We start from the raw sequence: 1,077,277 nt of genomic DNA, 5'->3' as shown, positions 1-1,077,277 counted from the left end.
AGTAAAACGTTTTATATACTATTTGGATATCCTTTTGGACACAAGAGGGCAGTATAGCCCTATGTTTGCTTTTTTGTTGAACCAAATAGCACTAAATAGCCTGTTTTTAACTTTTTCATACTTCTTATATTGCAAAAACAGAATAAAATAGGTTTAGTTCTAATATTTGTATATTTTTATATAAAAATAAATGGTGTATAATTACATTTTTAGAAGTTATGAGATGTTTCCTGCTTCCTTTTTGACATTAATTTAATCCCTCGCCATAGCAAAACCGTTTGAGATATTCAATATCCGTTTACAATTTAGCATCATTAATATATTTTTATCATGTTGAAAAAGTCTGGTGGGAATAAAATAAACCTTTTAGGAGGAGTAACTAAAAACTCAGAGGCTGATTTAACAAACGATCCATATTCAGACCAAAATATCTGACTTCCTGTTGGTTGCAGCTAATGCCTGTAAATTAGAAAGTTGTCCGGCATGATGAGACCAATATACGTACTGATTTTTGTAATTGTGGGTAAAACTAACCCCCCCACTTTTGTCAAAAACATTTTGAAAGTGACACACTTCCTGCTGCCAGTTGGTGGCGCTATAACTTTGACTCACAATAGTCACATCCATCTGATCGGCCTCTAACCACGAACACACTGCTGAAGTTTCATCAAGATCAGTTAATGTGTGCAGAAGTTATAACACTTCGTGTTTCTCTTTTCTCGCCATAAATTCGTTTCCTTGCCACGGCCAAACCGTTTGAGATATCAAAAATCCGTCTGCAATTTAGCATCCTCAATGTCTTGACTTCATGCACACCGAGTTTGGTGGCGATTTAATTAATTCTCTAGGAGAAGTGTTTCAAATTCCACAGCAAGCGTTCTCCAAACAACCCATAATTGCCGACTTCCTGTTGGGCTGGCGTAAAATTTAGAGCACGAAAGTTGTTCGGCCCGATGAGATCTATATGTGTACCGAGTTTCATATCATTACATGCAAGTGTGTTTGATTTATGGACAAGTGTTCGGATCCCGTTCCAGGGGGCGCTGTTGAGCCCCCCTGCCACGCCCGGGTACCAGCTTCAGCCCGGCCCTGATGGCCGCAGGTTCTGACCTGTGTGCAAAGTTTCAAGAGTTTTCGAGCACGTTAAAGGCCCCAAAAGCCCCTGAAACCTTGAAAAACAGGAATTTTAAAGAAATCTCACTCAAAAGACAAATCCCCCCACCCCTCACACACACAGAGACGTAGAGGCAGAGAGAGAGAGGGAGAGAATTCTCCAAAAAATCACATTCAAACCAAAATATCTCTCTTCCTGTTGGTCACAGCTTATGACTATAAATTAGAAAGTTGTCCGGCTTGATGAGAACAATACACATAACGATTTTTGTGACTCTACTTAAAACTAAGCCCCCATTTTTGACTAAAGGTGGCGCTACTGAGCCCCTCACCACGCCCGTTTCTGAAACTTTGCACATGTCTACTGGATAATAAATGTGATGTGTCTGTCGAATTTCATGCATTTTCAAGCATGTGAAGAGTCTCAAAAGCATCCGAAAAGAATATTAAAGTTTGATGCGTTGCCACGGCAACAGTATCTAAGATATCAATAATCCTTTCACAGGTCTACATCTGCCGTGTGTTTACATTATACACATAAAGTTTGAAGCAAATCGGGTAAAAATAAGAGGGAGATTTCAAAGCATTTTGAAAGTGACACACTTCCTGTTGCCAGTTGGTGGCGCTATAACTTTGACTCACAAATGTCACATCCATGTGATCGGCCTCTTACAACTAACACACTGCTGAAGTTTCATCAAGATCAGTTAATGTATGCAGAAGTTATAACACACTTCCTGTTTGAATTATTCGCCATAAATTCGTTTCCTTGCCACGGCCAAACCGTTCGAGATATCAAAAATCCGTCCGCAATTTAGCATCCTCAATGTCTTGACTTCTTGCCGACCGAGTTTGGAGGCGAATGGATGAATTTCCTAGGAGGAGTACATCAAATTCCACAGCATGCGTTTCCAAACAACCCATAATAGCTGACTTCCTGTTGGTCTGGCGTAAAACTTAGAGCACGAAAGTTGTTCGGCCCGATGAGATCTATATGTGTACCGAGTTTCATATTATTACATGCAAGCGTGTCTGATTTATGGACAAGTGTTCGGATCCAGTTCCAGGGGGCACTGTCGAGGCCCCCTGCCACGCCCGGGTACCAGCTTCGGTCCGGCCCTGATGGCCGCGGGTTCTGACCTGTGTGCAAAATTTCAAGAGTTTTCGAGCATGTTAAGGGCCCCAAAAGTGCCCGAAAGGTTGACAAAATAATAATAATAATAATAAATATAGCTGCGAGCAGCGATTACGGGCCCAAGCCGGTGGCACCGCAACCCCGATGCCTTTAGTTACCTAAAGGCACCGGGGTGGCGGTGCCGCCGGCTTTGGCCCTTCATCGCTGCTCGCAGCTATATTTATATATATATATATATATATATATATATATCTTTAATGTATTTTTATCATGTTGAAAAAGTTTGGTGTGAATAAAATAAACCACTTAGGAGGAGTAACTAAAAACTCAGAGTCTGACATATCCAAAAAATCCACATTCAAACCAAAATATCTGACTTCCTGTTGCTCGGAGCTAATGACTGTAAATTAGAAAGTTGTCCGGCTCGATGAGACCAATATGCGTACTGATTTTTGTAACTGTGGGTAAAAGTAACCCCCCCACTTTTGTCAAAAGCATTTTGAAAGTGACACACTTCCTGCTACCAGTTGGTGGCGCTATAACTTTGACTCAAAATAGTTACATCCATCTGACCGGCCTCTTACCATGAACACACTGCTGAAGTTTCATCAAGATCAGTTAATGTATGCAGAAGTTATAACACTTCGTGTTTCTCTTTTCTCGCCATAAATTCGTTTCCTCGCCACGGCCAAACCGTTCGAGATATCTAAAATCCGTCCGCAATTTAGAATCCTCAATGTCTTGACTTCATGCTGACCGAGTTTGGTGGGGATCGGATGAATTCTCTAGGATGAGTGTTTCAAATTCCACAGCATGTGTTTTTCAAACAACCCATAATAGCAGACTTCCTGTTGGGCGGAGCTAATAATTTAGAGTGCGGAAGTTGTTCGGCCCGATGAGATCTATATGTGTACCGAGTTTCATATTAATTCATGCAAGCGTGTTTGATATATGGACCAAGTTTTCAGACCGTGTTCAAGGGGGCGCTGTTGAGCCCCCCTGCCACGCCCGTGTACCAGCTTCAGCCCGGTCCTGATGACCGTGGGTTCTGACCTGTGTGAAAAGTTTCAAGTGTTTTTGAGCACGTTAAGTGCGCCAAAAGCCCCTAAAACCTTGAAAAACAAAGATTAAATGGAATAGACAACCCCCCCCCCCACACACACACAGACACACACAGACACACAGAGAGAGAGAGAAAATTCTTCAGAAAATCCACATTCAAACCAAAATATCTGACTTCCTGTTGGTTGGAGCTTATAAGTGTAAATTAGAAAGTTGTCCGGCTCGATGAGAACAATATACATACCGATTTTTGCGATTCTAGGAAAAACTAAGCCCCTATTTTTGACTAAAGGTGGCGCTACTGAGCCCCTCACCACGCCCATTTCTGAAACTTTGAACATGTCTACTGGCTAATAAATGTGATGTGTCTGTCGAGTTTCATGCATTTTCAAGCATGTGAAGAGTCTCAAAAGCATCCGAAAAGAACATTAAAGTTTGATGCGTTGCCACGGCAACAGTATCTAAGATATCAATAATCCTTTCACAGGTCTACATCTGCCAGGTGTCTACATTATACACATAAAGTTTGAAGCAAATCGGATAAAAATAAGAGGGTGATTTCAAAGCATTTTGATAGTGACACACTTCCTGCTGCCAGTTGGTGGCGCTATAACTTTGAGTCACAATAGTCACATCCATGTGATCGGCCTCTTACAACGAACACACTGCTGAAGTTTCATCAAGATCAGTTTATGTATGCTGAAGTTATAACACACTTCCTGTTTCCATTATTCGCCCTAAATTCGTTTCCTCGCCACGGCCAAACCGTTCGAGATATCAAAAATCTGTCCGCAATTTAGCATCCTCAATGTCTTGACTTCATACACACCGAGTTTCGAGGGGATTGGATGATTTCTCTAGGAGGAGTACATTAAATTCCACAGCATGCGTTTCCAAACAACCCATAATAGCCGACTTCCTGTTGGGCTGGCGTAAAACTTAGAGCACGAAAGTTGTTCGGCCCGATGAGATCTATATGTGTGCCGAGTTTCATATTATTACATACAAGTGTGTTTGATTTATGGACAAGTGTTCGGATCCCGTTCCAGGGGGCGCTGTCGAGCCCCCCTGCCACGCCCGGGTACCAGCTTCGGTCCGGCCCTGATGGCCGCGGGTTCTGACATGTATGCAAAGTTTCAAGAGTTTTTGAGCATGTTAAGGGCCCCAAAAGTGCCCGAAAGGTTGACAAAATAATAATAATAATAATAAATATAGCTGCAAGCAGCAATACGGGGCCAAGCCCTGCAAGGCACAGCAAGCAGACAAAATACAGCAATCTACAAGTACTGTAAGCACAGCAGCGCAGCAAGCATTTAAGCAACAACAGCAGTGCGGAGCCAGAAGAACAAAAAGAGCAGAAATTGAATATACATGTAAATGTACACCAAGCACAGCAGTGCAGCGAGCATTTAAGCACCAACAGCAGTGCAGAGCCAGAAGGAATTGAAACGACAACTTTATACAAAATTTTAAAGTTGTCCCACACAGGACTCGAACCCACAACCATATTGGTTAAGGATTCATGACACTTGGTTTAGCTCATTGCGCCACTCAGAGGATGTACAATCACAGACTGCAGAGGAGAGGCTTCAGTGTAAGAATGAGCACACAAAAGCAAGTTAACCAGATTAGCATGCTAAGCTAACTTAATGCTAATGTAGCTTATGATGTGGTACATCCAATCCTGGCAAAATAGATATCCTCAGATTCGACATGATGCAAGGAATCGATAGACACCAATTTTATGATTTTGTGACAAACTGTTCACAAGTTACAGCCTCTGAACCAATTATGGGTCGACCTCATTAAGTTTGCGACATCATAACTTTTTTTTTTCCAGTATAGCAAAAAAATCGGGGACAGTACTTTTATGCGGCTCAGTCCGAAGATCATTTGAGTACATGTTTGGACAAAATTAGACCAATTTTGAAGGAGGAGTAGCGAAAAAAATGTTTTACATTCGCTCCAATATGGCGGCCAGTCACATTGTTGAAAAATAACATATGAGATATCGTTGAAATCGGCATAAGCCAAGGAATATATTGACATAAAGAAATCAAATTTCAAGCAATGTTAGCAAAAGTTATAAGCGTTTTTTCAAAAAACAATGATATCTCTGGAACACTAGGTGGCGCTGTGATCAGACTTCTCATGTACCTTCGGGCCATGCTAATGACGATCCATACCAAATTTGGTGAAGAAATTTCAAATAGTTTAAAAGATATTGCAAATTATGACAAAATTCAAAATGGCGGACACGTGGTACATCCCATCATGGCAAAATCGATATCCTCAGATTTGTCATGACCCAAGGAATCGATAGACACCAATTTTATAATTTTCTGACAAACCGTTCACAAGTTATTGGCCAAAATATGCATTTTCCATATCTCATGACCCGTAGGTGGCGCTGTTCCCAACTTTGGCATGGAACCTCAGATCATGCTTCCGATGAAGTGTACCAATTTTTGTTTCGATTGATCAAAGTTTGGCCAAACTATAGCTTCTGAACCAATTTTGGGTCGACCTCGTTAAGTTTGCGACATCATAACTTTTTTTTTTCCAGTATAGCAAAAAAATCGGGGACAGTACTTTTATGCGGCTCAGTCCGAAGATCATTTGAGCACATGTTTGGACAAAATTAGACCAATTTTGAAGGAGGAGTAGCAAAAAAACTGCATACTGTACTTTTCAAAATGGCCACTACTGTAATGGGTGGAGTCTTAATGTAAGATATTGGTTCTGATCAGCATAATGAGATGAATCAGGTGTACTAAGTTTCATTTTTCTAGATCAAAGGGTTCAAAAGTTATAACCATTTCAATGTTGAATTTTTGAACTGCTGGTGGCGCTATAGAGTTGGTCCTAGAGACACCAAATTTGGTCCAATTACTATTCATGGCCATCTCTACAAGTGTGCCAAATTTCATCATTTTCCTATGTACGGTTCATAGGGCTGCCATAGACTTCCACTGGGAAGAAGAAGAATTGTTATTCTGACAATAACAATTGCTAATATAGCTGCAAGCAGCAATACGGGGCCAAGCCCTGCAAGGCAGAGCAAGCAACAGCCGCTGTAGCGCAATGCGGAGCCAGAAGAGCAAAACATCAGAAATTTAATGTACATCAAGCACAGTAAGCACATCAATTACAGCAGCACAGCTAGCATTTAAGCACCAACAGCAGTGCAGAGCCGGAAGGAATTTAAATTATTATTTTATACACAATTTCAAAGTCGCCCCACACTGGTCTCGAACCCACGACCACAATGGTTCGGGATTCATGACGCATGGTTGAACCACTTGCGCCACCCAGAGGACATGTTTTACAAAGCTGCAGAGGAGAGGCTTCAGTGTGTGAATGAGCACACAAAATCATGTTAACGAGATTAGCATGCTAAGCTAACTTAATGCTAATATAGCTTATGATGTGGTACATCCAATGCTGGCAAAATAGATATCCTCAGATTCGACATGACGCAAGGAATCGATAGACACCAATTTTATGATTTTGTGACAAACTGTTCACAAGTTACAGCCTCTGAACCAATTATGGGTTGACCTCATTAAGTTTGCGACATCATAACTTTTTTTTTCCAGTATAGCAAAAAAATCGGGGACAGTACTTTTATGCGGCTCAGTCCGAAGATCATTTGAGTACATGTTTGGACAAAATTAGACCAATTTTGAAGGAGGAGTAGCGAAAAAACTGTTTTACATTCACTCCAATATGGCGGCCAGTCACATTGTTGATAAATAACATATGAGATATCGTTGAAATCGGCATAAGCCAAGGAATATATTGACATAAAGAAATCAAATTTCAAGCAATGTTAGCAAAAGTTATAAGCGTTTTTTCAAAAAACAATGATATCTCTGGAACACTAGGTGGCGCTGTGATCAAATTTCTCAGGTACCTTCGGGCCATGCTAATGATGATCCATACCAAATTTGGTGAAGAAATTTCAAATAGTTTAAAAGATATTGCAAATTATGACATCATTCAAAATGGCGGACACGTGGTACATCCCATCATGGCAAAATCGATATCCACGGATTTGTCATGACCCAAGGAATCGATAGACACCAAGTTTATAATTTTCTGACAAACTGTTCATAAGTTATTGGCCAAAATATGCATTTTCCATATCTCATGACCCGTAGGTGGCGCTGTTCCCAACTTTGGCATGGAACCTCAGATCATGCTTCCGATGAAGTGTACCAATTTTCGTTTCGATTGATCAAAGTTTGGCCGAGCTATAGCTTCTGAACCAATTTTGGGTCGACCTCGTTAAGTTTGCGACGTCATAACTTTTGATCAGAGAAGAATAAAAAAAATCGGGGACAGTACTTTTATGCGGCTCAGTCCGAAGATCATTTGAGTACATGTTTGGACAAAATTAGACCAATTTTGAAGGAGGAGTAGCAAAAAAACTGCATACTGTACTTTTCAAAATGGCCACTACTGTAATGGGCGGAGTCTTAATGTAAGATATTGGTTCTAATCAGCATGATGAGATGAATCAGGTGTACTAAGTTTCATTTTTCTAGATCAAAGGGTTCAAAAGTTATAACCATTTCAATGTTGAATTTTTGAACTGCTGGTGGCGCTATAGAGTTGGACCTAGAGACTCAAAAATTGCTACAATTACTTTTCATTACCATCACTACAAGTGTGCCAAATTTCATCATTTTCCTATGTATGGTTCATAGGGCTGCCATAGACTTCAAGAGGAGGAAGAAGAATAATAATAATAAATATAGCTGCAAGCAGCAATACGGGGCCAAGCCCTGCAAGGCAGAGCAAGCAACAGCCGCTGTAGCGCAATGCGGAGCCAGAAGAGCAAAACATCAGAAATTTAATGTACATCAAGCACAGTAAGCACATCAATTACAGCAGCACAGCTAGCATTTAAGCACCAACAGCAGTGCAGAGCCGGAAGGAATTTAAATTATTATTTTATACACAATTTCAAAGTCGCCCCACACTGGTCTCGAACCCACGACCACAATGGTTCGGGATTCATGACGCATGGTTGAACCACTTGCGCCACCCAGAGGACATGTTTTACAAAGCTGCAGAGGAGAGGCTTCAGTGTGTGAATGAGCACACAAAATCATGTTAACGAGATTAGCATGCTAAGCTAACTTAATGCTAATATAGCTTATGATGTGGTACATCCAATGCTGGCAAAATAGATATCCTCAGATTCGACATGACGCAAGGAATCGATAGACACCAATTTTATGATTTTGTGACAAACTGTTCACAAGTTACAGCCTCTGAACCAATTATGGGTCGACCTCGTTAAGTTTGCGACATCATAACTTTTTTTTTCCAGTAGAGCAAAAAAATCGGGGACAGTACTTTTATGTGGCTCAGTCCGAAGATCATTTGAGTACATATTTGGACAAAATTAGACCAATTTTGAAGGAGGAGTAGCGAAAAAACTGTTTTACATTCGCTCCAATATGGCGGCCAGTCACATTGTTGAAAAATAACATATGAGATATCGTTGAAATCGGCATAAGCCAAGGAATATATTGACATAAAGAAATCAAATTTCAAGCAATGTTGGCAAAAGTTATAAGTGTTTTTTCAAAAAACAATGATATCTCTGGAACACTAGGTGGCGCTGTGATCAAACTTCTCATGTACCTTCGGGCCATGCTAATGATGATCCATACCAAATTTGGTGAAGAAATTTCAAATAGTTTAAAAGATATTGCAAATTATGACATCATTCAAAATGGCGGACACGTGGTACATCCCATCATGGCAAAATCGATATCCACGGATTTGTCATGACCCAAGGAATCGATAGACACCAAGTTTATAATTTTCTGACAAACTGTTCATAAGTTATTGGCCAAAATATGCATTTTCCATATCTCATGACCCGTAGGTGGCGCTGTTCCCAACTTTGGCATGGAACCTCAGATCATGCTTCCGATGAAGTGTACCAATTTTCGTTTCGATTGATCAAAGTTTGGCCGAGCTATAGCTTCTGAACCAATTTTGGGTCGACCTCGTTAAGTTTGCGACGTCATAACTTTTGATCAGAGAAGAATAAAAAAAATCGGGGACAGTACTTTTATGCGGCTCAGTCCGAAGATCATTTGAGTACATGTTTGGACAAAATTAGACCAATTTTGAAGGAGGAGTAGCAAAAAAACTGCATACTGTACTTTTCAAAATGGCCACTACTGTAATGGGCGGAGTCTTAATGTAAGATATTGGTTCTAATCAGCATGATGAGATGAATCAGGTGTACTAAGTTTCATTTTTCTAGATCAAAGGGTTCAAAAGTTATAACCATTTCAATGTTGAATTTTTGAACTGCTGGTGGCGCTATAGAGTTGGACCTAGAGACTCAAAAATTGCTACAATTACTTTTCATTACCATCACTACAAGTGTGCCAAATTTCATCATTTTCCTATGTATGGTTCATAGGGCTGCCATAGACTTCAAGAGGAGGAAGAAGAATAATAATAATAAATATAGCTGCAAGCAGCAATACGGGGCCAAGCCCTGCAAGGCAGAGCAAGCAACAGCCGCTGTAGCGCAATGCGGAGCCAGAAGAGCAAAACATCAGAAATTTAATGTACATCAAGCACAGTAAGCACATCAATTACAGCAGCACAGCTAGCATTTAAGCACCAACAGCAGTGCAGAGCCGGAAGGAATTTAAATTATTATTTTATACACAATTTCAAAGTCGCCCCACACTGGTCTCGAACCCACGACCACAATGGTTCGGGATTCATGACGCATGGTTGAACCACTTGCGCCACCCAGAGGACATGTTTTACAAAGCTGCAGAGGAGAGGCTTCAGTGTGTGAATGAGCACACAAAATCATGTTAACGAGATTAGCATGCTAAGCTAACTTAATGCTAATATAGCTTATGATGTGGTACATCCAATGCTGGCAAAATAGATATCCTCAGATTCGACATGACGCAAGGAATCGATAGACACCAATTTTATGATTTTGTGACAAACTGTTCACAAGTTACAGCCTCTGAACCAATTATGGGTTGACCTCATTAAGTTTGCGACATCATAACTTTTTTTTTCCAGTATAGCAAAAAAATCGGGGACAGTACTTTTATGCGGCTCAGTCCGAAGATCATTTGAGTACATGTTTGGACAAAATTAGACCAATTTTGAAGGAGGAGTAGCGAAAAAACTGTTTTACATTCACTCCAATATGGCGGCCAGTCACATTGTTGATAAATAACATATGAGATATCGTTGAAATCGGCATAAGCCAAGGAATATATTGACATAAAGAAATCAAATTTCAAGCAATGTTAGCAAAAGTTATAAGCGTTTTTTCAAAAAACAATGATATCTCTGGAACACTAGGTGGCGCTGTGATCAAATTTCTCAGGTACCTTCGGGCCATGCTAATGATGATCCATACCAAATTTGGTGAAGAAATTTCAAATAGTTTAAAAGATATTGCAAATTATGACATCATTCAAAATGGCGGACACGTGGTACATCCCATCATGGCAAAATCGATATCCACGGATTTGTCATGACCCAAGGAATCGATAGACACCAAGTTTATAATTTTCTGACAAACTGTTCATAAGTTATTGGCCAAAATATGCATTTTCCATATCTCATGACCCGTAGGTGGCGCTGTTCCCAACTTTGGCATGGAACCTCAGATCATGCTTCCGATGAAGTGTACCAATTTTCGTTTCGATTGATCAAAGTTTGGCCGAGCTATAGCTTCTGAACCAATTTTGGGTCGACCTCGTTAAGTTTGCGACGTCATAACTTTTGATCAGAGAAGAATAAAAAAAATCGGGGACAGTACTTTTATGCGGCTCAGTCCGAAGATCATTTGAGTACATGTTTGGACAAAATTAGACCAATTTTGAAGGAGGAGTAGCAAAAAAACTGCATACTGTACTTTTCAAAATGGCCACTACTGTAATGGGCGGAGTCTTAATGTAAGATATTGGTTCTAATCAGCATGATGAGATGAATCAGGTGTACTAAGTTTCATTTTTCTAGATCAAAGGGTTCAAAAGTTATAACCATTTCAATGTTGAATTTTTGAACTGCTGGTGGCGCTATAGAGTTGGACCTAGAGACTCAAAAATTGCTACAATTACTTTTCATTACCATCACTACAAGTGTGCCAAATTTCATCATTTTCCTATGTATGGTTCATAGGGCTGCCATAGACTTCAAGAGGAGGAAGAATAATAATAATAATAATAAATATAGCTGCAAGCAGCAATACGGGGCCAAGCCCTGCAAGGCAGAGCAAGCAACAGCCGCTGTAGCGCAATGCGGAGCCAGAAGAGCAAAACATCAGAAATTTAATGTACATCAAGCACAGTAAGCACATCAATTACAGCAGCACAGCTAGCATTTAAGCACCAACAGCAGTGCAGAGCCGGAAGGAATTTAAATTATTATTTTATACACAATTTCAAAGTCGCCCCACACTGGTCTCGAACCCACGACCACAATGGTTCGGGATTCATGACGCATGGTTGAACCACTTGCGCCACCCAGAGGACATGTTTTACAAAGCTGCAGAGGAGAGGCTTCAGTGTGTGAATGAGCACACAAAATCATGTTAACGAGATTAGCATGCTAAGCTAACTTAATGCTAATATAGCTTATGATGTGGTACATCCAATGCTGGCAAAATAGATATCCTCAGATTCGACATGACGCAAGGAATCGATAGACACCAATTTTATGATTTTGTGACAAACTGTTCACAAGTTACAGCCTCTGAACCAATTATGGGTTGACCTCATTAAGTTTGCGACATCATAACTTTTTTTTTCCAGTATAGCAAAAAAATCGGGGACAGTACTTTTATGCGGCTCAGTCCGAAGATCATTTGAGTACATGTTTGGACAAAATTAGACCAATTTTGAAGGAGGAGTAGCGAAAAAACTGTTTTACATTCACTCCAATATGGCGGCCAGTCACATTGTTGATAAATAACATATGAGATATCGTTGAAATCGGCATAAGCCAAGGAATATATTGACATAAAGAAATCAAATTTCAAGCAATGTTAGCAAAAGTTATAAGCGTTTTTTCAAAAAACAATGATATCTCTGGAACACTAGGTGGCGCTGTGATCAAATTTCTCAGGTACCTTCGGGCCATGCTAATGATGATCCATACCAAATTTGGTGAAGAAATTTCAAATAGTTTAAAAGATATTGCAAATTATGACATCATTCAAAATGGCGGACACGTGGTACATCCCATCATGGCAAAATCGATATCCACGGATTTGTCATGACCCAAGGAATCGATAGACACCAAGTTTATAATTTTCTGACAAACTGTTCATAAGTTATTGGCCAAAATATGCATTTTCTATATCTCATGACCCGTAGGTGGCGCTGTTCCCAACTTTGGCATGGAACCTCAGATCATGCTTCCGATGAAGTGTACCAATTTTCGTTTCGATTGATCAAAGTTTGGCCGAGCTATAGCTTCTGAACCAATTTTGGGTCGACCTCGTTAAGTTTGCGACGTCATAACTTTTGATCAGAGAAGAATAAAAAAAATCGGGGACAGTACTTTTATGCGGCTCAGTCCGAAGATCATTTGAGTACATGTTTGGACAAAATTAGACCAATTTTGAAGGAGGAGTAGCAAAAAAACTGCATACTGTACTTTTCAAAATGGCCACTACTGTAATGGGCGGAGTCTTAATGTAAGATATTGGTTCTAATCAGCATGATGAGATGAATCAGGTGTACTAAGTTTCATTTTTCTAGATCAAAGGGTTCAAAAGTTATAACCATTTCAATGTTGAATTTTTGAACTGCTGGTGGCGCTATAGAGTTGGACCTAGAGACTCAAAAATTGCTACAATTACTTTTCATTACCATCACTACAAGTGTGCCAAATTTCATCATTTTCCTATGTATGGTTCATAGGGCTGCCATAGACTTCAAGAGGAGGAAGAAGAATAATAATAATAATAATAAAAATAGCTGCAAGCAGCAATACGGGGCCAAGCCCTGCAAGGCAGAGCAAGCAACAGCCGCTGTAGCGCAATGCGGAGCCAGAAGAGCAAAACATCAGAAATTTAATGTACATCAAGCACAGTAAGCACATCAATTACAGCAGCACAGCTATCATTTAAGCACCAACAGCAGTGCAGAGCCGGAAGGAATTTAAATTATTATTTTATACACAATTTCAAAGTCGCCCCACACTGGTCTCGAACCCACGACCACAATGGTTCGGGATTCATGACGCATGGTTGAACCACTTGCGCCACCCAGAGGACATGTTTTACAAAGCTGCAGAGGAGAGGCTTCAGTGTGTGAATGAGCACACAAAATCATGTTAACGAGATTAGCATGCTAAGCTAACTTAATGCTAATATAGCTTATGATGTGGTACATCCAATGCTGGCAAAATAGATATCCTCAGATTCGACATGACGCAAGGAATCGATAGACACCAATTTTATGATTTTGTGACAAACTGTTCACAAGTTACAGCCTCTGAACCAATTATGGGTTGACCTCATTAAGTTTGCGACATCATAACTTTTTTTTTCCAGTATAGCAAAAAAATCGGGGACAGTACTTTTATGCGGCTCAGTCCGAAGATCATTTGAGTACATGTTTGGACAAAATTAGACCAATTTTGAAGGAGGAGTAGCGAAAAAACTGTTTTACATTCACTCCAATATGGCGGCCAGTCACATTGTTGATAAATAACATATGAGATATCGTTGAAATCGGCATAAGCCAAGGAATATATTGACATAAAGAAATCAAATTTCAAGCAATGTTAGCAAAAGTTATAAGCGTTTTTTCAAAAAACAATGATATCTCTGGAACACTAGGTGGCGCTGTGATCAAATTTCTCAGGTACCTTCGGGCCATGCTAATGATGATCCATACCAAATTTGGTGAAGAAATTTCAAATAGTTTAAAAGATATTGCAAATTATGACATCATTCAAAATGGCGGACACGTGGTACATCCCATCATGGCAAAATCGATATCCACGGATTTGTCATGACCCAAGGAATCGATAGACACCAAGTTTATAATTTTCTGACAAACTGTTCATAAGTTATTGGCCAAAATATGCATTTTCCATATCTCATGACCCGTAGGTGGCGCTGTTCCCAACTTTGGCATGGAACCTCAGATCATGCTTCCGATGAAGTGTACCAATTTTCGTTTCGATTGATCAAAGTTTGGCCGAGCTATAGCTTCTGAACCAATTTTGGGTCGACCTCGTTAAGTTTGCGACGTCATAACTTTTGATCAGAGAAGAATAAAAAAAATCGGGGACAGTACTTTTATGCGGCTCAGTCCGAAGATCATTTGAGTACATGTTTGGACAAAATTAGACCAATTTTGAAGGAGGAGTAGCAAAAAAACTGCATACTGTACTTTTCAAAATGGCCACTACTGTAATGGGCGGAGTCTTAATGTAAGATATTGGTTCTAATCAGCATGATGAGATGAATCAGGTGTACTAAGTTTCATTTTTCTAGATCAAAGGGTTCAAAAGTTATAACCATTTCAATGTTGAATTTTTGAACTGCTGGTGGCGCTATAGAGTTGGACCTAGAGACTCAAAAATTGCTACAATTACTTTTCATTACCATCACTACAAGTGTGCCAAATTTCATCATTTTCCTATGTATGGTTCATAGGGCTGCCATAGACTTCAAGAGGAGGAAGAAGAATAATAATAATAATAATAATAAGAAAACTAACAGATACAATAGGTGCCATAGCCCCTTCGGGGCTTGGCCCCTAATAATAAGAAAACTAACAGATACAATAGGTGCCATAGCCCCTTCGGGGCTTGGCCCCTAATAAATATAGCTGCAAGCAGCAATACGGGGCCAAGCCCTGCAAGGCACAGCAAGCAGACAAAATACAGCAATCTACAAGTACTGTAAGCACAGCAGCGCAGCAAGCATTTAAGCAACAACAGCAGTGCGGAGCCAGAAGAACAAAAAGAGCAGAAATTGAATATACATGTAAATGTACACCAAGCACAGCAGTGCAGCGAGCATTTAAGCACCAACAGCAGTGCAGAGCCAGAAGGAATTGAAACGACAACTTTATACAAAATTTTAAAGTTGTCCCACACAGGACTCGAACCCACAACCATATTGGTTAAGGATTCATGACACTTGGTTTAGCTCATTGCGCCACTCAGAGGATGTACAATCACAGACTGCAGAGGAGAGGCTTCAGTGTAAGAATGAGCACACAAAAGCAAGTTAACCAGATTAGCATGCTAAGCTAACTTAATGCTAATGTAGCTTATGATGTGGTACATCCAATCCTGGCAAAATAGATATCCTCAGATTCGACATGATGCAAGGAATCGATAGACACCAATTTTATGATTTTGTGACAAACTGTTCACAAGTTACAGCCTCTGAACCAATTATGGGTCGACCTCATTAAGTTTGCGACATCATAACTTTTTTTTTTCCAGTATAGCAAAAAAATCGGGGACAGTACTTTTATGCGGCTCAGTCCGAAGATCATTTGAGTACATGTTTGGACAAAATTAGACCAATTTTGAAGGAGGAGTAGCGAAAAAAATGTTTTACATTCGCTCCAATATGGCGGCCAGTCACATTGTTGAAAAATAACATATGAGATATCGTTGAAATCGGCATAAGCCAAGGAATATATTGACATAAAGAAATCAAATTTCAAGCAATGTTAGCAAAAGTTATAAGCGTTTTTTCAAAAAACAATGATATCTCTGGAACACTAGGTGGCGCTGTGATCAGACTTCTCATGTACCTTCGGGCCATGCTAATGACGATCCATACCAAATTTGGTGAAGAAATTTCAAATAGTTTAAAAGATATTGCAAATTATGACAAAATTCAAAATGGCGGACACGTGGTACATCCCATCATGGCAAAATCGATATCCTCAGATTTGTCATGACCCAAGGAATCGATAGACACCAATTTTATAATTTTCTGACAAACCGTTCACAAGTTATTGGCCAAAATATGCATTTTCCATATCTCATGACCCGTAGGTGGCGCTGTTCCCAACTTTGGCATGGAACCTCAGATCATGCTTCCGATGAAGTGTACCAATTTTTGTTTTCGATTGATCAAAGTTTGGCCGAGATACAGCCGCTGAACCAATTTTAGGTCGACCTTGTTAACTTTGTGACGTCATAACTTTTGATCAGAGAAGAATAAAATGAATCGGGGACAGTACTTTTATGCGGCTCAGTCCGAAGATCATTTGAGCACATGTTTGGACAAAATTAGACCAATTTTGAAGGAGGAGTAGCAAAAAAACTGCATACTGTACTTTTCAAAATGGCCACTACTGTAATGGGTGGAGTCTTAATGTAAGATATTGGTTCTGATCAGCATAATGAGATGAATCAGGTGTACTAAGTTTCATTTTTCTAGATCAAAGGGTTCAAAAGTTATAACCATTTCAATGTTGAATTTTTGAACTGCTGGTGGCGCTATAGAGTTGGTCCTAGAGACTCAAAAATTGCTACATTTACTATTCATGGCCATCACTACAAGTGTGCCAAATTTCATCATTTTCCTATGTACGGTTCATAGGGCTGCCATAGACTTCCACTGGGAAGAAGAAGAATTGTTATTCTGACAATAACAATTGCTAATATAGCTGCAAGCAGCAATACGGGGCCAAGCCCTGCAAGGCAGAGCAAGCAACAGCCGCTGTAGCGCAATGCGGAGCCAGAAGAGCAAAACATCAGAAATTTAATGTACATCAAGCACAGTAAGCACATCAATTACAGCAGCACAGCTAGCATTTAAGCACCAACAGCAGTGCAGAGCCGGAAGGAATTTAAATTATTATTTTATACACAATTTCAAAGTCGCCCCACACTGGTCTCGAACCCACGACCACAATGGTTCGGGATTCATGACGCATGGTTGAACCACTTGCGCCACCCAGAGGACATGTTTTACAAAGCTGCAGAGGAGAGGCTTCAGTGTGTGAATGAGCACACAAAATCATGTTAACGAGATTAGCATGCTAAGCTAACTTAATGCTAATATAGCTTATGATGTGGTACATCCAATGCTGGCAAAATAGATATCCTCAGATTCGACATGACGCAAGGAATCGATAGACACCAATTTTATGATTTTGTGACAAACTGTTCACAAGTTACAGCCTCTGAACCAATTATGGGTTGACCTCATTAAGTTTGCGACATCATAACTTTTTTTTTCCAGTATAGCAAAAAAATCGGGGACAGTACTTTTATGCGGCTCAGTCCGAAGATCATTTGAGTACATGTTTGGACAAAATTAGACCAATTTTGAAGGAGGAGTAGCGAAAAAACTGTTTTACATTCACTCCAATATGGCGGCCAGTCACATTGTTGATAAATAACATATGAGATATCGTTGAAATCGGCATAAGCCAAGGAATATATTGACATAAAGAAATCAAATTTCAAGCAATGTTAGCAAAAGTTATAAGCGTTTTTTCAAAAAACAATGATATCTCTGGAACACTAGGTGGCGCTGTGATCAAATTTCTCAGGTACCTTCGGGCCATGCTAATGATGATCCATACCAAATTTGGTGAAGAAATTTCAAATAGTTTAAAAGATATTGCAAATTATGACATCATTCAAAATGGCGGACACGTGGTACATCCCATCATGGCAAAATCGATATCCACGGATTTGTCATGACCCAAGGAATCGATAGACACCAAGTTTATAATTTTCTGACAAACTGTTCATAAGTTATTGGCCAAAATATGCATTTTCCATATCTCATGACCCGTAGGTGGCGCTGTTCCCAACTTTGGCATGGAACCTCAGATCATGCTTCCGATGAAGTGTACCAATTTTCGTTTCGATTGATCAAAGTTTGGCCGAGCTATAGCTTCTGAACCAATTTTGGGTCGACCTCGTTAAGTTTGCGACGTCATAACTTTTGATCAGAGAAGAATAAAAAAAATCGGGGACAGTACTTTTATGCGGCTCAGTCCGAAGATCATTTGAGTACATGTTTGGACAAAATTAGACCAATTTTGAAGGAGGAGTAGCAAAAAAACTGCATACTGTACTTTTCAAAATGGCCACTACTGTAATGGGCGGAGTCTTAATGTAAGATATTGGTTCTAATCAGCATGATGAGATGAATCAGGTGTACTAAGTTTCATTTTTCTAGATCAAAGGGTTCAAAAGTTATAACCATTTCAATGTTGAATTTTTGAACTGCTGGTGGCGCTATAGAGTTGGACCTAGAGACTCAAAAATTGCTACAATTACTTTTCATTACCATCACTACAAGTGTGCCAAATTTCATCATTTTCCTATGTATGGTTCATAGGGCTGCCATAGACTTCAAGAGGAGGAAGAAGAATAATAATAATAATAATAATAAGAAAACTAACAGATACAATAGGTGCCATAGCCCCTTCGGGGCTTGGCCCCTAATAATAATAAGAAAACTAACAGATACAATAGGTGCCATAGCCCCTTCGGGGCTTGGCCCCTAATAATAATAATCCTACCGAAAACAATAGGGCCTTCGCCCTTTCAGGGCTTGGGCCCTAAATATATATATATATACATATATATACATATATATGTATGTGTGTGTATGTATATATATATATATATATATATATATATATATATATATATAGCTGCGAGCAGCGATTACGGGCCCAAGCCGGTGGCACCGCAACCCCGGTGCCTTTAGTTACCTAAAGGCACCGGGGTGGCGGTACCGCCGGCTTTGGCCCTCCATCGCTGCTCGCAGCTATATTTATATATATATATATATATATATATATATATATATATATATATATATATATATATATATATATATATATATATATATATATATATATACATACACACACATACATATATATGTATATATATATATATATATATATATTATTGTTCAAAAGTTTGGGGTCAGTAAGATTTTTAATGTTTTTAGGAGAAGTCTCTTCTGCTCACCAAGGCTGCATTTATTGATTAAAAATACAAACAAAAACAGTAATATTGTGAAATATTATTCCAATTTAAAACAGCTGTTTTCAATTTTTAAATATTTTACATAGTAATTCATTTCTGTGATCAAAGTTGAGTTTTCAGCATCATTACTCCACTCTTCAGTGTCACATGATCCTTCAGAAATCATACTAATATGATGATTGATGCTCAATAAATATTCATTATTATTTTCAATGTTGAAAACAGTTGTGTACAGATTTTTTTTTTTTTCAAAATGCTTTGATGAATGTAAAGTTCAAAAGAACAGCATATATTTCAAATATATATATTTTTAACATTATAAATGTCTTTACTGTAACTGTTGATCAGTTTAACTCATCCTTCATAAATAAAAGTACTGATTTATTTTATTTATTTCCCCAAAAAATAAAATTTTAATTATTACTAACCCAAAACTTTTGAGCGGTAGTGTTTAACGTTACAAAAGCTTTAGATTTCAGATAAATGCTGTTCTTTTGAACTTTCTATTCATCAAAGACTGTACACAACTGTTTTCGACATTTAAAATAATAATGAATGTTTCTTGAGTATCAATCATCATATTAGAATAATTTCTGAAGGATCATGTGACAGTGACGACTGGAGTAATGATGCTGAAAACTCAGCTTTGATCACAGGAATAAATAACAGTTTAAAATATATTAAAATAGAAAGCAGCTGTTTTAAATTGGAATAATATTTTACAATATTACTGTTTTTGTTTGTATTTTTAATCAAATAAATGCAGCCTTGGTGAGCAGAAGAAACTTCTCTGGTATGTGCGCGCCACAGACTGCACGCACGTCCGCTTAGAGTTCCGCCTTTTGCCGTCCGTCAATATTACGTTATTAGAAAAATATTTTTTTAGAGAATCGATTTTTTGACATTTGTGAATCGATTCAGAATCGTCCACGTCCGCATCGCGATGCATCTAAGAATAATTTTTTTCTCCCACCCCTAGATTTCATACAACAGGTTAATAAACAGTTACAATTAAGTCACTTACATTTTAGATGCAATGTTGACTGTTTTTGTTCTGTTTCAGCAGCGAAAATAGTTAAACAAAGATCACGGCAGAACCATCACGCATCACGTGTTTTCTCATAACTGAACGATTCAGCATTTTTAACGAATCAGTTGACTCAAAGATTGAATGATCAATCCATAAACATCTGTCTTAATCATGATCGACTCATTCGAACGAATCGTTTGAACGAATGAATCAATGACTCGCTTATTAAGATGGATGCCTGGCGACACCTAATGGCGGTTTAGTGTTGTTTAAAAGCATCATTCTTTCCCACATGTGTGTGATTTGTGTGTGCAACATTATCATTATTTTTCTTACACTATTATATTAGCGATTTAAAAGCACCCACTCGTGTCACACGTCGATTAACCGGTGGGAAAATATCCTCAGACACATACCTAATACATGTATATTTAAATACAATATTGGCCTACCTGGTAAAAAGTTTTATATACTATTTTGATGTCCTTTTGGACACAAGAGGGCAGTATAGCCCTATGTTTGCTTTTTTGTTGAACCAAATAGCACTAAATAGCCTGTTTTAACTTTTTCATTCTTCTTGAATTGCAAAAACAGAATAAAATGGGTTTAGTTGTGATATTTGTATACTTTTATATAGAAATAAATGGTATATAATTACATTTTTAGAAGATTTTTAGTGTTTCCTTTTTGGACATTATTTAATCCCTCGCCATAGCAAAACCATTTGAGATATTTATTATCCATTCACAATTTAGCATATTTAATGTAGTTTCATCATGTTGAAAAAGTTTGGTACGAATAAAATAAATAGTTTAAGAGGAGTGGCTAAAAATTCAGAGGCTGATTTTGCAAAAAAATCCACATTCAGACCAAAATATCTGACTTCCTGATGGCCAGAGCTATTGAATGTAAATTAGAAAGTTGTCCGGCTTGATGAGAACAATATACAAACTATTTTTTCTTTACTGTAGTTAAAACTAACCCCCCCACTTTTGTCAAAAGCATGTTGAAAGTGACACACTTCCTGCTGCCAGTTGGTGGCGCTATAACTTTGACTCACAATAGCTACATCCATCTGATCGGCCTCTTACCACGAACACACTGCTGAAGTTTCATCAAGATCAGTTAATGTATGCAGAAGTTATTCCACTTCCGTGTTTCTCTTTTCTCGCCATAAATTCGATTCCTCGCCACAGCCAAACCGTTCGAGATATCAAAAATCCGTCCGCAATTTAGCATCCTCAATGTCTTGACTACATCCACACCGAGTTTGAAGGGGGCACGGTGAATTTTCTAGGAGGAGTATTTCACATTCCACAGCAAGCGTTTTCCAAACAACCCATAATAGCCGACTTCCTGTTGGGCTGGCGTAAAACTTGACTGGGGTAAAGTTGTTCGGCCCGATGAGATCTATATGTGTACCGAGTTTCATATTAATTCATGCGAGCGTGTTTGATATATGGATCAAGTTTTAGAACCCCGTTCAAGGGGGCGCTGTTGAGCCCCCCAGCCACGCCCGGGTCCCAGCTTCAGCCCGGCCCTGATGGCCGTGGGTTCTGACCTGTGTGCAAAGTTTCAAGAGTTTTTGAGCACGTTAAGGACCCCAAAAGCCCCTGAAACCTTGATTAACAATATAAAAGCAATAGTCAAATCCCCCCCTCCCCTCACACACACACAGACACAGAGAGGGAGAGAAAATTCTTCAGAAAATCCACATTCAAACCAAAATATCTCTCTTCCTGTTGGTCAGAGATGGTTCATGTAAATTAGAAAGTTGTCCGTCTTGATGAGAACAATACACATACCAAGTTTTGTTGCTGTTGATAAAACTAACACCCCCACTTATGACTAAAGGTGGCGCTACTGAGCCCCTCACCACGCCCGTTTCTGAAACTTTGCACATGTCTACTGGATAATAAATGTGATGTGTCTGTCGAGTTTCATGCAATTTCAAGTATGTTAAGAGTCTCAAAAGCATAAAAAAAGAATATTAAAGTTTGATGCGTTGCCACGGCAACAGTATCTAAGATATCAATAATCCTTTCACAGGTTTACATCTGCCGTGTGTCTACATTGTACACATAAAGTTTGAAGCAAATCTGGTAAAAATAAGACAGTGATTTCAAAGCATTTTAATAGTGATGTACTTCCTGCTGCCTGTTGGTGGCGCTATAACTTTGACTCACAATAGTCACATCTGTGCGATCGGCCTCTTACAACGAACACACTGCTGAAGTTTCATCAAGATCAGTTAATGTATGCAGAAGTTATAACACACTTCCTGTTTCATTTTTTCGCCATAAATTCGTTTCCTCGCCACGGCCAAACCGTTCGAGATATCAAAAATCCGTCCGCAATTTAGCGTCCTCAATGTCTTGACTTCATGCACACCGAGTTTGGAGGCGAATCGATGAATTCCCTAGGAGGAGTACATTAAATTCCACAGCATGCGTTTCCAAACAACCCTAAATAGCCGACTTCCTGTTGGGCTGGCGTAAAACTTAGAGCACGAAAGTTGTTCGGCCCGATGAGTTCTATATGTGTACCGAGTTTCATATTATTACATGCAAGCGTGTCTGATTTATGGACAAGTGTTCGGATCCCGTTCCAGGGGGCGCTGTCGAGCCCCCCTGCCACGCCCGGGTACCAGCTTCAGTCCGGCCCTGATGGCCGCGGGTTCTGACCTGTGTGCAAAATTTCAAGAGTTTTCGAGCATGTTAAGGGCCCCAAAAGTGGCCGAAAGGTTGACAAAATAATAATAATAATAATAATAATAATAATAATAATAATCCTACCGAAAACAATAGGGCCTTCGCCCTTTCAGGGCTTGGGCCCTAATAATCCTACCGAAAACAATAGGGCCTTCGCCCTTTCAGGGCCTGGGCCCTAATAATCCTAACGAAAACAATAGGGCCTTCGCCCTTTCAGGGCTTGGGCCCTAATAATAATAATCCTTACGAAAACAATAGGGCCTTCGCCCTTTCAGGGCTTGGGCCCTAATAATAAATATAGCTGCGAGCAGCGATTACGGGCCCAAGCCGGTGGCACCGCAACCCCGATGCCTTTAGTTACCTAAAGGCACCGGGGTGGCGGTGCCGCCGGCTTGGGCCCTCCATCGCTGCTCGCAGCTATATTTATATATATATATATATATATATATATACAGTATATATATAACAAAAGATATATACATTATATATATATCAGACAAGTAATATTCTCTGTCTTGTCACTTCACAAAAAAATGGTACAAATTGTACTACTGACTATTTAAACAGAGCAGTGTAATTTTGATAAGTTAGGTTGACTATTTTATAATTATATTTTATTAGGGCTATAATGAACAGGCTGCGATGTCAAGATTGCAATGCTGGTGTGTGTGTGTGTGTGTGTGTGTGTGTGTGTGTGTGTGTGTCGTGGGCGTGATTTAACAGTGGAGACATAAAAATATACTTTATGGTGCTAACTTTAAAATTGAAATAAAATGCTCACGGCTGCACGGGCATTCATTCCTACTTCCATAGGAATTCATTGAAAAAGCTCGCTCTGCTCCCAACCATAATCAATGTCAGTGCGGACGAACATATTTTACTTTCGTTTTTAAGTTAGCGATTAAAAAGCCCCCAGCGGTGTCACACGTCGATTAACCGGTGGTAAAATTATATTCTCACTGTCACATACATAGTATAGGCCGCCTACCTGAAAGAGAGTTTAGCTTGCCCGACCATAGTAGCCTGATTAGAATGTCAATGACAAAAAAATAACTTGGGAATCACTAAAACGAGAGATTATTCTAATTATATTACATTAATTTTAAGTTGCAATCAACAGTTGATAATAAATGTATTACTGATCAATGGTAACAAGGTTGCGCTGCTGAGGCTCGTGCAGCTTCTCCAGTTGAAACGTAAACAACTGAGCGCAGCACACAAAAAAGAAACCCAGTTAACAACATACTGACTATAAAAATTACAAATATGGAGTTTTTATATATTTTATAACATATGATAAGAGCAACCTCACTTGACGAGTAGGCTGTGTTTCCTGAATACAATCACGATTGAAACTGCGACATTGATTTCATCAACAGGTTAATAAACAGTTACAATTAAGTCACTTACATTTAAGATGCAATATTGACTGTTTTTGTTCTGTTTCAGCAGCAAAAATAGATAAACCAAGATCACAGCAGAACCATCGCGCATCTCACAGCAACTTGTTTTCTCATTTCTGAATGATTCAGCATTTTGAACGAATCGGTTGACTCAAAGATTCAATGACCAATCCATAAACATCTGTCTCAATCATGAATGACTCAGTCATTCGAACGAATTGTTTGAACGAATTAATTAATGACTCGCTCATTAAGACGATCGCCTGGCGACACCTAATGGCGGTTTAGTGTTATGTTTAAAAGTATCATTCTTTCCAACGTGTGTGCACCATTATCAATGTCTGTGCGGACGTCTTTACTTTCACTTTTATATTAGCGATTTAAAAGCACCCGCTCGTGTCACACATCGATTAACCAATGGGAAAATATCCTCACAGTCATATACCTAATAAATTTATATTTAAATACAATAGGCCTACCTAGTAAAACGTTTTATATACTATTTGGATATCCTTTTGGACACAAGAGGGCAGTATAGCCCTATGTTTGCTTTTTTGTTGAACCAAATAGCACTAAATAGCCTGTTCATAACTTTTTCATACTTCTTGAATTGCAAAAACAGAATAAAATGGGTTTAGTTCTAATATTTGTATAATTTTATATAAAAATAAATGGTGTATAATTACATTTTTAGAAGTTATGAGATGTTTCCTGCTTCCTTTTTGACATTAATTTAATCCCTCGCCATAGCAAAACCGTTTGAGATATTCAATATCCGTTCACAATTTAGCATCTTTAATGTATTTTCATCATGTTGAAAAAGTTTGGTGGGAATAAAATAAATATTTTAAGAGGAGTGGCTAAAAATTCAGAGGCTGATTTTGCAAAAAAATCCACATTCAGACCAAAATATCTGACTTCCTCAAGGCCGGAGCTAATGAATGTAAATTAGAAAGTTGTCCGGCTTGATGAGAACAATATACAAACTATTTTTTTTTACTGTAGTTAAAACTAACCCCCCCACTTTTGTCAAAAGCATGTTGAAAGTGACACACTTCCTGCTGCCAGTTGGTGGCGCTATAACTTTGACTCACAATAGTTACATCCATCTGATCGGCCTCTTACCACGAACACACTGGTGAAGTTTCATCAAGATCAGTTAATGTATGCAGAAGTTATACCACTTCGTGTCTCTCTTTTCTCGCCATAAATTCGTTTCCTCGCCACGGCCAAACCGTTCGAGATATCAAAAATCCGTCCACAATTTAGCATCCTCAATGTCTTGACTTCATGCACACCGAGTTTGGTAGGGATGGGATGAATTTTCTAGGAGGAGTATTTCACATTCCACAGCAAGCGTTTTCCAAACAACCCATAATAGCCGACTTCCTTTTGGGCTGGCGTGAAACTTGACAGAGGGAAAGTTGTTCGGCCCGATGAGATCTATATGTGTACCGAGTTTCATATTAATTCATGCAAGCGTGTTTGATATATGGACCAAGTTTTCAGACCCCGTTCAAGGGGGCGCAGTTGAGCCCCCCTGCCACGCCCGTTTCTGAAACTTTTCACATGTCTACTGGCTAATAAATGTGATGTATCTGTCGAGTTTCATCCAGTTTCAAGCATGCTAAGAGTCTCAAACGCATCCGAAAAGAATATTAAAGTTTGATGCGTTGCCACGGCAACAGTATCTAAGATATCAATAATCCTTTCACAGGTCTACATCTGCCTCGTGTTTACATTATACACATAAAGTTTGAAGCAAATCGGGTAAAAATAAGAGGGTGATTTCAAAGCATTTTGAAAGTGACACACTTCCTGCTGCCAGTTGGTGGCGCTATAACTTTGACTCACAATAGTCACATCTATGTGATCGGCCTCTTACAACGAACACACTGCTGAAGTTTAATCAAGATCAGTTAATGTATGCTGAAGTTACAATACACTTCCTGTGTCCTTTATTCGCCATAAATTAGTTTCCTCGCCACGGCCAAACCGTTCGAGATATCAAAAATCTGTCCGCAATTTAGCATCCTCAATGTCTTGACTTCATGCTGACCGAGTTTGGAGGTGATTGGATGAATTCCCTAGGAGGAGTACATCAAATTCCACAGCACACGTTTCCAAACATCCCATAATAGCCGACTTCCTGTTGGGCTGGCGTAAAACTTAGAGCACGAAAGTTGTTCAGCCCAATGAGATCTATATGTGTACCGAGTTTCATATTATTACATGCAAACGTGTTTGATTTATGGACCAAGTTTTCGGACCCCGTTCCAGGGGGCGCTGTCGAGCCCCCCTGTCACACCCGTGTCCCAGCTTCAGCCCGGCCCTGATGGCCGCGGGTTCTGACATGTGTGTAAAGTTTCAAGAGTTTTTGAGCATGTTAAGGGCCCCAAAAGTGCCCGAAAGTTTGACAAAATAATAATAATAAATATAGCTGCGAGCAGCGATTACGGGCCCAAGCCGGTGGCACCGCAACCCCGATGCCTTTAGTTACCTAAAGGCACCGGGGTGGCGGTGCCGCCAGCTTGGGCCCTCCATCGCTGCTCGCAGCTATATTTATATATATATATATATATATATATATACAGTATATATATAACAAAAGATATATACATTATATATATATCAGACAAGTAATATTCTCTGTCTTGTCACTTCACAAAAAAATGGTACAAATTGTACTACTGACTATTTAAACAGAGCAGTGTAATTTTGATAAGTTAGGTTGACTATTTTATAATTATATTTTATTAGGGCTATAATGAACAGGCTGCGATGTCAAGATTGCAATGCTGGTGTGTGTGTGTGTGTGTGTGTGTGTGTGTGTGTGTGTGTGTGTGTGTGTGTGTGTCGTGGGCGTGATTGAACAGTGGAGACATAAAAATATACTTTATGGTGCTAACTTTAAAATTGAAATAAAATGCTCACGGCTGCACGGGCATTCATTCCTACTTCCATAGGAATTCATTGAAAAAGCTCGCTCTGCTCCCAACCATAATCAATGTCAGTGCGGACGAACATATTTTACTTTCGTTTTTAAGTTAGCGATTCAAAAGCCCCCAGCGGTGTCACACGTCGATTAACCGGTGGTAAAATTATATTCTCACTGTCACATACATAGTATAGGCCGCCTACCTGAAAGAGAGTTTAGCTTGCCCGACCATAGTAGCCTGATTAGAACGTCAATGACAAAAAAATAACTTGGGAATCACTAAAACGAGAGATTATTCTAATTATATTACATTAATTTTAAGTTGCAATCAACAGTTGATAATAAATGTATTACTGATCAATGGTAACAAGGTTGCGCTGCTGAGGCTCGTGCAGCTTCTCCAGGAGAAACGTTAACAACTGAGCGCAGCACACAAAAAAGAAACCCAGTTAACAACATACTGACTATAAAAATTACAAATATGGAGTTTTTATATATTTTATAACATATGATAAGAGCAACCTCACTTGACGAGTAGGCTGTGTTTCCTGAATACAATCACGATTGAAACTGCGACACTGATTTCATCAACAGGTTAATAAACAGTTACAATTAAGTCACTTACATTTAAGATGCAATATTGACTGTTTTTGTTCTGTTTCAGCAGCAAAAATAGTTAAACCAAGATCACAGCAAAACCATCGCGCATCTCACAGCAACTTGTTTTCTCATTTCTGAATGATTCAGCATTTTGAACGAATCGGTTGACTCAAAGATTCAATGACCAATCCATAAACATCTGTCTCAATCATGAATGACTCAGTCATTCGAACGAATCGTTTGAACGAATTAATTAATGACTCGCTCATTAAGACGATCGCCTGGCGACACCTAATGGCGGTTTAGTGTTATGTTTAAAAGTATCATTCTTTCCAACGTGTGTGCACCATTATCAATGTCTGTGCGGACGTCTTTACTTTCACTTTTATATTAGCGATTTAAAAGCACCCGCTCGTGTCACACATCGATTAACCAATGGGAAAATATCCTCACAGTCATATACCTAATAAATTTATATTTAAATACAATAGGCCTACCTAGTAAAACGTTTTATATACTATTTGGATATCCTTTTGGACACAAGAGGGCAGTATAGCCCTATGTTTGCTTTTTTGTTGAACCAAATAGCACTAAATAGCCTGTTCATAACTTTTTCATACTTCTTGAATTGCAAAAACAGAATAAAATGGGTTTAGTTCTAATATTTGTATAATTTTATATAAAAATAAATGGTGTATAATTACATTTTTAGAAGTTATGAGATGTTTCCTGCTTCCTTTTTGACATTAATTTAATCCCTCGCCATAGCAAAACCGTTTGAGATATTCAATATCCGTTCACAATTTAGCATCTTTAATGTATTTTCATCATGTTGAAAAAGTTTGGTGGGAATAAAATAAATATTTTAAGAGGAGTGGCTAAAAATTCGGAGGCTGATTTTGCAAAAAAATCCACATTCAGACCAAAATATCTGACTTCCTCATGGCCGGAGCTAATGAATGTAAATTAGAAAGTTGTCCGGCTTGATGAGAACAATATACAAACTATTTTTTTTTACTGTAGTTAAAACTAACCCCCCCACTTTTGTCAAAAGCATGTTGAAAGTGACACACTTCCTGCTGGCAGTTGGTGGCGCTATAACTTTGACTCACAATAGTTACATCCATCTGATCGGCCTCTTACCACGAACACACTGGTGAAGTTTCATCAAGATCAGTTAATGTATGCAGAAGTTATACCACTTCGTGTTTCTCTTTTCTCGCCATAAATTCGTTTCCTCGCCACGGCCAAACCGTTCGAGATATCAAAAATCCGTCCGCAATTTAGCATCCTCAATGTCTTGACTTCATGCACACCGAGTTTGGTGAGGATTGGATGAATTCTCTAGGAGGAGTACTTCGCATTCCACAGCGAGCGTTTTCCAAACAACCCATAATAGCCAACTTCCTGTTGGGCTGGCGTAAAACTTGACTGGGGGAAAGTTGTTCGGCCCAATGAGATCTATATGTGTACCGAGTTTCATATTAATTCATGCAAGCGTGTTTGATCTATGGACCAAGTTTTGGGACCCCGTTCAAGGGGGCGCTGTTGACTTTTCGGTTCTGACTTTTGTGCAAAGTTTCAAGAGTTTTTGAGCACGTTAAGGACCCCAAAAGCCCCTGAAACCTTGATTAACAATATAAAAGCAATAGTCAAATCCCCCCCTCCCCTCACACACACAGAGACACAGAGAGAGGGAGAGAAAATTCTTCAGAAAATCCACATTCAAACCAAAATATCTCTCTTCCTGTTGGTTGGAGATAGTTAATGTAAATTAGAAAGTTGTCCGTCTTGATGAGATCAATACACATACCAAGTTTTGTTGCTGTTGATAAAACTAACCCCCCCACTTATGACTAAAGGTGGCGCTACTGAGCCCCTCACCACGCCCGTTTCTGAAACTTTGCACATGTCTACGGGCTAATAAATGTGATGTGTCTGTCGAGTTTCATCCAATTTCAAGTATGTTAAGAGTCTCAAAAGCATCAAAAAAGAATATTAAAGTTTGAAGCGTTGCCATGGCAACAGTATTAAAGATATAAAAAATCCTTTCACAGGTCTACATCTGCCGTGTGTCTACATTATACACATAAAATTTGAAGCAAATCGGGTAAAAATAAGAGGGTGATTTCAAAGCATTTTGAAAGTGACACACTTCCTGCTGCCAGTTGGTGGCGCTATAATTTTGACTCACAATAGTCACATCCATGTGATCGGCTTTTTACCACGAACACACTGCTGAAGTTTTATCAAGATCAGTTAATGTATGCAGGAGTTATAACACACTTCCTGTTTTCATTATTCGCCATAAATTCGTTTCCTCGCCACGGCCAAACCGTTCGAGATATCAAAAATCCGTCCGCAATTTAGCATCCTCAATGTCTTGACTTCATGCTGACCGAGTTTGGAGGCGATTGGATCAATTCCCTAGGAGGAGTACATTAAATTCCACAGCATGCGTTTCCAAACAACCCATAATAGCCGACTTCCTGTTGGGCTGGCGTAAAACTTAGAGCACGAAAGTTGTTCGGCCCGATGAGATCTATATGTGTTCTGAGTTTCATATTATTACATGCAAGTGTGTTTGATTTATGGACAAGTGTTCGGATCCCGTTCCAGGGGGCGCTGTCGAACCCCCCTGCCACGCCCGGGTACCAGCTTCAGCCCGGCCCTGATGGCCGCGGGTTCTGACCCGTGTGCAAAGTTTCAAGAGTTTTCGAGCATGTTAAGGGCCCCAAGGGCCCAAGCCGGTGGCACCGCCACCCTGGTGCCTTTAGTTACACTAAAGCCACCGGGGTGGCGGTATCACCGGCTTGGGCCCTCCATCGCTGCTCGCAGCTATATTTATATATATATATATATATATATATATATATATATATATATATTTATTATTATTATTATTATTTTGTCAAGGTTCCGGTGTCCAAGGTGTCCAAGGTTAACATGCTCGAAAACTCTTGAAACTTATACTTATCCGAAAAGAATATTAAAGTTTGATGCGTTGCCACGGCAACAGTATCTAAGATATCAATAATCCTTTCACAGGTCTACATCTGCCGTGTGTCTACATTATACACATAAAGTTTTAAGCAAATCGGGTAAAAATAAGAAAGTGATTTCAAAGCATTTTGAAAGTGACACACTTCCTGTTGCCAGTTGGTGGTGCTATAACTTTGACTCACAAAGGTCACATCCATGTGATCGGCCTCTTACAACGAACACACTGCTGAAGTTTCAGCAAGATCAGATAATGTATGCAGAAGTTATAACACACTTCCTGTGTCCCATTATTCGCCATAAATTCGTTTCCTCGCCACGGCCAAACCGTTCGAGATATCAAAAATCTGTTTGCAAGAATTCATCCTCAATGTCTTGACTTCATTCACACCGAGTTTGGCGGCGATCGGATGAATTCCCTAGAAGGAGTATTTCACATTCCATTGTATGCGTTTTCCAAACAATGTATAATAATAGACTTCCTGTTGGGCTTTTGTAAAACTTAGAGCACGAAAGTTGTGCGGCCCGATGAGATCTATATGTGTACTGAGTTTCATATTATTACATGCAAGCGTGTTTGATATATGGACCAAGATTTCGGACCCCATTCCAGGGGGCGCTGTCGAGCCCCCCTGCCACGCCCGGGTACCAGCTTCAGTCCGGCCGCGGGTTCTGACCTGTGTGCAAAGTTTCAAGAGTTTTTGAGCATGTTAAGGGCCCCAAAAGTGGCAAAAAGTCAAAAAGAAAAATAATGAATAAAAAAAAAATAAAAAAAAATAATAATCCTTACGAAAACAATAGGGCCTCCGCCCTTTCAGGGCTTGGGCCCTAATAATAATCCTACCGAAAACAATAGGGCCTTCGCCCTTTCAGGGCTTGGGCCCTAATAATAATAATAAATAATCCTACCGGAAACAATAGGGCCTTCGCCCTTTCAGGGCTTGGGCCCTAATAATAATAATCCTTACGAAAACAATAGGGCCTTCGCCCTTTCAGGGCTTGGGCCCTAATAAATAATCCTACCGAAAACAATAGGGCTCTTCGCCCTTTCAGGGCTTGGGCCCTAATAAATAATCCTACCGAAAACAATAGGGCCTTCGCCCTTTCAGGGCTTGGGCCCTAATAATAATCCTAACGAAAACAATAGGGCCTTCGCCCTTTCAGGGCTTGGGCCCTAATAATAATAATAAACGGAGCAATTCCAAGAGGGTCCTCACACCATCGGTGCTCGGGCCCTAATAAACGGAGCAATTCCAAGAGGGTCCTCACACCATCGGTGCTCGGGCCCTAATTAAAAGAGCAGCTAACACTCTTGGGGAAATCCCTGGTAGAAGAACTGAAGGGGCATTTGGGCCAAGCCTCAGCAACACAATCCCCAACAACTCAAGCACCGTTCCAGCCACATTGGCGTCCTCACTCCGACCGTGACCCCCGTCGCCAACGTTTGGGGTCAGCCCCCCCCGACCAACAGCGCTACCAATGGGATGCTCAAGGCCGTGCCATCTGTCATGATTGTGGAGAAGGGGGACATATACAGCGTTTTTGTCCAAGGAGACGTCCAGCTCAGTCGGGTTTTCGATACCCCCGGTCACAGCAGGGCCAGTGAACCGGGAGGGGCCCTTAACCACGTCCCTACAAAGGCCCTCTATGGTGGGTAAGTGCCCAGAGTTTGAAGTGTTGGTCCAGGGGCGACGGATCCCATGCATAATAGACACTGGCTCTCAAGTTACACTCTTTAGCCAAGCCTTGTTCCAGCGTCATTTTAGCGACGAATGTATGCAAGATCCCAGCCAAATATCTTGGTTGGCTTTGAGAGCTGCTAATGGACTTCAAATTCCTTATGTGGGCTATGCAGTACTGAATTTTAACATTGGGGGTTTGGAAGTGCATGAGAAGGGGGTGGTTATCGTACGAGATGACTGCATAAACACAGAATATGGACTTTTAGGTATGAATGTGGTGGCAGACTGTTGGGCGGGCATTTTCCAGGGTAGACACCCTGGTATTGCAGCTTTTAAATCTGTGTTCTCCCCTTTTGCAGAGAAAGCCTGGGATGCAGCCTTCGCCGCCTGCCAAAGAGTAAACAGCTCCATGCCTGAGGTAGAGTTCCAAGGTGTGGCTAAACTCCAGCGACAACCACCTGTAGTGTTACCCCCTGGAAGTGAGATGATCGTCTGGGCCCATGTCCCACAAGCTACCAACCAGCCTAATTGTGCTGTCCTAGTTGAAGATTTGGATCACCATGGGCAGGAGTGGTGTGTTGCCAGATCATTGAGCTGGGTGCAAGGTGGGAAGGTTCCCCTCCGTGTCTGCAATCCTAATCCATTCCCCCTAGAGTTGCCACAACGGCGCCCCCTTGCTTCGGTGACCCAGATAGACCCAAGAGACGTAAAGGGACGTTCCAGACTCGTGCTACGAAACATCGAACCCCAGTTGGTTGAAGTTGATGTTATGCACGTAGAACAGACACAGACTGAAGATCACCCAGCCCTTGCGTTGTGCGGTGAGGACCTGACTAGGGGCCAGCAAGCCCAACTGGCAGCCCTACTGCGGAAGTGGTCTCACGTGTTTGCGGCCCATGAAGACGACTTTGGGAAGACTGCGGTTGTCACACACCAGATCCCCACAGGCACAGCTCCACCGATTCGAGAAAGGTACCGTCCGGTTCCTCCTAACCTTTACCCCGACTTGAGGGCGCTACTACAAGGTATGTTAGAGAATGGCATTGTAAAAGAGAGTTCAAGTCCATGGGCTGCCTCGGTTGTTCTGGCAAAGAAAAAGGATGGGACATGGAGGTTCTGCGTAGATTATCGGAGGCTTAATGCAGTGACTCACAAAGACTCTTTCCCATTGCCACGTATAGAAGAGTCTCTTACCAGCCTCACCAGGGCCCAGTGGTATTCGACTCTGGATCTGGCAAGCGGGTATTGGCAGGTGGAAGTGTCACCTGCAGACCAAGAAAAGACTGCCTTTACCACTCCCTTTGGTCTATACCAGTTCGAACGTATGCCTTTTGGCCTCTGTAATGCTCCAGCCACGTTTCAGAGGCTAATGCAACGCTGCCTGGGTGCTCAGGTTTACGATTCTCTTCTCATTTACCTTGATGACATCATTGTATACTCGCCCAACTTCAACACCCACTTACAGCATCTTGAGCAGGTTTTTCGTTGCCTCCAGGAGCATGGCCTAAAGCTGCAACCTCGTAAATGCCATCTGTTCCAGAAAAAGGTGACCTATCTGGGACATGTAGTCAGCGGCCAGGGGGTAGCAACAGACCCAGAGAAAACTGCAGTCATCCGCGACTGGGCTACACCAACAACAGTGAAACAAGTGCGTTCATTCTTGGGGTTCGCAGGATATTACCGGAGATTTATCCCTGCTTTCTCAAAGGTAGCTGCCCCCCTCAACCAGCTCCTGCAGGGAAATGCCCATCGCCCCTCTTCAACCATCCAATGGACCCCCGAGTGCCAGGTCGCTTTTGAGTCACTTAAACAGGCCCTCCTCAGTGCCCTGATACTGGCCTATGCTGATTTTCAACTTCCATTTAGACTATACACAGACACAAGCCTGAATGGCCTTGGAGCTGTCCTTGCCCAAGTCCAAGAGGGCAGGAAGAGGGTTATAGCCTATGCCAGCCGTAGCCTCCATCCCCCAGAGCGCAGTGACCAAAACTATAGCTCCTTCAAGTTAGAGCTGCTGGCCTTGAAGTGGGCCATCACTGAGAAATTTAAGGACTATTTGTGGGGAGCTCAGGTTACGGTATACACTGACAACAACCCTTTAGTCCATCTGGAGACTGCAAAATTGGGGGCGACGGAGCAGAGATGGGTGGCCCAGCTAGCAAATAATTCCTACGAAATCCGCTACCGACCAGGAACTGCTAATAGGAATGCCGATGTGCTTTCTCGAATACCAGGAGAGACAGCAGCCATTGCGGTACATGCAGCACGGAGCACCACATCCCCGCAGTCTGCCGAGAGGGTAGGACGATGGGAGCGCCAGCAGAAGATGGACCCTGACCTGCAGCAGCTGCACATCTGGAAAACACAAGGTGAGCCCCCAATAATAAATGACCTTTCTGCTTTGTCTCTACAGCTCCGTTGCTTGCTGAGGGAGTGGGACCGGCTGGAATTCCATAATGGGGCAATTGTTAGACTTGTCACTGAGCCAGACACTGGAGCTCCAGTGCGACAAATCATTGTGCCAGTAGCTCAAGCCCGACAAGTGTGGGAAGAATATCACAAAGCCGCAGGTCATGCAGGTGGCGACAAAATTGTCTCGCTACTGCGAAGGAGATTCTACTGGGTGGGGATGAGCACAAATGCTAGAACGTGGGCGGCCGAATGTCTTAATTGTGTGGTGGGCAAACGGGGAGGATCACAAAAAGCACCCTTGTGCCCCATTTCTGCCAGTTACCCCTTTGAAGTTGTGGCAATAGACTATCTGTCCCTTGGGAGGCCTTCTGACACTTTTCAATATATCCTTGTGATTACAGATTTGTTCTCCCGCTACGCATTGGCAGTGCCCACCAGAGATCAATCTGCTCCCACTACTGCCAAGGCTTTATGGACAGCACTCATCCTCCCATTTGGCTGCCCAGAGCATATTCTTAGTGACCAAGGGGGAGCTTTTGAGTCCGACCTGATGTATCAGCTTTGTGCTGTGTATGGTTGCAAGAAAAGTCGCACTACTCCATACCACCCACAGGGAAATGGAGTTTGCGAACGGTTCAACCGTACTCTCCTTTCCCTCCTGAGCACCATGGATGCAGACTCGCATGCTAAATGGCCCAGTCAGTTGCCGACCCTTTTGCAAGCCTACAACAACACTACTCACTCAAGCACCGGGATGACTCCTCATTATGTGCTTTTTGGCCGCCATGCTAGACTGCCCGTGGATGTGCTCCATGAAGTCGCACCGCCACAGTACCGGGATGATGTGGAAGGTTGGGTTCGGAAGCACCATCGAACTCTCCTTCAAGCTTATGCCACTGTACGCAACAGCGTTGAACGTCGTCAGCAGTGGAACCAAACTAGCTACGACAAGCATGCTAGAACCTTGCCACTTTTACCGGGGGAAAGGGTACTGTTAAGGAACTTCCGCCGTAGAGCCAAAGGAAAACTAGCTCCACATTGGCTCCCTACACCCTTTGTAGTTGTGGCCCAGCCACGCAAAGATCAACCCGTCTTTACCATTCGGCCCGAGACGAAAGAGGGTCCCATTCGAACAATTCACCGCAATAACTTCCGGCCTTGCCCTGGGGACCAACAAGCGTACAGCCGCAATGAAGAGGGTTGTTCTAGTGAAAGTCAGTGCCCCAACCAACGCAGCCTCGGACAATACCACTGGCCCTTTACTCCTCTAGCTCCACTCCCTCTTACCCCCCAACACCAAACTGACCCTCCAGGACAACACCCCTGGCCCTTCACTCCTCTAGCTTCACTCCCTTTTGCCCCCCAACACCAGTCTGACCCTCCAAGTCCTCGCTGTGAGCCAATGGACTTGGCCGCTAGTATTTCCCTTCCTTATGCATCAGCCACACAAACTCCTGAAGCCCCTGGGCTTGACCCAGAAATTTTGCCTCTTGCTGAGCTTGACCCTGTAATATTACCTCCTGTAGTTATGAGTCACGACCCAGCCCTAGAGTTTGCTGCAGTCATCGACGATCAGGACTCTCGTCGATATTCCCTGCGTGCTACCCGTGGCAAAACACCTGCGCGCTACGTACTCTAACTGTTTGGACACTCCATGGCATTGGCCGTTTGACTCTTATGGACTATGTTCGGGGCGACCATTATTAAAGGCTGGGGGAAAATGTAACGGGAGGGTAACACTGACTGTCTGACAACTTGTGAGGGTGGGTTAATGTCTACCAGGTGTACATGTGTATTTGCAAGTCTGTGGTTGCAGGTGTGTCCAATGTTACTGATGAGCCAGTGGTACAACGCGATTGGTAGATCCACTGAATATAAGAACCAGCATGCAGTCCTTTGGTGCGTTCCTTGACCGTGAGAGAGACCGCAACGAGACAAGCTCGACTGCCTTTGTGCCGATGTGTTGGATATTCGACTCCACGCAGTGACAACGAAACGCGATTGACTCCTGGCAGCGAGAGGTCAACGAGAATAATCAACGCGCGCTATTCATTCATATTGAGGGAAGTGGGAATTCTTATCGTTTACGATAGAGTGGGCACTGACGTGTATTTATTTGGGACTGATTGGCCTTCCATTGTTTCACAGCTCGGCTCTACAGTTCCGGTTTCTCCCACTGGCCACCGTATCCTGGAAATCGTAGGAGCTGGGATTTTCGTGTGTGTGTCGCTGTCATCACCTCACCTTTAGTGCCTCCTTCCCTTTGCACTTACGAGCGCCAAGTGGGCGGGGTCGTGAGTGACTAGACTGTTAACTGTGTTCGATGAAACTCTGCTTTATGCATAATATAATTGTGATGTTTTGCTTACGTAAACTTCTCTCGGTCTAGGGGTATATTGGCTGCTCGTCTGGGTTTTATCAATTGTTTATAGGCTATGTGAATTAGTTTTAGGGCTTTTGTACTGATCAAACCAATTTAGTTATACTATTATTCCTTAATGTGTGGGGTTTATTTTGAAGTGTTACACTGGTTTTAAACTTGCTATTTGTCCTTGCTGTGTAAATCTCACGTGTGACTGTGTGCTGTTACATATGACTTTATTGGCGTGATTTGTGTGTTAGCCCTCCTCAGTCACTGTTTAACCAGGGCGCCAGATTGTGTCGTTATTCCTAGCCCTTGAATTGAAGCAGTTACATCTAATGCTCTCGCTCTCTTGATTATGCATAAAAGTGTTTAGTTTTTTTTAAATTGTTGTATAAATAAATTTCGTATTTTTATAAGACTTTTGGTGTAATTCTGTTACTTGTGTATAACAAGGGTAAAACCTCCTGCGTGTGTCTGAACTATCACTTTACACCAGCACATCTAGCGAACCTGGGTCGCAGACCTATCAGCCAGGCGGGACTTAAGAGCAACTAAGGTACACGAACACGGGTATTTTTAAAACCGCAGCTTTTTCTATGCGGTTTGGCCGTTCATCCAAACGCAGTATCAGGTCACTGAAACCGAACCTTTTTGAAAAACTCCTGCCAGGGTCCTGCTAATAACTGTGCTAACAAGGCTTGTAATATGTATACAGATACATGCACAGTTCTCCCATTATAATGCAGAACAGAGGTGTCAGAATGCAGTACTACGCAGGTCACTGCTTATGAAAACATGTTGTTAGCCTACTGGAACTGGCAATAACCTTTTTTTCAGGCTTCTGATTGGCCAACATGGCTTTACGGTTAGGGTTATATCACCACCTGTTGTTTTGGCATGCTCTTGACAGTGCTTCATAAACCGTGCTTATCTGGACGCGATTTATTTTTTTTTTAACAAAGGAGGAAAAACTCATCATCATCATCTTCTTCCGCTTATCCAGGGCCGGGTCGGGGGGGCAGCAGTCTAAGCAGAGACTGCTGCCGGGGGGATACCAAGGCGTTCCCAGGCCAGCCGGAAGACATAATCCCTCCAGCGTGTCCTAGGTCTTCCCCGGGGTCTCCTCCCGGTGGGACATGTCCGGAAGATCTTCCCGGTAAGGCGTCCAGGAGGCATCCGCAACAGATGCCCGAGCCACCTCAGCTGGCCTGATGTGGAGGAGCAGCGGCTCTACTCTGACCTCCTCCCGAGTGACCAAGCTCCTCACCCTATCTCTAAGGGAGCACCCAGCCACCCTGTGGAGAAAGCTCATTTCGGCCGCCTGTGGCCACCCACAGCTCATGACCATAGGTGAGAGTAGAAATGTAGATTGACCGGTAAATTGAGAGCATTGCCTTGCAGCTCAGCTCTTTCTTCACCACGACAGACCGGTACATCGACCGCATTACTGCAGAAGCTGCACCAATCCGTCTGTCAAGGGCAGCCCTGCCGGAGTCCAACATGCACCAGGAACAAGTCTGACTTACTGCCGGCAATGCGAACCAAGCTCCTGCTTCGGTCGTACAGGGACTGGACAGCCCTTAGCAAAGGGCCCCAGACCCCATACTCCCAGAGCGCCCTCCACAGGACGCCGCAAGGGACACAGTCGAATGCCTTCTCCAAATCCACTAAGCACATGTGGATTGGTTGGGCAAACTCCCATGAACCCTCCAGCACCCTGGAGAGGGTATAGAGCTGGTCCAGTGTTCCACGACCGGGACGAAAACTGCACTGTTCCTCCTGAATCCGGGGTTCTACTATCGTCCGTATTCTCCTCTCCAGTACCCTGGCATAGACTTTCCCGGTAGTTGGAACACACCCTCCGGTCCCCATTCTTAGAAAGAGGGACCACCACCCCGGTCTGCCAGCCCAAAGGTACTGTCCCTGTCTGCCACGCGATGCTGCAGAGGCGTGTCAGCGGAGGAAAAACTCAATTTATAAAAATACCTGTGTACATGTGGACTAGGCCTAATATACCCCCGCGCTTTTCTCGTCTTCTACCGGGTTTTTGTCGATGTACTGCGCTGGGCTATCAGAGCAGAAAAGCTGATGGTACAGACAACAACACACGAGGGGGATACAGGAGTGGGTTACTCCAGTCCAAACTAGACAGCTCTTTGAAGGTATGTTGAATTTTTTGAAGAGTTTGGTGATTATAAGTCAGCGAAGTTTAAAAGTTTGGATTTGAAAGCAATAATACAAACAACAAAGCACACACACTACGACACAGATGGCCTGCCACAAACACCGGTGCCATCTTGTCAAATCACAGCTGGGGTAAGGGGTAGAATGTAAAGTTTGTACAGTATAAAAATCATTATGTATATGGAGAGTCCTCACATGCGTGTGTGTGCTGAACTGAATTTTGAGGATTATTAGACCACAGAGGGTTTGTCAGTTCTAGTGTTTAAAGCAGTCACATACATACATGTGACTGCCTAAAAAGAGGCATTCGACAGCAGCCTAAAATTGCAAGGATTCTGAACAATTACAAACAAGCACCCAGTACATATCACATCCTGGTATTAATGAAAGAAATACCCATCCTCAGCATCCCAAGTGGTGTGTTTTTCTTTATTTGATGCCACACTTTGCATAGATTAAAGCAGTTCCATGCCAGCACAGACACAATGGCTATCTAACAACGTGGTTACTCTCATCTGATGAACATCTGTTTCTCAATTAAAAAGGGCCCAATTTATAATCACATCATACAACAACACACACAAACAAGCTAAATATATTGCAGTACACACACACACACACACACACACACACACACAGAAACATCTACATATATATGAAAGAAATTAAATGTGATATCAAAATGTATTTTATTACAGTACAGTAAGTGGGTAAAATCTATCTATTCAATTTGTTACCGTTAGGTATCATGAAGTAACCTTTTTACTAATCACCTTTATATACAAATTGAATATATAGATAGATATGTATGTATGTATGTATGTATATTAGAGGTTTACCATCTGTTATAATGATATGTTAAAGAATGAGAGTTCGAAGTGCTAATCTTCTGAATTGTTAGCAGTTTTCTTGTTCTTGCTATCAATTAAGTTGATTTTGTATTACAGTTATGTGAGAAGTTTTTCTACACAAGAATCTTTCTTTGTTCTTTGTCTTAACACATTCATTATTATATTAATTTTATTGTACAGGCATCCACAGTCATGAAATGTGTTTTCAACATGTGTCTTGAGGTAAGATGAGGACTGGTGTACCACAAGGCTCAAGTGAATGTAAGACAGTGAAGAAAAATGTGGCAGTGGGTTTAAAAATTTAAAAGTGAGAGATGGAGAGAGAAATAGAGAAGAAATGATGCGAGGGTAGAGGGCAGTGAGCTGGATTCAATGCCATCTGACAGGTCCAGCTGGGTGACTGGCTGCCCCAGAGCCCTGCAAACCAGGCAATATGGCGCCCAATTACCGATGCCCATGTGACCATAGCATGGCATCATCAGAAGCTTATACCCCCCTCCCCCAAACACATGCCATCTGTGCAGATAAGGAACAACCCCAACGCACTCATATGTACTCAAGACATAAACACACACTAATAAACACTGTGCTGTAAACCCAGAATTATGCAAGGAAAAAAAATATGATGGCACTATAAAAAGGAAATAATTGTACTTCTCTAGAACTATATTTGTATTCCAACACTGATCACACACATTCTAATAGAAAATATAAGATGAAAAAGAATCACCTCTCCATCTTCTGAAATGAACAAATGCATTTAAATTTGTTTTCATAGTACTTTATTATTATTCAGTATGCTGAAAATTCTTAAGTTCTTGCATTTATTTACATGTTCTCCTTGTACTCCTTTTCTCTGCAGTGCCACCCTGCCACAGTGAACAGATGCTGTGGAATTTTGATAAGCTATGCCAATCTGTGCCAGCCTCCATGACAGGCACTGCTGGGGTGTGGCTGGCATGCAGAAATTGGTACAGTGAACACAGTCACTGCATGACGCATATAATAGGGTAAAAAAAAATGCAGCATGTGTGTAAAAAAGAGCAGCATGTAAAAAAGAGACCACCCACATTTGATTTAAAAGTGGAGCATGAATGTTGGTCTTTAAAGATTTTGTTTAAGGTTTATGTGTGTAAATGCATTGTTTACCAAATCTGTTTTAGAAGTATGCTTCAAATCATCGAGTATCAAAAAAGTAAATTGAGGTTCCTGAAATCTGAATCATTGCAAGATTAAAACGTAAGGGGAAAAAATCTATAGAAAAACGGATAATGTCTTGGCAGAAAATCACTTCAACGTTTTACATGTAAACGGGCATTTCCTTCAACCCTAAAACAAAATGCAATGCGTCATTTAAAACGTGTAAAACCCTTTGAAAAAATAATCATTACAGAAAATTCATATTCCTTTAAATTAACAGGGTACATTGGGTCATATAACTATTTTACGGACTATTCTTAGAGTGGAGTGTGTCTTAATATTTATTTGCCATTCTAAAATTAATCTGACGCAATCAATGGTTAAAAGTAAATTTAGCTTCCAGTAAAGTAATGTTATCTCACTGTCATCTCATTACATTAACTACATTTAGTATAAGTTAAATTGCTTAATGATAGGCCTAATTGCTTTATTAATATGTTTCCGTTTTCGCCGTAAAGCTGTATTTAAATATTATATAAATATTTATTTTGTCAATATGTTACAATTGCCCTTGTGTCTGGTGTTTCTTTTCGTTTTCCATTTTAATACTTTTGCCCCTTATAATATGTGTGTGTGTGTGTGTGTGTGTACATATTATATATATATATATATATATATATATATATATATATATATATATATATATATATATATTTTTTTTTTTTTTTGCCAAATCCTGTTTACCTGCGTTACGTTATTACTGGTCTAAAAAAATCAAATGAGTTAATGTACAGTCCTGCATGTCTATTCCAACTGTTACGCTGTGCATTCCCGGTGGTTATAGGCCGTGCTGTTTCCAGTTGCTAGCATATAGTTGAACCCTTCTTCCCTATAAAATATGAAATAATGAACAGATGCTGCTGAATTAGGAAAGAAACACCGCCTCCACCCAGCAGCGCAGCTTTGGCCAGGCTTGGCACACGGCGCAGCTGGCATCGCTGTGGTGGGTTGCCCCGCTGGCCGTGCGCACTGACGCTAAGACATTTAGCGAATTGGCAAGCGCGTGTCTCCTGAGTCTCTGGGTTCCGTGCCAGCCCGTGGCCTCTGGACGCCGCTTAAGATCACCTCGGCTGTGGTCGAGTTTAAGGAGGGAGCGCCTTTTGTCCTTGTTGGCTTTTACCCTCTGGGCTCGAAACATCAATGCCAGAATCATAAGAAAAATAATCACTTTGAACTCACAGGTATCTTGAATGAACATTACCTGACTTCGGCCTAAAATAAAAAATAGAAACAGAGAAAATAAAAATGTAAAACGTGTTTTGTAAACTGATTGAATAGGCTATACAGTATGTGAACCTTTTCATTCATATAGTTGTTTTGAAACGTTGCTCTGGGTTTTTATGGAACCTAGAATAGTTTCATTTTTCCTCTGCTAATGGATGACACTTGGAACTAATAGACTGTTAAAAAACAATGTAACAAAAAAAAAAAAAAAACTTACATTATTACAATTTACATTTAGCCAACTGGAGCACACAAGACTGCAGCGAATGGGTCTAAATAAAACAATAGTTAACTGTTTGCGGCAAAAAGCCACTCAACTGTCATTTTAAGAGTGTAGGCATATTGCAAATGTAGTACTAAAAGACTGCCTTGAAAAGTAGTTACCAGGTATTCCATAGCAAAAAATAACTGTCCGTCTAAATTTGTTAATTGATAGCAACAACCTACAAACCAAAGGAAAAAGTTTAATATAGCAATTTAATATAGTGTAGCCTACATACCTGTTATTATACCTATTCCGATATATTTTCATTAATTAATAATATTTTAAGAAGTTATCCACAATGCAATAATCATGCTACAATATGCTATATGAAAGTAGTCATAAGGTAACAATAACAACGACACGGAGCTTTAATGAATAAAACATTCGCTGCATGCGTCACTTAAACTATTTATTTGTGCACATAATAATCGCTTTAATTTTATATTTGTGATTGCTAAAAATGTGACGTAATTTCGACCGAATAGTAGGCCTAGCCTAATAATAATAATAATAATAATAATAATAACAATTATCGTGTTTTAAATCAAAAAGATAATGAATTTAATATCTTCATGCAATCTAAATTCTAAACATGGGAGAAGTAGGGTAATGTAATAATTATCACAAAGTTGAATGCAGTTGCGTATTAGTTTATTTATAAAGTGAACAGATCATGGTGTACTAGGCTACTCCATCTTGCTTAAAAAAAAACGAATTAATATTTTTTGTCAGACTTGGAAAATAATACTGCGTAGGTTAATAATAATAAAATGCTTCACAGACTGAAATTGAATGGAAATAGGACATATAACTCCAGTAGAATGCAAAACAAATGGACATAAATATGTCGATATAGGCTATTTAAGCCATTGAGGAATGTTAACGCTTTTGAATAAGCAAATCTTTATAGGTATTTTAGTTGATGTGAAATGTCTACAATGCTCACACTGAGATTGAACACATTCCAGTAATTGTAAATTATTATTTTTATGCAAATAAATATATGATTATTTAAACCATCCAATAACCTCATGACTTTTTCAGTAGTAGTGTTAGTAGCAATTGTTTTGCTCTTCCATGGCGTCAATATTTGAAATGTATAACATGCCACAGGAAAGTTGCCTTATTTCTCTCTCTCTCTCTCTCTCTCTCTCTCTCTCTCTCACACACACACACACACACACACCTTACATTCACTTTAAAGATAATCAAAATGGTATCTTTGTTGAAAAAAAAAGAAAAATGTTGAACACGTTTATAAGGATACTAACTATAACCAAGATACGACAAATCAAGTTTAATTTAGTTACCCAAATGTTCACAATCTGATTTTTATTTAATATCCACAAATAATGGTATGTTCTAATTTAATTAGTCTTCCAACAGCTTGCAATTTTATATTACCCTAGCACTATTGTAAAATCAGACAGATTGGACTACCATCAGAATTTTAATTTGGATGTGATATCGTGAAATTGCACCTGTCGACTACAATATATTAGACTGAATTTTGTAAACCTTAAAATTCCATTAAAACATAATGAATGAGATTCATTTTTCGTTCTCATTTTTGTTATCACTGAAATTGTCCTCTTCTATACAGTAACCGGTGTACTCACATGTTTGTTTATTCTTAGTATATTCTTACAATTTCTGTCTGACCAATTCCCAATGGGAAATGACAGCCCCAGATAATTCTGGAACAATATGCTTTATTTGTTAGATCAAGAAACAGACTTCATTTAACAATTTAGTTCATTTAACATTTTTTCTTCTTCTTGTCATTCCATTAGAGACTCGTTACGGTTCAAACATTTGAATCAATCATAAATAGCACTACCACTTTGTAAAATGTTTTTTTTTTTAGCAGTTGGATTCATGTCCTGACTTCTTTTATATACATTTTGTCATTATGGAATTACGGTAAAAAACAAAATTACTGTCCAGTAATGTAAAAAAAAGAAGAAAAAAAAAACTGGTTTAAGAGTACAGTAGCGTAAAGTAAATTAATTCATGTTTAGAATGTGGAATTGTCTTTTTCTTTTCCTCTGTCCCCTCCCTCTCCTCCCAAATAGGCATTAGCAGGGAAAAATCACCTAATTGTGGAAAAAGGCGTTAAGTTCTTCAAATGGCGCCCGATCGTGGTGCACGTTTACATCATGAAACGGTGGAAGGTTCTCCGAGTGCGCGCTGCCACTGCGAGCACCTGATGGGGCGTAAGCAAGACCATGAGCAGTGGAGGAACGTGAGCCATGCAGACTGGTGTAATGCATAGAATATTGATAACCTCTTTCCGCCTCTGGTGAGAGTGGCTCCTGTTGTCTCAGTGCAAAGTTACCATTTACACACACCGGAGGGCTGTGGTGGCCCTCGTAATCTGGACTGTTATATTCTGGGGACGTTCCTTCGGTGTACAGTGCCTCATAGGCCGAACAGAAAGAGTGATTTCGGAGGCTATGTGCATTGGACCCGGGCTGACAATGTGTACTTGATATACGGGAGCATTGATATGGATATGCGTGCATGGAGAATGAGGGGGTGGGCAAGTGAAAGCGCGCTCCCTCTTGACATTGTTCCGTTAAAAAATTCCTTGAGTTAAGTTGGAGGCACCCAGCCACCAGATTGGTCGTGGGTTGGGAGAGGCCTTTGCACAGTGTCTGTACATACGAAACCACGTCTGGTCTCTTCCCATTCCGCAGGATTTCTGACAGCGCCCAAATGTAGTTTTTCGCCAACCGTAATGTTTCAATTTTAGAGAGTTTTTGAGTTTTTGAATAGCATGGTACTACCTTGCGTAGATTGTCAAGTGCTGAATTTAGATCGTGCATGCGCGTGCGTTCTCTTGCGTTCGCTTTTTGGCGCCTTACTTTTGAGCGCTCTAACCTAGCCGGCGTCATTTTGCGTTTTTTTGGCCCACGTTTTTTAGGTCTGTCTCCGTCCCCCTCATCTCCACAATCATCTTCATCAACATCCTCATCATCGTCTTCCTCCCCTGCAATTTCCGACTGAGCCCGGCTGCTCCCGCCTTTCACATCGTCCAAGTCCTCGTCGCCTAGGCGACAGCGCTCCTGCTCTTCGTCCTTGGTTTTGGAGCACTCGCTCCCGCTATCATCCACCCAGCCCCCGAACTTCTCCATGTCCGGAAGCAGTGAAGGTTCGTTGAATAATCTTGTCAACATGGCGGAGCCACTGAAACATAGACAACGAGTAAACAAATGTTTTAATAATTAAACCGTGACGTGGAAATTGTGTACAACACAAATGTTGTTTTAAATATTAATAGGCTAACAACCTTAGCACCCCATACAGTGGAAATGTTAATGCGCTCTGCTATCACTGAAGTAAATAAGGGTTGTTTTCGAATATAGTTTCTGTTAGCTATACCATTTTGATGAAACGAACGATTTTAAAAATGAAGAGCAACAATTTAATTGGAATGGGTAAAAGGCCTACAGTAGGCTATGTGTAGGCTAAATAAAAATCTAGCGTCATATATCTGTGGGATACGACTTCCTAAAGAGGTATTTTAATTTAGCGAGAGCGACATACGTCGCCAGACGGTCTCACTCCCCAATTCCCAATTTCTGTAGTCCTGTTTGGCCCCTCGCAGCAGGTCCTCACACGAGGTGGGGTGGGGGGCTCGGGGTAGGCTACTCGTTTTGAGCAGCGAGCATTGTGCTCACTTCGCCCTTTCCTTTCCATCTTCATTCTGGCGGCATTCCAGCACATCAAAAACATGAACAAACTCAACGAAAACCATTTAAAACGGCGAATAATAAAAAAGGAAAATTAACGAAAGAAAAGCTGTGACTGTAGAGTCAATTTAATATTCAATTGTAATACGATCTCATGTATGACCACAATAGCCAATTCCTGGCTCATTTTGATGAGGGCGGGGTCCCAAAAACACAACCCATGTCCAGGTTCTAAAACTGCCGTCGGTCTCCCTCCTGTCCCCTCTTTTCCATTCCCATATTTTATAAAACCATAGTTGATAAAGAAAAAAAAAAAATCTTTCCAAGATAGTTAGCTAATTTAACTTGCGAACATATAATAGTATATTTTTTATTGCAATGAAAAAATGTCACACAATTTAAACTGTCAAAAAGAAAAAGTTGACAGGTAGAGTCAAGTGTCTTTGTTGTGAAAACGACTTCTGATGAACAAGATTTTGTTTTTAAATAATTGGTATAGGCATGTACTACTATGCAAATTATTATGTAATATTATTCGTATTAACTGCTGATTGTTAATAAAATACTGACATTAACTCTACTCACTGATAACCCACAAGAAAGCCGGCATTATAAGTAATATCTCAGCAAAAGTCACTGAAAATGTAACAAACAATTTTCACAGCATACTAGGCCTACGAGAAACAACACTATCTACAAAGGATTGTCGTAATGTCTCGTCAAATATATCTAAAAAACCTGGATTCGTGTAAACTGTGTAGCCGTTATCTATAACACCTGCTTCTGACGTCAAATCAGATTTATGGCTCACATATATAACATTCCACGGCTGCTTTAATTAAAACGTACCATTCTCTGAGAAAAGGTAGCTATCGCAGATGATAAAAAAAATCTAAATTAGACGAATGCATAAAAGTAATTCCACCAGCATCAGTAGTTGGAATATTTTCTTTTAAATATTTATATATAAAAAAATCATAAATAATTATTTGTTATGATTATATATTCTATCACGTCTGAAAAACTCACCTAGTTTCTGTTGCTCTACGGGTGAAGGCGCGTACGTCTACATCATCTTCATGCTTCCCTATTATGCTAAGAAGACTAAGAAAAAGAGAGGCGCGATTGTCTGTGATCCGGTATGTGTTATCCCTTTCCCGGACTGCAGCGAGGCGGTGTGGCATCCCTAGCAGGAAGGGTTACATACCTGCTCTGATGCCAGGCCATATGGTGGGCACGTCACTGGCAGGAGCCATCACATGAGAGCGGGTGATTGACACGCGCTCGCATTCGTAGAGATTGCCTTCCCGAGGGATGAGGAGCCCACCATCTGTCGCTGCCGCTGCACACGCACCTCACTAAAGTGTAACAAGCTTTCATAGAAACTACACCCAAGTGCACACATATATTCAGATATACATGAGGTGAGGGAATGCAGTGGAAATAAACAGTAGGTTTTATTTTTATAAATTCATTTTAATTATGTATTAATGAACCATTTAAAATTTCTCTCTCTCTCTCTCTCTCTCTCTCTCTCTCTCTCTCTCTCTCTCTCTCTCTCTCTCTGTATATGTATGTGTGTGCGCACTCGTTGCTGTTGCACAGAAAGGTTTTCGCGGTACACAATCTTTTATAAACCATAAATGCTATGTGGTTCTGAAAATATGGTTATAGTGCCACCTGGTGGCAATTATTTTGAACTGCATGAAGGCTGGGTGTTGGAAACATTACAGAATCTGTAACTAACGTCAATATGGAAAAGGTGATAATCCACATTATTAGGGGTCCAGGAACCATGTTGTAGCTATCTGTTCTTTGTGTATTTATTATTATTATTATTATTTGTAGTAGTATGGGTTCAAGTTTTTTTTTTTTTTTTTAACTATGTTTTTGTTAAGATTTTTATTAGGGGTTCATGCATAAAGCTTTTAATAAATCTTTCAAGTCTAATCTTTTATCTAACAGTTTCCATAAGTTTGAATGACTGAATAACTTTCTAAATAAATGCACAGAAAAATTGCCAAACATGGTTAAATATATACTGCTGTCAATTCAGATAATCAGATATAGTATAAAATATGCTTATTTGACATGCTTATTTCGAGGACAGTGCTCCGAGTTCGAAATTTCACCCAAACCCAGAACACTTTTAAGATAATATGTAGTATTATATTTCTATGAAGACACACTTATTTAGTGTTGTGGTATTAATAATAAAAACAACACTTATCAGTCACGTCTCTACCAACCTAAAGTTTCAGGAGTGACAACCACATTTTAATAAGCGTGAATTTCCTACATTATCATTCTGTGTGTGTGAAACATGACTCGTACCCAAAACTATTATAATTTACACTGTGGTAACCATAGCAATGTTCTGGCATCTCTTGTGTTTGGTATCTGTATTTTTGACCAAAGTAATATTACAGTGACCAAAGACATGTTTTGTTTATCTTTGGAAGGCTGCTTCGCAGATTTTGTGTTACCATGTTCACTTATTACAAGCGTCTTTGGGCTTCACAGCTAACCATAAAGGTTATTTTGATAAACATGACACAATATAACATTACGATTCCATGAAAAAAGAGTTTTTACTGTTATAAAACAAGTATTTGTGAGCATTAGGAACTGAAGGTGTCAGAGTAAATAGGAAACACACACGATCATTGTCATCGGTAAACACAGCCAGTTATGAAACTGCCGTGTTGTTATCAAGGCTTGTGCAGCTGCTCTGGAGAAACTGCACTGACTGAGCCAGCTGACTGCTTTCGAACTGCTCTTGTGACACTCTAATGGCATACATTGTTTCACCTATCCATTGGCCTCACTGTAAAAAATGATCGTAATTTTAACGGTAAAAGACTGTAAAAATGCTACAGTGAAAAACTGTTAATTGGTTAACAGAAAGTTTCTGTACTATATACGGTAAATAACTGTGATAGATCTAACGGTACATTTAATGTAATTTTACTGTAACATACCGTTAAATTTACAGTTTTTGAAAGTGAAAAAACAACTCATTGTATAATTTACAGTGAAAAACCGTAAATTGACATTCCCACAATTCCCTGTGACACTTCACATTTGATGTATTTTTGTTGAAATAACTATGTTTGTTTCTTCATAGTTTTCTTCGTTTTTTCTAATCAGTTATGTACATTAGGGGTTTATGTTACATTTAATGTTGTTAAATTAATGTTTATTGCATTTTTAAAATTTCATGTGTTACCATGATGGTGTTTAATGTTTGTGTGAATGACACTGTGCAGCTTCTATATATATTAGTATTAACTTTCTTGTGGAAGAACTGCTTGTGATGAGCTTTGATTGATCATGTGACTCTCATCACTGCTGTGATTGGTGGTTATCAGTGTACAAAACAGATATTAATACTTCAATAGGACGGTAAATTAACTTTATATCATATTACTGAAATTTACTGTTATATTTACTGGATTATACTGTAAAATTGACATGTTGTTCAGAATAGCACGTACATTTTACAGTTTAAACCAGTAAATATAACAGAACTCCAGTGTGTTATATGCTGGTTTAAACTGTAAAATGTACATGTTATTCGGTAAAAGCAATTACTGTTTTGTTGTATATTTTACGGAATTGTTCTGGTAACCCCAGCTGCCAGTTTTTTTCCGTAAAAACTACGGAATTTTTTTTACAGTGCTGTTTACACCTGGTCACTTCATGCATTTTTACTGATTGGATAATTATCTGATTTATGTTCTATTTACACAAACAAATCTCCGCAAATTATGTTTTATTATCAAAGTTCAGGACGTTCGATAATCAACTCAATTTGCTCAGGGTGTATTTATACAGCCAACTTACCTCTGTCTGATTACTGTAATTCTTTATATGTTGGACTGGATCAGTCATCTCTTCATCGTTTACAGTTAGTCCAAAATGCAGCAGCTCGGCTCCTAACTGGGACTAAAAAGCGTGAGCACATTACTCTGGTTTTAGTCTCGTTCCACTGGCTTCCTGTCCATTTCAGGATTGATTTTAAGATTTTATTGCTTGTTTTTAAGAGTTTGAATGGGTTGGCACCTTCTTATTTATCAGAACTTTTACACGTCCGCACTCCTGTCAAAGCACTGAGGTCGTCCAATCAGATGTTCTGAGATGTTCCGAGATGTTCCGAGATCCAGGTTGAAAAATAAAGGTGACTGAGCCTTCGCAGTGGCTGGCCCTAATCTTTGGAATAGTCTACAGGTTCATATAAGAACAGCTAGGACTGCTGAAATGTTTAAGTCATTGCTTAAGACCCACCTGTATTCTTTAGCTTTTATTTCGAGTTAAGTTTTGCGACTGAGACATTTACTTTGTTTGTTTTCTGTTTAATTGTTTATTTGTGTGGATTTGTCATTGTTAAGCACTTTGGTCAACTGTGGTTGTTTTTAAATGTGCTATATAAATAAATTTGAACTTGAACTTGAACTTGAACTGTCCCACAACAGTTTTCCAGCAATTGGCCCCGCCCGACTGCTAACATGTCTGAGATTGAGCTCTTCCTGTCTGATGACGAGAGTCCTGCTTATCCCCGGATCCTCCGCCGCAATCTGCCGGCCCCAGGACCACTTTTTCACCTGACACCAGCGCCAAGCCCCAGGCCACCGAGGACTACCCTCACACCCTCCATTGAGACATCCACTTTCCTCCCCGTCGTCCTCCTATCTTTCAACCTTCCCAATGATACCCTCCATTGAAAAGTTGACAGTACTTGGATTGAAACAAATGCTGATTAACACATGCAGTTCTACCAGAAAGACTTGGGAGAAAATGGATTATTGCACATTGTCCGTATAAAATTAATATCCACACACAATGGACATATCAACTATTATACCATGTCCGTGTCTATGTCTATCTCTATGTTTATTTTTATGTTTATTTTTACAAATATGGATGATTATCTCACTGAATATTTGGTCCTCATTATCTAATGATGTAATTTTGAGAGAATAACAGATGTCTCTAACTTGTCTTATAGAGTGATTAAATGGTTCACTTTTTTATGCTTGACTTTACCAGATTATGTTGTTATTTTATATACGGTAAAGATATGTATTGGATTTGTGATTCCATACACTCACATTAAAAGTAAGATTGTAATGTGTTTCTGATGTTAATGTATATATGATATGTGATTATATGTATATATGATGGATTCACGGACATGGTATAATAGTTGATATGTCCATTGTGTGTGGATATTAATTTGATACGGACAATGTGCAATAATCATATTCATAGTCATGATGTTATATATTTATATTTTGATATATTGACATGTATTCCTGTATGTATATATATGTGGTTATTGTTTGTGGTTGTTTTTGTTTTTTTTGATGAGTATGTTATGTATACATGGGCATGGTGCAATATTGGATGTAAATGTATTTTTTTTTAAATGAATCTGGTAATGTGGTGATGTAATCACATGACACGGAGACTAGAAAAGGGCAACTGTATTGTATTTCCTGTTAGTCTGAGGAAGGGCCGTAAAGGCCTGAAACGTCACACTTTAAATACATTTTGTGAATGGGAGCTCTCCGGTGTGCGGATCTTTACTTTGTGACTCTGCATTCTATATGAGATTCAGCACCCGTACCTGACTGGGATGTGCGTGATTATACTGCTCCTCACATCACAATGCCCGCTGGCTTCTCCTTAGCCTCCCAATCTTTACCTTTACATTTCCCTCCTGCAATCTCCAACCCTCTCCCCTTTCCGTTGCCTCCAGTTCTTGCAGCAGATGTCCGCTAACAGCGCAGGCACTTTTCACTGCAACACTGCAGCCAGTCCTACAGAACTCCGTCACCTCAGAGCCACCCACAGTGGCAAACAATATCCGAGCTCAGATTCTCACATGTGCAGACATCGATCTATCCTCCCTACTTTCTCTGGTTCCCCTTACTGTATCCAGCTGTCAAACAGACTGCAGGGATTTTTTAGTCATGCTAAAAAAATCCAACTCCCTATTCATCCCGCATCCTATCATTTCCAGAATTCTTCATTGCGTTCAGCAATTACACAGAGATAATCTGTTCAGCCTTCCCCCATAGGTGGCATAAACTGATCTATCTGGCCGTAATACCAGAGCTCATGCTATCACATGGAGGAAGCCATTTTTATACCTATCACAACGTGATATCGCCTTCTGGTCTGTTTGGCAACGCTGTCAGTACTGTCAGTACGTCGACAGGTTTCAGGAGGCGATATCGGGTTCTTCCATTCGGCCTAGCTCTCGCACCTTCACCAAGTGCATGGATGTAGCTGAGGCTTCAGGGCACTGGCTTATTCTGGCCCAGTCGCAGGAGCTGGCAGTTCGGCATTGAGATGTCGTCCTTGGCCAAATTCAGAGCTTGGGGTTGAGGCTCAACACAAAGAAAAGCGTGTTGGCAACCGCCCAAAGAACTACGTTTCTGGACTTGACTACGACTTGCGCGCAGATGCCTTCATTCCCTATCTATGTGGAAGAAGCCTTGGTTCCTGTCCCAAGGTCCAGTGCTGGGAGCACCATGTCGCCGGAAAGCCATTTCGACAGACGCATCCCTCACGGGCTGGAGTGCGGTCATGGACTGCCGATTTACAAGAGGTCTGTGGCAGGATCTTCATTACTCTTGGCATATAAATTGCCTAGAAATGTTCGCAGCCTTCCGGGCTCTGAGGAGCTTCCTCCCAGACCTCAAGGGTCACCACGTTCTTGGGAGAAAAGACAACATGTAGGTGGTGTCCTATTTGTATCATCAGGGGGGGCTGAGATCACGCCCTCTATGCAGACTGGCGCATCAGATCCTCCTGTGGTCCCAGGGGAGACTGTTGTCTCTCAGAGCAACATACATCCCAGGGGATCAGAATTGGGGGGTAGACATCCTGTCGAGACCCCAAGGTGGTGGAGTCGATTTGGATCCACTGTGGATTTCTCTCACGCATCTGGGCCCCTGCATTTCCTGATTGCTCTGCTCCTTCTGGAGAGGGTCAGTCGACTCCAGTCCCATTGTGGCCGGCCCGAGTATGGTTCTCAGACATAGTATCGCTCCTGTAGGGCCCTCCATGGGAGATTCCCATCAGGAGGGAACTGCTTTCTCAGGCAGAGGGCTCAATATTCCACCCTCATCCAGAGCTGTGTAAACAATATATAACTTAACTTAAGACTTATATAACTTAAAATATATTTAAATATATATGTATAATTCTTTCATTTTATTATTAATATGTTAAATAAATAAAAAATAACAAAGCACCACCTCTCTTGAACGTATTTTGTGATTGTTTTCGAAACAGCCCAAGCCATTTCTCATCGCGCTGTGTTAAATTCAGACTGAACGGCTGCTCAAAACATCTCTCAGTTGGATAAAGAAAACCAGTGTTGCTAATTCAATTTTGATGGATGACGATTGAAATGAAGATAAAGACGATAACTGTGAGATACAGAAGTCATACATTGGGCATGAGTGAGTCCATTACTATTCATGCGCAAGCAAACCATGTGTGTGCTCTTGGCTCACTGATAGCTATAACATCATATTTTTGCATGAACACAGTTCAATATATTTGCATAGTTGTCAAAATTAATGTACTGTGAGTGTTTTATAACTGATGCTCTTCGAAGAAGTGTGTTTTGGAGAAGTTTGTGAGGATCAGTGGTGTTTATGTAGGCTACACTTGGGCATCAGATACCCCAAAACACAGACATGATTGCTTGTTCTGACAGAGGAACTGTTCACTGATGACATCGACCTGTCTTCAGATCACTGAGTTTCCACACATTCAGAATGTTTTTATTTTTCATTTTAGATTTTGGTGTGTTTAATAATTCTGAATGGATCCATGTAATAGCTATATGCAGTCCTTTGATATCTCCCTGTTGTCTTGTATAATATAATAGGTTGACTTGTGCGTATTTGTTAAAGTTACTGTATAACTGAGTAAGTACTTTTAAGTTGTAAAGAATGCCTGCAGTGACATTTTTGCAAAGTATGTATTGATTAGGAGAGGAGGGGGGCCTTGGAGTAAAAAAGGGTTGAGAAACACTGCTCTAAGCTGTTTCTCCCAGAACCCTCCAATCAAAGCATTCCATCTTTTGTGTGTAGAACCCTCTTCCCTCTCAGAGGTGACATACCTGAGCTCTTAGGGCGGGCACTCGGTTTCGAACTTTACTGAAAAAATGCTTTTGATTGGTAGCACTTCACTATAAAACACAAGTTGCCAGCTCAGGGTGCTGACCCACCAAAGACTGTCCGATTAGAGACGAAAACCAAGATGCACTTGCTTTCTTGGAATAACCCATTTATTGTCACCATTCAACAGACTGGTTTGTATTGTTGTGGTTGTGGTTTTCTATCAAATAAACAGTAACATAAACATGAATATACATAATAATAATAATAATGATACATTACAACAAATAAACATATGGGCAGTAATACAGCACAATAAAATAAGATTAATAATTAAACTTGAACATTATTAGAAAAATCTAAAAGCAAATTTAAGGTAGACTGTAAATTCTATATTATATGCAACGCACAGCTGTAATGTATGGCGCCACTCTGTCTGGGTTATGAGAGTGCATGCGCGTAGCAAATTGTTTACAACAATTCTCCCATTAAATATAGAAAAAATACAGCAAACTTCGCTTCAAACAATAATGTAACATGTAATAATAAAGCAAGTGTAACTCTAGTGCGGACTTTAATCTTTAATAATAAAGATATGTATTCAAACATACGAACTAGAGAGTTACAGGCATGAATACACGTGGTCAAGGTTTCTGGACGCTGATTGGCTCAGGCAAGGTGCTGTGTGTGCGTGTGCCTCAAATACAGAGGGAGATATTTTAGAGAGAAAGGTTAGTGACAGCAAACAATAGCCTTTTTTACAGCCGCCCCCAGATTTACGTAAGGAAATATGTACACATTCAAAAGGCTTCTATTCTACTGTGGGTTAACAATTACTTTAATCAGGAATGGCAGGTAATTGTATAAGGCGTGCAACTGGCCGTTTTTTCTCCCACCTGAACCTTGGCTGTCCTTACACTAGTGTCAACTCCAGGGAATACTTCTGACACCTTTCCCACGGGCCAGAAAGCTCTGTGTAGTTGAGGATCGATGATCAACACCATAGTGCCAATCTGGATGTCTAGAGTATCTTTTTGCCATTTTTAGCTCACCATTGGCAGCCTTTTGAATAGCCGTGGAATAGCCGTGGACTCGATTAGCTCCTTGAGAGTCTTAAACTGACTGAAATCAGAGGATTTGAAGCACACAAGAGGACTGGAACCAGTCTTGGGAAGTTCATTATTGTCTATATCAACTGGACTGGGGCATAATCTGTCAGCGCTCGTAGGTCCTGACTACGAGCATTGCGAGTTACAATCGCTTTACTCGCTCCGTTCCCGCTTGTCACTCTTTGAGGAGGGTGTTCAGGCTCGCGTTCCTCGCAGTACTGGCCCTGTTGTTGCCGAGGCAGCATGGAAGCTGGTATTGCGTTCCATTTTAGATCTTCGTCTGTTGAATTGTGCAGTCATGAAACTCAAGTTCTAGATGCTCACACTCAAACAGATCATGACCCAAATCAGATCTGAAGACTGGTTTGTCACAATAGATTTAAAAGATGCTTACTTCCATGTCTCCATCCTCCCTCAACACAGGAAGTTCCTGAGGTTTCCTTTTGGGGTTAAGAATACCATTATCGGGTGCTTCCATTCGATCTAGCTCTATCACCCTGCATGTTCACAAAGTGCGTAGATGCAGCTCTGGCCTCGCTCAGACTGCAGTGCATACGCATTCTGAACTACATCGACGACTGGCTAATTCTGGCGGAATCAGAACAGTTAGTGGCCTGGCATCAAGATGTCATCCTCACTCACATAAGAAATTGGGGTTGAGACTCAATGCCAAGAAGAGTGTGCTTTCTCCACTACAGAGAACCACTTTCCTTGGTGTGGTATGGGATTCAGTCACGATGCGAGCCACATTATCGCCCGTTCATGTAGCTGCTATCCTCACAGCCACAAAAGAGTTGAAGCTAGGCCAGTCACGCACTGTGAAACAGTTCGAGAAACTGTTGGGCCTCATGGCAGCAGCGTCCAATGTGATACCCTTTGGCCTACTGTACATGAGACCCTTGCAGTGGTGGCTCAGAACCAGAGGGTTCTCCCCGAGGGGAAACCCACTTCGTATGATCAAGATCATGCGGCGGTGTCTCCGCGCCTTGGTTATATGAAGGAAATACTGGTTCCTATCCCAGGGTCCAGTGTTGGGAGCTTTTTGCCATCGAGTTGCTATCTCGACAGATGCTTCCCTCACCGGCTGGGGAGCAGTAATGGAAGGCCGCTCAGCCCAGGGCCTATGGAGGAGTCATCATCTTTCTTGGCACATAAACTGCCTGGAGATGATGGCAGTCTTCAATGCGTTGAGACATTTCCTCCCAGACCTGAGGGACCATCATGTGCTTAGCAGGGGTTCTGCGTTCTCGTCCACTATGCAAACTGGCGCACCAGATTCTCTTGTGGTCCCTAGGGAAGCTGCTCTCCCTGAAAGCAGTTTATTTCCAGGGCATCAGAATGTAGGAGCAAACATCCTGTTGAGGCAGGGGCTGAGGCCCGGGGAATGGAGGCTCCACACCGAGGTGGTGGACCACATTTGGGGGGTTTATGGCCAGGCACAAGTGGATCTCTTCGCGTCTCAGGATACGACGCACGGTCCACTTTGGTTCTCCCTCACACACCCAGCTCCCTTGGGGCTGGACGTTGTGGTACTGACATGGCCGAGGCTATGTCTGTACGTCTTTCCCCGATTACTCTGCTCCCAGGAGTTCTGGAGAAGGTCCGCCGGGACGGAATAATTCTACTACTAGTAGAACCGTACTGGCCGAGCTGACTGGTTCTCGGACCTGGTGTCTCTCCTCGACGGCTCTCGATTCCAGTCAGGAGGGACCTTCGGTCTCAAGTGGAAGGGGTGACCCTTCACCCCAGCCCAGAGATTTGGAACCTGTTGGTTTGGCCTGCCAAACTCATTGACTTTGGTCTCTCAACTGAGGTTGTGGAGACCATACTTCACTCCAGAGCTCCCTCTACGAGGAAACTATGTATTAAGTGATGGGTTTTCACTTCATATTGCGGATCTCGGACAGTGGGGCCCAGTTTACTGCCCAATTGGTACAGTGCTGGAGTTACTGCGGGTTCGTTTTTTCCGCATGGTTATCCCCTTCCACACTGAAGGTTTTTGTGGCGGCCTTAGTGCCTATCATGTCCCTTTTGGTGGTATTGGTGGTGCTTTTAGACCAGGACAGGAGTATGGCGGCTTAGAAGCCTTTTTATATATGTAGATATCCCTGTAGGATGTGGTATGCGACAGGCTGGTCCTCTCCGCTCACATTCGTAAGGTTTTACAACTTCGACCTGGGCGCGTCCCCAGGTTCTCAGGTGCTCTTGTCTTAGTTTTGCAGTATTCACACAGACAGGCTCTGGTTCGTATGGCGTTTTGGTATTCTCGTCCAAAACGCCATACGAACAGGCTGGCTGGTCCTCTCCGCTCACATTCGTAAGGTTTTACAACTTCGACCTGGGCGCGTCCCCAGGTTCTCAGGTGCTCTTGTCTTAGTTTTGCAGTATTCACACAGACAGGCTCTGGTTCGTATGGCGTTTTGGTATTCTCGTTCCCAAAGCGGCATTGACGCATCGCAAGTTCCCTCGAAAGGGAACATCTCAGGTTACGACTGTAACCCTAGTTCCCTAAGAAGGGAACGAGATCATGCGTCACTTTGTCATACTTACATACCTACATCCCTGTGATCGACTTGCTTTTCGAAGCTAACGCGGTTCTATTCCGGATGTGCTTTATCCTTTCCTGGTTGTGACGTCACCCGCCCGTGACGCCCACTCTCGCCATTGGACTAGTTGACACAAGTGCTTCAGACGCAATCACGCAGGAGCGTTCCCAAAGCGTCACTGACGCATCGTCTTGTTCCCTTCTCAGGGAACTAGGGTTACAGTCGTAACTTGAGACGTTTTTCATATCAGTTATGCATTCCGTTAATTTTGTGAATTGGCAAGTTTTGTCAGGGCGTGAAGAAATATAGAGCTGAGTATCATCAGCATAACAGTGAAAACTAATGCCATGCTTCCTAATGATATCTCCTAAGGGTAGCGTGTACAGAGTGAACAGCAACGGTCCTAGCACTGAGCCTTGTGGTACGCCATACTAAACGTTTGATCGATAAGACATCTCTTCATTTACTGCTACAAACCGGTCAGATAAGTATGATTTAAACCATGCTAATGCAATTCCACTTATGCCAACATAATTTTCGAGTCTATTTAAAAGAATGTTGTGGTCAGTAGTATCAAATGCAGCACTAAGATTGAGCAACACTAATAGAGAGATACAACCACAATCGGATGAAAAGGACAAATCATTTGTGACTCTAATGAGAGCTGTCTCAGTACTATGGTACGGTCTAAATCCTGACTGAAAATCCTAACAGATATCATTTCTTTCTAAAAAACATAGTTGTGAGGATACTGCCTTTTCTAGTATCTTTGACAGAAAAGGTAGATTCGAGATCGGCCTGTAATTGACTAATTCTGTATGATCAAGTTGCGTTTTTTTAACAAGCGGTTTAATCATAGCCAGCTTAAAAGTTTTTGGTACATATCCTAATGAGAAAGATGAATTAATGATATTAAGAAGAGGATCTATGACCTCTGGAAGCATCTCTTTTTAAATAGCTTAGTTGGTATAGGGTCTAACATACATGTTGTCGATTTAGATGATTTAATGTGTTTAGTAAATTCTTCCTCTCCTATAGCAATGAATGAATAAAATTTTTCCTAAAGGAGACTACAATGCACTGCCTGATGTGATACTGTAGTAGAGGGTTGCATAGTTATAATTTTCTCCCTGATATTATCAATCTTGTAAATAAAGAAGTTCATAAAGTCATTACTGCTGTGCTGCTTGGAAACGTCTGGGCTTGAAGCTTTATTCTTCGTTAATTTAGCCACTGTTTCAAATAAATACCTAGGGTTTTGTTTATTTTCTTCTAATTGAAAAATAAGCAGATCTAGCAGTTTTTAAGGCCTCTCTGTACGCAATCGTGCTCTTTCCATGAAATGCGAAAAAAAATGTTTTACTCTTCTTTTGTTTTCTTCCAGTTGCGCTCCATTTTTCTGGCTGCTCTCTTAAAAGGGCCTGAGTTTGCTCGGTGTACCATGGCGTAGGACTATTTTCTTTAATCTTTGTAGTAACTTCAGTAATATAAGGACTGAATCACGCACTATAACCGTACTTAGTATTTTATTGCCTTACTAGCGTAACAGAGCATCCATATGACAGGTTATCACTTCCTCTATATGGTCATCAATGTGATCAACCCCTCAGAACCCACATGATCCTGAAGGTCAACTGCACCTCTTGTGGTGTGGAGTGGAACTGCCGGTAACTATAACATAAATATCAGGATACCACAATCTTCTTTAAGCGCAAAGGAGCAACTATGTCTAAAGTGCTGGAAAAGAGAGAGTCAAAAGTTTCTGTCGCAATATCAAATTCTTCTAAGCTATCTGGGATGCCGTGGAGATGAAATTGATCAGGAATATTATTAATAAAGCAATCTTTAGTGGCAGAAGTGATAGGTCTAACATATTTGTAACACGGAATCGGGTTTGCAACCTTGGCTAGATGGAGTATACACAAGACTAGATAATGATCTGAGATGTCATCGCTCTGCTGTAGAATTTCAACGGCATCAACATAGATTCCATGTGATAATATAAGATCTAGAGTATGATTACGACAATGAGTAGGTCCTGACACGTGTTGTCTAACTCCAATAGAGATCAGAATGTCTTTAAATGCCAATCCCAATGCATCTTTTTCGTTATGTACATGTATATTAAAATCATCAACAATTAGGACTTTATCTGCACCCAGTACTAACTCTGATAGAAAATCAGCAAATTCTTTGATAAAGTCTGTATGGTGCTCTGGTGGCCTGTATACAGTAGACAAATCACAAACTTAATGTATCATTTACACTAGATAGTGTTACTTTAAGCACTAACACTTCAAAAGAATTATATTTAAAACAAGACTTTTCAGTAATTCTGAAGATATTACTATAAATTACAGCAACACCTCCCCCTTTGCCTTTCAGACGAGGCACATGTTTATACCAGTTATCTTGCTGGTTGGACTCATTTAAAGTAATGTAGTCGTCTGGTATTAGCCAGGTTTCTGTCAAACACAGCACATCTAAGTTATCTGTAATAATGTCATTAACAATAAGTGCTTTTGAAGGGATTGAATATTCAGCAACCCAAGCTTTATCATTTGTTCATCTGTATTATATCCGTTTTTAATTTGTTGAACATCAATTAAATTTGTACCCTTAAATAGGTTTGGGAGTTTTTTGTATTGGGGAATTCGGGGAACAGACACAGTCTCTATATGATGATATCTAGGTGAAAAAGTCTCTATGTGAGTTCTCTGACCTCAGTGACATGAGACAGCTAGCAGACGGTCGGTTTAGCCAGTCTGTCTCTGCTTCCTGACCTGAGCCCCAATTCATGTTTGAGCTCTAAGACTATGTGCCATATTACTAGAAAAAAGAGCAGCACCATCCCAGGAGGGATGAATACCATCTCTTTTCAACAAGTCAGGTCTGCCCCAAAAACTTTTCCAATTGTCTATGCATTCTATATTATTTTGTGGACACCACTTAGACAGCCAGCCACTGAGTGAGGACAGTCTACTAAGTATCTCATCACTCCGGCAAACAGGAAGGGGGCCAAAGCAAATTACAGTGCCTGACATTGCACTTGCGAGTACACACTGGGTTGTTCCTGTATGTTTAGGTCTCTCCAGAGGAAACGCAGGAGTGGTTTGTCTTCTGGAAGCAATCTAATTTGGTGGAACATCCCCTTGATGTCGCTGCTGACTGCCACTGAATGTTCCCTAAATCTGAGTAGCACTGCAAGTAGGGATGGCCCCAACATTGGTCCTGGGAGCAGAAGCTCATTCAAGTTTTGTCCGTGATATTGGAACAAGCATTTGAAGACTATCATGTTTTTCCCATTGTGCTGCACTATGTGATGTGGGATGTACCAGTGTTACGGAATTATATGTAATTTCGTATAAATGTTTTGAGTTTGTATATTGTTTGTATTTTCTGTCATTGTTATTTCTCTGTGTGTGTTTATTTTGATGTTTGTTCCAAGCAGGATATCCTCTGATCAGCTGCGAGATGGCTCCACCCCTTTACGTGGGTTTAAAACAGTGCTTCCGCTCTCAGAAGGCGAGTTGTTGCGATTCCGGGCCGGTCGCACTTCTCCTGTCTCCTCTCCAGCCCTCAGACCACTGTAGAAATTGATTTAGATTATGTTGTCTTTTATTTTCAGTGGTGTTTTGTAGGGGTGACCTGCCCTTTTCTTTTGAAATCACGTTTGTTCTGTTTTGTTAGTGTATTGAGGATAATTAGTTGGATTTTGATTTGGATACTTTGAGGGAAGTTAGTTTGATATTTTATTTATTATCTGTTTTGTTTGTTATTTTGGGCCTTGGGTCTTCCTGAAGATTATTACACCTACTGGTTTTTTTGTTACTCTGAAAACACACAATTTTAAAAATGTTTATTTTCCCCATCTTAATAAAACGTTTATCGTTTTTCTTGAATTTTGTAGTCTTTTGAATCTTTTGGGTCTGACGATGTCACGTTAACCGTCTGTTTCTGCACTACATTACCCAGGATCCTCTTTGGCACACCTGCACTCACTCTCCGGATTACTAATCACCCGCACCTGTTCCCAATCAGTAACCTCATCAAGCTCTATAAAACACTCACCATTGCCCTAGTTCATGGTCAAGTCTCCAACAGGAATGGACCATATTCCGTTGTCTCCTTAGCCTCTGACGCATCAAGACTCCAAGCTGTAATGTATACTTACCTGAAACACTAACCTCTATGTCATTGTTGTGCCATCTTCAGAAATCCTGCCTGATTCCTTGCTGCCTGTGATCCTGTGTTCCCTCAAGTTTCCAGTGTTTCATCCGAGTTTGCTTGCTGTCGATCGCATCTGAAAGAGAAGAGACAAATATTAATGAACTTTGGTTGCTTGACATCAACTTATCCGAAGTGAAAGTGCTTACCTGCTTCTCACCCCACATCGAGTTATCCTCACAGAATCTGCACTTGAATTCTATGAATACTCACCTTGCACTCTTGTCATTTGTAAATAAAGCTGTGTTTGGATTCACTTACCTCTGTCTCCTGGTCTGTATCCTGACAGAAGACTTGACCACATACCGTTATGGATCCTACACAGCCCGCAGACCGTGCTTCCGCGAACCCCAATGAATACACTATGTTCAACCAGAATGGTAAGCAGGCCTTTGTGGGAACCCGCCAAGCTGTGTTCCGGGGGATCCGTGGAGGTCACAGGGGAGGAGATGGGTGATATGGGGCCAGACACTTTCTCCAGCACCAACATCTCCGCGTCCAACCAGATCTTTACGTCAAGTCCGATCCTCATCTCATCAGTACAGTAAAACCAGAACCTGAGCCAGTCATCTGCACAATCAAACTTATCTCCATGGATGATGACTTCTCTGATCTCCCTCCTCTCATCAGCCCAGCCGAGCCAGAGCCTGTTATCTGCCCAGCCAAATCTGAGCACATCGTCTGCCTAGCCGAGCCACCATTTCCTACAACGCCCCTTCGCCGATGTAAGAGGAAGAGGACCCGCCAGGCTCGCCTGACTCAGGAGGACGTACCCAGAGTCCTCGCCCTGTCAGCCCTGCCTCGATGCCACGCCATGTCCGAGGCACTTCACGCCAGTCCAGCCGAGCCTGCACTTCACGCCAGTCCAGCCGAGCCTGCACTTCATGCCAGTCCAGCCGAGCCTGCGACTGAGAGCGTCATGCCCGCCGAGCCTGCGACTGAGAGCGTCATGCCCGCTGAGCCTGAGACTGAGAGCGTCATGCACGCCGAGCCTGAGAGCGTCATGCCCCCAGAGCCAGAGCCAGTCATCGGCCCAGATGTTCCGAGTCCAGTTCCGAGTCCAGTTCCGAGTCCAGTTCCGAGTCCAGTTCCGGAGCAAGAGCCAGAGCCAGTCTTCGAGCAAGAGCCAGAGCCAGTCTTCGAGCAAGAGCCAGAGCCAGTCTTCGAGCAAGAGCCAGAGCCAGTCTTCGAGCATGAGCCAGAGCCAGTTTTCCCAAAGGCGTTTACTTCGCCGCTGGTCCCGTCCAGCCCAGAGCTTCCTTCGCCGCTAGTCTCGTCCAGCTTAAAACCCTCTTCGCCGCTGGTCCTGCCCAGCCTGGAGCCCTCTTCGCCGCTGATCCTGTCCAGCCCGGAGCCCTCTTCGCCGCTGGTCTTGTCCAGCTCAGAGCCGCCTTCGTCGCTGGTCCTGTCCAGCCCAGAGCTGCTTTCGCCCCCTGCCTCATCCAGCCATGTGTCAAAACCTGACAATTTCCCCATTAAAATTTGGGGGGGGCGCAGTATACCTGCTAGGGGGACCGCGGAGGTCTCTCCAACGGGGTTCCCAGTGTCACCATGTCCACCAGAAAAAACATCTCCGCCATGGCCACCCGAAGGGTCCTCACCGCCATGGCCACCCGAAGGGTCCTCACCGCCATGGCCACCCGAAGGGTCCTCACCACCATGGCCACCCGAAGGGTCACCACCGCCCTGGACGCCCGAGGGTCCGACAGCTCCGCCCTGGCCACGCCCACAGCCTGTTCCGCCCTGGCCTCCTGACCAGCCTGCTCCGCCTGGACCGTCCTGGAGTCCAGGATGCCCACCCTCCCACCCCTTTGGATGTTATACGGCGCGAGGACGCGCCTTCGGGGAGGGGGGGGGGGGTACTGTCACGTTTACCGTCTGTTTCTGCACTACATTACCCAGGATCCTCTTTGGCACACCTGCACTCACTCTCCGGATTACTAATCACCCGCACCTGTTCCCAATCAGTAACCTCATCAAGCTCTATAAAACACTCACCATTGCCCTAGTTCATGGTTAAGTCTCCAACAGGAACGGACCATATTCCGTTGTCTCCTTAGCCTCTGACGCATCAAGACTCCAAGCTGTAATGTATACTTACCTGAAACACTAACCTCTATGTCATTGTTGTGCCATCTTCAGAAATCCTGCCTGATTCCTTGCAGCCTGTGATCCTGTGTTCCCTCAAGTTTCCAGTGTTTCATCCGAGTTTGCTTGCTGTCGATCGCATCTGAAAGAGAAGAGACAAATATTAATGAACTTTGGTTGCTTGACATCAACTTATCCGAAGTGAAAGTGCTTACCTGCTTCTCACCCCACATCGAGTTATCCTCACAGAATCTGCACTTGAATTCTATGAATACTCACCTTGCACTCTTGTCATTTGTAAATAAAGCTGTGTTTGGATTCACTTACCTCTGTCTCCTGGTCTGTATCCTGACAGACGACTGGACGTGGGAGTCATGTCTATATTTTTGTTTAGATTAAACCTAGAAGAATCGTAAGAAATGGGGGCTCGTCCACTTCTTTTGATTCATTTTTGTTTGTTAGGCCATATTTTGTTCACTCGTTTGAATATATATATATATATATATATATATATATATATATATATATAATATTATTATTATTATTTATTTATTTTTATTTTTTCTCCTCGTCTCTGGGAAAAAATATATTTAGGATATCTTACTGGTGAGTACACTTTTTGCTAAATGCATTTATTGTTGTTTCTGATTGGCAGTTTTTACTTGTGCAAGGGAGTTGGAAATAGTTATATAATGGAGTTTAGCATTGAAGCGTTTAGACTTTCACCTACTTTGCAAGCATTGGAGAAATGTTGTAAATCTGACTTGCTTTTGGTAGCTGATTTTAATGATATACCTGTTCCAAGAGCTGGGACAAACCAAGCAATTCGAGAAGCGTTGTGTGATAGGTTAGTGAGGATCGGAGTTTTTGAATGTGATGAATCCAGTCCAGAGTTACGAAATGCCGAAGCAGGTGTGCAGGATACGGAAGCCACTTTTGGTTGTGGCTAATCCACTTGTAGGTTTGAACACAGAGGATCTTTAATTGGCAGTTAGGCTTAAAGAACTCGATTTAGAAGTTAAACGGCAGGAGCATAGCACACAGCTTTTGAAGATGAAGCAGTACGAGCTGGAAAACCAAGGTGCGCGTAGTTTGCCGGTGAGTACTTTTAAATTTCCTGTATCACCTGATAGGCCTATTGTTAATGTTGATTCTCATGTGTCACCTACTGTAAATTCAAATGAATTTGACATTAGCAGACAAATTCGACTAGTCCCTACGTTTAGAGAAACTGAGGTTGACTCTTATTTTAATGTGTTTGAACGTATAGCTGCGGCCTTGCATTGGCCTTGGGAAATCTGGCCGCTTTTACTTAAGTGCAAGTTGGTTGGGAAAGCACAGGAGGTATGTGTATGAAGCAGGGGCGTAGCCAGAATTTTAATTTTGGGGGGTCCCATATTAAAATTAGTATAAATATATATATATAAAAAAAAAAAAAAAAATATATATATATATATATATATATATATATATATATATATATATATATATATATATATAGCTTAACACCTATCTTAACACCTGTACACATTTAAAACAGCATATTTACTTCACCGTTTCAGCAGAACAAACATAACAGCCTACAACATAGCTCGGTGATTATTACCTTTTACATGAGTCTACGAGGGCGATTATAAAAAGTGTCAATGATGTCATCATACTCAGTCCAGAAAATCCACCAATTTACGTTTGAAAAACAGCAGGGAAAGATTTAAAAGCAAATACAGCATAAAATTACAGCATTTTTACTTCACTGTTTTCAGCAGCATAACAGCATACAACCTAGCTCAGTGGCTATAATTCAAACCATGGGATTACCTTTTACATGACAAGGCAGAGTCTACGGGGGCGATTATTAAAAATGTCAATGATATCATCATAGTCCAAAGAATCCACAGGTTCTGTTCAAAAGACAGCAGGGAAAGATTATTTAAACGCGAAGTTGTCATGTGTGATCTCAAAGATGATTTGACTCTTCCAACTGTTGAGAAAAGTCTTTCGACACTACAAGAAGTCATTGGCAGTGTGACCATTATCTTTTAGAGTCTATTTATGTTTGGGAAGACATCAGAGGGGCAGGTGTCCAAAACCTCCATGAGGGAAGAGAAAGAGTGGCCATCGTCTATTTTCCTGCACAGAAGTTGAAAGAAAATGCTTAGTTCGGCTTCTTCAAATGAAACGCCATAGTGTTCGCAGGGCATCCTCAGTAGCTCGCCTTTTGAAAAAAAATCAGAGCCGGGCAAACACGCAGCTGCTGCACGCATTAATCCGCATTGATCCTCTTGAAAGCGGCTGTTCAGTTCAGTGATTTGTCGGTCTAAAATATCAATCCATAGTTTGTTGAGATCAGTATTGTCCTTTATGGCAGTGGATTTGCCTAAACTACATGAAACCAGAGACTCTTTCAGTCAGACCAGTAGCTTTCTTACTCTGGTGCTGGTGACATCCCAGTTGGAAATGGAATTCCTTTCCATCAGTTCATCCGTCAACTTTAAAACTTTGTCGAAATAATTTTGCACATTTTCTCGGAACTGTACATACATATCCCTTAGTTCCCTTTCGTGGTCACTCCGAGTTACGTCGGATGACGACGAATGGGGTTTCGCTTAGAAAGCCTCTCACCTTCAAGTATACAAAACGAGCCAATGGCAATGAAATGCCATGGGTCTGCGGAATTTGCATAGCGTAAGTCCGCCCCACGTCGTGGGTATATAAGGAAGTACGCTGGCAACATGCAGATATGTTTCCGCTTCGGAGCCGAGAGTTCTCTTCACTCCTACAAGCCATTCTGAATCATCTTCATTCTACGAGACGAGCGGCTCTTCAGTGTGTTTGTGTGATGGCGCGTTCCAGCGAGATCGCATTGCCTGCTGCTGTTTTGTGCAGTGATCTGCCGACAGTGAGTGTGTTTCTCCCTGGGCGCTTTAGCACTCTGCTGAGCTTTTTTCCTCTCTAAAAGAGCTGCACGCGGCACGTCTTTTTCAAGACAGTTCGCCCGTGTATTTACTGGATGTGGGCGCGTGATTCATCTGCCTAACGGTCACGAGCGCTGTTTCGCGTGTTGGGCTTAATCACGCTCGGCAGCGCTCGTGGATGAGTCATGTTTTCATTGCGGGAACATGACCATCGCGATGTTTATAGATCGAGACTCAATGATCTCAGTGTGGGTAGAGTCCTCTCTGCCACACCCCAATCTATCTCTTCCTAAAAAACGGGATACTTTGGCTGGTGGCCAGGGTGATCTGAGGGTTACAGTGTGGTACAATAAATAAATAAAAAACACGCCCCCTCCACATCGCAAACCGTGGGGCTTCCGTGTGTGCCTGGTTCCTCTTGGGGACCCAGTGTTTCATTCGGGGCTCCAGCAGATGGTGTCATATCACTCACAGCATCACAAGGCGGGCTTGATTCCTCTGGAAATGAGGATTCGACTACGTTGCCTCCCTTAGGAGTGTCGGCGTTAGTCGAGTCAGATACAGAGCTGATGGCCATGCTTTCCCGGGCAGCTGAAAGCATCGTTTGGAGTGGCGCCGCCCTCCCCCCGAGCGCTGTAGGCTTTCCCGGATGTGCATCAGGACGCTTCCGGCCCGCGGGAGTCCACGTGACTTTTCGCGGCCCGCAGGCGTCCTCCGCCTTCGCTGCCCTTGATCGTGAGGCGATCTTGGTCTGTATGTTCTCTGTCACTATTGTGACACAGGCATGCAGTCCTGTGTGTCGCCTTCGAGGCAGTGCTGACTCAGGAGTTCTGTCAGAACTGGCCGCAGTGGAACGCTAGTCCTTCCCTGGCCAACACTGACAGAACGCGGAAACTCGACCATGCCCCCTTGCTGAGATGCTATGCCTCCCATGCCCGGCCTGGTCGTTCCGCCGCGCACACTACTGACCTCGCTCTCGGGTGACATCGGTACCTGCGTGATCCTGGGCCAGGTGGTGTCCACTAGAGTGGTCCAGACATGGGCTTAGCCAGGTTGATGTGAGGGGGTCTGAGAATTCATTTTCTCAGCTCCCCCAGGTCCCAGGCTGGGCTCTTCGGCGGGGTGGCTTCGGCCACCAGAAGCAGACTCAGGTTCGTCTGCACTGATGGTCATCCATCCGTGTGGTCTCCTTAGTCTGCTTCCCGCCAAGGCCACCTCCATGTGGCTCCTCCCCTCGGGCCTTCACCGGCCCTGGGCAGGAGGAGGTCGCAGGAGGGCGGCGCTGCCCGTCTCCGCCCCTTAGACTGCCACGCCAGCCTAAGCAGCACTCTTGAGACGGGCAGCTTGGTCGGCGGTGTGGTTGAGGACTGCGCCCAACAGTCTTCGATCACTCCACAAGCGGACTGAGGCTTCTGCACTGACGGTTTTCCGTCCGTGTGGTCCCTTAGTCTGCTTCCCACCGACGCCGCCTCCATACGGCTCCTCCCCTCGGGCCTTTGTTGGGGTGCCAATCAAGGAAATGACTTCTCAAAGATCTCAGATGCCAGAAAGATTAGACTTTATTTCACAAGCAAAGTCTGAACGCCCTTCTGCAGAAAGACGCTCCCAAGCAGTGTCCAGCTCTAACGTATATACCTTCTCCTTGCTCCAAAGATGGTAATACATGATGGTAATACATTCTATAGGTATTTTGAGAAATAGTTTTGTACCATGTGACATTACTGAAATAGAATTCTCTGCTGCAACAGCACAGCTCTTAGGCTTCCAAAGTCAATTCAAAGTCAAAAGACACACAGAAAGGAGATAATAGTGTACAAAAATACAGTTAAATTACTTATTTTCTAAATAATAAAATCTTCAACATTCCCCTCTCTGGGGCTTACTTAAGCCCCACTTTCATTTCCCTTTTCCAGAGTGTAGTTTCAAAATCCAGTCCCCTCAGTTATACTACCTAGTGACTAAATTAAGTCACCCATTCTTATTTCCAATGACTGAAATTATGCCACCACACTCCGAGGAGCAATCGAGCCAAACATCTTTCTCCATACATTTTCTTTCTTTCAGTTGTTTCTTTTTCTTTTTCTTTCACTGGAGAAAGTAAAAGACTTGAATCCTCCCTAATTAAACATCAAACATTGTTATAAGCGTGAGCGTGTATTTTGTTCAGCCTTGCCTGTGGTTGTCACAGTTATGTAGAACACATCAAACATAAAACCATGCATTATACTATCCAAAGTTTTTTTCTTGAGGTGTAGACTTTCTCTTCGACCCAGACACTTTGCGCATCGTAGAGGGTCACCCTTTTTGGGCCAGAGGTTAGGCTAGCACATACACCCAGGGTCTGGCTCATCAATAATCTTCTTCGTCCTCATTTGAGGTACTTGAATCATTGTCCAATGCTTGTAAAATCCAATTTGTTTTTTCAGGGCAATCCTGACACTTTAGCACCTCCATTTGCTTAACCGTGGTTTTGACTACTAATGATCGTAATATTGGAAGTACACAACAGAATAATAATCCTCCTATTAATATTGCAACACCTAAAAACATTCCTAATTTTGCAAACCATGCTCCTATTGCACCAAAGCTTAAATCAAACCAGTCCCACATTTGGCTATCTCTTCCTGCATTTGCTTTAACTTCTGCCCTTAATCCTTTTATCTTAAGCATAGCTTCAGTAAATGTTCCTCCTGGAGCGGTATTATTTGGTATAAAAGTACAGCACTGATCTCCAAACATAACGCATACTCCTCCTTTGTCTGCCAATAACCAATTAAGGGCTTGTCTGTTTTGCCATGTCATTTTACTTGTTTCACGTAGTTGTTCTCCTAGTGCAGATAATGCATCATCTGTGTAATTAATAAATCTCTGCTGATTATAGTAAATATAATTGATCCACTCAACATTTTTGTTTTGCGTGATCCATATAAATATTGATTCAAACCCTGATTTAACTTCATCTCTAGCTTTAAATTCATTAGGGATACCTCTAGGTTGACCTATTGAATCTAAACTTATATTAGGATCTGGTTGATAAGCTCTCTTACTTCTGTTCTTGTCTTCCTTTACATTTTGTTCTGGTTCCCACTGTGCAATAGTAATTTCTTGAATTAATCTTACCTTAGCACATATTCCTTTCCATTTTTGCGGCAAGGATGCTAGAAGCCGCCCTTTTCCACAAGCCCAAAAGAAATCTGCTACTACCAATGTTTGATCTTCATATAGCTCTATTGACGGTAATGCTATAGTTTGGTTTTTACATTCTTGCTCTGGATTTATCTATTTTCCTTTTCTAGTTCCTAGTGCTTGAAGTTCTGGAGCTCTTACAGGTATATTTGAATGCCAAGCATTTGTTTTGTCTAGGTTCCATATCGTATCACACTTTCCATCAAATTCTCCTAAATTATGAATTCCTGTAGACTTGTTAAAGCACTCATATTCTTGGGTGTAGTCTATACTGTACCATTTTGGGATTTCTACTTTTCCTTTTTCTACTTTAATATTTGAATTTACATCCCAATATTGACACCAGGTTCCCCAATGTGGTCTATTGAATTGTTCATGTAATACAGAATTTCCTGAAAAAGCTAAACACTCAGCTGAGCAGTAAGGTCTAAAATAGTCATTTGTATGACAAAAGTGACTATTAAACTCAGCACATTTTACATAGTCATGTGGATTTGGAACTACTATTACCTTATTCAAGGGGGATTTAGAGCACATTAAGCAATTGCTCATGCCTATTTCTCTTGCTGTAAACGTTGCCCATTTATACCAATCATTATTCTGTGCTGTTTCCCATAAAATATCTCCTTCATTAACTCTCTCAATTTTTTCATCTTCAATATTTTTACGTTGTTTTGATAGCTTTTGCTCTTCAGTCACTGCTTGTTCTGTTGAGGTTGAGTTGTCACTAGTTATTGAGTTGTCACTGATTGTTGAGGGCTGAGAAGTCAATTGTAGGGAAGTCTGGGTGGTGTTGACAATAGTTTGAACTGGAAAGGAGGTTTGGGTGCTGATGCTTAAACCTTGAGCTTGCAGTATCAGATACAGTAAGCATGTGAGGATCATTATCAGACGCATTATCAGACTCATTTCTTTCAGTCTGATGATTTTCTCTGCCTTGCTTACCGACTTGCTGTTGTGAGCTTTCAGTATTCTGCACCCTTTCGTCCTGTCTCTCCGTTTCACATGTATTTTCTTCTCTTTCCTGTCTTTGTTTTGGAACTCTTGTGCAGTGGTTCAGATGATACCAGGTGGTCTTTCCTTCCACCTGGACTGCTGTCGGAGTAGCTGTCACTACTTTGTAGGGACCCTCTCTCCTGGGCTCGTTCCACTTTCTCCTGAACACCCTCAGATACACTAGATCACCTGGAACTACCGGACAATGTGTCTCTGTCTCCTCACTGGGCTGTTTTCTCGATTCCTGTAAATATATAGCTTTATGTATTGCAGTTAGTTTTTTCATATAGGATCTTAATTCCAGTTGCAATTGTTCCAACGGCGGTCCTTTGTAAGGACCTCTGCAATACGGCACAGGCATGGGTCGACCCGTAAGCATCTCATGCGGTGTTAGATGAGTAATTCTATTAGTTTGCATGCGATAGCTCATTAGTGCAATTGGTAAAGCATCAACCCAATTAAGTTTAGTACTTTCACATATTTTATTGAGTTTGGTCTTGAGGGTACCATTCATTTTCTCAACTATCCCTTGCGATTGAGGCCTATAAACGCAGCCTAATCTTTGTTTTATTCTTAATTGCTGCAATACTTGTTTTACAGTCTTTTGAATGAATGCTGATCCATTATCAGAACTTATTTCTGATGGTATTCCAAATCTTGGGATTACTTCTCTTGTCAAAAATGTAATCACTGTTCCGGATCCCTCATCCGCTGATGGTACTGCCTCTACCCATCTGCTAAATCTAGCTATTATTACAAGCATGTACTGTTTGCCTTGTACTCGCTTTATCATGTCCACATAATCCATTACCAAGTGTCTGAATGGTCCTTCTGGTACTGGTATGTGGCCTATTGGTGTCGCTGTTCCTTTCCTAACATTGTTTTTGGCACAAATTTCACATGTGGACAGAAAATTGTCTGCCATTGCATACAAATATGGAGACCAATATCCCTGCTGTTTAATCTTCCTAATCACTTCCCCTCTCGCACAATGGTCAAAACCATGCGCATCTGCCATGAGAATATTTAAAAATGCAGTTGGTGCCACAATTTGTCCTTCATGTGAACGCCAAATATCTTGTGCATCTTTTTTGGCCCCTCTCTGATGCCACATTGAATGTTCATAAGGGCCTGCTTCTTGTTGAATTCGAACAATATCTTCCAGTTGAGGTTGTGGTTCTATAAGAACTACTGGATTTAATATTGCTACTTGACATCCTGATGCTTTTTTAGCTTCTAAATCTGCTATGTTGTTACCTTTAATGACAAAGTCATTTCCTTTTTTATGAGCCTGACATTTGATGATTGCCAATCGTTTTGGTAACATCATAGCAGAAATTTGACCTATTTGTTCTGCATGTTGGATTGGAGATCCATCACTCTTTTTGAAACCTCTCTCTTTCCATACTGCACCAAACAAATGACATACACCATGAGCATATGCAGAATCTGTAAAAATATTTGCTGTTAGTCCCTTTGCTAATTGACACGCAGTTGTGAGAGCTTTTAATTCTGCTAACTGAGCAGAACAAGGCTGTACACAATGTTGGGATATTACTGGTACAAATGGTCTTTTCTTACCACTGAATATCCTGTATGATTTCCCAGGTAATCTTTAAAACTGGAACCATCTACAAAGTAAATTACTTCTACTTCAGTTATTGGTGTAGATTTAAGATCTGGTCTTAATCTGATGAATGCCAATGAATTGGCCACACAATCATGTTGCTCCCCTTCATAGTCCAAAGGAATTAACTCTGCTGGATTCACTGTATCACATCGTTTAATGGTAACATCTGGATACGTAAGCAATGATGAATATGCTAGAATACGAGCTTGAGTTAACACAAATTTTCCTTATTCGATTAATTCTACAATCTTATGGTGCACATAAATAGTTACTGGGTACCCCATAGTTATTGTAGATGCTTTTTCATATGCATAGTACACTGCTGCAAGGCCTTGTTGGTAGCATGGTGGGTAGCCTTGAGCTACATTGTCCAGTTTGGTGCTATAATAAGCTATGGGCTGTTTTTTCCTGCCACTGCAAGTCTCTTGCATCAGAACAGCTGAGGCATAGCCATCAGTCCTGTTTGATACATATAAATGAAAATTTCTAGAATAATCGGGATTAGCAATTACAGGTGCCCTTTGCAATTCCTTTTTTATAGATTCAAATGCTATCATAGCATCTGTATTCCATTTCAATGGATTATTTAAATTTTGTAGTCCTGCTTGCTTCATGATTTCTCTTAATGGAGCAGTTTTTATTGCATAATCTTCTATCCAATCTGCACTGAAGCCAGTCATTCCTAGAAAAGTCATCATTTGTTTTACTGTTTGTGACAATGGTGCCTTACTTATGCCTTCTAAATGGTTTGGAGCTATCGCTTTTGTTCCATATGAAATTAATCTACCCAAATATTCAACCTGTGGCTGACAATATTGTAGCTTAGTTTTAGATGCTTTGTGACCTCCTTGGGCTAATTTTGTTAGTACCTTTATTGAATCTTTATGGCACTGCTCTTGCATTGTTGAACATATCATTAAATCATCTACATATTGCAGCAAAGTGCTGTCTATCACAAGGTCTTCCAAATCAGCTTTAAGAACCTGATTAAAAATATGTGGAGAGTGTTTATATCCCTGCGGCATTCTCGTGTAAGTATATTTTTTATTAGCATATGAAAATGCAAATAAATATCTACTTTTTTCTTCCACGGGTATACTAAAGAAGGCATTACATAAGTCAATTACTGTGAAATATTTTGCATCAGGAGGTACATTTGTTAACAGCGTATGTGGGTTTGGAACATCAGCTGGCCAATCTTCTGCTATTTCATTAATTGCTCGCAAATCATGTACAAGGCGCCATTTTGATTTATTTGCTTTAATTACAGGCAAAATTGGAGTGTTACAGTAACTATTTGTTTCGATTAGCACTCCTGCTTTTACCAATCCTTCAATTGTATCTTTAATGCCTGCTTCTGCTTCAGGCCTCAAAGGGTACTGTGATTTACGAGGCAGGCGTACACCTGGCTTGAGTTGTATTGTTATTGGGCTAGCTGACTTTACCAATCCCACATCGGTGTCATGTTGAGACCATAACTCAGTTGGTACTTGTTGCTCAACTTCCTTAAATAGTTCATCATCAATAGTCTCTATCGATTTGTTGGTTGTTATCATTTGTTTTTGTATTTTTTGATTAATGACAATCTCCTGAGGAGACCCCATTAATTTTGTTGTATACAAAATTTTAATGAAATTCTTGTCAACAGAATGAAAAATTGACGGATTTATTGTTGGCTCCCACTGGCATTGTTCTGCTTTTTTCATCATTGGTCCTAAATCTTTTGTCTCCCAATTTTTTCCTGCATACAAGGACACATGTGGTACAGAATCTGGTACATTAAACCAATTATTTATAAATTCATTTTCTGTTATACTCATTGCTGCTCCCTGTTTACCAATTATAATGTCTTTTACGTTTAGTTAAATTTTTTGGTTTTCAGTTTTCTCTTGCCATGCTTTTTCTATCTTTTCATCTCTTTCGGGGTCATATATCATAGTGCAATGAAATTCTGATTTTGGAAACTGTGCTTCAAAAATTTGTGCTTCAATGAACTTTCCCCATGTATTAATTATTTGTCTCACCTCATCTTCTATTTGTCCTATCCAGTATACATTTGCTTTTGGTTCAGAGATCATCATTTGAGTTTTTATTCCCTGCAGGTCTATATACACTCCTTCTGGAGAACACCAAATTTGTAGACCTAATTTACATAATGCATCTCTTCCTAACAAATTAACAGGAGTCTGATTTGATACGAGGACAGGTAGTGTCACACTTTTATTTTTAGTTTGTAGGCAAACTGGAGCAGTCATAGGAATTAGCTGCATTTGTCCCGAGAATCCTATTGTCTTTGCAAATTTTCCAGACAAGGGGAGATGTGAGGCATAATTTGAATTTACACATGTATAAACTGCTCCTGTATCGACTAACATGGGTGTAGTTTTACCTTCTATTTTAATTTTTAACATTGGTTCTTGATCAGCATTAGTTGTCAAAATTGGCAGCTGATTATCCCCTATAGGATTCTCTGGGCACCCCTAATATCCCTGATTTGGACCTCCCCAAGAGTTTACTGGGCCTTGACTCGGACCCCGAAAAGGGCGCTGCCAACTCCCCCCCCCCCTCCCACCCCTCGGTGACTGTGGCCATGGATTAATGGGGCAGTTGACTTTATATTGTCCAGGCTGTCCACACCTCCAGCACACGTTTAGAGGGATATTATTAAGCTTGCCTTTTTCTCTTTGTATCCCTTGTGGTGGATATCTTGCCCATCCCATTGGCTGTGGAGCATAGACATTGACAGTGGGTGCAGGGATCTGTTGTACATTCGGAGGTATTGCTACAGGCGGGGGTAGCTGCATAGCTGTCTGTGGAGCCATAGGAGCCATTACTGTCATTTGATCTGACTCTTCTCTTTTTACAGTAGCTTGAATCTTTTTCTTATTATTGCTTGTCAGTTGCTCAAGCTGTAACTGAGTCAGTTTTCTTTGTAGCTCTTTTTCTTGAGTCTTTAGTTTTTGTTCATTTTTTCTGTATTGTTCTACAGCATGAGTCACATGATCACAAAACTCCTTGTGTGTTTTGGAGTTTAGACCGACCACATCCTCCAGCTTGCTCTTTACTGTTTGTGGCATAGCTTCTACCACAGCATTTCTGAAAAGTGTAGCCATTAATGGGTCTCCTTCTGGATTCCCTTCAGTCTCTTGTTTCCATCTTTTTAATTGTCTCTGTATATATTCAATTGGGCTTTCTGTATCTCCCAGTTGATCCCCCTTTAATGATTTGGGGTCTATTCTGGTTGGATACTCATCTCGCAGTGCCTGCCATACTGCTGGACGGAATGCATCAAAAACCGTCCCATCCATGTAATAAGAGTCAACAGCTCTGTCTAAATCGGACGCTTGGAGGATTTCTTCCATTTTTGATCCTCCTATGATTTTTGCCAGAAGTGCTTTAATGTCCCCCACAGATAACAATTTGCCCATTGTTTCTTCTTCAAAAACTCTGATCCACTTTCCAGCCCCCTCATGAATGTTTGGGAGGCGAGTGACTAACCCCTCAAGGTCCTGTGAGGCCCAGGGCACATATTGACCCTCTGTACGCTTAATTAGAATTGGGAGTTGTTTTGCCATCGGTCTAAGCCTTCCTTTTTCTCTTCCCTGTGTCCACCTTTCCTCATCAAATGATAACTCCTGTTCACTTCCTACATTTAAACTATCCAATAGTCTACTTCTACTTTTGACTAATTTATCGTTATCGTCTATTAATTGTTCTGTTTCTTTAATTCTTTTATCTATTTCATCCTCAATTATTTGTGCTACCGCATCAATCTCCTCCTCTTCCTTTTCTATTTGCTTTCCCTCATATTGTGTTTTTATTTTTTCTAATGCTGTCCGTGCCTGTTTATAGCAATCTAAGGGCAAGCTTTGCTTAGATGCTTTATGTTGAGTCATTTTTTGTCTTACATATTGTTTTGTTCCGTTTTCTTTTTCTAATTCCACTTTCATTTCTCCTAAAACTTCTACTATTCCCTTAAGTATTGGAAATTGACCTTCTGGTATTACTTTTGAAGGTGGTTTGGCAAAGATTTCCTCTTTTTTCTTTGTTTCTTTGTCTGTCTCTTTTATTATTTTCCTTGCCTGCTTTATACTTTTCAATAAATCTTCTCCCTCTTGTTTGAACAGTGCCAGCACTGCCTGTTCTTTTTCTCGTTTAGCTTCTCTATTTTTTTCTTTTTAGGCTTTTATTCTTTATCTTATGATTTTTTATCAAAGTTTCCATTTCTTCGCATAATGTTACGTCAAATGTTCCTTCTTTTGGCCATTTTGTCATCATATCTTGAGTTCTCTTTTGCCATTTAATTGACATTTTATCAATTAATTCCTTACACAAAGGGTATTTTAACCCCAGCATTTCCACTGGAGAGGCCATAATTCTCCTCTAGTCAATTTATTTTAAGAAGCAAATTCCAAGTTCCAAATCTTTTTTTTTTTTTCTTTTTTTTTCCTCAACGGGAACTCAATATACTGTTTAATTTAATTTTCCTCTATCCTTTTCTTTAACTTGTATTTGAATGTTTACTCATATACAAATTTTTCTCTATTTCTTTAATTCTTATTCAAATATTACCAATCATTGATAACAACCACTTTTTTATTTAGATTATAGTCTATTATCATCTATTACACTTTGCATAAACAGAACAACTAATTATTTAGCACCACTGATTTGGATATCTTATATACTTTATATTAATCTATTTTTGCAAAGCTAGTTTTCTCAATTAATTTTTCTCACATTCACAATTTTTCACCATTCACATCATTCATAAAAGTCCTTTATTATTGAATGGGGACAATTTTATTCATTCATATATGTTCCTGGGGCTTATTACTTTTATCCCTCAGGACTCATACACGCATTCCTTATCTCTGCTCAAGTGAATAGTTCTCTTCCCCACCTCCATTGACTGTCAGTGAGGGGTCACAGTTCACAAGAAACAGAGCTTATTTTTAACCACAAGCATCCAGAGCCCACTCACACACAAATATTTACTCCCTGTCAACTTCCTCAAAACAGTGAAAAAACAATACACTATAAGATTCACTCCTTTGATACAATAATACTTTTTTAAAACTATACTATTCCATAGGATTTGAGTAACCTGAGCAGTCCCTCGCTTCATGCATTCGAGGCGGTAACCGTTACACTAACCCTATACACTTTTAAAACCTCTATTTTTTCCAGCTTCACCCGAGCAGATTTTCGTTAAAACTTTGTTTAACAAAACGGTAACCGTGAGCTAACCATCTGTGCACATGCTATACTTATCAAAGTAAACACAGATAAACCACTGATATCCTTTATCAGTAAATACAAATCCTTGCGTACGTACGACAAAACCTTTGCGCTAAATCAGCAGTACCAGTATCTCAAACAATCCACATAGAATTATTTAAGTACTGGTAAAGTGTATTGGAGCTCCCCTGCGCTTTTTACCATATCATTTGATATCCTCAAGGCCTTCTTATTAGAAATCACACTGCATGCAATAATTTCTGGAGTCTGAGATTTTCTTTTCACAAAAACTTTTCTTTTGAGTTCGTTAAATTTAAAGAAGCTTTTTTAAGTGTCTCACTGTAACGGACAAATGTCTGGGCGAACCACACAAACTTTAAGCAAAAACTGCTTACCTTGGCCAAGAATAGAGTTTGTGCCGCTCGTCCCAACACAGCCCGCCACGATTCGTCACCAGCTCCTAATCGAGCCCCACGTTGGGCGCCAAAAATGTTGGGGTGCCAATCAAGGAAATGACTTCTCTAAGATCTCAGATGCCAGAAAGATTAGACTTTATTTCACAAGCAAAGTCTGAACGCCCTTCTGCAGAAAGACGCTCCCAAGCAGTGTCCAGCTCTAACGTATATAACTTCTCCTTGCTCCAAAGATGGTAATACATGATGGTAATACATTCTATAGGTATTTTGAGAAATAGTTTTGTACCATGTGACATTACTGAAATAGAATTCTCTGCTGCAACAGCACAGCTCTCAGGCTTCCAAAGTCAATTCAAAGTCAAAAGACACACAGAAAGGAGATAATAGTGTACAAAAATACAGTTAAATTACTTATTTTCTAAATAATAAAATCTTCAACACCTTCAACGGCCCAAGCACGAGGACGTCGCTGGAGGCTGGCACCGCCTGTCTCTGCCCCTTAGCCGGCTAACACCTGGCTAAGCAGCACTCCTGAGACGGGCAGCTTGGAGTTAGGGCTCAGTTCTTTCAGAAGCTGGTAGCAGGACCACTCCTTCCCCCGGTGGAGGGCTGGGGGAGAATCTCGTTCAAAAAGAACTGATGCTCTTTCTCTGAGCCCCAAGAGGCTGTGGATGACAGCACGCGCCGCCCACAGGCCACGCTCCTCTCATCCCCCTCTGTCGCCAGACACCTGCCAGAGCACGCCCCCGCGGGACGCTGGTCCTCCCCTGGCCTCCTCTGGCAGGACGCGGCTAATGACCGTGCCCCCGCACAGGGCCGCTATGCCATCCTCGCCTGGGCCGGTCATTCCGCCTTGCTGCACCAACGACGGTACGTCTGTGGTTCGAATGACCCTGCTGGCGCAGTTTCTGGGAGCCTCGCTAGAGCTCCCCAGACTGTCCCGGTTTCTGGGAGCCTCGCTAGAGCTCCCCAGACTGTCCCGCTGGGTCGCGAGAACCATCAGGCTCGGCTACGCGATTCAGTTCGCGCGGTCTCATCACTGCTTCAGGGGAGTCCGCTTCACTATGGTTGGTGGCAATGCCCCTTTCATGAGAGCGGAGGTCGCCACCCTACTGGCAAAGGGTGCGATCGAGACTGTCCCTCCAGCTGAAATGAAGTCCGGCTTCTACAGCCCTTACTTCATTGTACCAAAGAAATCCGGTGGGTTAAGGCCAATCCTCGACCTGCGCATCTTGAACCGCTCCCTTCACAGGCTGCCGTTCAAGATGCTCACGGCCAAACGCATCCTCCAATGCGTGCGGCCGCAGGATTGGTTTGCAGCGATCGACCTGAAGGACGCCTACTTCCATGTCTCCATCTTATCTCGACACGGACCGTTCCTGCGGTTTGCTTTCGAGGGGCGGGCATACCAGTACGCGGTTCTCCCATTCGGGCTAGCCCTGTCTCCTCACGTCTTCACGAAGGTCGTCGAGGCAGCCCTTGTTCCTCTACGGGAACATGGGGTTCGCATCCTGAATTAAATCAACGACTGGCTGATCCTAGCTCACTCTCGAGATCAGGATTGCGAACACAGGGACCTAGTGCTCCGGCACCTAGCTCGTCTGGGCCTTCGGGTCAACTGGGAGAAGAGCAAACTCTGCCCCGTGCAGAGGATCTCTTTTCTCGGTATGGAAATCGACTTGGTCGCCATGTGTGCGCAGCTTACGAGCGAGCGCGCGCGCACGCGCAGTCACTGCTGACTTGCCTTCGTCAGTTCGAGGGCAAGAGTGCGGTTCCACTGAAACTTTTTCAGAGGCTCCTGAGGCATATGGCATCCGCAGCCGCAGTAACGTCGCTCGGATTGCTTCATATGAGACCGCTTCAGCTTTGGCTTCGCGATCGAGTCCCGAGGTGGGCATGGCAACACGGCACGCTCTGAGTCCCAGTGACTCCGACCTGCCGTCAGACCTTCACCCCGTGGAAGAACCTCAGTTTTCTTCGGGCCGGAGTGCCCTTAGAACGAGTTTCCAGGCATGTTGTTGTATCAACAGATGCCTCCACCACGGGCTGGGGGGCCATGTGCAATGGACATGCTGCCGCGGGCTCCTGGAAAGGACCCCAGCGCCTTTGGCATGTCAATTGCCTTGAGTTGTACCTCTTGGCTGTACCTCTCGCCCTGCACCGCTTCTGTGCGTTGCTCAGGGGTCAACACGTATTAGTCCGATCAGACAATACCGCAACAGTAGCGTACATCAACCATCAAGGTGGTCTACGCTCCCGCCGTATGTCACAACTCACTTGCCACCTCCTCTTTTGGAGTCAGAAGCATCTGAGGTCGCTTCGAGCCATTTATATCCCGGGAGACCTGAACCAGGTGGCCGACGAGCTGTCTCGGCTTCGGCCTCTCGCTGGAGAATGGAGACTCCATCCCCAGTCGGTCCAGCTGATTTGGGATCAGTTCGGGGTCGCACAGGTAGATCTGTTTGCCTCCCACGACTCGTCCCACTGCGACCTGTATTATTCCCTGACCGAGGGCACGCTCGGCACGGATGCACTGGCGCACAGCTGGCCGCGGGGCCTACGCAAGTATGCGTTTCCCCCAGTGAGCCTCCTTGCGCAGACTTTGCGCAAGATCAGGGAGGACGAGGAGCAGGTCATTTTGGTTGCCCCGTATTGGCACAACCGCACCTGGTTCTCAGAACTAGTTCTCCTCGCAACAGCACCTCCCTGGCCAATTCCCCTGAAGAAGGACCTGCTTTCTCAGGGACGGGGCACCCTATGGCACCCTCGTCCCGATCTTTGGAACCTCCACGTGTGGTTCCTGGACGGGACGAGGCAGGTTTGAGTACCCTACCACCAGCGGTGGTGGCTACCATCACTTCCGCTAGAGCATCGTCCATGAGACATGCCTACGCGTTGGTGGAACCTCTTCGTCAACTGGTGTTCTTCTAAAAATCAAGAACCCACGAAATGCCCGATCAGTGTCGTGCTTTCCTTCCTGCAAGAAGGGTTGGAGCGAAGGCTGTCTCCCTCCACCCTGAAAGTGTATGTTGCCGCCATTGCCGTACATCACGACGCAGTTGATGGTAAGTCTCTGGGAAAGCACGACCTGATCATCAGGTTCCTGAGGGAAGCGAGGAGACTGAATCCTCCTCGTCCTCCCCTCGTACCCTCTTGGGACCTCTCAGTGGTTTTAACTGCCCTGCAGAGTGCTCCCTTTGAACCTCTGCAATCAGTGGAGCTTAAGTTCCTGTCAATGAAGACAGCGCTCCTGGTTGCATTGGCCTCCATCAAGAGGGTAGGGGACCTGCAGGCATTTTCGGTTGACGAAGCGTGCCTGGAATTCGGACCGGCTAACTCTCACGTGATCCTGAAACCCCGGCCTGGATATGTGCCCAAGGTTCCCACCACTCCCCTTCGAGACCAGGTGGTGAACCTGCAAGCGCTGCCCTTGGAGGAGGCAGACCCAGCCTTGGCACTGCTCTGTCCAGTATGCGCCCTCCGTGCTTACGTAGACAGAACGCGGTGTTTCAGGACCTCAGACCAGCTCTTTGTCTGTTATGGTGGGAAGCTGAAGGGAAAGGCTCTCTCCAAGCAAAGGTTGTCCCACTGGATAGTGGACGCCATTGCTTTGGCATACCAGCAGCAAGGTCGACCATGCCCCCTTGGTGTGACGGCCCACTCCACTCGGAGTGTGGCATCATCTTGGGCTCTAGCGCATGGCGCCTCGCTAATAGACATTTGTAGAGCTGCAGGCTGGGCGACACCTAACACATTCGCGAGATTCTATAATTTCCGAGTGGAGCCAGTTTCTGCTCATGTACTCGCTTCAACTAGCCGGTACTAGATTCTGCTCAGGTGTCTTCGCTTGCTCGCCATTCCTCTCCACGGACGGGATACGTGCGATATTTCCTCAGGTGAGCCTAATAAGCCCTGAGTCTCCTCCAGCACTGTCGACGTCAACGCCAGAGTTATGCCACTGGCAGCTTTTGCGCTTGGCTAGGTGCCTCCATGTGCATGGTTCCCCCTCTGGGCAACCCCCACATGCGTATTCCACTGTAAGCCTCTCTGAGCATGTGTCTTTCCCTTGGCAAGCCACCTTGCCACCCCTGGGGTTGAAATATTCCACCTGCGGCTGGACACCCCAGTGATTCTCCACATGTAGCCCTTCAGGGTCATAAGTGTATTCCAAGTCCGACGTAACTCGGAGTGAAAACGAAAGGGAACGTCTCGGTTACGTATGTAACCCTCGTTCCCTGAGTAGGGAAAGGAGACATTACGTCTCCCTGCCACTTCCGCTGTACCGCTGGGAACGCCTGAGTTCAGTCTCGGCTCCTCAGCGAAGACATATCTGCATGTTGCCAGCGTACTTCCTTATATACCCACGACGTGGGGTGGACTTACGCTATGCAAATTCCGCAGACCCATGGCATTTCATTGCCATTGGCTCGTTTTGTATACTCGAAGGTGAGAGGCTTTCTAAGCGAAACCCTATTCGTCGTCATCCGACATAACGTCTCCGTTCCCTACTCAGGGAACGAGGGTTACATACGTAACCGAGACGATTTTTGATCAGCGATAGGCAGTCAGTGACTGATATTGTACTGTTCTGTAAACCCCTGGTAGCAACATCACTGGTCTCAAATAATTTCCCAAATGTCACCAACAGAAATACAATTTTTTTTGTCTGAATTTGATGCATGAGTGAATCCGCTTCCAGTTTTGTTTGGCCACTTGTTTCGGAGAACTCCGCCAGCGTTTCTAAAATTACATCAAATAACGTCAGTACTTTGCCGATGGCGTCAGATTTGCTATTCTACATATTACACCCTTAAAAGATATAGAATACAGCAGTAAATAATACTTAAAGACATAAAACTTAAAGAATTCACAACATACACCGTCGAGCGCCATCATAACTATGTCAAACCTATGGGCGGCAGTGTAGGGAGAAGGATAAAGCCATGCAAGCCAATCAGAATCCTCAGAATCGGATAACACATCCTGTGGATAACACAGCTACATCCTGTTCCTTCCTCTGCTCCTCGATATAGTAGAGCAGTTGTATTTGCAAATGCAAACAGGCCAAAAGCGTTTGCACAAAAGTAAAAGAGTACCACCTTAACAGCACCCATGATCAGTAGCCAAACAAACTGTAAACATAGGGCGCTCACATGACATTAAGCATTTTCTGGCGCATAATGTGACGTTTGAGAACCTAAAACCCCATTTCTCCCAGCTGACACGGCAACACATAACCGGCGTTATCAGAAACCTCCACTTTGGCCGGAGTTTTTAAGAAATAATCGCTTTCTGTGATAAAAACGGGGTTTTCGTGTAAATGAGAGGCAGGGCAATATCTGCGTCTTCCCTTCGTGTAAACGGGGCCTAAGTGGTTTAGTGCTTCACCAAAGATTAATTTGCCCATCACTAGATGTAGGCTGTGTTGATGAAGGAGTGCAGGTGCAGGGAATCAGTATCTAGTGATGATCAGCAGCAGGTGTGGTAATGGCTGACTGAGTGCAAGTGGGGACCAGAAGGGATGCTGGGAAGTATAGTGCAGACAGGTTACAGAGTTGGTGACTGACCCCGGATTTCCACCAAATGCGGAACGGCTGCGGATCCGCTCCGGAACGGCGGCGGAGTCAATAGGTTTCCATTAAATTCAATATGTGTATTTTCACTGACTGCGGAATGGCTGCGTTCTGACTCCGTCCCAGTTCCGGCGATCCACAGCTATCCGGAGCAGATACGCAGAGCTTCTATTTTTGCTCCACAGCAATTGAGCACTTATATCGCGCGATCATACGTGAATTCGCGAGATCTCGTGGGGTCCTCGTGACTTCAGCTGTCAGTCATGGCCGCAGCCGTTCCACAACAAATCCGGACCTGGTAGGTATTGAAGGACGGCGGAGCACGGAGCCGACACACAGCAAAGCCGATCTGCAGCCGTTCCGCATTTGGTGGAAATCCGGGGTGAGCTGGTGACTGTGACAAATACAGTATTCTGACATAAATTGCTATATTTTACAAATGCATTGGTGTATCATTACGAGACTCAGTTTGCCATCAGCACCATGCCCTGAAGGTACTCAAAACATTTCATGACAAGTATGAAAGTTATCATTACATTTAAAAAAAATGCTAATTTTGAATTTGAGTGGCAGCATTTGTTTACAGCGTGAATGCCATGAAAAACAAACAAAACACATCTAAAACGGGAAAGAGCTTTGCACACACACTATATATCATAGACTGTACAACTAGATTTGACAAGAAATCTGAAGTATATTTTTATAGACTGCCAAAAGCTACAGAACAGAGCAGCAAATGGATAACGGCAATTCATAAAAACAACTGAACTCCACAAAAAAAGGTGGATTTGTACTTCTACCAAAAAGACTCGGGAGGATTCTCGTATGAATAGATTTTATTTTGTAAAATTATTTTCAATAATTTGAAATCAGACATTCACATTCAGACATTCACTCCAGCAACCCACATGCTGGGTATCGAATGATGTTGGGACTGCTGCAGGCTCGGGGACATCGAGTTCAGTGGCGGAGGGTCCGTGCATCAATGCACAGAGTTGACACTGCAGGGATTGTATCAAGAATGTCAGAGTTGCAGTGTGTGGTACGCAGGACATACTCTGTCCCAGGCCCCAGATCACTGATGCATATCGACACAAACCACAAACTTATAAGGTTGGTTGTGTTTTTCAAACAAATATATTGCAGTAGCCGGCTAGTTCAATATAAAAGTAAGGTTATGGATGTTTATACACTTTTTTCACTTCCTCTATTAAGATTCAATATGGTGATATTCGGAGGAATTGATGGCTTCTCCAGGAAAGTACTGATAATTATTTGATGCAGGCCTTTTTTTGCAGTATATCTTAACAGTAGCATAACAATTACTTAACCCCTTAACTTGCACCCCCTTTTTCACATAGACATGAAAATAAAGTAGCCTATCTAAACTTAAATGGTTGAAATTCAAGCATTCTTTGGAATATAGACATATGGTTGGTCTTGTTTTTAAGAAGACATTTGGCAGATAATTGTAGAAGTGGAATAAATTATGAAAGTGAAAAATAAATAAACGTATGAAAATATACAATGTAAAAATATAATTTTTATAATAAAATATATATTTTACAAAACATGTTTGACTCTAAAACTGAAAATCAAAGCCAAATATCTGAACAAATTTGAGGTTGATATCTCAAAAAATTTGCTTTCAGTGAGATTTTTTTTGGGCGCAGTACCAACGTTTTTCACTAGATGACATCCACGCTCCATTACTGATCATATATGGGTGCCTCCATTGCCATATATGGTTTGTGCAATCTGAACCATATATTTCCATAATTTTCATACAATTTATGAAGTAGACATCCTATTCGGAAGTAGTATGGGCAGTCTGGAAGTATTTGATTTGAACTTAACCTCTAATAAACGCATAACGTATGTGCGTTATAGCTCACCGCATCACAAATGGAGAATATATATATTTTTTCTTTACATTTAAAACATTTTCAGACATGTTTTTCTCCAAAAATTAAACTCTTGACATGAAAACAAACTGAAGTTTCTACCAATCTTTCATGATTTCAAAATAAAGGTCTGAACTTGCCCTATGAGTATGAAAATATTCTTGTTGCAAATTGATAAATTACTGCTCTGTAATTTGTTTTGAAAATCAGACTAGAGATTGTAAGCTTTTCAAATGATCTTAAGGGGTTAAAGAGTATATATAACTTAATCAAACTTAGAAAATTAAAAGGTTTGATTTTGTGTATGATGAGTTGTTCTGTATTATTCCTGTAGATAATGTATCTTGGTGTTGCCAATAACAACAAGGCCTCCACTACCCTTGCCTTCTTCAGTGAAGCTGTTGAGAGATGTGGCTTACCACAAAGGTCAGTCTTGTAGTTAAATTTATATATTTTACTCTTAACTATACCACTCTGATTGTCCTTCATTTAAATGGCCTCTTATATTAGCTGAAAGTTGCAGTCTTAAATTCTGGCACATTTACTTCTCAAGGGTTCGTGGTGACCATGGTGTGGAAAATGTTGATGTGGCCCGCCTCATGTTCTCCATCCGGGGATCCGGGATTGCAGGGAAAAGTGTACATAATCAAAGGTAACCATTGGATGTGGTTTTGGCGTAAGTGACGTGTTCTCCATTACGCATACAGAGCTGTCAGAATATGACGCATTTTTCCACCCGTGCAGCATCTCCGAGTGCATTCACACCGAGTGCAGTGTCTTCATTGTTCATCTGTGTATTTAAGTTCCCTTCATGTCCTGTGTCATTGTCGGTGATTGTTTGTGTTTGTGTACGTTATATGTGCCTCACATGCTGTTTCGTTCTTGGATTATACTACCGTTGTATGAATAAATCTTTGTTACTTTGTACCTGTTGCCTCATCGTCCTCATTGAAGTCCCAGCGTGACAGAATCACCGACCAACCAAAATGGATGAACGTGGCAATGTTCATCTCCGTGGCTCAGGAAAATCAAAACTTTTTAGAGTTTTCGAGGGAGTTCTTCTGGCTTACCCTCACCAGCTCTCTCGATAACAACACTCTGAGAACCCTGTTCCAGCTCGGGGCTAATTTCCATCACCCCATTAACCTACCAGACACCACAGGGCTGGAATGGATGGAATCCTTGATCCGGTGTCTGGAGAGTGTTGGGTCCCGGTCTGGAACCAAACCCGTCCCAGAGAATCTTCACGTCCTGTCTACCGAGCCTGAGCTTCAAGTCATGTCTACCAAGTCTGAGAATCTTCACATCATATCTGTCGAGCCTGAGGGGTTAAACTTAATTGACTTTGATATCGATCCTGAGTTTCTTCACGTTATGTCTACCCAGCCTGAGTTTCTTCACGTCATGTCTACCGAGCCTGAGAATCTCCACGTCATGTCTACCGAGCCTGAGCTTCACGTCATGTCTACCGAGCCTGAGCTTCACGTCATGTCTACCCAGCCTGAGAATCTTCACGCCATGTCTACCGAGCCTGAGCTTCACGTCATGTCTACCCAGCCTGAGAATCTCCACGTCATGTCTACCGAGCCTGAGAATCTTCACGTCATGTCTACCGAGCCTGAGCCTCACGTCATGTCTACCCAGCCTGAGAATCTTCACGTCATGTCTACCGAGCCTGAACTGCACGACATGTCTAACGAGCCTGAGAATCTTCATGTTATGTCTACCAGGCCTGAGAATCTTCACGTTATATCTACCGAACCTGAGTTTCTTCACGTCTTGTCTACTGAGCCTGAGAATCCTCACGTCACGTTTGCCGAGCCTGAGCTTCTTCACGTCATATCTGCCGATCCTGAGCATCTTCACGTCATGTCTGCCGAGTCTGAGAATCTTCACGTCAGTCCTGCCGAGCCTGCGCTTCCCGTCATGCCCGCCGAGCCAGAGACTGTTCACGTCATGCCCACTGAGCCAGAGACTGTTCACGTCATGCCCGCTGAACCAGAGACTGTTCACACCTGGTCAGCTGCGCCTGAGCCCTCGTCTTCAACCAAGATAGCTGCCACGCCGCCTGAACCCTCTAAGTCTGTCCTCGAGACTAAGCCCATTATTCTGCCCAAGAAAATTTCCCCCGCACGAAGGGACGTCTCCGCCATTGCCGCCCGAAGGGAAGTCTCCGCCATGGTTGTCTGCTCAGCCTGACCCACCCTGGCCTCCTGTTCACCTGACCCGCCCTGGCCGCCTGCTCAGCCTAACCAGCCCTAGTCTCCAGTACTGCCGGTACCGTCCTGGAGTCTTCAGTCAATGTTCACCCGGCCCACCCCCCTGTAGAAGACCCCAGGACTGTTTGTGTTTGTGCACGTTATATGTGCCTCACATGCTGTTTCATTCTTGGATTATACTACCGTTGTGTGAATAAATCTTTGTTACTTTGTACCTGTTGCCTCATCGTCCTCATTGAAGTCCCAGCGTGACAGCATCGTGGCTTATCTTGCTAATATTGACCATACCTCGTTTAACTATGTTTATGCATCTGTATAAGATATTCTATAGTTATTATACTTCAATACCATAATGAGGATGCTGTATAATGTATTTTTTATATTTTTTTATATTTAAGTTGTTTATATGCTCTGTTATATTCTGTTTGCTTGTTTCTTATTTTGCTAAACACACTTTGAGAGAGCTGTTGAAATTGTCTAATTGGTAATGTACTGTTTATTACAACATGCATGTTTAACATTTAGTTATTTACTTCTGTTTATTTGTTTATTGCAGAAACTACCTCCAATGCATAATTAATATGTTTATATAGTGAAACCCTGCACATAAATAAAAGGTGGAAAAGATATGATGACTCCTACTCCCTGATCAGAGTACTGAAGTGGTTAAGAACATTAAAGAACCGGCATTCATTGGGGCAATCCCCAACAAATGGTCATTCAACCCGGATCTTGACTGTTTCAGAATGTCATCAGATGGCAAACCAGCATCACTTCCCCATGCTGATGTTCAAGCAAGACAGTCACGTCGACGTCAGACCCCCAAGCGTCTTGATGATTACATCCTTGACTTACATCACCGACCTGCCCTTTCCTCCAGTCCTGTTCAGAGGAGCAGAGAGGAGCAGCAGCCGCAGTGTACACTAGTCAAGCAGATGCAGCCTCCAGCCAAGGTGGACATCGAGACACGCCAAGTCCGAGTCAAGCGGACATACTGAATATGGACTCATTGACAAAACTCATGGAATCCATGAATGAGAGGGAGAAAGAGGAGACAGCCGAAACGAGATGATGGAACACATCAAATCATTCTTGAGGGAAGAAGAGGAAAATGAGGACAATGATCCAGAGCAGGCTATTACATCAGCACCACAGTCTTCTCCGACACCTTCTGCTTCATCAAGCCCTCCGCCTATACACTCACATGACACAGTGTCACATATCGGCAAACAGGCTACTGTACATCAGTGAGACATGAGGAAAAGAACAATAGGACAGGTGCTGTTCCTAGAGCAGAGGTAGAGAGTCGCAACTTTGGATTAACTCCACTCCATCCAAACCAATCAAGAACTACAGGTTTACTATATTCTCCTATCTCCTCTGGCACAGTATCTCTAGTCTCTCATCTGTCACTACCACCACTATCTGAGCCAGTTCCATCTCATTCTGCCAGATTTCTGCCCCTTCACGAACAAACTGTAGTTAATAAGGCTGAACGATCATTTCAGCCCCTTGAGCAGCAGCTGATTTCACCAGTACCAGTTTATCAGCATCCAATGACACCTTACGGCTATCTTGCAGAACCACATTCGCAGATACAGCCAGTGAATGCATCTACTTCATTCAGTTATGTCCCTCCTTATGAGAAAATGTCAACATTACTCTCTCAAAACATGATTACTGGTTTACTCCCTTCAGTGAGCCCTGCTGCAGTTGTCGCTCCTCCACAGCTGATACCAGCACAGACTGCAGCTCCACCAGGTGGTAACATACCTCAGCGGTCATTGTATATCCCCCCTAAATCTAAAATTCCAGATTTCACAAGTGACAGTGAAAGGGAATTTGCTAACATGAAGCTGACATTGGACAATTTGCTTGAGCCTTACCAGAACTAACAGATAAATATAAATATTATGTCCTGTTGGAACATCTTAAACTGCCTGAAACTCAGATGATCGCGCAGTCTTGCCAGCATCCCCTATATCCATATTCAGCAGCTATGCAAGCACTTCAATTACAGTATGGTCAGCCACATCAACTGGCTCAAAGTTAGATAGCAGCCATCCTCACATCACCAGATGTCAAGCCCAATGATAGCCACAGCTTTCAGAACTTAACTTTGCGATTTCATCACCTGGTCAGCATGCTGCTGTCACTAGAGGGACCCAGAGGGATGGAGCTTAATTGCTGCTCATGTAAACCGCCTACTCAGCAAGCTGCCAAAGTATCTACGGGATGGCTTCATCGAGTTCCTTCAACAACAGCTCAACTCCATAAGTCTCAACCCCTATAATTTGCAGGACTTCGCTGGATGGCTACAAATCAAGGCACTGCAGCAAAGACTGTCTATTCGGTTAGTACAGCGCTACCAGCACGAGAAATTTCCAGGGGTCGGAAAAGAGAAACCTCCATATAAAACAAAGGGACCAGGTCTAGTCGTTTATCACGGTGCATCCCCTGCCGAGACTGTGCTTTCTACCCATCCCAAAGATTTCAAGCAGAAGAAACCATTCAAGGTACACTGTCTCTTTTGCAACAGTAAAGAGCACTACATTACACGTTGTGATAGCATCAAAGAGCAGTGCTTCACCGTAAAGCCCGTGATGATCCAACAAACAGTACATCAAGCACATCAGAGAGTCGCATTTACCTCACCCCTGCTAGTGCAACCTGCAGAGTGCTTCTCAAAGTGGTACCAGTGTTTCTACACAGCAAGTTCAGGTCAGTGGAGACTTACGCTGTACTGGATGATGGAGCACATAGAACCATGATCTTGCCAATAGCCGTCCACAAGCTGCAGTTGGAGGGTGAACCTGAAACACTGGCTCTACGCACAGTAAGATCCAACATCACTCCCCTTTCCGGGTCCAAGATTAACCTAGAAATCTCTCCAAAGAGTGAACTGAAGAGATGCTTCCAGATACTTTCCTTCACTTTTTCGGGCTGGACCTGGTAGAGCAATCCTATCCAGTGCAGAGATTTCAGAAACGGTACGTTCACCTCAGAGAGCTTCCGTTACAGTCATTCCATAATGTGCGTCCACTGGTACTGATTGGATCAGACAATGTCCATCTTCTCACAGCAGATAGGCCAGTCTGCCAAGGACCTAAAGCGGGTCCAGTTGCAGTGCACACAGCTCTGGGGTGGGGCTGTGTGCACTGCAACACAGCCACATTGTCTGATCACCACATTGTCTGATCCAATCAGTACCAGTGGACGCACATTATGGAATGACTGTAACGGAAGCTCTCTGAGGTGAATGTACCGTTTCTGAAATCTCTGCACTGGATAGGATTGCTCTACCATGTCCAGCCCAAAGAAGTGAAGGCCCCAAGTATCTGGAAGCATCTCTTCGAGGCAAGAGGCAATCAAGAGGCAATTAAACTTCTTGAATGCCGAACGCAAAGGATTGAGGTTGAAGAAGTTCAACGTTATGCCACCCCGCTGCTCCGCAGACCTGGTGCTCCAAAACTCATAAGCACGATGCAATCAGTTATGCCAAGTCTGAGGAGCACAGAAAGGAAACTTCAGAGAGACCCAGAGAAAGCTGTTGTATACTCTGGTGAGATCAATAAGCTCATTAGGGCAGGCTATGTTACTATGCTCCAACCTGAAGAAGTTACCAAGTCAGAGGAATCTTGGTACATTCCCCACCACCTGGTGTGCCACAATAATAAACCAAGACTGGTCTTCAATTGCTCATTCAGGTATCATGGTCTGTCTCTGAATGATCAGCTTCTGCCAGGGCCTGCACTCGGCCCATCATTGTTGGGGGTCCTTTTGAGATTCAGACAACACCACGTGGCTGTAAGTGCAGACATTCGTGGAATGTTCCATCAGGTTCGCCTGTTGCCTGAGGACAGACCTCTACTCTGCTTCATCTGGCGAGATTTACACTGTGAGAACTGCCCAGACGTTTATGAATGGCAGGTCTTGCCATTTGGTACAACCAGCAGCCTATGTTGTGCCATTTTTGCTGTGCAACAGCATGCTCGGAATAACCAAGAGACTTACCCAGGTGCTCTACAAACAGTGCAACAGAGTTTTTATGTGGACAACTATCTGGCAAGCTTTCCAACCGCATCCGAGGCCAAGCTAACAAGCAATCAACTGCACAATCTCCTGTCAGAGGGTGGATTTGAAGTAAGGTCTTTGGATGCAGAACAATGGCTTGGGCAGAACAGGACTGATCCAATGGAGCCAACATTGGGTCTCAGGTGGAACTGTGCTGCTGATACATTAGGATACCACTATCGTTCCCTTGAACATGCCGCACTAACCATGAGAACAGCAAATCAAGTGCTAGCAACTCAGTATGATCCCTTGGGGTTCATTGTGCCTTTCACCACATGAGCAAAAGTGCTCATTCAACAGCTATGGTCCAAAAAAAAGAAAATGCGATGACCCAAACTTACCCCCAGATCTTCATGCTGCCTGGAACACATGGGAAAGTGAGTTACAGCATCTGAGTGCCATAACCATTCCTCGCTGTTACTCATCAGTTCCTAATGATGTACAATGGAAGTATGACCTCCATGTGTTTTGCGATGCTTCCGAGAGGGCGAATGGGGCAGTAGCTTACTTAGTAGAGTACACAGAAGATGTCATCCATACTTTCTTTGTTATTGCTAGATCGCGAGTTGCTCCCAAGAGGCAACAGTCCATGCCTCTCTTTTGGAACTCTGTGCAGCATTAGCGGGAGCACAGCTAGCCTAGCTTTTGAAAGATGAGATCACTCTCACTATCCAGCAGAAAAATCTCCGGACAGATTCTACAACTGTGCTGGAGTGGCTTCAGTCAGACTCTTGTAGATTCAAAGTCTTTGTCGGAACACGAGTCTCAGAAATACAGGAGTTGACAGAGCACAGTGCTTGGCGGTATGTGGACACGCAGCAGAACCCAGTGGACGATATCACAAGAGGTAAACCACTCTCAAGTTTTACTGTGCCTGGTCGCTGGAGTCAGGGACAATCATTTCTAAAGCTGAGTTCCGATCACTGGCCAAAGAGACCTGAACAGGCAAGGTCAGAAGAGTTACCTGAATTGAAAAGTCTCACTATCTGCTGCCTAACTACTACGCAACCAGATCAAACCCTTCCGCAGGCCATTCAGTTCAGCACATGGAAAGAGTTAGTGGAGGCAACTCGACTATCATGTCAAAAAGCGACAGATGATTCAGCAAAAACCCAGCTCATTGATCATCGCGAAGCAGAATTGACCCTATTGAGAGAGTGTCAAGCTCAGAGCTTTCATGAGCAAATAGCAGCCCTCAAAACGCTAAAACTTATACCAAACCACAGTCGACTAATGTGTCGACTAATGTACTAAGAGTCGGAGGACGATTACGGAGACTGGAAAGCCCAAATGTTGAGCAAATTCATCCGATAGTGCTAGATCCACAGCATCCAGCAACAAAGCTTCTCAGCAATTAAAGACTTTGACGAGCGCTTGTTGCACCCAGGTACAGAACGAGTGTATGCAGAAATATGGAGGCAATACTGGATTTTGCGGGGACGTCAAGCTATTAAACACCACCAGCTTAACTGTTCATCCTGTCAAAGATGGCGAGCTCAGCCTAAAGTGCCACAAATGGCAGATTTGCCACCAGAGCAGCTGAGGCTTCTCTGTCCCCCATTTTATTCTACAGGAGTGGACTGTTTTGGCCCGTATCATGTCAAAATAGGCAGAAGGATTGAGAAACGTTGGGGTGTCATTTTCAAATCACCACAAGAGCTGTCCACATAGAGCTTCTCAACTCCATGGATGTGGATGCTTTCTTGCTTGCTCTTCAGCGATTCATAGCCAGACGTGGCAGACCAAAGGAGATCAGGTCAGATTGTAGCACAAACTTTCGTGGTGCCGATCGAGAACTGCGAGAAGCCTTTGCAGCTATAGACTCCCAATTAAGAGAGCAGTTAGCCGATTACCAGATCCTCTTCAAGTTCAATCCGCCTAATGCTCCTCATTTTGGTGGTGTCTGGGAGCGAGAGGTCCGCTCCATTAAAGATGCTCTCCAAGTGGCAGTTGGAAGTCAGTCTATCTCTGAAGATGCCCTGTCTACTGTCTTAGTAGAGGTAGAGGGCATTTTAAATTCAAACCCCCTCAGATACGTCTCAGCAGACGTTGTAGACCTCGAGGCCATTACACCAAACCTTCTCCTCATGGGCCGGCGGGATGCATCTCTTCCACAGGTGGCGTATGCCTCAGGAGAAATGGGGCGGCGCAGATGGCGCCATTGTCAAAATCTTGTGGACCAATTCTGGACTCAATTTACAAGGAACGACTTACCTACGCTCCAGACATGCCAGAAATGGCACAAACCATCAGACACTATGACAGTAGGCTCAGTAGTCTTGATAGTTGATCCACAACTTCCCAGAGCTCAGTGGCCTATCGGTAAAGTGGTAAGACTGTTGTCCGTAAGGATGGATGTGTGAGAACAGCAGATGTTCTTGTCAAGGGTAAGGTGTACACCAGACCAGTTGCTCGCCTTATTCTGTTGCCAGCCTTAGAGGACAACAAAGTCTCTTAAAGAATTCTCGGGCGGCTGTTGTGAATTCTTTACGTTTTATGTCTTTAAGTATTATTTACTGCTGTATTCTATATCTTTTAAGGGTGTAATATGTAGAATACTTAATACATATGGAAAGTATTTAGTACGCAATTTTATTGAATCCGTTACACATACAGAGCTGTCAGAATATGACACATTTTTCCACCCGTGCAGCATCTCTGAGTGCAGGACAATATTTATTGATGAAGTGAGTTTATTTCCTGACTTTATATTTGTAATACTGGATGTTTATACTGCTGAGATTATCTCTAACACTAAGCCTGTAAGTTGCGGGTGTTTCGTGATCTTTAGTCGCGGGTGTTTCGCGATTTTTATGTATATTAGTTCGTCATGTGAAACGCACGTGAAAGTGCCGCTAGCATTATCTTGATAATATTGGCCATACCTTGTTTAACCCCCTGGGGTCGGCTATCGCGCCGGCGCAATTGTCTTGCTTTTTTTCTTGTCAGTGCATAAGAGACTCAAATAACTCTGATGTATTATACATCATTCAAAACTGTTAAGTGTCTTCTTTTATTCGTGTACACTAATAATAAAAACAAAATGTTTGCTGCGTTCAAAATCGCATACTTCCCTACTATATAGTAGGGGAAAAGCAGTAGGCGAGCGAAAAAGTATGTATGAATCCTTAGTATTCATAAAAGAGTAGGCGAGAATTACCTGGGTGACGAACTAATTCTCGCGAGATTCGGAAGTACGTATACTTAAAGTGCGTTCGAATATGCCTACTGACCTACTACTATTAGGAGAAAACAGTATGTGAAAGGAGTAGTATGTTCGAAACATCAGTATTCACAAAAGAGTAAGCGAGAAGTTCCCGGATGATCTACTACTTCTGGCCAGATTTTCGAGTGCTCAACCGATGGATACTTTTCTATCCCAGGAGGCCACGCGAGAGGATACGTCATAATCGAACATCGCGGAGATCAGCAACACGGGTGCTTTCAAATGTGAGTAAACACAGTTCCTTGTGTTGAAATCGCACGTGTTGAACTAATGTAGAGTAACCTATTGAATTGTTGAAGGTGTAAAGGAGTTAGACAGTATAGTATAGTTTTTGCTGTAAAAACACGTTTTATTATGTATAGCTACAGGGGAGCTCCAGTAAGCACACTTACGTCTCCAAAGTGGATTGACATAAACCATATACACCTTAAAGACGCTCATTTTAAATGTCTATTTACATCTGACAGGAAAATCTTCTATAAGTATTGCAGATGAGCACATTACAACATGAAATAGACATCTGAGTGATGAATGTGTGCTATTATGTAAGAGAATTCCCTGTTGTCAACAATGTTTACATTAGACAAATGTGATGTGAGTAAAGTAAATAAACAAATCTATAAAGTAACTAAACATAAGTTATATATTTTATTTGTCCATTTGTACTGTTGATAAATTGAGGAACATTTATGTTGGACAAAAAGTGAGTTAACACATCAGCAACAACCTCAACATGTAAATGTAGTATTGAGCTCATAAATCACAGAGGTAACCTGAATCTTGTCTGGATGTTACAGGGACAGATGAACAGATGTGTGTTTATCCGGTGGAGAGTGGCTGAAGAAGGCTTTGAGTACTAATATACTACAGAAATGAATAACAACATATTGTTGTAGTTTATTTTAATTATTGTAATTTCAAACAGAGCTATTATGACACTTTTCTGATTCTTGATGTTGATCTTTTGTGGTGGAGCAGGACCTGCAAGGAAAGATGAATGATAGTGGCATTTTTTGGGGAAAAAGGGATCTAAAATATAAAGTAAGATCATTTTGTTACTTCTAATACAATAAAATGACATTGTGCTGTTAAAATGACTGCTTTTGTATTATGTTTGTGTATTTTTTTAGGATCTGAAATCTCTGCAGACTGGTGTGAGCACTGAGGATGGAGAGCCCAGAGCTGAATCCTGGAGATGGTGCCATGGATGAGTCCCTCCATCACTCCACCTGCCCTTATGAGACACTCCATCACTCCACCTGCTCTTATTGCCTCTGATTGTGAAGCACAGCGCAGCACGCAACAACTTCCAGCACAAAGGCACGGGTCACCTCTGGTGATCAGAATAAATTGTTGAGATGGCAGTAGGATGTGGGGTTCACCGCCTGTAAATACATGATTGTACTATGTACTATAAAATACATGTTGTTGACTTGTACTGTATATGCATTTGTTTATTGATGGTTACTTTTATTTGTTCTTTTACTAATTTATTCATGTTTCTTATTGTTGTCAGTAAATAAAATATAATTATTTAATTAATGCATTAATTCATTGCTTGACTGAAAATTTAAATGTTTTCACTGTATTCATCTAGAGTGTATTCATGCATAGCTCTGTCATATGACAAAACAAATTACATTTTGCTTGTTTTATTAAATTATATAATTTTCAGTAAAACAAAGGTAATATAATTAAGTATTGGCCAGCATTTATCATTATTATTGTAAGTTTTGGGGTGGGCTAGCAATACTATTTGTTCTGGGGTAATATACATTTTTAAGGAGTGATACTTACAGTTTTTCGAATATAAAATCAACAGTTTTCTCCAAACGCTTTGGAAAACCATTCTAGGTAGGGCTGTCGAGTTACTGATGTTGTGAGGTGTTAGTGCACCTGTCACTCATATAAAAAAAATGTATTGCCAAACTTAGTTACATACAAAATCAGGGAAAAATACCATGGTTGTATATTTAACAATGAATGAATAAAATAACAAATATAATGGGTTTGCATAAATCATAATATGATATTTTATGCACAGGGAAAAAAAGAACAATGACAAGGTTAAATAACTAAATATTTCATCATAATACATACAAAAAAAAAATATTTTTGTTGTTGTTGTTATTTGTTATTTATAAATTCAACAAGAAAAATAGGGAAACATAAAGGAGATTTAAGCTACTTTTGGCTGTGGGTGAAAAATTGTGGATAAAATAAAGAAATTAACAACATATTCAAGAGATGACGATATTGGGTTTTCGTAATAAAAATAATATTGTTAAGGATAAAACTGGGTCACATTTGTAGGGTTTAAAATATAAGAAATCAACCATAAATGTATTCACAAAATAAATGGCTAGCTGTTTCTTCAACAAGACACAAAATGAGCCAGTTTCGTCAATATCACGATATTTACAGATAGATGAACTAAACCAGTCGCTCATATCTTTTAAGTAAAAAAATAAATAAAAATCTTTTAAGTTAACTTTGCGCTTTTGATAACGTCGTAGGTGACATGATAACGTCAACATGGCGGATGATGTACTGCTCGCATTCATACTTAACGAGATCTGGCTATAAAGTACCTGCTCTTTTAGCGCTCGTTAAGTAAGTACTTATTGAAATTAAGTACCTACTCAGTGAGTATGCAGTTTCAAACGCAGCCATTGTGTTTTTCGTAAAATAAAGAAAATAAACATGATGCGCGTTCTCCCGTCTCTCTCAATGTGAAGTTCATTCTGAAACGCGTCAGAAAATGATCTGTAACTCAGTGAATGCTTGTCACTGTGACATGAAACATATGTCTTTACAAAGCTTGAAGTCTCCATTTTTAAATGATTTAAATCATATCAAAAACAAATATTCTCTGTTTAAGTAATCCATATGAAAGCAACGACATGTACAGTTTCTCCAGTCCGAGCTCATTAGCTTTAATGTCACACCAACGCGCGCACGAGCGATTGACATGCAAATGATCCACGCGGAGGAACACAGAGCTGTAAACGCCCATTACCTCAAAAACAAAGAATCTGAGACTTCAGTATTCCTCTGTTTTTCTTCGAGTTTGTGGTGTTTACCTTGGATTTACCTCAGAAGAATACATTTTCTCTAGTGTAGTGTTACTGAAGTGTTCCTTTTTAACGATTTATAGGCTGCCTGCTATCTACGCTATTGTTATTATTGTATGCAGCCCAACACATATATGCCTACAAGGCACAACAAACTTGGTGTTCATTATTTATATATATATATATATATATATATATATATGTATGTATGTATGTATTTTGTAAATTTCATCATTTTAACCAGAAAAATCTAAAATGTATTCCCAAAATCGTGCAGCCCTATAGTTTCTCTTGATATCAGCATGTTCACAGGTGTTTATTTATTTATTATTATTTTTTACAGGGACCAGATGCCACTGGATGAGTCCTGCTGACTTCAACATTCACATGAGTCTCTGTACATGAACATGGTAAAATGAAAAATCAAACACCTTGGAAATGACAGGTACTATGTTTCAGGAATGACACAAAGGTGTGTGACTGTTCAAGTCTCTGTCTTTAGATCAGTGTGTTTACTAATGTGCTTTTTTGTCATTTGTTGTGTATCTTTGGATTATGTTGTGTTGTAAATAAATCCAAACAATCTAAAAGCCATTCTTTTAGAGATTTCTCCTCATTCTTTGTGCAATGTTCCTCATAATGACAGGGCCTGATAGCACCTGATACGGCAATTAGGGGAGGGTCTTTGTCTTTCTCAGGTGTGAAACACATCAATATTCATGATGATTCATGCCTCCTCCATAAAGCTATTCAAATTTTAAATCATTATATTTTTTTATCTGAATGAGTACACAGGATGATTTTCACATAGTTTTGGAGAAAATATTCTAGGCTACGTGATACCATTTTCAAAAGTCTTGTGAAGAAATAATCAGTATGGGTTTCATGACCTTATTTCAGTGACAATTTTTTATTTATTTTTCACAAACCACGCATAAACGTCATTATCTCAAAACTACAAACTTTTACATACATGCTGCTGACATATTATTTTAGCAGAGTTTGTGCTGAATACAGTGTAAATAGACTTTAGCCATGCAAATGTCACAAGTAACAGAAATAAGCACAAATGTCAGAGCATGTCAGAACACCTCCAGGGCCCAGAAAACACCTCAGACCCCAGAGGGTTAATGTTATTGTTGCATAAACTTCACAATGCAGTTGAACTGTTGCTAGATATATGGTGAATATTATAATATTTAGACCTGTGTTTACTATACTGTGTTTGTGGATATCTGCTCAAATGTAGATATGTATAATATGGTAACCATAATATTTTGGAGCGTGCTCTGCGTTTGAATGTTTCATATTTTGGAGCCCGCTGTGCGTTTGAATGTATCATATTTTGGAGCGCGCTCTGCGTTTGAATGTATCAAATTTTGGAGCACGCTGTGCGTTTGAATGTATCATATTTTGGAGCGCGCTGTGCGTTTGAATGTATCATATTTTGGAGCGCGCTGTGCATTTGAATGTATCATATTTTGGAGCGCTGTGCGTTTGAATGTATCATATTTTGGAGCGCGCTCGCGTTTGAAAAGCAAAACGCACCAAACATTAGGCTTCATGTTTTTATTATAATCTCATTTCATATCATCATAACGAATGGAAACATTTGAAGTAACATATGATAATCAATATATTTTTCTCTAGCGTAGTTGTTACTGAAATCTTTTGGAAGATTTATAGGCTGCTATAGGTTATTGTTATTATTATTTTATGCAGCGCTGCGCATAGCCTATGCCTACAAGGCACAACAAACCTGGTGTTCATTTTATTATATATTGTTGGAAACATTTGTGTGTGTGTGTGTGTGTATTCTGTGAATTTTAAAAAGCAATTTTAACCAGAAAAATCTAAAATCTATTCCCAAAATCATGCAGGCCTATAGTTTCTCTTGATATCAGTATGTTCCCTTTTTTTTTTTCTTTTTTTTTTTCAGGGACCAGATGTCCTGCTGACTTCAGCATTCACATGAGTCTCTGTACATGAACATGGTAAAGTGAAAATCAAACACCTTGGAAATGAAAGGTATGTTCAATGTTTTTTACGAATGGCACAAAGGTCTCTGTCTTTGGATAATTGTTTTGTTTTTGTGTGTATCTTATGTTGTGTTGTAAATAAATCCAAACAATCAAAAAAACATTATTTTTTAAATCTTCTCATTCTTTGTGCAAGGTTGCTCAGAATGACAGGGCCTGATAGCTCCTAATAGGGCCATTAGTCTTTGGGTTTTTGTCTTTCTCAGGTGTGAAAAGCCATCAATATTCAGGATGTGATCACGCCTCCTCGCATAAAGCTTTCTTACACAAAACACGTCTTACAAATTTTAAATCAATATATTGTCTTATCTGAATGAGCAGTCAGGGTGATTTTCACAATTTTTGGAGCAAATATTCTAGGCTACATGATACAATTTTCAAAAGTCTTGTGAAGAAATAATCAGTATGGGTTTCATGACCTTATTTCAGTGACAATTTTTTTTTTGTATTTTCACAAACCACGCATAAATGTCATTATCTCAAAACTACAAACTTTTACATACATGCTGCTGATATATTATTGCAGCACAGTTTGTGCTGAATACAGTGTAATCAGACTTTAGCCATGAAAATGTCACAAGTAACAGAAATAAGCACAAATGTCAGAGCATGTCAGAACACCTCCAGGGCCCAGAAAACACCTCAGACCCCAGAGGGTTAAGTCACCATCCTTTCACTATCATCTGGTTCCCGCTGTTGTCCCATCACTCTGCCTTTACTTGAATAAACTATTTCACCTTACCATCTGTCTGTTCCCTTCTGTGAGTGTGACAGTATTGTAGTTAATGGCAATTTCATGTTTTGTTTAATTTTGGCACCACTTAGTGGCACAGTTCCACTGCTTTTTTGTGTGTCCTCAGAATAAACCGTCTAGGAGGAGTTCATGACGGAAAATTTCATGACGGAAAATGATGCCATAGGGTGCAGTCGAAGTGTCGTGAGCCGAGGAATCAGAGGAAAATTTGTTTCTAGCCCTTATGGTTCAATTTATTAGCATGTACTTTTTTCTGTAACTACATGCTCTGGATGCTGTTTTTTTTTTTTTTTTTTTTTTGATGTACTGTAGTGTTTATTGAATGCTTTGTAGTATTTATATATTGCCTGATGTGTGTATGATCTGAAAGCTTTGTTTAACTTGGAGAACAGGTGAAATGGTTTGTAATTATTATTTTTTTGCCAGAAGAGTCAGTGGTTTTGTGAATGTAGTTTGAAGATTTGGCTTTGTATTTAATGTCACCGAAAGAGGGAAAAAGCCAGAAGTGAAGGAAGAACAGAGGGAGGGGAAAAAAGAAAAGGATGGGGATATGTCCAGGGAAAAGGAGAGTATGTAAAACCCAGCTCAGAGAAAGGAGGGAGGTGACAGGAGAAGAGAAAGGAGGAGTGAGAGCATAGGAGAGTGGAGAGCGAGAGAAGAATTGTGAGGTGGACATGGGTCTGTGTATCGTGCTGTTGATCTGTTTCTTGCAGGCAGAGCTGCCCAAAGTGTGGGCTCAGGAGCAGAGAGGTAAGACATTATTGAACACTTACAGAGATATACTGGATTAACATGTAAGACATGCTCATTTTCATTGATGTAAACATCATGACTCTGAAACATAAAAGTATTTAAACAGTTAATTTTTTTTGTGTAATTCCAAACCAAAAATCCAAACAATTAAATGACAAGTATATATGTTATAGATAACAATAGGCAAATATTTTAACTGATCTTGTTTGTTTATCTATTCTTAACCCTGTTGTTCTGTTGAGATTGACTGTTATGTTTTGGATCCCAGAGATCCCAGTGATGTATGTATAAACATAATAGCTGTAAATTCTAAATTAATCTCTTATTTGCACATCAAATTTGTTAAAAAAACAGACCTAATAAAATTCCAGTAGACTATTTATTTATTGATTGATAGATAAATAAACCCTCGGTTGTATCATAAATTAGGCATGTATTTTAAATACACACATAAATACATACATACATGAATACATGATTGTTATCCAGTACAGTAATGTTGCTTCTGTTTAAGGTTACTTTGACTCAAAAGCAAAAGCAAAAGCAAGCACACACACACATGCAAAAAAATATAACAGAAATAAAAGTTGTAAACAAACAAACAAACAAATATTATTAATATTATTATTAACTGTAATTTTAATGTTATTATTTACATTTATTTGTATGTATAAATATGTTAATTTTATATAAAATATAAATTAATAAATATATGTGAAACACAATTTGTACTGTATATAAAAGAAATGTATTGCATTTTTTTTTAAACATGCACAATTTATTCATGCATTAATTTATTCACAGATTTGCACAATCTTGTTTCAATGTCAATATACGATAACTGGAGTTATTGGAGAATTGTTTGGATCTCAAATTTAGAATGAAAGGATATTTTGTTTAAACAGGCAATCTTGTAACTAGCGCTAGCAACATGAAGGTCATGAGATTCCCAGGGAATGTGTGAACTGAAAATAAAAGCTTTAATGCGACAGAAGTTGCATTAAGTAATTGTAAATGTATTAATAGTAAATGTATTTAAATGCCACTAGAATCAACAAATTGAACTAAAAAACAAGATTCTGGACCATGTTTTCCATTAGTTGATAAATCATACAGTCCCACCCTTGGTTGAGGGTTAATTTCGTGTCTTTCAAGCTTACCTCTTTGTCTGTTGAACAGTAGTGTGTGTTTTTCTGTGCACGTAGACTTAAGTGTAGTGGTTCTTAGTTCCGGTCCAGGTGCCCCACCACTGTTAAAATATAGAAAATGTGCAGATAGGAGGGGCACCATGATCAGAATTAAGAACCTTTGCCTTGGTGCATGTGCACATGCTTGATCAGATGCTGTGTGTAGGCTGAAGGTCAGTTTTCTGCTTTATTGTATACATCTCAATGTTTTTCTCTCTAAGAAGCAGAGAATATGAACCCATGCATTGAATGCTGGGGTTTGTGTCTGAGGGCTGGCTCTACTACTGGAGAATATATTTAACAGATGTCTATCAGAGAACGGGGAAAGAGCAGCACAATGTTTCTGGGTCATGCGAAATGGGGTTTTATCAACAGTGCGCCCACTAAGTCCTATAAGGCTAAGGTTGGGAGTTTTCATTTTTCATTTAGGCATCCACAGAAAAAGATCAAAGTCATGTAACCCATATGCATATGTGCACGGTACATAAAGAATAATCCTACATAACAGCTTGGCCTGTTTTATACGTTACCCTTATATTCTTTCTCTCTCTCTCTTTTGACGGCACACACCCAATGTGTATTTCTGTCCTCCTTGGAGATACTGTATTTTTAGCAGGCCTGGTTCTTCTTTCTGCCAGGCAGCGCTGCTCTACTTTCACTGGCCTCTCGGTCCCTCCCACACTTCTCTTCTCTCTGGTCCCTCTGATAGTATATGTACATTATATACTAAGCGTGAGATCCAGTGAAATTTGTAACAGACAGCTAATTAACAGATGAGGATATGTCCTGGTTAACAGAAGAGCAACAGTGAGCTAGCTTATGAAATTATGTGAGAGTAAAAGAATGCAAAAGGAGTTTGGGACTCAGAAAGAAAGAAAAAAAGAAAGAAAGAACAGAAACCGTGTTTACGCTTTTAGTGGGAAATCATAATCCCCAATAACGTATTGTCTCTGGATTTGAATGGCTTAACGTGGTCATATGATGCGATTTCTTGTTTTCCTTTTTCTTTAGTGTGTTATGTAGCTGTTTGTGCCTGTATTCCTGCAGAATTACAAAGCTCAAAGTCTCAAACCCAAAGATATATTCTTTGTAAAAGTTAAGGCTCAGCCACGCCTTCCTAAAACGCTTAATTCAAACATGCCCCCTCAAATCTACGTCAGTATGTGGGGGCAGAGGTTCACAACACCGCCCAAATGTGTATGCAAAGAAAGAAGACGTAACTTTTATTCTCGCTGTATTATTGTTGCCGCTGGCGCCACCGTGTCATGGAGACGCTGTGTTTTTCGTTGCAAAAGTCAAACTACTTTGTTTGGCCTTCCAAAAGAAGATACAATTAGAAAACCGTGGTTAATCTTTATTTACAACACTGTTCCAGAACAGTACAACCAAAATATTCGACTATGTGCTGTGCACTTTTCGGAGGACTGTTTACAGAACCTGGGAGAGTACAAGGCCAGCTGTGCACAAAGGCTGATTCTAAAAAAGTGGGGCAATTCCATCTTTGCAAGTACAGGCTGGCGCTTCTGACTCACAGACACAGCCTGTAAGTATGTTTTCATATTTTAAGAATTTGCTACTGACTATTCAAACACGAGTTTTGAGCAGTATAGAGTAGCGCTGGTTTGCCGTTTCTACGATCACAAATGCAGACATGGTTTTATGTTTACATAGTGTTCTCACCCCCAGTAGCACGATGCGTAAAAAGACAGGAAGTCATTATAATCAATAATTATGTCCCCAATGAAATAAATCCTTACCAATCTGATACATTCTGGTCCAGTCACGCTGGCATAGTTGATCGATCAGCTTGTCATCTGCATTTTCCGGAACAGATTTGCACTCAAATTGATAAGGTAGTACCTGTTGCTTTGGGAGCTGACGTTCCAAATATGGTAAGGGACGTGACATTGTCAATTAGATCACTGGCCAATTAGAGCACATGCACTTTTCAGAATGATGAGCTTTGTAAAAATCAAAGTGTTTCAGAAAGGCAGGGCATAGAGGAGTAATAATAATGTACAGTATGTCTAAAATAATGACTTTTTTTAAAACCTAAAACCACGTAAACACATTGCATTTAACCAAATACACAAAATAATGTTCTATCATGATAACTCTCAGAGTGATTGGCATGGTAATGGGTATGACAATGTTGTATGCTTGGTCTTGGCGGAATAGATCTGCTACGCTGCTGCTGCTTTTATTGCTGTTGCTGCGGCAGAACAAGTACGGGACTTGCTACTGCCAATACATACACGCCTCGCTGCTGTGAGCAAGTAAGACATGCTGCTGCTTTATAATATAGCGTACATGAATTACCCCTCAACAGAGCAGGTGACATGATATTTGACAATACAATACAAGCAAAGTGTACTGTACATCAGAAAATCCCCCACCCCCAGCAGATCTACCGCCAGATATGTACTGCTGCTGCTCCAAAGAGCCATAGGAAAGTGTGTATGCTATCTATGTGTGCCTGGCCCTTTAGCTGAGTATGAGAAATGGGGCATATGCTTGGTAGTGGTGGACTAGATCTGCATATGCAAGATCCCCCAAGCAGATAGACATGTGGGCTGCCATGAGGTGCATATAAGGTGCGTGAAGCATCTCGTAGTGTACCCCTAAGTGTACTAGTGTACTCCTACTTTTTTTGTATTTTTTTTGTATTTTTTTTCAATGGATGTCCCTATTGACTTACCAGTGTGGTGTTCTACATATGTGCTTACATACCAGTGTATATGCATGCCACTAAACTAAGTAGTTTGGGCCCCAAGGCTTGGCTCTAGTGGCCTATTAGACTATGTGTGCCTGGGCCTGCTTTGCCAAATGGCTTAACTCTATTGGCCTGTGACTGTGCCTGGGCTACCACGCCGAATGGCTTAACTCAAGTGGCTTATGACTATGTGTGCCTGAGCTGAAAGTATGACTAACATGTATTTAGCTGACCGAGCCAGAACATGCACGAGTAAATGAAAACATCAGCCTTGAAAAGTGTTGTTGGAAGTTGGTAAATAAAGTAATAAGCCCCAGTTAAATGCTATGTTTTCTCATGAACATTTTCTCATGTCCACTATGCTTAGTCGCAGTAACCTTATGTAAAAGGCTTGCTGCTGCTGTATTTTAACACATATGTCTGCTGATGTATGCTAGTATTTTACTTCTGCGTTGAATGCAAGATTGTAAAACACCTTTCTTAAACAAATATGGCATGTTTGATATTTCGTAGATTAAGCAAAGGTTAATTTAAATGTGAATGCCCATCCCGGTTCTGGACCCAGAGTTTAGTGATGGTGCTTAATGCAGATGCTGTATAGCAGTCACCACCAAGAGAATATAAATTTATCGCGAACATTAGATTTACAAGTCATTATTTTACAATATTCGGAAAAGAACTCAATAATTGAGCTCATATTCTATTATATCTACTTATATCTCATATTCTATATCATTACTACTTGGCATTTCATATCTGTCCCATGCAATGGTTATGTCAACAACACAATTTGGAGTGAATCCCACACTGTAAAACATTTCAAGTCTGTTAAATTTAGAAACGAAAGTTCACCTGCTGCCTTAAAAACATGAGTTAACTCAACTTAAATATATTCTTTGTTTCAACTCAAAACGTTGTGTTTTACAAGTTATCTAGCTAATGAACATTCGTTGTTTCAGCTTTATTCTCTGAGTTTACACAACTTACTGTTACATTGTCAAATGTTGTTTCAACTTGATTCTCCAAGTTAAGACAACTTACTAGGTTACATTATTGAAAACTCATAATCAACATAAATCGTCTGCTCAAAAATATTTTTATTGTAAAAAGTTCAATGTTGCATAAACTTAACATTGGTTTTATGATACAATTCATGTTAGGAAAACAGGTTCTAAGTAAGGGATTATTAGGGGCCAAGCCCCGAAGGGGCTGAGGCACCTATTGTATCTGTTAGTTTTCTTATTATTATTAGGGGCCAAGCCCCGAAGGGGCTGAGGCACCTATTGTATCTGTCAGTTTTCTTATTAGGGGCCAAGCCCCGAAGGGGATAGCCCCTATTGTATCTGTTAGTTAGGGGCCAAGCCCCGAAGGGGCTGAGGCACCTATTGTATCTGTTAGTTTTCTTATTATTAGGGGCCAAGCCCCGAAGGGGCTGTGGCACCTATTGTATCCGTTAGTTTTCTTATTAGGGGCCAAGCCCCGAAGGGGCTGTGGCACCTATTGTATCCGTTAGTTTTCTTATTATTAGGGGCCAAGCCCCGAAGGGGCTGTGGCACCTATTGTATCCGTTAGTTTTCTTATTATTATTAGGGGCCAAGCCCCGAAGGGGCTGTGGCACCTATTGTATCCGTTGGTTTTCTTATTATTATTATTAGGGGCCAAGCCCCGAAGGGGCTGTGGCACCTATTGTATCTGTTAGTTTTCTTATTATTGTTAGGGGCCAAGCCCCGAAGGGGCTGTGGCACCTATTGTATCTGTTAGTTTTCTTATTAGGGGCCAAGCCCCGAAGGGGCTGTGGCACCTATTGTATCTGTTAGTTTTCTTATTAGGGGCCAAGCCCCGAAGGGGCTGTGGCACCTATTGTATCCGTTAGTTTTCTTATTATTATTAGGGGCCAAGCCCAAGGGGCTAGTTAGGGGCCAAGCCCAAGGGGCTAGGCACCTATTGTATCCGTTAGTTTTCTTATTAGGGGCCAAGCCCAAGGGGCTAGGCACCTATTGTATCCGTTAGTTTTCTTATTAGGGGCCAAGCCCCGAAGGGGCAAGGCACCTATTGTATCTGTTAGTTTTCTTATTCTTCTTCTTCTTCTTCTTCTTCTTCTTCTTCCGCCAATGGAAGTCTATGGCAGCCCTATGAACCGTACATAGGAAAATGATGAAATTTGGCACAGTTGTAGAGATGGCCATGAATAGTAATTGGACCAAATTTGGTGTCTCTATGACCAACTCTATAGCGCCACCACCAGTTCAAAAATTCAACATTGAAATGGTTATAACTTTTGAACCCTTTGATCTAGAGAAATAAAACTTAGTACACTTGATTCCGCTCATCATGTTGATCAAAATCAATAGCTTACATTAAGACTCCGCCCATTACAGTAGTAGCCATTTTGTAAAGTACAGTATTCCATTTTTTCGCTACTCCTCCTTCAAAATTTGTCCAATTTTGTCCAAAATTTGCTCAAATGATCTTTGGACTGAGCCGCATAGAAATGACTGAACAGATTTTTTTATTCATCTTTGTTCAAAAGTTATGATGTCGCAAACTTAATGAGGTTGACCCAAAATTGGTGTAGAGGCTGTATCTCGGCCAAAGTTTGATCAATCGAAAGAAAAATTGGTACACTTGATTGGAAGCATGGTTTGAGGGTCCGTGCCAAAGTTGGGAACAGCGCCACCTACGGGTCATGAGATATGGAAAATAGCTATTTTGGTCAATAACTTTTGAACAGTTTGTCAGAAAATCATAAATGTGGTATCTATGGATTCCTTGGGTCATGCCGAATCCATGGATACCGATTTTGCCAGGATTGGATGTACCACGTGTCCGCCATTTTGAATTTTGTCATAATTTGCAATAACTTTTAAACTATTTGACATATCTTCACAAAATTTAGTATGGATCATCGACACAATGTCCTGAAGGTACATGAGAAGATTGAGCACAGCGCCACCTAGTGTTCCAGAGATATAAGGTCTTTTGTAAAAACGCTTATAACTTTTGTAAATATTGTTCAAATTTTTATTTCTTTATGTCATTACATTCTTTGGCTTATGCCGATTCCGTCGATATCTCATTTTTCATTTTCCAACAATGTGACTATCCGCCATATTGGAACAAATGAAAAACAGTTTTTTTACTACTCCTCCTTCAAATCTTGCTAAATTTTGTCCAAAATTTGATCATATGTTCTTTGGACTGAGCTGCACAGAAATGACTGAACAGATTTTTGATATTCGCTACCGTTCCCGAGATATTCATCTCCGAATTTGACCTAGCCTGTGTTTGTTGCCTTATGCCAGTTACCTTAGCATAATAATTGGTTAGCATGCTAACCAGATGCCATTCTTTCTAATGTGGCTCTTCAGCTATCAGGATAACCATAAGCTACATTAGCATTAAGCTAGCTTAGCATGCTAATCTCGTTAACATGATTTTGTGTGCTTATTCTTACACTGAAGCCTCTCCTCTGCAGCTTTGTAAAACAAGTCCTCTGGGTGGCGCAATCTGTTCAACCATGTGTCATGAATCCCGAACCATTCCGGTCGTGGGTTCGAGACCAGTGTGGGGCGACTTTGAAATTGTGTATAAAATTGTCATTTGAACTCCTTTATTATCTAGGTAAGAGCTGTACTAATGTTTCTAACACTGGGATTAGAAATAAGTGTTTTTTTTTTCTACATTCTGTGTTCATTCTCATCAGAACTTCTGTTCATTTTGATTTTATCCTATCTGTACCTCTGAACCCATCTGTTCATGTACATTCAATTTCTGCTGTTTTTGCTCTTCTGGCTCCGCATTGCGCTACAGCCCTACTGTGCTACAGTGGCTTGGCCCCTGTATTGCTGCTTGCAGCTATATTTATTAGGGGCCAAGCCCCGAAGGGGCAAGGCACCTATTGTATCTGTTAGTTTTTAGGGGCCAAGCCCCGAAGGGGCAAGGCACCTATTGTATCTGTTAGTTTTCTTATTATTATTATTATTATTATTATTCCGCCAATGGAAGTCTATGGCAGCCCTATGAACCGTACATAGGAAAATTATGAAATTTGGCACACTTGTAGTGATGGCCATGAATAGTAAAGGTAGCAATTTTTGAGTCTCTAGGACCAACTCTATAGCGCCACCAGCAGTTCAAAAATTCAACATTGAAATGGTTATAACTTTTGAACCCTTTGATCTAGAAAAATGAAACTTAGTACACCTGATTCATCTCATTATGCTGATCAGAAACAATATCTTACATTAAGACTCCGCCCATTACAGTAGTAGCCATTTTGTAAAGTACAGTATTCCGTTTTTTCGCTACTCCTCCTTCAAAATTTGTCCAATTTTGTCCAAAATTTGCTCAAATGATCTGTGGACTGAGCCGCATAGAAATAACTGAACAGATTTTTTTTATTCATCTTTGTTCAAAAGTTATGATGTCGCAAACTTAATGAGGTTGACCCAAAATTGGTGTAGAGGCTGTATCTCGGCCAAAGTTTGATCAATCGAAAGAAAAATTGGTACACTTGATTGGAAGCATGGTTTGAGGGTCCGTGCCAAAGTTGGGAACAGCGCCACCTACGGGTCATGAGATATGGAAAATAGCTATTTTGGTCAATAACTTTTGAACAGTTTGTCAGAAAATCATAAATGTGGTATCTATGGATTCCTTGGGTCATGCCGAATCCATGGATACTGATTTTGCCAGGATGGGATGTACCACGTGTCCGCCATTTTGAATTTTGTCATAATTTGCAATAACTTTTAAACTATTTGACATATCTTCACAAAATTTAGTATGGATCATCGACACAATGTCCTGAAGGTACATGAGAAGATTGAGCACGGCGCCACCTAGTGTTCCAGAGATATAAGGTCTTTTGTAAAAACGCTTATAACTTTTGTAAATATTGTTCAAATTTTTATTTCTTTATGTCATTACATTCTTTGGCTTATGCCGATTCCGTCGATATCTCATTTTTCATTTTCCAACAATGTGACTATCCGCCATATTGGAACAAATGAAAAACAGTTTTTTTACTACTCCTTCTTCAAATCTTGCTAAATTTTGTCCAAAATTTGATCATATGTTCTTTGGACTGAGCTGCACAGAAATGACTGAACAGATTTTTGATATTTGCTACCGTTCCCGAGATATTCATCTCCGAATTTGACCTAGCCTGTGTTTGTTGCCTTATGCCAGTTACCTTAGCATAATAATTGGTTAGCATGCTAACCAGATGCCATTCTTTCTAATGTGGCTCTTCAGCTATCAGGATAACCATAAGCTACATTAGCATTAAGCTAGCTTAGCATGCTAATCTCGTTAACATGATTTTGTGTGCTTATTCTTACACTGAAGCCTCTCCTCTGCAGCTTTGTAAAACAAGTCCTCTGGGTGGCGCAATCTGTTCAACCATGCGTCATGAATCCCGAACCATTCCGGTCTTGGGTTCGAGACCAGTGTGGGGCGACTTTGAAATTGTGTATAAAATTGTCATTTGAACTCCTTTATTATCTAGGTAAGAGCTGTACTAATGTTTCTAACACTGGGATTAGAAATAAGTGTTTTTTTTTTCTACATTCTGTGTTCATTCTCATCAGAACTTCTGTTCATTTTGATTTTATCCTATCTGTACCTCTGAACCCATCTGTTCATGTACATTCTATTTCTGCTGTTTTTGCTCTTCTGGCTCCGCATTGCGCTACAGCCCTACTGTGCTACAGTGGCTTGGCCCCTGTATTGCTGCTTGCAGCTATATTTAGGGGCCAAGCCCCGAAGGGGCAAGGCACCTATTGTATCTGTTAGTTTTCTTCTTCTTCTTCTTCTTCTTCTTCTTCTTCCGCCAATGGAAGTCTATGGCAGCCCTATGAACCGTACATAGGAAAATGATGAAATTTGGCACAGTTGTAGAGATGGCCATGAATAGTAATTGGACCAAATTTGGTGTCTCTAGGGTCAACTCTATAGCGCCACCACCAGTTCAAAAATTCAACATTGAAATGATTATAACTTTTGAACCATTTGATCTAGAAAAATAAAAGTTAGTACACCTGATTCCTCTCATCATGCTGATCAAAACCAATATAGTCCATTAAGACTCCGCCCATTACAGTAGTAGCCATTTTGAAAAGTACAGTATTCAGTTTTTTCGCTACTCCTCCTTCAAAATTTCTCCAATTTTGTCCAAAATTTGCTCAAATGATCTTTGGACTGAGCCGCACAGAAATGACTGAACAGATTTTTTTTTATTCATCTTTGTTCAAAAGTTATGGTGTCACAAACTTGACGAGGTCCACCCAAAATTGTCTAAGAGGCTGTATCTCGGCCAAAGTTTGATCAATCGAAACAAAAATTGGTACACTTCATCAGAAGCTTGGTCTGAGGTTCCATGCCAAAGTTGGGAACAGCGCCACCTACGGGTTATGAGATATGAAAAATTGCTATTTTGGCCAATAACTTTTGGACAGTTTGTCAGAAAATCATAAATGTGGTATCTATGGATTCCTTGCATCATGCCAAATCCGTGGATACCAATTTTGCCAGGATGGGATCTACCACGTGTCCGCCATTTTGAATTTTGTTATAATTTGCAATAACTTTTAAACTATTTGACATATCTTCACAAAAATTAGCATTGATCATCGACACAATGTCCTGAAGGTACATGAGAAGATTGAACACAGCGCCACCTAGTGTTCCATAGATATAAGGTCTTTTGCAAAAACGCTTATAACTTTTGAAAACATTGTTCAAATTTTGATTTCTTTACGTCATTATGTTCCTTGTCTTATGCCGATTCCGTTGATATCTCATTTGTCATTTTCCAACAATGTGACTATCTGCCATATTGGAACAAATGAAAAACAGTTTTTTCGCTACTCCTCCTTCAAATCTTGCTCAATTTTGTCCAAAATGTGATCAGATGATCTTCGGACTGAGCCGCACAGAAATGACTGAACAGATTTCTGATATTCACTACCGTTCCCGAGATATTCATCTTCAAAGTTGACCTAGCCTGTGTTTTTTGCCTTATGCTAGTTAACTTAGCATAATAATTGGTTAGCATGCTAACCAGATGCCATTCTTTCTAATGTGGCTCTTCAGCTATCAGGATAACCATAAGGTACATTAGCATTAAGCTAGCTTAGCATGCTAATCTCGTTAACATGATTTTGTGTGCTTATTCTTACACTGAAGCCTCTGCTCTGAAGCTTTGTAAAACAAGTCCTCTGGGTGGCGCAATCTGTTCAACCATGCGTCATGAATCCCGAACCATTCCGGTCGTGGGTTCGAGACCAGTGTGGGGCAACTATAAAATTGTCATTTGAACTCCTTTATCATCTGGGTAAAAGCTGTACTAATGTTTCTAACACTGGGATTAGAAATGTGTTTTTTCTACATTCTGTGTTTGTTCTCATCAGAACTTTTGTTCATTTTGATTTCATCCTATCTGTACCTCTGAACCCATCTGTTCTTCATGTACATTCTATTTCTGCTGTTTTTGCTCTTCTGGCTCCGCATTGCGCTACAGCCCTACTGTGCTACAGCGGCTTGGCCCCTGTATTGCTGCTTGCAGCTATATTTAGGGGCCAAGCCCCGAAGGGGCAAGGCACCTATTGTATCTGTTAGTTTTCTTATTATTAGGGGCCAAGCCCCGAAGGGGCTATGGCACCTATTGTATCTGTTAGTTTTCTTATTATTATTAGGGGCCAAGCCCCGAAGGGGCTATGGCACCTATTGTATCTGTTAGTTTTCTTATTATTATTATTATTATTATTCTTCTTCCTCCTCTTGAAGTCTATGGCAGCCCTATGAACCATACATAGGAAAATGATGAAATTTGGCACACTTGTAGTGATGGTAATGAAAAGTAATTGTAGCAATTTTTGAGTCTCTAGGTCCAACTCTATAGCGCCACCAGCAGTTCAAAAATTCAACATTGAAATGGTTATAACTTTTGAACCCTTTGATCTAGAAAAATGAAACTTAGTACACCTGATTCATCTCATCATGCTGATTAGAACCAATATCTTACATTAAGACTCCGCCCATTACAGTAGTGGCCATTTTGAAAAGTACAGTATGCAGTTTTTTTGCTACTCCTCCTTCAAAATTGGTCTAATTTTGTCCAAACATGTACTCAAATGATCTTCGGACTGAGCCGCATAAAAGTACTGTCCCCGATTTTTTTTATTCTTCTCTGATCAAAAGTTATGACGTCGCAAACTTAACGAGGTCGACCCAAAATTGGTTCAGAAGCTATAGCTCGGCCAAACTTTGATCAATCGAAACGAAAATTGGTACACTTCATCGGAAGCATGATCTGAGGTTCCATGCCAAAGTTGGGAACAGCGCCACCTACGGGTCATGAGATATGGAAAATGCATATTTTGGCCAATAACTTATGAACAGTTTGTCAGAAAATTATAAACTTGGTGTCTATCGATTCCTTGGGTCATGACAAATCCGTGGATATCGATTTTGCCATGATGGGATGTACCACGTGTCCGCCATTTTGAATGATGTCATAATTTGCAATATCTTTTAAACTATTTGAAATTTCTTCACCAAATTTGGTATGGATCATCATTAGCATGGCCCGAAGGTACCTGAGAAATTTGATCACAGCGCCACCTAGTGTTCCAGAGATATCATTGTTTTTTGAAAAAACGCTTATAACTTTTGCTAACATTGCTTGAAATTTGATTTCTTTATGTCAATATATTCCTTGGCTTATGCCGATTTCAACGATATCTCATATGTTATTTATCAACAATGTGACTGGCCGCCATATTGGAGTGAATGTAAAACAGTTTTTTCGCTACTCCTCCTTCAAAATTGGTCTAATTTTGTCCAAACATGTACTCAAATGATCTTCGGACTGAGCCGCATAAAAGTACTGTCCCCGATTTTTTTGCTATACTGGAAAAAAAAAGTTATGATGTCGCAAACTTAATGAGGTCAACCCATAATTGGTTCAGAGGCTGTAACTTGTGAACAGTTTGTCACAAAATCATAAAATTGGTGTCTATCGATTCCTTGCGTCATGTCGAATCTGAGGATATCTATTTTGCCAGCATTGGATGTACCACATCATAAGCTATATTAGCATTAAGTTAGCTTAGCATGCTAATCTCGTTAACATGATTTTGTGTGCTCATTCACACACTGAAGCCTCTCCTCTGCAGCTTTGTAAAACATGTCCTCTGGGTGGCGCAAGTGGTTCAACCATGCGTCATGAATCCCGAACCATTGTGGTCGTGGGTTCGAGACCAGTGTGGGGCGACTTTGAAATTGTGTATAAAATAATAATTTAAATTCCTTCCGGCTCTGCACTGCTGTTGGTGCTTAAATGCTAGCTGTGCTGCTGTAATTGATGTGCTTACTGTGCTTGATGTACATTAAATTTCTGATGTTTTGCTCTTCTGGCTCCGCATTGCGCTACAGCGGCTGTTGCTTGCTCTGCCTTGCAGGGCTTGGCCCCGTATTGCTGCTTGCAGCTATATTTTTCTTATTATTATTATTATTATTATTCTTCTTCCTCCTCTTGAAGTCTATGGCAGCCCTATGAACCATACATAGGAAAATGATGAAATTTGGCACACTTGTAGTGATGGTAATGAAAAGTAATTGTAGCAATTTTTGAGTCTCTAGGTCCAACTCTATAGCGCCACCAGCAGTTCAAAAATTCAACATTGAAATGGTTATAACTTTTGAACCCTTTGATCTAGAAAAATGAAACTTAGTACACCTGATTCATCTCATCATGCTGATTAGAACCAATATCTTACATTAAGACTCCGCCCATTACAGTAGTGGCCATTTTGAAAAGTACAGTATGCAGTTTTTTTGCTACTCCTCCTTCAAAATTGGTCTAATTTTGTCCAAACATGTACTCAAATGATCTTCGGACTGAGCCGCATAAAAGTACTGTCCCCGATTTTTTTTATTCTTCTCTGATCAAAAGTTATGACGTCGCAAACTTAACGAGGTCGACCCAAAATTGGTTCAGAAGCTATAGCTCGGCCAAACTTTGATCAATCGAAACGAAAATTGGTACACTTCATCGGAAGCATGATCTGAGGTTCCATGCCAAAGTTGGGAACAGCGCCACCTACGGGTCATGAGATATGGAAAATGCATATTTTGGCCAATAACTTATGAACAGTTTGTCAGAAAATTATAAACTTGGTGTCTATCGATTCCTTGGGTCATGACAAATCCGTGGATATCGATTTTGCCATAATGGGATGTACCACGTGTCCGCCATTTTGAATGATGTCATAATTTGCAATATCTTTTAAACTATTTGAAATTTCTTCACCAAATTTGGTATGGATCATCATTAGCATGGCCCGAAGGTACATGAGAAGTTTGATCACAGCGCCACCTAGTGTTCCAGAGATATCATTGTTTTTTGAAAAAACACTTATAACTTTTGCCAACATTGCTTGAAATTTGATTTCTTTATGTCAATATATTCCTTGGCTTATGCCGATTTCAACGATATCTCATATGTTATTTTTCAACAATGTGACTGGCCGCCATATTGGAGCGAATGTAAAACAGTTTTTTCGCTACTCCTCCTTCAAAATTGGTCTAATTTTGTCCAAATATGTACTCAAATGATCTTCGGACTGAGCCGCATAAAAGTACTGTCCCCGATTTTTTTGCTCTACTGGAAAAAAAAAGTTATGATGTCGCAAACTTAATGAGGTCAACCCATAATTGGTTCAGAGGCTGTAACTTGTGAACAGTTTGTCACAAAATCATAAAATTGGTGTCTATCGATTCCTTGCGTCATGTCGAATCTGAGGATATCTATTTTGCCAGCATTGGATGTACCACATCATAAGCTATATTAGCATTAAGTTAGCTTAGCATGCTAATCTCGTTAACATGATTTTGTGTGCTCATTCACACACTGAAGCCTCTCCTCTGCAGCTTTGTAAAACATGTCCTCTGGGTGGCGCAAGTGGTTCAACCATGCGTCATGAATCCCGAACCATTGTGGTCGTGGGTTCGAGACCAGTGTGGGGCGACTTTGAAATTGTGTATAAAATAATAATTTAAATTCCTTCCGGCTCTGCACTGCTGTTGGTGCTTAAATGCTAGCTGTGCTGCTGTAATTGATGTGCTTACTGTGCTTGATGTACATTAAATTTCTGATGTTTTGCTCTTCTGGCTCCGCATTGCGCTACAGCGGCTGTTGCTTGCTCTGCCTTGCAGGGCTTGGCCCCGTATTGCTGCTTGCAGCTATTTAGGGGCCAAGCCCCGAAGGGGCTATGGCACCTATTGTATCTGTTAGTTTTCTTATTAGGGGCCAAGCCCCGAAGGGGCTATGGCACCTATTGTATCTGTTAGTTTTCTTATTAGGGGCTATGGCACCTATTGTATCTGTTAGTTTTCTTATTATTAGGGGCCAAGCCCCGAAGGGGCTATGGCACCTATTGTATCTGTTAGTTTTCTTATTATTATTAGGGGCCAAGCCCCGAAGGGGCTATGGCACCTATTGTATCTGTTAGTTTTCTTATTAGGGGCCAAGCCCCGAAGGGGCTATGGCACCTATTGTATCTGTTAGTTTTCTTATTATTATTATTATTATTATTCTTCTTCCTCCTCTTGAAGTCTATGGCAGCCCTATGAACCATACATAGGAAAATGATGAAATTTGGCACACTTGTAGTGATGGTAATGAAAAGTAATTGTAGCAATTTTTGAGTCTCTAGGTCCAACTCTATAGCGCCACCAGCAGTTCAAAAATTCAACATTGAAATGGTTATAACTTTTGAACCCTTTGATCTAGAAAAATGAAACTTAGTACACCTGATTCATCTCATCATGCTGATTAGAACCAATATCTTACATTAAGACTCCGCCCATTACAGTAGTGGCCATTTTGAAAAGTACAGTATGCAGTTTTTTTGCTACTCCTCCTTCAAAATTGGTCTAATTTTGTCCAAACATGTACTCAAATGATCTTCGGACTGAGCCGCATAAAAGTACTGTCCCCGATTTTTTTTATTCTTCTCTGATCAAAAGTTATGACGTCGCAAACTTAACGAGGTCGACCCAAAATTGGTTCAGAAGCTATAGCTCGGCCAAACTTTGATCAATCGAAACGAAAATTGGTACACTTCATCGGAAGCATGATCTGAGGTTCCATGCCAAAGTTGGGAACAGCGCCACCTACGGGTCATGAGATATGGAAAATGCATATTTTGGCCAATAACTTATGAACAGTTTGTCAGAAAATTATAAACTTGGTGTCTATCGATTCCTTGGGTCATGACAAATCCGTGGATATCGATTTTGCCATGATGGGATGTACCACGTGTCCGCCATTTTGAATGATGTCATAATTTGCAATATCTTTTAAACTATTTGAAATTTCTTCACCAAATTTGGTATGGATCATCATTAGCATGGCCCGAAGGTACATGAGAAGTTTGATCACAGCGCCACCTAGTGTTCCAGAGATATCATTGTTTTTTGAAAAAACACTTATAACTTTTGCCAACATTGCTTGAAATTTGATTTCTTTATGTCAATATATTCCTTGGCTTATGCCGATTTCAACGATATCTCATATGTTATTTTTCAACAATGTGACTGGCCGCCATATTGGAGCGAATGTAAAACAGTTTTTTCGCTACTCCTCCTTCAAAATTGGTCTAATTTTGTCCAAATATGTACTCAAATGATCTTCGGACTGAGCCACATAAAAGTACTGTCCCCGATTTTTTTGCTCTACTGGAAAAAAAAAGTTATGATGTCGCAAACTTAACGAGGTCGACCCATAATTGGTTCAGAGGCTGTAACTTGTGAACAGTTTGTCACAAAATCATAAAATTGGTGTCTATCGATTCCTTGCGTCATGTCGAATCTGAGGATATCTATTTTGCCAGCATTGGATGTACCACATCATAAGCTATATTAGCATTAAGTTAGCTTAGCATGCTAATCTCGTTAACATGATTTTGTGTGCTCATTCACACACTGAAGCCTCTCCTCTGCAGCTTTGTAAAACATGTCCTCTGGGTGGCGCAAGTGGTTCAACCATGCGTCATGAATCCCGAACCATTGTGGTCGTGGGTTCGAGACCAGTGTGGGGCGACTTTGAAATTGTGTATAAAATAATAATTTAAATTCCTTCCGGCTCTGCACTGCTGTTGGTGCTTAAATGCTAGCTGTGCTGCTGTAATTGATGTGCTTACTGTGCTTGATGTACATTCAATTTCTGATGTTTTGCTCTTCTGGCTCCGCATTGCGCTACAGCGGCTGTTGCTTGCTCTGCCTTGCAGGGCTTGGCCCCGTATTGCTGCTTGCAGCTATATTTAGGGGCCAAGCCCCGAAGGGGCTATGGCACCTATTGTATCTGTTAGTTTTCTTATTATTATTATTATTATTATTCTTCTTCCTCCTCTTGAAGTCTATGGCAGCCCTATGAACCATACATAGGAAAATGATGAAATTTGGCACACTTGTAGTGATGGTAATGAAAAGTAATTGTAGCAATTTTTGAGTCTCTAGGTCCAACTCTATAGCGCCACCAGCAGTTCAAAAATTCAACATTGAAATGGTTATAACTTTTGAACCCTTTGATCTAGAAAAATGAAACTTAGTACACCTGATTCATCTCATCATGCTGATTAGAACCAATATCTTACATTAAGACTCCGCCCATTACAGTAGTGGCCATTTTGAAAAGTACAGTATGCAGTTTTTTTGCTACTCCTCCTTCAAAATTGGTCTAATTTTGTCCAAACATGTACTCAAATGATCTTCGGACTGAGCCGCATAAAAGTACTGTCCCCGATTTTTTTTATTCTTCTCTGATCAAAAGTTATGACGTCGCAAACTTAACGAGGTCGACCCAAAATTGGTTCAGAAGCTATAGCTCGGCCAAACTTTGATCAATCGAAACGAAAATTGGTACACTTCATCGGAAGCATGATCTGAGGTTCCATGCCAAAGTTGGGAACAGCGCCACCTACGGGTCATGAGATATGGAAAATGCATATTTTGGCCAATAACTTATGAACAGTTTGTCAGAAAATTATAAACTTGGTGTCTATCGATTCCTTGGGTCATGACAAATCCGTGGATATCGATTTTGCCATGATGGGATGTACCACGTGTCCGCCATTTTGAATGATGTCATAATTTGCAATATCTTTTAAACTATTTGAAATTTCTTCACCAAATTTGGTATGGATCATCATTAGCATGGCCCGAAGGTACCTGAGAAATTTGATCACAGCGCCACCTAGTGTTCCAGAGATATCATTGTTTTTTGAAAAAACGCTTATAACTTTTGCTAACATTGCTTGAAATTTGATTTCTTTATGTCAATATATTCCTTGGCTTATGCCGATTTCAACGATATCTCATATGTTATTTATCAACAATGTGACTGGCCGCCATATTGGAGTGAATGTAAAACAGTTTTTTCGCTACTCCTCCTTCAAAATTGGTCTAATTTTGTCCAAACATGTACTCAAATGATCTTCGGACTGAGCCGCATAAAAGTACTGTCCCCGATTTTTTTGCTATACTGGAAAAAAAAAGTTATGATGTCGCAAACTTAATGAGGTCAACCCATAATTGGTTCAGAGGCTGTAACTTGTGAACAGTTTGTCACAAAATCATAAAATTGGTGTCTATCGATTCCTTGCGTCATGTCGAATCTGAGGATATCTATTTTGCCAGCATTGGATGTACCACATCATAAGCTATATTAGCATTAAGTTAGCTTAGCATGCTAATCTCGTTAACATGATTTTGTGTGCTCATTCACACACTGAAGCCTCTCCTCTGCAGCTTTGTAAAACATGTCCTCTGGGTGGCGCAAGTGGTTCAACCATGCGTCATGAATCCCGAACCATTGTGGTCGTGGGTTCGAGACCAGTGTGGGGCGACTTTGAAATTGTGTATAAAATAATAATTTAAATTCCTTCCGGCTCTGCACTGCTGTTGGTGCTTAAATGCTAGCTGTGCTGCTGTAATTGATGTGCTTACTGTGCTTGATGTACATTAAATTTCTGATGTTTTGCTCTTCTGGCTCCGCATTGCGCTACAGCGGCTGTTGCTTGCTCTGCCTTGCAGGGCTTGGCCCCGTATTGCTGCTTGCAGCTATATTTATTATTATTATTATTATTCTTCTTCCTCCTCTTGAAGTCTATGGCAGCCCTATGAACCATACATAGGAAAATGATGAAATTTGGCACACTTGTAGTGATGGTAATGAAAAGTAATTGTAGCAATTTTTGAGTCTCTAGGTCCAACTCTATAGCGCCACCAGCAGTTCAAAAATTCAACATTGAAATGGTTATAACTTTTGAACCCTTTGATCTAGAAAAATGAAACTTAGTACACCTGATTCATCTCATCATGCTGATTAGAACCAATATCTTACATTAAGACTCCGCCCATTACAGTAGTGGCCATTTTGAAAAGTACAGTATGCAGTTTTTTTGCTACTCCTCCTTCAAAATTGGTCTAATTTTGTCCAAACATGTACTCAAATGATCTTCGGACTGAGCCGCATAAAAGTACTGTCCCCGATTTTTTTTATTCTTCTCTGATCAAAAGTTATGACGTCGCAAACTTAACGAGGTCGACCCAAAATTGGTTCAGAAGCTATAGCTCGGCCAAACTTTGATCAATCGAAACGAAAATTGGTACACTTCATCGGAAGCATGATCTGAGGTTCCATGCCAAAGTTGGGAACAGCGCCACCTACGGGTCATGAGATATGGAAAATGCATATTTTGGCCAATAACTTATGAACAGTTTGTCAGAAAATTATAAACTTGGTGTCTATCGATTCCTTGGGTCATGACAAATCCGTGGATATCGATTTTGCCATGATGGGATGTACCACGTGTCCGCCATTTTGAATGATGTCATAATTTGCAATATCTTTTAAACTATTTGAAATTTCTTCACCAAATTTGGTATGGATCATCATTAGCATGGCCCGAAGGTACCTGAGAAATTTGATCACAGCGCCACCTAGTGTTCCAGAGATATCATTGTTTTTTGAAAAAACGCTTATAACTTTTGCTAACATTGCTTGAAATTTGATTTCTTTATGTCAATATATTCCTTGGCTTATGCCGATTTCAACGATATCTCATATGTTATTTATCAACAATGTGACTGGCCGCCATATTGGAGTGAATGTAAAACAGTTTTTTCGCTACTCCTCCTTCAAAATTGGTCTAATTTTGTCCAAACATGTACTCAAATGATCTTCGGACTGAGCCGCATAAAAGTACTGTCCCCGATTTTTTTGCTATACTGGAAAAAAAAAGTTATGATGTCGCAAACTTAATGAGGTCAACCCATAATTGGTTCAGAGGCTGTAACTTGTGAACAGTTTGTCACAAAATCATAAAATTGGTGTCTATCGATTCCTTGCGTCATGTCGAATCTGAGGATATCTATTTTGCCAGCATTGGATGTACCACATCATAAGCTATATTAGCATTAAGTTAGCTTAGCATGCTAATCTCGTTAACATGATTTTGTGTGCTCATTCACACACTGAAGCCTCTCCTCTGCAGCTTTGTAAAACATGTCCTCTGGGTGGCGCAAGTGGTTCAACCATGCGTCATGAATCCCGAACCATTGTGGTCGTGGGTTCGAGACCAGTGTGGGGCGACTTTGAAATTGTGTATAAAATAATAATTTAAATTCCTTCCGGCTCTGCACTGCTGTTGGTGCTTAAATGCTAGCTGTGCTGCTGTAATTGATGTGCTTACTGTGCTTGATGTACATTAAATTTCTGATGTTTTGCTCTTCTGGCTCCGCATTGCGCTACAGCGGCTGTTGCTTGCTCTGCCTTGCAGGGCTTGGCCCCGTATTGCTGCTTGCAGCTATTTAGGGGCCAAGCCCCGAAGGGGCTATGGCACCTATTGTATCTGTTAGTTTTCTTATTATTATTAGGGGCCAAGCCCCGAAGGGGCTATGGCACCTATTGTATCTGTTAGTTTTCTTATTATTATTAGGGGCCAAGCCCCGAAGGGGCTATGGCACCTATTGTATCTGTTAGTTTTCTTATTATTAGGGGCCAAGCCCCGAAGGGGCTATGGCACCTATTGTATCTGTTAGTTTTCTTATTAGGGGCCAAGCCCCGAAGGGGCTATGACACCTATTGTATCTGTTAGTTTTCTTATTATTATTAGGGGCCAAGCCCCGAAGGGGCTATGGCACCTATTGTATCTGTTAGTTTTCTTATTATTATTATTATTAGGGGCCAAGCCCCGAAGGGGCTATGGCACCTATTGTATCTGTTAGTTTTCTTATTAGGGGCCAAGCCCCGAAGGGGCTATGGCACCTATTGTATCTGTTAGTTTTCTTATTATTATTAGGGGCCAAGCCCCGAAGGGGCTATGGCACCTATTGTATCTGTTAGTTTTCTTATTATTAGGGGCCAAGCCCCGAAGGGGCTATGGCACCTATTGTATCTGTTAGTTTTCTTATTATTATTAGGGGCCAAGCCCCGAAGGGGCTATGGCACCTATTGTATCTGTTAGTTTTCTTATTATTATTAGGGGCCAAGCCCCGAAGGGGCTATGGCACCTATTGTATCTGTTAGTTTTCTTATTAGGGGCCAAGCCCCGAAGGGGCTATGGCACCTATTGTATCTGTTAGTTTTCTTATTATTAGGGGCCAAGCCCCGAAGGGGCTATGGCACCTATTGTATCTGTTAGTTTTCTTATTAGGGGCCAAGCCCCGAAGGGGCTATGGCACCTATTGTATCTGTTAGTTTTCTTATTATTATTATTATTATTATTCTTCTTCCTCCTCTTGAAGTCTATGGCAGCCCTATGAACCATACATAGGAAAATGATGAAATTTGGCACACTTGTAGTGATGGTAATGAAAAGTAATTGTAGCAATTTTTGAGTCTCTAGGTCCAACTCTATAGCGCCACCAGCAGTTCAAAAATTCAACATTGAAATGGTTATAACTTTTGAACCCTTTGATCTAGAAAAATGAAACTTAGTACACCTGATTCATCTCATCATGCTGATTAGAACCAATATCTTACATTAAGACTCCGCCCATTACAGTAGTGGCCATTTTGAAAAGTACAGTATGCAGTTTTTTTGCTACTCCTCCTTCAAAATTGGTCTAATTTTGTCCAAACATGTACTCAAATGATCTTCGGACTGAGCCGCATAAAAGTACTGTCCCCGATTTTTTTTATTCTTCTCTGATCAAAAGTTATGACGTCGCAAACTTAACGAGGTCGACCCAAAATTGGTTCAGAAGCTATAGCTCGGCCAAACTTTGATCAATCGAAACGAAAATTGGTACACTTCATCGGAAGCATGATCTGAGGTTCCATGCCAAAGTTGGGAACAGCGCCACCTACGGGTCATGAGATATGGAAAATGCATATTTTGGCCAATAACTTATGAACAGTTTGTCAGAAAATTATAAACTTGGTGTCTATCGATTCCTTGGGTCATGACAAATCCGTGGATATCGATTTTGCCATGATGGGATGTACCACGTGTCCGCCATTTTGAATGATGTCATAATTTGCAATATCTTTTAAACTATTTGAAATTTCTTCACCAAATTTGGTATGGATCATCATTAGCATGGCCCGAAGGTACCTGAGAAATTTGATCACAGCGCCACCTAGTGTTCCAGAGATATCATTGTTTTTTGAAAAAACGCTTATAACTTTTGCTAACATTGCTTGAAATTTGATTTCTTTATGTCAATATATTCCTTGGCTTATGCCGATTTCAACGATATCTCATATGTTATTTATCAACAATGTGACTGGCCGCCATATTGGAGTGAATGTAAAACAGTTTTTTCGCTACTCCTCCTTCAAAATTGGTCTAATTTTGTCCAAACATGTACTCAAATGATCTTCGGACTGAGCCGCATAAAAGTACTGTCCCCGATTTTTTTGCTATACTGGAAAAAAAAAGTTATGATGTCGCAAACTTAATGAGGTCAACCCATAATTGGTTCAGAGGCTGTAACTTGTGAACAGTTTGTCACAAAATCATAAAATTGGTGTCTATCGATTCCTTGCGTCATGTCGAATCTGAGGATATCTATTTTGCCAGCATTGGATGTACCACATCATAAGCTATATTAGCATTAAGTTAGCTTAGCATGCTAATCTCGTTAACATGATTTTGTGTGCTCATTCACACACTGAAGCCTCTCCTCTGCAGCTTTGTAAAACATGTCCTCTGGGTGGCGCAAGTGGTTCAACCATGCGTCATGAATCCCGAACCATTGTGGTCGTGGGTTCGAGACCAGTGTGGGGCGACTTTGAAATTGTGTATAAAATAATAATTTAAATTCCTTCCGGCTCTGCACTGCTGTTGGTGCTTAAATGCTAGCTGTGCTGCTGTAATTGATGTGCTTACTGTGCTTGATGTACATTAAATTTCTGATGTTTTGCTCTTCTGGCTCCGCATTGCGCTACAGCGGCTGTTGCTTGCTCTGCCTTGCAGGGCTTGGCCCCGTATTGCTGCTTGCAGCTATATTTATTATTATTATTATTATTCTTCTTCCTCCTCTTGAAGTCTATGGCAGCCCTATGAACCATACATAGGAAAATGATGAAATTTGGCACACTTGTAGTGATGGTAATGAAAAGTAATTGTAGCAATTTTTGAGTCTCTAGGTCCAACTCTATAGCGCCACCAGCAGTTCAAAAATTCAACATTGAAATGGTTATAACTTTTGAACCCTTTGATCTAGAAAAATGAAACTTAGTACACCTGATTCATCTCATCATGCTGATTAGAACCAATATCTTACATTAAGACTCCGCCCATTACAGTAGTGGCCATTTTGAAAAGTACAGTATGCAGTTTTTTTGCTACTCCTCCTTCAAAATTGGTCTAATTTTGTCCAAACATGTACTCAAATGATCTTCGGACTGAGCCGCATAAAAGTACTGTCCCCGATTTTTTTTATTCTTCTCTGATCAAAAGTTATGACGTCGCAAACTTAACGAGGTCGACCCAAAATTGGTTCAGAAGCTATAGCTCGGCCAAACTTTGATCAATCGAAACGAAAATTGGTACACTTCATCGGAAGCATGATCTGAGGTTCCATGCCAAAGTTGGGAACAGCGCCACCTACGGGTCATGAGATATGGAAAATGCATATTTTGGCCAATAACTTATGAACAGTTTGTCAGAAAATTATAAACTTGGTGTCTATCGATTCCTTGGGTCATGACAAATCCGTGGATATCGATTTTGCCATGATGGGATGTACCACGTGTCCGCCATTTTGAATGATGTCATAATTTGCAATATCTTTTAAACTATTTGAAATTTCTTCACCAAATTTGGTATGGATCATCATTAGCATGGCCCGAAGGTACCTGAGAAATTTGATCACAGCGCCACCTAGTGTTCCAGAGATATCATTGTTTTTTGAAAAAACGCTTATAACTTTTGCTAACATTGCTTGAAATTTGATTTCTTTATGTCAATATATTCCTTGGCTTATGCCGATTTCAACGATATCTCATATGTTATTTATCAACAATGTGACTGGCCGCCATATTGGAGTGAATGTAAAACAGTTTTTTCGCTACTCCTCCTTCAAAATTGGTCTAATTTTGTCCAAACATGTACTCAAATGATCTTCGGACTGAGCCGCATAAAAGTACTGTCCCCGATTTTTTTGCTATACTGGAAAAAAAAAGTTATGATGTCGCAAACTTAATGAGGTCAACCCATAATTGGTTCAGAGGCTGTAACTTGTGAACAGTTTGTCACAAAATCATAAAATTGGTGTCTATCGATTCCTTGCGTCATGTCGAATCTGAGGATATCTATTTTGCCAGCATTGGATGTACCACATCATAAGCTATATTAGCATTAAGTTAGCTTAGCATGCTAATCTCGTTAACATGATTTTGTGTGCTCATTCACACACTGAAGCCTCTCCTCTGCAGCTTTGTAAAACATGTCCTCTGGGTGGCGCAAGTGGTTCAACCATGCGTCATGAATCCCGAACCATTGTGGTCGTGGGTTCGAGACCAGTGTGGGGCGACTTTGAAATTGTGTATAAAATAATAATTTAAATTCCTTCCGGCTTTGCACTGCTGTTGGTGCTTAAATGCTAGCTGTGCTGCTGTAATTGATGTGCTTACTGTGCTTGATGTACATTAAATTTCTGATGTTTTGCTCTTCTGGCTCCGCATTGCGCTACAGCGGCTGTTGCTTGCTCTGCCTTGCAGGGCTTGGCCCCGTATTGCTGCTTGCAGCTATATTTATTATTATTATTATTCTTCTTCCTCCTCTTGAAGTCTATGGCAGCCCTATGAACCATACATAGGAAAATGATGAAATTTGGCACACTTGTAGTGATGGTAATGAAAAGTAATTGTAGCAATTTTTGAGTCTCTAGGTCCAACTCTATAGCGCCACCAGCAGTTCAAAAATTCAACATTGAAATGGTTATAACTTTTGAACCCTTTGATCTAGAAAAATGAAACTTAGTACACCTGATTCATCTCATCATGCTGATTAGAACCAATATCTTACATTAAGACTCCGCCCATTACAGTAGTGGCCATTTTGAAAAGTACAGTATGCAGTTTTTTTGCTACTCCTCCTTCAAAATTGGTCTAATTTTGTCCAAACATGTACTCAAATGATCTTCGGACTGAGCCGCATAAAAGTACTGTCCCCGATTTTTTTTATTCTTCTCTGATCAAAAGTTATGACGTCGCAAACTTAACGAGGTCGACCCAAAATTGGTTCAGAAGCTATAGCTCGGCCAAACTTTGATCAATCGAAACGAAAATTGGTACACTTCATCGGAAGCATGATCTGAGGTTCCATGCCAAAGTTGGGAACAGCGCCACCTACGGGTCATGAGATATGGAAAATGCATATTTTGGCCAATAACTTATGAACAGTTTGTCAGAAAATTATAAACTTGGTGTCTATCGATTCCTTGGGTCATGACAAATCCGTGGATATCGATTTTGCCATGATGGGATGTACCACGTGTCCGCCATTTTGAATGATGTCATAATTTGCAATATCTTTTAAACTATTTGAAATTTCTTCACCAAATTTGGTATGGATCATCATTAGCATGGCCCGAAGGTACCTGAGAAATTTGATCACAGCGCCACCTAGTGTTCCAGAGATATCATTGTTTTTTGAAAAAACGCTTATAACTTTTGCTAACATTGCTTGAAATTTGATTTCTTTATGTCAATATATTCCTTGGCTTATGCCGATTTCAACGATATCTCATATGTTATTTATCAACAATGTGACTGGCCGCCATATTGGAGCGAATGTAAAACAGTTTTTTCGCTACTCCTCCTTCAAAATTGGTCTAATTTTGTCCAAACATGTACTCAAATGATCTTCGGACTGAGCCGCATAAAAGTACTGTCCCCGATTTTTTTGCTATACTGGAAAAAAAAAGTTATGATGTCGCAAACTTAATGAGGTCAACCCATAATTGGTTCAGAGGCTGTAACTTGTGAACAGTTTGTCACAAAATCATAAAATTGGTGTCTATCGATTCCTTGCGTCATGTCGAATCTGAGGATATCTATTTTGCCAGCATTGGATGTACCACATCATAAGCTATATTAGCATTAAGTTAGCTTAGCATGCTAATCTCGTTAACATGATTTTGTGTGCTCATTCACACACTGAAGCCTCTCCTCTGCAGCTTTGTAAAACATGTCCTCTGGGTGGCGCAAGTGGTTCAACCATGCGTCATGAATCCCGAACCATTGTGGTCGTGGGTTCGAGACCAGTGTGGGGCGACTTTGAAATTGTGTATAAAATAATAATTTAAATTCCTTCCGGCTCTGCACTGCTGTTGGTGCTTAAATGCTAGCTGTGCTGCTGTAATTGATGTGCTTACTGTGCTTGATGTACATTAAATTTCTGATGTTTTGCTCTTCTGGCTCCGCATTGCGCTACAGCGGCTGTTGCTTGCTCTGCCTTGCAGGGCTTGGCCCCGTATTGCTGCTTGCAGCTATATTAGCAATTGTTATTGTCAGAATAACAATTCTTCTTCTTCCCAGTGGAAGTCTATGGCAGCCCTATGAACCGTACATAGGAAAATGATGAAATTTGGCACACTTGTAGTGATGGCCATGAATAGTAAATGTAGCAATTTTTGAGTCTCTAGGACCAACTCTATAGCGCCACCAGCAGTTCAAAAATTCAACATTGAAATGGTTATAACTTTTGAACCCTTTGATCTAGAAAAATGAAACTTAGTACACCTGATTCATCTCATTATGCTGATCAGAACCAATATCTTACATTAAGACTCCACCCATTACAGTAGTGGCCATTTTGAAAAGTACAGTATGCAGTTTTTTTGCTACTCCTCCTTCAAAATTGGTCTAATTTTGTCCAAACATGTGCTCAAATGATCTTCGGACTGAGCCGCATAAAAGTACTGTCCCCAATTTTTTTTATTCTTCTCTGATCAAAAGTTATGACGTCACAAAGTTAACAAGGTCGACCTAAAATTGGTTCAGCGGCTGTATCTCGGCCAAACTTTGATCAATCGAAAACGAAAATTGGTACGCTTCATCGGAAGCATGATCTGAGGTTCCATGCCAAAGTTGGGAACAGCGCCACCTACGGGTCATGAGATATGGAAAATGCATATTTTGGCCAATAACTTGTGAACGGTTTGTCAGAAAATTATAAACTTGGTGTATATCGATTCCTTGGGTCATGATGAATCCGTGGATATTGATTTTGCCATGATGGGATGTAGCACGTGTCTGCCATTTTGAATTTTGTCATAATTTGCAATATCTTTTAAACTATTTGAAATTTCTTCACCAAATTTGGTATGGATCGTCATTAGCATGGCCCTAAGGTACCTGAGAAGTTTGATCACAGCGCCACCTAGTGTTCCAGAGATATCATTGTTTTTTGAAAAAACGCTTATAACTTTTGCTAACATTGCTTGAAATTTGATTTCTTTATGTCAATATATTCCTTGGCTTATGCCGATTTCAACGATATCTCATATGTTATTTTTCAACAATGTGACTGGCCGCCATATTGGAGTGAATGTAAAACAGTTTTTTCACTACTCCTCCTTCAAAATTGGTCTAATTTTGTCCAAACTTGTGCTCAAATGATCTTCGGACTGAGCCGCATAAAAGTACTGTTCCCGATTTTTTTGCTATACTGGAAAAAAAAAAGTTATGATGTCGCAAACTTAATGAGGTCGACCCATAATTGGTTCAGAGGCTGTAACTTGTGAACAGTTTGTCACAAAATCATAAAATTGGTGTCTATCGATTCCTTGCGTCATGTCGAATCCGAGGATATCTATTTTGCCAGGATTGGATGTACCATGTTATAAGCTACATTAGCATTAAGATAGCTTAGCATGCTAATCTGGTTAACTTGCTTTTGTGTGCTCATTCTTACACTGAAGCCTCTCCTCTGAAGTTTGTGATTGTACGTCCTCTGAGTGGTGCAATCTGCTAAACCATGAATCTAAAATCTTGAGCCATTCTGGTTGTGGGTTCGAGTCCCATGTGGGATGACTTTAAAGTTGTCATTTAAATTCCTTCCGGCTCTGCACTGCTGTTGGTGCTTAAATGCTCGCTGTGCTTCATTTACATTTATATTTAATTTCTGCTCTTTTTGTTCTTGCGGCTCTGCACTGCTGTTGGTGCTTAAATGCTTGCTGCGCTGCTGTGCTTGATGTACATTTACATGTATATTCAATTTCTGCTCTTTTTGTTCTTCTGGCTCCGCACTGCTGTTGGTGCTTAAATGCTTGCTGTGTTGCTGTAATTGATGTGCTTACAGAACTTGCTGTGCTTGATGTACATTAAATTTCTGATGTTTTGCTCTTCTGGCTCCGCATTGCGCTACAGCGGCTTTTGCTTGCTGTGCCTTGCAGGGCTTGGCCCCGTATTGCTGCTTGCAGCTATATTTATTATTATTATTATTATTCTTCTTCCTCCTCTTGAAGTCTATGGCAGCCCTATGAACCATACATAGGAAAATGATGAAATTTGGCACACTTGTAGTGATGGTAATGAAAAGTAATTGTAGCAATTTTTGAGTCTCTAGGTCCAACTCTATAGCGCCACCAGCAGTTCAAAAATTCAACATTGAAATGGTTATAACTTTTGAACCCTTTGATCTAGAAAAATGAAACTTAGTACACCTGATTCATCTCATCATGCTGATTAGAACCAATATCTTACATTAAGACTCCGCCCATTACAGTAGTGGCCATTTTGAAAAGTACAGTATGCAGTTTTTTTGCTACTCCTCCTTCAAAATTGGTCTAATTTTGTCCAAACATGTACTCAAATGATCTTCGGACTGAGCCGCATAAAAGTACTGTCCCCGATTTTTTTTATTCTTCTCTGATCAAAAGTTATGACGTCGCAAACTTAACGAGGTCGACCCAAAATTGGTTCAGAAGCTATAGCTCGGCCAAACTTTGATCAATCGAAACGAAAATTGGTACACTTCATCGGAAGCATGATCTGAGGTTCCATGCCAAAGTTGGGAACAGCGCCACCTACGGGTCATGAGATATGGAAAATGCATATTTTGGCCAATAACTTATGAACAGTTTGTCAGAAAATTATAAACTTGGTGTCTATCGATTCCTTGGGTCATGACAAATCCGTGGATATCGATTTTGCCATAATGGGATGTACCACGTGTCCGCCATTTTGAATGATGTCATAATTTGCAATATCTTTTAAACTATTTGAAATTTCTTCACCAAATTTGGTATGGATCATCATTAGCATGGCCCGAAGGTACCTGAGAAATTTGATCACAGCGCCACCTAGTGTTCCAGAGATATCATTGTTTTTTGAAAAAACGCTTATAACTTTTGCTAACATTGCTTGAAATTTGATTTCTTTATGTCAATATATTCCTTGGCTTATGCCGATTTCAACGATATCTCATATGTTATTTATCAACAATGTGACTGGCCGCCATATTGGAGTGAATGTAAAACAGTTTTTTCGCTACTCCTCCTTCAAAATTGGTCTAATTTTGTCCAAACATGTGCTCAAATGATCTTCGGACTGAGCCGCATAAAAGTACTGTCCCCGATTTTTTTGCTATACTGGAAAAAAAAAGTTATGATGTCGCAAACTTAATGAGGTCGACCCATAATTGGTTCAGAGGCTGTAACTTGTGAACAGTTTGTCACAAAATCATAAAATTGGTGTCTATCGATTCATTGCGTCATGTCGAATCCGAGGATATCTATTTTGCCAGGATTGGATGTACCATGTTATAAGCTACATTAGCATTAAGATAGCTTAGCATGCTAATCTGGTTAACTTGCTTTTGTGTGCTCATTCTTACACTGAAGCCTCTCCTCTGAAGGTTGTGATTGTACGTCCTCTGAGTGGTGCAATCTGCTAAACCATGAATCTAAAATCCTGAGCCATTCTGGTCGTGGGTTCGAGTCCCATGTGGGATGACTTTAAAGTTGTCATTTAAATTCCTTCCGGCTCTGCACTGCTGTTGGTGCTTAAATGCTCGCTGTGCTTCATTTACATTTATATTTAATTTCTGCTGTTTTTGTTCTTGCGGCTCTGCACTGCTGTTGGTGCTTAAATGCTTGCTGCGCTGCTGTGCTTGATGTACATTTACATGTATATTCAATTTCTGCTCTTTTTGTTCTTCTGGCTCCGCACTGCTGTTGGTGCTTAAATGCTTGCTGTGTTGCTGTAATTGATGTGCTTACAGAACTTGCTGTGCTTGATGTACATTAAATTTCTGATGTTTTGCTCTTCTGGCTCCGCATTGCGCTACAGCGGCTTTTGCTTGCTGTGCCTTGCAGGGCTTGGCCCCGTATTGCTGCTTGCAGCTATATTTATTATTATTATTCTTCTTCCTCCTCTTGAAGTCTATGGCAGCCCTATGAACCATACATAGGAAAATGATGAAATTTGGCACACTTGTAGTGATGGTAATGAAAAGTAATTGTAGCAATTTTTGAGTCTCTAGGTCCAACTCTATAGCGCCACCAGCAGTTCAAAAATTCAACATTGAAATGGTTATAACTTTTGAACCCTTTGATCTAGAAAAATGAAACTTAGTACACCTGATTCATCTCATCATGCTGATTAGAACCAATATCTTACATTAAGACTCCGCCCATTACAGTAGTGGCCATTTTGAAAAGTACAGTATGCAGTTTTTTTGCTACTCCTCCTTCAAAATTGGTCTAATTTTGTCCAAACATGTACTCAAATGATCTTCGGACTGAGCCGCATAAAAGTACTGTCCCCGATTTTTTTTATTCTTCTCTGATCAAAAGTTATGACGTCGCAAACTTAACGAGGTCGACCCAAAATTGGTTCAGAAGCTATAGCTCGGCCAAACTTTGATCAATCGAAACGAAAATTGGTACACTTCATCGGAAGCATGATCTGAGGTTCCATGCCAAAGTTGGGAACAGCGCCACCTACGGGTCATGAGATATGGAAAATGCATATTTTGGCCAATAACTTATGAACAGTTTGTCAGAAAATTATAAACTTGGTGTCTATCGATTCCTTGGGTCATGACAAATCCGTGGATATCGATTTTGCCATGATGGGATGTACCACGTGTCCGCCATTTTGAATGATGTCATAATTTGCAATATCTTTTAAACTATTTGAAATTTCTTCACCAAATTTGGTATGGATCATCATTAGCATGGCCCGAAGGTACCTGAGAAATTTGATCACAGCGCCACCTAGTGTTCCAGAGATATCATTGTTTTTTGAAAAAACGCTTATAACTTTTGCTAACATTGCTTGAAATTTGATTTCTTTATGTCAATATATTCCTTGGCTTATGCCGATTTCAACGATATCTCATATGTTATTTATCAACAATGTGACTGGCCGCCATATTGGAGCGAATGTAAAACAGTTTTTTCGCTACTCCTCCTTCAAAATTGGTCTAATTTTGTCCAAACATGTACTCAAATGATCTTCGGACTGAGCCGCATAAAAGTACTGTCCCCGATTTTTTTGCTATACTGGAAAAAAAAAGTTATGATGTCGCAAACTTAATGAGGTCAACCCATAATTGGTTCAGAGGCTGTAACTTGTGAACAGTTTGTCACAAAATCATAAAATTGGTGTCTATCGATTCCTTGCGTCATGTCGAATCTGAGGATATCTATTTTGCCAGCATTGGATGTACCACATCATAAGCTATATTAGCATTAAGTTAGCTTAGCATGCTAATCTCGTTAACATGATTTTGTGTGCTCATTCACACACTGAAGCCTCTCCTCTGCAGCTTTGTAAAACATGTCCTCTGGGTGGCGCAAGTGGTTCAACCATGCGTCATGAATCCCGAACCATTGTGGTCGTGGGTTCGAGACCAGTGTGGGGCGACTTTGAAATTGTGTATAAAATAATAATTTAAATTCCTTCCGGCTCTGCACTGCTGTTGGTGCTTAAATGCTAGCTGTGCTGCTGTAATTGATGTGCTTACTGTGCTTGATGTACATTAAATTTCTGATGTTTTGCTCTTCTGGCTCCGCATTGCGCTACAGCGGCTGTTGCTTGCTCTGCCTTGCAGGGCTTGGCCCCGTATTGCTGCTTGCAGCTATATTAGCAATTGTTATTGTCAGAATAACAATTCTTCTTCTTCCCAGTGGAAGTCTATGGCAGCCCTATGAACCGTACATAGGAAAATGATGAAATTTGGCACACTTGTAGTGATGGCCATGAATAGTAAATGTAGCAATTTTTGAGTCTCTAGGACCAACTCTATAGCGCCACCAGCAGTTCAAAAATTCAACATTGAAATGGTTATAACTTTTGAACCCTTTGATCTAGAAAAATGAAACTTAGTACACCTGATTCATCTCATTATGCTGATCAGAACCAATATCTTACATTAAGACTCCACCCATTACAGTAGTGGCCATTTTGAAAAGTACAGTATGCAGTTTTTTTGCTACTCCTCCTTCAAAATTGGTCTAATTTTGTCCAAACATGTGCTCAAATGATCTTCGGACTGAGCCGCATAAAAGTACTGTCCCCAATTTTTTTTATTCTTCTCTGATCAAAAGTTATGACGTCACAAAGTTAACAAGGTCGACCTAAAATTGGTTCAGCGGCTGTATCTCGGCCAAACTTTGATCAATCGAAAACGAAAATTGGTACGCTTCATCGGAAGCATGATCTGAGGTTCCATGCCAAAGTTGGGAACAGCGCCACCTACGGGTCATGAGATATGGAAAATGCATATTTTGGCCAATAACTTGTGAACGGTTTGTCAGAAAATTATAAACTTGGTGTATATCGATTCCTTGGGTCATGATGAATCCGTGGATATTGATTTTGCCATGATGGGATGTAGCACGTGTCTGCCATTTTGAATTTTGTCATAATTTGCAATATCTTTTAAACTATTTGAAATTTCTTCACCAAATTTGGTATGGATCGTCATTAGCATGGCCCTAAGGTACCTGAGAAGTTTGATCACAGCGCCACCTAGTGTTCCAGAGATATCATTGTTTTTTGAAAAAACGCTTATAACTTTTGCTAACATTGCTTGAAATTTGATTTCTTTATGTCAATATATTCCTTGGCTTATGCCGATTTCAACGATATCTCATATGTTATTTTTCAACAATGTGACTGGCCGCCATATTGGAGTGAATGTAAAACAGTTTTTTCACTACTCCTCCTTCAAAATTGGTCTAATTTTGTCCAAACTTGTGCTCAAATGATCTTCGGACTGAGCCGCATAAAAGTACTGTTCCCGATTTTTTTGCTATACTGGAAAAAAAAAAGTTATGATGTCGCAAACTTAATGAGGTCGACCCATAATTGGTTCAGAGGCTGTAACTTGTGAACAGTTTGTCACAAAATCATAAAATTGGTGTCTATCGATTCCTTGCGTCATGTCGAATCCGAGGATATCTATTTTGCCAGGATTGGATGTACCATGTTATAAGCTACATTAGCATTAAGATAGCTTAGCATGCTAATCTGGTTAACTTGCTTTTGTGTGCTCATTCTTACACTGAAGCCTCTCCTCTGAAGTTTGTGATTGTACGTCCTCTGAGTGGTGCAATCTGCTAAACCATGAATCTAAAATCTTGAGCCATTCTGGTTGTGGGTTCGAGTCCCATGTGGGATGACTTTAAAGTTGTCATTTAAATTCCTTCCGGCTCTGCACTGCTGTTGGTGCTTAAATGCTCGCTGTGCTTCATTTACATTTATATTTAATTTCTGCTCTTTTTGTTCTTGCGGCTCTGCACTGCTGTTGGTGCTTAAATGCTTGCTGCGCTGCTGTGCTTGATGTACATTTACATGTATATTCAATTTCTGCTCTTTTTGTTCTTCTGGCTCCGCACTGCTGTTGGTGCTTAAATGCTTGCTGTGTTGCTGTAATTGATGTGCTTACAGAACTTGCTGTGCTTGATGTACATTAAATTTCTGATGTTTTGCTCTTCTGGCTCCGCATTGCGCTACAGCGGCTTTTGCTTGCTGTGCCTTGCAGGGCTTGGCCCCGTATTGCTGCTTGCAGCTATATTTATTATTATTATTATTATTCTTCTTCCTCCTCTTGAAGTCTATGGCAGCCCTATGAACCATACATAGGAAAATGATGAAATTTGGCACACTTGTAGTGATGGTAATGAAAAGTAATTGTAGCAATTTTTGAGTCTCTAGGTCCAACTCTATAGCGCCACCAGCAGTTCAAAAATTCAACATTGAAATGGTTATAACTTTTGAACCCTTTGATCTAGAAAAATGAAACTTAGTACACCTGATTCATCTCATCATGCTGATTAGAACCAATATCTTACATTAAGACTCCGCCCATTACAGTAGTGGCCATTTTGAAAAGTACAGTATGCAGTTTTTTTGCTACTCCTCCTTCAAAATTGGTCTAATTTTGTCCAAACATGTACTCAAATGATCTTCGGACTGAGCCGCATAAAAGTACTGTCCCCGATTTTTTTTATTCTTCTCTGATCAAAAGTTATGACGTCGCAAACTTAACGAGGTCGACCCAAAATTGGTTCAGAAGCTATAGCTCGGCCAAACTTTGATCAATCGAAACGAAAATTGGTACACTTCATCGGAAGCATGATCTGAGGTTCCATGCCAAAGTTGGGAACAGCGCCACCTACGGGTCATGAGATATGGAAAATGCATATTTTGGCCAATAACTTATGAACAGTTTGTCAGAAAATTATAAACTTGGTGTCTATCGATTCCTTGGGTCATGACAAATCCGTGGATATCGATTTTGCCATAATGGGATGTACCACGTGTCCGCCATTTTGAATGATGTCATAATTTGCAATATCTTTTAAACTATTTGAAATTTCTTCACCAAATTTGGTATGGATCATCATTAGCATGGCCCGAAGGTACCTGAGAAATTTGATCACAGCGCCACCTAGTGTTCCAGAGATATCATTGTTTTTTGAAAAAACGCTTATAACTTTTGCTAACATTGCTTGAAATTTGATTTCTTTATGTCAATATATTCCTTGGCTTATGCCGATTTCAACGATATCTCATATGTTATTTATCAACAATGTGACTGGCCGCCATATTGGAGTGAATGTAAAACAGTTTTTTCGCTACTCCTCCTTCAAAATTGGTCTAATTTTGTCCAAACATGTGCTCAAATGATCTTCGGACTGAGCCGCATAAAAGTACTGTCCCCGATTTTTTTGCTATACTGGAAAAAAAAAGTTATGATGTCGCAAACTTAATGAGGTCGACCCATAATTGGTTCAGAGGCTGTAACTTGTGAACAGTTTGTCACAAAATCATAAAATTGGTGTCTATCGATTCATTGCGTCATGTCGAATCCGAGGATATCTATTTTGCCAGGATTGGATGTACCATGTTATAAGCTACATTAGCATTAAGATAGCTTAGCATGCTAATCTGGTTAACTTGCTTTTGTGTGCTCATTCTTACACTGAAGCCTCTCCTCTGAAGGTTGTGATTGTACGTCCTCTGAGTGGTGCAATCTGCTAAACCATGAATCTAAAATCCTGAGCCATTCTGGTCGTGGGTTCGAGTCCCATGTGGGATGACTTTAAAGTTGTCATTTAAATTCCTTCCGGCTCTGCACTGCTGTTGGTGCTTAAATGCTCGCTGTGCTTCATTTACATTTATATTTAATTTCTGCTGTTTTTGTTCTTGCGGCTCTGCACTGCTGTTGGTGCTTAAATGCTTGCTGCGCTGCTGTGCTTGATGTACATTTACATGTATATTCAATTTCTGCTCTTTTTGTTCTTCTGGCTCCGCACTGCTGTTGGTGCTTAAATGCTTGCTGTGTTGCTGTAATTGATGTGCTTACAGAACTTGCTGTGCTTGATGTACATTAAATTTCTGATGTTTTGCTCTTCTGGCTCCGCATTGCGCTACAGCGGCTTTTGCTTGCTGTGCCTTGCAGGGCTTGGCCCCGTATTGCTGCTTGCAGCTATATTTATTATTATTATTCTTCTTCCTCCTCTTGAAGTCTATGGCAGCCCTATGAACCATACATAGGAAAATGATGAAATTTGGCACACTTGTAGTGATGGTAATGAAAAGTAATTGTAGCAATTTTTGAGTCTCTAGGTCCAACTCTATAGCGCCACCAGCAGTTCAAAAATTCAACATTGAAATGGTTATAACTTTTGAACCCTTTGATCTAGAAAAATGAAACTTAGTACACCTGATTCATCTCATCATGCTGATTAGAACCAATATCTTACATTAAGACTCCGCCCATTACAGTAGTGGCCATTTTGAAAAGTACAGTATGCAGTTTTTTTGCTACTCCTCCTTCAAAATTGGTCTAATTTTGTCCAAACATGTACTCAAATGATCTTCGGACTGAGCCGCATAAAAGTACTGTCCCCGATTTTTTTTATTCTTCTCTGATCAAAAGTTATGACGTCGCAAACTTAACGAGGTCGACCCAAAATTGGTTCAGAAGCTATAGCTCGGCCAAACTTTGATCAATCGAAACGAAAATTGGTACACTTCATCGGAAGCATGATCTGAGGTTCCATGCCAAAGTTGGGAACAGCGCCACCTACGGGTCATGAGATATGGAAAATGCATATTTTGGCCAATAACTTATGAACAGTTTGTCAGAAAATTATAAACTTGGTGTCTATCGATTCCTTGGGTCATGACAAATCCGTGGATATCGATTTTGCCATAATGGGATGTACCACGTGTCCGCCATTTTGAATGATGTCATAATTTGCAATATCTTTTAAACTATTTGAAATTTCTTCACCAAATTTGGTATGGATCATCATTAGCATGGCCCGAAGGTACATGAGAAGTTTGATCACAGCGCCACCTAGTGTTCCAGAGATATCATTGTTTTTTGAAAAAACACTTATAACTTTTGCCAACATTGCTTGAAATTTGATTTCTTTATGTCAATATATTCCTTGGCTTATGCCGATTTCAACGATATCTCATATGTTATTTTTCAACAATGTGACTGGCCGCCATATTGGAGCGAATGTAAAACAGTTTTTTCGCTACTCCTCCTTCAAAATTGGTCTAATTTTGTCCAAATATGTACTCAAATGATCTTCGGACTGAGCCGCATAAAAGTACTGTCCCCGATTTTTTTGCTCTACTGGAAAAAAAAAGTTATGATGTCGCAAACTTAACGAGGTCGACCCATAATTGGTTCAGAGGCTGTAACTTGTGAACAGTTTGTCACAAAATCATAAAATTGGTCTCTATCGATTCCTTGCGTCATGTCGAATCCGAGGATATCTTTTTTGCCAGCATTGGATGTACCACATCATAAGCTATATTAGCATTAAGTTAGCTTAGCATGCTAATCTCGTTAACATGATTTTGTGTGCTCATTCACACACTGAAGCCTCTCCTCTGCAGCTTTGTAAAACATGTCCTCTGGGTGGCGCAAGTGGTTCAACCATGCGTCATGAATCCCGAACCATTGTGGTCGTGGGTTCGAGACCAGTGTGGGGCGACTTTGAAATTGTGTATAAAATAATAATTTAAATTCCTTCCGGCTCTGCACTGCTGTTGGTGCTTAAATGCTAGCTGTGCTGCTGTAATTGATGTGCTTACTGTGCTTGATGTACATTAAATTTCTGATGTTTTGCTCTTCTGGCTCCGCATTGCGCTACAGCGGCTGTTGCTTGCTCTGCCTTGCAGGGCTTGGCCCCGTATTGCTGCTTGCAGCTATATTTATTATTATTATTCTTCTTCCTCCTCTTGAAGTCTATGGCAGCCCTATGAACCATACATAGGAAAATGATGAAATTTGGCACACTTGTAGTGATGGTAATGAAAAGTAATTGTAGCAATTTTTGAGTCTCTAGGTCCAACTCTATAGCGCCACCAGCAGTTCAAAAATTCAACATTGAAATGGTTATAACTTTTGAACCCTTTGATCTAGAAAAATGAAACTTAGTACACCTGATTCATCTCATCATGCTGATTAGAACCAATATCTTACATTAAGACTCCGCCCATTACAGTAGTGGCCATTTTGAAAAGTACAGTATGCAGTTTTTTTGCTACTCCTCCTTCAAAATTGGTCTAATTTTGTCCAAACATGTACTCAAATGATCTTCGGACTGAGCCGCATAAAAGTACTGTCCCCGATTTTTTTTATTCTTCTCTGATCAAAAGTTATGACGTCGCAAACTTAACGAGGTCGACCCAAAATTGGTTCAGAAGCTATAGCTCGGCCAAACTTTGATCAATCGAAACGAAAATTGGTACACTTCATCGGAAGCATGATCTGAGGTTCCATGCCAAAGTTGGGAACAGCGCCACCTACGGGTCATGAGATATGGAAAATGCATATTTTGGCCAATAACTTATGAACAGTTTGTCAGAAAATTATAAACTTGGTGTCTATCGATTCCTTGGGTCATGACAAATCCGTGGATATCGATTTTGCCATAATGGGATGTACCACGTGTCCGCCATTTTGAATGATGTCATAATTTGCAATATCTTTTAAACTATTTGAAATTTCTTCACCAAATTTGGTATGGATCATCATTAGCATGGCCCGAAGGTACATGAGAAGTTTGATCACAGCGCCACCTAGTGTTCCAGAGATATCATTGTTTTTTGAAAAAACACTTATAACTTTTGCCAACATTGCTTGAAATTTGATTTCTTTATGTCAATATATTCCTTGGCTTATGCCGATTTCAACGATATCTCATATGTTATTTTTCAACAATGTGACTGGCCGCCATATTGGAGCGAATGTAAAACAGTTTTTTCGCTACTCCTCCTTCAAAATTGGTCTAATTTTGTCCAAATATGTACTCAAATGATCTTCGGACTGAGCCGCATAAAAGTACTGTCCCCGATTTTTTTGCTCTACTGGAAAAAAAAAGTTATGATGTCGCAAACTTAACGAGGTCGACCCATAATTGGTTCAGAGGCTGTAACTTGTGAACAGTTTGTCACAAAATCATAAAATTGGTCTCTATCGATTCCTTGCGTCATGTCGAATCCGAGGATATCTTTTTTGCCAGGATTGGATGTACCACGTCATCATAAGCCATAAGCTACATCAGCATTAAGATAGCTTAGCATGCTAATCTGGTTAACTTGCTTTTGTGTGCTCATTCTTACACTGAAGCCTCTCATCTGAAGTTTGTGATTGTACATCCTCTGAGTGGTGCAGTCTGCTAAACCATGTGCTTCTAATCCTGAGCCGTTCTGGTTGTAGGTTCGAACCCTGTGTTGGATGAGTATAAAAATTGTGTTGATTCCTGTTTTGTTCAGGCATTTTTCTAATCTATTGCGCTAATGCTGCTTGTTTTGATTTCATCCATAAGTACTTCTGAACCTATCTGTTCTTCATGTACATTCTATTTCTGCTCTTTTTGCTCTTCTGGCTCCACATTGGCTAACCATAAGTTACATTAGCATTAAGATATCTTAGCATGCTTAACTGGTTGAGATGCTAAGTAATTCTTTTGTGTGCTTATTGTGTGCTCATTCTTAATCTGAAGCCTCTCCTCTGCAGCTTAAGCGTAAAATGCTAAACCATGTGCCATGAGCCCAAACCATTGTGTTACAGACATAGTGTCTTTCTGAAAAGTAACTCATTAGAATATGATATGTGGCACATTCATATAAAGATTAACGCTTGACTTGATTTATTGAACTTTGGCATCTTGGTAAAAATGTAAAAAAAAAACAGTTTTCCCAATGGTACTACTAGATGAGTAACAGTCACATCACCCAGAGGTTGTGAGTTCGAGTCCTGTCCAACTTCATAAAATGGTTTCTGTATTTTCCAGTTAAGTATTTTTTTAATCTTTCTTCTGGGATTAGAAACATTGTTTATTCTATGTTGAGTCTCACCTGAAGTCTTGAGTATTCAGAAAGTTTTGTGATCAAAAATGATTTCTATAGCAGTCCTTGACAATCTACTATTCTTGCAATGTAAGCATTTTCTTCATATTAATACTTTTTGCCTTTATGTGTTCATTCTCATGTCAATTTCCTTTTATGCATTGTGTGTAGTGAGCTAGAGAGTAGAAGGGTGTGATTTGATGTTGTCATGGTCTAAGTAAACCTATTTTTTTTTAATTAAGCTGGCTTTTATAAATTAAGTTAACTACATAAACTATTATACATGCATTTGTTTGGTTTAAAGCTTTAAGTATTGTTAAAGTTAAAATTAACATTCAGGTTGGACAACGTTTTAACTATTGTCCTGAAGACACTTACTAATTTTAGTATTTCAAAACAATAAAAACAACTGTTAAATAATAGCATACTACAAATTAAATGAAAATTATGTAAATGCTCTATCCACTAAGCTGTTTTATGATGCACTTTTTGTAAAAGACACCAAGTTTGTGTAGAATCAATTCATATACTAAATATAGTCTATATCCATTTAGTACAAGTAGAAAATCACTGACAGTAAAGTGAAGTAAATGGCTACAGAGACAAAGTATATTTCAATCATTTTATTAAAAAGAATCTTTATTACATATTTATCTTGAACATGTGCCTTAATACCCCAGTGAGCAAGCCAAAAGGCGACAGTGGCAAGAAAAACTCCCTTAGTAGGGTGGAACATCTTGGATCAAAGGGTGGAGCATAATAGTAGGGTGGAACATCTTGGATCAAAGGGTGGAGCATAATCAGCAGAGTGGTAAAGGAAGAAACCTTGGGAGGAACCAGACTCAGCCGGGGCAGGCCATCCTCTTTTGGCTGGCACATATTAAGTAACTGTACATAGGCCAAATATAATACAAGCCATCCATTCAACATTGTTACTGTGGAGATGTATTCAGTAGTAAAATAAATTAATTGACTGCCTGCATACGTTTAAAGTTCTTTCAGAACATTTTCTGAATTGATAGTTGACAAGACTGTTGTTGTCACTATTGCTAGAGGGGAAAAGCAATAAAGTTATCAAAAATCACAAAATTATATGTTTTCAGTAACACGTTTGAATATATTCATTGTATATTACCTTTTTTAATCAGTTGTATAATTTACAGAAGTTCATGCAGTAGAAAATCTTGCGATTGGTATATGGGAGGAAGTTATGACTTGTGCGTTTCAGATATCTGCAAAGTTTACATGCGTTTAACAAACTGCTTGGTGAAAGTAAAAGGTTTACACAAAAAACATAGCCATCAATGTAGAAAATGTCTGTTAGCTTACCTTTTTTCAGTAGTGAGAAATTGTTTATGGAGTTTATGGACCTCAGAATATCAACAGTGGTTTTTGAGTTGTTGCACAAATCTGAAAGTAGATTAACTAGGGCTTGAATGAAAGCGTTTCAATTTCAATTTTGCAGACATGCAATGAAATATACCTTTTTTATCAGCTGTGGGCTTCTTTATAGGAGTTCATGGATCAGAAAATCTTGTGATGAGTACATGGAGGAAGTTATGACTTCAGTGTGTTTCAGAAATCTGAAAATATTACATTCATTAAATGCTCCAAGTGAAGTCTTCACATAAAATATTTTGCAGCTAACATAGACATTGTATGTTAACTTACATTTTTGTTGGTAGTGGACATTTGTACAAGGGTTTGTGGACTTCAGAATATCAACAGTGGTTATTGAGTTGCTGCACAAATCTGAAAGTGTACCATTAGTAGATTAATCAGTGCTTGTATAAAAGTCAACAACTTAAATTTACTTCAATAAAATGTACCGTTTTATCAGTTGTGAACTTCTTTATAAAAGTTAATGAAGCAGATAATCTTGAGATGGGTATATGGAGGAAGTTATCTGCAAAGATGACAAGCATTGAACAAACTGCTTGGTGAAAGTAAAGGGTTAACAAACATTTTCTTCTTAATGGCAATGTTTTTGTTAGCTTACCTTTTTGTCAGTAGTGAAAATTTGTATAAGAGTTTATGGACCTCAGAATATCAACAGTGGTTATTGAGTTGTTGCACAAATCTGAAAGTGTACCAATAGTAGATTAATCAGGGTTTGAATGAAAGCGTTTCAATTTAAATTATGCAGACATACAATGAAATATACCTTTTTATCAGCTGTGGACTTCTTTATAGGAGTTCATGGAGCAGATAATCTTGTGATGGGTATATGGGAAATTATGACTTCAGTGAATTTCAGAAATCTGCAAATATTACATTCATTCAACAAAGTGCAATAAGTGAAGTCTTCGCATTAAACATTTTGCAACTAACATAGACATGGTCTGTTAGTTTGTATATGGGGACATTTGACATTTGTATAGGGGTTTGTGGACTTCAAAATAACAACAGTAGTTATTGAGTTGCTGCACAAATCTGAAAGTGTACCATTAGTAGATTAATCAGTGCTTGTATAAATGTCCACAACTTAAATTTTCTTCAATCAAACCTACCATCTTAATAGTTGTACGATTCTTTATAAAAGTTAATGGTGCAGATAATCTTGTGATGGATATATGGAGAAAGTTAGGACTTTGGTGAATTTCAGAAATCTGAAAACATTACATTCATTGAACAAAGTGCAATAAGTGAAGTCTTTACATTAAAAACATTTCGCAACTAACATACACATGGTCTGTTAGCTTACCGTCATTTGTATAGGGATATGTGGACTTCAAAATATCAACAGTAGTTATTGAGTTTCTGTACAAACTTGAAAGTGTACAATTAGTAGATTAATCAGTGCTTGTATAAATGTCAACAACTTAAATGTACTTCAATAAAACTTACTGTTATATCACTTGTGCACTTCTTTATAAAAGTTCATGGAGCAGAGAATTTTGTGGAGCAGAGAATCTTGTGATGGGTATATGGAGGACGTTATGACTTCAGTGTTTCAGAAATCTAAAAAAATACATTTGTTGAACTGCTGAAGTGAAGACTTAACAATATTTTGCTACTAATGTAGACACTATGTTAGCTTACCTTTTTGTCAGTAGTGGACATTGCAGTCTATAAATCTGAAATTATATTGTTAGTTGATGTAGTGCCTTAAATATTTTCTTTTTAAACTATTAAAATGTACATAATCATGTCAACTTACCTTTTTATGTGAAGTTTTCTAGATCTTTTTTAGATGTTTTCTTGAAATCCTATTAACTTAATTGCATTTTATAAGACAACTGTAGGAATGCAGGCAGTCTTTGTGGATGCTTCCTATGCTGATTGGAAGCATCCAGTGTTGTTTGGATGGCTTAGACTAGGGCAGAAATTAGATCAAAAACAATTTTTCAACTAAAAACCAGAGACATTGTCTTAAAAAGATCAAGACAAATCAGATACACAAATTGAACAAATGAAATGCATAAACAACAAAAACCTTGACTGGATGTAGCTTTGGAGCTCCAGAAAGAAGAGCAATTATGGGAGGTGCTGGGTTGTGCCCGATGAACAATGGATAGAACTTGGTATGGAATGGTCAGGACTGTATGGACCTTGAAATCTCAAGATGTGTGTCACATGGTATGGACAAAAAAAGAATAGACAGTGCAGTTATATACATTTCTTAGTTCAGCGTGCTGCATAAATCAGACATATTACCTTACATGACCAAACCTTTCTTGATAAAATACTAGTGGACTTGCAGAAATTACAACAGAAATAATTTTCTGAACACTTTAACTGTCATCGTCCCGTATGCAGATATACACTGTCCCGTTTACTCTAAAAAGTAGGATATGCATATTATCCCCTAATATATAATATTATCTTTTATATTGCCTTTTTTTTATTACATCACATATTTTAGTAGTTATCATAAATTAGGTATCATTTGAAAGCTTATGATCTCAGAATTCATCCTGTGAAAACGGTTTTGAAATTGGACATTGTGTTACCATAGAAATGGTACTCTAAATTATTTTATCAGGCTCCTCCACTTTTGGGCGTCATGTTTCATAATTTATGATAAAAATATTTTCTAATCTTGAGAAAACACATTGTCAGAAAGGTCTGAGCCTCAAGGTTCCATATTTTGTGACAGAAGTGATATTTGGACAGAAATTTATTAATTTGTTATGGTAGAATGCATACAGTTAAATTCAATGGAATTCAATGACACCCAGTGGCTATTTTTGGTAATACGCGTAAACATCTCATGGGAACTTAAATTTTTTTGATATCCAACTTCAAATTTGGAACACAACTTGGTTACATATGGCTTTGATTTATAGTAATTGTTTTGTAAAACATTTAGTAATATATATATATATATATATTATATAAAAGAAAAATATTTAATAATATTTGATTTAATGTAAAATTAAACTTCAATAACTGCTTTCATTTCAGTAATAATCTGCTATTTTCTCCCTTTAAGACCAACTTGGGTCTATACTCCAAAACATTCTTGAATTACAACCACTTAAGCTTGAATAGTGCATTTTAATGTCCATTCTCAAAAAGGGGGGTGACAGGTAAGGGGTTAAGGCGAGACACTAAAGGGGAATAGGGTAAAATTTTAAAATAATAGATATCACCATGAAACTTCCTCAGTTGATTACTTAAAGTATATAAAAAAATGTATTACAAGTTTTAGAAATTTGTATGTTTAATTATGCAAATTAGGCATCATGTCACTAAATATGCACGATTTTGTATATATTTTCAGTAGATAGATCTGAACATATGATAAAGCCAGGTGCAAAATTATTTTTTCATTTGGTTTACACAAAAGATGAAAATAAAAACTTAGAGGGATTTCAGGATGCTTTCATTAACTAGGGAATCAAAATATACTGTCCATGGCCATAAAAAAAATAAATTTTCGCCATATTTTTTTATTAAAATGTCACATAAATCAGGCCAGGAATGATTTATTAACAAATCCCTCTGAAAATATCTTCAGAATACTGCTAAGTGTATAACTGGAAAGTTTGGTGTACATAGGTGCTACATAAGCGGAGAGGTTTCTACTGGAGAATGACAATAAAATACAAAAACTAATTTTGAGAAAACGGCAGTTAAAGATTTAATAGTTCTAAATGAGATTTCTTCGTTAGCTTTAAATCCCCCTTTGGACATTCACGATTGATTACTGATAGAAAGAAAATGCCCATATTTGGTTTACATGGCATTGTGCAGGAGACTCAAAGCTTTACAACTATCCCGGTCATGACAGACTTCAGTGAACAGACAGATCTCAGCATGTCATGTTGGAATACTAACTTCCTGGTAAATTCGGGAGAAACTTACTGCCGCAAGTAAACAAAATGTAATAAAATAAACATCTTCATTTTCAATGTTTTCTTTATAGCAGCTTGAAATAATACTTATTGAATTAGTAAACTAGCCCAAAATCTCAAAACTGACCACTGCATGAAAAATCGATGTTTTTGTCTGCTGTGTCTCACCTTAATGATATGATTTGAAATAAATGGTCTAATAACGTACCGTTTTCACTTGTGAACTTGAACAGACCTCCATGGACCTCAGATTAATTGTAGCATGGTAGGGGCACATAAAAGAAAAATGCAGTTATACAGTCTTCATTATGTGCCAGAAATGTCAATTACTTTACTGAAACTAGTAGCAATTGTTATTGTCAGAATAACAATTCTTCTTCTTCCCAATGGAAGTCTATGGCAGCCCTATGAACCGTAAATAGGAAAATGATGAAATTTGGCACACTTGTAGTGATGGCCATGATTAGTAAATGTAGCAATTTTTGAGTCACTAGGACCAACTCTATAGCGCCACCAGCAGTTCAAAAATTCAACATTGAAATGGTTATAACTTTTGAACCCTTTGATCTAGAAAAATGAAACTTAGTACACCTGATTCATCTCATCATGCTGATCAGAACCAATATCTTACATTAAGACTCCGCCCATTACAGTAGTGGCCATTTTGAAAAGTACAGTATGCAGTTTTTTTGCTACTCCTCCTTCAAAATTGGTCTAATTTTGTCCAAACATGTGCTCAAATGATCTTCGGACTGAGCCGCATAAAAGTACTGTCCCCGATTTTTTTTATTCTTCTCTGATCAAAAGTTATGACGTCGCAAAGTTAACAAGGTCGACCTAAAATTGGTTCAGCGGCTGTATCTCGGCCAAACTTTGATCAATCGAAACGAAAATTGGTACACTTCATCGGAAGCATGATCTGAGGTTCCATGCCAAAGTTGGGAACAGCGCCACCTACGGGTCATGAGATATGGAAAATGCATATTTTGGCCAATAACTTGTGAACGGTTTGTCAGAAAATTATAAACTTGGTGTCTATCGATTCCTTGGGTCATGATGAATCCGTGGATATTGATTTTGCCATGATGGGATGTACCACGTGTCCGCCATTTTGAATTTTGTCATAATTTGCAATATCTTTTAAACTATTTGAAATTTCTTCACCAAATTTGGTATGGATCGTCATTAGCATGGCCCGAAGGTACCTGAGAAGTTTGATCACAGCGCCACCTAGTGTTCCAGAGATATCATTGTTTTTTGAAAAAACGCTTATAACTTTTGCTAACATTGCTTGAAATTTGATTTCTTTATGGCAATATATTCCTTGGCTTATGCCGATTTCAACGATATCTCATATGTTATTTTTCAACAATGTTACTGGCCGCCATATTGGAGTGAATGTAAAACAGTTTTTTCGCTACTCCTCCTTCAAAATTGGTCTAATTTTGTCCAAACATGTGCTCAAATGATCTTCGGACTGAGCCGCATAAAAGTACTGTCCCCGATTTTTTTGCTATACTGGAAAAAAAAAAGTTATGATGTCGCAAACTTAATGAGGTCGACCCATAATTGGTTCAAAGGCTGTAACTTGTGAACAGTTTGTCACAAAATCATAAAATTGGTGTCTATCGATTCCTTGCGTCATGTCGAATCCGAGGATATCTATTTTGCCAGGATTGGATGTACCATGTTATAAGCTACATTAGCATTAAGATAGCTTAGCATGCTAATCTGGTTAACTTGCTTTTGTGTGCTCATTCTTACACTGAAGCCTCTCCTCTGAAGGTTGTGATTATACGTCCTCTGAGTGGTGCAATCTGCTAAACCATGAATCTAAAATCCTGAGCCATTCTGGTTGTGGGTTCGAGTCCCATGTGGGATGACTTTAAAGTTGTCATTTAAATTCCTTCCGGCTCTGCACTGCTGTTGGTGCTTAAATGCTCGCTGTGCTTCATTTACATTTATATTTAATTTCTGCTGTTTTTGTTCTTGCGGCTCTGCACTGCTGTTGGTGCTTAAATGCTTGCTGCGCTGCTGTGCTTGATGTACATTTACATGTATATTCAATTTCTGCTCTTTTTGTTCTTCTGGCTCCGCACTGCTGTTGGTGCTTAAATGCTTGCTGTGTTGCTGTAATTGATGTGCTTACAGAACTTGCTGTGCTTGATGTACATTAAATTTCTGATGTTTTGCTCTTTTGGCTCCGCATTGCGCTACAGCGGCTTTTGCTTGCTGTGCCTTGCAGGGCTTGGCCCCGTATTGCTGCTTGCAGCTATATTTATTATTATTATTATTATTCTTCCGCCAATGGAAGTCTATGGCAGCCCTATGAACCGTACATAGGAAAATGATGAAATTTGGCACAGTTGTAGAGATGGCCATGAATAGTAATTGGACCAAATTTGGTGTCTCTATGACCAACTCTATAGCGCCACCACCAGTTCAAAAATTCAACATTGAAATGGTTATAACTTTTGAACCCTTTGATCTAGAGAAATATAACTTAGTACACTTGATTCCGCTCATCATGCTGATCAAAATCAATAGCTTACATTAAGACTCCGCCCATTACAGTAGTAGCCATTTTGTAAAGTACAGTATTCCGTTTTTTCGCTACTCCTCCTTCAAAATTTGTCCAATTTTGTCCAAAATTTGCTCAAATGGTCTTTCGACTGAGCCGCACAGAAACGACTGAACAGATTTTTTTTATTCAAGTTTGTTCAAAAGTTATGGTGTCACAAAGTTAACGAGGTCGACCCAAAATTGGTTCAGAGGCTGTATCTCAGCCAAAAATTGATCAATCGAAACGAAAATTGATACGCTTCATCGTAAGTATGCCCTGAGGTTCCATGCCAAAGTTGGGAACAGCGCCACCTACGGGTCATGAGATATGGAAAATGGCTATTTTGGCCAATAACTTTTGAACAGTTTGTCAGAAAATCATAAATGTGGTATCTATGGATTCCTTGGGTCATGCTGAATCCATGGATACTGATTTTGCCAGGATTCAAAGAACCACTTGTCCGCCATTTTGATTTTTGTCATAAATTGCAATATCTTATAAAGTATTTGACATATCGGCACCAAAATTGGTAAGGATCATCATTAGCATGGCCTGAAGGTACCTGAGAACTTTGACCACAGCGCCACCTAGTGTTCCAGAGGTATAAGGTGTTTTGCAAATATGCTTATAACTTTTGAAAACATAGGTTAAAATTGGATTTCTTTATGTCATTACGTTCCTTGGATTATGCAGATTCCGACGATATCTCATTCGTCATTTTCCAACAATGTGACTATCCGCCATATTGAAGCAAATGGTAAACAGTTTTTTCGCTACTCCTCCTTCAAATCTTGCTCAATTTTGCCCAAAGTTTGCTCAGATGATCTTGGGACCAAGCCGCACAGAAATGACTGAACAGATTTTTGATATTCGCTACCGTTCCCGAGATATTCGTCTCCAAAGTTGACCTAGCCTGTGTTTGTTGCCTTATGCTAGTTAGCTTAGCATAATAATTGGTTAGCATGCTAACCAGATGCCATTCTTTCTAATGTGGCTCTTCAGCTATCAGGATAACCATAAGCTACATTAGCATTAAGCTAGCTTAGCATGCTAATCTCGTTAACATGATTTTGTGTGCTCATTCATACACTGAAGCCTCTCCTCAGCAGCTGTGTAACTCACGTCCTCTGAGTGGCGCAAGTTGCTAAACCACATGTCAAGAGTCCCGAACCGTTCCGGTCGTGGGTTCGAATCCTGTGTGGGACAACTTTAAAATTGTGTATAAAGTTGTCATTTAAATTCCTTCTGGCTCTGCACTGCTGTTGGTGCTTAAATGCTATTGTGCTTGATGTACATTTACATGTATATTCAATTTGTGCTGTTTTTGTTCTTGCGGCTCCGCACTGCTATAGTAAGAATACTTTGGTTATTAAAGTTTCTTATAAAGTTTTGAAAGCAGAGTATTTTTAGCTACTTTTTGAACCCAGGGAACCATTGGAGGGCTTGGCCCCTTTGAGGCTGCTTGCAGCTTTAATTAGGGGCCAAGCCCCGAAGGGGCTATGGCACCTATTGTATCTGTTAGTTTTCTTATTATTAGGGGCCAAGCCCCGAAGGGGCTATGGCACCTATTGTATCTGTTAGTTTTCTTATTATTATTAGGGGCCAAGCCCCGAAGGGGCTATGGCACCTATTGTATCTGTTAGTTTTCTTATTATTATTATTATTATTATTCTTCTTCCTCCTCTTGAAGTCTATGGCAGCCCTATGAACCATACATAGGAAAATGATGAAATTTGGCACACTTGTAGTGATGGTAATGAAAAGTAATTGTAGCAATTTTTGAGTCTCTAGGTCCAACTCTATAGCGCCACCAGCAGTTCAAAAATTCAACATTGAAATGGTTATAACTTTTGAACCCTTTGATCTAGAAAAATGAAACTTAGTACACCTGATTCATCTCATCATGCTGATTAGAACCAATATCTTACATTAAGACTCCGCCCATTACAGTAGTGGCCATTTTGAAAAGTACAGTATGCAGTTTTTTTGCTACTCCTCCTTCAAAATTGGTCTAATTTTGTCCAAACATGTACTCAAATGATCTTCGGACTGAGCCGCATAAAAGTACTGTCCCCGATTTTTTTTATTCTTCTCTGATCAAAAGTTATGACGTCGCAAACTTAACGAGGTCGACCCAAAATTGGTTCAGAAGCTATAGCTCGGCCAAACTTTGATCAATCGAAACGAAAATTGGTACACTTCATCGGAAGCATGATCTGAGGTTCCATGCCAAAGTTGGGAACAGCGCCACCTACGGGTCATGAGATATGGAAAATGCATATTTTGGCCAATAACTTATGAACAGTTTGTCAGAAAATTATAAACTTGGTGTCTATCGATTCCTTGGGTCATGACAAATCCGTGGATATCGATTTTGCCATGATGGGATGTACCACGTGTCCGCCATTTTGAATGATGTCATAATTTGCAATATCTTTTAAACTATTTGAAATTTCTTCACCAAATTTGGTATGGATCATCATTAGCATGGCCCGAAGGTACCTGAGAAATTTGATCACAGCGCCACCTAGTGTTCCAGAGATATCATTGTTTTTTGAAAAAACGCTTATAACTTTTGCTAACATTGCTTGAAATTTGATTTCTTTATGTCAATATATTCCTTGGCTTATGCCGATTTCAACGATATCTCATATGTTATTTATCAACAATGTGACTGGCCGCCATATTGGAGTGAATGTAAAACAGTTTTTTCGCTACTCCTCCTTCAAAATTGGTCTAATTTTGTCCAAACATGTACTCAAATGATCTTCGGACTGAGCCGCATAAAAGTACTGTCCCCGATTTTTTTGCTATACTCGAAAAAAAAAGTTATGATGTCGCAAACTTAATGAGGTCAACCCATAATTGGTTCAGAGGCTGTAACTTGTGAACAGTTTGTCACAAAATCATAAAATTGGTGTCTATCAATTCCTTGCGTCATGTCGAATCTGAGGATATCTATTTTGCCAGCATTGGATGTACCACATCATAAGCTATATTAGCATTAAGTTAGCTTAGCATGCTAATCTCGTTAACATGATTTTGTGTGCTCATTCACACACTGAAGCCTCTCCTCTGCAGCTTTGTAAAACATGTCCTCTGGGTGGCGCAAGTGGTTCAACCATGCGTCATGAATCCCGAACCATTGTGGTCGTGGGTTCGAGACCAGTGTGGGGCGACTTTGAAATTGTGTATAAAATAATAATTTAAATTCCTTCCGGCTCTGCACTGCTGTTGGTGCTTAAATGCTAGCTGTGCTGCTGTAATTGATGTGCTTACTGTGCTTGATGTACATTAAATTTCTGATGTTTTGCTCTTCTGGCTCCGCATTGCGCTACAGCGGCTGTTGCTTGCTCTGCCTTGCAGGGCTTGGCCCCGTATTGCTGCTTGCAGCTATATTTATTATTATTATTCTTCTTCCTCCTCTTGAAGTCTATGGCAGCCCTATGAACCATACATAGGAAAATGATGAAATTTGGCACACCTGTAGTGATGGTAATGAAAAGTAATTGTAGCAATTTTTGAGTCTCTAGGTCCAACTCTATAGCGCCACCAGCAGTTCAAAAATTCAACATTGAAATGGTTATAACTTTTGAACCCTTTGATCTAGAAAAATGAAACTTAGTACACCTGATTCATCTCATCATGCTGATTAGAACCAATATCTTACATTAAGACTCCGCCCATTACAGTAGTGGCCATTTTGAAAAGTACAGTATGCAGTTTTTTTGCTACTCCTCCTTCAAAATTGGTCTAATTTTGTCCAAACATGTACTCAAATGATCTTCGGACTGAGCCGCATAAAAGTACTGTCCCCGATTTTTTTTATTCTTCTCTGATCAAAAGTTATGACGTCGCAAACTTAACGAGGTCGACCCAAAATTGGTTCAGAAGCTATAGCTCGGCCAAACTTTGATCAATCGAAACGAAAATTGGTACACTTCATCGGAAGCATGATCTGAGGTTCCATGCCAAAGTTGGGAACAGCGCCACCTACGGGTCATGAGATATGGAAAATGCATATTTTGGCCAATAACTTATGAACAGTTTGTCAGAAAATTATAAACTTGGTGTCTATCGATTCCTTGGGTCATGACAAATCCGTGGATATCGATTTTGCCATGATGGGATGTACCACGTGTCCGCCATTTTGAATGATGTCATAATTTGCAATATCTTTTAAACTATTTGAAATTTCTTCACCAAATTTGGTATGGATCATCATTAGCATGGCCCGAAGGTACCTGAGAAATTTGATCACAGCGCCACCTAGTGTTCCAGAGATATCATTGTTTTTTGAAAAAACGCTTATAACTTTTGCTAACATTGCTTGAAATTTGATTTCTTTATGTCAATATATTCCTTGGCTTATGCCGATTTCAACGATATCTCATATGTTATTTATCAACAATGTGACTGGCCGCCATATTGGAGTGAATGTAAAACAGTTTTTTCGCTACTCCTCCTTCAAAATTGGTCTAATTTTGTCCAAACATGTACTCAAATGATCTTCGGACTGAGCCGCATAAAAGTACTGTCCCCGATTTTTTTGCTATACTGGAAAAAAAAAGTTATGATGTCGCAAACTTAATGAGGTCAACCCATAATTGGTTCAGAGGCTGTAACTTGTGAACAGTTTGTCACAAAATCATAAAATTGGTGTCTATCGATTCCTTGCGTCATGTCGAATCTGAGGATATCTATTTTGCCAGCATTGGATGTACCACATCATAAGCTATATTAGCATTAAGTTAGCTTAGCATGCTAATCTCGTTAACATGATTTTGTGTGCTCATTCACACACTGAAGCCTCTCCTCTGCAGCTTTGTAAAACATGTCCTCTGGGTGGCGCAAGTGGTTCAACCATGCGTCATGAATCCCGAACCATTGTGGTCGTGGGTTCGAGACCAGTGTGGGGCGACTTTGAAATTGTGTATAAAATAATAATTTAAATTCCTTCCGGCTCTGCACTGCTGTTGGTGCTTAAATGCTAGCTGTGCTGCTGTAATTGATGTGCTTACTGTGCTTGATGTACATTAAATTTCTGATGTTTTGCTCTTCTGGCTCCGCATTGCACTACAGCGGCTGTTGCTTGCTCTGCCTTGCAGGGCTTGGCCCCGTATTGCTGCTTGCAGCTATATTTATTATTATTATTATTCTTCTTCCTCCTCTTGAAGTCTATGGCAGCCCTATGAACCATACATAGGAAAATGATGAAATTTGGCACACTTGTAGTGATGGTAATGAAAAGTAATTGTAGCAATTTTTGAGTCTCTAGGACCAACTCTATAGCGCCACCAGCAGTTCAAAAATCCAACATTGAAATGGTTATAACTTTTGAACCCTTTGATCTAGAAAAATGAAACTTAGTACACCTGATTTATCTCATCATGCTGATCAGAACCAATATCTTACATCAAGACTCCGCCCATTACAGTAGTGGCCATTTTGAAAAGTACAGTATGCAGTTTTTTTGCTACTCCTCCTTCAAAATTGGTCTAATTTTGTCCAAACATGTACTCAAATGATCTTCGGACTGAGCCGCATAAAAGTACTGTCCCCGATTTTTTTGCTATATTGGAAAAAAAAAAGTTATGATGTCGCAAACTTAACGAGGTCGACCCAAAATTGGTTCAGAAGCTATAGCTCGGCCAAACTTTGATCAATCGAAACGAAAATTGGTACACTTCATCGGAAGCATGATCTGAGGTTCCATGCCAAAGTTGGGAACAGCGCCACCTACGGGTCATGAGATATGGAAAATGCATATTTTGGCCAATAACTTATGAACAGTTTGTCAGAAAATTATAAACTTGGTGTCTATCGATTCCTTGGGTCATGACAAATCCGTGGATATCGATTTTGCCATGATGGGATGTACCACGTGTCCGCCATTTTGAATGATGTCATAATTTGCAATATCTTTTAAACTATTTGAAATTTCTTCACCAAATTTGGTATGGATCATCATTAGCATGGCCCGAAGGTACCTGAGAAATTTGATCACAGCGCCACCTAGTGTTCCAGAGATATCATTGTTTTTTGAAAAAACGCTTATAACTTTTGCTAACATTGCTTGAAATTTGATTTCTTTATGTCAATATATTCCTTGGCTTATGCCGATTTCAACGATATCTCATATGTTATTTATCAACAATGTGACTGGCCGCCATATTGGAGTGAATGTAAAACAGTTTTTTCGCTACTCCTCCTTCAAAATTGGTCTAATTTTGTCCAAACATGTACTCAAATGATCTTCGGACTGAGCCGCATAAAAGTACTGTCCCCGATTTTTTTGCTATACTGGAAAAAAAAAGTTATGATGTCGCAAACTTAATGAGGTCAACCCATAATTGGTTCAGAGGCTGTAACTTGTGAACAGTTTGTCACAAAATCATAAAATTGGTGTCTATCGATTCCTTGCGTCATGTCGAATCTGAGGATATCTATTTTGCCAGCATTGGATGTACCACATCATAAGCTATATTAGCATTAAGTTAGCTTAGCATGCTAATCTCGTTAACATGATTTTGTGTGCTCATTCACACACTGAAGCCTCTCCTCTGCAGCTTTGTAAAACATGTCCTCTGGGTGGCGCAAGTGGTTCAACCATGCGTCATGAATCCCGAACCATTGTGGTCGTGGGTTCGAGACCAGTGTGGGGCGACTTTGAAATTGTGTATAAAATAATAATTTAAATTCCTTCCGGCTCTGCACTGCTGTTGGTGCTTAAATGCTAGCTGTGCTGCTGTAATTGATGTGCTTACTGTGCTTGATGTACATTAAATTTCTGATGTTTTGCTCTTCTGGCTCCGCATTGCGCTACAGCGGCTGTTGCTTGCTCTGCCTTGCAGGGCTTGGCCCCGTATTGCTGCTTGCAGCTATATTTAGGGGCCAAGCCCCGAAGGGGCTATGGCACCTATTGTATCTGTTAGTTTTCTTATTAGGGGCCAAGCCCCGAAGGGGCTATGGCACCTATTGTATCTGTTAGTTTTCTTATTAGGGGCCAAGCCCCGAAGGGGCTATGGCACCTATTGTATCTGTTAGTTTTCTTATTAGGGGCCAAGCCCCGAAGGGGCTATGGCACCTATTGTATCTGTTAGTTTTCTTATTATTATTATTATTATTATTCTTCTTCCTCCTCTTGAAGTCTATGGCAGCCCTATGAACCATACATAGGAAAATGATGAAATTTGGCACACTTGTAGTGATGGTAATGAAAAGTAATTGTAGCAATTTTTGAGTCTCTAGGTCCAACTCTATAGCGCCACCAGCAGTTCAAAAATTCAACATTGAAATGGTTATAACTTTTGAACCCTTTGATCTAGAAAAATGAAACTTAGTACACCTGATTCATCTCATCATGCTGATTAGAACCAATATCTTACATTAAGACTCCGCCCATTACAGTAGTGGCCATTTTGAAAAGTACAGTATGCAGTTTTTTTGCTACTCCTCCTTCAAAATTGGTCTAATTTTGTCCAAACATGTACTCAAATGATCTTCGGACTGAGCCGCATAAAAGTACTGTCCCCGATTTTTTTTATTCTTCTCTGATCAAAAGTTATGACGTCGCAAACTTAACGAGGTCGACCCAAAATTGGTTCAGAAGCTATAGCTCGGCCAAACTTTGATCAATCGAAACGAAAATTGGTACACTTCATCGGAAGCATGATCTGAGGTTCCATGCCAAAGTTGGGAACAGCGCCACCTACGGGTCATGAGATATGGAAAATGCATATTTTGGCCAATAACTTATGAACAGTTTGTCAGAAAATTATAAACTTGGTGTCTATCGATTCCTTGGGTCATGACAAATCCGTGGATATCGATTTTGCCATGATGGGATGTACCACGTGTCCGCCATTTTGAATGATGTCATAATTTGCAATATCTTTTAAACTATTTGAAATTTCTTCACCAAATTTGGTATGGATCATCATTAGCATGGCCCGAAGGTACCTGAGAAATTTGATCACAGCGCCACCTAGTGTTCCAGAGATATCATTGTTTTTTGAAAAAACGCTTATAACTTTTGCTAACATTGCTTGAAATTTGATTTCTTTATGTCAATATATTCCTTGGCTTATGCCGATTTCAACGATATCTCATATGTTATTTATCAACAATGTGACTGGCCGCCATATTGGAGTGAATGTAAAACAGTTTTTTCGCTACTCCTCCTTCAAAATTGGTCTAATTTTGTCCAAACATGTACTCAAATGATCTTCGGACTGAGCCGCATAAAAGTACTGTCCCCGATTTTTTTGCTATACTGGAAAAAAAAAGTTATGATGTCGCAAACTTAATGAGGTCAACCCATAATTGGTTCAGAGGCTGTAACTTGTGAACAGTTTGTCACAAAATCATAAAATTGGTGTCTATCGATTCCTTGCGTCATGTCGAATCTGAGGATATCTATTTTGCCAGCATTGGATGTACCACATCATAAGCTATATTAGCATTAAGTTAGCTTAGCATGCTAATCTCGTTAACATGATTTTGTGTGCTCATTCACACACTGAAGCCTCTCCTCTGCAGCTTTGTAAAACATGTCCTCTGGGTGGCGCAAGTGGTTCAACCATGCGTCATGAATCCCGAACCATTGTGGTCGTGGGTTCGAGACCAGTGTGGGGCGACTTTGAAATTGTGTATAAAATAATAATTTAAATTCCTTCCGGCTCTGCACTGCTGTTGGTGCTTAAATGCTAGCTGTGCTGCTGTAATTGATGTGCTTACTGTGCTTGATGTACATTAAATTTCTGATGTTTTGCTCTTCTGGCTCCGCATTGCGCTACAGCGGCTGTTGCTTGCTCTGCCTTGCAGGGCTTGGCCCCGTATTGCTGCTTGCAGCTATATTTATTATTATTATTCTTCTTCCTCCTCTTGAAGTCTATGGCAGCCCTATGAACCATACATAGGAAAATGATGAAATTTGGCACACTTGTAGTGATGGTAATGAAAAGTAATTGTAGCAATTTTTGAGTCTCTAGGTCCAACTCTATAGCGCCACCAGCAGTTCAAAAATTCAACATTGAAATGGTTATAACTTTTGAACCCTTTGATCTAGAAAAATGAAACTTAGTACACCTGATTCATCTCATCATGCTGATTAGAACCAATATCTTACATTAAGACTCCGCCCATTACAGTAGTGGCCATTTTGAAAAGTACAGTATGCAGTTTTTTTGCTACTCCTCCTTCAAAATTGGTCTAATTTTGTCCAAACATGTACTCAAATGATCTTCGGACTGAGCCGCATAAAAGTACTGTCCCCGATTTTTTTTATTCTTCTCTGATCAAAAGTTATGACGTCGCAAACTTAACGAGGTCGACCCAAAATTGGTTCAGAAGCTATAGCTCGGCCAAACTTTGATCAATCGAAACGAAAATTGGTACACTTCATCGGAAGCATGATCTGAGGTTCCATGCCAAAGTTGGGAACAGCGCCACCTACGGGTCATGAGATATGGAAAATGCATATTTTGGCCAATAACTTATGAACAGTTTGTCAGAAAATTATAAACTTGGTGTCTATCGATTCCTTGGGTCATGACAAATCCGTGGATATCGATTTTGCCATGATGGGATGTACCACGTGTCCGCCATTTTGAATGATGTCATAATTTGCAATATCTTTTAAACTATTTGAAATTTCTTCACCAAATTTGGTATGGATCATCATTAGCATGGCCCGAAGGTACCTGAGAAATTTGATCACAGCGCCACCTAGTGTTCCAGAGATATCATTGTTTTTTGAAAAAACGCTTATAACTTTTGCTAACATTGCTTGAAATTTGATTTCTTTATGTCAATATATTCCTTGGCTTATGCCGATTTCAACGATATCTCATATGTTATTTATCAACAATGTGACTGGCCGCCATATTGGAGTGAATGTAAAACAGTTTTTTCGCTACTCCTCCTTCAAAATTGGTCTAATTTTGTCCAAACATGTACTCAAATGATCTTCGGACTGAGCCGCATAAAAGTACTGTCCCCGATTTTTTTGCTATACTGGAAAAAAAAAGTTATGATGTCGCAAACTTAATGAGGTCAACCCATAATTGGTTCAGAGGCTGTAACTTGTGAACAGTTTGTCACAAAATCATAAAATTGGTGTCTATCGATTCCTTGCGTCATGTCGAATCTGAGGATATCTATTTTGCCAGCATTGGATGTACCACATCATAAGCTATATTAGCATTAAGTTAGCTTAGCATGCTAATCTCGTTAACATGATTTTGTGTGCTCATTCACACACTGAAGCCTCTCCTCTGCAGCTTTGTAAAACATGTCCTCTGGGTGGCGCAAGTGGTTCAACCATGCGTCATGAATCCCGAACCATTGTGGTCGTGGGTTCGAGACCAGTGTGGGGCGACTTTGAAATTGTGTATAAAATAATAATTTAAATTCCTTCCGGCTCTGCACTGCTGTTGGTGCTTAAATGCTAGCTGTGCTGCTGTAATTGATGTGCTTACTGTGCTTGATGTACATTAAATTTCTGATGTTTTGCTCTTCTGGCTCCGCATTGCGCTACAGCGGCTGTTGCTTGCTCTGCCTTGCAGGGCTTGGCCCCGTATTGCTGCTTGCAGCTATATTTATTATTATTATTATTATTCTTCTTCCTCCTCTTGAAGTCTATGGCAGCCCTATGAACCATACATAGGAAAATGATGAAATTTGGCACACTTGTAGTGATGGTAATGAAAAGTAATTGTAGCAATTTTTGAGTCTCTAGGTCCAACTCTATAGCGCCACCAGCAGTTCAAAAATTCAACATTGAAATGGTTATAACTTTTGAACCCTTTGATCTAGAAAAATGAAACTTAGTACACCTGATTCATCTCATCATGCTGATTAGAACCAATATCTTACATTAAGACTCCGCCCATTACAGTAGTGGCCATTTTGAAAAGTACAGTATGCAGTTTTTTTGCTACTCCTCCTTCAAAATTGGTCTAATTTTGTCCAAACATGTACTCAAATGATCTTCGGACTGAGCCGCATAAAAGTACTGTCCCCGATTTTTTTTATTCTTCTCTGATCAAAAGTTATGACGTCGCAAACTTAACGAGGTCGACCCAAAATTGGTTCAGAAGCTATAGCTCGGCCAAACTTTGATCAATCGAAACGAAAATTGGTACACTTCATCGGAAGCATGATCTGAGGTTCCATGCCAAAGTTGGGAACAGCGCCACCTACGGGTCATGAGATATGGAAAATGCATATTTTGGCCAATAACTTATGAACAGTTTGTCAGAAAATTATAAACTTGGTGTCTATCGATTCCTTGGGTCATGACAAATCCGTGGATATCGATTTTGCCATAATGGGATGTACCACGTGTCCGCCATTTTGAATGATGTCATAATTTGCAATATCTTTTAAACTATTTGAAATTTCTTCACCAAATTTGGTATGGATCATCATTAGCATGGCCCGAAGGTACATGAGAAGTTTGATCACAGCGCCACCTAGTGTTCCAGAGATATCATTGTTTTTTGAAAAAACACTTATAACTTTTGCCAACATTGCTTGAAATTTGATTTCTTTATGTCAATATATTCCTTGGCTTATGCCGATTTCAACGATATCTCATATGTTATTTTTCAACAATGTGACTGGCCGCCATATTGGAGCGAATGTAAAACAGTTTTTTCGCTACTCCTCCTTCAAAATTGGTCTAATTTTGTCCAAATATGTACTCAAATGATCTTCGGACTGAGCCGCATAAAAGTACTGTCCCCGATTTTTTTGCTCTACTGGAAAAAAAAAGTTATGATGTCGCAAACTTAATGAGGTCAACCCATAATTGGTTCAGAGGCTGTAACTTGTGAACAGTTTGTCACAAAATCATAAAATTGGTGTCTATCGATTCCTTGCGTCATGTCGAATCTGAGGATATCTATTTTGCCAGCATTGGATGTACCACATCATAAGCTATATTAGCATTAAGTTAGCTTAGCATGCTAATCTCGTTAACATGATTTTGTGTGCTCATTCACACACTGAAGCCTCTCCTCTGCAGCTTTGTAAAACATGTCCTCTGGGTGGCGCAAGTGGTTCAACCATGCGTCATGAATCCCGAACCATTGTGGTCGTGGGTTCGAGACCAGTGTGGGGCGACTTTGAAATTGTGTATAAAATAATAATTTAAATTCCTTCCGGCTCTGCACTGCTGTTGGTGCTTAAATGCTAGCTGTGCTGCTGTAATTGATGTGCTTACTGTGCTTGATGTACATTAAATTTCTGATGTTTTGCTCTTCTGGCTCCGCATTGCGCTACAGCGGCTGTTGCTTGCTCTGCCTTGCAGGGCTTGGCCCCGTATTGCTGCTTGCAGCTATTTAGGGGCCAAGCCCCGAAGGGGCTATGGCACCTATTGTATCTGTTAGTTTTCTTATTAGGGGCCAAGCCCCGAAGGGGCTATGGCACCTATTGTATCTGTTAGTTTTCTTATTAGGGGCCAAGCCCCGAAGGGGCTATGGCACCTATTGTATCTGTTAGTTTTCTTATTATTAGGGGCCAAGCCCCGAAGGGGCTATGGCACCTATTGTATCTGTTAGTTTTCTTATTATTAGGGGCCAAGCCCCGAAGGGGCTATGGCACCTATTGTATCTGTTAGTTTTCTTATTAGGGGCCAAGCCCCGAAGGGGCTATGGCACCTATTGTATCTGTTAGTTTTCTTATTATTATTATTAGGGGCCAAGCCCCGAAGGGGCTATGGCACCTATTGTATCTGTTAGTTTTCTTATTATTATTAGGGGCCAAGCCCCGAAGGGGCTATGGCACCTATTGTATCTGTTAGTTTTTAGGGGCCAAGCCCCGAAGGGGCTATGGCACCTATTGTATCTGTTAGTTTTCTTATTATTAGGGGCCAAGCCCCGAAGGGGCTATGGCACCTATTGTATCTGTTAGTTTTCTTATTATTATTATTAGGGGCCAAGCCCCGAAGGGGCTATGGCACCTATTGTATCTGTTAGTTTTCTTATTAGGGGCCAAGCCCCGAAGGGGCTATGGCACCTATTGTATCTGTTAGTTTTCTTATTAGGGGCCAAGCCCCGAAGGGGCTATGGCACCTATTGTATCTGTTAGTTTTCTTATTATTAGGGGCCAAGCCCCGAAGGGGCTATGGCACCTATTGTATCTGTTAGTTTTCTTCTTATTATTAGGGGCCAAGCCCCGAAGGGGCTATGGCACCTATTGTATCTGTTAGTTTTCTTATTATTATTAGGGGCCAAGCCCCGAAGGGGCTATGGCACCTATTGTATCTGTTAGTTTTCTTATTATTATTATTATTATTATTCTTCTTCCTCCTCTTGAAGTCTATGGCAGCCCTATGAACCATACATAGGAAAATGATGAAATTTGGCACACTTGTAGTGATGGTAATGAAAAGTAATTGTAGCAATTTTTGAGTCTCTAGGTCCAACTCTATAGCGCCACCAGCAGTTCAAAAATTCAACATTGAAATGGTTATAACTTTTGAACCCTTTGATCTAGAAAAATGAAACTTAGTACACCTGATTCATCTCATCATGCTGATTAGAACCAATATCTTACATTAAGACTCCGCCCATTACAGTAGTGGCCATTTTGAAAAGTACAGTATGCAGTTTTTTTGCTACTCCTCCTTCAAAATTGGTCTAATTTTGTCCAAACATGTACTCAAATGATCTTCGGACTGAGCCGCATAAAAGTACTGTCCCCGATTTTTTTTATTCTTCTCTGATCAAAAGTTATGACGTCGCAAACTTAACGAGGTCGACCCAAAATTGGTTCAGAAGCTATAGCTCGGCCAAACTTTGATCAATCGAAACGAAAATTGGTACACTTCATCGGAAGCATGATCTGAGGTTCCATGCCAAAGTTGGGAACAGCGCCACCTACGGGTCATGAGATATGGAAAATGCATATTTTGGCCAATAACTTATGAACAGTTTGTCAGAAAATTATAAACTTGGTGTCTATCGATTCCTTGGGTCATGACAAATCCGTGGATATCGATTTTGCCATAATGGGATGTACCACGTGTCCACCATTTTGAATGATGTCATAATTTGCAATATCTTTTAAACTATTTGAAATTTCTTCACCAAATTTGGTATGGATCATCATTAGCATGGCCCGAAGGTACATGAGAAGTTTGATCACAGCGCCACCTAGTGTTCCAGAGATATCATTGTTTTTTGAAAAAACACTTATAACTTTTGCCAACATTGCTTGAAATTTGATTTCTTTATGTCAATATATTCCTTGGCTTATGCCGATTTCAACGATATCTCATATGTTATTTATCAACAATGTGACTGGCCGCCATATTGGAGTGAATGTAAAACAGTTTTTTCGCTACTCCTCCTTCAAAATTGGTCTAATTTTGTCCAAACATGTACTCAAATGATCTTCGGACTGAGCCGCATAAAAGTACTGTCCCCGATTTTTTTGCTATACTGGAAAAAAAAAGTTATGATGTCGCAAACTTAATGAGGTCGACCCATAATTGGTTCAGAGGCTGTAACTTGTGAACAGTTTGTCACAAAATCATAAAATTGGTGTCTATCGATTCCTTGCGTCATGTCGAATCTGAGGATATCTATTTTGCCAGCATTGGATGTACCACATCATAAGCTATATTAGCATTAAGTTAGCTTAGCATGCTAATCTCGTTAACATGATTTTGTGTGCTCATTCACACACTGAAGCCTCTCCTCTGCAGCTTTGTAAAACATGTCCTCTGGGTGGCGCAAGTGGTTCAACCATGCGTCATGAATCCCGAACCATTGTGGTCGTGGGTTCGAGACCAGTGTGGGGCGACTTTGAAATTGTGTATAAAATAATAATTTAAATTCCTTCCGGCTCTGCACTGCTGTTGGTGCTTAAATGCTAGCTGTGCTGCTGTAATTGATGTGCTTACTGTGCTTGATGTACATTAAATTTCTGATGTTTTGCTCTTCTGGCTCCGCATTGCGCTACAGCGGCTGTTGCTTGCTCTGCCTTGCAGGGCTTGGCCCCGTATTGCTGCTTGCAGCTATATTTATTATTATTATTCTTCTTCCTCCTCTTGAAGTCTATGGCAGCCCTATGAACCATACATAGGAAAATGATGAAATTTGGCACACTTGTAGTGATGGTAATGAAAAGTAATTGTAGCAATTTTTGAGTCTCTAGGTCCAACTCTATAGCGCCACCAGCAGTTCAAAAATTCAACATTGAAATGGTTATAACTTTTGAACCCTTTGATCTAGAAAAATGAAACTTAGTACACCTGATTCATCTCATCATGCTGATTAGAACCAATATCTTACATTAAGACTCCGCCCATTACAGTAGTGGCCATTTTGAAAAGTACAGTATGCAGTTTTTTTGCTACTCCTCCTTCAAAATTGGTCTAATTTTGTCCAAACATGTACTCAAATGATCTTCGGACTGAGCCGCATAAAAGTACTGTCCCCGATTTTTTTTATTCTTCTCTGATCAAAAGTTATGACGTCGCAAACTTAACGAGGTCGACCCAAAATTGGTTCAGAAGCTATAGCTCGGCCAAACTTTGATCAATCGAAACGAAAATTGGTACACTTCATCGGAAGCATGATCTGAGGTTCCATGCCAAAGTTGGGAACAGCGCCACCTACGGGTCATGAGATATGGAAAATGCATATTTTGGCCAATAACTTATGAACAGTTTGTCAGAAAATTATAAACTTGGTGTCTATCGATTCCTTGGGTCATGACAAATCCGTGGATATCGATTTTGCCATGATGGGATGTACCACGTGTCCGCCATTTTGAATGATGTCATAATTTGCAATATCTTTTAAACTATTTGAAATTTCTTCACCAAATTTGGTATGGATCATCATTAGCATGGCCCGAAGGTACCTGAGAAATTTGATCACAGCGCCACCTAGTGTTCCAGAGATATCATTGTTTTTTGAAAAAACGCTTATAACTTTTGCTAACATTGCTTGAAATTTGATTTCTTTATGTCAATATATTCCTTGGCTTATGCCGATTTCAACGATATCTCATATGTTATTTATCAACAATGTGACTGGCCGCCATATTGGAGTGAATGTAAAACAGTTTTTTCGCTACTCCTCCTTCAAAATTGGTCTAATTTTGTCCAAACATGTACTCAAATGATCTTCGGACTGAGCCGCATAAAAGTACTGTCCCCGATTTTTTTGCTATACTGGAAAAAAAAAGTTATGATGTCGCAAACTTAATGAGGTCAACCCATAATTGGTTCAGAGGCTGTAACTTGTGAACAGTTTGTCACAAAATCATAAAATTGGTGTCTATCGATTCCTTGCGTCATGTCGAATCTGAGGATATCTATTTTGCCAGCATTGGATGTACCACATCATAAGCTATATTAGCATTAAGTTAGCTTAGCATGCTAATCTCGTTAACATGATTTTGTGTGCTCATTCACACACTGAAGCCTCTCCTCTGCAGCTTTGTAAAACATGTCCTCTGGGTGGCGCAAGTGGTTCAACCATGCGTCATGAATCCCGAACCATTGTGGTCGTGGGTTCGAGACCAGTGTGGGGCGACTTTGAAATTGTGTATAAAATAATAATTTAAATTCCTTCCGGCTCTGCACTGCTGTTGGTGCTTAAATGCTAGCTGTGCTGCTGTAATTGATGTGCTTACTGTGCTTGATGTACATTAAATTTCTGATGTTTTGCTCTTCTGGCTCCGCATTGCGCTACAGCGGCTGTTGCTTGCTCTGCCTTGCAGGGCTTGGCCCCGTATTGCTGCTTGCAGCTATTTAGGGGCCAAGCCCCGAAGGGGCTATGGCACCTATTGTATCTGTTAGTTTTCTTATTATTAGGGGCCAAGCCCCGAAGGGGCTATGGCACCTATTGTATCTGTTAGTTTTTAGGGGCCAAGCCCCGAAGGGGCTATGGCACCTATTGTATCTGTTAGTTTTCTTATTAGGGGCCAAGCCCCGAAGGGGCTATGGCACCTATTGTATCTGTTAGTTTTCTTATTATTATTAGGGGCCAAGCCCCGAAGGGGCTATGGCACCTATTGTATCTGTTAGTTTTCTTATTATTATTAGGGGCCAAGCCCCGAAGGGGCTATGGCACCTATTGTATCTGTTAGTTTTCTTATTATTATTAGGGGCCAAGCCCCGAAGGGGCTATGGCACCTATTGTATCTGTTAGTTTTCTTATTATTATTATTAGGGGCCAAGCCCCGAAGGGGCTATGGCACCTATTGTATCTGTTAGTTTTCTTATTATTAGGGGCCAAGCCCCGAAGGGGCTATGGCACCTATTGTATCTGTTAGTTTTCTTATTATTAGGGGCCAAGCCCCGAAGGGGCTATGGCACCTATTGTATCTGTTAGTTTTCTTATTATTATTATTATTATTATTCTTCTTCCTCCTCTTGAAGTCTATGGCAGCCCTATGAACCATACATAGGAAAATGATGAAATTTGGCACACTTGTAGTGATGGTAATGAAAAGTAATTGTAGCAATTTTTGAGTCTCTAGGTCCAACTCTATAGCGCCACCAGCAGTTCAAAAATTCAACATTGAAATGGTTATAACTTTTGAACCCTTTGATCTAGAAAAATGAAACTTAGTACACCTGATTCATCTCATCATGCTGATTAGAACCAATATCTTACATTAAGACTCCGCCCATTACAGTAGTGGCCATTTTGAAAAGTACAGTATGCAGTTTTTTTGCTACTCCTCCTTCAAAATTGGTCTAATTTTGTCCAAACATGTACTCAAATGATCTTCGGACTGAGCCGCATAAAAGTACTGTCCCCGATTTTTTTTATTCTTCTCTGATCAAAAGTTATGACGTCGCAAACTTAACGAGGTCGACCCAAAATTGGTTCAGAAGCTATAGCTCGGCCAAACTTTGATCAATCGAAACGAAAATTGGTACACTTCATCGGAAGCATGATCTGAGGTTCCATGCCAAAGTTGGGAACAGCGCCACCTACGGGTCATGAGATATGGAAAATGCATATTTTGGCCAATAACTTATGAACAGTTTGTCAGAAAATTATAAACTTGGTGTCTATCGATTCCTTGGGTCATGACAAATCCGTGGATATCGATTTTGCCATGATGGGATGTACCACGTGTCCGCCATTTTGAATGATGTCATAATTTGCAATATCTTTTAAACTATTTGAAATTTCTTCACCAAATTTGGTATGGATCATCATTAGCATGGCCCGAAGGTACCTGAGAAATTTGATCACAGCGCCACCTAGTGTTCCAGAGATATCATTGTTTTTTGAAAAAACGCTTATAACTTTTGCTAACATTGCTTGAAATTTGATTTCTTTATGTCAATATATTCCTTGGCTTATGCCGATTTCAACGATATCTCATATGTTATTTATCAACAATGTGACTGGCCGCCATATTGGAGTGAATGTAAAACAGTTTTTTCGCTACTCCTCCTTCAAAATTGGTCTAATTTTGTCCAAACATGTACTCAAATGATCTTCGGACTGAGCCGCATAAAAGTACTGTCCCCGATTTTTTTGCTATACTGGAAAAAAAAAGTTATGATGTCGCAAACTTAATGAGGTCAACCCATAATTGGTTCAGAGGCTGTAACTTGTGAACAGTTTGTCACAAAATCATAAAATTGGTGTCTATCGATTCCTTGCGTCATGTCGAATCTGAGGATATCTATTTTGCCAGCATTGGATGTACCACATCATAAGCTATATTAGCATTAAGTTAGCTTAGCATGCTAATCTCGTTAACATGATTTTGTGTGCTCATTCACACACTGAAGCCTCTCCTCTGCAGCTTTGTAAAACATGTCCTCTGGGTGGCGCAAGTGGTTCAACCATGCGTCATGAATCCCGAACCATTGTGGTCGTGGGTTCGAGACCAGTGTGGGGCGACTTTGAAATTGTGTATAAAATAATAATTTAAATTCCTTCCGGCTCTGCACTGCTGTTGGTGCTTAAATGCTAGCTGTGCTGCTGTAATTGATGTGCTTACTGTGCTTGATGTACATTAAATTTCTGATGTTTTGCTCTTCTGGCTCCGCATTGCGCTACAGCGGCTGTTGCTTGCTCTGCCTTGCAGGGCTTGGCCCCGTATTGCTGCTTGCAGCTATATTTATTATTATTATTCTTCTTCCTCCTCTTGAAGTCTATGGCAGCCCTATGAACCATACATAGGAAAATGATGAAATTTGGCACACTTGTAGTGATGGTAATGAAAAGTAATTGTAGCAATTTTTGAGTCTCTAGGTCCAACTCTATAGCGCCACCAGCAGTTCAAAAATTCAACATTGAAATGGTTATAACTTTTGAACCCTTTGATCTAGAAAAATGAAACTTAGTACACCTGATTCATCTCATCATGCTGATTAGAACCAATATCTTACATTAAGACTCCGCCCATTACAGTAGTGGCCATTTTGAAAAGTACAGTATGCAGTTTTTTTGCTACTCCTCCTTCAAAATTGGTCTAATTTTGTCCAAACATGTACTCAAATGATCTTCGGACTGAGCCGCATAAAAGTACTGTCCCCGATTTTTTTTATTCTTCTCTGATCAAAAGTTATGACGTCGCAAACTTAACGAGGTCGACCCAAAATTGGTTCAGAAGCTATAGCTCGGCCAAACTTTGATCAATCGAAACGAAAATTGGTACACTTCATCGGAAGCATGATCTGAGGTTCCATGCCAAAGTTGGGAACAGCGCCACCTACGGGTCATGAGATATGGAAAATGCATATTTTGGCCAATAACTTATGAACAGTTTGTCAGAAAATTATAAACTTGGTGTCTATCGATTCCTTGGGTCATGACAAATCCGTGGATATCGATTTTGCCATGATGGGATGTACCACGTGTCCGCCATTTTGAATGATGTCATAATTTGCAATATCTTTTAAACTATTTGAAATTTCTTCACCAAATTTGGTATGGATCATCATTAGCATGGCCCGAAGGTACCTGAGAAATTTGATCACAGCGCCACCTAGTGTTCCAGAGATATCATTGTTTTTTGAAAAAACGCTTATAACTTTTGCTAACATTGCTTGAAATTTGATTTCTTTATGTCAATATATTCCTTGGCTTATGCCGATTTCAACGATATCTCATATGTTATTTATCAACAATGTGACTGGCCGCCATATTGGAGTGAATGTAAAACAGTTTTTTCGCTACTCCTCCTTCAAAATTGGTCTAATTTTGTCCAAACATGTACTCAAATGATCTTCGGACTGAGCCGCATAAAAGTACTGTCCCCGATTTTTTTGCTATACTGGAAAAAAAAAGTTATGATGTCGCAAACTTAATGAGGTCAACCCATAATTGGTTCAGAGGCTGTAACTTGTGAACAGTTTGTCACAAAATCATAAAATTGGTGTCTATCGATTCCTTGCGTCATGTCGAATCTGAGGATATCTATTTTGCCAGCATTGGATGTACCACATCATAAGCTATATTAGCATTAAGTTAGCTTAGCATGCTAATCTCGTTAACATGATTTTGTGTGCTCATTCACACACTGAAGCCTCTCCTCTGCAGCTTTGTAAAACATGTCCTCTGGGTGGCGCAAGTGGTTCAACCATGCGTCATGAATCCCGAACCATTGTGGTCGTGGGTTCGAGACCAGTGTGGGGCGACTTTGAAATTGTGTATAAAATAATAATTTAAATTCCTTCCGGCTCTGCACTGCTGTTGGTGCTTAAATGCTAGCTGTGCTGCTGTAATTGATGTGCTTACTGTGCTTGATGTACATTAAATTTCTGATGTTTTGCTCTTCTGGCTCCGCATTGCGCTACAGCGGCTGTTGCTTGCTCTGCCTTGCAGGGCTTGGCCCCGTATTGCTGCTTGCAGCTATTTAGGGGCCAAGCCCCGAAGGGGCTATGGCACCTATTGTATCTGTTAGTTTTCTTATTATTAGGGGCCAAGCCCCGAAGGGGCTATGGCACCTATTGTATCTGTTAGTTTTTAGGGGCCAAGCCCCGAAGGGGCTATGGCACCTATTGTATCTGTTAGTTTTCTTATTAGGGGCCAAGCCCCGAAGGGGCTATGGCACCTATTGTATCTGTTAGTTTTCTTATTATTATTAGGGGCCAAGCCCCGAAGGGGCTATGGCACCTATTGTATCTGTTAGTTTTCTTATTATTATTAGGGGCCAAGCCCCGAAGGGGCTATGGCACCTATTGTATCTGTTAGTTTTCTTATTATTATTAGGGGCCAAGCCCCGAAGGGGCTATGGCACCTATTGTATCTGTTAGTTTTCTTATTATTATTATTAGGGGCCAAGCCCCGAAGGGGCTATGGCACCTATTGTATCTGTTAGTTTTCTTATTATTAGGGGCCAAGCCCCGAAGGGGCTATGGCACCTATTGTATCTGTTAGTTTTCTTATTATTAGGGGCCAAGCCCCGAAGGGGCTATGGCACCTATTGTATCTGTTAGTTTTCTTATTATTATTATTATTATTATTCTTCTTCCTCCTCTTGAAGTCTATGGCAGCCCTATGAACCATACATAGGAAAATGATGAAATTTGGCACACTTGTAGTGATGGTAATGAAAAGTAATTGTAGCAATTTTTGAGTCTCTAGGTCCAACTCTATAGCGCCACCAGCAGTTCAAAAATTCAACATTGAAATGGTTATAACTTTTGAACCCTTTGATCTAGAAAAATGAAACTTAGTACACCTGATTCATCTCATCATGCTGATTAGAACCAATATCTTACATTAAGACTCCGCCCATTACAGTAGTGGCCATTTTGAAAAGTACAGTATGCAGTTTTTTTGCTACTCCTCCTTCAAAATTGGTCTAATTTTGTCCAAACATGTACTCAAATGATCTTCGGACTGAGCCGCATAAAAGTACTGTCCCCGATTTTTTTTATTCTTCTCTGATCAAAAGTTATGACGTCGCAAACTTAACGAGGTCGACCCAAAATTGGTTCAGAAGCTATAGCTCGGCCAAACTTTGATCAATCGAAACGAAAATTGGTACACTTCATCGGAAGCATGATCTGAGGTTCCATGCCAAAGTTGGGAACAGCGCCACCTACGGGTCATGAGATATGGAAAATGCATATTTTGGCCAATAACTTATGAACAGTTTGTCAGAAAATTATAAACTTGGTGTCTATCGATTCCTTGGGTCATGACAAATCCGTGGATATCGATTTTGCCATGATGGGATGTACCACGTGTCCGCCATTTTGAATGATGTCATAATTTGCAATATCTTTTAAACTATTTGAAATTTCTTCACCAAATTTGGTATGGATCATCATTAGCATGGCCCGAAGGTACCTGAGAAATTTGATCACAGCGCCACCTAGTGTTCCAGAGATATCATTGTTTTTTGAAAAAACGCTTATAACTTTTGCTAACATTGCTTGAAATTTGATTTCTTTATGTCAATATATTCCTTGGCTTATGCCGATTTCAACGATATCTCATATGTTATTTATCAACAATGTGACTGGCCGCCATATTGGAGTGAATGTAAAACAGTTTTTTCGCTACTCCTCCTTCAAAATTGGTCTAATTTTGTCCAAACATGTACTCAAATGATCTTCGGACTGAGCCGCATAAAAGTACTGTCCCCGATTTTTTTGCTATACTGGAAAAAAAAAGTTATGATGTCGCAAACTTAATGAGGTCAACCCATAATTGGTTCAGAGGCTGTAACTTGTGAACAGTTTGTCACAAAATCATAAAATTGGTGTCTATCGATTCCTTGCGTCATGTCGAATCTGAGGATATCTATTTTGCCAGCATTGGATGTACCACATCATAAGCTATATTAGCATTAAGTTAGCTTAGCATGCTAATCTCGTTAACATGATTTTGTGTGCTCATTCACACACTGAAGCCTCTCCTCTGCAGCTTTGTAAAACATGTCCTCTGGGTGGCGCAAGTGGTTCAACCATGCGTCATGAATCCCGAACCATTGTGGTCGTGGGTTCGAGACCAGTGTGGGGCGACTTTGAAATTGTGTATAAAATAATAATTTAAATTCCTTCCGGCTCTGCACTGCTGTTGGTGCTTAAATGCTAGCTGTGCTGCTGTAATTGATGTGCTTACTGTGCTTGATGTACATTAAATTTCTGATGTTTTGCTCTTCTGGCTCCGCATTGCGCTACAGCGGCTGTTGCTTGCTCTGCCTTGCAGGGCTTGGCCCCGTATTGCTGCTTGCAGCTATTTAGGGGCCAAGCCCCGAAGGGGCTATGGCACCTATTGTATCTGTTAGTTTTCTTATTAGGGGCCAAGCCCCGAAGGGGCTATGGCACCTATTGTATCTGTTAGTTTTCTTATTATTATTAGGGGCCAAGCCCCGAAGGGGCTATGGCACCTATTGTATCTGTTAGTTTTCTTATTATTAGGGGCCAAGCCCCGAAGGGGCAAGGCACCTATTGTATCTGTTAGTTTTTCTTATTAGGGGCCAAGCCCCGAAGGGGCAAGGCACCTATTGTATCTGTTAGTTTTCTTATTATTATTATTCTTCTTCTTCTTCTTCTTCTTCTTCTTCCGCCAATGGAAGTCTATGGCAGCCCTATGAACCGTACATAGGAAAATGATGAAATTTGGCACAGTTGTAGAGATAGCCATGAATAGTAATTGGACCAAATTTGGTGTCTCTAGGACCAACTCTATAGCGCCACCACCAGTTCAAAAATTCAACATTGAAATGGTTATAACTTTTGAACCCTTTGATCTAGAGAAATAAAACTTAGTACACTTGATTCATCTCATCATGGTGATCAAAATCAATAGCTTACATTAAGACTCCGCCCATTACAGTAGTAGCCATTTTGTAAAGTACAGTATTCCGTTTTTTCGCTACTCCTCCTTCAAAATTTGTCCAATTTTGTCCAAAATTTGCTCAAATGATCTTTGGACTGAGCCGCATAGAAATGACTGAACAGATTTTTTTTATTCATCTTTGTTCAAAAGTTATGATGTCGCAAACTTAATGAGGTTGACCCAAAATTGGTGTAGAGGCTGTATCTCGGCCAAAGTTTGATCAATCGAAACAAAAATTGATACACTTGATTGGAAGCATTGTTTGAGGGTCCGTGCCAAAGTTGGGAACAGCGCCACCTACGGGTCATGAGATATGGAAAATAGCTATTTTGGTCAATAACTTTTGAACAGTTTGTCAGAAAATCATAAATGTGGTATCTATGGATTCCTTGGGTCATGCCAAATCCATGCATACCGATTTTGCCAGGATGGGATGTACCACGTGTCCGCCATTTTGAATTTTGTCATAATTTGCAATAACTTTTAAACTATTTGACATATCTTCACAAAATTTAGTATGGATCATCGACACAATGTCCTGAAAGTACATGAGAAGATTGAGCACAGCGCCACCTAGTGTTCCAGAGATATAAGGTCTTTTGTAAAAACGCTTATAACTTTTGTAAATATTGTTCAAATTTTGATTTCTTTATGTCATTACATTCTTTGGCTTATGCCGATTCCGTCGATATCTCATTTGTCATTTTCCAACAATGTGACTATCCGCCATATTGGAACAAATGAAAAACAGTTTTTTCGCTACTCCTCCTTCAAATCTTACTCAATTTTGTCCAAAATTTGATCAGATGTTCTTTGGACTGAGCTGCACAGAAATGACTGAACAGATTTTTGATATTCGCTACCGTTCCTGAGATATTCATCTCCGAATTTGACCTAGCCTGTGTATGTTGCCTTATGCCAGTTACCTTAGCATAATAATTGGTTAGCATGCTAACCAGATGCCATTCTTTCTAATGTGGCTCTAGAGCTATCAGGATAACCATAAGCTACATTAGCATTAAGCTAGCTTAGCATGCTAATCTCGTTAACATGTTTTTGTGTGCTTATTCTTACACTGAAGCCTCTCCTCTGCAGCTTTGAAATTTACGTCCTCTGAGTGGCGCAAGTTGTTAAACCATGTGTCATGAATCCCGAACCATTACGGTCGTGGGTTCGATTCCTGTGTGGCACATGTCCAGACTGAAGAGGTACTGTGGCCTTAAGTGGTGGAAAAGTTGTTTTAGTTCCACACATGATGTGTATCTGAGAAAGGATCTCCATAAATATAACATGCAGCAAATTTATATAAAACATCTTCATATTGAGTTCATTTTCACTTGTACTACTAAAACAGCTGTTTTTTTTTTTTTTCAAATTTAGCACACTTGTAGTGATTGTAATGAATAGCAATTGGACCAATTTTAGAGTCTCTAGGACCACCTCTATAGCGCCACCACCAGTTCAAAAATTCAAGGAAGGGCAGGAGAGGGGCAGAGGGGGCAGGAGAGGGGCAGGGGTCAGGAGAGGGGCAGGGATCAGGAGAGGGGCAGGGAGGGGAGTGATGGGGAGAGTTGCTGCTGCTTCAGGGCTTGGCCCCTGTATTGCTGCTTGCAGCTATATTTAGGGGCCAAGCCCCGAAGGGGCTATGGCACCTATTGTATCTGTTAGTTTTCTTATTATTATTATTATTATTATTCTTCTTCCTCCTCTTGAAGTCTATGGCAGCCCTATGAACCATACATAGGAAAATGATGAAATTTGGCACACTTGTAGTGATGGTAATGAAAAGTAATTGTAGCAATTTTTGAGTCTCTAGGTCCAACTCTATAGCGCCACCAGCAGTTCAAAAATTCAACATTGAAATGGTTATAACTTTTGAACCCTTTGATCTAGAAAAATGAAACTTAGTACACCTGATTCATCTCATCATGCTGATTAGAACCAATATCTTACATTAAGACTCCGCCCATTACAGTAGTGGCCATTTTGAAAAGTACAGTATGCAGTTTTTTTGCTACTCCTCCTTCAAAATTGGTCTAATTTTGTCCAAACATGTACTCAAATGATCTTCGGACTGAGCCGCATAAAAGTACTGTCCCCGATTTTTTTTATTCTTCTCTGATCAAAAGTTATGACGTCGCAAACTTAACGAGGTCGACCCAAAATTGGTTCAGAAGCTATAGCTCGGCCAAACTTTGATCAATCGAAACGAAAATTGGTACACTTCATCGGAAGCATGATCTGAGGTTCCATGCCAAAGTTGGGAACAGCGCCACCTACGGGTCATGAGATATGGAAAATGCATATTTTGGCCAATAACTTATGAACAGTTTGTCAGAAAATTATAAACTTGGTGTCTATCGATTCCTTGGGTCATGACAAATCCGTGGATATCGATTTTGCCATAATGGGATGTACCACGTGTCCGCCATTTTGAATGATGTCATAATTTGCAATATCTTTTAAACTATTTGAAATTTCTTCACCAAATTTGGTATGGATCATCATTAGCATGGCCCGAAGGTACATGAGAAGTTTGATCACAGCGCCACCTAGTGTTCCAGAGATATCATTGTTTTTTGAAAAAACACTTATAACTTTTGCCAACATTGCTTGAAATTTGATTTCTTTATGTCAATATATTCCTTGGCTTATGCCGATTTCAACGATATCTCATATGTTATTTTTCAACAATGTGACTGGCCGCCATATTGGAGCGAATGTAAAACAGTTTTTTCGCTACTCCTCCTTCAAAATTGGTCTAATTTTGTCCAAATATGTACTCAAATGATCTTCGGACTGAGCCGCATAAAAGTACTGTCCCCGATTTTTTTGCTCTACTGGAAAAAAAAAGTTATGATGTCGCAAACTTAATGAGGTCAACCCATAATTGGTTCAGAGGCTGTAACTTGTGAACAGTTTGTCACAAAATCATAAAATTGGTGTCTATCGATTCCTTGCGTCATGTCGAATCTGAGGATATCTATTTTGCCAGCATTGGATGTACCACATCATAAGCTATATTAGCATTAAGTTAGCTTAGCATGCTAATCTCGTTAACATGATTTTGTGTGCTCATTCACACACTGAAGCCTCTCCTCTGCAGCTTTGTAAAACATGTCCTCTGGGTGGCGCAAGTGGTTCAACCATGCGTCATGAATCCCGAACCATTGTGGTCGTGGGTTCGAGACCAGTGTGGGGCGACTTTGAAATTGTGTATAAAATAATAATTTAAATTCCTTCCGGCTCTGCACTGCTGTTGGTGCTTAAATGCTAGCTGTGCTGCTGTAATTGATGTGCTTACTGTGCTTGATGTACATTAAATTTCTGATGTTTTGCTCTTCTGGCTCCGCATTGCGCTACAGCGGCTGTTGCTTGCTCTGCCTTGCAGGGCTTGGCCCCGTATTGCTGCTTGCAGCTATTTAGGGGCCAAGCCCCGAAGGGGCTATGGCACCTATTGTATCTGTTAGTTTTCTTATTAGGGGCCAAGCCCCGAAGGGGCTATGGCACCTATTGTATCTGTTAGTTTTCTTATTATTATTATTAGGGGCCAAGCCCCGAAGGGGCTATGGCACCTATTGTATCTGTTAGTTTTCTTATTATTAGGGGCCAAGCCCCGAAGGGGCTATGGCACCTATTGTATCTGTTAGTTTTCTTATTATTAGGGGCCAAGCCCCGAAGGGGCTATGGCACCTATTGTATCTGTTAGTTTTCTTATTAGGGGCCAAGCCCCGAAGGGGCTATGGCACCTATTGTATCTGTTAGTTTTCTTATTATTATTAGGGGCCAAGCCCCGAAGGGGCTATGGCACCTATTGTATCTGTTAGTTTTCTTATTAGGGGCCAAGCCCCGAAGGGGCTATGGCACCTATTGTATCTGTTAGTTTTCTTATTAGGGGCCAAGCCCCGAAGGGGCTATGGCACCTATTGTATCTGTTAGTTTTCTTATTATTATTAGGGGCCAAGCCCCGAAGGGGCTATGGCACCTATTGTATCTGTTAGTTTTCTTATTATTATTAGGGGCCAAGCCCCGAAGGGGCTATGGCACCTATTGTATCTGTTAGTTTTCTTATTATTAGGGGCCAAGCCCCGAAGGGGCTATGGCACCTATTGTATCTGTTAGTTTTCTTATTATTATTATTATTATTATTCTTCTTCCTCCTCTTGAAGTCTATGGCAGCCCTATGAACCATACATAGGAAAATGATGAAATTTGGCACACTTGTAGTGATGGTAATGAAAAGTAATTGTAGCAATTTTTGAGTCTCTAGGACCAACTCTATAGCGCCACCAGCAGTTCAAAAATCCAACATTGAAATGGTTATAACTTTTGAACCCTTTGATCTAGAAAAATGAAACTTAGTACACCTGATTTATCTCATCATGCTGATCAGAACCAATATCTTACATCAAGACTCCGCCCATTACAGTAGTGGCCATTTTGAAAAGTACAGTATGCAGTTTTTTTGCTACTCCTCCTTCAAAATTGGTCTAATTTTGTCCAAACATGTACTCAAATGATCTTCGGACTGAGCCGCATAAAAGTACTGTCCCCGATTTTTTTGCTATATTGGAAAAAAAAAAGTTATGATGTCGCAAACTTAACGAGGTCGACCCAAAATTGGTTCAGAAGCTATAGCTCGGCCAAACTTTGATCAATCGAAACGAAAATTGGTACACTTCATCGGAAGCATGATCTGAGGTTCCATGCCAAAGTTGGGAACAGCGCCACCTACGGGTCATGAGATATGGAAAATGCATATTTTGGCCAATAACTTATGAACAGTTTGTCAGAAAATTATAAACTTGGTGTCTATCGATTCCTTGGGTCATGACAAATCCGTGGATATCGATTTTGCCATGATGGGATGTACCACGTGTCCGCCATTTTGAATGATGTCATAATTTGCAATATCTTTTAAACTATTTGAAATTTCTTCACCAAATTTGGTATGGATCATCATTAGCATGGCCCGAAGGTACCTGAGAAATTTGATCACAGCGCCACCTAGTGTTCCAGAGATATCATTGTTTTTTGAAAAAACGCTTATAACTTTTGCTAACATTGCTTGAAATTTGATTTCTTTATGTCAATATATTCCTTGGCTTATGCCGATTTCAACGATATCTCATATGTTATTTATCAACAATGTGACTGGCCGCCATATTGGAGTGAATGTAAAACAGTTTTTTCGCTACTCCTCCTTCAAAATTGGTCTAATTTTGTCCAAACATGTACTCAAATGATCTTCGGACTGAGCCGCATAAAAGTACTGTCCCCGATTTTTTTGCTATACTGGAAAAAAAAAGTTATGATGTCGCAAACTTAATGAGGTCAACCCATAATTGGTTCAGAGGCTGTAACTTGTGAACAGTTTGTCACAAAATCATAAAATTGGTGTCTATCGATTCCTTGCGTCATGTCGAATCTGAGGATATCTATTTTGCCAGCATTGGATGTACCACATCATAAGCTATATTAGCATTAAGTTAGCTTAGCATGCTAATCTCGTTAACATGATTTTGTGTGCTCATTCACACACTGAAGCCTCTCCTCTGCAGCTTTGTAAAACATGTCCTCTGGGTGGCGCAAGTGGTTCAACCATGCGTCATGAATCCCGAACCATTGTGGTCGTGGGTTCGAGACCAGTGTGGGGCGACTTTGAAATTGTGTATAAAATAATAATTTAAATTCCTTCCGGCTCTGCACTGCTGTTGGTGCTTAAATGCTAGCTGTGCTGCTGTAATTGATGTGCTTACTGTGCTTGATGTACATTAAATTTCTGATGTTTTGCTCTTCTGGCTCCGCATTGCGCTACAGCGGCTGTTGCTTGCTCTGCCTTGCAGGGCTTGGCCCCGTATTGCTGCTTGCAGCTATATTTAGGGGCCAAGCCCCGAAGGGGCTATGGCACCTATTGTATCTGTTAGTTTTCTTATTATTATTATTATTATTATTCTTCTTCCTCCTCTTGAAGTCTATGGCAGCCCTATGAACCATACATAGGAAAATGATGAAATTTGGCACACTTGTAGTGATGGTAATGAAAAGTAATTGTAGCAATTTTTGAGTCTCTAGGTCCAACTCTATAGCGCCACCAGCAGTTCAAAAATTCAACATTGAAATGGTTATAACTTTTGAACCCTTTGATCTAGAAAAATGAAACTTAGTACACCTGATTCATCTCATCATGCTGATTAGAACCAATATCTTACATTAAGACTCCGCCCATTACAGTAGTGGCCATTTTGAAAAGTACAGTATGCAGTTTTTTTGCTACTCCTCCTTCAAAATTGGTCTAATTTTGTCCAAACATGTACTCAAATGATCTTCGGACTGAGCCGCATAAAAGTACTGTCCCCGATTTTTTTTATTCTTCTCTGATCAAAAGTTATGACGTCGCAAACTTAACGAGGTCGACCCAAAATTGGTTCAGAAGCTATAGCTCGGCCAAACTTTGATCAATCGAAACGAAAATTGGTACACTTCATCGGAAGCATGATCTGAGGTTCCATGCCAAAGTTGGGAACAGCGCCACCTACGGGTCATGAGATATGGAAAATGCATATTTTGGCCAATAACTTATGAACAGTTTGTCAGAAAATTATAAACTTGGTGTCTATCGATTCCTTGGGTCATGACAAATCCGTGGATATCGATTTTGCCATGATGGGATGTACCACGTGTCCGCCATTTTGAATGATGTCATAATTTGCAATATCTTTTAAACTATTTGAAATTTCTTCACCAAATTTGGTATGGATCATCATTAGCATGGCCCGAAGGTACCTGAGAAATTTGATCACAGCGCCACCTAGTGTTCCAGAGATATCATTGTTTTTTGAAAAAACGCTTATAACTTTTGCTAACATTGCTTGAAATTTGATTTCTTTATGTCAATATATTCCTTGGCTTATGCCGATTTCAACGATATCTCATATGTTATTTATCAACAATGTGACTGGCCGCCATATTGGAGTGAATGTAAAACAGTTTTTTCGCTACTCCTCCTTCAAAATTGGTCTAATTTTGTCCAAACATGTACTCAAATGATCTTCGGACTGAGCCGCATAAAAGTACTGTCCCCGATTTTTTTGCTATACTGGAAAAAAAAAGTTATGATGTCGCAAACTTAATGAGGTCAACCCATAATTGGTTCAGAGGCTGTAACTTGTGAACAGTTTGTCACAAAATCATAAAATTGGTGTCTATCGATTCCTTGCGTCATGTCGAATCTGAGGATATCTATTTTGCCAGCATTGGATGTACCACATCATAAGCTATATTAGCATTAAGTTAGCTTAGCATGCTAATCTCGTTAACATGATTTTGTGTGCTCATTCACACACTGAAGCCTCTCCTCTGCAGCTTTGTAAAACATGTCCTCTGGGTGGCGCAAGTGGTTCAACCATGCGTCATGAATCCCGAACCATTGTGGTCGTGGGTTCGAGACCAGTGTGGGGCGACTTTGAAATTGTGTATAAAATAATAATTTAAATTCCTTCCGGCTCTGCACTGCTGTTGGTGCTTAAATGCTAGCTGTGCTGCTGTAATTGATGTGCTTACTGTGCTTGATGTACATTAAATTTCTGATGTTTTGCTCTTCTGGCTCCGCATTGCGCTACAGCGGCTGTTGCTTGCTCTGCCTTGCAGGGCTTGGCCCCGTATTGCTGCTTGCAGCTATATTAGCAATTGTTATTGTCAGAATAACAATTCTTCTTCTTCCCAATGGAAGTCTATGGCAGCCCTATGAACCGTAAATAGGAAAATGATGAAATTTGGCACACTTGTAGTGATGGCCATGATTAGTAAATGTAGCAATTTTTGAGTCACTAGGACCAACTCTATAGCGCCACCAGCAGTTCAAAAATTCAACATTGAAATGGTTATAACTTTTGAACCCTTTGATCTAGAAAAATGAAACTTAGTACACCTGATTCATCTCATCATGCTGATCAGAACCAATATCTTACATTAAGACTCCGCCCATTACAGTAGTGGCCATTTTGAAAAGTACAGTATGCAGTTTTTTTGCTACTCCTCCTTCAAAATTGGTCTAATTTTGTCCAAACATGTGCTCAAATGATCTTCGGACTGAGCCGCATAAAAGTACTGTCCCCGATTTTTTTTATTCTTCTCTGATCAAAAGTTATGACGTCGCAAAGTTAACAAGGTCGACCTAAAATTGGTTCAGCGGCTGTATCTCGGCCAAACTTTGATCAATCGAAACGAAAATTGGTACACTTCATCGGAAGCATGATCTGAGGTTCCATGCCAAAGTTGGGAACAGCGCCACCTACGGGTCATGAGATATGGAAAATGCATATTTTGGCCAATAACTTGTGAACGGTTTGTCAGAAAATTATAAACTTGGTGTCTATCGATTCCTTGGGTCATGATGAATCCGTGGATATTGATGTTGCCATGATGGGATGTACCACGTGTCCGCCATTTTGAATTTTGTCATAATTTGCAATATCTTTTAAACTATTTGAAATTTCTTCACCAAATTTGGTATGGATCGTCATTAGCATGGCCCGAAGGTACCTGAGAAGTTTGATCACAGCGCCACCTAGTGTTCCAGAGATATCATTGTTTTTTGAAAAAACGCTTATAACTTTTGCTAACATTGCTTGAAATTTGATTTCTTTATGGCAATATATTCCTTGGCTTATGCCGATTTCAACGATATCTCATATGTTATTTTTCAACAATGTTACTGGCCGCCATATTGGAGTGAATGTAAAACAGTTTTTTCGCTACTCCTCCTTCAAAATTGGTCTAATTTTGTCCAAACATGTGCTCAAATGATCTTCGGACTGAGCCGCATAAAAGTACTGTCCCCGATTTTTTTGCTATACTGGAAAAAAAAAAGTTATGATGTCGCAAACTTAATGAGGTCGACCCATAATTGGTTCAGAGGCTGTAACTTGTGAACAGTTTGTCACAAAATCATAAAATTGGTGTCTATCGATTCCTTGCGTCATGTCGAATCCGAGGATATCTATTTTGCCAGGATTGGATGTACCATGTTATAAGCTACATTAGCATTAAGATAGCTTAGCATGCTAATCTGGTTAACTTGCTTTTGTGTGCTCATTCTTACACTGAAGCCTCTCCTCTGAAGGTTGTGATTATACGTCCTCTGAGTGGTGCAATCTGCTAAACCATGAATCTAAAATCCTGAGCCATTCTGGTTGTGGGTTCGAGTCCCATGTGGGATGACTTTAAAGTTGTCATTTAAATTCCTTCCGGCTCTGCACTGCTGTTGGTGCTTAAATGCTCGCTGTGCTTCATTTACATTTATATTTAATTTCTGCTGTTTTTGTTCTTGCGGCTCTGCACTGCTGTTGGTGCTTAAATACTTGCTGCGCTGCTGTGCTTGATGTACATTTACATGTATATTCAATTTCTGCTCTTTTTGTTCTTCTGGCTCCGCACTGCTGTTGGTGCTTAAATGCTTGCTGTGTTGCTGTAATTGATGTGCTTACAGAACTTGCTGTGCTTGATGTACATTAAATTTCTGATGTTTTGCTCTTTTGGCTCCGCATTGCGCTACAGCGGCTTTTGCTTGCTGTGCCTTGCAGGGCTTGGCCCCGTATTGCTGCTTGCAGCTATATTTAGGGGCCAAGCCCCGAAGGGGCAAGGCACCTATTGTATCTGTTAGTTTTCTTATTATTATTATTCTTCTTCTTCTTCTTCTTCTTCTTCTTCCGCCAATGGAAGTCTATGGCAGCCCTATGAACCGTACATAGGAAAATGATGAAATTTGGCACAGTTGTAGAGATAGCCATGAATAGTAATTGGACCAAATTTGGTGTCTCTAGGACCAACTCTATAGCGCCACCACCAGTTCAAAAATTCAACATTGAAATGGTTATAACTTTTGAACCCTTTGATCTAGAGAAATAAAACTTAGTACACTTGATTCATCTCATCATGGTGATCAAAATCAATAGCTTACATTAAGACTCCGCCCATTACAGTAGTAGCCATTTTGTAAAGTACAGTATTCCGTTTTTTCGCTACTCCTCCTTCAAAATTTGTCCAATTTTGTCCAAAATTTGCTCAAATGATCTTTGGACTGAGCCGCATAGAAATGACTGAACAGATTTTTTTTATTCATCTTTGTTCAAAAGTTATGATGTCGCAAACTTAATGAGGTTGACCCAAAATTGGTGTAGAGGCTGTATCTCGGCCAAAGTTTGATCAATCGAAACAAAAATTGATACACTTGATTGGAAGCATTGTTTGAGGGTCCGTGCCAAAGTTGGGAACAGCGCCACCTACGGGTCATGAGATATGGAAAATAGCTATTTTGGTCAATAACTTTTGAACAGTTTGTCAGAAAATCATAAATGTGGTATCTATGGATTCCTTGGGTCATGCCAAATCCATGCATACCGATTTTGCCAGGATGGGATGTACCACGTGTCCGCCATTTTGAATTTTGTCATAATTTGCAATAACTTTTAAACTATTTGACATATCTTCACAAAATTTAGTATGGATCATCGACACAATGTCCTGAAAGTACATGAGAAGATTGAGCACAGCGCCACCTAGTGTTCCAGAGATATAAGGTCTTTTGTAAAAACGCTTATAACTTTTGTAAATATTGTTCAAATTTTGATTTCTTTATGTCATTACATTCTTTGGCTTATGCCGATTCCGTCGATATCTCATTTGTCATTTTCCAACAATGTGACTATCCGCCATATTGGAACAAATGAAAAACAGTTTTTTCGCTACTCCTCCTTCAAATCTTACTCAATTTTGTCCAAAATTTGATCAGATGTTCTTTGGACTGAGCTGCACAGAAATGACTGAACAGATTTTTGATATTCGCTACCGTTCCTGAGATATTCATCTCCGAATTTGACCTAGCCTGTGTATGTTGCCTTATGCCAGTTACCTTAGCATAATAATTGGTTAGCATGCTAACCAGATGCCATTCTTTCTAATGTGGCTCTAGAGCTATCAGGATAACCATAAGCTACATTAGCATTAAGCTAGCTTAGCATGCTAATCTCGTTAACATGTTTTTGTGTGCTTATTCTTACACTGAAGCCTCTCCTCTGCAGCTTTGAAATTTACGTCCTCTGAGTGGCGCAAGTTGTTAAACCATGTGTCATGAATCCCGAACCATTACGGTCGTGGGTTCGATTCCTGTGTGGCACATGTCCAGACTGAAGAGGTACTGTGGCCTTAAGTGGTGGAAAAGTTGTTTTAGTTCCACACATGATGTGTATCTGAGAAAGGATCTCCATAAATATAACATGCAGCAAATTTATATAAAACATCTTCATATTGAGTTCATTTTCACTTGTACTACTAAAACAGCTGTTTTTTTTTTTTTTCAAATTTAGCACACTTGTAGTGATTGTAATGAATAGCAATTGGACCAATTTTAGAGTCTCTAGGACCACCTCTATAGCGCCACCACCAGTTCAAAAATTCAAGGAAGGGCAGGAGAGGGGCAGAGGGGGCAGGAGAGGGGCAGGGGTCAGGAGAGGGGCAGGGATCAGGAGAGGGGCAGGGAGGGGAGTGATGGGGAGAGTTGCTGCTGCTTCAGGGCTTGGCCCCTGTATTGCTGCTTGCAGCTATATTAGCAATTGTTATTGTCAGAATAACAATTACTTCTTCTTCCGCCAATGGAAGTCTATGGCAGCCCTATGAACCGTACATAGGAAAATGATGAAATTTGGTACACTTCTAGTGATGGTAATCAATAGGAATTGGACCAATTTTTGAGTCTCTAGGACCAACTCTATAGCACCACCACCAGTTCAAATATTCAACATTAAAATTGTTATAACTTTTGAACCCTTTGATCTAGAGACATGAAACTTAGTACACCTGATTCCTCTCTTCATTGTGATCACAACCAATACCTTACATTAAGACTCCGCCCATTACAGTAGTAGCCATTTTGAAAAGTACAGTATTCAGTTTTTTCGCTACTCCTCCTTCAAATTTTGTCCAATTTTGTCCAAACATGTGCTCAAATGATCTACGGACTGAGCCGCATAGAAATGACTGAACAGAATTTTTTGCTATACTGAAAAAAAAAAAGTTATGATGTCGCAAACTTAACGAGGTCGACCCAAAATTGGCTAAGAGGCTGTATCTCGGCCAAAAATTGATCAATCGAAACGAAAATTTGTACACTTCATCGGAAGTATGCTCTGAGGGTCCATGCCAACGTTGGGAACAGCGCCACCTATGGGTCATGAGATATGGAAAATGGCTATTTTGGCCAATAACTTGTGAACAGTTTGTCAGAAAATCAAAAATGTGGTATCTATGGATTCCTTGCATCATGCCGAATCCGTCGATACCGATTTTGCTAGGATGGGATGTACGATGTGTCCGCCATTTTTATTTTTGTCATAAATTGCATTATCTTATAAAGTATTTGACATATCGGCACAAAAATTGGTAAGGATCATCATTAGCCTGGCCTGAAGGTACTTGAGAAGTTTGAACACAGCGCCACCTAGTGTTCCAGAGGTATAAGGTGTTTTGCAAGAACGCTTATAACTTTTGAAAACATTGTTTAAATTTTGATTGCTTTATGTTATTATATTCCTTGGTTTATGCCGACTCCGTCGATATCTCATTTGTCATTTTCCAAAAATGTGACTATCCGCCATATTGGAACAAATGAAAAACTGTTTTTTCGCTACTCCTCCTTCAAATCTTGCTCAATTTTGTCCAAAATTTGATCAGATGTTCTTTGGACCAAGCCGCACAGAAATGACTGAACAGATTTTTGATATTCACTACCGTTCCCGAGATATTCATCTCTGAAGTTGACCTAGCCTGTCTTTGTTGCCTTATGCTAGTTAGCTTAGCATAATAATTGGTTAGCATGCTAACCAGATGCCATTCTTTCTAATGTGGCTTGTCAACTATCAGGTTAACCATAAGCTACATTAGCATTAAGCTAGCTTAGCATGCTAATCTCGTTTACTTGATTTTGTGTGCTCATTCATACACTGAACCCTCTCCTCTGCTGCTTTGAAATTCACGTCCTCTGAGTGGCGCAATCTGCTAAACCATGTATGTCGACTCCCGAACCATTCTGGTCGTGGTTTCGAGTCCCATGTGGGACGTCTTTAAAATTGTGTATAAAGTTGTCATTTAAATTCCTTCCGGCTCTGCACTGCTGTTGGTGCTTAAATGCTCGCTGTGCTTCATTTACATGTACATTTAATTTCTAATGTTTTGTTCTTCCGGCTCCGCACTGCTGTTGGTGCTTAAATGCTTGCGCGCTGCAGTGCTTACAGTACTTGCTGTGCTTGATGTACACGGTGTGCTGGCTGTGCTTGCTGTGCACCATACTTGTTCTGCTTGCGGTGCGTTTAAGGGCTTGGCCCCTGTATTGCTGCTTGCAGCTATATTAGCAATTGTTATTGTCAGAATAACAATTTTCTTCTTCTTCCGCCAATGGAAGTCTATGGCAGCCCTATGAACCGTACATAGGAAAATGATGAAATTTCGCACACTTGTAGTGATGCTAATGAAAAGTAATTGTAGCAATTTTTGAGTGTCTAGGACCAACGCTATAGCGCCACCAGCAGTTCAAAAATTCAACATTGAAATGGTTATAACTTTTGAACCCTTTGATCTAGAAAAATGAAACTTAGTACACCTGATTCATCTCATCATGCTGATCAGAACCAATATCTTACATTAAGACTCCACCCATTACAGTAGAGGCAATTTCGAAAAGTACAGTATTCAGTTTTTTCGCTACTCCTCCTTCAAAATTGGTCTAATTTTGTCCAAACATATGCTCAAATGATCTTTGAACTGAGCCGGACAGAAATGACTAAACAGAATTTTTTGCTATTCTGGAAAAAAAAAAGTTATGATGTCGCAAAGTTAACGAGGTCGACCCAAAATTGGTTCAGAGGCTGTATCTCAGCCAAAAATTCATCAATCGAAACGAAAATTGGTACAGTTCATCAGAAGCATGACCTGAGGTTCCATGCCAAAGTTGGAAACAGCGCCACCTACGGGTAATGAGATATGAAAAATTGCTATTTTGGCCAATAACCTTTGAACAGTTTGTCAGAAAATCATGAATGTGGTATCTATGGATTCCTTGCATCATGCCGAATCCGTGGATACCGAATTATCCAAGATCGGATGAACCACATGTCCGCCATTTTTAATTTTGTCATAATTTGCAATAATTTTTAAACTATTTGATATATCTTCGCAAAATTTAGTATGGATGATCGACACAATGCCCTGAAGGTACATGAGAAGACTGAACACAGCGCCACCTAGTGTTCCAGAGATATTAGCTCTTTTGCAAAAACACTTATAACTTTTGAAAACATTGTTCAAATTTTGATTTATTTACATCATTATGTTCCTTGGCTTATGCTGATTCCGTTGGTATCTCATTTGTCATTTTCCAACAATGTGCCTATCCGCCATATTGGAACAAATGAAAAACAGTTTTTTCGCTACTCCTCCTTCAAATCTTGCTCAATTTTGTCCAATATTTGATCAGTTGTTCTTTGGACTGTGCCGCACAGAAATGACTGAACAGATTTTTGATATTTGCTACCGTTCCCGAGATATTCATCTCTGAAGTTGACCTAGCCTGTGTTTGTTGCCTTATGCTAGTTAGCTTAGCATAATAATTGGTTAGCATGCAAACCAGATGCCATTCTTTCTAATGTTCAGCTTCAGCTATCAGGTTAATCATAAGCTACATTAGCATTAAGCTAGCTTAGCATGCTAATCTGGTTAACATGCTTTTTGTCCTTAATCTTACTCTGAAGCCTCTCCTCTGCCGGTTTTGTCCTCTGAGTGGCGCAAGTTGCTAAACCACATGTCATGATTCCCGAACCATTCCGGTCGTGGGTTCGAGTCCTGTGTGGAACAACATAAAAATTTTGTATAAAGTTGTCATTTCAATTCCTTCCGGCTTTGCACTGCTTTTGGTGCTTAAATGCTTGCTGCGCTGCTGTGCTTGATGTACATTTACATGTATATTCAATTTCTGCTCTTTTTGTTCTTCTGGCTCCGCACTGCTGTTGGTGCTTAAATATATGCTGCGCTGCAGTGCTTACAGTACTTGTTGTGCTTCATGTACATGATGTGCTGGCTGTGCTTGCTGTGCGCCATACTTGTTCTGCTTGCGGTGCGTTTAAGGGCTTGGCCCCTGTATTGCTGCTTGCAGCTATATTTATTATTATTATTATTCTTCTTCCTCCTCTTGAAGTCTATGGCAGCCCTATGAACCATACATAGGAAAATGATGAAATTTGGCACACTTGTAGTGATGGTAATGAAAAGTAATTGTAGCAATTTTTGAGTCTCTAGGTCCAACTCTATAGCGCCACCAGCAGTTCAAAAATTCAACATTGAAATGGTTATAACTTTTGAACCCTTTGATCTAGAAAAATGAAACTTAGTACACCTGATTCATCTCATCATGCTGATTAGAACCAATATCTTACATTAAGACTCCGCCCATTACAGTAGTGGCCATTTTGAAAAGTACAGTATGCAGTTTTTTTGCTACTCCTCCTTCAAAATTGGTCTAATTTTGTCCAAACATGTACTCAAATGATCTTCGGACTGAGCCGCATAAAAGTACTGTCCCCGATTTTTTTTATTCTTCTCTGATCAAAAGTTATGACGTCGCAAACTTAACGAGGTCGACCCAAAATTGGTTCAGAAGCTATAGCTCGGCCAAACTTTGATCAATCGAAACGAAAATTGGTACACTTCATCGGAAGCATGATCTGAGGTTCCATGCCAAAGTTGGGAACAGCGCCACCTACGGGTCATGAGATATGGAAAATGCATATTTTGGCCAATAACTTATGAACAGTTTGTCAGAAAATTATAAACTTGGTGTCTATCGATTCCTTGGGTCATGACAAATCCGTGGATATCGATTTTGCCATGATGGGATGTACCACGTGTCCGCCATTTTGAATGATGTCATAATTTGCAATATCTTTTAAACTATTTGAAATTTCTTCACCAAATTTGGTATGGATCATCATTAGCATGGCCCGAAGGTACCTGAGAAATTTGATCACAGCGCCACCTAGTGTTCCAGAGATATCATTGTTTTTTGAAAAAACGCTTATAACTTTTGCTAACATTGCTTGAAATTTGATTTCTTTATGTCAATATATTCCTTGGCTTATGCCGATTTCAACGATATCTCATATGTTATTTATCAACAATGTGACTGGCCGCCATATTGGAGTGAATGTAAAACAGTTTTTTCGCTACTCCTCCTTCAAAATTGGTCTAATTTTGTCCAAACATGTACTCAAATGATCTTCGGACTGAGCCGCATAAAAGTACTGTCCCCGATTTTTTTGCTATACTGGAAAAAAAAAGTTATGATGTCGCAAACTTAATGAGGTCAACCCATAATTGGTTCAGAGGCTGTAACTTGTGAACAGTTTGTCACAAAATCATAAAATTGGTGTCTATCGATTCCTTGCGTCATGTCGAATCTGAGGATATCTATTTTGCCAGCATTGGATGTACCACATCATAAGCTATATTAGCATTAAGTTAGCTTAGCATGCTAATCTCGTTAACATGATTTTGTGTGCTCATTCACACACTGAAGCCTCTCCTCTGCAGCTTTGTAAAACATGTCCTCTGGGTGGCGCAAGTGGTTCAACCATGCGTCATGAATCCCGAACCATTGTGGTCGTGGGTTCGAGACCAGTGTGGGGCGACTTTGAAATTGTGTATAAAATAATAATTTAAATTCCTTCCGGCTCTGCACTGCTGTTGGTGCTTAAATGCTAGCTGTGCTGCTGTAATTGATGTGCTTACTGTGCTTGATGTACATTAAATTTCTGATGTTTTGCTCTTCTGGCTCCGCATTGCGCTACAGCGGCTGTTGCTTGCTCTGCCTTGCAGGGCTTGGCCCCGTATTGCTGCTTGCAGCTATTTAGGGGCCAAGCCCCGAAGGGGCTGAGGCACCTATTGTATCTGTTAGTTTTCTTATTATTATTATTATTAGGGGCCAAGCCCCGAAGGGGCTGAGGCACCTATTGTATCTGTTAGTTTTCTTATTATTAGGGGCCAAGCCCCGAAGGGGCTATGGCACCTATTGTATCTGTTAGTTTTCTTATTATTATTAGGGGCCAAGCCCCGAAGGGGCTATGGCACCTATTGTATCTGTTAGTTTTCTTATTATTATTAGGGGCCAAGCCCCGAAGGGGCTATGGCACCTATTGTATCTGTTAGTTTTCTTATTATTAGGGGCCAAGCCCCGAAGGGGCTATGGCACCTATTGTATCTGTTAGTTTTTAGGGGCCAAGCCCCGAAGGGGCTATGGCACCTATTGTATCTGTTAGTTTTCTTATTATTATTAGGGGCCAAGCCCCGAAGGGGCTATGGCACCTATTGTATCTGTTAGTTTTCTTATTATTAGGGGCCAAGCCCCGAAGGGGCTATGGCACCTATTGTATCTGTTAGTTTTCTTATTATTATTAGGGGCCAAGCCCCGAAGGGGCTATGGCACCTATTGTATCTGTTAGTTTTCTTATTATTATTATTATTATTATTCTTCTTCCTCCTCTTGAAGTCTATGGCAGCCCTATGAACCATACATAGGAAAATGATGAAATTTGGCACACTTGTAGTGATGGTAATGAAAAGTAATTGTAGCAATTTTTGAGTCTCTAGGTCCAACTCTATAGCGCCACCAGCAGTTCAAAAATTCAACATTGAAATGGTTATAACTTTTGAACCCTTTGATCTAGAAAAATGAAACTTAGTACACCTGATTCATCTCATCATGCTGATTAGAACCAATATCTTACATTAAGACTCCGCCCATTACAGTAGTGGCCATTTTGAAAAGTACAGTATGCAGTTTTTTTGCTACTCCTCCTTCAAAATTGGTCTAATTTTGTCCAAACATGTACTCAAATGATCTTCGGACTGAGCCGCATAAAAGTACTGTCCCCGATTTTTTTTATTCTTCTCTGATCAAAAGTTATGACGTCGCAAACTTAACGAGGTCGACCCAAAATTGGTTCAGAAGCTATAGCTCGGCCAAACTTTGATCAATCGAAACGAAAATTGGTACACTTCATCGGAAGCATGATCTGAGGTTCCATGCCAAAGTTGGGAACAGCGCCACCTACGGGTCATGAGATATGGAAAATGCATATTTTGGCCAATAACTTATGAACAGTTTGTCAGAAAATTATAAACTTGGTGTCTATCGATTCCTTGGGTCATGACAAATCCGTGGATATCGATTTTGCCATGATGGGATGTACCACGTGTCCGCCATTTTGAATGATGTCATAATTTGCAATATCTTTTAAACTATTTGAAATTTCTTCACCAAATTTGGTATGGATCATCATTAGCATGGCCCGAAGGTACCTGAGAAATTTGATCACAGCGCCACCTAGTGTTCCAGAGATATCATTGTTTTTTGAAAAAACGCTTATAACTTTTGCTAACATTGCTTGAAATTTGATTTCTTTATGTCAATATATTCCTTGGCTTATGCCGATTTCAACGATATCTCATATGTTATTTATCAACAATGTGACTGGCCGCCATATTGGAGTGAATGTAAAACAGTTTTTTCGCTACTCCTCCTTCAAAATTGGTCTAATTTTGTCCAAACATGTACTCAAATGATCTTCGGACTGAGCCGCATAAAAGTACTGTCCCCGATTTTTTTGCTATACTGGAAAAAAAAAGTTATGATGTCGCAAACTTAATGAGGTCAACCCATAATTGGTTCAGAGGCTGTAACTTGTGAACAGTTTGTCACAAAATCATAAAATTGGTGTCTATCGATTCCTTGCGTCATGTCGAATCTGAGGATATCTATTTTGCCAGCATTGGATGTACCACATCATAAGCTATATTAGCATTAAGTTAGCTTAGCATGCTAATCTCGTTAACATGATTTTGTGTGCTCATTCACACACTGAAGCCTCTCCTCTGCAGCTTTGTAAAACATGTCCTCTGGGTGGCGCAAGTGGTTCAACCATGCGTCATGAATCCCGAACCATTGTGGTCGTGGGTTCGAGACCAGTGTGGGGCGACTTTGAAATTGTGTATAAAATAATAATTTAAATTCCTTCCGGCTCTGCACTGCTGTTGGTGCTTAAATGCTAGCTGTGCTGCTGTAATTGATGTGCTTACTGTGCTTGATGTACATTAAATTTCTGATGTTTTGCTCTTCTGGCTCCGCATTGCGCTACAGCGGCTGTTGCTTGCTCTGCCTTGCAGGGCTTGGCCCCGTATTGCTGCTTGCAGCTATATTTATTATTATTATTATTATTCTTCTTCCTCCTCTTGAAGTCTATGGCAGCCCTATGAACCATACATAGGAAAATGATGAAATTTGGCACACTTGTAGTGATGGTAATGAAAAGTAATTGTAGCAATTTTTGAGTCTCTAGGTCCAACTCTATAGCGCCACCAGCAGTTCAAAAATTCAACATTGAAATGGTTATAACTTTTGAACCCTTTGATCTAGAAAAATGAAACTTAGTACACCTGATTCATCTCATCATGCTGATTAGAACCAATATCTTACATTAAGACTCCGCCCATTACAGTAGTGGCCATTTTGAAAAGTACAGTATGCAGTTTTTTTGCTACTCCTCCTTCAAAATTGGTCTAATTTTGTCCAAACATGTACTCAAATGATCTTCGGACTGAGCCGCATAAAAGTACTGTCCCCGATTTTTTTTATTCTTCTCTGATCAAAAGTTATGACGTCGCAAACTTAACGAGGTCGACCCAAAATTGGTTCAGAAGCTATAGCTCGGCCAAACTTTGATCAATCGAAACGAAAATTGGTACACTTCATCGGAAGCATGATCTGAGGTTCCATGCCAAAGTTGGGAACAGCGCCACCTACGGGTCATGAGATATGGAAAATGCATATTTTGGCCAATAACTTATGAACAGTTTGTCAGAAAATTATAAACTTGGTGTCTATCGATTCCTTGGGTCATGACAAATCCGTGGATATCGATTTTGCCATAATGGGATGTACCACGTGTCCGCCATTTTGAATGATGTCATAATTTGCAATATCTTTTAAACTATTTGAAATTTCTTCACCAAATTTGGTATGGATCATCATTAGCATGGCCCGAAGGTACATGAGAAGTTTGATCACAGCGCCACCTAGTGTTCCAGAGATATCATTGTTTTTTGAAAAAACACTTATAACTTTTGCCAACATTGCTTGAAATTTGATTTCTTTATGTCAATATATTCCTTGGCTTATGCCGATTTCAACGATATCTCATATGTTATTTTTCAACAATGTGACTGGCCGCCATATTGGAGCGAATGTAAAACAGTTTTTTCGCTACTCCTCCTTCAAAATTGGTCTAATTTTGTCCAAATATGTACTCAAATGATCTTCGGACTGAGCCGCATAAAAGTACTGTCCCCGATTTTTTTGCTCTACTGGAAAAAAAAAGTTATGATGTCGCAAACTTAACGAGGTCGACCCATAATTGGTTCAGAGGCTGTAACTTGTGAACAGTTTGTCACAAAATCATAAAATTGGTCTCTATCGATTCCTTGCGTCATGTCGAATCCGAGGATATCTTTTTTGCCAGCATTGGATGTACCACATCATAAGCTATATTAGCATTAAGTTAGCTTAGCATGCTAATCTCGTTAACATGATTTTGTGTGCTCATTCACACACTGAAGCCTCTCCTCTGCAGCTTTGTAAAACATGTCCTCTGGGTGGCGCAAGTGGTTCAACCATGCGTCATGAATCCCGAACCATTGTGGTCGTGGGTTCGAGACCAGTGTGGGGCGACTTTGAAATTGTGTATAAAATAATAATTTAAATTCCTTCCGGCTCTGCACTGCTGTTGGTGCTTAAATGCTAGCTGTGCTGCTGTAATTGATGTGCTTACTGTGCTTGATGTACATTAAATTTCTGATGTTTTGCTCTTCTGGCTCCGCATTGCGCTACAGCGGCTGTTGCTTGCTCTGCCTTGCAGGGCTTGGCCCCGTATTGCTGCTTGCAGCTATATTAGCAATTGTTATTGTCAGAATAACAATTCTTCTTCTTCCCAGTGGAAGTCTATGGCAGCCCTATGAACCGTACATAGGAAAATGATGAAATTTGGCACTCTTGTAGTGATGGCCATGAATAGTAAATGTAGCAATTTTTGAGTCTTTAGGACCAACTCTATAGCGCCACCAGCAGTTAAAAAATTCAACATTGAAATGGTTATAACTTTTGAACCCTTTGATCTAGAAAAATGAAACTTAGTACACCTGATTCATCTCATCATGCTGATCAGAACCAATATCTTACATTAAGACTCCGCCCATTACAGTAGTGGCCATTTTGAAAAGTACAGTATGCAGTTTTTTTGCTACTCCTCCTTCAAAATTGGTCTAATTTTGTCCAAACATGTGCTCAAATGATCTTCGGACTGAGCCGCATAAAAGTACTGTCCCCGATTTTTTTTATTCTTCTCTGATCAAAAGTTATGACGTCGCAAAGTTAACAAGGTCGACCTAAAATTGGTTCAGCGGCTGTATCTCGGCCAAACTTTGATCAATCGAAACGAAAATTGGTACACTTCATCGGAAGCATGATCTGAGGTTCCATGCCAAAGTTGGGAACAGCGCCACCTACGGGTCATGAGATATGGAAAATGCATATTTTGGCCAATAACTTGTGAACGGTTTGTCAGAAAATTATAAATTTGGTGTCTATCGATTCCTTGGGTCATGATGAATCTGTGGATATTGATTTTGCCATGATGGGATGTACCACGTGTCCGCCATTTTGAATTTTGTCATAATTTGCAATATCTTTTAAACTATTTGAAATTTCTTCACCAAATTTGGTATGGATCGTCATTAGCATGGCCCAAAGGTACCTGAGAAGTTTGATCACAGCTCCACCTAGTGTTCCAGAGATATCATTGTTTTTTGAAAAAACGCTTATAACTTTTGCTAACATTGCTTGAAATTTGATTTCTTTATGTCAATATATTCCTTGGCTTATGCCGATTTCAACGATATCTCATATGTTATTTTTCAACAATGTGACTGGCCGCCATATTGGAGTGAATGTAAAACAGTTTTTTCGCTACTCCTCCTTCAAAATTGGTCTAATTTTGTCCAAACATGTGCTCAAATGATCTTCGGACTGAGCCGCATAAAAGTACTGTCCCCGATTTTTTTGCTATACTGGAAAAAAAAAGTTATGATGTCGCAAACTTAATGAGGTCGACCCATAATTGGTTCAGAGGCTGTAACTTGTGAACAGTTTGTCACAAAATCATAAAATTGGTGTCTATCGATTCATTGCGTCATGTCGAATCCGAGGATATCTATTTTGCCAGGATTGGATGTACCATGTTATAAGCTACATTAGCATTAAGATAGCTTAGCATGCTAATCTGGTTAACTTGCTTTTGTGTGCTCATTCTTACACTGAAGCCTCTCCTCTGAAGGTTGTGATTGTACGTCCTCTGAGTGGTGCAATCTGCTAAACCATGAATCTAAAATCCTGAGCCATTCTGGTCGTGGGTTCGAGTCCCATGTGGGATGACTTTAAAGTTGTCATTTAAATTCCTTCCGGCTCTGCACTGCTGTTGGTGCTTAAATGCTCGCTGTGCTTCATTTACATTTATATTTAATTTCTGCTGTTTTTGTTCTTGCGGCTCTGCACTGCTGTTGGTGCTTAAATGCTTGCTGCGCTGCTGTGCTTGATGTACATTTACATGTATATTCAATTTCTGCTCTTTTTGTTCTTCTGGCTCCGCACTGCTGTTGGTGCTTAAATGCTTGCTGTGTTGCTGTAATTGATGTGCTTACAGAACTTGCTGTGCTTGATGTACATTAAATTTCTGATGTTTTGCTCTTCTGGCTCCGCATTGCGCTACAGCGGCTTTTGCTTGCTGTGCCTTGCAGGGCTTGGCCCCGTATTGCTGCTTGCAGCTATATTTATTATTATTATTCTTCTTCCTCCTCTTGAAGTCTATGGCAGCCCTATGAACCATACATAGGAAAATGATGAAATTTGGCACACTTGTAGTGATGGTAATGAAAAGTAATTGTAGCAATTTTTGAGTCTCTAGGTCCAACTCTATAGCGCCACCAGCAGTTCAAAAATTCAACATTGAAATGGTTATAACTTTTGAACCCTTTGATCTAGAAAAATGAAACTTAGTACACCTGATTCATCTCATCATGCTGATTAGAACCAATATCTTACATTAAGACTCCGCCCATTACAGTAGTGGCCATTTTGAAAAGTACAGTATGCAGTTTTTTTGCTACTCCTCCTTCAAAATTGGTCTAATTTTGTCCAAACATGTACTCAAATGATCTTCGGACTGAGCCGCATAAAAGTACTGTCCCCGATTTTTTTTATTCTTCTCTGATCAAAAGTTATGACGTCGCAAACTTAACGAGGTCGACCCAAAATTGGTTCAGAAGCTATAGCTCGGCCAAACTTTGATCAATCGAAACGAAAATTGGTACACTTCATCGGAAGCATGATCTGAGGTTCCATGCCAAAGTTGGGAACAGCGCCACCTACGGGTCATGAGATATGGAAAATGCATATTTTGGCCAATAACTTATGAACAGTTTGTCAGAAAATTATAAACTTGGTGTCTATCGATTCCTTGGGTCATGACAAATCCGTGGATATCGATTTTGCCATGATGGGATGTACCACGTGTCCGCCATTTTGAATGATGTCATAATTTGCAATATCTTTTAAACTATTTGAAATTTCTTCACCAAATTTGGTATGGATCATCATTAGCATGGCCCGAAGGTACCTGAGAAATTTGATCACAGCGCCACCTAGTGTTCCAGAGATATCATTGTTTTTTGAAAAAACGCTTATAACTTTTGCTAACATTGCTTGAAATTTGATTTCTTTATGTCAATATATTCCTTGGCTTATGCCGATTTCAACGATATCTCATATGTTATTTATCAACAATGTGACTGGCCGCCATATTGGAGTGAATGTAAAACAGTTTTTTCGCTACTCCTCCTTCAAAATTGGTCTAATTTTGTCCAAACATGTACTCAAATGATCTTCGGACTGAGCCGCATAAAAGTACTGTCCCCGATTTTTTTGCTATACTGGAAAAAAAAAGTTATGATGTCGCAAACTTAATGAGGTCAACCCATAATTGGTTCAGAGGCTGTAACTTGTGAACAGTTTGTCACAAAATCATAAAATTGGTGTCTATCGATTCCTTGCGTCATGTCGAATCTGAGGATATCTATTTTGCCAGCATTGGATGTACCACATCATAAGCTATATTAGCATTAAGTTAGCTTAGCATGCTAATCTCGTTAACATGATTTTGTGTGCTCATTCACACACTGAAGCCTCTCCTCTGCAGCTTTGTAAAACATGTCCTCTGGGTGGCGCAAGTGGTTCAACCATGCGTCATGAATCCCGAACCATTGTGGTCGTGGGTTCGAGACCAGTGTGGGGCGACTTTGAAATTGTGTATAAAATAATAATTTAAATTCCTTCCGGCTCTGCACTGCTGTTGGTGCTTAAATGCTAGCTGTGCTGCTGTAATTGATGTGCTTACTGTGCTTGATGTACATTAAATTTCTGATGTTTTGCTCTTCTGGCTCCGCATTGCGCTACAGCGGCTGTTGCTTGCTCTGCCTTGCAGGGCTTGGCCCCGTATTGCTGCTTGCAGCTATATTTATTATTATTATTATTATTCTTCTTCCTCCTCTTGAAGTCTATGGCAGCCCTATGAACCATACATAGGAAAATGATGAAATTTGGCACACTTGTAGTGATGGTAATGAAAAGTAATTGTAGCAATTTTTGAGTCTCTAGGTCCAACTCTATAGCGCCACCAGCAGTTCAAAAATTCAACATTGAAATGGTTATAACTTTTGAACCCTTTGATCTAGAAAAATGAAACTTAGTACACCTGATTCATCTCATCATGCTGATTAGAACCAATATCTTACATTAAGACTCCGCCCATTACAGTAGTGGCCATTTTGAAAAGTACAGTATGCAGTTTTTTTGCTACTCCTCCTTCAAAATTGGTCTAATTTTGTCCAAACATGTACTCAAATGATCTTCGGACTGAGCCGCATAAAAGTACTGTCCCCGATTTTTTTTATTCTTCTCTGATCAAAAGTTATGACGTCGCAAACTTAACGAGGTCGACCCAAAATTGGTTCAGAAGCTATAGCTCGGCCAAACTTTGATCAATCGAAACGAAAATTGGTACACTTCATCGGAAGCATGATCTGAGGTTCCATGCCAAAGTTGGGAACAGCGCCACCTACGGGTCATGAGATATGGAAAATGCATATTTTGGCCAATAACTTATGAACAGTTTGTCAGAAAATTATAAACTTGGTGTCTATCGATTCCTTGGGTCATGACAAATCCGTGGATATCGATTTTGCCATGATGGGATGTACCACGTGTCCGCCATTTTGAATGATGTCATAATTTGCAATATCTTTTAAACTATTTGAAATTTCTTCACCAAATTTGGTATGGATCATCATTAGCATGGCCCGAAGGTACCTGAGAAATTTGATCACAGCGCCACCTAGTGTTCCAGAGATATCATTGTTTTTTGAAAAAACGCTTATAACTTTTGCTAACATTGCTTGAAATTTGATTTCTTTATGTCAATATATTCCTTGGCTTATGCCGATTTCAACGATATCTCATATGTTATTTATCAACAATGTGACTGGCCGCCATATTGGAGTGAATGTAAAACAGTTTTTTCGCTACTCCTCCTTCAAAATTGGTCTAATTTTGTCCAAACATGTACTCAAATGATCTTCGGACTGAGCCGCATAAAAGTACTGTCCCCGATTTTTTTGCTATACTGGAAAAAAAAAGTTATGATGTCGCAAACTTAATGAGGTCAACCCATAATTGGTTCAGAGGCTGTAACTTGTGAACAGTTTGTCACAAAATCATAAAATTGGTGTCTATCGATTCCTTGCGTCATGTCGAATCTGAGGATATCTATTTTGCCAGCATTGGATGTACCACATCATAAGCTATATTAGCATTAAGTTAGCTTAGCATGCTAATCTCGTTAACATGATTTTGTGTGCTCATTCACACACTGAAGCCTCTCCTCTGCAGCTTTGTAAAACATGTCCTCTGGGTGGCGCAAGTGGTTCAACCATGCGTCATGAATCCCGAACCATTGTGGTCGTGGGTTCGAGACCAGTGTGGGGCGACTTTGAAATTGTGTATAAAATAATAATTTAAATTCCTTCCGGCTCTGCACTGCTGTTGGTGCTTAAATGCTAGCTGTGCTGCTGTAATTGATGTGCTTACTGTGCTTGATGTACATTAAATTTCTGATGTTTTGCTCTTCTGGCTCCGCATTGCGCTACAGCGGCTGTTGCTTGCTCTGCCTTGCAGGGCTTGGCCCCGTATTGCTGCTTGCAGCTATATTTAGGGGCCAAGCCCCGAAGGGGCTATGGCACCTATTGTATCTGTTAGTTTTCTTATTAGGGGCCAAGCCCCGAAGGGGCTATGGCACCTATTGTATCTGTTAGTTTTCTTATTATTATTATTATTATTATTCTTCTTCCTCCTCTTGAAGTCTATGGCAGCCCTATGAACCATACATAGGAAAATGATGAAATTTGGCACACTTGTAGTGATGGTAATGAAAAGTAATTGTAGCAATTTTTGAGTCTCTAGGTCCAACTCTATAGCGCCACCAGCAGTTCAAAAATTCAACATTGAAATGGTTATAACTTTTGAACCCTTTGATCTAGAAAAATGAAACTTAGTACACCTGATTCATCTCATCATGCTGATTAGAACCAATATCTTACATTAAGACTCCGCCCATTACAGTAGTGGCCATTTTGAAAAGTACAGTATGCAGTTTTTTTGCTACTCCTCCTTCAAAATTGGTCTAATTTTGTCCAAACATGTACTCAAATGATCTTCGGACTGAGCCGCATAAAAGTACTGTCCCCGATTTTTTTTATTCTTCTCTGATCAAAAGTTATGACGTCGCAAACTTAACGAGGTCGACCCAAAATTGGTTCAGAAGCTATAGCTCGGCCAAACTTTGATCAATCGAAACGAAAATTGGTACACTTCATCGGAAGCATGATCTGAGGTTCCATGCCAAAGTTGGGAACAGCGCCACCTACGGGTCATGAGATATGGAAAATGCATATTTTGGCCAATAACTTATGAACAGTTTGTCAGAAAATTATAAACTTGGTGTCTATCGATTCCTTGGGTCATGACAAATCCGTGGATATCGATTTTGCCATGATGGGATGTACCACGTGTCCGCCATTTTGAATGATGTCATAATTTGCAATATCTTTTAAACTATTTGAAATTTCTTCACCAAATTTGGTATGGATCATCATTAGCATGGCCCGAAGGTACCTGAGAAATTTGATCACAGCGCCACCTAGTGTTCCAGAGATATCATTGTTTTTTGAAAAAACGCTTATAACTTTTGCTAACATTGCTTGAAATTTGATTTCTTTATGTCAATATATTCCTTGGCTTATGCCGATTTCAACGATATCTCATATGTTATTTATCAACAATGTGACTGGCCGCCATATTGGAGTGAATGTAAAACAGTTTTTTCGCTACTCCTCCTTCAAAATTGGTCTAATTTTGTCCAAACATGTACTCAAATGATCTTCGGACTGAGCCGCATAAAAGTACTGTCCCCGATTTTTTTGCTATACTGGAAAAAAAAAGTTATGATGTCGCAAACTTAATGAGGTCAACCCATAATTGGTTCAGAGGCTGTAACTTGTGAACAGTTTGTCACAAAATCATAAAATTGGTGTCTATCGATTCCTTGCGTCATGTCGAATCTGAGGATATCTATTTTGCCAGCATTGGATGTACCACATCATAAGCTATATTAGCATTAAGTTAACTTAGCATGCTAATCTCGTTAACATGATTTTGTGTGCTCATTCACACACTGAAGCCTCTCCTCTGCAGCTTTGTAAAACATGTCCTCTGGGTGGCGCAAGTGGTTCAACCATGCGTCATGAATCCCGAACCATTGTGGTCGTGGGTTCGAGACCAGTGTGGGGCGACTTTGAAATTGTGTATAAAATAATAATTTAAATTCCTTCCGGCTCTGCACTGCTGTTGGTGCTTAAATGCTAGCTGTGCTGCTGTAATTGATGTGCTTGATGTACATTAAATTTCTGATGTTTTGCTCTTCTGGCTCCGCATTGCGCTACAGCGGCTGTTGCTTGCTCTGCCTTGCAGGGCTTGGCCCCGTATTGCTGCTTGCAGCTATATTTATTATTATTATTATTATTCTTCTTCCTCCTCTTGAAGTCTATGGCAGCCCTATGAACCATACATAGGAAAATGATGAAATTTGGCACACTTGTAGTGATGGTAATGAAAAGTAATTGTAGCAATTTTTGAGTCTCTAGGTCCAACTCTATAGCGCCACCAGCAGTTCAAAAATTCAACATTGAAATGGTTATAACTTTTGAACCCTTTGATCTAGAAAAATGAAACTTAGTACACCTGATTCATCTCATCATGCTGATTAGAACCAATATCTTACATTAAGACTCCGCCCATTACAGTAGTGGCCATTTTGAAAAGTACAGTATGCAGTTTTTTTGCTACTCCTCCTTCAAAATTGGTCTAATTTTGTCCAAACATGTACTCAAATGATCTTCGGACTGAGCCGCATAAAAGTACTGTCCCCGATTTTTTTTATTCTTCTCTGATCAAAAGTTATGACGTCGCAAACTTAACGAGGTCGACCCAAAATTGGTTCAGAAGCTATAGCTCGGCCAAACTTTGATCAATCGAAACGAAAATTGGTACACTTCATCGGAAGCATGATCTGAGGTTCCATGCCAAAGTTGGGAACAGCGCCACCTACGGGTCATGAGATATGGAAAATGCATATTTTGGCCAATAACTTATGAACAGTTTGTCAGAAAATTATAAACTTGGTGTCTATCGATTCCTTGGGTCATGACAAATCCGTGGATATCGATTTTGCCATGATGGGATGTACCACGTGTCCGCCATTTTGAATGATGTCATAATTTGCAATATCTTTTAAACTATTTGAAATTTCTTCACCAAATTTGGTATGGATCATCATTAGCATGGCCCGAAGGTACCTGAGAAATTTGATCACAGCGCCACCTAGTGTTCCAGAGATATCATTGTTTTTTGAAAAAACGCTTATAACTTTTGCTAACATTGCTTGAAATTTGATTTCTTTATGTCAATATATTCCTTGGCTTATGCCGATTTCAACGATATCTCATATGTTATTTATCAACAATGTGACTGGCCGCCATATTGGAGTGAATGTAAAACAGTTTTTTCGCTACTCCTCCTTCAAAATTGGTCTAATTTTGTCCAAACATGTACTCAAATGATCTTCGGACTGAGCCGCATAAAAGTACTGTCCCCGATTTTTTTGCTATACTGGAAAAAAAAAGTTATGATGTCGCAAACTTAATGAGGTCAACCCATAATTGGTTCAGAGGCTGTAACTTGTGAACAGTTTGTCACAAAATCATAAAATTGGTGTCTATCGATTCCTTGCGTCATGTCGAATCTGAGGATATCTATTTTGCCAGCATTGGATGTACCACATCATAAGCTATATTAGCATTAAGTTAGCTTAGCATGCTAATCTCGTTAACATGATTTTGTGTGCTCATTCACACACTGAAGCCTCTCCTCTGCAGCTTTGTAAAACATGTCCTCTGGGTGGCGCAAGTGGTTCAACCATGCGTCATGAATCCCGAACCATTGTGGTCGTGGGTTCGAGACCAGTGTGGGGCGACTTTGAAATTGTGTATAAAATAATAATTTAAATTCCTTCCGGCTCTGCACTGCTGTTGGTGCTTAAATGCTAGCTGTGCTGCTGTAATTGATGTGCTTACTGTGTTTGATGTACATTAAATTTCTGATGTTTTGCTCTTCTGGCTCCGCATTGCGCTACAGCGGCTGTTGCTTGCTCTGCCTTGCAGGGCTTGGCCCCGTATTGCTGCTTGCAGCTATATTAGCAATTGTTATTGTCAGAATAACAATTCTTCTTCTTCCCAGTGGAAGTCTATGGCAGCCCTATGAACCGTACATAGGAAAATGATGAAATTTGGCACACTTGTAGTGATGGCCATGAATAGTAAATGTAGCAATTTTTGAGTCTCTAGGACCAACTCTATAGCGCCACCAGCAGTTCAAAAATTCAACATTGAAATGGTTATAACTTTTGAACCCTTTGATCTAGAAAAATGAAACTTAGTACACCTGATTCATCTCATCATGCTGATCAGAACCAATATCTTACATTAAGACTCCGCCCATTACAGTACTGGCCATTTTGAAAAGTACAGTATGCAGTTTTTTTGCTACTCCTCCTTCAAAATTGGTCTAATTTTGTACAAACATGTGCTCAAATGATCTTCGGACTGAGCCGCATAAAAGTACTGTCCCCGATTTTTTTTATTCTTCTCTGATCAAAAGTTATGACGTCGCAAAGTTAACAAGGTCGACCTAAAATTGGTTCAGCGGCTGTATCTCGGCCAAACTTTGATCAATCGAAACGAAAATTGGTACACTTCATCGGAAGCATGATCTGAGGTTCCATGCCAAAGTTGGGAACAGCGCCACCTACGGGTCATGAGATATGGAAAATGCATATTTTGGCCAATAACTTGTGAACGGTTTGTCAGAAAATTATAAACTTGGTATCTATCGATTCCTTGGGTCATGATGAATCCGTGGATATTGATTTTGCCATGATGGGATGTACCACGTGTCCGCCATTTTGAATTTTGTCATAATTTGCAATATCTTTTAAACTATTTGAAATTTCTTCACCAAATTTGGTATGGATCGTCATTAGCATGGCCCGAAGGTACCTGAGAAGTTTGATCACAGCGCCACCTAGTGTTCCAGAGATATCATTGTTTTTTTTAAAAACGCTTATAACTTTTGCTAACATTGCTTGAAATTTGATTTCTTTATGTCAATATATTCCTTGGCTTATGCCGATTTCAACGATATCTCATATGTTATTTTTCAACAATGTGACTGGCCGCCATATTGGAGTGAATGTAAAACAGTTTTTTCGCTACTCCTCCTTCAAAATTGGTCTAATTTTGTCCAAACATGTGCTCAAATGATCTTCGGACTGAGCCGCATAAAAGTACTGTCCCCGATTTTTTTGCTATACTGGAAAAAAAAAAGTTATGATGTCGCAAACTTAATGAGGTCGACCCATAATTGGTTCAGAGGCTGTAACTTGTGAACAGTTTGTCACAAAATCATAAAATTGGTGTCTATCGATTCCTTGCGTCATGTCGAATCCGAGGATATCTATTTTGCCAGGATTGGATGTACCATGTTATAAGCTACATTAGCATTAAGATAGCTTAGCATGCTAATCTGGTTAACTTGCTTTTGTGTGCTCATTCTTACACTGAAGCCTCTCCTCTGAAGGTTGTGATTGTACGTCCTCTGAGTGGTGCAATCTGCTAAACCATGAATCTAAAATCCTGAGCCATTCTGGTCGTGGGTTCGAGTCCCATGTGGGATGACTTTAAAGTTGTCATTTAAATTCCTTCCGGCTCTGCACTGCTGTTGGTGCTTAAATGCTCGCTGTGCTTCATTTACATTTATATTTAATTTCTGCTGTTTTTGTTCTTGCGGCTCTGCACTGCTGTTGGTGCTTAAATGCTTGCTGTGTTGCTGTAATTGATGTGCTTACAGAACTTGCTGTGCTTGATGTACATTAAATTTCTGATGTTTTGCTCTTCTGGCTCCGCATTGCGCTACAGCGGCTTTTGCTTGCTGTGCCTTGCAGGGCTTGGCCCCGTATTGCTGCTTGCAGCTATATTAGCAATTGTTATTGTCAGAATAACAATTCTTCTTCTTCCCAGTGGAAGTCTATGGCAGCCCTATGAACCGTACATAGGAAAATGATGAAATTTGGCACACTTGTAGAGATGGCCATGAATAGTAATTGGACCAAATTTGGTGTCTCTAGGACCAACTCTATAGCGCCACCAGCAGTTCAAAAATTCAACATTGAAATGGTTATAACTTTTGAACCCTTTGATCTAGAAAAATGAAACTTAGTACACCTGATTCATCTCATTATGCTGATCAGAACCAATATCTTACATTAAGACTCCACCCATTACAGTAGTGGCCATTTTGAAAAGTACAGTATGCAGTTTTTTTGCTACTCCTCCTTCAAAATTGGTCTAATTTTGTCCAAACATGTGCTCAAATGATCTTCGGACTGAGCCGCATAAAAGTACTGTCCCCGATTTTTTTGCTATACTGGAAAAAAAAAAGTTATGATGTCGCAAACTTAACGAGGTCGACCCAAAATTGGTTCAGAAGCTATAGTTTGGCCAAACTTTGATCAATCGAAACAAAAATTGGTACACTTCATCGGAAGCATGATCTGAGGTTCCATGCCAAAGTTGGGAACAGCGCCACCTACGGGTCATGAGATATGGAAAATGCATATTTTGGCCAATAACTTGTGAACGGTTTGTCAGAAAATTATAAAATTGGTGTCTATCGATTCCTTGGGTCATGACAAATCTGAGGATATCGATTTTGCCATGATGGGATGTACCACGTGTCCGCCATTTTGAATTTTGTCATAATTTGCAATATCTTTTAAACTATTTGAAATTTCTTCACCAAATTTGGTATGGATCGTCATTAGCATGGCCCGAAGGTACATGAGAAGTCTGATCACAGCGCCACCTAGTGTTCCAGAGATATCATTGTTTTTTGAAAAAACGCTTATAACTTTTGCTAACATTGCTTGAAATTTGATTTCTTTATGTCAATATATTCCTTGGCTTATGCCGATTTCAACGATATCTCATATGTTATTTTTCAACAATGTGACTGGCCGCCATATTGGAGCGAATGTAAAACAGTTTTTTCGCTACTCCTCCTTCAAAATTGGTCTAATTTTGTCCAAACATGTACTCAAATGATCTTCGGACTGAGCCGCATAAAAGTACTGTCCCCGATTTTTTTGCTATACTGGAAAAAAAAAAGTTATGATGTCGCAAACTTAATGAGGTCGACCCATAATTGGTTCAGAGGCTGTAACTTGTGAACAGTTTGTCACAAAATCATAAAATTGGTGTCTATCGATTCCTTGCATCATGTCGAATCTGAGGATATCTATTTTGCCAGGATTGGATGTACCACATCATAAGCTACATTAGCATTAAGTTAGCTTAGCATGCTAATCTGGTTAACTTGCTTTTGTGTGCTCATTCTTACACTGAAGCCTCTCCTCTGCAGTCTGTGATTGTACATCCTCTGAGTGGCGCAATGAGCTAAACCAAGTGTCATGAATCCTTAACCAATATGGTTGTGGGTTCGAGTCCTGTGTGGGACAACTTTAAAATTTTGTATAAAGTTGTCATTTCAATTCCTTCTGGCTCTGCACTGCTGTTGGTGCTTAAATGCTCGCTGCACTGCTGTGCTTGGTGTACATTTACATGTATATTCAATTTCTGCTCTTTTTGTTCTTCTGGCTCCGCACTGCTGTTGTTGCTTAAATGCTTGCTGCGCTGCTGTGCTTACAGTACTTGTAGATTGCTGTATTTTGTCTGCTTGCTGTGCCTTGCAGGGCTTGGCCCCGTATTGCTGCTTGCAGCTATATTTAGGGGCCAAGCCCCGAAGGGGCTATGGCACCTATTGTATCTGTTAGTTTTCTTATTAGGGGCCAAGCCCCGAAGGGGCTATGGCACCTATTGTATCTGTTAGTTTTCTTATTTAGGGGCCAAGCCCCGAAGGGGCTATGGCACCTATTGTATCTGTTAGTTTTCTTATTATTATTAGGGGCCAAGCCCCGAAGGGGCTATGGCACCTATTGTATCTGTTAGTTTTCTTATTATTATTATTATTATTATTCTTCTTCCTCCTCTTGAAGTCTATGGCAGCCCTATGAACCATACATAGGAAAATGATGAAATTTGGCACACTTGTAGTGATGGTAATGAAAAGTAATTGTAGCAATTTTTGAGTCTCTAGGTCCAACTCTATAGCGCCACCAGCAGTTCAAAAATTCAACATTGAAATGGTTATAACTTTTGAACCCTTTGATCTAGAAAAATGAAACTTAGTACACCTGATTCATCTCATCATGCTGATTAGAACCAATATCTTACATTAAGACTCCGCCCATTACAGTAGTGGCCATTTTGAAAAGTACAGTATGCAGTTTTTTTGCTACTCCTCCTTCAAAATTGGTCTAATTTTGTCCAAACATGTACTCAAATGATCTTCGGACTGAGCCGCATAAAAGTACTGTCCCCGATTTTTTTTATTCTTCTCTGATCAAAAGTTATGACGTCGCAAACTTAACGAGGTCGACCCAAAATTGGTTCAGAAGCTATAGCTCGGCCAAACTTTGATCAATCGAAACGAAAATTGGTACACTTCATCGGAAGCATGATCTGAGGTTCCATGCCAAAGTTGGGAACAGCGCCACCTACGGGTCATGAGATATGGAAAATGCATATTTTGGCCAATAACTTATGAACAGTTTGTCAGAAAATTATAAACTTGGTGTCTATCGATTCCTTGGGTCATGACAAATCCGTGGATATCGATTTTGCCATGATGGGATGTACCACGTGTCCGCCATTTTGAATGATGTCATAATTTGCAATATCTTTTAAACTATTTGAAATTTCTTCACCAAATTTGGTATGGATCATCATTAGCATGGCCCGAAGGTACCTGAGAAATTTGATCACAGCGCCACCTAGTGTTCCAGAGATATCATTGTTTTTTGAAAAAACGCTTATAACTTTTGCTAACATTGCTTGAAATTTGATTTCTTTATGTCAATATATTCCTTGGCTTATGCCGATTTCAACGATATCTCATATGTTATTTATCAACAATGTGACTGGCCGCCATATTGGAGTGAATGTAAAACAGTTTTTTCGCTACTCCTCCTTCAAAATTGGTCTAATTTTGTCCAAACATGTACTCAAATGATCTTCGGACTGAGCCGCATAAAAGTACTGTCCCCGATTTTTTTGCTATACTGGAAAAAAAAAGTTATGATGTCACAAACTTAATGAGGTCAACCCATAATTGGTTCAGAGGCTGTAACTTGTGAACAGTTTGTCACAAAATCATAAAATTGGTGTCTATCGATTCCTTGCGTCATGTCGAATCTGAGGATATCTATTTTGCCAGCATTGGATGTACCACATCATAAGCTATATTAGCATTAAGTTAGCTTAGCATGCTAATCTCGTTAACATGATTTTGTGTGCTCATTCACACACTGAAGCCTCTCCTCTGCAGCTTTGTAAAACATGTCCTCTGGGTGGCGCAAGTGGTTCAACCATGCGTCATGAATCCCGAACCATTGTGGTCGTGGGTTCGAGACCAGTGTGGGGCGACTTTGAAATTGTGTATAAAATAATAATTTAAATTCCTTCCGGCTCTGCACTGCTGTTGGTGCTTAAATGCTAGCTGTGCTGCTGTAATTGATGTGCTTACTGTGCTTGATGTACATTAAATTTCTGATGTTTTGCTCTTCTGGCTCCGCATTGCGCTACAGCGGCTGTTGCTTGCTCTGCCTTGCAGGGCTTGGCCCCGTATTGCTGCTTGCAGCTATATTTATTATTATTATTATTATTCTTCTTCCTCCTCTTGAAGTCTATGGCAGCCCTATGAACCATACATAGGAAAATGATGAAATTTGGCACACTTGTAGTGATGGTAATGAAAAGTAATTGTAGCAATTTTTGAGTCTCTAGGTCCAACTCTATAGCGCCACCAGCAGTTCAAAAATTCAACATTGAAATGGTTATAACTTTTGAACCCTTTGATCTAGAAAAATGAAACTTAGTACACCTGATTCATCTCATCATGCTGATTAGAACCAATATCTTACATTAAGACTCCGCCCATTACAGTAGTGGCCATTTTGAAAAGTACAGTATGCAGTTTTTTTGCTACTCCTCCTTCAAAATTGGTCTAATTTTGTCCAAACATGTACTCAAATGATCTTCGGACTGAGCCGCATAAAAGTACTGTCCCCGATTTTTTTTATTCTTCTCTGATCAAAAGTTATGACGTCGCAAACTTAACGAGGTCGACCCAAAATTGGTTCAGAAGCTATAGCTCGGCCAAACTTTGATCAATCGAAACGAAAATTGGTACACTTCATCGGAAGCATGATCTGAGGTTCCATGCCAAAGTTGGGAACAGCGCCACCTACGGGTCATGAGATATGGAAAATGCATATTTTGGCCAATAACTTATGAACAGTTTGTCAGAAAATTATAAACTTGGTGTCTATCGATTCCTTGGGTCATGACAAATCCGTGGATATCGATTTTGCCATGATGGGATGTACCACGTGTCCGCCATTTTGAATGATGTCATAATTTGCAATATCTTTTAAACTATTTGAAATTTCTTCACCAAATTTGGTATGGATCATCATTAGCATGGCCCGAAGGTACCTGAGAAATTTGATCACAGCGCCACCTAGTGTTCCAGAGATATCATTGTTTTTTGAAAAAACGCTTATAACTTTTGCTAACATTGCTTGAAATTTGATTTCTTTATGTCAATATATTCCTTGGCTTATGCCGATTTCAACGATATCTCATATGTTATTTATCAACAATGTGACTGGCCGCCATATTGGAGTGAATGTAAAACAGTTTTTTCGCTACTCCTCCTTCAAAATTGGTCTAATTTTGTCCAAACATGTACTCAAATGATCTTCGGACTGAGCCGCATAAAAGTACTGTCCCCGATTTTTTTGCTATACTGGAAAAAAAAAGTTATGATGTCGCAAACTTAATGAGGTCAACCCATAATTGGTTCAGAGGCTGTAACTTGTGAACAGTTTGTCACAAAATCATAAAATTGGTGTCTATCGATTCCTTGCGTCATGTCGAATCTGAGGATATCTATTTTGCCAGCATTGGATGTACCACATCATAAGCTATATTAGCATTAAGTTAGCTTAGCATGCTAATCTCGTTAACATGATTTTGTGTGCTCATTCACACACTGAAGCCTCTCCTCTGCAGCTTTGTAAAACATGTCCTCTGGGTGGCGCAAGTGGTTCAACCATGCGTCATGAATCCCGAACCATTGTGGTCGTGGGTTCGAGACCAGTGTGGGGCGACTTTGAAATTGTGTATAAAATAATAATTTAAATTCCTTCCGGCTCTGCACTGCTGTTGGTGCTTAAATGCTAGCTGTGCTGCTGTAATTGATGTGCTTACTGTGCTTGATGTACATTAAATTTCTGATGTTTTGCTCTTCTGGCTCCGCATTGCGCTACAGCGGCTGTTGCTTGCTCTGCCTTGCAGGGCTTGGCCCCGTATTGCTGCTTGCAGCTATATTTATTATTATTATTCTTCTTCCTCCTCTTGAAGTCTATGGCAGCCCTATGAACCATACATAGGAAAATGATGAAATTTGGCACACTTGTAGTGATGGTAATGAAAAGTAATTGTAGCAATTTTTGAGTCTCTAGGTCCAACTCTATAGCGCCACCAGCAGTTCAAAAATTCAACATTGAAATGGTTATAACTTTTGAACCCTTTGATCTAGAAAAATGAAACTTAGTACACCTGATTCATCTCATCATGCTGATTAGAACCAATATCTTACATTAAGACTCCGCCCATTACAGTAGTGGCCATTTTGAAAAGTACAGTATGCAGTTTTTTTGCTACTCCTCCTTCAAAATTGGTCTAATTTTGTCCAAACATGTACTCAAATGATCTTCGGACTGAGCCGCATAAAAGTACTGTCCCCGATTTTTTTTATTCTTCTCTGATCAAAAGTTATGACGTCGCAAACTTAACGAGGTCGACCCAAAATTGGTTCAGAAGCTATAGCTCGGCCAAACTTTGATCAATCGAAACGAAAATTGGTACACTTCATCGGAAGCATGATCTGAGGTTCCATGCCAAAGTTGGGAACAGCGCCACCTACGGGTCATGAGATATGGAAAATGCATATTTTGGCCAATAACTTATGAACAGTTTGTCAGAAAATTATAAACTTGGTGTCTATCGATTCCTTGGGTCATGACAAATCCGTGGATATCGATTTTGCCATGATGGGATGTACCACGTGTCCGCCATTTTGAATGATGTCATAATTTGCAATATCTTTTAAACTATTTGAAATTTCTTCACCAAATTTGGTATGGATCATCATTAGCATGGCCCGAAGGTACCTGAGAAATTTGATCACAGCGCCACCTAGTGTTCCAGAGATATCATTGTTTTTTGAAAAAACGCTTATAACTTTTGCTAACATTGCTTGAAATTTGATTTCTTTATGTCAATATATTCCTTGGCTTATGCCGATTTCAACGATATCTCATATGTTATTTATCAACAATGTGACTGGCCGCCATATTGGAGTGAATGTAAAACAGTTTTTTCGCTACTCCTCCTTCAAAATTGGTCTAATTTTGTCCAAACATGTACTCAAATGATCTTCGGACTGAGCCGCATAAAAGTACTGTCCCCGATTTTTTTGCTATACTCGAAAAAAAAAGTTATGATGTCGCAAACTTAATGAGGTCAACCCATAATTGGTTCAGAGGCTGTAACTTGTGAACAGTTTGTCACAAAATCATAAAATTGGTGTCTATCAATTCCTTGCGTCATGTCGAATCTGAGGATATCTATTTTGCCAGCATTGGATGTACCACATCATAAGCTATATTAGCATTAAGTTAGCTTAGCATGCTAATCTCGTTAACATGATTTTGTGTGCTCATTCACACACTGAAGCCTCTCCTCTGCAGCTTTGTAAAACATGTCCTCTGGGTGGCGCAAGTGGTTCAACCATGCGTCATGAATCCCGAACCATTGTGGTCGTGGGTTCGAGACCAGTGTGGGGCGACTTTGAAATTGTGTATAAAATAATAATTTAAATTCCTTCCGGCTCTGCACTGCTGTTGGTGCTTAAATGCTAGCTGTGCTGCTGTAATTGATGTGCTTACTGTGCTTGATGTACATTAAATTTCTGATGTTTTGCTCTTCTGGCTCCGCATTGCGCTACAGCGGCTGTTGCTTGCTCTGCCTTGCAGGGCTTGGCCCCGTATTGCTGCTTGCAGCTATATTTAGGGGCCAAGCCCCGAAGGGGCAAGGCACCTATTGTATCTGTTAGTTTTCTTATTATTATTATTCTTCTTCTTCTTCTTCTTCTTCTTCTTCCGCCAATGGAAGTCTATGGCAGCCCTATGAACCGTACATAGGAAAATGATGAAATTTGGCACAGTTGTAGAGATAGCCATGAATAGTAATTGGACCAAATTTGGTGTCTCTAGGACCAACTCTATAGCGCCACCACCAGTTCAAAAATTCAACATTGAAATGGTTATAACTTTTGAACCCTTTGATCTAGAGAAATAAAACTTAGTACACTTGATTCATCTCATCATGGTGATCAAAATCAATAGCTTACATTAAGACTCCGCCCATTACAGTAGTAGCCATTTTGTAAAGTACAGTATTCCGTTTTTTCGCTACTCCTCCTTCAAAATTTGTCCAATTTTGTCCAAAATTTGCTCAAATGATCTTTGGACTGAGCCGCATAGAAATGACTGAACAGATTTTTTTTATTCATCTTTGTTCAAAAGTTATGATGTCGCAAACTTAATGAGGTTGACCCAAAATTGGTGTAGAGGCTGTATCTCGGCCAAAGTTTGATCAATCGAAACAAAAATTGATACACTTGATTGGAAGCATTGTTTGAGGGTCCGTGCCAAAGTTGGGAACAGCGCCACCTACGGGTCATGAGATATGGAAAATAGCTATTTTGGTCAATAACTTTTGAACAGTTTGTCAGAAAATCATAAATGTGGTATCTATGGATTCCTTGGGTCATGCCAAATCCATGCATACCGATTTTGCCAGGATGGGATGTACCACGTGTCCGCCATTTTGAATTTTGTCATAATTTGCAATAACTTTTAAACTATTTGACATATCTTCACAAAATTTAGTATGGATCATCGACACAATGTCCTGAAAGTACATGAGAAGATTGAGCACAGCGCCACCTAGTGTTCCAGAGATATAAGGTCTTTTGTAAAAACGCTTATAACTTTTGTAAATATTGTTCAAATTTTGATTTCTTTATGTCATTACATTCTTTGGCTTATGCCGATTCCGTCGATATCTCATTTGTCATTTTCCAACAATGTGACTATCCGCCATATTGGAACAAATGAAAAACAGTTTTTTCGCTACTCCTCCTTCAAATCTTACTCAATTTTGTCCAAAATTTGATCAGATGTTCTTTGGACTGAGCTGCACAGAAATGACTGAACAGATTTTTGATATTCGCTACCGTTCCTGAGATATTCATCTCCGAATTTGACCTAGCCTGTGTATGTTGCCTTATGCCAGTTACCTTAGCATAATAATTGGTTAGCATGCTAACCAGATGCCATTCTTTCTAATGTGGCTCTAGAGCTATCAGGATAACCATAAGCTACATTAGCATTAAGCTAGCTTAGCATGCTAATCTCGTTAACATGTTTTTGTGTGCTTATTCTTACACTGAAGCCTCTCCTCTGCAGCTTTGAAATTTACGTCCTCTGAGTGGCGCAAGTTGTTAAACCATGTGTCATGAATCCCGAACCATTACGGTCGTGGGTTCGATTCCTGTGTGGCACATGTCCAGACTGAAGAGGTACTGTGGCCTTAAGTGGTGGAAAAGTTGTTTTAGTTCCACACATGATGTGTATCTGAGAAAGGATCTCCATAAATATAACATGCAGCAAATTTATATAAAACATCTTCATATTGAGTTCATTTTCACTTGTACTACTAAAACAGCTGTTTTTTTTTTTTTTCAAATTTAGCACACTTGTAGTGATTGTAATGAATAGCAATTGGACCAATTTTAGAGTCTCTAGGACCACCTCTATAGCGCCACCACCAGTTCAAAAATTCAAGGAAGGGCAGGAGAGGGGCAGAGGGGGCAGGAGAGGGGCAGGGGTCAGGAGAGGGGCAGGGATCAGGAGAGGGGCAGGGAGGGGAGTGATGGGGAGAGTTGCTGCTGCTTCAGGGCTTGGCCCCTGTATTGCTGCTTGCAGCTATATTAGCAATTGTTATTGTCAGAATAACAATTCTTCTTCTTCCCAGTGGAAGTCTATGGCAGCCCTATGAACCGTACATAGGAAAATGATGAAATTTGGCACACTTGTAGTGATGGCCATGAATAGTAAATGTAGCAATTTTTGAGTCTCTAGGACCAACTCTATAGCGCCACCAGCAGTTCAAAAATTCAACATTGAAATGGTTATAACTTTTGAACCCTTTGATCTAGAAAAATGAAACTTAGTACACCTGATTCATCTCATTATGCTGATCAGAACCAATATCTTACATTAAGACTCCACCCATTACAGTAGTGGCCATTTTGAAAAGTACAGTATGCAGTTTTTTTGCTACTCCTCCTTCAAAATTGGTCTAATTTTGTCCAAACATGTGCTCAAATGATCTTCGGACTGAGCCGCATAAAAGTACTGTCCCCGATTTTTTTTATTCTTCTCTGATCAAAAGTTATGACGTCACAAAGTTAACAAGGTCGACCTAAAATTGGTTCAGCGGCTGTATCTCGGCCAAACTTTGATCAATCGAAAACGAAAATTGGTACGCTTCATCGGAAGCATGATCTGAGGTTCCATGCCAAAGTTGGGAACAGCGCCACCTACGGGTCATGAGATATGGAAAATGCATATTTTGGCCAATAACTTGTGAACGGTTTGTCAGAAAATTATAAACTTGGTGTATATCGATTCCTTGGGTCATGATGAATCCGTGGATATTGATTTTGCCATGATGGGATGTAGCACGTGTCTGCCATTTTGAATTTTGTCATAATTTGCAATATCTTTTAAACTATTTGAAATTTCTTCACCAAATTTGGTATGGATCGTCATTAGCATGGCCCTAAGGTACCTGAGAAGTTTGATCACAGCGCCACCTAGTGTTCCAGAGATATCATTGTTTTTTGAAAAAACGCTTATAACTTTTGCTAACATTGCTTGAAATTTGATTTCTTTATGTCAATATATTCCTTGGCTTATGCCGATTTCAACGATATCTCATATGTTATTTTTCAACAATGTGACTGGCCGCCATATTGGAGTGAATGTAAAACAGTTTTTTCACTACTCCTCCTTCAAAATTGGTCTAATTTTGTCCAAACTTGTGCTCAAATGATCTTCGGACTGAGCCGCATAAAAGTACTGTTCCCGATTTTTTTGCTATACTGGAAAAAAAAAAGTTATGATGTCGCAAACTTAATGAGGTCGACCCATAATTGGTTCAGAGGCTGTAACTTGTGAACAGTTTGTCACAAAATCATAAAATTGGTGTCTATCGATTCCTTGCGTCATGTCGAATCCGAGGATATCTATTTTGCCAGGATTGGATGTACCATGTTATAAGCTACATTAGCATTAAGATAGCTTAGCATGCTAATCTGGTTAACTTGCTTTTGTGTGCTCATTCTTACACTGAAGCCTCTCCTCTGAAGTTTGTGATTGTACGTCCTCTGAGTGGTGCAATCTGCTAAACCATGAATCTAAAATCTTGAGCCATTCTGGTTGTGGGTTCGAGTCCCATGTGGGATGACTTTAAAGTTGTCATTTAAATTCCTTCCGGCTCTGCACTGCTGTTGGTGCTTAAATGCTCGCTGTGCTTCATTTACATTTATATTTAATTTCTGCTCTTTTTGTTCTTGCGGCTCTGCACTGCTGTTGGTGCTTAAATGCTTGCTGCGCTGCTGTGCTTGATGTACATTTACATGTATATTCAATTTCTGCTCTTTTTGTTCTTCTGGCTCCGCACTGCTGTTGGTGCTTAAATGCTTGCTGTGTTGCTGTAATTGATGTGCTTACAGAACTTGCTGTGCTTGATGTACATTCAATTTCTGATGTTTTGCTCTTCTGGCTCCGCATTGCGCTACAGCGGCTTTTGCTTGCTGTGCCTTGCAGGGCTTGGCCCCGTATTGCTGCTTGCAGCTATATTTATTATTATTCTTCTTCTTCTTCTTCTTCTTCTTCTTCCGCCAATGGAAGTCTATGGCAGCCCTATGAACCGTACATAGGAAAATGATGAAATTTGGCACAGTTGTAGAGATAGCCATGAATAGTAATTGGACCAAATTTGGTGTCTCTAGGACCAACTCTATAGCGCCACCACCAGTTCAAAAATTCAACATTGAAATGGTTATAACTTTTGAACCCTTTGATCTAGAGAAATAAAACTTAGTACACTTGATTCATCTCATCATGGTGATCAAAATCAATAGCTTACATTAAGACTCCGCCCATTACAGTAGTAGCCATTTTGTAAAGTACAGTATTCCGTTTTTTCGCTACTCCTCCTTCAAAATTTGTCCAATTTTGTCCAAAATTTGCTCAAATGATCTTTGGACTGAGCCGCATAGAAATGACTGAACAGATTTTTTTTATTCATCTTTGTTCAAAAGTTATGATGTCGCAAACTTAATGAGGTTGACCCAAAATTGGTGTAGAGGCTGTATCTCGGCCAAAGTTTGATCAATCGAAACAAAAATTGATACACTTGATTGGAAGCATTGTTTGAGGGTCCGTGCCAAAGTTGGGAACAGCGCCACCTACGGGTCATGAGATATGGAAAATAGCTATTTTGGTCAATAACTTTTGAACAGTTTGTCAGAAAATCATAAATGTGGTATCTATGGATTCCTTGGGTCATGCCAAATCCATGCATACCGATTTTGCCAGGATGGGATGTACCACGTGTCCGCCATTTTGAATTTTGTCATAATTTGCAATAACTTTTAAACTATTTGACATATCTTCACAAAATTTAGTATGGATCATCGACACAATGTCCTGAAAGTACATGAGAAGATTGAGCACAGCGCCACCTAGTGTTCCAGAGATATAAGGTCTTTTGTAAAAACGCTTATAACTTTTGTAAATATTGTTCAAATTTTGATTTCTTTATGTCATTACATTCTTTGGCTTATGCCGATTCCGTCGATATCTCATTTGTCATTTTCCAACAATGTGACTATCCGCCATATTGGAACAAATGAAAAACAGTTTTTTCGCTACTCCTCCTTCAAATCTTACTCAATTTTGTCCAAAATTTGATCAGATGTTCTTTGGACTGAGCTGCACAGAAATGACTGAACAGATTTTTGATATTCGCTACCGTTCCTGAGATATTCATCTCCGAATTTGACCTAGCCTGTGTATGTTGCCTTATGCCAGTTACCTTAGCATAATAATTGGTTAGCATGCTAACCAGATGCCATTCTTTCTAATGTGGCTCTAGAGCTATCAGGATAACCATAAGCTACATTAGCATTAAGCTAGCTTAGCATGCTAATCTCGTTAACATGTTTTTGTGTGCTTATTCTTACACTGAAGCCTCTCCTCTGCAGCTTTGAAATTTACGTCCTCTGAGTGGCGCAAGTTGTTAAACCATGTGTCATGAATCCCGAACCATTACGGTCGTGGGTTCGATTCCTGTGTGGCACATGTCCAGACTGAAGAGGTACTGTGGCCTTAAGTGGTGGAAAAGTTGTTTTAGTTCCACACATGATGTGTATCTGAGAAAGGATCTCCATAAATATAACATGCAGCAAATTTATATAAAACATCTTCATATTGAGTTCATTTTCACTTGTACTACTAAAACAGCTGTTTTTTTTTTTTTTTAAATTTAGCACACTTGTAGTGATTGTAATGAATAGCAATTGGACCAATTTTAGAGTCTCTAGGACCACCTCTATAGCGCCACCACCAGTTCAAAAATTCAAGGAAGGGCAGGAGAGGGGCAGAGGGGGCAGGAGAGGGGCAGGGGTCAGGAGAGGGGCAGGGATCAGGAGAGGGGCAGGGAGGGGAGTGATGGGGAGAGTTGCTGCTGCTTCAGGGCTTGGCCCCTGTATTGCTGCTTGCAGCTATATTTATTATTATTATTATTATTCTTCTTCCTCCTCTTGAAGTCTATGGCAGCCCTATGAACCATACATAGGAAAATGATGAAATTTGGCACACTTGTAGTGATGGTAATGAAAAGTAATTGTAGCAATTTTTGAGTCTCTAGGTCCAACTCTATAGCGCCACCAGCAGTTCAAAAATTCAACATTGAAATGGTTATAACTTTTGAACCCTTTGATCTAGAAAAATGAAACTTAGTACACCTGATTCATCTCATCATGCTGATTAGAACCAATATCTTACATTAAGACTCCGCCCATTACAGTAGTGGCCATTTTGAAAAGTACAGTATGCAGTTTTTTTGCTACTCCTCCTTCAAAATTGGTCTAATTTTGTCCAAACATGTACTCAAATGATCTTCGGACTGAGCCGCATAAAAGTACTGTCCCCGATTTTTTTTATTCTTCTCTGATCAAAAGTTATGACGTCGCAAACTTAACGAGGTCGACCCAAAATTGGTTCAGAAGCTATAGCTCGGCCAAACTTTGATCAATCGAAACGAAAATTGGTACACTTCATCGGAAGCATGATCTGAGGTTCCATGCCAAAGTTGGGAACAGCGCCACCTACGGGTCATGAGATATGGAAAATGCATATTTTGGCCAATAACTTATGAACAGTTTGTCAGAAAATTATAAACTTGGTGTCTATCGATTCCTTGGGTCATGACAAATCCGTGGATATCGATTTTGCCATGATGGGATGTACCACGTGTCCGCCATTTTGAATGATGTCATAATTTGCAATATCTTTTAAACTATTTGAAATTTCTTCACCAAATTTGGTATGGATCATCATTAGCATGGCCCGAAGGTACCTGAGAAATTTGATCACAGCGCCACCTAGTGTTCCAGAGATATCATTGTTTTTTGAAAAAACGCTTATAACTTTTGCTAACATTGCTTGAAATTTGATTTCTTTATGTCAATATATTCCTTGGCTTATGCCGATTTCAACGATATCTCATATGTTATTTATCAACAATGTGACTGGCCGCCATATTGGAGTGAATGTAAAACAGTTTTTTCGCTACTCCTCCTTCAAAATTGGTCTAATTTTGTCCAAACATGTACTCAAATGATCTTCGGACTGAGCCGCATAAAAGTACTGTCCCCGATTTTTTTGCTATACTGGAAAAAAAAAGTTATGATGTCGCAAACTTAATGAGGTCAACCCATAATTGGTTCAGAGGCTGTAACTTGTGAACAGTTTGTCACAAAATCATAAAATTGGTGTCTATCGATTCCTTGCGTCATGTCGAATCTGAGGATATCTATTTTGCCAGCATTGGATGTACCACATCATAAGCTATATTAGCATTAAGTTAGCTTAGCATGCTAATCTCGTTAACATGATTTTGTGTGCTCATTCACACACTGAAGCCTCTCCTCTGCAGCTTTGTAAAACATGTCCTCTGGGTGGCGCAAGTGGTTCAACCATGCGTCATGAATCCCGAACCATTGTGGTCGTGGGTTCGAGACCAGTGTGGGGCGACTTTGAAATTGTGTATAAAATAATAATTTAAATTCCTTCCGGCTCTGCACTGCTGTTGGTGCTTAAATGCTAGCTGTGCTGCTGTAATTGATGTGCTTACTGTGCTTGATGTACATTAAATTTCTGATGTTTTGCTCTTCTGGCTCCGCATTGCGCTACAGCGGCTGTTGCTTGCTCTGCCTTGCAGGGCTTGGCCCCGTATTGCTGCTTGCAGCTATATTTATTATTATTATTATTATTCTTCTTCCTCCTCTTGAAGTCTATGGCAGCCCTATGAACCATACATAGGAAAATGATGAAATTTGGCACACTTGTAGTGATGGTAATGAAAAGTAATTGTAGCAATTTTTGAGTCTCTAGGTCCAACTCTATAGCGCCACCAGCAGTTCAAAAATTCAACATTGAAATGGTTATAACTTTTGAACCCTTTGATCTAGAAAAATGAAACTTAGTACACCTGATTCATCTCATCATGCTGATTAGAACCAATATCTTACATTAAGACTCCGCCCATTACAGTAGTGGCCATTTTGAAAAGTACAGTATGCAGTTTTTTTGCTACTCCTCCTTCAAAATTGGTCTAATTTTGTCCAAACATGTACTCAAATGATCTTCGGACTGAGCCGCATAAAAGTACTGTCCCCGATTTTTTTTATTCTTCTCTGATCAAAAGTTATGACGTCGCAAACTTAACGAGGTCGACCCAAAATTGGTTCAGAAGCTATAGCTCGGCCAAACTTTGATCAATCGAAACGAAAATTGGTACACTTCATCGGAAGCATGATCTGAGGTTCCATGCCAAAGTTGGGAACAGCGCCACCTACGGGTCATGAGATATGGAAAATGCATATTTTGGCCAATAACTTATGAACAGTTTGTCAGAAAATTATAAACTTGGTGTCTATCGATTCCTTGGGTCATGACAAATCCGTGGATATCGATTTTGCCATGATGGGATGTACCACGTGTCCGCCATTTTGAATGATGTCATAATTTGCAATATCTTTTAAACTATTTGAAATTTCTTCACCAAATTTGGTATGGATCATCATTAGCATGGCCCGAAGGTACCTGAGAAATTTGATCACAGCGCCACCTAGTGTTCCAGAGATATCATTGTTTTTTGAAAAAACGCTTATAACTTTTGCTAACATTGCTTGAAATTTGATTTCTTTATGTCAATATATTCCTTGGCTTATGCCGATTTCAACGATATCTCATATGTTATTTATCAACAATGTGACTGGCCGCCATATTGGAGTGAATGTAAAACAGTTTTTTCGCTACTCCTCCTTCAAAATTGGTCTAATTTTGTCCAAACATGTACTCAAATGATCTTCGGACTGAGCCGCATAAAAGTACTGTCCCCGATTTTTTTGCTATACTGGAAAAAAAAAGTTATGATGTCGCAAACTTAATGAGGTCGACCCATAATTGGTTCAGAGGCTGTAACTTGTGAACAGTTTGTCACAAAATCATAAAATTGGTGTCTATCGATTCCTTGCGTCATGTCGAATCTGAGGATATCTATTTTGCCAGCATTGGATGTACCACATCATAAGCTATATTAGCATTAAGTTAGCTTAGCATGCTAATCTCGTTAACATGATTTTGTGTGCTCATTCACACACTGAAGCCTCTCCTCTGCAGCTTTGTAAAACATGTCCTCTGGGTGGCGCAAGTGGTTCAACCATGCGTCATGAATCCCGAACCATTGTGGTCGTGGGTTCGAGACCAGTGTGGGGCGACTTTGAAATTGTGTATAAAATAATAATTTAAATTCCTTCCGGCTCTGCACTGCTGTTGGTGCTTAAATGCTAGCTGTGCTGCTGTAATTGATGTGCTTACTGTGCTTGATGTACATTAAATTTCTGATGTTTTGCTCTTCTGGCTCCGCATTGCGCTACAGCGGCTGTTGCTTGCTCTGCCTTGCAGGGCTTGGCCCCGTATTGCTGCTTGCAGCTATATTAGCAATTGTTATTGTCAGAATAACAATTCTTCTTCTTCCCAGTGGAAGTCTATGGCAGCCCTATGAACCGTACATAGGAAAATGATGAAATTTGGCACTCTTGTAGTGATGGCCATGAATAGTAAATGTAGCAATTTTTGAGTCTTTAGGACCAACTCTATAGCGCCACCAGCAGTTCAAAAATTCAACATTGAAATGGTTATAACTTTTGAACCCTTTGATCTAGAAAAATGAAACTTAGTACACCTGATTCATCTCATCATGCTGATCAGAACCAATATCTTACATTAAGACTCCGCCCATTACAGTAGTGGCCATTTTGAAAAGTACAGTATGCAGTTTTTTTGCTACTCCTCCTTCAAAATTGGTCTAATTTTGTCCAAACATGTGCTCAAATGATCTTCGGACTGAGCCGCATAAAAGTACTGTCCCCGATTTTTTTTATTCTTCTCTGATCAAAAGTTATGACGTCGCAAAGTTAACAAGGTCGACCTAAAATTGGTTCAGCGGCTGTATCTCGGCCAAACTTTGATCAATCGAAACGAAAATTGGTACACTTCATCGGAAGCATGATCTGAGGTTCCATGCCAAAGTTGGGAACAGCGCCACCTACGGGTCATGAGATATGGAAAATGCATATTTTGGCCAATAACTTGTGAACGGTTTGTCAGAAAATTATAAACTTGGTGTCTATCGATTCCTTGGGTCATGATGAATCCGTGGATATTGATTTTGCCATGATGGGATGTACCACGTGTCCGCCATTTTGAATTTTGTCATAATTTGCAATATCTTTTAAACTATTTGAAATTTCTTCACCAAATTTGGTATGGATCGTCATTAGCATGGCCCGAAGGTACCTGAGAAGTTTGATCACAGCTCCACCTAGTGTTCCAGAGATATCATTGTTTTTTGAAAAAACGCTTATAACTTTTGCTAACATTGCTTGAAATTTGATTTCTTTATGTCAATATATTCCTTGGCTTATGCCGATTTCAACGATATCTCATATGTTATTTTTCAACAATGTGACTGGCCGCCATATTGGAGTGAATGTAAAACAGTTTTTTCGCTACTCCTCCTTCAAAATTGGTCTAATTTTGTCCAAACATGTGCTCAAATGATCTTCGGACTGAGCCGCATAAAAGTACTGTCCCCGATTTTTTTGCTATACTGGAAAAAAAAAGTTATGATGTCGCAAACTTAATGAGGTCGACCCATAATTGGTTCAGAGGCTGTAACTTGTGAACAGTTTGTCAAAAAATCATAAAATTGGTGTCTATCGATTCATTGCGTCATGTCGAATCCGAGGATATCTATTTTGCCAGGATTGGATGTACCATGTTATAAGCTACATTAGCATTAAGATAGCTTAGCATGCTAATCTGGTTAACTTGCTTTTGTGTGCTCATTCTTACACTGAAGCCTCTCCTCTGAAGGTTGTGATTGTACGTCCTCTGAGTGGTGCAATCTGCTAAACCATGAATCTAAAATCCTGAGCCATTCTGGTCGTGGGTTCGAGTCCCATGTGGGATGACTTTAAAGTTGTCATTTAAATTCCTTCCGGCTCTGCACTGCTGTTGGTGCTTAAATGCTCGCTGTGCTTCATTTACATTTATATTTAATTTCTGCTGTTTTTGTTCTTGCGGCTCTGCACTGCTGTTGGAGCTTAAATGCTTGCTGCGCTGCTGTGCTTGATGTACATTTACATGTATATTCAATTTCTGCTCTTTTTGTTCTTCTGGCTCCGCACTGCTGTTGGTGCTTAAATGCTTGCTGTGTTGCTGTAATTGATGTGCTTACAGAACTTGCTGTGCTTGATGTACATTAAATTTCTGATGTTTTGCTCTTCTGGCTCCGCATTGCGCTACAGCGGCTTTTGCTTGCTGTGCCTTGCAGGGCTTGGCCCCGTATTGCTGCTTGCAGCTATATTTAGGGGCCAAGCCCCGAAGGGGCAAGGCACCTATTGTATCTGTTAGTTTTCTTATTAGGGGCCAAGCCCCGAAGGGGCAAGGCACCTATTGTATCTGTTAGTTTTTAGGGGCCAAGCCCCGAAGGGGCAAGGCACCTATTGTATCTGTTAGTTTTCTTATTATTATTATTCTTCTTCTTCTTCTTCTTCTTCTTCTTCCGCCAATGGAAGTCTATGGCAGCCCTATGAACCGTACATAGGAAAATGATGAAATTTGGCACAGTTGTAGAGATAGCCATGAATAGTAATTGGACCAAATTTGGTGTCTCTAGGACCAACTCTATAGCGCCACCACCAGTTCAAAAATTCAACATTGAAATGGTTATAACTTTTGAACCCTTTGATCTAGAGAAATAAAACTTAGTACACTTGATTCATCTCATCATGGTGATCAAAATCAATAGCTTACATTAAGACTCCGCCCATTACAGTAGTAGCCATTTTGTAAAGTACAGTATTCCGTTTTTTCGCTACTCCTCCTTCAAAATTTGTCCAATTTTGTCCAAAATTTGCTCAAATGATCTTTGGACTGAGCCGCATAGAAATGACTGAACAGATTTTTTTTATTCATCTTTGTTCAAAAGTTATGATGTCGCAAACTTAATGAGGTTGACCCAAAATTGGTGTAGAGGCTGTATCTCGGCCAAAGTTTGATCAATCGAAACAAAAATTGATACACTTGATTGGAAGCATTGTTTGAGGGTCCGTGCCAAAGTTGGGAACAGCGCCACCTACGGGTCATGAGATATGGAAAATAGCTATTTTGGTCAATAACTTTTGAACAGTTTGTCAGAAAATCATAAATGTGGTATCTATGGATTCCTTGGGTCATGCCAAATCCATGCATACCGATTTTGCCAGGATGGGATGTACCACGTGTCCGCCATTTTGAATTTTGTCATAATTTGCAATAACTTTTAAACTATTTGACATATCTTCACAAAATTTAGTATGGATCATCGACACAATGTCCTGAAAGTACATGAGAAGATTGAGCACAGCGCCACCTAGTGTTCCAGAGATATAAGGTCTTTTGTAAAAACGCTTATAACTTTTGTAAATATTGTTCAAATTTTGATTTCTTTATGTCATTACATTCTTTGGCTTATGCCGATTCCGTCGATATCTCATTTGTCATTTTCCAACAATGTGACTATCCGCCATATTGGAACAAATGAAAAACAGTTTTTTCGCTACTCCTCCTTCAAATCTTACTCAATTTTGTCCAAAATTTGATCAGATGTTCTTTGGACTGAGCTGCACAGAAATGACTGAACAGATTTTTGATATTCGCTACCGTTCCTGAGATATTCATCTCCGAATTTGACCTAGCCTGTGTATGTTGCCTTATGCCAGTTACCTTAGCATAATAATTGGTTAGCATGCTAACCAGATGCCATTCTTTCTAATGTGGCTCTAGAGCTATCAGGATAACCATAAGCTACATTAGCATTAAGCTAGCTTAGCATGCTAATCTCGTTAACATGTTTTTGTGTGCTTATTCTTACACTGAAGCCTCTCCTCTGCAGCTTTGAAATTTACGTCCTCTGAGTGGCGCAAGTTGTTAAACCATGTGTCATGAATCCCGAACCATTACGGTCGTGGGTTCGATTCCTGTGTGGCACATGTCCAGACTGAAGAGGTACTGTGGCCTTAAGTGGTGGAAAAGTTGTTTTAGTTCCACACATGATGTGTATCTGAGAAAGGATCTCCATAAATATAACATGCAGCAAATTTATATAAAACATCTTCATATTGAGTTCATTTTCACTTGTACTACTAAAACAGCTGTTTTTTTTTTTTTTCAAATTTAGCACACTTGTAGTGATTGTAATGAATAGCAATTGGACCAATTTTAGAGTCTCTAGGACCACCTCTATAGCGCCACCACCAGTTCAAAAATTCAAGGAAGGGCAGGAGAGGGGCAGAGGGGGCAGGAGAGGGGCAGGGGTCAGGAGAGGGGCAGGGATCAGGAGAGGGGCAGGGAGGGGAGTGATGGGGAGAGTTGCTGCTGCTTCAGGGCTTGGCCCCTGTATTGCTGCTTGCAGCTATATTCTTATTATTATTATTCTTCTTCTTCTTCTTCTTCTTCTTCTTCCGCCAATGGAAGTCTATGGCAGCCCTATGAACCGTACATAGGAAAATGATGAAATTTGGCACAGTTGTAGAGATAGCCATGAATAGTAATTGGACCAAATTTGGTGTCTCTAGGACCAACTCTATAGCGCCACCACCAGTTCAAAAATTCAACATTGAAATGGTTATAACTTTTGAACCCTTTGATCTAGAGAAATAAAACTTAGTACACTTGATTCATCTCATCATGGTGATCAAAATCAATAGCTTACATTAAGACTCCGCCCATTACAGTAGTAGCCATTTTGTAAAGTACAGTATTCCGTTTTTTCGCTACTCCTCCTTCAAAATTTGTCCAATTTTGTCCAAAATTTGCTCAAATGATCTTTGGACTGAGCCGCATAGAAATGACTGAACAGATTTTTTTTATTCATCTTTGTTCAAAAGTTATGATGTCGCAAACTTAATGAGGTTGACCCAAAATTGGTGTAGAGGCTGTATCTCGGCCAAAGTTTGATCAATCGAAACAAAAATTGATACACTTGATTGGAAGCATTGTTTGAGGGTCCGTGCCAAAGTTGGGAACAGCGCCACCTACGGGTCATGAGATATGGAAAATAGCTATTTTGGTCAATAACTTTTGAACAGTTTGTCAGAAAATCATAAATGTGGTATCTATGGATTCCTTGGGTCATGCCAAATCCATGCATACCGATTTTGCCAGGATGGGATGTACCACGTGTCCGCCATTTTGAATTTTGTCATAATTTGCAATAACTTTTAAACTATTTGACATATCTTCACAAAATTTAGTATGGATCATCGACACAATGTCCTGAAAGTACATGAGAAGATTGAGCACAGCGCCACCTAGTGTTCCAGAGATATAAGGTCTTTTGTAAAAACGCTTATAACTTTTGTAAATATTGTTCAAATTTTGATTTCTTTATGTCATTACATTCTTTGGCTTATGCCGATTCCGTCGATATCTCATTTGTCATTTTCCAACAATGTGACTATCCGCCATATTGGAACAAATGAAAAACAGTTTTTTCGCTACTCCTCCTTCAAATCTTACTCAATTTTGTCCAAAATTTGATCAGATGTTCTTTGGACTGAGCTGCACAGAAATGACTGAACAGATTTTTGATATTCGCTACCGTTCCTGAGATATTCATCTCCGAATTTGACCTAGCCTGTGTATGTTGCCTTATGCCAGTTACCTTAGCATAATAATTGGTTAGCATGCTAACCAGATGCCATTCTTTCTAATGTGGCTCTAGAGCTATCAGGATAACCATAAGCTACATTAGCATTAAGCTAGCTTAGCATGCTAATCTCGTTAACATGTTTTTGTGTGCTTATTCTTACACTGAAGCCTCTCCTCTGCAGCTTTGAAATTTACGTCCTCTGAGTGGCGCAAGTTGTTAAACCATGTGTCATGAATCCCGAACCATTACGGTCGTGGGTTCGATTCCTGTGTGGCACATGTCCAGACTGAAGAGGTACTGTGGCCTTAAGTGGTGGAAAAGTTGTTTTAGTTCCACACATGATGTGTATCTGAGAAAGGATCTCCATAAATATAACATGCAGCAAATTTATATAAAACATCTTCATATTGAGTTCATTTTCACTTGTACTACTAAAACAGCTGTTTTTTTTTTTTTTCAAATTTAGCACACTTGTAGTGATTGTAATGAATAGCAATTGGACCAATTTTAGAGTCTCTAGGACCACCTCTATAGCGCCACCACCAGTTCAAAAATTCAAGGAAGGGCAGGAGAGGGGCAGAGGGGGCAGGAGAGGGGCAGGGGTCAGGAGAGGGGCAGGGATCAGGAGAGGGGCAGGGAGGGGAGTGATGGGGAGAGTTGCTGCTGCTTCAGGGCTTGGCCCCTGTATTGCTGCTTGCAGCTATATTTATTATTATTATTATTCTTCTTCTTCCGCCAATGGAAGTCTATGGCAGCCCTATGAACCGTACATAGGAAAATGATGAAATTTGGCACAGTTGTAGAGATGGCCATGAATAGTAATTGGACCAAATTTGGTGTCTCTATGACCAACTCTATAGCGCCACCACCAGTTCAAAAATTCAACATTGAAATGGTTATAACTTTTGAACCCTTTGATCTAGAGAAATATAACTTAGTACACTTGATTCCGCTCATCATGCTGATCAAAATCAATAGCTTACATTAAGACTCCGCCCATTACAGTAGTAGCCATTTTGTAAAGTACAGTATTCCGTTTTTTCGCTACTCCTCCTTCAAAATTTGTCCAATTTTGTCCAAAATTTGCTCAAATGATCTTTGGACTGAGCCGCATAGAAATGACTGAACAGATTTTTTTATTCATCTTTGTTCAAAAGTTATGATGTCGCAAACTTAATGAGGTTGACCCAAAATTGGTGTAGAGGCTGTATCTCGGCCAAAGTTTGATCAATCGAAAGAAAAATTGGTACACTTGATTGGAAGCATGGTTTGAGGGTCCATGCCAAAGTTGGGAACAGCGCCACCTACGGGTCATGAGATATGGAAAATAGCTATTTTGGTCAATAACTTTTGAACAGTTTGTCAGAAAATCATAAATGTGGTATCTATGGATTCCTTGGGTCATGCCGAATCCATGGATACCGATTTTGCCAGGATGGGATGTACCACGTGTCCGCCATTTTGAATTTTGTCATAATTTGCAATAACTTTTAAACTATTTGACATATCTTCACAAAATTTAGTATGGATCATCGACACAATGTCCTGAAGGTACATGAGAAGATTGAGCACAGCGCCACCTAGTGTTCCAGAGATATAAGGTCTTTTGTAAAAACGCTTATAACTTTTGTAAATATTGTTCAAATTTTTATTTCTTTATGTCATTACATTCTTTGGCTTATGCCGATTCCGTCGATATCTCATTTTTCATTTTCCAACAATGTGACTATCCGCCATATTGGAACAAATGAAAAACAGTTTTTTTACTACTCCTCCTTCAAATCTTGCTAAATTTTGTCCAAAATTTGATCATATGTTCTTTGGACTGAGCTGCACAGAAATGACTGAACAGATTTTTGATATTCGCTACCGTTCCCGAGATATTCATCTCCGAATTTGACCTAGCCTGTGTTTGTTGCCTTATGCCAGTTACCTTAGCATAATAATTGGTTAGCATGCTAACCAGATGCCATTCTTTCTAATGTGGCTCTTCAGCTATCAGGATAACCATAAGCTACATTAGCATTAAGCTAGCTTAGCATGCTAATCTCGTTAACATGATTTTGTCTGCTTATTCTTACACTGAAGCCTCTCCTCTGCAGCTTTGTAAAACAAGTCCTCTGGGTGGCGCAATCTGTTCAACCATGCGTCATGAATCCCGAACCATTCCGGTCGTGGGTTCGAGACCAGTGTGGGGCGACTTTGAAATTGTGTATAAAATTGTCATTTGAACTCCTTTATTATCTAGGTAAGAGCTGTACTAATGTTTCTAACACTGGGATTAGAAATAAGTGTTGTTTTTTTCTACATTCTGTGTTCATTCTCATCAGAACTTCTGTTCATTTTGATTTTATCCTATCTGTACCTCTGAACCCATCTGTTCATGTACATTCTATTTCTGCTGTTTTTGCTCTTCTGGCTCCGCATTGCGCTACAGCCCTACTGTGCTACAGTGGCTTGGCCCCTGTATTGCTGCTTGCAGCTATATTTAGGGGCCAAGCCCCGAAGGGGCAAGGCACCTATTGTATCTGTTAGTTTTCTTATTCTTCTTCTTCTTCTTCTTCTTCTTCTTCTTCTTCTTCCGCCAATGGAAGTCTATGGCAGCCCTATGAACCGTACATAGGAAAATGATGAAATTTGGCACAGTTGTAGAGATGGCCATGAATAGTAATTGGACCAAATTTGGTGTCTCTATGACCAACTCTATAGCGCCACCACCAGTTCAAAAATTCAACATTGAAATGGTTATAACTTTTGAACCCTTTGATCTAGAGAAATAAAACTTAGTACACTTGATTCCGCTCATCATGCTGATCAAAATCAATAGCTTACATTAAGACTCCGCCCATTACAGTAGTAGCCATTTTGTAAAATACAGTATTCCGTTTTTTCGCTACTCCTCCTTCAAAATTTGTCCAATTTTGTCCAAAATTTGCTCAAATGATCTTTGGACTGAGCCGCATAGAAATGACTGAACAGATTTTTTTTATTCATCTTTGTTCAAAAGTTATGATGTCGCAAACTTAATGAGGTTGACCCAAAATTGGTGTAGAGGCTGTATCTCGGCCAAAGTTTGATCAATCGAAAGAAAAATTGGTACACTTGATTGGAAGCATGGTTTGAGGGTCCGTGCCAAAGTTGGGAACAGCGCCACCTACGGGTCATGAGATATGGAAAATAGCTATTTTGGTCAATAACTTTTGAACAGTTTGTCAGAAAATCATAAATGTGGTATCTATGGATTCCTTGGGTCATGCCGAATCCATGGATACCGATTTTGCCAGGATGGGATGTACCACGTGTCCGCCATTTTGAATTTTGTCATAATTTGCAATAACTTTTAAACTATTTGACATATCTTCACAAAATTTAGTATGGATCATCGACACAATGTCCTGAAGGTACATGAGAAGATTGAGCACAGCGCCACCTAGTGTTCCAGAGATATAAGGTCTTTTGTAAAAACGCTTATAACTTTTGTAAATATTGTTCAAATTTTTATTTCTTTATGTCATTACATTCTTTGGCTTATGCCGATTCCGTCGATATCTCATTTTTCATTTTCCAACAATGTGACTATCCGCCATATTGGAACAAATGAAAAACAGTTTTTTTACTACTCCTCCTTCAAATCTTGCTAAATTTTGTCCAAAATTTGATCATATGTTCTTTGGACTGAGCTGCACAGAAATGACTGAACAGATTTGTGATATTCGCTACCGTTCCCGAGATATTCATCTCCGAATTTGACCTAGCCTGTGTTTGTTGCCTTATGCCAGTTACCTTAGCATAATAATTGGTTAGCATGCTAACCAGATGCCATTCTTTCTAATGTGGCTCTTCAGCTATCAGGATAACCATAAGCTACATTAGCATTAAGCTAGCTTAGCATGCTAATCTCGTTAACATGATTTTGTGTGCTTATTCTTACACTGAAGCCTCTCCTCTGCAGTTTGGTAAAACATGTCCTCTGGGTGGCGCAAGCGGTTCAACCATGCGTCATGAATCCCGAACCATTCTGGTCGTGGGTTCGAGACCAGTGTGGGGTGACTTTGAAATTGTGTATAAAATAGTCATTTAAATTCCTTCTGGCTCTGCACTGCTGTTGGTGCTTAAATGCTATTGTGCTTGATGTACATTTACATGTATATTCAATTTGTGCTGTTTTTGTTCTTGCGGCTCCGCACTGCTATAGTAAGAATACTTTGGTTATTAAAGTTTCTTATAAAGTTTTGAAAGCAGAGTATTTTTAGCTACTTTTTGAACCCAGGGAACCATTGGAGGGCTTGGCCCCTTTGAGGCTGCTTGCAGCTTTAATTAGGGCCCGAGCACCGATGGTGTGAGGACCCTCTTGGAATTGCTCTGTTTATTATTATTATTATTATTATTATTAGGGCCCGAGCACCGATGGTGTGAGGACCCTCTTGGAATTGCTCTGTTTATTATTAGGGCCCGAGCACCGATGGTGTGAGGACCCTCTTGGAATTGCTCTGTTTATTATTATTATTATTATTATTATTATTATTATTATTCTTCTCCGCATTTAATTGCATTTTTGAGGGCCTAAACATGCTCGAAAACTCACAAAACTTTGCACACGCGTCAGAACTGGCGAAAATTTACATCTGATATAGGTTTCAGAATTGGACGGGGCAAAATGGCCCGATAGCGCCACCTATAAAAGTTCAACGGAGTGCGCCTCCCGCAACGTTCCACGTACGTGCACGAAATTCGGTACATACATGTAATGACCTAATACCTACAAAAAAGTCTCTTGGAGCATAGCCCTAAACCCAACAGGAAGTCAGCCATTTTGAACTTCCTCTCAGATTTTTGTGCAGTTTTTGCCATTTTCAGGCCTCGTACTTTAACGAACTCCTCCTACAGTTTTAATCTGATCATCTTCAAATTTGGTGAGTGTAATCTTAAGGCCTTTGCGACGTTAAATTGCGAAGATCTTGAGTTTTCGTCGAAGGGCGGGTCCTCGGCGGCCTGACAAATTTTGATGTTTCGCCATGAAACAGGAAGTTGCTGTAACTCAGGCATGGAATGTCCAATCTGCCCCAAACTTCACACGTTTGATAAGAGTTCTGTCCTGAACACATGACCATGCTCATATTCAGTTATAGCCATAGCGCCACCTACTGGCAACAGGAAGTGACATGTTTAACACTGTTATGGACTCCTAATAACATATAAAAAAGTGCCAGCAAGTGCTAAACATGCTAACAACATACTAGAAGCATGCTAAAACATGCTAGCAAACTCTTAGCTAAGTGCTAAAGCATGCTATTATTGCAATTAAATAGGAATTTGCTGTAACTCAGGCATGGAATGTCCAATCTGCCCCAAACTTCACACTTTTGATAAGCGTTCTGTCCTGAACACATCTACATGAGAATATTCAGTTATAGTAATAGCGCCACCTACTGGTAACAGGAAGTGTCATGTTTAACACGTTGATGCCATTCTAGCAACATGTTAAAAATGCCATTGACTTCTAAACATGCTAGAAACATGTTAAAACATGCTAGCAATACTTAGCTAAGTGCTAAAGCATGCTAATTCAATGAACAATGTTGTTGTTACTCAAGAAGGCAATGTCCAATCTGCGCCAAACTTCACACTTTTAATAAACGTTCTGTCCTGAACACATGACCATGCTCATATTCAGTTACAGTCATAGTGCCACCTGCTGGGAACAGGAAGTGACATGTTAAACACTGTTGTGGACATATAAAAACATATAAAAAAAGTGCCAGCAAGTGCTAAACATGCTAACAACATACTAGAAACATGCTAAAACATGCTAGCAAACACTTAGCTAAGTGCTAAAGCATGCTATTGCTGCAATTAAATAGGAATTTGCTGTAACACAGGCATGGAATGTCCAATCTGCCCCAAACTTCACACGTTTGATAAGAGTCATGGCCTGAACACATCTACATGAGAATATTCAGTTATAGTAATAGCGCCACCTGCTGTCAACAGGAAGTGACATGTTTAACAGTGTTGTGGTCTCCTAATAACATATAAAAAAGAGCCAGCAAGTGCTAAGCAGGTTAGCAACATACTAGAAACATGCTAGCAAACACTTAGCTAAGTGCTAAAGCATGCTATTACTGCAATTAAATAGGAATTTGCTGTAACTCAGGCATGGAATGTCCAATCTGCCCCAAACTTCACACGTTTGATAAGAATCATGGCCTGAACACATGTCTATGCTCAAATTCAGTTATAGTAATAGCGCCACCTACTGGCAACAGGAAGTGACATGTTTAACACGTTGATGCCGTTCTAGCAACATGTTAAAAATGCCATTGAGTTCTAAACATGCTAGAAACATGTTAAAACATGCTAGCAATACTTAGCTAACTGCTAAAGCATGCTAATTCAATGAAACAGGACTTTGTTGTTACTCAAGAAGGCAATGTACAATCTACCCCAAACTTCACACGTTTGATAAGAGTTATCTCTTGAACACATGTCCATGCTAATATTTAGTTATAGTCATAGCGCCACCTGCTGGCAACAGGAAGTGACGTTTCACACTGTTCTTGACTCCTAATAACATAAAAAAATGCCAGTAGGTGCTAAACATCCTACCAACATACTAGAGACATGCTAAAACATACTAGCAAACACTTAGCTAAGTGCTAAAGAATGATATTACTGCAATTAAATATGAATTTGCTGTAACTCAGGCATGGAATGTCCAATCTGCCCCAAACTTCACACTTTTGATAAGCGTTCTGTCCTGGACACATGACCATGCTTATATTCAGTTACAGTCATAGCGCCACCTGCTGGCAACAGGAAGTGACATGTTTAACACTGTTATGGACTCCTAATAACATATAAAAAAGTGCCAGCAAGTGTTAAACATGCTAACAACATACTAGAAACATGCTAAAACATGCTAGCAAACTCTTAGCTAAGTGCTAAATCATGCTATTATTGCAATTAAATAGGAATTTGCTGTAACTCAGGCATGGAATGTCCAGTCTGCCCCAAACTTCACACTTTTGATAAGAGTCATGGCCTGAACACATCTACATGAGAATGTTCAGTTATAGTAATAGCGCCACCTACTGGCAACAGGAAGTGACATGTTTAACACGTTTATGCCGTTCTAGCAACATGTTAAAAATGCCATTGAGTTCTAAACATGCTAGAAACATGTTAAAACATGCTAACAATGCTTACCTAAGTGCTAAAGAATGCTAATTCAATGAAACATGACTTTGTTGTTGCTCAAGAAGGCAATGTCCAATTTGCACCAAACTTCACACGTTTGATAAGAGTTCTGTCCTGAACACACATCCATGCTCATATTCAGTTATAGTCATAACGCCACCTACTGGCAACAGAAACTGACATGGTTAACACAGTAATGCAGTACTAACCACATAATTATTGTGTACTAAGCATGCTAGAAACAGACTAAACATGCTAGCAACACTTAGCTGAGTCATGAAGCATGCTATTATCACCATTATACAAAACATTTTGTAACTGACTTTGACATACTCTTACTATATATACCTCCTTAAATGTACATTTCCCAACCATGCTCTGTCTTCCTAAAGCCACCGAGTGTTGATGGCACGGGTGCGAGGGCCCTTTCATCGCTGCTTGCAGCTTTAATCTTATTATTATTATTCTTCCCAGTGGAAGTCTATGGCAGCCCTATGAACCGTAAGTAGGAAAATGATGAAATTTGGCACACTTGTACATATGGTCATGACAAGTAATTGGACCAATTTTGGAGTCTCTAGGATCAACTCTATAGCGCCACCACCAGTTCAAAAATTCAACATTCAAAGGGTTATAAATTTTGAACCATTTGATCTAGAAAAATGAAACTTAGTACACTTGATTCCTCTCGTCATGGTGATCAAGACCAATATAGTCCATTAAGACTCCGCCCATTACAGTAGTGGCCATTTTGAAAAGTACAGTATTAAGTTTTTTCGCTACTCCTCTTTCAAAATTTGACCAAATTTGACAAAAATTTACTCAAAGGATCTTTGGACTGAACAAATGACTGAACAGATTTTTTTTATTCAAGTTTGTTCAAAAGTTATGGTGTCACAAAGTTAACGAGGTCGACCCAAAATTGGTTCAGAGGCTGTATCTCAGCCAAAAATTGATCAATCAAAACGAAAATTGATACGCTTCATCGGAAGTATGCCATGAGGTTCCATGCCAAAGTTGGGAACAGTGCCACCTACGGGTCATGAGATATGGAAAATGGCTATTTTGGCCAATAACTTTTGAACAGTTTGTCAGAAAATCATAAATGTGGTATCTATGGATTCCTTGGGTCATGCTGAATCCATGGATACTGATTTTGCCAGGATTCAAAGAACCACTTGTCCGCCATTTTGATTTTTGTCATAAATTGCAATATCTTATAAAGTATTTGACATATCGGCACCAAAATTGGTAAGGATCATCATTAGCATGGCCTGGAGGTACCTGAGAACTTTGAACACAGCGCCACCTAGTGTTCCAGAGGTATAAGGTGTTTTGCAAATATGCTTATAACTTTTGAAAACATAGGTTAAAATTGGATTTCTTTATGTCATTACGTTCCTTGGATTATGCAGATTCCGACGATATCTCATTTGTCATTTTCCAACAATGTGACTGTCCGCCATATTCAAGCAAATGGTAAACAGTTTTTTCGCTACTCCTCCTTCAAATCTTGCTCAATTTTGCCCAAAGTTTGCTCAGATGATCTTTGGACCAAGCCGCATAGAAATGACTGAACAGATTTTTGATATTCGCTACCGTTCCCGAGATATTCGTCTCCAAAGTTGACCTAGCCTGTGTTTGTTGCCTTATGCTAGTTAGCTTAGCATAATAATTGGTTAGCATGCTAACCAGATGCCATTCTTTCTAATGTGGCTCTTCAGCTATCAGGATAACCATAAGCTACATTAGCATTAAGCTAGTTTAGCATGCTAATCTCGTTAACATGATTTTGTGTGCTCATTCATACACTGAAGCCATCTGAGATTGGATGTACCACGTGTCCGCCATTTTGAATTTTGTCATAATTTGCAATAACTTTTTAACTATTTGACATATCTTCACAAAATTTAGTATGGATCATCGACACAATGTCCTGAAGGTACATGAGAAGATTGAACACAGCGCCACCTAGTGTTCCATAGATATAAGGTCTTTTGCAAAAACGCTTATAACTTTTGAAAACATTGTTCAAATTTTGATTTCTTTACGTCATTATGTTCCTTGGCTTATGCCGATTCCGTTGATATCTCATTTGTCATTTTCCAACAATGTGACTATCCGCCATATTGGAACAAATGAAAAACAGTTTTTTCACTACTCCTCCTTCAAATCTTGCTCAATTTTGTCCAAAATTTGATCAGATGATCTTTGGACTGAGCCGCACAGAAATGACTGAACAGATTTCTGATATTCGCTACCGTTCCCGAGATATTCATCTTCAAAGTTGATCTAGCATGTGTTTTTTGCCTTATGCTAGTTCACTTAGCATAATAATTTGTTAACATGCTAACCAGATGCCATTCTTTCTAATGTGGCTCTTCAGCTATCAGGATAACCATAAGGTACATTAGCATTAAGCTAGCTTAGCATGCTAATCTCGTTAACATGATTTTGTGTGCTTATTCTTACACTGAAGCCTCTCCTCTGAAGCTTTGTAAAACAAGTCCTCTGGGTGGCGCAATCTCTTCAACCATGTGTCATGAATCACGAACCATTCCGGTCGTGGGTTCGAGACCAGTGTGGGGCGACTTGGAAATTGTGTATAAAATTGTCATTTGAACTCCTTTATCATCTGGGTAAAAGCTGTACTAATGTTTCTAACACTGGGATTAGAAATGTGTTTTTTTCTACATTCTGTGTTTGTTCTCATCAGAACTTTTGTTCATTTTGATTTCATCCTATCTGTACCTCTGAACCCATCTGTTCTTCATGTACATTCTATTTCTGCTGTTTTTGCTCTTCTGGCTCCGCATTGCGCTACAGCCCTACTGTGCTACAGCGGCTTGGCCCCGTATTGCTGCTTGCAGCTATATTTAGGGGCCAAGCCCCGAAGGGGCTGTGGCACCTATTGTATCTGTTAGTTTTCTTATTATTAGGGGCCAAGCCCCGAAGGGGCTGTGGCACCTATTGTATCTGTTAGTTTTCTTATTAGGGGCCAAGCCCCGAAGGGGCTGAGGCACCTATTGTATCTGTTAGTTTTTAGGGGCCAAGCCCCGAAGGGGCTGAGGCACCTATTGTATCTGTTAGTTTTCTTATTATTAGTGGTGCTTGCTGAAAGCAAGGCATCACTATTGTTATTGCTCATACTTATTTTTAGTGGTGCTTGCTGAAAGCAAGGCATCACTATTGTTCTCTTGCATACTTATTATTATTATACTTCTTATTATTCTGGACAAAGTTTGGCGCGTAACTCGCCCCGCACCGTTTGTCTCAGACCCCTGAGTGAGGTGTCAAATCGACCGGCTCATTGAGGAGAGGTGTGGTATGACTTTTATAAGCGATCGGGGGTGCGGTGTTCACCCCAGGGGCGAAAAAGCGGCCAAAAAAGTCCCATTGACTTAACATTGCGACGAACTTTGACCACACGTAGCTCTGAGCGAGGATTTCGCAGTAACGTGTGATTTGCCACATTTGAAGAGGCTGACAGGCTCTGTAAGAACATACCTCACAATGGGGTAAAAGTTGCACCCCTGGGGGGCAGGAGATGCCCAAAGTTGCCCCATTGACTTACTATGGGGAAGGAACGTCCTGTGAAACACACATGCTTTTCCTACTATGGTAAATTGCATAGGGACTTTGTATTGAACATAGCTCTGGATCACAGTGTCATAGAGACAAGGGGGAGGGCTCATTTTACTCAGATGACCAATCAGTCTCTCAGGATCATTGTGAAGCTATCAAGCCACGCCCTAGCATCCATTTAGAGCCCCTTAGCAACAAGTTCCATAGACTTCCATTGAAAGAGTTCAAAGAGATATCTCCGGACTGAATTGTCATAGAAACATGGGGGTGGTCTCATTTGACTCGGGGCAGCAACAGCCAATCATGAATCACCTCAACACTTCCAAGCCCCTCCCTAGCAACCATTGTCGAGCACCTTAGCAACCAAAATCCAAAGAGGGATATCTTCCATTCTGAATGTCACAGAGGCATGGGAGTTGGTTTATATCATTCATAGTGACAAGAAGCCTTTGGAGTTTCATGATTGGCAGCTGACAAGCCACTCCCTAGCAACCAAACAGAGTACCCTAGCAACCAAAATCCAAAGAGGGATATCTTCCATTCTGAATGTCGCAGAGGCATGGGAGTTGGTTTATATCATTCATAGTGACAAGAAGCCTTTGGAGTTTCATGATTGGGAGCTGACAAAAGCCACTCCCTAGCAACCAAACAGAGTACCCTAGCAACCAAAATCCAAAGAGGCATATCTTCCATTCTGAATGTCGCAGAGGCATGGGAGTTGGTTTATATCATTCATAGTGACAAGAAGCCTTTGGAGTTTCATCATTGGCAGCTGCCAAGCCACTCGCTAGCAACCAAATAGAGTACCCTAGCAACCGTTTAGCAAAATGTATATCTCTGCATCAGAACATCGTATAGAGATGGGGGTTGGCTCATTAGTTTCAGTTGGAAAACAGTCTGTAAATATCACCATGGTAACTGTGTATTCACACCCTAGCAACCATTTAGAGCCACCTAGCAACCATATTGCAACATATAGAAGCCATATTTCAGCTCCACAACATCGTACAGACATGGTTGTTGGCTCGTATGCAATCATGTACAACACCCTAGCAACCGAGTGGCGAGTTTTGCCACTGCAAGCACCACTTCACATTTTCTTCAGGAAATGTACATTCTAGTTAGTGGTGCTTTTTTGAAAGCATCACTATTGTTATTGCTCATACTTATTATTTTTCTTATTATTATTCTTCCACACAAAAGTTTGGCGCGAAACTCGCCCCGCACCGTTTGTCACAGACCCCTGAGTGAGGCGTCAAATCGAGCGGCTCATTGAGGAGAGGTGTGCTATGACTTTTCTAAGCGATCGGGTGTACGATGTTCGCATAGCGGACGAAAAAGCGGCCAAAAAAGTCCCATTGACTTTACATTGGGAGTTCTAAAAATATTTGAATCCCAACCGACGTTTTCACACACACCACTCCAAAGGGCCTGACACCCCTGCGTCTCTCCCTCTCTCTCTCCCTCAGAGGATTTATATTATCAAGCAGCCAATAAGTAATGGCCTAAAATCTTCATAGCCACACCCTAGCAACCAGTTTCAGCACCCTAGCAACCACTAAGAGCTCCCTAGCAACCACCCTAAACCAAAAAAAAACATTTTTTTATTTTTTTTATATTTTTTAAAGCAATTTTACTCTCGTGGCCTTGCGATATCGCTCCATGCTTGTGCCTATTCGGGCATAGAAGGCACTCGTTATTAAAGATTTTAAGAACTCTATAAAAACTCCATAGTAACCATATTTGACAACTACCAACCACCTAGTAACACCATAGCAACTAACAAAAACACCTTAGCAACCACCCTGAACACCCTAGCAACGTCTAGAAATGCTCTAGTAACCACAAAAAACTCTAGCAAGCACCCAGAACACCCTAGCAACTGCCTAGCAACCACCTAGAACACCTAGCAACTGCCTAGCAACCACCCAGAACACCTAGCAACCACCCAGAACACCCTAGCAACTGCCTAGCAATGCCCTAGCATCCACCCAGAATACCATAGCAACTGCCTAGCAACACCATAGCAACCACCCAGAACACCCTAGCAACGCCCTAGCAACGCCCTAGCAACCACCAATAATACTCTAGCAACTGCCTAGCAACCACCAAGAATACCCTAGCAACTGCCTAGCAACCACCCAGAACACCTTAGCAACTGCCTAGCAACACCATAGCAACCACCCAGAACACCCTAGCAACCACCTGGCAACAGCATCTTGTTAAAAACATGCTGGCAACATGCTAATCAAGCTAGCATCATGCTAGCAACATGCTAATCAAGCTAGCATCATGCTAGCAACATGCTAATCATGCTAGAATCATGCTAGCAACATGCTAATCAAGCTAGCATCATGCTAGCAACATGCTAATCATGCTAGCATTATGCTACCAACATGCTAATAAAGCTAGCATCATGCTAACAACATGCTAATCAAGCTAGCATAATGCTAGCATCATGCTAATCAAGCTAACATCATGCTAATCATGCTAGCATTATGCTAGCAACATGCTAATCAAGCTAGCATCATGCTAGCAACATGCTAATCAAGCTAGCATAATGCTAACAACATGTTAATAATGTTAGCATCTAGCTAAAAACATGCTAGCAAAATGCTAATCATGCTAGCATCTTGTTAAAAGCATGCTAGCAACATGCTAATCATGCTAGCATCTTGTTAAAAGCATGCTAGCAACATGCTAATCATGCTAGCATCCTCCAACCAACATGCTAATCATGCTAACAACATGCTAATCCTGCTAGCATCATTCTAACAACATGTTAATCATAGTAAATCATGCTGGAATGTGGTAAATCGTAGTAAATCATCTTAGAAACATGGTAAATCGTGGTAAATAATGCTAAAACGTGGTATATCACGGTATCACAACATGTTAATTGTGTTAGCATCTGCCCAGTGGCGAGTTTTGCCACTGCAAGCACCACTTCACATTTTCTTCAGGAAATGTACATTCTAGTTAGTGGTGCTTGCTGAAAGCAAGGCATCACTATTGTTATTGCTCATACTTATTAGTGGTGCTTTTTTAAAAGCATCACTATTGTTATTGCTCATACTTATTATTCTTCTTCTTATTATTCTGGACAAAGTTTGGCGCGTAATGCGCCCCGCATCGTTTGTCTCAGACCCCTGAGTGAGGTGTCAAATCGACCGCCTCATTGAGGAGAGGTGTGCTATGACTTTTCTAAGCGATCGGGTGTACGATGTTCGCACAGCGGACGAAAAAGCGGCCAAAAAAGTCCCATTGACTTTACATGGGGAGTTCTAAAAATATTTGAATCCCAACCGACGTTTTCACACACACAGACTCCAAAGGGCCTGACACCCCTGCGTCTCTCCCTCTCTCTCTCCCTCAGAGGATTTATATTATCAAGCAGCCAATAAGTTATGGCCTAAAATCTTCATAGCCACACCCTAGCAACCAGTTTCAGCACCCTAGCAACCACTAAGAGCTCCCTAGCAACCACCCTAAACCAAAAAAAAACATTTTTTTATTTTTTTTATATTTTTTAAAGCAATTTTACTCTCGTGGCCTTGCGATATCGCTCCATGCTTGTGCCTATTCGGCCATAGGCACGAGGCCGCAGGCCGAGTGCCGTACAGAAGGCACTCGTTATTAAAGATTTTAAGAACTCTATAAAAACTCCATAGTAACCATATTTGACAACTACCAACCACCTAGTAACACCATAGCAACTAACAAAAACACCTTAGCAACCACCCTGAACACCCTACCAACGTCTAGAAATGCTCTAGTAACCACAAAAAACTCTAGCAAGCACCCAGAACACCCTAGCAACCACCTAGCAACGCCCTAGCAACCACCAAGAATACCCTAGCAACTGCCTAGCAACCACCAATAATACCCTAGCAACTGCCTAGCAACCACCCAGAACACCTTAGCAACTGCTTAGCAACACCATAGCAACCACCCAGAATACCATAGCAACTGCCTAGCAACACCCTAGCATCCACCCAGAATACCATAGCAACTGCCTAGCAACACCATAGCAACCACCCAGAACACCCTAGCAACCACCTAGCAACGCCCTAGCAACAACCAAGAATACCCTAGCAACTGCCTAGCAACCACCCAGAACACCTTAGCAACTGCCTAGCAACACCATAGCAACCACCCAGAACACCCTAGCAACCACCTGGCAACATGCTTATCATGCTAGCATCATGCTAGCAACATGCTTATCATGCTAGCATCATGCTAGCATCATGCTAATCAAGCTAGCATCATGCTAATCAAGCTAGCATCATGCTAGCAACATGCTAATCAAGCTAGCATCATGCTAGCAACATGCTAATCATGCTAGCATCATGCTAGCAACATGCTAAACAAGCTAGCATCATGCTACCAACATGCTAATAAAGCTAGCATCATGCTAGCAACATGCTAATCAAGCTAGCATAATGTTAGCATCATGCTAGCAACATGCTAATCATGCTATCATCATGCTTGCAACATGCTAATCAAGCTAGCATCATGCTAATCAAGCTAGCATCATGCTAGCAACATGCTAATCAAGCTAGCATCATGCTAGCAACATGCTAATCATGCTAGCATCATGCTAGCAACATGCTAATCAAGCTAGCATCATGCTAGCAACATGCTAATCATGCTAGCATCATGCTACCAACATGCTAATCAAGCTAGCATAATGCTAGCATCATGCTAGCAACATGCTAATCATGCTAGCATTATGCTAGCAACATGCTAATCAAGCTAGCATAATGCTAGCAACATGCTAATCATGTTAGCATCTAGCTAAAAACATGCTATCAAAATGCTAATCATGCTAGCATCTTGTTAAAAGCATGCTAGCAACATGCTAATCATGCTAGCATCATCCAACCAACATGCTAATCATGCTAACAACATGCTAATCCTGCTAGCATCATTCTAACGACATGTTAATCATAGAAAATCATGCTGGAATGTGGTAAATCGTAGTAAATCATCTTAGAAACATGGTAAATCGTGGTAAATAATGCTAAAACGTGGTATATCATGGTATCACAACATGTTAATTGTGTTAGCATCTGCCCAGTGGTGAGTTTTGCCACTGCAAGCACCACTTCACATTTTCTTCAGGAAATGTACATTCTAGTTATTAGTGGTGCTTGCTGAAAGCAAGGCATCACTATTGTTCTCTTGCATACTTATTATTATTATTCTTCTTATTATTCTGGACAAAGTTTGGCGCGTAACTCGCCCCGCACCATTTGTCTCAGACCCCTGAGTGAGGTGTCAAATCGACCGGCTCATTGAGGAGAGGTGTGGTATGACTTTTATAAGCGATCGGGGGTGCGGTGTTCACCCCAGGGGCGAAAAAGCGGCCAAAAAAGTCCCATTGACTTAACATTGCGACGAACTTTGACCACACGTAGCTCTGAGCGAGGATTTCGCAGTAACGTGTGATTTGCCACATTTGAAGAGGCTGACAGGCTCTGTAAGAACATACCTCACAATGGGGTAAAAGTTGCACCCCTGGGGGGCAGGAGATGCCCAAAGTTGCCCCATTGACTTACTATGGGGAAGGAACGTCCTGTGAAACACACATGCTTTTCCTACTATGGTAAATTGCATAGGGACTTTGTATTGAACATAGCTCTGGATCACAGTGTCATAGAGACAAGGGGGAGGGCTCATTTTACTCAGATGACCAATCAGTCTCTCAGGATCATTGTGAAGCTATCAAGCCACGCCCTAGCAACCATTTAGAGCCCCTTAGCAACAAGTTCCATAGACTTCCATTGAAAGAGTTCAAAGAGATATCTCCGGACTGAATTGTCATAGAAACATGGGGGTGGTCTCATTTGACTCGGGGCAGCAAACAGCCAATCATGAATCACCTCAACACTTCCAAGCCCCTCCCTAGCAACCATTGTCGAGCACCTTAGCAACCAAAATCCAAAGAGGGATATCTTCCATTCTGAATGTCACAGAGGCATGGGAGTTGGTTTATATCATTCATAGTGACAAGAAGCCTTTGGAGTTTCATGATTGGCAGCTGACAAGCCACTCCCTAGCAACCAAACAGAGTACCCTAGCAACCAAAATCCAAAGAGGGATATCTTCCATTCTGAATGTCGCAGAGGCATGGGAGTTGGTTTATATCATTCATAGTGACAAGAAGCCTTTGGAGTTTCATGATTGGGAGCTGACAAGCCACTCCCTAGCAACCAAACAGAGTACCCTAGCAACCAAAATCCAAAGAGGCATATCTTCCATTCTGAATGTCGCAGAGGCATGGGAGTTGGTTTATATCATTCATAGTGACAAGAAGCCTTTGGAGTTTCATCATTGGCAGCTGCCAAGCCACTCGCTAGCAACCAAATAGAGTACCCTAGCAACCGTTTAGCAAAATGTATATCTCTGCATCAGAACATCGTATAGAGATGGGGGTTGGCTCATTAGTTTCAGTTGGAAAACAGTCTGTAAATATCACCATGGTAACTGTGTATTCACACCCTAGCAACCATTTAGAGCCACCTAGCAACCATATTGCAACATATAGAAGCCATATTTCAGCTCCACAACATCGTACAGACATGGTTGTTGGCTTGTATGCAATCATGTACAACACCCTAGCAACCGAGTGGCGAGTTTTGCCACTGCAAGCACCACTTCACATTTTCTTCAGGAAATGTACATTCTAGTTATTATTCTTCTTTTTATTATTATTCCACACAAAGTTTGGCGCGTAACTCGTCCCGCACCGTTTGTCACAGATCCATGAATGAGGTGTCAAATCGACCGGCTCATTGAGGAGAGGTGTGCTATGACTTTTATAAGCGATCGGGGGTGCGGTGTTCGCCCCAGGGGCGAAAGAGCGTCCGAAAAATCCCATAGACTTAACATTGCGACAAACTTTGACGAGTCATAACTCCGAGCGACGATTTCGCAGAAACGTGTGATTTGCCACATTTGAAGAGGCTGACAGGCTCTGTAAGAACATACCTCACAATGGGGTAAAAGTTGCACCCCTGGGGGGCAGGAGATGCCCAAAGTTGCCCCTTTGACTTACTATGGGGAAGGAACGTCCCGTGAAACACACATGCTTTTCCTACTATGGTAAATTGCATAGGGACTTTGTATTGAACGTAGCTCTGGATCACAGTGTCATAGAGACAAGGGGGACGGCTCATTTTACTCAGACGACCAATCAGTCTCTCAGGATCATTGTGAAGCTATCAAGCCACGCCCTAGCAACTATTTAGAGCCCCTTAGCAACAAGTTCCATAGACTTCCATTGAAAGAGTTCAAAGAGATATCTCCAGACTGAATTGTCATAGAAACATGGGGGTGGTCTCATTTGACTTGGGGCAGCAAACAGCCAATCATGAATCACCTCAACACTTCCAAGCCTCTCCCTAGCAACCATTGTCGAGCACCTTAGCAACCACAATCCAAAGAGGGATATCTTCCATTCTGAATGTCACAGAGGCATGGGAGTTGGTTTATATCATTCATAGTGACAAGAAGCCTTTGGAACTGCATCATTGGCAGCTGCTAAGTAACTCCATAGCAACCAAACAGAGTACCCTAGCAACCAAAATCCAAAGAGGCATATCTTCCATTCTGAATGTCACAGAGGCATGGGAGTTGGATTATATAATTCATACTGACAAGAAGCCTTTGGAATTTCATCATTGACAGCTGAGAAGCCACTCCCTAGAAACCAAACAGAGTACCCTAGCAACCAAAATCCAAAGAGGCATATCTTCCATTCTGAATGTCGCAGAGGCATGGGAGTTGGTTTATATCATTCAAAGTGTCAAGAAGCCTTTGCAGTTTCATTATTGGCAGCTGTCAAGCAACTCCATAACAACCAAAAAGAGTACCCTAGCAACCGTTTAGCAAAACGTATATCTCTGCATCAAAACATAGTATAGACATGGGACTTGGCTCTTTTGACTAAATCATGGTAAACTATGGTAAATCATCCTAGAATCATAGTAAATCATACTAAAACATGGTAAATCATGGTATACTATAGTAAATCATAGTAAACTATGGTAAATCGTGGTAAATCATGGTAAACTATGGTAAATCATGCTAGAATCATAGTAAATCATACTTGAACATGGTAAATCATGGTATACTATAGTAAATCATGGTAAACTATGGTAAATCATGGTAAACTATGGTAAATCATGGTAAACTATGATAAATCATGCTAGAATCAGTAAATCATACTTGAACATGGTATATCATGGTATACTATAGTAAATCATGGTAAACTATGGTAAATCGTGGTAAATCATGGTAAACTATGGTAAATCATGGTAAACTATGGTAAATCATGCTAGAATCAGTAAATCATACTTCAACATGGTAAATCATGGTATACTATAGTAAATCGTGGTAAACTATGGTAAATCATGGTAAACTATGGTAAATCATGCTATAATCAGTAAATCATACTTGAACATGGTAAATCATGGTATACTATAGTAAATCATGGTAAACTATAGTAAATTGTGGTAAATCATGGTAAACTATGGTAAATCATGGTAAACTATGGTAAATCATGTTAGAATCAGTAAATCATACTTGAACATGGTAAATCATGGTATACTATAGTAAATCATGGTAAACTATAGTAAATCGTGGTAAATCATGGTAAACTATGGCAAATCATGCTAGAATCATAGTAAATCATACTTGAACATGGTAAATCATGGTATACTATAGTAAATCTGGTAAACTATGGTAAATTGTGGTAAATCATGGTAAACTATGGTAAATCATGGTAAACCATGCTAGCAACGTGGTAAAACAAGCTAGCATCATGCTAGCTACATGCTAATCATGCTAACATGATGCTAGCATGATGCTAATAATTCTAGCATGATGCTAGCAACATGCTAATAATGCTAGCATGATACTAGCTACATGCTAATCATGCTAGCTTCTTGCTACAAACATGCTAGCAAACATGCTATTCATGTTAGCATCTTGTTAAAAAATGCTAGCATCATGCTAACAACATGCTAATCATGCTAGCTACATTCACGTTAGCTTTTGCTAAAAACATGCTAGCATGATGCTAACAACATGCTAATCATATTAGCATCATGCTAGCAACATGCTAGCATTATGTTAGTCACATGCTTATAATGCTAGCATGATGATCATTTTGTTATAATCTTGCTAAAAAATAGCTAAACGCACTTTAGAAACCGAGTGGCGAGTTTTGCCACTGCAAGCACCACTTCACATTTTCTTCAGGAAATGTACATTCTAGTTCTTTGTATTATTCTTCCACACAAAAGTTTGGCGCGTAACTCGTCCCGCACCGTTTGTCTCAGACCCCTGAGTGAGGTGTCAAATCGACCGGCTCATTGAGGAGAGGTGTGCTATGACTTTTATAAGCGATCGGGGGTGCGATGTTTGCCCCAGGGGCGAAAAAGCGGCCAAAAAAGTCCCATAGACTTAACATTGCGACAAACTTTGACGACTCCTAGCTCAGAGCGAGGATTTCACATAAACTTGTGATTTGCCACATTTGAAGAGGCTGACAGGCTCTGTAAGAACATACCTCACAATGGGGTAAAAGTTGCCCCCCTGGGGGGCAGAAGCTGCCCAAAGTTGCCCCATTGACTTACTATGGGGAAGGAACGTCCTGTGAAACACACATGCTTTTCCTACTATGGTAAATTGCATAGGGATTTTGTATTGAACATAGCTCCTGATCACAGTGTCATAGAGACAAGGGGGCGGGCTCATTTTACTCAGACGACCAATCAGTCTCTCAGGATCATTGTGAAGCTATCAAGCCACGCCCTAGCAACCATTTAGAGCCCCTTAGCAACAAGTTCCATAGACTTCCATTGAAAGAGTTCAAAGAGATATCTCTGGACTGAATTGTCATAGAAACATGGGGGTGGTCTCATTTGACTTGGGGCAGCAAACAGCCAATCATGAATCACCTCAACACTTCCTAGCCCCTCCCTAGCAACCATTGTCGAACACCTTAGCAACCAAAATCCAAAGAGGGATATCTTACATTATGAATGTCAGAGAGGCATGGGAGTTGGTTTATATCATTCATAGTGACAAGAAGCTTTCGCAGTTTCATCATTGGCATCTGCCAAGCCACTCCATAGCAACCAAACAGAGTACCTTAGCAACCAAAATCCAAAGAGGGATATCTGCCATTCTGAATGTCACAGAGAAATGGGAGTTGGTTTATATCATTCATAGTGACAAGAAGCCTTTGCAGATTCATCATTGGCAACTGCCAAGCCACTCCCTAGCAACCAAACAGAGTACCCTAGCAACCGTTTAGCAAAACGAATATCTCTGTATCAGAACATCGTATAGAGATTGGAGTTGGTTTATATCATTCATACTGACAAGCAGCCTTTGGAGTTTCATGATTGGCAGCTGCCAAGCCACTCCCTAGCAACCAACAGAGTACCCTAGCAACCAAAATACAAAGAGGGATATCTTCCATTCTGAATGTCACAGAGGCATGGGAGTTGGTTTATATAATTCATAATGACAAGAAGCCTTTGCAGTTTCATCATTGGCAGCTGCCAAGCCACTCCCTAGCAACCAAACAGAGTACCCTAGCAACCAAAATCCAAAGAGGGATATCTTCCATTCTGAATGTCACAGAGGCATGGGAGTTGGTTTATATCATTCATAGTGACAAGAAGCCTTTGGAATTGCATCATTGGCAGCTGCCAAGTAACTCCATAGCAACCAAACAGAGTACCCTAGCAACCAAAATCCAAAGAGGCATATCTTCCATTCTGAATGTCACAGAGGCATGGGAGTTGGATTATATCATTCATACTGACAAGAAGCCTTTGGAATTTCATCATTGACAGCTGACAAGCCACTCCCTAGCAACCAAACAGAGTACCCTAGCAACCAAAATCCAAAGAGGCATATCTTCCATTCTGAATGTCGCAGAGACATGGGAGTTGGTTTATATCATTCATAGTGACAAGAAGCCTTTGGAGTTTCATGATTGGCAGCTGACAAGCCACTCGCTAGCAACCAAATAGAGTACCCTAGCAACCGTTTAGCAAAACGTATATCTCTGCATCAGAACATCGTATAGAGATGGGAGTTGGTTTATATCATTCATAGTGACAAGAAGCCTTTGCAGTTTCATCATTAGCAGCTGACAAGAAACTCCATAGCAACCAAACAGAGTACCCTAGCAACCATTTTACAAGACCTACATCTCTGCATCAGAATATTGTATAGAGATGGGGGTTGGCTCATTAGTTTCAGTTGTAAAACAGTCTGTAAATATCACCATGGTAACTGTGTATTCACACCCTAGCAACCATTTAGAGCCACCTAGCAACCATATTGCAACATATAGAAGCCATATTTCAGCTCCACAACATCGTACAGGCATGGTTGTTGGCTCGTATGCAATCATGTACAACACCCTACCAACCGAGTGGCGAGTTTTGCCACTGCAAGCACCACTTCACATTTTCTTCAGGAAATGTACATTCTAGTTATTATTATTATTCTTCCCAGTGGAAGTCTATGGCAGCCCTATGAACCGTAAGTAGGAAAATGATGAAATTTGGCACACTTGTACATATGGTCATGACAAGTAATTGGACCAATTTTGGAGTCTCTAGGATCAACTCTATAGCGCCACCACCAGTTCAAAAATTCAACATTCAAAGGGTTATAAATTTTGAACCATTTGATCTAGAAAAATGAAACTTAGTACACTTGATTCCTCTCGTCATGGTGATCAAGACCAATATAGTCCATTAAGACTCCGCCCATTACAGTAGTGGCCATTTTGAAAAGTACAGTATTAAGTTTTTTCGCTACTCCTCTTTCAAAATTTGACCAAATTTGACAAAAATTTACTCAAATGATCTTTGGACTGAGACGCACAGAAATGACTGAACATATTTTTTTTATTCAAGTTTGTTCAAAAGTTATGGTGTCACAAAGTTAACGAGGTCGACCCAAAATTGGTTCAGAGGCTGTATCTCAGCCAAAAATTGATCAATCGAAATGAAAATTGATACGCTTCATCGGAAGTATGCCCTGAGGTTCCATGCCAAAGTTGGGAACAGCGCCACCTACGGGTCATGAGATATGGAAAATGGCTATTTTGGCCAATAGCTTTTGAACAGTTTGTCAGAAAATCATAAATGTGGTATCTATGGATTCCTTGGGTCATGCTGAATCCATGGATACTGATTTTGCCAGGATTCAAAGAACCACTTGTCCGCCATTTTGATTTTTGTCATAAATTGCAATATCTTATTAAGTATTTGACATATCGGCACCAAAATTGGTAAGGATCATCATTAGCATGGCCTGAAGGTACCTGAGAACTTTGAACACAGCGCCACCTAGTGTTCCAGAGGTATAAGGTGTTTTGCAAATATGCTTATAACTTTTGAAAACATAGGTTAAAATTTGATTTCTTTATGTCATTACGTTCCTTGGATTATGCAGATTCCGACGATATCTCATTTGTCATTTTCCAACAATGTGGCTGTCCGCCATATTGAAGCAAATGGTAAACAGTTTTTTCGCTACTCCTCCTTCAAATCTTGCTCAATTTTGCCCAAAGTTTGCTCAGATGATCTTTGGACCAAGCCGCACAGAAATGACCGAACAGATTTTTGATATTCGCTACCGTTCCCGAGATATTCGTCTCCAAAGTTGACCTAGCCTGTGTTTGTTGCCTTGTGCTAGTTAGCTTAGCATAATAATTGGTTAGCATGCTAACCAGATGCCATTCTTTCTAATGTGGCTCTTCAGCTATCAGGATAACCATAAGCTACATTAGCATTAAGCTAGCTTAGCATGCTAATCTCGTTAACATGATTTTGTGTGCTCATTCATACACTGAAGCCTCTCCTCTGCAGTTTGGTAAAACATGTCCTCTGGGTGGCGCAAGCGGTTCAACCATGCGTCATGAATCCCGAACCATTCTGGTCGTGGGTTCGAGACCAGTGTGGGGTGACTTTGAAATTGTGTATAAAATAGTCATTTAAATTCCTTCTGGCTCTGCACTGCTGTTGGTGCTTAAATGCTATTGTGCTTGATGTACATTTACATGTATATTCAATTTGTGCTGTTTTTGTTCTTGCGGCTCCGCACTGCTATAGTAAGAATACTTTGGTTATTAAAGTTTCTTATAAAGTTTTGAAAGCAGAGTATTTTTAGCTACTTTTTGAACCCAGGGAACCATTGGAGGGCTTGGCCCCTTTGAGGCTGCTTGCAGCTTTAATCTTATTATTATTATTATTCCGCAAATGGGAGTCTATGGCAGCCCTATGAACCGTACATAGGAAAATGATGAAATTTGGCACACTTGTAGTGATGGCCATGAATAGTAAATGTAGCAATTTTTGAGTCTCTAGGACCAACTCTATAGCGCCACCAGCAGTTAAAAAATTCAACATTGAAATGGTTATAACTTTTGAACCCTTTGATCTAGGAAAATGAAACTTAGTACACCTGATTCATCTCATCATGCTGATCAGAACCAATATCTTACATTAAGACTCCACCCATTACAGTAGTGGCCATTTTGAAAAGTACAGTATGCAGTTTTTTTGCTACTCCTCCTTCAAAATTGGTCTAATTTTGTCCAAACATGTGCTCAAATGATCTTCGGACTGAGCCGCATAAAAGTACTGTCCCCGATTTTTTTGCTATACTGGAAAAAAAAAAGTTATGATGTCGCAAACTTAACGAGGTCGACCCAAAATTGGTTCAGAAGCTATAGTTCGGCCAAACTTTGATCAATCGAAACGAAAATTGGTACGTTTCATCGGAAGCATGATCTGATGTACCATGCCAAAGTTGGGAACAGCACCACCTACAGGTCATGAGATATGGAAAATGCATATTTTGGCCAATAACTTGTGAACGATTTGTCAGAAAATTATAAACTTGGTGTCTATCGATTCCTTGGGTCATGACGAATCCGTGGATATCGATTTTGCCATGATGGGATGTACCACGTGTCCGCCATTTTGAATTATGTCATAATTTGCAATATCTTTTAAACTATTTGAAATTTCTAGACCAAATTTGGTATGGATCATCATTAGCATGGCTCGAAAGTACCTGAGAAGTTTGATCACAGCGTCACCTAGTGTTCCAGAGATATCATTGTTTTTTGAAAAAACGCTTATAACTTTTGCTAACATTGCTTGAAATTTGATTTCTTTATGTCAATATATTCCTTGGCTTATGCTGATTTCAACGATATCTCATATATATTTTTCAACAATGTGACTGGCCGCCATATTTGAGCGAATGTAAAACAGTTTTTTCGCTACTCCTCCTTCAAAATTGGTCTAATTTTGTCCAAACATGTACTCAAATGATCTTCGGACTGAGCCGCATAAAAGTACTGTCCCCGATTTTTTTGCTATACTGGAAAAAAAAAAGTTATGATGTCGCAAACTTAATGAGGTCGACCCATAATTGGTTCAGAGGCTGTAACTTGTGAACAGTTTGTCACAAAATCATAAAATTGGTGTCTATCGATTCCTTGCATCATGTCGAATCTGAGGATATCTATTTTGCCAGGATTGGATGTACCACATCATAAGCTACATTAGCATTAAGTTAGCTTAGCATGCTAATCTGGTTAACTTGCTTTTGTGTGCTCATTCTTACACTGAAGCCTCTCCTCTGCAGTCTGTGATTGTACATCCTCTGAGTGGTGCAATGTGCTAAACCAAGTGTCATGAATCCTTAACCAATATGGTTGTGGGTTCGAGTCCTGTGTGGGACAACTTTAAAATTTTGTATAAAGTTGTCATTTCAATTCCTTCTGGCTCTGCACTGCTGTTGGTGCTTAAATGCTCGCTGCACTGCTGTGCTTGGTGTACATTTACATGTATATTCAATTTCTGCTCTTTTTGTTCTTCTGGCTCCGCACTGCTGTTGTTGCTTAAATGCTTGCTGCGCTGCTGTGCTTACAGTACTTGTAGATTGCTGTATTTTGTCTGCTTGCTGTGCCTTGCAGGGCTTGGCCCCGTATTGCTGCTTGCAGCTATATTTATTATTCTTCTTCTTCTTCTTCTTCTTCCGCCAATGGAAGTCTATGGCAGCCCTATGAACCGTACATAGGAAAATGATGAAATTTGGCACACTTGTAGTGATGGCCATGAATAGTAAATGTAGCAATTTTTGAGTCTCTAGGACCAACTCTATAGCGCCACCAGCAGTTCAAAAATTCAACATTGAAATGGTTATAACTTTTGAATCCTTTGATCTAGAAAAATGAAACTTAGTACACCTGATTCATCTCATCATGCTGATCAGAACCAATATCTTACATTAAGACTCCGCCCATTACAGTAGTGGCCATTTTGAAAAGTACATTATGCAGTTTTTTTGCTACTCCTCCTTCAAAATTGGTCTAATTTTGTCCAAACATGTGCTCAAATGATCTTCGGACTGAGCCGCATAAAAGTACTGTCCCCGATTTTTTTTATTCTTATCTGATCAAAAGTTATGACGTCACAAAGTTAACAAGGTCGACCTAAAATTGGTTCAGCGGCTGTATCTCGGCCAAACTTTGATCAATCGAAACGAAAATTGGTACGCTTCATCGGAAGCATGATCTGAGGTTCCATGCCAAAGTTGGGAACAGCGCCACCTACGGGTCATGAGATATGGAAAATGCATATTTTGGCCAATAACTTGTGAACGGTTTGTCAGAAAATTATAAACTTGGTGTCTATTGATTCCTTGGGTCATGATGAATCCGTGGATATTGATTTTGCCATGATGGGATGTACCACGTGTCCGCCATTTTGAATTTTGTCATAATTTGCAATATCTTTTAAACTATTTGAAATTTCTTCACCAAATTTGGTATGGATCGTCATTAGCATGGCCCGAAGGTACCTGAGAAGTTTGATCACAGCGCCACCTAGTGTTCCAGAGATATCATTGTTTTTTGAAAAAACGCTTATAACTTTTGCTAACATTGCTTGAAATTTGATTTCTTTATGTCAATATATTCCTTGACTTATGCCGATTTCAACGATATCTCATATGTTATTTTTCAACAATGTGACTGGCCACCATATTGGAGTGATTGTAAAACAGTTTTTTCACTACTCCTCCTTCAAAATTGGTCTAATTTTGTCCAAACTTGTGCTCAAATGATCTTCGGACTGAGCCGCATAAAAGTACTGTCCCCGATTTTTTTGCTATACTGAAAAAAAAAAAGTTATGATGTCGCAAACTTAATGAGGTCGACCCATAATTGGTTCAGAGGCTGTAACTTGTGAACAGTTTGTCACAAAATCATAAAATTGGTGTCTATCGATTCCTTGCGTTATGTCGAATCCGAGGATATCTATTTTGCCAGGATTGGATGTACCATGTTATAAGCTACATTAGTATTAAGATAGCTTAGCATGCTAATCTGGTTAACTTGGTTTTGTGTGCTCATTCTTACACTGAAGCCTCTCCTCTGAAGTTTGTGATTGTACGTCCTCTGAGTGGTGCAATCTGCTAAACCATGAATCTAAAATCTTGAGCCATTCTGGTCGTGGGTTCGAGTCCCATGTGAGATGACTTTAAAGTTGTCATTTAAATTCCTTCCGGCTCTGCACTGCTGTTGGTGCTTAAATGCTCGCTGTGCTTCATTTACATTTATATTTAATTTCTGCTGTTTTTGTTCTTGCGGCTCTGCACTGCTGTTGGTGCTTAAATGCTTGCTGCGCTGCTGTGCTTGATGTACATTTACATGTATATTCAATTTCTGCTCTTTTTGTTCTTCTGGCTCCGCACTGCTGTTGGTGCTTAAATGCTTGCTGTGTTGCTGTAATTGATGTGCTTACAGAACTTGCTGTGCTTGATGTACATTAAATTTCTGATGTTTTGCTCTTCTGGCTCCGCATTGCGCTACAGCGGCTTTTGCTTGCTGTGCCTTGCAGGGCTTGGCCCCGTATTGCTGCTTGCAGCTATATTTAGGGGCCAAGCCCCGAAGGGGCAAGGCACCTATTGTATCTGTTAGTTTTCTTATTATTCTTCTTCTTCTTCTTCTTCTTCTTCTTCTTCCGCCAATGGAAGTCTATGGCAGCCCTATGAACCGTACATAGGAAAATGATGAAATTTGGCACAGTTGTAGAGATGGCCATGAATAGTAATTGGACCAAATTTGGTGTCTCTATGACCAACTCTATAGCGCCACCACCAGTTCAAAAATTCAACATTGAAATGGTTATAACTTTTGAACCCTTTGATCTAGAGAAATAAAACTTAGTACACTTGATTCCGCTCATCATGCTGATCAAAATCAATAGCTTACATTAAGACTCCGCCCATTACAGTAGTAGCCATTTTGAAAAGTACAGTATTCCGTTTTTTCGCTACTCCTCCTTCAAAATTTGTCCAATTTTGTCCAAAATTTGCTCAAATGATCTTTGGACTGAGCCGCATAGAAATGACTGAACAGATTTTTTTTATTCATCTTTGTTCAAAAGTTATGATGTCGCAAACTTAATGAGGTTGACCCAAAATTGGTGTAGAGGCTGTATCTCGGCCAAAGTTTGATCAATCGAAAGAAAAATTGGTACACTTGATTGGAAGCATGGTTTGAGGGTCCGTGCCAAAGTTGGGAACAGCGCCACCTATGGGTCATGAGATATGGAAAATGGCTATTTTGGCCAATAACTTTTGAACAGTTTGTCAGAAAATCATAAATGTGGTATCTATGGATTCCTTGGGTCATGGATACTGATTTTGCCAGGATTCAATGAACCACTTGTCCACCATTTTGATTTTTGTCATAAATTGCAATATCTTATTAAGTATTTGACATATCGGCACCAAAATTGGTAAGGATCATCATTAGCATGGCCTGAGTACCTGAGAACTTTGAACACAGCGCCACCTAGTGTTCCAGAGGTATAAGGTGTTTTGCAAATATGCTTATAACTTTTGAAAACATAGGTTCAAATTTGATTTATTTATGTCATTACGTTCTTTGGATTATGCAGATTCCGACGATATCTCATTTGTCATTTTCCAACAATGTGACTGTCCGCCATATTGAAGCAAATGGTAAACAGTTTTTTCGCTACTCCTCCTTCAAATCTTGCTCAATTTTGCCCAAAGTTTGCTCAGATGATCTTGGGACCAAGCCGCACAGAAATGACTGAACAGATTTTTGATATTCGCTACCGTTCCCGAGATATTCGTCTCCAAAGTTGACCTAGCCTGTGTTTGTTGCCTTATGCTAGTTAGCTTAGCATAATAATTGGTTAGCATGCTAACCAGATGCCATTCTTTCTAATGTGGCTCTTCAGCTATCAGGATAACCATAAGCTACATTAGCATTAAGCTAGCTTAGCATGCTAATCTCGTTAACATGATTTTGTGTGCTCATTCATACACTGAAGCCTCTCCTCAGCAGCTGTGTAACTCACGTCCTCTGAGTGGCGCAAGTTGCTAAACCACATGTCAAGAGTCCCGAACCATTCCGGTCGTGGGTTCGAATCCTGTGTGGAACAGCTTTAAAATTGTGTGAATACTTTGGTTATTAAAGTTTCTTATAAAGTTTTGAAAGCAAAGTATTTTTAGCTACTTTTTGAACCCAGGGAACCATTGGAGGGCTTGGCCCCTTTGAGGCTGCTTGCAGCTTTAATTAGGGGTTCAAGCACGAAGTGCTGAAACCCTATTGTAATTGTGCTGATTTTTATTAGGGGTTCAAGCACGAAGTGCTGAAACCCTATTGGAATTGTACTGATTAGGGGTTCAAGCACGAAGTGTTGAAACCCTATTGTAATTGTGCTGATTTTTATTATTATTATTAGGGGTTCAAGCACGAAGTGCTGAAACCCTATTGTAATTGCTCTGATTTTTATCAGGGGTTCAAGCACGAAGTGCTGAAACCCTATTGGAATTGTACTGATTTTTATTAGGGGTTCAAGCACGAAGTGCTGAAACCCTATTGTAATTGTACCGATTTTTATTAGGGGTTCAAGCACGAAGTGCTGAAACCCTATTGTAATTGTGCTGATTTTTATTATTTTTCTTCTGCCGTAAAACGCATCGTGCAGCCTAAACCGTAAGAGCTGGAGACTTGAAACTTTGTCAAATGGTAGTACAAAAATCGAGGAGAGGTTCAGAGAGTATGACTCCGATTGGCCCATAGGTGGCGCTATAGCGACCAAAAGCGCGAAACTGCTCATAACTCCTAGACCATATGTCGTAGACTCAAGTGTCTTATATCATTGGAAAGCTGGAACCCTGAAGAACAAAAGGTATATCTCCGATTTCATTTCCGGTATGCAAATTTTTCCGCCATTTTGAATTTTGTCAAAAACCTACTTTTGCGAACTAGTCCTAGGTTTTTCGCCCGATCGGAACCAAACCAGTGCAGAAATGTTCTCTGGAGTCTGAATATCAATAATTATCGAAAAAAAGTTGAAATTTCGATTCACGGTCGCTAGGGGGCGCAAAACTAATGTTGTGGGAGGAGCCTATTTTACTAAAATGGCTATAACTCAAGATGTAAATGAGGTATCTTCACCAAACTTGGTACACATGTGTATGAGTTCAATCTGGGGTCACAGTAAAAAAATCGCGACGATTGGCCTCATGGTGGCGCTATAAAATGAAAAAAACATAAAACAGGCTATAACCACCTGACCGTTAGTCCGATTGACTTGAAAATTGGTATGCAGTGTCTTGGTCCAAGGTGCCATGTATGTGTATGAGGACATTGGCGTATCTCAAAAAACATGGCCGCCATCGGCCAATGAAGTTTGAGCACCTATTAGACAAGGTTAACGGAGGCCGATTGGAACGAAACTCAATGGGCATGTTCGGCTCATGGCCCTAGAGGTCTGTAAGAATTTTGAAAGAAATCGGCCACTAGTTGGCGCTAACGAGTTTTATGGCTCTGTAATCACGTGGTGTTACACTTATCATCACAAAATGCATATCATTTGATAGATCTGCTTATGCTGAACAACTTTGACTCTAGAACCATTGCTGTCAATCAAACAGTTTATTAATTATTCACGAATATGTTAAAAACCTACTTTTGCGAACTAGTCCCTGGTTTTTTGCCCGATCGGAACCAAACGAGTCTAGGACAATTCTCTGGACACTCTAGATCAATAATTATCAAAAAAAAGTTGAACTTTTGCATTTGGATGGCTGTAATAGGGTCATTTATAAAATGGGCGTGGCAAGATACACTAAAAAGCCTATAAATCCTAAATGAAAACTCAGAACTTCACAAAAATTGGTGAGCATATGTGACATAACATCATTAACAAGCATGCCAAATTTTTTGGAGATCGGACCAAAGGTGGCGCTATAACTGTTAAAAAGCTTTAAAACCATATATTTCTTATGGTACATTGCCTGTATTGGCTGTAAATGGTGTTTTCCATCTATTATGTCAGTGGTTAAATGCTTGCTAAATAAAACATAATAACTTTTGATGCTTTTGTGCTTAAAAACCCTTAAAGGCCTTAATAGCTTGAACCCCGATAAATGCTGCTTGCAGCTTTAATTAGGGGTTCAAGCACGAAGTGCTGAAACCCTATTGTAATTGTACTGATTTTTATTATTAGGGGTTCAAGCACGAAGTGCTGAACACCTATTGTAATTGTACTGATTTTTATTAGGGGTTCAAGCACGAAGTGCTGAAACCCTATTGTAATTGTGCTGATTTTTATTAGGGGTTCAAGCACGAAGTGCTGAAACCCTATTGTAATTGTGCTGATTTTTATTATTAGGGGTTCAAGCACGAAGTGCTGAAACCCTATTGTAATTGTGCTGATTTTTATTATTTTTCTTCTGCTGTAAAACGCATCGTGCAGCCTAAACCGTAAGAGCTGGAGACTTGAAACTTTGTCAAATGGTAGTACAAAAATCGAGGAGAGGTTCAGAGAGTATGACTCCGATTGGCCCATAGGTGGCGCTATAGCAACCAAAAGCGCGAAACTGTTCATAACTCCTAGACCTTATGTCGTAGACTCAAGTGTCTTATATCATTGGAAAGCTGGATGCCTGACGAACAAAACGTATATCTCCGATTTCATTTCCGCCATGATAGATTTTCCGCCATTTTGAATTTTGTCAAAAACCTACTTTTGCGAACTAGTCCCTGGTTTTTTGCCCGATTGGAACCAAACCAGTGCAGAAATGTTCTCTGGAGTCTGAATATCAATAATTATCGAAAAAAAGTGGAAATTTCGATTCACGGTCGCTAAGGGGCGCCAAAACGTACGTTGTGGGAGGGGCCTATTTTACTAAAATGGCTATAACTCCCGATGTAAATGAGGTATCTTCACCAAACTTGGTACACATGTGTATGAGTTCAATCTGGGGTCACAGTAAAAAAATCGCGACGATTGGCCTCATGGTGGCGCTATAAAGTGAAAAAAACATAAAACAGGCTATAACCACCTGACCGTTAGTCCGATTGACTTGAAAATTGGTATGCAGTGTCTTGGTCCAAGGTGCCATGTATGTGTATGAGGACATTGGCGTATCTCAAAAAACATGGCCGCCATCGGCCAATGAAGTTTGAGCACCTATTAGACAAGGTTAACGGAGGCCGATCGGAACGAAACTCAATGGGCATGTTCGGCTCATGGCCCTAGAGGTCTGTAAGAATTTTGAAAGAAATCGGCCACTAGTTGGCGCTAATGAGTTTTATGGCTCTGTAATCACGTGGTGTTACACTTATCATCACAAAATGCATATCATTTGATAGATCTGCTTATGCTGAACAACTTTGCCTCTAGAACCATTGCTGTCAATCAAACAGTTTATTAATTATTCACGAATATGTTAAAAACCTACTTTTGCGAACTAGTCCCTGGTTTTTTGCCCGATCGGAACCAAACGAGTCTAGGACAATTCTCTGGACTCTCTAGATCAATAATTATCAAAAAAAATTGAACTTTTGCATTTTTCGCATGGGTATAATTGTGTCATAAAGAAAATGGACGTGGCAAAATGCAATCAAAAGCCTATAAATTCTAAACAAAAACTCAGAACATCACGATAATTGGTCAGCATATGTGTCGTACCATGCTAAAGAAGCATGGAAATTTTTATGGAGATCGGACCAAAGGTGGCGCTATAACTGTTAAAAAGCTTTAAAACCATATATTTCCTATGGTAAATTGCCTGTATTGCCTGTGAATGGTCTTTTCCATCTATAATCATAATGTTCATATAATAATGTTCAAAACCAGTGCAGTGCAATTCTCTGGACTCTCTAGATCAATAATTATCAGAAAAAGTATGACTTCTTCATTTGGATGGCTATAATAGTGTCACTTCAATATGTGGCCATTACCAAGTGTCCCCAAAAGCCTATATCTCTTTAATGAATGTTCAAACCTTCTTAAAAACAAGTCAGAACATGTGAAATATCTCTCTGAACATGCATGAAAATTTTCAGACAGATCTGACAAAATTTGCCTCTATAACAGTTAAAAAGGTGAAAATGATATGAATTAATGGCATGTTAAGCCAATAAGTGGTATTTTACTGCCCCCTGCTGTTTAAAATAGTCATTTTGTCATATTGGTATTGGTATCAGCCATGGTAAATCATGATAAACTATGGTAAGTGTGTGTGTGTGTGTGTGTGTGTGTGTGTGTGTGTGTGTGTGTGTGTGTGTGTGTGTGTGTGTGTGTGTAAGCATGCATTGAATTAACATGGAAAAACTGGTTTGCTTTAGTGCAGAAAACTGGTTTAAAGTGAAAGTGAGCCAATAAGTGGTCTTCTAGTGCCCTCTGCTGGCCATTCTACTTAATAATGAAATATTTTACATGTGCTTTTGCATTCATACTTGGACACACACTAAAAATCACGTATATAACTAACTATTATAACACAATAATATTTTGTCAGTGTTCACCTCATTTGCACTGACACTCCACATAATTGCTAGTAATGTGGTTAATCATGCTAGAAACATTGTAAATCATAGTAAATAATACTGAAATGAGGTGTATCAAGGTAAATCATGCTAGAATCCTAATAAATCATTCTGGAACATGGTATATGATAGTAAATCATGCTAGAATCATATTAAATAATTCTTGAATGTGGCAAATCGTTGTGGGAGGAGCCTATTTTACTCAAATGGCTATAACTCAAGAAGTAAATGAGATATCTTCACCAAAATCAGTACACATGTGTATGGGTTCAATTTGAGGTCACAATAAACAATTTTATGGAGATCGGACCATAGGTGGCGCTATAACTGTTAAAAAGCTTTAAAACCATATATATCCCATGGCAATTTGCCTGTATTGGCTGTAAATGGTCTTTTCCATCTATTATGTCAGTGGTTACATGCTTGCTAAATAAATCTTAATGACTTTTGATGCTTTTGTGCTTAAATGCCTTAAAGGCCTTAACTGCTTGAACCCCGATAAATGCTGCTTGCAGCTTTAATTAGGGGTTCAAGCACGAAGTGCTGAAACCCTATTGTAATCGTCCTGATTTTTATTATTATTATTTTTCCGCCATAAAACGCATCGTGCAGCCCAAACCGTAAGACCTAGAGACTTGAAACTTTGCCAGATGGTAGTACTATTGCTCGCTACTCAGATACACGGACTCAGCCCAATCGGCCCATAGGTGGCGCTATAGCAATCAAAAGCGCAAAACTGCTCAGAACTCCCAGACCGTAAGGCGTAGCTTCAAGTGTCTTATATCATTGAAATCCAGAGCTCCTGAAGAAAAAAACGTATATCTCCGATTTCATTTCCGCCATGATAGATTTTTCGCCATTTTGAATTTTGTCAAAAACCTACTTTTGCGAACTAGTCCCTGGTTTTTCGCCCGATCGGAACCAAACCAGTGCGGAATTGTTCTCTGGAGTCTGAAGATCAATAATTATCGAAAAAAAGTTGAAATTTCGATTAATGGTCGCTAGGGGGTGCAAAATTAACGTTGTGGGAGGAGCCTATTTTACTAAAATGGCTATAACTCAAGAAGTAATTAAGTAAACTTCACCAAACTTGGAACACATGTGTAAGAGGTCAATCTGAGGTCATAGTAAAAAAATTGCGTCGATTGGCCACATGGTGGCGCTATAAAACAAATAAAAACATATAGACAACTGACCGTTTTTCCGAATGACTTGAAATTTGGTATGCAGTGTCTTGGCCCAAGGGGCCATGTATGTCTAAAAGGATATTGGCGTATCTCGAAAAACATGGCTGCCATTGGCCAATGAGGTTTGAGCATCGTTAACGAAGTCCGATCGGAGCGAAACTCGATGGGCATGTTCGGCTCAAGCCCCTAGAGGTCTGTAAGAATTTTGAAAGAAATCGGCCACTAGTTGGCGCTAACGAGTTTTAAGGCTCTGTAATCACGTGGTGTTACACTTATCATCACAAAATGCATATCATTTGATAGATCTGCTCATGCTGAACAACTTTGCCTCAAGAACCATCACTGTCAATCAAACTGTTCATTAAATATTCATGAATATGTTAAAAACCTACTTTTGCGAACTAGTCCCTGGTTTTTCGCCCGATCAGAACCAGACCAGTCTAGGACAATTCTCTGGACTCTCTAGATCAATAATTATCGAAAAAAAGTTGAACTTTTGCATTTTTCGCATGGGTATAATTGGGTCATAAAGAAAATGGGCGTGGCAAAATGCACTCAAAAGCCTATAAATCCTAAACGAAAACTCAGAACTTCACGAAAATTGGTGAGCATATGTGCCACAACATCATTAACAAGCATGCAAAATATCATGGAGATCGGACTATAGGTGGCGCTATAACTGTTAAAAAGCTTGCCTGTATTGGCTGTAAATGGACTTTTCCATCTATTATTTCAGTGGTTAAAAGCTTTCTAAACAAATCTTAATGTCTTAAATGCTTATGTGCTTAAAGGCCTTAAATGCTTGAACCCCGATAAATGCTGCTTGCAGCTTTAATTATTATTATTATTATTATTCCGCCGTAAAACGCATCGTGCAGCCCAAACCGTAAGAGCTGGAACTTTGAAACTTTGACAGATGGTAGTACAAAAATCGAGGAAAGGTTCAGAGATTATGACCCCGATTGGCCCATAGGTGGCGCTATAACAACCAAAAGCGCGAAACTGCTCATAACTCCTAGACCGTATGTCGTAGACTCAAGTGTCTTATATCATTGGAAAGCTGGACGCCTGACGAACAAAACGTATATCTCCGATTTCATTTCCGCCATGGTAGATTTTCCGCCATTTTGAATTTTGTCAAAAATCTACTTTTGCGAACTAGTCCCTGGTTTTTTGCCCGATTGGAACCAAACTAGTGCAGAAATGTTCTCTGGAGACTGAATATCAATAATTATCGAAAAAAAGTGGAAATTTCGATTCACGGTCGCTAAGGGGCGCCAAAACGTACGTTGTGGGAGGGGCCTATTTTACTAAAATGGCTATAACTCCCGATGTAAATGAGGTATCTTCACCAAACTTGGTACACATGTGTATGAGCTTACTCTGGGGTCACAGTAAAAAAATCGCGACGATTGGCCTCATGGTGGCGCTATAAAATGAAAAAAACATAAAACAGGCTATAACCACCTGACCGTTAGTCCGATTGACTTGAAAATTGGTATGCAGTGTCTTGGTCCAAGGTGCCATGTATGTGTATGAGGACATTGGCGTATCTCAAAAAACATGGCCGCCATCGGCCAACGAAGTTTGAGCACCTATTAGACAAAGTTAACGGAGGCCGATCGGAACGAAACTCAATGGGCATGTTCGGCTCATGGCCCTAAAGGTCTGTAAGAATTTTGAAAGAAATCGGCCACTAGTTGGCGCTAACGAGTTTTACGGCTCTGTAATCACGTGGTGTTACAAATATCCACACAATATGCATATCATTTGATAGATCTCCTCATCCTGAACAACTTTGCCTCAAGAACCATTGCTGTCAATCAAACTGTTCATTAATTATTCATTAATATGTTAAAAACCTACTTTTGCGAACTAGTCCTAGGTTTTTTGCCCGATCGGAACCAGACCAGTCTAGGACAATTCTCTGGACTCTCTAGATCAATAATTATCAAAAAAAAGTTGAACTTTTGCATTTGGATGGCTGTAATAGGGTAATTTATAAAATGGGCGTGTCAAAATACATTAAAAAGCCTATAAATCCTAAATAAAAACTCAGAACTTCACAAAAATTGGTCAGCATATGTGACATAACATCATTAACAAGCATGAAAAATTCTATGGAGATCGGACGATAGGTGGCGCTATAACTGTTAAAAAGCTTTAAAATCATATATTTCCTATGGTAAACTGCCTGTATTGGCTGTAAATGGTCTTTTCCATCTCTGATCATATAATTTTCATATCATAATGTTCAAAACTAGTGCAATACAATTCTCTGGACTCACTAGATCAATAATTGTCAGAAAAAGTTGAACTACTTCATTTGGATAGCTATAATAGGTTCACTTCAAAATCTGGCCTTTACCAAGTGTCCCCGAAAGCCTATATCTCTTTAATCAATGCTCAGACCTTCTTAAAAACAAGTCAGAACGTGTGAAATATCACCCTGAACAAGCATGAAAATTTTCAGACAGATCGGACAAAATTTGCCTCTATAACAGTTAAAAAGGTGAAAATGATATGAATTAATGGCATGTTAAGCCAATAAGTGGTATTTTACTGCCCCCTGCTGTTTAAAATAGTCATTTTCTCATATTGGTATTGGTATCAGCCATGGTAAATCATGATAAATGATGGTGTGTGTGTGTGTGTGTGTGTGTGTGTGTGTGTGTGTGTGTGTGTGTGTGTGTGTGTGTGTGTGTGTGTGTGAGTGTGTGTGTGTGTGTGTGGTACAAATATAACAAAGGTTTTATTTTCCAACATGAAAACAAACATAACAGAGTGCTAGTGCACAAACAATAACCGACAATGATAATGGATGAGAGGGGAACTTAAATACACAGATCAAGACAAGGACAACAGGTGACGGTTATGATGATGAGGAGCAGGTGATGATGAGGAGGGTGATGAGGAGCAGGTGCAGGTGATGACGACAGATGGTGAATGTGATGAAGACAGAAGGTGAATGTGATGAAGGTGAATGTGACACCAATATCACTGAAACATTTGTGTGTGTGTGTGTGTGTGTGTGTGTGTGTGTGTGTGTGTAGCATTATTGTGTGTAGCATATGTAGCAAGTATGCATTATTGAGTTAACATGGAAACACTGGTTTGCTTTAGTGCAGAAAACTGGTCAAAATCATGAGGTTTAAAGTGAAAGTGAGCCAATAAGTGGTCTTCTACTGCCCTCTGCTGGCCATTCTACTTATTAATTAAATTTTTCCACATGTGCTTGCATTTATACTTGAATACACACTAAAAATCACTTATATAGCAATAACTATTATAACACAATCATATTTTGTCAGTGTTAATCACTTTATTTGCACTGACACTTCAAATAATTGCTAGTAATGTGGTAAATCATGGTAAATCATGGTTAACTATGCTGTGTGTGTGTGTGTGTGTGTGTGTGTGTGTGTGTGTGTGTGTGTAAGCATGCATTGAGTTAACATGGATAAACTGGTTTGCTTTAGTGCAGAAAACTGGTTTAAAGTGAAAGTGAGCCAATAAGTGGTCTTCTACTGCCCTCTGCTGGCCATTCTACTTATTAATGAAATATTTCAACATGTGCTTGCATTCATACTTGAATACACACTAAAAAAATCACTTATATAGCAATAACTATTATAACACAATCATATTTTGTCAGTGTTAATCACTTTATTTGCACTGACACTTCAAATAATTGCTAGTAATGTGATAAATCAGGCTAGAAACATGGTAAATCAAAGTAAATAATACTAGATTGTCGTTTATCTCCTGGTAAATAATACTAGAACGTGGTATATCATGGTAAATCATGGTTAACTATGCTGTGTGTGTGTGTGTGTGTGTGTGTGTGTGTGTGTGTGTGTGTGTGTGTGTAAGCATGCATTGAGTTAACATGGAAAAACTGGTTTGCTTTAGTGCAGAAAACTGGTTTAAAGTGAAAGTGAGACAATAAGTGGTCTTCTAGTGCCCTCTGCTGGCCATTCTACTTAATAATGAAATATTTTACATGTGCTTTTGCATTCATACTTGGACACACACTAAAAATCACGTATATAACTAACTATTATAACACAATAATATTTTGTCAGTGTTCATCACCTCATTTGCACTGACACTTCACATAATTGCTAGTAATGTGGTTAATCATGCTAGAAACATTGTAAATCATAGTAAATAATACTGAAATGAGGTGTATCAAGGTAAATCATGCTAGAATCCTAATAAATCATTCTGGAACATGGTATATGATAGTAAATCATGCTAGAATCATATTAAATAATTCTAGAATGTGGCAAATCGTTGTGGGAGGAGCCTATTTTACTCAAATGGCTATAACTCAAGAAGTAAATGAGATATCTTCACCAAACTCAGTACACATGTGTATGGGTTCAATTTGAGGTCACAGTAAACAATTTTATGGAGATCGGACCATAGGTGGCGCTATAACTGTTAAAAAGCTTTAAAACCATATATATCCCATGGCAAATTGCCTGTATTGGCTGTAAATGGTCTTTTCCATCTATTATGTCAGTGGTTACATGCTTGCTAAATAAATCTTAATAACTTTTGATGCTTTTGTGCTTAAATGCCTTAAAGGCCTTAACTGCTTGAACCCCGATAAATGCTGCTTGCAGCTTTAATTTTTATTATTATTATTATTATTATTATTTTCCCCTAAAACGCATTGTGCAGACCAAACCGTAAGAGCTGGAACCTTGAAACTTGGCCAAATGGTAGTCCTCAATTTGGGGAGAACCTATAAAAGTATGACCCCGATTGGCCCATAGGTGGCGCTATAGCAACCAAAAGCGCAAAACTGCTCATAACTACTAGACCGTATGACGTAGACTCAAGTGTCTTATATCATTGGAAAGCTGGACGCCTGACGAACAAAACGTATATCTCCGATTTCATTTCCGCCATGATAGATTTTCCGCCATTTTGAATTTTGTCAAAAACATACTTTTGCGAACTAGTCCTAGGTTTTTCGCCCGATCGGAACCAAACCAGTGCAGAAATGTTCTGTAGAGTCTGAATATCAAAAACTATCGAAAAAAAGTTGAAATTTCGATTCACGGACGCTAAGGGCCGCCAAAACGTACGTTGTGGGCGGGGCCTATTTTACTAAAATGGCTATAACTCCAGAAGTAAATGAGGTATCTTCACCAAACTTGGTACACATGTGTAAGAGGTCAATCTGAGGTCACAGTAAAAAAACCGCGGCGATTGGCCACATGGTGGCGCTATAACATGAAAAAAACATAAAACAGGCTATAACCACCTGACCGTTAGTCCGATTGACTTGAAAATTGGTATGCAGTGTCTTGGTCCAAGGTGCCATGTATGTGTATGAGGACATTGGCGTATCTCAAAAAACATGGCCGCCATCGGCCAATGAAATTTGAGCACCTATTAGACAAGGTTAACGGAGGCCGATCGGAACGAAACTCGATGGGCATGTTCGACTCAACGCCCTAGAGGTCTGTAAGAATTTTGAAAGAAATCGGCCACTAGTTGGCGCTAACGAGTTTTTCGGCTCTGTAATCACGTGGTGTTACAAATATCCACATAATATGCATATCATTTGATAGATCTCCTCATCCTGAACAACTTTGCCTCAAGAACCATTGCTGTCAATCAAACCGTTCATTAAATATTCGCAAACATGTTAAAAACCTACTTTTGCGAACTAGTCCTAGGTTTTTTGCCCGATCGGAACCAGACCAGTCTAGGACAATTCTCTGGACTCTCTAGATCAAAAACTATCAAAAAAAAGTTGAAATTTTGCATTTGGATGGCTCTAATAGGGTCATTTAAAAAAAGGGCGTGGCAAAATACATTAAAAATCCTATAAATCCTAAATGAAAACTCAGAACTTCACAAAAATCGGTGAGCATATGTGACATAACTTCATTAACAAGCATGCCAAATTTTATGGAGATCGGACCATAGGTGGCGCTATAACTGTTAAAAAGCTTTAAAACCATATATTTCCTATGGTAAATTGCCTGTATTGGCTGTAAATGGATTTTTTCATCTATTATTTCAGTGATTAAAAGCTTTGTAAATAAATCTTAATGTCTTAAATGTTTATGTGCTTAAAGGCCTTAACTGCTTGAACCCCGATAAATGCTGCTTGCAGCTTTAATTATTAGGGGTTCAAGCACGAAGTGCTGAAACCCTATTGTAATTGTACTGATTTTTATTATTAGGGGTTCAAGCACGAAGTGCTGAAACCCTATTGTAATTGTGCTGATTTTTATTATTATTATTATTAGGGGTTCAAGCACGAAGTGCTGAAACCCTATTGTAATTGTGCTGATTTTTATTAGGGGTTCAAGCACGAAGTGCTGAAACCCTATTGTAATTGTACTGATTTTTATTATTATTATTATTATTAGTGGTGCTTGCTGAAAGCAAGGCATCACTATTGTTATTGCTCATACTTATTATTAGTGGTGCTTGCTGAAAGCAAGGCATCACTATTGTTATTGCTCATACTTATTAGTGGTGCTTGCTGAAAGCAAGGCATCACTATTGTTCTCTTGCATACTTATTATTATTATTAGTGGTGCTTGCTGAAAGCAAGGCATCACTATTGTTATTGCTCATACTTATTATTATTATTCTTCTTTTTATTATTCCACACAAAGTTTGGCGCGTAACTCGTCCCGCACCGTTTGTCACAGATCCATGAATGAGGTGTCAAATCGACCGGCTCATTAAGGAGAGGTGTGCTATGACTTTTATAAGCGATCGGGGGTGCGGTGTTCGCCCCAGGGGCGAAAAAGCGTCCGAAAAATCCCATAGACTTAACATTGCGACAAACTTTGACGAGTCATAACTCTGAGCGACGATTTCGCAGAAACGTGTGATTTGCCACATTTGAAGAGGCTGACAGGCTCTGTAAGAACATACCTCACAATGGGGTAAAAGTTGCACCCCTGGGGGGCAGGAGATGCCCAAAGTTGCCCCTTTGACTTACTATGGGGAAGGAACGTCCCGTGAAACACACATGCTTTTCCTACTATGGTAAATTGCATAGGGACTTTGTATTGAACGTAGCTCTGGATCACAGTGTCATAGAGACAAGGGGGAGGGCTCATTTTACTCAGACGACCAATCAGTCTCTCAGGATCATTGTGAAGCTATCAAGCCACGCCCTAGCAACCATTTAGAGCCCCTTAGCAACAAGTTCCATAGACCTCCATTGAAAGAGTTCAAAGAGATATCTCCAGACTGAATTGTCATAGAAACATGGGGGTGGTCTCATTTGACTCGGGGAAGCAAACAGCCAATCATGAATCACCTAAACACTTCCAAGCCCCTCCCTAGCAACCATTGTCGAGCACCTTAGCAACCAAAATCCAAAGAGGGATATCTTCCATTCTGAATGTCACAGAGGCATGGGAGTTGGTTTATATCATTTATACTGACAAGAAGCCTTTGGAGTTTCATGATTGGCAGCTGACAAGCCACTCCCTAGCAACCAAACAGAGTACCCTAGCAACCAAAATCCAAAGAGGGTTATCTTCCATTCTGAATGTCGCAGAGGCATGGGAGTTGGTTTATATCATTCATACTGACAAGCAGCCTTTGGAGTTTCATGATTGGCAGCTGACAAGCCACTCCCTAGCAACCAAAGAGAGTACCCTAGCAACCAAAATCCAAAGAGGGATATCTTCCATTCTGAATGTCACAGAGGCATGGGAGTTGGTTTATATCATTCATAGTGACAAGAAGCCTTTGGAATTTCATCATTGGCAGCTGCCAAGTAACTCCATAGCAACCAAAAAGAGTACCCTAGCAACCGTTTAGCAAAACGTATATCTCTGCATCAAAACATAGTATAGAGATGGGACTTGGCTCTTTTGACTAAATCATGGTAAACTATGGTAAATCATCCTAGAATCATAGTAAATCATACTAAACCATGGTAAATCATGGTATACTATAGTAAATCATAGTAAACTATGGTAAATCGTGGTAAATCATGGTAAACTATGGTAAATCATGCTAGAATCATAGTAAATCATACTTGAACATGGTAAATCATGGTATACTATAGTAAATCATGGTAAACTATGGTAAATCATGGTAAACTATGGTAAATCATGGTAAACTATGATAAATCATGGTAAACTATGATAAATCATGCTAAAATCAGTAAATCATACTTGAACATGGTATATCATGGTATACTATAGTAAATCATGGTAAACTATGGTAAATCGTGGTAAATCATGGTAAACTATGGTAAATCATGGTAAACTATGGTAAATCATGCTAGAATCAGTAAATCATACTTCAACATGGTAAATCATGGTATACTATAGTAAATCATGGTAAACTATGGTAAATCATGGTAAACTATGGTAAATCATGGTAAACTATGATAAATCATGCTAGAATCAGTAAATCATACTTGAACATGGTAAATCATGGTATACTATAGTAAATCGTGGTAAATCGTGGTAAACTATGGTAAATCATGGTAAACTATGGTAAATCGTGGTAAATCATGGTAAACTATGGTAAATCATGCTAGAATCAGTAAATCATACTTCAACATGGTAAATCATGGTATACTATAGTAAATCATGGTAAACTATGGTAAATCATGGTAAACTATGGTAAATCATGGTAAACTATGATAAATCATGCTAGAATCAGTAAATCATACTTCAACATGGTAAATCATGGTATACTATAGTAAATCGTGGTAAATCGTGGTAAACTATGGTAAATCATGGTAAACTATGGTAAATCATGCTAGAATCATAGTAAATCATACTTGAACATGGTAAATCATGGTATACTATAGTAAATCATGGTAAATCATGGTAAACTATGGTAAATCATGGTAAACTATGATAAATCATGCTAAAATCAGTAAATCATACTTGAACATGGTATATCATGGTATACTATAGTAAATCATGGTAAACTATCGTAAATCGTGGTAAATCATGGTAAACTATGGTAAATCATGGTAAACTATGGTAAATCATGCTAGAATCAGTAAATCATACTTGAACATGGTAAATCATGGTATACTATAGTAAATCATGGTAAACTATAGTAAATTGTGGTAAATCATGTTAAACTATGGTAAATCATGGTAAACTATGGTAAATCATGCTAGAATCAGTAAATCATACTTGAACATGGTAAATCATGGTATACTATAGTAAATCGTGGTAAATCATGGTAGAATCATAGTAAATCATACTTGAACATGGTAAATCATGGTATACTATAGTAAATCTGGTAAACTATGGTAAATTGTGGTAAATCATGGTAAACTATGGTAAATCATGGTAAACCATGCTAGCAACATGGTAAAACAAGCTAGCATCATGCTAGCTACATGCTAATCATGCTAACATGATGCTAGCATGATGCTAATAATGCTAGCATGATGCTAGCAACATGCTAATAATGCTAGCATGATACTAGCTACATGCTAATCATGCTAGCTTCTTGCTACAAACATGCTAGCAAACGTGCTATTCATGTTAGCATCTTGTTAAAAAATGCTAGCATCATGCTAACAACATGCTAATCATGCTAGCTACATTCACGTTAGCTTTTGCTAAAAACATGCTAGCATGATGCTAGCAACATGCTAATCATATTAGCACCATGATAGCAACATGCTAGCATTATGTTAGTCACATGCTTATAATGCTAGCATGATGATAATTTTGTTAGAATCTTGCTAAAAACTAGCTAAACGCACTTTAGCAACCGAGTGGCGAGTTTTGCCACTGCAAGCACCACTTCACATTTTCTTCAGGAAATGTACATTCTAGTTCTTCTTATTATTCTGGACAAAGTTTGGCGCGTAACTCGCCCCGCACCGTTTGTCTCAGACCCCTGAGTGAGGTGTCAAATCGACCGGCTCATTGAGGAGAGGTGTGGTATGACTTTTCTAAGCGATCAGGTGTACGATGTTCGCACAGCGGACGAAAAAGCGGCCAAAAAAGTCCCATTGACTTTACATTGGGAGTTCTAAAAATATTTGAATCCCAACCGACGTTTTCACACACACACCACTCCAAAGGGCCTGACACCCCTGCGTCTCTCCCTCTCTCTCTCCCTCAGAGGATTTATATTATCAAGCAGCCAATAAGTAATGGCCTAAAATCTTCATAGCCACACCCTAGCAACCAGTTACAGCACCCTAGCAACCACTAAGAGCTCCCTAGCAACCACCCTAAAACAAAAAAAAAATATTTTTTAATTTTTTTTTATTTTTTAAAGCAATTTTACTCTCATGGCATTGCGATATCGCTCCATGCTTGAGCCTATTCGGCCATAGGCACGAGGCCGCAGGCCGAGTGCCGTACTGAAGGCACTCGTTATTAAAGATTTTAAGAACTCTATAAAAACTCCATAGTAACCATATTTGACAACTACCAACCACCTAGTAACACCATAGCAACTAACAAAAATACCTTAGCAACCACCCTGAACACCCTAGCAACGTCTAGAAATGCTCTAGTAACCACCAAAAACCTCTAGCAACCACCCAGAACACCCTAGCAACTGCCTAGCAACCACCCAGAACACCTAGCAACCACGTAGAACACCTAGCAACTGCCTAGCAACCACCCAGAACACCTAGCAACCACGTAGAACACCCTAGCAACTGCCTAGCAACGCCCTAGCATCCACCCAGAATACCATAGCAACTGCCTAGCAACCCCATAGCAACCACCCAGAACACCCTAGCAACTGCCTAGCAACGCCCTAGCAACCATCCAGAATACCCTAGCAACTGCCTAGCAACGCCCTAGCAACCATCCAGAATACCCTAGCAACCGCCTAGCAACACCATAGCAACCACCCAGAACACCCTAGCAACCGCCTAGCAACTGCCTAGCAACCACTAAGAATACCCTAGCAACCACCCAGAATACCCTAGCAACCGCCTAGCAACACAATAGCAACCACCCAGAATACCCTAGCAACCGCCTAGCAACACCATAACAACCACCCAGAACACCCTAGCAACTGCCTAGCAATGCCCTAGCAACCATCCAGAATACCCTAGCAACCACCTAGCAACATCATAGCAACCACCCAGAATACCCTAGCAACTGCCTAGCAACGCCCTAGCAACCATCCAGAATACCCTAGCAACACCATAGCAACCACCCAGAATACCCTAGCAACTGCCTAGCAACGCCCTAGCAACTACCCAGAATACCCTAGCAACCGCCTAGCAACACCATAGCAACCACCCAGAACACCCTAGCAACCGCCTAGCAACTGCCTAGCAACCACTAAGAATACCCTAGCAACCACCCAGAATACCCTAGCAACCGCCTAGCAACACCATAGCAACCACCCAGAATACCCTAGCAACTGCCTAGCAACCGCCTAGCAACCACCCAGAATACCCAAGCAAACGCCTAGCAACACCATAGCAACCACCCAGAACACCATAGCAACCACCCAGAACAACATGAATAAGCCATATCTCAGCACCAGAACATCGTACAGACATGGTTGTTGGCTCGTATGCAATCATGTATAACACCCTAGCAACCGAGTGGCGAGTTTTGCCACTGCAAGCACCACTTCACATTTTCTTCAGGAAATGTACATTCTAGTTATTATTATTCTTCTTTTTATTATTATTCCACACAAAGTTTGGCGCGTAACTCGTCCCGCACCGTTTGTCACAGATCCATGAATGAGGTGTCAAATCGACCGGCTCATTGAGGAGAGGTGTGCTATGACTTTTATAAGCGATCGGGGGTGCGGTGTTCGCCCCAGGGGCGAAAGAGCGTCCGAAAAATCCCATAGACTTAACATTGCGACAAACTTTGACGAGTCATAACTCCGAGCGACGATTTCGCAGAAACGTGTGATTTGCCACATTTGAAGAGGCTGACAGGCTCTGTAAGAACATACCTCACAATGGGGTAAAAGTTGCACCCCTGGGGGGCAGGAGATGCCCAAAGTTGCCCCTTTGACTTACTATGGGGAAGGAACGTCCCGTGAAACACACATGCTTTTCCTACTATGGTAAATTGCATAGGGACTTTGTATTGAACGTAGCTCTGGATCACAGTGTCATAGAGACAAGGGGGACGGCTCATTTTACTCAGACGACCAATCAGTCTCTCAGGATCATTGTGAAGCTATCAAGCCACGCCCTAGCAACTATTTAGAGCCCCTTAGCAACAAGTTCCATAGACTTCCATTGAAAGAGTTCAAAGAGATATCTCCAGACTGAATTGTCATAGAAACATGGGGGTGGTCTCATTTGACTTGGGGCAGCAAACAGCCAATCATGAATCACCTCAACACTTCCAAGCCTCTCCCTAGCAACCATTGTCGAGCACCTTAGCAACCACAATCCAAAGAGGGATATCTTCCATTCTGAATGTCACAGAGGCATGGGAGTTGGTTTATATCATTCATAGTGACAAGAAGCCTTTGGAACTGCATCATTGGCAGCTGCTAAGTAACTCCATAGCAACCAAACAGAGTACCCTAGCAACCAAAATCCAAAGAGGCATATCTTCCATTCTGAATGTCACAGAGGCATGGGAGTTGGATTATATAATTCATACTGACAAGAAGCCTTTGGAATTTCATCATTGACAGCTGAGAAGCCACTCCCTAGAAACCAAACAGAGTACCCTAGCAACCAAAATCCAAAGAGGCATATCTTCCATTCTGAATGTCGCAGAGGCATGGGAGTTGGTTTATATCATTCAAAGTGTCAAGAAGCCTTTGCAGTTTCATTATTGGCAGCTGTCAAGCAACTCCATAACAACCAAAAAGAGTACCCTAGCAACCGTTTAGCAAAACGTATATCTCTGCATCAAAACATAGTATAGACATGGGACTTGGCTCTTTTGACTAAATCATGGTAAACTATGGTAAATCATCCTAGAATCATAGTAAATCATACTAAAACATGGTAAATCATGGTATACTATAGTAAATCATAGTAAACTATGGTAAATCGTGGTAAATCATGGTAAACTATGGTAAATCATGCTAGAATCATAGTAAATCATACTTGAACATGGTAAATCATGGTATACTATAGTAAATCATGGTAAACTATGGTAAATCATGGTAAACTATGGTAAATCATGGTAAACTATGATAAATCATGCTAGAATCAGTAAATCATACTTGAACATGGTATATCATGGTATACTATAGTAAATCATGGTAAACTATGGTAAATCGTGGTAAATCATGGTAAACTATGGTAAATCATGGTAAACTATGGTAAATCATGCTAGAATCAGTAAATCATACTTCAACATGGTAAATCATGGTATACTATAGTAAATCGTGGTAAACTATGGTAAATCATGGTAAACTATGGTAAATCATGCTATAATCAGTAAATCATACTTGAACATGGTAAATCATGGTATACTATAGTAAATCATGGTAAACTATAGTAAATTGTGGTAAATCATGGTAAACTATGGTAAATCATGGTAAACTATGGTAAATCATGTTAGAATCAGTAAATCATACTTGAACATGGTAAATCATGGTATACTATAGTAAATCATGGTAAACTATAGTAAATCGTGGTAAATCATGGTAAACTATGGCAAATCATGCTAGAATCATAGTAAATCATACTTGAACATGGTAAATCATGGTATACTATAGTAAATCTGGTAAACTATGGTAAATTGTGGTAAATCATGGTAAACTATGGTAAATCATGGTAAACCATGCTAGCAACGTGGTAAAACAAGCTAGCATCATGCTAGCTACATGCTAATCATGCTAACATGATGCTAGCATGATGCTAATAATTCTAGCATGATGCTAGCAACATGCTAATAATGCTAGCATGATACTAGCTACATGCTAATCATGCTAGCTTCTTGCTACAAACATGCTAGCAAACATGCTATTCATGTTAGCATCTTGTTAAAAAATGCTAGCATCATGCTAACAACATGCTAATCATGCTAGCTACATTCACGTTAGCTTTTGCTAAAAACATGCTAGCATGATGCTAACAACATGCTAATCATATTAGCATCATGCTAGCAACATGCTAGCATTATGTTAGTCACATGCTTATAATGCTAGCATGATGATCATTTTGTTATAATCTTGCTAAAAAATAGCTAAACGCACTTTAGCAACCGAGTGGCGAGTTTTGCCACTGCAAGCACCACTTCACATTTTCTTCAGGAAATGTACATTCTAGTTATTATTATTATTCTCCCCTAAAACGCATCGTGCAGCCCAAACCGTAAATGCTGGAACCTTGAAACTTGGCCAAATGGTAGTACTCAATTTGGGGAGAACCTATCAAAGTATGACCCCGATTGGCCCATAGGTGGCGCTATAGAAACCAAAAGCGCGAAACTGCTCATAACTCCTAGACCATATGTCGTAGACTCAAGTGTCTTATATCATTGGAAAGGTGGGAACCTGAAGGTCAAAACGTATATCTCCGATTTCATTAACTATATGCAAATTGTCCGCCATTTTGAATGTAGTCAAAAACCTACTTTTGCGAACTAGTCCCTGGTTTTTTGTCCAATCGGATCCAAACCAGTGCAGAAATGTTCTCTGGAGTCTGATTACCAATAATTATCGAAAAAATATCGAAATTTCGATTCCTGGTCGCTAGGGGTTGATAAATTAATGTTGTGGGAGGAGCCTATTTTACTAAAATGGCTATAACTCAAGAAGTAAATGAGATATCTTTACCAAACTTGGTACACATGTGTATGAGTTCATTCTGGGGTCACGGTAAAAAAATCGCGACGATTTATCACTAGGTGGCGCTATAATGTGAAAAAAACATGAAAAGGGCTATGACCACGTGACCGTTAGTCCGATTGACTTGAAAATTGGTATGCAGTGTCTTGGTCCAAGGTGCCATGTAGGTCTATGAGGACATTGGCGTATCTCGAAAAACATGGCCGCCATCGACCAATGAAATTTGAGCACCTATTAGACAAGGTTAACGGAGGCCGATCGGAACGAAACTCGATGGGCATGTTCGACTCATGGCCCTAGAGCTCTGTAAGAGTTTTGAAAGAAATCGGCAACTAGTTGGCGCTAACGAGTTTTTTGGCTTGCTAAATAAAACTTAACCTGTTAACCGTTGCCAGAGCGCGGACGCACTGAAGCGGTTTTATTTATATATAGTTCAAAGTTACTATCAGATTTAATGTTATACCTTGACAAACTATACATCATTAAAAAGATATAAGACTCAAGTTTCAGAATTTGACCACTATTGTATTCTGAGAAACTTATAGCGACAGTTATTTCTTAATTTGTGTCAGGAGTTATGAAATGAAAAAATTAGTCGATACCTTTGATATGAATTATGCGCGTCAGCCGCTTTCATTCATAAAAAAACTCCCGTGCCGTCGTCATGACAGCGATACACAAAACAACGTGCCTCAGGGCTTTAGCTCAAAAATGTGCAGATTTGGAGAAATATTGATATATTCTCATAGGTTTACATCAGATTTCTATAGACAGGAATAATATTTATTGAATTTATACCCAAATGCGTCGATGTAATCATTATGAGCGTTTGCATAACTCTGATACTGTGTTTTCAATTCATACCAATAGCCTGAGGGCGCCCTCGCCTCCCTGTGCACAGTATTAGAACATGAAGAAGTGCCATAATCATGTGACAATCCAGGAAGCCTCGAACACAAACAAAGCTAACGAGATCGCGCTGTAACTATGGCTGTAACATGCAGTTTTGAAGACAATAAACATGTTTGCTATGATATTTGAGTTACCTGTGTTTTTCAATCCATGCCAGGTATTTCCATAATAATAGATTATATTTATAATGTAATGCTAATCTATATAGAATCGTTGTGCAGAACACTATCCAATAGTATATTTTCTGTCTGATTTTTTATCTGAAGCCAAATTAGATCACAAAAAAATATTTAAAATACTCGATTTGCTTTATAAAGTAAGTTTATAAGCACAAACATGGTTTTAATCTCATAAATTGTCGTGTATTGATGGTGTGCTAAGCTAACATGCTAGCTAGCCCTAGGTGCACCTGCCACCTAGAAGTTATATTTTTATTATTTTTTGAATGCTTACTGAAATGTTTCTTTATTCAAGAAATGCATTTGATACAGTTTAAAATGTAAGGGTGAACTTTAGGAAAGAAATTAGTGACTGAAACCATATGAATAGCCTGTGAATAGCCAGTCGTTAGTAACTATAATGCAGACAAAAGAAATGCATATTTAGAGCCATAACCGGGCTGGAGAGGTGTGAATGTGTGCAGGGGGAGACTGAGACTGAATGGGGCTCGTTTGCACCACAAAACAATAAAGACAATATACTGGATAGATGGTTAGAAGATGACAATAAACATCAGTAGCATTTTAGCGTCAAATCAAAATAAAGTCACATGACATGGTCTTGAAAAACATTTCACTAAATACAGAGTTTTGGACTTATTATCTTAAGATTTTAAACATAAAATGTTTAGACATGTGGCATTAGCTGTAGTGCATTTCTAGATTGCTCCAGTGCCAACTTCAATTTTTTTTTCATGAGGATGTTTCATAAAAAATAATTTCTAATAACTTTACAAAACTTTGAAGCTATTTATAACAATTTTTGTCATTATGACAATAATTAATTCTACATTTACAATAAACTGCCAGATGTCAGCTTTCAAATGAGATCATACTTGTGCTTTTAGTACAAAGGGTTCATGAACTGTATCTGTTTCAGTTTGGGTATGTCATTTCTTGGGATTTTTCAAAAGTGGGGTTGCAGCTTAACAGGTTAATAACTTTTGATGCTTTTGTGCTTAAAGGCCTTAAAGGCCTTAAAGGCCTTAACTGCTTGAACCCCGATAAATGCTGCTTGCAGCTTTAATTATTATTATTAGGGGTTCAAGCACGAAGTGCTGAAACCCTATTGTAATTGTGCTGATTTTTAGGGGTTCAAGCACGAAGTGCTGAAACCCTATTGTAATTGTGCTGATTTTTATTATTATTATTATTATTCCGCCGTAAAACGCATCGTGCAGCCCAAACCGTAAGAGCTGGAACTTTGAAACTTTGACAGATGGTAGTACAAAAATCGAGGAAAGGTTCAGAGATTATGACCCCGATTGGCCCATAGGTGGCGCTATAACAACCAAAAGCGCGAAACTGCTCATAACTCCTAGACCGTATGTCGTAGACTCAAGTGTCTTATATCATTGGAAAGCTGGACGCCTGACGAACAAAACGTATATCTCCGATTTCATTTCCGTTATGATAGATTTTCCGCCATTTTGAATTTTGTCAAAAATCTACTTTTGCGAACTAGTCCCTGGTTTTTTGCCCGATTGGAACCAAACTAGTGCAGAAATGTTCTCTGGAGACTGAATATCAATAATTATCGAAAAAAAGTGGAAATTTCGATTCACGGTCGCTAAGGGGCGCCAAAACGTACGTTGTGGGAGGGGCCTATTTTACTAAAATGGCTATAACTCCCGATGTAAATGAGGTATCTTCACCAAACTTGGTACACATGTGTATGAGCTTACTCTGGGGTCACAGTAAAAAAATCGCGACGATTGGCCTCATGGTGGCGCTATAAAATGAATAAAACATAAAACAGGCTATAACCACCTGACCGTTAGTCCGATTGACTTGAAAATTGGTATGCAGTGTCTTGGTCCAAGGTGCCATGTATGTGTATGAGGACATTGGCGTATCTCAAAAAACATGGCCGCCATCGGCCAACGAAGTTTGAGCACCTATTAGACAAGGTTAACGGAGGCCGATCGGAACGAAACTCAATGGGCATGTTCGGCTCATGGCCCTAAAGGTCTGTAAGAATTTTGAAAGAAATCGGCCACTAGTTGGCGCTAACGAGTTTTACGGCTCTGTAATCACGTGGTGTTACAAATATCCACACAATATGCATATCATTTGATAGATCTCCTCATCCTGAACAACTTTGCCTCAAGAACCATTGCTGTCAATCAAACTGTTCATTAATTATTCATTAATATGTTAAAAACCTACTTTTTTGCCCGATCGGAACCAGACCAGTCTAGGACAATTCTCTGGACTCTCTAGATCAATAATTATCAAAAAAAAGTTGAACTTTTGCATTTGGATGGCTGTAATAGGGTAATTTATAAAATGGGCGTGTCAAAATACATTAAAAAGCCTATAAATCCTAAATAAAAACTCAGAACTTCACAAAAATTGGTCAGCATATGTGACATAACATCATTAACAAGCATGAAAAATTCTATGGAGATCGGACGATAGGTGGCGCTATAACTGTTAAAAAGCTTTAAAATCATATATTTCCTATGGTAAACTGCCTGTATTGGCTGTAAATGGTCTTTTCTATCTCTGATCATATAATTTTCATATCATACTGTTCAAAACTAGTGCAATACAATTCTCTGGACTCACTAGATCAATAATTGTCAGAAAAAGTTGAACTACTTCATTTGGATAGCTATAATAGCTATAATAGGTTCACTTCAAAATCTGGCCTTTACCAAGTGTCCCCGAAAGCCTATATCTCTTTAATCAATGCTCAGACCTTCTTAAAAACAAGTCAGAACGTGTGAAAATATCACCCTGAACAAGCATGAAAATTTTCAGACAGATCGGACAAAATTTGCCTCTATAACAGTTAAAAAGGTGAAAATGATATGAATTAATGGCATGTTAAGCCAATAAGTGGTATTTTACTGCCCCCTGCTGTTTAAAATAGTCATTTTCTCATATTGGTATTGGTATCAGCCATGGTAAATCATGATAAATGATGGTGTGTGTGTGTGTGTGTGTGTGTGTGTGTGTGTGTGTGTGTGTGGTACAAATATAACAAAGGTTTTATTTTCCAACATGAAAACAAACATAACAGAGTGCTAGTGCACAAACAATAACCGACAATGATAATGGATGAGAGGGGAACTTAAATACACAGATCAAGACAAGGACAACAGGTGACGGTTATGATGATGAGGAGCAGGTGATGATGAGGAGGGTGATGAGGAGCAGGTGCAGGTGATGACGACAGATGGTGAATGTGATGAAGACAGAAGGTGAATGTGATGAAGGTGAATGTGACACCAATATCACTGAAACATTTGTGTGTGTGTGTGTGTGTGTGTGTGTGTGTGTGTGTGTGTGTGTGTGTAGCATTATTGTGTGTAGCATATGTAGCAAGTATGCATTATTGAGTTAACATGGAAACACTGGTTTGCTTTAGTGCAGAAAACTGGTCAAAATCATGAGGTTTAAAGTGAAAGTGAGCCAATAAGTGGTCTTCTACTGCCCTCTGCTGGCCATTCTACTTATTAATGAAATATTTCAACATGTGCTTGCATTCATACTTGAATACACACTAAAAAATCACTTATATAGCAATAACTATTATAACACAATCATATTTTGTCAGTGTTAATCACTTTATTTGCACTGACACTTCAAATAATTGCTAGTAATGTGATAAATCAGGCTAGAAACATGGTAAATCAAAGTAAATAATACTAGATTGTCGTTTATCTCCTGGTAAATAATACTAGAACGTGGTATATCATGGTAAATCATGGTTAACTATGCTGTGTGTGTGTGTGTGTGTGTGTGTGTGTGTAAGCATGCATTGAGTTAACATGGAAAAACTGGTTTGCTTTAGTGCAGAAAACTGGTTTAAAGTGAAAGTGAGCCAATAAGTGGTCTTCTAGTGCCCTCTGCTGGCCATTCTACTTAATAATGAAATATTTTACATGTGCTTTTGCATTCATACTTGGACACACACTAAAAATCACGTATATAACTAACTATTATAACACAATAATATTTTGTCAGTGTTCATCACCTCATTTGCACTGACACTTCACATAATTGCTAGTAATGTGGTTAATCATGCTAGAAACATTGTAAATCATAGTAAATAATACTGAAATGAGGTGTATCAAGGTAAATCATGCTAGAATCCTAATAAATCATTCTGGAACATGGTATATGATAGTAAATCATGCTAGAATCATATTAAATAATTCTAGAATGTGGCAAATCGTTGTGGGAGGAGCCTATTTTACTCAAATGGCTATAACTCAAGAAGTAAATGAGATATCTTCACCAAACTCAGTACACATGTGTATGGGTTCAATTTGAGGTCACAGTAAACAATTTTATGGAGATCGGACCATAGGTGGCGCTATAACTGTTAAAAAGCTTTAAAACCATATATATCCCATGGCAAATTGCCTGTATTGGCTGTAAATGGTCTTTTCCATCTATTATGTCAGTGGTTACATGCTTGCTAAATAAATCTTAATAACTTTTGATGCTTTTGTGCTTAAATGCCTTAAAGGCCTTAACTGCTTGAACCCCGATAAATGCTGCTTGCAGCTTTAATTAGGGGTTCAAGCATGAAATGCTGAAACCCTATTGTAATTGTGCTGATTTTTATTATTAGGGGTTCAAGCACGAAGTGCTGAAACCCTATTGTAATTGTGCTGATTTTTATTATTTTTCTTCTGCCGTAAAACGCATCGTGCAGCCTAAACCGTAAGAGCTGGAGACTTGAAACTTTGTCAAATGGTAGTACAAAAATCGAGGAGAGGTTCAGAGAGTATGACTCCGATTGGCCCATAGGTGGCGCTATAGCAACCAAAAGCGCGAAACTGTTCATAACTCCTAGACCTTATGTCGTAGACTCAAGTGTCTTATATCATTGGAAAGCTGGATGCCTGACGAACAAAACGTATATCTCCGATTTCATTTCCGCCATGATAGATTTTCCGCCATTTTGAATTTTGTCAAAAACCTACTTTTGCGAACTAGTCCCTGGTTTTTTGCCCGATTGGAACCAAACCAGTGCAGAAATGTTCTCTGGAGTCTGAATATCAATAATTATCGAAAAAAAGTGGAAATTTCGATTCACGGTCGCTAAGGGGCGCCAAAACGTACGTTGTGGGAGGGGCCTATTTTACTAAAATGGCTATAACTCCCGATGTAAATGAGGTATCTTCACCAAACTTGGTACACATGTGTATGAGTTCAATCTGGGGTCACAGTAAAAAAATCGCGACGATTGGCCTCATGGTGGCGCTATAAAATGAAAAAAACATAAAACAGGCTATAACCACCTGACCGTTAGTCCGATTGACTTGAAAATTGGTATGCAGTGTCTTGGTCCAAGGTGCCATGTATGTGTATGAGGACATTGGCGTATCTCAAAAAACATGGCCGCCATCGGCCAATTAAGTTTGAGCACCTATTAGACAAGGTTAACGGAGGCCGATCGGAACGAAACTCAATGGGCATGTTCGGCTCATGGCCCTAGAGGTCTGTAAGAATTTTGAAAGAAATCGGCCACTAGTTGGCGCTAATGAGTTTTATGGCTCTGTAATCACGTGGTGTTACACTTATCATCACAAAATGCATATCATTTGATAGATCTGCTTATGCTGAACAACTTTGCCTCTAGAACCATTGCTGTCAATCAAACAGTTTATTAATTATTCACGAATATGTTAAAAACCTACTTTTGCGAACTAGTCCCTGGTTTTTTGCCCGATCGGAACCAAACGAGTCTAGGACAATTCTCTGGACTCTCTAGATCAATAATTATCAAAAAAAGTTGAACTTTTGCATTTTTCGCATGGGTATAATTGTGTCATAAAGAAAATGGACGTGGCAAAATGCAATCAAAAGCCTATAAATTCTAAACAAAAACTCAGAACATCACGATAATTGGTCAGCATATGTGTCGTACCATGCTAAAGAAGCATGGAAATTTTTATGGAGATCGGACCAAAGGTGGCGCTATAACTGTTAAAAAGCTTTAAAACCATATATTTCCTATGGTAAATTGCCTGTATTGCCTGTGAATGGTCTTTTCCATCTATAATCATAATGTTCATATAATAATGTTCAAAACCAGTGCAGTGCAATTCTCTGGACTCTCTAGATCAATAATTATCAGAAAAAGTATGACTTCTTCATTTGGATGGCTATAATAGTGTCACTTCAATATGTGGCCATTACCAAGTGTCCCCAAAAGCCTATATCTCTTTAATGAATGTTCAAACCTTCTTAAAAACAAGTCAGAACATGTGAAATATCTCTCTGAACATGCATGAAAATTTTCAGACAGATCTGACAAAATTTGCCTCTATAACAGTTAAAAAGGTGAAAATGATATGAATTAATGGCATGTTAAGCCAATAAGTGGTATTTTACTGCCCCCTGCTGTTTAAAATAGTCATTTTGTCATATTGGTATTGGTATCAGCCATGGTAAATCATGATAAACTATGGTAAGTGTGTGTGTGTGTGTGTGTGTGTGTGTGTGTGTGTGTGTGTGTGTGTGTGTGTGTAAGCATGCATTGAATTAACATGGAAAAACTGGTTTGCTTTAGTGCAGAAAACTGGTTTAAAGTGAAAGTGAGCCAATAAGTGGTCTTCTAGTGCCCTCTGCTGGCCATTCTACTTAATAATGAAATATTTTACATGTGCTTTTGCATTCATACTTGGACACACACTAAAAATCACGTATATAACTAACTATTATAACACAATAATATTTTGTCAGTGTTCATCACCTCATTTGCACTGACACTTCACATAATTGCTAGTAATGTGGTTAATCATGCTAGAAACATTGTAAATCATAGTAAATAATACTGAAATGAGGTGTATCAAGGTAAATCATGCTAGAATCCTAATAAATCATTCTGGAACATGGTATATGATAGTAAATCATGCTAGAATCATATTAAATAATTCTTGAATGTGGCAAATTGTTGTGGGAGGAGCCTATTTTACTCAAATGGCTATAACTCAAGAAGTAAATGAGATATCTTCACCAAAATCAGTACACATGTGTATGGGTTCAATTTGAGGTCACAATAAACAATTTTATGGAGATCGGACCATAGGTGGCGCTATAACTGTTAAAAAGCTTTAAAACCATATATATCCCATGGCAATTTGCCTGTATTGGCTGTAAATGGTCTTTTCCATCTATTATGTCAGTGGTTACATGCTTGCTAAATAAATCTTAATGACTTTTGATGCTTTTGTGCTTAAATGCCTTAAAGGCCTTAACTGCTTGAACCCCGATAAATGCTGCTTGCAGCTTTAATTAGGGGTTCAAGCATGAAATGCTGAAACCCTATTGTAATTGTGCTGATTTTTATTATTATTATTATTATTCCGCCGTAAAACGCATCGTGCAGCCTAAACTGTAAGTGCTAGAGACTTGAAACTTGGCCAGAAGGTAGTACAAAAATCGAGGAGAGGTTCAGAGAATATGAGCTAGATTGGCCAATAGGTGGCGCTACAGTGCAAAAAACAAAAAAATTGCATATTTTTGCTTAAATCTCATCAACCCTTTGTCACAGACTCAAGTGTCTTATATCTTTGGAATCCTTGGGTCAAGCCGAACAAAAAAGGCCTCAAGGATTTCATTTCCGGTATGCAAATTTTTCCGCCATTTTGGATTTTGTCCAAAACCTACTTTTGCGAACTAGTCCCTGGTTTCTTGCCCGATCGGAACCAAACCAGTGCAGAAATATTCACAGGAGTCTGATTATCAATAATTATCGAAAAAAAGTTAAAATTTCGATCCACGGTTGCTAAGGGGCATCAAAACGTTCTCAGGAGGCGGAGCTAATTATACGAAAATGGCTATAACTCGTGAACGAAATGAGATATTTTCACCAAACTCGGTACACATATGTATGAGCTCAAGTTGAGGTCACAGTAAAAAAATTCGCGGTGATTGGCCTCATGGTGGCGCTATAATATGAAAAAAACATAAAACAGGCTATAACCACCTGACCGTTAGTCCGATTGACTTGAAAATCGGTATGCAGTGTCTTGGTCCAAGGTGCCATGTATGTCTATGAGGACATTGGTGTATCTCAAAAAACATGGCCGCTATCGGCCAATGAAGTTTGAGCACCTATTAGACAAGGTTAACGGAGGCCGATCGGAACGAAACTCAGTGGGCATGTTCGGCTCAAGCCCCTAGAGGTCTGTAAGAATTTTGAAAGAAATCGGCCACTAGTTGGCGCTAACGAGTTTTATGGCTCTGTAATCACGTGGTGTTACACTTATTGTCACAAAATGCATATCATTTGATAGACCTCCTCATCTTGAACAACTTTGCCTCAAGAACTATTGCTGTCAATCAAACAGTTCATTAAATATTCATGAATATGTTAAAAACCTACTTTTGCGAACTAGTCCTAGGTTTTTCGCCCGATCAGAACCAAACCAGTCTAGGACAATTCTCTGGACTCTCTAGATCAATAATTATCAAAAAAAAGTTGAACTTTTACATTTGGGTGGCTGTAACAGGGTCATTTAGAAAATGGGCGTGGCAAAATACACTAAAAAGCCTATAAATCCTAAATGAAAACTCAGAACTTCACAAAAATTGGTGAGCATATGTACAATAACATCATTAACAAGCATGAACAATGTTATGGACATCGGATGATAGGTGGCGCTATAACTGTTAAAAAGCTTTAAAACCATGTATTTCCTATGGTAAAATGCCTGTATTGGCTGTAAATTGACTTTTCCATCTATTATTTCAGTGGTTAAAAGATTTCTAAATAAATTTTAATGTCTTAAATGCTTATGTGCTTAAAGGCCTTAAATGCTTGAACCCCGATAAATGCTGCTTGCAGCTTTAATTATTATTATTATTCCGCCGTAAAACGCATCGTGCAGCCTAAACCGTAAGTGCTAGAGACTTGAAACTTGGCCAGAAGGTAGTACAAAAATCGAGGAGAGGTTCAGAGAATATGAGCTAGATTGGCCAATAGGTGGCGCTACAGTGCAAAAAACAAAAAAATTTCATATTTTTGCTTAAATCTCATCAACCCTTTGTCACAGACTCAAGTGTCTTATATCTTTGGAATCCTTGGGTCAAGCCGAACAAAAAAGGCCTCAAGGATTTCATTTCCGGTATGCAAATTTTTCCGCCATTTTGGATTTTGTCCAAAACCTACTTTTGCGAACTAGTCCCTGGTTTTTCGCCCGATCGGAACCAAACCAGTGCAGAAATATTCACAGGAGTCTGAATATCAATAATTATCGAAAAAAAGTTAAAATTTCGATCCACGGTTGCTAAGGGGCATCAAAACGTTCGCAGGAGGCGGAGCTAATTATACAAAAATGGCTATAACTCGTGAACGAAATGAGATATTTTCACCAAACTCGGTACACATATGTATGAGCTCAAGTTGAGGTCACAGTAAAAAAATCGCGGTGATTGGCCTCATGGTGGCGCTATAATATGAAAAAAACATAAAACAGGCTATAACCACCTGACCGTTAGTCCGATTGACTTGAAAATTGGTATGCAGTGTCTTGGTCCAAGGTGCCATGTATGTCTATGAGGACATTGGTGTATCTCAAAAAACATGGCCGCTATCGGCCAATGAAGTTTGAGCACCTATTAGACAAGGTTAACGGAGGCCGATCGGAACAAAACTCAGTGGGCATGTTCGGCTCAAGCCCCTAGAGGTCTGTAAGAATTTTGAAAGAAATCGGCCACTAGTTGGCGCTAACGAGTTTTATGGCTCTGTAATCACGTGGTGTTACACTTATCGTCACAAAATGCATATCATATGATAGATCTGCTCATGCTGAACAACTTTGCCTCTAGAACCATTGCTGTCAATCAAACAGTTCATTAAATATTCATGAATATGTTAAAAACCTACTTTTGCAAACTAGTCCTAGGTTTTTTGCCCGATCGGAACCAGACCAGTCTAGGACAATTCTCTGGACTCTCTAGATCAATAATTATCAAAAAAAAGTTGAACTTTTGCATTTGGATGGCTGTAATAGGGTAATTTATAAAATGGGCGTGTCAAAATACATTAAAAAGCCTATAAATCCTAAATAAAAACTCAGAACTTCACAAAAATTGGTCAGCATATGTGACATAACATCATTAACAAGCATGAAAAATTCTATGGAGATCGGACGATAGGTGGCGCTATAACTGTTAAAAAGCTTTAAAATCATATATTTCCTATGGTAAACTGCCTGTATTGGCTGTAAATGGTCTTTTCCATCTCTGATCATATAATTTTCATATCATAATGTTAAAAAACTAGTGCAATACAATTCTCTGGACTCACTAGATCAATAATTGTCAGAAAGTTGAACTACTTCATTTGGATAGCTATAATAGGTTCACTTCAAAATCTGGCCTTTACCAAGTGTCCCCGAAAGCCTATATCTCTTTAATCAATGCTCAGACCTTCTTAAAAACAAGTCAGAACGTGTGAAATATCACCCTGAACAAGCATGAAAATTTTCAGACAGATCGGACAAAATTTGCCTCTATAACAGTTAAAAAGGTGAAAATGATATGAATTAATGGCATGTTAAGCCAATAAGTGGTATTTTACTGCCCCCTGCTGTTTAAAATAGTCATTTTCTCATATTGGTATTGGTATCAGCCATGGTAAATCATGATAAATGATGGTGTGTGTGTGTGTGTGTGTGTGTGTGTGTGTGTGTGTGTGTGTGTGTGTGTGTGTGTGTGGTACAAATATAACAAAGGTTTTATTTTCCAACATGAAAACAAACATAACAGAGTGCTAGTGCACAAACAATAACCGACAATGATAATGGATGAGAGGGGAACTTAAATACACAGATCAAGACAAGGACAACAGGTGACGGTTATGATGATGAGGAGCAGGTGATGATGAGGAGGGTGATGAGGAGCAGGTGCAGGTGATGACGACAGATGGTGAATGTGATGAAGACAGAAGGTGAATGTGATGAAGGTGAATGTGACACCAATATCACTGAAACATTTGTGTGTGTGTGTGTGTGTGTGTGTGTGTGTGTGTGTGTGTGTGTGTGTGTGTGTAGCATTATTGTGTGTAGCATATGTAGCAAGTATGCATTATTGAGTTAACATGGAAACACTGGTTTGCTTTAGTGCAGAAAACTGGTCAAAATCATGAGGTTTAAAGTGAAAGTGAGCCAATAAGTGGTCTTCTACTGCCCTCTGCTGGCCATTCTACTTATTAATTAAATTTTTCCACATGTGCTTGCATTTATACTTGAATACACACTAAAAATCACTTATATAGCAATAACTATTATAACACAATCATATTTTGTCAGTGTTAATCACTTTATTTGCACTGACACTTCAAATAATTGCTAGTAATGTGGTAAATCATGGTTAACTATGCTGTGTGTGTGTGTGTGTGTGTGTGTGTGTGTGTGTGTAAGCATGCATTGAGTTAACATGGATAAATTGGTTTGCTTTAGTGCAGAAAACTGGTTTAAAGTGAAAGTGAGCCAATAAGTGGTCTTCTACTGCCCTCTGCAGGCCATTCTACTTATTAATGAAATATTTCAACATGTGCTTGCATTCATACTTGAATACACACTAAAAAAATCACTTATATAGCAATAACCATTATAACACAATCATATTTTGTCAGTGTTAATCACTTTATTTGCACTGACACTTCAAATAATTGCTAGTAATAATGTGATAAATCAGGCTAGAAACATGGTAAATCAAAGTAAATAATACTAGATTGTCGTTTATCTCCTGGTAAATAATACTAGAACGTGGTATATCATGGTAAATCATGGTTAACTATGCTGTGTGTGTGTGTGTGTGTGTGTGTGTGTGTGTGTGTGTGTGTGTGTGTAAGCATGCATTGAGTTAACATGGAAAAACTGGTTTGCTTTAGTGCAGAAAACTGGTTTAAAGTGAAAGTGAGCCAATAAGTGGTCTTCTAGTGCCCTCTGCTGGCCATTCTACTTAATAATGAAATATTTTACATGTGCTTTTGCATTCATACTTGGACACACACACAAAAATCACGTATATAACTAACTATTATAACACAATAATATTTTGTCAGTGTTCATCACCTCATTTGCACTGACACTTCACATAATTGCTAGTAATGTGGTTAATCATGCTAGAAACATTGTAAATCATAGTAAATAATACTGAAATGAGGTGTATCAAGGTAAATCATGCTAGAATCCTAATAAATCATTCTGGAACATGGTATATGATAGTAAATCATGCTAGAATCATATTAAATAATTCTAGAATGTGGCAAATCGTTGTGGGAGGAGCCTATTTTACTCAAATGGCTATAACTCAAGAAGTAAATGAGATATCTTCACCAAACTCAGTACACATGTGTATGGGTTCAATTTGAGGTCACAGTAAACAATTTTATGGAGATCGGACCATAGGTGGCGCTATAACTGTTAAAAAGCTTTAAAACCATATATATCCCATGGCAAATTGCCTGTATTGGCTGTAAATGGTCTTTTCCATCTATTATGTCAGTGGTTACATGCTTCCTAAATAAATCTTAATAACTTTTGATGCTTTTGTGCTTAAATGCCTTAAAGGCCTTAACTGCTTGAACCCCGATAAATGCTGCTTGCAGCTTTAATTATTATTATTATTCCGCCGTAAAACGCATCGTGCAGCCCAAACCGTAAGAGCTGGAACTTTGAAACTTTGACAGATGGTAGTACAAAAATCGAGGAAAGGTTCAGAGATTATGACCCCGATTGGCCCATAGGTGGCGCTATAACAACCAAAAGCGCAAAACTGCTCATAACTCCTAGACCGTATGTCGTAGACTCAAGTGTCTTATATCATTGGAAAGTTGGACGCCTGACGAACAAAACGTATATCTCCGATTTCATTTCCGCCATGATAGATTTTCCGCCATTTTGAATTTTGTCAAAAATCTACTTTTGCGAACTAGTCCCTGGTTTTTTGCCCGATTGGAACCAAACTAGTGCAGAAATGTTCTCTGGAGACTGAATATCAATAATTATCGAAAAAAAGTGGAAATTTCGATTCACGGTCGCTAAGGGGCGCCAAAACGTACGTTGTGGGAGGGGCCTATTTTACTAAAATGGCTATAACTCCCGATGTAAATGAGGTATCTTCACCAAACTTGGTACACATGTGTATGAGCTTACTCTGGGGTCACAGTAAAAAAATCGCGACGATTGGCCTCATGGTGGCGCTATAAAATGAAAAAAACATAAAACAGGCTATAACCACCTGACCGTTAGTCCGATTGACTTGAAAATTGGTATGCAGTGTCTTGGTCCAAGGTGCCATGTATGTGTATGAGGACATTGGCGTATCTCAAAAAACATGGCCGCCATCGGCCAACGAAGTTTGAGCACCTATTAGACAAGGTTAACGGAGGCCGATCGGAACGAAACTCAATGCGCATGTTCGGCTCATGGCCCTAAAGGTCTGTAAGAATTTTGAAAGAAATCGGCCACTAGTTGGCGCTAACGAGTTTTACGGCTCTGTAATCACGTGGTGTTACAAATATCCACACAATATGCATATCATTTGATAGATCTCCTCATCCTGAACAACTTTGCCTCAAGAACCATTGCTGTCAATCAAACTGTTCATTAATTATTCATTAATATGTTAAAAACCTACTTTTGCGAACTAGTCCTAGGTTTTTTGCCCGATCGGAACCAGACCAGTCTAGGACAATTCTCTGGACTCTCTAGATCAATAATTATCAAAAAAAAGTTGAACTTTTGCATTTGGATGGCTGTAATAGGGTAATTTATAAAATGGGCGTGTCAAAATACATTAAAAAGCCTATAAATCCTAAATAAAAACTCAGAACTTCACAAAAATTGGTCAGCATATGTGACATAACATCATTAACAAGCATGAAAAATTCTATGGAGATCGGACGATAGGTGGCGCTATAACTGTTAAAAAGCTTTAAAATCATATATTTCCTATGGTAAACTGCCTGTATTGGCTGTAAATGGTCTTTTCCATCTCTGATCATATAATTTTCATATCATAATGTTCAAAACTAGTGCAATACAATTCTCTGGACTCACTAGATCAATAATTGTCAGAAAAAGTTGAACTACTTCATTTGGATAGCTATAATAGGTTCACTTCAAAATCTGGCCTTTACCAAGTGTCCCCGAAAGCCTATATCTCTTTAATCAATGCTCAGACCTTCTTAAAAACAAGTCAGAACGTGTGAAATATCACCCTGAACAAGCATGAAAATTTTCAGACAGATCGGACAAAATTTGCCTCTATAACAGTTAAAAAGGTGAAAATGATATGAATTAATGGCATGTTAAGCCAATAAGTGGTATTTTACTGCCCCCTGCTGTTTAAAATAGTCATTTTCTCATATTGGTATTGGTATCAGCCATGGTAAATCATGATAAATGATGGTGTGTGTGTGTGTGTGTGTGTGTGTGTGTGTGTGTGTGTGTGTGTGGTACAAATATAACAAAGGTTTTATTTTCCAACATGAAAACAAACATAACAGAGTGCTAGTGCACAAACAATAACCGACAATGATAATGGATGAGAGGGGAACTTAAATACACAGATCAAGACAAGGACAACAGGTGACGGTTATGATGATGAGGAGCAGGTGATGATGAGGAGGGTGATGAGGAGCAGGTGCAGGTGATGACGACAGATGGTGAATGTGATGAAGACAGAAGGTGAATGTGATGAAGGTGAATGTGACACCAATATCACTGAAACATTTGTGTGTGTGTGTGTGTGTGTGTGTGTGTGTGTGTGTGTGTGGCATTATTGTGTGTAGCATATGTAGCAAGTATGCATTATTGAGTTAACATGGAAACACTGGTTTGCTTTAGTGCAGAAAACTGGTCAAAATCATGAGGTTTAAAGTGAAAGTGAGCCAATAAGTGGTCTTCTAGTGCCCTCTGCTGGCCATTCTACTTATTAATTAAATATTTCCACATGTGCTTGCATTTATACTTGAATACACACTAAAAATATATAGCAATAACTATTATAACACAATCATATTTTGTCAGTGTTAATCACTTTATTTGCACTGACACTTCAAATAATTGCTAGTAATGTGATAAATCAGGCTAGAAACATGGTAAATCAAAGTAAATAATACTAGATTGTCGTTTATCTCCTGGTAAATAATACTAGAACGTGGTATATCATGGTAAATCATGGTTAACTATGCTGTGTGTGTGTGTGTGTGTGTGTGTGTGTGTGTGTGTGTGTGTGTAAGCATGCATTGAGTTAACATGGAAAAACTGGTTTGCTTTAGTGCAGAAAACTGGTTTAAAGTGAAAGTGAGCCAATAAGTGGTCTTCTAGTGCCCTCTGCTGGCCATTCTACTTAATAATGAAATATTTTACATGTGCTTTTGCATTCATACTTGGACACACACTAAAAATCACGTATATAACTAACTATTATAACACAATAATATTTTGTCAGTGTTCATCACCTCATTTGCACTGACACTTCACATAATTGCTAGTAATGTGGTTAATCATGCTAGAAACATTGTAAATCATAGTAAATAATACTGAAATGAGGTGTATCAAGGTAAATCATGCTAGAATCCTAATAAATCATTCTGGAACATGGTATATGATAGTAAATCATGCTAGAATCATATTAAATAATTCTTGAATGTGGCAAATCGTTGTGGGAGGAGCCTATTTTACTCAAATGGCTATAACTCAAGAAGTAAATGAGATATCTTCACCAAAATCAGTACACATGTGTATGGGTTCAATTTGAGGTCACAATAAACAATTTTATGGAGATCGGACCATAGGTGGCGCTATAACTGTTAAAAAGCTTTAAAACCATATATATCCCATGGCAATTTGCCTGTATTGGCTGTAAATGGTCTTTTCCATCTATTATGTCAGTGGTTACATGCTTGCTAAAAAAATCTTAATGACTTTTGATGCATTTGTGCTTAAATGCCTTAAAGGCCTAAACTGCTTGAACCCCGATAAATGCTGCTTGCAGCTTTAATTATTATTATTCCGCCGTAAAACGCATCGTGCAGCCCAAACCGTAAGAGCTGGAACTTTGAAACTTTGACAGATGGTAGTACAAAAATCGAGGAAAGGTTCAGAGATTATGACCCCGATTGGCCCATAGGTGGCGCTATAGCAACCAAAAGCGCGAAACTGTTCTTAACTCCTAGACCTTATGTCGTAGACTCAAGTGTCTTATATCATTGGAAAGCTGGACGCCTGACGAACAAAACGTATATCTCCGATTTCATTTCCGCCATGATAGATTTTCCGCCATTTTGAATTTTGTCAAAAACCTACTTTTGCGAACTAGTCCCTGGTTTTTTGCCCGATTGGAACCAAACCAGTGCAGAAATGTTCTCTGGAGTCTGAATATCAATAATTATCGAAAAAAAGTGGAAATTTCGATTCACGGTCGCTAAGGGGCGCCAAAACGTACGTTGTGGGAGGGGCCTATTTTACTAAAATGGCTATAACTCCCGATGTAAATGAGGTATCTTCACCAAACTTGGTACACATGTGTATGAGTTCAATCTGGGGTCACAGTAAAAAAATCGCGATGATTGGCCTCATGGTGGCGCTATAAAATGAAAAAAACATAAAACAGGCTATAACCACCTGACCGTTAGTCCGATTGACTTGAAAATTGGTATGCAGTGTCTTGGTCCAAGGTGCCATGTATGTGTATGAGGACATTGGCGTATCTCAAAAAACATGGCCGTCATCGGCCAATGAAGTTTGAGCACCTATTAGACAAGGTTAACGGAGGCCGATCGGAACGAAACTCAATGGGCATGTTCGGCTCATGGCCCTAGAGGTCTGTAAGAATTTTGAAAGAAATCGGCCACTAGTTGGCGCTAATGAGTTTTATGGCTCTGTAATCACGTGGTGTTACACTTATCATCACAAAATGCATATCATTTGATAGATCTGCTTATGCTGAACAACTTTGCCTCTAGAACCATTGCTGTCAATCAAACAGTTTATTAATTATTCACGAATATGTTAAAAACCTACTTTTGCAAACTAGTCCCTGGTTTTTTGCCCGATCGGAACCAAACGAGTCTAGGACAATTCTCTGGACTCTCTAGATTAATAATTATCAAAAAAAGTTGAACTTTTGCATTTTTCGCATGGGTATAATTGTGTCATAAAGAAAATGGACGTGACAAAATGCAATCAAAAGCCTATAAATTCTAAACAAAAACTCAGAACATCACGATAATTGGTCAGCATATGTGTCGTACCATGCTAAAGAAGCATGGAAATTTTTATGGAGATCGGACCAAAGGTGGCGCTATAACTGTTAAAAAGCTTTAAAACCATATATTTCCTATGGTAAATTGCCTGTATTGCCTGTGAATGGTCTTTTCCATCTATAATCATAATGTTCATATAATAATGTTCAAAACCAGTGCAGTGCAATTCTCTGGACTCTCTAGATCAATAATTATCAGAAAATGTATGACTTCTTCATTTGGATGGCTATAATAGTGTCACTTCAATATGTGGCCATTACCAAGTGTCCCCAAAAGCCTATATCTCTTTAATGAATGTTCAAACCTTCTTAAAAACAAGTCAGAACATGTGAAATATCTCTCTGAACATGCATGAAAATTTTCAGACAGATCTGACAAAATTTGCCTCTATAACAGTTAAAAAGGTGAAAATGATATGAATTAATGGCATGTTAAGCCAATAAGTGGTATTTTACTGCCCCCTGCTGTTTAAAATAGTCATTTTGTCATATTGGTATTGGTATCAGCCATGGTAAATCATGATAAACTATGGTAAGTGTGTGTGTGTGTGTGTGTAAGCATGCATTGAATTAACATGGAAAAACTGGTTTGCTTTAGTGCAGAAAACTGGTTTAAAGTGAAAGTGAGCCAATAAGTGGTCTTCTAGTGCCCTCTGCTGGCCATTCTACTTAATAATGAAATATTTTACATGTGCTTTTGCATTCATACTTGGACACACACTAAAAATCACGTATATAACTAACTATTATAACACAATAATATTTTGTCAGTGTTCATCACCTCATTTGCACTGACACTTCACATAATTGCTAGTAATGTGGTTAATCATGCTAGAAACATTGTAAATCATAGTAAATAATACTGAAATGAGGTGTATCAAGGTAAATCATGCTAGAATCCTAATAAATCATTCTGGAACATGGTATATGATAGTAAATCATGCTAGAATCATATTAAATAATTCTTGAATGTGGCAAATCGTTGTGGGAGGAGCCTATTTTACTCAAATGGCTATAACTCAAGAAGTAAATGAGATATCTTCACCAAAATCAGTACACATGTGTATGGGTTCAATTTGAGGTCACAATAAACAATTTTATGGAGATCGGACCATAGGTGGCGCTATAACTGTTAAAAAGCTTTAAAACCATATATATCCCATGGCAATTTGCCTGTATTGGCTGTAAATGGTCTTTTCCATCTATTATGTCAGTGGTTACATGCTTGCTAAATAAATCTTAATGACTTTTGATGCTTTTGTGCTTAAATGCCTTAAAGGCCTTAACTGCTTGAACCCCGATAAATGCTGCTTGCAGCTTTAATTATTATTAGGGGTTCAAGCACGAAGTGCTGAAACCCTATTGTAATTGTACTGATTTTTAGGGGTTCAAGCATGAAATGCTGAAACCCTATTGTAATTGTAAGGATTCGTGCAGGACAAACCGTAAGGCCTAGAGACTTGAAACCTGGCCAGATGGTAGGCCTCAATGTGGGGACAACCTGTCAGAGTATGACCCCGATTGGCCCATAGGTGGCGCTACAGCAACCAAAAGTTCAAAATCGCTCATAACTCTTAGACCGTTTGTCCCAGGATCAAGTGTCTTATATCGTTGGAATCCTTGGCTCGAGGCGGACAAAATGGCTATCTCCGATTTGGATGTAGGCAGGGAAACATTTCTGCTATGTCGAATTTTGTCCAAAACCTACTTTTGCGAACTAGTCCCTGGTTTTTCGCCCGATCGGAACCAAACCAGTCAAGGACAATTCTCTGGACTCTCTAGATCAATAATTATCAAAAAAAAGTTGAACTTTGGCATTTGGGTGGCTGTAACAGGGTCATTTAGAAAAGTGGCGTGGCAAAATACACTCAAAAGCCTATAAATCCCAAAGGAAAACTCAGAACTTCACCAAAATTGATGAGCATATGTGTCAGAACACGGTGAGGAAGCATGCAGAGTTTCATGGAGATCGGACCATAGGTGGCGCTATAACTGGCAAAAAGCCTTCATTCTTATTAGGGGTTCAAGCATGAAATGCTGAAACCCTATTGTAATTGTAAGGATTCGTAAAACGCATCGTGCAGGACAAACCGTAAGGCCTAGAGACTTGAAACCTGGCCAGATGGTAGGCCTCAATGTGGGGACAACCTATCAGAGTATGACCCCGATTGGCCCATAGGTGGCGCTACAGCAACCAAAAGTTCAAAATCGCTCATAACTCTTAGACCGTTTGTCCCAGGATCAAGTGTCTTATATCGTTGGAATCCTTGGCTCGAGGCGGACAAAATGGCTATCTCCGATTTGGATGTAGGCAGGGAAACATTTCTGCTATGTCGAATTTTGTCCATAACCTACTTTTGCGAACTAGTCCCTGGTTTTTCGCCCGATCGGAACCAAACCAGTCTAGGACAATTCTCTGGACTCTCTAGATCAATAATTATCAAAAAAAAGTTGAACTTTGGCATTTGGGTGGCTGTAACAGGGTCATTTAGAAAAGGGGCGTGGCAAAATACACTCAAAAGCCTATAAATCCCAAAGGAAAACTCAGAACTTCACACAAATTGATGAGCATATGTGTCAGAACACGGTGAGGAGGCATGCAGAGTTTCATGGAGATCGGACCGTAGGTGGCGCAATAACTGGCAAAAAGCCTTCATTCTTATTAGGGGTTCAAGCATGAAACGCTGAAACCCTATTGTAATTGTAAGGATTCGTAAAACGCATCGTGCAGGACAAACCGTAACGCCTAGAGACGTGAAACCTGGCCAGATGGTAGGCCTCAATTTGGGGACAACCTATCAGAGTATGACCCTACAGCAACCAAAAGTTCAAAATTGCTCATAACTCTTAGAACGTTTGTCCCAGGATCAAGTGCCCCATATCGTTGGAATACTTGGCTCAAGGCGGACAAAATGGCTATCTCCGATTTGCTCACCCTTCAGGCGCCAATTTCGAGTAAATTGCATTTTTTTGAAAAACCTATTTTTGCGAACTTCTCCTAGGTTTTTGGCCCGATCGGAACCAAACCACTGCAAGAATATTCTCTGGAGTCTGACAATCAATAATCATCCAAAAAATTCAAAATTTCAATTAACGATCTATAAGGGGAACCAAAATATTTGATGGCAGCAGGGCCACTTTTACTAAAACGGTTATAAATTGTGAACGGAAAGAGATTTTTTTTGCTAAACTAGGAATACATCTTCCTGAGCTCAATCTGAGATCACTTGGGGAAAAAAATCGCAACAATTGGCCACTTGGTGGCACTATAAAACGGTTATAACTTGTGAACGGAAAGAGATATTTTCGCAAATCTTGGGACACATGCTCATGAGCTCATTCTGAGGTCACGTGAAAAAAAATCATGACAATTGGCCACTTGGTGGTGCTATAAAATGGTTATAACTTGTGAGCGGAAAGAGATATTTTCGTTAAACTTGGGATACATGTTCATAAGCTCAATCTGAGTTGACATGAAAAAAATCGTGACAATTGGCCACTTGGTGGCGCTATAACTGTGAAAAAAATCATGAAAATAGCTATAAGCGGACTCAACCATTAGTCTACTGAAAATTGGCACGCAGTGTCTTTGTCCAGGGTGCCATGATAGTCTATGAGAACATTGGTGTATCTCAAAAAACTCAGTATGTCATTGGCACAATGCCTTGAAGGAGCCTTAGAAGTTTCAAGCCAGTGTTTTTTCACAGGAGTGACCCCCTAAGACTCCTGAATCCTTGCCGACTCCAACAATAAACTCCAAACATGCCAGGTTTCGCCTTATGGTTTTTGTAAGTGTCATTTAAAACTTTAAAAAATTGTGGTTATCTTCAACGCCGTTAGTCCGATCGAGACAACAACAACAACAAAAAAAAAAAAGGAAATTTGAAAACATAGGTAAATAGCTAAACAATAACGCCAAAATGTTAAAATCTAAAACAGACAAGTACTTTTGATATGAAAAAGTCTCACCTTTCAAATCTAGTCATTTTTTAGAGACATTTAAACAATAAATACCGTTTTGTGACTCTTTAATGTGTCTGACAGATCGCTGTAGACTCGAGGCTCAGTTAAAGCTGCTAGTGAACCAATCATCTCTTCCTTCTAGTTAATTTATAGCATTAAAATAAACATGAATGAACATAAAAGAAATGTTGTTTTAAAGTGCTAAGACGTCAGTACACTTTGTTTTTCAAATTTAAATCCTCCAATGTTAATCTACTAACTCTCCAAAATGGCGGATTATGATTAGTCAGATCGCCTGTCAATCAAACTCCCTGCGAAGGGTCAATTGAGAATGCCCGTGCGCACAATCCTGATCTAATCGACAACTTTGCAGTTGCACATAGGAAAGTTCCCGCTATAATGTAAGAGAGCATCTTTTGTATGTATTTGGACCTAGGCCTAACAATGTGTTATGGTGCGCTGTCACCAGTGTTTTTTTGGTTTTTTTTGGTGAGCGTAGGCTACTCCTGATTTTGTTAGTCACCTGATCTCTTATATGCTGTGTATGATCATATCCTGCCCTATTCATGGTAGCCTACTCTCGGACATTGCGTCATCAATATCATCAATTGCGTCATCAAGGGGCCCGCCTTGATAATCCTACTTAAGGGCCCGGTGTTGGCTCGTTACGCCACTGAATATAATTGTCTAAACTCCTTATCAAAATTACATATTTACAACAAATTTGACACATATATATGGGCACACTTTGAGTACTACTAATGAAAGTGGTGGAGATCAGGCAAGACTAAGAAGACTCAGGCAAAAAGGTGCTATAACTGTAAAAACGCTATAAAACCATATTTTTCCTATGGTAAACTGCCTGTATTGGCTGTAAATTGACTTTTTCATCTATGATGGCAGTTGTTAAATGCTTGCTAAATAAAAATGTCTTTTGATGCTTGTGTGCTTAAAGGCCTTAACTGCTTGAACCCCGATAAATGCTGCTTGCAGCTTTAATTAGGGGTTCAAGCACGAAGTGCTGAAACCCTATTGTAATTGTACTGATTAGGGGTTCAAGCACGAAGTGCTGAAACCCTATTGTAATTGCCCTGATTTTTATTAGGGGTTCAAGCACGAAGTGCTGAAACCCTATTGTAATTGCCCTGATTTTTATTAGGGGTTCAAGCATGAAATGCTGAAACCCTATTGTAATTGTAAGGATTCGTAAAACGCATCGTGCAGGACAAACCGTAAGGCCTAGAGACTTGAAACCTGGCCAGATGGTAGGCCTCAATTTGGGGACAACCTATCAGAGTATGACCCCGATTGGCCCATAGGTGGCGCTACAGCAACCAAAAGTTCAAAATCGCTCATAACTCTTAGACCGTTTGTCCCAGAATCAAGTGTCTTATATCGTTGGAATCCTTGGCTCAAGGCGGACAAAATGGCTATCTCCGATTTGGATGTAGGCAGGGAAAAATTTCTGCTATGTCGAATTTTGTCCAAAACCTACTTTTGCGAACTAGTCCCTGGTTTTTCGCCCGATCGGAACCAAACCAGTCTAGGACAATTCTCTGGACTCTCTAGATCAATAATTATCGAAAAAAAGTTGAACTTTGGCATTTGGGTGGCTGTAACAGGGTCATTTAGAAAAGGGGCGTGGCAAAATACACTAAAAAGCCTATAAATCCCAAATGAAAACTCAGAACTTCACCAAAATTGATGAGCACATGTGTCCGAACATGGTGAGGAAGCATGCAGAGTTTCATGGAGATCGGACCATAGGTGGCGCTATAACTGGCAAAAAGCCTTCATTCTTATTAGGGGTTCAAGCATGAAATGCTGAAACCCTATTGTAATTGTAAGGATTCGTAAAACGCATCGTGCAGGACAAACCGTAAGGCCTAGAGACTTGAAACCTGGCCAGATGGTAGGCCTCAATTTGGGGACAACCTATCAGAGTATGACCCCGATTGGCCCATAGGTGGCGCTACAGCAACCAAAAGTTCAAAATCGCTCATAACTCTTAGACCGTTTGTCCCAGAATCAAGTGTCTTATATCGTTGGAATCCTTGGCTCAAGCCGGACAAAATGGCTATCTCCAATTTGGATGTAGGCAGGGAAAAATTTCTGCTATGTCGAATTTTGTCCAAAACCTACTTTTGCGAACTAGTCCCTGGTTTTTCGCCCGATCGGAACCAAACCAGTCTAGGACAATTCTCTGGACTCTCTAGATCAATAATTATCGAAAAAAAGTTGAACTTTGGCATTTGGGTGGCTGTAACAGGGTCATTTAGAAAAGGGGCGTGGCAAAATACACTCAAAAGCCTATAAATCCCAAATGAAAACTCAGAACTTCACCAAAATTGATGAGCACATGTGTCCGAACATGGTGAGGAAGCATGCAGAGTTTCATGGAGATCGGACCATAGGTGGCGCTATAACTGGCAAAAAGCCTTCATTCTTATTAGGGGTTCAAGCATGAAATGCTGAAACCCTATTGTAATTGTAAGGATTCGTAAAACGCATCATGCAGGACAAACCGTAAGGCCTAGAGACTTGAAACCTGGCCAGATGGTAGGCCTCAATTTGGGGACAACCTATCAGAGTATGACCCCGATTGGCCCATAGGTGGCGCTACAGCAACCAAAAGTTCAAAATCGCTCATAACTCTTAGACCGTTTGTCCCAGAATCAAGTGTCTTATATCGTTGGAATCCTTGGCTCAAGGCGGACAAAATGGCTATCTCCGATTTGGATGTAGGCAGGGAAAAATTTCTGCTATGTCGAATTTTGTCCAAAACCTACTTTTGCGAACTAGTCCCTGGTTTTTCGCCCGATCGGAACCAAACCAGTCTAGGACAATTCTCTGGACTCTCTAGATCAATAATTATCGAAAAAAAGTTGAACTTTGGCATTTGGGTGGCTGTAACAGGGTCATTTAGAAAAGGGGCGTGGCAAAATACACTCAAAAGCCTATAAATCCCAAATGAAAACTCAGAACTTCACCAAAATTGATGAGCACATGTGTCCGAACATGGTGAGGAAGCATGCAGAGTTTCATGGAGATCGGACCATAGGTGGCGCTATAACTGGCAAAAAGCCTTCATTCTTATTAGGGGTTCAAGCATGAAATGCTGAAACCCTATTGTAATTGTAAGGATTCGTAAAACGCATCGTGCAGGACAAACCGTAAGGCCTAGAGACTTGAAACCTGGCCAGATGGTAGGCCTCAATTTGGGGACAACCTATCAGAGTATGACCCCGATTGGCCCATAGGTGGCGCTACAGCAACCAAAAGTTCAAAATCGCTCATAACTCTTAGACCGTTTGTCCCAGAATCAAGTGTCTTATATCGTTGGAATCCTTGGCTCAAGGCGGACAAAATGGCTATCTCCGATTTGGATGTAGGCAGGGAAAAATTTCTGCTATGTCGAATTTTGTCCAAAACCTACTTTTGCGAACTAGTCCCTGGTTTTTCGCCCGATCGGAACCAAACCAGTCTAGGACAATTCTCTGGACTCTCTAGATCAATAATTATCGAAAAAAAGTTGAACTTTGGCATTTGGGTGGCTGTAACAGGGTCATTTAGAAAAGGGGCGTGGCAAAATACACTCAAAAGCCTATAAATCCCAAATGAAAACTCAGAACTTCACCAAAATTGATGAGCACATGTGTCCGAACATGGTGAGGAAGCATGCAGAGTTTCATGGAGATCGGACCATAGGTGGCGCTATAACTGGCAAAAAGCCTTCATTCTTATTAGGGGTTCAAGCATGAAATGCTGAAACCCTATTGTAATTGTAAGGATTCGTAAAACGCATCGTGCAGGACAAACCGTAAGGCCTAGAGACTTGAAACCTGGCCAGATGGTAGGCCTCAATTTGGGGACAACCTATCAGAGTATGACCCCGATTGGCCCATAGGTGGCGCTACAGCAACCAAAAGTTCAAAATCGCTCATAACTCTTAGACCGTTTGTCCCAGAATCAAGTGTCTTATATCGTTGGAATCCTTGGCTCAAGGCGGACAAAATGGCTATCTCCGATTTGGATGTAGGCAGGGAAAAATTTCTGCTATGTCGAATTTTGTCCAAAACCTACTTTTGCGAACTAGTCCCTGGTTTTTCGCCCGATCGGAACCAAACCAGTCTAGGACAATTCTCTGGACTCTCTAGATCAATAATTATCGAAAAAAAGTTGAACTTTGGCATTTGGGTGGCTGTAACAGGGTCATTTAGAAAAGGGGCGTGGCAAAATACACTCAAAAGCCTATAAATCCCAAATGAAAACTCAGAACTTCACCAAAATTGATGAGCACATGTGTCCGAACATGGTGAGGAAGCATGCAGAGTTTCATGGAGATCGGACCATAGGTGGCGCTATAACTGGCAAAAAGCCTTCATTCTTATTAGGGGTTCAAGCATGAAATGCTGAAACCCTATTGTAATTGTAAGGATTCGTAAAACGCATCGTGCAGGACAAACCGTAAGGCCTAGAGACTTGAAACCTGGCCAGATGGTAGGCCTCAATTTGGGGACAACCTATCAGAGTATGACCCCGATTGGCCCATAGGTGGCGCTACAGCAACCAAAAGTTCAAAATCGCTCATAACTCTTAGACCGTTTGTCCCAGAATCAAGTGTCTTATATCGTTGGAATCCTTGGCTCAAGGCGGACAAAATGGCTATCTCCGATTTGGATGTAGGCAGGGAAAAATTTCTGCTATGTCGAATTTTGTCCAAAACCTACTTTTGCGAACTAGTCCCTGGTTTTTCGCCCGATCGGAACCAAACCAGTCTAGGACAATTCTCTGGACTCTCTAGATCAATAATTATCGAAAAAAAGTTGAACTTTGGCATTTGGGTGGCTGTAACAGGGTCATTTAGAAAAGGGGCGTGGCAAAATACACTCAAAAGCCTATAAATCCCAAATGAAAACTCAGAACTTCACCAAAATTGATGAGCACATGTGTCCGAACATGGTGAGGAAGCATGCAGAGTTTCATGGAGATCGGACCATAGGTGGCGCTATAACTGGCAAAAAGCCTTCATTCTTATTAGGGGTTCAAGCATGAAATGCTGAAACCCTATTGTAATTGTAAGGATTCGTAAAACGCATCGTGCAGGACAAACCGTAAGGCCTAGAGACTTGAAACCTGGCCAGATGGTAGGCCTCAATTTGGGGACAACCTATCAGAGTATGACCCCGATTGGCCCATAGGTGGCGCTACAGCAACCAAAAGTTCAAAATCGCTCATAACTCTTAGACCGTTTGTCCCAGAATCAAGTGTCTTATATCGTTGGAATCCTTGGCTCAAGGCGGACAAAATGGCTATCTCCGATTTGGATGTAGGCAGGGAAAAATTTCTGCTATGTCGAATTTTGTCCAAAACCTACTTTTGCGAACTAGTCCCTGGTTTTTCGCCCGATCGGAACCAAACCAGTCTAGGACAATTCTCTGGACTCTCTAGATCAATAATTATCGAAAAAAAGTTGAACTTTGGCATTTGGGTGGCTGTAACAGGGTCATTTAGAAAAGGGGCGTGGCAAAATACACTCAAAAGCCTATAAATCCCAAATGAAAACTCAGAACTTCACCAAAATTGATGAGCACATGTGTCCGAACATGGTGAGGAAGCATGCAGAGTTTCATGGAGATCGGACCATAGGTGGCGCTATAACTGGCAAAAAGCCTTCATTCTTATTAGGGGTTCAAGCATGAAATGCTGAAACCCTATTGTAATTGTAAGGATTCGTAAAACGCATCGTGCAGGACAAACCGTAAGGCCTAGAGACTTGAAACCTGGCCAGATGGTAGGCCTCAATTTGGGGACAACCTATCAGAGTATGACCCCGATTGGCCCATAGGTGGCGCTACAGCAACCAAAAGTTCAAAATCGCTCATAACTCTTAGACCGTTTGTCCCAGAATCAAGTGTCTTATATCGTTGGAATCCTTGGCTCAAGGCGGACAAAATGGCTATCTCCGATTTGGATGTAGGCAGGGAAAAATTTCTGCTATGTCGAATTTTGTCCAAAACCTACTTTTGCGAACTAGTCCCTGGTTTTTCGCCCGATCGGAACCAAACCAGTCTAGGACAATTCTCTGGACTCTCTAGATCAATAATTATCGAAAAAAAGTTGAACTTTGGCATTTGGGTGGCTGTAACAGGGTCATTTAGAAAAGGGGCGTGGCAAAATACACTCAAAAGCCTATAAATCCCAAATGAAAACTCAGAACTTCACCAAAATTGATGAGCACATGTGTCCGAACATGGTGAGGAAGCATGCAGAGTTTCATGGAGATCGGACCATAGGTGGCGCTATAACTGGCAAAAAGCCTTCATTCTTATTAGGGGTTCAAGCATGAAATGCTGAAACCCTATTGTAATTGTAAGGATTCGTAAAACGCATCGTGCAGGACAAACCGTAAGGCCTAGAGACTTGAAACCTGGCCAGATGGTAGGCCTCAATTTGGGGACAACCTATCAGAGTATGACCCCGATTGGCCCATAGGTGGCGCTACAGCAACCAAAAGTTCAAAATCGCTCATAACTCTTAGACCGTTTGTCCCAGAATCAAGTGTCTTATATCGTTGGAATCCTTGGCTCAAGGCGGACAAAATGGCTATCTTCGATTTGGATGTAGGCAGGGAAAAATTTCTGCTATGTCGAATTTTGTCCAAAACCTACTTTTGCGAACTAGTCCCTGGTTTTTCGCCCGATCGGAACCAAACCAGTCTAGGACAATTCTCTGGACTCTCTAGATCAATAATTATCGAAAAAAAGTTGAACTTTGGCATTTGGGTGGCTGTAACAGGGTCATTTAGAAAAGGGGCGTGGCAAAATACACTCAAAAGCCTATAAATCCCAAATGAAAACTCAGAACTTCACCAAAATTGATGAGCACATGTGTCCGAACATGGTGAGGAAGCATGCAGAGTTTCATGGAGATCGGACCATAGGTGGCGCTATAACTGGCAAAAAGCCTTCATTCTTATTAGGGGTTCAAGCATGAAATGCTGAAACCCTATTGTAATTGTAAGGATTCGTAAAACGCATCGTGCAGGACAAACCGTAAGGCCTAGAGACTTGAAACCTGGCCAGATGGTAGGCCTCAATTTGGGGACAACCTATCAGAGTATGACCCCGATTGGCCCATAGGTGGCGCTACAGCAACCAAAAGTTCAAAATCGCTCATAACTCTTAGACCGTTTGTCCCAGAATCAAGTGTCTTATATCGTTGGAATCCTTGGCTCAAGGCGGACAAAATGGCTATCTCCGATTTGGATGTAGGCAGGGAAAAATTTCTGCTATGTCGAATTTTGTCCAAAACCTACTTTTGCGAACTAGTCCCTGGTTTTTCGCCCGATCGGAACCAAACCAGTCTAGGACAATTCTCTGGACTCTCTAGATCAATAATTATCGAAAAAAAGTTGAACTTTGGCATTTGGGTGGCTGTAACAGGGTCATTTAGAAAAGGGGCGTGGCAAAATACACTCAAAAGCCTATAAATCCCAAATGAAAACTCAGAACTTCACCAAAATTGATGAGCACATGTGTCCGAACATGGTGAGGAAGCATGCAGAGTTTCATGGAGATCGGACCATAGGTGGCGCTATAACTGGCAAAAAGCCTTCATTCTTATTAGGGGTTCAAGCATGAAATGCTGAAACCCTATTGTAATTGTAAGGATTCGTAAAACGCATCGTGCAGGACAAACCGTAAGGCCTAGAGACTTGAAACCTGGCCAGATGGTAGGCCTCAATTTGGGGACAACCTATCAGAGTATGACCCCGATTGGCCCATAGGTGGCGCTACAGCAACCAAAAGTTCAAAATCGCTCATAACTCTTAGACCGTTTGTCCCAGAATCAAGTGTCTTATATCGTTGGAATCCTTGGCTCAAGGCGGACAAAATGGCTATCTCCGATTTGGATGTAGGCAGGGAAAAATTTCTGCTATGTCGAATTTTGTCCAAAACCTACTTTTGCGAACTAGTCCCTGGTTTTTCGCCCGATCGGAACCAAACCAGTCTAGGACAATTCTCTGGACTCTCTAGATCAATAATTATCGAAAAAAAGTTGAACTTTGGCATTTGGGTGGCTGTAACAGGGTCATTTAGAAAAGGGGCGTGGCAAAATACACTCAAAAGCCTATAAATCCCAAATGAAAACTCAGAACTTCACCAAAATTGATGAGCACATGTGTCCGAACATGGTGAGGAAGCATGCAGAGTTTCATGGAGATCGGACCATAGGTGGCGCTATAACTGGCAAAAAGCCTTCATTCTTATTAGGGGTTCAAGCATGAAATGCTGAAACCCTATTGTAATTGTAAGGATTCGTAAAACGCATCGTGCAGGACAAACCGTAAGGCCTAGAGACTTGAAACCTGGCCAGATGGTAGGCCTCAATTTGGGGACAACCTATCAGAGTATGACCCCGATTGGCCCATAGGTGGCGCTACAGCAACCAAAAGTTCAAAATCGCTCATAACTCTTAGACCGTTTGTCCCAGAATCAAGTGTCTTATATCGTTGGAATCCTTGGCTCAAGGCGGACAAAATGGCTATCTCCGATTTGGATGTAGGCAGGGAAAAATTTCTGCTATGTCGAATTTTGTCCAAAACCTACTTTTGCGAACTAGTCCCTGGTTTTTCGCCCGATCGGAACCAAACCAGTCTAGGACAATTCTCTGGACTCTCTAGATCAATAATTATCGAAAAAAAGTTGAACTTTGGCATTTGGGTGGCTGTAACAGGGTCATTTAGAAAAGGGGCGTGGCAAAATACACTCAAAAGCCTATAAATCCCAAATGAAAACTCAGAACTTCACCAAAATTGATGAGCACATGTGTCCGAACATGGTGAGGAAGCATGCAGAGTTTCATGGAGATCGGACCATAGGTGGCGCTATAACTGGCAAAAAGCCTTCATTCTTATTAGGGGTTCAAGCATGAAATGCTGAAACCCTATTGTAATTGTAAGGATTCGTAAAACGCATCGTGCAGGACAAACCGTAAGGCCTAGAGACTTGAAACCTGGCCAGATGGTAGGCCTCAATTTGGGGACAACCTATCAGAGTATGACCCCGATTGGCCCATAGGTGGCGCTACAGCAACCAAAAGTTCAAAATCGCTCATAACTCTTAGACCGTTTGTCCCAGAATCAAGTGTCTTATATCGTTGGAATCCTTGGCTCAAGGCGGACAAAATGGCTATCTCCGATTTGGATGTAGGCAGGGAAAAAATTCTGCTATGTCGAATTTTGTCCAAAACCTACTTTTGCGAACTAGTCCCTGGTTTTTCGCCCGATCGGAACCAAACCAGTCTAGGACAATTCTCTGGACTCTCTAGATCAATAATTATCGAAAAAAAGTTGAACTTTGGCATTTGGGTGGCTGTAACAGGGTCATTTAGAAAAGGGGCGTGGCAAAATACACTCAAAAGCCTATAAATCCCAAATGAAAACTCAGAACTTCACCAAAATTGATGAGCACATGTGTCCGAACATGGTGAGGAAGCATGCAGAGTTTCATGGAGATCGGACCATAGGTGGCGCTATAACTGGCAAAAAGCCTTCATTCTTATTAGGGGTTCAAGCATGAAATGCTGAAACCCTATTGTAATTGTAAGGATTCGTAAAACGCATCGTGCAGGACAAACCGTAAGGCCTAGAGACTTGAAACCTGGCCAGATGGTAGGCCTCAATTTGGGGACAACCTATCAGAGTATGACCCCGATTGGCCCATAGGTGGCGCTACAGCAACCAAAAGTTCAAAATCGCTCATAACTCTTAGACCGTTTGTCCCAGAATCAAGTGTCTTATATCGTTGGAATCCTTGGCTCAAGGCGGACAAAATGGCTATCTCCGATTTGGATGTAGGCAGGGAAAAATTTCTGCTATGTCGAATTTTGTCCAAAACCTACTTTTGCGAACTAGTCCCTGGTTTTTCGCCCGATCGGAACCAAACCAGTCTAGGACAATTCTCTGGACTCTCTAGATCAATAATTATCGAAAAAAAGTTGAACTTTGGCATTTGGGTGGCTGTAACAGGGTCATTTAGAAAAGGGGCGTGGCAAAATACACTCAAAAGCCTATAAATCCCAAATGAAAACTCAGAACTTCACCAAAATTGATGAGCACATGTGTCCGAACATGGTGAGGAAGCATGCAGAGTTTCATGGAGATCGGACCATAGGTGGCGCTATAACTGGCAAAAAGCCTTCATTCTTATTAGGGGTTCAAGCATGAAATGCTGAAACCCTATTGTAATTGTAAGGATTCGTAAAACGCATCGTGCAGGACAAACCGTAAGGCCTAGAGACTTGAAACCTGGCCAGATGGTAGGCCTCAATTTGGGGACAACCTATCAGAGTATGACCCCGATTGGCCCATAGGTGGCGCTACAGCAACCAAAAGTTCAAAATCGCTCATAACTCTTAGACCGTTTGTCCCAGAATCAAGTGTCTTATATCGTTGGAATCCTTGGCTCAAGGCGGACAAAATGGCTATCTCCGATTTGGATGTAGGCAGGGAAAAATTTCTGCTATGTCGAATTTTGTCCAAAACCTACTTTTGCGAACTAGTCCCTGGTTTTTCGCCCGATCGGAACCAAACCAGTCTAGGACAATTCTCTGGACTCTCTAGATCAATAATTATCGAAAAAAAGTTGAACTTTGGCATTTGGGTGGCTGTAACAGGGTCATTTAGAAAAGGGGCGTGGCAAAATACACTCAAAAGCCTATAAATCCCAAATGAAAACTCAGAACTTCACCAAAATTGATGAGCACATGTGTCCGAACATGGTGAGGAAGCATGCAGAGTTTCATGGAGATCGGACCATAGGTGGCGCTATAACTGGCAAAAAGCCTTCATTCTTATTAGGGGTTCAAGCATGAAATGCTGAAACCCTATTGTAATTGTAAGGATTCGTAAAACGCATCGTGCAGGACAAACCGTAAGGCCTAGAGACTTGAAACCTGGCCAGATGGTAGGCCTCAATTTGGGGACAACCTATCAGAGTATGACCCCGATTGGCCCATAGGTGGCGCTACAGCAACCAAAAGTTCAAAATCGCTCATAACTCTTAGACCGTTTGTCCCAGAATCAAGTGTCTTATATCGTTGGAATCCTTGGCTCAAGGCGGACAAAATGGCTATCTCCGATTTGGATGTAGGCAGGGAAAAATTTCTGCTATGTCGAATTTTGTCCAAAACCTACTTTTGCGAACTAGTCCCTGGTTTTTCGCCCGATCGGAACCAAACCAGTCTAGGACAATTCTCTGGACTCTCTAGATCAATAATTATCGAAAAAAAGTTGAACTTTAGCATTTGGGTGGCTGTAACAGGGTCATTTAGAAAAGGGGCGTGGCAAAATACACTCAAAAGCCTATAAATCCCAAATGAAAACTCAGAACTTCACCAAAATTGATGAGCACATGTGTCCGAACATGGTGAGGAAGCATGCAGAGTTTCATGGAGATCGGACCATAGGTGGCGCTATAACTGGCAAAAAGCCTTCATTCTTATTAGGGGTTCAAGCATGAAATGCTGAAACCCTATTGTAATTGTAAGGATTCGTAAAACGCATCGTGCAGGACAAACCGTAAGGCCTAGAGACTTGAAACCTGGCCAGATGGTAGGCCTCAATTTGGGGACAACCTATCAGAGTATGACCCCGATTGGCCCATAGGTGGCGCTACAGCAACCAAAAGTTCAAAATCGCTCATAACTCTTAGACCGTTTGTCCCAGAATCAAGTGTCTTATATCGTTGGAATCCTTGGCTCAAGCCGGACAAAATGGCTATCTCCGATTTGGATGTAGGCAGGGAAAAATTTCTGCTATGTCGAATTTTGTCCAAAACCTACTTTTGCGAACTAGTCCCTGGTTTTTCGCCCGATCGGAACCAAACCAGTCTAGGACAATTCTCTGGACTCTCTAGATCAATAATTATCGAAAAAAAGTTGAACTTTGGCATTTGGGTGGCTGTAACAGGGTCATTTAGAAAAGGGGCGTGGCAAAATACACTCAAAAGCCTATAAATCCCAAATGAAAACTCAGAACTTCACCAAAATTGATGAGCACATGTGTCCGAACATGGTGAGGAAGCATGCAGAGTTTCATGGAGATCGGACCATAGGTGGCGCTATAACTGGCAAAAAGCCTTCATTCTTATTAGGGGTTCAAGCATGAAATGCTGAAACCCTATTGTAATTGTAAGGATTCGTAAAACGCATCGTGCAGGACAAACCGTAAGGCCTAGAGACTTGAAACCTGGCCAGATGGTAGGCCTCAATTTGGGGACAACCTATCAGAGTATGACCCCGATTGGCCCATAGGTGGCGCTACAGCAACCAAAAGTTCAAAATCGCTCATAACTCTTAGACCGTTTGTCCCAGAATCAAGTGTCTTATATCGTTGGAATCCTTGGCTCAAGGCGGACAAAATGACTATCTCCGATTTGGATGTAGGCAGGGAAAAAATTCTGCTATGTCGAATTTTGTCCAAAACCTACTTTTGCGAACTAGTCCCTGGTTTTTCGCCCGATCGGAACCAAACCAGTCTAGGACAATTCTCTGGACTCTCTAGATCAATAATTATCGAAAAAAAGTTGAACTTTGGCATTTGGGTGGCTGTAACAGGGTCATTTAGAAAAGGGGCGTGGCAAAATACACTCAAAAGCCTATAAATCCCAAATGAAAACTCAGAACTTCACCAAAATTGATGAGCACATGTGTCCGAACATGGTGAGGAAGCATGCAGAGTTTCATGGAGATCGGACCATAGGTGGCGCTATAACTGGCAAAAAGCCTTCATTCTTATTAGGGGTTCAAGCATGAAATGCTGAAACCCTATTGTAATTGTAAGGATTCGTAAAACGCATCGTGCAGGACAAACCGTAAGGCCTAGAGACTTGAAACCTGGCCAGATGGTAGGCCTCAATTTGGGGACAACCTATCAGAGTATGACCCCGATTGGCCCATAGGTGGCGCTACAGCAACCAAAAGTTCAAAATCGCTCATAACTCTTAGACCGTTTGTCCCAGAATCAAGTGTCTTATATCGTTGGAATCCTTGGCTCAAGGCGGACAAAATGGCTATCTCCGATTTGGATGTAGGCAGGGAAAAATTTCTGCTATGTCGAATTTTGTCCAAAACCTACTTTTGCGAACTAGTCCCTGGTTTTTCGCCCGATCGGAACCAAACCAGTCTAGGACAATTCTCTGGACTCTCTAGATCAATAATTATCGAAAAAAAGTTGAACTTTGGCATTTGGGTGGCTGTAACAGGGTCATTTAGAAAAGGGGCGTGGCAAAATACACTCAAAAGCCTATAAATCCCAAATGAAAACTCAGAACTTCACCAAAATTGATGAGCACATGTGTCCGAACATGGTGAGGAAGCATGCAGAGTTTCATGGAGATCGGACCATAGGTGGCGCTATAACTGGCAAAAAGCCTTCATTCTTATTAGGGGTTCAAGCATGAAATGCTGAAACCCTATTGTAATTGTAAGGATTCGTAAAACGCATCGTGCAGGACAAACCGTAAGGCCTAGAGACTTGAAACCTGGCCAGATGGTAGGCCTCAATTTGGGGACAACCTATCAGAGTATGACCCCGATTGGCCCATAGGTGGCGCTACAGCAACCAAAAGTTCAAAATCGCTCATAACTCTTAGACCGTTTGTCCCAGAATCAAGTGTCTTATATCGTTGGAATCCTTGGCTCAAGGCGGACAAAATGGCTATCTCCGATTTGGATGTAGGCAGGGAAAAATTTCTGCTATGTCGAATTTTGTCCAAAACCTACTTTTGCGAACTAGTCCCTGGTTTTTCGCCCGATCGGAACCAAACCAGTCTAGGACAATTCTCTGGACTCTCTAGATCAATAATTATCGAAAAAAAGTTGAACTTTGGCATTTGGGTGGCTGTAACAGGGTCATTTAGAAAAGGGGCGTGGCAAAATACACTCAAAAGCCTATAAATCCCAAATGAAAACTCAGAACTTCACCAAAATTGATGAGCACATGTGTCCGAACATGGTGAGGAAGCATGCAGAGTTTCATGGAGATCGGACCATAGGTGGCGCTATAACTGGCAAAAAGCCTTCATTCTTATTAGGGGTTCAAGCATGAAATGCTGAAACCCTATTGTAATTGTAAGGATTCGTAAAACGCATCGTGCAGGACAAACCGTAAGGCCTAGAGACTTGAAACCTGGCCAGATGGTAGGCCTCAATTTGGGGACAACCTATCAGAGTATGACCCCGATTGGCCCATAGGTGGCGCTACAGCAACCAAAAGTTCAAAATCGCTCATAACTCTTAGACCGTTTGTCCCAGAATCAAGTGTCTTATATCGTTGGAATCCTTGGCTCAAGGCGGACAAAATGGCTATCTCCGATTTGGATGTAGGCAGGGAAAAATTTCTGCTATGTCGAATTTTGTCCAAAACCTACTTTTGCGAACTAGTCCCTGGTTTTTCGCCCGATCGGAACCAAACCAGTCTAGGACAATTCTCTGGACTCTCTAGATCAATAATTATCGAAAAAAAGTTGAACTTTGGCATTTGGGTGGCTGTAACAGGGTCATTTAGAAAAGGGGCGTGGCAAAATACACTCAAAAGCCTATAAATCCCAAATGAAAACTCAGAACTTCACCAAAATTGATGAGCACATGTGTCCGAACATGGTGAGGAAGCATGCAGAGTTTCATGGAGATCGGACCATAGGTGGCGCTATAACTGGCAAAAAGCCTTCATTCTTATTAGGGGTTCAAGCATGAAATGCTGAAACCCTATTGTAATTGTAAGGATTCGTAAAACGCATCGTGCAGGACAAACCGTAAGGCCTAGAGACTTGAAACCTGGCCAGATGGTAGGCCTCAATTTGGGGACAACCTATCAGAGTATGACCCCGATTGGCCCATAGGTGGCGCTACAGCAACCAAAAGTTCAAAATCGCTCATAACTCTTAGACCGTTTGTCCCAGAATCAAGTGTCTTATATCGTTGGAATCCTTGGCTCAAGGCGGACAAAATGGCTATCTCCGATGGCGCCAATTTCGAGTAAATTGCATTTTTTTGAAAAACCTATTTTTGCAAACTTCTCCTAGGTTTTTGGCCCGATCGGAACCAAACCACTGCAAGAATGTTCTCTGGAGTCTGACAATCAATAATCATCCAAAAAATTCTAAATTTCAATTAACGGTCGATAAGGGGAACCAAAATATTTGATGGCACCAGGGCCACTTTTACTAAAACGGTTATAAATTGTGAACGGAAAGGAATTTTTTTGCTAAACTTGGGATACATCTTCCGGACCTCAACCTGAGATCACTTGAAAAAAATCGCAACAATTGGCCACTTGGTGGCACTATAAAACAGTTATAACTTGTGAACGGAAAGAGATATTTTCACAAAACTTGGGACACATGTTCATGAGCTCATTCTGAGGTCATGTGAAAAAAAATCATGACAATTGGCCACTTGGTGGCACTATAAAATGGTTATAACTTGTGAGCGGAAAGAGATATTTTCGCTAAACTTGGGACACATGTTCATAAGCTCAATCTGAGTTGGCATGAAAAAAATCGTGACAATTGGCCACTTGGTGGCGCTATAACAGTGAAAAAAATCATGAAAATAGCTATAAGCGCACCCAACTGTTAGTCTACTGAAAATTGGCACGCAGTGTCTTTGTCCAGGGTGCCATAATAGTCTATGAGAACATTGGTGTATCTAAAAAAACTCAGTATACGTCATTGGCACAATGCCTTGAAGGAGCCTTAGAAGTTTCAAGCCAGTGTTTTTTCACAGTAGTGACCTCCTAAGACTCCTGAATCCTTGCCGAGTCCAACAATACCAAACATGCCAGGTTTCGCCTTATGGTTTTTGTAAGTGTCATTTAGAGCTTTAAAAAATTGTTTATCTTCAAAGCCGTTAGTCCGATCGAGACAACAACAAAAAAACAAAGGAAATTTGAAAACATAGGTAAATAGCTAAACAATAACGCCAAAATGTTAAACTTATGATAGGAACTGACAAAAAAAATTCACCCATGGATCATTTTGATGCTCTCACATGTTTGAAACGAACAATGATGGATTGTGATGAAATTTGTTTTGAATTGGGAGTGGCGAATCCCCGTCCATACTGTCATTGACCATTCGCAAAGACTTTACTTACTGTTGCTATGTCTGACAAGCGACACCACTCTCACGCCACACCAAGTTCTCACGCAGTGAAAAATACATTGCAGATCAGAGAGGAGACTGCGTGCTGACAGACAAGTACTTTTGATATGAAACAAATGGCGCTTTTCCACTACACAGTACCAGCTCGCCTCGGCTCGACTCGACTCGGCTTTGTTTGGTTTTCCACTGTGTAAAAGTTGTGCCTGTACCTGCTTCCAGGTACTTTTTTTCGTACCACCTCCGGTAAGGTTCTAAGCAAGCTGAGGCGATACTAAAATGTGACGTGAAAACACGGCAGACTGCTGATTGGTCAGAGAGAATCGTCACTATTCACGCGCCAGACGGAGTATCCTGAATAAAAAACAGCAAAAACAAAAACATCCAAAAACAGCATACACTTGATTTCCTCCATTGTCCTGTGTGTGTGGCAGCGGATGTATCTCGCGTAGAAGATTAAGTCACGGCAGTTTCCTGCGGCGTCGCTATGACGACCAGGTACTATTGTGGAGGTACTATCTGCAATGGAAAACGGAGCGAAAAGCAAGCCGAGTCGAGTTGAGCTGGTACTGGTAATGGAAAAGCGCCAAAAGTCTCACCTTTCAAATGTAGTCATTTTTTAGAGACATTTAAACAATAAATACCGTTTTGTGACTCTTTAATGTGTCTGACAGATCGCTGTAGACTCAAGGCTCAGTTAAAGCTGCTCGTGAACCGATCATCTCTTCCTTCTAGTTAATTTATAGCATTAAAATAAACATGAATGAACATAAAAGGAATGTTGTTTTAAAGTGCTAAGACGTCAGTACACTTTGTTTTTCAAATTTAAATCCTCCAAAGTTAATCTACTAACTCTCCTGACTGCTTTGTGGGACAAAATGGAGGATTATGATTAGTCAGATCGCCTGTCAATCAAACTCCCTGCGAAGGGTCAATTGAGAATGCCCGTGCGCACAATCCTGATCTAATCGACAACTTTGCAGTTGCACATAGGAAAGCCCGGAAAATCCCGCCATAATGTAAGAAAGCATCTTTTTTACGTATTTGGACCTAGGCCTAACAATGTGTTATGGTGCGCTGTCACCAGTGTTTTTTTATTGTTTTTTTTTGGTGAGCGTAGGCTCCTCCTGATTTTGTTAGTCATCTCATCTCTTATATGCTGTGTATGATCATATCCTGCCCTATTCATGGTAGCCTACTCGCGGACATTGCGTCATCAATGTCATCAATTGCGTCATCAAGGGGCCCGCCTTGATAATCCTACTTAAGGGCCGGTGTTGGCTCGTTACGCCACTGAATATAATTGTCTAAACTCCTTATCAAAATGACATATTTACAACAAATTTGACACATATATATATATAGGCACACTTTGAGTACTACTAATAAAAGTGGTGGAGATCAGGCAAGACTGTAAGAAGACTCAGGCAAAAAGGTGCTATAACTAAAATATATAAAATAAAATAAAATATATACTGTAAAAACGCTTTAAAACCATAGATTTCCTATGGCAAACTGCATGTATTGGCTGTAAATTGACTTTTTCATCTATGATGGCAGTTGTTAAATGCTTGCTAAATAAAACGTAATGTCTTTTGATGCTTGTGTGATTAAAGGCCTTAAAGGCCTTAACTGCTTGAACCCCGATAAATGCTGCTTGCAGCTTTAATTAGGGGTTCAAGCACGAAGTGCTGAAACCCTATTGTAATTGTACTGATTTTTATTATTATTAGGGGTTCAAGCACGAAGTGCTGAAACCCTATTGTAATTGTACTGATTTTTATTATTATTATTAGGGGTTCAAGCATGAAATGCTGAAACCCTATTGTAATTGTGCTGATTTTTAGGGGTTCAAGCATGAAATGCTGAAACCCTATTGTAATTGTGCTGATTTTTATTATTATTATTATTATTCCGCCGTAAAACGCATCGTGCAGCCTAAACCGTAAGTGCTAGTGACTTGAAACTTGGCCAGAAGGTAGTACAAAAATCGAGGAGAGGTTCAGAGAATATGAGCTAGATTGGCCAATAGGTGGCGCTACAGTGCAAAAAACAAAAAAATTGCATATTTTTGCTTAAATCTCATCAACCCTTTATCACAGACTCAAGTGTCTTATATCTTTGGAATCCTTGGGTCAAGCCGAACAAAAAAGGCCTCAAGGATTTCATTTCCGGTATGCAAATTTTTCCGCCATTTTGGATTTTGTCCAAAACCTACTTTTGCGAACTAGTCCCTGGTTTTTCGCCCGATCGGAACCAAACCAGTGCAGAAATATTCACAGGAGTCTGAATATCAATAATTATCGAAAAAAAGTTAAAATTTCGATCCACGGTTGCTAAGGGGCATCAAAACGTTCGCAGGAGGCGGAGCTAATTATACAAAAATGGCTATAACTCGTGAACGAAATGAGATATTTTCACCAAACTCGGTACACATATGTATGAGCTCAAGTTGAGGTCACAGTAAAAAAATCGCGGTGATTGGCCTCATGGTGGCGCTATAATATGAAAAAAACATAAAACAGGCTATAACCACCTGACCGTTAGTCCGATTGACTTGAAAATTGGTATGCAGTGTCTTGGTCCAAGGTGCCATGTATGTCTATGAGGACATTGGTGTATCTCAAAAAACATGGCCGCTATCGGCCAATGAAGTTTGAGCACCTATTAGACAAGGTTAACGGAGGCCGATCGGAACAAAACTCAGTGGGCATGTTCGGCTCAAGCCCCTAGAGGTCTGTAAGAATTTTGAAAGAAATCGGCCACTAGTTGGCGCTAACGAGTTTTATGGCTCTGTAATCACGTGGTGTTACACTTATCGTCACAAAATGCATATCATATGATAGATCTGCTCATGCTGAACAACTTTGCCTCTAGAACCATTGCTGTCAATCAAACAGTTCATTAAATATTCATGAATATGTTAAAAACCTACTTTTGCGAACTAGTCCTAGGTTTTTTGCCCGATCGGAACCAGACCAGTCTAGGACAATTCTCTGGACTCTCTAGATCAATAATTATCAAAAAAAAGTTGAACTTTTGCATTTGGATGGCTGTAATAGGGTAATTTATAAAATGGGCGTGTCAAAATACATTAAAAAGCCTATAAATCCTAAATAAAAACTCAGAACTTCACAAAAATTGGTCAGCATATGTGACATAACATCATTAACAAGCATGAAAAATTCTATGGAGATCGGACGATAGGTGGCGCTATAACTGTTAAAAAGCTTTAAAATCATATATTTCCTATGGTAAACTGCCTGTATTGGCTGTAAATGGTCTTTTCCATCTCTGATCATATAATTTTCATATCATAATGTTCAAAACTAGTGCAATACAATTCTCTGGACTCACTAGATCAATAATTGTCAGAAAAAGTTGAACTACTTCATTTGGATAGCTATAATAGGTTCACTTCAAAATCTGGCCTTTACCAAGTGTCCCCGAAAGCCTATATCTCTTTAATCAATGCTCAGACCTTCTTAAAAACAAGTCAGAACGTGTGAAATATCACCCTGAACAAGCATGAAAATTTTCAGACAGATCGGACAAAATTTGCCTCTATAACAGTTAAAAAGGTGAAAATGATATGAATTAATGGCATGTTAAGCCAATAAGTGGTATTTTACTGCCCCCTGCTGTTTAAAATAGTCATTTTCTCATATTGGTATTGGTATCAGCCATGGTAAATCATGATAAATGATGGTGTGTGTGTGTGTGTGTGTGTGTGTGTGTGTGTGTGTGTGTGTGTGTGTGTGTGTGTGTGTGTGTGTGTGTGTGTGTGTGTGGTACAAATATAACAAAGGTTTTATTTTCCAACATGAAAACAAACATAACAGAGTGCTAGTGCACAAACAATAACCGACAATGATAATGGATGAGAGGGGAACTTAAATACACAGATCAAGACAAGGACAACAGGTGACGGTTATGATGATGAGGAGCAGGTGATGATGAGGAGGGTGATGAGGAGCAGGTGCAGGTGATGACGACAGATGGTGAATGTGATGAAGACAGAAGGTGAATGTGATGAAGGTGAATGTGACACCAATATCACTGAAACATTTGTGTGTGTGTGTGTGTGTGTGTGTGTGTGTGTGTGTGTGTGTGTGTGTGTGTGTGTGTGTGTGTGTAGCATTATTGTGTGTAGCATATGTAGCAAGTATGCATTATTGAGTTAACATGGAAACACTGGTTTGCTTTAGTGCAGAAAACTGGTCAAAATCATGAGGTTTAAAGTGAAAGTGAGCCAATAAGTGGTCTTCTACTGCCGTCTGCTGGCCATTCTACTTATTAATTAAATTTTTCCACATGTGCTTGCATTTATACTTGAATACACACTAAAAATCACTTATATAGCAATAACTATTATAACACAATCATATTTTGTCAGTGTTAATCACTTTATTTGCACTGACACTTCAAATAATTGCTAGTAATGTGGTAAATCATGGTAAATCATGGTTAACTATGCTGTGTGTGTGTGTGTGTGTGTGTGTGTGTGTGTGTGTGTGTGTGTGTGTGTGTGTGTAAGCATGCATTGAGTTAACATGGATAAACTGGTTTGCTTTAGTGCAGAAAACTGGTTTAAAGTGAAAGTGAGCCAATAAGTGGTCTTCTACTGCCCTCTGCTGGCCATTCTACTTATTAATGAAATATTTCAACATGTGCTTGCATTCATACTTGAATACACACTAAAAAAATCACTTATATAGCAATAACTATTATAACACAATCATATTTTGTCAGTGTTAATCACTTTATTTGCACTGACACTTCAAATAATTGCTAGTAATGTGATAAATCAGGCTAGAAACATGGTAAATCAAAGTAAATAATACTAGATTGTCGTTTATCTCCTGGTAAATAATACTAGAACGTGGTATATCATGGTAAATCATGGTTAACTATGCTGTGTGTGTATGTGTGTGTGTGTGTGTGTGTGTGTGTGTGTGTGTGTGTGTGTGTGTGTGTGTGTGTGTGTGTGTGTAAGCATGCATTGAGTTAACATGGAAAAACTGGTTTGCTTTAGTGCAGAAAACTGGTTTAAAGTGAAAGTGAGCCAATAAGTGGTCTTCTAGTGCCCTCTGCTGGCCATTCTACTTAATAATGAAATATTTTACATGTGCTTTTGCATTCATACTTGGACACACACTAAAAATCACGTATATAACTAACTATTATAACACAATAATATTTTGTCAGTGTTCATCACCTCATTTGCACTGACACTTCACATAATTGCTAGTAATGTGGTTAATCATGCTAGAAACATTGTAAATCATAGTAAATAATACTGAAATGAGGTGTATCAAGGTAAATCATGCTAGAATCCTAATAAATCATTCTGGAACATGGTATATGATAGTAAATCATGCTAGAATCATATTAAATAATTCTAGAATGTGGCAAATCGTTGTGGGAGGAGCCTATTTTACTCAAATGGCTATAACTCAAGAAGTAAATGAGATATCTTCACCAAACTCAGTACACATGTGTATGGGTTCAATTTGAGGTCACAGTAAACAATTTTATGGAGATCGGACCATAGGTGGCGCTATAACTGTTAAAAAGCTTTAAAACCATATATATCCCATGGCAAATTGCCTGTATTGGCTGTAAATGGTCTTTTCCATCTATTATGTCAGTGGTTACATGATTGCTAAATAAATCTTAATAACTTTTGATGCTTTTGTGCTTAAATGCCTTAAAGGCCTTAACTGCTTGAACCCCGATAAATGCTGCTTGCAGCTTTAATTATTATTATTATTATTATTCCGCCGTAAAACGCATCGTGCAGCCTAAACCGTAAGTGCTAGAGACTTGAAACTTGGCCAGAAGGTAGTACAAAAATCGAGGAGAGGTTCAGAGAATATGAGCTAGATTGGCCAATAGGTGGCGCTACAGGGCAAAAAACAAAAAAATTGCATATTTTTGCTTAAATCTCATCAACCCTTTGTCACAGACTCAAGTGTCTTATATCTTTGGAATCCTTGGGTCAAGCCGAACAAAAAAGGCCTCAAGGATTTCATTTCCGGTATGCAAATTTTTCCGCCATTTTGGATTTTGTCCAAAACCTACTTTTGCGAACTAGTCCCTGGTTTTTCGCCCGATCGGAACCAAACTAGTGCAGAAATATTCACAGGAGTCTGAATATCAATAATTATCGAAAAAAAGTTAAAATTTCGATCCACGGTTGCTAAGGGGCATCAAAACGTTCGCAGGAGGCGGAGCTAATTATACAAAAATGGCTATAACTCGTGAACGAAATGAGATATTTTCACCAAACTCGGTACACATATGTATGAGCTCAAGTTGAGGTCACAGTAAAAAAATCGCGGTGATTGGCCTCATGGTGGCGCTATAATATGAAAAAAACATAAAACAGGCTATAACCACCTGACCGTTAGTCCGATTGACTTGAAAATTGGTATGCAGTGTCTTGGTCCAAGGTGCCATGTATGTCTATGAGGACATTGGTGTATCTCAAAAAACATGGCCGCTATCGGCCAATGAAGTTTGAGCACCTATTAGACAAGGTTAACGGAGGCCGATCGGAACAAAACTCAGTGGGCATGTTCGGCTCAAGCCCCTAGAGGTCTGTAAGAATTTTGAAAGAAATCGGCCACTAGTTGGCGCTAACGAGTTTTATGGCTCTGTAATCACGTGGTGTTACACTTATCGTCACAAAATGCATATCATATGATAGATCTGCTCATGCTGAACAACTTTGCCTCCAGAACCATTGCTGTCAATCAAACAGTTCATTAAATATTCATGAATATGTTAAAAACCTACTTTTGCGAACTAGTCCTAGGTTTTTTGCCCGATCGGAACCAGACCAGTCTAGGACAATTCTCTGGACTCTCTAGATCAATAATTATCAAAAAAAAGTTGAACTTTTGCATTTGGATGGCTGTAATAGGGTAATTTATAAAATGGGCGTGTCAAAATACATTAAAAAGCCTATAAATCCTAAATAAAAACTCAGAACTTCACAAAAATTGGTCAGCATATGTGACATAACATCATTAACAAGCATGAAAAATTCTATGGAGATCGGACGATAGGTGGCGCTATAACTGTTAAAAAGCTTTAAAATCATATATTTCCTATGGTAAACTGCCTGTATTGGCTGTAAATGGTCTTTTCCATCTCTGATCATATAATTTTCATATCATAATGTTAAAAAACTAGTGCAATACAATTCTCTGGACTCACTAGATCAATAATTGTCAGAAAGTTGAACTACTTCATTTGGATAGCTATAATAGGTTCACTTCAAAATCTGGCCTTTACCAAGTGTCCCCGAAAGCCTATATCTCTTTAATCAATGCTCAGACCTTCTTAAAAACAAGTCAGAACGTGTGAAATATCACCCTGAACAAGCATGAAAATTTTCAGACAGATCGGACAAAATTTGCCTCTATAACAGTTAAAAAGGTGAAAATGATATGAATTAATGGCATGTTAAGCCAATAAGTGGTATTTTACTGCCCCCTGCTGTTTAAAATAGTCATTTTCTCATATTGGTATTGGTATCAGCCATGGTAAATCATGATAAATGATGTGTGTGTGTGTGTGTGTGTGTGTGTGTGTGTGTGTGTGTGTGTGTGTGTGTGTGTGTGTGTGTGTGTGTGTGGTACAAATATAACAAAGGTTTTATTTTCCAACATGAAAACAAACATAACAGAGTGCTAGTGCACAAACAATAACCGACAATGATAATGGATGAGAGGGGAACTTAAATACACAGATCAAGACAAGGACAACAGGTGACGGTTATGATGATGAGGAGCAGGTGATGATGAGGAGGGTGATGAGGAGCAGGTGCAGGTGATGACGACAGATGGTGAATGTGATGAAGACAGAAGGTGAATGTGATGAAGGTGAATGTGACACCAATATCACTGAAACATTTGTGTGTGTGTGTGTGTGTGTGTGTGTGTGTGTGTGTGTAAGCATGCATTGAGTTAACATGGAAAAACTGGTTTGCTTTAGTGCAGAAAACTGGTTTAAAGTGAAAGTGAGCCAATAAGTGGTCTTCTAGTGCCCTCTGCTGGCCATTCTACTTAATAATGAAATATTTTACATGTGCTTTTGCATTCATACTTGGACACACACACAAAAATCACGTATATAACTAACTATTATAACACAATAATATTTTGTCAGTGTTCATCACCTCATTTGCACTGACACTTCACATAATTGCTAGTAATGTGGTTAATCATGCTAGAAACATTGTAAATCATAGTAAATAATACTGAAATGAGGTGTATCAAGGTAAATCATGCTAGAATCCTAATAAATCATTCTGGAACATGGTATATGATAGTAAATCATGCTAGAATCATATTAAATAATTCTAGAATGTGGCAAATCGTTGTGGGAGGAGCCTATTTTACTCAAATGGCTATAACTCAAGAAGTAAATGAGATATCTTCACCAAACTCAGTACACATGTGTATGGGTTCAATTTGAGGTCACAGTAAACAATTTTATGGAGATCGGACCATAGGTGGCGCTATAACTGTTAAAAAGCTTTAAAACCATATATATCCCATGGCAAATTGCCTGTATTGGCTGTAAATGGTCTTTTCCATCTATTATGTCAGTGGTTACATGCTTCCTAAATAAATCTTAATAACTTTTGATGCTTTTGTGCTTAAATGCCTTAAAGGCCTTAACTGCTTGAACCCCGATAAATGCTGCTTGCAGCTTTAATTAGGGGTTCAAGCACGAAGTGCTGAAACCCTATTGTAATTGCTCTGATTTTTAGGGGTTCAAGCACGAAGTGCTGAAACCCTATTGTAATTGTACTGATTTTTATTATTATTATTATTATTATTATTATTATTAGGGGTTCAAGCACGAAGTGCTGAAACCCTATTGTAATTGTACTGATTTTTATTATTATTATTTTTCTTCTGCCGTAAAACGCATCGTGCAGCCCAAACCGTAAGTGCTAGAGACTTGAAACTTTGCCAGATGGTAGTACAAAAATCGAGGAGAGGTTATCAAAATATGACCCCGATTGGCCCATAGGTGGCGCTACAGTACAAAAAACAAAAAAAAATCATATTTTTGCTTAAATCTCATTAACCGTTTGTCACAGACTCAAGTGTCTTATATCATTGGAATCCTTGGGTCAAGCCGAACAAAAAAGGCCTCAAGGATTTCATTTCCGGTATGCAAATTTTCCGCCATTTTGAATTATGTCCAAAACCTACTTTTGCGAACTAGTCCCTGGTTTTGTGTCCGATTGGAACCAAACCAGTGCAGAAATGTTCTCTGGAGTCAGAATATCAATAATTATCGAAAAAAAGTTGAAATTTCGATTGACGGTCGCTAAGGGGCGCCAAAATGTTTAAAGAAGGCGGAGCCTATTTTACTAAAATGGCTATAACTCCAGAAGTAAATGAGGTATCTTCACCAAACTCGGTACACCTGTGTAAGAGGTCAATCTGAGGTCATAGTAAAAAGATTGCGGCGATTGGCCACATGGTGGCGCTATAACATTAAAAAAACATAAATCAGGCTGTAACCACCTGACCGTTAGTCCGATTGACTTGAAAATTGGTATGCAGTGTCTTGGTCCAAGCTGTCATGTATATCTATGAGGACATTGGTGTATCTCAAAAAACATGGCCGCCATCGGCCAATGAAGTTTGAGCACCTATTAGACAAGGTTAATGGAGGCCGATCGGAACAAAACTCGGTGGGCATGTTCGACTCATGGCCCTAGAGGTCTGTAAGAATTTTGAAAGAAATCGGCCACTAGTTGGCGCTAACGAGTTTTATGGCTCTGTAATCACGTGGTGTTACACTTATCATCACAAAATGCATATCATTTGATAGACCTGCTCATGCTGAACAACTTTGCCTCTAGAACCATTGCTGTCAATCAAACAGTTTATTAATTATTCACGAATATGTTAAAAACCTACTTTTGCGAACTAGTCCCTGGTTTTTCGCCCGATCGGAACCAGACCAGTCTAGGACAATTCTCTGGACTCTCTAGATCAATAATTATCAAAAAAAAGTTAAAATTTTGCTTTTGGTTGGCTATAAGAGGATCATTTATAAAATAGGCGTGTCCAAATACACTCAAACGTCTATAAAGCCTAAATAAAAACTCAGAACTTCACAAAAATTGATGGGCATATGTGAAATAACATGCTAAAGAAGCATGGAAATTTTTATGGAGATCGGACCATAGGTGGCGCTATAACTGTTAAAAAGCTTTGAAAACCATATATTTCCTATGGTAAATTTCCTGTATTGGCTGTAAATGGACTTTTCCATCTATTTTTTCAGTGGTTAAAAGCTTTCTAAATAAATCTTAATGTCTTAAATGCTTATGTGCTTAAAGGCCTTAAATGCTTGAACCCCGATAAATGCTGCTTGCAGCTTTAATTATTATTATTATTATTATTATTCTGCCGTAAAACGCATCGTGCAGCCCAAACCGTAAGGGCTAGAGCATTGAAACTTTGCCAGATGGTAGTACAAAAATCGAGGAGAGGTTCAGAGATTATGACCCCGATTGGCCCATAGGTGGCGCTATAGCAACCAAAAGCGCGAAACTGCTCATAACTCCTAGACCGTATGTCGCAGCCTCAAGTGTCTTATATCATTGGAAAGCTGGACGCCTGACGAACAAAACGTATATCTCCGATTTTATTTCCGTCATGATAGATTTTCCGCCATTTTGAATTTTGTCAAAAATCTACTTTTGCGAACTAGTCCGTGGTTTTTCGTCCGATCGGAACCAAACCAGTGCAGAAATGTTCTCTGGAGTCTGAAGATCAATAATTATCGAAAAAAAGTTGAAATTTCGATTCACGGTCGCTAGGGGGCGCAAAATAAACGTTGTGGGAGGAGCCTATTTTACTAAAATGGTTATAACTCAAAAAGTAAATGAGATAGATTAACCAATCTCGGTACATTTGTGTATGGGTTCAGTCTGGGGTCACAGTAAAAAAATCGCGACGATTGAACACTAGGTGGCGCTATAACATGAAAAAAACATGAAAAGGGCTATAACCACCTGACCGTTAGTCCGATTGACTTGAAAATTGGTATGCAGTGTCTTGGCCCAAGGTGCCATGTATGTCTATGAGGACATTGGTGTATCTCAAAAAACATGGCCGCCATTGGCCAATAAAGTTGAGCACCTATTAGACAAGGTTAACGGAGACCGATCGGAACGAAACTCGATGGGCATGTTCGACTCATGGCCCTGGAGGTCTGTAAGAATTTTAAAAGAAATCGGCCACTAGTTGGCGCTAACGAGTTTTATGGCTCTGTAATCACGTGGTGTTACACATATCATCACAAAATGCATATCATTTGATAGATCTGCTCATGCTGAACAACTTTGCCTCTAGAACCACTAATGTCAATCAAACCATTCAGTAAATATTCGTAATTATGTTAAAAACCTACTTTTGCGAACTAGTCCTAGGTTTTTCGCCCGATCGGAACCAGACCAGTCTAGGACAATTCTCTGGACTCTCTAGATCAATAATTATCCAAAAAAAGTTGAACTTTTGCATTTGGATGGCTGTAATAGGATCATTTATAAAATGGGCGTGGCAAAATACATTAAAAAGCCTATAAATCCTAAATAAAAACCCAGAACTTCACAAAAATTGGTGAACTTATGTGACATAACATCATTAACAAGCATGCAAAATTTCATGGAGATCGGACCATAGTTGGCGCTATAACTGTTAAAAGGCTTTAAAACTATATATTTCCTATGGTAAACTGCCTGTATTGGCTGTAAATGGTCTTTTCCATCTCTGATCATATAATTTTCATATCATAATGTTAAAAACTAGTGCAATACAATTCTCTGGACTCACTAGAACAATAATTGTCAGAAAAAGTTGAACTACTTCATTTGGATTGCTATAATAGGTTCACTTCAAAATGTGGCCTTTACCAATTGTCCCTGAAAGCCTATATCTCTTTAAAGAATGTTCAAACCTTCTTAAAAACAAGTCAGAACATGTGAAATATCACTCTGAACATGCATGAAAATTTTCAGACAGATCTGACAAAATTTGCCTCTATAACAGTTAAAAAGGTGAAAATGATATGAATATAATGGCATATTAAGCCAATAAGTGGTTTTTTACTGCCCCCTGCTGTTTAAAATAGTCATGTTGTCATATTGTTCTATAATTCATATTTAGACTTTATAAAATCACTATTTTAACATTTACAATTACATTTAGTCAAAATCCATCTGTTAAAGTATTAGTATTGACAGTTTGATCACATTATATATTTCAAATGTCTGTATCTACAACATAATGTGTGTGTGTAGTCTTAGGTTTCTGAATAAATTCTGAATCATCTGATTAATAGCTTACAAAGACTTTGTGAAATGTTTATAGACCATTGAAATATATTTTCATAATGACATATCCCAATAGCATTGAAAAAACAACAACATTTGTCTTGTGTGTGTGTGTGTGTGTGTGTGTGTGTGTGTGTGTGTGTGTGTAAACATGCATTATGGAGTTAAAATGGAAAAACTGGTTTGATTTAGTACAGAAAAATGGTGAAAATCATGAAGTTTAAAGTGAAAGTGAGCCAATAAGTGGTCTTCTACTGCCCTCTGCTGGCCATTCTACGTATTAATGAAGTCTACTCACATATGCTTTGGCATTCATTATACACTAAAAATCACTTATATAACAATAAGACACTAAAAAATAACGTATATAACAATTACTATTGTAGCACAATCATATTTTGTCAGAGTTTATCACTCATAAATCATATTTTGTCAGAGTATACAATCACAGTAAACAATGGTAAATCCTACTAGAATGTAGTATATCATGGTAAATCATGCTAGAATATGGCAAATCAGGCTAGAATCATAGTAAATAATACTAGAATGTGGTAAATTGTTGTGGGAGGAGCCTATTTTACTAAAATGGCTATAACTCAAGAAGTAAATGAGATATTTTCACCAAACTCAGTACACATGTGTATGGTTTCAATTTGAGGTCACAGTAAACATTTTTATGGAGATCGGACCATAGGTGGCGCTATAACTGTTAAAAAGCTTTAAAACCATATATATCCCATGGTAAACTGCCTGTATTGGCTGTAAATGGTCTTCTCCATCTATTATGTCCGTGGTTACATGCTTGCTAAATAAATCTTAATAACTTTTGATGCTTTTGTGCTTAAATGCCTAAAAGGCTTTAACTGCTTGAACCCCGATAAATGCTGCTTGCAGCTTTAATTATTATTATTATTTTCCCCTAAAACGCATCGTGCAGCCCAAACCGTAAATGCTGGAGACTTGAAACTCAGCCAAATGGTAGTCCTCAATTTGGGGAGAACCTATCAAAGTATGACCCCGATTGGCCAATAGGTGGCGCTATAGCAAGCAAAAGTATGAAATCAGCCATAACTCCTAGACGGTTTGTCATAGAATCAAGTGTCTTATATCACTGTAATCCGTGGCTCAAGACGGTCAAAACGTATATCTCCGATTTCATTTCCGCCTGGGAAAATTTTCCGCCATTTTGAATTTTCTCAAAAACCTACTTTTGCGAACTAGTCCTAGGTTTTTCGTCCGATTGGAACCAAACCAGTGCAGAAATGTTCTCTGGAGCCTGATTATCAATAATTATCGAAAAAAAGTTGATATTTCGATTCACGGACGATAGGGGGCGCCAAAACGTACGTTGTAGGATGAGCCTATTTTACTAAAACGGCTATAACTCGAGAAATAAATGAGTTATCTTCACCAAACTCGGTACACTTATGTAAGAGCTCAATATGAGGTCACAGTAAAAAAATCGCGATGATTGAGCACTAGGTGGCGCTATAACATTAAAAAAACATAAAAAGGGTTATGATCACCTGACCGTTAGTCCGATTGACTTAAAAATTGGTATGCAGTGTCTTGGTCCAAGGCCCCATGTATGTCTATGAGGACATTGGCGTATCTCAAAAAACATGGCTGCCGTCGGCCAATAAAATTTGAGCACCTATAAGGCAAGGTTAACGGAGGCCGATCAGAACGAAACTCAATGGGCATGTTCGACTCATGGCCCTAGAGGTCTGTAAGAATTTTGAAAGAAATCGGCCACTAGTTGGCGCTAACGAGGTTTACGCCCTCTGTAATCACGTGGCTTTGCACACATCAACACAATAAGCATATCCTTTGATAGATCTCCTCATGATGAACAACTTTGCCTCAAGAACCATTGCTGTCAATCAAACCGTTCATGAAATATTAATAATTATGTTAAAAACCTACTTTTGCGAACTAGTCCCTGGTTTTTCGGCCGATCGGAACCAAACCAGTCTAGGACAATTCTCTGGACTCTCTAGATCAATAATTATTGAAAAAAAGTTGAACTTTTGCATTTGGGTGGCTGTAATAGGGTCATTTATAAAATGGGCGTGGCAAAATACATTAAAAAGCCTATAAATCCTAAATAAAAACTCAGAACTTCACAAAAATTGGTGAACTTATGTAAAATAACATCATTAACAAGCATGCCACATTTTATGGAGATCGGACAATAGGTGGCGCTATAACTGTTAAACAGATTTAAAACCATATATTTCCTATGGTAAATTGCATGTATTGGCTGTAAATGGACTTTTCCATCTCTGATCATATCATTTTCATATCATAATGTTAAAAACTAGTGCAATACAATTCTCTGGACTCACTAGAACAATAATTGTCAAAAAAAGTTGAACTACTTCATTTGGATAGCTATAATAGGTTCACTTCAAAATGTGGCCTTTACCAAGTGTCCCCGAAAGCCTATATCTCTTTAATGAATGTTCAAACCTTCTTAAAAACAAGTCAGAACATGTGAAATATAACTCTGAACATGCATGAAAATTTTCAGACAGATCGGACAAAATTTGCCTCTATAACAGTTAAAAAGGTGAAAATGATATGAATATAATGGCATATTAAGCCAATAAGTGGTATTTTACTGCCCCCTGCTGTTTAAAATAGTCATTTTGTCATATTGTTCTATAATTTATATTTAGACTTTATAAAATCACTATTTTAACATTTACAATTACATTTAGTCAAAATCTATCTGTTAAAGTATTAGTATTGGTAGTTTGATCACATCATACAGTTCAAATGTCTGTATCTACAACATAATGTGTGTGTGTGTAGTCTTAGGTTTCTGAATAAATTCTGAATCATCTGATTAATAGCTTACAAAGACTTTGTGAAAATGTTTATAGACCATTCAAATATATTTTCATAATGACATATCCCAATAGCATTGAAAAAACAACAACATTTGTCTTTGTGTGTGTGTGTGTGTGTGTGTGTGTGTGTGTGTAAACATGCATTATGGAGTTAAAATGGAAAAACTGGATTGTTTTAGTGCAGAAAAATGGTGAAAATCAAGAAGTTTAAAGTGAAAGTGTGCCAATATGTGGTCTTCTACTGCTCTCTGCTGGCCATTCTACTTATTAATGAAGTCTACTCACATATGCTTTTACATTCATTAGACACTAAAAATCACTTATATAACAATAAGAAACTAAAAAGTCACTTATATAACAATTACTATTGTAGCACAATCATGCTAGAATCATAGTAAATAATACTAGAATGTGGTAAATTGTTGTGGGAGGAGCCTATTTAACTAAAATGGCTATAAGTCAAGAAGTAAATGAGATATCTTCACCAAACTCAGTACACATGTGTATGGGTTCAATTTGAGGTCACAGTAAACAATTTTATGGAGATCGGACGATAGGTGGCGCTATAACTGTTAAAAAGCTTTAAAACCATATATTTCCTATGGTACATTGCCTGTATTGGCTGTAAATGGTCTTTTTCATCTATTATGTCAGTGGTTAGATGCTTGCTAAATAAAACTAATAACTTTTGATGCTTTTGTGCTTAAAGGCCTTAAAGGCCTTAACTGCTTGAACCCCGATAAATGCTGCTTGCAGCTTTAATTATTATTATTATTATTATTTTCCCCTAAAACGCATCGTGCAGACCAAACCGTAAGAGCTGGAACCTTGAAACTTGACCAAATGGTAGTCCTCAATTTGGGGAGAACCTATCAAAGTATGACCCCGATTGGCCCATAGGTGGCGCTATAGCAACCAAAAGCGCGAAACTGCTCATAACTACTAGACCGTATGACGTAGACTCAAGTGTCTTATATCATTGGAAAGCTGGACGCCTGACGAACAAAACGTATATCTCCGATTTCATTTCCTCCATGATAGATTGTCCGCCATTTTGAATTTTGTCAAAAACATACTTTTGCGAACTAGTCCTAGGTTTTTCGCCCGATCGGAACCAAACCAGTGCAGAAATGTTCTCTAGAGTCTGATTATCAAAAACTATCGAAAAAAAGTTGAAATTTCGACTCACGGACGGTAAGGGGCGCCAAAACGTACGTTGTGGGAGGGGCCTATTTTACTAAAATGGCTATAACTCCAGAAGTAAATGAGGTATCTTCACCAAACTTGGTACACATGTGTAAGAGGTCAATCTGAGGTCACAGTAAAAAAACCGCGGCAATTGGCCACATGGTGGCGCTATAACATGAAAAAAACATAAAACAGGCTATAACCACCTGACCATTAGTCCGATTGACTTGAAAATTGGCATGCAGTGTCTTGGTCCAAGGTGCCATGTATGTGTATGAGGACATTGGCGTATCTCGAAAAACATGGCCGCCATCGGCCAATGAATTTTGAGCACCTATTAGACAAGGTTAACGGAGGCCGATCGGAACGAAACTCGATGGGCATGTTCGACTCAAGGCCATAGAGGTCTGTAACAATTTTGAAAGAAATCGGCCACTAGTTGGCGCTAACGAGTTTTACAGCTCTGTAATCACGTGGTGTTACAAATATCCACACAATATGCATATCATTTGATAGATCTCCTCATCCTGAACAACTTTGCCTCAAGGACCATTGCTGTCAATCAAACCGTTCATTAAATATTCGCAAACATGTTAAAAACCTACTTTTGCGAACTAGTCCTAGGTTTTTCGCACGATTGGAACCAGACCAGTCTAGGACAATTCTCTGGACTCTCTAGATCAAAAACTATCAAAAAAAAGTTGAACTTTTGCATTTGGATGGCTGTAATAGGGTCATTTATAAAATGGGCGTAGCAAAATACACTAAAAAGCCTATAAATCCTAAATGAAAACTCAGAACCTCACAAAAATTGGTGAGCATATGTGACATAACATCATTAACAAGCATGCCAAATTTTATGGAGATCGGACTATAGGTGGCGCTATAACTGTTAAAAAGCTTTAAAACCATATATTTCCTATGGTACATTGCCTGTATTGGCTGTAAATGGTCTTTTCCATCTATTATGTCAGTGGTTACATGCTTGCTAAATAAAACCTGATAACTTTTGATGCTTTTGTGCTTAAAAACCCTTAAAGGCCTTAATAGCTTGAACCCCGATAAATGCTGCTTGCAGCTTTATTAGGGGTTCAAGCACGAAGTGCTGAAACCCTATTGTAATTGCTCTGATTTTTATTATTATTATTTTTCTTCTGCCGTAAAACGCATCGTGCAGCCCAAACCGTAAGTGCTAGAGACTTGAAACTTTGCCAGATGGTAGTACAAAAATCGAGGAGAGGTTATCAAAATATGACCCCGATTGGCCCATAGGTGGCGCTACAGTACAAAAAACAAAAAAAAATCATATTTTTGCTTAAATCTCATTAACCGTTTGTCACAGACTCAAGTGTCTTATATCATTGGAATCCTTGGGTCAAGCCGAACAAAAAAGGCCTCAAGGATTTCATTTCCGGTATGCAAATTTTCCGCCATTTTGAATTATGTCCAAAACCTACTTTTGCGAACTAGTCCCTGGTTTTGTGTCCGATTGGAACCAAACCAGTGCAGAAATGTTCTCTGGAGTCAGAATATCAATAATTATCGAAAAAAAGTTGAAATTTCGATTGACGGTCGCTAAGGGGCGCCAAAATGTTTAAAGAAGACGGAGCCTATTTTACTAAAATGGCTATAACTCCAGAAGTAAATGAGGTATCTTCACCAAACTCGGTACACCTGTGTAAGAGGTCAATCTGAGGTCATAGTAAAAAGATTGCGGCGATTGGCCACATGGTGGCGCTATAACATTAAAAAAACATAAATCAGGCTGTAACCACCTGACCGTTAGTCCGATTGACTTGAAAATTGGTATGCAGTGTCTTGGTCCAAGCTGTCATGTATATCTATGAGGACATTGGTGTATCTCAAAAAACATGGCCGCCATCGGCCAATGAAGTTTGAGCACCTATTAGACAAGGTTAACGGAGGCCGATCGGAACAAAACTCGGTGGGCATGTTCGACTCATGGCCCTAGAGGTCTGTAAGAATTTTGAAAGAAATCGGCCACTAGTTGGCGCTAACGAGTTTTATGGCTCTGTAATCACGTGGTGTTACACTTATCATCACAAAATGCATATCATTTGATAGACCTGCTCATGCTGAACAACTTTGCCTCTAGAACCATTGCTGTCAATCAAACAGTTTATTAATTATTCACGAATATGTTAAAAACCTACTTTTGCGAACTAGTCCCTGGTTTTTCGCCCGATCGGAACCAGACCAGTCTAGGACAATTCTCTGGACTCTCTAGATCAATAATTATCAAAAAAAAGTTAAAATTTTGCTTTTGGTTGGCTATAAGAGGATCATTTATAAAATAGGCGTGTCCAAATACACTCAAACGTCTATAAAGCCTAAATAAAAACTCAGAACTTCACAAAAATTGATGGGCATATGTGAAATAACATGCTAAAGAAGCATGGAAATTTTTATGGAGATCGGACCATAGGTGGCGCTATAACTGTTAAAAAGCTTTGAAAACCATATATTTCCTATGGTAAATTTCCTGTATTGGCTGTAAATGGACTTTTCCATCTATTTTTTCAGTGGTTAAAAGCTTTCTAAATAAATCTTAATGTCTTAAATGCTTATGTGCTTAAAGGCCTTAAATGCTTGAACCCCGATAAATGCTGCTTGCAGCTTTAATTATTATTATTATTATTATTATTATTATTATTATTATTATTATTCTGCCGTAAAACGCATCGTGCAGCCCAAACCGTAAGGGCTAGAGCTTTGAAACTTTGCCAGATGGTAGTACAAAAATCGAGGAGAGGTTCAGAGATTATGACCCCGATTGGCCCATAGGTGGCGCTATAGCGACCAAAAGCGCGAAACTGCTCATAACTCCTAGACCGTATGTCGCAGCCTCAAGTGTCTTATATCATTGGAAAGCTGGACGCCTGACGAACAAAACGTATATCTCCGATTTTATTTCCGTCATGATAGATTTTCCGCCATTTTGAATTTTGTCGAAAATCTACTTTTGCGAACTAGTCCCTGGTTTTTCGCCCGATCGGAACCAAACCAGTGCAGAATTGTTCTCTGGAGTCTGAAGATCAATAATTATCGAAAAAAAGTTGAAATTTCGATTCACAGTCGCTAGGGGGTGCAAAATTAACGTTGTGGGAGGAGCCTATTTTACTAAAATGGCTATAACTCCAGAAGTAATTCAGTAAACTTCACCAAACTTGGTATACATGTGTAGGAGGTCAGTCTGAGGTCACAGTAAAAAAATCGCGGCGATCGGCCACATGGTGGCGCTATAACATGACAAAAACATAAAACAGGCTATAACCACCTGACCGTTAGTCCGATTGACTTGAAAATTGGTATGCAGTGTCTTGGTCCAAGGTGCCATGTATGTCTATGAGGACATTGGTGTATCTCAAAAAACATGGCCGCCATTGGCCAATAAATTTGAGCACCTATTAGACAAGGTTAACAGAGGCCGATCGGAACGAAACTCGATGGGCATGTTCGACTCATGGCCCTGGAGGTCTGTAAGAATTTTAAAAGAAATCGGCCACTAGTTGGCGCTAACGAGTTTTATGGCTCTGTAATCACGTGGTGTTACACATATCATCACAATATGCATATCATTTGATAGATCTGCTCATGCTGAACAACTTTGCCTCAAGAACCATTGCTGTCAATCAAACCGTTCATTAAATATTTGTGAATATGTTAAAAACCTGCTTTTGCGAACTAGTCCTAGGTTTTTCGCCCGATCGGAACCAAACCAGTCTAGGACAATTCTCTGGACTCTCTAGATCAATAATTATCAAAAAAAAGTTGAACTTTTGCATTTGGATTGCTATAATAGGTTCACTTCAAAATGTGGCCTTTACCAATTGTCCCTGAAAGCCTATATCTCTTTAAAGAATGTTCAAACCTTCTTAAAAACAAGTCAGAACATGTGAAATATCACTCTGAACATGCATGAAAATTTTCAGACAGATCTGACAAAATTTGCCTCTATAACAGTTAAAAAGGTGAAAATGATATGAATATAATGGCATATTAAGCCAATAAGTGGTTTTTTACTGCCCCCTGCTGTTTAAAATAGTCATGTTGTCATATTGTTCTATAATTCATATTTAGACTTTATAAAATCACTATTTTAACATTTACAATTACATTTAGTCAAAATCCATCTGTTAAAGTATTAGTATTGACAGTTTGATCACATTATATATTTCAAATGTCTGTATCTACAACATAATGTGTGTGTGTAGTCTTAGGTTTCTGAATAAATTCTGAATCATCTGATTAATAGCTTACAAAGACTTTGTGAAATGTTTATAGACCATTGAAATATATTTTCATAATGACATATCCCAATAGCATTGAAAAAACAACAACATTTGTCTTTGTGTGTGTGTGTGTGTGTGTGTGTGTGTGTGTGTGTGTGTGTGTGTGTGTGTGTGTGTGTGTGTGTGTGTAAACATGCATTATGGAGTTAAAATGGAAAAACTGGTTTGATTTAGTACAGAAAAATGGTGAAAATCATGAAGTTTAAAGTCAAAGTGAGCCAATAAGTGGTCTTCTACTGCCCTCTGCTGGCCATTCTACGTATTAATGAAGTCTACTCACATATGCTTTGGCATTCATTATACACTAAAAATCACTTATATAACAATAAGACACTAAAAAATAACGTATATAACAATTACTATTGTAGCACAATCATATTTTGTCAGAGTTTATCACTCATAAATCATATTTTGTCAGAGTATACAATCACAGTAAACAATGGTAAATCCTACTAGAATGTAGTATATCATGGTAAATCATGCTAGAATATGGCAAATCAGGCTAGAATCATAGTAAATAATACTAGAATGTGGTAAATTGTTGTGGGAGGAGCCTATTTTACTAAAATGGCTATAACTCAAGAAGTAAATGAGATATTTTCACCAAACTCAGTACACATGTGTATGGTTTCAATTTGAGGTCACAGTAAACATTTTTATGGAGATCGGACCATAGGTAGCGCTATAACTGTTAAAAAGCTTTAAAACCATATATATCCCATGGTAAACTGCCTGTATTGGCTGTAAATGGTCTTCTCCATCTATTATGTCCGTGGTTACATGCTTGCTAAATAAATCTTAATAACTTTTGATGCTTTTGTGCTTAAATGCCTAAAAGGCTTTAACTGCTTGAACCCCGATAAATGCTGCTTGCAGCTTTAATTATTATTATTATTTTTCTTCTGCCGTAAAACGCATCGTGCAGCCCAAACCGTAAGTGCTAGAGACTTGAAACTTTGCCAGATGGTAGTACAAAAATCGAGGAGAGGTTATCAAAATATGACCCCGATTGGCCCATAGGTGGCGCTACAGTACAAAAAACAAAAAAAAATCATATTTTTGCTTAAATCTCATTAACCGTTTGTCACAGACTCAAGTGTCTTATATCATTGGAATCCTTGGGTCAAGCCGAACAAAAAAGGCCTCAAGGATTTCATTTCCGGTATGCAAATTTTCCGCCATTTTGAATTATGTCCAAAACCTACTTTTGCGAACTAGTCCCTGGTTTTGTGTCCGATTGGAACCAAACCAGTGCAGAAATGTTCTCTGGAGTCAGACTATCAATAATTATCGAAAAAAAGTTGAAATTTCGATTGACGGTCGCTAAGGGGCGCCAAAATGTTTAAAGAAGGCGGAGCCTATTTTACTAAAATGGCTATAACTCCAGAAGTAAATGAGGTATCTTCACCAAACTCGGTACACTTGTGTAAGAGGTCAATCTGAGGTCATAGTAAAAAGATTGCGGCGATTGGCCACATGGTGGCGCTATAACATGAAAAAAACATAAATCAGGCTGTAACCACCTGACCGTTAGTCCGATTGACTTGAAAATTGGTATGCAGTGTCTTGGTCCAAGCTGTCATGTATATCTATGAGGACATTGGTGTATCTCAAAAAACATGGCCGCCATCGGCCAATGAAGTTTGAGCACCTATTAGACAAGGTTAATGGAGGCCGATCGGAACAAAACTCGGTGGGCATGTTCGACTCATGGCCCTAGAGGTCTGTAAGAATTTTGAAAGAAATCGGCCACTAGTTGGCGCTAACGAGTTTTATGGCTCTGTAATCACGTGGTGTTACACTTATCATCACAAAATGCATATCATTTGATAGACCTGCTCATGCTGAACAACTTTGCCTCTAGAACCATTGCTGTCAATCAAACAGTTTATTAATTATTCACGAATATGTTAAAAACCTACTTTTGCGAACTAGTCCCTGGTTTTTCGCCCGATCGGAACCAGACCAGTCTAGGACAATTCTCTGGACTCTCTAGATCAATAATTATCAAAAAAAAGTTAAAATTTTGCTTTTGGTTGGCTATAAGAGGATCATTTATAAAATAGGCGTGTCCAAATACACTCAAACGTCTATAAAGCCTAAATAAAAACTCAGAACTTCACAAAAATTGATGGGCATATGTGAAATAACATGCTAAAGAAGCATGGAAATTTTTATGGAGATCGGACCATAGGTGGCGCTATAACTGTTAAAAAGCTTTGAAAACCATATATTTCCTATGGTAAATTTCCTGTATTGGCTGTAAATGGACTTTTCCATCTATTTTTTCAGTGGTTACATGCTAAATAAAACCTGATAACTTTTGATGCTTTTGTGCTTAAAACCCCTTAAAGGCCTTAATAGCTTGAACCCCGATAAATGCTGCTTGCAGCTTTAATTTTTATTATTATTATTAGGGGTTCAAGCATGAAATGCTGAAACCCTATTGTAATTGTAAGGATTCGTAAAACGCATCGTGCAGGACAAACCGTAAGGCCTAGAGACTTGAAACCTGGCCAGATGGTAGGCCTCAATGTGGGGACAACCTATCAGAGTATGACCCCGATTGGCCCATAGGTGGCGCTACAGCAACCAAAAGTTCAAAATCGCTCATAACTCTTAGACCGTTTGTCCCAGGATCAAGTGTCTTATATCGTTGGAATCCTTGGCTCGAGGCGGACAAAATGGCTATCTCCGATTTGGATGTAGGCAGGGAAACATTTCTGCTATGTCGAATTTTGTCCAAAACCTACTTTTGCGAACTAGTCCCTGGTTTTTCGCCCGATCCGAAACAAACCAGTCTAGGACAATTCTCTGGACTCTCTAGATCAATAATTATCAAAAAAAAAGTTGAACTTTGGCATTTGGGTGGCTGTAACAGGGTCATTTAGAAAAGGGGCGTGGCAAAATACACTAAAAAGCCTATAAATCCCAAAGGAAAACTCAGAACTTCACCAAAATTGATGAGCATATGTGTCAGAACACGGTGAGGAAGCATGCAGAGTTTCATGGAGATCGGACCATAGGTGGCGCTATAACTGGCAAAAAGCCTTCATTCTTATTAGGGGTTCAAGCATGAAATGCTGAAACCCTATTGTAATTGTAAGGATTCGTAAAACGCATCGTGCAGGACAAACCGTAAGGCCTAGAGACTTGAAACCTGGCCAGATGGTAGGCTTCAATGTGGGGACAACCTATCAGAGTATGACCCCGATTGGCCCATAGGTGGCGCTACAGCAACCAAAAGTTCAAAATCGCTCATAACTCTTAGACCGTTTGTCCCAGGATCAAGTGTCTTATATCGTTGGAATCCTTGGCTCGAGGCGGACAAAATGGCTATCTCCGATTTGGATGTAGGCAGGGAAACATTTCTGCTATGTCGAATTTTGTCAAAAACCTACTTTTGCGAACTAGTCCCTGGTTTTTCGCCCGATCGGAACCAAACCAGTCTAGGACAGTTCTCTGGACTCTCTAGATCAATAATTATCGAAAAAAAGTGGAACTTTTGCATTTGCATGGCTGTAGCAGGGTAATTTAGGAAAGGGGTGGGACAAAAAAACACTCAAAAGCCTATACAACCTAAGGGAAAACCCCAAACTTCACAAAAATCGATGAGCAGATGTGTCATAGCATGGTGAAGAAGCATGCCAAGTTTCGTGAAGATCGGACAAGAGGTGGCGCTATAACTGTCCAAAACGTCTCTTCTTATTAGGGGTTCAAGCACGAAGTGCTGAAACCCTATTGTAATTGTGCTGATTTTTATTATTATTATTAGGGGTTCAAGCATGAAATGCTGAAACCCTATTGTAATTGTAAGGATTCGTAAAACGCATCGTGCAGGACAAACCGTAAGGCCTAGAGACTTGAAACCTGGCCAGATGGTAGGCCTCAATGTGGGGACAACCTATCAGAGTATGACCCCGATTGGCCCATAGGTGGCGCTACAGCAACCAAAAGTTCAAAATCGCTCATAACTCTTAGACCGTTTGTCCCAGGATCAAGTGTCTTATATCGTTGGAATCCTTGGCTCGAGGCGGACAAAATGGCTATCTCCGATTTGGATGTAGGCAGGGAAACATTTCTGCTATGTCGAATTTTGTCCAAAACCTACTTTTGCGAACTAGTCCCTGGTTTTTCGCCCGATCCGAACCAAACCAGTCTAGGACAATTCTCTGGACTCTCTAGATCAATAATTATCAAAAAAAAGTTGAACTTTGGCATTTGGGTGGCTGTAACGGGGTCATTTAGAAAAGGGGCGTGGCAAAATACACTCAAAAGCCTATAAATCCCAAAGGAAAACTCAGAACTTGACCAAAATTGATGAGCATATGTGTCAGAACACGGTGAGGAAGCATGCAGAGTTTCATGGAGATCGGACCATAGGTGGCGCTATAACTGGCAAAAAGCCTTCATTCTTATTAGGGGTTCAAGCATGAAATGCTGAAACCCTATTGTAATTGTAAGGATTCGTAAAACGCATCGTGCAGGACAAACCGTAAGGCCTAGAGACTTGAAACCTGGCCAGATGGTAGGCCTCAATGTGGGGACAACCTATCAGAGTATGACCCCGATTGGCCCATAGGTGGCGCTACAGCAACCAAAAGTTCAAAATCGCTCATAACTCTTAGACCGTTTGTCCCAGGATCAAGTGTCTTATATCGTTGGAATCCTTGGCTCGAGGCGGACAAAATGGCTATCTCCGATTTGGATGTAGGCAGGGAAACATTTCTGCTATGTCGAATTTTGTCAAAAACCTACTTTTGCGAACTAGTCCCTGGTTTTTCGCCCGATCGGAACCAAACCAGTCTAGGACAGTTCTCTGGACTCTCTAGATCAATAATTATCGAAAAAAAGTGGAACTTTTGCATTTGCATGGCTGTAGCAGGGTAATTTAGGAAAGGGGTGGGACAAAAAAACACTCAAAAGCCTATACAACCTAAGGGAAAACCCCAAACTTCACAAAAATCGATGAGCAGATGTGTCATAGCATGGTGAAGAAGCATGCCAAGTTTCGTGAAGATCGGACAAGAGGTGGCGCTATAACTGTCCAAAACGTCTCTTCTTATTAGGGGTTCAAGCACGAAGTGCTGAAACCCTATTGTAATTGTGCTGATTTTTATTATTATTATTAGGGGTTCAAGCATGAAATGCTGAAACCCTATTGTAATTGTAAGGATTCGTAAAACGCATCGTGCAGGACAAACCGTAAGGCCTAGAGACTTGAAACCTGGCCAGATGGTAGGCCTCAATGTGGGGACAACCTATCAGAGTATGACCCCGATTGGCCCATAGGTGGCGCTACAGCAACCAAAAGTTCAAAATCGCTCATAACTCTTAGACCGTTTGTCCCAGGATCAAGTGTCTTATATCGTTGGAATCCTTGGCTCGAGGCGGACAAAATGGCTATCTCCGATTTGGATGTAGGCAGGGAAACATTTCTGCTATGTCGAATTTTGTCCAAAACCTACTTTTGCGAACTAGTCCCTGGTTTTTCGCCCGATCCGAACCAAACCAGTCTAGGACAATTCTCTGGACTCTCTAGATCAATAATTATCAAAAAAAAGTTGAACTTTGGCATTTGGGTGGCTGTAACGGGGTCATTTAGAAAAGGGGCGTGGCAAAATACACTCAAAAGCCTATAAATCCCAAAGGAAAACTCAGAACTTGACCAAAATTGATGAGCATATGTGTCAGAACACGGTGAGGAAGCATGCAGAGTTTCATGGAGATCGGACCATAGGTGGCGCTATAACTGGCAAAAAGCCTTCATTCTTATTAGGGGTTCAAGCATGAAATGCTGAAACCCTATTGTAATTGTAAGGATTCGTAAAACGCATCGTGCAGGACAAACCGTAAGGCCTAGAGACTTGAAACCTGGCCAGATGGTAGGCCTCAATGTGGGGACAACCTATCAGAGTATGACCCCGATTGGCCCATAGGTGGCGCTACAGCAACCAAAAGTTCAAAATCGCTCATAACTCTTAGACCGTTTGTCCCAGGATCAAGTGTCTTATATCGTTGGAATCCTTGGCTCGAGGCGGACAAAATGGCTATCTCCGATTTGCTCGTCCTTCTGGCGCCAATTTCGAGTAAATTGCATTTTTTTGAAAAACCTATTTTTGCAAACTTCTCCTAGGTTTTTCGCCTGATCGGAACCAAACCACTGCATGAGTATTCTCTGGAGTCTGTCAATCAATAATCATCCAAAAAATTCAAAATTTCAATTAACGGTCGATAAGGGGAACCAAAATATTTGATGGCACCAGGGCCACTTTTACTAAAACGGTTATAAATTGTGAACAGAAAGAGATTTTTTTGCTAAACTTGGGATACATCTTCCTGAGCTCAACCTGAGATCACTTGAGAAAAATCGCAACAATTGGCCACTTGGTGGCACTATTAAATGGTTATAACTTGTGAACGGAATGAGATATTTTCGCAAAACTTGGGACACATGTTCATGAGCTCATTCTGAGGTCACGTGAAAAAAAGTCATGACAATTGGCCACTTGGTGGCACTATAAAATGGTTATAACTTGTGAGCGGAAAGAGATATTTTCGCTAAACTTGGCACACATGTTCATAAGCTCAATCTGAGTTGACATGAAAAAAATCGTGACAATTGGCCACTTGGTGGCGCTATAACAGTGAAAAAAATCATGAAAATAGCTATAAGCGCACCCAACTGTTAGTCTACTGAAAATTGGCACGCAGTGTCTTTGTCCAAGGGTGCCATGATAGTCTATGAGAACATTGGTGTATCTCAAAAAACTCAGTATACGTCATTGGCACAATGCCTTGAAGGAGCCTTAGAAGTTTCAAGCCAGTGTTTTTTTACAGGAGTGACCTCCTAAGACTCCTGAATCCTTGCAGAGTCCAACAATACCAAACATGCCAGGTTTCGCCTTATGGTTTTTGTAAGTGTCATTTAGAGCTTTAAAAAATTGTGTTTATCTTCAAAGCCGTTAGTCCGATCGAGACAACAACAAAAAAACACAGGAAATTTGAAAACATAGGTAAATAGCTAAACAATAACGCCAAAATGTTAAAATTATGATAGGAACTGACAAAAAAATGAATTAAATCCAATCAATTTCACCCATGGATCATTTTGATGCTCTCACATGTTTGAAACAAACAATGATGGATTGTCATGAAATTTGTTTTGAATTGGGACTGGCGAATTCCCGTCCATACTGTCAATGACCATTCGCAAAGACCCGCCCACTTTAGTTACTGTTGCTATGTCTGTCAAGCGACGCCACTCTCACACCACACCAAGTTCTCACGCAGTGAAAAATACATTGCGGATCAGAGAGGAGACTGCGCGCTGACAGACAAGTACTTTTGATATGAAACAAATGGCGCTTTTCCACTACAGCCAGCTCGGCTCAGCTCGGCTCGACTTGACTCGGCTTTGTTTGGTTTTCCACTGTGTAAAAGTTGTACCTGTACCTGCTTCCAGGTACTTTTTTTCGTACCACCTCCGGCGAGGTTCTAAGTGAGCTGGGGCAAGCTGAGGCGATACTAAAATGTGACGTGAAAACACGGCAGACTGCTGATTGGTCAGAGAGAATTGTCACTATTCACTGCGTCATCATTGCACGCGCCAGACGGAGTATCCTGAATAAAAAACAGCAAAAACAAAAACATCCAAAAACAGCATACACTCGATTTCCTCCATTGTCCATTGTGTGTGGCAGCGGATGTATCTCGCGTAGAAGATTAAGTCACGGCAGTTTCCTGCGGCGTCGCTATGACGACCAGGTACTATTGTGGAGGTACTATCTGCAATGGAAAACGGAGCGAAAAGCGAGCCGAGTCGAGTCGAGTCGAGTCGAGTCGAGTCGAGACAAGTTGAGTTGAGCTGGTACTGGTAATGGAAAAGCGCCAAAAGTCTCACCTTTCAAATGTAGTCATTTTTAGAGACATTTAAACAAAAAAATACCGTTTTGTGACTCTTTAATGTGTCTGACAGATCGCTGTAGACTCAAGGCTCAGTTAAAGCTGCTCGTGAACCGATCATCTCTTCCTTCTAGTTCATTTATAGCATTAAAATAAACATGAATGAACATAAAAGGAATGTTGTTTTAAAGTGCTAAGACGTCAGTACACTTTGTTTTTCAAATTTAAATCCTCCAAAGTTAATCTACTAACTCTCCTGACTGCTTTGTGGGACAAAATGGCGGATTATGATTAGTCAGATCACCTGTAAATCAAACTCCCTGCGAAGGGTCAATTGAGAATGCTCGTGCGCACAATCCTGATCTAATCGACAACTTTGCAGTTGCACATAGGAAAGCCCGGAAAATCCCGCTATAATGTAAGAGAGCATCTTTTTTTATGTATTTGGACCTAGGCCTAACAATGTGTTATGGTGCGCTGTCACCAGTGTTTTTTTTTTTGTTTTTTTTTGGTGAGCGTAGGCTCCTCCTGATTTTGTTAGTCATCTCATCTCTTATATGCTGTGTATGATCATATCCTGCCCTATTCATGGTAGCCTACTCGCGGACATTGCGTCATCAATGTCATCAATTGCGTCATCAAGGGGCCCGCCTTGATAATCCTACTTAAGGGCCCGGTGTTGGCTCGTTACACCACTGAATATAATTGTCTAAACTCCTTATCAAAATTACATATTTACAACAAATTTGACACATATATATGGGCACACTTTGAGTACTACTAATAAAAGTGGTGGAGATCAGGCAAGACTGTAAGAAGACTCAGGCAAAAAGGTGCTATAACTGTAAAAACGCTTTAAAACCATATATTTCCTATGGTAAACTGCCTGTATTGGCTGTAAATTGACTTTTTCATCTATGATGGCAGTTGTTAAATGCTTGCTAAATAAAACGTAATGTCTTTTGATGCTTGTGTGCTTAAAGGCCTTAACTGCTTGAACCCCGATAAATGCTGCTTGCAGCTTTAATTTTTAGGGGTTCAAGCACGAAGTGCTGAAACCCTATTGTAATTGTACTGATTTTTAGGGGTTCAAGCACGAAGTGCTGAAACCCTATTGTATTTGTAAGGATTTTTATTATTAGGGGTTCAAGCACGAAGTGCTGAAACCCTATTGTAATCGTCCTGATTTTTATTAGGGGTTCAAGCACGAAGTGCTGAAACCCTATTGTAATTGTGCTGATTTTTATTAGGGGTTCAAGCACGAAGTGCTGAAACCCTATTGTAATTGTACTGATTTTTATTATTATTATTTTTCTTCTGCCGTAAAACGCATCGTGCAGCCCAAACCGTAAGTGCTAGAGACTTGAAACTTTGCCAGATGGTAGTACAAAAATCGAGGAGAGGTTATCAAAATATGACCCCGATTGGCCCATAGGTGGCGCTACAGTGCAAAAAACAAAAAAAAATCATATTTTTGCTTAAATCTCATTAACCGTTTGTCACAGACTCAAGTGTCTTATATCATTGGAATCCTTGGGTCAAGCCGAACAAAAAAGGCCTCAAGGATTTCATTTCCGGTATGCAAATTTTCCGCCATTTTGAATTATGTCCAAAACCTACTTTTGCGAACTAGTCCCTGGTTTTGTGTCCGATCGGAACCAAACCAGTGCAGAAATGTTCTCTGGAGTCAGAATATCAATAATTATCGAAAAAAAGTTGAAATTTCGATTGACGGTCACTAAGGGGCGCCAAAACGTACATTGTGGGAGGGGCCTGTTTTACTAAAATGGCTATAACTCCCGATGTAAATGAGGTATCTTCACCAAACTTGGTACACATGTGTATGAGTTCAATCTGGGGTCACAGTAAAAAAATCGCGACGATTGGCCTCATGGTGGCGCTATAAAATGAAAAAAACATAAAACAGGCTATAACCACCTGACCGTTAGTCCGATTGACTTGAAAATTGGTATGCAGTGTCTTGGTCCAAGGTGCCATGTATGTGTATGAGGACATTGGCGTATCTCAAAAAACATGGCCGCCATCGGCCAATGAAGTTTGAGCACCTATTAGACAAGGTTAACGGAGGCCGATCGGAACGAAACTCAATGGGCATGTTCGGCTCATGGCCCTAGAGGTCTGTAAGAATTTTGAAAGAAATCGGCCACTAGTTGGCGCTAATGAGTTTTATGGCTCTGTAATCACGTGGTGTTACACTTATCATCACAAAATGCATATCATTTGATAGATCTGCTTATGCTGAACAACTTTGCCTCTAGAACCATTGCTGTCAATCAAACAGTTTATTAATTATTCACGAATATGTTAAAAACCTACTTTTGCAAACTAGTCCCTGGTTTTTTGCCCGATCGGAACCAAACGAGTCTAGGACAATTCTCTGGACTCTCTAGATCAATAATTATCAAAAAAAGTTGAACTTTTGCATTTTTCGCATGGGTATAATTGTGTCATAAAGAAAATGGACGTGGCAAAATGCAATCAAAAGCCTATAAATTCTAAACAAAAACTCAGAACATCACGATAATTGGTCAGCATATGTGTCGTACCATGCTAAAGAAGCATGGAAATTTTTATGGAGATCGGACCAAAGGTGGCGCTATAACTGTTAAAAAGCTTTAAAACCATATATTTCCTATGGTAAATTGCCTGTATTGCCTGTGAATGGTCTTTTCCATCTATAATCATAATGTTCATATAATAATGTTCAAAACCAGTGCAGTGCAATTCTCTGGACTCTCTAGATCAATAATTATCAGAAAAAGTATGACTTCTTCATTTGGATGGCTATAATAGTGTCACTTCAATATGTGGCCATTACCAAGTGTCCCCAAAAGCCTATATCTCTTTAATGAATGTTCAAACCTTCTTAAAAACAAGTCAGAACATGTGAAATATCTCTCTGAACATGCATGAAAATTTTCAGACAGATCTGACAAAATTTGCCTCTATAACAGTTAAAAAGGTGAAAATGATATGAATTAATGGCATGTTAAGCCAATAAGTGGTATTTTACTGCCCCCTGCTGTTTAAAATAGTCATTTTGTCATATTGGTATTGGTATCAGCCATGGTAAATCATGATAAACTATGGTAAGTGTGTGTGTGTGTGTGTGTGTGTGTGTGTGTGTGTGTGTGTGTGTGTGTGTGTGTGTGTGTAAGCATGCATTGAATTAACATGGAAAAACTGGTTTGCTTTAGTGCAGAAAACTGGTTTAAAGTGAAAGTGAGCCAATAAGTGGTCTTCTAGTGCCCTCTGCTGGCCATTCTACTTAATAATGAAATATTTTACATGTGCTTTTGCATTCATACTTGGACACACACTAAAAATCACGTATATAACTAACTATTATAACACAATAATATTTTGTCAGTGTTCATCACCTCATTTGCACTGACACTTCACATAATTGCTAGTAATGTGGTTAATCATGCTAGAAACATTGTAAATCATAGTAAATAATACTGAAATGAGGTGTATCAAGGTAAATCATGCTAGAATCCTAATAAATCATTCTGGAACATGGTATATGATAGTAAATCATGCTAGAATCATATTAAATAATTCTTGAATGTGGCAAATCGTTGTGGGAGGAGCCTATTTTACTCAAATGGCTATAACTCAAGAAGTAAATGAGATATCTTCACCAAAATCAGTACACATGTGTATGGGTTCAATTTGAGGTCACAATAAACAATTTTATGGAGATCGGACCATAGGTGGCGCTATAACTGTTAAAAAGCTTTAAAACCATATATATCCCATGGCAATTTGCCTGTATTGGCTGTAAATGGTCTTTTCCATCTATTATGTCAGTGGTTACATGCTTGCTAAATAAATCTTAATGACTTTTGATGCTTTTGTGCTTAAATGCCTTAAAGGCCTTAACTGCTTGAACCCCGATAAATGCTGCTTGCAGCTTTAATTATTATTATTATTATTATTATTCCGCCGTAAAACGCATCGTGCAGCCCAAACCGTAAGAGCTGGAACTTTGAAACTTTGACAGATGGTAGTACAAAAATCGAGGAAAGGTTCAGAGATTATGACCCCGATTGGCCCATAGGTGGCGCTATAACAACCAAAAGCGCGAAACTGCTCATAACTCCTAGACCGTATGTCGTAGACTCAAGTGTCTTATATCATTGGAAAGCTGGACGCCTGACGAACAAAACGTATATCTCCGATTTCATTTCCGCCATGATAGATTTTCCGCCATTTTGAATTTTGTCAAAAATCTACTTTTGCGAACTAGTCCCTGGTTTTTTGCCCGATTGGAACCAAACTAGTGCAGAAATGTTCTCTGGAGACTGAATATCAATAATTATCGAAAAAAAGTGGAAATTTCGATTCACGGTCGCTAAGGGGCGCCAAAACGTACGTTGTGGGAGGGGCCTATTTTACTAAAATGGCTATAACTCCCGATGTAAATGAGGTATCTTCACCAAACTTGGTACACATGTGTATGAGCTTACTCTGGGGTCACAGTAAAAAAATCGCGACGATTGGCCTCATGGTGGCGCTATAAAATGAAAAAAACATAAAACAGGCTATAACCACCTGACCGTTAGTCCGATTGACTTGAAAATTGGTATGCAGTGTCTTGGTCCAAGGTGCCATGTATGTTTATGAGGACATTGGCGTATCTCAAAAAACATGGCCGCCATCGGCCAACGAAGTTTGAGCACCTATTAGACAAGGTTAACGGAGGCCGATCGGAACGAAACTCAATGCGCATGTTCGGCTCATGGCCTTTAAGGTCTGTAAGAATTTTGAAAGAAATCGGCCACTAGTTGGCGCTAACGAGTTTTACGGCTCTGTAATCACGTGGTGTTACAAATATCCACACAATATGCATATCATTTGATAGATCTCCTCATCCTGAACAACTTTGCCTCAAGAACCATTGCTGTCAATCAAACTGTTCATTAATTATTCATTAATATGTTAAAAACCTACTTTTGCGAACTAGTCCTAGGTTTTTTGCCCGATCGGAACCAGACCAGTCTAGGACAATTCTCTGGACTCTCTAGATCAATAATTATCAAAAAAAAGTTGAACTTTTGCATTTGGATGGCTGTAATAGGGTAATTTATAAAATGGGCGTGTCAGAATACATTAAAAATCTATAAATCCTAAATAAAAACTCAGAACTTCACAAAAATTGGTCAGCATATGTGACATAACATCATTAACAAGCATGAAAAATTCTATGGAGATCGGACGATAGGTGGCGCTATAACTGTTAAAAAGCTTTAAAATCATATATTTCCTATGGTAAACTGCCTGTATTGGCTGTAAATGGTCTTTTCCATCTCTGATCATATAATTTTTATATCATAATGTTCAAAACTAGTGCAATACAATTCTCTGGACTCACTAGATCAATAATTGTCAGAAAAAGTTGAACTACTTCATTTGGATAGCTATAATAGGTTCACTTCAAAATCTGGCCTTTACCAAGTGTCCCCGAAAGCCTATATCTCTTTAATCAATGCTCAGACCTTCTTAAAAACAAGTCAGAACGTGTGAAATATCACCCTGAACAAGCATGAAAATTTTCAGACAGATCGGACAAAATTTGCCTCTATAACAGTTAAAAAGGTGAAAATGATATGAATTAATGGCATGTTAAGCCAATAAGTGGTATTTTACTGCCCCCTGCTGTTTAAAATAGTCATTTTCTCATATTGGTATTGGTATCAGCCATGGTAAATCATGATAAATGATGGTGTGTGTGTGTGTGTGTGTGTGTGTGTGTGTGTGTGTGGTACAAATATAACAAAGGTTTTATTTTCCAACATGAAAACAAACATAACAGAGTGCTAGTGCACAAACAATAACCGACAATGATAATGGATGAGAGGGGAACTTAAATACACAGATCAAGACAAGGACAACAGGTGACGGTTATGATGATGAGGAGCAGGTGATGATGAGGAGGGTGATGAGGAGCAGGTGCAGGTGATGACGACAGATGGTGAATGTGATGAAGACAGAAGGTGAATGTGATGAAGGTGAATGTGACACCAATATCACTGAAACATTTGTGTGTGTGTGTGTGTGTGTGTGTGTGTGTGTGTGTGTGTGGCATTATTGTGTGTAGCATATGTAGCAAGTATGCATTATTGAGTTAACATGGAAACACTGGTTTGCTTTAGTGCAGAAAACTGGTCAAAATCATGAGGTTTAAAGTGAAAGTGAGCCAATAAGTGGTCTTCTAGTGCCCTCTGCTGGCCATTCTACTTATTAATTAAATATTTCCACATGTGCTTGCATTTATACTTGAATACACACTAAAAATATATAGCAATAACTATTATAACACAATCATATTTTGTCAGTGTTAATCACTTTATTTGCACTGACACTTCAAATAATTGCTAGTAATGTGATAAATCAGGCTAGAAACATGGTAAATCAAAGTAAATAATACTAGATTGTCGTTTATCTCCTGGTAAATAATACTAGAACGTGGTATATCATGGTAAATCATGGTTAACTATGCTGTGTGTGTGTGTGTGTGTGTGTGTGTGTGTGTGTGTGTGTGTGTGTGTGTGTGTGTGTGTGTGTGTAAGCATGCATTGAGTTAACATGGAAAAACTGGTTTGCTTTAGTGCAGAAAACTGGTTTAAAGTGAAAGTGAGCCAATAAGTGGTCTTCTAGTGCCCTCTGCTGGCCATTCTACTTAATAATGAAATATTTTACATGTGCTTTTGCATTCATACTTGGACACACACTAAAAATCACGTATATAACTAACTATTATAACACAATAATATTTTGTCAGTGTTCATCACCTCATTTGCACTGACACTTCACATAATTGCTAGTAATGTGGTTAATCATGCTAGAAACATTGTAAATCATAGTAAATAATACTGAAATGAGGTGTATCAAGGTAAATCATGCTAGAATCCTAATAAATCATTCTGGAACATGGTATATGATAGTAAATCATGCTAGAATCATATTAAATAATTCTTGAATGTGGCAAATCGTTGTGGGAGGAGCCTATTTTACTCAAATGGCTATAACTCAAGAAGTAAATGAGATATCTTCACCAAAATCAGTACACATGTGTATGGGTTCAATTTGAGGTCACAATAAACAATTTTATGGAGATCGGACCATAGGTGGCGCTATAACTGTTAAAAAGCTTTAAAACCATATATATCCCATGGCAATTTGCCTGTATTGGCTGTAAATGGTCTTTTCCATCTATTATGTCAGTGGTTACATGCTTGCTAAATAAATCTTAATGACTTTTGATGCTTTTGTGCTTAAATGCCTTAAAGGCCTTAACTGCTTGAACCCCGATAAATGCTGCTTGCAGCTTTAATTATTATTATTTTTCCGCCATAAAACGCATCGTGCAGCCCAAACCGTAAGACCTAGAGACTTGAAACTTTGCCAGATGGTAGTACTATTGCTCGCTACTCAGATACACGGACTCAGCCCAATCGGCCCATAGGTGGCGCTATAGCAATCAAAAGCGCAAAACTGCTCAGAACTCCCAGATCGTAAGGCGTAGCTTCAAGTGTCTTATATCATTGAAATCCAGAGCTTCTGAAGAAAAAAACGTATATCTCCGATTTCATTTCCGCCATGATAGATTTTTCGCCATTTTGAATTTTGTCAAAAACCTACTTTTGCGAACTAGTCCCTGGTTTTTCGCCCGATCGGAACCAAACCAGTGCGGAATTGTTCTCTGGAGTCTGAAGATCAATAATTATCGAAAAAAAGTTGAAATTTCGATTAATGGTCGCTAGGGGGTGCAAAATTAACGTTGTGGGAGGAGCCTATTTTACTAAAATGGCTATAACTCAAGAAGTAATTAAGTAAACTTCACCAAACTTGGTACACATGTGTAAGAGGTCAATCTGAGGTCACAGTAAAAAAATTGCGTCGATTGGCCACATGGTGGCGCTATAAAACAAATAAAAACATATAGACAACTGACCGTTTTTCCGAATGACTTGAAATTTGGTATGCAGTGTCTTGGCCCAAGGGGCCATGTATGTCTAAAAGGATATTGGCGTATCTCAAAAAACATGGCCGCCATTGGCCAATGAGGTTTGAGCACCGTTAACGACGTCCGATCGGAGCGAAACTCGATGGGCATGTTCGGCTCAAGCCCCTAGAGGTCTGTAAGAATTTTGAAAGAAATCGGCCACTAGTTGGCGCTAACGAGTTTTAAGGCTCTGTAATCACGTGGTGTTACACTTATCATCACAAAATGCATATCATCTGATAGATCTGCTCATGCTGAACAACTTTGCCTCAAGAACCATCACTGTCAATCAAACTGTTCATTAAATATTCATGAATATGTTAAAAACCTACTTTTGCGAACTAGTCCCTGGTTTTTCGCCCGATCAGAACCAGACCAGTCTAGGACAATTCTCTGGACTCTCTAGATCAATAATTATCGAAAAAAAGTTGAACTTTTGCATTTTTCGCATGGGTATAATTGGGTCATAAAGAAAATGGGCGTGGCAAAATGCACTCAGAAGCCTATAAATCCTAAACGAAAACTCAGAACTTCACGAAAATGGGTGAGCATATGTGCCATAACATTCTAAACAAGCATGCAAAATTTCATGTAGATCGGACCATAGGTGGCGCTATAACTGGCAAAAAGTTTTAAAACTACATATTTCCTATGGTAAATTGCCTATATTGGCTGTAAATGGATTTTTCCATCTATAATTTCAGTGGTTAAAAGCTTGTTAAATAAAACGTAATGTCTTAAATGCTTATGTGCTTAAAGGCCTTAAATGCTTGAACCCCGATAAATGCTGCTTGCAGCTTTAATTATTATTATTATTCTTCTCCGCTAAAACGCATCGTGCAGACCAAACCATAAGTGCTAGAGACTTGAAACTTGGCCACAAGGTAGTACAAAAATCGAGGAGAGGTTATCAAAGTATGAGCCCGATTGGCCTATAGGTGGCGCTATAGCGCAAAAAACAAAAAAAATCCACTATTTTGCTCATATCTCAATAACCATTTGTCCCAGCTTCAAGTGTCATACATCATTGGAATCCTTGGCTCAAGCCGAACAAAAAATATAGGAGGTATTTCATTTCCGGTATGCAAATTTTTCCGCCATATTGGATTTTGTTCAAAACCTACTTTTGCAAACTAGTCCCTGGTTTTTCGCCCGATCGGAACCAAACCAGTGCAGAAATATTCTCTGGAGTCTGAATATCAATAATTATCGAAAAAAAGTTAAAATTTCGATACATGGTTGCTATGAGGTGTCAAAACGTTCGCAGGAGGCGGAGCTAATTTTACTAAAATGGCTATAACTCGGGAACGCAATGAGATATTTTCACCAAACTCGGTACACATATGTATGAGCTCAATCTGAGGTCACAGTAAAAAAATCGCGACGATTGAACACTAGATGGCGCTATAACATGAAAAAAACATGAAAAGGGCTATAACCACCTGACCGTTAGTCCGATTGACTTGAAAATTGGTATGCAGTCTCTTGGTCCAAGGTGCCATGTAAATCTATGAGGACATTGGCGTATCTTGAAAAACATGGCCGCCATTGGCCAATGAAGTTGAGCACCTATTAGACAAGGTTAACGGAGACCGATCGAAACGAAACTCGATGGGCATGTTCAACTCATGGTTCTAGAGGTCTGTAAGAATGTTGAAAGAAATCGGCCACTAGTTGGCGCTAACGAGTTTTATGACTCTGTAATCACGTGGTGTTACACTCATCCACACAATATGCATATCATTGATAGATCTCCTCATGGAGAACAACTTTGCCTCAAGAACCATTGCTGTCAATCAAACCATTCATTAAATATTCGGAATTATGTTAAAAACCTACTTTTGCGAACTAGTCCCTGGTTTTTCGCCCGATCAGAACCAGACCATTCTAGGACAATTCTCTGGACTCTCTAGATCAATAATTATCAAAAAGAAGTTGAAATTTTGCTTTTGGTTGGCTATAAGAGGGTCATTTAGAAAATAGGCATGTCCTAATACACTCAAACGTCTATAAATCCTAAATAAAAAGTCAGAATTTCACAAAAATTAATGAGCATATGTGACATAACATGCTAAAGAAGCATGGACATTTTTATGGAGATCGGACCATAGGTGGCGCTATAACTGTTAAAATGCTTTAAAACCATATATTTCCTATGGTAAATTGCCTGTATTGGCTGTAAATGGTGTTTTCCATCTGTGCTCATATAATGTTCATATAATAATGTTCAAAACCAGTGCAGTGCAATTATCTGTACTCAATAATTATCAGAAAAATTATAACTTCTTCATTTGGATTAATAATTAATAATTAATAATAGGGTCACTTCAAAATGTAGCCTTGACCAAGTGTCCACAAAAGCCTATATCTCTAATATGAATGATCAGACCTTAAAAACAAGTCAGAACAAGCATGAAAAAGACAGATCGGACAAAATTTGCCTCTATAACAGTTAATAAAAAAGGTGAATATGAATAACATAGCATATTAAGCCAATAAGTGGTATTTTACTGCCCCCTGCTGTCATTTCATCATACTACTCCCTAATATTGTTCTATAATTCATATTTAGACTTTATAAAATCATTATTTTAACATTTACAATCACATTTTGTCAAAATTAATCTATTGTTGTATTACTATTGACAACTGAGTCACAAGTGAATACTGAAACCGAAAGTAAAACGGCATTTACGCCACGTCCCCGAATACAAATTCACTCATAACTCGAAAACGGAAAGTCGTTGCGCGCTCAAATTTTGATGGTAAGGTCCTCTCCAGGCTCTTGATCGAAACGTGTTGTCGCGGGCCTGAATGATAGTCTCATTCAACAGGGCTCCTCGAGCACTATCTATGCTCTGAGTTTCAGAATTTTTCGCGTTCTGGTTACCGAGATATAAGTGAAAAACCAAATTCCCATTCATTCACTCATTCATTCAAACACTTCAATTGTAAAATGTAAGCTATAATACCACTTTTGTCCACTTGAGGGAGCAGCAAGATTACATATGATCTTTTCATTAGCTTTCAGTATTGGGAAACAAACAAATGCTTTAAAAAGCTTTTTTATTATGATAGGGCTGTAGCTATCGATTATTTTAGTAATCGAGTATTCTATTCAAGTAATCGGATAAAAAAATGTGGTAAAAAATAGATTCAAGTTAACAACAGCCTTTAAAATGACTTAAAATACAAATATATAATAACAAGCAATAATGATTGGTTCAAGTAAAGTATCAAAGTAAGTAATTATATGGGTTTTATTGAACAACACTGTTAAAATATACCCATGTAAAATAAATTATATAAACTAATATAAACATAACTTATGTACATGAATAACAAATGCCTGCAGAGGGCACCAGCGGCCTGGTTGTTGTTACACTAAGGCATTATCAAATCCTTGTTTATTGGCCAAACAACATTAAATTCAAATGTCAACTTAACCTTTAATATTTGGCCACTTCTGTACGATAGAAATGCTACAGCCACTGTAATTTCTTGAACAAGAACATGTGCACATCAAAACATGCAAACTCAGAGTGAGAGTTTAAACTTTTATTTTGAAATCGCGATGTTTAAACTTTTATTTTGAAACCGAGATGAACAGCAATTTGAGAAACCGAGAAGCAGTTTGAGAATCCCGAGACGCGCTCCACAAATATAAATGATAACAGTACAATTATGAAACACAAACTGCGTCTGACTTGCGTTCCCAAATGCACGTTATTGGAAACGTAAACAAACAGCACTGCAGAGACTGAGTTTGCTTGGAGCAGCGTTTACTGTGGACGGAGCTGAGGTAATTTTAACATGTACTCTGCACTCATGTAATTAAAGAGCAACTTGCAGGTTAGAAGACCCAACAAGTCAATTTATAGAAAAATAATGTAGGAACTAGATTTTCTTAAAAAAAAAAATTATAAATACGTTACAGTGGCTTCTGGAGTCGTTTTTGTGAGAAAATTTTACTTCCGCATCTGAAAATGGGCGTGACGGGCGAGAGTCGTGACGTAGCACGAGGGAGAGCGGTCGATTCAAACAACAGGGAAAAATGGATTGCAATGACATTTCGGACGCTGAGGAAATTGTTGACGGACCACAGCCATACAATTATGAGCCTGCTAGGCTGCCAAGAGAGCAGGGACAGGCCAGGATCAATGTTAGACAGAACATATTGGAACTTACAATAACAGAAACTAAGCTTTGATCAGGCTTTTGTCATGCTCATTAATATCCGCCCAGACTAACGTTACGTGATATAACTTAGAGGTTTCTCATCGAGAGACAGAGAGATATTTATTCTTAGTGGAAAATGCCAAACTTCCATGGTTGCAGTTAGTGTTACTACAGTAAAGCCATGGTGAATGTTGCTGATCTGTGGACACTGGATAGTTCGTTCATTCATTGCACAATGTTTATTCCTGGTTTCCACGTCAGCGCTGTTTGATCCGTTAATAACGGAGAAATGTGAATATTTCTCACTAGATCTCGCAGCGATGTTATTACTTCAGTGGCGAATTCAAATGCTTTATTTACTGGATCTCGCAGTTACAGTGTTGCTTGATCAGGCTCGCGCTGCACTGGTCCAAACTGATAAACGGTCCACACAAACACAATAACGAGTAGCTCAGTTTCGTTCCGCTTACATTGCGTTTGCCAGTTGATGTTGTGCTCGCGCCTACATCCGGCGGGAGAACCCGAAGATGCGTGCACTGAAAGAGCTCAGGTTACAAATTACAATGGATGTGAATGAAGAAACCGAGTTCTCCGACGAGCATGCCTATGATGGCCCACAGGCATATAATTATGAGCATATAATACAAACGGCCGAGTGTGCGGTGACAGACGCGGCAGTGAAGTCTGCTCTCTTCACCTGAACAAAACGCACCCAAGAACGAAAAGCCTTGTTTTTCCTAGAAGGAAAATGATGGACACGATGTCCTGACAGGCTGGATTTTGTGCAACCAGCCCAAACACAATAATTTACCATTATGGCTTCTCTAAAACTCGATCTAAAACTTTCTCTGTCGCTCACTACTGCTCTAACTACTACACCCACAATGAGAGCGCTGGCTGAACGCGAGCTCATATTTACCTCGGCATACGTCATATGACGCGTTGCTATAGGGGGAAAGGCGTATTCCAGAGCCTAGCACATTTTCATCAAAATCTCTACAACCAATTAGATTTCATTAGTAATTTCTACATATGTGTTTTTAAAAAACCTCTTCAGACAGTATCAAGTATTAATTCAGTTATAAATTTAACCTGCAAGTTGCTCTTTAAAGCATCTTCTCTGTGAAAAAACAAACAAACAAAAAAACAGAGGATATATTTATTTAACTGAATCACAGCCTTTGTGATTTCACAATAGCACTATGCTATATAATGACTGTGTAAATGGTTTTAAATACATCGCGTTGTCTTAGAAAACTGTGTAATTCTGCGGTTGATGGATTCTCGTTTGTGGAATGCACCACTTCCGGTAAATTGCAATCTAGGATTAAAAAAAAAAAGTACTTGACTTTAAAGGGGTCATATAATGCCATTTTTGTACAAGCTAATATGATTCTTTAGGGTCTAAATTAAAAGTTTGTAATATACTTCAATTAAAAATTCTCATTAGTATTGTAAGATAACACTCATTTTACCTGGTCAAAAACAGCTCTGTTTTCAGCACGCCATTTAAGTGCATGTGTCTTTAAATGATAACGAGCTTTGCTCACCCCGCCCCTCTGTTCTGTTTGACACCGTTTCTAACACAATAACCATAACGCGCTGTTCATTAACGTGGGATTATGAATTATATTGAGAACGTCGTACATAGAAAACATGTCGTAATGTACTCTGAGTGTAAACAGCCGCATTCACCGTGAAGCGTGCAGCAAGCGATTTGCAAAGATTAATATAAAGATTTAGCCTGGCAAGCCAGACTACATCAAGATGTTTAGTCTGGCAACTCACCATAGACACGCTCACTCCGAGGGGCGGGATAAACGGCTGTCTTTCAAATTCCCTCTGCACGCAATAGGACAGCGCTTCAACCAACCAGAGCGTTTTCCCAACAGCGGAGCTAGTTGATAGATTCATTCAACTTTTGCCATATCTGGCCGGCAAAACGACGAACACATCTTCCTTTTTTAAAGAATGTTCTTTGCTCTTTTCTTAAAGAAAAACTTAACTCCAAGTCCTCCAGAGTCGCGGACAAAGCCGATTCGAAAGACTGTTCTCCAGCAGCCGTCATTCTTTGTTTTCAAGTCGCAGGCAGGTAACCGTCGAAACTCTGTCGTCATATGTTAAGCCCGCCCCGCCTACTCTATAAGCGACGTGATTGGCCTGACCCAATTTAGGTTTTTGCAGCTAGAAGGTCTATTGAGAGTTGCTAGACCCACCTGGCTGCAAAATACATTTTGCTGCCGCTAGGGTGCGTCTAGATTTCTAGGCTAATGAAGATTAATATAAAGGTTAATAAAACGTTACACTCACTTCTTCTTCTGGAGGTACAGCAGGAACACGAATAGTTGGTACCAATCCTATTTTCAGGAGCAGCTTCTTAGCAAAACCAGTTTTACTGACCCTCCTTTGTAAAGCTGTCTGGTGTGAAATGATTTGCGCAAACATGAAAGCATGGACGTTGATCGTGGGGAATCCCTGCGTCAATGCTTTGGGAATATTACATCAAAACATCAAAATGACTTAGACGCCATTCTTCTCCAGCATATCAATGCACTATGATGATAGACAGCTCACTCACGGTCTGTGTTGAAACGCTGCTGTCAATCACAACCGTGGGAGGGGCGTCAATTTTGTGACGTCACAAAATCAAACGGCTTGATTTCAGAAAGTGTAGAACATATAAGGAGATTTAAAAAAAAAACACTGGATGGATTTTTATCATTTTATGATGGTTGTGTACAGGCACTGCCAACGCACATTTCAGTACAATCAACTTGTAAAAGTGCATGTACCAGTAGGCCTATATGACCCCTTTAATCGAGGAATCGTTACAGCCCTATACTGGTAATATAGTTTTATATTATTAGATCACAAAGAAATGCCTATAGACAAATAAATATACTTTCTCAATAACATATCCCAAAAACAAATTTGTATTTGTGTGTGTATGTTTGTGTGTGTGTGTGTGTGTGTGTGTGTGTGTGTAAGCATGCATTATTGAGTTAACATGGAAAAACTGGTTTGCTTTAGTGCAGAAAACTGGTTAAAATCATGAAGTTTAAAGTGAAACTGAGCCAATAAGTGGTCTTCTACTGCCCTCTGCTGGCCATTCTACTTATTAATGAAGTCTTTTCACATGTGATTTTGCATCATTCATATTTAGACACTTAAAAATCACTTATATAACAATAACTATTATAACACAATCATATCAGTGTTTATCACTTCATTTGCACTGACACTTCACATAATTGCTAGTAATGTGGTAAATCATGGTAAATCACGCTGGAAACATGGTAAATCATAGTAAATAATACTAGAATGTGGTGTATCAAGGTAAATCATGCTAGAATCCTGGTAAATCATTCTAGAACGTGGTATATCATGGTAAATCATGCTAGAACATTGTCTTTTCCATCTATGATGTCAGTGGTTACAAGCTTGCTAAATATAACTTTGTAACTTTTGATGCTTTTGTGCTTAAAGTCCTTAACGGCCTTAACTGCTTGAACCCCGATAAATGCTGCTTGCAGCTTTAATTATTATTATTATTTTTCTTCTGCCGTAAAACGCATCGTGCAGCCCAAACCGTAAGTGCTAGAGACTTGAAACTTTGCCAGATGGTAGTACAAAAATCGAGGAGAGGTTATCAAAATATGACCCCGATTGGCCCATAGGTGGCGCTACAGTGCAAAAAACAAAAAAAAATCATATTTTTGCTTAAATCTCATTAACCGTTTGTCACAGACTCAAGTGTCTTATATCATTGGAATCCTTGGGTCAAGCCGAACAAAAAAGGCCTCAAGGATTTCATTTCCGGTATGCAAATTTTCCGCCATTTTGAATTATGTCCAAAACCTACTTTTGCGAACTAGTCCCTGGTTTTGTGTCCGATCGGAACCAAACCAGTGCAGAAATGTTCTCTGGAGTCAGAATATCAATAATTATCGAAAAAAAGTTGAAATTTCGATTGACGGTCACTAAGGGGCGCCAAAATGTTTGAAGAAGGCGGTGCCTATTTTACTAAAATGGCTATAACTCCAGAAGTAAATGAGGTATCTTCACCAAACTCGGTACACCTGTTTAAGAGGTCAATCTGAGGTCATAGTATAAAGATTGCGGCGATTGGCCACATGGTGGCGCTATAACATGAAAAAAACATAAATCAGGCTGTAACCACCTGACCGTTAGTCCGATTGACTTGAAAATTGGTATGCAGTGTCTTGGTCCAAGCTGTCATGTATATCTATGAGGACATTGGTGTATCTCAAAAAACATGGCCGCCATCGGCCAATGAAGTTTGAGCACCTATTAGACAAGGTTAACGGAGGCCGATCGGAACGAAACTCGATGGGCATGTTCGACTCATGGCCCTAGAGGTCTGTAAGAATTTTGAAAGAAATCGGCCACTAGTTGGCGCTAACGAGTTTTATGGCTCTGTAATCACGTGGTGTTACACTTATCGTCACAAAGTGCATATCATTTGATAGACCTGCTCATGCTGAACAACTTTGCCTCTAGAACCATTGCTGTCAATCAAACAGTTCATTAAATATTCATGAATATGTTCAAAACCTACTTTTGCAAACTAGTCCCTGGTTTTTCGCCCGATCGGAACCAGACCAGTCTAGGACAATTCGCTGGACTCTCTAGATCAATAATTATCAAAAAAAAGTTGAACTTTTGTATTTGTATGGCTGTAATAGGGTCATTTATAAAATGGGCGTGGCAAAATACACTAAAAAGCCTATAAATCCTAAATGAAAACTCAGAACTTCACAAAAATTGGTGAGCATATGTGACATAACATCACAAACAAGCATGCACAATTTTATGGAGATTGGACCAAAGGTGGCGCTATAACAGTTAAAAGGCTTTAAAACCATATATTTCCTATGGTAAACTGCCTGTATTGGCTGTAAATGGTCTTTTCCATCTCTGATCATATAATTTTCATATCATAATGAACTACTTCATTTGGATAGCTATAATAGGTTCACTTCAAAATGTAGCCTTTACCAAGTGTCCCCGAAAGCCTATATCTCTTTAATGAATGTTCAAACCTTCATAAAAACAAGTCAGAACATGTGAAATATCACTCTGAACATGCATGAACATTTTCAGACAGATCTGACAAAATTTGCCTCTATAACAGTTGAAAAGGTGAAAATGATATGATTATAATGGCATGTTAAGCCAATAAGTGGTATTTTACTGCCCCCTGCTGTTCAAAATAGTCATTTTGTCATATTGTTCTATAATTTATATTTAGACTTTATAAAATCACTATTTTAACATTTACAATTACATTTAGTCAAAATCCATCTGTTAAAGTATTAGTATTGACAGTTTGATCACATCATACAGTTCAAATGTCTGTATCTACAACATAATGTGTGTGTGTAGTCTTAGGTTTCTGAATAAATTCTGAATCATCTGATTAATAGCTTGCAAAGACTTTGTGAAATGTTTATAGACCACTCAAATATATTTTCATAATGACATATCCCAATAGCATTGAAAAAACAACAACAACATTTGTCTTTGTGTGTGTGTGTGTGTGTGTGTGTGTGTGTGTGTATGTAAACATGCATTATGGAGTTAAAATGGAAAAACTGGTTTGCTTTAGTGCAGAAAAATGGTGAAAATCAAGAAGTTTAAAGTGAAAGTGAGCCAATATGTGGTCTTCTACTGCCCTCTGCTGGCCATTCTACTCATTAATGAAGTCTACTCACATATGCTTTTGCATTCATTAGACACTAAAAATCACTTATATAACAATAAAACACAAAAAATCACTTATATAACAATTACTATTGTAGCACAAACATATTTTGTCAGAGTTTATCACTTCATTTTTACTGATACTTCACATAATTGCTAGCAATGTGGTAAATCATGGTAAATCACACTTAAAACATGGTAAATCATAATAAATAATACTAGAATGTGGTGTATCAAGGTAAATCACACTACAATCCTGGTACATCATTCTAGAACATGGCATATCATGGTACATCATGCTAGAACATGGTAAATCATGGTAAACTATGCTAGAACTGTGATAAAACAGAGAGAGGTCCAGAGACGAAAAGCAGGTAATGTTCTCTTTTAATTGAAACAAGATAACGCCGTGCAGGCTGATAACAGAAAGTCACTTCTCAGACAATGAAACAAAGACTTAGTTCGTTGCTTCTCTCAGAATATGAATAAACAGAGGATGCTGTAGATCAACTCATTGAATGAAGAAACTGAGGATACTGTCGATCTGGCCACTCCTGGGCAGCGAGGACTGGGAAGCAGGTGAGCAGTGGAACCCTCTGCTATTCTCCATGGAGAACACTGGGTACAGCACAGAATAGGTAACTCACAGCAAATGATAACAGTTGCACAGTTAACAGCAGGACCCGACAGGACTGGACAGGACAGGACTTAGGTTTCTTTTCAGAGCTATAACAATCGACGTGCATCACAGTCAAACAATAATCCGACAACACAAACAAGAAAGAGAAAGCTAGATATAGCGAAGACAAAAGAGAAAGATTGAGAACAGGTGTGTAAGAGGGATGTGAATGAGAACCAGCTGATAGAGATGAGGTGATGCGTTAATGAGTGTGTGCGTAAATGTGTGAGAGAGGAGGTAGTGAGACGTAAAACAGCCAGCAGAGGGAGACAAAGGAAAGAAAAAGAGAAGGACAGAACCAGGATCATGACAAGAACAGGGTAAATCATGGTAAGCCATGATAAATCAGGATAAACTATGGTAAATCATGTTAGAATGTGGTATATCATGGTAAATCATGCTAGAACATGGTAAATCATGGTAAACTACGCTAGAACAGGGTAAATCATGGTAAACTATGATAAATCATGATAAACTATGATAAATTATAATAAACTATGGTAAACCATGCTAGAATCACAGTAAACAATGTTAAATCATACTAGAATGTAGTATATCATGGTAAATCATGCTAGAATATGGCAAATCATGCTAGAATCACAGTAAATAATACTAGAATGTGGTAAATTGTTGTGGGAGGATCCTATTTTACTAAAATGGCTATAACTCAAGAAGTAAATGAGATATCTTCAAAATGAGATATCTTCACCAAACTCAGTACACATGTGTATGGGTTCAATTTGAAGTCACAGTAAACAATTTTATGGAGATCTGACCATAGGTGGCGCTATAACTGTTAAAAAGCTTTAAAACCATATATATCCCATGGTAAACTGTCTGTATTGGCTGTAAATGGTCTTTTCCATCTATTATGTCAGTGGTTATATGCTTGCTAAATAAATCTTAATAACTTTTGATGCTTTTGTGCTTAAATGCCTTAAAGGCCTTAACTGCTTGAACCCCGATAAATGCTGCTTGCAGCTTTAATTAGGGGTTCAAGCACGAAGTGCTGAAACCCTATTGTAATTGCCCTGATTTTTATTATTATTATTATTCTTCCCTAAAACGCATCGTGCAGCCAAAACCGTAAGGCCTAGAGACGTGATACTTGGTCAAATGGTAGTAGTATTGCTCGCTACTCAGATACACGGACTTAGCCAAATCGGCCCATAGGTGGCGCTACAGCGACCAAAAGCGCGAAACTGCTCATAACTCCTAGACTGTATGTCGTAGACTCAAGTGTCTTATATCAATGTAATCAAGACCTCATGGCAAACAAAACGTATATCTCCGATTTCATTTCCGGTATGCAAATTTTTCCGCCATTTTGAATTTTGTCAAAAGCCTACTTTTGCGAACTAGTCCTAGGTTTTTTGCCCGATCGGAACCAAACCAGTGCAGAAATGTTCTCTGGAGTTTGAATATCAATAATTATCGAAAAAAAGTTGAAATTTCGATTCACGGTCGCTAAGGGGCGCCAAATTGTATGTTGTGGGAGGAGCCTATTTTACTAAAACGGCCATAACTCCAGAAGTAAATGAGGTATCTTCACCAAACTCGGTACAATTATTTAAGAGGTCAATCTGAGGTCACAGTAAAAAAATCGTGGCGATTGGCCACATGGTGGCGCTATAACATGAAAAAAACATAAAACTGGCTATAACCACCTGACCATTAGTCCGATTGACTTGAAAATTGGTATGCAGTGTCTTGGTCCAAGGTGTCATGTATGTCTATGAGGACATTGGTGTATCTCAAAAAACATGGCCGCCATCGGCCAATGAAGTTTGAGCACCTATTAGACAAGGTTAACGGAGGCCGATCGGAACGAAACTCGATGGGCATGTTCGACTCATGGCCCTAGAGGTCTGTAAAAATTTTGAAAGAAATCGGCCACTAGTTGGCGCTAACGAGTTTTATGGCTCTGTAATCACATGGTGTTACACTTATTGTCACAAAATGCATATCATTTGATAGATCTGCTCATGCTGAACAACTTTGCCTCTATAACCATTGCTGTCAATCAAACCGTTCATTAAATATTCGCAAACATGTTAAAAACCTACTTTTGCGAACTAGTCCTAGGTTTTTCGCCCGATCTGAACCAGACCAGTCTAGGACAATTCTCTGGACTCTCTAGATCAATAATTATCAAAAAAAAGTTGAACTTTTGCATTTGAGTGGCTGTAATAGGGTCATTTATAAAATGGGCGTTGCAAAATACACTCAAAAGCCTATAAATCCTAAATGAAAACTCAGAACTTCACAAAAATTGGTGAGCATATGTGACATATCATCATTAACAAGCATGCAAAAAAATTTGGAGATCGGACCAAATGTGGCGCTATAACAGTTAAAAGGCTTTAAAACCATATGTTTCCTATGGTAAACTGCCTGTATTGGCTGTAAATGGTCTGATCTGTAAAATGGTCTGTAAATCTCTGATCATATAATTTTCATATCATAATGTTCAAAACTAGTGCAATACAATTCTCTGTACTCACTAGATCAATAATTGTCAGAAAAAGTTGAACTACTTCATTTGGTTAGCTATAATAGGTTCACTTCAAAATGTGGCCTTTACCAAGTGTCCCCGAAAGCCTATATCTCTTTAATAAAAACAAGTCAGAACTTAAGAAGTTCTGCTCTTAAGAAGCATGAAGAATTTCAGACAGATCGGACAAAATTTGCCTCTATAACAGTTAAAAAGGTAAAAATGATATAACATGGCATATTAAGTCAATAAGTGGTATTGTACTGCCCCCTGCTGTCATTTCATCATACTACTCCCTAATATTGTTATATAATTCATATTTAGACTTTATGAAATCATTATTTTAACATTTACAATCACATTTTGTCAAAACTCATCTATTGAAGTATTACTATTGACAATTCTGTCAAATTAAGGAATGGAATCCTGAAACGAAAGTAAAAACGGAGGCCGCCATTTAGGCCACGCCCCCCCAGTACAAATTCACTCATAACTCGAAAACGGAAAGACGCTGCACGCTCAAATTTTGATGGTAAGGACCTCTCTTGATCGAAACGTATCGCCGCGGGCCTTGGGCCTTCCAGAGATAAAAGCCCTGAAATATATGCCTTTGAACGATCAGAACTCCCGGTCCCAATCGCCCAAAAACACCGCGATGGTCTCATTCAACAAGACTCCTCAAGCACTATCTATGCTCTGAGTTTCAGAATTTTTCGCCTTTTGGTTCCGGAGATATAAGTGATAAACCAAATTCCCATTCATTCATTCATTAATTCAATCAATCACTTCAACTGTTGCACCACTAGAAACACACCACTGTTGTCCACTGGAGGGAGCAGCAGGATTACACATGATCTTTTTATTCGCTTTCAGTATTGGGAAACAAACAAATGCTTTAAAAAGCAATCTTTTTTATTATGATGTTTTTTATTTTATTATGATATTTGTATATATTTTATTTTTTATTTTTTATTATGATTATTATGAAGTTTTATATTATTAGATAAAGAAATGCCTATAGACAATTAAATATTATTATTATTATTATTATTACGGACTGGTAATACAGATCACAAAGAAATATGTGAAATGGTTAGACCATTAAAAGATATTTTCACAATATCACATCCTAAAAACATGGAAAACATATTTATCTTTGTGTGTGTGTGTGTGTGTGTGTGTGTGTGTGTGTGTGTGTGTGTGTGTGTGTGTGTGTGTGGATGTGTGTGTGGATGTGTTTGTGTTTGTGTGTGTCTGTGTGTGTAAGCATGCTTAATGGAAAGAACATGGAGAAACTGCTTTGTTTTACTGGTGGATAAAAAAGTCTTTCAAATGAAAGTGAGTCAATTAGTGGTCTTCTACTGCCCTCTGCAGGACATTCTACTTAATAAAATATTTTCACCTGTGCTTTTGCATTAATTTTTGTATAAAGTATATAATTACTTGCAAGAAAATCACCTATTATAACACAATCATGTTTTGTCAAAGTTTATCACTTCATTTGTACTGAGCTCTCAGTTTGAACAATTCTGCCCCTCAATCTGAAAATGGTGTTATACAGAGGAGATTTGCAATTATCATTTTGTTACCTATCTTTTATTTTAAATATCTACATCTACAACAAAATGTGTGTGCATGTGTGTGTTCAAGCATGGTTAGTGTATTAAGTATTATTGTTTAAGTATTATTGTTTTCATTTACATTTTAACCACCAGATGAAGACCACTCATTGGTTCATTCTGCTCACTAAAATATTATTTTTCATTTTTTTTCCATTTGAAATATTGTTTAAACTTAATAAAATCATTAAAATAACATTTCAAATCATATTTTGTCTGTTTATAAATCCCACAGACTCACATTGGCTGCAATACTAATGTTTTTGTAAGACACAGACCTGATAGTCTAATCTGTGTGTATTGTGCATATATTATTGATATTATTACTATTGCAAATCATGTTATTGTAACTCATATCTTAATAGAATATTATTTGTAATTTTAATTCTTTATTTCTTAATTGATTTTTTTATGATTACTACAGATATTATCACCAAAGATATCAACTACACCTTCACTTTTAGTATTGATACGCTGCACACACAGCACAATCACACACTCACTAATGCATTCAAATAAATGTAATCTTAATGTGCTACTTTATTTGTACATGATTAGAGTGAACAGAAATCTAAGACTATTTTTCTTCTTTTGTTAAAGCCATTTCAGACTACAAGTAAGCATTATATTACTAATCATCTATTTTAAAGGTGCCATACAATTGAAAACTGTATTTATCTTGGCATAGTTGAATGATAAGAGTTCTGGACATGGAACTGACATACCGTGAGCCTCAAACACCATTGTTTCCTCCTTCATGTGTAAATCTCCTGTTTGCAAAAGACCGCTGAAAAATGAGTGAATCCCAGCATAACACTGACTGTGACGTTGGAGTCAGGATCATTAATATTTATACCCCCCAAATTTGCAAATACCAGCCCATGTTCTAGGCCAGGCAGTGTTAACGTGGACCTGCACAGCTGAATCATCAGAAGATCTGCAGGTATTGTGAAGAAGCAAGCAAGGACAATAGTGAAAATGGCAGATCATGGATATAAATGTTATGTTCGAGGCTGTGCTGCAGATTTGAGAACTTTTCATTCCCTTCCCACAAAACTGTCAACAGGCATGGTTGATGTTTACAACAGGATACCTCACCATTTTAATTCAAAGCTGTTAGTTTGCTCTGCCCATTTTACCACAGACAGTTTTTCTAACCTGGGAGTGGGACAATATCAAGCAGGTTTCGCTCATCGTTTGATACTGAAGAAGGGGGCAGTTCCAACTAATGTTATATTTCCATTACAACCCCTACCGCAAGCAGAAAGTAACATTAGTGATTTTATCCACTACTTGACTGTTGAAGACATTTCTGTTTCAGAGATATCAGAGAACAATTTAAAATATATCAATGCATTCTACAGCACCTTTAAAATAATTATTTAAAATGGAGATCAGGCCATATAATCACAAAAACAGGAAAAGGGCTATAACCACCTGACCATTAGTTCGATTGACTTTAAAATTGGCATGCAGTGTCTTGGTCCAAGGTGCCATGTATGTCTATGCCGCCATCGGTTTTTAGCCCGATCGGAAATATACCAGTGCAGTACAATTTTCTGGAAGCTCTAGATCAATAATTATATAAAAAACTTAAACTTTACCCATTGGGTAGCCATAACAGGATCATTTAGAAAATGGTTATGGCAAAAAACACTCAAAAGCCTGTAAATCCTAAACAAAAACTCAGACAACTCACTAAACTGCCTTATGTGCTTAAAGACCCTAAATGCTTGAACCCCGCTAAATGCTGCTTGCAGCTTTAATTATTATTATTATTTTTCTTCTGCCGTAAAACGCATCGTGCAGCCCAAACCGTAAGTGCTAGAGACTTGAAACTTTGTCCAGATGGTAGTACAAAAATCGAGGAGAGGTTATCAAAATATGACCCCGATTGGCCCATAGGTGGCGCTACAGTGCAAAAAACAAAAAAAAATCATATTTTTGCTTAAATCTCATTAACCGTTTGTCACAGGCTCAAGTGTCTTATATCATTGGAATCCTTGGGTCAAGCCGATCAAAAAAGGCCTCAAGGATTTCATTTCCGGTATGCAAATTTTCCGCCATTTTGAATTATGTCCAAAACCTACTTTTGCGAACTAGTCCCTGGTTTTGTGTCCGATCGGAACCAAACCAGTGCAGAAATGTTCTCTGGATTCAGAATATCAATAATTATCGAAAAAAAATTGAAATTTCGATTGACGGTCGCTAAGGGGCGCCAAAATGTTTGAAGAAGGCGGAGCCTATTTTACTAAACTGGCTATAACTCCAGAAGTAAATGAGGTATCTTCACCAAACTCGGTACACCTGTGTAAGAGGTCAATCTGAGGTCATAGTATAAAGATTGCGGCGATTGGCCACATGGTGGCGCTATAACATGAAAAAAACATAAATCAGGCTGTAACCACCTGACCGTTAGTCCGATTGACTTGAAAATTGGTATGCAGTGTCTTGGACCAAGCTGTCATGTATATCTATGAGGACATTGGTGTATCTCAAAAAACATGGCCGCCATCGGCCAATGAAGTTTGAGCACCTATTAGACAAGGTTAACGGAGGCCGATCGGAACAAAACTCGGTGGGCATGTTCGACTCATGGCCCTAGAGGTCTGTAAGAATTTTGAAAGAAATCGGCCACTAGTTGGCGCTAACGAGTTTTATGGCTCTGTAATCACGTGGTGTTACACTTATCATCACAAAATGCATATCATTTGATAGACCTGCTCATGCTGAACAACTTTGCCTCTAGAACCATTGCTGTCAATCAAACAGTTTATTAATTATTCACGAATATGTTAAAAACCTACTTTTGCGAACTAGTCCCTGGTTTTTCGCCCGATCGGAACCAGACCAGTCTAGGACAATTCTCTGGACTCTCTAGATCAATAATTATCAAAAAAAAAGTTAAAATTTTGCTTTTGGTTGGCTATAAGAGGATCATTTATAAAATAGGCGTGTCCAAATACACTCAAACGTCTATAAAGCCTAAATAAAAATTCTGAACTTCACAAAAATTGATGGGCATATGTGAAATAACATGCTAAAGAAGCATCGAAATTTTTATGGAGATCGGACCATAGGTGGCGCTATAACTTTTAAAAAGCTTTGAAAACCATATATTTCCTATGGTAAATTTCCTGTATTGGCTGTAAATGGACTTTTCCATCTATTATTTCAGTGGTTAAAAGCTTTCTAAATAAATCTTAATGTCTTAAATGCTTATGTGCTTAAAGGCCTTAAATGCTTGAACCCCGATAAATGCTGCTTGCAGCTTTAATTATTATTATTATTTTCCCCTAAAACGCATTGTGCAGACCAAACCGTAAGAGCTGGAACCTTAAAACTTGGCCAAATGGTAGTCCTCAATTTGGGGAGAACCTGTCAAAGTATGACCCCGATTGGCCCATAGGTGGCGCTATAGCGACCAAAAGCGTGAAACTGGTCATAACTCCTAGACCGTATGTCGTAGACTCAAGTGTCTTATATCATTGGAAAGCTGGACGCCTGATGGTCAAAACGTATATCTCCGATTTCATTTACGGTATGCAAATTTTCCGCCATTTCGAATTATGTCAAAAACCTACTTTTGCGAACTAGTCCCTGATTTTGTGTCCGATCGGAACCAAACCAGTGCAGAAATGTTGTCTGGAGTCTGAATATCAATAATTATCGAAAAAATGTTGAGATTTCGATTCACGGTCGCTAAGGGGCGCCAAAACGTTTGAAGAAGGCGGAGCCTATTAGATCTGCTCATGCTGAACAACTTTGCCTCTAGAACCATTGCTGTCAATCAAACAGTTTATTAATTATTCACGAATGTGTTAAAAACCTACTTTTGCGAACTAGTCCCTGGTTTTTCGCCCGATCGGAACCAAATGAGTCTAGGACAATTCTCTGGACTCTCTAGATCAATAATTATCAAAAAAAAGTTGAACTTTTGCATTTTTCGCATGGGTATAATTGGGTCATAAAGAAAATGGGCGTGGCAAAATGCAATCAAAAGCCTATAAATCCTAAACAAAAACTCAGAACATCACGAAAATTGGTGAGCATATGTGGCATAACATTCTAAACAAGCATGCGAAATTTCATGTAGATCGGACGATAGGTGGCGCTATAACTGTTAAAAAGCTTTGAAAACCATATATTTCCTATGGTTAATTGCCTGTATTGGCTGTAAATTGACTTTTCAATCTATTATTTCCGTGGTTAAAAGCTTTCTAAATAAATCTTAATGTCTTAAATGTTAATGTGCTTAAAGGCCTTAAATGCTTGAACCCCGATAATTGCTGCTTGCAGCTTTAATTATTATTATTATTATCCAGCTTGGTGAAGAGTAGCCATTCAAAGGTCCTTTTCATAAAAACTTGACATTTGGCTGCTGGTGATATTTTTCTTACCTCTAAAAGGAATGACTGGCTGCCTGACAGAAAACTTCAAGGTTGTATTTCTCTTTTAAAGATTATTTATGATAAACTTTGATTTGTTTGAAATGTCTTTGCCAGTTAGTACAGGTACTGGTCTTTTCCATACATTTAAAGTAAATGGGGAAGAGGGCTGTGACCTTCAAATATGACAAATGAGTCAAGTCAAGTCATCTTCATTTATATAGCGCTTTTAACAATGTTGATTGTTCCAAAGCGGCTTTACAGAGATACAAGGATAGTTTAAAGTAACAGAGATTGTTTTGGCTTTATAGCAGTTCTTAAATAAAGTTATTTTCCAGCTAAAGTTAATATGATTGATTCACTTCCATCACAACGATCATTAGTTATTAACTTAGGGGCCGCTAACACAACACCGTTTTAACGGGAAACTCTACACAGACTTTAAACGCGAAACCTGTGAGAACGCTGATGGTGTGCACATGCGTGTTACGAGTTCAGTCTATTGGTATGCGCGTTTGAATATACACTCACCTAAAGGATTATTAGGAACACCATACTAATACTGTGTTTGACCCCCCTTCGCCTTCAGAACTGCCTTAATTCTACGTGGCATTGATTCAACAAGGTGCTGAAAGCATTCTTTAGAAATGTTGGCCCATATTGATAGGATAGCATCTTGCAGTTGATGGAGATTTGTGGGATGCACATCCAGGGCACGAAGCTCCCGTTCCACCACATCCCAAAGATGCTCTATTGGGTTGAGATCTGGTGACTGTGGGAGCCATTTTAGTACAGTGAACTCATTGTCATGTTCAAGAAACCAATTTGAAATGATTCGAGCTTTGTGACATGGTGCATTATCCTGCTGGAAGTAGCCATCAGAGGATGGGTACATGGTGGTCATAAAGGGATGGACATGGTCAGAAACAATGCTCAGGTAGGCCGTGGCATTTAAACGATGCCCAATTGGCACTAAGGGGCCTAAAGTGTGCCAAGAAAACATCCCCCACACCATTACACCACCACCACCAGCCTGCACAGTGGTAACAAGGCATGATGGATCCATGTTCTCATTCTGTTTACGCCAAATTCTGACTCTACCATCTGAATGTCTCAACAGAAATCGAGACTCATCAGACCAGGCAACAACTGTCCAATTTTGGTGAGCTCATGCAAATTGTAGCCTCTTTTTCCTATTTGTAGTGGAGATGAGTGGTACCTGGTGGGGTCTTCTGCTGTTGTAGCCCATCCGCCTCAAGGTTGTGCATGTTGGGGCTTCACAAATGCTTTGCTGCATACCTCGGTTGTAACGAGTGGTTATTTCAGTCAAAGTTGCTCTTCTATCAGCTTGAATCAGTCGGCCCATTCTCCTCTGACCTCTAGCATCAACAAGGCATTTTCGCCCACAGGACTGCCGCATACTGGATGTTTTTCCCTTTTCACACCATTCTTTGTAAACCCTAGAAATGGTTGTGCGTGAAAATCCCAGTAACTGAGCAGATTGTGAAATACTCAGACCGGCCCGTCTGGCACCAACAACCATGCCACGCTCAAAATTGCTTAAATCACCTTTCTTTCCAATTCTGACATTCAGTTTGGAGTTCAGGAGATTGTCTTGACCAGGACCACACCCCTAAATGCATTGAAGCAACTGCCATGTGATTGGTTGATTAGATAATTGCATTAATGAGAAATTGAACAGGTGTTCCTAATAATCCTTTAGGTGAGTGTATGTGCGCAGGTTTGTAATTCCCTACAAACCAAGCCTTAAAAAACTACTTGTCTGGCCTTAACATTTTGATACAGAATTTTAGCACTTCGGGTAGATACGCGAACTGAATTTTCCCGACAACGCTTTATCTGTAGAGTAGTAAAGGGATCCTCCATAAGGAGAAACTAGTTGGCACTTTAGCACCCCGCTATGACATCGGGTCCAAGCGCAGGTCCTTCATCAGATCTGGATACAGCCTGGATCCAGCAGGCTGCGGGAAATCCTCGGGATAAACAAAAACACTAAAATTAGCGTAGATGCCATTCTTCTTATGATGTAACGTGTAATGAGTACATCAGGATTTATGGGAAGTGTTCCCGGTTCCGGCTGACCTGATCTATGCAGCCTAACATTGAATTATAGAAGTCTATAATGTGTTATGTGTATGCTAGGTCAAAGAGATGTGTTTTTAGTCTAGCTTTGAACTGACAGAGTGTGTCTGCTTCCCAGACAATGGTAGGAAGACTGTTCCAAAGTTTTGGTGCTAAATAGGAGAAGGATCTACCGCCAGCAGTTTATTTTGATATTCTAGGTATTATCAACTGGCCGGAATTTTGAGATCGCAATAGACGTGAAGGACTGTAATGCATTAAGAGCTCGCTCAAGTACTGCGGAGCTAAACCATTTAGTGCTTTGTAAGTAATCAGCAATATTTTAAAATTTATACGATGTTTAATAGGGAGCCAATGCAGTGTTGACAGAACAGGGCTAATATGGTCATACTTCCTGGTTCTGGTAAGAACTCGAGCTGCTGCGTTTTGGACCAGCTGTAGTTTGTTTATTAAGCGTGCAGGGCAACCACCCAGTAGAGCATTACAATAATCTAGCCTTGAGGTCATGAATGCATGAACTAATTGTTCTGCATTTGGCAATGAGAGCATATGGCGTAATTTAGATACATTTTTAAGATGGAAAAATGCGGTTTTACAGATACTAGACACGTGACTTTCAAATGAAAGATTGGTATCAAAGAACACACCCAAGTTCCTAACCGACGACGAAGACTTAACAGAGCAGCCATCAAGTGTTAGACAGTATTCTAGGTTATTACCTGAGGAAGTGTTTTGTCCAATAATTAGAATCTTTTTCAGAATTTAGTAGTAGGAAATTACTAGTCATCCAATTTTTTATATCATGTATTCCGTTAATTTTGTGAATTGGTAGTTTTCGTTAGGTTGTGAAGAAATATAGAGCTGAGTATCATCGGCATAACAGTGAAGGCTAATTCGATGCTTCCTAATGATATCTCCTAAGGGTAGCATGAACAGAGTGAACAGCATGGTCCTAGTACTGAGCCTTGTGGTACGCCATACTGAACTTGTGATCGATAAGACATCTCTTCATTTACTGCTATAAATCAATCAATCAGTCAAAAAAAAAAAAAAAAAAAAACATGCTAATGCAATGGTTTAAATGACAAAAAAACACCCCCCAAAAAATTCCACCTGTTGCTGATTGGATGGAGGCAGATCTGAATGTGAGCCTGCATTCAATTTTAAGAAAAGGGTGGGATTTAGATTAAGAATGAAGAAACATTAAGAATAATTTTTTGAAAGAATGAAACTTATGCACACATGAATTGTTTACGATAAGATCAATAACATGCATTAAGGGAAATTTTCATTTCATGCCAACTTTAACTCGGTCTGAAGACAACATTCATGTTTAAGCTAAGGTAACATGCTATTTGGTTTTGTTTTTATGTCAGGTGTAATATATGGGAAGTCAGAAAAGGCTGATGGAGGTCCATCAGACATCCAGAGAACAAGAAGAGACCAGCAAGATCCCAGCAGACGCACTCAGAACCGAACTGGACAAGAGCCAATCAATGGGCTGTCCATTGACACGCTCCCTGACAACATGACACGAGTGGTGGTGAGTAAACTATTGTATTACTTTTGTAACTTTTGGACACTTGACTTTTTTCGGTTTTGAAATGTCTTAGTATCACATTCATTACTGATTCATACCATTCTGCCTCAGATTCTTTAAGCACTATTCAGACTGTCAGTCCAAATCAGATTTTTGTGCAGATCCTATTGGAAGCCAATCATATTTAGCAAGTGTGCAACGTTAAAAAAGAAGAAGAAAAAAAATCACATGAAAATCTGTTTCACATGTGGTTTGAAATACTTTTCAAATCACGTTTCTGAAAATCGGATTCAGTCTGATCCCTCTGATCAGAATCTGTGTAGCTTTTCTGCTTAAGTCACTTTCTTACACCACATAAAATGTAAACATGTCAGACGTTGTTGTAGGAAACATGATGGAAATCATTGCAGACAAAAGGTTGTTGCAGTGTCAAGCAGGAATACTGCTAGTTGGCCTGGTTTAAACATTTCGAATTTTAAGATGAGTGGAGACAGCAGCAGGGGATAAAGCTATGCATGTCAAGTCAAGTCAAGTCACCTTCATTAACATAGCACTTTTTACAATACAGATTGTTTCAAAGCATTTTTACAGTGATAATAGGAAATTAACGTAACAAAGATTGTTTTGGCTGTACAGCAGCTCTCGAAGAAAGTCCAGTTTAAGTACGTTTTTTATTGATTCACTTCGGTTTTAAAGATCATTAGTTATTAACTTAGGGGCCACTTACACGACACTAAATATTACAAGTTTCCGTGGATCCATGTGAACGGGAATCAACCTGGCACCATGGAAGGGGGAGGCTGAGGAGGCCTTTGCTTAGTCTAGTTGGCACGGTCTCTGCTGACACTTCAGGGCTGTGTCTAAGCACAAATCCTTCATCTGGTCTGGATACGGCACGGATCCAGCAGACTACGGTAAACCTTGGGATAAACAGAGAGACTATTATTAACGTAGATGCCATTCTTCTTCATGTAATGAGTATATCAGGTGTTATGGGAAGGGTTCCAGGTTCTGGCTGACCTAATTTATGCAGCCTAACAATCATTTTAAATGATTTTAAATGCCAGGTTAAACAGTGTTTTAAGTCTAGATTTAAACTGACTGAGTGTGTCTGCTTCTCGGACAAAGCTAGGAAGACTGTTCCACAGTTTAGGTGCAAAATAAGAAAAGGATTTTTATATTCTAGGTATTATCAAATGGCCAGAATTTTGAGGTTGTGTTTCGCCAGTGTTTTGACGGCTATGATAGGTGGGTCTGTTAGCTTTGCCTGCAGATTAGCACTGTTTTCCTCAGCCTTCCTCAGAGGAATGTGCCAGGGAGGGGCTGTTGCGAGGAGCATGATTTCTGGGAACCAGGTCCGGTTGGGCCAGTAGGGCACAAATTGCAAGACGTGCTCCTCGTCCTCCATGATTTTGCAGTGTCTGTGCGAGTAGGCTCACTGGGGCAAACGTATACTTCTGTAGGCCCCCGGGCCAGCTGCGTGCCACTGCATCCGTGCCGAGGGTCCCCTCGGTCAGGGGGTAAAACAACTGGCAGTGGGATGTGTCCGGAGAGGCAAACAGGTCTACCTGTACAGCTCCGAAGCGTATCCAGATCAGCTGGACTGCCTGGGGATGGAGTCTCTACTCTTCTGGAAGCATGGGCTGTCGTGAGAGCTCATTAGCAGCACGATTGAGTGCGCCCAGAATATGAATGGCCTCATATTCTGACTCCATAGGAAAAGATGGCAGGCGAGTTGCGACATGCGTTGGGAGCTTGATGACTGATGTACGTACGGACCAGTACGTGCTTGCCAAGTAGCAGCTGTTTGAAGTGCCCCAGGTCAAGCCATACTGCCAGCAACTCGAGGCAGTTGATGTGCCAATGTAGTCAGGGTCCCGTCCAAACACCCGAAGCTTCATGCCCATTGTACGTGGCACCCCAGGTGTGTTTCTGCGATAACATTTTGAACGGGAGCTTGTGAAGGGCCTGATTAAAAACTTGCAGGTCCAAGATTGGCCAGAACCCTGACTTCATATCAGCTGAAGGGACCGACTCTATCGCATCTTTAGCCAGTAGGACTGCAATTTCTTCCCATAAGACAGGAGCATCCCTGTTCAGAATGGAGGTGAAGTGAATGCCCCTGAACTTGGGGGGACACCGGGCAAACTGAATCGCATAGCCGAGTCTGAGGGTCCGAGTGAGCCAGCGAAACGGCCTCACTAACCAGGCTCCCAGAGACCGTACAAGCGGGATCAGAGGAACCACAGACAGTGTACCGAAGTGGGGCAGCGAGGTGGAGAGCAGGGACCCAACCCGGAAAGCACATCATTCCGAAGTGGGGTCTGAGTGTGCGGTGCAACACTTGCCTAGCTCCACAGGTGGGCAGGGGGCGCGTAAGAAGGCATAGTGTCCTCGAACCAGACCCCGCTGCCTGCTGGCATAGCAGCAAGGCATAGGGTTACACGGTGTCATCCGCACCCTCTTGGGACCCAGAGATAGAGGAAACGTCTCGGTTACCAATGTAACCCTCGTTCCCTGAAGGAGGGAACGGAGACTTAGTCGATCGTACCGACTGATGGGATCACACCAGGGAGCCAGATGTCTTCGATATAGTATACAAATCAAGCCAAATGAGCTTTGGCAGGTGCGCAATCCACGCCCCGCCCTGCAACGCGGGTATAACAGGGAAGTGGATGCACCCACCATTCTTTTCGCTTCGGAGCCGATCGGTTGTTATGTCGATATCTCTGAAAGTGTACTTTAATAACAAGCAATTATTGTGAGAATACACATATGGCCTGGGCGAATACGGGCGGGACAACATATGGACAAAAATAGTTCCGGCTAACGGGGGAACCATGAGCGGCAACTGCTGTTGCCAAGGGAAAACACAAGCCTAAGCGGTGACGGGGTGAGAGGCTCAGCAGGCTCCACCTGCGACTGAGCTACAGAAGGCTGTTGGGCACCACCCACTGTAGCGTCGCCGAACAACCCCATCTGGGAAATTGGGGAGTCCAGGATCCGAACCTTGTCCGCATCCTCCATATCAACCAGACCGAGCCAATGATCGTGCTGCTGAACCACCAGAGTGGACATTGCCAGACCGATCGCGCAGGTTGCCACACTTGTGCTCTGAAGAGCCAAGTCGGTTGCCTTACAGAGCTCACCCATGAGCTGACAGTCTGGCCTACCCTTTTGCACGTCCTGGAGTGTTTTAGCCTGAAAAAGCTGTAACAAGGCTAAGGCGTGCATAGAGGTGACGGCTTGCCCACAGGCTCCATAAGCCGCGTCTGACAAAGCAGACAACGACTCCAGAGCCTGTGAGGGGCAACACGGTTCTCCAGAGCCGGATGTAGCATACGACTGTGGATCTGACTCAGGCCATGCTGTACAACCCAGGGGGGACAGCGTGGGGGAATCGTCCCCGACAGTATACAGCTCACCCTCAAATGTAGTGGTCGGCATCCTATCCCCCTGGTGAATTTCCAATGGAACGTCTAATTCACCCATTACAGATGAATCAGTGAGCTCAACACTAGAATCCAAAGGTATCGATGTGAAGGAGTTGTGATGAGTCCATGGGGAATAATCTCTGGGCGAAGCCTCAAACACAACTCTGCGATCTCCGCAAAATCAGGGACTCTACATTCGCGAGCGAACAAGAGTCTAGATCTCAACATCGAGAAAATATGCACCATCCACAAAAGCTGCCTCAGCGTGTTGTATGCCCAAACACGCGACACAGAGGGCTAGGGAACGACCACATCCAGCAGTGCACAGGTGGAAAGACATCCTTCTTCCGGAGAAGAAAGATGAAAAACTCACCCGTGTTTACTTCCTTGGAATAACGCCCTTCACCAGTGCTGGAGCACACAGGGATGTCCGCGGCGGGAAACCCCGTCAGTGAAGCACTCACTTTCCTTGCCCTTAAACCGACCATCAGCCAACAAACACAAAGGTTGCTGTGAGAACAGCAGTTAAGAGATTCAGAAGCTCGCGATCACCGCTGCCACACGCTGTAACGTCAGCACTGGGAGAGCTTCCAACAGAAGTGCCGACACACACAGGTTTGTTATTAAAGTACACTTTCAGAGATATCGACATAACAACCGATCGGCTCCGAAGCGAAAAGAATGGTGGGTGCATCCACTTCCCTGTTATACCCGCGTTGCAGGGCGGGGCGTGGATTGCGCACCTGCCAAAGCTCATTTGGCTTGATTTGTATACTATATCGAAGACATCTGGCTGCCTGGCGTGATCCCATCAGTTGGTACGATCGACTAAGTCGAACGTTACCCGACTGAAAGGGAACTGCTCTTTTATTGTACTTTGAACTGTACTTTGGAATTTGGCGGAACAGAAACAAAATTTAACAGAAGATTCTCCACCCGGCCTCCATTCTCCAGTGGTGCAGTCACCATCTCCCGAATAGCTGCTCCCTCCATCTCTGGTTCTCCCGTCTCAGGGCCTCTTGCTCTTAAGATTGAATGGTTTGGCAGGGGCCTGGACGGGCTGTGCAGCCTTCCTGCAACCGGCTCCAAGCTGTGGCCTAGGTGGAGGCTGATGCTGAGGCTGTGCAGGAGTGGAGGAAGCTGCAGGAAGGCTGCGCAGCCCGTCCAGGCCCCTGCCAAACCCTTCTTTGTGCAGCTGAGAAATGCTGGGTAAAATTCTCAACTGCATCACAGAAGAGGCCGGCCTGGGAGATCGGGAGTCGAGAAAACAATATTCATCAGTCTCCCTCATATCTGTCAGGTTCAGACAGAGATGGCGTTCCTGGACCACCAAAGTGGACATCATCTGACCCAGGCAGCGCAGTGATTTACAGCGCATGTAGGGTGAGTTACATCGCTGTGTGCAGCTCCTGCAGAATTAGGTCAGAACTACCCTCGTGAAACTCCTTAAGTGCCTTGGCTTGATACAGTTGCAGGAGAGCCATGGCATGCAGGGCGGAGGAGGCCTGTCCAGTGTAGTAAGTAAGTAAGTAAAATTTATTTATATAGCACTTTTCACAGATAAAAATCACAAAGTGCTTCACAATAAAATATAATACAGTAACAAATTCAAAATACAAGAATATTAAATATAAATAGAAAACATAACAAACAACCATAAAAAAAACCCTTGACTAACTAAAAGCCTGCTTGAAGAGCAGAGTCTTCAGTTGCTTTTTGAAAGAATCAACAGAGTTCGCACAACGCAGAAAGAGAGGCAAAGCATTCCACAGCATTCCTCTGCAGTGGCTCTGCAAGCCTTGGCCATAAGAATGGACGAGAACTTACAGGCCTTGGATTACCCCACCAGGCGGCAGCACTTTTTGGACATAGTTGCACTGCACACTCCACCAGGGGGATCTCCACGTACCCCTTGTCCACCCCACCATTGAGAGCAGTGAGGGGAGGAGGCACCAGACCGGTTTCGGGCAGAAAATGGTGCTGTCCATGATCTGGTAACCTCTTCATGCACCTCTGGGAAGGCACTGGGTTGGGACACTGAGAACCAGCATGGACCACCCTGGAGATACCAATCATTCAGCCCTGAGCATTCGGGACACGGTGGAGTCCTCCACTCGAGCCCGACACTTTCGGGCGGCCTGGGAAAGCATAGCTGTCAGCTCTGGGTCAGACTCGGAGGACTCTGTCTCACCCTCCGATGCAACGATCGACATCCGATCTTCCGCCGGAGCCCTGAATGAAACGCTTGGTCCTCCATGGGAAGAACCAGTATACTCACCCGGAAGCTCCACAGCTTGCTGTGCGCTAGAAGAGTAGGCTGCCCACGGAGATTGGCTCAGCGGGCAATGACCCACTGTAATCCTCAGGTCACCCTGGCTATTCACTGAAGTAGCCCTCTTCTGATTAACAGAAGAGGAACAGGTGAGGGGACTCAACCTTGTCTAAGGTAGTCGAGTCTCGGCCGCAGTGGGTACATGACTCATCCGCAAAAGCCACTTCAGCATGCTTTAAGCCCAGACACATAAGGCAGCGAGAGTGACTGTCAGACAGAGCCAGGTAATGACCGCATCTAGAAACACACAGGTGGAATGACATCTTTAAAAAGAAGCAGTGTCACAGCTGTGCTTGCTCTTTTAGGGAAATAGGCTCTTTTCAGTGCTGAAGCGCACAGGGGAAATGGTCACAGCTTGCAGGATTTAGTGCAGCCTGCAGTGTGCAATAAGCTCTTTAAGGCTGTATTAGAACAACAGGAAATGATCATTGAAGTTGCAACCTCCGCTGCAGCTCCGTCACAACAATACCAGATGCAGAGCTTCTTCCGTAGAGCACTCGTAGAGGTGACTGCTTTGAGCAAAACTAAACAAACGCTCGGCTCAGAAGCTGAATGAGCATTGCACATGCTCTTCCTTGCATACCCACTTTGTGGGGCAGAGTTTGCGATGCAAATCTTGCATGCCAATGTCCATTGGCTAGTTTAGTTTACACTCGCAGGTGATTGGGCTCTCAGGCGAGATCCAAAATCGTAATGTCGAACGTGACTGACTGAAAGGGAACAACTGCTGCTTGAACTGTGCTTACAAAAGGCAGTGGTGCGTTTTGATACATTTGAAACCCTGTCCTCTGGAACAATATAATCATTATTATTTACATCAATAGCCCCTTTCGGGGCATGTTTTCTGACATGTTACAGGTTTAGGCAGCCATACATTTACATGTTCAATAAACCATTGTTTGGGGTCATTTTTGCCCTGATTTTTTTGCCCATATATTATGTTTCTCAATTTCATTATCAGGTAACAAAGTCAGCAATAATTCATGTGCTTCAATATGCAATACAAATAAATAAATGTTTTAACCTTTTAACTTTACCAAAACTAACTTTAGCTGGACAATAACATTATTCTAGAGCTGCTGTAAAGCCAAAACAATATGTGTTCATTTAATTTCCTGTTATCACTGTAAAGCTGCGTTGAAACAGTCTATATGGTTAAAATTGCTATATAAATGAAGGTGACTTGACTTGACTTCAGTGGCCATTAAACATATTTTCGTTGCAACAATATACCTTTTTATCTGGTGCCGAATCAAGCGATGTCCCAGCAGCAGTCATTCCAATATGAATCCAATGAGAACTGAAAATGAAATCCAATACGACTCCAACAGGAACAGGTACTGAGCTGAAGAATTTACGTTCAATGAAGCCTCTGTCTCAACTAAATGGAGTCCATGTGAAGTTTATGCTTACAGTCCATTGAAGCAGAGTTTTGTCTTAATGTTATGGCTTTCCATTAAGCTGTTGCCATTGATAACAGGAGTGTGCAAGTATTTAACCCGTACAAACAGAGTCCATGCATTCAGATGTTGATGCAAACAATACCTTTCTTTATTTCATTCCAATAAATAAACATTGCCTCAAATCCACTTCCTGTGGCTTCTCATTCCTTCATGTCCATAAACATGTTTTACAAACATATTTTACAGACACAGCATACATCAATATTGTCAATAATCCACATTGTTTCTTGCACGCTACCCTCTAGCACGTTTTAGCATGGTCAAAAACTGTGCTACCCCATTACCAATGCACACCTTCTTGTCACCCAGGTGCTCTAATAATACTATGTAACAGCACCACAAAGTGTAATGTTACATTACAATAAATGGCTGCTACAAGTGATGCTTCGCTTCTCAAGCACCACTAATATTGTAACTTTGTAATGTAACACCACTTTTTTGAATGCAAGTCTACAGGATGGTGGCTAGGGTGCTATAACTGGTTGCTAAGGCATGGCAATGACATTTTTATGTCACTAATTATTGGCTGCTTGCTAGGCCAAGATAAATGAGCCCACCCTAATCACTATGACATTCTGATCCAGAGATTTGATCTCACAACATTTTTGCCTAAGTCTATGGAATTTTTTGTCCAGTTCACATGCCAAATCGCTTGTAAGCTGGCCTAAAAACGGAATCCAATGTCGTGGTCGAAGTATTCTGCGTGTATGTTTTTTTCTGCCGCTTCTGGCGCTTACTAATTTTCTATCTTAACAGCTGATCATAAAATTAGTTGTGATTTAATTTAGATCATTGATTATTCTGGGTATCCCATAATTTCAAATATTCGTTCATCAGTGGACCCGGTGTTGCTTTGAGACTGAACGTCGGCCGGATCGCGAGCTCACAGACACAAATTAGCTGATTAGTTCTGATTTAGTCAGAGGATGCAGTGCAATCTATTTTACATTTAAGTGGCCGCTCTCTGCTGACTCATAACAAAAAGTGTGTTTTTTATAGTCGCAAAACTGCAACTTGCTAAGTCAGTGATAATCAGAAATCAGAAGGTCTCCTGAATGATGTGCTACCTGCTCAATTCATTTTGTGCCTTCAGTTTGATCTATCCTGGACAGAGATTTGAGGTAACACCAGAATAAATTAAGATCAACATTTATTTTTTTTGCCAGGCAGGATTAAACATCAAATTAAAAAGAATACACAGTACACAACTGATCAGCATTTAATAGAAACACAATTCAAAATGTAATATCAAAATATTTTTAAAGAGTCAGCATACCTGGCAATAGCGACACACAGCAACAGTGTGGGAAGTTCTGTTTACAGATGCTTCCTTGAGTGGTTTGCCAATTCCCTTTATATACCCAAATGGAACAAAAGCACAATAAACATCTAGCACCCAAATATTTATATAGCCTTTGTTGGACCTTTTCTGTTGGACCAAATGGTCACAACTGATTTTTGGGCAAATGTTGTGCAAGATTTGCATCGCGAACTCTGCCCCACGAAGTGGGTATGCAAGGAAGAGCACGTGCAATGCTCATTCAGCTTCGGAGCCGACCGTTTGTTTAGTTTTGCTCAAAGCAGTCACCTCTACGAGTGCTCTACGGAAGAAGCTCTGCATCTGGTATTGTTGTGACGGCGCTGCAGCGGAGTTTGCAACTTCAGTGATCATTTCCTGCTGTTCTAATACAGCCTTAAAGAGCTTATTGCACACTGCAGGCTGCACTAAGACAAATGTTTTTTAAAAATCTTTATTGGGGCATCTCCTGCAGCAGAAGAATGGGTATTGTTTTCTTTGTTCTGACTGTTCTGCTGATGCTGGAATGAAACCCTTTTACCATTCGCACCCAACTCTCACGCATTCACCGTGAGACTCGCGCGATTGACACTTTTCACACGCTCTCACGCCTATGGCGAGTAGATAGTGCCACGGATAACCTACCGAAGTCGACAGTCGTGTACTTTTACGTGACAGAAGGGGTACGACGCACCACAGACGCGTGACACCAACGTGTGACTCCAACGTCGCACCACAGACGCGTGACACCAACGTGTGACTCCAACGCCGCACCACAGACACGTGACACCAACGTGTGACTCCAACGTCGCACCACAATAAATTAATATCTATTTTTCCCCCTAGCTTTTCTTATCTTTCCTTTGTTATCTTTTTTAATCAATCATTCTTTTCTTGTGTTCTGATGACATTGAAAATATCATTGATACAAATTTTGTATTGTATACAAAGTTGTGTATGACATTAATGTCATCTCTGAATGGTTTACGAACATAATATATATATTTTTTAAATAATTCACTCACTTTCTACTGGATATGAGGACTATGCAAATTATACACCATCAAAGTCACAACTTTTTGCACAATTATTAACAACAACTTTAAAGTTGAACAGCTAAATTCATTAATTGTAATCTATAAACATAATATTCTGGAATGTGTCATTCTGAGTTTTTACTTTTGAAGGTGGTAATAATTTTAATTAACACAGTTGACCATAATGGGCGAATACCATAGGCGTCGATTTCGGTGGGGACGGTGGGTACGTGTACCCACCAGATTTCGTCATGAGTCATTTTGTACCCACCACTTTTAACTTCCGTCCATATTAATTTGACTTTTGGTTCGATTTTTTTGACCGTTTTCAGTGGTTATGAGGAGCAATATGAGAGAGAAATTTGGTAGGCCTAATCATTGTCTGACCCAACAAAAAAACATTATAATATTCATTTTATTTTTCGTGTTCGCATTTATGAGGGAAAAAACAACGTGTCAGTTCTCGGTTACGGACGTGAGCGCTCTGAAAGCGGCACTAAAAGACTGCTTTAAAACTTTCACAGAGACCTCAAACAGAACAGCTGCCTTTCTTTAAATTGAATTTCGTTTTGTATTAATTATATCTTAATTTTAATCAATGTTTCATGAACCAATTGCCTGGATTTAATAAATAAGAAGTAAATATAGCAGAATCACGACATGGAGGCGCCGGCGAGTGAACTGGAGTTCGTCTCATAAATGAACCGAAACTCAGCGTATAATGCACATTCACATTCACAGCGTATTTAGACACATTTAGACGCATTCATAATCATTACTTTTACCGGTTCTTTGTGGCAAGCTTTATGCGTGCGGTCGTGCGCTTGAGTGCGGCTATATTACGTAAACACTCATTATCCTGTAGGCTATATAAGTAATTAAATTAATATAAAGGGGCGATTTGTCCACGAATGACTTAAATGAACAACTAGCCTACTAGTCGACTAGAAAAAAAACTTTTAGTCGGAAGCAGCCCTTATTCCACATATTTTCGAACCAGGCAACAGGACATCTGGGTTGAGCGATACCCAGATGTGGAATGAACGAGCGGAGCGGAATATCCAGAAATGCGCTCTCCACTCACGAGCTCTGATCGGAATAAACCCGAACCTCACTGTCTGCTGAACTTGCGCAAAAACATCAAAATATAACCAGCTTTTTAAAATGTTTTTTAAAACTAAACACTATTTTAGCACAAATTATGAGCTTATTGGCGATTTTTTTATAATTATTGACAAAATTAGAATAGTCTATAGTAAAAGTTTTTTTTTTTTTTTTTTTTTTTAAGTTTTGGGTGGGCCTGTTGAAAAGTCTTTCAAAACATAACCTGCGCGAAAGAGAGAAAAAAAAATGAAAGGGTCATTGTACCCAGCACTTCTGAAAATGCACTTCCGAATGCATCTCTGTCCCCAGCACATTTCAAACCAAACTGACGCCCATGGCAATATGCAACTATTCACGATATTGTTTTCAGGAGAAGGTGACAAGAAAGTATTTTAATAGCCTATTATTTTCAAGAAATCAACAATGAAAAAATATAAGACAGTCTTTTAGTCACAAAATGTAAAACAATGTAGGTTCATGTTCAAATGTTCAAAACTAAGGCTGTCAGTGTCGACTATTTTAAATAAGTTGACTATTGACTATTTTATTTTAAACTGTTTCACAATTTATAATTAATACAATTTTATACAAACGCTGAGTTTCGGTTAGGATGAGATGCGCTCCAGTTCACGTGCAATGCAAGTGACCGCGCGGGCGCCTCCATATCATGATAATATTGTCTGCTATTTGCTTCTTATTTATTAAATCCAGGCAATTGGTTGATGACAAATTGCTTAAAATTAAGATACAATTTATAGAAAACGAAATTCACTTTAAAGAAAGGCTTCCTAAAAAACAAAACTCTTACTCATTTTTGTTATGGTAAGAATGATGGAAGACCAGGGTGGGATGCAGTTGACAGTCTTTAATAAATAAGGAAATGGTCCTCAATGAGTAATTAGAACACAAATCACAGGCATAAATCAGAGCCAGAACAAAAAACTGCCAGAAGACTGGATCTTAGGTAAACAACATAAACTTCCACGAGGGTAGAGACCAGGGGCTCGTTCTTCGTACGTTGCTTATTACATCCGAGATCAAATGACACATCCAAGATTTCATCGTGCTAATCATGATCCGGCTAATTGGGTTCTTCGAACTCACCTGTTGTTTATGATTAGTATAGCTGGATTGAGTTATCTGAGATAATTGCGCGTTCATGCGCTGGCTTAAAAGGGGATATGTATCGATAGTAGAAACATTGATCAGCAACGCTGCTATTGGCTGCTCAGCGTGGCCAAAGAGCGCGCTCAGTTTTTCTCCTCAGCCGAGCAAGAACTAAAAGTTTATTCGGAATTGTAATGTTTAATCAAAACGCCAGGGAACACCTCAAAGTCTGCAAAGGCCAGGATAGAGGGCTGGCAAAAAGTAGTAGACAATTTAAATCCGTTAGAAGTGGCCATGTTAGATGTTTTTATTACTTAATATCACCTATATTTTTGTATTTTAATAATTGCATAATTACTTTGTTCATTGTAATGTCAGAGTCACCACACTAGAACATGGGAGCAAATAAAAGTGAAGTACAAACATATTCTACATAATGGTAATTTTTAGTTATAGTAGGCCTATAGTCTCTTTTATAAAAGGCACTGTTAAATTAATGGTTGTCTGTTTATAAAAGCAACCAAGAAAAAGGCTGAGAAAAAATATCTTAGTAGCCTACACTGTAAAATAATTTTTGCTGCATTAAATTAAGGCCGTATAGTCATTTCAACTGTTAAATCTTGATATGAATTGCTTTGACTTGTGAAAGTGAAAACTGATAAACTTATGTTAATGTAAAAATATGAGTTATTGATCACATTTTTCCCCAGTGTAGTTCATTGTAATGACATTGTGTTTTCCTCTTTTGTGCACTTTTACAAAATACACCAACACTTGTATCTGTTCCCAAGAAAGTGGTGGCTGAAATATGTGCAGTAAGTGGACATTTTATAACTTTCCAAAGGAAAGAAAGTATAAGACTTTGTAATGTCCATTTGTTTCCATTGCACTGGACAGTGAATAAACCCTCTCAGATAACTGTCATATGGAGGAACTAGCCTACCTGCAAGTGCATAAATAACTTTACTTAATTTATACTTGAATGCTTTATGGCTGCAACATAAATTGCAAGATTCCACATCTACAGAAAGGCCTACAGAAGAGTCTGCACAGACAGAGCAGACATAGGCCTAAAGGTGGGCAGTGTATAGACAAATTTTCCTTTTTATTTGTTGCATGAGGCATGTGTCTAATATCTCTTTTTGCAGGCACTTGACCACTGGCTTTTCTTTACAAAGAACAATTGAAATAAAACTCAAGGAACTAAGCATAGGCTATTTGTCTTTTATTAAACATTTAATGAAAAGTGTTTTTTTGGCAGTGTTGTGTAGTATGGCACATGCAACAATGTCACAGGCCCTGTCAGGTGTGCAACCCCTCAGTCTTTTCAGACACTGAAATCTTCCCTTTAGTTAGCCAGTTAATTTCATTGTGCCCTTGTCCTGGCTATGCTGCATTGTAACTGGTTTGGGTCAGGGAATGGGGGCATAAAACACCTGTCTGCAGGCAGGAACATGTCATAATCACCTATGAAAAAATGCAGTTCTGTTAGGATCAGCATAAGTGTATGTAATACAGTGAGCTTGATATTTAATTGTGGAACTTTCCTTACCACTTTCAAATAATGTGCATGAATGTGAATTTCTGAAAATTCTTAAGTCATGCACAGATCCTGGCCATTTTACTTTCACATTTGTGATATGGAAGATTTGTCAACTGCCTTTTTTATTTGATATAATATTATTAATCTGGAATATTAAGATTAAGAATCACAATAGTAACTGGGCTGCACATTTACATTGTGAACCCCCTTTCTGTTCACATAATCCCCTTCATTGAGGCCTTGATGGCAGTCTATGGTCTATAAACCTGAGTGACATATACTGTAATCAGCATGGTCATGATTGCATGATCTTCATAAAAAAAAATATGATAGCCTAAAAAAAAAAAAAAAAAAAAAAAAAAAAAAAAAAAAAAAAAACACACTGCTTAAAAAAAACTGCTTTACAACATTGGGTCTTAAGTGGCTTGGAAATGCCACAAAAAAACATAAAACTGTTTTGTAAACCTAAAAACGACAGACAGCACTTTCCATCAAGTTCTCCCCATCTCCAATAGTGTAAAGGAAAGAGCCACTCGCAAATAATCTTAGGGCACAGTGTGTGCTGTAGTTAAAGCCCGACTCTGACAAGTCGAAAATAAATGTGCGTTTCCAACAAATTAATAATGTAAACGACAATCTCACGAGTCACGAGAAAAAAAATATATATCTCAGAAAGTGCACTATCGCGCTGCGCTGGACTTCCCGTATCAGCTCCGCTTGTGAAGCCGCGATCTAATCCTGTTTACATGAAATAAGCCTGCTCGCGAGCAGGTTTAAGTTTGCGCACCTGTTGCTATGACAGCAAGTCCAGGATGAGCTTCGAAGAACCAAACAATCCAAGATCATGCCAAATCGTCAACAATCAAATCCAGCTAACTGAGTTAGCGACGTACGAAGAACGGGCCCCAGGGACCCCGAGATGCTTTCAACCAGTCAGGAAGAGTGTAGACAGCAGAGAGGGTAACAGCCGTGAGCGGGCGCTGAACAGGTACTCTGCAAACAGGCACAGCTGGATAATACACAGTCTGTAGGCAGTCTAACTCACAGTAGAATAAATGGTATCACTTTCCACAGACAGGACAAGACAGGAGCATAGACGTATCTCGCGTGAGATCATTGAATAATCCGACAACAAGACAGGGCTAGGAAGAGGGAATAAGAAGCTGAGACAATCAAGAGAAAAAAGGAACAGGTGAGGAGATGGGAACAAAAGGGGAAACAGCTGTAAGAGATAATGAGCGGAGGAGAGAATGTGTGTGCGTAATAGTGTGTGCGAGAGAGTGTGTGACCACAAGAGGGAGACAGAGAAAGAGGAAAAGAACCAGGATCATGACAATCTTACTCATGCTGAAACCAAATGCACTTATTTAATGGCTACAACATGTCTAAAGACTCTCTATTTGTACAAATTTCTGCACATTCAATTAATTCTGAATTTTGCACACATAAATTCAAACTAAGGCATTTATTTGTGCATAAAACATCTGCAACATTTATCAAGTTCACGGATAATTGTGCCTGCATTTATAAATCATTATGATACTAAAATCATAATAAAGTAGGCTAGCCTACTATACAAAAAATCAGATGTTTAATTACACGTTAAGAATTTTCCTCCCATAGAAAACCATTATAAGAACGCTTAATGTGGCTTAATGCAGATTAGAATGTCCCCTTATTATGTCGAAATAACGACTTATTATGTCTAAATAACAGATATTATATCGAAATAACGACTTATTATGTCTAAATAACAGATATTATATCGAAATGACGTATTATGTCGAAATAACGAGATATTATGTCGAAAATAACGACTTATGTCGAAATAACGAGATATTATGTTGAAATAAGGACTTGATGAAAACATGTTAAATAACTTTTACACACTAACGTAACAGCCAATATAGTTAGGCTACATCGGTTTTTGAACGGTAAGATTTTTTTTTAAGTCTCTTCTGCTCACCAAGGCTTCATTTATTTGATTCAAAATACAGCAAAAACAATAATATTGTGAAATATTTATTCAATTTAAACTGTTTCACAATTTATAATTTATACAATTTAAACTTTTCTATTTTAATATATTTTAAAATGCAATTTATTTCTGTGCTGGCAAATTTCAGATAGTTGCTGTTGTTTTGAACTTTCTATTAATCAAATAATCGTAAAAACAAAATTGTACACAATTGTTTTTAACATTGATAATATCATAAATGTTTCTTGAGCATAAAATCATCATATTACAATGATTCCTGAAGGATCATGATGTGACATTAAAGACTGGAGTAATGATGCTGAAAATTCAGCTTTGATCGCAGGAATAAATGACATTTTAAAATATATTCAAATAGAAAACAGTTATTTTAAGTTGTATAAATAGCCTATTTCACAATATTACTGTTTAAAATATCTTACCGTTCAAAAACTTTTGACTGTATAGCCTATAGTGTATCAAACATTGAATAAACTTAGTTATTAAGCACCAGTGGCCCTTTTTGAGAAATGAGTTTACTAATTACTGTAAAAGCAATAGCCTATAACAAGTACATCTACTAATGCAAACTTTGAAATGTTTTAAAGGCGAAATACAGAGGGACGACGTGTGTATCAGGCGTCTTATTAGGCGACGTACAGAGGGACGACGTGTGTATCAGGCGTCTTATTAGGCGACGTACAGAGGGACGATGTGTGTATCAGACGTCTTATTAGGCAATGTACCAAGTTCAGACGTCATGATTTTTAAAAACATTTTTCACATATGCTGTCGCCACGTCGCCGTCAGTTACATTCCTACTGAGACGTCGCCGTAACGTCGCCGCCGGTCTGTCGTCTGCCGTCTATTAATCCCATTCAAAAATAGACACGGACTGACGGCGACGGAAGGGTAGACTGCTCCTTCTCCTTCTTCAGGGTAGTCTTAGAAAAGGCATTATCTACTCGCCATATCACGCCACACATCCATTTTCTCACGCACAGAAAAATTGCAAAGCAAAGAGGACACGGAGACCGACAAACTAGACACAGCAGGTTACTTATGATATAAAAAAATCTCAGCTCTCAGATTCTGTCAATTTTATTACGAAATTCAAACAATAAATACCGTTTTGGCGCTTGTAAATGTGACGTGACAGATCCCTAGCGGCACGTGAACCGATCATCTCTACTAGCTAATAGTAAAAAAACACAAATGAACAATGTTGAAAGATACAGTACAACTTACCGAAATGTATATTCCTCATACATGATATTGATCAATCAGTGTTTTTCATCTGCGGAAAGGGGTCAATAAAACAGCTGGAGAACAATTATGTCACATAACATTTACCTCAGGAAAGCCATTTAATGACCATAATATGGGCTATAGCACATTAGTTGGCTAGAAAAAAAGAGCTATAGAGAGCTTGCTAAATATGTGTACTATATTACGTATTTATTATATTTTTATTTTACTTTTACTAAAGTTGTTATTATAATTAAAAAAAACGCATTATATTTAATTTGAGTTATTTTTTACCTTAAAGTGAGACATGGCAGGCAAAAACATAGCCTAGTTTTTTTTTTTTTTACTGGTCAATTTTGAGATTTTTGGATATTTGTCTTCAATAACATCTTCTTTCAGACTTGTGGTGAAAAAAAGTCCGAAATACACATTTAGGTCTTTATTTTACTACACTTTGTCTGTTTGCGTCTCTAGATTTCTTAGCCTACATCAAGATGTTAGGTCTGGCAACTCACCATAGACACGACTCAATCCGAGGGGCGGGATAAACGGCTGTCTTTCAAATTCCCTCTGCACGCAATAGGACAGCGCTTCAACCAACCAGATCGTTTTCCCAGCGAGCTAACGTTAGTTGATAGATTCAACTTTTGCCATATCTGGCCGGCAAAACTACAAACACATCTTCCTTTTTTAAGAATGACTTAAGTGCCGTTCTTTGCTCTTTTCTCAAAGAAAAACTTAACTCCAAGTACTCCAGAGATCGGCCAAAGCCGATTCGAAAGACTGTTTGCCAGCAGCAGCAGCCATTCTTTGTTTTCAAGAAGCAGGGAACCGTTGCAACTCTGTCGTCATTATGTTAAGCCCGCCCCGCCTACTCTATAGACGATGTGATTGGCCTGACCTAATTTTGTTTTTTCCATCTTGAAAGTCAACGGATAGTTGCTAGACTACCCTGGCTGCAAAATAAACTTTGCTGCCGCTAGGGTGCGTCTAGATTTCTAGGCTATAGATTTCTCATAAATTCAACAAAAGTTGGCGTTCTTAATCAACATGCTGCTCCGCGATCGCTGTCTGCACCATCATTACATGCACCGCTGGAAAGCTCTCTCTCTCCTGTACAATGCTGTCGTATCCAAATATGGTCATTTCCTTTTTATCAGCAACCAATCGTGAAAGTAAAAGGGCTGAATGCGCAATCTCATTGGTTGATGATAAATCTTTAAAGCCTGTTTTCTCAAAATGACATTTCTCTCATACTCCAAGTCCGAAATCTCCACTTCAGTAGCACCTATATACACCAAACTTTCCAGTCTTGTACCTAGTTATATTATGAAGACATTTACAGAAGGATTTGTAAATATATTATTCCTAGCCTGATTTATATAACATTTTATTCCAAAAAACATGGCGAAAATCATTTTTTTAAGGCTATTGACAGTATATTCTGATTTACAGGATAACAAAAGTAGATAACCATAAATCCCTCTGTAATTTTTTTCCCATCTAATATGTGAACACAATGAAAAAAATTGTTTTAACCTGGCTTTATCCAATACTCAGAATATATGAATATATATATAAATATATGCAAATTAGCACATATTTAATTAGATATTGCCTAATTTGCATATTTAAACATTAAATTACAGAAAACTTGTAATAATTTTTTTTCTCATCTTATTGTAGGTAATCAACTGGGAAAGTTTCATGGTGATATCTGCTAGTTAAAAAATTTACCCTATTCACCTGTAGTGTCTCGCCTTAAATAATACTACCAGCTGATAGGGCTCTCTGTATGTTTACAGCATTAGGTGAGTTTTTTTTTTTTTTTTTTTTTTTTAAGAAAAATTAACGCCTATCTTGTGTACCTAATATTTATCCAAATGAGTCAATATTAAATCAAATCACAAGAATTTAATTTAATTGAAATCGTGAAATTTGTGTCAAGCAATAATAAAAAAAACGTACCTTACCAGAAATTGTACCATGTAAACTTTGTAACATGTTGTCACTAAACCTAATAAAATTCAGTTTAGTTACTAAAATGTTTTGACAATCACAATACACTTATGACAAAAATCTGTTGTCACTTTTGTCTGAGTGTTTGGTTTATTTTATGTTCATTGAAGATAGTTAAGTTGCTGCAAGTAGATCCTTTATTCTCTGTTTCAACCTGTGTGTGACATTATTATTATTCTCTTTTTTTTATTAAACATAAAATATTGTTATTCCTTTACAGTACATTTTAAAAATCTAGTCTTAATAATAAGTTTTAATAATTTTTTTTTATTTTATTATTTATATAGCGCCTTTCCAGTGCTCAAGGACGCTTTAAAATGTACATACAACAAGGAAAGGATAACACCAATATGGTAGACAATGATGACACAAAATAGTAAGTAGGTTAGAGTAACAAGAATACAGAAAAGTAGAAGAGCATTATATAGACAGGGCAGCATACAGCAGCATAGAATCAAGCACAACAAAATACAGAACACAACTTAAGAATTATAACATTCAGAAAATAAGTGAGTTTTGAGTTATGATTTGAATTCAGATATTATTAACACAACAGAGTTATCGGGGGAGAGAATTCCAGGATAATATTGGATTCATAGACAATTGGAAAAGATTTTGGGGCAGACCTGACTTGTTAAAAAGAGATTGTATTCATCACTCCTGGGATGGTGCCGCTCTTCTCTCTAGTAATATGGTACATAGTCTTAGTGTCACATATCTACCTAGTCACCATCCTCTGCATCATTTCCAGAAGTCCAGAAGTCAGATAAATCCCATCACATAGAGACTTTATCAATTGATAAAGCTTGGGTTGCTGAATATTCTATCCCTATATCTTCAGAAACACTTATCGTTAATGATATGATTACAGATCATAAACTATATGTGCTGTGTTTGACAGAAACCTGGCTAAAACCAGACGATTACATTACTTTAAATGAGTCCATCCCCCAAGATTATTGTTATAAACATGAGCCTTGTCTGAAAGGCAAAGGGGGAGGTGTTGCTGTAACTTACACCTAAAAGTGAACTAACTACAGTTCACTAAGTGAACTAACTACCAAAACTCCCATCAGGTGACAGAATGGAGAAAAAAACTCAGTCCCAGGCTCAGTCGGGGGCCAGTTCTCCTCTGGCCAACGAGCAAACAGTGTATGATTATAATCCAGGCAGCATTACAGGTCAGAAGTCAGATTGGTCGTGTCGATGAGGCCTTCACAGGGCTGATGAGGCTGGTACTTCAGGGATGCGTCATGGATGGGTCCAGGTGCAGGTCCACCATCTGATCTGGATACGGGCGGGATCCGGCTGACTTCAGGAAACAGGGGAGGGACTGGTTGACACTTCAGGACTGCGTTGTCATCATGTCCAGGTGCAGGTCCTTCATCAAATCTGGATACGGCCTGGATCCGGTGGACTGCGGTAAACCTAGGATAAACAGAGAGACTAATATTAGCGTAGACGCCATCCTTCTTATGATGTAACAAGTACATCAGGATTTATGGGGAGTCTTCCAACGTTGAGGGCAGGACCAGCGGTGAGGGCTTTGTGCTGGGCAGATCCAGCGATGAGGGCTTTGTGCTGGGCAGATCCAGCGATGAGGGCTTTGTGCTGGGCAGATCCAGCGATGAGGGCTTTGTGCTGGGCGGGACCAGCGAAGAGGGCTTTATGCTGGACGGGACCAGCGAGGAAGAGGGCTTAGGAAACTTTGGCTCTGGCTCGGGGAGAACGACACTCACAGACTCGAGCGGGCAGGCGACTGGCTCTGGCTCTGGCTCTGGCTCTGGCTCTGGCGGGCAGGCGACTGGCTCTGGCTCTGGCGGACAGGCGACTGGCTCTGGCGGGCAGGCGACTGAAGGGCTGGCAGGATAAGCGGGATCTGGATCTGATGGGCCGATGAGAGGAGGGAGAACGGAGAAATCATTATCTCTGGAGATAAGCTCGGTGGGAGTGACTGGTTTGACGAGATGAGTGGTGTTGGTTGAAAACGCACTCTCAGGAATAAAGCTGTCCCAGCAAACAGATATCGCCTCCCTCCAGTCTAGCCCTGAAAGATCAGGGAGTGGACGTGGGTCAACGTACTCAGCCCCGATCCGGTAACAGGCAATGATAATATGATCGCTCAGACCACAGTCAGCCACCAAAGAACAAAATCCTAAAGTGAACTAAAAAAGATCGCGGCTGTCCTGAGCCAACGCCGCGATCAGGTTCCAACACATCCTGAACTCTGAAGTTGGAAATTACTTCGTGTTTTGGGTCTGGTCTTCTGTCAGGGATCACAGAGGATGCAGACAAGATGGTAGGGTTAATGGTTTTATTTGCAGGAAGTGCGGAGATGCAGACAGATGGTGAGTAACAGTAACACAGAATAACAGTGGATGCTTAGCTGGTTGGTAATGTCTTTCTCTTTGCAAAAGATCTCGGGCTGAAGGCAGAACAGGATGACAGGCAGGACGGAACGGAGAGGATGAATGGCAGGTAGGAATCCAGGTAAGTGTTCGGGAGTCTGTGGGTCATGTTAAGACGGGTATAGACGAGACCAGACACTGAATGAAGGGAGACTGAGAGTATATATGGGGAGTGCTGGTGATAGGACACAGGTGACGGTAATAATGATGATGGCTGAATGTGTCCAGGTGTGCCAAGGAGGATGATGGGAAGTGTAGTGCACACACAGATGAAGACAGAAGAACGTGACCGTGACAATTACCTTTTGTTTTACTTATTTGAAAATTAGACATTTGTACCAGTCGTACTGAGACATTTCAAATGATACCAAACATGGGTAATACTGTATGATAATTATTCACATTAAACCATATAAATTCTTGGGTGAATTTTGGTGATCTCAGCATGAGGGATGGGGGAAGAGGGGAATAAATGTAGATTAGGATTCCTTAGGTGAGACTTGCGTCTCGAATGATGGTGCTAGTTTCACAAGAGAGAGTTCAAATGTTAATTTCCAGAAATGTCCTTTGTCCTCTCAGGGGGTGGTCGATCCTCAAGGAGACTGCCTGGCATTTATCTCATTTCTCAAGTCTTACAATTCCACTAATGCCAACATAATTTTGCGGTCGAGAAAGAATGTTGCGGTCGATAGTGTCAAATGCAGCATTAAGATCGAGGAACACTAATAGAGAGATACAATCACGATCGGATGATGAGAGCAAATAATTTGTGACTCTAATGAGAGCTGTCTCAGTACTATGGTACGGTCTAAATCCTGATTGAAAATCCTCACAGATAGCATTTCTTTCTAAAAAGGAACATAGTTGTGAAGATACAGCCTTTTCTAGTATCTTTGACAGAAAAGGTAGATTCAAGATCGGCCTATAATTGACTAATTCTGTAGGATCAAGTTGCGTTTTTTTAACAAGCGGTTTAATCATAGCCAGCTTAAAGGGTTAGTTCACCCAGAAATGAAAATTCTGTCAGTAATTACTCACACTCATGTTGTTCCAACCCCGTAAGACCTTCGTTCATCTTCGGAACACAAATTAAGATATTTTTGATTAAATCTGAGAGCTGGATCACTCCTCCATAGGCTTCTAAGGCATTATAACTTGCTGGCCCAGAAAATGTATTAAAGACATCGTTAATATAGTCCAAGTGACTACAGTGGCTCAATCTTAAGTTTATAAAGCAACGAGAATACTTTTTGTGCGCAAAAAAACAAACAAAAATAACGACTTTATTCCACTATTCATTTCCTTCTCTCTGGGCCTCGAGTTTTTTCACGTAGTATAACTGTGCAACGCATCTGTGTTGTACGTCACACGTAGGCTCACTATTGGCCGAACGCTGGTCATGTGTGTGATGCATGTGACGTACAACACAGAAGTGCTGGCAGTCTTTAATACATTTTCTGGGCCAGCAAGTTATAATGCCTTAGAAGCCTATGGAGGAGTGATCCAGCTCTCAGATTTAATCAAAAATATCTTAATTTGTGTTCCGAAGATGAACGAAGGTCTTACGGGGTTGGAACAACATGAGGGTGAGTAATTACTGACAGAATTTTCATTTTTGGGTGAACTAACCCTTTAAAAGTTTTTGGTACATATCCTAATGACAAAGATAAATTAATGATATTAAGAAGAGGATCTATGACCTCTGGAAGTTTAGAAAATTCTTCCTCTCCTCTAGTAATGAATGAATCTAATTTTTCCTTAGGGAGACTACAATACACTCCCTGATGCAATACTGTAGTAGACAGTTGCACAGTTATAATTTTCTCCCTGATATTATCAATCTTATAAGTGAAGAAGTTCATAAAGTCATTACTGCTGTGCTGCTTGGAAACTTCTGGGCTTGAAGCTTTATTTTTCGTTAGTTTAGCCACTGTTTCAAATAAATACCTAGGGTTTTGTTTATTTTCTTCTAATAGGGTTGAAAAATAAGCAGATCTAGCAGCTTTTAAGACCTCTCTGTATGCAGTCGAGCTCTCTTTCCATGAAATGTGAAATACCTCTAGTTTTGTTTTCTTCCAGTTGCGCTCCATTTTTCTGGCTGCTCTCTTAAGGCCCTGAGTGTGATCGTTGTACCACGGCGTTGGACTATTTTCTTTAATCTTCTTTAAGCGCAACGGAGCAACTGTCTTTAAGTCTTTAATATCTAAAGTGCTGGAAAAGAGAGAGTTAAAAGTTTCTGTCGCAATATCGAGTTCTTCTAAGCTATCTGGGATGCTGAGATGTTGAAACTGATCATGAAGATTATTAATAAAGCAATCTTTAGTGGCAGAAGTGATAGGTCTAACATATTTGTAACATGGAGTCGGCTTTGCAGATTTGGCTAAATTAAGTTTACACAAGACTAGATAATGATCTGAGATGTCATAGCTCTGCTGCAGAATTTCAACGGCATCAACATTGATTCCATGTGACAATATTAGATCTAAAGTATGATTGTGACAATGAGTAGGTCCTGACACGTGTTGTCTAACTCCAATAGAGTTCAGAATGTCTTTAAATGCCAATCCCAATGCATCTTTTTCATTATCTACATGTATATTAAAATCACCAACAATAAGGACTTTATCTGCAGCCAGTACTAACTCTGATAGAAAGTCAGCAAATTCTTTGATAAAGTCTGTATGGTGCCCCTGGTGGCCTGTATACAATAGCCAGTACAAATCTAATTTGTGGTTTATCATTTACACTATATATTGTTACATTAAGCACCAACACTTCAAAAGACTTATATTTGAAACTAGACTTACACTAGAAACTAGAAAATATTACTATAAATTACAGCAACACCTCCCCCTTTGCCTTTCAGATGAGGTTCATGTTTATAACCGTAATCTTGGGGGGTGGACTTATTTAAAGTCATGTAATCGTTTGGTTTTAGCCAGGTTTCTGTCAAACACAGCACATGTAGGTTTTAGTCTGTAATCATATCATTAACAATAAGTGCTTTTGAAGTAAGGGATCGAATATTCAGCAACCTAAGCTTTATCATTTTCTCATTTGTATTATATTTGTTTTTTATTTGTTGAACATCAATTAAATTTTTACCCTTAGATGGGTTTGGAAGTTTTTTGTATGTCCTAATTTGGGGAACAGACACAGGGCCCTATCTTGCACCCAGCACAATTGACTTTGTACACCGACGCATGTATCATTCCTATTTTGCACCCGCGCACAGCGGACTTTTCCCTCCACAGACGCACATCAGTAAATTAGGGAATGAACTTGCACTCCCGGGGGTGGTTCAGCGAAAAGAGTGTTCCGGCGCAAACGTTCCCTGATGCTATTTTGCAGGTTTAGAAAACAATTCCGCCACTGACCAGGAAAAACCTAGTCTAAAGTCAGTGGCCCATTGCGCATGTTATTCAAATGCTATTTTATGGGCGCATGCTTGGCCATAATGTAGCGTGTGCACAACGCGCATACACTTTGATTCTCTCATCTACACAGAAGCAGCAGTTTTCATTTTTGCTAATCATAGGCTACATTATTACAAGGAAAAATATCAACACACAAGGGAAATCATTGTTGTGTCCATGAAGATGTGAAAAAATAGGCATAAATCTAGTTTACACATTTACCCAAATTATCATATGCCTGTTTAACCGAAGCTAATTTGGGTGGGTTTCTCCCATCCCCAATGTCACTTCTCTGTCTTTTACGGCCCTGACGAGAACGTTGGTCTCCTCGGCTGTGAACCGCTCCTGGCATGCGCCTGGCAAATCCGCCGTTATAATAGCAATCCGCCATGGAACAAGCGCGCCTGCTCTTAAAGGGAATGTGAGATGACGCTCTGATTGGTTTATTTCACGTTATGCCCAAACCACACCTATGAATAATGAAGCTACTTCAGCTTCAGCTCCAACCCATTTTAGATTTGCATAGGGAGCAAGAGTCATTTATCCCGCCAGTATAATAGCAACAGCGCCCAAGATCCACCCACAAAGTTACTTGCGTTTCATGTTTGATACTTGCGTTTCAGATCGTTAAAATAGGGCCCACAGTCTCTATATAATGATATCTAGGTGAAAGAGTATATAGTATAAAACTTCCAAAGAATTATATTTATAACTAGACCCCTTAGTAATACTGAAGATTTTGCTATATATTACAGCAATACCTCCCCCTTTTCCTTTCAGACGAGGCTTGTTTTTATAACCGTCATCTTGGGGGATGGACTCATTTAAGGTTATGTAAATGTCTGGTTTTAGCCAGGTTTCTGTCAAAAACAGCACATCTAGGTTATGATCTGTAATCATATCATTTACAAAGAGTGATTTTGTAGAAAGAGATCTAATATTCAACAAACCATGCTTTATAATTTTTTTAATCGGTGTTATATCTGTTTTTTATTTGTTGAACATCAATACAATTTTTACCATTAAATGGGTTTGAGAGTTTTTTGTATTTACAAATTCAGGAAACAGTTTTTATATGATGATATCTAGGTGAAAGAGTCACTATGTGTAGGGATTTATCTGACGTGAGACAGCTAGCAGACGGTCGGTTTAGCCAGTCTGTCTGCTTCCTGACCTGGGCCCCAGTTTGTCATGTTTGAGCTGTGCCATATTACTAGAGAGTGGCACCATCTCTTTTTAACAGGTCAGGTCTGCCCCAAAAACTTTTCCAATTGTCTATGAACCCTATATTATTCTATGGACACCACTTAGAGAGCCAGCCATTGAGTGAGGACAGTTTACTAAGTATCTCATCACTCCGGCAAACAGGAAGGGGGCCAGAGCAAATTACAGTGTCTGACATCGTACTGTACTGGATACTGTACATGTAGCAGGCAGTGCAAGTGACAATAACAGGAGAAGACATGACTCACCGTCTTTTTTGATTGATCCAACTCACCACAGTCGTTTGATGGACTCATAAATGGCATCAGTGAAAAAGATGGCAAGCACAGATGGCAGGTTAACAGGCTAGCGAAATGCTAGCTATAATGATTTAGTTAAAAGCTAGCGATGTCAGATTAATGTGACAGGCAATATTAGACAATATCTGATATATGGTGATGAGTAAGTTATATTTAGCAATATAAACAACAAGGAATGATAGTAAATAGAGATTCAAAACAGAAAGCTAAATGGAGCTTACAGATGCAAACCACTCAACAGCAAGGCAGACAGGAGCAATCGATCAAGACCTAACCAAGTCTGTGCAATGTTCATGTGCTAAGATATGGCTTCTTCATTTTGCTATACAGTTGCTTGGGTGCTCTGAATGGTTGCTAGGCTGTGGCTACACAGTTAGCATGGTGATACTTACAGACTGATTTCCCGTCTGAATTTACCCCATTCATGGGTCTACGACAAATGGTGCGGGACAAGTTATACTCTGAAATTTTGTCCAGAAAAAGATTAAGAAGATTAATAAATATTTTTAATAGACTCATTTATAACATTTTTATAAATTTATAAATAGGCATTTTATAAATGAAATATTTTGTTAGAACCTCAAGTAAATTACATGTTTGTTTGTTCGTTTGTTTGTTTGTTTTTTTGTTTTTTTTTGTTTAGTTGTCTAATGGTTAGAATTATGGGAGAACCGTGATCTCTATTTAAGAAAATCCAGATGATCAAGAATAGCATTTAGCAAATCATAAATCATTTAGGACATTGTTATATTTTTACTGGAAAACAAGAGAAAAATATTAATAACGAAAATTATTTGCAGTGCATTGTCCTTATTTGATTCTTTTGACCTCTTCTTCCTAATCCTGTTCATTTTTTTTTAATAACTATTCAATAATCATCCCTTTTTGAACATTTTATGGGCATATTATTCACATATTCTCTCTATTTGTCTCTAAGGAGGACTCTCAGAGGTACTACTCCTGGCACAGTTTTGGTCCTGGTGACAAACATACACAGGAACTGTGGGTGAATCTTGATTCAGTGGATCAAGGACCTGTAAGAGTGCACACTATCCTGTCCAACACACACCGGCAGGCATCGGTGAGACAACCACACATATATTCCTATATTTTTATGGAAATAAGCACTTGGCTCACATGGGCCAATAAAACTCATCTTATTCTAGCTTGTAATTATGTTGTTACTTGGCATTTTAACTCCCTGCCTACATTTCCTTTTTTTTCTCTCTCTCTCTATCTCCTCCTCTATATTTCGCTTTGCTAGCGGGTGGCACTTACCTTTAACTTCCCTTTCTATGGACACCAAGTGAGGCAAATCACCATAGCAACCGGAGGTATTGTATATAGACTCTGTTCACCCATCTCCTCTATAAGGCAATTTAGAGCACGTCAGACTGGTTTGTGTTTGCCTTAGCCTTAGCAAACAGGCACAACTGAGAAAGTGGCACACCAGAGATGTTTCTGTGAGCTCTTTTGTCTCATTCAAGACTGATAATTTCTTCCTTCTTGATGTTTAGCTCATTTAACTAAATGGAGGTTACAGGGGGTTTTTTTTAACAATTGCTAGGACCCATTTCTCAATACTTGGGTCACTTTTTCCAAACTCTTCACACAGTTTTCCTAACCAACTTTTAGCTTGGCACAACAGTTAATTTCACATTCAGTTAATGTTCAACCTCAAAACACTTAACACTACCAAAGGTTGTCACCCAACAGACACACTTTGCACTAATAAAACAATGACCTAAAAACATTAACAACGTAGAATTACACAGTGTTGTTTTTGTAAAAATTTAAAAAAGCTCTCTACTGTTTAGAATTCACTGCAGTAGCCTATAAGTTATGTTACAGTACAAAACGATTCCTACATTTTTCCCTTTTGTATAGATAATATTAAAATTCTTAAATTATCCAGTTTACCCCACATATACTGGTGTTGTGTTCAATGAATAAGTGACCTAAGTACTGATAAATTGGTCCTACCTATTGTTAAATAATAATAATGGGCTCTATACCAACCCCTTCCCAAATTAGTTTCAGATATTGTTACAGTACTAAAAACTAAAACTACCAAAACACTTCATGCATGCCTCAAATCAAGTCATTCTTCCATAACACTAGCAAAGGTTGTCACCCAACAAGCACACTTTGCCACAATCGCTGTCTCACGTGTTTGGGCGTTAGGCACGCTGAGATACCTTTCGTGGATGAGTCATGCACCCACTGTGGGAAGATGACCATCTCGGAGTTGCGGTCAAGACTCCAATACCTCCAAAGAGGTGGAGTCCTCACCCCTCTTGTTCTCCGCTGCCAGTAGAGCTGCCCGAGGAACGTGCTGGAGCTTGACCATCTCAAAAGTGTGTACCAGTCGTATCCCACAAGGCTCCCCCTGACAAAATGAATGTCGATCGCTGCATCGGAGGGTGAGCCTGAGTTAGACCTGGAGATGATGACTATGCTTGCCCGGGCCGCCCACAGGGTCGGGCTCATGTGGAATCAACCATCGTGTCCCGAGCCCTCGAGGTTGGATGATTGTTTTCTTGGGGTGGCTTGCGCTGGTTCTCAGCGTCACGCCCCGGTTCCTTTCTTACCGGAGATGCACTCACTAGGTCCTTGATGACACCTTTTACTGCCCGAAACAGACCTAGTGGCTCAGCTAGGGGTTACACGCAGATTTTCCCAGAGGAACGGGCCGTTGCTATGCAACTGTGCCCTAACTCCACCTCACGGGGGAATCCGTGTCTCCCTTCCCCAGCCTGTAAGCACCTTATCGGAACGAGAATAAAAGGTACCCTTTCAACAGACACTCCTTGTTCTGAGTCTGTCCTCCAAGGATGATACATAACAGATATACCAGAGTCTCAGGCCAGCGAAGGTTAGACATAACAGATACACTGTTCTAAGACTCTGGTTCGGCCAGAGAGAGGCAACAACAGATTCCATGATCTGAGTCTACAGCTTGTGAGGCAGCAACAGATATAACCACGTTCTGAGCCTCCAGTCTGAGGACAATAACAAACACTACATTCAGAGTTTTCATCCAGCAAGACAGTAAAGACTACAGCACGTCCCGAGTGTCCATACCAGACAAAAGCGGATTGACCAAGTTCTGAGTGTCTGGCCCAGAGAGGCAGAATAACACAGAGACATTTCCAACACGGTCAAGCTCCAGAGAGCAAACCTTCACTTCAAGGTACCTTCAGCTACGTGTTCCGATTAAGGACCTTCTGCACCTACTTCAGGGTTTCATCTGCATGTTCAAGATTTTAGGACCCTTTGGTGCACCAGGAGATCAGCATCCCACAGAGCTTTGTGTTCAAGGCTGTTGAAACAGATTCCAGCTCCTTTCCCCACTGCATTGTCACCCTGCACAACCAGTGGAAAACGTTAACCCCATTGGACTGCTCACTCAACCATGAGGAACATAAATATCACTTTACCAAACCTCTTTCCAGAGACTTTGGCATTGTTGTATTGTAAGTCTGATATCCACAGAAGATGAAGATGAAGATAAATCCAAGGTTTTTTAAACAAGTACTAACAAAAGAGCCAACAATGCGAGACAGTGTGCTACGCACAAACAATACTGGACCAAGAAGTGAACACAAGGAGGAACTTAAATACACAGTGATGATGATGTGCAGGTGCAGGTGATGGCTGATTGAGTGCAGTGGGTAATCATTAGGAATACTGGGAAATGTAGTGCCGTTGAGGTGTGTACAGGGCTATTCAATTGGCGGCCCGCCAATCATCTCCATGCGGCCCGACGGCACCAACCTCCCGCCTCTTTTCCTGACGGTGCGGCTAATTCAGTTTGATACTCGCTCCGATTGACCTGAGAAACGTTTTACGTGCGAATATTTCAGCAGTTATTATATGTGTCCCGAATTTATGTCGACTGAACCAGCGATAGGCTACCAATCATTCGTGAATGAATCATTCTTTTGGTTCGATTCTAAACGCGCTTGCATAACGGTCTAAAACTATTCGGATTCATTCGGACCGCTCCGTCATCATCTGAAGCGGTTTCTCGTTCAGTACAGTATAACAACAAATAGCGCTGTTTTCAGTTGTTTCACTAGTTGTTTCAACACGGCCCAGCACGGAGTTGCGTTTACTCCTGGTCCCGAACACTATTAAACTGCGTTGCGACAACCAGTGGGAAGCGTTTCAGTTCAACAGAAACCTCTCTGTTACAAACCACAGATCACTCGATGATTTAATTAGTATTAAATCGGATGAAACAGCCTCAACATTCCCAACAAGTCTGATGAGGAAAGCAGGAGAAACATTGTGGCATGAACGAAATTAGAAAACTTTAAATCCCTTAATCACCCTTACAAACATTTACCATGAATGTACTGTAGTAATTTACCATGGTTGGGCAGAAATGTGCAATATTTATATTGAATACTATGTAGTAAACATATATATATAATATATATATATATATATATATATATATATATATATATATATATATATATATATATATATATATATATATACTATAATATCATATAGTATAATAGTAAATATAGTGATTTATATTGCGTTAGTTTTATTAGGTGGGTAGAGGAATATATAATTAATGCTTGTTATGAAATGATGTCAGTTTCTTTGTAAAGGTGTGTATAGTTTTTAACTTGTGTTTAGGCATTTTTTATACAGTGGGAGTGAGTAGCCTGTGGTTAACAAGTCTCACTGTCAGAATACTTTCATTTAAGCATAACAATTATAAATAAAATAATTATTATTTCTCACCAACAGCTATAAGTTTGTATAAATAATTTATTTGTTCCAAGGAAAATAGTTGTACACAGCTGTAAATTATCAAGTTTTTTATTTATTATGGTTTTATATATTTGCATAGGCTACTGTTGGGTACCACATTTCCAAGTAAATAGAGGTAATATAACTGATGCTAGTTAATAACAAATAATCTTTCATATATTTTTTTGATGCATAAGGTTCTTCACTTTATTAGTTTCAGAGAAACAACAGTTTATCTTTCCATAAGATAGTGTAACTGTTCCATAACCACACTCAACTTAATCAATTGTATTTTATGCATCTTATGCACTTTATTCCTTTATCATTCATAGTATTCATTTAGTAGTTGTGTTAGTTATTCTTGTTTATCTTTTGTTAATACAATATATTTTATTACACTTGTGTCTTCCTTGTGCTGATAATACAGAAGAGGAACAGACTCAGGCTCAGGTGAGATTGCCAACTACAAGTTAGCAATCTCGGCAATTTTTCAGATAAATCAGATGACCAACTCCCTCCACTTTACATTCATTCTAAATGATTGAACGGCCTCCTGTTGGGAGTGTTCTTGTACTGCAAAGGTGAAAGACCTTGACTGATGCTCCAAACTAAGAGAGGGGGAAGGTGGTCATCTGATGTACTCGTAACCACACTTTAAGGCCCCGTTTACACGAAGGGAAGACGCAGATATTTCCCTGTGGTTTGGCCTCTCATTTACACGAAAACCCTGTTTTTATCACAGAAAACGATTATTTCTAAAAACTAAAAAAAGTGGAGATTTCTGATTAAATACAGAAACGGTTATGTGTTGCCATGTCAACTGGGAGAAATGGGGTTTTAGGTTCTCAAACGTCACATTATGCACCAGAAAATGCTTAATGCCTTGTTGTTGTCGATTCTGAGGATTCTGATTGGCTTGCATGGCTTTATCCTTCTCCCTACACTGCCGCCCATAGGTTTGCCATAGTTATGATGGCGCTCAACGGCGTATTTATGCGGGTTGATGTAAATGACAACTATTTTGAAAACGATGTTGTGTGCACAATGTTATTATTGAAAATGGAGGGGGGGAAATATTCATTTCTCTAAATACCCGGCTATGTGTAAATGTGGCCTAAGTGACGAGTGATCCAAAAATCACAACGTTAGCGGTGACGTGAGTACTAATCACTACATTACTTAGCGTTGTAGCGTTTATGGTAACAATCGTAATTAGGTCATATATGAAATATTAGCTCGAGCAGTAAGGAAATTTGGGGAAATATTAAAATCATAACTCATAGTCATAATTCATAAATTTCACATATGCTATTACATTACCTGCTAATTATCAAAAATATTTCGTTCTATAACTGGTCTCTCATCAGTCATTCGACCAGCGAATGCTTTGATTATACCAGTTAAGAAGGAATATTTATATTATCAAACCTCAGACAAATTCTCTCCTGGCCGTGGATGCAAATTGCTGGGTTTATGAATTAAAATAAAGAGCTAGTAGCCAGATCTTATCGCAATTTCATTGACAATTACATTGGTGGGATTGTAACACAGAGTCAGTCAAAGTATAAAAGATTTATTTAATCAAAAATTACACACAAAGGATTATATGCATATAGGAAGTAATATAGGCTGATCTACGTACGTAAAATTACACAAGACCCACGAACGTTTAAACAAACAAACATAAAACATGACTTGATCAGAATGAAAATAGGAAGAAAGTGAGGGAAAAAGTATGGTAATTTACAAACAGAACCTTTTAAGAGACAACTGTGAAAGCCGCTTCGAGAGAGATCATTTGATACTTGCGATTCTGTTCCTTTGTCTGTGTGAAGCTGGGCTTCGGGACCACGTGCGTATCTTGGCTGGACCGTGTCTCATCGATTTGTAGGCTTGCGTTTCGCGTGAAGTTCTTAAAAGTTTACTGAATGTAACATTACCGAGAGGTACGGAGGTCTCTTCCCGGTGCGGGAAGGGCGAGAAAACTTGGTTACAGGACGAGACTGGATTTTTACATCCGCGGTTCGTTTGGATGAAGGCCCTGTGCCTTCTCTCGCTCCGCTGCTCGTGTTGCAGGGAGGGGTGAGAGTGCAGAGTTCAGAGTTCGGAGTCACGAGGGTGAGAGTGCATGAGAGCAGAGAGAGAGGCGTCTGCTTGTGTTGTGGTTTTAAAGCAGCGCGGGGTAACGCCCTGTTTGATGACGGGACCCAATGAAATCTTTCGGTTCTGAGGCGGGATCATTTCATTGTTTGTTAAGGAACGCCTCTTCTGATCGTACACAGAAAAATGCATTAAAACTTTAATACCACATTATGTCTAGGAATAAACATTTGTGCGGAATATAGTTTCTATTTCTGTATCAGGAAGCTCATTACGATCAGTAGGATATCACATCCGACATCCATATCAGTTAATGAAACAGATACATCTCAAATGTATAAACACACGTGTCCATTACATCTGCAGAAGGGCATAAATATCTCAATTTATCCCATCACATCCCATAAACAAGAAAACTACATAAAAACATTTTGATAATGATTCATGCGTGTGTGTAACTTGTGTTTTAGGAGTTTCAGAGTGGTTTGGTGTGTGTGTGATTCAGAGCGGGTTTTCTGTTGAGATCGGAATGCCAGTAATGTCTTTGAAGCTCACACTGTGGAAAGGGGGAAGTCGTAAAAGGGGGTTCAGTTACAGACTTTGCCAAGTCTGTGGGAATTAGAAAGTGTTTTCACTTTTAATTAGTATATAAATTAAAAGTCAATTTTTACCCATCGAGCCATAGTCGCTACAGCGTCCTTGGATGGGTGAAAGTAAAATCACTACATATATTACTGTAAAAATGGTTCTGAACTAAAGGTTAAAGGTGCTCTAAGCGATTTCATGCGTTTTTTAGGCCAAAACATTTTTTGTCACATGCAGCAAACATCTCCTCACTATCCGCTAGCTACCTTTCTCCTGAACACACTGTAAAAAAACGCGGTCTCTGCAGACACCACAGGCTCCACAAATGGCAACAAAAACAAACTGGGCTAACCCCCACCACAAAACATAACAAACTGTTCCAGCCAATAACGACAAAAAGGATTTGGGGTGGGGTTTGGGGAGTTAGTGCACGGATGAGGAGGAGGGAGGGTCTAGCTAGCCTCCGTTTTGTTTGACAATACTTTAAACGTCAACAAGAAGTGACATCACCCAACATCACTTAGAGCACCTTTAACAGTTTTGAAAAAGTATGTAAATGTGAAAATTGGTCTGTAGGTACATTAGTTTTGGTGGTGGTGAGAAAATAATTAATGTAATTTGAAAGATGTAGTCACTGAATGTATTTTGTGCCTAAGGCTGCCACGATATATTGTAGTACCACGCTACTGACAAGTCAACTGCAGAGGAATGCAAGTAACCACAGCAACCGCGATATTTGCGTGTTTTATTTTTTCATAAGGCTATAACCCTTCTTGTTTTGAACTTTGTGCATGTGTATTGAATGCTAAATAAGTTAATAATAACAAGACTGTTTATGGTGATTTGTACAGAGGCTTCATGGATTTGCACTTAAGCCTAAACAGACAGTGAATGAGAGAGATCGACTGAGCGTGTGCGATTACCTGCATCTGTCTTTGAGGTCAAGTCATATATCCATGAAAAAGTTGCCGTGTCCAATATTTGTTGTATCATCCTTTTAACGTTTAATGGTATTTACCATGAATGGCGTCAGTGCTGGACAGCATTCCACAGCACGAGGAAGCCGCGGGAAAAAATAATATCAGCGAGTCACGCATTGAATCAACGCCATTGGTCTCTATTAAGTGAAGCATCAGCTTCAGCGTTACCCATGCGACACATTGCTGGTCAGCTGAGCCCTGAAAAGTGGAGCTCAAAGTTAAAAATAATTACCATCTTGTTTCATTACATCTATCTTTTAATGAATCAGCGTTTTTGAACGTGTTCGTTGAATGAATGGTTTAATGACTCACTCAAAGACAGTCCGTTGCCGTAACAATGTAACTGCGCGCTGAGTGACAGCCTTTCAATGCGCAAAGACGCTGTTTAGTTTTGGTTACATTGGTTACTGAAAATGTCCTCATTTTTGTGCATGGTGACCACATCGTAACACTTATTTATATAGCAACAAATAAATCAAAATAAATCAAAATAAATAAATAAGTGGGTGTAGTGGTATTGCATTGTATTGTGCATTGTTTATTTGTGGTTTTATGTTTACTCATTAGGATACTTGTGTACACTTTGTACAGCACTTTGGCCAACAGCTGTTGTTTTTAAATGTGCTCTATAAATAAATATGACTGACTGACTGACTATGACAGGGTTCACGTGCCAATCCCATAGCACAATTGATAGGACGTTGATAAATGTAGAGGCTGAAAACAATCATCATTTGAATATCACGCCCCTAAAAATTCATGGTTTAGATGCCTCGCCCCTAGAGTTTACGAGAACAGGAAGTAATCTCATGAAAGAGAAATTGAGCTTACTCTACAAACACCCTTTAACCTCGTAATTGCAAACAATTACATTAATTTATATGTATATTAACCCTCTGGAGTCTGAGGTGTTTTCTGGGGCCTTGAGGTGTTCTGACATGCTCTGACATTTGTGCTTATTCCTGTTACTTGTAACATTTTCATGGCTAAAGTCTGATTACACTGTATTCAGCACAAACTCTGCTACAATAATATAGGTGCAGCATGAATGTAAAAGTTTCTAGTTTTGAAAAAATTACGTTTAGCATTGGTTTGTGAAAAAACAAAAAAAAAATTGTCACTGAAATAAGGCCTTATAACCCATATTGATTATTTGTTCAGAAGACTTTTGAAAATTGTATCACGTAGCCTAGAATTTGTGCCCTAACCCTGCCCACAAACAATGTATTGATTTAAAATTTGTTTTTGACAAATTTAGAAAAATTGATTTTGACATGTTTTGTGTAAGAAAGCTTTATGCGAATAGGTCGTGAATCAGCATGAATATTGATGTGTTTCACAAAGACCCTCCCATAATGGCCCTATCAGGTAGGACTGTGAGGGAACCAGAACAAAGAATGAGGAGAGTTTAGAATGGCTTTTTGATTGTTTGGATTTATTTATAACACAACATAATCCAAAGATACACAACAAAGGTCAAAAAGGCACATTATTGAGCACAATGATGTAAACAGAGAGACTCGAACAGTCACACACCTTTGTGCCATTCCTAAAACAGTGAATGTTTAAGTCAGCAGGACTCATCGGTGGCATCTGGTCCTTTAAAAAAAAAAAAAAAAAAAAAAAAACTGTGAACATGCTGATATCAGGAGCAAGGCTGCACGATTTGGGGAAGAAAATATAATTGTGATTTTTTTCTGGTTAATATTACGATTGAAAATTCACAAAATATATATATATATATATATATATATATATATATATATATATATATATATATATAAAGAACACCAGGTTTGTTGTGCCTTGTATGCATATACTTGTAGGGCTGCATAAAATAATAGTTACGATAATAATAATTTTTACATTACAGAAACCGTCCTGGTTGCGTATGCATATGTCCCCCCCGAAGGAGGGAACTGAGGACGTAGTCGACGTTGACTGAATGGGGATCACGCCCAGTGAGCCTGTCTTCTTCGTACTACTATTTCATCAAGCCAATTCAACATTGGCGTGCGTGATTACACGCTCTGCCCCGCTGCACGGGTATAAACACGGACGTGGACGCACGCACCAGTTGCTTTTTCACTGAGGAGCTGATCGGCCCCCGGAGTCAGCGGTGGTCCAGCAGTAGTGGCGAGGGGACTACATCCTCCGTTCCCTCCTTCAGGGAATGGTGGGTTACATACGCAACCAGGACATTCCCTTTCAGTCGAGAACGTCAGACGTAGTCAACGTCGACTGAATGGGGATCTATTGAAAGCGCCACTAGTATTGCCACCTTCCAGTACCTAGAGTGCCCCCAACTCTCGAATATCTGTCAGCGAAGCACACTGTGTAAACACCTAGGCGGGAGCACCACTCACTTCAGAGGAGCTCACCACGCAAGTGGACACGTGCATCTCGGGATTTAACACCAAGATGAAGGCAGCCACCTTTATCAGTGGGCCAACGTCACATGGAAACAGCCTTCCCTTTCTGCTGATTTCCTTAACAGAGCTGGTCTGAGGTCCTAAGGCTTGCATTCTGTGCACGTATAACCACAATGAAGTGGACGGACAGAGAAGCCAAGACTGGGTCAGCGCTTGCAGGTTCACCACCTGGTCCCACCTTTTAGGGAGAGGTAGGAACCTTGGGCACACATCCAGGCCGGGGTCTCAGCTAGTGAGAGTTAGCCGGCCTGAATTCCAGGCACAACTCGTTGACCGAAAGCGAGCAAGTCCCTACCCTCTAGTAGAGACCTTGCAAGCAGGAGAACTGTTTCTTTAAAAACAGAATTCTTAACTCATTCCTACCTGCAGTGGCTCAGGGGCTGTCTCTGCAGTGCAGTAGCACCAGAGATAAGGCCCAAGAGGATAAAGAGGGGCACAAGGCTTTTAGTTACCTTGCTCCCTCAGGAACCTGCCGATCAGGACGTGCTTCCCAGCTACTGCATCATGATGTGCGTCAAAGAAAAAATAGAGGCAACATCATTTTGAGGGTGGAGGACACCGCCCTCACTCCAACCCATCTTGCAGGAAAGAGAGCACTGAAATGACCGAATGCTTTCAGGATCTCCTCACGGAGAGAAGACTCACTCAACGAATAGATTCCACTTCTATTCTACGTAAGCAACACTTCCTCTTAGGGGATGCTCTCGCAGAAGTGATGGTGACCACCACATATTCCTGCGATAACCACCTGAACCTCCGCATCCACTTTTAGGACCAACCTGGACTTCTCTAGGGGTCTGAACGCGGGTGCCATCATGCCCTGTCCCTAAAATGTATTCAGGGGAAGTCAGGAAGGGCTGTCGAGGGGAACTAGGTCTGGTTGGGCCAAAAAAGGGGCAACTATCAAGACCTGTTCCACTCTTGACCTAGCACTTTACGTGCAAGCGACATGCGACAGGACCATTGCTCAACACCAGGTGTGAAGATCACTGAGCTTCAGGAGCATTTCTGCTCAACACCTGAGTCTGATGAGAATCACTGACTTTAGCGGACACCAAGCGATAATGAATCGACTAGTCGCTTTTTAGAAGGCTCACTGGGGTACGCATTTCTGCGGGGCCCCAGGACCAGCCAGAGCTAATGTCTGACCAAGGGACAGACCTGCCCAGCCGGATGCCTGGGGATGGAGTCTCCACTCTCCCTGGCCATAGGCTATCGTGGGGCTGGTGGGCGGCACGATTGAGCAGGTCGAAGGTAATAGTGGAATGAAGCGACCTCAGAAGCTTCTGACTCCAAGGAGGAGGTGACGGGCGAGTTGTGACATGCGAGGGAAGCTCAGCGCAACGGTCGCTATGTGTCTTTTAGAGCAGTACCAGCTCGCTGAGCAGCAGTGGCTCAAAGCGAGGTGAACTGCAACAACTCGATGTAATGGATACCAATGCAGTCGGAGGTCGCCCAGGCCTCCGTTAAAGCATGCCCTTTGTACGTGGCCCCTCAGTCTGTGTTAATGGACCTCGTTCTCTGGGCTTTGACCAGGAGAAACAAAAGGACTGAATACAGACTGAGGCTTTGGCTGCAGGCTGCAGGCCGCAGGCCGGGGTGATCTGTTGTCACACAACAAGTGGTCTTCATATGGAGGAAGCCATGTGGCTGCATCTACCATATGCCCCAGGAGCCTCTGAATTTTTCTCACTTCTGTGTAGCACCGACCAGACACTTCGTCTTCTTGAAGAGGCATGTTGGATCGAGTCCATCTCCTTACTGGAAAAGAGATACTCAGCCCGTGGGCGAGATTACTCTCTCCCAGTGGACCTGAAGACCCAACTGGCTATGGAGCACTTGAAGGGTAGGACTCTGTACTTGATACTTCGAACCCTCGAACGCACACACAGGATGGCCCGTGGTGCAGAAGGGCTAGAGATCTGAAGTACATGTCATTCAAGTCGAACGCTGCAGACCAAACTTGGGGGCGAGACGCCTGACTGTGTAGTAATTTGGATGGGGGCTTTCGAAAAAGGGCTCGTTTCAAGTGACACAGGGCCAAGATGGTCACGACCCACCTCGTACTAGGTACATGAAGGACGAGTTCCTTAAAAACTGGCCATCATATCGGCTGGAGGGAGTGGCACTATCGTGTCCTTCGCAAGTAATACAACGACATGCGCATCACTGAGTTTTCAGGAGCACGTCTGCTCAACACTTAGTGTGATAATTATCACTGAACTTGAGCAGGCGCCGGCGATCATTAATCGCATAGCCGAGTCTGATAGTCACAAACTGGTCCAGACCGGTTGGGAAGTTCTTTCGCCTCTACAAACCAGGCCCAGGAGACCACAGACATACCTGAGGTGGGGCAGTGAGGTGGAAGACAGAGATGTGAGTGTGCAGTGCAACACTTACCTGTCTCCACTGGACGGCAGTGGATGCGTGAGAAGGCGGATGACCGGGTCCTCGAACTGCACCAAGCTGCCGGGCTGGCGACCAAGAGGGGGCTGAGGGGTGCAAGGGTCACACACTGCCAGACTGGCCCTCTTGGGACCCAGGAATAGAGAAGTTTGCTCTTTTTCTGAAAATGTGGGTATCGCTGGCCCCGTTTTCACAGGAGCCAGCAGCGGAACAGACCCACACAAAACAAAAAACTCCAACCAGCCTCCACCGGCTGGAGGGAGTAGATCGGTGGCCATTCCAAGAGCAACTTCTCCATCCCTGGGTGGCCCATCCAAGTTCAACGTTTCCGGCGACGGGCAGGCGGAGAATCTGCCCCTGGCGGACGGGTGAAGACAGCAACGGGCCACTGGGGCAGGATGTGTCGGATGACCTCCGTCTGCACCTGGGTGGCAGAGAGCTGTTGGGCGCTTCACAGCTCTCCACCACAGGAAATGGGACCGTCACCAGTGCCAGAGCACACAGGGAATGTCAACGGCAACACTGAATCAGTGAACTGAAACAGTGAAGCACTCGCTTCTCGCCCTCTAACCAACCGTCAAACACACAAACAAATAGAAATTTGTTGCTGTTAAAACAGCAGTTGAGAGCTCAAGAAGCTCGCGATCACCGCTGCAACACTGGGAGGTCTTCCCGCCAGAACACCGACACACTCGCTTGCTGTGTAAACAGTAGTAACTTCAGAGACATCCGATCAGCTCCGAAGCGAAAGGCAACTGGTGCGTGCATCCACGTCCGTGTTTATACCCGCGGTGTGGAGTGTGTAATCACGCACGCCAATGTTGAATTGGCTTGATTAAATAGTATTACGAAGAAGACAGGCTCACTAGGCGTGATCCCCATTCAGTCGACGTCAACTACCGTAAAAACTACTACACGCCTGGGGTGGATACAGGTTTGGATAAATAAAGGCCAGTCTCAAATAGAGGCCCGGTCTGTTTTTTAGTTTGTATTTAATCTTCTAAAACCCGTCAGATTGTCGGTTTAAGCCAGTTCTATGGAGCAGATTGCGCACACAAGAGAGCCCTGCGCATCTGGACAGGAGCTGTTAGCACAAGCAAGGCAGGCAGAGTTAGCGGAGGCCGGAGAGGGAGAAGTGGAGGAGAGCGACGAGGAGGAGGAATTTGCCAATGAACTTGTAGTTGAGGATCGCAGTGATGATGATAGTAATGAATAGGGTCCTTTTGAATCACATGATTGCAGTTGTTTTACAGGGTGTTTACAGGTTCATTCTTTCTTGTTGATGTGTTTCTGGCAACTAGTTCATAGGCTCGATGGATATTACCGGTAACTTGTATTGTTCAGCCCATGGCTGTAACATCGTTTCGTCCAATAATCTAAAGGGGGTCGCACACCGTACGAGAAGCGCAGCGCCGCGTCGCGTCTATGACAACTCAAGGTATCGCACACCGGACACGCACTTTGTCAGTTTATGGCCAGCAATATAGTTATGTTTAAGGATATTATGGAATTAAGATCATGTCTGTAGGCTACTATGTTATGATTGTACTGTACAATTAAATACAATTGTTGCTTAGTCTGCAGTCTGAATTCATCAACTTTACCTCAGAGTGTCCGTTAACTGAATGAATTGAGAATATCACCTGCAAATCCGATAACATCAGCAATTTTCATTCAAGCAGCTGATTTCTGTTAATGAATGTAAAACTGAATGTATATTGCAGCACAGGGTGAAGTCAGTATATACATTAACGATGATTTGAGACAATGTACACTCATAGAGAATAATGTGTTCGAATTTTGAAGACGTGGCGCTGCGCTTTTCGTCTGGTGTGCGACCCCCTTTAGACATACGGAAATATAGTAGGCTAATTCTTACATTAACTGATCTGTCAAACACAAACACAGATTTGGTAACCTCCTACTGTCATGCTCATCTCAACACTAAATTAAAGGCCTGTCTCATATAGACGCTTGTCTCAAATACAAGCCGGTGCAGTTCGGTGATTTGGGAAAATAAAAGCCCGGGCTATTATTTGAAGTTTTACGGTATGTCTGACGTTCTCAACTTAAAGAGAACTATTTGTTTTACACAAATTCAGGCTTTCTTCCCCCCCAAAAAAATAGTTTTCTATAAAGAAAAAAATAATATTATTGTTATTAACTATAAATCATTAAAAAGGAACACTTCAGTAAACTACACTAGAGAAAAACTATGGACTATCATATGTTACTTCAAATGTTTTCAGACGTTATGAAATGAGATTGGAGTAAAAACTCCATTTTGCTTTTCAAACGCACAGCGCGAGTGATCCAAACTTACAGCGTGTGCAGAGAACATTTACTGAAGCGATCGAGCCGCTCCAAACTATGAAACATTATTGTTACCACATTATAATAAATATCTATGTTTGAGCAGATATCCACGAACACAGTATTTCATAGTAAACACCAGCCCATACATTATAATATTCATCATGTTAGTGTAAACACTCATACTAGCCTACTTTTATATCATGCTGTGTTTTATATTAAAGAGCATATAAACATTCTCACTGTTACACACCTCAACAGCACAACACTTCCCAGCATCCCTCATGTTTCCCACCTGCACACTATCGGCCATCACCTGATCACCTGCACGTCATCTATCACCATGGACACTTATGATCATCACAGCTGTCTGTCATTGTCTTATCATCATTTGTGTATTTAGTTTCTGCTTGTCTTCAGTGTCCGGTATTGTTTGTGACTCAGAAGAGTAGCCTGTGTATTTTGTTCTCTGTTCTCTGGTTGTCAGATGTGTGATCTGAATGGCAGTTCATGCGTGAATGTTAATGTTAAGGCCAATTATATACCCAAGTCAATGCATTATTCTATCCTTTTTGTATTAGTGTTTAAAATATTTAATTTACAACTAATTATATTGACTTGTATCTTAATTAAGTTGGCTTGAGAGAGCCAACTTACTGAAATCCTATTTAAACTTATTATTATTATTAAGTTGGCTTGAGAGAGCCAACATATTGAAATCCTATTTAAACTTATTATTAAGTTGGCTTGAGAGAGCCAACATATTGAAATCCTATTTAAACTTATTATTATTAAGTTGGCTTGAGAGAGCCAACATATTGAAATCCTATTTAAACTTATTAAGTTGGCTTGAGAGAGCCAACTTACTGAAATCCTATTTAAACTTATTAAGTTGGCTTGAGAGAGCCAACATATTGAAATCCTATTTAAACTTATTATTATTATTAAGTTGGCTTGAGAGAGCCAACTTACTGATATTGCACTTAAACTTATTAAGTTGGCTTGAGAGAGCCAACTTACTGAAATCCTATTTAAACTTATTATTAATGGTGCTTGCCAAAGGCAAGGCATCATTAGTGTTCTCTTGCATACTTATTATTATTAGTGGTGCTTTTTTGAAAGCATCACTATTGTTATTGCTCATACTTATTATTAGTGGTGCTTTTTTGAAAGCATCACTATTATTATTGCTCATACTTATTAATGGTGCTTGCCAAAGGCAAGGCATCATTAGTGTTCTCTTGCATACTTATTATTAGTGGTGCTTGCTGAAAGCAAGGCATCACTATTGTTATTGCTCATACTTATTAGTGGTGCTTTTTTGAAAGCATCACTATTGTTATTGCTCATACTTATTAGTGGTGCTTGCTGAAAGCAAGGCATCACTATTGTTATTGCTCATACTTATTATTAGTGGTGCTTGCTGAAAGCAAGGCATCACTATTGTTATTGCTCATACTTATTATTATTAGTGGTGCTTTTTTGAAAGCATCACTATTGTTATTGCTCATACTTATTATTAGTGGTGCTTGCTGAAAGCAAGGCATCACTAGTGTTCTCTTGCATACTTATTATTAGTGGTGCTTGCTGAAAGCAAGGCATCACTATTGTTATTGCTCATACTTATTTTTAGTGGTGCTTGCTGAAAGCAAGGCATCACTATTGTTATTGCTCATACTTATTATTAAGTTGGCTTGAGAGAGCCAACTTACTGAAATCCTATTTAAACTTATTATTATTATTAAGTTGGCTTGAGAGAGCCAACATATTGAAATCCTATTTAAACTTATTATTAAGTTGGCTTGAGAGAGCCAACATATTGAAATCCTATTTAAACTTATTATTATTAAGTTGGCTTGAGAGAGCCAACATATTGAAATCCTATTTAAACTTATTAAGTTGGCTTGAGAGAGCCAACTTACTGAAATCCTATTTAAACTTATTAAGTTGGCTTGAGAGAGCCAACATATTGAAATCCTATTTAAACTTATTATTATTATTAAGTTGGCTTGAGAGAGCCAACTTACTGATATTGCACTTAAACTTATTAAGTTGGCTTGAGAGAGCCAACTTACTGAAATCCTATTTAAACTTATTATTAATGGTGCTTGCCAAAGGCAAGGCATCATTAGTGTTCTCTTGCATACTTATTATTATTAGTGGTGCTTTTTTGAAAGCATCACTATTGTTATTGCTCATACTTATTATTAGTGGTGCTTTTTTGAAAGCATCACTATTATTATTGCTCATACTTATTAATGGTGCTTGCCAAAGGCAAGGCATCATTAGTGTTCTCTTGCATACTTATTATTAGTGGTGCTTGCTGAAAGCAAGGCATCACTATTGTTATTGCTCATACTTATTAGTGGTGCTTTTTTGAAAGCATCACTATTGTTATTGCTCATACTTATTATTAGTGGTGCTTGCTGAAAGCAAGGCATCACTATTGTTATTGCTCATACTTATTATTATTAGTGGTGCTTTTTTGAAAGCATCACTATTGTTATTGCTCATACTTATTATTAGTGGTGCTTGCTGAAAGCAAGGCATCACTAGTGTTCTCTTGCATACTTATTATTAGTGGTGCTTGCTGAAAGCAAGGCATCACTATTGTTATTGCTCATACTTATTTTTAGTGGTGCTTGCTGAAAGCAAGGCATCACTATTGTTATTGCTCATACTTATTATTAAGTTGGCTTGAGAGAGCCAACTTACTGAAATCCTATTTAAACTTATTATTATTAAGTTGGCTTGAGAGAGCCAACATATTGAAATCCTATTTAAACTTATTAAGTTGGCTTGAGAGAGCCAACATATTGAAATCCTATTTAAACTTATTATTATTAAGTTGGCTTGAGAGAGCCAACTTACTGAAATCCTATTTAAACTTATTATTAGTGGTGCTTGCTGAAAGCAAGGCATCACTATTGTTATTGCTCATACTTATTAGTGGTGCTTTTTTAAAAGCATCACTATTGTTATTGCTCATACTTATTATTATTAGTGGTGCTTGCTGAAAGCAAGGCATCACTATTGTTATTGCTCATACTTATTATTATTAGTGGTGCTTGCTGAAAGCAAGGCATCACTATTGTTATTGCTCATACTTATTAGTGGTGCTTGCTGAAAGCAAGGCATCACTATTGTTATTGCTCATACTTATTAGTGGTGCTTGCTGAAAGTAAGGCATCACTATTGTTATTGCTCATACTTATTATTATTAGTGGTGCTTGCTGAAAGCAAGGCATCACTATTGTTATTGCTCATACTTATTATTATTAGTGGTGCTTGCTGAAAGCAAGGCATCACTATTGTTCTCTTGCATACTTATTAGTGGTGCTTGCTGAAAGCAAGGCATCACTATTGTTCTCTTGCATACTTATTATTATTATTCTTCTTATTATTCTGGACAAAGTTTGGCGCGTAACTCGCCCCGCACCGTTTGTCTCAGACCCCTGAGTGAGGTGTCAAATCGACCGGCTCATTGAGGAGAGGTGTGGTATGACTTTTATAAGCGATCGGGGGTGCGGTGTTCACCCCAGGGGCGAAAAAGCGGCCAAAAAAGTCCCATTGACTTAACATTGCGACGAACTTTGACCACACGTAGCTCTGAGCGAGGATTTCGCAGTAACGTGTGATTTGCCACATTTGAAGAGGCTGACAGGCTCTGTAAGAACATACCTCACAATGGGGTAAAAGTTGCACCCCTGGGGGGCAGGAGATGCCCAAAGTTGCCCCATTGACTTACTATGGGGAAGGAACGTCCTGTGAAACACACATGCTTTTCCTACTATGGTAAATTGCATAGGGACTTTGTATTGAACATAGCTCTGGATCACAGTGTCATAGAGACAAGGGGGAGGGCTCATTTTACTCAGATGACCAATCAGTCTCTCAGGATCATTGTGAAGCTATCAAGCCACGCCCTAGCAACCATTTAGAGCCCCTTAGCAACAAGTTCCATAGACTTCCATTGAAAGAGTTCAAAGAGATATCTCCGGACTGAATTGTCATAGAAACATGGGGGTGGTCTCATTTGACTCGGGGCAGCAAACAGCCAATCATGAATCACCTCAACACTTCCAAGCCCCTCCCTAGCAACCATTGTCGAGCACCTTAGCAACCAAAATCCAAAGAGGGATATCTTCCATTCTGAATGTCACAGAGGCATGGAAGTTGGTTTATATCATTCATAGTGACAAGAAGCCTTTGGAGTTTCATGATTGGCAGCTGACAAGCCACTCCCTAGCAACCAAACAGAGTACCCTAGCAACCAAAATCCAAAGAGGGATATCTTCCATTCTGAATGTCGCAGAGGCATGGGAGTTGGTTTATATCATTCATAGTGACAAGAAGCCTTTGGAGTTTCATGATTGGGAGCTGACAAGCCACTCCCTAGCAACCAAACAGAGTACCCTAGCAACCAAAATCCAAAGAGGCATATCTTCCATTCTGAATGTCGCAGAGGCATGGGAGTTGGTTTATATCATTCATAGTGACAAGAAGCCTTTGGAGTTTCATCATTGGCAGCTGCCAAGCCACTCGCTAGCAACCAAATAGAGTACCCTAGCAACCGTTTAGCAAAATGTATATCTCTGCATCAGAACATCGTATAGAGATGGGGGTTGGCTCATTAGTTTCAGTTGGAAAACAGTCTGTAAATATCACCATGGTAACTGTGTATTCACACCCTAGCAACCATTTAGAGCCACCTAGCAACCATATTGCAACATATAGAAGCCATATTTCAGCTCCACAACATCGTACAGACATGGTTGTTGGCTTGTATGCAATCATGTACAACACCCTAGCAACCGAGTGGCGAGTTTTGCCACTGCAAGCACCACTTCACATTTTCTTCAGGAAATGTACATTCTAGTTATTATTATTCTTCTTATTATTCTGGACAAAGTTTGGCGCGTAACTCGCCCCGCACCATTTGTCTCAGACCCCTGAGTGAGGTGTCAAATCGACCGGCTCATTGAGGAGAGGTGTGGTATGACTTTTATAAGCGATCGGGGGTGCGGTGTTCACCCCAGGGGCGAAAAAGCGGCCAAAAAAGTCCCATTGACTTAACATTGCGACGAACTTTGACCACACGTAGCTCTGAGCGAGGATTTCGCAGTAACGTGTGATTTGCCACATTTGAAGAGGCTGACAGGCTCTGTAAGAACATACCTCACAATGGGGTAAAAGTTGCACCCCTGGGGGGCAGGAGATGCCCAAAGTTGCCCCATTGACTTACTATGGGGAAGGAACGTCCTGTGAAACACACATGCTTTTCCTACTATGGTAAATTGCATAGGGACTTTGTATTGAACATAGCTCTGGATCACAGTGTCATAGAGACAAGGGGGAGGGCTCATTTTACTCAGATGACCAATCAGTCTCTCAGGATCATTGTGAAGCTATCAAGCCACGCCCTAGCAACCATTTAGAGCCCCTTAGCAACAAGTTCCATAGACTTCCATTGAAAGAGTTCAAAGAGATATCTCCGGACTGAATTGTCATAGAAACATGGGGGTGGTCTCATTTGACTCGGGGCAGCAAACAGCCAATCATGAATCACCTCAACACTTCCAAGCCCCTCCCTAGCAACCATTGTCGAGCACCTTAGCAACCAAAATCCAAAGAGGGATATCTTCCATTCTGAATGTCACAGAGGCATGGGAGTTGGTTTATATCATTCATAGTGACAAGAAGCCTTTGGAGTTTCATGATTGGCAGCTGACAAGCCACTCCCTAGCAACCAAACAGAGTACCCTAGCAACCAAAATCCAAAGAGGGATATCTTCCATTCTGAATGTCGCAGAGGCATGGGAGTTGGTTTATATCATTCATAGTGACAAGAAGCCTTTGGAGTTTCATGATTGGGAGCTGACAAGCCACTCCCTAGCAACCAAACAGAGTACCCTAGCAACCAAAATCCAAAGAGGCATATCTTCCATTCTGAATGTCGCAGAGGCATGGGAGTTGGTTTATATCATTCATAGTGACAAGAAGCCTTTGGAGTTTCATCATTGGCAGCTGCCAAGCCACTCGCTAGCAACCAAATAGAGTACCCTAGCAACCGTTTAGCAAAATGTATATCTCTGCATCAGAACATCGTATAGAGATGGGGGTTGGCTCATTAGTTTCAGTTGGAAAACAGTCTGTAAATATCACCATGGTAACTGTGTATTCACACCCTAGCAACCATTTAGAGCCACCTAGCAACCATATTGCAACATATAGAAGCCATATTTCAGCTCCACAACATCGTACAGACATGGTTGTTGGCTTGTATGCAATCATGTACAACACCCTAGCAACCGAGTGGCGAGTTTTGCCACTGCAAGCACCACTTCACATTTTCTTCAGGAAATGTACATTCTAGTTATTCTTCTTATTATTCTGGACAAAGTTTGGCGCGTAACTCGCCCCGCACCATTTGTCTCAGACCCCTGAGTGAGGTGTCAAATCGACCGGCTCATTGAGGAGAGGTGTGGTATGACTTTTATAAGCGATCGGGGGTGCGGTGTTCACCCCAGGGGCGAAAAAGCGGCCAAAAAAGTCCCATTGACTTAACATTGCGACGAACTTTGACCACACGTAGCTCTGAGCGAGGATTTCGCAGTAACGTGTGATTTGCCACATTTGAAGAGGCTGACAGGCTCTGTAAGAACATACCTCACAATGGGGTAAAAGTTGCACCCCTGGGGGGCAGGAGATGCCCAAAGTTGCCCCATTGACTTACTATGGGGAAGGAACGTCCTGTGAAACACACATGCTTTTCCTACTATGGTAAATTGCATAGGGACTTTGTATTGAACATAGCTCTGGATCACAGTGTCATAGAGACAAGGGGGAGGGCTCATTTTACTCAGATGACCAATCAGTCTCTCAGGATCATTGTGAAGCTATCAAGCCACGCCCTAGCAACCATTTAGAGCCCCTTAGCAACAAGTTCCATAGACTTCCATTGAAAGAGTTCAAAGAGATATCTCCGGACTGAATTGTCATAGAAACATGGGGGTGGTCTCATTTGACTCGGGGCAGCAAACAGCCAATCATGAATCACCTCAACACTTCCAAGCCCCTCCCTAGCAACCATTGTCGAGCACCTTAGCAACCAAAATCCAAAGAGGGATATCTTCCATTCTGAATGTCACAGAGGCATGGGAGTTGGTTTATATCATTCATAGTGACAAGAAGCCTTTGGAGTTTCATGATTGGCAGCTGACAAGCCACTCCCTAGCAACCAAACAGAGTACCCTAGCAACCAAAATCCAAAGAGGGATATCTTCCATTCTGAATGTCGCAGAGGCATGGGAGTTGGTTTATATCATTCATAGTGACAAGAAGCCTTTGGAGTTTCATGATTGGGAGCTGACAAGCCACTCCCTAGCAACCAAACAGAGTACCCTAGCAACCAAAATCCAAAGAGGCATATCTTCCATTCTGAATGTCGCAGAGGCATGGGAGTTGGTTTATATCATTCATAGTGACAAGAAGCCTTTGGAGTTTCATCATTGGCAGCTGCCAAGCCACTCGCTAGCAACCAAATAGAGTACCCTAGCAACCGTTTAGCAAAATGTATATCTCTGCATCAGAACATCGTATAGAGATGGGGGTTGGCTCATTAGTTTCAGTTGGAAAACAGTCTGTAAATATCACCATGGTAACTGTGTATTCACACCCTAGCAACCATTTAGAGCCACCTAGCAACCATATTGCAACATATAGAAGCCATATTTCAGCTCCACAACATCGTACAGACATGGTTGTTGGCTTGTATGCAATCATGTACAACACCCTAGCAACCGAGTGGCGAGTTTTGCCACTGCAAGCACCACTTCACATTTTCTTCAGGAAATGTACATTCTAGTTATTATTCTTTTTTTTATTATTCTGGACAAAGTTTGGCGCGAAACTCGCCCCGCACCGTTTGTCACAGACCCCTGAGTGAGGCGTCAAATCGAGCGGCTCATTGAGGAGAGGTGTGCTATGACTTTTCTAAGCGATCGGGTGTACGATGTTCGCACATCGGACGAAAAAGCGGCCAAAAAAGTCCCATTGACTTTACATTGGGAGTTCTAAAAATATTTGAATCCCAACCGACGTTTTCACACACACAGACTCCAAAGGGCCTGACACCCCTGCATCTCTCCCTCTCTCTCTCCCTCAGAGGATTTATATTATCAAGCAGCCAATAAGTTTTGGCCTAAAATCTTCATAGCCACACCCTAGCAACCAGTTTCAGCACCCTAGCAACCACTATGAGCTCCCTAGCAACTACCCTAAACCAAAAAAAAACATTTTTTTATTTTTTTTATATTTTTTAAAGCAATTTTACTCTCGTGGCCTTGCGATATCGCTCAATGCTTGTGCCTATTCGGCCATAGGCACGAGGCCGCAGGCCGAGTGCCGTACAGAAGGCACTCGTTATTAAAGATTTTAAGAACTCTCTAAAAACTCCAAAGTAACCATCTTTGACAACTACCAACCACCTAGTAACACCATAGCAACTAACAAAAACACCTTAGCAACCACCCTGAACACCATAGCAACGTCTAGAAATGCTCTAGTAACCACAAAAAACTCTAGCAAGCACCCAGAACACCCTAGCAACTGACTAGCAACCACCTAGAACACCTAGCAACTGCCTAGCAACCACCCAAAACACCTAGCAACCACCCAGAACACCCTAGCAACTGCCTAGCAATGCCCTAGCATCCACCCAGAATACCATAGCAACTGCCTAGCAACACCATAGCAACCACCCAGAACACCCTAGCAACCACCTAGCAACGCCCTAGCAACCACCAAGAATACCCTAGCAACTGCCTAGCAACCACCAAGAATACCCTAGCAACTGCCTAGCAACCACCCAGAACACCTTAGCAACTGCCTAGCAACACCATAGCAACCACCCAGAACACCCTAGCAACCAGTTTCAGCACCCTAGCAACCACTAAGAGCTCCCTAGCAACCACCCTAAACCAAAAAAAAACATTTTTTTATTTTTTTTATATTTTTTAAAGCAATTTTACTCTCGTGGCCTTGCGATATCGCTCCATGCTTGTGCCTATTCGGCCATAGGCACGAGGCCGCAGGCCGAGTGCCGTACTGAAGGCACTCGTTATTAAAGATTTTAAGAACTCTATAAAAACTCCATAGTAACCATATTTGACAACTACCAACCACCTAGTAACACCATAGCAACTAACAAAAACACCCTAGCAACCACCCTGAACACCCTACCAACGTCTAGAAATGCTCTAGTAACCACAAAAAACTCTAGCAAGCACCCAGAACACCCTAGCAACTGCCTAGCAACCACCTAGAACACCTAGCAACTGCCTAGCAACCACCCAGAACACCTAGCAACCACCCAGAACACCCTAGCAACTGCCTAGCAATGCCCTAGCATCCACCCAGAATACCATAGCAACTGCCTAGCAACACCATAGCAACCACCCAGAACACCCTAGCAACCACCTAGCAATGCCCTAGCAACCACCAAGAATACCCTAGCAACTGCCTAGCAACCACCAAGAATACCCTAGCAACTGCCTAGCAACCACCCAGAACACCTTAGCAACTGCCTAGCAACACCATAGCAACCACCCAGAACACCCTAGCAACCACCTGGCAACAGCATCTTGCTAAAAACAAGCTGGCAACATGCTAGCAACATGCTAATCAAGCTAGCATCATGCTAGCAACATGCTAATCATGCTAGCAACATGCTAATCAAGCTAGCATCATGCTAGCAACATGCTAATCATATTAGCATTATGCTACCAACATGCTAATAAAGCTAGCATAATGCTAACAACATGCTAATCAAGCTAGCATAATGCTAGCATCATGCTAATCAAGCTAGCATCATGATAGCAACATGCTAATCATGCTAGCATTATGCTAGCAACATGCTAATCAAGCTAGCATCATGCTAGCAACATGCTAATCATGCTAGCAACATGCTAATCAAGCTAGCATAATGCTAATCAAGCTAGCATAATGCTAACAACATGCTAATCATGTTAGTATCTAGCTAAAAACATGCTAGCAAAATGCTAATCATGCTAGCATCTTATTAAAAGCATGCTAGCAACATGCTAATCATGCTAGCATCTTGTTAAAAGCATGCTAGCAACATGCTAATCATGCTAGCATCATCCAACCAACATGCCTATAATGCTAACAACATGCTAATCCTGCTAGCATCATTCTAACAACATGTTAATCATAGTAAATCATGCTGGAATGTGGTAAATCGTAGTAAATCATCTTAGAAACATGGTAAATCGTGGTAAATAATGCTAAAACGTGGTATATCATGGTATCACAACATGGTAATTGTGTTAGCATCTGCCCAGTGGCGAGTTTTGCCACTGCAAGCACCACTTCACATTTTCTTCAGGAAATGTACATTCTAGTTAAGTTGGCTTGAGAAAGCCAACATATTGAAATCCTATTTAAACTTATTAGTGGTGCTTGCTGAAAGCAAGGCATCACTATTGTTCTCTTGCATACTTATTATTATTATTCTTCTTATTATTCTGGACAAAGTTTGGCGCGTAACTCGCCCCGCACCATTTGTCTCAGACCCCTGAGTGAGGTGTCAAATCGACCGGCTCATTGAGGAGAGGTGTGGTATGACTTTTATAAGCGATCGGGGGTGCGGTGTTCACCCCAGGGGCGAAAAAGCGGCCAAAAAAGTCCCATTGACTTAACATTGCGACGAACTTTGACCACACGTAGCTCTGAGCGAGGATTTCGCAGTAACGTGTGATTTGCCACATTTGAAGAGGCTGACAGGCTCTGTAAGAACATACCTCACAATGGGGTAAAAGTTGCACCCCTGGGGGGCAGGAGATGCCCAAAGTTGCCCCATTGACTTACTATGGGGAAGGAACGTCCTGTGAAACACACATGCTTTTCCTACTATGGTAAATTGCATAGGGACTTTGTATTGAACATAGCTCTGGATCACAGTGTCATAGAGACAAGGGGGAGGGCTCATTTTACTCAGATGACCAATCAGTCTCTCAGGATCATTGTGAAGCTATCAAGCCACGCCCTAGCAACCATTTAGAGCCCCTTAGCAACAAGTTCCATAGACTTCCATTGAAAGAGTTCAAAGAGATATCTCCGGACTGAATTGTCATAGAAACATGGGGGTGGTCTCATTTGACTCGGGGCAGCAAACAGCCAATCATGAATCACCTCAACACTTCCAAGCCCCTCCCTAGCAACCATTGTCGAGCACCTTAGCAACCAAAATCCAAAGAGGGATATCTTCCATTCTGAATGTCACAGAGGCATGGGAGTTGGTTTATATCATTCATAGTGACAAGAAGCCTTTGGAGTTTCATGATTGGCAGCTGACAAGCCACTCCCTAGCAACCAAACAGAGTACCCTAGCAACCAAAATCCAAAGAGGGATATCTTCCATTCTGAATGTCGCAGAGGCATGGGAGTTGGTTTATATCATTCATAGTGACAAGAAGCCTTTGGAGTTTCATGATTGGGAGCTGACAAGCCACTCCCTAGCAACCAAACAGAGTACCCTAGCAACCAAAATCCAAAGAGGCATATCTTCCATTCTGAATGTCGCAGAGGCATGGGAGTTGGTTTATATCATTCATAGTGACAAGAAGCCTTTGGAGTTTCATCATTGGCAGCTGCCAAGCCACTCGCTAGCAACCAAATAGAGTACCCTAGCAACCGTTTAGCAAAATGTATATCTCTGCATCAGAACATCGTATAGAGATGGGGGTTGGCTCATTAGTTTCAGTTGGAAAACAGTCTGTAAATATCACCATGGTAACTGTGTATTCACACCCTAGCAACCATTTAGAGCCACCTAGCAACCATATTGCAACATATAGAAGCCATATTTCAGCTCCACAACATCGTACAGACATGGTTGTTGGCTTGTATGCAATCATGTACAACACCCTAGCAACCGAGTGGCGAGTTTTGCCACTGCAAGCACCACTTCACATTTTCTTCAGGAAATGTACATTCTAGTTATTATTATTCTTCTGACCCTAAAAAAATCTATATCAAACTCCTCCTAGAGCTTTAACTCTACATACTCCAAACTCGGCTCGGACACTCAGACTGATCTGACTCGGTATGCTATATCTTTTCAGACTGATCGGACTTACGGTTTTCCTAAAAATGACGATCAAAACTCGAAAAAACTCATTCAAAAACTCCATTGACTTACATTGGGGAGTTCTAAAAAATTCAAACCGACAAAAATTTAAATCTAAACACCTTGAAGACTAAACCAAACTGCCGTTCTATATACTATATGAGCCATTGAGACTAATTTAAACTAAAAAACTCTAAACTATAAACACTTATAAACTAATTAACTTATAAACTCATGAATTCATAAACTTATGAACTCAAACTCATAAAATTAATAAACTCTGAACTCTTAATCTCATTTAAACTTATAAACTCTAAACTGATTTAAACTTATAAACTCAAAACTCAAGAACTCATACACTTATAAACTCATCAATTTATACACTTATAAACTCTAAACTCAGACACACACACTGAGTTTATGAGTGAGTGTGTGAGCGAGTTAGAGTGTGTGTGTGTGTGTGTGTGTGTGTCTATCTAACTTATTTATCTATCTGTCAAACTTCAAACTACTGTAAACTACTGTAAACTTCAAACCAATATAAACTTCTTAAGTTTAAATCTTCCAGCTCCCAAGCAACTCCATAGCAACCAAACTCAAGTACCCTAGCAACCGTTTTGTAAGACCTATATCTCTGTATCAGAACATCGTATAGAGATGAGGTTTGGCTCTTTTGACTCATGCTAGCAAACAGCACTTCCAACATACTACACATGCTAGCAGTGAATAGCTACATGCTAGTAGTGATTAGTTAAGTGTTAAATCATGCCAAGATCATGCTAAGAACTCTATAAAAACTCCATAGTAACCATCTGTGACAACTACCAGCCACCTAGTAACACCATATCAACCGCCCTGAATACCTTAGCAACCGCCTAGCAACCACCCAGAACAGCCTAGCAACCACCCATAACACCCTAGCAACCACCTAGCAACCACCCTAGCAACCACCCAAAAGACCCTAGCAACCGCCTAGCAACCACCCAAAAGACCCTAGCAACCACCCAAAATACCCTAGCAACCGCCTAGCAACCACCCAAAAGACCCTAGCAACCACCGAAATATCCTAGCAACTGCCTAGCAACCATCCAAAAGACCCTAGCAACTACCCAAAATATCCTAGCAACTGCCTAGCAACTACCCAAAAGACCCTAGCAACCACCCAGAACACCCTAGCAACCACCCAGAACACCCTAGCAACCACCCAAAAGACCCTAGCAACCACCCAAAACACCCTAGCAACGCCTAGCAACCACCCAAAAGACCCTAGCAACCACCGAGAACACCCTAGCAACCACCCAAAATACCCTAGCAACCACCCAAAAGACCCTAGCAACCACCCAAAACACCCTAGCAACCGCCTAGCAACCACCCAAAAGACCCTAGCAACCACCCAAAATATCCTAGCAACCACCCAAACCACCCTAGAAACCGCCTAGCAACCACCCAAAAGACCCTAGCAACCACCCAAAACATCCTAGCAACCACCTAGCAACCACCCAAAAGACCCTAGCAACCACCTAGCAACCACCCAAAAGACCCTAGCAACCACCTAAAATATCCTAGCAACCGCCTAGCAACCACCCAAAAGACCCTAGCAACCATCAGAAATATCCTAGCAACCGCCTAGCAACCACCCAGAATACCCTAGCAACCACCCAAAACAGCCTAGCAACCACCCAGAAAACCCTAGCAACCGCCTAGCAACCACCCAGAATACCCTAGCAACCACCCAAAATACCCTAGCAACCACCCAGAACACCCTAGCAACCGCCCAAAATACCATAGCAACACCATAGCAACCACCCATAACATCCTAGCAACTGCCTAGCAAAAAACGTTCTGCTCCAAACTTTTCTCAAGCCAACTTAAAGTTTGTCTCGACGAACTTTCGCATCTAGTTATTATTATTCTTCTGACCCTAAAAAATTCTATATCAAACTCGTCCTAGAGCTTTAACTCTACATACTCCAAACTCGGCTCAGACACTCAAACTGATCTGACTCGAGTTGCTATATCTTTTCAGACTGATCGGACTTACGGTTTTCCTAAAAATGACGATCAAAACTCGGAAAAACTCATTCAAAAACTCCCATTGACTTACATTGGGGAGTTCTAAAAAATTCAAACCGACGAAAATTTAAATCTAAACACCTTGAAGACTAAACCAAACTGCCGTTCTATATACTATATGAGCCATTGAGACTCATTTAAACTAATGCACTCTAAACTCATACACTTATAAACTAATTAACTTATAAACTCATGAATTCATAGACTTATGAACTCTTAAACTCATAAATTAATAAACTCTGAACTCTTAAACTCATTTAAACTTATAAACTCTAAACTCATTTAAACTTATAAACTCAAAAACTCATACACTTATAAACTCATCAATTGATACACTTATAAACTCTAAACTCATAAACTCTTGAGTGTGCGTGTGTGTCTGCTTGTGTGTGTGTATGTGCGTGTGTATGTGTGTGAGAGAGAGAGTGTGTGTGTGTGTGTGTGTGTGTATGTGCGTGTGTATGTGTGTGAGAGAGAGAGTGTGTGTGTGTGAGATAGTGAGCATGTCTGTGAGTGTGTGTGTGTGTGAGAGAGAGTGTGTGTGTGTATGTGTGTGTGTGTGTGTGTGTGAGAGAGAGAGTGTGTGTGTCTATGTGTGTGTGTGTGTGTGTGTGAGAGTGTGTGTGTGAGTGTATGTCCATGAGTGTGTGTGTGTGTGTGTGTGTGTGTGAGAGATAGTGAGCATGTCTGTGTGTGTGTGTGTGTGTGTGTGTGTGTGTGTGTGTGTGTGTGTGTGTGTGTGTGTGCATGTGTGAGTGTATGTCCATGAGTGAGTGAGTGAGTGAGTGAGTGAGTGTGTGTGTGTGTGTGTGCATGTGTGAGTGTATGGCCCTGTCCCATTTCTCCCCCCTTAAAACTTCCACTTGGTTTTGAGTGCCCTTGAAAGTAAGTCCCCTCAACGAGGGGAAGTGGAGTTGAAGATCTTTCCCTATGAAATGGGACACCACTATATGCAAATTAGCGCGGCAAGCGAGGGAAACCTCACTACGTCACGCGCAGGAAACCTCACTACGTCACGCGCAGCGTCGTCTACTACTACTATTTTCATTCAGAAAAATGCCGGTTCCAGCTGTTGTGTTGCCTGTTGTGTGGGCTGTGTTCGTTTATCTACGTCTGATGAATCAACAGAGAAGACATGTGGAATATAGAAGACGCATTCGCCGTCTTCTTTGCCTTGAGGATTTATTTCAGGTATGTCCGATTTGTTTAAATATTTTGACGTTATACGTTTACCTCAGAAAAAAAAAAAAAAAAAAAGTTTACCTCAGCTGTTGATGATTTAACGCTAGCCCAAATAGAATTAACTTACCTGTTGTTTGTGTCGATAAAATAACACGACCTACACATTCAGGTCGTATAACGTTAGTTAAATCCAGGGGTGCGGGAGGTGGTTTTAGGTTGGGGGTGCTGATACAATAAAAATGTATCTTATTCATACACTTTTGAGTGGCTGCCGACGATTTTTTTCTATGAACACAATATTACATAAGTTAACACTCTGCGTGTATGTTTAAAAAAAAACGTAATTTAACATAAATAACACTTTTTAAATAGCCCACTTAAAGTGTTTATTACAAATAAAAGACTAAATGCTAAAAATGTTATTGTTGTAAATGTCACCAATCTACACTGACTGTGGAATGTGTAATGCAAAACATGTTTTTATTAGGCTACTTGTTGTTCATTGTTTTCCAGAGTGACCGTCCAGTGACATACTGCAGTTTGAATACCCTTGTGCCCATCCTACGCCTGTGGTTTGATGTGGAGTTAGAGATAAAACATGACTTCAGGTTAAATAGGCAGGCCATGCATGCCCTGCAGCGCCTGATGCAGAGAGAGCAGGACCATGGATGGGGCAATGAATTGGAAGTCCTGATATATGTCTATTGGCTTGCCCATGGACTTTCCTATTGTGTGGTGTCGCGAGTTTTCAGTGTGCCCAAATCCACTGTTCACAGAATTATTCACAAGGTGGCACAGTTCATTTGGGACAATCTACATAGAGCCATCGTCTTTCCGAAGCCTGCAGACCTGGACACTGTGGCTGATGGATTTGCCCAGTGTTCTGGAACGCCCGTCCTCAACAAAGCCGTAGGTGCTATTGATGGCTGTCACATAAGAATTAAGCCCCCATCAGTTCATCGCCTGGACTATTTAAATCACAAAGGGTTTTACTCCATAAACATGCAAGCCATCTGTGACTCTGCTGGAAAGTTCCTGGATATTTTTGTAGGCTATCCTGGTTCCGTACACGACACACGCATTTTGAAAAACAGTTCTTTTTATCTGGCCAGAAATTATCCACCCAATGGATACTTTATCCTGGGAGATGGCGAATATCCTTGTTTGGAGACACCAATCTGCCTCATCACTCCATACAGGGAACCTGTGAATGGCCCAGTGCAAAGGAAATTCAATTACCACCAATCAAGGGCACGTTCGATTGTAGAGAGGGCCTTTGGAATCATGAAGACTCGTTGGAGGTCCACACTTTTCAGGGCCCTGGAGGTCAGTCCTACGTTTGCACCCCAGGTCATCGCATCCTGTGCTTTCCTGCACAATGTTTGTATTGACAATGGAGATGTCCTGGAACCTGACAATGATGTGGCAGTGGACATCCTGGACCCAGAACCTCCCCTACAAGAAGCTCCTGAGGCACATGAGACACCAGGGAATGCCACAAGGGACAGACTTGCTGCCTTGATCAGCGCACAAGCCCCTCATTAGACAATTCTGATGAAAATTGTAAATAGTTCAACTCTCTGAGTGTTTTTTTTTACATGCCCATGTTCTTTTGGGTTGTTCTAGTGCAGTGGTTCCCAAACCTGTCCTGAAGGACCCCCAACACTGCACGTTTTCTTTGTCTCCCTCATCAAACACACCTGATTCAACTCATCAGCTCATTAACCCATGTGATAATGAGCTGATGAGTTGAATCAGGTGTGTTTGATGAGGGAGACAAAGAAAACGTGCAGTGTTGGGGGTATGCCAGGACAGGTTTGGGAACCACTGTGTGTGTACATATGGTTCATTTTAACTTTAGTTCTATTAAACTTAATTATATTTTGAAAACATGTTGGTGATGGTTTCTTTTATAATGATCTAGACATGCAAAAAAATATTGAACATTTTAATGACATCTTAACACAGCATAACTATTGTTGGGGCATTTTGTCCACAAACACAACATAATAACTATTGTTGGGGCATTTTGTCCACAAACACAACATAATAACTATTGTTGGTGCATTTTGTCCACAAACGCAACATAACTATTGTTGGGGCATTTTGTCCACAAACACAACATAACTATTGTTGGGGCATTTTGTCCACAAGTTTTTCAAAGAGGGTTAAAAACCTCTCAGTTTGGGCCTCCGTTTCTTTGTGCCTTTCCTGCTCCTTAACAGATTCTGCTTGAAGAAAATCCAGAATGAGATTATTTCCTCTCTTCCTCTTAGAGGAGCTCGGAGTAGCTGGAGTGGTGGGTGGACGAGTAGTAGCTGGAGTTGTGGGACAAGTGGTGGTTGGTGTAGTGGGACGAACTGGGGTGGTGGGATGAAGAGTAGATACGGGCTCAGAGATGTCTTCCTCAAGGGGTTCGTGTTCAGGTGCGACAATGGCCTGGGGGGGGGGGGGGGAAATGGGGGGTACAAGTATTGCAAGTATTGCACCATAGGCTATTTTTGAAAATGTGATAGTTCCTACTAGGGCTGGGTAAAAAATATAGATTTCTCGATTTTAATCGATTCTCATTTTTACGAAACGATATCGATTCTTAAATCCCAAGTAGAGCCCGACCGATAAAGGATTTTGAAGGCCGATACCGATAAAAATATTTGTTGGTTTTAAAATCCGATATTCCGATATATCGGCTGATATATATATATATATATATATATATATTTTTTTTTTTTTTTTTTTTCAGAAATGCGCAACAAAACATTAACAGATTTCCCTAACATTAGTTATTTGTAGTTATTTATGAGTTTTAACTAAAATAATATGATATGATATTGCATTTTAAAAAGAAACTTGTTTCTTTTATTGTCACAACAGAACAGAGGAACATCAAAATATAATTAGTCCCTACATTGCCTTGTAAACTACCTTATAATTGCAATGTCAGCTTGCTTATCCCTTTACCTGCACTTTTTAAATTCTTTCCATCAAGCTACATCAAACCATTTTCAATTATCAGTTGCTGCCTGCCTTCTTAAACCTACTATTTAGCGATCTAAATCCATTATGTGACTCGTTAATGCTGCGGCTGAACGACAGTCTGCAACGTGTTTACTATTACTACTGTCTCTTTAAGAGCTGCGCGCAACGTGTCTAATATACACGCATTTGACAAGCAGATTTTCTCTCAATTTTCTCAAGTTTGCTTTCACTTTAGACATCACCGAATTTGTTTATGTAAACCTTGTGTGTATTTGACAGTATTAGCACAATAAGACTCGAAAGATAACTTAGTCCAGTATCCAGGCGCTGGTAGACAGGCTTTTAGTGCATATGAGCTTCACATGATGTACGCGCTGAGAAACACATGTTAGAACAGTGCATCAGCACGCGAATTAAATGTTTAACTGACAAGGCATCAAAGCACATGCAAATTATGAACTTTTGTGAACTGCAGTGTCCCTTTCCGCTGTGTTAACATTTTATGTGAATATACGTCGCGTTGTTCAGAATGATGGGCGCCAGAATAGCAACTGATAGAATGCGCGATACTACGATATTTCTTCAAAAGCAGATCGTGGAGACATTTTAATTGTCCACGATCAAAAATCGTCATATCGCACACCCCTACCAATTGGCTCTAATCCCAAGAATCGATTAGTCATCCTGTTTTCAGTTGATGAATGAATGGAACATTGTTGCGTGCATCCCATCCAATAAATCGCAATAATCTTTGTGCTTTGTTATTATTGATATGAAACAAAGTTTCAGATTTCAAATTGCGTCTAGTTTCTTATGAAATTCAAAAACATAATTACCGTTTTGGCGCTGTGGCGTGAATAATAAATAAGTGTATTTTAAGTGTTTGTATACAAATCAGTTAATTTTTACCTTCAATATTATAGTAGGCTAATGAAGCCTATAGGCTACAACTGACTCCCATAGTTTACAATAATAGAAAGAGATTTGTTTTCCTTGAGAAAATTTGCAATGTATTGTACCTGATATACAAAATAATCAATATTGAATCGAATCGAATCGTAAACAAAATCGAATCGAATTGCAAGCTTGTGAATCGAAATCGAATCGAATTGTGAAATTTGTGTCAATACCCAGCCCTAGTTCCTACTAGTATCAACTTACCATTAGCAATAATGTGGGGTCCTCTGCCGGCTTGAAAGAGGCCACAATCACAGGAGGATCTATAGCTGGCCTTCCCCCCAAAACGGCATGCATCGCCTCGAAGTATCGCCAGTTGGATACCGTTTTTTCTCCACTTTCTGTTCCTGAGCCTGTCTTTGGTGTTTTCAGGTCCTACAATAAAAAAGAAAAGAAAAAGAGAAACAGAAACAGCAGTTGTGAGAGGGGTGGCCAAAAGGGTGGCCAAGCCGGTATTTTCCTTACAAATGCTCTATAAAGGCATATGTCTTTTGGAATGCAGTTGGCCTGTATATTAAAAATAAAAATATGAAAACCATCAACAAAAGGCTTTCAATTTCAAATACTCACACGCACTTTGTGCAGAGCGCTCTCACATGCGGCTGTGAGCAACTCCGTCTACGCGGTTAAATGTACTTGAATCTCAAAATGCTTTTATGGCACGAAAATGTAAACAGTCAGTTATATCTTAAGTTATTAAACAGACAGGACAAACCACATTTTATATTTCAAAAGAGACCTGTGCATTAGTGTGAATGCAGCTTTTCGTGTCTAAACTGAGAAAGAATAATCACTTACAGTTCTTGAATGCAAAAACGTTTAGACAGCCTACTCTTAAATACTGAAAGCAGTCTTTGTTTATTGCTTGTAATGTTTTTTTCCCCTCTTTGTTATTGATAGCTTTTATGTTTTGAAGCTATTCGTTTATATAGCCTATTTAAAATTCTTAACATGTTATTGTATTAATTTATTTTTTTAATGTGTAATTATTTTTCAAAAGTAGCCTACTTATAACTACATATGTAACTAAATAAATATTTTAAGTTTTATTAATAAGATTAATTAATAAGAAAAAAAGTTGATCGGCTCATGAGGTGCCTAAAGATTCTCATCCATATTTTACAAGATTTATTGCTTGTCTTTGTTGAATAATAGAAAAGATAAAGAGCTTAAAAAATAACCGCATATTAAATCGCAATCGCAATATTGGTAAAAATAATTGAAATTAGATTATTTTCCAAAATCGTTCAGCCCTAGTGTAAAGGATGTAAGATGTAGGTGATGAAGACATGCAACAGATCTCGATCCAAAGAATTACCTTGTAACGCTTCTTTAGATTCTCCCACTTCTTGCCTGCCTTCTCTCCTGTAATCCTTCCTTCCAGGCCCAGGTCTTTCACTGCTTTCCTAAAAAACATACAAATATGAGAATAGCTGTCAAAATGCATTGTAGCTGCCTGGGGGCTAGAACATTATCAGACATTGATATTGTTATCAGTTATTGAATTGTACAATCTGGTCACTCACTCCCATAACAGTTTGGAGGCAAATTTTTTTTTGGTAAACTTCTCCTCATTCTCAGTCCAGAACCTGATGAGGCCAAAGGTCTGCTCGACAGTCCCTGAAATAAGAGACCAGTTGCCGCTAAGTAAATTGCAAGTTAACAGGAGAGAACTAAACAGATTTTTGGTCAATACAATCTGATGAGTGTGAATACATGCACATAACTATCCCAGTTATGATCAGGATATAAGCATCCATAAAAATATGCTAGAAATCTAATAAAGTAAGCAAATGTAAAATAACACAGCATAGTTTATTATAGATAGATTAATGCTTATTAAAGCTAAAGTTATTCATTCAAGAGCTGGGAGTAATTTTCTTTTCGCCTTTAGGCTAGTTGTTTTATTCACATTAAAGGTGTAATCATTAGCAGGTTTATTAGACGCTGCCACTTTAAGACCGAATGCAGATCTAATAATACACATTTTCTCCCAACTATTCCACAACTAACTCCCATTTAAGACATACACTGTGTTAAAGTGAATCTCCAAACCTGTCATTTAGCCATATTTTTGTCTGTATTTGATCGTTTAGACGCGCACATGAAACCCAAAGAATAGTTTGCTTGTCTAGTTGCAGTCCGTTTCCGAACGCGCCGCCGCCCTCAACGTACATCTCTTGCGCGGATAATTGTGCTTAGCTCTTTTTACAATCAAACACCTCCCGCAATTTAGAATCAGCAGACACTGCATTTTACAACAATCACTGATTGTGCTCAGAGCTGTTTGGGTTTAACGTTAGGGAGAAGTGACAGCGCGCTGTGAAGAAAAAGATGAAGCACTAGACGAACGCAGCTATTTTTTAATAGTTTTACCTCACATCTTCTTTTTATAATCCTTGGAAGCCAAAATCGAAAATAAAATTAGATGAACTACCCAAATCAGATGTATATTTGATGGGCAGACTCTCTCGAAGCACTCGGCAGATATCGTGAACATCGTCAGATAGATAGCTTCGCGAAATATTTTCTAATATTAGTGTTCAAAACTTAACAGTCCATTGGATGTTCATCAAACTAACATATTCCAACATATTTAGAAATTTAAACATGCTTATTTGCGAAAATATACTTACAATTCAATTGTTCCTTTCCAGCGGTGTCCGCCATCTTGTGTAAAAAAATTTACCGGCTTGCTGAGGCCGCAAGGTATCCTGGGTAATTTCATCTTCCACTTCGTTTTAAGCCTGCATCGAACCAGGCGGGAAGGAAGTCTACCGGAAGTTGAAGTCGGCCGGGTGCCGACATCTTGTAGCAGAACTTCACTTGCGTTAGCATCCCATTGACTCCCATTCATTTTGGCGTCACTTTGACAGCGAATAACTTTACATCTGAGGCGTTTAAAGACTCCATTTGTCCATTATTTATTTCTAAAGATACACGACAATGTATAAAATGCTCCATTACCTTGTAGCTTATGTTATGGACCCGTAGAAGCAGTTTTTGTAAAAGTAGGCTAACGATTGCGTCATAACCACGCGACTCTCTGTCGTACACTAGAGAGATTACCGTATAGACGGGAGGAGAAGCTCGCAGGCAATCGGGGGGACGTGGAGGCAAAATGACAATATAATTAATCAGAATACCTAGCAAAAGTTTCTCCTGCTCAAAGCTTATGGACAGCTCCTACTCACACTCTCCGTCTCTGCAAGATTCGGAAGGGAATGATTCAGATTTCTCTTGGCACAGCTACTAGAAGACAGACGGGTTGCTCACGTGGTCCGTGTAACGCTTTGCTCGGTTTGAGTCTGCGCGTCAGGAAAGGAAGTGCTAAGAAATCGCTGAAAATGTGCTTCACTTGTCTCAATTGAGTTCCAATGGGGTCGCTGTGTCCATTTCTTTTACTGTCTATGCATCGAACCGCACTATGTTTTGAGGGTTGATTTTAAGGGGAGAATAGCACTCCCCCTTGCTCTTTAGAGTATTGGGACACCCTACCCCTACACGAGAACGCGCAAAAACAAGGGTTAGGGCAGAAATCTAGGGTAAGGGGAGGTATTGGGACAGGGCCTAAGTCTGTGAGTGAGTGTATGTGCGTGAGTGTGTGTGTGTGCATGTGTGAGTGTATGTCCGTGAGTGTGTGTGTGTGTGTGTGTGTGTGTGTGTGCGTGTGTGAGTGTATGTCCGTGAGTGAGTGTATGTGCGTGAGTGTGTGTGTGTGTGTGTGTGAGAGAGAGAGTTAGCGAGGGTGTGTGCGTGTGTGTGTGTGAGACAGTGTGTGTGTCTATGTGTGTGAGCGTGTCTGTGTATGTGTGAGAGCGAGTTAGTGTGTGTGTGTGAGACAGTGAGCATGTCTGTGTGTGTGTGAGAGTTAGTGAGGGTGTGTGTGTGTGAGTTAGTGAGAGTGTGTGTGTCTGTGTGTGAGTGAGTGTATGTGAGTGAGTGTGTGTGTGTGTGTGTGTGTGTGAGAGAGTGTGTGTGTGTGTGTGTGTGTGTGTGTGAGAGAGAGAGAGAGAGAGTGTGTGTGTGTGTGTGTGTCTGTGTGTGAGCGTGTCTGTGTATGTGTGAGAGCGAGTTAGTGTGAGTGTGTGCATGTGAGTGTATGTGTGTGTGTGAGTGTGTGTGTGTGTGAGAGAGAGTGTGTGTGTGTGTGTGTGTGTGTGTGTGTGTGTGTGTGTGTTAATGAGCTTGTCTGTGTGTGTGTGTGTGTGTGTGAGTGAGTTAGTGAGTGAGTGTGTGAGAGAGATAGTGAGAGTCTGTGCATGCGTGCTTGTGTGTGTGTGTATGTCGAAAATTTAAATCTAAACACCTTGAAGACTAAACCAAACTGCCGTTCTATATACTATATGAGCCATTGAGACTCATTTAAACTAATGAACTCTAAACTCAAAACGTGTGTGTGTGTGTGTGTGTGTTAATGAGCTTGTCTGTGTGTGTGTGTGTGAGTGAGTTAGTGAGTGTGTGTGAGAGAGAGATAGTGTGTGTGTGTGAGAGAGAGTGAGAGTCTGTGCGTGCGTGCTTGTGTGTGTGTATGTCGAAAATTTAAATCTAAACACCTTGAAGACTAAACCAAACTGCCGTTCTATATACTATATGAGCCATTGAGACTCATTTAAACTAATGAACTCTAAACTCATACACTTATCAACTAATTAACTTATAAACTCATGAATTCATAGACTTATGAACTCTTAAACTCATAAATTAATCAACTCTGAACTCTTAAACTCATTTAAACGTATAAACTCTAAACTCATTTAAACTTATAAACTCAATACTCAAAAACTCATACACTTATAAACTCATCAATTTATACACTTATAAACTCTAAACTCATAAACTCTTGAGTGTGCGTGTGTGTCTGAGTGAGTGTGTGAGCGAGTTAGTGTGTGTGTGTGTGTGTGTGTGTGTGTGTGTGTGTGCGTGTGTGTGTGTATCTATCTAACTTATTTATCTATCTATCTGTCATAAACTTCAAACTACTGTAAACTACTTTAAACTTCAAACCACTTTAAACTTCTTACGTTTAAAGCTCCCAAGCAACTCCATAGCAACCAAACTTGAGTACCCTAGCAACCGTTTTGCAAGACCTATATCTCTGTATCAGAACATCGTATAGAGATGAGGTTTGGCTCTTTTGACTCATGCTAGCAAACAGCACTTCCAACATGCTACACATGCTAGCAGTGAATAGCTACATGCTAATAGCGATTAGTTAAGTGTTAAATCATTCTAAGAACTCTATAAAAACTCCATAGTAACCATCTGTGACAACTACCAACCACCTAGTAACACCATATCAACCGCCCTGAATACCTTAGCAACCGCCTAGCAACCACCTAGAATACCTTAGCAACCACCTAGCAACACCAAAGCAACCACCCAGAATACCCTAGCAACCGCCTAGCAACACCATAGCAACCACCCAGAATACCCTAGCAACTGCCTAGCAACACCATAGCAACCACCCAGAACACCCTAGCAACCCCCTAGAAACACCATAGCAACCACCCAGAACACCCTAGCAACCGCCTAGCAACACCATAGCAACCACCAAAACACCCTAGCAACCGCCTAGCAACAGCATAGCAACCACCCAGAACAACCTAGCAACCGCCTAGCAACAGCATAGCAACCACCCAGAACACCCTAGCAACCGCCTAGCAACCACCCAGAACACCTTAGCAACTCACTAGAAAACCCCCAACAACTTTTTAACTTTAAACTACTTTAAACTAAATTAAACTTTAAGCTAATTTAAACTTCAAACTAATTTAAACTTTAAACTACATTAAACTTTAAACTAATTAAAACCTTAAGCTAATTTAAACTTCAAACTAATTTAAACTTTAAACTAATTTAAACTTTAAACTAATTTAAATTTCAAACTACTTTAAACTCCAAACTATTTTAAACTTCTTCAAACTTTCTGGTCCGGCTTTCTCAAGCCAACTTAAAGTTTGTCTCGACGAACTTTTTAATCTAGTTTATTATTCATATTATTACTTTTTTTAAACTTACTGTGCAAGGGCGACCATATAGACACTGACAGCCGTCATTTACCCTGCCATACCCAGCTGATGCAAAACGTGAATTTATATCTACACAGAAGAAAGCCTTGTCTAGGCTCTTCCCTGGTATGGGTCGTGTCGAGCCATAAGTCTGGTTGTTTGATAAGAAAAATATGAAATGTAGTAGTTGCAATAAACGCATTAAGAATCCGTACAACTACAGCAGTGGAGGACATTTATTCTGCTGTGCGGAACTGATGATGAATCATCGAAACAATGAAAATCAGAGGAAAGGGGCGTTTCATTCCCGCCTACGTGTAGAAATCGAATATTCAAGCTGTTTATGTTTTTTTTTTAACCTGAGAACGAAAAATCAAAAGCGGAATACTTTAAAAAAAAAAAAAAAAAAAAACGAAAAAGGAACTGTTTTCTCGTTTTTCTACTTTCAATATTAAATCAAAAAACGAATGAACATGGACCCACACCTTGTTTATTTTCTTTATTTTACAAAAGCACAATATGGACACATACAATAGAAGACATCTTACAGATTATTATTATTACATCTTACATCCTGTATGACCATAAATGACGGAGTAATTTAAGTCTGTTGTGCTCCTATGTGAAGAAAATCAAACAAAACGCACTGGTGCGTTTGTCGACCCCTAAGGGTTAAATTCTGGTAAATAAAATGAAACTACTTCAAACATTATAAACACTATAGCCTTGGCTATTTTCCCCTCAATCAACAACAAATAAAAAATCACTATAAAAAACATACAAACATCAAGCCAGAATGAATTTATTTAAAAGTGAAACTGTACGGCACTGGGCTCACCTCTCTCATTCGGCTTATATCCAAATATGTTTCTATATTTGCCACTTAACATTTGGTTGCAAGTTATTCATTATGTAAACAAGGATTTGTACTTCACTTGTGTTCCAAAACAGCATCCTTCACACGCGCAAAAATGTGCTTGGTTGGGCATTGAGCACGATGATTTTACAGCAGACCATTTTATTTGAGCAGAGTAACTTTTATGTTTGGTTGACTGCATTTTAGTTTAATGATGAATGGCTGAAATGTCAAGTCAAGTCAAGTCATCTTCATTTATATAGCGCTTTTAACAATGTAGATTGTTCCAAAGCGGCTTTACAGAGATACAAGGATAGTTAAAGTAACAGAGATTGTTTTGGCTTTATAGCCGTTCTTGAATAAAGTTATTTTCCAGCTAAAGTAAATTTGATTGATTCACTTCGGTCGCAACGATCATTAGTTATTAACTTAGGGGCCGCTAACACAACACCATTTTAACAGGAAACTCTACACAGACTTTAAACGTGAAACCTGTGAGAACGCTGATGGCGTGCACATGCGTATTACGAGTTCAGTCTATTGGTATGCGCAAAGGTATGCGCAAAATGTCAAGTTAGCAACACTAGAATATATTTGGGGTGCAACGGTTCAAATAGCTCACGGTTCGGTTTGTATCACGGTTTTAGGTTCAAGGTTTCGATATGGTTCGGTACGTGCTATGTTAACGGAAAAAAAGGACTACTGTCAGATAAAAAGAAAGTAAATAAGAACAAATAATCTAACTACAAGCAACAGCACAAATAAATACAATAGAGCAAAGTACTAAAAAAAGAAAAATTAACTAGAAAATGAATAAAGTAATCAAATGTAAAATAACATTGCATATTTGACTATAAATTAAAGATTAATCCTTATTAAAGTTACAAAAGCTATTCAAGTGATTCCTTGTCTTTTGTGGTTTGATTAACATTAAAAACACAGACAGCAGGAATATTAGGGTACTGTCCCTTTAAGGCATAATGCACAGATTCAGTGCACTGATTCTGTTACACATGCATTGTCTTTCTCGACCGTACAGTATAAGTTCACTTAAGGCATAACAGACTGTCTGATAGGATACTCATCAAGACAGATATGTTGACTGTGTGATAATTTTTGTACTCTGTACTCTGCTGGCACCCAGCCCAAGAGAGCAGGAGATGGCTGATGAGGGTGAAGATGATGTACAACCAAAACCCTCACAACCCCCCTGCCCGGCATATGAGTTGTTGAGTGTTATGGAACGCACTTCAGGCTTCAGCTGCCATGGGAGCGCGTGAGGGAAGAGACCGCTTGTGGCAGACTTGACAAACGGTTTCTTTCTGGCCATAACGCTCCAGCTCCCTTGAGCCTTCCATTCCAGCCCGATCTACACAATGTGATCGAAAAGGCATAGAAGAACCCGTATTCAGCGCGCATCCATCGCCATCAGTGAGCGAACTACGCTGATGCTGAGAGGATGCGCGAACACAGGTATGTGTCGATGCCCCCAATTGACGAGATGTTCGCAAACTATCTCGCAACTGGAGAGGCACCGACACTGAGTGCTCCGGCCCTGCCTTCTAAGCCACATAAGATAACATCATGCTTAAATGGCAGGGCAAACAATGGCTGTGTTGCAAGCATACCAGGCTGATCTGCTGAAAGATTTGGACCAAGGTCAGGGTCTTTCCCCTGACGCAGTGGACGAGCTGCGCCGCACCACAGATTAGCTCTCCGGGCCACCAAACAAACAGCCGCCAGGGGTTGGACATTCAATGGCGGCAAAGGTGGCCACGGAGAGGCATCTGTGGTTGAACTTGGCTGACATCGGGGAGAAAGAAAAAGCTCTTCTTCTCGTTGCACCAGTGTTGCCTTCTGAACTTTTCGGCACCTCCGTTGAGGTGGTGGCCATCTTGGACCCCAGTCTCTATGAGGAGGGCTCAAGTAATGACATCTAGACTTTTCAAAGCCAGGTGGCTATTTCAGTAATTAATTCTTCAGAATGGAGCCAGAGAACAGTCAGACAAGTAAACACTGTCTGGATGATAGCATAATATGGTTTGTTAAAAATAACAATGCGTAAAACAGACAGAGTCCGGTTAATGTATGTTTCTGTCAATGGATACGCATTCTGGCTTCCCAATATGTTACAACAGCGATGATAAAAAAAAAAAAAAGTAGACAAAACATTCACTCTTTGTAAACTCAATATGAGTGCCGTATGCTCTAATGTGACCAGCCTTTTACATCGTCATCACCCAGGTGTTGATAGCGCGCAAGTGCAGCTGAGACCTAAACAGCACACATTACTATATGTTTAAACTAAACTAATTTAAGCCTTGCTAGTTTAAACATTTAAGCGCAAAAATACGCAAAAGGGAACTTGCACATTTGCTGTGAGAAGATTTGTGTGTGCACTCATCTGAAGCGTGCACACAGAAATCCAGACAGTGTGCAATATTGAGATCTCTTTCAAGTCTTGCGCTTGAACAGACAAATTCACACAAAAAATGTCAACATGCCCGTCTTGGCGAGCATCCTAGCAAACAAAGTAGGTTATGTCTTGAGTTAATTTAAACAGTCGAGAAAGACATCGCATTTGTATCAGTATTTTGGATTTGTGCATTGTCTTGAAGTGACAGCTGGCTAATATTCTTATAAATATAATAATATTCTATAAAAACATAATATAATATGTTTTTAATTAAAAAAAATTAAAAATATATATATATTTTTTTTGTTTTTTAATTTATACAGTTATGCATTTGATTACTAAAATTTCTGTACCTGAAAACTACTGTTAGATACCTAAATAACCTGAAAAGCACTGTTTATTTTATTTGTATATTTGCTATATTGTATTTATTTGTGCTGTTGCTTGTAGTTTGATTATTTATTTTAATTTTCTTTATTTTTATTTGACATTAGTCCTTTTTTCCCTGAACATTGCACATACCAAACCGCACTGAAACCGTGCCCCTAAAACTGTGACAAAAACTAAACCGTGAGTAATTTGAATCGTCACATCCCTAGTTCATAATCATCCAGTTTGAACACGGTGTTTTTTTGTTTTTGTTTTTTTTTCAGATTTTCCCTAACAGTGTTATTTAAATATACTATTCTTTGCTCCTTTTAACAATTGGCTTCAAAGCTATGGATCCTTCACTGGAAACCAAAAATAACTAATTTGCGCTCAATGTTTACTCTTTGAATTCTTGAATCTGTTAACAATACAAGTCGACATCATTGTGACTATGAATTCTTACATCTGGAAACAATACAAGTCAACACCACTGAGACAGTGGTTGCTCTATGTCTCTATGTGTGCAGTATGAATGTAATCCAGACATACTACATTCGCCATGCTGTCATCATCATGTGACCTACCAGTGTCAGTTGTGTTGCTTCACAAATCCTCTCCCATGTCCATTGTATGCATACTTCAGAATATCGCTGGAAGTAGTAGGTCATCTAGGTACTTTTTGCCTACTCTTCTATGAGTATTGTGAATTCGAACATAATTCTTTTGTCACATACTGTAGTATGTGATTTCAGATGCAGCCTTTGACAAGTTTTGCTAAGAAGTATTTCCTAAGGTGAAATTTGCCTATCCAATAGGAGCAAACTGGGAACGGCCTTAGATGGCAACATGCCCATTGCATTATGGATGTTGAAGTTTTCCTACCTATTTGGCAAAAGGGAAGATATCTTCCACTCTGTTTTCCCTAGTCAGGTAGCATAGATTTAAACATTTCTTTCACCTTTCTATTGCACAGGCAGCCAAGATTATTGAAAGCCCATTTTGCCAGTGGTGAATTAATGAAAATAAAAATCATTTTTCTGATGGGATGATTTTTTGCAGTGTAAATATTCCTGTTTTCGCATAGCACCATTCTGCTTGAATTAATTTCAATAACTTTTGTCATATTAATATTCAACTGAAAGGGTTATGTTCCATCCTAAATGCAATAAAGGGATCTTTTAATGCACAAAATATTTATCCAAATTAATATACCTTTTTGTGTAACATCTAAAACAAAATATATTTTATTTTTCTTTCTTGAAATTTTGTATCTTATGCCTGAACTCTTTATATTTTTATAGGGTTTATTTTCACTGGAGAGATAACACACCGCATGCTGACAGCGACGCAGTATATTGCTCCACTCATGGCAAACTTCGACCCGAGTTTTTCTAAAAACTCCACTGTACGGTATCTGGACAATGGTGAGTTCAGTTTAATGGAAGGAATATATGTGAGATTAGGTTTAGTGCATCTCAAATCAAAGTGTTATTCATATAGATCAGTCATATAGATTCAGAATGACTTGAATATGAGAAATAATAACAACATTTTTTATTTTTTATTTTTTTATTTTTGTGAATCATTTTGTTAATATTACCCACAATCCCTTAAATAAAGAAAAATAAAAGTTTGAGGCACTTTTTATAACTTTAAATATGTTGGAAAAATATACATTGAGTAAAATGAATATTAAGGCAATGAATTTAGTTAGATGCTAACAAAGGAGTAAGTGGTTGTCATGTCTACCCAGCTAACATGTGTATAATATGTGACTGTTACGTAACTGTAAAGTCACCTGATGACCAAACTTTCATCATGGCAACGTAACAAGTCGTGTTGTCACAACTGTAAAAGTGAAATTACTGTATTAGTTGCCACAACGTAACTTTGTGATCAGTTAATAATTGCGATATTATTCAAAATGATTAAAATGTACAATATTAACCAATAATATAGTTTGTGGCAATCATAACCAAGAATAAATGGTAATGATAGTTTGGATTTGATGAAGCAAGTTAGCAATACATGCTGGACTGTTGTCAAAAGACACAACTGACTTCCAAAGGATATCACTTATTTTAGCCTGCAAAAATTATTTTAATAATTTAATATACTTCTGTCTGTGGCCCGAGATGTTGAGATCAACTCCAGATCAGTTTGAAGAATGGATGAATGGATTGATGGATATAACAAATAAAATGGTCTTCATTTTAAATTAACAGCAATATAATTAATCATGTCTGTTTACTTTACATATATTTTCAATATCATTAGGATATATAAATGTCACGGGTCAATGACAGAAGAGAGGAAATCATAATACTTGGATAAAAATGCAGCAGTCCCTCTTTTACTCAACACAATAAAATAAAAAAATCTCTGCCACAGGAAGACCCAGGAAAAACCACAGGAGCAATACACACCAACCATTCAATAGGCAACACCAAAGAACTGAACTAAACTGAGTATAAAAAAAATGAGGCACTAATCTAGACACACTAATCAATTAACTAATCAGAAACTATGTTGACAAACAAGGGCATACTCAGAAACGACAACCAAGTAAAATGAACTTCACACAGGGGAAAGTAGGAACAAAAACAAAGATGAATCTTGACAATACTTAAGCTGGACTACAACACTATATTCTTCTAGATCTGTTGTACAGCAAAACAAACTTTGTTGCATTATTTTCCTGTTAACAAGTCAGTCAAGTCAAGTCACCTTCATTTATATAGCACTTTTAACAGTATAGATTGTTTCAAAGCAGCTTTACACTGAAAATAGGAAATTACAGTAACAGAGATTGTTTTGGCTTTACAGCAGCTCTAGAATAAAGTTATTGTCCATCTAAAGTTAGTTTTGATTGATTGATTGACTTCCGTTGCAAAGATCATTAGTTATTAACTTAGGGGCCGCTAACACGGCACCGTTCTAACAGAAAACACTCAACGCGCTCTGGCCCGTTCATCCGCACATGCCTGGTGGCTCGAGAACGCAAACCCTGAAACAGATTCCAAGGTGCAAGCCTTGAAAATTTTTGAAAAAATTATATATCTCTTCGCAAACCTCAAAAACACAAACCCGTGAAAATGCAGACGGTGCACATCATGTATTTATTTAGTCTATAGGTATGAGCGTTTGAATACATATGTGTGCAGACGTGTAGTCCTTCTTTACAAACCAACCCTCAACAAAACACTTGTCTGGCCTTAAAAATTTATAATAAAGAATTATTTATCGCTTCCGTGTAGCCACGTGAACTGGAATTATCCCGACAACGTTTTATCTGTACAGAGGTAAAGGAAAGGGAAGGAGGCCTTCACAGGGGAGTGACTAGTTGACACTTCAGGACTGCGTTTTTGTCGTGACCACGCACAGGTCCTTCATCAGATCTGGATACAGCCTGGATCCAGCGGACTGCGGTAAACCTCGGGATAAACAGAGAGAATATTAGCGGAGACGCCATCCTTCTTACGATGTAACAAGTACATCAGGATTTATGGGAAGTGTTCCCGGTTCCGACTGACCTAAACTATGCAGCCTAACATTTAATTATAGAAGTCTATAATGTGTTATGTGTATGCTAGGTCAAAGAGATGTGTTTTTAGTCTAGAATTTAACTGACAGAATGTGTCTGCTTCCCGTACAATGTTAGGAAGTTTTGGTGCTAAATGGGAAAAGGATCTACACCAGCAGTTGATTTTGATATTCTAGGTATTATCAACTGGCCGGAATTTTGAGATTGCAATAGACGTGAAGGACTATAATGCGTTAAGAGCTCGCTCAAGTACTGGGGAGCTAAACCATTTAGTGCTTTGTAAGTAATCAGCAATATTTTAAAATATATACGATGTTTAATAGGGAGCCAATGCAGTGTTGACAGAACCGGGCTGATATGGTCATACTTCCTGGTTCTGGTAAGAACTCTAGCAGCTGTAGTTTGTTTATTAAGAGTGCAGGGCAACCACCCACAATAGCATTACAATAATCTAGCCTTGATGTCATGAACTAATTGTCCCGCATTTGTCATTGAGAGCATATGACGTAGTTTAGATATATTTTTTAAGATGGAAAAATGCGGTTTTACATATACTAGACATGTGACTTTCAAATGAAAGATTGGTATCAAAGATCACACCCAGGTTCCTAACCGACGACGAAGACTTGACAGAGCAGCCATCAAGTGTTAGACAGTATTCTAGGTTATTACGTGAGGGAGTTTTTATTAAATAGTAGGAAATTACTAGTCATCCAGTTTTTTTTATCAGCTATGCATTCTGTTAATTTTGTGAATTGGTAAGTTTCGTCAGGGCATTAAGAAATAATGGAGCTGAGTATCATCATCATGAAAAGTAATGCCTTGCTTCCTAATGATATCTCCTAAGGGTGGCATGTACAGAGTGAACAGCAAAGGTCCTAGCACTGAGCCTTGTGGTATGCCATACTGAACTTTTGATCGATAAGACATCACTAAGATCGAGTAAAACTAATAGAGAGATACAACCACGATCGGATGATAAGAGCAAATCATTTAGCCAGCAGCCATATCACCCTGTAGCCCAAGACTGGTTGCCCATTGAAGCCAAGCAGGGTTGAGCCTGGTCAGTACCTGGATGGGAGACCTCCTGGGAAACTAGGTTGCTGCTGGAGAGGTGTTAGTGAGGCCAGCAGGGGGTGCTCACCCTGTGGTCTGTGTGGGTCCTAACGCCCCAGTAAAGTGATGGGGACACTATACTGTTAAAGAGCACCGTCCTTTAGATGAGACGTTAAACCAAGGTCCTAACTCTCTGTGGTCAGTAAAAATCCCAGGATGTCCTTCGGAAAAAGAGTAGGGGTTTAACCCCATCATCCTGGCCAAATTTGCCCATTGGCCTCTGTCCATCATGGCCCCCTAATCATCCCCATATATATATATATATATATATATATATATATATATACTGATTGGCTATATCACTCTGTCTCCTCTCCACCAATAAGCTGGTGTGTGGTGGGCGTTCTGGCGCAATATGGTTGCCGTCACATCATCCAGGTGGATGCTACACATTGGTGGATTTGAGTACCTAGAAAAGCGATATATAAATGTAAAAGCATTACATTTGTGATTCTAATGAGAGCTGTCTCAGTATTATGGTTACTATAAAAATACATTTTTCATTAATTTAGCCACTGTTTCAAATAAATACCTAGGGTTTTGTTTATTTTCTTCTAATAGGCTTGAAAAATAAGCAGATCTAGCTTAATTAAACATTAACGCCAAATGTGCTGTAAGAAGAAGAATAGCAAAAACATGTTGGACTTACCTAATAGCCAGCCATCACCATACTCTCCATCCTTCATTTCACAAAAGTGTGCTATTCCAAAAAATTTACGCATCGTGAACGGACCCTGGGTATTTAGCCACAACATTGGTAATTAGGGATGAAAAGAACCAGAGGACAAAAAATAAAGGGTTGCAAGAAGTTGTGATGCACCAGATATTGCGTGACTCCTTCTAGTTGAGGGTTCCAAGACGTCTTTTTAAATATTTTCTCCCTCGTGTTAATTTAGAATAATTTTCGTCAACGACATTTTTTCACAGACGAAAACCAGGTGGGTAGAGTATCCAAAACCTGTAGAAGTAAAAAGTAAAAGTACAAGTACTTATAGAAATATTTACTCAAAGTAAAAGTAATAATCTTAATAGTTACTTGAGTAAGAGTAAAAAAGTATCCAATGAAAAAACTACTCAAGTAGCTAGTTACTAGTTACTTCGGATATATAGTTAAAACTCTTCACATGTGCTCGTACTAATAACTGCTACTGAATATCTGAACACAAACAACGATCAAATGCACATTGACGGATCTTCTTCCGTCTGTTCTTCAAAATGTAATCAAATGTAAATTTTTGCAGGCGTGTGTAAACTGGTTAATACGGTGATGCATTGCTGCCACATACATATTATTTTTTTCCCCTCAATTATGTCGTAATAACGAGATCGTATGTCGTTTTAACGACATCTTTTCTCGTAATAACGACATCTTATGTCGTTTTAACGACATCTTTTCTCGTAATAACGAGATCTTATGTCGTTAAAACGACATATTTTTCACAAGATCTTATGTCGTTAAAACGACATATTTTTCTCGTAATAACGAGATGTTATGTCGTCAAAACGACATCTTTTTTTGCACTTATAAGGACATGTGTAGTCATGTACAAAATATGCCTTTATCCACATAAAATGTACAGCCTATCGCGCCTTTATTACACGTTCAAAAAGCTTAAGAAAATAGTAGCAGCCCCCAATCATGCAAAATTAATCAATGAGGCCCTTTTTTGAAAATATATTTTAAATAGGCCTATAAATTTTTTTATATATAATATATATAAGATTTATTTTTGTTAATAGGCTATATCTTCATTCATTACCTAGAGATATAATTAACCAAAAAGTAGTCAAAACACATCTAACAGAAAATTTTACAACATTGTGTTCTTATTTTGTTTAATTAACGAAATGTCAATCTTCATCTTTATAACAGAAGATACAATACAATACAAAAATCTTCAAGATACAGCCTACAATCTTCACATGTATAACGGATTGTCACCTTATAAACAGTCCTTTGTGTGGTGGAATAAGCATATATAAGTATATGGTTAGTACCGGTATCTTAATTTAAATTTTATTTTATTATTTTATTAGTTCATTAATTATGCTAACTCAACTAATTAAATGTGAAGAGCTGGATACTAATTACTAATGAAATAATGTCAAATATTAAATGTAGGCTATTGATTAGAGTTGCCATAGACTAAAGGATTTTTCTAGACTAGAAGGACTAATCGCACGTTTATATTCAATCCTGGGTGCATGTAGGCTATAGCCTATATTCCGCGCTCAAGCGCATGCATAAAACTTGCCGCAAAGCGCCGGCAAAAGTAGGCTAATGATATAATAAATGTATCTGAAAAAAATAACGAAGCATTTTAATTGTTTATTAATGAACTAGTCTTTTCTAAATCAGTGTAGGCTGCCTGCATATCTCCATCTCCGCTGTAATGTAGCCTAGATACGCCTTTCATACGGACAGGATTACATAATCAGATGGTACCGTATTTGCTTTCGATTGGATTTTTTTTCGTTGGTGGACATTTTTTTTTTAATAAACTTTATAGTTATATTTCTCATGTCTGTGAGGCTTGTCTATACACTGTTTTTCAGTTCATTTTTGAGGCGCGCTCCAATTCACAGAGATCATGAAAGTGCGCCCTGTTTGTTTTCTTTTATTTTTCAAAAGCACACCGTTTTCTTGTTGTTGTGAGTTTACACAAATAAAAGTAGTTGCGACTAATGTATTATTATTTTCTGTATGACCAGAAATGATGGAGTATTTTAAGTTGTTTCCACTGTTGATAGGAAAATGCGAGTGATGGCACCGGCGCCTCCATCCATGTCATAGTGCGCGCTCCACACTCCGCACAAACACTTGGATATGCGCTTCATAATAGCAAACATTTATCTAGGTTAACGTTAGAGCGAGCGGCCATGCCAGACGCATAATCCTCTTCATGTTTAACTAATCAAATTCTGTTGAATTTTATTGCGCCAGTTTGAAAAGGGCGGCTGAAACACTTAGCCTATACAGATAAACGCCCAACACTGGTGTTTTTCTTTAAACAAATTCGTTTAGGCTTTAAAATAAATATTGTTTATGGGCTAATTAATGCCACAATAATTTGTTTATTTTATTGGCTACTTGTATTTTTCATTTTTTTTTTTCATTGAATACCATTGAATATTTGCATTGAATGCATTGAATATTTGCTGTGCACCGCAATGCCATCCTCCCATAGAAAGACACGTTAAGAGCCACCTATTTTCTTTATAATAAAGGGTTTCTATGGAAGGAAAACGCTTAACGTATAATTAAATGCATTGCGTTCATATTCTTTATCACTGAAGCTTTTTCTTTATTATAAGGGTGTATTATTCCATTAAAAAGGACTGTTTATATAAGGTGACAATCCGTTATACATCTTGAAGATTTTTGTATTGTATTGTATCTTCTGTTATAAAGACAAAGATTGACATTTCGTTAAACAAAATAAGAACACAATGCTGTAAAAAATAAACAACTTATGTTATGTTTGATGTGTTTTGACTACTTTTTGTTTAATTATATCTCTAGGTAATGAAGATATAGCCTATTAACAAAAATAAATCTTATTAGGCCTATATAATATATCATATAAAAAAAAAAAAAAAACATATATAAAATATAAAAAAGCCTATATAAAATATATTTTCAAAAAAGGGCCTCATTGATTAATTTTGCATGATTGGGGGCTGCTACTATTTGCTTAAGCGTTTTGAACGTGTGATAAAGGCGCGATAGGCTGTCAATTTTGTGGATAAAGGCATATTTTGTACATGACTACACATGTCCGTATAAGGGCAAAAAAAGATGTCGTTTTAACTACATAACATCTCGTTATTACGAGAAAAGATGTCGTTAAAACGACATAAGATCTCATTATTACGAGAAAAAATGTCGTTAAAACGACATAAGATCTCGTTGTTACGACATAATAGGGGGGGAAACAATAATATGTATGTGGCAGCAATGCGTCACCGTAGGTTTACTACACTGCAAAATTTTTCGTTGTGAATTTACAATAAATAATTGGATAAATTTTGCATGACTTTCACAGTAAGGATTACAGCAATATACTGTGAAATATACTCACAGCAATTTACTGTAATTTTATATCTGTGATATTACAATGCATTGTCGTAAAAGCACAACTGTATACTGTAACTTCACAGCTTCAATGACAAAGCAATTACTGTGATATTACAGTACATTACTGGGGAACTACAATATTTTGCTGTACATCATTACAACAAGGCCCTGTACTTTTACAGTGTGTACTGTGAAAGTAATGTACAAGTTGACAATTTACTGTGAATTTACAATGTATACTGTGGAAGTCATGCTAAAATTGCCCAGTAACTTACTGTAAAAGTAATGTAGATGAAGCTTCCATTTACTGTGAATTTACAATCATTGTACAATTAACCCCCTCCCCCCAACAAACAACTCTGAGGTACAGTCAATGTTAGCCCAATGGCATATTTATTGACAAATACATATTTTCCATGTACAGCAGATGCCAAGAACTTCAAGAAATCTTAAAATGCAGAAAAATTGTGCAAACTTGCAACACAACAACCTGTCTCTCAATTCAACTAGCTGTGTCACAATAACAGTAATAAAGCCATCTTAAAATGCAGAGAAATTGTGCAAACTTGCAATTCAACTGTCTCACAATTCAACTGCTGTGTCACAATAACAGTAATAAATGTTGGAAAATTACAAAAAGAACAAGGCTACTCAAAACTGAGCCTGACAACTACCACTGTAAAAAAAACTATGATGCCCACTCAAAGTCAACAAGTTTCCTCAAAAGGGTGCTCACATGAGGGTTCATTGTTGTCCGCTTCTTGGTCTTTGAGCCTCTATCAGGATTGATGCCCAGGAAGCACCTGTTAATAAAGCAAAGATAGTTTCAGTTTTAAATAGACTTACAGTATGTATTGCAGACAGCATTTATCAAGGTGTGCTTTTTGCTGTGCTTTTCCCCCACATCAAACCCTAATAGATTTATAATCAAAACTTGTTAGATCTTACTCTCACCATAATTTTTTTTAGCCATTTTTAGCCAATGTGCCTCAGGTTAGGTTTGCCTGAGGCAAAGTGGTTGATTTTCTACTATGAGAGGCCATATCAACGTGCGCTGCCACTGAAATACATCTTCACGCAATTGACCAGTTGGTAAATTAAAACCAAACCCTGTTGAAAGTATGACAAACACATCCTTTTCAATTAAGGGCCTAAGAGCATTTTGTTCTGCTTTTAAAGAAAATTTCATCTACTTCATTCAATACATTCGCATTTCGCAATAGACGTTTCGAAATCATCATCACATAGCCTGCCCCAAAACAAAATAAATAGCTGTGATTGGACCGGCAGGTATTTGTCAGCATAACGTGTAGAAACCCAGACTGATCTGCAGAGCGAAATTGAATGAGTTCGCGAGATCAGGATGGTCTCACCAGGCTAGCCTCAGGTACCTCGTTTGTCAGCATTTTAGACCTCAAGACAATCATTGAGTTGGAAGCCTGTACTATAATGTGAATTACAAGATTAAATGTGATCTTTATAAAATACCTTTGAATGAACTCCAGCGTCGACGATCCAGCGGCAGGATACTCAATGTTGAAGACATAATAGCTGCTGAAGAAAGCAGCTAATCCGTGTAAAAAGAAAGGGTGTGGGCCAATCACGACACGTCCCTCGATGGATATAAGCCATCCAGAGGGCTTCATCATGTCACCTGAAATGAACAGATACAACATTATGTGTTATGAGCACTTTGCAATCTGCTTAAGATACAAAGGGCTATACAAATGTAATTCTTATTATAATTATTTATTATTATTTATTGTGGTCATGTAGACTTCTAGAATGATAACAAAATAATGAGTTAAAAATGTCGATACTAGATCAAACTAACATTACCTTGAATGATCAAGCAGGGGGTGCTGGGGAGTTCTGTAGTATTGACGTCCACAGCAGTGGCACATAGCTGTAACATAGTTAACACACAATAGCATGGATTTAGGATAAAGGATAAATATTGTTCATTGGTCAGAGGTAGTAAATCATGCAAGGTAAATGTTGATTATGTAATCACTCATTTTGCATTTTAACTATTTGAATAAAAAAATCTTACATCAACTTCAAGCATCAAACTCTCTTTCGGCTCTTTGAAGTACAACATTAGGAGCAGCAGGATGCAGGCAGCCTTGTCAGAGTCTGGATCAAAGCAGGCCAGAACATCACGGATCTTGGGGTTGTCCAGTGTTGCACAGTAATCCAGGATGGTCTGTCCTCGTCGACTAATTGCCTCCTGTAGCTTCTGAAGGACATTGACGTCCGTCAGGAGGCCAAAGTGTGAGAATAGGCATTTCTGAGAGAAGAGAAATGGCCATTCCTGTTTGATCTCAGACATCGCTGCAGCAGGCACTTTGTTAAGGTATTTCCGCAGGATGACGTATGTCTTTTCCATCATTGGTTCTGCTCTCTCTGCCCCACTCATTCCTTCCTCTGTGTATACAGACATACAAATGTATTGTTAGTACCCAAGTAACAATTTGGTCTTGTAGCCGCCCAACACACACAGTGTTCAGATCTTGACCAATTACTAAAGTCTAAACAAAATGACCCAAAAAGACAGTAGATGGCATGCCTGAGTAGATGTTCAGCAGATCCCTCTTCATATTCTTCAACGTTGCCTCGGTCTCCCCCTCTGGCAAATCTGCTGGGCCCCACCTGACACACCTAGGAGTGGGCATCACAGGGTAACAATACTATCGGGGACGGTTATAGCTCAGAAGTTGGAGCAAGTCGTCTCATGACTGAAGGGTCAGCAGTTTGATTCCTTGTTGTGACTGTCTAAATAGACCCATCACACAGAAGTTATGTTACAGTGTAATAGAAAAAATGTTGTAAACACTATTATCAAACTAATTAAAGGGATATTCCACCATTTGGGGAATTAAGCTCATTTTCCACCACCCCTCGAGTAAAACAATTGATTTTTACCTTTCTCCCGTTCATCCAGCAGTTCCCTGAGTCTGGCGATACCACGTATAGCTCCAGCCTAGCATAGATCATTGGATCAGATTAGACCATTAGCATCTCGCCCTCAAAGTGACTAAGATTTCTGGAATTTTTCCTATTTAAAAGTTGTCTCTTCTCAAGTTAGAACGTGCAATAAAACTAACGGAAAATGAAACGTGGCAATTTTCTAGGCTGATCTGACATGGAACTATACTCTCATTCTGGCGTAATAATGTTGCAAACGTACCATGGGCGCAGTGATATCACGCAGCACCTGAAAGTAGTCCCCGTTGCATTCTACTAACTTGAGAAGAGACAACTTTTAAATAGGAAAAATTCCAGAAATCTTAGTCACTTTGAGGGCGAGATGCTAATGGTCTAATCTGATCCAATGATCTATGCTAGGCTGGAGCTATACGTGGTATCGCCAGACTCAGGGAACTGCTGGATGAACGGGAGAAAGGTAAAAATCAATTGTTTTACTCGAGGGGTGGTGGAAAATGAGCTTAATTCCCCAAATGGTGGAATATTTCTTTAAGGTCAAGGTATTTAGTGTACCACAACCATGCATGCCAGAGAGCCACTATGAACAATATCAGCGCCCTGGCTCAGCTAAATCCTAAATGGAACAAGGCCATAATCACAGTTAATTGCACGTGTTTACTACACTATTAACATCGCAACATGCTTGCTGTGAAAAGGGTCCATGTCAAAGTGTCAATAAAATAGTCAAGAGAAAAGTATGTTTTGTCCTGTTTCAAGGTTATTCATGGTCATATACAATGCTTTCGAACAAACATTGACAGACTTTACATGTATATTGCCACATACCCATATTGGTCAACAGGACCTCTTGCCAGTCTGGCCTCTCCTGCCATTCCCGTGCGCGGTCTTCTTTCTCTGCGGCGTTGAGCAAGAGTATTATTCCTATTTTTGTACTCCACTCTCGTTTTTACTTGTTGCAGAAGAGAGTGGCATCCGTCTCCAGCAGTATCACCGTGCTTGCCAATGTCGCCAAATGATTTTGGATGGCTCCTGAAAATGTGGGTGGGATAAATAGAAAACATGTCACCATTGTGGCACTTACGACAGAAGCGTACAGCTAATGTAAGGATTACTTAAAGGAAAGAACCACGCTTAAAAAAAACATCAGGCTGAACAAGACCAAAAAAAAAAAACCCATCAGGCTGAACAAGACCTTCATAAAAACATGTGAATTAGTATGGTTTTCTTGAATATACTAGCACTGTTTAAACAAACCATGTTTACAAAGTCTTCACTTTTGCACCCTTGTTACATCATAGGTGCAGGGAATGAATCAGTGAAAGTTACAAACAGTTGAAGGGGGTGGGGCTGGGGATTAACTGACAGCTAATATTGATAATAGCCCCATCCCTACCTGACAATGTTTCTCACAACGCTGTGGCACATGGCTCTGGTTGGGTTGCGGTCGTGCTGCATCATTTGGTCCACGAGCACGACCACGAAGGCCTTTCTCTCGTCTGGCAATGGTCTTTCTTCTTTTTCCACTCTAAGTCGAATGGCTGATGACACCTGGTCCCAGTTGAGACGAAAGTCAACATGCCATGGTACGCCAGGCTGTGAAGCGCTTGACGTGCTTGGAGGGCTGGGCAACAGCTGATTTGGAGGCTGGAATGTTGTGTTTGGAGAACATGGAGTTGGGGAACTTGGAGCACTTGGATCAGGAGCAGAGACCAAATCCATATTAAGAGTAACAAGTCCTAGAAGGCACAAAAACTATTTATTAATTAAGATAGGGCAAGATGTAGGGCTATGGGTCAATAGACTGTGTGCTTAACTGTAGTCCTGCTCCAGTACTTCCTGGAGGAAGCTCACACATTGGTTTCTTGTCAGCACTATTGGATGAAGCAATTCGAATTTATTCACGCAAGTGCCATTTGTTCGAATCTGACATAATGGGTTAGGAGAACGCAGAAGTGTCCATTGACTCATGTTAAAAGATTGCTCTGATAATGTCACTTAAAAAAACAATAGTTAAAATAACAGGCCAATACACTATTGGAATTACAAACTCATCATAACAGGGTCTGATTGTTTTTCACTGCTATTGTTATTAAGTTTGGAAATGCATGCAAGTAATAAGCATCAGCTGCATTCACTTCTATGCATTTCCAGATGTGAAAACAACAGCAGTGAAAAACAGCCCAGTTTTGATGAGCTTGTAATTCCAATTATAATTTTTTATGCCTATTATACATTTCCCCAACCCATTACGTCACACTGAACAAATGCCACACACATGAATAAGGTCTATAAGCTGTGCTGCACACCTGAGATTAATCACTTCATCCAATAGTATTTGACAGGTAACCAATTTGTGAGCTTGGGACTACATACAAAGTATATTGTCTACCAGTTGTGCCAATGTTCTAAGGCCCTAGTTCAGTGACATGAAAGAGTGAAAAGTGTTATGGGTGAACAGATGAATTTACCATCCTTGAAGCCCTTCATTAACTTCCGACTTTGGATAGGTTTGAGGTATTTCACCAGATCCCTCTCCTCCACCAAGGTCAGATCTTCAATAGACTCGACCCCAAGCTCATCCAGCATGGTGGTAAGAAGGTCATCAGGGAGACCAGGCAAGTATGACCACACTGCTTCCTTGACCTAGTCTCATTAAGTAGTGAATCATGAAACACTAATTTCTCATTTTTGCCATCCCTACACTGTATGCATATTTCCTACTATAGTCTGTTCAATCAACAAAGCAAATTAAAGACAAAATCAACTTTATTCAAGGCTACCAAAAAAACAACAAAAAAAAACAAACAAACTTTGTTTGCTATGACTAGCCTGCTCTACTACTCACGTCTCTCCTCACATATCCTGTATCCTCACTTTCCTCCCTGCTCATACTGCCTCTGGAAAAGAATGGTGGAGAGCAATAAGGGACTGATCATACACATTGTATGCTGAAAGAGGATAGTAGTCTAGTAGATCTTCCTGCTTAATGCACACATAATTGTCTTGGGACACTCCTAGGTCACAGTACACACCTGTGTCACATAACTTTACAAAAGTATGTTTCTCTGAGACAAAATAGACCGAATAATGAACAACAATAACTAGCATAATCTTCCCCACAAGAAGCCCTTCATCACTGTTCTCTAGTAAAATGTACATTCCCCTTCTGTAATCTGTGCCTTTGACTGTAACATAGTTACAAGCCTGTGCCAACTGTAACTGGAATGGACAACTGGCTACAGATGCCCTGATTCTGTCATTGTAATCGTCAACATGAAAATCAGTCCCCTTTTCTGCTTGTACAAGTGGAGGGAACAAGTTTCCTGCACTCAAGTACGCTTGTAGAAGTTGGTGCCTCTCTGCTAGAGTTTTGCACAAATTCTTAAAATTGTGCAATTTTCTGGCACACTGTTTAAAAAATGTATGTTTGCTCTCAAATCGGAGTGTCCATAGGCGAATAAGTGGGCCAAAGTGAATGATGAGAGATGGATAGTGGCACAGATAATGGTGCTTTGGTCTGAGGGGGGCATTGGGGAAAAGCCTTGTCCTGTTGTCTATGTACTCCTCTATGAGGACTTTAAGATACGCAACCTGGCCCTCTGTAATGACCGGTGCACAGATGAGCTCAACAATCTCCCTCAGCTGCAAAATGATTTGCCACACCTCATTTTCGCACGGATCTTTAATCCTGTCACCCACCATGAGTGGGAGAAGTCTAAGCAAACACCAGTTCTGAACTGCATGCCCACTGAGCTTGTCACTGCTGGGAGAGAGGTCTGCTGGTTTGTCCTTACCATCATTAACGTCATATCTGAACTGGTTCTTACACCTGTTTAACTGCAGGTATGTAAAATGATTATCCTCAACTAAATGGCGAATATATAATGGAAGGTCATAAGCTATGACTCCCTCAAATAAGTCATGGCCTAGACATGGTGGTAGGCCAGGCTGGCAAACATGGAAATGTGAAAGCTGATTGAAAGGAGAGTCAAACTTGATGCCACATACAGAGTCAGTGGCAGTAGTTTCCTGCTCTTGCAAATTACTTGCGTATGATTGGGCTGTTCTTTTGGTACCACACAATATAGGATTAGTCAGGAAATCACCTCTACACACCTCACAGTAACGACAAAAATAAGTAGACCGACTGAAGTTCTCCAAGAATCCCCCAATACAATGGGATCCCAGGTTGTCTCCTGCAATGGCAACCAAAGAGCCCTTTAGTACAATGCCATCAGATGTGACTACACCTCTCTGCTCCAGAATTTTGAGGTCCTCAATCAGGGGAGCAAAAACTTTATTTACCCCAAAATACTTAAAGTCATGTTCCCTACATAACAGAACAAGTTGCATCTGATCAATAGAAGATCTATTGTGAGGCAAAATGTCAGTCAGAGTTAGGTAAACTGCTAAAACCTTGTGCTTTTTTTTCCCTGAGCCCAGGGGGTTGACAACCTCAAAGGCATCTTGGTACAGTATTAAACCAAGTGAAGAAGGGTCAGCTTTCAACATTGGATTACTTTGAAAGCCTTCTCCATCCTTGACATCCTGATAGACAGCATCAGTAGATGGCTGCAAACGTGTCATGGTATACTGTTTGCGTAGAGACTCATTTTTGAAAAGTGTCACCAATGTCTCACGTATAGGAACATACTGAGCAAAACATTCTTTGTCATTTTCATCATTGCCCAAGAGCAAAGGAACAGGATGAACATAGTTAAAACACTCTTTAAAAGCAGCCTTCCTCTTTGCATCTGTACTGAGCATTCCCCTGTTATAGAGTGTGAGTAGATCATCTCTGTTCATTTCCTCAGTGATGCTGCTTATAGTGGCCTGAGGGATTCCGAGTTCTTTTAGCTTCTCACTCAGAATGTTTAGGGAATTGGACAGGCCAAGTTCATGAGCACTTTGAAAGCCATCAATAATGGTTTGAATTGTGCTTGCTGGTAAGAGTAGCTTAGATTGCAATTTCAGGTAGAAAAGTGTAAGGTTCTGTAAAAATAGGTTTTCGTCGACAGCTAATGGCATTTGTGGTTCATTATGTTCCTCGGCAGCCTCTGAATATGACTGACTGGGTCCTGGCAACGGCTCTGTAACAATAGACTTGTCTAAAACAAGGTCATCTAAAACTGAACCCTCTGCACACCTATGTTTTCTGGAAATATGTGAAGCAAAAGTCATCACGTGTGTGAACGTGCAATCACAACCTCTAAATGGACATCTAGTTACCATTCCTCCCCTTATGTGCGTCTTCAAATGCTTAATAAGAGAGGCCATAGTGTCACACTTAAATGCACAAGCCTCAAACAGACATTTCAAGGGTGTGTCAGGTGGTAGAGCTGATGTGTCAGGTGGTAGAGCTGATGTGTCAGGTGGTAGAGCTGATGTGCCAGGCAGTATAGGCCCAGCAGCCTGCAGGTAGGACCTATGCTGCCTATACATATGAATTTGCAGTCCTGTGTGTTTTCTGTACCTCCGTGAGCAGTCAGGGACCCCACACTGGTAGTGATAATTGGGGGCATTGCTATGCAGTTTTGTGTGCTGAACATAGTTACACACATTCTCAGACACATGCTCACAGCCAACAAATTTACAGTTGAACATTGTGGTGCATTTTAACTAGTCACCTACCTAATCTATTTCTCCTCACTCTTAAGGCCCTTTCACACTGGACGCGATTTTTACGCACGAATAATTCGCGCGATGGTTTTATTTTTTGATCAGCTGTTTGTGTAATGAGTGCTTTCACACCGAACGCGAATGTGCTGCGGCGAAAAAACGATTTATTTTTTTTTCGTTTCGATGTCTATTTTTTTTTCCCTTTTGCGGCGACAGAAAAGACTTCAGCCAAACACATACTACAAGGACAATGATTGTGTGGCGTAGCATTGCCAACCAACTCGGTTATCACGACTGTGAGTATGTTGTGTGATAGTTTTAGTTGTTGTATAGTCCTGTGCTGTGTAGGCTAGCAGGCTAAACTACATTTGGGATAGAAAGCTAATCATCAAAGACAGAGATAGAGACCGTGTTTACGCGGCTCATGTGATGGGTTTTGACGCGAACTATTCGCACACGAACTATTCGCTTTTTCGTTACGCATCCAGTGTGAAAGGGCCTTTAGCCTGACACTGAACAGGATGGTTAACCTCACCCTCTGATGACCTGGAAAGAAAAGAAAAGAAAAAGGAGAAATTACACAAAGACAGGAGGACTAGCCGAGGTTAGGCTGTTCCAGGCGGGTTACATGAGCGCGAGCGCCCGGTGATCGCCTGGATCTCACACAACCCGAAAACGTCAGATCAAACGTTTGAAATAGGCGCTCTCTTTATAAATAAACCACAGATTTGAGCTTTAAACAACTACATTCTCGACTGAACAACTCTTAAAACTACATTTCGTGACACAATAACACAGTAGTAGCCTATTTTTAATTTCGCGGCCTTATTGCAAGATGGCTGCTGTGTGTTGCAAGATGGCTGCCAACGGGTTTCGAAACTTTCGCCTCTGACGCGTGTAAATTTCGCTTCAAACTTTTGTTTTTACGCGCGTCAATTTTGCTCTTAACGCGCGAATTAACACAAAGTGGTCAAGCGTATAACTAAACGCGGCCGGCGCGAATTTGACGCGCTATTCGCGTCCGGTGTGAACGCATAGTAAGGTGAACGACCATGCCGTCTTCCCTCTCGTTCTCTGTGGGAGTCACGTACGATCTCGCGAGAATAAGCAAGTTGAAGCTGAGAATCTATCGATTACGGCAAAATCAGAACCATTTATGTGTACTGCACAATCGCGGAGATATTAATAGAAACATTTAGTAAACACCGAGTGAACGCGGCCGCGCGCCATCCGACCTAAGGTGAACGACCATGTTGTCTTCCCGCTTGTTCTCTGTGGGAATCACGTACGATCTCGCGAGAATAAGCACGTTGAAGCTGAGAATCTATCGATTACGGCAAAATCAAAACCATATGTGTGCTGCACAATTTGACCCTTCGCAGAGACCCGCCCCCCTTAGTTACTGTCGCTATGCCCGACAAGCTACGCTGCTCTCACGCCACACCATGTTCTCACGCAGTGAAAAATACATCGCGGAGCAGAGAGGAGACTGACAACACGCTGACAGACAGGACGGACCAGGTTACTTTTCGGTTACTTTTGATATTAGACATAATAAACAAAGTCTCACCTTTCAAATGTGGTCATTTTTTAAAAGAAATTTAAACGATACATACCGTTTTGTGGCTCTTAAATGTGTCTGACAGATCGCTGTAGAGCAGGGATAGGCAACTCCGGTCCTGGAGGGCCACTGTCCTGCAGAGTTTAGCTCCAACCCTAATTAAACACACCTGAACAAGGCAATCAGTGTTTTCAGGATTACTAGATAGATACAGGCAGGTGAGTTTTTATCAGGGCTGAAGCTAAACTCTGCAGGACAGTGGCCCTCCAGGACCGGAGTTGCCTATCCCTGCTGTAGAGCATCAGTTAAAGCTGCTCGTGAACCGATCATCTCTTCCTTCTAGTTAATATATAGCATCAAATAAACATGAATGAACATAAGAAGGAATGTTGTTTTAACCGCGGAAAGGCGTCAGTACATTCCGTTTTTCAAGTTCAAATTCTCCCATGTTAATCTGCTATCTCTCCTGACTGCTTTGTCGGACAAAATGGCGGATGGCGGATTATGATAGGTTAGATCGCCTGTCAATCAAGCTCCCTGCGAAGGGTCAATTGCGGAGATATTAATAGAAACATTTAGTAAACATCGAGTTGACGCGCCCGCGCGTCATCCGACCTCAGGGAGTTAAACACAGACGAGCTAGACTCGTTAGACCCTTATCTGACCTGACTGACGATCATAGAAAAATTTGACGAAACAACAAAGTACTGCGGATGTAAATGACGTAACAATGTGGTTGTTGCAGGCAGGGTTAACTGTCTGCTTATGGACTTTTTCGACTTGGTGTCAAACTTACCTCTAAAAACTCACTGCTGCTTATCAGGGTACTGCAGAGTTGCAAACATATGCACTGTCCAGGCTGCCACTGGTGAAATTTCGCGGGGGTCGTTGTCGTGCTGGCGATGGGTGAAACCAGAGCCATAGAGAGAAAGAGTTGCGACACTCTTTGATGTCGCCGCTATGGCTGTCACGTGGTTCATGTAAGCCGCAATAGTTCCAAAACACACGCTGGCTGTCATGTTCTTCTATGGGACAGACAGCAGCGATTGCATTATTGAACGGTAAATATAAAATAAAACACACACCCAAGTACTTTTTCAGCTGTTATTGCATTATTGCATTTTGTTAATGTCAGTTTTGCATTTGGAGATAAGTTTTAGGCTATATTTTTGGAGGGAAAAGCATAGTGTTCATGTTCGCATGGGTAGTAGCACTGGCTTTAGCGGCTCTAACTTAACTTTTCCATATCATTCATCTGATGATGGACGTCTCATGATATTTATTTTAGCACAACTGGGCTGTATTAGGCTATTGATTCCCGTGATTTTGCTTATAAATTTTGATTCAGCCATTACACCTTCGTGATCACGCAAAGAGGTCTGCCGTGGCCGTCCGTTCAGAGTTCGCTTAAATATTTTTTATTAAACAATGACAGACAACAAAAATGTGTGCTTGTGTGTGAACAAGAAAAACAAAAACCAGGGGCAGGTGATCCATGAAACAGACAGGACTGGTGATCCCATAACAATCCTAGAGGTCCAGCATTGTTCTCACAAGCCGCTTCACTCAAGACAATAAAACATAATGAAAAGTTAGTATATCCCAAAAAATTAAATTAAATAAAAGTTGCTATAAAGGTGGTAGCGATTCATTACCGAACTCTTACTGTCACAGTGACAGCTGACGAAGTCGCGCTAGCTAACTAGCTAGCGCAGTGCTTGAAAATTGGTTGAAACATCCAACATAAAATATAAATAATTACGCTGTGCATGTACAAATGAAGACCAGTATAAGCATCGCAAAGGGCCTCTGATACAATATAGACAGTTGACAATTCAAAAGAGGTCGATATCTCAACAACTTAACTCTGGAACAACTCGACGCGCTGCAATGTAAGTGAATGGTGTCCAACGCCAAAATGACAGTGTTTGGAACTATTCCGATATTCTAATCCCGGAAGTAGGCGGTTAAAAGCGCCGCCATTGTTTACAACGGAGGTCTATGGGAGTGTCGCAACTCTTTCTCTCTATGGCTCTGGGTGAAACCATTGTGAGTGAGGGGGAGGGGATTCTAAATCGGCTATTTCTGTTTGAGTACTTTGAGAGGAGTTTGGTGCGGGTCTCCCTGGCCTTCAACGTGTAGGCTATGAACAAAATATACTTAAAAAAATATTATATAAATGGGGTGGCAACATGGGTGGCAAGACTGTATCCCAGGGGTGGCAGCTGCCACCCCGTAGATCCGCCACTGGATGTTGAGCGCGCTTACCGCGCGCCTACATTTGAAATAACTAAATTTTGGTCGGCAGGAAAAATGGTCCAACCGTTCGGTTTGTAATGCGTAAGTTACCGAACCAAAAGCCTCATACCGAACGGTTCAATACGAATACGTGTACCGTTACACCCCTACAGAAATGTGCACACATAAATAGTAATGTTTGTCCCATCATTGGTTTTATAAACTTTACAAACACCAGATCTGTCGAGAATGAGGAGATGTCGTCACGACACAGCGCCCCGCCCTCAGAGACCGCGTCATCCTCCCCTTTCCGCCATTTTGGGAGGATACCCGCCAGCGCCGTTCATTGTTTGTATTGGTAACTTAGTAGAGGATGTTGTCGCACTATTTTAGAATGCCTGGAAAACACTGATGTGTAAAAAAACTGCTCCAGTGTCTCACACGATTGTCGTGGAAACCGTAGCAACCATGTGTTACAGTTTTTTCGTATTTTAAATTTTAAAAGTAAAAAAAAAAAAAAAAAAAATGTTTGGCATTGGTAGTAAGTTTCTCCCTGTAAGGACCCTTTTCTTTTGCCGCATTCATCTCCATTTCTTCTTAATTTTCTCGTAATTTCTATTATAATTCCTCGAGCCGTCTTTCCTGCTCCGTCTCTGTATTGCTCTTGCACTGTTGCCCCTGGCAACCGATAGCGTATCCTCCCAAAATGGTGGACGGGCTCAATTCGTCACGTGACCGCAAGCTACCTATGAGTATGTCCTCATTCTCAATAGCGAAACTCTCGTCATTACTAACATTACTATTAGCAAATGCTGTGAGAGAACTTTCAACAATTCCGGGCACTTGCTAACAAAATGTGAACTGTGTCATGCGATAAACGTTTATTTGAAAGTAAATAATTATCATATTAAAATAACATGGGTGTAAGTGCTGCAAACATGCATGCTGCTCACCTTCTCCATTCAGCCCGGAAGAGGGACACGATGGCGCCTTCAGTTCAAAACAGTTCGGTTATGTCATGTGACTTCCCAGGGCATATTTCAATACAATATTTCACTGTAATAATACTGTTTAATGCTGTGAAATCCTTAATTTTGTTCACTGTGTTGCTGTGATATTACAGACCTTGTTGTGATATAACAGCAGGTTTTAGATTACAAGATTTTACTGTAAAATAAGAGTTAAATGCTGTAAAATCCAAGGATACTGAAATTTTTACAGGTATTCATTGGGATATTACAGGGAAACTTAATTACAACAAGTTACTGTAAAATAATACTGTTAATTATTGTGAAATGCTGGTAATTTTTAACAGTGTATGTCTAAGCAAAGGCATTTGTTTGACATAGTAACCCCCCCCCCCCCCCCCCAGTAGCCAAGTGGTAATCTGTTTGGTTGTAAAATGTATTACAGAATTGAAATCGAATGTAGCTCTACACTGTAAAAAATATTTTTGCAATTTAGTTATTTCAACTTATTTTTGTGAGTAGAGATAACTAGATTGTCCAGACAACAATACATTTTAAGTTTTCTTGTCCTCAACTAGACTGAAAGTTGAATGAACAACTTAAATTGTTATTTTAACTTAAAAATGTATGTTTAAACAACTGCACTAGATTTTCTGTTGAATTAACAAGTATAATTGTTATTTTAACTTATAAATGTAAGTTAAAACAACTGCACTAAATTTTCTGCTGGTTTTACTTCAATTATACTCTAATGAAGTATAAATGATTTTAATAGAAGTGAATTTACTTTTTAAACTGAACTTAGTAAACTAAACTTAATTTATCTATATATCTTGCTGTCTGGTAGACTGCATTAAAACCTAAACTTCAATTTTATTTTAGTGTGTAACGATAGCCTACATTAAAAACATTACTGTTATTTAAAATTATGAGCACAAATTAATTAAATTACACAAAAAAATTTGTCTAGCTGTTTCAGTTTTTATTCATGGTCAGAATCGAGCGGATTTGAGCGATTCATGAAAATGAACCTCTCAAGATGATTCGGTGAATCATTTTTTTCTCTCTGAGAATTTTCGAGAAGCCAAGCCCGCGGAAACCGGATGATTTTCCCTGTTGGACCATACGTGTCTTCAGAAGGAGTGATACAGAGTAAGTGAAAGTGGATGCAAGTTTTTAGTTCGTTTTAGAATTATATTATCCATTTCAAGTCAGAGTGTTTTTGCACATCGCTGATTTTTTTTTTTTTTTACTTCCTTGTGTTCAAGCTTCAGTCAAGTTAAAAGCTGCTCGTTCACCAACTGGACCAAACCGGATTTTTTTTTTTTTTTTTTTTTTACGTCAGTTTCTCAGTTGCAGAGCGCCAGATATAGGTAAGTTTTCACCAAAATATTTGAATTAAAAAAAGTAACTGTCAAATTGAATCGATATGGGTGATATAAATATCAAGTAATACGCCTGTGGTTTGAAATGTCACGGTTTTCATATAGGCTACTAAGTTATTCAGTGTTTGGATTTTGCCGGCCTCGCGCCATTTCGTTCATGTTTTAAGAAATATTGATAATAGGGTGAATTACTCACGATGTTGTCACGAATTTAATATTATTGAGTGTATTTCTGCACATAGAAGATTCGCTCATTGTACTTTCTCGTGTTGACTCACAGGTTCAGTCAAGTACTTTGACTAAAAGCTTGTTCATCAACCGGAATTTTTTTACCTCAGTCACTTCAATTCAACTCAGTTGCAGAGCGCCAGATATAGGTAAGTTTTGACCACAATCTTTGAATTACAAAAGTAAATGTCAAATTGAATCGATATGGGTGATGTACAATTAATACGTCTGTGGTTTGGATGTTTTCATTATTACTATTCTTCGGAGTTTGGATCTTGTGCCATGTCGTCGCGCATGTTCATGTTTTAAGGAATCTTGATAATAGGGTGAATTAGTAACGATGTTGTCACGAATTTAAGATTATTGAGTGTATTTCGAATCAGAGTGTTTTGCACATAGAAGATTATCTCATTGTATTTCCTCGTGTTGACTCACAGGTTCCGTCAAGTTGACTAAAAGCTTGTTCACCAACCGGATTTTTTACTTCAGTCACTACATAACAGTTGCACCAGATACAGGTGAGTTTTCACTGTAATCTTTGGGAATTCTTAAAATTAACTATCAATTTGAATTGATGTGGGTAAAATAAGTAACTTATTATATCTGTACTTTTAAATTTGACTGTTTTTATTCATATGGGAAATGGTTGTGATTGACACACACTGCATGTTTCAGTGGTGCGTGTTTGAGTCACTTCCCAGATAGCACACGTACGTCGGGCCGACGTTGGCCCGATGCACAAAGTTCCATCGGCACGATGTCGCTCAGAGATCGTTTGCTCATCGGCAATATGTCGCCTCGACGTCGGCCTTTGATCGCAAATGATCTCCGGCCGATGTTTGAACGATGCAAAGCTGTAAATCTTTTGGCAGCTCTGCATGGGTTTTATAGGACCTTTATTTATATAGGTCGGACCTTTCGGGCTACTCCTTACATTAGACACCATGCGCTGCTTTCATTGACGCACGCACTTACGAACACACGCATGCACGCACACGCACACACACACACATACAGAGCGGAGATCGCGCTGCAACACTCACTCAGCAGCACATAAACTGTAGTCAACATTGCCCCGAGACTTAAATTGATAAAATAGCTTTGATACTGAACACATGCAACTTTCATCCCTCTTAATGGCCATATTCAAGAAAAAAAGTGGAGTAGTTTTACACTTCCATCTTACCTCGCACTCTTTCAACGTTAAACTGCTGGAATACATGCTCTGCTTCTGTGAACAGTAAACACCGCCTTCTATGATTTGATTGGCTATCTATTTGGATGGTCGCTGTAAGGTAGACCAGCCTAAAATGTAACTTTTAAACCTTTTTGCCATCCTAAAAACAGAGCAGAGCAAGAATTTCCAATATTGAATTTCCAGTTTGGCCATTTCTAACTATTGACATACTATTGTTATTATTGACGTATAATTATACACTGCAAAAAATGTTTTTCTTACTTAGTATTTTTGTGTTGTTTCTAAAGCTAAATTATCTGCCAGTGGGGTAAGAAAAATAATCTTGTTTTCCAATAGAATAAAGATTATTTTTCATTCCCCACTGGCAAATAATTTAGATTGTTTTAAGCAAAAATTACTTAAATTACTTTCTGTTTATCTGAAAACAAAATAGAATTTCTTATGTCATTTTACTTCTCTAGTAAATGCTTCTTGATTTAAGAATTTTTAGATATTTGGACTGGAAACAACACAAAAATACTTAGTAAGAAAAGCATTTTTTTGCAGTGTAGGACTTGTCCCCCTCAATGTCTATGAACATATATACAGCCCTGGAGTTACTTGACTATCCAATATGAAAAAAGTAGGCTCTACTGACATTGAAAAATATCAATAACTGTCTCTAGTATAATGAACAGACACAATTCAAGTTAAGACATTTTAATGACACCAGAAAGAACTCGAGGAGAAAAGGGATCAAAAGGGTTCCTCAGCAACAATGTAGAGAAGGATTCTTCCTGGCAACCTGTAACAGAGTGAAAAATATTGAGAAAAAGCAGTTAGGACTAAAGCTAAGAATTGTCATTACACTGGATAATATAATTAAAAATCTAACAATCAAAGGTACATCAGCTGGCAAACCATTTAATAGTTTAATAGGTTTAATAGTTTATTTAAAGGGAATGATTGTGGTGGGTAGTTTGCTCAAACTATGGCAGCGATACAGCGAATAGTTGTTCTAAAAGACGGCGCCGTCCGCGGAGTGCTTTCAAAGGCCAGTGAAAGCATACTTTCAGTTAAGTTGTAAGTAGATGCTAACTGTTTCTCATGAAGAACGTTTAGGGAAACACGTATTAACGATAAGGTACAGCTTAAGGTATAACTTAGGAACGACGTAGCGTTATGAGGGTTTCGGGAAATCCAGCCATTATCATAATTAATAACGTGTTTCCTGAAACGTTCTTAGTGTTGCGCTTTTATTGAGCAGGTCATGCAATAACATAAATTAGTTATTTACACCAATAATGTGATGCGGATGCTGGGCAATCTGGTGAGTTTTGGAGGTGGAGCATTGAAGAGAGGGGTGTGTTTGTTTGGGTTCATTCCAAATATCAACTATGTCCAACAGCGTTTTTGAAATATCGCTTACCCCATCTTAATATCTGGCAGTTTTGTGTCCATCTATAGTTGCCATCAGTTGAAATCTTCATGAGTGTTTGCATCATCTGAAATCTTCACAAGTGAGGCTGGATCCACACTGGATCTCGCTGTAATCTCTAGTGAACTTGCTGAGCATCCTGAGATAGAAACAGGGAAGCAACAGGAGAAAGATTAGCATAGCTGCAGTTCATATTATTTCAGGCAAAAGATGATCATGTGCACTTTTTACTATTTCATCACATATTAACTGTAAAACAAGATTATGAGATGTGTTAATTGAATGCTTGGCTAAAGAGTTGTGTCTTTAGTCTAGATTTAAATTGGGAGAGTGTGTCTGAGCCCCGAACATTATCAGGAAGGTTATTTATGAAAGTAAAAAAGTAGCAAAACTCGAGAGCATAAAGATGTGAATTTGAGAACTTGTCCCCTGTAAAATACAAGTCCAAAGTTTAATTTAGAGATTTGCACTCGCAGAACGTGACTTAATGCATAGACAGTGATATTAAAATAAATAAATGATAATTCTGTAAAACCATAATAATTAAAAATAGACTACTATGTACAGTTAAGCGTTTTCCTCACATAGAAAACTGGTAGAAAACCACTTTATGAGGTTTTTTAACATTAATATGAGTTCCCCTAGCCTGCCTATGGTCCCCCAGTGGTTAGAAATTGTGATAGGTGTAAACCAAGCCCTGGGTATCCTGCTACGCCTTTGAGAAAATGAAAGCCGGTAATAATCATAAATGTTTCTTGAGCGTCAAATCATCATATTAGAATGATTTCTGAAGGATCATACAGGGCTCCAGACTAACTTTTTTTATTAGGAGTGCTGTAGCCCCTGACTTAAAATTTTAGGAGCGCAAGCAGAAAATTTAGGGGCACACCTTCACATTTCCCCCTAAATAACTATTACAGACAAATGCTTTGATAATAAATAGACTTAGCGTACAGAAATTATGGTGCAGTTTTATCACAGGGCTCCAGACTAACATCTGAGGGCAGCGGCACTAAGTTCTACAGAAAGTGTTTGGTAGCACTGTGGGATGACAAAGCACTGAGCTTAATTTGAGGTGTATAGATAAAGTTCAATTTAATTATTATCATTCATAATGTCTTAATATTAATTCAAAAGCAAAATGAGTGACAAAATAGATATTAGGGAGTGAAAATAGCCAATAAGCTCCCTCAGCAGCTATGTTTACAATGGTAATTTAGTCTTTCTTTTTTTTTTTTTTTTAAATAAGTGTTTTCCTACTTCTAAAAACTTTCAGTTTTATAAATAGAGACAATCTTTAAAAGGTTTAAAAGGATGAACAAAAATGTTTTGGTCAACACATTAAAAATAACATTTAAATATGATATAGTTTTGAAGTGCTGGAAAAAGATGTGTAGGCTACTTTTATAACCACAGTATACCATTATAGTTATGCCTGGTTCAGATTACACAATTTTTTTGTATGTTACGATAGTCACTGTGTCAGATTACACGATTTTGACTCCTAAAAATCTTGTCATGTCCTGGACAAGAAACATTGTCAGACTACACGTTGCTTTACGAACAATCATCGCGAGCCGTCAGCCGTCTCACACACACATTCACTCGCACATGTACACACGCACTCACTCACTCACACACACACACACACTAGGGGTGGGCGATATGACCTAAAATTAATATCACGGTATTTTTCATCTTTTGAACGGTGACGGTATAATATCACGGTATAACTTTTTTTTTTCACCAATAAAGAAATTTTCATTGATTTACTCCTTGATATTTATTCCTTTATAAGCAGTTATATATTACTGTATTCTAAATATAATTAGCCTATGTTTTATCCACAACTTTAAATGCTTTAATTTAGGCTATTTTGTAACAGCGCCACAGTTTAGCGCACCACGTAGAACACTCGGGAACCGCACCTGTGGCTGGCTGCACTGCTGCTTCGTGCTCAGTAAGGAATATAGGTAGTAATCTCTATGTGTCTGTCTGTCCGTTTGCATTTTGATTATTTCGAGAACCGTTCATCCAATCGACTTCACAAGGGAGTGCAGTGTCTCATTTGGTGCAATATAGACAGACACGCGAGACGCGACACGTTCAGAATTAATAGTAAACTACAGAACAGCGCGAGCGGGAAGCGGCGCACCTCACGCGAGCAGGGCGGCTATATTCTCCGAGAACGGACACTGCACTAGTGATATAAAACGCACACAGTCTGTTAATTAAGCAATACTTTTAAGGTAGTCTAATATTTTTCTGACTAACAAATTACTGACACAGTAAAGGGTAGATTTAAATAAAGAAAAACGAAATTTAAATAAAGAAAAACGAAATTTAAATAAAGAAAAAAACGAAATTTAAATACAGAAAAAATGAAATTTAAATAAAGAAAAACGAAATTTAAATAAAGATTAAAGCTGCAAGCAGCATTTATCGGGGTTCAAGCAGTTAAGGCCTTTAAGCACACAAGCATCAAAAGACATTACGTTTTATTTAGCAAGCATTTAACAACTGCCATCATAGATGAAAAAGTCAATTTACAGCCAATACATGCAGTTTGCCATAGGAAATATATGGTTTTAAAGCGTTTTTACAGTTATAGCACCTTTTTGCCTGAGTCTTCTTACAGTCTTGCCTGATCTCCACCACTTTTATTAGTAGTACTCAAAGTGTGCCTATATATATGTGTCAAATTTGTTGTAAATATGTAATTTTGATTAGGAGTTTAGACAATTATATTCAGTGGCGTAACGAGCCAACACCGGGCCCTTAAGTAGGATTATCAAGGCGGGCCCCTTGATGACGCAATTGATGACATTGATGACGCAATGTCCGCGAGTAGGCTACCATGAATAGGGCAGGATATGATCATATACAGCATATAAGAGATGAGATGACTAACAAAATCAGGAGGAGCCTACGCTCACCAAAAAAAAAAACAATAAAAAAACACTGGTGACAGCGCACCATAACACATTGTTAGGCCTAGGTCCAAATACATAAAAAAGATGCTCTCATACATTATAGTGGGATTTTCCGGGCTTTCCTATGTGCAACTGCAAAGTTGTCGATTAGATCAGGATTGTGCGCACGGGCATTCTCAATTGACCCTTCGCAGGGAGTTTGATTGACAGGCGATCTGACTAATCATAATCCGCCATTTTGTCCCACAAAGCAGTCAGGAGAGTTAGTAGATTAACTTTGGAGGATTTAAATTTGAAAAACAAAGTGTACTGACGTCTTAGCACTTTAAAACAACATTCCTTTTATGTTCATTCATGTTTATTTTAATGCTATAAATTAACTAGAAGGAAGAGATGATCGGTTCACGAGCAGCTTTAACTGAGCCTTGAGTCTACAGCGATCTGTCAGACACATTAAACAGTCACAAAACGGTATTTATTGTTTAAATGTCTCTAAAAAATGACTACATTTGAAAGGTGAGACTTTTGGTGCTTTTCCATTACCAGTACCAGCTCAACTCGACTCGACTCGACTCGGCCCGGCTCGCTTTTCGCTCCGTTTTCCATTGCAGATAGTACCTCCACAATAGTACCTGGTCGTCATAGCGTGTGACTTAATCTTCTACGCGATATACATCCGCTGCCACACACAATGGACAATGGAGGAAATCGAGTGTATGCTGTTTTTGGATGTTTTTGTTTTTGCTGTTTTTTATTCAGGATACTCCGTCTGGCGCGTGCAATGATGACGCAGTGAATAGTGACGATTCTCTCTGACCAATCAGCAGTCTGCCGTGTTTTCACGTTACATTTTAGTATCGCCTCAGCTTGCCCCAGCTCGCTTAAAACCTCGCCGGAAGTGGTACGAAAAAAAGTACCTGGAAGCAGGTACAGGTACAACTTTTACACAGTGGAAAACCAAACAAAGCCGAGCCGAGCCGAGCTGGTACTGTGTAGTGGAAAAGTGCCATTTGTTTCATATCAAAAGTACTTGTCTGTCAGCGCGCTGTCTCCTCTCTGATCCGCAATGTATTTTTCACTGCGTGAGAACTTGGTGTGGTGTGAGAGTGGCGTCGCTTGTCAGACATAGCAACAGTAACTAAAGTGGGCGGGTCTTTGCGAATGGTCATTGACAGTATGGACGGGGATTCGCCAGTCCCAATTCAAAACAAATTTCATGACAATCCATCATTGTTTGTTTCAAACATGTGAGAGCATCAAAATGATCCATGGGTGAAATTGATTGGATTTAATTCATTTTTTTGTCAGTTCCTATCATAATTTTAACATTTTGGCGTTATTGTTTAGCTATTTACCTATGTTTTCAAATTTCCTTTGTTTTTTTATTGTTGTCTCGATCGGACTAACGGCTTTGAAGATAAACACAATTTTTTAAAGCTCTAAATGACACTTACAAAAACCATAAGGCAAAACCTGGCATGTTTGGTATTGTTGGACTCGGCAATGATTCAGGAGTCTTAGGAGGTCACTCCTGTGAAAAAACACTGGCTTGAAACTTCTAAGGCTCCTTCAAGGCATTGTGCCAATGACATATACTGAGTTTTTTGAGATACACTAATGTTCTCATAGACTATCATGGCACCCTGGACAAAGACACTGCGTGCCAATTTTCAGTAGAGTAACATTTGGGTGCGCTTATAGCTATTTTCATGATTTTTTTTCACTGTTATAGCGCCACCAAGTGGTCAATTGTCACGATTTTTTTCATGTCAACTCAGATTGAGCTTATGAACATGTGTCCCAAGTTTAGCAAAAATATCTCTTTCCGCTCACAAGTTATACCCATTTTATAGTGCCACCAAGTGGCCAATTGTCATGATTTTTTTTTCACATGACCTCAGAATGAGCTCATGAACATGTGTCCCAAGTTTTGCGAAAATCTCTTTCCGTTCACAAGTTATAACTGTTTTGTAGTGCCACCAAGTGGCCAATTGTTGCGATTTTTTTCAAGTGATCTCAGGTTGAGCTCAGGAAGATGTACCCCAAGTTTAGCAAAAAAATTCCTTCCCGTTCACAATTTATAACCGTTTTAGTAAAAGTGGCCCTGGTGCCATCAAATATTTTGGTTCCCCTTATCGACCGTTAATTGAAATTTAGAATTGTTTGGATGATTATTGATTGTCAGACTCCAGAGAATATTCTTGCAGTGGTTTGGTTCCGATCGGGCCAAAAACATAGGAGAAGTTCCCAAAAATAGGTTTTTCCAAAAAATGCAATTTACTCGAAATTGGCGCCTGAAGGGCAAGCAAATCGGAGATAGCCATTTTGTCCGCCTTGAGCCAAGGATTCCAACGATATAAGACACTTGATCCTGGGACAAACGGTCTAAGATTTTGAACTTTTGGTTGCTGTAGCGCCACCTATGGGCCAATCGGGGTCATACTCTGATAGGTTGTCCCCAAATTGAGGCCTACCATCTGGCCAGGTTTCAAGTCTCTAGGCCTTACGGTTTGTCCTGCACGATGCGTTTTACAAATCCTCACAATTACAATAGGGTTTCAGCATTTCATGCTTGAACCCCTAATAAGAATGAAGGCTTTTTGCCAGTTATAGCGCCACCTATGGTCCGATCTCCATGAAACTCTGCATGCTTCCTCCCCATGCTCGGACACATATGCTCGTCAATTTTGGTGAAGTTCTGAGTTTTCCTTTGGGATTTATAGGCTTTTTAGTGTATTTTGCCACGCCCCTTTTCTAAATGACCCTGTTACAGCCACCCAAATGCAAAAGTTCAACTTTTTTTCGATAATTATTGATCTAGAGAGTCCAGAGAATTGTCCTAGACTGGTTTGGTTCCGATCGGGCGAAAAACCAGGGACTAGTTCGCAAAAGTAGGTTTTGGACAAAATTCGACATAGCAGAAATTTTTCCCTGCCTCCATCCAAATCGGAGATAGCCATTTTGTCCGCCTTGAGCCAAGGATTCCAACGATATAAGACACTTGATCCTGGGACAAACGGTCTAAGAGTTATGAGCGATTTTGAACTTTTGGTTGCTGTAGCGCCACCTATGGGCCAATCGGGGTCATACTCTGATAGGTTGTCCCCAAATTGAGGCCTACCATCTGGCCAGGTTTCAAGTCTCTAGGCCTTACGGTTTGTCCTGCACGATGCGTTTTACAAATCCTCACAATTACAATAGGGTTTCAGCATTTCATGCTTGAACCCCTAAAAAACGAAATTTAAATAGGCCTAAAGAAACACTAAATTTAAATAAAGAAAAAACAAAATTTAAATAAAGAAAAACGAAATTTAAATAAAGAAAAAAACGAAATTTAAATACAGAAAAAATGAAATTTAAATAAAGAAAAACGGAATTTAAATAAAGAAAAACGAAATTTAAATAAAGAAAAAACAAAATTTAAATAAAGAAAAACGAAATTTAAATAAAGAAAAAACGAAATTAAGTTTGCCTAAATTAAAAACGAGATTAATTTAGATTGATAATAACGGGTAAAAAGTCTAATACATTTTGTTTATTCTATTTTCCACAATGTCAAAGCAACAGCAGCAATACAAGCTCAGGCATGCACTTCGGTTCATACAAACTCCGCTGTTCTGCGCTCTAGCCAGAGAACACTCTTGTTGCAGGAACACTCAGGCGTCGGTTCTATTTCTAGCTTGCACGCGTTTTCCGCGTGGCTCGAGCCGCGCCTGAGACGCGTGTCTCACGCAGGCAGTGTGCAAACTCCAACCTTTTAACATGGGAGCCGAAATAAAAACAGACACCCAACGCAGCTGAGACTCTCACGCCAGCAGCCAGTGTGTCGCCGGCCTTATTCAAGCGCGAATGAGAACCGTTTCGCGGGGGATCCCAGGTGTCAATAAAACAAAAACATTTTTTCGTTGTTGTTTTATAAATGCTCTGACAATTGTTTAATAAATGTTCAATCAAAATGCAAAACATCGCGTCTTTTTTTTTTTTTTTTTTTTTTTTTTTTTTAGTCGACTAATCGTTGTGCAGGACAGGACTTTGGTCGACTAAGCCTTTCTTTGGTTGACTACAGCCCTAATGTAAATGCAGCCGTTCAAGGAACATAATTGATTTATTACGGTATTGACGGTATTAGAAAATCCATGTCGTGGCGCAATGTCACACCGGTGATGACTATGACACCGGTGTACCGCCCACCCCTAACACACACACACACGCTCTCACTCACTCACTCACTCACACACACACACACACACACACTCACTCTCGCTTGCGCACGCACACACACACACACACACTCACTGGCGCACACACTCTCTCACTCACGCTCGCTCGCTCACTCACTCACTCACTCACTTGCGCGCGCGCGCACACACACACTCATTCACTCTTGACGGAACCCGTCATGGAGGACCGTTAAAAAATTAAAAAACTTTTTGTCGTGATGTCGTAAAGCATCGTACGCGACGTCGGTTGTCGCCCACTATCACACTATACGAGATGAAATTTACTGGTCGCACATGTGCGACTGGATGTAAAATTCAGTCGCACACACTCAAATTTTGGTCGCAAAATGCGACCATTTGGTCGCAGTCTGGAGCCCTGTCATATGAAGCTGTGATGCTGAAAATTCAGTTTTGATCACAGGAATTAATTACATTTTACAATATATTCACATAGAAAACAGTTATTTAAAATTTGTTATATTATTTCACAATATTATTGTTTTGAATGCTGTCTTGGTGAACATAAGAGACTTCTTTCAAAACATAATTTTTTTACCAACACAATTAGTGTATGTTTGACATTAGTGTATGTTTGAAGTTTTACTTACTAATCATATGGTTCATAGCGCCTTAGAGATGATGATCCGAGATGATGATCCGCCCAACTCTGCTACGGTGGAGGCCAGGGCATCAACATTGAAGGATCTAGAAACACAACAAACCATTTGTCACAGAGCCAACAATATTATTATATAATGCCAGGTTTATTACAAGTAAGAAGCTATAGCTAAGCTATATTATTATATATTATATTATATTAAGCTATATTATATATAAGCTACAGCAGAAGTGAAATGCTTTTCTGAGATGAGTTTCTGAATCTATTTGACCTGCATCTGGGCATGGAGTACCTACGGCCTGAGGGAAGTAGCTTGAACTGGCAGGACAAAGGATGACTAGGGTCAGCTGCCCTCTTTGCCACTCTGTTGGAGTAAATGTGTGAGAGAGGGGGAAAGATTGCCTGCAATCTTGCTACACGTCCTAACAATACTCTCTAATCGATTTTTTGTTTTTTTGTAGACAAGGAACCAAACCAGCAGATAAAACAGAAGGTTAAAACAGACTCAATAAAACAAGAATAAAACATTCTCATCAAAGTGGGGTCAATGTTAAAATTCCTGTCTACGGTAAAAATGCATTTGCTGCTGGGCTTTGGCACAAACAGCATCAGTGTGTGATTCAAAACATAGCTTACTATCAATTATTGTGCCAAGGTACTTGTATTCTTGTATCTCAATAGGTTGGCCATCAATGATAGTGAGGGGAAAAGGGGGGGCTCTGTTTCCTAAAATCAATAATTAATTCTTTAGTTTTGGATTTCCTACCTGTATTTCCTACTTCTCCGGCAGCAGCTTTCTTCAGAAATGTTGAAGTCGTGGAGCTGTAATTCCCTCTGTTATGGGTTATTTTGTTGCTGCTGAAATCACAGAACATTTTTTTTATCAATATTTGTTTACCATTGAGCTAGTTTCAACCAATTTCCTCACTCCATGTAAGTGACGTCACCGATTAGGCCTATACGTTTATGTTTACGTTTGTGTAAAATAAATTAGCTCACTTCCAGGTAAAACCTTTACAAAAACCTCTCATATACACATAATAGGCGATTAAAAGCCCAAACTTTCATAAACAAAAGCTCAACCGAGTTAACATTAACTTAGCTTAACTTAACGTAGCTGCTAACTTACCTCTTCTGAAAACGGTTGAGATGCTAACGGACTTTTTCCGAAGACACAAAACCATGTCTATAAAAGTAATTATTCAACATAAGCGTATCAATTACAAGTAAGAGAAGTGTCAAGAACAGTTGTGTGTATTATCCGTGTGATATTAGAGATTAATATCACCTGAAAGCAGTGAAAACAACAGCGAGAGAGAGGGAGATTTCCTGCTTACCAGTCGCAGTGGTCCCGCGGCGTTTCCATGGCAACTCTGCGCCGCGGCCGCTCCAGTGTTTGAAAGGGACTTGAAAGTTCACGCGCACAACGCGACATCGGCCTCCCGTATAGTGGGCCGACCTAAAGCCGACGTAACGGAGCTGGGAAATAGAGCACTGACTGACAAGAGATCTGTCTACACCAGGCCGACGCCTTTGCGATGTTATAGGGAGGAAGGCCGACGCTCGATGTTGGGCCAACGTCGGCCCGACGTACGTGTGCTATCTGGGTTGTAATTTGAGAACACATTTCAACCATCTTCCTAAATTCATCATGTGAATCGTTTATAAACCTGTAGTCTGAAGTTTTAGGCATTTGAAAGCAAAAATATTAAAGGGTTAGTTCACCCAAAAATGAAAATTCTGTCATGCATTAATCATTTCTTGTAAAATAATTCAGTAATTACTCATCCTCATGTTGTTCCAACCCCATAACCCCTAATTTCCACCAACTGCGGAATGGCTGCGGATCCGCTCCGGAACGGCGGTGGAGTCGATAGGTTTCCATTAAAGTCAATGTGTGTATTTTCACTGAATGCGGAACGGCTGCGTTCCAACTCCGGCGATCCGCAGCCCTCCGGAGCAGATACGCAGAGCTTCTATTTTTGCCGGATGCCGGAGAGCTCCGCAACAATTCAGCACTTATATCGCGCGATCATATACGTGAATCTCGTGGGTCCTTGTGACCTCAGCTGTCAGTCATGGCCGCAGCCATTCCGCAACAAATCCGGACCTGGTGGGTATTGAAGGATGATGGAGCACAGAGCCGACACGCAGCGGAGCCGATCCGCAGCCGTTCCGCAGTTGGTGAAAATCCGGGTTAAGACTTTCGTTCATCTTTGGAGCACAAATTAAGATATTTTTTGATTAAATCTGTGAGCTGTCTCACTCATCCATAGGCTTCTAGGCAATTTCATTCTGCCGGTCCAGAAAAGTTAGTACAAACATTGTTAAAATAGTCCAAGTGACTACAGTGGCTCAACCTTAAGTTTATCAAGCGACGAGAATACTTTTTGTGCGCAAAAAACAAACAAAAATAATGACTTTATTCAACTCTTCATTTTCTTCCATGTGGGCCTCTGACGTGAGTTCACGAGAGCGCCACGATGCATGCGCGAGAACTGAGAAGATGACGCAGATGGGTCTCAATGTAGTGTTTTAAATGGTTCTAAAGTGTGCATTTCCTGGATGTCCAAATCGTGAGAAACCAAGAAGAAAACGTAAAAGTGCCTTACCAGTGCAGCAAAATTAATGGCTTACCTTTCACACTTTCCCATCAAATGATCGCGAGCGTCATCTTCTCAGTTCTCGCACATGCGTTGTGGCGCTCTCGTGAGCTCATTCAGAGGCCCACACAAAATAAAATGAATAGTTGAAAATGGTCTGGGGGTTTTTTTGTACAAAAAGTATTCTCGTCGCTTGATAAACTTAAGGTTGAGCCACTGTAGTCACTTGGACTATTGTGTTAATGACTGTTATATTGTCTGTTTTGAAATGTAAATAATATAGTCCTTAAATTTATTTATTTATTTTTGTATGGTATCTAATTATTTTATTTTTTATTTGGTTTCATTTGTGTTATGGTAACAGAGGTCTTTTATTTTGACGTTCGCCCGCGTGAGCGGATATAATGCGCATATGGTCCAAACATTTCAGTATGGAACGAGACCCAAACGTACATGGTTGTGGTATCAAAGGTTTACGGTTTGCAAGGAGTTTAAAAGGATTTAGCTCCTGGTTTAAATGGAGAACAAGGTACGGTTATAGACTTCCTGCTATCTTCCCAGCTAACACAGTTACGTTGTGAAGACGTAACCGGACCGGACCATATTCGTCGTAGCGACGTACCACATAACGTTCCAGCGACGTAACTTTGTGATTCCCATAATCGTCGTGGCGACGTTATAGTGGTACGTCGCAAGAACGTGATGAGGACGTCTCAATGACCAAACTGGCATGTTGCGAGGACGTAACATCAAAGGGCCATATTCGTCGTAGCGACGTACCACATAACGTTCCAGCAACGTAACTTTGTGATTCCCATAATCGTCGTGGCGACGTTATAACTGCACGTCGCTATAACGTGACGAGTACGTCTCGATGACCAAACGGGCATGTTACGAGGACGTTTCCTCAAAGGACCACATTAGTCACAGCGACGTGCCAAATAATGTTCCAGCGACGTAACTTTGTGATTCCTGTATTCGTCGTGGCGACGTTATAGTGGTACGTCGCTGGAACGTGGCTGGTACTTCCTAACGACCAAAATACAACGTCCACATTTATTTTTAATATACTTCTCACCTTTAGTCCTGGGAATTAAGATGTGCTTGATCCATAACTTCGAAATCCACATAGAACTGATAAACTCAAACATTTCATTCTCTGCTGTAAAACCTTATAAATTCTAATAGGGAATTGTGTACTATCGTTTCCAGTTAATACATTTAGGGATCAATACATATATGTAATGGAAACCAACCCCTATTAAATTCTAAATAGAAAATGGCCCAAAACCCACACTGTATTCATTTATTAATCAGAATTTATTCAGTGCTACTTTGTACAATTACTAAGCCAATACATTTTGAACATTAACGAATTTTTAACCATGCAAAGTGTTAACAAGTTATGAGTGCAGAAATGTAACATCAATTAATTAATCAAAAAACATAATCAATGAATAATGTAACCAACTATTAAAACGTATTCTTTTTATTGAAAAAAGTGTTGTATCATCAGGGGTGTAGTTAAATAATAATCAATACTCTTATTGATACTACTTTTTATAATTTGGTGGAAAAACAATAAAGACCTTAAAAAAAAAAAGATTCAGCAGTTTCTTTATTATTAATTTTATTTGCAGAAATAGGTTAAATTGTTTCCTGAGTGTCCTGTGAGGCTCCTGCTACAAATGTCTGGTGGTAATGTGCTTCATTGCTTCACTACCAGTAGCTAAACCTGAACAATGCAAATATTTACAAAGATCTATAGTCCTTGAGCTTCTCTGAAGCTAACAAATAAAAAATTATTGTTAGTAAAGAGTAAAGATATGTAAAAAATTAAAATAATTCTCTCCAGTATTATTTCACCCACCCAAATATACATCCAGAGTTTTTTGTTCAAGAAAATTAGTATGATGACTTTCTCAGAGAGAATCTGAGACCTCTCTTTCCTGACTGTGTCCCAGCTCGGCCAGCTGTGGTAAACGCTCCTTCAGACAGTGTTGAGGAGGCAGAGGGAGATGATGGAGAGCTGTGGGAGAAGAGGAGGAGTGTCTTTCTTACCCCACCAGCGGAGGGCAGGGTCTTCTGAGGCACGGATAGGCGGAGGGTCTCGCTCTATATATTCACTGGAAGCTGAAAAATAAATTGTACCATGCTATTGTAGTCAGGTTTATAGCTTTTTGTTAGAAAGGTATAAGAAAATTGTCTAACTTACGTGTTCCTCCTCCTCTTCCTTATCCCGGGCTGCACTGTCACCTCATCGTCCTTCTAGGCAGCTAAAACAGAGGAGAACTTTATTAATGTTGCTAATCTACAGCTTTTAATGCTTTTGAAAGTAATTTATGCTCACCAAGGCTGCATTTATTTGATCGAAAATACAGTAAAAACTGTAATATTGTGAACTTTTATTACAATTTAAATAACTGTTTTCTATGTGGATATATGTTAAAATGTAATTTATTCCTTGTGATCAAAGCATTTTCAGCATAATTGTGTGAATATATAGTGAAGATCAGTCTTCAATGTCACATGATCCTTCAGAAATCATTCTAATATGATGATTTGATGCTCAAAAAACATTACATTCTAACATTTCTAATACTATCCAGTCAAGTAAGTGACGTCATCGATTAACAGCAAATACATTTATCAGTTGGTTAAATTAATTAGCCAACTTCCAATCACCCATTCAACTGCCAGCAAATCCTTTACAAAACTAACAAAAAAATATCACCTACACATAAAGATGTGATTAAAAGCCCAAACTTTTATAAACAAGAGCTTAGGTTAGCCTGACAGTTAACGTTAGGCTACCTCTTCAGAACACGGTTGAGATGCTAACGGAGTTTTTCGAAGACACTAAACTATTTCTATGAAGTAACGTAAAATTTTCAATAGATGTGTGTCAATAACACGTAAGAAAAATGTCAGGAACAGTAGTGTGCATTATTTGTGTGATTTTTAGATTAAACTCACCTGAAAGTAGTGAAAACAACAGCGAGAAATGGATTTCTGCTTTTTGTCAGTTGCAGAGGTCCTGCGCCGTTTCCATGGCAACCGCTCCAGTGTTTGAAAGCGACTCGCATGTTAAGTTCAACGCGCACGCCCATATCAGCCAAGCAGCATTTACATAAATAAACATCTAACACATTATGCTACATTAATAAAAATCTCATGAATTTAAAACTCATTTTGAAGCTCGACCCGCTCATATGTGCAAAATGCCGCCACTCCACGTGAAGTGTCACTTTTATTTAAGATTTTGTATTGTTGTTTTTACTAACACTCAACCTCCTTAATAATAATAATAATAATAAAAAATACATATAATATTTTAATATATATATATATATATATATATATATATATATATATATATAACGTTGTATAACTACTACGATAGTACTTGTAATGCAATTTTCTGGAAAATTATCTGCGGACCAGATGGGAAAAAAATGGAACTTTACCACGACGTCCTCACAACGTTCTCCATGGGATAAACTAGCGACGTCTTTTGAGGACGTGCCCACAACGTTTCTGGAACGTTACCCAAGATTCTAAAAAATGGAACTTTACCACGACGTCCTCACAACGTTCTCCATGGGATAAACTAGCGACGTCTTTTGAGGACGTGCCCACAACGTTTCTGGAACGTTAGCCAAGATTCTAAAAAATGGAACTTTACCACGACGTCCTCACAACGTTGTCATAAAGTAATGTCACGCTGACCAAATGACGACTAACTGACGACGTCGTCACAACGTACTGTGTTAGCTGGGTTTGTTTTGTTTTGATTTATTTTCTTTGTATTAAAATTAATTGTTGGTTGTTTTGTATAATGTCTAGGTATGTTTAAGTCATTAATCTTTACTTATGTGGTTTTGATGTATGTCTATTTCAAGGTTTATTCATTTTGGTATTTTGTTTTCTTTTGTACAAGCTTTTACGTTGATTCTCAACGAGTCATGTCGTCCAACGGTGATCGAATCTGTGATGACGGACATTCAAATAAAGTGTGTGGGAATCATCAGTAAACGAGTTCAACCTTTCTTAAACCAGGCAGCTACATATTGTAACAATTTTTTTAATAACTTTTCTGGGCTGGCAGACATCGATTACCCAGCAGTCTATGAAGGAGTGAGCCAGCTCTCAGATTTCATCAAAAATATCTTAATTTGTGTTCCAAAGATGAATGAAAGTCTTACGGGGTTGGAACAACACCTTTAATGCTTTTCAGAGTTTCTTTTTGAAAGGAATGTTGTGAACAGGATGTTTCATGTGTTGGTATGTTGTGGAAGTGGCATTTTAGAGTGTTTAGTTTAATTGATGAATTTGTTGAAGCTTGAGAGCATAAATAATTGGTAACTTAGTTGATATTAAAATGGCATTTAAGCCAATTCATAGGTCTTTAATGTGTTTAACAATGTTTAAACGCTTTCTTTTGGAACAAAGGATGTTTCTATATTGAATGCTGTGGGTTGATCTTGTTTAATGTTATTTAACAAATTAATCCACAAGACATGCATTGAGACCGGTGTAAAACACCTTTCCATGAGGTTGTTTTCTGCAATTTCATTGCAAAAAAAAATTGTATTGTATATAACACCTGATGTACTCGTTACATCATACGTACTCGCTCAAGAAGAATGGCATCTATGCTAATGTTAGTCTTTCTGTTTATTCCAAGGTTTACTGAAGTCAGCCGGATCTGGGCCGTATCCAGATCAGGTGGTGGACCTGCGCCTGGACTCATCCACAACACATCCCTGAAGTGCCAGCCTCATCAGCCCTGTGAAGGCCTCATCGACACTACAGCCATCAGCACTGATCCTCAACAAACTCGTCTACATACCGGCGTGACTCCGACTTCCAATCAGATGGAACTGGATAAATATTCTGAATGTTCTGATCCAATCTGACTTCTGATCTGTAATGCTGCCTGAATCATTATCATACACTGTTCGTTCTTTGGCCAGAGGAGAACTGAGCGACTGAGCCTGGGTTCTCCCAAGGGTTTTTTCTCCATTCTGTGACATGTCACCTGATGGAGTTTTGGTTCCTTGCCACTGTTGCCTTGGCTTTTGGCTTGCTTAGTTGTGGACATTTAATATTCAACAATATTATTGATCTGCCTTACTTAAGGTGGAAGATGACGCAATTTTCTTCTAGAAACAAACTTTGTTGTATTATTTATGTTATCACTGTAAAGCTGCTTTGATACAATCTGTATTGTAAAAAGTGCTATATAAATAAAGGTGACTTAACTATTGTAAATTGTATCAGTGATTATTTTACAAATTAATGTTCTAGTAGTAATTAATTATTTGGTACTGCTGCAGGTTTCAAAACACTACTTTAGTTGGCTGAACTTATTGGATGTAGTTTAGAAAACTTAACTTTAGTTTGCTGAACTTATTGGATGTAGTTTAGAAAACTTAACTTTAGTTGACTTAACTTAAATTCGAAGTTAACTTAACTAAATTAAATCAGTTCATTGAACTTCATAACTTGTCAGGTATACTTTTCCAAATTTGTCAAGTACACTTTTATAAATAAGTTAGTTTAACTTAAAAATATCCATGCAAAAAGATAACAAAAAAGAATGAGTTAAGTCAACAAAATAATTTTTTACAGTGTACCTGTGGAATCGATCACAGACAGCATATGCAGATGTTCAACTAATAAAGATCTTCATCATTGGCAAACAATAGGATGCATCTGCAGATTTTCTTTTAATTGACTGTAGGTCCATGGCCACTTCATCCAACGCTCTTAATTCCCTTTTATGACTCCTGTTACGAGTGCTAAATCGCTTCAAACGATTCAGTGCATACAGGAAACTGAACAAATCATTCAAACTGATTTGCGAACCAATTCATACAGTGTTGACAACTTGTTTGATCAAGTCTTTGAACAGAATTGACTCAAAAGAGTGATTAATTTGTGAACAGGGCATCGCTCATGCCCCAGAAAAAGAGAAAGCGCGTGCTTGGAATAAACTACGCGTTTCTTAACATGCATTGCATTAAAATAAAGTAACGAGAGGAATGTCGCCCAATTAAAGTAAAAGTACCCACATTTAAATATACAAATTTTCCCCAAAAAAATACTCAAGTAAATGTAATGAAATAAATGCACTTTGTTACTACCCACCTCTGACGAAAACGAGACCATAACTGAATTTTTTTAAAAAATAAAAAAACTGTTTTGAATGACAAAAACTATGACAAAATCTATTGACATTTTCGTCAACGGATAAGAACTAGACGTAAATGTTACTTAGTGATGATTTGGGAAGAGATCCATTCAGAACTGATGTCCTGCATTTGTGGTAGATGTGCACATTTGAATTGTTATTGCTGATCTACCTGGCGGGACTTGAGTTGGCATGCGCTTGATGCATGTCTCATTAAACATTCAAAAATGTAAATGTCTGGGAGAAAGAGAAGAGCAGACATATGGATAGATCAGAATAAGAGTGACAACACAAAAGATAGCTCTATTTGGTACGGTTTTATGTGCGCACACACCCAAATGCAGCCATGCACATAGAAAGCTATACAGCGCATGAGTACTGAATTAAGCTCTCTTTATTTGAGCTTTACATCTGAATGGACAAATACACACAACATTATGTCTAAATGTCCGTTTTGGAGAGTATTCACGTAAACACAGTCGGTTATGTCTTTACAGAATGTAAACAGTTGTGAGAATCAGTGCAATTGGATCCGCACATTTGGTCTTAAAGTGATAGTGCGTAATAAACCTAATGCCGTCTGTGCCCTTAATATTAATCAAACAACAAAAGAAAAGAGAAAAGCATTTACTTCTCTTTAATAGCTTTAATTTGGATTAATTATATTTAATTTAGTGCTGTCAATTGATTAAAAAAAATAACTAGATTAATCACAATTTTTTTTCTGTGATTAATTGCGATTTAAGTTTTTAAAATATTTAAAAATGTAATAATTTCACAGTTAATCTCCAAATTAACGTAGAAGCAACATAAAGACACTATATTTTAAAAACTTGTTTAATGGCATCTTTTTATGAATGAAGGCCAGTATCACTTATACTGCTACTGATGTCTCAATGATGTCTCCCACAATTTTAAACATTAATTATAGCCATTCAACATTACAGTGTTGAAAGTGTTTTTCAATACACTGTATTTTTTATTAGGCATTAAAAAAAAAACAAAAAAAAAAAATTTTACTTTAAGTGAACTTATTTAATCCTCACATAAACCCATAATAAATATCATATTTAGGCTACCTGTGCCCTGTGAAATATACAGAAAATGAATAAAGTTACAGATGTGGCCATAAAGAATGCCATCACAGCAGAGCCGGATTATCCATAAGGGCACTTGGGCCAGTGCCCAGGGGCACCAACCATTCATAACCACTAGGGGGGCACCACATGACACAAGCTTTAAAAATATTTTTCGTAAATTGTTATATTATTAACTTGAAATTCTTGAAAGACCATACATAACTCGTTTATGAACACTAATTTAACAATAATAATAATAATAAATTATAAATAAATAAAGATAACATGACCACTATCACTCCCCTCCCTCCCCAATCTGTCAGAGTTGAGTCGGGGCTTTGAGCTATAGTGCCCAGGGGCACCACACTGTCTTAATACGGCCCTGCATCACAGTGAAAGGGATTCAACGACCTGCAAGAAGCGGCCCGTAGTGAAGTCTTCTTGCACATGACGTACATTACCAGTAGGGGGCAGACATGTTTCTTTTTCAGTGTACTGAAGCCAATAAAATGCAACAGATGCGTTAACCTCTTTCGCATATTGACAGCGACAGAGCTCATAAACATGTGAGAACCACATTTTTGAGTATATTGTTTATAAACAGCTCAAATATAAATAAAATATTGATTCAGTTATTAATGGTTTTTACATGCTTGTCATGGACGTTTTAGTGTAAAACAGTGTTAAAAAATTTTTTTTGTGAACTTATACGTGCAAATATCCCGTCCCATTTTAGCAACCTTATTCCCACATTGTGGAATCACACTGTGAATTGTCCCAGACACAAATTTCAAGTCAAGTCAAGTTATATATCACAAGAAAGCTCTCATTCTAAGGAATTTGCCGATGTAGTTTATTTCATTGTTTATTTTCATTGTTATTTCATCTTTAAAAGAATTGCTTAGTGAAATTGGATCAAACTAAGATAACAGAGAAAAGTATCTATCACATTCCAGCTCCGATGACGGCTTCAGTCAGCCACAAACAGCCACAAAATCTATATCACTTTTAGCTTAGGATGTTATCTTTCAAATGAGACCATTTTCACGTTTCTGTGAGCTTTCGTTGGTAATAAAAACCTTTTCGAATGAACTGAGAGAAAACGCGCTCTGAGCGGAAAGACACTGAATCTCCAAACCAGCTTCACAGTGCGCTAGCCTTTTCAGAGGACATGTATTTGTTATATATATATATTTATTTTTTTATTTATTTTTTTATTAGATATAAAGAAACACAAGTTAACAAATATTAAATTATCAACATGAAAACATGAAACGGAACATACATCAGAGGAGAGGAGAAGAAAGGAAGAAGAAGAAAAAAAAAAGAAAAAAAAAAGAGAACCCAGATAACAATTACAATAATAATAATACAATAAAAGCTAAGCAAATAAATGAAGGAGATACAATCAATTAGAGCATGTTAGGATAATACAATGCGACAAAATTTGAAGGGGGATTTTAAAGAGAGCACAACAAGACAATGTTTTCCTTGCTTTGTTCTTCTTTGAAACAGAAAGCGTTTGAAGGTATTGATGGAATTCATTGAGAAAAAGTTTGAATAATGGCTTATGATTGGAAAATTTACATTTATGAATATGAAATTTTGCTAGGAGAAGTAAAAGATTTATAAAGTAAAATTCTTTCTCAAAGTTTTTCTCCGTATTAATAAAAACAAATATAACATGTTTCCAAAATAAGGAAAAATGAGGGTACACAAAATCAATAATATACCTGCAAAAGCTCTTCCAAAACATTTTGGTATAGTTACAGTCCCAAAACAAGTGTACAGTAGTTTCATCTTGTGCATTACAGAAATCACATTTTATATCAATGTCAGGTTTAAACTTTTTTAGGTAACTTTTCACTGGATAGAATCTATGAATTAATTTAAATGAGACTTCTCTGACTTTATTTACAATAAGGTATTTATGTGGCAATAACCAAACTTTCCTCCAGTCCACAATATCCACAAAATTGCTCCAATAGGTAATTACATAAGGTTTGGTAATAATATATTTTTGAAAGAGAGCACGAATGGACCTATTGCTAGAATATGGAACTAAACAAATCTTGCCCACCATTGTTTGAGTGGGATCAAATATAGGTGGTGTGGTAAACAAAGTCCTATCCAAACCTCTAAACAATGTAATAACACCTGTGGGAATAGCATCGAAAACGATGGCAAATTCTCTAGGCGTGACAGGAAAATTAAATTTTTCCAGGAATTCGCCATATGTATATAGACACCCATCATCATTAAAAAGGTCACGTACTAATGTAATATTGTTATCATGCCAGTTTTGAAAAAAATAAGGACTTATTTTTATAAAGAATATTATGATTGTTCCATATGAAATATGAATGTGGGGAAACGTTGTGTTTATAAATAAGAGACCAAGCCAGAAGCATTTGTTTGTGGAATGAAGAGAGCTTTCCAGGTATTTTTTCAATGTTATAATTGCACAACGAAAGAAACTGAAGACCACCCAGCTGGGAAAATAAATAATTTGGGATAAAGTTCCAAATTGAAGAGGGGCATTTTAATAAGTGTTTCATCCAATTAATTTTAAAAGTGTAATTTAACGTTTTAAAATCTAGAAAATTTAGACCTCCATTTTCATACGTGTTCATTACAACAGTTTTTTTAATATAGTGGGTACGATTCCTCCACACAAAATTGAATAAAAGATTGTCTATCATTTTACAAGTTTTATTGTCCAAATATAGAGCTATTGCTGCATATGATAATCTAGATAACCCTTCAGCTTTAGTAAGCAAGACCCTGCCTTTTAAAGAAATATTTCTTTGGAGCCACTGGTTGAGTTTTTTACGGGTTTTGTCAATAGCAGGAATAACATTTTCAGAACATCGTGTAGCTTGATTCTTGGTTATTACAACTCCTAAATATGTGACTTTTTCTCTGACAGGAATATTACAAATGGATGAACTATCATACTCTGTAATAGGTAATAACTCACACTTAGATATATTAAGGAATAAACCAGAAGCTTTAGAGAATGCATCAATTACCCCTAGAGCTATTGCAACTTGATCACTATTTTTTAAGAAGAGAGTGGTGTCATCAGCCAACTGGCTGATGATCACCTCCCTGCCTGCAATTGAGACACCTACAAGGTTGCTTTGCTTAATATGGTCTACTAAGAGTTGAGCTGCTAATAAAAACAAATAGGGAGATATAGGACAACCTTGACGTATACCCCTTTTGACATCAAATCTAGAGGAAGTCCCATGTTTTAATTTAATTGAACTGTTGGCATTACAATATAAAGTTCTAACTGCATCACAAAAAAAAAGGGCCAAAACCAAATCTTTCCAGACTAAGAAAAATAAATTTGTGTTCAAGAGTATCAAATGCTTTGTAGAAATCCAAAAATAAAATGTAACTTTGATCCGAAATCAGATGAGAATAATCAAGAACATCTAAAACTAATCTAATATTATTGGAAATATGTCTGTTCTTCATGAAACCAGATTGTGTTTGATCAATAATCGAATCTAGGACGGTCTTAATTCTCTCAGCAAAAATACACGCAAGTATTTTATAGTCGTTGTTTAGAAGGCAAATAGGACGCCAATTATCAATAACTAATAAATCCTTTTTTGGTTTCGGTATCAAAGTAATAAGACCCTGATTTAAGCTTGGTGGAAGCTGGCCAACAGAAATACTTTCATTAAATACGTTAAATAAAAACGGCGCCAGTTTTGGGGCAAAGCACTTATAAAATTCTCCAGTAAGCCCATCCGTCCCAGGAGATTTGTTATTTTTTAATCAATCAATTGAATCTGTTATTTCTTTAATACTTAGAGGTTTGTCACAAAGATCTTTATCTTCTGGTAGTATACTCTTAGGTTTATCTAGAGAGGCAAAAAAGGAGGATGCTGATTGTTCAGAGTAATTAGAGGTATAAAGCTTACTATAGAACTTTGAGCAGAATTTAGAAATCAACTTCGAATCAGAGGTAACGGTGCCATTAATACTGATTTGGTGTATAGTATTGTAATTAGCACGTTGTTTTTCCAAGCGGAAAAAATAAGCAGAATTCTGCTCCCCCTCCTCGAGCCATTTCTTTCTGGAGCGAATAAAAGCGCCCTCAGCTTTTTTTTTTACAGATCTCATCTAATTTGTTCTGCAAATCTGCCAGATTTAATTGATCTTCATTTGTAAGTGTATCTAATCCCTTTTCCATAATAGAAGAAATGCTTGAAATAACAGTATCCTCCTCTGCCCTTCCAGCCCGGATATAGGAACTACCAAAAGACCATAAAAATTTTGAGGATTCGTACTTAAATAACTCCCAATTATTCGAATAAGAATTTTCTGAAATAGCTTTCTTTAGATAGCAATCAAGTAAGCGATTAATTTCTACCTTGACAGTTTCAATTTTTAAATACGAGTTATTGAGCTTCCAATAAGACGTTCTGATTCCCTTGTCTAGTGCGAAAAAATGTATTTGTATCATAATTGCTTTATGGTCCGTCAAAGGAGTTGGGTGAACAGAAACTGAGATATCTTCTTTATTTAAGTCCTTTGATATCAACCAGAAATCAATGCGCGAGCAGCTACTAAGATTCTTGTTGGACCAAGTGAATCCTGAATCATCTGGAAATTTTTCCCTCCAAATATCTATTAAATCGTATCTATCCAAAAACAGATTTAGTTGCTTAGTTGTCGAAGAATCCTTACCAGGGGGCCAGCGATCAATTTGGTTATTAAGAGTGATGTTAAAATCCCCTCCAACAATAACATATGCACTAGGAAATTTAGACAACCAGTGTTTCATTCTACTTTCTATCAAGTTAAGTAGTCGTGAATTTTCTGCATTGGAGTTGTAGCCGTACATATTAATAACTAAAATCGTAATATTAATAACAGATATAACATGAATAAGAAAATGACCATTACAATCCCCTTCAGAATGTAAAACATTGCCATTAAAACGATTCAACCGAGTAATAACACCAGCTGAACGTTCAGAACCATCGGAAAACCATACATCACTCCCCCATTGCGATCTCCAAAATTTGCTATCCTCAGGAATAGAATGCGATTCTTGTACAAAACAAAAGTCGGTTTTAAATTGCTTGAAAAACAAAAAAAGAGCTTTACGCTTTAAGATATGTCTCAATCCTCTGACATTTAAAGATAAAATCGAAAAAGACATTAACAACAAACTTGAAAAATCAAAAAGAAAAACCCAATGTCACCTTTGTAACGGAAAGTAAGTATCCTTGAGAGAAACCGAACACGGCGCATCAACACCAGCAGTGACAAATGAAGTCAATTAACTGCTGAGCAAACAAGACCTTAAGTGATCTTTACCTAACTGAAAAGTCCCAAAAGCACCCAGACGGGCAACATACGATACGGGTATTAACAAATTAAGACATAATGTCCTCGCCACCTATTGCATTCCGCTGATCCTCCTCGATCTGTTGTAGACGAAGTTCGACGCCACCGATGAAGGCACGCGCCCCGATAAAGTACGCCGATTTCCCTTCACTACGTGCCTTTTGAATGGCAGGCCATAATTTAGCTCTGATCTCCTTAACAGCCTGCGGAAGATCTTCAGCAAATCTGAGGCCCTTTTCGCGTAAAAATGAGTTGTTCTTCGCCGCGGCCCAGACTGCATCCCGATATGATCTCGATAGAAAGCGAAGTATGATGCCTCTTGGTTTTGTCACACCCGGTTGCCTCTTTCCTAGTCGATGTACGATGTCAATTGCCTCCGCCAATTTATTCTGATCTTGAGGAAGTATGGCTTGGCAGATCTGAATGGTCTCGATCTTAACATCCACAATCGATTCCGGAATTCCATAAAGTTTCAAGTTCCACCTTCTTCAGTAATTTTCCAGCTCTGTGACTCTGACTTTAAGATGAACAACCTCTTTTTCTTCTTTCTTCATGCATTTCTCCACATGTTCAACCCTTTTTTTCACATCCTTTATTTCTCTGCAGGCGAAGTCGATTGTCATCTTTAGACCCTCTATTTTCACAGTATTTTCACCTACCATTTTTTCAATGGCGTCCGATCTCGTGTTGATCAGTGATGAGAGGGTATCAACAATGTCCGAGTTAGATGGAGAGCCCGCACAATCATCTCTCAGAAGAGCTTTTTTAGATGCAGGAGGCTTGCATGGTGTAGCCGGGTACGAGGGAAAATCATCTTCAGAGGCCAACAAGGACAGCTGGCCTACCAAGTTAGTGTAGTCATGACAGCTGGACACGAGAGGGTTTGCTGAACCTGTTGCAACTGCCTGTTTAGCTGCCTTCATCACTCTCTTTTTATCCCGTGTAGACATATGGGTAATCGATTGATCACATCCAGACTCTGCTCAGGATCTAAATACAGTCAGTCACTTAGCTTTTGTATTTTTTGCACACGCGCTCGGTAAAACAGGAGCGGTTAGGTCGCCATCTTGGAAAAACCATGTATTTGTTATACAGATCTAACCGGATCTAAGCTTCGACGTCACACGTCAATCACATCAGGCGGACCACTGACAGGCTGAGATGGGCTGAGATACTTACACCATAGACATAATGACTCTGTTGACTGAAGTTTCCGCGAGTTTGCGTGTGGAAATATAGTTTATGGACTGTTTTGATTTCTACAACTGCATCTAGAAAGGTAAAAGCATCGATGGCATTGATAAAAGCGATCTTTGGAAGTGGAACTGAAGCTAAACGGATGATTTGGAGAAAGGAGCGCACAGTTTCGAGACGTGCAGTTTGGAGAGAGCTCTCTACGTTTGGTATGTAATGTCATACTGTATTAAAGCATTTACAATGTTTACACATTTTTTGATAGAGTTATAATTAGTTTGAAATGTGAAAGCACAACCACCAATCAGATAAACTATTTGACAAGAAATGGCAATCTTTTTTGGATATGACAAGGATGCTTGTACAGTAGTTTCCTTGTAGAATTCCAATAGAATGGTAATTTCAGTAAATCTACATTTTGATATTGTGAAATTTATATTATTACAGTGCAAAAATTGTGTATAAACAGTGATTTCTTTGTTTCAGGTTCTGTTGAAGATTGAGCAGCAGCTGGCACAGTTGGCACAGCTGGCATCACATCTCCAGGAGGCAGGCCGGTGATGCTGAGGTGATGCACAACACAGGTGACAAACATGATGCACATATAATGAATGATATAAATCTGGAGGACGTGGATCCTGTTCTGGATTGTAATAAACCACACAGATTTTAGGCCTACAATTTGTAAAATTATAAGTCTTGTATCTTCTGAAAGAATAAAACTGATCAAAATCATAAAGCGCCTATTTTGTGTTTGTTTGTTGTTTGTTTATATGGCACAGACAACATATTCTATAATATTTATCACATTCAGCATTGTTTTATGTAATTTCAAAGGGTTTTCTGTAAAATGACACTGGAATATTGCATGTATCCATTGTATATGGATATGGGCAGAGATTTAGATTTGGGTAGGTGGAAATTACATAAAAAAAGGTCCTCCCTTCAGATTAATTTTAACCTATTTCAATTTTTTTATTATACAGAAAAAAATATTTGTTTTTCAATGTTTGCTGACATCTAGAGGAAACAGCCAAAACTGTCTGCATGGTGCTAAAGCACACAGGGCCTGAGTTATACACTTTCAAAAATGAATTTAAAATTAAAAAATCAAAAAGCGCCTCTTTTTGGGGGGATTTATTACAGCTCAGACAACATAAACTTATATGTTTATGACTTTTAGCACTGTTTTATGAAACTTCAAAGGGTTTACTGTACAATGACACCAGAATTGTCTATTTTGACAAATCCATGTGGAAATGGGATTCTTTTCAATTTGGGTAGGCCAAATCCACACCAGCAGTGACAAGGCGGAAATCCTCAAAAATGGTCCCGGTTCTTAATTAATGTCTGTCTTTGCCACAGACATTACCTGTTCAGACATGTTATGCTTTTTATCCCAAATCATTCACTAATTTATTTTATACAGTATAGGTAGCAGAAGCTTCTGCCAAAAAAGTCAGATATTTTAACAATATTGTTTGTTCATTGGCCACTTAAAAGTACAATCTGTATTTATTTATTTTTCCAGGGATTAAAAAATAAAAAAATCCACCTGTTCACTCCGAGCAGAATCAGTAGCCTATTTGAACGTTTCTGTTCCTGCGTTCCTTCTGTATTATTAACGTTCCGAAACCTGTTTGATTACCTTCAACCTTTCTTTTCTTTTTTTTAACGCAGTGCCAGCTTCTATGGATATACAGTGAGGAAAATAAGTATTTGAACACCCTGCTATTTTGCAAGTTCTCCCACTTGGAAATCATGGAGGGGTCTGAAATTGTCATCGTAGGTGCATGTCCACTGTGAGAGACATAATCTAAATAAAAAAATCCAGAAATCACAATATATGATTTTTTAACTATTTATTTGTATGATACAGCTGCAAATAAGTATTTGAACACCTGTCTATCAGCTAGAATTCTGACCCTCAAAGACCTGTTAGTCTGCCTTTAAAATGTCCACCTCCACTCCATTTATTATCCTAAATTAGATGCACCTGTTTGAGGTCGTTAGCTGCATAAAGACACCTGTCCACCCCATACAATCAGTAAGAATCCAACTACTAACATGGCCAAGACCAAAGAGCTGTCCAAAGACACTAGAGACAAAATTGTACACCTCCACAAGGCTGGAAAGGGCTACGGGGAAATTGCCAAGCAGCTTGGTGAAAAAAGGTCCACTGTTGGAGCAATCATTAGAAAATGGAAGAAGCTAAACATGACTGTCAATCTCCCTCGGACTGGGGCTCCATGCAAGATCTCACCTCGTGGGGTCTCAATGATCCTAAGAAAGGTGAGAAATCAGCCCAGAACTACATGGGAGGAGCTGGTCAATGACCTGAAAAGAGCTGGGACCACCGTTTCCAAGGTTACTGTTGGTAATACACTAAGACGTCATGGTTTGAAATCATGCATGGCACGGAAGGTTCCCCTGCTTAAACCAGCACATGTCAAGGCTCGTCTTAAGTTTGCCAATGACCATTTGGATGATCCATAGGAGTCATGGGAGAAAGTCATGTGGTCAGATGAGACCAAAATAGAACTTTTTGGTCATAATTCCACTAAACGTGTTTGGAGGAAGAAGAATGATGAGTACCATCCCAAGAACACCATCCCTACTGTGAAGCATGGGGGTGGTAGCATCATGCTTTGGGGGTGTTTTTCTGCACATGGGACAGGGCGACTGCACTGTATTAAGGAGAGGATGACCGGGGCCATGTATTGCTAGATTTTGGGGAACAACCTCCTTCCCTCAGTTAGAGCATTGAAGATGGGTCGAGGCTGGGTCTTCCAACATGACAATGACCCGAAGCACACAGCCAGGATAACCAAGGAGTGGCTCTGTAAGAAGCATATCAAGGTTCTGGCGTGGCCTAGCCAGTCTCCAGACCTAAACCCAATAGAGAATCTTTGGAGGGAGCTCAAACTCCGTGTTTCTCAGCGACAGCCCGGAAACCTGACTGATCTAGAGAAGATCTGTGTGGAGGAGTGGGCCCTCCTGCAGTGTGTGCAAACCTGGTGAAAAACTACAGGAAACGTTTGACCTCTGTAATTGCAAACAAAGGCTACTGTACCAAATATTAACATTGATTTTCTCAGGTGTTCAAATACTTATTTGCAGCTGTATCATACAAATAAATAGTTTTAAAAAATCATACATTGTGATTTCTGGATTTTTTTTTTTTTAGATTATGTCTCTCACAGTGGACATGCACCTACGATGACAATTTCAGACCCCTCCATGATTTCTAAGTGGGAGAACTTGCAAAATAGCAGGGTGTTCAAATACTTATTTTCCTCACTGTATATTTAAGGCGAGAAACAGGTTTATTTATTTAAAATAAAACTAAATAAGATGAAAAACAAATTAATTTAACTTGTTAATTTAATTTATGGTCATACAGATAAAAGCAAGACATAATTCATACATTTACAAAAGATATTCAGATTTTGTAAAATAACAAAAACAAACTGGATGTCTATTGTCTCTGTTTCCTTTATAGATCTTTGGAGAGTGCCACAATTAACTGAAACTCAGCACTTTTTCTTACGTTTTTTAATGTGTAATTTAAGTGAAATAGGCTATATTTCAGCCTTTTTTAGAAAAATCTTTCTAATATTCATTTTCCCAGCAAAACATAAAATAAATAGAAATAAAAAGGTTTAAGTTTAATGCAATGAACACAAAAATATGACAAAATTCACGTCAAAGCTTTTATTTTTTGAAAGTGGTCATATGTAGGCCTACACTACATGCAGATTTATTTATTTATTTATTTATTTATTTTTTGTGGCATTACACTGCAGTTTTTAGCTACTACATTCCAGTGTGTCCACCCTGATTCTTAACCACAACTGGAAGAACTTTAAACAGCCTATATGTATTTGTTGCATAATATAGCCTATTTATGTATTTGTTGCAAATACTGAAGCCTGGGTATTCTATCTTTTTAATGATGTATAGTTTGTCAAGGCAATAACATTAAATCTAACAGTAACTTTGAACTAATTTAAACAAGTGTGTCCTCTTGAGGTTAACAGAAGAAGGGGCTAGTTTTTGTTTGATGTGTGTGAATGTCGATATTTTCTCACCTTTTATTCACTAGGCATTCAGTGTATTTTAAGATTAACCGGTTTTGCCAGTTTTCCCAAACCAGAATATGGGGGGTTGCTACTTTAGCCTACATTTGCAATTGAAATTTTCACAACTGAGTTTAGGCTGTAACTTTTACGTGTTACCTTGTATATTTATTGTTATCATATTATATTATCATATTATTCATCAACATATAGAAATACTACGAATACAATGAAGAAAGTGTTTAAGATAACGCGGAAGTCTCTGCCTAATATTTCAGCCTGATCTCAAGGCAGTTTGTGCCATAGTCACGAAATGTAGTTTGTTGATTTGTGTTCACGAACACGAATTTCTTCTTTTTTTCGTTTCACTCAGAAGAACAATTTATTAATGTATTTTTCCTTCATCTACTAAGCGCCCCTTCAGTCTTTTCGTAGTTTTCAGTTATGCGACCTGTGCGGTGGCCTGGAGGGCAAAACAATGGGCCGAAATGGCCGATTGACTTCTCCATAAAGACGCAGCACAAGCCGGTCAATTTCGTTCTGTTTCAAGCCACAAATATTTGGATCACCTCTCAAGAGATGAAAAATTAAGATATAATCACAAATATTTAATATCACTTGATATTGTAACAGATTATTAATGTCAATTAATAGATAGGCCTACATAAAATGTTTTGTGTTTGGGCAACCGTCATATTCTGGCTATACAGATAAAACAATATTAGAACCATTTATTAATTATTTTAATGATTGTATGCACTAGAAAATGAATACTTGATGAATAAATGATATTAACATTAACTATAACCGATCTAGCGCGAGTTAAAGCACTAACTTAATGTCTATTGCGATCATCAAATTCCGGCCAGTTGATAATACCTAGAATATCAAAATTGACTGCTGACGGTAGATCCTTTTCCTATTTAGCACCAAAATTCTGGAACAGTCTTCCTAACATTGTCCGGTAAGCAGACACACTCTGTCAGATCAAATCTAGACTAAAAACACATATCTTTGGCCTAGTATACACATAACACATTATAGTCTTCTACAATTCAATGTTAGGCTGCATAGTTTAGGTCAGCCGAAACCGGGAACACTTCCCATAAATCCTGTTGTACTTGTTATATCATAAGAAGGATGGCGTCTACCAGTGGTGTAGTCTAGTTTTTTGTAGTGAGTATACTGTAATATACCCCCCCAACAGGTTTTATCAGTTGTCAATAAACATTATAGGCACAAATACAAATTTACTTTTAGAAATGGTGTTTTTGAAAAAAAAATGGTGTTATTGTTTTGGCAAGTTTAGGCTACTCTTTAAATTAAAACATGTATGAAAACTTGTGTGATATTCCCTTAAAATAACGTTTTAATAGATTTTATTATTATTATTATTATTATTTTAAAATTCATTTCTTTGAGTTAGACCGAACTTTTATTTTGGTGGGTTGTAGACATTTGAGTTTCTGTGTGTTTTAATAAACTATTATTATTATTATTAGGCCTACTTGAAGTATACTCTACTGTGCAATAGTAATATATTTCTGTTATAATTTCTTCAAGTTATACCGAACTTTTATTTTGACAGGTTGTCGTAAAGACATTACAGTTTCTATGTGTTTGTATATGAAACGAATGAATGACTTTTATCAAATGAAATGGTGAAATTCTCGTGAAGTGACTCTCATAGCAGCTCTGCGATGAAGTGCACATGTAGTAGCTCATGTCTCAATACAGTGAAACGCTGAAAACACCACGAGCGTGATCACGCGTGCTTCGCGTGTGTGTGTGTGTGTTTGTGTGTAGTGGAGCACACATTGAGTGCTCATTCATTCCCAGAGACGCGTAGAACAATTGCAGTCTCTTTTAACTTTAATATTCACAGACACTAGTCCATATCGAGATTTGATTCATTGTACAGCCCTACTTTTGATTTATTCATTCAAAAATAGCCAAATTCGGTGACGTTCTGCTTAGCAAGCTCCATTTGTGACTGGATTCCGCGATTCGGTGTCGCTTCGCAAACACAGACGGGGTGAATTTATGAATGAAAGTGAAAGTTCTGACACAAAACGAAGTTGTTACGCATCCTCACGATTTTTTAAGTGGGTATAGGGAAATCCATGGCCTTTTCTAGTGGGTATACGGCGTATACCTGCGTATCACGTAGACTACACCACTGGCGTCTACGTTAAATATGAGTCTCTCTGTTTATCCCGAGGTTTACCGCAGTCCGCCGGATCCAGGCTGTATCCAGAACTGATGAAGGACCTGCGCCTGGACACGACGACAACGCAGTCCTGAAGTGTCATCTAGGCTCTTCCCTGTGAAGGCCTCCTTTCCTTCCCTTTACCTCTCTACAGATAAAACGTTGTCATTTTATCTGTAGAGTCACCACGTGGCTACGCGAACGCGATAAATAATTCTGTATTATACATTTTTAAGGCCAGACAAGTAGTTTGTTGAGGGTTGATTTGTAAAAAAAGACTACACACCTGCAAACATTAAAACGCGCATGGACTGAACACGTGATGCGCATGTGCGCGATGTCGGTGTTTGCGCAGAGATTACTGATAATCGTTTGCACCTTGGAACCTATTTCCGGGAGTGCATTCTTGAGCCACCAGGCACTGTTTTGTGCGGATGGGCGGCCGGAGCGTGTTGAGGGTTTTCTGTTAGAACGGTGTCATGTCAGCGGCCCCTAAGTTAATAACTAATGATCTTCGCAACAGAAGTGAATCAGTCAATCAAAACTAACTTTAGCTGGACAATAACTTTATCCTAGAGCTGCTGTAAAGCCAAAACAATCTCTGTTACTGTAATTTCCTATTATCACTGTAAAGCTGCTTTGAAACAATTCATATTGTTAAAAGCGCTATATAAATGAAGGTGACTTGACTTGACTCACAAACACTCCCGTTAAAATCACGGAAGCTGACGACACTGCGACATGAATCTACATCTAATCTGCACCTTGTTGTTTATGATGGGAGAATCCCCGAGTTTCAGTCAGAATTCAGACAGAGACACTGAACAAAACTCTGCGATTTAGTGATGACTAATCTAAACGCCTCTGATTGGCTAATCACATTCAACAGAAATGTGCGTGATTGGTTATAATGCTCAACGCTGCGAAATGAAACCTGACGGAATGCCGCAGTCGGATGGATCGAATGAACATTAAAGTCCCCGTGAACCAGAAGTTGCAACTGACTTTATTTCAGTGTTGTGACTTATTTCCGAGAGAAACGTTAATGTTAAGGACATTAAGCCGAAGCCCAATCCATCAAACTGACATCAGAGCAGAGGGGAGGAGCATTTTCAGATTTTGATTAAAGATCACAAAACCACTTTTTTTGTGTGTGTGGATTGACTTGCAGGGATGAATTGTTCACCACAAAACTCACAATTTGCGCTAATAAAGTAAATATGGTCAATTTTGATTTCATGTGTACTTTAAGTATTGCTTTAAAGTTTGTTTAACTAATATTATCACTTTCTGGGTTTATTAATTTTTCCAAAACTTTTCCAGGCCTGGAAATTGCTATTTTAAAATTCCATGACTTTTCCAGGTTTTTTATGACCGTATATTGCTTCAGCATTGGATACTGATATGTTTTAGGCATATCATTTCATCAAGTTTCGTGGACATTTTATAAAACATGGTTCTTTATTTTTATTAAAATGGCTTATGTCTGCTATAGGCTCATTTTGTAAATGTAAGCAACTAATTTAAGATGCACAAATTGGGCGCCGGTGCGGTGAGACGTACATGCTCGGCCAGATTTGGCTCGAAGTCGTGCATCTTTGGATGCAGAGCCATGCGGAGCCATGCGGCTCTTACAAAAAAAGCACACCGCCGAGCGAAATGGTAGGTGTGTTCGACATCGGCTGCGGCTGGATGTAACCGGTCGGCGAGAGTAGCTGTGTGCAGGCGGGGAGGAGCTGCAAATGGAGACGTGAAGTCGGACACTTTCTGTTTCCCGTAGTGACCGCTCACGTGGTGTTTGCATACTTTACCACAGCTTAAGTGAAATTAATGCAATATTTGCCAAATAATAGAGTTGGGGTACTCGAACTCGGACTCGGACTCGAGTCCGGACTCGAGTCGAATTTTTAATGAACTCGGACTTGTCACGCACTCGGATGAATTTGTACTCGGACTTGACACGGACTCGGACATTTTAGACTCGGAAAATTTGCCGAGTACAGTCGAGTCCGGGCACTGGAGGACACAATATTTTTCAAAAACGAAACGAAACGAAACTGCTTACATTGTGTTGTGTCAGTGTTGAGCATTGTAGCCAATCACAGACATGTATATTAAGCGCATGAACACAGTGGCCAATCAGAGGCGTTTTGAGTCACCATGCGGAGAAGTCGCTCAAAACGTATGTTCAGAATCAGCGCGAGTTTATCCTTTCGCAAATCTCCTCATAAACAACAAAGTCTTGACGCGATATAAATAAGAGATTCGCTGTGCAGTGCGGACAACTTCAGTGTTCATGACGAGAGTTTCAGTGAGAGTGCAGAACGCGGTAAGTAAGTGATGGCTTAAAGTGAGCGCTATTGACAATCTAAATAATATATTTTTTTCATGCTTGTAGAGGACCAGTGGTTACGTTCACACTGTAAATTCAAAAGAGTGATAACTGCATTTAAATGTGGGAGAGAATCCGCAGAATTTTAGTCCTGTGAGTCATGAAATTGCGATGATTGACACAGTAACCATAGCAACATGAGAACGTGATAACCAAAGCAACATTTTGGCGTCTAATAATGTTATGATTTTTGTTACATTGATTTAGCCTACACTTTAGTCATAAGTTTACATACACCTTGCAGAATCTCCAAAATGTAATATTTATTTATTTTTTAATGAGGATGATCATAAAAACATTGTTTCTATTTATTACTGCCCTGAAAAATCTTTTTCACATAATGGATGTTTAATAGCCTAGTCCACAAGAAAAAATACAAACACAAAATACAAGACAAATTACATAGGCTTGATTTTAATATTGTTTCATTACCTGAATGATCAAATGGTTCATGAGGAAAAATCTCCAGCTCCTGCACATTCTTTGCTTTTCCAGCATCTTCTGCATATTTGACTCCTTACTAGCAGTGACTATGATTGTGAGATCCATCTTGTCACACTGAAGACAACTGATGGACTCATACACAACTATTACAAACCCTGCAAACATTTAGTGATGCTCAAGAAGGAAGCAACCATTAGGAGCCAGGGGGTGTACATTTTTTAACTGGATCATTGGTGTAAATTGCTCTTATTTTATTTAAAAATTCATTAATTAATTTAGTCCTGCCATTTAGAGGCTAAATAAGATATTAGCATGTAAAACACAATAAGATGATCAAAATAAATAAAAATTTAAAAATCGACGTCATCTTGCTCAAAAGTTTACTCCTGGCTCTTAATGCATCGTGTTATATTCTTGAGCATTACCTTGCAGAATCTGAAAGATGTACGATAGGTAAACGTATGACTGTAACTATACATTGGAATCATTTTGTAAGGTTTAACATATTAATTTAAGAGCTCAGTGTTGAGACCTTTCACTGGAATTTGATTGACATGCGATCTGACCAATCATAATGCAGATACCTGCCATTTTTGTCCGACAAACAAACCAAACCAGATAGTAGATTAAAGTCATTGGACTTGAACTTGAAAAATGGTGTGTTTTGAATTCTTTTTGCAGTTCTGATGTTCATTCATGTTTAATTCGTGCTATAACTAGAAGATATTATCAGTTCATGTGCTGCTTGAGTTGAGGCCTATATTAAAGCACCACAAAACGGTATGTATTGTTTTAATTTCATAAAAATTACAAAATTTGAAAGCTGAGACTTTATTTCATATACCAGAAGTAGCCTTGTCTTATCTGTTGGCGCATTGTCAGTGTCCTCTTTGCTCCGCAATATATATTTCACTGTGTGAGAACATGTGGAGTGAGAGCAGAATGGCTTGTCAGACGTAGCGACAGTAAGAGGGGGGGGTCTTTGTGAAAGGTCAATTTAAAACCATTTAAATCTTTGTGGACTCGGCCGGACTCGACTCGGACTCGGATGTTAAGGACTCGGACTCAAGTGCGACTCGGCCCTCTTTGGACTCGGACTTGGACTCGGACTCGATTGTTAAGGACTTGGACTCGACTCGGACTCGACAATGGTGGACTCGGACCCAACACTACCAAATAATACACAGATGTTTCAGAGACATTTTCATTCAATACTTTATGCTTCATACAGCGTCTGTTTGAACAACATGTTTGAATGTAGTGGAGTTTACGTTTTTTAATCAGTTTTAATTTGATAAACATGACACAATATAACATCGCAACGACATGAAAAGAGTGTTTACTGTTATAAAAAACTGATTTGTGAGCTTTAGAGGAACGTCCTGGTTGCGTATGCAACCCACCGTTCCCTGGAGGAGGGAACGGAGGACGTAGACGACGTCGACTGAAATGGGATCACGCTAGGGAGCCGATTGTCTTCGAGCATGCGAGCACGATCAAATAAAATTTTGCGTGCGTGACTTCTTGCATCACACACTCCGCCCCGCGGAGCGGGTATAAATACGGAAGTGGATGCACGCACTAGTTGCTTACTTGCTTTATGCTGAGGAGCCGTGAGATCTCTGTCAGCGGTGGTCCTGCTATAGTGGCAAAGGGACTACGTCCTCCGTTCCCTCCTTCAGGGAACGGTGGGTTGCATACGCAACCAGGACGTTCCCTTTCAGTCGAGAACGTCAGACTATCAAGTCGGACTAAATTTATAACTGCTTCAAGTCAGCCGCCGATCAGTCTGCGCAGAGCTGCATGAAGTCGAACAAGCCTATTGTCTTGCGCAGTGCGCACCCAACTCGCACGACCGCCCACACCGCAATAACGTAATTTTTGCTGCGCGCACCTTCGCGCTCGTGCGGACGTGGCGAGTATAAACCTAGCTTCACGCTTCAGTTAACGGTCATACAGTGCGAGATAAAATGCAAGCAGTTAAACTAAACAGTTGTTTTACGATAGAAGTTTTAAACGACCGACAGAAATAATCAGTTTGTAAAGACTGTATCAATCAAAGCTCAGCTTTGGGAAGGGAAATTATACAGGTCAAGATAAAGAGACTGAGAGAAGAAGAAAAAGATGATGATGGAGATGAGAGAGGAGGCACTGCATAGGCCTACTGTGCCCACTGCCCAGAATGACATTAACATTATTACAATGTATTCATATTTAACACAGATATACTGTCTATGTTCTTTGTCAATGGCAGTGGACACTAGCTTAATTTAACAACACAAGATCCTATTAAATATATTGCCATTATTATTGTATATATTTGTATACCTCAAATGTGTTCAAATATTTCACTAGTATATTTCATTAGTATCAGTACTGGGACTTTTCACTGTTTGTATCACTCCCCTTGTCTGTGTTTGCGCAACTTGCATCATTAAGCCAGTAGATGGCGACAAGTGACTGTCTTTATGAGTGAGCAATTGAACCATTAATTGAACAGATTAGTCCAAAAACATTGATTAATTTAGGAAAGAAACAAGTTGCTTAAACTGATCTTTGCTCATACTAATTGCTCATATGCCTCTAGACAGAAGGATTGCATTTGGCGTTTGATTTAAATGTAACATCTATGCAAAATAATCCTTAAAATATTTCTCATTTAAGGTCATTCCTGTTTTGAATATGTCATTTGTGTATTGTCAACAATTAGCATAAACATTCTTCATTTCCATTTGTAGTGTGGATCATTTATTGCGACATTTAAATTGATTCTCATGTTTAAGAGCGTTTTTTGGGTGGCATGCCACCAGCGGTTTGCCTCGGCTGGGCGACCGTTGGTACACCAGTGGCAAGCCGATAGTCGGTCCAGTGTTTCTAAGTGCTTAAAGGACATCTTTTATTTATAAATGTATATGTATAAATGTAAATGTATAAATAATCTGAAAGCACTGAATAAAAAAAATGGTGACACTGACCTAATAGCTATCAAAAGCAAAGTGTTGGTGATATAAAAACACCTAAGAGCAAGCTTTCAAATGATATATGGGGGTTGAATGTTTGTAAAAACAATAAAAAACAAAATCTTAAATTATGAAAGTGCCACAATTGCCCATTATCACGTGCTGGAGTGGTAATTTGCACCTATGAACAGGTCATAGAACTGCGAGTTCTAAATTATTTAAGTAATGTTCTAATTCGAGATGTTTATGTTTGTAAATGCTGCGTGACTTTGACGTGTTTTAATGGCCGTGCCCGTGAACATTCGAGTCGCTTTTAAAAACTGGAGCAGCAGAGTTGCCATGGCACGGCACCGCACCACTGCAACTGACAATCAGCAAAACTCCCTCTCTCGCTGTTGTTTTCACTGCTTTCAGGTGAGTTTAGTCTCTAAAATCACACAAATAATAGACACAACTGTTCTTGACACTTCTCTTACTTGTAATTGACACGCTTCTGTTGAATAATTACTTTATAGAAAGGGTTTGGTGTCTTTGAAAAAGTCTGTTAGCATCTCAACCATTTTCAGAAGACGTAACGTAGGCTAACTCAGTATACACTGTAAAAAAAAATTACATCCCCAAGTCAAAAATTTCAAGTGACCGATAACATCTAAATTTTTCAATTAGTCTGACGTATTATTTCTCATTGAGCCAATGTTAACAGACTATTGCAACAAGAATTTCACTTGGGCCAATTAAAAAATGTAGATGTTATCGGTCACTTGAAATTTTTGACTTGGGAGGGTTAGAATTTTTTTTCAGTGTAGAAGCTCTTGTTTATGAAAGTTTGGGCTTTTAATCACATCTTTGTGTAGAAGAGAATTTTTGATTGCTTTGTAAAGATTTTGCTTGGAAGTGAGCTAATTAATTTTACATAAACGTATGTATTTAACATAAACGTATGTACTGTTAATCGGTGACATCACTTAAGTTACATGGAGCGCTAAAATTAGCTGAAACTATCTCAATGGTAAACAAATATTGATCAAAATTGTTCTGTGATTTCAGCAGCAACAAAATAACCCCTCTACAAACAGAGGGGAAGCTCCAAGTTTCTGAAGAAAGCTGCTGCCAGAGAAGTAGGAAACACAGGTGAACTGAGGAAGCTCATTAAATTACTTCATATCCATTTCTCACAATATTTTGCACCTATATGACCATGCATCTGTTATTTTCTTCTTTTTTTTAATTTCTCAAACGTAATTTTTTTAAATTTGTTTAATTTATTTTAAGAAGGTTTTGACGCACAAATGTAATTGACACTGTATGAACAACATTAAATGAATAAGGAAACCTAAAAACATAAATTCTGTTGTCCTATATAAGAAATAATTTTCTGTATATTCTTTCTCTTTTCTGCATTTCACCTCTGTTGTAGCTTCTTTCCTTTTAATAAACCTGCCATTGTATAATAATATTGCTGGCTCTGTGACAAATTGTTTATGTTCCTAGATCCTTCCATGTTGATGCCCTGCACCATAGCAAAGTTGGAGCTTATCTTTAAGGCGCTATGAACCATATGACTAGTAAGTAAAACTTCAAACATACACTAATGGTGTTGGTACAGTTTTTTATGTTTTGAAAGAAGTCTTTCAGTTCACCAAGACTGCATTTATTTAATAAAAAATACAGTAAAAACAATAATATTGTGAAATATTATTAAAAAAAATTAAACAACTGTTTTCGATGTGAATAAATTGTATTGTAAAATGTAATTAATTATTGTGATCAAAGCTGAATTTTCAGCATCATTACTCCAGTCTTCAGTGTCACATGATCCTTTAGAAATCATTCTAATATGATGATTTAATGCTCAAGAAACATTTATGATTATTATCAATGTTGAAAACAGTTGTGCTGCTTCATATTTTTGTGGGGTTTTTTTAAGATTATTTGATGAATAGAAAGTTTAAAAAAAACAGCATTTATTTGAAACAGAAATCTTAACTCTCTCTTAACTTAAGTCAATTTAACCCAATTTAACCCTCTGGGGTCTGAGGTGTTTTCTGGTTCCTGGAGGTGTTCTGACATGCTCTGACATTTGTGCTTATTTCTGTTACTTGTGACATTTCCATGGCTAAAGTCATTACACTGTATTCAGCACAAACTCTGCTACAATAATATGTCAGCAGCATGTATGTAAAAGTTTGTAGTTTTGAGATAAGGACGCTTATGCATGGTTTGTGAAAAAACAAAAAAATAGTGTCACTGAAATAAGGTCATGAAACCCATACTGATTATTTCTTCACAAGACTTTTGAAAATAATATCACATAGCCTAGAATATTTGCTTCAAAACTATGTGAAAATCATCCTGCGTACTCATTCAGATAAAACAATATATATTTAAAATTTATGAGAGGAGGTGTGAATCATTATGAATATTGATGTATTTCACACCTGAGAAAGACAAAGACATAATGGCCCTATCAGATGGGGACTGTGAGAGAACCAGAACATAGAATGAGTAGAAATTTAACACAACACAACAAAGGACAAAAAAAAAGCACATTATTGAACACATTGATCTAAAGACAGAGAATTGAACAGTCACACACCTTTGTGCCATTCCTGAAACATAGTACATACCTGTCATTTCCAAGGTGTTTGATTTTTCATTTTACCATGTTCATGTACAGAGACTCATGTGAATGTTTAAGTCAGCAGGACTCATCAGTGGCATCTGGTCCCTGTAAAAAAAAAAAAAAAAAAAAAAAAAAAAAACGAAACAACTGCAAACATGCTGATATCAAGATAAACTATAGGGCTGCACGATTTTGGGAATACATTTGATATTTTTCTGGTTAAAATTGTGATTTAAAATTTACAAATATATATTTATTACATAGAGAAAAATATATGGATTATCATATGTTACTTCAAATGTTTCCATTCGTTATGACGTTATGAAATGAGATTGGAGTAAAAACATGAAGCCTAATGTTTGACGCGTTTTGCTTTTCAACTCAAACTCACAGCGCATGCAGAGAACATTTACTGAAGCGATCGAGTCGCTTCAAACTATGAAACATTATTGTTACCACATTATACATATCTGAAAAGCAGAGGGGTACTGAAGTCTCTGATTTTTTGTTTTGAGGTAATGAAGGCGTTTACAGGTCTGTGTTCCTTCACGTGGACAATTTGCATGTCAATTGCTCTTGCGCGCGTGGGTGTGGTCACATTAGAGCTAATGAGCAGAGGCTTGAGAAACTGTACATCTCATTGCTTTCATATGGATTACTTAAACAGAGAATACTGTTTAAAAATACTAGAGACGCCCAGACTTCCCTCTCCCTAGACACTTCCTCCAGCTCTTCTGGGGGAATACCGAGGCATTCCCAGGCATGCCGGGAGACATAATCCCTCCAGCGTGTCCTAGGTCTTCCCTGGGGTCTCCTCCCGGTGGGATGTGCCCGGAACACCTCCCGGGAAGGCGTCCAGGAGGCATCCGGAACAGATGCCCGGGCCACTTCAGCTGGCTCCTCTCAATGTGGAGGAGCAGTGGCTCTACTCTGAGTGGCTCTATCTCTAAGGGAGCGCCCAGCCACCCTGAGGAGAAAGCTCATTTCGGCCGGCTGTATCCGGGATCTTGTTCTTTTGGTCATGACCCACAGCTCATGAACATAGGTGAGAATAGGAACGTAGATTGACCGGTATACCGAGAGCTTCGGCTTGCAGCTCAGCTCCTTCTTCACCACGACAGACCGGTACATCGACTGCATTACTGCTGAAGCTGCACCGATCCGTCTGTCAATCTCCCCTTCCATCCTTCCCTCACTTGTGAACTCTCAACTTGACTGTTACAATGGTTTAAACAAAAATATTAATCAGCACAACTGTTTTTGACATTTATAATAATCAGAAATGTTTAGGATGTTTGCATTGTAAGAATGTATAGTATTCAAATAAAAAAATGCTGACTCGCTAGGTCATGTTTTCTCATTAAAATCAGATGATTTCCTATTAATTCAATAGAATGTAAGAGAATACTAGGGAATACCAATATGGCGGCGCAGTGGCTTCACTTTATATGACGTCATGAGCAATCCAGTAATTTATATAAATCAGTGGGTAGTGCCTAGCATATCAAAGTCCACTAAAGGAGATTTCTCACATTTTACTCCTAAACTCTGGAATGACCTTCCTGATAATGTTTGTGGCTCAGACACACTATCTAAATTTAAATCTAGATTAAAGAAATCTCTTTAACCAAGCATTCAATGAACACATCTCATAATCTTGTTCTACAGTTATATGTGATGAAATGGTAAAAATAACTAATTATCATCTTTTGTCTGAAATAATATGAACAGCAGCTATGCTAATCTTTCTCCTGTTGCTTCCCTGTTTCTATCTCAGGATGCTCAGCAAGTTTACTAGAGATTACGGCAGCTCCAGTTTGGATCCATCCTCACTTATGAAGACTACAGATGATGCAAACACTCACGAAAGACTTCAGATGATGGCAACTATGGATGGATTTGGCTCGGTTTTACAGACTCTTAGATTGAACCAGGATTAGACCTTAGTTAAATTAGGAAATTTAAGTAGCTTTTTTAAATGTACTCTAGAAAAAAAAACATTACTGGTGTGAATCTTGAGACAAAACAATAGCACTGACATATTTTAAGATATTTTAGGTCAAGTTGCTTCCAGTTAAGACTGTTCAAACATGCATTTTAGTCTGGGACTATCTTAAGCCTTGTCTGGGAAACCGGGTAAAGTGTCTTAAAGGGAAGGTTTGCATGACAGTTTTGCTGACAAATAAACAGGGATATCTCAGTACATGTAACTCAGAGAAAGAGTAAACAGTCTTCATTTATATATATGATCAACATTGTAACAATAGTGGGTTAAAAATCTGCAAACTTGCCCTTTAAAAATGTTGAAGGATAGGATAATTGTGTCTGTTTAACTGAACATGACTTTAAAAACTCATGACTTGTATTATCTTATGGACATTACTTTGTTGCCAGAAGATGCTCTCCAGTGAGTCACGGTCACCTCTGGCTGATTAAAGGATATTTTGTGATTGTAACCTTGAAGATGCATTTTCTGTAAAGCTGCTTTGAAACGATTTGAATTTTGAAAAGCACTATATGGTTTTACTGTGGTAAATCTGTGCCAACCATGTTATTTTTTTTTTTAAACCATGGTTCTACTATAGTAATATTGCTGTAATACTAGAGTAAAATTATGGTAATCATGACTGTAATCATGACTATAGTAACCACAGGTTTCAAAAAGTCTTAGGTTACGACTGTAACCCTAGTTCCTTGAGAAGGGAACGCCCCTGCATTATTACGTCTGAAGCATTTATGTCAACTAGTCCAATGGCAAAAGTGAGCGTCATGGGTGGATGACGTCACGACCAGGAAAGGATAAAGGCACATCCGATCTGACCAGTATTAGCTTCGATATAGCCGAAGCAAGTCGATCACAGGAATGCAGGAAGTATGGCAGGTTGACGCAGCATCTCGTTCCCATCTCAGGGAACTAGGGTTACAGTTGTAACCTGAGACATTCCCTTTCGAGGAAACTCAAGCTCAAAGCGATTAACGCTTTGAGAACGACAATACCAAAACGTCATTCTTACAATTGCCTATATGAGAAACTGTTGGCAATTATGTCATAAGCACCTGAGACCCTGGGGCAGCGTCCAGGCTATAAAACCTCAAAAAAGTGAGCGGGGAAGACTAGCCCGCTGCATCACACACCTATGGTAGGGAAACCCCTGAGATTAAGGCTTTAGAGGCCGCCATACTCCTAGTAGAATGAGCTCTGACCACCAAAGGAGACGACTGGCCAGAGGACTCATAAGCAAGAGAAATAGCCTCGACTATCCACTTGCTGATCGTCTGCTTAGAAGCTATCCAAAACAGACAAACAGCTGATCTGATTTTCTCCACGGGGCAGCTCTGTGGACATAAGTGTAAAAGTCGTAAAGGGAAGAGGACAGAAAGCTTGCAAAACAATAGGCCTCGGTATATTGGTCAGCACTTTAGGGACGTAGCCCTGTTTAGGATATAGAAATGCCTTGACCATCCCGGGTGCAAACTCAAGGCAGGTGGGAGAAACCGAAAGGGCCTGTAGGTCTCCGACTCTCTTAACCCTCTGAGGTCTGAGCTGTTTTCTGGGCCCTGGAGGTGTTCTGACATGCTCTGACATTTCTGGTTATTTCTGTTACTTGTGACATTTTCATGGCTAAAGTCTAATTACACTGTATTCAGCACAAACTCTGCTACAATAATATATCAGCAGCATGTATGTAAAAGTTTGTAGTTTTGAGATAATGACATTTATGCGTGGTTTTTGAAAATACAAAAAAAAATTCTCACTGAAATAAGGCCATGAAACCCATACTGATTATTTCTTCACAAGACTTTTGAAAATTGTATGACGTAGCCTAGAATATTTGCTGCAAAACTATGTGAAAATCACCCTGACTGCTCATTCAGATAAGACAATATATTGATTTAAAAATTTTACGACGTGTTTTGTGTGAAAAAGCCTTATGCGAGAGCTCATTAATATGTAAGCTTTTCTCACCTGAGAAAGACAAAGAACCTCCCCTAACGGCCCTATTAGGAGCTATCAGGCCCCTATCATTCTGAGCAACCTTGCACAATACTGTAAATGAGGAGATTTAAAAAATAATGGCTTTTAAATTGTTTGGATTTATTTACAACACAACATAATCCAAAGATACACAACAAATGCCAAAAAAGCACTTCAAAGACAGAGACCTTTGTGCCATTCCTAAAAACATTGTACATACCTTTCATTTCCAAGATTTTCACTTTACCATGTTCACGTACTGAGACTCATGTGAATGTTGAAGTCCTCAGTGGCATCTGGGACCTGAAAAAAAAAAAAGTGAACATACTGATATCAAGAGAAAGGCCTGCACGATTTTGGAAATAAATATTAGATTTTTCTGGTTAAAATTGCTTTTTAAAATTCCTTTTTAAAATTCACAGAATACACACACACACACACGTTTCCAACGATATATAATATAATGAACACCAGGTTTGTTGTGCCTTGTAGGCATAAGGTATATGCGCAGTGCGGATAAAATAATAATAACAATAAATAACCTATAGCAGCCTATAAATCTTCCAAAAGAAGCTAGAGAAAAATATATTGATTATCATGTTACTTCAAATGTTTCCATCCGTTATGATGATATGAAATGAGATAATAATAAAAACATGAAGCCGTTTGGTGCGTTTTGCTTTCATCCAAAATATGATACATTCAAACGCGATCGCTTGCAAAATATGATACATTCAAACGCGATCGCTTGCAAAATATGATACATTCAAACGCGATCACTCTCAAATATAAAACATTATGGTTACCATAAACATATCTATGTTTGAGCAGATATCCACAAACACAGTAAACACGGGTCTAAATATTATAATATTCCCCATATATCTAGCAACAGTTCAGCTGCAACGTGACATTTATGCAACAATAACAAACTAGGCTATGTAAGAATTTCTTACCTTATCTTTCTTGTCTTCAAATCGCGTTCTTCTTCTTCTGAGGTAGCCTAAATCCAATGTAAGCTCAGGCACGTCTTTCAAACTCGACGAAAAGTGAAGTGAAGTGTTTTGTTGTTGAGGTAACGAGCGCGTTCGCGTTCCATGTGGAGATTTGCATGTGAATATCTTTTGCGCGAGTAGGCGTGGCCAAATTAACTGTAATGAGCAAGCGTTTGAGAAGCTGGACATCTTGTTGGTTTTATACAAATTACTTAAACAGCGAATATTTGTTTTCGTTTTGAATCCGATCATTTAAAAGTACACACTTAAATGTTTATAAAGGTATATGGCTCATAAATGTGTGACAAGTATTCGCTGAGTTTTGTTTCAGTTTATAGACGTGCTCAAGAAAAAAAAGTTCACCGCGACGCAGAGCCAGAAAGCACACCCTGTTTATTTTCTTTATTTTACAAAAGCACAATGTTTTGATTTGATTGTAAGTGGACACATACAAAAGGAGAAATATCACAGATTCTTTTTTTATATTTCTTTTTTCTGTATGACCATAAATGATGGAGTAATTTAAGTTTATAGTGCTACAATGTGGAGAAAATCCGGCAAAACGCGTCGGCGCGTTTGTCGACCTCAGAGGGTTAAGGGACGAAATAGCTAGAAGGAAGATGGTCTTAAAGGTCAGAAACTTTTCTGAAACCGATTCAAGGGGCTCAAAGGGAGTCGCAGATAGGCCCTCTAGGACTATAGCCAGGTCCCAAGCCGGAAACCCGTGTTCGAGTTGCAGGCCTTAGCCTCAGAGTACCACGAAGGAAACGGATAATCAAGGGGTCTCTACCCAACGATGCATTACCCACAGGGGCGTGGTAAGCCGCTATGGCCGCCACGTAAACTTTTAGGGTGGATGGAGATAACCCTGATGAAAAGCGATCTAGTAAGAACTCAAGCACTGAACCAACTCGGCAGTTAACCGGATTCCTCTGATGCTGATGACACTAAGAAGTGAAAACTCTACACTTCAGGGCATAAAGTTTCCTTGTAGATGGAGCTCTGGAGTGTAAAATGGTCTCTACAACCTCAGTTGAGAGACCATCATCTATGAGTTGGGCCCCCTCAGAGGCCAAACCCATAGGTTCCAAATCTCTGGATGGGGGTGAAGGATAGTGCCCCCCACCTGAGACAGAAGGTCTCTTCTGACCGGAATCTCCAGGGGAGAGCCGTCAAGGAGATATATAGGGTCTGTGAACCAAATCCGGCTCGGCCAGTGTGGTGCTACTTGTGTTTATCAGAATATCATTATATTCTGAGGAGCTATAGATAACAATAACACGATGAAACCGAGAAACGCTTAGAACTGACTTCTTTTACTGTTTCAATGTTCAAAGTATACATGGTTACACAGCGCCATCTACAGCATAAGAAAACAACTGCAGGATAACCCAGTTACCAACACTAAATACATAACATTTCCTCCCAACTTAAATCAAGGGTTGTCAAACACAACAAAGGAAATATTTATTTTCTTGAATTCAACTTTTACCACTATCAAGTGAACACGTCTTACTCTTCATGAATCTATCCCTTTTATATATATATTAGAATGTTTTATAATGGTCAGGTGGTCTAGTGAGACGGGTAGGATAATGCTCTCCCGTTTGTACAGTCCCCGGAGGTGATTGGTCAATGTTGCCTGACCCTGGTTTGTCAATCATCACCTCCACAAGATTGTCAGTCTTTTCCCTGATGTTCTCCTGAAGCGGATGTGACTGAAAATCATCAGGATCAGCAGGAACTTCTGGTTCCATCTGAGTTTCAGAGGATTCAGTCCCTTGTTTCAGTAATTGATCTACATGACGTTTCCAGATTCCAGAAGCACCCACATTGACGATGTAGGAGACAGGTCCCGTTTTGGACATCACCACTCCAGGTATCCATTTTTCCCCCTTTCTGTAGTCACGAGCAAGAACGGACTCTCCAGCACGAAATTCTCTGAACTTAGAGTGTTTTTGGCCTCGTAACTGCTGGGCATCCTGGGACTCTCCTGGGACACTCGCCAAAACAGTGAACTCACTGTTTTTGCGAGACTAGGTTTTAGAAGATCCAGCCGGGTTCTTAGTTTGCGATTGAGCAATAGCATCGCAGGTGACTCCTTTGTGGTAGCATGCGGAGTGTTTCTGTATGTTAACAGGAATCCATCAAGTCTCTGTTGGATTGGAGCTGACCCTTTTGAAGCTTTTAGAGCGTGTTTGAATGTTTGGACAAAACGTTCAGCTTGCCCATTGCTAGAGGGGTGATATGGGGCAGATCGAATATGTTGCACCCCATTTGCCTTCAGGAAAAGTGAAAACTCCTCAGCACAAAACTGTGGGCCGTTGTCACTGACAATGACATTAGGGACGCCATAATGACTGAAAAGCCTCGTAAGACCTGAATGGTTTTGCTGGTGGTAGTACTATCCATAATTGAGACTTCCGGCCATTTGGAGTGAGATCAACTACAATGAAGTACATATGGCCTTTAAAGGGACCGGCAAAATCCACACGTATCCTTTCCCAAGGATGAACTGGCCAAATCCATGGGTGAAGTGGTGCAGGACAGGGGGCATTTTGGATATGCTGACAAGACTGGCATGCTTTGGACTGAGATTCGATCTGTCCATCAATACCCGGCCACCAGACATAGCTATGGGCCAGATGTTTCATCCTTACCACCCCAGGATGGCCCGAATGCAGATCAGCTAACACCTGGTAGCAAAGCTTGATTGGTACCACGACACGACTCCCCCACATTAAACATCCTTGAACAACTGTGAGCTCGTGGCGACGTGTCACAAAGGGTAGCAAATCTTGAGCTACCTCTTTAGATTTTGGGAACCGTCCAGTTGAAACCATGTCCAGCACAGGTGACAAAGTGGGATCCTTTAGGGTGTCACGTCTAATTTCAGCACTACTGACAGAGGCAGGGTGGCTATCTGAGCAGCATAGAACACATCCACTGTGTCCGTTTTCTCATTGTGTGTCACTGGTAATGGCAGCCGCGACAATCCGTCTGCGTTGGCATGTAAGGCCGCTTTTTTATACTCAAGGACATAGTCATGGGCGGCTAATATCAGAGCCCATCGTTGCATTATAGCTGCTGCCATGGATAGAATGCTCTTGTTGGGACTGAGAATAGCTTCCTGGACGCAAAAGCAATTGGCTTTTCCTCCCCATCGGGGCACACATGTGATATCACAGCCCCCTCCCCTTATGGGGAAGCATCACAGGCGAGACGAATGGGTAATTCTTGATCATAATGTGTGAGTACAGCTGGTGAAGTAAGGAGATCCTTCACTTTCTGAAATTATTGTTCGCATACCACGCTCCAGCACCATTTCTTTTCTTTACATAAAAGAGCATTGAGGGGGTTCAAAACAGAAGCCAGATTTGGAATGAAACGGCCATAGTAGTTGATCATCCCAAGAAAAGAGCGTAATTGACTTACATTGGTCGGTGCAGGTGCTTCCATTATGGCTTTGATCTTTTCTGGTGATTTGTGTAATCCAGCTGCGTCGATGTAGTGACCCAGATACTCCAGTGACTGTCTAAAAAATTCACATTTTTCACGCTGCAATTTCAGACCATATTTCTCCAGTCTGGTGAGTACTTGGTCTAATGTCTCGAGGTGTTCCACATTATCTCGTCCTGTTAACAGTATGTCATCAAGATAGCAGTGAGTGTTTGGAATTCCCAAAAGGATTTGATCCATTGCTTTCTGAAATAATGCAGGGGCCGGGGCAATCCCAAAGGGTAAGCGGTTATAGCAGAATAGCCCTTTTTGAGTGGATCTGGTGAGTAGTTTTCTCGACTCGTGCCACTGGCATCTGCAAGTAAGCGCTTGACAAGTCCAGCTTACTGAATAATTGACCACCAGCCAGAGATGCAAGAGAAGCCTCCACTTTTGGTCGGATAGCATAAGGCACTACCCGTGGCTGGTAGAATTTTGGAGTATGGTCAGGCTTGAGTGTAATTTTTGCCTCAATTCCTTTCATGATGCCTAGTTCTTTTCCAAAAACTTGGGAGTGTCATTTTAACACACTCTCCATAGTGTCTGTGACTCCATGCTTGACTGTTTTTATGTCTTGCCAATTTAGTTTTATAGCTCTCAGCCATTCTCTACCAAATAATGGTGGTGCATCACTGTTAACAACATACAGAGTCAATCGTGCCAACTGATTGTTCAACTTCACCGCTACACTGATAACCCCTACTGGCGTTAGTGCTTCACCGGTGTATGTTTTTAAGATTATGTCCATTGGCTGCAGTGGAATATGCTGCAAGTTACTGTCATATTTTCCTTTTGAAATCAACGATACTGCAGTGCTTGTATCCAAGTACATTTCAATCATTTTCCCTTCAATTTCTGGCTTTATACAAATGTGTGCCAGTTGCTCACTTCTAGTCACCATATACAGTGACATTTCCTTTTTGGTGTCTGTACTGGACTCACCACTTTGTTTTCCTCCCGTGTCCAAATGATGCACCCGTCTCTTATCAACTTTACTACGTTGATTACTTGACTTAAACTTACTCTCGTGCTTTCTTTCTCTCTCAAAGTTCCGTTTATTTCTGCACACTTGTCTGATGTGGCCTTTCTTTCCACATGAATGGCAGGCTTGGTCCTTGTACCAGCAGTCCGTGTGGTTCGTTTTTCCATCTCTTCCACATCTTACGTCGCTGTTTGGGCGAGGAAACATGCATTGCATTGACTTTAAGGGAACTGCTGAGCTGCTGTGCTTCGCGGGCGATGGTATCCGCGGCAACAGCTATCTCTACTGCTTTTTGAAAATTAAGTGCAGCCTCTGTGAGAAGTCGCTTTTGTATCGCCTCGTTGTTTAATCCACAAACAAATCTATCTCGTAGGGCACCTTGCAAATGTGTACCGAAGTCACAATGTTCAGAGAGTTGTTTTAATACTGCTACGTACTGTGCAACTGTCTCTCCTTCCTGTTGATTGCGTTTGTGGAAACGGAATCATTCCGCAATTATGAGGGGCTTCGGCGAATAATGTTCACTTAACGTCGTTACAATCTCCTGATATGTTCTTTCTCCTGGTTTAGCAGCCGCAATCAAGTTACGTAGAAGGCCGTACGTTTTAGTGCCCATAACACTTAACAGCACTGGTACTAGTTTTTCCTCGTTGATATCATTTGCCTTTGTGAAGTAGTCAAACCGTTCAATATTTGTTGTCCACTGTTCGATGGCCTCGTCAAAAGCATCAATATGCCAGATAGTCGCCATCCTGAATTGGCCCACTGTCCGATTGTTGCTAGTGTCTTCTGCAACACCGTGCACTCATCATCTATGTCAGCAAGTACACTCGGTTACGTTAATCTTCTCTGTAAAGGTTAAAGTCAATATTTCCACTCCTCGTCGCCAATTTTGTTGTGTTTATCAGAATATCATTATATTCTGAGGAGCTATAGATAACAATAACACAATGAAACCGAGTACGCTTAGAACTGACTTCTTTTACTGTTTCAGTGTTCAAAGTATACATGGTTACACAGCGCCATCTACAGCATAAGAAAACAACTGCAGGATAACCTAGTTACCAACATTAAATACATAACATTACTAGAAGTAGGCTTATTCCATTCTGGCAGACTTTCTCCAGAACTCCAGGTAGCAGAGCAACTGGGGGAAATGTGTACAGACGCAGCCTCGGCCACGTCTGTACCATAGTGTCCAGCCCCAGGGGGGCTGGAGGTGTGAGGGAAAACCAGAGTGGACAGTGCATTGTGTCCTGAGATGCAAACAGATCCACTTCCGCTTGGCCATAAACTTTCCATATGTACTCCACCACTTCGGGGTGGAGTCTCCAATCCCCTGGCCTCAGTCCCTGCCTCAACAGGATGTCTGCTTCTATATTCTGGCACCCTAGGATATACACTGCCCTCAGGGAGAGTATATTCCCTAGGGACCACAGGAGGATCTGGTGCGCCAGTTTGCATAGTGGACACGAGAAGTGGGAGCTTGACTGTTATACTTTCACTGTCAATATTTTACAGTCAGAATTTTTAAGCGCTATGGGTCTGTATGAACTGCATTGTGTAGGATCCTTTTCCCTCCTTATGAATAACCAAAATTATTGTCTCTTTCCAATTTGGTGGTAGTTCCCCCTTTTTAAATGCATAAGCGTAAGCTTTCTCTAAAATAGGACTTATGTCGTCTACAAAGGCTTTATAAAATTTGTTACAGTATCCATCTGAGCCCGGACTTTTGCCGTTTTTTAGCCCCTTAATTATCTCCACAATTTCTTCTCTTGTAATGGGTTGATCTATAGCTTGTGAGTCTTCCTCTGACAGCTTTGGCAGGTTTATGCCCTCTAAGTAGTCATCAAGTTTTTCAAATTCTGTGCATGTGTCCATATTTGAGTACAGTTTCTTCTAGAAAGTGGCAAAAGCTCCCGATATCTCATCCGATTTATACAGAAAAGGCTTATCTGGGTCGTTATTTTTAATTTTCTGTACAACTGTTAGGCTCATCTGTTTTTTAAGTTGGAATGCTAATAATTTACTAGCTCTACTCCCATGCTCATAATAGCGCTGTTTTAAGAATCTTAAGAATACTATTCTTAGAAGACTAATAATTCTCTCAGTGTTATCTGTAAGCAAGTCTCCCAAGGCCCTCCTGGCTTCATTAAGCTGAGTTAGATCGTTTGTAGATAGTTGACTTTTATGTCTCTGTTCTAACTGTTTAATTTGTTCTTTACGTTTGGCTTCTCTAAGTCTCGTTTTAGCTGATGTGAATGAGATTATCTTTCCCCTCAAAACTACCTTGGCTGCCTCCCACAAGATCACTGTCTGAGTCTCTGTCACAATATACTGATCACAAGTCTCACTCGTGTCGTTACAGGCACTGTAATTTGCTCTGGCTTCCTTCCTGTTCGCAGGAGTGATGAGATACTTAGTAGATTGTCCTCACTCAATGGCTTGTTGTCTAAATGGTGTCTGCAAAATAATATAGAATTCATAGACAATTGGAAAAGTTTTTGGGACAGACCTGACCTGTTGAAAAGAGATGGTATGCATCCCTCCTGGGATGGTGCTGCTCTTCTCTCTAGTAATATGGCACATAGTCTTAGAGCTCAAAAATGACAATCTGGGGCTCAGGTCAGGAAGCAGACAGACTGGCTAAACCGACCGTCTGCTAGCTGTCTCACGTCACCAAGGTCAGATAAATCCCATCACATAGAGCCTCTTTCACCTAGATATCATCATATAGACACTGTGTCTGTTCCCCGAATTAGGAAATACAAAAAACTTCCAAACCCATCTAAGGTTAAAAATTGAATTGATGTTCAACAAATAAAAAACAGATATAATACAAATGAGCAACTGATAAAGCTTGGGTTGCTGAAGCAGGAAGCAGGGGATAGTCATGGTAAAGGTCAGAGAAAGAGATTTTATGCCTCTTTGAGATGGCACCACAAGACGTTGTTCACTTGCAGAGCGTAAGTTCCTGGATGGCACGTAAGTCCGAAGTAAAGAGTTAAAGTAAAAGGGAGCAGAACCAGTGGTTGTTCTGTAGGCAAACATCAGTGACTTGAATTTGATGCGAGCGGCAACTGGCAACCAGTGCAATTTTGTGAGGAGAGGAGTGACGTGCCCTTTTCGGCTCGTTAAATACCACTCTATCTGCGGCATTCTGGATCAGTTGCAGAAGTTTGACCGTGCAAGCTGGAAGACCAGCCAGGAGAGCGTTACAATAGTCCAGTCTATATAAAACTAGCCCTTGGACAAGGAGTTGAGTAGCATGTTCTGATAGGAAGGGCCTGATACTCCTAATGTTGTACAAGGCAAATCTACATGACCGGGCAGTTCTAGCAATGTGGTCTGTGAAGTTCAATTGATCGTCAATTACCACACCAAGGTTCCTGGCTGACCTTGATGGAGTTATGGATGACAAGTCTAGCTGAATGGTGAAGTTGTGGTGAAGTGTTGGGTTGGCCGGGACCACGAGTAGCTCTGTCTTCGCAAGGTTTAGTTGAAGGTGGTGGTCCTTCATCCAGCCAGAAATGTCTGTCAGGCAGGCTGAGATACGATCGGCTACCGTCGGATCGTCGGGCTGGAATGAGACGTAGAGTTGTGTGTCATCAGCGTAGCAGTGATAGGAAAAGCCATGTTTCTGAATCACAGATCCTAGTGATGTCATGTAGATGGAGAAGAGAAGTGGTCCAAGCACTGAGCCCTGAGGCACTCCAGTAGGTAGAAATTGGGTCTTAGACTCCATGCCCCTCCACGATACCCTAAAGGACCTACCTGAGAGGTAAGACTTGAACCATTGGAGTGCGGTTCCCAAGATGCCCTTCATCTTTAGGATTGACAGGAGGATCTGGTGGTTAACTGTGTCAAAGGCAGCAGACAGATCCAGCAGGATGAGAACTGAGGATTTGGAAGCTGCTCTTGCCAGTCTCAGAGCTTCAATTACTGAGAGCAGGGCAGTCTCAGTTGAGTGTCCGCTTTTGAAACCAGACTGATTGTTGTCCAAGAGGTTGTTCTGTGTAAGGAAGGAAGAGATCTGGTTGAAAACATCTCGTTCAAGTGTTTTCGTGACGAATGGAAGGAGAGATACCGGTCTGTAATTCTCCAGATGTGCTGGATTTAGAGTGGGTTTCTTAAGCAGTGGGGTTACACGAGCCTGCTTAAATGCTGTGGGAAAGGTACCAGTGTGAAGAGAGGTGTTTATGATGTGTGTGAGTGTGGGTACAACTGAGGATGAAATGGCTTGAAGTAGGTTAGTGGGAATAGGATCAAGCAGACAGGTGGTAGGGCGATTGGAAAGGAGGAGATTGGAGACTTCTGCCTCTGAAAGTAGAGAGAAGGAGGGTAGAAAGTGTGTGTTAGCTGGTAAAGTGTGTGTGTCAGTTTGTGGATTGGTAAATTTGCCGCTGATGGAGGTTGTTTTATTTATAAAGAATGTAGCAAAATCGTCAGCTGTTAGTGTTGATGAAGGAGGAGGAGGAGGAGGGTTGAGAAGAGAGGAGAAGGTTTTGAAAAGCATGCGAGAGTCAGAAGAATTGTTAATTTTGTTGTGATAGTAAGTAATTTTAGCAGTAGAGATATTAGCAGAGAAGGAAGAGAGGAGGGACGGATAAAGACCAAGGTCAGTAGGATCTTTCGATTTGTGCCACTTCCTCTCTGCACCCCTGAGTTTAGAACGATGTTCACGGAGAACATCAGATAACCAGGGGGCAGAGGGTGTGGCGCGGGCTGGCCTGGAGGAAAGGGGGCAGAAGTTGTCCAAGCAGGATGTTAAAGTGGAGAAAAGATTATCAGTTGCACTGTTAGTATCTAGTGTTGAAAGCTGATCAGGTGGAGGAAGTGTGGATGAGACCAGAGAGGATAGGCGAGAGGCTGAGAGTGAGCATAGGTTTCGCCGAAAGGTGACCTGTGGAGGAGTGTGTGTTGTGTTCTGAGGCAGGTTGAGGTGGAGAGTGAGGAGGAAGTGATCTGAGGTGTGCAGAGGAGTGACCAGTGTATGGTCAGTGGAGCAGTAGCGTGTGTAAATAAGGTCCAATTTATTACCTGATTTGTGAGTAGCCGCAGTAGATACTCGTTTGAGGTCGAATGAGGCAAGCAGAGTGTGGAAATCAGCAGCCTGAGGTTTTTCTAGGTGGATGTTGAAGTCTCCAAGAATTATGAGAGGAGCACCGTCCTCAGGGAAGGATGAGAGTAACACATCAAGCTCTTCCAAGAAACTGCCAAGCTGCCCTGGGGGACGATATACAACTACAAAATGGATTTTAATAGGGCTAGTGATAGTAATTGAATGTGATTCAAATGAGCTGTTGTCACACAGAGGTGGTAAATTATCAAATTTCCAATCGTTTGAGATGAGCAGACCAGTACCACCACCCCTACCAGTCAGACGAGGAGTGTGTGAGAAAGTGAATTTAGTGGAGAGGGCAGCCGGTGTGGCAGTGTCCTCTGGTCTGATCCAGGTCTCAGTCAGGGCCAGTAGGCTGAGACCCGAATGACTAGAAATAGATGTAATGAAATCAGCTTTGTTTATAGCGGACTGGCAATTCCAGAGACCAATAGGAAAAAAGAATATAGTACTAGAAGACACCGGAAAAGTACGCAGATTGTTAGGATTGGACAGCCTTTTAAAAATATTGCAGTTCTGTCAACACGGCACTGGCTCCCTATTAAACATCGTATACATTTTAAAATATTGCTGATTACTTACAAAGCACTAAATGGTTTAGCTCTGCAGTACTTGAGCGAGCTCTTAACGTATTATAGTCCTTCACGTCTATTGCGATCTCAAAATTCCGGCCAGTAGATCCTTTTCCTATTTAGCAACAAAACTTTGGAACAGTCTTCCTAACATTGTCCGGGAAGCAGACACACTCTGTCAGTTCAAAGCTAGACTAAAAACACATATCTTTGACCTAGCATACACATAACACATTATAGACTTTTATAATTCAATGTTAGGCTGCATAGATTAGGTCAGCCGGAACCGGGAACACTTCCCATAAATCCTGATGTACTCGTTACATCATAAGAAGAAAGGCATCTACACTAATATTAGTCTCTCTGTTTATCCCGAGGTTTACCGCAGTCCGCCGGATCCAGGCCATATCCAGATCTGATAAAGGACCTGAGCCTGGACGCGACGACAGCGCAGTCCTGAAATGTCAACTAGGCTCTTCCCTGTGAAGGCCTCCCTCCCCTTCCTTTACCCATCTACAGATAAAGCGTCGTCGGGATAATTCCGGTTCGCGTGGCTACATGGAAGCAATAAAAATTCTGTATTATTAATTTTAAGGCCAGACAAGTAGTATGTTGAGGGTTGATTTGTAGGGAAGGACTACACACATGCGCACATATATTCAAACGCGCATACCAGGGTTTCCGTTGTCCGGTAATTACCGGACATTGGCCGGAAAAAAAATGAAATGTCCGACAAAATTAAATGACTGAATTTGAGAATAAGCCTAAAATGTATAAAGCAAAAATACACCGACCTTTGGCTATGTTATAAAGGAACAGACTCTACCGTTTGAAAGTTATTAAACATTATTACATGGCTTGGTTGAATTCCAATGTGGAATGCGGTCTGTTATTTCTTGATATCAGACCGCTGCGAAGCACTAGCGGCGCCAGGATTTTGATTGTAGGTGGGCCTCCAGAAAACTGGATGGGCCAGTTAAAATAAGCCAAAAAATAAAAAAAATTATAAAAACGAGTTCCCCTTCATCTACGTTTCAGCGCTTTTCTGGGCATTGAGGACAGACTCAGTAGCCTACCTGAATTTAATGCGTAATAGGTTAAAAAAAGAAAAACTTAGGATTTTTTTTGTTGCTTTTTTTAATACAATTACAATCTCATTTAATTTATTGTTTAATAAAATTATAGGCCTATTATTTTTAGTTTATTAACAGCAACAACAGCTGTAAAGATGAAGTTGACGATCGCCATCTCCGTAGTGAACGCGCCTATAGAGAAATGCACATCATGGATTGCATAATCAGAGAGTAGCCTATTTCTTTTCGTTTTAAATTGTTAAAAAGACATTTCAAGCTTTCTTAAGATAAATTTCATGTCTGTGAGGGTGAGGCCTACGCTGAGTTTCGTTAAATTAGGATGAGATGCGCTCCAGTTCACGAGCAATGCAAGTGACCGCGCGGGCGCCTGCATGATTAGGCCTATCGTCTGCTATATTTGCTTCTTATTTATAAAAATCCAGGCAATTGGTTGATAAAAAAATTATTTAAATTAAGATACAATTTATACAAAACGAAATTCAAGTCTTCAAAGTCTACAAAACAACACTTAATTAAGTGGTCAAAATCATGTCTGACCCGCTCCATGTCTCTCGATATTGCGCATCCTATCCTCGTGCGGTTCACTTTTCATAAACAACATAAATTAAAAAATAACATTATAATATTTTAACAAATATTAAACTAAATGAGCTTATTTAATGGCTACAACACATATAGTAGACCTAGACTCTCTATTTGTACAAATTGCTGCTCATTCATTTTATTCTGAATTTTGCACATATAAGTTGAAAGGCATTTGTTTGTGCATGCATAGCAAAACATATCTACAACATTTATCAAGTTCACTGATAATTATGCGCGCATTTATTAATTATTATCTTAATAAATGATGAAACGAGGACGAAGCATAAACTGCGTTGTTTCGTTTAGAATGGAATGGATCGCAAATAGATCCGAATGAAGAAACGTACAAAACCATAGTAGAAAATGGGTCTCGAGTGTTCCTGCAGAGAGGGGGTTCTTGCTGCAGAATCGGATCAAGACGAAGCAGCGAAGTCGCCTCGCGGAGAACAAGGTTACGCGGCTTATGCGCATTGCAAGTTGTGGAGAGACACTGGGAAGTTAGCTTGAGTAAAAACAATAGGCTTAAGATATTTTATGTCGGGAAGGGGGATTGGTTTGTTAAACTATGAATGTGAAACCATAGTAAAAACAATTGCCGTTGATTGACGCGAATCGGACGTTCATGTTTTTTTCCGTCTATTTGAAAGTTAGGCTAATAAACATGTTGCATTTGGCATGATTATGTCATTTTTTAAGTTACATAGCCTGCCTCCAGTTTCCCTCAACTTGACTAATTAAGAGGCGATATTTGACCGGCATATCATCAAAATGTCCGGAAAACGAAACCTCTGTTTTTTTTTAGCGGAAACTCTGGCGCATACCTATAGACTGAATTCGTAATACGCATGTGCACGCCATCGGCGTTCTCACTGGTTCGCGTTTTTGAAGTTTGCACAGAAAGAACTTAATACGCATGTGCACGTCATCGGCGTTCTCACTGGTTTGCGTTTTTGAAGTTTGCGCAGAAAGAACTTAAGAGTTTTCTGTTAAAACGGTGTCGTGTTAGCGGCCCCTAAGTTAATGACTAATGATCGTTGCGACGGAAGTGAATCAATCAAACTAACTTTAGCTGGTTAATAAAGCCAAAACACTTTACTTTAATTTCCTATTATCAATGTAAAGCTGCTTTGGAACAATCTACATTGTTAAAAGCGCTATATAAATGAAGATGACTTGACTTGACCGCAGACCCCCATGGTGATTTATGTAAGAGACCACCGATGTGTTGTCTGACCAGACAAGCACATGATGGCCCCTCAGGTCTGGGAGGAAATGTTTCAATGCATTGAAGACTGCCATCATCTCCAGGCAATTTATGTGCCACGAAAGATGATGACTCCTCCAGAGACCCTGAGCTGAGCGGCCTTACATTACCGCTCCCCAGCCAGTGAGGAAAGCATCTGTCGAGATCGCAACTCGATGGCAAAGAGCTCCCAACACTGGACCCTGGGATAGGAACCAAGGTTTCCTCTATATAATCAAGGCAAGGAGATGCCGCCGCGTGATCTTGATCATACGAAGTGGGTTTCCCCTCGGGGAGAACCCCCTGGTCCTGAGCCACCACTGCAAAGGTCTCATGTACAGCAGGCCAAAGGGTATCACATTGGACGCCGCTGCCATGAGGCCTAACAGTCTCTCGAACTATAGCTCTTTAGCTCTTTTGTGGCTGTGAGGATAGCAGCTACATGAGCGGGCGATAGGACGGCTCGCATTGTGACTGAATCCCAGACCACACCAAGAAAAGTGGTCCTCTGTACTGGAGAAAGTACACTCTTCTTGGCATTAAGCCTCAACCCCAATTTCTGCATGTGTGCGAGGACGACATCTCGATGCCGAACCGCCAACTGCTCTGATTCTGCTAAAATCAGCCAGTCGTCGATGTAATTCAGAATGCACATGCCCTGCAGCCTGAGCGGGGCCAAAGCTGCATCTACGCACTTCGTGAACGTGCGGGGTGATAGAGCTAGACCGAATGGAAGTACCCGATATTGGTATTCTTTGCTCCCAAAAGAAAACCTCAAGAAGTTCCTGTCCTGAGGGAGGATGGAGACATGGAGTCACGATCTGTTTGAGTGTCAGCATCTTGAACTTGAGTTTCTTGACTGTACGATTCAACTGATGAAGATCTAGTATAGGACGCAACCCCCCATCCTTTTTTGGAACAATGAAGTAGCGGCTGTAAAAACCTGATTCTCTGTCGAGTGAGTACACCTGCTCTATAGCCTCCTTCACTAACAGAGCTTTCACCTCTTGCTCCATTACCAGAGCCTGCTCAGAATGCAATAGCGTGAGCAACACCTCGTTGTAGCTTGGTAGACGAGAACCAAACTGAATTCTGTATCCTCTTTCTTCTATCTGCAGGACCCATTGAGATATGTTTGGCAGATTCTTCCATTCTGTCAGATAATCTACTAAGGGTACCAGCCTCTGGAGACTGACCTCTGGTATAACTGGAACAGCCACTTCGGTGGCCTGAAGCATACTGGCAGGAACCAACCGAACTGACTGTTTTTGAACCCCCCCCTCAGAGGGTGCGAGTTTGACGCAGCGTTGAGTTGACACTGAGCCATGTGCTCGCTGGAGACTGCTGCGCCCCGAGGCACCGAGAGTGGCGGGGTTGGCAGAACAGCCCCCTGAGGGCACCGAGATGGAACGGGCACCATGTACTGAGGTGTACATCACTCCACCCTGGTTGGGGCTGCCCTCAGCGGTCTGACACGGTGGCGTCAGGACCTTTTCTGAGCTGAAGCCTTCTTAGCTTGAAGAACGGTCCTCAGATCCGGCTTCTACTTTGAAACCTTCGGCTGAGAGTGTCGGCCCGGCCCCCATGATTTTTGAGGAGGAGTACGGGATGTAACACTCTCTTTTTGTTGTGCTTTATACGAGGAGCTTGGACGGCTGGGGCTGCTGGGTGTGAGCAGGGTTGGGTGCGGCGAGGGAGATATTTTTTAAATGCCTCAGATTGCTTTTTGGCCTCCTGGAACCTCTCGATGACCGTATTCACAGAGTGGCCGAAGAGATCAGAAGGCGTAATCGGGGCATCTAATAAAAAGGCTCTGTCTTTGTCCTTGATTTCAGCTAGATTCAGCCAAAGATGCCTCTCAGTGGCCACCAGGGCTGCCATAGACCACCCTATTGCTCTGGCGGTCTCTTTGGTGGCTCTGAGAGACATCTGAAGTTCGCACTTCGTCGGGTCCAACTTCCCTTGCTCTTATCCAAATCCCCCAGCAGATCAGCCTGTTATGCCTGTTACAATGCCATTGTGTGGAGGCATGCTCCGGTCTGACCTGCTGCTGTATATGCTTTACCCACTAAATTAGATGTTGTTTTGAGTGGTTTAGTGGGTAGCAGTGGGGCCTTCAGGAACTATGGTGAACCAGGAGACAGATAGCTAGCTAGCGTCTGTTCAGCCCTGGGCATCGCCCCATAGCCATATTCTTTCAGCCCCCTAATATCGGTATATACATATAGAACTAGAGAACTAGAGTACTGAAGCATTGGGCTTCAGTACTCTAGTACTGAAGCATTGGGCTCTCTTGCTGGGCGGAAGAAGCCGCTGGGCGGGCTTCCGACACCGGCGAGAGAGCACTGGATCCCTCGGGTAAAGGAAGAGAAAGGGCGGAGCCCGTCTCTAACCCCGTCGAGAGATCAATTTGCGATCCCCAGGAATGCCTTCTCCGTGCTGCCTCAGCAGCAGCGGGTCCGGATCCCTGAGGATCGTGAGCCTGGCCACTTTAGAGCCCTGCACGGGCCTCAAATCTAGGCCCGAGCCCGGCCCTGGCCCGAGGTGCTCAGGCCCTAGCCCGACCCGTGTCCGACAGCTCATCAGAATTATCAGCCCGAGTCCGACCCGAGCCCGTTTTTTTTTTTTTTTTTTCACAGCGGCAGACTGCCATTAAAATATGTCTGTTTTGTTAGTTATGTTTCTTTTCTTTTCATTTCATTTCTTTATTAAGCTAATTTAGACAAATGTTTGAAGCATTTAAAAAAAAAAATGACGGCCAAGCAAGCCGAGCCAACAGCGAGTAAAACATGTTTGATCAATTTAGCCTCTCAAATCAACGCTAATACTTTACTTAGCTACAATAAAATCCATAGATATAAAACACTTCAAACATATCACACAGACAGTTAGTTTAATGTTTATTTATTAAACCACAGTGAGTATTTTTTTTTGAAATACTGAGGCAGGCTCAGGCTGCTCGCAACAGCGCTCGCAAACGAAATGAGCAATAGAACAAATTAAATTAAATAAATCAAAAACAAACTTGCAGGTTATCTTACCTCAAAAATGCACCACAGAACATGGCCATTCTTTTTTCCAGTAGTTTCCAACAGTTAAACGAAAATAAAGTCCAATCGAACGAAAAACGAAAAACATCAGTAGTTTCCAACAGTTAAACGAAAATAAAGTCCAATCAAACGAAAAGTTAGAACAGTCTCTTACAGAGCATCGTGGAGAAAAAGAATAGCATCCACAGTGGAAGATTTTAACCCAGTCCTCTCTTCTATCACTTGCGATTTTTCTCTTAATATTCTCCATTATTTGCACATGAGGTGAATCGTTGGTTCCGCTGACGGGAAACCTTCTGTGTGTGTGTGTGCGTGCGTGCGACTGTCATGTCAATCATATGTCAGTGTAATTATAAGATTATGAAAGTTATGAGGTTATTAAATGTCTTTCTATGTTTGTTTTTCTATCGTCGACGTCAACTTCTCATATTTTTTTTATTAATGTCTAAAAATATAAAAAGAAGGATAACTCAAAAAAGGCCCGAGGCCCGGCCCGCATGTGAACTATGACGTGAAAATTGTCCCGAAGCCCGGCCCTAGGGGCGTAAAAAAGTCGGGGCCCGTCGGGCTCGGGTTGAAATGCAGGGCTCTAGGCCACTTTCCTCAAAAAGTGACAGGCAAGAGTGGAGCATGCGAAGCGGGGACTTTTACGTGCTTAAAAGTCCCCGTTTTTTTTTCTGCCAGGACTTTTACGTGCTTTTCCCAAATCACTGAATTGACTTGGGAAAAGCACGTAAAAGTCCTGGCAGAAAGCGATGCATAAGGATGTAGTGTAACGACGCCCAGTTCCAGGAATGCACTACTATTTTGTTGGTAGTACCAGTTTGCAACAATTATTGGTTAACACTAAGTTGTCAACACTTCGGAAAAAAATAATAAAAAATATTGGATATACTGGCTTTTACGTGCTTTTCCCAAATCACTGAAGTGACCTTGACAACCGGGTTAGCAGTAGCATTAGCCATCAGGCAAGTGTTAAAGAAACTCCTGATGTACTTACAAACTTTCCAATGCCTCATTTTATGAGTACAGAACCTATTTGTACTACTGTAGAAGGTTGGTACAATTCTGGGCATTATTACTGTGGTAATTTACGAGATTCAACCTAGGTTCCATTACCGCCTGCACTAAGCCATTCGGCAGATATCTCTAAATAAGCTCTAACTTTAATAATGTTCGACCAAGGGAAAAAAGGCTTCTGGGGGGGTGTTTGGCTCAAGGTCATGGTGCAATGGACCCTAGGTTGATTTTACTCCGAACCATCCCTTTAAATAGCGTGGCCAGAGAGAAGCACACAATTTAAACATCTCTTTAGCAATTGCTGAGGCACAGAAGCTAATGCCAGTCAGACCGGATGTGCCTTTATCCTTTCCTGGTCGTGACGTCATCCACCCATGACACTCACTCTCGCCATTGGACTAGTTGACATACGTGCTTCAGACGCAATCACGCAGGGGCGTTCCTAAAGCGCCATCAACGAAGCGCGAGTTCCCTCGGAAGGGAACCATGGTCCTTGTAGTAAAACCATGGTTCATTTTGTTAGCTACTATGGTTTTACTGCAAATGCTGTGGTAAAACCATGGTTAATTTTCATAAGGGTACAAATATATATATCAAACATAACTGAACATTAAACATTAACAGATGTTTCCCTTTACTCAAAAACACATAAAATAACTCTTAATTTCAATATTTCCTCTCCATTTCCAGCCATGTGCAAAGCATGCTGGGAACTAACAATGGTGTCTCTAAATAAGTCAAGTCAAGTCAAGTCATCTTCATTTACGTATATAGCGCTTTTAACAATGTAGATTGTTCCAAAGCAGCTTTACATTGATAATAGGAAATTAAAGTAACAGAGATTGTTTTGGCTTTATAGCAGCTCTAGAATAAAGTTATTGTCCAGCTAAAGTTAGTTTGATTGATTCACTTCCAACGCAACTATCATTAGTTATTAACTTAGGGGCCGCTAACACGACACCGTTTTAACAGAAAACTCTAAAGTTCTTTCTGTGCAAACTTCAAAAATGCGAACCAGTGAGAACGCCGATGGCGTGCACATGCACATTACGAGTTCAGTCTATAGGTATGCGCGTTTGAATATATGTGCGCAGGCGTGTAGTCCTTCCCTACAAATCAACCCTCAACATACTACTTGTCTGGCCTTAAAATATATAATACTGAATTTTTATCGCTTCCACCTAGCCACGCGAACCGGAATTATCCCGACAACACTTTATCTGTAGATAGGTAAAGGAGGGGAGGGAGGCCTTCACAGGGAAGAGCCTAGTTGACATTTCAGGACTGCGCTGTCGTCGCGTCCAGGCGCAGGTCCTTCATCAGATCTGGATACAGCCTGGATCCGGCGGACTGCGGTAAACCTCGGGATAAACAGAGAGACTAATATTAGCATAGACACCATTCTTCGAGTACATCTGGATTTATGGGAAGTGTTCCCGGTTCCGGCTGACCTAATCTATGCAGCCTAACATTGAATTATAAAAGTCTATAATGTGTTATGTGTATGTTAGGTCAAAGAGATGTGTTTTTAGTCTAGCTTTGTACTGACAGAGTGTGTCTGCTTCCCGGACAATGTTAGGAAGACTGTTCCAAAGTTTTGGTGCTAAATAGGAAAAGGATCTACCACTAGCAGTCTATTTTGATATTCTAGGTATTATCAAATGGCCGGAATTTTGAGATTGCAATAGACGTGAAGGACTATAATGCGTTAAGAGCTCGCTCAAGTACTGCGGAGCTAAACCATTTAGTGCTTTGTAAGTAATCAGCAATATTTTAAAATGTATAGAATGTTTAATAGGGAGCCAATGCCGTTGTTGACAGAACTGGGCTAATATGGTCATACTTCCAGGTTCTGGTAAGAATTCTAGCTGCTGCATTTTGGACCAGCTGTAATATGTTTATTAAGCGTGCAGGGCAACCACCCATATTAGCATTACAATAATCTAGCCTTGATGTCATGAACGCATGGACTAATTGTTCCGCATTAGTAGTAACTATTACCAGGCAAATGTCAAAATGATTAATGACTTTGACCTTTGACCTTAGGGTTACCCCGCCCCTTCCATTATAGGGGATCAAAGGGGATCAGAGGGTTAACCTTTGCCCTTCCTACCCATCGATCATGTGGTTTGACAGTTAGTTTGACCTGTTGACCCGGCTAGCCCTAGATCATGTAGTTTTGACAGAAGGTTTGGGGTTTTGAAGCCTTTTGAACCTTGGTATTGACAGAAGGTTTGGGGTTTTGAAGTTGGTATAATATGTCATAGTGTTGACAGAAGGTTTGGGGTTTTGAAGTTGTTATAATATGTCATGGGTATGACAGAAGGTTTGGGTTTTTGAAGTTGGTATAATATTTAATGTGGTTTTTGATCGTTTGAAGACATTGTTATATATCAGGACCCCCCTCCACATTTCTGAGCGTATCCAGGGCTGCTGTGAAAGTGTAGCTGTGGAAGTGTATCTCACTTCTCACAGCAAAAAACTGTGGAAGTGTATCTCACACAAACGTTGAAAAAACATTCTGTTCTTTAAAAAGAATATAAATGATTATAAAATAAATAATATAAAATAAAGATCTTACTAAAACCTCACACAAAAAGTTGAAATAAATGTAAAACTATCCACTGAACCAAGCATTTCAGTTTAAATAAAATGGAGTCACAAAAAATTGCAATGAGTTTAAAGTTGTAATACAAAAGATTACAGAGTGTTTACTGAAGCGCCTCTCAAAGCACCGTCTCTCAACCAGAGGCCTCCGCTCGTGTGTGTCAGCAGGCCGACGGGCGCGCGTGTGTGTGTGTGTGTGTGTGTGTGTGTGTGTCACAGGCGCCCCCTCCACATCGGGCACTGTGAAAGTGAGAAAAAGAGATTTTTTTAAAATTATGTATATTTCACACAAATAATATAATATACACTCACCTAAAGGATTATTAGGAACACCATACTAATACTGTGTTTGACCCCCTTTCGCCTTCAGAACTGCCTTAATTCTACGTGGCATTGATTCAACAAGGTGCTGAAAGCATTCTTTAGAAATGTTGGCCCATATTGATAGGATAGCATCGTGCAGTTGATGGAGATTTGTGGGATGCACATCCAGGGCACGAAGCTTCCGTTCCACCACATCCCAAAGATGCTCTATTGGGTTGAGATCTGGTGACTGTGGGGGCCATTTTAGTACAGTGAACTCATTGTCATGTTCAAGAAACCAGTTTGAAATGATTCGAGCTTTGTGACATGGTGCATTATCCTGCTGGAAGTAGCCATCAGAGGATGGGTACATGGTGGTCATAAAGGGATGGACATGGTCAGAAACAATGCTCAGGTAGGCCGTGGCATTTAAACGATGCCCAATTGGCACTAAGGGGCCTAAAGTGTGCCAAGAAAACATCCCCCACACCATTACACCACCACCACCAGCCTGCACAGTGGTAACAAGGCATGATGGATCCATGTTCTCATTCTGTTTACGCCAAATTCTGACTCTACCATCTGAATGTCTCAACAGAAATCGAGACTCATCAGACCAGGCAACAACTGTCCAATTTTGGTGTCCAATTGTAGCCTCTTTTTCCTATTTGTAGTGGAGATGAGTGGTACCCGGTGGGGTCATCTGCTGTTGTAGCCCATCCGCCTCAAGGTTGTGCGTGTTGTGGCTTCACAAATGCTTTGCTGCATACCTCGGTTGTAACGAGTGGTTATTTCAGTCAAAGTTGCTCTTCTATCAGCTTGAATCAGTCGGCCCATTCTCCTCTGACCTCTAGCATCAACAAGGCATTTTCGCCCACAGGACTGCCGCATACTGGATGTTTTTCCCTTTTCACACCATTCTTTGTAAACACTAGAAATGGCTGTGCGTGAAAATCCCAGTAACTGAGCAGATTGTGAAATACTCAGACCGGCCCGTCTGGCACCAACAACCATGCCACGCTCAAAATTGCTTAAATCACCTTTCTTTCCCATTCTGACATTCAGTTTGGAGTTCAGGAGATTGTCTTGACCAGGACCACACCCCTAAATGCATTGAAGCAACTGCCATGTGATTGGTTGATTAGATAATTGCATTAATGAGAAATTGAACAGGTGTTCCTAATAATCCTTTAGGTGAGTGTACAATAATATACAATAATATCTTACTTTCAGTTTTAGATAAACAAAAGAATAAAAATCATCTTACATAAAACATTCTGTTCTTTTTAAAAGTGTATAAATTAAAATATATAAAATAATTATCTTGCTAATTTAAAGTTGAAAAAAAAAACATTCTGTTCTTTTTAAAAGTGTATAAATGAAATGGTTATAAAAAATATCTTGCTAAAATCTACTGAAACCAATTCTTTCAGTTTTAGATAAACAAAAGAATAAAAAAATCATCTTACATAAAAGATTATGTTCTTTATAAGTATATAAATTAAAATATATAAAATACTTATCGTGCTAATTTAACTAAGGTTGAAAAACATTCTGTTCTTTTTAAAAGTATATAAAATATATAATATAAATATCTTATTGATCCAATTATTTCAGTTTTAGATAAACAAAAGAATAAAAATAAAATCATCTTACATGTTTAGAGAGTCACAAAAGTCATCTCACACCTGTGAAATGTTCAATAATTCCTTAAGTTGTATCTGTGAGAAAATGACCACATAGGCCTATCTTCAGAGAGAGCAACAATGAAAACATTTAGAAACTGTGAACCCTCAGGCTGTCCCATTGATAGGCTGCTTATAAGGTCCTTCCGATCATCGCTGCATCTTCTGAGAAAGAAGTTACTTGACAATAATGTTAGCTTCAGGATATCGGGTGACAGACCATATGAGCCTCTGTGCATCATGTCAGAGCATATGTAATGTTAGTCTGCTAACGCCTTTCCAGAGCCAAAGTTTTGTTTGTACTGAATTTATTTCAAAGCATAATCGTAAAAGTTTAAATATGATATTTTAAAATGAAAGATTGATTAAATTAAATCTTTAAAGTTTGAATACATTCATATCTTCTATTTTTCTTTTAGAAGATTACTGGAATTATTTTGTTTAACGGTGACCTAAAGTATAATTGTTATTAAACAATGTCTGTTCAAAAACTTTAGATTGTTGAAAAACTGTACTTAGTCGTCTTAAATCTCAGTTATATGAAAAGATTCAATCAGCATTTTTTTGTCCATGCGGGGTTTCAATTTTTATGGTGGGGGCTTTCCATAGCCATAATGATTTTTGTACCGTAACTGCATATTCTATCCCGTACACCTAAACACGACCATCACAGAAAACTATAAAATAAATAAATAATTTAATAAAATGTAAACAAAGTTTTAGCTAAATAAATATATAAATAATAATTAAAAAAAACTTACATTTCCAGAGAGGTGAAGTAGTTCTTTATGCAACGATAAAAAACAATCCAAAAAGCAAATAGTTTAGGTTGTCAAAACAGCCCCAGATCCTTCAGAGATAAACTACAGTGTGAACTGAAGCTTCAGACCCGTACAGAGACGAGAGGAGTTGATGAGTCTCTGGGGACAATGTCACAGTAAATCTAGTCTGCGTTCCAGAGTATCCAGAGTTTATACTAAATTCATTTAAAAGCATAACCTTAAAAGTTTAAATGAGATATTTTCAAATTAAAAGACTGTTTAAATCAAATCTTTAAAGTTTTATTAAAATCATATCTTCTATTTATCTTCTTAGAAGACTTATGTATTATTTTTACTAAACAGCGTCTGTTCAAAAACTTTAGATTGTTGAAAAATAGGCGTCTTAGATCTTATTTATACAAAAATATTTCAAACAGTATTTTTGCCCATACAACATGTTGTCAAAGTTTGTCACAATGTTTTGTTGTTGTGTTGTTTTTAAGAAATCCGAGGACTCCACATTGCTCTTATTTAGACTAAGTTGTATCATTTGGAAAATCACCACACAATTTGAGAGACGCGATGTGTGATAAGTAAAGTTGGTCTTGAGCGAATGTTTAATTTTACTCGTCTTGATTCAAAGCATGATCTTACTGGTAGCTATGATCTATAAGATGTATAAGATCATTTTTACTTGTATCTCCCGAACTATCCTTAATCAGTGTGGAAACACACAGGGTGAAACCCTTTACTGAGAATATACTATCGGTTATCTACCTTAAAATATATGTAGAAGTTTAAAATGTTAGCATTTGTTGATGCGACAGGCTGTCTGTCTGGTGGCCGCATGAACTTTGGGGAGAGCTGATGATACTATCTATAGCAGGAAGCATGCATGCCCTTTGACCTCCTCGATTTTGGAGGCTTTTTTGTTAAAGACCCTACAAGTTACAGTAGTTCTCCCAAAATAATTTCTCCCATCTAGCGGTGAAATTCTATTTTGCATTTAAACGAATAGTGCTCTCTAGCGCCTCGCTTTTTGCAATTGCGTGTTGCAACTGCGGTAGCCGTTATGTGCCAAGAAGCTATGACAACATGTCTTCCAATAGCACATCATCGAGTTTAACTATACATGTTCTACTGTTATGCTGCCTATATAATGATTTACACAACCAAGCAATACAAAAAAGCTTGTAATTTAGACCGTAACTTTGACTTACCTGTCGAGAAGAAAGCAGGCAACTTCAGATCATTGGCAGACGTCATTTTACACCAATGAGGACATATTTATGAATACAGACAATGATTTTAGCTAATCAAATACATTTAAAAAAACTACTGTACCTTTAATTTCAGATGTTTAAATGACAAAATACCATTTTTTTTAACCGAGCGAATCTGCACATGAGAGGCCTTCAGAAGTCATAACTTCAGGGGTCAACGGCTTAGGTCAGTTGACGAAAACAGTACATGCGTAAGGTAGTTTTCCAGATTTTCCCCCAAAATCAAATACTGTATTACACTTTTCAAAGGATAATCTAGCTTTAAAGTTAGAATAAAAAGTTAAAAACCAAACATATCTTCATACCTGTTGTGTTCTGACACAAGGCCATTAACTTGTTCTTTTTGTTTTATAAATGTATTTTGCTTATTTCTACAAATATCAACCTGATAAATATGGACTTAATACACGATTAAACAAGATAATCACCTGATAAAACACTGTTTTTTCTTAAAAACGTTGCGTCAGACGTATTGAGTTTGTTTTAAAATACAACTAAACCATGATAACAGATGATTTTTTGACAGTCCTACATAAATGCATGTTGATTACTAAGTTTCAGGCATAGTGCAACCATGCAATGTTCGAGAAATCTAATATTGGTGTAATCTTTGCGAGGTCTCACTCACAACGCACAACTTTGTGTTGGGTGATCCAGGCATACCTTTACTAAAATAAAATATTATGGAAGTCATTGTACTGTAATTGTAAACTGTAATTATACCATATTTTATTAATTAATATTATGGCTTCATGTTGATTTAAAGTTTTTTGTTTGTTTGTTATTAACTAATACCTTTATCTTTTAACTAACACTTCAACATCCAGCACAAAATTAAAGAGATGTATGAGCTAAGGATACTCTCTGACCCCAAATAAACAGATAATGGAATGTTGACAATCTACAATATACAGTTAGATATTCTCCTATTTATTATGTGTGTAAATAGTTGTGCTTAAATCTTTGGGTGTATTTTTACACACCATAGTGATGCAAAGTTCCACACCCTATGGACTAACTTTAAAAACATAATCTTTATACAGGAATGACACGTGTCCTTACAATCCATGTAAGATTCAAAAGACCAAATCACTAAGAAAAGAGGGTTGAAAAGAGCCGTTTATAATAAATACACAAAAGTTTCCAAATGATGGTTTTATTATTCCACTAGATTTAGTCATCTTGTTGGACTGTATGTGTTTTAGGTGAAGACATTTCTTTGAGAGCTGTCAACATTCAGTGTTTATAGAAATAAATGACAATTAAGAATTTAAGTGATAGTCTTTCTGTTTGAGAATGTTTGATACTTCATTTAGTGCAACTTTCCCTCTATCAACGAATCACACAAAGTGCATGCTATTTTACACCCAAACTATTACAACAGAATCACATCTGACTATTGCACTGAGAGAGGCATATTCATCAAAGCCTGAGGCTGTTAAACAAAGTTCCACACTTTGATAAAACCTGCTGATAAAATTGCACAAAAGTAAATTCTAGAGGTCAACTGGGTTAAAAGTTAATGCATCATTGCTGTTTTTCTGTTACCTACAAAACTATTACACTTCAAACTCATCTAACTATTACACTTAAAGAGGTGCATTTCGCAGCACAGTCATAGATACACAGTTATTTTGTGTATGTCGCTAAACAACAGTTAAGCAAATGAATTACAGTTGATACGTGGTATTTTTACGTGAAAGTAGGGTTGATTCATTTTTTATTCTGTCCACACCAATACTTTGACACCAGAGTTTTAGGCCCGATCCAGAAAACAGACGTTGTGTTTTATGTCTTAATAATTGTTCTTCTTTTTATGAAAACATGTGGTAAGCAGTTTTTGGCCTCATCGGCATAATGCCGAAATGTTTTAACATATCGTAAATTTCAATGGTTAGATAAATCATCTGACTATTATATCTAATAATCAACAGTTAAATGTGAAACAAGCTCAGTCGCATTAGAGTTGGATTCTTGTTTATATTGAACATTGTTATTGAACCGCATGTTTAACAGCGCTATTGTTCTCAGCCTCATCAAAGTTCACACAAGTCACACAGTTTTCACCGGACCATACCGAGTCTGAAACAAGAGCAAATATTAACATGTAACATTTTGGACACCTTTGTTTTTATGCATCTTTGATTTTGTTTGCATTTCTTCTGAAACACCCTGTTTTGAAATTGTTTAACAATTTTTAACATCACTAGCGTAACACTTATTGTATTGCCGGGTGTGATTGTAATGTTTTGTATGGTGTTTTCTTTACACTTTCCCCTGGATATCTGTTTCCTACAGTTAGCTGTAATGTTAGTGAACTCTAGGTCTTCTCATCTTCTCTTTGTTCATATACGACAGTATTCGCATGAATTGGCTTGATTTGATAAAATTATGGTTTAAACCATCATCTTCACGTGAGACATTTACATTATACCGTCCTAGTTATTAAATAGCGCTAAAATGTATATTTGATATTTTAACCCTTTATGCGGATATAGAATGCCGCACAAGGTTCTCTGACATATTTTATTGTGTAAAACATCTATGTAGATCTAGCTATGCTTTTAAAAATGCCACGAAACAAAGACAAGGACACATCTTTCTATAAGCGACCCTCAAAATGCATACAACAAAACACATGTACGATGATTTATCAGAAAATTACTTTTGTCTCTTTGTTTGAAGAAAAACTTAAATCAGCTGGTGCTTGATAACTATTGAAGTTATTAAACACCCCTGAATTCGGTAATGATGTGTTTAATGCGATATTGATATCACGTTTTAATTTTAACTCAATACATTTGAATGCGCTAAAGGTCTATGAACTTTAACATCTTAATAGTTGGTCAAATTATCATTTAAGCCTACGCAAAATGAAATACATCCTAACTACTTTCTAAATGTTTGTTACAGAATTTATGGCGAACAATTCACCCATGCATATGTTTTAAACATGTAATGTTTAATCAGATTTTGTAACTGGATTGAGTAAAAATAATAAACTTCTCTCTGGTGGCATATGCATAACTTCTCCATGACGCTACTTCTGTTGCATCGTGACTTATAATTTATGGCTTTCCTGATGACGACACCCCTATACAACCCCTCCAGTGGAGCGAGGGGGCGGACCCCAATCGCTGTCCTGATAAACTCTACACTCTACTCTTTTCCTAACTGAAGGGCTCTAGCTCTACTAGTCTACTAACTACGCTTCTTCGAGTCACACTTTTAACCCATAAACACAAACTTCCACGCATTAACGCACAAACCCTGGACGACTGTGCCGCAAGGACTCAGGAGATTCCAGGAACTAACAGCATCTTTCATCATCGAATAAGGGACTCTTCGAAAAGCTGAAAACTTCTGAAATGGCGACGCAAAACCTGATGGAGAACAAGTATCATCCGGCTTGTGAGTGCGCCACGGGCAAAGAGTGTCGTTTAAGAGATACGCTAGACTGTATGTTTAAAGATCATTTTAGAGGCCAGATGGTTGGCTTGATGCACAGGATCATCGATGCTGCGTGTGATATTAAAAACGATTGTGCGCAGGATACCAAACGTGTTACAAATCTCAAAAATGAAATGGATGTCGTAAGAGGCCTGACAAATTCATGGACTGATGTAACGCCCATGTTTTTTAACGGCAAAGAGCCGAACGGCGTAATCCTCAGAAAAGTTCTGCGTGCATGTTGTGACGAATTCGGAGTCGCCGAGATACTCTCTATATGTACATTCGTAACAGATCTCTGTGTGTCACTGGTGTCAAAAAATGCAAAAACTGACATTGGTGAAATAGTTGAAAGTCTGGTCAGCTACATCCTAGAGCAAGACATGATAGCCTGCAGAGATTTCCTATTCTGGTTAGACCATCTGTAAATGTCATTATTGTTTTACTTTATGTACGTAATGCCGGTCTATCATTTTCTTCACTACTTCAACGTATGAATGTATACTCGAAAGTATAATGTTGAAATAAAAAAAAATTACAAACATTTCTGTTGTGTTAATGTCTGAGCTCATAAAAATAGTATTATAATAGTATACATAATAATAATAATAATATTTAGAATAATAAAAAATACTACATGATTTAAAAGATTAAATATTTCAGAGATCCAAGTAGATCCTTGTAAGGAGTTGCGGAATGTTTTCTGCATTTTATTTACTGTATTGTAACCCTGACTTAAACACTGTATTCAGTTGGCTTTAAGTTAATTTTACCAACTATTAAGATAAAGTTCATAGACCTTTAGCGCATTCAAATGTATTGAGTTAAAATTAAAACGTGATATCAATATCGCATTAAACACATCATTACCGAATTCAGGGGTGTTTTATAACTTCAATAGTTATCAAGCACCAGCTGATTTAAGTTTTTCTTCAAACAAAGAGACAAAAGTAATTTTCTGATAAATCATCGTACATGTGTTTTGTTGTATGCATTTTGAGGGTCGCTTATAGAAAGATGTGTCCTTGTCTTTGTTTCGCGGCATTTTTAAAAGCATAGCTAGATCCACATAGATGTTTTACACGATAAAATATGTCAGAGAACCTTGTGCTGCATTCTATATCCGCATAAAGGGTTAAAATATCAAATATACATTTTAATGCTATTTAATAACTAGGACGGTATAATGTAAATGTCTCACATGAAGATGATGGTTTAAACCATAATTTTATCAAATCAAGCCAATTCATGCAAATACTGTCATATATGAACAAAGAGAAGATGAGAAGACCTAGAGTTCACTAACATTACAGCTAACTGTAGGAAACAGATATCCAGGGGAAAGTGTAAAGAAAACACCATACAAACATTACAATCACACCTGGCAATACAATAAGTGTTACGCTAGTGATGTTAAAAATTGTTAAACAATTTCAAAACAGGGTGTTTCAGAAGAAATGCAAACAAAATCAAAGATGCATAAAAACAAAGGTGTCCAAAATTTTACGTGCTAATATTTGCTCTTGTTTCAGACTCGGTATGGTCCGGTGAAAACTGTGTGACTTGTGTGAACTTTGATGAGGCCGAGAACAATAGCGCTGTTAAACATGCGGTTCAATAACAATGTTCAATATAAACAAGAATCCAACTCTAATGCGACTGAGCTTGTTTCACATTTAACTGTTGATTGTTAGATATAATAGTCATATGATTTATCTAACCATTGAAATTTACGATATGTTAAAACATTTCGGCATTATGCCGATGAGGCCAAAAACTGCTTACCACATGTTTTCATAAAAAGAGAACAATTATTAAGACATAAAACACAACGTCTGTTTTCTGGATCGGGCCTAAAACTCTGGTGTCAAAGTATTGGTGTGGACAGAATAAAAAATGAATCAACCCTACTTTCACGTAAAAATACCACGTATCAACTGTAATTCATTAGCTTTTAACTATTGTTTAGCGACATACACAAAATAACTGTGTATCTATGACTGTGCTGCGAAATGCACCTCTTTAAGTGTAATAGTTAGACGAGTTTGAAGTGTATTAGTTTTATAGGTAACAGAAAAACAGCAATGATGCATTAACTTTTAACCCAGTTGACCTCTAGAATTTACTTTTGTGCAATTTTATCAGCAGGTTTTTTCAAAGTGCGAACTTTGTTTAACAGCCTCAAGCTTTGATGAATATGCCTTTCTCAGTGTAATAGTCAGATGTGATTCTGTTGTAATAGTTTAAGTGTAAAACAGCATGCACTTTGTGTGATTCGTAGATAGAGGGAAAGTTGCACTAAATGAAGTATCAAACATTCTCAAACAGAAAGACTATCACTTAAATTCTTAATTGTCATTTATTTCTATAAACACTGAATGTTGACAGCTCTCAAAGAAATGTCTTCACCTAAAACACATAGGTGACACAGTCCAACAAGATGACTAAATCTAGTGGAGTAATAAAACCATCATTTGGAAACTTTTGTGTATTTATTATAAACGGCTCTTTTCAACCCTCTTTTCTTAGTGATTTGGTCTTTCGAATCTTACATGGATTGTAAGGACATGTGTCATTCCTGTATAAAGATTATGTTTTTAAAGTTAGTCCATAGGGTGTGGAACTTTGCATCACTATGGTGTGGCAAAATATGCTGCCGTGTAAAAGATTTAAGCACAACTATTTACACACATACTAAGTAGGAGAATATCTAACTGTATATTGTAGATTGTGAACATTCCATTATCTATTTATTTGGGGTCAGAGAACATCCTTAACTCATACATCTCTTTAATTTTGCACTGGATGTTGAAGTGTTAGTTAAAAGATAAAGGTATTAGTTAATAACAAACAAACAAACAAAAACTTTAAATCAACATGAAGCCATAATATTAATAAATAAAATATGGTATAATTACAGTTTGAAAATGACTTCCATAATATTTTATTTTAGTAAAGGTATGCCTGGATCACCCAACACAAAGTTGTGCGTTGTGAGTGAGACATCGCAAAGATTACACCAATATTAGATTTCTCGAACATTGCGTGGTTGCACTATGCCTGAAACTTAGTAATCAACATGCATTTATGTAGGACTGTCAAAAAATCATCTGTTATCATGGTTTAGTTGTATTTTAAAACACTGTTTTTTCTAAAAATGTTGTGTCAGACGTATTTGGTAGCATGATTATCTTGTTTAATTGTGTATTAAGTCCATATTTATCAGATTGATATTTGTAGAAATAAGCAAAATACATTTATAAAACAAAAAGAACAAGTTAATGGCCTTTTGTCAGAACACAACAGGTATGAAGATATGTTTGGTTTTTAACTTTTTATTCTAACTTTAAAGCTAGATTATCCTTTGAAAAGTGTAATACAGTATTTGATTTTTACACATGCAGTGTTTTCGCCAACTGGCCTAAACTGTTGACCCCTGAAGTTATGACTTCTGAAGGCCTCTCATGTGTAGATTCACTTCAATGGTATTTTGTCATTTAAACATCTGAAATTAAAGGTACAGTAGTTTTTTAAAAAAATGTATTTTATTAGCTAAAATCATTGTCTGTATTCATAAAATATGTCCTCATTGGTGTAAAATGACCTCTGCCAATGATCTGACTTATCCTCGTAAGCGAAGAATTTCTTATCTTTATTTACATGGGGCGGGTAAGTCCAAGGAGGCTTCCATGTCGTTCCGCCATCTTGAAACACTATAATACCAGAGAGGTACAAAAAGCACTAGCCTACCTCAACACATTTCATCATCAATGCGTGTTCGTTCAGAGCCGGCTGCCTGAGACCAGCTAAAGTGGACAAGGAGATCAGTGAGAGGCACTTGTCACTGCCCCGGCACATTTGAAAGGCTGCACTGCACGGTACAATATAATGCAGGATCATAGTTATGCAGAGCCACAGGAGAAGGAATCCTCGTCGCCAAAAAGCAAAAATTTAATTTAAAAGGAAACGTGACCGGCGAATTCAAAATGAGGGTAAATATCGGGATAGCTTTTCCCAGGTGGAAAGAGCTAATGAAGGAGAAAGACTTTGAAAGGGACGCTGAAGTTGCCTGCTTTCTTCTTGACAGGTAAGTCAAAGTTACGGTCTAAATTACAAGCTTTTTTTCATTGCTTGGTTGTGTAAATTATTATGTAGGCAGCATAACAGTAGAACATGTATAGTTAAACTCGATGATGTGCTATTGGAAGACATGTTGTCATAGCTTCTTGGCACATAACGGCTACTGCAGTTGCAACACACATTTGAAAAAGCGAGGCGCTTGAGAGCACTATTTGTTTAAATGCAAAATAGAATTTCACCGCTAGATGGGAGAAATTCCTACACAGCGTACCTTTAAGGACTAACTTGTAGGGTCTTTAACAAAAAAGCCTCCAAAATCGAGGAGGTCAAAGGGCATGCTTCCTGCTATAGTATCATCAGCTCTCCCCAAAGTCTATTCATGCGGCCACCAGACAGACAGCCTGTCGCATCAACAAATGCTAACATTTTAAACTTCTACATATATTTTGAGTAGATAACCGATAGTATATTCTATGTTCCCACACTGATTAAGGATAGTTCGGGAGATACAAGTAAAAAATGATCTTATACGTGTAATAGATCATAGCTACCAGTAGAAAAAGTAAGATCATGCTTTGAATTAAGACGAGTAAAATTAAATATTCGCTCAAGACCAACTTTACTTATGCCGCGTCATGGACCACAGAAGCACATCGCGTCTCTGAAATTGTGTGGTGATTTTCCAAATGATACAACTTAATCTAAATAAGAGCAATGTAGAGTCCTCGGATTTCTTAAAAATAAAACAACAAAAAAAAACAAAAACATTGTGACAAACATTGACAACATGTTTCACGTTGTATGGACAAAAATACTGTTTGAAATATTTTTGTATAAATAAGATCTAAATAAGACGCCCAAGCATACTTTTTGCTTTTATTTTTATTTATTTTTTTAACACTGTTTAGTAAAAATAATACCTTATGTTAAATTTAAGCAAAATCATTTATATCATACATAAGTCTTCTAAGAAGATAAATAGAAGATATGATTTTAATAAAACTTTAAAGATTTGATTTAAACAGTCTTTTAATTTGAAAATATCTCATTTAAACTTTTAAGGTTATGCTTTTAAATGAATTTAGTATAAAACTCTGCATGTACTCTGGAACGCAGACTAGATTTACTGTGACATTGTCCCCCGAGACTCATCTGGTCTGTCAACTTATATCCTGAAGCTTCAGTTCACACTGTAGTTTATGTCTGAAGGATCTGGGGCTGTTTTGTTTATGACAACCTAAACTATTTGCTTTTTGGATTGTTTTTTATCGTTGCATAAAGAACTACTTCACCTCTCTGGAAATGTAAGGTGTTTTTATTTATATATTTATTTACCTAAAACTTTGTTTACATTTTAGTAACAAATGTTATTATTCATTGGTTATATATTTTATTAATAATAATTTAATTTAAAATAGAGATTAGTTCATTTTTTTTAGAACCGTGTGCGCGTGCGCAAAACAGCTTAGAAATTATATTAAATTATTTATTTATTTTATAGTTTTCTGTGATGGTCGTGTTTAGGTGTACGGGATAGAATATGCAGTTACGGTACAAAAATCATTATGGCTATGGAAAGCCCCCACCATAAAAATTGAAACCCTCATGCACAAAAAAATGCTGATTGAATCTTTTCATATAAATGAGATTTAAGACGACTAAGTACAGTTTTTGAACAATCTAAAGTTTTTGAACAGACATTGTTTAATAACAATTATACTTTAGGTCACTGTTAAACAAAAATAATTCCAGTAATCTTCTAAAAGATAAATAGAATATATGAATGTATTCAAACTTTAAAGATTTAATTTAATCAATCTTTCATTTTAAAATATCATATTTAAACTTTTACGATTATGCTTTGAAATAAATTCAGTACAAACAAAACTTTGGCTCTGGAAAGGCGTTAGCAGACTAACATTACGTACGCTCTGACATGATGCACAGAGGCTCATCTGGTCTGTCACCCGATATCCTGAAGCTAACATTATTGTCAAGTAACTTCTTTCTCAGAAGACGCAGCGATGATCGGAAGGACCTTATAAGCAGCCTATCAATGGGACAGCCTGAGGGTTCACAGTTTCTAAATGTTTTCATTGTTGCTCTCTCTGAGGATAGGCCTATGTGGTCATTTTCTCACAGATACAACTTAAGGAATTATTGAACATTTCACAGGTGTGAGATGACTTTTGTGACTCTCTAAACATGTAAGATGATTTTTTTATTCTTTTGTTTATCTAAAACTGAAATAATTGGATCAATAAGATATTTATATTATATATTTTATATACTTTTAAAAAGAACAGAATGTTTTTCAACCTTAGTTAAATTAGCACGATAAGTATTTTATATACACTCACCTAAAGGATTATTAGGAACACCATACTAATACTGTGTTTGACCCCCTTTCGCCTTCAGAACTGCCTTAATTCTACGTGGCATTGATTCAACAAGGTGCTGAAAGCATTCTTTAGAAATGTTGGCCCATACTGATAGGATAGCATCTTGCAGTTGATGAAGATTTGTGGGATGCACATCCAGGGCACAAAGCTCCCGTTCCACCACATCCCAAAGATGCTCTATTGGGTTGAGATCTGGTGACTGTGGGGGCCATTTTAGTACAGTGAACTCATTGTCATGTTCAAGAAACCAATTTGAAATGATTCGAGCTTTGTGACATGGTGCCTTATCCTGCTGGAAGTAGCCATCAGAGGATGGGTACATGGTGGTCATAAAGGGATGGACATGGTCAGAAACAATGCTCAGGTAGGCCGTGGCATTTAAACGATGGCCCAATTGGCACTAAGGGGCCTAAAGTGTGCCAAGAAAACATCCCCCACACCATTACACCACCACCACCAGCCTGCACAGTGGTAACAAGGCATGATGGATCCATGTTCTCATTCTGTTTACGCCAAATTCTGACTCTACCATTTGAATGTCTCAACAGAAATCGAGACTCATCAGACCAGGCAACTTTTTTCCAGTCTTCAACTGTCCAATTTTGGTGAGCTTGTGCAAATTGTAGCCTCTTTTTCCTATTTGTAGTGGAGATGAGTGGTACCCGGTGGGGTCTTCTGCTGTTGTAGCCCATCCGCCTCAAGGTTGTGCGTGTTGTGGCTTCACAAATGCTTTGCTGCATACCTCGGTTGTAACGAGTGGTTATTTCAGTCAAAGTTGCTCTTCTATCAGCTTGAATCAGTCGGCCCATTCTCCTCTGACCTCTAGCATCAACAAGGCATTTTCGCCCACAGGACTGCCGCATACTGGATGTTTTTCCCTTTTCACACCATTCTTTGTAAATCCTAGAAATGGTTGTGCGTGAAAATCCCACTAACTGAGCAGATTGTGAAATACTCAGACCGGCCCGTCTGGCACCAACAACCATGCCACGCTCAAAATTGCTTAAATCACCTTTCTTTCCCATTCTGACATTCAGTTTGGAGTTCAGGAGATTGTCTTGACCAGGACCTCACCCCTAAATGCATTGAAGCAACTGCCATGTGATTGGTTGATTAGATAATTGCATTAATGAGAAATTGAACAGGTGTTCCTAATAATCCTTTAGGTGAGTGTATTTTAATTTATATACTTATAAAGAATTTTTTATGTAAGATGATTTTTTATTCTTTTGTTTATCTAAAACTGAAAGAATTGGTTTCAGTAGATTTTAGTAAGATATTTTGTATAACCATTTAATTTATACACTTTTAAAAAGAACAGAATGTTTTTTCAACTTTAGTTAAATTAGCAAGATAATTATTTTATATATTTTAATTTATACACTTTTAAAAAGAACATAATGTTTTATGTAAGATGATTTTTATTCTTTTGTTTATCTAAAACTGAAAGAATTGGTTTCAGTAGATTTTAGTAAGATATTATTGTATATTATTGTATATTATATTATTTGTGTGAAATATACATAATTTTTATAAAATCTCTTTTTCTCACTTTCACAGTGCCCGATGTGGAGGGGGTGCCTGTGACACACACACACACATACACACACACACACACACACACGCGCCCCTAGCCCTGCTGACACACACACACACACACACACACACACACAGACGCGCGCGCCCGTCGGCCTGCTGACACACACGAGCGGGGGCCTCTGGTTGAGAGATGGTGCTTTGAGAGGCGCTTCAGTAAACACTCTGTAATCTTTTGTATTACAACTTTAAACTCATTGCAATTTTTTGTGACTCCATTTAATTTAAACTGAAATGCTTGGGTCAGTGGATAGTTCTACATTTTTTTCAACTTTTTGTGTGAGGTTTTAGTAAGATCTTTATTTTATATTATTTATTTTATAATCATTTATATTCTTTTTAAAGAACAGAATGTTTTTCCAACGTTTGTGTGAGATACACTTCCACAGTTTTTTGCTGTGAGAAGTGAGATACACTTCCACAGCTACACTTTCACAGCAGCCCCGGATACGCTCAGGAATGTGGAGGGAGGTCCTAATATATAACAGTGTCTTCAAACGATCAAAAACCACATTAAATATTATACCAACTTCAAAAACCCAAACCTTCTGTCATACCCATGACATATTATAACAACTTCAAAACCCCAAACCTTCTGTCAATACCATGACATATTATACCAACTTCAAAACCCCAAACCTTCTGTCAATACCAAGGTTCAAAAGGCTTCAAAACCCCAAACCTTCTGTCAAAACTACATGATCTAGGGCTAGCCAGGTCAATTGGTCAAACTAACTGTCAAACCACATGATCGATGGGTAGGAAGGGCAAAGGTTAACCCTCTGATCCCCTTTGATCCCCTATAGGGGAGAGTGGGGTGATTTGTGCAAGGGGGGGAAGTAGTTCCACCCTTGTTTCTGGAAAACCATAGAAGAAATTGGTCATGTGACCACATCATTTTGAAAAGCAATCACTTTTACTCGTCCTCCAAAGAAGAGAGACACATGGCATGAGAGTTAAGCATATTTTAGTGCAAAAAACTGTTTTTTCCCTTTCAAAGTAAAATTTCTATGATTAAGGTTTTTTGATTGTAGTGTCTGAACAATTATAGACAAGTTTGAAAACATTTCACACATGTTTTAGTGCTTTAGTAGGCTACACAATGAGTCTATACAGTTAGCATGATGTTAGCTCTTAACTGCTGGATCATGCTAGTTTTTCAAACTTGTGGGTCCGGGGTGATTTGTGCCAAAGGGCCTGGGTTAAGTTGTGCCAGATCCAGACCACCTAGACCTACATTCTCACAGGGGATAATCTTGAGAAGTGAGGAGATGGGCATGCCTCATCATTGTTTGACTCAGGCCTGCCTGCTATTTGTTAAATTTAGCTAACACTGATTTCAGTTTTGAGTTTGCACTATGTTATTAAAGAGAAGTTTTATTCCGTTTTTAAGTGGCCTATGTCACAATAGGATGTTTAGAAATGAGCCTAGTCACTTTATTCTTATATGTTACATAATTGACAAACAGCGCTATGTCAACAGGCATCTATTGCCAAAGCCTTTTTGCCTGAAATGATTCACAAATATCATATATTGTGTTGCTATGGTGCTCTAAATGGTTGCTAGGGCGTAGCTTGATAGCTTCACAATGATCCTGAGAGACTTATTGGTCGTCTGAGTAAAATGAGCCCGCCCCCTTGTCTCTATGACACTGTGATCCAGAGTTATGTTCAATACAAAATCCCTATGCAATTGACCATAGTAGGAAAACGCATGCTATGGTATTCCAGGGTGACAATATCTAAATAAACCTTAAATGAGTAATTTTGTATTGAATTTATCTTGCTTTCATATAGCATTATGGTTCATAACATTAAAATGTTCTGTTTTACTTCAGAAATCACTGGCACAATTTACCCCCATTGTATTCCCCCAAAGGCACAACTTCCCCCGCACCAGGGGCAAGTTGTGCCATGAGACCACTTTTTTTCCAAGAGCTATATTTCTGAAACAATTTATTTCAGATCCAAAGTTATTGTTCTCAGGGATGCACCACATCCTGAAATATATGTACGTCCTTAAGTTGAAGGCATTACTGCCATGGCCTCACTTTAAAGTCACTTTGAGTAAAAACTGGCACAACTCACCCCACTCTCCCCTACCGAAAGGGGCGGGGTAACCTGTCAGAAGGTCAAAGGTCAAAGTCATTAATCATTTTGACATTTGCCGGGTCATAGTTACTACTCGCATTTGTCAATGTGAGCATATGACGTAATTTCAATATATTTTTAAGATGGAAAAATACAGTTTTACAGATACTAGACACGTGACTTTCAAATGAAAGATTGGTATCAAAGAGCACACCCAGGTTCCTAACCAACGACGAAGACTTGACAGAGCAGCCATCAAGTGTTAGACAATATTCTAGGTTATTACTTGAGGATGTTTTTTGTCCAATAATTTGAACCTCGTATTTTTCAGAATTAAGTATTAGGAAATTACTAGTCATCCAATTTTTTATATCAGCTATGCATTCCGTTAATTTTGTGAATTGTTAAGTTTCGTCAGGGCATGAAGAAATATAGACCTGAGTATCATCAGTATAACAGTGAAAACTAATGCCATGCTTTCTAATGATATCTCCTAAGGGTAGCATGTACGGAGTGAACAGCAACGGTCCTAGTACTGAGCCTTCTGGTGCGCCATACTGAACTTGTGATCGATGAGACATCTCTTCATTTACTGCTACAAACTGATAACAGTCAGATAATTATGATTTAAACTATGCTAATGCAATTCCACTAATGCCAAAATAATTTTAGAGTCTATTTAAAAGAATGTTGTGGTCAATAGTATCAAATGCAGCACTAAGATCGTGTAACACTAATAATGAGATACAACCACGATCGGATGATAAGAGCAAATCATTTGTGACTCTAATGAGAGCTGTCTCAGTACTATGGTATGGTCTAAATGAAAATCCTCGCAGATATAATTTCTTTCTAAAAAGGAACATGTTTGTGAGGATACTGCCTTTTCTACTATCTTTGACAGAAAAGGTAGATTCGAGATCGGCGTGCAATTGTCTAATTCTGTAGGATCAAGTTGAGGTTTTATAACAAGCGGTTTAATTATAGCCAGCTTAAAAGTTTTTGGTATGTACCCTAGTGACAAAGATGAATTAATGATATTAAGAAGAGGATCTATGACCTCTGGAAGAACCTCTTTCAATAGCTTAGTCAGTATAGGGTATAACATACATGTTGTTGATTTAGAATAGATGATTTAACGAGTTTAGTAAATTTTTCCTCTCCATAGCAATGAATGAATCAAATTGTTCCTCAAGGAGTCTACAATGCACTGTCTGATACCACACTGTTGTAGACGGTTGCATAGTTATAATTTCCTCCCTGATATTATCGATCTTGTTAGTAAAGTAGTTCATAAAGTCATTACTGCTGTGCTGCTTGGAAACGTCTGAGGTTGAAGATTTATTTTTCGTTAATTTAGCCACTGTTTCAAATAAGTACTTAGGGTTTTGTTTACTTTCTTCTAATAGGGTTGAAAAATAAGCAGATCTAGCAGCTTTTAAGGCATCTCTGTACGCAATCGTGCTCTCTTTCCATGAAATGCGGAAAAAACTCTAGTTATGTTTTCTTCCAGTTGCGCTCCATTTTTCCGGCTGCTCTCTTAAGGGCTTGAGTGTGTTCGTTGTACCACAGCGTTGGACTATTTTCTTTAATCTTCTTTAAGTGCAAAGGAGCAGCTGTGTCTAAGGTGCTGGAAAAGAGAGAGTCAAACGTTTCTGTCACAATATCGAGTTCTTCTAAACTATCTGGGATGCTGAGGAGATGAAACTGATCAGGAATATTATTAATAAAGCAATCTTTAGTGGCAGAAGTGATAGCTCTAACATATTTGTAACACTGAGTCAATTTTGCAGCCTTGGCTAAATGAAGTATACACAAGACTAGATAATGATCTGAGATGGCATCACACTGCTGCAGAATTTCAATGGCATCAACATTTATTCCATGTGATTAAATTAGATATAGAGTATGATTACGACAATGAGTAGGTCCTGACAAATGTTGTCTAACTCCAATAGAGTTCAGAGTGTCTTTAAATGCCAATCCCAATGCATCTTTTTCGTTATCTACATGTATATTAAAATCACCAACAATTAGGACTATATCTGCAGCCAGTACTAACTCTGATAGAAAATCATCAAATTCTTTGATAAAGTCTGTATGGTGCCCTGTTGGCCTGTAGACAGTAGCCAGCACAAATCTCAAACGTGATTTATCATTTACACTAGATAGTGTTACATTTAGCACCAACACTTCAAAAGAAATATATTTAAAACAAGACTTCTCAGTAATTCTGAAGATATTACAATAAATTACAGCAACTCCTCCCCCTTTGCCTTTTAGACGAGGCTCATGTTTATAACAATAATCTTGCGGGGTGGACTGAGGTGTTTTCTGGGCCCTGGAGGTGTTCTGACATGCACTGACATTTGTGCTTATTTCTGTTACTTGTGACATTTTCATGGCTAAAGTCTGATTACACTGTATTCAGCACAAACTCTGCTATAATAATATGCCAGCAGCATGTATGTAAAAGTTTGTAGTTTTGAGATAATGACATTTATGCGTGGTTTGTGAAAGAAAAAAAAAAGAAAAGAAAAAAAAAATGTCACTGAAATAAGGTCATGAAACCCATACTGATTATTTCTTCACAAGACTTTTGAAAATTGTATCACGTAGCCTAGAATATTTGCTCCACAACTATGTGAAAATCATCCTGCCTACTCATTCAGATAAAACAATATATTGATTTAAAATTTGTAAAACATGTTTTGTGTAAGAAAGCTTTATGCGAGGAGGGTGTGAATCATCATGAATATTGATGTTTTTCACAGTCAGCAGGACTCCTCAGTGGGGCATCTGGTCCCTGTAAAAAAAAAAAAAAAAAAAAAAAAAATACAGCTGTGAACATGCTGATATCAAGAGAAACTATAGGGCTGCACATTTTTGGGAATAATATCCCCCACCCCCCGTTCTCCCCAAAAATGGTTTTAAGTCAGTTATTTATATCTTTTTCTGTAGTGTGTCAGTAGGAAATATCAGTTTACATTTCCAAACATTCTTTTTGCCATTAATTGTAATAATCCAGTGAGATTTGTGTATGCACAAGGAGTCTGACAACAGCCGGTATGATCTGATTTCACCATCATCGAGTCCGTCTGTGATTACATGAAGAAACAGAAAAAAACTGAGACAGACTAAATCCAGAAGAACTGCAGGAACGTCTCCAAGATGCTTGAAGAAACCTTCCTGCAAAACTACCTGAAAAACTATGCGCAAGTGTACCTGGACAAAAGCCGTTTTAAACGCAAAGGGTCGTTACACCATATATTGATTTGAATTAGTTAATAGAAGTTAAATCATAAATAAATTGAATTTGTGATTTTATTTTTGAAAGCATTCTCACTTTACAGCATTTTAACACAAATGCCAGTACTTTTCACAGTACTGTAGCTTTGCAGGAAGGTTTCTTCAAGCATCTTGGAGACGTTCCCGCAGTTCTTCTGGATTTAGTCTGTCTCAGTTTTTTCTGTTTCTTCATGTAATCACAGACGGACTCGATGATGGTGAGATCAGATCATACCGGCTGTTGTCAGACTCCTTGTGCATACAGAAATCTCACTGGATTATTACAATTAATGGCAAAAAGAATGTTTGGAAATGTAAACTGATATTTCCTACTGACACACTACAGCAAAAGATATAAATAACTGACTTAAAACCATTTTTGGGGGGGAACGGGGGGTGGGGGATATTAACATGCCTAAGACTTTTGCACAGTACTGTATATATATATATATATATATATATATATATATATATATATATATATATATATATATATATATATATAAAATGAACACCAGGTTTGTTGTGCCTTGTAGGCATATAGGCTACGTGCAGTGCTGCATAAAATAATAATAACAATAGCCGGTCTATAAATCGTTGAAAAAGGAACACTTCAGCAACACTACACTAGAGAAAAATATATTGATTATCATATGTTACTTCAAATGTTTCCATTCATTATGACGTTATGAAATGAGATTGGAGTAAAAACATGAAGCCTAATGTTTGGCACATTTTTCAAACGCACAGGGCGACTGACTCAAACACACAGCGCGTGCAGAGAGCATTTACTGAAGCGATCGAGACGCTCCAAACTATGAAACATCATTGTTACCACATTATACATATCTACGTTTGAGCAGATATCCACAAAGCCAGTATTTAACAGTAAACACGGGTCTAAATATAATATTCACCATATTAGAGTAAACACTCATACTAGCCTACTTTTATATAAATTTAGCATTGAAAGGTTGCCTACCTGTCTTCACATTTCAACATGTCAACATATAGGCCTATATATACATTTTAGTCTGGCACCAGTTTAACTAGTAGCTACAATGTAAAGTTTATACAACAATAACATCCTTACTATTAGGAGTGGAAATGTCTTACTTTCTCATCTTCAAATCGCGTTATTCTAATTCCTCTGAGGTAAATCCAAGCTAAACAGCACAGCACAAACACAGTCTTCCAAACTCGATGAAAAGCAGAGTAAGTTACTGGAGTCCCTGATTCTTTGTTTTGAGGTGATGGGGCGTTTACAGGTCTGCGTTCCTTCGCGTGGACTATTTGCATGTCAATCGCTCGTGCGCATGAGCGTTAAGAGGTAATGAGGTAATGAGGACCCGTTTGAGAAACTGTACATGTTGTTGCTTTCATACGGATTACTTAAACAGAGAATATTTGTTTTTGCATCATTTAAAAATACAGACTCCAAGCTTTGTAAAGACATACGTCTTAAGTCTGTGTGACAAACATTCGCTGAGTTACAGGTCATTTTCTGTTGCATTTCAGAATGAACTTCACATTGAGAGAGACGGCAGAACGCACATCATATTTATTTTCTTTATTTTCCGAAAAACACAACATTTTGTTTTTATTATGAGTGTACACAAACTAAAGAAGACATTTAACAGTTTTGAATGATATATAACACTTATATGTAAGATCAAAATCAACTGAGTATTTTGAGTCTCTTTTGCACTGATAAGAAAAAAAGCAAGCTGGTATCGCCGGTGTGACCGCCGACCCCAGGGAGTTAAAGTAATGTAATTGTCTGGTTTTAGCCAGGTTTCTGTCAAACACCGCACATCTAGGCTATAATCTGTAATCATATCATTAACAATAAGTGCTTTTGAAGTAAGGGATTGAATATTCAGCAACCCGAGCTTCACCATTTGTTCATCCGTATTATATCTGTTTTTTATTTGTTGAACATCAATTAAATTTTTACTCTTAAAAGGGATTAGGAGTTTTTTGTATGTCCTAATTCGGGAAACAGACACAATCTCTATATGATGATACCTAGGTGAAAGAGTCTCTATGTAATGTGATTTATCTGACCTCAGTGACGTGAGACATCTAGCAGACGGTTGGTTTAGCCAGTCTGTCTTCTTCCTTACCTGAGCCCCAATTCATGTTTTATTTATTTATTTATACAGGTAAGTTGACTGAGAACGAGTTCTCATTTACAGCAACGACCTGTGTAGGTCAACACAGAAAAAAAGAGAAATACAGCCAGAAGTGCAATATACAGTAAAACAAGCTAAATAAATTAAAAGCAATTAAAAGGAAAGCAAAAACAATCACAGGAAACAAACACAATCAGTAATAAAATGATCCTTAAGCAGACGTCTAAAATGGCGTAAAGGCATCAGATCATCCAGTTTAAAAGTACATTGTAATTCATTCCAAGTGTGAGGGGCAGAAAAACTGAAAGCAGATCTACCCAATTCAGAGGAGATCTTTGGGATCTGTAGTAATAGCCATCCATGAGCTCTGGTCTGATAACCAGACCTTCTAACAGCTAAAAGTGAATTAATATAAGATGGTAGTTTGTGCAAAAGAGCTTTGTACACAAAAAGTGCAAAATGCATTTCTCTACGAGATTTTAAGGGCAGCCAATTTACTTTCTGATAAAGTGTGAGATTGTGTCTCCATAATCAATGATACACATATAGATTGTGTCTCCATAATCAATGATAGGTAAAAAAGTGGATTCAACTATTTGTTTTCTATTATTTAGAGTCAAACAAGATTTATTTCTATAAAAGAAACCCACTCTAACTCTTAGTTTCTTTACCAACTCATCAACATGCGTTTTAAAGGAGAGCCTGTCATCAATCCAAATCCCCAAATGTTTATGAACATAAACACGGTCAATAGAGGCACCATCCAATGTGGAAAAACATAAATCATCACATATTTTCTGTTGTTTATTTGAAAAAAGCATGTACTTGGTTTTGCCTTCGTTAACGTACTCGGTTACTAACGTAACCTCGGTTCTCTCTAGAAGAGGGAACGAGTACTGCGTTTTTTGTAAAAACGCTGCGGGAAAAACTCTTTTTTCACGAATACTGAAGCAAAAAATTATCCTTAATTTTCCATATATGTAAAGCGCGTTGCAGCAGTACACAGCTATGGCGAGACAGCTTGCTCGCTCATTGGCTGTTCTGCGGCAACTGCATAAGCCTATCGAGCGAGGCCTGAAGTGACGTCAGGCCAATGAGGGCGCTTTGCGCCCTCCTTGTCACTTCCCGCCGAGACGGGTGTGGCTAACCTCTATAAAAGGAGCTCGAAAAGGCTGATTCACTTGATTTTCATCGCCGAAGCGAACCAGAGTGAACCGTACGCACGGCAGAGAACGCAGTACTCGTTCCCTCTTCTAGAGAGAACCGAGGTTACGTTAGTAACCGAGTACGTTCTCTTACGAGAGTTCTCTCGTACTGCGTTTTTTGTAAAAACGCTGCGGGAACCCCTTGTAAAACGCCGTGCGTGCTGGGATAAAACACCGATCACTGGAAGCTAAGCCAGGTATACAGTGCATAATCACCAGATAGACTCACAGAGAGTCTGGGAATAAGGGGGGGGGGGGACCTTAATTCCCTATATTGTAGCGTCCGCAGACGCAAAACATGACCTCACAGAGAGAGTCTAGAGACAAAAGGGGAATCCCTCCGTCTTTATATGGCCGCGTCCGCAGACGCGAATATGACATCACACAGACAGGGTGGGGAACCTGAACTAATGTGGGAAATGTGGGTCTTACACAATTCTGCCCATAAGACAGTCGGTAGCGTGCTGCGCATGCGATTTCAGTGTTCTAGTTAGACAGCTGATTCGACTACACCGATAGTAGCTTAGCCTGCAAGGCGGGAACCTCTAGGTTGTAAAACCTAATAAATGTAGACGGCGAGGCCCAGCCTGCCGCCATACATATGTCCTGTAAGGAAATCCCGCTAGACCAAGCCCACGAAGAGGCGACGCCTCTTGTGGAGTGCGCTCTAACGCCCAACGGGCACTGGAGGCCCTTGACAGTGTAAGCCAGCGCTATGGCGTCAACTATCCATCTGGATAGGCTCTGTTTCGAAACAGCCATTCCCTTGGAACGTCCACTGAACGAGACAAAGAGCTGCTCAGTCTGTCTGAAGACAGCAGAGCGGGACACGTAAGCTCTTAAAGCCCTAATGGGGCAAAGAAAACTTGAGTCCCCTTCCTCACTTGATCCCGGCAGGGCAGACAGGGAGATAACCTGAGCCCGAAACGGCGTGTTGAGGGATTTTGGCACATAACCATGCCTAGGTTTGAGTATGACTTTAGAGTCATTAGGTCCAAACTCTAAGCACGCTGGGCTCACGGAGAGCGCGTGCAGGTCGCCTATGCGCTTCACCGAAGCGAGAGCCATCAAAAACACTGTTTTAAAAGACAAATGTTTGAGGCTAATAGATTGGATAGGCTCGAAAGGGGCACCTTTCATGGCCGCCAAAACCGTAGAAAGGTCCCACATAGGGACTGAAGGAGGTCTGGGAGGATTCAGCCTCCTAGCTCCCCTGAGGAAGCGGATGACTAAATCGTTCCTTCCTAGTGACTGACCTAGCGTTGTTCCAGAGAACGCTGCAATAGCCGCCACATAGACTTTGAGCATGGAAGGGGATCTGCCCTTATCCAACAGCTCCTGTAGGAAGGAGAGAACCTCCGTCACCTCACAATCGAGGGGTGATAGGCCCCGAGCTGTACACCAGCCGGAGAAAACCGACCACTTCGAGGCATAAAGCCGCCTAGTCGACGGTGCTCTAGCCTGAGTGATGGTATTCATCACTCCCTCTGCGAGATCAACGGATATCCGTTGAGCGCCCACACATGAAGGGACCACAACTCCGGGTGTGGGTGCCAAATCGAGCCCCTGGCCTGCGAGAGGAGATCTTTCCTCAATGGCACTGGCCATGGAGCAATGTCTGCTAGCTGCATCAGGACTGGAAACCATGCTTGGTTCTTCCAGAACGGTGCTACAAGCAGTACTGAGCATTTTGTTTCCCTGACCCGCTCTAACACCTGAGGCAGGAGGGAGACGGGGGGAAAAGCGTATAGCGGGCAGCGCGGCCACATCTGGGACAGCGCGCTGTAGTTCTTGGAAAAGAACACGGGGCAATGAGCGTTTTCGCGGGACGCGAATAGGTCCACCTCCGCTCTGCCGAATCTCTCCCACAGCAGCCGGACTGTTTGTGGGTGAAGAGACCATTCGCCCAGGGGAATGTTGTTCCTGGACAGTCTGTCTGGGCCCACATTCTGCAGCCCAGGCACATGCACTGCTCTCAGCGAGCGCAAATTGTGCTGAGCCCATGTTAGGAGGCGTTTCGCCAGCCTGTACAGGGATCTGGATCTGAGACCGCCCTGGCGATTTATGTAGGACACTACGGCCGTGTTGTCCCAACGGACTACGACGTGTTGGTCCTTGATTTGGGGACAAAAACGCGTCAGCGCGTTGTGCACTGCCAGCATTTCCAGGCAGTTGATATGTTGGAGCTTTTCTCGTTCTGACCACAGGCCGAAGAACGGTCTGCCCTCGAGCAGCGCTCCCCATCCCGAGGTGGATGCGTCTGTCGACACCATCTTCACTCTCGAGGAAGTCCCCAGGCTTACACCTGATCGGTACCAGTCGTCCGCCATCCAAGGTATCAGGGCTGCCACACAGCTCTGATTGACCTTGAGACGTAACCGGCCGGACACCCGCGCTCTGAACCAGAACTGCAGAGGGCACATGCGGAGCAAGCCCAGCTGAAGAACTGGCGATGCTGAGGCCATGAGACCCAGCATCCTTTGAAACATCTTGAGCGGGGTAGTCGCGCCGCAGCGGAAGGATCTCGCCGCGCGCTGAATGTGCAGCACGCGCTGTGGCGACAGCCGCGCTGTCATAGACTGTGAGTCCAGAATGGTACCCAGAAACGAAATCGCTTGACTGGGGTTCAGCGAACTCTTTGTCCAATTGACCGTGATACCAAGATTCTCGAGGTGATCGAGTAAAATGGTTCTGTGCTCCACGAGCTGTGATCGTGATTGAGCTAGGATCAGCCAGTCGTCCAAATAGTTCAGCACTCGCATGCCTCTGAGTCTGAGAGGGGCGAGCGCTGCGTCCATGCACTTCGTAAATGTACGAGGTGCCAGGGACAAGCCGAACGGCAGGACTGTATACTGGTATGTCTGACCCTCGAAGGCGAATCTCAAGTATCGCCTGTGATGTGACGCTATCTGTATTTGAAAATACGCGTCCTTCAGATCTATCGACATAAACCAGTCTCCTCGGCGAATATGCGCGAGGATTTTCCTGGTCGTGAGCATTTTGAAACTGCGTTTCACTAATGCTCTGTTCAGCCGTCTTAGATCCAGTATGGGTCTGATACCACCGTCCTTTTTGGGGACCAGAAAGTATCTGCTGTATAGCCCCCCTTCGCTTAGAGCTTGGGATACATGCTCTATCGCCCCTTTGCTCATCAGTTTTGATATTTCGGCGCGAAGTAGGTGTGCTACTTCTAAAGTCACCGTAGTTTCGACGCGCGCTGTGAAGCGGGGAGGGCGTCGACAAAACTGTAGCGAGAAGCCTCTCTTTATAATGTCTAGCACCCAGACCGAAACCCCTGGAAGCGCTGCCCATGCCTCTGCATGGCTGGCCGTGCGACAGAGGTGCTTCGGGGCACAATAACATAGGCGTTACGCCTGTGACATTCGAGGCGGGGAGCGCGCTTAATACAGCGGGCAGAACGCTCGTCCTCGACCCTACTACAGTGCTTAACTGAGTGAGGGAGGGCTGAGAAAGTCTCGTGGGACTCATGCTGTCTGCTAGTAAATGTGGGCGGGAAACGGGCACATTCACTGCTTTGGACGCGCTGCCTGCCTGAGCAGAGCGAGCGCGCACAGGTCTCGTTTTTACAGAGAGCCTGCGATCTGTGAGACATAGTGTTCGTGGGCACTGGGAAGTGGGCACTTTTACTATGTTGGAAGCGCAATCGACCTGAGTCGATTTTATGTGCGCGAGCCCTAAGTGTAGGGCTGTGCTTGTGTGTATGGATGGGCACTGAGGAGTGGGCATCGACATTACATTTATAGCACCATCGGCCGTGGCCGGGACACCAGAAAATACACTATTTTCGGGATATATCTGGGTAGCCGTAAAAACGGCTTTTGTGTGCAGGCAAGCGGGCAGCTGTGCGGGCTTGCGCTTTGCAGAAAACGCTGGAACAGTCGCAAATCTTGGGGCTGAAACAGCGGCGCGCTTGGGTGAGAGACCGGCCGCAACGGGACTCACACACCTGCGCTTTCCTAGGCATGCTAGGACTTCTTCGGGGCTTCCGGCTTCACTGTAATCCTCGGCCGCGGCCCGCGCTGAGCGGGGCGTCGGTTGCAAGAGCGAGAGCGGGGACGAGAGCTGCGCTGCTGTCGCTGCTGTGAAGAGGCGGCCGAAGGCGGGGGCTGAGGCTGAGAGCTCCGCGGGGTCTGTTTTTCACGACTCGCTGCAGAACCAGAGCGCTTCGGGAGGAAGTGCTTGAAGGCTTGAGACGCTTTCTGGGCTTCGGTAAATCTCTCTACGAACTCGGAGAGAGAAGATCCGAAGAGGCCAGCGGAAGACAGCGGGGCGTCGAGAAACGCGGTGCGCTCGGAATCAGCCATCTCCGTGAGCGTCAGCCATAAATGCCTCTCAGCAACAGTGGCGGAAGCCATACACCGTCCCATGGCTTGTGCAGCAGACTTGGTAGCGCGGAGGGAGAGATCCGAAGCGCTTCTCAAATCCGCGATGCAGATAGCGTCAGGCCCCATCTCGTCCAGCTTACGGAGGAGATCACCCTGGAATATCTGCAGCGTAGCCATGGTGTGTGGTGCCGACGCAGCCTGCCCAGCGGCGGAGAAAATTCGCGCGAGCAGCATCGACGTCATGCGGCAGGCTTTGGAAGGCAACACCGGTTTAGTCCGCTGTCCAGCAGAGGGCGGGCAAAGGTGGGTCGCTTTCGCCTGTTCCACCGGCGGAAGTGAAAGGTAGCCTCGGTCTTTAGCATTATCCAAGGAGGAAAATGCTGGCGACACAGACGAACGTGTTCGTGCTGAATAGGGAGCGTTCCAGGCCTTCGCAACTTCTTCGTGAAGCTCAGGAAGAAAAGGAGCGGGCTTTGATTCCGGAGAGGTGCGCTCACCAGGGAGGAAGCTACCATCCAGCCGGGTGCGAGAAGGGAGCTCCGGTGCAGACCACTCGAGGCCGAGGCTCGCCGCGGCCAACGTGAGTACTCGCATGAGCTCCTTCTCGATGCTAGCTCTTGTCGAAGGCCTACGGGCAGGAGGCGCGAGATCCTCGGAGCTCGCCCAGTCCTCGCTGCCTGAAGCTAGCAGAGAGCAGGAATCTTTCTCCCCCGACGCGGCTACGGAAACAACTTCCTCTGATGAAGCGGCGGCAGACTGCGGGCGCTGAGCGTCAGGAAGTGATTCAGGGGAAGCCGGTGAAGCAGGCGGGCGAACCGGCGAGCTTGGTCGGGTTGGAGCGGGTTCCGGGGCCCGCTGCGAGCGGCGCTTCTTGCGGCAGCGCGGCGGGGAGTGCAGGCTCTGAGAAAAAAGCCAGGCGAGTCCCCAGAGTCACCATCGGCAGAAGCTCGCAGTGAGGGCAGCCGCCGTCAGCGAGCGCGAGCGCTGCATGATCCTCACCCAAACAGGAGACACAGATGACATGACGGTCTCCCTCGGTGAGTGGGGCTCGGCACGAGCCCAGGAAGGCATCTTTAGAAAGACGCAGCTCTTTTAGGGGGTGAGTGTTGCAAGGCGAACACACACACACACACACAAGAACAATAATAGTAAAGGATATGGCGTCGGAAAGCGCAGCAGGTACGGTGGTAGAAGGCGGCGTTGGCCAGCGGCTTCGAGGGCTCGTCCCGCTGAAAAGCTTGCCTCAGACGACGCGTGCTTCCTCGTGATCCAGCGATGCGTGAGCTTCGCTGAAGAGATGAAAATCAAGTGAATCAGCCTTTTCGAGCTCCTTTTATAGAGGTTAGCCACACCCGTCTCGGCGGGAAGTGACAAGGAGGGCGCGAAGCGCCCTCATTGGCCTGACGTCACTTCAGGCCTCGCTCGATAGGCTTATGCAGTTGCCGCAGAACAGCCAATGAGCGAGCAAGCTGTCTCGCCATAGCTGTGTACTGCTGCAACGCGCTTTACATATATGGAAAATTAAGGATAATTTTTTGCTTCAGTATTCGTGAAAAAAGAGTTTTTCCCGCAGCGTTTTTACAAAAAACGCAGTACGAGAGAACTCTCGTAAGAGAACTACCCGTTTCAATTCAACAAAGACCTTCTGTATAGCTATAAAGGCAGATTGTAGCTCAAAAAGGGCCTGGTCAGCTGTAGGGGCAATAGCATAAATAACTGTATCATCAGCATAGAGGTGGAGTTGACAATTTTTTATAGCTGAACCAATATTATTGATATAAATAGAAAAAAGAACTCTTTGAGCTCTAAGACTATGTGCCATATTACTAGAGAGAAGATCAGCACCATCCCAGGAGGGATGAATACCATCTCTTTTCAACAGGTCAGGTCTGCCCCAAAAACTTTTCCAGTTGTCTATGAATTATTTATTATTTTGCGGGCACCACTTTGACTGTGACTTAGAGTGCTGGCTAATGCTAATCGTAAATTCTCTAAGATTATTATTCACATCGGCACTAATGATGTCCGACTCCGCCAGTCGGAGATCACCAAAATTAATGTTAAAGAGGTGTGTGAACTCGCAAGTACAATGTCAGGCACTATAATTTGCTCTGGCCCCCTTCCTGTTTGCAGGAGTGATGAGATACTTAGTACATTGTCCTCACTCAATGGCTGGCTGTCTAAGTGGTGTCCGCAAAATAATATAGAATTCATAGACAATTGGAAAAGTTTTTGGGGCAGACCTGACCTGTTGAAAAGAGATGGTATTCATCCCTCCTGGGATGGTGCTGCTCTTCTCTAGTAATAGTAATATGGCACATAGTCTTAGAGCTCAAACATGAATTGGGGCTCAGGTCAGGAAGCAGACAGACTGGCTAAACCGACCGTCTGCCAGCCATCTCACGTCAGATAAATCCCATCACTTAGAGCCTCTTTCAACTAGATATCATCATATAGAGATGTGTCTGTTCCCCAAATTAGGAAATACAAAAAACTTCCAAACCCATCTAAGGGTAAAATTTTTATTGATGTTCAACAAGTAAAAAACAGATATAATACAAATGAGCAAATTATCAAACCTGGGTTGCTGAATATTCGATCCCTTACTCCAAAAGCACTTATTATTAATGATATGATTACAGACTATATCCTAGATGTGCTGTGTTTGACAGAAACCTGGCTAAAACCAAACGATTACATTACTTTAAATGAGTCCACCCAACAAGATTACTGCTATAAACATGAACCTCGTCTGAAAGCCAAAGGGGGAGGTGTTGCTGTAATTTATAGTAATATTTTCAAAATTACTAAGAAGTCTAGTTTCAAATATAATTATGTTGTATATAAAGTGTTGGTGCTTAATGTAACAATATATAGTGTAAATGATAAATCACATTTGAGATTTGTGCTGGCTACTGTATACAGGCCACCAGGGCACCATACAGACTTTATAAAAGAAATTGCTGATTTTCTATCAGAGTTATTACTAGCTGCAGATAAAGTCCTCATTGTTGGTTAATATACATGTAGATAACAAAAAAATATGCATTGGGATTGGCATTTAAAGACATTCTTAACTCTGTTGGAGACAACATGTGTCAGGACCTACTCATTGTCGTAATCATGTATCAAGTCTCATGTAAACTTCATTTAGCCAAGGCTGCAAAGCCGACTCCGTGTTACAAATTTATTAGACCTATCACTTCTGTCACTAAAGATTGCTTTATTAAAGGACAAATCCAGTGAAAAATGAACCTTGGGGTAATTAACACATGGTTACCGAGTCGATCGTTCCCTGCGATGCGTTTTCATGAAAATCGAATGTATAGAGTTTTATCTTTAAAAACAGATTAGCTCATAACAGTAGTATATGGGGCACAGAGTAAGTAAAAATAAATCGCTAGTTAATACCACTAACAAGGCTCAAAATAGCCTCACACTAACACGGTAACATAATGAGGGTCCTTACATACAAACCGAAGCATTGAGAACTTTGTAAGTGTACAGACAGTTTAATAAGAAGATACTTTATAAAGACAGTACATTACGCGTTGACATGCAGGAGCCATCTTGGAAAACAGTCTCGACTAATCGAGCCACGAACGCCGTGCTACGTTAGATTTCACAAACGTAATTCCTATCAGCCAGCTATCCTATCGACGGCGTTCGTGGCTCGATTAGTCGAGACTGTTTTCCAAGATGGATCCTGCATGTCAACGCGTAATGTACTGTCTTTATAAAGTATCTTCTTATTAAACTGTCTGTACACTTACAAAGTTCTCAATGCTTCGGTTTGTATGTAAGGACCCTCATTATGTTACCGTGTTAGTGTGAGGCTATTTTGAGCCTTGTTAGTGGTATTAACTAGCGATTTATTTTTACTTACTCTGTGCCCCATATACTAGCGTTATAAGCTAATCTGTTTTTAAAGATAAAACTCTATACATTCGATTTTCATGAAAACGCATCGCAGGGAACGATCGACTCGGTAACCATGTGTTAATTACCCCTAGGTTCATTTTTCACTGGATTTGTCCTTTAATTATCTTCCTGATCAGTTTCATCATCTCAGCATCCCAGATAGCTTAGAAGAACTCGATATTGTGACTTTTGCGAACTTTTAACTCTCTCTTTTCCAGCACTTTAGACACAGTTGCTCCATTACGCTTAAAGAAGATTAAAGAAAATAGTCCAACACCGTGGTACAACGAGCACTCTCAGGCCCTTAAAAGAGCAGCCAGAAAAATGGAGCGCAACTGGAAGAAAACAAAACTAGAGGTATTTCGCATTTCATCGAAGGAGAGCTTGATTGCATACAGAGATGCCTTAAAAGCTGCTAGATCTGCTTATTTTTTAACCCTATTAGAAGAAAATAAACAAAACCCTAGGTATTTATTTGAAACAGTGGCTAAACTAACAAAAAAAATAATGCTTCAAGCTCAGAAGTTTCCAAGCAGCACAGCAGTAATGACTTTATGAAATTCTTCACTTATAAGATAGATAATATCAGGGAGAAAATTACAACTATGCAACCGTCTACTACAGTATCGCATCAGGGAGTGCATTGTAGTCTCCCTAAGGAAAAATTAGATTCATTCATTGCTATAGGAGAGGAAGAAATTTCTAAACTCGTTAAACATGTATGTTAGACCCTATAGCGACTAAGATACTGAAAGAGATGCTTCCAGAGGTCACAGATCCTCTTCTTAATATCATTAATTCATCTGTCATTAGGATACGTACCAAAAACTTTTAAGCTGGCTACGATTAAACCGCTTGTTAAAAAAACGCAACTTGATCGTACAGAATTAGTCAATTACAGGCCGATTTTCAGTCAGGATTTAGACCGTACCATAGTACTGAGACTGCTCTCATTAGAGTTACAAATGATTTGCTCTTATCATACGATCTTGGTTGTATCTCGCTATTAGTGTTACTTGATCTTAGTGCTGCATTTGATACTATTGACCACAACATTATTTTAAATAGACTAGTAAATGATTTTGGCATTAGTGGAATTGCATTAGCATGGTTTAAATCATACTTATATGACCGTTATCAGTTTGTAGCAGTAAATGAAGAGATGTCTCATCGATCACAAGTTCAGTATGGCATACCACAAGGCTCAGTACTAGGACCGTTGCTGTTCACTCTGTACGTGCTACCCTTGGGAGATATCATTAGGAAGCATGGAATTAGTTTTCACTGTTATACTGATGATACTCAGCTCTATATTTCTTCACACCCTGACGAAACTTACCCATTCACAAAATTAACAGAATGCATAGGTGATATAAAAAATTGGATGACTAGTAATTTCCTACTACTTAATTCTGAAAAAACAGAGATTCTAATTTTTGGACAAAAAACTTCCTCACGTAATAACCTAGAATACTGTCTAACACTTGATGGCTGATGGCTCGTCGGTTAGGAACCTGGGTGTGCTCTTTGATACCAATCTTTCATTTGAAAGTCATGTGTCAAGTATCTGTAAAACCGCATTTTTCAATCTTAAAAATATATCTAAATTACGTCATATGATCTCATTGACAAATGCAGAACAATTAGTTCATGCGTTCATGACATCAAGGATAGATTATTGTAATGCTCTTATGGGTGGTTGCCCTGCACGCTTAATAAACCAATCACAGCTGGTCCAAAACGCAGCAGCTCGAGTTCTTACGAGAACCAGGAAGTATGACCATATTAGCCTGGTTCTGTCAGCAGTGCATTGGCTCCCTATTATACATCGTATACATTTTAAAATATTGCTGATTACTTACAAAGCACTAAATGGTTTAGCTCCACAGTATTTGAGCAATCTCTTAACGTTTTTAAAGTTTGCGCAGAGAGAACTTAAGAGTTTTCTGTTAAAACGGTGTCGTGTTAGCGGCTCCTAAGTTAATAACTAATGATTGTTGCGACAGAAGTGAATCAATCAAAACTAACTTTAGCTGGACATTAACTTTATTCTAGAGCTGCTATAAAGCCAAAACAATCTCTGTTATTTTAATTTCCTATTATCACTGTAAAGCCGCTTTGGAACAATCTACATTGTTAAAAGAGCTGTATAAATGAAGATGACTTGACTTGACTTGACTTGACTTGACTTGACAGCCAGCCATTGAGTGAGGACAGTCTTCTAACTATCTCATCACTCCTGCGAACTGGAAGGGGGCCAGAGCAAATTACTGTGCCTGACATCGTACTTGCGAGTTCACACACCTCTTTAACGTTAATTTTTGTGATCTCCAACTGGCGAAGTCGAACATCATTAGTGCCGACGTGAATAATAATTTTTAAAATTTACGATTAGCATTAGCAAGCACTTTTAAATGTGCTTTGATGTCAGGCACTCTGGCTCCCGGCAAACATGTGACTATGGTGGCTGGTATCTCTATTTTCACGTTCCGTGTAATAGAATAGCCAATAACTAGGGCACATTCAACAGGATTCTCAGTGGGTGTTTCACTGAGTGAGGAGAACCTGTTTGATGTTGCAATCAGAACGGAAGAGCGGTGTTTTGTCCCGCGACTTCAGCATCTCACCGTCACCCAGTTGCCCTGCTGCGTGGGCTCTACATCCGGAACCGAACAATGTACAGAGTTCACTAAGCTAGTCGCATCCAAAACAGTTTAGTTTGTGAGGCAGCAGGGTGGTCCTCTCCACACACATTCATCAGATTTTATAGTTTGGATGTTAATGTGACCCTGGGTTCACATGTATTTGAGTCAACATTCCCAGACTCATGTCTGAGACCTCTCTAGTGCTTGTGAGCACAGAATACATAACCGTGAGGGGTACCCAGTGTTGGTCTTTTCGTTCCCCTAGCACTAAGGGCAGCATTGAGAGTAGCTTTTGAAAGGGAACATCTCGGGTTACCTGATTGTAACCCTGTTCCCTGAAAAAGCGGGAACGAGACTCTGCACTTTGAGGCCTCACTGAGGATGTGCCTGTACAACTCTTCAAACAAAGTGATACCTGAGGGTGCACCTGCAGCACATCTAATTATAGCCTCTGACGAGCATGTACTCCAGTGACGTCACTGTCAGATGCCATCAAGTACGAGGCCAAATTCTTTGGCATGTTTATACACATAATTGACAGATGGTCACACGAAGACGTGTTCCCATAGCACTAAGTCAATTCAAGTCACCTATGAATATATATTTAGTCCTAACTAGTTATAATTATTTATAAATATTTAGATCAGCTTTCTGAATTACATGTAGTAGAATTAACATGACTTATGTTATTAACGTTCACTCCTTGTCAAGAAAAATAAAGTCCTTTCAACTTCCTACTGTATACAGTACCAACAGTACAAAAGCATGTAGCAAATCTGAAGATGAAAAGAGGATGACATGTTGTCTAGGTGCCCTTTATATACTTCCGTGTTGCTCTAGTAGTAATGTCATAGGCTGTCGCTGGTCGATACGATTGCTTTGATTGGATAAGCGTTTCAGACACAGGTTCACGCGGAGGCGTTCCCCAAAGCGTCATCGACGCAGTACGACTTCCCTTTCGAAAGGGAACTTAAAATCACCTTATTTCAAAGGGGTTAATACTTAAATTCAAAATAATAAGTCTGCAGATCGGATACTTGTATTGGCTTGTGCTGAAACAATTGTCCAAATGTGCATGCGGAGCAAGAGGGACGTGATGAGATTTTATGGTATGCAGCATAGACTGTCTTCTTCAGACTGTCCCTTCACTCTCTTCCACTGGTGAAAAGTGAAGCTGCCAAAGTCATAATATGGCGCTGACATCTTGCGCTGATTTGGGACAAGATTCTGCACAGTAGTGAATGCGGGACCCGAGTCTGTGCAGTAGTGAGCGTGAAGTGGAGTCGTGATATCAAGTTCCCGCCCACACTCTCACAGAAACGGTTAGTACAGTTTACTGCAGAGCAACTCATTGTGTCAGTGTGAAATAAACAGTTATGGACATGTAAAAAATTTAAGTTGAAGCTCCAATCTCCTCACGAAAATCCCCCAAAAAAGTCTGTTGGTGCCAATCACAGCTGTCAATCATAGCTGTCAATCATGACGTCACATTCCTGTTTTTATAGCATCAAATAACTAACTAAGACCAAACTTATTTAAAAAAACGAACACCTAAACTTACATCAGTGTGATAAAAACTATCTAAAATGACAGAAAACATCTTTGGAAAAAAATTATTTGAAGTGTAATTTGATTATTTAGTTTCCATTGCGTCCCATTAGACTTCATGGGGAGGGCGGGGTTTATGACCTATACTGGGACCAACCACCTGGGGGCGATCAAGACGCTTTGGCTTCACTTTTCAGGACTTGTGCAGCACGTTTGGTCTGTAGGGTATGACAAAATTAGCTCATTGGAGCTGCTGTAGGTCTGAATCAAAATGGCTGAGTGAGGGTGCGTTTGAGTTGTGGTCCTTTAATCCCACACAGGGATTATCTTAATCACACCTATTGATAGTGGACTGGCCCATGCGGAGGTGGTAATTTTGAGCAAGAAATCTTTCCTTTGTCTCATTCAACATCTCATTTGTGTGTTTATGGTAGTCTGGAGTATTGTGCAGCATGAACCCAAAGTATAGAGAAAAGAGTGGGATGCAAGTTATGGTAATGTACATATGCAACATTATTTACAAAATTAGAAGAGGGTAATTTTGATAGTACACATGGCAGGGTTTGGAATAAGGTGATTTATTCATAAGCATGGATACAAGCATTTGAAGTTTAATTCACATACACTGAAGAAAATGTCATTGTTTATGTATATGAGAGGTTTTAGTCTCTTTTGTGATGTTAGCTCACATTGTGGCAGGAAGTCATCCCTTCCTTAAAGAATTCCTTTAAAGCTTGAGGAGAGTGTCAAAACTCTAATGTAGATCCAAACGTAGGTTTGAGAGGATCCTTTGAACCATGTCCCAACTCAATTAGCTCCAGCAGCAACTTTACCTCCAACGAAGAGTGTTCCGCAGAATACTCTACCATTTTCAAGTCATCTCCAGGATCCTCTAACTCCGGTTCCCTTCTGCACATAACAAGGGAAATCGAGCCTGTCGTCCTCCAGCAAATTCGCTCCTCCCACCCTCAGCTAGTCCACGCACCCCTAGTCAACCGCTTCCATTCAGTCAACTAATTGAAGCAACGCTCTTGCCGCCACAAACATCCATTTTCCACGAAGACGGGCAAAAATCCAGCTACCCTCTTTTCCTCGATTTGCAAACTGGCCAATTTATCCGTCGCTCCTTACGCTTTCAGTCAGTCTTCCAAGCGATTTCCCCCAATTATTTTTTAAATATTGAATGCCTAAGTGGATTACTTAAACATATAATTATATAGACCTTATGGACCGTGAACTTCCGAGCTAAACCGTGACCTAATGTGTATACTGTTTACAATACTGTTTCTTACAAAAACTTGGTGTAGTTTGATCTCTTAATTAAAACAAATATGCTTGTTCTTTTCTGCTAGTTAAGATCTTCTCATTTATCCCAGACAGCAACATAGTGTCGGCCCAGATCCGGGCCACATCTAGTACATGTGGATTCCACGCGTAACAGATGTGGGCTTGATCTGGTCGACACTGTTGCTGTCTGGGATACGTAACACAAGACTATCTGTTGAGCATGATGCTTTTACAGATCACATTTTCAAGTAAAGTGCTCTTTACTTGAAAGTGGTATTTTTTCATCCCATGAAAATAGAGCATTTCTATGTCAGCAATTTCAAAAGCTGTTGTTAAGAGTTGGTCATATTCCCTACAGTATATTCATTGTAAAGCTAAGATTCAAAGCCTTATATCACATCCCTTTTTGACTGATCAAACAGGTGACCATGATTCCTTTAGATATACAAAGATGGTGCACTTATTTTACTTATTAATGGTTGAAATTGCAAAAGGCAACATGTTGGAATAAGTCCCACCTTCTAAATAATAGAGTAAATAAAAGTTATTGCATCACTGCAGCTGCCAAGCTTCGGTTACTATACAAACAGACAGTGTCCTGAGATGCATGAACTGCACATGCGCATTGGCTCGTCTAGCCCAAAGTGTAAGCCTTTTTAACGCTATTTGAGCATAAGAAACCATATTCATGGGATAGTTCATGTCAGATTTGTTGCTGAATTGAATTGTGTTATTTAAATATGTTTGTGGCAAGCAGTTCTCCAACTAATCATCTTAAAGAACACAAAAGCATCCCTTCACTGCCGCAGCAGTGATTTCTCTCTCTGCTCCTGCAGTAGCCCTTTCGTTTTATCTTTCCAAAATTCTGGTGTCTGTTGGGGATTCTGATTGTTTTCAACTCTTTGGCATGATTCATTCCCTTAAAAAGCTACACATCACAGGAATGACTTTTTTATATATATATATATATATATATATATATATATATATATATATATTTCCAAATAGAAAACAGCTATTTTAAAGTGCAATAATATTATATATTAATAATATTACTGTTTTTACTGTATTTTTAAAAAATAAGTGTAGCCTTGGTGAGCATAACAGACTTTTTTCACTTTTTTTTACTCCATACTTTTGAATGGTAGCGTATATCCCAATTCTGTCTGATTAAATTCTAAAAACAAGTACAGTATGTGGTTTCTTATCATTAGTGAAATACATATTTTAATCTGTATTAAAAAATTTCAAGCAGCCTTCAGTGGAAATTTAACCTGACTTTGATGCCCCAGGTGACATATTTGTGGTACAGTGGGACAAAGTGAGGCTAAAGGATCGAGAAACTGAAGGAGCTTTCACCTTCCAGACAGTTCTCTATGGTAACGGGACCATTGTCTTCAGCTACAAAGACGTGAGTCAGCCTCAGAGGTTTTATTTGGCTCAGTTCAAACAAGATAAACTAAACACACATAAAGCCAACAGAGAGAATTTCATTACCACTCAAAATTATTCTCATCAAAGCAGTGTAAAATAATGTGCTCACAGATCATTACTTCTGCATATCAAATTTACAAAAGAAGAAAAAACATGGTTTTGACTGTGTCCAGTTTCCTTCTTTTGGCTTTTCATAACAGGTTCCTTTGCCTGTGGAGAAAATCAACTCCACTGAGCATCCAGTGAAAGTGGGACTGTCTGATGCCTTCATGGCCATTCTGTCTTCTTCGCCGTCTCCAGGTCAGTGTAAAACTGTTAATGAATTAAATTTATGGTACATTTACACTGTTATCATTTTGACTTTATTGGTCATACTTTATTGTTGTATTATCAATAGATGCTAAACGACGGACTATTTATGAATATCATCGGGTAGAGATTGACACAACAAAGATTGTCAATAACTCTGCATTTGAGTTCAGCCCCTTACCAAGTGAGTAAACCTATCACTGCTTATCTTTCCTCTACATCAATCACAATTGCACACCTTGAAACCTAATGAAACCTTTATGTTGGCATATCTGTTTCTAGCCTGCCTCCAGCACACTTCCTGTGAACAATGTCTCCAGTCAAACCTAACATCAGGCTGTGGGTGGTGCAATAGTCTACAAAGGTAACAGCATTAGATCTGAATGTCCGATGTGTTTATCTGCATGAATTCAAGCGAGGCTTTGCTGCCTTTCCTGACAGCTAAATGTATGTTTATAATCTCTCAGATGTTCAGATGGACTAGACCGATACAGGCAAGAATGGTTGGATGAGAGTTGCTCTGAGGAGGTACAGACAATACGTCACCAAATATACACTGCTGTAAAATAAAGATTTTGTCATTTTAGTCTATCCACAGGGGTATAATTTGAATGTTGTGCTAGTTCAGGATAGTGAAAATTTAATTTAAAAGGATTTTCTATAAGATAAAAAAATGTAATACAAAATACATCAGTACAAAATAGCAATAACAAATATAGCTGCAAGCAGCAATTATCATGGGCCAAGCACAAAAAGGACCAATGAAAAAAAGTGCAATAATGTGTAATTAAAGACTTACTAATTATTTTTGTCAAAATGTAAGAAATATCACAAATACAATTATTTATAATATGATTAACTTGCTTACCGGTATCCCTTTTGACCAATTGGTGGCACTGTTATCAAATTATTATAGTGTGGTCAGGGTGAGGTGGCAATTACACATACAAAGTTTGGTAGCAATGTGCCAAAGTGTTGCAGACTTACAGCCTCAGAATCAGCTTGGTTATCATGCCTACAATTTCATTGATGTGTTATTCGAGAACTGCTTGTTCTATTTAAAAGCTTTTGATAACTCAGCTCTCAGATTTAATCAAAAATAACTTAATTTGTGTTCCGAAGAAGAATGAAAGTCTTACAGCATGAGGGTGAATAATTACTGACAGAATTTTCATTTTTGGGTGAACTAACCCTTTAAGTCCACAAGCTGTTTCAGATCAGAACAGTCCAATAAAGACAGGAAGTCTTTTTTTGTCAACATGGATATTAAAGTCCCTAAGCATATGAGTTCTGTCAAACTCAAGGAACAAGGACAACAAATCAGCAAATTCAGATAAAAAGACATTGTTTTACTTAGCAATGACAGTAGTGATGGTTGCAGTGACACTAAGAACCAGACATTCAAAAGAATAAAACTGGGGTGTAGCCACATGACTTGTTTTTAAACACTGATTAACCCTCTGGGGTCGACAAATGCGCCGGCGCGTTTTGATGGATTTTCTTCACATTAAAATACTCCGTCATTTATTGTCATACAGACATAAGAAATATGACAAAATAAACTGTTAAATGTGTACTTTTGTCCACTTACAATCAAAACAAAACATTTTGAGAAAATAGAAAGAAAATAAACAGGGTGTGCTTTCTGCCTCTCCATCTCCGTGAACTTTTTTTCTGGAGCACGTCTCTAAACTTAAAATTCAGCGAATACTAGTCACACATACATGAGCAATATATCTTTATAAACATTTAAGTGTCTTCTTTTAAATTATCTAATTCAAAACGAAAACAAATATTCTCTGTTTATGTAATCTGTATGAAAAGAGAGAGATGTCAGTCGTTCTAATGTCAGCTCGTTATCTGCTAATGTGAACACACCAATGGAGAGTGCGCGCTATTCAAACTCAAATGATCTGAGACAATCCATGCAAACCTGTCAATGCCCACATCAGCTCGATAAAAAGCATCAAGTTTAATCAGATTCATGTACTTTACGTCATCTTGAGACGCTGTGAGAAACAATAATAACGTAATGGTAATAATAATAATAATCCTGGAAAATTTACCTCAGAAGTGCTGGTTTCGGTTTCAATTCGAGGAGCAACGGATCCAGCCGAGGATTGTGAATAGTAAGTTCTTTATTCTTAAGGGCTTTGTTCTAATCGCGATATGGAATAGTGTCTGTAAAACGCAAAAAGACTGTTTAAATATGATTCGCATGTCTATGTGTGAATGAACGGCACAGATGCGCGCTGTTGTTGCACGCACTTACATTAGTAAATATGCTATTTTTACATGAACACATCTACTAGTTTAGCTTTTCGCAAACTACAGTATATTGCGATACTGAGATGAGTAAAAATCAATTGAAATATGTTAAAATGAAATATCTTTGAATAAGCAACATGTTAAACTGCAAATTAACTTTTATATGACCTATATTAATATATCATAAAAATTATGTTAAAGACGAAATATGAGTGTTTAGACAAGATTTTGTTGACTAGTGTTGCATAGATTATTAGTTTTTACTGTAAAATAGACTACTGCCACATCAATAAAGCTTTTGTTCGCCAATTTCTGCTCATATGTTTTATATATATATAGTATGGGATGTTTTGTCAAACATAAAGTAGGTATATTGAATCATCAACTAAGATGTTATTATAGTGTTTGTTTCAATGTATATTCAAACTAATGAATCCTTAACTTTTGAAATACGTATGATAAACTTTATGCTTTTTACAAAGAAAGATTACACTTGAAATATTGTTAAAATTGTAATTTTTGTTGATGTACATGTGAAAACTTTTTAATAAAATAGCCAAAAATATATTTACAAGGTAGATGTAAAAAAAAAATCTTAATACGTCAACATAAGCCTTCTCATTACATTATTTATTATCGTGTTTCATTAGTGACACATTTGGGGAGACCAAATTTACCAAAATTGTCTGAAAATACAGTATGAGAATTGTGCTTTTGACTTTCATTTGTATTTGGATTATATTGTTAACTATATTCTAAATCAGTGGTCTCCAACATGGTGCCCGCGGGCACCTGGTAGCCCGCATGGAGTCTCTGAATCGCCCGCCGAGCACGTTCTATAAATAGCCTGAATTGTAATTGTAATAGCAATTTTTTATCTCACTGGGAAAAACAGCATCACAGGTGTAAGGAACACTCAAGAGGCAAAATTGTAATAAAGAAGAGAGGTTTATTCTCTGAGGATTCGTTACAATGCCGCAGCTACCCAGCTTGTAAGCAAACAATCCCAAAGCCATAATAAAAACTGAGACATTTTATACAGGCCCCCAACATCTTAACCACACCCTCCTTGATTAGTGTAATCTAACAGAAAAGATACCTTCTATCATAGCTGGTTTGGACCGGTTTCTTGACCCCCCCCTGAGCAGACTACACTGTTCTTTGGTTCTTGATAACTCAAAAGGCCTTCATTTATGACCTAAATTGCCTCCTGCTAGATTGCCTCCTGCTTCCCCTAAGGGGAGGGCATGGGACCCCATGTTTTATTGTTAAACGACCCCTGTATTCTCCTGGCCGGATCCTTTCTCGTGCCCAGGTGTAAGTATTTTATTACCCTGTCTTCCTGTCCCTTCTTCAGCTGTTAGAAAACCCTCACAGAAGCACATGGTCAGATGCTACTACACATAGTTAAATGAAATCAACAAGTTTAAATGAATAAACACAAGAACAATGAATTTTTCATTAACATCTCCCCCCTGTTTATCATTCTCTGATAATCAACAAAATAATAAAAATTCATTTCTATTCTCCAAAATTAATCAAACCCATTTTACTATTGAATCCCCAAGAATACAATCACTTCAAGCTTTTCTTTACATCACAGTTATACTCTTCATTACTGACTTTCATATACCTGATCATTTTACTTGAATCTTGTAGAAAATTTAAGATGGAAAAGTTTAGGCTGTTTTTTGTAAGGATAGGCCCTCAATTGTTTAGCAAGCAAATAAAGATTCATATAAGGCCGGGCTAGTCGGATAAACACTGTTATCGCGTCCCCAACACCAGGTCGGACCCTCGGTCACCCTAGTATGAAGGAAAAGTAATAGTATGGAAAACTTCATCACCCCCATATCTGATTTCACAGTCTTATAATAGAGGAAAAAAAATTAAAAAACAAAATGCATTCAAAAATCCCTCATTTCAAACCCTTCCACTTTTACGCCACCTCGTAACACGGATGACTGCTGCTTTTAACCTTCTGAACATATCGTCATTCTTACAATGGAAAAAGGAAATAAAAACAAGAAATAATAATAATAAAAAACACAGTAAATAGAACAGTCAATCAATGATATCAAAACCTAAACAATCAAGGTTTAGAAAATCCCTTTCATGGTCCCAGAAAGGCAAAAGGAAACACATTTAACTCATGTCTGCATACACGTCATCGCTTTCATAATCATCACATTGCTCTCCATCAGTTATTGGGTACAGAGTCAGTTTTACTGCTTGAACTGACGTCACTTTGCTAACTGTCCCCGCCCTGATCAATCTCTGCACTGAGCTGGAAACACACTTCATAATGCATGGTAAACAAAACAGGATTAATAATCCCATACCCACAATTGGCAAGACAGTTTGAATTATTCTGGAAAACCACCCTGACCACAAGGACATCAGCCACCCCATCCATCCGCTTCCACTAGCTGGAGAGGGCTCCTTTACGGCTTCCCTCATGTGATCGATGATATTGGTTATGTTGTCACTATAATCAGGAATGTTAAAGCAGCATGATACCCCCAGCATTTTACAAACACCTCCCCTCTCAGCCGTGAGTAAGTCTAAAACCAAACGATTTTGTACCAACGCTTCTCTCACATGTTTCATTTCATCATTTATCAGTGTAAAGGCATTTTCTGTGCTATTGGCTATTGCTAGTACCGTCCATGCTAACCCATTGATCTTGTTGATTGCTATAGTTGTTCCCACCCCCAGGAAAATTGACCAACCTATGTTTGCCCCTGGCGTTGTCCACGGGTCTGTCAATGTATATCCTGCATAACTATTTGGCAGAGCGTCAGGCAAAATCTTAATATCTCTTTTTTCTCTTTTACCCACTTTGTTTGGCAAATACACAGAAGTACCCACATTCATTAAGGCTGGATAACAACACCCTGACCAGTCCTTTTTTGGCATACGGTGATATGCTCTATCACCACAGACCCAAACTGCTGCAGGTGAACTTTGATGCGGTTTATCAAATGGACACTTAAAGGTGATCTCTTTGTCGTTAACGTTTGCTGTGCAATTGTCCATTGTCCCATCCAGCACATTGATTTTGATTCTGCAATCAGACCACCCAACTTTCAGTGATCTCGGTCTGTTGAAACAAACACAAACATCTCCCTGTGCAGAGGTTACTCTCAGAGGTGGAATTGCAATCTCAGTGTTGTTGTACTGCTCAATATGATCGCAGTTGTCAGCAGGCTGTTCCGTTGGTGTCCCTCCTCTCTCTAGCTCCACAGCAGCTTTCAGCACATCAGTCATCTGCTGAGGAATCAGACACTTAGTTTCATTAACAGTAGCCGCCACTAGGGGGACAGCTTTCCATGCATGTGACATTTGAAGACACATCCAGCAGCTCGTCTTGATCTGTAGCTCCTCCTTCTGCAAAAGTGCCAGTGCACGCCTTGTTTCCCTGGCATTTCATCATTGCATTCTTTACTTCAGGATTTATCTGACCTTTACTTGTTCCCTCGTCTCTCATCCAGGCCAGCTCCTCTCCGGAGGCCCGTTCGATCTCGGGTTGCCCTGGCAGTGCGAGAGGTTTCGCTGTTGCTATTGTTGGTGGTCGTGGCCTCGCTGCATACACCATGATGTCCACCTGCTCATACCAATCAGCATTATACATGTCTAGACCACAAAAGTACCTGCCCTGGTTGGAACGTGTTGCTTTTTCCAATGTCACTGTCATTCCATATCTGTTGTTGGACAGTTTGTCCTCAGGGTGCACCCGAAATCTCTCGTCATGCCCGCGCTTGACGTCAAAAGCATACGCCTTCACGTTGTCCCATCTACATGGACTTTCACAGAAATAGAAGGGTGCGTGCTGTTCAGCCTGTCCGTCACATTCCTGACAATTGGCTTTGAACGGGTTGCATTTGAAAGTTATGCTCATCCCTTCCTCGATCGTGATGGTGAGCCCGCCGTCCAGTCCTTTCACTGGCTCCACTTCCACGAACTCACTTGCTTCTCTCCTTCCACGTCGTCTGTTGGTGCTGTTTAGCACTGCTGTTTCAGTCTCGTTGGTGTGTCTTCCCGCAGACCACACTCGAAAGCCCTCAGTGAAATGCAAAATAGTCAAGCAAATTGTCACTGATATCATAGTTAAGAATAATGTGCTTTTATAAAGTCCGCACATTCCTGGCAGTCTAAACGGATGCCATGGTTTCGGACGGTCCATCTTGTGACTGCTGTAACTGTGTTGTGCAAGGAAATACTTTTTAAACAATTCAGAGTCTTATCAGTCTTTGTTGATGTACAGTGTGTGTCCTGACGGTTGTTGTGCAATCAGAAACCTTCTCTTCTCCCAGTTCCCTCCTCGCAGCTCGTATTTCACTCCGCTTGTGACTGCTGCCAGAATGTGTGGATCTGTTGCCAGCGAATCTGTAAGTCTTGTTAGCTCAGTGGTTAATGTCTCTGACTGTACAAATGGTTTTACTCTGCACACTGGTCTTACCACTCTTCCTGAGTGACCTTGCACCTGCACTTGGTACTCTGGCTTGCTTTTAGGGCTTATTGTTGAGCTTGTTGTTGTCCTTGGGGCTCCTCCTCCTGTTGCTCTTCCGATATGGGTGGAACCTTCCTGCAGTGGCTGGCATGAACCCAAGTCGCCCGTTCCCCGACCTTCACCGCCGTGTACGTGACCAGCAAGACTTGGAACGGTCCTAGCCACCGTTTCGCTCTCCAGCTTTTCCTCCTGAGGTCGCGGATCACCACATAATCACCTGGTCTGACGTTGTGCAGGAACGTCTCTGCTACCTTGCTCTGGGCTGCTTTTACCTGCACAGAAACAGCAGATAACAGACACGACATTTCCTTGCAGTAATTCAACATTTCATTCTCACACACATCTGTTGATGGAAGCCGCCTCTTTTCCCCCACTATACCCATGAATGGTGGTCTACCAAATAGAATTTCAAATGGGCTCAAATTCGTTTTTACTCTCTTTCTCATTCTCATGTACATCAGTACAGTGGGTAGTGCCTTCACCCATGACAATCCCGTTTCTTCGCAACATTTTGCCAGTTTGGTTTTCACCGTCTGGTTCTCACGTTCAACCGCACCTCCGCTGGCAGCGTGATATGCACAGTGTGTTCTCAAATCGATTCCCAAGAACTGACCCACCTGTTTGATTGTCTCATTGACAAAGTGTCTTCCGTTATCTGAACTTATCTTCCTTGGGACGCCCCATCGGGGCACGACTTCGGTCAGCAGCGCTTTCGCCACTGCCGCAGCATCCTGTTTTGGAGAGGGAAAAGCCTCCACCCATTTCGAAAACATATCAACAAGTACCAAACAATATTTCTGCTTTCCACAAGGGGTCAGTTCAATGAAATCGATCATTAAATATTCAAATGGCCCATCTGGGGCTGGCTGGCTTGCCAGCGGTGTTTTGATGCCCCGTGCAATGTTGTATGCGGTACAAATCACACATTTTTTGCAAAAATTTTCAGCATATATTGTGAAACCTTTGGTAAACCACAATTCTCTCATTTGCATAATCATCCCCGCCTTTGACACATGATCTTTCCCATGTGACAACTTAGAATAATGCTGGAAAAAGTGGCTTGGTAGGCACGGCTTCCCCCCAACAGATGTCCATACACCATCCACAAGGCGGCAGCCTGCCGCCTTCCATTTGTTTTTCTCAGCTCCTGTGGAAAAAGACTGCATGCTCTGTAAACAAGGAGAAATGTCATTATGAAGGTTAATGTCAACTGATACGCAGGTGGCGGCGCTGGTATCAGCTTCAGTCTGGGTCGTTGCCGCCGTTTTTGCTGCCGTATCTGCTCTGGCGTTGCCTGTTGAGATAGAAGTCTTATCGTTAGTGTGCGCTGCGCATTTGCAAACTGCAATCTTGTCCGGAAGCAGAATGGCCTCCAAGAGGTCAGATACCAAAGTAGCATTCAGTATGGGTCGGCCGTCTGATTTCAAAAATTCTCTGTGTTTCCACAAGGCGCCAAAGTCGTGTGTGACCCCAAAAGCATAACGCGAGTCTGTGTAAATCGTCACGCATTTACCAGTCATTAGTCTGCATGCTTCAGTCAGGGCGACTAACTCAGCTGCCTGTGCTGAGTAATGAGATGGCAATCTGCCAGATTTTACAGTTTCAAATTCAGTCGTCACCGCATAACCTACGTTATTCTGTCCTGTTTGTGGATTTTTCGACGCAGATCCATCCACAAAGAGGACATTGTCACAGTTTTCAAGCGGAATGTCTAATAAATCTGGGCGCGGTGTGCATACCTGCTCGAGAGCTGACAAACAACAGTGATGCTCTTCGCCGTCCTGTTGTGTTGGCAAAAGAGTCGCGGGATTCAATCTTGTACATCTTTTGACAGTGATATTTGGCATATCAAGCAAAATCGTATGGTACCTCAGCCATCGGGCTGTAGACAAGTGTGATGTTCTCTGCTCCTGCAAGATCAAAGACACCGCATGCGGAACTTCTAAGGTCAAATCAGCATAGCCCACAAACTCTCTTGAAGCCATTACGGCCAGCTCAGCTGCCGCCACTGCCCGGAGGCAGTGTGGCAGCCCCGCTGCTACAGGGTCGAGTTTGCTTGAGAAATAGGCCACAGGTCTTAAACGATCACCGTGTTTTTGCAGGAGCACAGAAGCCATAAAGCCATTTCTCTCATCGACCATTTGCGTGAACGGACGGTCTATAACCGGAAGGCCTAACGAAGGAGCCATACACAACTGTGTTTTCATGTTATCAAATGCTATCTCAGCTTCACTTGTCCAAACAAGTCTGTCACATGATTTCAACCCTTTCCCTGTTGTAAGGGCTCGTAGGGGCTGCTCTAAAATGGCATAGTTGGGGATAAATGTTCGACAGTAAGCACACATCCCCAAGAATGACAACATCTGTTTCTTTGTTACAGGCTTTGGGGCTTCTTTTATGCCCTGTACCCTTTTCTGTGACAATGCTTTGCTGTTTGGTTTGATAACATGCCCCAGGAAGGTCACTTCCTGTTTCACAAACTGCAGCTTTGAAAGGCTGACCCTGTGGCCCTCCCTTTCAAGATGCTTGAGGAGAGACACACTGTCAGCCCTGCAAACAGCTTCATTCACTGAACAGATCAAAAGGTCATCAACATAAGACAACAGCGCCGTTCCTTCTGACAAAGTCAAATTCTCAATACTTCTTCTGAGCGCTTCATTGTACAAAGTTGGGGCTTCGCAAAAACCCTGACATAACCTCGTAAACGTGTACCCCTTGCCATTAAAATCAAATGCAAACCAAAACTGGCTTTTCTCATCAACCGGAACGCTAAAGAAAGCATTAGCCAAATCCACCACAGTAAAGTATGTTGCATTTTCTGGAATCTGAGTTAGGATGGTATAAGGATTGGGTACTCGTGGGGCGCGGGCGATGACTGCTGAATTCACCGCCTGGAGGTCCTGAACAAATCTCCATTGCAATGGTTCACCTGGGTTGCGTGCTTTCTTTACAGGAAAAATTGGGGTTCTGACAGGTGAATCATTGCAAGGTCTAATTACCCCCTCCTTCAATAGAGCGTCAAACACTGGTTTTATGCCCTCTATTGCCTCACGTTTCAATGGATATTGCGCTTTACATGGTCTGAAATCAGATTTTGGTGTTATCACAACTGGCTCACATCCCTTAATGAGGCCTACGTCATATTTGGTTTTTGCCCACAGATTTGGTGGTATTTGTGCCAAAGAAATATCAATTTCTGAAGCAGAAATACTCCCCTGTGCTGTCACATTTTTCCCAATAGCAATCATGTCTCTTTTGACCTCAAGCTTAAAATCACAGTTCGATTTAAATGCCCCCACACTTTTGCTCTCTGCTGTGTGTGTGTCAATTCTCACCCAGTCTGTGGCTGATAAACACTCTTTCACAAACAAGCCTACATCTCTCCACTGCTGGTTTATGGCCTTCGAGACAGATAAGTGGCATGCAGTGTTCTCTGTCATTAGATAGCAAGCCTTCTGACTGTCAGACAGCACCGCAGACAACGCACACACATTCTCCGTCCAGAAAACCCTGTCAAATTTCACACTCTCATTCTTCACAGAATTAAACCACATCTTTTCAAAATCTGAATCACGCTCTGCCACCACATGTGAAGTACAATGCATTTTTTCCTTTGTCATAAACTCTGTATTGACTGTATTTGTACGATCCTTTGCCAATTTCAAAATCTTTTCTGCCCCATCAATATCTGTTACCTGCCAGACATAAGCCCACTTCGGCTCAAATTTAGTGCAAGTAATTTGTGGTGCCTCCTCAACGCTGATTCCACAAGAATCAGCGCAGAGGGACAAATTCAATTTACACATTAAATCACGAGCCATCAGAGGTGCGGGACAGCCGGGAGACCACACAAACTCATGTCTGAATGACCGACCACTCTCTGTCTCGCACTCTAACGGCTCAGTTAACCGGTCTGAAATCAAATGCCCAGACGCTGAAGTGCTTTCATACACTTTCCCGGTTAAACTCGGAACACATGGTAAATCACCAGGTCTTAACGTGGACAGAGCCGCACCAGAATCGACCAAAAAAATCAATAACTACCCCTCCGACTACTAACGGGTAGATTGGCATTTCAGAAAACCCTGTGCTTTTGTACAATCTCATACATTCATCATTCACACCACTGCTCAAATCGTCAATCGCAGCTTTGTTCACAGTTTCATCAGACACACAAAAAGATTTGCAAGCAGTTTCTTCATTGCAAGAAGCAGAAAGAGAATCAGTGTATGTGTTTGTGTTTGCGTCGTGTGTGCGTGTGTTAGTAAAAGTATTTTCACTTCCCTTTGCTGTAGCCAGAGATTGGCCCCCAAAAGCCGGACCCTTTCCGTCCCGCTCTCCAGCCCCCTCGTTTCAATCAGACTTCATGGCCGGACACGCGGTGCTCCAGTGTCCTTCCTTCTTGCAAAATCTACATTTTGTACAGTCTCTGATCATGTGGTCATTCGTTGCACAAATGTAACAGCTCCATCTTCCCCCAGCAGCTCTTCCTCTCTGTCCTTTTCGATTAGCAGGGTTTGAACTGGAACACTCAGGCTTGTTGGGATTGTTGTTGTTGCACAACTACCATTGTGACGGGCTTTTTCTTCCCGCTCCTTTCTTCGACGTCTCTTTCGGCGTGAATAGCATGTTGCAGTAGTCTATTCAGACGACCGTCTTCCCAGCCTACATAGCTGGTTTTCGCTCCCCTCCTGATCTCGGGTTTCAGTCCTTGCAGAAAATAGCCCATCAGATGTTTCTCCCACGTGCTTGCCTTTGTTCCCCTGTCGTCTGGCTCAGTTAAGCCACTGTACTTTGCAAATGTCTCAAAAAGTCTGAAATAATAGCTTCTTACCGTCTCGTCCTTTTCCTGGACACAGCACGTGATTTTCTCGGTGTCCACACGCGCAGGGAAAGCTTCAACGATGTGCTTTGAGAAGTTTTCCACTTCGTTCCTGTACGGTTCGTTGCTGACATGCTCCCAGTCAGCGTGCGCTCTTCTAACGTCTGTTTTTGTCAGCTTGCCAGACACTTTGCCCCAGTTCGCAGCGCCCATTCTTATAGTTAGCAACCGTTTCAGTTCTTGTGTGGTGGGGCTGAATTCTTTACATACTGCGAGCAGTTCGCTGGCAAAATTCTCGCCCGCGTCTCGCGGATCTGGCAAATGTGCCATAGCATCCTTCATATCTGACATAGTCCATGCTCTGAAAACTAGCATTGGGCCGTCCGTGCCCGCAACTTCAACCATCGGAGCAGTCACATTCGACACTTTAACCTTTGCCGCTGTGAAACTGACCTTTTCCTGCTTCACTTGTGATCTTGTGATCATTGGCAGACCGCTTGTCCCCGGTCTTTCGTCGTTCGGGGTGTCCGGAACTGCTTCCCCGGAAACTTCCCCCTCTCCGTCTTCTTCGCCGCTTGTCGCGGCCTGTGCTGAGGAGTCTGCCTCCCCCTGCTGTACTGGCGGTGCCGGTAGCTGTACCTGAAGCCTTGCTGTTAACATTTGTGCAACTCGCTCTGCGGTCTCCGCCTCCGCTCGCGCTGTTCTTGCATCTGCCTCTGCTCGCGCTGTTCTTGCATCTGCCTCTGCTCGCGCTGCTCTTTGGTTGGCTTCCTCCAGTTCGATTTGCGCTCTGCCCTGTACCGGTTCTTGTGTGGGTCGGGGGACTGGTGGAGAGCGGTCCAAATCGGAGTCCAACTTAAGGGCCAAGATCTCCGCCACTGGGTAGTGGGTTAAATTGTATGCGGCGGAGCCGTCGCCTCCTCGGCCACATGTGGAGAAACACATTCATTCGTCTTATTAGTAACATTCTGTTCAGGTGGAACTGTTTTTACACACACTACTTTCTCAGCATTAAATGCTAATTCCTTTTGTATTTGTTTTCGTTCTCTTCTATCAGCTTCTTCTACCCAACACATTATAGTCGGTTCACAATTTACACACACATGCTTGACACACACACAACAGCCTCTCTGTTTCCCTGCGTTCTTTTCCACTGACTCTTTCACGACATTAAATCTTATTTTACTCAATGTTCCCGCTTCAGGGAAATCATGATATTTGATCAGTTTCTGTATGTCAGTCATACATTTACCACCATAATTATTTCTCATTTGACAGAAAATTGGTGTATAAAAATGATCTGTTTTACTGTTAGATGACCCCATTTTGGCTGAGTCCCCCTTTCTGGATTTCACAGTTCGACACGTGTCTTACAGTATCTGTCAAACGTCTTCGACAGACCCGATCTTTTCTTCACCCCAAGATCGGTCAGGTTTCAGTTTTGTAATTACGTTCTACTCAAAGTTTTCTCACGTGCGCTTTTGCGCTTAATTAATCCTGTTTTATTTGATTAATTCAATATGGGAAATTTTATCTACGGTTTACATAAATTTTGAGCAGAACATAATCACTCAGCAGTTGTGATTATCTGAATCACCAGTGGATCCCCGTCCACTAACGAGCTAAGTGTGGCAGAAACCGGTCTGAATCTGTCAGATCAATTTCTCCCCCAAAATCAATTGTGATTATCTGAATCACCAATCACCTCTCGCTCGTACCAAAAGCAGAACTCAGCCAACATGGTTCATGTTCACTCACAATTATCAAATTACACTCAACTTCAATAAAACAATTTGCCGTGTCTTACCCAGAGATGCTTTTTTCTGTTTTTTCCCGCAATCACCGCGGATTCTTTATGGTCCTGGTGGGAGCTTCCTCCACTGGCCCTGAATGCGGTATTGGCTCTCTCTCCCGTAATCTGTTGAGTTTCTATCTCAAACCGTCGAGGTATGAGACGGCCGCCTGGTGCTGCCGAGGTCGTGCACTTTCCCGTCAAATCCGTTCTCAGGACCAGGAGAAGAAGCGTCCGCACAGGATCCCAAACTTCTGACACCAGCTGTAATAGCAATTTTTTATCTCACTGGGAAAAACAGCATCACAGGTGTAAGGAACACTCAAGAGGCAAAATTGTAATAAAGAAGAGAGGTTTATTCTCTGAGGATTCGTTACAATGCCGCAGCTACCCAGCTTGTAAGCAAACAATCCCAAAGCCATAATAAAAACTGAGACATTTTATACAGGCCCCCAACATCTTAACCACACCCTCCTTGATTAGTGTAATCTTACAGAAAAGATACCTTCTATCATAGCTGGTTTGGACTGGTTTCTTGACCCCCCCCTGAGCAGACTACACTGTTCTTTGGTTCTTGATAACTCAAAAGGCCTTCATTTATGACCTAAATTGCCTCCTGCTAGATTGCCTCCTGCTTCCCCTAAGGGGAGGGCATGGGACCCCATGTTTTATTGTTAAACGACCCCTGTATTCTCCTGGCCGGATCCTTTCTCGTGCCCAGGTGTAAGTATTTTATTACCCTGTCTTCCTGTCCCTTCTTCAGCTGTTAGAAAACCCTCACAGAAGCACATGGTCAGATGCTACTACACATAGTTAAATGAAATCAACAAGTTTAAATGAATAAACACAAGAACAATGAATTTTTCATTAACATAATCTTTCATTTTATTTTTATTTTTATGATAATGAAATAAAATGAGAAAATAACTAATGGTAAAATTTCATATAACATTAAAACATAATAAAATAATTCAATAATTTAAAATATTTAGAATCTGCACGTCGAGTCAACGTACGTTGACATACGTTACGTTGTGCAAAAAAAAAAAAAAAAAAGGAAATTCTGTGAGTTGAGGCGGTCGCGGGCAGACGGCATACATAAGATAAACTGAACTATAAAAAAGATTAATTATGGCTGATGATGCAGGTCATGCAAAAAAAGAAAAAGAGAGAATTCCTCTTCACTAACGTTAACCCCCTGGGGTCGGGAATCACGCCGGCGTGATCTGCTCGTTTTTTTTTTCATATCAGTGCAAAAGAGACTCAAAATACTCTGTTGATTTTGATCTTACATACTTGTGTTGTACATCATTCAAAACTGTTAAATGTCTTCTTTTATTTGTGTACACTCATAATAAAAACAAAATGTTGAGTTTTTCGTAAAACAAAGAAAATAAACATGATGCGCGTTCTGCCGTCTCTCTCAATGTGAAACTCATTCTGAAACGCGACAGAAAATGACCTGTAACTCAGCGAATGTTTGTCACACAGACTTGAAACGCATGTCTATACAACGCTTGGAGTCTCTATTTTTAAAGTATGTAAATTATATAAAAACCAAATATTCTCTGTTTAAGTAATCCGTATGAAAGCAGCGGCATGTACAGTTTCTCAAACGCGTCCTAATTAACTCTAATGTGACCACGCCCACGCACGCACGAGCGATTGACATGCAAATGATCCATGCGGAGGTGTTACAATATATTCGGTTCCTGAAATATTTGGTTCCAATGGGTGGAGCTACCATGAATATTCACGAGACCATATCGTGGGCGGGGGCGACCAATAGCCTACTACAGGCGAGTGGAACAGAAATTATTAGCATGAGCGCCTCAGATCGCGTTTTGTTTTATGGATTATTTATTTCAAACAGGTAATAAAGTTGAACGAAGTTAAGCGTAAACTATATATTTTATAAATAATTCATCGTTTATGTAGCATGTGTTTCTCAGTACTCTGTGTTTACCTGAACTAGTAGCTACAGACCTGGGGCCTCATTTATAACCGTTGCGTACACACAAAACAGGCCCTGAAAGAGGCGTACGCCACTTCCGACGCATAAGTTGTGATTTATAAAAACAAACTTGACAGGAAAATTTGCGCACCTGCACGCAAACTCTGAACCATGCGTACAAACGTTTTGGAGATGGAGCAGTTTGGCGACACCGATGGTGAGCTGGAGTTAAATGTCTTTTTGGTCACTTTTTAAATCTAAAGAAAATTAAACATATACAGAAAGATAATACAAATATAATTTCACTCACCAAGCCTATCACTTGAAGCAAACATCCATCCCTTTTTAAATGTCCGCGCCAAGTGCCAGTGAAACTGACACAAATAACAGTTTAAATAAATAAAATAATGATTTAAACTATGTTTTATTTCTGATATAAACATTTAGATTAAATATGCCATTCAAATTAATGGAGTTAAACACTTAAACATGAAATCATTACTGAGAAGTTACAACATTTTTTATATTCAATCAATAGAAATATTTGTTGTGGATGTGATGTTTTTACACATTTTTCCTGTGACGTGCTGTGTTTTAATGTTTTAACCACAGAGATAATTGCTTATCATGATAATACCAGATTGTCTGAGAAAATAGTTTCGTGCAAATAATGCCCAAGGCCTATCTGTTTCCATTAAAAATATAAATCAATTAAAAATACAATTCGGCCAGTGGAAAAGATTGAGAAAAACTTTCTCTGAAATGTATTTTACACTATTTGATTTATGTATTCAAAAACAAGGCAAGTATAGGCAACTACTTGATTTTTATTAATGTAATGTGTCTTGTACCGTTAAACGTTATCACGTGGATGAATAATCATATGCAAATGATATGCACATGAGGATCTGCATAGTAGTAAAACTAGGCGTTGTAAGTAGAGATGTTCCGATACCCTTTTTTCCTTCCCGATACCTGGACTCAGGGTATCGGCCGATACCGAGTACTAATCCGATACCTGGGTGTGTATCTATACAGCTGCAATTCATACTAGCCCTGTATGAATTGATAGAATTATTTTATAAAAGGTATTTTAGTTTTACAATATAACTGTATAAAAAAGTGCAACAAATAAATCTAGGAATCTAAAAAAATGATATATGAATAATTCACGGTTCGGTTCGATACAATACACTGGTGTCACGGTTTGGTACGTTTTCAATACAGCAAAAAGAAAGAAATGCCAGAGAAATTTCTTTGATTTACATTTTTAATTTTTTTTATTAAAACTAACATCATAAAGTATGATCATTTTTTACTTTGAGCAATGATGGAGCTATACTTGACATATAAAACATAAACAGCTCCTTATAAAAAAATGAAATGTAATATTGTAGTAGTGTAAACAAAGGTTTATTTTATTTCAGATTAACATTTGAGGGCAGCAATTTTATTCATAATGTCAAAATAAAACCAACGTAACGTTACTTGACAGCACAATGTTCCTGGTTTCCACATCAGCGCTGTTTGATCCGTTAATAACGGAGAATGAGAATGCTTCTCATTAGATCTCGCAGCGATGTTATTACTTAAGTGGCGAATTCAAATGCTTTCTTTACTGGATCTCTTTAGCGCCGTGTAGTAACAGTGTAGCTTGATCAAGATCGGCTCGCGCTGCATTGTTCCAAACTGTTTAATGGTCCGTGAAGCACAAAATAACGAGTAGCGCAGTTTTGTTCCGTTTTCATTACGTTTGCCATTTGATGTTGGGTGCCAGCGTCTCTTACATTATGCGCTTGCCGCGCGCCTACATTTGAAAATTTGCGTTTTCATTTCTTCTTCGCTGCTCTAAACAGTGGTTTCTTGTGGCAACAGCACAACTTCCTGTGTTGCCACAAGCAACCACTGTTTAGAGCAGCGAAGAATAATTGGTCTCCGATTTGCAGCGTTAAGCAAAGCTAGCGTGCATAGGTATTGTTTAATAAAATGGTATTGGATCGGTACATGGGTAGATGTACTCGCCGATACCGATGCCAGAATTTGTATTGGTATCAGCGCCATTTCCGATCGGAATCGGAACAACGTTGTAAGCTCCATATATGGTTATTTCTGTCATGATGGAAACACGGAAGCAGTTTGCAAGTAAAACTCTCTCTTTATTGAACAATAGTAATGATGATAGGTGCAGTCCAGAGAGAAACAGGTTAGTGGCGCAGGGACTTTGATGGTCAGATGAGTGCCGTGATGAGAAGTGCTGATGTGACGTGACGAATCCAGAGTGAACATCCACAGGAACATGAACAGGAAACGAAGAAGGCACAAGACTGGAACGAAGACGGGATCAAACACAACCGGGACTCAAACAACGATCTGACAAAGGAGATCTTCTTCTTCTTCTTCTTCTTCTTGTTATCTGGCCGTTCACTCCATAGGAGCATTACCGCCACCTACTGAATATTTTATCCACCTGGGTGATGAATCTGTATTGTTTTATTTTCTTTTCTTTCTTTCCCCTTTCCTTCCTTTCCTTTCCTTCCTTAAAAAAAAAAAAAAAAAAAAATTGAAGGGGGGTGGATACCCCACCCACCCCAAAGGATCAGAGCCCAGGCTTCAGCTGACGCTGCGTGTTCAGCTCCTCCAGCTTCCACACTGGGCTCCTCAGCCTTTAAGGCAGGCAGAGGCACCATACATCTCACCCTCAGACCCTATATTCCTATATCCTGTAACATATACCTGTAACCTCCAAAAAGATTAAAACAGCCCTATATATCTGATTGTCACTTAAACCCTTCCCCAGAAGATCCACAACACTCACTGGCCTATTTTTAATACTATTAAAAAGACTGTCACGCTGACCATCATATTTACCACACTTAAAAAGCACATGCTCAACTGTTTCTAAAATATTACATTCGTTACACATCCCACTGTCATGCTTCCCCATTAATGCTAATGTTGAGTTTAATCCTGTATGTCCCATTCTTAATCTAGATATCATTACTTCTTCTTTTCTATATCTTCCAAAAAACTGCACTTTTTTCCCTACTGATTTCTCAATACTATAAAACCACCTACCTGTACTGCTATTTTCCCATCTTTGTTGCCATTTTTGTATTAATTTCCTATTAATCACAGATTTTATTTCACTTCTACCCAAAGGGACTTTAACTTCCACCACGTTTTTCTTTAATGCCTCTTTTGCTAATTTGACAAAGGAGATGAGAAAGTGGTGAGTATTTAAAGGTAATGTGATGAGCTGCAGCTGGTGATGATGATTGAATCAACTGGATCGTTGATCAGTGCTGATGAGTCGGCACGCCCACACACTCACACACACATAAACAACGAGCACGAGACGAGAAGGAAGCATAGGATTTATGAACCGTGACAATTTCGGGGAGGAGCCGCATGTGCACACAATCTTCCGCTGACTGGGATTTATAAAGTGAATTCTGCGCAGGTTCTGGCGTACGAATGGTTTTATAAGTCTGAATATTTTTTTGCGTACACCATTTTTGGCTTTCGGGCGCACGTACACTTTTAGTAAGGTTCCTACGCACAGTTTTATAAATGAGACCCCTCATCCTGTAGGAAGCGTTGGAAGACCTACAATAAAGGCATATTTCTCCAAATTTCTCCCAGATTAGTTGTTGTTGACATTCTATGCTATAGAACTGTTCGTTCCTCATGAATGACTGAGATTAAGCTTTTTAATTTTGCATGTTTAAATAAATATTTACAATTATATTATTGTGTTTTTATTCTGTCTCCCAAAGTTGTCTGCATATTTTTAAAATAGCCTTTAAATTATAGGCTGATAGCTCAAGACAACATACGAACTTGGAGTTGCATGTTGCATGCTTTGAATGTTGCTTTACACTCAACTGGAAATCTTTTTGATACTGTCATACTTTATCATTTTTTTATATCACAACCGTCATACGTTATCAAAGGTTATCATAAATGTTAAGCTTCAGATGCATTAACATTTTTTTTTTTTTTCTAGCAATGCTTTAGAACGTTGGTCAAATTAAGTGAAAATAATGACTAACCATTAATAATAAAAATTAGGCCTACATCTTATCAGTTTATTAATGTTATCATTCTTATGTAATTTTTTTTGCAAACAAGTAAACACAAAAACACACTGGTGTAGTATGGGTCTACTAAAAATGAAGGAAAGGTATATAAATTAATATTTGAAAAATAATATTATAGTAAATATTTTATTAGTCTTGCTGTAGTAATTTTGTCCTTGATCCCATGTCTAACATTCTCATTTTTACAGATGAATATGAATAAAATATTTAATTTTAAGATACTTTATCTTACTATAAAAGTAATTTCGAGTTAATGAATGAATGCTTTAAAAAAACTCAATAAATTTTACACAGAAATATGTTGAGGCAGATGTTTTTGTTTTTCAAATTTAAACAGTCTAGATAGTATTTAGGATAGGTAGATCATTTTATGTATATTATATCATAAACATGGTTTCTATGCTCTTCTTGTATGTCCATGATCCACCACACCCGAGAAACTTCTTTTCTGACCTGCAATTAACTATTGTACACAGCTCTGGCCAATTAATAATTGGTTCATTACATATAGTTTGTGGAGCATTCAACATCCAATTGGCCAATTAATAATTGGTTCATTACATATAGTTTGTGGAGCATTCAACATCCAATTGGCTATGGTGATGTTTTAAAAGAATAACGAGTCTCATTGGCACAATTCATAAAAATAAACCTACCCATACTTGTTGAATTTGTCATTTTGGCTGTCAATATAGATATATATAGGCTTAGTAAATATATTTAAACAAATATGTCCTTCTTAGAAGGGCACAGAACTTCACAATCAAAGGTGAGTTAAGTAACACTAAGTGATTTCTCTGATAGTATCTTCATGATCAAAACATAATACTTTTAGATGAGGTCTTATACTATATTATACAGTGAGGTTTGTATTTGCCCTGTGTGCCTTATGGCCTAAAACATAAAAGTGGGCTCTTCCTTGTTTCGATTGCTGTTCAGTGCACAGAGCATGCCTTCAAGGAACATCTCTAATTTTCATTTTCAACCACAACGACCTATATAGCCTATGGGAAAATACGTACAGCTCAGTTTGAATTTAGAGCTACATTCATGGAGCAAATCCTAACCCATTATGTAATATAGTAACCATTGTGTCACCAAACTTGGCTGTGACTACTGAGGTCAGAAAAGGGAAATATTACTACAGCAGGAAAGGCAAACAATAAACTACTATCAAGACTACAAATTGCACAAACTAAGTAGCTACAACATTTAGTTTAGTTGGACCTTGCTTTGTATACATCAATACAATTGAAATAATTATCACTTAATTTGACCGTTTTAAAGCATTGCTAGAGAAAACAACTGTTAAAGCAACTGAAGCTTAACATTTATGATAAAGTATGACAGTTGTGTATCAAAATTATTTTCAGTTGAGTGTAAAGCAACATTCAAAGCTCAACAAAGATTCTTATGTTGTCTTGAGCTATCAGCCTATAATTTAAAAGCTATTTTAATCATATACAGACAAATTTGGGAGACAGAATAAATACACAAGAATATATTTGTAAATATTTATTTAAACACGCAATAATACACATTTAAAAAGCTTAATCTCAGTCATTCATCATGAGAAACGAACAGTTAGGAGTAGTTTAGGACAAAACGCGATCTGAGGCGCTCACACTAATAATTTCTGTTCCACTCGCCTGTAGTATTGGTCGCCCCGCCCACGATATGGTCTGGTGAATATTCATGGTAGCTCCACCCATTGGAACCAAATATTTCAGGAACCGAATATATTGTAACAGAGGAACGCAGAGCTGTAAACGCCCTCATTACCTCAAAACAAAGAATCAGAGACTTCGGTAACTTACTCCTCTGCTTTTCATCGAGTTTGGAAGACTGTGTTTGTGCTGTGCTGTGCTGTTTACCTTGGATTTACCTCGGAAGAATTAGAAGAACGCAATTTGAAGATGAGACGATTTTTAAGGTAAGACATGTTAAACTGGTGGTGCCAGATTAAAATGTATGTTATGAAATGAGATTGGAGTAAAAACATGAACTAAGCCTTATATAGCACATGTATATGTATCTACATATAGGCAGAAACATGTTGAAATGTGAACTAGACTGGTAGGCAACCTTTCAGAGCTAAATGTATACATGTTCAGCACGAGGATGTTTTTATATTCTATAATAAAACACAGCATGGTAAAAGTAGGCTAGTATGAGTGTATACTATGGTGAATATTATAATGTTTAGAACCGTGTTTACTGTTAAATACTGGATATTTAATACTTTGTGGATATCTGCTCAAACGTAGATGTATAATATGGTAACAATAATTAGTTAAATAGTTTTGAGCGGCTTGATCCCTTCAGTAAATTTTCTCTGCACGCGTTTGAAAAGCAAAATGCGCCAAACAATAGGCTTCATTTTTTTTACTCCAAATGTTTATTTTCGTTATGACATTATGAAATGAGATTGAAGTAACATATGATAATCAATATATTTTTCTCTAGTGCAGTGTTACTGAAGTGTTCATTTTTAACGATTTATAGGCTATTGTTATTATTATTTTATGCAGCACAGCACATAGCTTATGCCTACAAGGCACAACAAACCTGGTGTTCATTTTATATATATATATTTGTTTGTTTGTTGTGCCTTGTAGGCAGTGGCGGTTCTACATTGAATTACACCCTGGGCGAGACCCCCTTCGAGCGCCCCCCTTCGTGTTTGAGTTAAAACCGAATTATTGTTAAGCATAGCAAGCATAAGCAAACTTAAGCCTAGGCTTAACTACGCCTGGTCTTAGCGTTGCGCGTTCATGTGCGGTTGACCAGCAGCGTGCGTTGCTAGGTTATGCTGTAAACTATCTTCCGCTGTTTTGTTAACTTGTAACGTTAAGTGCCAGTGACACTCTGCGGATGGCCCGACATGCGGTGGATTTGTGGACATTAATCATGTCTCCAACAGTGTTTTGAATCGCACCATTTGCATAAAAACGTAGCGCTATTAACAGCTGTAATGCTGGTGTCAATGCTGCGTTGTGGTTCGACACATACTGTAAGTCGGGTGACAGCTCTTCAACAAGTTCATATATATCTCTCCGACAGAATCGAAACCTCTCTATCAGCTCCTCATCATTGTAAATGTCCAATGGATTGCTTCTGTCCCTAATAACTCTCTCCCGTCTAAAAGCCCGCTCATTGTAAAGTCTGTGTATAAGGCGCGCCATGTCTTTACTGCTGAGTTATCAAGTGGTTACTATAGAAACATTATCTAACGGCTATTAACGCTATTATATGCCTAGATTTTGAATTTACGCCTGCTACTGACTAGGTGTAAGATTTACGCCCGGTCTTAGCGAGAAGAGGACTTAAGCCTGGATGGTGCAACTGTCGTAACTTTTAGGTCGGACTTAGAATGCTGAGTTAAGACCTACTTACCTTAAGACCAGGCGTAAGCCCTGTTGGTGCAACCGGCTCCAGATGGCTTTGACCTTTCTTGTCCATCTCTTATTTGGCACTCGACATCGACAATCAACAGATTTCCCCTGATCCCCCCCATACCAACTGTCACTCACGACGAGTCACGACCAGAAGTCAAGACTAAACCAATTCACCTTGGTGGTGGTGACCAAGTAATCGTTTTGTATTACCTATTTTTATTAGCCATTCAGACAATTCAGAAAAACAAAAATGTGCAGGAAATATAGAAGCCTGTATTTATATGAAATGTGCGTTATTTGGAAGAAAGTCGAGGTGTGACTGACTTAGATAACTATATGGATACCCCGTTCCACCCCCTTGTCCGTTCCATTTGGGAGAGACCCAGAGGTGAACTGTCATCCGCGCCCGCGCCTCCGCGCCCCCTCCCCTATCCCCTTCTTAAACAAACAGCTTCTGTGCACGACATCTTCTCAGCAAGCATGGGCGCCTGCAGCTGCAGGGGGCGCAAATTTGCCAATTCCCCACAGCAGTGAAATGATAGATAATAGAAAACCGCTTCACGGCGCAGATTTTTTATTTATTTATTTTTTCTGCTCGTGCCGGCGGAGCCGCCCCCCCAAAAATGCCGCCCCGGGCAATTGCCCGGTTCGCCCGTGCCAAAAACCGCTACTGCTTGTAGGCATAAGCCACGTGCTGTGCTACAATATATATATATATATATATATATATATATATATATGTGTGTGTGTGTGTGTGTGTGTGTGTGTGTATTCTGTACATTTTAAAAAGCAATTTTAACCTGAAAAATCTTAAAGGCACACTGTGAAGGAATTGTGTTTTTGTCAAACAGCGACCCCTAGAGTCGCTATGGAATACTTGCACTGTCGTAAATGATATCCCTCAGGACTACGTGATAAATACACCTCACAACACCTGAGTTCAGCTGGCAAACTAGTTTGTGAGGCAAGCTATAAAACATAACGCAACAAACACGTAAGAGAAACGAGTGTTTGTTAGCAAGTCTGTTAACAGCTCTGATAATCGAAAGCTAGCTAGACATATGTGGAAATTATTGGACTGGTCTAATTATCAGCAATAAATTAATGAACAGCATATAAAAAAAACATACTACAAGCAAGCGCAACAACATACAACATAGAATGCAAACAAGTTTACAAATAAGAGATTTATTTACTGGCCACTTCATGCGTTTTCTCAGATCGGATTTCTGATTTATCAAACGATTTCATTTACACCTGGTCACATAAATGTGTTTTTGCGAAACGGATTTAAATCCGATCTTCAATTCCCGCGCTGTATGCAGATTTAATGGAGTGCACGTCACCGAAAGCAACAGATATGAGCTGCATTTTATTGATCATCAGCTAAAATTTCAAAATCAAAGACCGCGATAAGAGAGAGCAGTAACAGCCCTGGTAAGATCATTCCATTTCTTTACTTTTAATGATGATGATTGTGTGTTAAGCGTCTGCGACTTACTTTCACTTTGATTTGCGATAGTTTGCACGTTCTCTTGATGACTATGCTCAGTTGCTCATCTGCGGTGATCCAGTAGCGTCGTCATATCTGTCTATAACATATAGCCTATAACACGCTCTCACACGTTATTTTTAGCATTTTTGAGAGGAGTAAAATTTACATGTGGTTTCAACAACCAGATGCATTTACACCTGTCCAGTTTCGTCTGGAATGCGGCACAGACCTCCTCCTAAAGTGGTTTGAGCGATCGGATTCAAATCCGTCTTGAATGCGTTTCGGAGGGCATTTACACCTGGTCTTTTCACGATCAGATAGCTATCCCATCTGAGAAAATGCATGAAGTGGCCAGGTGTAAACAGCCCCATGACAAAAACATACGCACGAAAGCCGAAAACAAACGCTGGTTGGCCTCTCAAGTCCAAATTTGACGAAGTGGTGGGGGAAGTGACGTATGCCGTAAAGCAGTCGAATTTTGTAGTTCTTTTTGTGCTTGGGTTACTACCCGAACCCCGAAGTTACATAGTGCCAGTAAAAGCGATACAGACCCCGTCAGGCTATGGCAGACGTGTCATTCAACCTATTGTAAGTCGATGTACCATCACAAGGGTCTTGGAAATATATTATGAAGGTTGAAAAGTTTCACAGTGTGCCTTTAAATGTATTCCCCAAATCGTGCAGCCCTATAGTTTCTCTTGATATCAGTATGTTCACAGCGTGTGTTTTTTTTCAGGGACCAGATGCCCCACTGATGAGTCCTGCTGACTTCAACATTCACATAAGTCTCCGTACATGAACATGGTAAAGTGAAAAATCAAACACCATGGAAATGAAAGGTATGTTTCAGGAATGGCACAAAGGTGTGTGTTGAATCCAAACAATCAAAAAGCCATTATTTTTAAAATCTCCTCATTCTTTGTGCAAGGTTGCTCAGAATGATAGGGCCTGTTAGCACCTGATAGGGCCATTAGGGGGAGGGTCTTTGTCTTTCTCAGGTGTGAAAGAAATTAAATATTCATGATGTTCACATCTCTTCGCTTAAAGCTTTCTCACACAAAACATGTCTTGCAAATTTTAAATCAATATATTGTCTTATCTGAATGAGTATGCAGGATGATTTTCACATAGTTTTGGAGCAAATATTCTAGGCTACGTCATACAATTTTCAAAAGTCTTTGTTTTTTCACAAACCACGCATAAATGTCTATCTCAAAACTACAAACTTTTACATACATGCTGCTGACATATTATTGTAGCAGAGTTTGTGCTAAATACAGTGTAATCAGACTTTAGCCATGAAAATGTCACAAGTAACATAAATAAGCACAAATGTCAGAGCATGTCAGAACACCTCCAGGGCCCAGAAAACACCTCAGACCCCAGAGGGTTAAAGATAAAGCTGTATGCCTCATCTGTGGAGCTAGCATTGCGGTTGCCAAGAGACACAATGCGGAGAGACATTTCACCTAAACCTACAAGACCTTCAATGTTCGTTATCCACCAGGTACATCACTTAGAAAAGAAAAAGTTAGTGAGATGAAAACAACATTAAGCAGGCAGCAATCATTTTTTACCAGACCCGCTAAAAAATGACACAGGCTGCAACCGAAGCTTCATTTAGAGTTGCTCATTTTTTGATGAAACACAAAAAACCTTTCTCTGAGTGAAATTGTCAAGGGAGCATTGACTGTGATAACCAACACCCTGTTTAAAGATCACAAGAATGGAAATGAAATAATGTCCTCGTCCTGCTCGCCACATGTACATAAGGACATGGTAGACTAACTTGATTATGACAAAGTCAAGGGGGCCATTCTTGCTAAGTATGACATAAATTCAGAGACCTATCATCTTCAGTTCCGGTCTACAGATGTGAGGGAGGATGAAACCCCAAAAGAGTTGAATGCCAGACTTAAAGAACATTATTCTAAATAGGTGCAGCCACAGCATGATACTAAGGTGGAGACTGGAGAGATTATTATTTTGGAGCAGTTTTTGCACATGCTGGAACCTGATCTTCAAGTCTGGATAAAGGAACGAGATCCTAGCTCTGCTGCTGAAGCTGCAAACTATGCAGACACCTTTGTGGCAGCTTGAAGCAAGACTCAGTCATGGACACTCAAGTGGTGGAAGGGGAGTAAAGACTCAAACAAGCTCTAACACTCCTTCCCGACTATGGTCAGAGCCATCATTGAGGACTGACGCTTCTAATACGGGCATAGGGGCAGTGCTGTTACAAGGGGGGCTTGGGATTAGGCATCCAGTGGCCTACATAAGGCCTAGTCCACAAGTACATGGGTATTTTAATAAACAGAGTTTTTCCTCCTTCGTTTAAAAAAAGTGCTGTCAAGAGCATTCCAAACCAACAGGTGGCAATATAACCCTAAACCGTTAAGCTATGTTGGCCAATCAGAAGCCTGGAAAAAAGGTTATTACCGGTTCCGGTTCTGACGTCACAAGCCAAAATCTCCGGTGTCACCATCTACACGACAACACTGCAACCGGAGTTTCTAAGAAGGAAACCATTCCGGGTGACGTCACGGAATGTCTGTTGCTGCTGTGGAGAGTCTGGCATGAGGACTTGCATGTGTTTTGTAGTTTGATTTTTTTTTTTTTTTTTTTGGTATACATTTTGGAATTTGCAGCTTATTGAATGAATGGCGGAAAAACATTTTCAAAATATAGTGGGTTATTGGACAAAAAGTGGGTTCGTGGGACGGGGGCGTGGCTTGGGAGTGGGGTGGTGGGGTCAACGGGTCATTTGCCCAATATAGTGGGTTATTGGACAAATAGTGGGTTTGTGGGACGGGGGTGTGGCTTAAAGATCGGGGGGGGGGGGTCAACTGGACACTTGGTCACTTTAGTGGGCAATCAGACAAATAGTGGGTTAGTGGGACGGGGGGCATGTGGCGCCACACTGAGGATGAAGGCCGAACTGCATTGGGGGGGCTCGGACTTCGGGGGCCTCCCGTCGGGCCCCCGAGGGGGTCGGGGCCACTCGAACCCTCCCGGGTCAGTCGGTCACTCGGGGAGGGTCGGCTCGGCTCGTGGCGTCGGCCGACCTCCCAAACATTTCAGGGGGTCGGGGCGCACGTCCGCCAACCAACGTCCGTGAACCCACGCCCCGTTGACCGTTTGGACGCTTTCTGAAGTTTGGGACTAGCTAGAGGAAGTTATTTTTGGAAAGTTTTTTTTTTTTTTGCCTTAATTAATGTTATATTTTTCAGTTAGGATTATTCATGTTTTTCAAGTTTGAATAAATATTCATTTATACTTTTAAACTTTTTGTATTCACTCTGCCTCTGTTTAATTTGTCATTTTTTAATTTTGTGCCCAATATTGGGTTTCCTTTACACACCCAAAGGAATGTGGTAAGCAGCTATTGCGTCACATAAACTTTTAAAGTGGACAGGGATAACCCTGCATAGCGCTCTTGCAGGAATTCTGGCACTATACAAACGGGCAGTAAACTGGGTCCAGCTGGCGACCAGTGCACCATGAAGTGAAAACCCTTCACTTCAGGGCATACAGTTTCCTCGTGGAAGGATCTCTGTAGTGAAGTATGGTCCCAACAACCTCTGTTGAGAGACCTGAGTCTATGAGCTGGGCACCCTCAGAGGTCAAGCCCACAGCTTAGAAAGGAGGTCCCTCCTGACTTGAATCTCCCAAGGAGAGCTGTTGAGGAGGGACAAAAGTTCCAACCAAACTCGTCCCGGCTACTAAAAGAAGACAGACCCAGTCCCGGAGAACTCTCTCTAGAGATGTATACAGACTTAGCCTTGGCCATGTCTGCACCACTCCACAGAGGAGCTGGATGTGTGAGGGAAATCCAAAGCGGACAGTGTGTCGTCTCTTGAGACTCAAACAAGTCCACCTCCGCCTGGCCGAACACCCTTCATATCTGCTCCACCTCCTCAGGGTGGAGTCTCCATTCCCCCGGCCTCAGCCCCTGCCTTGACAGGACGTCTGCTCCCTGGTTTTGGCACCCAGGGATATAAGCTGCTCTAAGGGAGAGATCGCCGATGGTTTATTTAGTCAACTACCAATGTGTTGTCTGTTTAGACAAGAACATGTTGGCCCTTGAGGTCAGAGTGAAAGTTCTTTAGAGCAAGAAATATAGCCATCATCTCTCCTGTCACATAAACTGACAGCTAAAATAAACTGATGGCTATAATTCTTGCCCCTCTATAGACCATGAGTTGAGCGACCGACCGGAATCAATCCCCAGCCCGTGAGGGAAGCATCCGTCATTAATAACTACAACAAGGAACTCCCAACACGGGACCTTGGCACAAGAACCAGGGTTTCTTCCACATAACCAGGCATAACGAAGGCATCTGTGCATAACCATGATCATGCAAAATGGGTTGCCTCACAGGGAAAACCCCCTCATCTTGAGCCACCACTGCAGGCGTCTCATGTACAGAAGGCCAAAAGGTATCACATTGGACGTAACTGCCATCAAACCCAACAGTCTCTGAAACTGGTATACAGTGAGTGACTGGTATATCTTCAGCTTGTTCACGGCTGTGAAAATCGATTCCATACAAGCAGGGGAAAGACGTGCTTGCATTGTCATAGAATCCCACGTCACGCCTAGAAAGGTGCTTCTCTGTGCTGGAGAAAGAATAATTTTCTTGGCGTTTAAACTTAATCTCAACACTCTCATATTGGCAAGATGCTGAACCGCCAGCTGTTCCGACAGGGCTAATATCAACCAGTCATCTATATAGTTCAGCACGCGAATGCCCTGGAGTCGTAACGGCACCAGTGCTGCATCCACGCATGTGGTGAAAGTGCGGGTTGATAAAGCTAGGCCAAAAGGATGAACCCAATATTGTTACGCTTCGCCCCCGAAAGCAAACCTCAGGAATTTCCTGTGTTGTGGAAGAATGGAGATATGGAATTACACATCCTTGAGATCTATCGTGACAAAAAAAGTCCTCAGACCTGATTTTTGGAATGATTTGTTTCAAAGTTAACATTTTGAATTGGAGCTTTATTGCTGACTGATTCAGCTGGCACAGATCCAAAATCCCCCTCCTCCTTCTCCTCCTCGTCCTCGTCCTCGTCCGAGTCTGAGTCTTTTGAAAACCAATTTGTACTCTTGTGCTTTTAACGTCTTGTGAATGTCTATTTAATTTTGGTGATGTACTACTGATTTATTTTACTATCATACTTTTTTTTTATTTTATTTTTTATTTGTTCATATTTTTGGTTTATGGTTGCTGTTCTTGTGTATATTGTATGTACTTCTGCTTTTATTTTATTTTCTCCTTTCCTTTATCTTGAATTCATGTGGAATGCTGTTTTGAACATAATTTGCATCATATGACAGATCCATAATTGTATATCTCCTTTTTATTATTTCTTAACTTTAACCTTGTTCTGTTTCTGTTTGCTGTATGGTCCTTTTTATTAACATGACAGTGGCATTCTTATACTTACTAAGGACTATAAATACATAAATGTGATATTTCAATGGTATCTGTAATTGTATTGTGTATTTTGTTTATGTGGAGAAATTCAAAATAAAGTGAAGAAAAAAAGAGAAAAAAAAATGTGGTGTTGGACCTACGCAACTTTGTACAGCACCTTGGTCAACCAAGGTTGTTTTAAATGTGCTTTATAAATAAATTAAACTTGAAACTTGCTCAGGGCCTATCACTGTCGACAGGACCCCCATAAATCTGGATGGGGCGAGACCCAAACTGAATCTTGTAACCCTTTTCTACTGTGTGCAGGACCCATTGAGATATTTGGTAGAAGCTTCCACACTGCCAAAAAATCTGCTAAGGGAACCAGCCCCTCGAGACTTGTCTCTGGTGTTACTCGAGCGACCAATTCGACCAGTTTGGTGCCCTGAAACGGTGAACCGGCAGGGAACAACCAAATTAACTGCTCTGGAACCCTCTTCAGAGGGAGCGAGTATCCCAGCACCACAACGTCCCTGGGTGGACACAGAGATATGGCCTCACTGGAGAACACTGCGCCCTAAAGCACAAAAGGTGGCAGGGTTGGCAGAACGGCCCCCTGAGGGCACCAAATGGAGATGGGCACCCTAAAAGGAGGTGTGATCCACTTCCCCCTGCAGGGGTCTGCTCTCAAATGTCTGACACCACTGGCATCAGGAGCTCTTCCCCGAAGCCTTCTTTGAAATGATGGGGGGGCTCGGGTGGCGACACACTGCTTCTTCTATTGCACTCTGTGCGAGGAGCCTGAAGAAATCTGGGGTTGCTCCCACCCAGCAGCCCCTGTGACCTGAGAGCGACAGGGAGAAATTTTTGGATGCCTCCACCTGTTTGTTTGCCTCCTGAAACCTCTTGATGACTGAGGTGACAGTGTCCCGAAGAGGCCAGTAGGTGATAGTGGGGCATCTATGAGTAAGCTCTTGTCTTTATCCTGTATCCCAGACAAGTTGAGCCATAAATGCCTTTTTGTGGACACCAGGGCTGTCATAGACCAGCCGTCTCCTTGGTGGCCCGGAGAGAAAGATCTGTGGCCCGGCACAGCACTCTTAATGCGCCCTCACACCCCCGCCCTCTCCAAGGTCTCCTAGGTCAGCCTGGTATGCCTGTAATAACAACACAGTGTGTAGGCATGCCTGACCTGCCACCTTTGCCACCAAAGCCAATATTGCTCTGACCGGCTTGGTGGGTAATGTCGGGGCCTTCATGGACGATGCTGACTCAGGGGAGAGATCAGCATCGGGCCCCAAATAGGGCCCCTAAGGTGGCTAGTGTCCACCTTAGGCATCATCTCATAACCATGTTCTCTCAACCCCAGTATAGATGACCGTGGTTGGGAATCCCTGTGTGCGCATGTGCCCACAGAGTGTTATATATGTTCACACTTTGGGCCCTATCTTACACCAGGCGCAATGCAGCGCCAAGCGCAACGCAAGTGTTTTTTGCTAGTTTCAGTCCTACGCAGTTATCACTTTCATGTTCTGCGTCACGTTGTTTAAATAGCAAATGCATTTGCACCCATTTGTGCGCCCATGGGCATGCTGGTCTGAAAACGATGTGTGTCCTGGCTGGTGCGCCGACCATTTTTCCTGTCGTTAAACTAGCAAAAGTGGATTCAGACACGCCCTAAGGGAACTTGTGCCGTGCGCTTTAGACCATGCGCTTAGATCATTAAAATAGGGCCCTTTCTTTCTTTCTTTCTTTTATTTTATTTTTATTCTTGAGGGTACAATACATACAGTACACACCAGACATTCTCAACAGAGTGATGAATCGACGAGTCACAGTGGAAATGAACACTAAGAAAAAGCGTGCCATACTACTACTGTCACATTCTGTTCTGTCATGTTTGCTGTCCTGTCATGTTTTCACCTGTTCTGTCATGTTTGCACCTGTTCTCATTATCCTTAATTAATTTACCATCGTCCACTTGTGTTCAGTTAATTATCATCACCTGTTTTCAGTTCATCAGTGTTAGTATTTAGTTCCTTGAGTTCAGTCAGTCTTTGTCAGTTCACGTTGTTTGCTGGTGTGTGTTACCCTTCTGCCCGTCTGTACCTTTCGTGTGACATTGTGAGTAAAAGTTTATATTGGAGCCTTTTTGCCTCTTCGCCTTCTTCAACCTACACCACACCCTGACAGATGAACTGACCTCTCTAAATCGAGACAAAGATTATGGATTCCCCGGTAATGCAACTTCTCCTTCACCCGGAGAGCAGGCCCTACCTGAACTACCTTGCTTGATTAATCCAGAACGGGAGCCTCTCCCTCACCGCCAGCGAGCCCGAGGCGCCCATGAAGACCACCAAGGAGCAAGAGCCGAAGAACATCAATGCCCCGGAGTTGACGCAGGCAGGCCAGTCCACCTCAGAGCCAGGAGCGGACCTGGACCTTATTGACCTGTGGTCCGCGGATCCTATTCCCTCCCAAGTCCCCACCCAAGTCCCCACCCTCAAGTCTTCTTCATCTTCGCCGGTCCCGTCCGGACATCTTCTGCCTGTATCTCAGCCTGTCCTTACCCTGTCCTCATCACTGGTTCCAGCCAGTCCCCTGGAACCGTCGGCACCGCTGGTTTGGTCCAGCTCCTCGGCTCTGCCTCTGCCGCTCACTCTGTGCGGCTCATCTTCTGCGCCTCGGGCTCTCCCTCCACCAGCGTGGCGTGAGGCTGAGTCCCCGGCTACACCTCGGGTCTTCAGGCCCACATCTCCACCTCGTCCTGTCAGCCTGTCACCTTCACCTCAACCCACCACTCCTTCACCACCTCCGCGGTCCATCTGCCCGGAAGCTCCGCTGGGCTCGATCGCCACTCCAGGTCGGACTTCAGCAGTCGATGCCCAGCTTCAGCCACGGACTTCCGGGATTCGGGCTGCACCCTCACCCTGCACCCCTTCGGCATCCCTGGACTCCTCCCTTCCTCTGACCTCCCCATCGGCCTCCCTCACCACATCGTCACCCCGGTCATCTATCCTCACGTCATCGCCTCAGTCCTGCTGGTCATCGGTTCAGTTTCCATCTTCCGGGTCTACAGTTCCGCCATTGTCCATCAGCTGCTCGGTTTCACCAGTTCCTCTACCCCTCACCATGGCTCTGCCTCCGCCAATCGGCCCCAGTGTTCCATCCACCCCCTCTGTCTGGACTCCACCCTGGTTCCTCCCACCGTCAGCTCCACCATGGTCTACAAGTCCACCGACTCCTCTACTCCTTCCGTCACCAGCTCCACGCCCTCCGCCTAAACCTCCGCCTTATTCTGTTTTTATTTCTTTATTTTTGTCTTCATCACAGCGCGAGGACGCGCCTTTCCGAGGGGGGCGTAATGTCACAATCTGTTCTGTCATGTTTGCTGTTCTGTCTTGTTTTCACCTGTTCTGTCATGTTTGCACCTGTTCTCATTATCCTTAATTAGTTTACCATCTTCCACCTGTGTTCAGTTAATTATCATCACCTGTTTTCAGTTCATCAGTGTAAGTATTTAGTTTCTTGAGTTCAGTCAGTCTTTGTCAGTTCACGTCGTTTGCTGGTGTGTGTTACCCTTCTGCCCGTCTGTACCTTTTGTGTGACATTGTGAGTAAAAGTTTATATTGGAGCCTTTTTGCCTCTTCGCCTTCTTCAACCTACACCACACCCTGACAACTACTTTCTTCTTCTTTTGTTAAATGTCTTAAATTGTTTACATACTTAGTGCATATTGCCACCTATTTGGCACCCATTTTTCAATCTTTTCATTTAATAATCTTTAATCACTGTGAATAATAACTATATCGTTTGTTTGATGCTAATTATATAATAAAAAGAAAGACCGATTAAATTAAATTCAGTCTGTGCTTGCAAAGATAATATGGCTGTATAAGTTTATTTTTTGTTTAGTCATTTTGCTTCCAATTGCTTGAAAGGAAAGATATATCATATCATATATGTCTTTTATTATAGACATACATTATAGCATAGAAAACATCCTGTTGCAAAAAAACAAAAACAAAAAACTCTGAATTAATGATGTGTGAGATGAGAATTATATAGCTATATATTATAATAAAATTAACATTACCTTGTTTTTACCTTGTTTATTATAATATTGTGCGCAGTCTGTCATGCCCACTAGAGCCTCATCAATAGGCCACGCATGCGCTGTACACCAATGAAGTAAAGTAACCCTGGAACAGAATGTCCTCCGGAGCAGGATATGTTCAGAGAGTAGGTTACTATGGCTACTTACATACCCTGAAATATACCTCCTTTTTTGGAATCGAATGTTGAGGTTATCTGCTTGCTTACCCTTAAAAATACCCGGGAATGTCACATAACCTGCTTTCTGTAATACACCCCTGACAAATGGGTACAACAACATGACAAATAAACAAGTCTACACATAAACATCTCTTTTATCCGCACGTTTGGTTATATGCATTATTTCATGTTTCATAATCATCCATCCAGGAACTTTAGAAGAAGGCTCCATATTCTTTCAAAAACAGTCATTTTATTTTTAAGCAAGGTAGTCATATTTTCTCAAGTGTTAATGTGTCTACTAATAGATTGAACCATTGGGTAATAGATATAGATAGGAATCTCTTTTTGAAGACAGCATTCCGCCCGTGTATTTCTGGATCTAGTCATTTCTTGTCCTCATTTGATGGCCACGATCACTGTCTCACATGCCTGGGCAGAAGCATGCTGAGACTGCGTTCATGGGTGGTCCATGTTCTCTTAGGAGAAGATGACCACGTCAATAAGTTGTTCCTCTCACCTTTCCCGTAAAGGCTTGAGCCGCTCAGCGTGCCGTCAAGTTTTACGGCCACGATCACTGTCTCACATGCCTGCCAGCTTCCGAATGGGATTGCTGGTCCTTCTCATGGGGGACCTAGCATTTCATTCAGGGCTCCAGCAGAGGATCAGATGTCGATCGCTGCATCGGAGAGAGGGCTGTTATGCTTTGGCAATGAAGCTTGCCATTGTAATGTGCTCATGCTGAATCAGATTCAGAGTTGACAGCCAGGCTTTCCCGGGCTACTGCGGGGGTGCAGCGCGACGCATAATTGCCTTGCCTTGCCCCACCCCTGTGCCCTTTTCCCCACATGTGCATGGAAGACTTGGCAGTATGCAAGCATGTTGGCGCCAATATGGAACGCCAAAAGTTTCAAAATCTGCAGAAAAAGTTTTTTCTCTCTCACTACCCTCGCAAGGGTAGTTATGAGCTGGGTTTTAACTACGCATGTTGACTGACCGTGCTTAAGTCACAGTGCAGGCCCTCAGCCAGACGATGTCTACCCTGGTGGTGCAGAAGCGCCCCCTGTCTAAATCTTGCAGAGGTGTGTGATATCATCAAAGTGCGCTTTCTCAATGCTCCCATCTCACGAGGTGGCCTTTTCGGCGACACTGTTGAGGACTGTGCCCCGCAGTTCAGAACCAAGCTTAAGCATTTAAGAGCTTGCCCCAACGTGCTACCAGAGTCACTCGTGGGCTGCCCCTCAGTCTGTTCGTCACCAAGGGTGTCGGCCCCCTGCAAAAAAAAAAAAAAAAAACCTCTGCCACAGCCAGCTCTACTGTGGCATCGAACCTTTGCAGGAAGACGACCCAGACATGAAGGGAGCTGCTCTTTCGGGAGATGGTAACCCCGGAGGAGGACCAGGTGGAGAATCATTTGTTTCATTTTGTCTCTGTTTCTGTACCCACTTAAAAAAAAAAAAAAAAAGAGCAGTTTACTTTATCTCTGGGTCCCAAGATGCCTTGCCACTCCCATCCCCCTCTTCTATCTCCAGCGGGTAGCAGTGTGCAGTTCGAGGATGCCACCAGGCCTTCTCACCCACCCTGAAACCAGGTAAGTGTTGCACAGCACACTCAAACTCCACTTCGGGCTGCCTCAGTGCCTCCCAAATCGGGTCCCTGTGTTCCACTTCATTGCCCCACCCCACCCTATTTCCCGCTCCAATTTCGCTCCGCTCACACCACGAGTCTGAAGCATGCTCAGTCAAGCCTGATCCTGAATCCATTTGTCTTGCACAGCCATCAACAGTAGACTATTTTCAGTCAAAACTCGGCTCAATAATGGAGTTCAAAAAGTACTTCAAAAAGGAAAATGAGAAGTCCTACAGGTGTAGCTATTAATATCGCTTCAGTCAAAAAATGTGCCATGAAGAAGAAAAAACATATATAGGCCTAGCCGAAGTCGCACTGGACTATAAGTCGCATTTATTTAGAAATTTATTTCACACACACACAAAAAAAAAAATGTTACGGACGGGACAGTTCTCCATTACGGACGTGAGCGCTCTGAAAGCGGCACTAAAAGACTGCTTTAAAACTTTCACTGAGACCTCAAACAGAAAGCACAAAGCCTGTCTTTAAATTTAATTTCGTTTTGTATTAATTGTATCTTAATTTTAATCAATGTTTCATCAACCAATTGTCTGGATTTAATAAATAAGAAGTAAATATATTAGAAAATAGATAATCACGACACAAGGTGCCGGTGCGTGAACCTGGAGCTTGTCTCATTAATGAACCGAAACTCATATAAGGTAGCCTACTTGCCTCACAGACCTGAGACATATATATAAAGCTTGAAATGTCTACTTTTAAACAGAACAATTCAAAACGAAAGAAAACAAACTGCTCTCTTATGTAATCCGTATGAAATGTGCATTTCTCTCTGGCGCGTTCACTACTGCGAAGATCGCGAGTCAGCATCTTTCCAGCCGACACAGACATAAAAAAAAAAACTGGTTTATTAGTAAACAATTAAAATGTCTCCTGCTATATTTTACATATTCATAATCATTAATTTTGCCGGTTCGTTGTGACAGCTTTTAGGTGCTTTATTGGCAGCGCCACCCTTACATGTTACATGAACGCATCAGCACCGAAAACATGGAGATTTTTTTCTTTTGGGGGCATTTTGTTTGTGTTCAGACTTTCTCAGTTGTTTTTAGGCGCGATGTTAGAGGACGCTGCTAATAAAGTTGCTAGTAGGCCTACACATTGGATTCACGTTTATTATTATAGGCTATTTAAAAAAATACCCCAGTTTTTATGCTGGTCGTATCATTTTATTTTGATGTATTTATCCGCCACACCTTAAAGGCCGGTCCGTGAAAATATTGTCTGATATTAAACCGGTCCGTGGCGCAAAAAAGGTTGGGGACCGCTACAAGTGATATACATGTAGATTTTTTTCCTTTTTTGGAGCGAGCGGGGGGCGATTTGAGTGGATTGATCCTTGTTAAAACCTGTGGTAACAGGGAGATCGGGGGAAAAGCGTACAGCGGGAGGCTGGGCCAGGTCTGGGACAGCGCGTCCTTGCTTTTCGAGAAAAATATCGGGCAGTGAGCGTTGTCTTTCGACGCAAAGAGGTCGACCTCCGCCCTGCCGAATAGGCGCCAGAGGAGCTGGACTGTCTGAGGATGCAGGGACCAATCTCCCGGGGGAATGATGTCCCTGGACAGTCTGTCTGGGCCCACATTCAAGTGGCCCGGCACGTGCGCGGCTCTCAGTGAGCGCAACGAGCGGTGAGCCCACACGAGAAGGCGTTCTGTCAGTTTGCACAGGCTCTTGGATCTGACACCGCCCTGTCGGTTCACATAGGATACCACAGACATGTTGTCCGAGCAGATTAACACATGGTGATCCCGTATGAATGGGAGGAAGCGCTTGAGCGCGTTCTCGACCGCTATCATCTCCAAACAATTTATGTGGAGGCATTTCTCCTGGTCCGACCACAGGCCAAAGGCCGGCTTGCCCTCGAAAAGAGCGCCCCAACCTGAGGTGGAAGCGTCCGTCGAGATAACTTTGCGGTGCGAGACGGCTCACATTGTCACTCCCCGCTGGTACCAGTCGGCCGCTAACCAGGGCTTCAGTGCTGAAACGCAGCTCTGAGTCACTCTGATTCGAATGCCGCCAGAAGCCCAGGCTCTGTGAGGCACTCGGGCGTTCAACCAGCGTTGTAGCGGGCGCATACGCAATAGACCCAGCTGAAGCACTGCTGCAGCTGAGGCCATGCAACCCAGCATCCTCTGAAATGTCTTGAGAGGAGCGGTGCTGCCCGACCGGAAGGAAGCGGCCAGGCGTCGAATGCAACGCGCGCGCTGTGTCGACAGACGGGCCGTCATTGCCACAGAGTCCAGATCCAAACCCAGAAAGGAGGTTGAACGACTGGGCACTAATGAGCTCTTGGTCCAGTTGACCGTAAGCCCCAGGCTTTCCAGGTGGCTGAGGAGCACTGTTCTGTGAGCGATGAGCTCGGCCTCTGACTGTGCTAGGATCAGCCAATCGTCCAAATAATTCAAAATCCGCATTCCCCGACCTCTCAGGGGAGCGAGAGCCGTGTCCATGCACTTCGTGAATGTACGGGGTGCTAGAGACAGGCCGAACGGTAGGACGGTATATTGATATACCTGACCGTCGAAGGCGAATCTCAAGAATGGCCTGTGACGGGGTATTATCTGGATCTGAAAGTAAGGGCGGCGTCGGGGGCAAAATGTTCGTTAGTATGTGTGAGCGCAGGGGAGCGGGCACAGCATTTGTATTTAGAACATGACCGGTTGTGAATGGCCGTGTGACAGAGCGGGCAGTGAGTAGGCGGGGGCACTGTGAGGTGGACACGTGACCTACTTTCAACACTCGAGCAGATTCTACTCGCTTTATGAGAGTGGGCTCTGTGAGAGACATGGGATTTATAGTGCTTGTGTGCAGGGGTGAACACAGAAACGTGGGCACATTCACTGCATTTGAAACACATGCGGCGCGAGCCGTGCAACCAGACCTTTTTGAGATTTCTCTGGGTCGCCGTGAGAACGGCGGTTGTATGCAGGCGAGAGGGTGAAATTACCGGCTCGTTGGCTGCGAAATGAGTGTCCGCAGTAACCGTGGCAACGGGGACTGACAGGACATGAAGCTTTAACGGCGGTCCGGCCGCAGCGGGACACAGCCGTCGCTTCTCTCCTCGGGCTAGGAGGTCTTTGCGGGCTCAGGTTTCACCGTAATCCTCTGCCGAGGTCCCCGGGGAGGAGGTGGTCTGTTTCGGCTGGAAGAGCGCGATCTAGGGCAGCTGCCCTGTCGTCGCTGCGAGGACGGAGGTCGAGCTGGATGCTGGGTGGAACTTTGCGCAGGCTGGTCGCGAGGCCGGTGGGGGAGAGAGGGGCATTCAGAAACACTGCACGCTAAGACTCCCTTATGTCGGCGAGCGTCAACCAGAGATGCCTCTCTGTAACAGTCAGAGAAGCCATGCACCGTCCGATGGCCTGGGCAGCGGATTTCGTAGCGCGAAGGGAAAGGTCCGTCGCGCTTCTTAGATCCGTAATGGAAGCAGATTCCAGACCTTTCTCGTCCAGATCACGGAGGATATTGGCTTGGATAATCTGCAGCACGGCCATAGAGTGAAGGACAGAAGCAGCTTGACCGGCGGCGGAGAAAGCGCGGCCGACAAGGGCTGATGTAGTCCTGCAGGGCTTAGACGGGAGGGCAGCCTTTGAGCGCCAACGAGAAGGCGGGCAAAGGTGCGCTGCTACCGCCTCTTCCACGGGGGGAATGGCATTATACCCCTTCTCAGCGGTGCCGTCAACCTGTGAGAGCGTCGATGAGGCGTGTGAAGAGACCCTCGCGGAAACCGGTGCATTCCACGACTTAGAAAGCTCGCTGTGGAGCTCAGGCAGGAAAGGCGTGGTTCTGGAAGCTGGCGATCGGCGACGGCGATGAAGAAAACAGCCGTCGAGTCTGTTCGGTGCTGGCTCCTTAGGAGGAGACCACTCGAGGCCTAACTGGTCAACAGCCCGGGTAAGGAGGCGCAAAAGCTCCGCGTCCTCGCCCGCTCGAGAACGGCCAGAATCCTGGACTGTAGAGGAGGCGGTGGACCAGTCCTCGCTGTCAGACGCCAGGATGGAACAGCTGTCAGCGGCGCGTTCATCAGACTCATCCGCCTCGTCCCCTGAAACGGCGGCGCGCGGGCGAGAGCCGGCGGTTGAGTGGCCGGGAGGGGGGGCGGAGAGGGCGAGAGAGAAGCTCGAGGGTGAGGTTCCGGCGAGCTTCTAAGCGCCACATCGGTCTCCGGTGGTCGCTGTGAGCGGCGCTTTTTCTTGCGCGGCCCGACAGGGACATGCGGAGCGACAGCCTGGTCAAAAACCTCAAGTCGAGCCCGCAGGGTCGACATTGAGAGTTCTTCGCACTCGGGGCAGCCGCCCGTGGAGAGTGCGGCGGCGGCGTGATCGCGGCCCAGGCAGAGAGAGCGCAGATGAGATGGCGGTCTCCGTTGCTGAGCGGGGCGCGGCATGAACCGCAGGAAAAACGAGGCATTTTGATAAAAACGCCTCGCGCTCTTTTAGAATGAGAAAGTGTGTGTCGCAGGGCGAACACACACAGCAGAAAGCAATAAAAAGGATATGTCGCCGGATAGCGTAGCAGGCACGGATGGCTGAAGGCGGCGAAGGTGGCCGGCTTCCTCAGGCGCTGTCCTAAGCTTGCTGGTCGCTGGTTTCGATGGCGGCGGCTTCTCAAGATCCAGCGATGCGAAGAGCTTCGCTGAAGACAAGAAAATCAGAGTTCAGCCTGTGAGCCCTCCTAATATACACACCCATCGTGACGGTTAGAAGGTGTGACGGGTGTGACGTCACGCCGGGCTCACTGGTAGGCTTAAGCAGTTGCCGCCTGGCAGCCAATGAGCACGCTTATACAGCTTGCTTTGGTCTGCCTGCCGCTGCACTGCGTTGACAATAAATGCAAAATTAAGGACAATTTTTTGGCTTCAGATCTCGAAGAAAGAGAACTTTCCCGAAGCGTAAGCTACTTACGCAATACGAGAGAACCTCTCGTAAGAGAACCTGACATGACTCGAAGAACACAGGTAAATCAAATATCATTGCAATCATGTTTATTGTCTTCAAAACGTATTTATCTGCATGTTACAACGATCTCTGTTAGCTGTGTATGTGTCCGGGACTTCCTGGAATGTCACATGATTATGGCACTTCTTCATCTATTCTATATATGGACTATACTGTGCATAGGGTGCCCTCAGGCTGCTGGTATGGATTGAAAACACAGTACATCAGAGTATCAAGCGCTCATAATGATTACATCGACGCATTTGGGTATAAATTCAATACATATTATTCCTGTCTATAGAAATCTGATGTAAACCTATGAGAATCTATCAATATTTCTCCAAATCTGCACATTTTTGAGCTAAAAGCCCTGAGGGATGTTGTTTTGTCAAGGGCTGTCATGACGACAGCACAGGGTTTTTTTTCTGAATGGGAGCGGCTGACGCTCATAATTCATATTAAAGGTATCGACTCATTTTTTCATTTCATAACTCCTGACACAAATTAAGAAATAACTGTCACTATAAGTTTCTCAGAATACAATAGTGGTCAAATACTGAAACTTGAGTCTTATATCTTTTTAATGATGTATAGTTTGTCAAGGTATAACATTAAATCTGATAGTAACTTTGAACTAAATAAAATAAAAAAAACGCTTCAGTGCATCCGCGCACTGGTGAAGCTTAACAGGTTAAATGCGAATTATTTTTTAAAAAAGGATTGTATGGAATAGAAAGCTCCTGCAGCAGGTGCATTCGCACAACAGGTAGCCTCAAGCTACATGACACAATTTAATTTATTAATATTACACTTTTATTTAAAGCTCACTTTAAAACACTGTAACGCTTTTCAGATGTTATGGGAAGAAGGAGGCGGGAACCGGTGAACATTCAAACTTATTATAATTATAAAAATAAAACAAATACAAAACGAAAGTAAAAGAGAGCAGCCCCTCACAGACGACTGCTGTCACAATAAAACAAAACAACACAAATTCAGGCCTGTCCTCTCTCGCTCTTCACTGTCGTCGCTCCTCCTTTATGCTCCCGCTCCTCCGTGAGAGATACGAGACCGGTGCGTCGCGCAGGTGTCGCTCATCAGAGTAATCACGCCACCGGCCTCATGCCGCTCTCTCACGGCCCTCGGCCTCGTCCTGCTCGCCACAAACACCATCGAGTATTTGTATCATATTCCGGTCGCGGTTTAAAATGGTTTCAAGTCATAAAAAGATTTTTAAATGTTATATTTAGCATTTTAGATGAAGCTATGGGCTATCCTTACCTAGCATATGCATTCTGTAAACATTCTTTATTCATATGAAAACCCCAAATCGCACGAAAATCACCCACAAAACACAAATACTTCAATCGTGCATTTATTAGCTTCTTGTTTCAGGTGAAGAGATGTCACTTTCGCTTTGTTATCACGGATGTCCAGAATGAGGAAATGTACACAGGACGCGTCATGCAGAAGAGGTCACGTTGAACCATGTGAGATGATTGACAGCTGTACAGCAAATGATAGAGCTCTGAGGTCAAATCTGACGCAAATCAGGAAGAGGAGACACACATCTAGCTCCGTTCGCTGTTTGAGCTCTTCAGATCGCATAATTCAGTGGAAGATGAATAGAAGTGTTATTCTGTATGACGAAATAGTTTACTAGCATGTGATAATTAATCATTATTTCTCCAAATATGCGCACCATTGGACTAATAGCCCTGGCGTATGCTGTATATTATATGTATTTGAGCACAAATAAACCGGAGAAGACGATAATGAATGTTGTGTGAGTGATGATTTCTATTCAAAATAATGAATGTTACAGATTAATTATTTTGCACTCCTGGCATAAATTAAGAAATTAATGTCACTGCAAACCAGTTTAATCATAAACAGTGGTCAAATATCGAAGCAGAGTTTGTCCAGATCAAGTAAGAGTGTGATGTTTTGACGAGTAATGAATTTTGAACAACAATAATCCGGGATCACCAGTGATCCCTGACGGGCAAGGGGATAATAAGTAGCCACGCTGTTCCCTTGGAGGGCGGGGGCAATAACAAAAGAAACAAAAGCCTGCTTATCCAGTATGGAAATACACACAGACAATGACACGCCCCTACTGCATGCTAGAATCTCCGAAAAACAAGCCGATTTCAACCTCTAAATGTACGCTTTTAAATATACCAATACTGCTATCTCAAACATGGAGAGGCTTCTTCGTGATCTCAACTAACAGATTCTGCAAAAAAGCAAAAATCACCAATTTTGAAAAAAAAAACACTTCTTTCTCATTTTGCTCGAAAGTTGTGCTGCCGACTTGTGTCACTGGTTTCCGTGACGGGGCACATATAGTTATCATCTGTACCATCAGACTCAGCTATGTGATTCAGAGTGCCAGGTTTCTATGGACAGGAGTTCCCCTAAAACAAGTGTCCAGGCATGCTGTGGTATTGACGGATGCCTCTGCCACCAGCAGGGGGGCCACGCACAACGGGCATGCAAGTCAAGTCAAGTCAAGTCATCTTCATTTATATAGTGCTTTTAACCCTCTGGGGTCTGAGCTGTTTTCAGGGCCCTGGAGGTGTTCTGACATGCTCTGACATTTGTGCTTATTTCTGTTACTTTTCTGACATATCTTTTTTGACATTTTCATGGCTAAAGTCTGATTACACTGTATTCAGCACAAACTCTGCTACAATAATATATAAGCAGCATGTATGTAAAAGTTTGTAGTTTTGAGATAATGACATTTATGCGTGGTTTGTGAAAATACAAAAAAAAATTGATTATTTCTTCACAAGACTTTTGAAAATTGTATCACGTAGCCTAGAATATTTGCTCCAAAACTGTGAAAATCGCCCTGACTGCTCATTCAGATAAGACAATATATTGATTTAAAATTTGTACGACGTGTTTTGTGTGAGAAAGCTTTATGTGGGAGGTGTGATCACGTCATTAATATGAATGCTTTTCACACCTGAGAAAGACAAAGACCCTCCCCTAACAGCCCTATTAGGAGCTATCAGGCCCTGTCATTCTGAGCAACCTTGCACAAAGAATGAGGAGATTTAAAAAAGAATGGCTTTTTGATTGTTTGGATTTATTTACAACACAACATAATCCAAAGATACAAAACAAATGACAAAAAAGCACTTATTGAAAACAATGATCCAAAGACAGAGACCTTTGTGCCATTCCTAAAAACATTGTACATACCTTTCATTTCCAAGGTGTTTGATTTTCACTTTACCATGTTCATGTACAGAGACTCATGTGAATGTTGAAGTCAGCAGGACTCAGTTGCATCTGGGCCCTGAAAGAAAAAAATAAAGTGAACATACTGATATCAAGAGAAAGGCCTGCACGATTTTGGGAATAAATTTTAGATTTTTCTGGTTAAAATTGCTTTTTAAAATTCACAGAATACACACACACACACAAATGTTTCCAACAATATATAATATAATGAACACCAGGTTTGTTGTGCCTTGTAGGCATAGGCTATGCGCAGTGCTGCATAAAATAATAATAACAATAACCTATAGCAGCCTATAAATCTTCCAAAAGATTTCAGTAACAACTAAGCTAGAGAAAAATATATTGATTATCATATGTTACTTCAAATGTTGCCATTCGTTATGATGATATGAAATGAGATAATAGTGAAAACATGAAGCGTTTGGTGCGTTTTGCTTTTCAAACGCGATCGCGCTCCAAATATGAAACATTCAAACTCGATCGCGCTCCAAAATATTAAACATTATGGTTACCATATTATACATATCTACGTTTGAGCAGATATCCACAAACACAGTAACAGTAAACACGGGTCTAAATATTATAATATTCACCATATATCTAGCAACAGTTCAACTGCAATGTGAAATTTATGCAACAATAACAAACTAATATGTAAGAATTTCTTACCTTACATCTTTCTTGTCTTCAAATCGCGTTCTTCTTCTTCTGAGGTAAATTTAATGTAAGCTCACAGTGCGTCTTTCAAACTCGACGAAAAGCAGAGACTTGTGAAGTTTTTTCGTGCTTTGTTTTTGAGGTAACGAGCGCGTTCGCGTTCCATGTGGAGATTTGCATGTGAATCTCTTTTGCGCGTGTGGGCGTGGTCAAATTAAAAATAATGAGCAAGCGTTTGAGATACTGGACATCTTGTTGGTTTTATACAAATTACTTAAACAGAGAATATTTGTTTTCAGTTTGAATCTGATCATTTAAAAGTACACACCTAAATGTTTATAAAGGTATATGGCTCATAAATGTGTGACAAGTATTCGCTGAGTTTGGTTTCAGTTTATAGACGTGCTCAAGAAAAAAAAGTTCACCGCGACGGGGAGGCAGAAAGCACACCCTGTTTATTTTCTTTATTTTACAAAAGCACAATGTTTTGATTTGATTGTAAGTGGACAGATACAAAAGTAGAAATATCACAGATTCTTTTTTTATATTTCTTTTTTCTGTATGACCATAAATGACGGAGTAATTTAAGTTTATTGTGCTACAATGTGAAGAAAATCCAGCAAAACGCGCGGGCGCGTTTGTCGACCCCAGAGGGTTAACAATATAGATTGTTCCAAAACAGCTTTACATTGATAATAGGAAATTAAAGTAACAGAGATTGTTTGGGCTTTATAGCAGCTCTAGAATAAAGTTATTGTCCAGCTAAAGTTAGTTTAATTGATTCACTTCCGTCGCAACAATCATTAGTTATTAACTTAGGGGCCGCTAACACGACACCGTTTTAACAGAAAACTCTTAAGTTCTTTCTGCACAAACTTCAAAAACGCGAACCAGTGAGAACTCAGATGGGGTGCACATGCACATTACGAGTTCAGTCTATAGCTATGTGCGTTTGAATATATGTGCAGAAGTGTGTAGTCCTTCCCTACTAATCAACCCTCAACATACTACTTGTCTGGCCTTAAAATTTATAATACAGAATTTTTATCGCTTCCACGTAGCCACGCAAACCGGAATTATCCCGACAACGCTTTATCTGTAGATAGGTAAAGGGAGGGGAGGGAGGCCTTCACAGGGAAGAGCCTAGTTGACATTTCAGGACTGCGCTGTTGTCACGTCCAGGCACAGGTCCTTCATCAGATCTGGATACAGCCTGGATCCGGCGGACTGCGGTAAACCTCCGGATAAACAGAGAGACTAATATTAGCATAGACGGCATTCTTCTTATGATGTAACGAGAACATCAGAATTTATGGGAAGTGTTCCCGGTTCCAGCTGACCTAATCTATGCAGCCTAACATTGAATTATAAAAGTCTATAATGTGTTATGTGTATGCTAGGTCAAAGAGATGTGGTTTTAGTCTAGATTTGATCTGAAAGAGTGTGTCTGCTTCCCGGACAATGTTAGGAAGACTGTTCCAAAGTTTTGGTGCTAAATAGGAAAAGGATCTACCATTAGCAGTTGATTTTGATATTCTAGGTATTATCAACTGGCCAGAAAGAAACACTTCGAGGTCCTCATGCCTGAGCATGCAGTCTCGGGCATGTGGACAGGTCCCCAACTGCATTGGCACATCAACTGCCTTGAGTTGCTAGCAGTAAGTCTTGCGCTGCACTGCCTTGTAGGGCCACTGCATGGCAAGCATGTGCTGGTCTGTACGGATAACACTTGCAAGGTGGTCTACGTTCCCGTCGATTGATACAACTCGCCTGCCATCTCCTCCTTTGGAGTCAGAAGCATCTGAGGTCGCTTCGTGCCATTCACATCCCAGGTGTGCTCAATCACGCAGCTGACGAGCAGAGCAGCTCTCATCCCCAGGCGGTCCAGCTGATTTGGAGGCGCTTCAGAGATGTGCATGTAAGATCGATTTGCCTCTCCGGACACATTGCACTGGCAGTTTTTTTTATGCCCTGACTGAGGGGACCCTCGGCACAGATGTGCTGGCACACAGCTGGCCCCTTGGCCTATGCAAATATGCGTTTCCCCCAGTGAGCCTTCTCGCACAGACTCTGCAAAGTCAGCGAGGACAAGGAGCAGGTCTTTCTAGTTGTGCCGGACTGCAACTAGAAAGACCTAGAGAAGACAGATTGCGCTTCTAGTTGTCAGGTTCCTCAGAGGTGTGAGAAGGTTTAATCCTCCTCGTCCTACCTTGATACCTTCTTGATACCTGACTCTGGTGCTCACGGCACTTCAGAGACCTCCCTTCGAACCTTTGCAATCAGCTGAGTTGAAGATTCTGTTGTTGAAGACAGTTCTCCTGACTGCATTGGCTTCCATCAAGAGGGTAGGCGACCTGCAAGCACTTTTGGTCGACGAATCGTGCCTAGAATTCGGGCCGGACAACTCTCACGTTGTCCTGAGGCCCCGGCCTGGATACGTGCCCAAGGTTCCTTCCACTCCCTTGAGGGACCAGGTGGTGAACCTGAAAGCACTGCCCTCGGAGTAGGCAGACTCAGCCCTGGCTTTTCGCTGTCCCGTCCATGCCCTGCAGTTATACGTGGACAGAACGCAAAGCTTTAGGGCCTCAGACCAGCTCTTTGTCTATTACGGAGGCCAGCAGAAGGGAAAGGCTGTCTCCAAGCAGAGGTTGGCCCACTGGATAGTTGATGCCATCGTCTTGGCATACCTATCCCAAGACGCACCATGCCCCCTCAGGTTGCGAGCCCACTCCACTCAAAGAGTTGCTTCTTCTTGGGCACTGGCACAAGGTGCCTCGCTGATATATATTTGTAGAGATGCGGGCTGGGCTGTTTGCTAGTTTCTACAGCCTTCATGTAGAGCCGGTATCCTCCCGTATGCCCGTAAGTGGCCAGTAGCGTGATGGACCTGTTCTAAGTGTCGACTAGCAACGCCAATACCGCCTGCTGGGCCGGATACGTGCGGCTATTTGCTCCAATAGAGTTCCCCAGAAATGGCTAACCCTGTTGAGCTCCACCGCCAGCCCTATACTCATATACATTGTGGAACCTGTGTTAGGCTGGGTGTCCATATGTAGTGATCCCTGTGGCGATTCCATATGTGTATTCTTCCACGGTGTGGCTACCTTGTTCGGCTAGCCTGTTTCTTTCCCTCGACAGAGTCTGCTCTGTCATCACTGCTGGTGTCCTTTCCCCCCTAGAACTAGGCTGTAACCACCCCAGAGACTTATGTTGTACTACCCTGCTTGTCTAGTTCATATGTGTAACTTCCACATTTCACCTCACTGCGGGCAGGATGTGGCTTCCGCAGCGTTCCTTTTTCCTAGAAGGGCATGCTTTCCCAGCATTATCCAATAGTTCATATGTGTAACTTCCACATTTCACCTCACTACGGGCAGGATGTGGCTTCCGCAGCGTTCCTTTTTCCTAGAAGGGCATGCTTTCCCAGCATTATCCAATAGTTCATATGTGTAACTTCCACATTTCACCTCACTACGGGCAGGATGTGGCTTCAGGGAACGAGGGTTACATATGTAACCGAGACGATTTTTCTTTCTGTGTTTTAAACTGATTAGATAGCGATTTCCCTGTTTTATCTCTGCATTCATAATACTGTTCTCGCAGCTGTAAAAGAGAGTATTGTATTTTTTTATTAGTAAAATTATTAAGTTCTTGTTTAGTCTTTATAAGATCTTTCAGTGTTTTATCAGAAGACTTTCCAGCTAATATTTCTAATCCTTTCACTTCTTCTTGAAGCTTTTGCTCCTTTTTAACAACTACTACTTTTTTTGAGTGGCAAATGCTATTATTTCCCCCCTAATTACCACCTTAGCTGTTTCCCAAAGTATAGAAGGAGAAATGTCATAGTTATCGTTAGTTTCCAGAAAACAATGCCCATTCTTGTATAAAATATTCATTAAAAGAGTCATCTTTTAATAAGGAGGTATTAAGTCTCCACCTACTCTTCCCAGTTATAAATGATTCAGCCACATAAGTTATAATAATTTACCCTGGAAATCCAGAGTTCTCGCGAGAGCACAAATTGAATTTGCTCAGCAAGTTACTCTGGCATCCAGTAATGATGCTCATTAAATATGCCCTTGTATCCAAGCTGCACCAATCACATCGGGTTATCTGATATAGACAGGCCAGAGGTGAGCTAAACAGATGACGACAGCGCTGTGACGTCGATGTCATCAGTAAACATTGCAAGATGGCTATGGATAAACACCAGTTGTTTGAAACAGCTTTGGTCGCTACAATGAACGAGTTAGACTTGGCTTTTTATTTAAAAGAGGAACAGAAGACGGCGCTCGAATCCTTCCTTTGCAAGAAGGACGTTTTTGCTGTTTTGCCAACCAGATACGGCAAGAGTCTAATCTATCAGTTAGCTCCGCTGGTAGCTAAGCGTATGGGGCTTATTGTTGTGATTGGTCGTAGTGTTATCTAGTTGCGTGCAGTGAGATTTTCAAATGCATGCTTGGTGCTGCCCCTCGAGCTGGGTGATTTTCATTAGTCGATGCCAGACCCTTAATCTTTCAGATTTGGGTCTGGATTTCCAGGCTAATAATAATTGGGGCATGATCTGAAATTGTAATAATGTCAATAGAGGGGTTCAGTGTCTTATGTGTAATAGAATTATTTGTGAGAAACATGTCTGTTCATGAATATGACTTATGATGTGAAAAGTAATATATAAATTCTTTGCAATCAGGGTTATGTAATCTCCAAATATATTTTAGTCTGCGGTCATCCATATACTGAGAAATAGTAGCAGAAGATTTATTTATTTTATATTTAATTCCTAGATTGGAAAAATATAATTGTGGATTAAGCACAGTATTAAAATCACCTCCTAAAATGATAGGGGCTTTAGAGAAATTACTTAATTCTGCAAACACAGAGTGAAAAAAAGGTGGTGTATCTGTGTGTGGTCCATAAATATTTGCTATAGTGGTATTGTCTCTTCCAATATAACCATTTGTAATGATAAATCGTCCATCTGGGTCTGTTATAGTTGACTTGTAGATAAATGAAATGCCTGCCCTAATAAAAATGGATACCCCCGCTTTTTAGAATTAAATGTAAAATGAAAATGATGGATAATCCAACCTGCAGTTTTTTTTTTGGGGGGGATTCTTCAATTGTGAGATGAGTTTGCTGTTAACAGGCTGATGTCACATTTATTCTTATAAAGATAATTCAATATACTAGTTCCTTTGACTGAGGAGCTAAATCTTCTAATATTCCATGAAATTATTTCAACATGTTTAGTCATTTATATATATATATATATATAAAAAGAAAAAACAGAGAAGAAAAAAAATGCCAGGTGTTGAAATCTGGTTAAGACATTCAATGCCTAGCATATTTGAATTGATACACAATTAGTAACGTGTAGCATTTTCATAAGAAAACATACCGACAAACGGATCCAGACAGAAATATAAAAGACAAGCATTATGATGTTATCTGTCATTAGGCAGAAGTATGTAGAAAATACAATAGCGGGGTAAAGAGGTAAAGGCAAGCTATTTATATGAGCTTGAATGTATAGTTACAGTATGTTGTACGGTGGCCCAGTAGTGCACAACACAATGAAATTTAAAAAGCAAACATAAGATCACAACACAACGAAATGAATCCACAATACAACGGAAATGAGCCACAACACAACGCAAAATGTGACGGAAATGAGCCACAACACAACGCAAAATGTACAACAAAACGTAAATGAGCCACAACACAACGGAAAATGTACAACACAACGAAATAAAGCCGCAACACAATGGAAATGCTCCCAACCACTAGAGGGCTCTCGGAGCGTGGTAAAGTTAGTTTTCCATGCCACTGTTCTATAGAGACAGCAGTCTAAAAATATATCAACGCCATAATTAGTTTTAACAGTATGTAGCTAACCATTATATATCAACATTTATTAATTCAAAATCACCTATGTGCATTATAGCTGCATATTTATACTCTAGAAAGCTTTGACGCACTACCACAGCGCATATGATCTTTAAGGGAATGTCCGCCAATTCCTTCAAGTTGTTAAAACGTATCATTTGTATTAATTAAAATTACTTTTAACATTCAAAAACAGACATGTTCCAAATCCAAAGCTAACCCATACAGCTGACTTTTTTTCCAATACCTCCCTTCATATTTGCAGTAAACTATTTTTTTGTATTTTTTTGGAAATGTCTGTAATATAATAATAATAAAAAAATTAAAGCTGCAAGCAGCATTTATCGGGGTTCAAGCAGTTAAGGCCTTTAAGGCCTTTAAGCACAAAAGCATCAAAAGTTATTAGTTTTATTTAGTAAGCATCTAACCACTGACATAATAGATGAAAAAGACCATTTACAGCCAATACAGGCAATGTACCATAGGAAATATATGGTTTTAAAGCTTTTTAACAGTTATAGCGCCACCTATCGTCCGATCTCCATAAAATTGTTTACTGTGACCTCAAATTGAACCCATACACATGTGTACTGAGTTTGGTGAAGATATCTCATTTACTTCTTGACTTATAGCCATTTTAGTAAAATAGGCTCCTCCCACAACAATTTACCACATTCTAGTATTATTTACTATGATTCTAGCATGATTGTGCTACAATAGTAATTGTTATATAAGTGACTTTTTAGTTTCTTATTGTTATATAAGTGATTTTTAGTGTCTAATGAATGTAAAAGCATATGTGAGTAGACTTCATTAATAAGTAGAATGGCCAGCAGAGAGCAGTAGAAGACCACATATTGGCACACTTTCACTTTAAACTTCTTGATTTTCACCATTTTTCTGCACTAAAACAATCCAGTTTTTCCATTTTAACTCCATAATGCATGTTTACACACACACACACACACACACACATACACACAAAGACAAATGTTGTTGTTTTTTCAATGCTATTGGGATATGTCATTATGAAAATATATTTGAATGGTCTATAAACATTTTCACAAAGTCTTTGTAAGCTATTAATCAGATGATTCAGAATTTATTCAGAAACCTAAGACTACACACACACACATTATGTTGTAGATACAGACATTTGAACTGTATGATGTGATCAAACTACCAATACTAATACTTTAACAGATAGATTTTGACTAAATGTAATTGTAAATGTTAAAATAGTGATTTTATAAAGTATAAATATAAATTATAGAACAATATGACAAAATGACTATTTTAAACAGCAGGGGGCAGTAAAATACCACTTATTGGCTTAATATGCCATTATATTCATATCATTTTCACCTTTTTAACTGTTATAGAGGCAAATTTTGTCCGATCTGTCTGAAAATTTTCATGCATGTTCAGAGTTATATTTCACATGTTCTGACTTGTTTTTAAGAAGGTTTGAACATTCATTAAAGAGATATAGGCTTTCGGGGACACTTGGTAAAGGCCACATTTTGAAGTGAACCTATTATAGCTATCCAAATGAAGTAGTTCAACTTTTTTTGACAATTATTGTTCTAGTGAGTCCAGAGAATTGTATTGCACTAGTTTTTAACATTATGATATGAAAATGATATGATCAGAGATGGAAAAGACCATTTATAGCCAATACAGGCAGTTTACCATAGGAAATAAATGGTTTTAAAGCCTTTTAACAGTTATAGCGCCAACTATTGTCCGATCACCATAAAATTTTGCATGCTTGTTAAGGATGGTATGTCACATATGTTCACCAATTTTTGTGAAGTTCTGAGTTTTTGTTTAGGATTTATAGGCTTTTGATTGCATTTTGCCACGCCCATTTTATAAATGACCCTATTAGAGACATCCAAATGCAAAAGTTCAACTTTTTTTTGATAATTATTGATCTAGAGAGTACAGAGAATTGTCCTAGACTGGTCTGGTTCCGATCGGGCAAAAAACCTAGGACTAGTTCGCAAAAGTAGGTTTTTAACATATTCGCGAATATTTAATGAATGGTTTGATTGACAGCAGTGGTTCTTGAGGCAAAGTTGTTCAATATGAGGAGATCTATCAAATGATATGCATTTTCTGACTAAATTTGTTACACCACGTGATTACAGAGCCTTAAAACTCGTCAGCGCCAACTAGTGGCCAATTTCTTTCAAAATTCTTACAGACATCTAGGGGCTTGAGCCGAACATGCCCACCGAGTTTCGTTCCGATCAGACTTCGTTAACCTTGTCTAATAGGTGCTCAACTTTATTGGCCAATGGCGGCCATGTTTTTTGAGATACACCAATAGACATACAAGGCACCTTGGACCAAGACACTGCATACCAATTTTCAAGTCAATCGGACTAAAGGTCAGGTGGTTATAGCCTGTTTTATGTTTTTTTATGTTATAGCGCCACCATGTGGCCAATCGCCGCGATTTTTTTACTGTGACCTCAGATTGACCTCTTACATATGTGTACCAAGTTTGGTGAAAATACCTCATTTACTTCTGGAGTTATAGCCATTTTAGTAAAATAGGCCCCTCCCACAATGTACGTTTTGGCGCCCCTTAACGTCCGTTAATCGAAATTTCAACTTTTTTTCGATAATTATTGATCTTCAGACTCTAGAGAACATTACTGCACTGGTTTGGTTCCGATCGGGCGAAAAACCAGGGACTAGTTCGCAAAAGTAGGTTTTTGACAAAATTCAAAATGGCGGAAAATCTATCATGGCGGAAATGAAATCGGAGATATACGTTTTGTTCGTCAGGCGTCCAGCTTTCCAATGATATAAGACACTTGAGTCTACGACATACGGTCTAGGAGTTATGAGCAGTTTCGCGCTTTTGGTTGTTATAGCGCCACCTATGGGCCAATCGAGGTCATAATTTGATAACCTCTCCTCGATTTTTGTACTACCATCTGGCAAAGTTTCAAAGCTCTAGCCCTTACGGTTTGGGCTGCACGATGCGTTTTACGGCAGAATAATAATAATAATTAAAGCTGCAAGCAGCATTTATCGGGGTTCAAGCATTTAAGGCCTTTAAGCACATAAGCATTTAAGACATTAAGATTTATTTAGAAAGCTTTTAACCACTGAAATAATAGATTGAAAAGTCCATTTACAGCCAATACAGGCAATTTACCATAGGAAATATGTGGTTTTAAAGCTTTTTAACAGTTATAGTGCCACCTTTGGTCCGATGTCCATAAAATTTGGCATGCTTGTTAATGATGTTATGTGACATATGCTCACCAATTTTTGTGAAGTTTTGAGTTTTCATTTAGGATTTATAGGCTTTTTAGTGTATTTTGCCACGCCCATTTTATAAATGACCCTATTACAGCCATCCAAATGCAAAAGTTCCACTTTTTTTTGATAATTATTGATCTAGAGAGTCCAGAGAATTGTCCTAGACTGGTTTGGTTCCGATTGGGCAAAAAACCTAGGACTAGTTCGCAAAAGTAGGTTTTTAACATATTCATGAATAATTAATGAACAGTTTGATTGACAGCAATGGTTCTTGAGGCAAAGTTGTTCAGTATGAGGAGATCTATCAACTGATATGCATATTGTGTGGATGTATGCAACACCACGTGATTACAGAGCCGAAAAAACTCGTTAGCGCCAACTAGTGGCCGATTTCTTTCAAAATTCTTACAGACCTCTTGGGCCATGAGTCGAACATGCCCATCGAGTTTCGTTCCGATCAGCCTCCGTTAACCTTGTCTAATAGGTGCTCAAACTTCATTGGCTGATGGCGGCCATGTTTTTTGAGATACGTCAATGTCCTCATAGGCATACATGGCACCTTGGACCAAGACACTGCATACCAATTTTCAAGTCAATCGGACAAACGGTCAGGTGGTTATAGCCCTTTTCATGTTTTTTTCAAGTTATAGCGCCACCTACTGTTCAATCGTCGCGATTTTTTTACTGTGACCTCAAATTGAACTATTACACATGTGTACCGAGTTTGGTGAAGATACCTCATTTATTTCTCGAGTTATAGCCGTTTTAGTAAAATAGGCTCCTCCCACAACGTACGTTTTGGCGCCCCCTAGCGACCGTGAATCGAAATTTCAACTTTTTTTCGATAATTATTGATATTCAGACTCCAGAGAACATTTCTGCACTGGTTTGGTTCCAATCGGACGAAAAACCTATGACTAGTTCGCAAAAGTAGGTTTTTGAGAAAATTCAAAATGGCGGAAAATTTTCCCAGGCGGAAATGAAATCGGAGATATACGTTTTGACCGTCTTGAGCCAAGGATTACAGTGATATAAGACACTTGATTCTATGACAAACCGTCTAGGAGTTATGGCTGATTTCATACTTTTGCTTGCTATAGCGCCACCTATTGACCAATCGGGGTCATATTTTGATAGGTTCTCCCCAAATTGAGGACTACCATTTGGCTGAGTTTCAAGTCTCCAGCATTTACGGTTTGGGCTGCACGATGCGTTTTAGGGGAAAATAATAATAATAAAAATCTGAGCAATTACAATAGGGTTTCAGCACTTCGTGCTTGAACCCCTAATAATTAAAGCTGCAAGCAGCATTTATCGGGGTTCAAGCATTTAAGGCCTTTAAGCACATAAGCATTTAAGACATTAAGATTTGTTTAGAAAGCTTTTAACCACTGAAATAATAGATGGAAAAGTCCATTTACAGCCAATACAGGCAAGCTTTTTAACAGTTATAGCGCCACCTATAGTCCGATCTCCATGATATTTTGCATGCTTGTTAATGATGTTGTGGCACATATGCTCACCAATTTTCGTGAAGTTCTGAGTTTTCGTTTAGGATTTATAGGCTTTTGAGTGCATTTTGCCACGCCCATTTTCTTTATGACCCAATTATACCCATGCGAAAAATGCAAAAGTTCAACTTTTTTTCGATAATTATTGATCTAGAGAGTCCAGAGAATTGTCCTAGACTGGTCTGGTTCTGATCGGGCAAAAAACCAGGGACTAGTTCGCAAAAGTAGGTTTTTAACATATTCATGAATATTTAATGAACAGTTTGATTGACAGTGATGGTTCTTGAGGCAAAGTTGTTCAGCATGAGCAGATCTATCAAATGATATGCATTTTGTGATGATAAGTGTAACACCACGTGATTACAGAGCCTTAAAACTCGTTAGCGCCAACTAGTGGCCGATTTCTTTCAAAATTCTTACAGACCTCTAGGGGCTTGAGCCGAACATGCCCATCGAGTTTCGCTCCGATCGGACTTCGTTAACGATGCTCAAACCTCATTGGCCAATGGCAGCCATGTTTTTCGAGATACGCCAATATCCTTTTAGACATACATGGCCCCTTGGGCCAAGACACTGCATACCAAATTTCAAGTCATTCGGAAAAACGGTCAGTTGTCTATATGTTTTTATTTGTTTTATAGCGCCACCATGTGGCCAATCGACGCATTTTTTTTACTGTGACCTCAGATTGACCTCTTACACATGTGATCCAAGTTTGGTGAAGTTTACTTAATTACTTCTTGAGTTATAGCCATTTTAGTAAAATAGGCTCCTCCCACAACGTTAATTTTGCACCCCCTAGCGACCATTAATCGAAATTTCAACTTTTTTTCGATAATTATTGATCTTCAGACTCCAGAGAACAATTCCGCACTGGTTTGGTTCCGATCGGGCGAAAAACCAGGGACTAGTTCGCAAAAGTAGGTTTTTGACAAAATTCAAAATGGCGAAAAATCTATCATGGCGGAAATGAAATCGGAGATAAACGTTTTTTTCTTCAGGAGCTCTGGATTTCAATGATATAAGACACTTGAAGCTACGCCTTACGGTCTGGGAGTTCTGAGCAGTTTTGCGCTTTTGATTGCTATAGCGCCACCTATGGGCCGATTGGGCTGAGTCCGTGTATCTGAGTAGCGAGCAATAGTACTACCATCTGGCAAAGTTTCAAGTCTCTAGGTCTTACGGTTTGGGCTGCACGATGCGTTTTATGGCGGAAAAATAATAATAATAAAAATCAGGACGATTACAATAGGGTTTCAGCACTTCGTGCTTGAACCCCTAATTAAAGCTGCAAGCAGCATTTATCGGGGTTCAAGCATTTAGGGTCTTTAAGCACATAAGGCAGTTTAGTGAGTTGTCTGAGTTTTCGTTTAGGATTTACAGGCTTTTGAGTGTTTTTTGCCATACACATTTTCTAAATGATCCTATTATGGCTACCCAATGGGTAAAGTTTAAGTTTTTTATATAATTATTGATCTAGAGAGTCCAGAGAATTGTACTGCACTGATATATTTCCGATCGGGTGAAAAACATAGGACTAGTTCGCAAAAGTAGGTTTTTAACATAATCGCAAGTATTTAATGAACAAATTAATTGACAGCAGTAGTTTTTGAGGCAAAGTTGTTCAGTATGAGGAGATCTATCAAATGACATGCATCACGTGATTACAAAGCCGTAAAACCTGTTAGCGTCAACTAGTGGCCGATTTCTTTCAAAATTCTTACAGACCTCTAGGGCCACGAGTCGAACATGCCCACCGAGTTTCGTTCCGATCGACCTTCGTTAACCTTGTCTAAGAGGTGCACAAACTTTATTGGCCTATGGCGGCATAGACATACATGGCACCTTGGACCAAAACATTGCATGCCAATTTTAAAGTCAATCGAACTAATGGTCAGGTGGTTATAGCCCTTTTCATGTTTTAGTGATGTTTGGCCTGATCTCCATTTTAAATAATTATTTTAAAGGTGCCGTAGAATGCATTGATATATTTTAAATTGTTCTATGATATCTCTGAAACAGAAATGTCTTCAACAGTCAAGTAGTGGATAAAATCACTAACGTTACTTTCTGCTTGCGGTAGGGGTTGTAATGGAAATATAACATTAGTTGGAACTGCCCCCTTCTTCAGTATCAAACGATGAGCGAAACCTGCTTGATATTGTCCCAGGTTAGAAAAACTGTCAGTGGTGAAATGGGCAGAGCAAACTAACAGCTTTGAATTAAAATGGTAAGGTATCCTGTTGTAAAAATCAACCATGCCTGTTGGCAGTTCTCTTTTGTGGGAAGGGAATGAAAAGTTCTGAAATCCGCAGCACAGCCTCGAACATAACATTTATATCCATGATCTGACATTTTCACTATTGTCCTTGCTTGCTTCTTCACAATACCTGCAGAACTTCTGATGATTCGGCTGTGCAGGTCCACGTTAACACTGCCTGGCCTAGAACATGGGCTGGTATATGCAAATTGGGGGGGTATAAATATGAATGATCCCGACTCCAACGTCACAGTCGGTGTTATGCTGTAATTCACTCATTTTTCAGCGGTCTTTTGCAAACAGGAGATTTACACATGAAGGAGGAAACAATGGTGTTTGAGGCTCACGGTATGTCAGTTCCTTGTCCAGAACTCTTACCATTCAACTATGCCAAGATAAATACAGTTTTCAATTGTATGGCACCTTTAAAATAGTTGATTAGTAATATAATGCTTACTTGTAGTCTGAAATGGCTTTAACAAAAGAAGAAAAATATTCTTAGATGTCTGTTCATTCTAATCATGTACAAATAAAGTAGCACAGTAAGATTACATTTATTTGAATGCATTAGTGGGTGTGTGATTGCGCTGTGTGTGCAGCTTATCAATATTAAAAGTGAAGGTGTAGTTGATATCTTTGTTGATAATATCTGTAGTAATCAGAAAAAAACAATTAAGAAATAAAGAATTCAAATTACAAATAATATTCTGTTAAGATATGAGTTACAATAACATGATTTGCAATAGTAATAATATCAATACTATATGCACAATACACAAAGATTAGACTCTCAGGTCTGTGTCTTTCAAAAACATTAGTATTGCAGCCAATGTGAGTCTGTGGGATTTATAAACAGACAAAATATGATTTGAAATGTTATTTTAATGATTTTATAAAGTTTAAACAATATTTCAAATGGAAACTAACTGGAAAATAATATTTTAGTAAGCAGAATGAAGCAATGAGTGGTCTTCTGGTGGTTAAAATGTAAATGAAAACAATAATACTTAAACAATAATACTTAATACAGTAACCATGCTTCAACACACACATGCAAACACATTTGGTTGTAGATGTAGATATTTTAAATTAAAGATAGGTAACAAAATGATAATTGCAAATCTCCTCCGTATAACACCATTTTCAGATTTCAAATTAATCACTGAGAAGCAGAATTGTTCAAACTGAGAGCTCAGTACAAATGAAGTGATAAACTGACAAAACATGATTGTGTTATAATAGGTGATTTTCATGCAAGCAATTTTATATAGTCTAAAAATGTATGCAAAAGCACAGGTAAAAATATTTTTATAAGTAGAATGTCCTGCAGAGGGCAGTAGAAGACCACTAATTGACTCACTTTCATTTGAAAGACTTTTTTATCCACCAGTAAAACAAAGCAGTTTTACCATGTTCTTTCCATTAAGCATGCTTACACACACAGACACACACAGACACACACACACAAAGACAAATATGTTTTCAATGTTTTTGGGATGTTATTGTGAAAATATATTTTAATGGTCTAACCATTTTCACATATTTCTTTGTGATCTGTATTATCAGTAATAATAATAATAAATAGCTTTAAGCATTTGCTTGTTGGCCAAAGCTGAAAGCTGATAAAAAGATTAATACTATGTCTAATACTGCTGCTCCCTCTAGTTGACAACAGTGGAATTACAGCCTCCATCTTACAATTGAAGTGAATGAATGGGAATTAGTTTTTTCACTTATATCTCGGGAACCAGATGGCGAAAAATTCTAAACCTCAGAGCATAGATAGTGCTTGAGGAGCCCTGTTGAATGAGACCATCACAGTGTTTTTGGGCGATTGGGGCCGGGAGCTATGACCATTCAAAGGCATGTCTTTTGGAGCAGTTTTCTCTGGAATGCCGAGGGCAAATTACACCACATTTGAATCGAAGCTAGCCAAGGATGGGCCCTTTCCAATGAGCCCTCACACAAGGTTCGGGGTGATCTGGTTCGGGAGTTACGGCCGTTCAAAGTCGGGGGTCCCGCGGACTAGCGTTCCGTGGGGGGGGGCGCGCTCCCGAGGCCCGCGACGCTACGTTTCGATCAAGAGCCCGGAGAGGTCCTTACCATCAAAATTTGAGCGCGCGGCCACTTTCCGTTTTCGAGTTATGAGTGAATTTGTACTGGGGGGGCGTGGCCTAAATGGCGGACAAGGTTTTACTTTCGTTTTCTAAATGTAAAACAATTGTCAATAGTAACACTCCAATAGATGCATTTTGACAAAATGTGATTGTAAATGTTAAAATAATGATTTTATAAAGTATAAATATGAATTATATAACAATATTAGGGAGTAGTATGATGAAATGACAGCAGGGGGCAGTACAATACCACTTATTGGCTTAATATGCCATGTTATATCATTTTTACCTTTTTAACTGTTATAGAGGCAAATTTTGTCCGATCTGTCTGAAATTTTTCATGCTTGTTAAGAGTAACATGTTCTGACTAGATCTGAAAGATATTTAAAAGATATAGGCTTTTGGGGACACTTGGTCAAGGCTACATATTAAAGTGACCCTATTATAGCCATCCAAATGAAGAAGTTATACTTTTTCTGATAATTATTGATCTAGAGAGTCCAGAGAATTGTACTGCACTAGATTTGAATATTATGATTTGAAAATTATAAGATCATAAATGGAAAACACCATTTACAGCCAATACAGGCAATTTACCATAGAATATATATTGTTTTAAAGCTTTTTAACAGTTATAGCGCCACCTATGGTCCAATCTCCATAAAAATTCCCATGCTTCTTTAGCATGTTATGTCACATGTGCTCATCAATTTTTGTAAAGTTCTGAGTTTTTATTTATGATTTATAAACGTTTGAGTGTATTTTGACACGCCCATTTTCTAAATGATCATGTTATAGCCAAACAAAAGCAAAATTTTCTTCTTTTTTTCGATAATTATTGATCTAGAGAGTCCAGAGAATTGCCCTAGACTGGTCTGGTTCCGATCGGGCGAAAAACCTAGGACTAGTTCGCAAAAGTAGGTTTTTAACATGTTCACGAATATTTAATGAACTGTTTGATTGACATCAATGGTTCTTGAGGCAAAGTTGTTCAGCATGAGTAGATCTATCAAATGATATGCATAATGTGACTATAAGTGTAACACCACGTGATTACAGAGCCATAAAACTCGTTAGCGCCAACTAGTGGCCGATTTCTTTCAAAAATTTTACAGACCTCTAGGGCCATGAGTCGAACATGCCCACCGAGTTTCGTTCCAATCGGCCTCCGTTAACCTTGTCTAATAGGTGCTCGACTTCATTGGCCAATGGCGGCCATGTTTTTTGAGATACGTCAATGTCCTCATAGACATACATGGCACCTTGGACCAAGACACTGCATACCAATTTTCAAGTCAATCAGACTAACAGTCAGGTGGTTATAGCCCTTTTCATGTTTCTTTCATGTTATAGCGCCACCTAGTGTTTAATCGTTGTGATTTTTTTACTGTGACCCCAGATTGAACTCCTACATATGTGTACCAAGTTTGGTGAAGCTATCTCATTTACTTTTTGAGTTATAGCCATTTTAGTAAAATAGGCTCCTCCCACAACGTTCATTTTGAGCCCCCTAGCGACTTTGAATCGAAATATCGACGTTTTTTCGATAATTATTGATCTTCAGACTCCAGAGAACATTTCTGCACTGGTTTGGTTCCGATCGGGCGAAAAACCTAGGACTAGTTTGCAAAAGTAGGTTTTTGACAAAATTCAAAATGGCGGAAAAATTTGCATACCGGAAATGAAATCGGAGATATACGTTTTGTTCGCCATGAGGTCTGGATTCCATTGATATAAGACACTTGAGTCTAGGACATACGGTCTAGGAGTTATGACCAGTTTCGCGCGTTTGGTCGCTATAGCGCCACCTATGGGCCAATCGGGGTCATACTCTCTGAACCTTTCCTCGATTTTTGTACTACCATCTGACAAAGTTTCAAGTCTCCAGCACTTGCGGTTTGGGCTGCACGATGCGTTTTAGCGGAGAAGAATAATAATAATAATAATAATAAAAATCAGTACAATTACAATAGGTGTTCAGCACTTCGTGCTTGAACCCCTAATTAAAGCTGCAAGCAGCATTTATCGGGGTTCAAGCATTTAAGGCCTTTAAGCACATAAGCATTTAAGACATTAAGATTTATTTAGAAAGCTTTTAACCACTGAAAAAATAGATGGAAAAGTCCATTTACAGCCAATACAGGAAATTTACCATAGGAAATATATGGTTTTCAAAGCTTTTTAACAGTTATAGCGCCACCTATGGTTCGATCTCCATAAAAATTTCCATGCTTCTTTAGCATGTTATTTCACATATGCCCATCAATTTTTGTGAAGTTCTGAGTTTTTATTTAGGCTTTATAGACGTTTGAGTGTATTTGGACACGCCTATTTTATAAATGATCCTCTTATAGCCAACCAAAAGCAAAATTTTAACTTTTTTTTGATAATTATTGATCTAGAGAGTCCAGAGAATTGTCCTAGACTGGTCTGGTTCCGATCGGGCGAAAAACCAGGGACTAGTTCGCAAAAGTAGGTTTTTAACATATTCGTGAATAATTAATAAACTGTTTGATTGACAGCAATGGTTCTAGAGGCAAAGTTGTTCAGCATGAGCAGGTCTATCAAATGATATGCATTTTGTGATGATAAGTGTAACACCACGTGATTACAGAGCCATAAAACTCGTTAGCGCCAACTAGTGGCCGATTTCTTTCAAAATTCTTACAGACCTCTAGGGCCATGAGTCGAACATGCCCACCGAGTTTTGTTCCGATCGGCCTCCATTAACCTTGTCTAATAGGTGCTCAAACTTCATTGGCCGATGGCGGCCATGTTTTTTGAGATACACCAATGTCCTCATAGATATACATGACAGCTTGGACCAAGACACTGCATACCAATTTTCAAGTCAATCGGACTAACGGTCAGGTGGTTACAGCCTGATTTATGTTTTTTTAATGTTATAGCGCCACCATGTGGCCAATCGCCGCAATCTTTTTACTATGACCTCAGATTGACCTCTTACACAGGTGTACCGAGTTTGGTGAAGATACCTCATTTACTTCTGGAGTTATAGCCATTTTAGTAAAATAGGCTCCGCCTTCTTTAAACATTTTGGCGCCCCTTAGCGACCGTCAATCGAAATTTCAACTTTTTTTCGATAATTATTGATATTCTGACTCCAGAGAACATTTCTGCACTGGTTTGGTTCCAATCGGACACAAAACCAGGGACTAGTTCGCAAAAGTAGGTTTTGGACATAATTCAAAATGGCGGAAAATTTGCATACCGGAAATGAAATCCTTGAGGCCTTTTTTGTTCGGCTTGACCCAAGGATTCCAATGATATAAGACACTTGAGTCTGTGACAAACGGTTAATGAGATTTAAGCAAAAATATGATTTTTTTTTGTTTTTTGTACTGTAGCGCCACCTATGGGCCAATCGGGGTCATATTTTGATAACCTCTCCTCGATTTTTGTACTACCATCTGGCAAAGTTTCAAGTCTCTAGCACTTACGGTTTGGGCTGCACGATGCGTTTTACGGCAGAAGAAAAATAATAATAATAATTAAAGCTGCAAGCAGCATTTATCGGGGTTCAAGCAGTTAAGGCCTTTAAGGCATTTAAGCACAAAAGCATCAAAAGTTATTAAGATTTATTTAGGAAGCATGTAACCACTGACATAATAGATGGAACAGACCATTTACAGCCAATACAGGCAATTTGCCATGGGATATATATGGTTTTAAAGCTTTTTAACAGTTATAGCGCCACCTATGGTCCGATCTCCATAAAATTGTTTACTGTGACCTCAAATTGAACCCATACACATGTGTACTGAGTTTGGTGAAGATATCTCATTTACTTCTTGAGTTATAGCCATTTGAGTAAAATAGGCTCCTCCCACAACGATTTGCCACATTCTAGAATTATTTAATATGATTCTAGCATGATTTACTATCATATACCATGTTCCAGAATGATTTATTAGGATTCTAGCATGATTTACCTTGATACACCTCATTTCAGTATTATTTACTATGATTTACAATGTTTCTAGCATGATTAACCACATTACTAGCAATTATGTGAAGTGTCAGTGCAAATGAGGTGATGAACACTGACAAAATATTATTGTGTTATAATAGTTAGTTATATACGTGATTTTTGTGTGTGTGTCCAAGTATGAATGCAAAAGCACATGTAAAATATTTCATTATTAAGTAGAATGGCCAGCAGAGGGCACTAGAAGACCACTTATTGGCTCACTTTCACTTTAAACCAGTTTTCTGCACTAAAGCAAACCAGTTTTTCCATGTTAACTCAATGCATGCTTACACACACACACACACACACACACACACACACACACACACACACACACAGCATAGTTAACCATGATTTACCATGATATACCACGTTCTAGTATTATTTACCAGGAGATAAACGACAATCTAGTATTATTTACTTTGATTTACCATGTTTCTAGCCTGATTTATCACATTACTAGCAATTATTTGAAGTGTCAGTGCAAATAAAGTGATTAACACTGACAAAATATGATTGTGTTATAATGGTTATTGCTATATAAGTGATTTTTTTAGTGTGTATTCAAGTATGAATGCAAGCACATGTTGAAATATTTCATTAATAAGTAGAATGGCCTGCAGAGGGCAGTAGAAGACCACTTATTGGCTCACTTTCACTTTAAACCAGTTTTCTGCACTAAAGCAAACCAATTTATCCATGTTAACTCAATGCATGCTTACACACACACACACACACACACACACACACACAGCATAGTTAACCATGATTTACCACATTACTAGCAATTATTTGAAGTGTCAGTGCAAATAAAGTGATTAACACTGACAAAATATGATTGTGTTATAATAGTTATTGCTATATAAGTGATTTTTAGTGTGTATTCAAGTATAAATGCAAGCACATGTGGAAAAATTTAATTAATAAGTAGAATGGCCAGCAGAGGGCAGTAGAAGACCACTTATTGGCTCACTTTCACTTTAAACCTCATGATTTTGACCAGTTTTCTGCACTAAAGCAAACCAGTGTTTCCATGTTAACTCAATAATGCATACTTGCTACATATGCTACACACAATAATGCTACACACACACACACACACACACACACACACACACACACACACACACACACACACACACAAATGTTTCAGTGATATTGGTGTCACATTCACCTTCATCACATTCACCTTCTGTCTTCATCACATTCACCATCTGTCGTCATCACCTGCACCTGCTCCTCATCACCCTCCTCATCATCACCTGCTCCTCATCATCATAACCGTCACCTGTTGTCCTTGTCTTGATCTGTGTATTTAAGTTCCCCTCTCATCCATTATCATTGTCGGTTATTGTTTGTGCACTAGCACTCTGTTATGTTTGTTTTCATGTTGGAAAATAAAACCTTTGTTATATTTGTACCACACACACACACACACACACACACACACACACACACACCATCATTTATCATGATTTACCATGGCTGATACCAATACCAATATGAGAAAATGACTATTTTAAACAGCAGGGGGCAGTAAAATACCACTTATTGGCTTAACATGCCATTAATTCATATCATTTTCACCTTTTTAACTGTTATAGAGGCAAATTTTGTCCGATCTGTCTGAAAATTTTCATGCTTGTTCAGGGTGATATTTCACACGTTCTGACTTGTTTTTAAGAAGGTCTGAGCATTGATTAAAGAGATATAGGCTTTCGGGGACACTTGGTAAAGGCCAGATTTTGAAGTGAACCTATTATAGCTATCCAAATGAAGTAGTTCAACTTTCTGACAATTATTGATCTAGTGAGTCCAGAGAATTGTATTGCACTAGTTTTTTAACATTATGATATGAAAATTATATGATCAGAGATGGAAAAGACCATTTACAGCCAATACAGGCAGTTTACCATAGGAAATATATGATTTTAAAGCTTTTTAACAGTTATAGCGCCACCTATCGTCCGATCTCCATAGAATTTTTCATGCTTGTTAATGATGTTATGTCACATATGCTGACCAATTTTTGTGAAGTTCTGAGTTTTTATTTAGGATTTATAGGCTTTTTAATGTATTTTGACACGCCCATTTTATAAATTACCCTATTACAGCCATCCAAATGCAAAAGTTCAACTTTTTTTTGATAATTATTGATCTAGAGAGTCCAGAGAATTGTCCTAGACTGGTCTGGTTCCGATCGGGCAAAAAACCTAGGACTAGTTCGCAAAAGTAGGTTTTTAACATATTCATGAATATTTAATGAACTGTTTGATTGACAGCAATGGTTCTAGAGGCAAAGTTGTTCAGCATGAGCAGATCTATCATATGATATGCATTTTGTGACGATAAGTGTAACACCACGTGATTACAGAGCCATAAAACTCGTTAGCGCCAACTAGTGGCCGATTTCTTTCAAAATTCTTACAGACCTCTAGGGGCTTGAGCCGAACATGCCCACTGAGTTTTGTTCCGATCGGCCTCCGTTAACCTTGTCTAATAGGTGCTCAAACTTCATTGGCCGATAGCGGCCATGTTTTTTGAGATACACCAATGTCCTCATAGACATACATGGCACCTTGGACCAAGACACTGCATACCAATTTTCAAGTCAATCGGACTAACGGTCAGGTGGTTATAGCCTGTTTTATGTTTTTTTCATATTATAGCGCCACCATGAGGCCAATCACCGCGATTTTTTTACTGTGACCTCAACTTGAGCTCATACATATGTGTACCGAGTTTGGTGAAAATATCTCATTTCGTTCACGAGTTATAGCCATTTTTGTATAATTAGCTCCGCCTCCTGCGAACGTTTTGATGCCCCTTAGCAACCGTGGATCGAAATTTTAACTTTTTTTCGATAATTATTGATATTCAGACTCCTGTGAATATTTCTGCACTGGTTTGGTTCCGATCGGGCGAAAAACCAGGGACTAGTTCGCAAAAGTAGGTTTTGGACAAAATCCAAAATGGCGGAAAAATTTGCATACCGGAAATGAAATCCTTGAGGCCTTTTTTGTTCGGCTTGACCCAAGGATTCCAAAGATATAAGACACTTGAGTCTGTGACAAAGGGTTGATGAGATTTAAGCAAAAATATGCAATTTTTTTGTTTTTTGCACTGTAGCGCCACCTATTGGCCAATCTAGCTCATATTCTCTGAACCTCTCCTCGATTTTTGTACTACCTTCTGGCCAAGTTTCAAGTCTCTAGCACTTACGGTTTAGGCTGCACGATGCGTTTTACGGCGGAATAATAATAATAATTAAAGCTGCAAGCAGCATTTATCGGGGTTCAAGCAGTTAAGGCCTTTAAGGCCTTTAAGCACAAAAGCATCAAAAGTTATTAGTTTTATTTAGCAAGCATCTAACCACTGACATAATAGATGAAAAAGACCATTTACAGCCAATACAGGCAATGTACCATAGGAAATATATGGTTTTAAAGCTTTTTAACAGTTATAGCGCCACCTATGGTCCGATCTCCATAAAATTGTTTACTGTGACCTCAAATTGAACCCATACACATGTGTACTGAGTTTGGTGAAGATATCTCATTTACTTCTTGACTTATAGCCATTTTAGTAAAATAGGCTCCTCCCACAACAATTTACCACATTCTAGTATTATTTATTATGATTCTAGCATGATTGTGCTACAATAGTAATTGTTATATAAGTGATTTTTTAGTGTCTTATTGTTATATAAGTGATTTTTAGTGTCTAATGAATGTAAAAGCATGTGAGTAGACTTCATTAATAAGTAGAATGGCCAGCAGAGAGCAGTAGAAGACCACATATTGGCACACTTTCACTTTAAACTTCTTGATTTTCACCATTTTTCTGCACTAAAACAAACCAGTTTTTCCATTTTAACTCCATAATGCATTTTACACACACACACACACACACACACACACACACACACACACACACACACACACAAATGTTTCAGTGATATTAGTGTCACATTCACCTTCATCATATTCACCTTCTGTCTTCATCACATTCACCATCTGTCGTCATCACCTGCACCTGCTCCTCATCACCCTCATCATCATCATCACCTGCTCCTCATCATCATAACCGTCACCTGTTGTCCTTGTCTTGATCTGTGTATTTAAGTTCCCCTCTCACCCATTATCATTGTAGGTTATTGTTTGTGCACTAGCACTCTGTTATGTTTGTTTTCATGTTGGAAAATAAAATCTGTTATATTTGTACCACACACACACAGGCAAATGTTGTTGTTGTTGTTGTTTTTTCAATCATTGACATCATAGATGGGAAAGACCATGTTCTAGCATGATTTAACATGATATAACACATTCTAGCATGATTTACCATAGTTTATCATGATTTACTATGGCTGATACCAATACCAATATGACAAAATTACTATTTTAAACAGCAGGAGGAAATAAAATACCACTTATTGGCTTAACATGCCATTAATTCATATCATTTTCACCTTTTTAACTGTTATAGAGGCAAATTTTGTCCGATCTGTCTGAAATTTTTCATCCTTGTTCAGGGTGATATTTCACACGTTCTGACTTGTTTTTAAGAAGGTCTGAGCATTGATTAAAGAGATATAGGCTTTCGGGGACACTTGGTAAAGGCCAGATTTTGAAGTGAACCTATTATAGCTATCCAAATGAAGTAGTTCAACTTTTTCTGACAATTATTGATCTAGTGAGTCCAGAGAATTGTATTGCACTAGTTTTGAACATTATGATATGAAAATTATATGATCAGAGATGGAAAAGACCATTTACAGCCAATACAGGCAGTTTACCATAGGAAATATATGATTTTAAAGCTTTTTAACAGTTATAGCGCCACCTATCGTCCGATCTCCATAGAATTTTTCATGCTTGTTAATGATGTTATGTCACATATGCTGACCAATTTTTGTGAAGTTCTGAGTTTTTGTTTAGGATTTATAGGCTTTTTAATGTATTTTGCCACGCCCATTTTATAAATGACCCTATTACAGCAATCCAAATGCAAAAGTTCAACTTTTTTTTGATAATTATTGATCTAGAGAGTCCAGAGAATTGTCCTAGACTGGTCTGGTTCCGATCGGGCGAAAAACCTAGGACTAGTTCGCAAAAGTAGGTTTTTAACATATTCATGAATATTTAATGAACTGTTTGATTGACAGCAATGGTTCTAGAGGCAAAGTTGTTCAGCATGAGCAGATCTATCATATGATATGCATTTTGTGACGATAAGTGTAACACCACGTGATTACAGAGCCACAAAACTCGTTAGCGCCAACTAGTGGCCGATTTCTTTCAAAATTCTTACAGACCTCTAGGGGCTTGAGCCGAACATGCCCACTGAGTTTTGTTCCAATCGGCCTCCGTTAACCTTGTCTAATAGGTGCTCAAACTTCATTGGCCGATAGCGGCCATGTTTTTCGAGATACACCAATGTCCTCATAGATATACATGGCACCTTGGACCAAGACACTGCATACCAATTTTCAAGTCAATCGGACTAACGGTCAGGTGGTTATAGCCTGTTTTATGTTTTTTTCATATTATAGCGCCACCATGAGGCCAATCACCGCGATTTTTTTACTGTGACCTCAACTTGAGCTCATACATATGTGTACCGAGTTTGGTGAAAATATCTCATTTCGTTCACGAGTTATAGCCATTTTCGCATAATTAGCTCCGCCTCCTGCAAACATTTTGATGCCCCTTAGCAACCGTGGATCGAAATTTAAACTTTTTTTCGATAATTATTGATATTCAGACGCCTGTGAATATTTCTGCACTGGTTTGGTTCCGATCGGGCGAAAAACCAGGGACTAGTTCGCAAAAGTAGGTTTTGGACAAAATCCAAAATGGCGGAAAAATTTGCATACCGGAAATGAAATCCTTGAGGCCTTTTTTGTTCGGCTTGACCCAAGGATTCCAAAGATATAAGACACTTGAGTCTCTGACAAAGGGTTGATGAGATTTAAGCAAAAATATGCAATTTTTTTGTTTTTTGCACTGTAGCGCCACCTATTGGCTAATCTAGCTCATATTCTCTGAACCTCTCCTCGATTTTTGTACTACCTTCTGGCCAAGTTTCAAGTCTCTAGCACTTACGGTTTAGGCTGCACGATGCGTTTTACGGCGGAATAATAATAATAATAATAAAAATCAGCACAATTACAATAGGGTTTCAGCATTTCATGCTTGAACCCCTAAAAATCAGTACAATTACAATAGGGTTTCAGCACTTCGTGCTTGAACCCCTAATTAAAGCTGCAAGCAGCATTTATCGGGGTTCAAGCAGTTAAGGCCTTTAAGGCCTTTAAGGCCTTTAAGCACAAAAGCATCAAAAGTTATTAAGTTTTATTTAGCAAGCCAAAAAACTCGTTAGCGCCAACTAGTGGCCGATTTCTTTCAAAACTCTTACAGAGCTCTAGGGCCATGAGTCGAACATGCCCATCGAGTTTCGTTCCGATCGGCCTCCGTTAACCTTGTCTAATAGGTGCTCAAATTTCATTGGTCGATGGCGGCCATGTTTTTCGAGATACGCCAATGTCCTCATAGACCTACATGGCACCTTGGACCAAGACACTGCATACCAATTTTCAAGTCAATCGGACTAACGGTCACGTGGTCATAGCCCTTTTCATGTTTTTTTCACATTATAGCGCCACCTAGTGATCAATCGTCCGTGTCAATTTACTGTGACCCCAGATTTAACTCATACACATGTGTACCAAGTTTGGTAAAGATATCTCATTTACTTCTTGAGTTATAGCCATTTTAGTAAAATAGGCTCCTCCCACAACATTAATTTATCACCCCCTAGCGACCAGGAATCGAAATTTCGATATTTTTTCGATAATTATTGGTAATCAGACTCCAGAGAACATTTCTGCACTGGTTTGGATCCGATTGGACAAAAAACCAGGGACTAGTTCGCAAAAGTAGGTTTTTGACTACATTCAAAATGGCGGACAATGTGCATATAGTTAATGAAATCGGAGATATACGTTTTGACCTTCAGGTTCCCAGCTTTCCAATGATATAAGACACTTGAGTCTACGACATATGGTCTAGGAGTTATGAGCAGTTTCGCGCTTTTGGTTGCTATAGCGCCACCTATAGGCCAATCGGGGTCATACTTTGATAGGTTCTCCCCAAATTGAGTACTACCATTTGGCCAAGTTTCAAGGTTCCAGCATTTACGGTTTGGGCTGCACGATGCGTTTTAGGGGAGAATAATAATAATAATTAAAGCTGCAAGCAGCATTTATCGGGGTTCAAGCAGTTAAGGCCTTTAAGGCCTTTAAGCACACAAGCATCAAAAGACATTACGTTTTATTTAGCAAGCATTTAACAACTGCCATCATAGATGAAAAAGTCAATTTACAGCCAATACATGCAGTTTGCCATAGGAAATATATGGTTTTAAAGCGTTTTTACAGTTATAGCACCTTTTTGCCTGAGTCTTCTTACAGTCTTGCCTGATCTCCACCACTTTTATTAGTAGTACTCAAAGTGTGCCTATATATATGTGGCAAATTTGTTGTAAATATGTAATTTTGATAAGGAGTTTAGACAATTATATTCAGTGGCGTAACGAGCCAACACCGGGCACTTAAGTAGGATTATCAAGGCGGGCCCCTTGATGACGCAATTGATGACATTGATGACGCAATGTCCGCGAGTAGGCTACCATCAATAGGGCAGGATATGATCATACACAGCATATAAGAGATGAGATGACTAACAAAATCAGGAGGAGCCTACGCTCACCAAAAAAAAAAAAAAAAAAAAACACTGGTGACAGCGCACCATAACACATTGTTAGGCCTAGGTCCAAATACATAAAAAAGATGCTCTCTTACATTATAGCGGGATTTTCCAGGCTTTCCTAAGTGCAACTGCAAAGTTGTCGATTAGATCAGGATTGTGCATACGGGCATTCTCAATTGACCCTTCGCAGGGAGTTTGATTGACAGGTGATCTGACTAATCATAATCCGCCATTTTGTCCCACAAAGCAGTCAGGAGAGTTAGTAGATTAACTTTCGAGGATTTAAATTTGAAAAACAAAGTGTACTGACGTCTTAGCACTTTAAAACAACATTCCTTTTATGTTCATTCATGTTTATTTTAATGCTATAAATTAACTAGAAGGAAGAGATGATCGGTTCACGAGCAGCTTTAACTGAGCCTTGAGTCTACAGCGATCTGTCAGACACATTAAAGAGTCACAAAACGGTATTTATTGTTTAAATGTCTCTAAAAAATGACTACATTTGAAAGGTGAGACTTTTGGCGCTTTTCCATTACCAGTACCAGCTCAACTCAACTTGACTCGACTCGGCTCGCTTTTCGCTCCGTTTTCCATTGCAGATAGTACCTCCACAATAGTACCTGGTCGTCATAGCGACGCTGCAGGAAACTGCCGTGACTTAATCTTCTACGCGAGATACATCCGCTGCCACACACAATGGACAATGAAGGAAATCGAGTGTATGCTGTTTCTGGATGTTTTTGTTTTTGCTGTTTTTTATTCAGGATACTCCGTCTGGCGCGTGCAATGATGACGCAGTGAATAGTGACGATTCTCTCTGACCAATCAGCAGTCTGCCGTGTTTTCACGTCACATTTTAGTATCGCCTCAGCTTGCCCCAGCTCACTTAGAACCTCGCCGGAGGTGGTACGAAAAAAAGTACCTGGAAGCAGGTACAGGTACAACTTTTACACAGTGGAAAACCAAACAAAGCTGAGTCAAGTCGAGCCGAGCCGAGCCGAGCCGAGCTGGCTGTAGTGGAAAAGCGCCATTTGTTTCATATCAAAAGTACTTGTCTGTCAGCGCACAGTCTCCTCTCTGATCCGCAATGTATTTTTCACTGCGTGAGAACTTGGTGTGGTGTGAGAGTGGCGTCGCTTGTCAGACAGTAACTAAAGTGGGCGGGTCTTTGCGAATGGTCATTGACAGTATGGACGAGGATTCGCCAGTCCCAATTCAAAACAAATTTCATGACAATCCATCATTGTTTGTTTCAAACATGTGAGAGCATCAAAATGATCCATGGGTGAAATTGATTGGATTTAATTCATTTTTTTGTCAGTTCCTATCATAATTTTAACATTTTGGCGTTATTGTTTAGCTATTTACCTATGTTTTCAAATTTCCTGTGTTTTTTTGTTGTTGTCTCGATCGGACTAACGGCTTTGAAGATAAACACAATTTTTTAAAGCTCTAAATGACACTTACAAAAACCATAAGGCGAAACCTGTCATGTTTGGTATTGTTGGACTCTGCAAGGATTCAGGAGTCTTAGGAGGTCACTCCTGTGAAAAAACACTGGCTTGAAACTTCTAAGGCTCCTTCAAGGCATTGTGCCAATGACGTATACTGAGTTTTTTGAGATACACCAATGTTCTCATAGACTATCATGGCACCCTGGACAAAGACACTGCGTGCCAATTTTCAGTAGACTAACAGTTGGGTGCGCTTATAGCTATTTTCATGATTTTTTTCACTGTTATAGCGCCACCAAGTGGCCAATTGTCACGGTTTTTTTCATGTCAACTATAATATATCTCTCTATAAAATATCTCTTTCCGCTCACAAGTTATAACCATTTTATAGTGCCACCAAGAGGCCAATTGTCATGATTTTTTTTCACGTGACCTCAGAATGAGCTCATGAACATGTGTCCCAAGTTTTGCGAAAATATCTCTTTCCGTTCACAAGTTATAACCGTTTTATAGTGCCACCAAGTGGCCAATTGTTGCGATTTTTTTTCAAGTGATCTCAGGTTGAGCTCAGGAAGATGTATCCCAAGTTTAGCAAAAAAAATCTCTTTCCGTTCACAATTTATAACCGTTTTAGTAAAAGTGGCCCTGGTGCCATCAAATATTTTGGTTCCCCTTATCGACCGTTAATTGAAATTTTGAATTTTTTGGATGATTATTGATTGTCAGACTCCAGAGAATACTCTTGCAGTGGTTTGGTTCCGATCGGGCCAAAAACCTAGGAGAAGTTTGCAAAAATAGGTTTTAAAAAAAAATGCAATTTACTTGAAATTGGCGCCCGAAGGACGAGCAAATCGGAGATAGCCATTTTGTCCGCCTTGAGCCAAGGATTCCAACGATATAAGACACTTGACCCTGGGACAAACGGCCTAAGAGTTATGAGCGATTTTGAACTTTTGGTTGCTGTAGCGCCACCTATGGGCCAATCGGGGTCATACTCTGATAGGTTGTCCCCAAATTGAGGCCTACCATCTGGCCAGGTTTCAAGTCTCTAGGCCTTACGGTTTGTCCTGCACGATGCGTTTTACGAATCCTTACAATTACAATAGGGTTTCAGCATTTCATGCTTGAACCCCTAATAAGAATGAAGGCTTTTTGCCAGTTATAGCGCCACCTATGGTCCGATCTCCATGAAACTCTGCATGCTTCCTCACCGTGTTCTGACACATATGCTCATCAATTTTGGTGAAGTTCTGAGTTTTCCTTTGGGATTTATAGGCTTTTGAGTGTATTTTGCCACGCCCCTTTTCTAAATGACCCTGTTACAGCCACCCAAATGCCAAAGTTCAACTTTTTTTTGATAATTATTGATCTAGAGAGTCCAGAGAATTGTCCTAGACTGGTTTGGTTCCGATCGGGCGAAAAACCAGGGACTAGTTCGCAAAAGTAGGTTTTGGACAAAATTCGACATAGCAGAAAATGTTCCCTGCCTACATCCAAATCGGAGATAGCCATTTTGTCCGCCTTGAGCCAAGGATTCCAACGATATAAGACACTTGATCCTGGGACAAACGGTCTAAGAGTTGTGAGCGATTTTGAACTTTTGGTCGCTGTAGCGCCACCTATGGGCCAATCGGGGTCATACTCTGATAGGTTGTCCCCAAATTGAGGCCTACCATCTGGCCACGTTTCAAGTCTCTAGGCCTTACGGTTTGTCCTGCACGATGCGTTTTACGAATCCTTACAATTACAATAGGGTTTCAGCATTTCATGCTTGAACCCCTAATTAAAGCTGCAAGCAGCATTTATCGGGGTTCAAGCAGTTAAGGCCTTTAAGGCCTTTAAGGCCTTTAAGCACAAAAGCATCAAAAGTTATTAAGTTTTATTTAGCAAGCCAAAAAACTCGTTAGCGCCAACTAGTGGCCGATTTCTTTCAAAACTCTTACAGAGCTCTAGGGCCATGAGTCGAACATGCCCATCGAGTTTCGTTCCGATCGGCCTCCGTTAACCTTGTCTAATAGGTGCTCAAATTTCATTGGTCGATGGCGGCCATGTTTTTCGAGATACGCCAATGTCCTCATAGACCTACATGGCACCTTGGACCAAGACACTGCATACCAATTTTCAAGTCAATCGGACTAACGGTCACGTGGTCATAGCCCTTTTCATGTTTTTTTCACATTATAGCGCCACCTAGTGATCAATCGTCGCGATTTTTTTACTGTGACCCCAGATTGAACTCATACATATGTGTACCAAGTTTGGTAAAGATATCTCATTTACTTCTTGAGTTATAGCCATTTTAGTAAAATAGGCTCCTCCCACAACATTAATTTATCACCCCCTAGCGACCAGGAATCGAAATTTCGATATTTTTTCGATAATTATTAGTAATCAGACTCCAGAGAACATTTCTGCACTGGTTTGGATCCGATTGGACAAAAAACCAGGGACTAGTTCGCAAAAGTAGGTTTTTGACTACATTCAAAATGGCGGACAATTTGCATATAGTAAATGAAATCGGAGATATACGTTTTGACCTTCAGGTTCCCAGCTTTCCATTGATATAAGACACTTGAGTCTAGGACATACGGTCTAGGAGTTATGAGCAGTTTTGCGCTTTTGGTTGCTATAGCGCCACCTATGGGCCAATCTGGGTCATGTTTTGATAGGTTCTCCCCAAATTGAGTACTACCATTTGGCCAAGTTTCAAGGTTCCAGCATTTACGGTTTGGGCTGCACGATGCGTTTTAGGGGAGAATAATAATAATAACTAGAATGTACATTTCCTGAAGAAAATGTGAAGTGGTGCTTGCAGTGGCAAAACTCGCCACTCGGTTGCTAGGGTGCGGTTAGCTAGAATTTAGCAAGATGATAACAAAATTAACATCATGCTAGCATGATAAGCATGTGACTAACATAATGCTAGCACCATGTTAGCATGATTAGCATATTGCTAGCATTATTATTATGTTGCTAGGATGATGCTAGCATGCTTTTACCACGTGGCTAGCATAGTTTACCATGATTTACAATAGTTTACCATGATTTACCATAGTTTACCATGATTTACTATAGTATACCATGATTTACCATGTTCAAGTATGATTTACTGATTCAAGCATGATTTACCATAGTTTACCATGATTTACCATAGTTTACCATGATTTACCATAGTTTACCATGATTTACTATAGTATACCATGATTTACCATGTTCAAATATTTACTGATTCAAGCATGATTTACCATAATTTACCATGATTTACCATAGTTTACCATGATTTACTATAGTATACTATGATTTACCATGTTCAAGTATGATTTACTGATTCAAGCATGATTTACCATAGTTTACTATGATTTACCATAGTTTACCATGATTTACTATAGTATACCATGATTTACCATGTTCAAGTATTTACTGATTCAAGCATGATTTACCATAATTTACCATGATTTACCATAGTTTACCATGATTTACTATAGTATACTATGATTTACCATGTTCAAGTATGATTTACTGATTCTAGCATGATTTAGCATTGTTTACCATGATTTACCACGATTTACCATAGTTTACCATGATTTACTATAGTATACCACGATTTACCAAGTTCAAGTATAATTTACTGATTCTAGCATGATTTACTATAGTTTACCATGATTTACCATAGTTTACCACGATTTACCATAGTTTACCATGATTTACCATAGTTTACCATGATTTACCATAGTTTACCATGCTAGCTTGATTATCATGTTGCTAGAATGATGCTATCATTTTTTTACCATGTTGCTAGCATGGTTTACAATGATTTACCATAGTTTACCATTATTTACCACGATTTACCATAGTTTACCATGATTTACTATAGTATACCATGATTTACCATGTTCAAGTATGATTTACTGATTCTAGCATGATTTTTCATAGTTTACCATGATTTACCATAGTTTACCATGATTTACCACGATTTACCACGATTTACCATAGTTTACCATGATTTACTATAGTATACTATGATTTACCATGTTCAAGTATTATTTACTGATTCTAGCATTATTTATCATGGTTTACCATGATTTACCATGATTTACTATAGTATACCATGATTTACCATAGTTTACCATGATTTACCATGATTTACCATAGTTTACCATGATTTACTATAGTATACCATGATTTACCATGTTCAAGTATGATTTACTGATTCTAGCATGATTTACCATAGTTTACCATGCTTTTCCATAGTTTACCATGATTTACCATAGTTTACCATGATTTACCACGATTTACCATAGTTTACCATGATTTACTATAGTATACCATGATTTACCATGTTCAAGTATGATTTACTGATTCTAGCATGATTTACCATAGTTTACCATGATTTACCATAGTTTACCACGATTTACTATAGTTTACCATGATTTACTATAGTATACCATGATTTACCATGTTCAAGTATGATTTACTGATTCTAGCATGATTTACCATAGTTTACCATGATTTACCAGTTTACCATGATTTACCACGATTTACTATAGTTTACCATGATTTACTAAAGTATACCATGATTTACCATGTTCAAGTATGATTTACCATGATTCTAGCATGATTTACCATGATTTACAATAGTTTACCATGATTTACCATAGTTTACCATGATTTACTATAGTATACCATGATTTACCATGTTTTAGTATGATTTACTATGATTCTAGGATGATTTACCATAGTTTACCATGATTTAGTCAAAAGAGCCAAGTCCCATCTAAATACTATGTTTTGATGCAGAGATATACGTTTTGTTAAACGGTTGCTAGGGTACTCTTTTTGGTTGTTATGGAGTTGCTTGACAGCTGCCAATGATGAAACTGCAAAGGCTTCTTGACACTTTGAATGATATAAACCAACTCCCATGCCTCTGTGACATTCAGAATGGAAGATATCCCTCTTTGGATTTTGGTTGCTAAGGTGCTCGACAATGGTTGCTATGGAGGGGCTAGGAAGTGTTGAGGTGATTCATGATTGGCCGTTTGCTGCCCCGAGTCAAATGAGACCACCCTCGTATTTGTATGACAATTCAGTCTGGAGATATCCCTTTGATCTATTTCAATGGAAGTCTATGGGACTTGTTGCTAAGGTTCTCTAAATGGTTGCTAGGGCGTGGCTTGATAGCTTCACAATGAGCCTGAGAGACTGATTGGTCGTCTGAGTAAAATGAGCCCGCCCCCTTGTCTCTATGACACTGTGATCCAGAGCTACGTTCAATAGAAAATCCCTATGCAATTTACCATAGTAGGAAAAGCATGTGTGTTTCACGGGACATTCCTTCCCCATAGTAAGTCAATGGGGCAACTTTGGGATGCTCCTGCCCCCCAGGGGTGCAACTTTTACCCCATTGTGAGGTATGTTCTTACAGAGCCTGTCAGCCTCTTCAAATGTGGCAAATCACACGTTTCTCCAAAATCCTCGCTCAGAGCTACGAGTGGTCAAAGTTCGTCGCAATGTTAAGTCAATGGGACGTTTTTGGCCGCTTTTTCGCCCCTGGGGCGAATACCGCACCCACGATCGCTTATAAAAGTCATAGCACACCTCTCCTCAATGAGCCGGTCGATTTGACACCTCATTCATGGGTCTGTGACAAACGGTGCGGGACGAGTTACGCGCCAAACTTTGTGTGGAATAATAATAAGAAGAACTAGAATGTACATTTCCTGAAGAAAATGTGAAGTGGTGCTTGCAGTGGCAAAACTCGCCACTCGGTTGCTAGGGTGTTATACATGATTGCATACGAGCCAACAACCATGTCTGTACGATGTTCTGGTGCTGAGATATGGCTTATTCATGTTGTTCTGGGTGGTTGCTATGGTGTTCTGGGTGGTTGCTATGGTGTTGCTAGGCGTTTGCTTGGGTATTCTGGGTGGTTGCTAGGCGGTTGCTAGGCAGTTGCTAGGGTATTCTGGGTGGTTGCTAGGGTATTCTTAGTGGTTGCTAGGCAGTTGCTAGGCGGTTGCTAGGGTGTTCTGGGTGGTTGCTATGGTGTTGCTAGGCGGTTGCTAGGGTATTCTGGGTAGTTGCTAGGGCGTTGCTAGGCAGTTGCTAGGGTATTCTGGGTGGTTGCTATGGTGTTGCTAGGGTATTCTGGATGGTTGCTAGGGCGTTGCTAGGCAGTTGCTAGGGTATTCTGGGTGGTTGCTATGATGTTGCTAGGTGGTTGCTAGGGTATTCTGGATGGTTGCTAGGGCATTGCTAGGCAGTTGCTAGGGTGTTCTGGGTGGTTGTTATGGTGTTGCTAGGCGGTTGCTAGGGTATTCTGGGTGGTTGCTATTGTGTTGCTAGGCGGTTGCTAGGGTATTCTGGGTGGTTGCTAGGGTATTCTTAGTGGTTGCTAGGCAGTTGCTAGGCGGTTGCTAGGGTGTTCTGGGTGGTTGCTATGGTGTTGCTAGGCGGTTGCTAGGGTATTCTGGGTGGTTGCTAGGGCGTTGCTAGGGTATTCTGGGTGGTTGCTATGGTGTTGCTAGGGTATTCTGGATGGTTGCTAGGGCGTTGCTAGGCAGTTGCTAGGGTATTCTGGATGGTTGCTAGGGCGTTGCTAGGCAGTTGCTAGGGTGTTCTGGGTGGTTGCTATGGGGTTGCTAGGCAGTTGCTATGGTATTCTGGGTGGATGCTAGGGCGTTGCTAGGCAGTTGCTAGGGTGTTCTACGTGGTTGCTAGGTGTTCTGGGTGGTTGCTAGGCAGTTGCTAGGTGTTCTGGGTGGTTGCTAGGCAGTTGCTAGGTGTTGTGGGTGGTTGCTAGGCAGTTGCTAGGGTGTTCTGGGTGGTTGCTAGAGTTTTTTGGTGGTTACTAGAGCATTTCTAGACGTTGCTAGGGTGTTCAGGGTGGTTGCTAAGGTATTTTTGTTAGTTGCTATGGTGTTACTAGGTGGTTGGTAGTTGTCAAATATGGTTACTATGGAGTTTTTATAGAGTTCTTAAAATCTTTAATAACGAGTGCCTTCAGTACGGCACTCGGCCTGCGGCCTCGTGCCTATGGCCGAATAGGCTCAAGCATGGAGCGATATCGCAATGCCATGAGAGTAAAATTGCTTTAAAAAATAAAAAAAAATTAAAAAATATTTTTTTTTTGTTTTAGGGTGGTTGCTAGGGAGCTCTTAGTGGTTGCTAGGGTGCTGTAACTGGTTGCTAGGGTGTGGCTATGAAGATTTTAGGCCATTACTTATTGGCTGCTTGATAATATAAATCCTCTGAGGGAGAGAGAGAGGGAGAGACGCAGGGGTGTCAGGCCCTTTGGAGTGGTGTGTGTGTGAAAACGTCGGTTGGGATTCAAATATTTTTAGAACTCCCAATGTAAAGTCAATGGGACTTTTTTGGCCGCTTTTTCGTCCGCTGTGCGAACATCGTACACCCGATCGCTTAGAAAAGTCATACCACACCTCTCCTCAATGAGCCGGTCGATTTGACACCTCACTCAGGGGTCTGAGACAAACGGTGCGGGGCGAGTTACGCGCCAAACTTTGTCCAGAATAATAAGAAGAATAATAATAACTAGAATGTACATTTCCTGAAGAAAATGTGAAGTGGTGCTTGCAGTGGCAAAACTCGCCACTCGGTTGCTAGGGTGCGGTTAGCTAGAATTTAGCAAGATGATAACAAAATTAACATCATGCTAGCATGATAAGCATGTGACTAACATAATGCTAGCACCATGTTAGCATGATTAGCATATTGCTAGCATTATTATTATGTTGCTAGGATGATGCTAGCATGCTTTTACCACGTGGCTAGCATAGTTTACCATGATTTACAATAGTTTACCATGATTTACCATAGTTTACCATGATTTACTATAGTATACCATGATTTACCATGTTCAAGTATGATTTACTGATTCAAGCATGATTTACCATAGTTTACCATGATTTACCATAGTTTACCATGATTTACCATAGTTTACCATGATTTACTATAGTATACCATGATTTACCATGTTCAAATATTTACTGATTCAAGCATGATTTACCATAATTTACCATGATTTACCATAGTTTACCATGATTTACTATAGTATACTATGATTTACCATGTTCAAGTATGATTTACTGATTCAAGCATGATTTACCATAGTTTACTATGATTTACCATAGTTTACCATGATTTACTATAGTATACCATGATTTACCATGTTCAAGTATTTACTGATTCAAGCATGATTTACCATAATTTACCATGATTTACCATAGTTTACCATGATTTACTATAGTATACTATGATTTACCATGTTCAAGTATGATTTACTGATTCTAGCATGATTTAGCATTGTTTACCATGATTTACCACGATTTACCATAGTTTACCATGATTTACTATAGTATACCACGATTTACCAAGTTCAAGTATAATTTACTGATTCTAGCATGATTTACTATAGTTTACCATGATTTACCATAGTTTACCACGATTTACCATAGTTTACCATGATTTACCATAGTTTACCATGATTTACCATAGTTTACCATGCTAGCTTGATTATCATGTTGCTAGAATGATGCTATCATTTTTTTACCATGTTGCTAGCATGGTTTACAATGATTTACCATAGTTTACCATTATTTACCACGATTTACCATAGTTTACCATGATTTACTATAGTATACCATGATTTACCATGTTCAAGTATGATTTACTGATTCTAGCATGATTTTTCATAGTTTACCATGATTTACCATAGTTTACCATGATTTACCACGATTTACCACGATTTACCATAGTTTACCATGATTTACTATAGTATACTATGATTTACCATGTTCAAGTATTATTTACTGATTCTAGCATTATTTATCATGGTTTACCATGATTTACCATGATTTACTATAGTATACCATGATTTACCATAGTTTACCATGATTTACCATGATTTACCATAGTTTACCATGATTTACTATAGTATACCATGATTTACCATGTTCAAGTATGATTTACTGATTCTAGCATGATTTACCATAGTTTACCATGCTTTTCCATAGTTTACCATGATTTACCATAGTTTACCATGATTTACCACGATTTACCATAGTTTACCATGATTTACTATAGTATACCATGATTTACCATGTTCAAGTATGATTTACTGATTCTAGCATGATTTACCATAGTTTACCATGATTTACCATAGTTTACCACGATTTACTATAGTTTACCATGATTTACTATAGTATACCATGATTTACCATGTTCAAGTATGATTTACTGATTCTAGCATGATTTACCATAGTTTACCATGATTTACCAGTTTACCATGATTTACCACGATTTACTATAGTTTACCATGATTTACTAAAGTATACCATGATTTACCATGTTCAAGTATGATTTACCATGATTCTAGCATGATTTACCATGATTTACAATAGTTTACCATGATTTACCATAGTTTACCATGATTTACTATAGTATACCATGATTTACCATGTTTTAGTATGATTTACTATGATTCTAGGATGATTTACCATAGTTTACCATGATTTAGTCAAAAGAGCCAAGTCCCATCTAAATACTATGTTTTGATGCAGAGATATACGTTTTGTTAAACGGTTGCTAGGGTACTCTTTTTGGTTGTTATGGAGTTGCTTGACAGCTGCCAATGATGAAACTGCAAAGGCTTCTTGACACTTTGAATGATATAAACCAACTCCCATGCCTCTGTGACATTCAGAATGGAAGATATCCCTCTTTGGATTTTGGTTGCTAAGGTGCTCGACAATGGTTGCTATGGAGGGGCTAGGAAGTGTTGAGGTGATTCATGATTGGCCGTTTGCTGCCCCGAGTCAAATGAGACCACCCTCGTATTTGTATGACAATTCAGTCTGGAGATATCCCTTTGATCTATTTCAATGGAAGTCTATGGGACTTGTTGCTAAGGTTCTCTAAATGGTTGCTAGGGCGTGGCTTGATAGCTTCACAATGAGCCTGAGAGACTGATTGGTCGTCTGAGTAAAATGAGCCCGCCCCCTTGTCTCTATGACACTGTGATCCAGAGCTACGTTCAATAGAAAATCCCTATGCAATTTACCATAGTAGGAAAAGCATGTGTGTTTCACGGGACATTCCTTCCCCATAGTAAGTCAATGGGGCAACTTTGGGATGCTCCTGCCCCCCAGGGGTGCAACTTTTACCCCATTGTGAGGTATGTTCTTACAGAGCCTGTCAGCCTCTTCAAATGTGGCAAATCACACGTTTCTCCAAAATCCTCGCTCAGAGCTACGAGTGGTCAAAGTTCGTCGCAATGTTAAGTCAATGGGACGTTTTTGGCCGCTTTTTCGCCCCTGGGGCGAATACCGCACCCACGATCGCTTATAAAAGTCATAGCACACCTCTCCTCAATGAGCCGGTCGATTTGACACCTCATTCATGGGTCTGTGACAAACGGTGCGGGACGAGTTACGCGCCAAACTTTGTGTGGAATAATAATAAGAAGAACTAGAATGTACATTTCCTGAAGAAAATGTGAAGTGGTGCTTGCAGTGGCAAAACTCGCCACTCGGTTGCTAGGGTGTTATACATGATTGCATACGAGCCAACAACCATGTCTGTACGATGTTCTGGTGCTGAGATATGGCTTATTCATGTTGTTCTGGGTGGTTGCTATGGTGTTCTGGGTGGTTGCTATGGTGTTGCTAGGCGTTTGCTTGGGTATTCTGGGTGGTTGCTAGGCGGTTGCTAGGCAGTTGCTAGGGTATTCTGGGTGGTTGCTAGGGTATTCTTAGTGGTTGCTAGGCAGTTGCTAGGCGGTTGCTAGGGTGTTCTGGGTGGTTGCTATGGTGTTGCTAGGCGGTTGCTAGGGTATTCTGGGTAGTTGCTAGGGCGTTGCTAGGCAGTTGCTAGGGTATTCTGGGTGGTTGCTATGGTGTTGCTAGGGTATTCTGGATGGTTGCTAGGGCGTTGCTAGGCAGTTGCTAGGGTATTCTGGGTGGTTGCTATGATGTTGCTAGGTGGTTGCTAGGGTATTCTGGATGGTTGCTAGGGCATTGCTAGGCAGTTGCTAGGGTGTTCTGGGTGGTTGTTATGGTGTTGCTAGGCGGTTGCTAGGGTATTCTGGGTGGTTGCTATTGTGTTGCTAGGCGGTTGCTAGGGTATTCTGGGTGGTTGCTAGGGTATTCTTAGTGGTTGCTAGGCAGTTGCTAGGCGGTTGCTAGGGTGTTCTGGGTGGTTGCTATGGTGTTGCTAGGCGGTTGCTAGGGTATTCTGGGTGGTTGCTAGGGCGTTGCTAGGGTATTCTGGGTGGTTGCTATGGTGTTGCTAGGGTATTCTGGATGGTTGCTAGGGCGTTGCTAGGCAGTTGCTAGGGTATTCTGGATGGTTGCTAGGGCGTTGCTAGGCAGTTGCTAGGGTGTTCTGGGTGGTTGCTATGGGGTTGCTAGGCAGTTGCTATGGTATTCTGGGTGGATGCTAGGGCGTTGCTAGGCAGTTGCTAGGGTGTTCTACGTGGTTGCTAGGTGTTCTGGGTGGTTGCTAGGCAGTTGCTAGGTGTTCTGGGTGGTTGCTAGGCAGTTGCTAGGTGTTGTGGGTGGTTGCTAGGCAGTTGCTAGGGTGTTCTGGGTGGTTGCTAGAGTTTTTTGGTGGTTACTAGAGCATTTCTAGACGTTGCTAGGGTGTTCAGGGTGGTTGCTAAGGTATTTTTGTTAGTTGCTATGGTGTTACTAGGTGGTTGGTAGTTGTCAAATATGGTTACTATGGAGTTTTTATAGAGTTCTTAAAATCTTTAATAACGAGTGCCTTCAGTACGGCACTCGGCCTGCGGCCTCGTGCCTATGGCCGAATAGGCTCAAGCATGGAGCGATATCGCAATGCCATGAGAGTAAAATTGCTTTAAAAAATAAAAAAAAATTAAAAAATATTTTTTTTTTGTTTTAGGGTGGTTGCTAGGGAGCTCTTAGTGGTTGCTAGGGTGCTGTAACTGGTTGCTAGGGTGTGGCTATGAAGATTTTAGGCCATTACTTATTGGCTGCTTGATAATATAAATCCTCTGAGGGAGAGAGAGAGGGAGAGACGCAGGGGTGTCAGGCCCTTTGGAGTGGTGTGTGTGTGAAAACGTCGGTTGGGATTCAAATATTTTTAGAACTCCCAATGTAAAGTCAATGGGACTTTTTTGGCCGCTTTTTCGTCCGCTGTGCGAACATCGTACACCCGATCGCTTAGAAAAGTCATACCACACCTCTCCTCAATGAGCCGGTCGATTTGACACCTCACTCAGGGGTCTGAGACAAACGGTGCGGGGCGAGTTACGCGCCAAACTTTGTCCAGAATAATAAGAAGAATAATAATAATAAGTATGCAAGAGAACAATAGTGATGCCTTGCTTTCAGCAAGCACCACTAATAAGTATGCAAGAGAACAATAGTGATGCCTTGCTTTCAGCAAGCACCACTAATAATAATAAGTATGAGCAATAACAATAGTGATGCCTTGCTTTCAGCAAGCACCACTAATAATAATAATAAAAATCAGTACAATTACAATAGGGTTTCAGCACTTCGTGCTTGAACCCCTAATTAAAGCTGCAAGCAGCATTTATCGGGGTTCAAGCTATTAAGGCCTTTAAGGGTTTTTAAGCACAAAAGCATCAAAAGTTATTATGTTTTATTTAGCAAGCATTTAACCACTGACATAATAGATGGAAAACACCATTTACAGCCAATACAGGCAATGTACCATAAGAAATATATGGTTTTAAAGCTTTTTAACAGTTATAGCGCCACCTTTGGTCCGATCTCCAAAAAATTTGGCATGCTTGTTAATGATGTTATGTCACATATGCTCACCAATTTTTGTGAAGTTCTGAGTTTTCATTTAGGATTTATAGGCTTTTTAGTGTATCTTGCCACGCCCATTTTATAAATGACCCTATTACAGCCATCCAAATGCAAAAGTTCAACTTTTTTTTGATAATTATTGATCTAGAGAGTCCAGAGAATTGTCCTAGACTCGTTTGGTTCCGATCGGGCAAAAAAACAGGGACTAGTTCGCAAAAGTAGGTTTTTAACATATTCGTGAATAATTAATAAACTGTTTGATTGACAGCAATGGTTCTAGAGGCAAAGTTGTTCAGCATAAGCAGATCTATCAAATGATATGCATTTTGTGATGATAAGTGTAACACCACATGATTACAGAGCCATAAAACTCGTTAGCGCCAACTAGTGGCCGATTTCTTTCAAAATTCTTACAGACCTCTAGGGCCATGAGCCGAACATGCCCATTGAGTTTCGTTCCGATCGGCCTCCGTTAACCTTGTCTAATAGGTGCTCAAACTTCATTGGCCGATGGCGGCCATGTTTTTTGAGATACGCCAATGTCCTCATACACATACATGGCACCTTGGACCAAGACACTGCATACCAATTTTCAAGTCAATCGGACTAACGGTCAGGTGGTTATAGCCTGTTTTATGTTTTTTTCATTTTATAGCGCCACCATGAGGCCAATCGTCGCGATTTTTTTACTGTGACCCCAGATTGAACTCATACACATGTGTACCAAGTTTGGTGAAGATACCTCATTTACATCTTGAGTTATAGCCATTTTAGTAAAATAGGCTCCTCCCACAACATTAGTTTTGCGCCCCCTAGCGACCGTGAATCGAAATTTCAACTTTTTTTCGATAATTATTGATATTCAGACTCCAGAGAACATTTCTGCACTGGTTTGGTTCCGATCGGGCGAAAAACCTAGGACTAGTTCGCAAAAGTAGGTTTTTGACAAAATTCAAAATGGCGGAAAAATTTGCATACCGGAAATGAAATCGGAGATATACGTTTTGTTCTTCAGGGTTCCAGCTTTCCAATGATATAAGACACTTGAGTCTACGACATATGGTCTAGGAGTTATGAGCAGTTTCGCGCTTTTGGTCGCTATAGCGCCACCTATGGGCCAATCGGAGACATACTCTCTGAACCTCTCCTCGATTTTTGTACTACCATTTGACAAAGTTTCAAGTCTCCAGCTCTTACGGTTTAGGCTGCACGATGCGTTTTACGGCAGAAGAAAAATAATAAAAATCAGCACAATTACAATAGGGTTTCAGCACTTCGTGCTTGAACCCCTAATTAAAGCTGCAAGCAGCATTTAGCGGGGTTCAAGCATTTAAGGCCTTTAAGCACATAAGCATTTAAGACATTAAGATTTATTTAGAAAGCTTTTATCCACTGAAATAATAGATGGAAAAGTCCATTTACAAGCCAATACAGGCAATTTACCATAGGAAATAAATGGTTTTCAAAGATTTTTAACAGTTATAGCGCCACCTATGTTCCGATCTCCATAAAAATTTCCATGCTTCTTTAGCATGTTATGTCACATATGCTCATCAATTTTTGTGAAGTTCTGAGTTTTTATTTAGGATTTATAGGCTTTTGAGTGTATTTTGACCCGCCCATTTTCTTTATGACCCAATATACCCATACGGAAAATGCAAAAGTTCAACTTTTTTTTGATAATTATTTATCTAGAGAGTCCAGAGAATTGTCCGAGACTGGTTTGGTTCCGATCGTGCGAAAAACCTAGGACTAGTTCGCAAAAGTAGGTTTTTAACATATTCACGAATAATTAATGAACGGTTTGATTGACAGCCATGGTTCTTGAGGCAAAGTTGTTCAGGATGAGGAGATCTATCAAATGATATGCATTTTGTGCTGATATGTGTAACACCACGTGATTACAGAGCCGTAAAACTCGTTAGCACCAACTAGTGGCCGATTTCTTTCAAAATTCTTACAGACCTCTAGGGCCATGAGTCGAACATGCCCACCGAGTTTTGTTCCGATCGGCCTCCGTTAACCTTGTCTAATAGGTGCTCAAACTTCATTGGCCGATGGTGGCCATGTTTTTTGAGATACACCAATGTCCTCATAGATATACATGACAGCTTGGACCAAGACACTGCATACCAATTTTCAAGTCAATCGGACTAACGGTCAGGTGGTTACAGCCTGATTTATGTTTTTTTCATGTTATAGCGCCACCATGTGGCCAATCGCCGCAATCTTTATACTATGACCTCAGATTGACCTCTTAAACAGGTGTACCGAGTTTGGTGAAGATACCTCATTTACTTCTGGAGTTATAGCCATTTTAGTAAAATAGGCACCGCCTTCTTCAAACATTTTGGCGCCCCTTAGTGACCGTCAATCGAAATTTCAACTTTTTTTCGATAATTATTGATATTCTGACTCCAGAGAACATTTCTGCACTGGTTTGGTTCCGATCGGACACAAAACCAGGGACTAGTTCGCAAAAGTAGGTTTTGGACATAATTCAAAATGGCGGAAAATTTGCATACCGGAAATGAAATCCTTGAGGCCTTTTTTGTTCGGCTTGACCCAAGGATACCAATGATATAAGACACTTGAGTCTGTGACAAACGGTTAATGAGATTTAAGCAAAAATATGATTTTTTTTTGTTTTTTGCACTGTAGCACCACCTATGGGCCAATCGGGGTCATATTTTGATAACCTCTCCTCGATTTTTGTACTACCATCTGGCAAAGTTTCAAGTCTCTAGCACTTACGGTTTGGGCTGCACGATGCGTTTTACGGCAGAAGAAAAATAATAATAATAAAAATCAGTACAATTACAATAGGGTTTCAGCACTTCGTGCTTGAACCCCTAATAAAAATCAGTACAATTACAATAGGGTTTCAGCACTTCGTGCTTGAACCCCTAATAATAATTAAAGCTGCAAGCAGCATTTATTGGGGTTCAAGCAGTTAAGGCCTTTAAGGCATTTAAGCACAAAAGCATCAAAAGTTATTAAGATTTATTTAGCAAGCATGTAACCACTGACATAATAGATGGAAAAGACCATTTACAGCCAATACAGGCAATTTGCCATGGGATATATATGGTTTTAAAGCTTTTTAACAGTTATAGCGCCACCTATGGTCCGATCTCCATAAAATTGTTTACTGTGACCTCAAATTGAACCCATACACATGTGTACTGAGTTTGGTGAAGATATCTCATTTACTTCTTGAGTTATAGCCATTTGAGTAAAATAGGCTCCTCCCACAACGATTTGCCACATTCTAGAATTATTTAATATGATTCTAGCATGATTTACTATCATATACCATGTTCCAGAATGATTTATTAGGATTCTAGCATGATTTACCTTGATACACCTCATTTCAGTATTATTTACTATGATTTACAATGTTTCTAGCATGATTAACCACATTACTAGCAATTATGTGAAGTGTCAGTGCAAATGAGGTGATGAACACTGACAAAATATTATTGTGTTATAATAGTTAGTTATATACGTGATTTTTAGTGTGTGTCCAAGTATGAATGCAAAAGCACATGTAAAATATTTCATTATTAAGTAGAATGGCCAGCAGAGGGCACTAGAAGACCACTTATTGGCTCACTTTCACTTTAAACCAGTTTTCTGCACTAAAGCAAACCAGTTTTTCCATGTTAACTCAATGCATGCTTACACACACACACACACACACACACACACACACACACACACACACACACATACACACACAGCATAGTTAACCATGATTTACCATGATATAACACGTTCTAGTATTATTTACCAGGAGATAAACGACAATCTAGTATTATTTACTTTGATTTACCATGTTTCTAGCCTGATTTATCACATTACTAGCAATTATTTGAAGTGTCAGTGCAAATAAAGTGATTAACACTGACAAAATATGATTGTGTTATAATAGTTATTGCTATATAAGTGATTTTTTTAGTGTGTATTCAAGTATGAATGCAAGCACATGTTGAAATATTTCATTAATAAGTAGAATGGCCAGCAGAGGGCAGTAGAAGACCACTTATTGGCTCACTTTCACTTTAAACCTCATGATTTTGACCAGTTTTCTGCACTAAAGCAAACCAGTGTTTCCATGTTAACTCAATAATGCATACTTGCTACATATGCTACACACAATAATGCTACACACACACACACACACACACACACACACACACACACACACACACAAATGTTTCAGTGATATTGGTGTCACATTCACCTTCATCACATTCACCTTCTGTCTTCATCACATTCACCATCTGTCGTCATCACCTGCACCTGCTCCTCATCACCCTCCTCATCATCACCTGCTCCTCATCATCATAACCGTCACCTGTTGTCCTTGTCTTGATCTGTGTATTTAAGTTCCCCTCTCATCCATTATCATTGTCGGTTATTGTTTGTGCACTAGCACTCTGTTATGTTTGTTTTCATGTTGGAAAATAAAACCTTTGTTATATTTGTACCACACACACACACACACACACACACACACACACACACACACACACACACCATCATTTATCATGATTTACCATGGCTGATACCAATACCAATATGAGAAAATGACTATTTTAAACAGCAGGGGGCAGTAAAATACCACTTATTGGCTTAACATGCCATTAATTCATATCATTTTCACCTTTTTAACTGTTATAGAGGCAAATTTTGTCCGATCTGTCTGAAAATTTTCATGCTTGTTCAGGGTGATATTTCACACGTTCTGACTTGTTTTTAAGAAGGTCTGAGCATTGATTAAAGAGATATAGGCTTTCGGGGACACTTGGTAAAGGCCAGATTTTGAAGTGAACCTATTATAGCTATCCAAATGAAGTAGTTCAACTTTTTCTGACAATTATTGATCTAGTGAGTCCAGAGAATTGTATTGCACTAGTTTTGAACATTATGATATGAAAATTATATGATCAGAGATGGAAAAGACCATTTACAGCCAATACAGGCAGTTTACCATAGGAAATATATGATTTTAAAGCTTTTTAACAGTTATAGCGCCACCTATCGTCCGATCTCCATAGAATTTTTCATGCTTGTTAATGATGTTATGTCACATATGCTGACCAATTTTTGTGAAGTTCTGAGTTTTTATTTAGGATTTATAGGCTTTTTAATGTATTTTGACACGCCCATTTTATAAATTACCCTATTACAGCCATCCAAATGCAAAAGTTCAACTTTTTTTTGATAATTATTGATCTAGAGAGTCCAGAGAATTGTCCTAGACTGGTCTGGTTCCGATCGGGCAAAAAACCTAGGACTAGTTCGCAAAAGTAGGTTTTTAACATATTAATGAATAATTAATGAACAGTTTGATTGACAGCAATGGTTCTTGAGGCAAAGTTGTTCAGGATGAGGAGATCTATCAAATGATATGCATATTGTGTGGATATTTGTAACACCACGTGATTACAGAGCCGTAAAACTCGTTAGCGCCAACTAGTGGCCGATTTCTTTCAAAATTCTTACAGACCTTTAGGGCCATGAGCCGAACATGCCCATCGAGTTTCGTTCCGATCGGCCTCCGTTAACCTTGTCTAATAGGTGCTCAAACTTCGTTGGCCGATGGCGGCCATGTTTTTTGAGATACGCCAATGTCCTCATACACATACATGGCACCTTGGACCAAGACACTGCATGCCAATTTTCAAGTCAATCGGACTAACGGTCAGGTGGTTATAGCCAGTTTTATGTTTTTTTCATGTTATAGCGTCACCATGTGGCCAATCGCCACGATTTTTTTACTGTGACCTCAGATTGACCTCTTAAATAATTGTACCGAGTTTGGTGAAGATACCTCATTTACTTCTGGAGTTATGGCCGTTTTAGTAAAATAGGCTCCTCCCACAACATACAATTTGGCGCCCCTTAGCGACCGTGAATCGAAATTTCAACTTTTTTTCGATAATTATTGATATTCAAACTCCAGAGAACATTTCTGCACTGGTTTGGTTCCGATCGGGCAAAAAACCTAGGACTAGTTCGCAAAAGTAGGTTTTTGACAAAATTCAAAATGGCGGAAAAATTTGCATACCGGAAATGAAATCGGAGATATACGTTTTGTTTGCCATGAGGTCTTGATTACATTGATATAAGACACTTGAGTCTACAACATACAGTCTAGGAGTTATGAGCAGTTTCGCGCTTTTGGTCGCTGTAGCGCCACCTATGGGCCGATTTTGCTAAGTCCGTGTATCTGAGTAGCGAGCAATACTACTACCATTTGACCAAGTATCACGTCTCTAGGCCTTACGGTTTTGGCTGCACGATGCGTTTTAGGGAAGAATAATAATAATAATTAAAGCTGCAAGCAGCATTTAGCGGGGTTCAAGCATTTAGGGTCTTTAAGCACAGAAGGCAGTTTAGTGAGTTGTCTGAGTTTTCGTTTAGGATTTACAGGCTTTTGAGTGTTTTTTGCCATACACATTTTCTAAATGATCCTATTATGGCTACCCAATGGGTAAAGTTTAAGTTTTTTATATAATTATTGATCTAGAGAGTCCAGAGAATTGTACTGCACTGGTATATTTCCGATCGGGTGAAAAACATAGGACTAGTTCGCAAAAGTAGGTTTTTAACATAATCGCAAGTATTTAATGAACAAATTAATTGACAGCAGTAGTTTTTGAGGCAAAGTTGTTCAGTATGAGGAGATCTATCAAATGACATGCATCACGTGATTACAAAGCCGTAAAACCTGTTAGCGTCAACTAGTGGCTGATTTCTTTCAAAATTCTTACAGACCTCTAGGGCCACGAGTCGAACATGCCCACCGAGTTTCGTTCCGATCGGCCTTCGTTAACCTTGTCTAAGAGGTGCACAAACTTTATTGGCCTATGGCGGCATAGACATACATGGCACCTTGGACCAAGACACTGCATGCCAATTTTAAAGTCAATCGAACTAATGGTCAGGTGGTTATAGCCCTTTTCATGTTTTTGTGATGTTATGGCCTGATCTCCATTTTAAATAATTATTTTAAAGGTGCCGTAGAATGCATTGATATATTTTAAATTGTTCTCTGATATCTCTGAAACAGAAATGTCTTCAACAGTCAAGTAGTGGATAAAATCAGTAACGTTACTTTCTGCTTGCGGTAGGGGTTGTAATGGAAATATAACATTAGTTGGAACTGCCCCCTTCTTCAGTATCAAACGATGAGCGAAACCTGCTTGATATTGTCCCAGGTTAGAAAAACTGTCAGTGGTGAAATGGGCAGAGCAAACTAACAGCTTTGAATTAAAATGGTAAGGTATCCTGTTGTAAAAATCAACCATGCCTGTTGGCAGTTCTCTTTTGTGGGAAGGGAATGAAAAGTTCTGAAATCCGCAGCACAGCCTCGAACATAACATTTATATCCATGATCTGACATTTTCACTATTGTCCTTGCTTGCTTCTTCACAATACCTGCAGAACTTCTGATGATTCGGCTGTGCAGGTCCACGTTAACACTGCCTGGCCTAGAACATGGGCTGGTATATGCAAATTGGGGGGGTATAAATATGAATGATCCCGACTCCAACGTCACAGTCAGTGTTATGCTGTAATTCACTCATTTTTCAGCGGTCTTTTGCAAACAGGAGATTTACACATGAAGGAGGAAACAATGGTGTTTGAGGCTCACGGTGTGTCAGTTCCATGTCCAGAACTCTTACCATTCAACTATGCCAAGATAAATACAGTTTTCAATTGTATGGCACCTTTAAAATAGTTGATTAGTAATATAATGCTTACTTGTAGTCTGAAGTGGCTTTAACAAAAGAAGAAAAATATTCTTAGATGTCTGTTCATTCTAATCATGTACAAATAAAGTAGCACAGTAAGATTACATTTATTTGAATGCATTAGTGGGTGTGTGATTGCGCTGTGTGTGCAGCTTATCAATATTAAAAGTGAAGGTGTAGTTGATATCTTTGTTGATAATATCTGTAGTAATCAGAAAAAAACAATTAAGAAATAAAGAATTAAAATTACAAATAATATTCTGTTAAGATATGAGTTACAATAACATGATTTGCAATAGTAATAATATCAATACTATATGCACAATACACAAAGATTAGACTATCAGGTCTGTGTCTTTCAAAAACATTAGTATTGCAGCCAATGTGAGTCTGTGGGATTTATAAACAGACAAAATATGATTTGAAATGTTATTTTAATGATTTTATAAAGTTTAAACAATATTTCAAATGGAAACTAAATGGAAAATAATATTTTAGTAAGCAGAATGAAGCAATGAGTGGTCTTCTGGTGGTTAAAATGTAAATGAAAACAATAATACTTAAACAATAATACTTAATACACTAACCATGCTTCAACACACACATGCAAACACATTTGGTTGTAGATGTAGATATTTTAAACAAAAGATAGGTAACAAAATGATAATTGCAAATCTCCTCTGTATAACACCATTTTCAGATTTCAAATTAATCACTGAGAGGCAGAATTGTTCAAACTGAGAGCTCAGTACAAATGAAGTGATAAACTGACAAAACATGATTGTGTTATAATAGGTGATTTTCATGCAAGCAATTTTATATAGTCTAAAAATGTATGCAAAAGCACAGGTAAAAATATTTTAATAAGTAGAATGTCCTGCAGAGGGCAGTAGAAGACCACTAATTGACTCACTTTCATTTGAAAGACTTTTTTATCCACCAGTAAAACAAAGCAGTTTCTCCATGTTCTTTCCATTAAGCATGCTTACACACACAGACACACACAGACACACACACACACAAAGACAAATATGTTTTCAATGTTTTTGGGATGTTATTGTGAAAATATCTTTTAATGGTCTAACCATTTCACATATTTCTTTGTGATCTGTATTATCAGTCCATAATAATAATAATAAATAGCTTTAAGCATTTGCTTGTTGGCCAAAGCTGAAAGCTGATAAAAAGATTAATACTATGTCTAATACTGCTGCTCCCTCTAGTTGACAACAGTGGAATTACAGCCTCCATCTTACAATTGAAGTGAATGAATGGGAATTAGTTTTTTCACTTATATCTCGGGAACCAGATGGCGAAAAATTCTAAACCTCAGAGCATAGATAGTGCTTGAGGAGCCCTGTTGAATGAGACCATCACAGTGTTTTTGGGCGATTGGGGCCGGGAGCTACGTTTCGATCAAGAGCCCGGAGAGGTCCTTACCATCAAAATTTGAGCGCGCGGCGACTTTCCGTTTTCGAGTTATGAGTGAATTTGTACTGGGGGGGGCGTGGCCTAAATGGCGGACAAGGTTTTACTTTCGTTTTCTAAATGTAAAACAATTGTCAATAGTAACACTCCAATAGATGCATTTTGACAAAATGTGATTGTAAATGTTAAAATAATGATTTTATAAAGTCTAAATATGAATTATATAACAATATTAGGGAGTAGTATGATTAAATGACAGCAGGGGGCAGTACAATACCACTTATTGGCTTAATATGCCATGTTATATCATTTTTACCTTTTTAACTGTTATAGAGGCAAATTTTGTCCGATCTGTCTGAAATTTTTCATGCTTGTTAAGAGTAACATGTTCTGACTAGATCTGAAAGATATTTAAAAGATATAGGCTTTTGGGGACACTTGGTCAAGGCTACATATTGAAGTGACTCTATTATAGCCATCCAAATGAAGAAGTTATACTTTTTCTGATAATTATTGAACTAGAGAGTCCAGAGAATTGTACTGCACTAGATTTGAACATTATGATTTGAAAATTATAAGATCATAAATGGAAAACACCATTTACAGCCAATACAGGCAATTTACCATAGAATATATATTGTTTTAAAGCTTTTTAACAGTTATAGCGCCACCTATGGTCCAATCTCCATAAAAATTCCCATGCTTCTTTAGCATGTTATGTCACATGTGCTCATCAATTTTTGTAAAGTTCTGAGTTTTTATTTATGATTTATAAACGTTTGAGTGTATTTTGACACGCCCATTTTCTAAATGATCATGTTATAGCCAAACAAAAGCAAAATTTCTACTTTTTTTCGATAATTATTGATCTAGAGAGTCCAGAGAATTGCCCTAGACTGGTCTGGTTCCGATCGGGCGAAAAACCTATGACTAGTTCGCAAAAGTAGGTTTTTAACATGTTCACGAATATTTAATGAACGGTTTGATTGACAGCAATGGTTCTTGAGGCAAAGTTGTTCAGCATGAGTAGATCTATCAAATGATATGCATAATGTGACTATAAGTGTAACACCACGTGATTACAGAGCCATAAAACTCGTTAGCGCCAACTAGTGGCCGATTTCTTTCAAAATTCTTACAGACCTCTAGGGCCATGAGCCGAACATGCCCATCGAGTTTCGTTCCGATCAGCCTCCGTTAACCTTGTCTAATAGGTGCTCAAACTTCATTGGCCGATGGCGGCCATGTTTTTTGAGATACGTCAATGTCCTCATAGACATACATGGCACCTTGGACCAAGACACTGCATACCAATTTTCAAGTCAATCGGACAAACGGTCAGGTGGTTATAGCCCTTTCCATGTTTTTTTCAAGTTATAGCGCCACCTACTGTTCAATTGTCGCGATTTTTTCACTGTGACCTCAAATTTAACTATTACACATGTGTACCGAGTTTGGTGAAGATAACTCATTTATTTCTCGAGTTATAGCCGTTTTAGTAAAATAGGCTCCTCCCACAACGTACGTTTTGACGCCCCCTAACGTCCATGAATCGAAATTTCAACATTTTTTCGATAATTATTGATATTCAGACTCCAGAGAACATTTCTGCACTGGTTTGGTTCCAATCGGACGAAAAACCTAGGACTAGTTCGCAAAAGTAGGTTTTTGAGAAAATTCAAAATGGCGGAAAATTTTCCCAGGCGGAAATGAAATCGGAGATATACGTTTTGACCGTCTTGAGCCAAGGATTACAGTGATATAAGACACTTGATTCTATGACAAACCGTCTAGGAGTTATGGCTGATTTCATACTTTTGCTTGCTATAGCGCCACCTATTGACCAATCGGGGCCATACTTTGATAGGTTCTCCCCAAATTGAGGACTACCATTTGGCTGAGTTTCAAGTCTCCAGCATTTACGGTTTGGGCTGCACGATGCGTTTTAGGGGAAAATAATAATAATAATTAAAGCTGCAAGCAGCATTTATCGGGGTTCAAGCATTTAAGGCCTTTAAGCACATAAGCATTTAAGACATTAAGTTTTATTTAGAAAGCTTTTAACCACTGAAATAATAGATGGAAAAGTCCATTTACAGCCATTACAGGCAATTTACCATAGGAAATATATGGTTTTAAAGCCTTTTAACTGTTATAGCGCCACCTTTGGTCCGATCTCCATAAAATTTTTCATGCTTGTTAATGATGTTATGTCACATATGCTCACCAATTTTCGTGAAGTTCTGAGTTTTCGTTTAGGATTTATAAGCTTTTGAGTGCATTTTGCCACACCCATTTTCTTTATGACTCAATTATAGCCATACGAAAAATTCAAAAGTTCAACTTTTTTTCGATAATTATTGATCAGGAGAGTCCAGAGAATTGTCCTAGACTGGTCTGGTTCCGATCGGGCGAAAAACCAGGGACTAGTTCGCAAAAGTAGGTTTTTAACATATTCGCAAATAATTAATGAACGATTTGATTGACAGCAATGGTTCTTGAGGCAAAGTTGTTCAGCATGAGCAGATCTATCAAATGATATGCATTTTGTGTTGATGAGTGTAACACCACGTGATTACAGAGCCATAAAACTCGTTAGCGCCAACTAGTGGCCGATTTCTTTCAAAACTCTTACAGACCTCTAGGGCCATGAGTCGAACATGCCCATCGAGTTTCGTTCCGATCGGCCTCCGTTAACCTTGTCTAATAGGTGCTCAAACTTCATTGGCCGATGGCGGCCATGTTTTTTGAGATATGCCAATATCCTTTTAGACATACATGGCCCCTTGGGCCAAGACACTGCATACCAAATTTCAAGTCAATCGGACTAACGGTCAGGTGTCTATATGTTTTTTTTGTTTTATAGCGCCACCATGTGGCCAATCGACGCAATTTTTTTTACTGTGACCTTAGATTGACCTTCTACACATGTTTACCAAGTTTGGTGAAGTTTACTGAATAACTTATTGAGTTATAGCCCTTTTAGTAAAATAGGCTCCTCCCACAACGTTAATTTTGCACCCCCTAGCGACCGTGAATCGAAATTTCAACTTTTTTTCGATAATTATTGATCTTCAGACTCCACAGAACAATTCTGCACTGGTTTGGTTCCGATCGGGCAAAAAACCAGGGACTAGTTCGCAAAAGTAGGTTTACGACAAAATTCAAAATGGCGGAAAATCTATCATAACGGAAATAAAATCGGAGATATACGTTTTGTTCGTCAGGCGTCCAGCTTTCCACTGATATAAGACACTTGAGTCTATGACTTACGGTCTAGGAGTTATGAGCAGTTTCGCGCTTTTGGTTGCTATAGCGCCACCTATGGGCCAATCGGGGTCATAATTTGATAACCTCTCCTCGATTTTTGTACTACCATCTGGCAAAGTTTCAATGCTCTAGCCCTTACGGTTTGGGCTGCACGATGCGTTTTACGGCAGAAGAATAATAATAATAATAATAATAATAATAATAATAAAAATCAGTACAATTACAATAGGGTTTCAGCACTTCGTGCTTGAACCCCTAATTAAAGCTGCAAGCAGCATTTATCGGGGTTCAAGCATTTAAGGCCTTTAAGCAAATAAGCATTTAAGACATTACGTTTTATTTAACAAGCTTTTAACCACTGAAATTATAGATGGAAAAATCCATTTACAGCCAATATAGGCAATTTACCATAGGAAATATGTAGTTTTAAAACTTTTTGCCAGTTATAGCGCCACCTATGGTCCGATCTACATGAAATTTTGCATGCTTGTTTAGAATGTTATGGCACATATGCTCACCCATTTTCGTGAAGTTCTGAGTTTTCGTTTAGGATTTATAGGCTTCTGAGTGCATTTTGCCACGCCCATTTTCTTTATGACCCAATTATACCCATGCGAAAAATGCAAAAGTTCAACTTTTTTTCGATAATTATTGATCTAGAGAGTCCAGAGAATTGTCCTAGACTGGTCTGGTTCTGATCGGGCGAAAAACCAGGGACTAGTTCGCAAAAGTAGGTTTTTAACATATTCATGAATATTTAATGAACAGTTTGATTGACAGTGATGGTTCTTGAGGCAAAGTTGTTCAGCATGAGCAGATCTATCAGATGATATGCATTTTGTGATGATAAGTGTAACACCACGTGATTACAGAGCCTTAAAACTCGTTAGCGCCAACTAGTGGCCGATTTCTTTCAAAATTCTTACAGACCTCTAGGGGCTTGAGCCGAACATGCCCATCGAGTTTCGCTCCGATCGGACGTCGTTAACGGTGCTCAAACCTCATTGGCCAATGGCGGCCATGTTTTTTGAGATACGCCAATATCCTTTTAGACATACATGGCCCCTTGGGCCAAGACACTGCATACCAAATTTCAAGTCATTCGGAAAAACGGTCAGTTGTCTATATGTTTTTATTTGTTTTATAGCGCCACCATGTGGCCAATCGACGCAATTTTTTTACTGTGACCTCAGATTGACCTCTTACACATGTGTACCAAGTTTGGTGAAGTTTACTTAATTACTTCTTGAGTTATAGCCATTTTAGTAAAATAGGCTCCTCCCACAACGTTAATTTTGCACCCCCTAGCGACCATTAATCGAAATTTCAACTTTTTTTCAATAATTATTGATCTTCAGACTCCAGAGAACAATTCCGCACTGGTTTGGTTCCGATCGGGCGAAAAACCAGGGACTAGTTCGCAAAAGTAGGTTTTTGACAAAATTCAAAATGGCGAAAAATCTATCATGGCGGAAATGAAATCGGAGATATACGTTTTTTTCTTCAGAAGCTCTGGATTTCAATGATATAAGACACTTGAAGCTACGCCTTACGGTCTGGGAGTTCTGAGCAGTTTTGCGCTTTTGATTGCTATAGCGCCACCTATGGGCCGATTGGGCTGAGTCCGTGTATCTGAGTAGCGAGCAATAGTACTACCATCTGGCAAAGTTTCAAGTCTCTAGGTCTTACGGTTTGGGCTGCACGATGCGTTTTATGGCGGAAAAATAATAATAATAAAAATCAGGACGATTACAATAGGGTTTCAGCACTTCGTGCTTGAACCCCTAATAAAAATCAGCACAATTACAATAGGGTTTCAGCACTTCGTGCTTGAACCCCTAATAATAAAAATCAGCACAATTACAATAGGGTTTCAGCACTTCGTGCTTGAACCCCTAATAAGAAGAGACGTTTTGGACAGTTATAGCGCCACCTCTTGTCCGATCTTCACGAAACTTGGCATGCTTCTTCACCATGCTATGACACATCTGCTCATCGATTTTTGTGAAGTTTGGGGTTTTCCCTTAGGTTGTATAGGCTTTTGAGTGTTTTTTTTGTCCCACCCCTTTCCTAAATTACCCTGCTACAGCCAGGCAAATGCAAAAGTTCCACTTTTTTTCGATAATTATTCATCTAGAGACTCCAGAGAACTGTGCTAGACTGGTCTGGTTCCGATTGGGCCAAAAACCTAGGACTAGTTCGCAAAAGTAGGTTTTGAACATATTCGCGAATATTTAATGAACAGTTTGATTGACAGCAATGGTTCTTGAGGCAAAGTTGTTCAGGATGAGGAGATCTATCAAATGATATGCATATTGTGTGGATATTTGTAACACCACGTGATTACAGAGCCGTAAAACTCGTTAGCGCCAACTAGTGGCCGATTTCTTTCAAAATTCTTACAGACCTTTAGGGCCATGAGCCGAACATGCGCATTGAGTTTCGTTCCGATCGGCCTCCGTTAACCTTGTCTAATAGGTGCTCAAACTTCGTTGGCCAATGGCGGCCATGTTTTTTTAGATACGCCAATGTCCTCATACACATACATGGCACCTTGGACCAAGACACTGCATACCAATTTTCAAGTCAATCGGACTAACGGTCAGGTGGTTATAGCCTGTTTTATGTTTTTTTCATTTTATAGCGCCACCATGAGGCCAATCGTCGCGATTTTTTTACTGTGACCCCAGAGTAAGCTCATACACATGTGTACCAAGTTTGGTGAAGATACCTCATTTACATCGGGAGTCATAGCCATTTTAGTAAAATAGGCCCCTCCCACAACGTACGTTTTGGCGCCCCTTAGCGACCGTGAATCGAAATTTCCACTTTTTTTCGATAATTATTGATATTCAGTCTCCAGAGAACATTTCTGCACTAGTTTGGTTCCAATCGGGCAAAAAAACAGGGACTAGTTCGCAAAAGTAGATTTTTGACAAAATTCAAAATGGCGGAAAATCTATCATGGCGGAAATGAAATCGGAGATATACGTTTTGTTCGTCAGGCGTCCAGCTTTCCAATGATATAAGACACTTGAGTCTACGACATACGGTCTAGGAGTTATGAGCAGTTTCGCGCTTTTGGTTGTTATAGCGCCACCTATGGGCCAATCGGGGTCATAATCTCTGAACCTTTCCTCGATTTTTGTACTACCATCTGTCAAAGTTTCAAAGTTCCAGCTCTTACGGTTTGGGCTGCACGATGCGTTTTACGGCGGAATAATAATAATAATAATAATTAAAGCTGCAAGCAGCATTTATCGGGGTTCAAGCAGTTAAGGCCTTTAAGGCATTTAAGCACAAAAGCATCAAAAGTCATTAAGATTTATTTAGCAAGCATGTAACCACTGACATAATAGATGGAAAAGACCATTTACAGCCAATACAGGCAAATTGCCATGGGATATATATGGTTTTAAAGCTTTTTAACAGTTATAGCGCCACCTATGGTCCGATCTCCATAAAATTGTTTATTGTGACCTCAAATTGAACCCATACACATGTGTACTGATTTTGGTGAAGATATCTCATTTACTTCTTGAGTTATAGCCATTTGAGTAAAATAGGCTCCTCCCACAACGATTTGCCACATTCAAGAATTATTTAATATGATTCTAGCATGATTTACTATCATATACCATGTTCCAGAATGATTTATTAGGATTCTAGCATGATTTACCTTGATACACCTCATTTCAGTATTATTTACTATGATTTACAATGTTTCTAGCATGATTAACCACATTACTAGCAATTATGTGAAGTGTCAGTGCAAATGAGGTGATGAACACTGACAAAATATTATTGTGTTATAATAGTTAGTTATATACGTGATTTTTAGTGTGTGTCCAAGTATGAATGCAAAAGCACATGTAAAATATTTCATTATTAAGTAGAATGGCCAGCAGAGGGCACTAGAAGACCACTTATTGGCTCACTTTCACTTTAAACCAGTTTTCTGCACTAAAGCAAACCAGTTTTTCCATGTTAATTCAATGCATGCTTACACACACACACACACACACACACACACACACACACTTACCATAGTTTATCATGATTTACCATGGCTGATACCAATACCAATATGACAAAATGACTATTTTAAACAGCAGGGGGCAGTAAAATACCACTTATTGGCTTAACATGCCATTAATTCATATCATTTTCACCTTTTTAACTGTTATAGAGGCAAATTTTGTCAGATCTGTCTGAAAATTTTCATGCATGTTCAGAGAGATATTTCACATGTTCTGACTTGTTTTTAAGAAGGTTTGAACATTCATTAAAGAGATATAGGCTTTTGGGGACACTTGGTAATGGCCACATATTGAAGTGACACTATTATAGCCATCCAAATGAAGAAGTCATACTTTTTCTGATAATTATTGATCTAGAGAGTCCAGAGAATTGCACTGCACTGGTTTTGAACATTATTATATGAACATTATGATTATAGATGGAAAAGACCATTCACAGGCAATACAGGCAATTTACCATAGGAAATATATGGTTTTAAAGCTTTTTAACAGTTATAGCGCCACCTTTGGTCCGATCTCCATAAAAATTTCCATGCTTCTTTAGCATGGTACGACACATATGCTGACCAATTATCGTGATGTTCTGAGTTTTTGTTTAGAATTTATAGGCTTTTGATTGCATTTTGCCACGTCCATTTTCTTTATGACACAATTATACCCATGCGAAAAATGCAAAAGTTCAACTTTTTTTGATAATTATTGATCTAGAGAGTCCAGAGAATTGTCCTAGACTCGTTTGGTTCCGATCGGGCAAAAAACCAGGGACTAGTTCGCAAAAGTAGGTTTTTAACATATTCGTGAATAATTAATAAACTGTTTGATTGACAGCAATGGTTCTAGAGGCAAAGTTGTTCAGCATAAGCAGATCTATCAAATGATATGCATTTTGTGATGATAAGTGTAACACCACGTGATTACAGAGCCATAAAACTCATTAGCGCCAACTAGTGGCCGATTTCTTTCAAAATTCTTACAGACCTCTAGGGCCATGAGCCGAACATGCCCATTGAGTTTCGTTCCGATCGGCCTCCGTTAACCTTGTCTAATAGGTGCTCAAACTTCATTGGCCGATGGCGGCCATGTTTTTTGAGATACGCCAATGTCCTCATACACATACATGGCACCTTGGACCAAGACACTGCATACCAATTTTCAAGTCAATCGGACTAACGGTCAGGTGGTTATAGCCTGTTTTATGTTTTTTTCATTTTATAGCGCCACCATGAGGCCAATCGTCGCAATTTTTTTACTGTGACCCCAGATTGAACTCATACACATGTGTACCAAGTTTGGTGAAGATACCTCATTTACATCGGGAGTTATAGCCATTTTAGTAAAATAGGCCCCTCCCACAACGTACGTTTTGGCGCCCCTTAGCGACCGTGAATCGAAATTTCCACTTTTTTTCGATAATTATTGATATTCAGACTCCAGAGAACATTTCTGCACTGGTTTGGTTCCAATCGGGCAAAAAACCAGGGACTAGTTCGCAAAAGTAGGTTTTTGACAAAATTCAAAATGGCGGAAAATCTATCATGGCGGAAATGAAATCGGAGATATACGTTTTGTTCGTCAGGCATCCAGCTTTCCAATGATATAAGACACTTGAGTCTACGACATAAGGTCTAGGAGTTATGAACAGTTTCGCGCTTTTGGTTGCTATAGCGCCACCTATGGGCCAATCGGAGTCATACTCTCTGAACCTCTCCTCGATTTTTGTACTACCATTTGACAAAGTTTCAAGTCTCCAGCTCTTACGGTTTAGGCTGCACGATGCGTTTTACGGCAGAAGAAAAATAATAAAAATCAGCACAATTACAATAGGGTTTCAGCACTTCGTGCTTGAACCCCTAATAATAAAAATCAGCACAATTACAATAGGGTTTCAGCACTTCGTGCTTGAACCCCTAAAAATCAGAGCAATTACAATAGGGTTTCAGCACTTCGTGCTTGAACCCCTAATAATTAAAGCTGCAAGCAGCATTTATCGGGGTTCAAGCATTTAAGGCCTTTAAGCACATAAGCATTTAAGACATTAAGTTTTATTTGGAAAGCTTCTAACCACTGAAATAATAGATGGAAAAGACCATTTACAGCCAAAACAGGCAATTTACCATAGGAAATATATGGTTTTCAAAGCTTTTTAACAGTTATAGCGCCACCTATCGTCCGATCTTCATGAAATTTTACATGCTTGTTCAGAATGTTATGGCACATATGTTCACCAATTTTTGTGAAGTTCTGAATTTTCGTTTAGGATTTATAGGCTTTTGAGTGCATTGTGCCACGCCCATTTTCTTTATGACCCAATATACCCATGCGAAAAATGCTAAAGTTCAACTTTTTTTTGATAATTATTTATCTAGAGAGTCCATAGAATTGTCCTAGACTTGTTTGGTTCCGATCGGGCGAAAAACCTAGGACTAGTTCGCAAAAGTAGGTTTTTAACATAATTACGAATATTTAATGAACGGTTTGATTGACAGCATTGGTTCTTGAGGCAAAGTTGTTCAGCATGAGCAGATCTATCAAATGATATGCATTTTGTGACAATAAGTGTAACACCACGTGATTACAGAGCCATAAAACTCGTTAGCGCCAACTTGTGGCCGATTTCTTTCAAAACTCTTACAGACCTCTAGGGCCATGAGTCGAACATGCCCATCGAGTTTCGTTCCGATCGGCCTCCGTTAACCTTGTCTAATAGGTGCTCAAACTTCATTGGCCGATGGCGGCCATGTTTTTTGAGATACACCAATGTCCTCATAGATATACATGGCACCTTGGACCAAGAGACTGCATACCAATTTTCAAGTCAATCGGACTAACGGTCAGGTGGTTATAGTCTGTTTTATGTTTTTGTCATGTTATAGCGCCACCATGTGGCCAATCGCCGCGGTTTTTTTACTGTGACCTCAGATTGACCTCTTACACATGTGTACCAAGTTTGGTGAAGATACCTCATTTACTTCTGGAGTTATAGCCATTTTAGTAAAATAGGCCCCTCCCACAACGTACGTTTTGGCGCCCCTTAGCGTGCGTGAATCGAAATTTCAACTTTTTTTCGATAATTATTGATATTCAGACTCCAGAGAACATTTCTGTACTGGTTTGGTTCAGATCGGGCGAAAAACCTAGGACTAGTTCGCAAAAGTAGGTTTTTGGCAAAATTCAAAATGGCGGAAAATCTATCATGGCGGAAATGAAATCGGAGATATACGTTTTGTTCGTCAGGCATCCAGCTTTCCAATGATATAAGACACTTGAGTCTACGACATACGGTCTAGGAGTTCTGAGCAGTTTCGCGCTTTTGGTCGCTGTAGCGCCACCTATGGGCCGATTTGGCTAAGTCCGTGTATCTGAGTAGCGAGCAATACTACTACCATTTGACCAAGTATCACGTCTCTAGGCCTTACGGTTTTGGCTGCACGATGCGTTTTAGGGAAGAATAATAATAATTAAAGCTGCAAGCAGCATTTATCGGGGTTCAAGCAGTTAAGGCCTTTAAGGCATTTAACCTGTTAAGCTGCAACCCCACTTTTGAAAAATCCCAAGAAATGACATACCCAAACTGAAACAGATACAGTTCATGAACCCTTTGTACTAAAAGCACAAGTATGATCTCATTTGAAAGCTGACACCTGGCAGTTTATTGTAAATGTAGAATTAATTATTGTCATAATGACAAAAATTGTTATAAATAGCTTCAAAGTTTTGTAAAGTTATTAGAAATTATTTTTTATGAAACATCCTCATAAAAAAAAAATTTGAAGTTGGCACTGGAGCATTCTAGAAATGCACTACAGCTAATGCCACATGTCTAAACATTTTATGTTTAAAATCTTAAGATAATAAGTCCAAAACTCTGTATTTAGTGAAATGTTTTTCAAGACCATGTCATGTGACTTTATTTTGATTTGACGCTAAAATGCTACTGATGTTTATTGTCATCTTCTAACCATCTATCCAGTATATTGTCTTTATTGTTTTGTGGTGCAAACGAGCCCCATTCAGTCTCAGTCTCCCCCTGCACACATTCACACCTCTCCAGCCTGGTTATGGCTCTAAATATGCATTTCTTTTGTCTGCATTATAGTTACTAACGACTGGCTATTCACAGGCTATTCATATGGTTTCAGTCACTAATTTCTTTTCTTAAAGTTCACCCTTACATTTTAAACTGTATCAAATGCATTTCTTGAATAAAGAAACATTTCAGTAAGCATTCAAAAAATAATAAAAATATAACTTCTAGGTGGCAGGTGCACCTAGGGCTAGCTAGCATGTTAGCTTAGCACACCATCAATACACGACAATTTATGAGATTAAAACCATGTTTGTGCTTATAAACTTACTTTATAAAGCAAATCGAGTATTTTAAATAATTTTTTGTGATCTAATTTGGCTTCAGATAAAAAATCAGACAGAAAATATACTATTGGATAGTGTTCTGCACAACGATTCTATATAGATTAGCATTACATTATAAATATAATCTATTATTATGGAAATACCTGGCATGGATTGAAAAACACAGGTAACTCAAATATCATAGCAAACATGTTTATTGTCTTCAAAACTGCATGTTACAGCCATAGTTACAGCGCGATCTCGTTAGCTTTGTGTGTGTTCGAGGCTTCCTGGATTGTCACATGATTATGGCACTTCTTCATGTTCTAATACTGTGCACAGGGCGGCGAGGGCGCCCTCAGGCTATTGGTATGAATTGAAAACACAGTATCAGAGTTATGCAAACGCTCATAATGATTACATCGACGCATTTGGGTATAAATTCAATAAATATTATTCCTGTCTAGAAATCTGATGTAAACCTATCAGAATATATCAATATTTCTCCAAATCTGCACATTTTTGAGCTAAAGCCCTGAGGCACGTTGTTTTGTGTATCGCTGTCATGACGACGGCACGGGAGTTTTTTTATGAATGAAAGCGGCTGACGCGCATAATTCATATCAAAGGTATCGACTAATTTTTTCATTTCATAACTCCTGACACAAATTAAGAAATAACTGTCGCTATAAGTTTCTCAGAATACAATAGTGGTCAAATTCTGAAACTTGAGTCTTATATCTTTTTAATGATGTATAGTTTGTCAAGGTATAACATTAAATCTGATAGTAACTTTGAACTATATATAAATAAAACCGCTTCAGTGCGTCCGCGCTCTGGCAACGGTTAACAGGTTAAGCACAAAAGCATCAAAAGTCATTAAGATTTATTTAGCAAGCATGTAAACACTGACATAATAGATGGAAAAGACCATTTACAGCCAATACAGGCAAATTGCCATGGGATATATATGGTTTTAAAGCTTTTTAACAGTTATAGCGCCACCTATGGTCCGATCTCCATAAAATTGTTTATTGTGACCTCAAATTGAACCCATACACATGTGTACTGATTTTGGTGAAGATATCTCATTTACTTCTTGAGTTATAGCCATTTGAGTAAAATAGGCTCCTCCCACAACGATTTGCCACATTCAAGAATTATTTAATATGATTCTAGCATGATTTACTATCATATACCATGTTCCAGAATGATTTATTAGGATTCTAGCATGATTTACCTTGATACACCTCATTTCAGTATTATTTACTATGATTTACAATGTTTCTAGCATGATTAACCACATTACTAGCAATTATGTGAAGTGTCAGTGCAAATGAGGTGATGAACACTGACAAAATATTATTGTGTTATAATAGTTAGTTATATACGTGATTTTTAGTGTGTGTCCAAGTATGAATGCAAAAGCACATGTAAAATATTTCATTATTAAGTAGAATGGCCAGCAGAGGGCACTAGAAGACCACTTATTGGCTCACTTTCACTTTAAACCAGTTTTCTGCACTAAAGCAAACCAGTTTTTCCATGTTAACTCAATGCATGCTTACACACACACACACACACACACACACACACACACACACACACACACACACAGCATAGTTAACCATGATTTACCATGATATACCACGTTCTAGTATTATTTACCAGGAGATAAACGACAATCTAGTATTATTTACTTTGATTTACCATGTTTCTAGCCTGATTTATCACATTACTAGCAATTATTTGAAGTGTCAGTGCAAATAAAGTGATTAACACTGACAAAATATGATTGTGTTATAATAGTTATTGCTATATAAGTGATTTTTTAGTGTGTATTCAAGTATAAATGCAAGCACATGTGGAAATATTTAATTAATAAGTAGAATGGCCAGCAGAGGGCACTAGAAGACCACTTATTGGCTCACTTTCACTTTAAACTTCATGATTTTCACCATTTTTCTGTACTAAAGCAAACCAGTTTTTCCATTTTAACTCCATAATGCATGTTTACACACACACACACACACACACACACACACACACACACACACACACACAAAGACAAATGTTGTTGTTTTTTCAATGCTATTGGGATATGTCATTATGAAAATATATTTCAATGGTCTATAAACATTTCACAAAGTCTTTGTAAGCTATTAATCAGATTATTCAGAATTTATTTAGAAACCTAAGACTACACACACACATTATGTTGTAGATACAGATATTTGAAATATATGATGTGATCAAACTGTCAATACTAATACTTTAACAGATGGATTTTGAGTAAATGTAATTGTAAATGTTAAAATAGGGATTTTATAAAGTCTAAATATAAATTATAGAACAATATGACAAAATGACTATTTTAAACAGCAGGGGGCAGTAAAATACCACTTATTGGCTTAATATGCCATTAATTCATATCATTTTCACCTTTTTAACTGTTACAGAGGCAAATTTTGTCGGATCTGTCTGAAATTTTTCATCCTTGTTCAGGGTGATATTTCACACGTTCTGACTTGTTTTTAAGAAGGTCTGAGCATTGATTAAAGAGATATAGGCTTTCGGGGACACTTGGTAAAGGCCACATTTTGAAGTGAACCTATTATAGCTATCCAAATGAAGAAGTTCAACTTTTTCTGACAACTATTGTTCTAGTGAGTCCAGAGAATGGTTATGCGATAGTTTTTAACATTATGATATGAAAATTATATGATCAGACATGGAAAAGACCATTTACAGCCAATACAGGCAGTTTGCCATAGGAAATATATGGTTTAAAAGCCTTTTAACTGTTATAGCGCCACCTTTGGTCCGATCTCCATAAAATGTTGCATGCTTGTTAATGATATTATGTCACATATGCTCACCAACTTTTGTGAAGTTATGAGTTTTCATTTAGGATTTATAGGGTTTTTAGTGTATTTTGCCACGCCCATTTTATAAATGACCCTATTACAGCCATCCAAATGCAAAAGTTCAACTTTTTTTTGATAATTATTGATCTAGAGAGTCCAGAGAATTGTCCTAGACTGGTCTGGTTGCGATCGGGCAAAAAACCTAGGACTAGTTCGCAAAAGTAGGTTTTTAACATATTCATGAATAATTAATGAACAGTTTGATTGACAGCAATGGTTCTTGAGGCAAAGTTGTTCAGGATGAGGAGATCTATCAAATGATATGCATATTGTGTGGATATTTGTAACACCACGTGATTACAGAGCCGTAAAACTCGTTAGCGCCAACTAGTGGCCGATTTCTTTTAAAATTCTTACAGACCTCTAGGGCCATGAGCCGAACATGCCCATTGAGTTTCGTTTCGATCGGCCTCCGTTAACCTTGTCTAATAGGTGCTCAAACTTCATTGGCCGATGGCGGCCATGTTTTTTGAGATACGCCAATGTCCTCATACACATACATGGCACCTTGGACCAAGACACTGCATACCAATTTTCAAGTCAATCGGACTAACGGTCAGGTGGTTATAGCCTGATTTATGTTTTTTTCATGTTATAGCGCCACCATGAGGCCAATCGTCGCGATTTTTTTACTGTGACCCCAGATTGAACTCATACACATGTGTACCAAGTTTGGTGAAGATACCTCATTTACTTCGGGAGTTATAGCCATTTTAATAAAATAGGCCCCTCCCACAACGTACGTTTTGGCGCCCCTTAGCGACCGTGAATCGAAATTTCAACTTTTTTTCGATAATTATTGATATTCAGTCTCCAGAGAACATTTCTGCACTGGTTTGGTACCAATCGGGTAAAAAACCAGGGACTAGTTCGCAAAAGTAGGTTTTTGACAAAATTCAAAATGGCGGAAAATCTATCATGGCGGAAATGAAATCGGAGATATACGTTTTGTTCGTCAGGCGTCCAGCTTTCCAATGATATAAGACACTTGAGTCTACGACATACGGTCTAGGAGTTATGAGCAGTTTCGCGCTTTTGGTTGTTATAGCGCCACCTATGGGCCAATCGGGGTCATAATCTCTGAACCTTTCCTCGATTTTTGTACTACCATCTGGCAAAGTTTCAAAGTTCCAGCTCTTACGGTTTGGGCTGCACGATGCGTTTTACGGCAGAATAATAATAATAATATTAATAATAATTAAAGCTGCAAGCAGCATTTATCGGGGTTCAAGCATTTAAGGCCTTTAAGCACATAAGCATTTAAGACATTACGTTTTATTTAACAAGCTTTTAACCACTGAAATTATAGATGGAAAAATCCATTTACAGCCAATATAGGCAATTTACCATAGGAAATATGTAGTTTTAAAACTTTTTGCCAGTTATAGCGCCACCTATGGTCCGATCTACATGAAATTTTGCATGCTTGTTTAGAATGTTATGGCACATATGCTCACCCATTTTCGTGAAGTTCTGAGTTTTCGTTTAGGATTTATAGGCTTCTGAGTGCATTTTGCCACGCCCATTTTCTTTATGACCCAATTATACCCATGCGAAAAATGCAAAAGTTCAACTTTTTTTCGATAATTATTGATCTAGAGAGTCCAGAGAATTGTCCTAGACTGGTCTGGTTCTGATCGGGCGAAAAACCAGGGACTAGTTCGCAAAAGTAGGTTTTTAACATATTCATGAATATTTAATGAACAGTTTGATTGACAGTGATGGTTCTTGAGGCAAAGTTGTTCAGCATGAGCAGATCTATCAGATGATATGCATTTTGTGATGATAAGTGTAACACCACGTGATTACAGAGCCTTAAAACTCGTTAGCGCCAACTAGTGGCCGATTTCTTTCAAAATTCTTACAGACCTCTAGGGGCTTGAGCCGAACATGCCCATCGAGTTTCGCTCCGATCGGACGTCGTTAACGGTGCTCAAACCTCATTGGCCAATGGCGGCCATGTTTTTTGAGATACGCCAATATCCTTTTAGACATACATGGCCCCTTGGGCCAAGACACTGCATACCAAATTTCAAGTCATTCGGAAAAACGGTCAGTTGTCTATATGTTTTTATTTGTTTTATAGCGCCACCATGTGGCCAATCGACGCAATTTTTTTACTGTGACCTCAGATTGACCTCTTACACATGTGTACCAAGTTTGGTGAAGTTTACTTAATTACTTCTTGAGTTATAGCCATTTTAGTAAAATAGGCTCCTCCCACAACGTTAATTTTGCACCCCCTAGCGACCATTAATCGAAATTTCAACTTTTTTTCGATAATTATTGATCTTCAGACTCCAGAGAACAATTCCGCACTGGTTTGGTTCCGATCGGGCGAAAAACCAGGGACTAGTTCGCAAAAGTAGGTTTTTGACAAAATTCAAAATGGCGAAAAATCTATCATGGCGGAAATGAAATCGGAGATATACGTTTTTTTCTTCAGAAGCTCTGGATTTCAATGATATAAGACACTTGAAGCTACGCCTTACGGTCTGGGAGTTCTGAGCAGTTTTGCGCTTTTGATTGCTATAGCGCCACCTATGGGCCGATTGGGCTGAGTCCGTGTATCTGAGTAGCGAGCAATAGTACTACCATCTGGCAAAGTTTCAAGTCTCTAGGTCTTACGGTTTGGGCTGCATGATGCGTTTTATGGCGGAAAAATAATAATAATAAAAATCAGGACGATTACAATAGGGTTTCAGCACTTCGTGCTTGAACCCCTAATAATAATAATAATAATAAAAATCAGTACAATTACAATAGGGTTTCAGCACTTCGTGCTTGAACCCCTAATAATTAAAGCTGCAAGCAGCATTTATCGGGGTTCAAGCTATTAAGGCCTTTAAGGGTTTTTAAGCACAAAAGCATCAAAAGTTATCAGGTTTTATTTAGCAAGCATGTAACCACTGACATAATAGATGGAAAAGACCATTTACAGCCAATACAGGCAATGTACCATAGGAAATATATGGTTTTAAAGCTTTTTAACAGTTATAGCGCCACCTATAGTCCGATCTCCATAAAATTTGGCATGCTTGTTAATGATGTTATGTCACATATGCTCACCAATTTTTGTGAAGTTCTGAGTTTTCATTTAGGATTTATAGGCTTTTTAGTGTATTTTGCCACACCCATTTTATAAATGACCCTATTACAGCCATCCAAATGCAAAAGTTCAACTTTTTTTTGATAGTTTTTGATCTAGAGAGTCCAGAGAATTGTCCTAGACTGGTCTGGTTCCAATCGTGCGAAAAACCTAGGACTAGTTCGCAAAAGTAGGTTTTTAACATGTTTGCGAATATTTAATGAACGGTTTGATTGACAGCAATGGTCCTTGAGGCAAAGTTGTTCAGGATGAGGAGATCTATCAAATGATATGCATATTGTGTGGATATTTGTAACACCACGTGATTACAGAGCTGTAAAACTCGTTAGCACCAACTAGTGGCCGATTTCTTTCAAAATTGTTACAGACCTCTATGGCCTTGAGTCGAACATGCCCATCGAGTTTCGTTCCGATCGGCCTCCGTTAACCTTGTCTAATAGGTGCTCAAACTTCATTGGCCGATGGCGGCCATGTTTTTCGAGATACGCCAATGTCCTCATACACATACATGGCACCTTGGACCAAGACACTGCATGCCAATTTTCAAGTCAATCGGACTAATGGTCAGGTGGTTATAGCCTGTTTTATGTTTTTTTCATGTTATAGCGCCACCATGTGGCCAATTGCCGCGGTTTTTTTACTGTGACCTCAGATTGACCTCTTACACATGTGTACCAAGTTTGGTGAAGATACCTCATTTACTTCTGGAGTTATAGCCATTTTAGTAAAATAGGCCCTTCCCACAACGTACGTTTTGGCGCCCCTTACCGTCCGTGAGTCGAAATTTCAACTTTTTTTCGATAGTTTTTGATAATCAGACTCTAGAGAACATTTCTGCACTGGTTTGGTTCCGATCGGGCGAAAAACCTAGGACTAGTTCGCAAAAGTATGTTTTTGACAAAATTCAAAATGGCGGAAAATCTATCATGGCGGAAATGAAATCGGAGATATACGTTTTGTTCGTCAGGCGTCCAGCTTTCCAATGATATAAGACACTTGAGTCTACGTCATACGGTCTAGTAGTTATGAGCAGTTTCGCGCTTTTGGTTGCTATAGCGCCACCTATGGGCCAATCGGGGTCATACTTTGATAGGTTCTCCCCAAATTGAGGACTACCATTTGGTCAAGTTTCAAGGTTCCAGCTCTTACGGTTTGGTCTGCACGATGCGTTTTAGGGGAAAATAATAATAATAATAATAATAATTAAAGCTGCAAGCAGCATTTATCGGGGTTCAAGCATTTAAGGCCTTTAAGCACATAAGCATTTAAGACATTAAGATTTATTTAGAAAGCTTTTAACCACTGAAAAAATAGATGGAAAAGTCCATTTACAGCCAATACAGGAAATTTACCATAGGAAATATATGGTTTTCAAAGCTTTTTAACAGTTATAGCGCCACCTATGGTCCGATCTCCATAAAAATTTCCATGCTTCTTTAGCATGTTATTTCACATATGCCCATCAATTTTTGTGAAGTTCTGAGTTTTTATTTAGGCTTTATAGACGTTTGAGTGTATTTGGACACGCCTATTTTATAAATGATCCTCTTATAGCCAACCAAAAGCAAAATTTTAACTTTTTTTTGATAATTATTGATCTAGAGAGTCCAGAGAATTGTCCTAGACTGGTCTGGTTCCGATCGGGCGAAAAACCAGGGACTAGTTCGCAAAAGTAGGTTTTTAACATATTCGTGAATAATTAATAAACTGTTTGATTGACAGCAATGGTTCTAGAGGCAAAGTTGTTCAGCATGAGCAGATCTATCAAATTATATGCATTTTGTGATGATAAGTGTAACACCACGTGATTACAGAGCCATAAAACTCGTTAGCGCCAACTAGTGGCCGATTTCTTTCAAAATTCTTACAGACCTCTAGGGCCATGAGTCGAACATGCCCACCGAGTTTTGTTCCGATCGGCCTCCATTAACCTTGTCTAATAGGTGCTCAAACTTCATTGGCCGATGGCGGCCATGTTTTTTGAGATACACCAATGTCCTCATAGATATACATGACAGCTTGGACCAAGACACTGCATACCAATTTTCAAGTCAATCGGACTAACGGTCAGGTGGTTACAGCCTGATTTATGTTTTTTTAATGTTATAGCGCCACCATGTGGCCAATCGCCGCAATCTTTTTACTATGACCTCAGATTGACCTCTTACACAGGTGTACCGAGTTTGGTGAAGATACCTCATTTACTTCTGGAGTTATAGCCATTTTAGTAAAATAGGCTCCGCCTTCTTTAAACATTTTGGCGCCCCTTAGCGACCGTCAATCGAAATTTCAACTTTTTTTCGATAATTATTGATATTCTGACTCCAGAGAACATTTCTGCACTGGTTTGGTTCCAATCGGACACAAAACCAGGGACTAGTTCGCAAAAGTAGGTTTTGGACATAATTCAAAATGGCGGAAAATTTGCATACCGGAAATGAAATCCTTGAGGCCTTTTTTGTTCGGCTTGACCCAAGGATTCCAATGATATAAGACACTTGAGTCTGTGACAAACGGTTAATGAGATTTAAGCAAAAATATGATTTTTTTTTGTTTTTTGTACTGTAGCGCCACCTATGGGCCAATCGGGGTCATATTTTGATAACCTCTCCTCGATTTTTGTACTACCATCTGGCAAAGTTTCAAGTCTCTAGCACTTACGGTTTGGGCTGCACGATGCGTTTTACGGCAGAAGAAAAATAATAATAATTAAAGCTGCAAGCAGCATTTATCGGGGTTCAAGCAGTGAAGGCCTTTAAGGCCTTTAAGCACAAAAGCATCAAAAGTTACAAAGTTATATTTAGCAAGCATGTAACCACTGACATCATAGATGGAAAAGACAATGTTCTAGCATGATTTACCATGATATACCACGTTCTAGAATGATTTACCAGGATTCTAGCATGATTTACCTTGATACACCACATTCTAGTATTATTTACTATGATTTACCATGTTTCCAGCGTGATTTACCATGATTTACCACATTACTAGCAATTATGTGAAGTGTCAGTGCAAATGAAGTGATAAACACTGATATGATTGTGTTATAATAGTTATTGTTATATAAGTGATATTTAAGTGTCTAAATATGAATGATGCAAAATCACATGTGAAAAGACTTCATTAATAAGTAGAATGGCCAGCAGAGGGCAGTAGAAGACAACTTATTGGCTCAGTTTCACTTTAAACTTCATGATTTTAACCAGTTTTCTGCACTAAAGCAAACCAGTTTTTCCATGTTAACTCAATAATGCATGCTTACACACACACACACACACACACACACACACACACACACACACACACAAACATACACACACAAATACAAATTTGTTTTTGGGATATGTTATTGAGAAAGTATATTTATTTGTCTATAGGCATTTCTTTGTGATCTAATAATATAAAACTATATTACCAGTATAGGGCTGTAACGATTCCTCGATTAAAGGGGTCATATAGGCCTACTGGTACATGCACTTTTACAAGTTGATTGTACTGAAATGTGCGTTGGCAGTGCCTGTACACAACCATCATAAAATGATAAAAATCCATCCAGTGTTTTTTTTTTAAATCTCCTTATATGTTCTACACTTTCTGAAATCAAGCCGTTTGATTTTGTGACGTCACAAAATCGACGCCCCTCCCACGGTTGTGATTGACAGCAGCGTTTCAACACAGACCGTGAGTGAGCTGTCTATCATCATAGTGCATTGATATGCTGGAGAAGAATGGCGTCTAAGTCATTTTGATGTTTTGATGTAATATTCCCAAAGCATTGACGCAGGGATTCCCCACGATCAACGTCCATGCTTTCATGTTTGCGCAAATCATTTCACACCAGATAGCTTTACAAAGGAGGGTCAGTAAAACTGGTTTTGCTAAGAAGCTGCTCCTGAAAATAGGATTGGTACCAACTATTCGTGTTCCTGCTGTACCTCCAGAAGAAGAAGTGAGTGTAACGTTTTATTAACCTTTATATTAATCTTTATTAGCCTAGAAATCTAGACGCACCCTAGCGGCAGCAAAATGTATTTTGCAGCCAGGTGGGTCTAGCAACTCTCAATAGACCTTCTAGCTGCAAAAACCTAAATTGGGTCAGGCCAATCACGTCGCTTATAGAGTAGGCGGGGCGGGCTTAACATATGACAACAGAGTTGCGACGGTTACCTGCCTGCGACTTGAAAACAAAGAATGACGGCTGCTGGAGAACAGTCTTTCGAATCGGCTTTGTCCGCGACTCTGGAGGACTTGGAGTTAAGTTTTTCTTTAAGAAAAGAGCAAAGAACATTCTTTAAAAAAGGAAGATGTGTTCGTCGTTTTGCCGGCCAGATATGGCAAAAGTTGAATGAATCTATCAACTAGCTCCGCTGTTGGGAAAACGCTCTGGTTGGTTGAAGCGCTGTCCTATTGCATGGAGAGGGAATTTGAAAGACAGCCGTTTATCCCGCCCCTCGGAGTGAGCGTGTCTATGGTGAGTTGCCAGACTAAACATCTTGATGTAGTCTGGCTTGCCAGGCTAAATCTTTATATTAATCTTTGCAAATCGCTTGCTGCACGCTTCACGGTGAATGCGGCTGTTTACACTCAGAGTACATTACAACATGTTTTCTATGTACGACGTTCTCAATATAATTCATAATCCCACGTTAATGAACAACGCGTTATGGTTATTGTGTTAGAAACGGTGTCAAACAGAACAGAGGGGCGGGGTGAGCAAAGCTCATTATCATTTAAAGACACATGCACTTAAATGGCGTGCTGAAAACAGAGCTGTTTTGGACCAGGTAAAATGAGTGTTATCTTACAATACTAATGAGAATTTTTAATTGAAGTATAATACAAACTTTTAATTTAGACCCTAAAGAATCATTAGCTTGTACAAAAATGGCATTATATGACCCCTTTAAAGTCAAGTACTTTTTTTTTTAAATCCTCGATTGCAATTTACCGGAAGTGGTGCATTCCACAAACGAGAATCCATCAACCGCAGAATTACACAGTTTTCTAAGACAACGCGATGTATTTAAAACCATTTACACAGTCATTATATAGCATAGTGCTATTGTGAAATCACAAAGGCTGTGATTCAGTTAAATAAATAAATCCTCTGTTTTTTTGTTTGTTTGTTTTTTCACAGAGAAGATGCTTTAATTACATGAGTGCAGAGTACATGTTAAAATTACCTCAGCTCCGTCAACAGTAAACGCTGCTCCAAGCAAACTCAGTCTCTGCAGTGCTGTTTGTTTACGTTTCCAATAACGTGCATTTGGGAACGCAAGTCAGACGCAGTTTGTGTTTCATAGTTGTACTGTTATCATTTATATCTGTGGAGCGCGTCTCGGGATTCTCAAACTGCTTCTCGGTTTCTCAAATTGCTGTTCATCTCGGTTTCAAAATAAAAGTTTAAACATCGCGATTTCAAAATAAAAGTTTAAACTCTCACTCTGAGTTTGCATGTTTTGATGTGCACATGTTCTTGTTCAAGAAATTACAGTGGCTGTAGCATTTCTATCGTACAGAAGTGGCCAAATATTAAAGGTTAAGTTGACATTTGAATTTAATGTTGTTTGGACAATAAACAAGGATTTGATAATGCCTTAGTGTAACAACAACCAGGCCGCTGGTGCCCTCTGCAGGCATTTGTTATTCATGTACATAAGTTATGTTTATATTAGTTTATATAATTTATTTTACATGGGTATATTTTAACAGTGTTGTTCAATAAAACCCATATAATTACTTACTTTGATACTTTACTTGAACCAATCATTATTGCTTGTTATTATATATTTGTATTTTAAGTCATTTTAAAGGCTGTTGTTAACTTGAATCTATTTTTTACCACATTTTTTTATCCGATTACTTGAATAGAATACTCGATTACTAAAATAATCGATAGCTACAGCCCTATCATAATAAAAAAGATTGCTTTTAAAGCATTTGTTTGTTTCCCAATACTGAAAGCTAATGAAAAGATCATATGTAATCTTGCTGCTCCCTCAAGTGGACAAAAGTGGTATTATAGCTTACATTTTACAATTGAAGTGTTTGAATGAATGAGTGAATGAATGGGAATTTGGTTTTTCACTTATATCTCGGTAACCAGAACGCGAAAAATTCTGAAACTCAGAGCATAGATAGTGCTCGAGGAGCCCTGTTGAATGAGACTATCATTCAGGCCCGCGACAACACGTTTCGATCAAGAGCCTGGAGAGGACCTTACCATCAAAATTTGAGCGCGCAACGACTTTCCGTTTTCGAGTAATGAGTGAATTTGTATTCGGGGACGTGGCGTAAATGCCGTTTTACTTTCGGTTTCAGTATTCACTTGTGACTCAGTTGTCAATAGTAATACAACAATAGATTAATTTTGACAAAATGTGATTGTAAATGTTAAAATAATGATTTTATAAAGTCTAAATATGAATTATAGAACAATATTAGGGAGTAGTATGATGAAATGACAGCAGGGGGCAGTAAAATACCACTTATTGGCTTAATATGCTATGTTATTCATATTCATCTTTTTTATTAACTGTTATAGAGGCAAATTTTGTCCGATCTGTCTTTTTCATGCTTGTTCTGACTTGTTTTTAAGGTCTGATCATTCATATTAGAGATATAGGCTTTTGTGGACACTTGGTCAAGGCTACATATTGAAGTGACCCTATTATAGCCATCCAAATGAAGAAGTTATACTTTTTCTGATAATTATTGAGTACAGATAATTGCACTGCACTGGTTTTGAACATTATTATATGAACATTATATGAGCACAGATGGAAAACACCATTTACAGCCAATACAGGCAATTTACCATAGGAAATATATGGTTTTAAAGCATTTTAACAGTTATAGCGCCACCTATGGTCCGATCTCCATAAAAATGTCCATGCTTCTTTAGCATGTTATGTCACATATGCTCATCAATTTTTGTGAAATTCTGACTTTTTATTTAGGATTTATAGACGTTTGAGTGTATTAGGACATGCCTATTTTCTAAATTACCCTCTTATAGCCAACCAAAAGCAAAATTTCAACAACTTTTTGATAATTATTGATCTAGAGAGTCCAGAGAATTGTCCTAGAATGGTCTGGTTCTGATCGGGCGAAAAACCAGGGACTAGTTCGCAAAAGTAGGTTTTTAACATAATTCTGAATATTTAATGAATGGTTTGATTGACAGCAATGGTTCTTGAGGCAAAGTTGTTCTCCATGAGGAGATCTATCAAATGATATGCATATTGTGTGGATGAGTGTAACACCACGTGATTACAGAGTCATAAAACTCGTTAGCGCCAACTAGTGGCCGATTTCTTTCAAAATTCTTACAGACCTCTAGAACCATGAGTTGAACATGCCCATCGAGTTTCGTTTCGATCGGTCTCCGTTAACCTTGTCTAATAGGTGCTCAACTTCATTGGCCAATGGCGGCCATGTTTTTCAAGATACGCCAATGTCCTCATAGATTTACATGGCACCTTGGACCAAGAGACTGCATACCAATTTTCAAGTCAATCGGACTAACGGTCAGGTGGTTATAGCCCTTTTCATGTTTTTTTCATGTTATAGCGCCATCTAGTGTTCAATCGTCGCGATTTGTTTACTGTGACCCCAGATTGAGCTCATACATATGTGTACCAAGTTTGGTGAAAATATCTCATTGCGTTCCCGAGTTATAGCCATTTTAGTAAAATTAGCTCCGCCTCCTGCGAACGTTTTGACACCTCATAGCAACCATGTATCGAAATTTCAACTTTTTTTCGATAATTATTGATATTCAGACTCCAGAGAACATTTCTGCACTGGTTTGGTTCCGATCGGGCGAAAAACCAGGGACTAGTTTGCAAAAGTAGGTTTTGAACAAAATCCAATATGGCGGAAAAATTTGCATACCGGAAATGAAATACCTCCTATATTTTTTGTTCGGCTTGAGCCAAGGATTCCAATGATGTATGACACTTGAAGCTGGGACAAATGGTTATTGAGATATGAGCAAAATAGTGGATTTTTTTTGTTTTTTGAGCTATAGCGCCACCTATGGGCCAATCGGGCTCATACTTTGATAACCTCTCCTCGATTTTTGTACTACCTTGTGGCCAAGTTTCAAGTCTCTAGCACTTACGGTTTGGGCTGCACGATGCGTTTTAGCGGAGAAGAATAATAATAATAATAATAATTAAAGCTGCAAGCAGCATTTAGCGGGGTTCAAGCATTTAGGGTCTTTAAGCACAGAAGGCAGTTTAGTGAGTTGTCTGAGTTTTCGTTTAGGATTTACAGGCTTTTGAGTGTTTTTTGCCATACACATTTTCTAAATGATCCTATTATGGCTACCCAATGGGTAAAGTTTAAGTTTTTTATATAATTATTGATCTAGAGAGTCCAGAGAATTGTACTGCACTGGTATATTTCCGATCGGGTGAAAAACATAGGACTAGTTCGCAAAAGTAGGTTTTTAACATAATCGCAAGTATTTAATGAACAAATTAATTGACAGCAGTAGTTTTTGAGGCAAAGTTGTTCAGTATGAGGAGATCTATCAAATGACATGCATCACGTGATTACAAAGCCGTAAAACCTGTTAGCGTCAACTAGTGGCTGATTTCTTTCAAAATTCTTACAGACCTCTAGGGCCACGAGTCGAACATGCCCACCGAGTTTCGTTCCGATCGGCCTTCGTTAACCTTGTCTAAGAGGTGCACAAACTTTATTGGCCTATGGCGGCATAGACATACATGGCACCTTGGACCAAGACACTGCATGCCAATTTTAAAGTCAATCGAACTAATGGTCAGGTGGTTATAGCCCTTTTCATGTTTTTTTGATGTTATGGCCTGATCTCCATTTTAAATAATTATTTTAAAGGTGCCGTAGAATGCATTGATATATTTTAAATTGTTCTCTGATATCTCTGAAACAGAAATGTCTTCAACAGTCAAGTAGTGGATAAAATCAGTAACGTTACTTTCTGCTTGCGGTAGGGGTTGTAATGGAAATATAACATTAGTTGGAACTGCCCCCTTCTTCAGTATCAAACGATGAGCGAAACCTGCTTGATATTGTCCCAGGTTAGAAAAACTGTCAGTGGTGAAATGGGCAGAGCAAACTAACAGCTTTGAATTAAAATGGTAAGGTATCCTGTTGTAAAAATCAACCATGCCTGTTGGCAGTTCTCTTTTGTGGGAAGGGAATGAAAAGTTCTGAAATCCGCAGCACAGCCTCGAACATAACATTTATATCCATGATCTGACATTTTCACTATTGTCCTTGCTTGCTTCTTCACAATACCTGCAGAACTTCTGATGATTCGGCTGTGCAGGTCCACGTTAACACTGCCTGGCCTAGAACATGGGCTGGTATATGCAAATTGGGGGGGTATAAATATGAATGATCCCGACTCCAACGTCACAGTCAGTGTTATGCTGTAATTCACTCATTTTTCAGCGGTCTTTTGCAAACAGGAGATTTACACATGAAGGAGGAAACAATGGTGTTTGAGGCTCACGGTGTGTCAGTTCCATGTCCAGAACTCTTACCATTCAACTATGCCAAGATAAATACAGTTTTCAATTGTATGGCACCTTTAAAATAGTTGATTAGTAATATAATGCTTACTTGTAGTCTGAAGTGGCTTTAACAAAAGAAGAAAAATATTCTTAGATGTCTGTTCATTCTAATCATGTACAAATAAAGTAGCACAGTAAGATTACATTTATTTGAATGCATTAGTGGGTGTGTGATTGCGCTGTGTGTGCAGCTTATCAATATTAAAAGTGAAGGTGTAGTTGATATCTTTGTTGATAATATCTGTAGTAATCAGAAAAAAACAATTAAGAAATAAAGAATTAAAATTACAAATAATATTCTGTTAAGATATGAGTTACAATAACATGATTTGCAATAGTAATAATATCAATACTATATGCACAATACACAAAGATTAGACTATCAGGTCTGTGTCTTTCAAAAACATTAGTATTGCAGCCAATGTGAGTCTGTGGGATTTATAAACAGACAAAATATGATTTGAAATGTTATTTTAATGATTTTATAAAGTTTAAACAATATTTCAAATGGAAACTAAATGGAAAATAATATTTTAGTAAGCAGAATGAAGCAATGAGTGGTCTTCTGGTGGTTAAAATGTAAATGAAAACAATAATATTTAAACAATAATACTTAATACACTAACCATGCTTCAACACACACATGCAAACACATTTGGTTGTAGATGTAGATATTTTAAACAAAAGATAGGTAACAAAATGATAATTGCAAATCTCCTCTGTATAACACCATTTTCAGATTTCAAATTAATCACTGAGAGGCAGAATTGTTCAAACTGAGAGCTCAGTACAAATGAAGTGATAAACTGACAAAACATGATTGTGTTATAATAGGTGATTTTCATGCAAGCAATTTTATATAGTCTAAAAATGTATGCAAAAGCACAGGTAAAAATATTTTAATAAGTAGAATGTCCTGCAGAGGGCAGTAGAAGACCACTAATTGACTCACTTGCATTTGAAAGACTTTTTTATCCACCAGTAAAACAAAGCAGTTTCTCCATGTTCTTTCCATTAAGCATGCTTACACACACAGACACACACAGACACACACACACACAAAGACAAATATGTTTTCAATGTTTTTGGGATGTTATTGTGAAAATATCTTTTAATGGTCTAACCATTTCACATATTTCTTTGTGATCTGTATTATCAGTCCATAATAATAATAATAAATAGCTTTAAGCATTTGCTTGTTGGCCAAAGCTGAAAGCTGATAAAAAGATTAATACTATGTCTAATACTGCTGCTCCCTCTAGTTGACAACAGTGGAATTACAGCCTCCATCTTACAATTGAAGTGAATGAATGGGAATTAGTTTTTTCACTTATATCTCGGGAACCAGATGGCGAAAAATTCTAAACCTCAGAGCATAGATAGTGCTTGAGGAGCCCTGTTGAATGAGACCATCACAGTGTTTTTGGGCGATTGGGGCCGGGAGCTACGTTTCGATCAAGAGCCCGGAGAGGTCCTTACCATCAAAATTTGAGCGCGCGGCGACTTTCCGTTTTCGAGTTATGAGTGAATTTGTACTGGGGGGGGCGTGGCCTAAATGGCGGACAAGGTTTTACTTTCGTTTTCTAAATGTAAAACAATTGTCAATAGTAACACTCCAATAGATGCATTTTGACAAAATGTGATTGTAAATGTTAAAATAATAATTTTATAAAGTCTAAATATCAATTATATAACAATATTAGGGAGTAGTATGATTAAATGACAGCAGGGGGCAGTACAATACCACTTATTGGCTTAATATGCCATGTTATATCATTTTTACCTTTTTAACTGTTATAGAGGCAAATTTTGTCCGATCTGTCTGAAATTTTTCATGCTTGTTAAGAGTAACATGTTCTGACTAGATCTGAAAGATATTTAAAAGATATAGGCTTTTGGGGACACTTGGTCAAGGCTACATATTGAAGTGACTCTATTATAGCCATCCAAATGAAGAAGTTATACTTTTTCTGATAATTATTGATCTAGAGAGTCCAGAGAATTGTACTGCACTAGATTTGAACATTATGATTTGAAAATTATAAGATCATAAATGGAAAACACCATTTACAGCCAATACAGGCAATTTACCATAGAATATATATTGTTTTAAAGCTTTTTAACAGTTATAGCGCCACCTATGGTCCAATCTCCATAAAAATTCCCATGCTTCTTTAGCATGTTATGTCACATGTGCTCATCAATTTTTGTAAAGTTCTGAGTTTTTATTTATGATTTATAAACGTTTGAGTGTATTTTGACACGCCCATTTTCTAAATGATCATGTTATAGCCAAACAAAAGCAAAATTTCGACTTTTTTTCGATAATTATTGATCTAGAGAGTCCAGAGAATTGCCCTAGACTGGTCTGGTTCCGATCGGGCGAAAAACCTATGACTAGTTCGCAAAAGTAGGTTTTTAACATGTTCACGAATATTTAATGAACGGTTTGATTGACAGCAATGGTTCTTGAGGCAAAGTTGTTCAGCATGAGTAGATCTATCAAATGATATGCATAATGTGACTATAAGTGTAACACCACGTGATTACAGAGCCATAAAACTCGTTAGCGCCAACTAGTGGCCGATTTCTTTCAAAATTCTTACAGACCTCTAGGGCCATGAGCCGAACATGCCCATCGAGTTTCGTTCCGATCAGCCTCCGTTAACCTTGTCTAATAGGTGCTCAAACTTCATTGGCCGATGGCGGCCATGTTTTTTGAGATACGTCAATGTCCTCATAGACATACATGGCACCTTGGACCAAGACACTGCATACCAATTTTCAAGTCAATCGGACAAACGGTCAGTTGGTTATAGCCCTTTCCATGTTTTTTTCAAGTTATAGCGCCACCTACTGTTCAATTGTCGCGATTTTTTCACTGTGACCTCAAATTGAACTATTACACATGTGTACCGAGTTTGGTGAAGATAACTCATTTATTTCTCGAGTTATAGCCGTTTTAGTAAAATAGGCTCCTCCCACAACGTACGTTTTGACGCCCCCTAACGTCCATGAATCGAAATTTCAACATTTTTTCGATAATTATTGATATTCAGACTCCAGAGAACATTTCTGCACTGGTTTGGTTCCAATCGGACGAAAAACCTAGGACTAGTTCGCAAAAGTAGGTTTTTGAGAAAATTCAAAATGGCGGAAAATTTTCCCAGGCGGAAATGAAATCGGAGATATACGTTTTGACCGTCTTGAGCCAAGGATTACAGTGATATAAGACACTTGATTCTATGACAAACCGTCTAGGAGTTATGGCTGATTTCATACTTTTGCTTGCTATAGCGCCACCTATTGACCAATCGGGGCCATACTTTGATAGGTTCTCCCCAAATTGAGGACTACCATTTGGCTGAGTTTCAAGTCTCCAGCATTTACGGTTTGGGCTGCACGATGCGTTTTAGGGGAAAATAATAATAATAATTAAAGCTGCAAGCAGCATTTATCGGGGTTCAAGCAGTTAAGGCCTTTAAGGCATTTAAGCACAAAAGCATCAAAAGTCATTAAGATTTATTTAGCAAGCATGTAAACACTGACATAATAGATGGAAAAGACCATTTACAGCCAATACAGGCAAATTGCCATGGGATATATATGGTTTTAAAGCTTTTTAACAGTTATAGCGCCACCTATGGTCCGATCTCCATAAAATTGTTTATTGTGACCTCAAATTGAACCCATACACATGTGTACTGATTTTGGTGAAGATATCTCATTTACTTCTTGAGTTATAGCCATTTGAGTAAAATAGGCTCCTCCCACAACGATTTGCCACATTCAAGAATTATTTAATATGATTCTAGCATGATTTACTATCATATACCATGTTCCAGAATGATTTATTAGGATTCTAGCATGATTTACCTTGATACACCTCATTTCAGTATTATTTACTATGATTTACAATGTTTCTAGCATGATTAACCACATTACTAGCAATTATGTGAAGTGTCAGTGCAAATGAGGTGATGAACACTGACAAAATATTATTGTGTTATAATAGTTAGTTATATACGTGATTTTTAGTGTGTGTCCAAGTATGAATGCAAAAGCACATGTAAAATATTTCATTATTAAGTAGAATGGCCAGCAGAGGGCACTAGAAGACCACTTATTGGCTCACTTTCACTTTAAACCAGTTTTCTGCACTAAAGCAAACCAGTTTTTCCATGTTAACTCAATGCATGCTTACACACACACACACACACACACACACACACACACACACACACACACACACACACACACACATACACACACAGCATAGTTAACCATGATTTACCATGATATACCACGTTCTAGTATTATTTACCAGGAGATAAACGACAATCTAGTATTATTTACTTTGATTTACCATGTTTCTAGCCTGATTTATCACATTACTAGCAATTATTTGAAGTGTCAGTGCAAATAAAGTGATTAACACTGACAAAATATGATTGTGTTATAATAGTTATTGCTATATAAGTGATTTTTTAGTGTGTATTCAAGTATAAATGCAAGCACATGTGGAAATATTTAATTAATAAGTAGAATGGCCAGCAGAGGGCACTAGAAGACCACTTATTGGCTCACTTTCACTTTAAACTTCATGATTTTCACCATTTTTCTGTACTAAAGCAAACCAGTTTTTCCATTTTAACTCCATAATGCATGTTTACACACACACACACACACACACACACACACACACACACACACACAAAGACAAATGTTGTTGTTTTTTCAATGCTATTGGGATATGTCATTATGAAAATATATTTCAATGGTCTATAAACATTTCACAAAGTCTTTGTAAGCTATTAATCAGATTATTCAGAATTTATTTAGAAACCTAAGACTACACACACACATTATGTTGTAGATACAGATATTTGAAATATATGATGTGATCAAACTGTCAATACTAATACTTTAACAGATGGATTTTGAGTAAATGTAATTGTAAATGTTAAAATAGGGATTTTATAAAGTCTAAATATAAATTATAGAACAATATGACAAAATGACTATTTTAAACAGCAGGGGGCAGTAAAATACCACTTATTGGCTTAATATGCCATTAATTCATATCATTTTCACCTTTTTAACTGTTACAGAGGCAAATTTTGTCCGATCTGTCTGAAATTTTTCATCCTTGTTCAGGGTGATATTTCACACGTTCTGACTTGTTTTTAAGAAGGTCTGAGCATTGATTAAAGAGATATAGGCTTTCGGGGACACTTGGTAAAGGCCACATTTTGAAGTGAACCTATTATAGCTATCCAAATGAAGAAGTTCAACTTTTTCTGACAACTATTGTTCTAGTGAGTCCAGAGAATGGTTATGCGATAGTTTTTAACATTATGATATGAAAATTATATGATCAGACATGGAAAAGACCATTTACAGCCAATACAGGCAGTTTGCCATAGGAAATATATGGTTTAAAAGCCTTTTAACTGTTATAGCGCCACCTTTGGTCCGATCTCCATAAAATGTTGCATGCTTGTTAATGATATTATGTCACATATGCTCACCAACTTTTGTGAAGTTATGAGTTTTCATTTAGGATTTATAGGGTTTTTAGTGTATTTTGCCACGCCCATTTTATAAATGACCCTATTACAGCCATCCAAATGCAAAAGTTCAACTTTTTTTTGATAATTATTGATCTAGAGAGTCCAGAGAATTGTCCTAGACTGGTCTGGTTGCGATCGGGCAAAAAACCTAGGACTAGTTTGCAAAAGTAGGTTTTTAACATATTCATGAATAATTAATGAACAGTTTGATTGACAGCAATGGTTCTTGAGGCAAAGTTGTTCAGGATGAGGAGATCTATCAAATGATATGCATATTGTGTGGATATTTGTAACACCACGTGATTACAGAGCCGTAAAACTCGTTAGCGCCAACTAGTGGCCGATTTCTTTTAAAATTCTTACAGACCTCTAGGGCCATGAGCCGAACATGCCCATTGAGTTTCGTTTCGATCGGCCTCCGTTAACCTTGTCTAATAGGTGCTCAAACTTCATTGGCCGATGGCGGCCATGTTTTTTGAGATACGCCAATGTCCTCATACACATACATGGCACCTTGGACCAAGACACTGCATACCAATTTTCAAGTCAATCGGACTAACGGTCAGGTGGTTATAGCCTGATTTATGTTTTTTTCATGTTATAGCGCCACCATGAGGCCAATCGTCGCGATTTTTTTACTGTGACCCCAGATTGAACTCATACACATGTGTACCAAGTTTGGTGAAGATACCTCATTTACTTCGGGAGTTATAGCCATTTTAATAAAATAGGCCCCTCCCACAACGTACGTTTTGGCGCCCCTTAGCGACCGTGAATCGAAATTTCAACTTTTTTTCGATAATTATTGATATTCAGTCTCCAGAGAACATTTCTGCACTGGTTTGGTACCAATCGGGTAAAAAACCAGGGACTAGTTCGCAAAAGTAGGTTTTTGACAAAATTCAAAATGGCGGAAAATCTATCATGGCGGAAATGAAATCGGAGATATACGTTTTGTTCGTCAGGCGTCCAGCTTTCCAATGATATAAGACACTTGAGTCTACGACATACGGTCTAGGAGTTATGAGCAGTTTCGCGCTTTTGGTTGTTATAGCGCCACCTATGGGCCAATCGGGGTCATAATCTCTGAACCTTTCCTCGATTTTTGTACTACCATCTGGCAAAGTTTCAAAGTTCCAGCTCTTACGGTTTGGGCTGCACGATGCGTTTTACGGCAGAATAATAATAATAATAATAATAATAATAATAATAATTAAAGCTGCAAGCAGCATTTATCGGGGTTCAAGCAGTTAAGGCCTTTAAGGCCTTTAAGCACAAAAGCATCAAAAGTTATTAGTTTTATTTAGCAAGCATCTAACCACTGACATAATAGATGAAAAAGACTATTTACAGCCAATACAGGCAATGTACCATAGGAAATATATAGTTTTAAAGCTTTTTAACAGTTATAGCGCCACCTATGGTCCAGTCTCCATAAAATTGTTTACTGTGACCTCAAATTGAACCCATACACATGTGTACTGAGTTTGGTGAAGATATCTCATTTACTTCTTGACTTATAGCCATTTTAGTAAAATAGGCTCCTCCCACAACAATTTACCACATTCTAGTATTATTTACTATGATTCTAGCACGATTGTGCTCCAATAGTAATTGTTATATAAGTGATTTTTTAGTGTCTTATTGTTATATAAGTGATTTTTAGTGTCTAATAAATGTAAAAGCATATGTGAGTAGACTTCATTAATAAGTAGAATGGCCAGCAGAGGGCAGTAGAAGACCACATATTGGCACACTTTCACTTTAAACTTCTTGTTTTTCACCATTTTTCTGCACTAAAGCAAACCAGTTTTTCCATTTTAACTCCATAATGCATGTTTACACACACACACACACACACACACACACACACACACACACACACACACACACACACACACAAAGTCAAATGTTGTTGTTGTTTTTTCAATGCTATTGGGGTATGTCATTCTGAAAATATATTTGAATGGTCTATAAACATTTTACAAAGTCTTTGTAAACTATTAATCAGATGATTCAACCTAAGACTACACACACACACACACATTCTGTTGTAGATACAAACATTTAAACTATATGATGTGATCAAACTGTTTTTTGCAAGTCTCCTTCAAGATTCAGATTCCTCAATGTGACACAAATGTCAGTAGTAATACTTCAATAGATTAATTTTCACTAAAGGTGATTGTAAATGTTAAAAGAGTGATTTTATTAAGTCTAAATATGAATTATAGAACAATATTAAATAGTATGACAAAATGACTATTTTAAACAACAGGGGGCAGTAAAATACCACTTATTGAGTTAACCACTTATTGAGTTAATATTCATATCATTTTCACATTTTTAACTGTTATAGAGGCAAATTTTATCCGATCTGTCTGAAAATTTTCATGCTTGTTTAGAGTCTTACGTCACATGTTCTGACTTGTTTTTAAGAAGATCTGAGCATTCATTGAAGACATATAGGCTTTCAGATACACTTGGTCAAGGCCACATATTGAAGTGACCCTATTATAGCCATCCAAATGAAGTAGTTCAACTTTTTCTGATAATTATTGATCTAGAGAGTCCAGAGAATTGTACTGCACTAGTTTTGAACATTATGATATGAAAATGATTTGATCATAGATGAAACAGACCATTTGCAGCCAATACAGGCAATTTACCATAGGAAATATATGGTTTTAAAGCTTTTTAACAGTTATAGCGCCAACTATGGTCCGATCTCCATAAAATTTGGCATGCTTGTTAATGATGTTATGGCACATATTCCCACCAATTTTTGTGAAGTTCTGAGTTTTCATTTATGATTTATAGGCTTTTTAGTGCATTTTGCCACACCCATTTTCTTTATGACCCTATTATAGCCATGCGCAAAATGCAAAAGTTCAACTTTTTTTTGATAATTATTGATCTAGAGAGTCCATAGAATTGTCCTAGACTGGTCTGGTTCCGATCGGGCGAAAAACCTAGGACTAGTTCGCAAAAGTAGGTTTTTAACATATTCGCGAATAATTAATGAACGGTTTGATTGACAGCAATGGTTCTTAAGGCAAAGTTGTTCAGCATGAGCAGATCTATCAAATGATATGCATTTTGTGACAATAAGTGTAACACCACGTGATTACAGAGCCATAAAACTCGTTAGCGCCAACTAGTGGCCGATTTCTTTCAAAATTCTTACAGACCTCTAGGGCCATGAGTCGAACATGCCCACCGAGTTTCGTTCCGATCGGCCTCCGTTAACCTTGTCTAATAGGTGCTCAAACTTCATTGGCCGATGGCGGCCATGTTTTTTGAGATACACCAATGTCCTCATAGACATACATGGGGCCTTGGACCAAGACACTGCATACCAATTTTCAAGTCAATCGGACTAATGGTCAGGTGGTTATAGCCTGTTTTATGTTTTTTTCATGTTATAGCGCCACCATGTGGCCAATCGCCGCGATTTTTTTACTGTGACCTCAGATTGACCTCTTACATATACGTACCGAGTTTGGTGAAGATACCTCATTTACTTCTGGAGTTATAGCTGTTTTAGTACAATAGGCTCCTCCCACAACATACATTTTGGCGCCCCTTAGCGACCGTGAATCGAAATTTCTACTTTTTTTCGATAATTATTGATATTCAGTCTCCAGAGAACATTTCTGCACTGGTTTGGTTCCGATCGGACGAAAAACCTAGGACTAGTTCGCAAAAGTAGGTTTTTAACAAAATTCAAAATGGCGGAAAAATTTGCATACCGGAAATGAAATCGGAGATATACGTTTTGTTCTTCAAGTATCCAGCTTTCCAATGATATAAGACACTTGAGTCTACGATATACGGTCTAGGAGTTATGAACAGTTTCGCGCTTTTGGTCGCTATAGCGCCACCTATGGGCCAATCGGGGTCATACTCTCTGAACCTCTCCTCGATTTTTGTACTACCATCTGGCAAAGTTTCAAGGTTCCAGCTCTTACGGTTTGGGCTGCACGATGCGTTTTAGCGGAGAAGAAAAATAATAATAAAAATCAGTACAATTACAATAGGGTTTCAGCACTTCGTGCTTGAACCCCTAATAATTAAAGCTGCAAGCAGCATTTATCGGGGTTCAAGCATTTAAGGCCTTTAAGCACATAAGCATTTAAGACATTAAGTTTTATTTAGAAAGCTTTTAACCACTGAAATAATAGATGGAAAAGTCCATTTACAGCCAATACAGGCAATTTACCATAGGAAATATATGGTTTTCAAACCTTTTTAACAGTTATAGCGCCACCTACGGTCCGATCAACATGAAATTTGGCATGCTTGTTTAGAATATTATGGCACATATGCTCACCAATTTTCGTGAAGTTCTGAGTTTTCGTTTAGGATTTATAAGCTTTTGAGTGCATTTTGCCACGCCCATTTTCTTTATGACCCAATTATAGCCATACGAAAAATTCAAAAGTTCAACTTTTTTTCGATAATTATTGATCAGGAGAGTCCAGAGAAATGTCCTAGACTGGTCTGTTTCCGATCGGGCGAAAAACCAGGGACTAGTTCGCAAAAGTAGGTTTTTAACATATTCGCGAATAATTAATGAACGATTTGATTGACAGCAATGGTTCTTGAGGCAATGTTGTTCAGCATGAGCAGATCTATCAAATGATATGCATTTTGTGACAATAAGTGTAACACCACGTGATTACAGAGCCGTAAAACTCGTTAGCGACAACTAGTGGCCGATTTCTTTCAAAATTCTTACAGACCTCTAGGGCTATGAGTTGAACATGCCCATCGAGTTTCGTTCCGATCGGCCTCCGTTAACCTTGTCTAATAGGTGCTCAAACTTCATTGGCCGATGGCGGCCATGTTTTTTGAGATACACCAATGTCCTCATAGACATACATGACACCTTGGGCCAAGACACTGCATACCAATTTTCAAGTCAATCGGACTAACGGTCAGGTGGTTAAAGCCTGTTTTATGTTTTTTTCATGTTATAGCGCCACCATGTGGCCAATCGCCGCGATTTTTTTACTGTGACCTCAGATTGACCTCTTACACATGTGTACCGAGTTTGGTGAAGATACCTCATTTACTTCTGGAGTTATAGCCATTTTAGTAAAATAGGCCCCTCCCACAACGTACGTTTTGGCGCCCCTTAGCGTGCGTGAATCGAAATTTCAACTTTTTTTCGATAATTATTGATATTCAGACTCCAGAGAACATTTCTGTACTGGTTTGGTTCAGATCGGGCGAAAAACCTAGGACTAGTTCGCAAAAGTAGGTTTTTGGCAAAATTCAAAATGGCGGAAAATCTATCATGGCGGAAATGAAATCGGAGATATACGTTTTGTTCGTCAGGCATCCAGCTTTCCAATGATATAAGACACTTGAGTCTACGACATACGGTCTAGGAGTTCTGAGCAGTTTCGCGCTTTTGGTCGCTGTAGCGCCACCTATGGGCCGATTTGGCTAAGTCCGTGTATCTGAGTAGCGAGCAATACTACTACCATTTGACCAAGTATCACGTCTCTAGGCCTTACGGTTTTGGCTGCACGATGCGTTTTAGGGAAGAATAATAATAATAATAAAAATCAGGGCAATTACAATAGGGTTTCAGCACTTCGTGCTTGAACCCCTAATAATAATAATAATAAAAATCAGTACAATTACAATAGGGTTTCAGCACTTCGTGCTTGAACCCCTAAAAATCAGTACAATTACAATAGGGTTTCAGCACTTCGTGCTTGAACCCCTAATAATAATAATTAAAGCTGCAAGCAGCATTTATCGGGGTTCAAGCATTTAAGGCCTTTAAACACATAAGCATTTAAGACATTAAGATTTATTTAGAAAGCTTTGAACCACTGAAATAATAGATGGAAAAGTCCATTTACAGCCAATACAGGAAATTTACCATAGGAAATATATGGTTTTCAAAGCTTTTTAACAGTTATAGCGCCACCTATGGTCCGATCTCCATAAAAATTTCCATGCTTCTTTAGCATGTTATTTCACATATGCCCATCAATTTTTGTGAAGTTCTGAGTTTTTATTTAGGCTTTATAGACGTTTGAGTGTATTTGGACACGCCTATTTTATAAATGATCCTCTTATAGCCAACCAAAAGCAAAATTTTAACTTTTTTTTGATAATTATTGATCTAGAGAGTCCAGAGAATTGTCCTAGACTGGTCTGGTTCCGATCGGGCGAAAAACCAGGGACTAGTTCGCAAAAGTAGGTTTTTAACATATTCATGAATAATTAATAAACTGTTTGATTGACAGCAATGGTTCTAGAGGCAAAGTTGTTCAGCATGAGCAGGTCTATCAAATGATATGCATTTTGTGATGATAAGTGTAACACCACGTGATTACAGAGCCATAAAACTCGTTAGCGCCAACTAGTGGCCGATTTCTTTCAAAATTCTTACAGACCTCTAGGGCCATGAGTCGAACATGCCCACCGAGTTTTGTTCCGATCGGCCTCCGTTAACCTTGTCTAATAGGTGCTCAAACTTCATTGGCCGATGGCGGCCATGTTTTTTGAGATACACCAATGTCCTCATAGATATACATGACAGCTTGGACCAAGACACTGCATACCAATTTTCAAGTCAATCGGACTAACGGTCAGGTGGTTACAGCCTGATTTATGTTTTTTTCATGTTATAGCGCCACCATGTGGCCAATCGCCGCAATCTTTATACTATGACCTCAGATTGACCTCTTAAACAGTTGTACCGAGTTTGGTGAAGATACCTCATTTACTTCTGGAGTTATAGCCATTTTAGTAAAATAGGCACCGCCTTCTTCAAACATTTTGGCGCCCCTTAGTGACCGTCAATCGAAATTTCAACTTTTTTTCGATAATTATTGATATTCTGACTCCAGAGAACATTTCTGCACTGGTTTGGTTCCGATCGGACACAAAACCAGGGACTAGTTCGCAAAAGTAGGTTTTGGACATAATTCAAAATGGCGGAAAATTTGCATACCGGAAATGAAATCCTTGAGGCCTTTTTTGTTCGGCTTGACCCAAGGATTCCAATGATATAAGACACTTGAGTCTGTGACAAACGGTTAATGAGATTTAAGCAAAAATATGATTTTTTTTTGTTTTTTGCACTGTAGCGCCACCTATGGGCCAATCGGGGTCATATTTTGATAACCTCTCCTCGATTTTTGTACTACCATCTGGCAAAGTTTCAAGTCTCTAGCACTTACGGTTTGGGCTGCACGATGCGTTTTACGGCAGAAGAAAAATAATAATAATTAAAGCTGCAAGCAGCATTTATCGGGGTTCAAGCATTTAAGGCCTTTAAGCACATAAGCATTTAAGACATTACGTTTTATTTAACAAGCTTTTAACCACTGAAATTATAGATGGAAAAATCCATTTACAGCCAATATAGGCAATTTACCATAGGAAATATGTAGTTTTAAAACTTTTTGCCAGTTATAGCGCCACCTATGGTCCGATCTACATGAAATTTTGCATGCTTGTTTAGAATGTTATGGCACATATGCTCACCCATTTTCGTGAAGTTCTGAGTTTTCGTTTAGGATTTATAGGCTTCTGAGTGCATTTTGCCACGCCCATTTTCTTTATGACCCAATTATACCCATGCGAAAAATGCAAAAGTTCAACTTTTTTTCGATAATTATTGATCTAGAGAGTCCAGAGAATTGTCCTAGACTGGTCTGGTTCTGATCGGGCGAAAAACCAGGGACTAGTTCGCAAAAGTAGGTTTTTAACATATTCATGAATATTTAATGAACAGTTTGATTGACAGTGATGGTTCTTGAGGCAAAGTTGTTCAGCATGAGCAGATCTATCAGATGATATGCATTTTGTGATGATAAGTGTAACACCACGTGATTACAGAGCCTTAAAACTCGTTAGCGCCAACTAGTGGCCGATTTCTTTCAAAATTCTTACAGACCTCTAGGGGCTTGAGCCGAACATGCCCATCGAGTTTCGCTCCGATCGGACGTCGTTAACGGTGCTCAAACCTCATTGGCCAATGGCGGCCATGTTTTTTGAGATACGCCAATATCCTTTTAGACATACATGGCCCCTTGGGCCAAGACACTGCATACCAAATTTCAAGTCATTCGGAAAAACGGTCAGTTGTCTATATGTTTTTATTTGTTTTATAGCGCCACCATGTGGCCAATCGACGCAATTTTTTTACTGTGACCTCAGATTGACCTCTTACACATGTGTACCAAGTTTGGTGAAGTTTACTTAATTACTTCTTGAGTTATAGCCATTTTAGTAAAATAGGCTCCTCCCACAACGTTAATTTTGCACCCCCTAGCGACCATTAATCGAAATTTCAACTTTTTTTCGATAATTATTGATCTTCAGACTCCAGAGAACAATTCCGCACTGGTTTGGTTCCGATCGGGCGAAAAACCAGGGACTAGTTCGCAAAAGTAGGTTTTTGACAAAATTCAAAATGGCGAAAAATCTATCATGGCGGAAATGAAATCGGAGATATACGTTTTTTTCTTCAGAAGCTCTGGATTTCAATGATATAAGACACTTGAAGCTACGCCTTACGGTCTGGGAGTTCTGAGCAGTTTTGCGCTTTTGATTGCTATAGCGCCACCTATGGGCCGATTGGGCTGAGTCCGTGTATCTGAGTAGCGAGCAATAGTACTACCATCTGGCAAAGTTTCAAGTCTCTAGGTCTTACGGTTTGGGCTGCACGATGCGTTTTATGGCGGAAAAATAATAATAATAAAAATCAGGACGATTACAATAGGGTTTCAGCACTTCGTGCTTGAACCCCTAATAAAATTCAGTACAATTACAATAGGGTTTCAGCACTTCGTGCTTGAACCCCTAATAATAATAAAAATCAGTACAATTACAATAGGGTTTCAGCACTTCGTGCTTGAACCCCTAAAAATCAGCACAATTACAATAGGGTTTCAGCATTTCATGCTTGAACCCCTAATAATTAAAGCTGCAAGCAGCATTTATCGGGGTTCAAGCAATTAAGGCCTTTAAGGCCTTAAAGCACAAAAGCATCAAAAGTTATTAAGTTTTATTTAGCAAGCATGTAACCACTGACATAATAGATGGAAAAGACCATTTACAGCCAATACAGGCAATGTACCATAGGAAATATATGGTTTTCAAAGGTTTTTAACAGTTATAGCGCCACCTATCGTCCGATCTCCATAAAATTGTTTACTGTGACCTCAAATTGAACCCATACACATGTGTACTGAGTTTGGTGAAGATATCTCATTTACTTCTTGAGTTATAGCCATTTTAGTAAAATAGGCTCCTCCCACAACAATTTACCACATTCTAGTATTATTTACTATGATTCTAGCATGATTAACCATAGTTTATCATGATTTACCATGATATACTACATTCTAGTATGATTTACCATTGTTTACTGTGATTCTAGCATGGTTTACCATATTTTACCATGATTTATCATAGTTTACCATGATTTACCCTGTTCTAGCATAGTTTACCATGATTTACCATGTTCTAGCATGATTTACAATGATATACCATATTCTAACATGATTTACCATAGTTTATCATGATTTATCATGGTTTACCATGATTTACCCTGTTCTAGCATAGTTTACCATGATTTACCATATTCTAGCATGATGTACCATGATATACCACGTTCTAGAATGATGTATCAGGATTCTAGTATGATTTACCTTGATACACCACATTCTAGTATTATTTACTATGATGTACCATGTTTTAGCGTGATTTACCATGATTTACCACATTGCTAGCAATTATGTGAAGTATCAGTACAAATGAAGTGATAAACTCTGACAAAATATGATTGTGCTACAATAGTAATTGTTATACAAGTTATTTTTTAGTTTCTTATTGTTATATAAGTGACTTTTAGAGTATAATGAATGCAAAAGCATATGTGAGTAGACTTCATTAATAAGTAGAATGGCCAGCAGAGGGCAGTAGAAGACCACTTATTGGCTCACTTTCACTTTAAACTTCATGATTTTCACCATTTTTCTGTACTAAAGCAAACCAGTTTTTCCATTTTAACTCCATAATGCATGTTTACACACACACACACACACACACAAAGACAAATGTTGTTGTTTTTTCAATGCTATTGGGATATGTCATTATGAAAATATATTTGAATGGTCTATAAACATTTCACAAAGTCTTTGTAAGCCATTAATCAGATTATTCAGAATTTATTCAGAAAGCTAAGACTACACACACATTATGTTGTAGATACAGATATCACAACATTGACAAACTGTCAATACTAATACTTTAACAGATGGATTTTGACTAAATGTAATTGTAAATGTTAAAATAGTGATTTTATAAAGTCTAAATATAAATTATAGAACAATATGACAAAATGACTATTTTAAACAGCAGGGGGCAGTAAAATACCACTTATTGGCTTAATATGCCATTATATTCATATCATTTTCACCTTTTTAACTGTTATAGAGGCAAATTTTGTCCGATCTGTCTGAAAATTTTCATGCATGTTCAGAGTGATATTTCACATGTTCTGACTTGTTTTTAAGAAGGTTTGAACATTCATTAAAGAGATATAGGCTTTCGGGGACACTTGGTAAAGGCCACATTTTGAAGTGAACCTATTATAGCTATCCAAATGAAGTAGTTCAACTTTTTCTGACAATTATTGTTCTAGTGAGTCCAGAGAATTGTATTGCACTAGTTTTAAACATTATGATATGAAAATGATATGATCAGAGATGGAAAAGACCATTTACAGCCAATACAGGCAGTTTACCATAGGAAATATATAGTTTTAAAGCTTTTAAACAATTATAGCGCCACCTATGGTCCGATCTCCATAGAATTTTGCATGCTTGTTAATGATGTTATGTCACATATTCCCACCAATTTTTGTGAAGTTCTGATTTTTCATTTATGATTTATAGGCTTTTAAGTGCATTTTGCCACACCCATTTTCTTTATGACCCTATTATAGCCATGCGCAAAATGCAAAATTTCAACTTTTTTTTTGATAATTATTGATCTAGAGAGTCCATAGAATTGTCCTACACTGGTCTGGTTCCGATCGGGCGAAAAACCAGGGACTAGTTCGCAAAAGTAGGTTTTTAACATATTCATGAATATTTAATGAACGGTTTGATTGACAGCAATGGTTCTAGAGGCAAAGTTGTTCATAATGAGCAGATCTATCAAATGATATGCATTTTGTGACGATAAGTGTAACACCACGTGATTACAGAGCCATAAAACTCGTTAGCGCCAACTAGTGGCCGATTTCTTTCAAAATTCTTACAGACCTCTAGGGCCATGAGTCGAACATGTCCATCGAGTTTCGTTCTGATCAGCCTCCGATAACCTTGTCTAATAGGTGCTCAAATTTCATTGGCCAATGGCGGCCATGTTTTTTGAGATACGCCAATGTCCTCATAGACATACATGGCACCTTGGACCAAGACACTGCATACCAATTTTCAAGTCAATCGGACTAACGGTCAGGTGGTTATAGCCTGTTTTATGTTTTTTTCATGTTATAGCGCCACCATGTGGCCAATCGCCGCGGTTTTTTTACTGTGACCTCATATTGACTTCTTACATATGTGTACCGAGTTTGGTAAAGATAACTCATTTACTTCTGGAGTTATAGCCATTTTAGTAAAATAGGCCCCTCCCACAACGTACGTTTTGGCGCCCCTTAGCAACCGTGAATCGAAATTTTAACTTTTTTTCGATAATTATTGATATTCAGACTCCAGAGAACATTTCTGCACTGGTTTGGTTCCGATCAGACAAAAAACCACGGACTAGTTCGCAAAAGTAGGTTTTTGACAAAATTCAAAATGGCGGAAAAATTATCATACCGGAAATGAAATCGGAGATATACGTTTTGTTTGCCATGAGGTCTTGATTACATTGATATAAGACACTTGAGTCTACGACATACAGTCTAGGAGTTATGAGCAGTTTCACGCTTTTGGTCGCTGTAGCGCCACCTATGGGCCGATTTGGCTAAGTCCGTGTATCTGAGTAGCGAGCAATACTACTACCATTTGACCAAGTATCACGTCTCTAGGCCTTACGGTTTTGGCTGCACGATGCGTTTTAGGGAAGAATAATAATAATAATTAAAGCTGCAAGCAGCATTTATCGGGGTTCAAGCATTTAAGGCCTTTAAGCACATAAGCATTTAAGACATTAAGATTTATTTAGAAAGCTTTTAACCACTGAAATAATAGATTGAAAAGTCCATTTACAGCCAATACAGGCAATTTACCATAGGAAATATGTGGTTTTAAAGCTTTTTAACAGTTATAGTGCCACCTTTGGTCCGATGTCCATACAATTTGGCATGCTTGTTAATGATGTTATGTGACATATGCTCACCAATTTTTGTGAAGTTTTGAGTTTTCATTTAGGATTTATAGGCTTTTTAGTGTATTTTGCCACGCCCATTTTATAAATGACCCTATTACAGCCATCCAAATGCAAAAGTTCCACTTTTTTTTGATAATTATTGATCTAGAGAGTCCAGAGAATTGTCCTAGACTGGTTTGGTTCCGATTGGGCAAAAAACCTAGGACTAGTTCGCAAAAGTAGGTTTTTAACATGTTTGCGAATATTAAATGAACGGTTTGATTGACAGCAATGGTTCTTGAGGCAAAGTTGTTCAGTATGAGGAGATCTATCAACTGATATGCATATTGTGTGGATGTATGCAACACCACGTGATTACAGAGCCGAAAAAACTCGTTAGTGCCAACTAGTGGCCGATTTCTTTCAAAATTCTTACAGACCTCTTGGGCCATGAGTCGAACATGCCCATCGAGTTTCGTTCCGATCAGCCTCCGTTAACCTTGTCTAATAGGTGCTCAAAATTCATTGGCTGATGGCGGCCATGTTTTTTGAGATACGTTAATGTCCTCATAGGCATACATGGCACCTTGGACCAAGACACTGCATACCAATTTTCAAGTCAATCGGACAAACGGTCAGGTGGTTATAGCCCTTTTCATGTTTTTTTCAAGTTATAGCGCCACCTACTGTTCAATCGTCGCGATTTTTTTACTGTGACCTCAAATTGAACTATTACACATGTGTACCGAGTTTGGTGAAGATACCTCATTTATTTCTCGAGTTATAGCCGTTTTAGTAAAATAGGCTCCTCCCACAACGTACGTTTTGGCGCCCCCTAGCGACCGTGAATCGAAATTTCAACTTTTTTTCGATAATTATTGATGTTCAGACTCCAGAGAACATTTCTGCACTGGTTTGGTTCCAATCGGACGAAAAACCTAGGACTAGTTCGCAAAAGTAGGTTTTTGAGAAAATTCAAAATGGCGGAAAATTTTCCCAGGCGGAAATGAAATCGGAGATATACGTTTTGACCGTCTTGAGCCAAGGATTACAGTGATATAAGACACTTGATTCTATGACAAACCGTCTAGGAGTTATGGCTGATTTCATACTTTTGCTTGCTATAGCGCCACCTATTGACCAATCGGGGCCATACTTTGATAGGTTCTCCCCAAATTGAGGACTACCATTTGGCTGAGTTTCAAGTCTCCAGCATTTACGGTTTGGGCTGCACGATGCGTTTTAGGGGAAAATAATAATAATAATTAAAGCTGCAAGCAGCATTTATCGGGGTTCAAGCATTTAAGGCCTTTAAGCACATAAGCATTTAAGACATTACGTTTTATTTAACAAGCTTTTAACCACTGAAATTATAGATGGAAAAATCCATTTACAGCCAATATAGGCAATTTACCATAGGAAATATGTAGTTTTAAAACTTTTTGCCAGTTATAGCGCCACCTATGGTCCGATCTACATGAAATTTTGCATGCTTGTTTAGAATGTTATGGCACATATGCTCACCCATTTTCGTGAAGTTCTGAGTTTTCGTTTAGGATTTATAGGCTTCTGAGTGCATTTTGCCACGCCCATTTTCTTTATGACCCAATTATACCCATGCGAAAAATGCAAAAGTTCAACTTTTTTTCGATAATTATTGATCTAGAGAGTCCAGAGAATTGTCCTAGACTGGTCTGGTTCTGATCGGGCGAAAAACCAGGGACTAGTTCGCAAAAGTAGGTTTTTAACATATTCATGAATATTTAATGAACAGTTTGATTGACAGTGATGGTTCTTGAGGCAAAGTTGTTCAGCATGAGCAGATCTATCAGATGATATGCATTTTGTGATGATAAGTGTAACACCACGTGATTACAGAGCCTTAAAACTCGTTAGCGCCAACTAGTGGCCGATTTCTTTCAAAATTCTTACAGACCTCTAGGGGCTTGAGCCGAACATGCCCATCGAGTTTCGCTCCGATCGGACGTCGTTAACGGTGCTCAAACCTCATTGGCCAATGGCGGCCATGTTTTTTGAGATACGCCAATATCCTTTTAGACATACATGGCCCCTTGGGCCAAGACACTGCATACCAAATTTCAAGTCATTCGGAAAAACGGTCAGTTGTCTATATGTTTTTATTTGTTTTATAGCGCCACCATGTGGCCAATCGACGCAATTTTTTTACTGTGACCTCAGATTGACCTCTTACACATGTGTACCAAGTTTGGTGAAGTTTACTTAATTACTTCTTGAGTTATAGCCATTTTAGTAAAATAGGCTCCTCCCACAACGTTAATTTTGCACCCCCTAGCGACCATTAATCGAAATTTCAACTTTTTTTCGATAATTATTGATCTTCAGACTCCAGAGAACAATTCCGCACTGGTTTGGTTCCGATCGGGCGAAAAACCAGGGACTAGTTCGCAAAAGTAGGTTTTTGACAAAATTCAAAATGGCGAAAAATCTATCATGGCGGAAATGAAATCGGAGATATACGTTTTTTTCTTCAGAAGCTCTGGATTTCAATGATATAAGACACTTGAAGCTACGCCTTACGGTCTGGGAGTTCTGAGCAGTTTTGCGCTTTTGATTGCTATAGCGCCACCTATGGGCCGATTGGGCTGAGTCCGTGTATCTGAGTAGCGAGCAAGAGTACTACCATCTGGCAAAGTTTCAAGTCTCTAGGTCTTACGGTTTGGGCTGCACGATGCGTTTTATGGCGGAAAAATAATAATAATAAAAATCAGGACGATTACAATAGGGTTTCAGCACTTCGTGCTTGAACCCCTAAAAATCAGAGCAATTACAATAGGGTTTCAGCACTTCGTGCTTGAACCCCTAATAAAAATCAGGGCAATTACAATAGGGTTTCAGCACTTCGTGCTTGAACCCCTAATTAAAGCTGCAAGCAGCATTTATCGGGGTTCAAGCTATTAAGGCCTTTAAGGGTTTTTAAGCACAAAAGCATCAAAAGTTATCAAGTTTTATTTAGCAAGCATTTAACCACTGACATAATAGATGGAAAACACCATTTACAGCCAATATAGGCAATGTACCATAGGAAATATATGGTTTTAAAGCTTTTTAACAGTTATAGCGCCAACTATGGTCCGATCTCCATGAAATTTTGCATGCTTGTTAATGATGTTATGTCACATAAGTTCACCAATTTTTGTGAAGTTCTGGGTTTTTATTTAGGATTTATAGGCTTTTTAATGTATTTTGCCACACCCATTTTATAAATGACCCTATTACAGCCATCCAAATGCAAAAGTTCAACTTTTTTTTGATAATTATTGATCTAGAGAGTCCAGAGAATTGTTCTAGACTGATTTGGTTCCGATCGGGTGAAAAACCTAGGACTAGTTCGCAAAAGTAGGTTTTTAACATATTCGTAAATATTTAATGAACGGTTTGATTGACATTACTGGTTCTAGAGGCAAAGTTGTTCAACATGAGCAGATCTATCAAATGATATGCATTTTGTGATGATATGTGTAACACCACGTGATTACAGAGCCATAAAACTCGTTAGCGCCAACTAGTGGCCGATTTCTTTCAAAATTCTTACAGACCTCTAGGGGCTTGAGCTGAACATGCCCACCGAGTTTCATTCCGATCGGACTTCGTTAACCTTGTCTAATAGGTGCTCAAATTTATTGGCCAATGGCGGCCATGTTTTTTGAGATACACCAATGTCCTCATAGACATACATGGCACCTTGGGCCAAGACACTGCATACCAATTTTCAAGTCAATCGGACTAACGGTCAGGTGGTTATAGCCCTTTTCATGTTTTTTTCATGTCATAGCGCCACCTAGTGTTCAATCGTCACGATTTTTTTACTGTGACCCCAGAATGAACCCATACACAAGTGTACTGAGTTTGGTTAATCTATCTCATTTACTTTTTGAGTTATAGCTATTTTAGTAAAATAGGCTCCTCCCACAACGTTCATTTTATGTCCTCTAGCGACCATGAACCGAAATTTCAACGTTTTTTTGATTATTATTGATCATCAGACTCCAGAGAACATTTCTGCACTGGTTTGGTTCCGATCGGACAAAAAACCACGGTCTAGTTTGCAAAAGTAGGTTTTTGACAAAATTCAAAATGGCGGAAAATCTATCATGACGGAAATAAAATCGGAGATATACGTTTTGTTCTTCAGGCGTCCAGCTTTCCAATGATATAAGACACTTGAGTCTACGACATACGGTCTAGGAGTTATGAGCAGTTTCACGCTTTTGGTCGCTATAGCGCCACCTATGGGCCAATCGGGGTCATACTCTCTGAACCTCTCCTCGATTTTTGTACTACCATCTGGCAAAGTTTCAAGTCTCCAGCCCTTACGGTTTGGGCTGCACGATGCGTTTTACGGCAGAAGAATAATAATAATAATAATTAAAGCTGCAAGCAGCATTTATCGGGGTTCAAGCAGTTAAAGCCTTTTAGGCATTTAAGCACAAAAGCATCAAAAGTTATTAAGATTTATTTAGCAAGCATGTAACCACGGACATAATAGATGGAGAAGACCATTTACAGCCAATACAGGCAGTTTACCATGGGATATATATGGTTTTAAAGCTTTTTAACAGTTATAGCGCTACCTATGGTCCGATCTCCATAAAAATGTTTACTGTGACCTCAAATTGAAACCATACACATGTGTACTGAGTTTGGTGAAAATATCTCATTTACTTCTTGAGTTATAGCCATTTTAGTAAAATAGGCTCCTCCCACAACAATTTACCACATTCTAGTATTATTTACTATGATTCTAGCCTGATTTGCCATATTCTAGCATGATTTACCATGATATACTACATTCTAGTAGGATTTACCATTGTTTACTGTGATTGTATACTCTGACAAAATATGATTTATGAGTGATAAACTCTGACAAAATATGATTGTGCTACAATAGTAATTGTTATATACGTTATTTTTTAGTGTCTTATTGTTATATAAGTGATTTTTAGTGTATAATGAATGCCAAAGCATATGTGAGTAGACTTCATTAATACGTAGAATGGCCAGCAGAGGGCAGTAGAAGACCACTTATTGGCTCACTTTGACTTTAAACTTCATGATTTTCACCATTTTTCTGTACTAAATCAAACCAGTTTTTCCATTTTAACTCCATAATGCATGTTTACACACACACACACACACACACACACACACACACACACACACACACACAAAGACAAATGTTGTTGTTTTTTCAATGCTATTGGGATATGTCATTATGAAAATATATTTCAATGGTCTATAAACATTTCACAAAGTCTTTGTAAGCTATTAATCAGATGATTCAGAATTTATTCAGAAACCTAAGACTACACACACACATTATGTTGTAGATACAGACATTTGAAATATATAATGTGATCAAACTGTCAATACTAATACTTTTACAATTACATTTAGTCAAAATCCATCTGTTAATGTTAAAATAGTGATTTTATAAAGTCTAAATATGAATTATAGAACAATATGACAACATGACTATTTTAAACAGCAGGGGGCAGTAAAAAACCACTTATTGGCTTAATATGCCATTATATTCATATCATTTTCACCTTTTTAACTGTTATAGAGGCAAATTTTGTCAGATCTGTCTGAAAATTTTCATGCATGTTCAGAGTGATATTTCACATGTTCTGACTTGTTTTTAAGAAGGTTTGAACATTCTTTAAAGAGATATAGGCTTTCAGGGACAATTGGTAAAGGCCACATTTTGAAGTGAACCTATTATAGCAATCCAAATGCAAAAGTTCAACTTTTTTTTGATAATTATTGATCTAGAGAGTCCAGAGAATTGTCCTAGACTGGTTTGGTTCCGATCGGGCGAAAAACCTAGGACTAGTTCGCAAAAGCAGGTTTTTAACATATTCACAAATATTTAATGAACGGTTTGATTGACAGCAATGGTTCTTGAGGCAAAGTTGTTCAGCATGAGCAGATCTATCAAATGATATGCATATTGTGATGATATGTGTAACACCACGTGATTACAGAGCCATAAAACTCGTTAGCGCCAACTAGTGGCCGATTTCTTTTAAAATTCTTACAGACCTCCAGGGCCATGAGTCGAACATGCCCATCGAGTTTCGTTCCGATCGGCCTCTGTTAACCTTGTCTAATAGGTGCTCAAATTTATTGGCCAATGGCGGCCATGTTTTTTGAGATACACCAATGTCCTCATAGACATACATGGCACCTTGGACCAAGACACTGCATACCAATTTTCAAGTCAATCGGACTAACGGTCAGGTGGTTATAGCCTGTTTTATGTTTTTGTCATGTTATAGCGCCACCATGTGGCCGATCGCCGCGATTTTTTTACTGTGACCTCAGACTGACCTCCTACACATGTATACCAAGTTTGGTGAAGTTTACTGAATTACTTCTGGAGTTATAGCCATTTTAGTAAAATAGGCTCCTCCCACAACGTTAATTTTGCACCCCCTAGCGACTGTGAATCGAAATTTCAACTTTTTTTCGATAATTATTGATCTTCAGACTCCAGAGAACAATTCTGCACTGGTTTGGTTCCGATCGGGCGAAAAACCAGGGACTAGTTCGCAAAAGTAGATTTTCGACAAAATTCAAAATGGCGGAAAATCTATCATGACGGAAATAAAATCGGAGATATACGTTTTGTTCGTCAGGCGTCCAGCTTTCCAATGATATAAGACACTTGAGGCTGCGACATACGGTCTAGGAGTTATGAGCAGTTTCGCGCTTTTGGTCGCTATAGCGCCACCTATGGGCCAATCGGGGTCATAATCTCTGAACCTCTCCTCGATTTTTGTACTACCATCTGGCAAAGTTTCAAAGCTCTAGCCCTTACGGTTTGGGCTGCACGATGCGTTTTACGGCAGAATAATAATAATAATAATAATAATTAAAGCTGCAAGCAGCATTTAGCGGGGTTCAAGCATTTAGGGTCTTTAAGCACATAAGGCAGTTTAGTGAGTTGTCTGAGTTTTCGTTTAGGATTTACAGGCTTTTGAGTGTTTTTTGCCATACACATTTTCTAAATGATCCTATTATGGCTACCCAATGGGTAAAGTTTAAGTTTTTTATATAATTATTGATCTAGAGAGTCCAGAGAATTGTACTGCACTGATATATTTCCGATCGGGTGAAAAACATAGGACTAGTTCGCAAAAGTAGGTTTTTAACATAATCGCAAGTATTTAATGAACAAATTAATTGACAGCAGTAGTTTTTGAGGCAAAGTTGTTCAGTATGAGGAGATCTATCAAATGACATGCATCACGTGATTACAAAGCCGTAAAACCTGTTAGCGTCAACTAGTGGCCGATTTCTTTCAAAATTCTTACAGACCTCTAGGGCCACGAGTCGAACATGCCCACCGAGTTTCGTTCCGATCGACCTTCGTTAACCTTGTCTAAGAGGTGCACAAACTTTATTGGCCTATGGCGGCATAGACATACATGGCACCTTGGACCAAAACATTGCATGCCAATTTTAAAGTCAATCGAACTAATGGTCAGGTGGTTATAGCCCTTTTCATGTTTTAGTGATGTTTGGCCTGATCTCCATTTTAAATAATTATTTTAAAGGTGCCGTAGAATGCATTGATATATTTTAAATTGTTCTATGATATCTCTGAAACAGAAATGTCTTCAACAGTCAAGTAGTGGATAAAATCACTAACGTTACTTTCTGCTTGCGGTAGGGGTTGTAATGGAAATATAACATTAGTTGGAACTGCCCCCTTCTTCAGTATCAAACGATGAGCGAAACCTGCTTGATATTGTCCCAGGTTAGAAAAACTGTCAGTGGTGAAATGGGCAGAGCAAACTAACAGCTTTGAATTAAAATGGTAAGGTATCCTGTTGTAAAAATCAACCATGCCTGTTGGCAGTTCTCTTTTGTGGGAAGGGAATGAAAAGTTCTGAAATCCGCAGCACAGCCTCGAACATAACATTTATATCCATGATCTGACATTTTCACTATTGTCCTTGCTTGCTTCTTCACAATACCTGCAGAACTTCTGATGATTCGGCTGTGCAGGTCCACGTTAACACTGCCTGGCCTAGAACATGGGCTGGTATATGCAAATTGGGGGGGTATAAATATGAATGATCCCGACTCCAACGTCACAGTCGGTGTTATGCTGTAATTCACTCATTTTTCAGCGGTCTTTTGCAAACAGGAGATTTACACATGAAGGAGGAAACAATGGTGTTTGAGGCTCACGGTATGTCAGTTCCTTGTCAAGAACTCTTACCATTCAACTATGCCAAGATAAATACAGTTTTCAATTGTATGGCACCTTTAAAATAGTTGATTAGTAATATAATGCTTACTTGTAGTCTGAAATGGCTTTAACAAAAGAAGAAAAATATTCTTAGATGTCTGTTCATTCTAATCATGTACAAATAAAGTAGCACAGTAAGATTACATTTATTTGAATGCATTAGTGGGTGTGTGATTGCGCTGTGTGTGCAGCTTATCAATATTAAAAGTGAAGGTGTAGTTGATATCTTTGTTGATAATATCTGTAGTAATCAGAAAAAAACAATTAAGAAATAAAGAATTAAAATTACAAATAATATTCTGTTAAGATATGAGTTACAATAACATGATTTGCAATAGTAATAATATCAATACTATATGCACAATACACAAAGATTAGACTCTCAGGTCTGTGTCTTTCAAAAACATTAGTATTGCAGCCAATGTGAGTCTGTGGGATTTATAAACAGACAAAATATGATTTGAAATGTTATTTTAATGATTTTATAAAGTTTAAACAATATTTCAAATGGAAACTAACTGGAAAATAATATTTTAGTAAGCAGAATGAAGCAATGAGTGGTCTTCTGGTGGTTAAAATGTAAATGAAAACAATAATACTTAAACAATAATACTTAATACAGTAACCATGCTTCAACACACACATGCAAACACATTTGGTTGTAGATGTAGATATTTTAAATTAAAGATAGGTAACAAAATGATAATTGCAAATCTCCTCCGTATAACACCATTTTCAGATTTCAAATTAATCACTGAGAAGCAGAATTGTTCAAACTGAGAGCTCAGTACAAATGAAGTGATAAACTGACAAAACATGATTGTGTTATAATAGGTGATTTTCATGCAAGCAATTTTATATAGTCTAAAAATGTATGCAAAAGCACAGGTAAAAATATTTTTATAAGTAGAATGTCCTGCAGAGGGCAGTAGAAGACCACTAATTGACTCACTTTCATTTGAAAGACTTTTTTATCCACCAGTAAAACAAAGCAGTTTTACCATGTTCTTTCCATTAAGCATGCTTACACACACAGACACACACAGACACACACACACAAAGACAAATATGTTTTCAATGTTTTTGGGATGTTATTGTGAAAATATCTTTTAATGGTCTAACCATTTTCACATATTTCTTTGTGATCTGTATTATCAGTAATAATAATAATAAATAGCTTTAAGCATTTGCTTGTTGGCCAAAGCTGAAAGCTGATAAAAAGATTAATACTATGTCTAATACTGCTGCTCCCTCTAGTTGACAACAGTGGAATTACAGCCTCCATCTTACAATTGAAGTGAATGAATGGGAATTAGTTTTTTCACTTATATCTCGGGAACCAGATGGCGAAAAATTCTAAACCTCAGAGCATAGATAGTGCTTGAGGAGCCCTGTTGAATGAGACCATCACAGTGTTTTTGGGCGATTGGGGCCGGGAGCTATGACCATTCAAAGGCATGTCTTTTGGAGCAGTTTTCTCTGGAATGCCGAGGGCAAATTACACCACATTTGAATCGAAGCTAGCCAAGGATGGGCCCTTTCCAATGAGCCCTCACACAAGGTTCGGGGTGATCTGGTTCGGGAGTTACGGCCGTTCAAAGTCGGGGGTCCCGCGGACTAGCGTTCCGTGGGGGGGGCGCGCTCCCGAGGCCCGCGACGCTACGTTTCGATCAAGAGCCCGGAGAGGTCCTTACCATCAAAATTTGAGCGCGCGGCCACTTTCCGTTTTCGAGTTATGAGTGAATTTGTACTGGGGGGGCGTGGCCTAAATGGCGGACAAGGTTTTACTTTCGTTTTCTAAATGTAAAACAATTGTCAATAGTAACACTCCAATAGATGCATTTTGACAAAATGTGATTGTAAATGTTAAAATAATGATTTTATAAAGTATAAATATGAATTATATAACAATATTAGGGCGTAGTATGATGAAATGACAGCAGGGGGCAGTACAATACCACTTATTGGCTTAATATGCCATGTTATATCATTTTTACCTTTTTAACTGTTATAGAGGCAAATTTTGTCCGATCTGTCTGAAATTTTTCATGCTTGTTAAGAGTAACATGTTCTGACTAGATCTGAAAGATATTTAAAAGATATAGGCTTTTGGGGACACTTGGTCAAGGCTACATATTAAAGTGACCCTATTATAGCCATCCAAATGAAGAAGTTATACTTTTTCTGATAATTATTGATCTAGAGAGTCCAGAGAATTGTACTGCACTAGATTTGAATATTATGATTTGAAAATTATAAGATCATAAATGGAAAACACCATTTACAGCCAATACAGGCAATTTACCATAGAATATATATTGTTTTAAAGCTTTTTAACAGTTATAGCGCCACCTATGGTCCAATCTCCATAAAAATTCCCATGCTTCTTTAGCATGTTATGTCACATGTGCTCATCAATTTTTGTAAAGTTCTGAGTTTTTATTTATGATTTATAAACGTTTGAGTGTATTTTGACACGCCCATTTTCTAAATGATCATGTTATAGCCAAACAAAAGCAAAATTTTCTTCTTTTTTTCGATAATTATTGATCTAGAGAGTCCAGAGAATTGCCCTAGACTGGTCTGGTTCCGATCGGGCGAAAAACCTAGGACTAGTTCGCAAAAGTAGGTTTTTAACATGTTCACGAATATTTAATGAACGGTTTGATTGACAGCAATGGTTCTTGAGGCAAAGTTGTTCAGCATGAGTAGATCTATCAAATGATATGCATAATGTGACTATAAGTGTAACACCACGTGATTACAGAGCCATAAAACTCGTTAGCGCCAACTAGTGGCCGATTTCTTTCAAAAATTTTACAGACCTCTAGGGCCATGAGTCGAACATGCCCACCGAGTTTCGTTCCAATCGGCCTCCGTTAACCTTGTCTAATAGGTGCTCGACTTCATTGGCCAATGGCGGCCATGTTTTTTGAGATACGTCAATGTCCTCATAGACATACATGGCACCTTGGACCAAGACACTGCATACCAATTTTCAAGTCAATCAGACTAACAGTCAGGTGGTTATAGCCCTTTTCATGTTTCTTTCATGTTATAGCGCCACCTAGTGTTTAATCGTTGTGATTTTTTTACTGTGACCCCAGATTGAACTCCTACATATGTGTACCAAGTTTGGTGAAGCTATCTCATTTACTTTTTGAGTTATAGCCATTTTAGTAAAATAGGCTCCTCCCACAACGTTCATTTTGAGCCCCCTAGCGACTTTGAATCGAAATATCGACGTTTTTTCGATAATTATTGATCTTCAGACTCCAGAGAACATTTCTGCACTGGTTTGGTTCCGATCGGGCGAAAAACCTAGGACTAGTTTGCAAAAGTAGGTTTTTGACAAAATTCAAAATGGCGGAAAAATTTGCATACCGGAAATGAAATCGGAGATATACGTTTTGTTCGCCATGAGGTCTGGATTCCATTGATATAAGACACTTGAGTCTAGGACATACGGTCTAGGAGTTATGACCAGTTTCGCGCGTTTGGTCGCTATAGCGCCACCTATGGGCCAATCGGGGTCATACTCTCTGAACCTTTCCTCGATTTTTGTACTACCATCTGACAAAGTTTCAAGTCTCCAGCACTTACGGTTTGGGCTGCACGATGCGTTTTAGCGGAGAAGAATAATAATAATAATAATAATAAAAATCAGTACAATTACAATAGGTGTTCAGCACTTCGTGCTTGAACCCCTAATAATAATAATAATTAAAGCTGCAAGCAGCATTTATCGGGGTTCAAGCAGTTAAGGCCTTTAAGGCATTTAAGCACAAAAGCATCAAAAGTTATTAAGATTTATTTAGGAAGCATGTAACCACTGACATAATAGATGGAAAAGACCATTTACAGCCAATACAGGCAATTTGCCATGGGATATATATGGTTTTAAAGCTTTTTAACAGTTATAGCGCCACCTATGGTCCGATCTCCATAAAATTGTTTACTGTGACCTCAAATTGAACCCATACACATGTGTACTGAGTTTGGTGAAGATATCTCATTTACTTCTTGAGTTATAGCCATTTGAGTAAAATAGGCTCCTCCCACAACGATTTGCCACATTCTAGAATTATTTAATATGATTCTAGCATGATTTACTATCATATACCATGTTCCAGAATGATTTATTAGGATTCTAGCATGATTTACCTTGATACACCTCATTTCAGTATTATTTACTATGATTTACAATGTTTCTAGCATGATTAACCACATTACTAGCAATTATGTGAAGTGTCAGTGCAAATGAGGTGATGAACACTGACAAAATATTATTGTGTTATAATAGTTAGTTATATACGTGATTTTTGTGTGTGTGTCCAAGTATGAATGCAAAAGCACATGTAAAATATTTCATTATTAAGTAGAATGGCCAGCAGAGGGCACTAGAAGACCACTTATTGGCTCACTTTCACTTTAAACCAGTTTTCTGCACTAAAGCAAACCAGTTTTTCCATGTTAACTCAATGCATGCTTACACACACACACACACACACACACACACACACACACACAGCATAGTTAACCATGATTTACCATGATATACCACGTTCTAGTATTATTTACCAGGAGATAAACGACAATCTAGTATTATTTACTTTGATTTACCATGTTTCTAGCCTGATTTATCACATTACTAGCAATTATTTGAAGTGTCAGTGCAAATAAAGTGATTAACACTGACAAAATATGATTGTGTTATAATGGTTATTGCTATATAAGTGATTTTTTTAGTGTGTATTCAAGTATGAATGCAAGGACATGTTGAAATATTTCATTAATAAGTAGAATGGCCTGCAGAGGGCAGTAGAAGACCACTTATTGGCTCACTTTCACTTTAAACCAGTTTTCTGCACTAAAGCAAACCAGTTTATCCATGTTAACTCAATGCATGCTTACACACACACACACACACACACACACACACACAGCATAGTTAACCATGATTTACCACATTACTAGCAATTATTTGAAGTGTCAGTGCAAATAAAGTGATTAACACTGACAAAATATGATTGTGTTATAATAGTTATTGCTATATAAGTGATTTTTAGTGTGTATTCAAGTATAAATGCAAGCACATGTGGAAAAATTTAATTAATAAGTAGAATGGCCAGCAGAGGGCAGTAGAAGACCACTTATTGGCTCACTTTCACTTTAAACCTCATGATTTTGACCAGTTTTCTGCACTAAAGCAAACCAGTGTTTCCATGTTAACTCAATAATGCATACTTGCTACATATGCTACACACAATAATGCTACACACACACACACACACACACACACACACACACACACACACACACACACACAAATGTTTCAGTGATATTGGTGTCACATTCACCTTCATCACATTCACCTTCTGTCTTCATCACATTCACCATCTGTCGTCATCACCTGCACCTGCTCCTCATCACCCTCCTCATCATCACCTGCTCCTCATCATCATAACCGTCACCTGTTGTCCTTGTCTTGATCTGTGTATTTAAGTTCCCCTCTCATCCATTATCATTGTCGGTTATTGTTTGTGCACTAGCACTCTGTTATGTTTGTTTTCATGTTGGAAAATAAAACCTTTGTTATATTTGTACCACACACACACACACACACACACACACACACACACCATCATTTATCATGATTTACCATGGCTGATACCAATACCAATATGAGAAAATGACTATTTTAAACAGCAGGGGGCAGTAAAATACCACTTATTGGCTTAACATGCCATTAATTCATATCATTTTCACCTTTTTAACTGTTATAGAGGCAAATTTTGTCCGATCTGTCTGAAAATTTTCATGCTTGTTCAGGGTGATATTTCACACGTTCTGACTTGTTTTTAAGAAGGTCTGAGCATTGATTAAAGAGATATAGGCTTTCGGGGACACTTGGTAAAGGCCAGATTTTGAAGTGAACCTATTATAGCTATCCAAATGAAGTAGTTCAACTTTCTGACAATTATTGATCTAGTGAGTCCAGAGAATTGTATTGCACTAGTTTTTTAACATTATGATATGAAAATTATATGATCAGAGATGGAAAAGACCATTTACAGCCAATACAGGCAGTTTACCATAGGAAATATATGATTTTAAAGCTTTTTAACAGTTATAGCGCCACCTATCGTCCGATCTCCATAGAATTTTTCATGCTTGTTAATGATGTTATGTCACATATGCTGACCAATTTTTGTGAAGTTCTGAGTTTTTATTTAGGATTTATAGGCTTTTTAATGTATTTTGACACGCCCATTTTATAAATTACCCTATTACAGCCATCCAAATGCAAAAGTTCAACTTTTTTTTGATAATTATTGATCTAGAGAGTCCAGAGAATTGTCCTAGACTGGTCTGGTTCCGATCGGGCAAAAAACCTAGGACTAGTTCGCAAAAGTAGGTTTTTAACATATTCATGAATATTTAATGAACTGTTTGATTGACAGCAATGGTTCTAGAGGCAAAGTTGTTCAGCATGAGCAGATCTATCATATGATATGCATTTTGTGACGATAAGTGTAACACCACGTGATTACAGAGCCATAAAACTCGTTAGCGCCAACTAGTGGCCGATTTCTTTCAAAATTCTTACAGACCTCTAGGGGCTTGAGCCGAACATGCCCACTGAGTTTTGTTCCGATCGGCCTCCGTTAACCTTGTCTAATAGGTGCTCAAACTTCATTGGCCGATAGCGGCCATGTTTTTTGAGATACACCAATGTCCTCATAGACATACATGGCACCTTGGACCAAGACACTGCATACCAATTTTCAAGTCAATCGGACTAACGGTCAGGTGGTTATAGCCTGTTTTATGTTTTTTTCATATTATAGCGCCACCATGAGGCCAATCACCGCGATTTTTTTACTGTGACCTCAACTTGAGCTCATACATATGTGTACCGAGTTTGGTGAAAATATCTCATTTCGTTCACGAGTTATAGCCATTTTTGTATAATTAGCTCCGCCTCCTGCGAACGTTTTGATGCCCCTTAGCAACCGTGGATCGAAATTTTAACTTTTTTTCGATAATTATTGATATTCAGACTCCTGTGAATATTTCTGCACTGGTTTGGTTCCGATCGGGCGAAAAACCAGGGACTAGTTCGCAAAAGTAGGTTTTGGACAAAATCCAAAATGGCGGAAAAATTTGCATACCGGAAATGAAATCCTTGAGGCCTTTTTTGTTCGGCTTGACCCAAGGATTCCAAAGATATAAGACACTTGAGTCTGTGACAAAGGGTTGATGAGATTTAAGCAAAAATATGCAATTTTTTTGTTTTTTGCACTGTAGCGCCACCTATTGGCCAATCTAGCTCATATTCTCTGAACCTCTCCTCGATTTTTGTACTACCTTCTGGCCAAGTTTCAAGTCTCTAGCACTTACGGTTTAGGCTGCACGATGCGTTTTACGGCGGAATAATAATAATAATAATAAAAATCAGCACAATTACAATAGGGTTTCAGCATTTCATGCTTGAACCCCTAATAATAATAATAATAATAAAAATCAGTACAATTACAATAGGGTTTCAGCACTTCGTGCTTGAACCCCTAATTAAAGCTGCAAGCAGCATTTAGCGGGGTTCAAGCATTTAGGGTCTTTAAGCACATAAGGCAGTTTAGTGAGTTGTCTGAGTTTTTGTTTAGGATTTACAGGCTTTTGAGTGTTTTTTGCCATAACCATTTTCTAAATGATCCTGTTATGGCTACCCAATGGGTAAAGTTTAAGTTTTTTATATAATTATTGATCTAGAGCTTCCAGAAAATTGTACTGCACTGGTATATTTCCGATCGGGCTAAAAACCGATGGCGGCATAGACATACATGGCACCTTGGACCAAGACACTGCATGCCAATTTTAAAGTCAATCGAACTAATGGTCAGGTGGTTATAGCCCTTTTCCTGTTTTTGTGATTATATGGCCTGATCTCCATTTTAAATAATTATTTTAAAGGTGCTGTAGAATGCATTGATATATTTTAAATTGTTCTCTGATATCTCTGAAACAGAAATGTCTTCAACAGTCAAGTAGTGGATAAAATCACTAATGTTACTTTCTGCTTGCGGTAGGGGTTGTAATGGAAATATAACATTAGTTGGAACTGCCCCCTTCTTCAGTATCAAACAATGAGCGAAACCTGCTTGATATTGTCCCACTCCCAGGTTAGAAAAACTGTCTGTGGTAAAATGGGCAGAGCAAACTAACAGCTTTGAATTAAAATGGTGAGGTATCCTGTTGTAAACATCAACCATGCCTGTTGACAGTTTTGTGGGAAGGGAATGAAAAGTTCTCAAATCTGCAGCACAGCCTCGAACATAACATTTATATCCATGATCTGCCATTTTCACTATTGTCCTTGCTTGCTTCTTCACAATACCTGCAGATCTTCTGATGATTCAGCTGTGCAGGTCCACGTTAACACTGCCTGGCCTAGAACATGGGCTGGTATATGCAAATTTGGGGGGTATAAATATTAATGATCCTGACTCCAACGTCACAGTCAGTGTTATGCTGGGATTCACTCATTTTTCAGCGGTCTTTTGCAAACAGGAGATTTACACATGAAGGAGGAAACAATGGTGTTTGAGGCTCACGGTATGTCAGTTCCATGTCCAGAACTCTTATCATTCAACTATGCCAAGATAAATACAGTTTTCAATTGTATGGCACCTTTAAAATAGATGATTAGTAATATAATGCTTACTTGTAGTCTGAAATGGCTTTAACAAAAGAAGAAAAATAGTCTTAGATTTCTGTTCACTCTAATCATGTACAAATAAAGTAGCACATTAAGATTACATTTATTTGAATGCATTAGTGAGTGTGTGATTGTGCTGTGTGTGCAGCGTATCAATACTAAAAGTGAAGGTGTAGTTGATATCTTTGGTGATAATATCTGTAGTAATCATAAAAAAATCAATTAAGAAATAAAGAATTAAAATTACAAATAATATTCTATTAAGATATGAGTTACAATAACATGATTTGCAATAGTAATAATATCAATAATATATGCACAATACACACAGATTAGACTATCAGGTCTGTGTCTTACAAAAACATTAGTATTGCAGCCAATGTGAGTCTGTGGGATTTATAAACAGACAAAATATGATTTGAAATGTTATTTTAATGATTTTATTAAGTTTAAACAATATTTCAAATGGAAAAAAAATGAAAAATAATATTTTAGTGAGCAGAATGAACCAATGAGTGGTCTTCATCTGGTGGTTAAAATGTAAATGAAAACAATAATACTTAAACAATAATACTTAATACACTAACCATGCTTGAACACACACATGCACACACATTTTGTTGTAGATGTAGATATTTAAAATAAAAGATAGGTAACAAAATGATAATTGCAAATCTCCTCTGTATAACACCATTTTCAGATTGAGGGGCAGAATTGTTCAAACTGAGAGCTCAGTACAAATGAAGTGATAAACTTTGACAAAACATGATTGTGTTATAATAGGTGATTTTCATGCAAGTAATTATATACTTTATACAAAAATTAATGCAAAAGCACAGGTGAAAATATTTTATTAAGTAGAATGTCCTGCAGAGGGCAGTAGAAGACCACTAATTGACTCACTTTCATTTGAAAGACTTTTTTATCCACCAGTAAAACAAAGCAGTTTCTCCATGTTCTTTCCATTAAGCATGCTTACACACACAGACACACACAAACACAAACACATCCACACACACATCCACACACACACACACACACACACACACACACACACACACACACACACACACACACACACACACAAAGATAAATATGTTTTCCATGTTTTTAGGATGTGATATTGTGAAAATATCTTTTAATGGTCTAACCATTTCACATATTTCTTTGTGATCTGTATTACCAGTCCGTAATAATAATAATAATAATAATATTTAATTGTCTATAGGCATTTCTTTATCTAATAATATAAAACTTCATAATAATCATAATAAAAAATTAAAAAATAAAATATATACAAATATCATAATAAAATAAAAAACATCATAATAAAAAAGATTGCTTTTTAAAGCATTTGTTTGTTTCCCAATACTGAAAGCGAATAAAAAGATCATGTGTAATCCTGCTGCTCCCTCCAGTGGACAACAGTGGTGTGTTTCTAGTGGTGCAACAGTTGAAGTGATTGATTGAATTAATGAATGAATGAATGGGAATTTGGTTTATCACTTATATCTCCGGAACCAAAAGGCGAAAAATTCTGAAACTCAGAGCATAGATAGTGCTTGAGGAGTCTTGTTGAATGAGACCATCGCGGTGTTTTTGGGCGATTGGGACCGGGAGTTCTGATCGTTCAAAGGCATATATTTCAGGGCTTTTATCTCTGGAAGGCCCGAGGCCCGCGACGATACGTTTCGATCAAGAGAGGTCCTTACCATCAAAATTTGAGCGTGCAGCGTCTTTCCGTTTTCGAGTTATGAGTGAATTTGTACTGGGGGGGCGTGGCCTAAATGGCGGCCTCCGTTTTTACTTTCGTTTCAGGATTCCATTCCTTAATTTGACAGAATTGTCAATAGTAATACTTCAATAGATGAGTTTTGACAAAATGTGATTGTAAATGTTAAAATAATGATTTTATAAAGTCTAAATATGAATTATATAACAATATTAGGGAGTAGTATGATGAAATGACAGCAGGGGGCAGTACAATACCACTTATTGACTTAATATGCCATGTTATATCATTTTTACCTTTTTAACTGTTATAGAGGCAAATTTTGTCCGATCTGTCTGAAATTTTTCATGCTTCTTAAGAGCAGAACTTCTTAAGTTCTGACTTGTTTTTATTAAAGAGATATAGGCTTTCGGGGACACTTGGTAAAGGCCACATTTTGAAGTGAACCTATTATAGCTAACCAAATGAAGTAGTTCAACTTTTTCTGACAATTATTGATCTAGTGAGTACAGAGAATTGTATTGCACTAGTTTTGAACATTATGATATGAAAATTATATGATCAGAGATTTACAGACCATTTTACAGATCAGACCATTTACAGCCAATACAGGCAGTTTACCATAGGAAACATATGGTTTTAAAGCCTTTTAACTGTTATAGCGCCACATTTGGTCCGATCTCCAAAAATTTTTGCATGCTTGTTAATGATGATATGTCACATATGCTCACCAATTTTTGTGAAGTTCTGAGTTTTCATTTAGGATTTATAGGCTTTTGAGTGTATTTTGCAACGCCCATTTTATAAATGACCCTATTACAGCCACTCAAATGCAAAAGTTCAACTTTTTTTTGATAATTATTGATCTAGAGAGTCCAGAGAATTGTCCTAGACTGGTCTGGTTCAGATCGGGCGAAAAACCTAGGACTAGTTCGCAAAAGTAGGTTTTTAACATGTTTGCGAATATTTAATGAACGGTTTGATTGACAGCAATGGTTATAGAGGCAAAGTTGTTCAGCATGAGCAGATCTATCAAATGATATGCATTTTGTGACAATAAGTGTAACACCATGTGATTACAGAGCCATAAAACTCGTTAGCGCCAACTAGTGGCCGATTTCTTTCAAAATTTTTACAGACCTCTAGGGCCATGAGTCGAACATGCCCATCGAGTTTCGTTCCGATCGGCCTCCGTTAACCTTGTCTAATAGGTGCTCGACTTCATTGGCCAATGGCGGCCATGTTTTTTGAGATACGTCAATGTCCTCATAGACATACATGGCACCTTGGACCAAGACACTGCATACCAATTTTCAAGTCAATCAGACTAACGGTCAGGTGGTTATAGCCCTTTTCATGTTTTTTTCATGTTATAGCGCCACCTAGTGTTCAATCGTCGCTATTTTGTTACTGTGACCCCAGATTGAAATCCTACATATGTGTACCCAGTTTGGTGAAGATATCTCATTTACTTTTTGAGTTATAGCCATTTTAGTAAAATAGGCTCCTCCAACAACGTTCATTTTGAGCCCCCTAGCGAATTTGAATCGAAATATCGACGTTATTTCGATAATTATTGATCTTCAGACTCCAGAGAACATTTCTGCACTGGTTTGGTTCCGATCGGACGAAAAACCACGGACTAATTTGCAAAAGTAGATTTTTGACAAAATTCAAAATGGCGGAAAATCTATCATGACGGAAATGAAATCGGAGATATACGTTTTGTTCGTCAGGCGTCCAGCTTTCCAATGATATAAGACACTTGAGTCTACGACATACGGTCTAGGAGTTATGAGCAGTTTCGCGCTTTTGGTTGCTATAGCGCCACCTATAGGCCAATCGGGGTCATACTCTCTGAACCTTTCCTCGATTTTTGTACTACCATCTGACAAAGTTTCAAGTCTCCAGCACTTACGGTTTGGGCTGCACGATGTGTTTTAGCGGAGAAGAATAATAATAATAATAATAATTAAAGCTGCAAGCAGCATTTATCGGGGTTCAAGCATTTAAGGCCTTTAAGCACATAAGCATTTAAGACATTAAGATTTATTTAGAAAGCTTTTAACCACTGAAATAATAGATGGAAAAGTCCATTTACAGCCAATACAGGAAATTTACCATAGGAAATATATGGTTTTCAAAGCTTTTTTTAACAGTTATAGCGCCACCTATGGTCCGATCTCCATAAAAATTTCCATGCTTCTTTAGCATGTTATTTCACATATGCCCATCAATTTTTGTGAAGTTCTGAGTTTTTATTTAGGCTTTATAGACGTTTGAGTGTATTTGGACACGCCTATTTTATAAATGATCCTCTTCTAGCCAACCAAAAGCAAAATTTTAACTTTTTTTTGATAATTATTGATCTAGAGAGTCCAGAGAATTGTCCTAGACTGGTCTGGTTCCGATCGGGCGAAAAACCAGGGACTAGTTCGCAAAAGTAGGTTTTTAACATATTCGTGAATAATTAATAAACTGTTTGATTGACAGCAATGGTTCTTGAGGCAAAGTTGTTCAGCATGAGCAGATCTATCAAATGATATGCATTTTGTGATGATAAGTGTAACACCACGTGATTACAGAGCCATAAAACTCGTTAGCGCCAACTAGTGGCCGATTTCTTTCAAAATTCTTACAGACCTCTAGGGCCATGAGTCGAACATGCCCACCGAGTTTTGTTCCGATCGGCCTCCGTTAACCTTGTCTAATAGGTGCTCAAAATTCATTGGCCGATGGCGGCCATGTTTTTTGAGATACACCAATGTCCTCATAGACATACATGACACCTTGGACCAAGACACTGCATACCAATTTTCAAGTCAATCGGACTAATGGTCAGGTGGTTATAGCCAGTTTTATGTTTTTTTCATGTTATAGCGCCACCATGTGGCCAATCGCCACGATTTTTTTACTGTAACCTCAGATTGACCTCTTAAATAATTGTACCGAGTTTGGTGAAGATACCTCATTTACTTCTGGAGTTATGGCCGTTTTAGTAAAATAGGCTCCTCCCACAACATACAATTTGGCGCCCCTTAGCGACCGTGAATCGAAATTTCAACTTTTTTTCGATAATTATTGATATTCAAACTCCAGAGAACATTTCTGCACTGGTTTGGTTCCGATCGGGGAAAAAACCTAGGACTAGTTTGCAAAAGTAGGTTTTTGACAAAATTCAAAATGGCGGAAAAATTTGCATACCGGAAATGAAATCGGAGATATACGTTTTGTTTGCCATGAGGTCTTGATTACATTGATATAAGACACTTGAGTCTACGACATACAGTCTAGGAGTTATGAGCAGTTTCGCGCTTTTGGTCGCTGTAGCGCCACCTATGGGCCGATTTGGCTAAGTCCGTGTATCTGAGTAGCGAGCAATACTACTACCATTTGACCAAGTATCATGTCTCTAGGCCTTACGGTTTTGGCTGCACGATGCGTTTTAGGGAAGAATAATAATAATAATAAAAATCAGGGCAATTACAATAGGGTTTCAGCACTTCGTGCTTGAACCCCTAATAAAAATCAGTACAATTACAATAGGTGTTCAGCACTTCGTGCTTGAACCCCTAATTAAAGCTGCAAGCAGCATTTATCGGGGTTCAAGCATTTAAGGCCTTTAAGCACATAAGCATTTAAGACATTAAGATTTATTTAGAAAGCTTTTAACCACTGAAATAATAGATGGAAAAGTCCATTTACAGCCAATACAGGAAATTTACCATAGGAAATATATGGTTTTCAAAGCTTTTTAACAGTTATAGCGCCACCTATGGTCCGATCTCCATAAAAATTTCCATGCTTCTTTAGCATGTTATTTCACATATGCCCATCAATTTTTGTGAAGTTCTGAGTTTTTATTTAGGCTTTATAGACGTTTGAGTGTATTTGGACACGCCTATTTTATAAATGATCCTCTTCTAGCCAACCAAAAGCAAAATTTTAACTTTTTTTTGATAATTATTGATCTAGAGAGTCCAGAGAATTGTCCTAGACTGGTCTGGTTCCGATCGGGCGAAAAACCAGGGACTAGTTCGCAAAAGTAGGTTTTTAACATATTCGTGAATAATTAATAAACTGTTTGATTGACAGCAATGGTTCTAGAGGCAAAGTTGTTCAGCATGAGCAGATCTATCAAATGATATGCATTTTGTGATGATAAGTGTAACACCACGTGATTACAGAGCCATAAAACTCGTTAGCGCCAACTAGTGGCCGATTTCTTTCAAAATTCTTACAGACCTCTAGGGCCATGAGTCGAACATGCCCACCGAGTTTTGTTCCGATCGGCCTCCGTTAACCTTGTCTAATAGGTGCTCAAACTTCATTGGCCGATGGCGGCCATGTTTTTTGAGATACACCAATGTCCTCATAGACATACATGACACCTTGGACCAAGACACTGCATACCAATTTTCAAGTCAATCGGACTAATGGTCAGGTGGTTATAGCCAGTTTTATGTTTTTTTCATGTTATAGCGCCACCATGTGGCCAATCGCCACGATTTTTTTACTGTGACCTCAGATTGACATCTTAAATAATTGTACCGAGTTTGGTGAAGATACCTCATTTACTTCTGGAGTTATGGCCGTTTTAGTAAAATAGGCTCCTCCCACAACATACAATTTGGCGCCCCTTAGCGACCGTGAATCGAAATTTCAACTTTTTTTCGATAATTATTGATATTCAAACTCCAGAGAACATTTCTGCACTGGTTTGGTTCCGATCGGGCAAAAAACCTAGGACTAGTTCGCAAAAGTAGGTTTTTGACAAAATTCAAAATGGCGGAAAAATTTGCATACCGGAAATGAAATCGGAGATATACGTTTTGTTTGCCATGAGGTCTTGATTACATTGATATAAGACACTTGAGTCTACGACATACAGTCTAGGAGTTATAAGCAGTTTTGCGCTTTTGGTCGCTGTAGCGCCACCTATGGGCCGATTTGGCTAAGTCCGTGTATCTGAGTAGCGAGCAATACTACTACCATTTGACCAAGTATCACGTCTCTAGGCCTTACGGTTTTGGCTGCACGATGCGTTTTAGGGAAGAATAATAATAATAATTAAAGCTGCAAGCAGCATTTATCGGGGTTCAAGCATTTAAGGCCTTTAAGCACATAAGCATTTAAGACATTAAGGTTTATTTAGAAAGCTTTTAACCACTGAAATAATAGATTGAAATGTCCATTTACAGCCAATACAGGCAATTTACCATAGGAAATATGTGGTTTTAAAGCTTTTTAACAGTTATAGTGCCACCTTTGGTCCGATGTCCATAAAATTTGGCATGCTTGTTAATGATGTTATGTGACATATGCTCACCAATTTTTGTGAAGTTTTGAGTTTTCATTTAGGATTTATAGGCTTTTTAGTGTATTTTGCCACGCCCATTTTATAAATGACCCTATTACAGCCATCCAAATGCAAAAGTTCCACTTTTTTTTGATAATTATTGATCTAGAGAGTCCAGAGAATTGTCCTAGACTGGTTTGGTTCCGATTGGGCAAAAAACCTAGGACTAGTTCGCAAAAGTAGGTTTTTAACATATTCATGAATAATTAATGAACAGTTTGATTGACAGCAATGGTTCTTGAGGCAAAGTTGTTCAGTATGAGGAGATCTATCAACTGATATGCATATTGTGTGGATGTATGCAACACCACGTGATTACAGAGCCGAAAAAACTCGTTAGCGCCAACTAGTGGCCGATTTCTTTCAAAATTCTTACAGACCTCTTGGGCCATGAGTCGAACATGCCCATCGAGTTTCGTTCCGATCAGCCTCCGTTAACCTTGTCTAATAGGTGCTCAAACTTCATTGGCTGATGGCGACCATGTTTTTTGAGATACGTCAATGTCCTCATAGGCATACATGGCACCTTGGACCAAGACACTGCATACCAATTTTCAAGTCAATCGGACAAACGGTCAGGTGGTTATAGCCCTTTTCATGTTTTTTTCAAGTTATAGCGCCACCTACTGTTCAATCGTCGCGATTTTTTTACTGTGACCTCAAATTGAACTATTACACATGTGTACCGAGTTTGGTGAAGATACCTCATTTATTTCTCGAGTTATAGCCGTTTTAGTAAAATAGGCTCCTCCCACAACGTACGTTTTGGCGCCCCCTAGCGACCGTGAATCGAAATTTCAACTTTTTTTCGATAATTATTGATATTCAGACTCCAGAGAACATTTCTGCACTGGTTTGGTTCCAATCGGACGAAAAACCTAGGACTAGTTCGCAAAAGTAGGTTTTTGAGAAAATTCAAAATGGCGGAAAATTTTCCCAGGCGGAAATGAAATCGGAGATATACGTTTTGACCGTCTTGAGCCAAGGATTACAGTGATATAAGACACTTGATTCTATGACAAACCGTCTAGGAGTTATGGCTGATTTCATACTTTTGCTTGCTATAGCGCCACCTATTGACCAATCGGGGTCATACTTTGATAGGTTCTCCCCAAATTGAGGACTACCATTTGGCTGAGTTTCAAGTCTCCAGCATTTACGGTTTGGGCTGCACGATGCGTTTTAGGGGAAAATAATAATAATAATTAAAGCTGCAAGCAGCATTTATCGGGGTTCAAGCAGTTAAGGCCTTTAAGGCATTTAAGCACAAAAGCATCAAAAGTCATTAAGATTTATTTAGCAAGCATGTAACCACTGACATAATAGATGGAAAAGACCATTTACAGCCAATACAGGCAAATTGCCATGGGATATATATGGTTTTAAAGCTTTTTAACAGTTATAGCGCCACCTATGGTCCGATCTCCATAAAATTGTTTATTGTGACCTCAAATTGAACCCATACACATGTGTACTGATTTTGGTGAAGATATCTCATTTACTTCTTGAGTTATAGCCATTTGAGTAAAATAGGCTCCTCCCACAACGATTTGCCACATTCAAGAATTATTTAATATGATTCTAGCATGATTTACTATCATATACCATGTTCCAGAATGATTTATTAGGATTCTAGCATGATTTACCTTGATACACCTCATTTCAGTATTATTTACTATGATTTACAATGTTTCTAGCATGATTAACCACATTACTAGCAATTATGTGAAGTGTCAGTGCAAATGAGGTGAACACTGACAAAATATTATTGTGTTATAATAGTTAGTTATATACGTGATTTTTAGTGTGTGTCCAAGTATGAATGCAAAAGCACATGTAAAATATTTCATTATTAAGTAGAATGGCCAGCAGAGGGCACTAGAAGACCACTTATTGGCTCACTTTCACTTTAAACCAGTTTTCTGCACTAAAGCAAACCAGTTTTTCCATGTTAATTCAATGCATGCTTACACACACACACACACACACACACACACACACACACACACACACACACACACACACACACACACACACACACACACTTACCATAGTTTATCATGATTTACCATGGCTGATACCAATACCAATATGACAAAATGACTATTTTAAACAGCAGGGGGCAGTAAAATACCACTTATTGGCTTAACATGCCATTAATTCATATCATTTTCACCTTTTTAACTGTTATAGAGGCAAATTTTGTCAGATCTGTCTGAAAATTTTCATGCATGTTCAGAGAGATATTTCACATGTTCTGACTTGTTTTTAAGAAGGTTTGAACATTCATTAAAGAGATATAGGCTTTTGGGGACACTTGGTAATGGCCACATATTGAAGTGACACTATTATAGCCATCCAAATGAAGAAGTCATACTTTTTCTGATAATTATTGATCTAGAGAGTCCAGAGAATTGCACTGCACTGGTTTTGAACATTATTATATGAACATTATGATTATAGATGGAAAAGACCATTCACAGGCAATACAGGCAATTTACCATAGGAAATATATGGTTTTAAAGCTTTTTAACAGTTATAGCGCCACCTTTGGTCCGATCTCCATAAAAATTTCCATGCTTCTTTAGCATGGTACGACACATATGCTGACCAATTATCGTGATGTTCTGAGTTTTTGTTTAGAATTTATAGGCTTTTGATTGCATTTTGCCACATCCATTTTCTTTATGACACAATTATACCCATGCGAAAAATGCAAAAGTTCAACTTTTTTTGATAATTATTGATCTAGAGAGTCCAGAGAATTGTCCTAGACTCGTTTGGTTCCGATCGGGCAAAAAACCAGGGACTAGTTCGCAAAAGTAGGTTTTTAACATATTCGTGAATAATTAATAAACTGTTTGATTGACAGCAATGGTTCTGGAGGCAAAGTTGTTCAGCATAAGCAGATCTATCAAATGATATGCATTTTGTGATGATAAGTGTAACACCACGTGATTACAGAGCCATAAAACTCATTAGCGCCAACTAGTGGCCGATTTCTTTCAAAATTCTTACAGACCTCTAGGGCCATGAGCCGAACATGCCCATTGAGTTTCGTTCCGATCGGCCTCCGTTAACCTTGTCTAATAGGTGCTCAAACTTCATTGGCCGATGGCGGCCATGTTTTTTGAGATACGCCAATGTCCTCATACACATACATGGCACCTTGGACCAAGACACTGCATACCAATTTTCAAGTCAATCGGACTAACGGTCAGGTGGTTATAGCCTGTTTTATGTTTTTTTCATTTTATAGCGCCACCATGAGGCCAATCGTCGCGATATTTTTACTGTGACCCCAGATTGAACTCATACACATGTGTACCAAGTTTGGTGAAGATACCTCATTTACATCGGGAGTTATAGCCATTTTAGTAAAATAGGCCCCTCCCACAACGTACGTTTTGGCGCCCCTTAGCGACTGTGAATCGAAATTTCCACTTTTTTTCGATAATTATTGATATTCAGACTCCAGAGAACATTTCTGCACTGGTTTGGTTCCAATCGGGCAAAAAACCAGGGACTAGTTCGCAAAAGTAGGTTTTTGACAAAATTCAAAATGGCGGAAAATCTATCATGGCGGAAATGAAATCGGAGATATACGTTTTGTTCGTCAGGCATCCAGCTTTCCAATGATATAAGACACTTGAGTCTACGACATAAGGTCTAGGAGTTATGAACAGTTTCGCGCTTTTGGTTGCTATAGCGCCACCTATGGGCCAATCGGGGTCATAATCTCTGAACCTTTCCTCGATTTTTGTACTACCATCTGTCAAAGTTTCAAAGTTCCAGCTCTTACGGTTTGGGCTGCACGATGCGTTTTACGGCGGAATAATAATAATAATAATAATAATAAAAATCAGCACAATTACAATAGGGTTTCAGCACTTCGTGCTTGAACCCCTAAAAATCAGAGCAATTACAATAGGGTTTCAGCACTTCGTGCTTGAACCCCTAATAATAATAATAATTAAAGCTGCAAGCAGCATTTATCGGGGTTCAAGCATTTAAGGCCTTTAAGCACATAAGCATTTAAGACATTACGTTTTATTTAACAAGCTTTTAACCACTGAAATTATAGATGGAAAAATCCATTTACAGCCAATATAGGCAATTTACCATAGGAAATATGTAGTTTTAAAACTTTTTGCCAGTTATAGCGCCACCTATGGTCCGATCTACATGAAATTTTGCATGCTTGTTTAGAATGTTATGGCACATATGCTCACCCATTTTCGTGAAGTTCTGAGTTTTCGTTTAGGATTTATAGGCTTCTGAGTGCATTTTGCCACGCCCATTTTCTTTATGACCCAATTATACCCATGCGAAAAATGCAAAAGTTCAACTTTTTTTCGATAATTATTGATCTAGAGAGTCCAGAGAATTGTCCTAGACTGGTCTGGTTCTGATCGGGCGAAAAACCAGGGACTAGTTCGCAAAAGTAGGTTTTTAACATATTCATGAATATTTAATGAACAGTTTGATTGACAGTGATGGTTCTTGAGGCAAAGTTGTTCAGCATGAGCAGATCTATCAGATGATATGCATTTTGTGATGATAAGTGTAACACCACGTGATTACAGAGCCTTAAAACTCGTTAGCGCCAACTAGTGGCCGATTTCTTTCAAAATTCTTACAGACCTCTAGGGGCTTGAGCCGAACATGCCCATCGAGTTTCGCTCCGATCGGACGTCGTTAACGGTGCTCAAACCTCATTGGCCAATGGCGGCCATGTTTTTTGAGATACGCCAATATCCTTTTAGACATACATGGCCCCTTGGGCCAAGACACTGCATACCAAATTTCAAGTCATTCGGAAAAACGGTCAGTTGTCTATATGTTTTTATTTGTTTTATAGCGCCACCATGTGGCCAATCGACGCAATTTTTTTACTGTGACCCCAGATTGACCTCTTACACATGTGTACCAAGTTTGGTGAAGTTTACTTAATTACTTCTTGAGTTATAGCCATTTTAGTAAAATAGGCTCCTCCCACAACGTTAATTTTGCACCCCCTAGCGACCATTAATCGAAATTTCAACTTTTTTTCGATAATTATTGATCTTCAGACTCCAGAGAACAATTCCGCACTGGTTTGGTTCCGATCGGGCGAAAAACCAGGGACTAGTTCGCAAAAGTAGGTTTTTGACAAAATTCAAAATGGCGAAAAATCTATCATGGCGGAAATGAAATCGGAGATATACGTTTTTTTCTTCAGAAGCTCTGGATTTCAATGATATAAGACACTTGAAGCTACGCCTTACGGTCTGGGAGTTCTGAGCAGTTTTGCGCTTTTGATTGCTATAGCGCCACCTATGGGCCGATTGGGCTGAGTCCGTGTATCTGAGTAGCGAGCAATAGTACTACCATCTGGCAAAGTTTCAAGTCTCTAGGTCTTACGGTTTGGGCTGCACGATGCGTTTTATGGCGGAAAAATAATAATAATAAAAATCAGGACGATTACAATAGGGTTTCAGCACTTCGTGCTTGAACCCCTAAAAATCAGTACAATTACAATAGGGTTTCAGCACTTCGTGCTTGAACCCCTAATAAGAAGAGACATTTTGGACAGTTATAGCGCCACCTATTGTCCGATCTTCACGAAACTTGGCATGCTTCTTCTCCATGGTCTGACACATCTGCTCATCGATTTTCGTGAAGTTTGGGGTTTTCCCTTAGGTTGTATAGGCTTTTGAGTGTTTTTTTGTCCCTCCCCTTTCCTAAATGACCCTGTTACAGCCAGGCAAATGCAAAAGTTCAACTTTTTTTCAATAATTATTGATCTAGAGAGTCCAGAGAACTGTGCTAGACTGGTCTGGTTCCGATTGGGCCAAAAACCAGGGACTAGTTCGCAAAAGTAGGTTTTTGACAAAATTGGCCATAACAATTTTTGCTCGTAGGTGAATTTGGAGATAGCCATTTTGTCCGTCTGGATCCAGGGATCACAGTGATGCTAAAATGGACAATCTAGGACAAACTGTCTAGGAGTTGTGAGCAATTTAGTAAATGTGGTCATTGTAGCGCCACCTATGGGCCAATCTGGGTCATACTTTGATAGGTTCTCCCCAAATTGAGGACTACCATTTGGCAAAGTTTCAAGGTTCCAGCTCTTACGGTTTGGTCTGCACGATGCGTTTTAGGGCGGAATAATAATAATAATAATAATTAAAGCTGCAAGCAGCATTTATCGGGGTTCAAGCATTTAAGGCCTTTAAGCACATAAGCATTTAAGACATTAAGATTTATTTAGAAAGCTTTTAACCACTGAAATAATAGATTGAAAAGTCCATTTACAGCCAATACAGGCAATTTACCATAGGAAATATGTGGTTTTAAAGCTTTTTAACAGTTATAGTGCCACCTTTGGTCCGATGTCCATAAAATTTGGCATGCTTGTTAATGATGTTATGTGACATATGCTCACCAATTTTTGTGAAGTTTTGAGTTTTCATTTAGGATTTATAGGCTTTTTAGTGTATTTTGCCACGCCCATTTTATAAATGACCCTATTACAGCCATCCAAATGCAAAAGTTCCACTTTTTTTTGATAATTATTGATCTAGAGAGTCCAGAGAATTGTCCTAGACTGGTTTGGTTCCGATTGGGCAAAAAACCTAGGACTAGTTCGCAAAAGTAAGTTTTTAACATGTTTGCGAATATTAAATGAACGGTTTGATTGACAGCAATGGTTCTTGAGGCAAAGTTGTTCAGTATGAGGAGATCTATCAACTGATATGCATATTGTGTGGATGTATGCAACACCACGTGATTACAGAGCCGAAAAAACTCGTTAGCGCCAACTAGTGGCCGATTTCTTTCAAAATTCTTACAGACCTCTTGGGCCATGAGTCGAACATGCCCATCGAGTTTCGTTCCGATCAGCCTCCGTTAACCTTGTCTAATAGGTGCTCAAACTTCATTGGCCGATGGCGGCCATGTTTTTTGAGATACGTCAATGTCCTCATAGGCATACATGGCACCTTGGACCAAGACACTGCATACCAATTTTCAAGTCAATCGGACAAACGGTCAGGTGGTTATAGCCCTTTTCATGTTTTTTTCAAGTTATAGCGCCACCTACTGTTCAATCGTCGCGATTTTTTTACTGTGACCTCAAATTGAACTATTACACATGTGTACCGAGTTTGGTGAAGATACCTCATTTATTTCTCGAGTTATAGCTGTTTTAGTAAAATAGGCTCCTCCCACAACGTACGTTTTGGCGCCCCCTAGCGACCGTGAATCGAAATTTCAACTTTTTTTCGATAATTATTGATATTCAGACTCCAGAGAACATTTCTGCACTGGTTTGGTTCCAATCGGACGAAAAACCTAGGACTAGTTCGCAAAAGTAGGTTTTTGAGAAAATTCAAAATGGCGGAAAGTTTTCCCAGGCGGAAATGAAATCGGAGATATACGTTTTGACCGTCTTGAGCCAAGGATTACAGTGATATAAGACACTTGATTCTATGACAAACCGTCTAGGAGTTATGGCTGATTTCATACTTTTGCTTGCTATAGCGCCACCTATTGACCAATCGGGGTCATACTTTGATAGGTTCTCCCCAAATTGAGGACTACCATTTGGCTGAGTTTCAAGTCTCCAGCATTTACGGTTTGGGCTGCACGATGCGTTTTAGGGGAAAATAATAATAATTAAAGCTGCAAGCAGCATTTATCGGGGTTCAAGCATTTAAGGCCTTTAAGCACATAAGCATTTAAGACATTAAGATTTATTTAGAAAGCTTTTAACCACTGAAATAATAGATTGAAAAGTCCATTTACAGCCAATACAGGCAATTTACCATAGGAAATATGTGGTTTTAAAGCTTTTTAACAGTTATAGTGCCACCTTTGGTCCGATGTCCATAAAATTTGGCATGCTTGTTAATGATGTTATGTGACATATGCTCACCAATTTTTGTGAAGTTTTGAGTTTTCATTTAGGATTTATAGGCTTTTTAGTGAATTTTGCCACGCCCATTTTATAAATGACCCTATTACAGCCATCCAAATGCAAAAGTTCAACTTTTTTTTGATAATTATTGATCTAGAGAGTTCAGAGAATTGTCCTAGACTGGTTTGGTTCCGATCGGGCGGAAAACCAGGGACTAGTTCGCAAAAGTAGGTTTTGAACATGTTTGCGAATATTAAATGAACGGTTTGATTGACAGCAATGGTTCTTGAGGCAAAGTTGTTCAGTATGAGGAGATCTATCAACTGATATGCATATTGTGTGGATGTATGCAACACCACGTGATTACAGAGCCGAAAAAACTCGTTAGCGCCAACTAGTGGCCGATTTCTTTCAAAATTCTTACAGACCTCTTGGGCCATGAGTCGAACATGCCCATCGAGTTTCGTTCCGATCAGCCTCCGTTAATCTTGTCTAATAGGTGCTCAAACTTCATTGGCCGATGGCGGCCATGTTTTTTGAGATATGTCAATGTCCTCATAGGCATACATGGCACCTTGGACCAAGACACTGGATACCAATTTTCAAGTCAATCGGACAAACGGTCAGGTGGTTATAGCCCTTTTCATGTTTTTTTCAAGTTATAGCGCCACCTACTGTTCAATCGTCGCGATTTTTTTACTGTGACCTCAAATTGAACTATTATACATGTGTACCGAGTTTGGTGAAGATACCTCATTTATTTCTCGAGTTATAGCCGTTTTAGTAAAATAAGCTCCTCCCACAACGTACGTTTTGGCGCCCCCTAGCGACCGTGAATCGAAATTTCAACTTTTTTTCGATAATTATTGATATTCAGACTCCAGAGAACATTTCTGCACTGGTTTGGTTCCAATCGGACGAAAAACCTAGGACTAGTTCGCAAAAGTAGGTTTTTGAGAAAATTCAAAATGGCGGAAAATTTTCCCAGGCGGAAATGAAATCGGAGATATACGTTTTGACCGTCTTGAGCCAAGGATTACAGTGATATAAGACACTTGATTCTATGACAAACCGTCTAGGAGTTATGGCTGATTTCATACTTTTGCTTGCTATAGCGCCACCTATTGACCAATCGGGGTCATACTTTGATAGGTTCTCCCCAAATTGAGGACTACCATTTGGCTGAGTTTCAAGTCTCCAGCATTTACGGTTTGGGCTGCACGATGCGTTTTAGGGGAAAATAATAATAATAATTAAAGCTGCAAGCAGCATTTATCGGGGTTCAAGCATTTAAGGCCTTTAAACACATAAGCATTTAAGACATTAAGATTTATTTAGAAAGCTTTGAACCACTGAAATAATAGATGGAAAAGTCCATTTACAGCCAATACAGGAAATTTACCATAGGAAATATATGGTTTTCAAAGCTTTTTAACAGTTATAGCGCCACCTATGGTCCGATCTCCATAAAAATTTCCATGCTTCTTTAGCATGTTATTTCACATATGCCCATCAATTTTTGTGAAGTTCTGAGTTTTCATTTAGGCTTTATAGACGTTTGAGTGTATCTTGCCACGCCCATTTTATAAATGACCCTACTACAGCCATCCAAATGCAAAAGTTCAACTTTTTTTTGATAGTTTTTGATCTAGAGCGTCCAGAGAATTGTCCTAGACTGGTCTGGTTCCGATCGGGCGAAAAACCTAGGACTAGTTCGCAAAAGTAGGTTTTTAACATATTCGTGAATAATTAATAAACTGTTTGATTGACAGCAATGGTTCTTGAGGCAAAGTTGTTCAGGATGAGGAGATCTATCAAATTATATGCATATTGTGTGGATATTTGTAACACCACGTGATTACAGAGCCGTAAAACTCGTTAGCGCCAACTAGTGGCCGATTTCTTTCAAAATTCTTACAGACCTCTAGGGCCTTGAGTCGAACATGCCCATCGAGCTTCGTTCCGTTCGGCCTCCGTTAACCTTGTCTAATAGGTGCTCAAATTTCATTGGCCAATGGCGGCCATGTTTTTTGAGATACGCCAATGTCCTCATACACATACATGGCACCTTGGACCAAGACACTGCATACCAATTTTCAAGTCAATCGGACTAATGGTCAGGTGGTTATAGCCTGTTTTATGTTTTTTTCATGTTATAGCGCCACCATGTGGACAATCGCCGCGGTTTTTTTATTGTGACCTCAGATTGACCTCTTACACATGTGTACCAAGTTTGGTGAAGATACCTCATTTACTTCTGGAGTTATAGCCATTTTAGTAAAATAGGCCCCTCCCACAACATACGTTTTGGCGGCCCTTAGCGTCCGTTAATCAAAATTTCAACTTTTTTTCGATAGTTTTTGATATTCAGACTCAAGAGAACATTTCTGCACTGGTTTGGTTCCGATCGGGCGAAAAACCTAGGACTAGTTCGCAAAAGTAGGTTTTTGACAAAATTCAAAATGGCGGAAAATCTATCATGGCGGAAATGAAATCGGAGATATACGTTTTGTTCGACAGGCGTCCAGCTTTCCAATGATATAAGACACTTGAGTCTATGTCATACGGTCTAGTAGTTATGAGCAGTTTTGCGCTTTTGGTTGCTATAGCGCCACCTATGGGCCAATCAGGGTCATACTTTTATAGGTTCTCCCCAAATTGAGGACTACCATTTGGCCAAGTTTCAAGGTTCCAGCTCTTACGGTTTGGTCTGCACGATGCGTTTTAGGGGAAAATAATAATAATAATAATTAAAGCTGCAAGCAGCATTTATCGGGGTTCAAGCATTTAAGGCCTTTAAGCACATAAGCATTTAAGACATTAAGTTTTATTTGGAAAGCTTCTAACCACTGAAATAATAGATGGAAAAGACCATTTACAGCCAAAACAGGCAATTTACCATAGGAAATATATGGTTTTCAAAGCTTTTTAACAGTTATAGCGCCACCTATCGTCCGATCTTCATGAAATTTTACATGCTTGTTCAGAATGTTATGTCACATATGCTCATCAATTTTTGTGATGTTGTGTTTTTTCATTTAGGATTTATAGGCTTTTTAGTGTATTTTGCCACGCCCCTTTTCTTTATGACCCAATTATAGCCATACGAAAAATTCAAAAGTTAAACTTTTTTTTGATAATTATTGATCTAGAGAGTCCAGAGAATTGTCCTAGACTGGTCTGGTTCCGATCGGGCGAAAAACCTAGGACTAGTTCGCAAAAGTAGGTTTTTAACATGTTCGCGAATATTTAATGAACGGTTTGATTGACAGCAATGGTTCTTGAGGCAAAGTTTTTCAGCATGAGCAGATCTATCAAATGATATGCATTTTGTTACGATAAGTGTAACACCACGTGATTACAGAGCCATAAAACTCGTTAGTGCCAACTAGTGGCTGATTTCTTTCAAAATTCTTACAGACCTCTAGGGCCATGAGTCGAACATGCCCACTGAGTTTCGTTCCGATCGGCCTCCGTTAACCTTGTCTAATAGGTGCTCAAACTTCATTGGCCGATGGCGGCCATGTTTTTTGAGATACACCAATGTCCTCATAGACATACATGACACCTTGGACCAAGACACTGCATACCAATTTTCAAGTCAATCGGACTAATGGTCAGGTCGTTATAGCCAGTTTTATGTTTTTTTCATGTTATAGCGTCACCATGTGGCCAATCGCCACGATTTTTTTACTGTGACCTCAGATTGACCTCTTAAATAATTGTACCGAGTTTGGTGAAGATACCTCATTTACTTCTGGAGTTATGGCCGTTTTAGTAAAATAGGCTCCTCCCACAACATACAATTTGGCGCCCCTTAGCGACCGTGAATCGAAATTTCAACTTTTTTTCGATAATTATTGATATTCAAACTCCAGAGAACATTTCTGCACTGGTTTGGTTCCGATCGGGCAAAAAACCTAGGACTAGTTCGCAAAAGTAGGTTTTTGACAAAATTCAAAATGGCGGAAAAATTTGCATACCGGAAATGAAATCGGAGATATACGTTTTGTTTGCCATGAGGTCTTGATTACATTGATATAAGACACTTGAGTCTACGACATACAGTCTAGGAGTTATGAGCAGTTTCGCGCTTTTGGTCGCTGTAGCGCCACCTATGGGCCGATTTGGCTAAGTCCGTGTATCTGAGTAGCGAGCAATACTACTACCATTTGACCAAGTATCACGTCTCTAGGCCTTACGGTTTTGGCTGCACGATGCGTTTTAGGGAAGAATAATAATAATAATTAAAGCTGCAAGCAGCATTTATCGGGGTTCAAGCATTTAAGGCCTTTAAGCACATAAGCATTTAAGACATTAAGATTTGTTTAGAAAGCTTTTAACCACTGAAATAATAGATGGAAAAGTCCATTTACAGCCAATACAGGCAAGCTTTTTAACAGTTATAGCGCCACCTATAGTCCGATCTCCATGATATTTTGCATGCTTGTTAATGATGTTGTGGCACATATGCTCACCAATTTTCGTGAAGTTCTGAGTTTTCGTTTAGGATTTATAGGCTTTTGAGTGCATTTTGCCACGCCCATTTTCTTTATGACCCAATTATACCCATGCGAAAAATGCAAAAGTTCAACTTTTTTTCGATAATTATTGATCTAGAGAGTCCAGAGAATTGTCCTAGACTGGTCTGGTTCTGATCGGGCGAAAAACCAGGGACTAGTTCGCAAAAGTAGGTTTTTAACATATTCATGAATATTTAATGAACAGTTTGATTGACAGTGATGGTTCTTGAGGCAAAGTTGTTCAGCATGAGCAGATCTATCAAATGATATGCATTTTGTGATGATAAGTGTAACACCACGTGATTACAGAGCCTTAAAACTCGTTAGCGCCAACTAGTGGCCGATTTCTTTCAAAATTCTTACAGACCTCTAGGGGCTTGAGCCGAACATGCCCATCGAGTTTCGCTCCGATCGGACTTCGTTAACGATGCTCAAACCTCATTGGCCAATGGCAGCCATGTTTTTCGAGATACGCCAATATCCTTTTAGACATACATGGCCCCTTGGGCCAAGACACTGCATACCAAATTTCAAGTCATTCGGAAAAACGGTCAGTTGTCTATATGTTTTTATTTGTTTTATAGCGCCACCATGTGGCCAATCGACGCAATTTTTTTACTGTGACCTCAGATTGACCTCTTACACATGTGTTCCAAGTTTGGTGAAGTTTACTTAATTACTTCTTGAGTTATAGCCATTTTAGTAAAATAGGCTCCTCCCACAACGTTAATTTTGCACCCCCTAGCGACCATTAATCGAAATTTCAACTTTTTTTCGATAATTATTGATCTTCAGACTCCAGAGAACAATTCCGCACTGGTTTGGTTCCGATCGGGCGAAAAACCAGGGACTAGTTCGCAAAAGTAGGTTTTTGACAAAATTCAAAATGGCGAAAAATCTATCATGGCGGAAATGAAATCGGAGATATACGTTTTTTTCTTCAGGAGCTCTGGATTTCAATGATATAAGACACTTGAAGCTACGCCTTACGGTCTGGGAGTTCTGAGCAGTTTTGCGCTTTTGATTGCTATAGCGCCACCTATGGGCCGATTGGGCTGAGTCCGTGTATCTGAGTAGCGAGCAATAGTACTACCATCTGGCAAAGTTTCAAGTCTCTAGGTCTTACGGTTTGGGCTGCACGATGCGTTTTATGGCGGAAAAATAATAATAATAAAAATCAGGACGATTACAATAGGGTTTCAGCACTTCGTGCTTGAACCCCTAATAAAAATCAGGGCAATTACAATAGGGTTTCAGCACTTCGTGCTTGAACCCCTAATTAAAGCTGCAAGCAGCATTTATCGGGGTTCAAGCAGTTAAGGCCTTTAAAGGGGCTATATGCAACTGTTTCCCCAAAATAAACGTAACAATAGCCTTTTTATTTGACCATGTATGACTCAAACATCTCCTGATGAGCATACTGACACCTTGTCAGCTCACAGCGGGTGCACCTATAAGCCTGTATCCTATTTTTCCTATTTTCTGTCGGGTCGGATTTTTCGCGCGCTGTCTGCGGATGTGACGTCAAGCGCGTTCATGTTAAACGTTTCAGATCACTCTGCCACCACCGCTAGTCAGCAAACAAACTTAGTTTCTCAAACAATATATGTATTTGACTGTTCTTACCTCTGTAAACATAATGTTGACTTCTTTGCAGCGGATGACTTGTGAAGTGTGCACGTACGAGAGCGAGCAGAAAGGAAGAGCAGTTCCGTTTTTTGGCCACAGGTGTCAGTCGCGAGTTTAAATTTCAGAAAAAAGCATATAGCCCCTTTAAGCACACAAGCATCAAAAGACATTACGTTTTATTTAGCAAGCATTTAACAACTGCCATCATAGATGAAAAAGTCAATTTACAGCCAATACATGCAGTTTGCCATAGGAAATATATGGTTTTAAAGCGTTTTTACAGTTATAGCACCTTTTTGCCTGAGTCTTCTTACAGTCTTGCCTGATCTCCACCACTTTTATTAGTAGTACTCAAAGTGTGCCTATATATATGTGTCAAATTTGTTGTAAATATGTAATTTTGATAAGGAGTTTAGACAATTATATTCAGTGGCGTAACGAGCCAACACCGGGCCCTTAAGTAGGATTATCAAGGCGGGCCCCTTGATGACGCAATTGATGACATTGATGACGCAATGTCCGCGAGTAGGCTACCATGAATAGGGCAGGATATGATCATACACAGCATATAAGAGATGAGATGACTAACAAAATCAGGAGGAGCCTACGCTCACCAAAAAAAAAAACAATAAAAAAACACTGGTGACAGCGCACCATAACACATTGTTAGGCCTAGGTCCAAATACATAAAAAAGATGCTCTCATACATTATAGTGGGATTTTCCGGGCTTTCCTATGTGCAACTGCAAAGTTGTCGATTAGATCAGGATTGTGCGCACGGGCATTCTCAATTGACCCTTCGCAGGGAGTTTGATTGACAGGCGATCTGACTAATCATAATCTGCCATTTTGTCCCACAAAGCAGTCAGGAGAGTTAGCAGATTAACTTTGGAGGATTTAAATTTGAAAAACAAAGTGTACTGACGTCTTAGCACTTTAAAACAACATTCCTTTTATGTTCATTCATGTTTATTTTAATGCTATAAATTAACTAGAAGGAAGAGATGATCGGTTCACGAGCAGCTTTAACTGAGCCTTGAGTCTACAGCGATCTGTCAGACACATTAAACAGTCACAAAACGGTATTTATTGTTTAAATGTCTCTAAAAAATGACTACATTTGAAAGGTGAGACTTTTGGTGCTTTTCCATTACCAGTACCAGCTCAACTCGACTCGACTCAGCCCGGCTCGCTTTTCGCTCCGTTTTCCATTGCAGATAGTACCTCCACAATAGTACCTGGTCGTCATAGCGACGCCGCAGGAAACTGCCGTGACTTAATCTTCTACGCGAGATACATCCGCTGCCACACACAATGGACAATGGAGGAAATCGAGTGTATGCTGTTTTTGGATGTTTTTGTTTTTGCTGTTTTTTATTCAGGATACTCCGTCTGGCGCGTGCAATGATGACGCAGTGAATAGTGACGATTCTCTCTGACCAATCAGCAGTCTGCCGTGTTTTCACGTTACATTTTAGTATCGCCTCAGCTTGCCCCAGCTCGCTTAAAACCTCGCCGGAAGTGGTACGAAAAAAAGTACCTGGAAGCAGGTACAGGTACAACTTTTACACAGTGGAAAACCAAACAAAGCCGAGCCGAGCCGAGCTGGTACTGTGTAGTGGAAAAGTGCCATTTGTTTCATATCAAAAGTACTTGTCTGTCAGCGCGCAGTCTCCTCTCTGATCCGCAATGTATTTTTCACTGCGTGAGAACTTGGTGTGGTGTGAGAGTGGCGTCGCTTGTCAGACATAGCAACAGTAACTAAAGTGGGCGGGTCTTTGCGAATGGTCATTGACAGTATGGACGGGGATTCGCCAGTCCCAATTCAAAACAAATTTCATGACAATCCATCATTGTTTGTTTCAAACATGTGAGAGCATCAAAATGATCCATGGGTGAAATTGATTGGATTTAATTCATTTTTTTGTCAGTTCCTATCATAATTTTAACATTTTGGCGTTATTGTTTAGCTATTTACCTATGTTTTCAAATTTCCTTTGTTTTTTTATTGTTGTCTCGATCGGACTAACGGCTTTGAAGATAAACACAATTTTTTAAAGCTCTAAATGACACTTACAAAAACCATAAGGCAAAACCTGGCATGTTTGGTATTGTTGGACTCGGCAATGATTCAGGAGTCTTAGGAGGTCACTCCTGTGAAAAAACACTGGCTTGAAACTTCTAAGGCTCCTTCAAGGCATTGTGCCAATGACATATACTGAGTTTTTTGAGATACACTAATGTTCTCATAGACTATCATGGCACCCTGGACAAAGACACTGCGTGCCAATTTTCAGTAGACTAACATTTGGGTGCGCTTATAGCTATTTTCATGATTTTTTTCCACTGTTATAGCGCCACCAAGTGGCCAATTGTCACGATTTTTTTCATGTCAACTCAGATTGAGCTTATGAACATGTGTCCCAAGTTTAGCAAAAATATCTCTTTCCGCTCACAAGTTATACCCATTTTATAGTGCCACCAAGTGGCCAATTGTCATGATTTTTTTTTTCACATGACCTCAGAATGAGCTCATGAACATGTGTCCCAAGTTTTGCGAAAATCTCTTTCCGTTCACAAGTTATAACTGTTTTGTAGTGCCACCAAGTGGCCAATTGTTGCGATTTTTTTCAAGTGATCTCAGGTTGAGCTCAGGAAGATGTACCCCAAGTTTAGCAAAAAAATTCCTTCCCGTTCACAATTTATAACCGTTTTAGTAAAAGTGGCCCTGGTGCCATCAAATATTTTGGTTCCCCTTATCGACCGTTAATTGAAATTTAGAATTGTTTGGATGATTATTGATTGTCAGACTCCAGAGAATATTCTTGCAGTGGTTTGGTTCCGATCGGGCCAAAAACATAGGAGAAGTTCGCAAAAATAGGTTTTTCCAAAAAATGCAATTTACTCGAAATTGGCGCCTGAAGGGCAAGCAAATCGGAGATAGCCATTTTGTCCGCCTTGAGCCAAGGATTCCAACGATATAAGACACTTGATCCTGGGACAAACGGTCTAAGAGTTATGAGCGATTTTGAACTTTTGGTTGCTGTAGCGCCACCTATGGGCCAATCGGGGTCATACTCTGATAGGTTGTCCCCAAATTGAGGCCTACCATCTGGCCAGGTTTCAAGTCTCTAGGCCTTACGGTTTGTCCTGCACGATGCGTTTTACAAATCCTCACAATTACAATAGGGTTTCAGCATTTCATGCTTGAACCCCTAATAAGAATGAAGGCTTTTTGCCAGTTATAGCGCCACCTATGGTCCGATCTCCATGAAACTCTGCATGCTTCCTCCCCATGCTCGGACACATATGCTCGTCAATTTTGGTGAAGTTCTGAGTTTTCCTTTGGGATTTATAGGCTTTTTAGTGTATTTTGCCACGCCCCTTTTCTAAATGACCCTGTTACAGCCACCCAAATGCAAAAGTTCAACTTTTTTCCGATAATTATTGATCTAGAGAGTCCAGAGAATTGTCCTAGACTGGTTTGGTTCCGATCGGGCGAAAAACCAGGGACTAGTTCGCAAAAGTAGGTTTTGGACAAAATTCGACATAGCAGAAATTGTTCCCTGCCTCCATCCAAATCGGAGATAGCCATTTTGTCCGCCTTGAGCCAAGGATTCCAACGATATAAGACACTTGATCCTGGGACAAACGGTCTAAGAGTTATGAGCGATTTTGAACTTTTGGTTGCTGTAGCGCCACCTATGGGCCAATCGGGGTCATACTCTGATAGGTTGTCCCCAAATTGAGGCCTACCATCTGGCCAGGTTTCAAGTCTCTAGGCCTTACGGTTTGTCCTGCACGATGCGTTTTACAAATCCTCACAATTACAATAGGGTTTCAGCATTTCATGCTTGAACCCCTAATAAGAATGAAGGCTTTTTGCCAGTTATAGCGCCACCTATGGTCCGATCTCCATGAAACTCTGCATGCTTCCTCCCCATGCTCGGACACATATGCTCGTCAATTTTGGTGAAGTTCTGAGTTTTCCTTTGGGATTTATAGGCTTTTTAGTGTATTTTGCCACGCCCCTTTTCTAAATGACCCTGTTACAGCCACCCAAATGCAAAAGTTCAACTTTTTTCCGATAATTATTGATCTAGAGAGTCCAGAGAATTGTCCTAGACTGGTTTGGTTCCGATCGGGCGAAAAACCAGGGACTAGTTCGCAAAAGTAGGTTTTGGACAAAATTCGACATAGCAGAAATTGTTCCCTGCCTCCATCCAAATCGGAGATAGCCATTTTGTCCGCCTTGAGCCAAGGATTCCAACGATATAAGACACTTGATCCTGGGACAAACGGTCTAAGAGTTATGAGCGATTTTGAACTTTTGGTTGCTGTAGCGCCACCTATGGGCCAATCGGGGTCATACTCTGATAGGTTGTCCCCAAATTGAGGCCTACCATCTGGCCAGGTTTCAAGTCTCTAGGCCTTACGGTTTGTCCTGCACGATGCGTTTTACAAATCCTCACAATTACAATAGGGTTTCAGCATTTCATGCTTGAACCCCTAATAAGAATGAAGGCTTTTTGCCAGTTATAGCGCCACCTATGGTCCGATCTCCATGAAACTCTGCATGCTTCCTCCCCATGCTCGGACACATATGCTCGTCAATTTTGGTGAAGTTCTGAGTTTTCCTTTGGGATTTATAGGCTTTTTAGTGTATTTTGCCACGCCCCTTTTCTAAATGACCCTGTTACAGCCACCCAAATGCAAAAGTTCAACTTTTTTCCGATAATTATTGATCTAGAGAGTCCAGAGAATTGTCCTAGACTGGTTTGGTTCCGATCGGGCGAAAAACCAGGGACTAGTTCGCAAAAGTAGGTTTTGGACAAAATTCGACATAGCAGAAATTGTTCCCTGCCTCCATCCAAATCGGAGATAGCCATTTTGTCCGCCTTGAGCCAAGGATTCCAACGATATAAGACACTTGATCCTGGGACAAACGGTCTAAGAGTTATGAGCGATTTTGAACTTTTGGTTGCTGTAGCGCCACCTATGGGCCAATCGGGGTCATACTCTGATAGGTTGTCCCCAAATTGAGGCCTACCATCTGGCCAGGTTTCAAGTCTCTAGGCCTTACGGTTTGTCCTGCACGATGCGTTTTACAAATCCTCACAATTACAATAGGGTTTCAGCATTTCATGCTTGAACCCCTAATAAGAATGAAGGCTTTTTGCCAGTTATAGCGCCACCTATGGTCCGATCTCCATGAAACTCTGCATGCTTCCTCCCCATGCTCGGACACATATGCTCGTCAATTTTGGTGAAGTTCTGAGTTTTCCTTTGGGATTTATAGGCTTTTTAGTGTATTTTGCCACGCCCCTTTTCTAAATGACCCTGTTACAGCCACCCAAATGCAAAAGTTCAACTTTTTTCCGATAATTATTGATCTAGAGAGTCCAGAGAATTGTCCTAGACTGGTTTGGTTCCGATCGGGCGAAAAACCAGGGACTAGTTCGCAAAAGTAGGTTTTGGACAAAATTCGACATAGCAGAAATTGTTCCCTGCCTCCATCCAAATCGGAGATAGCCATTTTGTCCGCCTTGAGCCAAGGATTCCAACGATATAAGACACTTGATCCTGGGACAAACGGTCTAAGAGTTATGAGCGATTTTGAACTTTTGGTTGCTGTAGCGCCACCTATGGGCCAATCGGGGTCATACTCTGATAGGTTGTCCCCAAATTGAGGCCTACCATCTGGCCAGGTTTCAAGTCTCTAGGCCTTACGGTTTGTCCTGCACGATGCGTTTTACAAATCCTCACAATTACAATAGGGTTTCAGCATTTCATGCTTGAACCCCTAATAAGAATGAAGGCTTTTTGCCAGTTATAGCGCCACCTATGGTCCGATCTCCATGAAACTCTGCATGCTTCCTCCCCATGCTCGGACACATATGCTCGTCAATTTTGGTGAAGTTCTGAGTTTTCCTTTGGGATTTATAGGCTTTTTAGTGTATTTTGCCACGCCCCTTTTCTAAATGACCCTGTTACAGCCACCCAAATGCAAAAGTTCAACTTTTTTCCGATAATTATTGATCTAGAGAGTCCAGAGAATTGTCCTAGACTGGTTTGGTTCCGATCGGGCGAAAAACCAGGGACTAGTTCGCAAAAGTAGGTTTTGGACAAAATTCGACATAGCAGAAATTGTTCCCTGCCTCCATCCAAATCGGAGATAGCCATTTTGTCCGCCTTGAGCCAAGGATTCCAACGATATAAGACACTTGATCCTGGGACAAACGGTCTAAGAGTTATGAGCGATTTTGAACTTTTGGTTGCTGTAGCGCCACCTATGGGCCAATCGGGGTCATACTCTGATAGGTTGTCCCCAAATTGAGGCCTACCATCTGGCCAGGTTTCAAGTCTCTAGGCCTTACGGTTTGTCCTGCACGATGCGTTTTACAAATCCTCACAATTACAATAGGGTTTCAGCATTTCATGCTTGAACCCCTAATAAGAATGAAGGCTTTTTGCCAGTTATAGCGCCACCTATGGTCCGATCTCCATGAAACTCTGCATGCTTCCTCCCCATGCTCGGACACATATGCTCGTCAATTTTGGTGAAGTTCTGAGTTTTCCTTTGGGATTTATAGGCTTTTTAGTGTATTTTGCCACGCCCCTTTTCTAAATGACCCTGTTACAGCCACCCAAATGCAAAAGTTCAACTTTTTTCCGATAATTATTGATCTAGAGAGTCCAGAGAATTGTCCTAGACTGGTTTGGTTCCGATCGGGCGAAAAACCAGGGACTAGTTCGCAAAAGTAGGTTTTGGACAAAATTCGACATAGCAGAAATTGTTCCCTGCCTCCATCCAAATCGGAGATAGCCATTTTGTCCGCCTTGAGCCAAGGATTCCAACGATATAAGACACTTGATCCTGGGACAAACGGTCTAAGAGTTATGAGCGATTTTGAACTTTTGGTTGCTGTAGCGCCACCTATGGGCCAATCGGGGTCATACTCTGATAGGTTGTCCCCAAATTGAGGCCTACCATCTGGCCAGGTTTCAAGTCTCTAGGCCTTACGGTTTGTCCTGCACGATGCGTTTTACAAATCCTCACAATTACAATAGGGTTTCAGCATTTCATGCTTGAACCCCTAATAAGAATGAAGGCTTTTTGCCAGTTATAGCGCCACCTATGGTCCGATCTCCATGAAACTCTGCATGCTTCCTCCCCATGCTCGGACACATATGCTCGTCAATTTTGGTGAAGTTCTGAGTTTTCCTTTGGGATTTATAGGCTTTTTAGTGTATTTTGCCACGCCCCTTTTCTAAATGACCCTGTTACAGCCACCCAAATGCAAAAGTTCAACTTTTTTCCGATAATTATTGATCTAGAGAGTCCAGAGAATTGTCCTAGACTGGTTTGGTTCCGATCGGGCGAAAAACCAGGGACTAGTTCGCAAAAGTAGGTTTTGGACAAAATTCGACATAGCAGAAATTGTTCCCTGCCTCCATCCAAATCGGAGATAGCCATTTTGTCCGCCTTGAGCCAAGGATTCCAACGATATAAGACACTTGATCCTGGGACAAACGGTCTAAGAGTTATGAGCGATTTTGAACTTTTGGTTGCTGTAGCGCCACCTATGGGCCAATCGGGGTCATACTCTGATAGGTTGTCCCCAAATTGAGGCCTACCATCTGGCCAGGTTTCAAGTCTCTAGGCCTTACGGTTTGTCCTGCACGATGCGTTTTACAAATCCTCACAATTACAATAGGGTTTCAGCATTTCATGCTTGAACCCCTAATAAGAATGAAGGCTTTTTGCCAGTTATAGCGCCACCTATGGTCCGATCTCCATGAAACTCTGCATGCTTCCTCCCCATGCTCGGACACATATGCTCGTCAATTTTGGTGAAGTTCTGAGTTTTCCTTTGGGATTTATAGGCTTTTTAGTGTATTTTGCCACGCCCCTTTTCTAAATGACCCTGTTACAGCCACCCAAATGCAAAAGTTCAACTTTTTTCCGATAATTATTGATCTAGAGAGTCCAGAGAATTGTCCTAGACTGGTTTGGTTCCGATCGGGCGAAAAACCAGGGACTAGTTCGCAAAAGTAGGTTTTGGACAAAATTCGACATAGCAGAAATTGTTCCCTGCCTCCATCCAAATCGGAGATAGCCATTTTGTCCGCCTTGAGCCAAGGATTCCAACGATATAAGACACTTGATCCTGGGACAAACGGTCTAAGAGTTATGAGCGATTTTGAACTTTTGGTTGCTGTAGCGCCACCTATGGGCCAATCGGGGTCATACTCTGATAGGTTGTCCCCAAATTGAGGCCTACCATCTGGCCAGGTTTCAAGTCTCTAGGCCTTACGGTTTGTCCTGCACGATGCGTTTTACAAATCCTCACAATTACAATAGGGTTTCAGCATTTCATGCTTGAACCCCTAATAAGAATGAAGGCTTTTTGCCAGTTATAGCGCCACCTATGGTCCGATCTCCATGAAACTCTGCATGCTTCCTCCCCATGCTCGGACACATATGCTCGTCAATTTTGGTGAAGTTCTGAGTTTTCCTTTGGGATTTATAGGCTTTTTAGTGTATTTTGCCACGCCCCTTTTCTAAATGACCCTGTTACAGCCACCCAAATGCAAAAGTTCAACTTTTTTCCGATAATTATTGATCTAGAGAGTCCAGAGAATTGTCCTAGACTGGTTTGGTTCCGATCGGGCGAAAAACCAGGGACTAGTTCGCAAAAGTAGGTTTTGGACAAAATTCGACATAGCAGAAATTGTTCCCTGCCTCCATCCAAATCGGAGATAGCCATTTTGTCCGCCTTGAGCCAAGGATTCCAACGATATAAGACACTTGATCCTGGGACAAACGGTCTAAGAGTTATGAGCGATTTTGAACTTTTGGTTGCTGTAGCGCCACCTATGGGCCAATCGGGGTCATACTCTGATAGGTTGTCCCCAAATTGAGGCCTACCATCTGGCCAGGTTTCAAGTCTCTAGGCCTTACGGTTTGTCCTGCACGATGCGTTTTACAAATCCTCACAATTACAATAGGGTTTCAGCATTTCATGCTTGAACCCCTAATAAGAATGAAGGCTTTTTGCCAGTTATAGCGCCACCTATGGTCCGATCTCCATGAAACTCTGCATGCTTCCTCCCCATGCTCGGACACATATGCTCGTCAATTTTGGTGAAGTTCTGAGTTTTCCTTTGGGATTTATAGGCTTTTTAGTGTATTTTGCCACGCCCCTTTTCTAAATGACCCTGTTACAGCCACCCAAATGCAAAAGTTCAACTTTTTTCCGATAATTATTGATCTAGAGAGTCCAGAGAATTGTCCTAGACTGGTTTGGTTCCGATCGGGCGAAAAACCAGGGACTAGTTCGCAAAAGTAGGTTTTGGACAAAATTCGACATAGCAGAAATTGTTCCCTGCCTCCATCCAAATCGGAGATAGCCATTTTGTCCGCCTTGAGCCAAGGATTCCAACGATATAAGACACTTGATCCTGGGACAAACGGTCTAAGAGTTATGAGCGATTTTGAACTTTTGGTTGCTGTAGCGCCACCTATGGGCCAATCGGGGTCATACTCTGATAGGTTGTCCCCAAATTGAGGCCTACCATCTGGCCAGGTTTCAAGTCTCTAGGCCTTACGGTTTGTCCTGCACGATGCGTTTTACAAATCCTCACAATTACAATAGGGTTTCAGCATTTCATGCTTGAACCCCTAATAAGAATGAAGGCTTTTTGCCAGTTATAGCGCCACCTATGGTCCGATCTCCATGAAACTCTGCATGCTTCCTCCCCATGCTCGGACACATATGCTCGTCAATTTTGGTGAAGTTCTGAGTTTTCCTTTGGGATTTATAGGCTTTTTAGTGTATTTTGCCACGCCCCTTTTCTAAATGACCCTGTTACAGCCACCCAAATGCAAAAGTTCAACTTTTTTCCGATAATTATTGATCTAGAGAGTCCAGAGAATTGTCCTAGACTGGTTTGGTTCCGATCGGGCGAAAAACCAGGGACTAGTTCGCAAAAGTAGGTTTTGGACAAAATTCGACATAGCAGAAATTGTTCCCTGCCTCCATCCAAATCGGAGATAGCCATTTTGTCCGCCTTGAGCCAAGGATTCCAACGATATAAGACACTTGATCCTGGGACAAACGGTCTAAGAGTTATGAGCGATTTTGAACTTTTGGTTGCTGTAGCGCCACCTATGGGCCAATCGGGGTCATACTCTGATAGGTTGTCCCCAAATTGAGGCCTACCATCTGGCCAGGTTTCAAGTCTCTAGGCCTTACGGTTTGTCCTGCACGATGCGTTTTACAAATCCTCACAATTACAATAGGGTTTCAGCATTTCATGCTTGAACCCCTAATAAGAATGAAGGCTTTTTGCCAGTTATAGCGCCACCTATGGTCCGATCTCCATGAAACTCTGCATGCTTCCTCCCCATGCTCGGACACATATGCTCGTCAATTTTGGTGAAGTTCTGAGTTTTCCTTTGGGATTTATAGGCTTTTTAGTGTATTTTGCCACGCCCCTTTTCTAAATGACCCTGTTACAGCCACCCAAATGCAAAAGTTCAACTTTTTTCCGATAATTATTGATCTAGAGAGTCCAGAGAATTGTCCTAGACTGGTTTGGTTCCGATCGGGCGAAAAACCAGGGACTAGTTCGCAAAAGTAGGTTTTGGACAAAATTCGACATAGCAGAAATTGTTCCCTGCCTCCATCCAAATCGGAGATAGCCATTTTGTCCGCCTTGAGCCAAGGATTCCAACGATATAAGACACTTGATCCTGGGACAAACGGTCTAAGAGTTATGAGCGATTTTGAACTTTTGGTTGCTGTAGCGCCACCTATGGGCCAATCGGGGTCATACTCTGATAGGTTGTCCCCAAATTGAGGCCTACCATCTGGCCAGGTTTCAAGTCTCTAGGCCTTACGGTTTGTCCTGCACGATGCGTTTTACAAATCCTCACAATTACAATAGGGTTTCAGCATTTCATGCTTGAACCCCTAATAAGAATGAAGGCTTTTTGCCAGTTATAGCGCCACCTATGGTCCGATCTCCATGAAACTCTGCATGCTTCCTCCCCATGCTCGGACACATATGCTCGTCAATTTTGGTGAAGTTCTGAGTTTTCCTTTGGGATTTATAGGCTTTTTAGTGTATTTTGCCACGCCCCTTTTCTAAATGACCCTGTTACAGCCACCCAAATGCAAAAGTTCAACTTTTTTCCGATAATTATTGATCTAGAGAGTCCAGAGAATTGTCCTAGACTGGTTTGGTTCCGATCGGGCGAAAAACCAGGGACTAGTTCGCAAAAGTAGGTTTTGGACAAAATTCGACATAGCAGAAATTGTTCCCTGCCTCCATCCAAATCGGAGATAGCCATTTTGTCCGCCTTGAGCCAAGGATTCCAACGATATAAGACACTTGATCCTGGGACAAACGGTCTAAGAGTTATGAGCGATTTTGAACTTTTGGTTGCTGTAGCGCCACCTATGGGCCAATCGGGGTCATACTCTGATAGGTTGTCCCCAAATTGAGGCCTACCATCTGGCCAGGTTTCAAGTCTCTAGGCCTTACGGTTTGTCCTGCACGATGCGTTTTACAAATCCTCACAATTACAATAGGGTTTCAGCATTTCATGCTTGAACCCCTAATAAGAATGAAGGCTTTTTGCCAGTTATAGCGCCACCTATGGTCCGATCTCCATGAAACTCTGCATGCTTCCTCCCCATGCTCGGACACATATGCTCGTCAATTTTGGTGAAGTTCTGAGTTTTCCTTTGGGATTTATAGGCTTTTTAGTGTATTTTGCCACGCCCCTTTTCTAAATGACCCTGTTACAGCCACCCAAATGCAAAAGTTCAACTTTTTTCCGATAATTATTGATCTAGAGAGTCCAGAGAATTGTCCTAGACTGGTTTGGTTCCGATCGGGCGAAAAACCAGGGACTAGTTCGCAAAAGTAGGTTTTGGACAAAATTCGACATAGCAGAAATTGTTCCCTGCCTCCATCCAAATCGGAGATAGCCATTTTGTCCGCCTTGAGCCAAGGATTCCAACGATATAAGACACTTGATCCTGGGACAAACGGTCTAAGAGTTATGAGCGATTTTGAACTTTTGGTTGCTGTAGCGCCACCTATGGGCCAATCGGGGTCATACTCTGATAGGTTGTCCCCAAATTGAGGCCTACCATCTGGCCAGGTTTCAAGTCTCTAGGCCTTACGGTTTGTCCTGCACGATGCGTTTTACAAATCCTCACAATTACAATAGGGTTTCAGCATTTCATGCTTGAACCCCTAATAAGAATGAAGGCTTTTTGCCAGTTATAGCGCCACCTATGGTCCGATCTCCATGAAACTCTGCATGCTTCCTCCCCATGCTCGGACACATATGCTCGTCAATTTTGGTGAAGTTCTGAGTTTTCCTTTGGGATTTATAGGCTTTTTAGTGTATTTTGCCACGCCCCCTTTTCTAAATGACCCTGTTACAGCCACCCAAATGCAAAAGTTCAACTTTTTTCCGATAATTATTGATCTAGAGAGTCCAGAGAATTGTCCTAGACTGGTTTGGTTCCGATCGGGCGAAAAACCAGGGACTAGTTCGCAAAAGTAGGTTTTGGACAAAATTCGACATAGCAGAAATTGTTCCCTGCCTCCATCCAAATCGGAGATAGCCATTTTGTCCGCCTTGAGCCAAGGATTCCAACGATATAAGACACTTGATCCTGGGACAAACGGTCTAAGAGTTATGAGCGATTTTGAACTTTTGGTTGCTGTAGCGCCACCTATGGGCCAATCGGGGTCATACTCTGATAGGTTGTCCCCAAATTGAGGCCTACCATCTGGCCAGGTTTCAAGTCTCTAGGCCTTACGGTTTGTCCTGCACGATGCGTTTTACAAATCCTCACAATTACAATAGGGTTTCAGCATTTCATGCTTGAACCCCTAATAAGAATGAAGGCTTTTTGCCAGTTATAGCGCCACCTATGGTCCGATCTCCATGAAACTCTGCATGCTTCCTCCCCATGCTCGGACACATATGCTCGTCAATTTTGGTGAAGTTCTGAGTTTTCCTTTGGGATTTATAGGCTTTTTAGTGTATTTTGCCACGCCCCTTTTCTAAATGACCCTGTTACAGCCACCCAAATGCAAAAGTTCAACTTTTTTCCGATAATTATTGATCTAGAGAGTCCAGAGAATTGTCCTAGACTGGTTTGGTTCCGATCGGGCGAAAAACCAGGGACTAGTTCGCAAAAGTAGGTTTTGGACAAAATTCGACATAGCAGAAATTGTTCCCTGCCTCCATCCAAATCGGAGATAGCCATTTTGTCCGCCTTGAGCCAAGGATTCCAACGATATAAGACACTTGATCCTGGGACAAACGGTCTAAGAGTTATGAGCGATTTTGAACTTTTGGTTGCTGTAGCGCCACCTATGGGCCAATCGGGGTCATACTCTGATAGGTTGTCCCCAAATTGAGGCCTACCATCTGGCCAGGTTTCAAGTCTCTAGGCCTTACGGTTTGTCCTGCACGATGCGTTTTACAAATCCTCACAATTACAATAGGGTTTCAGCATTTCATGCTTGAACCCCTAATAAGAATGAAGGCTTTTTGCCAGTTATAGCGCCACCTATGGTCCGATCTCCATGAAACTCTGCATGCTTCCTCCCCATGCTCGGACACATATGCTCGTCAATTTTGGTGAAGTTCTGAGTTTTCCTTTGGGATTTATAGGCTTTTTAGTGTATTTTGCCACGCCCCTTTTCTAAATGACCCTGTTACAGCCACCCAAATGCAAAAGTTCAACTTTTTTCCGATAATTATTGATCTAGAGAGTCCAGAGAATTGTCCTAGACTGGTTTGGTTCCGATCGGGCGAAAAACCAGGGACTAGTTCGCAAAAGTAGGTTTTGGACAAAATTCGACATAGCAGAAATTGTTCCCTGCCTCCATCCAAATCGGAGATAGCCATTTTGTCCGCCTTGAGCCAAGGATTCCAACGATATAAGACACTTGATCCTGGGACAAACGGTCTAAGAGTTATGAGCGATTTTGAACTTTTGGTTGCTGTAGCGCCACCTATGGGCCAATCGGGGTCATACTCTGATAGGTTGTCCCCAAATTGAGGCCTACCATCTGGCCAGGTTTCAAGTCTCTAGGCCTTACGGTTTGTCCTGCACGATGCGTTTTACAAATCCTCACAATTACAATAGGGTTTCAGCATTTCATGCTTGAACCCCTAATAAGAATGAAGGCTTTTTGCCAGTTATAGCGCCACCTATGGTCCGATCTCCATGAAACTCTGCATGCTTCCTCCCCATGCTCGGACACATATGCTCGTCAATTTTGGTGAAGTTCTGAGTTTTCCTTTGGGATTTATAGGCTTTTTAGTGTATTTTGCCACGCCCCTTTTCTAAATGACCCTGTTACAGCCACCCAAATGCAAAAGTTCAACTTTTTTCCGATAATTATTGATCTAGAGAGTCCAGAGAATTGTCCTAGACTGGTTTGGTTCCGATCGGGCGAAAAACCAGGGACTAGTTCGCAAAAGTAGGTTTTGGACAAAATTCGACATAGCAGAAATTGTTCCCTGCCTCCATCCAAATCGGAGATAGCCATTTTGTCCGCCTTGAGCCAAGGATTCCAACGATATAAGACACTTGATCCTGGGACAAACGGTCTAAGAGTTATGAGCGATTTTGAACTTTTGGTTGCTGTAGCGCCACCTATGGGCCAATCGGGGTCATACTCTGATAGGTTGTCCCCAAATTGAGGCCTACCATCTGGCCAGGTTTCAAGTCTCTAGGCCTTACGGTTTGTCCTGCACGATGCGTTTTACAAATCCTCACAATTACAATAGGGTTTCAGCATTTCATGCTTGAACCCCTAATAAGAATGAAGGCTTTTTGCCAGTTATAGCGCCACCTATGGTCCGATCTCCATGAAACTCTGCATGCTTCCTCCCCATGCTCGGACACATATGCTCGTCAATTTTGGTGAAGTTCTGAGTTTTCCTTTGGGATTTATAGGCTTTTTAGTGTATTTTGCCACGCCCCTTTTCTAAATGACCCTGTTACAGCCACCCAAATGCAAAAGTTCAACTTTTTTCCGATAATTATTGATCTAGAGAGTCCAGAGAATTGTCCTAGACTGGTTTGGTTCCGATCGGGCGAAAAACCAGGGACTAGTTCGCAAAAGTAGGTTTTGGACAAAATTCGACATAGCAGAAATTGTTCCCTGCCTCCATCCAAATCGGAGATAGCCATTTTGTCCGCCTTGAGCCAAGGATTCCAACGATATAAGACACTTGATCCTGGGACAAACGGTCTAAGAGTTATGAGCGATTTTGAACTTTTGGTTGCTGTAGCGCCACCTATGGGCCAATCGGGGTCATACTCTGATAGGTTGTCCCCAAATTGAGGCCTACCATCTGGCCAGGTTTCAAGTCTCTAGGCCTTACGGTTTGTCCTGCACGATGCGTTTTACAAATCCTCACAATTACAATAGGGTTTCAGCATTTCATGCTTGAACCCCTAATAAGAATGAAGGCTTTTTGCCAGTTATAGCGCCACCTATGGTCCGATCTCCATGAAACTCTGCATGCTTCCTCCCCATGCTCGGACACATATGCTCGTCAATTTTGGTGAAGTTCTGAGTTTTCCTTTGGGATTTATAGGCTTTTTAGTGTATTTTGCCACGCCCCTTTTCTAAATGACCCTGTTACAGCCACCCAAATGCAAAAGTTCAACTTTTTTCCGATAATTATTGATCTAGAGAGTCCAGAGAATTGTCCTAGACTGGTTTGGTTCCGATCGGGCGAAAAACCAGGGACTAGTTCGCAAAAGTAGGTTTTGGACAAAATTCGACATAGCAGAAATTGTTCCCTGCCTCCATCCAAATCGGAGATAGCCATTTTGTCCGCCTTGAGCCAAGGATTCCAACGATATAAGACACTTGATCCTGGGACAAACGGTCTAAGAGTTATGAGCGATTTTGAACTTTTGGTTGCTGTAGCGCCACCTATGGGCCAATCGGGGTCATACTCTGATAGGTTGTCCCCAAATTGAGGCCTACCATCTGGCCAGGTTTCAAGTCTCTAGGCCTTACGGTTTGTCCTGCACGATGCGTTTTACAAATCCTCACAATTACAATAGGGTTTCAGCATTTCATGCTTGAACCCCTAATAAGAATGAAGGCTTTTTGCCAGTTATAGCGCCACCTATGGTCCGATCTCCATGAAACTCTGCATGCTTCCTCCCCATGCTCGGACACATATGCTCGTCAATTTTGGTGAAGTTCTGAGTTTTCCTTTGGGATTTATAGGCTTTTTAGTGTATTTTGCCACGCCCCTTTTCTAAATGACCCTGTTACAGCCACCCAAATGCAAAAGTTCAACTTTTTTCCGATAATTATTGATCTAGAGAGTCCAGAGAATTGTCCTAGACTGGTTTGGTTCCGATCGGGCGAAAAACCAGGGACTAGTTCGCAAAAGTAGGTTTTGGACAAAATTCGACATAGCAGAAATTGTTCCCTGCCTCCATCCAAATCGGAGATAGCCATTTTGTCCGCCTTGAGCCAAGGATTCCAACGATATAAGACACTTGATCCTGGGACAAACGGTCTAAGAGTTATGAGCGATTTTGAACTTTTGGTTGCTGTAGCGCCACCTATGGGCCAATCGGGGTCATACTCTGATAGGTTGTCCCCAAATTGAGGCCTACCATCTGGCCAGGTTTCAAGTCTCTAGGCCTTACGGTTTGTCCTGCACGATGCGTTTTACAAATCCTCACAATTACAATAGGGTTTCAGCATTTCATGCTTGAACCCCTAATAAGAATGAAGGCTTTTTGCCAGTTATAGCGCCACCTATGGTCCGATCTCCATGAAACTCTGCATGCTTCCTCCCCATGCTCGGACACATATGCTCGTCAATTTTGGTGAAGTTCTGAGTTTTCCTTTGGGATTTATAGGCTTTTTAGTGTATTTTGCCACGCCCCTTTTCTAAATGACCCTGTTACAGCCACCCAAATGCAAAAGTTCAACTTTTTTCCGATAATTATTGATCTAGAGAGTCCAGAGAATTGTCCTAGACTGGTTTGGTTCCGATCGGGCGAAAAACCAGGGACTAGTTCGCAAAAGTAGGTTTTGGACAAAATTCGACATAGCAGAAATTGTTCCCTGCCTCCATCCAAATCGGAGATAGCCATTTTGTCCGCCTTGAGCCAAGGATTCCAACGATATAAGACACTTGATCCTGGGACAAACGGTCTAAGAGTTATGAGCGATTTTGAACTTTTGGTTGCTGTAGCGCCACCTATGGGCCAATCGGGGTCATACTCTGATAGGTTGTCCCCAAATTGAGGCCTACCATCTGGCCAGGTTTCAAGTCTCTAGGCCTTACGGTTTGTCCTGCACGATGCGTTTTACAAATCCTCACAATTACAATAGGGTTTCAGCATTTCATGCTTGAACCCCTAATAAGAATGAAGGCTTTTTGCCAGTTATAGCGCCACCTATGGTCCGATCTCCATGAAACTCTGCATGCTTCCTCCCCATGCTCGGACACATATGCTCGTCAATTTTGGTGAAGTTCTGAGTTTTCCTTTGGGATTTATAGGCTTTTTAGTGTATTTTGCCACGCCCCTTTTCTAAATGACCCTGTTACAGCCACCCAAATGCAAAAGTTCAACTTTTTTCCGATAATTATTGATCTAGAGAGTCCAGAGAATTGTCCTAGACTGGTTTGGTTCCGATCGGAGCGAAAAACCAGGGACTAGTTCGCAAAAGTAGGTTTTGGACAAAATTCGACATAGCAGAAATTGTTCCCTGCCTCCATCCAAATCGGAGATAGCCATTTTGTCCGCCTTGAGCCAAGGATTCCAACGATATAAGACACTTGATCCTGGGACAAACGGTCTAAGAGTTATGAGCGATTTTGAACTTTTGGTTGCTGTAGCGCCACCTATGGGCCAATCGGGGTCATACTCTGATAGGTTGTCCCCAAATTGAGGCCTACCATCTGGCCAGGTTTCAAGTCTCTAGGCCTTACGGTTTGTCCTGCACGATGCGTTTTACAAATCCTCACAATTACAATAGGGTTTCAGCATTTCATGCTTGAACCCCTAATAAGAATGAAGGCTTTTTGCCAGTTATAGCGCCACCTATGGTCCGATCTCCATGAAACTCTGCATGCTTCCTCCCCATGCTCGGACACATATGCTCGTCAATTTTGGTGAAGTTCTGAGTTTTCCTTTGGGATTTATAGGCTTTTTAGTGTATTTTGCCACGCCCCTTTTCTAAATGACCCTGTTACAGCCACCCAAATGCAAAAGTTCAACTTTTTTCCGATAATTATTGATCTAGAGAGTCCAGAGAATTGTCCTAGACTGGTTTGGTTCCGATCGGGCGAAAAACCAGGGACTAGTTCGCAAAAGTAGGTTTTGGACAAAATTCGACATAGCAGAAATTGTTCCCTGCCTCCATCCAAATCGGAGATAGCCATTTTGTCCGCCTTGAGCCAAGGATTCCAACGATATAAGACACTTGATCCTGGGACAAACGGTCTAAGAGTTATGAGCGATTTTGAACTTTTGGTTGCTGTAGCGCCACCTATGGGCCAATCGGGGTCATACTCTGATAGGTTGTCCCCAAATTGAGGCCTACCATCTGGCCAGGTTTCAAGTCTCTAGGCCTTACGGTTTGTCCTGCACGATGCGTTTTACAAATCCTCACAATTACAATAGGGTTTCAGCATTTCATGCTTGAACCCCTAATAAGAATGAAGGCTTTTTGCCAGTTATAGCGCCACCTATGGTCCGATCTCCATGAAACTCTGCATGCTTCCTCCCCATGCTCGGACACATATGCTCGTCAATTTTGGTGAAGTTCTGAGTTTTCCTTTGGGATTTATAGGCTTTTTAGTGTATTTTGCCACGCCCCTTTTCTAAATGACCCTGTTACAGCCACCCAAATGCAAAAGTTCAACTTTTTTCCGATAATTATTGATCTAGAGAGTCCAGAGAATTGTCCTAGACTGGTTTGGTTCCGATCGGGCGAAAAACCAGGGACTAGTTCGCAAAAGTAGGTTTTGGACAAAATTCGACATAGCAGAAATTGTTCCCTGCCTCCATCCAAATCGGAGATAGCCATTTTGTCCGCCTTGAGCCAAGGATTCCAACGATATAAGACACTTGATCCTGGGACAAACGGTCTAAGAGTTATGAGCGATTTTGAACTTTTGGTTGCTGTAGCGCCACCTATGGGCCAATCGGGGTCATACTCTGATAGGTTGTCCCCAAATTGAGGCCTACCATCTGGCCAGGTTTCAAGTCTCTAGGCCTTACGGTTTGTCCTGCACGATGCGTTTTACAAATCCTCACAATTACAATAGGGTTTCAGCATTTCATGCTTGAACCCCTAATAAGAATGAAGGCTTTTTGCCAGTTATAGCGCCACCTATGGTCCGATCTCCATGAAACTCTGCATGCTTCCTCCCCATGCTCGGACACATATGCTCGTCAATTTTGGTGAAGTTCTGAGTTTTCCTTTGGGATTTATAGGCTTTTTAGTGTATTTTGCCACGCCCCTTTTCTAAATGACCCTGTTACAGCCACCCAAATGCAAAAGTTCAACTTTTTTCCGATAATTATTGATCTAGAGAGTCCAGAGAATTGTCCTAGACTGGTTTGGTTCCGATCGGGCGAAAAACCAGGGACTAGTTCGCAAAAGTAGGTTTTGGACAAAATTCGACATAGCAGAAATTGTTCCCTGCCTCCATCCAAATCGGAGATAGCCATTTTGTCCGCCTTGAGCCAAGGATTCCAACGATATAAGACACTTGATCCTGGGACAAACGGTCTAAGAGTTATGAGCGATTTTGAACTTTTGGTTGCTGTAGCGCCACCTATGGGCCAATCGGGGTCATACTCTGATAGGTTGTCCCCAAATTGAGGCCTACCATCTGGCCAGGTTTCAAGTCTCTAGGCCTTACGGTTTGTCCTGCACGATGCGTTTTACAAATCCTCACAATTACAATAGGGTTTCAGCATTTCATGCTTGAACCCCTAATAAGAATGAAGGCTTTTTGCCAGTTATAGCGCCACCTATGGTCCGATCTCCATGAAACTCTGCATGCTTCCTCCCCATGCTCGGACACATATGCTCGTCAATTTTGGTGAAGTTCTGAGTTTTCCTTTGGGATTTATAGGCTTTTTAGTGTATTTTGCCACGCCCCTTTTCTAAATGACCCTGTTACAGCCACCCAAATGCAAAAGTTCAACTTTTTTCCGATAATTATTGATCTAGAGAGTCCAGAGAATTGTCCTAGACTGGTTTGGTTCCGATCGGGCGAAAAACCAGGGACTAGTTCGCAAAAGTAGGTTTTGGACAAAATTCGACATAGCAGAAATTGTTCCCTGCCTCCATCCAAATCGGAGATAGCCATTTTGTCCGCCTTGAGCCAAGGATTCCAACGATATAAGACACTTGATCCTGGGACAAACGGTCTAAGAGTTATGAGCGATTTTGAACTTTTGGTTGCTGTAGCGCCACCTATGGGCCAATCGGGGTCATACTCTGATAGGTTGTCCCCAAATTGAGGCCTACCATCTGGCCAGGTTTCAAGTCTCTAGGCCTTACGGTTTGTCCTGCACGATGCGTTTTACAAATCCTCACAATTACAATAGGGTTTCAGCATTTCATGCTTGAACCCCTAATAAGAATGAAGGCTTTTTGCCAGTTATAGCGCCACCTATGGTCCGATCTCCATGAAACTCTGCATGCTTCCTCCCCATGCTCGGACACATATGCTCGTCAATTTTGGTGAAGTTCTGAGTTTTCCTTTGGGATTTATAGGCTTTTTAGTGTATTTTGCCACGCCCCTTTTCTAAATGACCCTGTTACAGCCACCCAAATGCAAAAGTTCAACTTTTTTCCGATAATTATTGATCTAGAGAGTCCAGAGAATTGTCCTAGACTGGTTTGGTTCCGATCGGGCGAAAAACCAGGGACTAGTTCGCAAAAGTAGGTTTTGGACAAAATTCGACATAGCAGAAATTGTTCCCTGCCTCCATCCAAATCGGAGATAGCCATTTTGTCCGCCTTGAGCCAAGGATTCCAACGATATAAGACACTTGATCCTGGGACAAACGGTCTAAGAGTTATGAGCGATTTTGAACTTTTGGTTGCTGTAGCGCCACCTATGGGCCAATCGGGGTCATACTCTGATAGGTTGTCCCCAAATTGAGGCCTACCATCTGGCCAGGTTTCAAGTCTCTAGGCCTTACGGTTTGTCCTGCACGATGCGTTTTACAAATCCTCACAATTACAATAGGGTTTCAGCATTTCATGCTTGAACCCCTAATAAGAATGAAGGCTTTTTGCCAGTTATAGCGCCACCTATGGTCCGATCTCCATGAAACTCTGCATGCTTCCTCCCCATGCTCGGACACATATGCTCGTCAATTTTGGTGAAGTTCTGAGTTTTCCTTTGGGATTTATAGGCTTTTTAGTGTATTTTGCCACGCCCCTTTTCTAAATGACCCTGTTACAGCCACCCAAATGCAAAAGTTCAACTTTTTTCCGATAATTATTGATCTAGAGAGTCCAGAGAATTGTCCTAGACTGGTTTGGTTCCGATCGGGCGAAAAACCAGGGACTAGTTCGCAAAAGTAGGTTTTGGACAAAATTCGACATAGCAGAAATTGTTCCCTGCCTCCATCCAAATCGGAGATAGCCATTTTGTCCGCCTTGAGCCAAGGATTCCAACGATATAAGACACTTGATCCTGGGACAAACGGTCTAAGAGTTATGAGCGATTTTGAACTTTTGGTTGCTGTAGCGCCACCTATGGGCCAATCGGGGTCATACTCTGATAGGTTGTCCCCAAATTGAGGCCTACCATCTGGCCAGGTTTCAAGTCTCTAGGCCTTACGGTTTGTCCTGCACGATGCGTTTTACAAATCCTCACAATTACAATAGGGTTTCAGCATTTCATGCTTGAACCCCTAATAAGAATGAAGGCTTTTTGCCAGTTATAGCGCCACCTATGGTCCGATCTCCATGAAACTCTGCATGCTTCCTCCCCATGCTCGGACACATATGCTCGTCAATTTTGGTGAAGTTCTGAGTTTTCCTTTGGGATTTATAGGCTTTTTAGTGTATTTTGCCACGCCCCTTTTCTAAATGACCCTGTTACAGCCACCCAAATGCAAAAGTTCAACTTTTTTCCGATAATTATTGATCTAGAGAGTCCAGAGAATTGTCCTAGACTGGTTTGGTTCCGATCGGGCGAAAAACCAGGGACTAGTTCGCAAAAGTAGGTTTTGGACAAAATTCGACATAGCAGAAATTGTTCCCTGCCTCCATCCAAATCGGAGATAGCCATTTTGTCCGCCTTGAGCCAAGGATTCCAACGATATAAGACACTTGATCCTGGGACAAACGGTCTAAGAGTTATGAGCGATTTTGAACTTTTGGTTGCTGTAGCGCCACCTATGGGCCAATCGGGGTCATACTCTGATAGGTTGTCCCCAAATTGAGGCCTACCATCTGGCCAGGTTTCAAGTCTCTAGGCCTTACGGTTTGTCCTGCACGATGCGTTTTACAAATCCTCACAATTACAATAGGGTTTCAGCATTTCATGCTTGAACCCCTAATAAGAATGAAGGCTTTTTGCCAGTTATAGCGCCACCTATGGTCCGATCTCCATGAAACTCTGCATGCTTCCTCCCCATGCTCGGACACATATGCTCGTCAATTTTGGTGAAGTTCTGAGTTTTCCTTTGGGATTTATAGGCTTTTTAGTGTATTTTGCCACGCCCCTTTTCTAAATGACCCTGTTACAGCCACCCAAATGCAAAAGTTCAACTTTTTTCCGATAATTATTGATCTAGAGAGTCCAGAGAATTGTCCTAGACTGGTTTGGTTCCGATCGGGCGAAAAACCAGGGACTAGTTCGCAAAAGTAGGTTTTGGACAAAATTCGACATAGCAGAAATTGTTCCCTGCCTCCATCCAAATCGGAGATAGCCATTTTGTCCGCCTTGAGCCAAGGATTCCAACGATATAAGACACTTGATCCTGGGACAAACGGTCTAAGAGTTATGAGCGATTTTGAACTTTTGGTTGCTGTAGCGCCACCTATGGGCCAATCGGGGTCATACTCTGATAGGTTGTCCCCAAATTGAGGCCTACCATCTGGCCAGGTTTCAAGTCTCTAGGCCTTACGGTTTGTCCTGCACGATGCGTTTTACAAATCCTCACAATTACAATAGGGTTTCAGCATTTCATGCTTGAACCCCTAATAAGAATGAAGGCTTTTTGCCAGTTATAGCGCCACCTATGGTCCGATCTCCATGAAACTCTGCATGCTTCCTCCCCATGCTCGGACACATATGCTCGTCAATTTTGGTGAAGTTCTGAGTTTTCCTTTGGGATTTATAGGCTTTTTAGTGTATTTTGCCACGCCCCTTTTCTAAATGACCCTGTTACAGCCACCCAAATGCAAAAGTTCAACTTTTTTCCGATAATTATTGATCTAGAGAGTCCAGAGAATTGTCCTAGACTGGTTTGGTTCCGATCGGGCGAAAAACCAGGGACTAGTTCGCAAAAGTAGGTTTTGGACAAAATTCGACATAGCAGAAATTGTTCCCTGCCTCCATCCAAATCGGAGATAGCCATTTTGTCCGCCTTGAGCCAAGGATTCCAACGATATAAGACACTTGATCCTGGGACAAACGGTCTAAGAGTTATGAGCGATTTTGAACTTTTGGTTGCTGTAGCGCCACCTATGGGCCAATCGGGGTCATACTCTGATAGGTTGTCCCCAAATTGAGGCCTACCATCTGGCCAGGTTTCAAGTCTCTAGGCCTTACGGTTTGTCCTGCACGATGCGTTTTACAAATCCTCACAATTACAATAGGGTTTCAGCATTTCATGCTTGAACCCCTAATAAGAATGAAGGCTTTTTGCCAGTTATAGCGCCACCTATGGTCCGATCTCCATGAAACTCTGCATGCTTCCTCCCCATGCTCGGACACATATGCTCGTCAATTTTGGTGAAGTTCTGAGTTTTCCTTTGGGATTTATAGGCTTTTTAGTGTATTTTGCCACGCCCCTTTTCTAAATGACCCTGTTACAGCCACCCAAATGCAAAAGTTCAACTTTTTTCCGATAATTATTGATCTAGAGAGTCCAGAGAATTGTCCTAGACTGGTTTGGTTCCGATCGGGCGAAAAACCAGGGACTAGTTCGCAAAAGTAGGTTTTGGACAAAATTCGACATAGCAGAAATTGTTCCCTGCCTCCATCCAAATCGGAGATAGCCATTTTGTCCGCCTTGAGCCAAGGATTCCAACGATATAAGACACTTGATCCTGGGACAAACGGTCTAAGAGTTATGAGCGATTTTGAACTTTTGGTTGCTGTAGCGCCACCTATGGGCCAATCGGGGTCATACTCTGATAGGTTGTCCCCAAATTGAGGCCTACCATCTGGCCAGGTTTCAAGTCTCTAGGCCTTACGGTTTGTCCTGCACGATGCGTTTTACAAATCCTCACAATTACAATAGGGTTTCAGCATTTCATGCTTGAACCCCTAATAAGAATGAAGGCTTTTTGCCAGTTATAGCGCCACCTATGGTCCGATCTCCATGAAACTCTGCATGCTTCCTCCCCATGCTCGGACACATATGCTCGTCAATTTTGGTGAAGTTCTGAGTTTTCCTTTGGGATTTATAGGCTTTTTAGTGTATTTTGCCACGCCCCTTTTCTAAATGACCCTGTTACAGCCACCCAAATGCAAAAGTTCAACTTTTTTCCGATAATTATTGATCTAGAGAGTCCAGAGAATTGTCCTAGACTGGTTTGGTTCCGATCGGGCGAAAAACCAGGGACTAGTTCGCAAAAGTAGGTTTTGGACAAAATTCGACATAGCAGAAATTGTTCCCTGCCTCCATCCAAATCGGAGATAGCCATTTTGTCCGCCTTGAGCCAAGGATTCCAACGATATAAGACACTTGATCCTGGGACAAACGGTCTAAGAGTTATGAGCGATTTTGAACTTTTGGTTGCTGTAGCGCCACCTATGGGCCAATCGGGGTCATACTCTGATAGGTTGTCCCCAAATTGAGGCCTACCATCTGGCCAGGTTTCAAGTCTCTAGGCCTTACGGTTTGTCCTGCACGATGCGTTTTACAAATCCTCACAATTACAATAGGGTTTCAGCATTTCATGCTTGAACCCCTAATAAGAATGAAGGCTTTTTGCCAGTTATAGCGCCACCTATGGTCCGATCTCCATGAAACTCTGCATGCTTCCTCCCCATGCTCGGACACATATGCTCGTCAATTTTGGTGAAGTTCTGAGTTTTCCTTTGGGATTTATAGGCTTTTTAGTGTATTTTGCCACGCCCCTTTTCTAAATGACCCTGTTACAGCCACCCAAATGCAAAAGTTCAACTTTTTTCCGATAATTATTGATCTAGAGAGTCCAGAGAATTGTCCTAGACTGGTTTGGTTCCGATCGGGCGAAAAACCAGGGACTAGTTCGCAAAAGTAGGTTTTGGACAAAATTCGACATAGCAGAAATTGTTCCCTGCCTCCATCCAAATCGGAGATAGCCATTTTGTCCGCCTTGAGCCAGGGATTCCAACGATATAAGACACTTGATCCTGGGACAAACGGTCTAAGAGTTATGAGCGATTTTGAACTTTTGGTTGCTGTAGCGCCACCTATGGGCCAATCGGGGTCATACTCTGATAGGTTGTCCCCAAATTGAGGCCTACCATCTGGCCAGGTTTCAAGTCTCTAGGCCTTACGGTTTGTCCTGCACGATGCGTTTTACAAATCCTCACAATTACAATAGGGTTTCAGCATTTCATGCTTGAACCCCTAATAAGAATGAAGGCTTTTTGCCAGTTATAGCGCCACCTATGGTCCGATCTCCATGAAACTCTGCATGCTTCCTCCCCATGCTCGGACACATATGCTCGTCAATTTTGGTGAAGTTCTGAGTTTTCCTTTGGGATTTATAGGCTTTTTAGTGTATTTTGCCACGCCCCTTTTCTAAATGACCCTGTTACAGCCACCCAAATGCAAAAGTTCAACTTTTTTCCGATAATTATTGATCTAGAGAGTCCAGAGAATTGTCCTAGACTGGTTTGGTTCCGATCGGGCGAAAAACCAGGGACTAGTTCGCAAAAGTAGGTTTTGGACAAAATTCGACATAGCAGAAATTGTTCCCTGCCTCCATCCAAATCGGAGATAGCCATTTTGTCCGCCTTGAGCCAAGGATTCCAACGATATAAGACACTTGATCCTGGGACAAACGGTCTAAGAGTTATGAGCGATTTTGAACTTTTGGTTGCTGTAGCGCCACCTATGGGCCAATCGGGGTCATACTCTGATAGGTTGTCCCCAAATTGAGGCCTACCATCTGGCCAGGTTTCAAGTCTCTAGGCCTTACGGTTTGTCCTGCACGATGCGTTTTACAAATCCTCACAATTACAATAGGGTTTCAGCATTTCATGCTTGAACCCCTAATAAGAATGAAGCTTTTTGCCAGTTATAGCGCCACCTATGGTCCGATCTCCATGAAACTCTGCATGCTTCCTCCCCATGCTCGGACACATATGCTCGTCAATTTTGGTGAAGTTCTGAGTTTTCCTTTGGGATTTATAGGCTTTTTAGTGTATTTTGCCACGCCCCTTTTCTAAATGACCCTGTTACAGCCACCCAAATGCAAAAGTTCAACTTTTTTCCGATAATTATTGATCTAGAGAGTCCAGAGAATTGTCCTAGACTGGTTTGGTTCCGATCGGGCGAAAAACCAGGGACTAGTTCGCAAAAGTAGGTTTTGGACAAAATTCGACATAGCAGAAATTGTTCCCTGCCTCCATCCAAATCGGAGATAGCCATTTTGTCCGCCTTGAGCCAAGGATTCCAACGATATAAGACACTTGATCCTGGGACAAACGGTCTAAGAGTTATGAGCGATTTTGAACTTTTGGTTGCTGTAGCGCCACCTATGGGCCAATCGGGGTCATACTCTGATAGGTTGTCCCCAAATTGAGGCCTACCATCTGGCCAGGTTTCAAGTCTCTAGGCCTTACGGTTTGTCCTGCACGATGCGTTTTACAAATCCTCACAATTACAATAGGGTTTCAGCATTTCATGCTTGAACCCCTAATAAGAATGAAGGCTTTTTGCCAGTTATAGCGCCACCTATGGTCCGATCTCCATGAAACTCTGCATGCTTCCTCCCCATGCTCGGACACATATGCTCGTCAATTTTGGTGAAGTTCTGAGTTTTCCTTTGGGATTTATAGGCTTTTTAGTGTATTTTGCCACGCCCCTTTTCTAAATGACCCTGTTACAGCCACCCAAATGCAAAAGTTCAACTTTTTTCCGATAATTATTGATCTAGAGAGTCCAGAGAATTGTCCTAGACTGGTTTGGTTCCGATCGGGCGAAAAACCAGGGACTAGTTCGCAAAAGTAGGTTTTGGACAAAATTCGACATAGCAGAAATTGTTCCCTGCCTCCATCCAAATCGGAGATAGCCATTTTGTCCGCCTTGAGCCAAGGATTCCAACGATATAAGACACTTGATCCTGGGACAAACGGTCTAAGAGTTATGAGCGATTTTGAACTTTTGGTTGCTGTAGCGCCACCTATGGGCCAATCGGGGTCATACTCTGATAGGTTGTCCCCAAATTGAGGCCTACCATCTGGCCAGGTTTCAAGTCTCTAGGCCTTACGGTTTGTCCTGCACGATGCGTTTTACAAATCCTCACAATTACAATAGGGTTTCAGCATTTCATGCTTGAACCCCTAATAAGAATGAAGGCTTTTTGCCAGTTATAGCGCCACCTATGGTCCGATCTCCATGAAACTCTGCATGCTTCCTCCCCATGCTCGGACACATATGCTCGTCAATTTTGGTGAAGTTCTGAGTTTTCCTTTGGGATTTATAGGCTTTTTAGTGTATTTTGCCACGCCCCTTTTCTAAATGACCCTGTTACAGCCACCCAAATGCAAAAGTTCAACTTTTTTCCGATAATTATTGATCTAGAGAGTCCAGAGAATTGTCCTAGACTGGTTTGGTTCCGATCGGGCGAAAAACCAGGGACTAGTTCGCAAAAGTAGGTTTTGGACAAATTCGACATAGCAGAAATTGTTCCCTGCCTCCATCCAAATCGGAGATAGCCATTTTGTCCGCCTTGAGGAGCCAAGGATTCCAACGATATAAGACACTTGATCCTGGGACAAACGGTCTAAGAGTTATGAGCGATTTTGAACTTTTGGTTGCTGTAGCGCCACCTATGGGCCAATCGGGGTCATACTCTGATAGGTTGTCCCCAAATTGAGGCCTACCATCTGGCCAGGTTTCAAGTCTCTAGGCCTTACGGTTTGTCCTGCACGATGCGTTTTACAAATCCTCACAATTACAATAGGGTTTCAGCATTTCATGCTTGAACCCCTAATAAGAATGAAGGCTTTTTGCCAGTTATAGCGCCACCTATGGTCCGATCTCCATGAAACTCTGCATGCTTCCTCCCCATGCTCGGACACATATGCTCGTCAATTTTGGTGAAGTTCTGAGTTTTCCTTTGGGATTTATAGGCTTTTTAGTGTATTTTGCCACGCCCCTTTTCTAAATGACCCTGTTACAGCCACCCAAATGCAAAAGTTCAACTTTTTTCCGATAATTATTGATCTAGAGAGTCCAGAGAATTGTCCTAGACTGGTTTGGTTCCGATCGGGCGAAAAACCAGGGACTAGTTCGCAAAAGTAGGTTTTGGACAAAATTCGACATAGCAGAAATTGTTCCCTGCCTCCATCCAAATCGGAGATAGCCATTTTGTCCGCCTTGAGCCAAGGATTCCAACGATATAAGACACTTGATCCTGGGACAAACGGTCTAAGAGTTATGAGCGATTTTGAACTTTTGGTTGCTGTAGCGCCACCTATGGGCCAATCGGGGTCATACTCTGATAGGTTGTCCCCAAATTGAGGCCTACCATCTGGCCAGGTTTCAAGTCTCTAGGCCTTACGGTTTGTCCTGCACGATGCGTTTTACAAATCCTCACAATTACAATAGGGTTTCAGCATTTCATGCTTGAACCCCTAATAAGAATGAAGGCTTTTTGCCAGTTATAGCGCCACCTATGGTCCGATCTCCATGAAACTCTGCATGCTTCCTCCCCATGCTCGGACACATATGCTCGTCAATTTTGGTGAAGTTCTGAGTTTTCCTTTGGGATTTATAGGCTTTTTAGTGTATTTTGCCACGCCCCTTTTCTAAATGACCCTGTTACAGCCACCCAAATGCAAAAGTTCAACTTTTTTCCGATAATTATTGATCTAGAGAGTCCAGAGAATTGTCCTAGACTGGTTTGGTTCCGATCGGGCGAAAAACCAGGGACTAGTTCGCAAAAGTAGGTTTTGGACAAAATTCGACATAGCAGAAATTGTTCCCTGCCTCCATCCAAATCGGAGATAGCCATTTTGTCCGCCTTGAGCCAAGGATTCCAACGATATAAGACACTTGATCCTGGGACAAACGGTCTAAGAGTTATGAGCGATTTTGAACTTTTGGTTGCTGTAGCGCCACCTATGGGCCAATCGGGGTCATACTCTGATAGGTTGTCCCCAAATTGAGGCCTACCATCTGGCCAGGTTTCAAGTCTCTAGGCCTTACGGTTTGTCCTGCACGATGCGTTTTACAAATCCTCACAATTACAATAGGGTTTCAGCATTTCATGCTTGAACCCCTAATAAGAATGAAGGCTTTTTGCCAGTTATAGCGCCACCTATGGTCCGATCTCCATGAAACTCTGCATGCTTCCTCCCCATGCTCGGACACATATGCTCGTCAATTTTGGTGAAGTTCTGAGTTTTCCTTTGGGATTTATAGGCTTTTTAGTGTATTTTGCCACGCCCCTTTTCTAAATGACCCTGTTACAGCCACCCAAATGCAAAAGTTCAACTTTTTTCCGATAATTATTGATCTAGAGAGTCCAGAGAATTGTCCTAGACTGGTTTGGTTCCGATCGGGCGAAAAACCAGGGACTAGTTCGCAAAAGTAGGTTTTGGACAAAATTCGACATAGCAGAAATTGTTCCCTGCCTCCATCCAAATCGGAGATAGCCATTTTGTCCGCCTTGAGCCAAGGATTCCAACGATATAAGACACTTGATCCTGGGACAAACGGTCTAAGAGTTATGAGCGATTTTGAACTTTTGGTTGCTGTAGCGCCACCTATGGGCCAATCGGGGTCATACTCTGATAGGTTGTCCCCAAATTGAGGCCTACCATCTGGCCAGGTTTCAAGTCTCTAGGCCTTACGGTTTGTCCTGCACGATGCGTTTTACAAATCCTCACAATTACAATAGGGTTTCAGCATTTCATGCTTGAACCCCTAATAAGAATGAAGGCTTTTTGCCAGTTATAGCGCCACCTATGGTCCGATCTCCATGAAACTCTGCATGCTTCCTCCCCATGCTCGGACACATATGCTCGTCAATTTTGGTGAAGTTCTGAGTTTTCCTTTGGGATTTATAGGCTTTTTAGTGTATTTTGCCACGCCCCTTTTCTAAATGACCCTGTTACAGCCACCCAAATGCAAAAGTTCAACTTTTTTCCGATAATTATTGATCTAGAGAGTCCAGAGAATTGTCCTAGACTGGTTTGGTTCCGATCGGGCGAAAAACCAGGGACTAGTTCGCAAAAGTAGGTTTTGGACAAAATTCGACATAGCAGAAATTGTTCCCTGCCTCCATCCAAATCGGAGATAGCCATTTTGTCCGCCTTGAGCCAAGGATTCCAACGATATAAGACACTTGATCCTGGGACAAACGGTCTAAGAGTTATGAGCGATTTTGAACTTTTGGTTGCTGTAGCGCCACCTATGGGCCAATCGGGGTCATACTCTGATAGGTTGTCCCCAAATTGAGGCCTACCATCTGGCCAGGTTTCAAGTCTCTAGGCCTTACGGTTTGTCCTGCACGATGCGTTTTACAAATCCTCACAATTACAATAGGGTTTCAGCATTTCATGCTTGAACCCCTAATAAGAATGAAGGCTTTTTGCCAGTTATAGCGCCACCTATGGTCCGATCTCCATGAAACTCTGCATGCTTCCTCCCCATGCTCGGACACATATGCTCGTCAATTTTGGTGAAGTTCTGAGTTTTCCTTTGGGATTTATAGGCTTTTTAGTGTATTTTGCCACGCCCCTTTTCTAAATGACCCTGTTACAGCCACCCAAATGCAAAAGTTCAACTTTTTTCCGATAATTATTGATCTAGAGAGTCCAGAGAATTGTCCTAGACTGGTTTGGTTCCGATCGGGCGAAAAACCAGGGACTAGTTCGCAAAAGTAGGTTTTGGACAAAATTCGACATAGCAGAAATTGTTCCCTGCCTCCATCCAAATCGGAGATAGCCATTTTGTCCGCCTTGAGCCAAGGATTCCAACGATATAAGACACTTGATCCTGGGACAAACGGTCTAAGAGTTATGAGCGATTTTGAACTTTTGGTTGCTGTAGCGCCACCTATGGGCCAATCGGGGTCATACTCTGATAGGTTGTCCCCAAATTGAGGCCTACCATCTGGCCAGGTTTCAAGTCTCTAGGCCTTACGGTTTGTCCTGCACGATGCGTTTTACAAATCCTCACAATTACAATAGGGTTTCAGCATTTCATGCTTGAACCCCTAATAAGAATGAAGGCTTTTTGCCAGTTATAGCGCCACCTATGGTCCGATCTCCATGAAACTCTGCATGCTTCCTCCCCATGCTCGGACACATATGCTCGTCAATTTTGGTGAAGTTCTGAGTTTTCCTTTGGGATTTATAGGCTTTTTAGTGTATTTTGCCACGCCCCTTTTCTAAATGACCCTGTTACAGCCACCCAAATGCAAAAGTTCAACTTTTTTCCGATAATTATTGATCTAGAGAGTCCAGAGAATTGTCCTAGACTGGTTTGGTTCCGATCGGGCGAAAAACCAGGGACTAGTTCGCAAAAGTAGGTTTTGGACAAAATTCGACATAGCAGAAATTGTTCCCTGCCTCCATCCAAATCGGAGATAGCCATTTTGTCCGCCTTGAGCCAAGGATTCCAACGATATAAGACACTTGATCCTGGGACAAACGGTCTAAGAGTTATGAGCGATTTTGAACTTTTGGTTGCTGTAGCGCCACCTATGGGCCAATCGGGGTCATACTCTGATAGGTTGTCCCCAAATTGAGGCCTACCATCTGGCCAGGTTTCAAGTCTCTAGGCCTTACGGTTTGTCCTGCACGATGCGTTTTACAAATCCTCACAATTACAATAGGGTTTCAGCATTTCATGCTTGAACCCCTAATAAGAATGAAGGCTTTTTGCCAGTTATAGCGCCACCTATGGTCCGATCTCCATGAAACTCTGCATGCTTCCTCCCCATGCTCGGACACATATGCTCGTCAATTTTGGTGAAGTTCTGAGTTTTCCTTTGGGATTTATAGGCTTTTTAGTGTATTTTGCCACGCCCCTTTTCTAAATGACCCTGTTACAGCCACCCAAATGCAAAAGTTCAACTTTTTTCCGATAATTATTGATCTAGAGAGTCCAGAGAATTGTCCTAGACTGGTTTGGTTCCGATCGGGCGAAAAACCAGGGACTAGTTCGCAAAAGTAGGTTTTGGACAAAATTCGACATAGCAGAAATTGTTCCCTGCCTCCATCCAAATCGGAGATAGCCATTTTGTCCGCCTTGAGCCAAGGATTCCAACGATATAAGACACTTGATCCTGGGACAAACGGTCTAAGAGTTATGAGCGATTTTGAACTTTTGGTTGCTGTAGCGCCACCTATGGGCCAATCGGGGTCATACTCTGATAGGTTGTCCCCAAATTGAGGCCTACCATCTGGCCAGGTTTCAAGTCTCTAGGCCTTACGGTTTGTCCTGCACGATGCGTTTTACAAATCCTCACAATTACAATAGGGTTTCAGCATTTCATGCTTGAACCCCTAATAAGAATGAAGGCTTTTTGCCAGTTATAGCGCCACCTATGGTCCGATCTCCATGAAACTCTGCATGCTTCCTCCCCATGCTCGGACACATATGCTCGTCAATTTTGGTGAAGTTCTGAGTTTTCCTTTGGGATTTATAGGCTTTTTAGTGTATTTTGCCACGCCCCTTTTCTAAATGACCCTGTTACAGCCACCCAAATGCAAAAGTTCAACTTTTTTCCGATAATTATTGATCTAGAGAGTCCAGAGAATTGTCCTAGACTGGTTTGGTTCCGATCGGGCGAAAAACCAGGGACTAGTTCGCAAAAGTAGGTTTTGGACAAAATTCGACATAGCAGAAATTGTTCCCTGCCTCCATCCAAATCGGAGATAGCCATTTTGTCCGCCTTGAGCCAAGGATTCCAACGATATAAGACACTTGATCCTGGGACAAACGGTCTAAGAGTTATGAGCGATTTTGAACTTTTGGTTGCTGTAGCGCCACCTATGGGCCAATCGGGGTCATACTCTGATAGGTTGTCCCCAAATTGAGGCCTACCATCTGGCCAGGTTTCAAGTCTCTAGGCCTTACGGTTTGTCCTGCACGATGCGTTTTACAAATCCTCACAATTACAATAGGGTTTCAGCATTTCATGCTTGAACCCCTAATAAGAATGAAGGCTTTTTGCCAGTTATAGCGCCACCTATGGTCCGATCTCCATGAAACTCTGCATGCTTCCTCCCCATGCTCGGACACATATGCTCGTCAATTTTGGTGAAGTTCTGAGTTTTCCTTTGGGATTTATAGGCTTTTTAGTGTATTTTGCCACGCCCCTTTTCTAAATGACCCTGTTACAGCCACCCAAATGCAAAAGTTCAACTTTTTTCCGATAATTATTGATCTAGAGAGTCCAGAGAATTGTCCTAGACTGGTTTGGTTCCGATCGGGCGAAAAACCAGGGACTAGTTCGCAAAAGTAGGTTTTGGACAAAATTCGACATAGCAGAAATTGTTCCCTGCCTCCATCCAAATCGGAGATAGCCATTTTGTCCGCCTTGAGCCAAGGATTCCAACGATATAAGACACTTGATCCTGGGACAAACGGTCTAAGAGTTATGAGCGATTTTGAACTTTTGGTTGCTGTAGCGCCACCTATGGGCCAATCGGGGTCATACTCTGATAGGTTGTCCCCAAATTGAGGCCTACCATCTGGCCAGGTTTCAAGTCTCTAGGCCTTACGGTTTGTCCTGCACGATGCGTTTTACAAATCCTCACAATTACAATAGGGTTTCAGCATTTCATGCTTGAACCCCTAATAAGAATGAAGGCTTTTTGCCAGTTATAGCGCCACCTATGGTCCGATCTCCATGAAACTCTGCATGCTTCCTCCCCATGCTCGGACACATATGCTCGTCAATTTTGGTGAAGTTCTGAGTTTTCCTTTGGGATTTATAGGCTTTTTAGTGTATTTTGCCACGCCCCTTTTCTAAATGACCCTGTTACAGCCACCCAAATGCAAAAGTTCAACTTTTTTCCGATAATTATTGATCTAGAGAGTCCAGAGAATTGTCCTAGACTGGTTTGGTTCCGATCGGAGCGAAAAACCAGGGACTAGTTCGCAAAAGTAGGTTTTGGACAAAATTCGACATAGCAGAAATTGTTCCCTGCCTCCATCCAAATCGGAGATAGCCATTTTGTCCGCCTTGAGCCAAGGATTCCAACGATATAAGACACTTGATCCTGGGACAAACGGTCTAAGAGTTATGAGCGATTTTGAACTTTTGGTTGCTGTAGCGCCACCTATGGGCCAATCGGGGTCATACTCTGATAGGTTGTCCCCAAATTGAGGCCTACCATCTGGCCAGGTTTCAAGTCTCTAGGCCTTACGGTTTGTCCTGCACGATGCGTTTTACAAATCCTCACAATTACAATAGGGTTTCAGCATTTCATGCTTGAACCCCTAATAAGAATGAAGGCTTTTTGCCAGTTATAGCGCCACCTATGGTCCGATCTCCATGAAACTCTGCATGCTTCCTCCCCATGCTCGGACACATATGCTCGTCAATTTTGGTGAAGTTCTGAGTTTTCCTTTGGGATTTATAGGCTTTTTAGTGTATTTTGCCACGCCCCTTTTCTAAATGACCCTGTTACAGCCACCCAAATGCAAAAGTTCAACTTTTTTCCGATAATTATTGATCTAGAGAGTCCAGAGAATTGTCCTAGACTGGTTTGGTTCCGATCGGGCGAAAAACCAGGGACTAGTTCGCAAAAGTAGGTTTTGGACAAAATTCGACATAGCAGAAATTGTTCCCTGCCTCCATCCAAATCGGAGATAGCCATTTTGTCCGCCTTGAGCCAAGGATTCCAACGATATAAGACACTTGATCCTGGGACAAACGGTCTAAGAGTTATGAGCGATTTTGAACTTTTGGTTGCTGTAGCGCCACCTATGGGCCAATCGGGGTCATACTCTGATAGGTTGTCCCCAAATTGAGGCCTACCATCTGGCCAGGTTTCAAGTCTCTAGGCCTTACGGTTTGTCCTGCACGATGCGTTTTACAAATCCTCACAATTACAATAGGGTTTCAGCATTTCATGCTTGAACCCCTAATAAGAATGAAGGCTTTTTGCCAGTTATAGCGCCACCTATGGTCCGATCTCCATGAAACTCTGCATGCTTCCTCCCCATGCTCGGACACATATGCTCGTCAATTTTGGTGAAGTTCTGAGTTTTCCTTTGGGATTTATAGGCTTTTTAGTGTATTTTGCCACGCCCCTTTTCTAAATGACCCTGTTACAGCCACCCAAATGCAAAAGTTCAACTTTTTTCCGATAATTATTGATCTAGAGAGTCCAGAGAATTGTCCTAGACTGGTTTGGTTCCGATCGGAGCGAAAAACCAGGGACTAGTTCGCAAAAGTAGGTTTTGGACAAAATTCGACATAGCAGAAATTGTTCCCTGCCTCCATCCAAATCGAGGATAGCCATTTTGTCCGCCTTGAGCCAGGGATTCCAACGATATAAGACACTTGATCCTGGGACAAACGGTCTAAGAGTTATGAGCGATTTTGAACTTTTGGTTGCTGTAGCGCCACCTATGGGCCAATCGGGGTCATACTCTGATAGGTTGTCCCCAAATTGAGGCCTACCATCTGGCCAGGTTTCAAGTCTCTAGGCCTTACGGTTTGTCCTGCACGATGCGTTTTACAAATCCTCACAATTACAATAGGGTTTCAGCATTTCATGCTTGAACCCCTAATAAGAATGAAGGCTTTTTGCCAGTTATAGCGCCACCTATGGTCCGATCTCCATGAAACTCTGCATGCTTCCTCCCCATGCTCGGACACATATGCTCGTCAATTTTGGTGAAGTTCTGAGTTTTCCTTTGGGATTTATAGGCTTTTTAGTGTATTTTGCCACGCCCCTTTTCTAAATGACCCTGTTACAGCCACCCAAATGCAAAAGTTCAACTTTTTTCCGATAATTATTGATCTAGAGAGTCCAGAGAATTGTCCTAGACTGGTTTGGTTCCGATCGGGCGAAAAACCAGGGACTAGTTCGCAAAAGTAGGTTTTGGACAAAATTCGACATAGCAGAAATTGTTCCCTGCCTCCATCCAAATCGGAGATAGCCATTTTGTCCGCCTTGAGCCAGGGATTCCAACGATATAAGACACTTGATCCTGGGACAAACGGTCTAAGAGTTATGAGCGATTTTGAACTTTTGGTTGCTGTAGCGCCACCTATGGGCCAATCGGGGTCATACTCTGATAGGTTGTCCCCAAATTGAGGCCTACCATCTGGCCAGGTTTCAAGTCTCTAGGCCTTACGGTTTGTCCTGCACGATGCGTTTTACAAATCCTCACAATTACAATAGGGTTTCAGCATTTCATGCTTGAACCCCTAATAAGAATGAAGGCTTTTTGCCAGTTATAGCGCCACCTATGGTCCGATCTCCATGAAACTCTGCATGCTTCCTCCCCATGCTCGGACACATATGCTCGTCAATTTTGTGAAGTTCTGAGTTTTCCTTTGGGATTTATAGGCTTTTTAGTGTATTTTGCCACGCCCCTTTTCTAAATGACCCTGTTACAGCCACCCAAATGCAAAAGTTCAACTTTTTTCCGATAATTATTGATCTAGAGAGTCCAGAGAATTGTCCTAGACTGGTTTGGTTCCGATCGGGCGAAAAACCAGGGACTAGTTCGCAAAAGTAGGTTTTGGACAAAATTCGACATAGCAGAAATTGTTCCCTGCCTCCATCCAAATCGGAGATAGCCATTTTGTCCGCCTTGAGCCAAGGATTCCAACGATATAAGACACTTGATCCTGGGACAAACGGTCTAAGAGTTATGAGCGATTTTGAACTTTTGGTTGCTGTAGCGCCACCTATGGGCCAATCGGGGTCATACTCTGATAGGTTGTCCCCAAATTGAGGCCTACCATCTGGCCAGGTTTCAAGTCTCTAGGCCTTACGGTTTGTCCTGCACGATGCGTTTTACAAATCCTCACAATTACAATAGGGTTTCAGCATTTCATGCTTGAACCCCTAATAAGAATGAAGGCTTTTTGCCAGTTATAGCGCCACCTATGGTCCGATCTCCATGAAACTCTGCATGCTTCCTCCCCATGCTCGGACACATATGCTCGTCAATTTTGGTGAAGTTCTGAGTTTTCCTTTGGGATTTATAGGCTTTTTAGTGTATTTTGCCACGCCCCTTTTCTAAATGACCCTGTTACAGCCACCCAAATGCAAAAGTTCAACTTTTTTCCGATAATTATTGATCTAGAGAGTCCAGAGAATTGTCCTAGACTGGTTTGGTTCCGATCGGGCGAAAAACCAGGGACTAGTTCGCAAAAGTAGGTTTTGGACAAAATTCGACATAGCAGAAATTGTTCCCTGCCTCCATCCAAATCGGAGATAGCCATTTTGTCCGCCTTGAGCCAAGGATTCCAACGATATAAGACACTTGATCCTGGGACAAACGGTCTAAGAGTTATGAGCGATTTTGAACTTTTGGTTGCTGTAGCGCCACCTATGGGCCAATCGGGGTCATACTCTGATAGGTTGTCCCCAAATTGAGGCCTACCATCTGGCCAGGTTTCAAGTCTCTAGGCCTTACGGTTTGTCCTGCACGATGCGTTTTACAAATCCTCACAATTACAATAGGGTTTCAGCATTTCATGCTTGAACCCCTAATAAGAATGAAGGCTTTTTGCCAGTTATAGCGCCACCTATGGTCCGATCTCCATGAAACTCTGCATGCTTCCTCCCCATGCTCGGACACATATGCTCGTCAATTTTGGTGAAGTTCTGAGTTTTCCTTTGGGATTTATAGGCTTTTTAGTGTATTTTGCCACGCCCCTTTTCTAAATGACCCTGTTACAGCCACCCAAATGCAAAAGTTCAACTTTTTTCCGATAATTATTGATCTAGAGAGTCCAGAGAATTGTCCTAGACTGGTTTGGTTCCGATCGGGCGAAAAACCAGGGACTAGTTCGCAAAAGTAGGTTTTGGACAAAATTCGACATAGCAGAAATTGTTCCCTGCCTCCATCCAAATCGGAGATAGCCATTTTGTCCGCCTTGAGCCAGGGATTCCAACGATATAAGACACTTGATCCTGGGACAAACGGTCTAAGAGTTATGAGCGATTTTGAACTTTTGGTTGCTGTAGCGCCACCTATGGGCCAATCGGGGTCATACTCTGATAGGTTGTCCCCAAATTGAGGCCTACCATCTGGCCAGGTTTCAAGTCTCTAGGCCTTACGGTTTGTCCTGCACGATGCGTTTTACAAATCCTCACAATTACAATAGGGTTTCAGCATTTCATGCTTGAACCCCTAATAAGAATGAAGGCTTTTTGCCAGTTATAGCGCCACCTATGGTCCGATCTCCATGAAACTCTGCATGCTTCCTCCCCATGCTCGGACACATATGCTCGTCAATTTTGGTGAAGTTCTGAGTTTTCCTTTGGGATTTATAGGCTTTTTAGTGTATTTTGCCACGCCCCTTTTCTAAATGACCCTGTTACAGCCACCCAAATGCAAAAGTTCAACTTTTTTCCGATAATTATTGATCTAGAGAGTCCAGAGAATTGTCCTAGACTGGTTTGGTTCCGATCGGGCGAAAAACCAGGGACTAGTTCGCAAAAGTAGGTTTTGGACAAAATTCGACATAGCAGAAATTGTTCCCCCTGCCTCCATCCAAATCGGAGATAGCCATTTTGTCCGCCTTGAGCCAAGGATTCCAACGATATAAGACACTTGATCCTGGGACAAACGGTCTAAGAGTTATGAGCGATTTTGAACTTTTGGTTGCTGTAGCGCCACCTATGGGCCAATCGGGGTCATACTCTGATAGGTTGTCCCCAAATTGAGGCCTACCATCTGGCCAGGTTTCAAGTCTCTAGGCCTTACGGTTTGTCCTGCACGATGCGTTTTACAAATCCTCACAATTACAATAGGGTTTCAGCATTTCATGCTTGAACCCCTAATAAGAATGAAGGCTTTTTGCCAGTTATAGCGCCACCTATGGTCCGATCTCCATGAAACTCTGCATGCTTCCTCCCCATGCTCGGACACATATGCTCGTCAATTTTGGTGAAGTTCTGAGTTTTCCTTTGGGATTTATAGGCTTTTTAGTGTATTTTGCCACGCCCCTTTTCTAAATGACCCTGTTACAGCCACCCAAATGCAAAAGTTCAACTTTTTTCCGATAATTATTGATCTAGAGAGTCCAGAGAATTGTCCTAGACTGGTTTGGTTCCGATCGGAGCGAAAAACCAGGGACTAGTTCGCAAAAGTAGGTTTTGGACAAAATTCGACATAGCAGAAATTGTTCCCTGCCTCCATCCAAATCGGAGATAGCCATTTTGTCCGCCTTGAGCCAAGGATTCCAACGATATAAGACACTTGATCCTGGGACAAACGGTCTAAGAGTTATGAGCGATTTTGAACTTTTGGTTGCTGTAGCGCCACCTATGGGCCAATCGGGGTCATACTCTGATAGGTTGTCCCCAAATTGAGGCCTACCATCTGGCCAGGTTTCAAGTCTCTAGGCCTTACGGTTTGTCCTGCACGATGCGTTTTACAAATCCTCACAATTACAATAGGGTTTCAGCATTTCATGCTTGAACCCCTAATAAGAATGAAGGCTTTTTGCCAGTTATAGCGCCACCTATGGTCCGATCTCCATGAAACTCTGCATGCTTCCTCCCCATGCTCGGACACATATGCTCGTCAATTTTGGTGAAGTTCTGAGTTTTCCTTTGGGATTTATAGGCTTTTTAGTGTATTTTGCCACGCCCCTTTTCTAAATGACCCTGTTACAGCCACCCAAATGCAAAAGTTCAACTTTTTTCCGATAATTATTGATCTAGAGAGTCCAGAGAATTGTCCTAGACTGGTTTGGTTCCGATCGGGCGAAAAACCAGGGACTAGTTCGCAAAAGTAGGTTTTGGACAAAATTCGACATAGCAGAAATTGTTCCCTGCCTCCATCCAAATCGGAGATAGCCATTTTGTCCGCCTTGAGCCAAGGATTCCAACGATATAAGACACTTGATCCTGGGACAAACGGTCTAAGAGTTATGAGCGATTTTGAACTTTTGGTTGCTGTAGCGCCACCTATGGGCCAATCGGGGTCATACTCTGATAGGTTGTCCCCAAATTGAGGCCTACCATCTGGCCAGGTTTCAAGTCTCTAGGCCTTACGGTTTGTCCTGCACGATGCGTTTTACAAATCCTCACAATTACAATAGGGTTTCAGCATTTCATGCTTGAACCCCTAATAAGAATGAAGGCTTTTTGCCAGTTATAGCGCCACCTATGGTCCGATCTCCATGAAACTCTGCATGCTTCCTCCCCATGCTCGGACACATATGCTCGTCAATTTTGGTGAAGTTCTGAGTTTTCCTTTGGGATTTATAGGCTTTTTAGTGTATTTTGCCACGCCCCTTTTCTAAATGACCCTGTTACAGCCACCCAAATGCAAAAGTTCAACTTTTTTCCGATAATTATTGATCTAGAGAGTCCAGAGAATTGTCCTAGACTGGTTTGGTTCCGATCGGGCGAAAAACCAGGGACTAGTTCGCAAAAGTAGGTTTTGGACAAAATTCGACATAGCAGAAATTGTTCCCTGCCTCCATCCAAATCGGAGATAGCCATTTTGTCCGCCTTGAGCCAAGGATTCCAACGATATAAGACACTTGATCCTGGGACAAACGGTCTAAGAGTTATGAGCGATTTTGAACTTTTGGTTGCTGTAGCGCCACCTATGGGCCAATCGGGGTCATACTCTGATAGGTTGTCCCCAAATTGAGGCCTACCATCTGGCCAGGTTTCAAGTCTCTAGGCCTTACGGTTTGTCCTGCACGATGCGTTTTACAAATCCTCACAATTACAATAGGGTTTCAGCATTTCATGCTTGAACCCCTAATAAGAATGAAGGCTTTTTGCCAGTTATAGCGCCACCTATGGTCCGATCTCCATGAAACTCTGCATGCTTCCTCCCCATGCTCGGACACATATGCTCGTCAATTTTGGTGAAGTTCTGAGTTTTCCTTTGGGATTTATAGGCTTTTTAGTGTATTTTGCCACGCCCCTTTTCTAAATGACCCTGTTACAGCCACCCAAATGCAAAAGTTCAACTTTTTTCCGATAATTATTGATCTAGAGAGTCCAGAGAATTGTCCTAGACTGGTTTGGTTCCGATCGGGCGAAAAACCAGGGACTAGTTCGCAAAAGTAGGTTTTGGACAAAATTCGACATAGCAGAAATTGTTCCCTGCCTCCATCCAAATCGGAGATAGCCATTTTGTCCGCCTTGAGCCAAGGATTCCAACGATATAAGACACTTGATCCTGGGACAAACGGTCTAAGAGTTATGAGCGATTTTGAACTTTTGGTTGCTGTAGCGCCACCTATGGGCCAATCGGGGTCATACTCTGATAGGTTGTCCCCAAATTGAGGCCTACCATCTGGCCAGGTTTCAAGTCTCTAGGCCTTACGGTTTGTCCTGCACGATGCGTTTTACAAATCCTCACAATTACAATAGGGTTTCAGCATTTCATGCTTGAACCCCTAATAAGAATGAAGGCTTTTTGCCAGTTATAGCGCCACCTATGGTCCGATCTCCATGAAACTCTGCATGCTTCCTCCCCATGCTCGGACACATATGCTCGTCAATTTTGGTGAAGTTCTGAGTTTTCCTTTGGGATTTATAGGCTTTTTAGTGTATTTTGCCACGCCCCTTTTCTAAATGACCCTGTTACAGCCACCCAAATGCAAAAGTTCAACTTTTTTCCGATAATTATTGATCTAGAGAGTCCAGAGAATTGTCCTAGACTGGTTTGGTTCCGATCGGGCGAAAAACCAGGGACTAGTTCGCAAAAGTAGGTTTTGGACAAAATTCGACATAGCAGAAATTGTTCCCTGCCTCCATCCAAATCGGAGATAGCCATTTTGTCCGCCTTGAGCCAAGGATTCCAACGATATAAGACACTTGATCCTGGGACAAACGGTCTAAGAGTTATGAGCGATTTTGAACTTTTGGTTGCTGTAGCGCCACCTATGGGCCAATCGGGGTCATACTCTGATAGGTTGTCCCCAAATTGAGGCCTACCATCTGGCCAGGTTTCAAGTCTCTAGGCCTTACGGTTTGTCCTGCACGATGCGTTTTACAAATCCTCACAATTACAATAGGGTTTCAGCATTTCATGCTTGAACCCCTAATAAGAATGAAGGCTTTTTGCCAGTTATAGCGCCACCTATGGTCCGATCTCCATGAAACTCTGCATGCTTCCTCCCCATGCTCGGACACATATGCTCGTCAATTTTGGTGAAGTTCTGAGTTTTCCTTTGGGATTTATAGGCTTTTTAGTGTATTTTGCCACGCCCCTTTTCTAAATGACCCTGTTACAGCCACCCAAATGCAAAAGTTCAACTTTTTTCCGATAATTATTGATCTAGAGAGTCCAGAGAATTGTCCTAGACTGGTTTGGTTCCGATCGGGCGAAAAACCAGGGACTAGTTCGCAAAAGTAGGTTTTGGACAAAATTCGACATAGCAGAAATTGTTCCCTGCCTCCATCCAAATCGGAGATAGCCATTTTGTCCGCCTTGAGCCAAGGATTCCAACGATATAAGACACTTGATCCTGGGACAAACGGTCTAAGAGTTATGAGCGATTTTGAACTTTTGGTTGCTGTAGCGCCACCTATGGGCCAATCGGGGTCATACTCTGATAGGTTGTCCCCAAATTGAGGCCTACCATCTGGCCAGGTTTCAAGTCTCTAGGCCTTACGGTTTGTCCTGCACGATGCGTTTTACAAATCCTCACAATTACAATAGGGTTTCAGCATTTCATGCTTGAACCCCTAATAAGAATGAAGGCTTTTTGCCAGTTATAGCGCCACCTATGGTCCGATCTCCATGAAACTCTGCATGCTTCCTCCCCATGCTCGGACACATATGCTCGTCAATTTTGGTGAAGTTCTGAGTTTTCCTTTGGGATTTATAGGCTTTTTAGTGTATTTTGCCACGCCCCTTTTCTAAATGACCCTGTTACAGCCACCCAAATGCAAAAGTTCAACTTTTTTCCGATAATTATTGATCTAGAGAGTCCAGAGAATTGTCCTAGACTGGTTTGGTTCCGATCGGGCGAAAAACCAGGGACTAGTTCGCAAAAGTAGGTTTTGGACAAAATTCGACATAGCAGAAATTGTTCCCTGCCTCCATCCAAATCGGAGATAGCCATTTTGTCCGCCTTGAGCCAAGGATTCCAACGATATAAGACACTTGATCCTGGGACAAACGGTCTAAGAGTTATGAGCGATTTTGAACTTTTGGTTGCTGTAGCGCCACCTATGGGCCAATCGGGGTCATACTCTGATAGGTTGTCCCCAAATTGAGGCCTACCATCTGGCCAGGTTTCAAGTCTCTAGGCCTTACGGTTTGTCCTGCACGATGCGTTTTACAAATCCTCACAATTACAATAGGGTTTCAGCATTTCATGCTTGAACCCCTAATAAGAATGAAGGCTTTTTGCCAGTTATAGCGCCACCTATGGTCCGATCTCCATGAAACTCTGCATGCTTCCTCCCCATGCTCGGACACATATGCTCGTCAATTTTGGTGAAGTTCTGAGTTTTCCTTTGGGATTTATAGGCTTTTTAGTGTATTTTGCCACGCCCCTTTTCTAAATGACCCTGTTACAGCCACCCAAATGCAAAAGTTCAACTTTTTTCCGATAATTATTGATCTAGAGAGTCCAGAGAATTGTCCTAGACTGGTTTGGTTCCGATCGGGCGAAAAACCAGGGACTAGTTCGCAAAAGTAGGTTTTGGACAAAATTCGACATAGCAGAAATTGTTCCCTGCCTCCATCCAAATCGGAGATAGCCATTTTGTCCGCCTTGAGCCAAGGATTCCAACGATATAAGACACTTGATCCTGGGACAAACGGTCTAAGAGTTATGAGCGATTTTGAACTTTTGGTTGCTGTAGCGCCACCTATGGGCCAATCGGGGTCATACTCTGATAGGTTGTCCCCAAATTGAGGCCTACCATCTGGCCAGGTTTCAAGTCTCTAGGCCTTACGGTTTGTCCTGCACGATGCGTTTTACAAATCCTCACAATTACAATAGGGTTTCAGCATTTCATGCTTGAACCCCTAATAAGAATGAAGGCTTTTTGCCAGTTATAGCGCCACCTATGGTCCGATCTCCATGAAACTCTGCATGCTTCCTCCCCATGCTCGGACACATATGCTCGTCAATTTTGGTGAAGTTCTGAGTTTTCCTTTGGGATTTATAGGCTTTTTAGTGTATTTTGCCACGCCCCTTTTCTAAATGACCCTGTTACAGCCACCCAAATGCAAAAGTTCAACTTTTTTCCGATAATTATTGATCTAGAGAGTCCAGAGAATTGTCCTAGACTGGTTTGGTTCCGATCGGGCGAAAAACCAGGGACTAGTTCGCAAAAGTAGGTTTTGGACAAAATTCGACATAGCAGAAATTGTTCCCTGCCTCCATCCAAATCGGAGATAGCCATTTTGTCCGCCTTGAGCCAAGGATTCCAACGATATAAGACACTTGATCCTGGGACAAACGGTCTAAGAGTTATGAGCGATTTTGAACTTTTGGTTGCTGTAGCGCCACCTATGGGCCAATCGGGGTCATACTCTGATAGGTTGTCCCCAAATTGAGGCCTACCATCTGGCCAGGTTTCAAGTCTCTAGGCCTTACGGTTTGTCCTGCACGATGCGTTTTACAAATCCTCACAATTACAATAGGGTTTCAGCATTTCATGCTTGAACCCCTAATAAGAATGAAGGCTTTTTGCCAGTTATAGCGCCACCTATGGTCCGATCTCCATGAAACTCTGCATGCTTCCTCCCCATGCTCGGACACATATGCTCGTCAATTTTGGTGAAGTTCTGAGTTTTCCTTTGGGATTTATAGGCTTTTTAGTGTATTTTGCCACGCCCCTTTTCTAAATGACCCTGTTACAGCCACCCAAATGCAAAAGTTCAACTTTTTTCCGATAATTATTGATCTAGAGAGTCCAGAGAATTGTCCTAGACTGGTTTGGTTCCGATCGGGCGAAAAACCAGGGACTAGTTCGCAAAAGTAGGTTTTGGACAAAATTCGACATAGCAGAAATTGTTCCCTGCCTCCATCCAAATCGGAGATAGCCATTTTGTCCGCCTTGAGCCAAGGATTCCAACGATATAAGACACTTGATCCTGGGACAAACGGTCTAAGAGTTATGAGCGATTTTGAACTTTTGGTTGCTGTAGCGCCACCTATGGGCCAATCGGGGTCATACTCTGATAGGTTGTCCCCAAATTGAGGCCTACCATCTGGCCAGGTTTCAAGTCTCTAGGCCTTACGGTTTGTCCTGCACGATGCGTTTTACAAATCCTCACAATTACAATAGGGTTTCAGCATTTCATGCTTGAACCCCTAATAAGAATGAAGGCTTTTTGCCAGTTATAGCGCCACCTATGGTCCGATCTCCATGAAACTCTGCATGCTTCCTCCCCATGCTCGGACACATATGCTCGTCAATTTTGGTGAAGTTCTGAGTTTTCCTTTGGGATTTATAGGCTTTTTAGTGTATTTTGCCACGCCCCTTTTCTAAATGACCCTGTTACAGCCACCCAAATGCAAAAGTTCAACTTTTTTCCGATAATTATTGATCTAGAGAGTCCAGAGAATTGTCCTAGACTGGTTTGGTTCCGATCGGGCGAAAAACCAGGGACTAGTTCGCAAAAGTAGGTTTTGGACAAAATTCGACATAGCAGAAATTGTTCCCTGCCTCCATCCAAATCGGAGATAGCCATTTTGTCCGCCTTGAGCCAAGGATTCCAACGATATAAGACACTTGATCCTGGGACAAACGGTCTAAGAGTTATGAGCGATTTTGAACTTTTGGTTGCTGTAGCGCCACCTATGGGCCAATCGGGGTCATACTCTGATAGGTTGTCCCCAAATTGAGGCCTACCATCTGGCCAGGTTTCAAGTCTCTAGGCCTTACGGTTTGTCCTGCACGATGCGTTTTACAAATCCTCACAATTACAATAGGGTTTCAGCATTTCATGCTTGAACCCCTAATAAGAATGAAGGCTTTTTGCCAGTTATAGCGCCACCTATGGTCCGATCTCCATGAAACTCTGCATGCTTCCTCCCCATGCTCGGACACATATGCTCGTCAATTTTGGTGAAGTTCTGAGTTTTCCTTTGGGATTTATAGGCTTTTTAGTGTATTTTGCCACGCCCCTTTTCTAAATGACCCTGTTACAGCCACCCAAATGCAAAAGTTCAACTTTTTTCCGATAATTATTGATCTAGAGAGTCCAGAGAATTGTCCTAGACTGGTTTGGTTCCGATCGGGCGAAAAACCAGGGACTAGTTCGCAAAAGTAGGTTTTGGACAAAATTCGACATAGCAGAAATTGTTCCCTGCCTCCATCCAAATCGGAGATAGCCATTTTGTCCGCCTTGAGCCAAGGATTCCAACGATATAAGACACTTGATCCTGGGACAAACGGTCTAAGAGTTATGAGCGATTTTGAACTTTTGGTTGCTGTAGCGCCACCTATGGGCCAATCGGGGTCATACTCTGATAGGTTGTCCCCAAATTGAGGCCTACCATCTGGCCAGGTTTCAAGTCTCTAGGCCTTACGGTTTGTCCTGCACGATGCGTTTTACAAATCCTCACAATTACAATAGGGTTTCAGCATTTCATGCTTGAACCCCTAATAAGAATGAAGGCTTTTTGCCAGTTATAGCGCCACCTATGGTCCGATCTCCATGAAACTCTGCATGCTTCCTCCCCATGCTCGGACACATATGCTCGTCAATTTTGGTGAAGTTCTGAGTTTTCCTTTGGGATTTATAGGCTTTTTAGTGTATTTTGCCACGCCCCTTTTCTAAATGACCCTGTTACAGCCACCCAAATGCAAAAGTTCAACTTTTTTCCGATAATTATTGATCTAGAGAGTCCAGAGAATTGTCCTAGACTGGTTTGGTTCCGATCGGGCGAAAAACCAGGGACTAGTTCGCAAAAGTAGGTTTTGGACAAAATTCGACATAGCAGAAATTGTTCCCTGCCTCCATCCAAATCGGAGATAGCCATTTTGTCCGCCTTGAGCCAAGGATTCCAACGATATAAGACACTTGATCCTGGGACAAACGGTCTAAGAGTTATGAGCGATTTTGAACTTTTGGTTGCTGTAGCGCCACCTATGGGCCAATCGGGGTCATACTCTGATAGGTTGTCCCCAAATTGAGGCCTACCATCTGGCCAGGTTTCAAGTCTCTAGGCCTTACGGTTTGTCCTGCACGATGCGTTTTACAAATCCTCACAATTACAATAGGGTTTCAGCATTTCATGCTTGAACCCCTAATAAGAATGAAGGCTTTTTGCCAGTTATAGCGCCACCTATGGTCCGATCTCCATGAAACTCTGCATGCTTCCTCCCCATGCTCGGACACATATGCTCGTCAATTTTGGTGAAGTTCTGAGTTTTCCTTTGGGATTTATAGGCTTTTTAGTGTATTTTGCCACGCCCCTTTTCTAAATGACCCTGTTACAGCCACCCAAATGCAAAAGTTCAACTTTTTTCCGATAATTATTGATCTAGAGAGTCCAGAGAATTGTCCTAGACTGGTTTGGTTCCGATCGGGCGAAAAACCAGGGACTAGTTCGCAAAAGTAGGTTTTGGACAAAATTCGACATAGCAGAAATTGTTCCCTGCCTCCATCCAAATCGGAGATAGCCATTTTGTCCGCCTTGAGCCAAGGATTCCAACGATATAAGACACTTGATCCTGGGACAAACGGTCTAAGAGTTATGAGCGATTTTGAACTTTTGGTTGCTGTAGCGCCACCTATGGGCCAATCGGGGTCATACTCTGATAGGTTGTCCCCAAATTGAGGCCTACCATCTGGCCAGGTTTCAAGTCTCTAGGCCTTACGGTTTGTCCTGCACGATGCGTTTTACAAATCCTCACAATTACAATAGGGTTTCAGCATTTCATGCTTGAACCCCTAATAAGAATGAAGGCTTTTTGCCAGTTATAGCGCCACCTATGGTCCGATCTCCATGAAACTCTGCATGCTTCCTCCCCATGCTCGGACACATATGCTCGTCAATTTTGGTGAAGTTCTGAGTTTTCCTTTGGGATTTATAGGCTTTTTAGTGTATTTTGCCACGCCCCTTTTCTAAATGACCCTGTTACAGCCACCCAAATGCAAAAGTTCAACTTTTTTCCGATAATTATTGATCTAGAGAGTCCAGAGAATTGTCCTAGACTGGTTTGGTTCCGATCGGGCGAAAAACCAGGGACTAGTTCGCAAAAGTAGGTTTTGGACAAAATTCGACATAGCAGAAATTGTTCCCTGCCTCCATCCAAATCGGAGATAGCCATTTTGTCCGCCTTGAGCCAAGGATTCCAACGATATAAGACACTTGATCCTGGGACAAACGGTCTAAGAGTTATGAGCGATTTTGAACTTTTGGTTGCTGTAGCGCCACCTATGGGCCAATCGGGGTCATACTCTGATAGGTTGTCCCCAAATTGAGGCCTACCATCTGGCCAGGTTTCAAGTCTCTAGGCCTTACGGTTTGTCCTGCACGATGCGTTTTACAAATCCTCACAATTACAATAGGGTTTCAGCATTTCATGCTTGAACCCCTAATAAGAATGAAGGCTTTTTGCCAGTTATAGCGCCACCTATGGTCCGATCTCCATGAAACTCTGCATGCTTCCTCCCCATGCTCGGACACATATGCTCGTCAATTTTGGTGAAGTTCTGAGTTTTCCTTTGGGATTTATAGGCTTTTTAGTGTATTTTGCCACGCCCCTTTTCTAAATGACCCTGTTACAGCCACCCAAATGCAAAAGTTCAACTTTTTTCCGATAATTATTGATCTAGAGAGTCCAGAGAATTGTCCTAGACTGGTTTGGTTCCGATCGGGCGAAAAACCAGGGACTAGTTCGCAAAAGTAGGTTTTGGACAAAATTCGACATAGCAGAAATTGTTCCCTGCCTCCATCCAAATCGGAGATAGCCATTTTGTCCGCCTTGAGCCAAGGATTCCAACGATATAAGACACTTGATCCTGGGACAAACGGTCTAAGAGTTATGAGCGATTTTGAACTTTTGGTTGCTGTAGCGCCACCTATGGGCCAATCGGGGTCATACTCTGATAGGTTGTCCCCAAATTGAGGCCTACCATCTGGCCAGGTTTCAAGTCTCTAGGCCTTACGGTTTGTCCTGCACGATGCGTTTTACAAATCCTCACAATTACAATAGGGTTTCAGCATTTCATGCTTGAACCCCTAATAAGAATGAAGGCTTTTTGCCAGTTATAGCGCCACCTATGGTCCGATCTCCATGAAACTCTGCATGCTTCCTCCCCATGCTCGGACACATATGCTCGTCAATTTTGGTGAAGTTCTGAGTTTTCCTTTGGGATTTATAGGCTTTTTAGTGTATTTTGCCACGCCCCTTTTCTAAATGACCCTGTTACAGCCACCCAAATGCAAAAGTTCAACTTTTTTCCGATAATTATTGATCTAGAGAGTCCAGAGAATTGTCCTAGACTGGTTTGGTTCCGATCGGTGCGAAAAACCAGGGACTAGTTCGCAAAAGTAGGTTTTGGACAAAATTCGACATAGCAGAAATTGTTCCCTGCCTCCATCCAAATCGGAGATAGCCATTTTGTCCGCCTTGAGCCAAGGATTCCAACGATATAAGACACTTGATCCTGGGACAAACGGTCTAAGAGTTATGAGCGATTTTGAACTTTTGGTTGCTGTAGCGCCACCTATGGGCCAATCGGGGTCATACTCTGATAGGTTGTCCCCAAATTGAGGCCTACCATCTGGCCAGGTTTCAAGTCTCTAGGCCTTACGGTTTGTCCTGCACGATGCGTTTTACAAATCCTCACAATTACAATAGGGTTTCAGCATTTCATGCTTGAACCCCTAATAAGAATGAAGGCTTTTTGCCAGTTATAGCGCCACCTATGGTCCGATCTCCATGAAACTCTGCATGCTTCCTCCCCATGCTCGGACACATATGCTCGTCAATTTTGGTGAAGTTCTGAGTTTTCCTTTGGGATTTATAGGCTTTTTAGTGTATTTTGCCACGCCCCTTTTCTAAATGACCCTGTTACAGCCACCCAAATGCAAAAGTTCAACTTTTTTCCGATAATTATTGATCTAGAGAGTCCAGAGAATTGTCCTAGACTGGTTTGGTTCCGATCGGGCGAAAAACCAGGGACTAGTTCGCAAAAGTAGGTTTTGGACAAAATTCGACATAGCAGAAATTGTTCCCTGCCTCCATCCAAATCGGAGATAGCCATTTTGTCCGCCTTGAGCCAAGGATTCCAACGATATAAGACACTTGATCCTGGGACAAACGGTCTAAGAGTTATGAGCGATTTTGAACTTTTGGTTGCTGTAGCGCCACCTATGGGCCAATCGGGGTCATACTCTGATAGGTTGTCCCCAAATTGAGGCCTACCATCTGGCCAGGTTTCAAGTCTCTAGGCCTTACGGTTTGTCCTGCACGATGCGTTTTACAAATCCTCACAATTACAATAGGGTTTCAGCATTTCATGCTTGAACCCCTAATAAGAATGAAGGCTTTTTGCCAGTTATAGCGCCACCTATGGTCCGATCTCCATGAAACTCTGCATGCTTCCTCCCCATGCTCGGACACATATGCTCGTCAATTTTGGTGAAGTTCTGAGTTTTCCTTTGGGATTTATAGGCTTTTTAGTGTATTTTGCCACGCCCCTTTTCTAAATGACCCTGTTACAGCCACCCAAATGCAAAAGTTCAACTTTTTTCCGATAATTATTGATCTAGAGAGTCCAGAGAATTGTCCTAGACTGGTTTGGTTCCGATCGGGCGAAAAACCAGGGACTAGTTCGCAAAAGTAGGTTTTGGACAAAATTCGACATAGCAGAAATTGTTCCCTGCCTCCATCCAAATCGGAGATAGCCATTTTGTCCGCCTTGAGCCAAGGATTCCAACGATATAAGACACTTGATCCTGGGACAAACGGTCTAAGAGTTATGAGCGATTTTGAACTTTTGGTTGCTGTAGCGCCACCTATGGGCCAATCGGGGTCATACTCTGATAGGTTGTCCCCAAATTGAGGCCTACCATCTGGCCAGGTTTCAAGTCTCTAGGCCTTACGGTTTGTCCTGCACGATGCGTTTTACAAATCCTCACAATTACAATAGGGTTTCAGCATTTCATGCTTGAACCCCTAATAAGAATGAAGGCTTTTTGCCAGTTATAGCGCCACCTATGGTCCGATCTCCATGAAACTCTGCATGCTTCCTCCCCATGCTCGGACACATATGCTCGTCAATTTTGGTGAAGTTCTGAGTTTTCCTTTGGGATTTATAGGCTTTTTAGTGTATTTTGCCACGCCCCTTTTCTAAATGACCCTGTTACAGCCACCCAAATGCAAAAGTTCAACTTTTTTCCGATAATTATTGATCTAGAGAGTCCAGAGAATTGTCCTAGACTGGTTTGGTTCCGATCGGGCGAAAAACCAGGGACTAGTTCGCAAAAGTAGGTTTTGGACAAAATTCGACATAGCAGAAATTGTTCCCTGCCTCCATCCAAATCGGAGATAGCCATTTTGTCCGCCTTGAGCCAAGGATTCCAACGATATAAGACACTTGATCCTGGGACAAACGGTCTAAGAGTTATGAGCGATTTTGAACTTTTGGTTGCTGTAGCGCCACCTATGGGCCAATCGGGGTCATACTCTGATAGGTTGTCCCCAAATTGAGGCCTACCATCTGGCCAGGTTTCAAGTCTCTAGGCCTTACGGTTTGTCCTGCACGATGCGTTTTACAAATCCTCACAATTACAATAGGGTTTCAGCATTTCATGCTTGAACCCCTAATAAGAATGAAGGCTTTTTGCCAGTTATAGCGCCACCTATGGTCCGATCTCCATGAAACTCTGCATGCTTCCTCCCCATGCTCGGACACATATGCTCGTCAATTTTGGTGAAGTTCTGAGTTTTCCTTTGGGATTTATAGGCTTTTTAGTGTATTTTGCCACGCCCCTTTTCTAAATGACCCTGTTACAGCCACCCAAATGCAAAAGTTCAACTTTTTTCCGATAATTATTGATCTAGAGAGTCCAGAGAATTGTCCTAGACTGGTTTGGTTCCGATCGGGCGAAAAACCAGGGACTAGTTCGCAAAAGTAGGTTTTGGACAAAATTCGACATAGCAGAAATTGTTCCCTGCCTCCATCCAAATCGGAGATAGCCATTTTGTCCGCCTTGAGCCAAGGATTCCAACGATATAAGACACTTGATCCTGGGACAAACGGTCTAAGAGTTATGAGCGATTTTGAACTTTTGGTTGCTGTAGCGCCACCTATGGGCCAATCGGGGTCATACTCTGATAGGTTGTCCCCAAATTGAGGCCTACCATCTGGCCAGGTTTCAAGTCTCTAGGCCTTACGGTTTGTCCTGCACGATGCGTTTTACAAATCCTCACAATTACAATAGGGTTTCAGCATTTCATGCTTGAACCCCTAATAAGAATGAAGGCTTTTTGCCAGTTATAGCGCCACCTATGGTCCGATCTCCATGAAACTCTGCATGCTTCCTCCCCATGCTCGGACACATATGCTCGTCAATTTTGGTGAAGTTCTGAGTTTTCCTTTGGGATTTATAGGCTTTTTAGTGTATTTTGCCACGCCCCTTTTCTAAATGACCCTGTTACAGCCACCCAAATGCAAAAGTTCAACTTTTTTCCGATAATTATTGATCTAGAGAGTCCAGAGAATTGTCCTAGACTGGTTTGGTTCCGATCGGGCGAAAAACCAGGGACTAGTTCGCAAAAGTAGGTTTTGGACAAAATTCGACATAGCAGAAATTGTTCCCTGCCTCCATCCAAATCGGAGATAGCCATTTTGTCCGCCTTGAGCCAAGGATTCCAACGATATAAGACACTTGATCCTGGGACAAACGGTCTAAGAGTTATGAGCGATTTTGAACTTTTGGTTGCTGTAGCGCCACCTATGGGCCAATCGGGGTCATACTCTGATAGGTTGTCCCCAAATTGAGGCCTACCATCTGGCCAGGTTTCAAGTCTCTAGGCCTTACGGTTTGTCCTGCACGATGCGTTTTACAAATCCTCACAATTACAATAGGGTTTCAGCATTTCATGCTTGAACCCCTAATAAGAATGAAGGCTTTTTGCCAGTTATAGCGCCACCTATGGTCCGATCTCCATGAAACTCTGCATGCTTCCTCCCCATGCTCGGACACATATGCTCGTCAATTTTGGTGAAGTTCTGAGTTTTCCTTTGGGATTTATAGGCTTTTTAGTGTATTTTGCCACGCCCCTTTTCTAAATGACCCTGTTACAGCCACCCAAATGCAAAAGTTCAACTTTTTTCCGATAATTATTGATCTAGAGAGTCCAGAGAATTGTCCTAGACTGGTTTGGTTCCGATCGGGCGAAAAACCAGGGACTAGTTCGCAAAAGTAGGTTTTGGACAAAATTCGACATAGCAGAAATTGTTCCCTGCCTCCATCCAAATCGGAGATAGCCATTTTGTCCGCCTTGAGCCAAGGATTCCAACGATATAAGACACTTGATCCTGGGACAAACGGTCTAAGAGTTATGAGCGATTTTGAACTTTTGGTTGCTGTAGCGCCACCTATGGGCCAATCGGGGTCATACTCTGATAGGTTGTCCCCAAATTGAGGCCTACCATCTGGCCAGGTTTCAAGTCTCTAGGCCTTACGGTTTGTCCTGCACGATGCGTTTTACAAATCCTCACAATTACAATAGGGTTTCAGCATTTCATGCTTGAACCCCTAATAAGAATGAAGGCTTTTTGCCAGTTATAGCGCCACCTATGGTCCGATCTCCATGAAACTCTGCATGCTTCCTCCCCATGCTCGGACACATATGCTCGTCAATTTTGGTGAAGTTCTGAGTTTTCCTTTGGGATTTATAGGCTTTTTAGTGTATTTTGCCACGCCCCTTTTCTAAATGACCCTGTTACAGCCACCCAAATGCAAAAGTTCAACTTTTTTCCGATAATTATTGATCTAGAGAGTCCAGAGAATTGTCCTAGACTGGTTTGGTTCCGATCGGAGCGAAAAACCAGGGACTAGTTCGCAAAAGTAGGTTTTGGACAAAATTCGACATAGCAGAAATTGTTCCCTGCCTCCATCCAAATCGGAGATAGCCATTTTGTCCGCCTTGAGCCAAGGATTCCAACGATATAAGACACTTGATCCTGGGACAAACGGTCTAAGAGTTATGAGCGATTTTGAACTTTTGGTTGCTGTAGCGCCACCTATGGGCCAATCGGGGTCATACTCTGATAGGTTGTCCCCAAATTGAGGCCTACCATCTGGCCAGGTTTCAAGTCTCTAGGCCTTACGGTTTGTCCTGCACGATGCGTTTTACAAATCCTCACAATTACAATAGGGTTTCAGCATTTCATGCTTGAACCCCTAATAAGAATGAAGGCTTTTTGCCAGTTATAGCGCCACCTATGGTCCGATCTCCATGAAACTCTGCATGCTTCCTCCCCATGCTCGGACACATATGCTCGTCAATTTTGGTGAAGTTCTGAGTTTTCCTTTGGGATTTATAGGCTTTTTAGTGTATTTTGCCACGCCCCTTTTCTAAATGACCCTGTTACAGCCACCCAAATGCAAAAGTTCAACTTTTTTCCGATAATTATTGATCTAGAGAGTCCAGAGAATTGTCCTAGACTGGTTTGGTTCCGATCGGGCGAAAAACCAGGGACTAGTTCGCAAAAGTAGGTTTTGGACAAAATTCGACATAGCAGAAATTGTTCCCTGCCTCCATCCAAATCGGAGATAGCCATTTTGTCCGCCTTGAGCCAAGGATTCCAACGATATAAGACACTTGATCCTGGGACAAACGGTCTAAGAGTTATGAGCGATTTTGAACTTTTGGTTGCTGTAGCGCCACCTATGGGCCAATCGGGGTCATACTCTGATAGGTTGTCCCCAAATTGAGGCCTACCATCTGGCCAGGTTTCAAGTCTCTAGGCCTTACGGTTTGTCCTGCACGATGCGTTTTACAAATCCTCACAATTACAATAGGGTTTCAGCATTTCATGCTTGAACCCCTAATAAGAATGAAGGCTTTTTGCCAGTTATAGCGCCACCTATGGTCCGATCTCCATGAAACTCTGCATGCTTCCTCCCCATGCTCGGACACATATGCTCGTCAATTTTGGTGAAGTTCTGAGTTTTCCTTTGGGATTTATAGGCTTTTTAGTGTATTTTGCCACGCCCCTTTTCTAAATGACCCTGTTACAGCCACCCAAATGCAAAAGTTCAACTTTTTTCCGATAATTATTGATCTAGAGAGTCCAGAGAATTGTCCTAGACTGGTTTGGTTCCGATCGGGCGAAAAACCAGGGACTAGTTCGCAAAAGTAGGTTTTGGACAAAATTCGACATAGCAGAAATTGTTCCCTGCCTCCATCCAAATCGGAGATAGCCATTTTGTCCGCCTTGAGCCAAGGATTCCAACGATATAAGACACTTGATCCTGGGACAAACGGTCTAAGAGTTATGAGCGATTTTGAACTTTTGGTTGCTGTAGCGCCACCTATGGGCCAATCGGGGTCATACTCTGATAGGTTGTCCCCAAATTGAGGCCTACCATCTGGCCAGGTTTCAAGTCTCTAGGCCTTACGGTTTGTCCTGCACGATGCGTTTTACAAATCCTCACAATTACAATAGGGTTTCAGCATTTCATGCTTGAACCCCTAATAAGAATGAAGGCTTTTTGCCAGTTATAGCGCCACCTATGGTCCGATCTCCATGAAACTCTGCATGCTTCCTCCCCATGCTCGGACACATATGCTCGTCAATTTTGGTGAAGTTCTGAGTTTTCCTTTGGGATTTATAGGCTTTTTAGTGTATTTTGCCACGCCCCTTTTCTAAATGACCCTGTTACAGCCACCCAAATGCAAAAGTTCAACTTTTTTCCGATAATTATTGATCTAGAGAGTCCAGAGAATTGTCCTAGACTGGTTTGGTTCCGATCGGGCGAAAAACCAGGGACTAGTTCGCAAAAGTAGGTTTTGGACAAAATTCGACATAGCAGAAATTGTTCCCTGCCTCCATCCAAATCGGAGATAGCCATTTTGTCCGCCTTGAGCCAAGGATTCCAACGATATAAGACACTTGATCCTGGGACAAACGGTCTAAGAGTTATGAGCGATTTTGAACTTTTGGTTGCTGTAGCGCCACCTATGGGCCAATCGGGGTCATACTCTGATAGGTTGTCCCCAAATTGAGGCCTACCATCTGGCCAGGTTTCAAGTCTCTAGGCCTTACGGTTTGTCCTGCACGATGCGTTTTACAAATCCTCACAATTACAATAGGGTTTCAGCATTTCATGCTTGAACCCCTAATAAGAATGAAGGCTTTTTGCCAGTTATAGCGCCACCTATGGTCCGATCTCCATGAAACTCTGCATGCTTCCTCCCCATGCTCGGACACATATGCTCGTCAATTTTGGTGAAGTTCTGAGTTTTCCTTTGGGATTTATAGGCTTTTTAGTGTATTTTGCCACGCCCCTTTTCTAAATGACCCTGTTACAGCCACCCAAATGCAAAAGTTCAACTTTTTTCCGATAATTATTGATCTAGAGAGTCCAGAGAATTGTCCTAGACTGGTTTGGTTCCGATCGGGCGAAAAACCAGGGACTAGTTCGCAAAAGTAGGTTTTGGACAAAATTCGACATAGCAGAAATTGTTCCCTGCCTCCATCCAAATCGGAGATAGCCATTTTGTCCGCCTTGAGCCAAGGATTCCAACGATATAAGACACTTGATCCTGGGACAAACGGTCTAAGAGTTATGAGCGATTTTGAACTTTTGGTTGCTGTAGCGCCACCTATGGGCCAATCGGGGTCATACTCTGATAGGTTGTCCCCAAATTGAGGCCTACCATCTGGCCAGGTTTCAAGTCTCTAGGCCTTACGGTTTGTCCTGCACGATGCGTTTTACAAATCCTCACAATTACAATAGGGTTTCAGCATTTCATGCTTGAACCCCTAATAAGAATGAAGGCTTTTTGCCAGTTATAGCGCCACCTATGGTCCGATCTCCATGAAACTCTGCATGCTTCCTCCCCATGCTCGGACACATATGCTCGTCAATTTTGGTGAAGTTCTGAGTTTTCCTTTGGGATTTATAGGCTTTTTAGTGTATTTTGCCACGCCCCTTTTCTAAATGACCCTGTTACAGCCACCCAAATGCAAAAGTTCAACTTTTTTCCGATAATTATTGATCTAGAGAGTCCAGAGAATTGTCCTAGACTGGTTTGGTTCCGATCGGGCGAAAAACCAGGGACTAGTTCGCAAAAGTAGGTTTTGGACAAAATTCGACATAGCAGAAATTGTTCCCTGCCTCCATCCAAATCGGAGATAGCCATTTTGTCCGCCTTGAGCCAAGGATTCCAACGATATAAGACACTTGATCCTGGGACAAACGGTCTAAGAGTTATGAGCGATTTTGAACTTTTGGTTGCTGTAGCGCCACCTATGGGCCAATCGGGGTCATACTCTGATAGGTTGTCCCCAAATTGAGGCCTACCATCTGGCCAGGTTTCAAGTCTCTAGGCCTTACGGTTTGTCCTGCACGATGCGTTTTACAAATCCTCACAATTACAATAGGGTTTCAGCATTTCATGCTTGAACCCCTAATAAGAATGAAGGCTTTTTGCCAGTTATAGCGCCACCTATGGTCCGATCTCCATGAAACTCTGCATGCTTCCTCCCCATGCTCGGACACATATGCTCGTCAATTTTGGTGAAGTTCTGAGTTTTCCTTTGGGATTTATAGGCTTTTTAGTGTATTTTGCCACGCCCCTTTTCTAAATGACCCTGTTACAGCCACCCAAATGCAAAAGTTCAACTTTTTTCCGATAATTATTGATCTAGAGAGTCCAGAGAATTGTCCTAGACTGGTTTGGTTCCGATCGGGCGAAAAACCAGGGACTAGTTCGCAAAAGTAGGTTTTGGACAAAATTCGACATAGCAGAAATTGTTCCCTGCCTCCATCCAAATCGGAGATAGCCATTTTGTCCGCCTTGAGCCAAGGATTCCAACGATATAAGACACTTGATCCTGGGACAAACGGTCTAAGAGTTATGAGCGATTTTGAACTTTTGGTTGCTGTAGCGCCACCTATGGGCCAATCGGGGTCATACTCTGATAGGTTGTCCCCAAATTGAGGCCTACCATCTGGCCAGGTTTCAAGTCTCTAGGCCTTACGGTTTGTCCTGCACGATGCGTTTTACAAATCCTCACAATTACAATAGGGTTTCAGCATTTCATGCTTGAACCCCTAATAAGAATGAAGGCTTTTTGCCAGTTATAGCGCCACCTATGGTCCGATCTCCATGAAACTCTGCATGCTTCCTCCCCATGCTCGGACACATATGCTCGTCAATTTTGGTGAAGTTCTGAGTTTTCCTTTGGGATTTATAGGCTTTTTAGTGTATTTTGCCACGCCCCTTTTCTAAATGACCCTGTTACAGCCACCCAAATGCAAAAGTTCAACTTTTTTCCGATAATTATTGATCTAGAGAGTCCAGAGAATTGTCCTAGACTGGTTTGGTTCCGATCGGGCGAAAAACCAGGGACTAGTTCGCAAAAGTAGGTTTTGGACAAAATTCGACATAGCAGAAATTGTTCCCTGCCTCCATCCAAATCGGAGATAGCCATTTTGTCCGCCTTGAGCCAAGGATTCCAACGATATAAGACACTTGATCCTGGGACAAACGGTCTAAGAGTTATGAGCGATTTTGAACTTTTGGTTGCTGTAGCGCCACCTATGGGCCAATCGGGGTCATACTCTGATAGGTTGTCCCCAAATTGAGGCCTACCATCTGGCCAGGTTTCAAGTCTCTAGGCCTTACGGTTTGTCCTGCACGATGCGTTTTACAAATCCTCACAATTACAATAGGGTTTCAGCATTTCATGCTTGAACCCCTAATAAGAATGAAGGCTTTTTGCCAGTTATAGCGCCACCTATGGTCCGATCTCCATGAAACTCTGCATGCTTCCTCCCCATGCTCGGACACATATGCTCGTCAATTTTGGTGAAGTTCTGAGTTTTCCTTTGGGATTTATAGGCTTTTTAGTGTATTTTGCCACGCCCCTTTTCTAAATGACCCTGTTACAGCCACCCAAATGCAAAAGTTCAACTTTTTTCCGATAATTATTGATCTAGAGAGTCCAGAGAATTGTCCTAGACTGGTTTGGTTCCGATCGGGCGAAAAACCAGGGACTAGTTCGCAAAAGTAGGTTTTGGACAAAATTCGACATAGCAGAAATTGTTCCCTGCCTCCATCCAAATCGGAGATAGCCATTTTGTCCGCCTTGAGCCAAGGATTCCAACGATATAAGACACTTGATCCTGGGACAAACGGTCTAAGAGTTATGAGCGATTTTGAACTTTTGGTTGCTGTAGCGCCACCTATGGGCCAATCGGGGTCATACTCTGATAGGTTGTCCCCAAATTGAGGCCTACCATCTGGCCAGGTTTCAAGTCTCTAGGCCTTACGGTTTGTCCTGCACGATGCGTTTTACAAATCCTCACAATTACAATAGGGCAGGGATAGGCAACTCCGGTCCTGGAGGGCCACTGTCCTGCAGAGTTTAGCTTCAGCCCTGATAAAAACTCACCTGCCTGTATCTATCTTATAATCCTGAAAACACTGATTGCCTTGTTCAGGTGTGTTTAATTAGGGTTGGAGCTAAACTCTGCAGGACAGTGGCCCTCCAGGACCGGAGTTGCCTATCCCTGCAATAGGGTTTCAGCATTTCATGCTTGAACCCCTAATAAGAATGAAGGCTTTTTGCCAGTTATAGCGCCACCTATGGTCCGATCTCCATGAAACTCTGCATGCTTCCTCCCCATGCTCGGACACATATGCTCGTCAATTTTGGTGAAGTTCTGAGTTTTCCTTTGGGATTTATAGGCTTTTTAGTGTATTTTGCCACGCCCCTTTTCTAAATGACCCTGTTACAGCCACCCAAATGCAAAAGTTCAACTTTTTTCCGATAATTATTGATCTAGAGAGTCCAGAGAATTGTCCTAGACTGGTTTGGTTCCGATCGGGCGAAAAACCAGGGACTAGTTCGCAAAAGTAGGTTTTGGACAAAATTCGACATAGCAGAAATTGTTCCCTGCCTCCATCCAAATCGGAGATAGCCATTTTGTCCGCCTTGAGCCAAGGATTCCAACGATATAAGACACTTGATCCTGGGACAAACGGTCTAAGAGTTATGAGCGATTTTGAACTTTTGGTTGCTGTAGCGCCACCTATGGGCCAATCGGGGTCATACTCTGATAGGTTGTCCCCAAATTGAGGCCTACCATCTGGCCAGGTTTCAAGTCTCTAGGCCTTACGGTTTGTCCTGCACGATGCGTTTTACAAATCCTCACAATTACAATAGGGTTTCAGCATTTCATGCTTGAACCCCTAATAAGAATGAAGGCTTTTTGCCAGTTATAGCGCCACCTATGGTCCGATCTCCATGAAACTCTGCATGCTTCCTCCCCATGCTCGGACACATATGCTCGTCAATTTTGGTGAAGTTCTGAGTTTTCCTTTGGGATTTATAGGCTTTTTAGTGTATTTTGCCACGCCCCTTTTCTAAATGACCCTGTTACAGCCACCCAAATGCAAAAGTTCAACTTTTTTCCGATAATTATTGATCTAGAGAGTCCAGAGAATTGTCCTAGACTGGTTTGGTTCCGATCGGGCGAAAAACCAGGGACTAGTTCGCAAAAGTAGGTTTTGGACAAAATTCGACATAGCAGAAATTGTTCCCTGCCTCCATCCAAATCGGAGATAGCCATTTTGTCCGCCTTGAGCCAAGGATTCCAACGATATAAGACACTTGATCCTGGGACAAACGGTCTAAGAGTTATGAGCGATTTTGAACTTTTGGTTGCTGTAGCGCCACCTATGGGCCAATCGGGGTCATACTCTGATAGGTTGTCCCCAAATTGAGGCCTACCATCTGGCCAGGTTTCAAGTCTCTAGGCCTTACGGTTTGTCCTGCACGATGCGTTTTACAAATCCTCACAATTACAATAGGGTTTCAGCATTTCATGCTTGAACCCCTAATAAGAATGAAGGCTTTTTGCCAGTTATAGCGCCACCTATGGTCCGATCTCCATGAAACTCTGCATGCTTCCTCCCCATGCTCGGACACATATGCTCGTCAATTTTGGTGAAGTTCTGAGTTTTCCTTTGGGATTTATAGGCTTTTTAGTGTATTTTGCCACGCCCCTTTTCTAAATGACCCTGTTACAGCCACCCAAATGCAAAAGTTCAACTTTTTTCCGATAATTATTGATCTAGAGAGTCCAGAGAATTGTCCTAGACTGGTTTGGTTCCGATCGGGCGAAAAACCAGGGACTAGTTCGCAAAAGTAGGTTTTGGACAAAATTCGACATAGCAGAAATTGTTCCCTGCCTCCATCCAAATCGGAGATAGCCATTTTGTCCGCCTTGAGCCAAGGATTCCAACGATATAAGACACTTGATCCTGGGACAAACGGTCTAAGAGTTATGAGCGATTTTGAACTTTTGGTTGCTGTAGCGCCACCTATGGGCCAATCGGGGTCATACTCTGATAGGTTGTCCCCAAATTGAGGCCTACCATCTGGCCAGGTTTCAAGTCTCTAGGCCTTACGGTTTGTCCTGCACGATGCGTTTTACAAATCCTCACAATTACAATAGGGTTTCAGCATTTCATGCTTGAACCCCTAATAAGAATGAAGGCTTTTTGCCAGTTATAGCGCCACCTATGGTCCGATCTCCATGAAACTCTGCATGCTTCCTCCCCATGCTCGGACACATATGCTCGTCAATTTTGGTGAAGTTCTGAGTTTTCCTTTGGGATTTATAGGCTTTTTAGTGTATTTTGCCACGCCCCTTTTCTAAATGACCCTGTTACAGCCACCCAAATGCAAAAGTTCAACTTTTTTCCGATAATTATTGATCTAGAGAGTCCAGAGAATTGTCCTAGACTGGTTTGGTTCCGATCGGGCGAAAAACCAGGGACTAGTTCGCAAAAGTAGGTTTTGGACAAAATTCGACATAGCAGAAATTGTTCCCTGCCTCCATCCAAATCGGAGATAGCCATTTTGTCCGCCTTGAGCCAAGGATTCCAACGATATAAGACACTTGATCCTGGGACAAACGGTCTAAGAGTTATGAGCGATTTTGAACTTTTGGTTGCTGTAGCGCCACCTATGGGCCAATCGGGGTCATACTCTGATAGGTTGTCCCCAAATTGAGGCCTACCATCTGGCCAGGTTTCAAGTCTCTAGGCCTTACGGTTTGTCCTGCACGATGCGTTTTACAAATCCTCACAATTACAATAGGGTTTCAGCATTTCATGCTTGAACCCCTAATAAGAATGAAGGCTTTTTGCCAGTTATAGCGCCACCTATGGTCCGATCTCCATGAAACTCTGCATGCTTCCTCCCCATGCTCGGACACATATGCTCGTCAATTTTGGTGAAGTTCTGAGTTTTCCTTTGGGATTTATAGGCTTTTTAGTGTATTTTGCCACGCCCCTTTTCTAAATGACCCTGTTACAGCCACCCAAATGCAAAAGTTCAACTTTTTTCCGATAATTATTGATCTAGAGAGTCCAGAGAATTGTCCTAGACTGGTTTGGTTCCGATCGGGCGAAAAACCAGGGACTAGTTCGCAAAAGTAGGTTTTGGACAAAATTCGACATAGCAGAAATTGTTCCCTGCCTCCATCCAAATCGGAGATAGCCATTTTGTCCGCCTTGAGCCAAGGATTCCAACGATATAAGACACTTGATCCTGGGACAAACGGTCTAAGAGTTATGAGCGATTTTGAACTTTTGGTTGCTGTAGCGCCACCTATGGGCCAATCGGGGTCATACTCTGATAGGTTGTCCCCAAATTGAGGCCTACCATCTGGCCAGGTTTCAAGTCTCTAGGCCTTACGGTTTGTCCTGCACGATGCGTTTTACAAATCCTCACAATTACAATAGGGTTTCAGCATTTCATGCTTGAACCCCTAATAAGAATGAAGGCTTTTTGCCAGTTATAGCGCCACCTATGGTCCGATCTCCATGAAACTCTGCATGCTTCCTCCCCATGCTCGGACACATATGCTCGTCAATTTTGGTGAAGTTCTGAGTTTTCCTTTGGGATTTATAGGCTTTTTAGTGTATTTTGCCACGCCCCTTTTCTAAATGACCCTGTTACAGCCACCCAAATGCAAAAGTTCAACTTTTTTCCGATAATTATTGATCTAGAGAGTCCAGAGAATTGTCCTAGACTGGTTTGGTTCCGATCGGGCGAAAAACCAGGGACTAGTTCGCAAAAGTAGGTTTTGGACAAAATTCGACATAGCAGAAATTGTTCCCTGCCTCCATCCAAATCGGAGATAGCCATTTTGTCCGCCTTGAGCCAAGGATTCCAACGATATAAGACACTTGATCCTGGGACAAACGGTCTAAGAGTTATGAGCGATTTTGAACTTTTGGTTGCTGTAGCGCCACCTATGGGCCAATCGGGGTCATACTCTGATAGGTTGTCCCCAAATTGAGGCCTACCATCTGGCCAGGTTTCAAGTCTCTAGGCCTTACGGTTTGTCCTGCACGATGCGTTTTACAAATCCTCACAATTACAATAGGGTTTCAGCATTTCATGCTTGAACCCCTAATAAGAATGAAGGCTTTTTGCCAGTTATAGCGCCACCTATGGTCCGATCTCCATGAAACTCTGCATGCTTCCTCCCCATGCTCGGACACATATGCTCGTCAATTTTGGTGAAGTTCTGAGTTTTCCTTTGGGATTTATAGGCTTTTTAGTGTATTTTGCCACGCCCCTTTTCTAAATGACCCTGTTACAGCCACCCAAATGCAAAAGTTCAACTTTTTTCCGATAATTATTGATCTAGAGAGTCCAGAGAATTGTCCTAGACTGGTTTGGTTCCGATCGGGCGAAAAACCAGGGACTAGTTCGCAAAAGTAGGTTTTGGACAAAATTCGACATAGCAGAAATTGTTCCCTGCCTCCATCCAAATCGGAGATAGCCATTTTGTCCGCCTTGAGCCAAGGATTCCAACGATATAAGACACTTGATCCTGGGACAAACGGTCTAAGAGTTATGAGCGATTTTGAACTTTTGGTTGCTGTAGCGCCACCTATGGGCCAATCGGGGTCATACTCTGATAGGTTGTCCCCAAATTGAGGCCTACCATCTGGCCAGGTTTCAAGTCTCTAGGCCTTACGGTTTGTCCTGCACGATGCGTTTTACAAATCCTCACAATTACAATAGGGTTTCAGCATTTCATGCTTGAACCCCTAATAAGAATGAAGGCTTTTTGCCAGTTATAGCGCCACCTATGGTCCGATCTCCATGAAACTCTGCATGCTTCCTCCCCATGCTCGGACACATATGCTCGTCAATTTTGGTGAAGTTCTGAGTTTTCCTTTGGGATTTATAGGCTTTTTAGTGTATTTTGCCACGCCCCTTTTCTAAATGACCCTGTTACAGCCACCCAAATGCAAAAGTTCAACTTTTTTCCGATAATTATTGATCTAGAGAGTCCAGAGAATTGTCCTAGACTGGTTTGGTTCCGATCGGGCGAAAAACCAGGGACTAGTTCGCAAAAGTAGGTTTTGGACAAAATTCGACATAGCAGAAATTGTTCCCTGCCTCCATCCAAATCGGAGATAGCCATTTTGTCCGCCTTGAGCCAAGGATTCCAACGATATAAGACACTTGATCCTGGGACAAACGGTCTAAGAGTTATGAGCGATTTTGAACTTTTGGTTGCTGTAGCGCCACCTATGGGCCAATCGGGGTCATACTCTGATAGGTTGTCCCCAAATTGAGGCCTACCATCTGGCCAGGTTTCAAGTCTCTAGGCCTTACGGTTTGTCCTGCACGATGCGTTTTACAAATCCTCACAATTACAATAGGGTTTCAGCATTTCATGCTTGAACCCCTAATAAGAATGAAGGCTTTTTGCCAGTTATAGCGCCACCTATGGTCCGATCTCCATGAAACTCTGCATGCTTCCTCCCCATGCTCGGACACATATGCTCGTCAATTTTGGTGAAGTTCTGAGTTTTCCTTTGGGATTTATAGGCTTTTTAGTGTATTTTGCCACGCCCCTTTTCTAAATGACCCTGTTACAGCCACCCAAATGCAAAAGTTCAACTTTTTTCCGATAATTATTGATCTAGAGAGTCCAGAGAATTGTCCTAGACTGGTTTGGTTCCGATCGGGCGAAAAACCAGGGACTAGTTCGCAAAAGTAGGTTTTGGACAAAATTCGACATAGCAGAAATTGTTCCCTGCCTCCATCCAAATCGGAGATAGCCATTTTGTCCGCCTTGAGCCAAGGATTCCAACGATATAAGACACTTGATCCTGGGACAAACGGTCTAAGAGTTATGAGCGATTTTGAACTTTTGGTTGCTGTAGCGCCACCTATGGGCCAATCGGGGTCATACTCTGATAGGTTGTCCCCAAATTGAGGCCTACCATCTGGCCAGGTTTCAAGTCTCTAGGCCTTACGGTTTGTCCTGCACGATGCGTTTTACAAATCCTCACAATTACAATAGGGTTTCAGCATTTCATGCTTGAACCCCTAATAATAATAATAATAAAAATCAGTACAATTACAATAGGGTTTCAGCACTTCGTGCTTGAACCCCTAAAAATCAGAGCAATTACAATAGGGTTTCAGCACTTCGTGCTTGAACCCCTAATAATAAAAATCAGTACAATTACAATAGGGTTTCAGCACTTCGTGCTTGAACCCCTAATAAGAAGAGACATTTTGGACAGTTATAGCGCCACCTATTGTCCGATCTTCACGAAACTTGGCATGCTTCTTCACCATGGTCTGACACATCTGCTCATCGATTTTCGTGAAGTTTGGGGTTTTCCCTTAGGTTGTATAGGCTTTTGAGTGTTTTTTTGTCCCTCCCCTTTCCTAAATGACCCTGTTACAGCCAGGCAAATGCAAAAGTTCAACTTTTTTTCAATAATTATTGATCTAGAGAGTCCAGAGAACTGTGCTAGACTGGTCTGGTTCCGATTGGGCCAAAAACCAGGGACTAGTTCGCAAAAGTAGGTTTTTGACAAAATTGGCCATAACAATTTTTGCTCGTAGGTGAATTTGGAGATAGCCATTTTGTCCGTCTGGATCCAGGGATCACAGTGATGCTAAAATGGACAATCTAGGACAAACTGTCTAGGAGTTGTGAGCAATTTAGTAAATGTGGTCATTGTAGCGCCACCTATGGGCCAATCTGGGTCATACTTTGATAGGTTCTCCCCAAATTGAGGACTACCATTTGGCAAAGTTTCAAGGTTCCAGCTCTTACGGTTTGGTCTGCACGATGCGTTTTAGGGCGGAATAATAATAATAATAATAATTAAAGCTGCAAGCAGCATTTATCGGGGTTCAAGCATTTAAGGCCTTTAAGCACATAAGCATTTAAGACATTAAGATTTATTTAGAAAGCTTTTAACCACTGAAATAATAGATTGAAAAGTCCATTTACAGCCAATACAGGCAATTTACCATAGGAAATATGTGGTTTTAAAGCTTTTTAACAGTTATAGTGCCACCTTTGGTCCGATGTCCATAAAATTTGGCATGCTTGTTAATGATGTTATGTGACATATGCTCACCAATTTTTGTGAAGTTTTGAGTTTTCATTTAGGATTTATAGGCTTTTTAGTGTATTTTGCCACGCCCATTTTATAAATGACCCTATTACAGCCATCCAAATGCAAAAGTTCCACTTTTTTTTGATAATTATTGATCTAGAGAGTCCAGAGAATTGTCCTAGACTGGTTTGGTTCCGATTGGGCAAAAAACCTAGGACTAGTTCGCAAAAGTAGGTTTTTAACATATTCATGAATAATTAATGAACAGTTTGATTGACAGCAATGGTTCTTGAGGCAAAGTTGTTCAGTATGAGGAGATCTATCAACTGATATGCATATTGTGTGGATGTATGCAACACCACGTGATTACAGAGCCGAAAAAACTCGTTAGCGCCAACTAGTGGCCGATTTCTTTCAAAATTCTTACAGACCTCTTGGGCCATGAGTCGAACATGCCCATCGAGTTTCGTTCCGATCAGCCTCCGTTAACCTTGTCTAATAGGTGCTCAAACTTCATTGGCTGATGGCGGCCATGTTTTTTGAGATACGTCAATGTCCTCATAGGCATACATGGCACCTTGGACCAAGACACTGCATACCAATTTTCAAGTCAATCGGACAAACGGTCAGGTGGTTATAGCCCTTTTCATGTTTTTTTCAAGTTATAGCGCCACCTACTGTTCAATCGTCGCGATTTTTTTACTGTGACCTCAAATTGAACTATTACACATGTGTACCGAGTTTGGTGAAGATACCTCATTTATTTCTCGAGTTATAGCCGTTTTAGTAAAATAGGCTCCTCCCACAACGTACGTTTTGGCGCCCCCTAGCGACCGTGAATCGAAATTTCAACTTTTTTTCGATAATTATTGATATTCAGACTCCAGAGAACATTTCTGCACTGGTTTGGTTCCAATCGGACGAAAAACCTAGGACTAGTTCGCAAAAGTAGGTTTTTGAGAAAATTCAAAATGGCGGAAAATTTTCCCAGGCGGAAATGAAATCGGAGATATACGTTTTGACCGTCTTGAGCCAAGGATTACAGTGATATAAGACACTTGATTCTATGACAAACCGTCTAGGAGTTATGGCTGATTTCATACTTTTGCTTGCTATAGCGCCACCTATTGACCAATCGGGGTCATACTTTGATAGGTTCTCCCCAAATTGAGGACTACCATTTGGCTGAGTTTCAAGTCTCCAGCATTTACGGTTTGGGCTGCACGATGCGTTTTAGGGGAAAATAATAATAATAAAAATCAGAGCAATTACAATAGGGTTTCAGCACTTCGTGCTTGAACCCCTAATAATAAAAATCAGCACAATTACAATAGGGTTTCAGCACTTCGTGCTTGAACCCCTAAAAATCAGTACAATTACAATAGGGTTTCAGCACTTCGTGCTTGAACCCCTAAAAATCAGAGCAATTACAATAGGGTTTCAGCACTTCGTGCTTGAACCCCTAATAATAAAAATCAGTACAATTACAATAGGGTTTCAGCACTTCGTGCTTGAACCCCTAATAAGAAGAGACATTTTGGACAGTTATAGCGCCACCTATTGTCCGATCTTCACGAAACTTGGCATGCTTCTTCACCATGGTCTGACACATCTGCTCATCGATTTTCGTGAAGTTTGGGGTTTTCCCTTAGGTTGTATAGGCTTTTGAGTGTTTTTTTGTCCCTCCCCTTTCCTAAATGACCCTGTTACAGCCAGGCAAATGCAAAAGTTCAACTTTTTTTCAATAATTATTGATCTAGAGAGTCCAGAGAACTGTGCTAGACTGGTCTGGTTCCGATTGGGCCAAAAACCAGGGACTAGTTCGCAAAAGTAGGTTTTTGACAAAATTGGCCATAACAATTTTTATTTTGCTCGTAGGTGAATTTGGAGATAGCCATTTTGTCCGTCTGGATCCAGGGATCACAGTGATGCTAAAATGGACAATCTAGGACAAACTGTCTAGGAGTTGTGAGCAATTTAGTAAATGTGGTCATTGTAGCGCCACCTATGGGCCAATCTGGGTCATACTTTGATAGGTTCTCCCCAAATTGAGGACTACCATTTGGCAAAGTTTCAAGGTTCCAGCTCTTACGGTTTGGTCTGCACGATGCGTTTTAGGGCGGAATAATAATAATAATAATAATAATTAAAGCTGCAAGCAGCATTTATCGGGGTTCAAGCATTTAAGGCCTTTAAGCACATAAGCATTTAAGACATTAAGTTTTATTTAGAAAGCTTTTAACCACTGAAATAATAGATGGAAAAGTCCATTTACAGCCAATACAGGCAATTTACCATAGGAAATATATGGTTTTCAAACCTTTTTAACAGTTATAGCGCCACCTATGGTCCGATCAACATGAAATTTTGCATGCTTGTTTAGAATATTATGGCACATATGCTCACCAATTTTCGTGAAGTTCTGAGTTTTCGTTTAGGATTTATAAGCTTTTGAGTGCATTTTGCCACGCCCATTTTCTTTATGACCCAATTATAGCCATACGAAAAATTCAAAAGTTCAACTTTTTTTCGATAATTATTGATCAGGAGAGTCCAGAGAATTGTCCTAGACTGGTCTGGTTCCGATCGGGCGAAAAACCAGGGACTAGTTCGCAAAAGTAGGTTTTTAACATATTCGCGAATAATTAATGAACGATTTGATTGACAGCAATGGTTCTTGAGGCAATGTTGTTCAGCATGAGCAGATCTATCAAATGATATGCATTTTGTGACAATAAGTGTAACACCACGTGATTACAGAGCCGTAAAACTCGTTAGCGCCAACTAGTGGCCGATTTCTTTCAAAATTCTTACAGACCTCTAGGGCTATGAGTTGAACATGCCCATCGAGTTTCGTTCCGATCGGCCTCCGTTAACCTTGTCTAATAGGTGCTCAAACTTCATTGGCCGATGGCGGCCATGTTTTTCGAGATACACCAATGTCCTCATACACATACATGACACCTTGGGCCAAGACACTGCATACCAATTTTCAAGTCAATCGGACTAACGGTCAGGTGGTTAAAGCCTGTTTTATGTTTTTTTCATGTTATAGCGCCACCATGTGGCCAATCGCCGCAATTTTTTTACTGTGACCTCAGATTGACCTCTTACACATGTTTACCGAGTTTGGTGAAGATACCTCATTTACTTCTGGAGTTATAGCCATTTTAGTAAAATAGGCCCCTCCCACAACGTACGTTTTGGCGCCCCTTAGCGTCCGTGAATCGAAATTTCAACTTTTTTTCGATAATTATTGATATTCAGACTCCAGAGAACATTTCTGTACTGGTTTGGTTCCGATCGGGCGAAAAACCTAGGACTAGTTCGCAAAAGTAGGTTTTTGGCAAAATTCAAAATGGCGGAAAATCTATCATGGCGGAAATGAAATCGGAGATATACGTTTTGTTCGTCAGGCATCCAGCTTTCCAATGATATAAGACACTTGAGTCTACGACATACGGTCTAGGAGTTCTGAGCAGTTTCGCGCTTTTGGTCGCTGTAGCGCCACCTATGGGCCGATTTGGCTAAGTCCGTGTATCTGAGTAGCGAGCAATACTACTACCATTTGACCAAGTATCACGTCTCTAGGCCTTACGGTTTTGGCTGCACGATGCGTTTTAGGGAAGAATAATAATAATAATTAAAGCTGCAAGCAGCATTTATCGGGGTTCAAGCAGTTAAGGCCTTTAAGGCATTTAAGCACAAAAGCATCAAAAGTCATTAAGATTTATTTAGCAAGCATGTAAACACTGACATAATAGATGGAAAAGACCATTTACAGCCAATACAGGCAAATTGCCATGGGATATATATGGTTTTAAAGCTTTTTAACAGTTATAGCGCCACCTATGGTCCGATCTCCATAAAATTGTTTATTGTGACCTCAAATTGAACCCATACACATGTGTACTGATTTTGGTGAAGATATCTCATTTACTTCTTGAGTTATAGCCATTTGAGTAAAATAGGCTCCTCCCACAACGATTTGCCACATTCAAGAATTATTTAATATGATTCTAGCATGATTTACTATCATATACCATGTTCCAGAATGATTTATTAGGATTCTAGCATGATTTACCTTGATACACCTCATTTCAGTATTATTTACTATGATTTACAATGTTTCTAGCATGATTAACCACATTACTAGCAATTATGTGAAGTGTCAGTGCAAATGAGGTGATGAACACTGACAAAATATTATTGTGTTATAATAGTTAGTTATATACGTGATTTTTAGTGTGTGTCCAAGTATGAATGCAAAAGCACATGTAAAATATTTCATTATTAAGTAGAATGGCCAGCAGAGGGCACTAGAAGACCACTTATTGGCTCACTTTCACTTTAAACCAGTTTTCTGCACTAAAGCAAACCAGTTTTTCCATGTTAACTCAATGCATGCTTACACACACACACACACACACACACACACACACACACACACACACACACACACACATACACACACAGCATAGTTAACCATGATTTACCATGATATACCACGTTCTAGTATTATTTACCAGGAGATAAACGACAATCTAGTATTATTTACTTTGATTTACCATGTTTCTAGCCTGATTTATCACATTACTAGCAATTATTTGAAGTGTCAGTGCAAATAAAGTGATTAACACTGACAAAATATGATTGTGTTATAATAGTTATTGCTATATAAGTGATTTTTTAGTGTGTATTCAAGTATAAATGCAAGCACATGTGGAAATATTTAATTAATAAGTAGAATGGCCAGCAGAGGGCACTAGAAGACCACTTATTGGCTCACTTTCACTTTAAACTTCATGATTTTCACCATTTTTCTGTACTAAAGCAAACCAGTTTTTCCATTTTAACTCCATAATGCATGTTTACACACACACACACACACACACACACACACACACACACACACACACACACACACACACACACACAAAGACAAATGTTGTTGTTTTTTCAATGCTATTGGGATATGTCATTATGAAAATATATTTCAATGGTCTATAAACATTTCACAAAGTCTTTGTAAGCTATTAATCAGATTATTCAGAATTTATTTAGAAACCTAAGACTACACACACACATTATGTTGTAGATACAGATATTTGAAATATATGATGTGATCAAACTGTCAATACTAATACTTTAACAGATGGATTTTGAGTAAATGTAATTGTAAATGTTAAAATAGGGATTTTATAAAGTCTAAATATAAATTATAGAACAATATGACAAAATGACTATTTTAAACAGCAGGGGGCAGTAAAATACCACTTATTGGCTTAATATGCCATTAATTCATATCATTTTCACCTTTTTAACTGTTACAGAGGCAAATTTTGTCCGATCTGTCTGAAATTTTTCATCCTTGTTCAGGGTGATATTTCACACGTTCTGACTTGTTTTTAAGAAGGTCTGAGCATTGATTAAAGAGATATAGGCTTTCGGGGACACTTGGTAAAGGCCACATTTTGAAGTGAACCTATTATAGCTATCCAAATGAAGAAGTTCAACTTTTTCTGACAACTATTGTTCTAGTGAGTCCAGAGAATGGTTATGCGATAGTTTTTAACATTATGATATGAAAATTATATGATCAGACATGGAAAAGACCATTTACAGCCAATACAGGCAGTTTGCCATAGGAAATATATGGTTTAAAAGCCTTTTAACTGTTATAGCGCCACCTTTGGTCCGATCTCCATAAAATGTTGCATGCTTGTTAATGATATTATGTCACATATGCTCACCAACTTTTGTGAAGTTATGAGTTTTCATTTAGGATTTATAGGGTTTTTAGTGTATTTTGCCACACCCATTTTATAAATGACCCTATTACAGCCATCCAAATGCAAAAGTTCAACTTTTTTTTGATAATTATTGATCTAGAGAGTCCAGAGAATTGTCCTAGACTGGTCTGGTTGCGATCGGGCAAAAAACCTAGGACTAGTTCGCAAAAGTAGGTTTTTAACATATTCATGAATAATTAATGAACAGTTTGATTGACAGCAATGGTTCTTGAGGCAAAGTTGTTCAGGATGAGGAGATCTATCAAATGATATGCATATTGTGTGGATATTTGTAACACCACGTGATTACAGAGCCGTAAAACTCGTTAGCGCCAACTAGTGGCCGATTTCTTTTAAAATTCTTACAGACCTCTAGGGCCATGAGCCGAACATGCCCATTGAGTTTCGTTTCGATCGGCCTCCGTTAACCTTGTCTAATAGGTGCTCAAACTTCATTGGCCGATGGCGGCCATGTTTTTTGAGATACGCCAATGTCCTCATACACATACATGGCACCTTGGACCAAGACACTGCATACCAATTTTCAAGTCAATCGGACTAACGGTCAGGTGGTTATAGCCTGATTTATGTTTTTTTCATGTTATAGCGCCACCATGAGGCCAATCGTCGCGATTTTTTTACTGTGACCCCAGATTGAACTCATACACATGTGTACCAAGTTTTGTGAAGATACCTCATTTACTTCGGGAGTTATAGCCATTTTAATAAAATAGGCCCCTCCCACAACGTACGTTTTGGCGCCCCTTAGCGACCGTGAATCGAAATTTCAACTTTTTTTCGATAATTATTGATATTCAGTCTCCAGAGAACATTTCTGCACTGGTTTGGTACCAATCGGGTAAAAAACCAGGGACTAGTTCGCAAAAGTAGGTTTTTGACAAAATTCAAAATGGCGGAAAATCTATCATGGCGGAAATGAAATCGGAGATATACGTTTTGTTCGTCAGGCGTCCAGCTTTCCAATGATATAAGACACTTGAGTCTACGACATACGGTCTAGGAGTTATGAGCAGTTTCGCGCTTTTGGTTGTTATAGCGCCACCTATGGGCCAATCGGGGTCATAATCTCTGAACCTTTCCTCGATTTTTGTACTACCATCTGGCAAAGTTTCAAAGTTCCAGCTCTTACGGTTTGGGCTGCACGATGCGTTTTACGGCAGAATAATAATAATAATAATAATAATAATAATAATAATTAAAGCTGCAAGCAGCATTTATCGGGGTTCAAGCAATTAAGGCCTTTAAGACCTTAAAGCACAAAAGCATAAAAAGTTAGTAAGTTTTATTTAGCAAGCATGTAACCACTGACATCATAGATGGAAAAGATCATGTTCTAGCATGATTTATCATGATATACCACATTCTAAAATGATTTACCATAGTTCATCATGATTTATCATGGTTTACCATGATTTACCCTGTTCTAGCATAGTTTACCATGATTTACCATGTTCTAGCATGATATACCACGTTCTAGCATGATATACCACGTTCTACAATGATTTACTAGGATTCTTACATTATTTACCTTGATACACCACATTCTACTATTATTTACTATGACTTACCATGTTTCTAGCGTGATTTACCATGATTTACCACATTACTAGCAATTATGTGAAGTGTCAGTGCAAATGAAGTGATAAACACTGACAAAATATGATTGTGTTATAATAGTTATTGTTATACAAGTGATTTTTTTTAGTGTCTACTCTAAATATGAATGAATCCAAAAGCACATGTGAAAAGACTTCATTAATAAGTAGAATGGCCAGCAGAAGCCAGTAGAAGACCACTTATTGGCTCACTTTCACTTTAAACTTCATGATTTGCACCAGTTTTCTGCACTAAATCAAACCAGTCTTTCCATGTTAACTCAATAATGCATGCTTACACACACACACACACACACACACACACACACACACACAAATATGTTTTTTGGATATGTTATTGAGAAAATATATTTAATTGTATAAAAATAGGCATTTCTTTGTGATCTAATAATATAAAACTATGTTACCAGTATAGGGCTGTAAAGATTCCTCGATTATAGTCAAGTACTCGATTTAAAAAAATCCTTGATTGCAATTTACCCCTCGAGTAATTGGCAAAATACTGAAAGTGGTGCATTCCACAGACGAGAATCCAACAACCGCAGAATTACAGTTTTCTAGGACAACGCGATATTTAAACAGGGCTCCAGACTAACTTTTTTTACTAGGAGCGCTGTAGCCCCTGACTGAAAATTTTAGGAGCACAAGCAGAAAATTTAGGGGCACACCTTAAATCAACTTGCAATGCAATTATTCAAATTTCCCCCAAAATAACTACTGACAAATTATTTATTTATTATTTAATAATAAATAGACTTAATGTACAAATATTACAATGTGCAGTTTTATTTTAAGTTCACAGGCACCAGACTAACATCTGAGGGCAGCGGCACCGCAGACACTGAGTTTTACAAAAAAATATCTGGTAGCACTGGGGCTGACAATAAAGCACTAAGCTTAGTTTAGGGTGTAGATGAAATTAACTTTAATTATTATCATTCATAATGTCTTAATATTAATTAAAAAGCAAACCGAGTGAAATAAATTATATTAGGGAGTGAAAATAGCCAATAAGCATCCTACTGTTTACAATGGTAATTTATTTATTTTATTATTTTTAAATAAGTGTATAAATAAGAGTTTAAATAAGACCATTTTTGAAGGATGAACAAAAAAAATGTGTTGGTCATCACATTAAAAATAACATTTATATATGATAGTTTTGAAGTGCTGGAAAAAGAGGTAGCCTAACAGTTAGTACTTGTTAGCGTTTGACTATTTCTGTCACATTATGGTTACAGTTACTACATTAAATCCATGGTGAATGTCGCTGATTTGTGGTCTGAAAGCCCAGTGTTTCTCCTGGTTTCCACATCAGCGCTGTTTGATCTGATATCTGATTATGTTATTAATTCTGAAGCATAAAGGAGTAAGTTAGCGCATTTTCGTTCCGCTTTCATTTTGTTTGGATTCGCTGCTCGGCAACGTTGTGGTCGCGCCAGCGCGACCTAAATAAATATTTGGTCGCACCGGCAGGAAAAATGGTCGCAAAATGCGACCAATTGGTCGCAGTCTGGAGCCCACCATTTACAGTCATAATATAGCATAGTGCCATTGTGAAATCACAAAGGCTGTGATTCAGTTAAATAAATATATCCTCTGTTTTTTGTTTGTTTGTTTTTTTCACAGTGAAGACGCTTCAATTACATGAGTGCAGATTAGCCTACATGTTAAAATTACCTCAGCTCCGTCCACAGTAAACGCTGCTCCAAGCAAACTCAGTCTCTGCAGTGCTGTTTGTTTAGGTTTCCAATAACGTGCAAATATGGGAACGCAAGTCGGACGCAGTTTGTGTTTCACAGTTGCACTGTTATCATTTGTGGAGCACATCTGGGTTTCTCAAACTGCTGTTCATCGCGATTTCAAAATAAAAGTTTAAACATTGCGATTTCAAAATATAAGTTTAAACTCTTGCTCTGAGTTTGCATGTTTTGATGTGCACATGTTCTCGTTCAAGAAATTACAGTGACTGTAGCATTTCTATCGTACAGAAGTGGCCAAATATTAAAGGTTAAGTTGACATTTGAATTAATTGTTTGGACAATATTAAACAAGGATTTGAAAATGCCAGGCTTAGTGTAACAACAACCAGGCCGCTGGCGCCCTCTGCAGGCATTTGTTATTTATGTACATAAGTTATGTTTATATTAGTTTATATAATTTATTTTACATGGGTATATTTTAAGTGTTCTTCAGTAAAACCAATATAATTACTTACTTTGATACTTTACTTGAACCAATTATTGTGGCTTGTTATTATATATTTGTATTTTAAGTAATTTTAAAGGCTGTTGTTAACTTGAATCTATTTTTTACCACAATTTGTTTTATCCGATTACTTGAATAGAATACTCGATTACTAAAATAATCGATAGCTACAGTCCAATTATAATAAAAAAGATTGCTGTTTAAAGCATTTGTTTGTTTCCCAATACTGAAAGCTAATGAAAACGTAATGTGTAATCCTACTGCTCCCTCAAGTGGACAAAAGTGGTATTATAGCTTGCATTTTACAATTGAAGTGTTTGAATGAATGAGTGAATGAATGGGAATTTGGTTTTTCACTTATATCTCGGTAACCAGAACGCGAAAAATTCTGAAACTCAGAGCATAGATAGTGCTCGAGGAGCCCTGTTGAATGACACCATCACTTTGTTTTTGGGCGATTAGGGCCGGGAATTATGGCTGTTCAAAGCTAGCCAACGACGGGCCCTTTCCAACGAGCTCTCACACAAGGTTCGGGGTGGTCTGGGTCAGGAGTTACGGCTGTTCAAAGTCGGGGGTCCCGCCGACTAGCGTTCCCCGGGGGTTGCGCTCCCGAGGCCCGCGACGACACGTTTCGATCAAGAGCCTGGAGAGGACCTTACCATCAAAATTTGAGCGCGCAACGACTTTCCGTTTTCGAGTTATGAGTGAATTTGTATTCGGGGGCGTGGCTTAAATGCCCGTTTTACTTTCGTTTTCCATTTCCATATCTCAGTGACACAATTGTCAATCACAATTGTGACACAATACTCCAATAGATGAGTTTTGACAAAATGTCATTGTAAATGTTAAAATAATGATTTTATAAAGTCTAAATATGAATTACATAACAATATTAGGCAGCAGTATGATGAAATGACAGCAGGGGGCAGTAAAATACCACTTATTGGCTTAATATGACGTTATATCATTTTCACCTTTTTAACTGTTATAGAGGCAAATTTTGTCTGATCTGTCTGAAATTTTTCATGCTTATTAAGAGTAATTTCATGTTCTGACTTGTTTTTAAGAATATAGCATTCATTTAAAAGATATAGGCTTTTGGGACACTTGGTCAAGGCAATTTACCATAGGAAATATATGGTTTTCAAAGCTTTTTAACAGTTATAGCGCCACCTATAGTCCGATCTTCATGACATTTTGCATGCTTGTTAATGATGTTATGTTACATATGCTCACCAATTATTGTGAAGTTCTGAGTTTTCGATTAGGATTTATAGGCATTTGAGTGTTTTTTTGTCCCTCCCCTTTCCTAAATGACCCTGTTACAGCCAGGCAAATGCAAAAGTTCAACTTTTTTTCGATAATTATTGATCTAGAGAGTCCAGAGAATTGTCCTAGACTGGTCTGGTTCCGATTGGGCGAAAAACCAGGGACTAGTTCGCAAAAGTAGGTTTTTAACATGTTCGCGAATATTTAATGAACGGTTTGATTGACAGCAATGGTTCTAGAGGCAAAGTTGTTCAGCATGAGGAGATCTATGAAATGATATGCATTTTCTGATGAAATTTGTAACACCACGTGATTACAGAGCCTTAAAACTCGTTAGCGCCAACTAGTGTCCGATTTCTTTCAAAATTCTTACAGACCTCTATGGCCTTGAGCCAAACATGCCTACTGAGTTTCGTTCCGATCGGACTCCATTAACCTTGTCTAATAGGTGGTCAAACTTCATTGGCCGATGGCGGCCATGTTTTTTGAGATACGCCAATGCCCTCATAGATATACATGGCAGCTTGGACAAAGACACTGCATACCAAATTTCAAGTCATTCGGACAAACAGTCCGGTGTTTATATATTTCTTTCATGTTATAGCGCCACCATGTGGCCAATCGACGTGATTTTTTTAGTGTGACCCCAGACTGACCTCCTACACATGTGTATCTAGATTGGTGAAGGCAGCTAATTTACTTCTCGAGTTATAGCCAATTTAGTAAAACAGGCTCCTCCCACAATGTTAATTTTGCGTCTGCTAGCAACCGTGAATGGAAATTTCCACTTTTTTTTCGATAATTATTAATAATCAGACTGTAAAGAACATTTCTGCACTTGTTTGGTTCCGATCGGGCGAAAAACCACAGACTACTTTGCAAAAGTAGGTTTTTGACAAAATTCAAAATGGCGGAAAAATTTGCATACCGGAAATGAAATCGGAGATATACGTTTTGCCCGTCTTGAGCCAAGGATTACAGTGATATAAGACACTTGAGTCTACGACAAACCGTCTAGGAGTAATTAGCGATTTCGTACTTTTGCTTACTATAGCGCCACCTATTGGCCAATCGGGGTCATAATTTGATAACCTCTCCTCGATTTTTGTACTACCATCTGGCAAAGTTTCAAGTCTCCAGCACTTACGGTTTGGGCTGCACGATGCGTTTTACAGGAGAATAATAATAATAAAAATCAGGACAATTACAATAGGGTTTCAGCACTTCGTGCTTGAACCCCTAATAATAATAATAATAATAAAAATCAGTACAATTACAATAGGGTTTCAGCACTTCGTGCTTGAACCCCTAATAAAAATCAGAGCAATTACAATAGGGTTTCAGCACTTCGTGCTTGAACCCCTAATAAAAATCAGGGCAATTACAATAGGGTTTCAGCACTTCGTGCTTGAACCCCTAAAAATCAGTACAATTACAATAGGGTTTCAGCACTTCGTGCTTGAACCCCTAATAAAAATCAGGGCAATTACAATAGGGTTTCAGCACTTCGTGCTTGAACCCCTAATAAAAATCAGCACAATTACAATAGGGTTTCAGCACTTCGTGCTTGAACCCCTAAAAATCAGAGCAATTACAATAGGGTTTCAGCACTTCGTGCTTGAACCCCTAAAAATCAGCACAATTACAATAGGGTTTCAGCACTTCGTGCTTGAACCCCTAAAAATCAGAGCAATTACAATAGGGTTTCAGCACTTCGTGCTTGAACCCCTAAAAATCAGTACAATTACAATAGGTGTTCAGCACTTCGTGCTTGAACCCCTAATCAGGACAGTTACAATAGGGTTTCAGCACTTCGTGCTTGAACCCCTAAAAATCAGCACAATTACAATAGGGTTTCAGCACTTCGTGCTTGAACCCCTAATAATAAAAATCAGTACAATTACAATAGGGTTTCAGCACTTCGTGCTTGAACCCCTAAAAATCAGTACAATTACAATAGGGTTTCAGCACTTCGTGCTTGAACCCCTAAAAATCATGTTTCAAAGGTTGTAGTACCTATTAACCAGACTGACTTACAACAGGTGAAATTGTGCCAATAGCTCCCTGTATGCACAGCACACTTTTTTTTTATTTCTTTTTTTTTTATAAAAACATTAGCCTTACTGCAATTCACCTGAAGGTTTTTTTTTTTCCATGTCCCAAAGCTTGTGGTAGGTTCCTAGTGACCAGACTGACTTATTACAGTTTTTTTTTTAAACCAAAAGGTTTACTGGGCCACCGTACTTAATCCTACCCAATACCTAAACTTAACATCTACCTTACTAACTATTGATAAGTAGTAATTAAGAGTTTATTGAGACACAAGTAAATTGTTAAAATAGTTAATAGTAAGAAATGGACCCAAATTTGTTTTTGTTTTTTTATTGTTAGTATCTCTTCCTAATGATATTTCCCTAATAGTTTTTCTTTTTCTCCTCGTAATAAGGATTAAAACTAATCGTGGTATTGATATATTAAGACTGCCGACTCTATAGAACAATGGCAAGGAAAACTAACTTTACCGCGCTCCGAGAGCCCTCTAGTGGTCGGGAGCATTTCTGTTGTGTTGCGGCTTAATTTTGTTGTGTTGTGGCTTATTTCCGTTGTGTTATACATTTTCAGTTGTGTTGTGGCTCATTGTGTTGTAATTAAGGGATGTAGAATATGGTCATTGTGGCGAGCACGACGAGGTTGAGGCCCGTGGGAGGACGGCGCGAGGCCGGTGGCGTGATTGATAATGAGCGACACGTGCGCAACGCACCGGTCTCGTATCTCTCACGGAGGAGCGGAAGTATAAAAGGAGGAGCGATGACAGTGGTGATCGAGAGACCGGTGCATCGCGCACGTGCCGCTCATTATCAATCACGCCACCGGCCTCGCGCCGTCCTCCCACGGCCCTCGACCTCGTCGTGCTCGCCACAGTCATGTAGGATAAAGCATTAACCCTCTGGGGTCTGAGGTGTTTTCTGGACCCTGGAGGTGTTCTGACATGCTCTGACATTTGTGCTTATTTCTGTTACTTGTAAGATTTTTATGGCTAAAGTCTGATTACACTGTTTTCAGCACAAACTCTGCTACAATAATATGTGAGCAGCATGTATGTAAAAGTTTGTAGTTTTGAGAAAATTATGTTTATACGTGGTTTGTGAACTCTGCCACTGAATTAAGGCCATAAAACCCATACTGACTATTTTTTCACAAGACTTTTGAAAATTGTGTCACAGAGTTTTTGCTTCAAAACGATGTGAAAATCATCCTGCCCACTCATTCACATAAAACAATATATTGATCTAAAATTTGTAAGACATGTTTTGTGTAAGAAAGCTGAATGCAAGGAGGCGTGAATCATCATGAATATTGATGTGTTTCAAACCTGGGCAGACAAAAACCCTCCCCTAATGGCTCTATCAGGTGGTACTGTGAGGGAACGAGAAACAAAGAATGTGAGGAGAGTTTAGAATGTCTTTTTGATTGTTTGGATTTATTTAAAACACAACATAATCTAAAAATACTAGGGCTTGCACAGACTAGTCGAGTAGTCGAGAGATCGACTACTTCAACCACTAGTCGGCACTGTCGGAAACAATCGACTACTCGAGCGTGCATTAACCATAAATGAATTCAAAATGGCGAACGTCACCAACAGACAGATGTGTGGAAGTATTTCATCAAGGATAACAAAAATATCGTAATTTGCCAACTCTGTAAGGAGCCGTTCACATATTGTGTCTAAAACGTGTGGAAAGCACGGCCGCGCCGCTTTCTCTTTCTTCACACAAGCGATTGCACTCCCGTGGCGTCTGTCGTTGATATGCAACCATGAACTGCGCTCTCCATGATGACGATGAAAGATTAAACCCCTGGGGTCGGCGGTCGCACCGGCGAGACCAGCTCGCTTTTTTTCTTATCAGTGCAAAAAAGACTCAGAATACTCTGTTGATTTTGATCTTAAAGCTTTTTAACAGTTATAGCGCCACCTATGGTCCGATCTCCATAAAATTGTTTATTGTGACCTCAAATTGAACCCATACACATGTGTACTGATTTTGGTGAAGATATCTCATTTACTTCTTGAGTTATAGCCATTTGAGTAAAATAGGCTCCTCCCACAACGATTTGCCACATTCAAGAATTATTTAATATGATTCTAGCATGATTTACTATCATATACCATGTTCCAGAATGATTTATTAGGATTCTAGCATGATTTACCTTGATACACCTCATTTCAGTATTATTTACTATGATTTACAATGTTTCTAGCATGATTAACCACATTACTAGCAATTATGTGAAGTGTCAGTGCAAATGAGGTGATGAACACTGACAAAATATTATTGTGTTATAATAGTTAGTTATATACGTGATTTTTAGTGTGTGTCCAAGTATGAATGCAAAAGCACATGTAAAATATTTCATTATTAAGTAGAATGGCCAGCAGAGGGCACTAGAAGACCACTTATTGGCTCACTTTCACTTTAAACCAGTTTTCTGCACTAAAGCAAACCAGTTTTTCCATGTTAACTCAATGCATGCTTACACACACACACACACACACACACACACACACACACACACACACACACACACACACTTACCATAGTTTATCATGATTTACCATGGCTGATACCAATACCAATATGACAAAATGACTATTTTAAACAGCAGGGGGCAGTAAAATACCACTTATTGGCTTAACATGCCATTAATTCATATCATTTTCACCTTTTTAACTGTTATAGAGGCAAATTGTGTCAGATCTGTCTGAAAATTTTCATGCATGTTCAGAGAGATATTTCACATGTTCTGACTTGTTTTTAAGAAGGTTTGAACATTCATTAAAGAGATATAGGCTTTTGGGGACACTTGGTAATGGCCACATATTGAAGTGACACTATTATAGCCATCCAAATGAAGAAGTCATACTTTTTCTGATAATTATTGATCTAGAGAGTCCAGAGAATTGCACTGCACTGGTTTTTTGAACATTATTATATGAACATTATGATTATAGATGGAAAAGACCATTCACAGGCAATACAGGCAATTTACCATAGGAAATATATGGTTTTAAAGCTTTTTAACAGTTATAGCGCCACCTTTGGTCCGATCTCCATAAAAATTTCCATGCTTCTTTAGCATGGTACGACACATATGCTGACCAATTATCGTGATGTTCTGAGTTTTTGTTTAGAATTTATAGGCTTTTGATTGCATTTTGCCACGTCCATTTTCTTTATGACACAATTATACCCATGCGAAAAATGCAAAAGTTCAACTTTTTTTGATAATTATTGATCTAGAGAGTCCAGAGAATTGTCCTAGACTCGTTTGGTTCCGATCGGGCAAAAAACCAGGGACTAGTTCGCAAAAGTAGGTTTTTAACATATTCGTGAATAATTAATAAACTGTTTGATTGACAGCAATGGTTCTAGAGGCAAAGTTGTTCAGCATAAGCAGATCTATCAAATGATATGCATTTTGTGATGATAAGTGTAACACCACGTGATTACAGAGCCATAAAACTCATTAGCGCCAACTAGTGGCCGATTTCTTTCAAAATTCTTACAGACCTCTAGGGCCATGAGCCGAACATGCCCATTGAGTTTCGTTCCGATCGGCCTCCGTTAACCTTGTCTAATAGGTGCTCAAACTTCATTGGCCGATGGCGGCCATGTTTTTTGAGATACGCCAATGTCCTCATACACATACATGGCACCTTGGACCAAGACACTGCATACCAATTTTCAAGTCAATCGGACTAACGGTCAGGTGGTTATAGCCTGTTTTATGTTTTTTTCATTTTATAGCGCCACCATGAGGCCAATCGTCGCGATTTTTTTACTGTGACCCCAGATTGAACTCATACACATGTGTACCAAGTTTGGTGAAGATACCTCATTTACATCGGGAGTTATAGCCATTTTAGTAAAATAGGCCCCTCCCACAACGTACGTTTTGGCGCCCCTTAGCGACCGTGAATCGAAATTTCCACTTTTTTTCGATAATTATTGATATTCAGACTCCAGAGAACATTTCTGCACTGGTTTGGTTCCAATCGGGCAAAAAACCAGGGACTAGTTCGCAAAAGTAGGTTTTTGACAAAATTCAAAATGGCGGAAAATCTATCATGGCGGAAATGAAATCGGAGATATACGTTTTGTTCGTCAGGCGTCCAGCTTTCCAATGATATAAGACACTTGAGTCTACGTCATACGGTCTAGTAGTTATGAGCAGTTTTGCGCTTTTGGTTGCTATAGCGCCACCTATGGGCCAATCGGGGTCATACTTTTATAGGTTCTCCCCAAATTGAGGACTACCATTTGGCCAAGTTTCAAGGTTCCTGCTCTTACGGTTTGGTCTGCACAATGCGTTTTAGGGGAAAATAATAATAATAATAATAATAATAATTAAAGCTGCAAGCAGCATTTATCGGGGTTCAAGCATTTAAGGCCTTTAAGCACATAAGCATTTAAGACATTAAGATTTATTTAGAAAGCTTTTAACCACTGAAATAATAGATTGAAAAGTCCATTTACAGCCAATACAGGCAATTTACCATAGGAAATATGTGGTTTTAAAGCTTTTTAACAGTTATAGTGCCACCTTTGGTCCGATGTCCATAAAATTTGGCATGCTTGTTAATGATGTTATGTGACATATGCTCACCAATTTTTGTGAAGTTTTGAGTTTTCATTTAGGATTTATAGGCTTTTTAGTGTATTTTGCCACGCCCATTTTATAAATGACCCTATTACAGCCATCCAAATGCAAAAGTTCAACTTTTTTTTGATAATTATTGATCTAGAGAGTCCAGAGAATTGTCCTAGACTGGTTTGGTTCCGATTGGGCAAAAAACCTAGGACTAGTTCGCAAAAGTAAGTTTTTAACATGTTTGCGAATATTAAATGAACGGTTTGATTGACAGCAATGGTTCTTGAGGCAAAGTTGTTCAGTATGAGGAGATCTATCAACTGATATGCATATTGTGTGGATGTATGCAACACCACGTGATTACAGAGCCGAAAAAACTCGTTAGCGCCAACTAGTGGCCGATTTCTTTCAAAATTCTTACAGACCTCTTGGGCCATGAGTCGAACATGCCCATCGAGTTTCGTTCCGATCAGCCTCCGTTAACCTTGTCTAATAGGTGCTCAAACTTCATTGGCCGATGGCGGCCATGTTTTTTGAGATACGTCAATGTCCTCATAGGCATACATGGCACCTTGGACCAAGACACTGCATACCAATTTTCAAGTCAATCGGACAAACGGTCAGGTGGTTATAGCCCTTTTCATGTTTTTTTCAAGTTATAGCGCCACCTACTGTTCAATCGTCGCGATTTTTTTACTGTGACCTCAAATTGAACTATTACACATGTGTACCGAGTTTGGTGAAGATACCTCATTTATTTCTCGAGTTATAGCTGTTTTAGTAAAATAGGCTCCTCCCACAACGTACGTTTTGGCGCCCCCTAGCGACCGTGAATCGAAATTTCAACTTTTTTTCGATAATTATTGATATTCAGACTCCAGAGAACATTTCTGCACTGGTTTGGTTCCAATCGGACGAAAAACCTAGGACTAGTTCGCAAAAGTAGGTTTTTGAGAAAATTCAAAATGGCGGAAAATTTTCCCAGGCGGAAATGAAATCGGAGATATACGTTTTGACCGTCTTGAGCCAAGGATTACAGTGATATAAGACACTTGATTCTATGACAAACCGTCTAGGAGTTATGGCTGATTTCATACTTTTGCTTGCTATAGCGCCACCTATTGACCAATCGGGGTCATACTTTGATAGGTTCTCCCCAAATTGAGGACTACCATTTGGCTGAGTTTCAAGTCTCCAGCATTTACGGTTTGGGCTGCACGATGCGTTTTAGGGGAAAATAATAATAATTAAAGCTGCAAGCAGCATTTATCGGGGTTCAAGCATTTAAGGCCTTTAAGCACATAAGCATTTAAGACATTAAGATTTATTTAGAAAGCTTTTAACCACTGAAATAATAGATTGAAAAGTCCATTTACAGCCAATACAGGCAATTTACCATAGGAAATATGTGGTTTTAAAGCTTTTTAACAGTTATAGTGCCACCTTTGGTCCGATGTCCATAAAATTTGGCATGCTTGTTAATGATGTTATGTGACATATGCTCACCAATTTTTGTGAAGTTTTGAGTTTTCATTTAGGATTTATAGGCTTTTTAGTGAATTTTGCCACGCCCATTTTATAAATGACCCTATTACAGCCATCCAAATGCAAAAGTTCAACTTTTTTTTGATAATTATTGATCTAGAGAGTTCAGAGAATTGTCCTAGACTGGTTTGGTTCCGATCGGGCGGAAAACCAGGGACTAGTTCGCAAAAGTAGGTTTTGAACATGTTTGCGAATATTAAATGAACGGTTTGATTGACAGCAATGGTTCTTGAGGCAAAGTTGTTCAGTATGAGGAGATCTATCAACTGATATGCATATTGTGTGGATGTATGCAACACCACGTGATTACAGAGCCGAAAAAACTCGTTAGCGCCAACTAGTGGCCGATTTCTTTCAAAATTCTTACAGACCTCTTGGGCCATGAGTCGAACATGCCCATCGAGTTTCGTTCCGATCAGCCTCCGTTAATCTTGTCTAATAGGTGCTCAAACTTCATTGGCCGATGGCGGCCATGTTTTTTGAGATATGTCAATGTCCTCATAGGCATACATGGCACCTTGGACCAAGACACTGGATACCAATTTTCAAGTCAATCGGACAAACGGTCAGGTGGTTATAGCCCTTTTCATGTTTTTTTCAAGTTATAGCGCCACCTACTGTTCAATCGTCGCGATTTTTTTACTGTGACCTCAAATTGAACTATTATACATGTGTACCGAGTTTGGTGAAGATACCTCATTTATTTCTCGAGTTATAGCCGTTTTAGTAAAATAAGCTCCTCCCACAACGTACGTTTTGGCGCCCCCTAGCGACCGTGAATCGAAATTTCAACTTTTTTTCGATAATTATTGATATTCAGACTCCAGAGAACATTTCTGCACTGGTTTGGTTCCAATCGGACGAAAAACCTAGGACTAGTTCGCAAAAGTAGGTTTTTGAGAAAATTCAAAATGGCGGAAAATTTTCCCAGGCGGAAATGAAATCGGAGATATACGTTTTGACCGTCTTGAGCCAAGGATTACAGTGATATAAGACACTTGATTCTATGACAAACCGTCTAGGAGTTATGGCTGATTTCATACTTTTGCTTGCTATAGCGCCACCTATTGACCAATCGGGGTCATACTTTGATAGGTTCTCCCCAAATTGAGGACTACCATTTGGCTGAGTTTCAAGTCTCCAGCATTTACGGTTTGGGCTGCACGATGCGTTTTAGGGGAAAATAATAATAATAATTAAAGCTGCAAGCAGCATTTATCGGGGTTCAAGCATTTAAAGCCTTTAAACACATAAGCATTTAAGACATTAAGATTTATTTAGAAAGCTTTGAACCACTGAAATAATAGATGGAAAAGTCCATTTACAGCCAATACAGGAAATTTACCATAGGAAATATATGGTTTTCAAAGCTTTTTAACAGTTATAGCGCCACCTATGGTCCGATCTCCATAAAAATTTCCATGCTTCTTTAGCATGTTATTTCACATATGCCCATCAATTTTTGTGAAGTTCTGAGTTTTCATTTAGGCTTTATAGACGTTTGAGTGTATCTTGCCACGCCCATTTTATAAATGACCCTACTACAGCCATCCAAATGCAAAAGTTCAACTTTTTTTTGATAGTTTTTGATCTAGAGCGTCCAGAGAATTGTCCTAGACTGGTCTGGTTCCGATCGGGCGAAAAACCTAGGACTAGTTCGCAAAAGTAGGTTTTTAACATATTCGTGAATAATTAATAAACTGTTTGATTGACAGCAATGGTTCTTGAGGCAAAGTTGTTCAGGATGAGGAGATCTATCAAATTATATGCATATTGTGTGGATATTTGTAACACCACGTGATTACAGAGCCGTAAAACTCGTTAGCGCCAACTAGTGGCCGATTTCTTTCAAAATTCTTACAGACCTCTAGGGCCTTGAGTCGAACATGCCCATCGAGCTTCGTTCCGTTCGGCCTCCGTTAACCTTGTCTAATAGGTGCTCAAATTTCATTGGCCAATGGCGGCCATGTTTTTTGAGATACGCCAATGTCCTCATACACATACATGGCACCTTGGACCAAGACACTGCATACCAATTTTCAAGTCAATCGGACTAATGGTCAGGTGGTTATAGCCTGTTTTATGTTTTTTTCATGTTATAGCGCCACCATGTGGACAATCGCCGCGGTTTTTTTATTGTCACCTCAGATTGACCTCTTACACATGTGTACCAAGTTTGGTGAAGATACCTCATTTACTTCTGGAGTTATAGCCATTTTAGTAAAATAGGCCCCTCCCACAACATACGTTTTGGCGGCCCTTAGCGTCCGTTAATCAAAATTTCAACTTTTTTTCGATAGTTTTTGATATTCAGACTCAAGAGAACATTTCTGCACTGGTTTGGTTCCGATCGGGCGAAAAACCTAGGACTAGTTCGCAAAAGTAGGTTTTTGACAAAATTCAAAATGGCGGAAAATCTATCATGGCGGAAATGAAATCGGAGATATACGTTTTGTTCGACAGGCGTCCAGCTTTCCAATGATATAAGACACTTGAGTCTATGTCATACGGTCTAGTAGTTATGAGCAGTTTTGCGCTTTTGGTTGCTATAGCGCCACCTATGGGCCAATCAGGGTCATACTTTTATAGGTTCTCCCCAAATTGAGGACTACCATTTGGCCAAGTTTCAAGGTTCCAGCTCTTACGGTTTGGTCTGCACGATGCGTTTTAGGGGAAAATAATAATAATAATAATAATAATAATAATAAAAATCAGTACAATTACAATAGGGTTTCAGCACTTCGTGCTTGAACCCCTAATTAAAGCTGCAAGCAGCATTTATCGGGGTTCAAGCATTTAAGGCCTTTAAGCACATAAGCATTTAAGACATTAAGGTTTATTTAGAAAGCTTTTAACCACTGAAATAATAGATTGAAAAGTCCATTTACAGCCAATACAGGCAATTTACCATAGGAAATATGTGGTTTTAAAGCTTTTTAACAGTTATAGTGCCACCTTTGGTCCGATGTCCATAAAATTTGGCATGCTTGTTAATGATGTTATGTGACATATGCTCACCAATTTTTGTGAAGTTTTGAGTTTTCATTTAGGATTTATAGGCTTTTTAGTGTATTTTGCCACGCCCATTTTATAAATGACCCTATTACAGCCATCCAAATGCAAAAGTTCAACTTTTTTTTGATAATTATTGATCTAGAGAGTCCAGAGAATTGTCCTAGACTGGTTTGGTTCCGATTGGGCAAAAAACCTAGGACTAGTTCGCAAAAGTAAGTTTTTAACATGTTTGCGAATATTAAATGAACGGTTTGATTGACAGCAATGGTTCTTGAGGCAAAGTTGTTCAGTATGAGGAGATCTATCAACTGATATGCATATTGTGTGGATGTATGCAACACCACGTGATTACAGAGCCGAAAAAACTCGTTAGCGCCAACTAGTGGCCGATTTCTTTCAAAATTCTTACAGACCTCTTGGGCCATGAGTCGAACATGCCCATCGAGTTTCGTTCCGATCAGCCTCCGTTAACCTTGTCTAATAGGTGCTCAAACTTCATTGGCCGATGGCGGCCATGTTTTTTGAGATACGTCAATGTCCTCATAGGCATACATGGCACCTTGGACCAAGACACTGCATACCAATTTTCAAGTCAATCGGACAAACGGTCAGGTGGTTATAGCCCTTTTCATGTTTTTTTCAAGTTATAGCGCCACCTACTGTTCAATCGTCGCGATTTTTTTACTGTGACCTCAAATTGAACTATTACACATGTGTACCGAGTTTGGTGAAGATACCTCATTTATTTCTCGAGTTATAGCTGTTTTAGTAAAATAGGCTCCTCCCACAACGTACGTTTTGGCGCCCCCTAGCGACCGTGAATCGAAATTTCAACTTTTTTTCGATAATTATTGATATTCAGACTCCAGAGAACATTTCTGCACTGGTTTGGTTCCAATCGGACGAAAAACCTAGGACTAGTTCGCAAAAGTAGGTTTTTGAGAAAATTCAAAATGGCGGAAAATTTTCCCAGGCGGAAATGAAATCGGAGATATACGTTTTGACCGTCTTGAGCCAAGGATTACAGTGATATAAGACACTTGATTCTATGACAAACCGTCTAGGAGTTATGGCTGATTTCATACTTTTGCTTGCTATAGCGCCACCTATTGACCAATCGGGGTCATACTTTGATAGGTTCTCCCCAAATTGAGGACTACCATTTGGCTGAGTTTCAAGTCTCCAGCATTTACGGTTTGGGCTGCACGATGCGTTTTAGGGGAAAATAATAATAATAAAAATTAAAGCTGCAAGCAGCATTTATCGGGGTTCAAGCAGTTAAGGCCTTTAAGGCATTTAAGCACAAAAGCATCAAAAGTCATTAAGATTTATTTAGCAAGCATGTAACCACTGACATAATAGATGGAAAAGACCATTTACAGCCAATACAGGCAAATTGCCATGGGATATATATGGTTTTAAAGCTTTTTAACAGTTATAGCGCCACCTATGGTCCGATCTCCATAAAATTGTTTATTGTGACCTCAAATTGAACCCATACACATGTGTACTGATTTTGGTGAAGATATCTCATTTACTTCTTGAGTTATAGCCATTTGAGTAAAATAGGCTCCTCCCACAACGATTTGCCACATTCAAGAATTATTTAATATGATTCTAGCATGATTTACTATCATATACCATGTTCCAGAATGATTTTTTAGGATTCTAGCATGATTTACCTTGATACACCTCATTTCAGTATTATTTACTATGATTTACAATGTTTCTAGCATGATTAACCACATTACTAGCAATTATGTGAAGTGTCAGTGCAAATGAGGTGATGAACACTGACAAAATATTATTGTGTTATAATAGTTAGTTATATACGTGATTTTTAGTGTGTGTCCAAGTATGAATGCAAAAGCACATGTAAAATATTTCATTATTAAGTAGAATGGCCAGCAGAGGGCACTAGAAGACCACTTATTGGCTCACTTTCACTTTAAACCAGTTTTCTGCACTAAAGCAAACCAGTTTTTCCATGTTAACTCAATGCATGCTTACACACACACACACACACACACACACACACACACACACACACACACACACACACACACACACAGCATAGTTAACCATGATTTACCATGATATACCACGTTCTAGTATTATTTACCAGGAGATAAACGACAATCTAGTATTATTTACTTTGATTTACCATGTTTCTAGCCTGATTTATCACATTACTAGCAATTATTTGAAGTGTCAGTGCAAATAAAGTGATTAACACTGACAAAATATGATTGTGTTATAATAGTTATTGCTATATAAGTGATTTTTTAGTGTGTATTCAAGTATAAATGCAAGCACATGTGGAAATATTTAATTAATAAGTAGAATGGCCAGCAGAGGGCACTAGAAGACCACTTATTGGCTCACTTTCACTTTAAACCTCATGATTTTGACCAGTTTTCTGCACTAAAGCAAACCAGTGTTTCCATGTTAACTCAATAATGCATACTTGCTACATATGCTACACACAATAATGCCACACACACACACACACACACACACACACAAATGTTTCAGTGATATTGGTGTCACATTCACCTTCATCACATTCACCTTCTGTCTTCATCACATTCACCATCTGTCGTCATCACCTGCACCTGCTCCTCATCACCCTCCTCATCATCACCTGCTCCTCATCATCATAACCGTCACCTGTTGTCCTTGTCTTGATCTGTGTATTTAAGTTCCCCTCTCATCCATTATCATTGTCGGTTATTGTTTGTGCACTAGCACTCTCTTATGTTTGTTTTCATGTTGGAAAATAAAACCTTTGTTATATTTGTACCACACACACACACACACACACACACACCATCATTTATCATGATTTACCATGGCTGATACCAATACCAATATGAGAAAATGACTATTTTAAACAGCAGGGGGCAGTAAAATACCACTTATTGGCTTAACATGCCATTAATTCATATCATTTTCACCTTTTTAACTGTTATAGAGGCAAATTTTGTCCGATCTGTCTGAAAATTTTCATGCTTGTTCAGGGTGATATTTCACACGTTCTGACTTGTTTTTAAGAAGGTCTGAGCATTGATTAAAGAGATATAGGCTTTCGGGGACACTTGGTAAAGGCCAGATTTTGAAGTGAACCTATTATAGCTATCCAAATGAAGTAGTTCAACTTTTTCTGACAATTATTGATCTAGTGAGTCCAGAGAATTGTATTGCACTAGTTTTGAACATTATGATATGAAAATTATATGATCAGAGATGGAAAAGACCATTTACAGCCAATACAGGCAGTTTACCATAGGAAATATATGATTTTAAAGCTTTTTAACAGTTATAGCGCCACCTATCGTCCGATCTCCATAGAATTTTTCATGCTTGTTAATGATGTTATGTCACATATGCTGACCAATTTTTGTGAAGTTCTGAGTTTTTATTTAGGATTTATAGGCTTTTTAATGTATTTTGACACGCCCATTTTATAAATTACCCTATTACAGCCATCCAAATGCAAAAGTTCAACTTTTTTTTGATAATTATTGATCTAGAGAGTCCAGAGAATTGTCCTAGACTGGTCTGGTTCCGATCGGGCAAAAAACCTAGGACTAGTTCGCAAAAGTAGGTTTTTAACATATTAATGAATAATTAATGAACAGTTTGATTGACAGCAATGGTTCTTGAGGCAAAGTTGTTCAGGATGAGGAGATCTATCAAATGATATGCATATTGTGTGGATATTTGTAACACCACGTGATTACAGAGCCGTAAAACTCGTTAGCGCCAACTAGTGGCCGATTTCTTTCAAAATTCTTACAGACCTTTAGGGCCATGAGCCGAACATGCGCATTGAGTTTCGTTCCGATCGGCCTCCGTTAACCTTGTCTAATAGGTGCTCAAACTTCGTTGGCCGATGGCGGCCATGTTTTTTGAGATACGCCAATGTCCTCATACACATACATGGCACCTTGGACCAAGACACTGCATACCAATTTTCAAGTCAATCGGACTAACGGTCAGGTGGTTATAGCCTGTTTTATGTTTTTTTCATTTTATAGCGCCACCATGAGGCCAATCGTTGCGATTTTTTTACTGTGACCCCAGAGTAAGCTCATACACATGTGTACCAAGTTTGGTGAAGATACCTCATTTACATCGGGAGTTATAGCCATTTTAGTAAAATAGGCCCCTCCCACAACGTACGTTTTGGCGCCCCTTAGCGACCGTGAATCGAAATTTCCACTTTTTTTCGATAATTATTGATATTCAGTCTCCAGAGAACATTTCTGCACTAGTTTGGTTCCAATCGGGCAAAAAACCAGGGACTAGTTCGCAAAAGTAGATTTTTGACAAAATTCAAAATGGCGGAAAATCTATCATGGCGGAAATGAAATCGGAGATATACGTTCTGTTCGTCAGGCGTCCAGCTTTCCAATGATATAAGACACTTGAGTCTACGACATACGGTCTAGGAGTTATGAGCAGTTTCGCGCTTTTGGTTGTTATAGCGCCACCTATGGGCCAATCGGGGTCATAATCTCTGAACCTTTCCTCGATTTTTGTACTACCATCTGTCAAAGTTTCAAAGTTCCAGCTCTTACGGTTTGGGCTGCACGATGCGTTTTACGGCGGAATAATAATAATAATAATAATAATTAAAGCTGCAAGCAGCATTTATCGGGGTTCAAGCATTTAAGGCCTTTAAGCACATAAGCATTTAAGACATTAAGATTTGTTTAGAAAGCTTTTAACCACTGAAATAATAGATGGAAAAGTCCATTTACAGCCAATACAGGCAAGCTTTTTAACAGTTATAGCGCCACCTATAGTCCGATCTCCATGATATTTTGCATGCTTGTTAATGATGTTGTGGCACATATGCTCACCAATTTTCGTGAAGTTCTGAGTTTTCGTTTAGGATTTATAGGCTTTTGAGTGCATTTTGCCACGCCCATTTTCTTTATGACCCAATTATACCCATGCGAAAAATGCAAAAGTTCAACTTTTTTTCGATAATTATTGATCTAGAGAGTCCAGAGAATTGTCCTAGACTGGTCTGGTTCTGATCGGGCGAAAAACCAGGGACTAGTTCGCAAAAGTAGGTTTTTAACATATTCATGAATATTTAATGAACAGTTTGATTGACAGTGATGGTTCTTGAGGCAAAGTTGTTCAGCATGAGCAGATCTATCAAATGATATGCATTTTGTGATGATAAGTGTAACACCACGTGATTACAGAGCCTTAAAACTCGTTAGCGCCAACTAGTGGCCGATTTCTTTCAAAATTCTTACAGACCTCTAGGGGCTTGAGCCGAACATGCCCATCGAGTTTCGCTCCGATCGGACTTCGTTAACGATGCTCAAACCTCATTGGCCAATGGCAGCCATGTTTTTCGAGATACGCCAATATCCTTTTAGACATACATGGCCCCTTGGGCCAAGACACTGCATACCAAATTTCAAGTCATTCGGAAAAACGGTCAGTTGTCTATATGTTTTTATTTGTTTTATAGCGCCACCATGTGGCCAATCGACGCAATTTTTTTACTGTGACCTCAGATTGACCTCTTACACATGTGTTCCAAGTTTGGTGAAGTTTACTTAATTACTTCTTGAGTTATAGCCATTTTAGTAAAATAGGCTCCTCCCACAACGTTAATTTTGCACCCCCTAGCGACCATTAATCGAAATTTCAACTTTTTTTCGATAATTATTGATCTTCAGACTCCAGAGAACAATTCCGCACTGGTTTGGTTCCGATCGGGCGAAAAACCAGGGACTAGTTCGCAAAAGTAGGTTTTTGACAAAATTCAAAATGGCGAAAAATCTATCATGGCGGAAATGAAATCGGAGATATACGTTTTTTTCTTCAGGAGCTCTGGATTTCAATGATATAAGACACTTGAAGCTACGCCTTACGGTCTGGGAGTTCTGAGCAGTTTTGCGCTTTTGATTGCTATAGCGCCACCTATGGGCCGATTGGGCTGAGTCCGTGTATCTGAGTAGCGAGCAATAGTACTACCATCTGGCAAAGTTTCAAGTCTCTAGGTCTTACGGTTTGGGCTGCACGATGCGTTTTATGGCGGAAAAATAATAATAATAAAAATCAGGACGATTACAATAGGGTTTCAGCACTTCGTGCTTGAACCCCTAATAAAAATCAGCACAATTACAATAGGGTTTCAGCACTTCGTGCTTGAACCCCTAATCAGAGCAATTACAATAGGGTTTCAGCACTTCGTGCTTGAACCCCTAATAAAAATCAGGGCAATTACAATAGGGTTTCAGCACTTCGTGCTTGAACCCCTAAAAATCAGTACAATTACAATAGGGTTTCAGCACTTCGTGCTTGAACCCCTAATAAAAATCAGCACAATTACAATAGGGTTTCAGCACTTCGTGCTTGAACCCCTAAAAATCAGAGCAATTACAATAGGGTTTCAGCACTTCGTGCTTGAACCCCTAAAAATCAGCACAATTACAATAGGGTTTCAGCACTTCGTGCTTGAACCCCTAAAAATCAGAGCAATTACAATAGGGTTTCAGCACTTCGTGCTTGAACCCCTAAAAATCAGTACAATTACAATAGGTGTTCAGCACTTCGTGCTTGAACCCCTAATCAGGACAGTTACAATAGGGTTTCAGCACTTCGTGCTTGAACCCCTAAAAATCAGCACAATTACAATAGGGTTTCAGCACTTCGTGCTTGAACCCCTAATAATAAAAATCAGTACAATTACAATAGGGTTTCAGCACTTCGTGCTTGAACCCCTAAAAATCAGTACAATTACAATAGGGTTTCAGCACTTCGTGCTTGAACCCCTAAAAATCATGTTTCAAAGGTTGTAGTACCTATTAACCAGACTGACTTACAACAGGTGAAATTGTGCCAATAGCTCCCTGTATGCACAGCACACTTTTTTTTTATTTCTTTTTTTTTTATAAAAACATTAGCCTTACTGCAATTCACCTGAAGGTTTTTTTTTTTCCATGTCCCAAAGCTTGTGGTAGGTTCCTAGTGACCAGACTGACTTATTACAGTTTTTTTTTTAAACCAAAAGGTTTACTGGGCCACCGTACTTAATCCTACCCAATACCTAAACTTAACATCTACCTTACTAACTATTGATAAGTAGTAATTAAGAGTTTATTGAGACACAAGTAAATTGTTAAAATAGTTAATAGTAAGAAATGGACCCAAATTTGTTTTTGTTTTTTTATTGTTAGTATCTCTTCCTAATGATATTTCCCTAATAGTTTTTCTTTTTCTCCTCGTAATAAGGATTAAAACTAATCGTGGTATTGATATATTAAGACTGCCGACTCTATAGAACAATGGCAAGGAAAACTAACTTTACCGCGCTCCGAGAGCCCTCTAGTGGTCGGGAGCATTTCTGTTGTGTTGCGGCTTAATTTTGTTGTGTTGTGGCTTATTTCCGTTGTGTTATACATTTTCAGTTGTGTTGTGGCTCATTGTGTTGTAATTAAGGGATGTAGAATATGGTCATTGTGGCGAGCACGACGAGGTTGAGGCCCGTGGGAGGACGGCGCGAGGCCGGTGGCGTGATTGATAATGAGCGACACGTGCGCAACGCACCGGTCTCGTATCTCTCACGGAGGAGCGGAAGTATAAAAGGAGGAGCGATGACAGTGGTGATCGAGAGACCGGTGCATCGCGCACGTGCCGCTCATTATCAATCACGCCACCGGCCTCGCGCCGTCCTCCCACGGCCCTCGACCTCGTCGTGCTCGCCACAGTCATGTAGGATAAAGCATTAACCCTCTGGGGTCTGAGGTGTTTTCTGGACCCTGGAGGTGTTCTGACATGCTCTGACATTTGTGCTTATTTCTGTTACTTGTAAGATTTTTATGGCTAAAGTCTGATTACACTGTTTTCAGCACAAACTCTGCTACAATAATATGTGAGCAGCATGTATGTAAAAGTTTGTAGTTTTGAGAAAATTATGTTTATACGTGGTTTGTGAACTCTGCCACTGAATTAAGGCCATAATACCCATACTGACTATTTTTTCACAAGACTTTTGAAAATTGTGTCACAGAGTTTTTGCTTCAAAACGATGTGAAAATCATCCTGCCCACTCATTCACATAAAACAATATATTGATCTAAAATTTGTAAGACATGTTTTGTGTAAGAAAGCTGAATGCAAGGAGGCGTGAATCATCATGAATATTGATGTGTTTCAAACCTGGGCAGACAAAAACCCTCCCCTAATGGCTCTATCAGGTGGTACTGTGAGGGAACGAGAAACAAAGAATGTGAGGAGAGTTTAGAATGTCTTTTTGATTGTTTGGATTTATTTAAAACACAACATAATCTAAAAATACTAGGGCTTGCACAGACTAGTCGAGTAGTCGAGAGATCGACTACTTCAACCACTAGTCGGCACTGTCGGAAACAATCGACTACTCGAGCGTGCATTAACCATAAATGAATTCAAAATGGCGAACGTCACCAACAGACAGATGTGTGGAAGTATTTCATCAAGGATAACAAAAATATCGTAATTTGCCAACTCTGTAAGGAGCCGTTCACATATTGTGTCTAAAACGTGTGGAAAGCACGGCCGCGCCGCTTTCTCTTTCTTCACACAAGCGATTGCACTCCCGTGGCGTCTGTCGTTGATATGCAACCATGAACTGCGCTCTCCATGATGACGATGAAAGATTAAACCCCTGGGGTCGGCGGTCGCACCGGCGAGACCAGCTCGCTTTTTTTCTTATCAGTGCAAAAAAGACTCAGAATACTCTGTTGATTTTGATCTTAAAGCTTTTTAACAGTTATAGCGCCACCTATGGTCCGATCTCCATAAAATTGTTTATTGTGACCTCAAATTGAACCCATACACATGTGTACTGATTTTGGTGAAGATATCTCATTTACTTCTTGAGTTATAGCCATTTGAGTAAAATAGGCTCCTCCCACAACGATTTGCCACATTCAAGAATTATTTAATATGATTCTAGCATGATTTACTATCATATACCATGTTCCAGAATGATTTATTAGGATTCTAGCATGATTTACCTTGATACACCTCATTTCAGTATTATTTACTATGATTTACAATGTTTCTAGCATGATTAACCACATTACTAGCAATTATGTGAAGTGTCAGTGCAAATGAGGTGATGAACACTGACAAAATATTATTGTGTTATAATAGTTAGTTATATACGTGATTTTTAGTGTGTGTCCAAGTATGAATGCAAAAGCACATGTAAAATATTTCATTATTAAGTAGAATGGCCAGCAGAGGGCACTAGAAGACCACTTATTGGCTCACTTTCACTTTAAACCAGTTTTCTGCACTAAAGCAAACCAGTTTTTCCATGTTAACTCAATGCATGCTTACACACACACACACACACACACACACACACACACACACACACACACACACACACACTTACCATAGTTTATCATGATTTACCATGGCTGATACCAATACCAATATGACAAAATGACTATTTTAAACAGCAGGGGGCAGTAAAATACCACTTATTGGCTTAACATGCCATTAATTCATATCATTTTCACCTTTTTAACTGTTATAGAGGCAAATTGTGTCAGATCTGTCTGAAAATTTTCATGCATGTTCAGAGAGATATTTCACATGTTCTGACTTGTTTTTAAGAAGGTTTGAACATTCATTAAAGAGATATAGGCTTTTGGGGACACTTGGTAATGGCCACATATTGAAGTGACACTATTATAGCCATCCAAATGAAGAAGTCATACTTTTTCTGATAATTATTGATCTAGAGAGTCCAGAGAATTGCACTGCACTGGTTTTGAACATTATTATATGAACATTATGATTATAGATGGAAAAGACCATTCACAGGCAATACAGGCAATTTACCATAGGAAATATATGGTTTTAAAGCTTTTTAACAGTTATAGCGCCACCTTTGGTCCGATCTCCATAAAAATTTCCATGCTTCTTTAGCATGGTACGACACATATGCTGACCAATTATCGTGATGTTCTGAGTTTTTGTTTAGAATTTATAGGCTTTTGATTGCATTTTGCCACGTCCATTTTCTTTATGACACAATTATACCCATGCGAAAAATGCAAAAGTTCAACTTTTTTTGATAATTATTGATCTAGAGAGTCCAGAGAATTGTCCTAGACTCGTTTGGTTCCGATCGGGCAAAAAACCAGGGACTAGTTCGCAAAAGTAGGTTTTTAACATATTCGTGAATAATTAATAAACTGTTTGATTGACAGCAATGGTTCTAGAGGCAAAGTTGTTCAGCATAAGCAGTTCTATCAAATGATATGCATTTTGTGATGATAAGTGTAACACCACGTGATTACAGAGCCATAAAACTCATTAGCGCCAACTAGTGGCCGATTTCTTTCAAAATTCTTACAGACCTCTAGGGCCATGAGCCGAACATGCCCATTGAGTTTCGTTCCGATCGGCCTCCGTTAACCTTGTCTAATAGGTGCTCAAACTTCATTGGCCGATGGCGGCCATGTTTTTTGAGATACGCCAATGTCCTCATACACATACATGGCACCTTGGACCAAGACACTGCATACCAATTTTCAAGTCAATCGGACTAACGGTCAGGTGGTTATAGCCTGTTTTATGTTTTTTTCATTTTATAGCGCCACCATGAGGCCAATCGTCGCGATTTTTTTACTGTGACCCCAGATTGAACTCATACACATGTGTACCAAGTTTGGTGAAGATACCTCATTTACATCGGGAGTTATAGCCATTTTAGTAAAATAGGCCCCTCCCACAACGTACGTTTTGGCGCCCCTTAGCGACCGTGAATCGAAATTTCCACTTTTTTTCGATAATTATTGATATTCAGACTCCAGAGAACATTTCTGCACTGGTTTGGTTCCAATCGGGCAAAAAACCAGGGACTAGTTCGCAAAAGTAGGTTTTTGACAAAATTCAAAATGGCGGAAAATCTATCATGGCGGAAATGAAATCGGAGATATACGTTTTGTTCGTCAGGCGTCCAGCTTTCCAATGATATAAGACACTTGAGTCTACGTCATACGGTCTAGTAGTTATGAGCAGTTTTGCGCTTTTGGTTGCTATAGCGCCACCTATGGGCCAATCGGGGTCATACTTTTATAGGTTCTCCCCAAATTGAGGACTACCATTTGGCCAAGTTTCAAGGTTCCTGCTCTTACGGTTTGGTCTGCACAATGCGTTTTAGGGGAAAATAATAATAATAATAATAATAATAATTAAAGCTGCAAGCAGCATTTATCGGGGTTCAAGCATTTAAGGCCTTTAAGCACATAAGCATTTAAGACATTAAGATTTGTTTAGAAAGCTTTTAACCACTGAAATAATAGATGGAAAAGTCCATTTACAGCCAATACAGGCAAGCTTTTTAACAGTTATAGCGCCACCTATAGTCCGATCTCCATGATATTTTGCATGCTTGTTAATGATGTTGTGGCACATATGCTCACCAATTTTCGTGAAGTTCTGAGTTTTCGTTTAGGATTTATAGGCTTTTGAGTGCATTTTGCCACGCCCATTTTCTTTATGACCCAATTATACCCATGCGAAAAATGCAAAAGTTCAACTTTTTTTCGATAATTATTGATCTAGAGAGTCCAGAGAATTGTCCTAGACTGGTCTGGTTCTGATCGGGCGAAAAACCAGGGACTAGTTCGCAAAAGTAGGTTTTTAACATATTCATGAATATTTAATGAACAGTTTGATTGACAGTGATGGTTCTTGAGGCAAAGTTGTTCAGCATGAGCAGATCTATCAAATGATATGCATTTTGTGATGATAAGTGTAACACCACGTGATTACAGAGCCTTAAAACACGTTAGCGCCAACTAGTGGCCGATTTCTTTCAAAATTCTTACAGACCTCTAGGGGCTTGAGCCGAACATGCCCATCGAGTTTCGCTCCGATCGGACTTCGTTAACGATGCTCAAACCTCATTGGCCAATGGCAGCCATGTTTTTCGAGATACGCCAATATCCTTTTAGACATACATGGCCCCTTGGGCCAAGACACTGCATACCAAATTTCAAGTCATTCGGAAAAACGGTCAGTTGTCTATATGTTTTTATTTGTTTTGTAGCGCCACCATGTGGCCAATCGACGCAATTGTTTTACTGTGACCTCAGATTGACCTCTTACACATGTGTTCCAAGTTTGGTGAAGTTTACTTAATTACTTCTTGAGTTATAGCCATTTTAGTAAAATAGGCTCCTCCCACAACGTTAATTTTGCACCCCCTAGCGACCATTAATCGAAATTTCAACTTTTTTTCGATAATTATTGATCTTCAGACTCCAGAGAACAATTCCGCACTGGTTTGGTTCCGATCGGGCGAAAAACCAGGGACTAGTTCGCAAAAGTAGGTTTTTGACAAAATTCAAAATGGCGAAAAATCTATCATGGCGGAAATGAAATCGGAGATATACGTTTTTTTCTTCAGGAGCTCTGGATTTCAATGATATAAGACACTTGAAGCTACGCCTTACGGTCTGGGAGTTCTGAGCAGTTTTGCGCTTTTGATTGCTATAGCGCCACCTATGGGCCGATTGGGCTGAGTCCGTGTATCTGAGTAGCGAGCAATAGTACTACCATCTGGCAAAGTTTCAAGTCTCTAGGTCTTACGGTTTGGGCTGCACGATGCGTTTTATGGCGGAAAAATAATAATAATAAAAATCAGGACGATTACAATAGGGTTTCAGCACTTCGTGCTTGAACCCCTAATTAAAGCTGCAAGCAGCATTTATCGGGGTTCAAGCATTTAAGGCCTTTAAGCACATAAGCATTTAAGACATTAAGGTTTATTTAGAAAGCTTTTAACCACTGAAATAATAGATTGAAAAGTCCATTTACAGCCAATACAGGCAATTTACCATAGGAAATATGTGGTTTTAAAGCTTTTTAACAGTTATAGTGCCACCTTTGGTCCGATGTCCATAAAATTTGGCATGCTTGTTAATGATGTTATGTGACATATGCTCACCAATTTTTGTGAAGTTTTGAGTTTTCATTTAGGATTTATAGGCTTTTTAGTGTATTTTGCCACGCCCATTTTATAAATGACCCTATTACAGCCATCCAAATGCAAAAGTTCAACTTTTTTTTGATAATTATTGATCTAGAGAGTCCAGAGAATTGTCCTAGACTGGTTTGGTTCCGATTGGGCAAAAAACCTAGGACTAGTTCGCAAAAGTAAGTTTTTAACATGTTTGCGAATATTAAATGAACGGTTTGATTGACAGCAATGGTTCTTGAGGCAAAGTTGTTCAGTATGAGGAGATCTATCAACTGATATGCATATTGTGTGGATGTATGCAACACCACGTGATTACAGAGCCGAAAAAACTCGTTAGCGCCAACTAGTGGCCGATTTCTTTCAAAATTCTTACAGACCTCTTGGGCCATGAGTCGAACATGCCCATCGAGTTTCGTTCCGATCAGCCTCCGTTAACCTTGTCTAATAGGTGCTCAAACTTCATTGGCCGATGGCGGCCATGTTTTTTGAGATACGTCAATGTCCTCATAGGCATACATGGCACCTTGGACCAAGACACTGCATACCAATTTTCAAGTCAATCGGACAAACGGTCAGGTGGTTATAGCCCTTTTCATGTTTTTTTCAAGTTATAGCGCCACCTACTGTTCAATCGTCGCGATTTTTTTACTGTGACCTCAAATTGAACTATTACACATGTGTACCGAGTTTGGTGAAGATACCTCATTTATTTCTCGAGTTATAGCTGTTTTAGTAAAATAGGCTCCTCCCACAACGTACGTTTTGGCGCCCCCTAGCGACCGTGAATCGAAATTTCAACTTTTTTTCGATAATTATTGATATTCAGACTCCAGAGAACATTTCTGCACTGGTTTGGTTCCAATCGGACGAAAAACCTAGGACTAGTTCGCAAAAGTAGGTTTTTGAGAAAATTCAAAATGGCGGAAAATTTTCCCAGGCGGAAATGAAATCGGAGATATACGTTTTGACCGTCTTGAGCCAAGGATTACAGTGATATAAGACTTTTATTTAGGATTTATAGGCTTTTTAATGTATTTTGCCACACCCATTTTATAAATGACCCTATTACAGCCATCCAAATGCAAAAGTTCAACTTTTTTTTGATAATTATTGATCTAGAGAGTCCAGAGAATTGTTCTAGACTGATTTGGTTCCGATCGGGTGAAAAACCTAGGACTAGTTCGCAAAAGTAGGTTTTTAACATATTCGTAAATATTTAATGAACGGTTTGATTGACATTACTGGTTCTAGAGGCAAAGTTGTTCAACATGAGCAGATCTATCAAATGATATGCATTTTGTGATGATATGTGTAACACCACGTGATTACAGAGCCATAAAACTCGTTAGCGCCAACTAGTGGCCGATTTCTTTCAAAATTCTTACAGACCTCTAGGGGCTTGAGCTGAACATGCCCACCGAGTTTCATTCCGATCGGACTTCGTTAACCTTGTCTAATAGGTGCTCAAATTTATTGGCCAATGGCGGCCATGTTTTTTGAGATACACCAATGTCCTCATAGACATACATGGCACCTTGGGCCAAGACACTGCATACCAATTTTCAAGTCAATCGGACTAACGGTCAGGTGGTTATAGCCCTTTTCATGTTTTTTTCATGTTATAGCGCCACCTAGTGTTCAATCGTCACGATTTTTTTACTGTGACCCCAGAATGAACCCATACACAAGTGTACTGAGTTTGGTTAATCTATCTCATTTACTTTTTGAGTTATAGCTATTTTAGTAAAATAGGCTCCTCCCACAACGTTCATTTTATGTCCTCTAGCGACCATGAACCGAAATTTCAACGTTTTTTTGATTATTATTGATCATCAGACTCCAGAGAACATTTCTGCACTGGTTTGGTTCCGATCGGACAAAAAACCACGGTCTAGTTTGCAAAAGTAGGTTTTTGACAAAATTCAAAATGGCGGAAAATCTATCATGACGGAAATAAAATCGGAGATATACGTTTTGTTCTTCAGGCGTCCAGCTTTCCAATGATATAAGACACTTGAGTCTACGACATACGGTCTAGGAGTTATGAGCAGTTTCACGCTTTTGGTCGCTATAGCGCCACCTATGGGCCAATCGGGGTCATACTCTCTGAACCTCTCCTCGATTTTTGTACTACCATCTGGCAAAGTTTCAAGTCTCCAGCCCTTACGGTTTGGGCTGCACGATGCGTTTTACGGCAGAAGAATAATAATAATAATAATTAAAGCTGCAAGCAGCATTTATCGGGGTTCAAGCATTTAAGGCCTTTAAGCACATAAGCATTTAAGACATTAAGATTTATTTAGAAAGCTTTTAACCACTGAAATAATAGATGGAAAAGTCCATTTACAGCCAATACAGGAAATTTACCATAGGAAATATATGGTTTTCAAAGCTTTTTAACAGTTATAGCGCCACCTATGGTCCGATCTCCATAAAAATTTCCATGCTTCTTTAGCATGTTATTTCACATATGCCCATCAATTTTTGTGAAGTTCTGAGTTTTTATTTAGGCTTTATAGACGTTTGAGTGTATTTGGACACGCCTATTTTATAAATGATCCTCTTCTAGCCAACCAAAAGCAAAATTTTAACTTTTTTTTGATAATTATTGATCTAGAGAGTCCAGAGAATTGTCCTAGACTGGTCTGGTTCCGATCGGGCGAAAAACCAGGGACTAGTTCGCAAAAGTAGGTTTTTAACATATTCGTGAATAATTAATAAACTGTTTGATTGACAGCAATGGTTCTAGAGGCAAAGTTGTTCAGCATGAGCAGATCTATCAAATGATATGCATTTTGTGATGATAAGTGTAACACCACGTGATTACAGAGCCATAAAACTCGTTAGCGCCAACTAGTGGCCGATTTCTTTCAAAATTCTTACAGACCTCTAGGGCCATGAGTCGAACATGCCCACCGAGTTTTGTTCCGATCGGCCTCCGTTAACCTTGTCTAATAGGTGCTCAAACTTCATTGGCCGATGGCGGCCATGTTTTTTGAGATACACCAATGTCCTCATAGACATACATGACACCTTGGACCAAGACACTGCATACCAATTTTCAAGTCAATCGGACTAATGGTCAGGTGGTTATAGCCAGTTTTATGTTTTTTTCATGTTATAGCGCCACCATGTGGCCAATCGCCACGATTTTTTTACTGTGACCTCAGATTGACATCTTAAATAATTGTACCGAGTTTGGTGAAGATACCTCATTTACTTCTGGAGTTATGGCCGTTTTAGTAAAATAGGCTCCTCCCACAACATACAATTTGGCGCCCCTTAGCGACCGTGAATCGAAATTTCAACTTTTTTTCGATAATTATTGATATTCAAACTCCAGAGAACATTTCTGCACTGGTTTGGTTCCGATCGGGCAAAAAACCTAGGACTAGTTCGCAAAAGTAGGTTTTTGACAAAATTCAAAATGGCGGAAAAATTTGCATACCGGAAATGAAATCGGAGATATACGTTTTGTTTGCCATGAGGTCTTGATTACATTGATATAAGACACTTGAGTCTACGACATACAGTCTAGGAGTTATAAGCAGTTTTGCGCTTTTGGTCGCTGTAGCGCCACCTATGGGCCGATTTGGCTAAGTCCGTGTATCTGAGTAGCGAGCAATACTACTACCATTTGACCAAGTATCACGTCTCTAGGCCTTACGGTTTTGGCTGCACGATGCGTTTTAGGGAAGAATAATAATAATAATTAAAGCTGCAAGCAGCATTTATCGGGGTTCAAGCATTTAAGGCCTTTAAGCACATAAGCATTTAAGACATTAAGGTTTATTTAGAAAGCTTTTAACCACTGAAATAATAGATTGAAAAGTCCATTTACAGCCAATACAGGCAATTTACCATAGGAAATATGTGGTTTTAAAGCTTTTTAACAGTTATAGTGCCACCTTTGGTCCGATGTCCATAAAATTTGGCATGCTTGTTAATGATGTTATGTGACATATGCTCACCAATTTTTGTGAAGTTTTGAGTTTTCATTTAGGATTTATAGGCTTTTTAGTGTATTTTGCCACGCCCATTTTATAAATGACCCTATTACAGCCATCCAAATGCAAAAGTTCAACTTTTTTTTGATAATTATTGATCTAGAGAGTCCAGAGAATTGTCCTAGACTGGTTTGGTTCCGATTGGGCAAAAAACCTAGGACTAGTTCGCAAAAGTAAGTTTTTAACATGTTTGCGAATATTAAATGAACGGTTTGATTGACAGCAATGGTTCTTGAGGCAAAGTTGTTCAGTATGAGGAGATCTATCAACTGATATGCATATTGTGTGGATGTATGCAACACCACGTGATTACAGAGCCGAAAAAACTCGTTAGCGCCAACTAGTGGCCGATTTCTTTCAAAATTCTTACAGACCTCTTGGGCCATGAGTCGAACATGCCCATCGAGTTTCGTTCCGATCAGCCTCCGTTAACCTTGTCTAATAGGTGCTCAAACTTCATTGGCCGATGGCGGCCATGTTTTTTGAGATACGTCAATGTCCTCATAGGCATACATGGCACCTTGGACCAAGACACTGCATACCAATTTTCAAGTCAATCGGACAAACGGTCAGGTGGTTATAGCCCTTTTCATGTTTTTTTCAAGTTATAGCGCCACCTACTGTTCAATCGTCGCGATTTTTTTACTGTGACCTCAAATTGAACTATTACACATGTGTACCGAGTTTGGTGAAGATACCTCATTTATTTCTCGAGTTATAGCTGTTTTAGTAAAATAGGCTCCTCCCACAACGTACGTTTTGGCGCCCCCTAGCGACCGTGAATCGAAATTTCAACTTTTTTTCGATAATTATTGATATTCAGACTCCAGAGAACATTTCTGCACTGGTTTGGTTCCAATCGGACGAAAAACCTAGGACTAGTTCGCAAAAGTAGGTTTTTGAGAAAATTCAAAATGGCGGAAAATTTTCCCAGGCGGAAATGAAATCGGAGATATACGTTTTGACCGTCTTGAGCCAAGGATTACAGTGATATAAGACTTTTATTTAGGATTTATAGGCTTTTTAATGTATTTTGCCACACCCATTTTATAAATGACCCTATTACAGCCATCCAAATGCAAAAGTTCAACTTTTTTTTGATAATTATTGATCTAGAGAGTCCAGAGAATTGTTCTAGACTGATTTGGTTCCGATCGGGTGAAAAACCTAGGACTAGTTCGCAAAAGTAGGTTTTTAACATATTCGTAAATATTTAATGAACGGTTTGATTGACATTACTGGTTCTAGAGGCAAAGTTGTTCAACATGAGCAGATCTATCAAATGATATGCATTTTGTGATGATATGTGTAACACCACGTGATTACAGAGCCATAAAACTCGTTAGCGCCAACTAGTGGCCGATTTCTTTCAAAATTCTTACAGACCTCTAGGGGCTTGAGCTGAACATGCCCACCGAGTTTCATTCCGATCGGACTTCGTTAACCTTGTCTAATAGGTGCTCAAATTTATTGGCCAATGGCGGCCATGTTTTTTGAGATACACCAATGTCCTCATAGACATACATGGCACCTTGGGCCAAGACACTGCATACCAATTTTCAAGTCAATCGGACTAACGGTCAGGTGGTTATAGCCCTTTTCATGTTTTTTTCATGTTATAGCGCCACCTAGTGTTCAATCGTCACGATTTTTTTACTGTGACCCCAGAATGAACCCATACACAAGTGTACTGAGTTTGGTTAATCTATCTCATTTACTTTTTGAGTTATAGCTATTTTAGTAAAATAGGCTCCTCCCACAACGTTCATTTTATGTCCTCTAGCGACCATGAACCGAAATTTCAACGTTTTTTTGATTATTATTGATCATCAGACTCCAGAGAACATTTCTGCACTGGTTTGGTTCCGATCGGACAAAAAACCACGGTCTAGTTTGCAAAAGTAGGTTTTTGACAAAATTCAAAATGGCGGAAAATCTATCATGACGGAAATAAAATCGGAGATATACGTTTTGTTCTTCAGGCGTCCAGCTTTCCAATGATATAAGACACTTGAGTCTACGACATACGGTCTAGGAGTTATGAGCAGTTTCACGCTTTTGGTCGCTATAGCGCCACCTATGGGCCAATCGGGGTCATACTCTCTGAACCTCTCCTCGATTTTTGTACTACCATCTGGCAAAGTTTCAAGTCTCCAGCCCTTACGGTTTGGGCTGCACGATGCGTTTTACGGCAGAAGAATAATAATAATAATAATAATTAAAGCTGCAAGCAGCATTTATCGGGGTTCAAGCATTTAAGGCCTTTAAGCACATAAGCATTTAAGACATTAAGATTTATTTAGAAAGCTTTTAACCACTGAAATAATAGATGGTAAAGTCCATTTACAGCCAATACAGGCAATTTACCATAGGAAATATATGGTTTTCAAAGCTTTTTAACAGTTATAGCGCCACCTATGGTCCGATCTACATGAAACTTTGCATGCTTGTTTAGAATGATATGTCACATATGCTCACCAATTTTCGTGAAGTTCTGAGTTTTCGTTTAGGATTTATAGGCTTTTGAGTGCATTTTGCCACGCCCATTTTCTTTATGACCCAATATACCCATGTGAAAAATGCTAAAGTTCAACTTTTTTTTGATAATTATTTATCTAGAGAGTCCATAGAATTGTTTTAGACTTGTTTGGTTCCGATCGGGCGAAAAACCTAGGACTAGTTCGCAAAAGTAGGTTTTTAACATAATTACAAATATTTAATGAACGGTTTGATTGACAGCAATGGTTCTTGAGGCAAAGTTGTTCAGCATGAGCAGATCTATCAAATGATATGCATTTTGTGACAATAAGTGTAACACCACGTGATTACAGAGCCATTAAACTCGTTAGCGCCAACAAGTGGCCGATTTCTTTCAAAATTCTTACAGACCTCTAGGGCCATGAGTCGAATATGCCCATCGAGTTTCGTTCCGATTGGCCTCCGTTAACCTTGTCTAATAGGTGCTCAAACTTCATTGGCCGATGGCGGCCATGTTTTTCGAGATACACCAATGTCCTCATAGATATACATGGCACCTTGGACCAAGACACTGCATACCAATTTTCAAGTCAATCGGACTAACGGTCAGGTGGTTATAGCCTGTTTTATGTTTTTTCCATGTTTTAGCGCCACCATGTGGCCAATCGCCGCGATTTTTTTACTGTGACCTCAGATTGACCACTTTCACATGTGTACCAAGTTTGGTGAAGATACCTCATTTACTTCTGGAGTTATAGCCATTTTAGTAAAATAGGCCCCTCCCACAACGTACGTTTTGGCGCCCCTTAGCGTCCGTGAATCGAAATTTCAACTTTTTTTCGATAATTATTTATCTTCAGTCTCTAGAGAACATTTCTGCACTGGTTTGGTTCCGATCGGGCGAAAAACCTAGGACTAGTTCGCAAAAGTAGGTTTTTGACAAAATTCAAAATGGCGGAAAATCTATCATGGCGGAAATGAAATCGGAGATATACGTTTTGTTCGTTAGGCGTCCAGCTTTCAAATGATATAAGACACTTGAGTCTACGACATACGGTCTAGGAGTTCTGAGCAGTTTCGCGCTTTTGGTTGCTATAGCGCCACCTATGGGCCAATCGGGGTCATACTTTGATAGGTTCTCCCCAAATTGCGGACTACCATTTGGCCAAGTTTCAAGGTTCCAGCTCTTACGGTTTGGTCTGCACGATGCGTTTTAGGGGAAAATAATAATAATAATAAAAATCCTTACAATTACAATAGGGTTTCAGCACTTCGTGCTTGAACCCCTAAAAATCAGTACAATTACAATAGGGTTTCAGCACTTCGTGCTTGAACCCCTAATAATTAAAGCTGCAAGCAGCATTTATCGGGGTTCAAGCATTTAAGGCCTTTAAGCACATAAGCATTTAAGACATTAAGATTTATTTAGAAAGCTTTTAACCACTGAAATAATAGATGGAAAAGTCCATTTACAGCCAATACAGGAAATTTACCATAGGAAATATATGGTTTTCAAAGCTTTTTAACAGTTATAGCGCCACCTATGGTCCGATCTCCATAAAAATTTCCATGCTTCTTTAGCATGTTATTTCACATATGCCCATCAATTTTTGTGAAGTTCTGAGTTTTTATTTAGGCTTTATAGACGTTTGAGTGTATTTGGACACGCCTATTTTATAAATGATCCTCTTCTAGCCAACCAAAAGCAAAATTTTAACTTTTTTTTGATAATTATTGATCTAGAGAGTCCAGAGAATTGTCCTAGACTGGTCTGGTTCCGATCGGGCGAAAAACCAGGGACTAGTTCGCAAAAGTAGGTTTTTAACATATTCGTGAATAATTAATAAACTGTTTGATTGACAGCAATGGTTCTAGAGGCAAAGTTGTTCAGCATGAGCAGATCTATCAAATGATATGCATTTTGTGATGATAAGTGTAACACCACGTGATTACAGAGCCATAAAACTCGTTAGCGCCAACTAGTGGCCGATTTCTTTCAAAATTCTTACAGACCTCTAGGGCCATGAGTCGAACATGCCCACCGAGTTTTGTTCCGATCGGCCTCCGTTAACCTTGTCTAATAGGTGCTCAAACTTCATTGGCCGATGGCGGCCATGTTTTTTGAGATACACCAATGTCCTCATAGACATACATGACACCTTGGACCAAGACACTGCATACCAATTTTCAAGTCAATCGGACTAATGGTCAGGTGGTTATAGCCAGTTTTATGTTTTTTTCATGTTATAGCGCCACCATGTGGCCAATCGCCACGATTTTTTTACTGTGACCTCAGATTGACATCTTAAATAATTGTACCGAGTTTGGTGAAGATACCTCATTTACTTCTGGAGTTATGGCCGTTTTAGTAAAATAGGCTCCTCCCACAACATACAATTTGGCGCCCCTTAGCGACCGTGAATCGAAATTTCAACTTTTTTTCGATAATTATTGATATTCAAACTCCAGAGAACATTTCTGCACTGGTTTGGTTCCGATCGGGCAAAAAACCTAGGACTAGTTCGCAAAAGTAGGTTTTTGACAAAATTCAAAATGGCGGAAAAATTTGCATACCGGAAATGAAATCGGAGATATACGTTTTGTTTGCCATGAGGTCTTGATTACATTGATATAAGACACTTGAGTCTACGACATACAGTCTAGGAGTTATAAGCAGTTTTGCGCTTTTGGTCGCTGTAGCGCCACCTATGGGCCGATTTGGCTAAGTCCGTGTATCTGAGTAGCGAGCAATACTACTACCATTTGACCAAGTATCACGTCTCTAGGCCTTACGGTTTTGGCTGCACGATGCGTTTTAGGGAAGAATAATAATAATAATTAAAGCTGCAAGCAGCATTTATCGGGGTTCAAGCATTTAAGGCCTTTAAGCACATAAGCATTTAAGACATTACGTTTTATTTAACAAGCTTTTAACCACTGAAATTATAGATGGAAAAATCCATTTACAGCCAATATAGGCAATTTACCATAGGAAATATGTAGTTTTAAAACTTTTTGCCAGTTATAGCGCCACCTATGGTCCGATCTACATGAAATTTTGCATGCTTGTTTAGAATGTTATGGCACATATGCTCACCCATTTTCGTGAAGTTCTGAGTTTTCGTTTAGGATTTATAGGCTTCTGAGTGCATTTTGCCACGCCCATTTTCTTTATGACCCAATTATACCCATGCGAAAAATGCAAAAGTTCAACTTTTTTTCGATAATTATTGATCTAGAGAGTCCAGAGAATTGTCCTAGACTGGTCTGGTTCTGATCGGGCGAAAAACCAGGGACTAGTTCGCAAAAGTAGGTTTTTAACATATTCATGAATATTTAATGAACAGTTTGATTGACAGTGATGGTTCTTGAGGCAAAGTTGTTCAGCATGAGCAGATCTATCAGATGATATGCATTTTGTGATGATAAGTGTAACACCACGTGATTACAGAGCCTTAAAACTCGTTAGCGCCAACTAGTGGCCGATTTCTTTCAAAATTCTTACAGACCTCTAGGGGCTTGAGCCGAACATGCCCATCGAGTTTCGCTCCGATCGGACGTCGTTAACGGTGCTCAAACCTCATTGGCCAATGGCGGCCATGTTTTTTGAGATACGCCAATATCCTTTTAGACATACATGGCCCCTTGGGCCAAGACACTGCATACCAAATTTCAAGTCATTCGGAAAAACGGTCAGTTGTCTATATGTTTTTATTTGTTTTATAGCGCCACCATGTGGCCAATCGACGCAATTTTTTTACTGTGACCTCAGATTGACCTCTTACACATGTGTACCAAGTTTGGTGAAGTTTACTTAATTACTTCTTGAGTTATAGCCATTTTAGTAAAATAGGCTCCTCCCACAATGTTAATTTTGCACCCCCTAGCGACCATTAATCGAAATTTCAACTTTTTTTCGATAATTATTGATCTTCAGACTCCAGAGAACAATTCCGCACTGGTTTGGTTCCGATCGGGCGAAAAACCAGGGACTAGTTCGCAAAAGTAGGTTTTTGACAAAATTCAAAATGGCGAAAAATCTATCATGGCGGAAATGAAATCGGAGATATACGTTTTTTTCTTCAGAAGCTCTGGATTTCAATGATATAAGACACTTGAAGCTACGCCTTACGGTCTGGGAGTTCTGAGCAGTTTTGCGCTTTTGATTGCTATAGCGCCACCTATGGGCCGATTGGGCTGAGTCCGTGTATCTGAGTAGCGAGCAATAGTACTACCATCTGGCAAAGTTTCAAGTCTCTAGGTCTTACGGTTTGGGCTGCACGATGCGTTTTATGGCGGAAAAATAATAATAATAAAAATCAGGACGATTACAATAGGGTTTCAGCACTTCGTGCTTGAACCCCTAATTAAAGCTGCAAGCAGCATTTATCGGGGTTCAAGCATTTAAGGCCTTTAAGCACATAAGCATTTAAGACATTAAGTTTTATTTAGAAAGCTTTTAACCACTGAAATAATAGATGGAAAAGTCCATTTACATTTCACAAAGTCTTTGCAAGCTATTAATCAGATGATTCAGAATTTATTCAGAAACCTAAGACTACACACACACATTATGTTGTAGATACAGACATTTGAACTGTATGATGTGATCAAACTGTCAATACTAATACTTTAACAGATGGATTTTGACTAAATGTAATTGTAAATGTTAAAATAGTGATTTTATAAAGTCTAAATATAAATTATAGAACAATATGACAAAATGACTATTTTGAACAGCAGGGGGCAGTAAAATACCACTTATTGGCTTAACATGCCATTATAATCATATCATTTTCACCTTTTCAACTGTTATAGAGGCAAATTTTGTCAGATCTGTCTGAAAATTTTCATGCATGTTCAGAGTGATATTTCACATGTTCTGACTTGTTTTTATGAAGGTTTGAACATTCATTAAAGAGATATAGGCTTTCGGGGACACTTGGTAAAGGCTACATTTTGAAGTGAACCTATTATAGCTATCCAAATGAAGTAGTTCAACTTTTTCTGACAATTATTGATCTAGTGAGTCCAGAGAATTCTATTGCACTAGTTTTGAACATTATGATATGAAAATTATATGATCAGAGATGGAAAAGACCATTTACAGCCAATACAGGCAGTTTACCATAGGAAATATATGGTTTTAAAGCCTTTTAACTGTTATAGCGCCACCTATGGTCCGATCTCCATAAAATTGTTTACTGTGACCTCAAATTGAACCCATACACATGTGTACTGAGTTTGGTGAAGATATCTCATTTACTTCTTGAGTTATAGCCATTTGAGTAAAATAGGCTCCTCCCACAACGATTTGCCACATTCTAGAATTATTTAATATGATTCTAGCATGATTTACTATCATATACCATGTTCCAGAATGATTTATTAGGATTCTAGCATGATTTACCTTGATACACCTCATTTCAGTATTATTTACTATGATTTACAATGTTTCTAGCATGATTAACCACATTACTAGCAATTATGTGAAGTGTCAGTGCAAATGAGGTGATGAACACTGACAAAATATTATTGTGTTATAATAGTTAGTTATATACGTGATTTTTAGTGTGTGTCCAAGTATGAATGCAAAAGCACATGTAAAATATTTCATTATTAAGTAGAATGGCCAGCAGAGGGCACTAGAAGACCACTTATTGGCTCACTTTCACTTTAAACCAGTTTTCTGCACTAAAGCAAACCAGTTTTTCCATGTTAACTCAATGCATGCTTACACACACACACACACACACACACACACACACACACACACACACACACACACAGCATAGTTAACCATGATTTACCATGATATACCACGTTCTAGTATTATTGACCAGGAGATAAACGACAATCTAGTATTATTTACTTTGATTTACCATGTTTCTAGCCTGATTTATCACATTACTAGCAATTATTTGAAGTGTCAGTGCAAATAAAGTGATTAACACTGACAAAATATGATTGTGTTATAATAGTTATTGCTATATAAGTGATTTTTTTAGTGTGTATTCAAGTATGAATGCAAGCACATGTTGAAATATTTCATTAATAAGTAGAATGGCCAGCAGAGGGCAGTAGAAGACCACTTATTGGCTCACTTTCACTTTAAACCAGTTTTCTGCACTAAAGCAAACCAGTTTATCCATGTTAACTCAATGCATGCTTACACACACACACACACACACACACACACACACACACACACACACACACACACACACACAGCATAGTTAACCATGATTTACCATGATTTACCACATTACTAGCAATTATTTGAAGTGTCAGTGCAAATAAAGTGATTAACACTGACAAAATATGATTGTGTTATAATAGTTATTGCTATATAAGTGATTTTTAGTGTGTATTCAAGTATAAATGCAAGCACATGTGGAAAAATTTAATTAATAAGTAGAATGGCCAGCAGAGGGCAGTAGAAGACCACTTATTGGCTCACTTTCACTTTAAACCTCATGATTTTGACCAGTTTTCTGCACTAAAGCAAACCAGTGTTTCCATGTTAACTCAATAATGCATACTTGCTACATATGCTACACACAATAATGCTACACACACACACACACACACACACACACACACACACAAATGTTTCAGTGACATTGGTGTCACATTCACCTTCATCACATTCACCTTCTGTCTTCATCACATTCACCATCTGTCGTCATCACCTGCACCTGCTCCTCATCACCCTCCTCATCATCATAACCGTCACCTGTTGTCCTTGTCTTGATCTGTGTATTTAAGTTCCCCTCTCATCCATTATCATTGTCGGTTATTGTTTGTGCACTAGCACTCTGTTATGTTTGTTTTCATGTTGGAAAATAAAACCTTTGTTATATTTGTACCACACACACACACACACACTCACACACACACACACACACACACACACACACACACACACACACACACACACACACACACACCATCATTTATCATGATTTACCATGGCTGATACCAATACCAATATGAGAAAATGACTATTTTAAACAGCAGGGGGCAGTAAAATACCACTTATTGGCTTAACATGCCATTAATTCATATCATTTTCACCTTTTTAACTGTTATAGAGGCAAATTTTGTCCGATCTGTCTGAAAATTTTCATGCTTGTTCAGGGTGATATTTCACACGTTCTGACTTGTTTTTAAGAAGGTCTGAGCATTGATTAAAGAGATATAGGCTTTCGGGGACACTTGGTAAAGGCCAGATTTTGAAGTGAACCTATTATAGCTATCCAAATGAAGTAGTTCAACTTTTTCTGACAATTATTGATCTAGTGAGTCCAGAGAATTGTATTGCACTAGTTTTGAACATTATGATATGAAAATTATATGATCAGAGATGGAAAAGACCATTTACAGCCAATACAGGCAGTTTACCATAGGAAATATATGATTTTAAAGCTTTTTAACAGTTATAGCGCCACCTATCGTCCGATCTCCATAGAATTTTTCATGCTTGTTAATGATGTTATGTCACATATGCTGACCAATTTTTGTGAAGTTCTGAGTTTTTATTTAGGATTTATAGGCTTTTTAATGTATTTTGACACGCCCATTTTATAAATTACCCTATTACAGCCATCCAAATGCAAAAGTTCAACCTTTTTTTGATAATTATTGATCTAGAGAGTCCAGAGAATTGTCCTAGACTGGTCTGGTTCCGATCGGGCAAAAAACCTAGGACTAGTTCGCAAAAGTAGGTTTTTAACATATTAATGAATAATTAATGAACAGTTTGATTGACAGCAATGGTTCTTGAGGCAAAGTTGTTCAGGATGAGGAGATCTATCAAATGATATGCATATTGTGTGGATATTTGTAACACCACGTGATTACAGAGCCATAAAACTCGTTAGCGCCAACTAGTGGCCGATTTCTTTTAAAATTCTTACAGACCTCCAGGGCCATGAGTCGAACATGCCCATCGAGTTTCGTTCCGATCGGCCTCCGTTAACCTTGTCTAATAGGTGCTCAACTTTATTGGCCAATGGCGGCCATGTTTTTTGAGATACACCAATGTCCTCATAGACATACATGGCACCTTGGACCAAGACACTGCATGCCAATTTTCAAGTCAATCGGACTAACGGTCAAGTGGTTATAGCCCTTTTCATGTTTTTTTCATGTTATAGCGCCACCTAGTGTTCAATCGTCGCGATTTTTTTACTGTGACCCCAGACTGAATTCATACACATGTGTACCGAGTTTGGTGAAGCTATCTTATTTACTTTTTAAGTTATAGCCATTTTAGTAAAATAGGCTCCTCCCACAACGTTTACTTTGCGCCCCCTAGCGACCATGAATCGAAATTTCAACTTTTTTTCGATAATTATTGATCTTCAGACTCCAGAGAACATTTCTGCACTGGTTTGGTTCCGATCGGACAAAAAACCACGGACTAGTTCGCAAAAGTAGGTTTTTGACAAAATTCAAAATGGCGGAAAATCTATCATGACGGAAATGAAATCGGAGATATACGTTTTGTTCGTCAGGCGTCCAGCTTTCCAATGATATAAGACACTTGAGTCTACGACATACGGTCTAGGAGTTATGAGCAGTTTCGCGCTTTTGGTCGCTATAGCGCCACCTATGGGCCAATCGGGGTCATAATCTCTGAACCTCTCCTCGATTTTTGTACTACCATCTGGCAAAGTTTCAATGCTCTAGCCCTTACGGTTTGGGCTGCACGATGCGTTTTACGGCAGAATAATAATAATAATAATAATAATAATAATAATTAAAGCTGCAAGCAGCATTTATCGGGGTTCAAGCATTTAAGGCCTTTAAGCACATAAGCATTTAAGACATTAAGATTTATTTAGAAAGCTTTTAACCACTGAAATAATAGATTGAAAAGTCCATTTACAGCCAATACAGGCAATTTACCATAGGAAATATGTGGTTTTAAAGCTTTTTAACAGTTATAGTGCCACCTTTGGTCCGATGTCCATAAAATTTGGCATGCTTGTTAATGATGTTATGTGACATATGCTCACCCATTTTTGTGAAGTTTTGAGTTTTCATTTAGGATTTATAGGCTTTTTAGTGTATTTTGCCACGCCCATTTTATAAATGACCCTATTACAGCCATCCAAATGCTAAAGTTCAACTTTTTTTTGATAATTATTGATCTAGAGAGTCCAGAGAATTGTCCTAGATTGGTTTGGTTCCGATTGGGCAAAAAACCTAGGACTAGTTCGCAAAAGTAGGTTTTTAACATGTTTGCGAATATTAAATGAACGGTTTGATTGACAGCAATGGTTCTTGAGGCAAAGTTGTTCAGTATGAGGAGATCTATCAACTGATATGCATATTGTGTGGATGTATGCAACACCACGTGATTACAGAGCCGAAAAAACTCGTTAGCGCCAACTAGTGGCCGATTTCTTTCAAAATTCTTACAGACCTCTTGGGCCATGAGTCGAACATGCCCATCGAGTTTCGTTCCGATCAGCCTCCGTTAACCTTGTCTAATAGGTGCTCAAACTTCATTGGCCGATGGCGGCCATGTTTTTTGAGATACGTCAATGTCCTCATAGGCATACATGGCACCTTGGACCAAGACACTGCATACCAATTTTCAAGTCAATCGGACAAACGGTCAGGTGGTTATAGCCCTTTTCATGTTTTTTTCAAGTTATAGCGCCACCTACTGTTCAATCGTCGCGATTTTTTTACTGTGACCTCAGATTGAACTGTTACACATGTGTACCGAGTTTGGTGAAGATACCTCATTTATTTCTCGAGTTATAGCCGTTTTAGTAAAATAGGCTCCTCCCACAACGTACGTTTTGGCGCCCCCTAGCGACCGTGAATCGAAATTTCAACTTTTTTTCGATAATTATTGATATTCAGACTCCAGAGAACATTTCTGCACTGGTTTGGTTCCAATCGGACGAAAAACCTAGGACTAGTTCGCAAAAGTAGGTTTTTGAGAAAATTCAAAATGGCGGAAAATTTTCCCAGGCGGAAATGAAATCGGAGATATACGTTTTGACCGTCTTGAGCCAAGGATTACAGTGATATAAGACACTTGATTCTATGACAAACCGTCTAGGAGTTATGGCTGATTTCATACTTTTGCTTGCTATAGCGCCATCTATTGACCAATCGGGGCCATACTTTGATAGGTTCTCCCCAAATTGAGGACTACCATTTGGCTGAGTTTCAAGTCTCCAGCATTTACGGTTTGGGCTGCACGATGCGTTTTAGGGGAAAATAATAATAATAATTAAAGCTGCAAGCAGCATTTATCGGGGTTCAAGCTATTAAGGCCTTTAAGGGTTTTTAAGCACAAAAGCATCAAAAGTTATTAGGTTTTATTTAGCAAGCATTTAACCACTGACATAATAGATGGAAAACACCATTTACAGCCAATACAGGCAATGTACCATAAGAAATATATGGTTTTAAAGCTTTTTAACAGTTATAGCGCCACCTTTGGTCCGATCTCCAAAAAATTTGGCATGCTTGTTAATGATGTTATGTCACATATGCTCACCAATTTTTGTGAAGTTCTGAGTTTTCATTTAGGATTTATAGGCTTTTTAGTGTATCTTGCCACGCCCATTTTATAAATGACCCTATTACAGCCATCCAAATGCAAAAGTTCAACTTTTTTTTGATAATTATTGATCTAGAGAGTCCAGAGAATTGTCCTAGACTGGTTTGGTTCCGATCGGCCGAAAAACCAGGGACTAGTTCGCAAAAGTAGGTTTTTAACATAATTATTAATATTTCATGAACGGTTTGATTGACAGCAATGGTTCTTGAGGCAAAGTTGTTCAACATGAGGAGATCTATCAAAGGATATGCTTATTGTGTTGATGTGTGCAAAGCCACGTGATTACAGAGGGCGTAAACCTCGTTAGCGCCAACTAGTGGCCGATTTCTTTCAAAATTCTTACAGACCTCTAGGGCCATGAGTCGAACATGCCCATTGAGTTTCGTTCTGATCGGCCTCCGTTAACCTTGCCTTATAGGTGCTCAAATTTTATTGGCCGACGGCAGCCATGTTTTTTGAGATACGCCAATGTCCTCATAGACATACATGGGGCCTTGGACCAAGACACTGCATACCAATTTTTAAGTCAATCGGACTAACGGTCAGGTGATCATAACCCTTTTTATGTTTTTTTAATGTTATAGCGCCACCTAGTGCTCAATCATCGCGATTTTTTTACTGTGACCTCATATTGAGCTCTTACATAAGTGTACCGAGTTTGGTGAAGATAACTCATTTATTTCTCGAGTTATAGCCGTTTTAGTAAAATAGGCTCATCCTACAACGTACGTTTTGGCGCCCCCTATCGTCCGTGAATCGAAATATCAACTTTTTTTCGATAATTATTGATAATCAGGCTCCAGAGAACATTTCTGCACTGGTTTGGTTCCAATCGGACGAAAAACCTAGGACTAGTTCGCAAAAGTAGGTTTTTGAGAAAATTCAAAATGGCGGAAAATTTTCCCAGGCGGAAATGAAATCGGAGATATACGTTTTGACCGTCTTGAGCCACGGATTACAGTGATATAAGACACTTGATTCTATGACAAACCGTCTAGGAGTTATGGCTGATTTCATACTTTTGCTTGCTATAGCGCCACCTATTGGCCAATCGGGGTCATACTTTGATAGGTTCTCCCCAAATTGAGGACTACCATTTGGCTGAGTTTCAAGTCTCCAGCACTTACGGTTTGGGCTGCACGATGCGTTTTAGGGGAAAATAATAATAATAATTAAAGCTGCAAGCAGCATTTATCGGGGTTCAAGCAGTGAAGGCCTTTAAGGCCTTTAAGCACAAAAGCATCAAAAGTTACAAAGTTATATTTAGCAAGCATGTAACCACTGACATCATAGATGGAAAAGACAATGTTCTAGCATGATTTACCATGATATACCACGTTCTAGAATGATTTACCAGGATTCTAGCATGATTTACCTTGATACACCACATTCTAGTATTATTTACTATGATTTACCATGTTTCCAGCGTGATTTACCATGATTTACCACATTACTAGCAATTATGTGAAGTGTCAGTGCAAATGAAGTGATAAACACTGATATGATTGTGTTATAATAGTTATTGTTATATAAGTGATATTTAAGTGTCTAAATATGAATGATGCAAAATCACATGTGAAAAGACTTCATTAATAAGTAGAATGGCCAGCAGAGGGCAGTAGAAGACAACTTATTGGCTCAGTTTCACTTTAAACTTCATGATTTTAACCAGTTTTCTGCACTAAAGCAAACCAGTTTTTCCATGTTAACTCAATAATGCATGCTTACACACACACACACACACACACACACACACACAAACATACACACACAAATACAAATTTGTTTTTGGGATATGTTATTGAGAAAGTATATTTATTTGTCTATAGGCATTTCTTTGTGATCTAATAATATAAAACTATATTACCAGTATAGGGCTGTAACGATTCCTCGATTAAAGGGGTCATATAGGCCTACTGGTACATGCACTTTTACAAGTTGATTGTACTGAAATGTGCGTTGGCAGTGCCTGTACACAACCATCATAAAATGATAAAAATCCATCCAGTGTTTTTTTTTTAAATCTCCTTATATGTTCTACACTTTCTGAAATCAAGCCGTTTGATTTTGTGACGTCACAAAATCGACGCCCCTCCCACGGTTGTGATTGACAGCAGCGTTTCAACACAGACCGTGAGTGAGCTGTCTATCATCATAGTGCATTGATATGCTGGAGAAGAATGGCGTCTAAGTCATTTTGATGTTTTGATGTAATATTCCCAAAGCATTGACGCAGGGATTCCCCACGATCAACGTCCATGCTTTCATGTTTGCGCAAATCATTTCACACCAGATAGCTTTACAAAGGAGGGTCAGTAAAACTGGTTTTGCTAAGAAGCTGCTCCTGAAAATAGGATTGGTACCAACTATTCGTGTTCCTGCTGTACCTCCAGAAGAAGAAGTGAGTGTAACGTTTTATTAACCTTTATATTAATCTTTATTAGCCTAGAAATCTAGACGCACCCTAGCGGCAGCAAAATGTATTTTGCAGCCAGGTGGGTCTAGCAACTCTCAATAGACCTTCTAGCTGCAAAAACCTAAATTGGGTCAGGCCAATCACGTCGCTTATAGAGTAGGCGGGGCGGGCTTAACATATGACAACAGAGTTGCGACGGTTACCTGCCTGCGACTTGAAAACAAAGAATGACGGCTGCTGGAGAACAGTCTTTCGAATCGGCTTTGTCCGCGACTCTGGAGGACTTGGAGTTAAGTTTTTCTTTAAGAAAAGAGCAAAGAACATTCTTTAAAAAAGGAAGATGTGTTCGTCGTTTTGCCGGCCAGATATGGCAAAAGTTGAATGAATCTATCAACTAGCTCCGCTGTTGGGAAAACGCTCTGGTTGGTTGAAGCGCTGTCCTATTGCATGGAGAGGGAATTTGAAAGACAGCCGTTTATCCCGCCCCTCGGAGTGAGCGTGTCTATGGTGAGTTGCCAGACTAAACATCTTGATGTAGTCTGGCTTGCCAGGCTAAATCTTTATATTAATCTTTGCAAATCGCTTGCTGCACGCTTCACGGTGAATGCGGCTGTTTACACTCAGAGTACATTACAACATGTTTTCTATGTACGACGTTCTCAATATAATTCATAATCCCACGTTAATGAACAACGCGTTATGGTTATTGTGTTAGAAACGGTGTCAAACAGAACAGAGGGGCGGGGTGAGCAAAGCTCATTATCATTTAAAGACACATGCACTTAAATGGCGTGCTGAAAACAGAGCTGTTTTGGACCAGGTAAAATGAGTGTTATCTTACAATACTAATGAGAATTTTTAATTGAAGTATAATACAAACTTTTAATTTAGACCCTAAAGAATCATATTAGCTTGTACAAAAATGGCATTATATGACCCCTTTAAAGTCAAGTACTTTTTTTTTTAAATCCTCGATTGCAATTTACCGGAAGTGGTGCATTCCACAAACGAGAATCCATCAACCGCAGAATTACACAGTTTTCTAAGACAACGCGATGTATTTAAAACCATTTACACAGTCATTATATAGCATAGTGCTATTGTGAAATCACAAAGGCTGTGATTCAGTTAAATAAATATATCCTCTGTTTTTTTGTTTGTTTGTTTTTTCACAGAGAAGATGCTTTAATTACATGAGTGCAGAGTACATGTTAAAATTACCTCAGCTCCGTCAACAGTAAACGCTGCTCCAAGCAAACTCAGTCTCTGCAGTGCTGTTTGTTTACGTTTCCAATAACGTGCATTTGGGAACGCAAGTCAGACGCAGTTTGTGTTTCATAGTTGTACTGTTATCATTTATATTTGTGGAGCGCGTCTCGGGATTCTCAAACTGCTTCTCGGTTTCTCAAATTGCTGTTCATCTCGGTTTCAAAATAAAAGTTTAAACATCGCGATTTCAAAATAAAAGTTTAAACTCTCACTCTGAGTTTGCATGTTTTGATGTGCACATGTTCTTGTTCAAGAAATTACAGTGGCTGTAGCATTTCTATCGTACAGAAGTGGCCAAATATTAAAGGTTAAGTTGACATTTGAATTTAATGTTGTTTGGACAATAAACAAGGATTTGATAATGCCTTAGTGTAACAACAACCAGGCCGCTGGTGCCCTCTGCAGGCATTTGTTATTCATGTACATAAGTTATGTTTATATTAGTTTATATAATTTATTTTACATGGGTATATTTTAACAGTGTTGTTCAATAAAACCCATATAATTACTTACTTTGATACTTTACTTGAACCAATCATTATTGCTTGTTATTATATATTTGTATTTTAAGTCATTTTAAAGGCTGTTGTTAACTTGAATCTATTTTTTACCACATTTTTTTATCCGATTACTTGAATAGAATACTCGATTACTAAAATAATCGATAGCTACAGCCCTATCATAATAAAAAAGATTGCTTTTAAAGCATTTGTTTGTTTCCCAATACTGAAAGCTAATGAAAAGATCATATGTAATCTTGCTGCTCCCTCAAGTGGACAAAAGTGGTATTATAGCTTACATTTTACAATTGAAGTGTTTGAATGAATGAGTGAATGAATGGGAATTTGGTTTTTCACTTATATCTCGGTAACCAGAACGCGAAAAATTCTGAAACTCAGAGCATAGATAGTGCTCGAGGAGCCCTGTTGAATGAGACTATCATTCAGGCCCGCGACAACACGTTTCGATCAAGAGCCTGGAGAGGACCTTACCATCAAAATTTGAGCGCGCAACGACTTTCCGTTTTCGAGTAATGAGTGAATTTGTATTCGGGGACGTGGCGTAAATGCCGTTTTACTTTCGGTTTCAGTATTCACTTGTGACTCAGTTGTCAATAGTAATACAACAATAGATTAATTTTGACAAAATGTGATTGTAAATGTTAAAATAATGATTTTATAAAGTCTAAATATGAATTATAGAACAATATTAGGGAGTAGTATGATGAAATGACAGCAGGGGGCAGTAAAATACCACTTATTGGCTTAATATGCTATGTTATTCATATTCACCTTTTTTATTAACTGTTATAGAGGCAAATTTTGTCCGATCTGTCTTTTTCATGCTTGTTCTGACTTGTTTTTAAGGTCTGATCATTCATATTAGAGATATAGGCTTTTGTGGACACTTGGTCAAGGCTACATATTGAAGTGACCCTATTATAGCCATCCAAATGAAGAAGTTATACTTTTTCTGATAATTATTGAGTACAGATAATTGCACTGCACTGGTTTTGAACATTATTATATGAACATTATATGAGCACAGATGGAAAACACCATTTACAGCCAATACAGGCAATTTACCATAGGAAATATATGGTTTTAAAGCATTTTAACAGTTATAGCGCCACCTATGGTCCGATCTCCATAAAAATGTCCATGCTTCTTTAGCATGTTATGTCACATATGCTCATCAATTTTTGTGAAATTCTGACTTTTTATTTAGGATTTATAGACGTTTGAGTGTATTAGGACATGCCTATTTTCTAAATTACCCTCTTATAGCCAACCAAAAGCAAAATTTCAACAACTTTTTGATAATTATTGATCTAGAGAGTCCAGAGAATTGTCCTAGAATGGTCTGGTTCTGATCGGGCGAAAAACCAGGGACTAGTTCGCAAAAGTAGGTTTTTAACATAATTCCGAATATTTAATGAATGGTTTGATTGACAGCAATGGTTCTTGAGGCAAAGTTGTTCTCCATGAGGAGATCTATCAAATGATATGCATATTGTGTGGATGAGTGTAACACCACGTGATTACAGAGTCATAAAACTCGTTAGCGCCAACTAGTGGCCGATTTCTTTCAAAATTCTTACAGACCTCTAGAACCATGAGTTGAACATGCCCATCGAGTTTCGTTTCGATCGGTCTCCGTTAACCTTGTCTAATAGGTGCTCAACTTCATTGGCCAATGGCGGCCATGTTTTTCAAGATACGCCAATGTCCTCATAGATTTACATGGCACCTTGGACCAAGAGACTGCATACCAATTTTCAAGTCAATCGGACTAACGGTCAGGTGGTTATAGCCCTTTTCATGTTTTTTTCATGTTATAGCGCCATCTAGTGTTCAATCGTCGCGATTTGTTTACTGTGACCCCAGATTGAGCTCATACATATGTGTACCGAGTTTGGTGAAAATATCTCATTGCGTTCCCGAGTTATAGCCATTTTAGTAAAATTAGCTCCGCCTCCTGCGAACGTTTTGACACCTCATAGCAACCATGTATCGAAATTTCAACTTTTTTTCGATAATTATTGATATTCAGACTCCAGAGAACATTTCTGCACTGGTTTGGTTCCGATCGGGCGAAAAACCAGGGACTAGTTTGCAAAAGTAGGTTTTGAACAAAATCCAAAATGGCGGAAAAATTTGCATACCGGAAATGAAATACCTCCTATATTTTTTGTTCGGCTTGAGCCAAGGATTCCAATGATGTATGACACTTGAAGCTGGGACAAATGGTTATTGAGATATGAGCAAAATAGTGGATTTTTTTAGTTTTTTGCGCTATAGCGCCACCTATGGGCCAATCGGGCTCATACTTTGATAACCTCTCCTCGATTTTTGTACTACCTTGTGGCCAAGTTTCAAGTCTCTAGCACTTACGGTTTGGGCTGCACGATGCGTTTTAGCGGAGAAGAATAATAATAATAATAATAATTAAAGCTGCAAGCAGCATTTATCGGGGTTCAAGCATTTAAGGCCTTTAAGCACATAAGCATTTAAGACATTAAGTTTTATTTAGAAAGCTTTTAACCACTGAAATAATAGATGGAAAAGTCCATTTACATTTCACAAAGTCTTTGCAAGCTATTAATCAGATGATTCAGAATTTATTCAGAAACCTAAGACTACACACACACATTATGTTGTAGATACAGACATTTGAACTGTATGATGTGATCAAACTGTCAATACTAATACTTTAACAGATGGATTTTGACTAAATGTAATTGTAAATGTTAAAATAGTGATTTTATAAAGTCTAAATATAAATTATAGAACAATATGACAAAATGACTATTTTGAACAGCAGGGGGCAGTAAAATACCACTTATTGGCTTAACATGCCATTATAATCATATCATTTTCACCTTTTCAACTGTTATAGAGGCAAATTTTGTCAGATCTGTCTGAAAATTTTCATGCATGTTCAGAGTGATATTTCACATGTTCTGACTTGTTTTTATGAAGGTTTGAACATTCATTAAAGAGATATAGGCTTTCGGGGACACTTGGTAAAGGCTACATTTTGAAGTGAACCTATTATAGCTATCCAAATGAAGTAGTTCAACTTTTTCTGACAATTATTGATCTAGTGAGTCCAGAGAATTCTATTGCACTAGTTTTGAACATTATGATATGAAAATTATATGATCAGAGATGGAAAAGACCATTTACAGCCAATACAGGCAGTTTACCATAGGAAATATATGGTTTTAAAGCCTTTTAACTGTTATAGCGCCACCTTTGGTCCAATCTCCATAAAATTGTGCATGCTTGTTTGTGATGTTATGTCACATATGCTCACCAATTTTCGTGAAGTTCTGAGTTTTCGTTTAGGATTTATAAGCTTTTGAGTGCATTTTGCCACGCCCATTTTCTTTATGACCCAATTATAGCCAGACGAAAAATTCAAAAGTTCAACTTTTTTTCGATAATTATTGATCAGGAGAGTCCAGAGAATTGTCCTAGACTGGTCTGTTTCCGATCGGGCGAAAAACCAGGGACTAGTTCGCAAAAGTAGGTTTTTAACATATTCGCGAATAATTAATGAACGATTTGATTGACAGCAATGGTTCTTGAGGCAATGTTGTTCAGCATGAGCAGATCTATCAAATGATATGCATTTTGTGACAATAAGTGTAACACCACGTGATTACAGAGCCGTAAAACTCGTTAGCGCCAACTAGTGGCCGATTTCTTTCAAAATTCTTACAGACCTCTAGGGCTATGAGTTGAACATGCCCATCGAGTTTCGTTCCGATCGGCCTCCGTTAACCTTGTCTAATAGGTGCTCAAACTTCATTGGCCGATGGCGGCCATGTTTTTTGAGATACACCAATGTCCTCATAGACATACATGACACCTTGGGCCAAGACACTGCATACCAATTTTCAAGTCAATCGGACTAACGGTCAGGTGGTTAAAGCCTGTTTTATGTTTTTTTCATGTTATAGCGCCACCATGTGGCCAATCGCCGCGATTTTTTTACTGTGACCTCAGATTGACCTCTTACACATGTGTACCGAGTTTGGTGAAGATACCTCATTTACTTCTGGAGTTATAGCCATTTTAGTAAAATAGGCCCCTCCCACAACGTACGTTTTGGCGCCCCTTAGCGTCCGTGAATCGAAATTTCAACTTTTTTTCGATAATTATTGATATTCAGACTCCAGAGAACATTTCTGTACTGGTTTGGTTCCGATCGGGCGAAAAACCTAGGACTAGTTCGCAAAAGTAGGTTTTTGGTAAAATTCAAAATGGCGGAAAATCTATCATGGCGGAAATGAAATCGGAGATATACGTTTTGTTCGTCAGGCATCCAGCTTTCCAATGATATAAGACACTTGAGTCTACGACATACGGTCTAGGAGTTCTGAGCAGTTTCGCGCTTTTGGTCGCTGTAGCGCCACCTATGGGCCGATTTGGCTAAGTCCGTGTATCTGAGTAGCGAGCAATACTACTACCATTTGACCAAGTATCACGTCTCTAGGCCTTACGGTTTTGGCTGCACGATGCGTTTTAGGGAAGAATAATAATAATAATAATTAAAGCTGCAAGCAGCATTTATCGGGGTTCAAGCTATTAAGGCCTTTAAGGGTTTTTAAGCACAAAAGCATCAAAAGTTATCAGGTTTTATTTAGCAAGCATGTAACCACTGACATAATAGATGGAAAAGACCATTTACAGCCAATACAGGCAATGTACCATAGGAAATATATGGTTTTAAAGCTTTTTAACAGTTATAGCGCCACCTATAGTCCGATCTCCATAAAATTTGGTATGCTTGTTAATGATGTTATGTCACATATGCTCACCAATTTTTGTGAGGTTCTGAGTTTTCATTTAGGATTTATAGGCTTTTTAGTGTATTTTGCTACGCCCATTTTATAAATGACCCTATTACAGCCATCCAAATGCAAAAGTTCAACTTTTTTTTGATAGTTTTTGATCTAGAGAGTCCAGAGAATTGTCCTAGACTGGTCTGGTTCCAATCGTGCAAAAAACCTAGGACTAGTTCGCAAAAGTAGGTTTTTAACATGTTTGCGAATATTTAATGAACGGTTTGATTGACAGCAATGGTCCTTGAGGCAAAGTTGTTCAGGATGAGGAGATCTATCAAATGATATGCATATTGTGTGGATATTTGTAACACCACGTGATTACAGAGCTGTAAAACTCGTTAGCGCCAACTAGTGGCCGATTTCTTTCAAAATTGTTACAGACCTCTATGGCCTTGAGTCGAACATGCCCATCGAGTTTCGTTCCGATCGGCCTCCGTTAACCTTGTCTAATAGGTGCTCAAACTTCATTGGCCGATGGCGGCCATGTTTTTCGAGATACGCCAATGTCCTCATACACATACATGGCACCTTGGACCAAGACACTGCATGCCAATTTTCAAGTCAATCGGACTAATGGTCAGGTGGTTATAGCCTGTTTTATGTTTTTTTCATGTTATAGCGCCACCATGTGGCCAATTGCCGCGGTTTTTTTACTGTGACCTCAGATTGACCTCTTACACATGTGTACCAAGTTTGGTGAAGATACCTCATTTATTTCTGGAGTTATAGCCATTTTAGTAAAATAGGCCCCTCCCACAACGTACGTTTTGGCGCCCCTTACCGTCCGTGAGTCGAAATTTCAACTTTTTTTCGATAGTTTTTGATAAACAGACTCTAGAGAACATTTCTGCACTGGTTTGGTTCCGATCGGGCGAAAAACCTAGGACTAGTTCGCAAAAGTATGTTTTTGACAAAATTCAAAATGGCGGAAAATCTATCATGGCGGAAATGAAATCGGAGATATACGTTTTGTTCGTCAGGCATCCAGCTTTCCAATGATATAACACACTTGAGTCTACGTCATACGGTCTAGTAGTTATGAGCAGTTTCGCGCTTTTGGTTGCTATAGCGCCACCTATGGGCCAATCGGGGTCATACTTTGATAGGTTCTCCCCAAATTGAGGACTACCATTTGGCCAAGTTTCAAGGTTCCAGCTCTTACGGTTTGGTCTGCACGATGCGTTTTAGGGGAAAATAATAATAATAATAATAATAATAATAAAAATCAGTACAATTACAATAGGGTTTCAGCACTTCGTGCTTGAACCCCTAAAAATCAGGGCAATTACAATAGGGTTTCAGCACTTCGTGCTTGAACCCCTAATTAAAGCTGCAAGCAGCATTTATCGGGGTTCAAGCTATTAAGGCCTTTAAGGGTTTTTAAGCACAAAAGCATCAAAAGTTATCAGGTTTTATTTAGCAAGCATGTAACCACTGACATAATAGATGGAAAAGACCATTTACAGCCAATACAGGCAATGTACCATAGGAAATATATGGTTTTAAAGCTTTTTAACAGTTATAGCGCCACCTATAGTCCGATCTCCATAAAATTTGGCATGCTTGTTAATGATGTTATGTCACATATGCTCACCAATTTTTGTGAAGTTCTGAGTTTTCATTTAGGATTTATAGGCTTTTTAGTGTATTTTGCCACACCCATTTTATAAATGACCCTATTACAGCCATCCAAATGCAAAAGTTCAACTTTTTTTTGATAGTTTTTGATCTAGAGAGTCCAGAGAATTGTCCTAGACTGGTCTGGTTCCAATCGTGCGAAAAACCTAGGACTAGTTCGCAAAAGTAGGTTTTTAACATGTTTGCGAATATTTAATGAACGGTTTGATTGACAGCAATGGTCCTTGAGGCAAAGTTGTTCAGGATGAGGAGATCTATCAAATGATATGCATATTGTGTGGATATTTGTAACACCACGTGATTACAGAGCTGTAAAACTCGTTAGCACCAACTAGTGGCCGATTTCTTTCAAAATTGTTACAGACCTCTATGGCCTTGAGTCGAACATGCCCATCGAGTTTCGTTCCGATCGGCCTCCGTTAACCTTGTCTAATAGGTGCTCAAACTTCATTGGCCGATGGCGGCCATGTTTTTCGAGATACGCCAATGTCCTCATACACATACATGGCACCTTGGACCAAGACACTGCATGCCAATTTTCAAGTCAATCGGACTAATGGTCAGGTGGTTATAGCCTGTTTTATGTTTTTTTCATGTTATAGCGCCACCATGTGGCCAATTGCCGCGGTTTTTTTACTGTGACCTCAGATTGACCTCTTACACATGTGTACCAAGTTTGGTGAAGATACCTCATTTACTTCTGGAGTTATAGCCATTTTAGTAAAATAGGCCCTTCCCACAACGTACGTTTTGGCGCCCCTTACCGTCCGTGAGTCGAAATTTCAACTTTTTTTCGATAGTTTTTGATAATCAGACTCTAGAGAACATTTCTGCACTGGTTTGGTTCCGATCGGGCGAAAAACCTAGGACTAGTTCGCAAAAGTATGTTTTTGACAAAATTCAAAATGGCGGAAAATCTATCATGGCGGAAATGAAATCGGAGATATACGTTTTGTTCGTCAGGCGTCCAGCTTTCCAATGATATAACACACTTGAGTCTACGTCATACGGTCTAGTAGTTATGAGCAGTTTCGCGCTTTTGGTTGCTATAGCGCCACCTATGGGCCAATCGGGGTCATACTTTGATAGGTTCTCCCCAAATTGAGGACTACCATTTGGCCAAGTTTCAAGGTTCCAGCTCTTACGGTTTGGTCTGCACGATGCGTTTTAGGGGAAAATAATAATAATAATAATAATAATAATTAAAGCTGCAAGCAGCATTTAGCGGGGTTCAAGCATTTAGGGTCTTTAAGCACGTAAGGCAGTTTAGTGAGTTGTCTGAGTTTTTGTTTAGGATTTACAGGCTTTTGAGTGTTTTTTGCCATAACCATTTTCTAAATGATCCTGTTATGGCTACCCAATGGGTAAAGTTTAAGTTTTTTATATAATTATTGATCTAGAGCTTCCAGAAAATTGTACTGCACTGGTATATTTCCGATCGGGCTAAAAACCGATGGCGGCATAGACATACATGGCACCTTGGACCAAGACACTGCATGCCAATTTTAAAGTCAATCGAACTAATGGTCAGGTGGTTATAACCCTTTTCCTGTTTTTGTGATTATATGGCCTGATCTCCATTTTAAATAATTATTTTAAAGGTGCTGTAGAATGCATTGATATATTTTAAATTGTTCTCTGATATCTCTGAAACAGAAATGTCTTCAACAGTCAAGTAGTGGATAAAATCACTAATGTTACTTTCTGCTTGCGGTAGGGGTTGTAATGGAAATATAACATTAGTTGGAACTGCCCCCTTCTTCAGTATCAAACGATGAGCGAAACCTGCTTGATATTGTCCCACTCCCAGGTTAGAAAAACTGTCTGTGGTAAAATGGGCAGAGCAAACTAACAGCTTTGAATTAAAATGGTGAGGTATCCTGTTGTAAACATCAACCATGCCTGTTGACAGTTTTGTGGGAAGGGAATGAAAAGTTCTCAAATCTGCAGCACAGCCTCGAACATAACATTTATATCCATGATCTGCCATTTTCACTATTGTCCTTGCTTGCTTCTTCACAATACCTGCAGATCTTCTGATGATTCAGCTGTGCAGGTCCACGTTAACACTGCCTGGCCTAGAACATGGGCTGGTATATGCAAATTTGGGGGGTATAAATATTAATGATCCTGACTCCAACGTCACAGTCAGTGTTATGCTGGGATTCACTCATTTTTCAGCGGTCTTTTGCAAACAGGAGATTTACACATGAAGGAGGAAACAATGGTGTTTGAGGCTCACGGTATGTCAGTTCCTTGTCCAGAACTCTTACCATTCAACTATGCCAAGATAAATACAGTTTTCAATTGTATGGCACCTTTAAAATAGTTGATTAGTAATATAATGCTTACTTGTAGTCTGAAATGGCTTTAACAAAAGAAGAAAAATATTCTTAGATGTCTGTTCATTCTAATCATGTACAAATAAAGTAGCACAGTAAGATTACATTTATTTGAATGCATTAGTGGGTGTGTGATTGCGCTGTGTGTGCAGCTTATCAATATTAAAAGTGAAGGTGTAGTTGATATCTTTGTTGATAATATCTGTAGTAATCAGAAAAAAACAATTAAGAAATAAAGAATTAAAATTACAAATAATATTCTGTTAAGATATGAGTTACAATAACATGATTTGCAATAGTAATAATATCAATACTATATGCACAATACACAAAGATTAGACTCTCAGGTCTGTGTCTTTCAAAAACATTAGTATTGCAGCCAATGTGAGTCTGTGGGATTTATAAACAGACAAAATATGATTTGAAATGTTATTTTAATGATTTTATAAAGTTTAAACAATATTTCAAATGGAAACTAACTGGAAAATAATATTTTAGTAAGCAGAATGAAGCAATGAGTGGTCTTCTGGTGGTTAAAATGTAAATGAAAACAATAATACTTAAACAATAATACTTAATACAGTAACCATGCTTCAACACACACATGCAAACACATTTGGTTGTAGATGTAGATATTTTAAATTAAAGATAGGTAACAAAATGATAATTGCAAATCTCCTCCGTATAACACCATTTTCAGATTTCAAATTAATCACTGAGAGGCAGAATTGTTCAAACTGAGAGCTCAGTACAAATGAAGTGATAAACTGACAAAACATGATTGTGTTATAATAGGTGATTTTCATGCAAGCAATTTTATATAGTCTAAAAATGTATGCAAAAGCACAGGTAAAAATATTTTTATAAGTAGAATGTCCTGCAGAGGGCAGTAGAAGACCACTAATTGACTCACTTTCATTTGAAAGACTTTTTTATCCACCAGTAAAACAAAGCAGTTTCTCCATGTTCTTTCCATTAAGCATGCTTACACACACAGACACACACACACAAAGACAAATATGTTTTCAATGTTTTTGGGATGTTATTGTGAAAATATCTTTAAATGGTCTTAACCATTTTCACATATTTCTTTGTGATCTGTATTATCAGTAATAATAATAATAAATAGCTTTAAGCATTTGCTTGTTGGCCAAAGCTGAAAGCTGATAAAAAGATTAATACTATGTCTAATACTGCTGCTCCCTCTAGTTGACAACAGTGGAATTACAGCCTCCATCTTACAATTGAAGTGAATGAATGGGAATTAGTTTTTTCACTTATATCTCGGGAACCAGATGGCGAAAAATTCTTAACCTCAGAGCATAGATAGTGCTTGAGGAGCCCTGTTGAATGAGACCATCACAGTGTTTTTGGGCGATTGGGGCCGGGAGCTATGACCATTCAAAGGCATGTCTTTTGGAGCAGTTTTCTCTGGAATGCCGAGGGCAAATTACACCACATTTGAATCGAAGCTAGCCAAGGATGGGCCCTTTCCAATGAGCCCTCACACAAGGTTCGGGGTGATCTGGTTCGGGAGTTACGGCCGTTCAAAGTCGGGGGTCCCGCGGACTAGCGTTCCGTGGGGGGGGCGCGCTCCCGAGGCCCGCGACGCTACGTTTCGATCAAGAGCCCGGAGAGGTCCTTACCATCAAAATTTGAGCGCGCGGCGACTTTCCGTTTTCGAGTTATGAGTGAATTTGTACTGGGGGGGCGTGGCCTAAATGGCGGACAAGGTTTTACTTTCGTTTTCTAAATGTAAAACAATTGTCAATAGTAACACTCCAATAGATGCATTTTGACAAAATGTGATTGTAAATGTTAAAATAATGATTTTATAAAGTATAAATATGAATTATATAACAATATTAGGGAGTAGTATGATGAAATGACAGCAGGGGGCAGTACAATACCACTTATTGGCTTAATATGCCATGTTATATCATTTTTACCTTTTTAACTGTTATAGAGGCAAATTTTGTCCGATCTGTCTGAAATTTTTCATGCTTGTTAAGAGTAACATGTTCTGACTAGATCTGAAAGATATTTAAAAGATATAGGCTTTTGGGGACACTTGGTCAAGGCTACATATTAAAGTGACCCTATTATAGCCATCCAAATGAAGAAGTTATACTTTTTCTGATAATTATTGATCTAGAGAGTCCAGAGAATTGTACTGCACTAGATTTGAATATTATGATTTGAAAATTATAAGATCATAAATGGAAAACACCATTTACAGCCAATACAGGCAATTTACCATAGAATATATATTGTTTTAAAGCTTTTTAACAGTTATAGCGCCACCTATGGTCCAATCTCCATAAAAATTCCCATGCTTCTTTAGCATGTTATGTCACATGTGCTCATCAATTTTTGTAAAGTTCTGAGTTTTTATTTATGATTTATAAACGTTTGAGTGTATTTTGACACGCCCATTTTCTAAATGATCATGTTATAGCCAAACAAAAGCAAAATTTTCTTCTTTTTTTCGATAATTATTGATCTAGAGAGTCCAGAGAATTGCCCTAGACTGGTCTGGTTCCGATCGGGCGAAAAACCTAGGACTAGTTCGCAAAAGTAGGTTTTTAACATGTTCACGAATATTTAATGAACGGTTTGATTGACAGCAATGTTTCTTGAGGCAAAGTTGTTCAGCATGAGTAGATCTATCAAATGATATGCATAATGTGACTATAAGTGTAACACCACGTGATTACAGAGCCATAAAACTCGTTAGCGCCAACTAGTGGCCGATTTCTTTCAAAAATTTTACAGACCTCTAGGGCCATGAGTCGAACATGCCCACCGAGTTTCGTTCCAATCGGCCTCCGTTAACCTTGTCTAATAGGTGCTCAAACTTCATTGGCCGATGGCGGCCATGTTTTTTTAGATACGTCAATGTCCTCATAGGCATACATGGCACCTTGGACCAAGACACTGCATACCAATTTTCAAGTCAATCGGACAAACGGTCAGGTGGTTATAGCCCTTTTCATGTTTTTTTTCAAGTTATAGCGCCACCTACTGTTCAATCGTCGCGATTTTTTTACTGTGACCTCAAATTGAACTATTACACATGTGTACCGAGTTTGGTGAAGATACCTCATTTATTTCTCGAGTTATAGCCGTTTTAGTAAAATAGGCTCCTCCCACAACGTACGTTTTGGCGCCCCCTAGCGACCGTGAATCGAAATTTCAACTTTTTTTCGATAATTATTGATATTCAGACTCCAGAGAACATTTCTGCACTGGTTTGGTTCCAATCGGACGAAAAACCTAGGACTAGTTCGCAAAAGTAGGTTTTTGAGAAAATTCAAAATGGCGGAAAATTTTCCCAGGCGGAAATGAAATCGGAGATATACGTTTTGACCGTCTTGAGCCAAGGATTACAGTGATATAAGACACTTGATTCTATGACAAACCGTCTAGGAGTTATGGCTGATTTCATACTTTTGCTTGCTATAGCGCCACCTATTGACCAATCGGGGTCATACTTTGATAGGTTCTCCCCAAATTGAGGACTACCATTTGGCTGAGTTTCAAGTCTCCAGCATTTACGGTTTGGGCTGCACGATGCGTTTTAGGGGAAAATAATAATAATAAAAATCAGAGCAATTACAATAGGGTTTCAGCACTTCGTGCTTGAACCCCTAATAATAAAAATCAGTACAATTACAATAGGGTTTCAGCACTTCGTGCTTGAACCCCTAAAAATCCTTACAAATACAATAGGGTTTCAGCACTTCGTGCCTGAACCCCTAAAAATCAGAGCAATTACAATAGGGTTTCAGCACTTCGTGCTTGAACCCCTAAAAATCAGTACAATTACAATAGGGTTTCAGCACTTCGTGCTTGAACCCCTAATAAAAATCAGGGCAATTACAATAGGGTTTCAGCACTTCGTGCTTGAACCCCTAAAAATCAGTACAATTACAATAGGGTTTCAGCACTTCGTGCTTGAACCCCTAATAAAAATCAGGGCAATTACAATAGGGTTTCAGCACTTCGTGCTTGAACCCCTAATAAAAATCAGCACAATTACAATAGGGTTTCAGCACTTCGTGCTTGAACCCCTAAAAATCAGAGCAATTACAATAGGGTTTCAGCACTTCGTGCTTGAACCCCTAAAAATCAGCACAATTACAATAGGGTTTCAGCACTTCGTGCTTGAACCCCTAAAAATCAGAGCAATTACAATAGGGTTTCAGCACTTCGTGCTTGAACCCCTAAAAATCAGTACAATTACAATAGGTGTTCAGCACTTCGTGCTTGAACCCCTAATCAGGACAGTTACAATAGGGTTTCAGCACTTCGTGCTTGAACCCCTAAAAATCAGCACAATTACAATAGGGTTTCAGCACTTCGTGCTTGAACCCCTAATAATAAAAATCAGTACAATTACAATAGGGTTTCAGCACTTCGTGCTTGAACCCCTAAAAATCAGTACAATTACAATAGGGTTTCAGCACTTCGTGCTTGAACCCCTAAAAATCATGTTTCAAAGGTTGTAGTACCTATTAACCAGACTGACTTACAACAGGTGAAATTGTGCCAATAGCTCCCTGTATGCACAGCACACTTTTTTTTTATTTCTTTTTTTTTTATAAAAACATTAGCCTTACTGCAATTCACCTGAAGGTTTTTTTTTTTCCATGTCCCAAAGCTTGTGGTAGGTTCCTAGTGACCAGACTGACTTATTACAGTTTTTTTTTTAAACCAAAAGGTTTACTGGGCCACCGTACTTAATCCTACCCAATACCTAAACTTAACATCTACCTTACTAACTACTGATAAGTAGTAATTAAGAGTTTATTGAGACACAAGTAAATTGTTAAAATAGTTAATAGTAAGAAATGGACCCAAATTTGTTTTTGTTTTTTTATTGTTAGTATCTCTTCCTAATGATATTTCCCTAATAGTTTTTCTTTTTCTCCTCGTAATAAGGATTAAAACTAATCGTGGTATTGATATATTAAGACTGCCGACTCTATAGAACAATGGCAAGGAAAACTAACTTTACCGCGCTCCGAGAGCCCTCTAGTGGTCGGGAGCATTTCTGTTGTGTTGCGGCTTAATTTTGTTGTGTTGTGGCTTATTTCCGTTGTGTTATACATTTTCAGTTGTGTTGTGGCTCATTGTGTTGTAATTAAGGGATGTAGAATATGGTCATTGTGGCGAGCACGACGAGGTTGAGGCCCGTGGGAGGACGGCGCGAGGCCGGTGGCGTGATTGATAATGAGCGACACGTGCGCAACGCACCGGTCTCGTATCTCTCACGGAGGAGCGGAAGTATAAAAGGAGGAGCGATGACAGTGGTGATCGAGAGACCGGTGCATCGCGCACGTGCCGCTCATTATCAATCACGCCACCGGCCTCGCGCCGTCCTCCCACGGCCCTCGACCTCGTCGTGCTCGCCACAGTCATGTAGGATAAAGCATTAACCCTCTGGGGTCTGAGGTGTTTTCTGGACCCTGGAGGTGTTCTGACATGCTCTGACATTTGTGCTTATTTCTGTTACTTGTAAGATTTTTATGGCTAAAGTCTGATTACACTGTTTTCAGCACAAACTCTGCTACAATAATATGTGAGCAGCATGTATGTAAAAGTTTGTAGTTTTGAGAAAATTATGTTTATACGTGGTTTGTGAACTCTGCCACTGAATTAAGGCCATAAAACCCATACTGACTATTTTTTCACAAGACTTTTGAAAATTGTGTCACAGAGTTTTTGCTTCAAAACGATGTGAAAATCATCCTGCCCACTCATTCACATAAAACAATATATTGATCTAAAATTTGTAAGACATGTTTTGTGTAAGAAAGCTGAATGCAAGGAGGCGTGAATCATCATGAATATTGATGTGTTTCAAACCTGGGCAGACAAAAACCCTCCCCTAATGGCTCTATCAGGTGGTACTGTGAGGGAACGAGAAACAAAGAATGTGAGGAGAGTTTAGAATGTCTTTTTGATTGTTTGGATTTATTTAAAACACAACATAATCTAAAAATACTAGGGCTTGCACAGACTAGTCGAGTAGTCGAGAGATCGACTACTTCAACCACTAGTCGGCACTGTCGGAAACAATCGACTACTCGAGCGTGCATTAACCATAAATGAATTCAAAATGGCGAACGTCACCAACAGACAGATGTGTGGAAGTATTTCATCAAGGATAACAAAAATATCGTAATTTGCCAACTCTGTAAGGAGCCGTTCACATATTGTGTCTAAAACGTGTGGAAAGCACGGCCGCGCCGCTTTCTCTTTCTTCACACAAGCGATTGCACTCCCGTGGCGTCTGTCGTTGATATGCAACCATGAACTGCGCTCTCCATGATGACGATGAAAGATTAAACCCCTGGGGTCGGCGGTCGCACCGGCGAGACCAGCTCGCTTTTTTTCTTATCAGTGCAAAAAAGACTCAGAATACTCTGTTGATTTTGATCTTACATATAAGTGTTATACATCATTCAAAGCTGTTAAATGACTTCTTTTATTTGTGTACACTCATAATAAAAACAAAATGTTGTGTTTTTCGTAAAATAAAGAAAATGAACATGATGTGCGTTCTGCCGTCTCTCTCACTGTGAAGTTCATTCTGAAACGCGAAAGAAAAAAGGATCTGTAACTCAGCGAATGCTTGTCACACTGACATGAGACATGTCTTTACAAAGCTTGAAGTCTCTATTTTTAAATTATGTAAATTATATAAAAAACAAATATTCTCTGTTTAAGTAATCCGTAAGAAAGCAATGACATGTACAGTTTCTCCAGTCCATGCTCATTAGCTCTAATGTGACCACACCCATGCGCGCAAGAGCAAGTCATATGCAAATCGTCCACGTGAAGGAACGCAAACCTGTAAACGCCCTCATTACCTCCTCTGAGGTAAGTACTCAGTGTACTCCTCTGCTTTTCATCGAGTTTGGAAGATACGTTGTGTTTGTGCTGTGCTGTGCTGTGCTGTTTACCTTGGATTTACCTCAGAAGAATTAGAAGAACATGATTTGAAGATGAGAAAGATTTTTAAGGTAAGATATTTCCACTCATAATAGTAAGCATGTTATTGTTGCATAAACTTTACATTGTAGCTACTAGTTAAACTGGTGCCAGACTAAAATGTATGTATATATATATATATATATATATATATATAGGCTATAATGACAGAAACATGTTGACATATGAACTAGCCTATAGACATGTAGGCAACCTTTCAATGCTAAATTTATATACATGTACCACACAAGGATGTTTTTATGTTCGATAATAAAACACAGCATGATATAAAAGTAGGCTAGTATGAGTGTTTACTCTAATATGGTGAAATGTTTAGACCAGTGTTTACTGTTAAATACTGTGTTTGTGGATATCTGCTCAAACGTAGATATGTATAATGTAGTAACAATAATGTTTCATAGTTTGGAACGGCTCGATCGCTTCAGTAAATGTTCTCTGCACCCGCTGTGAGTTTGAGTCACTCGCGCTGTGCGTTTGAAAAGCAAAATGCGCCAAACATTAGGCTTCATGTTTTTACTTACTCCAATCTCATTTCATAACGTCATAACGAATGGAAACATTCCCAAATTCGTGCAGCCCTATAGTTTCTCTTGATATCAACATGTTCACAGTTCTTTCATTGTTGTTGTTTTTTTGTTTTGTTTTTACAGGGACCAGATGCCACTGATGAGTCCTGCTGACTTAAGCATTCACATGAGACTCTGTACATGAACATGGTAAAATGAAAAATCAAAGACCATGGAAATGACAGGTATGTACTATGTTTCAGGAATGGCACAAAGTTATGTGACTGTTCAATTCTCTGTCTTTAGATCAGTGTGTTCAATAATGTGCTTTTTTGTCCTTTGTTGTGTATCTTTGGATTATGTTGTGTTGTAAATAAATCCAAACAATCCAAAAGCCATTCTTTTTTAAATCTCTACTGATACAATTTTCAAAAGTCTTGTGAAGAAATAATCAGTATGGGTTTCATGACCTTATTTCAGTGACAATTTTCATCTTTTTCAATTTTCAGATGTTTTCATCTCGCCGTGGCATAGCCTACATTTGAAATAACGTATTTGCACTCGCAAAAAACGCAATATGTGAACGACCCCTAAAATTGTATCGGGTGCGGTTGTATCAGAGTAGTTTTACGAGTACATGAGCACAGTATCAGACCGACACCCGAGTACTGGTATCAGTATCGGTGCATCCCTATTTATATCAGTCTATCAGAAAAGCAGTTCTAGACTTATTCTTGGCTGGATAACTCTTAGCAGGTTTAAAAAGCCCTTTTAAAATTAAATATGAACGCAGTTTTGGATTAAATAAAAGTACAGTCAAGTCAAATAAAAAACGTTTATCTCCTGTATAGTTGGTAACACTACAACAAGATACCATTCATTAACATTACTTAATGCGTTATCTAACATCAACACATTGAGTGAACAATATATTTTTACAACATTAATGTTTGTGAATGTTATTTAATACAAACACTTGATTGTTCATGTTTGTTCACTTCATTCAATGTGCATTAAATAATGTTAAAAGATAAAACTTTTGATTTTAAAAATGTATTAGTACATTTTTAAATTAACCCCAAGGAGAATAATTGCTGCAGTATATAACTATTGTTTATTGTTAGGTCATTTTATCTAATGTTATCTAACAAATGGAATCTTATTGTAAAGTGTTTTTAATACTACAGTTTCCATCTTTGTAACCATGATAAACACTTTAATATATGTACATTTAATATAAATTAAGCTTTGGTACCGAAATTGGTACAGAGAACCGTGGATTTTCACTGGTATTGGTACAGAATACTGAAATTTTGGAATCGTGACAACACTAAGTAGCATGAACCACAAGTAGTTGAGTAACTCGAGTATTGTTTTGATAAGAAATCGACTAGAAATTCGTGCAACCCCTAAAAGATACATAACAAAGGACAAAAAGGCAGATGGGAGTTTTACTTACTCAAACATGTTCTGAGGGCAGAAAGGAAAATGATTGGTTTACAGCTTCAACCAATGAAACTGAAGCAAGGGCGGGGTTTAGACGTTTGAATTTGATGTGCGCTGCGGTCTGCGGAGGGATTCTTGAGGAATAGTCGGAATAAAAGACAGATGTTCGTGGGAGAACGCATTTATTGCAAGGTAAGTGAATTTACTACTATATTTTGTTACAATTCAACATCCTCTAACGTTTACTAAGATAATAAGCGAACATTAAGCTGCTTATGGGGTAACTGGTGTAAAACATTCTTTTCCAATGCTACCTCGCTGTCTGTTAAATTGCTATGCGAGAACAGAACTCGTTCAAATTTTCCGCGATATTTCAACGCCGGTCAAAATGATACATCTCCCGCCTTAGCGCTTCTCTCAGGGCAGGAGCTCGATTCAAATCGCTGTTATTTTTAGTGTATTACGCGCTGCTCTCAGGGCAGGAGTACTCAATAGATTCAAATTGCTGTTATTTTTAGTGTATTACGTGCTGCTCTCAGGGCAGGAGTACTCAATAGATTGAAATCGCTGTTATTTTTACGTGCTGCTCTCAGGGCAGGAGTACTCAATAGATTGAAATCGCTGTTATTTTTACGTGCTGCTCTCAGGGCAGGAGTACTCAATAGATTGAAATCGCTGTTATTTTTACGTGCTGCTCTCAGGGCAGGAGTACTCAATAGATTGAAATCGCTGTTATTTTTAGTGTATTACGCGCTGCTCTCAGGGCAGGAGTACTCAATAGATTCAAATCGCTGTTATTTTTAGTGTATTTCGTGCTGCTCTCAGGGCAGGAGTACTAAATAGATTCAAATTGCTGTTATTTTAGTGTATCACACGCTGCTTTCAGAGCAGGAGTACTCAATAGATTCAAATCGCTTTTATTTTAGTGTATTACGCGCTGCTCTCAGGGCAGGAGTACTCAATAGATTAAAATCGCTGTTATTTTTAATGTATTACGCGATGCTCTCAGGGCAGGAGTACTCAATAGATTCAAATTGCTGTTATTTTAGTGTATTACGCGCTGCTTTCAGAGCAGGAGTACTCAATAGATTAAAATCACTGTTATTTTTAGTGTATTACGCGCTGCTCTCAGGGCAGGAGTACTCAATAGTTTCAAATTGCTGTTATTTTAGTGTATTACGCGCTGCTTTCAGAGCAGGAGTACTCAATAGATTAAAATCGCTGTTATTTTTAGTGTATTACGTGCTGCTCTCAGGGCAGGAGCACTCAATAGATTAAAATCGCTGTTATTTTAGTGTATTACGCGCTGCTCTCAGGGCAGGAGTACTCAATAGATTCAAATCTCTTTTATTTTAGTGTATTACACGCTGCTCTCAGGGCAGGAGTACTCGATAGATTCAAATCGCTGTTATTTTAGTGTATTACGCGCTGCTCTCAGGGCAGGAGTACTCAATAGATTCAAATTGTTGTTATTTTAGTGTATTACGCGCTGATCTCAGGGCAGGAGTACTCAATAGATTCAAATCGCTGTTATTTTAGTGTATTACACGCTGCTCTCAGGACAGGAGTACTCAATAGATTCAAATCTCTTTTATTTTAGTGTATTACACGCTGCTCTCAGGGCAGGAGTACTCGATAGATTCAAATCGCTGTTATTTTAGTGTATTACACGCTGCTCTCAGTGCAGGAGTACTCAATAGATTCAAATCGCTTTTATTTTAGTGTATTACGCACTGCTCTCAGGGCAGGAGTACTCAATAGATTCAAATCGCTGTTATTTTTAGTGTATTATCCGCTGCTCTCAGGGCAGGAGTACTCAATAGATTCAAATCGCTTTTATTTTAGTGTATTACGCGCTGCTCTCAGGGCAGGAATACTTAGATTCAAATCACTTTTATTTTTACTGTATTACACGCTGCTCTCAGGGCAGGAGTACTCAATAGATTCAAATCGCTTTTATTTTAGTGTATTACGCGCTGCTCTCAGGGCAGGAGTACTCAATAGATTCAAATCGCTGTTATTTTTAGTGTATTATCCGCTGCTCTCAGGGCAGGAGTACTCAATAGATTCAAATCGCTGTTATTTTTAGTGTATTACGCGCTGCTCTCAGGGCAGGAGTACTCAATAGATTAAAATCGCTGTTATTGTAGTGTATTACACGCTGCTCTCAGGGCAGGAGTACTCGATAGATTCAAATCGCTGTTATTTTAGTGTATTACGCACTGCTCTCAGGGCAGGAGTACTCAATAGATTCAAATCTCTTTTATTTTAGTGTATTACACGCTGCTCTCAGGGCAGGAGTACTCGATAGATTCAAATCGCTGTTATTTTAGTGTATTACGCGCTGCTCTCAGGGCAGGAGTACTCAATAGATTCAAATTGTTGTTATTTTAGTGTATTACGCGCTGCTCTCAGGGCAGGAGTACTCAATAGATTCAAATCGCTGTTATTTTAGTGTATTACGCGCTGCTCTCAGGGCAGGAGTACTCAATAGATTCAAATCTCTTTTATTTTAGTGTATTACACGCTGCTCTCAGGGCAGGAGTACTCGATAGATTCAAATCGCTGTTATTTTAGTGTATTACACGCTGCTCTCAGTGCAGGAGTACTCAATAGATTCAAATCGCTTTTATTTTAGTGTATTACGCACTGCTCTCAGGGCAGGAGTACTCAATAGATTCAAATCGCTGTTATTTTTAGTGTATTATCCGCTGCTCTCAGGGCAGGAGAACTCAATAGATTCAAATCGCTGTTATTTTTAGTGTATTACGCGCTGCTCTCAGGGCAGGAGTACTCAATAGGTTCAAATCGCTGTTATTTTTAGTGTATTATCCGCTGCTCTCAGGGCAGGAGTACTCAATAGATTCAAATCGCTTTTATTTTAGTGTATTACGCGCCGGCGCTGCTCTCAGGGCAGGAGTACTCAATAGATTCAAATTGCTGTTATTTTTAGTGTATTACGCGCTGCTCTCAGGGAAGGAGTGCTCAATAGATTCAAATCGCTTTTATTTTAGTGTATTACACGCTGCTCTCAGGGCAGGAGTACTCAATAGATTCAAATTGCTGTTATTTTTAGTGTATTATGCGCTGCTCTCAGGGAAGGAGTACTCAATAGATTCAAATCGCTGTTATTCAAATCGCTTTTATTTTTTGTGTATTACGCGCTGCTCTCAGGGCAGGAGTACTCAATAGATTCAAATTGCTGTTATTTTTAGTGTATTACGCGCTGCTCTCAGGGAAGGAGTACTCAATAGATTCAAATCGCTGTTATTTTTAGTGTATTACGCGCTGCTCTCAGGGCAGGAGTACTCAATAGATTAAAATCGCTGTTATTTTTAGTGTATTACGCGCTGCTCTCAGGGCAGGAGTACTCAATAGATTCAAATCGCTGTTATTTTTAGTGTATTACGCGCTGCTCTCAGGGCAGGAGTACTCAATAGATTGAAATCACTTTTATTTTAGTGTATTACGCGCTGCTCTCAGGGCAGGAGTACTCAATAGATTAAAATCGCTGTTATTTTTAGTGTATTACGCGATGCTCTCAGGGCAGGAGTACTCAATAGATTCAAATTGCTGTTATTTTAGTGTATTACGCGCTGCTTTCAGAGCAGGAGTACTCAATAGATTAAAATCGCTGTTATTTTTAGTGTATTACGTGCTGCTCTCAGGGCAGGAGCACTCAATAGATTAAAATCGCTGTTATTTTAGTGTATTACGCGCTGCTCTCAGGGCAGGAGTACTCAATAGATTCAAATCTCTTTTATTTTAGTGTATTACACGCTGCTCTCAGGGCAGGAGTACTCGATAGATTCAAATCGCTGTTATTTTAGTGTATTACGCGCTGCTCTCAGGGCAGGAGTACTCAATAGATTCAAATTGTTGTTATTTTAGTGTATTACGCGCTGATCTCAGGGCAGGAGTACTCAATAGATTCAAATCGCTGTTATTTTAGTGTATTACACGCTGCTCTCAGGACAGGAGTACTCAATAGATTCAAATCTCTTTTATTTTAGTGTATTACACGCTGCTCTCAGGGCAGGAGTACTCGATAGATTCAAATCGCTGTTATTTTAGTGTATTACACGCTGCTCTCAGTGCAGGAGTACTCAATAGATTCAAATCGCTTTTATTTTAGTGTATTACGCACTGCTCTCAGGGCAGGAGTACTCAATAGATTCAAATCGCTGTTATTTTTAGTGTATTATCCGCTGCTCTCAGGGCAGGAGTACTCAATAGATTCAAATCGCTGTTATTTTTAGTGTATTACGCGCTGCTCTCAGGGCAGGAGTACTCAATAGGTTCAAATCGCTGTTATTTTTAGTGTATTATCCGCTGCTCTCAGGGCAGGAGTACTCAATAGATTAAAATCGCTGTTATTTTTAGTGTATTACGCGCTGCTCTCAGGGCAGGAGTACTCGATAGATTCAAATCGTTTTTATTTTAGTGTATTACGCGCTGCTCTCAGGGCAGGAATACTTAGATTCAAATCACTTTTATTTTTACTGTATTACACGCTGCTCTCAGGGCAGGAGTACTCAATAGATTCAAATCGCTGTTATTTTTAGTGTATTATCCGCTGCTCTCAGGGCAGGAGTACTCAATAGATTCAAATCGCTGTTATTTTTAGTGTATTACGCGCTGCTCTCAGGGCAGGAGTACTCAATAGATTAAAATCGCTGTTATTGTAGTGTATTACACGCTGCTCTCAGGGCAGGAGTACTCGATAGATTCAAATCGCTGTTATTTTAGTGTATTACGCACTGCTCTCAGGGCAGGAGTACTCAATAGATTCAAATCTCTTTTATTTTAGTGTATTACACGCTGCTCTCAGGGCAGGAGTACTCGATAGATTCAAATCGCTGTTATTTTAGTGTATTACGCGCTGCTCTCAGGGCAGGAGTACTCAATAGATTCAAATTGTTGTTATTTTAGTGTATTACGCGCTGCTCTCAGGGCAGGAGTACTCAATAGATTCAAATCGCTGTTATTTTAGTGTATTACGCGCTGCTCTCAGGGCAGGAGTACTCAATAGATTCAAATCTCTTTTATTTTAGTGTATTACACGCTGCTCTCAGGGCAGGAGTACTCGATAGATTCAAATCGCTGTTATTTTAGTGTATTACACGCTGCTCTCAGTGCAGGAGTACTCAATAGATTCAAATCGCTTTTATTTTAGTGTATTACGCACTGCTCTCAGGGCAGGAGTACTCAATAGATTCAAATCGCTGTTATTTTTAGTGTATTATCCGCTGCTCTCAGGGCAGGAGAACTCAATAGATTCAAATCGCTGTTATTTTTAGTGTATTACGCGCTGCTCTCAGGGCAGGAGTACTCAATAGGTTCAAATCGCTGTTATTTTTAGTGTATTATCCGCTGCTCTCAGGGCAGGAGTACTCAATAGATTCAAATCGCTTTTATTTTAGTGTATTACGCGCCGGCGCTGCTCTCAGGGCAGGAGTACTCAATAGATTCAAATTGCTGTTATTTTTAGTGTATTACGCGCTGCTCTCAGGGAAGGAGTGCTCAATAGATTCAAATCGCTTTTATTTTAGTGTATTACACGCTGCTCTCAGGGCAGGAGTACTCAATAGATTCAAATTGCTGTTATTTTTAGTGTATTATGCGCTGCTCTCAGGGAAGGAGTACTCAATAGATTCAAATCGCTGTTATTCAAATCGCTTTTATTTTTTGTGTATTACGCGATGCTCTCAGGGCAGGAGTACTCAATAGATTCAAATTGCTGTTATTTTTAGTGTATTACGCGCTGCTCTCAGGGAAGGAGTACTCAATAGATTCAAATCGCTGTTATTTTTAGTGTATTACGCGCTGCTCTCAGGGCAGGAGTACTCAATAGATTAAAATCGGTGTTATTTTTAGTGTATTACGCGCTGCTCTCAGGGCAGGAGTACTCAATAGATTCAAATCGCTGTTATTTTTAGTGTATTACGCGCTGCTCTCAGGGCAGGAGTACTCAATAGATTGAAATCACTTTTATTTTAGTGTATTACGCGCTGCTCTCAGGGCAGGAGTACTCAATAGATTAAAATCGCTGTTATTTTTAGTGTATTACGCGATGCTCTCAGGGCAGGAGTACTCAATAGATTCAAATTGCTGTTATTTTAGTGTATTACGCGCTGCTTTCAGAGCAGGAGTACTCAATAGATTAAAATCGCTGTTATTTTTAGTGTATTACGCGCTGCTCTCAGGGCAGGAGCACTCAATAGATTAAAATCACTGTTATTTTTAGTGTATTACGCGCTGCTCTCAGGGCAGGAGTACTCAATAGATTCAAATCGCTGTTATTTTTAGTGTATTATCCGCTGCTCTCAGGGCAGGAGTACTCAATAGATTCAAATCGCTGTTATTTTTAGTGTATTACGCGCTGCTCTCAGGGCAGGAGTACTCAATAGATTAAAATCGCTGTTATTGTAGTGTATTACACGCTGCTCTCAGGGCAGGAGTACTCGATAGATTCAAATCGCTGTTATTTTAGTGTATTACGCACTGCTCTCAGGGCAGGAGTACTCAATAGATTCAAATCTCTTTTATTTTAGTGTATTACACGCTGCTCTCAGGGCAGGAGTACTCGATAGATTCAAATCGCTGTTATTTTAGTGTATTACGCGCTGCTCTCAGGGCAGGAGTACTCAATAGATTCAAATTGTTGTTATTTTAGTGTATTACGCGCTGCTCTCAGGGCAGGAGTACTCAATAGATTCAAATCGCTGTTATTTTAGTGTATTACGCGCTGCTCTCAGGGCAGGAGTACTCAATAGATTCAAATCTCTTTTATTTTAGTGTATTACACGCTGCTCTCAGGGCAGGAGTACTCGATAGATTCAAATCGCTGTTATTTTAGTGTATTACACGCTGCTCTCAGTGCAGGAGTACTCAATAGATTCAAATCGCTTTTATTTTAGTGTATTACGCACTGCTCTCAGGGCAGGAGTACTCAATAGATTCAAATCGCTGTTATTTTTAGTGTATTATCCGCTGCTCTCAGGGCAGGAGAACTCAATAGATTCAAATCGCTGTTATTTTTAGTGTATTACGCGCTGCTCTCAGGGCAGGAGTACTCAATAGGTTCAAATCGCTGTTATTTTTAGTGTATTATCCGCTGCTCTCAGGGCAGGAGTACTCAATAGATTCAAATCGCTTTTATTTTAGTGTATTACGCGCCGGCGCTGCTATCAGGGCAGGAGTACTCAATAGATTCAAATTGCTGTTATTTTTAGTGTATTACGCGCTGCTCTCAGGGAAGGAGTGCTCAATAGATTCAAATCGCTTTTATTTTAGTGTATTACACGCTGCTCTCAGGGCAGGAGTACTCAATAGATTCAAATTGCTGTTATTTTTAGTGTATTATGCGCTGCTCTCAGGGAAGGAGTACTCAATAGATTCAAATCGCTGTTATTCAAATCGCTTTTATTTTTTGTGTATTACGCGCTGCTCTCAGGGCAGGAGTACTCAATAGATTCAAATTGCTGTTATTTTTAGTGTATTACGCGCTGCTCTCAGGGAAGGAGTACTCAATAGATTCAAATCGCTGTTATTTTTAGTGTATTACGCGCTGCTCTCAGGGCAGGAGTACTCAATAGATTAAAATCGGTGTTATTTTTAGTGTATTACGCGCTGCTCTCAGGGCAGGAGTACTCAATAGATTCAAATCGCTGTTATTTTTAGTGTATTACGCGCTGCTCTCAGGGCAGGAGTACTCAATAGATTGAAATCACTTTTATTTTAGTGTATTACGCGCTGCTCTCAGGGCAGGAGTACTCAATAGATTCAAATTGCTGTTATTTTAGTGTATTACGCGCTGCTTTCAGAGCAGGAGTACTCAATAGATTAAAATCGCTGTTATTTTTAGTGTATTACGCGCTGCTCTCAGGGCAGGAGCACTCAATAGATTAAAATCACTGTTATTTTTAGTGTATTACGCGCTGCTCTCAGGGCAGGAGTACTCAATAGATTAAATTCGCTGTTATTTTTAGTGTATTACGCGCTGCTTTCAGGGCAGGAGTACTCAATAGATTCAAATTGCTGTTATTTTAGTGTATTACGCGCTGCTTTCAGAGCAGGAGTACTCAATAGATTAAAATCGCTGTTATTTTTAGTGTATTACGCGCTGCTCTCAGGGCAGGAGCACTCAATAGATTAAAATCACTGTTATTTTTAGTGTATTACGCGCTGCTCTCAGGGCAGGAGTACTCAATAGATTCAAATTGCTGTTATTTTTAGAGTATTACGCGCTGCTCTCAGGGCAGGAGTACTCAATAGATTCAAATCGCTTTTATTTTAGGGTATTACGCGCTGCTCTCAGGGCAGGAGTACTCAATAGATTGAAATCACTGTTATTTTTAGTGTATTACGCGCTGCTCTCAGGGCAGGAGTACTCAATAGATTAAAATCGCTGTTATTTTTAGTGTATTACGTGCTGCTCTCAGAGCAGGAGTACTCAATAGATTCAAATCGCTTTTATTTTTGTGTATTACGCGCTGCTCTCAGGGCAGGAGTACTTAGATTCAAATCACTTTTATTTTTACTGTATTACGCGCTGCTCTCAGGGCAGGAGTACTCAATAGATTCAAATCTCTTTTATTTTAGTGTATTACACGCTGCTCTCAGGGCAGGAGTACTCGATAGATTCAAATCGCTGTTATTTTAGTGTATTACGCGCTGCTCTCAGGGCAGGAGTACTCAATAGATTCAAATTGTTGTTATTTTAGTGTATTACGCGCTGCTCTCAGGGCAGGAGTACTCAATAGATTCAAATCGCTGTTATTTTAGTGTATTACGCGCTGCTCTCAGGGCAGGAGTACTCAATAGATTCAAATCTCTTTTATTTTAGTGTATTACACGCTGCTCTCAGGGCAGGAGTACTCGATAGATTCAAATCGCTGTTATTTTAGTGTATTACACGCTGCTCTCAGTGCAGGAGTACTCAATAGATTCAAATCGCTTTTATTTTAGTGTATTACGCACTGCTCTCAGGGCAGGAGTACTCAATAGATTCAAATCGCTGTTATTTTTAGTGTATTATCCGCTGCTCTCAGGGCAGGAGAACTCAATAGATTCAAATCGCTGTTATTTTTAGTGTATTACGCGCTGCTCTCAGGGCAGGAGTACTCAATAGGTTCAAATCGCTGTTATTTTTAGTGTATTATCCGCTGCTCTCAGGGCAGGAGTACTCAATAGATTCAAATCGCTTTTATTTTAGTGTATTACGCGCCGGCGCTGCTCTCAGGGCAGGAGTACTCAATAGATTCAAATTGCTGTTATTTTTAGTGTATTACGCGCTGCTCTCAGGGAAGGAGTGCTCAATAGATTCAAATCGCTTTTATTTTAGTGTATTACACGCTGCTCTCAGGGCAGGAGTACTCAATAGATTCAAATTGCTGTTATTTTTAGTGTATTATGCGCTGCTCTCAGGGAAGGAGTACTCAATAGATTCAAATCGCTGTTATTCAAATCGCTTTTATTTTTTGTGTATTACGCGCTGCTCTCAGGGCAGGAGTACTCAATAGATTCAAATTGCTGTTATTTTTAGTGTATTACGCGCTGCTCTCAGGGAAGGAGTACTCAATAGATTCAAATCGCTGTTATTTTTAGTGTATTACGCGCTGCTCTCAGGGCAGGAGTACTCAATAGATTAAAATCGCTGTTATTTTTAGTGTATTACGCGCTGCTCTCAGGGCAGGAGTACTCAATAGATTCAAATCGCTGTTATTTTTAGTGTATTACGCGCTGCTCTCAGGGCAGGAGTACTCAATAGATTGAAATCACTTTTATTTTAGTGTATTACGCGCTGCTCTCAGGGCAGGAGTACTCAATAGATTAAAATCGCTGTTATTTTTAGTGTATTACGCGATGCTCTCAGGGCAGGAGTACTCAATAGATTCAAATTGCTGTTATTTTAGTGTATTACGCGCTGCTTTCAGAGCAGGAGTACTCAATAGATTAAAATCGCTGTTATTTTTAGTGTATTACGTGCTGCTCTCAGGGCAGGAGCACTCAATAGATTAAAATCGCTGTTATTTTAGTGTATTACGCGCTGCTCTCAGGGCAGGAGTACTCAATAGATTCAAATCTCTTTTATTTTAGTGTATTACACGCTGCTCTCAGGGCAGGAGTACTCGATAGATTCAAATCGCTGTTATTTTAGTGTATTACGCGCTGCTCTCAGGGCAGGAGTACTCAATAGATTCAAATTGTTGTTATTTTAGTGTATTACGCGCTGATCTCAGGGCAGGAGTACTCAATAGATTCAAATCGCTGTTATTTTAGTGTATTACACGCTGCTCTCAGGACAGGAGTACTCAATAGATTCAAATCTCTTTTATTTTAGTGTATTACACGCTGCTCTCAGGGCAGGAGTACTCGATAGATTCAAATCGCTGTTATTTTAGTGTATTACACGCTGCTCTCAGTGCAGGAGTACTCAATAGATTCAAATCGCTTTTATTTTAGTGTATTACGCACTGCTCTCAGGGCAGGAGTACTCAATAGATTCAAATCGCTGTTATTTTTAGTGTATTATCCGCTGCTCTCAGGGCAGGAGTACTCAATAGATTCAAATCGCTGTTATTTTTAGTGTATTACGCGCTGCTCTCAGGGCAGGAGTACTCAATAGGTTCAAATCGCTGTTATTTTTAGTGTATTATCCGCTGCTCTCAGGGCAGGAGTACTCAATAGATTAAAATCGCTGTTATTTTTAGTGTATTACGCGCTGCTCTCAGGGCAGGAGTACTCGATAGATTCAAATCGTTTTTATTTTAGTGTATTACGCGCTGCTCTCAGGGCAGGAATACTTAGATTCAAATCACTTTTATTTTTACTGTATTACACGCTGCTCTCAGGGCAGGAGTACTCAATAGATTCAAATCGCTGTTATTTTTAGTGTATTATCCGCTGCTCTCAGGGCAGGAGTACTCAATAGATTCAAATCGCTGTTATTTTTAGTGTATTACGCGCTGCTCTCAGGGCAGGAGTACTCAATAGATTAAAATCGCTGTTATTGTAGTGTATTACACGCTGCTCTCAGGGCAGGAGTACTCGATAGATTCAAATCGCTGTTATTTTAGTGTATTACGCACTGCTCTCAGGGCAGGAGTACTCAATAGATTCAAATCTCTTTTATTTTAGTGTATTACACGCTGCTCTCAGGGCAGGAGTACTCGATAGATTCAAATCGCTGTTATTTTAGTGTATTACGCGCTGCTCTCAGGGCAGGAGTACTCAATAGATTCAAATTGTTGTTATTTTAGTGTATTACGCGCTGCTCTCAGGGCAGGAGTACTCAATAGATTCAAATCGCTGTTATTTTAGTGTATTACGCGCTTCTCTCAGGGCAGGAGTACTCAATAGATTCAAATCTCTTTTATTTTAGTGTATTACACGCTGCTCTCAGGGCAGGAGTACTCGATAGATTCAAATCGCTGTTATTTTAGTGTATTACACGCTGCTCTCAGTGCAGGAGTACTCAATAGATTCAAATCGCTTTTATTTTAGTGTATTACGCACTGCTCTCAGGGCAGGAGTACTCAATAGATTCAAATCGCTGTTATTTTTAGTGTATTATCCGCTGCTCTCAGGGCAGGAGAACTCAATAGATTCAAATCGCTGTTATTTTTAGTGTATTACGCGCTGCTCTCAGGGCAGGAGTACTCAATAGGTTCAAATCGCTGTTATTTTTAGTGTATTATCCGCTGCTCTCAGGGCAGGAGTACTCAATAGATTCAAATCGCTTTTATTTTAGTGTATTACGCGCCGGCGCTGCTCTCAGGGCAGGAGTACTCAATAGATTCAAATTGCTGTTATTTTTAGTGTATTACGCGCTGCTCTCAGGGAAGGAGTGCTCAATAGATTCAAATCGCTTTTATTTTAGTGTATTACACGCTGCTCTCAGGGCAGGAGTACTCAATAGATTCAAATTGCTGTTATTTTTAGTGTATTATGCGCTGCTCTCAGGGAAGGAGTACTCAATAGATTCAAATCGCTGTTATTCAAATCGCTTTTATTTTTTGTGTATTACGCGATGCTCTCAGGGCAGGAGTACTCAATAGATTCAAATTGCTGTTATTTTTAGTGTATTACGCGCTGCTCTCAGGGAAGGAGTACTCAATAGATTCAAATCGCTGTTATTTTTAGTGTATTACGCGCTGCTCTCAGGGCAGGAGTACTCAATAGATTAAAATCGGTGTTATTTTTAGTGTATTACGCGCTGCTCTCAGGGCAGGAGTACTCAATAGATTCAAATCGCTGTTATTTTTAGTGTATTACGCGCTGCTCTCAGGGCAGGAGTACTCAATAGATTGAAATCACTTTTATTTTAGTGTATTACGCGCTGCTCTCAGGGCAGGAGTACTCAATAGATTAAAATCGCTGTTATTTTTAGTGTATTACGCGATGCTCTCAGGGCAGGAGTACTCAATAGATTCAAATTGCTGTTATTTTAGTGTATTACGCGCTGCTTTCAGAGCAGGAGTACTCAATAGATTAAAATCGCTGTTATTTTTAGTGTATTACGCGCTGCTCTCAGGGCAGGAGCACTCAATAGATTAAAATCACTGTTATTTTTAGTGTATTACGCGCTGCTCTCAGGGCAGGAGTACTCAATAGATTCAAATCGCTGTTATTTTTAGTGTATTATCCGCTGCTCTCAGGGCAGGAGTACTCAATAGATTCAAATCGCTGTTATTTTTAGTGTATTACGCGCTGCTCTCAGGGCAGGAGTACTCAATAGATTAAAATCGCTGTTATTGTAGTGTATTACACGCTGCTCTCAGGGCAGGAGTACTCGATAGATTCAAATCGCTGTTATTTTAGTGTATTACGCACTGCTCTCAGGGCAGGAGTACTCAATAGATTCAAATCTCTTTTATTTTAGTGTATTACACGCTGCTCTCAGGGCAGGAGTACTCGATAGATTCAAATCGCTGTTATTTTAGTGTATTACGCGCTGCTCTCAGGGCAGGAGTACTCAATAGATTCAAATTGTTGTTATTTTAGTGTATTACGCGCTGCTCTCAGGGCAGGAGTACTCAATAGATTCAAATCGCTGTTATTTTAGTGTATTACGCGCTGCTCTCAGGGCAGGAGTACTCAATAGATTCAAATCTCTTTTATTTTAGTGTATTACACGCTGCTCTCAGGGCAGGAGTACTCGATAGATTCAAATCGCTGTTATTTTAGTGTATTACACGCTGCTCTCAGTGCAGGAGTACTCAATAGATTCAAATCGCTTTTATTTTAGTGTATTACGCACTGCTCTCAGGGCAGGAGTACTCAATAGATTCAAATCGCTGTTATTTTTAGTGTATTATCCGCTGCTCTCAGGGCAGGAGAACTCAATAGATTCAAATCGCTGTTATTTTTAGTGTATTACGCGCTGCTCTCAGGGCAGGAGTACTCAATAGGTTCAAATCGCTGTTATTTTTAGTGTATTATCCGCTGCTCTCAGGGCAGGAGTACTCAATAGATTCAAATCGCTTTTATTTTAGTGTATTACGCGCCGGCGCTGCTATCAGGGCAGGAGTACTCAATAGATTCAAATTGCTGTTATTTTTAGTGTATTACGCGCTGCTCTCAGGGAAGGAGTGCTCAATAGATTCAAATCGCTTTTATTTTAGTGTATTACACGCTGCTCTCAGGGCAGGAGTACTCAATAGATTCAAATTGCTGTTATTTTTAGTGTATTATGCGCTGCTCTCAGGGAAGGAGTACTCAATAGATTCAAATCGCTGTTATTCAAATCGCTTTTATTTTTTGTGTATTACGCGCTGCTCTCAGGGCAGGAGTACTCAATAGATTCAAATTGCTGTTATTTTTAGTGTATTACGCGCTGCTCTCAGGGAAGGAGTACTCAATAGATTCAAATCGCTGTTATTTTTAGTGTATTACGCGCTGCTCTCAGGGCAGGAGTACTCAATAGATTAAAATCGGTGTTATTTTTAGTGTATTACGCGCTGCTCTCAGGGCAGGAGTACTCAATAGATTCAAATCGCTGTTATTTTTAGTGTATTACGCGCTGCTCTCAGGGCAGGAGTACTCAATAGATTGAAATCACTTTTATTTTAGTGTATTACGCGCTGCTCTCAGGGCAGGAGTACTCAATAGATTCAAATTGCTGTTATTTTAGTGTATTACGCGCTGCTTTCAGAGCAGGAGTACTCAATAGATTAAAATCGCTGTTATTTTTAGTGTATTACGCGCTGCTCTCAGGGCAGGAGCACTCAATAGATTAAAATCACTGTTATTTTTAGTGTATTACGCGCTGCTCTCAGGGCAGGAGTACTCAATAGATTAAATTCGCTGTTATTTTTAGTGTATTACGCGCTGCTTTCAGGGCAGGAGTACTCAATAGATTCAAATTGCTGTTATTTTAGTGTATTACGCGCTGCTTTCAGAGCAGGAGTACTCAATAGATTAAAATCGCTGTTATTTTTAGTGTATTACGCGCTGCTCTCAGGGCAGGAGCACTCAATAGATTAAAATCACTGTTATTTTTAGTGTATTACGCGCTGCTCTCAGGGCAGGAGTACTCAATAGATTCAAATTGCTGTTATTTTTAGAGTATTACGCGCTGCTCTCAGGGCAGGAGTACTCAATAGATTCAAATCGCTTTTATTTTAGGGTATTACGCGCTGCTCTCAGGGCAGGAGTACTCAATAGATTGAAATCACTGTTATTTTTAGTGTATTACGCGCTGCTCTCAGGGCAGGAGTACTCAATAGATTAAAATCGCTGTTATTTTTAGTGTATTACGTGCTGCTCTCAGAGCAGGAGTACTCAATAGATTCAAATCGCTTTTATTTTTGTGTATTACGCGCTGCTCTCAGGGCAGGAGTACTTAGATTCAAATCACTTTTATTTTTACTGTATTACGCGCTGCTCTCAGGGCAGGAGTACTCAATAGATTCAAATCGCTGTTATTTTAGTGTATTACGTGCTGCTCTCAGGGCAGGAGTACTCAATAGATTAAAATCGCTGTTATTTTTAGTGTATTATCCGCTGCTCTCAGGGCAGGAGTACTCAATAGATTCAAATCGCTGTTATTTTAGTGTATTACGCGCTGCTCTCAGGGCAGGAGTACTCAATAGATTAAAATCGCTGTTATTTTTAGTGTATTACGCGCTGCTCTCAGGGCAGGAGTACTCAATAGATTCAAATCGCTTTCATTTTTGTGTATTACGCGCTGCTCTCAGGGCAGGAGTACTCAATAGATTCAAATCGCTGTTATTTTTAGTGTATTACGCGCTGCTCTCAGGGCAGGAGTACTCAATAGGTTCAAATCGCTGTTATTTTTAGTGTATTATCCGCTGCTCTCAGGGCAGGAGTACTCAATAGATTAAAATCGCTGTTATTTTTAGTGTATTACGCGCTGCTCTCAGGGCAGGAGTACTCAATAGTTTCAAATTGCTGTTATTTTAGTGTATTACGCGCTGCTTTCAGAGCAGGAGTACTCAATAGATTAAAATCGCTGTTATTTTTAGTGTATTACGCGATGCTCTCAGGGCAGGAGTACTCAATAGATTCAAATTGCTGTTATTTTAGTGTATTACGCGCTGCTCTTAGGGCAGGAGTACTCTAGATTCAAATCACTTTTATTTTTAGTGTATTACGCGCTGCTCTCAGGGCAGGAGTACTCAATAGATTCAAATCGCTGTTATTTTTAGTGTATTACGCGCTGCTCTCAGGGCAGGAGTACTCAATAGATTCAAATCGCTGTTATTTTTAGTGTATTATCCGCTGCTCTCAGGGCAGGAGTACTCAATAGATTCAAATCGCTGTTATTTTAGTGTATTACGCGCTGCTCTCAGGGCAGGAGTACTCAATAGATTAAAATCGCTGTTATTTTTAGTGTATTACGCGCTGCTCTCAGGGCAGGAGTACTCAATAGATTCAAATCGCTTTTATTTTTGTGTATTACGCGCTGCTCTCAGGGCAGGAGTACTCAATAGATTCAAATCGCAGTTATTTTAGTGTATTACGCACTGCTCTCAGGGCAGGAATACTTAGATTCAAATCACTTTTATTTTTACTGTATTACACGCTGCTCTCAGGGCAGGAGTACTCAATAGATTCAAATCGCTTTTATTTTAGTATATTACGCGCTGCTCTCAGGGCAGGAGTACTCAATAGATTCAAATCGCTGTTATTTTTAGTGTATTATCCGCTGCTCTCAGGGCAGGAGTACTCAATAGATTCAAATCGCTGTTATTTTTAGTGTATTACGCGCTGCTCTCAGGGCAGGAGTACTCAATAGATTCAAATCGCTGTTATTGTAGTGTATTACACGCTGCTCTCAGGGCAGGAGTACTCGATAGATTCAAATCGCTGTTATTTTAGTGTATTACGCGCTGCTCTCAGGGCAGGAGTACTCAATACATTCAAATCTCTTTTATTTTAGTGTATTACACGCTGCTCTCAGGGCAGGAGTACTCGATAGATTCAAATCGCTGTTATTTTAGTGTATTACACGCTGCTCTCAGTGCAGGAGTACTCAATAGATTCAAATCGCTTTTATTTTAGTGTATTACGCACTGCTCTCAGGGCAGGAGTACTCAGTAGGTTCAAATCGCTGTTATTTTTAGTGTATTATCCGCTGCTCTCAGGGCAGGAGTACTCAATAGATTCAAATCGCTTTTATTTTAGTGTATTACGCGCCGGCGCTGCTCTCAGGGCAGGAGTACTCAATAGATTCAAATTGCTGTTATTTTTAGTGTATTACGCGCTGCTCTCAGGGAAGGAGTGCTCAATAGATTCAAATCGCTTTTATTTTAGTGTATTACACGCTGCTCTCAGGGCAGGAGTACTCAATAGATTCAAATTGCTGTTATTTTTAGTGTATTACGCGCTGCTCTCAGGGAAGGAGTACTCAATAGATTCAAATCGCTGTTATTTTTAGTGTATTATCCGCTGCTCTCAGGGCAGGAGTACTCAATAGATTCAAATCGCTGTTATTTTTAGTGTATTACGCGCTGCTCTCAGGGCAGGAGTACTCAATAGGTTCAAATCGCTGTTATTTTTAGTGTATTATCCGCTGCTCTCAGGGCAGGAGTACTCAATAGATTAAAATCGCTGTTATTTTTAGTGTATTACGCGCTGCTCTCAGGGCAGGAGTACTCAATAGATTAAAATCGCTGTTATTTTTAGTGTATTACGCGATGCTCTCAGGGCAGGAGTACTCAATAGATTCAAATTGCTGTTATTTTAGTGTATTACGCGCTGCTCTTAGGGCAGGAGTACTCTAGATTCAAATCACTTTTATTTTTAGTGTATTACGCGCTGCTCTCAGGGCAGGAGTACTCAATAGATTCAAATCGCTGTTATTTTTAGTGTATTACGCGCTGCTCTCAGGGCAGGAGTACTCAATAGATTCAAATCGCTGTTATTTTTAGTGTATTATCCGCTGCTCTCAGGGCAGGAGTACTCAATAGATTCAAATCGCTGTTATTTTAGTGTATTACGCGCTGCTCTCAGGGCAGGAGTACTCAATAGATTAAAATCGCTGTTATTTTTAGTGTATTACGCGCTGCTCTCAGGGCAGGAGTACTCAATAGATTTAAATTGCTGTTATTTTTAGTGTATTACGCGCTGCTCTCAGGGAAGGAGTACTCAATAGATTCAAATCGCTGTTATTTTTAGTGTATTACGCGCTGCTCTCAGGGCAGGAGTACTCAATAGATTAAAATCGGTGTTATTTTTAGTGTATTACGCGCTGCTCTCAGGGCAGGAGTACTCAATAGATTCAAATCGCTGTTATTTTTAGTGTATTACGCGCTGCTCTCAGGGCAGGAGTACTCAATAGATTCAAATCGCTGTTATTTTTAGTGTATTACGCGCTGCTCTCAGGGCAGGAGTACTCAATAGATTCAAATTGCTGTTATTTTTAGTGTATTACACGCTGCTCTCAGGGCAGGAGTACTCAATAGATTCAAATTGCTGTTATTTTTAGTGTATTACGCGCTGCTCTCAGGGCAGGAGTACTCAATAGATTCAAATCGCTTTTATTTTTTGTGTATTACACGCTGCTCTCAGGGCAGGAGTACTCAATAGATTCAAATTGCTGTTATTTTTAGTGTATTACGCGCTGCTCTCAGGGAAGGAGTACTCAATAGATTCAAATCGCTGTTATTTTTAGTGTATTACGCGCTGCTCTCAGGGCAGGAGTACTCAATAGATTAAAATCGGTGTTATTTTTAGTGTATTACGCGCTGCTCTCAGGGCAGGAGTACTCAATAGATTCAAATCGCTGTTATTTTTAGTGTATTACGCGCTGCTCTCAGGGCAGGAGTACTCAATAGATTGAAATCGCTTTTATTTTTTGTGTATTACGCACTGCTCTCAGGGCAGGAGTACTCAATAGATTGAAATCGCTTTTATTTTTTGTGTATTACGCACTGCTCTCAGGGCAGGAGTACTCAATAGATTCAAATTGCTGTTATTTTTAGTGTATTACGCGCTGCTCTCAGGGAAGGAGTACTCAATAGATTCAAATCGCTGTTATTTTTAGTGTATTATCCGCTGCTCTCAGGGCAGGAGTACTCAATAGATTCAAATCGCTGTTATTTTTAGTGTATTATCCGCTGCTCTCAGGGCAGGAGTACTCAATAGATTCAAATTGCTGTTATTTTTAGTGTATTACACGCTGCTCTCAGGGCAGGAGTACTCAATAGATTCAAATTGCTGTTATTTTTAGTGTATTACGCGCTGCTCTCAGGGCAGGAGTACTCAATAGATTCAAATCGCTTTTATTTTTTGTGTATTACACGCTGCTCTCAGGGCAGGAGTACTCAATAGATTCAAATTGCTGTTATTTTTAGTGTATTACGCGCTGCTCTCAGGGAAGGAGTACTCAATAGATTCAAATCGCTGTTATTTTTAGTGTATTACGCGCTGCTCTCAGGGCAGGAGTACTCAATAGATTTTAATCGCTGTTATTTTTAGTGTATTACGCGCTGCTCTCAGGGCAGGAGTACTCAATAGATTCAAATCGCTGTTATTTTTAGTGTATTACGCGCTGCTCTCAGGGCAGGAGTACTCAATAGATTGAAATCGCTTTTATTTTAGTGTATTACGCGCTGCTCTCAGGGCAGGAGTACTCAATAGATTAAAATCGCTGTTATTTTTAGTGTATTACGCGATGCTCTCAGGGCAGGAGTACTCAATAGATTCAAATTGCTGTTATTTTAGTGTATTACGCGCTGCTTTCAGAGCAGGAGCACTCAATAGATTAAAATCGCTGTTATTTTTAGTGTATTACGCGCTGCTCTCAGGGCAGGAGCACTCAATAGATTAAAATCGCTGTTATTTTTAGTGTATTACGCGCTGCTCTCAGGGCAGGAGTACTCAATAGATTAAAATCGCTGTTATTTTTAGTGTATTACACGCTGCTTTCAGGGCAGGAGTACTCAATAGATTCAAATTGCTGTTATTTTAGTGTATTACGCGCTGCTTTCAGAGCAGGAGTACTCAATAGATTAAAATCGCTGTTATTTTTAGTGTATTACGCGCTGCTCTCAGGGCAGGAGCACTCAATAGATTAAAATCACTGTTATTTTTAGTGTATTACGCGCTGCTCTCAGGGCAGGAGTACTCAATAGATTCAAATTGCTGTTATTTTAGTGTATTACACGCTGCTTTCAGAGCAGGAGTACTCAATAGATTCAAATCGCTTTTATTTTAGGGTATTACGCGCTGCTCTCAGGGCAGGAGTACTCAATAGATTGAAATCACTGTTATTTTTAGTGTATTACGCGCTGCTCTCAGGGCAGGAGTACTCAATAGATTCAAATCGCTGTTATTTTTAGTGTATTACGTGCTGCTCTCAGAGCAGGAGTACTCAATAGATTCAAATCGCTTTTATTTTTGTGTATTACGCGCTGCTCTCAGGGCAGGAGTACTTAGATTCAAATCACTTTTATTTTTACTGTATTACGCGCTGCTCTCAGGGCAGGAGTACTCAATAGATTCAAATCGCTGTTATTTTAGTGTATTACGCGCTGCTCTCAGGGCAGGAGTACTCTAGATTCAAATCACTTTTATTTTTAGTGTATTATCCGCTGCTCTCAGGGCAGGAGTACTCAATAGATTCAAATCGCTGTTATTTTAGTGTATTACGCGCTGCTCTTAGGGCAGGAGTACTCAATAGATTAAAATCACTGTTATTTTTAGTGTATTACGCGCTGCTCTCAGGGCAGGAGTACTCAATAGATTCAAATCGCTGTTATTTTTAGTGTATTACGCGCTGCTCTCAGGGCAGGAGTACTCAATAGATTAAAATTGCTGTTATTTTTAGTGTATTATCCGCTGCTCTCAGGGCAGGAGTACTCAAAAGATTCAAATCGCTGTTATTTCAGTGTATTACGCGCTGCTCTCAGGGCAGGAGTACTCAATAAATTAAAATCGCTGTTATTTTTAGTGTATTACGCGCTGCTCTCAGGGCAGGAGTACTCAATAGATTCAAATCGCTTTCATTTTTGTGTATTACGCGCTGCTCTCAGGGCAGGAGTACTCAATAGATTCAAATCGCTGTTATTTTTAGTGTATTACGCGCTGCTCTCAGGGCAGGAGTACTCAATAGATTCAAATTGCTGTTATTTTAGTGTATTACGCGCTGCTCTCAGGGCAGGAGTACTCAATAGATTCAAATCGCTGTTATTTTTAGTGTATTACGCGCTGCTCTCAGGGCAGGAGTACTCAAAAGATTGAAATCGCTGTTATTTTTTGTGTATTACGCGCTGCTCTCAGGGCAGGAGTACTCAATAGATTAAAATCGCTGTTATTTTTAGTGTATTACGCGATGCTCTCAGGGCAGGAGTACTCAATAGATTCAAATCGCTGTTATTTTAGTGTATTACGCGCTGCTCTCAGGGCAGGAGTACTCAATAGATTAAAATCGCTGTTATTTTAGTGTATTACGCGCTGCTTTCAGAGCAGGAGTACTCTAGATTCAAATCACTTTTATTTTTAGTGTATTATCCGCTGCTCTCAGGGCAGGAGTACTCAATAGATTCAAATCGCTTTTATTTTTGTGTATTACGCGCTGCTCTCAGGGCAGGAGTACTCAATAGATTCAAATCGCAGTTATTTTAGTGTATTACGGACTGCTCTCAGGGCAGGAGTACTTAGATTCAAATCACTTTTATTTTTACTGTATTACACGCTGCTCTCAGGGCAGGAGTACTCAATAGATTCAAATCGCTTTTATTTTAGTGTATTACGCGCTGCTCTCAGGGCAGGAGTACTCAATAGATTGAAATCACTGTTATTTTAGTGTATTACGCGCTGCTCTTAGGGCAGGAGTACTCAATAGATTAAAATCACTGTTATTTTTAGTGTATTACGCGCTGCTCTCAGGGCAGGAGTACTCAATAGATTCAAATCGCTGTTATTTTTAGTGTATTACGCGCTGCTCTCAGGGCAGGAGTACTCAATAGATTAAAATTGCTGTTATTTTTAGTGTATTATCCGCTGCTCTCAGGGCAGGAGTACTCAAAAGATTCAAATCGCTGTTATTTCAGTGTATTACGCGCTGCTCTCAGGGCAGGAGTACTCAATAAATTAAAATCGCTGTTATTTTTAGTGTATTACGCGCTGCTCTCAGGGCAGGAGTACTCAATAGATTCAAATCGCTTTCATTTTTGTGTATTACGCGCTGCTCTCAGGGCAGGAGTACTCAATAGATTCAAATCGCTGTTATTTTTAGTGTATTACGCGCTGCTCTCAGGGCAGGAGTACTCAATAGATTCAAATTGCTGTTATTTTAGTGTATTACGCGCTGCTCTCAGGGCAGGAGTACTCAATAGATTCAAATCGCTTTTATTTTTAGTGTATTACGCGCTGCTCTCAGGGCAGGAGTACTCAAAAGATTGAAATCGCTTTTATTTTTTGTGTATTACGCGCTGCTCTCAGGGCAGGAGTACTCAATAGATTAAAATCGCTGTTATTTTTAGTGTATTACGCGATGCTCTCAGGGCAGGAGTACTCAATAGATTCAAATCGCTGTTATTTTAGTGTATTACGCGCTGCTCTCAGGGCAGGAGTACTCAATAGATTAAAATCGCTGTTATTTTAGTGTATTACGCGCTGCTTTCAGAGCAGGAGTACTCTAGATTCAAATCACTTTTATTTTTAGTGTATTATCCGCTGCTCTCAGGGCAGGAGTACTCAATAGATTCAAATCGCTTTTATTTTTGTGTATTACGCGCTGCTCTCAGGGCAGGAGTACTCAATAGATTCAAATCGCAGTTATTTTAGTGTATTACGGACTGCTCTCAGGGCAGGAGTACTTAGATTCAAATCACTTTTATTTTTACTGTATTACACGCTGCTCTCAGGGCAGGAGTACTCAATAGATTCAAATCGCTTTTATTTTAGTGTATTACGCGCTGCTCTCAGGGCAGGAGTACTCAATAGATTGAAATCACTGTTATTTTAGTGTATTACGCGCTGCTCTCAGGGCAGGAGTACTCAATAGATTCAAATCGCTGTTATTTTTAGTGTATTATCCGCTGCTCTCAGGCCAGGAGTACTCAATAGATTCAAATCGCTATTATTTTTAGTGTATTACGCGCTGCTCTCAGGGCAGGAGTACTCAATAGATTCAAATCGCTGTTATTGTAGTGTATTACACGCTGCTCTCAGGGCAGGAGTACTCGAATAGATTCAAATCGCTGTTATTTTAGTGTATTACACGCTGCTCTCAGGGCAGGAGTACTCAATAGATTCAAATCGCCGTTATTTTTAGTGTATTATCCGCTGCTCTCAGGGCAGGAGTACTCAATAGATTCAAATCGCTGTTATTTTTAGTGTATTACGTGCTGCTCACAGGGCAGGAGTACTCAATAGGTTCAAATCGCTGTTATTTTTAGTGTATTATCCGCTGCTCTCAGGGCAGGAGTACTCAATAGATTCAAATCGCTTTTATTTTAGTGTATTACGCGCCGGCGCTGCTCTCAGGGCAGGAGTACTCAATAGATTCAAATTGCTGTTATTTTTAGTGTATTACGCGCTGCTCTCAGGGAAGGAGTACTCAATAGATTCAAATCGCTTTTATTTTAGTGTATTACACGCTGCTCTCAGGGCAGGAGTACTCAATAAATTAAAATCGCTGTTATTTTTAGTGTATTACGCGCTGCTCTCAGGGCAGGAGTACTCAATAGATTCAAATCGCTTTCATTTTTGTGTATTACGCGCTGCTCTCAGGGCAGGAGTACTCAATAGATTCAAATCGCTGTTATTTTTAGTGTATTACGCGCTGCTCTCAGGGCAGGAGTACTCAATAGATTCAAATTGCTGTTATTTTAGTGTATTACGCGCTGCTCTCAGGGCAGGAGTACTCAATAGATTCAAATCGCTGTTATTTTTAGTGTATTACGCGCTGCTCTCAGGGCAGGAGTACTCAAAAGATTGAAATCGCTGTTATTTTTTGTGTATTACGCGCTGCTCTCAGGGCAGGAGTACTCAATAGATTAAAATCGCTGTTATTTTTAGTGTATTACGCGATGCTCTCAGGGCAGGAGTACTCAATAGATTCAAATTGCTGTTATTTTAGTGTATTACGCGCTGCTTTCAGAGCAGGAGTACTCTAGATTCAAATCACTTTTATTTTTAGTGTATTATCCGCTGCTCTCAGGGCAGGAGTACTCAATAGATTCAAATCGCTGTTATTTTAGTGTATTACGCGCTGCTCTCAGGGCAGGAGTACTCAATAGATTAAAATCGCTGTTATTTTAGTGTATTACGCGCTGCTTTCAGAGCAGGAGTACTCTAGATTCAAATCACTTTTATTTTTAGTGTATTATCCGCTGCTCTCAGGGCAGGAGTACTCAATAGATTCAAATCGCTTTTATTTTTGTGTATTACGCGCTGCTCTCAGGGCAGGAGTACTCAATAGATTCAAATCGCAGTTATTTTAGTGTATTACGCACTGCTCTCAGGGCAGGAGTACTTAGATTCAAATCACTTTTATTTTTACTGTATTACACGCTGCTCTCAGGGCAGGAGTACTCAATAGATTCAAATCGCTTTTATTTTAGTGTATTACGCGCTGCTCTCAGGGCAGGAGTACTCAATAGATTGAAATCACTGTTATTTTAGTGTATTACGCGCTGCTCTCAGGGCAGGAGTACTCAATAGATTCAAATCGCTGTTATTTTTAGTGTATTATCCGCTGCTCTCAGGCCAGGAGTACTCAATAGATTCAAATCGCTATTATTTTTAGTGTATTACGCGCTGCTCTCAGGGCAGGAGTACTCAATAGATTCAAATCGCTGTTATTGTAGTGTATTACACGCTGCTCTCAGGGCAGGAGTACTCGAATAGATTCAAATCGCTGTTATTTTAGTGTATTACACGCTGCTCTCAGTGCAGGAGTACTCAATAGATTCAAATCGCTTTTATTTTAGTGTATTACGCACAGCTCTCAGGGCAGGAGTACTCAATAGATTCAAATCGCCGTTATTTTTAGTGTATTATCCGCTGCTCTCAGGGCAGGAGTACTCAATAGATTCAAATCGCTGTTATTTTTAGTGTATTACGTGCTGCTCACAGGGCAGGAGTACTCAATAGGTTCAAATCGCTGTTATTTTTAGTGTATTATCCGCTGCTCTCAGGGCAGGAGTACTCAATAGATTCAAATCGCTTTTATTTTAGTGTATTACGCGCCGGCGCTGCTCTCAGGGCAGGAGTACTCAATAGATTCAAATTGCTGTTATTTTTAGTGTATTACGCGCTGCTCTCAGGGCAGGAGTACTCAATAGATTAAAATTGCTGTTATTTTTAGTGTATTATCCGCTGCTCTCAGGGCAGGAGTACTCAATAGATTCAAATCGCTGTTATTTCAGTGTATTACGCGCTGCTCTCAGGGCAGGAGTACTCAATAAATTAAAATCGCTGTTATTTTTAGTGTATTACGCGCTGCTCTCAGGGCAGGAGTACTCAATAGATTCAAATCGCTTTCATTTTTGTGTATTACGCGCTGCTCTCAGGGCAGGAGTACTCAATAGATTCAAATCGCTGTTATTTTTAGTGTATTACGCGCTGCTCTCAGGGCAGGAGTACTCAATAGATTCAAATTGCTGTTATTTTAGTGTATTACGCGCTGCTCTCAGGGCAGGAGTACTCAATAGATTCAAATCGCTGTTATTTTTAGTGTATTACGCGCTGCTCTCAGGGCAGGAGTACTCAAAAGATTGAAATCGCTGTTATTTTTTGTGTATTACGCGCTGCTCTCAGGGCAGGAGTACTCAATAGATTAAAATCGCTGTTATTTTTAGTGTATTACGCGATGCTCTCAGGGCAGGAGTACTCAATAGATTCAAATCGCTGTTATTTTAGTGTATTACGCGCTGCTCTCAGGGCAGGAGTACTCAATAGATTAAAATCGCTGTTATTTTAGTGTATTACGCGCTGCTTTCAGAGCAGGAGTACTCTAGATTCAAATCACTTTTATTTTTAGTGTATTATCCGCTGCTCTCAGGGCAGGAGTACTCAATAGATTCAAATCGCTTTTATTTTTGTGTATTACGCGCTGCTCTCAGGGCAGGAGTACTCAATAGATTCAAATCGCAGTTATTTTAGTGTATTACGGACTGCTCTCAGGGCAGGAGTACTTAGATTCAAATCACTTTTATTTTTACTGTATTACACGCTGCTCTCAGGGCAGGAGTACTCAATAGATTCAAATCGCTTTTATTTTAGTGTATTACGCGCTGCTCTCAGGGCAGGAGTACTCAATAGATTGAAATCACTGTTATTTTAGTGTATTACGCGCTGCTCTCAGGGCAGGAGTACTCAATAGATTCAAATCGCTGTTATTTTTAGTGTATTATCCGCTGCTCTCAGGCCAGGAGTACTCAATAGATTCAAATCGCTATTATTTTTAGTGTATTACGCGCTGCTCTCAGGGCAGGAGTACTCAATAGATTCAAATCGCTGTTATTGTAGTGTATTACACGCTGCTCTCAGGGCAGGAGTACTCGAATAGATTCAAATCGCTGTTATTTTAGTGTATTACACGCTGCTCTCAGTGCAGGAGTACTCAATAGATTCAAATCGCTTTTATTTTAGTGTATTACGCACAGCTCTCAGGGCAGGAGTACTCAATAGATTCAAATCGCCGTTATTTTTAGTGTATTATCCGCTGCTCTCAGGGCAGGAGTACTCAATAGATTCAAATCGCTGTTATTTTTAGTGTATTACGTGCTGCTCACAGGGCAGGAGTACTCAATAGGTTCAAATCGCTGTTATTTTTAGTGTATTATCCGCTGCTCTCAGGGCAGGAGTACTCAATAGATTCAAATCGCTTTTATTTTAGTGTATTACGCGCCGGCGCTGCTCTCAGGGCAGGAGTACTCAATAGATTCAAATTGCTGTTATTTTTAGTGTATTACGCGCTGCTCTCAGGGAAGGAGTACTCAATAGATTCAAATCGCTTTTATTTTAGTGTATTACACGCTGCTCTCAGGGCAGGAGTACTCAATAAATTAAAATCGCTGTTATTTTTAGTGTATTACGCGCTGCTCTCAGGGCAGGAGTACTCAATAGATTCAAATCGCTTTCATTTTTGTGTATTACGCGCTGCTCTCAGGGCAGGAGTACTCAATAGATTCAAATCGCTGTTATTTTTAGTGTATTACGCGCTGCTCTCAGGGCAGGAGTACTCAATAGATTCAAATTGCTGTTATTTTAGTGTATTACGCGCTGCTCTCAGGGCAGGAGTACTCAATAGATTCAAATCGCTGTTATTTTTAGTGTATTACGCGCTGCTCTCAGGGCAGGAGTACTCAAAAGATTGAAATCGCTGTTATTTTTTGTGTATTACGCGCTGCTCTCAGGGCAGGAGTACTCAATAGATTAAAATCGCTGTTATTTTTAGTGTATTACGCGATGCTCTCAGGGCAGGAGTACTCAATAGATTCAAATTGCTGTTATTTTAGTGTATTACGCGCTGCTTTCAGAGCAGGAGTACTCTAGATTCAAATCACTTTTATTTTTAGTGTATTATCCGCTGCTCTCAGGGCAGGAGTACTCAATAGATTCAAATCGCTGTTATTTTAGTGTATTACGCGCTGCTCTCAGGGCAGGAGTACTCAATAGATTAAAATCGCTGTTATTTTAGTGTATTACGCGCTGCTTTCAGAGCAGGAGTACTCTAGATTCAAATCACTTTTATTTTTAGTGTATTATCCGCTGCTCTCAGGGCAGGAGTACTCAATAGATTCAAATCGCTTTTATTTTTGTGTATTACGCGCTGCTCTCAGGGCAGGAGTACTCAATAGATTCAAATCGCAGTTATTTTAGTGTATTACGCACTGCTCTCAGGGCAGGAGTACTTAGATTCAAATCACTTTTATTTTTACTGTATTACACGCTGCTCTCAGGGCAGGAGTACTCAATAGATTCAAATCGCTTTTATTTTAGTGTATTACGCGCTGCTCTCAGGGCAGGAGTACTCAATAGATTGAAATCACTGTTATTTTAGTGTATTACGCGCTGCTCTCAGGGCAGGAGTACTCAATAGATTCAAATCGCTGTTATTTTTAGTGTATTATCCGCTGCTCTCAGGCCAGGAGTACTCAATAGATTCAAATCGCTATTATTTTTAGTGTATTACGCGCTGCTCTCAGGGCAGGAGTACTCAATAGATTCAAATCGCTGTTATTGTAGTGTATTACACGCTGCTCTCAGGGCAGGAGTACTCGAATAGATTCAAATCGCTGTTATTTTAGTGTATTACACGCTGCTCTCAGTGCAGGAGTACTCAATAGATTCAAATCGCTTTTATTTTAGTGTATTACGCACAGCTCTCAGGGCAGGAGTACTCAATAGATTCAAATCGCCGTTATTTTTAGTGTATTATCCGCTGCTCTCAGGGCAGGAGTACTCAATAGATTCAAATCGCTGTTATTTTTAGTGTATTACGTGCTGCTCACAGGGCAGGAGTACTCAATAGGTTCAAATCGCTGTTATATTTAGTGTATTATCCGCTGCTCTCAGGGCAGGAGTACTCAATAGATTCAAATCGCTTTTATTTTAGTGTATTACGCGCCGGCGCTGCTCTCAGGGCAGGAGTACTCAATAGATTCAAATTGCTGTTATTTTTAGTGTATTACGCGCTGCTCTCAGGGAAGGAGTACTCAATAGATTCAAATCGCTTTTATTTTAGTGTATTACACGCTGCTCTCAGGGCAGGAGTACTCAATAGATTCAAATTGCTGTTATTTTTAGTGTATTAAGCGCTGCTCTCAGGGAAGGAGTACTCAATAGATTCAAATCGCTGTTATTTTTAGTGTATTATCCGCTGCTCTCAGGGCAGGAGTACTCAATAGATTCAAATCGCTGTTATTGTAGTGTATTACACGCTGCTCTCAGGGCAGGAGTACTCGAATAGATTCAAATCGCTGTTATTTTAGTGTATTACACGCTGCTCTCAGTGCAGGAGTACTCAATAGATTCAAATCGCTTTTATTTTAGTGTATTACGCACAGCTCTCAGGGCAGGAGTACTCAATAGATTCAAATCGCTTTTATTTTAGTGTATTACACGCTGCTCTCAGGGCAGGAGTACTCAATAAATTAAAATCGCTGTTATTTTTAGTGTATTACGCGCTGCTCTCAGGGCAGGAGTACTCAATAGATTCAAATCGCTTTCATTTTTGTGTATTACGCGCTGCTCTCAGGGCAGGAGTACTCAATAGATTCAAATCGCTGTTATTTTTAGTGTATTACGCGCTGCTCTCAGGGCAGGAGTACTCAATAGATTCAAATTGCTGTTATTTTAGTGTATTACGCGCTGCTCTCAGGGCAGGAGTACTCAATAGATTCAAATCGCTGTTATTTTTAGTGTATTACGCGCTGCTCTCAGGGCAGGAGTACTCAAAAGATTGAAATCGCTGTTATTTTTTGTGTATTACGCGCTGCTCTCAGGGCAGGAGTACTCAATAGATTAAAATCGCTGTTATTTTTAGTGTATTACGCGATGCTCTCAGGGCAGGAGTACTCAATAGATTCAAATTGCTGTTATTTTAGTGTATTACGCGCTGCTTTCAGAGCAGGAGTAATCTAGATTCAAATCACTTTTATTTTTAGTGTATTATCCGCTGCTCTCAGGGCAGGAGTACTCAATAGATTCAAATCGCTGTTATTTTAGTGTATTACGCGCTGCTCTCAGGGCAGGAGTACTCAATAGATTAAAATCGCTGTTATTTTAGTGTATTACGCGCTGCTTTCAGAGCAGGAGTACTCTAGATTCAAATCACTTTTATTTTTAGTGTATTATCCGCTGCTCTCAGGGCAGGAGTACTCAATAGATTCAAATCGCTTTTATTTTTGTGTATTACGCGCTGCTCTCAGGGCAGGAGTACTCAATAGATTCAAATCGCAGTTATTTTAGTGTATTACGCACTGCTCTCAGGGCAGGAGTACTTAGATTCAAATCACTTTTATTTTTACTGTATTACACGCTGCTCTCAGGGCAGGAGTACTCAATAGGTTCAAATCGCTGTTATTTTTAGTGTATTATCCGCTGCTCTCAGGGCAGGAGTACTCAATAGATTCAAATCGCTTTTATTTTAGAGTATTACGCGCCGGCGCTGCTCTCAGGGCAGGAGTACTCAATAGATTCAAATTGCTGTTATTTTTAGTGTATTACGCGCTGCTCTCAGGGAAGGAGTACTCAATAGATTCAAATCGCTTTTATTTTAGTGTATTACACGCTGCTCTCAGGGCAGGAGTACTCAATAGATTCAAATTGCTGTTATTTTTAGTGTATTACGCGCTGCTCTCAGGGAAGGAGTACTCAATAGATTCAAATCGCTGTTATTTTTAGTGTATTATCCGCTGCTCTCAGGGCAGGAGTACTCAATAGATTCAAATCGCTGTTATTGTAGTGTATTACACGCTGCTCTCAGGGCAGGAGTACTCGAATAGATTCAAATCGCTGTTATTTTAGTGTATTACACGCTGCTCTCAGGGCAGGAGTACTCAATAGATTCAAATCGCTTTTATTTTAGTGTATTACGCACAGCTCTCAGGGCAGGAGTACTCAATAGATTCAAATCGCCGTTATTTTTAGTGTATTATCCGCTGCTCTCAGGGCAGGAGTACTCAATAGATTCAAATCGCTGTTATTTTTAGTGTATTACGTGCTGCTCACAGGGCAGGAGTACTCAATAGGTTCAAATCGCTGTTATTTTTAGTGTATTATCCGCTGCTCTCAGGGCAGGAGTACTCAATAGATTCAAATCGCTTTTATTTTAGTGTATTACGCGCCGGCGCTGCTCTCAGGGCAGGAGTACTCAATAGATTCAAATTGCTGTTATTTTTAGTGTATTACGCGCTGCTTTCAGAGCAGGAGTACTCTAGATTCAAATCACTTTTATTTTTAGTGTATTATCCGCTGCTCTCAGGGCAGGAGTACTCAATAGATTCAAATCGCTGTTATTTTAGTGTATTACGCGCTGCTCTCAGGGCAGGAGTACTCAATAGATTAAAATCGCTGTTATTTTAGTGTATTACGTGCTGCTTTCAGAGCAGGAGTACTCTAGATTCAAATCACTTTTATTTTTAGTGTATTATCCGCTGCTCTCAGGGCAGGAGTACTCAATAGATTCAAATCGCTTTTATTTTTGTGTATTACGCGCTGCTCTCAGGGCAGGAGTACTCAATAGATTCAAATCGCAGTTATTTTAGTGTATTACGCACTGCTCTCAGGGCAGGAGTACTTAGATTCAAATCACTTTTATTTTTACTGTATTACACGCTGCTCTCAGGGCAGGAGTACTCAATAGATTCAAATCGCTTTTATTTTAGTGTATTACGCGCTGCTCTCAGGGCAGGAGTACTCAATAGATTGAAATCACTGTTATTTTAGTGTATTACGCGCTGCTCTCAGGGCAGGAGTACTCAATAGATTCAAATCGCTGTTATTTTTAGTGTATTATCCGCTGCTCTCAGGCCAGGAGTACTCAATAGATTCAAATCGCTATTATTTTTAGTGTATTACGCGCTGCTCTCAGGGCAGGAGTACTCAATAGATTCAAATCGCTGTTATTGTAGTGTATTACACGCTGCTCTCAGGGCAGGAGTACTCGAATAGATTCAAATCGCTGTTATTTTAGTGTATTACACGCTGCTCTCAGTGCAGGAGTACTCAATAGATTCAAATCGCTTTTATTTTAGTGTATTACGCACAGCTCTCAGGGCAGGAGTACTCAATAGATTCAAATCGCCGTTATTTTTAGTGTATTATCCGCTGCTCTCAGGGCAGGAGTACTCAATAGATTCAAATCGCTGTTATTTTTAGTGTATTACGTGCTGCTCACAGGGCAGGAGTACTCAATAGGTTCAAATCGCTGTTATTTTTAGTGTATTATCCGCTGCTCTCAGGGCAGGAGTACTCAATAGATTCAAATCGCTTTTATTTTAGTGTATTACGCGCCGGCGCTGCTCTCAGGGCAGGAGTACTCAATAGATTCAAATTGCTGTTATTTTTAGTGTATTACGCGCTGCTCTCAGGGAAGGAGTACTCAATAGATTCAAATCGCTTTTATTTTAGTGTATTACACGCTGCTCTCAGGGCAGGAGTACTCAATAGATTCAAATTGCTGTTATTTTTAGTGTATTACGCGCTGCTCTCAGGGAAGGAGTACTCAATAGATTCAAATCGCTGTTATTTTTAGTGTATTATCCGCTGCTCTCAGGGCAGGAGTACTCAATAGATTCAAATCGCTGTTATTTTTAGTGTATTATCCGCTGCTCTCAGGGCAGGAGTACTCAATAGATTCAAATCGCTGTTATTTTTAGTGTATTACGCGCTGCTCTCAGGGCAGGAGTACTCAATAGATTCAAATCGCTGTTATTTTTAGTGTATTACGCGCTGCTCTCAGGGCAGGAGTACTCAATAGATTCAAATCGCTTTTATTTTTTGTGTATTACGCGCTGCTCTCAGGGCAGGAGTACTCAATAGATTAAAATCGCTGTTATTTTTAGTGTATTACGCGCTGCTCTCAGGGCAGGAGTACTCAATAGATTCAAATCGCTTTTATTTTTGTGTATTACGCGTTGCTCTCAGGGCAGGAGTACTCAATAGATTCAAATCGCAGTTATTTTAGTGTATTACGCGCTGCTCTCAGGGCAGGAGTACTCAATAGATTCAAATCTCTTTTATTTTAGTGTATTACACGCTGCTCTCAGGGCAGGAGTACTCAAATAGATTCAAATCGCTTTTATTTTAGTGTATTACACGCTGCTCTCAGGGCAGGAGTACTCAATAGATTCAAATTGCTGTTATTTTTAGTGTATTACGTGCTGCTCTCAGGGAAGGAGTACTCAATAGATTCAAATCACTGTTATTTTTAGTGTATTATCCGCTGCTCTCAGGGCAGGAGTACTCAATAGATTCAAATCGCTGTTATTTTTAGTGTATTATCCGCTGCTCTCAGGGCAGGAGTACTCAATAGATTCAAATTGCTGTTATTTTTAGTGTATTACGTGCTGCTCTCAGGGCAGGAGTACTCAATAGATTCAAATCGCTGTTATTTTTAGTGTATTACGCGCTGCTCTCAGGGCAGGAGTACTCAATAGATTCAAATCGGTTTTATTTTTTGTGTATTATCCGCTGCTCTCAGGGCAGGAGTACTCAATAGATTCAAATTGCTGTTATTTTTAGTGTATTACGCGCTGCTCTCAGGGCAGGAGTACTCAATAGATTCAAATCGCTGTTATTTTTAGTGTATTACGCGCTGCTCTCAGGGCAGGAGTACTCAATAGATTCAAATCGCTTTTATTTTTGTGTATTACGCGCTGCTCTCAGGGCAGGAGTACTCAATAGATTCAAATCGCAGTTATTTTAGTGTATTACGCACTGCTCTCAGGGCAGGAGTACTTAGATTCAAATCACTTTTATTTTTACTGTATTACACGCTGCTCTCAGGGCAGGAGTACTCAATAGATTCAAATCGCTTTTATTTTAGTGTATTACGCGCTGCTCTCAGGGCAGGAGTACTCAATAGATTGAAATCACTGTTATTTTAGTGTATTACGCGCTGCTCTCAGGGCAGGAGTACTCAATAGATTCAAATCGCTGTTATTTTTAGTGTATTACGCGCTGCTCTCAGGGCAGGAGTACTCAATAGGTTCAAATCGCTGTTATTTTTAGTGTATTATCCGCTGCTCTCAGGGCAGGAGTACTCAATAGATTCAAATCGCTTTTATTTTAGTGTATTACGCGCCGGCGCTGCTCTCAGGGCAGGAGTACTCAATAGATTCAAATTGCTGTTATTTTTAGTGTATTACGCGCTGCTCTCAGGGAAGGAGTACTCAATAGATTCAAATCGCTTTTATTTTAGTGTATTACACGCTGCTCTCAGGGCAGGAGTACTCAATAGTTTCAAATTGCTGTTATTTTTAGTGTATTACGCGCTGTTCTCAGGGAAGGAGTACTCAATAGATTCAAATCGCTTTTATTTTAGTGTATTACACGCTGCTCTCAGGGCAGGAGTACTCAATAGATTCAAATTGCTGTTATTTTTAGTGTATTACGCGCTGCTCTCAGGGAAGGAGTACTCAATAGATTCAAATCGCTGTTATTTTTAGTGTATTATCCGCTGCTCTCAGGGCAGGAGTACTCAATAGATTCAAATCGCTGTTATTTTTAGTGTATTACGCGCTGCTCTCAGGGCACGAGTACTCAATAGATTCAAATCGCTGTTATTTTTAGTGTATTACGCGCTGCTCTCAGGGCAGGAGTACTCAATAGATTCAAATCGCTTTTATTTTTTGTGTATTCCGCGCTGCTCTCAGGGCAGGAGTATTCAATAGATTAAAATCGCTGTTATTTTTAGTGTATTACGCGCTGCTCTCAGGGCAGGAGTACTCAATAGATTCAAATCGCTTTTATTTTTGTGTATTACGCGCTGCTCTCAGGGCAGGAGTACTCAATAGATTCAAATCGCTGTTATTTTTAGTGTATTACGCGCTGCTCTCAGGGCAGGAGTACTCAATAGATTCAAATTGCTGTTATTTTAGTGTATTACGCGCTGCTCTCAGGGCAGGAGTACTCAATATATTCAAATCGCTTTTATTTTAGTGTATTACGCGCTGCTCTCAGGGCAGGAGTACTCAATAGATTCAAATCGCTGTTATTTTTAGTGTATTATCCGCTGCTCTCAGGGCAGGAGTACTCAATAGATTCAAATCGCTGTTATTTTTAGTGTATTACGCGCTGCTCTCAGGGCAGGAGTACTCAATAGATTCAAATCGCTGTTATTTTTAGTGTATTACGCGCTGCTCTCAGGGCAGGAGTACTCAATAGATTCAAATCGCTTTTATTTTTTGTGTATTACGCGCTGCTCTCAGGGCAGGAGTACTCAATAGATTAAAATCGCTGTTATTTTTAGTGTATTACGCGCTGCTCTCAGGGCAGGAGTACTCAATAGATTCAAATCGCTTTTATTTTTGTGTATTACGCGCTGCTCTCAGGGCAGGAGTACTCAATAGATTCAAATCGCAGTTATTTTAGTGTATTACGCGCTGCTCTCAGGGCAGGAGTACTCAATAGATTCAAATCTCTTTTATTTTAGTGTATTACACGCTGCTCTCAGGGCAGGAGTACTCAAATAGATTCAAATCGCTTTTATTTTAGTGTATTACACGCTGCTCTCAGGGCAGGAGTACTCAATAGATTCAAATTGCTGTTATTTTTAGTGTATTACGCGCTTCTCTCAGGGAAGGAGTACTCAATAGATTCAAATCACTGTTATTTTTAGTGTATTATCCGCTGCTCTCAGGGCAGGAGTACTCAATAGATTCAAATCGCTGTTATTTTTAGTGTATTATCCGCTGCTCTCAGGGCAGGAGTACTCAATAGATTCAAATTGCTGTTATTTTTAGTGTATTACGTGCTGCTCTCAGGGCAGGAGTACTCAATAGATTCAAATCGCTGTTATTTTTAGTGTATTACGCGCTGCTCTCAGGGCAGGAGTACTCAATAGATTCAAATCGGTTTTATTTTTTGTGTATTATCCGCTGCTCTCAGGGCAGGAGTACTCAATAGATTCAAATTGCTGTTATTTTTAGTGTATTACGCGCTGCTCTCAGGGCAGGAGTACTCAATAGATTCAAATCGCTGTTATTTTTAGTGTATTACGCGCTGCTCTCAGGGCAGGAGTACTCAATAGATTCAAATCGCTTTTATTTTTGTGTATTACGCGCTGCTCTCAGGGCAGGAGTTCTCAATAGATTCAAATCGCAGTTATTTTAGTGTATTACGCACTGCTCTCAGGGCAGGAGTACTTAGATTCAAATCACTTTTATTTTTACTGTATTACACGCTGCTCTCAGGGCAGGAGTACTCAATAGATTCAAATCGCTTTTATTTTAGTGTATTACGCGCTGCTCTCAGGGCAGGAGTACTCAATAGATTGAAATCACTGTTATTTTAGTGTATTACGCGCTGCTCTCAGGGCAGGAGTACTCAATAGATTCAAATCGCTGTTATTTTTAGTGTATTATCCGCTGCTCTCAGGGCAGGAGTACTCAATAGATTCAAATCGCTGTTATTTTTAGTGTATTACGCGCTGCTCTCAGGGCAGGAGTACTCAATAGGTTCAAATCGCTGTTATTTTTAGTGTATTATCCGCTGCTCTCAGGGCAGGAGTACTCAATAGATTCAAATCGCTTTTATTTTAGTGTATTACGCGCCGGCGCTGCTCTCAGGGCAGGAGTACTCAATAGATTCAAATTGCTGTTATTTTTAGTGTATTACGCGCTGCTCTCAGGGAAGGAGTACTCAATAGATTCAAATCGCTTTTATTTTAGTGTATTACACGCTGCTCTCAGGGCAGGAGTACTCAATAGATTCAAATTGCTGTTATTTTTAGTGTATTACGCGCTGTTCTCAGGGAAGGAGTACTCAATAGATTCAAATCGCTTTTATTTTAGTGTATTACACGCTGCTCTCAGGGCAGGAGTACTCAATAGATTCAAATTGCTGTTATTTTTAGTGTATTACGCGCTGCTCTCAGGGAAGGAGTACTCAATAGATTCAAATCGCTGTTATTTTTAGTGTATTATCCGCTGCTCTCAGGGCAGGAGTACTCAATAGATTCAAATCGCTGTTATTTTTAGTGTATTACGCGCTGCTCTCAGGGCAGGAGTATTCAATAGATTAAAATCGCTGTTATTTTTAGTGTATTACGTGCTGCTCTCAGGGCAGGAGTACTCAATAGATTCAAATCGCTTTTATTTTTGTGTATTACGCGCTGCTCTCAGGGCAGGAGTACTCAATAGATTCAAATCGCTGTTATTTTTAGTGTATTACGCGCTGCTCTCAGGGCAGGAGTACTCAATAGATTCAAATTGCTGTTATTTTAGTGTATTACGCGCTGCTCTCAGGGCAGGAGTACTCAATATATTCAAATCGCTTTTATTTTAGTGTATTACGCGCTGCTCTCAGGGCAGGAGTACTCAATAGATTGAAATCACTGTTATTTTTAGTGTATTACGCGCTGCTCTCAGGGCAGGAGTACTCAATAGATTAAAATCGCTGTTATTTTTAGTGTATTACGCGCTGCTCTCAGGGCAGGAGTACTCAAAAGATTAAAATCGCTGTTATTTTTTGTGTATTACGCGCTGCTCTCAGGGCAGGAGTACTCAATAGATTAAAATCGCTGTTATTTTTAGTGTATTACGCGATGCTCTCAGGGCAGGAGTACTCAATAGATTCAAATTGCTGTTATTTTAGTGTATTACGCGCTGCTTTCAGAGCAGGAGTACTCAATAGATTAAAATCACTGTTATTTTTAGTGTATTACGCGCTGCTCTCAGGGCAGGAGTACTCAATAGATTCAAATCGCTGTTATTTTTAGTGTATTACGCGCTGCTCTCAGGGCAGGAGTACTCAATAGATTCAAATTGCTGTTATTTTAGTGTATTACGCGCTGCTTTCAGAGCAGGAGTACTCTAGATTCAAATCACTTGTATTTTTAGTGTATTATCCGCTGCTCTCAGGGCAGGAGTACTCAATAGATTCAAATCGCTGTTATTTTAGTGTATTACGCGCTGCTCTCAGGGCAGGAGTACTCAATAGATTAAAATCGCTGTTATTTTTAGTGTATTACGCGCTGCTCTTAGGGCAGGAGTACTCAATAGATTCAAATCGCTGTTATTTTAGTGTATTACGCACTGCTCTCAGGGCAGGAGTACTTAGATTCAAATCACTTTTATTTTTACTGTATTACACGCTGCTCTCAGGGCAGGAGTACTCAATAGATTCAAATCGCTTTTATTTTAGTGTATTACGCGCTGCTCTCAGGGCAAGAGTACTCAATAGATTGAAATCACTGTTATTTTAGTGTATTACGCGCTGCTCTCAGGGCAGGAGTACTCAATAGATTCAAATCGCTGTTATTTTTAGTGTATTATCCGCTGCTCTCAGGGCAGGAGTACTCAATAGATTCAAATCGCTGTTATTGTAGTGTATTACACGCTGCTCTCAGGGCAGGAGTACTCAATAGATTCAAATCTCTTTTATTTTAGTGTATTATGCACAGCTCTCAGGGCAGGAGTACTCAATAGATTCAAATCGCTGTTATTTTTAGTGTATTATCCGCTGCTCTCATGGCAGGAGTACTCAATAGATTCAAATCGCTGTTATTTTTAGTGTATTACGTGCTGCTCTCAGGGCAGGAGTACTCAATAGGTTCAAATCGCTGTTATTTTTAGTGTATTATCCGCTGCTCTCAGGGCAGGAGTACTCAATAGATTCAAATCGATTTTATTTTAGTGTATTACGCGCTGGCGCTGCTCTCAGGGCAGGAGTACTCAATAGATTCAAATTGCTGTTATTTTTAGTGTATTACGCGCTGCTCTCAGGGAAGGAGTACTCAATAGATTCAAATCGCTTTTATTTTAGTGTATTACACGCTGCTCTCAGGGCAGGAGTACTCAATAGATTCAAATTGCTGTTATTTTTAGTGTATTACGCGCTGCTCTCAGGGAAGGAGTACTCAATAGATTCAAATCGCTGTTATTTTTAGTGTATTATCCGCTGCTCTCAGGGCAGGAGTACTCAATAGATTCAAATCGCTGTTATTTTTAGTGTATTATCCGCTGCTCTCAGGGCAGGAGTACTCAATAGATTCAAATTGCTGTTATTTTTAGTGTATTACGCGCTGCTCTCAGGGCAGGAGTACTCAATAGATTCAAATCGCTGTTATTTTTAGTGTATTACGCGCTGCTCTCAGGGCAGGAGTTCTCAATAGATTCAAATCGCTTTTATTTTTTGTGTATTACGCGCTGCTCTCAGGGCAGGAGTACTCAATAGATTAAAATCGCTGTTATTTTTAGTGTATTACGCGCTGCTCTCAGGGCAGGAGTACTCAATAGATTCAAATCGCTGTTATTTTAGTGTATTACGCGCTGCTCTCAGGGCAGGAGTACTCAATAGATTCAAATCTCTTTTATGTTAGTGTATTACACGCTGCTCTCAGGGCAGGAGTACTCAATAGATTCAAATTGCTGTTATTTCAGTGTATTACGCGCTGCTTTCAGAGCAGGAGTACTCAATAGATTAAAATCACTGTTATTTTTAGTGTATTACGCGCTGCTCTCAGGGCAGGAGTACTCAATAGATTCAAATCGCTGTTATTTTTAGTGTATTACGCGCTGCTCTCAGGGCAGGAGTACTCAATAGATTCAAATTGCTGTTATTTTAGTGTATTACGCGCTGCTTTCAGAGCAGGAGTACTCTAGATTCAAATGACTTTTATTTTTAGTGTATTATCCGCTGCTCTCAGGGCAGGAGTACTCAATAGATTCAAATCGCTGTTATTTTAGTGTATTACGCGCTGCTCTCAGGGCAGGAGTACTCAATAGATTAAAATCGCTGTTATTTTTAGTGTATTACGTGCTGCTCTCAGGGCAGGAGTACTCAATAGATTCAAATCGCTTTTATTTTTGTGTATTACGCGCTGCTCTCAGGGCAGGAGTACTCAATAGATTCAAATCGCAGTTATTTTAGTGTATTACGCACTGCTCTCAGGGCAGGAGTACTTAGATTCAAATCACTTTTATTTTTACTGTATTACACGCTGCTCTCAGGGCAGGAGTACTCAATAGATTGAAATCACTGTTATTTTAGTGTATTACGCACTGCTCTCAGGGCAGGAGTACTCAATAGATTCAAATCGCTGTTATTTTTAGTGTATTATCCGCTGCTCTCAGGCCAGGAGTACTCAATAGATTCAAATCGCTGTTATTTTTAGTGTATTACGCGCTGCTCTCAGGGCAGGAGTACTCAATAGATTCAAATCGCTGTTATTGTAGTGTATTACACGCTGCTCTCAGGGCAGGAGTACTCGATAGATTCAAATCGCTGTTATTTTAGTGTATTACGCGCTGCTCTCAGGGCAGGAGTACTCAATAGATTCAAATCTCTTTTATTTTAGTGTATTACACGCTGCTCTCAGGGCAGGAGTACTCGAATAGATTCAAATCGCTGTTATTTTAGTGTATTACACGCTGCTCTCAGTGCAGGAGTACTCAATAGATTCAAATCGCTTTTATTTTAGTGTATTACGCACAGCTCTCAGGGCAGGAGTACTCAATAGATTCAAATCGCTGTTATTTTTAGTGTATTATCCGCTGCTCTCAGGGCAGGAGTACTCAATAGATTCAAATCGCTGTTATTTTTAGTGTATTACGTGCTGCTCTCAGGGCAGGAGTACTCAATAGGTTCAAATCGCTGTTATTTTTAGTGTATTATCCGCTGCTCTCAGGGCAGGAGTACTCAATAGATTCAAATCGCTTTTATTTTAGTGTATTACGCGCCGGCGCTGCTCTCAGGGCAGGAGTACTCAATAGATTCAAATTGCTGTTATTTTTAGTGTATTACGCGCTGCTCTCAGGGAAGGAGTACTCAATAGATTCAAATCGCTTTTATTTTAGTGTATTACATGCTGCTCTCAGGGCAGGAGTACTCAATAGATTCAAATTGCTGTTATTTTTAGTGTATTACGCGCTGCTCTCAGGGAAGGAGTACTCAATAGATTCAAATCGCTGTTATTTTTAGTGTATTATCCGCTGCTCTCAGGGCAGGAGTACTCAATAGATTCAAATTGCTGTTATTTTTAGTGTATTACGCGCTGCTCTCAGGGCAGGAGTACTCAATAGATTCAAATCGCTGTTATTTTTAGTGTATTACGCGCTGCTCTCAGGGCAGGAGTACTCAATAGATTCAAATCGCTTTTATTTTTTGTGTATTACGCGCTGCTCTCAGGGCAGGAGTACTCAATAGATTAAAATCGCTGTTATTTTTAGTGTATTACGCGCTGCTCTCAGGGCAGGAGTACTCAATAGATTCAAATCGCTTTTATTTTTGTGTATTACGCGCTGCTCTCAGGGCAGGAGTACTCAATAGATTCAAATCGCAGTTATTTTAGTGTATTACGCACTGCTCTCAGGGCAGGAGTACTTAGATTCAAATCACTTTTATTTTTACTGTATTACACGCTGCTCTCAGGGCAGGAGTACTCAATAGATTCAAATCGCTTTTATTTTAGTGTATTACGCGCTGCTCTCAGGGCAGGAGTACTCAATAGATTGAAATCACTGTTATTTTAGTTTATTACGCGCTGCTCTCAGGGCAGGAGTACTCAATAGATTCAAATCGCTGTTATTTTTAGTGTATTATCCGCTGCTCTCAGGGCAGGAGTACTCAATAGATTCAAAACGCTGTTATTTTTAGTGTATTACGCGCTGCTCTCAGGGCAGGAGTACTCGATAGATTCAAATCGCTGTTATTGTAGTGTATTACACGCTGCTCTCAGGGCAGGAGTACTCGATAGATTCAAATCGCTGTTATTTTAGTGTATTACGCGCTGCTCTCAGGGCAGGAGTACTCAATAGATTCAAATCTCTTTTATTTTAGTGTATTACACGCTGCTCTCAGGGCAGGAGTACTCGATAGATTCAAATCGCTTTTATTTTAGTGTATTACGCGCTGCTCTCAGGGCAGGAGTACTCAATAGATTCAAATCGTTGTTATTTTAGTGTATTACGCGCTGCTCTCAGGGCAGGAGTACTCAATAGATTCAAATCGCTGTTATTTTAGTGTATTACGCGCTGCTCTCAGGGCAGGAGTACTCAATAGATTCAAATCTCTTTTATTTTAGTGTATTACACGCTGCTCTCAGGGCAGGAGTACTCGATAGATTCAAATCGCTGTTATTTTAGTGTATTACACGCTGCTCTCAGTGCAGGAGTACTCAATAGATTCAAATCGCTTTTATTTTAGTGTATTACGCGCTGCTCTCAGGGCAGGAGTACTCAATAGATTCAAATCGCTGTTATTTTTAGTGTATTATCCGCTGCTCTCAGGGCCGGAGTACTCAATAGATTCAAATCGCTGTTATTTTTAGTGTATTACGCGCTGCTCTCAGGGCAGGAGTACTCAATAGGTTCAAATCGCTGTTATTTTTAGTGTATTATCCGCTGCTCTCAGGGCAGGAGTACTCAATAGATTCAAATCGCTGTTATTTTTAGTTTATTATCCGCTGCTCTCAGGGCAGGAGTACTCAATAGATTCAAATTGCTGTTATTTTTAGTGTATTACGCGCTGCTCTCAAGGCAGGAGTACTCAATAGATTCAAATTGCTGTTATTTTTAGTGTATTACGCACTGCTCTCAGGGCAGGAGTGCTCAATAGATTCAAATCGCTTTTATTTTTTGTGTATTACGCGCTGCTCTCAGGGCAGGAGTACTCAATAGATTCAAATTGCTGTTATTTTTAGTGTATTACGCGCTGCTCTCAGGGAAGGAGTACTCAATAGATTCAAATCGCTGTTATTTTTAGTGTATTATCCGCTGCTCTCAGGGCAGGAGTACTCAATAGATTCAAATCGCTGTTATTTTTAGTGTATTATCCGCTGCTCTCAGGGCAGGAGTACTCAATAGATTCAAATTGCTGTTATTTTTAGTGTATTACACGCTGCTCTCAGGGCAGGAGTACTCAATAGATTCAAATTGCTGTTATTTTTAGTGTATTACGCGCTGCTCTCAGGGCAGGAGTACTCAATAGATTCAAATCGCTTTTATTTTTTGTGTATTACACGCTGCTCTCAGGGCAGGAGTACTCAATAGATTCAAATTGCTGTTATTTTTAGTGTATTACGTGCTGCTCTCAGGGAAGGAGTTCTCAATAGATTCAAATCGCTGTTATTTTTAGTGTATTATCCGCTGCTCTTAGGGCAGGAGTACTCAATAGATTCAAATCGCTGTTATTTTTAGTGTATTATCCGCTGCTCTCAGGGCAGGAGTACTCAATAGATTCAAATTGCTGTTATTTTTAGTGTATTACGCGCTGCTCTCAGGGCAGGAGTACTCAATAGATTCAAATCGCTGTTATTTTAGTGTATTACGCGCTGCTCTCAGGGCAGGAGTACTCAATAGATTCAAATCTCTTTTATTTTAGTGTATTACACGCTGCTCTCAGGGCAGGAGTACTCGATAGATTCAAATCGCTGTTATTTTAGTGTATTACACGCTGCTCTCAGTGCAGGAGTACTCAATAGATTCAAATCGCTTTTATTTTAGTGTATTACGCGCTGCTCTCAGGGCAGGAGTACTCAATAGATTCAAATCGCTGTTATTTTTAGTGTATTATCCGCTGCTCTCAGGGCCGGAGTACTCAATAGATTCAAATCGCTGTTATTTTTAGTGTATTACGCGCTGCTCTCAGGGCAGGAGTACTCAATAGGTTCAAATCGCTGTTATTTTTAGTGTATTATCCGCTGCTCTCAGGGCAGGAGTACTCAATAGATTCAAATCGCTTTTATTTTAGTGTATTACGCGCCGGCGCTGCTCTCAGGGCAGGAGTACTCAATAGATTAAAATTGCTGTTATTTTTAGTGTATTACGCGCTGCTCTCAGGGAAGGAGTACTCAATAGATTCAAATCGCTTTTATTTTAGTGTATTACGCGCTGCTCTCAGGGAAGGAGTACTCAATAGATTCAAATCGCTGTTATTTTTAGTGTATTATCCGCTGCTCTCAGGGCAGGAGTACTCAATAGATTCAAATCGCTGTTATTTTTAGTTTATTATCCGCTGCTCTCAGGGCAGGAGTACTCAATAGATTCAAATTGCTGTTATTTTTAGTGTATTACGCGCTGCTCTCAAGGCAGGAGTACTCAATAGATTCAAATTGCTGTTATTTTTAGTGTATTACGCACTGCTCTCAGGGCAGGAGTGCTCAATAGATTCAAATCGCTTTTATTTTTTGTGTATTACGCGCTGCTCTCAGGGCAGGAGTACTCAATAGATTCAAATTGCTGTTATTTTTAGTGTATTACGCGCTGCTCTCAGGGAAGGAGTACTCAATAGATTCAAATCGCTGTTATTTTTAGTGTGTTATCCGCTGCTCTCAGGGCAGGAGTACTCAATAGATTCAAATCGCTGTTATTTTTAGTGTATTATCCGCTGCTCTCAGGGCAGGAGTACTCAATAGATTCAAATTGCTGTTATTTTTAGTGTATTACACGCTGCTCTCAGGGCAGGAGTACTCAATAGATTCAAATTGCTGTTATTTTTAGTGTATTACGCGCTGCTCTCAGGGCAGGAGTACTCAATAGATTCAAATCGCTTTTATTTTTTGTGTATTACACGCTGCTCTCAGGGCAGGAGTACTCAATAGATTCAAATTGCTGTTATTTTTAGTGTATTACGTGCTGCTCTCAGGGAAGGAGTTCTCAATAGATTCAAATCGCTGTTATTTTTAGTGTATTATCCGCTGCTCTCAGGGCAGGAGTACTCAATAGATTCAAATCGCTGTTATTTTTAGTGTATTATCCGCTGCTCTCAGGGCAGGAGTACTCAATAGATTCAAATTGCTGTTATTTTTAGTGTATTACGCGCTGCTCTCAGGGCAGGAGTACTCAATAGATTCAAATTGCTGTTATTTTTAGTGTATTACGCGCTGCTCTCAGGGCAGGAGTACTCCGATTCAAATTGACTTCAGCATGCACTAACTGTGATAAGCATGTGACAATATAACTGTGTCCTTAGTGCTGTTTTGAGGGCATTATAAATGTATTTTAGCTTAAAGATCTTAAGATTTTTACAAGTAATTTTATTTGTTTACATTGGTACCACATTACAATAAGCTTTCATTAATGTCCCTCGCACCAAGTTTACTCCACAAAAGAAATAGTCCAGGAAATATTTTAAAATGAGGATGTTCATTGTGCAATATCCAAAACTGAAGCTTTCAGGTGAAATACATTTTACGTTTTGTATCAGCTTACATTGAAACCAACATCTTTATGTAATTAATTTGGCGGAATACCTACACTCCTGGAGAATTTAAGGAGGAACTGACAGACATTTGACCAGGCGACCCGTAGCGTTGGGCCTGGTTTAACAGGAAGCCCATTCAAGTTCAGTGACAACCGTCTAAAAGAAAAATAATAAAGCAATTAAAAACCTTTTAGAATAATGATATGAGCTAGTTAAATGTACAACAGTTTAATGATAGGCTACATCTTTGCTCTGCATTTTTTTGTGATATGTTTCTGTTTTATACATTTAATTCACTGGAAATGTTTTGTAATACTATAAAAAAGGAAAGTCATAATTATGCTTGAATTGATTATTTTGTTGCAAAATTGGACCAAAAGACAGTTCAATAAAAATATAATTAGTAAACTAGTTATTTACAATCAATTTTTGTTCAGTCATTAAATGAAATCAAAATTCCATACTTTTGTAAGGATGGATTTCCTACAGGGGTTCAGGCTGCTAGACTGCCGAATGACTAAATAAACTGTAGATTTCTTGTCTGTTACCTCCCACTGCTACTTATATCAACAACGGAAATAAGCGCTGTTACAAGTTGTAACAACAGCTAAATATGTGGCAGATTGCTGCTATAGAGTGACGATATTGTTTTGCAATAGGTAGCACTTCAAAGTCAATACCTAATCAAAACTAGTTAGCACTGTCATGGTCACAAAAGACAGAAGCAATAATGCAAGTAAAACTCAGTATGTTTATTGATGAGAAGTGAAAGTCCGGTAGTGGGTGAGCAGCTGATGACACAGGGACTGGATGGTCAGCGAAGTGTCCGTGAAGTGAAGTGATGCAGACGTGATGACCCAAGTGAAGACGAAAATCCAGGTGAACAAGAAACAGGAATGGGAACACGAACAGGAACGTCGACGGGAACAGGATCACACACGGGAGACATCAAACAACGATCTGACAATGAGAGGAAAGTGCGGTGAGGTTTTAAAGGTGCGTGAATGAGCTGCAGCTGGACGGATGAATGAAATCAGCTGGACCGCTGATCAACCGGAATGAGTGGTAACGCCCACTCTCACACACCCAGGCACACAAAACAACAGTTACACGAGACACGAAGGAAACAATGAATTTATGAACCGTGACAAGCACATTATACTGTATGTAATTGAAAGGGTCTAATGACACTATATATGGTTACACTTAAAGTTACAAAATAGATGTGATGATAAAAACTTATCCCATCCCAAAATACCATTAATTGTACCCCCCATATATGTAAAGTGTTACCTGAGAGATATAAAGAGAGGGAGAGGGTGTAGAAAGAGAGCCAGAGAATAAAAGGGACAGAGAAACTGTTATAATATTTGATGCCTTCCTTGACGATGTGTCTGTAACCCAAATGTGAGACGTTCAAATCGACTAATCAGATAATTACAATTTCCCCCATTGTAAAAGGTGTGACAATTCGTAGACCCCCGAAGTACACACATTTTGACCTACAGGCCTTGAGCACTATCAGCACCTCTGCCTTTAGGAATTCCAAATGGTACCCTGGGGTAAGAAAGGGGAATTGAAACAGTAAAAGAAAATGTTTTTGTTCATTTTCAAATATCTTTAATTATTTTCAATCTTGCACTTTTCCACACAGACTTAAAATTGCAATCCTCTCTCTAGATTTTTCTAACCATATTAAACATTAATGATTCATAAAACATTATATTTTTGGTATACAGTACAATCAGTACAAAAGTTTTCTGGAAGTGATAAGCACTAACAGGATGAGAAGAAACCTAAAATGCTTTATAACCTGTGTAGGTTTGATGTTGCATGACCACTAAGTTAAATGGTATTCTGCTCCTTTATCTGTTGCTGGTAGAGGGGTAAATGCACATTAATTTAGTGATATTCAAAAGAGACTCGCTTATGATAAAGACAAACAATCTCTAAATGATCACTAAACTTTTGCCATGAATTCAATCTGCTTTTGATAAATGTATTTTTAGAAAATCTTAAATTTATATTTTAGAAAACAGAATGGTGGGAAAAGTATGGAAACAAAAATATTTTTCCATACTTGGAAATTACTCAAATCAAATGCCAAACTTTTCCAAAATTGCCTAGGAACCCTGAAATTAAGTGTCTTTGTTTCTCTGCAATACTCAGTGGAAAATTAAGTATTTGAACATAGATCCACATTTTGCAATCACATTTATGCATCACAAAGTCAACACTGAGATTGTGCGCTTGTATCAGGTGGAACCAAACGCTCTCCATCTTTGCATCCAGGCCTTAATCATAGACTGGGTAGCATCAGGCATCTTCAGTGTTGGCTCCTTTTATTCATCCAGTTTCTGTCAGCTCATTCAGGTAACTGAAAAATGAGATAAAAGAACAAGTTAATAATAGACCAAAAAGAAATGGTCTACTTATGTGACAACAAAACGATTAAAAAGAATCAAATATACCCTTAAAAATGTGTAGGGCTATTGATTTACTAGACTATAAAACCAGCAAAAATATAAACAGAAAAAAAAGAGTATTTTGTACTGTATATTTTGGTATAGTGGGAGAACTTTGCTTTAGTTTTACAAAAGTGATGCCCTGAAGAATGCCCTGGGAGCTGACAGCCATGTTTACTGAATGTTTTTATGAGTTATGTTTTTTTTTTTTTTTTTTAAGAATTAACAATGATTAGTTATAGAGAAAAATATAATTATTCTAGAACTGAGCTTAGTGTATCGAAAATTATTGCAGCACATAGTATCAATACTACTGTATATTCCTGCAATACAGGAATATTACAGGACTTCATTTCTAGGAAAATGCAAAGCAATCAGAATCTCTTGAGTACTCCTTCCCTGACAGCATGGAGTACTGCGCTAAAAGAACAGCGATTTGAATCTATTGAGTACTCCTGCCCTGAGAGCAGCGCGTAATACACTAAAATAAATGCGATTTGAATCTATTGAGTACTCCTGCCCTGAGAGCAGCGCGTAATACCCTAAAAATAACAGCGATTTGAATCTATTGAGTACTCCTGCCCTGAGAGCAGCGTGTAATACACTAAAACTAAAAGTGATTTGAATCTAGAGTACTCCTGCCCTAAGAGCAGCGAGTAATACACTAAAAATAACAGCGATTTTAATCTATTGAGTACTCCTGCCCTGAGAGCATCGCGTAATACACTAAAACTAAAAGTGATTTGAATCTAGAGTACTCCTGCCCTAAGAGCAGCGCGTAATACACTAAAAATAACAGCAATTTGAATCTATTGAGTACTCCTGCCCTGAGAGCAGCGCGTAATACACTAAAAATAACAGCGATTTTAATGTATTGAGTACTCCTGCCCTGAGAGCAGCGCATAATACACTAAAAATAACAGCGATTTGAATGTATTGAGTACTCCTGCCCTGAGAGCAGCGCATAATACACTAAAATAACAGCAATTTGAATCTATTGAGTACTCCTGCCCTGAGAGCAGCGCATAATACACTAAAAATAACAGCGATTTGAATGTATTGAGTACTCCTGCCCTGAGAGCAGCGCATAATACACTAAAATAACAGCAATTTGAATCTATTGAGTACTCCTGCCCTGAGAGCAGCGCGTAATACACTAAAAATAACAGCGATTTGAATCTATTGAGTACTCCTGCCCTGAGAGCAGCGCGTAATACACTAAAAATAAAAGCAATTTGAATCTATTGAGTACTCCTGCCCTGAGAGCAGCGCGTAATACACTAAAAATAACAGCAATTTGAATCTATTGAGTACTCCTGCCCTGAGAGCAGCGCGTAATACACTAAAAATAACAGCAATTTGAATCTATTGAGTACTCCTGCCCTGAGAGCAGCGCGTAATACACTAAAAATAACAGCGATTTTAATGTATTGAGTACTCCTGCCCTGAGAGCAGCGCGTAATACACTAAAATAACAGCGATTTGAATCTATTGAGTACTCCTGTCCTGAGAGCAGCGCGTAATAATAACAGCGATTTGAATCTATACTCCTGCCCTGAGAGCAGCGCGTAATACACTAAAAATAACAGCGATTTTAATCTATTGAGTACTCCTGCCCTGAGAGCAGCGCGTAATACACTAAAAATAACAGCGATTTGAATCGAGCTCCTGCCCTGAGAGAAGCGCTAAGGCGGGAGATGTATCATTTTGACCGGCGTTGAAATATCGCGGAAAATTTGAACGAGTTCTGTTCTCGCATAGCAATTTAACAGACAGCAAGGTAGCATTGGAAAAGCATGTTTTACACCAGTTACCCCATAAGCAGCTTTGTTTTGGTCGACTGATGAAACAGTCAAATCAAAATGCATACAATACGATATTTAGATGATGATATTAGTTCTGTGCATTTTAAATGTTCGCTTATTATCTTAGTAAACGTTAGAGGATGTTGAATTGTAACAAAATATAGTAGTAAATTCACTTACCTTGCAATAAATGCGTTCTCCCACGAACATCTGTCTTTTATTCCGACTATTCCTCAAGAATCCCTCCGCAGACCGCAGCGCACATCAAATTCAAACCTCTAAACCCCGCCCTTGCTTCAGTTTCATTGGTTGAAGCTGTAAACCAATCATTTTCCTTTCTGCCCTCAGAACATGTTTGAGTAAGTAAAACTCCCATCTGCGACAAAAAGGCACATTATTGAGCACACTGATCTAAACACAGAGACGTGAACAGTCACACACCTTTGTGCCCATTTCCAAGGTGTTTGCGTCATTGTACCATGCTCATGTACAGAGACTCGTGTGAATGTTTAAGTCAGCATGACTCATCAGTGTCATCTGGTCCCTGTATACCTTTATATATATATATATATATATATATATTTTTTTTTTTTTGACAACTGTGAACATGCTGATATCAAGAGAAACTACAGGGCTGCATGATTTGGGGAAGAAAATTTAATTGTGATTGTCTGGTTAAAATTGCGAATTAAAATTCACAACAAAAAAACCACACACACACACACACACACACACACACATATATATATATATATATATATATATGAACACCAGGTTTGTTGTGCCTTGTAGGCATATACTTGTAGGGCTGCATAAAATAATAATAATTTTTACTTTACAGAAATGCTAATGATAAATCAATAAAAAGGAACACTTCAGTACACTAAACTAGAGAAACATATATGGATTATCATATGTAAATGAGACGACTTGCGCCACTGGCCAGAGCGGTCCACGTATGCCTTTAAAGCCCAAACAGGGCAAAGCAAATTATGCTTCTCCTCATCAGAGGAAAAAGGAGGGGGACAGAAAGAGTGAAGCACGACCACTTGAGAACGGAATGACGTCAACAAAACTTTGGGGACATAACCAGGTCTAGGCCGTAGAAACACCTTCACAAGACCTGGGGCAAACTCCATACAAGGCTCACTCACAGAAAGAGCCTGCAGATCCCCCACGCGCTTGAGAGAGGCCAACGCTAACAAAGATGCCACCTTGAGAGTCAGAATCAGGTCAAAGGGAGGCTTTAATAGCCCCTCCAAGAACAACTGATAAATCCCAGCTGGGGACACTAATAGGATGTGCAGGCCTCAAGTGTCTAACTCCACGCATAAACGTCTGACTCCCGATAGGCGGCAATAGCCACGACATAAACTCTCAAGGTGGTAGCAGCTGCTTCAGCCACAAATTTATCCTGCAGGAATTCCAGCACTAAACCAACCGGGCAGCTGACTGGGTCCATTGCTTTTGTCAAACACCAAGACTCAAAAACCTTCCACTTAGAGAAATACAGCCGTCTAGTAGAAGATGCACAAGCATTATCAATGGTCTCCTGAACATCAGCGGGAAGACCAGACGCCACTGTCGCTAGCGATTGCCTCTTATCGGCCACACCCACAGCCTCCATATCTCGGGTCAAGGATGCCAAATCCTGCCCTAGAGCTCAGACAGCAGATCTCTCCTTATAGGAATCTGCCAAGGGGACCCCTCCACCAGGGAGCTCAATTCCGAGAACCATGTCTGGGATGGCCAGAATGGGGCTGCCAGAAGGAGGCGGATTCCACACTCCCTCACTCTGCAAAGGACTTGACCGGAGGGAATGCATTGATCGCTTGACAGGAGGGAATGTATACAGTCTCAACTCCGGCCACGGATGAGCGAGGGCATCTATCCCCAGAGGCGTCGGATGAGACAGCGAAAACCACAGGGGGCACTGTGTCGAGCTCTGCGACACAAAGAGGTCCACCTTCGTCTCGCCGAACATGCACCAAATTTGAGCCACTGTTTGGCGGTGCAACATCCATTCCCCCGACTTGAGCTTCTGTCTTGACAGAAAGTCCGCTGTGATGTTCAGGTCCCCTGAAACGTGACCTGCTCTCAGCGAAAGAAACCTGTCTTGAGCCCAAAAGAGGAGGCGGCGCGCATGCCTGTAGAGTGTGCGCGACCGCGAGCCTCCCTGGCGAATTACATGGGACACCACTGCCATGTTGTCCATCCTGACAATGACATGACAGCCCATCAGGACCGGGAGAAAATGATCCAGGGCCAGATGCCATGAGAGAAGCTCGCCCGTCCAAACACTGCATGCCGGTCTGCCCTCAAAGACCACAACCCAACCAGTCAAAGTGGCATCCATCGTGACAACCTGGTGACGGCAAACTACACCCATCTTGACCCCCTGAAGTAAAATTCAAATTTGGCTCAAATTAACGGGGAGTCTTTCCACCTCCAAAGAGCGCAAAGGCAATTACGCAACACTCTCAGCAGGCGGAAGGCAGACCAAGAAGGGCAGATGCCCCTGAGTTTCATCCACCACAGGAATGGTCTCATATGAAGGAGACCCGAGGGCAACACAGGAGAGGCTGCTGCCATGAGCCCCAGAAGCCTGTGACATATGCCCACCGCTACATGATGGCTGAGCCTGAAATGGGCCAAGTACGACACACCTGGCAGAAGTCTCCACGCTGCTAGGTGGTAAGACAAGGGCTGCGAGGGAATGGGCCCTAGGAGGTCAGTAAAGATTCATTTTGGAATCTAAAAAGACACATCTCTCGAAAACATGAAAGTATGCTACGTGAACACGCTGGGAAGAAAGCAAAAGGTTAGCAAATTGAATACGGTAACTTGTAACAAAGTGTAAATTAAATATAGCGTAATATTCAAACAATTGATACAAGCCCATTTCAATTTTCATCCTGCAGCGCGCAAAAAGTTCAGTTAGGCTATAAGAATTTTGGCCTAATAGTTAATTTACTTTTAAAACGTTTATGTATTTTTTTTATATTTTTTGTTTATATACATTTTATTTATATTATTAGGCCCATTTATTCGTTTAATTTTACAGCAGTTTGTGTGTACAATGGATATAAGCCCATTTAAATTTGAATCGTGCGCGTTGCGCAAAAGTTCACTTATCAAAATTCTGGCCTAATTGTTAATATACTTTTAAAACTTTTATGTATATTTTTGTTTATATAATTTTTATTTTTATTATTAGGCCCATTTATTCATTTAATTTTACAGGATTTTTTGTGTAGGCTATATTCCTTCTTACATAGGCCTAATTTGTAATTTGAAATAAAACATTTCTATTTGAAAAATGTTCTTGTTGCTCATTAGTTCTTTAGGAGGTAAGGCTGTGGTCTAAACTAAAAGTGATATACATGTAGATTTTTTTCCTTTTTTGGAGCGAGCGGGGGGCGATTTGAGTGGAGCACAAAGCAAACTGCGTTGAGCGCTGAGCGATAATGAGCGGAGCGGCCTGATGTAGCTTTGAGCGGGGGAGCGGAGGGGTGAACAGTTCCGTGAGCGATGAGCTGAGATTCTCACCGCTCCACTCCACTCATATGCTCTGCCAGTGAGCATCTCGAGGGGAAACAGATGCAATTCAGCAGTCTGTCCCTCCCTTCTGAGATGGGGGAAGCTCTCCATTTCCTGACACGTGGACCAGGAACGCCCCTGCGAAGCTGAAGTAGCAGGTTTTGTTGGCTGCCTCAGGTCAACGCGTCTAACGCTGACGGGGCATCAGACGGCCACAAGCTCCCCAGGCCATGCGAGGTGGGGGATGTCTCGGCTCATCACTCCTTCTAGGGGCCTCTTTCCGGTGTGCGAAGCGGTCTCTAGGCGCTGCGGAAGGAGTAGGAGGTTGACGAGGCATAAACTGCTTAAGGGCAGCCGACTGCGTCTTAGCAGTTCGGAATTTGTCAACCACTGAATTGACCGCCTCTCCAAAAGAGCCTGACTGGGAGATAGGGGCATCCAGTAGGAAGACCTTCTCTTTCTCTCGATTATCAGTGAGATTGAGCCATAGGTGGCGCTCAACAGCCACAAAACCCGCCATGGTGCGCCCAACCACACGTGCAGTGTGCTTAGTTGCACGCAGCGCAAGGTCGGTAGCTCTGTGGAGTTCCTTGACTGCTTCTGGCGTGAGGCCCCCGTCCTCATCCATTTCCTTAAGGACGCCCGCTTGGTAGGCCTGAAGAATCGCCATGGTATGGAGCGCCATACCTGCCTGGCCAGCTGCCATGTAGGATTTGCCTACGAGGGCGGACGTGGTCCTGCAGGGCTTCGAAGGAAGAAGAGGGCGAGACTTCCAAGAAGGAGTGGAAGAAGGCGAAAGGTGGGTGTCCAACGTGTCCTCAACCACCGGAAATGCACGTGTAGCCCTGCTCCACAGAACCAACCAGGTTGGTGAAGTAAGCAGCCGCAGCGTTAGTCAGCCGAGCAGAGAAAGGCTGCTTCCAGGGCCTAGAAATCTCACAGGGAAGATCGCTGAAAAATGGCAGCTTTCTTCTAATGGGCCGCGAAGTGGATTGACCACTCAGGAATTGCTCATCAAGCTTGGAGGACTGAGAATCACGGCAACTCAATGCGAAGTTTCTCAGTAGCACGTGCTAAAACATCCACAAGCTATGTATAGGCTGCAGAAGGCCGCGCTTCCTGGCCACTGGGCAGCAGAGCATCGGCCACGGGCCCGAAATCCTGCAAATCAGATGCTGCGGTGAATAAAACATCCTCCAATCCTAAGGAAACCACATCGCGTGCCTCTTGGCTGGGGCATAAATAATCATGGAGAAACTCCACTGGAGAATAGGCGCGCGCACCCGGGTGAGAGAGGGAATAACAGGCCTGCTCACTTTCTAATGCCTCGAGCTCGTCGTCCGATCCCCAGGCCTCAGCGTCCGATCCCCGGACCTCGGCCGCATCATTAACAGCAGTGCGGCGGGGGAGAGCAGATGGATCTTTATCAAAACAAGCAAGCCCGGAGAGTCTTAAGCCTAAAATTCTCACAGGACTTGTAGCTAGATGCGCCAAAAATAACCTCGCGAGCATGTGGTAAGCCGAGACATTTCACATTCTTACCGTGCGGGTCGTCGCTTGCAATGAAGCAAGAGCACGGAAGCTGGCAACGACGCAAATCCATAATGCTTCACCGAAAGGAGAACGAAGTTGAGGAGTCTGAGGAGGCGCCCGCGCCATCAGCCAATGAATTGGCGTGATTCTATACGGGTTCATACAATCAGCACCGCCCTAAGGGCGTTCCCATTGCGTCATCGCTACGCAGCATCGAGTGAACCTATGAAAGAGAACTTTCTTGTTGCAATGAATATTACCGGCGATGCTAGACAGAGAGCGCTATTACTGCACCTCGCTGGCGAACCCGTGTATGACATCTACGACATGTTTTCTGCGGATGATGACGGCTATGCAGAAACAAAAACTAAACTAGACGGCTACTTCGCTTCCAAAAAGAACACGCAGTATCTTGTTTACCAATTCAGAAAAGATGTACAACCTGGAGAGAACCTAGACACTTATCAAACTAGACTCTGAATGCTTACAAAGGACTTAAAGTTTTCCGATGTTAATCGTGAGATAAAGGCGCAGTTAGTACAAAGCTGCACTTCGTCTAGGCTGTACAGAAAAGCACTCAGAGAACCAGACCTGACTCTGCTCTACAGGCTCTGCTAGACCATGCCAGAACACTAGAAATCTCTGAACAACAAGCAGCAGGAATTGAGTAAAACGCAGTGGCTGCTGTCAATGCATTGCACAACAATCAAAAGCAGCAGACTGAATTCAAAACCGCCAGCAGACGGATGTTTAATACCCAATGCAGAAATTGTGGAGGAACAAATCCGCATCAAGGGCTTTGTCCAGCTAAAGGGAAAGAATGCAGAGCGTGCGTAAAGTTAAATCACTATGCAAAAATGTGTTGTTCCAGCACCAAGAAACCATGGGTTTCCCGTTAAACACAGTAACCTTTCATGTCAAAAACAACATAACAAACCACAAAGGGCCAAACAAGTTGCTACAACATGAACCACTCACATGCAAGACAACTCATAGAGCAGTGACGATGCATATGTATTTGTCTTGAACAGTAACTCGTGTCAACAACAGCCTCAGACTCATATTGTGCTAAATGGCACCAAGGTCTGAGCTTTGATTGATTCAGGAGCAGCAGTAAATATTGTCAGCAAAGCAGTGTTTGATACACTCACACCCAAGCCTCAGCTCAAGGCAGTGACAATTAAGGTTTTTGCTTATGGCTCGGATACAGCTTTGCCTATCATTGGTGCATTCCAGTGCAATGTTCAAGCAACACACAATGCTACAGAGGCTAAATTCTATGTTCTTCAGAATGATGGACACACTCTCCTAAGTTATGGAACAGCACGAGCACTTGGACTGATAAACATTGTCAGTGCTGTAAATTCTACAAAGGACAAATGCACAGAAGCTGATGAACTTGTTGACAGCCATCCAGAATTGTTTGAGGGAATAGGAAATCTGAAAAATTTCCAAGTAAAGCTGCATATCAATTCAGAGGTCCAACCCACAAGTCAGCCACATAGACGAGTGCCATTTTACATTCGACAGAAAGTGGAAGCTGAATTACAAAAGTTGGTAGATGATGAGATTATAGAAATGGTAACAGGTCCAACCCAAACCAAAATATCCTGATAAAGTCAGAATATGTGTTGACATGTGCCAGACCAATACAGTCATACAAAGTGAGCGTCACATAACACCCACCATTAATGACGTCATACAAGAGTTGAACGGTGCAAAGGTTTTCTCAACACTTAATCTCAGAGCAGGTTACCACCAGCTGGAACTTCATCCAGACAGCCGATACATTAAATGATACATGATACATTAAATGATGGAGCGATGATACATTCACCACACATTTGGGCTTAAGGAGATACAAAGGAGATAAAGATTTAGTTTTGGCATATCGTATGCCAGCCGTGCACTTAGTGATGTTGAGAAGCGGTACTCAAAAACCGAACGCGAAGCTCTAGCCATTGTATGGAGCTGTGTGCATTTTCACTTGTACCTTTATGGTCACCCTTTCATTCTAGTGACTGACCACAAACCATTAGAACTAATATGGAACAACTCCAAATCAAAGCCACCAGCCAGAATTGAAAGGTGGGGTCTGAGACTTCCGCTGTACAAGTTCAGAATCGAGTACCGTAAAGGAGCTGACAATCCAGCTGAATTTATGTCCAGACATCGATTGAGACAGAACACAGCACAAGGGCATCCATAGTAGCCGAAGAATATGTCAACTTCATGCCACTGCAAGCGATGCTGTAGCACTGCCACATAGGAGGTTAAGTTTTATGTGATAATGGATTAACAAGGAAATAATGTATATATTGTTGATCGTTTTTATTGTCTTACCTCTTATTCTGTTCAGTGGTCCTGACATGTATGGGTGTTTTGCCCATTTTGAACGATAGTGAGATTGATAACATGACCTTGCATCACACGCTGCTACGGCTGTGTTTTCAGGAAGTTTTGACCATGTATGAGATGGACTTTTGATTGTTCAGGAGCGATGTCGCTCGAGTGCTAGCGCGAACCCGAGAAAGTGTGTGGACTATTGCGGCAGATCTGTTTGTGGATTATACATCCATCTCATTGTGGAGTATATTGGGAGAGTCTTTGCCTTGTGGAATACTCACCATTGAAAAATTTTCAGCTGGGTCTTCCCTCTGGAATCTGCTCACAGACTTTTAAAACAACTCCGGTGAGACTGATTCAAAAAATATATGTATACAGTGAACGGGACTATGATACATTTTGGACGTTACACACACACACACACACACACACACACTCGTACACTGGCTTTATGGACATTGTAAATATGGTGAAATTGTGTAATACAATGTAGGGTTTGAATTGAAATTGTGTGATTCTTGTTTCTCCTTCCCTTCATTTATATATGTAAGGTTTTGTTTTTTTCTTTTTTGAACGATTGTTTCCCTAATTTTTGTGTATCTTCAACAGTATACTATGCTGAGTGTTACAATGTCAAAAGCTATGTCACTTGATGAAATTAAAACAGAGACAAAAAAGGATGTTGTTCTTCAGCTGGTCTGCTCACACTTAAGAAACAACTCATGGCACACAATTGCACATGACACGCCTGTTGCAAACGCCCTGAAACACTACAGAAACATCAGTTCTGAGCTCACAGCATCAAATGACGATCTCATACTCAGAGGTTCCAGAATAGTCATACCCACTGCTTTAGAGCAGAGAGTGTTGCAGCTTGCTCACGAAAGCCATCAAGGCATCACCAAAACTAAAAGTCTGCTAAGGGAGAAAGTGTGGTTTCCTAATATGCATGTGGACCATGTTCAACCTTGCAATAAATAAAAAAATAATCATAAAAAAAAAAATACCATAAATGCGTAGACGCCATCCTTCTTATGATGTAACAAGTACATCAGGATTTATGGGGAATGTTCCCGGTTCGGGCTGATCTAATCTATGCAGCCTAACATTGAATTATGTAAGTCTATAATGTGTTATATGTATGCTAGGCCAAAGAGATGTGTTTTAGTCTAGATTTGAACTGACAGAGTGTATCTGCTTCCCGGACAATGTTAGGAAGATTTTTCTAAAGTTTTGGTGCTAAAAAGGAAAAGGATCTACCGCCAGCAGTCAATTTTGATATTCTAGGAGGTACTATCAACTGGCCGGAATTTTGAGATTGCAATAGGCGTGACGGACTATAATGTGTTAAGAGCTCGCTCAAGTACTGGGGAGCTAAACCATTTAGTGCTTTGTAAGTAATCAGCAATATTTTAAAATGCATATGTTGTTTAATAGGGAGCCAATGCAGTGTTGACAGAACCGGGCTAATATGGTCATACTTCCTGGTTCTGGTAAGAACTCTCGCTGCTGCATTTTGGACCAGCTGTAGTTTATTTATTAAGCGTGCAGGGCAACCACCCATAATAGCATTACAATAATCTAGCCTTGATGTCATAAACACATGAACTAATTGTTCTGCATTTTTCATTGAGAGCATAAGACGTAATTTAGATATATTTTTAAGATGAAAAAATGCTGTTTTACAGATACTAGACACGTCTGGTTTAGACTTTCAAATGAAAGATCAGTATCAAAGAGCACACCCAGTTTCCTAGCTGACGACGAGGACTTGACAGAGCAGCCATTAAGTGTTAGACAGTTTTCTAGGTTATTACGTGAGGACGTTTTTTGTCCAATAAATAGAATCTGTTTTTTCAGAATTAAGTAGTAGGAAATTGCTAGTCATCCAGTTTTTTATATCAGCTGTGCATTCCATTAATTTTGTGAATTGGTAAGTTTCGTCAGGGTGTGAAGAAATATAGAGCTGCGTATCATTAGCATAACAGTGAAAACTAATGTCATGCTACCTAATGATATCTCCCAAGGGTAGCATGTACAGAGTGAACAGCAACGGTCCTAGTACTAAGCCTTGTGGTACACCATACTGAACTTTTGATCGATAAGACATCACTTCATTTACTGCTACAAACTGATAACGGTCAGATAAGTATGATTTAAACCATGCTAATGCAATTCCAATAAGGCCAACATAATTTTCGAGTCTATTTAAAAGAATGTTGTGGTCAATAGTGTCAAATGCAGCACTAAGATCGAGTAACACTAATAGAGAGATATAACCACGATTGGATGATAAGAGCAAATCATTTGTGACTCTAATGAGAGCTGTCTCAATACTATGGTACGGTCTAAATTCTGATTTAAAATCCTCGCAGATATCATTTCTTTCTAAAAAGGAACATAGTTGTGAAGATACTGCCTTTTCTAGTGTCTTTGACAGAAAAGGTAGATTTGAGATCGGCCTGTAATTGACTAATTCTGTACGATCAAGTTGCGTTTTTCTAACAAGCGGTTTAATCATAGCCAGCTTAAAAGTTATTGGTACGTATCCTAATGACAAAGATTAATTAATGATATTAAGAAACTTCTGGGCTTGAAGCTTTATTTTTCGTTAGTTTAGCAACTGTTTCAAATAAATACCTAGGGTTTTGTTTATTATCTTCTAATAGGGTTGAAAAATAAGCAGATCTAGCAGCTTTTAAGGCCTCTCTGTACGCAATCGTGCTCTCTTTCCTTGAAATGCAAAATACCTCTAGTTTTGTTTTCTTCCAGTTGCGCTCCATTTTTCTGGCTGCTCTCTTAAGGGCCTGAGTGTGCTCGTTGTACCACGGCATTGGACTATTTTCTTTAATCTTCTTTAAGCGCAATGGAGCAACTGTGTCTAAATTGCTGGAAAAGAGAGAGTTAAAAGTTTCTGTCGCAATATCGAGTTCTTCTAAGCTATCTGGGATGCTGAGATGATGAAACTGATCAGGAAGATTATTAATAAAGCAATCTTTAGTGGCAGAAGTGATAGGTCTAACATATTTGTAACACAGAGTCAGCTTTGCAGCCTTGGCTAAATGAAGTTTACACAAGACTAGATAATGATCGGAGATGTCATCGCTCAGCTGCAGAATTTCAACGGCATCAACATTTATTCCACGTGATAATATTAGATCTAGAGGATGATTACGACAATGAGTAAGTCCTGACACATGTTGTCTAACTCCAATAGAGTTAAGAATGTCTTTAAATGCCAATCCCAATGCATCTTTTTCGTTTTCTACATATATATTAAAATCACCAACAATTAGGACTTTATCTGCAGCCAGTACTAACTCTGATAGAAAGTCAGCAAATTATTTGATAAAGTCTGTATGGTGCCCTGGTGGCCTGTATACAGTAGCCAGCACACATCTCAAACGTGATTTATCATTTACACTATATATTGTTACATTAAGCACCAACACTTCAAAATAATTATATTTGAAACTAGACTTCTAAGTAATTTTGAAAATATCACTATAAATTACAGCAACACCTCCCCCTTTGCCTGATATAAAAAACTGGATGACTAGTAACTTCCTACTTCTAAATTCTGAAAAAAACAGAGATTCTAATTATTGGACAAAAAACTTCCACACATAATAATCTAGAATACTGTCTAACACTTGATGGCTGCTCTGTTAAGTCTTCGTCGTCGGTTAGGAACCTGGGTGTGCTCTTTGATACCAATCTTTCATTTGAAAGTCACGTGTCTAGTATCTGTAAAACTGCATTTTCCATCTTAAAAATATATCTAAATTACGCCATATGCTCTCATTGACAAATGCGGAACAATTAGTCCATGCGTTCATGACCTTAAGGCTAGATTATTGTAATGCTCTACTGGGTGGTTGCCCTGCACGCTTAATAAACAAACTACAGCTAGTTCAAAAAGCAGCAGCTCGAGTTCTTACCAGAACCAGGAAGTATGACCATATTAGCCCGGTTCTGTCAACACTACATTGGCTGCCTATTAAACATCGCATACATTTTAAAATATTGCTGATTACTTACAAAGCACTAAATGGTTTAGCTCCGCAGTACTTAAGTGAGATCTTAACGCATTATAGTCCTTCACGTCTATTGCGATCTCAAAATTCCGGCCAGTTAATAATACCTACAATATCAAAATCGACTGCAGGCGGTAGATCCTTTTCCTATTTAGCACCAAAACTTTGGAACAGTCTTCCTAACATTGTCCGGGAAGCAGACACACTCTGTCAGTTCAAAGCTAGATTAAAGACACATCTCTTTGACCTAGCATTCACATAATACATTATAGACTTCTATAATTCAATGTTAGGCTGCATAGATTAGGTCAGCCGGAACCGGTAACACTTCCCATAAATCCTGATGTACTCATTACATCATAAGGAGAATGGCATCTACGCTAATTTTAGTGTCTTTGTTTATCCCAAGGTTTTCCAGCAGCCTGCCGGATCCAGGCCGTATCCAGATCTGACGAAGAACCTTCGCCTGGACCCGATGACAACGCAGTGCTGAAGTGCCAACTAGTCTCTCCCTATGGAGGATCCCTTTACCACTCTACAGATAAAGCGTTGTCGGGAAAATTCGTTTCATGTACCTACCCCGAAGTGACAAAATAAAATACAATTCTGTATCAAAATTTATAAGAAAAGACCAGTACTTTGTTTAGACTTGGTTTGTAAGGAATTACAAACCTGCGCACATATATTCAAATGCACATAACTATAGAACCAATTCTTAATGCGCATGTGAACGCCATCAGCGTTTATCACAGGTTCGCGTTTAAAGTCTATGTAGAGAGAATGGTGTTGTCTTAGCGGCCCCTAATTTAATAATAAATGATCACTGCGACGGAAGCGAATCAATCAAAACTAACTTTAGCTGGAAAATAACTTTATTAAAGAACCGCTATAAAGCCAAAACAATCTCTGTTACCTTAAATTATACGTTTATCTCTGTAAAGCTGCTTTGAAACAATCTGCATTGTTAAAAGCGCTATATAAATGAAGATGACTTGACTTGACTTTTAGACGAGGTTCATGTTTATAACCGTAATCTTGGGGGGTGGACTCATTTAAAGTAATGTAATCATTTGGTTTTAGCCAGGTTTCTGTTAAACACAGCACATCTAGGTTATAGTCTGTAATCATATCATTAACAATAAGTGATTTTGAAGTAAGGGAGCGAATATTCAGCAACCCAAGCTTTATCATTTGCTCATTTGTGTTATATCTGTTTTTTTATTCGTTGACTATCAATAAAACTTTTACCCTTGGATGGGTTTGGAAGTTTTTTGTATTTCCTAATTCGGGGAACAGACACCGTCTCTATATGATGATATCTAGGTGAAAGAGGCTCTATGTCATGGGATTTATCTGACCTCAGTGACGTGAGACAGCTAGCAGATGGTCGGTTAAGCCAGTCTGTCTGCTTCCTGACCTGAGCCCCAATTTATGTTTGAGCTCTAAGACTATGTGCCATATTACTAGAGAGAAGAGCAGCACCATCCAAGGAGGTATGAATACCATATCTTTTCAACAGCTCAGGTCTGCCCCAAAAACTTTTCAATTGTCTATGAATTCTATATTATTTTGCGGACACCACTTAGACAGACAGCCATTGAGTGAGGACAGTCTACTAAGTATCTCATCACTCCAGCGAACAGGAAGGGGGCCAGAGCAAATTACTGTGCCTGACATCGTAATTGCAAGTTCACACACCTCTTTAACGTTCATTTTAGTGATCTCCGACTGGCAGAGTCGAACATCATTAGTGCAGACGTGAATAATAATCTTAGAGAATTTACAATTAGCTTTAGCCAGCACTTTTAAATTTGCTTTGATATCAGGCACTCAGGCTCCTGGCAAACATGTGACTATGGTGGCTGGTGTCTCTATTTTCACGTTCCATGTAATAGAATCGCCAATAACTAGGGCACATTCAACTGGTTTCACAGTGGGTGTTTCACAGAGTGGGGAGAATCTATTTGTTATGGTAATCGGAACGGAAGAGCGGTGTTTTGTCCCGCGACTACAGCGTCTCATGGTCACCCAATTGCCCTGCTGCATGGGCTCTACAGCCGTAACCGAGCAATGTACAGAGTTCACTAAGCTAGTCGCATCCAAAGCAGTATCTAAAGCCCTTGCACTCTTACAATTAACCTCGATTAAAGTTTGAATGCGTGTCTCTAGTTCTGAAATCTTCTCCGTCAGCCTGACTATCTCCCTGAATTTATCACAAGTAAATCCCGGCTATGCTATACATGTTACATGAAGTGACGGAGGAACTCACGAGGTTAGCCGTTTGTTGGGTAACCAACGAAGCAGGATAACGTACGTATCTGGCCCATGGGGCGAGAATGGCGTAGCAAGCCGACACTAACCTAATTCCTCGCGCTACTGGCCGTAGCGAGTACACGGGAGGAAACAGGTTCTACACGAAGGCTATAAAACCTAGCGAACGTGTTAGGTCTCGCCCAGCCCGCAGCTCTGCAGATGTCTGTCAGCGAGGCGCCTGAGTCAACGCCCAGGAGGAGGCAACACTCCTAGTAGAGTGTGCCCTCAACCTAGGTGGGCAAGGCACGTCCTGGGACTCATACGCCCGGACGATAGCATCCACTAGCCGGTGGGCTAACCTCTGTTTGGAGACAGCCTTCCCCTTCTGCTGGCCTCCGTAACAGACGAAGAGCTGGTCTGAGGTCCTAAAGATTTGAGTTCTGTCAATGTAGCAGCGCAGAGCGCGAACTGGACAGAGGAAAGCCAGGGCTGGGTCTGCCTCCTCCGGGGGCAGCGTTTGCAGGTTCACTACCTGATCTCTAAACGGAGTGGTAGGAACCTTGGGCACATATCCGGGCCGGGGTCTCAGAACAACGTGAGAGAAGTCCGGCGCGAACTCTAGGCACGATTTGTCGACCGAAAAATGCCTGCAGGTTCCCTACACTCTTGATGGAAGCCAAAGCCAGCAGGAGAGCTGTCTTCATTGACAGGATATTTAATTCGACTGCATGCAAGGGCTCAAATGGGGGACTCTGGAGTGCTCTGAGCACTAAAGTTAGATCCCAAGAGGGTACAGGGTGGGGATTATGAGGGGGATTCAACCTCCTGGCACCCCTGAGGAACCTGATGACCAGGTCGTGCTTTCCCAAAGACTTACCTTCTACTGCATCGTGATGAGCAGCTATTGCAGCAGCATACACTTTGAGGGTGGAGGGAGACAGCCTTTGCTCCAACCCATCTTGCAGGAAGGAAAGGACGACACTGATCAGGCAAGTTCGGGGGTCTTCCCGGTGGGAAGAACACCAACCGACCACCTTGGCGGTTGATGTACGCAACGGTCGCAGTGCTGTCCGTACGGACCAGTACATGCTTGTGTTGAAGTAGCCCTCTGAGGCGGCACAAGGCTAAGCGTACTGCTTGCAACTCTAGGCAGTTGATGTGCCAATGCAGTTGGGGCCCCGTCCACAGACCCGAAACTGCATGCCCGTTGTACATGGCCCCCTAGCCGTTGGCAGAAGCATCTGTGAAAACTACAGCATGCCTGGACACCTGGACTAAGGGCACTCCGGCCCGTAGAAATGCAGGGTTTGACCAAGGGCTGAAGGTTTGGCGACAGTGCGGGGTGATGTTCACCCGGAACGTGCCGCTCTGCCACGCCCATCTCGGGACTCGATCGTGAAGCCAGCGCTGAAGCGGTCTCATATGGATCAGACCGAGCGGCGTTACTGCAGCTGTGGCTGCCATATGCCCCAGGAGTGGCCAGTGGCAGAACAGAAACAAAACGGAACCAAGGATTCTCCACCCGGCCCTCCACCGGGGGAAGGAGTGATGCAGACACGCACTCCTGGAGAGCAGCAGTCACATCCTCTGGGTCGCCCGTCTCAGGGTCGCTTCCCTCTCCTCTTGACGGGGGGTTTAGACGAACTCCGAGCGGGCTGGGCAGCTCTCTTGCAGCCGGCACCCTGCTGCCTAAGTGGAGGCTGCTGCTTAGGCTGAGCAGGGGCGGTGGCAGGAGGGCGCCCTCGGCGACAAGCAGCTGGAGGAGCAGCCGGCGAAGACTGGGCAGCAGCAGCCTGTCTCCAGGGCATGATGTGCTTGATGACCTCCGACTGCTTCTGGGCGGTGGAGAACTGTTGGGCGTAGCTCTCCACCGCTTCGCCGAAGAGCCACCCTGGGAAATGGGGGAGTTCAGGAACTTACTCTTGTCCGACTCCCTCATATCGCCCAGGGTGAGCCACAGGTGTCGCTCCTGGACCACGAGTGTGGACATCGCCCGGCCCAGGGAACGTGCGGTGACTTTCGTCACCCGAAGAGCGAGGTCCGTCGCTGTACGCAGCTCTTGGAGCACCCCAGGGTCGGTACCACCCTCCTGCATGTCACTGAGCGCCTTGGCCTGGTGGACCTGGAGAAGCGCCATGGCATGCAGGGCAGAAGCAGCTTCTCCACACACACTGTAAGCCTTTCCAGTCAGACTGGAAGAGAACCTACATGCGCGGGAGGGGAGTGTGGGGTTACCCCACCAGGTGGACGCGGTCTTGGGACACAATTGCATCGCCACAGACTGTTCCACTGGGGGGATGCCCTTGTATCCCTTCACTGCCCCACCATCGAGAGTGGTGAGGGAGGAGGAGGGAGTTGACCTGTTTCGGGCCGCCAGAGGGGCCGTCCACGATCTCGTCACCTCATCATGCACCTCCGGAAAGAAAGGCACCGGGGCGGCGCGCTGAGAACCAGCACGGCCTGCCCCGAGATACCAATCGTCGAGTCGCAAGGGTTCGGGACACGGTGGAGGGTTCTACACGAGCCCGACACTCGCGGCCGCCCGGGCAAGCATAGCGGCCATTTCCGGGTCCGGCTCGGACAACGTTGCCACACCCGAAGGGACACAAGATGGCCCGGCGGTCTCCTGCGGAGGCTCCAATGGCAGCGATGGAGAGGAGTGAGGGGCCCGTGGGGGTCTTTCACCCGGCGGGTCATTCCTCACTGTGATCCTCAGACCACCAATGGGATTAGCCGAAGTAGCCTTCTTCTGAAATGAACCAGAAGAAGAACTAGATCGGGGAATCTCCAAAGGGACTCCCCCTCGTTTGAGGGTTCTCAGTCTCGATCTTAACATGACTCATTCACGAATGCTGCCTCAGCGTGCGCGAGGCCCAAACACGAGAGGCAGCGATCGTGACCATCAACCGGTGGCAGATATTGACCACATCCAGAAACACACGGGTGAAACGTCATCCTGAAAAGGACGCGATCTTCACTCGTGTTGCTCTTTCAGAAACACTCTCTTATTGTGCTGAAGCACACAGGGATCAACGCGGCAACTCAGTGGGGAAACTGCAAGCCCACTGTGTGCACTCAACCGAATACCAGCTGTGATAACAGCTCTTTGAAAGAAGCAGATCGCGTGCAGTAACAGCCGTTACCCGGGAGACTCGCGAAGATCACTGAAGCGCCGTAACACCAACACAGAGAGGTCTTGAAGAAGCAGACTCGTTGAGCTCGTGGAAACACTATCCAAAATGCTCATTCACTCAGAGGACACAACCGGTCGGCTCTGAAGCAGAAAGCGATTTGTGTATGCTTGCGCTTCCGCTTTATACCTGCACTGGCATGCAAGTAACTCTCCCTAGCGTGATCCCAATTCGTTGGTAACTCCTACCGACGTGACGTAGGAGTGACCGAACGAAAGGGAACAAGTTAACAACGCCATTCAATGCAAAACCACTCACAGTCACCAAAGTTAAAGGCACAATGGTAACCGCTGAGGGAAGTGGACGTACCATCACAAGAAGCTGTTCATTCTTTAAAAAACTCAACCAGGAGACACAAGATCCTTTGTTAGAATTAGGGCTTGTAAATGAGACAGAAGACTAAAAACACATCATTATCAAGTTCATAATTATCCAGAGGTTTACCGCAGTCTGCCGGATCCAGGCCGTATCCAGATCAGATGAAGGACCTGCACCTGGATGCGACAACAACGCAGTCCTGACGTGTCAACTAGTCTCTCCCCTGTGAAGGCCTCCTTCCCTTCCCTTTACCTCTTTACAGATAAAACGCTGTTGGAATAATTCCGGTTCACGTGGCTATGCGGAAGCGATAAAAATTCTGTATTCTAAATTTTAAGGCCAGACAAGTAGTTTGTTGAGGTTTGGTTTGTAAAGAAGGACTACACGCCTGCGCACATATATATTCAAACGTGCATACCTATAGACTAAACGCGTAATACGCATGTGCACACCATCAGCGTTCTCACAGGTTCGCGTTTTTAAAGTTTGCGTAGAGAGGATTTAAGGGTTTTCTGTTAGAACGGTGTCGTGTTAGCGGCCCCTAAGTTAATAACTAATGATCGTTGCAATGGAAGTGAATCATTCAAAACTAACTTTAGCTGGACAATAACTTTATTCTAGAGCTGCTGTAAAGCCAAAATAATCTCTGTTACTTTAATTTCCTATTATCACTGTAAAGCTGCTTTGAAACAATCTATATTGTTAAAAGCGTTATATAAATGAAGGTGACTTGACTAGGTGACTTAGAAGAAACCTACACATGCACAGCCCCCCTGAGGTATCCTTCTGGGCATAGCCGCAGACCTCCTGCGCACCTCTCTGAGTATGTCTAAATGGACTGTGTAGTGTAGCTGAACACTCACAGACTGTTTAAATTTGTTGTTTCAGATAGTCTATAAAATAAGGACTGTTCAGGTTCATTAATGTAAAGTGTTCATGTCACTCGAGAATGACGTTTTGTCAGTAAATTCCCTGAAGTTCTTTATGGTTAATTATATTAATATTTTGTTTTCGTAACGGAGTAAAGTTCCCACTGTGTCTTACAGAGCACTGTTTTTAAGCCTGTTTGAGTTTCTGAAATACAGTAGCATTTGGTAATTTAAAATCTAAATTTTTTAAAATGTAAAACACTTTTTTTAATGTCTTTATTTTATTACTATTTTATTTCTAATATATAGTTTGTTGTATTCTGTGGAGAGTCTTACAAAGCATTTCACCACAGGTTGTACTGTGTATGATTGTGTATGTGACCAATAAAACTTGAACTTGACAATTTAGGAAACAATCAAGGCTAAATTGAGCTGAAGCACAAAAAAACAAACACATAGGAATGAAAAGACTATTAAACAAAACATAATAAACGAGAACTGATAAGGGACAAAACAAAACAGGGAGTTTAAATACAAGACAAACATGATGACTGACAGGTGATAATTTTACATAACCATATAAAAAAATGAGGTAATCAGTAAGAAAACCAAAACTGAACGGAGCAGAAATACAGGAACTAAACAAAACAAAATATAAAAGTCCATAACCGTGACAATAATAGTGTTTGAATAATACTAAAATAACACTGTTTTGGAACCCATTCATTTTAATTGTATGGATAAAAATATTCTCGAAAAAATATCTTCATGTTCCACAGAAGTTTTACAGGTGTGGATGGACATGATGGTGAGTAAATAGGGGCTTTCGCATTTAATAGTTTCTGGGAACTTAGTTATAGGAACTAGCCACCAGGGTGGTTCCCAGAGAACTAGTTGACAAAGCCAACTACTGATCTACGATTAAAGCTTATTATTAGGGGTGTGACAAGACACTTATCTCTAGAGACACAAGATTGGGTTCACAAGAACGAGACAAGACGAGATTTTTGCACAATATTTTAAAGAAATCCTCAATGATAAAATGAATGACTAGAAAAATAGTCTGCAGGTGCATTTTGAAATGTTTTAACTAACAATATTTTAATGAATGTCATTTCAGTTCTACATTATGAGTATGAATTATCAAATGCATTGAAAGACAACAACATGTAAGCACTGTAAAAGGTTTTGCCACAAACTCAACTGGCTTCTTCCTGTATGATTTAACATGAGTGTCTTCAGACTTTACTGTACAGAACTTCTGACTGAGGTTGTGTGTGACCTCCTGATTGAACTCCTTTCCACAAATTGAACACCCAGATAGCATGTAATCATTAAATAATAATCAATGTAATCAATGTTGAGTCAGTGTTGATGCGTCAACTCTAATTTAGTATCACTCTTGCACCCTCAGTTAATGGTGAAGCAATGGGTAGATTTCAACCAAAAATCAACAGTAATAGTATTGATTCAACATTACAAAGTGATATTTTATCAACATCGCTTTTGCACCCTCAGTTAATGTTGAAATAATGTTTAGATTTCAACCACAAATCAACTGTAATTGTATTGCTTCAACATTAGAAAGTGATATTTTATCAACATCACTTTTGCACCCTCAAGTTAATGTTGAAACAATGGTGAACAAAAAAATCAATGATAATGCTATTGAATCAACATTACACCACAGGTGACACCACACACTGATGATGGCTTAGGCTGAAACGCGTCTGTGTGGACATGGTATAAATAAATATATGAGATATAACTAGAGAGTGTGGTTTTTCATCTTTAATTGAATCAACATTACACATTACACATGATTGATTCTACATCACTGATGCTGAATCAATATTGAAATTAACAAAAAATAATCAATGGGAATATTGTTGAATCAACGTTGCACTATGATGTTGAATTTTCATCACTGCTGCTGAATCAACACTGAAATTAACAAATCGCCAGCTTGCACATACTGGTGTGGTTCTCAATGCTCCTAAACATATTCTTAGAGCTTGCACTAGAGCCCGAGGCCATTTGTTTAGAGAATAATGGCTGGCTGATGAAGTTATTGGCTGGCTAGCCGGCTCGGCCAAAACCTAAATGGCTGCTGCAGCCGCCAAACTTTTCATAGCTGCAAATGGCTGAAGCTGCCACTTCATGTCTACAGATGATTTTTACTTTCACGATTGGTTGCTGATAAAAAGGAAATGACCATATTTGGATCCAACAGGATTCTACAGAAGAGAGAAAGAGCTTCCTAAAGGTGCATGTGATGAGAGGGTGACGGCAGAGATCGCGGAGAAGTATGTTGATTAAGAACGCAAACTTTTGTTGAATTTATGAGAAATCTACAGACGCAAACAGACGAAGTGTAGTAAAATAAAGACCTAAATGTGTATTTCGGACTTTTTTTCACTCTGAAAGTCTTTTTTTCAAGTCTGAAAGAAGACATGTTATTGGAGACAAATATCCAAAAATCTCAAAATTGACCAGTAAAAAAAAAAACTATGTTTTTGCCTGCCGTGTCTCGCCTTAATATAAACACACACTGTTATCAGTATTATTTTAGACAAAGTTTTGCACATTTCACTTCAATGTACACTGAAGCATGCGTCGTGAATTAGAAACAGTGGTTTGTTACTGCAGTAATATCACGTTCAGTGCTATAAATCTCTCCGTTCCAGAATATTTGGTTCATAACATCAATCTTTGATTCAGGTGTTTGTGCAACCGTGCCCTGAAGATTTAACAAAAGTCTGGGTAGGCCTAAGTTAAAAAAAAAAAAGTAAGTAGGAATTATGAAAGTATGTGAGAAGTGAGATCAAAATTACCTTGCTTGCTTCTTTCCGCCATTTCACCTCAGTGCGAGAAATAAATGCATCGCTTCTTCTGTACGGAAAACGAGCAATTTTAATTGGTCGTCAATTCACTGTGAGTCTGTGTATCGTAGCAACGAGCACAAGACTGTGCTGTTATGAATCCAGTGGGAAAATAGATCTCGTGTATTGTTTATATATTTCGTGTGTGTATGTCTCTATGTGATAGAATTATTATTTGATGCAAATAATTCTAGCCAGCTCAGCCAAACTTTATCAGATGGCGGCTCAATTTGGCTTACGAAATTAGTGGCTGGCGGCGGCTGAAATTCTAAATGGCGCAAATGGCGGTGCCTGGCGGCAGCTTCAGGGTCTAGCTTGCACTATGTCTAAATTTGCTAACACAGACATTGATGCTGATCTATACGCAGTGCAGCCATATTCTATCCATGATCTTATCATTGCTATATTATAAATATATTTCACAGCTGTAACATTTGCTCCCCATTTTAAACCAGTGAGGCATCTCATGACATTTATTCCTTTCCTACATTTATCAACGGTATACTTTTTATGTTGCTTCCATGTTAATTTTTTGTCAAAGTAAACTCATAGGAACCGAAAGCACTCAACTTTTTCTAAACAGTAACCATACAATTTCATCTGATTCCCTCTTATCTTTTTCCTTGTAAAAAACATAACTTTAGTTCTCTTACGAGAGGTTCTCTCGTATTTGCGTAAGTTTAGCTTACGCTACGGGAAAAGTCATCTTTTCTCGAGATACTGAAGCCAAAAATTATCCTTAATTTTCATATATTGTCCACGCAGTGCAGCAGGCAGCTAGCAGAGCTAGAGCGAGCAATACTACGCGCTCATTGGCTGCCGCGCGGCAACTGCTTTAGCCTACCGGTGAGCCCGGCGTGACGTCACGCCCAATGAGGGCGCGCGCGCCCTCGCGCGTCACAGCCCGCCAGAATGGGCGGCGTCAGAGCGTATATAAGGAAGGCTCGGAGGCTAAAACTCTGATTTCTGTCTCTTCAGCAAAGCTCTCTGCATCGCTGTTCTCCGAGAGAAGCCGTCGCCGTCGAGAAAGCATCGAGCCAGCGTAGGACAGCGCCTGGAGAAGCCGGACGAGTTTTCGCCGCCTTCAGCCTGCCGTGCCAGCTCAGCTATCCGGCGACATATATCCTTTTCTCTGAATTGCATTGCTTGTTTTGTGTGTGTGTTTCGCTACACTAAAAGAGCAGAGGCGTTTGTTTTAAAATGCCTCGTAATTCCTGCGGCTCGTGCCGCTCTCACCTCAGCGATAGAGACCGCCATGTGATCTGCGCTCTCTGCCTGGGACGTGACCACGCTGCCATTGCCATGGCTTCGGGCGGCTGTGAATACTGCGAAGAACTGCCGATGTCGACCCTGCGGGCTCGACTCGCCTTGTTCAACGCTGACCCCGCTCCAGTCTCTGCGCCGCGGAAGAAGAAGCGCCGCTCCCAGAGACCACCGGAGCCCGAGACTCGAGTCAGGCTTTCGCCGGAGCTCCTCCCGCGAGCCTCGCTCTCTCCCTCTCCGCCTCCGCTTCCCGCCGGCTCTCGCCCTCGGTGCCGTCGCCTCAGGGGATGAAGCGGAGGACGACGCTCTTCTGGACAGCTGTTCTCTCCTGGCATCAGACAGTGAAGGGTGGACCGGTTCTCACCGCTCCGCCCCTTCCTCTACACGCGAGTCTGGTAGGACCCACGCCAGTGTGGACGCCGAGCTTCTCCGCCTCCTCACTTTGGCCGTTGAGAACCTGGGCCTCGAATGGTCCCAGCCTGCGGTGCCCGCACCGAACAGGCTCGACGGGTTCTTCCTACCCAGCCGCAGCCACTCGCCAGCGTCCAGACCAGCGCCTTTCCTGCCTGAGCTCCACGCGGAGCTCTCTAAGTCGTGGGACGCTCCAGTTTCAGCCAGACTCCGCTCTCCAGCTTCGTCTCCTCCGGTTAAACAGGCGGTCGCAGCGCACCTTTGCCCCCCATCCGCGAGATGGCGCTCAAAGTTTGCCCTCCCGTCTAAAGCCTGCAGGACCACTTCCGCCTTTTGTCGGCCGCGCTTTCTCCGCCGCTGGTCAAGCCGCTTCAGCCCTGCACACTATGGCGGTGCTTCAGATCCTCCAAGCCGACCTCCTCCGCCAGCTGGACGAGAAGGGCCCGGATCAGACCGCTTTTACGGACCTGCGCAGCGCGACGGACCTCTCCCTTCGCGCCACGAAGGTCGCAGCACAGGCTATCGGCCGATCCATGGCCTTGCTCACCGTCACAGAGCGCCACCTCTGGCTCGCGCTCGCTGACATGGGAGAATCTGAGCGGTCCGTTTTCCTCAACGCCCCGCTCTCCCCCACCGGCCTCTTCGGCCCTGCTGTGAGCGGCCTCGTCGACAGATTTTCGGAGGTGCAGAAGGCCTCGCAGGCCATGAATCTTTTTCTGCCTCGCCGCTCGAGCTCCGCTGCAGGCCGCTCTCAGTCTAAACAGCCTCCTGCACGCAGCTCCACTCAGCGCTCGTCTCGACCTCCGCCTTCGCCTTCGCAGCAGCGTCAGCGTGGCCGCCCCAGGTCACGTTCAACCAGCCAGCACAGGCCGCCTCCCCCGCGGGGCCCCCGGCCTAGGATTTCGCTGAAACCTGAGCCTGCGAAGACCTCCTAGCACGCGCCGGGAGGAAAAGACGGTTGAGTCCCGCCGAGGCCGGACCGCCGTCCAAACTCATCTGCCTTCCTCTGCCAGTCCCCTTAGTAAAGGCTACTGCAGTAGTGTTCTCCGCAGCCAATGAGCCAGTTTCAAAACTCTCTCGCCTGCACCCAAACGTCGTTTTTACGGCGAACCAGATAAATCGCAAAATGAGCATAATGTCTGGTCAACCGGCTCACGCCGACGGTGTTATGAGTGTAGTAAATATGCCCACTCCCAAGTGTTCATGTCTACACACAAGCACGATCTCCCCTGTGTATCCCACAGAGCACACTCACATAAAGCGCGCGCTTGCCGCTCGAGTGTTAACCCTCTGGAGTCTGAGCTGTTTTCTGGGCCCTGGAGGTGTTCTGACATGCTCTGACATTTGTGCTTTTTTCAGTTATTTATAAACATGTTAATGGCAAAGGTGTAAATTCACTCTATATAGCACAAACAGGGCTACCAAAATATCTGATCAACATGCATGTATATGTTTGAATTTTTAAGAGAATAATGTTTATGCGTGGTTATTGGAAAAAATAAAAATGAAAGTTGCAGAAATAAGGCCACAAAACACATACTAAATATGTGGCAATAAGACTTTTGACTAATGGATGTCGTCGCCTATAGTTTTTTCTTCAAAATTATGTGAAAATAGTCTTGCTTTATCGTTCACATAAAACCATACATTGATTTAAATTGATGTAAAACAGGTTTTGCTTGGAAAGCCAATATGCGAGGGGGGCGTGAACGAGGAGTGGTTTACACCTGAGAAATACAATGTCCCACCCACTCTGCATAATGATGAGCCATTCACTCAGGTGTGAAACTGACTGAGCCACAATGCAAGGACAAAAGATATATTTAGAAGAAGACTTATATTGACCATTTAAGATTTTGCTTACATCTATCTTGTAAATATGTTTTGCTATTTTATTAAAAAGGTTACAATTACAACAATAATTACAATTTCAACAATATTTCAAGTGTACTCTTTCTTTGTAAAAAAAAAAGATTATAGGCCTACATTTTATCTATGTATTCATTAGTTTGAATATAGCCAACATTGGAACAGCTAACATCTTAGTTGATGACTTTATTTTTGACAAAAATAGTATTTTATATATAGAAATTGCTAAACAAAAGCTTATTTGACGAGGCAGTATATTCTACAGTAAAAACTGTACCCAAATCTACTAAACAAAATGTTGTCTTTCATATTTCGCCTGACTGTAACGTTGTTTTCATGAAATATTAGGGCATATTGTTAATTTGCCGTTTAATACGTTGCTTATACAAATAGCCTACATTTTATTTCAACATATTTCAGTCGATTTTTACTCATCTCAGTATAGCAATACAGTTTGCTAAAACATCATCATTCATTCACACACGCGATTTAAATTTAAACTGTCTTTGCCAGCTGTGGTAAACAGCGCGCATCTCTGCCGTTCATTCATAAACAGAAACCCACGTGAAGAAATTCACGTGAGAAGGAAAAAACTTACTAGTATTCCTCAGCTCGCTCCTTGATATACCCGCACTTCTGAGGGACATTTTCCATTATTATTATTCCTCACAGCGCTGCAAGACGGTGTAAACAAGTAATGATCTGAATAAACTTGTGAGTTTTCTCGAGCTGTATGGGGGCGTTCACAGGATTGCGCTTGGATTGCCTCAGCCATTTGCGTTTGAATAGCGCACGCTCTCCGTGGGTGGAGTCACATTACATTTGAATTAGCTCTAATGAGCTCGACTGGAATCGCTCTCTTTTAATACAGATTTCACAAGATGGGAATATTTGTTTTTTATATAAATTACTTCATTTAAAAGAAGAGAATTCAAGCTTCATGCCTGTGTGCCTGTATGCCTGTTTGACTGAGTATTCGCTGAGCTACAGTTCATTTTCGGGCGCGTTTCAGAATGGACTACACTGGCAGAGAGAAGGCAGAACTCGCTTCGTGTTTATTTTTCTTTATTTGGCAAAAAGCACAACACTTTGTTTTTATTGTGAGTATACACAAAAATAATACACATTTAACAGAATCGATTGATGTATGAAACTCCTATGGAAAATCAAAGTCAACAGAGTATTTATGAGTTTCTTTTACACTGATAAAAAAAAAGCGAGCTGGTATCGCCGGCGATACCGTCGACCTCAGGGGGTTAAGTGTAGGAAATGTGCCCACTATCCAGTGCTCACTCCCACACACTGCCCGCTCTGTTTCACACATTCAGGGTTTAGATCACATAAAGCCCCATGCCACCGGCTGTGTTTTAATAAAGAGTTCCGTGCCCGCTCCTCAGCGCTCACACTCTCCTGTAAACACTCTCATGCCCGCCCCGCGTTCGCGCCTCGGGCTGCCCATTACAGCACGTTCTCAGTCTCCAGAGACCGTGTCTGTGAGCACTGCTCAGCTGGTTGTCGCTATCAGCGAGCCCCCGTTTCCCAGCACCGACGGCGCGCGCGCGCTTTTGCCGCCTCGGGTCCCGTGCCCCGCGCAGAGCAGCGGGCGGGACCCAGAGGCCATTCGACCCCTAGCTATGAGTGCAGATGCATGGAAAGCTATCCCGGGTGTGTCGAAATGGGTACTGAATACAGTAATACGGGGCTATTCGCTACAGTTCATTTGCCGTCCGCCGCGGTTTCGAACGCGCGTCGAGACAGTGGTGAGCTCGGAAGCAGCCCATCTGCTTCACACAGAAATAGCGAAACTATTGCACAAAGGGGCCATAGAGAGAGTTCACCCTTCTTTAACCGAGGCAGGCTTTTACAGCCGTTATTTCCTCGTTCCCAAGAAGGACGGAGCGCTCAGACCTATATTAGATCTGAGATATTTGAACAAAGCTCTCATGAGACGGCCGTTCAAAATGCTCACGACCAGACAAATCCTCGCGCAAATTCGCCCGAGGGACTGGTTTATTTCTCTCGATCTGAAAGACGCATACTTTCAGATTCAGATTATACCCCGTCACAGGCCATTCTTGAGATTCGCCTTCGACGGCCAGGTATATCAATACACCGTCCTTCCGTTCGGCCTGTCTCTGGCACCCCGTACTTTTACGAAGTGCATGGATGCGGCTCTCGCTCCCCTGAGATCACAGGGGATGCGAATTCTGAACTATCTGGACGATTGGCTCATTCTGGCGCAATCGGCGGAAGCGCTCGCTTCCCACGGGATGGTGCTTCTCAGTCACTTAGAAAGCCTGGGTCTTTCGGTGAACTGGTCCAAGAGCTCTCTGATCCCCAGCCAGTCGATTTCCTTTCTGGGAATAGAACTGGATTCGGTGGCCATGACAGCCAGGCTGTCAACACAGCGCGCGCGCTGTGTTCGTCACCTCGCCGCGTCTTTTCAAAAAGACAGGTATTTCCCCCTGAAAACCTTCCAAAGGATGTTGGGCCATATGGCTTCAGCTGCAGCAGTTCTGCAGCTGGGTTTACTGCGGATGCGCCCGCTACAATGCTGGCTGAATTCGAAAGTGCCCCGCAGAGCGTGGGCTTCAGGCCGCGTTCGGGTCAGAGTGACTCAGGGCTGTGTCTCAGCCCTGCAGCCCTGGCTGGCAGCCGAATGGTACCAACTAGGAGTTACGATGGGGGTGATTTCACACCGCAAAGTGATCTCGACAGATGCGTCCAACTCAGGTTGGGGAGCGCTTCACGAGGGCAGACCGGTCTACGGCCGTTGGTCGGACCAGGAGAAAAGCCTTCACATAAACTGTCTGGAGATGTTGGCGGTCGAGAAAGCGCTGAAGCACTTTCTCCCTTACCTGCACGGGCACCATGTGCTAGTCCGCACGGACAACATGTCAGTGGTGTCCTATGTGAACCGTCAGGGCGGAATCAAATCCAGAACCTTGCGCGCTCTGGTAGAGCGCCTTTTGGTTTGGGCTCAGGGCTCGCTGCGCTCTCTGAGAGCCGCGCATGTGCCCGGTCGCCTAAACGACGGACCGGACAGGCTGTCCAGGGACAATGTTCCCCCCGGGGAATGGGCTCTACACAGCCAAACAGTCCAGACGCTGTGGCGTCGCTTCGGCAAAGCAGAAGTCGACCTTTTCGCCACGAGCGAGAACGCTCAGTGCCAAAGGTTCTTCTCAAAAAGCGAGGACGCGCTGGCCCAAATCTGGCCCAACGTCCCATTGTACGCTTTTCCCCCGATCTCTATGCTGCCTCAGGTGATAGCGAAGATCAGGGAAACGCGCTGCGCGGTGCTCCTCATAGCCCCGCGCTGGGAAAACCAGTTTTGGTTCCCAGAGCTGACGGCGCTGTCGAGAACAGCCCCGTGGCCGATTCCAGTGAGGAGAGACCTTCTCTCTCAAGCCCGAGGCTCAATTCTGCATCCCCATCCAGAGCACTGGTCTCTGCATGCGTGGGTGATCAACGAATATTCGTTGATTTGCCAGAAGGGGTAGTTAACACAATCGCGCAGTCCAGAGCTCCCTCTACGAGGCGGCACTATGCGTCTAAATGGTCTGTGTTTAACAAATGGTGCGCGGAGAAGAGTTTGAATTCTCAATCCTGTGGGGTTCCACAGGTTTTGAACTTCCTTCAGGAGCTTTTGGACGCGGGCAGGTCCCCCTCCACGCTCAAGGTCTATGTTGCGGCGATCGCTGCGTTCGCCGATTCGGCGCGCGGCCGCACATTGGGAAGAAATGAACTCATTACCCGCTTCCTCCGAGGGGCCAGGAGGTTGAACCCTCCACGGCCACCTCTGGTACCCATATGGGATCTGTCTTTGGTCCTAGAGGCCCTAAAAGCTTATCCCTTCGAACCCCTGGGCTCTACGGAGTTGAGATACCTGACGTTTAAAACCGTTTTTCTGTTAGCCCTGGCTTCAGTAAAACGCGTGGGCGACTTTCACGCGCTATCAGTTAGCGCGGCGTGTCTTGAGTTTGGACCTAATGACTCTTTGGTCATTCTCAAACCAAGACACGGTTATGTCCCCAAAGTGTTGGGTACCCCGTTCAGAGCTCAAGTTATTTCCCTCTCAGCTCTGCCGTCCGGCAGTGGGGATGACAGTAGCCTCCTTTGCCCTGTCAGGGCTCTAAGGTGTTACGTCATGCGCTCCGCCGCTTTTCGGCGCTCGGAGCAGCTCTTTGTTTCGTTTGGTGGGCGCGCCAGAGGTCTCGCCGCCTCGAAACAGACACTATCCAGATGGATAGTGGACGCTATTGCCGCAGCTTATGCGTCCAAAGACCTGCAGTGCCCTTTGGGCATACGGGCTCATTCCACCAGAGGCATGGCCTCATCGTGGGCGTGGTCCAGTGGGATTTCCATTCAGGACATTTGTATGGCGGCGGGCTGGGCCTCCCCCTCTACATTTGTCAGGTTCTATAACCTGGAAGTTCCCGCCCTGCAGGCTAAACTTCTGTCAGTCTAGTCGGGTCTATGTCCTGCTTATGTGTGCGCAGGCTAGTTACTCGATTTAGCTCTCCTGGTCGAGCTGCACCTCAGGGTATGTCAGTGATATATAGACCGGCCTCGCCGCTCTATCCTTTTTCCCTATGAGTGCTTATGGACACGTGTTGGCCCGCTCTGCTGGCCACCTGTTCTTCCACTTTTAGACCCCCCGGGCCTCCCGGGGGTTTATATGTGGATGCAAGGTGCGCACGGCGTTGACAATGGGGTTCCCGTAGCGTAAGCTAAACTTACGCAAATACGAGAGAACCTCTCGTAAGAGAACGATACTGGTTACTCACGTAACCTCGGTTCTCTCTAGAAGAGGGAACGAGTATTTGCGTTCCCTGCCGTGCTCGCGCCGCGAGCTCATGTCGCTTCATTCGACTTCATTCAGTTTTAGCCTCCGAGCCTTCCTTATATACGCTCTGACGCCGCCCATTCTGGCGGGCTGTGACGCGCGAGGGTGCACGCGCCCTCATTGGGCGTGACGTCACGCGCGCCCTCATTGGGCGTGACGTCACGCCGGGCTCACCGGTAGGCTAAAGCAGTTGCCGCGCGGCAGCCAATGAGCGTGCAGTATTGCTCGCTCTAGCTCTGCTAGCTGCCTGCTGCACTGCGTGGACAATATATGAAAATTAAGGATAATTTTTGGCTTCAGTATCTCGAGAAAAGATGACTTTTCCCGTAGCGTAAGCTAAACTTACGCAAATACTCGTTCCCTCTTCTAGAGAGAACCGAGGTTACGTGAGTAACCAGTATCGTTTTTTTTCCATTTAAAATTTAAAACCCCATTTTACACCCCAACTTTCCACTTGATTTATCCCCTCTTGTACTTTTCTGACTATATACTTAACATGTCGTCCTCTTTTCCATAAGGCCCCATCATCAGCAAACAGTGACCTACCCATGTCTAATGTTATATTGGAATAAATGTCATTAATCATAATGGAAGGTTTGGATACCTCTATAACCATCTTCACTTGAATCTTTCTTCTATCAAGGAAATCCATTACACAATTAAACATTTTCCCTCCAATACCCATTAGATGCATTTTGATTAAAAGACCCTCTTTCCACAGCATGTCATATGCTTTCGACATCAAAGAACTGTTTCCTTATTTCCTCACTTCATCCTCTAAACATATTATTGGGTCCATAGTGCCTCTTCCTTTTCTAAATCCACTTTGATTTGCTGTTATTATGTTACTACTTTCCAAGAAGTGTGTTAATCTCTCATTTATCATACGCTCCATTATTTTACAAATGTGTGATGTTAGAGCTATAGGTCTATAATTTCCTGGTTTGCTATCATCCTTGCCTGGCTTTTTATTGGTACAATTATTTCTTCTTCCAACTTCCTGGTATACTGCCTTCTTCCCATACTTTATTGTATAATAATAATAATTTCTCAAGACTTTCTTCACTTAAGTATTTTATCATACAGTAATACACATCATCTTTACCCGGAGCTGTGTTTCTGGTTTTCTCCAGGGCTCTCTTTAACTCTAATTCTTACTCTAATTTTAAATGGAGCATCCATCACTTCATCATAATTATCTTTCCTACATAACACATCTGCATATTCCAATTTTGTTCTATCCCTACCTTGCCTTCCTTCTTCAGATAAATTATTAGAGCTATTTATCTTTTTTATCGATTTATCTTTCCCAGTGTTTGCCATTTTCTTATCTTTATCTTTATTCCACCTTACGCCCAGATTTACTGTATCCAATTGAACTTCTATATTTATCTTATACCAGATTGGATAATGGTTGCTTGCTTCCTATAGTTCCTTCATGATATACTTTCTAGTTACATTTTGCTGCTATACTGCTTGACACTAAGGTGATGTCAAGGACTGACTCTTATCCTGTCTGAACATCTACGCTTGTACTTCTGCCATCATTTAGACATACTAAATTCTTCTCATCTAATAGTTCTTCTATAACCTGACCATTGCTTTCTGTTCTTTCATTACCCCATAATGTATTGTGCCCATTAAAATCACCACACCAAACAACATTACAATTATTCTGACTTTCTATTTCCTCTGCATGGAAATGCTTTGAAGATGTTCAAATGAAAGATGCTTTCATTCTTGCACATGTTCATGTCTCCTGCACTTCAAGAAATCTGTTAAATGACGTTAGAACTTTATTCAGGAAATTCCTAATAAATTTTACTAAAGCAAGATGCATTTTTTAAGAATGTAGAAAAATAGATGCTATATTCAAACACTTTAATAACTTTTTTAAGTATCTAATTACAGTCAGTAACAACACAAATCAAATGCAAATAAGCACGCAAAACAAAGGAACATAGCACTGAAACTGTGCTAGAGAAGTCATGTAAGTATGTCAGGTGCTTCAACAAACAAGACTTCTGTATAGGATGCACCTGTGTTTTGTCTCTAATGAGGAAGCATCAATTAGACTACTGAGAAGTGCACATGGTTAACCAAAGTGGGCGTTTACCAATCAGTGGCCAATTTCAAACTACAATAAATGTTTTTCAACCATTTTTTCAACAGACTTGCTAAAATCATGAAGGCCCACCCCTAAACCAAGCCCCCAGTGGATTAGAGAAAATCGGGTAAAGCAGTTGAAAATGCCCATTGTGGTTTGAAAACGCCCAACTGATTGAGAAACACCCATTAGTGTTCTGCAGAGATACATGCCTGAATGATCTTGTGCTCATCAACTACAAATTGCTGTTAGTTAATGTCATTGTCTCCACCCATGTGTGCTGTTGTCTTTCATCAAAATTTCAATGCTGGTCCAACACACTTTAAATATTGAAATGTCAATCTCAACCAAATGGTTTGGATCAAAACTCAACATTGTATCAGTGTCACCATGCTACCTGGGCATAGAAATAAAAACAGTATAAATAAAATAAATAACAGTTTTTTCTTATTCTGTCTAAGTGCAAACAATACGTGCAAGTGAAACCATAATCAAAGTACTTTCTCAGTATTCAAAGTGGAAACAGAGACCAGAGCCACAACTACACAGTCCAGAGATAGGTTTGATATTGGGAGACAGGCTATAGTATGCAGCCTAATTTGCCGCATCAGGGAGGTCGTGTTTTACTTTGCACATACTCTGTGTATAGGAAACCGGCAGTGCTGAGTGCGCATTCTACAAGATTAGGCATTCGGCAGACATTTAGGCTCTGCTATGCAATGAATCCTCCGCCATCGTCACGCAATCAGTGAACTATGATTCCTGCTGCACTGTGTGCGACTGCAACTCGTACTGGAAGAGCAGAGCAGACATTTACAATAGATTACAATGGTTTTATTTTGATAAAAACAGCAAAACGACAGCGGGCACCATAATGTAATGTGAATGTAGCGATGGAAAAATTCTATGCTAATTTCACCATCACTCTCCGCCATGGCGAAATAGCGAGACAGCTTTTCATCTGACGAGAAATCTCGTCACATTTTAGTCTCGCGAGATCTCGTGGCATGAGATCTTGTCACACCCATAATAATAAGTTACAATACTTCATTATTTACTTCATGTGGCAAATATGGTGGCTACATGGGCAATGTTAGGATCATGAGAGTGCATATGCCATTAACAAAGTGAATGCTGTTTTTTTTTTTTTTTTTTTCGCATGTACTTGAATTTAAAAAATAATAATATGAGTTCGTATGTTCTTGTCTAAGGCAAAAGGCACATGTGACGAATATGCACAGGGAAGCCCAGAGAGTTCAATCAGCCCTTTTAGTTCTTCACTGCCATCGATGACTCCTTCTCCTGCAGCTCTACCCGCCAGTCCTGTGACTGAAGGCGAGTATGTCCAAGACATACATAAGAACCATGATACATAACCCATCATACTCATAACTGCAGCATTTTTCTGATGACTAAGGATTCATTTGCATGATCTTTAGGGTCTTACAGCATGAATAGTAATGTATGTCATTGTTTTTGTGCATTTTGCATGCAGAGCTTAAATACTATTTTGTTGTCCTTCATGGTCTTGTGCTTGCATCGCTCTGTGCAACGACAGTCTCTTTCCTCCACAGATGACACCAAACTTCTCTTTCACCATCATGGCAATGGTGAGTCAGTTAATGGCTTTGTGTTTCTTGGCTGTTAATCATTCATAATAAGAAAATTTCAGCACTTTTTGGAGTCTGAAATTGTGAAAAGTGGAAAGAGTTTGGCATGATCATAGCTTGCATTGAGTCTGCAGCCCAACATATTTTTTTGTTTATTTCTTGTATATTTATATTATAATAGTGACTGATAATTCACAGCTCAACTGACTCTGCTGTGGACCACAGTCCAATCCAATCTTGAATTAGATATACTTTTCTTAGCCCACTTGTCAGAATTTTTGCTTTGTAATGTTTTAGTTTGACCACTAGAGGTCCCTATAGAACTCTCATGTATAATATTGTGCCTTTTGTGATCAGTGCTATTGTTTTCACATGTGCCTTGTTCTGTGCTGTGTATTAAGCTGGTCTGTTTCTCTGTATCTTCCCTTGGTTATTGATGTTCCTAAGCCAGTTACTGCTGTAAGTCTGCTCTTGCTCCTGCTCCAAGAAGTTTCTTTTGTGCCTTCTGGATTGTTTCCCTGAGTTTATTTTTGCTGTTTTAAGAACCTTTTTTTCTGAGTTGTTGTAGAGATTGTTGTTAGTGATGGCAAAATGAGGCTTCCTGATCCACTGAGACCTCGCAGCCCATTGCTTCACCCAAAGGTTCATTACTCGAAGCTTCATTCAGCATTTTTTCACTAGTGACACCTAGCTACTGTGCAAAGAAATAGCAGACAAATTAATTAATTTTGAACCAGTGACCTGAGCAGACATTTGTCCATTGCCTGGGTATAAAATAAAATATGTATCTTTCTCTGTCTGAATTTACTTGTGCAGAGACAACTGTCACACACACAATTAATTAATTATTCATAAATTATTTGGATAGTGACAGTATGAACAGCAAAAGTGACACTGTGTTGACTGCAGTGCTTATGGTGGAGGGAGTGTAATAAAGTAAACTGCAACAGAATAATCTGGGGTGGGAAAAGTTAAAAAATTGTTTCTGGGGGGTTTTGTGCAGTGAACTGTTACTAGTTTTAGTGCAGTGTTGTGCTTTTGGGACTGGGGAATTTTTTCAAGTGTGTTGGGGTTTAGACAATTCCTCTTCTTGGACAAAACCTCTCCAGCCACAGAGGATGCAGGGGAACATAAAAATGCCAGTGCCAGCTGGTATAAATGAGGACACTGATGCTTCTGTTGAGCCCAGACAGGGGAGGATTTCCTCTTTCTTGCTGGCTCCATTACCAGGAAAATGGAAGAGGTCACAAAAAGCAAACAAATCAAAAGGGGCAATCCAAATCAAAAAGCAGTCCAGTCCAGATCCAAAAATCCAAAACAATCCAAATAATCTTATCTAACTAATATAACAAGACTATAATATAGCTAGGCCTACTATAATTAATAAAAACAATATACTATAACTATTCTAACCTGATATAATGTAATAATATACAGCCCTAACACATATATGACACAATAACAACAATGGGAGTTCTCTAACTCTCTGACACTACTACAACTGCTTCTACTACTCCTGACAACACCCACAAGGTGGCGCGAGTTTCGAACCCCCTTTATCCGGAAGCGACACTCAGACCGAACCGATGACGTATCCCCACAAACCGAGGCCTTGTTTGTCATTAGTCACGTGATTTTCACGTTAACAACACAAGCCTCGAATCGCGGCTTCATCTGGCACGCCCATTTTTTCTTGACACAAGCTCCGACGCCTCGGTACAAATGTCACATCACTAATTGTTGTTTCTCCTTTTGGATTTTTGTATCCTTTTTGGTCAGGATATTCTTCTGTTTTGTGGTTGCCTTGAAGAAAGGGATTTGTGTGCCCTTTTCCTTTTTAAAATAAACTATTTTGATTCAACGTAAAGAGAGCGTCTGACAATTGTGTTCAACACCTTCCAGTGGCTCAGTGGTGGAAAGTAAGACTTTTGCGTCAGAGACCCGAGTTTGAGTCCCGGAGAATAACCAAGCCACCACAATGAACCTAGAGACGCCTAATTCTCAAGAACTCTTGGCCACAGTTGCTCAGCATGAGTCCACAGTCCAACGCCACAAGACAGCTGAGTCAGAGACAGAGTCTTTGATGGCTAAACACTCACATGTGCTGCCTCTATACCCCTTCTGGATTCTCGAATGCTCTCTCCTTTGGCTGAACCTCGCACTGCTTCACCTTCCAACTCTGGGTTGTTCCTTCCCATCACACTCACTTGGGGAGACAAAAAACACCAACTCCAGGCCTTGCTTAATTCCGGTGCAGCCAGGAACTTCATGGATATTTCCCTGGCCAAAAGTCTTCAGATCCCTTTTAATATCTCATGAATCATCAGGAACTAACATGAGTTCAACGTTTTTCATTCATGACTTCATGGATGAACAACACCTTAATTAAAACATTAACTAAGAGGAGTACATCATCATGAATTATGATTTATTATGCATGATCATGATGTTTTCTTTGTTCACAGTTATGCCATCATTAATATCACATTGTTCGTCAGTGTTTCAAAGGACCTAGTCAACACTTTAGTTGAGGGGCCACACACATGATGAAGTCATTGATGGATAATGCTTAGTTAATGATGACTATACTGTATTTGAATGTCAACAGAATTCGTGTACTATGAGCTGTGATTGGTCTATTTTGGGGTCTGTCCAATACAGTAGTCATCATTAACTAAGCATTATCTATCAATGACTTCATCAAATAAAATCATCAAAATCGTCACAAAACAGATTCTTCTGCTAAACTTAAACCATTAGTTGGTCCACATCCTCCTCCAGGTGTGTTGATCATCTCGTTCGCCCCATGGACATTCCGTCTTCACCAGGGTGACTCTTTGCGAGTCATTGCAATGGGCTTTCCCTCGTTGGCAAGGGAGGCCGTTGCTAGCACGAGCCCTTGATCCCTCACTTTCTGCTCTATGGGATGGTTGAGGCTTGTCGGTGTAGCCTTAGGTGAGAGGCTTGGACCCAGGTGTCACACTCTCCAACCATTTTCTGATCATTACAAGATTTTCCCTCAGATCACGACCGCACCCCCACTGGAATGAACCATTCCCTGCCTGCTGTCACCTGTGAATGGAGACCTCAAGCATTTGGGTTAGTGACCGCTTGTCTAGCCGGTCGTCCTTTTGGTGTGACCTGTGGAATTTTCCATTTGTTTACCTTGCTGATGATATGCTCAACATTTGGCCAATAAACCATAAGTTTCTTCTCATTTTACAAACTGAAACATTATCACTGGATAATTTCTTGCTCACTTAATAGCACTCAGAGTCCTTTTTCCCCCCTGAAAAACACTCAGCCCACTTTGCTCATGTTGACAAAACAATATTTATACATTTGGAACAGAATCAGTTCTGTTTGACTCGATCCATCCTGACATTCTGCAAATGGAAAGTTTTAAGTTATGCGCTGCGCAGGTGTGGCACCTTTCTGCCACAATAATAACCCAGGCCAGGATAGTTTGCCAAATTCATCCATAGCCATTATTTTACTGGGCACATTCTGCCCTGTATCAAAAGTCTGCATGCTCTGTAAAGAAAAATAAATGTCAAGGTTATTGTCAGATAGTAAAGTACACATAGTTTCTTTTGTCTGCTGTGCTGCCGCGGCCTTCGCTGCCAAATCTGCCCTGGCATTCCCTGTTGAAACAGTCCTTGTTATTAGCACACTTACAGACGGCAATTTTGTTAGGGAGAAGAATGGCTTCTTGCAGGGCTTTTTCCCAATTAAACCCCGTGTCCTCCCAACATTTATTGTCCCACCTGTGCGACTGCATTCAGCAAATGTGAACCCCTTAGTACAGTGGTGGTCAAAATTGATGGCACCCCTGGTAAATATGATAAAAAATAGCTGTAAAAAATAAATCTGCATTGTTTATCCTTTTGATCTTTCCTTCAAAAAAATCGCAAAAATCTAACCTTTCATTGAAGTAAAAGAATTGAAATTGGGGGGTAAATCACATTATAAAATAAATGTTTTTCTCCAAAACACGCTGGCCATAATTGTTGGCACCCCTAGAATTTTTTATAAGAAAAATATCTCTGAAGTATATTCCCATTAATATTTACCTTTTTTAGCACACCAGGGTGACTAGGAACATGAAATTGTCCAGCTATTACTTCTTGTTTCACAGGAGTTTAATATGAGGAAGCACAAAGGCCAAATTCCCTTAATTATCCATCACAATGAGTAAAACCAAAGAATAAGTTCTGATGTGCAGCAAAAGATTGTTGAGCATCACAAAATAGAAAGTGGCTGTAAGAAAATATCTAAAGAATTGAAAATCCCCATTTTGACCATCAGGGAAATAATTAAGTTATAATCAACTAAAGATGTTACGAATCTGCCAGGAAGAGGACGTGTGTCTATATTGTCTTAATGGATGGTGAGGAGGAAAGGTTGAGTGGCCAAAGACTCTCCAAGGATCACAGATGGAGAATTGCAGAGATTAGTTGAGTCTTGGGGTCGGAAAGCCTAAAAAAAAAAAATCAAACAACCCCTACATCCCCACATGTTGTTTGGGAGGGTTTCAAGAAAAATGCTCCTCGCTCCTCCAAAAACAAACTCCAGCATATTCAGTTGTCAGACACGACTGGATCTTCAAAAGGGACCGGATTCTATGGTCAGATAAAACGAAAAAAAGGGCTTTTTGGCAGCAAACCCAGCAGATGTGTTTGGTGCAAACAGGGATAAAAAGTGCCCCATGCCTACGGTTAAATATACTGCTGGATCTTATATGTTGTGGGCCTATTTATTTGCTGGAGGTCCTGGACATCTTGTTCATACATGGTATTATGGATTCTAGCAAATACAAACAGATAAAAAATCAAAACCTGACAGCCTCTGCTAGAAATCTTATAATGGGCCGTGGTAAGATCTTCCATCAGGACAACGGTCCAAAACAAACATCAAAATCAACACAAAAATGGGTAACTGAGCACAAAATGAAGCTTCTGCCATGAACCGTCACAGTTCCCTGACCTGATGAGTGGAGTGAACTGAAGAGAAGAAGCACCAACATGAACTTGTGAATCTGAAGGATCTGGAGAGATTCTGTATGGAGGAATGGTCTCTGATCTCTTGTCAGTTATTCTCCAAACTCATCAGGCATTATAGAAGAAAACTCAGATCTGTTATCTTGGCAAAAGGAGGTTGCAAAAAGTATTTAATAACAGGGTGCCAACAATTATGGCCAGCGTGTTTTGGAGAAAAACATTTATTTTATAATGTGATTTACCCTCCACTTTCAATTCTTTTACTTCAATGAAAGGTTAGATTTTTGTGAATTTTTTGAAGGAAAGATCAAAAGGATAAACAATGCAGATTTATTTTTTACAGCCATTTTTTATCATATTTATCAGGGGTGCCATCAATTTTGACCACCACTGTATGTCAATTATTACCATCCCCCTTTTGATGCATGATCCAACTCGTGCATCAATTTAACATAATGGTGTTTGGTTAAACAAAGTTTGCAACACTAACCCAAATGCCGTCCTTCAGCCAAATTTCCCCCAGACATCTTTCTCTGCCTCTGAAACAAAATATTACATTCTTCACTCCAAGCCACAATCTAATCTTCTTATCGAAGTATTTGAAGGGCAGCAGCCCTCAGTCTCACTGCGTATCCTGCTTTTCAGGCCTGTTGTTTGGTCTCTTAAGTCAGTCATCTACAAACATTTTTCAATGTCAAAGTCATCAATTGTCAGGTCAGGTCGTGGTGTACAGACTTGGTCAATGTCTGTCAAACAACATTCTCCTCCTTTGTTCACTAAAATCTACCAGACAGAGCTTGATGACCAATCACCTTAAAGCTTGCCCCATGTTCTGTATTGTCTTTTCATCAGATTTTTGGTTTCTTTAAAATTTGTCATTTGCCTTAACCCACCTGTAATGATAAAACTCATTCCAGAGGTTAATGACACAATATACACACTATGGAGACAGAATAGCTCCCCTAAACTAACACATACCAAACATGAATTAACACTCATAAAACATACAATGCTGTCACCATCAAACAAACACACGCGCATACCTGACTATGAACCGCTCATATTCTCATATTCATATCTTTTGGGGTTTACTCTAAACATATTTAAATTTTAAATAAGATTTTAAACTTCACATTTTCCTGTAGCTTTTATCTAATTTTACATGGTCTCTTAACCAGTTTCAAAGCACATCTGTTCATTATTCATTTTTTTCTTAGAAAGTCAGCTGGGTTGTTTTGGTTCATTATCATTATTTTGCTTCAGCTTGCTTTAGCAGGCGGATAACAGAAAGACATACAGAGTACCATCCCTTCCTCCACTCAAGCAGTCTCTCTCACTATAAACAAATTATCTTTTCAACAGCCTCCTTAGACTGTAACTTAGACAAAATGTAATAATAAATTCATTACAATAACCTTTGACCATTCACCTTTGTTATCCAGACTTTTCTCGAATCTACAAAAGCTCCAGAACCTTTGGACATAGCTGTCTTTACATGTCTTACACAGCTATCATTCATATTGGCTAATTTGGTTTTATCATCAACTTAACTTATTACAAAACAAGTACATATTTATTCTAGTAAGTAAACTTTATTTATATAAGTAAGTAAGTAAACTTTATTTATATAGCACCCATCACAGAAAGAATCACAGAGTGCTTTACAAGTAGCAAGTATACAATTTAAAAAGCATCATACAAACATAAAAACATAAAACATAAAAACACAATCAACTAAAAGCTTGTCTAAATAGCAGTGTCTTCAGCTGTTTTTTAAAAGAAACAATAGAATCGGCCACACGCAATGACAAGGGCAAGGCATTCCACATTTTTGGAGCAGTCGCCTGGAAGGAGCGATCTCCCCGAGTTTTAAGGCGGGTTTTAGGTACCATCAGGAGATTTTGACCTGAGGAGCGAAGAATACGAGACGAAGAGTAAGGGGTCAACATGTCAGTGATATATTGAGGCGTCTGTCCATGTAGTGCTTTAAAAGTTAAAATTTAAATTTTATAATCAATTCTGTATTTTACCGGAAGCCAGTGGAGAGTAAATAAAATCGGAGTAATGTGTGCCCTTCTGTTTGTTCCTGTTAAAAGCCTGGCTGCGGCATTTTGAACCAGTTGGAGACGGCTCAAAGAACAACTGTTAAAACAAGTAAAAAGAGAATTACAATAATCTAACCGTGAAGAAATAAAAGCATGAATGATCATCTCCATGTTAGTTTTGGGCAGTAATGTTCTTAATTTAGAGATATTTCTCAAATGATAAAAACAGCTTCTGACCAGCTGTCTAGAATGACCATCCAGGGACATCGATTGGTCAAACAAAACACCAAGGTTTCTTAGGCTCGTCTGGAAAGACGAGTCTAAGGAACAGAGGTGTTGTTTAATTTGAGATATTTTTTGTTCTGGAGCGATGATCATAGTTTCAGTCTTTTTTGTATTCAGTTGTAGAAAATTGTTATATAACCAAGACTTAATGCATGACAGACATTCCAGTAAATCCGTTAATTTTCCAAACTCAGAATCATTAAAAGAACAGTACAACTGAATGTCATCAGCATAAAAGTGATAAGACACATTATTAAAGTTTCTGATTATTTCACCAAGCGGGCTCATATATAATAAAAACAAAAGAGGACCTAAAACTGAACCCTGAGGAACTCCGTATGACAGAGGGGTCATATCTGACAAAATGTTATTAACAGACACACAGAATGATCTGTCGCTCAGGTAAGAGGTAAACCATCTAAGAACAACACCAGAAAACCCCATTTCATTGTGTAATCGATTTAACAGGACCGTATGGTCTAATGTATCAAACGCAGAAGATAAGTCAAGTAAAATCAGCACTGTGTACTGTCTTGAGTCAGCAGCCATCATAATGTCATTTGAAACTTTAAGAAGTGCCGTCTCAGTTGAATGGCATTTCCGGAAACCTGACTGAAATTTATCAAGTATATTTTTCCCATTAAGAAATGTAGTCAGCTGGCCAGCGACCACTCTCTCAAGAATTTTAGATAAAAAAGGCATTTTAGATATTGGCCTGTAGTTAGTTGGCACAGAAGAATCCAGATTAGGTTTCTTTAGTAAAGGGCTGACAACTGCTTGTTTAAAATGACTAGGAACAGATCCACTTAAAAGGGAAAGGTTAATCATTTTAACAACAAATGGTCCAAGTAAATCAAACACATTTAATAACAACGAAGTCGGCACTACATCGAGCGGGCTAGAAGATGGTTTCATTTTACTTAATATGCTCTTAATATCATCTAGATTGATTGGAGAAAAAGTATCCCAAGTGTATGAGGCAGCTGACCCACATGAAATGACATCAAGAGATGGAATTATAGTATTTCTAATATCTTGCACCTTGTTTACAAAAGCATTTAAAAACCTATTGCAATCACTCTTTGAGTGTACAGGCACTTGGGGAGCAAGGGGAGAGACGATCTTAGATATTGTATCAAACAGGACTTTAGAATTATTCTTATCCTGAGTTACAAGATTAGTAAAGTATTCTGACCTGGCCTGTTTTATCTTAACATTTAGCAGTGAGATAAGCTCCCTCAAATGCAATCTATGTACTTCTAGACTTGTGGATTTCCATAAACGTTCAACTTTACGGCACTTTCTCCTGAAAGACATTATATCATCATTCATCCAAGGGCACACATTATTAGGGAATATGCTTTTACTTTTCAAGGGAGAAACTAGATTTAAAACCGACAGACACTGATTATTAAAAGACTGAAGAAATAATTCAGCATTATTACAATCAATAAAAGAACTCGGGTCAAATGACTCCGAAAATTTCTCTGCTGTAGCTTGATTAATAATACGTCTTTGCAACATCGGTCTACATGGAAGACAGTCAACATTAGAAGACAGATTAAAAAATATGCAACAATGATCTGTCACATTTATGTCCATAACACTCAAATGGTCGATACTCAGACCTAATGAAAAAAACAAGGTCCAGAGTATGACCCTTTATATGTGTAGGACCTAAAACACATTGTTTAAAATTAAATGATTCAGTGAGTGTTAAGAATTCAGATGCCACAGAACATGCCGAGTCATCAACATGCAAGTTAAAATCCCCAAGTATCAGAACCTTTTCAAGTTTGATAATTGAGGATAAAAACTCGGCAAAATCAGCTAAAAACAAGCGAGCAGAACCAGGAGGGCGGTAAATTAAGACACAGTAAAATGAATCATTATTTCCAACCATAGTCATCTGCAGCTCAAAGGAGTCGAAAGAATCCGAATTGATCAACCTGCAGCAGAAACGGTCCCGGTAGACGAGAGCGAGTCCGCCTCCTCGTCGCGACACTCGCGGTGTCCCATACACAGAACAGTCCGGGGGACACAGTTCATTGAGATGAGTGTATTCCATATCTCGCTGCCAAGTCTCTGTTAGGAACATAAAGTCAATATGTTCCATTGTGAATAAATCATTGAGTATGAGCGCCTTGTTAGCAATGGAGCGCGCGTTAAACAGAGCAAATCGCACCGGCTGGACACGATCAGATGGGTCAGGTTTTGCATTTGCTAGCTGGCAAGTCACATGACACAAAATCCGCTCTCGCGGAAATGGATTTCGGGGCCGCCGAGTCGGGAAACTCCGATCAGATTGACTAACGTTACTCCAAAGCAACGAAGGCGCACACGACACCTTGCAGACAGGAATTGACCGCAAGCACCGCTCAACCCAGAAAGCTCCGGGATCAATTGGACATGGTGACTCTCCACGTTGTTTCCTCCACCTGGCCTGGATACCAGCCCTGGATCCCCGCTTCCTCCTCCTGCCGCGATGCTTGGTGACTAGCAGGTACACCGGCGATGACGTAGAATATTCAATATAAGGAGGGAAAAACTTCGAGGACCAAGCCCCGGTAACTGAGAAGTCGTTCATAGTCTCCTTAATGCGGAAAAGCGTGTGACGATCATATTTTAAAACAGCTGAGACACAGCTATTTGTTATCAAGGCTGATAAAACAAAGAACAACACTAGAAAAACCACAGAAATACGTGAGGGCAGAGACAGAGCAGAGGCAAAGCCGAACACAGGTGCCATCCTCTGGAAGCCGGGCTAAATAAGCAAGCTGTCACAGTTCTGTTCTGTCTGAGTGTTTTTGTCACTGATCATATGTCTTCCTTTGTTCTGTTTTCCCGCCACTTCTTGGTTTCCACGGTAACTGTCATTTAGTTCATCTGTCACACCTGTTTCCTCGTTAGACTTGTCAGCTGTGTCTTGTTTCCCTGATCAGTTCTCCCATGTATATAAGCCCTGTGTTTTCAGTCTGTTAGTTGTCTGTCGTTGTTGCTACATGCGTGGTTGTTCTGTTCTAGTTTCTGTTCCTGTTCCCTGAGAAACCTGTCCATGTAATATCTTGTTTGTTTAAATAAACACTGCTGCAATTGAGATCCCGCTTCTGATCCTGCTTCAACCAGCCCGTGACACAAGCACTGTTGCTATATTCCTAGCATGGGCTAGACCCGCAGTCACTACTCAGATAAATACAGACATTGTCTATAATCATAAATGCCAGGATATATAGGTTTCTATACATTTTCCTTGTCCATAAGGAAACTAAGATCATAAAAAGTTTTGTTACTGTCTCCACAACAAATAATTACAATCACCTCATGGTCTCAGCTGGCTCTTAAAAGCCCATTCCCATTAGCTCTTAATCTATAATTTTCTTCTCTTCAGGGTGTTGTCCCCTGGCATAGTTGCAGACACTTGTCACAATGAAAAACAAGCCATGCAATGAATGCAGTTTCTGGTGAGTGGTATGGAGGAACTCACATTTCTGGGTCAGACTGCCGCAACTTCTCACAGCTCATCTCCCCTTGATGTAATGATGCTGCTGGCCTCAGTCATCCGCTCCACTCTCATACCCATCTCACATAAAACACCTCCATTCAGGAGATGCCCAGTGTCGGCGTGACCCCCTGCCTTAGGTTGCCCTCGTTTGGCCAAATAGGATCTTACCCATCGTTGAGTAATCCCTTCGTGCACACTGGTAACCGCTCTTCCCCATAACAGAATCTTTGACCATTTTCTTCAACATAATCAGTTGTTTTCTGGAGCTTGAATTAAACTAATCAAAAACGTCACTTCTATTGTTTAAGATTTCTTTAAAATCATTCAGTTTTACTTTTAAAACATTTAAATGTATGAAATCTGAACTGCCTGTAGCATGATTTCTTTTAACATCTCCATGTCTATGATTTTTAAACTGAAACACTGTGCTTTACTATAAATAGCTTATTAACACTTATGACACAGGCTCAGATAACAGCTTTTAGCTGACTTTGAATGAGAGAGAGACTCTGAGGCATTTAGGACTGGTACACTGCACTCTCATCAACTTTTATCATAGTTTCATTTTACTTTCTTTTGACTCTAGCCCAACTTAATACATTTGCCAGAATTGACATGTATTTTCAAACAACCACATTTTATATTTGTCTTTTGCCCACATCAGGGAATTTAGACATTACAGATTTCCACTCAGATCGTGCAGGGGCGCAGATAGGATTTTTTAACTGGGGGGGACCAAGCTGTCAGCAAATGATTTAAACTCAATTCGTTATTTTGCGTAATTTGGGCTTTAACTAGTGCTCAAGTAGTTACTTTGCGTAATTTAGGCTAATGATTTGCACTAAAAAGCCATTGGGGGATTCTTATTTGAAATCATGGATAAACAACAATGAACAAAGGTAAACAAAGGCCTACCTGATCACCACTAGCAATGCATGATCAGACTGTTATTTGACTAGTATGCCAATCACCCACCAAAACTTCATGTCTTCAGCAAAGTATGTTTTATTTAAACATTTGCTTATCTCAGCATACAAAGTCTATCATTATGAACAAAAAAGCAAAGAACCTATGTGCAAAATAATAATAATAATAATAATAAAATAAAATAACAACAACATATTTACATAAATAAAAATAAGTAAGTATACGGAGTATGAGAAATTCCATCTAGTGCAGCCAAACAAATTTACTCAATGAAGGACCCAAAAACATCTCTCCTCCTTTCATTACCCTGAACATACTGCTGGGCAATTTCTTGTCTGTCCAGTCTGTCAAGCCTCTCTTGGTGAATATGGCACACAGCAATGCCATTGAGTCTTTTTTGTGTCATGGTTGATCGCAACCAAGTTTTCAACCTGCGTAACCCACTAAAACTGCGCTCTGCCTCAGCAGATGATATGGGCACCACCATCAACAATCTTACTAATGTCTCTACCTGATCAAATAGGCCCCTGACTTCAGGGGGCATTTCTCTCAAAACATGCACAGTATCTGCAGTTGTGCTGACCTTGTACTTGTTTTTAAACATGGCTAATTGGACTTTCAAGTCTTCCTCGTTCAGTTCAGGATATTTCCAAACTGCTGCATTATTTGTAATGGGAGTCAGGAGTGAGTTTTCCAGTTCTTTTAAAGTTTGAATGCCTGGTTGCATAAACTTCTCAGTAGTTTGTGCATCTACTGTGTCAAGGACACGGTAGAACTCTACTCTGTAAAAATCCACAGCTGATCCAGGTGTGTATGCAGGAGCCTGCCCATAATATCTTTTAGGGGGCCTATGTGTGCGTGGTGGAACAATGGTCTCTAGAGACAGATTGTCACACATGTCTCCTGCCTCCTTAAAGACTGCCTCAAAGTGTTCAGTGTTTCTTATGGATTTCAAGCTTTCTTGGACAAGAGAGACTGCAGAGAGCATGCCCTCCACTGTCTGAGTGTTTTTCTGGAGAGATGCATTTAGAACCTCTAGTTCACTGATCACATCTAAAGCAAGCAGAAGTCCCAGTACAACATTACCCTGTTGCAGTCCAACACGTAAGCCCTCTGCCCGGCTTGCAGATCCAGAATTACTTGCAGCCATCTCATCCAGTGCATTTAGTACCATCCCATATTGGCTGAGAACTGCACGGATAGCAGGTGAGCGTACAGTCCACCTAGTGGGACATAAAGGCCTGATGGACAGGGCTGGCCCTTCCCCTTCAGCTGCAACAATGGCTTTAAACTTGTTTTTCAGCTTACCAGACTGCCCAAAAAATGTGCCAAGTTCATGTATCCAGTCAAGTGCATTTCGCACGACACTAGAGGCTGAGCAAGCCTGTTGTGTAATTAAATTAACACAGTGTTTTCCACAATGTATGGCGCTAGTGGCTGTGCTCGCTGAATAACAGCCTGGGCACCTGAGTACTTTCCAGACATATTTGAAGCCCCATCATATGCTTGACCTCTGAGGCCAGATATTGGCAAATTCAGTCTCAACAGAACGTCCAAAATGATTCTGGCAAGGTTTTCACCTGTTGTAGAAGTTGTTTCATACAACCCTATAAAGTCTTAGTGCACCAGCAAATCAGTGTCAACATAACGTAGGCACAGCGCCTCCTGCTCAACACCAGAGATATCCCTTGTCCCATCCATAATTATCAAATACTGCAACACTGGAAGGGACCGGATCTCATCTGCAATTGTCCTGATAATCGATGAACTCATCAAATTTATACGCTCATTTTGACAATCCCAAGATGTGTGCACCCCCCTCTTTGCAGATAACCACCTAGTGAATGATTGATCATCTTCAGCTTTGTATTTTAAAAGCTGGTCAAGGTTACCTTGATGATGTTCATGCCCCCTAAAGGCCAATCCCTGCCTCGCCAGAAACATCTCACCCCCTATTATTTTTAACAGGCTAGCTCTGTTTTCTGCCTGCTGTGTACTGACTCCACTGCTCAACTGTGTAGTAACTGGCCTGTTTTCATAGGCAGCAGTTGTAACAGCAATGTTGTGACCCTCTGATTTCTCATGCATGGAAATTTTTTCAAGTGCTTTTTTCCAGTGTTTAAATCGAGTACTGACAAAAGCTGGGTCTATACTCTTGGCTTGTGCTGGTTTCCCTGTCTTGAAGTACTTAGAGCAATGAAAACACAGAACACCATCTGTACCCATACTAACATGCAGCCAAGGATACTTCTCATACCATGATTTTTGGAATGTCAGTGTCCGGTCTTTCATCACTTGTTTTTGCAAAACTTTAGGGTCAGGTTGATTTGGCTTTGTATATGTCATTATCATGTCAACATCCTCTCCCTCTGTGTTGCCTCCTGTCCCTCCTTGTTGTTCTGTCCCTGCTTCTTCTGTCTGTAATTCTACTGTCTCTCCTTCCTCATGCTGTCTTTTTCTACTGTGGCTGCCCTCCTGCAGATCCTCACTTGACTGACTAGGGCCTGCCTTACTGTCATCAGAAGTTGCCTGCAGGCCAGGAGGAGGACAACATTTTAAATCTTATAATTTCAGTTAACCCTCTATACCTCTATAGAATTTCACAACAATGTGAAATACAACATATTCCTGAGAATTAATGGCTAAAACTACTATTTCAAATGTCTAAGAATAACTAAAAAATTTAAATTTAAGTGTTAATTACAAGTTTGTTGCAATTTATAGATTAGAAATATCTTTCAAATGATGTATGACATATTAAGAAATGTTTTTCATAGCCCATAATTTAAGAATCTATATCCTTCGTTGCTCCGTACAATAAAAAAACATGATTTCCTGCTATAAGATGATGTCAAAAGTTTATGTAGGCCTTTATTTGTTGTTTGCATAAACCTTGTACCACACAAATTTACTTATTATAATTATTTTTATAGTGGCTTACACGACAGTGAACATACCTCAGTCAATTTATACAGTACAATGGGTTAAATGATAAGATAAAACATTATTTCCAACCATTCTTTTTGTGTTCATTCATTATTTGCCTCTGTCCACTCACCTAAATGCATAGTTATGGTCTCCACATTTTGCTGTGTTTGCTAAGTGCAAAAGCCTTCTTGCCATTATTGTCAGACTAGCTATTCCCCTTAACAAATCTAATCTGCCACATCTGGGAAAGTCAACAGGCATAGGATACTTACATGACTGCCTTTGCTCTGTTTATTTAAAAAAAAAACATACACACACAACGTATTGTAAAAAAAAAACTTTTTTCATTATTTCAACAAGAATGAGACTGATTAAATATATATAAAAATAAACAAACAAAACAAAATAGACAAAACAAACTTTTAGAACAAAAATAATAATAATAATACAATAGTCTATGCTTATTAGTGTAACGATAACCAGCTGGAGTGCCCTCGAGAGCCACCAGAGGGCGCTCCACAATAGACTAGGATCACTTCCTCATAAACTACATTTCCCATCCTGCATCTACCTGGACTGATTACTTCATACACCTGCACTGCATTATTCACCTGCACTGTTCCTGATTACAGTCACACCTGATCCTCATTCTATGGACTATTTATGTCTCACACATTCTCACCCTCACTGCGAAGTCTTGTTTTACTGTTATTACATTTCTGAGCATTATTTACCCGTGTTTGAGTCTTGTTTTGCTGACCTTGGACTGTTTCACCGTTTCCTGATCGTTTCTCCGCCTGGCCTGACTCGGATTGTTTATTGGACTCTGATTATTGCTGCCTGCCCTGACCTCTGCCTGTTATTTGGATATTCTCTGTGTTTCCTCCTTTGATCTGTTTGCTGTTGATGACCCTGCCTGTACGACTACTCTGTGAATAAACTGCATTTGGATCTTCACCTTCGAGTCTCGGAGCCGTTTCATAACAATTAGGCTACAACATAATTGGTTAAATTTAACGAAAGCAAAAATTAAATGTGTAATAGTAAATTTTAAACCAAATAGAACAAACTTTTAGAAGAGAAAAATAGAATCAAAAGTTAAAAATAGAGACTACAGCAATATAGCCTGTGTTTCATATTGTGTAGACATTGGTGGGCAATAGAAGCCTATTCCTCGGGGAGCAGTGCAATAACAAACAAACAAAAAATACACCAAAAGACCATCATAGGCCTATCGCAGTCAGTGAAAATAAATTAGGTGCAGTGACGCTGATTATTTTTACTATTCTATTGAGGAATGAGACGAATGAAGACCGCTTCTCTCTCCTTCTTCTGGGCTTTCTAGTAAATTTGTGTTCTAGTGGTAGTGGTGTGCTAGTGGTAAGCTTCAATTTAAGTCCAAGATGACCTTTCTATCTAGAGGATTATAGCTGGTATAACCAAAGTTCTCCACTGTACCTCAAATCGGAGAAAACAGAACTTTCAAGCATTACCATTCCATATTGGATTAAGCATATTTTTTTGCATATGAACAATGTCTTAAATAAGAGTTGAGACTTGACTTATGTACTGCTATACTATATGAAGTGAATTGCATGAAAAGTGCACGAAAATTAGCTTAATTCGAGGCCTGTATTATTAAATCAGAATGTTGAGGATTATTTACTTATTTACTTGTTATTCTTATTTACTGAAACATTATTTGTTACTTATTGAAACGTAACGGTATCAATAAATAAGCTAAAGTAAACCTAAAAAAGTATTGTATTTACTTGGAAATGTGGTACCCAACAGTATGCAGATTTATGAGTCTTTAATAAATAACTTATTGACAGCTATGTACAAAAATATGAATTATACAAGATCATAGCTATTGGTAAGAATTATTTTATTTATAATTATTATAGGCTTTTTTATTATGGCTACTCACTCACTACCACTGTATAACAAAATGCCTAAACACAGGTAAAAACTATACACAAAATGAATTGTATATTCCTCTACCCACCTAATTAATCTACTGCAATATAAATGACTATAAGATAGTATTCCGTATAAATATTCCACATTTCTGCCCAAACCATAGTAAATTACTACAGTACATTCAATGTTTGTAAAGCTGGTGATTAGGGGATTTAAAGTCTTCTAACTTCGTTCATGGCACAATGTTTCTGCTGTTTACCTCATCAATCGTGTTCATCTTATTTAAAACTAGTTAAATCATCGAGTGATTTGTGGTCTGTAACAGAGGTGTGTCGAATTGAACAACTTCTCACTGGATGTCGCAATGCTGTTTAATAATAGTGTCCAGAACCGGGAGTAAACGCAACTCCTTTAAGCTTGTGTTCCGTTATCCACTGGGCGGTGCTGCGCAGTTCAAAGTAAACTAAACTGCAAGTTGAACTGAAACTAAACTGAAAACAGTGCTATTTGTTCTATATTTGTTGTTACTGACCGAGAAACAGCTTCAGATGATTCAGTGACAGAGCGGTCCGAACGAATCTGAATCGTTTCAGACCATTATGCAAGCGCATTTGGCCAATTCATGGAAAGGAAATAACTGAACCAAAGATCGAACAAAAGATTCGCACCATTCACAAATGATTGGTATCGCTGATTCAGTCGACAGAAATACGGGACACACATAATAACTGCTGAAATATTCGGACTGAAAACGTTTCTCAGGTTAGTCGGAGCGCTCATGGTACGCACAGTGCGTATAGACGTACAGCTGCACACGCCACTACAGCCACTCGCATATCTAACCAAATGTAGCCACACCGCCAGGAAAAGAGGCGGAGGGAGGTTGGGGTGCCTTTGGGCCAGATGGAGATGATTGAATTGAATAGCCCTGCCCTAGGTGGACTGGGGTCAGGGTGCAACATAGGGTACATTCACACAAAATCAATTAACCAAATGTGAGATTTATTAAAGTCCACAAAGTCCTCGCAACACAAGGAATAAAGATGACCCTAGTGTGCAGTCTGTTATCAAAAAGCCAACCTTCAATAGAGTAAACGTTAGTAACCTTCTGTACAGGTAAACATTCTTTACAGCCAAATGGCGAAACGTCTCGGTTACATATGGTAACCCTCATTCCCTGAGGGAGGGAACGGAGACGTACGTCGTGACCGACTGATAGGAATCTCACCAGAGAGGCCAATCTAAAAAAAAAAAAAAAAACTTTATTGTCTTTCCCCACAGGGGTAGAAAATTGTCTTTAGACAAGAGGCTCAACAAACAATATACAGCTAACAATACACAGCTAACAACAATACAATACAACAGACAACCACACAATTTAAGATAAACCCCTCCCCTATTTTCTATTTAAAATAACAACGGCCGTCGGGATAAAAGTCTTCTTACATTTGGCCTTTTTCGCCAAAGGTACTTTATATCGTCTACCAGACGGAAGTAAATCAAATGAGCTATGCAGAGGATGGGCAGAGTCTGTCACAATAGCAGATGCTTTCCTTTTTACTGCCACAATGTAAAGATCAGACAGGGTTACTTGTTTCTCACCAATAATTTTACCAGCTATATTTATAATCCTTAGAAGTCTATTTTTGCATTTAACAGAAAGAGAGTTATACCAGGATACAATGTTGAAAGTAAACACAGATTCGATAAGGGATTTATACACCACAATCAGAATATCTTTTTCAACATTAAAGCTCCTCAATTTCCTCAATAAGCCTAGACGTTGATATGCCTTCTTAAAGACACTTTCTGAGTGCTTGTCAAATTTAAACTGGGAGTCAATCTCTGTACCCAGATTTTTAAAAGATCCCACCTGCTCAACTTCCTCTCCATTAATTATCAAGGGTTTAAAAAGTGTGCGTGCATTAATTACCCCGGAACACATTTCTTTGGTTTTGTCAATATTAAGCTGGAGAGAACTCTCCTTTGTCCAGGCTATGATAAAGTTGACAAAATCCAAATAAATGTCCAGTGATTGAGTATCTCTCATACATCCCACCAGTGCCATGTCATCTGCATATTTTATCAGCATCAAATTCTCATTATTACAGGTTATCTCATTTGTATAGATAGAAAAAAGAATCAGGGATAAAACACATCCCTGTGGTAGACCAGATTTTAAAACTACATTCTCTGACTTTTTACCATTTACTATCACGTGTTGGGGACGGTCCCGTAAAAAATTGTTAATCCATAAAATAAAGGTTTGATGCACATGAAGCTCCTCTAAACGCCTCAGAAGTGTATTTATGTTCACTGTATTAAAAGCAGATGAAAAGTCCATAAATAAAATCCTAATGTACGAGTTTGCCATGTCCAAATGCTTTACTGCCCTATCCAGCAAAGTGAGGGTGGCATCTTCAACTCCGCGCCCAGACCTATAAGCAAATTGTAGAGGGTCAAGTTTATCGGTCATTGCCTGGGAGAGTTGCTGACAAACTACTCTCTCCATGCACTTGCAGAGCACTGATGTCAAAGCTACTGGTCTGTAGTCCTCAATCGCCTTAGCATGAGCTTTTTTCGGTAACGGGATGATGGTGCTTTCCTTCCATGCCTGTGGTACAACATTAAAATCAAGAGACAGCTGAAAAAGTTGTGTCAACACACCCTTCAGCTGAGATGCACATTCCCTCAGTACCTTGCCCTTTATTCCATCCGGCCCTGATGCCTTTTGGGGTTTGACTTTCATTAAAACCTTTCCACATTTTGTTCCTCAATTCTTATGGGGAGAAAGTCAGAGTGCTCTGTAGGAATCCAGTGCTCATCTAAATAGTTATTATTAAAACGGGCATAAAACTGATTCAGTTCAGTAGCAAAGCTGACAGAGTCAGGGCATTGGATATTGTGTTGCTTCTGATTTCTTCCCATCATAGTATTTAGGCCCTGCCAGGCCATCCGTGCATTCCCCATTGTAAACTTTTCCTGTACCTTGCGTTTATATTGCTGTTTGGCCTGCTTAATTTTTAGCTTCAAATCTTTCTGTAATTTGTTAAAACCATATCTGTCTCCATTTAAAAAAGCTATTTTTTAAGATTTAAAAAATGTTTCAGATCCTTTGTAACCCAAGGCTTATTGTTAGGGTAACACCTCACATTTTTTACAGGAATGACACTGTCAACACAGAAATCTACGTACCCAGATATGAAAGCATTAAGCATATCTACATCATTTCCACAATCCTTAACAAATACATACCAATCTGTTACTTCAAAGCATCCTCTTAGTTTTTCAGTGGATTCAAAGTCCCATACCTGGACAGTCCTAGTTTGCACTTTCTCAGTTTTTAATTTTTGCTTATATCGAGGTAGAAGCAGAGCAGCATTATGATCGGAACGACCAAGAGGCGGGCGTGCCTTGGAGATGTAAGCGCTTGGTATATTTCCATAGCACAAGTCCAATGTTTTTTCCAGCCTAGTAACACACGTGACATATTGCTCCAGATGCGGCAGGTGTGTAGCAATGTCACATCGATTGAAATCTCTGAGCAAAAACACCGGCTGATCTCCAACTCTGTTTACAATATTATTAAAAATGTCTGCAATGCATTCAGCAGCTAATATAAAATCAGGTCCCGGGACGTACACCAGTATCACTGTTATTTGAGTAAATTCTCGAGGGAGATAATGTGGTCGAAAGGAAACCACCATGATTTCATAATGTTTTGAGCAGTCGGTTTCCCTCAGCGTAAAGTTTGTTGCCCATCTGTTATTCACAGCCATACACAGGCCCCCACAGACGATAGGAAAGGGCTTACACAGAGCGTATCTGTCACTGTTGTTCCGTGATAACCCATACAGTGAGATTATTGCATAACACTGGGAAAGCGTGCCCTTTCTTTGGAAGGGGAACGCTGCGGAAGCCACTTTCTTCGAGGGAGTTATGTGGAAAAAAACATATGGACTAGCCCGAAGGTTGTACTGCATATGAATATTGGGTAACTTAGCCCAAGGGAAAGACACGGGGCTTCGATTAGGAGCAGCCGTGGAAGTATACACATATGGAATCCCCGTAGGGTCACACATATGGAACCCAGCCTAACACCTGATCTCTGAAGGGAGTGGTAGGAACCTTGGGCACATAGCCAGGCCGGGTTCTCAGTACAACATGGTTGTCACCCGGCCCGAACTCTAGGCACGATTCGTCGACCGAAAATGCTTGCAGGCCCCCTACCCTCTTGATAAAGGCCAGTGCAATCAGCAGCAAAGTCTTCGAAGAGAGAAGCTTTAAGTCTGCTGACTGCAAAGGCTCAAAGGGAGCATCCTGAAGAGCTTGAAGCACCAGGGAAAGGTCCCAAGAGTGTATGGAGGGGGGAGGAGGAGGGTTTAACCGTCTCGCCCCCATAAGGAAACTGACGACCAGGTCGTGCTTTCCAACTGATTTGCCATCTATGTGGTCATGATAATCTGACATAGCGGCAGCATGTACTTTGAGGGTGGAGGGAGACAGCCTTCGCTCCAACCCTTGCTGCAAGAAGGAAAGCACGGACCCTATCGAACATCTTCGGGGGTCCTCTCGGCGAGAAGAAAACCACTCGACGAACAGGTTCCACTTCAAGGCACACGTCTCGTGGACGGCGCCCGTGCAGAAGTGATGGTGTTAAGTACCTCTGGGGGTAAGTCACCTAGAACCAGAGATGGAGTTTCCAGAGGTCCGGACGCGGGTGCCATAGGGTGCCCCGTCTCTGAGTCAGAAGGTCCTTCCTCAGAGGAATGGGCCAGGGAGGGACTGTCACAAGGAGCATGAGTTCTGGGAACCAGGTCTGGGTGGGCCAATAGGGGGCCACCAGAAGGACCTGCTCCTCGTCCTCCTTGACTTTGCACAGGGTCTGTGCAAGTAGGCTCACTGGGGGGAACGCATATTTGCGGAGGCCCCGGGGCCAGATGTGTGCCAGTGCATCCGTGCCGAGTGTTCCCTCAGTCAGGGAGTAAAACAGCTGGCAGTGGGAGGTCTCTGAGGAGGCAAACAGGTCTACCTGAGCCTCCCCGAACTCTCTCCAGATCAGCTGAACTGCCTGGGGGTGGAGCCGCCATTCTCCCGGGAGCACAGCTCACGATAGCTCGTCGGCCACACGGTTGAGCACACCGGGGACATACATGGCTCGAAATGACCTCAGATGCTTCTGACTCCAGAGGAGAAGATGGCGGGCGAGTTGCGACATGCGACGGGAGCGTAGACCACCTTGTTGGTTGATGTACGCAATGGTTGCAGTGTTGTCCGTACGGACCAGCATGTCTCTGCCCTGTAGCGGCCTCTTTAAGCGGCTCAGAGCAAGACGTACTGCTAGCAACTCGAGGCAGTTGATGTGCCAATGCAGTTGAGGGCCCGTCCACACCCCTGACACTGCATGCCCGTTGTACGTGGCACCCCAGCCGGTGGCAGAGGTGTCTGTGAACACCACAGCATGCCTGGACACCTGTTCCAAGGGGACTCCTGCCCGCAGGAACGAGGGGTCTGACCATGGGCTGAAGGTCTGGCGGCACGCCGTTGTGATTGTCACCCGGTGAGTGCCGTGATGACGTGATGGACTCGGCCATGAAGCCAGTGCTGAAGCGGTCTCATATGGAGCAGTCCAAGCGGAGTTACCGTTGCTGCCGCTGCCATATGCCCCAGGAGCCTCTGAAAGAATTTCAGTGGGACCGCCGTCCTGCCTTTGAAGGTGTTCAAGCAGTTCAGCACCGACTGAGCGCGTTGCTCTGTGAGGCGCGCTGTCTGTGCGACCGAATCCAACTCCATACCGAGAAAAGAGATCCTCTGCATGGGGGCGAGTTTGCTCTTCTCCCAGTTGACCGGAAGACCCAACTGGCTGAGGTGCCTGAGCGCGAGGTCCCTGTGTTCGCATAACTGATCTCGAGAGTGTGCTAATATGAGCCAGTCGTCGAAAAAGTTGAGTATTCGCATGCCCTGTTCTCTCATGGGAACAAGGGCCCCCTCCGTGACTTTCGTGAAGACACAGGGAGACAGGGACAACCCGAAGGGCAGGACCTTGTTCTGATATGCTCGACCCTCGAACGCAAATGTTGTGCACGGCAGAGGCTTCCCCATACGTAAGCCTTGCCGGTTAGGTCTGACGAGTACTTACAGGCCCGGGAATGGAGACACGGTTCTCCGCGCCAAGTGGAGTTAGGGCACAGCTGCATAGCAACGGCCCGCTCCACTGGCGGGATACGCGTGTATCCCTTAGCCGCCGCGCAATCAAAAGTTGTGAGGGAGGAGGAGCCATCGGAACGGTTTCTGACAGTAAAAGGTGCAATCCCGCGATCCCAGGTAACAACTGCATTCACAGAAACACACAGATAGAATGTCATCTTTATGAAGACGAGTTCTATCTGTGTAAGCTCTTTTAGGGACTGCTCTCATTAGTGCTGAAGCACGTAGGGCAGCGGTCACTGCGAACACAGACAGGAATGTGCAACTGTCTGTGCGCTCTCTCTCCTCGCTGGTCTTACCAGCCGTGAAAACGGCCTTTGAGTGCTCTCAAGCGCACCTTACCAGCTGTGAGAACAGCTTTTGTTTGCTCAAGTCAAAACAAAAACAAAAATAAAAGAAAGAGAGAGAAAAAAGACCGCTCGCGCTGCTGTGCTGTGTCACCCGCACCAGTGTGGAGAGGTCCGAAGAAGAAGCTCGCTCAGTTTCACAATCTCCTTGAAGATATGTAGAACACATCGAAGTGCTTGGCTCCGAAGCAAAAAGCTGAAATGCAATCGCACCCGCTACTCATTATATACCCGCCCTGCGGGGCTGAACAGCTAATGCAAATGATTGCATGCCAATGTGTATTAGCTCGTTTTAGTTTCACTTGAAGTAGATTGGCCTCTCTAGCAAGATTCATATCAGTCGGTCACGACGTACGTAGAGAGTGAACGACCGATAAGGGAACTAAAATACAGCTCAAATGTAAAATAGAAAACATTTATTTGGTTCTTAGATCTTTTTGCTGCTTATCCATGCTGTACTTCGACGACTGGTCATGTTAGTGTATTGTATTAGTGTAGAATATAAATATTACTATATTACTAACCAGACTGACTTTATTTTCTGTCTGTCATGTTCTGGGTTTTGTTTCTTGTTCCTGGTTCTTGTCTTGTCATGTGATTCCCTGTTTGTCATGTGATCCTGCCATGTGTCTTGTCATTGGTTAATCATCTGATTATTATTCACAGGTGTCCCTTGTCTTGCCATTAGTCTTGTGTATTTAACCCTTAGAGGTCGGCAATCACGCCGGCGTGATCTGATCGCTTTTTTCCTTATCAGTGCAAAAAGTAATCAAAATTCTAATATTAATTTTTATTTTATATGCTTGTGTTATACATCAATCGATCCTGTTAAATGTGTATTGTTTTTGTGTATACTCACAATAAAAACAAACTGTTGTGCTTTTTGCCAAATAAAGAAAAATAAACACGAGGCGAGTTCTGCCTTCTCTCTGCCAGTGTAGTCCATTCTGAAACGCGTCCGAAAATGAATCATAACTCAGCGAATACTTCTCACACAGGCACGTGAGATATGTCTCTATGAAGCTTGAAATCTCTTCTTTTAAATAATTTAGTAATTTAGTAATTAAATAGTAATTTATATAAAAAACAAATGTTTTCAACTCATGTAATCCGTTTGAAAGCAAGGAGAGGTACCGTTTTTCCTTCTGCCTCATTATCTCTAAATGAGCTGAGGCCGCCCCGCCCCCCGGCGCGATTCACATGTAAATAGTTAGGTGATCTAGTATGCATCACATACGCCCCCCGATCAATGCCTCAGACGACGAACGGCAGCATTTTGAAGAGCGAATTCCGCCGAGGACACAATTTCGGAGTAAGTTTTACTTAAAAGTCTTTTGTCTTTTATTTTTCGTGTTAGCATTTATGAGGAAAAAACAATATTACGTGACAGTTCTCCATTATGGACGCGAGCGCTCTAAAAAAAGCACTAAAAGACTTTCAAACTTTCACAGAGACCAAAAAACAGAAAGTACAAATCCTTTCTTTAAAACGAATTTCGTTTTGTATCAATTGTATCTTAATTTTAATAATTTTTTCATTAACAAATTTCCTGGATTTAAAGTAAATATAGGCTAGCAATCACAACATAAGGTGCTTGAACTGGAGATCATCATGAACCAGACCGTAGCCTACTCGCCTCACATGTCTAAAAAATGTGAAATATATTTACAGAAAGCTGGTTCTAAACAAAACCATCCAAAACAAAAAACTATGTAGCCTAATAAATGTGCATTTCTCCGTTGCGTTCACTAGCCTACTGCGAAGATCGCGAGTCAATAGCCTATCGTCAACTTCATCTTTGCCAGAAATTAAATTTAAATCGCGTGTGTGAATGAATGATGATGTTTTAGCAAACTGTATTGCTATACTGAGATGAGTAAAAATCGACTGAAATATGTTGAAATAAAATGTAGGCTATTTGTATAAGCAACGTATTAAACTGCAAATTAACAATTAACCCTAATATTTCATGAAAACAACGTTACAGTCAGGCGAAATATGAAAGACAACATCTTGTTGACTAGATTTGGGTACAGTTTTTACTGTAGAATATACTGCCACGTCAAATAAGCTTTTGTTTAGCAATTCCTAAAGTCAAAATTAAAGTCATCAACTAAGATGTTAGCTGTTCCAATGTTGACTATATTCAAACTAATGAATACATAGATAAAATGTAGGCCTATAATCATTATTTTTTACAAAGAAAGAGTACACTTGAAATATTGTTGAAATTGTAATTATTGTTGTAATTGTAACCATTTTAATAAAATAGCAAAACATATTTACAAGATAGATGTAAGCAAAATCTTAAATGGTCAATATAAGTCTTCTAAATATATCTTTTGTCCTTGCATTGTGGCTCAGTCAGTTTCACACCTGAATGCATGGCTCATTATGCAGAGTGGGTGGGACATTGTATTCTAAGGTGTAAACCACTCCTCGTTCACGCCCCCTCGCATATTGGCTTTCCAAGCAAAACCTGTTTTACATCAATTTAAATCAATGTATGGTTTTATGTGAACGATAAAGCAAGACTATTTTCACATAATTTTGAAGAAAAAACTCTAGGCGAGGACATCCATTAGTCAAAAGTCTTATTGACACATATTTACTATGTGTTTTGTGGCCTTATTTCAGAAATTTTAGTTTTTAGTTTTTTCAATAACCATGCATAAACATTATTCTCTCAAAAATGAAAACATGTACATACACGTGGCTCACATATTATGGTAGCCCTGTTTGTGCTTTATAGAGTGAATTTACACCTTTGCCATTAATATGTTTATAAGCAACTGAAAAAAGCACAAATGTCAGGGCATGTCAGAACATCTCAAGGGCCCCAAAAACAGCCCAGACCCCAGAGGGTTAAGCCCTCATGTTTGCCCTGTGTCTTTGTCTAGTATTGCATGTTTTTCCAGGTTCTTGTCTTTGTCTTTGTTTCCAGTTTCCAGCCTTTGTTTAATGTTTGTTTTGTTAATTAAAGTTGCTTTTGGGTTCACTTCAACTTGCCTCCAGGATTACATCATTACACTGTCACACGTCTACAGAATTTTTTATTGAGAATTAACAGAGGTTTAGATGTTGATGTCTTATTGAAAATGTTTTCATTTGAGGTCACCATCATGGAGAGGATGAAACAGATGAAGATGATTTTACTGATGAAATCCATACGAATATAGATGAAGATGAGGAAGAGGAAAATGATGATTGAGAGTTTATATTCTACACTAATACAATACACTAACATGACCAGTAGTCGAAGTACAGCATGGATAAGCAGCAAAAAGATCTAAGAACCAAATAACTGTTTTCTATTTTATGTTTGAGCTGTATTGTAGTTTCGCCATTTGGCTGTAAAGAATGTTTACCTGTACAGAAGGTTACTAACGTTTACTCTATTGAAAGTTCGTTTTTTGATAACAGACTGCACACTAGAGTCATCTTTATTCCTTGTGTTGCGAGGACTTTGTGGACTTATGGAACCCATATGGAATGGTAATGCTTGACAGTTCTGTTTTCTCCGATTTGAGGTACAGTGGAGAACTTTGGTTATACCAGCTATAATCCTCTAGATAGAAAGGTCATCTTGGACTTAAATTGAAGCTTATAAACTTGGAAAGTTTTTCATGTACATTTGAGGCAGTGATATATATATATAATAAAATGCTTGAAAATGATCACTTTTGATGACAATTTGTCAGGCGGACAAAACATTTTTTGTCTTTTGGGGTATGTTGAGGGTGATATTTGACAGCAAAAAGGCAGCAATCCCCAGAATCTTTTTCTGCTAGTTTCCCCTATGTGTCAGGATACACCATGCAAAATTTTAGGGTTATATGGCCATTTATGTAGCTGCAGTAAAGCTTTTCCCAAAAAGGGTGTTTTTTGGCCCCTGAGACCAAACGGGGCCTAGTTATCAACTTGTGATGGCCCAAGGTATAAGATAATAGGAAATAATAGTGAAAAAAAGGTAGAAAAAAACATCCTGAGGAGTGGATCTGGCTCCCGGCCTATAACAAAGCTCCGAAAAGTGTTTCGAATCAATAAATGAACATTTCAGAAGTTTTTATTTTTGACAAATATCCTATTAAACTATAAACAAAGAGGATAGTAGAGTTGAGATTCGAACTCAGAGCGCTTGAACCACCGTGACACACAAGTTGAAGCATTGACCATACAGCTATCGCCTGAATTTTGTTTAATGAGCATGAGCTTGACGTCTTATGCTTACGTAAAGCCTCATTGATGTGACATTTTTCTATTTCAATGTTTTCATTATTTATTAAAGAAAATTATGCTAATCATAACAACCTACTGTAGCCTACGCTTATTTAAATATTAATTAATACTAAACAAAAATGCTGCCGACTAACATCGATTACCCAGCAAACATTTGGACGTTTAATGACCATTGAAAAGACGTCCGTCACGTCCCGTCATGGTTGAAAAATAGTTCCAAAATGAAAATTGAACCGACGTCTTTGACGTCGTCTGGCCGTGAATTCCACGTCTTTTCTGCCCTGGACGTTTAAATGGGTTTATTTTTTTTAGTTCTTCTGGATGTTTATAAGATGTGTTGCTGCCAAATGTATGTGTATATATAATCCTGCATATAAAATAATCACACCCATATTGTGTAACATCGTGAAAGGCAATCATTTAGGCTATTTTTACACATCTGAACTTGACAAAAGTTCTAAAAAGGTCCAAAATCGGTCCAGTCAGACCTGAACGTCTATAAAACCGTTTAATCACGTGTACATCAACACATTATTTGTGGACAAAAGCAAAAAAGAGTGCTATAATTTATCACAACATTTTATTGTGAATATTACATTTGAAATGTCTTCCAGTTGTTAAACAGCTACTATTCAAAAAAGATAATAGAAATAGTACAATGTGGTAAATTCTGTGGTAATGGCATTTTCTCTAACAGTTTCACATTAAGGTTAAGCAGACATTAATCAAACCAGAATATAACAAAAGTACAGGAACAGTCAACACATTCTATGTTTAGAGTCTTTCTATAATATGCCATCATTGATGAATAGAAGTCAGAGCTGTGGCAGTACTAAGTTTCAGTTACTAACAGTCTTGCATTACTGTTAAACAGCCATAAATAAAAGTTTTTAGAGTCTATGAAGTCTGTTTATGGCTTTATGGTTTTTGTTTTGTTTATGGCTCATTTTTTAAATCCACCACCCCCAGCTCTTCCTGGAGCGTTCTTCAGGTGTTCCTCCGCTGCTGCATCAATGTCTGAGTCTGTAGCATTTGGGCTCCACCTCATCACAGCATCTGAGGAAAGAGAATATGGTTTAAAAAAAAAAAAAAAGGTAAATGACGTACTTTTTTTTTTTTTTTTAAATGTCGGGAAATAACCATGTTATTTTACTGCATAATAATCTTATGCCAATAAAAGATGTTCTGCATTAAATGTGTTCGAATAGTGAAAAAAAAAAAAAAAAAAAAACAGCATTTGCCCTCTTCAATACTGAGCCCTTAAGAAAGACCCATTCACTAGGTGTGTAACTGTAAAAGTGAAAAGGACATTTCTGATAAAGACAGGTGGTCTTTTAAAGAATGTCCCCTGAATAGATAAAAGTTAACAATAAAAATTACATTAATATTAGACAAGGAACAAGAGTTTTTTTTTTTAATGTCATAAGGCCAAAATTACCTTGAATTACATCGTACAAAGCGTTCGTGTAGCGTTGAATGACTTCTTTTCAATTTGGCCACCACTCCTCATATTGAAAATCGCCATTAAGGCATTTGACATGAGTCTGTGAAAGAAATTACACAGGATTACTTCACCTCAAAAAAAAAAAAAAGAAATTCCAAGTAAAGGTCAATTCAGGGGAGACTGAATTGACAACGAGCGAAAACAATGGTATCAATAATCATTCAATACTTGGTTAAATACTTGTACTTCTAACAAAGGTTGACAACAAACTCCAAATAAGCCAGTGTTTTAAACACACCATATATAGTTAGTTAAATTTTATTTCTGTGTCATGCCAAACATTTGGCCCATCCCACATGGGATTACAAGACACCACAAACTTATTTAGCAAACATCTTCCGGTCGCATATACAAATCATTCGGAGAAATACATGAATACAAATATATACATACACATATACACACACACACAGCATATACAAACAAATCCTCGTCTACAGATCATCTCGATAAAGAGCTTTTTTCCTCTTCTCCCAGGCTTTCTCAAGATAATTGGCTAATTTATATGTTTCATATGTGAACAGCCATCTCAGTCTTTGAGCATCATCCATATTTACCAAATCAATCTCTGATTTTATCTTACAAAACAAAAAAATTCGTCCCGGTTACTGATGTAACCCTCGTTCCCTGAAGGAGGGAACGGGAGACGTAACGTCGACGTGACGACGTAATTGGGATCACTTCAGGGAGCCCTATCAACTTCGAGTGTCTACAGAACGAGCCAATGTACGTTGGCGTGCGTGAATCTCGTCACGCGCCCCCGCCCCGCCGCGCGGGTATAAACAGGAAGCGGGCGCACGAACACATTGTTTTCCGCTGAGGAGCCGAGATTTGTGACGGCCATGCAGCGATGGTCAGCAACGGTGGCGACGGGACGTCCGCAGGGAGCTGGTCGTGGAAGAATACACATATGGGATCGCCGCAGGGATCACCACATATGGAACCAGCCTAGCACAAGTTACACAAGCATACGAGCACTAGGCCTGGCGTCGGACGCTCCGCAACGTCCGACTGCCGAAGGGGTGCGGAGGAACTCACAGGGTTCGCCAATTGGGGAACTCGACTGGAGCAAAAAAGCGCACGTATCCATTCCTAGGAAGGGAGTGGCGCAGCAAGCCGACACTAGAGCGGGAACTTCGGTGTTACCGGCTAGATGAAGCGAGCACACAGGAAGAAACCGGCTCAACACGTAGGCTATAAAACCTAGCGAACGTGTTAGGTGTCGCCCAGCCCGCAGCTCTACAGATGTCTGACAGCGAGGCGCCGTGTGCCAGCGCCCAGGAAGAAGCGACACCCCTAGTGGAATGGGCTTTCAACCCGGGCGGGCAGGGCACGCCTTGGGCTTCGTAAGCCAAGGCGATGGCATCTACTATCCAGTGGGCCATCCTCTGCTTGGAGACAGCCTTCCCCTTCTGCTGGCCTCCGTAACAGACGAAGGGCTGATCTGAGGTCCTGAGGCTTTGCGTTCAGTCCACGTACAGACGCAGAGCGCGAACGGGACAGAGAAAAGCCAGGGCTGGGTCTGCCTCCTCCGAAGGCAGCGCTTGCAGGTTCACTACCTGGTCCCGGAAGGGAGTGGTAGGAACCTTGGGCACGTATCCGGGCCGGGGTCTCAGGATCACGTGAGAGTTATCCGGGCCGAATTCTAGGCACGATTCGTCGACCGAAAATGCATGCAGGTCCCCTACCCTCTTGATAGAGGCCAATGCAACCAGGGGAACTGTCTTACAGGACAAGATTTTTAACTCAGCTGATTGCAGAGGCTCAAAGGGTGGTCTCTGAAGTGCCGAAAGGACCAGAGACAAATCCCAAGAGGGTATAGAGAGTGGGCGAGGAGGATTCAGTCTCCTCGCTCCCCTCAGGAACCTGACAATCAGGTCGTGCCTTCCCAAAGACTTACCATCAACAGCATCGTGATGTGCGGCAATAGCGGCAACATACACTTTAAGGGTGGAGGGAGACAGCCTTCGCTCCAGCCCTTCTTGCAGGAAGGAAAGCACGGCTCTGATCGAGCAAGATTGGGGGTTCTCCTTGTGAGAGGAGCACCAGTCAACGAACAGGTTCCACTTCAACGCATAGAGGCGCCTCGTAGAGGGGGCTCTAGCGGAAGTGATGGTATCAACTACCGCAGGGGGTAGGTCACCTAGAACCTCCGCGTCCCGTCCAGGGACCAGACATGGAGTTTCCAGAGGTCTGGACGCGGGTGCCATAGAGTGCCCCGTCTCTGAGAGAGCAGGTCCTCTCTCAGAGGGATGGGCCAGGGAGGGGCTGTCGCGAGGAGCACTAGTTCCGGGAACCAGGTCCGGTTGGGCCAATATGGCGCAACTAACAAGACCTGCTCCTCGTCCTCCCTGACTTTGCACAAGGTCTGTGCAAGAAGGCTCACTGGGGGAAACGCATACTTGCGAAGGCCCTGGAGCCAGCTGTGTGCCAGAGCATCCGTGCCGAGGGTCCCCTCGGTCAGGGAATAGAACAACTGGCAGTGAGACGTGTCCGGGGTGGCAAACAGATCTACCTGTGCGGTCCCGAAGCGCCTGAAAATCAGCTGGACCACCTGGGGATGGAGTCGCCATTCTCCCGGTAGCACCTGCTGCCGTGAGAGCTCGTCGGCTGCACGGTTGAGCAGGCCCGGAATGTAAACGGCACGAAGCGACCTCAGATGCTTCTGACTCCAGAGGAGGAGATGGCGGGCGAGTTGTGACATGCGGCGGGAGCGTAGACCACCTTGGCGGTTGATGTACGCAACGGTCGCAGTGCTGTCCGTACGGACCAGTACGTGCTTGCCTAGTAGCAGCGTTTTGAAGCGGCTCAGTGCAAGACGTACTGCTAACAACTCGATGCAGTTGATGTGCCAATGCAGTTGAGGCCCCGTCCACAGACCTGAAGCTGCATGCCCGTTGTACGTGGCCCCCCAGCCGGTGGCAGAGGCATCCGTGGAGAACACAGAGTGCCTGGACACTTGTTCCAGGGGAACACCTGCCCGCAGGAACGAAGGGTCCGACCACAAGCTGAGAGTTTGGCGACAGTGCGGAGTCACTTGGACCCGGCACGAGCCGGTCTGCCACGCCCATCTCGGGACTCGATCGTGGAGCCAGTGTTGGAGCGGCCTCATATGAAGCAATCCGAGCGGCGTAACCACGGCTGCAGATGCCATATGCCCCAGGAGCCTCTGAAAAAGTTTCAGTGGTGCCGCTGTTCTGCGTCTGAGCGTGCTCACACAGGTCAACACTGACTGGACACGGCCTCGGTGAGGCACGCTGTCATGTTGATCGAGTCCAACTCCATACCGAGAAAAGAGATCCTCTGCCCGGGAATGAGTTTGCTCTTTTCCCAGTTGACCCGAAGCCCTAGGTGGCTGAGGTGACTGAGCACCATGTCCCTGTGTTCGCACAACTGATCTCTCGACTGGGCCAGAATAAGCCAGTCGTCGAGGTAGTTGAGGATGCGAACCCCACGCTCGCACATGGGAGCAATGGCCGCATCTGCGACTTTCGTGAAGACGCGGGGCGACAGGGCCAGCCCGAAGGGTAAGACCTTGTACTGATATGCCCGCCCCTCGAACGCAAAGTGAAGAAACGGTCTGTGTCGAGGGAGAATCGAGACATGAAAGTACGCGTCCTTCAGGTCGATCGCTGCAAACCAATCTTGGGGACGGATGCATTTGAAAATGCGTTTCTGCGTAAGCATCTTGAATGGTAGCCTGTGAAGGGACCAGTTCAGGACGCGCAGGTCCAAGATTGGTCGTAACCCACCACCTTTCTTGGGTACAATGAAGTACGGGCTGTAGAAGCCAGTCTTCATATCGGCTGGAGGGACCGGCTCGATCGCGTCCTTCGCCAGTAGGACTGCGATCTCTGCCCTGAGCACAGGGGCATTGTCCACTAGAACACGGGTGAACAGAATGCCCTTGAAAGCAGGGGGACGCCGGGCGAACTGAATCGCATAGCTGAGTCTAATGGTACGGATGAGCCAGCGAGACGGGCTGGGAAGCGTTAACCAGGCTCCCAGAGACCGAGCAAGCGGGACCAACGGCACCACAGACGTACCCCGGGTGGGACAGTGCGGCGGAATGCAGGGACGCCCACCGAACCGACACACACACACACAGACACAGAACAATAGTGCTGTGAAAACAGCAGTTGTGAGCTGCAATGCTCGCGGCCACCGCTGATCGCGCCGTCACACCAACACTGTAGGCAGAGAGTAGATCTCTTTGAAGTCTTCAAGGGCTGATTTCTTTGTAGACAGAAGTCTCGCAAAAGCTCGGCTCCGAAGTGAAAGACAATGTGTGCGTGCGCCCGCTTCCTGTTTATACCCACGCGGGGGCGCGTGACGCGATTCACGCACGCCAACGTTCATTGGCTCGTTCTGTAGACACTCGAAGTTGATAGGGCTCCCTGAAGTGATCCCAATTACGTCGTCACGTTGACGTTACGTTGAACGTGAGCGACTGAAAGGGAACACGCTGTTCACAATAATTAAAAATATATAATATTTCTTACTTTCACTTTCACTTTAAGCGCTCCTTGAGGGTCTGGTGCCAGCAATTTCAAAATGTAAAGATTTGTAAAATGTAAATTCAATTTTGGATAGGACAACCCCATGGCTGGAAAAGACCATTAACATACATACCCTCACTTCTGTGCTCTCTCCCGAATGCAGCGGTCAAGAGGCAAGACAACATTAGGAAATTCTGTTAATGAAAACAAAACACACACAAACTTAAAATAAGAGGGTAGTTAAATAAAAACAGTAAACAATACTGTTTTATTTTAACTACTTTGTGGATGTAGCAAAGATTTAGACTTCTTGTAATCCAATTGGACATAGTCAACTATTGTAGCCATATAATAATCATTCACAATGACTAAATCCAAAGTAGCCAGCCCTGGTCCTCGAGGGCCACTCTCCTGCTTGTTTCCAAACTATCCCTGCCCTACTTCCTGCTGACTAATAATGGATCAGGTGTGTTGTCAGTCAGAAGCTGGAAGGGCAGGAATAGTTGGAAAACAAGCAGGGCAGTGGCTCTCGAGGACCAGGGTTGGCTACACCTGGTCTACATATTTTAAATTGTGAAGTGATAAAACTGATGTTCAAATTTACACTTCACAGTGTAATACTGCATTAGTCACTATAAAATTAGCTGGCTGTACTTTAGCTTTTTCTTGAGCAATGACAGACATTATAGGCTCTATATTTGTAACTGTATGAACAATTATTTAGAAAAATGTATGTTTGTATTTAAGGTAAATTGTGTATAAAATAAGATGCGACAAAGTTCTCACATACAATGGGGTGTCCTCTGGGACTGGGATGATAATGCAGAATTTGGAACTGGAGACAATAGACATTAAAAACAAATGGGTGAAAAATATTTAAGGTAAGAAAGGACACCTTAATCAATAAACACCATAACTATATGGTAAAAAAAAAAAAAAACCCACACACAAACCTTTGTGAAGGACATTAAACAAGAAACAAATGCAATGTCTCTTTGGTTCTGCCAGATGGCCTGGAGAAGGATTCCTGAATTCTACGTCTGACAGATGGCTGTTCGTTATGTGACCCTGAAAGAAAAATTGCAACTTAATGTAATTTCGTCAAGAACAACAAACAAAATCACGTTTTAAAAATTTCACTGAAGTGATTACAAAATTGGTAATCTTAGAGTATGGTTAGAGAGCAACTTTGTAACAGAGCAAACCTGAGCCATTAATTGCCTTAATATAGAGAGCACATAAACTACCCTCCAAGTGACAATAATACACTCACAATACATTCCAAATATTATTAAAAACAGAAGATTCATTCTTTGCATACAGACAGGATTTATATTCATTATGCAAAAAGGCGCGGCCATAAAGCATTACTTACTTATTTAAAGCTGAGGCCATAGGTGAGGAATCAGGTAGTCTCCTTCCTGATACTTGCCTATTTTCATTGTGCATTACCATAAGATTAACTATTTGTGCAGGTGAGGTAGTGTAAGATATAAACACAGTAAACCACAGTATATCACAGAAATGTTTTGGGATATGTTAACATTTATGCAAAACACCTCCTGACTTATGAAATATCCGAAATGGTCCGAACTAATAAACGGTCCATGAAGCACAAACGAATAGCTGCTAGCGCAGTTTCATTCCGCCAGCGCGACCTATAACAAAATGTAATAACAAAAATGTCTAATGTCACATTTATAATACAAAATGTACTTACCCAACAGCAGATTTTTAGTAATTCGGCAACACAACAATGCACCCTAAAATCCTGCTCGCCTCATAGTTGTAGAAAAATGGGAAAATGGCTGCGTTATCGCTATATCGCGAGATTTGCTACAACATCTCGGTGGCACAGTTTTGACGTGTAAAGCATGTCAGTGTACGTCTTTTCAGAACCTCTTAAAAACTACTTGGGGCACTTAAATTAATTATTGCAGTATCAACCAAGGTGTAAGCATAATTGCTTTTGCATATTTCATAAGGATTTCATAGAGGGTCATGATGGACTATAAATGCACGTGTAAAGGACGTCACCTACTGGACATCCACTTAAAACGACTAAAATGCAGTGGCTTTGCAATCACTTAACCACACTGGGCACTTTGTGATTATAATTTATTTAAACAAGATAAAGTAAATATATTTACTTTGTATACAAATCGTGTATTTCATAAAGATAATTCCTGTTTTTTTTTCTGTCTTGCTTGACTAGACGTGTAAAAGACGTCTGTGGTCGTCTATTCACAGCCTTGACTAGACGTGTAAAGGACGTCAGTGGACGTCTTCACAACCTCTTAAAAACTACTTGGGCAATTAAATTAATTATTGCAGTATTAACCATGCAAGGATTAAGCACAGCTTTTGCATATTTCACGAGGATTTCATAGAGGGTCATGATGGACTATAAATGCACGTGTAAAAAACATCGCCACGTGACGTCCTCTCACCCGATACACTATATACTGAACTACACGTAGCTAAAAGTCAAAATAACAATTATACATGCAACCCAAGAGAACTGTAGACATGTACAAATGTATCTGAATGCATTTTTAGGAAATGTTCTGTGTTACATATTTTTACCGATTTATGCCGTCCTACCGCGACTATTTTTGGCCAGGGACACGACGTTGCCGTCGGACCAATGTTTGCTGGGTAGCAAGTCCTGACAATGTTTTAATTTTACGATCATTTAGTTTAATTTATTTCACTGTTATGTTTCAGTACCAAAATCGTCTCGGTTACTAATGTAACCCTCGTTCCCTGAAGGAGGGAACGGGAGACGTAACGTCGACGTGACGACGTAATTGGGATCACTTCAGGGAGCCCTATCAACTTCGAGTGTCTACAGAACGAGCCAATGAACGTTGGCGTGCATGAATCCCGCCGCGCGGGTATAAACAGGAAGCGGGCGCACACACACATTGTTTTTCGCTGAGGAGCCGAGATTTGTGACGGCCATGCAGCGATGGTCAGCAACGGTGGCGACGGGACGTTACGTCTCCCGTTCCCTCCTTCAGGGAACGAGGGTTACATTAGTAACCGAGACGTTCCCTTTCAGTCGCTCACGTTCGATGTAACGTCGACGTGACGACGTAATTGGGATCCCATGGAAAACGCCACGGTTGCTGCCACATCCAGCGCCCTACGCAAGACTCTCAGACCCCCAACTGCTGGGGCAGAAGACCTGTGTAGAGGGAGTTCAACTGCTGTTCCAATATACCCCACACAGTGGAACTCAATCAATCAATCAATCAATTTTTATTTATAAAGCGCTTTACAACAACCAAAGTTGATCAAAGCGCTAGACAGAGACAAAAATAACGGCAAAAAAATAAATGAGTGAAATACAAAACAATACAATAAAATAAAATACAACACATCTATAAAATCATTATGCTAATCAGTCGGTTGCCACACGGAGCTCCCGGAGGAGCTCTGGGTCAGAACCACCCTCGTTCATGTCCATGAGCGCCTGGGCCTGGTGGACCTGCAAGAGCGCCATGGCATAAAGGGCGGAAGCAGCCTGTCCACATGCCTTGTAAGCCTTCGCCGTTAGACCGGACGAAAACTTACAGGCCTTGGACGGGAGGCGTGGATTACCCCGCCAAGAGGAGGCGGACGCCGGACACAGTTGCATCGCGACTGCCCGCTCCACTGGGGGGATATCCACATACCCCTTAGCTGCCCCGCTGTCGAGGGTGGCGAGGGGGGAAGAGCCACTAGAACGGCTTCGGGCACTATACGGTGCCTTCCACGTCCTAGAAAGCTCCTCATGCACCTCCGGAAAGAAAGGTACCAGGGCGGCGCCCTGAGAACTAGCACGGCCCGCCCCGAGAAACCAATCGTCCAACCGAGAAGGTTCGGGACGTGGTGGAGGGTTCCACGCAAGCCCAACCTTCTCGGCGGCCCGGGAAAGCATAGCCGCCCATTCTGGATTGGTCTCGGACAACGCTACACGCCCCGAAGGGGGCAACGCAGCCGAGTCGTCATCTCCAGAGGACTGAAGCTCCCCCTCCGATGCTGCGATCGACATCTGATCATCAGCTGGAGCCCCAAAGGAAACGGTTGGTCGTTCCGGAGAAGGACCAAGATGTTCACTAAGGGGCCCCAATGGCAACAGCGCTTGTGAGGCGTGAGGGGCCCGCGGAGGTTGACTCGACGGGGAAGCCCTCACGGTAATCCTCAGATCACCCTGGTCATGCACCGAAGTAGGTCTATTCTGCGGGGCAGAATAAACGCTAGATCGGGGCATAGGCGAGGGGACCGCTGATCGCGCCGTCACACCAACACTGTAGGCAGAGAGTAGATCTCTTTGAAGTCTTCAAGGGCTGATTTATTTGTAGACAGAAGTCTCGCAAAAGCTCGGCTCCGAAGTGAAAGACAATGTGTGCGTGCGCCCGCTTTCCTGTTTATACCCGCGCGGCGGGGCGGGGGCGCGTGACGCGATTCACGCATGCCAACGTTCATTGGCTCGTTCTGTAGACACTCGAAGTTGATAGGGCTCCCTGAAGTGATCCCAATTACGTTGTCACGTTGACGTTACGTCGAACGTGAGCGACTGAAAGGGAACTAGTTCTACTTACAAATTAAAATAACACAAAGTATAAGACACATAACCTTGACATGCATAGCCTTTCTAAATTAGCCTATAGAAAAACTAGGCACACAATGTTGACGTTTAGCTACTTTTTACCTACTTTGCTTAAATTTGCTGCAATAATAGAAGCCTACATTTGTTTCAGTTCTAAATTTGTACTGTAATTTCAGTGTGGTATTCAGTATTCAGTAGGGGATTATGAATTGGTTTAACTACAATGTTTCACTTGTAGTACACAGTCATACCAGGAAACAAATCCTGTTCAAATAGGCTATATGGGCCATTCTACAGAATTGGTTCAAAGTTAGAGTTGAAAACATCTTGACATTTTTTTGTCTTTTTCCACAAATTTTGTATGCATGCAATTTGTATAATATCCAAGGTAAACATTTCTTATAATTGTGCAGTTAATTCTCATACTGTATTTTCATAAAGTTTTGGAATATTTATCCCCTCCCTGTCACAGGTTGTGAGTGTAGGCAGACGAAGACGTAAGGCTGAAGGCTCCAATGTAAGAGTTTAATCACAGATATACTTCCAAAGGTACAGACAGGCAGGGTAAACACTCAAAACACGAGTATACGACGACAATTACAGACAAAGACTAACTGAACTGAAGGGAACTAAATACTAACACTGATGAACAGAACAGGTGAGAGAGATGATGATAATTAACAGGACACAGGTGATTTAACTGAACTGATAATGACAAGCGGGAAAACTGAACAAGACAGACATGTGACTGGTGACAACAGAGGAACAACACAGAACAACAAGCATGACACTACCCAAATTTGTCACTAATAAAACACAATAATAAATAATTTAATGAGAAGGCTTATTTTTGCCTATTGAGATTTTGTTTACATCTACCTTGTAAATACATTTTTTGCTATTTTATTAAAAAAAATTCACATGTAAATAAACAACAATTGCAATTATAACAATATTTCAAGTGTAATCTTTCTTTGTAAAAAGCATGCATTTTATCATATATATTTCAAATTCAAGGATTCATTAGAAAAAGGAGGTGAAGGACTCTGATGAAGATGTAACTTTACATCGAAACGTTAGTCATTGTTATGCACCTTAAATAAATTAATTAATAAGTAAACATCTGTGCTGCACCAGCGATTCCTTTTTTCTGCTCAAGGATTTATTAGTTTGAATATACATTGGAACAAACACTATAATAACATCTTAGTTGATAATTCAATATACCTACTTTATTTTTGAGAAAAAATCACATGCTATATATTTATCATATGAGCAGAAATTGGCGAACAGAAGCTTATTTGATGTGGCCAGGGCCTGAAATTAACACCCGACCACACGCCAAATGCGGGTGAATTCTGCAATTGGCGGGTAACACTGTCAATCTACCTGCCACATTGGCAGGTAGCCAATGAGAATCGACCCTTCGCGGGGAGTTTGATTGACGGCGATCTGGCCAATCATAATCCGCCGAATCCGCCTTTTTTTGTCCGACAAAGCAGTCAGGAGAGTTCAACGTTGGATGATTTGAACTTGAAAAAACGGAGTGTACTAAGTAGGCCTACTGACATCTTTCCGCAGTTAAAACTACATTCCTTCTTATGGTCATTCATGTTTATTTGATGCTATAAATTAACTAGAAGGAAGAGATGATCGGTTCACGAGCAGCTTTAACTGAGGCACCACAGCGATCTGTCAAGACACATTACAGAGCCAAAAAACGGTATTGTCTAAATTTCTTTAAAAATGACCAAATTTTAACGTTGAGACTTTGTTTAATATCAAAAGTAACCTGGACTGTCTTGTCTGTCAGCGTGTTGTCAGTGTCTCTGCTGCGCGATGTGTTTTTCATTGCATGAGATCATGGTTTGGCGTGAGCGCGGTGTAGCTTGTCGGACATAGCAACAGTAACTAAAGGGGCCGGGTCTTTGCGTTTTTTTGTTTGTTTGTTTTTTGCAACTGTTGTTCTTTGACATTTAAACGAAGTCAGCCATTTCGTTGGATTTTAGCTAAAAATGTGGCGGCACATTACTGGAGTACAAAAAGCATCTGTGAAAGCAGCGCAGTTTGAGTGTTTCGGAACGTATATGTGATCGGAGAGAACGATGAGGCCCTTCTCTGACTACGTTTGAATAATATGTGAGTTAAGTATTAAACTGTTGGTGAGATGAGATGAGATAATGCAACGCTGACATAAGCTACATTACAATGACAGTTGCACAGATGTTGGGAGTTGGGAACCGGTGAGAAAATGCCTACCCGGTAACTTTACCAGTAATAACAATATTAATTTAGTTCTGCTTAACGGTTCCTGAACGCTGTAACTAACAGCTGCCCAGCCATCAACACAGCCGCGTGTGATTTGTTTACATATCTGTATTCTAAGAGTCATTATTACTTGTAAGGATCTCGTTAATAACTTGACAGCACTTAAATGTGTATTCTTACAAGTTAAAGAACAAATGTTTGTGCAAGTACTTTTTTTTTTCACCTTTTATGAGGCCAAAAAAAAAAAAAAAACTGGCTGGTAAAAAGTCACTGTGGCGAGTGGATTTTTAAATCCACCTGCCACAGTGGCTGGTGGTCAAAAAAGTTAACTTCAGGCCCTGGATGTGGCGGTAGTCTATTTTATAGTAAAAACTTTATAATCTATCCAGAACTAATCAACGAAATCTTCTCTAAACATTCATATTTCGTCTGTAACTGTAAATGTGCTTAACAAATAAATGTTGATTGATTGATTGATTGATTGCAACATATCGTTTTTATGATATATTATATAGGGCATATAAATGTCAATTTGCTTATGTAAAAAATAGCATGTTGAAAGTGCCTGTAGTAAACAACAGCAGGCATCTGTGCCATTCATTCACACATAGACACGCGATTCATATTTAATGTTTCATATTTAAGTCTTTTTGCGGTTTACATACACTATATTGCGATTAGAACAAAGCACTTAAGAAAAAAGAACTTACTATTCACAATCCTCAGCTGGGTCTGTTGCTCCTCGAAATAAAACTGAAACCAGCACTTCTGAGGTAAATTCTTCCAGGATTATTATTACTATTATGCTATTATTATTCCTCACAGCGTCACAAAACGATGTAAAGTACATGAATCTGATTAAACTTGATGTGTTTTATTGAGTTGATTTGGGTGTTGACAGGTTTGCATGGATTGCCTCAGATCATTTGCCATTAAATAGCGTGCGCTCTCCGTGGGCGTTTACATTAGTAGATAATGAGATGCCATGAGAACAACTGACATCGCTCTCTTTTCATACAGATTACATAAATTACATAAATTAGATAATTTAATAGCAGACACTTAAATGATTATAAAGATAAATTGCTCTTGCCTGTGTGACTAGTATTCACTGAGTTTTGTTTAAGTTTAGAGACGTGCTCCAGAAAAAAAGTTCATGCAGAAAGCATACCCTGTTTATTTTCTTTATTTTACAAAAGCACAATGTTTTGTTTCGATTGTAAGTGGACACATAATAAAGTAGACATTGTACAGTTTATTTTTTCATATTTCTTAAGTCTTGTATGACCATAAATGACATAGTATTTTAAGTCTATTTTGCTGCTATGTGAAAAAAATCCAGCAAAACGCGCCGGCCCGTTTGTCAACCCCAGAGGGTTAATGTTCTCAGAGATATGCTCAACCAATTTGTGTTTGTCTACTTGGATGACATCTTCATTTTCCCGAGTTCCCTCCAAGAGCATGTGAAACACGTCAACAAGGTTCTCAAATGCCTTCTTGACAACCATCTTTATGTCAGACCTGAGAAATGTGAGTTTCATGTGACCCAAAATACAAATGGACCCTCAAAAGGTGCAAGCAGTTGTGGATTGGCCCTCCCCTTCGTCAGTAAAGGAAGTACAACGTTTCCTCAGCTTTGCACATTTTTTCGCAAATTCATCCTGAACTTTAGTACTGTAGTGGCTCCTTTATCTGCCCTCACCAAGGGGAACACAGCTTTTGCTGGGGAACTGAAGCAGAGTAGTTTTTTGAACAAACTGAAAAGATGTTTTACCTCTGCACCTATTCTTATTCTCCCAAACCCAGATATTCCCTTCCCATCGTTGAGGTTGATGCCTCGGACGTAGTACAACAAGCTGCACCCTTGTGCATTCCTTTCCCACTACCTTACAACGACTAAGAGGAATTATCATGTGGGGGATCTAGAGTTACTGTCAGTTAAGTTAGCGCTTGAAGGCATTGGCTTGAGGAGGCCAAACACCCATTCCAAGTGCAGACCACAAAAACCTGGAATACATTCAGCAAGCTAAGTGATTCAGCCCCTGCCTGGAATGTTGGTCCTTATTCTTCAACCGATTTCAGTTCATCTTATCCTACCGCCCAGGCTCTAAGAACCTAAAGCCTGATGTATTGTTCCAAATATATGTAAACACTCCTCAAGAAGATTCTATTACACCAATTATCCCCAGTTCCAAGATTATAGCTCATATCAGGTGGGAGCTGGAAAGTACTGTAAGACAATCCCAAGCCCAAGAACCTGACCCAAGAGGAGGGCCAGAGAGGGCTTGAGTTCCTCCAGAGACGGTTTTGGTGGCCAGCTATCAAGGAGGATGTCACATCATTTGTAAATGCCTGTCCCACGTGCAACCAAGGTAAAGTCTCTCACCATTCACCCCAGGGGCTTTTGCAACCTCTTTCCATATCACATAGACCTTGGTTTCATCTTTCCATGGATTTTATCACTGGACTTCCGCTATTACAGGGCAACATCACTATCATAGTCATAACTGATAGATTCTCCAAGGCCGCCCGATTTATTCCCTTGCCTAAACTACCCACTGCAAAAGAGGTTATAAACCATGTCTTTCGAGTATTCGGCATCCTACAAGACATTATCTCTGACTGAGGGACCCAATTTTCCTCCTGATTCTGGCAGGCATTTTGTCAATCTCTGGGTTCTATGGTGAGTCTATCTTCAAGGTTTGTCCCGGAGTCCAATGGGCAAATGAAGAGGCTTAACCAAGATCTTGAGACTACCCTGAGGTGTATGGTGGCTAACAACCCATCCTCTTGGTCTTCCTTCATTGTGTGGGTGGAATATGCTCACAACATCCTTCGCCCCTCTGCTACAGGCATGTCCCCCCCATGTGCCTTTGATAATCAGTGCTATTGTTTTCACATGTGCCTTGTTCTGTGCTGTGTATTTAAGCTGGTCTGTTTCTCTGTATCTTCACTTGGTTATTGATGTTCCTAAGCCAGTTCCTAAGAGTCTGGTCTTGCTCCAATAAGTTTCTTTTGTGTCATTTTAATTGTTTCCCTGAGTTTATTTTTGCTGTTTTAGGAACCTTTTTTCCTGAGTTTTTGTTTTGGAGATTGTTGTTTCTCTTTTTGGATTTTTAAATTCTTTTTGGTCAGGATATTCTTCTGTTTTTGTGGTTGCCTTGAAGAAAGGGATTTTTGTGCTGAAGGATTCAAATTTAAGAATCTGTTTCAAATATGCTTCCTTACATAACATCACAGTAAAGAATATTGTATTTAGGGTAAGATAATGATTCTGCTCAGCAAAGTTGCCTTTCCTGTTTTCTCTGAAATGGCTCTTTGAGTCCCAGTATCACTCAGAACTGATAGGATTAGCACACGAATGATTCACTGAGAATCTCACCTTTTGTTCTGCAAATGGCTTTCGGACCCAAATGGCCCTTGGAGCCTTATGCTGATTGAATTAGGATTGGCTAGACCCTCAGTCTAGGGTGTTACCTTAACCTGTATACTCATTTACATGCTTTGTTTGAATTTGTCTCCACCCCCAAAAGTCCCTCCTCCTAAAATGCCTATAAGATACCATGTAAAGTTATGTTAGATTAGATTATGTTGGAAGAATCCGCAGCCGCGCTCAATAAAGAATACTTCTGTTTGAACGTGATCCCAACGTCTCCTGGTTCTTGCTTTGAAGAAAGAAAACTTTACAACAGATGGTGCCTTGTGACCCGGATGGAGAAGAAGGAAACTCAAAGAACTGAATCTTGAAACTTCAAGCTTTCCAGCTTCCTCCAGATTGAAAACTTCAAGCTCAAAGATCTCAACAAAGCTGACTGAGTCCCAGACTGAATCTTGAAACTTCAAGCTCAAAGATCTCAACAAAGCTGACTGAGTTCCAGACGAATGTTTTCTGTACAACCAACGATTCGGTGAGTTTCACTCTATTCAAAGAACCAATGCAGACCAGTACAATTGTTTTCCTCTGCGTCGTTCAGAGAAGAAGTTAACAAACAGCTGTAGAGTTTGGTTAACTAAAGATAAGCCTCTAAAAAGTTTTCTTTTAGAGATGAAATTGATCCTCTGTTGTTGGCAGGGAAGATTAACAGTTACATGTTAATATTGTGTGTATGCTCTTGCTAGAGAAGACCTATCTGTAAGCTAGAGAATTAGCTTTAGAATTAGATTTAGCCTCATGTGCTAATAAGATTGTACCCTCTGTTTGCAAGACAGTAGAGAGAAGTTTTTTTAGTGTTTGTTTGTGGTAACAGAAATTCACAAAATGTTTAGGAAAAGTACTAGACAGATTACACCTTTTTGGACAGATAGTGAATTCAAGTCTTTGTTATCAGAGCACATGGACTCAATCGTGACTGAGGAAGTCAGATTGAATTTAACAAAGAAATTTGGCATTGATCCAGGCAAAGTTTGGTCAATTGAAGATTGTAAGAAGGTACTAGGAGAAAGTATTCGCAAGAACAGTGTGAAAAGTTTTATCTGTTGTCACAGAGAATTTGGTTTAACCCTAGCTACAGAACAGTCTAAGCGCAACTCCGAGCTAGAGAAACAGATCAAAGAGCTCCGTGCTAGAATATCTTTGTTGACTAAGAAAGTAAACCGCAACAAAGATGCAGAAAAAACTGATGTGGAAGAAGTTAGTCAGCCTGATAACAATTATCCTGACTTAAAAGCTTTCTTTGAAACAAATGTAGCCATCCAATCAGTAACTGATCAGCCTGTAGATTCAGTGCAGGTTTGTGGGGCTAGGAGAAGATCTCAGGGAACTAAAAGTGTTACTCCGAACTCTTCTGTTGTCCAAATACAAACGGTTGCCAAAACATCTTTAGGTCCTAAGGATATAGATAGACTCTCCCAGAGTTTACCCTCAGCACGCACAAATTTTTCTGAATTTAGAAGAGCATTGTTCAGTAAAATGCATCTTTACGACATGTCGTTGCCGGAAGTCACACAGCTGATGTCACAAATTCTAACTGAATCTGAATTCAACAATTTTGAGTCTGCTGTTACTTCCGAACTGCAACATGTCAGTAAAGGCGATTTGAGAGAAGGTGTTTTGAAAATCCTAAAGAATATCTTAGGACCCAAAATCGATTGGTCGAGCTGTGTACAAGAGAAAGAAGAAACTGTGAGTGAATATACTGAGAGGTTCTGTCAGACTGCTGCCGCTTACAGCGGAATTGCTGACACTTCAGAGAAGGTGCTAGGTGATACTGGTCCCCTAGTTTGCGCATGGTTTCAGGGTCTTCTGTCAGAACATAAAAAGGCGTTGCCTTACTTAGAACTAACATGGTCCAGTAGAACCCTGCAAAACAACTTGGACAAGTTAGCTACTTGGGAAAGAGACTCTGATGTCAAGGCAAGGGTAAAAATTGCAGCAGCATCCTTTAAGGTCAATTCAGAGAAACAGAAACGCAAATGTCCTAGAGAAGCCAGTTGTTCTTACTGTGGCAAGCATGGACATTTTGGAAAAGAATGTAGAAAAAACAAAAATAACTTAAGACAAGTTAACAAGGTTAACCAGCTTCTGCTTAGCCTGCTTGATATTCTGAAGCAGACCCTCCCCTCTTCGTTAAACTCGTGGGGCAACTTGATACGGTGCTAACCATTTAGGCTGTGATTGCTTAATCTCCCCAGTAACTTACAACAAAGATGACAGATTTATTGACTGTCACAGCCTTTGTTTGGGGGACATTCAGTATACTCACAGCCTTAAATGTTACTGCAGAACACTACAATCAGACACCATCCTCTGTTAATGATGTTTATTAGGACTGATGTTTCACTGGAGAATGGAAATGTGCCAATTTTCTCACACACTGTACAGTGTGTACACAACACAGGGACAGAATAGGACACGGACAGTGAGGAGCCCAGGAAGAACTGGAAGCAACAGGCTTTCGGGGGCCAACCCTGTGGTGAAGATTCCCTTATAGGCCCTTCCCAACCATAGTCCATCCTCACCTCACTGGTCCATAGGTGTCAAATAAATTAAGAAATAGGGAAAGAATGAAACGACAACAGTAGACTCTGAAAACGATAGAACCATAGTGTTTAAACTGCTACAACCGTAGTGTTTTGAAGAAATACTGCTCTCTGTTTTTTCTGTTTTCTGTCTTACAGTGTGCAGATAAAACTTGATGGCTTTTTCGAGATCCATATGCAACGACCGTCTCATCTGCGTATGAAGCCCCAACCTCAAGAAGACAACCAGACCCACTGCTGAACGAACTATCACAAGAGAAAATGAAAAATACACAACGCAGAGAAATTCACGGACCCTAAATTGCATGTTTGTTTCTGTGTCAGCATGCAATTACAGATGAACAACACAGAGCAAGTTATATGTGCCTGTAACTTACACCAGTTACAAGAATGAACTTTATGTGTCTAAATTTGTATTTTTGTGAGAGTTTTTAAGAACTCTCAAAGAGGGGACTGAAGGATTCAAATTTAAGAATCTATTTCAAATATGCTTCCTTACATAACATCACGGTAAAGAATATTGTATTTAGTGTTTAAGGGTAAGATAATGATTCTGCTCAGCAAAGTTGCCTTTCCTGTTTTCTCCTCATTGTCTTTAATGGCTCTTTGAGTCCCAGTATCACTCAGAACTGATGGGATTAGCACACGAATGATTCACTGAGAATCTCACCTTTTGTTCTGCAAATGGCTTTCGGACCCAAATGGCCCTTGGAGCCTTATGCTGATTGAATTAGGATTGGCTAGACCCTCCGTCTAGGGTGTTACCTTAACCTGTATACTCATTTACATGCTTTGTTTGAATTTGTCTCCACCCCCAAAAGTCCCTCCTCCTAAAATGCCTATAAGATACCATGTAAAGTTATGTTAGATTAGATCATGTTGGAAGTTTCTACAGCCGCGTACAGCAGAGCTCTCAATAAAGAATAACTTCTGTTGAACGCGATCCCAACTGTCTCACTGGTCTCTGCTTCGATGAAAGAAAACTTTACAAGAGTGCCCTTTTCCTTTTTTTTTATAAACTCTTTTGATTCAATCTAAAAAGAGTGTCAGACTATTGGGTTCAACATCTCTCTGTGGCTCAGTGGTGGAAAGTAAGACTTTCACACCACATACCTGAGTTCGAGTCCTGGTGCTGACGCCACTGGCTATTATTATTATAATTATTATTTTTATTTTATTTTTTTGGCTTAAATTGAGTGGAAAAAATGGTCTAAACAGAGTAAGTGTGAGTGGAAAAATAAGATGTTCAAAGTGGTCCTTGAAGGAAAGATGAGACATGAGGGTGACATCTGCAATGATTCACAGTCCCCACGCCACAAAATGCCTCCATCGAAGACACAAACACACCGGGGGGGTTTCCAGTAAGCAAGATTTACTTAACGTCACATATACCATGAACTCTCGGTTGATTAACTACTTCTACTGCTTCTTTCTTCTTTTGTTTCAAAAGAATCACAATTTACATTCTTAGAACATATTGCCCCCTACTGGGCGGTTTTGCTCTTTTTTTTAATCTTTCATTAATTGGTTCTTTATTACTGTGAACAATGAAACATATGCATTTTATTATAGAAATACAATATATAGATATCGATAGATAGATAGATAGATAGATAGATAGATAGATATTATTAGATATTGTATATATAAAACCTTTTGAATGCATATCTACGATGTACAATACAATAAAGAGAATACAATAAAAATAAATAAATTTGAGTAAAAAAATATTGCTTTATGTTATGTTATAATATGCAACTATCAAACATTACTCAGGTAGATCTTTACCTGCCAAGGCATTGGTGCCTGCTACTTATTGGCAGGCTGCAGGGTCATCAGCCGGGTACCACCGCTCATTGACGTTTCGTCCCTTTAACCTGTTAAGCTGCAACGCCACTTTTGAAAAATCCCCAGAAATGGCATATCCAAACTGAAACAGATACAGTTCATGAACCCTTTGTACTAAAAGCACAAGTATGATCTCATTTAAAAGCTGACACCTGGCAGTTTATTGTTAATGTAGAATTAATTATTTTCATAATAAAAAAAATAGTTATAAATAGCTTCAAAGTTTTGTAAAGTTATTAGAAATTTCTTTTTATGAAACATCTTCATGAAAATAAAATTGAAGTTGGCATTGTATCAATCTAGAAATGCACTGCAGCTAAAGCCACATGTCTGACCATGTTATATTTAAAATCTGAAGATGATAAGTCTAAAACTCTGTATTTAGTTAAATGTTTTTCAAGATCATGTCATATGACTTTATTTTGATTAGACTCTAAAATGCAACTGATGTTTATTGTCATCTTCTAAAGTATCCATTCAGTCTTTTGTTTCTATTGTTTTGTGGTGCAAACGAGCCCCATTCAGTCTCAGTCTCTCCTGGACACATTCACACCTCTCCAGCCTGGTTATGGCTCTAAATATGCATTTCTTTTGTCTGCATTATAATTACTGCATTATATAACGACTGGCTATTCACACTGTTTCAATCCCTAATTTCTTTTATCAAAGTTCTCACTTCACATTTGAAACTGTATCAAATGCCTTTCTTGAATAAAGAAACATTTCAGTAAGCATTCCTATTTAGAAAAAAATCATAAAAGAATAACTGCTAGGTGGCAGGTGCACCTAGAGCTAGCTAGCATGTTAGCTTAGCACACAATCAATACACGACAATTTATGAGATTAAAACCATGTTTGTGCTCCAAACTTACTTTATAACGCAAGTCGAGTGTTTTAAATAACATTCTGTGACCTGATTTGGCTTCATATAAAAAAATCAGACTATCAGTCTATATAGATTAGCATTACATTATAAATATAATCTATTATTATGAAAATACCTGACATGGCTCGAAGAACACAGGCAAATCAAATATCATTGCAATCATGTTTATTGTCTTCAAAACGTCTTTATCTGCATGTTACAGCGATCTCTGTTAGCTTTGTATGTGTTCGGAGCTTCCTGGAATGTCACATGATTATGGCTCTTCTTCATGTATTCCATATATGGACTATACTGTGCATAGGGCGCCCTCAGGCTGCTGGTATGGATTGAAAACACAGTACATCAGAGTATCCAGCGCTCATAATGATTACATCGACGCATTTGGGTATAAACTCAATAAATATTATTCCTGTCTATAGAAATATGATGTAAACCTATGAGAATATATCAATATTTCTCCAAATCTGCACATTTTTGAGCTAAAAGCCCTGAGGCACGTTGTTTTGTCAAGCGCTGTCATGAGGACAGCACAGGAGTTTTTTTTTCTGAATCATAATTCATATTAAAGGTATTGACTCATTTTTTCATTTCATAACTCCTGCAAGATCTGCATATTTTTAGCCTCTTCCTCTCCCATGCAGCCTCCAACCCTGCCTCCCACGGAATGGTTAACTTAACAAGGAGTACCGCTTTGGAGCTGCTGGACCACATCACAATATCTGGACGCAGTCTTGTGTTGGTGATCTCGGTGGGAAAAAGGAGCTTCCTGCCAAGGTCGACTTTCATACTGCAGTCCTGCAGTGGTACTCTCGGAGTGGTGCTTATACCCCCTCCACCTTTTTGAATGTGTGGAGTGCCATCTGCCTGCTTCCTGCCTCTGTCCCTCCAGGATCTCTGCCAGCCTTCTCAAGACCTGGTCATGCCGCCATCTGTAGCAACCTTAGGAGAGTATCGTCTTGCAGACTGACAAGATATCGTGGAGGTTTACACCCAGGGTGTTACAAAGAGAGCAGCATTCCTCCTTGCTAAGCCACAAGTGCAGGTTCTGTGGACAGGGAAGAATGTCGCACGTTGTCCTAATCAAAAAATGAAGCCTTGCCTGAGGGATCTTCCATTGGTCTGCCAAGCTGATGTTTCTGGCAACCACATGTTGTCCATTCCCCTGGCATCCCTCAGCTACAGCCTTGACCTTTTGACGCTCATTCTCCATGTTTGTTACCTTGGCAACGACCAGCTCATTCCTCTCATTCCTGCTGGCCTTTGACCAGAACTTTGGGACGTCTCCACGCCCAAGGCCTGCCCTTCCTGCTTGAACTCTGCTGATTATCTCTTTTTGCTGCAGCCTGCTTATTGCCTGGTCAACCTCAGCATGGGCTTTCCATTTACGGTCAGTGTGGATCTGGACTTTGGCATTCCTCACTGACTGATCAGTGGACTCCTTCATCTCCATCACAAGCCTGGATTTCTCCTGTTTGTAACCCATGGTGATTGACTGTAAGGGCATCTGGAGCATGTTTCTTCTGAAGAGACCAGTTTCAGACAGGCATTGCGGCAATCCCAGCCATTTTCAGATGAACGAGTTGGCTTTTCCATCCATCCTGCTTACCCGGGTATGTTGCATAACGTCTCGGTTACGTATGTAACCCTCCTTCCCTGAAGGAGGGAACGGAGACGTACGTCGGACTGACCAGCGAAATTGGGGATCGCTTTAAGAGACCAATCTACTTCGAGTGTAACAAAATGAGTGATAAACAAATGCAAAAATTCACAAAAATGCGATGATTGCATCAGCTGCTCTGCCTCGCAGCGCGAGCATATAATGAGCAGAGAAAAGAGAATGACAGAGAAAAGCCAGGGCTGGGTCTGCCTCCTCCGAAGGCAGCACTTGCAGGTTCACAACCTGGTCCCGGAAGGGAGTGGTAGGAACCTTGGGCACACATCCAGGCTGGGTCTCAAGATGACACGAGAGTCGGCCAGCCCGCATTCCAGGCATGATTCGTCGACAGAAAATGCATGCAGGTTCCCTACCCTCTTGATGGAGGCAAAAGCAAGCAGGAGAACTATTTTCATTGACAGTATTTTTAACTTGGCTGCCTGCAATGGCTCAAAGGGAGGTCTATGCAGTGCCGTCAGCACCAGAGGTGGGGCGAGGCGGATCCCTCAAGAACCTGACGATCAGGTCATGCTTACCCAAGGATTTTCTGTCAACTGCATTCTGCTCTTGAGTGTATCCAAGCAGTTCAACACGGACCGGACACATTCCTCTGTCAGTCTGGTGGACCGAGTCCATACCGAGAAAAAGAGATCCTCTGCACAAGAGTTTGCTCTTTTTCCAGTTGACCCGAAGACTTTGTACTGATATGCTCGACCCTCGAACGCAAAGCACAGAACGGCCTACCACGGGAGAATAGAGACATGAAAGTACGCGTCTTTCAGGTCAATCACTGCAACCAATCTCGGGGACAGACGCATTCGAAAATGGCTTGACGTCACAGTAGAGCTGGCTGTGGCAGAGTTTGTTTGTTTTTTCACAGGGGACTGACACCCATGGTGATGAACAGACTGAGGAGCAGCCCTCGAGTGACTCTGGTAGCACATCGGGGCAAGCTCTTGGTTATCTCAGCCTGCTTCTGACCTGCGGAGAACCGCTGGGCACAGTCTCCAACATTGTCGCCAAAAAGGCCACCTCGTGAGATGGGAGCATCGAGAAAGCAAACTTTGGCGATGTCTCGCACCTCTGCAAGGTTTAGCCAGGGGGCGCTTCTGGTCCACCATGGTGGACATCGTCTGGCCAAGGCCTTCCCCTCCATCCTCCCCACCACCACCAGGATGGTCCCTTCCCATACCTCACAGGGGGTCGGCTGCGCCCCTGCCTTCGTCTTCAGGCAGGAAATGCAGAGTCCGGACCCTCAGATTGCGAGCTACAGACGGGGCCTACTCCAAAGAACTTTATATCATAATATTGCTTGCTGGGCTGTTAATAAATGTATAATTGTTACAGTATTTATTCTCCCGAGTCTTTCTGGTAGAACTACCCTCGTGCATTATGAGTGTTTTGGCCTTCCCTATCACATGCAGGGAAGAGGCGGTCTGCAGTAGCACAGCCGCCCCGTCATTGAGGGTAGTGAGAGAGGAAAAACTTTTTCTGCAGATTTAGGCATGTTTGGATTGCCACATTGCCGCCAATATGCTTCCATACTGCCAAAGTTTTTCACACACATCCGGGGAAAAGGGCACGGGGGCAGGGCAAGGCGATTATGCATCGTACTGCACCCCCAGAGTAGCCTAGGAAAGCATGGCTGTCAAGTCTGAATCTGATTCAGCATGAGCACACACCATTATAGTGGGAAGCTCAGCATCATCTTCACTTCCAGAGCGTAACAGCCCTCTCTCCAATGCAGCGATCGACATCTGATCCTCCCCCAGAGCCCTGAATGAAATGCTAGGTCCCTCATGAGAAGGACCAGCACTCCCATCCAGAAGCTAACAGGCATGTGAGACTGTGAACGTGGCACATGGCACGCTGAGCGCTCAAGCCCTTATGAGAAAGGTAACACGAACAACATGCCGATGAACCATGAACCATGAATATGAACCGCCCATGAACGCAGTCTCAGCATTTTTGCAATGCGATAGAGGACCAGTGATCGTGGAGGTCAAAAGAGGATAGGAAATGACCTCATCCAGAAACGCATGGTTTGAATGACATCTTGAAAAAGACGAAGTATCAAACCGTGTATGCTCTTTCAGGAAACTGCTCTTTTTGGTGCTGAGCGCACAGGGTATGATTTAATCAGCATACTCTTTGAAGGCGCAACGTTCTGGAGAGCTCTTAAAATAGCTGTTTTGTCAGCTCTCTGTGAGATCGCGGCCAGCGCGGTCTTCGCTGTTATGCAACACCAGCTTTGAAGAGGCGTTCTCCTGAAGAAGCAGACTCGTTTTCTTCTTTTTTGAACATTAAATACTCCCAGATAAGATTGCAGAGCAGGAACAGTACAACAGCTTGGCTCCGAAGCAAAAAGCAAATATGCGACGCACCTTCTGCTCATTATATGCTCACGCTGCGAGGCAGAGCAGCTGATGCAATTATTGCATGCCAATGTGCATTGGCTCGTTTTGTTACACTCGAAGTAGATTGGTCTCTTAAAGCGATGCCCAATTCTGTCGGTCAATCCCATGTCTGATGTACATCAAACTTGACCGACTGAAAGGGAACCTGCTTTACTCCCCAGTAAACCTGTGTTATTATTGTTAACTAAAACTAATTTAAAAAAAAAAATTGTTCATTGAAATAAAGCTGAAACAGAACAAAATAAAACAAATATTAGATGAAAACTTAAAAAACTTAGAAACACTTAAAAAAAAAATGAAATGTTGCCTTGGCAACTACCTAACAAGTTAAAGTTGGAGTATTATAATTACTAAACTGAAATAAAAATAAATTAAAGCTAAATAATAATAAAATAACAAAATTAGGTAACACTTTATTTTAAAGCATTCTTTATTCATGGTCCATGTAGTTACTATAATAATAACTTATAAAATAAATTAATAAAATTATAAATAATTATATTATATTTACATAATATACAGTGCTGGTCAGAATTTTATTTGCCCCCTTGGTAAATATGATCAAATACGGCTGCAAAAAAATAAATCTGCATTGTTAATCCTTTTGATATTTTATTTAAAAAATAGCAAAAATCTAACCTTTCATTGAAGTAAAAGAATTGAAACTGGGGGGAAAATCACATTATGAAATAAATGTTTTTCTCCAAAACACGTTGGGAACAATTATTTGCCCCCTTTTATTAAATACTTTTTGCAACCTCCTTTTTCCAAGATAACAGCTCTGGGTCTTCTCCTATAATGCCTGAGTTTGGAGGACACCTGACAAGAGATCAGAGATTATTCCTCCATACAGAATCTCTCCAGATCCTTCAGATTCCCAGATCCATGTTGGCACTTCTTCTCTTCACTTCAGCCCACTCATTTTCTATAGGGTTCAGTTCTGGGGACTAGGATGGCCATTGCAGATGCTTGGTTTTGTGCTCAGTGATCCATTTTTGTTTTGATTTTGATGTTTGTTTTTGGATCACTGTCCTGTTGGAAGATCCAAACATGGCCCATTATAAGACTTCTAGCAGAGGTTGTCAGGTTTTGATTTTTATCTGTTGGTATTTGATCGAATCCATGATGTCCAGGACCTCTGGCAGAAAGTTAGGCCCACAGCATTAAAGATACAGCAGAGTATTTCATTTTACACATGGGGTACTTTTTTATCCCTGTGTGCACTAAACCCATCTTAAGTGTTTGCTGCCAAAAAAGCAATTTTTTTGCTCACAATGGAGGCTGTTGCATTTCACCAGCAGAAGCCAGCAACAGTGATAAAACCTGAAAAATCTAATGTCCATTATATTTAAGTATGCAGTATGAGATGATGAAAAACAATGAAAAGAAGAAAAACAAGTAGTGATTAATAAACAAAATATTGTTGTCTGGTGTCAGTATAAAGCCCAAGACCATTAAAATAATAACAAAAAAACTTTCTTAGTGCACTATTAAGGTATACTGTGTAGCGACAATGCCTCTATTTTAGGGAATTTATTAGCTCAAATGAGAGGTAATATTCATGCGATATGAATATGCATATGTCGTTTACACAAATTAAATTATTCCAAATAGGGAATAGGTCCAAACCTCAACTTATATCAATAATTAACACGATTTCTCGTAGTAACTACTGATATAGGTAGATAAAATTATATTTTAATTTAGGGGAAATTTAGGTAGAGGTTAATGTTCATTTATCATACAAACTGTCCGTCCAGCGATCAGCATGTATAATTTCTGAACAGAAACCTATCGTCTTTAACACCGACAAATAACCCTTTCCTGTGGCCACAAGGAATGATTATTTTCGGGTCTTAGACCACTTAGATATTTTAATAATAAAATCAAGGTAGAGCTGTAACTTAAACCACACTTTCAGGGACTTTTGGTAATGGAACAAAAATGAGACAGACTTAATTCAAAAGGTTATGGAATTTAATATAACACAAGCTAAAGATTACATGTACTAATCAAAACACGCAGGAGTAAATATGCATAACAAACAAACAATATGAACGATCGCAATAAGAAATAAAAATAAAACAAATCAAGGTTATGAGAGGGAAAGAGAAAATGAGAGAGAGAGGGAGAGAGAGAATGAGAATGATTTTAGGTGTGTGTGTGTAAAATGGTAGTGTGTAAAAAGATGCGTGGGTTTGGAAGCGCGTGCGTGTGTGTGTGAGCGTGCGGGTGTGTGTGTGGGCAGTGGTGTAGTGGTAAAAAAAGAGGTGGGTAAACTATAAACTCTGGTGGACCACGACGTGGGCACCCGGTAAGGTGGGCCACTTCCTACCGGTGTATGTGTATCCTGATGACATCGCTATAGGTTATCATTTGATGGTACTACCAAGGGTATCACTGGTTGTTCCCTCATCATAGGTCACACAATCACTATTCAATTCATACATTAATCTAAGTTCTTGTTAAAGAGACTCAAGAAGGAATAATATGGTTGAAATCTATAAAGTTTAAATGACAAAACAGAGAGATCAAAAATATTTATGAGAGATCGAGAGGGAGGCTTATATCCAGGGCTTCCAATGCAATGCACTTGTGCAATGATTAGTGATTTGGGATTATTTTCATAGTCGATTAATCTGTTGAATATTTCCTCGATAAATTGATTAATTTTTTGGTCTATCAGAAAAATGTGGATCAGTGTTTCCCTGTAGAGGGAAAAGTCTTAAATCTGGTGCAGGCTTGACTCCCTCTGAATCTCTTGTACAGTTGGGTTTTGACATGCTCCCTACATTAAACCAGCTGCCTGTAATGAATTAAAAAAATCCCTTTTTTGCATTGTTTTAATGATTTCTTGTTGCGGCTGCGATCAAGTTTCATTCTCGCGCAGCTTGTTTAGTAACTTCACGAGCGTGTGTTTTCTGCTACGTGTGTGCGCCGTTCTCTTTGTTCCGTGTGTGTGTGCGTGTGTGTGTGTCGGCGCGCTGCGCTCTCTGCTCCGTGTTTGTGCTACGCGTTCTGCTCTGTCGTTAACGGCCCAAATGCTCGAATCATGTACCGAACGGCGATAACGCACTGGAAAAACAAAGTCCGCTCAAATAACGTGAAATTTAGAGGTGGATAAACGCAATGTAGAGGTGGATAAACGCACTTTGGAGGTGGGCAAACGCTATTTCCGAATTTTGGGAGGTGCGTAAACGGCGTTTACGTGCGTTTAGCCTCCACTACATCCCTGTGTGTGGGTGAGAGAGTGTAAGTGAGAGAATTTAGAGAAAGGCAGAAACAGTTTAAAACATTCCTTCACAACGAAACCCCAACAATTTCTAGTAATTTTTAGACAACTTAAACAGCATTTCTTTCAGATTGCGAATTTAAGAATTTACTTTACTCTGTCTGGAGATTAGCCCTCTGTGTGTGCGTCTGTGTGGACAAAGGAACCTGGAACACGTGGTCAGAGGCGTCTCGGTTGCGATGGTAACTCAGAGCGTGCGCAAACTTAGCCAAAGATGATTTTAGCCTTAAGTTGGTTTCGTTGGTTTGTTGAAGACAATTATCAAACTGAGGTAAAACTATCAAGAAAAGAAGACTTAGAATAAAAACGAAATAAAAAGCGAACGAAGGTTTCTTGGAGGAAGGAAGGAGGCGGGTCTCTCTCTCTCTGGCGAACTGCAAAGAGGAGAGAGCTGGCGCCGTGTTTTGAAGGAACCACAGCCACGCCTTTCTCCTGTTTCTGAGCCAATCATTTGGGGAGGACGTGTTGTGGCAACCTCCTTGCGTTTTAGCACAGTACACGCCTCTTCCGACTATGTACTGACGGAATAAACTCGTTCATAAACAGTTATAAAACTGGTATTAATGAAAGAATGCATAATTTTATACTTTGAGTTAAGAATTCAACACCGTTGGTTTCTCTCGAGCACGACGATACCACGGATCGTGATTATAGCAGTTAATAACACAAAGTTACATGATTCTTAATAATAATAAGCATTTCACTTTTGATTATATCATAAAACTTAGTTATAATGGTCTGCCGTATCGGGACCATGAAACACAACACAAATACATTTCAAAATACATTGGCAAAGGGTGATTTTTAGCCACTATGTCCAGGGATGAGAATGTCTCTGTGTTTTTGCGTGTGTGGGGTCACTTTCAGTTCGAACGCGTGGTGAGTTCGCTGGGTGAACTCGCATCCTCCCCCCCCTCAGGGGGATCAGTATATGTGTGTGTGTATCTTCTTGAATTGATGACATTAACACCAGGGTACATGGTGAACATCTGTTAACAATCTTTGCCTTGTTTTGAGAGGTGTTAGATGCTCTGAAAAATCCCTGGAGGGTAGCAGATTTTCAGACTGCCTGGCACCCCCTTATTCAGCAAATCAGTCGAACAGAAGGATGTCTTGTTTACTCGTGATGAGATTAGTGTTTTTCGGATCAGAGATCAATGATTTATGCAAATAGTAGGCGCCAAACGGTCTTGCACGTCCTGAACGTCGGAGTCTCCGACAATAGAGGGTGTTTGTGAATGGGGATTCCAGTAATTTAATCAAGTCCCACAGATAGAAAGGGGGTTGATCACGGGAGGAAACGAGTAATTTCAATCCCATGCAGTCTGATCATGTGCTTTGCGTTACAACTGTTTGCAGCTGTTTTTATAAGTTCAATTTGAATGCAGCCTCTGCGTCAGATTAAAATGCTGCTTGGTGCTGCATTGATATAGACTTCATAAGTTTGCTTGTGGTTCACCATATACACTCACCTAAAGGATTATTAGGAACACCTGTTCAATTTCTCATTAATGCAATTATCTAATCAACCAATCACATGGCAGTTGCTTCAATGCATTTAGGGGTGTGGTCCTGGTCAAGACAATCTCCTGAACTCCAAACTGAATGTCAGAATGGGAAAGAAAGGTGATTTAAGCAATTTTGAGCGTGGCATGGTTGTTGGTGCCAGACAGGCCGGTCTGAGTATTTCACAATCTGCTCAGTTACTGGGATTTTCACGCACAACCATTTCTAGGGTTTACAAAGAATGGTGTGAAAAGGGAAAAACATCCAGTATGCGGCAGTCCTGTGGGCGAAAATGCCTTGTTGATGCTAGAGGTCAGAGGAGAATGGGCTGACTGATTCAAGCTGATAGAAGAGCAACTTTGACTGAAATAACCACTCGTTACAACCGAGGTATGCAGCAAAGCATTTGTGAAGCCACAACACGCACAACCTTGAGGCGGATGGGCTACAACAGCAGAAGACCCCACCGTGTATCACTCATCTCCACTACAAATAGGAAAAAGAGGCTACAATTTGCACGAGCTCACCAAAATTGGACAGTTGAAGACTGGAAAAATGTTGCCTGGTCTGATGAGTCTCGATTTCTGTTGAGACATCCAGATGGTAGAGTCAGAATTTAGCGTAAACAGAATGAGAACATGGATCCATCATGCCTTGTTACCACTGTGCAGGCTGGTGGTGGTGGTGTAATGGTGTGGGGGATGTTTTATTGGCACACTTTAGGCCCCTTAGTGCAAATTGGGCATCGTTTAAATGCCACGGCCAACCTGAGCATTGTTTCTGACCATGTCCATCCCTTTATGACCACCATGTACCCATCCTCTGATGGCTACTTCCAGCAGGATAATGCACCATGTCACAAAGCTCGAATCATTTCAAATTGGTTTCTTGACCATGACAATGAGTTCACTGTACTAAAATGGCCCCCACAGTCACCAGATCTCAACCCAATAGAGCATCTTTGGGATGTGGTGGAACGGGAGCTTCGTGCCCTGGATGTGCATCCCACAAATCTCCATCAACTGCAAGATGCTATCCTATCAATATGGGCCAACATTTCTAAAGAATGCTTTCAGCACCTTGTTGAATCAATGCCACGTAGAATTAAGGCAGTTCTGAAGGCGAAAGGGGGTCAAACACAGTATTAGTATGGTGTTCCTAATAATCCTTTAAGTGAGTGTATATGAATCATCCATCTGTCTTATATGCTCTCTGTGTTCATTTAAACTTTTGCACATCCATGTTTTTGAATGAAAACATTTTTGTATTTTTCGAACTGAAAATAACCACTTTGTGTTCCTGTTTATCATTGCTTCACTTTCTTTTACACTTTCAGGTGAGGAAGAGGCACCAGAACACACAGCCATCATTGCAGGTGTAGTTGCAGCTCTGGTTCTACTGGTGTTCTTGACCCTCTTGGCTGTCTACTACATTAACACACATCCAACTGTTGCTCCTCCTATTTACCTCATGCAGGTAAGCACAAATCCATCCATCCATCCATCGCTTTTTCTTTACTCTCTATATCAACTCATCATTTAAAATTAAATAAAATTGATTGTAGTTATGCTGTTGTGGTGTCTCTTATTCACAGCGTCGCACCAATAACTATTGGCCCTCCATGAAGTTTCGGAATCAAGGATGCCATTCCAGCTATGCTGAGGTTGATCTTGGGGGTTATGAAAAAGAGGGCTTCATTGAGGCGGAGCAATGCTGAGAAGGCATGAACTAAAGAAAGAGTTTTTTTTTTTTTTTTTTAAGTGATTTTAAGAACAAGACAAAGGTACAATGAGAAGCTGTCATTGTTAAGAGATCACTTGAGACTGTAATTAATGTTTTGTGAGCTTTTCTCTGTCTCCCTACAATTGGCAGCCACCCTGCAGCATCTTTTATGCTGTTTGTTTATGGTAAAATAAGCTTTATTTGTTCTAAGAAGTAGTAATTGTAAAGAAGATGAGATTGTGACCAGCAAATCTGCTAACTTCACTCCGTGAGAATGGGATGTGTGTTAAAATTATTGAAAGTTAATGTACAGTACAGCATTTCTTTATAGATTTTTTTATTATTATTTTAAAATATATATTTTGTGATTTACAATTAGTTGTGTTCAGTGAATAAAAATATGCAAAATACTCAGTTAGCCACATCAACTTGACAACACTTTAACTGAAATAGCTTATTCTACTATTAGTGATATGTCTTACCACACACTTTTTTGAGTTTTGCCCTGTCATTCAGTCATAAAACAGGAAATCAATTTGCACATTAAAAATATTTATGGAATGTGCAAATTAACTTTCAATTCAAATTAACTTAAAATTAATTTTGCTGTCTGCCAAAGCTATTGAAGATGTAAAGTAAAACATGTTTCCTGCTGAAAAAATGGTCAGACATTAGAAATCCTTGTGACCAAATCCAAAGCAAAGGTTTATCTGATTGATTTTCAGTGCATTAAATACCATTGCATTGTTGCATTTTGAACATACAGTATGCTTATTATAAAACAATAAAAAGGATGTTTTGGGGGGGAAAAAATGTGATGTTTTCTTTTGATTAACTAGCTAGCTCATCTGTTCAGAAATGTAATCAGATCTGCAGCACTAAGATGGTAAAGAGTGACACCTGCAGCCATTGTCAATAGTATTATAAATAGGTATGCATATATGTAACCTACATTGAAGTAACTACAGTATGACCCTGGTTGAGTGTATATTTCTTTATATTTCTTTTAATAAGATACAGTACATGGTCTGTGTTTTTTTCTGACTTACTTTAAGAATGTGAACCCCTTTTAGTCCCTTCCCATAAGGCGGTTCGTGAATATGAGCAAACAATATTCATGAATGATGGTTAAGCATTTTTTCATTTCCTTCCCCAGATAATTTGAGTACTTAATCAAGGAAACACTTCTGGTGCTTCTGGAATCAATGGAACGAGAAGTTGGCAATCCTGCTCTCACTGCTTTAATATTACTATTCTTAGTATTATGAGAACAATAGAAGCAATCAAACCAACAATAGGGCAACAATATATAATTGCTATGAAAATTCATCCAAGTCCCAGTTAGTCTATCACATTACATGTAGCAAGTTTTTTTTTTTTTTTTTATAAATAACAAATAAATAAATAGAATTGAATAAAAAGTATCTCACACACACACACCAGAGTGTGTGTGTGTGTGTGTGTGAAGTTTTAGCTCAAAATACCCCACAGATATTTTTATATAGCATGTTTAAGTTGTCACATTTTGAGGGTGAGCAAAAACGAACCGTTTTGTGTCTGGCCTTTTAAATGCAAATGAGCTGCTGCTCCCGACACAGAGGGTTTCAAGAGCTTGTGTGTTAGCAGCTCCGATTACCTCACGCAGACACACACTAAAATGACAGAAACTGTTCTGCCTTTTATGTTCAAACTCGAGTCAGACAGAAATGGAGAGACTCAAAAAGAAGTGACAACACGTAGAATGCAACAGGACATCTCTGAATGGTTAGTTGATGAATTTATGTAGCTGATGTGGAGTTAACTATCTTCAATTAGCATATTCTGTCATGATAATCTATAAATCGCTCGTATAGGAACTGTTGTGAGATGCACACAGTGACTTTCTATTGCATGTGAAAAGATGGATGCTACAGTTTGAGCTGACTCACAAATGTGCTTGACTACAACAACTCTTCCTCTTCTCAACATGGACTGGGTGTTCCTGGGGGCATGGTTTATGTCAATTTTAGGGTTGGTGATGTCACTAACCCTGGAGAAATGTTGTGTAGTCTCTACCAGCTGTTTGTTGTATTCCTTAAAAAACAATTTCTTTAAAAGCAAATATCTCCCTTTGCTTTGAACTTTGAGCGTTGTAACTTTGCAGATGTTGTTTATGCTCAAAAAGCAACATTACACTAGCCTGGCTCCGCCCTCCTCCGTACTTCCGCTCAATTTTATTTCCCTTCAGTACTACGTCTGGGATTGTGGTGTATTCTTTGGTTTTCTCCGGCCAAATTTTTGGCGGCCCAATCAGCGAACAGAGGGAGTGGCTGAGAACGATGACGTTGATGCCGTGCGTTAGTTTGAGTTGTAGGGTTACGTCACGACCAAAGGTTAGCGATTGGTTATGGCAGATCCAGAGTGACTCTGGGCAGATCCAATAGTTTTAAACTTCAACAGAATACCCGCCTACAAGGAAGTTAACGCTTGTCAATGGAGAGAGGCCAGACTCTCTGTACAAATGAAATGTACGAGAGTCTGGTAGAACCAGGCTAACATTACACACTAACTAAAGTAAGAAAAGTGAAATCATACTCAACCACCCCTTTAAAATAGTCTAAGTAACTAGAGTGGCTCAACCTTAAGTTTATCAAGCGACTAGAATACTTTTTGTGCGGAAAAACTGAGAAGATGACACTCACGATCATTTGATGGGAAAGTGTGTAAGGTAAGCCATTCATTTTGCAGCATTGGTAAGACACTTTTACGTTTTCTCGTTGGTTTCTCATGATTCGGACATCCAGGAAATGCACACTTTAGAACCATTTTAAACACTACATCGAGACCCATCTGCATCATCTTCTCATCTATGGCGCTCTCGTGAACTCACGTCAGAGGCCCACACAGAAGAAAATATGTGTGCAAAAAGTATTCTCATCGCTTGATAAACTTAAGGTTGAGCCACTGTAGTCACTTGAACTATTTTAGCGATGTCTTTACTAACTTTTCTGGGCTGGCAAATTAAATTACCTTCCAGCCAATGAAGGAGTGTGCCAGCTCTCAGATTTAATCAAAAATATCTTAATTTGTGTTCAGAAGATGAACGAAAGACTTATGGGGTTGGAACAACATGAGGGTGAGTAATTACTGACAGAATTTTCATTTTTGGGTGAACTAACCCTTTAAGGTCAACCCACCAGCAGGGAACAGTCAAGGTAAAGGTCTGTGAAAGTGATTTTGTGCCTCTTTGGCACAACAAGGCGCTGTTCACTTGCAAACCGCAAGCTTCTGGAGGGCACATAAGAAGTAGTGAGTTTAGGTATAGGGGTGCAGAGCCAGTTGTTATAGGTCATCATCAGTGCCTTGAATTTGAAGTGAGTGGCCATTAGCAACAAGTGCATATTGATGAAGAGAGGTGTGACGTGCGCTGTCTTCTGCTCATTAAAAACAGTCTTGCTGCTGCTCTGGGGCCTAGCGTGGCCACGCAGGACAGTTATGCGAACGTACCGAGAAGGCCAAGAGAGGGAAAGGCTTGTGTAGAGACCATTTAAAACCTGAAAAAGGTCCCACCTTTCAGGGTTGGCTCAACCAATATGAAAGAGAGCACAACAATAGACAAGTCTGGATAGAACAAGAGCTTGTGTAGCATGGATAGAACAAGGAGTTGTGTAGCATGCTCCAATAAGAACGACCTGATCTTTCTAATGTTATAGGCAAATCTGCTGGACCAGACAGTTCTAGCAAATATGGTCTGTGAAGTTTAACTGATCATCAATTAGAACTCCAAGGTTCCTGGCTGTCCTGGATGGAGTTATGGTTGATGAACCTAGCCGAATGAAGTTGTGATGAAATGTTGGGTTGGCTGAGACCACAAGCAGTTCTGTATTTGCAAGGTTGAGTTGAAGGTCGTGGTCCTTCATCCAGCAATAAATGTCTGCCAGGCAGGCTGAGAGGTGAGCAGCAACAATAGGATTATCTGGCTGGAATGAGAGGTAGAGTTATGTGTCATCAGCATAGCAGTGAAAAAAACATGTTTCTGAATGACACATCCTAGTGATCCATGTAGATGGAGAAGAGAAGTGGTCCAAGCGCTGAGCCCTGAGGCACCTAAGTAGCTATATATTGCGATTAAGACACGTCACGCCTCCCAGACACCCTGAAAGACCTACCTGAAAGGTTCCTGAGATACCCTCATGGTTAATCGAGAACGGGTTGACTAATTGACTTGAATTCCATGTTTTTGTTTTTTTTGTCAAGCAGAGCGATGACATCTCATATCATTATCTAGTCTTGTGTATACTCCATTTAACCAAGGCTGTGTAACAACTGAGACAAATCAGACACAATTATTTGTTATATTTAACAAATAATCTTTAAAACTCACTCTGGGATCTATGGTCCCATCCCCCCAACAAGGGCAAGAAGGGTCTTGGTTACCATGACTACGATCAGATAAGTTGGTTTTATTGCTGTTAAAAATGTGGTCACGTGGAAAAAGCAGAGACCATAGAAAAGACCCACAGCCCTTAAAACAGACTTTCCTGCATCAGTTTATGGACGAACTGATCTATAAATGAACATGCACCCCAGGACACTGTTTGAATGATTTACTGTCTTGTGTACTATGTAGCAAATTAGCTCTATGAAATATTAATAATCAGTAATAACTAGATATAATTGATTATGAATATTTGGATCAGTTAATATAATTAACTTAATGTTGTAAATTAATATTACAATCAATTAACCTGTTTGTCCCATGTTAATTGTTTATTAATTCTAAGAAATTTACATTTCTGGGACATGGGAAATGTCTTTATTACTTTACAGTACTACTAAGAGCAAGTAGTCAAGATCTATGATTAGGTACTCCAGATATGAGCTTGAGACACGGACAACTTTACGTGTGACATGAACAAGACTTTATTAACTAGACTAAACACGTAAACTACTCTAACATACACATACACACAGTTTACCAAGGGAAAGAGAGCTGAAGCAGAATACAGGAAAGCAAGAAGCTATAGCATTGTTTGAAATTCAGCAGATCAACAGCCTTGAGCAAACCATCAGTTTAGTTCTAACACGCTCTTCTTTAAAAGGGATAAGGATACTTAATGTATCAAATAATGAGACTAAGTTTGTTACTTGCATGTCTCGCCCATTTGAATTAAACTGTCATGATGCAATTTGTTGAGGCTCCAGTTGATCTTTGCTGATGTGGTCTTGATGAGAGAGAACCAGTGGTAGTCAGAGGATCTTTGGTGAATGGAAAGACAAAGCGGCAGCCTGGCACAAGCTTTGGGGTCCTTAGAAACTTCTAGTTCAGCATCATCTTCACATCAGGATTCCAGAAGAGAGTAAGAGAGGTGATCTTGTGATTTTTAAAGCGTGAATATGTCACACCCTCTGGAGGTGTGTGAGTCAATAAGAAGTTGTTCCCTTTGGAGGGAAATTTTACGACCCATTGTGCTTTACAAGGCATTTGAATATGTAATTTCATTGGGTGTTTAAGAAAAGAATCTTCAAGATTCTTATAATACTAATGCATCACAAAGTTAGCAAAATGTAATGTAAATTAACAAATGGGGATGAAGATTGGAGTTTATAGAGACTAAACATGGTATAGTTGAGGTTACATTGACCGTTGGTTCTATAATAAATACATAGTATCAAAGAAATAATAGTATCAAAAGATAATAGTATTAAAAGACACAACACAAGACAGTAAATCATTCACAAAATGTTCTGGGATGCATGTTAATTTATAATTTAGCAGTTCGTCGATGAATGAATGCAGGAAAGTGTTTCAAGGTCTGTAGGTCTTTCCTAGGTCCTGACCACATGACCACATTTTTCACAGCAATAAAGACATCTTATCTGATCGTCGCCCTGGCGACTGAAACCTTTCCTGCTCTCTTGTCTCTTTTTGGGAGATGAGATAGAGTCATAAATCCTCCCAACAGAGGAATGTACCGCTTGGAAATTCCCCCTTTCTTATTGGTTGAGCCAACCCTTGGTGGGACCTTTCTCAGGCTTTAAATGGTCTCTACACAAGCCCTTCCCTCTCTTGGCCTTCTCGATACGTTCGCATAGCTGTCCTCCATGGCCACACTAGGCCCCAGAGCAGCAGGCCTTGACCCACAACCAGCCATGTGCTCATTCAGGAGAGAGAGGACTCTCTCAACCAGAACAGAATCAAAGGACAACATCAGGAGTGTGGCACAATGTCTTCATTCAATGCAGAAGAAGTCCATCGCAACTCCGACTTCCTCCCTTCTCCTGTTTGCTCTGCGTGTCCTCTCCGGCCAAGGGCCAGCAGGCCACAACCGGCACTCCAGCCATGGGAACAGAGTCAAACCAACCACAAGTTCATCACCAATTCTTCAGTCAACGCCGAAGAAATCGATTGAGACTCATGGGACCATCAAAATCCTTCTTCAGGAACTTCACGAAATGTTTCACTGCAAAGGCCATGCAAGTATACATTTAATGAGGTGCTCTGTTTAAAATGATAAACTGACGTTTTTTTGATGGCTCTTTTCATAGTTAAATGGATCTTTTCCATAGTTCCATTTCCTGCTTCCAGTTTCATTCTGTCTTTCATTCAAACTTGTGCACAATACGTATTTGGTTCTGATTCTCTGCTTGCAACAAAGTTTATTTTACGATTTTTTTTTTACTACAGGCTCTTAGTAGTACTGTACAGTAAGAAAGACATTTCCCTCCCCCGGAAATGAACATTAACACTGAGTGTTCACGGGACGGACAGGTGGATTGATTGTAAGATTAATTTTACTACATTAAGTTAACTCTATTAACTGATCCAAATATTCATAGTCAATTATAACAAGTTATGATTGATTATTAATATTTCTTTAGAGCTAATTTGCTACAGCTGCAAAACCAACTTCCTGTTACAAATTTAGTAGAACTATCACTTCTACCACTAAAGATTGTTTTATAAATTATCTTCCTGATCAGTTTCTACTCCTCAGCATAACAGATATTTTAGAAGAACTCAATGTTGCAATAAAAACCAGCACTTTAGAAACGGTTGCTGCTTTGCGCTTAAAGAAGATTAAAGAAAATAGTCAGACGCTGTGGTATAATGAGCACACTCTGGCCCTCAAGAGAGCAGCCCCAAAAATGGAGCGTAGCTGAAAGAAAACAAAACTAGTGGTATTTTGCATTTCGTGGAAGAAAAGTGTTTTTGCATGCAAAATAGGCCTTAAAAACTGCTAGTTTTTGACTCTCTTATAAGAGAACAAAAACAATACTAGGTATTTAATTGATACAGTGGCTAAATTCATTTAAAAAATATATAAAGCTTTAGCTTCAGACGTTACCAAACAGCACAGCAGTAATGACTTCTTGAATTTCTTTACTTGTAAGATTGATCCTATTAGAGAGAAAAAAATAACAACCATGCAAGGTTGCGAGGATTTCCAGTAAGGATTTAGACCGTATCATAATATTGAGACTGCTCTCATTAGAGTTGCATATGATTTGCTCTCGTGGTTGTATCTCTCTATTAGTGTTACTGGATCTTGGTGCTGCATTTGATTCTGTCGACCACAACATTCTTGTGAATAGACTTGAAAATTATGTTGGCATTAGTGGAATTGCATTGGCTTGTTTCAAATCATACTTATCTGACCGTTGCCAATTTGTAGAAGTAAATGAAAAGGTGTCATATCGATCACAAGTTAAGTGAGGAGTACTGCAAGGCTCAGTATTAGGACAGTTCCTTTTCACCCTGTACATGCTACTCTTGGGAGATATCATTAGGGAGCATGGCGTTAGTTTTCACTGTTATGCTAATGATTCTCATCTATATATTTCTTCGTGCCCTGATGAAACATACCACTTCACAAAATTAACAGAATGCATAGCTTATATAAAAAATTGGATGACTAGTAATTTCCTACTACTTAATTCTGTAAGATACAGAGCAAACTAAACCTCTACATTTAATAACCTAGAATACTGTCTAACACTTGATGGCTGCTCTGTCAAGTCTTTGTTGTCAGTTAGGACCCTGGGTGTGCTCTTTGATACCAATCTTTTATTAGAAAAACAATATTTCTAGCATCTGTAAAAACAATTTTTTTCCTTCTTAAAAATATCTAAATTACAACAATGACAAATGCAGAAAAGTTATTTCATGCATTCATGACCCCAAGGCTAGATTATTGTAATGTTCTACTGGGTGGTTGCCCTGCATGCTTAATAAACAAACAATGCATTATCCGTTCTGTCAACACTGTATTGGCTCCCTATTAAAAATCGCATAGATTTTAAAATCTTGCTAATTACTTACAAAGCACAAAATCTTTTAGCTCCTCAGTACTTGAGTGAGCTCTCAACGCATTGTAGTCCTTCACGTCCATTGCAATATTAAAATTCTGGCCAGTTGATAATAGAAGACACACTCTGTCAGTTTAAATCTAGACTAAATACACATCTCTTTAACCTTGCATACACATGACACTATCACATTTCTATAATTCACACCCGTTAACGGATTGTTGGCCTGCATAAATTAGGTAAATCGATGTTCATCCGATGTACTTGTTACATCGTAAAAAGAATGGAATCTATGCTAATATTAGTCTCTCTGTCTATCCCGAGGTTACCGGATAGTCAGCCGGATCTGGTCCATATCCACATCAGATGGTGAACCTGCACCAAGACATGACCACAACGCAGCCCTGAATGTCAGCAGAGACCATGTCAATTAGACAGTCTTCTGTGAAGGCCTTTTCTACATGTGTCATGTTTTGGGTTTTGTTTCTTTTTCTTGTCATTGTCATGTTTTTGTGTCTTGTCATGTGATTCCTGTTTGTCATGTGATCCTGCCATGTGTCTTGTCATTGGTTAATCGTCTGATCATTGTTGACAGGTGTTCCTTGTCTTGTAATTAGTCTGTGTATTTAAGCCCTCATGTTTGCCCTGTGTCTTTGTCAAGTATTGATTGTTTCCTGTTGATGTTCTTGTTTTGTTTTGAGTTTCCAGTTTCATGCCTCGTCATGCCTTTGTTTTATGTTTGATCACGTTTTGTTGATAAATTGCAAATTGCATGGGTTCTCACTTCAACTTGCCTCCAGTGGACTAAATCATTACTGAATACTCGACCAACATGGATCCAGCAATTCTTCTTTTCCGCCTCAGACAAGGTGACCGTCAGATTGAGGATTATGTGAGGGAGCTTTGCCATGGGGTGGATTTTGGTATTAGTGTCTTGAAACACATGTTTCGCCATGGACTGGATGAGCGTCTTTACTACCTCATGCCTGCCAATACCACTCACTGCACTCTGGTGCAGTATATGGACTTTGCACTTTTGTCGAGCGGCTTTGCACTTTTGTCAAGAGACTGTTCACGCCATGCTTGCCGAGCAAGAGCCTGTTCACGTCAGTCCTGCCGAGCCAGAGCCTGTTCACGTCAGTCCTGCCGAGCCAGAGACTGTTCACGCCAGGTCAGTCATGCCTGTGTCTTCGGACAAGATGGCCGCTGCGCCTGAGTCAGCTCTGGATGATCCAGCTCTTATGATAGTGGCCACAGCAATTTTGTGTGTGTGGGCAGCACACACATTGGCTTCAGCCCACGAGCCTTCGCCCAAGATGGCCAAGTCTCGTCCCGAGATGGCACAGAACTGTTCTTGTTTTTGTTTTGAGTTTCCAGTTTCATGCCTCGTAATGCCTTTCTTTTATGTTTGATCACGTTTTGTTAATAAATTGCATTTGGGTTCACTTCAACTTGCCTCCAGTGAACTAAATCATTACAACATGTAAGCCATCGGCACAGATCCTCAGCAAAGTCCAAAGAACCCGACAGGTCCTCAGCACACAGACCCTATGGACAGCTTCAACTCTATACCAGCGTGATGAATCTGATCTTCAAGCAAAAGGAAGATCAAAGATTACCTATGTGGGTACTACATTGGGCAAACCTATGTAGGTGCCTCAAGCAAAAGGAACTGGATGAATATTCTCAGGCAACATGTATATGTGGACCCCACATGGTTTATGCTAGGGCTACATGGGTACATGGGTACATGGTCCTAAAATGGTCATCTTATCTGGGGCCAACTTGGGTCAGCTAAATAGGTCCTACATGGGTGAAAACAGGTGGTCTCACTATGTGGGATGGAGCTGGGTCACTAATGGAAAATGAGTGCATGGGCTTAAAATGGGCAACACATATGGGCCCCATATGGGTTTACCAAATGGGTTAGACATGGGCAATCAAAATCAGGTCCATATAGGCTGCCTACATGGGCCCAAGGTTGTACCCACATAGGTTATCTCTATATGGGTTCTGAATGGGGAAATGCATATGGGGCCAGCTTGGCCAAACCAATTGGGTAACTCCCCAGTACGATCTCATAACGCATTATAGTCCTTCACATCTGCTGCAATCTCAAAATTCTGGCCAGTTGTTAATACCTAGAATATCAAAATCGGCTGCTGGCGGTAGATCCTTTTCCTATTTAGCACCTAAACTTTGGAACAGTCTTCCTAACATTGTCCAGGAAGCAGACACACTCTGTCAGTTTAAATCTAGACTAAAAACACATCTCTTTTACCTGGCATTCATATAGAACATTACATTTCTATTATTCAAATCAGTTAAATGATTATTAGGCTGCATAGATTAGATCAGCAAGAACTGGGGACACTTCCTATAACACCTGATGTACTCGTTACATCATAAGAAGAATGGCATCTACGCTAATGTTAGTCTTTTTGTTTATTCCGAGGTTTACAGGAGTCAGCCTGATCCAGGCCGTATTCAGATCAGATGGTGGACCTGCGCCTGGACACGACCACAATGCATCCCTGAAGTGCCAGCCTCATCAGCCATGTGAAGGCCTCATCGACACGACAGCCATCGGCACTGATCCTCAACAAACCCGTCTCCATACCGGCGTGATGACTCCGACTTCCAACCAGATGGAACTGGATAATATTTTGAATGTTCTGATCCAATCTGACTTCTGACCTGTAATGCTGCTTGAATCATAATCATACACTGTTCACTCGTTGGCCAGAGGAGAGCTGGCCCCCGACTGAGCCTGGGTTCTCCCAAGGTTTTTTTCACCATTCTGTCACCTGATGGAGTTTTGGTTCCTTGCCACTGTTGCCTTGGCTTTTGGCTTGCTTAGTAGGGGACATTTAATATTCAACAATATTATTGATCTGCCTTACTTAAGGTGGACGATGACGCAATTTTCTTCTTGAAACAAACTTTGTTGTATTGTTTTCATGCTATCACTGTGAAGCTGCTTTGATACAATCTGTATTGTAAAAAGCGCTATATAAATAAAGGTGACTTGACTTGACTATAAAAACGTGAATGTGACGTCATGATTGACTGGTGTGATTGACAGATGTGATTGACAGCTTCTCTAAACAAAGTAGTCACTGAGGCACCAACTGACTTTTTGGGGGGATTTTCAGGAGATTGGAGCTTCAACTTTAATTTTGACATGTCCATAACTAGGGTTGGGAATCAAAATTCGATTCCAATTCTGGAATCGAATTCTTGAGGTCAGGAATCGGATACTTGTCATAAAATGTAAATTTTGATTCCTTTGTGAGCATTTCAATATGACTTTTAACAATTCAAGCACGAGACAACTCATGCACTATTTTATGTACTGCACACGCATCCAAAACGTACACACACAAAAGGTGATTTTAATGTGATTTTAAACCATTCAAGCGCGAGACACACTGTTTTCAGTGCTGCAGGCATGTGTAACTATTAGGCAACTCTCTCAGCAACTGCCGTCTCTATAATAAATAACACTAATCAAACAAAAGACAAAGAGAAAATTCACTCGTTCTTGACTAAATAACTTTTGTAAGTATATTTGTAATGTAAATGTATTGTGTGTTTATTTATAATGTGCAGTGTTATTATACATTTGATAACAGTGTTATCAAATGTAAACCTGAAAATCTTAAAACACTGTTTATTTCAATCGTATATTTGCTCAGTTGCATCTTTTGTTGCCATTGCTGATTTTTTATTTGTTCTTTTTTAATTACTGAGTGTTTACTTGTCTGATTTTTGTTCATGATATTCAGCTACAATTAAATGTCTTGCAATAAGATTAAATGTGAATGATATCTAAGGGTTTTTTTGGGTTTTTTTTACCTTATTGGAATTAAAATTAGGAATCGGAATCGATAAGCAGAATCGAAATTGGAATTGGAATCGTTCAAATTCAAATGATACCCAACCCTATCCATAATTGTTTGTTTATTTCTCACTGACACAAGATGTCAGCAATGTATTAGGACTTTCCACCAATGGAAAAGAGTGAAGGGGCATTTTTTTTACAGTCTATGGTCAGAATGGAGAAATACTTATGGGACCCGCTTGGCCAAATCAATTGGGTAAGATATGGGCAAACACAATCAGTCCATAGGCTGCCTAGATGGGGCCAAGTTAGTACCCACATATGTGATCTCTATATGGGTCAAAATGGAGAAATACATATGTGACCCTCTTGGACAAACCAAATATGGGCAAACACAAGCCAAACATGGGTGGGTAAGGTAAGAAGAGTATATGGGATTAGAGTGAGCAGTGGGTCTGGGATCTATGTGAGTACAGTGTAGGCCAGGGCTCTTCAACTCCAGTCCTGGTGGGCTGGTGTCCAGCAGACATTGATTCCAACCCTAATCAAACATACTTGTTTTAATTCACAAATAATTTGGAACATTGTGATTAGCTTGTTTGGCATGTTTGGTTAGAGTTGAACTAAACTCAGCAAGACAATCACTCTTAAGGACCGTTGATGAGTTCAGGAGTAAGGAGATGAGGAGCCCTGGTATAGGTAAACTGGGTCAAACCCAGGTGTTGTCAGAAATGGCCTGCATATGTCTTCCCGAATTAGGAAATACAAAAAACTCCCAAACCCATTTAAGGGTAAAATTTGTATCGACGTTCAACAAATAAAAAATAGATAATATAGTTGAACAAATGATAAAGCTCGGGTTGCTGAATATTCGATCCCTTACTTCAAAAGCAATTATTGTTAATGATACAATTACACATTATAACCTAGACATGTTGTGTCTGACAGAAACCTAGCTAAAACCAGACAATTACATTCACGAGTTCACACTTACAAACAAGTCAGATAGAATAAATGCGTATTTGGCGTGCTGTCCGAGGAGAGGGCTCCAGGTTCGGTATTCGGCCCAAACCCAGAGTACTCCCCCAAGAGCTGCAAATAAATGCAGGAGAGCCACCAGAATGGTGTTGATGACCCCCTCAAAACTTGCGGAGTGCGAGCTTATGGTGCCAGTCGTAGGGAAGGGGTTAGTCGCTGGATAGGGAAGGCTTCTTGCATCATCAGACGGAAGTTGGTTGTCGTGGCATCAGATGGGTGGGCTTCGCAGGTGGTTGTCTGGGCGGAGGAGAATAGCATACCTGCTGCAGTGGAAGTAAGTAGGAGAAACTAGCTACAGCGGGAGCGGAGGAAATGACACTCCTGCAGCAGTGGACCAAGCTTGCTTTTCAACTTGCTTTCCAACTATCCGATGGCAAATTGGATGGAGAATTGAGTACTTGTGGGGACGGAAGAGGAAACACTGCTGCGGCGGTAAAAGCGAGTTGGATGGAGAAACGGAGCTCCTGCGGGAGTGGAGTAGCACTGCTGTGGCAGTGGACCAAACTTGCTTTTTCAGCTTGCTTTTAAATATCCAAACAATTTTGGACATAGAACTGAGCTCCTGCGGGAGCGGAGTAGATGACACTGCTGTGGCAGTGGACCAAACTTGCTTTTCAACTTGCTTTTAAATATCCAAAACAATTTTGGACATTGAACTGAGCTCCTGCAGGAGCAGAGTAGATGACATTGCTGCGGCAGTGGAACAAACTTGTTTTTTCAACTTGCTTTTAAATATCCAAAACAATTTTGGACATAGAACTGAGTTCCTGCAGTAGCGGAGTAGATGACTCTGCTGCGGCAGTGGAGCGAGTTTGTACGGAGTAACGGAGCTCCTGCTGGAGCGGAGTAGAATAGCTGTAGTAGAAAGACTTGGTTTTGACTTGCTTTAACTGTCCAATGAGCCGGTTGTGTGGAGAATGGGCTCCTGTTGGAGGAAGAGATGATGCTGCTGTGGTGTTGGTAACAACTTGCTTTCAAACTGTGATCTGAATGGTGATTGGGACGGAGATCTGAGCTCTTGCTGGAGCTGAAAATAGCACTGCTGTGGCAGTAAAACGAGTTAGGATGGGGAATGTGGCTCCTGCAGGAGTGGTGGCCTGTAGGGTTGGGTGTATGAGAAGTTGGCAATAAGAATTTAGCTGATGAGGGTTCGTTGGGCTTCTTTGATATGGAAGCAATTTGAGCGAATGTAACTCTTGAAGGCCTCAGATGACCAGCAGCCAAGTTCTTGGATCTGCTGCTGATAGAGGCCTTTTTGGGCAGCTGTGGTTGCTGCACCTATGCGAAAAGAATGGCTGGAAAAGTGGTCTGCTGGGATGCCTGAATGGAGCAAAACGGACTTAAGGTGTTTTTGAAACCAGAAACGTGTGACAGGACGGTTGGAGTCGTCTGTGAAAAGTGGGTCGGAGGGGAATTTACTCTGTGAGTTTCTGAAAAGCATGTAGGCTGAGAGAGTTTGGTACGGTTGGATTGGTGATGACAGATTGAAAATGTATTTGATATGGCCTTTCCTGGTTTGATCTGTCTTACTTTGCTTTATGAAATAAGAGATGGTTTTGTTGTCTAACACCTGTGATTGTGGGGTGGGCTTTTGGGTTGAAGCTGGAAGTGATGGTGAGTTCTGAGCATCTGAGGAAACCAAAAAAAAAAAACAATTTGAACATTGCGTCCAGTGTGCAGGTAGTGTTGGTGGAGTGGTAGTCTCAGCGGAGGGTGGAGATGCATTTAGTGAGTATGTCTAACGTTATTGGTTGTCTGGCATCTGGGCGGGTAGGTTGGGTTTTTTGGATGCCTTTGATGAGCATTGATGTCTGAGAATTTGCTATCTCTGAGGAAGGCGAACCAAAAATGAGTTTGTGGAAGAATTGGATTCCGCTTAGATAACCCTTGATGGAGCAGGCTTTGAGGTTCTTGATGCAGTAGAGATAGAGTATGAATGAATGAATATATGAATATGAATGAAGTGATGAATGAAGATATGAATATGAGGCTGAAGGTGGAACCCAAGGGGAAAGGCCTTAAAGACAGGAAGCCACAGTATCTGGGTGTGGCTGAGAGGGCAAACAGTCTTTTGACCGTGTGGTGGTGTGCCATGTGGTTCCATGACATGACAAGCTGTTTGCTACCATATAAGAGACTACTTTAGTTTAAGTGTTTGTTTTATTTACCTCAAGTTTTTTGTAACATTCTATCTACATCAATAACAATAAATGGTCATTGGACTGACTGGATCAACTTCTACTCTTTACCACTGCATGCGTCAAGCTATATCCAGCTCAGCCAACAGTAGTAGCAATAGGGAACAAAGGTCTGACTGGAAAAAGCTATTACAAAATGACAAAAGACTTCTCTGGATGGATATACTTGGATCAAAGGAATATCGGATAGCAAAGGAATAACAGATAAGGAAGTTTAAGAAGTGCAGGTGCCATCTTGGATTTTTTGAAGGCCAAAGTGAATCCAAGCGAATCCAAAAGAATCGTTATGTGAAACAAAGAACTTTTAAAGCAATCTTGCTTTGTGTATTTATAAGAATTCATTTTGATGAATATTGAGTTAATTTTTTGGAAGTAAATGGACTTTTGAGTTTGTCACATGGAACAGAGAGCCTCAATCAGTATGGATGTCACTGACACTGATGTTGTACCTGTTGAGGAAGAAAAGAAGGAAGAATTGTTTGAGTTAGAAAAGAAGAAGAAAGAAGCAAGAATTGATAGAAGGAATAAGTGTGCTGTGTTGACTCATAAAATTAACAAAACAACTGAATTTATGTGTGATCCAGTCAATCTGGAGAAAGTAAAGGAGAATGTTCAGAAATACACTGAAATGTTAGAAGACTTTAATGACCTGCACAAATGATACCAACAGTTATTGTCAAAGGATGAGTGTGCTGTAGACACAGAACAGTGGTATGAGCCAAAGCTGATAAACATCAGTGAGTTTAAGATTAAGGTTGACGAGTGGATTCAATCCTGTCCTGTTCAACCACTGCCAGAAAGATGAGATGAAATTGGTCCTAAAGACAGTATCTCTTTGGTAAGTGAAGTTTCACGTAAAAGTTCACATGCAAGCTCAGCATCAGCTCGTCTGGTGCCACATGCTGAGAAGGCAGCGCTTTTAGCTAAGGCCGCTGCTTTGAAAGAAAGGCATGCTTTGGAAGAAAAGGAAGAGCGCTTAGCTAAAGAAAGAGAGGAAATAAGAAGGCAAAAGGAGACTCTGAACTTCGCAGCTGAGTTGTCTGCTGCAAATGCAAAGCTCACAGTGTTGGATAGCGTGTAAGAACAAGTTTATTCCACCCCAGTTGATGGCATGAACACATACTTTCAGTCAGCAGGTGAGCAGGCTTGAGTGGGGGTAGAGTCAGTTGGACTCGTATCAACGTCAGTAGGTTCATTTGACTGAACAGGGTCTGGGTCAGACAGAGTCGCTTCAGGTGAACTGGTCATGTCTTCATGAGTGTGAGACTCATCCTCAAGTTCTGGAATAGAAGCTTCTTCGTCTGCTGAAGCCTCAGCAGCTCGATCTGGGTCTGACAGAACCCATGAGGACGTCCGTGCCAAGGAAGACTCTCGCTCCAGATTGCTCAGGCTATCCGCATCTCCACGGACACTTGAGCCTTCAACTTCTAACGAGCTGACCAGAGACTGATTCTCCAGGGTGTCTTGGATAGGAAGGAAGCTCACGTCAAGCAAAAGGTTCCTGTGCACAACCTTGCTCTGGCCAGAGGCATCGCTGATCTTGTAGATGTGAGTCTTGGGGTTCCGCTCCACTACCGTATACACTGCAGGTTCCCACTTGTCGGCTAACTTCTTTTTTCCTTTCTCTCCCTTGTTCGCGAGCAGCACTCGGGCTCCAACATGTAAGGAAACCCCTCTGACCTTTTTATTGTACTGACGAGCCTGCTGTTCCTGCTCTTTAGTGGCATGCTGCTGGGCGATGTTGGCTGCCTCAGACAGGTAAGATAGCAGGGTCCTTGAGTAGCTGCTGAAGTCTGTCACAGTGAGGTCGTGCAGAACAGACTGAAAGACAACATCAACTGGGAGCCTTGGAACGCGGCCAAACATCAAGTGGAAGGGTGCATAGCCGGTTGTTTTGTGAGCAGTCGCGTTGTATGCAAATGTCAGCGTCTGGATCTGCTGTGGCCATTCTCGCTTGGCTCTCAGAGGAAGACTCCGTATCATGTTGCCCAGTGTGCGGTTAAAGCGCTCTGTGCCCCCGTTGCCCATTGGGTGATATGCCGTTGTATGAGACTTTGCCACCCCCGACAGCTGCAGCAACTCAGACACCAGCTCACTCTCAAAATTAGGGCCCTGGTCAGAGTGGATGCGCTCAGGGAACCCGTAGACACAAAAGACACAATCCCATAACTTTCTGGCCACTTGCTTGGCAGTCTGGTTCCTGCAAGGAAAGGCAAAAGCCATTTTCGTAAAGTGGTCAGTCGCCACCAGCACATCAACAGAGTTCTTGTTCTTATCCTCTGCTGACCAAATATCAATGCAGACCAGTTCCATGGCAGCGGAAGTTCTAATACTTTCCAAGGGGGCTCGTGCTGAGGGCTCCGGAGATTTCGCAAGTACACACCTCTCACAGCATCGCACATGCTCTCTCGTATCTCTCTCCATACTGGGCCAGAAGAAGCGCTGTCTCGCCAGATGGAGCGTCCTCGCCTGTCCTTGATGCCCTGCCAAGTCATGAACTCCCTTCAAGGCCTCACCCCTCAAACTGGCTGGCAGTAGCAACTGGAATCATCCTACTCACAGGGTCCTTCGTTTCTCGGTACAAGACACCATTCCGAATGACTAGCCTCTCCCAGTGTTTCAGTAATGCCAACGAACTGGGGCCCATATTGTGCCTTTCTCGTCTGGATGGGCGACGTCTGCGGACCACAAACGGGAGAACCGAAGATATCGTGGGATCCTGAAGCTGCTTATCTTCCAATTCGCGCAGAGTGAGTGAGGGCAGGGTACACTGGCCTGCAGGTTGCAGCTGTTGGACATGTTGGCCAAGACAAAGAGCCCTGTTCTCCACACCACTCCTCCAGGAACTGTGAGAGGCTAGAGCAGCTTTGACTTCAGCTGCACTGTAGGAGCCTGCAGTGTCATGTGGTGGCTCGTGCTGTTGAACCGCTTGGAGGTGTTGGACGCCCAGTCTGAATGTCTGTTGCACCTCCTCAGCCTCCGCACCTTCAGCCTCCTGCACTAGGCTACCATATGGCTCTTGGATCAGACGCCTGCTAACTGAAGTGGTAAAGGGATCTCGACTGAGTGCGTCTGCTACAACATTTTTTGGGCCTGGGATGTATTTCAGGTCGAAGTTGTATGAAGACAGTTTGGCTACCCATCTCTGTTCGTATGCATCAAGCTTGGGCTTGGTCATGATGTGGGTCAGCGGGTTGTTGTCTGTCCACACAGTAAAGTCATGCCCTTTCAGCCAGTGACTGAACTTCTCAGAGACGCTCCACTTCAGTGCCATAAACTCAAGACGATGAGCGGGATATCTTTGCTGTGACTTGCTGAGGGTCTTACTGGCAAAAGCAATGGGGCGAGCCTTGTCCTCCCCTACTGGCAATTGTGACAAAACAGCCACAAGCCCGTCCAGGGATGCATCAACGGACAGGATGAATGGTCTGGAGAAATCAGGATGGGCCAATACAGCACAGTTGAGCAGATCTGTCTTGAGCTTCTGGAAAGCCTTCTCGCATTCAGGAGTCCAATCCGCTGCAGTCAGTTTCCTGTACATACCCGCACCTCCACCACTCCGACCAGTCCGGCCTCTCCTCTTCTGGCCTGCCGTCAAAGCAAACAGGGGCTTGGCAATGGCTGAGCAGTCAGGAATGAAAGACTGGTAGAAGAACACCATGCCAAGAAATGACTTCAGCCTCTTTACAGATGGGGTACGACCATCCTCCTCCATCAGAGCCTCCATTGGCATCTTGCAGATGACATCAACTTTGATGGGATCCACCGCAACCCCACTTTGGTCGATGACGTGACCAAGGAACCTCACTGACCTCATCAGAAGGTGGCATTTCTTGGGGCTCAGCTTGAGGTTGTTGTCTCTGAGCTTACTGAAGACCACTTGGAGCCTGTTCAGTGCTTCCTCTTCAGTGGGCGCAAAGACAAGTAGGTCGTCTAAGTAGCAGAGCAGGCTGGTGAAGTTAAGGCTGCCAAAGATGCTCAGCATCATACGCATGAACGATGCTGGGCTGTTACAAAGCCCCTGCGGCATCCTGTTGTACTCATACAAACCAACAGGTGTCGTGAAGGCTGTATACTTCTTGTGGTCTTCACACATCGGAACATTATAGAAGCCCGAGGTCAGATCCATTGTACTGAAAACAGCATTACCTCCCAGTGCTGCTAGACAGTCGGCCTGATGAGGCAGTGGGTGAGCATCTTTTAAAGTCCGTGCATTCAGCCACCTGAAGTCTGTGCAGATTCTGAGCCCACCATCTTTCTTCCACACCATGACGAGAGATGATGCATACTCACTGATGGACTTGCGGATGATCCCCCTCTCCTCTATGTCTGAGAGCACGTGTCGTAGCTGTTGGTAATGTGCAGGAGGGACTCTCCTATATGGCATGCGAAATGGGCGATCGTCTGTCAGGCGAATGCTGTGCACAAACTCTCTCGCCTCGCCACAATCAAGTGAGTGTCTGGAGAAGATGTCTTCATACTCTCCAACCAGTTCGACAAGACGTTTCTTCGCCCAAAAGCTGGCTTGGCATGAGTCAATGTCCAAATCGCTCAACCCCAGGTTGGACAGGCGTTCTTTGAGGTCAGCATCCGTGGCAGCTGAAACTATAACACTCTCTGGCTCCAAGCTCTCCATCTCACACAGACCTTGCTGAACGTTGAAGTCCTCCACAGCAAGACACGGGAACACATCAGCGATGATGGCATTACGTCTCAATGTGATTGGCTTCGGCGAAAGATTCGTCATCTTCAAGGGCACCCACCTGTCAACCCACATCGCAGTGATGACACGACCTACAAGGACATCCTGTGGACTTGACCTGGAACCACATGGCTCCACAATGACTGTGCTGCCTGGAGACATCGGCACCTTGCTGGACAGCCTACCCCACACCAGGTGTTCGTGCTGTGGTTCCAGTGTGACAGCATGAGGCAGCTTCAAAGGGCTGATCTTGTCTGGGACATCCTCACTCTTCCATCTTGTGGTGCAGGACAGCATATCAAGGAACTGGTCACAGTCTGACGGTACTTTCTTGCCTCCAGCTGATATGAGTCTCCAGTAGTTTTCATCGCTCTTCATGGTACGTGCGATGTGCTTGAGGACGTTTGAACCGATGATGAGCTCATCACGCTGGCCCGGCACAAGCAGAACAGGAACAGCGCACTTCACTCCATACACAGACAGCGTCAAGTCATAAACACCTTTGGGACGTGTCTGCTTTCCCCCACAACTGACAAGCACAATTCTTTCGGCTGATTCAGGCTCTTTAAGAAGGACTCCCGCCACCTTGAGTAATGCTTCAGCCCCCTCACTCATCGTACAAGCCATGGATCCTGAGTCAATCATGCCCTTCAGCTCCACCTTGTCATTAACCACAACCTGGACGTAGAATAATTCACTGAAAGCTGGCACCTCTGCAGACCCTTGAACCACGACCTGAAGACCTTCTGGTACGGCTGAACAGGCATTAACGTAAAGTAGCTCCAAGTCCTCGTCTCCAATGAGGGTTTCGTGTTGATCCCCCACACTGCCCCTCTCCAAGTGTGGGCTCTCTAGTTTCCCGCCGGCGGCCCTCGTCTGGCATCAGCCTGGCCCACCCGCTTCCGTCCATACTTGTCACAGTCCTTCTTCCAGTGACCAGGAGCAAAACATGCGAGACACAGGTTTTCTCTCCTGCAATGTGCGAGCGTGGAATGTCTGACATCGTCACAGACTCTACAACTCCTCCTCTGAAAGGGCATTGGAGCATATGATGGCTCTTGTGCAGGGGCTTGGACGTTCTGACGCACCACCAAGTGATCTAGAAGACTGATCAGTGCATTCATGCTATTCACACCAACAGCTGCGGCAGTGGCTGGAGTGGCGTGACTGGACTGGGGAGCTTGAAAGCATGCTGGTGACTGTGCATGCTGTGGAACAGACTGTGCATGGGATGGTTGAGGCAAGTGAACAGCTGGGGAATTGGGCACAAACTGTTCTGCTAAAGGTGAAAGCTGTGATGTTGGCGTCTGAACTGATGCGTTAGCAAATATAGTGGCTTGAGGTGGAACGAACCCCTGGGAAAAAGGCAGCTGAAACTGGGGCTCTGCTGGCGCTGGTTGAGACAGCTCTGGCTCTCGTGACATGGCTGACTGGGTGTGAGTGACTATGTGTCTCTGTGGAGTATGAGAACTGGTCAGCGTGCGCATCCTGAGTTCCCTCTGGTAGGCGTCAATGCGTTCCTGGACCTCGCTCGTGGTCCACTCCTCAGCTAACTCTGTAATAAGGGCTCTTACATCATCACTAGGGGCTGATGTGGTACGCTGCTCACTTGGGGAAAGACTGGGGGGAAACTGGACACGACTGGAACACGCCCTGGGCGTTCTCAACCCTCCCACATCAGGCGACTGAACCTCGTCCTTGAATAACCTCCCCCTCCCAAACCCCACAGTAGCATACACATCTCGATCAAAAACACCCGTACCCACTGGTGTATTTACTGAGTCCATTGTGCAATATTTGGGTGAAACAATGCAGTCCCCACGGTGATCGAAGTGGCGTCGATACTCGAAGAATCCAGAAGGTCACGGCACCAATGTAACCCGTCTTGTCTTTCTGCGTTGTGTTCTGGGTTGTTCTCAAGTAGACACAGGGGCACGGGCTGTCACAATGTAGTTTATTATCTGCGGTCATAAACAATATGGCAATGAGTGTTGCGTGACATCAGGTTAGCATCTCAGTCAAATCCAGCATTGCTCTGACTGTATTCACATTAATCACATTTAACCTCTTTTCATAAAGAAAAACTACATACATTTGTAATCAAAACAAATACAAAAAAATATCACAGATATTCCCAATAGAAAAACACACTGTAAATTCCCCTTAGTCATACATTAATTCCATTATATAAACTACACATATATTCATTGAGTCATCTCGAACAAATATGCACAAACACACAAAAAAAACATACCTGCGGTCATAAACAATATGGCAATGAGTGTTGCGTGACATCAGGTTAGCATCTAAAAAAGATAGCATCACTTCAATACAATGTTAATGGCCTGCCGAACAGCTAGCTCACCACGTGCTGCAGCAGCTACCGAACTGCATTTAACATATAAAAGACACAATATCGCGGCTCGTAGTTCATTAAGACTACTGCAAGATTCACTCATCATCATAGACACTCTTACACGGTGATAAGTCAACAAATAAGTGATAATAGCAACTTATATATCCGTTTTATTATCGGAGAGACCTGACTTGAACTCACCTCAGTCAAATCCAGCATTGCTCTGACTGAGGTCAACCTTGCGCGGCGCAAGTCCCCGGTCTAATGACGTCACACGCACGCACTGCACTAACCCGACGCGCAGGCAGAATGAACCCAAAACGAAACTCCCAGTAATAAAAAAAGAAATATTTTTGGTGGAATTCATAAGTATACAAATAAACCTGCTACATAAACGCGAAATTACATTGATGTCTTTATTTAGATTCACCTTTTCCAGTGTCCTTGTTCGCTTTTTCAATATAGCTAAACTGATTTTAATTTGAACGCGTTCTTGAGATTCCAAAGTTAATCGGCTAACGTTAGCTCAATTAGCTTAGCTATGGTCCGGGTATTTCCCCCTCCAGTTATCTGTTTAATGTGTCAAGTTCGTCATATTGAAATCTGTAACTTATTTGTAATTTTATCGTGTAAGTTGTCCACAGTGTTTGCAGCTTTACAGGTTATAACAAGCTCCTATGTGACATTTAAAAAAGGAAGGATATCCCCAGGCTCCTCTTAAATTTGATATTTGGATCGAGCACTTGACAACAGTAATGGACCCTTTTCACAGACTGTAATTACGCGTTTTAACAACCATCAGTATCGTAAATTGTGCTCATTTATAATATACAGTGTATGGAAGGCCATATTTTCAATTCCTCCAGGCAGCTATTTTTGGGAAAGTACTATCTATTTGAATTGGGGAATACTGAAATCTCAAAAACTGCTTAACAAACTCAGTTAAATAACATATTTCACTGAGAACAACAGTGTTTGCCTCTCTTGCTCAAATTGCGTTAAAATTTGTTGAAAACAGTTGTAAGCGCGAGTTTCTATGGTAAACGGCGCCTCTGGCGTTGCAGTGATGCAGAGCCGTTGAAAGAGAGTTGCGCACAACTTTGATCTCGTGGTCACGTGGTTCATGTAGCTCTCAAAAGAGAGCCTAAGTCCCTCCCCTTTCGATGGAATACCATGGGACCTTAATTTGGAAAAATATTGTATGGTAGCCAATGGCGAGACAACAAATATTTTGATCTCGTTTGAATTGTGCCCTGAATTACACATATGATGTTTGTCAATTTAAAAGATACATTTTAAAGTCAAGAAAGTCGCAGTTTGATGTAAAACTGTTGAGGTATAAGACTGTGAAAATACGTAATTACAAAGACTACAAACCCAAAAGGCACACATGTGACGTCATACCTTTTCGCTCAATGAATGAAGCTAACTTTACTGAAGCTAACGACTGTCTGTTTCTATAGTCTTACGTTATAATCATAACATTACGCCGTCATGCCTGAGTGTTTTGTACCAGACTGCACACATACAAGCAACGGTGACGTACATAGTGCGAGATGAGAGATGTAGTTCATTGAGCGATTTTCACAATAATCTTTTAAATTGACATGTGTAATTCAGGGCACAGTTCAGACGGAATAAAAAGATAAGTTGTCTCTCGTCATTGACTACCATGCATATTTTTTCCGAAATAAGGTCCCATGAGCCGGAAGCGGAGGGGAGGGACTTAGGCTCTCTATAGTGCGAAACAACTGCGCTCAATCTTTTTAAATGGTTTAAGCAGGATAGACAGCAGTTTCATTATATTCACAGCAATTTCTCCTAAATATTAACTAGTTAATTGTCAGAGTCATAGTCTAGTTTAGTCACTCGTAGTCCTGTCTTGTCTTGTTTTGCCCCCTCGTGGGCTTTGTTTTCCTTATTATTTGTATATAATAAACCTTGTGTGTCCTGCATACTGTCTGCGATTGGGTTCATCCATCTACATCATAACAGAATGAACCTGTCTTATTGTTATTTGTCATGTTTTGTTGGTTTGTGTCTATGTCACAGTCTGTCATGTCCCGTGTTTGATGTTCCCTTGGGGAGCGTCTGGAAGCCGCTCCTTAAGGGAGGGGTTCTGTCATGATCCTGCCATCTAGTCCTTGATGTTCTTTAATTCTTGAGGCAGGATCATGACAGACCCATGTTTTATGTGCACACACATGGCCTTTTGCTGGGGCCCATTTTTTTTTCTCAGGCCCATACTGCTGTGAGCAGAGCAGTCGAGTTTTTGCAAGATATGACAGGTCTGAAGTTTCCACCAGCAGACACAGTGCTTCATGCAAAAAAAATTGGTTTGGTTCCGGTTTCCGACCGACCCTGTCAATTTATGTGCGACCCAAATTTCTTTTATGAGCTTGGGGAAGAAATAATACAAATTAAATAAATACACAAATAAAAAATTTGAGGCGAACTATAATTTACGTTTTTGTACAGCACCGTTTTTGTATAGCACTCTTGCGATGCAAGACAGAGTCCTGCACGGTCTGATTTTGTAAATCCGCACCCGCCCGTACCCGCAGTGCTTAAAACCGCATCCGACCCGTTATCCGAAAGCAGCACTAATTGAAATCCGCACCCGACCCGCTTAAAATAGAACCGACCCGCAACCGCACCCGAAATAAAATAAGTTTAGCCAATCACATTATAGACACACTTACAAAAATGTTTATTGCCAGGTAGGGGTGTAACGGTACGCAAAAATCACGGTTCGGTACGTACCTCGGTTTTAAAGTCACGGTTCGGTTTATTTTCGGTACAGTAAGGGAAAGAAATGCAAACATTAAACTGCAGGTTGTTTATTACTATAAACTTTTTTTAACAATTTGTTTACACTTTTTTAAACACTTTTTAATAAAATATGATAAAATATATATAAAATAAAAAAAAGAATAAGAAATAAAATACTGCTGCAAAGTTCTCCACTAAATAAAATACTCTCAGTCTCAAACCAATATCACATAATAAAATATAATGAAAAATATAAATAAATAACTATGATTACAGTGCAGCATTACCAATCCCAGCTTGTAGGCCTGCTCATATTTAAAAATTAAGGCTGGGAATCGATTAAAAAAAATGAACTAATTAATTGCACAATTTGCAGTAATTAATTGCATTTCCTCCAAGCTTGTAATCATCAATAATTAAACTTAGAATCACCTAATTAAATGAAACACCGGGAAAAAAAGGAACAGAAAATAGCCCTATATTAAAATAATATTAAACATAGATATATCAATGTATTATTATTTTTCAATAATCAATCAACATAATCAATTTAAGATTTTTTATTTTTTTTTTACTAATTATCAAAATAAAATATAGCCCTACAAAGCTATTATTACCAGAGCATGTGATCAGAGCAGGTCATTTTACCATTGTTGCCCAGCATGACTATACCAGCTCAGCAAACAGAAGTCTACTACTGAGAAATTTCACCTTATTTGAGCGGACTTTGCTTTTCCAGTGCGTGATCGGTACATGATTGGAGTGTTTGGGCCGTTAACGACAGAGCAGAACGCGCAGCGCAAACACGGAGTCGAACATTGAACTTTGAGCAGAGAGCGCAGCGCGCCGACACACACACACACACGCGCGCACGCGCGGAACGGAGAGTGCGGCGGCGCACACGGAGCGGAAAAGCCCCGCTCATGAAAGCTGCGCGAGAATGAAACCCGATCGCAATATTTTCGGTCTATGGGCTTGTCTGCATTGGCCATGACGCTAGCAAGCGAGAGGCTGGGCTAAAGCGTGCGTGTATGTTGTTGTACAGTGCGCGGTGTGTGATTTTTTTTTTTTTTTTTTTTTTTTTTGGCCTGCAGTCGATTTCATTGGTTTAGGTTACAGTGACGACGGGTAATACTTTAGAATCAGCTGCAGGGCGGGATTTTTTTTTTATTTTTTTTTTTTATTGAATATCAAACACAAGCACAAGAAAAATTGGATTGAACAAACAAGTAACATGGGGGCTTAAAACAATCAACATATAGGAGAGCAGAGCACAGATCAATTATACAGGAATGAGAGGGAAAAAAACAAAAAAACAAAAACAACAAAGGTACATTTGAGAAGATAAACATTTGCAAATCACCAATTACATACGTCAAATTTTTCAAACAATGTTACGGTTTTTAAGGCTTTGGAATTATTGGAGTTTTTAATGGATACAAAATATCTTCTTATATCAGACATGAAGAGACATAATAATGGCTTTGAGTTGGAATATTTACATTTATGAACATAAAACTTAGCTCAAATAAAAATCAGGTTAATAACATAGTATCTACTGTCTTCTTCATGTTCATAAAAACTAAGGATGACATTTTTGAAGGAAAATGAAGCATTTGGGAGGATGTTAATTTGCAGAAGTCTTAAAATCTCAGACCAGAATTTTTCCACATGACTGCAGGACCAGAATAAATGAGCCAGAGTTTCAGGAGTACTATTACAAAAAGAGCAGCTGGTGTCGATATTTTTTTTGAATCTGTGTGAAATGAACATTTTAGTTGGGTAATATTTATACAGAATTTTAAAAGAAATTTCTCTCACCTTATTAGTTAGGAGGTATCGATAAGGTAAAGACCAAACTTTTTTCCAAGGTATGTCGTTTACTAAACTATTCCAATAAGACATAACATGAGGAATAGAGACATAAAGTTGCTGAAAGAGCATTCTAATATTTTTATTCTTAGAATGGCTGGCAGAGAGGCACATTTTACCCACAAATGTTTGGGACGGATCTAATTTTGTGATAATGGGACCAGAGAGGGAGAAACTTTTCAACAGCATTTTGACGCCAGAAGGAATCGAGTTCATGACAATAGAAAACTCTGAAGGAGAAATGAACACAGGATAAGCATCGATAAATTCATTGTAACTGTATAATTGTCCATCAGGTTTGAATAGCTGAATAACTAAGGTAATGTTATCATTGAACCAATTTTCAAAAAAGATGCTTTTTTTCTTGTATGTAATGTCCTTGTTGTTCCAGATATAACAATTATGTGGTGAAAAGTTGTGCTTGAAAATAAGACACCAAGCGAGCAACATTTGTCTATGAAAGTTTGAAAGCTTTACAGGAATTTTGGAGATGTCATAGCTGCAGACCAAAAGAAACCCCAGGCCACCTACTTTAGAAAAAATATAGGAGGGGACAGCATTCCAAATAGAGGATGGATTGGTGTTGTTGAGAAATTCCATGATCAATCCGACAGACTGGAGCTCAGTACATAATATAGACAGCTGGCGGTTGATGTTCCTGTTCAATCACATGCAGATATAGCAGATCCTACATTATCAAAAAGGGAGCTTGAGCAGCGCAGACCGTTAGAGGGCAGTGGAGCTTCCAATAGTCTCATTGCTGTCTTAAATAGACAAAATTAAATTACATCTATGCTTCTCAAACAGCAGCAATTGTCATTATTGCCACCTAAGATTGTTACCATATTTGATGGGGACATTTTACAGTTTAGGTCATTTATGACATCTTTTGAACTCAACATTGAGATGAAAACAGACAGTGGACAAGATAGGTTGTTTTACCTTGAGCAGTTTACTAGAGGGCAAGCTAGAGACCTAGTAAGAAGTTGCCAGCATATGGATGCAGATCAGGGTTATCTCAGGGCAAAGTGCTTGTTGCTTGAACAGTTTGGCAATGAGTATAAAATTTCCACCGCCTATGTTGAAAAGGTTCTCAGTTGGCCAAATATAAAACCTGAAGATCCTAAAGCCTTGAATGAGTATTCCCTTTACCTCAAAGAATGCTGTAATGCTATGGCGAAGATGAACTACATGGAGGAATTGAACATAGCCTCTACCTTGAAAGCCATTGTTATGAAATTACCCTACAAGCTGCGGGATAGATGGCGGACTAAAGCTCAAAATAAACTGGAGGACAACAATAGCAGGATTACATTTACAGACCTTGTACAGTTAATTGAGGAACAGGCCAAGATATGTTCCAACCCGATATTTGGAGATATACAAGAACCAGTTGCAAGCAGGAATAAAAGACCCAATGTAAGTAAGACCCTTTCTAGGCCCAAGTCTACCTATGCAACTAATGTAAAAACACTGTGTGATGTGAAAATTCCATGCCTCTGCTGTGATGGTACTCATTGTCTGGAGAACTGCTCTCACTTCAAGAAGAAAACACACAGGGAAAAGTTAAACATTTTAAAGGAAAAAGGACTATGCTTTGGATGTTTGTGTAAAGGGCACATGAGAAAAAACTGCAAAAACCATCTTACATCTAACATCTGCAATCAAGCACATCCCAATGTGCTTCACATCAACTTTGAGGCTAAAGGTCACGCTTTAAGGTCAGCAGAGCAGTCACAGAAACACATCAGCAAAGTGTGACATGCTTGTGTCAATGCTTGTGGACATGCAGGGGCCGGGAACAGTAAATGTACATTGTCAATCCTTCCTGTGCAAGTTAAGTCTGTCAAAGGCAACAAAATCATTCAAACTTATGCTCTTCTTGATCCTGGCAGTTCAGTAACATTCTGCACGAAGAGGCTGGCGCAGAAGTTGTGTCTAGAGGGGAAACAAACGACCGTACTGCTGAGAACAATGGCACATGAGAAACCCATAAAAAGTGTGTTAGTATCAGGTTTAGAAGTCTGTGAACTTAATGGCAAGAAATTCATTCCTTTACCTGATGTCTACACACAAAACTCTATGCCTGCAACAAAAGAGAACATCCCAACACAAGAAGATTTAAAGCCTTACCTTAGTGAAATCCAGTTACCTCACATAGACTGTGACATTGACTTGCTCATAGGAATGAATGCAGCAAATGTTAAATCAACTCACAAGAAGATGGACCTTATGTTGTAAGAACGTTGTTAGGTTGGGTAATCAACGGTCCATTGGGAGATAGCAGCAAAGGTGTGGAAATGGCCACAGTGACTGCAAACCGGATCTCCGTGGTCGACCTGCAAGAACTTCTGGTGAGTCATTACAACACAGACTTCAATGAGAAAGCCTATGAAGAAAAAAGTGAAATGTCAGTGAATGACAAGAAGTTCCTGAATATTGTCAATGAATCTGTTAAAGTAAAGGAGGGTCACTACTGCATTAACTTACCTTTCAAAGTAGATAATATCACAATGCCCAACAATCGTGTTGTTGCAGAACAGCACTTGTTGAATCTGAAAAGGAAGTTCAAAAGAGATCCGAACTATCAAAGGGAGTATACAGAGTTCCTCAGTGATGTCATTCACAATGGCTATGCTGAAATTGTTCCCTTTGCACAACTGAAAAGGACTGATAGAAAAGTTTGGTATATCCCTCATCATGGGGTATATCACCCAAAAAAGAAGACCATTATGACAATCACTTGGTGAGTCAGTGCATAACCAGATTCACCACTTCTCTGATGCCAGCGAGCTAGGCTATGGAACAGTCAGCTATCTCAGAATGACAAATGCAGAAGGAAAAGTCTATGTAGCATTCTTGATTGGCAAGGCAAGAGTAGCTCCATTAAAACGTCAGACTATCCCAAGGCTGCAGCTTTGTCAGTTAAAGCGGATAAGATGTTAAAGGAAGAATTGCTACCACCTACAGATAGGTCAGTTTTTTTGTCTGACAGTACACCTGTCTTAAAGTACATTTCAAATGACCACACTTGTTTTCATACCTATGTGGCGAATAGAACATCTAGGATTAGAGAGGCCACACAAGTCTTTCAGTGGAGATATATTGACACAAAGAGAAACCCTGCCGACGATTGCTCTAGAGGTGTGAGTGCAGAGAGGAGTGCATGAGGAACCCAAGATGGATCTCTGGACCAGTGTTCCTTTGGTCATCAGAAGAGGACTGGCCAAATGAATCTGTGAACATCTGTGAAGATGATCCAGAGGTGAGGAAATCTGCGACAGTGAATACAATCATGCAGACATGTGAGGAAAGGCCCACAGACAAGTTGCTCAATCACTTTTCAGACTGGCTGAAGTTGAGGGTAGCGGTTGCATGGATCTTAAAAATTAAAGATGCACTAAAACTCCTTGTGCAGAAAGGAAATGACTCAAAGAAAGACTGTAAGCAGAATCAAAGGGTAACCAGAATGACAAAAGGTTATGTCAAAGACAACATAAAAGAAGCAATAACAGTTGATGATCTGATAATGGCAGAAAAGGCTATTCTCTCCTATGTACAGAGACAAAGCTTCCCTGAGGAAATCGATATGCTGCAAGAGGGCGCTTCCAATGTGAAAAAGGGCAGTAGCATATACAGATTGGATCCAGTGCTGGACAATGGAATCCTCAGAGTGGGTGGTCGTCTCAGAAGAACAGCAATGCCTGAGGAAAGAAAACACCCTGCCATTTTGGCCAAAAATCATTATGTGTCCACTCTGATTCTGCGCCACTTCCATGTTCAAACTGGACACGGGGGAAGGAACCACGTGCTATCTCAGGTACGAAAAACATACTGGATAACAAATGGTAACTCTGCTGCAAGAAAGATTCTCTCTCACTGTGTGACTTGTAGAAAGCACAGAGGTAAAGCTGGCGAACAAAAGATGGCTGACCTTCCAAGTGAAAGACTGGTCACAGACTTACCACCATTCTCCAACATTGGCCTTGACTACTTCGGTCCTTTTGAGGTAAGAAGGGTCATTTTTACCTGCATGACCAGCCGAGTAGTACATCTAGAGGTAGCCTGTTCCTTAAGTACAGACTCATGCATCAATGCCATTAGAAGGTTTATGTGTCGAAGAGGGCAGGTACAACATCTAAGATCAGATAAAGACACTAACCTTGTAGGTGCAGAAAGAGAACTAAGAGAAGCACTCAGAACTTTAGATCAAAGGAAGATCCACCAAACTCTGATGAAGGAAGGAGTTCAGTGGAGCTTTAACCCCCCTACAGCCTCTCACCATGGTGGGTTCTGGGAACGCCTCATTAGAATGGTAAGGCATGTCTTATGCTCAGTCTTAAAACAACAAACCTTAGACGATGAAGGGCTACACACTGATTACTGTGAAGTTGAGGCAATTCTTAGGCCCATTACAAAGGTATCTGGTGACCCACAAGATCTAGAGGCCCTAACACCGAATCATATTCTGTCGCTCAGAACTAACCCAATTCTGCCCCCTGGAGTCTTTTCAAGGTCGGATCTATACCACAGAAGACGCTGGAGACAGGTCCAGTATATGTCCGAGCTGTTTTGGAAGAGATGGCTTCTGGAATACCAGAAGAAATTTCATCCCAGGGGACATCATCTTGATCGCAGACAATACCGCTCCTCACAGTTCGTGGCTACTAGGAAGAATTGTTGAGGCCAGACCTGATGCCAGAGGTCATGTCTGGGTTGTGAAGCTGAAAACAAAAACGAGTGTACTAAAGAGTCCAAAATCTGCTTGCTGTTAGAGGGTGACAAAGGTTCTGTAAATAAGTCCTGAGCATTCAAAAACATTGAAGATAAGTTGAGTCATTCAGTTTTGTGTGTGTGTGTGTGTGTGTGTGAATGTTATATGTGATATCTCAAAATCCACCCTTTGGGAAGCATTTAAAGCATTTATCTGTGGTTGTATTTCTTACAGTGTCTCAGTTGGCAGGCAGAACAGAGAACAAAAAAAAGTAAAGTTGTAGATTGTGAATACTGTCTGCCCTTCACCAGATTTATACAAGAAAAGAATTTCGCTCCAGACAGAATTTCATTCTCTTTCTGCTATTGAAATAACTAATCTTTTAAAAAGAGCTAAAACCTTTTTATGAACATGGGGAAAAAATAAGTAACTGCATCGCGATTGATCACAGAGATTTGAATGGATTTTGGGCAAACTACCTCAGACCCTCAAATATCTTTCAAATATTTCTATGTGAAATTATACTGTTCAGAGTCTAATAATAATTATTAACTAATATATAAAAAAAATGTTTTGAAGGATTGAATATCCCATTAACTTTTGAGGTAATAACTCAAGCTATTCATAGTATGCAATGTTCTAAAGCGCCTGGCCTTGAAAGCTTTACATCAGTTTTATAAAAAAAAAAGCTTTTGTGATCATCATTTTTACTTGATGTCTTTAATGAATCAATTGAAAATGGTTGCTTACCTCCAATGTTTTATCTGGCAAGCATCTCTCTAATACTTGATGAATAAAGATCCATTAGATCCAAGTTCGACCTATTAGCCTTTTGGATGTAGATAATAAGATACTGGCTAAGATATTACCCAGCAAGCAATAGCTGTCATTTTACCGTCTAGGTTAACTATAGACCCCATATATTCCGGCTAGCCAAAATAACCTTGAATTTGGTTACATGTCATTTTTGACATAACAACCCAGGGATTGAGTTAATTATCGTCAGCTTTTTGCTACCTCTTCAGGAGAGAGCAGTGCAGCTCTGTCAAAATGGTGCATGTCTTCGGTACAATACAGGTTTGTGTACATTTTACTTTATCTATAAATTCATTATTGTGCTGTATATCGTTTAATTTTATGCAAAACAAATACAGGGGCACGATGTGAGTCCCCTACACTAGTGTTGCTCGTGTTGGTCTTTTCGTGTGATGGAAACGCCTGATGCCTTGCATAAAATTGTATGATTTTATTAAAAAATATACAGAACATAAATGCACTGAACAAAATTATAAACGCAACACTTTTGTTTTTGCCCCCATTTTTCATGAGCTGAACTCAAAGATCTCAGACTTTTTCTATGTACACAAAAGACCTATTTCTCTCAAACACGGTTCACAAATCTGTCTAAATCTTAAGCATTGAATTTGCAAGAATTGAATGTTCATTTCTCTACCATAAGCCATCTCCAAAGGCATTTCAGAGAATTTGGCAGTACATCCAACTGGCCTCACAACCGCAGACCACGTGTGACCACACCAGCCCATGACCTCCACATCCAGCATCTTCACCTCCAAGATCGTCTGAGACCAGCCACCCGGACAGCTGCCGCAACAATTGGTTTGCATAACCAAAGAATTTCTTCACAAACTATCAGAAACTGTCTCAGGGAAGCTCATCTGCATGCTCGTCATCCTCATCGGGGTCTCGACCTGACTGCAGTTCGTCGTTGTAACCGACTTGAGAGGGCAAATGTCAAATCAAGTCAAGTCACCTTCATTTATATAGCGCTTTTAACAATATGGATTGTTTCAAAGCAGCTTTACAGAGATAATAGGAAATTACAGTAACAGATTGTTTAGGCTTTACAACAGCTCTAGGATGAAGTTATTGTCCAGCTAAAGTTAGTTTTGATTGATTGATTCACTTCCGCAGAGGCCCCAATAGGGCAGGCAAGCCAGGCAACTGCCTGGGGCCCCAGATTTTAAGGGGGCCCCCGAGGGCTGATCATTCATACAATCAGAAATGTTAAAATGAAGACACAGCAACATCTCTGCATACCCCTTAGTGGGGCCCCTCTCTCGTTATGCTGGTTATGCTTTTACCGCCTTGCCTCAGCAGCCTTTTTCAAACTGGTGCAGCACTTACTTGTGGTAGGTAGAAAATGCATGATTTGATTTGTTAAACATGAAAAGGACTTATCCGTCTGGGATGGCCGTTCACTCTAACTTTAACCTAGATAAATTTTCGCTATTATTAGATGCATATCCAAGTGTTTGTGAGAAGTGTGGAGCGTGGAGCGTGCACTGCATGACATGGAGGCGCCAACGCAATTACTTGCATTTTCCTATAAACAGTGGAAACAACTTAAAATACTCCATCATTTCTGGTCATACAGAAAAGAATAATGCATCAGTCGCAACTACTTTTATTTGTGTAAACTCACAATAGCAAGAAAACGCTGTGCTTTCGTAAAATAAAATTAAACAATCATGGCGCGCTTTCATGGTCTCCATGAACTGGAGCACATCTCAAAAATAAACAGAAACACAGCGTAGGCTATACTAACCTCACATACATGATAAATATACCTATATAAAGCTTGATATGTATGGTGGCCCAGTAGTGCACAACACAACGAAATTTAAAAAGCAAACATAAGTTCCCAACACAACAAAATGAATCCCGACCACTGGAGGCCTCTCGGAGCGCGATAAAGTTAGTTTTCCATGCCACTGTTCTATAGAGTCAGCACTCTAAAAAATATATCAACACCATGATTAGTTTTAACAGTATGTAGCTAACCATTGTATATCGACATTTATGAATTCAAAATCACCAACGTGCATTATAGCTGCATTTATACTCTAGAATGCTTTGACGCGATACCACAGCACATGATTCCTAAGGGAACATCCGCCAATTCCTTCAAGTTGTTAAAACATAGCATTTGTATTAATTAAAATTACTTTTAACAGTCAAAAACAGACATGTTCCAAATCCAAAGCTAGATTGTATTGGTAGTAGACTGACTTACTACAGTTGACTTTTTTCCCAATACCTCCCTTCATGTATTTACAGTAAACAATTATTTTTTAGGAAATTTATGTAATATAATAGAAGTTTTTTTTTCTTTTATCATGTTTCAAAGGTTGTAGTTCCTATTAACCAGACTGACTTACAACAGGTGAAATTGTGCCAATAGCTCCCTGTATGCACAGTACACAATTTGTTTTTTATAAAAACATTAGGCCTACTGTAAATCACCTAAAGGTTTTTTTTCTTTCATTTTTTTTTGTAATGTCCCAAAGCTTGTGGTAGGTTCCTAGTGACCAGACTGACTTATTGCAGGTGAAATTGTGCCAATACCTTTCTGTAATTCTGCAATTCACCAAATGGTTTTTATTTTTATTTATCAAATTATATTATAATAAATTATACATTTTAACCACTTGGTGGAATTGCCAGACCTTCCCTTAGGGATCATGCGCTGTGTGCGTCAAAGCATTCTCCAGTATAAATAAGCAGCTATAATTCATGTAGGTGATTTTGGAGTGTATTTTACGTCAATATGCAATGGTTACATACTGTTAAAACTAATCGTGGTATTGATATATTAAGACTGCCTACTCCATAGAACAGTGGCAAGGAAAACGGGTTTTAGTCAAGTCATCTTCATTTATATAGCACTTTTAACAATGTAGATTGTTCCAAAGTGGCTTTACATTGATAATAGCAAATTAAAGTAACAGAGATTGTTTTGGCTTTATAGCAGCTCTAGAATAAAGTTATTGTCCAACTAAAGTTAGTTTTGATTGATTCACTTCCGTTGCAACGATCATTAGTGACTAATTGACACTTCAGGCTAACTTCACAGGGGAGAGACTAATTGACACTTCAGGACTGCGTTGTCGTCGCATCCAGTCGCAGGTCCTTCATCAGATCTGGATACAGACTGGATCCGGCGGACTGCGGTAAACCTCGGGATAAAAAGAGAGACTAAATTAGCGTAGACGTCATTCTTCTTATGATGTAACGAGTACATCAGGATCAATGGGAAGTGTTCCCGGTTCCGGCTGACCTAATCTATGCAGCCTAACATTGAATTATGGAAGTCTATAATGTGTTATGTGTATGCTTGGTCAAAAAGATGTGTTTTTAGTCTAGCTTTGAACTGACAGAGTGTGTCTGCTTCCCGGACAATGTAAGGAACATTGTTCAAAGTTTTGGTGCTAAAGGGGAAAAGGAACTACCGCCTGCAGTCGATTTTGATATTCTAGGTTTTATCAACTGGCCAGAATTTTGAGATTGCAATAGACGTGAAGGACTATAATGCGTTAAGAGCTCACTCAAGTACTGCGGAGCTAAACCATTTAGTGCTTTGTAAGTAATCAGCAATATTTAAAAATGTATACGATGTTTAATAGGGAGCCAATGCAGTGTTGACAGAACTGGGCTAATATGGTCATACTTCCTGGTTCTGGTAAGAACTCGAGCTGCTGTGTTTTGGACCAGTTGTAGTTTGTTTATTAAGCGTGCAGGGCAACCACCCATAATAGCATTACAATAATCTAGCCTTGATGTCATAAACGCATGAACTAATTGTTCCGCATTTGTCAATGAGAGCATATGACGTAATTTAGATATATTTTTAAGATGGAAAAATGCGGTTTTACAGATACTAGACACGAGACTTTCAAATGAAAGATTGGTATCAAAGAGCACACCCAGGTTCCTAACCGACAACAAAGACTTGACAGAGCAGCCATCAAGTGTTAGACAGTATTCTAGATTATTACGTGAGGAAGTTTTTTGTCCAATAATTAGAATCTCCGTTTTTTCAGAATTAAGTAGTAGGAAATTACTAGTCATCTAATTTTTATATCACCTATGCATTCCGTTAATTTTGTGAATTGGTAAGTTTTGTCAGGGCGTGAAGAAATATAGAGCTGAGTATCATCAGCATAACAGTGAAAACTAATTCCATGCTTCCTAATGATATCTCCCAAGGGCAGCATGTACAGAGTGAAAAGCAACGGTACTGTACTGAACTTGTGATCGATAAGACATCTCTTAATTTACTGCTTCAAACTGATAACGGTCAGATAAGTATGATTTAAACCATGCTAATGCAATTCCACTAATGCCAACATAATTTTCGAGTCTATTTAAAAGAATGTTATGGTCAATAGTATCAAATGCAGCACTAAGATCGAGTAAAACTAGTAGCGAGATACAACCACGATCGGATGATAAGAGCAAATTATTTGTAACTCTAATGATAGCTGTCTCAGTACTATGGTACGGTCTAAATCCTGATTGAAAATCTTAACAGATATCATTTCTTTCTAAAAAGGAACATAGTTGTGAGGACACTGCCTTTCCTAGTATCTTTGACAGAAAAGGGAGATTCGAGTTCGGCCTGTAATTGACTAATTCTGTAGGATCAAGTTGCGTTTTTTTAACAAGCAGTTTTATCATAGCCAGCTTAAATGTTTTTGGTACGTATCCTAATGACAAAGATGAATGAATGATATTAAGAAGAGGATCTATGACCTCTGGAAGCATCTCTTTCAGTAGCTTAGTCCAGTGTTTCCCAACCGGGGGTACGTGAGCAGTCCCCAGGGGTTACGTGGGATGATTCTCAAAACATTATAATCATGTTATAATATGGAAACCATTCAGTTAAGTCACCCTGTCCTTTCCGCCAACTGATTCTCAGCTCGCTTGTCCGTGGCCGCGCGCGCGCTGCCGTGCGGTAGTGTAACCATAGCAACAGGCAGAGAGGCTAGCTTTGAGTAAAACAGAAACACTAGCTAGCTATGGATCAATGGCTAAAAAAACGTGCCGTTCCAAGCAGCAGCAGTGCTAAAGTGAACCAATGGAAAAAAGAAAAAAAGATGATAAGTCAAAGTACCGGCAATTTCATGAACAGTATGTCGTTTACGGTTTCACGTCCACACCTACTGAACCGCCTCAGCCGTTGTGTTTCCTCTGCGGGGATGTGCTCTCTAATAATAGCATGAAACCAGCCCATTTACAACGACACCTAAATACCAAGCATCTTTCCTGTGTCGGTAAGACAGCAGAGTTTTTTCAAAGAAAATCGGAATTTAAGGGAAGTCAAGAAAAATTAAAGAAAGCGACTGCAGTGTCAACCAAAGAATTGGAGGCCTCATATGCTGTGTCGCTACTTGTGGCTAAATCCAAAAAGCCATTTACTAATTTTACTAATTAGCTAATTTTGCCTGCTGCTGTAATTCTTGCAGAAACAATGATTGATAAGAAAGTAGCTGATGCACTGAAATGGTACCATTGTCCAATAACACAGTGTGCCGTAGGATTGATGACATGGCCGTTGATATTGTCGATCAAGTAGTGAAAAAGTTAAAACTTTCTGGTTCATTCACGCTGCAGTTGGACGAGTCAACAGATGTTAGCGGGGAAGACCAGCTTATTGCGTTTGTGCGATACAGAGACATTTCTGAAATTAACAAGCACATTCTATTCTGCAAGAAGCTAACGGGGAGCACTACCGGTAAAGATGTGTTTCACGTTATCAACACCTTTTTCTCAGAGCACAATCTGGATTGGAAGTCCTGTATTCATGTGTGTACGGATGGTGCTGCATTAATGACTGGGAGGGTGAAAGGATTAATAGCGCAGATTAAGAAAGTAAACCCCGACGTTCAGTGGAATCACTGTATCATCCACAGAGAGGCACTGGCCAGTAAGAGAATGAGTCCTGAGTTACATGAAGTTTTGAATGACGCAGTGAAAGTGATAAACTTTGTCGAATCGCGGCCTCTGAATCACAGACTGTTTGAAAGGCTCTGTCATGACAGTGGCGCTGAGCACCAACAGCTACTGCTTCACACCGACATACGTTGGTTATCGAAAGGGAAAGCACTACAGAGGCTTTTGGAGCTGCGCAATGAAGTAAGCGCTTTTCTGGCAAAACACTCACATCCCCTTGTTGTTATGTTGGAGAACACAGTAGCCCGCCTTGCATATCTCGCTGATTTTTTTAGCAAACTGAACAACCTGAATTTAACTTTGCAGGGTAAAGACACACACATCCTAAACATGTATGATAAAGTGTGTGGATTCATGAAGAAGATCAAACTGTGGGAGAGTAAATGTGAAGATGGGGACACAAGTTGTTTCCAGCAGCTCAACAGCTACCTTTCTGCAGGTGATGTTGACAGAGCTCCTATAGTGCAACTAGTAAGCACACATTTATCCAGACTCAACAGTGAGTTCAACTACTACTTTCCTGATATTGAAAGCAAGTCTGCCAAACTTGACTGGGTCCGTAATCCTTTCATGACTGAAAGTACGGATAACAACATTCCTACCAGACTACAGGAAAATCTGCTGGATGGGTCCTCAGACCGTGGACTGAAGATGAGGTACTCAGAAACAAACCTGTCACAGTTCTGGTGTGATGTGGAGAAGGAATATCCTGATTTGGGGAAACATGCACTGAATGAACTCCTGCCATTTGGATCTACATTTTTATGTGAAGTGACATTTTCATCCATGGCCGTAATCAAGTCCAAGCACAGGAACAGACTCAACTTGGAGAAAAGCCTGATAGCTGCTGTTGCCACACTGCCCCCAAGACTGACCAAGCTTATGAGTGAGAGACAGGGTCAAGTTTCTCATTGATTGGTGAGTCCTTTTGTGTAGACAGGTCTAAACATATTTAGAGTAGGCTGCTACTATGTATATAAAATGTGATCTTTGTTTTTGTATAATTGGTCTGGACATGTGAAGATGTGAAAATAAAAGTCGTACAAATATTGAACGAAGACAAGTATGAGTTATTATGGGAAGTAAAAATATAATTATTTACAGGTAAATGAGATGTTACACTGTGCAAACCTAAAATTTACACCAAATCTAAAAATCACACCGATCACATATGCTTGTGGGGGTACTTCAGGAAGGATAAAGTGTTTTGGGGGTACAGTCCCCTAAAAATACGGGGATACACCGCTCTACAGTAATTTGAAAGTGATTGCAGTACCAGTTTTGGCCACAATCTTACATACGGTTCCTTTAAAGTTGGGAAATCTCTAGTTCTAAAATCTTCTCTGTCAGCCTGACTATCTCCCTGCATTTATCACATGTAAATCCTGTGCTGACAGAGAAGGCTATGCTATACATGTTACATGAAGT

General features: G+C 40.3%; 4 protein-coding genes and 4 long non-coding RNA genes across 15 annotated transcripts; 3 read left to right on the top strand and 5 right to left on the bottom strand.

Annotated features, from left to right (window-relative positions):
• Window positions 1-44,893: 44,893 nt before the first annotated feature.
• On the bottom strand, window positions 44,894-48,335 carry neurod2 (neuronal differentiation 2). 2 transcript variants are annotated; one of them, XM_084135282.1, is made up of 2 exons: window positions 48,101-48,335; window positions 44,894-46,387 (listed from the first exon to the last, which is right to left on the bottom strand). In XM_084135282.1, the coding sequence occupies exons 1-2, from the start codon at window positions 48,118-48,120 to the stop codon at window positions 45,295-45,297; spliced, it is 1,113 nt and encodes a 370-aa protein (XP_083991408.1). In that variant the 5' UTR covers window positions 48,121-48,335; the 3' UTR covers window positions 44,894-45,294. The 2 variants fall into 2 exon arrangements, with proteins under 2 accessions (XP_083991408.1, XP_083991407.1); XM_084135281.1 differs by lacking the exon at window positions 48,101-48,335 and adding an exon at window positions 47,923-48,090.
• A 54,032-nt stretch (window positions 48,336-102,367) lies between these two features.
• Window positions 102,368-1,038,323, top strand: plxdc1 (plexin domain containing 1). 2 transcript variants are annotated; one of them, XM_084135568.1, is made up of 14 exons: window positions 102,368-103,001; window positions 376,091-376,257; window positions 403,098-403,241; window positions 403,425-403,494; window positions 448,045-448,167; window positions 576,031-576,149; window positions 576,373-576,472; window positions 576,570-576,665; window positions 576,764-576,845; window positions 576,949-577,009; window positions 977,338-977,461; window positions 977,701-977,736; window positions 1,036,926-1,037,065; window positions 1,037,184-1,038,323. In XM_084135568.1, exons 1-14 carry the CDS (start codon window positions 102,926-102,928, stop codon window positions 1,037,304-1,037,306), a joined length of 1,461 nt encoding a protein of 486 aa, XP_083991694.1. In that variant the 5' UTR covers window positions 102,368-102,925; the 3' UTR covers window positions 1,037,307-1,038,323. The 2 variants fall into 2 exon arrangements, with proteins under 2 accessions (XP_083991694.1, XP_083991695.1); XM_084135569.1 differs by lacking the exon at window positions 448,045-448,167.
• On the bottom strand, window positions 143,871-144,496 carry LOC311096440. Its single transcript, XR_014609038.1, has 2 exons — window positions 144,398-144,496; window positions 143,871-144,311 (listed from the first exon to the last, which is right to left on the bottom strand). It is a non-coding gene; the product is annotated as an uncharacterized lncRNA (long non-coding RNA).
• LOC311096437 lies at window positions 144,616-148,985 on the bottom strand. Of its 2 annotated transcripts, XR_014609030.1 has the most exons (11): window positions 146,699-148,985; window positions 146,423-146,578; window positions 146,305-146,339; window positions 146,110-146,223; window positions 145,967-146,031; window positions 145,427-145,523; window positions 145,262-145,342; window positions 145,092-145,168; window positions 144,934-145,014; window positions 144,746-144,845; window positions 144,616-144,672 (listed from the first exon to the last, which is right to left on the bottom strand). It is a non-coding gene; the product is annotated as an uncharacterized lncRNA (long non-coding RNA). The 2 variants fall into 2 exon arrangements; XR_014609031.1 differs by lacking the exon at window positions 145,967-146,031.
• On the bottom strand, window positions 435,283-439,857 carry LOC311096259 (uncharacterized protein; the record flags this gene model as incomplete). Its single annotated transcript, XM_084135326.1, has 5 exons — window positions 439,728-439,857; window positions 438,618-438,711; window positions 438,410-438,497; window positions 437,296-437,466; window positions 435,283-435,594 (listed from the first exon to the last, which is right to left on the bottom strand). Exons 1-5 carry the CDS (start codon window positions 439,759-439,761, stop codon window positions 435,283-435,285), a joined length of 699 nt encoding a protein of 232 aa, XP_083991452.1. The 5' UTR covers window positions 439,762-439,857.
• Window positions 469,778-488,685, top strand: LOC311096439. 3 transcript variants are annotated; one of them, XR_014609035.1, is made up of 4 exons: window positions 469,778-469,968; window positions 470,085-470,578; window positions 470,867-470,947; window positions 488,107-488,685. It is a non-coding gene; the product is annotated as an uncharacterized lncRNA (long non-coding RNA). The 3 variants fall into 3 exon arrangements; XR_014609036.1 differs by having other exon boundaries at window positions 469,778-470,189; window positions 470,482-470,578; XR_014609037.1 differs by having other exon boundaries at window positions 469,778-470,578.
• Window positions 1,011,170-1,036,873, bottom strand: LOC311096438. Of its 3 annotated transcripts, none has more exons than XR_014609032.1 (4): window positions 1,036,117-1,036,873; window positions 1,012,096-1,012,210; window positions 1,011,929-1,011,977; window positions 1,011,170-1,011,336 (listed from the first exon to the last, which is right to left on the bottom strand). It is a non-coding gene; the product is annotated as an uncharacterized lncRNA (long non-coding RNA). The 3 variants fall into 3 exon arrangements; XR_014609033.1 differs by lacking the exon at window positions 1,036,117-1,036,873 and adding an exon at window positions 1,012,863-1,012,999; XR_014609034.1 differs by lacking the exon at window positions 1,036,117-1,036,873 and having other exon boundaries at window positions 1,012,096-1,012,421.
• A 37,076-nt stretch (window positions 1,038,324-1,075,399) lies between the features above and the next one.
• LOC311096539 (SCAN domain-containing protein 3-like) lies at window positions 1,075,400-1,076,764 on the top strand (the record flags this gene model as incomplete). Its single annotated transcript, XM_084135736.1, has 1 exon — window positions 1,075,400-1,076,764. One exon carries the CDS (start codon window positions 1,075,400-1,075,402, stop codon window positions 1,076,762-1,076,764), a length of 1,365 nt encoding a protein of 454 aa, XP_083991862.1.
• Window positions 1,076,765-1,077,277: the final 513 nt, after the last annotated feature.

Source organism: Abramis brama (genome assembly GCF_963993115.1).
Source record: "Abramis brama genome assembly, chromosome: 14".
NCBI lineage: Eukaryota > Metazoa > Chordata > Actinopteri > Cypriniformes > Leuciscidae > Abramis > Abramis brama.
The sequence above is the reverse complement of the archived record's forward strand: the minus strand, read 5'-3'. Positions and strand labels throughout refer to the sequence as shown.

Coding starts and splice junctions, on each gene's coding strand:
- plxdc1 (XM_084135568.1), top strand. CDS start 102,926: ATGGGTCTGTGTATCGTGCTGTTGATCTGTTTCTTGCAGGCAGAGCTG. Junction 103,002..376,090: donor GTGGGCTCAGGAGCAGAGAG/GTAAGACATTAT, acceptor TTTTTATGTCAG/GTGTAATATATGGGAAGTCA. Junction 977,737..1,036,925: donor CTTTCACCATCATGGCAATG/GTGAGTCAGTTA, acceptor TTACACTTTCAG/GTGAGGAAGAGGCACCAGAA.
- neurod2 (XM_084135281.1), bottom strand. CDS start 48,077: ATGCCACACCGCCTCGCTGCAGTCCGGGAAAGGGATAACACATACCGG. Junction 46,388..47,922: donor CGTAGAGCAACAGAAACTAG/GTGAGTTTTTCA, acceptor TCTATGTTTCAG/TGGCTCCGCCATGTTGACAA.